The 1,153,433-nt window shown below is 43.2% G+C and overlaps 3 protein-coding genes across 6 annotated transcripts; 1 reads left to right on the top strand and 2 right to left on the bottom strand.

The window, feature by feature from the left end:
* Positions 1-253,919: 253,919 nt before the first annotated feature.
* Positions 253,920-320,982, bottom strand: HAO1 (hydroxyacid oxidase 1). The gene is made up of 9 exons (XM_024110439.3): positions 320,878-320,982; positions 308,538-308,924; positions 297,066-297,217; positions 277,618-277,873; positions 272,240-272,415; positions 268,366-268,457; positions 263,069-263,227; positions 262,781-262,850; positions 253,920-258,892 (listed from the first exon to the last, which is right to left on the bottom strand). The coding sequence occupies exons 2-9, from the start codon at positions 308,672-308,674 to the stop codon at positions 258,822-258,824; spliced, it is 1,113 nt and encodes a 370-aa protein (XP_023966207.1). The 5' UTR covers positions 308,675-308,924; positions 320,878-320,982; the 3' UTR covers positions 253,920-258,821.
* Positions 320,983-321,222: 240 nt separating this feature from the next.
* Positions 321,223-378,297, bottom strand: TMX4 (thioredoxin related transmembrane protein 4). Of its 2 annotated transcripts, none has more exons than XM_005287496.5 (8): positions 378,059-378,297; positions 361,194-361,309; positions 349,249-349,294; positions 347,464-347,592; positions 346,276-346,321; positions 341,265-341,366; positions 328,673-328,736; positions 321,223-325,921 (listed from the first exon to the last, which is right to left on the bottom strand). In XM_005287496.5, the coding sequence occupies exons 1-8, from the start codon at positions 378,238-378,240 to the stop codon at positions 325,614-325,616; spliced, it is 993 nt and encodes a 330-aa protein (XP_005287553.3). In that variant the 5' UTR covers positions 378,241-378,297; the 3' UTR covers positions 321,223-325,613. The 2 variants fall into 2 exon arrangements, with proteins under 2 accessions (XP_005287553.3, XP_042702737.1); XM_042846803.2 differs by having other exon boundaries at positions 321,223-325,918.
* An 80,735-nt stretch (positions 378,298-459,032) lies between these two features.
* Positions 459,033-1,082,254, top strand: PLCB1 (phospholipase C beta 1). 3 transcript variants are annotated; one of them, XM_065589798.1, is made up of 33 exons: positions 459,033-459,346; positions 476,243-476,320; positions 627,618-627,686; positions 848,906-849,046; positions 863,335-863,414; positions 869,434-869,487; positions 870,765-870,840; positions 880,351-880,451; positions 882,273-882,439; positions 897,740-897,886; positions 907,343-907,500; positions 912,494-912,576; positions 923,159-923,243; positions 923,966-924,143; positions 931,210-931,280; positions 932,246-932,342; positions 943,424-943,508; positions 944,643-944,767; positions 946,878-947,032; positions 949,331-949,495; positions 953,031-953,130; positions 954,779-954,883; positions 955,748-955,857; positions 963,044-963,176; positions 967,604-967,657; positions 968,859-969,078; positions 972,804-972,981; positions 983,762-983,838; positions 983,944-984,033; positions 988,380-988,437; positions 992,729-992,815; positions 1,042,844-1,042,908; positions 1,078,898-1,082,254. In XM_065589798.1, the coding sequence occupies exons 1-32, from the start codon at positions 459,248-459,250 to the stop codon at positions 1,042,880-1,042,882; spliced, it is 3,465 nt and encodes a 1,154-aa protein (XP_065445870.1). In that variant the 5' UTR covers positions 459,033-459,247; the 3' UTR covers positions 1,042,883-1,042,908; positions 1,078,898-1,082,254. The 3 variants fall into 3 exon arrangements, with proteins under 3 accessions (XP_065445870.1, XP_065445868.1, XP_065445869.1); XM_065589796.1 differs by lacking the exon at positions 1,042,844-1,042,908; XM_065589797.1 differs by lacking the exons at positions 459,033-459,346; positions 476,243-476,320; positions 627,618-627,686; positions 1,042,844-1,042,908 and adding an exon at positions 806,580-806,745.
* The last annotated feature ends 71,179 nt before the right edge of the window (positions 1,082,255-1,153,433 follow it).

Raw genomic sequence — 1,153,433 nt, 5'->3', positions numbered from 1 at the left:
ATCCCTGACAGATTTTTTCCCTAAATGGCCCCCTCAAGGATTGAGCTCACAACGCTGTGTTTAGCAGACCAACACTCAAACCTCTGAGCTATTCCTGCCCCCATCTGCTACTTTCTCACAGCTAAACATGGCTGGATTAGGCAATTTAGGGCCCTAGGCACACCAGGACACAAGGCCCCCTGTGATCCTGCTACCACACTCTGGCCTCCTCTGCCTCTCCACTCCCCCCCCCACATACTCTGGCCTCAACCCTCACACACACATACACCCCCCCCCCATACCCTGGCCTCACTCCCACCCCACAATCAGTTCCCCACCAATAAGCATGGTGTCAGTATATGTATATTTATAGTCAACCATGGCTCATTACACAGGTTTAAATTACTTTTATCCCTGAAGTTAGAAGATGTGACTCTGAATACACGCAAGGTGGCCTGTGTCTCCTATCATAGCAGGGAATTAATGAGTTCAGGGGAAGGAAAATTAGAATAAGTAACAGAGCTCCACCTAATGGTACCAAGTGGCAAGATATTTACTAGTACAGTACTTATGATTATTATTAATTGTTCTTCTGATTTGTTATTAACAGAGTCTATTGCTGTAAGCATAACACTGCTACGCAAAGGACACTGAAATAACTGGAATGTCAGCCTTCAGATCAAGGAGAGAACTAGGTGCTCAGGTTTGGAAAAACAGCACTGTAAGGGTCTGATTCACCATTGCCCTGCACCTTGGGCAAAGAATTTACACCAGTGCAAAATGAGTGTGACATGCGACCATTCTGATGGGTGGCTGACACCCTGAAGAAGCGATGACTGACCAGTCAGCGTTGCAGTCTGGACAGCTGACTTAAAAAATCCTGGGACTTCAGATGAGGAGAGGTCAGTTAAGGGGCGTTATACAAATCTCATGAGTGCTTTAGTATTGTTTGGGCTGCAGTAATCATGAAGATTCCATTTTCCATGAAGGAGGCTGCTTTCACTTTCTTCACTATCCCATTACAACAGCACTGATTTTGCAACAGTGATTGTGTGTATAAACTAAGGCACTGACCCTGCATCGGGATCCACCAGCGCAAACCCCTCAACTTACACAGAGCTAGTGCATCCCAATGAAGGATCAGCGCCTGTATGTTCTTTGTTCACACCATCCTGGGAACAAGTATTGCAGCTGTTTAGTATGTTAGCAAAATGGGCTGAATCCAAGACAAAGGGGCCAGATCCTCAGCTGGTGCAAATTGACTTCAGTGGAGCTATCGCAATTTATACTCTAATCTTTCCCCCTGTGACTAACTTAACTCAGGAATTTCCTTTTTATCTTGTCTGACTTTCTGTTACTAGTTACTTGAGCCTAGAATGTTTTACTGTTGGAGGTGATTTTAACTGGTGGGTGTGTTCCAGACTCAATTTGCCAAGGAGTTCTCCAATTTGCATTTCAGTATCTCCTAATTCATAGAAATCGTACCTCTGTTTCGGGCCCTGTGCCATAGTCAGAATGGGAAAAACCCTAAAATCCAAACAAAATCAGACAAACAGAGCCCAGGAGATTTCAATATATGTTGTATATATGGTGTCATCATATTGCGCAACTGAGGCCTAGTCTATACTACATGGCTAGGTCAACGCAAGGCAGCTTACGTTGACTTAGCTGTGGATGTGCCGACACTGAAATATGGCTCTCACCCACATAAGTGCCCTGCTACGCCAACTTAATAACACCACCAACCCAAGCCGTGTAGTCAGGGTCAGTGTAGTTAGGTCGATGCAATGATAGTCTAGACACTGTGTTATTTACAATGATTGTTACCAGCCTCTAGAAGCTGTCCCACAATGCCCCACACTGACCGCTCTGCTCACCATTGTGAACTCCACTGCCCAGGGGTAAGGAAGACAGGAAGCTGCCCCTCTCCTTTGAAGCAAATTTGTGATATTGCTTTTCCTGGTTGCCCGGCTTGGTGAGCACACCTAGCAGCTCTCCATTGTTGAGTGTAGCTACCCAGCTCACCATGCCAGCTATACGCTTAAGACCTGCTCCAGCCTGGAGTACACAGGAGGTGCAGGAGCTCCTGGGCTTGTACCGAGAAGAGGCTGTGCAGACACAGGTTCGATCCAGCCACAGAAGGATGCAGGAGGGATGCAAGAAAAGGGCTACAACATGGACCATCAGCAGTGCCACGTGATAGCCAAGGAGCTGCAGCAGGCATATCATAAGGCCAGGGAGGCCAACAATTGATCTGGTGAGGAGCCGCAGACCTGCTGTTCTTACAAAGAGCTGCATGCCACTCTTGACGGTGAACCCCCGCCCCCAAGAGCATCTTCTGAGGAGAATCACAGGCCCCTGCTGTGAAGAGCGAGGAGGAGGCGTATGGGGGACAGGGGACCCAGTTGCACAGTGAGCCAGGACATGTTTTTGACTCTACCACCGTCCCGCCAGTCGAGCATGGGTGAGCCTGATGCAGGGGAAGGACCCTCTGGTAAGTATGCTGTTTGCTTTGAAATTACCAGCATGGCCCCTCCAAAGTAGCAGGCTACATCTGTAGATTTGCTCTTTTTCACTTGTGCTAGAAGAGGTGGTGGAACAACCGAGAGAGGCTAGAGTTAGGCAGAGGGGGCCACACGGAGCAGTTTGTTTATGTGCATTGGGAGGTCTTGTGAATCCTCCATAGAGATCTCGATGAAACTGTACTTGCAATCCTCTGGTGAAGTTTTCGGGGGAGGGGAGGGCTGCCTTATTTCTTCTGCCGCCGTAGGACACTTTCCCATGCCATTCAGTGATTACTTCAGCAGGCACCTCTGCAGCACACAGGCCCAGGGGGCCTCATGACACCAGCAGCAGCTGTGCTCTCTCTGCCTCTGTTAGTCTCAGGAGTGGGATATCAGCTAAAATCGCCACCGCCAGCGGAAAACGGGGCCAGTATTCATCTCATTGCCCTATACAACTAGAATCATGTCAGTGCACTGTTCCCCCCTCATTTCCCCAAACCCCCCCCCGCTCCGGGCCAAACTCCCCATGGCTGGTGCTGTGACTGGAGCAATGCTCTCTCAGTCCCAACGTTTACAACTTTTGGGGAGAGGGTTCAGTATCCTAACTTTCAATTTCCATCAGGAACACACTGACAGTGGTACCTGTGTGTGTTGTGTCTGCAGCTGCTGCCATTGCAGCCTTCAGGGTCTCCTCCTCCACACCCACAGCGCGCCTGAGCCAGATAAGGAGGAGAAAGTAGAGGACTTGGGATGTCATGTCTAGGAGATCCGGCAAGCCTGTGCTGCATCAGAGAAAGAGACCGGGGCCTGGAGGATCCCCCTTGCTGACAGCCTGAAGAAGGAAAGAGTGGAAAGCCCAGGAGTCCCAGCAGGAAAAGGAGAAGGAGATGCACCAGGACATAATGACACTTCTCAGGCAGCAAACACAGATGCTTTAGGTTCAAGTGGACCTGCGGGTTTAACAATCCCAGGATCGCCTCCCTCAGCAGCCCATTGATAACTCAATATTTGGACCTCCCTGTACACCCCCCTCAACATTCCATGTGGCATCAGGGGTCGGTGCACTAACGCTACCACTCCATCTGGGGGGTGGGGATGGGGGCCTGAAGACAATCACAGCTGCACGTATACTGATCTGTGAAAGCCACGGTAGATGTATGTGTACCTGAAATGAAGTGTTTCCTCTTCATAAAATTCTGTTCCCTTAATAAGGTTTTAAATGATTTTTTTTTTAATTGTCTGGTTCATGTTACAGAATAAAATTCTTTTGTTTGGAACAATAGTCATCTTTATGAGTTCACACCATCTGCTGGCTGGTGCGGAGCTGGTCTGAGACCCATCAATTTCCTGTTACTTCACTTGGTCACAGAACCCACAGCATCATTCACAGACAATATTAATAGGTGCATTGACAATGTTAAATTCCTACATACACAGCAATCACAAGATTCATACCAGGCCACAAACGAGCAAGGCCAGGTAGAACACACTACACCCAGACACACTACTCTGACTTAATATTAAAATGGTCTTTCAAAGTCTCCCTAAGCTGTACAGCTCTGCATTGAGGTCTAATAGCCCTTATATCTAGCTGTTCAAATTCAGCAGACAGCCACACCACTTGGCCCACCACCTCGGCAGAAACTTTTCTTCCTTTGCTTCACAGATATTGTGTAGGCCACAGCAGGCAGCTCTAACCATTGGGATATCTTTCTCACTGAGGACCAAGCTGGTAAGTAAACAATGCCAGCGACCCTTCAGATGACCAAAGGCACGTTCAACTGTCATTCTGCACCTACTGAACCTGCAGTTGAATCACTTCTTGGTGCTGTTGAGGTGGCCAGTGTATGGCCTTATGAATACAGCCCTGAAAATCTACAGGTAACCGCTTTATATTTGTGGAAATCTGCATCCACGGAGCATGTTTGCAGATGGCGGATGGATGCAGATCCAAATTTTATATCTAGTGCCCTGCAAATCTGTGGATATCTGCTTTATATCCGGGGACCATATTTGTGGATTGCAGATTGGATGTGGATACAAATTTTTGTATCCGTGCAGGGCTCTTCTTATATGGGCCTGCCTGGCCCTGATTGGCTGCTCCTCGTAGCCCTCTCCAATTGGCTGTCTCCTCCTGCCCAGCCTCCCTAGTGTCTTCTCCCATTGTCTGCCTGTTGCGCAGCCTCCCGAGGGTTCTATTAATCCTTTATGGGCTAGTGTGGGGCAGACACTCCTTCATCGGGGGGGAGGGATAGCTCAGTGGTTTGAGCATTTGGCCTGCTAAACCCAGGGTTGTGAGTTTAATCCTTGAGGGGGCCACTTGGGGATCTGGGGCAAAATCAGTACTTGGTCCTGCTAGTGAAGGCAGGGGGCTGGACTCGATGACCTTTCAAGGTCTCTTCCAGTTCTAGGAGATGGGATATCTCCATTAATTATTATTATTATTATACCATGAAAGAACAACAGCACAGCATGGAGCCAGCCTATAGCATGCAAGCGAAGTTATATTATGAATTGGGATAACATTTGAGTAGAATAGCTGCTGACTGCCTTATGTTAATTACCCGACTCTGCCCTGTACCATCTCTTAAGTGTCCGGCGTTACTCTTCTGCTGCTCTGTCCACGTGTTTAAAATGTCATTGCAAATTTCAGTAGGTTATGGTTTTATTCCCTCAAAACACTTTCTGCAGATGAAAAACTGGCTGGAAGGAAACTCCTTGTAAAAAAATATTTACCCTGTGAGATGAATTACTTGGCCTTGAGGTTTGGATTACTTTAGGAGCATAAATCCAAGAACTGTATATTACATGGCTAGCATTGCTCTAATATTCTCCAGACATATGCCTTTGTAGAACATGATATGGCCAAAGGCAAAAAGTGGTGGCCTGGTTGGATAGGACCACAAACATTCAAATGCAAATCAAGAATTGTTGACAGCAGATGCACTATAGAACTGTCATGGCACCACTCCTAGCTGCTAATGCTATGCAAAGCACTACCCATGGTCTAGTTATCACTTCCATAGAGCTCTAAGGCCCAGATCGTCAAAGGTATTTAGGCACCATATGACCTTCATGGGGGGCAGATTATCCCACCTCCATGGGAAATCAATGGGAATTAGTCACCTCAATAACGGACACCCTGGGCCTGTCTTCCAGCTGTAAGTTCACACTGTCGGGTGGTGAAAGGCCAGGAATGAGAGAGAGATGTGTCCCTAATGTATTCATCCAAATGGTCATTTGTGCTTCTCTTATCATCAGCTGTCTTATTATCAAAAAAAAAACCACAGGCATCTCTGTTGGCTTGGTCATCTGTACTGGGTGGACGATGGACGCAATCCAAAGGAACTCCTGCGTGGAGAACTTGTGGCTGCCTCAAGGGTACTGCACCGACCTAGGCTCAGGTTCAAGATGTCTGCAAGAGGGACTTGAAAACTTTCAACGGTGACGCGGAAAGCTGGGAAGATGCAGCTAGCAATAGGCTCTGTGGGAGGGCTGTGCTGTGCCAGCTAGTCAAAGAAGCCGAAAAGAGGGGAGAGGGAGAGAGAGACAGCGTGCGTGCGAATAGGGAAGTCCAGCAGACCTCCAGCGCCAGCAACCTCTGGCCTGCATCTTACATTTGTGGCAAGGACTGTCACTCGAGAGCTGAACTTTTTAGCCACTCAGTATGCTGCAGCATGACACATAGTAACTGAGTTGCTTTTGGTGCTGACATCATCTTTTGAGATGGATGTCTGCCACTCCATTTTTATAGATGCACAGAAGTCTTTACTAAAGCAAAACTCTCATTGAGTCAACGGGATGGAGTTTTGCCTAAAGAAGACATGAGTAACTGCCTGGGGAAGGACTTCAGCAGCCAGCTGTCTACAACTGGCCTTAAGAGCTGGATGAAAATGCAAAGGAAAATAATTGCAAATATTTAGAATGTTTTTCCATCCATTTTTTTCCTGAAATCTCAGTTAAAAATTTCACTGAAAAATCAAATGTAGGGAAATTGACCAGCTCTGGTCAAACAACTGCTTGTCTCTGCCATATTTAAAGGGCCTGTTCCTAGAATGGCATGCTGGCAAAAGATGTGATAATAGGAGAACTCTCCATTAGGGAGGGATTGCAAGGGCCAGAGATTAATGAAGGCAGGCTCTCCAGGGGCATGACTGTTTTGCATCCCATTGCTTTCTCTCTCTCAATAGAGGTTTTGCACACAAAAATTCTTTGAAGTCAAGGATTTCAAATACAATAGACCACATATTTTTGTCAGGTTTCAGAGTAGCAGCCGTGTTAGTCTGTATCAGCAAAAAGAACAGGAGTACTTGTGGCACCTTAGAGACTAACAAATGTATTAGAGCATAAGCTTTCGTGGACTACAGCCCACTTCTTCGGATGCATATAGAATGGAACATATATTGAGGAGATATATATACACACATACAGAGAGCATAAACAGGTGGGAGTTGTCTTACCAACTCTGAGAGGCCAATTAATTAAGAGAAAAATATTTTTGTCAACCAGTTATGGAAGACAACAGCCAGATCTTTGCATCTGATAGGGTGTAACATGTTGCAAGGGATGCATCTATGTTTAAAATTTCCCTAGGTTTTTATATTCCCATATCCCATATTCTGTCAGTATATGGGCATGTGGTAAACAAAAGGTCCCGTCCTCATATTGTAATGAATTCCATAGAGCTGGTTTCCTCCTTCTGAAGTGTCTACCATTAATTAGAAGAACTGCCAGACTGGATTAGACCTATGGTCCATCTACTCCAATAGCTTGTCCCTGACGGTGGTCAGACTCAGATGTTTCAGAGGAAGGTGTAAGGGACTCCACAATAGGCAGATGTCAGATAATCTTCCCCTGCTCCCCATGAAGCTGTCATCCTGTCCCATTAGCAACTTTGCAGCAGATGAATGAAGCGTCTGTGCTCAACAGTTCTTATTGACTCTCCTCTCTCATGCTTCCTATTTCTCCCTTTAGAGTTAATCAGCACATTTCCTTGTGATTGTCTCAGCCTGCTGTATCATGCTCAACTCTCTACAGCACGTTGTGGCGGGGACTCACCTACACACACTGCACTGGGTCACTGGCAATTTCAACTCTTGTTCTTCCTCCAGGGTAGCCAGCATGTACCGACTGCTCCTCATTATAATTCAGCAGAGTCGGAGTGCAGGAATTGTGCAACTCCATTGTTTCTATTGGGTACTAACAGGCATTCATGTCAGCGTATTATGCCTGTTGGGCGGATTGCATCTGTACTTGCCCTTTAATTTTCTGCGCTGTGGGTTCAAAGAAGTGCACGTTAAACACAATTATGTGGCTGTAGGTGCTGTGTGAGGAGTAAAAATACTCCTCCAAAATATATCGGAAAGACATAGGACATGACATATGTAAAACACCACAACATAGAATTACCACTTTAAAAACCACACGTCAGGAAAAGGCTTCTGAAACTGTTTTAGGAAAAGCAACTTTTGTTTGCTCCTTCTAAAGAAGTTCTATCTTGGAAGAGTTTCGAGTCAAGTTCATGTTCACATACGATTTGTGATACCATCATGCCTAGGACCCCTGTGACTGACCAGGCCTCCACTGTGCACTGCCGGGACTATACAAAGCACTTACTACACTTCAGCAGAGGGGCAACAAGACTGTATGTTTCAGGGCCTTTTCCATGAAGGAGAAATCAGTGACAAGGAGTCTGGGTAGCTTTTCAGTGTAACTTGTTATTTACGCTATGCTGCATCCGTCCCTGAGCAGAGGTGGTCACAAAACAGGACACAGGCAACCCCCAGTTCCAGAAATCTCAGCCCAAACACCAATGCCTGGTTCCCAACTCTGCACCAAGAATTCAATCTGGTTAGAGAGATTATGGTGAGCAAACTTTCCCGTTTGTTTTCTTAGTTCCCTGCCCCTCCAAATAAGACACTTGCATTCCCAAACTAACATCCATACCATATTTTTTCAGACTGAACACAGTAAAATAAAGAACATTTAAGACTATGTTTAACAGTTCCCTTTGGTGAGTCCCACCCTAACCATTTTATTGTGGAAATGTACCCATGAGAGAAAGAAAAAGAGGGTTAGAAGAAGGTGCTGCTTGGGAGAAGAAGAGCCCTGTGCTAATCAAACCATTGCAAGGCCTAAAAACTGTGCTGAATGAATGGATAATATATTTGCCATTCCAGTACTAAGCAGGGACTTGATGTCTCTAGGGATTGGTGACATGGAAGGCCCAGTTTTCCACTGTTGAAATCACTATGTTGAGGGGTAGTGACTTGGGCAGATGACATTAGGGGTCAGAGCTCTCTCCAGCCCAATTATTAATAAAAAGTTGTGTAAAGATTCAATGGCAGAGACAGGAGAAGAACCTACCTGTTCTCACGTCTCAGTCCCATTTCTAACCACAAGACTCCCTGTTCTTCCTGGGTTGCTTTAGCCAATTCAGTCGTTGCCTTGTCTCCTCAGATTGGACAAGGTTGCCTGTTAAGGGTCTTTAATTAAAGACTTTAAAACACCATAATTAAAGGTGTATTTTGGTGATATGGATATGAGACATCCGGTAGGAACGGAACGGATACCAAACCCAGAGAGCTTTTCAATAGCAGTTTGCACAATTATCTTCCGCCCAAAGCCTCTTTTCCAATGTGCCACCAAACCCCTGCTTGTTGGGTCTGCATTTGAAATGGAAAAGGAAAGGGTAACCTGAGCCCCCGCCTGCCCTTGTGCATAGGGGAGAGCCCCCTTCTGGTGCAAATTGTCTTTGTTCCACTGCAGCCTATGGAGTTATGAAAATGTACACCAGGGCTTTTAAAGGGATGTCCAACAAGAGTAAGGCGAGTGCTGTAAGAAGGCTCTCTGGTGGCACTCAGCAGGGCGAAGGTGTATTTTAAAAAAAATGCACCCTATGGGTTTTCAGACCCTACTAAGTATCAGTGGGGAAAAGCCATCAGTATACAGGCAGAAATATCTCCATTTGACTGACTGCCGGCCTTCCCTATTCCCTTCCTGTGGAAGGCAACTGATCAGATCTGGCAATCCAGAGGAGCATTTGGATAGGGGACGGGAGAGAAGCAAATAACGAAAAAACAACAACACATAAACACAAGTGAGGAGGGGGAAGCAGAAAGTGCCCTGTTGTCTCCTCCTGTGCAAACTGTGGCAAAGGGCTCATTTTTAAGACCTACCTGCCCCACCCCCTTGTAACACTGAAACAAATACACACAAATGAAGAACCCATCTACTCCCTAATGCAATTCATGGGCAGCCCCAGGTCCTGTCTGCTCCTACCTCCCTGGGAAAAGCAGAGAGGGGTGCAAAGCCCCATAAGTTGCCTTGTATATGTGTGTCTGTGTGAAGAACCCCTGGATTTGCCTCTCCCCACCCCAGGCCTCAAGATTTGTATGTGAAAAAACATTCACCACTGCAGAAGAAGCAGAGGTGTGCTGCTGGGGGGGGGGGGGGGAAGATGTGCAGCTGGCGGGGGCAAAGCTGACGTAGGGCTGCAGGTTGGGCCAGATGTGAGCTGTGCGGGGGTGGGGGGGAGGGAGGAGTACAAACTTAATTCGTTCTGGGCTGGGGAGGCACAACATTGATTCATTGGGAGGAAGTGGAGCCCTTGCTACCATCAAGTGGTATTTTATGCAAATGTATGTTATTTAATGCAAAATAAAAATCTAGTGTGTTTTGATGCAAGATGTTGGCAGGTCTGATCGAAATGAAGCTGTTGCAGTGGAAGTGGAAGAGACAGTCTAGAAAGGTTAGCTGGCAGAGATGACTTAACCAAACAGAAAACCTTGTGTTTAATGGTCCATGATCAAGCAAACCTTATCAGCATACCCTCTTTGCGCTCTCTCTCTCTCTCCTATTTCAAAGAGCATAGCCCTTAACAGTAATCATCAAAACATTACCAATGGGAAATCCATAAACACTGGAATTAACAGGATGGAATGGCTTGGTTTATTTAGCCTCTCTTCTTCCCCATTCCAATCAAAGAGCAAATAATATCACAGTTTTCCCTCAGATTAACTTTTTGTAAACTCCACCCCCATCAGATTTTATTGGATGAATAACACACTTGCAGTCATGAAAAATAAATTCTTAAATTACAGGAAAAAAATAGTTTAACACTACCTGCAAGGCCCAAGGAAAATAATCTGTAACCCAATAAAATCTTTATTAAGAATAATTAATTAGGGAACAGCTAGTTTCTGAAAATTCAAAAGCCGGAAGAAACAGGAAAATGTCTGGCTTTTTACAGCTGTATTTTACAAACATATGCTTTCTAGTCAACTGACCAGTTCCTTTCCTGGCATATGAATTAAACATCATCTCAGTCATTTCTTCCTGCAGATGATTGGCTAAAACCTTTTGGTTTTTAATGGAATGCTTCAGAAAAAAAGATTGGGGGGAAATGTTTACAGAAAAAGAATACTTCTGATAATTTCTCTAACTTGTTATTGAGTGACAGTATGAAAATCCCCCAACAAAACAACAAGAGGTGGGAATTTCACCTTGATGTTCAGGTATAACTTATACGTGGATCCTCTCCAAAAGACATTTTCCTTAGTATGCAGTGTTGCTGTAGCCCTGTTGGCCCCAGGATATTAGAGAGACAAGGTGGGTGAGGCAATATCTTTTATTGGACCAACTTCTGTTGGTGAGAGAGAGAAGCTTTTGAGCTTACACAGGGCTCCGTCAAATAAAAGATATTACCTCACCCACCTTGTCTGTCTAATTTTCCTTAGTGCTTAGATAGTAGAAGGAAACAAGCATCTGAGATGTTTAAAGGAAAAGGTATTTGCATGAGAAAAAGTATTTGGATGGCGTATTTGCTGTAAGTGTGCATACAAATGCTCATGTGTTTTGCACAAGGACTTTATGACTTTAAAATTCTAGCCCACAAAGTCTAGACGGGAAATAGGCAACTTGAGTGTGGTTAGAAATGATCAAAATATGCAAACCAATTTGTTTTTGTATCAAAGTATTTGAAACTGACCTATTTTCTCAAAACATTTCACAATTCTTTTCAGTATCCCCTCCCCCCCCAAAAAATGTATTGAAAACATGACACTTTTTGGTAAATGAAAAATTTTGATAAGCGTTTTGATACATTTGCGCAAAAATGTTTTTTAAAAGACTTTTTCACAAAAGTGAAAAATTTTGACATCAACAATATTCTACATACATTTTTGTTTTCATAAGAAGGAAATTTTATAAGGAAAAGTCTTTTCAAGTGAAAAAAAAATGGCCAACTTGAACTGGGGTCTATAAAGACCTTTACGAGAAAATTTATCTGATATTAAAGGCTCTTTAATCAAATGAAGACATAAGATCCAGTGGTTGGAAGCTAAAGTTAGAATAAATTTGAATTGGAAACAAGACACTTAAAAAAAAACCAGCAAATGTAATTAATGATTGGAACAGTTTCCCCAGGGAAGAGGTAAATCTATCATCACTTGGAATTAAGACTGGATGTCTTTCTAAAAGATATCCTCTAGTTCAACCACACATTATTGGACTTGATAATGTTCAACTTAGATAGTAGGAAATAATAATTCCCTACGGAAATTACAGGATCAATTTCTATGCTGGAGGTCAAATTAGATTATCACAATTGTCCCTTCTGAGATTAAAATATATAAATTCACTCCAGCAACAATAACAATTCAAACTCTAATTTGTACAGCAGTCTGAATCCTGATTGTTGGTGAAGAGCAAATAAAAAGGATGCCCACATGTGGTCAGAGTTAATGAATTCAAATGAATGTTCAAAGAGACTTTTTTTCAGAATCTTCTGGCTCGAATTGTCTACAATGGCAGTAGATTCATTTGGTTGCAAATCCAAAGGAGACCACGGACGAGGGCTTTTCTTCATGAAGATGTCAAGGATCTATTATTATCTACTTTACACACAGCAAGGAAGACACCTTCCACCTGAATCTGTCAGAGTAAGGGCAGATGTTCAGGGGCAGAGCAGCAGCAAAAGCACCGCAACTATCCATCTGAAAGGTCAGGGAGGGACGGAGGGAACAAGGGCAATGACCAAGCTACCTCTTGGAGCGATCCGAGAATACAGAATTCTGTCTCATTTTAGCCATTCCAGGGTCTTGTTTAATGCCAAAATGAGTAAAGTGATAGCTAAAGGGATACTGCCCTTCTTACCTGTAGAAAGGGAGGGCTTTTAGAAGGCTATGCAGAGTTCCCAGGTGGTAAATTCCAAACCATTGACTGTCATACCAGGGCTGTTTAGAGCACAGTAGGTAACAGTGTATGGTTTCTTGTCTCACCCTTGGCACTGTACAATTCCCTTGATCACTAGATAAGCAGGCCAGGATGAAAAGTTGAAATCTCAAAAATATTTGCAAACTGAAAAAACAACAAAAAACAAAAACCTGGTTCAGATTAGTTGAAATATTTCATTTGAATATGTTTTTATTTTGGCCTTTTTTCTTAAAAAAAAGAAACAACATTTTTTTTTGGGGGGGGTCTAATTAGTTTACATTCCAAAACAAAGGGTCATTTCAAATTGGAAAACCCAGAATTTTTCATTTCAGAAGTGTCCAAAGAAAACTTTTCAACAATTTCAAATCTTGATTTTTCAACACTGTTTGGAGTTTAGTCAAATCTGAATCTGTTTTACAAATGGTTTCAGGTTTGGTGCGTTGGCATTTTTCCAATAAATGATTGATCAAAAAAATTCCCAACCAGCTCTAGTTGTGACTTCTGGGCAAAGACTCAGGTTTTCAGAACAAGCTCACTTCTCCATGCGGTGGTGAACAGTCACCCCTCATCCCTTTTACCCCTCTCTAGAGCCACCTCCTTTCTTGCACTTTTCCCCTCCTCAGTGCAGCCCCTCCATTCCTGACCCCATTGGCTAAACCTCTCCAAATCCCTCTTTCAAATACACATTCCCCAAGAAATGGTGCTGCGCACACACACACACACACACACACACACACACACACACCATAAATAAAATAAACGGAATCACTAAAAATCCTCAGAAATGCTATGACGCGTGCATCACCAACCAAAGTGCGTGCAAAACCTTCTCTCCTTCCCGCACACTAGTATTTATCATCACTCAGAGCCATATCTGAACTTCGGGCCTAATCCCACAGAGGTCCACACAGATTGACCTCTTCACAGGTGGAGGGGTCTTTGCAGGACCTGGGTCTTAAGATTTTTGGGGCACAGACCGTGCCTTGTATTTGTGGGTGTCACACACATTCATGGTACTAACAAAATAGTGGCCAGTAATGAGTGCAACTTTTGATTCTGACTTTACAGTGCAATTATTATTGTTTATAGTAGAGTAACACCCAGAGACCCCAATGTGCTAGGCGCTCTACATACACATAGTAGGAGACAGTCCCTGCCCCCAAAGAGCTTCCAATGTAAATAGACACAGCAAACAAAGGGCCAATAGGAAACAAGTGAAGTGACTTGCTACAAGGTCATACATGAGGTTAGCAGCCCAGGAAGGACTAGATCTAGGGCATATTCTTTCACCGTAGCCATTTCCCTCCCATAGGAATCTATTGACATGGTGCCTGAACCCTGATGAGAATATTCTTTACCATTCACAGGCTGCGGTAGCTCAGCTCTCATCATCGGATTGTCCACTCTCACCTCTACTTACATTTGGCAAAGGGAAGCATAGCTGAGATGGAATTGTTTGCATTCTTCCCAGCTCGGCACAGGATGTATACACATTTTTATATTTTGCTATTACGGGCCTCCTCATGCTACCATAAAATCAGAGTCTATAATCCCTTATTAACTGTATTTAGCAAACCTCAAGCATTTCCTCCATTTGCTATCTGGCTGGACTTCAGCCCTGAAGCAAATATCAGGTGGCTGTGGTCTAAACATTAACTGTGGAGCGATTTGAATTACAAACCAAACAGACTGTAAATGAAATCTTAAAGTGCAGGCAGAATACAGTCTGGGAAGGTGGCTTTGTTCTCTTGAGCCTGCAAACATACCCCGGGAAATGTTCCTCAGGCGTTCAAAAAATGGATCATTATTCACCGAGAGGAAGTGCAGGTGTTACATTAAAGGGCTGCAATGGGACCCATTTGGTACCAACAATATAGATTTATTACTCACATTTTTAAAAAAAATTGTGATTAAAAACACATCGCACTTTGATTTCCTAACCACCTCCTGTGTTTTGCTTCCAGATTTTTGACAGCTATTTAATTATGACATTTTGAACTTATTTGCCAGAGCCTATTACATATGCATTTCTATGCTTCAGTTACGAAAAATATTCAGCCCCTCTTTCCAAAACCATAGAGTTAGACATGATCTGCACCCTTTAATTAATCATGCCCTGCAATAATACGGAAGCCTGTTACAGAGGAACTAACACATTAGTGCTTAGAAAACCCAGGGCAAAATTTAAACTTGTGTTTGCACTTCACAGTCACTGAAAATTTTAGAGGAAACCTACAGGAAGGGGGGAAAAGGCATGTAATTTTAGGCACACAGCTAACATTATCTGGATTGCTTTAAACTGGAAGTGAGAGATGGTCATATGTGCCTTTAAATTGTTATGAGCTAAGAAAAGTTTTCAATGGCAAGTGATTTCTAGGTAACAAACCAGCTGATTTCTCTAAATTATTTTTTTAAAGGAAACCGCACTGATGCTATAAAATTCAGTCAAGCAGGTTAGCTCATCAGTCACTGAAGGTTTAGGGTGACCAGATGTCCCGATAAAATCGGGACCGTCCCGATTTTGAGCTGTTTGTCCCGCGTCCTCCGCCCCCGGTGTCCCGATATTTTCTTCATCTCATCTGGTCACCCTACTGAAGGTTTAGCATTCAGTATTGTATTCATCATCCTTATTAGGACAGTGTAGATTTAAGTCAATGGGACTACACACGTGCTGTAAGTCAGGCAAGAGCTCCAGTATCTTCCTGAATCAGGGTCATTGGTATCAGTTATGCTCATACTTACTGTACTGAATTGGGACCTTAAACATTTCCTTGCTTGTGCAATTATAGCATGCTCACAGCGGCCTTGCTGACGAGAGACAAACAGAGCTCGCATTTCACCATATCCCATGTTGTCTCTGGTGCTTGGGGGCAGGGCCGGCTCTAGGCACCAGCAAACCAAGCACGTGCTTGGGGCAGCACAATTTCAGGGGCAGCATTCCGGCCATCTTTTTTTTTTGCTTTGGGTGGCAAAAGCCCAGAGCCGGCCCTGGCAGCAGCAGCGCGTCGCCCTGGGGCCACTGCGGTTCACGCCGCGGGGGGAGCAGCACCCGCACCTTGTGGCTGGGCTGGGCAGGCTCCAAGCAGGGGACACTCGGGCTGGGGGCCACCCCGCGGGGCACATGGAGCCACCTGCAGGTGCCGCAGGGCGGCCGCCCCCCCCCAGCGCCGCAGCCGGGGCTGGGCAAAGCGGCCCGAGCTGCCCAGGGACTGTGGCAGGGCGGCCAGAAGCAGCAGCGGGGCGATAGAGGGCGGGGCGCTGTCATGTGGGGCCCATGTCCCACTGTCCGGAGCTCCGCTCCCTTTGGGGCTACCCTGCCCCGGCTCCTCAGCCCCCTGCCGGGGCGGTCCCCCGGCTCTGCCCTCCCGGGTCCTGGACGGTCCTGGAGGTGGGAGCCCTGCCTGAAGGGACCCTGGGCTGAGGCATGGCCCGGGAGTCCCGCTGCTTACCCCGACCCTGCCAGCACCAGACCGGCTGGAGGCGAGGGGGGAGCGGGCAGAGTCAGCACAGGTTGGGGGGGAGCCCAGGGCTGGGATGGCAGGGGGTGCAGGTGGGGTGGGATGGAAAGCCCAGTGCTGGGGAGATGGGGGGGGAAAGAGAGCCCAGGGCTGGGGTGGCAGGGGGTGCGGGTGGGAGAGGGCACTGGTGAGGAGGGGGAGAGCCCAGTGCTGGGGTGGGGGGGCAGCCAAAAATTTTTTTGCTTGGGGTGGCAAAAAACGTAGAGCTGGCCCTTCTTGGGGTGGAAGGGGAAGAGGAGGGGAGAGTAATAGGAACCTGTTCCTTACACCTCACACAAGAGAGCCAGTTAGCTTAGCTAATAATGGGTGTGAGCCTCTGCTTTAACAGGAGGTCAGACAAGGTGACCACAATGGTCCCTTCTAGCTTCATAATCTGTGACTCACAGTCCCGGCACTCAGAGGAATGCAAGGACTGCTCCCTCCATGCACATCAGGGGAACGGAGGAATGGAACTGAGAGCCATGCTCCCGTCCAGCAGTGCCCATCCACAGAGGAGTGAGGTGCTCAGGAAGGGGTTGCATCTGGCCCCTACTTGAGATAGTGGCTATCAGGCACAACCTGCCTTCAGAGAATCTGGTCTAATCCAGACTGGTGTGCAGTGATCATGCTGTCTTCATGGCTGCCTTCTATAGCACAGAGCTATTTCCTACAGAAGACGAGAAAGGATATAATGATCCCTCTTTGAAGGAGTCTGATTCTCTTCCTCCCACCCCCCCCACCCCTCACCCAGTGCCTAATACTATACCCATATGCTGCCGGTTCTGAGACAACCATTTCATTTTCAAAGACATGCTACAGCATTTAAGGAAATCTGTCTCTGAAAGCAGCTAACCATGAGGGATTTTCTACAGCTGCCTGAGAGATGACTTAGAGCGATTGCTCCACAGATACTTTTCGTGGCCAAAGTCAACATAAAAGTAGTTTGATTTCTTTCAAGACTGCCATTGATGGAAGCCTGTTTACTCAAAAAAAAAAAAAAATTCATAGTGTAGGCAGATAAACAATCAAGTTACTGGACTGCTTTGCTCCTGGGGCCTGACGAAAGGCCCACTGAAGAGAAAGGCTGCCATTGATTTCAATAGGTTTCAGATCAGTCCCTTCGTGCAGCCTTTTGCTGCATTGTGCCATAAGAAAACCATGACTGTAGCCTTCCATGATATATGAAGATTCTTCCAATAATTGATTTTCTTTTTGGATTTGATCGGAGGATGGGAGTCTGGCCAGAGTAGAGGCAGGCAAGTCCTAAACAATTCTGAGCAGTGATTTCTTTTATTCCTCTTCATGCCCTTTTTAATTGGTTATCTGTAAGCATTGCCACAAATGAGGTTCTGTTCACAGAAATACTTGCAGAACGGCTGTTCTTCAGCCAAATAGCTTTAGTGGCGTCTGAACAGTATCAATGCACTGGAGAATTCGCTCCTGGGGGAGTGCGCTGGTAACGGCAATCAAGGCGTGTGACTGTAGCTTGTGGGGAGATACCCCAGCTAGATTTAATCTAGCGAAGCGGCGGCAGTGCACACCTCCGCGTGGGCTCGCCCGGCAAACACTGACCCAGGGCTCTGGGTGAGTTTTATAGCCTACACTGCAGCTTGCCCTGGTGAAGCTCCAGAATCGCGTTAGCTCGGGTATGCCTACCTGAGCTGCAGTCATTTGCTATTCACTACTTGTTATTCTGCTGTTTAAACTGGCTTCATCAGGCAGCCAGAACACCACCATGTTTGTAATAGCACTTATCTGTAGATCTCAAAGCCCTATCCAAAGGAAGGCGGGGGGGGGGGGGTGTATCACGCTCATTTTTACAGATATGAAAATGAAGGCTCAGAGAAGTCAGGTGACTTGTCGGGTCAACACAGCAGGTCATTGGCAGAGAACCCAGATGTCTGACTCCCAGTCTAATGTGCTACCCAAGAGACGTGCGCCCTCTCCAACCATGTTGTCATTAACACACCACAGCAATGGTGGGCGTCCTGAAAGCATTCAGCATCGACCTAATCCAGCTCCCTGTGAAGTCACTGGCAAAACTCAGAGCAGAGAAAAGGTGAAGCGGAGTGCTGTCGAAAATCCCACCCCTGCTGGCGTCTCCCATCATAGACGACGTATGAGCATCAGTTTGTTTCAGTGCGTCGTCTTGTGCGAATGTAAACCGATGAGGGATGCACAGATGCGTCTGCACCTCAGACAGACATGGCCACAGGTTTTTGCCACAGCCTGCTGTCTTCACTCATGCTTCTCTTTGGCTTTTTCTGTACTGCTATTCTTGATGGCTGTAACCACTGCCAAAAGTTAAGCCACCAACCCGAGCTATCGACGGCAGCAGCTGCCCAGGTGTTCGGGTCGACTTTTTGTTGAGTTCCAAGAATATCCCTATATTGCTGTCATTGGCACCGGAATATGGTGCTCCCATTTTCAAGTGTCCATAAAATATGGCTTTGGGGAGTCGCGTATCATCCATACATACAAGGACCCGCCCAATGAAATTGTGCCTGCATGATTAGGGATTCATGGTTAGTCATGCAACACCAGTCCAGGACTTTGATATTTGGTATCCTGTCCAACCACTTGATGTTACAGATGAGATGCATACAGTGCATGTGAAAATGCTCATGTTGCCTCAATTGCCCATGTTTCACAGCCACAGAGAAGAGTGCAGGATAGTCATGATTGCATGATAGTCATTGATCTTGGCGTGAAGTCAAATGCTTCTCACGTTACAGAGGTGGCGACAAAGTCGGCCATAGGCAGAACTGGATCAAGGAACGCTCTGCACAATTTTATCATCAGTCATGGCATTGTTACCCAACACAGCAAAAATGTTCTACCACATTAAGCAGTGTGTCATCAATTGGGATTTCAGGGGCAGAATACATTTTTCCTGGTAAAGCGCTTCAGTTTTCTTGAGACTGACAAAGAGTCCAAATCAGTTTGCCAATCTAGAAAAGCAGTTGATTAGATGCTGCCTGTCTTCAAGGTATGTGCTACAAATCCATCATTGTCAGCAAAGAGGAATGTCCCAATGAGCAAGGAGGTCACTTCAGTGTGAGCACAAAGACACTGCGATGTGTGTAAATACACTGGTTGCGGTCTTTGAAAGTCTCTAGCAACATAGCACCAAAGAGAATGGGAAACAGTTTAGGTGCAATCACAAAGCCCTGCTTAATGCCATTCATGACAAAGAATAGCTCTACTGACAGGTTTCAGAGTAGCAGCCGTGTTAGTCTGTATCCGCAAAAAGAAGAACAGGAGTACTTGTGGCACCTTAGAGACTAACAAATTTATTAGAGCATAAGCTTTCGTGGACTACAGCCCACTTCTTCGGATGCATATATATGTTCCATTCTATATGCATCCGAAGAAGTGGGCTATAGTCCACAAAAGCTTATGCTCTAATAAATTTGTTAGTCTCTAAGGTGCCACAAGTACTCCTGTTCTTCTAATAGCTCTACTGAAGCACCATTTTCCAGCACTCTAGCTAGTGTGTCCCGATTTTATAGGGACAGTCCCCAATATTTGGGGCTTTGTTTTATATAGGCGCCTATTATCCCCCACCCCGTCCCAATTTTTCACACTTGCTATCTGGTCACCCTAACTCTAGCCAGCATGGATTAAGCACATTGATGGTGACGAAATTATGTGAGTACGCAACCTTTTTTGCAAGATCTGCCAGATATCCTTGCCACTAACAGCCTTGAAGATCTTCTTCAGGTCTACAAATACCATATAGAGATCACGATTTTGTTCCCAGCACATTTCCTGTATTTGACAAGCAGCAGAAATCATGTCCGCTGTTCCACATCTCATGCAAAAGCTATACAGACTTTCTGAAATGCTATTATCGATCACGGTGGAGAGTCTATTGAGGAAGACATGCACCAAAATCTTCCCAGCGATGTGGTACCTCACTTCTTTCCAATGGTTGTTGCAGACTGCTGGATCACCTTTGCATTTGTATATATGGACAACTGAGGGATCCTTGAAGTCTTGAGGCATGGTATACTGATCCCAGATGAGGTTGAAAAGCCATGTGAACATTCAAAAGATGTGATAACTACAACACTTATAGACTTCTGGAAGTATTCCATCTAAGCCAGGTGCCTTCCCTTGTGACAACTGTTTGATGGAGGCTTCTATCTCGATAATACTTGGCAGCTTAGTGAGTTCTTTGTGCATCAGGAATTGTGTTATACTGCCAATATCAGCCTCCAAAATTGCAGATGGACAATTGAGTAGACTGTTAAAGTGTTCAGCCCAGTGATTGATGATGCTTTCTTGCCTGTGTATAGTATACTGCCATCTGCACTATGGATGGGAACGCTACCATGAGTTACGGGACCAAAAATAGTTTTAAATTGATCCCAAAAGCGTTTAAGGTCTTTCTGGTCTGCAGCCTCTCGGCTATTTTCTGCTGTGTACTTCTACCAACCTTCTTCCATTTTACACAACTTCGACTGGGCATAGCAAATACCCAAGGTAAAAAGTTGATGAATCACCCATGTACTGAAATTGGTTCCCATACAATATAAATAGCAAGTCATCACTTCGTAATGAAATAAATGTGTTCAGTAAATCAATTGAAAATTGGTTACAAACAGTTTGATCAGCTTGAACAACTCCCCCCACATCTCCAAGTTTAGCGTTAGAGGCAAGTTCTCACAGACCAGGACACACCAACTCAAAGTGGTACCAGACCCTGCAAGCTCAACAAACATCTCTCCATGACTACAATGATCAGCACCCCTGACAAAACACCTTTCAAGATCCATGGGTCCTACATGCCTATCACGACATGTGGTGTACCTCATCCAGCACACTAAATGCCCCAACTACAACTAGTGGGTGAAACCAGACAATCACAATGCTCCTGAATGAACTCACACTGGAAAATGATAAAAACAAAAAACTAAACCACCCCATCACCTGTGGGTGAACACTTTTCACAAAGCAATCACTCTGTATCGGACCTCTCAGTCCTCATCCTCAAAGGAAACGTGAAAAACACTTTCAACAGTCAAGCCTGGGAGCTTAAATTCATAACTTAGCTCGACACTAAAAATCATGGCTTTAATAAAGACACTGGATTTGTGGCTTATTACAACAATCTGTAACCCACTAATCCCCCCCCCCCTTTTGCCCTATGACTGCAGAAGTGTTAAGTCACTTCACCTTGAATGGTCCCTTAGAATATGTGCTAACTACTTATACTAAACAATCTGTTCAACCTTGTATTTAGCTGTGACACTCTGAGTGAGGAAGAGCTCTATGTAGCTCAAAAGTTTGTCTCACTCACAGATAGAAGTTGGTCCAGTGAGAGATATGATCTCACTTATCTTCTCTCTAATATCCTGGGACCAACATGGCTACAACAACACTGCATACATTCATTGGAAGTGGTGTACTTACAAGCTGCACATGCCAGATATTAGACTATGGAACTGGCTGAGAAAAGTTGACCCTGGTGAGTGAAAATAAAGATGCAATATGTACTACAGGTGAACTATAAACAAATGGATAGAAGACTAGACTAATCTCAACTTCTGTCAGTGCCATCCTCTGTGGGGCGTGAGTTGAGAACATTTAGAGCCACTATTCAGGGTGGCCACTAGGGGGCATAGAACAAGGAGGTAAGAGTCTATATCAGGGGTCTGCAACCTTTCAGAAGTGGTGTACAAGTCTTCATTTATTCACTCTAATTTAAGGTTTCGCGTGCCAGCAATACATTTTAACGTTTTTAGAAGGTCTCTTTCTATAAGTCTATAATATACAACTAAAACTATTGATGTATGTAAAGTAAATAAGGTTTTTAAAATGTTTAAGAAGCTTCATTTAAAATTAAATTAAAATGCAGAGCCCCCCAGACCGGTGGTCAGGGCCCGGGCAGTGTTAGTGCCACTGAAAATCAGCTCGCATGCCGCCTTTGGCACACGTGCCATAGGTTGCCTACCCCTGGTCTATGTAAAGAGGAAATAAAGACAGAATTTGATTTACCCTCACCCCAGTGTGCTGGGCCTGTGTTATCTCTACACTCATCCTATTGCATTTACCATATTACTTATTCTGTATGCAACTATAGTCCTGTAAACCAGGGCACAGATTAATCCCAAAGTCAGGCTAACTCCCGGGAAAGCAGGATGTATTAGAAACACTTTTTGTGTATGTTTGTCTGGCGTTTTCATTTCAGGCTAACTTTCTTGTTATACTATCAAGGTATGTAGTGTTATGCAGAAGTATAACATACTCAGCCTCCCCTTTCCCCCGTCATTTCTGTGTTGCAATTAACCTAATTTCTAGTGCCCTGGCATAGAAGGCTTTCCATTCAATTTGTCTCTGGCACTTTGATGAGTGTGTTAGCTTTTTGATGCCAGGGATTGGATTTTCTCTGCTTGAATCCAGGTGCTAGCAACAGGATGCAGTTCGACCACCAACTCCAAAGTTTAACAGTGAGAAAACATTTTAAACCGTGGCAATAACAAATTTAGATACGATTTTCATTCTAGATTACTTCGGTTTTGTTAGGTCTTGGCGTTGCAGCTAATCTCTCGACCCCCACTGATTTCTTTGTAACACAGAACAGTTTCTAATTATTTCATTGATCATTATCCAGGTACAATTATTTTCAGCTTTGCCTCAGCCGGTATGATTATTCTTATTGCATCTAAAGGCCCCAGTTGAGATGGGGACACATAGTAAGAGACAGTCCTTTTCCCAAACACAAGATGCAGGGTATTAGAGAAACTGCTCCTCAATCCATTTGCAACCTCTGTACAGTATTTTTACACACTGTAGGCTTATTATGTGAGTGTAATTAACAAAATCTTTGCCCATTGTTTTTATTTACCTTTGCTTGTTTGATGAATTAAGTTGGGCTGTCGATTAATCGCAGTTAACTCACACGATTAACTCAAAAAATTAATCGTGATTAATCAGCTTTAATTGCACCGTTAAACAATAGAATACCAATTGAAATGTATTAAATGTTAGATGTTTTCTACATTTTCAAATACACTGATTTCAATTACAACACAATAAAAAGTGTACAGTGCTCACTTTATATTATTTTTATTACAAATATTTGCACTGTAAAAATGATAAAAGAAATAGTATTTTTCAATTTACCTCATACAAGTACCATAGTGCAATCTCTTTATCATGAAAGCACAACTTACAAATATAGATTTTTTTTGTTACATAAATGCACGCAAAAACAAAACAATGTAAAACGTTAGAGCCTACAAGTCCATTCAGTCTTACTTAGGGTGACCAGACAGCAAGTGTGAAAAATTGGGATGGGGGGGTGGGGTGTAAATCGGAGCCTATATAAGAAAAAGACCCAAAAATCCAGGATTGTCCCTATAAAATCAGGACATCTGGTCACCCTAGTCTTACTTCTTGTGTAGCCAATCACTAAGAGAAACACGTTTGTTGACATTTACGGGAGATAATGCTGCCCACTTCTTATTTACAATGTCACCTGAAAGTGAGAACAGATGTTTGCATGGTACTTTTGTAGACGGCATTGCAAGGATTTTACTTGCCAGATATGCTAAACATTTGTATGCCCCTTATGCTTTGGCCACCATTCCAGAGGATATGCTTCCATGCTGATGACACTTGTTAAAAAAATAATAATGTGTTAATTAAATTTGTGACTTAACTTCTTGGGGGAGAATTGTATATCTCCTGCTCTGTTTTACCCGCATTCTGCCATATATTATTTGTTATAGCAGTCTTGGATGATGACCCAGCACACGTTCGTTTTAAGAACACTTTCGCTGCAGATTTGACAAAACGCAAAGGAGGTACCAATGTGAGATTTCTAAAGATAGCTACAGCACATGCCCCAAGATTTAAGAATCTGAAGTGCCTTCCAAAATATGAGGGGGACGAGGTGTGGAGCATGCTTTCAGAAGTCTTAAAAGAGCAACACATCAATGTGGAAACTACAGAACCCCAACCACCAAAAAAGAAAAGCAACCTTCTGCTGGTGGCATCTGACTCAGATGAAGAAAATGAACATGTGTTGGTCTGCTCTGGAACGTTATCGAGCAGAACCCATCATTCACATGAACACACATCCTTTGGAATGGTGGTTGAAGCATGAAGAGAGATAAGAATCTTTAGCGCAGCAGTCATGTAAATATCTTGTAACGCTGGCTACAACAGTGCCATACGAATGCCTGTTCTCACTTTCAAGTGACATTGTAAACAAGAAGCGGGCAGCATTGTCTCCTGCAAATATAAACAAACTTGTTTGTCTGAGTGATTGGCTTAACAAGAAGTGGGACTGAGTGGACTTGTAGGCACTAAAGTTTTATATTGTTTAACTTTTGAATGCAGTTTTTTTGTACAATAGTTTACATTTGTAAGTTCAACTTTCATGATAAAAAGATTGCACTACAGTACTTGTATTAAGTGAATTGAAAAAACACTATTTCTTTTATTTTTATAGTGCAAATATTTATAATAAAAAATAAATATAAAGTGAGCACTACACACTTTGTATTCTGTGTTGTAATTGAAATCAATATATTTGAAAATGTGGAAAACATCCAAAATATTTATATAAATGGTATTCTATTATTAATCGTGATTAATTGTTTTAATTGTCTGACAGCCCTAGAATTAAGCTATTGTAAATAACACTAGTTAGGAACATTTTCATTAAGTGGCTAATTTTCTCTTTGTGACAGTGGATTTTGCCTGATTTCAAAGTAGTACCTCACAGGCCAGCTCCACATTCACTAGAAAGACTCGTGAATTTAACAAAGCTGGGCTTGCACTTGGTCAGAGTTTAAAGTTTATAACCAAAGCTGACACCAAGTGAGTTCCAAATGCTTGGGGTTATATTGTGATTATTTCACAAAGCTTTTTTGTTCTCTAAAGTCTAGCCTCATTTTTATTTGGACCCAGCAGGGGGGAAAAAGCTATACACGGAAGCCAGTGAGAATGAGGATGCGCAGCACCTTGAAAGATAAAGCCTGAAGTCCTTCTCTACTTTCCAGTTTAACACAAGGAGGAACAAGTAAGTGCCTATTTTGGATTGGCCCAAGAAGATGGTATTGTGGGAAAATTCATATTTTTTCCTATTCTCTTCCAAATTTAAAGAAAAAAAATCTGAGTATTAACATTAGCTGCAGTGTACGACCTGCACACCATGGGCTAGATAGATTGCAAAGCCATCCCTACTGGGAGTTTTGATTCAGGTGCATAGCAATAAACAGGTCTATTCCCCTCCTGGGGAAGGTGTATGGTGGGGGGGCAAGAGGAAGTGGAATAGGCAAGAAATGGGTGGAACCTTTGTTCCCCATTCCTCCCCCTCTCCTCCCACTTGCTGATCAGAATTGCTGAATGGATCTAAGAGGTGGTGTGATTCACTGCTGGTACAGGCCATCAGTAAATTACGACATCCCCCTTAAGGGGGAAGCAGGGATGTATTCTGACCCCAAGGCACATTGGAGTCCCAACAGCTGAAGTCACACACTACTCCTGTTGCAGCATTAACCAAGACTCATGCCACCGAGCTCAGCATGGTTCTTGTACACCACAGGATTTGGTAAGAATCCCACTGTCATCCACATAGTCCAGTTTATTTAGTTCAATGTGGTTATTTCCCCTCAGCACATCAATAGCTAAAGGGTGCTTAGGTCAGAGAGAAAATGCAGGGCAGGACAGTGCGTGTTTTCTTCCTCCCCTAATATATATCTAGATATAGATAATCTCAAGTGGTTACCCCCCTCATCCCCCCCTACTTCTTTCCAGTCATATAGCATGGCCAAAACGTTATAGAAATACAGGTGTTAGTTGGAAATTCTGACTGGATCCAACCAGACGGGTTGGATTTTCCAGCTGGAAAATCCTTCTAGTTTCAGTCATTTTTCAAGAAAGGGGGGGGGAAAAAAAAAACCCTGTTGAGAAATTAAAATGAAACCCTGTTGGTTAGGCCCAGCCGCTCAGCGGAAAAATGGAAGAGTATGAACAGAGCAGGCGGTAGAGCATTGGGAAGAGATAACACTAGAGCTATTCAGATATTAACAGCCTTGGGGAACTACCACAGCCTGGGTTCTTTCTGTGTCACTAGTTTAAGTTGTTTCAGGTTTATGGCGGTCTGCGCTTGAGATTTTGCTGTCGATGTTGTGGGCCTGATCCAGCAATTCATGAGCTCGGTCCAGTCCTGACTGAAGCCAAGGGAAAGACTGCCGTTCAATTGGCACTGGGTCAGCAGCCAAACCCCATGAGGATGTCTATCCTTGCATGATAGACACACTAGGACTTCCAGGATGAGCCCCCAGAGTGAGGTAGCAAGGTATGGCTTATGACCTACTGCTCCAGTGAAACCCCATGGTGATGTGCAAGAGGCCTATGGGTGGATCAGCTACCTAGCAGCCTAGATGGCTGGCTGAAGGGGGAGGCTGAAGATGCATGACTATGTTGGAACAGGAGCTAAAAGATAGCTATGCAGTATGTTTGGAGTGGCAGAGGCCACTATACCAGTATGGGCGGCAGTAGCAGCCACAGAAAGGATGTATTACAGCCCTGAATTTCATCCCCACGTCCCCCACCTGGCAATTAACCTTCTGCTCTAAACCATTGCTTGGGCTGGGTGTAGCAGCCACCCAAAAGCCTGATCCAACCCCCATTCAAGTCATCAGGAGTCTTTCCATTTACTCCAATGGGCTTTGGAGGGGCCCCTGAGGGTTTGTATAAGGACACCGTGAATACAAGAGGCGTTTCTCCTAAAGAGATGATGCTTCAGTTTTATGTATTTATTGTCATTAGCAGGTCAAGAAGCCAAGGCCTTAACCACTGAATGCAAAGTGAAGCATAATCCTGTTTTTTCTTAGGATTACAAATGCATTTCCTCCTCTGCTCTCTTTTATTTCACTTTCCTGCCACCTGCTGTACACAGGTTTCGTACAAGGATAGCTGCTTTGTTAGGGAGGATGAATTTTTAACCTATGCAGTTAGAGCAGTGAATCCTAGTGTGGGTGCAGTTATATCAGTATAAAGAGGCTTCATAATGTTACAGCTTATTCCCCTTATTTATGTTGCACCAAGCAGTCCCTTTACAAAAGAAGTCTACTCCCAGGGCTGCAGGCTGAGAACTTACTGCATCACAGACTGGGTGACCTCTCACTAACAAAACAGGACAAAAAGGGAAGGGTGGAGCCTGGCTCCAACCCATAATCCTCTCAGTAACCCAGTTAACCATTTGATGGCCACTCTACTACATTGCTCCCCTGTAAGTTTATAGGGTGGATGTAGTCTTTTCAATAACCAGGAGGAGGCTTCTCTCTCTCCAGGGCGAGCAATTTTTCTCCACAACCAGGGCTACCTCTGGGGCAGGGCAACACTTCCCCCAGTCTCTTGGTCCAGCAATTCTGTAGATGACACCCCCTCACCAGTCTCAGGCATTCCCAGCAAACCTGAGTCCTCCTCTGGTCTCAACTCCTCTAGGTAGTCATCACCCAGTTTGCCTTGTGGGAGTAAGCAATACTGGTGTAGGTGTTCACACTAGGGGGAAAGCACTGCTAGTACAGGGCTAGTTAAGGTAGTACAGTTTGATATGTAGATTAAAAAAACGTAAATGTTATTTTCTTTATAGTAAAGAAAAGGGCAGGTCATTTCATGGTTACTGCCTTATTTACAGTCATTCACTTAAAGACTATAAATTGTTTTACAGAAGTGAATTTGGCAGCTTACACAGGATGTTGCCATCTGGGCAGCAGACTTACTGCTTGTTTTGGGGACCATTGTATATTTACCATCTTATGAAGAATTAAACCCTGCTGGGGTGTTGCAGCCACCTGCTACAGATGCACAAAACGTGAAAACAGCCCTCCCCCCTCCCCAAAAGTGAGTGACTTTGGATTTAAAATGTTCTGGCAGTCCTTTTAAGGTCCATGACAAATTTATAAAAATTTGTTTTATTAACCAGATTACTGGTGCTGCTGAACGAACTATTGATTTATTTGGCTTCGCTGTAGCAAGCTTTCAAAGGTAGGTTTGGCTACAAAATACAATATAACCTCGATAAATAAATAACTTGTGTCAGGAAGTGGGGGAAGCTGTCACTGACCAGGTGTTGATATTGAACAAATAAGATTAATTGCTCCAACACAGAAAAGGAACCTTAATTCAGCTGGAATCTGGGCACGTAAAACCATATGGAATGAACGCTGTGGTCTAACACTTACAAAAAGAATGTTGTGATTCCAGGTGAACGTTTATAGAAGAGGATGCAAAAACTGATGCACCGGAGCTCTTCATGTGCTTTAAGAGACCACCCTGATGCCAGTCAGATAGCCCAACAAGGGGTCAAATATTTGTAATACCCAATTCACGAAAGGGATTTTGGCTCAGATCCTCAAAAATATTTAGGCACCTAACTCGGACCAGCCCTTTCCTCTGTATGTCACTCCCTGGCTAATGTAGGCAGCTCCCCACTTATCTTACTAGCTCTCAGAATCCCTTTCCTAGGTGGCAGGTTTCAGAATGGTAGCTGTGTTAGTCTGTATCAGCAAAAACAATGAGGAGTCCTTGTAGCACTTTAGGGTATGTCTACACTACCCGCCGGATCGGTGGGCAGTGATCGATCCAGCGGCGGTCGATTTATCGCGTCTAGTCTAGACACGATAAATCGACTCCTGAGCGCTCTCCCGTCAACTCCTGTACTCCGGCTCGGCGAGAAGCACAGGCAGAGTCAACAGGGGAGCGGCAGCAGTCAACCTACTGCAGTGAAGACACCACGGTAAGTCGATCTAAGTACGTCGACTTTGCATAACTTAGATCAATCCTCCCCCAGTGTAGACCAGGCCTTAGAGACTAACAAATTTATCTGGCCAGAAGCGCCAATGATTCCAACAAGAAACTGCAGAACTGGATTAATCTACAAACTGGACATTATCAAATTAGGCCTGAATAAAGACTGGGAGTGGATGGGTCACTACAAAAACTAATTCCCCCCTGCTGATACTCATCCCTTCTTGTCAACTGTTTGAAATGGGCCACCTTGATTACATTGGCCTCATTAGCATCACAAAAGTGATTTTTCCTCCCTCGGTATTCACCCCTTCTTGTCAACTGTTGAGAATAGCCCACTTCCACCTTAATTGAATTGGCTCATTAGCACTGACCCCACACTTGGTAAGGCAACTCCCATCTTTTCATGTGAGGTGTATTTATACCTGCCTCTGGTATTTTCCACTCCATGCATCTGATGAAGTAGGTTTTAGCCCACGAAAGCTTATGCCAAATACATTTGTTAGTTTCTAAGGTGCCACAAGGACTTCTCATTTTTCCTAGGTGGCTAACTCTGCCCTGCATTGAATGGGGTGCCTGGGCATCTTCTGGGGGGCTGATAATCCCCTTGGGCGTCAAGAACACTTGCGGATTAGGCATTGCAATGCCTAAGTGCTTTTATGAATCTGGCCTTAAATCACATTAGCCAAAAGAAGGCGATTTTCCTTGGATAGATTCTCCTTTAAAAGGTGCACACTTATGGAATCAGGGTGGGATTTTTAAAAACACCTGAGTGATTCAGGAGCACAAGTCTCTGCCTTTCAAAGGGGACTGGTGCCCCAGGATCATAGTTGCAATGCTGCTCCTCCAAAAGCACCTAACTGCACCTCCCCGATATGTTCTTATAGATAGAAGTGAGGCCGATGAAAGTTACAGCCGGAAAGCTGGGGGCCCTGCGAAGCAATCGACTTTCTCCAGCATGCTAGAAGAGTCTTCTCTTGCTGCACCATTTACTCCATGTGCTCCAGCCACGGAGCAGCCATGGAGTCGGCGCCTATGAACACAAGCCCGTATTAGGGCCTTCAGATTCCATGTAGTGAATAAGGGCCAGTCTACACTTAAATTGGGTCAACCTAGCTACATCACTCAGGGCTGAGACAAGTTTCACACCCTGAGCACCATGGTTAGGTCAATCTAACCTCTGGTCAAGATGTGAGTAGATCAGCAGAAGGATTCTTGTATCAAGCTGCAGAGTTGAGAGAATGGGACGGAATTTAGTCCATTGTCTTGCTTTGCTCTGTAGCATAGGTGCCGACTTCCTCTCTACCCAGAGGGTGCTTGAAGAAGCCCCAGGCCCGCCCCAACTCCACTCCTTCCTCCAAGCCCTCACCCTTGCCCTGCCTCTTTCCACCCCCACTCCACCCCAGGCCCCGCCCCACCCCTTCCCCCAAGGCACCACCCCTGCCATACCTCTTCCTGCCCCCACCCTGCCTCTTCCCACCCCCTCCCCTGAGTGCACCCCATCCACACTCCTCCCCCTCCCTCCCAGTGACTTCTGCACACCACTGAACAGCTGTTCTGCAGCATGCAGGAGGCACTGGGAGGGAGGAGGAGGTGTTGATTGGTGGGGCCACTGGCGGGCAGAAGCCGTTGGAGGGGAGCTTGGCTGCCAACGGGTGGTAAGCACCCACTAATTTTTTTTCCATGGGTTCTAAAGCCCTGGAGCACCCACAGTGTCGGCACCTATGCTCTGCAGTCTCGAGCAATGGCTGTTAAAAGTTTTTTTTGATACCAGCGGAAGATCACGTGACAGAGTTCGGCATTGCTTCACCCTTTTGAGCTGAGCTGACTGGTCACAAAAGTAACAGGAAGTGAGATTTTCAAAAGCAACTAAGTGACTTAGGAAGCTTTCCGATAGGAGCTGTGCTCCTAAGTCACCTAGGCACTTCTGACAAAATCCACCTATGCTGTCTTTTATTTACCACCATCCAGTGCCCTGACTCCTGTACCACTATCTCATGCATATGTCTGTTGTTTTTCCCTTTAAGAGTAGGCTATAAAATGTTTCCTGATCCAATATACTGACTAGCCAAGAATGAGCATCTTAGTCCCCAACCATTTTATTTTCCCTATAATGCTACAAAAACAGAGGAACAAGTATTTCCCACAAACATTGCTGAGAAAATTACATAGCAATGGAGAAAAAAAATTAAATACGTTTCAGGCAGATTTCATACACTTCTGCAAACAGTGAAGCCTGTACCAGAGACCTCCTAAGGAGTTTTCCAATAATAAATTTATCAATATTCCAGATCCACCTCTAAAATCTGATCATAGTTATATGATGTGCTGGTGTAATTCCACCAAAGCTAATGGAGTTACCCTGGATTTATGTGATGCGACTGATATTACACTCTGGTTTGACCTTTCTAACTCAACCAAAGATCACATGGAAGTGGTTCTTGTTCATAAGAGATCGCTTGTCAGTTACTGGCTAGATGCCAGCAAAACTATCTACTTAGATTAATGAAATTATGGATTAGACTAGAACCGCTGCAGATTTTGTAGATCTTTGTTATGTTAACTGCATACACACAGAAGAGAGTATTTTGTTTTTATCTTTCTGGAATGTTGCAATATAACACTATTTTATTTCTTCCAATCCTGAATGCTAATGCACCACAAGCAGAAAGAGACAAAGCAGGCTGCTCCCTAAAAACAAAAAGACACAACTCACTCCACTTTGCTCTTTGAAGAAGACCCAGATTGCATGATTTCCTACAGAGCCCCTAGCCTGCAAGCAGGACCAGTACCAATTTTCAATACACCACAATATTGAAAAACAATAGGGATGGAACAAAATGAATGAAATGACTAGAAGTGCATTTTAAACACTCTCTGCGGGGAAGAGAATAAATATTCAAATCTGACAATGTTTGCTCTGCAAAACAACACCTAGCACTATTGGATCAATAAAAGAAATTAAAGATACTTTCGCTGCAACGTTCAGACTTGACTTTTGGAATATTCCACAAATAGGAGTGATTTTTTAATTTTTGTTGACATACCTGCATATGAAAAAATTGTGAGACTCCAGGTATGCTATTTTATAGCGGTTTTATAAATAAACCATGCTGGTGTCAAGTCCAATTTGATCTTTTTATGACACCTTTTTTAGCTTGAGTGTAATTTTGGTCCACCTTTATGGGAAGACCACCTTGTTGGTCTCTTGAGTGGTCTCTTAAGATAGTTTCACTGTAGTTCAGTGTGGGCACTAAACCCAAACATTTTGACAGATCCAATGATAGCTGTAGGTGGAGGATGGGAAAAGTCATTTACTGCATGGTTCATTAGACCCAGAACGACTACTTCAACATTAGAGCTCGCAAAGCAAACCGTTTATTTTAGAAGTTCATACATTGGTTAGTGAAAAAAAAAAACCTAAAGCCATTAAACAGCAAAACATTTAAAACACAGCATCCTTTCAAGCTCCAGGAAACCTGTGTCCAAACCCCACACAGTGGAAAAAGAATTCTCCTTCAAACAGTTCCCACTCTGGAGACCTGAGCTGTAGGCATTCTGTACCACCTTGGACAAGCCACTGAGGAGCCAAAATACCTTTGAGAATCTGGGGTTCACTTTCCAGTGTGTAGGTAACAGGACTTCCTCTCTTTGGCTTATCTATTCCCATGGTAAGTCGATTAGTCAGGGGTTGTCTATTACTCTGTGCACATATGGTCCCTACACAATGGGACCTTCATCTCAGTAGGAACCTCTGAGTCTAACTGTAGCACAAATTATAGGATAAGTAAGATACTTGTTATTTATTAACAATTAGGGCTACCCAAAATTTCCATGCAGATTGCAACTTAACTCCTTCCAGAATCCAGAGCAACAGAATTCTCTCCTTGTTTGAGGGAAGCAAAGGGAGTGTATAATTCAGTTTCAGGGCTGCCCAGAGGATTCAGGGGGCCCCTTCCATAAAAAAAAAGTTGCAATACTATTGAATACTATATTCTCGTGGGGGCCCCTATGGGGCCCGGAGCCTGGGGCAAATTGCCCCACTTGTCCCCCCCCCCCTCCCCAGGCAACCCTGTTCAGTTTATATCACTGCACAATGCTCCTTGTAATCAGAACTTCACCCCCATGCCTCCTGCACTAGAGACTCCCAGAGGGAGGGGCTGTGCTCACTGTCTGCTGGGCCGCAGGTATCCGCCCCTCCCCCCCCCCCCGACAGTAGTATGGCTGACATGCAACCATGACTGACCATTGCCACCTCAATACTCACGCAGTGCAGACATGATCAGAAATGCTCACATAAGAACATAAAAATGGCCCTACTGGGTCAGACCAAGGGTCCATCTAGCCCAGTATCCTGTCTTCTGACAGTGACCAGTGCCACGTGCCCCAAAGGGAATGAATAGACCAGGTAATCGTCAAGTGATCCACCCTGTCGCTCATTCCCAGCTTCTGGCAAACAGAGGCTAGGGACACCCTCCCTGCCCATCCTGGCTAATAGCCATTGATGGACCTATCCGCCATGAATTTATCTAGTTCTTTTTAGAACCCTGTTATAGTCTTGGCCTTCACAACATCCTCTGGCAAGGAGTTCCACAGGTTGACTGTGTGTTGTGTGAAGAAATATTTCCTTTTATTTATTTTAAACCTGCTGACTATTAATTTCATTTGGTGACCCCTAGTTCTTGTGTTATGAGAAGGAGTAAATAGCACTTCCTTATCTACTTTCTCTACACCAGTCATGATTCTATAGACCTCAGTCATATCTCCCCTAAGGGAGTCCCCTTACCTGTCTCTTTTCCAAGCTGAAAAGTCGAAGTCTTATTAATCTCTCCTCATACAGAAGCCGTTCCATACCCCAATCATTTTTGTTGCCCTTTTCTGAACCTTTTCCAATTCCAATAAAATTGGAAATTTATTTATTTATAATTCTGTATGGCATCTCGCTGCTTTAAGGAGCAGCTGGTGACACAGGGAATGTCATTTTGTGGATCTTTATCCTCCCCCTCTTACTCTCCTGTTGCTGCTTCCACAGTGTTTACAACAGCCCATGGCCACAGTTGGCCATTTGACCTCTGCACTGGAGAAGTAGAGAGGCAGGATGCATGAAGGACCACACACTCCCCCTCTCATGATACAGCTACTCAACTCCCAAACCATGCTCTGCACCAAGCCTAGCCTATTTGGGATTGGTTGGGCTAATGCAGAGTCTGGTTATGTGAGTACGGACTGATGCTCCCCTTAGCACAGCATAATAATGGCCCAGGCCCTGATTAGGGTTGGGTCAGAGAGCACCCATCCCAAATTGTCATCCATCCACGAACCAAATCCAAATCTTCTCTATGGTTCTGGAAAAGGCAGTTAGGGAAACCCCATTCCACCCCCTTCTAGTTGTCGTCTGCTGCTGTTTGGCAAAGAAGCTGAGAGAACTTCTTCCTAAAGATCTCTTCTGCAGGTCAGAGGGAGAAGTCCAGGAAGACCCACAAAGACATCCTGTTCCTGGCTTATGCCACAAAGGAAGTCACCCTGCTGCTTCAGTGTAGTCTGCAGATCTTCCCTCTAATGACTCCTGTCATAGGTCAAATTGCTGGGGGAAAGTAAGGGGCTCCACCTAGGAGCTTCTGAGATGGTTTCAGGTTATGCTATGCTTCAGATACACATTCTGACTTTCAGATGCTTATAATTATTGACTTGAACCTCCCAAACCTTTTGAGGTTCACCCATCAGTACACATAACCCTATATGAACAGTGATCTACAATACAGAAACCTGCCACCATTAGCAGCAAGCACACAGGACGTAACGTGCTGCAAATATTGGTTAACGCTTCTTCTCTTAGCCACTGACAAAACCAACAGTGGCCCGTAATCAGTAAAAAGGATACTCCTCTTTGGAAGAGTTCATTCATGCAGCTTTGTAATATTGTTGTCCAGGTTCCAATCTCACCTTTTTATCAACAGAGTTCAAATATAAACATTGGCTACCTGTAGCTGCAAATAGCAGAGGAGCACAAAAAGTCAATATTTTAAATGTCTTTGCTGACCAGGACATTAGCATGTGCTACTGTTGCCAATTTTAGCAAAAAACCCAAGTGACAGTTTTAAAAATACATTGCGTTTAATTTCAAAATATGTTGTTTGTTAGACACATGCAATTTTGTTTCGGCCAACCAGTCTATTATAAGGATAAGCCACACATGCCATTTGGTTACCCTGGAGAAAAAAAAAAAAAAACCCAACCACTATGAAACACTTAAGAATTTGTGGGTGGTTTCTCAAATATGACTGAGAAACCTAAGTGTTCAGAGTTAGTGTTAGAAGCTTGCTAGGTTCTACATAGGAAAGACTGTGCCAGCCTTGGGCACGTAGGTCCTAGAGTTACTGAGGATTTTCCACCATCTGAATTCTTTCATTTTTGGTGCTCTGAAGCACTCAGGATGTAAGATAGTGAAGAGATTGTTGACCGCGCTATCAAACTGGTGACTGGATGTCTCAAACTATTCATAATCCATCCTGACTTTTCATTTGAAGTGTGGTACTGATAAAAGTCAGCGTTATTAGGTGGCTGTTTGGTTACAGATTTTAAAACTAGAAGGGGCTATTATGATCATCTAGTCTGACAAGTATATGCCAGAGAAGTCCATTGCATCGTTCCAACATTGAGCCCATATCTAGTGGTTGAGCTAGAGCATACTTTTTAGAAAGATTCCCAGTGATGGCAGACGTACCACGTTTGAAATCAATTGGTGGACTAAGGCCAGTTCTTTGCAATTGGGTGGCCATATTACAAACCCACTCTCCTAAGTTGCCTTTTTATTGGTACTCGCAGCAGAAAGGCAGAAGACCAAATGGGCATGGGAGATTTAACTACAGTAATCTTCCATCCTCAGGGGCAATTTCTCAAGGTTAGGGTTCAAGTGGATTGGTGGGGCTGTGAGAAGAAGCTCTTTTACACTGCCAATCAGAAATAGTCAAAAATTATTTCATGAAAAAATTCTAAAGTTCTGATTTTGTTTCCATCTCTTAGGTTCAAATCAGAACGATTTCCCAGTTTTTAAAGTCTCCCGCCCCCACAAAAGCTTTAAGTTTCAAAATTTTAAATTGCTCCTTTCTCCCCCTTCTCCCATGCCCCCACCCCACAAACTTTTCCAGTTTCCTTTTCACCAATTTTTAAATTTCTCCAACTTTGGAAGAGTTGCAGAGTTACATTTTTCCTTTGGCCATTCGGTCATTTTTCCAAAGCTCAGGCAGTTTTGAAAAGTGACAGAGTGGCAAAGGAAAAAGTGAAAGAGGGAGGAAAAAAAGAAGCTAAAAACCCATTTAGACATCATCCTATTGCATTCAATGACAAATAAAATAAAATAATAAGGAGAAATAGGGCTTCTCCAGAACAAGAAGGTCATAAAGTCACACTCTAGTCATGAACTTAGGTTAAACAGGGTTAGCGTCAATGTTGGTTTAGTGTGTTGCTTTATTAAATTATTATATTTGGATCCTAGTTTAACTCAGTGGTAAGGTGACTCAAAGGAAGCAGAAGTGACACACTCCATCCTTTTAAAGAGTAAAATTAAATATGTAAATTGCTAGATAGTTAAATGGGAGCTTCACATAACACTAGTAAAGTACCTACTATGTTTTAATTTACAATTTAAGCAGAGAAAAACAAGACTAATATATTGGCATGGAAGGGGATCCATAAAGGTTTCACTCCTTTGGCTTGCTGAATTCAGATCGGATTTTGAAAGGTCGATATTTTTGCTGCTCAGAAGTAAAGAGGAAACAGTTTTAGTTGTTCAGTGGGAGGTTAGATGTCTTTTCTGAGTATTACAAACTGACATATCAGTCTGGTTAACTATTTTATCTAGGGTGACCATACGTCCTGTTTTTGGCCAGGACAGTCCCTTTTTTAAGCCCTGTCCGGCCCGGCCCGACTTTTTTGGGCAAAACTGGGCATTTGTCCCGTTTGCTCTTGCCAACGGATCATCCGTTGGCAAGAGCTACCAGGACAAACGCTAAATTTTGCCCCAAAAGTAGAGTGCGACCCCTAGTGGGGCAAGGAGAAACATGCAGGGGGAAGGGGGGAGTGGCAACACCAGCTCTGTGTGGGAGAGAGGGCTCGGGAGAGCGGCTCGGGCTGGGCCAGTCTCGCCTGGGCAGGCAGCAGGGAGTCATGTGCTGGCCCCGGGCACAGAGGATAGAGGGGGGCCTCAGGCTGGCCCCGTGCAGGCTGGCAGCGGTGGGGGGTGGGGGGAGACAGGAAAGGGGAGAGGGCTGCAGGCAGAGAGGGCTGGGGGGGGCAGGGGCCTCAGGCCAGCCCCGTGCGGTGTCCCATTTTCCCTTTGCGGAAATATGGTCACCCTAATTTTATTACAGACAATAGGCGATGTGATGTAGATGACATGGACATTATTCACACCTTCAAGTGAGATACTGATCCTATAGCCCATGGGTTATCAAGCTGTGGACCACTGGCAGGCTCTGGAGCTGCTACTGTCCCTTGGATGTTCACATATAGGGCCAGATTTTCAAAGATGTACAACCGCTTGTGAACATACACAGTCTGCCCGATATTGAAAGCCCTCTGAAGACTTCCTTCTCCTCATTGGCTTCAAAGGGCTCTGGCTGAGATTCATAGTATGTGCCCACCTTCAACACCTGTCCCAATTATTCATATTCTCGATAAAATAATCTACCAAGCCTTTTTTTTTTTTTTTTTAAATGGACATATCCTATCTCCTAGAACTGGAAGGGACCTTGAAAGGACATTGAGTCCAGGCCCCTGCCTTCACTACCAGGACCAAGTACTGATTTTGCCCCAGATCCCTAAGTGGCCCCCTCAAGGATTGAACTCACAACCCTGGGTTTAGCAGGCCAATGCTCAAACCACTGAGCTATCCCTCCCCCCTTCATGCCTTTTATTGATACAAAGGATGATCTTCTCTAGAATTGCCAGTTCATTTAATCCCGCGGACTATTCTCTAAATACTTAACTTCATTGCCAATTTCAGGTTTGGCTCTAGGGTCCTTTTAATGATTTCATTTGAAAAAAGCTGGACTCTCCTGTATCAAAGGCCCCGATTCAGCAAAGCGCTTAAACCAAGTTTTCAGCACAGGAGTAATCTTGCTGAAGTAACCCATTCAATGAAAGTATGTACATCCTGACATTTAAACACATGCTGAGCACTCTGGAATTCAAACTGAAGGGCTGTATTCTCCAGTCTTCATCCAGAAAACAGTAAGTCTCCCAATTAAATCATAGGCTATTTTGCCCCATTAGGAACTGAAAGATCCTGGGTGTTAATTTGTTATATTCTGCTGTGCAAGAAGTGTTTTAATTTGATCATATTTAGTTTTCCAGACAAATGAATTTACTCTTCCTGGAAGCAAATCATTTCGTGATATTGTATTGCCATAAATAGAAAGGAAGAAAAGTCTCCCTTTCTGTCTGAAACAGCCGCTTTCTAATCACACAAATTCAGCAAAGCACTTAAGCACCTGTTTGTCTTGGAGCATGTGAGTACTCCCACTGACTTCAAAGCTTAAAGTTAATCATGTGTTTCTGTGCCTTTCTGAATCAACTTCAGGATAAAAGTTCATTCTGGGCCGAAGTTTGGCCCACACAATTGAAGCCCGGAAGCAAATTTTGGTAACAGATTTTGAAAATGTTTTAGGTTCAGCTGGATTTGACTTTTATAGAACACACACAAAGTCAATTAAGAGCATCCAGACTTTTTTGGTTCTCATATAACTCAAAGAGCTTTCCTTTTTCAAATCCCAAATTTGCCAAGTGGTTAATGGAAGACCAAGCATTTTCCCCATTTAAAATAAAGGCTCCAAAAATTTCCATTTAAAGTAAGTTATTGTTATTTTAAAGTGATGTTGTGGGCATAGGAAGCACAGGTTTGAATCTTGTGGCCACATTGTATCACAGCTGCAAAGCAAATTCCACACAGAAAGTCAAGCTAGGGAGATGTGACTTCTTTTCAGCTCTGAAGTGGCCTCAGAGTTTGTGTCCTGAGGTCCCGCCCTGGAGTGTGAAGGCAGGTGCCTCGCTTACCTCACACAGCATTCCCTGGGCAACAGCAGTCCTGTGATCCACTCCTAGGTATGGTTTATAGCTTTCTGGCTGTACCTCTTAGCCAGTCCACCCTCTTAGAGGAGCTATGAAAGCAGCCCAAACAAAATGGACCGTTGTTCCAGAGCCCACAAGGGACCCAGCCCTCTCCCCTGCACAAGAGGAGAGGAAGCAGTCTGTCCGGCTCCGTAAGAAGTCTCAGCTCCAAGCCTCCTGCATGGCTAAAGGCCAACCATTAGATCTGTGGACTGCGACAAAACAAACTAGTCCACCCTCTCTCCTCAGAAGGTACAGGCTGGTTGTACATCCAAGCTGTTCCTCTGCTAGTCTCCCTTTTAAGCCCCCTCCAACAAGCCTGACAAGCCACACTGCTGCAGATGGTTGGGGCTGATTATGTCCACAGGAGGGTTTTTTTAAAACTCCTTCTTGATAGCTGGTGTGGGGGGGAGGGTGTTATCTGTCCCACCACAGGTGGAACGCATCTAGTCCCTGCAAAGGCTGTCTGTCCCGCAGCCCCCTGGGAGCAGGGACTGAGTGGAGAGCACATCCTGGCTGCGTGTCGCAGAAAAGGGCTCCTCTCTAGCCCCACCCACCATACCATGGGGAGCAGCGTAAGAGGTGAGAGGGAAGGGAGTCATAGGACCACATGGACTCAGGTGGGGTTTACCAGTCCCGTCCCCACACACACTGCGGGGTTCTGAGGTGATTGTTACCCAGAGGTGAAAGTAACTTAAGGGACTTACTGGTACACAGGGCCAAGGTCCTGAGCTGCGGGGGAGGGGGGGCGCTCAGGTGGAAGGGGAGGGGGCCTTTAAATCCCCCAGCTGTATAGCTTCTTCTATAGGCTGTGGCTGATTAGCACATTATATTATCGGGAGGAAACATGTCTGGGTAATAGCCAGGCAAATATCTGGGTAACAGCCAAGCAAATGTACTCTACCCACAATGGCTTAGTCTACCCTACAATTGCTAATTGTGTGGTAACATGTGTTAAACATGATTGGAAATTATAGTGCAGACCAGGAACAAGCATTTGATCCTAGTCATGTTTATCCCTAGGGTCCGTCAAACAATGTATCATATTTTAGCATTCCACAGGCAAAGAAATCCCTAAAAAAACCCAATAATTCACCCTAGGTTGAAACATGACTAATCAAAAAACATTTGCTTCTTGTCTACACTACAGTTTAAAGTTGTGTTAGTTAATATGTGCTAAAGTGCAATTAACAAGCCTATCATTGATAAGCCCAGTATGCAACCGTGTGCTAGTCAGAGGAACCTGTGACACTGCAAGTGATGAAAGAAGTGGTGGTAGAGGGAGATCTGATCTGAAGCTACAGTGTGTGTGTGTGTGTATTCATTTTACTAGCAATGCAAGTCTCTGGTCCTGAGTGGGTCTTGCACATTCTGCACTGAAACTCATGCCATTGCATTGTCACTGCTATTTGTAGCAGTGCTAGCTACTCTCAAGCTGACCCAGGTCTGTCTACTCAAGCAGAATTCACACCTTTTGATTGCAGCGTAGACGTATCCTGTCTCTGTCTGTCCTTTACAGTTTCATAATTGCTATAGCATTTCAGCATCATTCTGAATCCTGGAACATTTGAAAGACACAACAATATTTTTGATTTCTCTGCTGCAAGCCAACAGACAGTGGCAGTGCGGGACGGAAGATTCGGCACTATCTTTAGCTGACTGAAGCAATGCAAAGAGTTGGGGATTTAGGATAGGATGGAATCAATTTCCACTGTTGCGTGAACCCCTCAGATCCACACGAAGGGAAGTGAGTTTTCAGGGTCGTGATGGGGCTTGAGTGCACAACTGCCATTAAAGTCAACGAGATCCATGCTGAGAAAACACTGCGCAGTGCTGAAAATGTACCCAGAAGTTTGCTCGAGGTGTTTCTAAACATACCATTGCCTGCCTGTTGACTCAGGGTGAACAGATGGAAAATATTATTAGTACAGCACATTTTCATAGGCTTTCTGGTTCCCTTTAGCAGAGACCCTTACTAGAGTCTTCAGACAAATTACTGCCTGAAGATAGAGGAAGTCTTTAGCAGGCTTGGAGAATTGCTGACTTAGTTCGTTCTCCAAGATGTCTACAGGGACCTACTTTTCTACCTTGGCATTTCCACCACGTATGGCGATTCCTTCATAACCAATTACATTATTCTCAAATGTCTTCTTAAGTTTAATGACTCTAGTTAAATCTTAAGAGTTACTCATAAGCCTTGGTTGAACGAACTGCAGGCCCAACCAGTGAAAGTCAATATAGGAACCAAGGAAAGATCACATCAAATAAAGCACTAAGCATGATCTCAGCTGGGATCTGTACATGGTTGCTAACAATGAAGACAAAATTGCAAGGAACAGTTCTCCAAATAAGCCAGGAATACGGCTATGTTGGCCCATCTGTTGGAAGGTGTTTTGTACATTTGGGTAAATTTTAAGTTAAGTTCTCTGTCTCTTTCTCCAGTTATTGCACTATAGTCTCTGGAATAGATAGCAATAGTTAAGTGACATCTGCTCACAATAAATAAAAAAAAAAAAGGCTAGATCTCCAGCTGCTTTAAACTTATTTTACTCCACTGAAGTCAATGAGTTTACACCAATTGACAATCTAGCCCAGTGAGTTCAAATAGTTTTGTGGCTTAACAATCACGTTTTCCTCTTTTTTTTAAAATCCCCTTTGGTCCTCTAGTTCTGTGTGAAAGAGGAAACTGACTAAGGGCGTGTCTACATGGTAAGTTCTTGCGTAGCAAGCCAGAGTGTGAATCTACAGCTGTGTGAAGTTACAGAGTGTGAATCTACACACTGAATGTCCAGGAATGCCGGTGCACTGCAGATTCACTCCCTGGCTTGCCACACAGTACCTTGCCACGTAGACGAGCCCTGAGGGTTGGAGCCAAATACCTATTAATTGCTAATGGCTTAATCACTCTCTTTTTGATATTTTTTCGTTAAAAGTGTTACACCTGAGTCATTCCTAATGAAAACTCTCTCTAAAAAAATGGAGGTGCTACAGTGGTGCAGCAGCAGCTATGCTGCGGTAGTGCTGTAGATGCTTCTTAGAGCCACGGAAAAGGTTTTTCCATCAACGCAGGTGACCCACCTCCCTGAGCGGCGGTAGCTCAGTCGGCAGAAGAATTCTTCCATTGACCTTGCTGTGTCTACACCAGGGGTTAGGTCAGCTTAACTACAGCGCTCAGGGGGGTGAATTTTTCACAGGGCTGAGTTAAGAGAAATTACAAAGTGGCGTACACAGGGCTGGATCCTCCGAGGTGGTGATCTCTCTAGCCCCCATCCAGCAAAGCTTCACTTTTAGCTCAGGCCTAGTCCCCCTGGAACGACTCACATGCTCCAGAGAAAGTTCCTGCTTAAGTGCTTAAGGGTCAGAGTGCTCAGTCCTTGGCAAAGTTGAACCCGTAGCAGGGCCGGCTCCAGACACCAGCCGACCAAGCACGTGCTTGGCGTGGCACCTTGTAAGGGGCGGCCAATCTTGGAGTGGCGGGGGGCGCTCCGGGGGGGGGGGGGGATTGGTGGGGCGGCGCGCGAGGGTTTTTGTTGTTGTTGTTGGTTTTGTTTCGGCGGCGTGGCGGGGTGTTTCGGGGGCGGGGCGGCGCTCGGGGGGTGTGTGTTTCAGGGGGGGTGGCGCGGCGCTCGAGGAGGAGTGTTATGGCGGGGCGATGCTCTTTTTTTTTGCTTGGGGGCGGCAAAAAAGTTAGAGCCGGCCCTGACCCGTAGTCCCTGATTTAAGAAAGCGTCCGTATTCAGGACAGCACTTAAACACATGCATAGCATTCAGCACAAGTTTAAGTTTTTGAAGTCAACGAAACTTAAGCACATACTCAAAATCATGCACATGCTTAGGGGCTTTCCCGAATCAGTGGCTCAAAGCTAGGAAGATTGTAGCTGTCGCCGTAACTCTTCTGCCCTTGTGCAATACAATACAATTTTAAATGACATCACATATTAATATATACTATTTATTTTCCTGGGGCGCCTGCCTCATTCATTAAGGCTCCTATATCCCCGAAAGGACAGATCCCTGCCCTGCCTACAGGCCTGTCTACGCAGGCAGTGCAGGGACCAGTGATTTCAGACATTAGGGAATGCACAAGCATCCCTGTGCTGCCATTTCACCTGCAGTTCCCCACAGCCCCTATGCAGGGCTTGTTCTGGTGCTCCATGCTGTGGGTGGATCTCTCCCTCAGGGAAGCAGGGACCCTGTGGAAAGAACAGTACCAATGTCTGGGGCTGCAGGAAGTGGCGTGGGCTGAGGGACATGCTGGCTGCCCTTCCTGCAGCCCCCATTGGCCTGAAGCGGCAAACCGCAGCCAGTGGGAGCCGCGATCGGCCAAACCGGAGTACGCAGCAGGTAAACAAACCGGCCCGGCCCGCCAGGGGCTTTCCCTGAACAAGCAGTGGCCCTAGTTTGAGAACCACTGCACTAGATGAGTAGACCCACTGAAGTTAAGGGGACTTTGATGGAGAGAGGTGCTACGCAGTGTGAGTAAAATGATCAGAAATCTGGCCCTTAGAAGCAACAGTCAATGACCACATTCCATTGTCTAAGAAGTCTACTTTTTTCATACCACGCTTCTCCCAAACTTTAAAAAAATGGACATTTAAATCTGGAAATCCTCGGTTATTATTTAATAGCCACAGAGGAGAACTCAGCTGAACGGCACTTCTATTTCATAGCTCTGTTCCCAGTCCCAAACCTTGTTATCACAACTGGGTTACTGCCTTAGTAATGCTCTTAACCTCTCCTAATGACAAACAAAACAGAACAGCACTCGGGTCATATGGCTTGAATCACCGCTTCGCTATTAAAAACTACACTGACTTACATTTCCTTGCACCCTGGAGATAAGGAATTGAAGTGGGGCTGCCCTGTAATAGGGCCAGAATGTGACTGCTCCCTGCATCAGTGCAGAAGTGGAGAGCGTCTTGGTACAAACAATGTTCCCTGTATTGCACACACGCACTGAGACCAGTTATAATGGCAGTCCTTGTGCTCGCCTAACTCAAGGACTGGGTCAGTCTAGCACTACCGATGGCTCTCGGGTTCACCAGATAGGGGTTCCTGAAGTTTTTCATAGTGAGGACTGCATCTTAATACACTGACACTTCCCCTCTTATCGGTAAGCACACAAACCATCTTCCCTTGCACTGATGATTGAATGACATCCCCGTGGCAGTTACAGTAATTACATGCATAAGTAATGCTAGCTCAAGAAAGAGATCTTGGAGTCATCATGGATAGTTCTCTGAAAACATCTGTTCAATGTGCAGCACCAATCAAAAAAGAATGTTAGGAACTATTAGGAAAGGGATAGATAATAAACCAGAAAGTATCTTAATGCCACTATATAAATCCATGGTATGCCAACACCTTGAATACTGTGTCCAATTCTGGTCACCCCATCTCAAAAAGGGTATTTTAGAACTGGAAAAAGTATAGAAAAAGCCAACAACAATGATTAGGGTTATGGAAAAGCTTCCATATGAGGAGGGATTTAAAAGCCTGTTCATCTTAGAAAAGAGACAACTCAGGGGGAATATATGATAGAGATCTATAAAATCATGAATGGTGTGGAGAAAGTGAATAGGGAGATGTTATATAACTATTCACATAACACACGAACCAGCGCTACCCAATGAAATTAATAGGCAGCAGGTTGAAATAAACATAAGCAAGTACTTCTTCACACAATGCACAGTCAACTTGTGGAACTCATTGCCAGGGGATGTTGTGAAGGCCAAAAGTATAACTTGGTTCATAAAAGAATTAGATAAGTTCATAGAAGATAGGTCCATCAAGAGCTATTAGTCAAGATGGTCAAGGTTGCAACCACATCCTCTAGGTGTCTCTAAACCTCTGACTGCCAGAAGTTGGGACTGGATGACAGGGAATGTATCACTTGGATAATTGCCCTGTTCTGTTCATTCCCTCTGAAGCATCTGGCACTGGCCATTGTCAGAAGATAGGATACGGGCTAGATGGACCATTGGTCTGACCTACTATGGCCGTTCTTATGTTCTTAAAAGTATTTATTAGCATTTTAAAGCGGTTTAGCAGCTGACATCAAGAATGAGAGTCCTCACCAACCAGCTCTCTGTGAACCACCAGAGTGCTTTGCAAAGCTACAAATGGTCACAGACTGTGATTTGAGCATCTATATCTTAAAGGGGGAAGGGAAGGTCAGAGAAGAGACTGAAGCTCAGACTTATATGGGGCAGGGGGTACAGATAGGTCCCATCCATATTAATTTATCATGTTGTAATTAGGCCAGGGCACATCTCTGTTCTAAATAATCTCCTTATTCAATTATAGTTGAAGTGTAAAGTGTAAAGCATCAAGGGTCTGACTCACAGCCCACTGAAGTCAGTAGAAGACTCCTAGTGATTTCAATAGGAGATGGATTGGGCTCTGGTCTATTCACATTCCAAAATATGTATTTATTTTTAAAGTACTAGTCATCTGTAAATACATGATATGTGATTTAAAACATCAGTCCTTTCCATTAGCTTAATGCTAGTTATAATAAATGAAAACACTTTTAAGGTACAGGGAAAACAAGTACAAACAAAACTACATTGCAAAGCTCCCAACTGCTTCTGGGGCCAAAGCAATAGGACGTCAGTGAAAAGACTTTGGTTGGTGTTTGGCTCACGCCTCTAAGAACAAGTGAAACTAACTCTAATAGGAGAGTGACAAACATCTATCTGTTAGGAGCTGCCTCACTATTATGGTATTAGCAGTGCTGCCAACACCAAATGTTCAAAAATCATGAGTCAAGCTCACCAAAAGTCATGAGATTGTCTTTAAAAGCATGAGATTATGTACAAATAATAGCTGCGCTGTTCTTTTTATTTGCCTTCTGCGTTTTGAGCCTTTAGGGTGCACCGGGGTCACATTTAGAAGCTTTCTTCACAGCCACGCGGGCTAGAAACTTACTTTTTCTTTAAGAACGGAGGCTGAAATCATCCATACCCATGTGACTCCAGGAGCTGGGGCTTTAAGGAAAACAATCATTATCATGGGACTCAGGACAAAATCATGAGAGTTGGCAACACTGTAAAAACATCCAGTGAGCTGAGCCCAAGGGCAGCAAACAGTGACAGAGGGGCTATCACCACACATTTCCAGACATTAGCTTTATAAGGCTGCCCAGCAATGTGGCCTTTCAGCACTTTCTGGTTCTGATTGTTAATAAATCAGGAGCAGTTACTGCATCTTCAGTACGGTTTGTATTTTTAACCCCCTAGATGTAAAGAGCAGTTTTTCCCTCACATTCTTCCTTTCATTCACTATTGCTTTCCAACTTAAATTACTTTAGCTTTAAATGAGATGGGATTTGTTCTTTCTAATCTGCCAAATTAAACTGTAATTTCTAGGAAGGGGGGGGGAAAGAAGTATTTCCATCAATTCTCCCAATAAAAGTTAGCTTGTAACAATATAGAGCTCTGGGTATCAGTCCGCATTTCTACACACCAAAAAACCCTCTTTGGGATCTTATCATAGCTAAATATTTACTGTGTCTTGGTCTTCCAAAAAGGCAAATGACCTCTCTGTCGCCAAATCAATATACATTTTATCTAGACATTTGCTGGCTACAACTTCTACACTTGAGTAAGCAATTAAAAACAATGTCTTGACATGACTGTGGCTCTGCTAAGAAAAAAGCAAACACGCATTGACACTTGAACAGAGTGTAACTACAAGCTATGTTTAACTGCTGACTGCAGATAGAATTATATAGGTATCAAATATCTAGGGCCTGACTCAAAGCCCATTGAAACCAGTGAAAGTCTCTACCCTGATTGCAATAGGCTTTGGATTGGGCTCTTAAAGGAATCCCAGCTATTACCCGTGCTTGTACGCCCTTGTTAAAATGAATCTAGGAAGCCATTTACGCTGGGCCAATAATAGAGTTAAAGGGACCTGTTTAAACATGGTTTGATTATACCATATTTTAAAAACGTGTTGTAGTTTAGATCGACCCAGCCCACACTGGCACATTGGGTTAGAAACCAAGATAAACTATAAGATTATGGTTTTTTATATATACAATTTTTTTTTCTCCATCCACACTACCCAGCCAAAGCATGTTAGAAACTGGCTTAGAGTCTGCCATGTTTCAGCTGAAGGCCAGATCCTCAGATTGTGTAATTCAGCGTAGCTCTTTTTATATCAATGCACCTATGTCGATTTACACCAGATGAGGCTCTGGCCCCTGAGTTTCAAAATGTTTACTTAACTCAGGTTGATGGGCAACATAGACAGGATCTACATGACTGTGAAGATGGCTTGGTAGGGCATGAGACCCATTATTTTGTGTGTGTATAAGTGTCTAATTGTGATATTGCATCTTAAGAAATCTTTAACTTAATAAAGATTAAAGTATCACGGAAGTCCAGATAGTTGACTCACCATAATTCGGAGTTTCCAAACTTGAAGGGTGGTGGTGGTGGTGGTGGGGGAGGGAATCTGTAATGATTTTAGAGATAATAGCACCAAGATCAATAAGAGTTCAGGCTCAGAATAGAGAAATTGAGCCAGACAAACAGGACCTTTTTTTTTATTTTGGTGGAACTGCAAAATTAGGATGAGAGGAACACAGTTGATTATTATTATTTCCGTACCTGCAAGGAAGGCCAGTCCTGATTGTGCTAGACGCTAGACCAACACAGAACAAAAAATCTTAGTTTTAGTGCAGCATTTCAAAGAGGGCTCATGAAGTCTTAGAAAATGGCTTGGATAAGAGCATTGTGACTCGACGGAGCACAGCCAAAGGGGACCATTAAACAGCCAGGGTGGATTGTGGCATAAAGCCGCAGGTCTATGGTGTCCCCACCTGGAGCTCCAGAATGCACAGTGCTTTCGGGCAAGCAAAATTCTCAGGAGCATAACCACAGCACTACAACTGGAGTGGGTTCAGCATCCACTCCCCTCTGTGCCTGGTCAGTTCCCTTCCCATCTTTCCCACACCCTCTTAGAGGCCAGCACTGGCAATAATGCTAGCCCTGCAGAGTCCTTGTGCTTCCTGAGGGCCTTTGCTTAGCCAAATGAAACTCTGAACCACAGAGGGGTTCCTTCAGCCATTAGACTTACGTGTAGTCTTGTAAGTTGGAGGCTGGATCATTGTATGGTTTATCTGTATTTTTGCAATGGGGGAGGTTGGTTTTCTTAGATATATTTTGCATTGTTTACATGAGGTTTGGTCTACATGATGCTTTACTGTGTGGTTTCAGCTGGAGTTTGGCACTCTGAGGCCCCAATTCAGTAAAGCCCTTCAGAACAGGCTTCACTTGTGCTTAACAAGTCATCCTGTTGAGTTCAATGGAACGTCATGGGGCGCCTCCTCCTGGCAGCTGTGGGGATTAGCTCTGGCCCGGCGCTGCCCCCTTCTGGCTGCATCTCTACCCGTCCTCTTTCACCTGGCAGCCCCTCTCACTCCCAAAGCTGCAGCTTCCTGTTTGTGGCTTGGCCCTCTGGCTGGGTCACTAAGGTCTTCCCTTTCCGGGGAAATCAAAGTGCTTCTGGACCAGCTGGCTGGCTGGCATCTCCAATGCCCTGCACCACTTCCCAGCGGCTGGTAGGGAAACCCAGGCCTGCCCTCTACCCTAGGCTCTCCAGCCCAGGGACCCTAGAACAAGCAGCCAAGCTCTGTACAGTCCTACCCATTGCTGCTGTTTTCCTGGGTTTCTCCCCTTTTCTGGGTTTGCCAGCCCAAACTCCCTCCTCCCAGGGAGTGACTGTAGACTACTTACTTGCAGCTCACCTTGCTACTCACAGCTCCTGGGCTTTATACAGGCCTCTCCTGTTCCTGAGCCCATTTTGAATTAGTGGCCTGCTCCCTGTCTCCTTCCTCAGGTGCAGCCTAGGCAGTTCATTGGCCCGCGTAGCCACTTTAACCCCTCTAGCCCGTGTGTGGGGTGGGCGCCCTATCCCATATTATCATCTATGTACTTAGAGCTCAGCAGGCATGCTTTGCTGGACAGGACTAGTGTTGGACTCTGCCTGGTTTTTATTCTATTCCCCTCATGGGACATCAATCATGCACCTTTGTATTGCTGAATAAGAAAAAAAAAATCAATATAAGTAAGAGAAGGATGAGAAGTTGGCAAAGTCTCTAAAAACAAAACAACACGAATAATGCCACCTCACTCCAGTGCAGCGTTTTTCTCCAGTTGATCCCAAAGCGCTTTACAAAGGAGATCACGGTCATTATCACCATTATCTTGGTTTGGGATTCACAGGGAAAAAAACATAGCGGGCACAGACCACAGCCGTGGTGTAGGCATAGATTATGTGCAGAAAACTAGATTACGTACCATACATATACTTGTAACATGTGGGCACTGCACCATCCATCTGTAAGCATGTAGATCAGAGTCAGTGGAGCTTCATATGTATATATTTGCAAAGAGAGAAGGATCCTGGTTAGAGACCAGGCTCAGGGTACTGGAGCAATTTGTATCATGCGGGTACTGAGAGCCATTAAACCCTGGATATAATGGAAACCACTTCAAGCCAGCACCCCTAGTTCCAGCACTTATGACCAGGCCAGAAGGTTTGCCTGCCTCTGCTGCTCCAGCCTGAGTTTATTATTGTCTTCTGCTTTCTATGTATAATCCTCACTTCTCTGACTCTCTGTGCAGTGTATGACTCATAACCACCAGTGGGGCTTTGAGTACGCGCCAAGATTCTACTAGAGAAGAGCCTGGCTTCTCAAAATCAGGGCATCACCCACCTCCCATTTACACCAGTTAAGGATCTGACCCTATGTTTTTTATTTTATTTCCACCTTTACGGTTTTTCTTTGTCTTTGTGTGGTCAGCCAGCCTGTTTAAAATTGGGAAGTAAAGCTGGCACCGTATGTAACCGAAAGAAATTAAATACAAATGTTTTTGTTTCCGTTCTTTCGTTCTCGGACATTCGCTCTTCTGTCTGCTTGTCTGTTCTGTCAATTTTTGCCTTCACCCCTTTCTTTCCCTTTTGTGCTTCTTTCTTGATTGAGGCGTGGGGCATGTACGGTCAGCAAAGTCGTGCTCGGCTTCAGCATTCGGCTGTCCCGTTAGCTCATCGCTTTCCCCTGGTATTGTGCTGTGCAGAGCTGCTTTGCTCTCCCAGAGCTGCGCAGTGGCATTGTCTCCCTGCCAATGCTTTCTCCATCAGGCCAGTCCTCATTATCAAGCCCAGCTGGGCTCAGCTGACCTTGTACTAGGTACCGTGGGGCTGCCAGTGGCTCCTGACTCAGGCATCCTGTTTAGACATCAGCCTGGTTCACCCTCCTGGAGGGCGAAAGCGGTGGCCAAAGTCTGTAAAGCTCTGCACGTACAGGCTGCAGCGTGACAATATAACTGCACCTCCGGGTAAGAAAACTGGATGGCATAATACCCAGGATGTCACTCTGATATCACGTGGTGTCCCAAAGCGTTGGAATGGGATCCAGATAAAATTAAAGGCACCTGCACCTGATGATTCAGCCTCAGTACAGGAAGCGAGTGAGGCTCCGAAGAACTAAAAGGAAACTACACACTGGCTGTAGAAAAACAATTAAGCAAGCTGGGCATCAGTCAAAAAGAAAAATGACTTGGCACGTCTGGTCATCTTGCAGGTCATTTCCAGGAAGCAACTCAAAAGATTTTTCACCTATTGCCTAAAATGTAAACTTTGGAACATGCCAAAGCACGGACAAAACAGCAGCTGCAATGCCACAAAGAGATGGGGGGAGGGGGCAGGGCTTATACCTTATTCTCATTATACTAGCATTGAGCTTTGGCCTGCTTGTTATTAAGAAGTGTGTCTACAAGGCCAGATCTTCAGCCGGTGCAAATCAGTGTCGTTTTGTTGAAGTCAATGGGGCTACGCCAATTTACACAGGCTGACGAGCTGGGGCCGTACAGTCTTTGATTGTGTTGCATGAGTCTATGGAGCAGGTGGCTACCTTGTATAGACTGGAACACCCTCCCGCTGGCTTGCAGGGGAAACCCCCCACAGTGAAATCTGTCTTCAAGTGTTAATACTTTCGTTAATAATGCTCTGGAGGTTCATGCAGGGGAAAGGAACATAAATGACGGAAAGTTCAGAAAGTTGAACAGCAGACCAATACCACGAGCGTGTCTGAAGCTGCGTTGCTGGTTTAAAATTAGATGACTTAAAAAAAAAAAAAAAAAGAAGGAAAAAAATGAGACACGGTAATGATCATGGATCTGGAATACAAATTACAACATGCAACCGCCATTTATAGTGCTGACCTTGTATTACTTTTTAAAAAAAACACTGCAAAGGACAGACCTACCACCTACAGCCTCATCCACCAGATGAACGATTGTAGCTATTTTTGGCATTCGTTATGGTCCAGGTGGCCCATCTGGCCTGATTCACTTCGCCAGTTTTCCTTCGCATCTGGGAATTTTGACCCTCCTGCTTTCCGACTAATTGTATCACATTATCTCCTTTTTGTTGGTGATTTCCCTCTCGGCAAAAGGTTGCAAAAATCTCATGCGCTGTGTTAGAAAGTCTCAATTAACCTCTAACCTTGCTTCAGTGCATGTGGCTTGGGTTACTTCTCACACCCAACCGTGGGCCCATTAACACGTTGTCGTAAAACAAAAACTGTTTTGACGGGCTGTAATTGCTGCTAAGTGACGCTGAACAATGGGGCTCTTGTACCACTGCTAAAGGGGCAGTATGACCAGCAGAGCCTGTTCTCAGCGCCCCAGTAGATGAGACTTTATTTGAGATAAAGCGGAGCCCCCGGTTGTATCTCTTTAAGCACTTAAGCAACCCAGCTTCCTGGAGCTATGAGCTGATGAAGGGGGCGTCGTATTTTGAATTACATGCTGCAAATCCGACAACGCTGCACAAAGCCCGAGTGACAACTCCCAGGGAGAACCACAGAAAGTTTTTTTTTCTCCTCCGCCGCAAATATAATTAGTTTATGTTCGCTGGAAAAGGCCAAAGGCTACCAAAGGGCAGGGCCCTTTTTGTTTTTAGGCAAGACAGTGGAATAATTGCTTGACGCTCCGATCTGCAGGTGCTTTATGAAGCTCATTTGGCCTTGGCAGCCTGCAGTGAAAGCCGATTTCCTCTGAAAACGCTGGATTCCATGTGACAGAATTGATTTGCTGCACCAGGAATGATTGTCCATTCATGCCATTCATAATTACAGTACCTGTTACAGTCAACACTTACCGTAGGCACTTGTTCTTTTAACACGATTCGCTCACTTTCAGAAGGTGAATTTTGGGGGGGAGTGAATGTAGCAACTTGCTGCAGGTACTTCTAAAAGACCAGGGGAGCAATGGCCCTTTATATCTCCAGCATATCTCAGACATGGCAGACCCACCCTCACAATCTTGTTTTACTTTCTTCCCGGAGCTTCCACCTAACGAAGCGAGGCTGTTTGGGAATGACATCACATTGATGGCAATTTCTTAACAGGAAACAACATTTCCACCAAGCACCACCATCTGGAGTCTCTGCTTCTGGGACCACTATAAAACAGTCACTAGCCAATCTGAACAGGGCTCCGGCACCATGTGCTGAGGATTTATGGGAAATCCATAGGTATTTCATTCACAGCTCAGCTCCTCAGTAATCTGTGGGTATTTCAAAATCAGCTATAACGTGCTATTATTCACACACAGTCCTAAGTATACACATAGCAGGGAAGGTCCCTGCACCAAAGGAGATGACTGGTTCCATAGACTATTAGCTTAAGAGCTTTCTTTTTCCACCCTAAATGAAAGCTTTCTTGGGGATTTGAATCTTGGGTGCATCTGCATTTCTGGTTTCAAAGATATTGGCAAGAAAAATATCTAGACACTTTTTTTATAACTCGCGATTAGCCAAAGCTGATCCTTTTACGTGGGATGCAGACCCCACCACAGTCATCCAGTCCTTCATCACCTCCAAGTTTGAGCAAATCAATGCTCCATGCAGGGGGGTTAAACTTTCAAACTATTCAGGAACTGCAGCTAGTGCAGAACAGTACAAGTAGTGCTCCCCTAGGGTGACCATATGTCCCAATTTTTGAGTCTTTTTCTTATATAGGCTCCTATTACCCCCCACCCGTTGTCCCGATTTTTCACACTTGCTGTCTGGTCCCTCTATGGTCCCCAGGGGCAGCACATTATGTCTGTGCTCTGAACTAGCCTCCAGTCCATTCTGGGTGTGATACAAGGTGTTAATTTTCACCTATAAACCAGTAAATGTTTTGGGCCTTGGCTAAGTGAGACACCACCTCTTTCCTCATGGGATGCCAGGGCAAATAGGATCATCTGGTAGTTAAGCAGAGAGCCAATCCCCGGGGTTATGCAGAAGGGGGCTTGCTGCAAGGGATTCTTAGTCCAGGACTATGGAATTCACTCCCTGCATTGGCTCGCCAGAACCTGGGTCTACATACATTTAGTTGCCAGCAGTGTGTTAATCAATAATGAAGTCCAAAAAATATATTGCCCTCAAGAAATGTAAGATTGCACTTCGTGGTGTATCTAGTTACACGTCTTTCATGAGATGTAATCTCTACCTTGGATATTACTGGGCACCGTATCTAGAAAGGTTTGGATGTTTTCAAACACTGTGGGTGTTCAGAGACCCTCAGTTGGTATTTCACCCCATGCTCTATTTTAACTACATGCTTTCCTTCCTAATCAACCTTATAAAAGTAGTATAATAATCTAAGGTAAAGGCCCCACTACAATGATTTATAATAGTTTTACTCGGAGATGCAGGGTGTCCTAGTGCAGGGATTCTCAACCTTTTTCTTTCTGAGGCCGCCCCAACATGCTATAAAAACTCCACGGCCCAGCTGTGCCACCATAAGTGGTTTTCTGCATATAAAAGCCAGGGCCGGCGTTAGGGGGCAACAAACAGGGCAATTGCCTGGGGCCTCATGCCACAGGGTCCCTCGCAAAGCTACATTGCTCAGTCTTCAGCTTCAGCCCCGGGTGGTGGGGCTTCGGCTTTCTGCCCTGGGCCCCAGCGAGTCCAATGCTGACCCTACTTGGCAGCTCCCCTGAAACCTGCTTGTGGCCTCCAGGGGGCCCCAGAGCCCTGGTTGAAAACCACTGTCCTAGTGGATAAAGCATTGGCCTGGGACCCAGGACACCTAGGTTTTGTTCCTATCTCTGCCACTGACCTGCTGGGTGGTCTTGGGCAAGTCACTACACCTCTCAGTGCTTCCAATTCCCCTCCCAGGCTTGGTCTGTCCATTCTATTTTGATTATAACAAGGGCTGACTCTTTCTGTGTGCATGTACAGTCCTTAGCACAATGGGGCCCTGATCTCAGTTGGGGCTGCCAGGTGCTACTGCAATATAAATAATAAATGATAATGCAGTGTTAGGGGTCAGAAGGGCCACTCTTGTAATAAGATTCCAAAAAGAAATACCTTGTACTTCTAGGATTGGATCAGAACATTGGACAATGCTTTGCTAGCAGTTCTGTGAGTAGCACTGGACCAACAATCAATTAGCACCGTGTTCCCAATAACATGCCATAATGTTGATTTAGCAGCTTGAGGGGAAAAAAAAAATCAGCATCTTGTGTCTGTTCCTGAACTGGGACATTCTACTTTTCCTCACGTTCAAAATTAATCCAATAGATTGAGAATATGTAGAACACTTACTGCTTAAGACTGCAGACACTGAGAGGTAGCTGTCATGGATTGTCCTTGTGTGTAGAAACTAAAACCTGTAGAAACTGCATGGGGAGGTGATAAGAATTTGAAAATATTAAATGCATTTTCCAATCTTTGTGGAAGATCATGCTACACCCATGGGATCGTGCGCCATGGGAACTGAGGGCACCGAAACCAATACAGTTCTACTGTCTTGGAGCAGGTGCAAGCTATAGGGAACATGCATCCAAGGTGCAGCATAGAGCTATCCTTCATGAAGACTGATGCACTGTATTGACACCAAACCACAGGTCGCCTGCAGGATTTGAATCCCTCTACCCTCAGTACCATAGCACAGGCTTTGAACATTTGACCTAAAGGAGTAACTTCACTATCTATTAGCAGTATTAGGTTGTTACCTTCTATGCAGATTAGCTACTGGAAGGGGTGGTGACATACACATTTTACAAGCATGTTATGCTGTCACGCCAGGGTTTTGAGGGCATGGCAGGTAGGTGTATGAATTATGCAGATCTACCAGTGATTCTCCCCACAAGGGGAGGATGGGACTCCACAGCCATGAACATGGAACATAGGACCAGAAGTGACTTCCTGGGCCATTGAATTCAGTCCCCTGCTATTTTAGGCAATCCCATCATATAATCCCTTTCATACATTTATTAAGTGCCATCTTAAAACTAGTTAGCTTGGTTGCCCCCATTTTTCCTATTGGAAGGCTGTTTCAGAACCTCAGTAGCCTTCTGAAACTCCAGTTGCCGTCAATGCTACTAAGACTTCAAACAGCCCACCAAACAGCCCCCAACTGCCACTCCATGGCCTAGGAGGAAGGATTCCAACCGACCTGCAGTCCCTAGCAGATATCCCCGTGCTCAGCTTGAGTTTGGGGCTTTAAGAACAAAGATCAGGGCCTTAGAAATAACCTGGCAACTGCATTGCTCCTGGTGATGAGCAAATATTCAATGAAAGACATTTTTATTGTTAGCCAAATCTGTCTGTAAGTAGCACCTGCCAGAGGCACAGCTTAAAAAATAACACAAAGCAGGATGTTCCATGTGATTGATCTGTATGTCATAGTATATCAGTGACCAGCGTGGTACCTATCAGCAAATAAGCAAATGTGTTTTAACCCAGCACATCTTTAGATGCAGGGATATAGCGGAGGGCCCGAAAGCAATGCCACCTACTGTCCTTATGTTTCTCTCTGACTGGTGTGAATTGAAGATCTCAAATGATGACTAGGACTTGACTTTTCTTGTTGGTTTCTGCTAGCTGTTTGGTAAGAAATATCAGGTCTGATCTTCAGCTGATGTAAACAGGCATCGTTCAGTTGACTTCACCAGCTGAGGATCCAGCCAGCATTTCCTGTGCAGTCAGCATGGCTGTTTCATGATGTGAAATGGCCTCATTAAAACCCAAAACATACTACAAATCAATTGCCTCTATATTATTGGGTCTCGTATAAAGTTCATACATTCATCAGTTACAAGCAAGAAGGGGCCCACTGCATAACATGGGCCATAGGACTTCCCTGACTATTTCAATGATGGTGGGATTCCAAGTAACAGAACTGGGATTCAGGCATTGCCCATGTTATATGATACTACAGTGATAAGAGTTATTAGAGGATGCTCCTCTAGGCATGCCCATGTGGCAGTTGTCTTCTGAGCCACCATTTTGAGGCATCCGGATGAGCCACAAAATGGATGGTGTTCTTTTGGAGGAAGCCTGAAGAACTTCGGCTCCTGACAGTGGGCTTTCATAGTTCGGGTTCAGCTTGTGTTTCCCAATGTTTGTCTTTGACTGTCGGGCCCCAGTGCTGGCCTTTTTCTAACCTACACGTAGTAGTAGCCCACCTGTGGAACTATGTGCTGCTCTTTCCCCACCAATTCCCCAATATGTTCTACTTAACTGCTGATGTCAAACCCATGATTAGGGTATCTTCAGTGAAGAAACCTAACTGCTGAACAACCCATGCAACCACATGACAGAGCTCCTAGTTCTTCTGAACAACCCGTGATAACTGTTTTCTCCCCCTTTTTGTATGCGAAGAACTCAGATGTCAGTCACAGATTGGCCTAGATCACAGACACGGACATAAAAAGACATCTGGAAGCAGATAGTATCACACTGTGAAAAGGAACAATAAATTAACCCTGAGAGCCATATGATTTCCCTGGAGCAAAAAAACAAAACAAAAAAAAATCCCCGCACACAAATGGACTTCCAGTCCAGAGGCACCACATATGGGAATCGGCACTGGAGGTGGGAGGACTTCTGTGATGCAAAGGATGGGGGGAATTCAAGTTCACGAATCACTGTGGGAAGATGAAATAAAGATGCTTTAATTGAAACGCAACTAATTTTCTCTTTCCCCCACAGCCATGGATTCTAAAGCGTGCTCGTGATAGGTCAGATAAATCTCTGCATGGCCTGTTGACCGGGTCAGCTCCACATCATTAGATAGGAATACCCACTCATTCACAACATGGTCAAGCCTTTGTAGCTCACCCCACCCTCCAAGAATATTTACTAGTAACATACAGGAAAAGATGCTGGAGGATTCATCAGCATGCTTCAACCTTCTAGGTGTTCCCCAGACATTTGCCATACCTAATCAAATCATATAGAGGTAGGGGCCTGACTTTAGGCATCCATTTTTGAAGCTTTTGATCCATTTGTTCATCAAGTTTGTCCTGATGCTTAAAATAAGGTGAAAATGCCCTAAAGTACCTAGTCAATTTGGCAGTGCTCCTTCTGCGGTAGGAAAAATATATCTTCCTGACCACTGGAGGCAATTAATTCAGTGCCTGAATCATGAAATTCTCTAAAATGTAGATTCAGAATTACAACTGTATCATTAGTGAAATCATCCATCCCCTTTCTAAATCCAGTTGCAGCTTTTTGACTCCATGACCTCCTGCAGCAGTGAAACCAACAGGATAACTAATTCACTGTGTGAAGTAGTACAGTGGAGCCTCGTTAATATTCCCCTTGCTAATCCACCACACCTCGTAATTCACACACCAAAACCAGTGGTCTTGTCCCACTTCTCAGCTAAGATTTAACAGATTGTTGCAGGGAGCTCTCATGTTACTCAGGCTTCATGGCGATTTCAAAACATGCTGCAGGACACTTACGAGCATAACACAAAGTCTGGACATCAAACACTAAAACTAAAGTCCAGGAGCAAAAAAGTGTATTGTTAATGCATTAGCTTCTTGCTTGTTTTGCTGGTTGCTTGCTTATGTGCTCATTCACTGAATTCACAGTGGTTCTCCTTCATGAATATGAATTAGCAAAATGTAACTTTGGGGGGGGGGGATATTTGGTCTAAATGAATTGGCTAATAATTTAATCGAGTGACCCCTTGTTCTCATACTATGGGACAGGGTGGAAAAAAGAGAAGTGATCAGTTTCTAATGTATCCTTCGGGATTTGGAAAACCTTAGTATATTTCCTGATAAGGGCTTGTCTTCACTGTAAAGTTAACTTGAGTGTTGCCTCTAGCGTGAGTCCCATCCACACACACCAATCCCTGAACTTGAGTGTAATGGTGCTTTTAACTCACGTGGGCTGGCCCAGAAGGGGCTGAAACTCAACTGAATGCAACTCCAGAGCCGGTAGCCCTCCAATGCCCGGAAGGGACAAGTCAGTTCTCCCCCAGTTCACCCACATAAGACGTCAGAGCAGGCAGCTTAGTTCACCACAGCACTAAGAACCAGGAGCTGCTCGGTGAATTCTTTCACAGCTAATTGTGAGGAAACTTGCCTGTCCTTGGCTAGGTCTACACTGGGGGTCGGGGGGAGATTCGACCTATTCGCGTAGCTGAAGTCGGTGTATCTTAGGTTGATTTACCTGGCCGTGAAGACGGCGGCGAGTCGACCGCTGCTGCTTCCCCGTCGACTCTGCTTCTGCCGCTCGCTGCAGTGGAGTTCCGAAGTCGACGGCAGAGCGATCGGGGATTGATTTTATCACGTCGACACTAGACGCGATAAATCGATCCCCGATAGATCGATCACTACCCGCCAATCTGGCGGGTAGTGCAGGCGTACCCCTTGAGTGGCTGAGCCTGTGCCCTGAGGGCCAAGTGAAAGCGGCAGCCACGCACCAGCCTGTACCTCCAGCTGGGCCTGCTAGCCTGGCTTGAAAGCACCACCACACTCAGGGGAGAGGGTTTTGTGTGGATGGGAGCATAGGTGCTGGAACGAGGGATGCTGCTGCACCCCCTGGCTTGAAGTGGATTACATCATATACGGGCTTTACAGTTTTGTTCAATGACTCTCAGCACCTCCACTATACAAATTGTTCCAGCACCCCCAGATGGGGGGGGGGGAGGTCTAGACAACACCTGAGTAACAGCCCAGGCTAGCTCTGCAAGAAAGACACACACACACACACACACTAAGGCAGGCTGTGTGCCGCTGAAATCACGTGAAGGAAAGTGGAGGTAGAGAGTCCCCTGCCGCATATGCTTATGGGCTGTGGCATGCTCCACTGGCCACTGCAAAAGACGGGTTGACCGTCCCTTTGCCACCACCTCTCCCTTTTCTGCCCTCTCTGCAGAGGCAGCAATAGCCTTTCACTGTCCTTTCAGTCAGCACCCACTGAAGCCAAGAGGAGCCTTTCCATTGCCTTCAGTAGGGCCTCGTGCTCAGCGATTGTGATGAGCTGACCCATAGTCAGAGACACAGGGGAGTAAAAATCTCACACCTTCTCTCCCTGTGTGGCCAAGCAGGGCTGCACACAAATCTCTAGTGGCGTCTTGGGGCTCAGTCCAGAGCCCATTGAAGTCAAGGGGAAGACTCCTGTTGAGTCCAAAGGGCTTTGACTCAGGGTCTTTGCGCTGTATTTGTTGCCCCACACCACACAGACGTCCTCAAAGGATCCCACATTCTGGCTAGTTTTGCCAGCATCCTTATGCTGTGTTACCAACATCTGGTGAAACGAAAGTCTGGGCATTCCCAAGGGGTTTGCAACACGGGCATCTGTAGTGTTCACTGCCCTAACTCGGCTTCAGGTTACAATTTCCTGGCCGCTTCATGTTTTTTTAAAGCAACACTTTTTAATGACATCACTGTATTGTACTCACTTCAGCAGTGAAATGTAGCCCTCATGCTGCCTGGTTCCCCCCCATGGATTCAAATCCATCTGGAGTATTTCACCACCGGTTTCTTCCATAACTTTCACTAACTGAAACAACTTAGTGCCAACAGAAAACTTCACCGACTTGTTCTCCACATCCTCTTTCAAATCATTAATAAAATATATTAAACTGCCACACCTGGGTTTGACCCCGGAGCACATTCCTCTATTAGCCTTTCTCCACTGGGAGGAGCTGCCATGAACTGGGACTCTGTTTCCCAGCGCTCAAGCAGTTTTCAATCCATGACAAGGCTTTCGACATGAACCAATTTTGTTTTCCTTAATGATCTTGTATGAGGGACCCTGTCGGAAGCAATTTGAGAACTGACGTGAGCTGTGTGCATCTACTCATTCGCTAACTTTTCAGAGGACTCAAATCGGTCAATGAGTTACCTTTAGAGCAGCTGTGTTGGTTTGACCCTGCAGGTTACACTACAGATGGCTGGAAAATGATTGATTCTTTCCCTCCTGAATTCTTTTTTTGGGTGGTTCCTGGCAGTTGAAGTTTTTGGGGTTGCTTTTTGTTTTGTTTTTTTGACAAAAACCCACATATTTTGGACAGAAACAGAAATTCGTTCATGAACATTTCTGTGCCATTCCAAAGCCGTTTCCCTTTGAAAAAAAAAAATGTCTAGATGGAAACTTGAGACCAGCTCTGCTGATACAGATCCTGTGGTTGTGCTATTCCAGCTTCAGCTGGGCCCAAAGTCAGTTGCAAATGGAGTCGAGATGAAGGCCACCTGCCTGAGTTGCAGTCACCAAGATCTCCCACAGACAGGTACCATCTTAGTCACTTTCCAGTCTTCTGGTAATTCACTGCTGATCCCTTCCAGACTGGTTCATCAGCTGGCCCAGAGGAGCCAGGAATTCCCCTGGTGCTGATGTAAAACCAGCACACCCAGCTCCTACACCAGCTGCTTCCCCAACCAGAGCTGAGGGCTTCACCCTGGCAACTCTCAGCCAATGTCTGCTCCCTTAGGGACTGTAACCAGCTGCTGTAAGTTAAAACAAAACTGGGCTGGCACAGATCAACCCAAAGAACCAGACTCACTGACACCTTCCCAACCCTCCTCTCTAATGAGCACATCTCAGCACAGTAGAAACTCTGGACCGTGCTTTTTTATTTTAATAATATAGGCCAAAATCCAGACAGCATCATCTGGCCTGAGTAGCTGGCTCTGCTCTGGGCAGATGCATGGTGGGAAATTCTCTCCCCAGGCCACATTAGCAGCTCAGCCCAGTGGGTACATGCCCCTTCCACTGTTTTGCCAGTGTTCTTATGCTTCATGGAGGGTGACAGAGGAACCTATGCAATGGTGGATCCCCTGGTCCTAGACTGCCCACGCTGCCATGCAGAAAGCTCACACAAAGCAAGTATCTCTGCAATGCTCCCAGATGTCCAGTGCTGCAGGACCAAAACTGCCCTGGTTTCATTAATCCAGAGCCTTCTGCAACCATGCAACCAATACTGCATATTGTCAGCAGCACTGTACCTCTGCCATTGCATACTGAATTTTCTGCAGAGCGCTCCAGTGAATCATCTCCATTGCTGGTGATTTACTGCGCTCCAGTTTCTCAAGTTGCTCCATCATTTGATTTCCTCCTGAGAGCCTCCAGCTTCTGCCAAAGCCAAACTCCAATTTCCCATAGATAGCTGCTTGCAGAGTCGGCATTTCCTTATGGTCTTCTCCAGTAAGGACAGAATGATTCAGACCTAACTGAAAGGCAGTATGGTCCAATGGACAAAGCATGGGACTGGGAGTCAGACCTGGGCTCTGCCCCTGACCTCCTCGGTGACTTTGAGCAAGTCTCTTCACCTCTTTGGGCCTTGGTTTCCTTTCTCTGTCTCATCTATTTAGACTGTAAACTCTTTGGGCCAGGGATTCTCTGTGACTATGTGTTTGTACAGCGCCTAGCACGAAGCCCTAATCCCAATTAAGGTCTTTAGGTGCTACGGTCTTACATATTAAAATAATAGCCTGGGAGCTAACAGAGATCTTTGTTGTGTGGATTGCAAGGCAAGGACAAGGTTGGAGAGAATTAAGGCTACAGTGTGACACTCTGACACTCTTATTTAAATTGAGTAGCTCCTTCAATAGAACCAGTCATGGAGTAAGGTATTCATTGTGGGCAAAGGCATCGGAAATCTGGGTCTTAGTTTACTGGGTTAATCCTTCTATCTTGAAAATTGCAAATTATTTTATCGGTTAGTTTAAATACTGCTTTTTTGGAAAATAATGGATATGCTGGAAAAGTTCAGAGACTCACAATAGATTTATTATCAAACTAATACCAGCTTAATCATGACTATCACAAGCCTCCAGTGTTTTCTGGATCTCTCCATCTGGTTTTCAATCCAACTGAAAGCAAGAATTTTAATAGTTATACTGTGATTCCCTATTATAAAGGCTGAAGTTTAAAAAAAATATTGTTATTGGTGCAAAAAAACAAACAAACAAAAAATACACAACCCCCTTTTAACTAGGAATTTGGAAGTTCAAGAGCTTTTTTATTTTTAGCATTTATAAGGAAATGATCTCTCTTTTTTCTAAGGAAATTAAGTTCGCACACCTACCTGGAACATAATTAGCTTGCATTTTTTAATACAAGTACATTTGGATTTGACACTTATTATATTTCTAAATTTGTCCTCCGGTAAATGTGTGTTTAATTATTTTTAAACAAACACAGTGGTTCAAGAGTACTGGGATTGCCAGGGCAGAATGTTGAACTTTATGTTCCCAAGAAATGTGCAGCATTGACCTTGCCAAAAAAATCTTTTTTATGTTTAAATGGTCACAGCTTTAACAATGGGCGTCAAGAAAGACTCTCCTTTAACTACATCCTTTACTTTTCACGTAGTTAGCCAAACACGCATGCCTTTGGTGGATGCTGTCGGACCTGTGTTGGTTATCTAGGTAATCTGTACGCATTAGCAAATGATGTCCCACTAGGTCAACGCAGAAATTAATTGTGGAATTCTGGTCAGATTCACATTGTTTCCTGGCACAGCTGAAATCCACTCAAACACCTTTCAAGGTCTTTCGCTGGTCTCACTGTCGTTAATTGCTCCAGTTGTGATGATTCATTCCCAGATGTCTCAGACCTTTCAGCAGCTATGCTCTGCTAAAATCAATACACACAGCCAGCGAACAGGACATTCTTGCAAACAGGATATTTTACTCATGGCCTCTCTTTTATGTGATTAATCCAAAGTAAGGAAGGGCTCCTGAATCACACTCTTGACACAGCAAACCCCCTGCACATGAGCCTGCTTCCCACACACACGAGATTGGTCATGAATGCAGCCTTTCTGTCGCCCCTCTCCAGGTGCAGTGCTAGTCACACTTTGAGCTTGACAGCATAACATAACAGTTTGCATTTGCCAGCCTCCTTGGCGAAGTATTCTTTTCTCTTCTCATTTGCCTGTATCTCAGTGGCAGGGCCAGCCAAATTGAAAATGAGCGAAGCACAAAGAGAGACTGTAGTTTCCACAGTGACAGTCTCTGGGAAAATAGTGCACTCTGTTGGGTTTTTTTAAATGGAGCCCTCAAAGGTCACTGGTACCACTTGTGACTGTGAATCTCCACCCCCAGATGAAAGGCCTAGCGCATCTGGTCCGTTGGTTCCCAGGTTTCAGGAGAAATCACCACGAGCGGGGTGGCGTTTGTTTGCTTTACCTCGAAACCTCTTCGTCAACCTGCGCTCTGCATCTGCATGCGATTGCATCCATGGTACGTGAGCAACCCAAGTAACCAGTTTTAGAAGGCAGGTTTCATATCCATTGTTGTGAGGGCAGCAATGATTTACTTTCGAGGTTTGCGATTCCCACCTTGCTGGGCGGCTGGGATTGTGAAACTGTAACTACATTTAGAGAATAGAACTTGGGCTCTATATACCACATCAGCTGGGCTCCCAGTTAGGGGAACGTTCACTCACTCACCTGCCATTAACCTAAGCAGCCACTGGATGTCTGCATTGCACCATTCCAATGCTCCTGAAAAAGCATTTCCCTGAGGGGGGGGAAGGTCTCTTAAAGATGGCAATACAGAAAAGGGACCTGGGAGGAAATACTCCTGTGTTACATCTATGCTTAAGGAAGAAGCTACATTCAATGGTTGAGATGCTAGGCTTAGGGCCAGGAGCTCTTGGCCTTCTTCTCAGCTGCACCACTGACTTGCCGTGTGACCTTGGGAAAAATCATTTAATGGCTCCCTGCCTCAGTTTCCCCGACTGCAAATTAGAACTGATAACACTGCTTATCCTGTAAGGAGAATTCATCAGTGTCCGTGGAGCATTTTGAGAAGTTGAGATTGAAGGAGTTATGCAATGCAAACGCAAAGTATTATCCATTACTGCACGCCTTGTTTGAATGAGCCTTTCACTCCATATCCTCCGACGACAGGGACTGCAACACTACTCTAGTAGCCAATACAAATGAGCAACATTAGCAAGACTTGAGCTTCAGTTCTGTCCTCACTATGTGGGTTAAACTGGAAAGAATAGGGGGAAAAAAGGAGGAGGCAAGCCAACGTGAGCATAATTGCAGTTATTTGTTAATTATTGTAGGATCATGGTAGCATCTAGAAGCCGGGACTCCATTGTGCTAGGCGCTGTACAAACACATAAGGAAAAGACTGTCTGTGCCCCCAAAGAGCTCAGGTATGTCTACACTGCAATTAAAAACCCATGGCTCTACCATGCCAGCTGAGCTCAGGGGCTGTTTAATGGGGAGATAGACATCTGGGTTCAGGCTGGAGTCTGGGCTTCGGGACTCTGAAAAGTGGGAGGGTCCCAGAACTCGGGCTGCAGTCTGAGCCTGAAAGACTACCTCAATTAAAAAGCCCGAGACAGCTGGCACGGGCCAGCCGCGGGTTTTTAATTGCAGCATAGAGAGTCTGAGCGTAAGGCTGTAGACAACCGACAGACACAACAACCGACTGGGAGGAGCACACAGAGCAATGAAACGATAGTGGTCAGCATGAAAAACAGCGGTCACGGCCCTCCAGCTGCCTCACCGCAGCGTTGAGATTTTTGCAGCATCACAGCAGGAAAGAGTCCTGCCAGCAAGCGTGTGAACTCCAAAAAAGGGAGAGAGCTAGCAGCAATCTGAACTGTAGTTATCCTTTGGTTGGGGACCTGGGGAAAAGTGACCTCAGTGGCTGGTTGTGGGAATACTTCCATCACTGAGGCTGAAGCAGGGACCAAGGGCATTCTGTCCTAGGAGGAACAGCCCTCCCCCTCCCACTGCAGACTAGATTAATCGGGAAACAGCCAGGGCATAGATACATGCCTCCTCCCGCACCTGCACTGGGGGTTACTGTGACCATGCATAAGCTGGCTCGAAGCTTGTTGGTGAGGACCTCTGTGCCATTGTCCCAGGGGGAGCTTACAGCTGCTTTGAGGACCTATTATTAATTCTCCATGCCGTGCGGTTGCTCTCATCGTGTGTCTATAGGTGGTGTGCAAGGACCTTACCCAGTAAAATCCAGCTATATGCCCATCTCTATTCTGAAAGTCTCCTAGGCAAAACTACAATAAGCCAATGGACACGGTCGAGGTTTCCTTCCTACTTGCCCTGAAGAACCAGAGGTTTGGGCTTTAATTTCCCTGGATTTTCTTCTACTCTCTCTCCTCTCCTAGCATTTCTTTCCTTCACTCTGTCTCACTTCAGCTACTTTTCCTGCTCTTCCTCCTGTGTTCTAACAACCTGTATGTCTGCCTTTAGCAGGACATGCATCCCTTTTGATGCTCTCCCTCCCCTGTACATGTAGGCTGTAGAAGCAGCAAGTTCTTTCCTTTTGTGTGATATCTTCCTCAATCTTGGGTGAAGTGTTTGGCAACAAAGAGGATAGGAAGAGAAGGAAAAGAGGCAAAGTAGAAGAGAAGATTATCAGCATTCAGCTGGCGCAAGTAGGGAGTGAGCAAGGGACACTTTGTGGGATAATGTGTATTGCACTAACATCGATTTTGGGGAACTCCACCAGGGTTTTGGCCGGGAAGTGAGAGTTTTTCTAGCTGGGCATTTTTCCTTTGCAGCATTTGCCTTATTTGTGGTTGTCTTCACCGACAGCCATGGGAGAGCTCATTTCCTCTCATGACACTGTCCAACTTCTCCCAGAAGCAGCTTCTGGATTTAAAAGGCCTTTGTGACCCAGAGCGCCAGAGACAAAGGGGTGAACAGAGGAAAAGGCTATAAAGGCCCACACCTTTGGCTCCGGCCCATGAGCTCTTGTCTGCATATGTGTCTTTCTGGTGTAAAAAAATATAGGTTAATCAGGTTGATGGAAACTAGGACCTAATCTACATCCCATTGAATCATAGGGTTGGTCTACACTACCCGCCGGATTGGCGGGTAGCGATCGATCTATCGGGGATCGATTAATCGCGTCTAGTGTAGATGCGATAAATTGATCCCCGATCACTCTGCCATCGACTCCGGAACTCCACCATGGCGAGAGGTGGAAGCGGAGTCGACGGGGGAGCTGCGGCCGTCGATCCCGTGCTGCAAGGACGCGAAGTAAGTGATTCTAAGTCAATCTCAGATACGTCGACTTCAGCTACACTATTCTCGTAGCTGAAGTTGCGTATCTTAGATCGATCCCCCCCCATAGTGTAGAACAGGCCATAGAATCATAAGACTGGAAGGGACCTCAGGAAGCCAGTGGTAATCTTTCCAATGACCTCTATGGGCTTTAGTTCAGGCCCTTTGTCTGAATTCACCATGGAACAGCTGCTGTAGCCCTTTCTCCTCCTTTCTACACATGTAACCCAGAATCACACCCAGGTGGGCCAAGACGTAGTCCTACTAAATAGAACAGACCTGGTCCTGCGACTGGCAAGATGTTTAAAGATGTAAGGCAGATAGGCTAAAGATTTCAGAAACTGCTTAAGGGCCTGAGTTAGGTGCTTAAATACCTTTACAAATCTGACCCTAAGTGACTGAGGAGGGGGGCTGGTTGAAAAAATTTCCTTAGAAAATTCAGCCAAAATATGGTTTTCATCTAGAATTTTTCAGCATTCAAATTCCACCCCTCCTCCCAAAATCAAAATGTTCACAGACACCCCGCCTCCCCCGACACCATTTTTGACTAGTTCCACTTCAAAGCACCTAGGTGACTTAAGAACCTAGATACCATTGAGGAATTATGTACCCAAATGACAGGTGCTTTTAAAAATGGAACATAGACTCCTAAGTCACTTAGGCACATTAGAAAATTTTACCCAAAGGCTTTAGGACAAATCTTTTTTCCTGAATCAATTTTCCAAAACAGAACTTGTCCTGCTACTGAGGAAAAAGTTTTCAGCTTTGTACAGTCATAATCCAGGATGATCTATTCCCCCTCCCCTCTGGCAATTTCAGATTGATGAAGCATTGTTCATTTCCAGTTAGGGAGGTAGTTTTCTGGGAAGGGGGGAGGAAATCAAATTTGGAAAACGAATGTTCAAACTTCTTCCTTCTTTTCTTGCAATTTGGACGTACGTGAAAATTATAACATAACTGGCGAGCTGTGATTGCTGCTTATTACACAGCTCATAATTATTTATGTTACCTTGTGCTCCCCACGCCTGTTTGTTGTGTCTCATCATCTCTGTAAATACTTTGCAGTCTTTTCTTTGTATCTGTGTACAGCTGCTAGCACAATGGGCCCCCGATCTCTGGGTCCTCTTGGCACGGCCACAATACAAATACATCATTGTTATGCTTACAGAATGCAAGGAAGCAAATTAAACGACTGTGGAAATGTGCAATGCCAAAAAATGTAGCCAAGTCTGGTACCTTGCTCCCTGGGACAGAAGCACTGAGGGAGGGAGTGTATTCAGCCCCTCAGGGGCAGGGAATGCCGCACGTCACCCTAGTGACCAATACAGGATCAGTGTTGATTAAACGGGCTCCAGTTTTCTTTGGTGTCAGCGGTTTCAGGAGGAAGCGTGCATGATCACAATCACTATCAAATGAATCCATAATCCCAGGGCATATTTTTCTGACCTTAGAAGACCCCAATTCAACTCCTTAAGTAGGTGAGCTGTCCCACTGATGTCAGTGGAAATACTCCTATGCTCAAAGCAGGGCCAGCTCTAGGTTTTTTGCCGCCCCAAGCAAAAAAAAAAAAAAAAAAAAAAAAAACCACCCTCCGAGAGCGCAAGTGCCGCCCCTGGAATTGTGCCGCCCCAAGCAAGTGCTTGGTTTGCTGGTGCCTAGAGCCGGTCCTGGCTCAAAGTTACATACATGATTAAATACACCATAGTTCTTCTGATCTAAAGCCTACCAAAGTCAATGGAAAGACTCCTTTTGATTTCGATGGGCTTTGGATCAAGCCCTATTCAAAAGTTAACATCTATCTATTTTATCGAAAGGTTTTATATTGTCAGCCATCACCATAATATCTGAGAGCTTTCCCCATTAAATCAATAGCAAATATCCTGGTGGCTTCTCACATTTTCCACGCAGTGATATCTGAGATTCCCTAGTTATTTCCTTTTCCAAGTATAAGGAATTAATTCAGTGTCTGAGCCATCCCAGTGGCAAATGTTGACTTTTCCACAGTGAACACTCACATCTATTTTTTTAACCTGCTGTGAAATAACAGCAACTTTTGCTAGGAAAAATACCATCGTGATGTCCTGCTCTTTGTATATGGAAAATCTGGTATCTCCGGATACTACTATATGGGAACTGTTGGTTATTGAATGGTGAGTACTGTAATAGTATCATGGGATCATCTTATGATATAGCATATTAGAAATTATTAGGGTGTATCAAATAACTACAGCCAGCCAGAGTGGAAACGGTGTCTCTCTCTATAACACTACCTACCATGATGTTTCACAGGAAATCTCATTATGGGTAAAGGGGGCAGTGCTGCACTGCATATAAAGCACTGGACTGGGACCCAGGCCACTTGGTTCTATTCCCAACTCTGCCACTAGCCCACTAGGTAACCTTGGGCAAGTCACTCACCTCGTCGTGTCTCAGTTTTCCCATCTATAAAAGGGGGATAATAATTCTGACCACCTTTCTAAAGCCATATGTGGGTGTGCAAGATGAGGGTTAGGGTACGAGGCGCCTTCCCCACATTCTGCAGTTGTGTATGGGCTGAGCACAGTGTCAGCTGCTGTGTTCCCATGAGTGCTAGGGATGCTTCAGGCCAGTACCATTGCTAATGCCAAGTTCCTCAGTGGGGCCATAATACTCACCAGCCAACGGTGCTGGTGCTATGAGGGGGAATGTATTGGTGGCACCCTGTGAAAGGCTAGCAGAGCACCTAGAGCAGGGTGGGAAATCTTTTTGGCCCGAGGGCCACATCTGGGTATGGAAATTATATAGCGGGCCATGAATGCTCACAAAATTGGGGGTTAGGGTGCGGGAGGGGGTAAGGGCTCTGGGGCGGGGCCAGAAATGAGGAGTTTAGGGTACAGGAGGAGGCTCCGGCCTAGGGCAGGGGATGGGGTGCGGGGGGCAGGGTGAGGGCTCTAGCTGGGGGTGCGGGCTCTGGGGTGGGGCTGGGACTGAGGGGTTCGGAGGGGGGAGAGGGATCAGGGCTGGGGCAGGGGATTGGGGCGCAGGAAGGGGTCAGGGCTACAGGCTTCGGGCGGCGCTTACCTCAAGCAGCTCCCAGAAGCAGCGGCATGTCCCCACTCCGGCTCCTACGCAGAGGCGCAGCCAGGCAGATCTGCACGCTGCCTTGTCCGCAGGTGCCTCCCTGCAGCTCCCATTGGCCGCAGTTCCTCGCCAATGGGAGCTGTGAGGGCAGCACTTGGGGCAGGGGCAGTGTGTGGAGCCTCCTGGCTGCCCCTATGCATAGGAGCCAGAGGGGGGACATGCCGCTGCTTCCAGGATCTGTATGCTTCCAGATTAAAATGTCTGGAGGGCCAGATGTGGCCCCCGGGCCATAGTTTGCCCCCTCCCCCCCCCCAACCTAGAGACACTGGGCCTGATTCATCATTGGGTTCATCCAGGGTTAATCCAGAGTAACTCATCAGTGGCATAAAACTGGAGTAAAGCAATAATGGATCAGGCCCATTTTGTCCACCTGAAGCACACCACTTCAGAATTTCCATTCCAATGCACTTGTGCGCTAGAGGCTGAGGACTTAAGCCACAATTAAACCTCTGGGTCATGGGTGGGTTTAGTCAATGGGAAGAGGGGCAGGGGGGAAAAGAATTCCGCTCGCACTTGCATCCTGGAGCAGTGGCTGGAGGAATCCTAGCTTTTGTGCTACAGTGAGTCTAGCACTGCTGCCATCTCTCTACTCTCCAGAAGAGTGGAGATAAGACCATAGCTTTGATCCTCTTTGGCTGTAGCCAGTAGGTAAAGTACACTCTGCCCCTTGATCAAGGGTGGCCCAGCAGTATCAGGAACTCCCATTGGGGAGGAGCAGCTGTACACTGCCCCCAGCCATGGGCTTTGGCTTATGGCCAATCACAAGCCCTTTAACGACAAGCACGGCGCAGTGTAACACTGCGCCGATAAAATTAGGCCCCAATCAGCAAATCATACGAGCCCACGTGTAACTTTAAGCACGAGTAGTCCCATTCACTACATTGGCACTATTCGCATCCCTAAAGTTATACACATTCTTAAGGACTCTGCCAGGTCAGGCCTTCCACAAGGATTCTCTCTTTTAATGCCACAGGCTGAATTTTTAAAGTTTTTTCGCCTGGCTTCTATTGGAATTTCCATGCTTTTTTCCATTTGTAGCTCAGCTCCATTGCTGGGACTACATTTGTGATGACTTGGTTTATAGCATGAACTTAGTCGTATTATTATTATTCATCATAGCACCGGTTAGGCCTGGATTACTTGCCTTGTGCTGGGAAACGATGACCTTTTCCTTGAGTATTTTCCGTTTTGGAACACAGAATTTGGCAGACTGAGCTACAGTTCTCAGTCCTGGCTCTGTGCCATTGACCTAAATTATTTCATGGTAAAATTGATGCCTGGTTGTTGAGGGACAATCATCAGGTCAAGAGCACAAATCTGAACCTGGTTCCAGATCCAAGTATTGCAAATGGAACCCATCTTTATAATGGGCCAAACCAACCCGCCAAGTCTGAACACCAGCAGACTTTCTGGGTATTTGAAACCCAGAACTGGTTTTTGTGATGTGGGTTCATCTCTAATTTTAGATTTAACATACTGAATACATACCCAAGCATCGATCCTCTTTTCGCTCTTCATCTGCGCCATACAAAGTGTTCTTCCCCATATCCTATTGTTATAGTACCAAGAGCCAGAAATAAAAATAATCCTAAAGGGAAGCATATTTGAGTGATTATCAATGCAGCACTAAGTAGTGAAAAAATACCACCACCACCTAAAATATTACTTACTAAATAAAGGCTAGACTGTACCGTTGATCTTTGTACAAACCTCCCATTGACACCAATGGAGGTTCTGCTCATGTATGGGGCAGATGGGGAATATGGAGTCCTACATGTAGACCCTGGGCCATGGACTATCAGTAAACATGGAATTTGGCCCACTCCACCAATTGTGTTTGACACCTCTGCATTAAACCATACAGGGAATCGCTCTTCCCGACACCTGGTCTGCATAAAAGCTAGGCAGAACTGCAGCCTTCCTCATGGGATCATTTGGTACCCCAAAGGGGCGGGGCTGTTGCTCCACGTTCTCCCTGCACACAAGCCAGCAAAGCAGGCTGGCCATGCAAGGGGAGAGTGAGCTATACAAGAGCACTTGCAGCTTCAATGTGCCAGGAACTTCAGCAGGTGTTCTGGAGCCTGCTGGTATTCCCCATAAAGTAATGCAGTTCTGCACCTCGCCCCACTAAGAGGCTGTGCTTAAGTAGCACAATCAAGCCCCTTTTGATTAAGTCTATTACAGACTGATGCTAGGGGAACCGTTTCAGACCTAACTTCAGGCCCTGTCTCAGTCTGAACATTCTGTAAGGTTCAAAACCTTGGTTTTTAATATATATATGCGCGCATTAGCTTGCTAAACCCAGGGTTGAGTGTTCAAACCTTGAGGGGGCCATTTAGCGATCTGGGGCAAAAATCTGTCTGGGGATTGGTCCTGCTTTGAGCAGGGGGTTGGACTAGATGACCTGCTGAAGTCCCTTCCAACCCTGATATTCTAGGATTGTCTTTCATGGATTGTCCATTTCAAGTTTCCATGAGTCCGCTGAAGACCAAGCTTATTCTCAAGAGCCACATACTCTGCCACATTGCAGACACATATTTCCGAGCAGGGTGGGTGAACCTGTGATGTTGGTTTGAGCCATGGTGCGCTCTGTCGCTCCCATTTTTCCATTACATGTAATCACATCTGGTTCTCAAAGTGCTCAGTTCCCCACCTCAAGCAGTTCTTCCATTGTTGTCGGTCCTGGACTACACAGTCCCACGAGTTGATGTCAATGTTGCATTTCCTCAGATTAGCCTTAGGGACATCTCTGTAGCATTTTTTTCAGTTCTCCTCTAGCACGTTTGCCTTGGCAGAGTTGAGAGTAGAAAACTTGTTTGGATGCCTGATTCCAGACTGCCAAAACAATAAGACCTGCACAGCAAAGTTGCTGATAGATAATCATCGCATCAATGCTCGTGATATCAACTTGCGAGAGGATGCAGATGTTAGTGTATCTATCAGCCCATTTAATTTGAAGAATCGTATGCATACAGTGTTGATGATACTTCTCCACAGCCTTAGGATGTCTTCTATATGTTGTCCACCTTTCAGCCCCCAACAATAGGGTGGGAATCACAACAGTTTTGTAAACCATAAGTTTGGTTTTAATTCTGATGTCGCAATCTTCAAATAGTCTTTTATCAGACAACCAAGAGCTCAGCTAGCACATTTGAGCTGGCACTGAATTTTTTCGTCATTGTCAGCTGTCTGTGAGAGGTGGCTTCCAAGATATGGGAAAGTCAGCTCACCCACAAGCAAAGGCAGAGTTTCAAAGAAGAACTCACAACATGAAGAACAGGTGGTGGCTGGACAAGTCAAATGAGTTTCAACTCCTTGCATGACTTTTTTAATGCTGTTAGAGCCATTTATGGCCCGTGCATGTGGGGGCCAACCTCCCTGAGATCAATGGATGGAGAGGAGTTGATCAAAGAAATGGAAGCTGTCATTGCATGCTGGAAGGACCATTTTGAAGATCTCCTCAATCGGGACTCTGCTGTTGACAACAGGGTATTCAGCTTCATCCCACAACACTCGATCAGAGATGAACTTCAAATACCTCCAACCCTGGAAGAAGTGTGCTATTAAACAGATGAAGAGCAACAATGCATCTGGAGTTGATGGAATCCCTGCCGAAATCTCTAAGCAGGGGGGAGAAGAAATCACCTTACAGCTATACACTCTTATTTTGAAAGTCTGAAACCATGATAAAATTCCAGATTAATTTAGAGATGCTATGATTGTGATGATCTTTAAGAAAAGAGATAAATCCTACTGTGGAAATTATAGAGGAATCTCTCTGCTAGCCACTTCAGGAAAGGTCCTTCCAGATTTCTCCTGAACCGTCGTCTTCTTCCTCTTTTCCGAAGACATTCCTCCTGAATCTCAATGTGGATTTAGACTGTCTAGAGGCACTACTGACATGAGCTTAACTGCTCGCCAGGAAAAATGTAGCAAACAGACCATTATATATGTCATTCATTGACCTGACAAAGCCTTTAACTCCATCAACAGGGAAGCACTGTGCAAAATCCTTCTGAAGTATGGATGTCCATTGAAATTTGATATATACACATATAATCATAGGTTTCTACACTACTTGGTTTGAGATAGGACAGGAAGCAAAAGGGCAAGATTATGTAAGTGTGATTCTGATGGTGTTTCCAACCTGTTGACATTAGACAGAGCAGAAGTGACGTGAGAATTCTAGCCCAAAGACCAGGCCAAAAAATGTTCATGTAGTTTAGTAAGATTTCAATAAGGGGAAGGAGGAGGAGATTTAAATGGGGACTCCTGTGAACTCATTTTGGGACTATATAACTCAAGGAATTGATAATGGCCTGCAAAGCTTTTTAGCTCTAGGTCACTGGTTTGAATCCAACCCAACTGTTAGTGACAGAAAATCTTTGCTATCTGGCAGGTGTTCAGCAGCTCATGTGAAATGCTGTGTCAGTCCAGCTCTTAGTGGACAAGTGCAAGCATCACAAAAGCAATCATCTGCTCTCATTTGCACCCTGATGGGCAGTCTGTAGAGAATATGAATGGTGGTAGGCTGAGAGTGAGGTGCTTTTTCCAGATCAAGGTTGACACACATTAACAAAGTGGTACGTGGAGGGAGTTTGCACTACTTGTGCTAACCGTTCTTGGTGCACAAAGGGTTTCTAATTTGTTACCACTTACATGCACGGAATTCACCCCCATACAAATAAAGAAAAATCTCAATCTCTGTTAAAAACAAGGTTCATAACAACACAGTTTTCATAAACTGCTAAGATTCTTACATATTGAATAGTGCAACAGAAACTAATGTGTGATTAATAATTACTTGGTTACTCAGCCTCAGCTTACTCCAGCTGGTCTTATTTGATGGTTTCCTTAATTTTTTTTTAATTGTGGTTTGTTTTGTATTTTTGCTGGCCTTACTACTATAAAATTCATGTTTATTAATTTAATTACATTTCCACAAATGTCATGTCTGCAGAGGGCGCACGCCAGAAAACTATTAGCATATTATTTGTCCTGTTGTTGCCACATGCAGCATACATTCGTTTTCTGAAGATCATTCAACCCAATCCCCTCCTTCCCGCCCCCACAGCTTAAATGAAGACACACGCATGCACACGCACTGGCAGTGCCAGCTTACTAAGAGATCATTTAGGGAAGAACACCTGAGATAGGGAGATTTCTTTAAAAGCCAGATGCAATTCATCGACTTTAGTGACACACTCCAAAATAAATAGTATCAAGAGTATTAGAATGACTGTTTCCAGAGCAGATTACTCCTACATACTGTAGTAATCTGAAAGTCAGGGCTGCACAAATAAAATAGTACGTAGTAAATGTATTCCCATTCCTGGATTCCTGCGGAACAAATCTGGAATTTTGCCTTGCTTTTTCAGTGCAATGTTTTTGCTATCTTCTATCACCTGTCACAGTAGCAAGCTACCAGAAACAAAAACCTAAGTCAGTCATGTAGGGTAAATGTCATTCTTCATTAATTCGCTACAAATCAGTCTTGTTGTAAATCAGGGAATGTTCATTAATCAATCCATTTTTAAAAATATTTTATTTGGCCAAGAGCGTCAGTTCACGCAAGTAACAAAGAAAAAATTAAAACCATGTGCTACAAAGGGGTTCATGGCTACGCGCTTACATCAACAAAGACTCATAACTGCACAAACAATTATCATAGATCATGTTAACTCTCATTAAATAAAACATGCTGAAAGCCAGTAGTAGTGTTCTTATAAAACACACATGTTGTCTAATCTATTTATGTATTCGGGACAAAAAATTGCCCTCAGTCAGGGCAAACTTAGGTTGCAAAAATGTACATCAGGGCAGAGTTTCTCTCACCAGTTCCCCATACTCAACTACATTAGAGGGCATATTGCGTGAAGACACCTATTAGGAAGCATGAGATGCAGGGCCGGCACAACCCATTAACATTTGAGGGGCGGCGACTGCGGTGGCCGGATCTTCGGCTGCCCTGGTCGGCGGCGGCATTTCGGGGGCGGGACCTGCCGCCGCCTAGGGCGGCAAAACAGCTGGTGGCGCTCCTGATGAGATGGTTAGAGTCCTGCAAATCTGCAGATATCCGCTTTATATCCACAGACCACATTTATGGATCGTGGATGGATGAGGATCCAAATTTGATATCTAGAGCCCTGCAAATCTGCGGATATCCACTTTATATCAGATCCGCTTTATATCTGCGGATATCCACGGACCATGTTTGCGGATCGGATACAGATATAACTTTTATATCTGTGCAGGGCTCTAGAGATGGTGCTCTCATTTCAGAGTTCTGGTAGCTCACTTGGAAACATGGGTGAGACACCAAGGGACCACAATGTGGCCTCTATTGAGAGACTTACGTAGTGATTAAAGTAGGGGACTGGGAACAAGGATGCTTAGGTTCAATTCTTAATTTTGCCACTAACTAGTGGTTTAACCTTTGGTGAATCACGTATGCTGACCTACTCAAACTTGGTAGGGGCCAGTTAATCAGCTAGTGTAAACTGGAGTAACTCCATTGACTGCAAACGAGCTACACCAATTGTCACCAGCTGGGGATTGGCCCTTCTTTGTCTAAAGTAAGATACCTTCATCCACATTTAGACCTAGTCTATATCGAAAAGGTTTGCCAAGATACCTCTGCTAGTACAGCTATACCGGCAAACCCTGCTAGTGTAGACACAACTGACATGGGCAAAAGAGTGTTTTTACTGGTATAGCTTATAGCAGTTCCCCAAATGCAATAAGCTATACCAGCAAAAGGATTTTTGCCAATATAACTGCATCTGTACTAGGGTTTTTAGCAATATAAAACAGTCATTAAAAATAGAGAGACAAGCTGCGTGAGATAATATCTTACCCTGGACCAACCTCTGTTGATGAGAGAGACACAAGCTTTCGAACTGACACAGAGCTCTTCTTCAGGTCTGGGAAATGCAGTGTCACAGCTAAATACAAGGTGGAAGAGATAGTTTAGCTTAAGTAGATAACATGTATTTCAAGGGCCCATTTAAGGGGAAGTGGCCCATTAACACCCCTCCAGCTATAGGTGGGAAAGGAAGGGGAGGGAAAGGCAGCTGGGGGAGGGGCACGAGGTTTTTATGGGTTATAGATTGTTGTAATAAGCGATAAATCCAGTGTCAGTCCATGATTTTTAAGTGTCTAGCAGAGCTATGAATTTAAGCTGCCATTGAAAGTGTTGCTCAAGTTTCCTGTGAGGAGGAGGACTGACAGGTCAGAGAGAGAGTGATCACTTTGTGAAAAGTGTTCACCCCCAGGTGATAGGGTGTTTTGTTTTTTTTTGTTTTTTTTTTTTTAATCATTTTCCTGTGTAAGTTCATTCAAGAGAGTAGTGCTTGTGTGGTTGCACACAGTAAGTGTGATTGGGGCATTTAGGGCACTGGATGAGGCACACCACATGTTGTGACAGGCATTTATAGGACCCAGGGATTTTGAAAAGTGTATGGCGGGGGAGGGGAGTGTTGATCATTGTAGCAGTGAAGGTACATCTGCAGGTTTTGCATCTGTTTTGGCAGGGTCTGGTGCCGCTTTGAGTTGGTGTCCTGATGTGTGGGGAGCTTGCTTCTGATGATGAGCTTTGAGAGGTTGGGGGTTTGTTTGAAGGCCAGAAGAGGGCGGGTTCAGGAAAAAAAAATTTTGTTCTTTCCCACCTATGAGTAGAGGGGTGTTAATGAGCCGCTTCACCTTGAATAATCCCTAGAAATACATGTTAACTACTTATGCTAAACAATCTGGTCCACCTTGTATTTAGCTGTGACCCTCTGAGTACCTTTTCCAGACCTGACGAGCTCTGTGTAAGCTCGTCTCTCTCACAAAACAGAAATTGGTCCAATAAAAGATATTACCTCACCCACTTTGTCTCTCTAATATCCTGGGACCGGCACGGCTACAACAACACTGCATATATTAAAAAGTAATCACACCAACAGCCTAACCAACATTACTATACCCATAAAAGATTCTAATGTAGATCTGGTCTTCGTTATCTAAAGGTGTGACCTGTTTTCCAGAATTGCCTGGACACCCAAGTAGAAACATTTTTGCCAAGTTTGAAAGAGGAAGGAATATTTGCACAGGAATGTTTTGAAAATAAATGATCGTTAAAGGTCCAATCCAACTCCAATTAAAGCTAATGGAAAACTCCCATTGAAATCACTCCCACTGCTCTTTGAGCTCCTTAGATCAGACGTACTACTGGTCTTGATTTAGCAAAGCACTTGCTTAATGTTAATGTGCTGAAGTGCTTTACTGAATCAGTGCCTATATATGCTGAGCCCAATTCTCTGATCTTGTGCAAAGCCTAAGTATGTGTGGGGGGTGAGGTGTAAAGGTGTCTGACACCTTTGTGTACCCCTAATTCCTTGGGCTACCAGAGGCCAGTTTGGCCTCAGGCATAGGTTAGAGCAACTGTGAGGCTATCCTAACTTATACCAGATAATAATAGCCTCCTAGGTGCTATTACACCAGGCAAGACTCCCTGGAGCACAACATTCATTAGTTGGTACATCGCTATGAGCTCCCCACTTAACCATCTTCCCTCCAACCCAAATAGCCAAAAATCTTTTTAATCTCTCTCCAAATGTCTTGGTCTTCTTGTACCGCTCAACTGGCCAAAGCCCATGTGGTACAGAATGTAGGGAAGATTCAAGCCTGTGCACCGAGCCAGGACAAGGTCTGTTATGTCCAACTTCAACCCTCTTTCTACCGTATCTTGTTGAAAGGAGATAACGAGCAGAGGACCTCCCAGCTGAGGGAGTGCCATCAATTAATATGATGTCATTGTAATATTTTCAGGAATCTTCTCTATCCCTTTCTTACTATACCCTAATATCTTTGTAATCTTCTTTGATTGCTGCTTTCCATGGAGCAACTAGTTCTACTGAGCTGTCCACAGTAGCACCAAGGTGCCTGTCCTGAGGCACTACGGTTAATGTTTTGACTGTTAATGAGATTGATGAGTTCAAACTCTTCTCTCTAATATACACTAACTCACACTTGTCTACAATCAATCAATTTCATTTGCTGCCACATGGCCTGCTGCTTAGTTTTATTAGGTCCACCTGAAGTTGCTCAGAATTCTGTTGGCTAATTGTGATGGATGATATAATGATATCCCATGTACTAAAATACATCTTCTTAAACCAGTATTTACCATACACTCCCAACCAATTACCTAGTCATAAAATAATCCTGTTAAAGGACTGAAGTGTGGAGCAAACCAGGGTGACCAAGTGCCTTGTTTAAAACATGGTTCCCCCTCCCCCGCCCCGTGCTTATGCTACTATAACCCAATGGAAATGGATGACTCAACTTCCAGAGCTTGAGATCTCTGAGCTAAAGGAAATTCATGATCATCATGTTCCCATTACCCCTCTGGCGTTTAGGGCAGCAACGAAGCTCCTCCACTCCTGTCTGTTTCAGGCAAGTCTTTCAATGGTTCCCCAGCTGTGCCCCAGGTTTTTCAGATCGACTTCCACAGCTCTTCGCCATGTTGTTTTCAGGCGGCCTCGTTTTCACTTGCCTTCAGGTGTCCATCTTATTGCTACTCTGGTGATGGAATCAGTTTCCATCCGAAGCACTTGACCGATCCATCTCCAACGCCTCCTGGCAATGACGGTGCTCAGAAGCTAATTTCATTGGGCAAAGGAAATGAGTTCTAGCACAAAAGATCCCTCACTGAGAAAGAGCCTTCTGACGTTTTGAAGGGCGACCCTGCTAGAGTGAACATAGCTGAAGACCCAGATTCTGTCACTGCATTGGGCTGCTACAGCGGAGTGCGAGAATTCAGAACAAAAATCCCTAGGCTAAAATGTCAGCCAAAGCTAAAGGGTCCATGTTAAAGAAGTGGAGAGGCTGTAGCAAGTACTTCCCTAGATCCCAGCAAGCCATGTGAGAGCTGCCCAAAGGAGAATCCGGAACAGTCTTTTGTAGACTGCTACATATTGATAGTTATTACTTATATTACAGTAGTACCCACAGGTCCCAAATCACAGCAGGCTCCTTTTGCACAAACACATAGTAAAAAAAAGATAGTCCTCAGCCTGAAGAGAGGGAAATTGAAATAGGTAAGATGGACAAATGGGGGAAGAAAATTTCTTGCATGGAAAATGGAGACAAAGATTTAGTCCCTGACCCAGAGAAGCTGTTAAGCCTATGCTTGACTTTGAGCATGTGAGTTCTTCCACTGAAGCAAATGGAGCTATGCACATGTTCGAAATAAGGCACATGCTTAAATGCTTTGCTGGATCCAGGCCTAAGTGACTTGTTCAAGATCACCTGGGAAGCCTGTGGCAGAGCTGAGACATGAAGCTACAATTCCTGAGAAGAGCTGAGTGAATCACTGATTTTTTCAGTTCGGTGGCGAAAAACAAACAAAAGTAAAGATTTATATTGGATCAAACAAAATGTTTCATTCAATCTGAAGTTGTTTCCTCCCCCCACTCTCTTTCATTTCTCCTTGCAAGAAAAAAAGTCAAAATAGTTTGATATTTTGCTAATTATTTTTCGTTTCTTTTAGCCAAAAATATTCAGCCCAAATTTGTGAATTGTTACCGTCAACCCCAAACTGACTTTTCTCGCAAATTCTTCATCCAGCTCTACTCCTGAGTCATAGTCCAAAGCCTTTAACACATAGCTATGCTCTCAATTCCCATAATTACTGTGAAATGTGTTTCACAATTTTTTTACTTGAAAATTAATGTATAAAACAATGCCTCCAGATCTCCACCCCTAAACTCATATTCCACCCCAAAGATATCTAGATGTAGAGTTTTCAAAATCACTTAAATGATTTAGGAGTACAAGTCCCATTGATTTTTCCAATTGTCAGCTCTTGTGATGTTTATTGTTTTTCCTTAAAACCCCAGCTCCTGGAGTCCCGTGATGATGCGAGAATCTCCGCTTTAATTTAAAAAAAATAATAAAATCTAGCTCTTATGGTTGTGGAAAAAAAGCTTGCGAATGGCTCACAAACCAGAAGGCAAATCAATGAGATTTTTTTTTTTAAAAATGGTGAGGGTTTTTTTAAGTCAATCTTATAATTTTGGAGGGGAGGAGGGCTGACTCATGCTCTGACCGCGTGAGGTTGGCAATACTGTGAGATATCAGATCTCTCCTAATACTGAAATGCAGACAAAAATTCTTACTATTGTACAAAAGATGTGTGTGTGTGGACTTGCAAACCTGTTTTGTGTGAGTCTCTTGTCCTGAATGTTCCATACGCTAATGGTTATCAAATGGGTGGCTGTTTATTTTAACAGGGAAAGCCTACCCTGTGGAGCTGGTAGTTTTAAGTACTTTAAATAAACATTATCTGTAAACCCTAAAACGGTGCATTTATTAGCGCTTTTATATAAGGGCTCGTTTATAGTCAGATTTGCAGAAAAAAAATAAACAGAACGGATAATTTAAAACCTTGTCCTCAGCGGAGTCAATCTCTGAGCTCAAGCATCTAATGCTTCTTTTCCCAAGTGCAACTGTTGGGGGCTGCTGCTTGTAAATTGATTCTAGTCTGTCATGTGGTCAAATAAGCCAATAAATATTCCTGCAAGAGTTTCATCATTTATAAGAATCTATTCTTTAAAAAATAATATATTTAATTTGTGACATGATCTGCAGTTTGTACAAAAATCCTCCCGCTGTGCAGAAAGATGATCAGTTTAATGGTTGTTCAGGATTAAAAGCCCCTGATGTGTAGTGAAAACAAATGCTTGTCCTCTTACAGGCCTGTTGCACTTAGCACACGTTTGCTGATGAGTTGCATTGATTCTGTTAACTGTTCCATGAAATATGCCTTTGGAGCAGTGAAAAACACCCTGAAAGAGGACAACCACTGTGACCGCTACAGAACCTTGTGTGTGTGAAAACAGCAAAGTTCCTCATCATTCTCCCTTGTTAGGCCTGGTCTAAACTGCGGGTGGTGGGGGAAAATCAATCTAAGTTACGCAACTTCGGCTACGTGAATAACGTAGCTAAAGTCGACGCACTTAGATGTACTTACCACGGCGTCTTCACTATGGTAAGTCGACGGCTGACGCTCTCCCCTCGACTACGTTTGCGCCTCTCACCCTGGTGGAGTATCAGAGTCGACGGGAGAGCGCTGGGCGGTCGATTTATCGCGTCTAGATTAGACGCGATAAATCGACCCCCGCTGGATCAATCGCTGCCCATCGATCCAGCGGGTAATGTAGACAAGCTCTTAATGGAGGTTTCAGCTATGAACAAAGCAAGGTGGAAGGAGGTCATGGTTTTCAGTGTAAGTGCTGGATCTTGCAATGACTTCCCTTACTGATTTCTTTCTATTGCTCTGTTTTTCAATCCGCTTCTCTTCTCCTCTCCTTTTCCAAACTTTCAGACAGCTTCACTGCTTGCCCTGGGACCCCCACACTTTATCACACACGAAGCACAGCAATATGGCAGTGAGCTGCTAGGTTTGAATATTTAGAGATGGTCAATATTTTTCAAACATTTTCCTCTTTTTCCAAAAGTTTGCCAAAAAATCTTTCAATTTTTCCCTTTTTTTAAGAAACCCCCCAAATGATATCTATTTTTTTCCCCTCTTTTTAGAGAGGGAAATGGGGCAAATTGACAGAGAAAACTAAAAATCAAAAAGTCAACAAATTTTCAAAATGTCCTGAGCATATGCAGTGCCACAATACCCTCTTTAGCGGCCTATGCTTTCTTGGCCAGCGTTGCCTCGTATGTGACGTAATGCAGGTTTAATGTATGCATATACTATCGCTGCGGCTTGTTTAAAACGGTCAACACTTATTTTGGATGGAAAAATGGATTTTCAACTCAACCCATATTTGCAGAAAATATCTGCTTTTCTTGAAAATGTTAAATTTTTCTGTCAGAAAACCATTTTTTTTGTTTTGTTTTTTTTGCTAGTTTTCAGTTGAAAATATTCAGTTGCTGAAAAAACAAAGAAGTTTTGAGGATCCTGGGGATGTTTGTTTCTGTGTGTGTGTGTGTGTGTAGTTTTGCAATGAAAATTTGAAATTTTCTACTGAATTTTTGATGAAAACTTCTGATTTTTGCTGAATTTTTTTTTTGTGTGGGGGGGTGGGGGGAGGGATTTTCCAACCATCTCTATCTGTCACCTTTACAATGTATCAGATGCGCTATCTAAATTACAACAAATGACTATAATACAAAGGTGTATTGCACATTATGGCTGCTAAAATTTAAAGTAAAGGAGTGGGGGAGGAAACATTTTTTTCCATACATCTGTTGATAATTTGGGTAGCAGCAATATCCCAGTAGCTTCCCTTAATCCCACAGACTGGAGACTAACTATCTAGGAAACATTTTAAGGCATTCACACTTGCCTTCTACCTTAGGAGGGAGGGATAGCTCAGTGGTTTTAGTATTGGCCTGCTAAACCCATGGTTGTGAGTTTAATCCTTGAGGGGGCCACTTAAGGATCTGGGGCAAAAATCTGTCTGGGGAGTGGTCCTGCTTTGAGCAGGGGGTTGGACTAGATGACCTCCTGAGGTCCCTTCCAACCCTGATATTCTATGATTAATGTTGAACATCTACAGGGGTATAGTCAAAAATTAAAGAGTTTCTATATGCCTTTTTTATTAAAAACGTGGAATGTAAAGATGTCTAATATACAAAATATTCAGCTCCGGTGGTGATTACTCAAAGCCTCTCTGGTAATTACAGATGCTTTTTATTTGTGAAGAAAGTATGTTTCTCATTTCTCGCTTACTAAAATCCAATATTGGGAACTTCCATTTGAGCCCAGTGGGCCCACTCCTACACCCACCAAATACCTGGCAAAACTCCAGTCAACCTAAAGGGGACCTTGATCTGGCCCTCTATTTGTACAATATAGGAGTAGGAAGAAACTCAATGACATTTTTATTATTGCAATGCCTAGGAGATCTAGTCATAGACCAGGATCCCATTGTGCTGGGTGCTGTACAAACATACACCAGAAAGACTGTCCCTGCCACCAAAGAGTTTACAGTCTAAGATCTGATTAAAGGCTCAGCCCAATTCTCCTTTAAGTGAATGGCAAGGCTCCCATTGACTTCAATAAATGAGAATTTGACCAGACCCTCACAGATATATTTATATTATACACAAATATCTGACTGGTATAGTTGTTTGACAAATATTGTTCAGCCCTACAGAGCTAGCCTGAAATCTAGGTGGTACTTATGGTTACAATAGATGACTTAATAATGAACTTTGGCTTTCTTTAAAATGTGAAAGTGATCAGGCATTTTATAAATATCTAGGCTAGAGGTGAAAAAAAGTTTTTATTAATTAAGATTTTAGTATATTTTGATGGCCAAAATTGTTCTGAGTTAAATCAATGTATATCTAGGTTAAATTATTTCAATGGCATTTATCAAGATATATATCTGTCTAACTGAGAACAGTATTTGGCTCAAATCACCTATAGACTACCATAATTATGGTTATTACAAATAATAATGCAATTAATTCATTTTATTATTTTACTTATACCACTCCCAAAAGCATAATAAGTACTTAACGGAACAAAGAGCGGACCTGGTCACTGCCTTGGGGAGAAAGAAAGCAGGTTGGGGCTGGGGGAAGGGAGGAGAAGGGGAACAAACAAGATTACACAGTTGAAGCCTGATCCAAAGACTCTCGTTGACTCCAGTTGGCCTTAGGACAGGCCCTTATTAGGGTTAGAGACTTACATCTTGATAATCAGAAAAGGGAAGTGGGTTTCTTGCTCCCTGATACGGGGCTAGGAGAGGGGGATAGGGAATGCAGAAAGCAAGTAGGTGCATGAGAGCACTGATGGAAGGAGGGTATGAGAGATGAGATGATATTAATGACGGGGAGTGAATGGTTGGCAGAGGAGGAGGAGGAAAAGTCAGAAGCTAAGGGAGCAGCGCAGATTGTCTGGTCAGATTGTCTCAGCAGTAGGGATCTAGTGAGATGAAGCAAATGGCATTAGAATGGTAGCTAAGGTCTGTGCTGACACTGGAATGGGACTCCTTCAAGGGAGAAGGGGACTTTGAAGATGCACTCTGCTGCTGCTGCTGCTACTCCAAGAAGAACGATGGGAAGACACCAGGCCTAGTAACCTGTAGAAACTCCCTGTTGGCCTTGAGGGAAGAAGGAGCACTGGCAAATCCCTGTCTTTCTCCCCTGCCCTTGACCAGTTGTGCAGCCCCTGGAATTGGAGCAGGGACTCTTCAAAAGGTCCTCCCTTAGCCAGACACCGAGACTACAATTCATCAGGTCATGTAAACCAATCAATTGCGCTGCCGTTGGAGGTTCCAGAGTTAACATCTGAATTGAATGCACTCCGTCCAAATTTAAAGTAATCAGCCCTCAATCTGGGCAGCTGGCCTTTCTTCTGCCCTTAAAGTCACCTTCGGATAGACCTTCCCAGTATCCATCCTATAGAACTTTTATTTAAATGTATCATCAAGCTTCGTTCACAAAAAGGAAAAAAAAATCTATTTAGAGCAAGTTTGGAAACAGGCTTATAAAGATCAGGGATGGAGTTGGTTGGAAAAGATTTTTTTCCCCTCCAATATAAAACATTGATAAGTTTTTCGTCTTTGTCAATTTTTCACTTTGCGGGTTTATGGTATAAGAACGAGAACCCACCATTTTAACAGTTTTTCCCCCCACAAAAATCCCCAGGTTTTCACAAAAATGTATAATTTTGTCCAAAGAGCCATTTTCTATTGAAAAAAAGCTTTTATCAGTCCAAAGAAACACCACTGCAATGAACGGAGTTATTCCAGATTCACCCCCACTGTGACTGAGGTCAGAATCTTACCCCGTCTCTCTTCAAACTCACGTTGGGATAGTTCACTTCCCTCCCCGACCGTTCAGATATAGAATGAACACAGGAGAAATGAGACACATCTATTGTTTTCTAAATCACACCAGCTTCTTCTGAATTAATTGTCAAGATCTATTCTTTGGCAGGGATAACAAGAAAGGTCAGACTAGAACACAGCTGCAGGTGTGCAGGCAGAATCCTCTACGGTGCTTTGTTTGAAGATGAATGAAAAAGTAGGCCCTTTTAACTCTGTCTAATGATCCAGGGGCTGCCTTCTCTCTCCTTGATGGACTTTGGAAGGAGGGTGTTCAGCTGCTGCCATATAGGAAGCATTTGGTCCTGCTGATTTCATGGCTGAGAAACTTACATTACAGGGGATTAGACAATCTGTTCTTTCCTCATTTAGCTTTCAGGTATCTTTGCATATCGCAGTGTGTTACAAAGGAAAGTAAAGAAGACTGAAACAATCAAAGTAAAAGTCCATCAGAGTTAGTATTAGTCCAAAATAGGGGTTAGATCTAATAAAATTGTAAAAAATATATGCAAGTTCTAACATATGCGAAGAGACTAATTAAAACAAAGCAAGTATCTTGTATGTACTTGCTTTGTTTTAATTAAATACCATTTAAAAAAAAAAAGAATTGCACTTATATGTTTAATTTGATGTTTTACAGAAGTGTGCTTCTGACCAGAGCTGAATTCACACTGAATATTCAGATAGTTGGTTGATTTTTAGGCGAGACCGGAACCACTAGGGGAACACTGGAAAGAATACTGCCAGGCTTGGTACAACAGAGAGTCCAATTCTCATCTCAGTAACAGCCATGCAAATATGGACTTACTCCATATTGCTGTAATGCCATAAACATTTGCTTTCCCCGGCTGCCCCTCAGCCTACCCACTAAGGGCCAGATTTTTAAAATCACTCCGATCCCAACAGCTGGCCAGATTTTTAACACACACTCACCTCTCAGTTAGGCAGGCAGAAGTAGCAGCCAGATTTTCAAAAGCACTTAACACCCTGCGGCAAGCAGAATTCCCCACCCTTGCTTCCCCACAATGAGCAGGTATGAGCACTTTTCAAAGCCAGGCTACCTCAATGGGCACTGAGCCCTTTGAAAATTGGGACCCAGCTGTGGGTATGGAGTACTTGAAAATCTGCCCCAGGTGTAAAATGTTCAAAAGGGACTTAGGTGCCCAAGTCTCATTAGGTGCCCATAAGTCACCTGGGCATCTTAAAAGTTTTACCCTAGGAGCCTAACTTCAGGCTGCAACCTTTGAAAAGCTTGACCTTAAGCCAAATCTGATACATGTAGTTCTCCAAACAGCACCATCGCAAACTTTGCAGTAAGCATGAATGGGCCAGATTCACCTGTGCTCTTATTCTGCTGGCTTCAGTGAGTTACTAGATAAATGACTATGGACAGATATACTTAGAAGTGATTTTATAGAGAATATGCACAATATCCCAATGCTGGAATGCATCGTGGTTCTGGTAAAGGGCCTGAGAAAGGAGCAGCCCAGGAACCAGATTGTGATTTTGAGACTCAGGATCTAGCTCTCAGTTCCCCAAGGGGGCAGTAACCTGCATCAGTGCTATGCCGGACACATATTCTGTGTATTTTAGGTCTTTATATGGACCCTGCTACCATTGTATCTGAGCACCATATCACCTTTCATGTACTTTCCTTTCCTAACACCCTGTGAAGTAGGGATTATCGTTCCCTTTTACAGAAGGGGAACTAAGACACAGAGAGACTGAGTGACATGCCCAAGGTCACACAGGAAATCTATGGCAGAGCAGAAAATTGAAACCAGGTCTCAAGGCTCAGGCTAGTGCCCCACCCACTGGATTGTCCTGCCTCTTGTTTCCACCAGGCCCACAAGCTAAGTGTACTGGGTAACTCACTGGCCAGGGGACGCCAAGGACAATACCCACTCCCATGTGCGGGCAGAGTAGCAGCAGTCTCAGGAAACCTGCTCTCCACCCTGCAATGGGAGCAGCCTACTCAAGGGGGCACTTTACTGCCTTGCACTGGTGCATTAGGTGGCTCAGAGCTGAGCCCCTATCAGTGTCTCTACACTGCATTGTAAACAAAGGGCTGTAGAAACCAAGCTTGTGGACTTGGTGTTTCCAAGCCTGTGCTTGAGCATCCACACTACATTGTAAATCTGGCTTTACCATTGCTGCACCGATGTCCCACAGCTACCATGTCTGTACTGTACTCTTCAGACGTTCTCACTCAGGTACGGAACTTGAGCTGCGTCCACCCTGCAAAATGACAGGGCTTGAATCGGAGTTACAGTGGGACTTGGGCGCTGACCCAGCCTGCCAGCTGGGTCCTAGCACCTGGAGCTTGAGTGCTTATGGACCTGAGTCAGACTGAGGTGTGGACAGAAGGGGAGCTTGAGCCCCAACCTGAGTCAGAGCCTGGGCTTAATTTACAGTGTAGACACACTAACAATGCATTTTGCTGATTTTTTGGAAAGATGCAGGTTCAGGTACTACTTGCGAAGACCTGATTTGAACCTTTGCCCTCCCCCAAATCCGGCGCAAATTGCTGAGAAGTAATGGGAGTTTCACAGTATTTTTTAAATAAAGGATTGTTTACAAAGTTCCTGGATAACGTTTCCAATATTTTATTAGAGGCACTTTGAGCCATGATTCTAAACGGCTGCATTAAACACAGAAGAGATTAATACTGGCAGTGGATGAAGTTCCAGGCTTCGTTTTGATGAGCATTCAGAAGTTAGGTTTAGCCACGCTTATACAAACTTCTTTGGTCAGAAGAAAATGTATATTTCGGCATTTCCTCCCCAATTTCTATGGGAAGTTAGAATAGGTTTCATCCTTAATGGAGCCTGGCACGCCCAATAGTTGCCACCAGGTGTCCTAACTGAGCTATTCAGCTCCCCTTACCGCCCTCAGTGCCAGTGAGAGGTGTATACACTCCATTACACTCCCCTTGAAGAATCTTCAGCTCCGCCACTACGCTACCTTCCCTAGGAAGCTACAGGGGAGATTCAGTAGTTTTCACAATAGCAAGTCTGTGTAAGGAGGCTCCAAGGTACTTCTCCTGAAGACACAAATGGTCACAGGAAGGCCCAGCTGCCCTTGATAGCTTCAAAAGGTGTAAAGGATCGAGGTTCCTTAGCCTTGCCACTAGCAGCAAGAGCTGGCCTTGCAGACCCTTGATCTGGCAGATCCTTGGCAGCTTTATCCTGGACAGCGCTGTGACCCAAGGGAACTCCAGATTAGAGATTCCCCAGAATACTACACACTGTGCAATGCCACCATTGGGGACACCCTCGTGGACCATCAGGGGACCCCTGGTGGCAACAGCAATGAGCTAACATCTTGCCACCAGCTGGCGAAGGAGGAGAGGAGAAATTCCTAACCAGCTTGACCGTGAGACTCAGGGAAGGTTGAAGGTTTGCTTCTTTTTGAGGAATGGACCCGAGGGTCTGGGTCAGTTATTATTTAACAGAAGTAGTTTGCCTAGCTTTCAATTCACATCTGGCAATGACATCTCGTAGGGGCTGTAATGATGCTGGGTGATCTGGGTTTTCCCAAGACCCCGGAAGTGAGCTGCCATTCCATGGCTCGAGAGGGTTATATAATGATATGGCAAAAACACAGAGTCCTAAATTTAAACTAAAACTGAGCCTAAGTAAAGAGAAGTGGTTGGTGGCTGGCTGCGAGACCTGGTTTGCTGGCTCAGCTTAGCATAAGGGATATTAAAATGAGACGCCAAATGTCTCCTTTCCTCCTGTGTTGGGGAGGGTGGCGGCCTTCTCACATGCTGTCTTAGTCAGCTACTGGGCTCATTCAACAATGACAGTTATTAAGACTAAACATACACAGCTACACGCATCAGCCTGCACAATAAATACCAGGGAGGTCAGATGAGGGGTTCAGATAACGGTTTGTCCTTCTTTACGTCAGTGTTATTTTCCCAGCAAGATACATTAAAGATGAGTTGAAAAGATATTCAGCTACCAAAAACCGATTTCGGGGATACCTAGGTCTGTGTTCTCTTTGGAATAGTTGATATGCCTCAAATCTAAAATAGTACCAGAACAATTCACTGCTAAAGCTAATTGTAGCTTTAAGGCACTGTATGAAGAGGATCTTTTTTGCAGACGTGCTTTAAATTAAAACTCCATGATAAAGAAGCAAAACAAGTAATGAACCACGCTCCAGCAACACATGACTTCCACCAGCCTCTTCACAATCCTGCTCTGAACCAGGGTATGACAAAGCGAGGCCTGCATATCACTAGAGGGGGATCGCCTCATGACTGGATGAACATAACTTCTAGAACTTGGTTTTCTGCATGAATGTTGGCAGAAAACCATTATACAATTCTCCGGAATTTGCTGAAGTGTGGGTAAAATATAAACCTAAACCCCTGTATTTTCTGGAGAAGAATCGACCTACTTGTGTCTGCACATCTGCAAGTAGATGCGTGTTCGCCTTGGAATCACAGCTCCTTCTTCATAATCCTGGTACCAATATTGTTAATGAAACAGCTTTCTATCATTTTAGGACTATAGCTAGCATTTAAACGTGCCAGGCTTGGAAAATGCTTGTGTCACATTAAGGCTGGATTACTGCAATTCTGTGTCTTCGGCTTTATTAACTTTACAGAAGTGGCAGTTCACCCAGAATAATGCCGAAGCACTTGCAAAGCAGACTGTCTGGCTCGTGTAAGAACAAGACAGACTTACCTATCCTGAAACCTACACATGGATTCCAGACATCAGCCAAAGCCAGTTTTGAAACTGTCCTATCAAATGGAGACTAAAACCACATTATTTTTTCCTCTGATGTGTATCCATCTGGAGCTTTAAATGAGATGGGCCGCAGAGCTATATTTCACACCCAAACTACAAGTCATTGGGGTTTTCCTATACATGGACTATCCTTTCTCTCCCCATTGATATTTTTTCCCCACCTGACAACCAGTCCTTCTGCCACCACCATACATACAGCTGCCAATCCTGCTCGCTCCACTCAACTTCCTCTCTGCTTCCTCAGGGTTTGGCCTGACCTCTGCATCCTGCTGCTTTTCAATGGGTCCAATTTCACTGGGGCCTTTGAAGCTGAGCCTGCCTCGTCTTTGCTTGATATCTCCCCGATGGGACCTCTCACCCATTTCCCCCTACCACCACCAGCTGCAGCTACAGAACCACCATAGGAGATTCCGTTAATTTAGTGGCAAGGCATCCTATCACAATGCTTGTCCCAACTCCCAAACTTCCTTACATAGTATGAGAGCCTCCTCTCTTATAGGCCCTGTGCTTGTAGCTTGGATAAGTTCTATCTTTCCAGTGGCCTATTCATGGGTCATCTTTCTGTTTTCCCTCCAGGCTTGGGCAGTACGATGGCTACCACTCCAGAGGCTCCTGATCGTGTCCCCATCACTGCTGCAGAAGAAGAGATAATGAAAACCTCTTGGGTACCAAAAATATAAGGTATCAGAACCAACCTGTCTGTACAGTGTCGGGAATTAACACGTGGGTTAGACTTCAGCACAAAGGATGGACTTTGGCCTGGTATTTCTAAAAAGATATCAACTCCGATTGGCAAGGAAATCAAAGACAGTTTTGCCATTGACGGAGATGGCACCAGAGTTTTGCCGTATCATGTTTCACAATCCCACCTCTGAGCATAACGAACAAAGCTCAGAGGGGTTGTGGGGACACCTCACCTAGACTGTCCCAGCACCTTCAGTTTGTGAAGCTCCTAACCAACAAAACAAGAAGGAAATTGGAGCAGCACGTGGGGCCGTATTCAGTTACATTGGTATAAATCTAGAGCAGCTCTGTTGAAGTCCATGGGACAATTCATGTGAGAAAGCTCCTACCTAGTAAGGGCTGTGCTACTTGCCCTTGGGGAACAGGACAGAGTTCTATGGACAGTCCATTGGAAACTGCTGATAATATTGAGCCCCGCCATAACGTGTCCATCACCGGGCAGCCCTGCTGGTTACTGCCAGTGCTAAGAGGGTCGAGTACTTCAGCTGGCAGCAATAGACAAACATTGTCAAAGCCTTCAGAGCTCCCAAATACAGAGAGCTCAGACCTCTTCAGTCAGACTCATGTCAAGGAAGTCAATAAAGGAAGGAGACTATTTAAATCCATTGCAAGGATGGTTAACCCCCACCCAAGCATAAAGGATATCAAGAGGTCTGAGTCCATAGCTTTTAAAAGACTTTTCACAGTGACAAGCTTTGGTTCGGCTTATGAGAAGGCCTGCTCCAGGGGCCTGGCCGAAATAAGTATCTTTCCACTTCTGTATGTCTCCTTAGAAAGATTTGAATCCACTTAGCCATTTCTAGGCATCCCTCTGCAGCTACTAAAAGAGATTTTCAACCTGCCTCTGTCAAGCCACTCCTGGGCAGACTCAGACACAGTATCCAGGTCTAAGAAAAAACAGCCCCTGCTCTCTGTCACAGATCCTATCCCACTAACTCTTCCCCCCCCCCCCCCCCATTTTTGTCCTGTGATTACAGAGATGTGAAGTGGCCACTTCACCTTGAATGGTTTCTTACAATATGTGTTAACTACTTATGCTAAATGATCTGGTCCACTTCTTATTTAGCTGTGACACTCAGAGTCCCTTTCCCAGACCTGAAGAAGAGCTCTGTAGAAGCTCAAAAGCTTGTCTCCTTCCCCAACAGAAGTTGGTCCAATAAAAGATATTACCTCATCTACCTTGTTTCTCCCATGTTCTAAAGTGGCTTCTGAATCTATATTTCAATTCAGACCTGGGATAGCTCAGTGATTTCAGCATTGGCCTGCTAAATCCAGGGTTGTGAGTTCAATCCTTGAGGGGGCCATTTAGGGAACTGAAGTAAAAATCTGTCTGGGGATTGGTCCTGCTTTGAGCAGGGCGTTAGTCTAGATGACCTCCTGAGGTCCCTTCCAACCCTGACATTCTATGATTCTATTCTATGAATAGGATTCCTGTGACTTCAGTGGAGTTGCTACTCATTTATATCAATGTTATTGAGAGCAGAATCAAGCCCTTTATCCATAGTGCAATGTTATTTTTCATTGGTAGAAATGACGACATATCATCCCAGACCAAATGCACATGCAAAAACATTAAAAAAAGGGGGGGGAGGAAATAGCGGGTGCTCAACACCTGCCAGCCACTCACCAAATAGCTGCAGCGGGCGGGAGAAGTTGGGGGGGAGAGGGCGCAGTGGGGGCAGGAAGAGGCGGAGCAAGGGTAGGGTCTTGGGGGAAGGGGCGGAGCACCCATCCAGAAAGAAGAAAGTCAGCACCTGTGCTATATTCCCCTCTTCTAGCCTCATCCTCCCACTGAGGCTTGTTCCTGCCAGACTTGAAGCTAAGTCCTTTGGCAATTTCAAGGCGTTAGGGGGGGAAAAAATCATTTTAGGTTGGGCCAAAAATGAAAACTTCCTAATCTTCAGCAAATTGAAAAATTTTTAAATTTAGAGTCAAGGAGGGTAGGGATAGGGTCCAGAGGGACCTAGACAAATGGGAGGATTGGACCAAAAGAAATCCGATGAGGTTCAACAAGGACAAGTGCAGAGTCCTGCACTTCGGATGGAAGAATCCCATGAACTGTTACAGGCTGGGGACCTCTGGCAGTTCTGCAGAAAAGGACCTGGGGATTACAGTGGATGAGAATCTGGATATGAGTCAGCAATGTGCCCCTGTTGCCAAGAAAGCTAATGGCATATTGGGCTGCACTAGTAGGAGCATAGCCAGCAGATGGAGGGAAGTGATTATTACCCTCTATTTGGCACTGGTGAGGCCACATCTGGAGTATTGCATCCAGTTTTGGGCCCGCCCATACAGAAAGGATGTGGACACATTGGAGAGAGTGCAGCGGAAGACAAAGAAAATGATTAGGGGGCCAGGGCACATGACTTACGAGGAGAGGCTGAGGGAACTGGGCTTATTTAGTCTGGAGAAGAGAAGAGAAGAGAAGAGAAGAGAAGAGAAGAGAAGAGAAGAGTGAGGGGGGATTTGATAGCCTTCAACTACCTGAAGTGGGGTTCCAAAGAGGATGGAGCTAGGCTGTTCTCAGTGGTGGCAGATGACAGAACAAAGAGCAATGGTCTCAAGTTGCAGTGGGGGATGTCTCTGTTGGATATTAGGAAAAACTATTTCACTAGGAGGGTGGTGAAGCACTGGAATGGGTTCCCTAGGGAGGTGGTGGAATCTCCTTCCTTAGAGGTTTTTAAGGCCTGGCTTGACAAAGCCCTGGCTAGGATGATTTAACTGGTGTTGGTCCTGCTTTGAGCAGGGGGTTGGACTAGATGACCTCCTGAAGTCTCTTCCAACCCTAACCTTCTATGAAACCAAATGTTTTGTTTTGACAAAAAAATCAAAAGGTTTCATTTGATTTTGGCCATTTTCTAATGTTTTTGCATTTTAAAAAAAGGGAAATTTTGAAAAGTTGTTTCAAACCAAAAAAATCAAAGTGTTTCATTTTTAAAATATCAACATGAAATGGTTTGATTTTTTTTCTTTTTTTGGAGCAGATGGTGTGGATGGGAAGTTCAAAACAGTTCAGCAAAATTTCCATGTTTGCGGTCACCAAATCTACATTTTTCACCCCAAAACATGTCCAAAAATATTTAGACCAGCTCTTCCACACACACACAAAAAAAGATCAAACTTTACAGGTCAACATCTTTATAGTTAGTTCCTTGTACTACAGATGAAAGAAGATGGAGTCATTATCATGTAGTGGGCACACCTGTTATTTGATTATCTGGCATGCCCTGTTATGGAGTGTCTGAAATGGGAGTGATCAGAATTACTTCTGTCCTTACACTTCTGTCTCTATTCTAGAAATAGAAGGGACATCTGTGAAGGGAAGTCTTTAACCCAGGTCAATAGTAGACATCAGTAAGGTATAGTTCTATGTGGAAGTTTGCATAAATCCCACGTCAACAGAATTTGTTCATGAACCTGCCACACACAGCCTCAAATTTTTAACCTTGCCATCTGAAGGTTGGCAGAAACAGGTACAGAAGCAAAACATATAATGTTTAGCAGGTCATAAATTTAAAAGATTTAGATTGAGGTTTTCATAGCCAGCCAGGACATTTAGCCACACAACTCCCAGTGAAACAAATGGGCTCCCTTTGTGGAGCTGGACCAATTTCAGCCAGTTCAGGATCTGGCCCTTTGTAATTAAAGCAGACATTCAAATAAAGCTTGGTCAGTTCATGCCCTAGCCTGCACTAACACCCTATAAACTCGAACATTTCAAAGGAACTGGGCAAAAAGGCCCTAACAGGTTGCTTACTGTCTCTGATCACTGTGCGCTAATCCACAGCTGTTCCTTATTAACAAAAACTACTAATCGGAACCTGAAAGTCTGACAAGCATTTATACCCGTCTTTCTACATGTTTTAGTGTTGATTTGCTTCTCTTCTAACTAATGCTAATAGTTTCTGAGCTATTAACCTTTCTGTGAACTTCATTAAAATAGGAACCTGTTACTTCTAGCTGCTCAGTTGTATAAACAAGGGGAGTAGAGTAGAAAAGGGAGAAAAGGTCTGTAACCAGCATTGGTGAGACGCTGCTGGCATCCAGCATCCAGTTCCCGTGTCCACACTTCTAAAGGAATGTTGAAAAATTGTAGATCGTTCAGAGACAAGCTACAAGGAGGATGCGTGTCTGGAAAAATATCCCTACAATGAGAGCCTTAAGGACCTCAGTGGATGGGTCATTATACAAAGTAAAAACTGTTTCCCCATGCTAATTTCCCCCCCTACTGTTACTCACACCTTCTTGTCAACTGTTGGAAATGGGCCATCCTGATTATCACTAAAAAATGTTTTTTTTTCCTCCTGCTGATAATAGCTCACCTAATAGCTCACTTTAGTTAATTAATCTCGTTCCAGTTGGTATGGCAACACCCATTGCTTCATGTTCTCTGTGTGTATCTATCTTCCTATTGTATTTTCCACTGCATGCATCTGATGAAATGGGCTGTAGCCCATGAAAGCTTATGCTCAAATAAGTTTGTTAGTCTCTAAGGTGACACAAGTACTCCTGTTCTTTTTGCTGATACAGACTAACACAGCTACCACTCTGAAATCAGTCTATTTAGTTTCATAGAATCATAGAATATCAGGGTTGGAAGGGACCTCAGGAGGTCATATAGTCCAACCCCCTGCTCAAAGCAGGACCAATTCCCAACTAAATCAGTTTATCAAAGAGAAGGTTAAGAGGTGAGGAAATTGATCAAGTCTATAAGCACTAAAATCTTGCTTGCACATTATGAACGAAATTTTTCAGTTCGACTGTGTCTAGTAGCACCATCCCTGCCATAACAGCACTTACACTGGGAGAAGATATGAATCTAGGGGGCTATTTAATCTAGCAGACAAAGGTATAGCAAAAGATTGGAGCGGGGGAAAAAAATGAAAATTGGAATTAAAATATATCTTTAACAGTGTAATCATACCAAGGGAAGCAATCAATTTAACAGCTCTTATGTCCTTAAATCAACACTGAGTATCTTTCGAAGAGTGAAACTCTAATTCAACCGCAAGTTATTTGGCTCCATCGTGTTACCGATGTAGTAGGAAATAGTCACTTTAACTGCAGGAAGTAGGGGAGGTTCTATGGCTTGTTATGCAGAAGGTCAGACCAAACATGAAAATGGTCCCTACTGGCCTTAAAAATCCATTAATCTATCAGTCATTGTCCTCTGCTCCTAACTGTCATCAAACAACTGCTCAGCCAGTTTTCGGTTGTTTTGGGAGTATACAAATAAATAAGCTCAACAGCGAACAGAGCAGAAATTAATGAACATCTCAAAAAAAACAACAACAACAACCAACCAGAACCCTATCTAGAGCAGAGTTTTGACCCTGAAGACGAAGAAGAGCCAGAGACTCCATGAAGCCTACTAGAGACTTGGCTATTGCAATTGATTTTAAGTGGAAGGTGCCTAGATACTGTGGAGATGGGTAGCAGCATAAAACCCTAAGATTTGGTCTACACTTTAAGTTTCACTGTTGTAACTACATTGGTCAAGGATGTGACTTCTTCTTGTTGTCCCCCTTGTCTCCCTCTTTATGCCAGTAAAAGCCCTAGCATGGGCAATGCATGAACTGCTGGCTGGGGGAGGCTAGCCCCCAGCTCCACCCAAGGCCATGCTCTTTCTGCTCCCCTCCACCAGAGCCCAGAGACCGCACCCACTGCAGCCACTGGCCTCCGTCCCAACCTCCCCCAGGCCACCCCTGCCCCAGAGTGCTGGGAGGGCGGGTGGTGTGGCCCCTTTGCCCCCCACCCTGGAGCACCGGGAGGGTGGGCAGCACAGCCACACACACACACACACACACCCTGGAGCGTCAGGATAGGTGGCGGTGCATCCCAAGCTGAGGCCACCACACAGGGAGACTGGACTCCAGCCATGCAGAGTGGGAAGCAGGAGAGAGGGGGATCTGTGGGCGGAGTGTGAGCAGGGCCACGCCTGGCTGTTTAGAAAGGCACAGCCTATGAGCTTGTTTAGTCTGCAGAAGAGAAGAGTCAGGGGGATTTGATAGCAGCCTTCAACTACCTGAAGGGTTGTTTCAAGAGGATGGAGCTCGGCTGTTCTCAGTGGTGGCAGAGGACAGAACAAGAAGTAATGGTCTCAAGTTGCAGTGGGGGAGGTCTATGTTGGATATTAGGAAAAACTTTTTCACTAGAAGGGTGGTGAAGCACTGGAATGGGTTACCTAGGGAGATGATGGAATCTCCATCAGAGATTTTTAAGGCCCGGCTTGACAAAGCCCTGGCTGGGATGATTTAGTTCGTGTTGGTCCTGCTTTGAGCAGAGAGTTGGACTAGATACCTCCTGAGGTCTCTTCCAACCCTAATCCTCTATGATTCTAGGATACCCACCGCCCATGAGCCCTAGCCTACACACAGCTATACGAGTATAAGGCACTTTATACTGTTATAGCTTATTTGATTTCAGCAAACTGGAATAAACTATACCAGCATAAGCACTTTGATAGCAGTATAACTGTGTCCAAACTATGGGTGGTGAGTTGCTGTTTTAAGTATATCAGTATAATTAAAGTGGCAAAACTTTTACGTGTAGATTAAATTAGGTGGATATTGGCCAGTGGTCTGGATTCTAGATCCTATGTGCACTTTGGGATTAACTATGTCAAAATTTCCAGAGAACGTAAGTAGAATGAGCACAGAAATGAATGGAATAATACATTTACGAGGAAACATCTAACATTTTAACAGCTTGACTGAGAGGGAGAACAGCGACAGTTTGCCTCAGTAAGACCAGACTACGGATTTGGCCCTATGAATGCACACTTAACTAGACATGGTCAGAGGTCTACCAAGGACAGGGCAAAAGCATTTGGACCCAGCTGCTTAAAATTTGGTGGACTAGACATTATATGCATCCACTAAATTCTTGTAGTAATTTTTTTAGTAAAACAAAAATACTACTCTTAAAAAACATGCCACCACAAATGGAATGGGATTTACAACGAATGTGTTAGTATTACTGAGTGCAGCTACTGAGTATAACTGGGAAAGGTACTAGATGACATCACTGTCAACCAATCAGAAAGCTCCAGTGGTGTCCCAAATTCCAACACCATTTCATAATCAGACTACGCTACACAGCATCTCCCGCCTCCTGCTTTCCAAAAAACCCCATTAATCTTAGGTAGAATTGCTTCAGAGCATGTTAGGTAAACTTTTAGATTCAGAATGATTGTCCACCAGGAAGTGAACCCAGAATTTCAGCCAAAAATTTTGTTCTCAAAAGCTTGACTTAGATAAACATAGCGATATCCTCAGATATATAAATGACCCCAATTCAGTTTCAGCCATTCATTTCAGCTGTTATAATAATGCATGCTCCTCTGTTTTCATTGCAAAGGGAAAAAATCGCCATAAAATAATGAAGCACTGTTGGTTCTTGTTAGAGGGAATGAAAATGCAACATTTCCTGTTTACTTTTGTAAATGAATGAACAGCAAAGTTTCACTGGCAAACCTGTGACCTTTTGCAAACCTTTGTAAGGAACACTGACAATTTGTATTTCAAACTTTTTTTTGTAGAGTTAATGATTTCTCCAAATCTCTTGCAAAATGGTTCCTTTGTGTGTTTTTTCCTTCATTCTAAAATGTTTTTCATTTCCCCCCCCTTTGCTTCTACAGGTTTGTGCCAACAAAAAAAAAAAAAATCAAGATTTATCAAGAGCTGCTGATTGGTTGATGAACTTGGCAGATTAGCAGGGCAATTCTGCAGTGAATTCAAATATTAAGCGCGCACACACACACACACACACGCGCGCGCGCACACACACACACGCGCGCACACACACAAGTTCAAAAGTTAGTATCTACCTAGGAGAGGGGGAAATAATCTACAATTTTAGCCTGATAATGCAATTGTTGTTCCTATAAAACACTAGAAAATATACATAAACAGGACTGCATTAATCAGAAGAGGGATGGAAGCCACAAGAGGTTGTAGATACAGGGCCTGATTCAAAGCCAACTGAAGTCAAAGAAAAGACTCATCCAACTTGTATTCAAATGACTTATCATATGCTGAGTCTTGCAAGGTGAGTCTTGCAAGTTTGTTTATGCAGTTGACATAGGCTTTGGGACTGGGTCACACTCCTTTGACACACCTGAAGGTGTTTTGAATGCAGATATGGTGGCTATGGCCGATTATTGTCACTGGTGGCACCAGATACGAAGTGAAAGTAAGACTGCTGAGTGTCTTCCACTTACATCAAGCATAAGCAGGCAGAGAGTTGAATATAGTTCTCAATGGTCAGTGAATAAAGCATGATTCACAATAGTTTATCTAGGTCACGTTAGATAGAACTCTCACATATCGTGACCATCTTATAAAGACAGAGACGAAGGTCAAAACGCACATCCCCCTGCTCTGAAAACTGGCTGGAACATGGGGCGCCAATGTCCAAACGTTACGCACGTCAGCCTTGGCACTCAGCGGTGGAGTACTGGGCTCCAATATGGGCTCGCTCGTCTCACACAATGATGATTGACATACTACTTAATTCCACCATGCATATTATTTCAGGCACACTTAAATCTACTCCTCTACAATATTGCTCGCTCAGTGTTCGCAGAGAGGAAAGCGTAGCAAAGCTCATAACACAATTGTATGATATTCCACATCTACATTTAATTAAAGACTTGTTGAATCCACCACATGATCATCTGCCCTCTCGTCGCCCATTGTGGATAAGTTCACCAAGTGAGAGATTTACGGTAAAGGAGGCATGGCGAGCTTCCTGGTCTGCAGGGAAAGTCATCCCACTCAGTATCAACCTGATTTTGATTTACCACGAAGGCAACGGAGCCTTCTGAACAGGTTTTGCACTGGAAATGGATTTTTTGCTGCAGCAGAATTTCGGGGGTGTTTCAGAGACAGTCCACTACGTCAATGTGGGCAGCCACAAACCATGACACACATTGTTGAGAAATGCAAAATGACTCAATTTCCTAGAGGTCTTGAACATTGTTGATAAGAACGCTGTGGCTTGACTTGACCGGATTCATAAGCCAAATAAAAATGGGCATTGGATCAGGTCCAGGGTTTTCATCCTAAACCAACTCTATCCATTGTCAAATTTGCCAGTCTGCTGAAGGTTCTTACATAGCTCTGTATAAGGCTAGAACCCAGAGTGGGGGTCGATTTACACGCTAAATCGATTGCTGATCGCTCTAGCATCAATTCCAGTACTCCAGCTCAATGAGAAACGCGAGGGGAATTGACAGGAGAGCATCTGAAGACACTGCGGTAAGTAGATCTAAGTACATCGACTTCAGCTACGTAATTCATGTAGCTGAAGTTGCGTAACTTGGCTCGATCTCCCCCTGTAGTGTAGACTAGCCCTTAGAGACAGACACAACCTCTTCATGGCTACATGTTGCACCCTTGATTGTGAGCATGCTCCACTTGGTACACTGGACTAGAGGAGAAAACCAATTTGTAAGAATTTGGAATGCATAGCTAATTGAGATATTGCAGCGGCCTCACAGGTGTCACCTGCTATCGATGGCAATAATGCACTTAAGTGGTATAGAAAATTGTTTTATTCCTCTCGCAGCTGAACTGCAGGGTCACCTATTTTGCAGAAGAGCCATAACTCTGGCTTTTTTGTCCACAGTTACCCTTGAATTTCTAATTCAATTCAATTAGTCGGCACTATTATTCAGATCTCAGTTGTTCACACTCTTCTGGACTGGAAGCTGGGAAGGGATTTCACTTTGTAAACATTTCCTACACAAAGAGTAGAAAAGGCCAGATCTTCAGCTGGTGTCAGTCTGTGTAGCTCCACTGAAGTCAACATGGCCAATGTATACCAGCCAAGGATCAGGTTCATTGTTGTAAGAGAACTCTTTAGTGTAACAGCGCATGGGCCCCTGCTCTGGTGGCACGAAGCAGCCATAAAGCCAGTAGATCCCACCCCCTCAGGATTTACCCTTCCCATAAACGATAAGGAGAGAAGCCAATAGATAAAGTGGTTCAGGAACCAACACCATGTCTCAGTCAAGCATCTTGGATAGATAAGTCTTCTCCCAGTGAACTGTGCAACCACCGGGCGAGGCGAACACAAGAGATAAAGCTGAAAGACCCAAGAGGAGATAGGAGTTGTTGGCGATGTTGGTCACAGCTTGATTTTCAGCTTGGCATTACTTGGCCTAGTTTTTACACCCGGAGTTTTGCAGGTGCAAATAAATTGTGAGCACCCTTTAGCTCAATTAGACGTCTGATTACTTAACTGTACCCACACACCAGGTGTTTGGATGTCTAAACAGCCTAAATTGAACACACACTTATATACACACACACACACACACACACACACACCCCTGCAAAAAACACAGGAGGGCAATATTAAAAACGGAGGGCTTGATTTCCAGAGATGACGAGGACTCGTGGCCCTAACTGAAATCACTAGGGGCTTGGAGGGGCTCAGCATATCTGAAAATCAGATGCAGGAGCTTGAAATATACAGGCCCTGATCCTCAGCTCGTGTAAATCAGCATAGGTGGGTTCACACCAGGCCCCTGATCCAGAAAAGAAGTTAAGCACTTGCTTTAGTATGTCTCTATTCAAGACAGTATTAAAGCACATCCTTAACTGCTTTCCTGAATTGGGGCCTTGTTGAGGATCTGGCCCGCTGAGTATTGGTCTGGTTGTGTTGGGAGTACAAGCTGAAAATGCAGTTGGACAGAATCAAGCTAATTTTTTTCCACTTCGTTCTAAATACCAAAGCAGAGTATATAATTTAAGCAGTGGCTTCTCATTCTTAGTGGATTTATACCAAGAATCTGCCGTGTCCATGGAAACACCAGGAAAAGGATCTCAAGTGATATTTCCACTGTCTACCATTCATTTTACCGAGCCTCCCTCGTACATTAGTGCCCATTGTGTTCTCCCGCAAACAAGGCCTTGACCTTAATCCCACCTGTCAGCCATGCTCTGTGAACAATCTCTCTTCATTACCATGCTTCAACCACATTTGGACTCACATACACAGGTAATAAATATTGTCAGATTAACATCTAGAGGGGGAATGGAAGTGTGAACACCTCGACCAGGGATCGAAACGACATATTCTGTGCCTGAGGTGGCTTTGTTATAATAGTCTAATGGGGACATCTGAGGAAGAATGATTGAAAAAACAGCTTCTTTAAGTAGTCCGCAGGCATCATGTGGTGTAACTCCCCTCCCCCTGCCTCACCCCCAAGAATGTTTCATATCATACTGGTTTGGTGTTAAGTGTACATATCTATAGACCTTTTTCTCCAAAATTTGGATCCAAAAACACATCAAAAACAACAGTTCATCCGTCACGGTTGGGAAGCATGTCTGACAAGAAAATATTTGCTTTGCTCTGGTTTTGTGTTTGGTTTGCTGACCGCTTCTATCAAAAAGCTAAAACTGCTTTTTTCATCTTGGTGTAGTTTAGAAACATTTATAGGACAGATGGTCTAAATTTGTGGGTTTTATAAACTTAATGAGAACGAAGGGGGGAAAAAAAAGGCGCATATGGGTGCAATATTTCCTGGGGCTTCTTTGAGCTGACCAAAAGGTAGCCCTTTGCAAAATGAAGTAACGGTTCACATTGGGAACTAATTCAAAGGCTGACAAATGACTGTGGAAGGGTAGTGGGCTTGAAACCAAAAAGGGACTGTCACGGGCTGTCTTTTTTCACCTCAGTGGCAGTTTTGCTTGCAGTACGTGGCGCGGAGAAAACATACGTTATTCTTTCCAGCAAGCAACTGTTTCTTTAAACTTTGCCATTATGGCCTAGGTGTCAAAGCTCCACAAAACTGATTAATGTCACGTATTGTAGAATCATACCTAGGAACTTACTCTAGGCCCAAACAGCTCTCCTGATAATGGCGGTGCAATGGCCCTTATTCTACAACGTAACTAGAATTTTATTCTGACATGCAGCTACGGGTTTGTTTGTTTCCTTTCTAGCTGAAAAACATCACACAGAGACTTGACAATACAGGTGATTAAGGCACCGTGCTGGGCCTCAGGAGATCCAGAATCAGTTCCTGGTTCTGTCACAGACTGCCTGCTTGAACTTGGGAAAGTCACACGCTCTGCACCTCAGCTCCCCATCTGACAGATGATAATCCTTCCTTTCCCTCCACTAATTGTCTCTCTTGTCTACATTTAGACTTCTAGCTCTTCAGCGCAGAGCCTATGCCTAACGATGTGACTGCACAGCAGCTATCACAATGTGGTCCTCATCTCAGTGAGTGTCACAAAAATATTAAACATTCCATGTAAGAGCTATGTAAGGAATACGGCATGAAATGTATACCCCAGTATGAGATCCACAAGGGTTAACAATATCAAATCACCTGGGATGGCTTCTTCCCAGCTGCCCTATGTCACCACCATTTAAACAACAATGGGCAGAAATTCTCAAAGTCCTTTTCACTTTGGCCAATAACACTAGGTAGCAAATTCAATTCAGTCAAAACCTTTGAGAGCTTGAATAACCTAGTCCAAGGGCATTCTGGCAAGTAGAGATTGCAGAATCTCTGCATCTTCTCATATCAAGACTTAGCTAGACCAAAATCCTTACTTTTACAGTATTAAAAAAAAAATCCACATTCAAAGTACAAAGGACACTCTGTTGGGCTGTCTAAGGTGCCGATTCAGCAAGATACTTAAGCACATACTTGAAATCAGGCATGAAAGTCATCCCACTGGGTAATATTTTGACAAGCATGCAAGTCACTTAGGAGCATTGTTATCAAAGATGCATAGTCTAGTGAGGACCATTGCACCAGTCAGAGTGACCATGGTTGATGGTATCGCACCAGGCATCATGGAATTCTGAGATCTGGCTCAGTCCCCCAAAATATCCCTGAATCTCCAGAGCATCCCCATGGGTGATACCAGGTAGGGTTAGGGCAAGCACCCCTTCCTGCGTTGGAGAGTTTGAGAGCAGAGTGTGCGGAGATGTTTTTGCCCATCCTGGCAGACATGACTGAAGAGCATTCAATGCTGCTTTTTAATGCAGTGCGCAACCATCAGAAGGTCAGATCTCCGTACGATTATGACATTTTGCACAAATTTGAACCACTTTATTCTTAGGATTTGGCTCTGACCAAACATATATGGCATGCCTGTAGCTACTTCAAGTCTGCTTGTAAGAAGTTTCCAGGTTTCTAACCTGAATATCAATAAAAGTAGTATACAAGCTTGATCGATCCTAAACTGTGTCTCAGCACAGAGACATTTTTGCATCCGTAAGTGAGGCATGGACTTCACGCAGGAGGTGGAGACACTTATATGTTGAAGGACATCCGGTTTGCTGTGACTTTTTGAACTCTGCTTGCAACCTAGGTAGATGAACTTGTCAACCCACTCCACAGTGTTCGTGGAGCAGCAGGTAGTAGTGGCAGAAGCTGTTCTACTTCAGGATGTGGTTGTCCCCACTCACACAAGCCTCAGGTCCAACTGGCCCTGGTCAGTAGCACCCAATAAAAGCCCCTGCTCAGGATAACGAGCAAAGGCCAATGGCAAACCCAGTGGACAAGGGCCAAGTACCCCAACGGTGAACACAGTGGACTGTATAGGGATGTGGTTACAAGGACCGCACAGGGTGGAAGAAGAGCTAGGTCTTCTGAACAGTCACCCATGCACAAAGGAACCAATGGCATCTGGAGGAAGAGGTCCTGGGAAGGGGGATGGTGTCTCTCTTCACACTGCCCCTCCCCCAAACCCTCTACATCTCCCCTCTCTTAAGGTGGCAGAATTAAATGGAGACCACCAGCCCTGGCAGACTGCAATTACAGAATTAGGATTAAAGCCCTATTACCAATTCCAGGAGAAGGAGCATGTTCCACATGCATATGGACAGGCATGAGAAACTCTGCTCAGGAAAGGGGCAGACCCAATGACCCCAATTTCCTGGAAGTCCAAACCAGACCTCCGAGACGCATTCCATGTTAACACCAAACAGCAGCAAGTACAAGACAGCACTTGTCAAAGACCTCACTCATTACAAGATGGTAATTGCTGGCATCAAAGAGGTTCTCCTGCCACTTCAGAGCCTAAGCACCATTTTCTAAAGTGCCTAAGAGGCATTGGCTTCAGGGGAGCTACTTATGTGTTTGAAGTTAGGCACAGTAAGGCTATGATATTCAAAGTACATCAATCCGCCAACAGTAAAGCAGATTAATGTTTGAAAGAAGCACCAAATGAACTAGGTCCTATGTCCTCAACACAAGTTGGACCTAAATTCTATGGTGAAGTCCCTGGATTCCACTGCAGCCTGGTGAAAAACCTGGAAATACTGTGGCAGCAACAGATACATTTTAAAAGCAAAGGCCTTAATTCAGTAAATGAGAACATACAATCAGGGCGGCAGCCCCCATGTTGTTTAGAAGGTAAATTCAATGAATTTCATGCTGTTCCCACATGTTCCATTTTCCATATGCCACAGAGTTGTGTATTGATGGAACCGTATTTTGTCTGAACAGAAATAAAATGCTTCATGAAACTGTCGATTTGAGCAGAATTTTATTTTGGAAGAAAACCAGGAAAAAGGTTCCAACAATATCAATATGCCTCTTTTTGATATTTTTGGAACAAATATGCAAAAAATGCTGAAATGTTATTATAACACAAAACTTTTTGTTCAAGTCAAAATTTTAAGAATTGTTTTGGGATGAAACCAAAATCTCAAAAGCCATTGTGACTGGAACTTGCATCCTCCACACGGCTCCGTTGACAATGGCTAACTACATCACAGAAGTTGTCAGGCTGGAAACTGGTAGAGAGGGATGGGGGATAATTGGAGCTTTTTACCAGATGTGGAAGCAATTTGCAATAAAGTGCATTAGAAGGATTTTTTTTTTAAACACCATTAAGATCAGCAGTGGAAGTTAGCCATGTTGACCTTTAAATAGTCATCTTTAGGTTTCAGCATAAACACCCCAATACGATGAATGGGCAGTTCATATTTTGAAATTGTTGTGTTAATGTCTCTGAAAACTCAGGCAAACAACGGAGCTTCGTTTTACAATAGGTTGTGTTCCCAACGTTTACTTTGGGTTCATGTGGATTAGAAGTATAATTTTCTAAAGAAAATGACAGCTCAGATCTTGGAGCACAATTCAGTGGCCAGGCGTGACTTCCTTGACAGTGGCACTGTGGAACACACAGGGCCCAGATTACAAATCCAGCTCTCCACTGATTTCAGCGTGGGGGTTGACTGAACAGGGACTGCATTGGAAAGTGTGTCGATCACGCAGGTCTTGCTTTTACTCAGCCACTCTGACCTGCTTTTCTTACCAAGACACACACAAGTGGAATGTGTTGAAATCTCCCCCAATACAAACAAGTGCAAAAGCAGCAGAGGGCCAAACTCTGCCCAGATTCAAACCTCACTGCAATCCCTGTGGGTTCTATGGATGTGAATAGAGACAGAATTTCACCCTATATGAAGACAGATACTCCCACCGAAATAGTCCTTTCTACCTACCAAAACCATGAAGGACTATAGTTATTCAGTGTTCCTGGCCAGGGTTTTTGTTTCTTTTTTTCCTCCTCCCTTCACAAACCACCTTTTTCTGTAGGGTAGAGGGGAGGTTAAAAAAAAAAGCATTCAATGTCTAATAAGTACTTATACAAATAGCTGAAGACCTCTTAGTCAGAATGTCAAATGGTAATTGAATCTTAACGTGTGCCTTCCAAAAAATATTTTTTGGGTTGTTGTTTATTTGAAAGGAAGGTAGTAAAATCCACAGATGTGGACAGTCATAAACCTTTAGATGAGCCTAGATTTCCTTGATGTCAGCTGATAAAATCCACTAATAAATGTGTACAGATGCAAAGGCCTATTTGTTGTCCTGTCAAGTCAGGCCATGTGGAACAAAAAACCTAAAAGCAACCAGGAAAGGAACTAATGATGGGGGGTTGCCTCTGCCAAGATGCACTTACTGAAGTTCATCTGACATTTAAGGAACATAATGATGCGACATTCCTTTTTAACTTTATTGTTTTGTCAAAAGCGGGCTTTTACAGCCGAAGATCACGTTCCCAAGATAGTCAATTAGGTTATGCAGATTTACAGACATGCTGTGATCTCTTTTGTGCAGCATGACTAGTTTCTTTGCTAACAATCATTCATATTTGATGACAAAGAGGAGGCTGGAGTCAATATCTCCCATATGGGGCCAGATTCCCTGCCCCCCACCTCCCCTTCTACAAACAGCTCTTTAGATCTCATAGTGCATCAAGAAGCCATATTTTTATATATGTATACATACATACATACACACACACACACACACACACACACACACACACACACAAATATATATCCCCTGATAATTAGTTCTGAATGTGCAAATATAGTTTAGGGGGGAAAAAATCCCTTTCTGAAGTAACTGAACACCAGATTTCCGCGGAATGCAAGCCATCTCAAGGCATTGTGGTGTGCTCCGTGGTTAGCTCTGCTCCTACTTAATTAGGGACCTAAGTTATAAGTCCACAGCTGCAAGAGAGTAATAAATAGCTATGGCTGACTTCCTTATTGCCAGTACATCGGTCATAATTGTAGGGTGAAAAGCAGAGATCTTTTCATAAACTAAGCTTGATGCAGCAATAGGACTTTGATGTCATAAAAAGGCTGTTACATATTTTGAAGTCCTAATTGTGGGCTGTTGTGGTGCTGTCAGTTTCCTGGTGAAACATTAAGCCTTTCCATGGATTTCTTTGGTATACAGTGCTTGCCTTATGTTTGCAGACATCTGTCAGATCCTCAGCTGGTGTGAATCAGTATAGCTCCACTGACTTCAGTGAAACTATACCAAGTTACCCCAACTCTGTCTCTGGTTACAGATCTCCCACACACACAGTTTTTTTTTAAAAAGATCCAATATTAAGGATGCTTCCTGGATCCACTGTTCTAATTAATAGCACCTGTTTGCTTATTGCTCCGAACACTCCCACCCTAGCAGCACTGGTCTCCTCCAGAAAATCCCTTTTCAGCTCCTCAGCCATCCCCCCAGCCCATTTTTCCTAGCTAATCTAAGGCCTCTGAGTGATGCGGTCTTGCATCAATATTTAAATAAGCTCTTCCCACCCCTGTAATTTTAATAACTTCACAGCCTCTCACTGCCGGTGATTCCAGGTTCTGTGGCCTTCAGCAATTTGAACATCTAAGTAAGTCTCCCCTGTAATTCCTTAATCTTGGATTTTGTTGGCATCTCACTGACTTTAAAATGCATGCTGTAGTTCAACCAGAAGTTAGAAAGAGGCTTGACAATGAGGTCATGTCATGTTGAACAGTAATTCCTTCCGCTAAAGGAATTGCAAGGTAAAATCCGGCCTGTGTCATGCCAGAGGGGAGACTAGATGATCATCGTGGTCTCTTCTGACCTTCAAATCTATGGCCATCTGAGTAATAGAACGGTACTCCAGTAGCCAATACATAATTTCAAGAGAAATATGAAATGTGGATTAAGGTACTAGCCTAAGAATCAGAGACCTGAGAATCTATTCCCGGCTTTGCCACTGACCTGCTGTGAGTGGCATCTTGCACAAGACATTTCCCCCTCCTTTACATGCGTCTGACGAAGTGGGTATTCACCCACGAAAGCTTATGCTCCAATACATCTGTTAGTCTATAAGGCGCCTTTGTTGCTTTTCCCCCTCCTTGTCGCCCTCTAGTAGTGGCTGGGAATTATAAGGGTTGATTAACCAGACTTGACTAACCGAACTGGGTTTCTTAGCTCAGAAAGTTGACACTGATACTTTTAGATCCAGAGTTCCCAGGTTCAATCCCGGAGCACAATCCACTCTGGACCCAGTGGTGCATTTGCACAATGCCTAACACAATGGGCTCCTGTCCTCAGTTGGGATATCTAGGCAACACTGTCATATAAATAAGTAACAATGACAGGAACAGGGGAATAATCGCGTTTATTTGCATTGGCCACTAGTGTTCAATCCATGCCACTTGCCAGTTACAGCACTTTGGAATCTGCCTGAGAAAGGAATGGTCTGAAAACACAATGGGATTTTGGACGAAGTGGGGACAAGTGGATTTCCTCCCCTGCTGCGGGAGGCTCCTATTGTTTGCCATCTGCACCGAATACCACCTCTTGCAACAAGAGCACTGAGTTTTGGACAAAAAAAAAAAAAAAAAAAAAAAAAAAAAAGGCCAGGTGACAGTTTCCATGCAAGGAACAATTGGGTTAAAGGTAGAGAAGACTCTCCTAGAGGTTACAAGACAACAGCGGTTACCAGAAAGAGGGACTAACTCAAGGACAATTGATGTGGGAAGGAAAACATGGGTACTGGGTTGTCTGAGAAATAGAGCTGGGGGAGAATAAGAAAATGTTCACTACATCTCTGTATATTGGTAGATGGGTTGGGAGGGGCTGGCTGGGCAAAGGGGAGAAGAGGAAGGTCACAGGATATACCCGAGTTCAGGATGTGCTGTTAGGGTTGGGAAAGGCAGGTCAGTGGCAGAAAGGGAACTGGGATATGGCTGAAAGGGAGGCTGTTTTAAGGAGCAGGAGGGCAAAGTCAAATTAATCCAGTGAAAAAGGAGAGGGGCTGCCATTGGACTAGGTGCGGGGGGGAGGGGGAGGACATGCTCTGCACAAAGGCAACTCAGTTTTGTTTTAATTTTAAACCTGAAGCTTAGGCTAGACTTGAAGTTCATGGATCTTTTGAGTGAGCCTGGGTCCGCCCCCCCACCCACCACTTCCAGGTTTGGATGAACCAGGACAGGCTCGTGGTTCTATGCCAGAACTGTGTCCAGTCTCATAGTTTAGAATGATGTTATGTGAGATCCGATAAGGTCCTCTTGTCCACCATTAGGGGAAACAAACTCTGCTCATGAAATCCCTGCAGCATGTCAAGGTAAATGCACTAACTGGTCTGGGCCTAGGATAACTCGCCTTGAGACCTTAACTACCCTTAACCGTTCCCTACCTCAGGCTCAGTGGAACAGTCTACTGCAAGATTGCCACTTGTATGTAGAGATACACAGCTATCTGGAATTGGTTGCAGACGATAGAACTGACTCTGGCAGGAATGAAGAACTACCATTTTCCCATCCAAAGACAAAGCACATTTTGAACTTGCTTCCCCATGCCACAACAGATAGCACATCAGATAACAAAAATCACCCACATGCAATCTTGGCTCCTGCGAATGGGGAGAAATCCCCATGGGAAATGTTAGTCACTATGAGGAGAATTGGTAACAGCAGACACAGGAGTTAGGCACACAATTCCCACTGAAAGTCAACAGGAGATGAGTGGCTAACTGCCTTTGGTGCCAAATCTAAACAAACAGTGCTCAGATACCATAGTGATGAGAGCAATACAAGAACCTGAACAGAACAAGGGTGCCAAGTAGCATTAAGTGTTTTGTAAACTGCATTAAAATAACTTCATTTTACATAAGCCACCAAACAGCTAACAAGATAGAAATAACCACACCACACTACCAGCCTAAAGTTGGATTTGAACTTGTGTGGGTTGGGCACACAAAGAAAAACCCACCCTCCCCACCACCACAAGAAAAATGCTTTTCACTGTTGACTTGAATTGAATGAGAGACTGCATGTGTATGTACAAATTATTTATCTGAGTAAGAGAGCACTATAAATAGAGTACTACCAGAAAACACATATGGAGTAAAAATGAACCAATACACATGGGGACCAGATCTTCAGCTGAAGGCAATAGAACTGTACCCATTTATACCAGATGAGGAGCTGTCCTAGGATGAATATAAATTGCAACATTTAGAAAAAGGCAAAATATGCCTGAGAATTAGATTTCATTTTGTAGGTTGTTTTTTTTTTTTTTTTAAATCGGTTTCAATATTTGGAAGACCAGAAATAAAACATTGCTAAAGAATCGATGGACAATAAATGTCATGGCACAACACTGTTATCAGCGTCACCACATTGGATTCTGTGTCAGTACTGCAGTCACACAAACAGGAAGTGAGATGGCACACAATCATTTGGCTAACATAGGACTTTGCCCAGAGTTGGTCTTCATTGCATTCTTCATCACCTCATGCGGTGGCCCCAATTTGGCAAAGCAGCGAGTCTGCCATTTTCAAAGGGCTGAAGGGACTGAAATGCCGGACTCTCACTGAAAGTCAATGTGAGTTGGGCACCCTACACTTTGGGCCCCCTGGAAATTCCCAGTCTAATGTATATGCTCAACTTTAAGCACTGGTGTAGTCCCACTGAAGTCAATCAGACAGAGTTAAGCATATGCAAAAGCAGCTTGCTGAATCAGGTCCTATGCGAATATAACTGCTGACAAATTTCACACATGTAGCTGGAATTTGTTGAGGAGTAAAACATTTAAGAAGCTGGACTTCCCTTGCTGTTGGTTAATCTGCAGTGACAGGCAGACCTTCCCCCTCCCCCAGCCTTTGTGTGGTGAGTAGCTAGATCACGCTGCACGGGTAGTGAAGATTTATTATATCGTATTAAAAAAACATTATCTGAAGAGTCTAGCCTGGGCCAAAGGAGATCCATGCATTCAGAACACCCACACAGATTCAGAAGATTTAGGGTTTTAGTAAACATTGTCTTTGGATTTTATTGCATGCAGAATTTAAAACAATCATTTTAAATGAATCAAGTTCCTAGCCCTCTGGGTTCTCCCGCTATACATGAGAACATAAACCCAATCAACTGCCGGCAAGACCCAAACAATAGCACTGAGGGCCTGGGTTCTGATCCAAATGAGCAGCGGAGTCCGTGCAAAGACTCCCGCGGACTTCAGTAAGCTTTTGGACCAGGCCTCAAGTACTGAGGTCCTCACTGAGCACCAGAATACGAACTTAACACAGTGGCCGCTGCTAGGGGGTGGTGTGGAACTGAACTACACCCCCAGGAGGGATTGTGCCAGACTCTGTATTCCCAGCATGCAACAGAGAACGATCCCTTCACAAGATACGGGCTGCTCCTCCCGTGAGGCTGGCCGGCGCTGCAGTTGGTGTGGAGGCAGGTGGGGAAAGAGGAGAGGGCGGGGACCATCTCTGCTCTGCACCTCTCCTTGCTTTCCTCGGGGTGCTCTGCACCCCAGCAGCACTAGGCAGGAGCAGGGACTACACTCCCAGTGTAGAGATGACCTTTTAACTTGGCTGCTGCGCAAAAGGAGCAGTGAGGAAGGTTCCTGGGTGCCCTCCCCTGCCCTGTTCATCCATGCCAGGGACAGGCTCAATTTTCCCCTCCCTCAGGTAAACCCACATTGAATTCAGTAGGAGCTTGCCTAAGAAGAGACCTCAGGAGTTGGCCCAAATCTTGAACCTAGCTCACGCGGCATAGGATTTCATTACTCCCAAATATGGGGTCAGCAATGCCTTGAACCAACCTGACTGTCTTGGAGATGAGTTAAGGCGGATTTTGCTGCAGCTGTCCTTTGCGTCCAGCTGAAGAGGACAGAAGACTTTTGCAGAGGCATAACATCCAAGCACATGGGAGAGGGATGTACTTGTCATGTGACACACTGACATTCTATTCATTAGAGACACTATCACACAGGGATAGGGCTATGAATATAGAATATGTGAGTGGTCGAATACTCGATCATGCATTCTTGGATATTCAGATAACGGAGATGCTTGCTACTCATGCGTCTGATGAAGTGGGTATTCACCCACGAAAGCTTATGCTCCAATACATCTGTTAGTCTATAAGGTGCCACAGGTCACTTTTTACAGATCCAGACTAACACGGCTACCCCTCTGATGTCACTACCCGGCTATCACTACTGTCCTTCAAAATTAAGGTTATTTACAGTATCACTGTCATTTGCCCAAATGCCCCAGGGATTACACAGTGCGGGCACAAAACCCAATTAACAGGAGACTTCAGTCACATTTGATTAGACTGACTAAAAATTTCATTTAAACTATTTTTAAAGGGAAAATTGGGTTTTCAGTAACAGAGGAAAATTTTGATGGAAATTAAATTGTCTGCGCTCCTCAAAAAACAAAAAATTGTTTTCTCACTGGAAAACTAGCACTCAAAAAGTCTGTTTTCAGCTTTTTGCATTTTTAAATTAAAAAAAAAAAGAGAGAGAGCAAGAACAAGATGTGTTTCATTTTCATCAAAGATTTCAATGGGGGGGGGGAGAAAGGGGAGAGAACATTTTCCATTTAGCTGCACATTTGATCCTACGCATTATCTACTCGCAGAACACCACAGCATCTGCCCATTATGAAGACTCATTCCTTCCTTCCCTTCCGCGACATATCTAAACATATTGTACACATCTTCAGCATCGAGGGCTGTTGAAATTTTCCAAATTTCAATAGAAAAAAAACAGGTGGGGGGGAAGGAAATCTGGCTTTTAGTAAGGAACATTTTCACATAATCATTTTCATGTTTCTTGAGCCAGCTGTAATGAACATCCTTTGGGGGAAATACATCGATATCATTTTAGCAGCAAAACAAAAGGCTGGTGTTGGCACAGAGACTCAGGAGATCTGGATTCAATTCTTGACTCTGCCCCTCTGTGAGATTCTGGGCACTTTCTCTCTCTGTACCACAGTTCTCCATCTGTCAAAGGGAGATAATAGTATTATTTCTTCCTTCACTTGTTGGGCCATCTTGTCTAGTTGGTTTATAACCAGGGCCGGCTCCAGGCACCAGCTTAACAAGCAGGTGCTTGGGGCGGCCAAGGGAGAGGGGCGGGACGTGTGGCAATTCGGGGGCGGCAGGTCCCTCACTCCCTCTAGGAGCGAAGGACCTGCCGCCGCGATGGCAGATTTTTTTTTTTTTCCTTCCACAATGGCTGCCGCTGGTTGCGATTGCTTGGGGCGGCAGAAATGCTGGAGCCGGCCCTGTTTATAACAGTAGTTCTCAAACTTCTGTACTGGTGACCCCTTTCACATAGGAAGCCTCCGAGTGCGACCCCCCTTATAAAATTAAAACAACATTTAATATATTTAACACTATTATAAATGCTGGAGGCAACGCAGGGTTTGGAATGGAGACTGAAAGCTCACGACCCCCTGAGGAGTCCCAACCCCCAGTTTGAGAACCCCTGGTTTATAAGCTCTTCAGGACTGGAACTGCCTCTTGCTTTGTGTGTGTACCGTGCCTAAAAGGATGCAGCCACAATCTCCGCTGGACACGCTAGGCTCCATTCTGCATACTATATGTTTAATGTTTTAAAACGTGCAAATGAGACTAAAGTCTAGTAGCCGTAGGGAGTCAAATGCCTGTCATATCTTCTTCACTCATCAAGCTACTGCAAAAGTTACACCCTTCCCATCTCATTTCTCTTAAGAACAAGCCTCAAAAATCTCTTCTACAGTGAGGTCTATTGAGGTTATTCCAGAACCAAACCAAAAGGCTATAAAAGACAGGAGGATTACAGGGGGGGGGGGTTTACACTGCTCATGTATTTTTGATCATGTCCATGAAATGATTCAGTTGAAATAATTACCAAACCATTATGATGATTCACATTAAATAACAGTAACTTCACCAAGCTGTCTCTGTATGTGGAAGAGGGCAGTTGAGGGACAGTTTTTAATGTAATTGAAGCAACACTAGCTCCCCAGCTTCTAAAGGATTACTGTACAGTAGTTCAAACAAAGGTTATCCCTGCCAGTGGTATTTACACTAGATATGAGTGGGTACTTATATACCCACCTACAGGCATTGACTTGTGGATGCCCCCAAATTACTAACTGACTCCGGAGGTAGCATTTCTGGAAAGAATGATTCAGTTTGGGGAGGTGACAAGATAAGTCTTTTCCCTCCCACCAAACCCAACACACAGACACCCATAACCTCATGTCTGTGGCACTGCTGTGTTTGGAAGCATGCAACAATATGGGGCCTGTACCAATATCGGTCAACTGTGTCCCAGATATTATCTTGGGTGTTGTTTACAGCTCTCAACTCTGGCAGTCTTCCTGCAAATACCATTTGCTTGATTTAATACCTACATCAACAGAGAAATAAATAATGATCAAATATGTAAACCAGCTCTCTAGATTGGTCTTCATTATTGCAGATTTCACAGTGTTCTGGCGAATAATTCTTAATGCACGAATTTCACTTCAAAGACAACATGATTCCCTTGAACATATTTTTTGTTCAAAACGATTCATCTAAATGGATTTCTTCAAACAACACTTGCCTTTATTATTTGTATTGCAAAAGACTCTAGAGGTCTAGGCTGAGACTGTCGCCTTGATGTGCTGGGCAATAGAGCTGAGTAAAATGTTTCGACCAATATTTTTTTCCAGTGGAAAAAAAAGGCAGATTTGGTAACACCAAAACTTCCTGCAAAATTAGTGTTGAATTCAAATTATTTCAGTAAAAATGAAATAAAAGAAATTGTTCAGAAAACGTCAAAAAAGGTTGTTTTTTTTAAACATTGCAATTTCAGTTTAGAATGACATTTCATTTTAACATTTTCCTTGATTTTATTTAAAAACCCCAAAGCATTTCAAAAACGTAGAGTTAGATTCTGATGAAAGTAAATGTTGTGTTTGGCCCAAAACAAAACAAAATCTTGTTTTTATTTTTTGATTCGCCAACATTGTTAACAATTGTTTTTAGTTTGACCTGAAACTATGTTTTCCTTCAATTTTTCAAAATTGCCAGCAAACCAAAAAAATCATTCAGTGGTACTAGGCACTGAACATGTAAATAATAAGGAACTGTACCAAAGAGCTGAAAATTTAAGACTTCAATGCTGCAAAAGAAAACCTCCTGCATATGCTTAACTTTAAGCAACACGAATTGTCCTATGGAAGCCTTTTTGTGCATAGATCTTTGCAAGATAAAGAGATCTTGCACTTGTTTGTTTCAAGTAATTAATATGCATTATTTGACATTAAGGGCGTTTCGAGTCAATGCATAGGTCACATGATATTTTGCAGGTTCCCAACTGGACCAGACTTCTACCATGAACATGAATTCAAAATTTGCTTTCCAATTACAAATTTGAAATATTCGGTGGGATTTGCTTAACACTCACTGTTTTGGCAAACTGCTGCCAAAGCTCATTTGCTAGAATGTTAATGGAAAGCGAATGCAAAACAAAGTAAATTCACTTCAAAACTCAGTCAAATATTGGCAGAATGTTGGGGAGGGGGGGTAATATTTGCCCAACTCTAACAGTTATCTCTAAAAACAAAGCTATATAGCTAAAAGGTCCAAATTAACACATGGATTTACACCTGGAATTGATTTGGCTCAGACCTTTATAATGGAGTAGCTCCATTCTGCTGTATATATACTGTAAGTGACGTCATTCCCCTTAAAGAGCAGGCTATCAAGCAGAAATCAGCAACACCAGTGATGATGGTAAAAAACAAACAACAACAAGGCGGCAAGATGTTGCTCATTGACAGTAACCGGGATCCAACTTTGCCAAGATTTGTTTTGGCCTCTGGTAAATCTGTGTCTAATAAGAAAGTAATGCATTTCATGGAAAATAAACTGCACCTGGATTTGAATCATACCTAGTCCCCTTGAAAACCTATCACATCCTTCCCCTAAACGTCTCTGATACAATAAACACATGAGCATAAACAAGACTGTGACTCTCATCTGCCCTGCCTCTTTCCTCATTCCAGACAGAAAACTTAAAAACAGCTAACAGATCAAGAGGCAGGAAACCATTTCTAAAGCTGCTTTGGGTTGGCGTTTAACATAATCCAGGATCTCTTTTGTTCAGTGGACAATTTTCCTACCATGTGTTCAGTTACTGTGTTACCTGCTGATGGATTTCCCTGCAGAAATATCCACCGAATACAACTGTAGACAGCGTACTTCTTTGCTAGGGGCCCCATTTCTGCACCACTGAAGTCAATGGAAGCTTTCAAAGCCCAGTAAAACTAGATAGGCAGAGATGTTGCAGGTGGATTCATTAACGATTGTGAGGAGTTTAGATATTATAGCATAGGAGCCATATAAAGAAAACCACATGAAGTAAATCTCACACAGAGCGGAGCGTACGCCTGTAACATACTGGAACCCTGTAGGAAGGGTGGTGGTTTGGAACACTCCAATTTACCTGGTTGGAACACCTGCTGCAGGATAGTGCCTTGTGTCCTGTCAAAGATGCTCCTCTTTGTTTCTTAACTCAGAGACTTTCAGATTCAATGTCAATTAATTCTTCTTTAGTATTAATTGCAGGAACTCCTGGCCTGGCATCTTCTTGGAAGCCCTTTGCACAGTTAAATAGGTATCCAAAGGGTCATATTATTTCAGCAGCAGATAGAGGCTCTAAATGAGATTGTACAGCATCCAAACATTTAGTGAGAGACAATCCCTCCCCCAAAGAGCTTACGGCGAATGTCTTGCTTAAGTATCATGTGGAATCAAGGCCTCAGTATGTGAGATATAGACAAATGGTAGGAAGGGGGAAGTGGTGAAGTGACTTGTCTAAAAGCCACAGTGCGGTCAAACAGAGAACTGGAGAGAATGAATGGGCTTGTTTAGTCTCCAGAAGAGAAGAATGAGGGGAGATTTGATAGCAGCCTTCAACTACCTGAAGGGGGGTTCCAAAGAGGATGGAGCTCGGCTGTTCTCAGTGGTGGCAGATGACAGAACAAGGAGCAATGGTCTCAAGTTGCAGTGGGGGAGGTCCAGGTTGGATATTAGGAAACACTATTTCACTAGGAGGGTGGTGAAGCACTGGAATGCGTTACCTAGGGAGGTGGTGGAGTCTCCTTCCTTGGAGGTTTTTAAGGCCCAGCTTGACAAAGCCCTGGCTGGGATGATTTAGTTGGGGATTGGTCCTGCTTTGAGCAGGGGGTTGGACTAGATGACCTCCTAAGGTCCCTTCCAACCCTGATATTCTATGATTCTATGAATGGTCCAGTGGGGTTAAGGTGCTAGCTAGGGGATTTCAGAGACATGCATTCAATTCCTTACTGCACCACAAGCCTCCGGCATGACCTTGGGCATAATACCTCAGCTTCTCCATCTGTAAAATGGGGATAATTGCATTGCCCCACCTCATGGGGGTATTGTGGGGGTAAATATATTCCAGACTGTAAAGAGCTTAGATACTAGAATCCCAGATCTCAGTCCAGACACCTACCCACTAGACCAAGCTACCTCTTGTGGTCAGCTAAAAGTTGAGTAACTGTCATTTGTCATTGCTGAAATATACGTTTGGTTTGCTTGATTGTGCCCCTGCTGCGCTGACCCATGATTTGGTGGAGTATTTTTTCCCTCTTTTCCCCTCCCCACCACACGGTCAGGTGGGCGCAAAGCAGAATGCTCAAGGAGTTGCCAACGTTCAGGATTAATGTATTTTTCTGTTCATTAGTAAGTCAGTTGTTCCATACACGAGTCCTGTATGTCACCGCACCTGAAAACAAGCAACAAATCAGATTCTTTTCCACATGTAATCATTTCCTTTATTACGTGCCTCCCCATTGGCCCACACAGGTAGACATCAAGTGAAAATTAAAATGGCAGTCACTCCAACAAACCCAGGACCATCCATGCCCTAATCAGCTAGTAAGTGTCTGAAGTATTTGTAGTAGTAGTAGTAGTAGTATTTGAAGGAGTTCTATGCTAGTTGCAGTAATTTAGATGCCAGACACAGACTAAAAAGCCTTCTAGACCAGACATGCTTGACAGTGGTAATGGTACACTCCAACAACTCACACTAAATACAGCATCTATGCTACCAAATCACATATGAAGGATGACATTGAACGTCACTTGCAGGTTTTTTCCTTGATGATGTCTATCACCTTTTGGCTACTTGTTCAGTTCCAGTCCCCTTCCCAAACTCCCTCCCCTCCCAAATAGTATGAACATAAAGATTCAATATACCAGACAAACAGTGCATTAAGTAGTTCAAAAATAGAAAAAAAGATTTTCTGGGTAGTGAGGTCATGTGCACAATTGCCCAAATCTGTGGAAGAAATGTCACCACAAGCATGGAGAACAAATATTCTCTGTTAAAGGCACAACATCGGTAACCTTTAAAGTACCATGCTTGGCACCGGATGAAAAAGAAGAGAAAAGAACGCGATAATCTTAGGCCAGGTTTTCAAACCCGAGGAATGGAAACGGCAGGCTTACAATGGAGCGTGTTACTTTCACAACCACATTGGGTATTTCCCAATGTACGCAGCCTTAGCAGAAATGAGAACGATGCCCAAAGTTGCTACTCTCGGGGTGAGAAAGACAGGTGGGTTGTGTTGAGAAGAAGCCGTGGCAGGTAGCTCTAGAGAAACACAGGAGCAGCCCTGGGTGGTTTATACTTTTTGGTTTTGTATTTTTGAGTTTACTACTTAATAATCTTCATGGAAGGAATAAAAGCCCAACTGGGTTAGCCCAACTTGACATCTGAACCCATGAAATACATTTACAGGCGGAGAGGATGTTTTTATTCACGCCTGAGCTGACAATTAATGCTGTCATTGTGGATCGGGCACTGGACCGGGAATCAGGAGACCTGGGTCCTCTTCCCAGCTCGGGCATTGACCTGCTATGTGACCTTGGTGAAATCACTTGAATTATGTTTCTGCTTTTCTTTGTCTCATCTAATTTAGATTGTTAGATTATCCAGGGCAGGGATGTTCTTTTACTATGCATTTGTGCAGCACCTAGCACAATGGGGCCCAAAGCATACTACCTAGACACTACCATAATAAAAAAATAACCTTCTTTTCCCAGGCTGCGACCTGCTGCGTTGCATTAACAATTATTTGGCAAATACCTTAGGTGAATACATTCCAGCCCATCGTTTGTACTCAAAACAATTTGCTTCAACCGTCCAGCACTCGTTATGTGTGAGGAGTGAGCCGGAACACAAATAGCTTGCTTGAATGCCCGGGTAAATCTTTTCACTAATCCATTTGTGCCGGGATAGGAAGGAGCTGATGTGACATGCTGGATACTATTTCTTTTAACAAACAATTGAAACTCTTCAGACGTGAGCCGAGTTCCATTGTAACAATCTGTTCCTGAAAACAAGAGTCTTAACATTTCCACCATCTGTGCTGAACTAGTTGAATTCATACAAAAAATACTTCAGGCCATTTAGAATGGGCACGTACGGCAATCAAAAACATATGCCCCATAAACGGTCCAGCATAGTTTGGGTAGATTCACTGCCACGGGGCAGTTGGCCACTCTCAAGAAGACATAGTAGCATGGTTAGAGATGTGTTGAATTTGCTGACTACTTTGACATTGTCCATTTCCTATATTTATGTATCAATTCCTGGCTACCACACAACTCCTGGCAAGGACTTTCCATTTTTAAACTTCCCGAATGGCCTTCATACTTCATATAATTCTTGGAACATGAGTGTTCAAAACTTCCCCCATTACCCCAGTTATATGGTGGGGGTGTGATGTGCGTACAGGGGGGGGGGGGGGGAGGGAGGGGAGATTTAATTTACTCCATTCCAGCCAGAGTGGAGATTTACATTGTTGTAGTAGTCATATCTGCTCTCAAATCACGACTGAATTATTAATTTGCTGCTTACCAGAAAGTCAAAATGTTCCACAATTTGTAAAATGTAACACATTGTGGATGGACAAGGTGCTGTTGTAACCATCTCGGAGCACCTAAAGGACATAAGCACCAAGAAGGGAGAGGAGAGGAACTGCTAAGAATAATCATCCATGGATAGAATTTGGAGTAATGGGACAACATTAAAGCACAGGAAAATATTAAGCTACATATCAAGCCAAATTTCCTATCTGTGAGATCTATTAGACTGTGGAATAGTCTCTGAAGGGTAGTAGAAGAAACATTGCTCGAGTCATTTAAAACTAGTCTGGACAAAGACTCAGAAGTTGGCCAGATCCCTGATTTCTCACTGAGTCGATGCATGCTGCTGCAGTACCCTATACCGTCATAGCGTAACTTCAGAAAAGAGACGCACTACGTTATCTGCACAAAGCCTTCCTTTTGCTCACTTTCAGTCTGCTTTTGGGAGTCCAATCAGTGTGTCATCCTTCCAAGATACCTGATAAAACCTGGCTACCCAAAATACTGTACAGAAGGTAGATAAAAATTCTGGAGGCCTCTTTCATTTGTCTTTTGTAAACTGTATTCCGTTCTTTAATGGTGCAATCAGAGTAGATGGTCGTGTCAGCTGTGATTCAAGGAAGTCCTTAAATACGTGTGTCCCTTTAAGCAGGCGAGTGGTCCCATCGAAGTAGTCACATTCTTAAAATTACACGTGTGCTGAAGTATCTTGCTGAATCAGGGCCATAACGAAAGCATTCTTTTTACAGACCCCACTTCTCAATGGGCTTGATCCAAAGCCCACTAAGGTCAGTGGGAGTCTCTAACTTCAGTGGGCCTTATAGGCAGCTTTGGAATTTGTGCGTCTTTTTAATTCTAATTCACTATAATCCCTAGACTCCAGAAAGATGAGCTCTGAAGCTAGATTTGAATTTCAACCTATCCTCCACTTCTATAATGGTCCGACTCAAAAAATAAAGTTGACAAAGGAGCATCAGACTTTGAGAGAGTTCAGATCTGGATCAGGATCCAAACTTAAAAACAGATGGAGTCTATCCCTACGGCAGATAGCTTTAATGAAACTTTGTTATACCACAGGTTAAGAAGTATAAAGAGCCACTGAAAGGACATCTGCTGAGGTATACATTTCCAGGGTCTTTATACAAAGATCAGAGCTCCGCTTCTTAACCATATAACTCTATAAAGAATTATCTATGATTTCACTGATAGATCACCAATGGAAAAAGAAGAGCATAAAAGCATTCCACCTGTATTGCTGGCAGATGGCTTATAAATGTCGCACAGACTTAAACCTACTACTGGCTCATACAAGAGGTATTAAATAAACTGCTGAACATCTGCTGGTAAATACACAGCAAACAAGAATGCAACTTTGAGCCAAACATCTGGTGAGTGTGGGCCACATCTCTGCTCATAAACTAAGCAATGTTTTCTGCTAATCATTAGCAGAGTTATTGATTTTAGATGTGTATCGCACAACTATAATTTTGTCAGAGAGTAGACCACATAAGTTGTTCTTTTTCTGGTTGTTTCATTTTGTCTTATTCCAAAAGTCCGTAAATTGACGAGCGGGACAAAAATTATAATTGACATCATCTGTGGGAAATATTTCATAAAACAACAGGCCCAGATGTAGGATTAAAGCCATGTGGTAGTAAAATACCACACTGAAAAAAGTCCAGGTTCCATGATTTCTTACCAAAACAGATGTGCTATTACTCCACTTTACTTGTTTTTCCAATGCTTTTTACTCCAAATAATTCCTCCCCACCCTCCCCCCAGCAACTGCACTAGGGAGAGAGCAGAAATTGATCGCAGATGGTGACTTGTACTTCAGAATCCTAACTGTCACACTCTTTGAAATAAAAATAAATGAAACATTTTGCGAAATTATATTGAACTGTGTTAAAGGTTATGAAGATTATACAAACACATGTCTGCTTGTCATTTATATAGCACCTTGAGGCATGACAACCAAATCTATTAAACAGCGCTCTCCTCCCTGGGAAGTAGTAGTTCTCTGTGCATCCAGGATGTATTGAAACGTAGTACATAACCCCGTTCTGAGAGCCCCTCAGTTCAGACCACAAGATGGTTTAAACCTTTGAATAGTCTAACGCAGTGTTTCTCAACCTTTTTGATACCAGGGACCTGATTGCTGCCTTCCAAAACCGAACCAGGGAGATCTCAGGGACCGGCCCCGGTCCATGCACCGGTCATTGAGAAACACTGCTCTAATGCACTTAATGAGAGATGCTGCTACCTGTGTTTTCTAAGACTGTCCTCAACACAGGCATCAACATAAAAATAAGACATCAGATCTGTGTGTCTTGCTTTTCATGTAATCTCATGGTACTGTTATGTTCTTCACATGTGTAGCCAGCCAGATGAGAGACAGAGGCTTAATTGTTTTGAATACTAATTTATCCTACTGTAGTGCAGAACAATTGTATTCTTACTAAATAGCTTACTGTCATGTGGAATCCATTATGACGGCACTAATTACAAGTCATTAATTTAGCATTTATGGGATTGCACAATAGGTTTGCACGGATTCTCCATTGGAATTTATCAGAGCTTTAGTCAATCCTAATCAAATGCAATGTAAACTTTGCTCCCATTATGGGCTACTTTAAAGGTTCTTGACCTGATCCTAGTCCAACAGAGCCAATCGGAGTTTTGTCAGTTACTCTCATGGGAGCTGGATCAAGCCCTCTGTTGCGATACTAAAAGCCCAGAAAAAAATATGATCACAGAAGTTCCCTTGCAAGAAGTAGTTCAACTCCTGGTATGTGTCTTGGGATATTTTAGTTCTATTATATGTTTCCATTTTGGGTGCACTAGTGCAAAGGGCAAAGAAGGGGCAGCTAATGAGAACCAAGGGGGGGGCAGGTATTAGTACCAAAGAAATAACCAGAGAACTAGAGCAGAGGCTAGACCAGAGGTTCTCAAACTGGGGAGCAGGCATGGGATGTATTCTGTGGGGAGCATGAGGAGCTTTAGGAGGGGAAAAAGAAACATATGGCGCACATTTGACCCACAGCAACAAATAACTAGCAAAGCTGCTTCCTCCAGACATATCGGGCCCTCAGAGGGTGCTGTGCATTTGACTCTAAAATGGCACTATGCATTTTGACTGATTTCTGTTAAGCTTGCATAGCACCATACAAAGCCATTGCCATCTGTACGTTCATCTGTTTGCTACGACGCAGTGTGCACATGTAATTGTGAGCAGGGACCACAATCGCGATTTTGCTTTTGCTCTCATTACGCTGGCTCATTGGCTCATTCATGCAACAGGGGAAAAAAAATCCAGTGAAAAACAAAGAAGCCGAAACGGATTGAAGTGAAGCCCCAGTGCGGCATAGATCGGTATATGTACTTGTGTGGTGGAAGGCAGGAGCGTGAACTGCTACAGACACAAAGAAGCAGGGCCGCCCAGACGGGAGGGCAAGTGGGGCAATTTGCCCCAGATCCCGTGAGCCCTGGCCGAGAATCCCTTCCCTGGCTACTCTCCCAGCTGCGGTCCGGGTCTTCGGCGGCATTTTGGCGGCGGGCCCTTCAGTCGCTCCAGGTCTTCGGCGGCATTTCGGCGGTGGGCCCTTCAGTGCTGCCGAAGACGCGGAGCGAGTGAAGGACCCGCCGCCGCAGATTTGGAGCGCCGCCCGGTGAGTACAAGCGCCGCAGCAGGTGGCGCCTTTTTCTATGTCCACTCCCCCGCTTTGCCCCAGGCCCCCTGAATCCTCTGGGCGGCCCTGCAAAGGCGGCAGGGTGGCGCAATCAAATAAGTTGGAGAGCCACTGGGCTAGACTCCCAGCAGTAGAGGTGGGAGCAGATGGAGAAATAGCACACCAGTGACAAGGCTTCTCATATGAAAACTATGCCAGCTAATAGGGATCCCATCATCGTTACCTCTTGCAGTCAAACCTGCACTGATTAGCAATTCTTGCCACCTGGCTTTGACAACTTTACATCCTTGCTGCAAAAATCTTTACTAAATGATGCAGCTCCCAGAATGTCCATTAAGCCAAGAGCTGCTGCAGCTGATCGATGTGCACAAACTGGCAAAGAACCCCTCCAGCAGGGGAGCCCCAGGGGGGTGGGACTCCATGAAGACAGACTAGACCGGTATGAATGCAGTAGCTGAAGAGTTAGTATATGGAGGGAAGATTACTGGTAAGGGCCTGGACTATTGGTCACTCAGCTGGAGTAAGGGCTTTGGGGGCAGCTAGAGAGAAAACTTGGAGAGAGCTTAGGTCACGGTCAATTGTTTTTTGTTATATGAATCTGAAATCCTATGGCAAGGACTGGGAACCCCAGGGTGAAGGAATTCAAAGCTATAGTAAAGTTAGTGGCGGGGAGAGTAGTTAAAGGCCCTATCCACTTCTTCCTCCCCCACCCCTAATAATAATAATAATAATAATAATAATAATAAAGACAGGTTCAAATCATCTGCTGGTATACATTGTTGCAGTACCATAGAAAACCAGATTTACACCAGGTATGAGCTGGTCCATAGACCGAAACCCTGCATTGCTAACAGGTCACGAGGATGGTGGTCCACATAATGAAGCCAACATACAATGTGGCAGAATTAACAGCTCCTGGAAGAGCAATCCTGGACTAGTATAGATGGGGCATTGCCAGTCAGGAGTTAAGGAGCAACAAGAGCTATGTAGGGGAGTTTAGATATACACAAGCTCGCCACTTCTTTTTTGAGTCAGGGATGTTTTTTCCTGAGCAATGAATGAAGAAATCAAGATGCAGAAAATCTACAATAGATTCCATAGCGGGAGTAGCAGGAGAGGCCATTTTGGACAGCAAGGGTGGGATTTTCAGAAGTATTAAGCATAGAGCTAACTCTGCCTCCACTGAAGTCAATGGCAAAACTCCCATGGAACTCAAATGAGAGGAGAGGTAGGCCAAGGCTGAATGCTTTTGAATGCCTCTTCCTAAAAGACGATCTTAGCCCTTCACTGTTTTGGTGGCCCTAGGCGTCCTTTCATCTATTTCAAATATCGGATATTGTCTTCTAGCACCACCCACCTCTTCTGTTAGCATGGAGGAAGAGGAAAGGACATGTTTCATAAAGATGGAATAGGCATCAGGTCAGAGAGAAGAGAAGATAGTAGAAACGGGTGAAAATGGCAAAGTTTAGCTCCAAATCCACATCTGATATTAACTAAAAAGACAGCACTTGCCACTCATTTCCAAGGTTCACACTGGAACAATAAAAGCTAAAAACTTAGGATCAGGTGCACATATGGTGTGGCGTGGGGGTCGCTCCATTGAAGTCAATGGAACTATTTCCACCTACACCAGCTGAAGATCAAGACCTTAGATTCTGGAACACAATTCTGCTGCTACAGATGAAGGAAAGACAAAGATTCCATGGCAAATCTGCTAGCATGGAACTGGGGAATACAGAAACCCCTGTCTATGGATACAACCCACTAAATTATTTAGGATTGTATTTTGTTCTTATTGGATGAAAAGAAGTCTACGGTCACTAGTCCTGCTGGAGATCATGATTAGTATCCTCAGGGATATGGGCATCTCTGTCTTCAATACAGGTACTATGGAAATGGAGAGCATCAGCAGCAACTGTACAATGGCTGGAATTGGGAGGGAAAACAGCACAGAAGCAGAAGTCACAGGATTCTGCCTGGATAGGTAGGAGGATGACTGAGTAGGATATTGTTCAGTTAGCAGCCACATTTGCACGTAGGCAGTTGAAGACACACACATCAAAGGCAAGAGCAACTCTGCTCTTCAAGTTCTATTTCTGCCCTACATTATACCCATCTGGAATTCACAGTTGCTGTCATAACTATAAAGGGAAGGGTAACAGCTGTCCTGTGTACAGTACTATAAAATCCCTCCTGGCCAGAGACTCCAAAATCCTTTTCCCTGTAAAGGGTTAAGAAGCTCAGGTAACCTGGCTGGCATCTGACCTAAAGGACCAATAAGGGGACAAGATACTTTCAAATCTTGGGGCGGGGGGAAGGCTTTTGTTTGTGTTCTTTGTTTGGGAGTGTGTTCGCTCTCGGGACTGAGGGACCAGACATCAATCCAGGTTCTCCACATCTTTCTAAACAAGTCTCTCCTATTTCCAACTTGTAAGTAATTAGCCAGGCAAGGCGTGTTAGTTTTCCTTTGTTTTCTCAACTTGTAAATGTACCTTTTACTAGAGTGTTTATCTTTGTTTGCTGTACTTTGAACCTAAGACTAGAGGGGAGTCCTCTGAGCTCTTTAAGTTTGATTACCCTGTAAGGTTAATTTCCATACTGATTTTACAGAGATGATTTTTACCTTTTTCTTTAATTAAAAACCTTCTTTTTAAGAACCTGATTGATTTTTCCTTGTTTAAGATCCAAGGGGTTTGGATCTTGATTCACCAGGAGTTGGTGGGAGGAAGGAGGGGAATGGTTAATTTCTCCTTGTTTTAAGATCCAAGGGGTTTGGATCTGTATTCACCAGGGAATTGGTGAAGGTCTCTCAAGGCTATCCAGGGAAGGAAATTAGCCTTGGGATGGTGGCAGCGGATCAGAGCTAAGCTGGTAGTTAAGCTTAGAAGTTTTCATGCAGGCCCCTACATTTGTACCCTAAAGTTCAAAGTGGGGATACAGCCTTGACAGTTGCCAACAACAGTTATCAGGAGAAAATGAAAGTAGCAAAGTCAGCAGCAAGACAAGGAACCAGACCTGCAAAAATTTGGAATGTTGCAGCCAGAACAGCTCCCGCCATTAACCAATGGAGCAAAGCATGGATGCATTTCACTCTGAAGTCAGACGAGGCACAAAGGAGTATGCAAATATTGTGATTCAACTTTCAAACCTGGGGAAAGACCTTTCAGGATCTGGCAACCACTTCACTGTTCATTCACTTAAAAAGTATCCATCTGCCCCACATAGAAGAACTGGCATTGGTGATGAAAAATGCAAACATTAAATACATTGCTTCCTAAAAGGCTCATTATGGTTGGTTCCCCCTTTTCCAAGCTGATGCTGGCCCCAGTGACAGCCACAAAAAAGATGGCATTGCCCAGCCCAAAATATTGAACTTTCCACAAGTCAAATTTTGAGCCAAAACAAAATATTAGCCCTTACTACCTGTGGAAAAGAATATGACCTGACTGCCAGGTCAATGAATAGTATTGTAACTGTGTGTTGATCCTTTATAGAGGGGGCCTGTTACCAGGTTTCACCCAGAACACTGAAAGTCTGGGGCACTATAGCTCCTAGGACCAATGGGAATTACAGGCTGTCACAGCAAGGGATGCTGGGAAGGAGCATCAGCAGCCCCTTTTGCTCAGAAGGGGCAGAGACTGAGGCAGGAACAAGACCAGCTTGGGACGTCCGTGAAGACAGAGAAACAGACATTAATTGGGAAAGGGTCATATGGTGAGAACTATCAGGCAGCACCTGCTTTGCATACAAGCTCAACCTCATGACAACTGATGGTCGAATATCCAATGGTGGCCCAACAAAGAGACTACGAGGTGTTGGTGGCAATTTTCAGTCAAGGAACTGTACAAGTGCCAGGCACACTTGGGCCTTCCTGAACATAGCTTACCTAGGACATGCTCACTTGCTGCCGTTCAATATTTTACTTGTTCAGGAGGCTACTGGAACAGACCGTGTCTTTGTACCAGCTCCCTCTGCAGACGATGAATGACAATCATGGTGCCAGAGTCAGGACATGGGCACTTTCTGAGTGCAAGTCATAAGAGTTGAATACTAACCTGCCTTCCACTGAGCCAAGTCATCCCAGCAGAGAAGGTAGCGATGGAGTCTTCAAAGAATGAGGCCACACTGGATCCTAATCACTTCCCTCTATAGGCTTGGAATTGTAGAAAGACATCATTCCCATATGGCTAGAGTGTTATTTCTTATGTGTAGCCCTGCATGACCTCTTCACAGTGTAGCTCAGCGCCAGGTGTGAAGATACAAAGAATAGCATTGATAACCTACAAGCCAGGGAAGAACACAGCGGAGGAGGATGACAGCATCAGCTTATGAAACAGTCTTAGTTCTTGCTAGAGGATCAGTACCACCTGGCTAGAGGATCAGTACCACCAGATGGCTGCTGATGGGAAGAGTTATTTCTTCATGGTTGTTGAGGAAAGCAAGGAGAATTCTATGTGACCGCCAATGGTGGCAAATTACACGGCCAAAGGTAACTTGCACACTTTCGTGGGCCATTTGGCTCCAATCATCTATTCTACTAGACTAAAAATCACTATCCTGGCTACAGCTGCGCCCACACTGAAGCAGAAAAATCCACGTAACGGACTCAGCCCAGACTCACTGCTTCATTTGCTCCACCCACGAAGCTTTGTATTGCATGGCCTACCACAAGGCCCCTTCTGGCCTTAAACAAAGGCTACCATTGAGTCTAGCACCACCAGCGGCATTTCAGATCCCACAGGTTAAGACCAACCAAGGCCAGTCTGAATTTTCCCCATGCAGAAAGCTAAGCCAGAGAGCCCTGAAAACTGCGCGAAAATCATTTGTCACACTATCTGGTCTGATGCATAGCCAGACTTTGGGCAGGGTCCAATAATTCAGCTGGCTAAATGTTTAGCAAGGTTTTTAAAGTTCACTCATTTCCATTACCCACCAGTAAGCAGCACTGGGTGTATTGGCAGAGGTTACATTTAAGCTGCTGACCTACTATATTTTCATTTTAAGCAACAGCTCGTATTTCACCACTAATGGTACGGAAGGCAATAGGAAATGCTTGATTGTTATTGGCACTCTAAATCCCATCCAAGTTTTATCAGTTCCATTCGTTTTCCTTCCAGACCCGTGGTACAATTTAACAGAATTTGTGCGGTTAAAGTTAACCAAGCCTAAAAAAAGTTCAGCAAGACGGAGTTAAATGAGCCTCAGCCAATTCTTCAATAAATAAATAAAAATTTAAAAAAATAAAAATAAAAAATCACACTTTCTTCTTAATGGATAGTGAAGCATTTTCAACAATTGCATGATTCTGCACACATTTAGGGTTAAAGATGTTTCAGCAGGACAAATGTTGTTCAGTATTATTCTCCCACACCTCCCATGCTACAAGGAAATGCCCTTCCAGTCCTCACGACAGAATCCTATTCAATAACCAAATAGCGGGTGCCAAACAACAAGCCGTTGCGTTACATAGCAAGAGGGAAAAGTTGTAGGACTGGAACCAAAGAGTATGAACAACTCATGATCCTACATTATCTTATTCTCAAGTCAGAAAGCCCAGGCTATACTCAAATAACTGACTCTTAAATAAATCCTCTCTCTCTTGGGGAGACAAACATGGAGAAGAAAGGAAGTCCCATGGACAAGAGGTGTCACAGTTTGGTTGTAAGCTCTTTATGGTGGGGATGCTGGGCCAAATTCTGCTCTCCCAGCTCTACTATCTTCATTGGGGTTATATTTAGCCAAGGCTTGATCCTGGAAGGTGCTGAGTGCACTCTACTCCCACTGAAGTCAACATATCACAAGATTTGGCCATACATGAGAGCAGAATTTGCTTCCTTGGTGCCCCCCCAAACACACACGTGTTTCTGCAGTATGATAGCCATTGACTGCAAACTGTACATAATAATAAATGTGGGGTGAACTAATTATCTTCAAATGTAACCAATTCAAACCATTTACCATCCATATTCCTGACAGCAGTGACTGGGTCACCTGTCATCCTCGTGCCTAGAAGCACTCTGTACAAGTCTGATTTCAAGCACAGTTTGTAGTAAGGCTCTTCCAAGTTCTGTCAGCTGATAACAGCCATGTTTTTCTTTGCCAGCACCCACTACACCAGAGTCCAGGAGACAGGGTATCCTAACTGTTGCTATAGCAGCTCTACACCACCTAGAAAAATTGAGAGCAGCACAAAGTGGCTAAAGAGTAGGTCAAAACCTGGCCCTAGGAGTTCATAAGAAGAAAAGTGTAAAAGTTCTGCTCTCCTGCAAGTAACTAGTTAGAACTAATCAACGCTTGGAATTTCTATTCCACAGGAAATTTCAACATTTCCGAATGTGATTTTGACGTTTCCCGAAAATCTGGAAAAGTTCCTTCGGAAAATTTCATTTAAAAAAATGTAATGAGATGTATTCATTTTAATACTTTTCTTATTTTATATTACTTCGTGACCTGTTGGTTGTAGTGCATAACATGATAGGTCAGCAGGTCACCATGACGACATGTCATGATGTAACTGTCACGATATTGTATTATATTTTTTAATACACATTACAGGCAGCCGCTATTTAGTACAGATTGAAACATCCTATTTTCTAGATCAAAGTGGCTTCTGTTTTGGGGCTGCAGTGAAACTGATATCCAAAAAAAGTGTTTCTAGGGGAAAAAAATCTAAATCTCTACTATTGGTTTTCACAAAAACTTTTGGTTTCATTGAAATGGCATTTTCCGACAGAAAACGGTTTTCAAGAAAAACTTTCTGATCAGCTCTAGTTAGAAATCTCTAACTTTTGGAAGACCCCACGTATCAAAGGTAAATGCTAAACATCCTTTGCAGCTCTGTACGTGTGTACAGATGGATGCTGAAAGCAGAACAAACAACTGGACAAAAATCACTAGAGAGGTTTTTACACCACCGCGTTATGAATTCTTTATGCTCTTTCACCACATATATTGTGTATTTTATATCGGCGATCTAGTAGGTGGAAAATATTAATCAATACACTATGGCTATGTTTACAGCCATTTGATGTCTGTAGCACAAAAGCTATCATTTTGATCATAAAAACAGTATTGTCCCCCATTTCAAAAAGTCAGAAACAGTAGAAGCAGACATGCACCAATCATATGAAAGAGCTAGTGACACCATGTGATTAGTCATCTACAGGTGGGAGCAAATATTATATTACGTTAAAAACGACAGCACGCTAATCAGCATTGTATATATGTCAGTGAGCTTACTATAGACAGCAACATACATTTGTCAGTTACACAAACAAACTGACAACTGAGTGATCTTGTTTTGTGTAAGGCCCAAACTTCCCGCACCTCTCCACCCTCGAAACGTGCAGCTAATTTTCAGTCTCCCTTTGCCACGCCTAAGTGTGGATGGCTACAAAAGCTTGCAAGCATTCCAGCAAGTTGTTCAGATCCTGCAAGCCCGCGAGGTAATAATACTTCCTATTTCTTCGCTGTTTAAGCCCTAATCATGCAATTTGTTGCATATGCACCCATGCATCAACTGCAGAATCGGTGGCTTTACATTGTAAGGCTTTTAAATATGCGTCTATATAGTGCCTACAATCTCAATTGGTGCCTTTAGACTCTGCCATAATATGAAGAGTAATAAACCAATAGGTTAGTTGCCTAGTATAGACCCTAATTACAGTGAAGGCCTCCTCAAACCTCATCCTAATGGGTGCACTGTGCTGGATTGACTAGTTCTCTCAGGCCACTTTATGCTGCACAAGAGGCACAAAGTGGCCTAAAGCAGCCGGAAATAGCCAGGGAAGAATCTCTCTTGGCAGGGGACTTCTGAACCAGTAAATACTTACACCAGGGCTGGTCACCCAAGGATCATGGAGAGGCAACCTTCAAGGAGATAACCCCTTGTTTGAGTCCAAATCTTCCTGATAGCTTAGAAGTCATGACTGTATGTAGTAGAGTTACCTGTGAAATCTTATCTCCTTCCTGCAACTCTCGTCTCTCCCGCAGTGCCTGAGCAGATCTGTGCTAGTGGAGACAGTGGAAACCTGCCCTCAAATACCATCCACCTTGTAAAGAGCCCACATGTGAGCCACAGCCCACCAAGAAATCATGCCTTTGGTGAGAGGGGCTCTAGGATGGAGCACTCTTTTTCTTAAGGAAACGTCTGAGATTTCATTTTGGACAGGTATGGAGCAGAGGTAGATCTGTCAATCAAGATAGAGATGGTAGTTGGAATTGGTGTTTGTGGAGGAGATGTCCTAGAGACAAGGTGTAGCAGAAGAAGTGAAGTGGATTAAGGACTGAACCCTGTGAAACGCTCACAGAAAGCTGGGTGGGGGATAAAGAGGTTCTTCCAAAGGACAAGCTGAAGGAGTGACTGAAGAGGTGGGAGGAGAACCAGGCGAGGACAATCACAGAAGCCATGGGGTAGCACTTGCTATCCCTCACAGGCCACAGCTCCCTACTTTTGAAATAAGAAGAGTTTCATGGTGGTTTTTAAAAGAGGTTTTCTTGTAGGATTATCTTCTTCCTCATATGCCCCATTCCCCTTTGTGGGCCCCCTGTGACATAAAATCCAGATTAATGAGTAGCTATGTCACCCCGCCCTGTAACCTGGGGTGCCCATTACAATGTCTTCCTACTCTAGCCTCCAACCTGAACAGCTCACAAACAGCCTCCAGCATGCAAGTCACTCTCAGCTATGTCTGTGCTGCCGCCAGCCAGCCACACCTTGGCTCTTACAACAAGATCAGGAGCTCCTGAGTGCTACAAAAAGCAGCAAGAAATACCACTGACAAACGTAGTTGAGTACTGGTTATTATTATTCATTATTACTAAATAATAATATCATTAATATTGGAAGAAGAGGTTGTGACGGGTTGGATCACAGAAACCCCCTTGGGAGCTGCCACCAGATGTGCAAAGACTACCCCTGCTTCTGTATTCCCTGCCAGCTCAGGACTCCAGCACCCTGTCTTGCTGAGCCAGACACTCCCGTCTGGCTCTAGACACAGATCCAGGGTCTGAATCACCTGTCCCAAAGCTGCAAGTTTACCTGAAAACAGCTCACAGTAGTGTGCTTGTCTTTAGCACTCAGATGCCCAACTCCCAATGGGGTCTAAACCCAGATAAATCCGTTTTACCCTGCATAAAGCTTATGCAGGGCAAACTCATAAATTGTTCGCCCTCTATAACACTGATAGAGAGATATGCACAGCTGTTTGCTCCCCCAGGTATTAATACATACTCTGAGTAAATTACTAAATAGAAAGTGATTTTATTAAATACAGACAGTAGGATTTAAGTGGTTCAAAGTAGTAACAGACAGAACAAAGTAAGTCACCAAGCAAAATAAAATAAAATGCGCAAATCTATGCCTAATCAAACTAAATACAGATAATCTCACCCTCAGAGATGCTTCAGTAAGTTTTTCTCAGACTGGACATCTTCCAGGCCTGGGCACAATTCTTTCCCCTGGTACAGCTTTTGTTGCAGCTCAGGTGGTAGCTAGGGGATTCTTCATGATGGCTCCTCTCTCTCTCTGTTCTCTTCCCCCCTTTATATATCTTTTGCATAAGGCGGGAACTCTGTCTCTCTGGTTTTCCACCCCCCCTCACTGGAAAAGCACCAGGTTAAAGATGGATTCCAGTTCAGGTGACATGATCACATGTCACTGCAAGACTTCATTACTCACTTGCCAGCACACACATATACAGGAAGACTCACAAGTAAATACAGCCATCTGCAGACAATGGGAGTCATCAAGATTCCAAACCATCATTAATGGTCCACACTTTACACAATTACAATAGGCCCTCAGAGTTACATTTTATATTTCTAGTTTTAGATACAAGAGTGGTACATTTATACAAATCAGATGATCATACTCAGTAGATTATAAACTTTGTAATGATACCTTACAAGAGACCTTTTGCATGAGGCATATCCCAGTTACGTTACATTCACTTATTACCGTATCATCTCAGTTACATTATATTGACTTATTATCAAGTTTTTATAAAACCATATAGACTGCACAACGTCACAGAGGTGAGGTGGGGTGTTAAGAAAACCTTCCCTTATTTTTGAAATACAATGTTAGAAAACCCTACCTGTATGGCCCAGCCCTCTCCTGGACAGTACAAATATATTTGAGTCCTTTAAGGGAATAATAGGTACACAATTTATTACTCCAAATGGAATTACCCAGACACCTCAACTTGAACACACTGGATTAGATAAAACAAGTGTATTAACTATAAAGAGAGATTTTAAGTGAGTACAAGTCAAGACGCTTAAGGGTCAGAAATGGTTACAAGAAAAAGAAAGATACAATGGTACTAAGATCTACTTAGGAAACTCTCTTTGCTTTAAAGCAAAGTTCTCTCCCCACATGCTTCCGACAGTCTTATTGACCAAACTCTTTAGGTCAGGACCCCTCCCGCAGAGTCCAGTGCCTCCTTCCTTTGTATCTTCAGGTGCACTGAATGCAACTGGCAAAGGGAGGGGTTCCTTGGGGTGTTTATCCCTCCTTTTCATGTTTTCAGCCCCCACTTGAAAAACATTTACAGCTGAGACCCAGGAGGCAAAGAACCTATGGGGAAGACTATTCCCTGCTGGGTTTTTCACCTGTTTGAACCTCCTTTGTCTTCCCTTCCTGCTTGATGATTCTGTTTATTGCCTAAATGCAAATTAAGGCAAGCACACCTTCCTTTGTTTAAAGGTTTAAAAAGAAAAAAAATTAAAAGAGGCAGAATATGATACAGTGCTTTTCACTTACCATAGTAGTGTATTACCGTTTGAGAAGCATTCAAGCGTGCTTTTAGGCCCAGGTGTGGTGGTGTGTAAAGTGCACCACCGCTGGACAAGTTGAGAGAGACGTAGCCCTGAGAGTCACAGCTCTCCCTATGCTGAAGAGGGGATGGCAGTAGTCATGTGATCTGGCCTCCCCCATCGATAAACTGTAACGCAAACTGCACAGGCTCATCTGCAGAAGCAAGCAAGTAGATGGATCCAAAGTTCTGCTTATTCCTTAACTCTTCTGCCCACCTGCTCCTGGGGAAGGGAGGTAGGCAGTTGTGCAGTGCCTGCTCACTCCCGCATACCCAAAAGTAACCGTCGCAGAAATGCAAGGGGCAGGGATTCTTATTCCCAGGCGTATCCAGTGGTAGGATTTTCAAAAATGCTTAAGTGGCTTTAGAAGACATTGATAGTCATTGACCAAGCCCCACTGATAGTCATTGACACGCTAAATCTAGCCCTATCTAGTTGTCAGTATCTACAACTTTACAATGCATTGTAACCTTCATATTCTTGGAGCCTGCATTTATTTTGCAAATTATGGGTGGGATTTTTCAAAACCATGTTGGGGATTAGGACACCCCGTTCCCATGAGTTTTAATGAGAACTGGGCACCCCAATTCCTTATGCTTTACATGTGAAAGTAGAAGACTTGTCTTCCCTGAGGAAAGCCTATCACAAAGAAAGGGATGTTCATGATCATGGCTTTAAAAACCAGCCTACAAGAGATGGGCATAAAATAGTTTTCTTGTCCTGCAAAATTTGAGATCTCACAAAGTTTTCCCATCCCAAAGCAGGATCCAAAGTTGGAATCTCGAAGTTCCACGGATCAGAAAACCAGAAAAAAAAAAAAAAAATCTATTCAGACCAGTTGAAACATTTTTAACAATTAGCTTAAATTTCAAAAATAAAAGTAATTTTGAAGTCAAAACTGTACTTTTTCATTGTGAAAATGTCAAAATGAAGTTGACACTTACCTTTTTTTTCTATTCAATTTTTTTAAAAAAAAATCTGAATCAAAATCAACCATTTCCTGCAAATGGTTTTGGCAAATCTGCATTCTCCAATGAAAAGTCATTTTGTTGGAAAATGACCAAGGGGTTCTAATAACGACACATAGCAAAGAGCAGAAATCTAAGAGTAAATGAGCTGAGATCAAAAAGAAAAGCGAAGGCACCACTAGTACAATGATCGTGAACATCCCTTTCTTTGTGATAGGCTTTCCTCGGGGAAGACAAGTCTTCTACTTTCACATGTAAAGCCAGTCTTCAAACTGTAAACATTTCCTGTAATTTGTTACTGCCGAGATTGAAAGCCAGCCTTCTTTCAGAGAATCATAAAACTGGGAGAGACCTCGAGAGGTTTTCTAGTCAGGTCCCCCTGCACTCAAGGCAGGACTAAGTATTGACGCGTGTTTGTTTAACATGCTCTTAAAAATTTCCAATGATGGAGATTCCACAACCTCCCTAGGCAATTTATTCCAGTGCTTAACTATCCTGACAGAAAGTTTTTCCTAATGTCCAACCTAAACCTCCCTTGCTGCAATTTAAACCTATTGCTTCTTGTCCTGTTCTCAGAGGTTAAGAACAACAATTTTTCTCCCTCCTCCTTGCAACAACCTTTTATGTACTTGAAAACTACAGTGCCCCCCCCCCCTTCGGTGTTTTCTTCTCCAGAATAAACAAATCCAATTTTTTTCATTTTCCCTCATAGGTCATGTTTTCTAGACCTTTAATTCTTTTTGTTGCCTCTCTCTGGACTTTCTCCAAATTTGTCTAAATGTTTCTGGAAATGTGGCACCCAGAACTGGACACAATACTCCAGTTTCAGAAGGTAGCCATGTTAGTCTGGATCTGTAGAAAAGAGTCCTGTGACACCTTATAGACTAACAGACTGCATCCGACGAAGTGGGTATTCACCCACGAAAGCTCATGCTCCAATACGTCTATTAATACTCCAGTTGAGTCCTAATCAGCATGGCATAGAGCAAAAGAATTACTTCTTGTGTCTTGCTTATAACTCTCCTGCTAATACATCCCAGAAGGATGTTTGCTTTTTTTGCAACAGTGTTACACTGTTGACTCATATTTAGCTTGCGATCCACCATGACCCCCATATCTCTTTCCGCAGTACTCCTTCTTAGGCAGTCATTTCTCATTTTGTATGTGTGCAACTGATTGTTCCTTCTTAAGTGGAGTACTTCACATTTGTCCTTATTGAATTTCATCCTATTTACCTCATACCATTTCTCCAGTTTGTTCAGATCATTTTGAATTTTAATCCTATCCTCCAAAGCACTTGCAGGTTGGTATCATCTGCAAACTTTACAAGTGTACTCTCTATGCTATTATTTGAATCATGGATGAAGATATTGAACAGAATTGGACCCATGATACTATCATGGGAGACAATATCAAAAGCCTTTCTAAAGTCAAGATATACCACATCTACTGCTTCCCTCCTATTCATAAGGCTTGTTACTCTGTCAAAGAAAGCCATCAGGTTGGTTTGACATGATTTGTTCTTCACAGATACATGTTGACTTGTCACGTTATCTTCTAGGTGTTTGCAAATTGATTGCTTAATTATTTGCTGCGTTATCTTTCTGGGTACTGAATGACTGGTCTGTAATTCCCCCATTTGTCCTTATTCCCCTTTTTATATTTGGGCACTATATTTGCCCTTTTCCAGTCCCCTGGAATCTCTCCCGTGACTTTTCGAAGATAAGCACTAATGGCTCAGATATCTCCACAGTCAGCTTCTTGAATATTTTAGGATGTATTTCATCCTTTGTTTTATGTACATAGCTAACTGTCAGTTTGACTTCTGGCTCTGTGTGAAATTTTGCTGCTTTATTGACCTACATCAATGCAAAATAAAAGGGCAACAGAGAAATTCCTGTTCATGGCAAAACAGGAGTTGCCACCTAAGACTTTCTGTCAAACTAAACAGCCAGCCCATTATTTTCCTCTTCATAGCTATTCCTTGCACATTTCAGTTGGTTTTCAAGAGGACTCTTCTGGGATTAAGTAGTAACATTTCATTTTTCACCGATCCTTAACAAAATATAGCAAAGGTTTCTATAATATAACAGAAGGGGTGCTGTCATTGTTCCAAGTATATTACATTTTGGACTAACTGAATAATCTTTTCAGAACCAGAATGCTGAATCACACATAAAAAGTTAATATGCTTTCTTGTCCATTAAACCACATTTCGACAGAAAAGCATTCCTTGTTTTGGACTGTGGGATTTGCTCATCTGTGGAGCAAAGGACTTCACGCTAGACATAGGGATAAGATCAGCTACAGTCTCAATATTTTTCTTCACTTTAGTCCCCTTGCAACTGAGGTGCTCAATTGCTTGGTCAGAATTGTGCTTAGCCTGTGGCTATATTTAATCCCATTGTTTAATCTCACCGGTCACATATGAGAATTTAAAATGTTGTTAAATTCCTGACCTCTATTTCTTGGGGTTAAATTGTCTGACCTGGCTTCTGCAGCGAGACTGGCTAATCAAATGTCATCTTGGCTGAGGGTGAAAAAAATCTGGTCTGAACTATAACTGGTGCTGATGCTTATTAAAATTAAATTTAAAAGATCAGGTTTCCTCTGCAGCTGAGAGCCGCTTGGGTGCATGGGGGTGGAAGGTTATAACTCCTTGATTCTCCACCCCATTGCAGGTTCAACGTACAATGGAGCAGCCTAGGGACTGCTCTAATTCATGCCAGCCGTCAACAGCACCTAAAGAGTATGCACCAGCTCTAACTGCAGAACCAATATTCCCTACTCCCCCATACATTCCTGTCCACTCTGACATTTCCCAGATGTTGTGGCCAGGTAAAGATTGACACAGGAACCACTTGTACCCACTGAGAGCTCCCACGCTGAGGAGGGGAGGAATTAATCTGTCTCTTTGCACTATGTAAACAGCACAAAAGGGGTGAGGTCAGAGGAGAGAATGAGATTCTGCCACATGATTTTACAATTATCTCAACACTTCAGTTGTCCTGCCTCATAGCTCTTTCTTAGCCATTCAACTCTTGCAGTCTCCTGGGGGTTAGAGAGAAATCATAAAATCATAGGACTGGAAGGGACCTCAAGAGGTCATCTAGTCCAGTCCCTTGCACTCATGGCAGGACTAAGGTCTGGTCTACACTGGGGCGGGGGGGGGGGGGGGAAGATCAATCTAAGTTACGCAGCTTCAGCTACGTGAATAACATAGCTGAAGTCGACATACTTAGATCGACTTACCGTGGTGTCTTCACCGCGGTGAGTCGACTGCTGCCGCTCCCCCGTCAACTCTGCCTGTGCCTCTCGCGGCGGTGGAGGAAGAGGAGTCGACGGGAGAGCGCTCGGGGGTCAATTTATCGTGTCTAGACTAGACGCAATAAATCGATCCCCACAGGATCGATCGCTGCCCGCCAATCTGGTGCGTAGTGTAGACATACCCTAAGTATTATCTAGACCATCCCTGATAGCAGGTTAGACAAACACCTCTTAAAAATCTCCAACGATGGAGATTCCACAACCTCCCTAGGCAATTTAGTCCAGTGCTTACCTACCCTGGCAGTTAGGAAGTTTTTCCTAATGTCCAACCTACACCTCCCTTGCTGCAATGACAGCTCAGTTGTTAAGGTGCTTCAACGTAGGCTTTCAGAGTCACAGACAAGGCTCTGTGCTGCCAGTGTGACTTACAGCAGGTTTTTCCAAGGCATTTAGACACCTGAAGATGTCAAATCAGCACCTAGTTAAGGACCTTTTGACAATCCCACCAGGCACCTATCTGTATCTTCAGGTGCCTAAATATCTTAAAGTTTGGCCCTTAATCTCTGTGGTTAGATCCAATCTCTTTCCAACCTCACAGGGTTTTATGAGGATAAATATAGTAATAATTGTCAAGGGTATAGATACTATGACCGGGGAGACATGCAAGTACTTAAGACAGCTCGCTGTCCAGTTGCTCATAAATATCCAGTTTCAAAAAAAAAAAAAACCAACCACACCCACTGAAGTACATGAGTAAATCGCCTTGGAATGAATGTATATGTTAAAATAGTTTTGCTGCCCTCAAGCATTTTATTAGCTGCTATAGGGTCTGATCCTGCCTCACTGAAGCCAAGATAGGAGCTTGGCCCGTGACTTCACTGGGTCCTGACTTCAAGGGAACTACTGAGGTCTTGAAGTTATGAATGTACTTAAGTGCTTTGTTGGATCAGCGCCACCAGGCCCAATTCTGCCGCCCCCAATTACACTGAGTATTTCCATTGAACGGGTCTAATTTGCGCCTGAGCAGAAGGGCCAGTCAGATGCCTGTACATCACTTACATCTCAATTAAGTCCTTTTAAGTGGTACATAGGCAGGGTTGCCCACCCTCTGCATAAGAGTGAATTTTACCCTCTCATTGGTGCCAGGGCAAGCTTGCAACAAGGCCTCTGCTCGCTCCAAGACCTTTATGTGGTGGAGAGAACCACTACATAAATTATCTTGTCTGTGGCAGGCTTGGCTGTCTCCCCATCAGATCCCCATATGTGGGATCTTTTCCACCCTTTCAATTTTAACATGAGCGATAAAACAAACAGAGCAGCCCACATGTAGGAACGGTCTCCTAAAACCCTAGGAATGTGGGTTTCATGCTGGATCAACGGCTCTGAAATTCCACGGTTATTGTTGTATCACCTCAAAAATGTTCCCAAGTGAAACATCAGTTTGACCCAACTCCGGATCTTCAGGCCCTTTTTACTCCAAGGTCAACTTCGCCACAGGCACATGGAGATTATTAAAGATGAGGCACAAAATTCATCTTACTTTCACTGAAATAGGCACTTGTCCTGCATGTTCCCCAGAGAAGTTCTCCGTGTAACTTAGGGAGGTCCCACTTACAAGATGTCAGAACTAGAGCTCTGAATATAACGGATATTTTTGGTTTGCTGACAATTCTGAGGGGAGGAGGAAGTCACCCAAATCTTTTGTTAGATCTCAAACAAAACATTTTGTATTAATTTCAAGCGTATAAAGGGGATTTTTTAAATTTAATAAGACAGAAGGAAATTTTGAAACAGTCATTTCAAATCAATTTTTTTTAAAAAAAGTCAAAACATTTAAACTTTTTCATTTTGTTTTAGGGGTCCCCCGCTTGCCCCCCCTCCCCCCAACATGAACAGTTTTGTGAAACCAACACAAATTTGTAACATGCTTTGGTGTCACTGCATCTGCATTTTGCACTGAAAAGTTTTGTACAAAAAAAAATTTCAACCAATTCTACTCAGAGCACTCCCAGGGCCTGACCCAAAACCTACTGATGTTAATGAGACTTTTTTCATTGGCTTCACAATGGGCTTTGGATAAGGCCTAGAGGAGCCCAGTACGGGACACATCTGACTTCTTTTAGGAATGGGAAAATATGTAGGTCCTCCTTCCTACAAGACTATGGGTAGTTGGTCAAAAGTAAACTTGAGTACATCCCTCTGCAAAACAGAGAAAGGGGAAAATGGGTAACAGGCAAAAACTGGTTCTTCCTGCTTTCTGGGTCTGAGACCCAGAGCCAAAGCCAAGCTGCCCTCAGATTCAGGGAGGGGGTTTGGATCCATTACAAAGATGAGGACTCACAGCGAAGTCCAAAACCAGATTCAGATGTGAATCTCCTCAAAAATCTCTGTGCCTCAGTGCTATCCCTCCTCTGTAAGAGGGGGATAACACTTCCTTTCTTTCACCCTTTGTCATGTCTATTTGGATGGTAAACGCTGTGGGGGCAGGGACTCTTAAGCACAGATCCTCAAAGGTATTTAGGCTCCTCATTTCCACTGAAATCAATGAAAGGTAGGTGCCTAAATATCTCTGGGGATCGGAGCCTTATTACCTACTACTGTGGGGTTTTGATCTCAGCTGTGGGGTTTTGATCTCAGCTGTGGCCTGTGATAAGGGGAGCATGTTGGAGGCAGGCCCTATGTCCCAATGGGGCACTACTCCCTCTGCGACAGGCTTGCCAATGCTAAGGCACACTTGAGCGCCACCCCTTCCTCCGTATTGAAGTCCAAATATAAAGGAAGAATATGAACTCGAGAACAGGGTCATCTGAGCAGTCTTTGGAAGGATCCCTGCCCTTCTACTTCTACCTGTCTTCATGCAACTATGCCTTTGATCAGTCTCCCCGGGCCCAATCGTCCCATCCACTGAGAAGCTTAGTGAGGCAACAAGTTGTCTCTTAGGGGAGACCAGGCTTCCCTTAGCAAGCGAGTGAAGCAGAGCCCTGCTCTCGGTCCTAGTCAGCCGGAATTGAACTGGGCCTTCTTTTAAACGCCTCTCTCCGCACCGGACATCTGCTCCAGGTGTAATGGAGCAGGGCAAGTTAGGTACACAGGCCCTCTTTAATCCCCTCACAGGGCCTGTAACAACCACCACCGAGTTCTGCTGCAGGATTTTGCTTTTAATCCATCTTTAACAAAAAACTGTTCCGATTTAAACAAAATGAGTTAGAACTGCACAGCGCGAAATAATTAAGGACAAGGATAGAATTCTGCCATCCTTGAGGAGGGATGAGAAACTGAGTTTTGTTCGTTGTTTGTTTGTAACGATTGTTAAAAAGAAACCTCTCTTGAAAAAACTGCTGCCCAGGTCTAGGCCGCTGGTCTAGCCCCAGTGCAAAAGCCCTTTGTCTTGCTTTTACAGAATGTAACATGTGTCCAATCAACTCCAATTTCTGGGTAGCTCTAGATGGAAAACAATCAGGTGTTATCAATAGTATCATTTGGAGCAACATCAAAGCTCTGCTTTAGGGCATGAGGCTTGATACGTCCCAGCTGCAGTGTACAGTGCAGTGAGAAACTCCAGGATCTGACAGAGGCTACAAGACACCTTGTAAAGATGGAGGAAATTAACCAAGCAGGTGTCTGATGTGGAGCGTTTCTAGAAACCCCCTCTCTACATTAGACTTTGTAAAAGGGAGAGCAAGACAATGAGTGTAATCTGTATAACAAATGCTTTTCATAGTACCAAAGCTAGAGTTTTGGAAAGGATAGAATGGCTTATGCTTCAGGGAAGGGTTTATGCCAGCTTCCAAGTAACAGTCATTAGAAGAAAACCTGCTTGTAGGACAAGTTATCCCATGCTGTCTACCACAGAGTTCCTTGCACCTTCTTCTGAAGCTGCTGGTACTAATCACTGCCAGAGGCAGGGATTTTGGACCAGGTAGATCGTGCATCTGATCCAGTATGGAATTCTTATAGTTCCTACATGTTTCCCTATAGGATTTTTATTTTAGCCAGGGCTGTATTTCATGTCTAATGTTAGGGTGAAGTGGAAAGGAGAAGGAACAATTCAGAAAGGCAGGAAAGAGTGGATTAATAAAGCACAATTTTACAGCGTCCTGACTGATATTATGAAAGGTACCAACAGATGGGGGGGGGGTCACATTTTTGATTCAAGAGTACAGGGGGCAGCATAAGACGGGGGAGGGGCTCCCTGGGACACCACATTTCAATAAGGCCGATCAAAGCAAAGCAATTTTGGATTTAATATACCTAACGTCTCAAAAAAATAAAATAAAATGAAGTCAGTTTCAAATGTCAGCGACCAGACCGTTACCACCAGGACTCACTCTCACTTAGTTTAGTAAATAAGCCAAGTGTAAAAGTAGGACGTGTCATACAATCAATGGCAAACAAAGACAGCCAAGCAGATGCTATGCAAAACAGATGTTCTCCGAGTCTCACTAAACTCGGGCTCTGATGGAATGAAATCCAAGGTGCTGAGATAACACAGTTATGAGCACAGTATGGCTTGTTATGGACAACACGTGATTGATCTTTGTGACTGACTAAAAGATGGTTGAATGTTGCAACCATTACAGTCTCATACCGGGGTCATGTATTCCAGGGAACCTAGTTGTGCCGATAGTTAATTAGCATCCCTTGCAGCAGCAATTAATTCACAGGACTGAACTTGGCTCTCCTGATTAAGCCTCAACCTCCCAGTGCCCTCCGTGTGCTCTGGCCTATTCACGTCACAAACCTCAAGATGGAGAAAAGCAGCCGGCGATAGACGCCTGAGATGGCTTTTGGACTTGCATCTCATTTAAGAGTGTTGACTAGGGGGGTGAAAGAGAGAGACCCATTTAATTGTAAGAATTCCCTCCTCCGATTGGCAAAATATTCAATGTGCTTTGACAGATGGCACACAGACCAGCAGATCAACTCTAACTCCTGGGTGGGGCAAGGAGAAGAGTTCTAACCAGCCAAAAGCTCATTTGTAGGGTGACCGTATTTCTCAAAGTGAAAATGATGCTGGCCCAAGCCACTCACCTGAGAAGCCCCCCCACTGGGGCTGGTCCAAGCCTTCTGAGGCCCACCGCACAGGGGCTGGCATCCCTACTCCACACACCCCTCCCCCCGAACGTTCCTCAGTTGCCTGTTAGGGGAGCATGCCCCACTTTTTTGGCAAAACTTCCTCTCCCCTCCCCACCCCACCCCCGGCATGTTCAGCCCTTGTCCCCAGCAGCTGAGTCTGGGCAAGGAGCGGGCTGCTGCCTCCTCCCAGCCACACACACTCAGTCAGAAACGGCTCCATCCTGTTTCCCACAGAGAGCTGCTGGGGTCAGGGAGAGGTTCAGGGAGAGAAGGACAGAGTCCCTCTCCATCCCCAGCAAGCCAATCTGGGGGGGGGCACTTGACCTCCCCATGTCACTGCCCCACCCGTCGCCTCTGCAGATAAGGCATGCAGGATGTGTCAAAATGTCCTTCCTACAGTCAATGCAGAACCTGTGAACCCACATGGCTTCAGGACCAGTATGAACAGGCTGTGCCACTCACACTGAGATTCCTCTCCGCCCACTAGTTCCTACGCATTCTCACTCCCTGCTCTTAGCTAGGGTTGCCAGGTGTCCGGTTTTCAACCAGAAGGCTCGGTCGAAAAGGGACCCTGGCGGTTCCAGTAAGCACAGCTGACCAGGCCACTAAAAGTCCAGTTGGCCACAGCGCTAGCGGGGCAGGCAGGCTCTGTGCAGCTCCCAGGAAGTGGTTGGCATGTCCCTTCGGCTCCTAATTGGAGGGACGGCTGGGGGCTCCGCACACTGCTGCTGCCGGTGGGAGTTACCCTGAGCACCAACTCCACAGCTCCCATTGGCTGGGAACTGCAGCCAATGGGAGCTGCGGGGTCGGGAGCTGCGGGGTCAGCACCTGCAGGCGGAGCCCCCAGCTGCCCCTCTGCCTAAGACCCAGAGGGACACGTCACCGCTTCCTGAGAGCTTCCTGAGATCAGTGCTGCTTAGAGTCTGCGCCCCACACCACCTCCCATAACCCAACCTTCTGCCCCAGCCCTGAGCCCCCTCCCACACTCTGAAACCCTTAGCCCTCTCCTGCACCCCAAACTCTTCAACCCTGGTCCCACCCCAGAGCCCCCACCCCCAGCCAGAGCCCTCACCCCTTCCCATATCCAACCCCCTTCCCCAGTCCAGAACCCCCTCCTGCACTTCAAACCTCTCATCCCTGGCCCCACCCCACAGCCAGAGCCCTCACCCCAACCCCCGCCCCAGCCCAGAGATCCCTCCCACACTCTGAACCTCTCGGCCCCAGACTGGAGCCCCCTCCTGCACCCGAAACCCCACATCCCTGGCCCCATGCCATAGCCTACACCCTCAGCCAGAGCTCTCACCCCCTTCTGCATCCCAACCCCCTGCCCCAATCCCGTGAAAATGAGCGAGTGAGCGAGGGTGGGCGAGAGCAAGCAATGGAGGGATGGAGTGAGCAGGGGTGGGGTCTCAGGGAAGGGGAGCCAGCCACTCCCAGTCCCTGTTCAAGCCCAAATTAATGGTGTTAAGTTTGCAAATGAATTGTAGCTCTGCAGTTTCTCTTTGAAGTCTGTTTTTGAAGTTTTTTTGTTGCAGGATGGCTACTTTTAAATCTGTTATAGAATGTCCAGGGAGATTGAAGTGTTCTCCTACTGGCTTTTGTATGTTGCCATTCCTGATGTCTGATTTGTGTCCATTTATTCTTTTATGTAGAGACTGTGCGGTTTGGCCAATGTACATGGCAGAGGGGCATTGCTGGCCCATGATGGCATATATCACATTAGTAGATGTGCAGGTGAATGAGTCCCTGATGCTGTGGCTGATGTGGTTGGGTCCTATGATGGTGTCATATGGGGACAGAGAAGGCAACAGGGTTTGTTACAGGGATTGGTTCCTGGGTTAGTGTTTCTGTGGTGTGGTGTGTAGTTGCTGGTGAGTATTTGCTTCAGGTTGGAGGGCTGTCTGTAAGCAAGGACTGGCCTGCCTCCCAAGGTCTCAGAGTGAGGGATCATTGTCCAGGATAAGTTTTAGATCGTTGATGATGTGCTGGAGAGGTTTTAGCTGGGGGCTGTACGTGATGGCCAGTGGCGTTCTGTTAGTTTCCTTGTTGGGGCTGTCCTGTAGTAGGTGATTTCTGGGTACCCGTCTCGTTTGTGAATCTGTTTCCTCACTTCCCCAGGAGGGTATTGTAGTTTTAAGTCTACAGTTTTAAGTCTGTAGTGTTTTTGTCTACAGTGAGAGAGATCTGTGAGTCGGTCATCCTTGAGTAGAATCACCCCAATGTCTTTCCAATGAACAATATCCGCGAACAGAGAATCTTTAAGTGGTCAGAAGTCACCCCAACCAGTTTGCAACCAGGTATATCCATCTGATAATTCCCAACTGGTTGTCAATCACCCCCAGCCTGTTTGCAGCGAGAGATATCAGCTAACCGATCATCTCTGTGTTGTTAGTAGTCACCACTCCAATTTGTTTGCAGTGAGAGATAGCTGCAAACCAGTTACCCCTGAGTGGCCAAGACGTCTTTGCAATGAACAATATCCAGTGAGAAGTCATCTGTAAGAGGTCAGCAGTCAACACTGTACTGTTTGCAATGAGAAATATCTGGCAATTGATTGTCCCTAATTGATCAGGAGTCATTGCAAACCAGTTTCCAATTAACATACAGGAAGTGATTAGCCCTGAGTGGTCACCATTCACCCCTGAACGGTTCGCAATGAGAGATAGCCATGCAGCAATCATCTTTGCGCGGTCAGCAGTCATGCCCAACCTCTTTGTAATGAGCAACTTGTGCAAACTTGCTATCTCTGAGTGGAGAGCAACCACAACTAACTATGCAATGAACCATATCCACATACTGGCCATCACTGAGTAGTCAGCTGTCACCCCAACCTTTTGCAATGAGAGAACTCAGGGATGATCCGTTCGCAATATCTTCGGCGCAACGAATAAATTCCTCATATTGATCATCCCTGAGTGGTCAGGTGTCGCCTCTAACCTATTTTCAATATCCATGAACTGATCATCTGAGGCATCGCCTAATATAATAGTAACATTGCAAATACAGAACGCCTTCCATCCACTGGTCTCAAAGCATTTTACGAGCGTGAATGAATTTAGCTTCACGAGCACCCCTGTGAGATTGGTAAAGGGGGGACAACAATATTTACCTATGGAAAAACTGAGATGCACAGAAATTAAGTGCCTGATTTTCAGATGTGTTGAGCACTTGCAACTTCCATCAACTTCAGATGGAGGTGTGGGTGTTCAGCATCGCTGAGAATCAGGCCGTAGGAGTTACAAGGCAAGACTGGGGCAAACCTGGGAAAAAGTCAGGTCTCCTGCCTCCACTCCTGAGCTTTAGCCACAAGACCATCCTTTTCATAAACAAATATAAAGAACTAGCCCAGCAAAAGGGCACAGCCGGGGTCCAGTTCAGGAGTATGCATTGGAAGGAGCGTTTACATGACCAGGGAGAGATTGCAGGGCAGCCCCTGGAACAATCTAACCTTGGTACTGTGTGCAAGGGCCTAAGTAGAGAGGCAGTGTAGTCTAGTGCATAGAGCACCAGATGGGGACCTGGGTTCTATTCCTGGCTCTGCTGTTGGCTTACTAGCTGACCTCAGACAAGTCACTTCATCTCTCTGGGCCTCAGTTTCCCCCTCTGTAAAATGGGGAGAATGGTGTCTACATAAACACTGCACAGCAGGCTGGGCTGTAACTCCGTGGTGCGGTAGCCTACGTCATGCGGTCAGCATGGACTCTGCTGCTGCATGCTAAAAGTTCCCTAGTGCACTTTGATGTTCATCTGGAGCATGGTAGATTTACACCCCAACTTGCCATACAGGGAGGTGAGGCTTCCCACTTTTCATCAGCGCTTTACAAACTGCTATCTAAGAGCTAGGTATCGGTATTACTCCCCAAACACAAGATAGAGGCAGCACCCAGGGGACCCCAATGTGTGAATTCGGTTCCTGGGGGCTCTCCTGAAGTGCAAATGAGAAACCAACCAACTTTAAAAACAAAAAGAAAACACAGATTTCTGCTCTGTGACTGCATATCTCCCTGGTACTACTCTGCACTAGAGAGTGGGGAAGGTTTTAATCCAGCAATAGTCTGTGGAAAGTGTGTCCAGTGAGGCAATGAGACATAGAAATGAGTTATTTTGCCCGGGGCTAGGCTGATAGATAAACTCAGTAGATCGTTAGCCCTGAGATGGAGGATGTACCTCCCATTCAGGACAGCTCTTCAGGGGACCATTAATCTCCTTCCATTCAGGGAACGTGCATCAGAACCACATACTACTCACAGAACAGCCAGCCAGTTCGGCCTCCCTAACAAATTGTGAGGAATTCTACTGTGTAGGACTCGGTCACCCAACAGTGTGTCAAGAACAGCCTGAGGTGACGGGATCTTTTCTGCTGTCAAGACAGAGAGAGAGAGAGAGAGAGAGAGAGACAGACAGACAGACAGACAGACAGACACCCCCTCACATCCGGAGAATCCCCATAAATGAAGGGCTTTGGGCACACACAACACATTTTCTCAGGGCAGAAGTTGTTGTTCAGCAATGGAAGCCAGTGAGGAAATGCATGTGGCTGGCTAGTCAACCCCAACGGCTGGACCCTGAGCCGGATTCTTCAGGCTGCTGAGGTCACTTGAGGCTACTTAAACAGTCTGGCGATTCACAGCAGAAAATTCCCCAGGCATAGAATTTCCACTAGCACAGAACTGACAGAGCCTCACCTTTCCCTGGAGTAGAGGGGGAGCAGGAGGTAACATAGGGACAGGAGGGGGCATGGTCACGAGGTGCAAAGGACCATACGCCAGCAGCATAAATCAAGACAAAGCACTTAAATCTCACACTCCTCTAATATAGAGTTGCACTGATACAAAATATGCACTCAGGCTCAAATTTTAAAAGATATTTAGGCAAAAGAAGTGCAAGGCCTAAGGCCCATATCCCAAAGATATTTAAGTGCTTCTTTCCATTCAAATCAAAAGCGGCTGAGGCTCTTTGAGTCTAACAATCTCACAGGACTCCTACATCCCTTTAGAAAATGGGACTTAGACAGCTGAAGAGAGAAACTTCTAAATACCTTTAAAAATCTGGGCCTTAGAGCAGTTCGGCAGAGTTAGTGTTAGTCTAACTAACTGGGGCGGTCCTGAATCAGGGAGCCATAACCAGTTCCCTGCCTCCACCACTCAGCTCAGACATAATTGAGAAGCAGGCCCCACATACCCAGCTACTGAATTTTTTTTTAAACCACCATTGTTCCCTTCCTGGCCCAAGCTAGGAGCTGCCCTAAGAGGGGGAGGGTCTCCAATATCCCCACAGTCCAAGGCACAATTACAAATAGTCTTTCCCCTTCTTTACATGGGTCCATAATTCCCTTCTCCATCCTACTCTGGCCATGGTGCTGATTGCTATGGGGCAGGCAGGGGACATCTGGAGTAGCCCCAGTCATTTACAGTTAATTGGCTCAGATGCCAGTCTCTCCCCAAAAGTCATAGCAGGTCACCTGCTTCTGTGTTGCTTTTGGAAAGGTTACTTGCCTCTCCGTGGCTATTTAAAAGGTTTACTTTCCTCCCTGTGGCTATATCCCTGTGGCTATTTTAGGGACTGCTTTGCCTCCTTGTGGCTGGTTTTCGAGCACCCTGCTGCCGTGTGGCTATTTCAAGTTGACAACTCACCGATCAGGGATGAGTAATATGATCACAGTCCCTGCTGGATTGTAAGAATGAGAGTTTCTCACTGAGATAGGAATTGCCAGACTGCCTTAGACCCCTGGTTCATTTCTGGATCCATCTCTGACAGTGGGCCAGTACCAAACATTTACAGGAAGGGGCAAGCTTCTTCCTACCCCCACCCCATCAGTTAGAGATTGGCATCTGTCACAGAGCATCAGGGTTTCTATCCCTTCCAGAACTCTTTGGAAGGTTTTATTTTCACTCCTGATAACGCTGAAAGTTCTTGTTATCTATTTAAAGGTCTGGTCTGGTCCTTTTTCTAATCCTGCTAAGCATTTTGCCTCAAAGTCCTCTTCTGGCAGCAAGTACCACAGGCTAATTGTGCCTTGTGTGCAGCAGTATTTACTTATTTATCAATCAAATACAAAACAAGGCGACAAACAGATTGTGCTTTTGTGACTCACCAGGCATTCTGCTGTTTGGATTTCAGGTTAAGGTAGCCCTGTCATACTAAAGAAAATTGCTATGTTTAGTCACGTGGCCATTAGCAAAAAACACAGTTAAACAACAGATCTGTCAGTGCCCCATTCAGAGATGCAAGGGGCTGGCGTCACTTCTAGTCCTTGCAAAGGGTGTTCCTAAAGAGCACAGATTGTAAGATCTTGGCGGCAGGGACCATCTTTTTGTTCTGTGTTTAGTACAGCACCTAGCACAATCGGCTCCTGGGCCGTGACTAGAGCTGCTAGGTGTTACAGTAATACAAATAGTAAATATGACCACAATTGTATGCACCTCTCTAACTTCTCAGAAGGAACAAGGTAGTGAGAATCCTATATCTTTCCCCAGCATTTCTTTTAAGGCACGAAGCAATCATTTTCTGCCGATGTAATGAGGACCCGTGCCGGTAGATTCACCTTTTCTGAGTTCTTACAGACAAACTTGGATGCCATCAAACATCTGGAATGAGGCGATATATTGGTATGGCCCATGGAGTATGGTATTACCCAATACGATTGAAGGGGGGAAAGAATCCGGACTTAAGTGTTTTGTATAAATTGAGTAACAGTTGTTATTCACATGGATCTTGACTCCATATCCTACAAACCTTCTAGCTAAGCTGTAGTATTGAGTGATTCCAAATGTGGATTTGTCCCATTGCCAGTCCAAACACCACTATGATCAATTACTGGAATGGTGAATTTTGGTGTTACAGAAACTCTTTGGCTACATCAACTTGAAGACGTCAACTTTTCTGGCTCTTCCTGTGGGCCACGAGAGGTTATTCAGACTTCAGCACTTCAAACTTTTTTTAACTGCAATATTTAATTTGCTATTCAGTTCTCTTGACCTTCAGGGCCTGAGCCAATGCCCATTGAGGTCAATGGAAAGATTCCCATTGATTTCAACGCTAGCTGGACAGGGTCAGGAAGTGTTGATCAGAACTGTTTATGTACAATTTACGTTGTTAAGATCTCTTCATTTTGCCTTGGGGATGTTTTTTAAAAGTTTAATGATCTGAAAGTCTTTGTGTGCTAATGAATTTTTCCATGGACTTCTGTTGTTTTGTTTTTCCCTTTTAAAATATTAGAGTTAGCATTGCAAGTACTAGTTTGGCCAAATGTCATCACTTAACTACACATTGTTGTGGCCTCAACTGGCAATGGAATGAAACCTTTTAAGATATATGCTCCATGAAAGCAGATGAAATTCAGTTGCCTCTGCAGATGTTCATAAAAACTATACTGAATACGTAAGTCACTGGTACCCATGTTAACTTACTGTCTTCATATCCTGCTGACTATAGTTACATTATTTTTAAATTTGTGGTGAAAGAAAGGATACTGTCTTGGTTGGTAGTTAATCTGGATATTGTGTTTATAAAATTGGTGTCGTCTTGCTTGTCATTTACTATTACCCTGGATACTCTTGTAACATTTAGGGTACGTCTCATGGTTTTTAGGAGCATATGGTAGATATTTCCATACCAGATCATCTTTTCCAGTGTCCTGTGGCCAGGACCATAGGCCTCAAAGGAATGTGCAGGAAATCCCATGGCAGACCACTATGGAATAAGGTTACCACGTGCAAGGGCGGAGGGGGGGGAATAGCTCAGTGGTTTGAGCATTGGCCTACTAAACCCAGGCTTGTGAGATCAGTCCTTGACAGGGCCATTTAGGGATCTGGGGCAAAAATTGTCTGGGGATTGGCCCTGCTTTGAGCAGAGGGTTGGACTAGACAATCTCCTGAGGTCCCTTCCAACCCTGATATTCTATGATCTATGAAGAATGACAAAATTAGGAAGAAATTACGTCCTGCGCCTGAAGGTGTATTTTTCCCCCTTCTATCTAATGTTCTCATTATCCATACAAATGTCTTACTAAGCTCTTGACCTCGCCTGATAGCTTGTGGCAATGAGTTCCCTGTGTTAATAATGCAACACCTGTAGACCGGAACTTTCTATTCTACCACCATTTTTAAAATGCCCCATCTTTCACAGTCATAAAATATCTGCTTGATTTTTGAGAAAGCTACCTGGTGGGGGAGAGCGATCCTCTCTGCACCATTCATTATTTTATAGCTCGATCCCATACCCTTTTGAGTTGTCTCCTATCTAAAGTGTCCCAATCTCTTCGCCGAGGACTTGAAATGTTTTGTAGAACATCCTACTTCTCCACATTCTCTTACCTCCCAGCCCCGTTAAGGTAAGCCCAGGTTTTAATGCCCTGCACATCCAAATGCAAAGAGCCATTAAGCGCCCCTTTACTGCCCTCATATGGGCTGCCTGCAACTGCAAATGCTGTGCAGCAGAGGCAAGAGTCTTCTATATTGTGGCTATTCCCTCTCCCGCAGAGGGGGCAGACAGTGGATAGGCGAGGGTGGGACATAGGCAGAGCCTTAGCTTACCGCCACCCCCCCGACCCTCACACACACTCACCAGCAGAGCTGAGAGGAGAAAGGCCTTGTCTATGTACGGTTCTTATACAGGTTTAATTATTTCAGGTAGGGAAGCAATTTTTATACCAAAATAGTTAAAGCTATTGTTTTGTTGGGGTACCATTAAAAACAAGGTCCGAAAACTGAGACGCCCCTCAAAATGCATTCACAGGAAAATGTCTAATGAAGTTTCTTTGTGGGATTCACAGAGTTGGACTTTATAGCAATATTTCTCTCTATATATTTTTTAATTCAAAGAATCATCCTGTTTTCCATAACTCTCCCTCCCCTTTCTTTCTAATAGATTAAGGGTAGCACTGAATAATATACTCCTAACAGTGAAATATAAAATGAGGAATTGTTAATGGTCAGATTAAGAGCTTTGATTCCATAATTATAAATCATTAAAACCATGGCAAAGTGAATTAGTGAAGTTGAGGTACTCCTTGCCGGCATAAGTGCGGTTTTGCCAATTTTTTTTTTTTTTTAAACACAGAATTGCTAATCTGCTGAAAATGTTATTGCTGAAAGAACAAAGGTAACATGCTGTGTTGGAAGATACAAGTAAAAGATATACTAACATGTAACAATAAATAAAAATACCCCTTTATCTGGAAGATCCCGGGCAGGGTGACACAAAAACCTTGACCCTGGAACTGCAAACCCACCAGGAAAAATACAGAAGTTGGGTAACCAAAGCTTATGTGTGTGTAACCTATGGGTTTGCACATCAACCTTTTGGATTTTAAGTAACAGCCAATTGGGTAAAGATTAAGTCATCTGTAATGTAGAAATGTATAAAGGATTTAAGTGAACATGGGCCCAAACTAGAGAAACACTGGACCAGAAACTGAAGAATGGGCCTGACAGACCAGACCAAAAGGATTAGAGAAGGTGACGATTAGCATGAAGGTGGAAGAACTTCTGGGTGCCCCTGAATGTGGTAACTTGGGCCCATTTACCAATTGTCTTGTCTTATTATTTGTCTGGCATAAAAATGTATGTCCAGACAATGTAAGTGACAATAGTTATGTCTGAAGTTGTATAAATAAAGGCAACAATTGATTAAACCTAAATTGGGTGAATTTGTGACTCAGTTTCCCAACTTTTACCCCCAACACTATAAATAGTTATATTGGTATAAAGCTGCCATCTATCTGTACAGCTCATTCCCCTTCCCTTGCTGTAGCAGTATAAGGCACCTTTCTACCAATAAAACTGCGTCCACACTTGGCATGTTGAAGCACTTTAACTATACCAGTACAATTTGTTTGTAGACAAGGTTTAATCTGATTATAGACCAATAGTAGGTTATACAACCAACCTGTAGAAAGGAGATTGCCAAGGAATGAATTGTGACTCAAAATTACTTCACTTGACCCCTGGTTTGCTCCTGGGGCAGTGTAGCTATGTACTACCCCTTACTTAGGGCAAATTGTTAGCTCACAGTCTAGCTCTTAAGCAGTTTCCCCAGATTGCAGCTCTCAGTACTATGGGCCACACCCAGGTTACCCAGGGCAAGTCAACATTTCAAGTAGAGAGAGGCTTTAACTGCAACGTTCAGATGTGAAGCTGGACTCGTCTCAAAAGTTCAGGGGGTGCCTGACTCCAGAGTTCCAGTTTGACTCATTCCAAAGACGTTTGGTTCCAGATCCAACTTCGCCAGGTTTTCAAGAACATTTAGTATCTGGACCCATCTCTGATGCTGGGAGAGAAGAGGAGGCTAGTAGCTATTCCTGGCTCCGTCTTGCAAAACGATATGTATTCTTAGAGAGAAAGGAAAAGGCCAGGGCAGAGGCCAAGACTGCTTCACTGCCGCTCTAAAATGACCTTTGGCCATTTATATGGTTTTTATGCAAATATTTACTGTGCTTTCAATCAAAAGCAAATATTTACTATTCTAATTGCAGCAGTACTTGGCACACACACACCCCTCTTCAAATACGGAGCATCTTCCTAAGGAAATATACACTGATAGATCGATTGGTAATGAGCTTGCAAGGGAAAAACTGTTCTTTCCACTATTAAAGACATTTCTTTTAGCTTTCCTAAATCTGTGCCAGCTGAGTAAAAATAAAGTTTCGGCTGCTGGTTTATCCCATCCTACCCACAAGCGATTTACTGCGTTGCTATATCCACTCGGCTAGCTATATTGCCTTGCATTTCTAATGACTGGGATGACCTCGGATCCATATCTGTTCTACCGCTCGCTCACTCCAGTTAGTCTTTTTAATAAAGTGTAAAATAAATCAGCTTTTGCTTCCAATAAATTAACTCTTATTTTTAGTATTTGAGTTTGCTGGAGGTCACAGTGATCTCCAAGGATACCTCCGAGTAGAGACTAGCATGCTTGAAAGGCAATCACAGACTCTGTTCCTCCATTAGTGCATGCCAGTGTTACTTTAAATAAAGCACTCTCCACTAGGGTGACTAGATGTCCCATTTTTATAGGGACAGTTCTGTTTTTTGAGACTTTTTCTTATGTAGGCACCTATTACCCCCAATCCACTGTCCCGTTTTTTCACAGTTGCTATCTGGTCACCCTACTCTCCACAGAGTAGGGGGAAACAGATCACAGTCCTGCACGAGCAATGGGTTGTCTACAAATTTACAAGTCCAGGAAAGGAAAACTCAATAAGGCTTGAAACGAACTACAAGAAGAGAAACTACTACAAGAACCAAAACACCTAAATACTGTATCGACATACTATCAAACTAAAAATTACACTAAATGGTGAGCAATAAGTTTGGCCCTACTAAAGTCATAAACTAGGTTTCTCTTTCCCCCCCATGAATTGCTGTCTTGAGAACAGGGCCGGCTCTGGCTTTTTTGCCACCCCAAGCAAGCAAAAAAAAAAGAAAAAAAAAATGCGCAGGCGGCCGGAGCCAGGGTGCAGGGGGACTCCCAGGGCTGCTGACGTGCCCTGGGCGGCAGAGTGCGTGCCCCGGCTAGCGGGGGGAAGAGAGAGAAGGGGGGCGGCCAGGGCTTCCTTCAGCCACAGCGCTCGCCACATGGCCCCTCCCGCCGTGCCGCCTGCTGGGAGGGCTCCGCGCTGCTCCGGTCGGCGGGCAGGGAAGGACACGGGCTGCCGGGCTTGCTGCAGACCTGGCACTGGCTGGGGCAGACGGAGTGTGCAGCCCACTCCCAGCAGGGCGCTCCCCTCCTCCGCACCGCCGCCCCCTACAGGGCGGCCGGAGTGGCGAACCAAAGAGACAAAAAACCTGCAGGGCAGCCGAAGCGGCAAAGCGCAAAAAAAGAGGATTGGAGGGAAGCCGCCTCTTAGAATCTGCTGCCCCAAGCACGAGCTTGCTCGGCTGGTGCCTGGAGCCAGCCCTGCTTGAGAACTGGAGATATAAAGGGCAGATCTTTAATGGAGCTCTGCGGATTTACTCCAGCTGATTACAATGGAGCTATGCGGATTTACACCAATGAAGGGTCTGGCCCACTCTTTGGAACCTCAACAGCTAAGCCTAGAACCTGACCTGCTATTCACTCTCTGAGGGACATGGTTTCAACCAGCAGTTCACTCAAGAGAGGAGCCATGGACTTCACTTTCACTCCTAACAAAGCCTTTACCCAGACTGCTCAGCTAACCCTTCCTTTTCCCTTTGAGAAACTTCTAGACTACATTGGGAGTCTCCTTGACAATCAGGAGACTGACATAACATCCTATGACACCTGCCCATTCAGGTTCTCAACGACTATCCTGCAATGCAACGTTTTATAGCACTTCCGGTAACTTGTGCCAACCTGGTATTGCACACAAGCCATGTGTTACATATCACCACATGGATACCTTGGCTAAAACTACTCTGAGCACAGCCCTAGCGACCACAAATGTACTGGTCTTGTTTCATTTTGTGTATTATCCATAGGAGCTGCTTTTTATTGCTTGTGAAGTAGCTTGCAAGTCATCTTCTTGAGCACAATTAATTGCAATAGCTGATGCTGCCCTATATTGCTTGTTGTCATCATTCTGGCTCATGCAGCCCAGGCTGGGACATCCCTCCGTACTTCCGAGGAAGCATTGGCTTATGCAGTAATGGAGGGGGAGGCGCTAACAAATTTCATTAATGGTGTGGGGGAGAGAAAGCGACTGGAAGAGTCTGCACACCACTGTCCTAGAGTGAAACTCACCCCTGGGCAGACAGCTACCACAAGGCCTAGGCATGTTTAAGTCTCACTTAAAATTGTCAAAAACAGGCTTCGAGTGATGGTGCATCTTTCACACAGGCCCTCCACATAGGGGTGAATTTCACTTCTAGTGCACAGGGGCATTGTGAGCTACGCTGCCCCTCCATAGTGGTGTCTCCCTGCGAGGCATCCAATTTCCTTTTAACTCTGAAATTGCAATACCCCCATCCCATCCCACAAGAGAAAACAGGCTGGAATGACAGAATCCACCACCGCAACCTGGTGACCTTCAAGGAAATATGCTTCCTGCTTTTAGACTCGAGGGTGAGCGAAATATCTTTTCCCCCTTGAGTATATGGGTGAAATGCTAACCCCATTAAAGTCAATGAGAGTTTTGCCATTGACTTCAGTGGAGCCAGGATTTCATCCTGTAACAAAGTGAACTTTAACAACAAAAATGCCATTGAGCGCCACAGCTGGACCACCAGAACACCGCAGTTTTGATGAGGAGTTTTTCACGCTTGACATATTGGGATGGATCCTCAACAGATCTAAATTGGCCTCGCTCCAGTGATTTCAATGGTGCTTTACATCAGCTGAGGATTTGGACAATTATGACACTGTCAGGTGTAGGAACATCACAACATTCACAAGAAGGCAAGGTCATTGCTCAGTCAGGGTTTAATTTTGGCCTTATTTTTTCCTTTATTTTCTCAAAGCTGAAGAGCAGCGTCTTAATATTTGCCCAGCATCACTCACTTTGAACCCCGCTACTCACCACAATTGCCTATGCCCCACTTGCCCGCCATGTGGGCATCATCACGTGTCTGCCTCTGCCTGTGCTTGTGCGTATCGCTGTTAATACTAGACTTCATAAAGGCAGACTTTACGGAGAGCCAAGCCAGAGCCCAGCCATGGGTTTGGCTTGATGCTACGAGGCCAAATGCTAGCCAAGTCTTGGGAGCTGCCAGTGCTGGTAACTGCTGAGACATTAAATTATTGGTTTTGCTTTAAAAAGATGTTAAATTATTCTCTAATTTCAATTTCCATGACCTTCTTGGATTGGTTGTCTTTGCGGTAACTTTTAGTGTACAGTGTAAGTTCACAGTGGCTAAAGGACTGGATCTGTAAAAGCAGCGGCCACACTGCGCACTGCCAGCGAAGACGTAGGAATATTTTCTTTTACAGACAGTGGCTTGAGCCAGAGCCAGACTTGGGCACTAGGTCTACACCTGGCTTGAGTGTAGACCATTGGCCAGCCTACCTCAGACAAGCGCACACACATGCGCACGCTCACGGAAAAAGGTTTCTGACTGCCGTCCTGTAACTGTTACTACCCTGCTCTCCCAGGCTGTCCACTGCTGCTAAAATTCAAGTGTTTTGTAATTGGTAAATGTCTTTGAAATAGTGAGACTCCAGGAACGGGGATAGTCTGAAATAGTGTTTGGGAAAGGAGAGGTATGTGTCTGCCCAGTGTCGAATGCACTCACCCACTGCAAGAAGTTCTTCAGAGGCCTACAAAGAAACATGGCACAGTGGTTTGGGTGCTCACTTAGACCTTGGTAGCCCTACAGTCAAATTCCTGCTCTCCCTGTATCTTCTGCATAACCCTGGGTCCCTGGGTCTCTCCATGCCTTATTTTTCCATCCACAAAATGGGGATAACAGCACTTCCCTTCTGCACACGGGTGTTGTGAGGGTAAACGTAGTAAAGATTGTGATGTGCTCAGATGCGATGGCAATGGTGGTCATATAAACATCTAAGACAGAGCAGCTGTCCTCCACCATTCAGACTGCTGCCAGGTCTCTAAACCAGGCAAAAGTTTGCTGTATCAACAGTGGGAGGCTGAAAGACTGATGAGATACAGAGCAAGAGCATCATGTAATTGTTGCTCATTTTAGATGATTTTTTAATTACCGTATATAGTTGTTCATGAGCCCGTTTGTTTATAAGCCAACCCCCCAAAATGGATAAGTAAAAACAGCAAAAACCTGTATGACCCTTTCATGAGCCGACCCTATATTTTTGGAGATTTTTAGAGGCACAAAGGACAGTTGGGTGCCCAAGTGGCATTTGGTTTTAATGGGCGATAGGCATCTAACTCTTTGTGACTTTGAAAACAGAGCAGTTGTTGCACTCAAACCCTAACGCTAGATGCTCTGTGCAAATCTTCTCAAATAGCACAGGTCCTGGATACGTGTTTTGTTTTTATTTAAAAAACGAAACAAAACAACAACAAAAACCACACACACCACCCGCTTCCCTGTTTTGAAATAGATGCAACCTGAAAGCACGTCACCCTTATTCCAGCATGAAGAGCTTGTTCCTTTGCCTATTGAAAGCCCATATCATTGGCTTGCATAAAAGCAGGAGCAGGCCCCAAATTATGCAGAAATAGAGAGCATCAGGGCTTGGTGAGAAGGTTAATAATTGCTACGCTGTGAATAATACAAATGTTCTAACAAATAACTCAATGTTGCTGTTTAGTAGCCTGATGCAGAGAACAGTCAGCGAGAAGACTCCCACTGGCTTCAAGGGACTTTGGATCAAGTCCGTAATCCTCATCATAGGCTCGAAAGGGAAAAGAGAAGATGAGCTAAGCAGATACTAAGAGCTCAAGGGAAGAGGATTGAAAGTCTTCAAGGCAGAATGAAATCACTGTTTGCTGGAAAGATTCCCCTCCCCGCCCTTTTGAAAAACAAGCACGTTGTGAAACTAAAATTTCCACTGAATAAAAGATATCAATAACCGGAGTCTCCTAAAATACCAAACTCTGAAATAGCCTCTTGCCCAGCCGTTGAGTTTCCTGCATGTTTCCAATAAGACATTATATTAAGAAATAAGATAGATTTGCTTTTACACAATAAAAAGAGTTTAGCCATATTCTAGTGAGATTTAAAACGAGGGGTATATGCATAACCTCACCTTGCTTAGTAGTATACAGTTTAGATAGTTACGCCTGGCATGGGTAGTGGTCTTTATAAGGTCTCTGTAGTCAGTTACATACTCAATTATGCATCCGAAGAAGTGGGCTGTAGTCTACGAAAGCTTATGCTCTAATAAATTTGTTAGTCTCTAAGGTGCCACAAGTACTCCTGTTCTTTATACTCAATTATCAATTCATGGTAAGTTGAAGTGTAACTGCCCCCTCTTATTTAGAAAGCATTTTATCCTTTTCTTTTGCTGACACCCAAGGATCTCTTCACTGTGTACTGATATATTCTGGTGTCTCCGATGTGTGGGATACACCCTTGAAAAACTTAAGCTGGTTAACATGATAAACGTCTCCACATTTCTTTTATTTCCAGTAATCCAAACTCATCTACAGCTGAGCTCAATGTGTTCACAACCGGATGGAGACCAAGCCATCTAGGACAGCAGTTGTGCTTGGATACGGCATATGACAGATGTACAAAGAGGTTTTCTACTCTTTATTTTAAAACAAAGGAATAAGAGAAGATACTTTTTTTGCTTTATGTTTTGACTTCGCCAATTCTTTAGAATATACCTGTTTTAGATGCTTTTGCAGGTTTTTGCATAAAGACATTCATTTTTACTTCCTTAACATATGCATTACTAGTTTCTCATAATAGATATACTGCTTGACTGCTAAATCTGGTGCTCACAACCTTCTGTGAGAAAATGTATTGCTCTCCCCTGTGCCCAAGCACTGTGTTTTATCAACAGAATTGTTATCCATGCTTTTAGAGTTAATTGGTTATAGCAATTTAATGTTAAATATTTTAAAGCACAAAAACCTGAATAACCAATATATTTTTTCTAAAACATAGCACAATAGAAAATAGTATAAAATTAAAGTAAAATGAAGTTAAATGCAGGTCTATATAAACACGGAGGATAAACTTACGTCATTGGTTTATGCTTGTGAGACAAAAAAAATGTGTTGAAATGTGTTTATTTAGGTTACAAAGTGTTAAAGCTAACCAGATATAATATATCATGATAATGTTATAACCAAAATGTTTAAAATATAACTATATTTTAGTTTTTAATGAAAGTGCAAACAGGTTTAACAACCAATAAAGTTACCTTATTAATGTAATTTTTGCTTTAATATTGAGGTCTTCTCTCTACAGTTTTAAAAACTTGTTTGTTTGCAGCTGAATTATTCATTCAGGCAGAAATATATGTACATATATTTATAACTGAGGCCCTTTTGAGCTTTGCAGAAAAAGTGAGTTGGTATTATGAAGTGCAACCATGGTATCAAAATAGTGTTGTACTATGAATGTTTTTTTCTCATATATCTATATATAAATCAATTATGCACACAAAATTTATTGTTTGTTACAAAAAAATCTAAAATAGTTATGTGACCCACGAAACGTAGCACATGGACGACATACATATAGACCTACTTACGATTAAAAGACTAAGATACCAAAACATGTTATATTTAAATATACAAGATGAAGAATAGCTTAAAGTTACTATGGAAGTGTGTGCTATAAAATAAAAAGTTAAACAAAAGAATTAAACAATTAGTTAAAGTATAAAGAAAAGCCAATGTTTTATACATAATGTTAATGGCTAGTTTTTAAAAATGCAAGAGTTTTAGGATCAAAAGCAGAGTTAGCATTCTGTTCTCAGCAACCACATCTTCATTATCTGTTGAATTCCTGAAAGGTTAAAATAATTTATTGGACTTATTTATACCTTCGGCATTTGATAATTTCTTTATTTCTTTCAGTTTGTCTTTTTATGAGGGGTGTCTCTGTAATAACTAACTTTTAAAACAAAAGGAAGGAAAGAAGACAGGAGGAAGAAAGGTACGGAGGGATATTATTTAACTTGGCAAGGACATTTCAAGAAGTATAAGCAACAGAGTCAAATGAGCAATACAAGCAAAAAGGAAAGGAGAGGGTTTGAACATGAGAAAGTTCCAGATTTTCCTTCATGTTCTATAATGGAAGAGTCAGATGAGAAGCCATTAGCCAGTGTTAGCCAAACCATTTGGTACAGGTTAGCAATCTGGTCACTTGGATTTTGGATAATAGTCACACAGAGTTTAGGACTTTGGTGATTATGAACCCTAAATATAATCTCACAGCATGGCCAGCAGACAAAGGATGGGGGAGACATTTATAATAGTGCTACTTCAGCAAACTGTCTTAAATAACTGATATCAGGCACTTATTGCCAAATGCTTTACTTGGCAAAATGCCATTTATAAATATAAACTATGGGGGGAAAAGTGAGCTCTTGAATTTTTTCCTATAAGGAAATATGTAACATCACCGAAATGCCTCATTCGTGTGGTACATGATGGATAAGAGTGACTCCTGGCATTAGGGTTGTTCTCTATACACATCGGAAAGAGGGGGAAAAGGAAAAGATAAAAGACAAAGGAGAAGACTGTCAGTCACGATGCAGCCAGAAAGAAACAGAGAAGCTAAGCTGGCAGGAACAGACTGAAAATCAAGTTGCCCAGGAACAGTTAACTGCAGCAAAGACAGGCACCTTGACAGAGCCTGGAGACAGTAGAGAGGGGAGTTAAAGGAACAGATTCAGGATTTGCAGAGACAGGTAGTGGGGCCCACTTCTCCCAGAGCCAGGATAAACCCCAAAAGTCCTGGCTGCCAACCCCACTGTCTAACCCACTGACCCTACACTCCTTCTCGAGGAGGATGAGAAATTCAGAAGAATTTGACAAGATTTCATACAGATCCCCAGTTACTTCAGTTATAGCCCTGCTTATAATGCATCACCTATTTATTTACTGTCCGTCTGTTCAGTGCCGAGCTCAGTGGGGTCCTGACCCATAACGGGCTCAGGAGTGCTACCACAACACACACAATAAAGCAGAGTCATAATACTGAGCTGTAGTTTAACATTTTGCTGGAGGATTTCCTTTTTTCTGGTGCTGTTTCAAGGCCGATTTTCATTTCAATGGAGAAATTCACCAAAAAAAAGAAAAAAAAAAAAAAAAAAAAAAAAAAACAACAACAAACTGACAACATTTGAGAAACAGCAGCCACTTTATGAAACTGGGCAAAACTTGTGCATGCTTGGCAAAGACAGGAAGCTGATTATTTTGGCAGAGGTTGCTTCTCGCAGTGTGATGGGGCGGCTGCAGAAAAGGGGTTAAAAGCAGCATTAGGGATGCAGCCAATTAGAAAGGGACTGAGAGGAGCAGCCAGTCATGGCCCGGCAGGTTCATATAAGAAGGGCTGCAGGGCAGAGGAAAGTTCAGTAGCTGACTGGAGGTTGAGGGCAGAAGACCAGACTCCTAGCAGGAGGAAGGAGCGTTGCAAGCAGGGACCAGAGGAGCTAGAGAGAGCTCCTGGCTGGCTGCTAGGGCCTGCAGGCTGAGGCCCTGAGGTAAGGGCAGAAGAGGGTGCTGGAGCTGCATGGGAAGTGGCCTCGGGACAATGGACCGCAGTTGCCACTGAGGGAGTTACTGAACAGAGATTGCAGGTCCCCTGGAAGGGGCGGGGAGAGGACACAGAGTGTGGCACAGTCAGAGGACAGTGTCACTGAAGAGGATGCCACCATCCTGGGAGTGGTGCAGGTCCTGGAACAAAACTGAGGTGGGCACTCTGGTGAGCAGAGCTAATCCCCAGGACAGCCAGCAGGAGGTGCTGCAGTGGTGAGTTGCACCCCGTCACACGCAGATACAAGAGAAGTTGTGCCTATTTGTAAAACATAGGTAATTTTTTTGCATAAGTGTCTTGCTTACATGTAACTCAGTTTTCATAAAATAAGTCTATGGGGAGAACAGTGGCAAATAGAAGGATTTTGGCTGGAGTGATGTTAAAAATATACTGTATCAAACCCAGAGGTTAATGTTCCTTCTGAAGCTATACATATACATGAGAGAAAGAGAGCATTTATATGTATATGAAAATGACAACTTGGATCCCCTCCAAAGAGAAGGAAGATCATTCATGATTATGTTTCTATACCCGAACATCAACCAACATAGACAAATCAGTCTATTTGGTGCATGCTGACATGTGACTTTGACCATACATAATAAACAGATAGAAAATGTTGCTTTACCAGTCAGTTATGTATGACCAAAGGTGGAGAGAGAATACAGTAGCAATGCCATGTCACCAATATGAGAGGGGAAAAAACCTACACCTTCTAATAGACCACCCTCTCCAGAATTCCACACAAACAGAGTGAGTGGGGAGAGGCTTAATTGATTGTGGCTGATCCAAAAAGCAGTAGGAGTCACAACAAGCAGCAGCAGACTGAATTCAAAACTAGATTAGACACAAAGATACTCGCTTTTGGTTCCTCTGGCTAACTACTCGTTTTAAATTTAGTTTGTTGATAGTTGTTTTCGAAAACAACTAAGATCATCAAGTGCTGCTTATTGCTATGCAATATTCTTTTGCCAGCATACCAACTGAAACATACATCCACACGCACATAGTCTACTAAGGACCGTTACAACAGCATCGTAGAGTTCTGAGATCTGGCTCAATCCTACAAATCCATGAATCTCTGGGGTGGCCCCAGCGGTGGCACCAAGTAGGGTCAAGGTGGGCAGATGGCAAGTTTGAGAGCAAACTATGCTGGCATGTTTTTGCCCATCCTAGCGATATGGCCAAAGAGCACACAATGCTGCTTTTGCAGACGAGGAGTGACTGACGGGAAGCCAGCTCTTTTGCAAGATTGTGACATTTCCCACAAAGTCAAGCCATGTCACGCTCCGGCTTTGGCACATATGGAATGCCTCTAGCCACTTCAAGTCTGCGTGTAGGAGGGTCCAGGTTTCTGACGCATTCAGGGATATGGGCAGCACCCAGTTTTCATAAATTGTCACATTTTATATTAAGGGTACATTTACAGATAGGTTATGTAGGAATAATGAATTAATAGATGTTTTAATAAATAATTCATCAGCAGAGTCCAACAGGTTAATGGGTTGCTTATGATGACTTATTGATAACATCTACTGAATGTGTACTTATAACAGTCTATGCCACTTGTTACTCATGTCTGAAACAATGCTTGTAACAGCTATCTATCATTTAGGATACAATTTTCAAAAGTGCCTAAGTGACTAAGAAGCCTGTCACTTTTGACTATGGGACTGAGACTCTTAAGCACTTTTGAAAATTGTATCCTTAATAACCTGTTATAAACCATTTATGAATTTCCCCCATATAAAATGTTACCTGAAATATGATGACATTGATATAGCTTTCTAAATATTGTTGAATGCTGATGCTATTAAAACAGAGTAAGAATACTTTACATCACAAGGTGACACATTGATTTAGATGAGACCACTTGTGGAGTAAGGTATTATTCAGTTATCTACCCAGGGCGTTATTCCAGAATGACTAGTCCGTTTTGGATTAAAGTAAAAAGGAACAAGGTACACTTATTCCAGACTAAGAGCATCTACACGTGGATTTATTCAGGAATAGCTATTGTACTTTACATTCACACCCTACCTTAATCTGAATCAACTTTCCAGTGTAGACAAGTCCTCTGAGAGTAAGGAATCAGAATCTGGCACTAAAAATATTTAGTGGATTTGCAACAGTGGATACTGTCAAACATGCACTAACAAGCACTCTCAGATTAGCAATCTGTTGTTCGAGATCATTTGATGGCATCCCAAATTTCCAGTACAATTTTGTTTAATTCAGGGTCAAAGTCCCTCTGCTAGACAACTAACTTTTGCTGACTTTAGTTAAGAAAAAGTGGCCAGGTTTTATTGTATTTGTTGGAACATCTGCTTTTAAGACTTAAACACTACAGAAATATGGTATTTTTCTATGATGTTCTAAGCAATTTTGGTTAGTTGGTGTGATGTTTTGCTACTGTAAAATGATGAACTGGGCCAATATTTTCAAACTCGGATGCCTAAAATTAGGTACCGAAACCCATGCTTAGGATGTGGTTCCCAGAATTTGTCAGCGGACTGGAGGTTTGCCACAGAGTTCAGTGGCAGCAGTAACAGCTCTCCAATGTTACTGATATTTGCCATTAAAGTTTATTTGACGCTTCTAAAGATTGTTTTTTGCTCCATCAGGCACTAGGAAAAGTGATTTTCAGAAGTAATTAATGCCTTTTGAAATAGTTTATTTTTTGAAAACCTTAGGCCAAATTCTGTCCTGGATTTACACATGTGTAAATCCATAATTTCCTTGTTAAATCCAGAGTTTATATACCTGGATATACCCTGGCATATGAGAGCAGGATCAGGGCTATCATAGCTTGTCTCTGACTGAGGCTGATACCAGATGTTTCTGATGAATGTGCTGCCCCAAAGTATGATATTATAGGGTAACTTGCCCTCAGGGAAAGTTTCTTCCTGACCTCCATTAGTTGGATTATGCCCTGAAGCACAGAGATTTCTCTCTTCTTTTTTAAAAGTCTTATTACAAGTCTGGATATTCTAGTTATCAGTCTTAGGGTTTTATACTGCCACCCAACACCATAGTTATCCAAGCACCTACCATGTAACAAAATCAATAGCAACGGACCCAAGTCCTCCAAATGTATTTAGGGGACTAATTCATTGAAATTAATGGCAGTTGGGTGCCTAAATACCTTTGAGAATCTGGGACAAAGCCTGTACATGCATGCGCAGATATTGCTTTTTATACAATGTAATAAAACCCAAAGCCACCAAATACAAATTCCTTGTGCTCTACGGCTATCTACTCCAAGTGTCTGGCATGTGCCAACTTCAGAGCATGTACTATTTAGGCTAAGTGGTAGGGAGGCCCCCAGTAGAAAGTTGGGGGGCATGGATCAGCATTCATGTCACACTCCCTATCAATACCCAGCGTGGGCAAGCTAATGATCCTACCAGTGGACCAAATTTGGTGATGAATCCTGGTCACATGCCACCTGAGGCACATAACGCACATGCTAAGTAGAAAGGTTACGTCACCACACAATATAGGACTTATGAATTATGACTGCGCCAGCATGGGGAGAGACCCAACGGCCTATCCCCAAGTCACTTAATTCTTCTGAGCAACAGAAAGCTATAATATAGTTGCCTGCATTCATTTGGCCTGGTTCTCCATTGCCGTACGCCTTCTATAGTTGCACTCATTACCCTTCTGATTTTTTAATAGTTTATACCCACTTTGCAACGACGTAGCTGACTGCACAGGACGTAGGGCAATGGAGAAAACAGACCGCTTGAGTGTGAGAGAGGTTCTGGCTTTCCCCTAGTATTAACCAGCATTTGCAAAGCTGAACGGTGGGGAATGCACTTGTACTAATTGCAGCTACAGTAATAAGAATACCCCCTCCCCCACACCCCTCAAAAGTCATTGTACCCACTCCTACTTCAGTAGGAATCATTCCTGTAGCCACCTCCCTAATATGCTGCTCCCTTCCCACCCCCATCCCCAGCATGGCTCTGTTTCACAGCGCTGAGCGTCTCGTACTGTATATTATGTACCATATTTCAGTATAGCGTCAACCTTGGTTCCATAGGCTAGGCACAGTTTATTTACAAAACTTAAAAACTTTGTAAAAGACGTCAGTTTGAAAGGGAGTTTCAATGGAGTCCCGTGCCTCCCCTTTATACATTTGCTCTAACAAACCTCTAGCTAGCCTCACTCAACCTCGGTATGAAATATAAACACCCCATCACACGCTCTTCGTATTGTCTCCCTTTGTGGTTTCCCCCTGCCCCACCCAAAAACACTAAGTCTGGGCATTTCAAAGGGAAGTAGGCATGCAGCTTCCTTTAAGAGTCAATGACTTTCAATGGGAGCTGGGCTCTCAACTCTCTTGGACCCCTCTTAAAATCCCAGGCAAAAAGATGTTTTACCCCATCAAGACCAAACTCATTAGCATTTATAGCCATCCTAGAGCTAGGACAAGCCAAAGTAGTGTTAGGAAGATTTTCAAAAAGCCCCAGCCAGGAATATGGTTTGAAGAGCACTGGCCTGATAGCCCCCTGCTTTATAACCACCTCAGAACAGTGAGTGGAGAATCAAGCCCTGTAGCTTTAAAACCCTCTTCTGTTTCCCCGCCCCTTCTCCCTCCCCCCAAGAAACATTCTACCCAGAATGAGATCTGCCATGTGACATTTCAGGAGAGGTTAGTTTTTTATGCAGTGGAGTGATTGCAAACAGCACGTAGATTGGAAACCATGTGTGGTGAGGGCACCCTGCTCTGTTGAGTGGAGCTCAAATCCTAAGTCACATGCCTGAGAGAACCATGTAGACCTCCCACCATTCCCCTCTGCAATCCCTCAGAGTCAGGCATTAAACCCACAAACAAGTCCTATACTGACCTACAGATTACACCTATGTCTGGGCAGAGACAAACCCTCAGGTAATACCAGGGACCATTCAGGGATTCTTACGGGGAGTCACACAGACCTTCACCCTAGCAACAGCACCCTGTATCAAGTCCCCAACACCTAAATATACAGGGGGATGCTCTCTAAGCCAAGGCAGAGCCCCCAACAGTCCCAAGTCTCATAATGCCAAACGGGGTACCTTCTGTCCCTTGTGCTGGTCACCAGTGCTTGGGTGTGCTGCAAACTCAAAGGTGAATCCCCATTTTTGCTGTGCTGCCTGGCTTCCATCACCAAGCCTGTCAGAAACTCCCACTCTGGAGCCAGGCTGCTCCCTGGGCCAATCTCCTAGCCCCACATTCCAGCTGTGTTTAGGCTTTCCAGCAGCAGCAAACACATGGGCAGGCTTCAGCAGGTGTCCCTCTTCAGTTCTATCCACACCAGCCCATTGGCTCAGAGCCAATCAGCTGACAGGCAACCCAGCACCACCCGACTTGGGCAGGGCTGGGTGACATTCCTCTCCTCAGGAGAGGGATTTCCTTCCAGTTCACTAGCCAAAAGCACCTGGGGCCACAGCCCTCTCTGTCCAGCCCTTCATCAATGAGGGCGTGGGATGCTGCTGCTGATTTGTGGAGTAGGGGTGCCACACAAGCCCCTACCAATGCTCCATAATACTGCACATGCTAATACGCTCTTTGTGGCTGATATTTAAAGAGTTATGAGAGATGGATTGTAGCTAGAGCTTGTCCTATGATGTATGTTTCATTACAATTTTATTACAAAGGGTTTTAAAGTCCATTTTCTCCTCTCGCCTATATAAAAGCCCGTACCAGTGTCTGCCTTAATTCTTTAAAGGGCAAATACTTCAGGTCAGACATCAGTCCCTTGGTAAGCACATCTGGACCAATAAATGTCTGTGGATTACATACAAACTGCTTAAAGAGCATGTCTGTAAATGACGTCACTTATTCCTGAACCCATAATACCCAGATTTTTATCAGCTTCCTGGTTCTTAAATCAAAACATTGCCGCCTATTCTGATAAGCGTTTTATTTTTGCAGCTGTTGGCCAAACAATATGCCATCAGTTTAACAAAAGGATCAAGTTTCAAACAGAATTATAAACCAGCCTCGTTTATTTGTTTTGTTTTAATGGAGACAGCTTCTACCAGTGGATTCTAGAGTCTATTCGCCAGTAGAAATCAAGTGGACTGGCTTATCCTAGCAAGTTTGGACTAGGGAGGGGCTTTCAGGGAAAGTAGAAAAGAGGGGTGGGGTCCTGAGGCAGAGGAAACTGCCCCAGACAGATGGGCAGGAGCCCAGGATTCACCTTTTCTGGGGGTGTGTAGTGAGTTGGTGTGGCTCCTCTCCTGCCCAGAAGGGTCGAGCCCCGGCTAGGACCTATTACAGGGTGTCAGAGGACATGGTTGGTTCAAAGTGAAGATTTGCTTGGCGGAGTTCTCCACTGGACGGGGGTACCCAAGAGCCATCAGGGCTCCAGCCGAAGAGCCCAGGTGTGCATTCTGGAGCCGCTAAGAGGATTTCCTGGGGGGAGAGGGAAAATAACCTGGCACTCACCGTGAGGTATATGAAATGCTGCAGCAGGCCTCTGGCCAGTATGAAAAAAATCAGCCCTTGATAAAGCTGCTTCCACTCCCCCTGGCTCCCTCTAGCCCTAAGGGTTTCTCCTCAGATGATGCCTTCCTCCTCTTCCACAGGGCTGACCTGATTTCATGGGAAGGGCCTAACCACTCCAGGCAGTTTGGTGTCCCAGGCTGCCCAGCTCCCTGCTAGCTCTCTCAACAGCATCAGCAGCGGGCCCCTGCTTCTCTTCTGGGCAACCACCGCACAGTTGCTGGCCTCCGGGAGCTAGGGCGAGACTCACTGAGCTGCCCAGGGTGGAGGGAAGAGCAGGTCATTTTAAAAAACACTGTCTCCTGCTGGCTGCAGCCTGGGGCGTCAACCAAGGCCCTGGCTTCCTGGGATGTGTGTGTCCAACTCTGGATTGTCCGGGCGGTTCCTTTCCAGCTCTTGGACAGGGTGGGATGGGTCCGGTGCTTGTGTTGCTGGCCTGCATCCACAGCGCTGGTCAGGAACGCAAACCCCAGACTGGCTCAGGCAAATGTTGCAAGAGGGCAGCCGCCACTGCGAGGAGAACTGCTACTCCACAGGCTGAGAGGAATATAGGGAAGCCACTGTTCCTAGGGGCCCCAGAGGGGAGAGTTACCTGCTGGAGCAGCCTGTCTTGGGCTACTCCTGCCCTGCTGGGACATGGCCATGTGGAGCTGGTAAGGAGCACGTTGCTGGTGATGGGTAGACACCAAAGGCCTTCCCCCGAGCAGACAGGCTCTTTCCAAGGCAGTTGGGGACCACCTAAAACACCCCTGGCACCTCCCTGGGCCATTCTCCCTGAAGCCTACTCTTCAATTGCCTATGCAGGTGTGCACAAGGCCACACAATCCAGCTTGTTTGTGGTCTTCGCCACAGGGAACGATACAACCGGAGCATTGCAGATCCCATTGCATTGGCAGCGCTGTATGGAGAAGATGGGGGAGATATAGATATATATGGAGATATACCTATCTCATAGAGCTGGAAGGGACCCTGAAAGGTCATCGACTCCAGCCCCCTGCCTTCACTAGCAGGACCAAAATCCCTAAGTGGCCCCCCTCAAGGATTGAACTCACAACCCTGGGTTTAGCAGGCCAATGCTCAAACCACTGAGCTATCCCTCCCCCCATACTATTAGATAGGGATAGTGTCCCTCCATACTATTAGACCTAATTCTGTTCTCATCAGCTCCCTTGATTTCACTGGAGTCATTCTTGATTTATATCAGTATCGCTGAGCTCAGAGTCAAGCCCAGTATCAGGATCTGGTAGATGCTAGAGGGCCCTCTCATTCATGCCTATGAAAATGACTCACAGGTGGCATATTTTTTTTTCAGATTGAAGGATTTCAGTTATTTAACATCTGTAAAGGATTAAGTACGAATGTGCTGAACAGTTCAGGGGGAAATTAGATAGCAACGAACACTGTGTATTTGCCCGCGCATGGGATTGAACTCTACTTGTCTAGTTTTAGCACCGACAGGCGTATTTTCCTTTAATTACAGCGTGAATCGTTAATGCGGTGCATATACAGTATATGTCATTTTTGTCAGCTCATGCTTCAGTACTAAGCTCCTGTAGTTTGCAATAAGTGAACACTTAGCAGGCTGATGCAGTCAGATGCCATCACACATTTTCCATCCCATCAGTGAGTATAGAATAACATTGGGGAATAAAGAGAACATTTATAGAGCTGCAGTTGTCTGAGTGCATTTCCAGCTGAAAGGGAAAACATGGAGGGAGAGTCAACTGTAATGTACAATAAACCTCATTTAATTGTGCCACTGAAACAAGCGACAGCCCCAATCCAATGAGAGTCTATCAGTTGACTTTATGGGCATTAGATCAGGCTTGGTCTGTAATAACTAATCCTTTAAGAAACAGCCATTTTCCCCCCAGAATTTAAATGAAAGTCTGTGTTGGGAAGTCTGTGGTGATACTATCCTAACACCATTCTGCCATATTTCCTATCGAAAATGAAAGATGACAGAAGACATTAGCTTTCCCGTGTCTTCAATATCTCAATCCCTTTCTCTAGCATTAAAAACGATAACTGAGGTGGCTGGCCTTCTCGTTCATTCTTTGTGAGAACAGGTTTTCTCTTATTCTGTTTGCTGCTGCCCTTGCCACCTGCCAGCATTTCTCCAGGGGACAGCTGAATCCAGGTGACCACAAGAAGAATCTGTGCTTAGCACAGGATGACACTGTTACTTGTCTGCAGGACTTTTGATGCTCCAACAGCGGATTACAAACCTAAGAACCCCCATGCTTTGTAAAACAGAATATTAGAGTCTTTACATTCTTCTGTTTTCCCAGCAGCTGGCTGTCATTTGGGACAATCCTCACACTTTTGCAAGTACGGAATCAGGCAGGACAGAATATATCAAACCACCAAGAGTTCAAGAACTAATTTTGAAAGTCTTTGGCTCAAAATGGAAGGGAGTTTCAGCTCCACTATTTTTCTTTTTTACCTCCCCCCACAGGCTAGGACTTTTTCTCCACTTGTCTGCATGTAACTAAGGCAGGAAAACATTCCTGCAGGTGTGAGGGAAAGAATCTAGTGCAGTGGGTCAACATACAGGAGATTGTTTTACCATATGGATAGCTATGTGTCCAGACAGAAGTCTATATGCATTATCATTGTAGTACTCAGTGGATATGTCAAAAATCCCAGGTGTGACAGTAAAATTGGTTGCAAAGCCTTCACCTTCGGAAGAGTAATAAAATACGGGTTCAAAACTAATATTAAGGCCAACGTTTTCAGCAGGCTTTGACCTGCCTGCACCCCTCTTCCCCCCCACACACACACACTCATTCCTGCACCTATATAGAAGGGCACATAGGCCCCAAGGTATCCCATAGATTTCAATGGGAGTTAGGCACCTAAATTCCTATGGGAACCGGGGCCATAGTCTCCTGGTTTGCAACTGCAAACGGAGTGGCTGTTTGTGACAACAGCAGCCTCCATACATTTTCTGATCCCATAAAAAGAGACAAATTAAAGTGTGGGCCTAAAAGATTCTACATAAGTAAAATCAGTTCCGTTTGTTACATTTTAATGATATTCTGATTATCCTTGAAACTGGACACTACTGAAATTGAGACTAGTCTGATACTTTATTATAGCTAATAGGTTTACATTCCCAGCTTTGCCATAGAGTTCCTGGGTGGGCTTGGGCAAGTCACTGCATCTGCTGTACTTCTGTATTCCATCTGTAAATGGTGGAAACTAATCCTTCCTTTCTCCCAGCCTGTCTGCCTTTTCTGTTTTGATTGTAAGAGCTTCAGAGGTGAGACTGTCTCTTCTGATCCAACCTGGGCCTTCTACGTGCTACTGTACTTGAAACAAATAACACTAAATAACTCTTAGAACTATACCCAAATACAAACCTCCCAAAGATATGACAGCATTTCATGTTATCTTTTTATTTGCTACTTGCCTTTTTTTTTTTTTTTAATGACTTTTGACATCTTTTGGAAGTGGCCACATTAAAGAAAAATGAGAACACCCAAACCTTCCCAGAGCAAAGTTAACCCACGATTCAAACAAATGCACTTTAAAGTCCTCTGCTATTTACATTGGCTTTGTTTCTGCAGCACTATCTCACAAACGGTCTGCCTAAGGCCTTTGTCTCATTTCCAGACCAAAAGGTACTCTGCTGGGGCTGGGTACACCATGATTTAGTTTCTGCTCTGGGCTCTTTGCCGAAGCTTCCACCTGTATATTTCAAGCCAGAGCAGCTCATTTGTTCTGTGAGAGCTGATATCTGAAAGTGAAAGACATATGCAGCGACGATACAGTGGTAGCATTGCACTCTGTCTCAGTTATGGAGCTGAGAACAATCCGAGAGCCAGTCAGAGTAGAGAAAGAAAAAGAAAAGGCAATATTTTAAACACTAACCTTTCCAAACATTTAGCAGAGAATGGATTGCAGATGTAGAAGTTTAAATGCCATTTTCGGTCCTATTGTTTCCTTTAACCTACTGCCTTTCTTTCTGAAAGGGTCTTCAGATGAAAAAAACAATACTCCTGAAAGCAATGGTCTTCTCGATGAGAAATAACATATTTCTCCTGAATGCTAAAACAAAAGGCCAGAATTTCTGTTTTTCTCCTTCACACACATGAGGCCAGAGTGCAGGCTCTTGTGCAGACCTCAGAAATGTCAATAGAGCAGGTGTAACTGGCCACAGGAGAATCACCTCAGCACAGAGGGACCCTGATTTGCACAATATCATAAGAGCGGCCATACTGGGTCAGACCAATGGTCCATCTAGCCCAGTATCCGGTCTTCCAACCATGGCCAGTGCCAGATGCTTCAGGGGGAACAAACAGAACAGGGCAATTATTGAGTGATCCATTTCCTTGTCATCCAGTCAGACAGAGGCTTAGGGACACCCAGAGCATGGGCTTGAGTCCCTGACTATCTTAGCTAATAGCCATTGATGGACCTATCCTCCAGGAACTTATCTAATTCTTTTTTGAACCCAGTTATACTTTTGTCCTTCACAACATCCCCTGGCAATGAGTTCCACAGGTTGACTGTGCATTGTTTGACGTACTTCCTCATGTTTGTTTGAAACCTGCTACCTATTAGTTTCACTGAGTGACTCCAGTACTTGTGTTATGTTAAGGGATAAATAGCACTTCCTTATTCACTTTCTTCATGATTTTCTACATCTCCTCTTCCAGTTCTAATATATCTTTTTTGAGGGGGAGTTACCAGATCTGCACGCAGTATTCAAGATGTGGGTGTACAATGGATTTATATAGTGGCATGATCTTTTCTGTCTTATCTATCCATTTCCTAATGGTTCCTAACATGGTTAGCTTTTTTGACTGTTCAATGTGCAGGAGCAGACGTTTTCAGAGAACTATCCATGATAATCCCAGTTCACAACCTGCCAATCGCCTAATGCCATTTTGGCTCCTTAGGGCCAATAGTAACCAGTGTGACATAGAAAAGCGACTGGATAGATACTGAAACTCCCTTGAGGGCAGTGCAAAGGTGAGCTGTCTGCCACATTTACACCTGCTTCCTAATCTCCACTGGTTCTCAGGCACACCTAAGGACCTAGCCCACAGCCAGCATGACTTTAAGCCACCCAATAAAATCAGTTTCAATAAAGGCCTGACCCAAAGCCCATTGAAGCCAAAGGGAGTCTTTCCATCAAAGTCAGCGATGTTTGGATCAGGCCCTACATGCAAAACTATAACCGTTACCTGCGCTTTTCTGTTTGCACACCTCAAAAACACCTAAAGACTGAAACAGGCTACAATAATAAAATACTGGAAATTAAGATGTTCTGGAGATTTTTTTGGGGGGGTGGGGGGAAGAAGGGTGAGGGGGTGTCCTCCTAACCAAGGGTCACTGAAGTCAGTGGCGAGGTTCCCACTGGCTATGGTGCAGAAGCAGACACTAAGCTTCTTATTAGCAGAAATAATTCACATTGCAGGATAGGAAATCTTTGTACATTTTAATAAGAGTTCAATATTTCACTTTATTAGGCTTACGTTAATGGCACATTGCCTGGTGCTTTCAGTTAATTTAATCCCCAAATTAGCAACCCTTGAGTGCATATTTAAGCAGTTTGATGATAGATGGAATTATTCAAATGCTTGAAGTTAAGCATGTGCTTAAATACTTCGCTGAATCAGGGGTTTAACTACAGAAGTAACTTAATGCTGACTGAGAAACAGAAAAAGAGTCTTTGTCAAATACAATATTCAACAAATTTCACTAAAATTCATCAAGCAATTGATTTAATCAGGGCTTAAGCACATGCTTAAACTTAATCACACTTCCTGAATAAGGATGTGTTCCTGAATTGAAGCTACAGTCACCCAGGAGAATTCAAATAGAATAATAGAATTGTTATAAAGCTGGTTCAACACCAGAAAGAAAAAACAAAGTGAGTAATTATTCAAGCAAATAAAAAAAAGGAAGTTTACTAGTCATATTTAAGTAGTCAAATACTACTTGAGCAGCCCTTATTATTCTATAAACCAAAAATAGCCCCAGATAAACAAACCAACAAAACCCCAAGCATAAAGTAAGGGGGCCAAGTTCTCATTTCATGTGTTTTTGTGCAATGGTGCAGAGATTCAAGTGTGGCTGAAAGAAGAATTCAATCCCAGAAGTTTAGGGCCGGATCCTGCTCCATTTGACTTCAATAGCACAGTCCTCTCCTTCTTGTTATAAGCCAATATGATAATTATTTTCTCATTTACCTGAGTGTTTTGATTTCCTGGATGACACTGCCTCTCTGGCCTTTACTTGTAAACAGTCAGATAAGCGCTAATGGTCTAAAAAGGAGCTGCAAACCACTCCAGCTTTTTAGATGCAATGATATGGTGTTGCATCTAAATTTGCTGTAGGTATGGAATTTTTCCCATAGTTACATCAACAGTTCCATTTAGCCAAGGATTGCGTGGTTTCCATTAGATTGCCTCATCTGAATCCTTAAAGATTGAGGCCTCCTGGAAGTTTAAGATTCAACATTATTTTGAGGGGGGGAAAAAGTCTATTTAGCATCTGAATAATGTTATCCGAATATTCGCTGATGTATAAAAGACCAGTGCTTAGAACTAGTGATGGCAGAGAGTGGTTGGGATGGACAGCCACAGCACGATTCTCATTTTCATTAAGGTATCGCTACACCACTCTGGCAGAGGTATGGGGCCATAAAGTGGACAAAGTCAGGGACACTCTAGTACCTTGAGAATAGTCTTCCTCAGTAATAAGAGTGGGCTGCCACCAGGGCCACCCAGAGGGGAGGGGCAATTTGCCCCAGGCCCTGGGCCCCGCAGGGGCCCCCTCGAGAATATAGTATTCTATGGTATTGCAACTTTTTTTTATGGAAGGGGAGCCCGAAATTGCTTTGCCCCAGGCCCCCTGAATCCTCTGGGCGGCCCTGGCTGCCACAGCTGAAGCATGAGGCATAGCTATATAGATAGGGCCTGACTCATAACAACATTTTCCAGATGGAAGAGAAAAATGGATCACAGAACTTCAGTCGGAATCCTTGAATAACACGGTCATTTTGAGTAACTCTATTTACCCACCGCACTGAGCCAGCCAGATGCATCACCTTGTCTTGATGATGGGTCAGTCCCCAGAAATCTGCCACAGAGGTAGCTGGATACCAGAATTATCTTTTATTTCTTTCCCCACATGGGAAGGCAGAGATGTGGAACAGAAATATCTTAAATTTGACATTTGCTAGTACTGTCGTTCTCTACAGACAAGCAAATAGCGCATTTTTGTGGCTATCGTGAACAGAAGTTAAGAAACAGTGGGAAGTAGTAAGAATTTTTCTAGAAATAATTATGATATCAAATACCAACCCCAAGGCCTGACCTAAAGGCCATTGAAGTCAGTGGAAAGAGACTCCCAATGACTTCAATGGGCTTTGGAACGGGCTCTTACTTTGTTACATCTCCACAGCAGTTTCTAATTTGATTTGCCCAACAGCTTCTTCCCAGATGGTGTGGATACTTTGGCATCCCATATGACAGCGTCGCTATTTTTGATTTTCTGTCTTGGAAATCTCTTTTGTGGTTCAAACCACGTTTTAAAAAAAAAAAAAAAAAAAAAAAAAAAAGCTTCCTATGATTGACACATGATCTTCGCTTGCCAGGGTAAAGGGACCTGCTGCCTAACATGTCATCAGGAGGAAACCTGCATGACCAAGAAGTTTGAATAGAAGTGGTTTGACTGAAAAAGAGGAAAGCTTTTGGATAGGATCTTTCTGTGCAGAAAAACAATCCAGCTAGACAGAGGCAAAAGTCAGCCATCTAAAGAGATGGGCCCAGATCCTCAGCTGATCGAAGCTATAGCTCCATTGGAGATACCAGCTCCCCAGCGGCATAAATTAATGTCACCTGATGTATGAAACTAGCCATGCTTGAAAAGAGGTTGCCGTTCAACTGGTGACAGTCCCCTCTCTTGACTACAAGAAGTGACAGGTTTTATTACATGGCATTGCTGAGGTGCTAGACTCCAACAAGAAACTGCTGAACTTGAATTAATATGCAAACTAGATACCATTGATTTAGGCTTGAATAGAGACTGGGAATGGCTGAGCCATTACACATATTGAATCTCTTTCCCCATGTTCAGTATCCTCACACTTTCTTGTCAAACTGTCTGAAATGGGTCATCTTGATTATCACTACAAAAGTTTTTTTTCCTCCTGCTGATAATTGCTCATCTTAATGAATTAGCCTCTTAGAGTTGGTAGGGCAACGCCCACCTTTTCATGTTCTCTGTATGTGTATATAGATCTCCTTACTATATGTTCCATTCTATGCATCCGATGAAGTGGGCTGTAGCTCACGAAAGCATGACACATTGTTGCTGCGGATGTTACAGTTTACACCAAAATAACCGTGCCTCGTGAATTAGGAACATTTCCCCAAAATCGAGGGGGCAGGACCTGATTTGGAGCTTTTCTTATGCCAGGGTAAAATCAGGATACCAGGAACAGGCACCAAGCTGAAGGCAGGAGGCAAGTCGCTGGGGTCGGGTTGAGCCAGGTCAGGATACCAGGGTCAGGCACCAGGTTACAGTCAGGAAGCCAGTAGTGGGGACAAACTAGGATCAGAAGCAGGAATCTAAGGTTCAGAGTAAGCCAAGGTCTGGAGCAGAAGCAAGCAGACAGTCTGCATCATTGCCCAGACAGCTCCCTGTAATGACTTCCTGGTTTATGTACCGGCATGGTCCAATCAAGGAACTGTGGAGGTCCACCACTCTGGCCCTGCTGGGCAGTACGTCCCGCAATGTCTAGCTTCACAGGATGTCCCAGACGAAACCCAGCCTGAGCTTCCAAGGCAACACAGAAGCATCAGCACCCCCGAACCTCCATGGTCCCAGGTTCCAGCCAGTGCTTACAAGGAGGGCGCACTTGCAGTGTGTCCTTGTGAACTGGAACTTGGGAGACGTGGGTATTATTCCCAGCTTTGCCACTGGCCTGCTGGGTGACCTTGGGCAAGTCTCTTTACATCTCAGTTTCCCCCTTTTACAGATGGGGATAAGATACTGATCTTCTTTGGAAAGCACTTTGAGAGCGACTGAGGAAAAGTGCTCTACAAGACCCAGCGCTATAAGAGTTAGGTAGTAATATATAATCATGGAGCTATCAAGTGCTTAGAGCGAAAGAACGTATTCCCGGAACAGTTGCAAATGGCACAAGTTACAACACAGGACATAACAGGACAAGGAAAAAACCTGAGCAGCTCATTTCACAATTGCTAAACACAGCTCAAGTGCTTCCCTGAGATCTCCACTAAACTGTCCCTCATTGTGGGATGGATCCAAGCCCACTGGAGTGGCTGGAAAGATTCCTGTTGACTCCAATAGGCTTTGGAGTGGGCGCAGTCTGAGTAATCTATAGTAAGTGTCTCAGTGCCCTTCTATTACATCTATTTGCTTAGGATAAATAAAAGCAGTAACTTCTGCCAGATGGGGAAAAAATGGAGCCCAATTCCATTCACAGCCTTGTAGGATTCAATAGCAATGCATGACTAACTCTCATCTCTTGGAGATGAGCTTTCGCAACCCCAGAATTTTATCTTCCTCTTTTGTAGAGATGTAGTGGAGCCAGCAAATAGTTAAAGTGCCTCTCTCACCTGGGGTCTGATCCAAAGCCCATTAAAGACAGTGTCCCAGCTGCTTTTCAATCAAGTTCACCTCATTTAAGGTCTCAAAAAATAGCCAATACCACCCCTGTGTAGATACAGAGATAATTCTGTTCCAGACACAGGCCGGTGTAATTCTGGAACAGCTCCCCTGATTTCAGTACAGCCACTGTGATATTTCAGTGGTGTAACAGATTAGGCTCTTGGGCAATGGCTTGGTTACTCCAGGCAACAAAAAAGCAACGTAATCTCATTTTTAGTGCTTCATGATGCAGTAGATTAGCTAATTATTTTTTTAGGAAATAAATAGTTTAACTATCCCCCAGTTCAGTTTTTGTGGGTACATCACCAAGTTCTCCAAAAGGCTAGCTCCTGAGATGGTAAGAAAAGCCTGACTGCAGAAGTGTATTTATGCACTCCAGCACATGCATTAGTGAATGCCAGGTGACCCAGATAGACAGCTGGTAGCTGTTGCTGGCATAAAAGGAGTAATGGATGCAACCCACTGCTCCTTACGTGTGAGAGAAGGGTTATGTGGAGTCTAACTGTCCACCAGCTAACTGGCCCCACACCCCATATATACCTACTGTCCCTCCTTCCAAAACCGCAGAGTCAATCTCTCCTAAACTTGGAAATCTCAATTGAGATCCAAATTTTGCATCTCATGCCCATCTCCACTGCCACTTGCAAAAACCTGATTTTTTTTTCATTCCAATGTGAAAAAAAACCCAAATTTCAAAACCTCAAAAGTTGTCAAAAACAGACTTATCCTCCAGCCAGCTCTAGAAATGACCATTTACTGGTTAAAAAAAAAAAAAAAACGTGTCTTCTGAGGGCTAGATTATGCCAGTCAGGCACGGCCCTATATTTTTATTATTTGTATTATCATAGTGCTAGGATCATCAGCCATGGATCAGAACCCCATTGTGTTAGGTGCTGTACAAATAGAGCAAAGAACTTACAATCTAAGTAATGGAGAAGTTGCAAAGTCTCAGGCACACAGGATGCCTCCTAGACCACCTGTTGCCACAGTGCACAAAAGTTGCTGTTTCTTGCCATCTTATCCAACTGCATAAAATGTCTAAGCAGAATTCCAACCTCCTCAAAATCTTACATGAAAAGAAATATAGCTCAGTGGTTTGAGCATTGGCCTGCTAAACCCAGGGTTGTGAGTTCAATCCTTCAGGGGGCCACTTAGGGATCTAGGGCAACATCAGTACTTGGTCCTGCTAGTGAAGGCAGGGGGCTGGACTTGATGACCTTTCATGGTCCGTTCTAGGAGCTAGAATATCTCCAAAATATTTAATATTAAAATCCCTCTTGGGCTAAAACCTTGACTGGAATGTCTGCAATGTCTGCCAAACATGCTTGTGAGAGACGAACGCCTCAGTACAGCTGTTGGGAAATATTTTTTCCTGTTGTGAGAAGCTTTGATGAAAATAAAAATAATGTTCAAAAATGTCCACTGAAAGTTTCAATTTTTCCAGCAACAATTCAAAACCTGAAAGTTTTTCAATTTGGAAATGTTGCTGCGTTGCCTCATGGTAGCTCATGCTTTCATTCTCCTCTACCGGCTGGGCTCACTGTTTGGATTACATCTCTCATGATTTTGATGGCAAACTATTGACCAGTCCTTAGTGAGGACTCCGGCTGGGGGTGTGGGCTCTGATGTGGGGCCAGGGATGAGGGATTTGAGGTGCAAGAGGGGACATCAAGAGTGATTTTACAGTATCCTGTAGGTCCTTTGGAGTCTCCTGACAAAGGAAAGGTATTCAGTCATCACACTAAAAAGGAGGACATTTTCTGCAGTGTTCCCAGTTCTCAGAATTTCATCGAGTCCCAGGGTCAACCTCCCCACATTCAAGTCCCAAAAAGAACAAAAAGGAATGAACTTAACTAAGTACCAATTTTATAAAATCTTATGATAAAGAAACAATCATAATTTTTTACAACAGAACATGGCTACTTCACACACATTATTTTCACAGTTATGCATCAACATAAATGAAGAAAACAAATTACATCTAAACAGGTCAGTCCCCACAGAAACACAGTGAGAGGAAACTCGGAGTTCCCAAAAGCTGCGGTTGAGTTTACCTGAGTCTCAGAGGCTTTCATCACCAAGAGGGGGAAAGGGATAGCTCAGTGGTTTGAGCATTGGCCCACTAAACCCAGCATTGGGAATTCAATCCTTGAGGGGGCCACTGGGGCAAAAACAGTACTTGGTCCTGCTAGTGAAGGCAGGGGGCTGGACTCAATGTCCTTTCAAGGTCCCTTCCAGCTCTAGGAGATAGTGGGAGTTAGTGCATAGCAGACCAGATACTCAGCCTGATCCCATTAAAGTCAATGCAAATTTTTCCATTGACCGTAAAAGGAACGGGATTGGCTCCTTGGGAAAGACATGACTGTAACAAGTATACTCTCTTGCAATGATTACACTCGGCTTGCCAGACAGATTCATTCCAGACTCAATGGATGAGAGATGAAGTTTGAATTTCCACCACACCCACTCAAAATGAACTAGAAGAGCCCCACTGTCTTTCCCTCAACATTCCCACCTCCGCCACCTAGAAGAGGGCAAAACTCTAACTCGTACGGACCAAATTATATAAACTGACATTCAAGTTAACAGTCGCTTTGGAAATTCCCAAGCCGTGAGCTGTACTGCAATCTAGAAACTGTGGTTACCAAACATGAGATAAATCAGAAACTGCTGCACAAAGAGTCGTTGCAAACATTCCTGGGGTCATTGTTTCCAAATAAAGCTTGTAATATTTGAATCCCATGACCACAAGAGCTTATCCATTGGAGCGAGTAAGGAATATCCAGTGAGTTAGGAAAGCATCCCCTTTTCCCCCACCCCCTTCTCACTCTGACAAAATTGTATTGGATCAGGACTGGTAGCAAGGGGTGAGGGGGCTACTGGAAAAGGATACTGAATTACCTGCAGCGCTAATGATAACTTCAGGATAACTCTCGGTACATCTTAAATCAAGGTAATTTCCGTATTCCTTTTACTGGTCACTGTACATCCTGGAAGGCATTTTGAAAGACTTTCCTTAGCATTCATGACAGAGGACAACATTGGAAAGGGACGTCTTATCCACAGAACCAATACCATGTGGGTTGCAACACTGCAATATTTTCCCTATAGAATACCACTTTTCCCCATTGTTAGCAGCAGTATTATTATAGCATGTAGAGATTCAGATCACTGTACAAAAACCATAGTGAGAGACAGTCTCTGGTCCCTCCGGCACTTGCCGTCTAAACAGACAAGTATTACCATCCTGATTTTAAACAAACACGGGGAAGCAAATCACAGTGAGATGAAGTGACTTGCCCAGGATCACATAGGAAGTCTGTGGCAGAGCTGGGAACAGAACCCAGATCTCCTGACTCTTAGGCCAGTGTCTGACAAGACCATCCTTGCTCTCGGATGCCCAGCTACCCCTCTGGGAGATAGGAAGTGAGTTCACTTTCAATGCTCATTAAGGGCTGAATTTAATGCCTACTTAAATCAACAAAGACTTCTGTGCTGATTTCACTGGTTGTTAGATGAGGCTCTAAATTCTCCAGGACAGGGACCTGCTCTTATTCTGTGTTTGTACAGCACCTTGCACACTGGGGGGCCTCAGTCTCAGATGGGGCCTCTAGGCACTTCTGTAATACAAACAATGAACAATACTAATACATTCTCCGCTTTTCTACTGAGATGGCCAGTCTGTGCCAGTTGTAGTGGTGGACTTCATGATGTAGACACCTGTACAACTATACTGCATCTTCTGAAAATGATGGTATTTGACTTTGGTCACTTCTATCCTGCTCCATGTTTGCACTGGTGAACCGGCACCAAAAGATTTCAGATTTCATGGGCCTGATTCTCATTTACACTAATGCCCTTATGCATGGCTCTGGCTCACTCCGAGAGTCTTCTTAGATATCCGTACAATGTTTGCTGCCCTCCAATCCTCTGATACAGTAGCTGTCTTTAATAAAAGATTTCATATTTTTGCTAGCAGCTCAGCCACTTCACACTTAAGCGCCTTCAGAACTCTTGGATGTAGTGTTTGGGCCTGGTGACTTTCTGCTTTTTTTAAATTATCTATTTGCTCCAGAACCTGTTCTGACACCTCATTCTGACACCTCATTCTCTGAGACTACCTGATCCCTAGTACCAGAAAAGAGCAGGTCTCGGGTAGGTCCCTCCCCAACATCCTCTGTGGTGAAGACTAATGCAAAGAAATCATTCAGCTTCTCCACAATGCCCTTATCTGCCTTAATTGCTACCTTTTGCCCCTCATAATGCAATGGACCCACCAATTCTTTCACAGGCTTCCTGCTTCTGATATACACCTCTATCCCAATATAACGCTGTCCTTGGGAGCCAAAAAATCTTACCGCGTTATAGATGAAACCGCGTTATATCGAACTTGCTTTGATCCACTGGAGTGCACAGCCCCGCCCCCACGGAGCGCTGCTTTACCGCGTTATATCCAAATTCGTGGTATAGCGGGTCGCGTTATATCGGGGTAGAGGTGTACTTAAAGAATTTCCTGAATAGTGATGCTTTCCTAAGTCAGGGCCTCTCTGAAGCAAGGTGGTATTAATATACCCGCTGGCCACTCTTGGCTGCAGGAAAACTTTGGAACTTCTGGTTTTATTATAAAGGCTACGTAGGGCTATAATTGTAATTGTTGGTGAAATTAACACAAATATTTAGTAAATTGAAGTTCATTACCAGTAGATGGTTTGGCTCACTGAAAATCAAAACTTATCTATAGGCTGGCAGTTTGTTTTCAGTAACTTTGGAGGTGGTGGGTAAAGGACAAGGAATTTATCAGAGAACCATTATCTTCCGTCTGTTCCAGCCAGAGAGGTTAAAGGAGAATCAGTCAGAAGCAGTGAAGTGCAAATAGGATTTGTTTAGTTCCATAGCAGATTGCAGAGCTCTGCAAAAGTAAAAATACCACAAAGATTCCAGGAAAGCAACAAGGATTCGGATAAGTCAGGCTAACACAGACTGTTAACTCTCTGGAGTTTGTGGACGTAGAGAGAATTCCAAATGTTGCTTGATCAGCTGAAACAATTTAGGGGATAATTTTATCCAATTTTGTTGCCAGAATTTTAGCAAAGAATTTAGTGTCAACAGGAGGGAAGATATATGCCTATAATTGCAAACATTAGGAGAATCCCTGCCTAGCTTTTCTAGTAAGGTGATATGAGCTTTGGAGGATGAAACATCTTTCAATGTCAACGAAATTGGGAAGTTAGAAGAATGCTAAAGGTTTACATTAATACAGACCAAAAGCCAGCTGAAGCACGGGCTTTGCTCATTTTCAGTTTAAGGCTGATCTGGTAGCTTTCCTGTTCTTCCAGTCGAGCTTGCCTGGCTAAGATTGTTGGTTTTGTTGTTGTTTTGTCTGTAAGTGTAGCCTTCAAACTTGTACCTCACAACGCAACAGAGAGGTGTGTTAATGATCTAATATGCACCCTGTCATGGCATATTGCTATATTAGTGTTTAGTTATAGAGCTTGACTAGCCAAAGCCACATTCTGAATGGCTAGATAGGCATTTCTGATGATGTCAAAACCATGGCCAACTCCCAGCAATGCATAGCTGGTACCCTCATCACTGTCACACACACTGGCCTTACACCTTGTGCAGCAATTTACACCGATGTAAAGTAAGTGTAAAATGGTAGCATTCGGATGCAGCAGCATGTATACTCACTGCCCAGCATAAGTGACTGCACAAGGACCGTCAGGCATCAGGCCTATAGACTCTAGGCCCATTCTTTTAAATGTGGAGTGGGGAGAGAAGAGAACATCGATCTGGGAAGTGTATAGTTGTAAGGCACCCTCTGGGAATGGGGGCTGAAGAGGGGTAATTTGGTGTGGGTGGGGAGAGAGGGACTGAATGCAAAAAGTGATGAGAGGATGGAGCATGTTCAAATTCCCCGCTGATAGGTGGAGCGGGTAAGTGGAGAACCCACCTAATGAAACATTAGAGATGAAATTACAGGGGTTGGAGGAGAACCAGGATAGGACAGAGTCATAAAAGCTGAGAGGGATAGACATCAAGAAGACAAGCACAGTCATGGTGTGGTTCAGGGTGGTGAGGCTTTGCCCAGAGACCAGTAACTGGAGACCATGGGGAGTATAGCTTCAGAGGAGCATGCAGGGTGGAAATCAGATTTGGAGAGGGTCCAGGATGCAATCAAAGGGCAGAATTCCAGGTACCATTCTTCCAGGCAGCATGTTTGAAGATTGGGGAGAAGAAGGGGAGAAGAAAGACTGGTTGATAGTTTGAGGGTGAGGTGAGGTCAATAGTATTATCTTAAGTCAGGGGAGACCAAAGCATGCTTGTATGGAGAAGAAGGAAGCTGATGAAAATGAGAGCACCATCAGAAGAGGAGTGGGGGGCAGGGGAGAGAGACAGAGAGACTATTGTACCATATGCTTTTGACAGCATCTCTATCCTGTTGAGCCAGTCACCTGGACATACTACTGAGTAGATGGCAAGCCGTGAACATCATCCCAGTCCTCCAGTACATCATGTGTAGAATTTGCCCATGTGCATTGAGAAGAGCAGTCATAGAGCCCTATCTAAACGGGGCGGCTATAAAAATTCATTCTGCAGTGAAGAAAGCAGATTTTGGCAGGTGGCTCCTTCCTCCAAGAGATTTTGCTGAATAGGCAGGCCATCTGTTTGGGGTGGATGTGGTTCGACAGCAAACCCAGCCAGTTCCCTGCAAATCATCATCAACTGGTAATTGTCATTGCAGGGATCTGCAGCTGTTTAATTTTTTTCCCTAAAAAAATGATAACAATGCTTTAAAGTTAGACACTGGAATAATAAAACCATGTAGGTTTGTACAAAGAAAGCGTGTTTTGGGGGGATTCTTGGGTATGCAGTGTTTATTGTTTTAACTAGCTGTGAACCACAATCTATTTTCATTGTCTCTCTGATCTGAATTGTACATCTGGCTGCTGGTGCTAATGTCAACTTGGTGGGAAAATTCTCTAGTGGCTTGTGTATGTCAAATCTCTGTTTAGCAGCCTTGTAGATGGGTTTTGGAGGTTTCCTTTGTTCTAACCTCCCACAGAAGGCTCACGAGTGAAATGCAACTTCCATTAACTAAAGAATCCAAACAGCAAAGCCCACAGCAGACTACTCTGTATTTGACTGGGAAAAATCAAGAAGCAGCCTGGCATTTGGCCTTTGTTAACCACTTTGCCCAAACCCATCAAAAGCTTGTTTGTTCATGTCCAATAAAATAGCTCATTTTCATGGTCAACCCTACAGTTCTGTCCCCCACAAGCCCTTGGGAAGTGTCTGATGCACAGAGCCACTGGGATTGTCTCAAGTTTATCATCTCTATTATGCCATTTGGCTAACACCTTCTCTTGGTGAATGTGGACATACAAAAGGGGGGAAAATATCAGGCGGTGACCTGCTTTCTTGTGTCAGTTGAACACTTAGCATCTCAACTTGGCTGTTGGAAATAAAGTAGGGGAAGTTTCATATTTTGTCTGTTCTGGCCACAAGCCTCATCCTAGGAGCTGTGCACCTCCTGGGAAATGCTGAACATTTTCAACTCTCACATTTACTTCACTGAGTGTTGAAGGCACTCCGCAGTTATAATGTATTGTTGGTATTACAGCAACACCCAGAGGCCCCTACTGAGATGGGGGCACCATTGCGCTGGGTACCGTATATATACGTATTAGGAGATCCTGCCCTGAAGAACTTACAATCTAAACCAGAGGTCTTCAATTTGTGGGGAGCTCCCCCCCTAGGGGGTATGGAGTAATATTTGGGGGAGCTCCACTCCTGACCCCAGCCCCGGCTGCCGTCCTGCGCCTGAGGTCCCAGCTTCCAGCCCCAGACCCAGGGATCTGCACCCGGAGTCCCAACTGCCTACCCCGCGCTCAGCCACGGCTGCAGGCCTCAGCCCGTGGCTGAGGGTCCTCTCCTGCTCCCACCCCCAGTTGTGGCCCCAGCCTCTGCTCCCTTACCCCCATCCGCATCCCCCCTCCCGGAGTCACAGCCTCGCTCCATGGGGACAGGGGCGTGCAGACCGGCAAGGGGCACGCGAAGTAAAAAGTTTGGGGACCACTGATCTAAACAGACAAGACAGAGAAAGGGATACAATACACAAGCAAGAATTGATGCACACAGAGGTTGAAAGCTTTAGCAAGGAAGTCAGTGGCACAGCTGGGAATTGAATTCAGTATTACAGAATCCCAATCTAGTGCCTTAATCACCCAGCCTGCCCTTCCAGGACCAGGTACTTTTTATTAAGGTAATTTCTTTGTCATCTATATAGTCGAGCGAGAGAGAAAAAACACAGCCCAAATTCTGCCCTCAGTTACATCTGTGCAATTTCTCTAAGTCAATAACATTGCACCGGTAGAAACAAAGACAAACTCAGTCCATAATTGCTAAGACAATAAAACAGTCATCTGTGGACACAACCTCTGATCTTGACGTCACACTCCATTCTATGGGCCCCTTCAGGCTCCCCTTGAAGGTCAGTGTGCTAATACCCACACCCAAGTCTGGGTCATAAATATGGGCCTAACGCATGGAAATTCATAATGCTGTAAAAACAAAGATGATGAGTACCATAATTTAAAGAGAACATTGTTGGTTTTGAAAACTAGACTATTATATTTATGCTTTCTGTGTGGATTTGGAAAATGGAAAACTCTAGACATAAGTATATTTTTTTTAAATGCGCTTCATTTAGTTTTTCTACTCACTGCAAACCACACAATCCATATTTTTATTTTTTTGAGGCTTTGTTAAAGAATTTGGCCAGACAATCAGTGATCTGGAATGCATAAATGAGCTGTAAATTGGACCTCATTTTCTCTCTCTTGTGACGAGCCACTCCTCGAGTGCTAGACACAGCATGGTAATTACTACTACACACATTTTTTTACTTCTGGTTTGGAGTTCATAATAGTGTGAATAACTGGTTTCGGGGTTCCCTGATGGTCCTGGAAGAAGAAAAAATAAAAAAGCCACACATTTTGGGTTGAACAAAACATTTAAATAAATTTTAGTGAACCCAAAGTTAAAAAAAAAATGTTTCAGGTCAAACCAAATGTTTTGTTTAACCCTGTGATGGTCTGTAATTATTGGAAGCGTCACCTCGTGGTTAGATAGTTGGGCCCTTTTAATGCAGAGGGGGATGGGTAGGGGAGCCAGGGCCCTCCCATTCAACTAGGCTCTGACCCAGGGCCCTGTGAGGGTTACCAAAGTTCCAGCACCCAGGAGTGCCTTAAGGCGGCCCTCCATGAGCCACTTCCTACCACCCAGTCTCTCATCAGAGTTTTGCAGTCTGTTCTGAAAAGGTAATAGAAAAAGGTGCTAACTGCAACTTCAGTCTGTCTGAGCCCACCAGGTAGGTGCCTCTTCTCCAAGAAAAGGCTTCTGCAGCACGCCTCCTCAGGATCTTGCAGAGCAGGACTTCTTCCCTGCCTCGTCAGCTCCATTCTGAGCTTCCTGGCTTCCTTTTAAGCTCCATCTGGAGCATGCTCTGTAGGTGAGGCTGGGTGGAGTCATCTAGTCCCAGAGTTGCTCTTTAACCCCTTCAGTTCTAGCGTGGGATTTATATACCCCGTCGCAAACCCAAAAAGAAATGTTTTGCTTTAGTTTTAAGCTTTTTTTTTGTCACTGAATATATATATATATTAATAAAATTGAAGTCAATTTCAAAATCAAAAGTTTTGAATACAAACATTATTTTAAAATGTCAAAACTAAGCATTTCTTTTTCTGTTCAGGCTTTTCTCTCTCTCTCTTTTTTTTTAAACCGAAATAATTTGGCAAACTCAGCACAAATTTACAAAAGGTGTTGGCTGACCCAAATCTTCATTATTCAGCCCAAAAGTTTAATCCAGCTCTATTTATAACATCTGTAAATCTGGAGCAATCTTCTGAAAATGGCCACCGAATGCTCATGCAAAATATTATTTCCTCCTCGATTGCAAATAACTCACTTTCATGCAAAAACTCTACTGAAAATTTTTGAAAACTCAAAGAAAAGTAGAAGGTGGCATCAGCGCTTGGTCCAGTGGATTAAATGCTAAAACATTCTATACCGTTAGTGGCAGAGGCAGGGACAGAATCTAGAAGTTCCTTGTGCCAATGACCCTTAGCTGCATTCACTAGGTTAGGGAGATTTTAGGATACTGTTGATCTTAGAATAATTTGCAAATATTATTTGCTAGGTAAACAATATTAACAATCATCCTTCCTGACAAATGGTGAAATTTGAGCCTCTGAGAACTTAAGTTACAAGTTTCAGAGTAGCAGCCGTGTTAGTCTGTATCGGCAAAAAGAAGAACAGGAGTACTTGTGGCACCTTAGAGACTAAAAAATTTATTAGAGCATAAGCTTTTGTGGACTACAGCCCACTTCTTCGGATGCACCGAAGAAGTGGGCTGTAGTCCACGAAAGCTTATGCTCTAATAAATTTGTTAGTCTCTAAGGTGCCACAAGTACTCCTGTTCTTCTTTTTAAGTTACAAGGCAAGTCGGACCCAGGATTAGATCTACCAGTCATATGCCTGATTCATCAGAGAACAATGGCCATGACTAGGAATGTCTCTTGACCTTTCCAAATCCACACAACAAGCATATTAATATTTAGCTACCTTCAATAGCTGCGTGGCCAATTAAGATCCTGTATATTTCTGGATTTCACTTTAGATTTAGAGATAGACAGCCCTGGTCTTTGTGCAACGGGGACAATCACAGGCCTGCCGCATCCATATAAACCCATAGACGAGATTAAACACCCCCAATAGGAAAAGGGGATTAAAGGCTCTCCACTCCTATATGCCAGCCCACGAAGCTCGCTGGTCATCCTGGGGAAACAGACTACAGTCGTGCCAAGGGACAGTGCATCTTGCTCACTCTATGTACTGGAGTAGCGAGAGTGCATCCGGTAGCATAATCCTGCTCCGGACTCCCGTTCCTGTGGTACGGCTCCACCTTGCTGCCCGAGCAAGGCTTTGCCTCACTGCCTCAATCTAGTCCCTAGAAATTCACAGTCAGGAAGGGCAAGTGACTTTCATGGCAACCAATGTAGCCCTCTATGTTGTCATGGAAACCGAGTCTGAACCCTGCTTTTGACACTACATTGCTGTATTACCATGGGTAAGTCACTTCAATGGGTTAAGTCAATCACATTCAGACACTGAATAAGACACACCATGGTCCAGTTCCCAGAAGCGTATTGACAATTACTGCTGCAACTGGTATCCTTGTTAGCATCCTCTCACTGCCTCCAGGAACGTATTGACAGGACAGGGTGGAGAATTCTGATCTACAATTGCCTGTGATACATGTGCTCTTTGAGGGTAGATAGATAAATAATTTCACCAGCTGGGTGAGATAAGATCCAGACATAGACCAGGGTGACATCAGTATATTAAAAGTATTATGGCCCATAATGCCTCACCAAGCCTCCTATCAGCTTCATATACATGTTGATAGGACATTAGAAGAGAGAAACCCTGCCTAGCTGCCATCAGACTAGCAACTTCCCCTCAGAACCTCTCAGAAAGAAAAGAACAGAGTCATATTCTATCTACCCTTACAAGGAGCCACAGACATTTCACCTCCACCTCCTGGTCAACAGCTGGCAGACCTGAAAGAATCAACATGGTCATCTGATCATCATCCATTGCCAGTAGGAAATGATTCATCAATGAAATTAGCACGGTTGTTACTTTACCATATTCAAGAGTGAAACTAGTTCAACTAGGGTCAACTCCACATATTGGTTGTTTTGTCACAAACCTTCCAGCAATTTCTCGCACCACCCCAAATATGGGAGGAGGGACTTGCTGTCATTCTCCAGCAACTCAGTGCCTACAGCTCCCATGGTATTTTTTGCAAGCAAGGACAAGCAAGGATCTGTGCCAATATCAACTTCCACTAGCCATGCACAAGTAATGAATACTTGGTATTTGTCCCCTTATAATGTTGTTCTGCCACCACAGGTAGATAGCTTAGTCCAGATGTGGGAAGATTACCTTCAGCAAGGTAAATGAGACTCTATAACAAAGTGCAAACAACTCTGATTAAACAGGATGTCCTCTTCTGGCCCAGTTCCACTGTTTCAGGAGAAATCAGAAAACAAGCCTTTTTTTTTTGTAAACTGTTTATGGTTAAGGTTTTCTCCTTTTCAAAAGCTAAAACCTGAACATTTTGATTAAAAAAAAGAAAAAACATTATCGAAAAATGTTTTGTTTCCAAGTTTTCATTTTTTCCAGAACATTTTGATCAAAATGAAAATGTTCTGTGAAATTTGCTTTTGATCGGAAAGCCATATTCCACAGAAACACATTTAGATGAAAAAAAAAAAAAGCTTGCAACCAGCTCTATTAATGCTATAATGAAGGCAAAGAAACATTTCTCCACCTCCTGCACAGCCATGGCCTAGAACTCCAAAAGCTGTACAACACAACTGGTAGACTTAGTACACAACTTCTACCCGTGGAGCACTCACTTTACATTGAAAAGATTCTCAGCCAGGGCTATAATAGTCTTAATTATGAAAGGCCCAAATTATCAGGATTCTGATTTGCACATGCACATAATTTGTATCTCCATCTGTCCTCACATATGAAACCTGCACTGTCAGATGAGCATTTATGCATACAAACTGGGCTGGGGGGCGGGGGGGGGGGGGGGGCTTGCAGATGCAAAACAGTGTTTTTGAACATGAAAATCAGTACACACACTTAGACTATTGGCTTGTCCTCTCAAAGGAAAATCTAATCCAAAATTGTAGACTAAGTGAGCTCAACAGAAGGAACCTGATTTCCTGTATAGGGATCATAGAGCAGTGATTAGAGAGTGCGACCAGGAATCAGGACTAGGAGAAAAGGTGGGTTTTTTACCACATGTAAAATCTTCCTAGGAGGGAAGATTGAAAAAATTGGGTTTGTTTAGTCTGGAGAAGAGAAGACTGAGAGGGGACATGCTAACAATTTTCAAGTACATAAAAGGTTGTTACAAGGAGGAGGGAGAAAAATTGTTCTTAACCTCTGAGAATCGGACAAGAAGCAATGGGCTTAATTGTAGCAAGGGCGGCTTAGGTTGGACATTAGGAAAACCTTCCTAACTGTCAGAGTGGTTAAGCACTGGAATAAATTGCCTAGGGAGGTGATGGAATCTCCATCACTGGGGATTTTTAAGAGCAGGTTGGACAAACATCTGTCAGGGATGGTCTAGATAATACTTAGTCCTGCCTTGAGCGCAGGGGAGTGGACTAGATGACCTTCCAAGGTCCCTTCCAGCTCTATGATGCTCTGATCCATTTCTGGAGCGGTAACTGGCCTGCTGTGACACCTTGGGCAAGACACTTCACTTCTCTGTGCACGAGTTTCCTCCTCTATAAAACAGGAGCAAAGATAATACCTACCTGCCTCCCAATGGCGTATGGAAGCTTAATCCATTGTGTGGAAAACAATTTGAGATCCACAATGGAAAAAGTGTTATAAGAGTGCAGAGTGCCATTATTTAATAGCAATGTAACAGTTATCATACTGGTGACAGCCCCCCAATCCCATCACCTGTCCTCTGAGCTGTCTAGTCATCTTGCCCAGAAGCTACCAGCATAATTTGTGATATAGCTAGTGCTAAGCAGAAAACAGCAGTACGACTCAGGCATCATATCCTGCAAACAGACCATGATGTGTTAATTTTATTCGCCAGGAATTATATTGCACACACAGATTGGGTAAGAACCAAACGGGAAGAAGATTGACGGGGGAAATAGTGCCGATCAAAGCAAGTAACGTTTCATGGAATACTGGAAATTTAATTTTGCGCGCAACATCACAGCCATTTCAGCAAAACCTTCGCTAAGAGAACAGTTGCACTAAGAATGTCCCATAAATGAAGATGGTATCTCATTAGATCCATCAACTTCTTTTAAATCTGTTTTTTTCTCTCTTCAGTTTTTCATTACTTCCATAAGACATTCATTTTGCAATGTAAGGATGAAACATATCCTAGCCCCAGTAAAAGAGAAACAGAGTAGTTGCCGAGACTAGCAAAGCTCAATGAATCCTGAAGCTTTTTCTGATCCAATTCCAGCCAATAAATGGTCAAGGCTTTGCAGACTTTATGGGACATCTGCAGGCCGTAGACAATTTATGTTTGAAATGTTATGTCAGATCTTTAAATCCTATTTTCACTGAAATGAAATAATGGGTAAAATTTATGCTTTGCAGAAATTTCTCTTACAACCCAGTTTTACCACAGTGAAATTGTGACAAACATACCGGAGGCCCTTGGTTTTCCTCTGAGCTCTTTCCCGTTCTCCCCACTGCCCTCTCAGCACAGATTTGGTGGCTAAGGTCCTTTCTGGACACAAAAAGTGACCAAAATCTTAATCTAAATCTCAAACCAAACAAGAAGCAAGCTTTGAGCAGGGGGTTGGACTAGATGACCTCCTGAGATCCCTTCTAACCCTGATATTCTATGATTCTTCAAACCACAAATACTTTGGTTACAATATTTTTCTTCATTGTTTTTAATCTTTCCAGGTGCTGGGTGATAATGGAAACAAAAGAGACAAAATACCAGGAAAAAGCCTGTTCCCATGAGATTCCATCTCACTTTTTGTAGACCCGAAGGATTCAGATAGCTTGGATGCATCCTAATGTTTGGGTACCAATGTGAAATGAAAGTAAGGGGCAAATCCTGTTTGTCTTGCTTACTCAAGTAAAACCAATGAAGTCAAAATAACACATGGACATCAGCTATGACAGACACTTACATAGAGATCTCTCAACACATGCACACGCTAAGCACTGTCAGATATTTCTAACAGAGTGATACACAAATGTGTAATTTATGGGTTGAGTTCAGGTCTCCATTTACTTGATGAATGGTTCAGCTTCTACATTTTTTTAGTTCCAAGAGATTTGGTAAATTTAACATGATAGAAAGAAACAATGTAGCAAAGTATGTTGAACAACATTCATATTTATTGGCATAAAGGTGCCACCTATTGTCATGATGACCAATGTGAAAGTAGCTTTAACAGACTCAATTGAAAAGTACACCCCTTTTTACTCTATCTCTGGATCTTTTTAATTTTTTTAATGCCCCATCCCCAACAGGTAAATATTTCTATACATATTTATGTGGGTTTTTTTGTTAATGGCACTGATTATAATTTAACCAAATGTGGTCAGTGTTATGAATGTTTTAAATATATTTTATATTATCCTAGACAGTAAAACGTCAAATATATAAACAGGCTTGGAAATGTCAGTAAATCTACAATTTCACCATACACGCACAAGCCGATGGAAAAATATTTCCATCCCCACTGATCGAAACTTACAGATATACAAAGTAAGAAAACGGCTGCTTGAGACTTATTAGAGTTGCTGAAAGGATATTTACCGTGCATGCTTTTACACGTGATGTTGGCAATGTGTGTTTTAATGGTTATACATTTGTTGTACCTCAAGATCAAATGATCATCTGGTTTGCTAAATCTGCTCAGGCTTACAAAGGCTGGTGTATATCCACTTGACGAAGTGGTGAGCCAATTAATAAGCTTGCACTGCTTGTCTTCAGCAGTGCAAAACGGTATATTTCTGAGGTACAAGGCTGGGAGCTGGGGGGATTTGGCTGGTGCTTTTCTCTGTGTGATTCATGAGTGGCTCTGGGAGCAGTCATGCAATCCAGCTGGCTGTGGGGCTCCACATGTGGTTGTGCTGAGTGATAACAGCGCCTGGAGGGGTTTGCTGCTTGTCACTGGCAAAGCACTGTGAGAGACAGACCGGGCTGGAGAGTTAAGGACACACAGCGGTCCCATGGTCCCAGGCTGCACCCCGGGGATGCCGTCACAGTGTCATTGGAATAATACATTACTAGCACTGTTCAAAAGTGTTGCTCTGCGCCCTAGTAGCAATGGTACAAGAAAACTAAAATCCTCATTGCAAAGCATTGGCTCTGTTGTATCCCCTAATTTTTGGTTTGCATTTCAGGTTTTAGTGAACCTCTGATAACCCAAACTGCTGATTTTTGACAGCTTTCAGACGGAAACCTCCAAGATTTGCGTAGTTTCCAATTTAGCCCAGGTTTGCTTGAAACTTTGCCTAGGTTACCGATTGAAGTATTTTATTACTAAAGAGAGAGAGAAAAAAATACAACAAAGTCCTTGCTCCTTTGTTTTCAGGACTCAACCTCAGATATCCTCTTCCTGGAAGAATTTAAAAAAATGTAAGAGTAAGACTTGATACAGACGCAGTTAATAGGTAGAGAACAGATTTGTTTTTTTATAAATGGTGATCATTAGATATAAGAAACACCATTAACGATATGGGACTATCAAGCTACTCTGTCTGTCACAGGGTGAATCTCCATTTTTACTAATGGGATATAACACAGCTTTTTGTACCTGATCTTTGTTACTACCAGCAAGTGTTCATCCTTATCTTCAATAATAGTTAAATGTTTTGGAGCAGGTCCACCCAGCTGCTGCTAAGACTAAAGAAACATCCATTTCCAGTGGTGTGGGGTGTTTTTTGTTTGTTTGTTTGTTTGTTTGTGTGTTAACAGATCGACATCTGCTTCTTTTGAACCAACAGGGTGTTAACATTCAGATTAACAGTCTCTGTGAACTGGACAGGCACTGAGACACCATAGCAATGGTCGACCTTCTAAAAACCTAGAGGGATGCAAAGGATTAGCTGGGTTTCATTTCATTTCATTTGATCGTTCTGTGTTGCATAGACTGTGAGACCAAGAACTACTGAACTAAGGTGTTCAATCCATCTTGTACACTACTTAAAAACAGTCAGGATACAGACTGCGCTGGTACATTCTCAGCAGCAGTTTTTCTTTAGTGATTCATATATTCCTGCAATCTTTGAGCTTTCAGGCGTGGTCTTTTTTTCTTTTTTTTTGGAAGGGGCGGTGGGATTAAGACACATTTATAGTCCAAAGAAACCTACCAAATATGTAGTGATGCAATGCTGACTTACTGAGTCTGCAGACAGAAAGAAACAGAAACTCTAAGGCAGTAGAGAGCTATCCCCATTCTCCTCAAATGGAACTGAACATTGAAATCTAAACGTCAGCATTGTTAGCTGATTAGAATTCAAAACAACCTTGACAAATTAGAGGTTTAGTCTGAAATCAACCCGATGAAATGTAATAAAGACAAGTGCAAAGTACTACACTTAGGCAGGACAACATCAAATGCACAACTACAAAATGGGGAACAACTGGCAAGGCAATAAGACTTCTGAAGAGGATTTGGGGGTTGTAGTGGATCAGAAATTGAACATGAGTCAACAATGTGATGCCATTGCAAAAAGGCTAATATTCTGGGTGTCTTAACAGGAATGTTGTATATAAGACACGGGGCATGACTGTCTTGCTCTACTCAGCACTGCTGAGACCTCAGCTGGAGAACTGGGTTCAGTTCTAGGAAAGATGTGAACAAATTGGAGAGACACCAGAGGAGAGCAACAAAAATTATAAGATTTAGAAAACCTGACTGGTGAGGAAAAATTAAACAAACTGGGCATGTTTATCCTTGAGAAATGAAGACTGAGGGGGAACCTGATAACAGTCTTCATATATGTTAAGGGGTATATGAAAGGACAGTGATCAGTTGTTCTCCATGTCCACTGAACAGAAGTAATGGAGGTAATCTGCAGCAAGGGAGATTTAGATTAGATATCAGGAAAAACTTTCTAATTATAAGGGTGTTTACTGGCATTTGCTTCCCAGGGAGGTTGTGGAATCCCCATCACTGGGGTTTTTAAGAACAGGTTAGACGAATACCTGTCAATAATGGTCTAGGTTACTTGATCTTGCTCAGTGCAGGGGGCTGGACTTGATGACCTCTCAAGGTCCCTTCCAGCCCGACATTTCTATGATTCTACAATTCTGTGGTGATCTTTTTAGCAGAAACAACCAAATATTCCAGGACTGTGGGTTTAAATGTGTGGAGCTGCCAGTGGGGTCACCACTCTGATCCCAAAAGACAGGACAACCGAACCAGTAGCTATTTGACCGTTAACTCTTCCAATCAGAATAATTCTATACCCCGTAGTTATTCTTCTAAGCATTGGTTCTGGAATTCTAAAAATAAAAGCAACCCTGATATTTTAGCTGACAATGTTAGCAGGAGGCAAAAAAAATGCCTGTTTTAATTTGGCTGCCCTTTACAAAACAATATTAGTATTATTTAATTTGCCGGTAATTGTTTAGATTTAAACAGCAATGAAAAAGCCCCTGTACAAAAAGTACTAGGTGCTCTAATGATTCATTAGATTTATAGTTGCAGATGTCAACCAATTGGCAGCATTAAATAATCATATAATAAAAACAGTTCTAATTTTTTTTTTAAATCAACATTTTCCCATGGAAAATCGATATTCCAGAAACCACATTTTCTGTCAAGAAAAGATTTCAGTGGAAAATTCCCAACCACGTTGAGGATGAACAAGTTCCACAGTCCCAGAGATAATGGATGGTTGTGGGAACTGATAGTGAGGTAAAGACCCAGGACACCAGTTGAAATCTGCCTTAGGACATTCATAAGCAAAAGCCGCGACTGTCTGAAGCCTACGCAGCTTTACTTGTGTGTACGGTATATTAAACCTCGAAAGAGGTTGGGATAGGAGGCATCTCAGGGCTTGGGGCATATTTCAGAGGTAATGATTGAAATAACCTCGTTTTGGCTCTGCTAACTAACCAATCTGCAGCAACAGCACATTTCAGCTCAGCTGGTAATTCCCTCAATGAACTTGTTGACTTCTCACTATCAGTGGATAAGATAAAAAGCCCATTTGTTTACCTTTCGGAAAGACGGCTTTAACGAGAACAGCTGTTCTTAATAACATCCTCTAACCCCGAATTTGACCAACTAATGGAAATCCGGATGACAATGCCAAAGCACACTTCTTAATTGTTGAAGCCACTTTTACTTTTTGCAGTAAAAATATAAATCAATAAACCAGTAATTAAAATTATAATCTCCTAAGTGAGATCTTTATGCCTTGGCTCTTGCCAACAGATAAGAGTGGAGTTTAAGAACCATAAATGGACTCTTTTCAACTGTGATGGAGCCATAAGTTGTTTTTGGAATTCATGTGTCCAGCCCTGCAGCTCTTCTATGGGAACTCTGTATGCATACAAGCAGCCCTGTTGGCTTCCACTACTCTTTACATGGTTAGGTGCTCTATTGACTTCAGTGGAACTGCTTGCGTGAATAGTAAGGATTGCTCATGTCACCAAGGGTCCTAGGCCTGGATCCCTAAAGGTATTTAGGCTCCTAACTTCCACAGATTTGAAGTTAGGCACCTAAATACCTTTGAGGATCTGGGGCTTGTCACCTCCCCAGAGGCTCTGGACTAGATCTGCCGCTGTGCCCAAGGTCTGCAGATGGGGGCAGTGCAAAGGAGCCGACTGTGGCTCCTTCATCCTGTTCAATGCCAACCTTGGCATTTGCATAATTATGAGCAGTCCGAAGGTGACTCTAAAGTACACGTGTTGGCTAGGGCGCCATTGGCACAAATGCCAGCCGAGAAAAGCCAGAGCTTAGTAGTGCTCCACCCATGCATCTTCCCTACCTTACCCCTTTTGACAAATCCTTTATATTTGGGGATGCAGGAGAAAGTAGTGTAGGAGCTAGTTACCTTGGTTCTGCATCAGCTAGGGACTCCCCAGCCTGGGGGCTTACTCAGCTGGTGAGATCTGGAAGCCTTCTAGCACTTCTCTGCTGCTGGAGAGGAGCAACAGGGCAAGAACTCCCAAGGGAATCTGGCCCAATGATTTTTTCTGGAACCAAAAGTAACGGTCGACATGTCTGTTAATTAAGCTTCCTAAACCGACGGTAAACCCCAGAAGAGGTAGATTGAAGGAGCAGACGGACAGTCTTGCTAAGGAGGAAGAATAATCAGAAAAAAAAAAAAGGGAAATAACTGGAAAGTGTTCAAAACAATTTCTATTGTACGCTCTCTGTCTCCACCAGCTATGTGCCCTGCATCTTCTTTCACAGCTGCTTCTTGCATTTGGAAGAGCAACCTACTTCCTTCCTTGTAGTCTTCAAATTCTTCTTCCAACCCCTACCCCACCGCATGTTGGGCAAAACCTTCACAGGCTGATCGTGGACTTGGTATCCAATGGGCCGTTGGCCGTTGTACTGTTGTAGCACGCCTGTGTATCCCTTTCATGTTGGTTTGTGCTCCCGAATTACCTCCATATGAATTCAGCTGGGCTCAGCTCTTATCTTTCTGTGTGTTTTGTGAAGCACATCTGCACCCCTCTATCCTGCACAGATGGGTCCAAACCAAAGGATTAGACCCAAACCCCTTTGAAGCGTGGAGAAGATTGGATCAGGATCCGGAGCCAAGCTTTCCAGCTCAGGCTTCTCTCTCTAAGATAGATCCTCAGCAGGACAGATGCCAAGACGTCTTATATTTCTGCACCAGTTCAACCCCCCCAGCAGCCCAAACATTCCCTGGTATGGAGCCGCACTGTCAGGGAAGTGCTCTATCTCCCTAAGAGCTGTGTTACCTTTGCAGGCAGTGGCAGTTGCCACAGGACTAGAGAAGGGGAGTATTGACCAAAGCCCCCACCAAATTATATTAACCTCTCTTTCTCTAACCCCTTTCACACCAGGGACCCTGAAGTGTATGGATAAGTCTCCCAGAAGGAGAGGTGCCTCCGAGGTACCCAAGCCCCTTTCTGCAAGGAAGGGGGTGGTTTCCACACAGATGCTCTGCAGCCATATCAATGGGGGAATTAATCTGGCCCATTATTCATTAAAGCTGGGGGAACAGGTAATTCTACCCCAGTTTAACAGCAGAACATCTGCCTCCGCCTGTTCTCAGTGGAGCAGCCCAATGAGACATTTCTACAGTTCAGCGTGATTCGACCTCCGTGCAGCGTGGGGAACATAACAGGATGTTCAGTGCAGCGATTGTCACGCCCGTGGGGGCCGCGGGCCGGACATTGAAAACACACAGCATTGTCAGCGTGGCAAAGATGCAGATTTCTGTGCCTCGCCCAGGCACGGAAAACAGATGTCTGCTCATTGTTTGCTTTCCAGAGAATCCACCCTTTCGGTCAGTGGGGCAGCGCTCTGAGTGCCTGAACCCACAACAACATCCTCTCCGGTGGACCCTCTCTCTCACGCTGAGTCACACTGGCAAGGCAGGTGCCCTCCTGGCTTCAGTGGGGTTCCATAAAGGGGTCAGAGTCCTTATGTGCAGATGCTCCCTGGTGCCACTAGTTTATAACTACGCTGAGTAGTGGGGAGGACGGTATTTTGGTTAGGGCACTATCCCAGGACCAAAGAATTCCAGCTTCAATTCCTGGCTCGGCCACAGACACCTTGGGTAAGTCATTGAAATCTCTGTGCCCCAGTTTCCAATCGCTTGCTTTCATGTACTATCCCTCTCTCCCTCCCTTTGAGTGTCTTGTTTATGTAGCATGTAAGCTCTTTGGGGCAGGGTGCATGATTGGACAGCACCTACCACAGTAAGTTTCCCATGTCAGCCTCTAGTCACTACTGTAATATAAATAACAAGAACATTCCATCGAATCCGCGGCCTGGTCCACACACAGCTTTGTACCGGCACAGCTAGGTCAGTAGGGGTGAGATTATTTTACTAATATTACTACTCTTTATTATTTGTATTACCAGCGCATGGACCACAACCACACTGTGCTAGATACTGTACAAGCAGAACTAAAAGGCACTGCAGTTACACAGTCTCTAGCGTGGACACAGTTCTAGCAGAATAAATGAGCCGTACATGGGCATAGTTTATTCTCCTTCCCATACAGGAATAAGCTATACTGGTATAAGCACTTTATACCAGTATAACTGCTTCTGCCCTGGGTGGGAGGGTTATTATATTGTTTTAACTATACCAGTATAGTTAAAACAGTACAATTGTTACGTGCAGACAAAGTCCTAAGTGTGCTCCGGAGGTCTATGTAAAACTCCACAGAGATTCAAGCATCACAGGGCCCATAGTTAGATGGAGAGGGGATAAAGTGACTGGTTACTTCACCACCATGACCCAGAAAAACACAGATCCAATGAAACACATGAAATATTCTTGCTGCTGCAGCTTTAAAATTAACCAAAACACTGAGGGGGAAAAAACAAATAAATTTAGCAAGTGGCTGTCGGTTAAAGTTACATGTTTATTTAGTGTCTCTTTTGTTGCATTGAAATGGATGGCATTGTCAAGCAGTGTCAACACGTTTCTTGCTTTCCTTTTATCGATTCCCCCTTTCTTCCCCTAGCCCTTTTCTCCACAAAAGCCAGTTTCCATCTCAAATGGAACTTAAAAAAAAAAAAAAAAAAAAAAAAAAGATTACAAGTCTGCCACTCGCATGGAATTTTTGTCACTTGACATTCAATGTGAAGTTGTGTGTAATTGGATTTCTGTTTGGCACTGTACATTAAAGTTATATTCTTGGCAAAGGAGACCTAGAACCTAGTGAAAATAAAAAAAAAACCTTCTTTTGCTTTGTTTTGCCCCCTACTTTCCTTCCACAGCCAAAAATCACAACTTGCTCTACAAAGAGAACACTCAATAAGTCTCCGTGAGCCTGCCTCCTCCATTTATTTGCATTGTATAAACTACCATAAATCTAACCCTGCATTTGAATTCCACTCCTAACCTAGACTTTCTGCTCGACTGACGTAATAGCACAATGGACACTGTCTATTATATACAGCAAAACGTGCCGCCTGTCGAGCTTCCGCTAATACAAAATTAAGCAGGAAAAATACTTTTGTCCAATATTTCCAACTAGAGAAATAACACACCCAACAACGTTCTCATTCTTGCACTATTTCCTATTAAAAACATGACCACGAATTATGCCTTTTATACAAACATCAGTTGAGAGTGGTATGCTACCAGATCAAAAACCTTTTATAACAAAGTTCACCTATTTCAAAAGAGTTGTAAAATTTAGAACTCCAAAACCCATGCCTCCTCTACAAAGACATTCAACAGCATGATGTGTAAGTACTTAAATGTGGCAACAAAAAAACTTCAAAAACAGACTCCAACGAGAAATTGCAGAACTGGAATTAATTTGCAAACTGGACACCATCAAATTAGACCTGAATAAAGACTGGGAGTGGATGGGTCACTACAAAAAGTAATTTTCCCTCTGCTGAAACTCACACCTTCTTGTCAACTGTTGGAAATAGGCAACGTCCACCTTGATTGTATTGGCCTCATTAGCACTACAAAAGTAATTTTCCTTCCCTTGATATTCACCCCTTCTTGTCAACTGTTGAGAATAGGCCACTTCCACCTTAATTGAATTGGCCTGGTTAGCACTGACGCCCACACACACACTTGGTAAGGCAACTCCCATCTTTTCATGTGCTGTAATATTTATATTGCTTACTGTATTTTTCACTCCATGCATCTGATGAAGCTTATGCCCAAATAAATTTGTTAGTCTCTAAGGTGCCACAAGGACTCCTCGTTGTTTAGGCAGAGAGTGTGGATCTAAAAAATCAAATGCTATACGTCGTTATTTGTAGCCAGATTCTTTCCTCTCTAACAATAGACATGCATGATCCTCCTACTGTAGTTTTGTATCAAAATCTGACAGAAGAATTATGGATGAAATGCAACCCCATTCAGAAGGCCAACATAAGATCAATGCACAAACTAAGTCCGCAAAACAGCACTGCTTAAGCTTCAAGCTGGTTCTAGGCCCAGGGTGAAATTCACTCAGCAAGAATTAAAAATGGATGAACTAAAGACCTGTGGACACGTCTACACTACAAAGTTGTATCAGCGTAGCTATGTTGGTTGGGGGCTGGGCTGTAAAAAAACACTATCCCGGGCCGACATAGATATGTCAGCAAAATCCCCAGTGTAGACGTAAGTGGGAAGAATTCTTCAGTCGGCTACGCTAATGTCGTTCAAGAAGGTGGTGTTACTCTTCTGGCAGAAAACTCCTTCTGTCAGCAGACCCTGCATCTATACTATGGGGCTCTGCCGGTATTGCTATATTCGCAAAGCAACTAGAATGTAGCCAAGACGTAAGTATTGGGAGAAGGAGTGCTGGGAAACGCTCTATGCCAGCAAACGGGCATTTATAAGATTACAGCTATAATGGTTCAATTCACTACAAGGTGCTCCACCAAACACAGGGCTATGATCCAAAGTTACCAAAGTCAATGGGAGTCTTTTCAACTAGGGTTGGATTAGACCCTAACATTGCATGATGTAAAATCATCTACAAACTGGGTACAAATCCTGCCGCTCCCACAGTGTATCATAAGATCATACCTTACACTGATAGGATGCTGTGGCAATGTGCCCGTATGAATTCACTGTGGCAATGTGCCCGTATGAATTCACTCTGGTAATCTCTAACTATATTATTAACCTTAAAGACATTACACTTTGCTATTTAAATACAGTTAATAGCCCTGTGAGTAGGACCAAGGAGAAATACAAATACTTCCCTAGCCAAATGCAGGATACTACTACATTAGTAAGCCATTCTCCAAGCAAGGTGGGGAAAACAACATAAAGGTGTTGTTGGATAAGGCCTGCAGCAGAACAGAAGACCAAGAAGCAATATCTGAATTCATAAAGGGAAACGTTTATTGCAATGATCAGTTCAAACCTTAAACCCTATGGGATGGAGGATCTGGAAATGCTGTACAAGTCTGTCTTAGCTGCCTCGTGGAACTGGAGAACAAACAGGTGACGTATTGTATATTCTGGACTTCTCTCTGGAAATCTGGGAGCTAAACCACAAACATTTGTACCCAGTAGACGTCTCACCCTTTCACCACTAGCATTGTTTGTAAAAGAACACGTAGTCAGTTGGATATGATATAAGCTTTGCAGTGTTGCAAACTCTCATGATTTTTTTTTGTCTTGAAACATTTACAAACATATCTTAATACAGAATTAACACTATTAAGCAACATATTGTATATTGAGCGTGCATTGTTATATCATTTACATTTACTTTTTATTTCAAAATTATTTAAATATAACCTTAACGTGGTATCTATATTGTAACCATACATATGAACTTGTTTTGGGAAAACTGAATAGTTTCCAGGGTGGAGGGGGAAGATTCTCAGGAAATCAGTGGAAAAAGCTGGGTCAGAATGTAATTTAGTTATCATCTTCTGTGTATGTCCTTTGTGACTAACCAAAAAGTATAGGATTACTGTGTCTATGTCACATCATCTCTATCATTTCAGTAACTGTCTGGAAAAAATATTAATAGAATATTTTATAATGGAAGATTAACATTTTGTGAGAACAGTGCCAGACAAATTCACAAAAAAGGATAAAATGAATAGCATACATTGCACAAGAAAACTCTCACGGTTTCATCGTGAATTCCATGATATTTGGTGGGGGAGGGAAAGTTAAAAGCCGCAGCTCCTGGAGTGATTTACATGAGAATGTCAACTTTCTTTTTTTATTTTTTAAAGTAAGTTTCTAGCCATCATGGTCTCAGAGAAAAAGTTTGAAAACATCATCCCTAAAAGATCAAAAATGAGAAGGCAAATTAAAACAAGTCAAAAATGTATTATTTTTGAAAACGTCTTGATTTTTAAGCCAATGTCATCATTTAGTGGGCCTGGATTCATGATTTTAGAATGTTTAGGGTTTACAATAATGTAGCTAGCAATCCAGTACGCTACAAGTCTATTACCCAGATCACTAGAATTTCCCAGGTTCACACATTATTTAATAAGGAGTTCTTCTCTTGCATAGTTTGAAATGTCCTTTTTTTTAGTTATTAAACCTTTTGTTACAAACTCAATAAATAATGATATTTTTAAAGACAAAAATATTTCCCTTGGAGAATTCTCAGTTTGCTAGCGCACTTAATATATTGCACATCAATAGTTGCATTAGCAAGTATTATGGATCTGATACAGTTTTAGAAGCACTGCTGATTGACTGACAATTCAGTTTTCAACCAATTTTGTTTTTGTAGTGAATATATGGAATGTCGATCCAGCTAGGAACTATGTCCAGAAATGGAAGAACATTTGTTTAAAGTAGAGACATTAACAACAGATGTTTACATCCCCTGTGAATTAGCAAACAAAAGAAATCTTTTGCAATATTACCTTGGTGTCTACCTAGATTTTGTAGCTTATACTGCATATTTCTCCAGAATGACCCAAACTGATGGCCTTGTGTATTCATTTTTGCAAAGTAGTAATCACCAAGACAGCAATGCATTTCGCTGATGACATCTTTAAGAGTAAAATTTCATTTTGTTAATTTAAATGAGCATAGAAGTAGTCATGACCAGATCTGCAGTGGGTGTATATCAGCCTAACACTGCTGTACTCCAGCTGAGAATCTGGCCGTACTGGTCCAGTCTATATTAGATATAGCGTGGGCTGGATTTGGAAAAATCTCATCGTCTTTTAAGTGTCGTGAACTTTGCAAACAGTGCACAGGCTTGGGAAACTAGAGTTTGTGAACTATTTCCCACTGTAATTTAGATCCTATGTTTTTTCAGTGAGATTCAATAAAAAATAACCAATGAATGGGAAGCTGTAATGTGTATGAGGTGAACTTGCTCAATGTCATAGTAGTGCCAACTCTATTACTTCATCATAAGTCTCATCATTTGGTGCTTAACTTAAATCCCCAACTCCTGGAGTCATTTGATTATTTGAGAATCTCTGCTTTCATTTTTGAAATCTCATTCCTGAAATGAAGGTATGTTTTCAACTTTACTTTCAATCTCTGCTTCTAAAAGGAATTAAAATGCCAATTTAGGCCCTGATCCTGCAACCACTTGCGCATGTGTTTAACTGGATTACTGCGAGTAGTCCCACTGACTAGAATGAGTTGATTTCAGCTGATCGATTTCAATGAGACTTCTCATGGTAGCAATCACAATCATGTGCATAAGTACAGGACTGAGGCCTTTTACTGTTGGTATGCCTTGCTTAAGGAGGGCAGTTTTCCAATAGGGCATCTGAATCATGCATTTTCGACACACCAACTGGCACTCACAGTAAGCTCTTTAATGCTTGTTTCTGTAACTGAAGGTCAACCTGACCCTCCAAAATGTGGAATTTTTGACATCCAATTAAATAGCCCACTTTTTAGCCTGGGACCCACAATGGCTGCCAATATTTAATTATGTTTCGAGAATACAAGGGTTTAACTGAGACAATTCACACCTGCCTCATACGTTTTCGATGGTGGCACTGAAGAAGTAGCCCTTTGCTCCACAGATTGCACTGGATCAAGGTTTAGCTTGTCACACATAAAAAAGTAAACCAGCTCACGTTTCCTTTACTTCATTTTTCCAGCTCTCTCATTCCGTCTAGGAGCACATATCACGGTCAAGTCAGGCATGGCCGTGCATATTAACAAGCCTTTGGAAACCCATGGATACTTCTGCCCAATCATTTTTTATTATAGTCAGAGCACACCTGGTGAAAGATGCTTGTATTTGTTATTAAAGCTCCCAAAAGCAACTGAAGGGGTGGGGGGGGGGGAGTACTCCATAAGCGGAACAACAACTGGGATGCTGCTTTTCAAATCAAAAGGATAGTACAGTCTTCACGGGAGATGGCTCTTAGCCAGGTGTTTAATGCTCACAGGGCAATATAAAACAACCTGAGCTTCTGCTACCTAATTGACAAACCAAATATCAGCTGCAATTAGGTTAACCATTTAGCATTTTTTCACTTAAGATCTGGCTTTGAGTCCCCAGCTCCCACCTCTTTTTATTTTATCATACACAACTATCCACTCTGATCCCAGAAAGACAGTATAACGCGACCCCTGGTAAACGGTGGGTATTTGGACACTTGCGAGCCCGACCAGCTGTTCACCACCCTCCTGGCTTTCAGTCTGCCAAAGCCGTTTCGACCCGTCATCACTGGCATAAATTTTATTTGCAGACTTGCAAACCAGGAAGATATTCCTCCCAAACATTTTTGATGGGTCACATCATGACACCAAACATCAGCACATCATCAGGCAGCATGATACAATCCAGTAAAGGATTCCAGCTTGTTGGTAAATCATTTGTGTTGCAGGCTAAATATTTATTTATTTTGGCAAAAATCAAGCGCTCCAAACACTTACAAAGACTTTAAAAAAAAAAAAAGCCACACAGTTATCCTTTCTTGTCCTTTCTCTATTTTCAATGAGCAAACACACACACACAATGGAGGCATGCTAGAAGGATACACCGAGCAAAGAATAGGCAAACAGTAGAAGTCAGAGACCTACATGCAATTGCCCAGACAAGTAAGCACGAGCCAACTTGAAGTACTATATGCCAGGGCTGATTAAAGCCCCCATTCTGACCCCTCTATTGCCACTGAGGGTAACTATAAGGGCAACAGAGGTGATGGAAGGGCCCAGATCCTCAATGATACTTAGGTGCCCAACTCCCATTGATCTGGGCCAAGGAGAAATCCCAGAACTCAACCCCATGCTGCTGCTCCCCGCAAGTCTGAACATGCCCTGCCCCCAGCTCCGAGGTAAGGTGGGCTATTGGTGGGAGAGAAAGTACATACAGCACTGAGCACCACATGGATTCTGGGCTGTGGTACAGCCTACGGGCAGCCCCAGAAAGGGTACCGTAAGTTACAGCAGTCCTTACACAAAGGGCCATTTGGGCCCTATCAGCTGCCCAGAGACCACAGGCTGCAAACCTGGTGCCAAAACCCTCTCCCTGAGCTGTGCCTTCCGCGCTGCATCTATCAGGAGGTGCAGCACAGAACCTAGCCGGAAGCATGTGAGTAGAGTATGTCTGCACGATGCTGGTATCATGCCCAGGCAGATATTCAGTCACCAGAGGCCTGTGCAGGAGGGGCAGAGAACACAGGCACCCTCTCTCTCCCTTGGCACAGCCAAGCAGGACCCAGGTGCAATGCTACCACCAGTGCTCCCTGGACATAAAGGGAGCAGAGAGCACCCAGCACACCAGGCCGCTGCGGGAGAGCGCCCTGTTCATTTCAGAAGCAGCGGTAAAGGTTGGGCCTCTCCGTCAATTTTCCCTACTTCTGCCTTGTGCAGACAGACTGGCTCAGGGAAGCACCCCACTGCTGTGACATCTCCACGGCCTCCCAGGGGAAAAGCCAGAAACTGGCCCTTTGCATATGCTCCACAGAAAAATAGCCCTAGTACAATTCTGCATGTTACTCTTTGCACATCCTTCTAGGGAGAAAGCTGGAACGTACCCAATGTCTAAGGAGTCTGTGTTCACTGGTCTTCTCCTGGCGGTATCCTGTCAATGTGCTTCGCTGGCAATTAAAAAAAAAATACACGTTTTATGGAGTTGCTGAGCCTCAATTGTGGGCCGGGGGGGCTAGAGCTGCAATATGCAACAGGCAAAGCAGAGAGAAAGCTGCTTGTGTCACGAAGCCAGTGGAGTCCCTCCAGCTTTGCACCGGGGTGAGACCAGACACTCCACACACTTCCCCCTCTGGGGGGGAGAAGGGAAAGAACAAAGAACATGTGACAGATGTGTAGTCCCGTTGCCTAATGCACTGCTGAAAGGTGCTCCGATGAGACACTGATGAGCGCAGTATTAAACCAATGTAGAATAAAATACACTAGAACTGGGAGCCAATAGAGAGACGGGAGCACGGGTCTGGCATGTTCATAGTGGCCTGAGTCACGGAGGAAGTGGGCAGCCGCATTCTGTACCCGCCGGAGCCTGGGCATCACTTTCACTTTCAGTTTCATAAGAACGGCCATACTGGGTCAGACCAAAGGTCCATCTAGCCCAGTATCCTGTCTTCCAACAGTGACCAATGCCAGGTGCCCCAGAGGGAATGAACAGAGCAGGTAATCATCAAGTGATCCATCCCCTATCGCCCATTGCCAGCTTCCAGCAAACAGAGGCCAGGGCCACGTCAGAGCATAGGTTTTGCATCGTGTACACCAAGATTTAAGTTTCCAGACACTACACAATTTAAGGACGCATGAGACAAAGGTCCCCTAATTTGAAATATTATTCTTGGGCAGACATTCGGTTCATCTGCGTTAACTTATAAAACAACAAAGCCAAAGTATCAGACTGGGTAGTCATCACACAGAGAGAAATGTTGAAACAGGAGTGTCACGTGCGGAGACCAATGAGAAATATAGGCGAGGGGTAAGACTCAGACAAAAATTGCACTGCCAGGCAAACTAATGACAAAAGGCGGTATTGTCAATTTCACAATTTCACAAAAGGCCAGGCGTGCACTCGCATTATAAAAGAGAAGTCTATTGCAACATTTGGATTCCATTCGCCTATTATCTATCACTGGAGGCAGCATACTTCAGTGGAGAGGGCACAGGCCTGAGACCTAAGCTCTATTCCTTGTCCTAGCATAGACCTAGCATAGACTTGATCTGTGACCATGGGCCAATCACTTCACCTCTCTCTGCCTCAGTTTCCCTTCTCATCCTTTGTCTGTGTTGTCTACCACTCTTTCAATTTTCTTCCTTTTTATCAACTTTCAGCTTCATGCAGTGCTGTCATCCTTAAAATGAATGTCATTTATTGATTATCCTGTGGGCCTGATATTGCTGCGGTATTCACTCAAGCAAAGAAGAGTACCTATTATTCTCTGTAACTTGAAGCTTTTAAATCAAAATTTGAGGCCTTCAGTAACTCAGCCGGAGATTATGCACCCGTTACAGGAATGGGTGGATGAGGTCCTGTGGCCTGCGCTGTGCACCAGGCCAGATGAGATGATCAGGATGGTACCTTCTGGTCTTAAAGTCTACGGGCATGTCTACAGGCCAATAAAAAAACCCACAGCACCAAGTGTCAGAGGCCAGGTCAGCTGACGGAGGTTCACCAGGCTACAAATTTCAGCATAGATAGTCAGGCTGGGACCAGAGCCCAGGCTCGGAGACCCTCCCTCCTTTGAGGGGCCTCAGAGCCCAGGGTCCAGCCTAATACAGCCCCACAGCCGGAGCCCAGGTCAGGTCAGATGACCTAGGCCAGCTGCGGCCGTGCCATAGGTCTTTTATTACAATGTAGACATATCCTATGAGTCTATGAAGTCGACGGCCTACCACTATGCTGCACTGCCTTGCCTGCTTCCATTGTCTCATAAACACACTCATGCAGCTTCCCTTTTACCACCTGTACCTATTATTCCACCATTCTTTTCCAGACAGAACAAGACACGGGCATATTGACACAGAAGGTTGCCACACACCGTCTCTCAGCTCACCCTGTTCCTCCCAATGATATATCCTCCCAGTCCGGAGCCCAGCTGTTACCACCCAGGTGTCAATCCCCCCAGCAGAAACTGGGTAATTGCTTCCAATTAAGCCTGCAGCCTTCTCCGTGCTGCAGGAACCTCAGTGAACAAGGTGCTCCAGCTACTCTGTCAGATACTGCCCTTATTGTTGATAAAAAAAAAAAAAACACTACTAAACTGTCATCTAACAAAACCAGAAAAGCACCGCGGAGTATGTTCTCTTCCAGCTTTTCACAGTGTCCTGCATTCCCATACATAAATGTTGTGTTTCTTTGGAGTATGCTTTTTAGTTTATGGGAATAATGTGAAGTTTAAGAGGAATGGCTTCAAAACATTTCTAAAAGTGACCTAACCTATCTTTAGTGCCTTGCATGGTGTCTAGTATCAGGGGGTAGCCGTGTTAGTCTGTAACTACAAAAACAACAAGGAGTCTGGTGGCACCTTAAAGACTAACAGATTTATTTGGGCATAAGCTTTCGTGAGTAAAAACCTCACTTCTTCGGATGCAAAGAAGTGAGGTTTTTACTCACGAAAGCTTATGCCCAAATAAATCTGTTAGTCTTTAAGGTGCCACCAGACTCCTTGTTGTTTTTCTAAACTATCTTTACTGTACATAAAAAGAGTCACAATAGACTGATATTCTCTGCCCCTCCTCCCAAGCCTAGATGCAAGTTTTGTGTGGGTCACATTGTAAAACTGGAAAATCTCCCCCTCATAGTATAACACAGCTCACCCTCAGCCTGAAGGGTTGCAATATATTGGACCTGAAACCGGACGATGATGCAGGAATGAACAGTGCCCATCCTGCTGCTCAAGCCAGTGTCATTTCGGTGGAAAATCTGCACATCTGGAGGAAAGAAGAAAACAATGAATTAGTTTTTTTTAAAACACGATACAAAAAAATTGGTTCATTAATAGCAGCTGTTTGAAGCTACTCAGAGATTTGGAACATTATTAAGTAATCCTGGAGGAGAGGGATTAATGTGCACAGTGTAGGTGAAGTAATCAAAGGTGCTTAATAAATGTCGTTTACCAAATTGAAGAACCGTGTATCACACGAATATCAACACCAGATATATGGCGAGGGGGGTGGTGTATGTGTACGCATGTGATTTTTTTAATATGATGGATAACAACAATTTAGCTGGAAATCTATACATCTATAACAGGGGTTCTCAAACTGGGGGTCGGGACCCCTCAGGGAGTCATGAGGTTATTACATGGGGGGGTCGCAAGCTGTCAGCTTCCACTCCAAACCCTGCTTTGCCTCCAGCATTAATAATGGTGGTAAATATATTTTAAAGTGTTTTGAATTTATAAGGGAGGGTCGCACTCAGAGGCTTGCTATGTGAAAAGGGGTCACCAGTACAAAAGTTTGAGAATCACTGAATTCTATAAGTACATGTTTTGTCTAGTTATGTTTGAAAACAAGAAATACATTAAACATTTTCCCACCACCCTCTGGAGGAAGAAGTTGTTTTTTCCTAAAAGGCTATATCCAGAAACCCAAACCCTTGAGTTGGTTGAAATCCACATTTGAATTATGAGGGTTTGGGCCCCTCTCTAGTGCAAGGCCTTGGGCATACCCCCACAGAAATGAACAAGGACAAACGTCTGGAAAAAAAAAACAGTTTAATTGCAATGATATTATCCTTTATATTGGATCAGCTATTAGGTCAATTGTATAACAGGAAAGTCCAGCTAGACTTATCAAAACTGCCACGGATTATGAATTCATTACTTTGCTTTGGAACCAAATGCTTAGCAGGGACAGCGTAAGGAAGGTATAACAAAGGTTTTGTTTGTAGGGGATAGAACCACTGCTCGCTGGTCAGCGATGAGGTTGGCTGATGTGTTTTCCATAATAACCAGTTGAACAATCTGAGCACTCAATCCCAGCCAAATATTAATCTGCTGAATTTATTACCTTTGGGGTCTTAAATTAAAATTGCCAGCTGTAGCCTGCGTGTGTGGTATACTGAACAGTGCAGCTCTGTGACGAGAGAGAAAAAGAAGCTTGTGAAGAGGTAGACAAACTCATCTATACCTTGAAGCCCCATGAATTGTGATACTGCAGATGGAGCGTTTGCTTGCTGGCGCGGTGGGGGGATTAATGAGATATTTGTTAATAATCCCCCAACGTTGTTAATAATCCCTCAATGTCTGGAAACGGAGCTGGCTTGACGAAACCAGCATTGAACAAAACCAATTTTTATAGGCAAAGTGCCGTGGGGGCCAGAAATGATGCACCTACACAACAAATCCCAACTATTTTCCCCTTGCAGGCATAAAATGGGGCAAGACAACACAAACGGCTTCAATATTACAGCTGGAGAAAGCTCACCAGGTAAAATGGTGGCCCCATTGAACTGAATGGGAATTTTGCCATTGACTTCACTGGGGATGGGATTTCACCCAGCAGCTTTGGTTAGGAAAGGTTTCTGTGGAGCTGCAATTTTAATTCACATGGTTTCAAATAACCACAATGGGGTTAAATTAGGCCCTTCCCATCCTGGAAGTTATGCTCAGGTGCCAGCATCTTGCTGAATAAGCCCATAAAGCTTGAAAACAGATGACTGATTCGTTCCACACTTTGTGCTTTCCCGTCAGAGTTATGCCCAACCACCAGTGCAACATGGTTTAGATGAGATAGTGGAAATGAGTCTGGGTTCACTGAAACCTGGACTCAAGTTCACTCAGGGCATGTCTACATTGCAAAGAAAAACCCCTGGCACAGAGTCTCAGGCTCTGAGGCTAAAGATAGTAGTGTAGATATTGCCTCTCGGGCTCCAAGACCCTCCCCCTTCACTGGTTTACAAAGGCCAGGCTCCTGCTCAAGCAGGAACATCTACACTGCTATCTTTAGCCCCACAGGCCATGCCCACCCTGCAAGCCTGAGTTAATTGAGCCAGGCTCCGATACTCGGCACCAGGGGTTTTCCTTTGCAATGTAGACACCCTCAAAATGCTTGGAGCTGTACAAAATAGTTTTAGAACTAAACTTTGGCAAAATTTGCCTTTTGTTTTTGAATGTGCTTGGATGGCAAATGCTTTCAAAGGGAGGATGCTTTTTTGATGCTGGCTGATCGTGAATACTGTTGGCAGATATGTGAATTCAATGTTTGAGTCCGAAGCTGGGTTGGTTGGGTGCAGTTGCTCACGTGGAATCAATCCTTTTCCGCTGATCCCGGTGTGGCCTGAAAGTTTCCTGAAGCGAGCGTGCTCTGTGTTTCCCCAAAGTTTACGTTTATTCACTGCTTACTATTTGTATTTGAGTTACACGAGAGTGAGATGTTATCAATCTTATCTATATATGTTATCTTTTTAAATTCTATAAGTGGCTGTTAAAAGGGGGGTTTGCTGCATTGCCTTGTGGTTGTGGGGGTCGGTGCATGGGTGCTGGGGGGGGGTTGCATTTCAAAGGTGGTAACCGTAGCTCCCAGAATCCCCCAGCAGAACTAAAGACACAGAAACACAATTTAAGCTTCTTCTTCCCATCCCAGGTGTGAGTTAGTAGTCCCCCTAGGTTCTCCCCAGTTCTCTGTTCCTCTTCCAGAATCCCAATGCACAGGGCTACCTCGCTGGAGCCTTACCCCTATTTCAGGGCCTCTCTCAGGGTTACTCCTGAGATTTTTGAACCCCAGGCAGAGGGAATGTAGACCCCCTTTCTCCTCAGTCTCTCTCTTCCCTTCTGGGACTCCACTCCTTCCTTTATGAAGCAGTCCCAGCTCCTCCCCTGCTGGTTTTGATAAGGAATGAAGTCCGACAGCCTCCAGCTGTGACAAGGTGGACTAACTGAGCTCTCATTGGGCCCTTGCCTACCATCACACCCCACTATGATCAAAGGGTCTTCTACTAGAAGACTTCTACTCCCTGCATCTGCTGCCCAAGGTGGGGCATGAAGACATGTAGAAGGGATGATATTATCTATTAGCCCAGCAAATGAACTCTTTCCCCGTCTCTAGATGTGGTCCCGCAAGATCAGCATTGAAGCATATTGACTGGGCAGTGGGGGGAACCTTCCACAGCTGCTGTACATGCTGTACATAGTCTGCAGCTAGAAAATTGATTTAGATCTCCATAGTGATTTCAGTGCCTTTCCTGGGCATAAACTCACTTTCAAAGATGCTGTTTGCAATGCAGTTGTACCTGTGTTGGTGCCAGGATATTAGAGACACCAGGTAGGTGAGGTAATATATTTTATTGGACCAACTTCTGTTGGGAAAAGAGACAAGCTTTCAAGCTTAAGAGCTCTGTGTAAGCTTGAAATTGGTCTTTCACTAACCAAAATTGGTCCAATAAAAGATATCACCTCACCCCACCTTGTCTCTTTAAAATATGTAACTAATTGCAAAGTGCCAAAGAGAGGTGAGGGCTTTGTTGGTTGGTTTTAGTTACTATATTTCCATGTAGCAAGAGACCAGATATGCAAAGAATCCAGTTCTGGTTTTTATGTTGACATTTACGTCATAGAAACAGTGTGTAAACCTCTTTTCCCAACCTTTAGAAGGTTTGTCAATCTTAGTCACTGTCATAATACCATCTCACTCACCCTCTTGTAAATAGAGGAGTTATGTTTCTGACTGTCCTTACAGAACCTCTTGTAAAGAACAAGCTCAAAAGAGTTCTCCACCGCTCCCCACCCTTCTGATTTGTCATCCCTCCAGAGCTTTATGATTTAGTTACTTGAAACATCCTGGAAAACCTAACAGGATTAGTAGCCCCTATAGAAATATTTGTTCTCCATCCAAGCTAATCAGATGTTTCTCACATTCTAAGTCTTGGGGTTTATCTAAGCACACCCAACATATTAGGCAAAAGTGGCCTTCCCAGTATAAGAACATTATCCTGCTTTTTGATATTGTTTTGGCTGAGACAAGACTGAGCTGAAGCCATTGTGAATGAACCAAGGACAATAGAGTACGTGTGTCTCTGATGTCATTAGGACATTATTTCCCAGGATGAAGAAAAGATTCACTTTTTAGACGGAACTGGACGTCTAAAAGATGTTGTGTGTGTGTGTGTTAACACAGCATGTTGTGTTTAGGATTTTTGATCTCTATTTCATCCTATCCCATAATCTCCAGAAGAATAAATAATCAGATTATAACCCAACACAGGGTATAACCCAACCCAACTCTAATATCAAGTCATGCCAGATGACCTGATGATGAAGGAATGAAGGTGGGTAAGAGAAAAGGTCAGAATCAGGTTTTGATGGAAGAGTTCTGGATTAGATGAATATGGTAGTGGATTACTATTTTTGAGCAAACATTTCTTGCATAGCCTTCTATCAGTTTTACAGTGGAAACATGATGGATTTTGTAATGAAAAAGCCCACCAAGATGTCGGATTAGATAAGGTGGCTTATTTCTCGTCATGGGCAACAAGGTATTTGTTTACGCAGTTATAAAGATTGACTTCCCTTTCTTGGCCATCACTCACTTCTCCTCATTGGAAGCTTTCTCCCACTCTGCCCCTCACGCTTGGGAGAAACTCCCCATAAAGATTCTCAAAACTAATTCATTACCCTGCTTCAAAATCCTCCTGTGCGGTGAGGCCTACCAAAAAAATAAAACTTAACAGGCAGCTGATGCACTGAAACCATTGCTGAGGACATTGATCAATATTGTCTCATTGTTTCCCTTTCCTTTCTGTTGGTCGGTCTGTAACCATATAGTGTCTTTTGTCTTACACATAGCTGTGCCGCTGTAAGGTGCAAAGTGTAGACATAGCCTGTGCTGCTACAGCCGTGCTGCTCTAAGGTACGCAGCGTAGCCACTCGTTGCGGCAGGAGATCTCACTCCTGCTGACAAAATAAAACCACCTCCAATGAGAGGCGGTAGCTCTCCCGCCAACAAAGCGCTGTCCACACTGGTGCTTTTTGTCAGTAAAATTTGTCAGAGGAGTGTTTTCTTCACACACGACCGACAAAAGTTTGACAAACAAAAGTGCCAGAGTAGATCTAGCCTGCGGTTGTGAGTTCTTCGAGGGCAGGGATAGTCTTTTTGCTCTGTGATTTTGTAGCACCTAGCACAATAGGGTCCCAGTCCATGACTGGCGCTCCTACGAGAATACAAATAACACATCATAATAATTGGAAGCATCACTGCAGAATTAATTTCATTTCTTGATGGTGGCTGTCATTCTGTACCCTTTCAAATACCCATATGTAGTGAGGCTGAGTGGCCTCCCTTCGAGCGGGAGAGCGAGGGACCCCTACATGACCCTTGGAGGGCGGGGCCTAGATCACCCCGCCCCCCCTCACCGGAAGGACCGGGGCAAGTATAAAAGGCCGGCCCTGCAGCACAGCTGGGGGAGAGCTTGCAATGGAGGAGGATGCTCAGCCTGTTCTCCAGAGGCCCCGAGAGGAACCTGCGCTTGGCATTCCCGATCCCCAGGCCTGGACGAGGACTGGCCGGAGTACCCACTGTGGTTTACCCCAAGGAACCAGATGAGTCCTGGAGGCCGCAGGTACCAAACCCCGGGGAGGCAGGAAGTAGCCCAGGGGCAGCCCCGGAGCAATCAGCTGCAGAGCCTGGCGTGGCTCAGTCGGTGTGTTGCGGCTGGATCCCCGCCGACACAGGGGCAGCCAATCCTGCCCCTGCCAGGGCCCTGGGCTGGGACGCGGTGGAGTAGGATGGGCCCATGTCCCCCTACCACTCCATCCCAGGTGGCTGACCCCCTACATGGTGCAAGGAGGCTCTCGCCCAGGACAGGAGCTCCCTTATCACCCACCTGGAGAGAATGTTTGTTTGCTGGCTACTGGGGCCCTGCCCAGGCTACAGCCAGCCCCTAAAGACTGTTGCTCGCTGGCTGCCTGGGTTCCACCCAGGCCAGGGCCCGCCCCTGAAGACTGGTTGTTTGTGGGCTGCTTGGACCCCGCCCAGGCCAGAGCCACCCGATAGACTGCGTTGAAGGGCTGACTAATTGAGCTACCCCAGCACAGGCCGAAGCCTGGTAGCGACAGTTGATCACCCAGCCCTATTGTGGGCTCCCGGGTACCCTGCAGACTCTGGTCCGTACCAGACTGGGCCAGAGGGAGTGGCCTCCCTCCAAGTGGGAGAGCGAGGGACCCCTACACCATACTTTCTATTTTGGCCTGTCTCCGAGGCCCTGTGCATACAATATTTAGACTTAAATTCACAGTAAGCCGATAATGAAAATACTTACCCAGGGCAGGATCATGGAGGTTGCTGCTTTTCCACCTTTACAAATAGTGACTTTTGGGACAACATCCAGATGGGGATGGTCAAAAAGCAATAAAAATTGGCCATTTAAAAAAAAATCATGCCATTTTCAATCCAGGTGTGAATAATTCATAACATTTCTACCAGCTCTGTTTGCAGATTGTTCTAACTTTCCCTTGTTTAGTCATCACTTATTAAAATCAGTAGCTTGGCTCTTTTTCTCAAAACACAGTCCCTTCTATTTTTCTTGCTCTTCTGAGCTGACCTCCAATTTTCCAGTAACTTTTCAGGTAAAGAAAAGTGCCTGCAGAGGACTCAGTATTCCAGTATATACTAGAGCCATAAAGAGGGACAGTCACCTCCCTCCTCTGCAATGCGACGGCTTTACGAATGCAGCCAAAAGCTGCATTACCATATTACATTGCAAACTCGCTTCTAATTTGCTCTCCACTAATATTAGTCTTAAGGCTCTCAGGATATTACTGCTTTCGATCTGTATTTCGGTGAAATGTTGCACGAATGTAGTAGCCCACATTCTAAGTTATTCTCATGTTCTGTTTATGTAACTCCCCAGGTACCTTTTTTTCACCCTGTGCTCTTGAGAAGAAGGGAGTGAGCAGGCAAAGATGCTGAGCCTTCTCAGCACAGAGCACCATGCCTACTCGCAATTTTCCCTCACACCCACTCATATCATAGTGCAAAAACCTTGCAAGGATTTGAGGCTCAAGACCTTGCTATCATTTGAGAATTTCATGAATGTGCTGTCCACTCCTGCTTCCAGATCATCAATGAACATATCAAACAAACACAGATCTCTCCAGCAGAGCAAAAGACACGTTCTCACAATACCTAGCTCTTCAGCAGGTAACAGGGCATCTATCACTTGCTTTGGAAAACTGAATTGGCGTTCTTTTTACAGTTGTCATTCCCAATTGCAGTACACTAGACTACAGAATATCGGATGTGAAAAAGTTCCCCCGACAATCACACATAAATCCTATATATAGAGACTGTTCTGAAGAGACATACTTGGGTGTCATGAGCTCTGAGCTACAAGTGTACAGTACCAGGTTTACTGTGGCACTGGGCCCACACTCAGAAGGGGCCCTGGCACCCGGACTGTGGTCCCATCCCCATTCTCCGCCCTGAGGCCCCACCCCTGCTCAGCCCCCTCCCCTCCCCAAGGCCCTGCCCACTGCTCACATGGTAGGAAAAGGCTGAGTGGGGGTCGGGCCTCAGGGCGGAGCACAGGCAGAACAGGAGACAGGGCCACAGTCTGGGCACCGGGGCCCACAAAAGATTAATCCAGGTCTGCAAGAATACTGTTCAAAACGCAGGACCATATCTGTTATGCCAGATAATAAGAGCACCAGTTACGATATAACCCATAAAGAAAGAGCAAGTAATGGAATATTTTTCAGGAAGAAGCAGACCCAAAGGCTACTTCAGAAGGAGACAGTATTTGCATACTTCAATCCATTTAACCACAAGGGAATACAATGGAAGCTTCACTATGCCAGGGCCATGATTCAACAGCAGTCAGACTGGGTTAGGTGGGAGACTAGATATTTCAATCACCACTTCCTTTTAAATACTCCTTTTCCACTCTCAGAACGTGTTCCTCCTCCTGTTTTGACCAGTAGTACAGCCTAGTTTATCTGGCAAGAATAGTAGCTTGTTAGAGACCCGGAGTTTAAGGTCAGAAAGGACCATCATGATCACCTAGTCTGACCTCCTGCACGTCTCAGGCCACAGAACCTCACCCACCCACTCCTGTAATAGGTCCAGAACCTCTGGTTGAGTTACGGAAGTTCTCAAATCTTGATTTAAAGACTTCAGGTCACGTAACCCAGGCCCCATGCTGCAGAGGAAGGTGAAAAGTCCCCAGAGTCTCTGCCAATCTGACCTGAGGAAAAAATCCTTCCCAACTCCACATATGGCAATCAGTGATATCCTGAGCATGTGGGTGAGACCCACAGCCAGACACTTGGGAAAGAATTCTCTGTAGCTACTCAGAGCCCTCCCCATCTAGCATCCCACCTCTCGACATTGGAGATATTTGTTAAAAGCAGTCACAGATGGGCCATATGCCATTATAGGCAACCTCATCATACCATCCCCTCCACAAACTTATTAAGCTCCGTCCTGAACCAAGTTAGGTTTTTGCCCCTACTGCTCCCATTGGAAGGTTGTTCCAGAACTTCACTCCTGATGGCTAGAAACTTTGGTCTAATTTCAAGCCTAAGCTTATTGGTGGCCAGTTTATATCCTTTTGTTCTTGTGTCAACATTGGCCCTTAACTTAAATAACTCCTCTCCCTTTCTGGTGTTCATCCCGCTGATGTATTTATAGAGAGCAATCGTATCTCCCCTCAGCCTTCATTTTATTTGGCTAAACAAGCCAAGCTCCTTAAGTCTCCTCTTGTAAGGTAGGTTCTCTATTCCTCTGGTCATCCCATTGGCCCTTCTTTTCACCTGTTCCAGTTTGAATTCATCTTTCTTAAACATGGGAGACCAGAACTGCACAGTATTCCAGATGAGGTCTAACCAGTGCCTTGTACAATGGCAATAACACTTCCCTATCTCTTCCGGAAATACCTCACCTGATGCATCCTAGGATTGCACTAGTGACAGATAAGCAAAAAGACTTGCGTGTATCACAAGATGACTATGAACCACCAATACGATGCAACTGCCTTTTTCACAGCTGCATTGTATTGATGTTTTATAGTCATCCTGCGATTGACGAATATTCTCAAATCTTTCTGCTCCTTTGTCACTTCCAACTGGTCCCCAGTTTATAGCAAAAATTCTTCTTGTTAGTCCCTATGTGCAAAGTAATGCACAATTAAGTTTCATCCTATTTCTATTGCCAGTTTACAAGATCATCCAGATTTTTTTATATGATATTCTGGTCCTCTTCCATATTGGCAATACCTCCCAACTTTGTGTCATCCACAAATGTTATTAGCACACTCCCACTTTTTGTGCTAAGGTCATAAATGAAAATGTTAAATAAGATTGGTTCCAAGACCAATTCTTGAGGAACTCCATTAGTATCATCCCTCTAGCCCGACAGTTCACCTTTCAGTATGACCCGTTGTCATCTCCCCTTTAACCAATTCCTTACTCATCTTTCAATTCTCATTAGTCCCCATCTTCTCCAATTTAACTAATAATTTCCCATGTGGAATTGTGTCAAATGGTTTATTGAAATCCAGGCAGATTATATCAACTGCATTTCCTTTGTGTAGAAAATCTATTATCTTCTCAAAGCAAGAGATCAGATTGGTCTGGCCTGATCTATCTTTTGTAAAACCACGTTATATTTTATCCCAGTTACCATTTACCTCTATGTGTTTATCCGCCCTCCCTTTCAAAATTTGTTCTAAGACCTTGCATACAATTGAGTTCAAAGTAACAACCCTGTAGTATCCCCAGATCACTTCCCCCCCTTTCATAAATAGAGGTACTATCTCTGCAATTCTCCAGTCAATAGGGTACAAGCCCTGAGTATATAGATTCATTAAAAATCATTGCTATTTGACTTGCAAAGTCATGTGCCAGTTCCTTTAATATTTTGCATGGAGATTATCCAGCCCCCCCCCCCCCCCAATTTGATCCCATTAAGTTGTTTGAGTTTGGCTTCCATCTTGGATGTGGCAATTTCTACTTCCATATCCTTATTCCCATTAGCCAGTCTGCCGCTGCCTCCAAGGCTCCTCATTACCCTTATTAAAACTGAGGCAAAGTATTTGTTTAGGTGTTGGGCCATACCGAAGTTATCTTTAATCTCCACCCTGTCCTCAAAGCTTAGCAGTCCCACTTCTTTTTTATTTATATGGCTAAAGAACTTCTTACTATTGGTTTTAATTTCCTCTGAAAGGTCCAGCTGTCTGTCTGTCTTTTGGTACTGCACTTTTCCCCTACACTTCTGATCTCCAAGAGGTAACTATCCTGGCAGGTCTGTCCCTTCAACTGGTTCAGAGCAAGAACCACATTTACGGCTTTGCATTCTAGACTTGTCATTAAGAGTCTCGAATGATTCACAAAACTCCCATGCTGGTTGCCTCATATTCTGCCTCTAGACAGAAAAATTGTGGGCAGAGTAATAAAGGAAAGAGGGAGGGTTTTTTTAAAAACACAAAAGAAACCCACCAAATATATCTGAGAAAGAACAGGCAGACAAGTACCTATTTTCTCCATTCTGGATTCTTACACCACCAAAGATAGGGTACCGGGCCAGATGTAGAGCCGTGCATTTTTTTCAGTTCACTGGCAATTAAAAAAACAAACAAAAAAACCATGCACACACACACCTTTAGTGTTGAACTGAAAAATGAAATTTTTACTTAACTGCAAAGTTAAAAAGTATTTAATTTCAGGTTGAACAAAACCTTTCATTTGACCTGAAATTAAATGTTTTGGTTCAGTTTTGAGCATTTAACAATTTTGATTGTTTTTTTTAAAATGAAACCAAAAAATCATTTCAAATTGAAACATTTCGATTTCAGAATTTTTTTAGGGCCCCTAAGCAAAACAAATCAGTGAAGCCAACATACATTTGTGAAATGTTTTGGTGTCAAATCTGAGTTTACACTGGCAACAAGTTACAGCTGAAACAGGTCTTCCAACTCTAGCCACCATTGTCCACAGTCCGTAGAATCATTTAAACTTGGACACTGGAGGTGCGAAATGCTCTTGGAGCACAACAGTAGTGTTTTACATTCACTTTGAACTAGTGAGAATCTGTCCCTTTGAGCCTCATTCCCACCTTCCTTCCACCAGTGTCAATCAGGAGTAACTCCATAGAGATCAGTGGAATTACAGCAGTGTAAAACCAGTGTAAGACCAGAAGAGTGGAAAAGTTAAGAATGGAAGCAATTGACTTAAAAGCAGAGTACATACAGAAAAAAGCCCAAGGGATGAACAATGGCGTATGTGCAATTGATTTTACTAAAAAAAATAAAAGCTGACTTTGCTTAAGAGACACACATATTGGGGCACTTTTTGAATAGAAGTCCTGCTTATAATTAATAAAAGGAACAGCTGTGTGTAGCCTTGAGGCAGACTATGAGATCTTTGAACTTAATAGAGGTAATCCAAAAATATGACCATGAATCTACAGAGAGAAAATTTATTAATTTTAATTTTGCCCAAGCTTTACAATTAGAATGCAAAACATCTTGTTAATACTAAAGCCAGAGAGAAAAGAATTAGGTTAGTAGGTGAGTTGAATTCCTTGAGTGAATTTGGCTCAATTTAATTTCTGAAACCATCATGTAACATTAGTAATGAATTTAAATTTTTACACAGGTTAGCTGCTTAAATTCCATTAGGGTAAAAGCAAACAGTCAAATGGTCTTGTATGGAGAGGTACAGCCTCGGTACTAGATGAGAAGGCATGATGAAGCAGCAGAGAGAAGAATATACCAAAGACTGTTGGTGCCAAAACACATCCCTGTTTGACACCTCAGTGGATTTCAGAGCTGTCAGACTGATCACTGTCATGCTGGACGGTAGCCTTCATGCCATCATTGGAACATTGCATCTAAATGAGGATTGGAGGGTGCCCAATTCTCTCAAGCAATTGGAAGAGGCCCTTTCTGCTGGCAAGGTTAAAAGTCTTACATCAGGGATGAATTTGGGCTCCTGTTTTCAAAAGTAACAAAACGAAATTTTTAATTGTACAGAGTTGCTTTAAACCAAAATCTTTGGCCTACAACAGCAGTTTCATCGATAATGTGTGGTGTATGTAACAAAGTCATCACAATTTCATAGTATTTTGTGTACCGGAAATGTACATTTCCAAGAATCAACAGAGGGTCCTGTGGCACCTTTGAGACTAACAGAAGTATTGGAAGCATAAGCTTTCGTGGGTAAGAACCTCACTTCTTCAGATGCCAGATTCAGACTAACACGGCTACCCCTCTGATACTTGACATTTCCAAGAATGTTGCCCATGCACATTTGTATTGTATAAGAGACACAAGGTAGGTACGGTAATATCTTTTATTGGACCAGAATTGGTATATTGGAAGGTAAAAACTTTTGAGCTTCACAGAGCTCTTCAGGTCTGAGGAAGGCAACCAGAGTGTCTGAACTAAATACAAGTTGGGACAGATGGTTAAGCATAAGGTGTTTCCTTTTTCTAGTAAGCAACAACCAGAGCAAAAGTTAGTTGAAATCTCAATTCTTAATTATTTCAGTGAGTATAGCATTTTCACATGTAGTCATGAGCTCCGTATTACTCAGTTATAACATTTATGTAAAAAATATTACTTGGTTTTGTCCCAAGAAGAATTTCTCTCTGTTAAAAAACCTCCAACCTATTTCCCTGGTCAGAAATTAGTGGTTACATGACATTTACTCTTGGAAACCAACTGTTCAGAACTATCAGTTTTCTTGAAAAAGGTCACACTAAGACAAATTAACTTTATTTCCTGCCTGGGTCACAGTTGCCTTACCTGGGCAGAGTTACAAAAAATAATACCCTCCCCCCCCCCCCGCCCCCAAAGGCCAGGAGTCAATATCTATTAATTCTAGGGGGTATTGTTAGTCAGCACTTCAGCTATACATTACAATCTACTAGAATATTTAAGCCATGTTCAGTCATACTTAGCACTAGTACAATTAGGGGCCACTCCACTGAAGTTAATTTAGTCCAAGGCTAAATACATTAGACTTCTTTTTCTTAAAAAAAAATCCCTCCATTGTTTCAACGGTGATTAAACTAGTCCGGAGGGCAGGGTGATAAAAATGCCAGCAGCCACCACCAATTCGTCTGTTGGAGTGTCCCTGCCACTCCTGGTGGCCATGAACAAGTGGGAAGCAAACATGGGAAATTTAAAGGAAAAAAGTCTAGAATAGGCAAAGCCCCAAATTGGGAAAGGGGGGAGGCGCATCCAGGAGGAACTGACTGACTGAGGTTTCTAGGTCTGAGATTTACATTGTTGATAGCAATTATTTTACCGCTGTCTTTTTACTGAGAGATTCCAGGATCATGAGAACCATCACTACACATAGCTGTTTTCTGCTGTCAGAGAGGATTCAGACAGGGCCCTGTGACAGTTCTGGGGGTGCCTGGGACTGTGAGTCACCTTGTTATCCCTGCCTCCAGTGAGGGGGAGTCTCTCTTGTGGTAGGTGGGTGTCAGTTCCCTGACACTGCCAACCCGTCAGCCACTCATGCACTCCCCTCTGGGTTTTCGCCTCCCCTTTCTTCACTTTGAAGGTAAACAATAGCTGCACCCCAACCCCCAAATCCCTTTAAATCATTCTCCTGTGATATCCAGCCCTTGACACTAGCTACTCACAGAAATCGCAGATCCCTTGCACCTAAAGGTACAGCGTACCCCAGTTCGCCAGTTTTACCTTAAACCACTGCTCCTGTAAACCACACAATACTTGTGAGCTGTTATGACAAAACAAAAGTAGGTTTACTTAAGAAAGAATAAAGATTTAACTAGAAACAAGAGAGTGGTGGAAACAAGTGGTTACAATGCTCAACAAAATCATAAAACGTGAACCTGGATCTACACTTATCCATATCTATTTAATCAAGTAGCTTCTTCTCCCCAGGCTTTCCAAGTTCAGTCTATTGCAGAGCAGGCTGGTTTCTTAATAACCAGGATCCAAAACATTCATGAAAGGCGTCTCACTCCCCAAGGGATTTCCTCAGTGAATGGATGCAGAGTATCTTTCCCTATACTCTGGTATACTGAAAAGAAGTCTTTTGTTTCTATTCACTGCCAGAACAAAGCTTGGTCTGTCCTAATGTTCCTTTTCCACCTCTAAGAAGTTCCATTTGTTTGGTGGTGCTTCTGGGGGTTTTCCATGGATAGTTTTTGGAGGGAGCAAGGCTGGTCAGTTGAGCCTTGCATTACCTCGCTATCTGATTAGGGCCCCTTGCTTGAATGGGCCATCACCAAGATCTAATATTTCCTGGTGACTTAACTTTTACTCCAAGTCCATAAAGCATACTTTTAAGATAAATACATTGTTCCTTAAATATTACCAGTACATACACCTTGCAATGATTATGAGTCTTGGAGAGTTTCTGTAGATGACTCTCATGATATCCCTTATGGATCAATGCCCTGCAAGATAGGTATTTGATGTAATGAGTGTGTCAGGTCTGAGGTGAGAGCTGTTTATACAGAGCAAGGGACCTCTGTGACACAAGTTCCCAAACATACAGCTGTAAGGGTGCCTCTGAGTCAGGTGACCAGATAGCAAGTGTGAAAAAATCGGGACACTTTTTTCAGGGGGGAGGGAGTATAATTGCATACATAAGACAAAGCCCCTAATATGGGGCCATCTGGTCACCCTATCTCTGAGTAACTGGGGACCATCCCACCAGGAAGCTGTTGGAATGACAGCAGGTTATTTAACACTCAAGTATCTAGTGTGGAGTACAAGCCAACCTGGAGGTAACTAGAGCCCTCCTGTGGGAGTTTAGTTGGAAAAACGTCATTGTAATGGGGGTTTTCTACTCACTGCTGGGGCACATCCTTATGGCCGTGGCTGGGGAATTGCTCCACCCAATCTGACTCCCCCCTTCTGTGTCAGGCGCCAGGAGTTGTAGTGCTTCCTCTTCATGACCCAAGAAGTTCCCTCTTTGTGGCTTGGCCCCCCAGCCAGGTCACTAAGTGGTTTCCCCCAGCAGGGGATTAAAGTCTCACTGGACTAGCCATCCGGGTAATGCTCCAGGCAGTCCTCCAATTCAAGGCAATGCCATTTCCCCAGTGGCTAGTAGGGGAACCCAGGCCTGCCCTCCACGCCGGGTTTCAGCTCAGGGATCCTTAAATCAGTGGCCAAGGTCTGCATCATCCCAAACCTTGCTGCCTTTTCCCTGAGTCTTTTCCAACTCCACTTCTATCAGGCTTCCTGCTCCACCACCCTTCCCCTTCCAGGCTCCCTACAAGCCTGCACCTACTCCTGCCCAGAGGGTCTCCACCTTCAGTCAGGGATTGTTTACCAAGCCTAACTCTCCCCCAGGTATGGACGATCATGTTACTTAACCCTTTGTGAGCCTCATAAATCCTTTAGAGCAGGGCCAGCTCCAGCTTTTTTGCCGCCCCAAGCGGCGAAGAAAAAAGAAAAACCTAATTGAGCTACTGCCAAAGTGGAAGAGAGGGAGTGAAGGACATGCTACCGAAGTTTCGCCAAAGACTGAAGTGGAGTGATTGAGCTGCTGCCAAAGAGGAAGCGAGGCACTTATGGGCTCGCCGCCGAATTGCCGCCGCAGAGTCGGATGTGCCACCCCTTTATATTGGCCGCTCCAGGCACCTGCTTCCTTCGCTGGTGCCTGGAGCCGGTCCTGCTTTCCAGGCTAGTCGCGGGGGTGAACACCCCATCACAATCAGACATTGAATTTTGTACCGTGTACTTGAGGGTCCAACTGAACAGCTTTGCAAGGACCCCAGCTTTGGTTCAACTGACACTGTTTACTTGGTATTGCAAGGTAAAGCCTATCTCCAGCTAAGCTGACACTGTTACCAAATTCAAAAAATAAGTCTGATGCAGGTTCACAATACACCAGGGACCATTCTTGCTCCGGCTCCACTGGATTCCATGATGGGGTTACTTCAAGCATAAACTCAACCCTTTCTCTTTTCATAGACTTTTGTAAAAATTGGTTGCACTGAGGTCCCTGCTCACCCTGAGCAGCCCAGAGTGGTTGGACTATGCCCTGTGGAGATAACACATCCTGTGTGGAAGCAGTGTCTTGACTTGCTTCTGCAGGGCACTGAAAGGATTAGGTGCTAGTCTCCACTCCAATGTGTACGGGTGTAGTTAGGGTTAAGTTCATGGGATAGATGTATATTTAATATACTGTAAAGTTGACTTCTAATGAGTGTTCTTTTTTGAGGTGCATCTGAAAGTGCAGATGTGCTACAAAAGTGCAACTGTTTAATTATAACTCCTTTCTGTTAGGGGTAGAGATCCATTCTAGCCCATAGGTGTCCGTGGAAAAAGAAATAGGAGATCAAAGGCATCTGTTTGAGGTGGTGTCAGAAGGAACCTAAAGGAAGAAGGGAACAGACCTTGCAAGTGGCCAACATGTTGAAGGACAATCATTGAACTATCATTCAAGCTGCCGATTGCCTGTAAACCTTAAAGAAACCATGTCCTTATCCGAACAAAATTTTAAAACGGGTTGCGCAGGAAGTTTGGTGGAGCTGACTGAATTTCAGTGGACTTGAAATCCCACATGCTATGTTCAAACCTACCCCATAGTAAAGTGCACAAAAACTCTGTTAGTGGTGCATGCAACTTTGTTATGAATTGGTCTCTTTCTTTGCACAGACACTAGCTCTTTGTTTATTGTGGATGCAAGCAGTTTCAGCTGCTACACCGCATAGCTCAATATAATGCATCATATTACTGTAGTTATTATAAATAATAGTAACATTACTGCAAATAAGGTGTTGTTGCTGTTCTTCTGCAATGTGAAGACTCATGGAATATATCTTGTGCATCTGAAGAAGTGAGGTTTTTTAACCACGAAAGCTTATGCCCAAATAAATCTGTTAGGATTTAAAGTACCACTGGACTCGTTTTTTTGGGAATATATCTTGTTTGTTTTACAGGGAAATTCAGGGCAGTATTATGGCTTTTATAATCAGACCACATGTAAGGAAGGTGCAAGAAGACACAGCACCAGTGGTCATTCCAGGAGGCACTGCCTGCCTAGGACCTAGGCAGAATATGTTCCATGTCTCTGAGGGAAGAATATTCAGAAGTGGCTCTGACCCCACTCCTCCCTTTTGAAAGTGTTGCTGGAAGGACTGGTAGAAAAATTTCTGTCAGAACTGGTTTGCTACAGAAAATTGGGTTTTGGACAAAGTGAACATTTCTCTGGATAATACCTGCTGTCCACAGAAAATTTCACCTTTTCAGCAGATAAACAAAAATCCCAAATATATTCTGTTTTTTCACACACACACACACACACACACACACACACACACACACACACACACACACACACACACAAAATTTTTCCCCACACACACAAAAAAAATCCCATTTTCCAGCCACGTCTAGTCATGTGTTTCCCCCCACCCTTTCCCAGTGCCAGTTTCAGTCTGCCAGCCAATGCAAAATGAGGGGCCGGTCTATAGATCCGCCCACCATACCTACTCTGGAGTATCTGTGGGGCTTGCTGTGCTATCAGCCAGCTGTCCTTGAGTTCAGAAATCACAAGGACCTGGACTCTGGCTTCCCCTGTGAGCAAGTGCCAAAGCGGGGGGTGAGGGGACGACCACTCTCCATCCTTTACTCCCAGGTACCAGTACCTGCCCCATGTATTTTTCATGTTTCCAGTCAGGAGATGTATTCAGACAGTCCAATACAAGTTGCCTTGGAGATATGACCATGACACTCCGGAATGAAAAGACTATGGGTACACTCCTTTCCTTAATGCTAGGCTTTAGCAGTTGGTCACTAAGTGGTGGCATTGGTTAGGTGTGGTTTATCGAACAATTGTGTACAGTTAGAAGCCAATAACCGAAGGGATCATCATAATTCATAGCTAGTGTGTAGTGTGAGGACCATTCCACACAGACCCCCCCTTATGTTTGCATTGCAGTTAGAAAGTACCAGTTGTAAATAATACAGCAGCAATGTATCAAGTACAACTTCATGGGTGGCGGTTGACAATTCCCCTTGGGGAGGCTAGCCTCCTGCCCCGCCTCTTCCAGCCAAGGCCATGTTGCCCGCTCACTGCTCTCGTCTCCCCCCTGCCCCTTCCCCCCATGGCCCTGGCCACGGTGGGGGGGCTGAGAGCTCAGCCCTGGTCAGGGTCAAGCTCTCAGGCTCTGCTGGGAGCATGGCGGAGCGCTCTTAACCCTGGCTGGAGCTCTGAGCCTGGAGCCCTATTCCACCCCATCTGCCCATGGCCCCACCCCATTCTGCCCCTTCTCCAGTTCTGCCTCTACTCCACTTCTTCCCCAGCCCTGCCCTGCCACCCCACTCAAGCCTTCTTCCCCAGCCCCAAGACCAGAAAAGCTCTAGGGCCGTGGCGGGGAGCGACAGCTCCTCCAGCCCCGGGGCCATGGTGGGGGAAGATTTTTCCTGGGGCCCTCAATCTGCCACTGCACCGCCTCCCCCCACACCACCACCACCACTGCCTGGCGGCATGAGGTTTGGGGAGGCTTAGTCTCCCCCAGCCTCCATTACACGCTGCCTATGTACTACTTCCATGTTTTGAAACTGGTAGTGCTTGTGTGGCCTATTTTTCTGGTTTGTCATCTATGATTTTTTTTAAGACAACTCACATTCCCTTACATACCAAGAACCGATCAACAACTTTTCAAGTCTCTGTAAGTGAGGCTATTGTCACTGAACTCCCATCACCAGGGACCCCTGCTAATTTAGCTGCACTGGGGATGACAAATGACAGTTGGAGATTAAGGTGGGTGAGGTAATATCTTTTACTGGACCAACTTCTGTTGCTGACAGGTTTCAGAGTAGCACCCGTGTTAGTCTCTATCTGCAAAAAGGTGCCACAAGTGTTCTTTTTTCTGCTGGCAGAGAGAGAAGCTTTTGAGTTTACACAGCGCTCTGCTTCAGGTCTGGGAAACTAACTCAGAGCCTCACAGCTAAGTACAAAGTGGAACAGATTGTTCAGCAGAAGTAGTTAACACATATTTCAAGTGACCATTCAAGGTGAAGTAGCCTATTAACACCTCTCCAGTCATAGGGAGGAAAAAGAGGAAAGTTGAAGATTATAGTAATGTATCACCCTTCCTTATTATAAGAGGGCCCACTGATAACTGTGAATATTGTATTATTGGTGCTATTGTTCTTTTCTTAAAGTACCTGAAAGTTTCAGGAGACCTCTCCTGGACATTTATAAGTAAAGTTACATTGTATTTATATGATGCCTCATAGCCCCTTACTCCTTGAATAGCTTCACTGATGTCAACAGGTGCTAATCACTCTAGGGGAGGAAGGATAGCAGCAACTGACCCAATATAGTACTTTGTGTGTGTAGCAAGGTCGAGACACACTGGTGCAGCACCTCCTGCTGGTCATCCTGGGAATTAGCTCTTTTCCAGCCTTGGAGCGCCCTCTGCTGGACGGTGGCTCACCTGCCTCAGGCCCCTGTATCCCTCCCAGACCCCGGTGCCCCTTTCCTCGGGGCTCTGCCCCCAGCAGTACCCCCTTACTCTGGGTTTCCTCCCCCCCAGGGTAACCCCCAATCTCTAAACCCACCTTGCCTCAGTGGCTACTGCCAGTCACCATCTAGCCCCCACTCACTGGGGCAGACGGCAGTCTGTAATGGCCACTCATCATTGGCAAGGGGTCAGGACCTGCTGCCTTTCCTATTCCCAGGCTGTATCTCTGCAGCCCCAGTACCTCTGTAGGCCTTCAACAAGGCCCGCAGCCTGGGGTTTTACCATGCTAGAACTCCCCAGCTCCCTTGCCCTATTCCCCTGCACTGCTCCAGTTCGGGTACCTGACTCTCAGGCAGCTTGCCCTTCCCACTCCAGAGCTAAAGTAAGACTCCCTCAGCTTCTGGCCCACAGCCCTCTTATCAGGGCCAGCTGGGCCCTGCCTGAGCTAGCCACACCGGTGGTCAGCTACTCACTCAGCTGCTCTCAATCCCTATTCTCCTAGGGTTACCATACATCCTCTTTTTCCCGGACATGTCCGGCTTTTCGGCAGTCAAACCCCCGTCCAGGGGGAATTGCCAAAAAGCCGAACATGTCCGGGAAAATGGCGGCTCTGCTCCTCCCCGACTCTTCGGCTCTGTTTAAGAGCCGGGCTGCCCGAGCGCTACCGGCTTCGGGCAGCCCCCGTGCCTCTGGACCCTGCGCCGCCGGAGCCCGGGAGGGGAAGTGCCCGGCTGGGGATGCAGGGTCCGGAGGCATAGGGGCTGCCCAAAGCCCGAGCGCTACCGGCTTCACGGTTTGCCGGGCAGCCTCCAGACCCTGCGCCCCCGGCTGGGCACTTCCCCTCCCAGGCTCCAGCTGCGCTGGGGAAGCGCCGGCTGGGGGCGCAGGGTCTGGGGGCTGCCCGGCAAACCCTGAAGCCGGTAGCACTGGGGCAGCCCTTTCCCCCTGGCTGGGAGTGGGAGGGAGGAGGGGGCGGAGTTAGGGTGGAGAAGGGGCGGAGTTGGGCGGGGCTAGGGTGGGGAAATGGGCGGGGCCAGGGCCCGTGGAGGGTCCTCTTTTTTTATTTATGAGATATGGTAACCCTATATTCTCCAGGAGTGGGGCAGCTGCCCCACTGCAGTGCGACTATAGTGGCTTCTATCTGAAGACCTCAAAGCACTTTGCAAACATTAAATTTAGCCTCATAATTATTGCAAACAAAGAAACTGAGGTGCAGAGAGACTAAGGGCCAGATAGTCAATAGCACTGAGGGGTCTAGAGATTCAGATAAGTGTTATTTGTATTGGGGAAGGTGGTTAAGGCTGCTAAGTTGTTAATGCTGCTAGTGCTGCTGTTTCTGGAGCTCTGGTGTTAGCTGCACGAGCAGAGTTCAGCTTGCCCATTCAGCAGACCTCAATGTTGTCCATAAAGAAAGACCCCGGGCTCGGTTTGGTGGCGACGGCGCTCGGCTGGGTTTATTGTTGACAAAGCATGGTACTAGTGCCCCATAGGAGGTACAGGTACATTAACACATGTATGCCCACGACAATGGTACCAGCTCCATTAGCACACCAGGATGCAGTCCCCTAGGCCAGCAGAAAGATGCCAGGTGTACTACACAATCATTGTTTTATGGTCCTTTAGGACATTTCCCTAGTCCCAGACCTAGGGCTTTAGAATGAAGTGTCAATGATACTGACAAAGACAGAAAGATCAACATACACCTGCTAGTTTGAACAAAACATCCTCATCCGTGATCCTGACATTCTCTCTTTATTTTATGTTTCCTTATCTGTGTGTCCCTGTACCACCTCCTAGGAATGTGTTCACGCAGTTACTTCATAGAAACATAGAATGTCAGGGTTGGAAGGGACCTCAGGAGGTCATCTAGTCCTGTGACTGCTGGGTGTTCCTGTACCATCCTCTCCGTTCAGGAATGTGCTAACTTGGTGTTTGCAAGTACCTGATGTGTTGCTATTTTGCCAAAGCCAGGACTCCTCTGGTTCACAGCCTTTGGTTCATGCTATTAGTTATGCCAAGGGCTCGAGCAGGGCCTACCTTAGCCACCTAGAGGGATTTTCAACGTGCCTAAGCAGGTTAGTCGCCTTACTCCTACTGACTTCATCCCAGAAACTCCCAGGTTTGTGCTTCAACAGCAACAAGACCATGCAGTTCTACAGGAATTCCCTTGCCCACGACTGAAATACAGCCATTCTTAAGGTGCAGTGTAGCAATCCTGTGTAACAGTTTAGTACAGCAAAGCACTAGAGTTGAAAACACAGGTGGCATTTATGTACGGTCGGAGAATATATGTAGATAAGCTGCAGTTTTTGGCAAAGACACCAAAGCTAGATTCCCCACTCTTGAAAAAAGTACCATGCATTCTTTAAAGACCCCACAGTTAAGATGAGCCCCCCCCCATACGTTACAATTCTGCAGATACGTAATCTACCACTTGTTGCAAAACTGCTCCAGAATCTGTTTTCATGTCAAACAATTATGTTTCTAAGCCTTTATGATTATAAAGAAAATCATCTTACTGTTGACTGGGTGTGCCAAAGGTACTTCATTCTGCAGGCCATTCTAGCTGATTTAGACTCCCTGTTCCAAATCAGGTTATGCTCCAGGTGTGAGGGAGACAAGTGAGCCTTCTTATCCATATGTCCTTTAATCAAGGTGAAGGTGCACTGAATTCTGAGCCAGGGAACACTGAGGTCTGTCTTCACCGCTACCAACTTCTGCTTTTTTGTTGTGAACCTCACAGCCCTTGTTAATGCACAAAGCCTCATAACCCTACCCTAGCGAACCGTCAAATAGTATTTGCCACATTTATAATGAAGGTGATTGAAAAGTTGCATATGGTCACTTGCAGCAAAGCTGAGACTAGAACCTGAGTCTCTAATACAAAAGGCTTAAAGCTCATTTATCCAGCTATACTGCCTTTTGATGTGAATGGGCTAGCTTGTCTCTATGCAAGCGACCACAAACTTCTCAGAGCCCTGAGTAGAACCTAGGATTCCCGATCACCTACACTCTGTTGCTCAACAGCCGTGTGGATTCCAGCAGCAAAAGTGGGTGTTACATCCCCCTCTAGTGGCTAGTCGACTTGAAAAACAACAAGTATCAGAGGAAAAAGAACAGGAGTACTTGTGGCACCTTAGAGACTAACAAATTTATTAGAGCATAAGCTTTCGTGGACTACAGAGGGGTAGCCGTGTTAGTCTGTATCCAGAAAAACAACGAGGGGTCCGGTGGCACCTTAATAACAGTTTCTCCTCTAGATCAGTGGCAGAGCTCTGTGCTCGAGATTTGAAGGGTCAATGCAAACCCTTCTACCAATCCATGGAGGGATCCTCAGGATTGCATGGGATGAAACTCCTGTTTTGGAAAACCTGGTTTATTTAATTCACACAATGAGAAAACAGCCTTTAAAACAGGTTTTAGAGTGGATGACCATTATATAACCCAGGGGTCGGCAACCTTTCAGAAGTGATGTGCCGAGTCTTCATTTATTCACTCTAATGTAAGGTTTCGCGTGCCAGTCATACACGTTAATGTTTTTAGAAGGTCTCTTTCTATAAGTCTATAATATATAACTAAACTATTGTTGTATGTAAAGTAAATAAGGTTTTTAAAATGTTTAAGAAGCTTCATTTAACATTAAATTAAAATGCAGAGCCCCCCAGACCGGTGGCCAGGACCTGGGCAGTGTGAGTGCCACTGAAAATCAGCTCGCGTGCCGCCTTCGGCATGTGTGCCATAGGTTGCCTACCCCGATATAACCTATTATGGCACAATGTGCAAAAAAACATGGCTTTCCTCATTTGTCAGACACCTCTGTTGCTTGAAGAGGGTTGAAGGGTGGGATATACGGTTGTCTTCCTGCACCTGCAGACAGCCTGAAGTAGTAGCTCTTGGAGACATGTGAACTGCTCCCGTTCACTTCCAAGGAGTGTTAACAATGAAGCCAAGCCATCAGTTTAAATGTCAACATGGTTGACCGCTTTCCTGCTGACCCTGTCAGCACAAACACTCAGCTAATGTTCCTGCCCCACAATCCAAAACTGCTTCCTGCCTCTTCTCAGATGCCCAAAAGTGCCATCTGTGCCCAACCTAGCTGCCAGAACATCGATAATCCCCCTTCACACAACTGTCTTGCAGAAAGTGTGATCAATACAAAAATCTGTAGCAAACTGGACATTGGAGGACAGCATAAAAGAAACTGAAGATGTCAACGTCAAAATATAAAACACACGTGCTACTGTGCTGACTGCATCATTTATAGGCATGTTTGTGGAGAGGAAAGATATTGTTGTGGTTAAAGTACTGGACTAGGACACTGGAGATCTGGTTTCAGGCTCTCCGTTGCACTTTGTATATGACCTTGGGCAAGCCACTCAATCTCTAAGAGTCTCGGATCCCCATCTGTATAGTAGGAAAACAATACTTCATTTGTCTATTTAGACTGTAAAGTCTTTGAAGCAAGGACCATCTCTCATTAGATGCTTGTACGGTGCCTGGTACAATGGGACCTTGGTTTCACCTGAGACCCGTAGGTGTTATTGTAACACAAATAGCACCCAGCCATTAAAAAATATCCATTCCTCTATTTAAAATGATCCTGACACTGAATTCCCAATCTGCTACAGAAATCAGGTCATCTTACTGCAGAGTCCACAAGAACTTGGTTATGACCATGGTATTCATGTGTCATCCAAGAAGGAGTACATAGACGAGACAGCACCTCCTAACACCACACAAGAGCACTTGTTCAGTATTGACTCATAAGGAAGCGTACCACCTACTGAGTCACCAACACCACTTCCTACTGCTCCTCAGTTTTCCCTTGAAGGTCTCCCATTTACGTACAGATTAGTCCTGACTAGAGCTGTGCACAGTGTTTGCAACGAAACCCCAAACCACACAAAATTGGCCTGGTTTGCGGTTTCATTGCAAACTCAAATCAGGTTTGTCCTGAAAAAAATCTGCTAAGGTTCATGCACTTTGGGAGCAAACCTGAGATCATTTTATTTCAAGCAAATTTGAACTACTTTACGGCTCTTGATTCTGAATCTTTGGGATAATGATGGTTTTACAGAACCAGTTGGAGCACAGGAAGCGGAGGACTGAATGGCATTTTGAAATTCAGATATTTAACTCAAAACTCAAATCAAAACTGAAAGAAAATGTGAAGAGCAACTGCTTAGTTATACACAGGTTTACTCTTAATCTGATCCCAAGACCATAGTGATAAGAGGTATAGCTGTCTACAAGAGATAATGATTTTTACAAATGAAAATTCTTCCTGTTAAGTAATGAATCATTTACTATCTACAATACATTCTATGTGCATCCCACAGTCAACAGTCACAGCAACTTTTGGCATTGTGTTGCAAAACACAGCACAATGTATTTAAGGAAATGACCCTTAAACAAAAAATAATATTGCCTACAGCACTGTCATATGCCTGTGTTGCATCATGTGTCTGGCTTTGGGGTGAGTGTACAAATACAGTCACAAATGAGACGTGCCAGAAAGAAACATGCCCTTTTCTACGGAATATCAGCTCACAGGTGGACTTGCCTTTGATTCACATTAATATACATTTCCCCCTTCTCCTTTAACCCACATCCTGAAAAGCTTTGCATTAAGGGAGCCATCCCCCTCGCCAAGAAGATATAGCTGTGGCTCTCTCTGGAGTCCCAGTGCTGCTCGGCAACGCACGGCCACTAAACCAGGATGACGGCATCCCACAGAAGAAATGGCCTAGGTCCCAGCTACCTGAAACACCACTTCCTTCCCCACATCCTGCCCTGAAAATTAAAGCCAGCTGTTGTGCTCCAGTTTACAGCCCCTAGATTTGAATATGTGGCTGTTGGATATTTTCAGTGGAAGGCCTCCATGCTGGAGTTTGTTCCGCCCCCACCTCCTCCTAGTCCAAGTCAATTGAACTTCAATCCCGGGTGCAAGACTCACCTGTCCTCCCAGTCCTTTGCCCTGAGGAGGGATCAGGGGGAAGAGGAGAGAAGGTATGGGGTGGAGTTTCTGTGTTGACTTATTTTTCTATGTATGTTCTCTATGTACGTACGTTTATGTATTTATTTTTGTCTGGGTGTAGGGGGAGGCATTTATTTATCTTTGTTAAAACTGCCATTTGGAGTTTGTAGATTTTAAGAAACTGTTCATGTTGCAGGAGACATTTGCCTCAGCTACAGTTTTAAAAGTAAAATTTTAGCAGCCAGAATAATAGGTTATTATTAGAGAGAGACCAAATGCATTCAGACAGTTCAAAACAAGGAGGACCTCCAGGGCCGCCCAAAGGATTCAGGGGGTCTGAGGCAAAGCGGCGCTTGTACTCACCGGGCGGCACTCCGAGGTGGCGGCGGCGGGTCCTTCACTCGCTCCACGTCTTCGGCAGTACTGAAGGACCCGCCGCCGAAGTGCCGCCAAAGACCCGGACCACCGCCGGGTGAGTAAAGGGAAAGGGATTCTTGGCCAGGGCTCGCAGGGCCCCTGCGGGACCCAGGGCCTGGAGCAACTTGCCCCACTTGCCCCCCTCTCTGGGCGGCCCTGAGGACCTCTGGTTATCACGAGCTAGGCCTAGCAAGTTCATTAGAAAGGTACGTCTACACTGAAAAACAATCAAACACAGCAGCAAGTCTCAGGCCACATTACTATTTTTAGCCCTGTACCATGGGCCTCCCAGGCTCGAATCAGTTGAGCCAGGCTCTGAGAGACGCTGCTGCTGGCATTTTTGCCGTGTAGGCATACCCGAAGAAGGTTATCAAGGGTTCCCCCTATATACAGAGATGGTTCTAGTTGATGACCTCTCTTCTCGGCTATGGAAAGGGCCAGACATCCCTACTCATGGTGCTGGGTCTTTTCACAATGTTTAACACAGTGAACCATGGAATGACAGGTTCCTGCCTCAAGATGTGGCAGTGGTTAGTGGGGCAGCACTACGTCCATAGTTACAATGGGCACCTGTTCCTCAGTAGAGCTGGTCAGAGAAATTTCGACGGAACCATATCCCGTCAGAATATGAAGCAGGGCTGATTTCACCAGCGTTTCGTTTAGGAAGAAAACCGGGGAAGAGGGGATTCGGGGGGGGGACGGGATGGGGGGGGGACGACAATAATTCTGACAATGTTAAAACATCCTGTTATAACATTTTTCTTACTTGAACACATCAATTGTTTGTTTTGAATTTATATTGTATATCATAATAGAATATGACATTTTAAAAGTCAAAATCAAAACAAAACATTTCAATCCACCTGAAACAAAAAAAATCAGAATTCCGCCAAGAACTTTGAAAACTTCTGTTGATTTGAAATGTCACCAGATTTCAAAATCTCCAAGAAACAGAACTTGTACCCTCTGCTCAACTCTATCCTTCAGCCTCCAAATTATTTCAGTCTCACCAGATCCCTCACCCGGGGAGTGCTACAAGAATCTAGCCTCTTCCTCTCTGATTCAAAGCCCTAGAGCACAGTATGAAACTGCAAGGGTTGACACATCAGAAACATAAAACCTAGCTCTACATCACCTTCATCTCAGCCCCGAACAAAACCATCTCCCAAGGGCCGGACTGAAATCGGCAAATTAATGAAGAATAATAGGCTGACGTTGAATCCAGGAAAGAGCGAAATGATATTGGTGTGGAGAAAAAGAGAAGCTCACTTAGAAGAACTTGCTGCATCCATCACATCACCCTCCATAGTGGTTGTCCACCCTGATATCATGAAAATGGTCTGCTTCCTGAGTGTTCACCTGAATTCCTCACTGCTTTCGGATTGCTAAATCGCCACAACTGTTATTCACAGCGGCCTTGATTCAGCGAGGTACTCAAGTGTCAGAGTAGCAGCCGTGTTAGTCTGTATCCGCAAAAAGAACAGGAGTACTTGTGGCACCTTAGAGACTAACAAATTTATTAGAGCATAAGCTTTTGCGGACTACAGCCTACTTCTTCGGATGCATACAGAGTGGAATAAATATTGAGGAGATATATATACACACATACAGAGAGCATAAACAGGTGGGAGTTGTCTTACCAATTCTCAAGTATGTGCTTCTAGAGTTTGGGAAGTGCTTTGAGATCCTTTGAAATACACAATGCAAATTATTTGTATTGCAGTAATATCCAAAGGACTATGTGATCTCTGTTTTTGCAGCAGCTAGCACAATGGAGTTTTGACCCAGGACTTGGGCTCTTAGGCACAACGATAATAGACATGGTAAATAATTGGGACTCGTTATTATTAGAAGTAGTCACTGGTAGGTGCTGCATGAAGACCCAAGTATAAAATGTTATATTTTTCTTTAACGTATGGCTCATTATGCTATATTTACAATTTCTCTTTGAAATGATCAGTGACAAGTATCAATACACATACAGCATGGTGCCAACAAACTCACCTTACCCAATGAAACCCAGCTACAAAACATACAAACACTTGTTCTGTACGACCCAGGCAGAAGGAAAAGCTGATCACGCATTGGAGTAGATCTGTTAAAATAATAACATACATTTTCTGTGCACTGAATCAAAACACACAGAGAATAATACAAAAGAGTCCTTTAAAATGTATGTCTGTCGAAGAAATAAATCTGTTAAACGAATCCAGTTTCTGTGCAACAAGGTTATGGCCCAAATTTCAGTCTCAGTTTTTTGGATATAAATCTGGGGTAACATGGCTTCAGTGGAACTCCTTCAGATTATACTCGTGTAGCTGAGGGTGCAATTTGGATCTATGGAGCACAGAGTCTCCTACTGCATTAGTGGGTCCCCGCCCCCCACAGTTCAACAGAGAGTAACACGTCAGCATTACTAACACTTTGAATCACACACTGGAGTTAGTTGCAAGTCCTGGCATTTGCCCTTCCATCGTTTTTTCTCATTAAAATGCATAACTCACCTCAATAGACACATTGCCCTATTTGCTTTCAAATGAAAACCAATGGGTGTCTCTAGATGGACTCTCCTGCAGAACACCTGAACCCACCAGTATCCTTGCTCATTATTCAGCGATTCCTCAAGGGAAAGAAAGATCAGACACAAACGATGTATCTGATGTATCTGCAAAGGGGGAGTTGAAGTTCTAAGCCCAGGTGATCTGACACTCATTTGCTCTTTCACCCCAATGCAGAGGCAGGGGTCCCCAACGCGGTGCCCGCGGGCGTCATGGCGCCCGCCGGGGTGTCTAAGTGCGCCTGCATACTGGCCGGCAGACGAGCATCTGCTGAAATGCCGCCGAGAAACAACGTCATCCAGAGGCATCACCGCCGAAATGCTGCTGATTTTCGGCGGCAATGCCTCTGGATGACGCTGCTTGTTGGCGGCATTTCGGCGGCGACGCCTATTGACATTGCCGCTTGTTGGTGGCATTTCAGCGGATGCTCATCCGCCGCCACGGTCCTCCGTGGCTCGTCTTCTGGCGCCCGCCAGACGAAAAAGGTTGGGGACCACTGCCCTAGGGGACCAGTCATGTGCCTGGTGCACCACAACTTGGAGGTAAGTGCTTAAACACTAGCCCTGGTGGGTCCCAGTAACCACCCAGACACATGGTTGAGGGAAAGAGTATTTTCCTAGGGCTGGCAGGAAAGGTTGTAGATACCCTAGAGGCTTCAACAGTTACAGTGCAAAGGGAGCCATTTTTTGGGCCCCTGGGGCACTCCAGTCCAGTCTCCATTCAAGCAAATAGGAGCTTGCAGTCCCACCCAGTAGCCACGGATTGTTCCACTCACGGTCCTGGGGATTCTACTCTGAATTCAGTTTCTCTCCAGCTCCCTGCTTGCCATGCACTTCAGCTTCTCTGCAGCTCCTGGCTCGCCATGCCCACGTTGCTTCCAAACAGAGCCCAGACAGTTTCCAGCTCAGGGACCTACCTGGCCAAGCGGAAAAGGCGTGTAGTGGGGAGAGGGCTAATGGGAGTTGTAGTCCCCTGCTTAGCAGATCTAACACATTTGGAAAATAAAATAAAAGGGCAGTGTCACACAAAAGTCTACTTGAAGGGTCAACTAAAAGACAGGAACCTGATAGGCTTTAACTCTGTCCTTAACTCACCTCATTGTGCCTAGGTACCACGGGATCAAGAGAGAAACCTGGAGTTCCAAGTGTGGTGTCTCTGTTTCCTTCCACTGCTGAGCTATTAAACTTCAAACAAAAAAAAAATTAAATTGACTCAAAGTCCCAAGTGCCAGTAAGCAGGACAGGATGGTACTGAGTCCACTTCTCTTGCTTTTCAACTCCTTTTTCAGCTTTACAGCTTTGCAGGGTAACAAAACCAGCTGCTCGAGGTTATTTACGTTCCTTGCCATGCGTATTTCACCCAGCCTCTTCCCTTGACAGCACATTGTCAGCTCGCAAGAGGCCAGTGCCACTGGCAAACGGGGGGTTACTTTGCAAGAGAGTGACAAGTTTCCACAAGGGGGCAATAGGGCATTGGGTCTAATCCTACACTGATTAGAAATGTGGAGGTGTCGGTGAGCCCTTCCCTGTAGCTAGAAAACCAAGTGTTAGGTGGAATCATAACCAGCAGTACATGACTGTATTATTCATTGAACATTTCATTCCACAGAGAGACCCTGGGTTTGCATATTCATACGCGCACCTATAGGACATGGCCTAATTTCCACTGTGAGGTGGGAGTCTGATATTGGTGAGCCACAGGGATAATTTAGGGCTGTTGCTCCTGGAGGCTGAGAGGGCCTGGCAAAGCTGGGCAGGAATAGAATGGAAGGGTGATGCTAATGGGGGGGCAGGTGGAAAGCAGCTGTCAGGAAGCAGCAGGTGGACTGAGAAGAGATGTGTGATGCATGTGAAGGGATGAAACGAAGGAATGAGATTGAAGGGGAGGGACGTCTAGAGGAGAGGGCCACAAAGATGAGTGGGAGAACATAAGAATGGCCGTACTGGGTCAGATCAAAGGTCCATCCAGCCCAGTATCCTATCTACTGACAGTGGCCAATGCCAGGTGCCCCAGAGGGAATGAACCTAACAGGTAATGATCAAGTGATCTCTCTCCTGCCATCCATCTCCACCCTCTGACAAACAGAGGCTAGGGATACCATTCCTTACCCAGCCTGGCTAATAGCCATGAATGGACTTTACCTCCATGAATGTATCCAGTTTTCTTTTAAACCCTGTTATAGTCCTAGCCTTCACAACCTCCTCAGGCAAGGAGTTCCACAAGTTGACTGTGCGCTGTGTGAAGAAGAGCTTCCTTTTATTTGTTTTAAACCTGCTGCCCATTAATTTCACATAAGGGTACCAGTGAGCTGCTGCCATTGGAGGAGGAATAGGGAAACAGGCATTAAGAGCTGAGGAACGGGTAGGGGGGCAGCACTAGATGGGATGGAGAGGGGGAAGGAGGACTGAGAACTCAAGTGGTGAAGGGGAGCAGGTAGGAACTAAGCGCTGGGGTTAACACCCTTACCTTGAAGGTAGGGCAGAAGGTTGTCAGCCTGCAGTGCCCCGGTCGGAAACATGCCACCCACTCTAGGCTCATGCTTAGTACCTAGCTGGAGACTGAAAACAGAACCCCTCCTTGTGGGGGGAGGCAAAAGCAAGCAGGAGATGGCTGTCTGAGGATCGTGCTCCAGTTGGCTGTGAAGGAAGCAGAGCAGATAGCGGCTGGATTTCCAGACCAATAGGAGCATCCCATGACTGCGGGGAGGAGGAGGAGGTGGATTGCCGCAGCAGCTGGCTCAGAGCGGGTGCTCCATCATGGCAGAATCCTTGGGGCTGCTCAAGTGGGGGCCCTTCTACTGTTCAATCATTCGTGATTCCAGAGGCCTTGACCCTGCCATGAACTGTGTGGGGGTGGACTCCCATTGACTTTGCTGCCTCCCACACAGAGCTCATGGCAGCACTAGGCCTTAGAAGGTTTTATGGGGGATCTCTGTCTCCTTGATCCTCCTTTCCCCATGAATAGTTGTCTACACTAGCATGGGCCAGAGTAGCTATGCCAGCTGGCCTCAACTCTCACAAACAAAACAACTTTGTTATGGTGCTTGGACAAGAGAAACACACCTTCCCGCCCTCTCATCTTGGTCTCCCTAGCAACCTTGTTTTGTTGTTCCACAATGAAAGGCCAAATCAAATAGCATCCGAGGCAGAGGCACATTAAAAACCTCTTCCCTTCATTGAAAGGCTCCATAACTTGGCAACGTCCCTGGTTTGGGAAAAGTAAACAGTTTAGACAGCATGCTGTACACTCCGATTTCTATTCCTTGAGGACATGGAGATCTGAACTTCACTACTGTTCTGTTAGTAATTACACAGCCCTTCCTGAGAATACGGTCATGCCGCTTGTCAGGTTAGAATTAGTAGCCTATTACATAAGGGTGCATTTCCCCCAACTTACTTGATGTATCACAGCACCATCTGCTGGCTCCTATAAATTAAACAGATTGACATCTCTGCTAAAAAAAACCGACTGGTAGAATATTTTTAACACTTCACAGCTAACCTGAAGGTTCTAGTTCTTGGTCTTTTCAACTAATTGTTGTTGCTTTTTTTTTTTAAACATTCTACAAATAAGTTCCACATGTAAAAAGAAACCTAAAGAGTTCTGCGTAACCCATCTCTAGGAAAAGGAACGGTCAGCAAAGATAGTGAATAAAATAATTATCTATAAAGGGCTTACGCCAGGAGTTCCTTCTCAGAAATGGTATAATGATCAAAATCCACCCAGTCTGCTAGTCCCCCAAATTGAACTTTGTGCCTTTTGCAAGACTCTTTGGCTATGATTTTGCAATGCAATTAGTTACTCTGGGTGCCTTGGGTTTTGGGTGTCCAACTTGACACTCCTGAAAGGGACCCGATTTTCACCCGCCCTCTGAAAATCAGGCCTTTGAAGGTGTCTGAAATTGGTCCCACTCAAAAGCTTTAGAAAATCCGCACTGGCCTCTGGCAATTATTTACTCCAGGCAGTTGCCTCGCTGGGCTTGCTTCACCAGAATGGCTCAGTCATGTTCATGAATTTTACTGACAGTTGCTTCTTGCAGTTAAGTTATAACCGCTTGGGGGTTGAGAGGAGTGTTCTGATCCCAGCCCCTTGCGTGGCGACACTCTGTGAGTGTCTTGGAAAGGTGAGTGACTTTGAAGAGGGGAAGACTTGAGCAAATTGGGGAAATGACTAAGAAAGGAACATAATGTCGCTGTCACAGTAGACAGACACACACAGTCAAATATATTTACAGCATCTACCAGGTGGATCTGCCGGGGCTAGTAAATGTACGTTTATTTTTTAAACAAGCCATCAGAGGAATACAAAGAAAATGTGAATTTTTGCAAACGGTCCCTTGGTCGTTTTTATTTTCTCTGAGTGGGTTTCCTTTGCCTACTTAAAACAATCCAGATTCAAAGGAGACTGGGTTCCCACCCGCAAGCAAAAAGTAATATTGTTTTTAGATTATGAAATCTTTGATACACAGAAGGTGAAAATAATTTACTTTACTGCCTTAAACACCTGGTCCAACAAACCCTTACTCATTCCTGTAGCACAGTGTAAATCAATGGGACTACTCACGTGAGTAAGGGCGAGCACAGAAGTAATGGCAAGCAAGATCAGGCTCTTATTTAGAAGTATAGCATAATCACTATGTAAACTGGACAATTAACACCCACGGCAGTCAAATGTACTGTGATATTTGAGGTAGCTCCTAATTTGGGAGACAGTATGATCAAGTGGATAGTGCAGATCAGGAATCAGAAGAACTGCTTCTGTTCCCAGCTCTGCTTCGTAACCTAAGGCAAGCCATTTCATCTCTGTTTCCCCTCCTGCCCTTTGTCAGTCTTGTCTGTTTAGATTGCAAGCTCTTCAGAGCAGAGACTTTCTCTGACTAGATCTTTGTACAGCACCTCGCACAGTGGGGGTCCATCTCGGTTGGGACCTCTAGGTGCTACTGTAACACAAACAACAGAAATAATCATTTTAATCAGACAGAACACTGCAAAGTGGTAGAACTGAATACAGTGTGGCGATAAATGGCCATTCTCTCCTATTGCCAGTTGTCTGCGCACCTCCATTTCTACAGTCAGTGCTAGCATTAATATACCATCTCCTAAAATGCACGTTAAAAAAGGGATTTCATCCACACACCTAGTAGCATTTTATATTCCTTTCCTGACCCTCTCTTTCATTGAGCCCTTTGAGCTGTTGTGTGATGAAGAGCAATTTGCAATTAATAATACCAATTTTAAAATGTGACTCCAGATACACAGCCTTTGATTTAAGGAAGAGGGTTTCCCCTTTCAGGGCCCAGCACACGTACAAGGTTCAAACAAAGTCCGAGGTGCTAATGAACAGAGACTTGACAAACTGTTTTCCTGTGCGGGGTCTCAGCACATAATGATTTCATTCAGCAGCTACTGCTGAAGCATGGAAAGCATTGCTAAAGAAATCCCACAGCGTTCAGACTATCTTTTTCCGAACTTTAGCTCCCCACATACATACGCCCCGTTTGCCTTTCAGGTTTTTTTGCCAGGGATAACATAAATATTCATCAGCTGATATTTGCCATAGTTGTGAAGTCATGAATGAGGCCAAACGCTTTTCCCGCCTGCCCTGTCTGCAAAATGGCAGCTTCTGGTCTTAGCTCATCGCCAAACGACACTTTCCGAAATCCCCAAAGTGCACTTGCAGGCTTTTCAAATTCGGTCGGGTTTTTAATGTGCAAAGCAGAAATGCTGTCTGCCTAATATTTACCCTGGGATTTACAGGGGAAAAAATATTACTTTGCTATGCGTTGGGATGCCTTGACGTAACGGACAGAAATGCTGACAGCTCAAATCTTGGTTGGTTTATTTCAATGGACATGACTGCTGCAGGTCTCCTTTCTGAGTCAAACACCAGACACTTGAATGATTTCTTGTGCGGAAAAGAAAAACAGCTTTAATCTGTAATGCTGTTTTCTTAACCACTTAGGTGCTGTCACAGGAAGCCACATGCATTGGAAAACACTTTTAATAAGACTTCTTTAAGCATGCCTTGAAATTTGGATCCTGAAATGTAGCATCTCCCATCCCTTGTTTGCCCTCTGTGGTCTAGGTAGGGATTACCTCCTTAGAATTGTTCTAACCAAATCCCGAATCATTCATTCAAGTTTATACAGAGTTAATAGGTAGAGGAGTGTCTTACTTATTAATACCTCCAGGGATCCCCTGACCACTTCTGATACTGCTCCAGGCTGTGGGCCATTATCATTGTCACCAGTGCAGAAGAGGGGGTGGAGGGACAAGGACTGCTTGATGCCGCTTTTCCAGCCACCAGTGTCTCACCCTTCCTCCCTCTTTCTCTCTCTCTCTTTTATGCACACACAGTGAAAGAGAGGGCATGTGAGGAAGGGAGAGAGAGAGAATGACAGAGTGAGAGCGAGTGGTGATGAAGAAGCCTGGTCCCTGGGTGCATTAAGAGTCATATTTGCTAACGTAACCAATGGAGCTGCACCAGATTACACCAGCTGAGAATACAGCCCAGTCACCCATATCATTACAGCCCTTTGAGACAGAGCAAACATTTTTCTCAGAAAGCTTTCATTAAATGGCCAAAATTTGAAACATTTCAGTAATCACTCTGCTTTGCTGGCCAGTCAAAGCAATGAATGTAGCTGTGCATTTTCCCAGTGCATGGCTCTTCCTATATTGATTACTAGTACGTCACTATTAATGACAATAAAAATACTCTGGGGTAAAATACTCAATGCAACATGTGAGGATTCAGCCAGAATGCAGCTTTTGTTATTAGTGGGAGGCAGTAGTTAAGTCCCTTTACTTCCCTTTCTCTACGACCGGGCTGAAACTGTAGCTCTGAAGATCACAACTATGATATGCAGTGACGGATTTGGATGCCTGGAACTATATCCAAAATGTTTGCTCGCTCTAGGTGAATCAGGGATTTTGATCACATCAGTGGACAATAACTTGGAGTAACAGAAGTTCAATAAGAATAAGTTCTATAAGTACATTAGGAGCAAGAGAAAAACCAAAGAGAGTGTAGGTCCTCTACTTAGAGGGGAAGGAAAGCTAAAAATAGAAGACATCAAGATGGCCGAGATGTGCAATACCTATTTTAATTCGGTCTTCATTAAAAAGGTTAATAGTGACCAGATACTTAACACAATTAATATTAACATGGAGGGAAAGAAAGGGAAAGAACAAGTTAAACTGTTTAGATAAGTTGTGTGTATTCAAGTTGGCAGGGCTTGATGAAATTCACCCTAAGATACTTAGGAACTACCTGAAACCATCTCTGAATCATTAGCAATTATCTTTGAGAACTCCTGGAGAATGGGTGAAGACAGGAGATGGGCAAACATAGTACACATCTTTAACAAGGAGAACGAACAGGACCCAGAGAATTACAGTACAATCCACTTAACTTCGATACTTGAAAAGATACCGGAACAAACTATTAAACGATGAATGTGTCAGCACACAAAGGATAATAAAGAGTTATCAGAAATAGTCAACATGGATTTACCAAGAACAAATCATATGAAGCCAAGGTAATTTCATTTTTGACAAGGTTACTTGCCTAATGGATAGGGGGAAGCTGTAGACATGATATATATTGATTTTAGTAAGGAGCCTGCCACAATCTCACATGATATTATCATAAGCAAACTAGGGAAATGTGGTCTAGATGGAATTATTGTAAGGTGGGTACAAAACTGGTTGAAAGACCATACTCAAAGAGTAGTTATCAATAATTTGCTGTCAAACTGGGGTGGTGTATCTAGTTGGGTCCTGCAGGGGTTAGTCATGGATCAAGTACTATTTAATATTTTCATTAATGACATGTTAATGGAGTGGAGAGAATGCTACTAAAATTTGCCGATGACAGCAAGCTGGGAGGGGTTGCAAGCACTTTGGAGGACAGGATTAGAATTCAGAAGGACCTTAACAAAATTGGCAAACTGGTCTGAAATCAACAAGATGAAATTCAATAGAGATGAGTGGAAAGTGCTGCACTTAGGAAGAAAAAAAATCAAAGGCACAACGACAAAATGGGGAATAACTGGCTAGGTGGTAGTATTGCTGAAAAGTATCTGCGGGTGATAGTGAATCACAAATGGAATATGAGTAAACAATGATGCAGTTGTGAAAAAGGGCGAATATTGTTTTGCGGTATATTAACTGGAGTGTTGTATATAAGACAAAGGAGGTAATTGTCGCTCTCTACCAGGCATTGGTGAGGCCTCAGCTGGAGTACTTTGTCCAATTACAGGCGCCACACTTTAGGAAAGCTGTGGACAAATTGGAGAGAGTCCAGAGGAGCGCAACAAAAATGATCATAGGTTTAGAAAACCTGGCTTGTGAGGAAAGGCTAAACAAACTGGGCATGTTTAGTTGTGAGAAAAGAAAACTGAAGGGGGACACGATAACAGTCTTCAGATATGTTCAGGGCTATCCAGAGGATGGCAAACAATTGTTCTCTACGGCTACTGAAGGTAGGACAAAAAGTAATGTGCTTAATCTGCAGCATGGGAGATTTAGGTTAGACATCAGGAAAAACGTTGTGACTGTAGGGATAGTTAAGCACTGGAACAGGCTTCCAAGGGAGGTTGTGGAATCCCCATCATTGGAGGTTTTAAGAACAGGTTAGGCTAATACCTGTCAGAGATGGGCTATGTTTACCTGGTCCCACCTCAGCACAGGGGCGGGACTAGATTCCCTGGACTGTGATTGTATGGTACAGTGGGACCGAATGACTCAGGGGACTGCTAACTGCCTTTCCCCGCTGGGTCGTTAATTCCAGTGTAGCCCAGGCAATTGGAAACAGAAAATTTTAACCATCTGGTGGCTTTTCAGTGTTCCACTTAGTAAATACATTTTGCATCCATCACCAAACCTTGCAAACCTGTTGGTTGTCACATCTTGGGCTGTGTCCACATGAGGGATATTTTCCTAAGGTTCTCCACCATTGCAGCTCCACCAGAGGTAGCCTGGGGCAGAAGATGCTTCAAGCCGCCACTGCAGTTTTAAGCAGGCCTGCACAAGACTCTGGCTAAAGCACCAGCAGCATCTTGCAGGTACGCGCACTGTCACCATTGCTACCAGCGGAGGAGCGGATTCAGGGTTTGCAATGGTAGAGTGCTGTAGTGGGAAATTCCTAGGATAGACAAGGCCAGAGAGGACAAAACAGGCATGAAGAGCAGTGGAGTAACTGTCAGCAAAGTCTGGGCAAGGCAATGGGCACAGACCTTCAGTGCTGAGTGCCCCCTAGCAGGATAAATCCCCTGCTACACTCCCACCACAAATGAAGCTTTAAATGCCTCCCTCTCCCCAAATATTAACACCCTCCTTCCAAATGTCCAGCTTCTCCTCCCTATCAAACACCCCTCCCACCAAACCCTCACCTCCTCCAACCATCCTCCCCCTTCTCCCCAAACACCCCTCTCTCCCACCCCATGCTCAGCCCATAGTTAGCATGATAACACTGCTGGAACTGTTATTGCTATTTTATTTTAAACAAGGAAAGTTAAAAATTGAAATTTTCTGCACGGATTTGTGTCTTTATAGCCTGCTTCTGCACTCCCTTGTCAAGTGAATGAGGGTTTCCAAGACGGGCCCTCAGTTTGAAAACTGTTGTTAAAGAATGTTCTACGCCCCTGTGGGGACGGTTCTATTGCACGAATGCTCTTCTGAAAGCTCAAATGCCAGCTGTTTACTTTAGATGGGGAACATCAAGATGGGGTGTGGGCTTTATAAAACCCAAATCAGGCACATTACAAATTCAGTTCCATAGTTTTCAACCTGTCAACCTTTTGCAAGAGACATGTCTCCAAGTAAGGCAAGGAGTTGGGCTGTCACTGCGGGAGGGTCTGCAATTTGTGCTCACGGTTATGGTCCATATGAATGAAAATGTAGGCACGTAACTACACGCATATGTGCAGGTCTTCTTTATAAAATAGTTGGCCGTAGAGTCAATGCAAATGAGGCCTCACTTAAGATCCCATTGAAAAGTCCCGCCACTGCATACACAGAGTTCATATCACTTGAAAGCATGAATCCATGCAGCTTGGATAGGAACCTAAAGTTCCAGGCATCTCTGTTTAAATTTAAAGCTGATCTCAGACCACTAAATCAGATCAGTCCAATAAGTTAATTCTCTTCACCCCAAATCCAACAAACAAATCAATTAATTTCCCCCTCCCTCACAATCAATAAGGCAATTTTACATCCCCCAGCAATTCTCTTCCAAATCTATTCTGCTCTTCCCCAAATCAAACAATTCTTCTGATCCCCTCCCCACCCCAAAACCGCTTTGCAGGGCTGCCAGCTCCACAGATGGAAATATGGACTAGGCCTCCAGTTCCCCAGGAGAGGTGTTGAAAACCCAGATCAGAACTGGCCAAGCAAGGACTCCTGGGAGCTGTGCAGTTGCCACATTAGCCAAACCTTCAAAGACGTTTGAGAAGGATAAGGAGTTTGGATCAATTATTCCTGCTTCAGTCCATTTAAAATAGAAACGGCCCCACAGGGTTGCAAAACCACAGCAATCATATTTTTGTTTGGCAAAGCACAAACCAGTAGCATTTCAGATCTGTCTGCACCAGAACTGCTGGCATCCATGAGGAAGAGTAGAGGGATAAATGGCTCTGGCACCAGCCCAGCTCTGATTTGTAGCTGTTGGTTTGCTTGCGTGCCCTCAGAATGGTTGATGGAGCTTTGTGGCATCTTGCGGTCACCCCAAATGCACATCCACAAAGTTGTGCATTAGAGAGCAAGGACTCGTCAGTAATGCATCAGATTGGGAATGTGGGGGATTTGGGTTCTGCAATTGGGAATGTGGGGGATCTGGGTTCTGAGAGATCTCGGGCAAGTCATTTAGGGACAGATTTTTAAGGGTATTTAGGTGCCTGACTCCCATTGAAATCAATGGAAGTTAGGTGGCCAAAAACTTTAAAAAGCTGGCGCTTAATCTCCCTTTGCCTCCATCCCCAATCTGTAAAATGGGGATAATAATAGATCCTTTCCCCAACTATTTGTCTTGTCTATTTAGATAATAAACTCTTGAGGATAGAGACAGCATCTTATTAGGTTTCTGTAAGTGCCTAGCACAGTAGGGCATGTAGATGCTACTAATATAGTAATTAATATAATGTTATGAATGCACTCACCTTGCCCAAGCAAGCTGGAATCTATGCTTGCAAAGTGAATTCGTGACCACCTAAATGGCAGATTGTGAAGTACTAGTCTTGTCTGTCCACAGGTACCGGTATCTACGTGCAAATGCTGTGTTTCTGCAAGCACAATTGACCACTTGCTGTTTATATTAACCGTTTAAGCATTGTCTCTTGAAATCTATAAAACGCAATGCCTGTGAAAATGAAGATGCTAAACTGTGACACCAAGCCAGTTTGCATCTGGAGGAAAAGTTTTGCTACACTGAGAAATTCTTTGTGTAACACATGTGGTATTCTCCCTCTGTTTGGCAGGAGATAAGATAAACAGAAGCATAACAAAATGAAAACAAAATGGAGCATGTATGCATCATGAAATAATTACAGTGCCATTTCATTAGAATCTAAATCGGGATTGGCAAACTTGCTTTCAAAACAATTTTGCTCAATCCACTGTGATAGAATTTGAAAGCAGTGACATCTTGCAATATAGCAGCCAGAGCCCAGCTGCTGTAAATTGGTGTAGATTGACAAAGTCTATTTGGAGTGATACCAGTTTATACCAGCTGAGGGTCTGGCCCAATAACTTTAAACCTACTTTCTAGGAGTGTTCAAGGACACCAACTTCTCTGTGTCCTGTAAGGCAGTGGTTACTTATAATGGTCTTCAGTGTGGGTTGGAGCCGAATGTCCACATCAAAAGTAGTTTTATAAGACAGAGCCTTACAGTGAGGTTCACGACTTCAGAAGGCAGCTTTCCCCATGCTCTTAGGATTTGATTTTGGGCTGAAAACCATTCGGGAAGCCAAAAAACACAGCGCCTACTTCCCGAGGGTGGTTTCACCTCTGTCCCTGTAACACCCTTTCAGCTCCTGATTGTCAGATTACTATTATGATTTACCTTCAAGGAGTTCAGTCTAGGGACATACCGGTAGACGGTGGTGAAGTTATACCACGTAGAGATCAGTTGGAAGGCGGCAGATGATGACATAAGAAGCCAAAAAATGAGCAGTCAAATCAGGAGTGCTGGTGGATGGGGGGCAATGTGAAGGAGGAACAGGCAGAGTTTGAAGGCACTGACAAGAAGCTCTAATGTGATGCAATAACAGAGGTGGAGCCAATAAAAGAAGGGAGTGACATGATCAGATGGTCATGCCGGGAAGATGCATTTAGGGGCTGCATTTGGAATGGACTGAAGGGGACAAATCAAATACTCTCCAGGGTTGGGTTGAGGCACATTGGTGGTATGAAGAAGCTCATGTGCCTTCCGTCTATGCTGTTCCTGATCTGGCCTGATCCCAAGTCCGTTGAAGTAAATTGAAAATCTGTTGATTTGACTGGGCTTTGGATCAGGTTCTAGATGAAATAAGGATTTCAGTCCCTGAGGCCATCAAGCCAAGACCTTCCACAAGTAATAAATCCACATGAAAACTCCAAGTACACAAAACCTGAAAAATCCCGCTCAATGATACATGATTGTGAGGGCAGTAGACTTGTCAAGGCACATTTTGGAAAAAGTTATCGTTGGAACAAAGGCAAATGTATTTTGTTTGCAGAACCACCCCTGTAAGTCACACTGTTTGGTTCAGATAGTACCAACAATCGCTAGGGTCTCCTAACATCGACTGGCCCAATCCATCATCTCAAAGGCTCAGACTAGTTATTTGAATTCTTCAGAAAAGTTGTCAAGATTTTGGAACCCCCTAATTCCTCACTTTTCCTTTACCTCCTTGTCCACATAATACAATTTGGAGGGTGAAATACCCAGTATGCTTCTTGCTTTGCTACAACTCCTGTGCCTTCGATTGATGGTTATCACCTTTTGTGATGGACTTAATCCCCGTTACCTGTAAAGCAAGGGAAATAACCTAATTAATTATGCTTCACACATGGGAGGTGATTATCTAATTGCCTCCTGGCCAAGGCTAGGCTGTATAAGATGTTGAGGGAGGGACTGAAGAAGAGACGGGTCCTGGGGGGAGAAGGTTCTAGACTAGGGCTTAACCGATAGGATACAACAAGGGAACTGTACTGAAGCCCAAGAGGAGTAGAAGGGCTATTAACTTAAAGACTCATTTGAATCTTTATTTGGACTTGTTCATGCTATCCCAGGAAGAGCTTAGACTTTTATGTGACTTGACGAGAAGGCCCATGGAACACCCGGGGGGGAGAAGATGCAGACGGAGAAAAGCTATTGTTGGCCAAAGAACTGGCCACTGGTGGTGTGCGCAAGAGGCGAAGTCCCATGCAGTGCTGCATGCCCAGGTGTGAAGGGGCACCCTAGAGGCAAGGGTGCACATTGACATCCTCCTCTGTGCTTTTTGGTTAAGGGGCAACATTGCCAATGACCTCTGTTTTCCCTACTTGAACAATTGAACTTATCAGCCTAAGACACCGTCTATTCTATACAGCGTCCTATCCCATCTTCATCATCATGCAATAAGTTACATGAATAATTGTGACATACCAGAGGACAAACCTGACCAATAAGTAGCTGTGTCACCCCAGCCCTCTGACCTGGGGTGCCCTGGACAATGCTTTGCTGCAGTCACTTCCAGCCCGGACTGCTCACAATCAGCCTCCAGCATGCAAGTTACTCCTAGCTATGCCTCTGTATGTTCTGCAGCCAGCCAGCCACACCTTGACTCTTACTAGCTTGGTAATACTGAAGGGGACCCAAGACACTCCCAGTCTTAAATTTTCCCCAAGAAATGTATGTCCTATACTGCTCAGTCCTCTCTAGGGCAATACAAGTTTCTATTAAGTCCATTATTTCTTTAATAGAAATAATATGCACAACACTTGCCACCCAAATGAAGTTTCCCAAACACTTCAATTCAAACACACTGGATTAGATAAGGCAAGTTTATTAACTACAAAGAAAAAGATTTTTAAGGGAGTACAAGAAACGAGGCATGAAAATCAGAAATGGTTAGAAGGAAATAAAGTTAAAATGCTATTAGTGCCTAACTTAAACTGTATCAGATTTAAGCAAAATTTCTCACCATATGTGTTCAGCAGTCTTACTGACCAAACCCTATAGATCAGGACCTCTTCTCCCAGAATCCAATGAAGTCTTCCTTTATTGCTTCAGATGTAGAGAATAATATGGGGCAGAGGGAGAGAGATGGGTGCCTTGGGGTGTTTGTCCCTCCTTTTTATAGTTTCCATACCCCTCTTGGGTACCAGGAGACAAAAAGTCTATGGGGAAGGATGTTCCCTGCTGCTTTTTCCTCACCGGGTTTCCTTTCCTGCTTGATGACTCTGTTTACTGCTTAAATGTAAATCAAGCAGAGCACACATATCTTTGTTTGAGACAGACCTGTCTGCCAACTCCTGCTTGGTTAGGGCTGTGGTTTGGAGCATATGTTATCATCATCATACAGGGAAATCTAATCTTAACATACGATACCACACATTTTATCAGGATGATACTGATCAGTAAACGACAAATTTTCAAATGATACATACATACATACATGGCATACTTTGTACAAAGATTATTACAATAGTGTGTAAGTTGTGAATACAGGGGTACATTCTCTCACACTAACATCTGTCACATGTGGCTCGTTCTCACTCATCCTAGCCCCAGGGGGGAAATTGGGTATGCAATGTAAGTTGTTTTTATTTTGGTTGGACAAGTCTTGGGGGGATTTGTGTGGGTTTTTATAAATCTGCGTGCTCCTCTGTGATCTATTGAGCCAACCCCTGCTTTCCCACCCCATAATCAAAAATCAGATACAAAACACCTGTCTTTTCACATTAATTTTCACAAACAACGTTGTTAGTCTGTCACAAGATCCAGGGAAATTCCACTTCACCATGAAAGTTTTTAAAAAACTGAAAGATTTAAGGCAAATGCATTAACTTCATCCTGCAGCCTTTTAACATTTGGCTCTGAAATCACTCTTTATGAAGAGGGCTTATCAGCTTTGAACTTGGAGAGTCAGTCAGTTAGGAGATAAGCAGAGCAAGTTCATTATCCCATCGGAGCAGTAACCTAGAAATGGTTAATTAAACCCAACGAATAAAGTCTATTTCCTCACCATCAAAATTTACTCTGGGCCACAACACTACGGGACCTTCCTCAAATTAAGTTGGGTTAAGGACAGGAAACTGCATCTTCTAAACTTTAGAAATAGATCTTAAACATGTAAACATAAGATACTATGCCCCTATCTTTTGAGTAACATTTATATTATCTAAAATAAACAGTCTTTCTGAAATTGCTCTGTAATTGACATCTGACACAGTCCACATTGCAACACATATGATAAGTGCAGTAAACAGTCGAAATTATGCTTCCTTATGCTCTGAGAAACACTCATATTTCCTTCAACAGATAAACTTTATTTTGTTGCTGTGCAACCGTCATGCAACATAATACACTCGGCAGTAAATACGAGTAAGAATTTTACAACTGAAGGGTAGCGTGTGGCCTTTTGTTTCCTCCCTTCCCCCACCCTTTGAGTTCAAGTCCCAACTTACGTTCATGCTGTAATATTCCATCATTTTATTCTAAAACTTTTTGCAAACTCAAGCTTTCGGCAAAAAAATGACCCAATGAGTGAAGCTCAATCCGGGGTATTTCAAATAGTGCATAAGGGAAGTTGGGGAAGGAGGATCGGGGGGATGAAGATGCATCATTCCTATGTGATTGATGGGAGATAAATGGCTATGGGTCTGAGCCTACACCCATTTATATCAATGGCAAAATGCCCCAGGACTTCAATGAATGCAGAACAATGGGATAGAGCCCTACCTCCTGTTTAAAAAAAAAAAAAAACGTATCACTAGATTTCTAGGGCAGGCTTTTCCAAAGCATTCTGCACTGATTTACCTTCGCTCCAACTGACAGTACCATTGACTTCAAAGGGAGTGGAGTTAGGCCAACAGCGATCACTTTAGAAAACTCTAGTCCTGGTATTTCGTGTTCACTTGAGAGGTGAGATATCAAGAGCAGTCTTGGTTTTAGGCCGAAAGAGACTACTAGATTCTTAACTTGACTGCCTATATGGATTGGGGGAGATCACTTAACACTGCTGTGCCCATTCCCATATTTTGTACCCAGGCAAGATTTCCATTCCCGTCTCCTGAGAAGTCTAGTTTGCTCAAGGCATACAGGACCAAGTTCCTTGTCTTAGTTTCCTCATACCAAATAGTGTCAATAATACTTATGGCCCTGCCTCAGACGGTGTTAGATCTAAGGGCTATCAATCCTTCAAGTACACAAGTAGTTCTTATTTGATTGAAATACACACGTAAGTAAAGCTTTGGAAGATCAAGCCATAGAATCATAGAATATCAGGGTTGGAAGGGACCTCAGGAGGTCATCTAGTCCAACTCCCTACTCAAAGCAGGACCAATCCCCAACTAAATCATCCCAGCGAGGGCTTTGTCAAGCCTGACCTTAAAAACCTCTAAGGATGGAGATTCCACCACCTTCCTAGGAAACCCATTCCACTGCTTCACCACCCTCCTAGTGAAAAAGTTTTTCCTAATATCCAGCCTAAACCTCCCCAACTGCAACTAGAGACCATTACTCCTTGTTCTGTTATCTGCTACCACTGAGAACAGTCTAGATCCATCCTCTTTGGAACCCCCTTTCAGGTAGTTGAAAGCAGCTATCAAATCCCCCCTCATTCTTCTCTTCTGCAGACTAAATAATCCCAGTGCCCTCAGCCTCTCCTCATAAGTCATTTGCTCCAGCCCCCTAATAATTTTTGTTGCCCCCCGCTGGACTCTTTCCAATTTTTCCACATCCTTCTTGTAGTGTGGGGCCCAAAACTGAACACACTACTCCAGATCAGGCCTCACCAATGCCGAATAGAGGGGAATGATCACATCCCTCGATCTGCTGGCAATGCTCCTATTTATACAGCCCAAAATGCTGTTAGCCTTCTTGGCAACAAGGGCACACTGTTGACTTATATCCAGCTTCTCGTCCACTGTAACCCCTAGGTCCTTTTCTGCAGAACTGCTGCCTACCCACTTGGTCCCTAGTCTGTGGCGGTGCATGGGAATCTTCCGTCCTAAGTACAGGACTCTGCACTTGTCCATAAATAGCTATGGCCCTCACGTGAACAATGGGACTAGTCATTTGAAAAAGGACTACTTATGTAAGCAAGGGTTGGAAGAATTAGCCTCTTGGGGACCCAATCCAAAGGCCATTAAAGTCAACAGGAGTATTTTCATTTACTTCAATGAAGTCCTTGATAAGTCAAATCCTGCTCTCCTTACTCGCGCAAGGAGCCACATTGAGCTTAACGGGACTAGGGTCAATGGAACGTGATTTGTCCCAACGGTTGCAGAGTGCCATTTATACGCCTATATGAAATATCAGCCAATTTATGACTGCTAGGCTGGAGCACTGGCATATTATCTAAGCACTCTCCTCCTGCTTTCTCTGAGGTGTAAAAATTCCCAGTACACAACCTTGAGGACCTCCAGCAAAATGAATACTTGTCAGCGCTAATATTCCTAAATTAAATATCAAGCCAAAAAACCAAAAACGCATGTCCAGGCCTTCTTCATACAATGGAAATAAGAGAGACACATTCAATTTTACTTACTTTCTTAGCAGTTTACATATTACCTTTCTGCATGTCAGTTTCCCCATCTGTAGAATAATGGATAGACACCCTCCTCGTGTGAAAGGAGGGATAGATCAGTGGTTTGAGCATTGGCCTGCTAAACCCAGGGTTGTGAGTTCAATCCTTGAGGGGGCCACTTAGGGATCTGAGGCAAAATCAGTACTTGGTCCTGCTAGTGAAGGCAGGGGGCTGGACTCGATGACCTTTCAAGGTCCCTTCCAGTTCTAGGAGATGGGATATCTCCATTAATTAATTAAAGATGTGTGGCTGACATCATACTCAGCACTTACTGCATCATTACTATTATTTCGTATTTATACTTCAGGGAAGTGAAATTTGTCCAAGAAATCATCTAAACCAATGTTAATTTTTTTAAGGTAAAAATATAGCAGAACTCCAGCTGGTGTTCAAGTCACTCGGACTACATGGATTTCTACCAGCTGAGGATCTGGCTTATGGTCGGTATTCTTATATTATTATAATTTAAGTGCAAAGAGATTTGTGTCAGTTAAGACTGTGAACCTTCAAACTCCGGATTGGCTGTACAATCCCTTGCATCTCAAAAGCCGCCAAGATACTTACACAGCTCCCAGCCTACGCTGTTTACACAGTCATGTAGTTGCTAGGGGAAACAATGCCATGTTGATACGAAAGGAATATTTAATCTGGACAATCTGAAGTGTAGCTTCTATAAACAGTGAACAAGAGGTATCCTTTAAACTTTGATATTTTGGTAGTTGTTTGCTATCAAAACATTTCTGTTTATAGTTTCATTTTAACAGCTAAGCTACTTCCAGACATGCATGTTAACATCTGAGAAAAGTTCTTCGCATCTGTACACATATTGAAAAGTTAGCAGTTTCTGGTTAGCTGGACAACAACTACAATTGTGTGCACCAGGAGAGAATTAGGGCCCACTCTTGCCATCCTTATTCGCACCAGGGGCCAGATTTTCACAAGTGCTCTGCTCCTTTTAAGGGGCTAGTGTGGGCTACTGAGCACTCAGGAAAACCTGGCCCATGTACTTCTTTCAGAAGTAGCCCCCTATAAACCAATCGGGCTACTCTCCTAAGTAAGGGTTTCATGACGGGGCCCAAACAGAACAATCTGGCCACAGTGAAGAGGGTGGTTTTGTCCAGAGCAACACCTTTTTTGTGCTAAATCTTGGACACAGCAGAGGAAGTTCTTCGTACCAATGTCGTGTCAATCTCTTTCACGCTCCGGCATCCTGGGAGAGAAATTACATACGTATAATGTGAATATACTTAGAAGAATAATCAGCATTATTCAGGAACTGGTCTTCCAGTGAAAGATGACCCTTGACCCCCACCTCCCCCGGGCGGCCCTGGCAAGTAGTGAGCTTGCTTTCACAGTCCACTTGAAGGAGGAATTTGGGAGAACAAAGCTGTCGGCCACCCCTGAAGATGTAGAGTAGGAAAAGGGTCCAACCTTCTCCCCGCTGATCATGCTCGAGTTGGAGGAGCCTCCAGGCCAGAAGGAGCCCCCAAAGAAAGCATCTACAAAGGAACAGAGCAGGGGCCTACTGGGAGGAGAGCGTGTCCTGAAGAAGGGGGGCCCTGCATATGGTTTCAAGCAGAAAATTTGGGAGATGTAGCATTTTCTGCCAAGTTCCCCTTTGAACCTGAAACTTGGGGTGAAAATGCATCAGCCCAAACCAAAGCCCTGGAACTAACCACCACAGAACTGGGAGCCAGCTCTGAGTTTCATCAGGGTCCCCTATCTCGATACTGGGCCAAACTGGTCCCCCACACTAACCCCCTCTGCACTAGGAGGAGGGAGGGATTTCAAAATGTAGATCAGGATCCAAATGTTGCAGCTCAAGCCCATCACTGCGGGTGGGGGGGGGGGAGAGACCCACATTTGCTGATGGCTCCTGCAAACTGAACCTGGCGACTGTCAGATGGCTCTACTCCTCACTAGCACTAGAAGCATTAGAGATCACTTGGTGCTTTTTGCAAGTACAGAGGCATGAACCCCAATATTCTGGCCAAATTCCCACTTCCAATATTCATTCTACTTCAGTCTCCCCTTGCTGTTCCAATAGGATATGGGATGCTGCTTCCCATCCTATCCCCAACTGTTGTGTAGTGTTAAATTGTATCTTCCATCCTAGAAGGAGCTGGGTGGAGGGGGGGGCAGGTAAGTAATACCATAGGACGTAATCGTCCCCATTCCTCTTATAAAAATGTCTTAGAGAAATTAAACATTCTCTATGGTTTTTAACCATTTTATATCAATTAATAGAAAATGTATCTGTGTTATAGAATCATAGAAGTGTAGGACTGGAAGGGACCTCAATAGGTCAGCTTGTCCAGTCCCCTGCACTCAAGGCAGGACTACATAATAACTAGACCATTCTTGACAGGTGTTTGTCTAACCTCCTCTTAAAAACCTCCAATGATGGAGATTCCACAACCGCCGTAGGCAATTTATTCCAGTGCTTAACCACCCTGACAGTTAGGAAGTTTTTCCGAATGTCCAACCTAAACCGTCCTTCCTTCAATTTAAGCCCATTGCTTCTCGTGCTAGCCTCAAAGGTTAACAAGAACAATTTTTCTCCCTCCTCCATGTACCAACCTTTCAACCTACTTGAAAATTGTTATCGTGTCCCCACTCAGTCTTCACTTTCCAGACTAAACAAACCCATTTTTTTCAATTTTCCCTCAGAGGTCATGTTTTCTAGACCTTTAGTCATTTTTGATGCTCATCTCTGGACTTTTTCCAATTTGTCCTCATCTTTCCTGAAATGTGGTGCCCAGAACTGGACATAATACTCCAGCTGAAGCCTAATCAACATGGAGTAGAGCGGAAGAATTACTTCTCGTGTCTTGCTTGCAACACTCCTGCTAGTACATCCCAGAATGATGTTTGCTTTTTTTGCAACAGTGTTACACTGTTCACTCATATGTAGTTTGTGATCCACCATGACCCCCAGATCCCTTTCCACAGTGCTCCTTCCTAGGCAGTCATTTCCCATTTTGTATGTGGTCCCAATTGATTGTTCCTTCCAAAGTGGCATACTTCGCATTTGTCCTCATTGAATTTCCCCCTGTTTACTTCAGACCATTTCTCTAGTTTGTCCAGATCATTTTGAATGTTAAGCCTATCCTCAAAAGCACTTGCAACCCCTCCCAGCTTGGTATCATCCGCAATCTTTATAAGTGTGTACTCTATGCCATTATCTAAATCAATTATGAAGATATTGAACAGAACTGGTCCTAGGATTGATACCTGTGGGACCCCACTCGATATGCCCTTCTAGCTTGACTGTGAACCAGTGATGACTACTCTCTGGGAACAGTTTTCCAACCAGTTATGCACCCACCTTATGGTACTTCCACCTAGGCTGTATTTCCCTAGTTTGTTTATGAGAAGGTCATGCGAGACAATATCAAAAAAGCCTTACTAAAGTCAAGATATATCACAATTACTGCTTACCCCCTATCCACAAGGTTTGTTACCCTTTCAAAGGGTACGTCTTCACTACCTGCCGGATCAGGTAGAAAGCTATTAAGTTGGTTTAATGGGATTTGTTCTTGACAAATCCATGCTGATGGTTACTTATCACCTTATTATCTTCTAGGTGTTTGCAAATTCATTGCTTGATTATTTGCTCCATTATCTTACCGGATGCTGAAGTTAAGCTGACTGGTCTGTAATTCCCTGGGTTGTACTTATTCCCCTTTTTATAGATGGACACTATATTAGCCCTCTTCCAGTCCTCTGGAATCTCTCCCGTCTTCCACAAGTTTTCGAAAATAATTGCTAATGGCTCAGATATCTCCTGAGTCAGCTCCTTGAGTATTCTAGGATGTATTTCATCAGGCCCTGCCGAGTTGAAGACATCTAACTAAGTTGTTCTTTCCCTATTTCAGCTTCAGATCCTACCTCATTTTCACTGATATTCCCTGTGTTAGATGCCCAATCACTACTAACCTTTTCGGTGAAAACTGAAACAAAGAAGTCACTTACCACTTCTGCCATTTCCAAATTTTCTGTTATTGCCTTCCCCTGTTGTCTAGATTCTAATGTATTTGTAGAATGTTTTCTTGTTACCCCTTATGTCTCTAGCTAATTTCATCTTGGTTTGTGCGTTGGCCTTTATAATTTTGTCCCTACACGCTTGTGTTGTTTGTTAATATTCATCCTCTGTAATTCGACCTAGTTTCCACTTTTTCTAGGACTCTTTTTTTGAGTTTTGGATCATTGAAGATCTCCAGGTTAAGCCAGAGTGATCTCTTGCCAAACTTCCTACCTTTCCTTTCTTATGGAGGATGGCTTGAGGAACCTTTAGAAAGATCATTCTCAATCGAAGAGCCATTTCTGTAGAACCCTGTTCAGTTTCTATAACCTTGGGGTTTTTTTCAATCCTATAAGACTTTTCCATAAGGGCAATCTCAGCACAGCCATGCATATGGGTGGCGAAGGAGGCAGAAAGAGTACTGACTGTCCCAGAGCAATTCTGCTTGCTGAGACCAGAATGACTTAGGGCAGCCAGAGGGGCTTTAAAAAGAGGCACTGTGAATCTTTAACTGCTGCACATGCAGAGAATAGCCATGGGTCTGACCATGCCCCCAAACCAGCAGGTGCTGTCCACTTCCTGGGGCCCATGATGCCCGAACTGGGCCAGGTACAGAATACCTGCCATGTTACAGCACTGAGAACAACAGAGTCTGCGTATCGTTTCCCTCCACTGTCTCTCACGTGGAAACAAAGGGACGGATTTCGTCCACAGCTGGGGATCCTTTGAGATGAAAGGTGTTATACCAATGTGAGACAGCGGCTGGGTCTATGCTGCAGTCAGGAGGGTGAGCGCAGCATATCCATGCTAGCTTTAATCTAGCTAGTGCCGCTAAAAACAGCCGTGAAGACAGGGTGCCACGGATTCCCAGCACAGGTTACCTCCCTGACTGGGTACCCAAGCGGGCTTGTACAGCCTGCACTGAAGACTGCGCTGCTACATCTTCAGAGCTATTTTAGCCTCACTCGCTAGATTAAATCTAGCACAGGTTGGTCTAGCTGGGCTGCAAATAATACTTTCAATTGCAGCATACAGGGAAGGACTGTGACTATGGAAAGGAAGCTGGTGTCTCACCAGAAAGTGCCATTGCTAGCTGGAATTCTTCCTTCAGCATCTGGAGAACTTCTTTTGCCCCTTCTTCACCCTAATAGATTGGAAGACAATATATTGTACTACAACGTATATATGCACCAGGGGGCTGAATTAAGGTTTTATGGACAATCTTAATTCTGGCATTTCATAAATTTCACAGGCTTGAGTTTGCACCCATAACAGTCCCTGGTCATATTTTCTGAATGTTAGTGCATGTCTAAAAGGCTAGTCTAATAGTCAAAATTTGGACTGCAGCCTTTGATGAATTACCTGATAAACCAACCCCCAGATGATAGGTCTTCCAATGAACACTGCTGTGGCACCAAGAGCTAATGCCTTGAGAACATCCGTGCCTTTTCTCACTCCGCCATCCAGGAACACCTCTACCTTCCCTTCCACAGCCTCAACAATTTCCGGCAAGACATCAATCTAGGAAAGCAAGAACAGGACAGTAGCAATTCAGTCACTTGTGACACTACTGAATTTTTAAGCCAACTGCCACATGTAGGAACCAGTCTTTAATGAAGATAAGCATGAATTGTGTGCCTAATGAATGTGCACAAATAATGCAGTTGTGTGTACAAATATGGATGTGACTAATCATACTAGTAAGAAGAGGTTAGTACTGATCCAGTGCAGTGCTAGGGGACACTTTGTTGGAGATGCTGTCTTTCTCGTGACATATAAAAGCAAGGTCCTTGTTAGGGTTGCATATGCACCTTTCATGAAACCTAGAACCAAATTAAACTCATTTTTCTCTTAGCACAGTGCAGTATGGGATGTACCAAGTCCAGTGACCAGTCACAATGAACCTGATACACCAGACCTGAAGAAGAGCTCTGTGCAAGTTTGAAAGCTTGTCTTTCTCACCAACAGAAGATGGTCCAATAAAAGATATTATCTTCCCCACCTTGTCTCTCTAATTGTGCTAGTAGACATGCATAAAGATCCTGTTTTACATGCACAATCACAATGGCTACATACGCAAGTTTCCTGTGCATGATATCATTTGTGTGTGTTATGGCCCATCAGAGATTGGGAGCCCATTGTGCCAGGCTCTGTACATACACATAGCAAGAGACAGCCCTTGCCCTGAAGAATTTACTATTAAAGTTGGTAGAAAATTTTCCATCAAAGCATTTTTTCCAGTGAAAATGGCTTTTTCAGTGAGCATATTTTTGTGATTGATTTTCAATTTTGGAAGGAAAATGTCGGCATTCACTGACAACCAAAACATTTTCAGTATTTCAACTAAAACCTGAAATAATACAATTTTTTAAAATGGTTTTGTCTAATTTTTTTTTGTGTGGGGGTGGAGGAGAGAGAGAGAATCATTCACTTTCCAGCCAACTCAACCTACTATCGAACTAGCCACGGGAAAGGATGGAAAAAAGAAAGGGGGATTATTCCTATTTTACAAACAGGGAACCGAGGCAGAGCCAGATTAAGTATTTTGCCCATGATCACACAAGATGCCTCGAGTCCCAGACTACTACCGTAACTACAGGATCACTCTTCCTGTCATGCCTAACTTTTTACTATGTCAGCAAAGCAGGAGAGACATTAGATTAGAAGCAAAATGCTAAGGAGGCTGACAACATCATGCTCTAGGAAGGCAAGCTGGGCTCCAAATTCATCCCTTTTCAAACAGGGATGTAATTAATTTCCCTTTTAAAGAATCAAAATAACACCCTCTTTCTACATCCAAGCAAACTGCACCACCATACAAGGGCTGTAATTACTAAAGTAAAATGTTTTAATTATGGTTTGCATCAATTTCCCCAATGTGTAATTAGGCATTAGGAAATATTAACCAGTTTGGGTTCAACTCAGATTTCAAAAACCCATCAAATTAAAACATGTGATTATGATGCAGAAATAGAAACATTTTATGATCTGGTATAAATATATATTATGAAAAATGTATTATAAAATATACCCCACTGTTGCAATATGAAATCCAGTGAACAGACCAGAATATTCAAAATACATAACTTAACGGTTTCTTCTCCTTCAAGCTAACATTACAAGCAAATAATTTCTAACAAGTACATTTTTCAGTTCAATTTTTCCTCTATTTCAGTTGGCAAAATGTGATTAGACGTCAACATTCTTGAATTTCCTTATTATTCAAAATCATTTGTTAATTTATTCATGAATGGTTCATTTCAGAATAGCTCTCACATACAGTGTAAAATTTTCAGAACTGCCCAAATGACTTAGGAGTCCCATTTTCAGAAGTGAGCAAGCAGATTTTCAGATGTGCCTCATTTTGTGGGTGCTCAGCTTCAGCCACCTAAAAAGAGACCTCATTTTCAGAAACGGCTGAGCACTTGCCCTCTGAAAATCAGGCCTTTTTTTGGTGTCTTAAATTGGGTACCTGAAAATTGAGGCTACAAAAAATCACTGGACATGTTTAAAATCTTGATCTAGGTCACTTTTGAAAATCAGACTTTGACTTAAAAGTCTATGAGGCACTCTTGAAGATTTTAGTGATAGTTCACTGCAAATCCCCTTTTACATTTAAACTTCAGAATCCGTGCAGCATTGGTTAGTAATCACAAGTCACATGGTATTGGTTAGTTCCCCAGTTGAGGGTCTTAAATGCTGCCTGACGCCATGTAGATTTGGAATTTTACAAATCACGTATAGCATCTGACATTTGCTTTCTGCAAACATTCAAGGTGGTAACGCCAGACCGAGTGAATGTTTGCAGAAAGCAAATATTAAAAAGTCATGATCACAGTTAAATTTCATTTTGAATGCAAACAAACGTTCGTACAAACACTTTCCTGTTGTTGACTCTGATCTAATTACAGAAGTTAGCTGGAAGGAACAAGTACTAAATTCTGTTCATGTGACTTATTGCAATGCATGTTCTTGTCTCCCTATAGGAGTAAGTCTCCTAGTGACGTAATGGGAGAACCATACTAGTATTCAGAGAACATCTGAGAACTGAAAGACCCAAGAGTAGAATTTTGACCCCTACCTTACATGTAAAAACTGAGCCAAGTTGCTAGCTGACATATCCACATTCTCCCAGGATGAGTATCACTGCACAGCTGCCTTCCCCCATCCTCCTCCTCCCACCCCGCAATCATCTGTAGTCCTTAGTCTGCCTGAGACACATGGCAAGCTAGGGCCAATCAGAGGCTGGCTCCTTGCTTTGTGTAACATTTAGGAAATACGTGTGATCATAGCTAGAATAGAAAGCTAAGATAAGGTTTCTTCTGAAAAACTAGAAAAAGGTCATTTGTGTAACACCAGCAGGATCTGGGGAGCAGGGTTAATGGTGGGAATTGGCAGGCCCCCCAGAGAGGAAGGAAGGAAGAGATCAAAGGGTTCTAAGGGAAGGAAGGGATGTTCTAACACAAATCCTGGAAATTTTTCATTCATAATGTTTTTCAGTGAAAAACAGCGTGTGCTTCAGAACTGAGAGCTACTGTGAAAACATTTTTATCAAGCTTTCCAGTTTTTCAGCAAAAGCAACAATTTCCCCAATTACTCTTCTCTGCCACTGAATGCAAAAGCATGGCTGATTACTGGTTGTATGGTTATTCACCCCAGGTAAACGTCTTTTCTTTTCTACTCTACTCACTATCTTTTCAAAGTTACAAAGTTACAGAGCAGCAAAAGGAAAAATGAAACACGAAGGGCTAGTCTACACTAGAAGCGCTACATCAGCGCAGCTGCTCCAATGCAGCTGCACCGTTGTAGCGTGTCTGGTGAAGACGCTCTATGCCGACAGGAGAGAGCTCTCCCATTGGTATAATAAATACACCTCTGCGAGAGGCGGGAGCTATGTCAGGAGAAGAAGCTCTCTCACTGACATAGCACTGTCCATACCAGGGCTTAGGTAGGCATAACTACGTCACTCAAAGGGGTGGCTTATTCACACCCCTGAGCAACGTAAATTGCACCGAAGTAAGTGATAGGGTAGACCCGGCCTCAACAACTCTGCAAGGTTTCCAAAGCTGGAGAAGTAGTGAAAAGTCAAAGTGTCAGACTTTGGCATTTTCATTTCTCCTTTTGCTGCCTCGTAGCTTTTCGGTAGGTTTTGAAAAGTTTTAGCACATCAAAAGGAAAAGCGGGGGGACAAGTCTAAACATGATTCAGTTTATTGCACTAGGTGGTAAAAAAGAGGGGTAGGGAGGAAAATGGAAACAAATACTAAGAATTTCTAAATTTTTAAAATTCAGAAAACTTTGAAATAATATTCCGCACATTTGGCAGCGGGGGGGGGGAGGAGAGCAGGAGCAAGTTTTGTTGTATTGATCCAATCCTGTACAACAACTTTGAATTTTTTTTGCAAATTCTTTTTCACGTTTTCATCCAGTTCTATTAAGACTCCTGGTTTCCTGTAAGACTCTTGATTTTGGGCAACCTCTCCCACCCACCTGAGCTTCCATCCGAATCTCCTGCTTGTCACGCAGTCTCTCAGGAGTTCAGGAATCTCAAGCAGCAAGGAGCCAGAGACAGGGTGAATGGGGGAAACTAGAAAGGAAGGGGGAAATGGTAGAGAAACTCCAGGGAGAGGAAAGCTAGGTGTGGTGAGCAGGAGACCTTTGATAGATTTGATAGTAGGAAGGTTTATTCAAATGAGGAAATGCATATTCAAATATGCACGTTATAATATTGCCTAATTAGCATAAAATCCCCAGAATTCCAGGTATGCTTAACTGGTATGGTTAGGAGAAGGTAACAGTACAGAAGTTGCTGGGCCCTATCATTCTTAGTGGAAGTGGAAGATCACCAAAGCCTGGGGGCTCATGGACATCAGAGGGAACAGAGACAGATGGGCGTGGGAAGGAGTTCACTAAGGCTCAACCCCCAAACAAATGCAGACTTTCTGCTTACAGTAAAATGGAGATATCGGAGTTAATTCAGCTATAGTTGGCTTCTCACCCTGGCTAATCCAGTCAACAAATTCTTTAGATGTGACCTCTGGCCTCCTGCTACATTATTTATTCCACATTGCATTGGGTTGTATTGCCACCAGGTAGCATGAGGTAAGACATTGTTTCAACGTGTCAGAAGACACGTACCCACTTGCGCCTCCTAGTGCAGTTAAAGTTTTGAATTATCCATGGCATGCCAAGCATCAAGGACTACTTTTCTCCTTTTATTGGGCTCTTAAATGAGCTAACCTGAAACCACTCCTTTGGCTTGCTTTCCTGAGCCCTGCAGCCAGGGCAGGCTGCCCAGGTTCCCAGCGGCAACAGCCCACATGTTAATCCTTCTGTGGCTTTTGGTTTGATTTCTTAGAAGAAAGAAATCCACAGGCTGCCCTCAGACACACCAGTAAGAGGCTACGAGTGCCTACATGCACGTTGTGAAATTCTAAGGGGCCTTGAAAGAAACAGCCCATTGGAGAGCTTAAAAAATATAGCACACGTTTACATGTTGCCTCTCCAGTAACCACATGTGCAACTTAAAAGGGGCAGGGCAGGAGTGGGGTGGGGGGACAGAGGGAGAAAGAGAACAAGTTAGCAAGCAGCTGTAGATGCAATTAAAGTTACTAAATAGATTCTCAAGTGCCATTCCTAAGTGGTTTCACCAATACTCACAGTTGCTGGCACACCATCCAGTTGGCGCGCACCATGGTTGGACACCAGGATTCCATTTAGACCGTGCTTCACAGCTTCTCTAGCATCATCAGCTGCAAGAAACAAAAGTCGGCCCTTCAGACATTGCAGTTAATTAGGACTGTCCATGTAGCAATGACAGCGTCGTTCTGTTAATGAGAATCTACCCAGGGCTCTGGCTTCTAATAGCTGGGCCTGGCACCAGCCTGCGGACAGTTGTGTCCATAAATTGTGGCCTGACCAGAATTCAAGTTAGCATTTGTATCACCCGGAACATTGGAGGAGATAAGTAGCTCTGAGTAGGCAGTTATACATCTCTTCTGGTGGCTGGCATGTACTTTCATCACACTGATCTGCAGTTCATCATCCTTAAGACAATCCTGCTGCTGTGTGTTTTACTGTAGTCTGAAATTATTAATGTCATTACAGTGTGTAATCACTTCACTATGTTCAGTTGGCTTTTGATTGATTACAGAAGCTTCGGAAAGAAACGAAAAAAGTCCCATTCTCACTTCTACACATGCAGCGTGTAACTCAGAGCTGTACGTGCCATGGGTAGAATACATCCATTTGTTCCCGTTTCCTGTCATAGCAGATTTCAGATTCACCCTAAATTAATGCCAACATATGAATGCTTATACGATTAGGGAAAATGGATTTTATTGATTTGGGAATATCAGTTAAAATGGAAAATGAGGGTCTTCTAGAACTTAGACAGAGGGAGGATGGTGTAATGGTTAGGGCCCTAGTCTAAGACTTAGAATTCCAGTCTTTGTTTTGGCTCAGACTGAGTGACCTTGGTCAAGTCACTCTGGCGTTTTTGAAAATATGACCCTAAATGACTAAGCCTTCGAAGTGCCTAAGTCATTTTTGAAAATGGGATTTAGGAGCCTAAGTCTCATCAGAAGTCAATAGGACTTAGTACCTAAGTGACACAGGCACTTAGGTGTCTAAGTCACATAAATACTTCTGACCATTTTACCTAACGCTTCTTTGTGCCTCGCTCCCCCTATCTGTACAATGGGGATAATAGCACTTCCCTACCCCACAGGGCTATTGTGAGCATAAATATAGTAAAGACTCAGCTCCTATGGCACTGAGGGCCATTATAAGTACTATAGATAGACTCATACTGAGTTTGACATATTAAAGTAGGTAAACATGTAAAACTATTTATAGTACTTACATGGTGCCCACTAACATAGTATCTAAGCATTCATGCACATACACAAACTAAAAAACCTTTTAATGGGATCTCAAAGTCCTTTCCACATGCTAATTACGTCCCGCAGCATCCTCGTGACGTATGAAACATTACTGTTCACATTTTATAGATGGGTTCACCGCATGAGCGATCAAACAACTTATCCATACACCAAGACAGGGGCTGAGTCAGGAACTGAAGCCAACTATCCTGACTCCAAGTGCACGGGACAATGACCCTTCCCTTATGCATGTAAATGAGCTGTGAGAATCTCTGACATTAGGCAGAACTGTGTTGCAATAATACATGGTGTACTGTACAGGATATGCACAAAGCAATACAAACTTGATTTCCACAGAAAACAACCCTCAGGGTGGGTGTGCAGCACCTACCACAACGGGATTCTGCCCCATGAATGGCGTTCCTAAGTGCCACTGCAATAGTTAATAACTCAAAGCTGTGACAGACCCAGACCAGTGGGGTACAGGAGTCTGGTAGAGGGCAAATATACTGGTCACTGGATGAGTAGTTTTCTGTTCCCTGAGTGACCAGAGCAGGGGATGCACTAGAGTAATCAGGAACCTACTAGAACCAGTTAAGGCAGGCAGGCTAATTAGGACATCTGGAGCCAATTAAGAAGAAGCTGCTAGAATCAATTAAGGCAGGCTAATCAGGGCACCTGGGTTTTAAAAAGGAGCTCACTTCAGTTTGTGGTGCGAGTGTGAGGAGCTGGGAGCAAGAGGCGCAAGGAGCTGAGAGTGAGAGGGTGAGGGTGAGGGTGTGCTGCTGGAGGACTGAGGAGCACAAGCATTATTAGACACCAGGAGGAAGGTCCTGTGGTGAGAATAAGGAAGGTGTTTGGAGGAGGCCATGGGGAAGTAGCCCAGGGAGTTGTAGCTGTCATGCAGCTGTTACAGGAGGCACTATAGACAGCTGCAGTCCACAGGGCCCTGGGCTGGAACCCGGAGTAGAGGGCGGGCCCGGGTTCCCCCCAAACCTCCCAATTGACCTGGACTGTGGGTTCTTCCAGAGGGGAAGGTCTCTGGGCTGTTCCCCAACCCACATGGTGAATCTCTGAGGCAAGAAAATCCACCAATAAGCGCAGGATCCACCAAGATAGAGGAGGAACTTTGTCACAAAGCCCACTTTTGGCTGTCCAGTCTGCAGAGCAGTATGTGAAGAGAGCTGAGATGAAGGGTCCCATATACATCACTGATTTGTTTGCAGGTGGTGGAGATCTCTCGGGAAGGCAGTGTGATTTAGAGCACCCGGGACAGCACTCGGAATAGGGAAGTACTGAATGCTAATTCCTGGTTCTGTGACTGGCTTGCCATGAGACCTTGGGCTAGCCACATCATCTCCATGCTTGATTCAATTACTTACTTAATCAGGAGTTACTACAATGAGGTCAGCAGAGTTACGGTGATCGGAAACCTGCACGAGCAAAAACACAACCCAGCCCTCTTCATCTCATTGCAAGAGTAATGTGAGGAGTAGCTACCTAAGGTCCTGGTTCTGACGTCACGGACATTGGTCTAATTCCATTGGTTTCCAGGGAGCTACACCCACTTTACACCAGCATAGGTGAGATCAGAATTAGGTCCACAACATTCTATACCATGTAAATGCTTAATAATAGTGGTGAGATGGTCTGTAACTATGCAAGACAGCCAGGCCTGCTGCTAATTCTCTGCCATTACCCAGGTTACCCCTCTGTAACTGCACTGACATCAGAAGCCCATAAAAACCATGCATCGCTGCTTTGTATGATGGAGAAGCAGGATATAATTTTTGTTAGCTCACACTCTCCTAGGGCCCAATCATTGAAGGCGATGAGCATTTCCTGGCCAGGATGACCACAGACCTCCAACAATGCCTACTACAAAACCCACATCTTTGCCCTAGCCTTCCCACAACCGGAAAAATAATGATGTCCAGCCCCTGCTGACCAGGAGGAAGAGATACATCTACGCATATGCTTCATAACATTGGAAGAGACTCCCATAGCACAATGAGGCACGCCGTAGAAGCGTTTACATGAGAAAGAAAGGCAGAGAGAATGCCCTTCAACTCCCATTGAACTCGGTTGGCACGGAAAGACAGTTAGCACTTCCCAAGCCAGTCCCCAGTTAGGAAGAAGAAACCGTTTGTTTCAGCTGGCTTAGGCTCCAGTTGGGCAACTTCTCCCTATTCAGCACATCATTGAAGCATTGAGGGAGGGATAGCTCAGTGGTTTGAGCACTGGCCTGCTAAACCCAGGGTTGTGAGTTCAATCCTTGAGGGGGCCACTTGGGAATCTGGGGCAAAATCAGTACTTGGTTCTGCTAGTGAAGGCAGGGGGCTGGACTCGATGACCTTTCAAGGTCCCTTCCAGTTCTAGGAGATGGGATATCTCCATTAATCCCCATTAAAATCCATGAGAGTTCAGCATTTGCTTAAAGTTATGGTGGCCTATGTTAGAAGAAGATGTTTTAAAAGATAAAGGAAAATCATGCGCTCCCTATGTCTATTCTATGAACACATTTTTGCCTTGAATCCTACAGAAAAATCTGTGCCAATAAAGCAACATAAAAGTGTTTATTACTATCAGTAGCTGATTTAAATAAAGGAAGCCTCACGAAAGCCTGTTGCTGAACCTTCACTGCTACAAACCTCGGAGAATTCCTTTAGCGACGATCGGCAGAGATGTTAGTCCTCTGAGCCATTTAATATCCTCCCACTTGATGGACGGATCAATCGCTTGGGCTACATAAACAGCCAGTCCACTATTTTCACCGTAGCCTTTCTCGGAGGAAAATGCCAAAGTGTCGGTGTTGAAATTTTTCATTCTAACGTTACACAGAGACAAAAGAAAATTACACTGAAAAAAGAAACATTTAAAACCCCGCATTCGCCCTGCAATGAGTTCCATGCCAGCGGATCCCTTCGCTGGTACACATCTTATGGCAAGATCGGGGGCTCATATTGCACAGTGCAATGGGGCCGGTCACCTCCCGTGAGCGCCTCCTATCGGGCGGGAGTGTGTCTGCACTCTCTCTAGCTGCGTCACTTGTGGTGACCCCTTTAGGCTGTTAACTTCTCAAGCAGGTTTTCAGCGACTCAGCCCTCCGGCCGAGTCACACACCGTCTGTGGGTGTATAACACAAGCCAACACCTTCTGGGGTACACAGTCCATCAGGGCATCTCACAGTGCCATTAGCTATGTCTCTACCGCTAGCCCTGTCCCTGGGCTCAGTCCTTAATCAGTCCAACAGGGCCTATCCCAGTACCCTCAACTGGTCTCTTTAGCCCTACCTCCGGGCTCGGTTCTCAACTGTCTCTCAGCCGCTTCTGGGCTAGCTTTCAATACTCCCTGCTCTGTTATAGAGCAGTGCCCCCAGGACTCCCTCCCTGGAGACTCTTCGCTCGATAGCAAGGCTCACTGGCCCCAGCTCTTCAGCTAAAGCACTAGTTCAGTCCCCTTCTGGGGGGTTATCAAAGTCCACAAATGCTGACCCTCTTTGGGGTCTTCAGCCTGCTCCCTGGGGCCTGTGTAAATTCCCCTTTTTGGGGGCTTTGGCCCCTCTGCCTGTGGCTGGTGGAGGGGTACCTGCTGGGCTCACGCACTACTCTGAGTCGCAACCCAGGGACCCTATAAATAGTAGCCACCTGCTGCATCCCTTTTAACTCTGTGGCTAATGTTCCCTGGGCCACTTCCCCATGGTCCCTTCACCTGTACCTTCACCCTTAGCTCAGGAATGAAGTCTTGCTGAGTCACTGCAGTCAGCAGGAGCACCTTCCTTGCTCCCCAGGTCCCTGCTGGCAGTGCTCTGTCCAGTCCTGGAACTGCTGCAACCAGCCAGGAGCACTTTCTTTGCTCCTCAGGATCCAGCCAGTAATTGGTCTGATCTGTCCAGCAGCTCCTTTTTATAGTAGCCTGATGGGCTGTGATTGGCTACCCCTGCAGCCTCTAATTGGCTGCTTCCATGCTGCTGCTCTAGGAAGCCTAAAGGAGTCACCTCTGCTGCTCCTTTTCTGGGATGGGGCATGGTAGGACTGAGAGGCCTCCAGCAGGGGGCCTCAGGGACTGATACACCCCATCACACACAGTTAGCAAAGGCACATATCCTCGCATTTAGGGTAGTATTCAATATCAACCAAAAAAAATCAGCCAGTCATGTGTCTCATAGCTTGCATACAAAGGGCCTATGCTACTGTCATTGCAGTCAATAGCAACACTCCCCTTGCTTTTAAGGGAAGTAAGATCAGGCCCTAGTCCAACAGCAAGTCGGTGTTAGGGTCAGGAATAGAACCTATGAAGAGGAAGGATGACCCAGTGGTTAGGACAGTGGATTCAAGTCCCTTCTCTGCCACAGGCTTCTTGTGTGACCTTGGACAAGTCACCAAGTCTCTCTGTGCCTCAGTTCCCCATCTGTATAATGGGGATGACACCACAGCCCTGCCTCCCACAGGGATGTTGTGAGGATAAATACAGTAAAGATTGTGATGAGTTCAGATACTATGGTAACGGGGCCCATATAAGTACCTAAAATACATAGATGCTCATTCTGCTGGACAAGAGCTGCTCCTTTAGGGCCTAATCCAAAACCCATTAATCACAATGAGTAATATCCTGATCTCATTGAAGTCAATGGCATAACACCTGTTGACTTCAATGCAGCAAGGATTTCACCCAGTGGATCTGGCCCACAGGTATCTCTAAGAGTATGTCCATGCTACAAGCACTACAGCAGCACAGCTGTAGCTACATCACTGTAGTGTAGACAATGAGGCCATGTCTACACTGCAGCTGTGCCGCTGTAGCACTGTAGCGTAGACGCTTCCTACCTCAACGGAAAGGTTTTTTTCCATCAATGTAGGCAATCCACTTCTCAGAGGCAATAGCTAAGTCGATGGAAGAATTCTCCCCTCAACCTAGCTCCTTATACAGTGGGGGTTCGGTCATCCTAAATATGTTGCCCAGGGCATTAAATGTCTCACAGCTCTGAGGGACACAGCTAGGCCGGCCTAAGGCTTTGTCTACATTAGCACTTATGTCGGTCAGGGGCGTGAAAAAAACACCCCCTGACCAACATAAGTTTCGCCAACAAAACCCGCTGTGTGGACAGTGCTATGTCAGCAGGAGGCGCTCTCCTGCCAACATAGCTATCACCACTCATTGGGGGTGGTTTAATTATGCTGGGGGACAGCTCTCTCCCATAGGCATAGAGGGAGACCTTACAGCGGTACAGCTGTGCCACTGTAAGGTCTGAAGTGTAGACATAGCCTAAGTTTTAGGTGTAGACCAGGCTTTAGTTAACCCACTTACATTTCAAGAGTTAGTTTGAAGCAAGAGAGATATCAAGGGGATTTTCCCCAGTGCAATCTTCATAGTCTGGCTCGTCAGATGAGCTCACAAAGGCCTCATTAGCATTATACTGGGAGTGGGAGTGGCAGCAATTGCTAACAATCAAGGTTGCTTAACAGTTTCCATTCAAACACGCCTTCTTACAGTTGTACATAACTTTTTGAAATGTTTACCTTTGGGACTGAGGTAATTCTTTTTTATTGGACTAACTCCTCCCCTCTCCAGAAGTAGGTCCAATAAAAGAGAACACCTCACCCAACTTGTCTCTGTAGTATCCTGGGACCAGCATGGCTACAACAACACTGCAGATCTTTTGGACTGAAATTTTCCTTGCATGGTCTCTGCCTGAAGATGAATATTTTTGGAAAGTTTGAACAAATGAAGGTTCCACTGCTTTTGGAGTAAGATGAAAAGAGGTGTGTCATGTACTTCATGTACACAATAGGTTGCTGGGCTACGAAGAGCAGGTAAGACTCTTATACCAGATATGGGCCTGCTACAGAGCTTCTTTCACTGAGAGATACACCAGAGGTGTGTCTTTCATAACCATCCTTTAAAGCACTCCTGCCTGTAGCTACACTAACTCAAGTAAGGGCTGTTGCACAGGGTGCCACCTAGTGACTGAACACTATTGTACAGTTTAGCATTCCAAAACAGGCTGGGAGGATCACACTGGGCTTTGTTAAGCTCTATGCCTTGCATATGGGTATAGGAGGGTTCGCAGTCCTTAAGCCTTGCAAAGCGTTGTGAAGATTCATCATTTCATTTGTCCAACAAGCATGACATCAAATCAGTTGATTCTAGTTTCCTTCTGAAACACAAAAAAGAAATCCATGACACTCCATACCAGAAAGTATATTGTTGTTATTTGTATTGTGGTAACACCCAGAGATGCAAAGTGGTGCTAGGTGCTGTACATACACCTAGTAAGAGACAGGCGCTGCTCCAAAGACCTGCAAAGTGGTGCTAGGTGCTGTACATACACCTAGTAAGAGACAGGCGCTGCTCATTGTCTTAATAGACAAGAGACTTACCCAAGTCACCCAGTGGCAAAGCCAGGAATAGTACCAAGCTCTTCTGTGGCCCACTCCAATGCCCTCTCTACCAAACAACTCTGCCTTTTCAGAAACTGGGCCCATTCTCTGATGGCAGGAAGTTTCATTTTGAATTTCAATGAACAGCTCTAGGAACCAAGCAATTTTCACATGAAACCGGCTGGTTTCACTTCTCTGTTCGTACCTCAAACTAGCTGAATTTCACCTGGTTTTAGGCTTTCATTGTGCCGCTCTAATCGTAGCATTAGAAGAAAACGAGAAGGGAACAGTCTGCGTCCTCCCTCCCCTCTCCAAGTAAGGTCCAGCTTTTTAGCACTTGGTTTGTGGGGCGGATAGGAAAAAACAGAACCATGGAGCTGATTATAGCAATAAGTGTTGTTTTTCTTGGACTCTGAAATGCAGATCAACGCTTGAATGAATGTTGTCTTACATACATTTCTGTGCACAATGGCACCTTGTTGTTACTCAGAAACTTTGTTGAAAGTCTGAAGCCAAGAAAAAGTTATCAGATCACTTGACAAAAGCATCATACTGGAGAATTTCACCTATGGCTCTGAAACAAAAAGCTACACGGATGTCTTTTTGTGTTTTTCATTTGAATTACACTATTTCAGTGTTTAAAATAATTCCCTGGTGTTAGAAGGTTTTACAGGGTTAATTCAGTGAAAAAGCAAATGGTCATCAAGGTAATTCCACAACTTGGGCAAAACGGTTTCAGAAATGTTCTACCCAGTCTGCCCGCGCAGAGGCTCACAGGTCAGACTTGTTTCATTAGCAGTAAGTGACACAGCAGACAGGAAGAGTTGTAGGAAACAGATCTTGGGTATGAGCGCTGAGTGACTAGTTATGTGCTGAGAGCCAGCAATCCTGACTCAGCGTGGATTCCTCAAATCCCCTGGTGGCACGCTGAACAAGGTGCCTCCTGGACTGGATCCTTTCTCCAGTCCAACTCATTACACTAAAGATCCAGATTTCATAGAATCATAGGACCGGAAGGGACCTCGAGAGGTCATCTAGTCCAGGCCCCGGCACTCATGGCAGGACTAAGTATTATCTAGACAATCCCCGACAGGTGTTTGTCCAACCTGCTCTTAAAAATCCGCAATGATGGAGACTCCACAACCTCCCTAGGCAATTTATTCCAGTGCTTAACTACCCTGACAGTTAGGAAGTGTTTCCTAATGTTCAACCTAAACCGCCCTTGCTGCAATTTAAGCCCATTGCTTCTTGTCCGATCCTCAGAGGTTAAGATGAACAATTTTTCTCCCTCCTCCTCATAACAACCTTTTATGTACTTGTATTTGTTTGTTTTTAATCAGGAGGTGTTCCCCTTCCTCCCTCCCCACTGCTTTTAATGCTCCCACTGACACTCAAGACTGTTTATCTCAGTGTTGGTCTCAAGTACACTCCTAGAGGTGGCAGGGGTGAGAGCATGACAAAGGAAGTTTGCTCAGCTCCTGAGTCATAAAGGAAAATGTGAGGCACTTAACCTGGAAGAACCTCCTCCTCCCCTCCCCGCCCCGGAAGGGAACAACCCAAAACCACACATAACATTGCAGGAGCAGCAGCAACAGGTGTGTATGTCCTAGCGGAAAATGGACTTTCCGGAGCAGCAGGCTGGTAAGTACCTGAGGTGCGGGGGGAGCTGGAATTTGTTGCGTACGTCATCAAAGCGCTTGCCAAGGAGCGGCGTGTCCACCGTCACAAAGATTCCTTTGTAGCCTGCTCTCTCAGCACGCTGCACGAGTGACCTGGTGACCTCCCGGTCCTTGTAGATATAAAGCTGCAGCCAGTGAAGGCCATCAGGAGCCGCCTGGGCAACTTCTTCGATGGTGGAGGTGGCCCAGGAGCTGAGCATCATCCCTGTCCCCAGCGACCTGCAAGCTGAGAAGCAGAAGTTAGATTCGTGCCCGTTCTTCATAAGTGGGACCCCTTTAGAGCTGGCTACGTGGCAGGAGTCACCGGGTTAAAACAGCAGTGAAGACACGGCGGCTTTGCTTCCAATTCAGGTTAGCAGCTCAAGTTAAAGCCGGTAGGGAAGTCTGGCGTTGGACTCAAAGCGGCTAACCCAAGTTAAAAGCAGAGTTGCCGTGTCTTCACTGCGGTTGTCCCCCAAATTAGCTCACTTGGACTAAGAACACGTCTTTTTTTCCTGCAGTGAAAATATACCCTGAATAGTGGGCACACAAAGGGTGGGAGGTAAAAGAGAGGTGACTTGCCCAAGGTCAAACGGCAGGTCAGTGGCAGAGCTGGGAATACAACCTAGGTCTCCTGCCTCCCAATCTAGTTCCCAGTCTATTGGACTGCAGTGCCTCTTGAGCTTTTTCCTCCTAGAACTTAAATATCTTGTGGGTGAAAAATCCCTCCCGTGCAGAAAGTTAGCGATAGGGTTATGCATCATTTAAAAGCTCCACATAGGGGTCAGTGGTGCCCAGGCTGTGTGCTAGCTCTCTGCACAGAGGGGAATTCCACCCCAGGGTGCCTGACAAACTAACTAACCTCGCACAATCATATTTTGAGACTCTAACAGGGCAATCTATCACAATGTAAAACAGAGGGAAACACACAGTAAAAGCTCTAAAATATCAGAGAAAGCCTGCTTTTTTCTGGGTGCACCACAGCATGCATATTTTTCATGTAAATGGGCCTCTGTCTACAAACCTCATCTCCATACTTTCCAGGTCCTAAAAAGTGGTCTTTATGACGACGTTTGATTAAATAAGGATTACAAATCTCTCAAAGTGGAATCTTATGAACAGTTTATTCAGACAAATTGGTTACACCCTCCCACAACCACTGGGCAGCCTTCAATCAGTGAAACAAGCACGCTTTGGGCTTCTATCTTGCAAGTTTTGCTACTCCATGAAGCACAGACAGAGGGACGCGTAAATTACAGAATCCATGAAGCAGGATAAATATAGCTATCAGACAGGCGTTTATGATGCATCAGACTCTTCTAAGCGTTTGTTTTTATTTATATTCTCCTTTTGCTTAACTCAGCAGCAGGACAACTGTATAAAGTGAACAACAACAGATGGATCTCTTGCATTTACACCAGGGGTTCTCAAACTGGGGGTTAGGACCCCTCAGGGGGTCACGAGGTTATTCCATGGGGGGTCGGGAGCTGTGCACCTCCACCCCAAACCCCACCTTTGCCTCCAGCATTTATAATGGTGTTAAAAACAACTTCTTTGCATATTTAATTTAAAAGGGAGGTCACACACAGAGGCTTGCTATGTGAAAGGGGTCTCCATACAAATGTTTGAGAACCATTGGTTTACACTGTACTAGTGAGAGAAACGATAGAGAACATTTTCACTCCCTGGCCTACCCAGAAAATTGTAAATTGCAAATCATTTATTTGAAAAACTTTGCCTCTTATTTTTTTCACAAATTAGCAGCAACCGTATAATGACTTCTGCTAATGGATCCATTGCCCAAAATTACGTGCTGAATAATTCCCGGTCTAAATGACAGGTGGTTCACAAAGCAGTTCCTTGAAAATATTTAGAAATCAAGTTGATTTGGTTGAACATGTAAGTAACCTGGTACCTTTCTACAAAAACAAGGAGTCTGGTGGCACCTTAAAGACTAACAGATTTATTTGGGCATAAGCTTTCGTGGGTAAAAACCTCATCTGAAGAAGTGAGGTTTTTACCCACGAAAGCTTATGCCCAAATAAATCTGTTAGTCTTTAAAGTGCCACCAGACTCCTTGTTTTTGTAGATACAGACTAACACGGCTACCCCCCGATACCTGGTACATTTCTGTCACATGATTAGATGAGAATCATTTTAACAGTTAGGTATCTGGCTTGATTCCTCTCATATTTGAAATTCACTTTCAGCAAATATGCTGCAATATGACCTTGAAACTCACCATGTCAACAAATATTCCTACCAAAAACCTTAATGACAATATTTGTGGAAAGAAACATCTGTGCAACACTTTCATAATGTCTAAATTGAGCCAAGGTGTAAGAAAGAATCCAGATTGATTTAAGATCCTAGCTTGATTTCACGTGACTGGCAAGTCAAAGAAAAATCTTTTTACTCATGCGCTAACCAAATCATGAGGGAATCTCTCAGAAATCATCCGCTTTTACCAGATCCAGCAAAGAACTAAAGCACATGCTTTAATTTGCCATGAATGGGACTGCGCTCAGGCTTATATTTAATTGCTTAATAGTGGCATAATCAACAGTGCCTAAGCATGCTAACCTCATAAATACACAGACTTTAAAGTATGACAATCTAATCTGACCCTCTGCAAATTGCAGGCCAAAGTGCCACACCCACCCGCTCCTGTAATAGGCCCATAACCTTGGGCTGAGTTAATGAAGTCCTCAAATTTTGATATAAAGACTTCAAGTTGCAAAGAATCGCCTGAGATCAATGGGAGTTAGGCACCTAAATCACTTATAGTGGGATACAGAAAGGCACCCAAGTGTTTTGCAAAATCATGGCCTGTAAATGATGGTAACTCAACTACAGCAGACCTGAAATCTAATAATGGCAGAGAAGGTAAATATTTTGCATTCAGATGTGTTTAGATAGTTATTCACTTACTGTTAAGGCTTGTCCACACGGTGGAGTAATGTGCTCTATGGAGGTATTGATTTCTCAAGCTCATTAACATGTTGCATATTCATTGGACCGTGTAGACTCTGCTAGCATGCTTTAATTAATGCTGCTTGAAACAATACTACATTAAAGTGCACTTGGGAACCTGTAGTGCACAGCAGAGTCTAGATGGGCCAATTAATGTGCAGCACATTGGTGCACTTTAAATCACCCCCCACCTCTCATAAAGCGCATTATCCTACCATGTAGACACGCCCGTAGCTGAACCTCTGTAACCCTGGTAACATAAGTGTAACTGCAAACGAGTAAATGAGACATAATCTACCCTATTACATTCATGTATATTCTGTTAATAGTAGGAGCTCTTGGATATTTTTTTAATAAACATTTCAGTTCAACTATATATATGGAAATGAATTGGAAAGACCGTGTTTACATCTGGATCCAGATGAGATTTAGGTTGGGGTTTGAGTTCAGGGTTGAATCCGGGCTCAATAGTGCCAAATTGGATTAAAAAGAGCCAAATTCTCACAAAATTTCAGCCTCATCTGAACTATATATGGAAAATTAACCCCTTTTGGGTATTGACCAAATCATCATCATTCTTCCCATGCCATCAGGTGCATAACGCAGAAGCCAGATGGTGCAAACCATCCCTATTCCTGGGCTTGTTTCTCCAGCTCTTTTATATTCAGATGTAGTAAGGCTGCGCCACCCATCACTGTGCTACCGAATGTGCCTCTAGATCCGCCTCTCCATCCCTTGCACTGGGGGTCACCAAAGACATGCTTGTTTAGGTTGCCTGTTATTATGGGCCAAATCCAAAATCAAAACTATAGGCATCCATTTTGGATCTGTAGTGTCAAACCACACACACACACAAATTCAAAGTTGTTCGGATTCTAAGTTCCCATTTTAGCTGATCTACACTTTAAATATCTTGGCCCTTTTAAAACATTTGAAAACAATATTTTTTAGCCTTCCAAAAAAACTATGATGCTTGTGGCTGTTCTAAAATAACTTCAGATACTTAAACCATTTTTGTTAACAATAGTGAAATGATCCAGTAATGGAAGAATCAGCTCCTTAAAAGTTATGTGGCCTCATAAGCACTATTAACTTTCCTGGGAGTTACTGTCTGGATAATGGAGAACAGACTGTTAGATGAATCCCAGGCTAATGCGATCTGAATGGCCATGAGAATAACTCCACTGATCTTAATCTTAATGATGATGTAGCATGCTGTTGAGGGAGGGGCTTGGTGTCCGCACCAGGCAGTACCTCCATGATTGAAAGGCCTGGATCTCAGCCTCCACTGTGACCAGGCCGAGAAGGGGTGCTTAGGCAGGGCTTTCTGGGCCCAGAGCTGCTCCTTAACCCTTTCCACCCTGGTGTGGAGCTTATATCACACAGCCTCCCCTTCAAGCTAGGACCCAGTGGTGGATCTTTCTCCTGCTCTTCTCCCCCATCCAGAGAGAAAAAAAATCAACGTTTGCTTGTGCCTTTCCGAGGCAGTGGAGCACCTTGGAGTTTGTCCCTTGGAGGAATAGTTTCATACTCAAATATAATGCCAGGTGTTCTTCGCTGTCTGCTTCTTGGGACAACATGTCCCCGAGGCCCACCACTGATGCATCTGTCTGTAGGATAAATGACTTGGAAAAATCAAGGTAAAAGAGAACTGGCCCCTGGATTAGCTGGTCCTTCAAAGTCTAGAAGTCTCTGTCACATGGCTCCGTCCAATGCACCTTCCTGGGTGGGGTCCTCTTTATGAGGTTCATAAGAGGGGCAGATATTGTGGCAAAGCTAGGCACAAAACGTCTATAATAGCCAATCAGGCTGATGAAACACTGAATCTGCTTTTTGTTTGCAAGGGCTGGGCAATCAGTCAGTGCCTGGACTTTATCCAAAGGAGGTGTAGTCAGCCCCGCCTCACTGCGTACCCAAGGTATGTCACTTCTCTCTGCCCCAGGCAGCACTTGTCCAGGTTTGTGGTAAGCCCTGCATTCTCGAGAACTTGGACGACCGCGGTGATGTGATGCAGGTGGTCCTCCCATCTGCTACTATAAATGACTATGTCATTAAAACAGGCAGCCACGTACTGGTTGTGGGGTCACAGCACCTAGTCCATTAGTCGCTGAAAGATTGTAGCCTCTCCGTGCAGGCCGAAGGGCATCGTCATGAATTGATAGAGGCCAAAAGGTGTTAGGAAGGTTATCTTCTCCCAGGATGCCCTCATCAGCAGCGTTTGCCAATAACCTTTTGTTAAGTCCAGCATGGAGATGTACTTGGTGCTCCCTTGTCTCTTTAATAGCTCATCCACCCGGGGCATTGGGTAGGCATCAAAGCATGATATCGTATTGGCCTTTCTGAAGTCTATACAGAACCAGGTTGTGCCACTGTTTCTCGTCATCATCAAAGGCCTGGGGCACCGTGGCAGTGAGGCCTGGGTCCAGCCACGTGGGGCCTTTGTGGCTTCTCGGTAGAATCCTGCACCACCCAATGGTTCCCCTGCTCCATCTGCCCTGACTGAGCTGAGCTGCCTCCACTGTGAGCATGGCCAGCAGGGGTGGCTGGGAGGGGCTTTCTGGGCCCAGAGCTGCTCTTTAACCTTCACCTCCCCAGTGTGAGGCTTGTACACCCCATCGCACATGCATATTGGCCTGTGTCAACTGGTCAGACCAGATGGTTACAATGGTCCCGTCAGGTCTGATAATCTAGCTGTTGCTGGAAATATGCACCCCATTCTAGTATTTTATTTTAGCAACAGTGTTATGAGAGAAGAAATTAGCTACTATAGCAACCATATTTTATCCTTAAATTTCAGAATGTGCTTTTATTTGCTTAGTTATGCAAACTACTCCTGGATCCACACCCACTTTGGACATTCTTGTATTAGCAAGAGACATTTGGACAGAGCTTACACATCAGATTAATTTTGCTAGCCTGCCCACCCACTCTTGTTTTTCATTTACCTTTTACCACTTGTCTTTTAGGCCTCAATCCTACTGTGGTTGACACATGTTCTTAACTAGATACATGTTGATTTCTCCCATTAAAGGCAAAATGGCTACTCAAATTGCCTAAAGTTAGGCATGCATCAAGGTCATTTCAAGTTCAGACTGTAAATTTCAGACTGTAAATTCTGTAGGGCAGAGCCCTGTATGTTTGTGCCTAGCACAAAGGGGCTCTGATCCAGTTGAAGGCCGTGAGAGGCCTCGGGACACTACCATAACATAAATGATAAATAATAATCAACTGTGATTCTGCTGGGGAATTCAATTTTAAAAATGGGATAAAGGGACAGATTAAAGCTTAATGAGTCCAGATCAACCAAGAAGCGGGGCCAAAACCCCACCAAGGAGTGTGGCGAGAGGTAACACAGTGTTTCTTAACTCTTTCCATACTAGCAGCCCACCTCCACAGTTTCCTCCTCTCACCTAGACAGGATCTAGCTGGGATCCCAATCCCATTTAGCCGTAGGGGCAAGAAAGGTAGGTCAGGACTTCTACGTTCAGACCCCTTGGGGAAGCATGTTTAAGGTTCCCTGGGGTTTGGCTTACATATTGTGACTCAGGTTGTTCATTGCCTTGTATGTTTCTTGGGAGGTTGACTAAATTTTCTTTGTTTCTCACAGGGAGATTCTCCCATCATTTCTGGTCTTGGGGGACCCTTTGGAAATGACAACCTGAATTGCCAGTCTGACCCAAATCCATCACTAAATATATCCTCTCTAGCTCACGGGATAATGCATTATGTTGGTTCAACATGATGCCCTTAAAACTTGGCAGTAATTTTTGGAGAGAAACAACCATGTTTTCCAAGTTGTATTTTCTAAGAAATAAAATTGTTTGAAGTGCCTAAAGTTATTTGCTTGATGAAACACAGTTGGCCAAGAAGGTCCCTGCAATGACTTGCTCAACAAAACACTCTGTGCCAGCTGTGCCTAAAATAATTTTGTTGACTAAATGAATTTTGTCATCTGTGCAGGAAGTCATTATGGAGTGGGGAAAATATGCAATGACGAAGTACAAAATGATTTCTGTTGATCTAAAAAATTCAGAGTTGTCATTCCGGAGCATTTCCACAAATGTGCACCGTGAAGGCCATGGACTGCGTCAGCCTCTCCCATGGTTCTGTTTGCTGCCGGAGCTCTGATTAGCTCAGACCAGCCATTTTTGCCAGTGTTGACATTGTTTGTTAAACAAATGAAATGACTCCATTGAGATTTTCCAGAAGTACAGCTGAGAAGCCAGTGACCTAAAGGGGAATGCGGCACCCAGATCTGCCAGTTGCAGTAGACTGGAAGTACGTAGGAGAAGTCAGACACAAAAACAGTGTAAGATCTGTTCTCTCTACAGATGCTGAAGGAATACACCGCCCTCCTTCCCTACGAAATAGGAGAGTGCAGGGGGAAAACTTTGACCTTGATTTCTAGCTGGTTTGTTTTTTAAGTGCCAGATTATAGCCCGGCCATAAGTGACCCTCCAAGGAGCCTAAGTAAGTATAAGCAACTCGCCACCTGTGCACAGCATTCCCATATTCCTGCTGCAGATGCAGGGGGAGAAAAAGAAATGCTGCATGACTGGCTCAACGACACCTCATGCAGGTGGGCAGAAAGAGATAACATGGATGGAACCTTGGCTCGCCCCCACCTCACATGCCTGTCCAGCTGAGCCAATGGGGTGAGGAGCGGTTCATTAGCTAGCAGTAGTCAGAATCACTGGGAGATGACTTATTCCCCATCTCAGGCTGATGCTCTGCATAGTGGAACTCACTGAGCAACTCAGACACAGTAAACATGCTTTTGAAAAACAAAGAGGTGGGGAAAGACTGCTCATTCTACAAACCATACAACCTGTTGTGTTGGAAAAGTCAGCATCGTGCTGTCTCTTGGGGTCCAATCCTTGATGACGGTGTGCCTGCTGAATGGTGGCCAGCTATCCAAAGCAGATGTATTAATTAGCAGAGTTGCTACATCTTGAAGCTGGACTTACTGTGCCTGCAACCTGACCACCACCCCTCCCCCATTCCTCACTGAGATCAAATCAGGGCATCCTTAGTCCCTAGGCAACAGCTTCGCCAAGGAACTAAAGGGCATCCTTCTTCCAGCCGAGAGCCCCATGCAGGTGGGTGGTTCCTGAGACCCCTCACGACAGCCATTCTCCTGCTGGAAAAGTACGTTCTCACAATAGGAGAGGAATATGAAATCTATTTTTTCTGTATATCTTACAGGGAATGCAAGGTTACAGAGTGTTGTATTTTCCAAGAGACCGGCCCAGGTCCTCACCTGGTGTAAAAATCACTGTAGCTCCATCGAAGCCATGTTGATTTACACCAACTGGCGATCTCTTTTGGAGGGGATACCGCTCAGGCTTCCACGGGGATAGAGGCTTTTTTGAGCATACAATCCGCTAATAACTAGCTTTTATATGGCACTTTTCATCACTGGATCTCAAAGCACTTAATGCAGCAAGTATCATGCTTTTTCCTTTTCTGATTTAAAACTCAAGACAGTTAAATGTCAGATCATCTGTTAAGCTCGAAATTTTAGGTGCACCAAAGCCAGGACATTCGAAAATGAAGGTATATCAGACTGCCACAACCACAACTCAACCCTTGCAGATAGTAGTTTGTATCGCTGTACTGTATATGCCAGTTAATGTATGCCTTAAAAGCGCGTAGGTCCTGGTTTCTGTGGTAATCAGTTATGGAATGTCCTGAATTTTGTGCATTTTAAATCTCAGCCATAACACGGAGTTACCGTGGTTGCATTTAAAAGCATTATGGGTCTCAGTTTCCTCAGCAATGTCCTATCATTGTAACAAAGGCCAAAAAGATCAGCTGACCAGCCATTTCTAAGAGCACGACTATCTATTAAAGGTATTAGAGCTCCATCATGTGGAACATATCTGTATAACTATAGAGAGATCTCAAAAACCATTAACTAGCTAATAAATCTCCCAGGATGGAAGCAATGCATCTTTAAACATGGTATAAATCTTCATCAAAGCAACTTGCTCTCACAGAGTTTCTGATTCAGGCTGAAGGCTAGTCTTAATCGAAGGGCTACGATCGATCGAGTCCTTGGACACTGTGGTGAGCTGTGTTGCAATTCACCCCAGCAGACCCTGTGTGCAGTGCCTCGAACCACTTTTTTCATGTAGAACTCAATCCTCCAATAGGAATAGAGCCAGACTCAAAGTTGCCCCTTAATAAGGAACAGACACTGGCATTGGTCTGCTTCTAGCATGGGAGCTGTAGCTAAACGTATAGTTTACGCATGCACCTTTCCTACACAGTGCTGGTCTTTTACCTTGTTATCCCAGATTTTATAGCCCCATTCATTATTGTCACATGACGACAATTTAAAGCTACTGGCTGGTCCTCTTTCATGTACAATTATTGCCTGGCCTCTGAGATACACGCCGGGTGCTCTCTGTAATTCCATAGGGTTAGGCTGAGCTAGAGACACACAGGCCAGAGTAAGAAGAAAGAAGTAGCTCCAAGCTGGACACCGAATAATGGTTAATGCCCCTGGACTTTAGCTCTATATTACAGCCTTGTAGATTGTAAGCTCTTTGGGGCAGAGATCATCATTTACTATATGTTTGTACAATGGGGCCCCAGCTTGGCCGACTCCTTGGCAGGACCGCAATATAAATGTGAAACGTTAATATGTACTCAAAGGGTTCAATTCCTTGAGCAGGTGGCACTGTTATGCTGAAGCAAAGGCTCCTGACTCCTACAGACGAACGCATGGATTCTCGTAGCTGTACGTAAACAGACCCACGACTGCCAATAGAGGTGGCGTAATACCGGGGAGACAATCCATTAATTTGTGTTGGCATTTTTATGGCCTTATGTGTACTGAATTGTTGTACTGACTGCTTTCACACACCCTTCTGCGTGCAAGTATTCTAGCAAAGGACTTTACCAGGAGGAATGGTCCCAGAAGCAGCTAATTGCCAGTGGCTATTGCAGAACATGTGAGCCAAGTAAACATTGAATTCACAATCAAACACTAGAAACCTGATTCTGAGGATTATGCTCCTCCAGTCAGGGAACAGAAACAATACCACATGACTGGCATGTAAATGAAAACAACTGAAATGCTGAATATCAAATACTCCCCTCATAAGCTGCTTGCAAGCAAGCTATCAGCCAAAAAAATATTCATAGAATGTGTTGGGAGGATAATTTTGAATAACAAATCTGAGGAAATTGCCTGGGGACGTTGTGAAGACCAAAACTATAACAGGGTTCAAAAAAAGAACTAGATAAATTGATGGAGAACAGGTCCATCAATGGCTATTAGCCAAGATGGTCAGGGATGCAACCTCATGCTCTGAGTGTCCTTAGCCTCCGTTTGCCAGAAGCTGGGAGTGAATGATCGGGGATGGATCACACTCAATGGTTGCCGGTCCTGTTCATTCCCTCTGAAGCATCTGCTATTGGCCACTATCGGAAGACAGACTACCGGGCTAGATGGACCATTGGTCTGATGCACTATGCCCTTCTTATGAAATTGTGACCGGTTTACAGCCAGTTGCCAACAAACAAAAAAGAGGCAAAATGCCTTGAATTAATTATTTGTTATGAATCATTAACCCAGCTCAAGGTATCATGAGTGATAACTAGAATGACTAGAGTCCTGGAAAACATGCCTTATATTGAGAGACTAAATTAGCTCAATCCATATAATTTAGTGAAGAGCAGGTTAAGAGGTGATTTGCTCCAGCTCTGTAAGTGACTTCTGGCAGTGGAGGGTTTTTTAGTCTAGCAAACGAAGGCATAGCAAGATTCAATGGTTGGATCCTGAAGCGAGAGACATTCAGACTAGAAATCGGGCACACAAGGGACGTGCTGGATTCCCCATCACTCAGAGTCCAAGTCAAGACCGGGTGTCTTTCTAAAAGACATGCTATGGCCCAAGCAGAAGTTACAGGTTTGGGGGCAGATCTTAATGGGTGAGGTTCTTTGGCTTGTTTTATACAGGGGGTCAGACTAGATGATCAGAATGTTCCCATCTGGCCTTAAAATCGCTGAATCTATGAAGTATTATTTATATTACAAGTTGATTCCAAAAAGCATGTGATGATGTGCAGACACCTCAAAAGTCATAGTCTTTGTCCCAGTAAGTTTACAAAAGAAAAACAGACAAAGGGTTAGAGAAAAGGGTGCAACATAGAAGCAAAATTGATACACAGATGACTGACACCCAGTGAGATTCTGCCAGAATCTCAAGGAGTTCTGCGGGGATTCTATACAACCATCTGCACTTCATAGTACTGACAATGCAAACACCTGTCATTTGCTCCTGTTTCCTTGCCATGTATTTAAGCTGATGGCACTTTTCCATGTTTATCTCTCCTGCAAACCATTGTTACACTGAAGCGCCATCAGGCTGCAAGTGCCCCCACAGATGTTCTTTTAAAGAAGAATGTTTCTAAATTAAAGCCAAATTTTTCACACCTCCGTGCCTAAAGAGAAGCAACTCAATCAAAGTGACCTGCTTTTCAAAGGTGCTGGGTGTACACAGTTCTCATCTGAGGCCAGATGGAGATGCACATGCTCAGTAGCTTTGAAGGCCACTTTGATTTAAGTCCCTAAACATTAAATTAGTGCCTGACATTAGATCCCCAAAGTTTGCAGACGTTGGCCCATGTTGCTGTTGAAATGGGACTCATTTGGTACAAAAGAATATAATCACTTCATGATTTGTCCCTTCTCTCTTTTACAGAGAAATAAAGACAGCAGTTAACATGCCACAGTTTATGCTGTGTCTCAGCGCTTGCCTATTTGCGGAAGGAAGAGAAGAAGTAAAAATGGTAGGCCACTAAATTGGTTCAGCGCCATGGACTTCAGCAGAGCTATGCTGATTTATACCCCCTGAAGAACTGACTCATATGGCAATTCCCTTCCCACCAATGCTCTTCTTACCTGGCTGACGTTTTCAGGAACTGGAGTCAGAAAAGGAATTGTTGCTAATACTTAGTGCTAAGAACAATGGGATAGATCTTCGACTGCTCCTCCAGTGGAGCTACAGTGATATGCACCAGCTGAAGATCTGGCCCCTAATTCTAAAATAATTCTGTTGTAGCTGAGCAAGTTGTTCTGAGCAGAAGGGATTGTGTTCGTGTATGGAATGCAGGGAAGAAACAACAGGTACATCTCCAGAGTTATGCATGTTTTCATTCCCTTTGACTGTAATGGGAAGTGCATGGCTAAATGCTAAAGTGCTCCGAAGGGCAATACAAGTAAAAAAAAATTAAAATGAGATCTTGGCCACACTGAACTGATAAGTTCATCCCCCTCATCCTTGAAATGTACTAGAGAATATTTTAGCCTTGTTCCCATAAATGTAACAGTCTAGCCACAAACTATTGCTGAAGCTTCTAGTTGAGCCTGAAAACCAGGCCCAAATTCTGCTCCCAATTACATCAGTGTAAACCCACCAGGAATTGAGTTTTCTGTGCTGGTGTGGAGTTCTCCTCTCCACATATCAACAGCGGGAAGGGCCAGCCTTCTGTGCTCAAAGCCCCCAGTTGGCTAGGCAGGTGACTGAAAATCCCATGTGAGGTGTCTGTATGAAGGGAAGCTCACCATTGTGACCAAAGAATTGGAAAGACGTAAGACAGAAATATATGGAATCTCAGAGCTGCATTGGAAGGATAGGGGTCATTTCATGACAATGGATGGATACAAGTGTACTATTCAGGATCTGAGAAAATGGGGTTGCATTTTATGTCATCGGAAGAAACATCCAAGTGTATGCTTGGATAAAATCCAATCAGCAACAGAATCATTATCATTCATCTTTGAGAGTAGCCTGCCAATAAGTTGAGTATACAGATTTATGCCTGTTTACTCAACAGCAGCAGATGACAATATGATTGATGAGTTCTATGAACAACTTGAAGAGCTACTCACTAAAACACAACCTAAAGATATCATTGCTGTAATTAGGGACTTGAATACTAAAGTTGGAGCTGTAAGCTTTCATAAAATAGTCATGGGGGAAAATGGTCTGGGTTCACAAAATGAAAGATGAAAGTGTTTAGCTGAATTTTGTTCCTCTGCTCACTTGGTCATTACAAACACCATCTTCACCCAACAACCTAGATATTTACACATGGGAGTGTATGCCAAAGAACCAAATCAACTATGTAATGATGTAGCAATACCGGAGATCGAGTGTCCATTGGACAAAGACTGTCCTGAGTGCAGACTGTGGGTCAGACCATCAGCTGTTAGCTTCAAAAATAAAATTAAAACTTAAAAAGATATGACATTCAACGGGTCCACTGCACTTGGACTTGTCCAGAATCAACAAAAATTATATAGCTTCTGTCCAAGATGGGTTTGCGGCATTGTCACCAGGGGAAAGAGGAGAACAACCCAAATGACCTTTGAAACAAAATGAAAATTATTACGCTTGAAACCGTCAGAGCACACATTCTGAAAAGTTAGTGTCAGACCACACCATAGTTAACTAAGAAGGTGTTTGAGTTAGTGCAAAAATGACACAAGGGTGAAAAAGAATGGCTTGGAGATGGAAGAACACGGGAGAGAATATAAGCAACCGAGCAGACAGATTCAAAGGCTGACTAGACAAGACAAGAGGGAATATGTAAAGGCAGAATTATGGAACTTGAGAAATATAAAGAGAGTAATGCGTTCGCAGTGGTCAGACTTCTTATGCAAAGGTTTTCCCTGTGATCAAATATAATAAAAGATCATGATGGCAGGTAATATTAAATGCAATTGGAGAGATGACTGCGCCACTCTGTATCCCTCACCAGAACCACTCATAATAAAGGATGACAGAAGAGAGAGTATGGAGCCAGAACCATCAACGATTCAAGATGAAGCGGTGCGTGCTATTATGAAGTCTAAATACTAGGATAGGTGAACTACAGTCCCTGGCATGAGGATATTAATATTATAGGCATCCCAGAAGCTTGGTGGAATGAGAATAATCAATGGGACATGATAATACCAGGGTACAAGATCTAGAGGAATGATAGAGCAGGTGGAGTGGCACTATGTGTGAAAGAAAGCATAGAATCAAATCAAATAACATTCTTAAAGGAATCAAACTGTACTGTAGATAGAAATGGATAGAAATTCCTTGATTGAATAATAAGAGTCTAGCAGTAGGAATATACTACAGACCACCTGACCAGGGTGATGATGGTTATTGTGAAATACCCAGGGAGATTAGTGAGGCTACAAATAAAGAAAACGCAATAATAATGGAGGATTTCAACTGTCCTCCTAGTGACTGGGTACAAGTCACCTCAAGAAGGGATGAAAAAGATAAAATCTCTAGACACATTCAATGACTTCTTCTTGGAGCAGCTTGTCCTGGGACCCAAATGGGGAAAGGCGATTCCCGATTTAGTCCTAAGTGGAGCACAGGATTTGGTCCAAGAGATAAATATAGCTGAACTTCTTGGTAACAGAAACCATCATGTAATTAAATGTAACACGCTTATGGGGGGGGGGGGTGGAAATACCAAAGAAGCCCACCACAATAGCATTTAAGTTCAAAAAGGAGAACAGCACACACATGAGAAAGCTAATGAAATGGAAATTAAAAGGAATAGTCACAAGGGTGAAGTGCCTACAAATTGCAAATGTATACTCCAAATACTTAAAGCCAAAAAATGCCAACATGGCTAAATAGCAGAGTAAAAGAGGTGATTAGAGACAAAAAAGCATCCTCTAAAAATTGGAAGTCAAATCCTACAGAGGAAAATAGAAAGGAGCATAAACGCTTGCAAGTCAAGTGTTGAGGTATAATAAGGCAGGCTAAGAAAGAATTTCAAGAGCAACTAGTTAAAGACTCAAAAACTAACGTACAAAAAAAGCAGAAAGCCTGCGATACAATCAGTGGGACCACTGGATGACCAAGGTGCTATAGGAGCACTCAGGGACAATAAGGCCGTTGCAGAGAAGCTAAATGAATTCTTCACTGCAGAGGGTGGAGGGAGATCCCCACATCCAAGCCAATCTTTTTAGGCGACAAATCTGAGGCACGCTCCTAGATTGAGGTGTCAGGAGAGGTGATTTTGGAACAGTCATAAGTCACCAGGACCAGATGGGTTCCACCCAAGAGTTCTGAAGGAACTCAAATGTGAAATTGCAAAACTACTAACCGTGGTATGTAACTTAAATCAGCTTCTGTACCAGATGACTGGAGAACAGCTAATGCAACCCTGACTTTTTTTAAATAAGGCTCCAGAGGCAATCCTGGCGATTGCAGGCCAGGCAAACTGATTGAAAGTATAATAAAGAACAGCATTATCAGACACACAGACGAAGATGATTTGTTGGGGAAGAGTCAATACAGCTTTTGTAAGGGAAATCAGGTCTCATCAGTCTATTAGAATTCTCTGAGGGTATTCTCTGGGGACAGGGGTGATCCAGTGGATATAGTGTACTTGGACTTTCAGAAAGCCTTTGATAAGGTCCTTCACCAAAGCTCATAAGCAGTCATATGCAATAAGAGGGAAGGTCCTCTCCTGGATCAGTAACTGGGTAAAAGACAGGAAACAAAGGGTAGGGATAAACGGTTAGTTTTCACAATGGGCAGAGGTAAACAGCAGGGTCCCTGGAAGATCTGTACTGGGATCTGTGCCATTCAACATATTCATAAATGATCTGGACAAGAGGATGAACAAAATTTGCAGATGATACAAAATTACGTAAGATAGTTAAGTCCAAAGCTGATGGCGAAAAATTACAAAGGTATCTCATTAAACTTGGAGACTGGGCATAACATGGTAGATGAAATTTAATGTTGATAAGTGCAAAGTAATGCACATTGGAAAAAATAATCCCAACTATACATATAAAATGATGGGGTCTAAATTAGCTGTTACCGCTCAAGCCAGAGATCTTGGAATCATTATGGAAAGTTCTCTGAAAACATCCACTCAATGTTCAGCAGCAGTGAAAAAAGCTAACAATGTTAGGAACCATTAGGAAAAGGATAGACGATAAAACAGAAAATACCTTAATGCCACTATATAAATCCAAGGTATATAAATCCATGGTACACATACACCTTCGATATCGCATGCAGTTCTAGTTGCCCCATCTCAAAAGAGAGATATTAGAATTGGAAAGGCTACAGAGAAGTGCAACTTAAATGATTAGGGGTATGGAGACTGTTCATCTTAGAAAAGATACGGCTAAGGAGGGATATATTAGAGGTCTGTAAAATCATTAATGGTGTGGAGAAAGTGAATAAGGAATTGTTATTTACCCTTTCATATAACACAGGAACTAGAGGTTACCAGATGAAATTAATAGGTAGCAAGTTTAAAACAAACACCTTTTCACACAACGCACAGGCAACCTGGGGAACTTGTTGTAATGGGAAGTTGTGAAGGTCAATAGTATAACTGGCTTCAAAAAAGAATCAGAAGTTCATAGCAAATTGGTCCATCAATGGCTACTACCCACGATGGTCAAGGGTGCAACCCCATGCTCTGGGTTTCCCTAAACCTCCAACTGCCAGAGGCTGGGACTGGATGACAGGGGACGGATCACTCAAAATTGCCCTGTTCTATTTATTCCCTCTGAAGCATCTGGCACTGGCCACTGTCAAAAGACAGGATGCTGAGCTAGATGGACTATTGCTATGATCCAGTACGGACGTTCTTATGTTCTTCTGAAAATGAAGGCTGGGAACGCACCAGGGTAGATAATGTGCCTGCAGAATTGTTGAAAGAGATTAGCAAACAGGGTACTGAACTGATCTAATGTTGAAAATTTAGAATGATGTACGGATGACAAAAATTGGCAAGAGGACCAGACAAAAGGAGTTTTTCTGCTCTTACTAAACCAGGAGACATAGGGAGTGTAGTAACTATCATACCATCTCCCTGATATCACGCGTGAGCAAAGCTCTGGTTTATATTCTCCAGGATCACATGAAACGGATAAAAGCAGAAGTTCCACCACAGCAAACTGGTTTCAGAGAGAGTCAAGGCACATGCAACTGAATGGCGAATATCCGTCACATCATTGAAAAATGCAATGGGTACAATCATCCCTTGATCATGTGCTTCATGTGCTGACCGCAGTGATGGAGTGATTATGGGTGAATTCCTACCTCCCCAAAGACTGATGTAGGGGTCTCCATCCCAAGGCAAGAGGTGGGAGTTTCTAACTCCCCAGAAAGGGAACCCCCCACCACCACACGGGCACAACTGTGGTGACTCCCTTAGGAATAGACCAACACGTGTTGGTGACTCCATCCAACACGACCGCCTTTGGAGAGTACTGGCAGACCTATGGATTTCAAAGCATACCAATGAACTCACTGCAAGTCTCTGCTATGAACAACATTCCACAGTGCAAACAGCAATCGGTGACAATGAGTGGATTTCCACTGGGAGGGATGTGAGACAAGGGTGTATATTGTAACCAAGCCTCTAACGTATAAACAGAATTTATTATGAGACAAGCCTTGGAAGGTTTTGACAAAGTAGAAGGAGCTGGGATCTTCCTCTTAACCAACTTCAGATATGCTGATGGATTCTCTTTGGGTACGTCTACATTTACCTCCGGGTCCGGCGGCAGTCAATCGATGTTCTGGGATCGATTTATCGCGTCTGGTTTAGACGCGATAAAATCGATCCCGGAAGTGCTCGCCGTCGACGCCGGTACTCCAGCTCGGCGAGAGGAGTACGCGGCATCGATGGGGGAGCCTCCCTGCCGCGTCTGGACCCGCGGTAAGTTCAGACTAAGGTACTTCGAATTCAGCTACGTTAATAACGTAGCTGAATTTGCGTACCTTAGTCCGAAGTGGGGGGTTAGTGGGGACCAGGCCTTTGATACAACACGGCTGCAATGCAACAAGTCTGCAAAAACAGTTTGTGAGGAATACAGACTGTTCCTGAATGCAATGAAAACAAAATGCATGTACATTGACATGACTAACAAAACAGGATGCAAATGGACACCACAATTAACTGACAAGCTGGAGAAGCAGTAGATGAATTCAATTATCTGGGATCATGCACACCAACCAAGGAGGCGGTTCCGAAGAAATCAGAAGGCTAGGGATAGTTTGCTCAGCCATAGTCTCCTTTAAGAAAGTGTGGGGAAACCGTGGTGTATCGGAATGTAACAAGGTGCAACTGATGAAAAGCCTAATTTTTTCTCTAGCGATTTATGGATGTGACTCATGGGAAGTTAATGCTGCTGACAAGAAGAAAATTAAAGTTTTTGAAATGTTGTGCTGGCAAAGACTCTTGCGTATCTCCTGGATGGAAAAAAAGACAAATGCTTGCGTTAGAGATACTGTTGGAGAGAAACAGGCCCTGATGTCGGAAATCAACAGATGCAAATGGATGTCGTTTGGTCACATTAGAAGATGGAAATAACCTTGAGAAAGTTACTATGGAAGGAACGGTGGAGGGTCATTGCAGATGGACACCTGCTGTTGTTGCAGGGACACAGCAACAGAGTGTCTGAGCTTGGGACGGGGACAGGCCCAGGGAGCAGCTAGTCTGTCTGTCCACGGTGAGGTTGTACTGCACTGCACAGAGAATCAGCCTTAGCCCAAAGGAAAGGGGTGCCCCGATTGGTGACTGGGGGAGTGATGCTGGAGCAGCACTTGGACTGTTTGCTGATGATAGGTTGTTACTGACCGCAGTGATGGAGTGATTATGGGTGAATTCCTGCCTCCCCAAAGACTGATGTAGGGGTCTCCATCTCAAGAGAAGAGGTGGGAGTTTCTAACTCCCCAGAAAGGGGACCCCCCACCACCACACGGGCACAACTGTGGTGACTCCCTTAGGAATAGCAGACCAAGCCCAGAACTTACTTGGCTGAAAGAGAATATGGTGGAAGATATGCTGATCACCCAAAGTGTCCCAGTTCGACCCATCCACGATAGAATTAATATGTAGGCATCTGTATTCTTTGAAAAATGTCATTCTCTGGGGACAGAGAAACGTTTGCTGTCCTTACCCCCTCTCTGACCCAAAACAAGTTCCTGTGCACCAAAATGTATTCCAATTGGTGTTGGGTCAGTTTTATACTCCACAGAAGCCAGATCTTCAGCTGGTGTGAACTGGTGTAGTTCCATTGTGGAGTTACCCCACTCAGACTAGCAGAGGATTAGGCTTGCATATGACTCAAACGAGCGGAGGCTATTATCTGCTTGTTCATGGGCTTAACGATCAGGGGTTTCAAAACGCTCTTACAGCTTTTCTGTGTCAATTATGTGTAGCTGTTTTGAAACCGGGATTATGAAATGGTTATTAACTTGGGCCCTCTGCCTCAGCTGCTGAAACCTTCCCCATTGTAGGGTGGATTTCTCATCACTGTTGCACACTGAGGGAGAACAAAAAACAAAAAAACTTGACAGCAACAACTAAAAGCTATCTGTAGAAAAGAATCACTAGCAAGCAACAAAGCAAAGATTCATCTCTTTGATTTGCTAGAGGGGTTTCTCTGCTGTGGTGGTTTACCTCTGGCGGTAGCTGTTTCTCCATCCACGTGAGCCATGCACTGCATGGCAGTTGCTCCAACACATATTGGCATGCTGATTTTCTGCCCGAAGACAGAGGTGGACAGGTCCATAACAGACACATCCCTGAGCATCCGTGGGTACAGCCTCAATCTGACAGAAAGGAAACGGGGGAGAAAAAATGAACTCTATTATTCACAGCTCACAAGGAATGAGATCAGGTTTCCTTTCATCGGGCCAATCGTCAGGACAGGTTGAGAAGAGAAGGAAGCCCTGAGAGCTATTTGAAAGGTAGGCAGGGGTTAGTTAAAAGCTAGGGAGGGACACAGTGTATATATATACACACCTTTCTACTGTATCTTTCACTCCATGCATCTGATGAAGTGGGTTTTAGCCTACGAAAGCTTATGCTCAAATAAATTTGTTAGTCTCTAAGGTGCCACAAGGACTCCTTGTTCTTTTAGCTTTAATTTACTATCCCAAGCTTCTGTGACGCTGATGAAATGCACAAAGCAAGGGGGGAAGGAATCAAAGGAGGAAAGAGGTGAAGAGCATTAGAACAGTGGCTCTCAACCTTTCCAGACGACTGTCCCCCTTTCAGGAGTCGGATTTGTCTTGCGTACCCCCAAATTTTGCCTCACTTAAAAACTACTTGCTTACAAAATCGGACATAAAAATACAAAAGTGTCCCAGCCACCCTATTACTGAAAAATTGCTGTTTCTCATTTTTACCATAATAATTATAAAATAAATCAATTGGAATATAAATATTGTACTTACATTTCAGTGTATAGTGTATCAGAGCAGCATGAACATGTCATTGTCTGTATGAAATTTTAGTTTGTGCTGACTTCACTAGTGCTTTTTATGTAGCCTATTGTAAAACTAGGCAAATATCTAGATGAGCTGATGTACCCCCTGGATGACCTCTGTGGACCCCCAGGGGTACATGTACCCCTGGTTGAGAACCCACTGCCTAAGAACATTATCAGTTGATACAGTATTAAAAAAAAAACAGCCAGAAGATGCAAAACAGTTACACGAGTCTCCATCCCAGAGCAGAAATGGGTGTCTGTCAATGTCAGATAGCAAGAAAAGTTATTATTGGTCACCTCAACGTCCCTCGATTATTTCCCCCTGTGGAACTGCGAGCCTCTGGAAACAAGCATTTCATGGAAAATGGTACAGCATGGTCAGTGATCTCATGCACTTTTGTCCCTATGTGGCTGACACCCTATGCATTGGCTGTCTATAATATGTTATTTCCTTATGGCTATGCTATCTTACTCCCTTCGCACCCAGTCGGGGGAGTTAGGGAGTCCCAGGTAAGTCTTTCATTCCCTGGCATGGGCTAACTGCATCATCGTTGGTGACCTTGTGGGGAAAAAACTCTCCACCGGGCTTACTCTAGATGCAAATCACAAGATTACTCTGTTGGATTAGCTGAATTAGTTTGACAGTTTAATTTTTGTCAACTCAATGGCTGCATTAAGTGACAAATGAGTAGACAGGTGATCAGTGAATATCCTAGCAGGTGAGCGATTATGTGACAATTAACTGGGTACGCCCCGTGCACATTTTGAGAGGAGTGGCATGTAAATGCATTGGATTGTAAAATGCTTCTTTGATTTTTCAGGCAATGGGGAGAAGTTTGAGTAGCAGGGGGGTGGGAAGGAAATGGGCAGAGCCTTGGTTTCCTTCACCCTCTCCCACTTAAAAGCAATGGCCCAGTGCAGAGGGGAAAGTCACCTGCTACTGATCTGTACCAGCAACAAGATTACTTCCTTCCTGGAGCAAGTGGGGCGGGATGGAATGAATTGAAATGCTCCGTTTGTTGCATGGACTGCTTACGCACAGCCACGCACTCCCTCTTAGGCAGGGCTGATGGGTAAATTACACTCTACTCCTTGAATGAGTCTGGCAGAATCCGTCTGACCATCCCAGCCCCTGTATTGGGCCCCATCCATTCCAACGCCTGGAAATAACATCGTTGCAGAGCACACCATTCTGGTTCTTTATAAGGGCCAGATTCCCAAAATGGATGCCATGAAACGGTATTCCAGAACAGGTACCAGAAGAGTCATGTATTGCCTCGCAATAAAGCCGAATATCATGTGCTTAGACAGTAAGCAACTCAGGACAGGGAGTCTTTGTACAGCACCTAGCACCGTGGGGTCCTGGTCCCTCCCTGCCTCACCCCCTCCTCCCCGTGATATCACAATATAAGTAACAAATAGGCATGTGGTGACGTTAACGCTGGGCTGTCTGTCAAGTCACACTTACTGCGAGCAACAGGCTGAGTTCCGAAAGACAACAGTAAAGATCGAGCCATTGTTACGACCAGCCACAAGAGGGCGTGCGTTAGTAGGTATTGGTGCATTGTGAGACACAAGGAGGGAGGGCTGGGTGCTTTTGGCATGCAGTGACAAGACACACATCAGTATTTTGCTAATGCACACACAGGGATGGCTGCTTGCTATTAGATTGTGGCGCCTGAATTTTAACTAAAGAACACTAAGTAAAAGCTGCCCGGCTCCCACTGCTGAGTCCAGCCACCCAGGCTGCACTAGAGTCATGGATTCCCTTTGAAGCACCACGTCTATTATTATTCATATGAGCGTACCTTCTAAATGCTCCAGTGTGCTAGGCCAATGGTTCTCAAACTTTTGTACTGGTGACCCCTTTCAAATAGCAAGCCTCTGAGTGCGACCACCCCCCCCTTATACATTAAAAACACCCTTATAATGCTGGAGGCAAATCGGGGTTGGGGTGGAGGCTGACTCCTTGCGACCCCCACATGTAATAACCTCACGACCCCCTGAGGGGTCCCAACCCCCGGTTTGAGAAGCCCTGTGCTAGGCATTATAAAACCATAATAAGGGAGGGTCCCTATCCTGAAAACTTACAATCACAACAAGTTTTATAGAGGGGAAATTGAGACACAGAAAGATGAAGTGACTTTTCCAAGTCACACAGGCAGAGTCTGCAGTGGAGCCAGGAATTAAACCCAGATTCCCTGCATGTCCATGCAGTGTCTTACCCATGAGACCATCCTCCTTCTCCAGGAAAGCGCTCCCCTGGGAAGAGAAATATGTTACCTTTTCTTTTCTTCAAGAGATTGTGCTCAGGAATAGGTAAATAAGTAGCAGTGTGATTTAACTATGCGAGCATTATTTGTGTTCTTGAACCGCGTGGGAGCCTTAGTCATGGACCATGACCCCAGGGTGCGAGGGGCTGTACAAACACAGAACAAAAAGATGACTCCTGCCCCATAGAGTTTACAATCTATCCTTTTTCTCATCCATTACATTCACATAAGACATGGCCCTCAGCCTTGTGCCTAGCAACCCACTAAATAAGGAATTACCACTCCCATCAAGAACTCCCCCTGTCCTATCTGATTGTTGTGTTTTGGTGAAGGATAGGTTGAGGGTTGCAAGGAAGGGAACATTGCTTCCCCCCTCCCTCCCTCCCTCCCGCATCATCCTCTCCATTCCGGCACTTACAACCTAGAATTCACGGAGACTTCCTATATGAAGCCATAGGTCCAGTTTCTGTTCTGGCCTGAGCAGACACTAGAAGATTGGTGTGAACTGTGTGTTCTACTGCCACCAAATAACACTTACTCCTTGCCTTACTGCAACTGGTCTCCTCTGACGCTCCGAGTGCTTTTTCCCAGTGCTTATAAAACAGGGCAGAAAATGTAAATCCCTCTAAAACCTTTGCTCACTTTTCCAGGCAAACTTAAAATAAAACCTTATGGTTCTGGCAGTTTTAATGGTGAAATCTCTGTAACTTGAAGTCTTTAACCCATGATTTGAGGTAACTCAGCCAGAGGTTAGGGGTCTATTACAGGAGTGGGTGGGTGAGGTTCTGTGGCCGGCAATGTGCAGGAGGTCAGACTAGATGACACAATGGTCCCTTCTGACCTTAAAGTCTATGAAAGGTTTTCCACCTCCCAACCTTCTACTTTCAGGTTTTGGCCGTGCTTTATTCTGTCAGGCTCAGATCTATAGGTGCTGGAAGTTGGGGTGCTGGGGGGGGCTGCAGAATCCCCTGGCCTGAAGTGGTTTCCATTATATACAGGGCTTACAGTTTGAGTCAATGGCTCTCAACCCCATTTCTATTCACATTGTTCCAGCACCCCTACTCAGATTCCCCAGCTGGTGTAAACCAATGTAGCTCTGTTGAAGGACACCACTGAGGATCAAGCTGTAGGTGCCAAAATACCACAACTCTCACCAGGAACAGACGCAGACGTACCAAAATCCCTTTTTAAAAAAAAAGACAGTTTTCATGAGATTTCCAGCCTAAATTTGCAGAATCAGGAGGCTTGGTTGTTGTTTATAAACATCCACAGATTAGGAGAATAACCAATAAAACAACCTCAGTTCCCAGCCCTTTGAACCTCTACTATCACTAATATATGGCTCCTAAAATATTCTTTTTTGTTTCCTTTTTTTGATACTTCTCCCCTTCAAACGTTTTCACGGAGCAAGTTCTAGACAGATGTTGGACCAATGCTCATGTTTCAGCAGCGGTTTTACAAGGTCACCCATTCTGATGAAATAAAGAAAAGACACATTTGGTTCCTCCAGCCCTGGACCAATAGCATTTCCTGGACATATATTCAAGATCGTGTACATTTTTTTTAATAATCATCTATTGAGCATTCACTTTTTTTTTCAAGCTAACGTAGCCTGCGTAACCATGTGCTGTGATCAGCTGTTATAAACGGTCAGTCGTTGGGATGGAAAACCACCAGGGTGCATGTAAGTGATGCAGGAAGTAACTTTTGTGATTTCAGTGGCTGTGATGGTCACTTGTAATCACTTAACATCTATCGTTCTGTAGTTAATAAACGTATCTTATTGTTTTATCTTCACCAGTGTGTTTGGATTAGAATGTGGGGAAAACTCCCTTGGGAATAGCAAGGCTGGCGCATACATGATTTCCTTTGATGAAATGATGGACTGTCTATGAGTGTGCATTGTTCTGTAGTGTGCTGGACAGTACAAGACGCACGTTGCTGGGGGAAGATCCGGGGCTGGGAATTAGCGGGTGTGGGCCTGTATGTAATTCATGAGTGACTGGTCAGAGTGCTCACGTATTTAGCTGGGAGTGAATTTGCATGCTGAAGTCAGTGTGAGCAGGCCAAGAGGCATTCCAGGGTAGAGATTTTAGGGGACACAGCTGTTCAAATAGTCCAGATTGTACCCTGGGGACTGTCACAGTGGCTTTCTTCCTTTAAGAAAAGATGGAGAGGGGGGAGAGAAAAGAAATTCCTTAAATTCCTCCTCCCTCCTTTTTTTTAATTTTTACATTTGAATTCCATTGAAATTTCAAAACTTGAAAAATTTCAATCAGTTCTAAATTTGATTTATAACAAGGGGGGGGCGGAAATCACTGGCATTTCCCCCTATTTGATTTCAAATTTCAAGTATTTGAAATCTCATTGAAATATTTAAATATAATACATTTTAACCAGCTCTCCTTTGTTCCCTCTGAGTCAGTGCTAGTTAGTGTCCCAGCTCTGTGCTGCTAGATAAACATACTGTGAAATCAAGCTTCTTATCCCAGGCACATTCTAACTCATTCTGCTACCTTACTTCCCTCTACAGCTCTGCACTTCCTGTCCTAAACTGTCGCGGCTGGTGCTGTGCACGGTTCAGCAGTTACCCAGAGGAAACGTATTAGATCTCACAGGCTGTTTTGAATTGAATCTATTAATTTTTTTGTAAAGCACTTGGAGATCCTTAGATGACAGACATCACAGAAATGCAGCCAGTATATCCTCATTAAAAACCTATAAACCTCTTGGGGAAAGACCGGTGGAAATTTCCATAGATTTATTCAAACAAGCCATGTAATAGTGGGTACATCCACCCGCTTCTCTGGAGATCCCTCTGGAGTAGAAACAAGAAAATATTTCATTCACCCTTTGCTATCGATGGGGTGATAGCATGATGCACGTGTTCATAGTAGATTCTTTAGTCTCCCAGTGCAGTGTGGTGGAATTCCTACATGTGCTCTACACAGTATGGGATTATCCTCCATCAGCAGGCACTCGGTGCTGAGAATTTACACCTGACAGGCTTAAGGAAGATGCTGACCAGAGTAAGTGAGCGCAAGCCATAAATCACCCCCAGTTCAAACACACCTCTTGGAGAGGAAGATGCCAAATGAGGTGACTTGTTGCTACTCAGTGAAGTACTTTGGCTTTCCAGAGGCAATGTTCCTCTTTGTTCCTTTGAACTTCTGTATAAAATACTAAACATTCCTAGCTTTTTTTTTAACTGAATATAAATACCTGCTTGAACCTGAATGCATTCTCAATCTTCCCCAATATATATGTCCAGTCATTTGAATGACCTTAATACCTAGCCACAAGGCAATGATCATTTGCTGTGTCTTTGGTAAACAAGCAGTCATTGTTCCATGTACGTGTCCCTGTTAATGTCTCTTGTTCCAAATGCCTTTGGAAAGTCCACGGCAGAGTGTGTCACAACAGGTTATCAGAGATTTGATTCCCCCCCCCCTCCGCTCTTCATTTAAAATGCTGAAAGAAGAGATTTCAGATTGATTTCTTGAGTGCCATCAAGCCAAAGACACCCTGACCTTGTCCTAAAATCCATTCTCTGTTCACCCCGATTGGTAATTAGAAAACTTTAGGAGTGAATTTAATCACCAGGCAGCACAGCCTTGGAAGGACATGAGATAAAAACAAATGCAAGGTGAGCAAGGTCATATTCTGTAGGGATGATGTGCTTGGACATCCCAAAATCTTCTCGGACCTTAAAAATCTCATCTTTACAACAATCACCACCATGTTATCCCACGGCTCTACTGTTAGCAATAAAGTCCTGACATTAGAATGTGAACCTTGGCTCTTATTGCAATACGGACTCGTGTTCTTGATCGGTGTTAACAATCACTGAAAAATCAACGAATACAAGAAAGTTACTATGACTAGCATAAAAACTGGTCTCTTGTGGACATTTATACGCTAGGTGAACTGATTATATGTCAAGAGCATTTGAAGTTACTCAAACTTCTCATTGCCTAAAAGCTAAAACAAGCATTTTATAATCCATTATACATGCTTGCCACTCCTCCGAAGCATACATGGTACATACCAAATTAGCTGTGTCACATCCCAAAGTAATTGCTCTCTTGCTAGGACATTCACTGATAACCATTCTAATAATTTGTCACTTAATGCAGCCATGGAGTTGACCAAAAAAAACCCTAATCCAACAAAGTAATTCACATTTAAAGGCACCGAAACTATTTCCTGCATGTACCTAAATAATTGCATCATGTACCAAAACAGCAATCTGTGCATTTCCCATGCACTTTCCAAGTGCTGATTCAGTCTCAATTTTGTGCTGTTACTTTGCAGTTTAAAAAACCTGAATTTTAAAGCCAGTCAGTCCAGACTCCTTTGTCTTCAAGGTATAAGTGACATCTGGACTTTTAGGGTAGGGTTTTCAGAAGTATTGGCCTAATTCTGCCTCTGTTGAAGGCGATGGGAGGTTTAGGGGTTTCATAAGTAAAGTTCAACATTAATGAATCTTTGCAACACTGACTTTGTGAGCTAAAGAAGTAGGATTCCCTTTTTTCCCCCCGACCGTAATGGGTGGTTTACTGAAGCACAACCCATAATTTGCTCCCATGAAAGCTGTGGCAGAATCAGGAGCAGATCCCAATACTACCATCCGTCCTTATTCAGCCTTGTGGCAGAAACATGAAGGATATTGACTGGAGATAGTACTCACCCAACCACACATGACAACCCAAAGTACAGTGAAAGCTTTAAATATGTACAATACAATTGTGCTATTTGCACATCCCTTCTCAACATGTCACCATGGGCCTCTGGCCTGATAAATACTGAGTCACAACGTGAGAGCATTTGCTTGGAAAATTAAAATCTATTATCATATTTGGCTAGGGTGACCAAACAGCAAGTGTGAAAAATTGGGACAGGGGTTGGGGGATAATAGGTGCCTATATAAGAAAAAGACCCCAAAATCGGGACTGTCCCTATAAAATCAGGACATCTGGTCACCCTATATTTGGCAGCCTTCTCCAGAGGCTTCAAAACACAATGGGGCAGAACCTTAGCTGAGGTAGGTTTCAGAGTAACAGCCGTGTTAGTCTGTATCCGCAAAAAGAACAGGAGTACTTGTGGCACCTTAGAGACTAACAAATTTATTAGAGCATAAGCTTTTGTGGACTACAGCCCACTTCTTCGGATGGTAAGACAACTCCCACCTGTTCATGCTCTCTGTATGTGTGTATATATATCTCCTCAATATATATTCCACTCTATATGCATCCGAAGAAGTGGGCTGTAGTCCACGAAAGCTTATGCTCTAATAAATTTGTTAGTCTCTAAGATGCCACAAGTACTCCTGTTCTTTTAGCTGAGGTAAATTGTCAACGCTGTGTAACACGCGCTCTTCAGAATCATTCCAGAATCCCGCAGAAAAACATCATTGCGGTGAAGCTCAGGTTACAGACACTCATCCATGTTTCGAGTGCACGTTACCTTTCAGAAACATTAGCGTTTTAAAATACTTACACACACTAGAAATCCAGGAATGCAGTTAAGGTTGCACTTCTCAAACAAAGCACCCAAACTACATTAACTTTGTACCCGTAGAAATGCCAACCTACTACCTTTCCTGATACTATGCATAGATAAGGGCAGTGGTTCTCAAACTTTTGTACTGGTGACCCCTTTCACACAGCAAGCCTCTGAGTGCGACCCCCCCCCTTATAAATTAAAAACACTTTTAATATATTTAACACCATTATAAATGCTGGAGGCAAAGTGGGGTTTGGGGTGGAGGCTGACAGGTCACAACCCCCTCATGTAAGAACCTTCTGACCCCCTCAGGGGTCCCGACTCCCAGTTTGAGAACCCCTGGATAAGGGAATGGGAGTATCGCATATTCTCAAGGTGCCTCTATAAGTTCTAACAATTACATATATATTAGCACCCAACCAGTGAAAAACCCTTTGATTTTACAGTGTCACAGGAGCAGGTAAGCACCTGACAGTCACCTAAATGGAGAATGAGCATTCAAATAGAAACGACTTTGTTAGCTGCACATATTAAATATAATATGGTAGGATGGCCTAGTGGCTAGAGCATTGGCCTATGACTCAGAAGATGTGAGTGCTATTCCCAGCTCTGCCACTGATCTGCTAGGTGACCTTGGGCAAGTCATTTCACCTTGCTGTGTGTCTCAGTTTCCCCAGGTGGACAAGGATTACTACCTTTCTTTGTAAAGTGCTTTGAGGTCTAGTGTTGAATAGCACCATAACAAAGCCAGTTTTTCTTAGTATTAAACCACAACTGCTGTTTTGGATTTTTCCAATAATAATTCCCAACAGTAAAGACTCCTCCTTATAAAAAGTAACACTGAAAAAATATACTGGGCCTGCTTCCACTCCCAGAGAAGTCAATGGCAGAAGTCCCATTGACCTCAGTGGGAATGCGCATTGTTAATGGGTGTTTGCATTTCATCCTTTCTAAAAGTTGATATAATGGTATTTACTCATCCAAGGTAATTAATCCCATATAATGCAGAATATTTGTCACATATGAATAGGCCAATAAACACTTGCTAAGGAAAAAACTGAGCAGTTAATTGAGTGAGCCTTTTGGCTGAACATCCAAAGGGGACTTACGATTAAAAATAATTAGTTTTCAAGTAATAGAGATAAACTATCTGCATTGTCCTATGATGTAACAGGCAGGGTCACACCCGTTATGTCTTCCATAGGCATCAGTTATACTCTATATGTTGTAGTGATAACCCATCAAGGGACAAGATGTTAATGAAATCCTTGTTTCTTGTTATATTAAATGGCTAAGTGTGGTCCAAAAATTTCACATCAAGTTATGGCTGGCTTTCTCCGGTTATAACCACCACCATTAACATCTTTTTAACCTTTCATTAAAGATACAGAAAAAGAAGGAAAAAACTGTTTCAGCATTAGAAATACAAAATATTAAGAGTAAGGTTTTCATTTTAGCCATATCCCTTATTCTCTTCCCTTTAGCTGCACAGAGTTATTTATTGGGAATGTCCCTCTGTCTTTTAGACAGTATAAAAGATGGTAGTAACTGGCCTTTTTTGGAGAAATGTTAGTTTAGATGGTCTGGTGCCGTCGTTGAAGTCTGATCCTGTTTTCTTTAAGACAAAATATGACACACACACGCTCAAGAAGAGAAAAGAAAAGAAAACAGCAAAGATAGAAAAGCAGTTCAGTGGTATAGCTCAGTAGTAGGAAGGGATAGCTCAGTGGTTTGAGCATTGGCCTGCTAAACCCAGGGTTGTGAGTTTAATCCTTGAGGGGGGCATTTAGAGATCTGGGGCAAAAATCAGTACTTGGTCCTGCTAGTGAAGGCAGGGGGCTGGACTCGATGGGTCCCTTCCAGTTCTAGGAGATAGGATATCTCCATTAATTTATTTATTTTTTTTAGCTTTTGTCTCTGGTGCTGGTGCATTTTCCAGACCGCTGAATTTTCTAGCATAGACCAGGCCTGAGAAAGGCCTCCATCCAACAGAACTAGTCTGGTCCTCTGACTGCCCACCAGTAATGGCTGGCCTTAGTAGAGATGTCTAGCATGCAACCTAGCCACTCAGACTGTGCACTAGGTATTATGGTTTGTCCCTGGGTGGACCAATAGGACACAGCTTTGATTCAGCAGCCCTGCAAGAATGCACGGCATTGGCAGTCTGAATAACTGAGTGGAGGAGCAGTGATTCACTATTTTGAGATATGATATAAATCCCCTTGAATTTCATCCTCGCAAAGAGAATCTGACAAAGGTTGAAACTGGTCTAAAGATTGTTACCTGCTGCTGCTAGTACATTTGTCTGAGTCAATAAACATGAGTGTCAGTTACCTTGGGTTGCAAATTTGCTGGAGTGCAATCTGGTTTTGAAGTTTTCCCACATCTCTAATTTGCCCCCCGGAAAAAATGGGGAGGCTGAAACATACCCTGATCGCAGATGTGTGAAGACGAGTGTAAAAATTAAAATCTCAATTGGCAGATTAAATATTGCTTATAACAGGTCTGCTCCAAAGCACACTGAAGTCAATAGGAGTCTTTCTACAGACTTCAGTGGAAAATCGATCTGGCTCCCAGTAAGAGCTGGTCAAAAAAAAAAAAAAAAACAACAATTTTGCCAAAAATACTTTCCATCTTTGGATGGAAAATATTTTTGTTTTTTGTTATTAAATGAAATTTTCAAGAAATTCCATGTTCACAAAAAAATGTTACTGAAAAACTAATTTATTTTCTCTTTTCAAAGAAAAATGTCGATGAAAGTGAACCATTTTTCATTTCCGTTTTTTTTTTTTTTTTTGCAGGGAAAAAAATTATTCCCCAACCGGTTCTACTCCTACTAAAGACTTTCAACATATTAAAGAGTGACTGTCTTTTTCCTACCTTGAAAATGCTGCTACATTATCTGCTAATGTTTGTTGATTGTCTGCTCCTGATCGGTAATAGTCGTACACTGCTTTTGGAAGAACTCTCTTGGCGTATTGTTCAAAATCACCAACACAGACTGGTTTTCCAGACATTTTGCAGACCCCGCAGAATAAGTCTCTTCTCACATCCCACTCTTTTTAAGCTCTATTTTTCAGCCTGTAAATAATTAATGTGGGACTTTTCCAAAGTTCAAGTATCTGAATCAATTGAATTGACTTTTAAAGATGTGCAAACAATCCTGGCATGAATCTGGACGTTCTCTTTGGACTTTGCCATTCTATTCTGATTCACAGTTTGAGGTATGTGCTCAGCGGGTTCAGGGCAGATCCTGGATGTAAAGCTCTACAATGTGGGGAAAAGGAGAAACAAGAAATACAAATGAATAAATAAGCAAACATATTGGCACTATAGGGATGTATGAATTAAAGCTTAACCTAGGCTAGTACCTCAGGTCAGGGACTGTGTCTGTGTGTGTCTTGTTCAGACCTCTAGATCTTGTCAGTGCTAAAGACTAAAAAATTCTGATCTAACACCCACAAAGGTAGAGGATATCTCGGATGTCTACAGTTAAGGCCCCTACTCAGGAGATCTGGCTTCAATTCCCAGTTCTACCCCAGATTCCTTGTCCTTGGGTAAGTGACTTTCTCCCCGTGGCTCAGTTCCCCCTCTGTAAAATGGGATAATAATCCTTCCTCTCTCCCACCCTGTCTTGTCCACTCAGCCAGTAAGAGACAATACCTGCCCCAAAGCACTTACTGGGTGTTTGTACGGCACCAAGCACAGCAGAGTCCACTTCTATAATGTAAATAAATCCCACCTCTACTGACCACCCGTAACATGAAAAACTGGCCTCTCACTGCTTCATTGATCAACACCTAGATCAATGGTGCTGTGCTTCCTCTTTTCCCCTGCAGGAGGCGCTGTGGGCAGCAGAAGCCTCTGCCCATTCCTCCACTGCAGACACAAGCTTAGCGGGTGGGGGCCAGCCCTGTAAGAACCCCAGTGGGAAGAAGGCTAAATGCCCCAGCAAAAGGAGAGGTTGTTGAGGGAATCAGAACAGTGAGTGGAAGGTTGTTGGGTTTTTTGGGGGGGGGGAGGAGGGGGAGATAGAGGGTGATCTTGGTTCTCTCACTAGCTCCCCTCCCCCACCCCATCAATTCCTGGTTGTGTCTTCCCTCCCCCCATACCCAAACTCCTGTTCACCCATATTATTAAGACCTCACCAACCCCAGTTCATTTGCCTGTCCGGCCCTTAGCCTTAAATCTCTCTCCATACTGGGAGGAGCAGTGCATGATGGGATTAGTGGTTTCTATATGGTTGCAGTCCCAAAATAAAGATGCATAGGTTAGGCAGGATTCTACTTTTTGCTTTTATGCATTTTAACAGATAACATTTGAATTTATTTTTGAACTAAACCTAAAGACATTGTCTACAAGTAATGATTTGCAAAGTCTTTTTGAAACTGTGTAATCAACTGAGATTTATGCCTTAGCTGGAAATAAAATGAACTCACCTAATAGCTATTATTTATCTAAAATGTAATAACTGTAAAACAAGTCAAGATTTAGAAATTAAATCATAGTACTTTGACTATATAACATTAATTTCTTCTTACCAGCTTGCCAGAGAGAATTGTAACTTACAAGCACAATGTATCTTACGTTTTCAAATTTCTTGCTCTGTAGGTGTCAATTATTAATGATGCAGATGTTTTCCATTGCTGTTTGGGGTAGAGCAGGGGTTCTCAAACTGGGGGTCGGGACCCCTCCGGGGGTCGTGAAGTTATTACATGGGGCGGGTCACGAGCTGTCAGCCTCTACCCCAAACCCTGCTTTGCCTCCAGCATTTATAATAGTATTAAATATATTTAAAAGTGTTTTTAATGTATAAGGGGGGGTTGCACTCAGAGGCTTGCTATGTGAAAGGGCTCACCAGTACAAAAGTTTGAGAACCACTAGGGTAGAGGGAGAAATCTAGAATTTAATTAAAATCTAATCCTTCCAAGCCATAGGATGAGGTTCAGTAGAACTTTGAAGGTTACCTACAAGCTCTGTAGGTCACATTTAGGTCACCACAGGTCAACACAGAGCCTGATTTCTCACCCCATGACTCCACTATTGAAGTTATACCCGCTTCAAACTGGAGTAACGCGCTGATGAATCAGGCTCCACTAGCTACTTGTGATGTGCTATCCAATCAGGAATTGCATGTAATCAAAAAACAAAGCCATCCACCAGTCCCCCGACCATTTGCATTTTAGAGTGGCTTATATTTCTTTAATGAGGCTGCAGAGTAAATAAACAAACAAAAACTGAATCACAATACATCCTAGTGCCCTGTAACACGATACAGATTCTATTTTTTAAAACAGTGCCTGTGTCTTGTTTTAAAGGTACATCGCTGTTTTATGAATACACTGTCCAGAGTATAAGATCCAATGATGAGTGAGAAAAACACTTACAATTCAGTGGGGATTTTCTAACATCTTTTGAGAAACACCTTAGGGATTCGAACAGGACGGGTAGTGCTGGCCATACGGTCAGCCTTGGGAAACATTTAAAGAAAACTACAGCACTTAGAGAGAAAGCTGTATGTCTCTAATTGCTTTTCCCATATGAAGGGAAGATTAGTCTAAGAGGCTTGCAAGAGAGAGGTTTATGCTTCTTATGGGTATTCATCTGCTGAGAACTTTCATGAGAGGAATTACTGGAGATGAATATTAACGTAGGTGTAATTATACCAGGAGATATTTTATCTAAGGAATGCAGGTCACACATCCATGTCAATTTCAAGTAAAATCCAGAATGGTTTAATTGACCTCTCTCACCCCTCGTGATACAAAATTGGGGCTGTATCCTACTTTTATTATTTCAGAAGCATACAGTCTATGCTAAACAGGCTACCTATTCCAATGCACACCAGAAAACAAATACTGTGTGATAGCCGGACATTTTAATACAGGCAGCTGCATTCAAAGCTACTTCGTACGTCCTTTTATAATCTTGATCATTTGCACAAAAACTGCTGAAGGTAGCTTAGCTCAGGGGTGGCCAACCTGAGCCTGAGAAGGAGCCAGAATTTATCAGTGTACATTGCCAAAGAACCACAGTAATACATCAGCCACCCCCCATCAGCTCCCCTCCTCCCGCTCCCAGCACGTCCCACCCACCGGCAGCCTCGCCGATCAGCCTCCCCCTCCCTCCCCCGGCAGCCTCCCCCTCCCTCCCCACATCTCCCGATCAGCTGCTTCGTGGTGTGCAGGAGGCTCTGGGGGTGAGGGGGGAGGAGAGAGGGCACAGCAGGCTCAGGGGAGGGGGCGGGAAGTGGTGGAGTGGGGGCAGGGCATATGGCAGAGCCAGGGGTTGAGCAGTGAGCACCTCCCGGCACATTGGAAAGTTGGCGCCTGTAGCTCCAGCCCCGGAGTCGGTGCCTCTATAAGGAGCCGCATATTAACTTCTGAAGAGACGTGTGTGGCTCCGGAGCCACAGGTTGGCCACCCCTGGCTTAGCTGCTTCGCTCTTCCCAAGCGGTTCATGCCACCTCCCTCATCCACTACTTCAGTTCATTAGTCACACTCACATAAATGAGATGGGCTTTATGTCACTAAGTAGTTATTTGGTGCACAAGCCAATGCTTTCTCTCCCATACTACGGCGCGCGCGCGCACACACACACACACACACTCTCTCTCCCCCCTCAGTCCAGACTGGCTAAGAAGGTAAACCCAGGACCAAATTCTGGCTGCTCTCTGCACAGCGCCATATGCCACAAAATCCTCAAGGAACGGGAGAGACCTTCCACCTCAGTTTCAACCCCCTCCCAAAGCGAGTGGGAAAGCTGTTCCACAGCTGTGCCATGACAGGCGACCAGGGAAGGACACTCCTGGTTGGAGTCTCAGTCTAAGAAAACGTGGTCCACCCATTCGTATGCATAGGCCACCCTAACCCAGCAATGGTGACTAACTCAAACAGACCATTCATGTTCCTAGCAGAGATAAGGTGGGTAAGGAAGGCCAGTGGGTAGGGCTGGGTCACTACTGGTCACAATCCAGTAGCACGTTGCTATTTCAAAGGTTGCATCTGCAATATCCACGCATTTCCATTATGGAGCTACTTCCCTGATAGGCCGGAATTTGTCCCATGTTTTTGATGTAGATGTAATTTATACATCTTTGGCTTGGTCTACACTGGGGGGGGGGGAGGAAATCGATCTAAGATACGCAACTTCAGCTACGAGAATAGCATAGCTGAAGTCGACATATCTTAGATCAACTTACCTGGGGTCCACACGGCGCGGGATCGATGGCAACGGCTCCCCCGTCGACTCTGCTTCCACCTCTCGCCCTGATGGAGTTCCAGAGTCGACGGGGAGCGCATTCGGGGATCGATTTATCGCATCTAGACGAGACGCGATAAATCAATCCCCGATAGATCGATCGCTACCTGCCGATCCAGCGGGTAGTGTGGACATACCCTTTATGTACATCTTTTGATTATAGATGAACATTCAGCAAGCAGAAAAGAATGGCTACATTTTTTCCACATTCATTTTCATAGCAAATAATTCGCTCTGCTATACTGCGAAAAGATATGCCATAATCCAAGCAAATTGCCTTGAAGGTGGAATGAAATGCTTTTTTAAAATGTACTAACTGTATAATTGCCCTTGGTGCTCCTTCTCTCTCCCCAGCAGCACTGCTTTCACTGATTTAGATGTTAGAGATGTCACTCACACCACCTACAGAGCACGCCGCAAGGCACCACTGTTTAAACACGCCCTTCCCCAAACAGCAATGCTGTAATGATGTCAGGCCCAGAAGGTATCAAGTACCTGTGCCCTATGGCTGTAAGGAACTGGCTTAGAAGAAGAGGTCCAACTAATTTCAGAAGGAGTTTGATATATTGTGAATGTTGGACAGCACACTCAGACTACCACACGTGAATGCCATAGACATGCTTCTGAATAGCATTGTTGGGCACTACCAGGCCGGGATGGAGCTAGGATGAGATGAGCAGCTTTTTCAGTGACATCACCTCCTAGCTTAGGGTGGCAATTGCCCTCTACACATAGGGGCTCATTTTATGTCTTGCGTTGGGAAAGCAGCAGGCGAGATCATACATCGGTGTCCCAGGTGCCATGGGCAGCTCAGTACTGATCCGTATCGGATTGTCATGTACCCCATCAAGACGGGTCTGCTTCACCTACTGGGACCAACCCAAGACCATCAAGTAGAGAGTGGGGCAGCTCAAGCCAGCGAGGCAGGATACATTTATGTTGCCCAGCAAAGGTGCTTTGCAGTGAGCTTTCTGCATTGGCTGTGAAAACATTATCCCATCCCGCTTTTCAGAGCATGAGAACAGGGGGGTTATGAGTCTGCCCATCCACACTCCTTATTCTTAAGCAGCACAGCTGTCCTCTTAGGCTACCGATGAGATGCATAAAGTGTGTGGTTACTGTTGCCTGATCATTTCTGACCCGGGGGAACCTCCAAATTTATTACAAAGCACGTCAAAAACGGGTCTGATCATTTGGCCTCTTGCAGGTACAGCTCAGTACACTGAACACCCTCCTCGCTGCATCTGACAAAGATATATATGCTAGTTCTGACACGGCTTCCTTACAAGTAATTGGCTCCTTTATTTTAATGAACCTATGCAATTGCTGTCCTGCAGGATGAACGTCTCCTTCTGTCTGCTTAATGAGACCCTCCGCGGTCTGAGCTGTCACCTTGGGGAAAGACAATGGCATTTTGAAGCACGGCAAAGAGCTCGCTGGAATGACTAGGGCAAAGATAGCTGATCAAAGTCAAAGCGCAATCCAATTGAAACATTCAAATGTAATTGGAAAGGGGTGAAGGGATAGAAATCAAGGCAATGTTAACATCCTATTCTGTAGCTACCACTGCTTCTCATTTGCTCCCCTGGCAGACACTGGAGAGTTACCATGGTAGTGACACCGCAGTGAAAGATTAGCCAGGCTGTCCACAGAACCCTGCCCTTTCCCAGGATTAGAGAGACAATGAAGACAGAAATCATACGCTCTTTTAAAAAAATCTTTATCTGTGTTACAAGCACCTTCTGTGATTAAAATGGAGAGGGTGTTCTAGTCAGGTTCCTACAGAGGGCTCTTGATCACTGAATCAGAGTGATATTAACCCTAGTTTTCCGCATTTATGCTCTTTGTTTACTTTTCACTCACCTTGGCTATGAAGTCAGACAGGCCTGGTTCCTTTAGAGCATATAATGCTTTTACAACAGTATAGTAGCTGAGTTATACCCTACGTTCTAGCACTTTTCGGCAGAAGCTGAACTTTTCTTTTTCAAGGCTGATGAAGTATCGCGCCAGGTCCCCTGCGAAGCTGGCTTCCCAAAGCAAGGTCTGATCCACACAGCCAAGCAGCTGAGTCTGGCAGTAGCTCTCAACCTTGGAAGTGGCCAAATTAGGTTAGAGCATGGTTTAGTTCAGCCCGCGTGGATGGGGTGAAGCACCAAATTGGGCACACTAGTGATAGCACCTGCTGGAAGCAGGGGGAGGGAGACAGGGTCAAGAAATTTTGCGAGGTTCGCATCAGAGTCCTCGTCTAAGCAGCCACTTGGGGATGCAGGCTCTGCAGGGGGTGCAGCTGTCACTCCACAGGTCTTGGGGCTCAGGGAACCCACAGTCCTGCAGAGAGTTAACACCTCTGTGCTGCTCCCCATTCTTCCTGAATAGCAGGGCTCCCTGAGGAGCCCTTGTCAGAAGGCAGCTATCCTGTGATTAAACAATCCCCACCCACCAACTCTCACACCCTTCCTCTGATCAGCCTTTAGTGTAGGGGCAGATGTATGCTAGGAGGGGGCCAACCATAGAAAGGTTCCTACTGCTCCCACCCTTGTCAGAGTGCCAGGCAAGTCCATTTTTAAATAGGAAGTCTAGCAAAGGGAGAAGCAGTGTTCTGTATATCACTTCTGGAAAGATAGGACCAATTAGCTCTTTATTTAATGAAGCAAATCAAAGAGGACAAGTTCTATGGACAATCCTGCGATTAAGAGTTAGAATCAGATGGGGTGTTCTTTGATGGTTCACTTGCTTGTTCTCAGATGAACTACCATCTACGGATAAAGTGTAATTGTACTCCGATATTTTGGTAAAATGCCTCAGTGCTTCCTTAAAAGCATTGCAGCAAGTTATTTAGCCAAATTACTTATTTATGTGAAAGCTTTTCTAGGGCCCCATCAGAATGCCTTGCAAACATTAATGAATCTATGCTCAGAAGCATGGAGAGGCAGACAGGTGTGATTATCCCCATATCACAACTGGGCAACTGATACATGGCAGTTAAGTGACTTGCCCAGGTCACACAGTCAGACCACACAGCCAGAGCTGAAAATTGAACCCAACACTCCCACGTCTTATCCACAAAACATCCTTCTTCCGCTGTAAGATAGTCACTATGCCATGTGAAGACATTAAAAAAAAAAAAAGTAATGTTCAATTTCATGATAAGATGGCCACTCCCTACCCCAGCCAAGCAATGCATTCCATATTATTCACCTCTACCCCGATGTAACGTGACCCGATATAACACAAATTTGGATATAACGCGGTAAAGCAGTGCTCTGGGGGGGCGGGGCTGCGCACTCTGGCAGATCAAAGCAAGTTCAATAGAACGCAGTTTCACCTATAACGCGGTAAGATTTTTTTGGCTCCCGAGGACAGAGTTATATCAGGGGTAGAGGTGTAGTTGTCTTTGGAAATTGTCCCTTCCTGGTGAGGGCAAAGGATTATTAAATCTAGTGTTTTACATGCTACAGTATCCAGATATTGATCCATTGTTGCATTTGGATATACATTATTTGCACCAGCACATCAGGCAGGAAGGGGGACTTCTCTACATTTCAATCAGAAAGACATATCTCCTTTTATTTACATAGCTACATGCCTCTCAAGTCTGGCCTGACCTGGCCAGGCCCTTAATAACATTGGCTACCATGTATATCCTCCCTTCCATGCCTATCTAAACAAATCACTTTCCTATATGGATCTTTTTTCTGCCAGACTGTAACAGTGATAAGGCCTGGGTCTGAAAATTCTTCCCCAGCAGCGGCCAGAGTCGCAAACTGAAATTTAAGATAATGACTGAGAGGTGAGGGACTGATGCACAAATTTTACCTTCCCCAGTGGCAACCTATGAGTTGAAGGCAGGTGCGCAGTGCTGGGTTGACAGTGATAGGGGAAAGGGTGGCTTCCTGGCCAGGCACAGTGAACGGTGGATGATAGCAGGGTGGAGTTGATGGGCTCTGAAGAGAGAACATTCAGCCACACACGGTGAGCTCTACCTGGAGACCAGAGGGTGGAAGTGACAAGTGCAGGAAAGGGACTTCTGGCAGAATCTGCAGGACTCTGTCATGAAGACAGGGGGTATTAAAAAAAATGAATGTAGCATTTTCTCCTACTTCTTAACTAGGGTGATTTAGAAAGAAGCTGCATCCATCCCAGGTGTAAGTTTTGCACTCCCGTTACAACGGAGAGATTTGGTCCTGGGAAGCTCTTGTGAAGTGGCAGGGCACAAAATTTGTCAAACTGAAACGCGTAGTCAGAGCACAGGTTCCCCGGGCCACTCCATTTCACACGCTGGTTTGCAAGAGGAACAGCCTTTTGGGATTCTCAGCCAGTGCCTGCCTCAGTCTGTGCATTCTCCACCTCCCTCCTTCCTCCCCAACCCCAAGACTCTGTGGTCCTCTGGAGATCAAGTCTGTGCACCATCATTTGAGAACCTCTGGCCTAGAGCTTTAGCATTCTTCTAGACACCAACAAAAGAATGCGAGAACAGGCTTCATTCTCCATGAAAACAGCCCAGTTTCTTTGCTCACCTTGAACGGCTTACGCCACTCCCCTGCTCCAGCTATATTCACTGCAGAAACTCTGAGGAGATACTCCACATTGGGGGTTAGGTTCCGCAGTTCAACAGAGTTCCTCGCTATTTGGCAGAGCTGATAGCCAAGTGGTTAGGGCATTCGCCTGGGATGTGGGAGACCCGGGTCCCTGTTCCATCCGATTCAGAGCAGGGACTTGAAGCTGGTTCTTCCACATCCCAGGCATGTGCCCCTGCAGCCCAACTACTTATGCTGGGAACCAGGAGCCCCTTGCTTACTTCTCGGGACAGTGCCTATAGTGAGTGTGAAGAACTGGAAAGCCAAGTTAAACACTCAAGATGGGGAAGGAAAGGGAATGAGGCCCTCTTGGAGTTGAAACTTTTGCTGGAGCGAGTCGCAATTTTAATTTCCTCTCCTACTGCCCAGTTCACTAGCTGGGCAGGTGGTTTTGCTGTAGCTCTGTGTTGGAGATCTAGAAAATCCAGGCAGAGAGAAACTGCAATAGTCCACTCACTCCCCATGCCAATGGATTCTGGGTGTGTCATGGAGGAATATACTGGCCCAAGACAAGGAGGTGGGGAGGGAGTGGGATGGCTACTTGCTCTACGAGTGCCACCTGGCAAGTCGTCCTACAAAGTAGCCACTTTCAGGGACCAACACAGCTAAGGAAAACCATGTTCAACTTCCAGGGAAGTACACTCCTCAGACATTGATAAATTGATTACTGACTGATCCATTATAACTCGTTGATTATAACTCAGAAATCAGGATGTTTGCTTTTAATGCGAGATGCATCCTTGTACCATGGCAAAGGTCACCCTGTTATTAAAGTAAACCAGTCTGAGCTGCTTCCAGTAACACTCTACCGAAATGAGCCAGACATTTGTCCATTGACCTTCAGATGATCTCACCTCCTGCCATATTTAAAAGAGCTGGTTAAATAGAGACCCAACTTCAATGATAGCCAATGTCTGATGCTTACCTGGAAGGCAAAAATACACCTAATTGTGCTATATAGTAGGCAAGAGAAAAACCTCCTTACTGACCCTCTGCAGCAGTCAGCCTAGGCCCTGAAGTTTGATCTCCCCTATTATCAGTAGCATAGATTCTAAGCTGGCCAGGAATTTTCTGGCCTAATATTTTTCACAAGAAGGTCTGGTTTCCACAGACACTAAGTCTTCCTTGGGAAAATGTCGGTTTGAATGAAATTTGTTTAGATTTTCCAGCCAAAAATATCCCCTCACCTCTACCTGAGCCACCATGAAGAGACTCACACCTCATTCTAAACTATGCACTAGGCTGCCTGGCATGACTGTACCTCCCATGATGGACTGGCCTCTCTGAGTTGCTAGGATGCATCGTGGGAGGTGTAACATGGCAGAACAGTCCAGCCCTTAGAGGAGAATGGGGGCACGAGGCACCATGGTTCAGGTGGATCCAGACTGAAGTTGAATGGATCCAAAATTAAATGTTTCAAGTTGGGTCGAAAAAACAAAAATGTGATGTTTCAATTTGGGAATCTCATCATGTCTCATTTTGATTGAAATGTTTTGGTGTTTCTGAATCCCGAGTTTCTGAATTTTCTAGAACTTTTTGTTCCACACAAAGTTTTGATATTTTAAGTTTTTGGCCCTATTCAGAACAAATAAATATTGGAATATGAGAATTTCTTCTGGGATGGAAGTTCCATCTTTTGACGTGTTCCAGTAGCTAATAGTCAGAAAATTACCCAGACCATCATAAAAATCCAGCCAGCGTTTGCATGATCTCTCGAGACAGCAAATTCTACAGACTGTGCCTCAGGTAATTGAGAGAAGGGAGAACAACAAAGCTGACATCATTTACAGTGTGCTCGCAAATGACTACTGGGAACTAAGCTTTTATGGCAGGTTTATTTCCAACAGACACTCTCCAAACAGAATAATTCTTGGTTTAAATCCTTATCCACTAAAACCCCCACATAATTCCCAAAGAGGAAAATTTAGGATTTGATAGGAATTTGTAATCTGCTATTCCAATTGTCCAAGAGATCCTGTGATTTTTATATATATTTATTTTAAAGCCACATAATCATATACCAGTCAAGGAACCAGCTACTAAAAATGTTATTTAAAAAAAAATGCCTTCTCCATTCCACAAAGCAGGCCTGTCTAATGAAACACTGAGGGAATACTGAATTAATATTTCATAAGTGTTGATAAAGAGTTGAGAGTGCTTCGGTTACTCAATAAGTATTCTCTCTCGGGCCCCGGATAGTTTAATGAGTGCCTGAGAAGCTGTGGTGAGCAACGATGAAGCGTGAGGAAATCCCCACTTTCCTGCACTACTGAGCCACTTACCAAACTGAAAAGATCTTTGTCCTCAATATTTCACTTAGGCTCAGAGTTTAGACTCTGAATAAATGGTAATGGCTCCCTATTAATGTCTAGGATGGTAGTGCTTTCAGGCTGACTCCACACTGGCCTTTGGCATTGCAGCTACCTACATTTTTATTATAGTGGAGAACAAGATTCTAACATTTGATGTTGAGATTCAAACCGGGGAGCTGTACAAAATATTCACACTGAACCGCGAATGCAGACACCTTTAGCCTGGATACCTGGATTTGAAAGTCTCTCTGGAAGTCAATTAAGTCAAAGAGGGAGGGAGCATGGATTGGTGGGGGAAAATGAAGGAGAGGCGTTTGATGTCAGATTTATAACCAAACACACACACTGGTCATTTGACTTTGAGACCCTTCAAATTAGGGTGACCAGACAGCAAATGTGAAAAATCAGGACAGGGGGATGGAGGGTAATAGGAGCCTATATAAGAAAAAGACCCAAAAATCGGGATTGTCCCTATAACATCGGGACATCTGGTCACCCTACTTCAAACCAAACTTAGTTAAGATAGCAAACCCCTTCACAAAGGCCACATGGGTCTAATTTGAGAAACATGCAGACAAGATATAAAGAGAAAGATCACTCATCTACGGCAAGTGACAAGGTGACAGCTAAGCAAAACTCAGCTGCTTCACCCAAAGGGCATATGAAAATATTTTGATATGCATGAGTGTGCATCTCATGTTTCACTGTGTTTTGGATTAGAAAAATGCAAAACCTTAAAGAGAAATTTAGTTGCTACCTGGTTTCGTATTAAGATTAGAACACAAACCCATCAGCTGTCTTACTTTCACTTGAAATTTCAGCCCATATTAGCAACACTTTGTTCATCCAAAGAGTGAGCTTTAACTCTGTACCAAAACACGAAACTACAAATTTCAACCACAGTGAATAAATACAGTCAGCATTTCAGAGAATTGCAAGAATTCTGTTTCCTTATTGAATATAAAAACAAATTTTACGTCTCCATATACTGAGCCATTTGGGATTACAAAGTCTGTTGCTTTAAAAATAATTACCAAAACAACTAGTTCTTAGGCTCTCTTATTTCCATACCTGAATTTGGTTAAGGAAAATTCTTCTATTAACTTCATAATTGGGTTTGCAGAGACAATTGTAAGTAGAATGTAGTATTAAATTGGTCCGATTTCATATCTATGGTACACCTAAAGGGTTAAGAATGATGTATAAATGTTACAAGCATGTTATAACCACCACTATGTGTTATAGATGGCTTTAAACATCAGCAGGTGTTGTAAAACTAACAACTGATTAAACATTTATTAAAACATCTTAATTTATTAATCCTTTATAAACTACTTACAAATCAACCTTGAGACACAGTGTGATTCTTCAATCAAATGTAATTGTGCTGAAAAATAAAAACTAGCCACAACCAGATCATAAATAAAAAAATTTATATGGAATTCCAGTACAAATACCCATGGCTTAAATTCGCAGAATTTTTAGTATAAAAAGTAATTTTGCATAACATTTCCATGAAAAAGCCATGTAACAAAAAATGTTGTCCAACAGAGTAATTATAGTCGAAGATTTACACAGGTTAGTATTTCACTTGAAACTTTATCGGAAGCATAAGTAGAAAAGGCAAAGCTTCATTTGTTCCCTCTTTAGAAATGTAGCCTTAACATTTCAAGACTGACTTGTTGGTTTGTGGATGCCTCACTTTTTGGATGCTCATGTTGTGACACTTTCAGAGGGTCTGATTTCCAGAACATGCTGGGCACCAGTCTCTGAAAAGTAAGTCTCATAACTGGGAATCCAAAATCACTAGTCGCCCTTTGAAAGTCTGCCTTCCCCATCAGCAGATCTTACCAGCGTTAATGGTGCTACATTTACTCAAACCATTTCAGCCAACTGTGTGAACAACAGCTTCTTTTCAAAAGACATTTTGTTTATATTCCAAATGCAAGGACAAATTCTACTTCTGTGACATGATTCAGAACAGAGGACGGAGGTGATGAGATGACAAACGGTCGTCTCAGTTGGCACAAATGAGAGGTATTAATCCTTTAAATAACCCAAAAACACAGACGATGCTAAAATTGCAAGTCTAATACTGACGTAAACATTTCAGTACTATACTAACATGACTTAAGGTTAAGAAGACATTTTTCAGTGAAAAGGTACAAGCCCTCCATATATTATTCAGGACTGACACTGCTATTATTGCACGGTTACCACATTAATCATTAAGGAGAAATCTGCCCTTTATAATGCCCTTTAATACCACCTGTTACTTAAGCCAAACAGTAGATTTCCTCCATGAGCCAAGAGTCACTACTGTTTTGTTGCAAGTCTATTTGACAAAGAAAAATGACATTCTTAAAGCTGAGGAGGTGTTATTAATGTCTGTACAGCACTTTGAGAACTGAAGTGTTCTATAAATACAATATTCAGACCCACTGTACTTCAACTCCATTTGCAATACAAGAGATCAACTGTCAAACCAAAGTTAGCACTAATCTTCCTTATTAGTGGGAGTGTGGAAATAAAGGGGCCAACATATATGGGGCCTGATGTTTGAAACACCTTAAAATGAATGTATCATCACTCAAACAGAATGTCAGATTCACACAAAACGTAACTAGGGGGGAGATGAACAGCTGCCATTTGCTACGTGCCTAAAGATCTGCTGTTCAGGCACAAGTCTCACTTGCTTTATGTCCCTTCATCTACAACAGAATTGAGATTTCATGTCTTCTTTAGACTTCGGTTTTCACTGAACGCTTTCTACAGCCCAAAGCTGAAACAACATGTGACACGCTCCTTGACTTCAACGGGAGTTACTTGAACAGAAGGGACTCCAGAAATTAGCTTATGTAATTAACGTTTTGCTGTTTCTCAGGACATCTTGTAATCCCTGCGTCTTGTATGGCAATAAGCTTGTTATATAATTTGTTAAGATCTCTTAGTTAACGCAAACAGAGGTGTAACTCTTCGCAAGATTAACAGATTTTTCAACACCGGGATGTCAAGCTTTTCAAAAACAGGTGCCTATAAAGTTACTCCTCACTTAATTCTTAGGCAGCTAAGCTAGAGGAAGATTTTTTAAAGGCTTTACACCTAGCATCCTGCACTGCAGTCACTAGGAGGTGCTAGATGCTCTGTACTTTTGAAAATTAGGCCTCTAATTTAGATGCCTCAAGAAGACTTTATGAGGCCAACTTTAAGCTCTTATTTTTTTTTTAAATCTTTGCCATCACTTTTTGACATTTTTAATATGGACATTTCTCTCCCTCCAAATCTTTTTTGGGAACAACTCAGGACTCTACTCTGTAGAAAATGCCCTTTTCTTTTTATACAACACAAGTCAATGTTTTCAATGAATTCCTGATGGACACAATCCCCTATATTTTCAGGGTCAAGCAGAGTTTTAAATCCTTGACTCACTGAAGATGTCATCAACTTGAATCCTAGTCAGGTCACTGAAGATATGACACTTGGTCTGCTTGTCCTAGCCAGTTTTGGTGATTTTAATATTTTCCTATTCTTAAAATATTTTCCCATCTGGCTGTCTGAATTACCGACACACACAAGGAAAACTGACTACACAGAGGAAATCGTGAAATAGAGTATACAGTTCTGTTAAATGCACGACCATGGTTTTTCTTCCCCCAATCTTTTCCATTTACAGTAATCTTGCAACCGATGTAGGCAAAAAGTAATTTTTTAAATTGACTGTATCGCTTTAAAGACAATGGACCTCGGCTGCACAGCTTAGCACCACTTCTGAAAGTTTAGGGGATTGTGTCCAGGCAAGCCAAGCCATCTGTTCTCATTTTAGTGCATTGCAACAATTTAATTTCCACCATATCTATTTAAGAACTTTTGCTGCATCTATCTATAATCCTGAGTGCTGGAGAAAAAAAGAGTCTAATCTTCATGGCCGTATGAGCAGTCTAAATATCTGAGTATATGCAGAAGGAAGTACTGCCCCAATTCTGATCTCCTTTATGCTCAAGAGTTCAGTGAAGTTACACCTGTTTTACACTTGTACAACAGACCAGAATCAGGCCCTATGACTGTAGGATTTATACTAGATTAACAAATGTTGTACATTTGGAAACATTTAAAAAACAGCGAGACACAGTACGTTAGATTGCTTTCTGCTAAATAAAATCTTCGCATTAACAGTAAAACAACTCCCAAGACAGATATAAACTGGCCCTGTCAAGACTGATTGTCTCCAAGAAATCACCTTTGTGCACTGGTAATATCCCTTTTCTAACACCAGGGGGCAACCATATTAATCTCACAGAATACTCCTTTTTCTCACAAAAGGAAATGAAGAGACTAATGCTAGATGGCCGGGTTTATGCAATATGGTAAATAAATATGCAGTACGAAAGATGGAAACAACCTTTCTGCTTCTTATCGTGCAATCTGGATCAGCATGCTGCCAAAGTGGGAATGTACAGGATTATCCTTCAGATATTCATTCACTTAATGGATGTGGTTATTTAAAAAAATTCTTAATATAAGTCATGCCAATTAAAATGAATAAAATGCGGATTTCTTGAATAAACTCGACAGCAGGAGGTGTTGTCAGCAGATTAGCTAATGAGCCATTTCCACTTTGTGCAATTTGACAGATGCATGTCTATGTAGACAAAAGATAGCCGTGTAACCAAAAACTATTTCTTTCATTTCCTGATGTGTTTTTCCCACTACTTCCGTCATTAAAGCCAGCACACTAGAGGTGAAACTGTAAGTGATTTTTCAGTTAATATTACTAAAGCAGTTCTGACTGCCAACTACTCTGGGCTGGAAACAGCAAAAAAATAATACTGAAGTTCTTTGTATATGACTAGCTTGTACTGGTGAGAAATGTGGCATTTACTGTCTTAGACAATTACTTCTCACTGCAACATCTTAAAGGAAAAAGGCTACACTTTGGCAAAAATTCCTTGCTCTCACTAAATCATTTCCCTTTCAACCACCAAGGTTCAAAAATGTCATTTTAAGCATCTAGTTGTTTATGTTCCATAGCCGAAGGTTTTTGATGATCTAAACCCCTTAAATGATTAAAATCACCAGCTGATATAAGCCTGACTTGTGCACTATACCTTTGAATAATCAACAGTTGAGAAGCTTTGGGTGCTCTTCAAGCATAGAATAAAACTAGTCACTGTTATAATATTATGGTATAGTTTCAAAATAACTATTCAGCAGAAAAAAAACGAGAAAAAAAGCAACATAATGAAGGTGCTTCAGTTGAGTTGATGAACGCAAAATCACCAAACACAAAGTTGTTTTAATGGAAGACAATTAAGATGCCTCTGTCTGCTGTTTTATGATGTGCCTGATGGTCTTATGGCATTTAAGGAACATATTCAGACAAAAAGAAAAGGAAATCAAGACTCCTGCTAAGTTACTTCTTGAGGTTTGTGAATTCAAATTCTCTTGCCTCATCTTGCTTAGAGCAGTGTCCATAAAGGAGCACAAGCATGAACAACAAGCATCTCATTACCAAGTCTTTCATCCCCGTGGTCATGTTCCCCACTCCTTAAATCTCTAAGCAGATCAAATCATACTTATGATTTTGATTGTCATGGCTAACATAATATATAAAGGCGTGCTTATAAAAATGAAAGTCTATGAGCAAACATTGGCTTAGAAAAAAGAAAGAAGAAAGAAGCCAACTGATGCAGAGCAGAGGTTTTGTTTTACGTAAACACAAATTACAAATCAAGTGTTTGGCTTCAGCTGCAGACCAGAAGGGCCCCAGATATTTCTTTGGTCCGAGTTTATGGAAAACACCAAGGAAACTATAGTCCATTGTCAGCCACCTGGCTTTTACGTTGCCGTACTGAGCTTTGGGTCTCCGAATCAGTTGGCTGTTGTTCACAGATGTCTTCTGTCTCTTCTGTCCCTGATCCTTCATCAACGGCAGAGTCCTCTTCTGAGCCATCCTCACTTGAATTGGCCTCTTCACTTGATTTGGCTCCATCTTCCCCATCTGAAATGTCTTCCTTTTCCTCTGCAGCCTCTTCTAACTCATTTGCTGAAAACTCTTCAGCTTCTTCCACCTCTTCTACTGCTGTAAGCTCTGCATTCTCCCTTTCAATCAACTCTACTGAAACAAAATACAAATTGAAAATGTTTAAATCATAGGACAACTCATCTGCTAAAGCCTCTTTTCTAGTTACTACACTATCCCAAGAGTGCAAAATGATGTAGCATCATCATCTTCTCATTTTATTATTTTACTCTGTTTCTCTGTACTCTCAAACCTAAGTATAATTTCCACCTTCCTATAATTGGTCTGTCTTATTATTAGGAAAATATTTGTTTTCATTTTGTGTCTAATGGATTACAAGTGAACAGTAGCTCAATTGTATTTAGTTCTTTGAATGTCCACCATCATCCTAAAAGTGTTAGCAGGAACAGAAGCAGCTTTTTCTTAGGTAATTGCAGCTACAGAGCCAATCTAGCAAACACAAAAAGCACATATTTGTGTAAATCCGTCATAAATATACTATTCCCATTGTTTCTCAGAGTGACAAATGTCTTAATATTACATGAAGTATATTCTCCACAAGTTTTAAATTTGGCCAAAGTGGGACCTAATTACTTGGCAGTATCACTTTAAATGATGCAGTTGAGACACCCAGTTCATTATTTTCAATACTACTGAACCAAACACAAAAACCTACCAACAAACATTGCAGAGATATTTATGATCCATAAATCATATACATATATACAAATCAATGTTTTTACCTCCAGGTATCAGTACAACTACGTCAAGATAAGATTCATGGAATATGGTGCTCCAGAATCAAACCTAGACCTAGACACCATTAATGATTAAATATTCATTGGGGACTGAGATTTTTGCTTTGCGTCCACTGCTACCACCATTACTTTTGTGGAGTGGAACCTTCCTGTAAGAATCTTCACACTGACAAGGTAGCAGGACTGACTTCTTTATAAACCATATACAGTAGATTCCACTTATTAGCAACCCCTCAGTTGCCAGCAAAAAGTTGCTATTATCTGGCATTTGTCAATAAGTGGAAGGCAGGTTTGCAAGGCTGCGACCAGGGAAGGAAGTGCTGGGCAGGGAAGCAGAGGGGAGAGGGGCTGCATCCCAGATGCTGGGGCCTTCTACAGGGAGTAGGGTGTGCAGCAGGCCCACAGTGCTGCACGGTACCTCCCCCTGCACTCTCTGGGGGCCGACACATCCCAGCACTTCCTTCCCTGGGTGCAGCCCTCCGGCAAGGGACAGCCCAGAGAGCCCAGGGAGAGGTACCATGCAGCAGCCCCCCTGCGTGCTACTGTCCTGCCCACAGCCTCCCTCCCTCTCAGCTCATAGCCCCTTATCTCCTCTGGGGTCCCTGTGCACAGGCAAGGTTGCGGGGCTGCAGCCCCAAAGGAAGTGCTGAGCACTGGCCAGACGCAAGTTTGCAGGGTTGCAGCCAGGAAAGACATGTCCCAGCACTTCCTTCCCTGGCTACAGCCCTGCAAACCTGCCTGCAACTGCGTCCTTTCTTCAACAAAAAATGTTCTTAATAAGCAGCCTGCCCGTTGCCAATATCCAAATCCCATTAACATTAAAGTCACTGGGACAGGATTGGCTCCCAGCAAAATATTGCTATTAACCAGATATCTGGACTGCTATTAAGTGGAATCTACTGTATAGACGTTTCTGAACCTTTTGAAAGGGCAGTTTCAACCCTCAGATGCACATATTGCTTTCCATTAAAGTAATGAAGCTATCTAAATATACTGGAAGGGATAATTCGGCCTTAAATGTGCTGAGACTACAGACAAAGATAATGAAATAATATTAGATTATTAAAGGTGCACTTTGTGCTGTAAGAGGCAGCTTGGTCTACTGGATTGTCCCAGGGACTTGGAGCCAGAAACTTCTTAGTTCTAGTTGTCCTTCCACCATGGACTCACTGTATGCCTTTCAGGACATCTTACACAGCAAATCTGTGCCAAGTATGTTCTGAGGTACATCTGCCTCCTTTGCAGAGCCGCCCCCCTGCCCCCCCGCAAAAAAAAAAAGAATATAATCCTTCTATTTTAGCAGCGATGATTGAGATAAACTCTCCTAAGCATCAATAAAAAAGTGTCAGCTAAGATACGACAGCAAAATATTGAGCTCTGGTAATGAGATAAGAGGCAGAAAACTTCCCAACTTGTAAATTGGGCATACTGGATACGGAAGTAATCAACTACTATAAAACTACTTTACGCCAACTTTTTTACACCTTTTGTGACTTTAATCATCACAATACCCAATCCTGTAGTCCATATGTGAACATAACTTCCACTTAAGTGTTGCAGAGGGAGGTTCACGTGGATCCAAAGTGTAGTGTGTAATGTCTGCCTGTATAATGAATGTGCATTAGGAACTGGAAAAATCCTGTTAGAGAGCAAGACTGCTTGTACCTTTAAATTAGACAATTTTGTGGATAAGCATAAAACTGGGAATCAGCAGAACTCTTTCTATTTCTGGCTCTAACACAGATTTCCTGATTGATTTGGGATGTTTTTTAGCCTCAGCTTGTATGTCTGTAAAATGGGATTACTACTACTGTTCCTAATAAGGCTGTTACAAGGCTAAACTCTTTGATGTTTATGAAGTGCTTTGAGTTCCTCAGATGGAAGGACATGAAAATCACAGTATTGTTTACAACAGCAAATACATGTCAGACATCCATGAAGGAATTGCCTGTTGTCAGGATTAGTCAGCTGCCATCAATGAATCTTAGAGGAAAGCTTTATCATGAAAAAAAAAAAACCCAAAACAATGTACATTAGTGGGCATAAATCATTCCAAAAATAGAATATCCATGGCATATTGAGTGCTTACCGGATGTTTCTTCTCTGTACCTACGCTTGGAAGGGCAAAGGCAGTCTGCAATCAAAACCAATATCTGAGTAGAAGAAGAAAAAATGTAATTCAGTGACTTAACCAGGATGCATTTCTTATCTTGCAGCCCCTGCAATATATCAGTCCATTTGCACCACTGAACTGGGTTTATGAGCTTACAGTAAATGTAACTGGTGAACGTGTAATGAGAAGACTTTTTGAAGAAGACAACACCAACCTAAGTCATGGCTGTGCTGGTCCTCCACAGTGCGGGGGCATAGTTCTAATGTTTTTTCTATATAATTGATTAATTTTACATTAGGAAAGGGGTCACACTTAGTATTAAGAATGTTTATAAAAGGTTAATAAATGATTAGTCCGTTTTAATAAACTGTTACCTTCTTACAATCTAACAATTAGCCATCAGTAGGGTTGCTTATAGCCACCTATAACACATTCTACTCATATCTAACATGCTTAGAACATGTATTAATCATTTATTAACCATTTATAAATATAAATATACCCTTAATATCAAGTCAAGGATTATTTCAATATTTGGAATTTATATTACTCCGCATCTGGTTACTGACAAATATCTACACAAAGGTAAAATGGCAAATGCCACAGATGAATTTCTTCAAAAGCAGAGGGGGAAAAAATGGCAGTGGCCAGGCTCAGATTGGTTCCGCTTATGGTAGCTGTTGTTAAACTTCTTTCAGAAAGGAATGACTACTTACAAATAATTCTATGGGTCATTTTCGTCTTCTCCTATACTACAATAAGAATTCCGATAGCCTCACTTACCAAGAAGCAGAGCACAAAAAACAACCAGTGACTGGTGGTATAAATATCCACGCTTAAGCCCCTTGCCTTAATTTATAAAGAGGACAAAGACTAGGAAACTTTAATACTAAATACACAGGAAGGGAGGAAGCAGAATAGGAGATGGTGCTGACAAAGATACTAGCTTTCCATTGCTGTATGCGCAACTTCTCTCATGCTACAATAATTCCAGTACAAGCAAGTAGATAGTAGACCAATGCAAAAAAATGAGAGTTAATCTGACCCTAAATAGCAACCTAGAAAAACTGCAACCTCAAAGGACAACAGCAGGTCCGGCTGTTCACAGTAAATGACTGAACAGAGAACTACACAGCAGACACGTCTGTATCAAGCCCTGAAGCGGATCCTCCCTTCCTAAAAACCATCATTCTTTTTGAGTGTCTATTAACAGGTCTTATTGTCTTCTATCCACTGAACAACAGTGGCTTTTAAAAAGCGAATTAAAAACAACATTTTTTCCATGTAACAAAGTCTGAGAGACTTACAGAGAAGCTTAATCAAATTGGATTTAGCATGGATAGTCTCCTTAACATCTAAGTTATAGAATTTCTTCTGTGCACTGAAGTAAATAGTTCAGAGAGAAATAGAAAACTCGTGTGCTGCGAACATTGAGATGAAAAGTGTGCAAGAAACCTGAAGTTTATGCAAAACACTTGTAGGTGAGATGGTCCAATATCTCCCCTCATCCAATAGAGATCACAACTTAAATAGAGCTGGACAGGAAATGATTTTCCTGTACCAAGAAAACTTGAGATTTCAAAACATTTTCTTGTCCCATATCAGGACAGTCAAAATCTCAAATGTTTGTGAACTGATCATCTCGAAAAAAATCTATTTTGGTCAATCTAAACATCTTGTTTCCACAATTTGGAAATGTTTTGTTTAGATTTTGACTTGTTAAAAATGTTTTACTGTATATTAACTTTGCATTAATGGGCAGTAGGTTTAAAACAAATAAAAGGAAGTTATTCTTCACACAGCACACAGTCAACTTGTGGAACTCCTTGCCTGAGGAGGTTGTGAAGGCTAGGACTATAACAGCATTTAAAAGAGAACTGGATAAATTCATGGAGGTTAAGTCCATTAATGGCTATTAGCCAGGATGGGTAAGGAAAAGTGTCCCTAGCCTCTGTTTGTCAGAGGGTGGTGATGGACAGCAGGAGAGAGATCATTTGATCATTACCTGTTAGGTTCACTCCCTCTGGGGCACTTGGCATTGGCCACTGTCGGTAGTCAGGATACTGGGCTGGATGGACATTTGGTCTGATCCAGTATGGCCGTTCTTATGTAATAAGTCATTTCAAACCAAAAAAGCAGCCTTTTCATTTAGAAAATGCCAAACAGGATGTTTTGACAATTCTGAAACTTTACAAAAAAAATTTGACATGGGAAATCCATCAAAATTGACTTTCCATTGAAGAGTTTGGGTTTTGACAAATCTGCCTAACAGAAAAACGTTTTGTGGAAAAATTCACGACCAGCTCTACTTAAGAAGGCTATTTGGGCAGAAAGAAAATGAAAGGCTGCCTTTACCAGAGTCTTAAAAAGACAACCCATAAAGTACCACATTTAAACATAAAGTTGGTCCCATTGAGGGAAAATAAGTGTGCTTATTGAACTGCGCGAATCATTAAGTTCTGGAGGGAAAAAAAACCAGGAAAGTGATCTGAACAAAAAGGCCCATTCCTCTATGAAATACCAAACAGCAAAAATAGTAGCTGTAAACAATTAGTGATAAGCCCAGGATGCTGGGGGTGCATCTACACCACAGGACAATATCAAAAGACACCTACATCACATCTACCCGAGTGCTAACATTATTAACACCAGTGCAGAAAAATGGATAAGAAATTACCTAGAGTAGACTGGCCTTTAAACCCTGTTAAAATAAAAATCAAGAACTTGTTGAAAAAGCAAACCTTAAACCTTTAAAAAAGAGTAAAATTTTCAAGAGCACCTAAATGACTTAGGAGGCTAAATCCTATTGACTTCCAGCGAGACTAAGGGTCCTCAATTACCTAGGGTAACATTTTTAAAGGCAACAAAGTGGATCATCATCTGCTATTAGCAGACATTTGGACACTTCGGGCAAGAAATCTTCATTCAAGAATGAAATGTGTGCATGTGTAGATAGAGCCACAATGCCTTGGCAAATCTACAGGCCTTACTCCTGAGGGAATTCTGCACCAAAAATTTAAAATTCTCCAAATGTTATTTGTCAATAAATGAATGTGGCTCCAGCATGGCAGCGGGGAGCACAAGCCACCGGCTGCATTGAGGTGGGAGATCCCCCTGAAGCCCCCACCTCCCCCGGTATAGGGACTCGGCAGTGAGGCTGCACCTGACCCTGACTCAGTGCAAGGGCTGGGCCTGCCCCAGAAACACCCCGGGGCCTTGTCCCTATGCGCCACTGTTGCACAGAATAGAAAAGAGGAAGGCTCCCAGCACACACACGGGGAGCACGACTGGCACTAGACCCAGGCGGCAGCGTTCAGCTGCAGAGCCCAGACACAAACTCCTTCGGCTGGGTAGCTCTGTGCTTGCGGAATGAGTGGGGGCAGTGGCATGTAACCCTATGAGCCCCCCACGCCTCACCTCTGTTTGGAGGGGGCAGTCCCCTCCCCCCCAAAAAAACTGCGCCCATTGTCGCTCCCCATCCCCGCGCGGCTTCCCTGCAGGAAATCTATGGGGGAAGAGGGGACATTTTCTCCGGGCGTGCAGTCCCGCAGAATCCCCCCAGGAGTAACTGGCACACTGGTATAAGCGACAGCAGCATGACTGTTCCATTTGCCGGTTACATGGTGCACCACTATTATCCTGCAAAGGAATCTAATAGACATATGAGCTTCAGAGCTGGAAGAGGGACTAAAGACATAGAAACTGGTGATCTCAGGAGATGAAGGCTCTTGGTGAATCAAGCCACATTTCCACTGACAAGGTAACAGTTGTATCAGCCTGTAATCTGTCAACTCCCTCACAAACTTCTTTCAGTTGCTTTTTGCAGTGTCGTTGTCACCGTGTCGGTCCCAGGATATTACAAAGACTAGGCAGATGAGGTAATATCTTTTATTGGACCAACTTCTGTCAGTGAAAGAGACAAGCTTTCAAGGTACACAGAGCTCTTCTTCAGGTCTTCAGTTGCTTTTGTAAGTTCATTGCTTCTCTGTGGAAAGGCTGGGTGTAAAATGCAGGTTATGTTTTCATCAAAGACCTCCTCCTGCTCAGTGCATATTTATGGGAATGGGATGCAAACAGACAACTTCCTGAGATTCCTATCCCTGGGATGCTGCGGTATTTATCCTCCTCTTTCAATAAGCCAATAATGGGTGGTGGCCAAAGACTCTTCTAATTTCCACAATGTGCTGTAGAGGGCAGTGTTTAACGTTACTTTTTCCTCAAAGAGGTTTGAGTAGCATGTTGAACACACTAAAAGTTTAGGTTGCTTGCATCGAAGAAGTTACCAACTTTCTCATTTTCTTTTTGTTGTGTGAGCAAAGACCTCTTTATACTTCTCTGCATTCCTGGGCTACAATCAGCAATTTTGATACAATATTCTGCAAGTTACTTTTCAGACTCAGAATAAATAGCAGTAAGTGGGAACATATTTCTCCGTTCAACAACCATCTTACAATAATGCCGTGTTGATAAATTTAATCCTTTCATTTTCCCTTTATTTCTTCACTAGCAGTATCTAGAAGTGGATTTACAAGCTTAAATCTGTCTGGAGAAGTATATCCAGTAAGAAACACTTCAGTTATGTCTTTAAATTACTTGTTTTGTGCTACACTGAAGGCCAAGTTAGCAGAAATGACAGTTGCAACGTTTTTATCAAATTCACTGCTTTGCCACTCAGTTTTTATGACAATCGCTAATTGTTCTTCGCTATTTTTGGATGGCAAACATGCACTGAGAAGGCTCCTGAATGATGCTGATGCACCACTGAAAGGCCTCGAGAACTTACTTAATTATTGTGGCTACATTGCAAGGGCAATGGCATGTTCGCCTCAGACAAAATGTCAAGTGCAACATCAATGGAGGTTCCCACAATCGAATCATTGCAGTGCTTTCTCAGTCATTATTTCAGTAAGTTTTCTGGAGGTAGAAGAGTTGTAAAGTTAGTATACAAGGCAAGCCGCGTGTCCAAGCCTACAGTGAATCTCAGCATGAGACTTTAATCCATGTTCCATGAAAGGAACACAAACAGTAGGGTCATGACTCAGACAGTTGTCCTCTTTTTGCTGGGAAGCTGCAGCGTCAGTGGTGATTCCCAAGCTAAATGTTTTTCTTTTTAACCTCTTTTCCCCCCTCATCCTCTTCCTTTATCTAAATGATCTCTTCCCCCCCTCCCCCTTAAGATTCACAGTAAAAAGTATGAAACAATATTTGTTCAAAGTTGAGGAATGAGTGAGAATTCCATGTTTTCATTCTAAAGAAGCTAAAAAATGCTGAAGGGAAGTGGCTGGAGACAGGGTATTTATACTGACAGTTCCTCTCCTCTTGCTTCCTTTATGAATGGCATGTTGAAATGCCTTAGGATAGGAGAAAAAGGAATGTCCAACAATTGCCATTTAATAAGTGAGGCTCTTTACATTAAAGAGCTGACTTGGGGGGGTTATTTATTTGCAATGCCTATGAAGTTTTTCTATCCACTGGATAATTATCTAAGTTATTTTTGCAGAGAGTATTTTCACCTCCTGCTATGGGTTTTTGTTTTTTGTTTTTTTAAACAAGGCTTTGCTGTCAAAGTAAGTTGTGACTTTAAATACAAACATCATCTTATCACTTCTTGCAAAGTGCACCATGTAAGTGCTAAAACCAAAATTTTATATATAAAGGGTAGAAAAAGAAAAACAAGAAAATGGTACCATATATTTCAAGAAACAGATCTTCCAGTCAGTCACAAAATACAGTTTTTCTAGAAGTAATTGCAAACAAGCGATCCACCAGCTGAAACTTTTCATCGTCATCCATTTTGGGGTAATAAATGTATTCTGTTTCTTGCTAGCTGTGAATCTCATAAAAACACCCAATTGATTCCCATCCATTTAGCAAGGGTGCATTTACTACTTAGAAGAACATGCAGACATCTAAATGTTATAAAAATTATAATACGGGACATTCATCTTTGCACAGTTATACACTGGTGCCCCCAATGTGCTGTAAATATTGAAGGATAGAGAAACACACAATACAGTACAGACCCATTTACGCGCGGATGTTAGGAGTCAAGCCGTCACGACCGCGTGTTAATGGACCGCGGGTTAAGAGGGCCATGCTGAAATATCTTAAGATATCTATATATACACACATGTGTATCTAGGATTACATACGTACTCACAGCATTCCAAATACTGCAGGCCTATCTGTTAACGGCGCTTTGCAAGAATATAAATTCAAATGTGTAATCTAATAAAAATATTATTACTACTACACAGGGGTGAAAGTAACTCAGGACACTTACGGGGTGGGGCCTCGAGCGGAAGGGGCGGGGCTAGGGGTCAGCATCCCCCCGCCAGCCCTTCCAGGCTGCCTCCGCGCCGCCCGGGGTTCCCATGGCAATTTAAGGGGCTCGGGGCTCCGGACGCCACTGCTGCGGTAGCGGTGTCCGAAGCCCCGGGCCCTTTTAAATCGCCGACCCCGGGGCAGCTGCTCCCTTTGCCCCCCCCCCCCCGCCCGTCAGCGGCCAAGAGGGGGCAAAAGGGACAAGAATCTTAAAGCGCTGCAGGGTCCTTTGCCGCCGCGGCCGAGTGCTGTGCTTTAATGTCCCTGCCCTTTTTGCCTCCACCGTCGGCAGCCCTGCTAGTACAGTCCCTATCGGCAGGGCCGCCGACGGGGGAGGGGGGGGAGGGAGAAGAGAGAGGGAAAGGGGCAGCAACGTTAAAGCGCTTTAACAACGGTCCTTTGCCGCAGCAGCGTTTTGAGGATCCTTAAAGCACTGCCGCAGCTGAGGACTGTCCTTAAAGCTCCGCCCCTTCCGCCCCCCCGCCCCCCCCGTTGGCGGTAAAGACGTACAACACATTTCCACTCCGCGCAATTTCTATGTCAGTGAGTTAGTGAGCAAATCTGTAGCGCTACATAGCATGTTCCTGTACCACGTGTTAACGAGTCTCACGTGTTAAATAGGTAGCACTGGGAGGCCTGGCGCTACCGCACGTTAAGCAGATTGGCGCGTAAACGGGTCTGTACTGTACATACACCGCTTCGATACAATTACTGCTCTGTTTATAATCAAATTCTCAGGGCCCTTTATTCAATCCCAATCCCAGCAATCTGTGCTCAGGACCTAAGGGGAAGGCCCAAGAGGTGACTTTAAACTATCTCTTAGGCCAGACAGGGATCTAGTTCAGCCCCTGCTACAAGTTAGAACAGCTCCGATGCGGCTTGGCACGAAGCTTATTATGCCAGTGGGTCACTGGAGTACAACAACAACATTACAGCCATGCCTCCTACTCCAGCCACACTCCCCATGCCAGGGGCTGTGAGGTGAGTATGTATGATGCTGGCTACACCATCTTGGGAAGGACAGGTGAATCCTCAGCTGTCCAGTTAAGGCAGTTTTATATGGTCTCTTTCCATTGCTGAAGAATTGCAAAGGCTTGTATTAATTTAGATGGAATATATGAGCCAAAGGTGTAACATAACCCGGTCACTGTCTAACACTGAGCAGAGTTAAAAAAGGTTCAGGGTTTGGTATACAGAGACCTTGGCCTACTTAATACCATGGCAAACACACTATTAAAAATCTTTTAAACTTTTTATTAAAGATAAAGAAAAGAAGGAAAGGCAGTTATGTATGTAATGTAAAGTACTAAGTAAGACTTTCATTTTAACAACATCCCTCGCTCCCTTTCCCTTTATCTGGAGAGAGTTTTTAGAAGAAAAACACCCTTGTTTGACAGTCCCTTAGATGATACCAAAGTTGGTAAAATAACTGTCTTTTTGGAGAAAAGCGAAGAAATTAGTTAAGATGAGCTGGAGCTGTTACTGTTAAAATCCAATCCCATTTCATCCTAGATGTTGTTTGGGATTCAGCTGGGGACAGTAGAGGTGGCAATGTCATCTGGGTTCCTCTCTCTGGCTTGGTCTGGGCAGGACATCTCTCAGGATCAGGATGACAAAGGCCTGGGGTCCCAGGAGATACCCCAAAAGGGAATGGTGGGTGGAACAGCCCATCCCCTCATTCTTTTGTCCACCAATTAGGCCTTATAATCCAACACACCGATTTTGATTAATTTCTGGTCTTACATTTTCTCATTTCCAGGCATGATCTTAACACAGTCCTTGAGTTATATCACTAGGCCTTTTTGTTTGGACTAATTCAGTCTGTCTCCCTTTTGTCCCTTTTCCCACCAATAGTTGTCATTATAGGTTATTGTGACATCTTATGAACTTTCACATACTTTTTATGTTGAGCTCACAATTAAGATAAACGTGAATACCCAGTTATCACAAGAGGCTCTAGAATCTGCTCCTCAGCATACAGGTATGTTACCAATGTTGTACAAGTCTCTACTGTAAGTACTTTTTTCAGCAACTGTAGTTCTGAGACCATCTGGGGATTTCAGAATACTCTTGGGTGTCAGTTTTGCTTAGTGACAACAGATTGCAATGTCACAGATGCTTGATTTTGATTCACCAAGGGGGACTCAAACCAGGATGGAACACATGGAGGAAACAGTGGGAAATTAAGCTTTAATATAGACTAAAATATCAAAACAGAAATTATGAACCACTCTTAAAAGCAAACATCTTCATACACAATGAAATTACAGAAAGCCTCTTTCAATCTAGGTTACCTCCCCCCACAAAAAAGACCGAAAGTCAAACCTTGAAATTTAATGAATTATAACATCACAGAGTGCATCAAAGTGGCCTTATGCTTTCACTATAACTGATCATTAGTATAAGATTATTTTTCACTGTTTCTGGTTTTTGAGCAACAGTATGGGTAGATACTGGCATTGCAAGCACGCCAATGCTACATATACCTCCATTCCACCTACTATACACAATCTTTTCCACAGAAAAACTGAATCAGATGGATATGGAAAAGAACAAAATATTTACCTGTAAACATGGAAACTTTCAATATAATGGTACATCCTGTGAAGGTATTTACTACTACACCTCTACCCCGATATAACACAACAAATTTGGATATAACGCAGTAAAGCGGTGCTCCAGGGGGGCACGGTTGCGCACTCCAGCGGATCAAAGCAAGTTCGATACAATGCGGTTTCACCTATAACGCGGTAAGATTTTTTGGCTCCCGAGGACAGCGTTATATCGGGGTACAGGTGAACTTAATTTTAGTCAATTTAAAAGAATATTTTTACTCCATCCACGAAGACAAAAAGGTCAAAGAAAAAACTAACCTGATTTAACCAATGAGCCCTGATCCTTGCCTAAGATAATTACTGAAGCCAAAAGAAGGCTCTGCTCTAGAATGGATAATATTTAAACCTGCAACAGGAATGGAAGGGAGGAAAGTGTTTGTAGGTTCTACAAGTGTTGCAAGATGGTCACACACAAGATCAGTGATTCCTTTTTAAAGTAGGGAAGAGGTGTGTGATTACACGACGAGCTCTCAAGAAGAGCTTGATTATTTAATAAACTGCTATTTATGAGATCATTACATTTTGAAACAGTATTAAAAGAGCTAAAAACAATTAAAAATGTCTATCACTTCTTTGCAAATCTTTTTTTGGTTTGTCAAATAACCAAGACAACTAAGATTACCCCCATAACATCCTCTCTCAGAGTAGAGAGCTGGGAAATAAACTAAACCTCTAAACAGGAAAACGGTAGAGGGGAAAAAAACAGCTCTCAAATAGTGAACAATCTATCCTGTTCTAATTCAGTATTGTTGCATCTTCTGTCACTTAGCTTTTGAGAAAGCCGAACAATACAGCAACATTTAAACCAGTAAGAGAACATACATGCAGACTAGTTTAAAAATGTAATACATTTTAAAATTATATAATTGGGATTGGCCAGGCAAGCGGAGTATAAAGAGACGTCTTGAGAGAAAATCAGTGGTACACAAAAAAGCAGAGCTTTGGGGCGGAGCCCGGAGCTGCAGGTTTTTGCCTGGAGCCGGAGTGGCCCCGGAGCACAGCTCCAAAGTCCTGCATAAAAGCACCATCATGAAGAGCCTTGGATCTGAGGAAGAGACGTTCGAATGAGATGGGAGCACTGTGAAGGAACTCAAACATAGGACCAAGATCAGAGCTACTGGCAAGGAAGTGTGTTGCATGAACTGGAACTATGGAGAATGGAATGGAAAAAGTTGCAACAGTTTAGGCAAGAGATGACGTAGGCACGGACAAGAGTTTTAGCAAGATGGATGCAGAGGAAGGAGCGGATTTTGAAGATTATGTATAAGTGACTGATTTGGCAAAATCCTAGGGGCGAGAAGGACAAAGAAAAGTCAAAGATTGCAAGTTTGAGAGGCTAAGGAAAAGAAGCTGACAAAATATGGTGGGGAAGACTAGAGTTCAAAAAAAAAAAAAAATCTTGTTTTAAAATGTAAACTAGTTATCTGAAGACTGGCCTCCTTGTTTAACTAGTATAACCCACTTTCTGATCCTCACGTTACTGCTGCTGACTGTGGTCACACAAGGCCTCCACTCAACTCCCCTTATTCAAGCAAATCTTCCACTGAGCATTGTCTGAGTAATGAGTGCTCGACGCAGGGCTCGAAGGGTATGTCTACACTGCACACACACACACAAACGCTGAAGTGGCAAGTATCAGAGCCCAGGTCTACAGACTCCGGCTCACGAGTCTCACACTATGGTGCTAACAACAGCTGTATAGACATTTCGGCTCAAGCTGAAGTTTGGGCTCTGTTACCCAGAGTGGGAATGTGCCTTAAGAAAGCTTTGCTTACAGTAGAGTTTTCTGAGGTTAGTGATGCCATCAGCAGGGTAAATGAATTCAGAACATTGCAGCTAGAGGAACTAATTTTAAAGGATTTTTGTTTAAAAGGTAAGTATATTTGTAAGCGGTAAACTTTAAACTCACATCCATTCTGTAACTTAACTAGGATCCTTAAAAACGTGAGAAATACTTGGCTGTTCACTTACAAGAGAAGGAAATAAGCTAGCTCAGAGCACCACCTATGGGAATGCAGTGTGTACGTGTGTAGTGAATGCAGCAATGGGAGGGGGGAGTGCTAAGCAAGGACTGATTAAATAGGTGTAAATACAGGTGCTTATACTTTTGTTCTCCAGATATACATCAACAGTAATAGGAAGCAATTATAACCATGGTAGGAGGGCAATGTTAGCTTCGCTGTCATACCAGGCATTCTCCATAGCCTGCTATGAGATACTGGCTCCTGGGAAGTACTTAACCAATGGTCTCTGTTTCAAGGGTTAGTTGCTGAACTACATATGAGGTCGACTTAATTTAGGTTGACCTACAGCCACCACAGTAATTCAATCAGCTGGTGGTGTCCACACTACCCTTCTCCTGCCAGTGGAGCACATTCTCACCAGGAACACTTGCACCGACTGCAATGGGGCAGTGTGAGGCGCTGACAGGCATGCGGGGCTCACAGCTGGAGCCCCCCATCCACCCTGGGGTGACAGCCCCGCTATGAGCCCCATGCAGGCTCAATTTCACAGCACAACGCCTACCAGCACTCCCTGCGGAGCTGGGAGCCTGGGCTTTCAGCACCCAGCAGCTGGGCTGGGAGCAGGATGCCCGGGCAGCAGCCCGACTGGGATCAGAGAGCCGGGGAAAGCAGGGCTCCCCACGGGCCAGCAGCCCACTGGGAGCCTGGAGGGCAGCAGGGCTCCCAGCGGGGAGAGGAGAGCCAGGGCAGCAGCCCCCTGGGAGCAGGTAGCTGGGAGCCCGGGGGGCAGCCAGGCTCTAGTTGGAGCCACACAGACACCACAGGGTGACAGCCCGAGCTGTGGGCCAGGCCCAGGGTTCTCAGCAGGGAACCTACCAGCCTTTCTCGTCAATTTCATGGCTCCAGCAGTAAGTAACCCAGAGTCTACACCAACATTGCCCTAACTATACCGACATAAGCCCTACGCCTCTCGTGGAGGTGGAGTTATTATGTCAGTGTAGTAGGGCACTTACATTGGCAGGAGCAGGCTGTAGTGTAGACACTGACATAGTTAGTTCAATGTAAACTGCCTTACTTCAACCTAACTCTATGGGGTAGACCAAGCCTGAGTAGGCAAAGGTCTGATCCCCACCTACTGTAAAACTTTAAAGCTAGTACCTCATCATACCAGGTAACAGGACAGTAGCATCTTGTTCATGAATGCAACCAATTTAGGGAGCTAGTTCAGGGGCTGGTGGCAGGGTGTCTCTTATTCCACCCATACAGAAAGTTTGGATGCGGGGGGTGAGGTCAGTTTGCAGAGTATCCCACAAAACAGCTGCTACCAACACCAGAGAGGTGAGGAATAGTCACAGAAGTACCTTGATGCTATTTAGTATCAAGATCTTACTGTGACAGTAGATACAGCCATTAATGGGACATGTTTTCTTCTCTGCAGCCCTATGAAGACAGTTTAGCCATTATATATACTATGTACACATTAAAACAAACATTTAATTTTAAGTATTACAAAAGAGCCACCTTGTGGCCCTTCATTAAAAATAAAATACCCTTCTTGTTTCTTTTTCAGCAATTACTGTAAAGCAAAATCTCTAGATAATTTTTAAAGCAATGAGTTCACATTTGGCTGTAAAGAGGAAAATTAAATGTACTATGCTTTCTTACCAAACCCAGGATCAGGCCAATCAACAGGGTGGATAAAATGAAGATTGCATAAGAACCCCAGACATGAATTCCAAGAGTGCCTGTGAAGTAGCTGTGAATTTGCTGCAAGAGGGAAAAAAACAGATTTAATATGCTTGTATTACATATACTTAGTACTCTGCGCTGTAAGAAAAGAAGGCTAATTATTTATTCTGAAGCCACCACCCATTCTGTAAACTGTTCTTCTCAATTCCCAATTGAGACCTTTCATGCAACAGTCACTATTTACATTAAAAGAATCTTCCTCCTTTGCCCGCATGCTCTTCCACACTATACTTAAGCCTACTGATACTGTAATTCTTAGAAGACATATGATAAAATCATAGTGATAAAATCAAACCATTTGTTTTTCTTATTTAATAATTCTACATGTAAAAGCTGTTTCAGGAAGGAAACGACAATTTTTCCTTCCTGTAATACTTGCAGTGACTAGTGCTACAACATCAAATCTGCCTGAATTGAAATTTCATATTGGCTCCATGACTAATTTACAGTGCAATTTCCACACGCCACTCATCATACTGGAAGGGACAGAGACAGGGCCTACATTTGTAAGAGGGAATATGAGCAAAAATATGTACTCAAGTTGTGCATGCACTTTTAAGGGTAAACCTAATGCTTTATATTAAAGAAAAGAAAGCCATGTCATAAGGAAATAATTACATATAGTGATCTTCACATTACTGACTTGAATCTCTTTCACTCTCTTCCCTAGCTCTTGTAGCACACAGTCCTGTGACATCTACTTTTGCTCAGAAACCAGGTAGCAAGAGGACAATATTAACAACTTTAACGCTTCAGATGATCCTAATGATCGGATCCCTGTGCTCAGTACTATCATGCAGATCCATCAGTGTTAGCAATGTTAGGGGCCCTAGGAAAACAAATAAACTTCATTATGTGATCTGCGCATAGTCATGCGGCAATTAGCATCACAAGGATGTTTACAATTCAGGGGACTTCTACCCCAATTTCTAATCAACATAAGAACTGCCATAGTGCTTCAGACCCATAGTCATTACCCTGTCTCAAACACTGGCTGGCAGCAGATACTTCAGAGGAAGGTACAAGAAACCTTATAATACACAGATGTAGGATAATCTACTGTCCTCAAGAGAAAGTCTCCTCCTAATCCCTTATAGTTTAGACTGGCTTTAATGCAGGAAATAAAAGGTTTTATATTCCTTCTGAAACCTCTCTTTTTTAAAAAAAATATTCCATAAACTCTGGATATTCTTGTTATCCATCCAAGTGTCCAATTCAACTTCTACAATGCACTGATGCACAACAGTGTGCAAGTCATTTAACCACTCAATCTTAAAAGTGCCCTCCTGTAAAATGGCATAGAAAAGATTTGCACCAACTAAGAAAGGAATGAGAAGGAGCAATAAGCTATGCCATTCACTATTCCATCCCAGGGCACAACTAAAGAGTAGCTCAACCTACCTTCGTGGAATTCAGCTGTTCAGCCTCCCATCCCTTCAGTTCACTCTTCTAATTTGCTGCGAAGCCCACTTTTCTGCCTCCCTTCTTTAGGGGTCGCAAGTTAATCTGGTATATGTGGCCTCTCCTTCAAAGGAAGCTGAAGCCCACTGCTTGTGCTCTAGTGACACACTTATGAGCAGCTCTGTACTTCATTACATCTGCATGCTTGATAGAGCACTCTGATCAACCTAGTTTTGCTTGATTAATAGAAAGCAAGTACCATGGGACTTAGGGAAATCAAGGATTCTGTTATCTTCAGCCTTTTAGAAAAAACCTGGTTTGTTCACAATACCATGTGCATTAGACTCACAGGGAGGAAAGACTCGTGTTTCTGAGTGCTCGATGTATGTGTATTTGTGCACTGGATTCTGCCATTCCATCTTCTAAAGGGTGCTCTTTAAGCAATATTCCCATCTGCCATCACCTGCCTTCCCACCCATGCACAGGGCTTAAGAGTTTGCCACCTCCTTACTCACCTACCAAATTGGTGGGGAGGTAGAGATGGCAGGGGCTCAGAATTTCTCCTAGTAGCTCTATTGGGGAAGAGCCTCTGGGGAGCATGTGGTTGTGTGAAGATTCCACCCCACTGCCCTTTGTGGTTAAAGTTATTTAAGTAGATGCCAGTGGACAGAAGCAAGAATTAAAAATGGGTACTGTGGCATCCAAGGGCTGATCAGAAAGAAGAGTTAGGAACATAGCTGAGGTATGGGGATGGCTGTGGGAAGGACTGTGAATGAGCTGTGCAGTTTTCTATCATTTAATTTATATTTTCCAAGACTACATTCAAACAAGCCTAAAAATTTATTTTTAAAAAACACTGTCTAGGACATAAAAGGGTGTCCATCCAAGACTCTGGACCCTTTGTCATTATTCAGCATTACAAAAGTTATCACCCATATCCCAAACAACTTCACCAATTTGCAAATAACCCAGTCTTCAAAACTTCAAATCCAGCACAAAATTCCCACAATGCCTTAAATCCTACCCCTACACATCTAATCCATATATAATTCTCCTCCTCAAAGGCCCAACAGATGGACATGCCTTGAACATCAACGAATTTGGGCCATTTCAGAATGACCCAGGACGTAGGTGAGGGGATGAAATCTGAAGGTCTGGGGCTCTCATCATGGAGGACACCTTGGTACAGCTCAATCCATTACATCAAGGAGACTATAGTTTGAACATCTCCAATAATGGCAGTTGTGACAGTATTGGCAGTTGTGAAGCAGATAGGTCACAGACCATTTAGAGCTTCCTAGGTCAAAACACACTTTAATCTCCACCCAGAAGCCAAACAGCAACCATTGCAGATTACAAATTAGAGATGTCATGTGACCTCATAAAACCTTTCACTCCAGCAGGCAGCTGCCTTCTTCAGGGTTGCTGCTTCCGAACAGCCTTAAAACGTAGCCCCATACTACACTATCCTAGATTAAAAAGATGTCTGAACGTTTAAAATTTCATAAGACCAGATTCTACAACTTTTATATTGAAACTTCATTCAGGGAATTTGGCCTATAGTGAATAATTAAAATGAACCACACAGTTCCTTAAAGGTACTCCTCTGAATGGAGGACAACTGAGGACACATTCAAAGTTTCTAAACTAAATCAGTTCAGAGGAGATATTCCAAAAATAAATGTTAAGACTTCTCCAGAAGTGAAGAATCTCATTATTCAAATCTGCACCTATAAGAAGTCAGATTTAAGTAACGTAATCTTAAGAAAAACATTTCTCTGGCTAGACACCACGCATGAGAAATTCTAGGTGGAAAACATTTGTTTTTAATGACCCTAGAAAGATGGAAGTCTAAGATAGGCATATACTAGAAAACTATTTCCAACATTAACAACAGTGTCACTACTGTAATTCCAAATTCATTTCTATTTTCTTTTTCAAGGTTTTTTACCTGTATAAATAAGAATGCAAGACAGGCATATGAAGTAGATTTATAGAATGTACTGCTGAAATATTAATAAGGGTTGGAATCCAATAAAGAAAACACAACCCTCCTGAGAATGACTGACAGACTAGGAGCACTTGACAGATAAACTGTGTATTCAATATAAACAAATCTAAGGCAATGAACTGAGGGACAAAGCAGCAAAAGGCCACTATATCCACAACAGGTCAAATACTAGAAGTACACAGCAGCTGATGGATTAAGGGGACAGAATGTGTGATACCCTTGTGAAAGACAGTACAATTCGGGAATGTTTAAAATGCTTATTCTGACAAATAAAAGGGAATTATTCTAGCAACATAAAAATTACTGAGGCTACATTTAGAATGTTGCGCTTACTTCTGACCACCTTATTTTAATAAGGGCATTACAGAAATGGAGAATACACAGTTTGTGACAGCCAGAGAGTTTGAAATAGGTTAGTAATAATGGGATAAGTTTAAATGGTTATAAAAAAGGCTACAAGTTACAACAGAAAAAAGGACAAGAAATTCTAAATTTGAACTTGGGTTCAACTTGGGTTATATGAAAGTGATACTCCCAGCTTTGTATGATTAGAGAAAAATATGACACTAAAATAAGCTCACGTATAAAGTAATTCTTTCTGGCCATGGTGCAGAGGGCCAACACAAGACCTTCCAAAGACAAAGCAGTCTCAGACTCAAACTTTAAGGTTAGAAGAGACTATCATGATCATCTAGTCTGATCTCCTGAACACTGCAGGCCACAGAATCTCACCTATCCATGCCTAAAATATAAATAAAGAGAATCATCTAGAGCAGTGGTTCCCAAACTTGTTCCGCCGCTTGTTGAGGGAAAGCCCCTGGCGGGCCGGGCCGGTTTGTTTACCTGCTGCATCCCCAGGTTGGCCAATCGCGGCTCCCAGTGGCCGTGGTTCGCTGCTCCAGGCCAATGGGAGCTGCTGGAAGCGGTGGCCAGTACATCCCTCGGCCTGCGCCGCTTCCTGCAGCTCCCATTGGCCTGGAGCAGCGAACCACGGCCACTGGGAGCCGCGATTGGCCAACTTGGGGATGCAGCAGGTAAACAAACCGGCCCGGCCCGCCAGGGGCTTTCCCTCAACAAGCGGCGGAACAAGTTTGGGAACCACTGATCCAGAGAATGTGATGGCATCCTAGCTCCACTGTGAATGCAAAATATATTCTGCAATATGGTAGTAATCCGACTATAACGACTCCCTGTACCAGTACAGAATTAATTTTAGGCTGGCTCATTTTATTAGAGCTGCTAACCAATATTAAGATAGCACTGAACAGAGAGTACCTTTGGCATTGATCATAATCTTATCTATAACCTTAAAATGTCATTTTTGGCAAACAATTCATTAGCCGGGCACGATTTCTGCCTTCAGTTAGAAGGACACAGAAATACATCAAGGGCATAGCCAGACACAATAAGAAAAATGTAAGTTATATATAAGGCTGATAAATATTTGTTTAAACATTGTTTGACATACTTTTTCCTCAGATCTTTAACGCTGTAATAGTGGTTAGTGTTACTTACTCTGATCCATCCAGAGAAATGAAAAAGTCCTGCCATTCCATGCATCCTAAGAAAGAAAGGGACACACTCTAGATAAGATTAAGAGTTTGATGCATGACAAATTGAATGAAAACTGATGGAAGAGATGGATGTACAATTTCCAAAATCCATCACATCCAGCCGTTCACACCTTCAAACAGAAATTTATATCGCCCATTAGTGAACATAGGGTGAAAGTCACCCCTCCTGCACTTAGCCTGAGTTAAGCCAAGCTTTGTAGAGGGCACTAAGTAGAGGCTTGGGAGAAGAAATTCAAACAGACACAGTTGTCCACATTCATTCAATAGGCCAGAACAGCCACTACTGCCTTTTTATAAACCCCATGCAGGGCACAGTCATGGATCCGGTGGTTCTTCACCAGCCCAGCCTCAAAGATACACTAGCCTATTTGGAGTAGGAGAGGCTCCTTATACTTGTAGAATTCCTATAGCCTTCCCAGCTCTTAAGCAGCGCAATAGGGCTTATGCTGGGGCTCTCTACACCTCACGTGAATTTCACTCATGATGACTAAAGGACTCTCTTATGCTAAGGTAAAAAAGGGGTCCAATACAAATCTCTGATTCATTGTTTTATCACCATCTCGAACGGTAAAAGTGTGGTTTTCCCTTAATGCAAACTCTATGTAAAGGCAGCAGGTTACAGGAAAATACCTTATTCTAGCACTACGTTTTATCTCCTACCATTCAGCAACAAAGAAAGGAAAACTGCACAAAATGTATTTGCTAGTCACTTAACTATAGGGATTTTTAGTGAGTCCAAATGGCACATGTGACCAGAAGTCATTACATGGCAGACCTGCATAACAAAACTGTTTCATCCCAGTACTCAATGGACATAAAAACTGCCATTCCTGTTGTTAATAATGCTGACCAGTTATGCTTTTCACCTTCAAAGAACTCTCTGTATTTAAAATGTACAAATCTTAAAGCTGTCAAGGACTGAATAGGCATGGAAAATAAACTGCTCGCACACCAAGGGGTCAGGGCTGAGGCACCATAGCAGGGTAGCTTGCAGAAGCTTAGATTGCCAACACCTATGCTATGCTTGTCCAGTGGACAAGGACTTCAGTCTTTAATGGTATCAGTCTAGCACTTTTTATTAGTGACATCAAAAACATTTATTTTTAAGTTAAAAGTATACTCTAGTTACATGATAGAAGATGGGGATTTCCATCCAGCTACGGGCTCGACAGCTTCCCATTTTCTCTCTAGGATATAGCCTCGAAGGTCTTCGGACGTCCTTGAGCCACGATATCTGCGAAATACTCCATCCTTCGCACTGAGGAGCACAGACACATGGTAATTACAATAATGCCCCTTATTATAAGAAACTGCCTCTGCAGCCAAAATGAATTACCCATTATAAGAGGTATTGGTGCACTTATGAAGCTTGACCTGCACTCCAACAAAGAGAACCTCGACGGTAAATTAGGGTTCCAAAAAAATTATGAATACTTCACTTCATGAAGACTTACAAACTAAACAATCCTGAGGGATTAAACATATAAACAAAGAACTATACCCACATATAGACACCATTATGGCAGCGATTTTCTGAGAAACCTAAAAAAGTTGGGATTCCAAATCTCATTCAAATTCAATAGAATTCAGGCACCTGACTTCCTCAGGCTCCTCTAAAATAGCCTTTAGCTTTTTTATTTTTTAAAATTAGTTTATTGTAATAGACCTAACTGTGTGACATATTATTTATGTGCATTTATCTGAAGGATTCTTACAACATAATGGAGCGGAAGGATGGGGGGGTGTACTCCTTACAATCTCTTCCCTGAATGTTTTTAATTATGTTATGCATAAACAAGGCATTTACAGACACTATTTTTCTTGGAAACAACCTCAGGTGAGGAATTTACCTGTGTTATCACAAACAAAAGTTTTAGCCCAAAGCTTGAATTACATATCAGAGAATTAGAGTGTTCTCTTTGTCTATTCATACCCCCATTCTGCTTTCAATTATACCAGTTTAAGACCAAAGTTGCAAGCAGAATTTGGAATGCGCGCGCGCGCACACACACACAGTATGTGCACACATTAGATAGAGTTATTTTTAAGTTCCATACATTTAAAAAAAATCTAGTAATAAAAAATCCAGTACTACATATATGCAGTGCAAGTTATTGTTGAGATGAAAACTCAGACTTCAGTCTCCTGATATGTTTATATTTGCAACCTTAATGTTATATTAACATTCGTATTTTTCCTGCTCAAATAATTCCCTTCAGACTTCACGATTACATAAATTTCCAAGAAAATTCTCACTTTGGGATGATATGGTCACAGTAAATCTCAACTCAAAATGAAAATTTCTAGGAAAACCACGAGCAAGTGAGAACAGAGGAAAATCTTTGTGCAAATTTAAACTACACTATAGCATTAATTGGTAAAAATGCAATTAAAATTGTCTTTAGATTAGGAAATAGCTTATTTAAATTATATTAATCTGAATTACATATGCAGAGCAAAGCTATTTTGTCTTGGAACAAAAAAAAAACTTTTAAAAAGATACTTTAAGCTCTAAAATGTATTTCTTTAATTAAAAAAACAAACAAACAAAAAACCAACTATAGCAGCTATCCAGGGTTCTGGATGCTTATCCCATAGATTAAAACACAAAACAGACAGACACAGGACTACTTATAGCAATATCCATTCATCCCACACCCTCCAACAACCTTAGCAGAGAAGGAAAATAAACTGCAAGTCTTGTTCTTAGCCACTGCAACAGCTAATGCTCTGGGGAAGGTGAGGCGAATTATGTTACATAACATACGCTATGCCAGAATTATGTTCCACAGGTGGTGGCTATCAACAACAGTATGTGAGGAATCATTTTAATTTGCATCTGTTCACAGGCTCTGCATGATGCTTCATCGGTATGGAAACCGACAGCTTTGATTCCTGTATGATACAGACTTACTGGTAAATAGTAGGCAGTGTGGTGACAAAAAAACGGCCACTCAAACCTGGTAGAGAGAAAAAAAAATACAAATCACATTTGTTCAGCTCAACTTCTGAAAAATAAATTTCTATTTTGATTTTCTAAAGATACCTATAAACATTTGTCTTCTCAGAACAAAATATGAACATGAATGGGGTTATCACATCTCTAATAAAATGTTTAGTTGTTTTGTTCTAGAGAATACCGCAGTAAATCCATGACAACGCTATTCAGTATAAAATATTGTCTAGCATAATAGCAAAAAAATTATGAAAAACTGTTACTTACCTTATGGTAACTGATTCTTTGAGAAGTTTTGTCTGTGTGGAAACCACTCTAGATGTGGGCATGTAAGATCAGAATCTTTGAATAGCAGCATCTGTTGAGCTGTGCCGGCGACATTCATGTGCTTGCCCCCTCCCCATCCCTATCTGAGGGCATAAAGTGCAGAGTGGTTGCAACTATCCCTCAGTTTACTTGCTAGTTCAGAATCACAGTTAACGAACACTCCAAAAAAAGCAGAGAGAGGGTGGGTGGGGGATCCGGCAGATGACAACATCTAAAGGTTACTAGTTACTAGAACTTAAGTAAATGGAGGTTACTTACTTGTAACAAGATTCTTAGAGATGTGTAGTCCCTATCTGTACCCAACATGTACCCACCCACTCGGGAGGAGGAACACAAGCTAGTTGGTAACAAAGAGCAATACAATCCAAAATCCATTTCGAAAGTCTCTGAGCCGATACAGCTTGATTACTCAGCTATGGAAATAAATACTTTAGGCATCTTTCTAATATCCTTTGTTCTTTGCAGATAAAAGGCCAAAGCCAGTTTATCAAGAGAATGCAGCCATCTCTCCTCATATGAGGCATGTGGTGTAGGAAAAAAATAATGATAAGTAGATGAAAGGTGACTCATATGAAACTCGGAAACTATTTTAGGTATGAATCTGGGGTGGGGACAAAATAAGACTTTTTTTGTTACCTTCTCAAAGATGAGTCTCAGTTCCCAACCCTCATGAGTTCTGGGGAAGGGGTGGAGGGAGGGCAGATGCTGCAGCTGGCAAAAACATTAGCCTCACCCAAGCAATAGAGGCAGCATTGATGTTCATCGCTTCCCAAAAAGGAGTGAGAGCATAAGACACAGCTTTTGAACTCCGGGACCCTGGGCATAATCCCAGATGTCTTGGGGAGAAAAAGCCCCGGGGCGGGGAAGAAATGGGGGAAAGCTATCTCACTATACTATGCTGGACTATACTATAAAGACTACTAAAGCTACTAAAATTATTAAAAAACTAACTATATGCAATACGTTACAGCTATGATGCACTAAAAAAGGTGCTGAGGACACCAAAGATTCTAACTCAGACCTTGCGGCAGTAAGAAGGAACTGGACAGGTGTCAGCCCGCCCCACCGTTTATGCCCTCGGTTCAGAGCACAAGGAGAGCTACAGCATACATGCGTGCCAATGGACACGGCTTGCAAAAAAAATTCTGGACTCAGGCACATGGCACACATGTGTATCCCATGTGTGGAATATGCATGCGAACCATCACTCCAAGAAGAACAGTTTGTTCTTAATATGCATCTACGGAGATCCCGCTCTCCTGGTGACTGATGAGCAATGCCGTTATGGAAGGTGGAATTGTGCAATCCTAACTGCCAGTAAATAAAGTGATTTTAACACTGTCCTACCAAATCTGGCACCTGATCTTGCAGTGAAGTCAAGGACATAGTGTTTAAACAAAGTGGCTATCTTGCAGATCTCTGATATGGGGATGTTTCTAAAGCATGCAGAGGAGAAACTGTGGTTTAGTGGAATGAGCTTTGACGCTTAGGCCTTGGCTACACTCGCGGATTCACAGCACTGCCGGGGCAGCACTGTGAAGCGTGAGTGTAGTCGCGCTGCCAACGCTGCGAGAGCTCTCTCGCAGCACTGCAAGTACTTCACCTCGCCGAGGGGAATAGCTTTCAACACTGTGAGAGAGCGTGCAGCGCTGCAGGCGCTGATTACACTAGCGCTTTACAGCGCTGCACTCGCTGCACTCAGGGGGGAGGAGTGTTTTTTCACACCCCTGAGCGCAGCAAGTGCAGCGCTGTGAATTGCCAGTGTAGCCAAGGTCAGAGGAAGAAGCATTCACGCCATGTGATAGATACACTGGGTAATCCAGTTTGATACTCTCTAGAAAGAAGTGGCCTGCCCCTTAGAAGCACTACTTTTGGCAACAAATACAGGGAGCTTACCTAAAGGACTTTGTTCTATCAAAATATTATAACCAGGCTCTGAAAAAGATCCAAAGTGTGAGGTTTTGTTTCCCCTGGAGAGGAATGGTGTTTTTGAATGAAATCAGGGAGATCAACAGACTGTTTTAAATGGAAATCTGACCATTTGGGGAATAATATTTTAGAGGGGATCTCAACATCTCCTTATCTCTGTGGAATGTTGTGTGAGGATCATCAGCCAAGAGTGCTTGAAGTTTACCTTCTGGCTGATGTAACAACAATAAAAAAGACCATCTAAAGAGTAAGTTGGGTGTAAACAGCATTCACGAGAAATTCAAAAAGAGATTCCATGATGCTTGTAAGGACAATATTAAGATCCTACATTTGAGGGGGCTCTTTGGTGGGTAAGTATGAAAGCTTTAGAAACCCTTAGAAATCTGGGGTGAGAGAAGACAGAATATGACTGGATAGGATGGCATGAATAAATAGCTGCAAGGTGGACCTGAATGGAGCTAAATAAAAGTCCAGAGTGTTTCAAATGTAGAATACAAATCAAGGATTTTAGGTCTGGGAGCCTCCAATGTATCACGGTTGTGCTGGGCTACCCAAATTGAAAATCTTTTCCACTCAGAGTACATTATCATTGTAAATAGCTTTCTGCTTGGCAGAAGGATTTCTCGGACTTACAGTGAATCTCTCAGTAGCAGTCAACTGGAGAATATCCAGGCTATCAGGTGTAGCAATTTTGCTTCTAGGTGAAGTACTTTATATTAGTTCTGTGATCTGTCTGGACAGTTTGGAAGTGCGATTGGAAGCTGAGTAGGAGGAGACTAAGATCTAGCAACCAGAATTTTCTTTGCCAATATGGCACTATCAAGATAAGTACAGATTCATCCTGTCTGATTCTCCATATCATGCAGGTTATCAGAAAGATCAGTGGAGAAACACACAATACTGTGATTCCACAGCATGATACAGGCATCTTTCAAGGATCCCAGGCTCATGAATCCCCTGAAGCAAAAAAGACCAGACACTATTTTCTTTGGTGGCAAACAAGACTATAATAAGATTCCCCATGGATGTTTTTATAAAATATATGATCTAGGAATTATTTTGGGGAAATTGTATGACTTATGTTACACCACAGGTCAGACTAGATTATCACAACGGTCTCTTTTGGCCTTAAAAATCTATAAATCTGTGAAATACAGGCAAGATGATGGAGCTCTTCAGAGATCATTTGTTATTGCTGATGGATTTCCTGCTTCGGAAGTCCGTTACATTCTTACCGGCTCCTGGGAAATGAAGAGCTATTAGAACTATCCTGGATTGTTGGCAGCATGTCCATAATTTCATTGCCTCCAGGCATTAGAGTGATGAACAAGCACCTCCATAGTTATTTACTGTTGTGTCTGAGAGAACCCGCATAGTGGAATTCTATAAAACAGGCACAGCGTAGCAACCTCCTCTATCATGAAGTCAGCTGGCACTATTAATGCTGCTATTATCGGTGCCTATGCCAATACCAACAATTGCCAACATGTCAGGTGCAGGCCCCATGAAGGTCTGAGCCAGAAGGTAAGCCCATGTCACTTGTCCCATCACATGAGTGGTCTTAATGCTCCATCCCAAGAGGAGAGCAAAGGTTTACGCTTCTTTGGGAATGAGAAGATTGGCACGAGGAATGATGTTCTGACCTCCTTTGTTTTAGTCAGGAGGCACCACTGGTCTTTGGTGCTAGCCCATACGGCCAGGAGGGCTCGGCAGTCTCAGATCCTTATCAGACAGCATTGGGGCAGATCTTTTGTGGGTATCAACCACAGGGGTTGCATACTGGCTAACAGGGGCACCAGCAGATTGGGATTTAGAAGTGACTAGTCCCATATTGGAAATTGATGTCCATTCTTCATTTCTGAGGTGCCTCTCTTCAACTACTGAAAAACGTACTGAGTGTTCCAGGCTTTTCTTGTTTTGGCTGAAAAGATCAGCAAACCGAGCAGCAGCCTGGTACATGGCTCTCACCAAGACAAAGAAAGGTATTGGTTTCGACAGTCTGTGAGGGCAATGGTTTTGTTGCAAGAGGAACACAGGTTTGAAGCCCGAAGGCTTCAAATTTGCTATTTTAGGATTATGATAGTGGCAAAAAGTACCATGGAGAAATTATTATTTTTTTTTTAAAGGAGGAATTTTGTTCAGAAATTAACTAACTAGGTGAAGACATTGCAAGAGAAAGGAAAAATTCAGCTATGGGCAGTAAGAGGGAACCAAGGGACTTGTGGCCACTCTGCCCTTTATGCCCTCAAGTGGAGGAGAGTAAGCACAGACAAAGCCCAACAGAGATGTCTAGTCATTCAAAGATTCAGATCTTGTGCACGTCAGGCACATGTGCTTCTAGAGTGGTATTCACGTGGATGAATACTTCAAGAAGAAATTACTGATTCTGCTATCTCTAAACTTCACTATCACTCATTAATTCAGGCATGCAACTTGACACAGGTCTATAAAATTTTGCTACAAGGCAGCCTGGCAGGAAGCCAGAGACAGTAGCAAGGGGCCCTAAATGCCAATCAGAAGGTACAGGGCCTTATGTGTAAACGCCAACTCACTTGTATATCCCCCAGGCTTAAGGATCAAACCTCTGCATCCCCACAACTCCCTGATCTTGGCAAAGGAAGTATTTGGAGAAGCATTTTGCTTTGTTTATTCTTAGCCAGCACTTTATAATAATAATATATAATATGTGGAGATATACCTCTCTCATTGAACTGGAAGGGACCCCGAAAGGTCATCGAGTCCAGCCCCCTGCCTTCACTAGCAGGACCAAGTACTGAATTTGTCCCAGATCCCTAAGTGGCCCCCTGGGTTTAGCAGGCCAATGCTCAAACCACTGAGCTATCCCTCCCCTTTGGATTTTAAAAACTTTGGATTTGAAAAATATGTTTTGGGGGGTTTTTAGGTCTTGTTAAATGATGCTTAAAATAAGGATTCTGTGGCTCTTGCATTACCCTAGACCAAAATCTGTGTTAAAAATGAGATGCTAAATGGGTCAACTAGAAGTGAAAATTCAAATACTGCAACAATTTTGAAGGGCTTTTTGGGTAAGAGGGAATCAGAATAATCTCATATTAATCAGCAAGACACGGCACTGAATTAAGAACCTGCTGCTTATTTCACCTCTAATGCAAGACCAAAAAAAGAAAAAAGAAGAAGTGGGAGAGGAACAAAGGAGGGAAAAGCAATTAGATTAAATAAGGAGGAAACAATGTGAGATGTAAAACTATGTATTACTTGTTATCGAGGGATCTAATTCAACCTGTAGCACATCAGAACCTTTAAAAATATAATCACTGAAATGGAAAATGAAATGGAAATTCACTTTCTGGAGTCACTGAACTTTTTTTGATTTACCAAGTTGCATTAGATTACTTGGAAATTTCTACCTAGCAGTACTTAACTCCTGGTGTTTCTATTATCATCATCATCATCAAAGGAACTTATAACTCTCCTTCATGCTTAGCAATTCCATTTTTTTCTTAAATATAACTGATGTTTAAACAGATATTAACTTTTTCACATCAGTTGCCAGATATTCTGTTTTATCATTTTAGATTATAATCTAATTTTATAATCTAGTGCTACGGGATTTTATTTGATCTAGAGAAAAGATTTTTCAAAGTCCTAACAATAAAGTAAAGCACGGATATGTCAAATTATTCTACACCACCATTTTCATTATATCTGCATACTAACAGTTCCCATTATAGTAGTATAAATTTCTAGAACAAAAGAACAGCCACACTGGGTCAGACAGATGGTCCATCTATCCCAGTATCCTGTCTTTTGACAGTGGCCAATGCCAGATAATTCAAAGGGAATGAAAAGAAAAGGGAAATCTTAAGTAATCCATCCCTGTTGTCCAATCCCAGCTTCTGATAGTCAGGGGCTTAGCGTCACCCAGAGCATGGGGTTGCATCCCTGACCATGCTGGCTAATAACCCTTGATGGACCTATCCTCCATGAATTTAGCTAATTTTTTTTTAACACAGATACACATTTGGCCTGCATAACATCTCCTAGCAATGAGTTCCATAGATTGACCATGCATTGTATGAAGAAGTACTTCCTTTTGTTTGTTTTAAACCTGATGCTTATCAAATTTCATTGGGTGTCCCTGGGTTCTTGCGTTATATGACGGGGTAAACAACACTTACTTAGTCACTTTCTCCCCACCATTCATGATTTTATAGACCTCTACCATATCCCTTCTTAGTCATCGCTCTTCTGATGAACAGTCCCAGTCTTTGTCTCTCCTCATATGGAAGCTGTTCCATACCCTTAATCATTTTTGTTGCCCTTTTGTGTACCTTTTTCATTTCTAATGGACGTTTTTAGAGATGGGGCAATCAGGCCTACACACGATATTCAAGCTGTGGACATATCATGGATTAATATACTGTCATTATTGTAATTACTCTCTTATTATCTATCCCTTTCCTAATGGTTCCTAACATTGTTAGCTTTTTTGACTGCAGCTGCACACTGAGTGGACATTTTCAGAAAACTATCCATAATGACTCCACTTTCTTGAGTAGTAACAGCGAATGTTGACCCCATCATTTCGTATGTTTTCCAATGTGCATTACTTTACATTTATCAACATTGAACTTCAGTTGCCATTTTGTTGCCCAGTCACCCAGTTTTGAAAGATCCCTTTGTAACTCTTCAGAGTCTGCTTTGGACTTAGCTATCTTACGTAACTTTTGTATCATCTGCAAACTTTGCCCCTCACTGTTTACCACTTTTTCCAAATCATTTATGAATATGTTGGATAGCACTGGTCCCAGTACAGATCCACGGGGGACAATGCTATTTACCTCTGTTCAGTCTGCAAACTGACCATTTATCCCTACCCTTTGTTTCCTATCATTTACCCAGTTACTGATGCACGAGAGGACCTTCCCTCTTATCCCATGGCTCCTTACTTTGCTTAAGAGCCGTTAGTGAGGGACCTTTGTCAACAGCTTTCTGAAAGTTCAAGTACACTATACCCACTGGATCACCCTTGTCCATGTTTGTTGACCCCCTCCAAGAATTCTAATAGATTGGTGGGCATGATTTCCTTTTACAAAAGCTATGTTGACTCTTCCTCAACATATCGTGTTCATCTATGTATCCGATAATTCTGTTCTTTACTATAGTTGCAACCAATCTGCCTGGTACTGAAGTTGGGATTACCGGCCTATAATTGCAAAGTTTGCCTCTGGAGCATTTTTTAAAAATTGGCATCACATTAGCTATCCTCCAGCCATCTACACAGAAGACGTAAGTGATAGGTTACGTATCACAATTAGTAATTTCATATTTTAGTTCCCTCTGAGCTGTTGGGTGAATACCATTTGGTCCTGGTGATTTATTACTGTTTAAGTTATCAATCTGTTCCAAAATTACCTCTACTGACACTTCAATCTGGGACAATTCCTCAGATTTGTCATCTCTGACAAATGCAGAGAATTCTTTGACTGATGCAAATAATTAATTTAGCTTCTCCGCAACGTCCTTTTTTTCCCGGAGAGCTTCTCTAGCATCTCAATCATCCAGTGGCCCCACTGATTGATTGGCAGTCTTCCTACTGCTGATGTACTTTAAAAAAATTGCTGTTCGTTTGTGTGTTTTGCTAGTTGCTCTTCAAATTTTATTTTTTGGCTTGCCTAACTATACTTTTACACATGACTTGCCAGAATTTATGCTCCTTTCCATTTTCCTCAGTATGACTTCCAATTTTTAAAAGGATTCCTTTTTGCCTCTAACCATTTCTTTTATTCTCTTGGTTAGCCATGGTGGCAATCATCCCAGGAGACATGCATAAGGCATTCATGCAGTAAATTTATTAAGTTTGTAATGAATGATATGACCATTAACATGTCTACTTTTCAAAGGCACAGATGGGAGGTAGGTGCTTAACTCCCATTGACCAGTGGGAGTTAAGCACCTGAAAACCATTTAGGCCTTTGAAAGTCTCCCTCACTATCCCTAAGTATTCCCGTCCCTATCCAATTATCCAATCCATCTGAACGGAGACTTTTTTGGGGAGAGCAGGGCAAGGGCATTGACAATTTCTTCCCCACCTGTTGATTACAACCAAGTTCCCACTTCCAACAATGATCTTTCCCAGCATACACCTTCCAGCCAAGAAGTGGGTCCACTGACATGGGCAAAGCCCCCAGTACGATTGCCCCTATGATTGAAAAATACTTCAACTTAGGTTACAACCAAAAACTGACTAAACTAAAGTAACCTTAACAGGTCCCTTGCAAAAAACTTTCTAGAGCACAAAAAACATGGAAGCCTATGGTCAACTGAATTCCCACATGGGGCACACGGTAATCGTAAACTTATCTACTAAAAGAAAAATCAGATGATAAACCATAGAGAGCCAAAACCACTTAGGCTACAGTAACTCCTCGCTTAACATTGTAGTTCTGTTCCTGAAAAATGCGACTTTAAGCGAAATGATGTTAAGCGAATCCAAATTTCCCCATAAGAATTACTGTAAATGGGGGGGGGGGGGGTGTTAGGTGCCAGGGAAATTTTTTTCACTAGACAAAAAACTATATTATATAGATATACACACAGTATACATTTTAAACAAACAATGTAATACTGTTCACTGCTATGATGATTGTGAAGCTTGGCTGAGGTGGTGCAGTTAGAGGGTGGAAGAGGGAGGGATATTTCCCAGGAAATGCCTTGCTGCTAAATGACGAACCAGCACTCAGCTGAGCCCTCAAGGATTAACACATGGTTGTTAATGTAGCCTCTCACACAAGGCAGCAGGAACAGGAGGGAGGGGAGACAGCATAGCAGACAGAGACAGGAGGGAGGGGAAACAGCATAGCAGACAGAGACAGACACACACCTTGTGTGTGGGGGAGAGACAGAGATGCACACTGCCCCTTTAAGTAAGCTGACCCACTCTTAAGTGCACTGTCTTTTTAAGTGGATCAGGAAGTTGAGACAGCAGCTGCTGCCCCAAGCTCTCTCTGTCTCTCTCTCTCCGTGTCCTCTCCTTGCTCTATATGGAGAAGGGGTAAGCGGGGTGCAGGAGCATGGGGGAGGGGGACACCCTGACATTAGGCCCCCTTTCCCCCCCTGCACAGCAAGCAGGAGCTCCCGGGAGCAGCTCCAAGGCAGAGGGCAGGAGCAGCACATGGCAGTGGGGGGAGGGACAGCTGAACTGCTGATTGATAGCCTGCTGGACGGCTGCAGCACAGGGAATTTTGGGGAGCGGGGAGCTGATAGGGGGAGCTGATGGAGGGCTGCCGGTCCACCCTGGTTCCAAGCCCCCACCAGCTAGCTGCAATGGGCTGCTCTTCCTGCAAGCAGTGGACAAAGCAGGCGGCTGCCAAACAATGTCAGAAGGGAGCATTGCACAACTTTAAATAAACATGTTCCCTAATTGATCAGCAACATAACAGCGAACAGACGTTAACCAGGACAACTTTAAGTGAGGAGTTACTGTATTTGAAAATCCTACCAGTAATTTTTAAGTTATTTATCAGAAAGACTACTTCTTTGAAATTTCCCCAAACAATTCTGCTTGTCAAAGCCTTATTTTTGAAAGAATCATTTTCTTAAAAAAAACATATGCATCACATAAATGCCTATAGGCCCTAATAAAGATCAAAGTCCCATTGTTTTAGCACAGTACAAACACAAAAGAGCTTAAAATCTAATGGGGATAGAAAGGTCAGGCTCACAATGGAACACTGGTTGCAATCTTAACTAGGGTGTTGATATTGCAATAGTTAGGAGCTCACTGTTTCTTTAATATGGGGAAGCAGAGGTTCCTTTTAATTAAGGTTTAGCCCATGAGAAAAGAAGAATTGTTTTCAAACTCATCCAAAATAAACGTTATTTCCTTCCATGGTAACAATTTGTGCATTCGCTAACTGAAGAACCCATACTGGTAGCCTTTCAATTTCAGAGAATTTTGGTGTTCCTCCAACTTTCTAATAATACAACTCACAAGCACACAGTGAGCCCTTAGGAACAGCTAGTATTCTTTGTCCTTGAGATTAGAATTCAGCTTCACAGGTACAGAAAATTAAGTCTGAACTTGTTAAAATTAACAGTATGGAGTTAACTTAATTGCAGTATCACCTGCACTTGAGAAATAAACCCTTAAAGTGTGTATGCACTTCCACAGTTTGATAAAGCAAAACCATCAGCCATGGTTTTCTGATTTGGGTGTAACTAGAACTTCCTCCCACTTTTATCGCAAATCATTACTATAATTAAGCTTAGCAGAATTCATTTTTTTTTTAAATTTCAATGGATGATACTGATGTTTATTTTAAAGCATTTTTTTATTGTCGTCGATGTAAATTTTCATAGTTGTGGGAAATTTGGGGGGGGGGGAGGAGACAGACAGTAATTATTTAAAAGTAGATTTTGAGATTCAAAAAGTTGAAGCTGTATAACCATTAAACCACAAAGTATCCTTAAATCAAATGCTAATAAAAGATGTCAAGCAGCTTTTTTCTTACTTTGCCCATCTGTAAAGTTTCAATCATCATCAATGGAAATATTTTTTCATAGGTTTATATGACTACAGAGAAATTGACATTTACCAACATTTACTGATAAAAATCTAATCCTTCCAAGCCTAACTATAATAAACTTCATCCCTTTGCAGCTAGGATAGAATTGTAAACATATTGCATTTATCTGCACACACTTATAAATCTAACAAAGCTTTTTTGGTTTCAAAATGTTACTTATCTGCATCAGACTTATTCAAAAAACAAACCAAAGGCAGGAAATAGCCTATTTGAAAGTATAATTTATAGAACAAGTTTTGTAAAAGCTTTTTTCTATACATCATTTACAAGAAACAAATTAAACTGGTCCTTTCAAAGTACTTAAAAGCATTACTATAGCTAGATAATGCAATAAAGCAGCCAGCTAATAGAGAGAGTTTATAAAAATTTTCATTTAGCTTGAGCAGACTTCAAGATTGTTTCCCCAAGTAGAATAATCCTTGGTTTTCAACCTCCTTGTTCCCCCAACCATTACTACCTGGTAGGGTGACCAGACAGCAAGTATAAAAAATCAGGACAGAGGGTGGGGGATAATAGGTACCTATATAAGAAAAAGCCCCCAAATTCGGGACATCCTGGTCACCCTACTACCAGGCAGTGGAAATATCTCAGTCAAGTAATAGCCTTCCATGGCAGAGATAGATCAACACACCGGACTCCTTGCTGCTACTGTAGGTAAACACTTCTATGGGATGTCCACTACAGAGGGCACTAGAGCAGAAGGCCCACACTGATCCTTCATTTGGAAGATAGAAATACTATGCTGTTAAATTCACAATGCGAACAGCACAAAGAAATGGAAGGAAATAACATTTATTTTGATTAAATAATCTAATTTTTCTGAGTTGGCCAATTTTTCAGTTGCCCCAGTAAAATGAACTGCATCTGAAGAAGTGGGCTGTAGCCACGAAAGCTTATGCTCAAATAAATTGGTTAATCTCTAAGGTGCCACAAGTACTCCTGTTCTTTTTGCAGATACAGACTAACACAGCTGCTACTCTGAAACCCAGTAAAATGGAGCATTTTCCCAGTAGTTAAGAGCTACACAGGTTCGAGTGTTCCTTTTAAATACTTATATATAGTGCCCATTTCATAGCGTACCTGGTTCTTGAGTGACGTCCACTTTTCCTACAGTGATATCTAGATGTTCACTTCCTTTTGCAAAATTCTCCCATGCTGCTTCAATCTGTTGGCAGGCTGGACACCAAGGGGCATAACTAAGAACAGAGAAAAGTGTATTAGATTAATATACACACACTGAAATATTTTTTTAATCAAGCTTTCAAGAAAACGCACATCTGATACAATGGAAATATAAAAGTACTGATCACAGATAAGTAGACACTTTCTAATTTTTTCTTATTAAGACTACTGGATTAGGAAAAAAATCGTTAAATCCCAACCAGTTTTAAAAAAATCCCTATGGATTTATAGAAATTGTTTAAATAATTCACAAGTTTGAAAGGATCATCTTTTCCAAATCCTTCACAATGCAGCACAAATAACTCCCATTTACACACAAAATGGATTAATTTTCATGGAAGCTGTCAAGAGTTACTGAAGCAAGGTGTATCTTCAAAAATTATGTCCTAAAGACGACATTCTACATCACCTTCATACATCTCAGGCCCTCCTCTAAATTACATTGACTCTAATTTATTACTTGATATTATCAAGGCAGGGCACCTATGCTATCAAGGCATATTTGTCTTGACAACATTCTTTAGAGATGCAACCTGACAAAATAAAGTTCATCAAACAGGAAAAAGGCAAACAAGAACCTATAGAGACTACATGTAGGCGTCTGATATGAAAAAGTGGGAAACTTAAACAGAAGAGGAAACAATGAGTTTCCACAGCCAACTGGTAGAGGAAGGAGGTTGGGAAAGTGGAGAGGCACCGCAACCTGCAACAGAAGCTAGGAATAACAACCTGGACATTAGAACATGGCAACCGATAGTGGCAACTGGCAACACTTTTTGTTTTTTAAGGTCTGGCAGGAAATTCCCAGCCCTCTATTATATTCTCCCAAGGAACATGAGGGAGATATACAGCGATAGCTTGTCTAGGGCAGCTCTTGAACTAAGGATAGTTTTACAGTACTCTGTGTCTGAAAGTTTTATTTGTTTTTAAATAAATATTTATTATTTGATCCTATAATGCTGCTTTGGACAGCTGGCCTTCCTCCTCTAAAGGAGGAAGATTCCCTGTGTGGGACCATGTACACACATCCAAACCGAATCACCATGTCTGTGGCCTGATCTTTTTGCATTGATCCCCCTGTGCTCCACTCTGTGAAGGAGAGTGGTGAGGAAAACACACCATGCTGTGCTCTCTAGGTCAGAAAGGGAAAGTGTTATTTTATTTATTTCCTCTTTCACAGTTTGTCACTATGATCCTGTTTTGGACTGCGGGGGGGGATTGGGAGGGGAGCACAAAATTGGACTCAGGTTGTTTTCAAAATAATTTCCAGTGACTAGTACTCCCACTGCCTTCTACAAGCATGGGGTTATTGTTTCCCCTCCTCCACTTGGGCTCCTTTTGGGTGTCAACGAAGGGCTCCCCAGAAGCTCTACCCCTTTCTGCTCCATGGAAGTCACATGGACCAGATGGGTCTGTGTTTCCCTGGAGGTCTCAGCGTGGGATAGGAGTAGGCATCCCCTGGGGAGTGAGGGGGTGGGATGTTCTAGAGGAGGCAGCAGGAGGAAGGAGCTGTGCTAAATTGCCCTGGCAGTGCACCCTCTGGCATTAAAAAAGTGCATGTTGCGTCTGGTGCCCTCCATCCATGACTCAGACAGAACTGGAGGAAGGGAAAGATGCTGAGCTCTACAATCGTAGCTGTTGATGTGGGCTGTAGGGACTTAGGCACTATCTTTCATTTGGTACACTGCCCTTCTGGCGCCACTCCCCTCATGGAGATGGGGGAACAGCTTGTCCCTGGACCTGATTTTTCCAATCCTGCCTGGCTCCTTTCCTGCCCCAGGGGAGGGGTCCAAGGTCCCCCCCTCCCCAAACTAGGTTCTGAGGAGCAAACTTCATCCTGCCCACTAAGTCAGCCAAGATCCCCAATGACGCACTTAATAACGTCTGTCCCCTGCTTGACCCCTTTCCTTTTGCCACAGGTTTTCCTTAGTTTAGCTCTCTTCATGAAGACTGAAGGGGCACCATCTACTGCAAGCATCTCCGAAGAGGATGCAGAACTGATGGGACTAATGAGGAGTCAAAATGCTAATTAGAAATTTGAAATAAAAGGTTGACATTTTCCTCAGCTCGGCGGTCTGGTTCGGCTTCCAGCAAAACTGTGGAGGTAGATAAAACAGGTAAAATCCAGGGGGCAGGGCATTCCCCTTGCTGCTAGTGACTGACAGATCTGGTTCTGCCCCCAAGGGATAAGCAGGATTTTAACAAATCTGTGGACCCTAGCACAAATGAAGAAGAATTACTTTTTATCTCTGTTAGTGGTCTTAGCCCTTAGGTTAGCAGGTGTTAGATATATTTCTCAAGCCTTTTCTCTTTTGACTACCAAGAAACTAGACTCCTTTAATGAGCGAAGATGGCACACACAACAATATTTCTAGTTGAAAGATGCTGTCTTTTCTATTCTTAAATCTGACTTCTTCTGATTAGATATAACTATGTATCTGGAACAAAGTGAATGGGTGACTGGGGCAATTTCATAGGGGGGAAAAATAAATCTATGAATTTTGCTTAGTTTGATTGCTTAAAAATTTGTCTTATAGCTGCTTCAATGCCACTAATAACATAATATGAGAGAATTTGATGTCATTTTAGAAATTAAAAGGGAAATTGTGATTGGAAAAAAACTTTGTATTGCTTGTGATAATTAGAAATGGAAGCCTTAGCTTGAAAGCGAATATAGTGGAATTATGAAGCAATGGCATATGTATGAGATCATTTAAAAACACAAAAATAACATATCCTGAGAGCGAACAAACATTTACAGATAATATTGTAGAAATGCATTTCCTAACAGAGAAGCAACACATCTTTGTACTGTACTTTTTAAGTCAGATTCCCTAAGAGAAAGAGCTTCTGACAAATAAAGCAGATAATATTAACAGAAAAAAGTCTGCAAAATAACCCTGTGCTCTATGAAGAAAAGAATAAATCACTTGAGGTACATTCAGAAATAAAAGAGTAGTCAGAAAATACAAAAGACAAGAAGAAAAACTATTTAATGAGAAAGCAGAAGGTGAGAGATAAAGCCACTGCAGACACCTGATGTGAGACCTATGATAAATATAGTAAGAGTATCGAAAAAAAATCCATAGGCATACATCCAAGCAAGCAAAATTGGGATTTAAGAATACTCCTAAAGCATTCCACATTCAGAATAGTAAGAGAATTAAGTATGTGCTATCCTTTTAGAATTCAAAGCTCCCTGTTTGCTGCGAGCTGAAAATGTAAAGTTTAAGAACTACGGGAAAGAAAAAAATAAATGAGAAATGTTAAACTAAAGCAGACGTATTTTATATTGATGTGAGGGTAAAATGTAAGCAAAACCCTCTCTTACACTACAACCAGATTTATAGGAAAGGCTAAATGGGACTGTGTCATTGTAGGCTAAATTAAATTGACAATATTAAAAAGCTAGGCACAACTTAAAGTAATATATTGAATAAAGGAGAGCTGTTTTATTGAGAGGAGGGTTTTGGGCAAGAACGTGAAGTCTCCACTCCAACCACAAAAAAGAAAATATAAAATAAAATAAGCAACATATAAATATTTAGATTTAAAAAAAAAGGGAGATGAAGATGAACTTAACACTGATTCCTGGAGCAGGCTTATACAAGACTGTTTATATTACATAACAATATACCCTGCCCAAGATATGCAAGTGGCATTGAGAGCAATGGGAATTTCATTTACAACCAGAGGACCCTTGTTCACACATCAACCTACATCTATTATACACATACCACCCAATACAATGCAACCTGTAATAGAAGGCTGTGGGGTTGCTTATTTCTCATAAATGTCCAACATCCTATGTCACCTCATCTCTCATGCAGACCCTCATCCAATAAGGGACTTACATGGACGAACCCTCATCGTAGTCAATGGGGTTCCAGGCAGCATAAGTTCCCATTGACTCCAAAGAGGGGCCACCCACATAACTTGGGTTGATAGTAAACAAATAAACAACATGCCATGACTGAAGTGGCGGCATGCCTTAACTGTTTCTTGTTTACAAATTTTATTAATGTGGAGATGGTGCACAGTGTGCTCTTATACAGTAGTAAGTAATATGTGTAGAACTGTAAAAAAAGAAAGTGCCTATTATAGGCTACAGGTGCCTTTAACACTCAAAACAATTTACACAATATGACTGACCCAGCAGCCAAGCTTTCCTATGTAGCAAAAATCATCAGGTATAACTTACAAAGAAGAGATTGAACAAAACATCTTTCCCAGACACCATCCCTTAGCTATTCCTCCCTCCTAACTCCCCAAACCTGAGAAAAGAGATGGCTTTTGCAGCATGCCAGGAAGTCAAACATTGAATTTTTCAGACAGGGACTTGATGCAGAAGGCTCAGCCAACAGTCTTCCCATTCTTTTAAAAGAAGGGGAATATAGCTGGAACATTGCCATTGACCTCAGTTATGCTATTTTTTTTTCTAATAGATATAGATGTGCTGGTCTATCAAATGCTTTTAGGTGTAGCTTGGCTGTGTTCACAGTAAGTATTTACATTTAGTTTTATTCCCCATTGCAGATCAGGACAGAATTATTAAAGAGGAGACTATTACTACATTCTGCAGTCTATGTGCACCTGTCACAAGCATTATGAATGTGACACTACTGAACATGTTAAGAATAATGGCAAGGGATCCTGAGTGAGGACCAAGCTTCAGAGAACCCTCTGTCCTCCTCGGTGCTGCTGCTTTTGTGCCACAATTACATAGACCTGCTAACACAGTACATACGATGGCAGTCTTTCCCCTTCAGTGGGCTACAGGATGCATATCCATATGTAGGCACTTCTGCCAGGAGTTCCGAGAACAGTGAGCAAGAGCTCTAATAGCTGAAATCATCTTTTGGCACTATTCAAAATTTTGAGAAGCTGCAACCTGCCTTTAACTTTCACTTAGGGTGACCTGATGTCACATTTTCAAAGGGACAGTCCCGTTCTTTGGGACTTTCTTATATAGGCGCCTATTCCCCTTCCCCCCGCCCTCCCATCCTGTTTTTTCACAGTTGCTATCTGGTCACCTTTTCACTTCATTTTTTATGCACCTTAAGTCAACTGGTTTTGAGTCATTTCTTCGCAAGTCACTCCCAGACACAGCGTTACAGACCTTAAAACTACTACAGTCCAGAAGTGATCAGACGTCACAAGAATGCAGTGAAATTAAAGAATGTACAGAAAAAACGATGTAGTATGTAAGTCCCAACATAATCAAGAATTAAACTGGATGGTAAATGGAGGAAAGGAGTACTAAGAATGTGTATGCAGAATGGAGGTGAAGGAGGGAACGGAGAAGGACAAAAAAATATTTTTATTTTTTCTCCTATTTCCCGCTGTCTACACCTCTTCCTCTTTAAAAATGACAATGGTTTTAAATAAAAGTTACAGAAAAGATGAGGCTCAGGGGAAAGCAAAGACTGAGCTCTTGAAAGAATTTAGGTTTTATCAAGTTACATAACAGTGGGATGGGTAACAGATTAATAAAGACGCTAAAGCCAGCCTATGCCCCTACAAGCTAATAACTGGACATATTGATAGGAATTTTATAAACCCAGCTGCACTACAAATGTGTTACCAGAGAAGATAATCACAAGATTTCCAATATTTACAAGATCAAAGTTGGGGGGGGGGGAGGGGTTTAAACCAAAATGTCACAATCTGGTCTTAAAATAAGTTTCCTAGATAATGACATTTTTCATGCCTACCAGTTATAAAAGTAAAGGTATAAAAACCATTTGAAGAAATATGACAGATAACTTAATAGACTCACAGGAAACCAGTTATATGTAACCTCAAAATAACAGATTCTTTTTTTTATATTGATGCTAAAATAGAAAATATTCAAAATATTTTACCAATGCAGTAGACAAAATTTTTCAGATCAGTGCAACAAATGAGAGCACCAACCAGGAGAGGAGAAAAAAACACCACAACAAAATGCTTCGCACTAGAACTGTAGGTCACCACTCCTTAGATAGAATCTGCTCCTTTAGAACAGGTCAACGTCACAATGACATCCATAGGTTGTTAACAGGGCCAAAAACATGTACCCTAATGCAATCACAAACTGATATGGTTGAAGTGTATTTGTTTATATTTTTTAAAACTGCCTATGAGGGTCACTGATGCAAGAGTATAGAATTGTGTATTTATTCAGTAACTAAAACATTTACAATCTTGTTATAAAGGCAATGTTTCCAAATCTTAGCTACAATACGCTGTTTGAAACAGAAAGGTGAAATCACTGAGGTCAAAGTTTCAAGTTTGGCGTTTCAAGTCACCTGAGGCTATAAGGACAGCTCTTCTCTACCATGCCTTTGAGAAGAGTGCCAGAGTCAGAACAGTAGCAGGGAGAGAAAGCCAACTGATAAAGGGACATATCAGACAACCATGATTATTGATTGCATTGCATCATCAAATTATTGTATTTTGCTGTTGAGCACATGGGGAACAAGGTGGATTTTCACAGAGCACAGGAATCGGCAATTCTGGGCACCCCGGAATGTAAAAGTAATTTCCTAGAGGCCAGCAAAACCACACAAATCCTCCTGTGGTTTTGCCCTTACTAAAAATAAAATTATAAATTGTTTTGATTTATACTGCAGTAGCACCCAAAAGCCAAAGCAAGATTTGAGACACAGTTGGGTTAAGCACTGTTCAGACACAATAAGACCCTCCACACGAATCTTAATTGCTTCAACCCTGTTATCTCTGCAGTCACTCTCGGTACAGCCAGCAACCAGCTGATACTGAGGTTATTTGTAAGGGTGGAAAAGGCCACTAGTGAAAACAAATCCTTAGATTGCTCTTCTCTGCCTCACATCCAACCACATACCCACAGAGAAACACACTGTAGATGGGACCAAATATGGCAACAAAACTAGCCTCAAAACAGTGAGTTAAACTTTATTAAAGCCATACTATTTGTTGTGCTACATTTTACAAGTGGCCAAATGGCCCAGGAAGCGGGGGAGGCAGAAGAATCTAATCTAATCTCCTCAATATACATGGGCTGTAGTCCACGAAAGCTTATGCTCTAATAAATTTGTTAGTCTCTAAGGTGCCACAAGTACTCCTGTTCTTTTTGCTAATCTGAACAGTGATCATATCAACAGTGGTAGTTGGGATCAGGACAGATATTTAACACACCTAAGTTTTATCTTAGAGTTCATCTTCCATTGCACCTATTGAGGCTCCAGGGATAGGCAGGCTTAAACCGGCCTACATCTAAAGCTCACACACACACACACACACACCCCCTAAGGGGAGGAGCCACCAGACCCAGGCATCAAAAGATCACAGGGGACAAAAAAAATGGACAAACAGGGGCACAGGTTCAAAAGCAGGGATCCAGAGGGGGACACTGATCAGAGAATCCCGGACAGCGCCCACTGCTCCTTGAAGGTGTCCAGGGAGCCAGTGGACGTGGCCCAGAGGAACTTTGCCTGGAGGTGTGACTTGAGGGAAGATCAGAAATAGACCCTGCAGCTGCAGCGCCCCCAGCCCCCATCCAACTTCCTCATACCGGTATGATGGACAACCACTGTGGCCAGTGCCAGAAGGAGATTGACGAGGCGGTCTCGCAACTTTGTGGAGCCACGGATAGGGTGTGCATAAACCAGGAGGTATGGGAAAAATGCAGCCAAAACTTAAGTAGGAGGTTTTGGAGGAGCTGGAAGAGGAGCTACAACCTGGCACACTCGATGTAAATGTGTGCCTGCGTCTCCCTCTCACCACAGCAAGGACAAGTGTCAGGGGAGGTCATGAACCATGCCAAGTACACACCCATGCTTACAGCTCCATGAACGAGAAGCCAACTAACATCCCCGTGGGCCATAGGACCAGGCTGGAATACAGACTGGCCCACTAGGGTTCCTCGCACTACTTGGGTGGTGAAAGGTCCCACCATTTGGTCTCGAGGAGGGACATGATTGCGAGGAAATTAAGGGTGAGGAGCACGAGCATGTACAGCGGTTTCTTGGGCGAGATTTGGTGACACCCTGGCTGCAAGTCTCGCAGCCGGCTCAGGTGGTGCTTGAGGAAGGAGGGGCCGAGGGGGCTCACAGGGCAGGGGCCCTATGGTGAGGTCCCCTGCATCTTCCACTGCAGTGACTCCCCACTATTCGCTCACTCTCCAGCTCAGTGACACGGCTGAGGAGGCAGAATGTCCTTCCCTTCTGTCCTATCAAACTTGATGTGCCTTTTTACAGCACCAGGGGATTAGCTTTTTTTTTTTTTAGTTCAAATCCAAATCTGACAGGCCAGCCTCAGATCATATGCAAAAGATTTTCTCAAAGGAGGGGAATGAATACTCATCATCTGTGGCCTATCACCACCAGTAGAGTATCCTCATTTTGCCTGTAATTTGTCAGTCTTTCAAGGCCCAGACTGACAGAGAGCCATAAATATTTAGAAATGTATATTTATTATAATGATCTATTCTGGTTCTCCCCCTTTCAAGTGCTCTAAGCAAGAATATTTCACCTTGTTTTTAAAACTTATTAATGGTTTCAAGGGAAAAAAATCTCTATATTTACTTTCTCAGAGACTCCACTTAACAGTGGGCTTTCTGAAGTTTTATCCACTGAACAGCTGTGGATTGAAACCTGCAAGACTCATACACTTCAAAGCCCAGAAGCAACTGTGTGAGTATATTTCTTCTACATTAGGTCCTAGCAACAGTGTGAATCACAAAAGGAAGTTGCTGCCTTTATGAGATATAATTAAGCATAACGTGATGTAACACAAACAAAAAAAGATTCAGGAGTACAAAGAATGCGAGCGGAAGTCCAGCAGCAGAAGGATGGCTATCCAGTTTATTGCACTGAATGCAGCATGTATGATTACCTGCCTTGTGGGCAGCGGGTGTGTGTGTGTGTGCATTCGGTGAAAGGAGCTCATGGCCCTCAGAGACCAAGTACAGATTCTTGACACTAGAGTGGCTGACCTGGATGAGCTAAGGGAGAAAGAAAGCAGGTCTACACTAGAAGCGTTACATCCGATGTAGATGTGCCGCTGTAGTGTGTACCGTTAAGACGCTCTATGCTGCTCTCCTATCAGCATAATTACTCCACCTCCGTGAGAGGAGGAAGTTATGTTGGCAGGAGAGTGTCTCTCACCAACACAGTACCGGTATGGACAACACTTGTCACTGTAACTTGCGCTGCTCGGGGGGGGGGGGGGGGTCTCTTTCACACCCTTGAGCAACATAAGTTAGATCAATTTAAGCGGTCGCATAGACCTGCCTAGAGACACATAAAAGAGACTTTCTGAGACAAGGAACACATGAAACCCAAAATCCATACTAGAGGAAGGTGAAGATAGAAAGCCAGACTCTGTTGATCAGGAAGATAAATAAGGGCTTTTATGCTATTATGAGAGGGAAATCATGGCCCAACAGATATCATTGGAAAATTTTTCATTAACTTCAATGGAATGAGGATTTCACTTCAGAGATCTTTTTGTGTGCAGGAACCTACCACTGTTTTCCACCAGCCCCAAATAGTTTACAGGCCAGCATCTCCCCCTTCATATCCTATCTACTGCTCTTCCTTCCATCATCTTCTGCACCCTCTCCATTCCCCTACTACATTTTCCTCAGATTAGCCTCATGCTACAGTTCCTCTTTACATGAGCCTATAGTCTATTCTTTCAGTGAACTCCACGCAGGGTATGTATGTAAGACTTATTGTCTATTAACATGCCTGTTACAAAGTGTGGCATCATTTAGAGAGAGGAAATCACACCTTAAATCTTTGAATATATGTGTCCAAAACAGAGAGAGATAAAAAGAATTGATAATCATGCTCTTAAAAGCATTTCCTCCCCTTTATAGCCGAATATGGTAAAATAATCCGGCATTTCACTTAAGCAGGAAGCTGGTGACTAACGGTGTTAATATACCCACAGCAGCTACTATTGGCACTGTTTTCTTCCTCTTCTGCTGTTGCAGTGGCAAAGCATTGCAAAGAGTATCACTTGAGTTAGGTTTCTTAACATGCACAGCAGCACTAGCCTGGCATTCAAGGAGTTTCAGGCTGATGACGAAGGGTTTTTTTTAACCTCCTTAATCCATGCATTGTGAAGCAAGGGAGATGTATATTGCAAATACACAGTACACAACTCAAAACATCAGGAATGCAGGGAGTGTTATCACTGCTCTTCGGGAGTAGACCATTCAAATCTTGTTTTTACAACAGCTGCCTCAACACTCTGTGTTGGTTAATCCAGGGCAGGCTGCATTCTCCAAGGGAATAAAAGATAAGTAGACTCACCAAGATCCTGCAGGAATAGAGACCTGATTTCTATGAGGAGGTGAGAAGAGTGTCACCTTTCACAAAACTCAGTAAGTCTCGAGTGCATTTCATCTGGCCAGTCAACATAAAGATCCAGGAATTAACCTCTGTAATCCACTAACACCCATATCACAATGGAGTTGACTTTAAGATTGATATATTGATGCTTTTTGCTATGAGCAGAAAAGAAATACGCGAGTTCCGTCAATTTGTCCACTATCGCTGCAGAAGGCCCAGAGGGTATGCCTACACTGCAACTGAACAACCAGGCTGGCCCATGCCAGCTGACTCCGACTTGCAGGCTAAGAGCCTGTTTCATTGTGGTGTAGATATGGCTCAGGCTCCAAACCAATCTCTGGGACCCTCTCACCTTGCAGGGTCCTAGAGCCTGAGCTCCAGCCCAAGACTCTACACCACAATTAAACAGCCCCTTAGTCCAACCCCGCAAGCCTGGGCCAGACATGGGTTTTTAATTGCAGTGTAGACATACCCTAACTATGCTCAAACCCTCAACAGTAAACACTATCTCTGGATTCTATTGCTATATAGACCGTTAGCACAATGGCTTACACTGTAGACTTGCCTACACTATACATGGAGGACAAATAAGTGGTGCTGGATATCTACAAACAGCATTCCCAAAGTAATAGGTATTCTTTTGTTCACAGGGAGTGAAGCACTTGTCTGGGTAACACTTATGCCAAGCCAAAGCCCTTCCGCATCTTCTGCTAGTTCTTCAACCATTACTCTCATTAACGTACACCATTAATTCAACTGGGGCCTAGTCCAAAACAAATGCTCCACTGGGCCAGAGTTCATGGCCAACAAACAGGCAAACCAGGCACTATCAGGCTGTTCAATCCACCGCTAGACCTGGAACAGTGTTGTGCAGTTGTCAACAGTCACACTTGCATATAAATGTGTGAGAACTCAGGGACAACCTTCTGGCTCTCAAGTCATTCCTCCCACAAGTACACGATACAGTGGTTCAAGCTGCCACAGACATGTCAGCAATGTATTCATATAACACAAAACCAACAACACAAAACAACATAAAACCAAAATCAAAATATTTTCTCAGATATTGTGGAATGTATGTTTTCTACTCTGTAAGCTGAGAAAAAATAGAAGTCGATTAAAAAGCCTTTACAATTTTGTTCATACTAGCCTCCTATCATCACCATTTCTTGTAAATGTTGGATCTCACACACTTCAGCACACTCCTTGTCACGTTGATGCAAACAGAAGACCAAAAACAAGCTATAATTTCTTTCAAAAAGACAGTTATCCTACATGTCATTGAGAAAATGTTCTGCAGTATTTCCAGACCCTGCAACTTTGCCAGCTGTGAATGGGTGAATAGTTAAAAATTAGTTCTAGGATGGATTTTTGTTTTATTGGTGAGTTCTGCAGTGATACACTGTACTATTCTGGAAAAAGAACTTGACTCTTCACATCTGGTATTGTGTAGAAAAAGTTAAAATTGAAATGCTGACATTCAAGATTTTTCTGTTTTCTATTTGCCACTTATAAATGGTGTCAGTACTATGCCAATTAATTTACACTATTCCCTAAGTATTTGCCATTGTATCATTTTGAACAAATGACAGCATTTTTCAGATATGCAGGTTGACATGGTCTAGACAGCAGCCCTTATTATATGACAGAGAACTTACAGCCTTTAAATAGGGATTTCCAGTGTAGTTATGGCTGCCACAGAAGTGCTAAGAGAACTCATTTATTAGTGTAGAAAAAACTCTGGAGACACCAAAGGAGTTGGAAAAAATGCCAGGCCTCCCAACCAGCTAGGATTTTTATGTCAAATACTGCAACAATTTCAGAGGAGTATATTGGACTAAATTCTGGATCAAGAGACTGGTAACTGGGTGGGAATCTCACCTCCAGGTCAGCAGTTCAAATCCAGCCAAAGTAAGCAATGACAAACAGTTGTCATCATTTAATGGCTGTTCTATGAATACCAGTGGATCTCAGACTACTTTCTAGTACAGGGATGGGCAAACTACGGCCCGGGGGCCGCATCAGGCCCTCCAGACATTTTAATCCAGCCCTCAAGTTCCCGCCGCAGAGCGGGGTCCAGAGCTTGCCCCGCTCAGGTGCTCCAACCAGGGAGTGGGATCGGGGGCTTGCCCCACTCTGCATGGCTCCCAGAAGCAGTGGCATGTCCCCCCTCCAGCTCCTACGTGTAGGGGCAGCCAAGGGGCTCTGCACGCTGCCCCCGCAGCTCCCAATGGCCGGGAACAGTGGCCGATGGGAGCACAAGGGCAACGCCTGCGGACAGGGCAGAGCACAGAGCCGCCTGGCCACGCCTCCACATAGAAGCCGGAGGGGGGACATGCCGCTGCTTCTGGGAGCAACTTCAGGTAAGCGCCGCCTGGAGCCTGCATCCCTGATCCCCTCCTGCACCTGAACCCCCTGCCCCAGCCCTGGTCCCCCTCCCTCCCTCCAAACCCCTCGGTCCCAGCCCAGAGCACCCTCCTACACCCCCAGCTGGAGCACTCACCTCACCCCCCGCCCCCGCACCCCAATCCCCAATTTTGTGAGCATTCATGGCCCACCATACAATTTCCATACCCAGATGTGGCCCTCGGGCCAAAAAGTTTGCCCACCCCTGTTGTAGTAGAAAGACATCAAGACTGTCCTGGGGAGGGGATGGGGGGGAGACACGGCGCTATAGAGGACGGACATCACAAATCCAGCACCAGTGGATTAACTCCTTCAGCAGAGGCCAAGCACAAAATGGATACAGAGACTGAAGTTCACTCTCTCTTAGAGAGATGACCCCTTGAGGTCACGTCAGAGGCACTTTAGGATGTGCAAGGACAGAGAGCATGGGGAAACTTAAGCAGCTATTTCATATTATATACAGTGTCTATGTATAAACAGAGTGCAACTACCATAAGGGAAAAGAATTTAGGCAAGTCAAGTCCTGTCATGTCCCCCATACTTAGCTAGTGGTAAAACCTGGGCTGGTAGGTTTCCCATGCTACCATCGCCACGCGTCACTAGGTCTTTTATCTTCATCAATTCTAAGCAGAGTTAACACTACAGTTGTAGTGTGAAAAATATGATTTTCAGATTCATGAAGTTAGCGGAATGGCAAAAAAAAAAAAAAAAAACATTGTAGACATCAGTCCAACAGAGGAGTCTGTTGCTAGTTATAAAAAAAATCAGGAGCCTTCATTTTTAAATTTAAAATACCGTAAGTAGTATATTAATTTGTCTTTAAAAGTCCCAGTGTCACATAATTCAGGTGATTTAGTTAAATTAAGCATCAGTTTTGAGAAGAAGAGCGCATCTGACTGAAACAAGATCGGAGGTCTAACCAGCACAGAGTTCTGACAAAATGAGCTATTAGGGAATGAAAACTAACCCAATAATGTCTTTGCTCCACCACTTTTTGGTTTTAGACATTCACCACCATTTTTGCATGCTCCCTTTCCCCCTGCCCCTTTTTTTAGCAGGTTATGTGGGGGGGGGGGGGGTTGGTTGCTTAAAACATTTTTCAACTTACTTTTTATGGCCAAGAGAAAGTGAGGAGCCACCACCATGAACCACCCACTTGATTTTAGTATAAAGTTATTATTCATACACAGGCTAGTGAATCATCTTCTTTCTTCATATAAAAATCTTAATTTATAAACCTTCACAGAAAGAGTCTAAAATTTGTGTTAAACCATTTAAGGTCTAAGTGAATGAAAAGCTTTGTTACACTGTGCAAAACCTCTTCTATTTAAATCCTACATTTAAGCCTAAACTAACAGATTGTCTCCACCTAACGAAATACTAAATGACTTATGGTTACTGAAAAAGGTACTAGGAAATCATTAATATATCATTTGATGGCTCATAATATTTTTCATACTGCAGTAACAAGGCAAGACATTATCCACCTGATGACCTCAACTCTATTTTCTTGTTTTCCTTCTATTTATATCAGAAACTTTCCTTTCATTTTCATATCACATTTTTGCATTTAAGATACACAAGAATATACAGTAAATCAATGAAAAATCAAGCCTTATAAAACCTTATTCACAATAGTAAGTCAATAGTGTCTCTAAAACAGGGCCTTCAAGATGGTCAGGCATAATGTCTATTTTGACTACGTACTAATATCGCTAAGACTCCAATAGGCATGTGAAATCTAAAATTCCTAGTGGAGCTAGACAGTCCCTCCCTTTAATCACCTCCTAATGCAGGGTGACTCAATCCCAGTAGAAGAAAAATAACAAGGCAGAAGCAAGCCTAGGGAAATATTCTAACAACAAACTTGAATGCAGCTTTCATAGACTCAATGCTAGTTTACATCCTAAATTTACCGAAGGATTTACTGAAGTTTAACACCCACAACCATCAACTTTGAGTCATGTTATTTAAACATGCACAGACTTTTTAGGAATAAAGCATACAGAATTAGATCATCCAAACGAACTCACTGCTTCAGCCTCGGACTAAGCTCTTTACTCTCTAATATGAAGAGCATTTTTTAGAAAACAAAATTTAAGAAACAAGTACACGTGAACGTTCCTCATAACATCGTTGCAAAGGACATCACTAGTAGTTCATAGTTTGTTTTTAACTGCTTGGCTATTCAAGCTGTGAGAGCACTTTTACAGAAAGGCAGCAAACATGCCAAGATACAAATTGCACTTTACAGCATCCCTGCACGCAAAACCAGGGAAATTTTAAAAACAAGCCTTAAAAAGGGTTTATAATATGTTTTGCAGAAATACAAAATTGTTGCTGCTAAACAAATACAGCTGGGCTAGCCTGTAAGTTCAAAATATCTGCATTTCAGACCCTTGAATGGTCTGATATCCTGGGTGAAATCCTAGCATCATTACAGTCAATGGGAGTTTTCCATTGACCTAAGTGAACTTCGCTCTATGTGAGATCCACTCAACTTCCACAGAAGTCAATGGCAGAACTCCTATGGATGTCAATGGGAGAAAGAACACGCTCATGAGGCATTTTTTGTGTGCTTCATATCTTCCAAAGACAAGAAGAATTGGACACACCCTGCTGGGAAGTAAGAAGGGAGGGGGACGGACTTTGTAGTTTTGAACTTGTAGTTATCAGCTTAAAAAAAAATTTACTTATAGTCATGTATAGTGCCACTGTATCCCAATTTTGTATCCCTTACTTTAACACAATTCAATGGAAGCTTTGAATGCAAAGAAGATGCAGGACACATGCTTAGCTTTTCAAACACAAGTAGTCTCACTGAAGTCCATGGGACTACTAACGTACAACAAATTAAGCATGTTCTTAAGTGTTTTTGGCCCTGATTATGCAAACATTATTTAGTGGATTTCCCACTCCCTGTTGAAGAAAGAGATAACAGTAGATAATATTTGTCACAGGAATTTTTTTTTCATGTTTATAACCTAGGGTTGATGGGAAGCAGTAGAAAAGAGTATAGGCCATGTAAAGCAGGGGTAGTTACTTATTTTTCGTTAAGGTCCAAATTTCTTAGTCAAGGTCCAGACTCCAAAGAAAATAAACAACAACAACAAGTAGTAAATAACAAGATTTTAGGGTCTGTTCAAAAGTATCTGGCAGTCCAGATTTGGCCTGCGGTCTGCCTATTGACTACCCCCGATGTAAAAGATTTGCTGGATCAGGCCCGTATTTCAGAACGTGCTTATCTAATCTGAAGAAACACACTGTTTTCGAGGGGCATTAGTTACTACACCCGTAAACAAAAATAACGATGTCCCAAGTAATGCAGTCACGCTCTCGTTCTAAGGCGGTAGACACGGGGTTAAAATATCACTCTAGGGATGGGAGTGATAGTTATCTGGAGCAGGGCATTATTTCTTCTCCTGGCCCCCTACCCTGTCCCTCCTCTGGATAGGTGTTTGGGCTGGGAAGGATGCACAGTGTGGTCACCCCATCAGCCTACAGGAGTTTGGGGGGCAGGGGAGGGTACAGCCATCCCATCACCCTGAGCTGGGGTACCATGGGGTGGGGTACTATGGGATGACTATCACAGGGGAGGGGAGGCTGTTCATGGGGAGCACAGGCTGCCTCGGGTCAGGCGGGGGGGGCACTCTCCTGGGGCGGCAGAAGCTATGGAGAACAGCCCGCCCCGGGTGGGGGAGCGGGGGCTAAGGAGGGCGGAGTGTCCCAGGAGGGGGGGGAAGCGGACTGTCGCGGGGGGGGGGGGGGAGAGAGGGCGCTACAGAGAACGGACTGTCCGGGGGGGGCGGGCGGGCTATAGTAAAGGACGGACTGTCCTGGGGGGCGGGCTAAGAGGACGGACTATCCCGGGGGGGAGGGGCGGGCTATAGTAGAGGACGGACTGTCCGGGGGGGCGGGCTAAGAGGACGGACTGTCCTGGGGGGGGGCTATAGAGGACGGACTGTCGGGGGGGGGGGCGCTATAAAGAACGGACCCTCCCGGGGGCGAGGAACCGGCGGCGGGGCCGTTACTCACAATTGCACCATCCACTGGCCCTGCAGCACCAGGCTCCAGTTGGCGGCGCTCAGGACCCGCACGTGGCCCCGCTGCTCGCCGGGGCTGCCCACCTCGGAGGGGCTCAGCGCCAGCACCAGCCCGGCGGCCAGCAGCGCTGTCCCCGCGGCGCCCAGCCCGGCTCGCCGCGCGCCCGCCGCCATGTTCCCCGGCCCGGCCCAGCCCAGCCGCTACAGAGACGGGCGGGGCCTGGGAGGACTGGGCGGGGCCTGGGAAGACAGTGGGACAGGGCCTGGGGGCGGGGCCTGGGAGGACTGGGCGGGGCGTCCCTCCGCGGGACTAGAGGGGGCGGGGTCTATGGGGGACGTGCAGAGGCAGACCCGGAAGGCGGGAGTTGCTGTGTGGCCTGCTGCAGACCACGTGTCTGGGGGCTTAGGTTCCCGGGGCGCCTGTGTGGCAGGGCTGTGAGCATGTGTGCACTAGTGAGGGTGACCAGATGTCCTGATTTGATAGGGACAGTCCTATTTTTTGGGTCTTTTTCTTATATAGGCTCCTATTACCCCCCCCCCACCCCCGTCCGGATTTTTCACATTTGTTGTCTGGTCACCCCAGTGCTAGTGCACATGCCCATGCCACCACATCCATTGCCTGGTGCGTGTGCACACCCTTCTGTACCCATGTTCTAGCATATGTGTGTTCCTTCGGCCTTCTTAGTCCCCCATTCGCCATTGTAAATGGACTGCCTGACTTTCCAGTAGAACTGGGCTGAGACTGCCTTTGAATCTGTGACTCCCAAGCAATCCCTACACTATGACTAAAATAACACCCCCAAAAGCATTTCCTACGGTATAGTAAATACCAGTTGCAAGTATAGGTACTACTACAAATATGACTGTAAAATCTAGTAACAGAAGGTATATAATTTTATTACATTCCATAAAAAAAAAGTTCCGTAATGTTAGAGTCCTCTTTCCAAATGGGATATGATGCAGCTAATACCAGGCAGGGTGGATTCAAGTCAATTATAATTATCTAGTGCAACACACTGCATAGTGGAAATGCCCTCCACTGGAAGAGGACTGCTGAATTCCTATACTTCTACAACAGTGATTTTTAACCTGTGCCCCGTGGACGCTGAGGTTCCACTGACTATGTCTAAGGAGCCTGAGAAAGGTTGTCGTTACCATAGAACAGTGGCTTTTTAACCTGTGGTCCCTGGCCCCAGGGGTCCGCAGACAGCGTCTAAGATTTCCAAAGGGGTCAGCACCACCGTTCGAGATTTTTTAGGGATCTGCAAATGAAAAAAAGGTTGAAAACCACCTTCCTACAAAATAATTCCTTTATGTCAAGCAGTAGGGCCTGAGCTTTTGAGCACGAAGGGTACAGTTCTATCTCTGCTATCCTCATGAAGTTGTGAGTGGCTGCAAAAAGAACAGGAGTACTTGTATCAGAGGGGTAGCCGTGTTAGTCTGAATCTGTAAAAAGCAACAGAGGGTCCTGTGGCACCTTTGAGACTAACAGAAGTATTGGGAGCATAAGCTTTCGTGGGTAAGAACCTCACTTCTTCAGATGCAAGGAGTACTTGTGGCACCTTAGAGACTAACACATTTATTTGAGCATAAGCTTTCGTGGGCTACAGCCCACTTCATCGGATGCATAGACTGGAACATACAGCAAGAAGATATTTATACATACAGAGAACATGAAAAAGTGGAAGTAGCCATACCAATTGTAAGAGGCCAATCAATTGAGATGAGCTATCATCAGCAGGAGAAAAACTTTTGAAGTGATAATCAAGATGACCCATAGAAGGTGTGAGGATACTAAACATGGGGAAATAGATTCAATTAGTGTAATGGCCCAAACATTCACAGTCTCTGTTCAAACCTAAGTTAATTGTATCTAATTTGCATATTAATTCAAGTTCAGCAGTGGCTGCAGTTTCTCTGTAGGTACTTATATGGCTCAGATCACCACAGTACCTGAGGCCTGGTCTAAATTTCAATATTTTGCTGACATAGCTATGTTGGTTGTGGGTGTGATTTCCCCCTGTCCCTCCTAATTGATATAGCTATGCTGGCAAAAGGCCTCCTGTCACCGCAGTTCTACCAGCAAAAAAAGTGTCTTTTGGCTGGGATAGCTTATTACGCTCAATGAACTGGTATAAGCCATGCTGGCAATGCTGGTATAAGCTGCATCTACACTTGGAGGATTTGTGGGTATAGTTGCACTGATATAGCTAGAGCCCTGGGCAGATACAAAATTTGTATCTGCATCCGATTTGCAAAACTCGTCTGCAGACGTGGATATAAAGCGGATATCCGCAGATTTGCAGGGCTGTAGATAGAGCTGTATCAGCAAACCTTTCTAATGTAGGCAAGGCCTGAGTGAAGTTGTGTGAGTAGAACTAGATAAGTTCACAGAGGATCGGTCCATCAATGGCTATTAGCCAGGATGGGCAGCGATGGTGTCCCTAGCCTCTGTTTGCCAGAAGCTGGGAATGGGTGACGGGGATGGATCACTTGATGATTACCTATTCTGTTCATTCCCTTTGGGGCACCTGGCATTGGCCACTGTCAGAAGACAGGATACTGGGCTAGATGGACCTTTGGTCTGACCCAATATGGCCATTCTTATGTTCTTATGACAGCCAGGAAGTTCTAGGCTGTGAATCTTCTGTTACAATATTGGGATTTGTCTACACAGAAGTCCTACTAGTTATGTGGATATAATTATACTGGTATAACCCCCACCCCTCACCAAACTCTGGACTTCTTTTTCTGGTTTAAGAATGTCTTTTTTCTCTTTAGCTTATGTCACTTGGGAAGCTAGGCTTGCACCAGAATAACTGTCCACACAGGGGGTTATACTGGAATAACTATAATGCTTTAAATTCACATCTTAGGAAATACCCACCCGCAAACAAAAAAAACACTTTCCCATGCAGACAAAACCTCAGGCCCTGATAACTCACACGCTTAAGCCTGTGCATACGTTTGTTCATGTGAGTAAAGGTCACACACAAGCTAACAGTCTTGTCTACACTTACATTTTTGCTGCTTTAAATATACTGGCATACTTAAAGTGACAGACTTCCCAGCAAAAACAACAAGGAGTCCTTGTGGCACCTTAGAGACTAACAAATTTATTTGTGCATAAGCTTGTATCTGATTAAGTGGGTTATAGCCACATGTGAAGTCACTGGGACAGATCCTCAACTGCTCTAAGAGGGTGCAGCTCCATTGACTTCAGCAAAGCTACACCAATTTACAGCAGCTGAGGATCTGGTCCATAGTAAGTCACATGCATGCATGGGCAGACTGAGTGTTGGTGGACAATATGGAGCAAATGCTGCATCTCTATCAACAGGCATGCACAAGTTCCTAAGCACAGCAGAAGTTCCTTACTTCTACTGTAGGATGTTGGAGAGCCTGCAGTGTAAGAATCTGCAACCTCTACACACAGTACAGAGCTCCGCAGTGTCTCTCTGCGCTGGAATGGAGGGGATAATTTGTGTTTTGGGTGCGGGACCCGTGTACCCATATGCCACATAGCCACTAACCGGCAAAGAGAACAACAGCAGACAGCCTGCCATTTTTCATAAACTGCCACAGTAGTAATGACCTATTTCCATGAGTTCTCAGGTCCCATTTGGTGTTTGTGAGGAAGATTGCCCTCTGTGCCTGTTACGGTCATGGCATACACACGGAGAAGTTAGACACAAACAAAATACTCTTGCTGGGAGGCTGCAGCGTAACACTATTTTATCTCTTAGAATTCAGAACAATAACACACAAGAACCCAAAACCAGAGAGAGAGAAAGCAGGCTGCTCTCTAAAACAGAGTGGCAAAATTCATCCCCATCTTATTCTAGGCTGTCTGCTGACTAACTCTGTTGCCTCAGACAGATCACACACTTGCCTACAGATTTACAGAGATCCGTAGGCTGCAAGCAGGACCAGGAGAATCCCTGACAATTTAAAGGAATAGATCACTCTGGTCCACTGTACTGAAAGCTGTGTTAACACAGAATACCACGTCTTTCCCATGAGTAAAGGCTTTTTACTTATGCTTTGTTCATTGGACCAGAATTTGGACTTCTGTTTGCCTGGTTGTTGTCAAATAAAGGGCTAACAGAACACTCAGTTCTAGATACAACGGTGTATGGTACAGCATGTGTTTGGAAACTCTCTTCTGTAACTTTCCTTCTATCAAGTTTATTTTCTACATTGTTAAACACTGTCCTATTATTAGGCTGGGTGGATGTCCTATGGTAAGGAATGTATAATCTGAGTGGCTTCTTTCACTATGTGCCATGACAGATTCATGACATTGCCTTGGAGCAGAATAGATCATTGTAACACTCATTTTCCTAAAATACACCTAATTGCATCAGCTATGTAATTTTATCAGGTCAATACTGAATTTCCAGAGCTATCATTCTAAAGTTTCATGGTTTGTTTGGGTTTTGTTGTTGCTGTCTTTCAAGAGCATATCGTAAAAACATGTCTGGGAGCTAAAGTACAATAGCAAAATTTTTCCCTTTTTATGGTTTAATGTTCAAGTTAATAGAAAAGTAACTGTTGCACTCAGTTGCCTCATTGTCACATGGACAACAGCACTGTTGATTGTTTGCTGGAGGAAAGCTACACCTGGTTTGATCAACCCAACTGTATGGGGAAATACATGTTAAGAAGTATATTTCACCCTGTATAAATTACAAATTACAATTTGCATTTCCAGTCTTAGTGATGGAGGCAAACTTTTTGGTAGAAAGTAATAACATTTGTGATATCACCTACATAACAGCATACAAGCTGCTGTGTTTAAAACCTGATTTGAAAACCATAACGTGTAATATTTAAGCAGAATGTTTAGTTTTTAAACATTAACGTTTTTCTTCTGTTAAATTAATTTCACCATATTCTATAATACTAGCAGGTGCTTGGTTAACAATTTGCCATTGCACTAAATCTTGGTATCTTTTTAAACTGCACCAAATTTTTTTCACAAAAAGCAGAGTTCCAGTTATGGCGCCAGATGACAAACAGACAGCGTTTGCTTCTGGCCTGCATGAGTCAGACTACCATACTCCTGGGATCATTACTTCTGTACAGCAGTAAACGTGGAAAGCATTTCATTGTTCGTATGCATTAAAAGGGATCTTCACCAGAGCATCTGCTAAACCATTATTATGGACTGTAGATTAGAGATAAAATGGTAAGAGAACATTGAATGAGAACATTTTGCCCTGGTAATACATACAGGGCTAGAGGGAACTTGCTACATTAATAATATACATTTAATTTAATATGATGTTAAGAATTTATATTCCAGTACACACCATCCTGCATATATGTACACAAAGGAATTAGGGCTAGATTTTTCAAGTGGCATCCTGAGCTCTTTGGAAAATCCGACTACTTATTTGGTACCTAAGTGGGAGCTAAGGATGTGCAGCACCTATCTTTTCTCATCGACAAGGCATAACATAATGCACCCTCGCATCTTCCTTGAATGTCTAACTACAGAAGGCATGTGGCTTCCATGGTGAGGGGTGTAGTAGAAAAACCTAATAGTGTACTGAACCTGCTGGCTCATTTGAGCACAGTGTTAACCCCCAGTGCAACATCCCGCCAGTAGAGGACTCCACAGGCTACAAAGCACAGGAAAGGAAAGTATCACCAGAGGACAGAGGGGACCGGGCGCAGGAGCAGCAGGCTGGGTCTGGGAGCTGACTGCAGAGGCAGTTGGGGAGCTGGGACTGAAAGGCTGAGGAGACCCAAGCTGAAAAGTGGGGGAGGGGGGCACAGTGGTAGCAATGGCAGGCGGATGTTTGAAAAGCAGCTTGCAAACAAGGGGGCCATGCAGATGGGTGCAGACAAAAGGACTGAATTCTGGCTGGGGGAAATCTACAGAGCACCATGTTATTGCCTAGAAGAAAGTGGCGGTCTGGAGTGCATATCCTGTCACTAGGCCTGAAGAGACCCACTTTCATACTCTTTAATCGGGCCCTCCCTAAAGCCTGGGGCAGGAACTGCAGGTTCATTGTCTGTGACTTAAAGCCATCATGCATAGGGTAATGGCACTGATTGTACCTGGCAGTCCTTGGTTATTCATCAGCCTCTGGGTGTTTATGGGAACTCACCATGGCCCGAGCCTAAAAGGCCTAGTGTTTAGAGAGCCTACAACACTTACCTCCAATTGCATTATACACCCAGCGCACTACCAACTGTGTAAGGACCACAGCGCTCCCAGCCACTCCCTCATGTGGGCTTGGAGACAGTTGATTTGCTGGGAATTGGTCCTGCTTTGAGCAGGGGGTTGGACTAGATGACCTCTTGAGGTCCCTTCCAACTCTGATATTCTATGATTCTATGATTCTATGATTAGAATTTAGGTCTAGGTGACTTACTTCATATTTAAGGGAAACCAGCAACATAAAATCCTCACAGGAGAGAAAGCAGTGTCTCTCATGTTGCCAGATCCTCCATTTAGAATTGCCTCACTACCCGCCCCTAGCAGACAGGCAGGCACACATGCTGGGACAGGTCCTCAACTGGCAGCAGTCAGCATATCTTCACTGGAGTCACTGGAGCTAGGCCAATTGACCTCACGGTACATAAAAGTGCATGGCCCAGAAAATAGAATCATAGCTCCGTGCACCTTACTGAGGATCCAGTCCTGAGAACCAGTGCCATGCAGGGGAATTCCAGTGCCGAGTGAAGTCTGTATGCAGACAGACCCCTGCAGCTGTCTCTTTGCAGGATTCAGGCCCCACCCCTCCAACTGCTGCTGTTCACTTTCACAGTCTGCTCAGCATGCCTGTCTAGCCTCTACAACAGCATGAAATGAAGGATGACGGTGCGCAGGAGATAGAAGAGCAAGTGTTCCACCTTGAGTGGATCCGATCGGAACAGCACTGACAAGAAGTGTGAATTTTTATTGCTTCAGTTTTTCAAGAAGGAGGCGTTCTCCTTCCACGGGAGGAAGTGTTCCTAGCAATCTATTTCTTTTCTGCAGTAAAAAAAAAACCTCTCTAAGGCAGAGATACCATTCTCTCTTTGTGGACCTGACACCTCTGAAGCCTGCTATATGTTGCTGTGTAAACTAGATAAAATGGTTTTATTAGATTATGAGGCAAGCCCCAGATGGCTGTGCTTATCAAATTGTAAATCTCCTGCAAACGCGTAGGACCAAATTTTGCCCGCATACACCTGTCCCCATCCAGTGACAACGCTGTTCCTCTTTACCCCCACAGTAGAAGCCTTCCTTGAAATCAGTGGTGGCGGCACAGGGGTAAATGAGAGCATGTTTTATTCCATACACAAACCTTTAGGTGCAAGATTGCTTCTGATCTCACACTCATGTCAAGTCAGGAATGATTCCATTAATGCTGATGAAGTTATGCCAGTGTAAAACTGGTGCAAAAGAGGCCCAGATTCTGGCCCTTTGTATCAACACAAGCTGAATCTAGCTTCTCCTATAGTGTGAGTGTTTCCTCATCAGTCCCTTAAACACTTTGCCATTTCTGAGACGTTTTGCTGCTAGAGAATCTGCGGGGGAGAGACTGTGTTTAGGGTAAGCAAAACCAGCTGTGGGCCCAGATTTGCATGGACAGCTCTCATTGATTTTAGTAGTAATTGCCTAGGGATCAGATATGTGAAGGCAAAATCAGATGCTGCCAGTTCAGCAGCTATGCCCTCTGCTTCAGCTGGTGAGACTGGCCCATCACATTGTTTCTAGCAACAGCCAGCTTTGTATACAGTCACTATACACATTTACATCCTCAGGGATTCATATTTATATAAAGAGAGGCTATTAGTAAATTACACTGGACCAAATGCTACTGGTGTAAATCTGTAGTAAATTCACTGATTTCATGGGTGTCACTGCAGAGCAGAATGATATCTGCGGTGCTCTCAGCAATATACAGCAGGCATATTGCACTTGTATAAATTAGATTTTTTTAAAAGGTCACCTAATGCTTCGAGACTTCATATTAATAGAAAAGCTAAACGCTCACATGAAAAACAGCATGTCTGTGATAATGGAAACGGATACATCGTAAGCCGTGTTCTTGCTCACAATCTGTATCTGGACACACAAGAATTAAGAATGGGCCTGAACCAAAACCCCAGAAGCAAACATTCTTGAACTTTGGAAATAAATCCCAATCCAGGCTTCCACAAATTTTGCTGTTGGCCACTGTCTGTATTACGGGCCAAATTAAATCCCCAAATCCAGATACTGCTGAAGAAAGAAAGGAACAAGATAAACAGATAAAAAGAAACCAGTTCCTACCCCACCACTGTGCGTATGCAAATTCCAGTCTGCCACCGTCACAGCAAGAAAGTATGCCTTCATCCACATGCAGTGAGAGCTAATGCACCTCGAACCCACACCTGTGCAATTGATGTCCTGCCAGTATTACCAAGCTGTTGATGGCTGTTTGAGAAGTCCACTTTCATCCTTCCCAACCTGGAATAAAGTAATATTTGCTCATCCTCATCATCACTACTGTCAACAAACGTGCAATCCTTGTTCTGGAGTAATTAGTCAACTGGTGGTTAATTAAAAGGGTGTGAGTCTGATTTTCCATTGCTCTGCGCTTCGTGTAGGCTTTTACATCAAGCCAAAGTGAGTGTAACACCATCATTCTGATCTGGTTGCCTTTTATGTCCACTTAAGAATGGGGTAACAACTGCATGATGTGCAAGGCAGTGGAGAATCAGACCCAAGGGCTTTTTCACGTGGAGAAATTGACTGGCAGAATGAAAGTTGTATAAATAAGCTACGCTGGCATAACTCCCCATATGTATCACCCTATACTGGAATAAAGTCCCTTTTATTCCAGAATAGAGTATCGTGTTATACTGGAATAGCAATAGTAGCATAATGATACTGCTATAGTTCTGCTGGTCAATTTCCCCCTGTAGTCAAGTCCTGAGATTTGATACGATTGCTTCTTATCCTTAGAACCTTTCTAGTCATTTCTTTCAAATGAAAGACCTGTTTTGCTTTGCAGTAGGCGAATTGCCTTGTCCAATGTGAAGTCTATTGGCGATGTGTCCACAAAGTACTGAAATGGTTCAGTGCTTTTAGATCAGCGCTGGCAGCAGCAATATGCTCTGATTGAATCCAATTCCTCTTTCAGAAGTATGCTCTTGGTTACCCACAGCAAGAGTTCATTATCATATCACTTACCCCACACCACCACAATGGCAAATTGAGATTCCAGCCCATTTATCTTTCATGTGATAACCAGCGTTTCCAGCCACCCCCACTCCACCAAAGCACCAAGAAGAAAAACAGTGTTGTAATGAAACAGTCACTTCCCAGTGAATAATTGCTTTGCTTACCAAGTGTCTTCTCCCTTAGCAAGTCTGCTCACTTCAGTGTAAGAACAAGAAGATAGGAGGGGAATACTAGAGGGCAAAATCCTGCTCTCCTTACTCACACAGTTAGCCCCCTTGATTTTAAGGGGGGTTACTCGTGGAAGTAAAATGAAGGATTTGGCCCCAGATGCACTCTCGGCTCAGTTAACATTGAAATGTAAAGCATGTTGAGTGCATGATTCTTAGTCAGCAACAAAAAGCCCAGAAGTGCACAGCATGCCAAGACAAGGGGATTTTATTGCTGTTGAGCAAGACACTGGATTTTCTCTCCAAGAGGAATACAAAATGGAATGAGGAGAGTGTTTTGGTTACATAGTAATTTATGCAGCCATGGAAATGTTCCTTTTTGCACCACAAAGGGGAGGGTGCACAAATCTTTCAAGAGTTTCATGCAAGAAAATATTTCGGGTGGGCAGAAAGGTTTCAGAGTTGTCAGAACCAAGAGTCACAAAGCCTTCGGTGTACAGAAAGAATGAGCCACCTAGATAACCCCATTCATAGCTTGGTCATACATCTGATGCATAAGCATCAGGCTGTTTCCTTGTGATGTTTGCCAGGGGCCCAGACAGGGCTACTGCTGTTGGAAGAAGCTTTTTACCAACTTGGCATCCCAGGTTTGCAATGCCATTCAGATGGTAAATAGAACAGAGATCAAGGGCCCAATCCTGCCGTCCTTACTCAGACAACATTCCTTTGCCTTCAATGGGAATCTTGGCTGAATAGTTACTGCTGGATCAGATCGCAGAATGTTTTATTGTGAAACCATTTCCTACTGGAATGTTATACTGACGCACAGATCTTCTTAGACAGGAGGTGCTTAAAAAACAAAAACTACAGCAGCCTGTAACAGGCTGGCTCACCCCTGATGGGCTGGAATCAGTCAACTCTGGTTACAGAATAAGCCACACCTGGGATAAAGATCACTGTGATTGTCCTATAGCAACAGGAGCCCTAACAGACAGTCCTGGGATTTAGGACTAAGAGTCCAGCCAGGTAGGGCCTGCCAAAGCAGAAAGCATAGGTGTGGAAACTAGAGGTGTGGGGGGTCCTGGCTGCCTGCCCTGTGCATTCGGGGTCCCAGCCTCATCTCGGAGGAAAGGGGACTGGCTTTCAGCACCCCCACTATTAAAAATGTTCCAGTGCCACTGGCAGTAAGATGCCCAGGCAGGAAGGTCTGGGAGGAGGAACAGAAACCTTTGTTTTGGGTGCACTTTTAGAGGGACTTGAAAGCTTTATTTTGAATGTTTGTTAATTTATGAAAGATAGAACTGAGAAGGGATTGGAAGGGACAAAAAGTATTGAGTTTATTGAACAGTCTGAGAGGGGAAGCTGAGGCAGGCTGCCTGTCACATGACCTTAGCCATGAGAAGGAGCATGGGAGACAGCTGGTCCAGTTACACAGACAAACAGGCAAGCTCCCATCTAGCTTAGAGCTTGGTTTGGGGTTTGATTTTGTTTTTTAAAATGCTAGAGGCCACAATCTGCATGGAACTATAGTGCACAGAGACATCTAGTGACTCAATATCACCCTGCAAGTAAACCTACTATAACCACGACACACTATTTTGGAAATATTTGATAAATCGAGTTGTGCACTGTCAAACTAAGGACCCGCTCCTGGAAGCTCTCCACAGAGATAAAACTGATTGACTTCTCGAGGAGTGCAAGGCTTGCAGAACCCAGCCTTGTGAGATAAGGGGAACACCTGTGGTAGAAACAAGCAGATACTTTAACCCAAATGTTTCTTTAAAGATAAAGATGTTGGGCTAGTTTCATCCTGGTATAACTGCACAGTCTTTAGTAGAGTTACAGCAGGGATTAAGTTAGCCTATCATGGGCCCAATCCAACTCCCACTGAAATTAAAGAAGAGAGAGCAAAGAGGAAATACAGATCTTAGGTCTTAAAGAAAAAACAATCGGTACCACTGAGATGAAGCTCCTTTTGCCAAAGGCTGCGTTAGCAGGCACCATGGGGAATGAGTTTATAATATTCTGAAAAGAGTATGAATGTTGGACCTTGCATCTCATCTGGCAGGCTTTTCCTACCCATTAAGTCATGACTGATCTGGGCAAGAAACCACGTGTTTTTTTAAGCAAATACCCAATGAGATTCACAGTATGTCTACACAGCAAAGAAAAACCCTTGGCTGGCCCATGCTAGCCTACCCGGGCTGCAGGCCTGTTTCATTGGTGGAGCTTGGGCTCTAGGACCCTGTGAGGTCAGAGGGACCCAGAGCTCAAATTTCAACCCAAGCCTGGAAGTTTAGGTAGCATCGAAACAGCCCCGCAGCCCGAACCCCGTTAGCATGAGTCATCTGGCATTGGCCATGCTGTATTGAGATATCCATTGAGGGTTATAACTGTCACATTGTCTGCAGTGGTTCAAACCATTAGTGCCAACCTCAGGGCAGACTAACAAAAATCAGGGAAGACACTCCAAACTAGTGGTATTTCACCAATCCAATAACAAACGTGAACTCCTGGAACACAGTAACAGTCTTACCAGGGAATCACAGGCAGTCGCCTTGGCACGCCAGTCTATCTTGCCACCCAGGTCAACTGGACTCAGTGATAAATGAATGGATTGTAGCTGTACCGGTGTTGTCTCAGGATATTAGAGAGACAGGGTGGGTGAGGTAGTCTTTTGTTGGACCAACTCTCACAGGCGTAGGACAAAAGGAGGGGGTGCACTGTAACCCACTAGCCCCCTCTTTTTATTCTATGCCTGCAGAGATGTTACCAGACAGCTCTACCTTGCATGGTCCCTTAGAATATGGGCTAACTACTTATGCTAAACAATCTGTTCCACCTTGTGACTCGCGGAGTACCTTTCAGAGACCTGAAGAGCTCTCTGTGGCTTGAAAGCTTGTGTGTTTCACCAACAGAAGTTGGTCCACTAAAAAAGTATTACCTCCCCCACCTTGTCTCTCAGTAATAAAAGGTCACTTACTCCAAAGGTCACAAAATATTCAGGTTACTCTCAGGTTGACCCTGGGGATCTCTGCTTTTGTTTTCCTAGCTCCAGCCCTGTGAGAGTCCAAGCAGCCAAAAGATGAAAAGGGATACCTCAGTGGTTTGAGCATTAGTCTGCTAAACCCAGGGTTGTAAGTTCAATCCTTGAGGGGGCCACTTAGGGATCTGGGGCAAAAGCTATCTTTATTTTCTACTTCTAGAATTCAAGCTGATGGGATGAGCTTCCTTGCCAGGGACTCCTTTGCAGGTCTGAGAGGGCCATTAGCTCAGTCTTTGTATCATGCTGCTTCAACAGTGGCCCATTTAGTTTTTTATAGTTCTTCTTGATGGGTGGGGGAACCCTCCACCTGAGTTCACAACCAGAGCAAGTATTTTTATCCCACCTTATAGCATGGGATACAGACATTACAAGTAAGATTAACGTGTGACCCTGGCAAACCAGGTGCCAGCTCTTGCCCAGGCTGCAGGCATTAGCTAAGCACTAACAAACTCATAGCTGGAGAACAGACCAGTTTGCCTGCATGTTAGTTTTGCTCAAAATAGGTATTAGTCTTATAAGAATGTATTTAGTGTTTAGACTCTGAGATGCTTGTAAATTGCTGCATGCATTAATCTCACTCGTAATGTCGGTATTCCATGCGATAAGAAAATCTGTACGTTTTGCTTTATAACTTTGAAAATGTGTGCTCTGAGCTTGTGAGCCCAGGCGTGGGAATCGTCTCCCCCGTACTCCAGAAGGGCTATCAAAATCAGATGGGCCACCAAGGAACATCATCATCATCATCATCACACAAAGGATTAGTTAATGGCCACATCACACCTACATGCAAGGAAGCTCGTCTTGTGGACTTGGAAGCAGAATGAAGAAAATAGGAACAGGAAAATTTTCCATCTCGCTCTTCACTGTTGGAACACTGCCAGGGCCAAAGCCTCTAAACTGAGGCAGAGATACCCAGGGGTTGCCCCTGGGTCCACCCTGAAAGACACTTTGAATTGACAGATCGCTACAGCTCCATCACTCTTAGGATTTAGATATTAATTCATTTGTGTGTATATGTTTACCAGCTTTAACCTGTAAATAACATTTCTTTTTTCTAGCTAATAAACCTTTAGATTTATTATAGGACTTTGGTGCTGCGTTTGGTGTAAGATCTAGGTTACCAATTGATCAGGGGTACGAGACTGGTCTCTTGGCACTGGGAGCAACCTGAATGTCTTGTGATTTTTGGTGTACGTGACCATCTATCACTAAGTTAGGTTTGTCTGAGTGGCAAGATAGACTGGAGAGTCTAAGGGGACTGTCTGTGACTCCATGGTAAGACTGCTATAGTGATCCAGGAATTCACATCTGGTAATGGCTTGGTGAAATCTAATTGTAGAACACACCACCGGTTTGGAGTGTCTGCCCTGCTTTTGACAGTCTTCTCTGAGATAGGCAATCATGGTCATGAGCAACTCCAGACAGCGAGATGTAATGCATGCAGCAACTTACAAGCATTTTGTAGAGTCTAAACGCACCTTTACATGTCTAACACCTATCATGAACAATACCAACGTACAGGTGAGCTGCCCTGGTTTCCAGCTATGAATTTGTGAGTGCTCAGCTGACGCCTACAGTCTGGGCAAGAGGTGGCACCTGGTCCATCAGGGTCACAATAACCTCAGATAGATATAATCAATAAATGCATTATGCATGGTGAAGGGTCCGTTTGGGTAGCACCTTAACAGATGCAGGTACACAAACTTCAATGGCACATCCTAAAAGAGCTCAGTATTTAAAGCTCAGTTTTATTGATCCCAGTGGTTATTTCCTAGCTGGTAGTTGAAGGACATTCTGTGTGGATAGCTTCATGGTAGTTGCTGATGGCCTTCCAACTGTGTCTATTAGCTCTCAAGCTTAGCTTCCCTTTCTTTTTCTCTGCCACTGTAGCGAATTAGGGCGGTGGTTTGTTTTTTCTCTCTCTGTGAAACATTGGCCTCTTCCCTGTCTCCTAAAGGGAAACCTGAATAGGATTATGTGTGCATAGAAAATCCTGTGAGTCCCAAATCACTGATGGCCAAATCCCAGGATCCAGTGCACAATCCCATAATGGGCTATGCACTGGGTATCTTCACAGGCTGGGGAAGAGAAAGCTTTCAGCCACACTGCCAGCTGGCTACAGAGCTGCTAAGCAGAAGCCAGCTAGCTGAAGTGGTCCTCTGTGGCTCCCATCCATCCCCATGGCAGGCAAGAAGACCATAGATTCATGCCATACTGGATCCTCTAGCCCTACCACCCTCTAGCTTCCCCCTACAGCGTTGTCCATGCTGCAAATACATGCCTCAGCATGGCCCAGTGTGAAGAGGATCACTCACCACTGGCCCCAGTGGTCAGGCAGGTCCTCTTCTTTCCTGGCATCCCTGTTGCTAGCTGCTCTGACGCAGCAATAGCTGTCCCTTCTGTGCCTCAGTCCTACAGACACGTCACATGCTTCATGTCCACCCCTTTTGGGGGTATGTATATAAGGAGTCCAGCAATGGGATAGCCCTCTGGATTAGGCAAGGGTCTCCCTCTGGGTTGAGATCTCAGGGACTTAAACTTTCAATCTGCAGGGCCCTCTCTCCCTTAGACTCCCCATATCAGGGGTCATCTTCTGCCTTTGGCACCCAGGGGCTAGTAGGGAAACCCAGGCCCACCCTCTTCACTGGGTTCCACTCCAGGGCCCAGTGTAAGCCACAAAGTCCTAAACCACAAAAGTACAATATCACTGCCTTCCTGGGCCACTTCCTACCAGACTCCTCTTTCCCAACGGGATTCAGTATTAAATAAGTGGAATCAAAGATATTAAATAAGTGGAATCAAAATCAAAGTCTCAGACCTTCTGAGAATCCCAAGAGCCTTCCTATAGGGTTTGGCCACATTGCCACAATCGAGCCTCAGGAGCTCAGAATGTAGGTCACCTCACCTCCACTGTCTGCTGCCCAGCTGAGCTAGTCTGCTCATTCGCCCATTGAGCTTCTCCTCCAAGCCATGCATGCTTTGCATGTGCAGGTGGGGTGGGGTGGGTCTGCCTGGGCCCAGAGCAGCTATTTAACCCCTTCCTTGCTGGTGCAGGGTTTGTATGCTCCCTCAAATCCAGCCAAACTATAGTCTCCCTCAATGCACTCTTATCTAGTGGCCACGGGTGTACTGCCCTTCCAGGGAGACTCCCTCAGCAAAGTGGGGCTGAATTTGCCATGATAGAATGTGTGTGGAGGCAAATGTATGTGCATTGTGAGATGGAAGGTGTGAAAGTCAGAGTTACCATCGCCTAACTGAGAGCAGTGTTTGGCTCAGAGTGATAACTGGGTGTAATTGTCCATTGTTCATAATCAGTTCATTTATTATGCATCTGTGCAGTGCCTGGCACAACGGAGCCCTGATCAGCTTGACGCCTGCAATATACATAATAGATAATTCATGTGGTGTTAATATTTCAAATCTGCTTTCCTAATATTTTAGGCCATTTGCTCACGGCGAAAAGAAAATTAAAACATGAGGCTCATATAATGATGATTTCCTGCTTGTTGTTTGCAGTGTTGTTGTTGTTGGTCCCAGGATATGTGAGAGACAAGATGGGTGAGGGAACATCTTTCAGTGGACTAACTTCTGTTGGTGGTAGAGACAAGCTTTCAAACTAGACAGGTCAGGCCTGAAGAAGATCTCAGTATAGCTCAAAAGCTTGTCTCAGCCACCAACAGAAGATTTCTAATATGAAACGTCTGTTACGCATATTTACTGCTGCCTGGATCAAAGACAGATCTACTAATTTCACTTATTTAAGAACAGGTCACAGGGCTGACAGGCTGGATGCTACTTGCAGTCTCAGATGATCTGAAACAGCAAAGTTATCAACTGCCGAAAAACACGGTTTATAATGGAAATGCCGTCAGGGCCTTGACCATAATAATAAAATCACTTTTTGTAATGAGACTGTGTACCTATAACTAACTACAATATGTCAATAAATTACCCTCTTCTGTTTGGCCTGAATATAGATTCACACGCACCAAATATATCCATCTAAATCACAGTTTCTAGCTTGAGGAAAAAAAAGCTGTAGCACTCTATTCTCGTAGTGCTTTTACAAACTTCAGTGAAGAAACAAAGTTACGGCTCTGGCTGAAAAAGAAAAAAATTAGTTTAGTAGAGTTTAGAAAGGAATAAAGTTCAATCCAATGATCAAATCTTTTGAGCAGCCTCTCAATCATGGAAAACAGAATTAAATGGAACTACCAAGGTACTGGTCATAAGGCAGCAAAGAAGCAGAATGTTTATGTAGAGATTTCATAGTCCTACCACCACACCCTGGAACTGTGCACTGCAGTAAATCTTCTAATATTATTGAGAGTCAGTAGATAGTACTATTACTGTTTAATGCACTGTATAGACTGTTAGATCCTCCAGTAATGCTTATTAGACAGCCATGGTGCAATTCTTTTTAGAAGGTGAACGCATCACCAGTAATGTGTGAGCTCTCTGCCTGAGCCACTTTTCAACTAAAATAATACCTTGGGTGCAAGTATCAGGGGGTAGCCGTGTTAGTCTGTATCTACAAAAACAACAAAGAGTCTGGTGGCACCTTAAAGACCTTGGGTGCAGAGTAGCTGCTTACAGATCAGATCTGCAGGAGAGAAAAAAAAAATCCTAGAACATTTTGTGGTTTTCAAAGCACTGTATTTGTAAAAAAAATGGCCTAACAAAAAACAACTCTGGCCAGTATTTTAGTGTTCTGAAGTCCAGATGCCCAGGATGAACAGGGAGGGAATGCTTCTGAGAAGTATAAAGAACTTCAGTAGCATGTAGAACTCATTTTCAATGACCCTATGAAATCTAAAAATGAGAGAAATATCATCTGCTAATCTGAGTTATAGAGAAAGGTAGGGAGCTTTCTAATACCTGGATAAATATGTCAGCGAAGAGAAAAAAGGACTGAGGGCATATTAGAGTAGTTTTGATGAACTGTGTAATTTCAATGGGTAACCCATCATTTGCACGTAATAAATTTTATCGCAGAGTACAAGATCCAAGTGAACCCATGGAAAAGTAGAAGAATTGCAGCTCAAGAACTGTGCATTAACTGACATAGATGAATTGTTTCAGATTTAGTATGCACTTGGGTCACCGTTTCTAAGCTTTCCTAGGCAGTTATGAAGGGTAGAAACTTAACTTTTTAAAAATGAAAGCAGAGTCTCACATTTTCACTTGACTCCAGCAGCTAGGGCTTTAAGAAACACACCATATATAATGAGGCTCACAATAAAATCATAAGAGTGAGCAACACTGCTGAGTTAACATTGAGGGTTGGGGGAGATTGCCAGGCTAAATTTAAATTGAACAGTGGTGTACAAGTTAGTGTAATATCCACTGAAGTATACAAACTGCTATCGCTCTTAAATCCCTCGCTTCCTTCACCCAGAAGTTGTCTGGTTATGGAGGTGCACCATGGACACACAGGTACTGCAACATATAAATGTAATAATGATGCACAATGTCTACAATTTTACATCATAAATACATGGTCTCAAAGCATGCTTGGATCTTAAATTGGTATCGACAGCAGTAAACATCTCAGGTACGGTGCCAAGCTATGACAGATGACCTAGTAAGAGAAATATCCAGATGCACTTCATTGATTGGGTGCTGGGAACACACTATAAAATATGAACACCAATAGAGATACTCGTAAATAGCCCTCAAAAATTTTCAGCTGCACTGGGAGACTGGTTGACTGAAGAGATTTTGAGATTGGAAAATGCTTGCAGAGGACAGTGGCAGTGATACAGGGGCGCTGGAACAATTTGTGTAGTGGGGGTGCTGAGAGCTATTGAACCAAACTGTAAACCCTGTATATGATGGAAACAACTTCAAGCCAGGCAGCACCCCCAGAACCCCTAATTCTAGCACCTATGCAGTGATACCTAGGCTCATGAGAGCTGAATAAGGAAATCAGGTGAGAACATTACCAGATGCACCTATCTGATGATGCAGTGAGTGAACTAGCTGATGGCTGGGTTGTTAGGGGTTTTTTGGTTTTGGTTTCTTTTTGTACAAGTCTGGATACTAGCAGATAAATCTAAATAAAAGATCAGTGTTACTGCAAGAAGGGAAGACACTGGTTCATGTGCCCAAGCCTCTCACAGCCACAGAAACTGCACGGCTCAGGAAAGCTCTGTGCCATTTTATTAGGCTTTGAGTGCTTCCGTCCATGCACGTGCAGGAGAAAAGGTGCTGCAGATTCTTAGCACCCCAAGGCTAGAAAAACGATTGCGTTTCTTTTTAAAAAATGGGAAACAACAAATGGAGCACGAAGGAAACGGGGACATGGTTGATAGAAAACACTTCAATAAGCAGATAAAGTCCACGATATTCATAGAGTATAAGCCCAGAAGGGACTATTCGATCAACTAGTCTGACTTCCTGTGCCGCACAGACCATAGAATTCCATCCAGTTACTCCTGAATTGAGCCCCATAACTTGCATCTCTTCCAGAAAGGCACCCAGGCTTGATTTGGAGATTTCAAGAGATGGAAAAACCACCACTTCCCAGAGTCGATTGTTCCAATCACCCGTGGGGTTGGAGGGAGTAAAATTCCTTAACTGGAAGATGTTGCACAGTATTTCGGTAAGATAAAAGGCATGCTTGTCACTTCCTTAAATCACAGGAATTAATGTGATTATGGAGAGCAGCATCTGTTCATAGTTTTGTTAAAACTGGCTGACCAGAGTAACAAATAAATAATCTTCTGAAGACACCTGGTTACTGGCTAGAGAGTACTTCCAGTTACTTTTCTTGGCAGTCCTACCCCAAGTATGATTTTATTAATGATAGCTGGAGTGGCCAGTCATTTCTGTACAAATCAGATACATTACAAAAAAGTGATTGACAACCTATTGCTCTGAGGAGGTAATTATCCCTGTGTAACTGAGGAAGGGTGGCTTGGGGTTAAGATGCAGAACTGGTCGTCAGAAGAAATGGGTTCATTTCCCCCGCCCGCCACAGATTTACTGTGTGACCTTGGGCAAATCACTTAGGGTGGGATTTTTCAAATGTGCTCTCAGCATTGGCCTAACTCTGCTCCCATTGGGAATTTTATCATTGACTTCGGTAGGAGCAGAATTAGGTCAAAACTTAGTGCTTTTGAAAATCCCACCCTATATTTCCATGCCTCATTCCCCAACCTGTAAAACAGGGATAATAATAAACCTTTCCCCCACCTTTTGTCTGTCCTATCTATGTCCACTGTAAGCTCGTTGGGCAAAGACTGTCTCCTACTATTTTTATAAACCCACACAACAGAACCCTGATCTCAGTTGAGCCCTCCAGGACCTACCATAATACAACTGATAAATAACAAGTACTTTTCAGATTCAGTAGCAAGGAGTTAATGTTAATCAGCAACTTTTTCAGAATGTCTTTAACCACCACTATAAAACCAGGGTATATTTTGTGCATCAAATTCTCCTGCCACCTATACCAGTGCAATCCCATTGATGTCCATGGGGCTGTGCTATGAAAAATGCCCACTAAGATTATTTTTTACAGCCATGAACTGAAAATAAATGTCAAGAGGGGGAAAGAGGAGACCAGGACTAATTCAAAGTCAAGAAAATGAAAACTTTCCTGTTTACATTGGTCGGTATTTTGGCCTGCTTCATTTCGAAAGTCTTGAGTTTATTCACTTATCTCTTAAATTCACAGCAACATTCTCACTTATCTTTTTCAGGAAAGCCTTCACTTTGCAGTGCTGCTCTCTATCTTCCAAAGGCTGATGTGTGTTCTCTTTCTCTAGTATGGCAAACTTCCTGTACTTAATAACGCTGACTTGCTGCTTTCACAACTAGAAGTGTCAACCTACTTTGTGGTGAAGAAAGGAGAAGAGAGTTTGTTAAAATAGAAGCTGGGAGCAGAAAAGAAGATTAGAGGGGGATTGTTTGGGCTCTTTCCTGAGGGTTTAGAAAAGGATGAAACATACAGTCCTTCATTCCCACAACAGGAGGACAGCCACCAGAGTTAAAATGTCTGTCAGAGTGGGGGTTCTTCCTTTTTGAGTGTTGCAAATACCTTTTTTTTGATTTGCAGAACATTACACCACCAAATTGTTTGCATCCTATTAAGTTTTCATTCAACAGCCAGGTTTTTAAATGTTACTTTCAGCATGGAGGAGACAGCAACATTTGAATAGGGTTTTGTTACATTCACTAATGGGGAGGGAAAGCGGGAGGAGGACAGAAGGAGTTTAGCATTATTATATCCATTCTGCAAATAGAAAATTGAGACAGCTATCTTAAGTGACAGAAGTCATCCCATGAGTCCAATGAGCTGAGGGTAAAATCCAGGGCCGCTCCAATGGGAGTTAGGCATCTAACTATCTTTGAGGATCTGGCCCTAAGCCCGTATTTAACTTTCTGGATAGGAGCCTCACTCATTTCTGCAAACCTAAGCAGAGGCCCCCCCATGTTCTACTCCACTAACCCCATGGGGCCAGAGTCACATTGGCGTAGCTCCATTGACTTCTTTTCTGTATAGTAGAACAGCTAATTGGGGTTCTCCTACGCTAAAGACAGTTTGGGGAAGATGTGGTGTCCAGAGGCGGTACATGGAGTCAGTCATGTGCTTGTCTTTTGAAAATGCCACAGCTGATTGGGTACTTATGGTGGAGTTTGACTCTGCCAGCCCCGCTGTGGGAACCATCACTTAGCATCCACTTGCATTGGTGGATGCCATCCCCAGCCCATTTACTGGGTGTCAGCAGCTGGTTGCAGCATAGCAAACCAAGGGAGAACATTCCCGTAAGTGGATTTGGACTGTGGACATTGTCACCAGGCTAAGCGTGCTGCCCCTGTAGGCACTACCATCCTCTCTTGCTGTGCCATTCTGAGGCCAAGCCTCTTTCTAGCATCACGCAGTGTGAAAAGCAGCTTTGCACCGCACGCTGAGGCGCTGAAGCGTTTCTCTGTGATATTTCAGCTTGACCGACTACAGGTAGTTGGCACTACCCTGAGGAGTCTTAGCAAACAGTCAAGCCTTGACTCACCATAAGATAGGGCAGAAAACGACTGTTTCACAAAAGGAAAAGGGGGCTTGTGATGGGTTGTATTCCCCACACTGGCCCTGAGAGGGTAAATTAGGCCCAATTAACTTATAGGCAGCAGCTGGAGGAGGAGCCAGGGAGCAGGGGTTGATTAGTCAGATGTGAGGCTCAGCTAGACAAGAACAAGAAGGGCCTGTATAAAGCCAGGTATCTGACAGCAGAAGAGGGTGGCGGGGAGTAGGCTACAGTCATTCCCTGGGAGGAGGGCGTTGGGAGGCTGGCAAACCCAGAATGGGGTGGGAGGTAGGAAAAGGCTCGGGGGGGAGCAGCAAGGGAGGGCAGTGCAGGCCTGGGCTGCTCACTTGAGGGCCCTGGAGCTGGAACTTGGAGGGTGGGCCTAGGTGCCCTTGTCAGCCACTGAGGATGTGGCATAGACTAGGCAGAGGGCAGTGGACTGCCTGGGATGATTTGTTCTGGAAAGACTTTGTTATCCCCCCAGAAGGGGGAGCCACGGAGTGACCTGGCCAGAGGGCCGAGTCACGAGGAGGAGTCTGTGGATACTGGAACGAGAGGGGTCTGCAGGGCAAGAGGACGATGGGAGAGGCACCGCCAGAGGAGGGTGCAATATCTGGAAGCATTAATGCCCTGAGTGAGCAGGGAGAGGCCCCTCAAGTGGTGAGTGGACCCCATGACAGGGCTATATTCATCTTCACTGAACTTCCTCCGCTTGCAATGTGGATTTGTGTGTGGTGCAGACAGGACACATACGGACCTGGGAGAGACAAGGTGGGTGAGGTAATATCGCTTATTGGATGAACTTCTGTTGGTAAGAAAGACAACAAACCCTTGTCTATGTAATGTCCTGGGTCCGGAGCTGTCCCATCCATAGGGCAGACCGGGGCAACCAGCCAGGGCCCCGCACTTCAGGACGCAGGGTCCAGAGGGGTCTGGGGGGTTAGCAGGGAGCCTGGAGCTGGCAGCAGTGAACGATCCAGCCCCAGCCCGCTCCACCGGCTCCCAGCGTTGCTCAGGGAAGGGGGCGGAAGCCGGAAAGAGGCGGGGCAGGGCTGGTGGGGAGGGGTGGAATGGGGGCGGAGCAGGGGTGGGAAGAGGTGGGGAGGGGGCGGAGCAGAGGTGGAAAGAAGCGGGGCAGGGAGGGGACTTGGGGGAGGGGTGGAGTTGGGGCGGGGCCTGGGCCGGAGTTTGGGGGTGGGGTTGTCCCAGGCCCTGAACCCCACCAGGGACGGCTCTGCCTGGGTCCAACATGGCAACAAAAACACTGCTTATAAAGTATGGATGTGTAGGCAGGTTGGCTTTTGACAGCAGAACTGGAATGATGGGCCCTCTTATCAAGTGTGGTGTACTCCCACTTCCCCTTGATGTCGTCTCAACATAGATCCAGTCCCAAATGTTCCCCACCTGGTTAGGGAGTAAAAACCCTGAAAAGCAGAGGGCAGCCAGGTCCTTTGGCCTGTCTTCACTGCAGCCACAGGTGTGATTTGCTGCTCATGAAGACATATCCGCACAAGTTGTATCCTAGCTAGCTCACTGAAAATAGAAGTGTAGACGCTTCGGTGTGGGCTTCAGCAGGGACTGCACAAGCCTGCCTGACACACACACCCTACCCGCTCCTGGGGTACATAGTCACTTGGGCAGCTGGCGCTGAAGCTCACACCACAGCATCCTCGCTTCTATTTTTAGTGAGATCACTAGAGTGCAGCTAGCATAGCTATGTCTACACAAGCTGCAAATCACACCTGTGGCCATAGATGTTGGTGCTGGGGGTGCTGCTGCATCCCCTGGCTTGAAGTAGTTTCCATTATATACAGGGTTTACAGTTTGGTTCCATGGCTCTCAGCCCCCCCCCACTATAAAAACTGTTCCAGCGCCCTTGCCTGTGGCTTCAGTATAGATGTATCCTAAGAATTCACCTGAAATATAGCTGTACGTCAGTCACTTACTAGCTTCTTTCCTCCATCATAAATCCTCTTTCCAAAGCCCCATGTTCAGAAATGTGCCAGTGACTGGAGTAAAGTTTAAAATGTGTTACATTTTTGTTTTACCTTCCCTTTAGTTGTCCAGCCTTTTTTTCAATCAGTTTGGAGTCCACTCTGATCAAATTATCTGCTAGCACCTTGTTGTTTGCAATATTTCAGGTGCACTCTAACTCATTCCATTCTTTGCAGGGTAGACATGGATAAGGTTACTGGCTCTACATTCCCTCAGCACAGAACAAGAGACAAATGGATGCATAAAGCGTCTTAAAGAATAGATAGACGAGTCTTTTGGAGTTTCCATCTCCCACTTAGCCTTGGCCTGCACAACTCTCAATCAGTCTAAGTTCTCCAGTGCCTGGCACTTCGGCAGTCATTCACACCAGTGTGAAGTGGGAATAAATGCTTCCAAATGAGAATGGCAGCATTTTACACCCGCTTTGCACAAGTGTGATTAACTGTATCAGGTGCAGAGCAGGGGAGAATGAGGCTATTGAAGCACAATTATCTGATCATGTTTTCAGAAAGAGATGCCTGCCTAAAATCCCCTTTGAAAAATCACATCTGCTAGGAGGGTGTGTGGTCACCTGCTTGAGTGCACAGACACAGGGAGAGAGCCTCCCCTTCTGCTCTGGCCCCTTAATACTGGGTAAAAGGGCTGGAATGGCATAAAGGGCCCATAAAAGCTCAGTATTTGGCCAGTGAGGATTTGCCTTAGGGCACATATGGTGGTAGACAGCCATAAGGCTGTTCTCTGAGACCCCTGATGAAAGTCATGATATGGAGTGCACACTTGGGCAGCATTAAGGGAGGAGAGATAGCTCAGTGGTTTGAGTATTGGCCTGCTAAACCCATGATTGTGAGTTCAACCCTTGAGGGGGCCATTTAGGGAGCTGGGGCAAAAATCTGTCTGGGGATTGGACCTGCTTTGGGCGGGGGGTTGGACTAGATGACTTCCTGAGGTCCCTACCAGCCCTGATATTCTATGATTGCAGCACTGCAGAGATTCTAGGTGGTACTTAGCCTATAAAACTGTGAACCTTATGCCAAGGGTCTCTCCAGTCTGCAGAACTAGAAGGGCACAAAGGTGGCTTAAAACCCTAGAGGTGCAGCACAAAAAACCTCACCGCCAGCATGTTGCAAATTCTGATCTTAGAGGATTAAATGCAGAAAGAAATTTAAAATCTAAATGCTTTTGTCACCATTTATGCCCTTTGCTTATCTTTTGTATTTCACTCACCTTGTTGGACTTAAATTTCACTTTGGTGGGCACTGGACAACAGTGCCGGAAAGAGAAGCTGTGTGAGGTTTAAAAAAAAAAAGGTGATTCTAACAGGGGACATTGGCCTTTGAATGGAAACTACAGGCCCAGCACTGCCCTATTTGGCCCAGAACCAAAGCTTTCTAAGACCCGTAGTTCTGAGGAAAGCAGTAGACTTCACAGCAAGAAATGCCGAATAAAAGAACTGGGTGGGAAGCAGTGCAGGGGAAAGTTGCAGTGTGAGTGAAAGATATCAAAATCTTATTGACATTGAACTTAAAAGAAAGCATGAAAAGAAGCCTGATAATAATCTGATGATGCTCTTTAAGCATCTACCTCTGGCGTTATTATTGGACTCTCAATGGGTTGCTCCAAACCAATGATTCTTAATGTTCCTACTACACCTCTACCCCGATAGAACGCTGTCCTCGGGAGCCAAAAAATCTTACCGTGTTATAGGTGAAACCGCGTTATATCGAACTTGCTTTGATCCGCCAGAGCGTGCAGCCCCGCCCCCCGGAGTGCTGCTTTACCGCGTTATACCCGAATTCGTGTTATATGGGGTCGCGTTATATCGGGGTAGAGGTGTATTATCTTGTGTAGGAACTTGTGTCACCCTTACACCTTTCTGCAGACATAGGAGATAGATGAGGATCCCAATAAAAGTAAAGGAAGCCAAATAGGACCCCAGTCAGATCACCTGCTAAACCATTTGCCACGTTTTCTCATTTTAGAAACAAGGGAAATAAAACTGAAAATGACAAAATGTACTGTCTGGATTTCGCAGCTGCTGTCCTTTGACAGTCGGCTTATTTCTGCGCCCTGGGGAGAATTCAGTTACACATAAAGATAGGAAATAAGATTACACCTCCAAGACTTCAGTGTTAAACATTTCAAGACCAAGCTGGCTACAGTTTAGCAGAAAACGCAGTCGCTTTCTCTTGACTGCTTTATGAAAAACAAGTTCTATCGTCCCCTGACCTCAGACATAAATCCAAATGGCCACATTAGCCTAAATTAGTGGTCAGGATAGGGCCCCATTTGCTCCCCTTGGAGTGAATTGGAATTTTGCCCATTACTTCAGTAGGAGCCCACCCACAGCTGTCTCTTTGGTTTTATTGTGGAAAGATTTTTTAAAATGCAAAATCTATGTTTGATCTTTCATAAAAATAAACACAAAGATGAGAGAAACTTAGAAAAAGCAGCATTTAACCCCCCAAATCCGAGAGGCGAGACAGGGATTTGGATTGCTACACGCTCCCACACGGTAGTTAGAAAGCCTCCCCCTATGCTCTTACTTGGCTACACAGACTTGCATCTTGGGAGCCTAGTAGTAAGCAGGGAAATAGGCTTGCTTATTCCCACTCCTGGAGCAGCTGGGCAGTAGGTCATGGTGGGTAGGATTTTGCAATGGGAAGAACTTTCACTCAGCACCTCACCCCTTGGTGCCACAGTAGGTGAATCCGTAGTAAATTACTATGGGTAAAATTTCAAAAGTGACTTGGGAGCCTGTCCCACTTTCAGAAGTGACTTGGACACTTATACACCTAGATTGCATTGGAAGTTGGTGAGATTTAAGAGCCTATCTGCCTAAGTCACTTTTGAGAATGGGACTTAAGGACTTCTTGAGAATTTTATCCTGTAACTCCAGGGAGATACTAAGACTCGGGGAGGGATCTGAGCCAGACAGCTTCCAGGAACTACTCCTGAGATAGTGCATCTTATGCACCACACCTTGCTCAGGGCTGGTCTTAAAACCTCAATCTGGCTCATAGAATTAAATAGAAAGCAAGAGCCTTTCTATATATATATTTTTAAACTATCCTTTAGAATTTGAGAGAGAACTCTGTCCCTGTAATAGAATCCTTCAGGATCTGTCCCCAAAACCTGCACACAAAGGTTTAGCATTTGCTCCCAAAGAAATGTAAGAGCATATTCTCAGTTTTTTTATTGGCTTCATTCTCGTTAAATTGTATAGGACTCTCTCCCAAGAGAAAACCTTTGTAAATACGTACAGAGAAGTTACAGATGATGTGCTTGCTTTTTCCATGTCGTCACTCCAGTTTTATGCCATACAATGTGCTGAAATCAGTGGAGTTTCACTGGTGTGGAATTGATATAAAGGAGTGAAATATGAGGTTCATTGTGCCAGATTATGCCAGCATTACTCACATTGAGTAGCACCTTACTCCTCAAGGAGTCCCATTGAATACAGTGGGACAACTGGTAGAGTAAGCTGTTACTCAGTGAAGGTAAGAATAGCAGAATCTGACCCTTCCTGGTTATTCATTTAAGGCTGGTTATTTACAACAAGGAAACAAACGTGAACACAACATATCACTATGCAGTTAATCATTGCTGACCGAACTAATCCTACAAATAATCAACAAAGAAAATGGTAAAGTCTTCAAAAGAATGTCCGTTTAAATAAGAACAACAAGGAGTCTGGTGGCACCTTAAAGACTAACAGATTTATTTGGGCATAAGCTTTCGTGAGTTAAAACCTCACTTCTTGTTTTAACTCACGAAAGCTTATGCCCAAATAAATCTGTTAGTCTTTAAGGTGCCACCAGACTCCTTGTTGTTTTTGTAGATACAGACTAACACGGCTACCCCCTGATACTTGACGTTTAAATAAGGAAAGAGATTTGACTGAGTTTGGCCCACTGCTGGTAGAAATTAATATATGTGGGTTGCTCCCTGGGGAGGCAGTGTTGCCTAGGGGCTAGCACTGGGACTCAGAACACCTGGGTTCTATTCCTAGCTCTGCCACTGGCCTGCTGGATGGCCTTGGTAGGTCACTTCATTGCTCTGTGCCTCACTTTCCCCATATGTAAAATGAGGATAATGATACTGGCTTCCTTTGTAAAGTGCTTTGAGATTTGCTGATAAGAGCTAGGTTTTATATTATGGATATATTTCACTGCTACTATACACGGACTCTTACTCAAATTCAGGGTCGGGGGCCGGGTTCAGTGAGTGGAGGGTTAGCAGATGGTAAAGATGACTTCCAGTTTCTCATTGCAACACACTGTTGTTCAGCATTTTCAGACAAGATACGCAATTTATTTTTCAAAAAAGTAGCTTGACTGTTGTGTGGACAGGTTCCCAGTGTTCCTTCTTGTGGCCATTTTTGACACACCATATTCAGGAATTCCTTCTTTCTTAATAAATAGTTGAACCACAGTAATGCTGCTATGGGATCACATGTAATGCATGAAGGAGTCTGTATAAATATAAATATATATATGGAGATATACCTATCTCCTAGAACTGGAAGGGACCCCGAAAGGTCATCAAGTCCAGCCCCCTGCCTTCACTAGCAGGATCAAAAGTGTATCAATTTAGCACTTTTTAAAAGACTGAAAACTCTCTACAGAAAGCACACAACTTTCCGCCTAAGAAGCATGCAAGTACACTTAATGAATATCTTGTAGAAATCTAAGAAGTCTATGTTTAAAAAAATGAGCTCTGCTATTCCTTTCATGGAAAAACAGACATCACAATTCATCTCCTACTGTCTCAGAGTATCCAGTTTTCACTGCCATCAAATACATAAAAATATGGTTACCTCCTGCTTTGATAGTTCTACCACGAGCAATTTCGACTTGTTAGCTATGGCATCACTGTGCAGAATGTCTGGGTCTGCAGTAGGGAAATTAAGAGGAGTCTGTAATTTAATAAAATGTCATGCAGAAGTTGAAAATGAAAAGGACCGTGAAAACTCCAATCTCTTCAGCCTAGACCCTCAAAGACCGCCCTGGGAGCTGGACATCTAAATGCATTTGAGGATCTGGGCTTTCCTGATCTAAGCAGTGTTGCAGGAAAATACTGCTTGGAATGGGGGAGTAAGGGAAGAACCCAGCTGGAGCAAATACAGAGGGGATGATCATAGATTAATCATAGATTATAGGACTGGAAGGGACCTCGAGAGGTCATCGAGTCCAGTCCCCTGCCCGCATGGCAGGAGGGGAACCCTGATGTAAAGGGAGGGGAACAATTTTCACTCTCAGGTATACGCACTTAAAATGCTACAGCGGCACTGCGCCACTGCTGTAGCGCTTCAGTATACACACTGCCTATGTCGACGGGAGGGATTCTGCTTTCAATGTAGGTAATTCACCTGCCTGAGAGGCAGTAGTTATGTCGATGGGCAGAATTCTTCCATCAACCTAGTGCTGTCTACACAGGGACTTTGATCGGCTTAACTTCGCTGCTCAGGGGATGTGGATTTTTCACACCCCTGACCAATGTAGTTAAACCGACCTGATCTTCTAGTGTACACCAGGCCTTAGTTCCCATTAGGGTGACCAGATGAGAGGAAGAAAATATCGAGACACTTGGGGGGTGGGGGGGAAAGCCGAGTGCTGCCGTCCGGCCGAGCAAAAGATAATCGGGACAAATTGCATCCTGACCAGAGATCAGGACAAACAGCTCAAAATCGGGACAGTCCCGATTTTATCGGGACGTCTGGTCACCCTAGTTCCCATTGACTCAGTGGAAATTGTGTCAATGTATTTGAAGGCAGAATTTAGCTCAAGCTCCTCCCTGATTCTCTGTTCACACTAAAGCTAATCCATTTTAGAGCCTGACTTTCAGGTAGGGCTCAGTCTAATCTCCTCTTTTGTGCATGCAGCTTTGCTCCTGCAAATGCTTGAGTCTGCACTTTTGTCTGCAACTTTCGCTGCAGATGCAAATATTAGCAGTTATACCTGACCTGCTGATATAAACAGATTCTTATACGCTTATCTACCAATATGTATCTTGCGTCTGACGAAGTGGGCATTCACCCACGAAAGCTTATGCTGCAATACTTCTGTTAGTCTTAAAGGTGCCACAGGACCCTCTGTTGCTTTTTACACATATAATGAATATCAGAGGAAAACCATTCATGAATATGCAGAGAGAAATAGAAGCCAATGGTGAAAATCTGTCTTCCCTGTCCTAGGTTGTCCAGTAGAAATCAACAATCCCAGGTAAGCAGATCTGATTCTGCTTAGTAGATGGCAGTGGAACATAAATACACTAGCGCAGATATTGCACCATATAAAGGCCAATTTTCAGAAGTAGCTTCTTATTCTAATCTTGCATATATTCATTCGCACGCACAAAATCAGCATTGGCCCACGCACATGGACATTTGCAAGTATAAATCACTGCCCGATTTAAATGACCCAATACTTGTTTCGGTAAAAAGGGCCTGATCTTGACCCCACTGTAGACATTGGCAAAGGTCCCATCGATTTCAGTCGTGGCTCAGAATTTGCATGGGCAAAATTGGAGGCTGTTTCAAAGCTGGCCCCTACTGGTCAGCCATCCTGGAGTTGACTGCTGGATGCGAGAGGTGGTTGAAGATTTACCTGGTTTACATAAGTGGAAAGAAAAATGAGATGGCAACTTAAAACATGGATTCTTTTCAAAATGTAACCCTAGGAGTTAGTACAATTTAAAATGAATTAGCACAGGCAAGATGAAATTGTTCAGCACTTAAAGAGTTTTACCTTTTCAGTTGTTGGGCTTATCTGATTTTCTGCAATAGGAATCTTCAGTTTCTTATTTACCCTTGGGAGGCATTAGCTAGTACCCTCCTAGCTGGCAGAATCACTTTAACATTGACAGGGAGGGAAGAGAAAAGTGTTGGTAAATAGCATGGGAGATCAAAAATCACTATCATCGGATGCACTTCTCAGTGTTAAAGCACTTTAAAGTATTCTAAGTCTGACTTTTCTAAATGGGTCACTCCTTTCTAAATCACATCTATTCTACCATTAGGCTTGTTTTGCCAGGAATGCAGAACAAGAGTCATTCTGAATGGAATCGGATTAATCTACCCAGCACAGCACTTCCTTTTTCACTACCCACTAATTATTAATATTCCTCACTGTAGATAACGTTCACTTGGGACCTGATTCGAAGCCCGTTGAAGTAAATGCAAATAATCCTATTACTATTCCTGGGTTTTGGATTGGGCCCTCCCAGCACTAAACTGCACTATCCAAATAGGCTGGGTCGGAATATCATTTTTCTAACTGGAGTCGAACCAAGCAGCTATTCGTACAAAAGAGAGATTGCAGAATTAATACACCTCAGCTGAAATTAGTGACCATCTTCCTGTGTGGGTGTCACAGCTCCAGTCAGATACCCGCCTCTTGGCCACTCATCAGACTGTTTGAGGGGATCCAACAGCTGGACCCTGTGTGTTTTAAGCCTCCGGGGTCTGAATGAAGCGCAGGCACTGCTGTTGTTGTAAGGCTTGCGTTTGGCTTTTGCCATTTGGTTTTATATAAGTGGTTGTTTGCCCTCTGTGTTTGACCCCCTTCGTGTTCACCAGTTGCTGCCCTTTTTCAGTAAGAGCGGGAAAATTGTGTCATGTGACTTGGGAATAGACTGCCTACTAACAGGAGAGCATAAAAGCCCAGCACGCCCTATGAAGCGTGCTGTCCGTCCCAGAGGCCGCCCAGTGTCTGCAGAATACCATCAAGAAAGAAGATCAACTTACCTGTTTGTGAGTCCCTGATCTGGTGTCGTTGTTCCTAGTCCTCGTCGTCCCGTCTGTGGTGTTCTTCGTCGTGGTCCTCTTCCGTCCCTGTTCCAGCCGAGGCCCCGATCCTGTTATGGCGTCCCTGCTCCCCTTCTGGTATCCCTGTGAGATGGTGATGTACAGTTTTACCTGTTTATCTTGTTAGCCCACTTACAATTTGGGGTCCTGGCTTCATGCCAACTTGTGTGTTAACTACCAAGTTATTTCAATAAATCTTCTTGTTGTTTGCACCCCATTAGTGCTCTGCCTTTGGCGGGAAGGTCTGGGGGTGAGGGAAGGGGTTTGCTACCAGTGATCAGATAGAGATCAAGGGGTGCTTGTAGTAAGAAGGAAGGGGGAATTTATTTCCTGGCCTCTCCTCCAACCCAACATTGTCTGGGGGCCTTGTGATGGGGTGAAAAAAAACCCTCTAGAGAGGAAGGAACGGGGCCCAGACTGGAAGGGGAGCATTAAAGGAGAAGAGCCAGTGGAGGAGGGCTGAACCTAAGCTCTGCAAAAGGAGCACAGCTGGGAGGGCCCCTGATTATTGATGGTCTGCCTGACCTGCTGGGGAAAAAGGACTCTGGACACGTGCAAGGTTGGAGACATTTTTCTTTGATTTATTTTGTTTATGTGTCCTCGCTTTTCCTTCGTGTGTGGGGAGGCTGGTAGGAAGGGATCCAGGGAGGCTGTTGCATAGCAATCCAGCATGCAGGACTCAGCTGCCTACCTTTGGGCCTCAGATCAGAGCCTGGTGGAGAGATTAGGCCTGGGATCCCCTACCCACCTCTGCTGGGGCTGGAGGGAAGAAACCTAGCTCTGAGACTAGGGATTGGGACTAAGAGCCCATATCCCAGAGAGTCCTGGCTATGGCTGGGTGAAGCCTGAAGCCTCTTGCTGGGCAGTGGAACTAGCATTTGTTGAACTCTTTCCATACCCTGGAAGGGATGGATACAACTTGCAGCCCAGTCGGAGAGCTGAGTCTCAGAAGGGGCTGGGCCAGAGCATCTATCGATAGGGAGTGCTAAGAGACAAGAGCACCTGTCACACCTTTGCCCGACCACTAGGTGGCACCTGTGGGGAGCAGATCCCTTCATAGGCCTGAGGCTCACTTTTGGGTCTAGTACCCCTCCTGTAGAACTGGGACCATGTGCAATTCGGGGGCAATTTCGGGGGCACCTTCCATAAAAAAGTTGCAATACTATAGAATACTATATTCTTGTGGGGGCCCCTGCGCGGTCTGGGGCAAATTGCCCCACTTGCCCCCCCGCTCTGAGCGGCCCTGCCCGGCCCACCCAGCCTCTGTGCTTTTCAAAGACTAGCATCAACACCTTGGTGTCTTTGTCCTGCATTGGGGTATGTACAGTTCTCCACTTGTTGATGGCATGTGGAAAACTGCTTCTCCCAGCTTCACCCAACTTCTCTAAAGCGTTGTGTGGTGCTCACTCCCATCTGAATAGGCGATTGTTGAATTCTAACAACTCACCATTGTATCTGGTCTGAGAGACATGTGCCCAGCCTTGCCAGCAATGGTAGAATTCACATACACAGAATGGCATTCCATGATTCAGCAATTTCATAGTAACATCTCAATATCAACCAGAATTGATAAGATGCCCAAATCATGGGCACAAAATATCATTCAAGGACTTCAGTAGTTTGAGTATTGTTGGCAAAACTGGAATAGACATGATCATACTTAAGAGTACCATAACTAAAATTGCTGTGGCCAAAAGCATCATCTTCTGCACAGTTAGACTTATCCTAGGAAAGACTTTCTGGGATAGTTTGTTTTAAAACAACTGGGGAAATGAATAGTGGAAAAGTAGCTGTAGGAGAGATGGGTTTCAGTCCTTTAAAGTACAGTTCCACTGTGACAAATGGCGTGGGTCAGAAAATGAAATTTTCAGTGGAAGTAAACACCAAGTTTTGGGTGGAAAAAAATCAATGTTTTAAGAGGGAGATTACTCATTTTGATTCTGAAATGCCGCCCTGGTGCCTTATGGGAGTGTTTGTAGTTTGGATCCCTCATGCTCCTATTCTTTTCTCTAGCCTTGGCTCACTGCTCAGATTAAGTCTTCAAGTTTCATTTCAGAGTGACTTTTTCAGTTTTCAGGTGATCAGTTTTTTGATTGAAAAGTTGCACTTTCTCCACAAAGCAGACGCTTTTCATGAAAGTCTGTGTGTTGTTGAAAATCTGGTTTTCCATTGGGAAAACACTCTTGATGTAAAACTTTCAACCAGCTATTGAGAAGAGTCACTTTGTGAAAAAAGGCACCTTGATGTATCTGCTTCCTTTGTACAGTCAGAGTCATAGCTGCGTGCTTGTATGACGAGTGGGGTTTATTTTGAACCATTGTAAGCCCTGCAGAACTAAACCAGGAGTGGGAGAGTGAAGTGGATTCTCTTCTGGCTTCTGTGTTGTTAGAAACGTTGCCTAAATTCTAGTAGTAGGCCAGGTGTGCATTGTGTATCTTGCATTCACTTTGCACAGGTGTAAAGGACTCCACAAAGGCAGGGCACCTGAGAGTCAAGTTCAGTAAGTCTGGAACCCCATGCTTCAGCAGACGCTCTCATTAAAGGGTTTTTAAGGGTATGTTGTGCTATGGGAATGCCTTAAGCCCAGCTTAAAGGGCCACTTCATAATTCCCCCGGTAGAGGAATCCCCAGGAGCAAAAGCTGTTCCCTTCAGTGTCTGTATTCAGCAACACAGAGGCCACTGTGTGGTTATTCAGGCCAAGAAAACTGAGGAGGAGATGAAATTAGAAGCAAGCCTGCATAGTGACAGGTCAGCTAATGGATTAGTCAGTGCATGGAGAATTTATTTGGAGTTCCTTCAGTATTTAGTGCTGAAGACGTGCCATAACGTTCCTTTGGGAGATTATTTTAAAATCCCAAGGAATGTATGCACTGTTCTTGTGGTATAAGTCTTCACATGCTTGTGCAGTCCGCTTTTCAAAATGCTGAAGGAGTGGGTGATATAAAGAACCTCCTTTCTATTGAAAAAAGGCAGTGCTGTTGCTTTTCTTCAACTAGAAATAAGTTTATTCTGTTTCCACCTCTTGCTCCCCCCGTAGCCATTTTGCACAACAGCTTTCGTGAGGCTCTCTCATTTCACGTCGTTATCATGATTTCTCTGCCAATGCAATGCCACACTTCCCATATCATCACATCCAGGAGATGAGTTTTGTTTGTTTAAGCAGGAATAATTTCTTCAAAATCAGGTTCAAAACAGTTTTCCGGACCAACTTTGGTAATCAATTTTATGCCGAGTTTAAGACAGACAAAGGCTTAAAGTGGACTTAAAGCCTTTGAGTAACTTCAACCAAAAACATCACAACCACTTTGAAGTGGCAATGTGCATAAAATTGAAACTTGGATCCTGAATATTCACAGTAATTATTTCAGTCAGATGTGAAAACTAACTTCATTTTACAATTTTCTTGCTCCAGCAATAGAATATCAAATTGCAATTGTAAAATTGTCATTAATGGTCTATGGACATCAAAACTCCAGTAATGCGATTGCATATCTCAGGAGATGGTGCAGCAAAGTCAAAATGCTTTGAAACGACGTCAGCGGAAGCCCATGGAGAGAATAGCAAAACTAAACAGAGTAATGTCAATTTACAAGTCAAAATCCTGAGATGTAGTTACAACCAAAAGCACCCCTGTATTCACAGCCTACACATTGTTGTAGTAATCTTTGTGCATAATACCAAATAACATTGATCATCAATATTCTTGTGTAATGTATCTACAAAATGTGTATTCAAATTTATGAAAACAAGCTGAAATGATCATACAATGTGTTTACCAGACAAGTCTGGGAAAAGGGTAAACCAGTTTCTCAAAGACAAAGGACAAGCTGATGCCTCTTGCCAGGTTTCATCAAAGTTGATTGGCAATCACTGGTCAAGTGGCAACAAAGAGGGGCAGGAACAGATCGGTCTGCATCTTAGCAAACAACAACATGGAACCTCTTTCACCACGAGACTCCATGTCTCCATCCTCACAGCTGGAATGAACTTTATCCAAGGATAACCCTTAGGAAAATGCATTTCAAAGGGTGACTGGACTATAAAGTGAGGGAAAAAACACCCCAGGATCTCACTCTCTTTTATTTATTTTTTCCCACCTAAGATGACAAAGGAACTAGCCTTTTGACTTTGGGGAGAGATACTGACCTGATGTTACTGGGAACCTATGGTAAGGATTTTATCTTGAACCAAGTCTAGCTTGCTAAGTTTTAGCCACTAGGAAGCATTTTATCTTTCTTTCTCTTGTAATCATTTCTGACTTTAATACCTTGTACTTGTACTCATTTCAAATGTATCTCTTTGTAGTTAAATAAACTTGTTTTATTTTTTAATTAAAACCAATCCAGTGCTGTATTCAAACTGAACTTCAGTTAAAGTAGCAAACTGTCAAATATTCACTCTTTATGGGGCAATGGACCATACCATCTGAACTGCCCAAGAGAGGGTTGGACAGTGCAGGACACATGTTTTGGGGAAAATTCAGGACTGGGAGTGTGTTAGGGTCCCTCTGCAAGAGGTAACTAAGGTCGGCGGAAGCCAGCGTGTGATTGGAGAGTTACTGACAGGCTGCTGGGGTCAGAGTTGCTGGACCAAGGCTGCAGCTATACACAGACACTCAGGGTGTGACCTGCACACGGCTAGGCTGTTTGTTGGGAGCTACAACAGCAAAGCCTTGTGAGGCAACCAAAGTTATGGGGCAGGCAGTGACACAACCCCTTGCTGGCCTGAGTTGCACCCTAGAATGTATACTCTGGGGTAGGCAGTTATTGACCTGTGCCATGTAACTTTAGCTAAAGTAGAAGGGGGGTTCTTCTGCGGGATGGGAGGAGAGGCGGACAAGTGACACTAAATAATAGTCTATTGCAAAGTATAACAAGATCTTCTAAGGCATATCCACAAGTATGTCAGGCTAAGCAAAGACTCTCAGCTCATGAATGCTAAGTTAAGCATGCTGTCAGTATACCTTGCTTTCATATCTTTATCTCACTCCGTTTCAGATACTTCTTACTGTTTAATATGTACGTGAGTGTAAAATCAAAGAAGGGGAAAATCCATTAAGAAAATTCACTAAAATGTTGGCTTTAAAATTAGACTGGGGGATTACAAATTACTCTGATTTTTTTTAGTAAACTAAGCAGCAGGGCCAGCTTTAGGCCGATTTCCCCGATTCCCCGAATCGGGCCCCGCGCCTAAGAGGGCCCCGCGCCCTAAAGAAGAGTGCCTAACTTTTTAATTTTTACTCACCCGGTGGCGGTCTGGGTCTTCGGCAGCACTTCGGCAGCGGGTCCTTCACTAGCTCCGGGTCTTCGGCGGCATTTCCACGGCGGGTCCTTCAGTGCCGCAGAAGACCCAGAGCGAGTGAAGGACCCGCCGCCGAAGACCCGGACCGCCGCCGGGTATTCGAATCGGGCCCTGCACTTCCTAAAGCCGGTCCTGCTAAACAGTGTTAGTCCACTTCATAACCACTATCAAGGGAGAAGGACGTCAAATACTCTTCAACAGTTCTGCCAGAGAAGGGAAATGATCCTTATTAAAGTTTTTTTTTTTAATTTATTCTGGTTTTACTGGACTCCATCCAGGATGAACTGCTTTAATGAGCCTTGTCAGAGAAGCAAGCTCTATCGCAAGACAAACTGTGGAAGAGTTTACTCTCAAGAACACGCCTGGAGCAATTCCACTAAACTCAGAGGAGCTTGCACCATTGTGACAGATCAGAATCTGGCCCACACTCTCTCTCATTATAATGCAACAAGCGTAACTTTGGCAGCAAATAAATAACTTGCACTCTGGTGTTCTGGGCCAGAATACTGAATGGAGATCAGAGGGCAAGCCTGCTGACTGTAATTTTAGAGAAATGGTGAGATTCTTGTAACCCCAACTGCCAGAGCACAGCAACGGTGCTCCTGTGGGCTAACGCAGGGGGGTTGCTAAGACTCCAGTGGTAAGAGAATGGTATTTGCAAATGGCAGAGGCAGCAGTTTATGGGTATATTTAGCAATTCACCTTGGGCTTGATCTTGCAAGGGATTGAGTGACCTAATTCCTACAGCCTGTGCGTAGGCATGTTGAAAGATTGGGCCTAGATCGAATGCTCTTAGAAATGGATTTTGGGAGTCACACCACGGACGTGAGCCTCCAAATCTCTTGAGCACACAGATCTTCAAGGAATTCATCCTCTGAGTATCCACAGAATGGGCCACTCTCTTCCTCCCTTCCCCTGTGCTTTCCAGCCCACTGTCCTGGTAGCACAGCCCCTCTCTGTATCAGAAATATTACTTAGATACTTGCAGCAATGTGGGAGGGGTTACTTGGCTCCAACGGGAGGAACTAGTCTTTCACCTCTCCACAAATTCTCAGCTATCGTATGGCCTCTTGGAACACCAGGGAAGCTACTGCTTGAGGGACCCACTTCCCCTATTCCCCCCTCCCCCAAATCTCCTCTGCCAGTGTGATCTCCTCAAAGAGAATCTTCCCCCATGTTTTCACGACTGGAGGCTGCACAAGAAAAGGCTCAGGTTAGATACCAGGAAAGGCCCCTGTCAGAAATAGAGCTGAATATACTATTGTTAAGGCTAAGTTTTTGTCACCGATATTTTTAGTAAGTCAGGGACAGGTCACGGGAAATAAACAAAAATTCACGGCAGCCCATGACCTGTCCGTGACTTTCACTAAAAGTATCCCCGACAAAAGGGGTTGGTGCGGCTGCTGGGGTTCCCAGGTCCCCCAGCAATGCGGTGCGTGGGAGCTCCAGGGTCCCCTCACCCCAGGCAGCTGGTAGCTGCAGGGTCCCCCACCAGATTGGGGGCTAGGAATTGCAAGGGCGGGGCTGGCTGGGAGCTCCAGCCCCAGGGCAGAAAATGTCCCGGAGGTCAATGGAAGTCACGGATTCTGTGATCTCCCGTGACATAATTGAAGCTTAACTATTGTTGGAGATGTTCACAGACACGAGTTCTAGCCCCGAAATATAGTTGCAATCCAGAAGTACAGCTGAGTGCATGATGCTGAATGGCCAGTTGTGACCGCAGTGAGATGGCCCATTTCGCTCCCCCTTCAAGTCAATGGTGAAACCTAGCACTGACTTGCGTAGGAACAAGCTCCAGGTGATTCTCTTCCTCTCTAAATGCTACAGGTCTAGCGCTGCCCTCCCATACACCTGTACAATCCCAAGGGAAGTTGGTCAATAACGTGGGCATGCACAAGTTAGTCCTGTTGTTTTTTGTATTTCAATCAAATTAGGCAAAGCATCCGTGTTTTTCCTTGGGTTTTTATTCTGCACTTGCAATAACGGCTTAGACTCTTACCTCTTTTTTTTAAAAGTGTGTTTTAAAGTCTTCCAGTTATTCTCAGTTTCCTATTTCAGTTTCCCCACTGACATGAATGATTGGAGCAGACAAACTGTATTGCTCTAGGTAACCAGCTTGCTCATCAAATGCCATGTGTGATTGAGCTAAGTGACTATTATGATTTCAGGACAACGCTAAGTGCTAGAAGCTGAATAAACTTCACACTCTAAATTTCAGTAGGTGAAGGCTGTTTATGCAGGACAAATACCCAATGGAGACTGACTGTTCTAATTTTTAAAATCATGGAAGGCTTTTGACACTTGCAGTATTAATTTTCCAGTAAGGACAGTGAGTCCTTAAAATAACTGTTTAGCTAACCTCTGTATGAACTGGCTCTGCTTGTTACTACTAACATTGAAAGTACTCATTGTACTAATGGATTTTGGCTCTTCTCTGCCGCTTTACCTTTATCTTTTAAGCATTGACTGTATTATTTGAGAACTGCTATTTTTTCTGTGTGAAAAGATAAAGCGTGCATTTGAAATGAATCATACTTATAATATTAGCTACCATAGCGCTTTAGCATTTCTTCCTAGAACAGGGGTGGGCAAACTATGGCCCACGGGCCATGTCCGGCCCCTCAGAACTTTTAATCTGGCCCTCGAGCTCCCGCTGGAAAGCTCCCGACCCCGCTCGCCGAAGCAGCGGCATGTCCCGCCCGCCCTGTCCAGCTCCTACGCATAGGGGCAGCCAGGGGGTTCCACACGCTGCCCCCGCAGCTCCCATTGGCCAGGAACCACGGCCAATGGGAGCTGTAGGGGTGTCTCCTGCGGATGGAGCAGTGTGCAGAGCTGACTGGACAGCGCCACGCCTCCCTGTAGGAGACAGAGGGGGGAATGCTGCTGCTTCCGGGAGCTGCGGAGGTGGCGTCTGTGGACAGGGCAGCGTGCAGAGCCACCTGGCCACACCTCCGCGTAGGAGCCGGAGGGGGGACATGCCGCTACTTCTGGGAGCTGCTCGAGGTAAGCGCCGCCCGTAACCTACACCCCTGAGCCCTCCCCCCACCGCGCCCCAACCCCCTGGCCCAGCCGTGATCCTCCTCCCACCCTCCAAACCCCTTGGTCCCATCCCGGAGCACCGTCCTACACCCCAAACGCCTCATGCCCAGCCCCACCCCAGAGCCTGCACCCCTAGCCAGAATCCTCTCCCTCTCCTCCGCATCCCAACCCCCAATTTCTTGAGCATTCATGGCCCGCCATACAATTTCTATACCCAGATGTGGCCCTCAGGCCAAAAAGTTTGCCCACCCCTGTCCTAGAAGCTCATAACTGCTGAACAATAATGCAAATACTAATTGCTAAATCTCCGGTGCCAATGTCTTTAGCCTGACCTTTGTTAATCTTGATACTCAAGGATCTGAAGGCCAATGTATCTTGCAAACCTATATCCCAAAATATTGTATGCGAGCAGCTGTGTTTGATTAAAAGTCTTATGCTGGCAATATATTAATAAATTATTTGTGTGAAGATATAAGTGCACTAAATATTTCATCTACATATTTTAGATCTCAGCTCTTCCAAGTTTTAAAGTTCAGTTTCAACACTGAGAGCTGCTTTTGATGGACACATTTTAATCACTTCAAGTCAAGTCCCCTGCTTGGTCTATCAAGACTCGCTAGCTGCCTTGAAATCCTAAAATCCCAACTGAACCATAAGCAGCAGGTTTCAAACTAATTTCCTGACTTCCTAGCAGTTGAAGTGGAGGACGGGGGGAGCCGTCTGCAGCTGAACTAAGCCTGGGATTTATATTATGTATTTATGCAATTAGGTTTCATTGGATTTTAAATTCTTTAGAAATTCTTTAAATATGTTTTTTTCCAGAGGACCTGTCGGAGCATAAACAACTGGACAGGAACTCTGAAAAATAAACGCATGTGCCAGAATAACTTGCTTTTGAAATAACTTCTGTAACATTGTGTGCCTTTGTGTTGTCTTCTTAGTAGAATTAGGTGTGGGGTTTTTTACGATATAGAGGAAAAATCAGAATATCGTTCAATAATGGGTGAATAAGTAGGTGGCTAAGATTCATTTTAGAACCACCTCTTACAGAATGAAAAGAATTTGAGGCCTAGCATGTCTAGAGGCTAATCCCAAACGCCCCAGTGGCTCCAGAGTAACCACAACTCTATTTGTCAAGCAGAAACTATATCAGTACTAGCACATTGGGAAAAAATGATGTTTTCCCGATATATCTGAGAGATTGGCTTGTCTGTTTGTTTGCTTTCAGTGGGCATGAATGTCATCCTGATAAACGAGTCTTCTACGAAGTTCTTCTAGATGTAAAACTGAATACTTGGTGCTCTTTCAAATGTTCTTTGTTAGCCAGCAAATGTGGTACTGAGGTCTTTTTAATCATATGCTTGCATTCTGTGTGTGTATATGTAATATGCACTTTACCTATGCCCCTTTCTGAGTTTAGAGTGCTTGACTTTATAACCACATTCTTATAACATACCATTTTTTAAACAAAATATAGCTCCCTATATCTTATTTAAAAAACTGGAAAAAATCCTAATGCCACCATGTGGAACAATATCAGCCTGCTGTGTAGGTCATCAGGAAGACTTCAACCCAGGACCTTTAGACCTACAGCACAAACTTCTACCACTGAAGTTCAAGGAGTAATGGTAGTGGTAGTGGTCTTCTGTGGGAAACTTCCACTAGAAGAGAAGATGGAACACCGTGCCCTGCCAGTAGCTTACCATAGCTATTTGCTAGACCTAGGGGAATATATGGAATCAGAAATCCTGGCTCTGGAGAGGAGTGTTGTCAGGTGGTTCACCAGCCGAGCCCCATGTTTAGATTTGGTCGTTTGGTAGAAAAGACAGCGTGGCTCAATGGGTACTTGAGTGTGCCATGGTAGAGAACTGTCTTCTATTCCTTGCTTTACTAAAAGCAACCTTAGGCAACCTCTGAGGGGGGAGTGATACTTGTCTACTTTCTAAAGTAAGGGTATGAGGCTTTACTCAATAAGAGCTCTGAAGTGGACAAAGCTACTAACATTGGTCAGTGCACGAGCTGAGGTGAGAACTCATGGTAGTTTCCTGGCTCATAATAAAACAGAGCTTCCCTAAGGCCACACACAGGAACTGTTGGCTTGCCTGTGTATAAACCAGAGAGTTTCCTCAGTCGGGCCTGGAAATATGTATGCTCGGTGCAGCTGAACTGTTCAGAGATCTTAAGAACAAGACTTGTAAAGGCTTTATTGAACAGGTACAAATAGTGATTTTTTCCCAAAGACTGATTACTTGGTGAAATCTGGGTGAATTTTATTGGCGACAGTAAAAAGGCACCTCTGTGAACCCAGCACGAACTCTCTGCCAGATGTCCAGTTTCTTCTCCAAAGCATCAAGGTGCTAGAGCTCTGCCAAGAAACAGTATGAAAAAATATAACTGTGGCAAAACTGCCTACTTTCCCCTAGCTTTAGTCTGAGAAACAGCTCGACCACTTTTGCTGAACGTTTTCCAGAACATTTAGACCAAATGGTTAAAGTTTGGCAAAGTCACAAGCAACTGAAAACTGGATTTTATAATTGAATGTGTTAAGCAGCGGTGTTGCTAAAAGTTCCATCTATAGTAAGATAGAAGTGTTCCTGTTTGGCAGAGAGAGGCACCTAGAGTACTTGGTGTATGATTTTGGTATGTGCTCTTTAAAGAACTCCACATTTATTGAACCACTTCAGCTATGATTAAGCACTTCAATTTCCAAAGTGAGTTAAACAGCGTTGTAGCAGTGCTAGGCAAAGGTCTTTGGTTTGCGAAGTCTGCAGCTGCAGATTTCAACCCTGAGCCGTGCTTTCTAGGAGACTTGCCTATCTTGTTCTAGATACAGGACATGTTCAATGCCCGTGCTCATTTCAAGGGTACAAATAATTCAGGTAAGTGACAGGCTCACAGATGCTGATGCTGTCAGCTGGGAAAACTTTGTTACTGACATTGGGCCAAATCTTCCATGACTTTCTCATAAGGCATGTGCATTGAGTGAAAGTTTTCAGTGTTAGTAAGGCAAGCAGAAATTGGCCTATTATTGTCACCTCCATTTTAAAAGACCCTGCTACGACCCCATGGAATCAAAACAAGCACAATCCTTTCAAGTGTGCCTCAGCTCCCTTCGACCAGAGTCTAAAATAAAGATGACTATCCCCAGAACCGAATTGCTTCTGCCTGAGGTTATGATGGTAATTCCAGAATAGCTGTTTTATCTGCAGCTATAGAGCTGGGCCAGATCCCATAAATCCAAACCACAATATTTCTGTTTAAAGCAACAAAGTCCTGTGGCACGTTATAGACTAACAGAGGCTACCCCTCTGATACAAACAGAAATATTAAGTATCACTCACCTACGAAAGAGGGGAAATAGCTTTGAAATCTTCAAATGAAGCAAAGCATTGAGATCCTAGGGTTGGAAGTGGGTCAGTAATAGTGTCTTGCAGTTTAAAACAGCTCCTTTTTAAAAAAAAAAAAGAAACCCCTTGCTCCTTAGGAAACTACACAACCCTGCCTGCAGCTCTTTTTTATTAGTTTTCTTGCTTTCATCTCATTTTTTCTGGAGATAGTTTAAAATGCACCTTTCCCTGTTACTTAGCAGAAGTTGTGACGTATGATAATACTAACCCCCCCCCCTTTTTTTTTTAACTGGAAAAAGGCAGAAAATTCATAGAATGCCACTGTGCTCCATGCCTAGTTATTACAGAGCAGTAATTGATCCAGCAAATATGCAGTCAGTCCACAGAATATAGCTCCAGTGTTTGAACATCGTTGTTTTACTTGGTCTAATAACCATTAGCAGTATGTAAGAGAGCTTTTGAATTTAATTTTCTGTGTTTTAACAGTGTGGAATGCTTTTTCGGAGGAAAAATGTGATATCGTCCGTTGTTGCATGCAGAGTTGTTGCCATATTGGTCCCAAGATATTAGAGAGACAAGCTGGGTGAGGTAATATCTTTTATTGGACCAACTTCTGTTGGTGAGAGATGAGGAAGAAGAGCTTGCTTCTCTCACCAATGGAAGTGAATTCAATAAAAGATATTACATCACTCTCCTTGTTTCTCTAATATCCTGGGACTGACAGGACTGCAACAACACTGTATATTTTCATTTTAAAGGAATGCTGTGGCCCCTTTAAAACCATATACATGAAGTTGATGTCTCAAGGATGTTTAATTTGTGATGTTTGCTGGTATTGTGGACTAAAATGTTACTATCCACGTGGGAGGCTGATCACTGAGCTGGTTGGGTATGTATATGGATGCCAGACCGTGATGTCAGCTTTTGGGGCCTACTGATATCGGCACAGCAATCTGTTTCCTTTATGGATGTGTTAGCGTCCTCACAGAGCTTACCATGGCAATGACCCACGGCTGATATCAGTAGCTATGACTTGGGAGGGAAAGGAGGGCTTATGTTCTCATGGGGGCTGGGGTAGTTAGCAAATGTAAGGATGCGATTGTTGACCCCCTTACTCTCAAAGTAGCACCATTGACTTCAAAGGAGCGATCATGGAGTAAGGTACTACTCAGCAGCACCGGGAGTATCCCAATCTGGCCTTATACAAAAAGAACAGGAGTACTTGTGGCACCTTAGAGACTAACAAATTTATTAGAGCACAAGCTTTCGTGGACTACAGCCCACTTCTTCGGATGCATATAGAATGGAACATATATTGAGGAGATATATATACACCTGTTCATGCTCTCTGTATGTGTGTATATATATCTCCTCAATATATGTTCCATTCTATATGCATCCGAAGAAGTGGGCTGTAGTCCACGAAAGCTTATGCTCTAATAAATTTGTTAGTCTCTAAGGTGCCACAAGTACTCCTGTTCTTTTTGCGGACACAGACTAACACGGCTGCTACTCTGAAACCTGGCCTTATACAGACATCCAACACGTCACACCCTGTCAGGAAGTTTATACTATGTTTTTAGGCCACACCATTGTTTATGACAAATGTATTTTCAGGAAGATCCAGCAGAACCCTGTCTTGTAACAAACCTAAAATGGCTGGGTAGATGTCTGTGTTGACCCTCTGGGTATGTCTACAGTGCAATATGAGGGGTGACCGCAGAATGGGTCCACAGACCCGCACTAGCCTGACTAAATAGCAGTGTAGTTGCTGTAGCATGCTGGGGACCCTGGGTATGTACTCGTGGTTCTAGTCTGTGCCTTTGCAGCTACACCACTACTTTTAGCAGCGCTTGTGCAGGTACGTCTGCCCAGGCTGCAATCACGCCTTGAACTGCAGTGTAGTTACACTTAGGCCTGGTCTACCCTGGGGGTGGAGCGATCTAAGTTACATGAATAATGTAGCTGAAGTCGACGTACTTAGATCGACTTACCGTGGTGTCTTCACCGCGGTGAGTCGACTGCTGCCGCTCCCCTGTCGACTCTGCCTGTGCCTCTCGCGGCGCTGGAGTACAGGAGTCAACGGGAGAGTGCTCGGGGGTCGATTTATCGTGTCTAGTTGCTGCCTGCCGATCCAGTGGCTAGTGTAGACATACCCTTAGTCAGAAGTGTATCATATGGCCCCTTCTGTGTGAGAGAGAGAGAGAGAGAGAGAGAGAGAGAGAGAGAGAGAGAGAGAACAGGCCATTTGTGACGTGAAGAGCAGTTACCACTTCTTGCAGTGAACTCTAAAATATACTGAAACTCACTGTATGAAAAAGAATCCTTTCCTTTATGACACTGAGACCAACACTACATTTTAGGGATAGGAAAAATATCGGGGTAGAGTCTGATCTGCTACACTGGAGCTCCATTGAGCTCCGTCTTCTCACACCACAGCCAACATCACAATAAGGTGAATTCTGCATTTCTAATGTAAGGTAAGGCATGGCATAACCTCCTCTGCACTGTGGGCAAAGAGCCTGTGAAATTTCATTTAAAAATGAAGCTTTCATTATTGTTAACATCTAAAACAACCGACCTCCTATTTATTAAATGCTGTTTAATTAAAAACTGGATTAAGTGATTTAGGGCCTGAACCAATTCCCCCAATGTTATTGAGAATATTTCCACTGACTTTAATAATTGGATCTTGCCCCTAAGTTTAACCCATTGGAAACAGCAAACAAATGCATATTCAGCTTGTCCTGCTAATCACTCATTTGGCCTGCAGTCTGGAAACTGCAAATGTGCTAAAGATTAAATACAGCTTTGTCACTGGACAAAGAAATTGCAAGCCAGGTTCTCACCAGTTGCACATTAATAAAGTGGGAATGTATAACTACATCTGAAGTAGGGTTTATAGCAGTCTGACACTCAGGGCTGAGCGTGAGTTAGGGAGACTTTTTTTCCCCTCTAGGTTACTGGTTTTAATCTGAAACCAAGTGAATGAATCTTTATCTGATTTTTCTGAAATTAGTTGGTGTTGAGGTCACTGTCCTAGGCTAGGTCTACACTGGGGGAGGAAATTGATTTAAGATACGCAAATTCAGCTACGCAAATAGCGTAGCTGAATTCGACGTATCTGATCCGACTTATCCTGCTGTGAGGACGGCGGCAAATCGACCGCCGCGGCTCCCCCGTCAACAGTTACTCCTACCTGGGCTGGTGGAGTACGCGCATAGATTCAGGGATCGATTGTCGTGTCCCAACGAGACGCGATAATTCAATCCCCGAGAGATCGATTTCTACCCGCCAATCCAGGCGGGTAGTGAAGACAAGTCCCTAGTTGACAAGTGACCGTGACACAAAAGAACCTCATCACCCTTGCCACCAACTGCTGCCCTGTGGGCACTCCTAGCAGAGAGGCCAAAGACCAAATGACCATGGAGGCTACACTACCATTCAGGCTAAGTGGCGGTCTCTCCAAGTCAGGGTTGAGGCATGTTGCCAAAAAGGGTGGGAAAGCTTGTGCGGCTGCTCTGCTCCCTGCTTATTTGTTCCATGTATTTGGCAACTTTAAACTGTACTGCCCCAGGAGCAGCGGTGGGGGGTGCTGTGACTCAGACACGCCTGTATCAAAATTACACCAGCTCCCAGCGGGTAGAGATTTACTCCTGGCCAATAGCAGCAGTGATTGAGTACCGTCCCGCCCCAGTGCTGGCTTAGCTACTGGGACCAATGAGTCCTACGGCCTGCAGCTCCTTTATGGAGCTGTGAGCACAGGCGTGGTTCACCACCCTCCTTGACACCTGTCCTTCTGCGGCATCAGGGAGACCCTGGGGCACATCTATCTGGAGTGGACCAGGTTGTAGCTCAGTGGTTTGAGCATTGGCCTCCTAAATCCAGGCTTGGGAGTTCAATCCTTGAGGGAGCTACTTAAGGATCTGGGGCAAAATCAGTACTTGATCCTGCTAGTGAAGGCAGGGGGCTGGACTCGATGACCTTTCAGGGTCCCTTCCAGTTCTATGAGATACGTATATCCCTATATAACTAGGGCAGATAGCAAAGTTGCAATCTGTCTCTTGGAGAAGAATGGAAGGGATAGTACACACATTCTTAGTCCTATTTCCTTACTTGGGGAGTGGGGGGGGGCTGTGATCAGTGTCATTTAAAGCATCTCACCCTGTTTACTAACTCAAATATATCAGACAATGCTGCGTCAAAGTAGCAAAGCTGACACATGATCCTCTGTCGCCCTGTGCTCCTTGTCTCAACAGAAGAGTCCCAAAGAAATCTCCAGGCTTGCTTCACTGGTGAGAAAAGCCTGAGCCGGGAAAATCTCCACAAACAAACCCTGCCCAAGGGACTTGCATTCCAAAAGAGAAGTTATCATTTAGTATGGCTGAGGAAACAAGGGCCCTGAGGCAGGCCCCACTGGCAGGAGGATCGGGCCCCAGGTTGGGAGCCATGAAGACCAAACGAAAGTGGCTGAAATCTCAGAACGGAGAGGTTGCAGTACAATCGTGGGGAACTAGAACTGACGCACCAGGTTGTACAGAAATAGACTCTTGGCGCTAAAGGATTTAGGTGCCCACCACCTCATGTTGTTGAGCATCGCCCTCTAGTCTATCAGTGTCTATGACTGGTCTGCCACTCTGATCCCTCTGCCCTGCTCGCTCCTCTGTTAATTCACTCCACTGTCCAGCTTCCTGGACTCCTTCACCCCTCTCTCCTACATGCCATAACCTTCCTCAGCCACGCCCAACAGCTACTTCCTCTACACCGAGCCTCTCAGACCTGAGGGGCTACGGAGAAAATATCATCTCCCTTCAGAGGAGGAAAACTGATAAATAGCAAGAGAGAGCAGTAGAAATACCAGAAGGGAAATGGGTCAGTGGTGCTAGTAGCAGGCCTCTTGTTTCCTCAGCCACGTTAAAAGGATAATTTCTCTTTTAGGATGAGTCCCTCTGGGAGGGTTTGTGGAGGCTCATCTCCAGTCTTGATGATTGTGTGGCTGGATGGTCCAGTGGACCAGGCACTGGCTCGTGACTCAGGAGACCTTGTTTTTAGTCTCAGCCACTGATTTTCCTATTGGACCTTGGTCAAGGAATTTACTCCACCCTGTGCCTCAACTCCCCATCTGTAACACTGGGATAATACATCACAGGGGTGTTGTATAGATCAGATCCGCTAAAGATTGTGAGGCTCTGTGATGGGTTATCCATGCCACACAAGGCAAAGCAGGTTGTTGGGGCAACTAACTTGGTAGGCTCCATCTCGGGGAGAGCCAGGGCCTGAAAGGTTAATTGATGATGGAGCCCAGCTGGGCATGGGCAGGCTGAGGTTGTATGAAGCCAGCAAGCTGATGACAGAAGAGGGCTGCAGGGGAAGTAGTCTTCAGTTGTTCCCTGGGATGAGGGAGTTTGGGATGGTAAACCCAAAGGAGGGGGCCAGAAGATATGAAGGAGTCCTGGGAAATCACAATAGGGCCTGGGAGCCAGTAGACAGTAGTTGCTGGACAAGGTCCCTGGGCTGGAACTCAGAGTAAACAGCAGGCCCAATTTCCCCTACCAGCCCTTGGGAAAGTGGTACAGACCTAGTCTTGGACTGGAAGACAGTGTAGAGCAGAGGACAGAGTGGGATTTTGATACCCTGGAAGGGGAGAACAATACAGTGAATGGGCTGGAGTGCTGAGTCATGAAGAGGGAGCACCATGAGTCTTGGAGAGCAAGGGGGGCATGTGGTATGAGCAACCATCGAGAGGGGGCGTCTGACCAGAAAGGAGCTAATCCCCAGATGCAGCCATACGGCAGGACCTCAAGGGTGAGCAATAAGCCCCGTGACAGGTGCTCAAAAACTGTAGGGGTAGAACTTGTTTTTAAATAAACTCAGAGAAGCATTGTAACTCTTTCTTTTAGCTATAATTCTTGTCCCAATAGAGCCAAAGCCAAGTCTGCTTAATGCTGTTATTTTCTATCTTCCCATAAGTCATATTGTATTAAAAGGAACAGCTTTTACTGCAGAATACAAACTGCAAACAAACCTAGTAGGGAAAAGGAAACGTATTTCACAATGTACTAATTGTGGGCCATTCTGGAGATAGCACAAATATTTAGTACTGACTAATATCCTTTCCCTAGACTGTACAAAGTCATTATAATGAATGATATACCCTTCTGAGTGTCTGTGCATTATGCATGTTCTCTGGACAAGTTGTGATCAGGACCATGAATTATGCCAATTTATTATGATTAAAGTGATAGTATTTAGCATTTATATAGCACTTTATATTTGCAAGGGGAATTTTAACTAACTAACCCTTGCAACACTCACATGTATTCAAGTGTTATCACCATTTTACAAGTGAGAAACAGGGCTGCTCAGAGGATTCAGGGGGCCCAGGTCAAAGCAATTTCGGGGGCCCCTTCCATAAAAAAAAATTTGCAATACTATAGAATACTATATTCTCGTGGGGGCCCCTGCGGGGTCCGGGGCAAATTGCCCCACTTGCCCCCCACTCTGGGTGGCCCTGGTGAGAAACAGATTCAGAGGTTAAGGCCCAGATCCTGAAAGGTATTTAGGCTCCTAACTCCCACTGGCTGAAATCAAGGAGCCTAAATACCTTTGAGGATCTGGACTTGTCTCTGACTTCAGAAGGCTGTGTCAGAGCCAGGATTAGAACTCAGTGTCCTGATTCCTTGATCTATCTGCTAGATCATGGCACTTCATATATCTCCAATTAAGAGTTTATAAAAATGACTGGGCTAGGGGAATGCTGGAATCTTCTGGTGTATTCCAGAACTCTCCATATTAACCGCCCTGCTTCCCCGGGGAAGTTAGTGTGAGAGGACATTGAGCAAAGAAAAGGAAGCATCACATCATCAGAACCAATTATGAGGCTAGCTGATGCTGTTGGCTAGCAGTTTCCCAGAAGTGGTTTTTATGAATTAACCCTTTGATGGGTGTCATATACCACAGTTAGTTCTTGGGCACTTACACCTCCCCCCGAAGAACTTCGGATCCTCAAACTCCATATCCACATGACATGCAACCTTAAGCCCCACAATCGCAGCTGGCCAAACTTTTAGCCACTCTGGACTAAAAAAAAAAAAAAAAAAAAAAAAAAGGGCAGATGGATTGATATGGGGAAGTCCCCTGAAATAAAGCTACTTTCTATGAGTCATGGTAGTCCTGATTCGCCAAACCTTCAAAGAATTTTAAACACACACACACAGACTACCTTTATCTCAAGGGCTCTCCTTCCCATTAGCTTAGTCCACCTTTTCCTTTTTTTAAAAGCTACTCTGGTTTTGTGACACATAGCAATGGCTTTCCGTGTACCTATCCTGCAGAATCGAAATTTTAAAAAGCAGCTGTAGCCTTAGGTAAAGATTTTGGATGCCTCATTTTTCAGTCCTTTATCCCGTCTTCAGGATACAGACACTCCAGAAGAAGGTGGGGGGAACCTCTTGTGGCCCATTATGAATAATGGGCCAGATTCTATGCTGCAGCAGGAGACCAGGCTAAGGGGCTAGAAAGACGGCATGAAATCACTTATTCATCTCCTTAATTTGCACAACTACCCATTGGCTGTTCTGAGCTTTTGAGCCCTGGCCACACCCCAGCATGCCACTACAGTGGGGGGCTTACAAGTTAGTTTAGAGATGCCTGCTTTGGCCCTAACCATCTTGCGTGCCACATGCATTGGAGAATTCTCCAAGAGGCCATCCCTCTTTACTGTTCCCTTTCAGCCCATTAATCCTATATTGGTAATGAATAGGGCAAATGTGACAGCAAATGTGAAAAATCAGGACGGGGGTGGGGAGTAATAGGAGCCTATCTAAGAAAAAGACCCCAAAATCAGGACTGTCCCTATAAAATTGGGACATCTGGTCACCCTAGTAGTGTATCAGGGAAGAGAATCTATCTCAACATTCCAACCTTCTTCCCAATCCTGGGAAGTCCGTGATTAGTTTATGTCCTGAAGGAAGAGGATGTGTCCCCCTTAGGCCTGGTCTACCCTATGAGTTTAGGTCGAATTTGGCAGCGTTAAATCGAATTAAGCCTGGACACGTTCACACGGCTAAGTCCCTTTTTTTCGGGCCCTTTAAACCGGTTTCTTTACTCCACCTCTGACGAGGGGATTAGCGATAAAATCGGCCTTAGCGGGTCAGAATTGGGGTAGTGTGAATGGAATTCGACATTATTGGCCTCCGGGAGCTATCCCACGGTGCTTCATTGTGACTGCTCTGGACAGCACTCTCAACTCAGATGCACTGACCAGGTAGACAGGAAAAGCCCCGTGAACGTTTGAATTTCATTTTCTGTTTGCCCAGCGTGGAAAGCACAGGTGACCATGCAGAGCTCATCAGCACAGGTAACTCTTTGGCATGTCCTGGCTCTGCATATACTCCAGGACAATGCGCACGGTGTTCATAGTGCTCATAATTGCTGCGGTGATCTGAGTGGGCTCCATGATCCCAGTGCTATGGCGTCTGGTCTGAAAAAAGGCACAAAACTGGTATCTGACGGACGGAGGGAGGGGCGAGTGATGACATGACGTACAGGTACAGGGAATTAAAATCAACAAAGGTGGCTGTGCATCAGGGAGAAACACAAACAACTGTCACACAGAATGGCCCCCCCAAAGATTGAACTCAAAACCCTGGGGTTAGCAGGCTGTTGATTTCATGGAGGTGGTGGGGGAGCAAATGAATACAGAACAAATCTATTTTTTACATCTTAAGCTGGCAGACGACGGTGCAGCATGACTGATAGCCCTCAGCATCTTCTGGGTGCTTGGCAGAAAATACTGGGCACTTGGCAGAAAATAGCATACTACAACTGATCGCCATCATCGTCATTGGGAAGGCAGTACGACGACGACAGATACCAGTCGTAATATACCATCTTCTACCAAAAGGCAAGGGGCTGCTGCTGTGTAGCAATGCAGCCCCACGTCTGCCAGCACCCAGATCGCCGATGAAGGCTACCAGTCATACTGCACCGTCTACTGCCAAAAGGCAATTAGCTGCTGCTGTGTAGCAATGCAGTACCACGTCTGCCGGCACCCAGAGGGCATATGGTGACGCTGAGCTCAGCGGGCTTCATGCTTGGCATGGTATGTTGTCTGCACAGGTAACCCAGGTAAAAAGGTGCGAATCAATTGTCTGCCGTTGCTCTGACGGAGGGGAAGGGGCCTGATGACATGTACCCAGAACCCCCCGCGACACTGTTTTGCATCATTCAGGCATTGGGATCTCAACCCAGAATTCCAATGGGCGGCGGAGACTGCGGGAACTGTGGGATAGCTACCCATAGTGCAATGCTCCAGAAGTCGACGCTAGCCTCGGTACTGTGGACGCGGGCCGCTGACTTAATGCACTTAGAGCATTTTCTGTGGGGACACACACAATTGGCTGTATACAACTGATTTCTATAAAACCGGCTTCTATAAATTCGACCTAATTTCGTCGTGTAGACATACCCTTAGAAATGTCTTACCTTAGCTGGTTTCTTACCCTAATCTTCGTTTCATTACAGAGTCAATTTTAAAATCTGTTTGCAGAATAAACAAAGTTAAAATCAAAGCTAATGGAATCATGAAATGACTTAGTTGATTTGCACTTGAGTGCACGCTACCGCTAAGTACACTTTTAAAGTTATAAAGAGATGAAGAATTATGATATAATGTTAAAGCATAATTCATCTAGATATCATTTGGAATGTTCACCCTGTTAGGCATATAATGCATCTGAAACACTGTAAAGATGCATTTAAAAAACCATTGAGAGATCAAAGTCAGTTAGCACGAATGAGCGGTCATTGTAGGCAGGGTTGACACATTTCATATCTGTTCCTATATAAGGCTCTGAACTTCTGAAGAGATGTCTGATTTAATCTTAGTCAAAGATTATCTCAGATGCCACTTAGCGTTAAGAATTTTCATGTGTTTTTGTGTGATGAAGCAAGTACTCTCTCTGGGGATGATGCACACGGTAGCTTTAGGTGTTAGAATAAATTGTGGTAGGAGGGGGAATGAGCTGATTGATTGAGAAAACAATTTCCTGGATTCTTAGCTTTTGCGTACTATGACAGTATACCTCTTTCATCATGGCAGGATTCAGCGTTGCCTCTCTGGTGTTGAAGGGACCTGACGTAAATCAGTCCCACTCGAGAGGTTTAATAGTTCACATTGGCTTATTTACAATATTTTACAGTGTAGGCCCAAAAGGCTTCTTTAAACATAAACAAAAATAAAATTAGATTTCCTAACTCTTATACCAGCTACTGGTCACCAGACACCCTGTCTAACCACTCTTGGCCCAGCAATGTTGGGAACAAAGGCCCCTTCCCCAAATACAAGGCTTCCCCTTGTAGGGTAAAACAGCTCTTTACCTAGGAGGAGTCTTTCCCCTTACCACACACAACTGTTCTGCACCTTGCTTCTCACCTCTCCTCCCCTTTCTCAGTGGAAGAGGTTTTTAAAGGTCACAGGCTGCCCTTAATTAGACTCAGGTGCCCATAATTAACCTGAGGCAACCTCTTTCAGTTCATAGGGGATAGGGCTTTAGTCATTCTAAGACAGATACCTCCCTTCAGCCACCCTCCCATAACTCAGGTCTGACTTTTTCGCAATACCTATTGAAGGAAAGGCATGTTTTCTGCTAGAGTCTTAAAATGGTTAGTAAACATTCCCTGGCAAATGAGTAACTAAAGGCCTGACTCTGCAACCAGTTCCAGTAATTCCAATCCTTGCATATTGGCACTCTACAGGAATGGGTGCAGGATCTATGGATGTCACTTTGGTTTCTGCGCGAGGGAGAGTGAAGCCTTTCATCTGATGTGATACAGCAGCATGGCACTACTCAGTGCTCCTTGACCAGTATAAGGAAGTCATTTGGGCTAGATGCAGGAATCACAGGAAGAACCCTCTGACCCGTGTTTCATGCAGGAAGTCACACTGTGTGCTCAGAAGGGCATTACAGACTGGAATAGGTCAAGGGGGGCGGGAATCAGTCATTTTGAAGAGCTTTGGTTTTGTTTGTTTTTCCTCTTCCTGCCTCCCCCACCCACTGCAACATTCAGGGGTTGAAACGTTCCCACATAAATAGGAAATGTAAGACTGCCGTACGTAAACCCTCTTTGTCACAGGACGAGATTAAAGAAATGGGCACAGTCAAGTACAAGTTTGGGTTCTAGAACAATTTCCCCCCCTACTCTGGGAGCAGCCATGTTTAAACATAATTAGCTACAATTTCAGGATTTATAGAACCTAGGCTGAAAAAACAGACATGGAATACACAGTTTATGGGCCATGTTTTGAAAAGAACTCCGCATCCAGAATCAAGGCCAGGTTTCCAGGAGAGCGCAACTCCCCTTTAGGCACCTAAGTAAGCGGCCATCTTTTCAGATGAGTACGGCCTATATTGGGTGTGAAGTACTCTTGAAAGTTTGTGTTTAAGGTACCTAGATAGGTACTAGAGCAGTTTTGAAGATGTGCCCAAGCGCTCTCTTGAAAATCTGTCCTCACATGTGTGAATAACGGTTACTTGCCCTTAAATGTGTGTTTGATTAACCTATACTGCATAGGTTAATTTTTGTAAAATATTTCCAGCATCCTACTAAATACTGGTCAGGTGGCCGGATGGAATCAAAGTTTTGGTTCAAATCTACAAAGAAGCTTATACATGTGATAATGTGGATAAGTTGCATTCTCATTTAAAGACACAAAGTCAATAATCTTAAACTAAAGTTCCGTGTTGTGCGTCGGAAGGAGTGTCTCCTTTATGTGGATTAGCGCAGGATTATAAAGCAGAGAGTGAAAATGAGTATTCTTGTTAGCTAATGGCAACGTAAGAGGAATGTGTATACCGAGGCCTTTGTTCCTAGGCCAGTTGTGTGGACTGTTGAAACAATACCGAACAGGAATAACATTCCATAAGATTGGTCAGTGACTACGTTGAGGTATTGCAGTCTTGAAAGAAGGATGTACTGTCGCTATCATTTCTGACATCTTTTATACAACATCCCTTTGAGAAAACAAGATGGTGTACCAGAAGAAAATCTTGCATCTAATCAGATTATTTTTTAATATAGATATTCTGCTTTCTCTCGGTTTACATTTAAATTTGTCATTGTTGCACTAGGAAAATCAGAATACATCCGGGGAGTATCTTTTGTAGTAGCAATTTATGAAAGACTTCTGACAATATTTTGGATCTTTTGTCACAACTGAAGTGCAGTCTTACTCTCTGCTCGGTCTGATGACAAACAGTGTGTCTGTCAGTCTATTCAGCCATCATATATTAGTCATGCAAATTATTTTACTGTAATTTTAATGGTATGGGTCTGTCACAGGGTGTTCTACTCACCTCTCTGGCAATTCTGGGGATTAGCTGTGCCCAATTCAGCACCCCCTTTCTTCTCTTCTACATTGGCCTGCTAAACCCAGAGTTGTGAGTTCAATCCTTGAGGGGGCCACTTAGGGATCTGGGGCAAAATCAATACTTGGTCCTGCTAGTGAAGGCAGGGGTCCACCAGTGGAGCAGGGGAAAAAAAAAGTCGAAATATCAGGACAAATTGCATCCCGACCCAAGATCGGTCGGGACGCAGGACAAATACCTAAATATCGGGACGGACCCGATTTTATCGGGACGTCTGGTCACCCTACCTCTCTCTTAGGTCTACTAGGTAAATCCTGCCTTCTAGGTTCCTATCCCTTTCCTCAGGAGTTGCTATCTCCCCTTGCCTCGGGGAGAGAGACTGCAGGCTTCCTCCCGGCTGCCTCCTGGCTTCATGGTATCTAGAAATTTTGTCTCTATCACATCCAGAGGTGACCTGTATCCAGTCAATATGGGGATAGTTGAAATCATCCATTATTATTGAGTTTTCTATTTTTATAGCCTCGGCAATCTCCCTGAGCATTTCACAGTCACCATGGCCATCTTGGTCAGGTGGTCTGTTGTATAGTCTGTCTGCTATACTCTTATTATTCAAGCATGTAATGTCTATCCGTAGAGTGCATGTCACTTCAGGATGGGATGCACAGACTACACACATTAAATGACTGCTTCTTGGAGGAGCTAGTCCTGGAACACACCAGGGGAGAGGCAATTCTTGATTTAGTCTTAAGTGGCACACAGGAATTAGTCCAAGAGGTGAATACAGCTGAACCACTCAGTAATAGCAACCACAACTTAATTAAATGTAACATCCGTGGTGGTGGGGATGGGGTGGGAGAATGCTAGAGAAACCCACCACCGTAGCATTGAACTTCAAAAAAGAGGAACCACACAAAAATGAGGAAGCTAGTTAAATTGGTAACTAAGAGAAACAGTCACAAGAGAAATGCTTGCAAGCTGCATGGAAACTATTTAAAAAACAACTTGAGAGGTTCAAACTAAATGCATACCGCTAAATAAAAAAAAAACCACAGAAAGAAACAAAAAAAAATTGCCACCATGGCTAAACAGAATAAAAGAGATGGTTAGAGACAAAAAGGCACTAGAAGTCAAATCCTATTAAGGAAAATAGAAAGGAGCATAAACTCTGACAAGTCACTTGTAAAAGTATAATTAGGCAGGCCAAAAATTTGTAGAGCAACTAGCAAATAGACAACAGCAAAAAAAAAAGAATTTTTTAATTACATCAGAAGCAGGACGCCTGCCAAACAGTCAGTGGGTCACTGGAGGATTGAGGCACAAAAGGAGCAGTCAAGGAAGACATGATCTTTGCGGAGAAGCTAAATGAATTTTTTGCATCAGTCTTCACTACAAAGGATGTGAGCATTTCTTCTTAGGTGACAAATCTGAGGAACTGTCCCAGACTGAGGTGTCATTAGAGGTGGGTTGGAACAAATTGATAAATTAAACAGTAATAAGTCACCAGGAACAGATGGTATTCACCCAAGAGTTCTGAAGGAACTCAAATGTGAAATTGCCGAACTACTAACTGTGGTATGTAACCTATCATTTAAATCAGCTTCTGTACCAGATGACAGTAGGATAGCTAACGTAACAACGATTAAAAAAAAAAGGCTCCAGAGGTGATCCTGGCAATTACAGGCTGGTAAGCCTAACTTCAGTTCCAAGCAAAAAACAGAACTAGTAAAGAACAAAATTATCAGATGTATAGATGAACAGGATTTGTTAGGGAAGAGTCAACATGGCTTTAGTAAAGGGAAATCATGCCTCATCAATCTAGTACAATTCTTTGAGGGGGTCAAACATGTGGACAAGGGTAAGCCAGTGGATATAGTGTAGTTGGACTTTCAGAAAGCCTTTGTTAAAGTCCATCACCAAAAGCTCTTAAGTAGACTAAAGCAGTCACAGAATAAGAGGGAAGATCCTCTCATGGATCAGGAACTGGTTAAAAGACAGGAAACAAAGTGTAGGAATAAATGGTCCATTTTCAGAATGGAGAGAAGTAAATACCACTGTCCCCCAAAGATCTGTATTGGGACCAGTGCTGTTCATAAATGATCTGGAACATAAATATTGTGACAGACCCAGACCAGTGGGGTACAGGAGTCTGGTAGAGGGCAAATATACTCGTCACTGGATGAGTAGTTTTCTGTTCCCTGAGTGACCAGAGAAGGGACTGCACTAGAGTAATCAGGAACCTGCTAGAACCTGTTAAGGCAGGCAGGCTAATTAGGATACCTGGAGCCAATTAAGAAGAAACTGCTAGAATCAATTAAGGCAGGCTAATCAGGGCACCAGGGTTTTAAAAAGGAGCTCACTTCAGTTTGTGGTGCGCGTGTGAGGAGCTGGGAGCAAGAGGCACAAGGAGCTGAGAGTGAGGGAGTGTGCTACTGGAGGACTGAGGAGCATAAGCGTTATCAGACACCAGGAAGAAGGTCCTGTGGTGAGAATAAGGAAGGTGTTTGGAGGAGGCCATGGGGAAGTAGGCCAGGGAATTGTAGCTGTCATGCAGCTGTTACAGGAGGCACTATAGACAGCTGCAGTCCACAGGGCCCTGGGCTGGAACCCGGAGTAGAGGGCGGGCCCAGGTTCCCCCCAAACCTCCCAGTTGACCTGGACTGTGGGTTCTTCCAGAGGGGAAGGTCTTTGGGCTGTTCCCCAACCCACATGGTGAATCTCTGAGGCAAGAAAATCTGCCAATAAGCACAGGACCCACCAAGATAGAGGAGGAACTTTGTCACAATATTCATAAATGATATGGGAAAAGGGGTTAACAGTGAGGTGGCAAAGTTTGCAGGTGATACACAATTATTCAAGATAGCTAAATCCAACGCAGACTGAAAAGTTACAAAGGAATGCACATTGGAAAATATAATCTCAGCTACACATACAAAATGATGGGGCCTAAATTAACTGTTACCACTCAAGAAAGAGACCTTGGAGTCATTGTGGATAGTTCTTCTCTGAAAAGCATTAGCTTTTGTCTGCTACTGCACATTGAGCAAACAGACTCTTAGGATCCACTAGGAAAGGGATAAATGAGAGAAATTATCATAATGCCACTATATAAATCCATGGTACACCCAAACATTGAATACTGTGTGCGGTTCTGGTTGCCCCATCTCAAGCAAGATACACCTCTACCCAGATATAACGCTGTCCTCAGGAGCCAAAAAATTCTTACCCCGTTTTAGGTGAAACCGCGTTATATTGAATTTGCTTTGATTCGCTGGAGTGCGCGGCCCCGCCCCCCTAGACCGCTGCTTTACCACGTTATATCCAAATTCATGTTATATCGGGCCGCGTTATATCAGGGTAGAGGTGTATATTAGAATTGGAAAAGGTACAGAGAAGGGTAACAAAAATAATTAGGGGTATGGAACAGCTTTCATATGAGGAGAGACTAGAAAACCTGGGACTGTTCAGCTTGGGAAAGACATCTAAATGCACAGGGAGAGAAGAGAGAGAAATCTGTGGATGTTCTAGAGGTCTATACAATTGAGTGGTATGGAGGAAGTGAATAGGGAAATGTTGTTTACCCCTTCACATAATTCAAGAACCAGGGGTCACCAGATTAAATTAATAGGCAGTGTGACGGGGTTGGGACTCACCACCTGGCACCCTGGTTGTCTCGGGAATTAGCTCTGAACATTGGAGCACCCCCTCCTGGTGGTGTTCCGCTCATCGTCTCACCCTCGGTTGGCATGTCCAGACCCACGTTGCTCCCAAGCTCGCGGCATCCTCTTCGAGCCACTGCCCTCCAGCAGTGCCCCTTAGTCCATCCTCGCCCCCTTCGGGGGGAGGGGGGGGAGACACCAATCAGCTGCCTCTCTGCATCCTGGCCGATGTGGCCAGCTGCACCCTCAAAGTCACTCCCCTCTTGGCAGGGGTTGGTGCAGCTCTAGATGGCCGCTCCGTCGACCGGGTGCAAGGCAAGGGGGGGACCCAGGCCCGCCCACTACTCTGGGTCCCAACCCCGGGGACCCTCTAGTGGCAGCCATCCTGCCCTCCTTCTCTCCATGTCCCTGGGCCACTTCCCCTTCAGCCCCTTGCACCGGCTAGGCCCTTCCCTTCAGGGCCTGCAGCCTGACGGACTCCAGGCTGGAGTTACCCTCTGCTCCCCCAGGCCTGCCCAGCACTGCGCTGTCCTGGCTGCTAGTCTCCTAGCCTGGAGACCGACCTTCCCCTGTCAAAGGCCTGGGACAGACTCCCTGCTCCTGTCCTGAGCAGCCTTCTTATAAGGCTGAGCCTGGCCCTGATTGGCTCCCTCTAATCTGGGTCCTGATTGGCTCCCTATAAGGCCTTCCCTGATTGGCTTCCTGTCTGTGCAGGCCCACTGGCCTGCTGCAGTCCAAGTTCAGGGAGTCGGGCAGCCACCCATCTCCCAGTTGTTTCCAATAAGGACAGGCAGCCAGTTTAAAATAAAGAAAAGGAAGTGCTTCTTCACAGTCAACCTGTGGAACTTATTGCTAGGGGATGTTGTGAAGACCAAAAGTATAACTCGGTTCAAAACAGAATTAAGTTTTTTAAACCATTATTCCTAGGGTTTTCCTGTTTTTTGGCATCTTCCTGAGCATTTCCCAGTCACTGTTAGAAACCTGGTCAAGTGGTCGGTAGTAGAATCCTACTGCTATACTTTTTTTAACATATAGTGCCACTCCCCCACCATTGTAACCTACTCTGTCATTCCTATGTATTGTGTACCAGGGTATTACCATGTCCCACTGATTATAATTCTTCCATCACGCCAAAACGCCCAAATAAAATAAACACATTCTATATGTTGTACCATAATGCTGCTATATTTTAGTTTTATAAGGCAGTCAAAGGCTTTGACCACTGGATGGATTAGATTTAAATCCAGGCACCAGAGGTCGGTGCCTTACTTCACACATTACCTATTCCCAAAGTTGATTTCCCTAGCTGTGAAACAAACGTTTACAGGTGAAGCACGTCACAGGCAATGCTGCCCGACTAACAGGAGGCAGAGTTAATTGAGCACAGATACTAATGTCAGGGAGGGATGGTCCTGAATACAGGGCAGCAATTCCTTTGTGCCTACAGGGAAACTCATTTGTATGCAATGGCACAGACAGAGTACCTCTCTCTGCCCCTCTGTCAAACCTAGTTAGCCCAGAGAATCTCCGGAGATTTAATAATGCAGTATAACAAAGTCACCAAAGAGGTAAACAAGAAGAGAGTGTCTTCCTGCATATTCGACGGGCATGTCAGGAAGCTTGGCTGTTACGGGGGGCAGATGAATGTGGAATTTCAGTCCAAATGGTGTTTAGTTCAGAAAATTACAAGTGCCCTAAATCAAGGCCTTAGAATGAAAACACCTCTTAAACCTCAACGACAGCACCCCTGCCACAGTGGCATAATGCTTTCAATGTATTTAGCCCATTTTGGTACCTAATGCTATCATTTTTCGTGCACAGCTGATCTCGTATTACTTGCTACGATGGCAAACAAATAAACCCCTTCAGATATAAAATAACATGTTCATATACTGAAGTCTGTCAATATAAAGAATCCATTACTTTTTATCTCTAAAGAAATGGTGTATGTATTTACCTTCTCTAAAATGTACAGTGGGGTCTACACGTTTCCTTCTGAGTTGTTGTGCTTAGAAAGTACTTAACACTGAAACAGGTTTTAACTCATTTTTATAACACTGGTAGGCAGTGTCTTCTTAACATTTTCTCAGACTAGAAAAATGATACCATTAGAGGTGGACAGTTGCTAGAAAGAGGCAAGTCTCTGAGATCGACTAGACACTTCATTAAAGAATAAATTAAAGCCAGGATCTAACTTCTTGTTGGTATTTTGGTTTTTTGTTTAATAGAAGTCTAAAGAAATAGAGGCATTTCTGTGTAACCCTTTTGCCACGTGTTGTCAGCAGCAACAAGGGGGCTGGATTAAATAGCTCTTGCAACCAATAAACACCAGTCACTTGAACCCCCTCCCAGAAGTTCTGGGCTCACTAAATACCTTCCCTAGGTGCCTCTCACAGGCAATACATCCCCACTCACAAGCACTGAGTCTGTGTATGAGACAAGGAAAATTTATTAGGGGAAAATGGAACACAGCATCAATTTGGGAAAACACAGCACCCATATAGCTATGTGAATGATCAGTAAAACCCTCTCTCACGGTGTCTTTGGCAGTAGGCTGTTAACTCAGTTCCTTCCGCCACCAGTGTGAACGTCAAATCGGAAAACGTGCCTTTTGCATATCAATTCCATGCCCCTCTGCCCAATAACTTAGTGTGAGTGAGCAGGGTAGTCCTAGAATCCTGAGGTCCATTCCAGGAGACTTGCTTCTAGTCCCGTGTGCAGTGCTGTCTGGTCCTGTCTTGAGGCTCCACTACCTATACCAGTGGTAGTTACTTCAGCTTTATTTAATGGCTGGATAGGAGGGACCTCACCAGCATTCATTCAGCTCTGTGGCTTCAGCAAAGAGCCCTCTTTATGTTGCATCCTGTCAAGGATCCACCGTTCAGAGATGACCCATGCCTGCCAATAATGGAGGAGTAGACTGAGGGAGGGGGCACATGATCCCTCACCTCTACCACCTTGGCATCATCTCCCATAGCAAAGTCCTTAGCCTGAATTATCTCTCGCCATGAGGTCCTCTCAGGAGCACAGGATCTGCAGGAGAGAAGAACCAGTAGCATATAGGAGCTATGAGCACACCCCTTGCCCTCAGATAGAACCTTTTCCCCCTTCCTTAGTGCCATACCTCTATCCAACCAGTCTGGAGTTTGTGTATAGTTATGGCGGCTCTCACAATATCAGTGGAGGATTCTGGGTAGAAAGCTTATGCAAATGAAGCCAGTTGAAGCCCTATATGTTCCTGTGCACTAACAGCTGGGAGCAGAGAGTCTTTTCTGCTGTAAAGCTTCAGTACATAGGGCTTATGCTTATATATATTAAATAATAAACAAGACATTTGTAAATACCAATCACCATAGTCCCTAGGCACCAAGTGTTGTATCTGTAATACAGGAATTTTGCTCCACCAAATTGATTTTGACTTGTACAAGATGTTCCCATCTAACATCTTTGACCTATGTGTTCCACTTGCTCTTGCTAAAACATTATATTGATTTGAAGACTTCCATAGTGTTGCACAATGCTAGGCCTGCTTTTGTGTACTTCGGATGGGATATCAAACTGGACTGATCTTGACCTCTTAATTTTGAAAGATCCTATGGCTCTTTTGCAAGACAAATGCTAGCCCTGTCATCCTGGCAAATTGGTGCAATTTTATCTTGTTTATCTAAAATTTCCTAGCTGCTTCCACTGGACTAATTCCTCTTCGTCTTCTGTCCTATAGGGTTGTGTAAAGTTCCTGTCATCTGTTAAATTACTCTCCCCCCCCCCCCGCCTTACATCTCTTTACATATTGGTTGGCTAAGTGATCTCAGTCTATCTGATGAAAGAACTATATTGAGACAGTGATGACTGCCATCTTGGCTGGCCAACACACTAAGAATTGAACTAGAGACTTCCAGACCTAAAAGGGACACACTGCTACAGCTTGAGGTAAAGAGCACAGTGTGAGATTACACTTCATATTCTTTATGAAATTATGCTTATGATATGGTATAGTGGGGCGACTGCCCCACTCCAGCAGAATAGGGGTTAAAAGCAGCCCTGGAGAGGACTGCAGCTAGGAAAAGGAGTGAAAACCGCTGAGGGAGTGGCTGACCACACCTGTGGTCAGCCCAGTCACGGCCCAGCTGGCTGTGATAAGAGGGCTGGTGGGCCAGGAGCAGAGGAGTCTCACTCTAGCCCTGGAGTGGGAAGGGCTAGATGCCTGGGAGCAAGGTATCTGGAGTGGAGCAGTGCAGGGGAAGGGCAATAGGGAGCTGGGGAGCTCTAGCCTGGTAAACCCACAGGCTTCAGGCCTTGTTGAAGGCCTACGAAAGGTACTGGGGCTGCAGAGGGGCAGCCCGGGGATAAGCAAAGGCAGCAGGTCCAACCCTCTTACCAGTGATGAGTGTCCATTACAGACTGAAGTCTGCCCCAGTGAGCAGGGGCTAGATGATGACTGGCAGTAGCCACTGAGGCAAGGTGGACATAGAGGGTTGGGGGTTCCCCTGGGAGGGGAGACCCAGACTGTGGGGGGTACTGATTATAATGGATAAGAGGCTGTGCATATCTTCCTCCACATCGAGGGAGGAGGTGGATTTCATAATATACCTTTGGGTCTGCACTCCAAGGGAGGTGGACACCTGAGTGCTGGGGCAAGTCCCTTAAACTGAGTCTTCCCAGAGCTGATCTCAGTGTCTGTGTCGTTTTGCAGTGAGGTGTGGCCCTGCCTGCGTGTGTGTGCTGGAGAAGGTTTAATAGCCTGGCTCAGCAAGACAGGTAAAAAGGGTGCCCAGGTTGGCAGGTTCAGTGGTATCTCAGCACATCAGGTGGCCTCCTAATGGAGGCAACCTGTCACACCCAGACTCTATAGGCATGGGCTGTAAAACTCCAATCCTCTGTGGGTTGGCACAGAGGGGGACCTATAATACACATGCACTTGCCTGTGGGTTACAGTTGCACAGCTGAAATCACAGAAAGTGGGGAAATGGAAAAATTCAGTTTCCACTCCAGCAACAGAGTTGACTCAGCCGTGTTGCACAACCGCTGGGTACCCAATGGAGATTAAAAAAAGATGCTTGTGCTTAACTTCAGTTTGGCATGAGGGAGAGGTAAGTTGCCCCATTAGTACCACTGTTTGGTTGGTTGGAGATGGTTTTCTGTAAAACGGCGCAGTTGCACAGATGTTTAGGAAAAGAGATGCTCATTTTGGATGAATAGACAGGAAGTTGCAGAATATTAGAGAGAGAACAAAAACTGCAGTTTTCTCCTTCAGTGCCATTAAGGCAAGTTTTTTAAACGACTTTGCGTAAAGGTTTCCTCATACAAACAGGCCCAGCAGCAACCCCCTTCCTTGGGAAATCATACAGTGATTAAGCAAAGGGGTGGGGGTTTGGTCACTTTAAAACAAAATCTTAGCAAATGTACATTGATTGTGTTTAAAAAGTCAAGGTGGTCAAACATGTTTTCAATTTTTCTTTTACAAAATGGAATTTTCACAAAAAATTTTATTGAAAAATGTTTGATATTTGCCAACCCTCCTCCCTCAAGTAGTCAGATTTCAGCAGCTGAAAACCAAATATTGTTTTTTCTGTCAACTCCAAAATATTTTTTTAAAATCTTTTTTGAGGAAAATGAAAAGGGAAAAATTAATTGAAAATATTCATCAGGAGAGAAAATAATTTCCCAACCAGGTCCATGGAAGTGATTTTTCTACCGATTGTTTTTCATTCTCCATCCAATTAAGCAAAGGGACCAGTCCTCAATTAGCAGCATATATGTCACATTCCAAGTTTCAGACTTTACCTGGTTTTGCTATAATTCGGTCTAAATCTGTGGTCAATATTTTTTCTTTTTAAAGTGGCAAAAGCAGATTCCCTTTCCTGTAGCTCAAAAATGCTTAGATTTTATTCAAACTTCATATTAACAAAGAAAAATGAAAACCATTTTCAGGCAGAGAACAAGCGTATAAAATTTTAATTCAAAAATGCCAATGTTACTGAAAGTCACAAATATAGGAGAGCAGAAGTTTATAATAGAAATTTTTCTGCAACCTTAGCTATGCTGGACTCAAGCATTGTCTGGTATAATAAAGAGCCCCATTCTCCTCTATGCAGGAACAAAACGTATAGCTCAAAAGATCCTCTTTCCATTACAGTGGCATAGTTCAATCCATCCCTGAAGAATCCAGCAGTTCCTGAGAATAAAGTGGACCTCAGGGAATCTGCAGGAACCAAGGGACATTCACACAGATGTCCCCTTCCTCTCCTTGGCTGCCAGGACCTTATGACTCACACCTACTTATGGACTACGAGGATCCTACAGATACTATACTGTTCCAGGATCTCCCCAAATGTATCTGCAAAATTCCACCTCACAGGGGATGGGGACAGAACAAGTGAATGCTACTCCAGGCTGTATCAACCTGAGCTGGGTTCCCCCACAGGACTGGGACAAGGGAATCCATACGGTGCCAGACACCTCTTTCCTCACCCACTCCAATGCCCTCCACCCCAAAGGATTCTGCAAGAAAAGGAAGCGGTGAGACCATGATGTCATCCTTGCATGGAAGGGAGCTCACAGAGAAACACATGTTCTCCACAATTTGAATGATGTTACTTTTGAACCCTTTGGTATCTCTGGATAAGAGGTACTTCATAAATGTCAACCATTATAAATGGTTATAAACTTCATAAATGTCAGCCTATGTCTGTCCTTTTGCTCTCTTAACTGGCCAGACTTTTAGTAATTGCTTACATACCACGGTAATCTTTGGGCTGTTTAGAGATCTTCCTCCTTGTTCCTGATATTCATACCCCAGCCAGGAGTGTTGTGATGTTTTTGTTTTGCTGCCTCTCATCAATAAAATCTGGTCCCTTTCTGCATGTGATTTGCTGCTACATATTCTAACTTCAACCATATTTTATGTGCCCTTGCTTATGGCTGTTAACCTAAGTGTAATATTTCTATACTGAAATCTGTGATATAGGATTCGTAAGGAGGGAGACTCAGTGTAATTAGCATTTCAGAGGTGGAGACCAAGTCCTCTGGAATTGATGTGGCAGTCAGAGGAATACAGTCCTGAACTCTCGACCCACTCCCCCACCCCTCCATCCACACAGTCCATCCGTCCACAAAATGATCTGGGGGAAGATTTTGTGGAGTGTTTTTACCCTCCCCCCCCAAAAAACCTCTACACACACAAGTTTTCTGAGAGGAGGCCACCATCTGGCCCAGAATTAGTGCCACGCTCACCAGCATCTCTATTGCCAACATTTTATTATACTGGTTTATCATTACTGATGTTTGTGATGGATTGGATCACAGAAACCCCCTTGGGAACTGCCAACTGATGTGCCAAGACTACTTCTGCCCCTGATTTCCCTGCCAGCTTGGGACTCCAGCACCCTGTCTTGCTGAGCCAGACACTCCCGTCTGCTCCAACACACTCAGGGTCTGAACCACGTGCCCCAAAGCTGCAGACTTAGCTGAAAGCAACTTGAGAAGTGTTCCTGTCTTGAACACTCAGCTGCCCAACTCCCAGTGGGGTCCAAACCCCAAATAAATCCGTTTTACCCTGTATAAAGCTTATACAGAGAGAGAACTGGGAATTAAGCCCTTGTATAAAGCTTATACAGGGTAAACTCATAAATTGTTCACCCTCTATAACACTCATAGAGAGATATGCACAGCTGTTTCCCCCACCACCACCACCTCCAGGTATTAATACATACTCTGGGTTAATTAATAAGTAAGAAGTGATTTTATTATATACAGAAAGTAGGATTTAAGTAGTTCCAAGTAGTAACAGACAGAACAAAGTGAATTACCAAGCAAAATAAAAGAAAACATGCAAGTCTGAGTCTAATACAGTAAGAAACAGATTACAGAGTACAGATTAAAAACCTCACCCTTAGAGGAATTCCAGTAAGCTTCCATTTACAGACTAGTCTCCTTCTAGTCTGGGTCCAGCAATCACTCTCACCCCCTGTAGTTACTGTCCTTTGTTCCAGTTTCTTTCATGTCCTTTCTCCCACTCCTTTCCTTACTGGTTTGTTAACCCCTAATGCTGCATCCTGGTTAGAACATCTGTGTTTCCTTATATAATAAATGGAGATATACCTATCTCATAGAACTGGAAGGGACCCTGAAAGGTCATTGAGTCCAGCCCCCTGCCTTTACTAGCAGGACCAAGTACTGATTTTGCCCCAGATCCCTAGTGGCCCCCTCCAAGATTGAACTCACAATGCTGGATTTAGCAGGCCAATGCTCAAACCACAGAGCTATCCCTCCCCCCAAATATATGTATTATGAGGCACCTGGGAAGAGAGAAAATGAGAGGTGGTTTGGTTTTTGGTGAGTAAAACCTTCCACTGGGATTCTGGCCCTCTGGGCTTAATTCCCAGTTCTCTCTTAATCTCTTTGTGCCTCATTTCTCCATCAACTCCCTAAAAGGGGGGTGATAGCGCTTGCTTACTTTCTCCCTGTGTCCAGCTCGCCTATTTAGACTGTTTGGACAGGGACTGTTTCTTACTATGTGTAGGTACAGCACCTAGCTGTTGGGTCCTCTTGGCACTACTGTATTATGAATAAACAATAACCTAACACAGGGGTCGGCAACCTATGGCACACATGCCAAAGGTGGCACACGAGCTGATTTACTGTGGCACGCTGCTGCCAGCCTGGGGTCCCCGCCGCTGGCCCTGCTCAGCCCACTGCCGGCCTGGATGGACGGAACCCCGGGCTGGCAGTGGGCTGAGCGGGGCCGGTGGCCGGAACCCCAGACCGGCAGTGGGCTGAGCCGCTCAGCCCACTGCCGGCATGGGGTCCCAGCCGCCGGTCTGCTCAGCCCACTGCCAGCCTGGGGTTCCATTTGCTGTTCCCCATAAATGTAAAATGTATGACTGGCCTGAGAAACCTTAAATTACTGCGAATAAATGAAGACTTGGCACACCATTTCTGAAAGGTTGCCGACCCCTCACCTAGCACATTCTGGGCACTGTCAAACAAATGAAAGATGTTGATTGTTCTTGGTTTTTCTGATGAATCATAGAATATCAAGGTTGGAAGGAACCTCAGGAGGTCATCTAGTCCAACCCCCTGCTCAAAGCAGGACCAATCCCCAACTAAATGAAGAAACAGCAAAATATACTGTCTTTAATTTGCATACCCATTCAGATTAATGCTGGAAGCACTCCGTCAGATCAGTAACGATCTATGAAATAATGCTGGGCATGTTGCTGGCAGGCATAGTAATGCTCATGTATTATGGGTCCATTCTGGATGACCATCGGTTACATTCAGATAAAATCAATGCATATGCCAGCTATTCCAAATGACTACTGCAAATCTCACCCTGGTTAGAGAAAGCAAGATATATCCCTTATTATATTCTGTGTAGTTCATTGGAGTTCTGTTTAGCTCTAAGTTTTATTTCTGCTTGCTGATGAGAAGCCGAGGTTCCTTTATGGTAACGGCTCTTTATTTCAAATTACATGTCACGATCTTTAAATATTTACAAGACTCCTGGGAAAACGAACATTGACTCCTAAATTAATCTTTGGATGTTTCATCGAAACTGTTGCATAATCTCATAAAACGATCATTGCAAGATCACTTATATTGTTTGCTTTCCTAGGGCCCATTCCAGCTCCCACTGAAGCTGATGGAATGCCTGCAACAGAAGCTGGATCGGGCCCTTGGTAATCACTTTCAGTGTGACATAATGCTTTGTTTTGGCTCTCACTCTCTGGACACGAAGGGGGATTGGATTGCTAATGGGGAGCGTGAGGGGGAAATGGGAATAAGGGGAGTGTTCTGCATTGTTCGAGTGATCCCGCAGTGCTGTCTAACTCTTATACAACAGACACACAGTGGCTGCTCATTCCTTCCCCCACCCCTACTGCCAGTCGTGGTTAGATCGTAAATACCTAGTTGCAGGCTGCTGGCTCCTTCATAAAGGTTTTTTTCCCCCTTTCTCATTTAACCTCCTCCCTTCCCCTACACATGACTTGTGTCACTAATACTGTCTCCCAGGTAGGAATTCAGGGAAAGTTGCTTCTGATTGCCCAGCAAGTGTCCCCACAGAGCAGATTACATCCCTGAGAATTCAGTGCTTCACCTCAGCAGGGCTCCGAATCTTCCGGGTCCAGGGCACATTCTTCAGACCCAGATCTCTGGCTTCAGAGTTCTTAGCTCACTTCTAGGTCACAGAGTCCATTACGGCTAGTCCCTGATTAATAGATGCCTCTATGTGTCCAACAGAATGATTTCTAACTCCCCAAACCTTGTCACAGCTCTTAGTGGTTCATCAGCTTAAGAATTTGGATAAAACAGAATAGCCCTTAGGTTACTTAGCTAAGCTTCAGTCTTTGGAACAAGGGGGAAAATACTAGTTGGTCTCAGTTTAGCAATTGTGCATATGTTGTATTTAGCAAGGGGGGAAAGAGATTAATTGGTTGTCTATTCCATATACTTAGGTATAAGTGGTCAGACACAACATTGCTACTCTATAGATGCTAAAGAATGTTAAGAACTGATTTTAAAATGTAAAGAAAGCTCTTTGAAACATGTCACTGGCTTGTAGGAGAATGAGTTAAAAAACGAGAAGGATCACTGTAAGATATTGTGGTTCAGGGTTTACGTCATTAGAAACACAATTAATCAAATCTTGGAATATCTCTTCTGTTTCAACTACATAAATGGTGTTCTGTTGTTTTGTGACTAATTTTTTTGGTCATGGAATTCCAGTCTTTACAACTGTGTTTTGTAAGATAGCCAGAATGGACATGGGAAGCCTGCGCTGATTTCAAAATGCTTTGGGTAAGTGGAAGTAAATACTTCTGAAAAGGGAGAAGAGAAGCAACATTAGGGGATTATAAACAAGACTTTAAATTTTAAAATCAGATGTTTAGCTCCATGATAAGGCATAATCATAATCTATTTGTATTCGCTTGAGAGAGATATCAAAACACACAAACATCTGGGAACTGTCAAAAAGTTTGGAAAACAACAACTCAAATTTGCCTGTAGTATGGAATGATCTAAAAGAAACCCCAAACTATTTTTGTGAAATTAAATTGAGATGATGTACATCTTTCAATATCTTAAATGTTCTCTTCTGTTTCTGGCTATTTAAGCCAACAATTCCTTATTACTTATTTGTATTATGGTAGCATTACCCAAAGCAAGATTGGGACCCCATTGTGCCAGGCACTGTATAAACAAAGACAGTCCCTGCTCTGAAGATCTTATAATCTAAATAGACAAGCCAGTCCAAAGGACGTGGGACTGGGGGAAGAGAGGCACAGAGAGATGAAGCCATTTGAACACATTCACATGACAGGTCAGTGGCAAAACTGGGAATAGAACCTCCAGAGTCCCAATCTAATACCCTAACCACTAGGCCACCCTGCCTTGTGTGCTGTGATGTGTGGGTGCTTGTAAAACTGCACAAAACTTGGTGCTCGAGACTGAACTCATGCGCTTCCACAGGACAAAGCTTGCAGGAGCTGTTTGGTCCACTTGGCCTCTGCAGCCATGGAATTACCACACATACTGAGAAGGAAGGAACCGCCTCTGAAGTGGCTACGTGCGGATTATGCTGCTCCCCATTCTCCTTCCCACTGGTAGAGTCCCGGACCTGGCGGACACATACATAGCAGTCAGGCTTGTAGGAATAATACCAAGGCACCCACTGAGCATGCATACTGCCTTCCTGATGGCCTCTCCCACCAGTGGGGTAAGGTCTCAGAAAACAGTCATCTAGCTGACCGCTCCACCAAAGAAGCATCAGCCAGGGTGCTGAGATGCCCCTAACCAATCCCCTCTCCACACCAGATGCACAGCCTTCTCAATTGTTCTGACCTTATACATCTCCTGAGGCTATGCAGGCCAGCCTCCCTGTTCAGCTCTTAATCAGCACCCCATGGAACAAAAGAGGAAAAGCTGCTCTTTGTTATTAAAATACAATGCCAACGGACTGATAACCTTGTCATGGTCTGACCATTACCTCCTTTCATTCAAAGTTAACATAATAATAATTAATGGAGATATCCCATCTCCTAGAACTGGAAGGGACCTTGAAAGGTCATTGAGTCCAGCCCCCTGCCTTCACTAGCAGGACCAAGTACTGATTTTACCCCAGATTCCCAAGTGGCCCCCTCAAGGATTGAACTCACAACCCTGGGTTTAGCAGGCCAATGCTCAAACCACTGAGCTATCCCTCCCCCCATCTCATTGCTCTCATCAGGACCTACTGTATTGATCCTCAGTCCCAGATAAGTGGAACTGGTTTTGTTCCGGAAACTGCTCTGAGGAGAATACAATGCAACTGATTAAACCTAATAGTCAGATTAGAAATTATCACTTTCTTTAGCTAAATACAGTTGATACAGTGTCTTTCAAATGCCCCCAACCTCCGTTTTGTATTGTTCTTGCAGGTCATTGGCACACAGACAACCTGCAACAGATGAATCATAAAGCAAGGAAGTTGGAATTACTTGCTGTGATGTTTCCTATCTATGTGACAAATATGATCGCCTAGATTCAGACTGGGCCAGTCCCTTCAGTGGAGGCAGAACCATGTGACGAAGGGGTAGGGGTGAAGTCATCTCTGGCTGAGTTTTGGCCATTAGTCCTTGATGAATTATGGTGCTCAGGGATCTCTGGGCTGTGGGCCACTCCTCTGCAAGCTGGTGAAAGCATGCTGGGACACACTAGGTCCATTATTGGTGGAGATTATCAGTAGATCTTGGAGTGGGGGGCAGGGTTACAGACACCTCTAAATAAATTATTATTAGGTCTGTTCTTAAGAGACCAACTCTCTTGACACCGACAGTCTTACCAGTTATTGCCCTTTTATTTATTATTTTTATTATCTGTATTACCATAGTGCCTAAAAGCCCCTGTCATAGACCAGGATCCCATTGTGCTAGGTGCTGTACAAACACAGAACAAAAAGATGGTCTCTGCCCCCAAATGGCTTACAACATAAGTACAAGGCAAGAGACAACAGATGGATACAGACAGATGGGAAACTACAAGGAAACAAGACAATATTGGCCTGAATGATAGGCAGTGGTCTTGGCACACCAGCAGATGAGCCATTGTCAAGTTTTTGTAGGGTGTAACCCACACACCTCCTGGGTGTGGTGTTCTGTCCCATCTAGTGACACTGAGACCACTTAGAGAGAGCGATAAAATGAGTCTACTCTACAGCCTTAGCTAACAGCCAGTTGATGTTTAGCTCGTGCACTAAGCTCTAGAGGTCCCTGGTTTGATTCCGCCTGCCGACAACCGGGGCCTGTTGACGTTACATAGGCATCATGGCAAAACAGTTTTGAGGAGGGATTTGAAGGTGGCTAATGATGTAGCTTTACAGGTATTTATGGGAAGTTTGTTCCTCCCAAGCATGATGGAGAAAGTACAAAGGATTTTCTTCAAAAACTTAACAAGTGGGAGTGGCATGAGTGGCGGGTATAAGCAGCCAGGGGAGTCTACACCTCCCCAAACAGCCAGCTTGCGGCCTTTGGAGTGCGTTGCCGCCAAAAGGGTGCCCAGGCCGTGGCCTCTTCGCCCTGAGACCCCACTCGTGCTCATCCTCTTCCCTCCAAGGCCTCACCCTCGCTCCACCTCTTCCCATCCCTGCTCCGCCCTGTGAAAGTAGAATGAATTATATTGTAAAAATAGAATGGATTAAAGAAATGCTGTATGTACCTTTAAGCAGAAATAAGGAATGCTGAAATACAGGTGTCAGGAAAAGGAACATTAAGGCTTAAGCAATGAGTCCTCTTAAGCTAATGGTGGAACATCAGCCGGAGATCTGTAAAAGTTAGTAAGAAAATTGAATATGTATGTCTAGCCTCGGGTAAACTTGTCAGTTCTGCTTTCTTTGTCCTCTTGTTAAGTTCGCGCCCTTTTTATCTGTATAAAATAAGGTAGTGTGGGTCTTGGAGGGTGCTCACATTATCTGGGTGTTATTAGCAGAGCACTGTGCTAATAAAACAGAGTGGTCTGACAAACTGTGAGTCCCGAATCTAACTTTGACAGCCCACATAGGGACCTGGGGGAGGGGGTGAAGAGGCATGTGCAAGCAAGGGGTGAGCGGCTGACAGGCTGGGGGGGGCCTCAGAGGAGGGGCAAAGAGGTGTGTGCGGCAAGCAGGGGGGACCTTGGGGGAGGGGGTGAGGATGTGTGAGCTCTGGCGGGTCCTTGAGGGAGGGAGTGAAGAGGCGTGTTTGGTGGACAGGTAGGGGGTCTCAGGGGAGGGGGCCGAGTGGGGCTGGGGGTGGAGTGTGGGTGGGGCTTTGGAGGGAGGAGCTCGAGTAGGGCCAGGCCTTGAGGCGGGGCCATGGTCTGGGCGCGCCCAACCTCCTCAAATGGAGGAGTCACGCGCTGCCCATGGGGAGTGGAAATTGGTATCATGGGCCGATCAGAGGCAAGCATTGATAGCAAATGAGGGATGTTAGGTGGAGTGGGAATTGACTGTGAAGGGCTATGAAAGTAAGGACCAAAAGCTTGTATTTGATGGGATAGAGAAGGGGGAGCCAGTGGAGGATTCAAAGAGAAGGGTATTATGGTCAAAGTGATGAGCTGGGAAAATGATCTTTGCAGCAGCAAGATTACATGTGTCAAGGCCAGAGAGATGGATGTTGCAGAAGATGAAATTTGAGATGATGAGGGCTTGGACGAGAGTTTAAATTATCTTAGAGATGTTATGCAGAAAGAATCAGCAATACTTAGACGTAGTCTGGACATGAAGGCCTAGAGAGAGGTCAAGGTGAAGATGACACCTTATGGGCCTGAGTGACATGCAGAAATGTAGTGTTGTCCACAATGATCAAGAAAGGAGTAGCAGGGTCGACTTGGGGAGGGAACACTAACAGCTCTGTTGAGCTTGAGCTAACAGCTAGACATCCACAAGGAGATATCCGAGACAGGCTGAGATTTTAGTTTGGACAGAAGGAGACCAGTCTGGAGCATAGAGGTAGACCTCCAAGGCCTCAGCATACAGAGATGGTAGTTGGATTTGTGTCTGCCGATGAGATTGCCCAGAGATAAAGTGTAGAGGGAGAAGAAAACAGGACCAAGCACGGAGCCCTGTGGAACCCCCACAGAAAGTTGGAGAGTGGATGAGAAGACCTGTCTCTAATTTCTAAGAGAAAGAGGTTCGAAGCAGCTGGGGCATTAGCTGGATTCCTCAGAGTTCCTCAGTAACCAGTGGCTAGATAAGGAGATTGGAATGAATAAAAAGACAGTGGCAGAGGCAGTTTCAAAAGAGCAACAAATCTCAACCTGGGATTTCCCTTGGCAAGTGCTGGTGATGAAAATTCTGCTCTAATGTCAGAAAATTAAAGTGCTTCTGCAGAATTCCTTGTTTCTCGCTGGAGCTGCGCTCTCATTAATGACTTTGCCAGCACCTGCACAAAGCATTGCCACACAGGAATAGAGTGAGAGTTAATGATTTGGAAAAAAAGCTAGGAAAGCAAATGCTAAAGGTCTAGAAACTCATCTGGTGTAAATTGGCACAGCAATATTAAAGTCAAGGGAGTTGTGTACCTGTTTTCACCAGCTGAGGATCTGGTCTGTACCAGGATCTTTAGCCATTATTGTACATTCTGTACAGTTCTTATGGTGCGTAGTTAACGATAAACAAAAAATATATTAAAACATGTTTATCAGAGAAGCAAGAATAGAATGTATTACATACAGCAACAAGGGGGAAAGTGACATCGCTGGGAACCCTTAATATGGAGATATACCTATCTCATAGAACTGGAAGGGACCTTGAAAGGTCAAGAAGTCCAATCCCCTGCCTTCACAGCAGGACCAAGTACTGTCCCTGACAGATTTTTTGCCCCAAATGGCCCCCTCAAGGATTGAATTTACAACCCTGGGTTTAGTAGGCCAATGCTCAAACCACTGAGCTATTCCTCCCCCACCCAACCTTTTGACTCTTTCGACTCTTTCGACTTGTTCTGTTTTTACCTGGGCAGTCGTAACATTGCATTAATGGAGCTTTTTGTGCTTAATAGTGTCTTAAGGTGCTTTATTTTGTCTGAGTAAATGCAATTATCTAGCTGTTCCAGTTCAGCTGCTGATCCCATATAGGCGACACAGAAAAGGATAGCGCTATACGATTTCCCAGTGGAATGAATTAATCTCCAGGATATATAGAACCACGGAGCTCCAAAGACATTGGCTGTAGAGCTCCGATAGGCAATGTTTGCTCTAAAGATCACTGGGGGAATAGATCTACCTAATCCTGCATCCTGCTCAGAAGAAATTAGCAGCTTTCTGCGGTGTGGAAATACACATGTGCCAGCTGTGTATCAGGCTAGCCAATCCAGAATAAATGGTGGGCTCAGTGCAGAAGTGAGTGATTGGGTCACTTCATATACATGAAGGTGCTGATGAAGTCACAGATAATCTCAGCCAGTATGCATTAAGCTTTCTAATAGTCTATATTCTCCCAGGATTTTTAAAGATGTTTTATGACAGGTTATGAAGAAAACATGTTTTTCTTTTTTTAAATTCTATTGGCAGGGAATAGATGTTTGTGGCAGATTGCTCTTTTATTTTTCCCTTTCCTCCCCTCCTTCTAATTTTTCCTTTGTGCAGCTGCAGCTGTTGTCAGGCTGTCTTTGTTGCTATGGTGTTGTTTTGTGTGCCAGAATTTTATATTCACTCTTGAGTCACCTGATAACTTAAATGGCACAGCCACTCTGTCTGCTCACTCCTACAAAGATAAAGCCTATATCAGACCTCAGCCATCAGATCTTATTTACATATGACATCTAGTGAGTTGATCAAATTAAACATAAATATATTCCACCATGCACTGTTCTTGGGCGCATAAGATTATTCATTTAACAGGTGTGAATTATTTTAGTCAGAGGGATTGACTGAAAAAAGATCTCTTGGGGATTTTTACCTTTACTAGGATTATTTTTCACAAGACAGTCATCTGTGAGAGGGTTTCACTACACGTTGCAATAAACATTGGTAAGATGTGGATCCTACTCATGAAATTACTAGACTATTTTCTTGGCATTACTTTGTTTTTATTAGGAGACTTAGGGCCAAATCTTGCAAGTTGTCCTACTGAAGCCAGTGAGTCTTAGTAAGGAATTAGTATTAGTAAGGAAAACATACTTTGCCCCGATTCACAATGTAATTAAGATGATGCATTTTTTTTATTTTTATTTCTTTAACTGAATTTGTCTTTCACCTTTGATCTGCAAACACTTATGTGCATGCTTAGAGTCAAGCATGTGAATAGACCCATTGGTGTGTGTGTGTGTGTGTGTGTGTGTGTGTGTGTGTAAGACTAAGGCCATAACTTGGTTCTTTACAGAGAGTTTAACCAGAATAAATCATTTAAAATTCTGATACACTCAGGATAACATTTCTGGGTGATATTTTGCATTTATTTTTTCTGAAATCAGGATAAAGGAACTCTATTTTTCACATACTTTCCTTATCACTTTATGGCAGAGTCATTCAATATATTTCTTATAGCTTTATTTAATCTTACTTAGAACAATGCCATCTGTTATTTAAATCATTTGACTCCCCTATCTGTATTTGTCTACATACATAAGCATATGTGAATCTAACACACACTGTACATTGAATTCTCTCTGTAAATTAAATATATGTACACATGCGCACACAGTATAAAACTACAGTATGCATTTAATATGTCTGTACACTATCTATGTTAATACACCAGTAAGGGTGAGATTTTGAATGCACAAACATTGAGACGTTCAAAAGCGAGCTCCTGAAGCAATCAATTCAGTCATGGTGCAAATGCAACTTGGGACATAGCATTTTAGATGACGGTTTCTGTTACTAGATCATGGCAGTGTACACACTGCAGCCTTGCTCCAGCTGATGAAAGCTCCATACTACACTGACATAATAACTCCACCTCCACAAGAGGCATAGGGTTATGTCAGTATAGTTAGGGTGAGGCCGTGTCCCTGTAGATAATGTGTTACTTACATCTGTTGGCTGTCATTCTTGTCAATTTCATGGCGCCAGTGAATTGACAAGAAAGCCGGCTCCCCAGCCAGAATGCTGCCTGGTCTCTGCTCCAAGCCAGGCTGGCACCTAGGTTCCTGGCTCAGGCTGCTCCTTGCAGGGAGCCCTGCTGCACCCTGGGCTTCTCAGCTCCCTGCCTGCTGCCGGGAATGAGGCAGCCGCACCGGGCTTCTCAGCTCCCTGCTCCCTGCTGGGAACGGGACAGGAGACTACACACCCAGTGCAGATCTCCCCGCCAAGAGCCCAACTGCCCTCCCAACTCTCGGTTCCCCGCTCCCCACTGGGGGCATGGCTGCATCCGGTGGGAAGCTCCATGCCTGGAGTCTGGTTGGCTGCCGTGCTCCCAGTGGGGAGCAGGGAGCAGAGAGCCCCGGGGTAGGGGGCGCAGGGGAGCCGGGCTACTGGTGGGGAGCTGCGCATGGAGCTGAGAGCCCTGGCTCACAGCCCCAAACACTGCCCCTCTTAAGTTGGTGGAAGCGTTCCTGGTGAGGACACGCACTACCAACCGAAGAAGAGTGGTGTGGACATAAATACTGCAGTGGCTCTACATCCAAGTAACATAGGTCAGCTTAAGTTTATCGTGTAGACATGCCCTGAGACTCTGGGTTCTTATTTTCCCTGAACTGCTCCAACCAGCTAGAGATAAGACCACCTCACCCCTCCTTCCTGCTGACTCCAGCCTTCTCCAAGAACCTTAACTTTGTGGCTATAAAAGCTTGACTTTAATTGTGCATTTTTATTTTATTTGCAACGTGCATTGTCTATTTAGGGCCAGTTCCTCAGTTGGTGTAAATGTCAATGGAGCGACACAACCTGATGATTGGGGGTGAAATCCTGGTCCCACTGAAGTCAATGGCAAAACTCCCATTGACTTCAATGGATCCAGGATCTCATCCTGGGTCCACAGTATCAAAGAAGCAAGACACATGCTAACGTTACTAATGTTCATATACTTATTTGATGCCATCTCCTCACTCATCTCTTTTAAGAATTAGTTATTGAAATAACATGCTATATTTTCCTTTGTTCCTCTTATTTGGGTGCAAAATTCATTACCTTTATTATATGTGCTATAAAAGGCCTATTTCTCTGAGGCCAAATTCTATTATCAGGTACATCTCATATATAAGTGACTTAACTGAAGAAGTTTGTGGTTGAAATACGTGCGGGTGAGTAGCCAGGTATATGCTGTATGTGCGCCTCTTAGACTTTAAGATTAAAGCATTCCCAAAATGGAGCGTGAGGATGGAATAGTGGAGAAACAGGTGCTTTTTAGCACAGTGAATCAGAAGTGTCTGTCCTGATGCTGGATTTAGTAAAGACTAGCTCAGGTGACTAGGTTATTTCTCTCTTGTTGAGAAAAAGGGACACAGAAGTCTCACATGTATAGCCAATAAGCAGATGGAATAACCAAGATGGGTATTCATTACCCTGAACGGAGATCCACACACAATGAAACTCCTTCATGGGTGTCTTCCCTACAGGTGAATTCAGTAGTTTGCTGGGAATGTGAGAGATTAAGTCATCAAGGATGATCATTCTACTGCCCCTACTCTCACCTACCTGTTTTTTCCAACCCAAACTCTTCATAAATCATGCACTATATGCTTGGGTGAAAAGGCAATCCTGACAACTGTCACCCAGATTCTGTTCTCAGCTACCCCAGCATAAAATGGAGCTGTTCTGGCTTTACGCTGGTGCATTTGAAAACCGAATTTGGCATCGTCTCTCCTAAATCATGGCAAATCAACAGAAATTAAAGCACTGCAGTGAGTGAGCAGACTTTCATCCTGACTAATGTGACATTCGTTCTTGCATGCAAGCTTGATAAGAATAAAAAATAGATCAAACGGGTTCATTGGTAGTGGAACACTGATTATTGTCAGCATAGACTATCACAAAGGGCCAGATTCAACTCCCATTGAAGTCAATGGAAAGTATCCCATTGAAGTCAATAAAGTTGGAGAAAGCCCAATACGTTTTAATAACCCAGGAACTAACAAAAACAGACAAATGAGTAAATTGTTTTTATTTTTAAAACGTCTCTAAAACATATACCTACACTCAATGAATTATTTGTAATAACAATCCTCAACCCCCAAACTTATTTTCCTCAAAGGCTGTTCCCTCTGCATAATTTGCATTGGCCAAGTTAGAACAAGTTTGACCAGCTGCCTTTAAATCTTAAGGGTCAGCCAGAAACCTCTACAGGGAAATCCGAACTCTTATGTGCTGCATCATCTGACACTTTATCTCTGCAGTGACTCTTCAAGAGGCAGAAAGTCAGTACTAGAGCATGTTTGATTTTGTTCTTCAAAACCTTTTTCTTAAAAACCTTTGTTTTAGAATGTCACTCGAATGTTAGTGCACATTCTGTGTTTAAATGAATCGAGAAAAGGATACCTAAAATGGTCTTTATTCCAAGAAAACCTCTCAGTAGGAAGAGAGCATAAAACTTCGAAACCCCCTTTCTTATACACTTTTGTGGCTCACCAGAGACCGGTGCTATGAGATTATAACTAGAGACCAAAGGGAGTTGATGATTTTAGGGGTTGTCTTTACCCTTTCATCACTTCATTTGTCAATTTCCAGACTAATGAATTTTTCCCCTTTGTCTGAACAGCACTCCAATAACATTTTCCAGACTTACCCTCAACTTTCTCTGCCCTTTATTCTCTCTGAAGAGGTATCTGTAACCACTAACAACCCTCTCTATCACACTGTAACTGAATAGCAAGTGTGATACAACTTTTGCCCCTGGGTCTTGCAAACCCAGAGTTCTCACACCATCTGTTACAGTAAGTTAGGGAATAAGAGAAATGCTTAATGATTACTTTAATAATAATCCCTAGCTCTGATACAGCACTTCTCAGCCATAGGGCTCAAAGTGCTCGACACAGCAAGTCAGTATCATTATCCCCATTGCACAATGGGGAAACTGAGGCAGAAGACTGTGCAATGACTTGCCCAAAGTCACGCAGCCGGCCAATGGCAGAGCGGGACATAGAACCCGTGTCTAAGCATGGTGTTCTATATAGGTAGGGTGAGCTACGTTTCAAGGAAATAAAGGACAGATGTAAGAAAGTTAGGGAGATAATTTCCCCCCGTATGTTTTACTGATGATATAAAGCAGCAGTTCTCAAACTGTGGGTTGGGACCCCAAGTGGGTCACGACCCAGTTTTAAGGGGTTCGCCGGGGCTGGCGTTAGACTTGCTGGGGCCCGGGGCTGAAGCCCAAGCCTAAGCCCCAACACCCGGGGCTGAAGACCTTGGGCTTTGGCTCTGGCCCCCCCACCCGGGGCAGTGAAGTTTGGGCTTTAAAAAACAAATAACCAACCCCGACATTTGAATCTTTCCCATCATTGCGGCCAGGGTGACCAGACAGCAAGTGTGAAAAATCGGGACAGAGGGTGGGGGGCAATAGGCACCTATATAAGACAAAGCCCCGAATATCAGGACTGTCCCTATAATCGGGACATCTGGTCACCCTAATTGTGGCTGCCATGTGGGCTGTCTCCTGTATGCCCTGCACTCCAGGGGATGCTCATCACCGGTCCCTGGGCAGGAGGGACGGGTGTCACCCTAGCTATAAGACTCCTGGGTGGAATATGGCCTCTGCTTGAAGGCCAAGGGGCGTTTTGCCACGTGGGGCCAGGATTTCCTCCTTCATGCTTAGCAGACTCTCACCTGTTCTGCAGGTGGGCCCTGCCCCCAGCTGCCTGCTGGGAAAGGGCCATGAAATACTGTGGACGACTGGAAGCGCGGGGGTTGCGGGGAAGGAGGGGAACAGCACAGCTGTGCTACCCCCCGACCCCCAGAGCTGGCCTGCCCCTAACCTCGCCTGGGGGTTGCAAAGCTAGCCCCGCCCCCATTCTCCTCCCGCTGCAGCGGCCTGCTCGCGCCGGTAGGTGGCGCTGCCGCCCCGCGGGCAGGCCGGTGACCTAGCCGAGCGCGGAGGAAAGTTGGGGGCCGAGTCAGCTGGGGAAGGAGGCGGCGGCGGCGGCGGCGGGCGGGCAGCGCGCTCGCGGCGGGCGCGCGTGTATATAGGATGTGCCGCCGCTGCATGGCTCTGTCCGCCGGCGGCCGCGCCAGCTGCCTGCTCGCCGCCCCTGCGCGCCGGTGACTCCCTCGCCCGGCTTCTCCGCGCCGCTGCTGCAGCCCAGGCTCCTTGCCCGTCCTTCCTTCCTTCCCCCCGGGGCTGCCCTCCTGCGGGCAGCCTCCATGCGCTGCCCATGGCCGGGGCACAGCCAGGCGTCCACGCGCTGCAGCTCAAACCCGTCTGCGTCTCCGACCTCCTGAAGAAAGGCACCAAATTTGTCAAGTGGGACGATGTAAGTCGGAGCTTCCCCCACCCCTGTCCCCGCTTCCCACGCGCGTCCCTCCCCCCCCCCGTGCTCCCACGCGCGTCCCCCCCCGGGCTGCCCTCGGGCGGCGGGGGAAAGGCAACGTGCAGAACGGATCGCTCCATGGCTCCGACCCGCACATGGAGCGAGCTGCCATGTACCGCCCTGGGATGGGGATGGGGGAGACAGGAGCAGCTTCACCTTGTTTTAAACCTGTTGTGTGCTAACCCTCTGGGGCAGAGCTGAGAGCGGGGCCCGCGTCCTTGCAGCGTGTTGAATTTCATATATATATATATATATATATATATATATATATATATATATATATATATATATATATATATAATTTTTTTTTTTTGGAGGAGAGAGGGGGAAGAGGATTATTCCTCCAAAAAAGGGGAATCCACACTTGGATGCATTGGGTTTAGTGCTAACCCCCGTGTGTGGTGTTGCCTCGGAGTGACTGGATTTGTTTCCAGAGGGCAGAGCGAATGTGTGGTCCAGGAATCGACACAGGTGCAAGCACATATTAAAAAGTTGGAGGATGATTCTGGGAGGAAATGAGGACAGTTTAAAATGGAGAGGGAGCAGGTTGACGGTTCGGCTTTATTTCCATGCTGGCAGTGAATTGTTGTTCCTATTAATATTAGCATAACATATATGCTAGTGTGTGCACCTTCATATATATTATTTATTGTAACCCTTTGACATCTAAACTGTCTCGTCTACTAAAACTTTTCTGAACTTTGTCTCCCTTGCATCTATCTGTTCTTTCCATTTCACTTCATTCACTGTTATCTTTCCCCTCTCCTGTGTCTCTTGGTTATGTTGTATTCCATCTAATTCACCCTGTATTACCCTATGTTGTTATATATGGTAATATAAAGTGTATTCTCTTTGCTTCTATTCCCTTCCTCTTTCTTTTCCTGTGTTCTCTTTCCATAATGACCACTTTCTCAGCCCCTCGCTGCTTTCTCCTGTCTTCTTCATTCCCACTCTCTTTATGGACTCTTCCCCTTCCACCTTGTGACCTGAAGTAGGCTAAAAGCTTGTCTCTTTCACTAATTGAAGTTGGCCCAATAAAAGCTACTATCTCTCCTGACTTGCCTCTGCACCCTCTATCACACGACCTGTGCATACACATTCTTGCATCCCCTACATGAAGAACATCACAGGTACCCACTCCCCTGCCTTCCTCGGCAAACGTCTCTCCACAATCCTCGACTCCTCCCAAAATCTAGATGCATTCAAGTCTCCCCACAAGCCCCCCTTCTCGCGCATTCTTGTTTCTGCAACACAAAATGCATGCACATCCCTTCAATACAAAATCACACACCCTGGCAGGGTCCCTTCCTCCCCTGAAACATCCGATACTTCTTCTGTCTCCATCTTAGCATTGCTACATTGTGTGGGAGAGGGGTAGCTCTGTGCTGCCCCCTGCACGGTAGCCATTTAGCAGTTGGGACTTCTTTCTCTCCCTATTGGCTATGCCAAGGACTTCTTCAGAGACCGGGTAGATAGCATTCTCCTCTCCCCACCCCCATTGGGCCACCAGTTATGGGTGGGGAGGCTGTATCACCAGGTGGAAGGAAACAGAGGGGACAGGTTCACTGCCTATCCCTCAGTGCTTGCTCCTGTGGTTAAAACCTCAACAGTCCCTGCCCTCCACACACACAGCTAGAGAAATGGATACCCCACCAGGGTCGGTGCTGAAGTATGCACAGAGGCAGCATTGTGATGAAAGTATATGGATTGGACATAAAGGAGAAGACCGACGTGCTGCACAGCTTGAAAGGCAAGAGTCATTGAGAAGAACTAATTTTTGAGATCTCCCTTTATACTAGCTCAGCGCTCGCGCTCTCTCTCTCTCTCTCTCTCTCTCAAAAAAAAAAAAATTCTTGCTGTAAAGTTTACTTCTCTAGAGACATGCACAGTAACAGCTAGTGGGACTGCCGAGAGAGAGTGCAGTTCACCGTTCCAGTTCTGTTACGCAGTATCACGTTACCATTGCTCTCAACCTGTCAAGAGACCAAAGGTGTGATCCTGACCTTCAGAAATGTGTGACAAATGCTTGCAGTGAGGGATGCAACACCAAAAAATTAGGAGGGAAGTCTTGAAGCAATGGGGATTTACTTATTAAGGGATTCCTAGACGCTGAGTTTCATGGCTGTGCCAATAATTTACAGTAATAAACAGTGAGCTAACACCAGGGTCACATAGTGCCTGAGGTAGATTTGCCATATTGTAGATCACAGCACAGTCTCAGCCTTACTGTTGTGGTTTTTTGTTTTTGGGTTTTTTTGGTACGTAATCTTGCCAGCAAATTCACAAACCACATATCCACTGAGGGCAAGTTAACAGTGATTTACACTCTCCAGGTGAAGAATCTGAGGAGTTCTCCAACATGGATTATGTGTTTTGCCTCTTTTTCCTGACCCTCGGATGTGTAACTGTGGCAAGAACAGAATTCTTTGCAATATCTTGCTGATATTGTTACCTTGAAAGATAGGGCTAGATTATCTGCAGATAAAACGAGCGGATGGAGTTAAGTCTGCAGAGAATTTGGTCCTTCGTTTTTATTTGTGAAGGCTGTTACTGAACCGTGAATCAGAAATGTCTGTAGGTGAAGAGATGCACTCTGTGGAAAATGGAGTCTTCCTCTATAAATAACTTACTGGGTGTTTTTATCTAATTATAACTATGTATTAATATTATATAGACTAAATGAAACCGCCCACAATATTAAGCATGAAATTTGTTAGCAAAAACTGACAAAGGATATAAATCCTAAATCAAGATTATCGTCATAGATTCCCTGTTATATCTGGCACATATGCCCCCCCCCCCCCCCAATCCTGCAACCTCATATGCAAGAATGGATCCCCATGCCCAGCCCCATTCTTTCAGTGGGGTTCTCTGGGTGATGAGGGTTCTCTCGAACGTATATGAATGTAGGAATCGGGCTGAGATTATCTGACACTGAGACACCTGCCATGGGCATAACATTGTGAAATAGTTTTGAGCTGTAACTCTCTTTTGATTTATTTAATTGCAATTTACTTAGTATGTGTGCATGAGAGGGTTTTTTTTCCCCTTTAATATTTTTTTATCCACAATGCCTCGTTCCAGCAATGGAATTATCCCAGGAAAAAAAACATTTTAGTGGAAGTGAGCCTAATTTGACACTCTGTAGTATGGGACATTTCATGCAAACGTATGTTTAGTGGCAACTTAAAGTATCTGCTACTGAGCCAATCCACAGAGACTTTGGAGTCTTTTCCATCTAGCCTGTTTGCCTGTATTCAGATTTTTTATTATTATTATTTTTTGTTTTTAAATGAGCATCATTGACCTGAGGCTTTATGGTCTAAAGTGTGAAAATGTGTATGTCTATAGGAGCTCCTCTGTGAAACAATAGGCCATAATAATGATGATACATAATATGTTAAACTTACCATGACAAGAAAACATAATAGACCATTATAGCTACTTTGGATCCATTGTCTAACATAGTGGATGTGCAGAGAAGTTAAGCTCATGCACCAAGGTTCCTTATGAAATATTTGTTGGGTGGAGGCAGGGGAGAATACTTCTCATAATCCGCTTTTGTAGGAGGAGATCTTCAAAGGTGCTTAAAGGGTTTAGGCGCACAAGCTCCTTTGACTATCAATAGGATGTGTGCTCCTAAACCCCTTAAGTGATTTTGAAAATCTCTCACTAAACAAATAATTAGCTATTCCTCTCTCTTACCCCCTTCTTCCTCCCATAGATGAATACTGGTCCTATTTGTAAGCAGAGACAAATTCTCACTGAATTCACAAGTCAACAGAACTTGGTCCTGGAATTTTAGTTTGTTATTGTGGCCTCCCCAAAGCACCTGAAAACAACTTTTTTTGTGTGTTTTGGTACAACCCTAGGAATCTGATTTGGAAAAGATTTGATCCACTCCTCTGTCAAGACAGAATTATCCCCTACCTATGTTTTTCCCATACAGCACATTTTCCTTCTGTTTTATTTCTCTAATAGAAAAATGACCCTATTGACTTCTTTTCACATCTCATAAAACAAAGACTCTTCCTCAGCAAAACCTTGTGACTTGTACCAAGTTTCAGCCCAGAGCAAAATTTTCCACATGAGTTATAAGCCACTGAAAATAGCTTTCTGCAAATGGGAGTGCTGAAAGGGTTTTACCCAGAGTAGCACTTACTGGCTATAACACAGTCACACAACGCGTTGGATGAAGACTAAAGCAATAGCTTTTAAAGAATTAATTTAGTACTTCTTTGAATGATGCTGGGGTGAGATTGAATGGTGCTGGATTGCTGGCAGAAGCAGTAGTAATGCAGGCTTTTAAACTCACCCACCAGGGTGCTTGGAACCTGGCCTGGAGCAGCTATTCCTAGGTGTACAGAGGGCAGTTTGCTTCTATGTCCATTTAGTAACTTCGCTGAGACTGCTAAGAAGTGCAACACATGTAGTGCTAAATGTGTGCTGTGGACCCTCATCTACTCGTAAGTGCAAATCGGTCACCTACACGCCCCAGATAGGGTCTGATCCGATGTCTTTGTGAAGCGTGTAAGTGATCTCAATTGACTTCATTGGACTGTGCTCTGAGCAGTGATAATCTTCTGTCAATTTAGACCAAGTTTAAATCCATGCAGTCTACACAATTGTAAAGTCTGGAAATTCCATGTGTTCTGCAGGGGATTTCCTGTCCTGTATGTTGAAATCCAATTAAAATCTTATTTAAATAAAAGAGACTATGCCTCTATCCTATGAGACAAGTGGAGTTCTCATACACCAGGATTGCAGGTGACTATAATATCCCCATAGCCATCCACTTTCCCATTGAAGGATTTTTTGCCTTGAGACTCATTATAGGGGGGCCTAATTGTTAGAAAGGGCTGAGCACCTTGCCCTCCGAAATTGGGATCCTTTAAGCTGTCTCAAGCTAGGTTTCCAAAAATGAAGGGGAGCAGAATCACAGGTCACTGAAAATCTTAGCCTTTCATAGCGGGGAAAGAAGTCTGGATTATTCAAGCATTGGTTTGACTGCCAGTGCTGTAGACATGCTGGTGTCCTTCGTTCCCAGTGTTGGACAGTTACCGTTTCAGGAGGAGGAGGTTTACAAACTGAATTTACTTGGGCCACTCAACCGTAAATCAAACCCAAGGTTTTTAAGAATTCTTCCTTGGAGAGTTTTAAAGCAGTCTTCAAAAGAACTACGTTCACTGAAAAACGACAGTGTAATGCTTTCCAAAGTCCACTCTGTTTAGGGATAGTGCAAGGGGAGGGGCATGATAAAGGCAGATATATTACTAGCTGGGTGAGTTAAAGAAACCGGAGTACAAAGGAGTGTTTTTGTTTGTTTGTTTGTTTTTTCTCATGGGGTTGGTGGAGGCAGAGCTCTGCCCTGGCTTTGTGTGTATAGCTGCTGGAACTAGGGGAGCTGGGGTCGCTCCCTGGCTTGAAGTGGTTTCCATTATATACAGGGTTTACAGTTTGATTCAATGGCTCTCAGCACCCCCACTATATACAAATTGTTCTAGCACCCCTGATTGTGTGTAATGGTTTCTGCTGTGTGGCCCCAGCAGGAACAGCACCGACATAGCTGAGGTAGCACCAGCCCCAGAGCTAGGACACAGTTTAACTGGTATTGTCTAGTGGCGGTAATTGGCATGCCAAGGCAGGTTAATGGAGTGTTCTATGTTACAAAGTGTATTTGTTTTCAATTCTCACTTAAAGAGTTTCTTATCTTCCCGAGTGATAATATGTACTTTATATAAAGGCTTTGACCGGGTCTTTGCTGCTTACGCTATTTACTTCCGCTTTCAAGTGTAGTCTACCAATAAGTAATGGAGAGGTTATATTTACCGGGAACGCTGCCTAAATTAGACGACTTTCTGGCCATAAAACTGGAACCCAGTTTGAACTAAAAATGTAGTTATCAGAATTGAACTGTTCCATGCGCAGCAGCATCCAGGGGCTAGGACACCAGGTGGGAAGTCGGGGGCAAGTGAATTTTGAGTGCCCAAATTGAGATACCTTAAAGGGGTCTTATCTTTAGGAAGGGCTGAGCACTCACCTCTGAAAATGAGGTTCTTCAGTTTGTCTCAGGTTGACTCACTCTCTTAAATCTTGGCCCTGGGCTCTGCCATGTCATTGTTTTATGACCATGGGCAAGTCACTTAATCACTCTCTACCTCCATACCCTCCTCTGTAAAATGGGGTAAATATCTATATCCTATCTGCTCATCACAGTAGCACCTGAGCCCCTCAAAACTAATGGATTTTATCTTCACAATACCCTTGGGAGGTAGGGAAACGTTATTCCCATTTTACAGGTGGGGAACAGAGGTGCAGACAAACTAAGTGCCCATGCTCACCCAGGAAGTTCTTAGCTAAGTCCGAAATTGAACCCAGAGTACTGCAGTAGACTTCAGAAGGACCCATCTGCTAGACCAATGATTCTCAACCAGAGGTATGCGTATCCCTGGTCTCCCAGGGGGTACATCAACTCATCTAGATATGTGCCTAGTTTTACAATAGGCTACATAAAAAGCACTAGTGAAATCAGTACAAACTAAAATTTTATACAGACAATGACTTGTTTATGCTGCTCTGCATACTATACACTGAAATGTAAGTTCAATATTTATATCGCAATTGATTTATTTTATAATTATATGGTAAAAATGAGAAAGTAAGCAATTTTTCAGTAATGATGTGCTGTGACACTTCTACAAAAACAACAAGGAGTCCGGTGGCACCTTAAAGACTAACGGATTTATTTGGGCATAAGCTTTCGTGGGTAAAAAAACCTCACTCGCTGATGCATCTGAAGAAGTGAGCTTTTTTTGCCCACGAAAGCTTATGCCCAAATAAATCGGTTAGTCTTTAAGGTGCCACCGGACTCCTTGTTGTTTTTGTGGATACAGACTTACACGGCTACCCCCTGATATGTGACACTTCTGTATTTTTATATCTGATTTTGTAAGCAAGTCATTTTTAAGTGAGGTCTAACTTGCGTATACGCAAGACAGATCAGGTTCCTGGAAGGGGTACAGTAGTCTGGAAGAGTTGAGAGCCACTGTGCTAGATTACCTTTACCCAATTTTATAAAATGCTTTTGAACTTGGTTGGTGATTAGTGCTGTGTGATTTGATCTGGGAGAATTCATGGGCCTGTTTGTTTATTTTAGAGTCTTTTTCAGAAGATTATCAAGAACATTAGATGTGTTTATTATACTTTATAAACATCCAAATAAATAAATATGTACATGTATCAAGTATTATCAGTATGGCTAAGTAGAAATAAATAAAACAAACAAACTAGTTGTGAATACTTGCCTGAGAATGTATTTCTCCCTTGAAGAAACTTTCATATGTGGTTTAAATTGTTGGCTCTCATATAGCTTGTTTTATTTTGGCATTTTTATTTTTTATTCTGTCCAAATCTGTCACTACTGTATATTTCTGAGGTCTCAGAAAAGAATCAACATTCATCTGCTCTTAGATATATTCAGAGATTAGACTCTTCTTTCTTTCAAAAAAGAAGAATATACTCAACTGAACATCTTTGTTTTTTTCCAGCCGGTTTGGATTTGGGGCTTTTTTGAGTCCAACATGATCAGGTTTTTTTTAATTTTTTTTTAAATTATATTTAATCTGCAATGATCGGACCAAATATAATGAACAAAAATCAACTAGGGAAGGATACACTGTTATCTAAACTAGTGGGGAAAATGTAGTAGAACAGTTGTCTTGTAACGCAAGAAGATAATCGGATACTGAATTTAAAAAAAATCATATTTCAGATGTTCAATCAGCTAATATTTCATCACAGGATAAATTCAGATCTTATTCAACTCCATTGGAAAGCGTTCATTGACTTTTGTGGGACAGAGATTTGGCCCCCAGGTTATCTTGTATAACATGAGCAGCCTCTTATCCCAAAAGGATATGAAAATGATTTTCAATTCCAGATACAGCCTCTACTACTTTAATATCTGACCACCTCACAATCGCTTTTTATATTTATTCTCACAACATCCATGTGAGAAAGGCAAGTTCTATTTTACCCTCTTTACAGAGGCGGTACTGGGACACAGACAGGCTAAGTGAATTGCCTAAGGTCATAGAGGAAGTCTGTGGCAGAGAAAGGACTTGACGTGAGGTCTCTGAAGTCACAAGCTAGTGCACTAAGCACTGGACTATCCTTCAAACAGCTATGCCAAATAAGGATGAAAGGACTGAAATCCTTATCTGTTTTAATCTGGTAAAATAAAAGTTCTGTCAGTAGAATTTGATGTATCATTATGTTCTTTGTGCAAAAATGCTTTCTTTTAGAGTTGGGGGGGGGAAAAAACGGAGAAAAACTGACTATCAAAATGTGTCAGCCTCATCTTTTTGTTAGCTAAAACACTTCAAAATGGTCACTGAATTTTTTTTTTATTTACTGAAACAAGATGGTTATTTTTAAATGAAAAACTTGTATAAAAGTTTTGATAACATTGACATTTTTATGCAATAAATTGCAGTTTAGAGAAAGAGTTTGTTTGTTTGAAAAAAGTTCTAGTTAAGGAAGTTTTGACCTGCTCTACTTCTATACAAAACTTGGCTTTAAAAGAAAAAAATTTTTTTAAATGAATTTTTTGTTACTACAGTCAAACCACATTAAAAGACCATTAGTAAGGTTGCAAAATCAAGCAATCAAAAGCTAGGAAATGCCAGAATTAAGATTGCCAGTGCAATTTGGTCCCTTGTGTGTATGCATTATGATATAGACTTTAATTGCATAATCACATACTATTTTTCCACAGGATTCCTGGCTCATTCATTGCACAGGATGGATGGTAATAAGATTGAATAAATCAGCAACAGTCCTCATTGTTCAGTGGATGGCTCCATGGCTTATCTACTGCATATTGTTCAAACCCTGCGCTGAAGACACAATTATTAGTTTCTTCAAGGGCTTTTCTGTGGCACTCCTCACTGTTGTTGAAGCACTCAGATACTACATCAATGAATTAATATTCACAGTGCCCCTATGTGGTGAGGGTGTGTTGTTCCCATTTCAATCCCCATCCCCAACACTTGTTTAGCAAAATGACATGTCTACACTTTGAGCTGGGTGGGTGATGCCAGGCTCAAGGAGACATCCTTGTTCTAGCTCTCAGCTGGCTCGGACAAAGCTAGTGCACTAAAAACAGTGCGAGCTGCCCTGAGTACGTACCCGCTGGAGATACTAGGCATGGACTCAGGTCAGGAGCGACGGAAGCATCCTGGAGGGGGCACTGGTGCCTGAACCGTGGCCCCGTGCTGCCCCTTCTTTCCGCCCTTGCACCGCCCCTTCCCCAAGGTCCTGCCTCTACACTGCCACTTCCCCCACCCCAAGACTCCGCCCCTTCCACTTGCTCCTTTAACCCTTATGGCCGGCCGGTTTAAAGGTGATGGGGCCATGCCCCTATTCCGTTCCAGCACCTCTGCCTCAGGGCAGCTAGCCCCTTCTGCCATTTACGTTGCCATGGCTACACTCTCTGTTGCGTGCGCTAGCTCTGAGGGAGCTAGCGCACAAGTATAGCTCCTTGAGCTGGGAATGACACCCCCTCCTTGACATGCAGACATTGCAGAAAGCTAGGGTGAGCATTGCCCTAACTCTGCTCCCACTGAAGTCCTCCATAAAGTTCCCACTGACTCCAACGGCGCAGAGAAAGGCCAATACAGAGCATCTTTAAAAATCCTACTCTTAATATTGCACTTCTTAAAACAATTAAATAAAAAACACATTTCTTCAGTAGTGCAGGTTTGTTCCATTTTGTTTACCGCCACTCAGTTACTCCATATTTGTATGTTTTAAAAAAAAAAAAAAACTCTGCTGAAGATAGCTCATCTTTCCCCTCCCCGTGGTTTGAAAGCCTGTATTGTAGGGTCCATTCCTTCTCCAGCTGAAGTTGTGACGATTTTGCCATTGTCCTCAACAGAAGGAGGAACATACCCTTAACACACACACGAAGCGGAGTTAAAAGGGCGGCCACAACCTTAACGCTGAGTCGCTTGGCTTTTGTGGTTTTAAAATCTTAACGTTATGTTAAGGTGGAGATTGCTGAGGTGTTTAAATAACTTGATTAAAAAAATCATTTATTTAAATCAGGGATTTATTTTAAATTTATTTAGAAGTCATTTAAAAGTTGCAGCAGGACACTTGTTAGAGGAAAATCTATAATGCACTAAAAAATGTTTTTAAACATATAGTTTTAAATGCCCTTCCTGGTGCAGTATCCTAGGGCTTGTCCGCGTAGAAAACTTGGCCTGCTTTTAGCTAGACTGTACTGGTGTAGTTAAAGCAGAACAATCCTAGTCGTTGTACTAGTATAAAAGTGCTTATACCACTATAACTTATTCCTGTACGGGAAGGGGCGTTAATTATACTGGTATAAGGTGCCTTTATACCGCTCTAACTGCATCCACATTCGAGGTTATAATGGGATAACTATTTTTGTTTTAAAAAAAATCTACACCGATGACTGTAGTAATTTATACCCGTACAAATGCTGTATGTGGGCCTGGCTTTAGCGGAATCTGAGGGGCTTGTCTACATGAATGTTTAGGTTGTGGCAAGTTGGAGTGTGAATTTACCCCGCACTAGCCTGCTGCACACTTCTGTCCTTGGGAATCCTGGAGACCTGCATTAACCGTTCGTTAAAGTGCATTGATCTAGTGCTTTTTGACCCTGGGAGGGCATCAGCGGGGTCCATACAGACAGTGCAGCAGGTGAGTGCAGAGTAGGTTCACACCTGAGCTTGCAATGAACTAAACATTCATGTAGACAAGCCCTTACAAAACTTCTATAGGCGAAAACCAAAATATTGGGCGATTAAAGCCCTCATCCTGCCGATTCTTAAACAGGTGCATAATTTTACTCCTGATCTTCTGTCTGCTGCTCTTGTGCTTAAAGCCATCCATCCACTTTTGTAGCATTTCTCATAGGACATGTCTCAACACAGAAGTTGCACCAGTAAAAGTTTTGGCAGAATGCATTCACGTTGGGTCGTTTGTGCCATTCAGCGTATCCACCCAGCATCGGGCAGTGTGTGGGGCAGTGTGGGTAGGCATCCCACTGTCTTTGATTGTGCCTCTGAGGCACAAAATCTCTTTACAACAATGAAAAGTCACTTAGGTTTTTCAGTACACTAAAAATTACAGTGAACTTTTTTTATATCCACAGACCCAAATTTTCCAAATGGGAGCCTAAAGTTATGCCTCTAAGGGGGGAATTTTCAAGTCTCCTGAATGACTTATGAGCACAAGTCCCATTAACTTCAAACTTTGATGGAGGCATGTAGCCTGGCTGGTGCATTTCAGCTTTCTTGACTTCTGTAAATGCAGTATGTCAGGAGGTGGTGGTGGCTGCAAATACAGCACAGGAATAGAAGAGTGTTTTAAGTGTGAAACTTCTTAGTGGAAAATATCTCGATGCAAAATGTGAAATTTATACTAACAGTTCAGAAACTACTTAAAGAAAATAGTCCAAAATGTCTGTTTGAGCAATTCAAGGCTATAACATTGGAAGAGAGTAAAGAACTAGCGACATGTAAATAAAATAAACATCTGTTTTTAATTAAAAATCAGGATATTTTTTTTTTTTAAATCCCTCCAATGTTGTATGTACTGATCTGTCAGATTGGGTCCATGCTGCTGTTGAGTTTTTTATTTCAGGAATTTGCAGAGGAAGTCCATCAGAAGCCAGAGGTCTGCTTGGCAATAGTAGGCAGAGGGTGGTATTTGAAGCTGCTAACAATTTGTGGTCATTTTGTGGCCTGGACTTGTTGGCTAGACGTTGCAGAGCTGCTGTGCCTTTCTCTCTTCTCCACCCTCGTCTCTCTTCCCCAGCCCACATCTTGATTGTATTCTTGGAACGTCTCCATGAATGTGTCAGCATGCAATGTATTGGTTCTTCTGTTTATTTCGGGCCAGATGTTCAAAAGAACCCAGCTCCCATATTAGGTACCTAAAGACGTGTTTGGCTTTCCAAAAGGGACACCTATTGTTCTCAATGGGAGCTGCTGGGCTTTGAGTACCTTTTTGACAATCAGGTGCCTAAATGGGAGTTGAGCTCTTCAGAAATCTGGTCCTGAGAGACTGTGCTGAGAACAGCCTCTTTGTTCACTTGTGTGAGGATAGTCAAGAGAGCCTCGTCTTTCCTTCTGTTGCTTTATTCTCCGTCCTTCCTTTTGTGTGTTGCATTCAATTGGGGGAAGACATGAGTTTGTCCCCTCCCTCTTTATTTGTCCTTGGGTGTTTTTCCTTTGTAGGGTGTCTTGTTTATCTGGATGGAAGGCAATTGTATTTCGTACACTCCTAAAGTGCTTTTGTGTCTCCTTTGTTTTGTTGTTGTCTTTGTGGGTGCAGATGGAAAACCGTTCCATGTGGGGAGGTTGGGAAGTGGGCCAGTAAACTGAATGAATGAGTTTGAAGATACTCCTCAGGATGACTTGTAGCAGTGTGGGGTGCAAGAATATTTTATTTGTAAATATAATACAACAACTATATATGAAATATTTATCTTCTAAGTCACTTTTTTTCAGGATTGGAAGGGACCTCAGGAAGTCATCTAGTCCAACCCCCTGCTCAGAGCAGGACCAATCCCCAGACAGACTTTTGCCCCAGGTCACTAAATGTCCTCCTCAAGGATTGAACTCACAACCCTGGGTTTAGTAGGCCAATACTCAAACCACTGAGCTATCCCTCCCATGGGGTTGACCAAGCTCCTGATGTGCTGATTTAGGTTCCTCGTTTTCTTATATGTAAATATATAGGGAGTTTCCATGGGTTTTTCGATTGAGGTTTTTCTTTTTTCCCCTCCCGCCCCCAAATAAAAAGCTACTTGTGAGTCAATACTTGACCAGAAATAGGAGTATGGCTCTGGACGAGCGCTTTTATTTTAGAAACAAGAACGTTGAGACAGTCTGAACCCAGCCATTGCTGCTGTCACTCACAGCTGACATAAGTGTGACAGAGATCTGTAGACAAATTTTTTTAAAAGTCCGATACAGTAAATAAAAGTTCTACAGGGCAGGTACTGTCTGTCTTGCTCTAGCGGAGTGGGGCACCAATTTTGGTTGGAACTTTTATGTTCTGTTGTAATACACATAATAAAATAGTCTGTCCTATCAGAGCAGTGCATTTAACATGGAAAAACAAGAGTAGAAATTGTTATAAATTAGTAACAGAGCAGAAATAATGTTCTTGTAGCAACTCTTGCTTTTGCATTTCCTAACTTAAAAAAAAAAAAATCTGCCGCTTTAGCACAGCTTTTGATTTTGTATTCTAGTAAAATTTTTACTTTACTCCGAAGCTTTAATTAAAGAGACTATGTATAATTCCTTTTTATGCATCGCATGGTGCAGATTCCGTTTTGTCACCTTTATGGGGATTGGAGGCTTTGGTGCAATTCTTTTTGTGGCACTACGAAGTCTGCTGAATATAGCTGGCATCCCACTGCCCGAGACTTGAAAAATCGTACTTTGACAGCCGTATGTCGTCCGCACAGATGCATCCAAACAGCTTTTGGATTTAAGCAGTTGATTTGAAATGATTAACCAGCAAAACTGATTAATCCTAGACATAATCTCTTTATGCCTGTCGTTCCCAACACCTCCGCCCCCTCCAAATGTCCTCTGTGCCTCATCCTTCAGAGGAGCAACTTGCGTCTCTTTTCCTGTGCTGTCAGTTTACGTACAGACGGCACAAAAAATGTCTAGAGGTGGGCTGAGGAAAGGCAGTTATGTGATATGAATCATTTCTTTTGGAAAGGAACAGATTTCAGAACATTTTACAGATACTGACATCCACTCAATCTCTTCTTCATTAGGTTTGTTTTACACTTATTTTCCATTGTGTCTAGTACATGTGTAACACAGACAGACCCTGGTTATTGGCGGGCGGGACTGAACTTGGGACCTCTGGAACTTAGTGCATGAGTCTCTACTGCATGAGTTAAAAGCCAACTGGCTCTTAGCTAAGGCTGTAGAGCAGTCTCATTTTATCTTTCTTTTGGTCTCGGTGCCACTACATGGGACAGAACACCACAGCCAGAAAGTGTGTGATTTACACAAGCAACCACACTGGACCCTTTGGAACTGGGAAAGACCCTGATTCAGGAAAACAATCCAGTGTGTGCTTAAGCCGATCTTTATTCCGCAAAACATTTAAGCATAGGCACAATTTCTACTGAAATTTAAGGTTAAGCAGGTACCGAAGTGCGTTGCTGAATCATAGCAAAATATCTTGTCTCCGTCCATACTTTTTAAATTTGTTATGACCTCTTTTGCGCTCTCTCTCTCTCTCTCACACACACACACACACACACACACACACACACACACACACACACACACACACACACACTACCACTAGTGGTTTTGTTAATGGATCAGACTTTCCCTTCAGTTGACTGTCAAAACACTTGTCTCAGGACACTTAATGTCCTAGTATAGTTTACCAGAGAAATTCCACTGCTTGTGGTCTATGACTTTAAGGTTCAGAGAGAGAATTTCTGGTTTTCATTTAACAAAATGCTAGCCAGCACATTTTGTTTTGTTTTCTTTCCTTATTACTGTCCACCTTTCCGTAGCTTCTTACCCTCAATGTTTCCCCTTGATCTTACATCTGAACTGTGGGTGACCTGTGTTGTGCTTCTCTGAGTTGAACTGTAATACTTTCAGGGCAAGGACATAGGCTTCTCTCATACCTTTACCTGTTATCTGTTGAATTAAAGTGTTTTGTGCAGTAAGGTGCTACTGAACATGAGTAAGGGTATTTGAATCTGGCATTATGTGCTTTGTAAAGCTGACATAAAGTACTCCATAAATAATCATGTCCCCAAAGCAGATAATGTCACATGTGAGTTAGTTTTGTCAGGTAATCCTCATGAAGGATTGATGCTGCATTCCTTGTACATCCACAAGAAACGTAGAGTTTGGTCCTATAAAGTATATGTCCTCATGCCGGGATGAAAACTTCTTCACACTTCTCTGATTTTTTTTTTTTTTTCCCCCCTCCCCCCCCATGCACCTACTGTTGATACAAATGACAGCTAAAGTTAAGATAACTGAAAGAGATTAGAGAAAATATGTTTCCAGTGTTTTGTTTATGCATTTGACAAGCAGTTTCACTGGCCGCGGTTTGCCGTTCCAAGCGAATGGGGGCCGCAGGAAGCAGTGCGGGCCGAGGGATGTGCTGGCCGCCTTCCCGCAGCCCGCTTGTCAGAAAGCAAGCTAAATGCCACTGAGCCAGTGCCCATCCTGCATTCTCCCCATGCGGTGGCCCTGGTGAGGACTGAATCAGAAAGATGGGTCTTCAAGTCCTGACCCACCGAGGCCAGTGAGAACAAATTATAAACTGGTACAGCATTGGCCTTGTGTGACCAATAAGTGCTTGTCAGGATGGATACCAAGGGAAATAAAGTGACATGGTTGCTACAGGCAGGCAGCTGTCTCAGAGAAACCACTGTTCCACCCCTTGTTCTTGGAAAAATGGTGATGACAGTCCAAACCTTGGACCCTGAAGTGCAGTCCACCCCTGAGGAAAGCACCCGCATGAGGCCTACCCTGACTCCCATGACCAGATTGCCACTGCTGCACTTGGTGCTCTCGTGTAAACACTGCAGGAAGCAGACCATGTGTATGTACCCTATGGGAAGACCCAACAAATCAGTTTGCTATCTGGCTCCCATTCTGTGGTCCATGGTGGCCAGGCCACTAGTTATCTTCTTAAGACCAATGGCTCTTGTTGAGATGGTCAGTGTTGGATCACTTTTCTTAAGATAGTATTTGCTGCAGCAAATGTAATACCTTTCCAGTCCAGACAGGATCATCAGTCTTTAAAAGCTTGTCTATGGAGTGGAAGGATGCTCCAGTGGTGAGGGCCCTCTCCTAGGAATTGGGACACTGGGGTTCAAGTCCCTACTCTGCCACAGACTTTGTGTGACCTTGGACAAATCAGTTAACCTCTCTGTGCTGTTTCCCCATCTGTAAAACAGGGTTAATAGCACTGCCCTACATCGTGGGGGATGTTGTGCGGATAAACAGGTTTAAAGATTGTGAGGTGCTCAGATACTACAGTAAAAGGGGCCATATAAGTATTTAAGACAGATCAACATTCTCCTGCTTTTTAACATTTTTATGTGTAGTGCATCTGTTTTTGGAATAAAAGAACTTTGAGTAATATCATAGACTGCAACTTGCATGATTAAATTGTGTTTTATGGGGTGTTTTTTTTTTTTTTTAATTTTCAGCACATTTGATTTTAATTTGGATCAATCAGAGCCATATTTTCTAAAGATACATAGAATTTGGCCTTATTTATTGTTGTGTGGGAAATGGGTGAGCTTCAAAGCTTTACATGAGCAGTAACTGGCTAGTAGAAATATACATCCGCTTTCAGGATAATTTTTATAAATAAAATTTTCAATGATTCCACATATGGACTTTACCAGTGGATTTTTAACTGCTTTCAGAAAAATTTATATAGTTATAAATACCGCATATGTGAATAACAGACAAAAATAGGAAGTATTTAAATGGAAAACAGAATTAATAAGATTCCTACTGTAATTTAATATGTATAACTGAGCATTATTGGGCACATACGCTCTCTCTTGCACATATACAGAATGTAGAAGACTAAAACATTTAAATTACTTAGAAATCTATTATGACATCAAAATGGAGATTTGGGAAGTGGGATTAAACTGTGTAAGTGACATTCTGTGATTGGTGGCTGTTAGGACTGTTGTTGGTTAACAGTGAAGATAAGGTGGATGGCCTTTTAGTATCTGCCTTGCAAGTTTAATGTTCATATTTTTTTTACCCTTTCTTTGTAGGATTCAACTGTTGTGACTCCAATTCTTCTTAGAACAGATCCACATGGATTTTTCTTTTACTGGACAGATCAGAATAAGGTAAGAGAAGAAATGCCTTTTTTTCGTATTGATTTCCAGCGTACCCGCCGGTGTGATAGGACTGTGGGCAGGAAGCTTTGCACTCTAATGCTGGCATAGAGGATGCCCAAGGAACACCGCAGTGCAGAAAGCTCCTCTGTGATGTAGAGGAAAGCATACATGCTCCTCCCCAGCCCCTGCTGCACAGGGCATGTGACTGGGAAGAAGAAGGCTTGATTGGCAATCCTCAGCTGCCTTAGTGGCCCCTTGTGGACATTGGCCACTACTGGCATAATACAGAGTTGTTCCAATTTACACCTGGAGACCAATCTGGAGTGAAATCTTGGCTCCACTCAAGTCAACAGGATTTTTTCCTTGCTGTGTGGTTGGTCCAATATTGGAGTTTAAAGCTGCCTATTTAAACCTCCCTGCTGAGTTACTCTGCACTCCTCAGTTTTTATTACTCCGTATTGGAGACATACGTTCCTGTACACTTGTTGGGAAGGCTTAGAGCCTGCTGCATTGCTCCTGTTTGACACCAGTGTCATTCCACTGACCTCAGTGCCGTCATGTTTCCAGCTGACAGACTCCATGGCCTTACACCAGGGTGAAAATGGGGCAATGCAGTGGCAAATCAGGCCTTTGATCTCTTGTTAATGTGCTGTCCCAGCGATGCAATGGAAAAACGTCATCCAAGTATTATCAAGGAGTTAGTTCCTCTTGTCCCCAAAGATGGATTGTGGTAGTACTTTGTTATAAAGTAACCCTCTCTTGTATCTATTCCCTGTTACAAAAGAATATATTAGAATCCTCTAATTGCTTGTGTACTGTAGTGTTTCAGGTTTCATTTTCTGTTGGTGTTTTTGCTGGGTTCAGAATATACAAGGCTGTAGCATCAAGGCCGCTGAAATGTAGTTTTCAAAACACCCCCCCGCACCCTCAAGTCTTTAGAAATAATTCTTTGGAGTTGCAAAAAAGGCCTTTATTTTGGTTGTTCTTTATACCACATGGTCCTGTTTAAATATAATGTCCCTTTCAGGCTTTGATTCAGCGAAACACTTAAGCATGCACTTAAGTTTGGAGGGGAAAAAATGACCCAAAGTTGACTGGAGAGTTTTTTTTATTCCATTTTTAAGAGGTTTGCCATAATGACATTCCACTCAGTTTCCTACTGTTGTCTGTTTTACAATGACTTGAAGCAATTCTCTAAAATGGCTATGTATAGAATTGCTGTTTCCATATTCATGAAAAAATGTATTTATAATGCCCAGAGCATTTTTTAAAAGGTTGGGTATTTGTACAAGAGACATAAGTGTCAGTTTGATTTTTGAAACTGGGGAATCAAATGTGTATATAAAGGGCAACAAGAGATTTTGCCTGATTAATAATTCATGACAACTAAGTAAAGCTTGTTTTCAAAACCCATCCTAAAGGTCTCTTTATTTAAAATGTTTGTCTTCGGGGATGAGCACTTTCTGCTTATGCAGTGAATATTCTGATTTATATTTATTGTGAAATTAATTATTGAAGTTTTTGTTTTAAATTTAAATTCTGGGTAAGTATTAGGTGAGATATTTCAAGGTGATTCTTTACAACTTATGGTTGGAAATCCAAAGAAGGAACAGTAAACTTGCTTACACACCTACAACCATTGAGAGATCTTCTAAGAGACACATTTTTCACAGCACTGCTGTCATGTTTCTGACAGGTGGTCGACCATCACGGGTTAACTTGCTCCCTTCAAAAAAGGAGAGAGTTATGAATTCAATCACATTTTGGACTTGCGTGAAACCATTCTCTTCCTCTTGTGTACTGGAAGAAGCAAATGCAGAGTCTGGCTTCATTCTGTGTAATCAGTGCTAATTAAAATGTGTATGTGCAGCTGGCCTTACAGTTTGGACCGGTTTGTCAAAACCTCTGTCTAAATCCAGAGTTATACACATCTGATAACATTAAAGCTTCAGTGAGACACGCATCTCTTCACTGTTCATCCTTTTTTTATGATCCATAACTAAAACACTAGAATTTGATCTAGAGGGGTGTGTGTGCACATACCCACTCATCAAAAGAATTGAAGGAAAGGGTAGATCTAACAATGAGAAAATTCTGCATGCATGACCTCTGTGGTGTTTTTTTGAGATAATGCACAGTTGGTGCAAATATAAATTGCACTTATGCCAGTGGTAGTTCAGTTTACCCTGGCATCTGTGGTATTTCCTGTTCTGTGTGCACAAGATAGAGCAAATACCTCATTCCAATCGAATTCTGAGGTACAGATTGATTTTTATCTTTAATGGTGCTTGTTTGATATCTTGTTGATTTAAAGACACAGGAAGTATTAAGGTAGCCAACTTTGCTCAGAATAGCAAAACCACAATAAAGAACTTTTTTTGCTGGATTAATTAATGTAGGATAGCTGGTTTTGGGGCAAGGGAAAGAAGAGACCTCGTCGTAAAGGGAGATGAGGAAAATGTACAAAGTTGGTGCTTACAGACGCTGTGTTTATTGCCTTGGAGCTTGGATGCTCGTACTCCAGGGACGGTGTGAAGCTGACAAAAGAACAAGATTCCATTAGTGTCACATCTGTCCCTTCTTCACAGCCAAACCAGAGTCCAGAGATGCCAGCAGATTTCTCCCTTCCTCTCTCAGAGCACTCACACAAAAATAAGGTCCTCTGTAGCTGAGAAGATCGAACATCTCAGTGCAAGGATTCAGTAATATTCCATAGGATCTAAAACGACGCCTTTCGCCCTGAAGATGATGATATGAGTAAGATGCATGAGAGACTAGATAGCCATTGATAACCTGACTCTCAATTTACAGCTCCTGGGGGTTATTCTATTAAGAATTACTATGCAGAATGAGCAACAGGGAGAGTATGGCTTGCCACGTCTGCATGCCAGGTGATGTGAACGTTGTGGAGTCCCAGCAGTTTATGAATTGGAAGAATCAAGGGATTGGTATAAGGTCAGAGCTGATGGATGGTTTTGGCAGTGGAGGAAAGGAAGTGGGAGTTTCACAATGAGCTGGAAAGTGGCATTAGCTCTTAGGTTCTTTTTTCTGTACTTTTTTTTTTTTTTTTTTTCCAGGGCAGAGGCGGGGCCTTTATCGGTGTGTGTAAAGTTCTGTCACACTGTGGCCCAGTTTGTGATTAGGGTCTCGGGGTGCTACCCCAATATAAAAAAATAATAACATTAGAACAAAGTGAGTCATGGCAGTCACCCTCTGAACTTTTCCTGGAAGGCTGCTGACAGCAGATACTGCTCCGTTCCAAGGTAACCCGGATGTTTGAGACCCTGATCATGCATGTAGGCCCTTGGGATGTGGCTTGTCCACTGGCATGGGTGAGCCCCACAAAGGTGAGAGCTGTGCCTGCGACTTTCAAGGGTTGGACTTGGTCATGTGCAGACCTTGTGGCTCTAGGGCTCTGCCTTGCTCCATTCTTGAGGCAGAGTGCACTACATGGCAAAACAAAGAACCCTGCAGCAGTATGTCTGAGAGCCTGGGTCCACTATTTGCAGCTCTCTCAGCTCATGTTCTGGGGCTCAAAATTGTAGCGTAGACATTCCCACTTGGGCTCTGAGACCCAGGGAGGAAGGGGGGTTTCCGAGCCCTAGAAGGAATGTCTACACTGCTATTTTTTTGTTCTTGCAGTGTGGACGTACCCTTGGAATCCCCACCTTGGTCTCAAGAGCTTTGCTCTGTTGTGTTTCCCTGCAGCTTGGATTGGGATGCTCTATTAAACACTGGCAACCCATGGACCCTCTCCTAGAGAAGATGATACATGAAGGATGCGGCTACTATTTCAAGGACTGTCCTCCTGGCACAGTATTATTCCACTTTGCCCTGCCTAACAAGATTCATAACTAATACAAAATAGATGGTGAACAATACATTTCTGGACGTTCAGGGTTTTGTCGTAGTGGTGACGCATTTTTCTCTAAGAACGGCCTTTGTGTGCAATGGGAGAACAGCATAACTCGAGATACAGGTTACCTATTGATTAATAGTTTTGGATCAGTTGAATTCTGCTGCTTTGATAAGGTGTTTGAAGATAGAGAAGCTGGCGAAGTACTATTCTAATATGGCCCTGCGCCCATTCCTGTGCTAGCCTGAGGCAGAAGCGAGCTTAAATACAGAAGCTTCAGATCGCTTGAGATTTTTGGACTATTTCTCTTGCCCAGCCAGCATGAGAGGTAAATGAATAGCTTGATCTGGAGGAGAAAGCAGTCCCAGGCAAAAATGCATGCAATTTCTGACCTGGATCCTAGAGACCAGCTCACCTGCATTCTGATCCTGCAACCGGATAGAGACAAAATGGGGATCGATCCATTGCAGGATTGGGCCTTCATTTGAACATTTACAAAATAACACTTTTATAGACCCATAAGATGTCTTGTATGTTAATTGTCTCTAATTCTTGTAGTAATTGTTTATAAGGCGCCCATGCACAAAGTACACTGCTGCCTTTGATTTACAGCTGGGTTATCATTTGTAATCATTCAATCCTAACTTAATTATTGTGGTTTTTTTTTTTTTTGTTTGTTTTTTTCCTAAGTTGCCTTGGGGATTTAGATGCGCACAATTCCCTTTGACATTAATGGGTGGGATTTTCATATGTGCTTAAGTGACTCAGAAGCACTAGTTCCATGTGTCTCCTTGAGTCATTTAGCTCAGTGGTTCTCAAACTTGGGCTGCCGCTTGTGCAGGGAAAGCCCCTGGCAGGCCGGGCTGGTTTGTTTACCTGCCGGGTCCGCAGGTTCGGCCGATCGCAGCTCCCACTGGCCGTGGTTCGCCGCTCAAGGCCAATGGGGGCTGCGGGAAGGGCGGCCAGCACGTCCCTCGGCCTGTGCTGCTTCCTGTAGCCCTCACTGGCCTGGCGCAGTGAACCGTGGCCAGTGGGAGCCACGATCGGCCGAACCTGCAAACGCGGCAGGTAAACAAACCGGCCCGGCACGCCAGAGGCTTTCCCTGACAAGTGGCGGCCCAAGTTTGAGTACCACTGATTAGCTGCTTCTGAAAAAGTACCACCCAGTGTCTCGCAATGCCCTAGGCAATTTTTGAAAAATTTCAGCCGTGCTCTTCAGTTGTTTTGAAGTTGCACAAAAATTGCGCTTTTGTACCATTCTAAAAGAAAAGCAAACGTCTGCCTGTAACAAAATTAGGATACGTTTGCCCCCTCCCCCCCCCCCTTTTTTTTTTTTTTTTTTTTTTTAAGAAATTTTGGACAATGAAAATAGACATTGATACTTTAGGAATCGTGCAGACCTATTAATATTACTGCCCCTCCATGCGGAAATGAATAGCAAGATTTTTGCCTGGACAATACAGCCCTGTGTTTGGGGGTGTGGTGCAGACGTGTTGCATTTCATTGGCAGCTCTAATTGGAACTATGGTGGACTCAGACAGAATTTCCCTTGGGGATCCGGAGCAGCATATGCCGAAGTGGCAGCTTGACCACCTTTTGAACACGTTCAGCTCTGTTGACCAGTGTGCAGTGCGGGAGGGGCCATGGCCCAGCCCTCACCCTACCCCTTTTGAGAAGGGTAGGTCCTCTGGCCTTGCTAGTATCGAGCTGTGGTTGTGCTCTCCTACCATGGTGAAGGTGGCCCCCTACATAGAGGTGTTTAGTAGAGGGGAAAAGTTCTTTTTTGGAGGTCCATGCAAAGTCAGCCAGAATACTGGCTCTGTTCACAGTAAAGACCTCAAAAATTCTCCCCCTGCTGTATGTGTGTCCCTTGCCTAAATCTAGGGCCATGTCTACACCACAAAATTATGTAGACCTAAATTACCATGGCATACAGCTGCTGCAGTTATTAAATCGCTTGTGTCTGCACACACTGGACTCCTTGTGTTGGCAGTACACATCTTCACCATGAGTGATTGTATGGATGCAGAGTGCAGTGCAACTCTGTGTAACTCACCACTATCCAGTGCAGGCTATTTTGGGAATTTTTTGCAGTGCCTAATGGGGCTAAAACGAGTTGCGCAGGAGTGACTGGAAGCATGTGGTCAAATTCCCATAACATGCTCTCCATCCCATAATTTCATCTGCAGCCCATAATATTTTGCACCTTCTTTTCAAAGACCCACAAACCCATGCGGCCTTCCTTGCTGCCTGGCATCTCTGATGGAAGCATGGAGCCTTCACAGCTCTGCACTATTGTCATGAGCATTGCAAGCACAGGGCACCCGATCGTGCAGTATTTGCAGAGGCACAAGAGGAGCCGTGGGGAACGTGATGTTTTCTTGGAAGCTAGATTGCTGTGGGACATAGAAACAATTAAACGGTTCTTGGTATCATTCATGGAGTAGCTGTAGGGAGATGGTGGAGCGCCAGTTCCAGGCCCGAGAAACAAGCACTGACAGGTGGGATCTCATTGTTATGTAGGTTTGGGATGGTGAGCAGTGGCTGGAGAACTTTTGGATACGTAAGACCACATTCCTGGATTCTGTGTGACAAATTCACCCCAGTCCTCCAGCTCAGGGACACCAAACTGAGAGCTGCACTGACAGTTGAGATGTGAGTGGCAATTGCACTGTGGGAACTTGCAATGCCAGATTGCTTCCGGTCAGTTGAGCATCAATTTGGAGTCAAGAAATCCACTGCATGGGCCACTGTCATGCACGTGCGCTTGGCCATTAATCGCCTCCTGCTATGCAGGACTGTGACTCTGAGCAATGTGCAGGACCTGCTGGATGGTTTTGCAGCAGTGGGGTTCCTGAACTGCAATGTGGTGATAGATGGCATGCAGGTCCCTATTTTAGCTCCAGACCACCTTGCCTCAGTACATCAACAGAAAGGGCTCCTTTTCCATGGCATTGCAGATGCTGGTAGATCACCGGGAACAGTTTACCGACATCAGTGTGAGCTGGTCAGGGAAGGTACCTGCATCTTCAAGAACACAGGACTGTTCAGAAAGCTAGAGGCAGGGACTTTCTTTCCTGATTAGTGGATTACCATTGGAAATATTGAGATGCCAAGAGTGATCCTGAGTGACCAGCCTACCCCTTGCGCTCGTGGTTCATGAAGCCGTACGCTGGCACCTCAACAGCACTGAGAAGCACTTCAACTGCAGGCTCAGTGGGTGCAGAATGCCAGTTGAATGTGCCTTTGGCCATCTGAAGGGTCGCTGGCATTGTTTACTTACCAGATTGGACCTCCAGTGAGAAAAATATCCTAATGGTTATAGTCACCTGCTGTGACCTGCATAATATCTGTGAACCAAAGGAGAAAAGTTTCTGTGGGGGTGGAGGGCGGAGGGGAAGTGGCTGTCTGCTGACTTTGAACATCCAGCTACAAGGGCTATTAGAAGACCTCAGTGCAGAGCTATACAGTTCAGGGAGTCTTTGAAAGATGATTTTAATAGTGTAGTGTGCTCTACCTGGCCTTGTTGTTTTGTGGCCTGGTATGAATCTTGTGATTGCTGTGTATGTAGGAATATAACAATGTCCATGCACCTATTAATATTGTTTGTGAATTATGTTATGGGTTCTGTAACACAGTGCAGCAACAGGAAATTGGTCGCTGTCAGACCTGCTTAGTACCAGCCAGCATATGTTGTGAACTAATAAAGATGAATTATGTTCCAAACAATAGAATTTTATTCTGTAACATGAACCAGGCAATTAAAAACATTTAGTACTTGATAAAATTTTTAATAAATGTAGGGAACCGAACTAATGAAAGAGAGAACAGTTGTTTCCATTTCAGGTACCTATACAGTGACCTATGAAAGTCACGGTTGGTGTATGAGAAGCTGTGATTATCTTTAATGTCCCCCCCCCCCTCCCCCCCAGTGGCGTGGTAAGGGCAGTGCACTGACCCCTGATGGCACGTGGAATGTTGAGGATAGGGAGGTTCCGATATAGAGTTCTCTGTGGGCTGCAGAGAGAGGCAAGCACAAGATGAGATCCTGGCCCCCTTGAAGTCCATGGTAAAGCTCCAATTGATGTCAACAGGGTTAAGAGCATGTCTTTTGAAATCTAGCTCAACCACAAGATATGGGCTTGGTGCAGGAATCAGCAGGTAGTGCAGGAATCAATGCAGGAGGCTCTGTGGCCTATGTCATACAGCAGGTCAGATTAGATGATCATAATAGTGCCTTCTAGCCCTAAAATCTGTGATTTGAGAATTGATATGCTATATGTCATGGGGCCAAAGTGCTACATCTAGAGGAAGAGAGGAGTAGATTATGTAGGATCCTGCAGGCTCAGGATCAGAGTCAATTTCAGCATTCCTGTAATAGCAGGTCACTTTTCAGCTAGTTAAATTGCCATAGAGCCATTCAATTTGAAGGAGCTGTGTCCATTTGCACCTGCTGGGGGTTTGGGCCAGTATCTTTTTATCGTACTCTGTGTCCATTTTCAAATCTGGCTTTAAAGCAGAGCATTCCTTAGTGACAATCAGGCAAAATAACTTTTAAGTCCTTATGTTTTACAGTGCATTTGATTAGAAAGTGTAGTAATGGGTAAGGTGTGTGTGTGTTGTTTTTTTTATTATATATTTTAATACATAACTAATATAATTTCATCACACTAATTTCACACAGAATTTTAAAAGGGTCATATGGCTTTTTAAAAAAAACCTGCTCCAATATTGAAATAGTTTTGTTTAGTTTACTAAAGAAAGAGTATACTGTGCAGTCTATTTCACTGCTAAGAAGGTTTTGGCAGGAGTTCTATAAACATTCCGATTGCCTATTCCCTCTCTCCATAAAGAAGGCCAAACAAACCCTTTGTACTGAGGCTTTTAGAAGATCAAGATTATAAATACTGTTGAATCAATGGGAAGAAGTGTTGCTTATGCCTCTCTTGTTAAGTGATCATCTTAACATGCTAAATCAAATAAAAGTGGTCTTTTTTTCCCCATTTGTAAATATTTGGTAGTAGCCTTACCATTTCAGCAAACAAACACTTACAGTGAGTCTGCATTAATCTGTTGTGAGCCTTAGTCACAAAGATATTCTATCAACTCGTAGGTACCATTCAAACAGCTTTTTTGCTGCAACTGCAAGATATAATCCATACAGAAGCTGAGAGCCAAGACACATGGACTGAAGAGTATTTCAGTGCATTACGTGCTTTGAACACGACTTGAACATTTTTGTATCAGTGGAGTTCTCTTGTTTTGTTAGTAGTGAACACTTTTAGAAAGCATGTTTTATGACAGTCCCAGCATTCTTGTACCTGTGGGACTCTTGTGGATGCAGATATAGATATGACATCTAACCCATATCTCCACATCCCCTCTGGTAAACTGAGCCTTATCGGAGTCCTTGGATGAATGGTGAAAGTCCAAAATCCCTTTCTTCTGAACTCTGTGGCCCTGTTAATTATTGAAGGAGCCTCTTGTATCATCTGAACGTTGTTGTCTTCAGCTATAATTTGACTTAAACTCCTAGAAGTCAATCTGAGTGAGTAGTGAGTTAGTGCATAGATGTGGGAAACAAGAATCCTGTTAATTGATATCAAGCAGACTGATTTCAGTGGCTTCATGACACTGACACTTGTGGCACCCAATGTTCCAAGTCACCTTGTTCCCACCGATGTAAGTTGCCCACTACGCTAACCTAATAACTCCACCTCCACGAGAGACCTAGCACTTAGGTCAATGTAGTTAGGTCAACTTAGTGTCCCTGTAGACGCTGCGTTGCTCACATTGCCTGTTGCTACCTTTGGCAGCAGGAGCCCTGCCACCCTGGGGCTGACAGCCCAAGTGGGACTTCCCCTTGAATGGTCTCTTGAAATATGCGTTAACTACTTATGCTAAACAATCTGTTCCATTTCGTATGTGGACACATTTCAGAGCAGGGACACACTGAGTTAGTTTCCCAGACCTGAAGAAGAGCTCTATGTAAGCTTGAAAGTCTCTCTCACCAACAGAAGTTGGTCCAATAAAAGATATTACCTCACCCACCTTGTCTCTCTAATATCCTGGGACCAACACAGCTACAACCACACTGCATATTTAAGACTTTACTCCTTAGCAGAGCCCTCAAAAATAAGACCGGCAATAACACCAATACTGACACTTTCACGCTGTACTGGAAACTGACTGGGCTACCTTTCTCTTCCCTGCTGGCTTTTGAGTTAGGAAGTGAGCCCCCCTGCTTACCTACGATGTGCTATATAGATCTCTTGAAAGGAAAGAATCTGTTGTATATTTAAAGTGTAGCAGCTTTCTAGCTTAGCAGTTAACACAACAGGGGAGTCAATCTGTAGTCACCTGTAAGTCCCAGATTGTGTGTGTGTGTGTGTGTGTGTGTGTGTGTGTGTGTGTTTTTTCTTCTTACACTACTTAAAAATCAGCATGTGGAGTGGGAGGGAAGTGAGCAAGCTGTGATGGGGATTGCAGCTGAAAGTGAAAATAAAGAGAAATCTTTCATGGAGGCCAGCTTCCCGTCATTTGCTATTGTATTTTATTTTTAAGAGGAAATCCCTCAACTTTCAAAACATGGAAATTGTTCAGGACCTGTAAAGGAAATGGGTCTACATCAAAGACCGAGGAGCACTAATAAGCATTTGCCACTGGTAAATATAACTTCTTATTGTGTAGGATGTAGGCTTTGTAAAACAGGTGTGGGAAAGTATTAATACACAGTTATGGGCCTGTCTTTCAGTACTTAAAATGAGAGAAGACCACAACTTTTAAAGGGTATTACTGCTTTGGTGGGGTGACTAAATTTTTGGAACCCACCATGTGACCTCTTAAATTGGCCTAATTATTCAGAAAATGCTGAGCACCGCTTACTCTCTCTCTCTCTAAAATCCGTGTTCTCCTAATGTAGCTGTTGGAGCACAAGAGTATTTCCGGCAAATTGCTTTGTAGAGAATAGGCTGTGCTCTGTCTAACCAAGGGGACAACTTACCAAGGGTCATGGTGGACTCTCCATCATTAGCAATTTTAAAATCAAGATTGGCTGTTTTTCTCAAAGATCTGCTCCAGGAATTATTTTGGGGAAGTTTTATGGCCTGTGAGATACGGGAGGTCAGACTAGATGATCACAGGGGACTCTTCTGGCTTTGGTACCTGCAAATATGACACCTTTGAACTATTGATCTTGTGTGTACCCGTGACACTCTTAGTACCTTTCCCAGACCTGAAGAAGAGCTCGGTGTAGCTAAAAATTGTCTCTCTCTCTCTCTCTCTCTCTCTCACCAACAGAAGTTGGTCCAATAAAAGATATTAACTCACCCACCTTATTTCTATGATTAGCCCATGTTAATTCATACATTGGTGAGCTGTTCTGAGTGTTGCTTTATCTCTGTCACTACAATAAGTTCAAGTAGCATTGATAATAAGATTCCACTAACGGTTGTGTACAAATTTATGGGTAGCATGGTGTAGGGATAAGGGCACTGGAGTGGGGGCCACAGGATCTGGGTTATAGTCCTAGCTCTGCTGTGGAACCTTCGGCAAATCATTTCCTCTGTTTGTGCCCATTTTCCCTCCTACTTTTTGTCTGTCTTGTCTATTTAGACTTTAAGTACTTCAAGGCAGGGACTGTCTTACTATGTGTTTTTTGCATTGCATAACACAATGGGGCTCCAGTCTACTGTAATACAAATAATTTGGCAGCAGAATTGCTAACGTACATAAAATCCCTCAGCTGCGTAAAGACATGTGCAATAATTGAACACAGCAGTGGGTTGATCAGCTGGAAGTCAGACTTACATTTCTTTCTTTTTCACTTCTCTTCTTCGTTCATAGCCTTCACTATGGCGCACAGGTGCTTTAGCACAGGTGCCATTGATTTTGCCAGCTGACCTATTGTTAGTATGGTTGGAAAGAACGCTGCTCTTACATCAGCCTTCGTACTTATGAGAAAAAGCAATTGATGTCTGTTAAATTGGATTCTCTGCATGCAGTTGTGCTAGTTCAAATTCTACTATCTCTTTTTTCAGGTTTGCTCTTCTTACTCACTATTTTTCCTATTGTGCTTTTAAATCTCCATTCTTTTGGGGGGGAGGGGAGGGAGTATGCATTCAAACACATTTTCTCCAAGTAGGATATGTTCCATCTCTGTGCTTGTCATCTCCCTGCGTAGGTGTATTCTTCAACTGCAGCTACTAATATGAAATAAGACAAATTAAAAACAAAAAAAGTTTTTTAGCGGAAATATGGGGCTGCACATAACTAACTGGGGGATAGTCTGGGTATTTCATAATTTTTGAACAAATACTTGCAGTTCTTTAAAACCGATCAATCCCTGAGACGATTCACTTGCCCCCATTGCCTTGCATCTTTGGGTATATCCACACTTAGTAAAAGACCCATGACTGGCCCATATCAGCTGACTTGGGCTTGTGGGACTTGGGCTACAGGACTATAAAATTGCAGTTCAGGTTCAGGCTGGAGCCTGAGCTCTGGGACCCTGCAAGGATATGTAGACATACCCTTTGTGTCATCGTGCTGATCTGGTAGCATTTTGCTTGAACTCTGTATAGCTATAGCTGACTACCCAAGTCTCCATGGTGCTAGGAAGAACGTGATCTATTCTTCAACATTCTGTTTTGTCTATACCACAAACTGTTCAAAGCAAGTGGACAGTAGTGTACCAGGCAGTCCTAGAGAGAGGACAGCAACAGCAGCATTCAGCTACATCTGTCCGGCCTCTAACCGTGCCCCTGCTCCTTAGTACTTGATGTTCCCCCCTGCTCCAACTCCGAGTGCTATGCATGCCCCGTGATCAGATGCCAGGCAGGCACACCCTCCCACAGCAGCCTTCAGCGCTAAGTTCTTCACACCTTCGTCCCACAATATTATTTTTTAAGTGTTTTATAACTATGGAGGGGCAGCACGCATCACCATCCTCCTCCAGACATTCTGCTGGGGTAGAAGACTGTGACTTTGTGGAAGAAGCGTCACCAACAGAGGCGGCCTGGGGGCTGTGCTGAAATAGGGATTTCAAAATTTGTATAGAGTTTAAGGCCAGAAGGGACCGTGAGATCGTCGTCTGACCAGCACATCACAGGCCAGTAAATGTCTCCCAGTTACCCCTATGTTGAGCCTAATAATTTGGGTTAAACTCAAGTATTTCAGTCCTCAGGAGGCTGAATTGCTGCAGAGAACAGGCAAGAGCAAGGTGCCACCAATGCTCAAGACTCCTGCAAGGACAGGGCCTTGATTAGCGCAGAGAGACTTCCTTACTGATTCTGCAGAAGTAGGGCTTTTTTTACATGGTGGGGGGTAGGTGGGATGACCGGACTGGCTCTGCAGTAGCTATTCCAGTCAACTTCTTGATGTCAACAAGCCCCTTAGCTATAGTGCTTTGTTGGAAAGAAGTCCTCTTCCGTTTCTGGGCAGGTCACTGATGGCAGCGCCCTTTTAATAGGAAAACCAAAACCAATAGGTACCAGCTCTGAATATCACTTGCGGAGTGTAACTCCATTGATGTCAACAGTTCCTCCTGAGTTATACCAGTGTGAGGGAGCGGCACTTGGGACACAAAAGGGTTTACCGGCTTCCATCCACTTGACATTCAGACACAAGTAACTCTTTACATTATTTCTCCAAATATAGGCTTCAAAAACGGGTGCTAGTGCCTAGCTCGCACGTTAAGGCTCTGAAATCCAAAATTTAGATCCTCAAAATCCCTGTTTAGCTGCTGCCCCATCCTGTAGATGCCTAACTTCTTAGCCACGTAACGTTCTGCTGGCGTGCGTGTGCACAGCCTCCTCCATCCTGCTGCTGCTGGCAAGCTTGACACCTAACTCCTGCTTAAGCTCTGTCCGGATTCATAAAACAGGGTCTGCCCCACTTGTTTTGCCTGTGGGGGCCCAATCCACTAGACGAGCTCAGGTAGACGTGCTCTAAAGTGGTCTCTGATAGGCCCCCCATAAAACACAGCTGGAGGAGACGGCGTCCCCTTTATATGCTAGAGGCCTGTAGTTTGAGCACTCAACCCAAGTGTGGGAGACGTGGGCTCAGTTTCCCCCTCTGCTTGCTGTAGAGCATGGACTTAAACCCAGGCCTCCCGCCTTCCAAGTCTCACCCCTGGCCTATGGGGTATTTTGAGGTGGGTCTCCTCTGTTTGAAGCTGTTCATTTGCATAAAATATTTAAATAGTGATTGGCGCAGAGACTTGAACTTGGATCTCACATCCCAGGTGAGGACCCTAACCATGGGGCTATAGGGTCAGTCGCTCTTTCTCTGGGCCAATGACTCATTATACAAAGTGAAACCGCTTCAGCAGGAGAGACTAAGAGAGACTTGCTCCAGGATACCCCTGAATCTACTGGTTGGAGCACTCATCTAGGAGCTCAAACACCTGAGTTCAAGTCCCTGCCCCGTCACCTTAGGCAGAGTGGGGCTTTGAACCTAGGTCGCCCACGTCCTTGGGGTGTGCCCTAGCCAGTGGGATATTTGAGTAAAAGTGGGCACGATGACTGACAGCATTTTTTTCTGAAATAGGGCTGAGCTGGTGTTGGTGCCTGACTCCACGAGACGGTTGAGGCTGTGAATCCCGAGCAGAGGGAGATGCATCCTTCCACCTGGAGTTAGGTGCCCAGCTCCGTGAGAGGGCTTAGGCCTCACCCGTTTGCTCAGCAGTTTCTGTTGGCTAGCTCAGGTGGCTCCCCACGCAGTGTGCTGGCTTCTGTGAATCCTTTTTTAAAAGTTAGATGCAGCAACATTCAGCCTGAGGACCCCCCCTCCCCCAATGCGTACTTTTAAGCTGGTGCACAACTGTATTCAGAATGGGCGCTGCACTGTAAGATGAGCAGGATGTGCTGCTGTGCAAGATTTCAGTGAACGGTTGCTAAAGAACATCGTCTAAATTATGACTCTCCAGGGCATCTTTAAAACCTCTAACATGTCCAGTTAGCACGGTAATGAAACTTACGGGTAGGAGGTGCACACAGCACTGTGGTTTAAATGTGCTGCAGTGTCCCTCTCCCCTCACCCTTTAGAGTTAACAGACTCCACAGGGTTTTGGGGTGGGGGGGGGTCAGATCTCACCTTCCCCCACAACTTATGCGCGGGTTGTAGTTCTGCAGCATAGCCCATCTATGCCCACTGTCCCAGTCTGCTGTGTTGCTGATGGTAATAAGCTGACCAAAATATGTCAATCCATAGGGTTACCAGATAGCAACTGTGAAAAAACAGGATGGGGGTTGGGGGTAATAGGCACCTATATAAGAAAAAGTCCGCCAAAATGGGACTGTCCCTTTAAAAACAGGACAGATGGTCACCCTATCAATACACGTATCTCTAAAGTATATTCTTCTTCAGTGGGACATGGGCAATCGGGACAGCTGCTTTAGGGGAACATTTTCCCAGGGAGCTGATTAAGCCTGGTGTTCACAAGTGACAATGACTGCTGCTTAACTAGTGCAATATTAACGAAAGTATTGATTAATGGGCATGTGCGTGCTTGGTGCCAAGAAATAAGTGATGCTGGCTTACCCAGCTGTTCAATAGCAGTGAAACTCTAAGCTCTGCTTTTCATACGGAAGTTGTTTAATGTTTTAGAGCTCAGTCGTGCAGCTCTTGCTCAAGTCAATGGGGCTACCTAAGTAAGTGCTTCCTAACCTCAAAGTTGCTCAAATGACACCAATAATGATTGAAAGGAGGAGGAATAAAGGTGAAATGTAGTGCATATCCCTCTTGTTCAGTACAGAATTCTATGCTGGTTAGCCCTTTGAGGCTTTATTGCTAATAAAAGGAACCTCGTGTTTGAATAAATGGACACAAATCTGACATCAGGAATCATAACATTCAAAAACCAGTAGGAAAACACTTCAACCTCCCTGGTCACTCAGCAACAGACTTAAAGGTGGCAATTTTGCAAAGAAAATGTCAAAAACAGTCTCCAACGAGAAACTGCTGAACGGGAATTAATTTGCAAACTAGATACCATTAACTTGGGCTTGAATAGAGACTGGGAATGGCTGAGCCATTACACACACTGAATCTATTTCCCCATGTTAAGTGTCCTCACACCTTCTTCTCAACCGTCTAAACTGGGCCATCTTGATTATCACTACAAAAGGTTTTTTTTCTCCTCCTGATAATAGTTCATCTTAATGAATTAGCCTCTTAGAGTTGGTAGGGCAACTTCCACCTCTTCATGTTCTCTGACAGGTTTCAGAGTAGCAGCCGTGTTAGTCTGTATCCGCAAAAAGAAGAACAGGAGTACTTGTGGCACCTTAGAGACTAACAAATTTATTAGAGCATAAGCTTTCGTGGACTACAGCCCACCTGGGCTGTAGTCCACGAAAGCTTATGCTCTAATAAATTTGTTAGTCTCTAAGGTGCCACAAGTACTCCTGTTCTTCTTTTCATGTTCTCTGTATGTGTGTGTATATATATCTCCTTACTATATGTTCCATTCTATGCATCTGATAAAATGGGCTGTAGCTCATGAAAGCTTATGCTCAAATAAATTTGTTAGTCTCTAAGGTGCCACAAGTACTCCTGTTCTTTTTGCGTGTTTGTAGGAACATTCAGAGTGTGTCTGTCTTAAAAAGCAGCTATGCTCTATAACTCATCTAACAAATTACAAAGACTGTTTGTTTATGCTGGCAACCTGAACCTGCCTGCTAAATATTGACAGTTGTTGTTTCCCAGGGTAGATGTAAAAGCATGTAACTCTGTACACCACTGTTCTCAGGGCCAATTAGGACTGTCTGTCTGAAACATCAAAAATTGTCCTTATCTCAACTTTGGCCTGTGTATCAATCATGTTTCCCTTTGAATCCGATCCCCAACTCGCTTCTACTGGCTAGTCTTCCAGTATAAATTCTCTGCTCCACCACCACCTACCCCTCTGCGGCCTGGACGACTCTTAATTTAAACAAAAGAACCCCCCTCCGCCCCCAAATCGATGTGAGGTGAAACTGACTTGATCTGCGTTCTTTGTAAACAACGCTCTTCCAGGGCCAGTCTCCCTCCTTGTTATCACGGTGATCTCACTGCCCCATGTCGGTCATTACTCACTGCGACGTCTGGACATTGGAGCGTGAGAGGTACTGAGTGGATGCTTTCTGCATCTTGCAGGCTTGGACCCAAGTCTGCTCTCATTGCCATCAGCTGGACTTTTGCTCCTAACTTCCTCAGTTCAGGCTCATGCTGTAGCGCTGGATTGGCCTGGCCCAAGTAAGGGGTGTGGTGGAAACCGCATCACCCCAGGAGGTACTGTGACTGGGTCAGAATTCCCCCCAGTGGGAGAGGAGGAGCTAGTGTTTTCCTCATGGTCTGTGCTGCCAGCAAATTGTGACATCTCTCTGCACCGATTTTTTTTTTTTTTTTTTTTTTTTTTTTTTTTTTTTTCTGTGCTGACCAGTGTTTAGGGGTGCAGAACCATGGTTACCCTGACTACCCATCCAGCTGCGCTGGTCAGTAACCCCACTTTATTCCTATGCACCTGGCTCCTGTAACCCACATAGCAGCGTAAGGGGGCGACTGCGTATACCGTTGTGGGGGGTCATGTCGTCAAAGTCCCAAGTTAGTCCATACGTTTTAGCCTCCTATTTGCCGCCTTTCCTTTGTGTTTGTCTGTAGTGCCATGCACACTTGTTATACCACATATAAATAATGCTTTAATATTAAAGTTTTGCACAGTGTGTCTTAAATGGCTTATGTGCTGTAATGCAATCTGCATAAATACAGTGGCTATTGTTTGCATTTTCTGTACACACAGTTACAGATTGGATAATTTCTGCCTTCTCTGTACTGTATGATTTATACAGTTTCATAAGCTCCATCCTGTGCTACTTGTGTTTTTGATATACGTGAAAACGACTGTCTATAAGTCTTGCACCCTGTCATCTATAGCTCTGCATTTCAGCACATTAACCCATCTTCCTGAGTAAAGCTCCCGATGGGAACTTAATGAAGCTCGATGGGGTCTTTTGAACAAAGCATGGGGAGATATTGTACTCCATCACTTCTTGCCCCATGCACTCCATTCTTGGGAATATTTCACTAAGATGGAAATGTGTAAACATCGTTCATGGTGAAGGTTGCCTGAGAAAACTTCCTTGTTAAACCCATCATGCTAGTGATATTTTAGTATGTCTTTAAACAGTTGTGTTGAACTCGTGGAAAGGAGAGAAGCTTTTTCAAAAGTCTCTTTCATCAGCTCACTTCATAGAATCCTTTTCATAACATTATCAAGCTCCATCTTAAAACAAGTTAGGAGTAGTGTGGGCAAGAAATCTATCAAGAAGCTGTCCCAGAACTTCATTCCTCTGACAGATAGTAATCTTCTAATTTCCAGCCTAAATTTATTCATGGCCACTTTATCCCCATTTGTTCTTGTGCCAACATTGTCCTTTAGCTTAAATCGTTCTTCTCTCTCCCTGGTGTTTGCTGTCTATAAATACATCCGGGGGTAATCAGACCCCTCTCAGCCTTCTTTTTGCTAGGCTAAACAAGCCAAGCTCTTTTAGCCTCCTCTTGTAAGAGAGGTTCTCCATTCCACTTGGAGTTCATTTTTCTTTAACACAGGTGACCAGAATGAGATTCCTCCCCTTCCACTACCTGATCATGGCTATCTGCTATTAGTCACATGCACTTTCCAAAGCATCCATCCCACTGCTATGTGTCTGCAACGTATACACGAGAGTGATGTTTCTAATGACATGTATTTTTTTTTAATGCACGTGCTTCAGTATTCTTGTGAAAAATGAATTTAGAAAAAACCTGTGCCCGTAGGAAAGATGTAGCATGTGACATTTCAAGTCCGTTGAACTGGGTGTGCTGAAGTGGTGAGAGTGCGGTCTTATAATGGGAAACTAGCTTCAACTTGAATTATGGGCAAACTAATTCAAAGGAGAATTAAGCCAGGGAAGCCCTATGATTTGTGCTATGCAGGTCACACTAAGTTATCACAGTGGTCCCATCTAGTGGTGCTACATAATGGAGAGGAAGGATGGTTGTATGGATGGTCAGGGCACTGGTCTAGGAATTAAGAGATCTAGTATCTAATTCTAGCTCCAAACAGGCTTCCTGTATGACATCAGGCAAGTCACGCCACGTCTCTGCACCACAGGTGTAGTAGCTGTAAAAGAGGATCAGCACTTCCCTACCTCAGATGGATGCTATGATGCTAAATCCGTTAGTGCTTGTGAGGTGTACAGATACTACAGAGAGGAGCACCATAGAAAAACCGACAAATCAATTCTTTCTAGAATCACTTCACGTGAAGTATGTCACGGCTATGGATTTTTATCACACATTTCATAGAATCAGAGAATATCAGGATTGGAAGGGACCTCAGGAGGTCATCTAGTCCAATCCCCTGCTCAAAGCAGGACCAATCCCCAACTAAATCATCCCAGCCCAATCCCAGATGTATTCAGGAGAAAATATACCATATCTAACCTATCCATAGAGTAGAGCATGGGCTTGACCTCCAACAAATTTCCAAAACATCTTCAACCTATTTAAGCCCCACTCATGTACACACTTATATACATGTTTAACTTTAAGCATATGGATAGTTCCATTAAAGTCAATCATAGGCATAAGTGTTTACAGGAGTGGGACTTGTGGGACCTTGGACAAGTGACTTGGTCTCTCTGTGCCTCAGTTTCCCCCACGTGTAAAATGAGGGATAACAGCACCTCAAGGGGTGCTGTGAGGGTGAATCCATGGAAAGATTGTGGGGTGCTTAGATATTGTGGTACTGGGGGCTATAAGTACTGTAGAGGTAGAAGTTCACAGGACCCAAATTCTGAATTGTTAATTTAGAAGTGTGATTTCCCTGTTTTTGTTTGCAGTGCGGCTGTGTCAACACTGGGGATTTGAGCTACCAAAGTTGCTGCAAAGGTATAAATCCTACCTAAAGCAGGGGTGTTGCACTGGTGTAGTTGCATGGGTGACTGGAATCTTAACTGCCTAAGCACTAAAGGGGGTTGCAGGGATGAAGGCAAACTTCACTCCAATGTGATAGTTGGATTGTAAGCAGGGTCCATCTTTTTGTTCTGTGATTGTACATTGCCTAGCACAGAGGGGCTTCGATGACTGGGCCTGTGGACAGACCTGCGGGTGGCTATATTACAACAGAAAAACTTCAAAAACAGACTCCAATGAGAAACTGCTGAGCTAGAATTGATATGCAAACTAGACACAATCAACTCCGGTTTGAATAAGGACTGGGAATGGTTGAGCCATTACAAACATTGAATCTCTCACACTTGTTATCTAACTGTCTGTCTGTACTCGGCTAGCTTGATTATCACTTCAAAAGTTTTTTTTCTCTTAATTAATTGGCCTCTCAGAGGTGGTAAGACAACTCCCACCTGTTTATGCTCTCTGTATGTGTGTATATATATCTCCTCAATATATGTTCCATTCTATATGCATCCGAAGAAGTGGGCTGTAGTCCACGAAAGCTTATGCTCTAATAAATTTGTTAGTCTCTAAGGTGCCACAAGTCCTCCTGTTCTTCTTTTTTTGGTGCTACTGAGGTACAAACAAACAAAGTGAGTTCTTCCAGAGGAATCCAGAACGTGAATTTCACAAATGCAAATCCTTTAGCGGATTATTTTAGAAATGGTAAAATCTACTGCATTAGCATGATATCCTAAGATTGTTAAACACGTTGTTTCGGTTGCTCGCCCTGTGTCTGGAATGCAGATTGTTATGCTGTTTGAATGCCCTCTAACACCAAAACCACCTATCAGTAAGTGAGTTGCCAAATTAGTCTACTCTGACAAGAGCATAACAAACTTTAGTCTAACTAGGTAATATGCCATAAACTTTGTGTGTGATGTTTGGCAAATCACTTAATCTTTCCATGCCTCAGTTTCTCCATCTGCAAAATGGGGAAAATAGCACTTCCTCCTCCCACCCCCTTATCTGTCTTGTCTGTTTAGACCAGGGGTTCTCAAACTGGGGGTCGGGACTGCTCAGGGGGTCACGAGGTTATTACATGGGGGGGGGGAGGTTGTGAGCTGTCAGCCTCTACCCCAAACCCCACTTTGTTTCTAGCGTTTATAATGGTGTTAAATATATAAAAAAGTGTTTTAAATTTATTGGGGGGGTCGCACTCAGAGGCTTGCTATGTGAAAGGGGTCACCAGTACAAAAGTTTGAGAACCACTGATTTAGACGGTATATAAGCGCTTTGGGGGAAAGGACTAGTTTTTGCTGTACGTATGGACAATGCCTAGCAGGCTGGATTGTGGTTGAGCTCTCTGGGCACTACAATTCTACTAATAATGAAAGGTGTGTGTGTGTGTGTGTGTGTGTGTGTGACAGACAAACTGGGACACAGACCCGTGGGGGGCTGTGTCGTCCGTACCGTGCAACCTTGGGGGGCCTTGTTGTCATAGCTACCACCTGGGCTGCTCACAAACAGCCTTCCAGCATGCAAGCCACACTCTGAATGTCTGTGTAAGATTTTCAGAAACCTTGCTCAACATTAACACAGTTGTATCCTAATCCTAGAAAGAAAGTATCGAGTGGAGAATGGGGATGGATTACAGTTATTGGGATCATTTGACATTTTTCCTACTATCATTTGCTCTTGTAGCTTATCTTAAAATTAGAATCTCAGGACTGCATTGCAACTAGATAACCCATAAATTTAGAGACATTAGTCGGTATGCAAAAGGCATTTCACCTACAAGATGGGGAAACTCTTTTTGGAGAAAATCTGCATGCCCTTGTCTACCATTTTAGCTGTGCATGTGGATATAAGAATGAGTAGACTAGCATATAGCAAGCCAAATATAGGGGTGAGTGAGCAATTCAGGTCTAAATCCAAGTTCACTTGAGTTTTGGATTATTTGAACACAAACACTATGGCTTCAATAATGCTTCATCTGTGCTCTCTCCCATGCTATGGGTTTGCACACGAAGAAACAAAGACTGGGAGTCATAGACAGTTGGGCTCAGGGTAAGCTGCCATCACTGTGATGGGAAAGGCCTGACCGTTTCCAGGGCATTATCAACTCGTAGGGCAGCAGGAGTCAAGTTGTTCAATGGTTCAGTTCCAAGATGCTAAACCAAAGTGTTTTCTGTCTGAGATTTTCACAGAAGTCCATTTTCAAAAGGTAAGAAACAACTATGTTCAAGGAGTAATTTTAGCGTAGCTGGTAATAAAACTGTACGGAAATGGTGGAAGGGGAAGAATATCTTCATATAACCCACCTCTTGGTTGAGACGACTTCAGCACGTGATCATAATATGGTAAACACTGCTAGAAGACACTTTATAAACAAACATAAAGGCAGTGTTAACAGGAAATACACATGTTCCTGACTGGATTCATAACACAGCCTCTGTTCTGTTTGTTTAACTTGAGGATAAGACTTCTGTTTGTTCCTGACCCCTTCTCAGAAACCTCGTTACTACCAAGCTTTATAGCTTTAATCTGCCGCTACTAGACTGGTGACCTGGTGCACATACTGCGGCATAATGTACTATTATTGGTATTTACCTGGAGGGGAAAAAGTTAATGTTTGGTGACTGTCCTCCCCAGGAGAGCTTTGACAATGTTTCTTTCTTTCTTTCTTTCTTTCTTTCTTTTGTCTAAGCTCAGGTGAGTGTCTTGCTTATCCAGGTATTCTATTCCTCTCAAACAGTTATTAGAATCACATTTAACTTTTGACCTGGAACGACAGGATCAAGAAGTTCACTATTAGGCTAGTAAGCTCCGGCTCCAATATGCTTTTGGGCTTTTTCATTAAATCTTAGCTTGGTAAAATGTAGAGTTGTGTTCATGACAGGGTGGATTTGATTTAAATCACTAGTCAGGAAGACTCGATTTTAATCATAGTTTTCTACATAAAAGTGCATTTTTGTTGGTTGTATAACCTTAATACATCTTCTTCACAACTATAGATGTAGGTTTCATTTTTAGAAGGTACACCCTATACATTTTTAAACAGTGATTTATTTTGAAAACTTTTCAGATTAGTTTTACAGCTATATCAGAAAATGAATGATTGTTTGGTTATTTCATTTACCAAAGGTAATTGAAGCAGATATTTATGAACTCATTGGGAGGTGAACTATCTCCAATTCAACAGGTTAATCATTAATATTTGGAGGATTTTCTTGCCATGCTGTATTAGGAAGAGAACATCACCAGACAGACATTTAAATTGTTTTATTGAACTAAAACAACAATTTCTAAATATTAGTTAAATATTCTGGATTTTTTTGTTCAACAGCAAACACATAATATTTTAACAAAACAAGCATATGTCCCTCACTTCTCACATTTATCTCCAGACTTCTCCTTGTCCAGATCTATTCCGGCCCCAACAATCTTCTATTCATTGAACTTTTTGAAACTTTGCACTTTTAGAGAGAGGTAAGGGATTGACTCTGTGTACACAAATTTGCAGAGGGACAGTAGAGTTGAGGTCTGTTATTTCTCACCTCTATTTATTTATTTATTTATTTATTTATTTAAAACATTTTTGCTATTACCTCTGAAGACACAAATCTACACAGTTTGAGAACTGCAAAACTAAGCATCTCTGATGGTATCTTCTATACTGATCACTGAGTCCCACTCGGTAGATAGAAAGATTAACCTACATAATCTATACAGAAGCCTGTGGAACCCCATAAAATTGGGTCCCTAATCCATGAACTATTGGAACTCATTTACAAAACTTTTCTTAAACATTACATGAATATATTGTCTCATACTATAGAATTAGAATTTATAATCCCTATTCCATGATGAGATATCTTTGAGCTATAATGTATCTTAATTAAAACTATCTTTAGATAGGTTTTTTCCCTCAAAAAGCATTTTATCAAAAAAATCGGATTTAAATAAAAAAAATCCAATTTTTGATATATATATATAGATATATTTTAAAAATCATTGATTTGTATCCACCCTGGTTCATGAACTGACGAAAATGAGTGAGATTAGTATGCTTCTAAATGAGCAGTTGCGTGGGGTGATTTTGGTCTGGATTTTAGCTGTCCTAAAATCCTTTCCCAAGTTAAAGGGACACATTCAATTGAAAAATCACACTTCTTCTCTCTGACTTTTTAACTTACTGGTGTGGGTTAAATCTGCTTATTGGATGTAGCTGCCCTCTGTTAACTTTTCACATATTCGACTCACACACAGGGGTCGGCAAGGAAGATGATTTGTTCATGTACTCGACTTCATGAGTTTTATTTTAATAAGGAACCTAAATCTTAAAAAATTGCAAGGTTCATCATTAGGATTATCTGGGATCTTGGCAGGAAAGATTTATGTGATGTTTAAATTATAAGAGCAGAGGGGACCATTAGGACATCCAGTCTGACCTCTTGTACAGGCCATTTCATTCAGTTATTCCTGCATGGAGCCCAATAACCTTTTTGGCAAAAGTATATTTTCCAGTAAAGGCATCCTATCTGGATTTGAAGCCAGCAGGAGATGGAGAATCTACCACTTCCTTTGGTAGTTTGTTCCAATTATTAATCACACTCACTGTTAAGTGGTGCCTAATTCCTAATTGGAATGTGTCCGGCTTCAGCTTCCAGGCAAGGGTTTATGTTAACTGAAGCAGCTGCAAAGCCACTTGGGTTATGTTTACACAACAACCACAAAACCCTACTCCCCAGCAGGGAGTCTCCGAGCCTGAGATCAACTGACTTGGGATCATGCCATGGGGTTAAAAAGAGCAGTGGAGATGTCCCTGCTCGGGCTGGAGCCTGGGCTCTGAAACACGGCAAGCGGGGAGGGCCTCGGAGCAGAGATTCCAGTCCTACCTTGAATATCTACACTGCTCTTTTTAGCCCTGTAGTGTGTCTCGAGACAGCTGAGATGGGCTTTGAGACTCGGTGCATGGGGTGTTTTATTTTCCTCTGTGTAGATGTACCCTTAGGCTAACAGCCAAGGCTTGTCTATGCTAGCGGCGGCATGTAGGATCCAGGCACCAACCTATGTAGCTAGGCGTTGGAGTGAAAAGCAGGTTGTGTCCATCTGTAGCTACGCAACACAGCAAAAGGCTCTGGCGGTAGGGAGAATTGGGGAAAGGCCCCAGCGGCTCCTTATTGCCACAGTCTTTCCCTGCTGCCTCCCACCACGGCAGAGTCTTTTCCTGATGCTGGAGCCTTTCTCTGCTGCGGGGAAGCAGTAGGACACCGTGCTGCTAAAAATAGCAACGTAGATGGGGAGGCACAGCTTGGGCGTGTGGAGAGCCGTGTCGGGTACGTACCTGAAGGATCTGGTGCATGTCTGTACTCGCTGTCTACACGGCTATTTCTACCTGTGCTAGAGGGGCATGTAGTGTCTGTTCTCTACACGCTGCCATACGGCGTTTGTAGCATTGACATACCCACAGAGTTAGATATCTTTCTGGGTTATTTTAGAACAACTCGCCCTGATGTCTCAAAAAAGGTTCCCGGCCGAATATAAACGCATCTGTCATAGCTCATACCCAAGGCTTCATATAGAGACTGATCCTGCAATCTGTTGGGCTGGAATCTGCTCAACGTCTTTGAAAGATCGGGCCCCCTTTGCTGTTCAATGGAGAAAGAGACATACGCCTAATCCAGCATGATGGAAAAGGCTCATCACTAGCAAAGCATGAGACCTGGCTCATTGATTTGCCCCTCCCATTGACCACAGGGACCTGGGTTTAAAATTGAATGGCTGGTGTCTGATTAAAGCCTTCCCTGCTGATCTTTTTTCTCTATTGAAAATGGCACATAAAAGAATATTTATCACATACTTACAAGGGGAAACTTAGCAAACCCCGAGCACAGATATGCTGCATTATTTAAGAGTACCTGGTGCTGCTTTCATTTTCCTGCTTGGATGAACAGTTAAATTAAACTCTACACCAGGATTTCACTGGAGTAGCTGGGGTCTCTGTAGCAGAGGCTTAGGAAGAGTCATGCTATATATTATTTCCTTTCTTGGAATTAGGAGTGTACATTTTCCTCCCTGTTAGATAAGACCCTGCCAAGAAAAGGAGCCATAGAGCTAATGTTTTGTCTCGTTTTATTCTTCCTGTACATTTCTAAAGCACCTCTTACTGGGCACTCATACGTACATTTATCCACTACCAGGCTCGTCCCTTAGATTGCAGAGTTATCTTCCTACTTTCCTTCTGCACAGCTTTGTATAAGAAAAATTAGACTTCCTGCTCTATTTTAGTCTAGACATTGTTATATTTTAAATGTATGTGCTCCTGGACACACACATTTGCACCTGATTGGGGGGCAGAGAGGGGGTTGGTTAGAAACGAAGTAGGTTTTAGCTACAATATGTGCAATTTTTTTACAGCACCCAAGAGCAATGAGTGAATGCAAAGGGGGATTCTAGTGGGTCGGACAGTGGCAAAGGTTTCCCGTAGATCTACAGAGCTTTTATGTGGGTCGACACAGCTGTGCCTAGGCTTCCCTATAAGTATAGGAGCTAGATTGGAAAATACTCCCCTCACTTGCCTTTTGACAGAAGATTCTAGCATGATGGTAACATGCTATCCTTTCTTATGACATAGAGACAGTGACCTAAGTTTCTGGAAGCCAGGCCCAAGTGTAAAGTTTTCTTCCAGGGTTGGGGAGGAAAAGAGACGTTTGGTCCCTGAGCTGGTACAGAGTACACCAAACGCTACTATAGTCCTCTCATCTTTCATCAGGTGATATCACTTGGGGGTCTCGGAACCTTTAGACCATGGGAGTGTAGCCGGAGTATGAGGAATGCAGATGTGTTGGGTTTCCTCCTCACCAGCTACCAATAATTCATCACTTAATGTTGTGTTTTACGGCTGGTGTGTAAGCTTTTTGCCTTTCATGGAGGACATTCTGCTGGTACAGTTATTTATAATCTTGTGCACTCGCTGTCAAAGTAAAGCTGGAGGCTGGGGGTTTCTCAGAAGTGCGCAGCTTTGGCCCACCTCCGCTCCTTTTGAAGTCAATGGCAGTTTTACTGTTGCCTCCAGTGGGAGCCAGTTCTTTAGACATATCCTACCCATAGTATATCATCTGCCACAGTAGGGCTCTTTTCTGGGTGCGGACTCGGCGCAGTCATTTTCAATAGTAAGGGGAATGCTATTCTGACCCATGGAATCCCTTTTTTTTATGAGGACTTCTCTATCTTTATCCCATATTCCTCCTGTCTGTTGTATTCAGTGACTTGGTAGTGATGTCTGGGGATGTATTGGAATCTTATGTCAAGGTTTTGCTGTAACACAAGGTAAAATATTGGATTGATGTAAATTAAGGCTCTGGGAGATCATAGGGGGAGGTATGGAAGTATTGCTTGCTACATAGCAATTACATTGATAAGAGACCTTTTTTTTTTGCATCCACTTTGAAGTGTTGTGCTGATGGTAAACAGCTTTTGGCAACTGAAATCTTTGATCAGGTGGTAAATGAGTAATGAGTATAACGTTAAGAAGGAAAAAACCCTTCCTCTGCCGAGCACGGGGAAGATTGTCATAAGGAGATAGCTTGAAGCCATTGAACTCCAGGAGCTTCTTTAATTAAAGTGCTAGGGCAAAAGAACAAGAACTTTTTCAAAGGAATCTGGCTACACAGTGTGGTGTAACCTTGGGGGTTTGTCAGAGGTTTCAGAATAAAATGAACAGCTCCAAGAGCGAGGCGTTTGTACAGCCCAACACAGCCAAGCTCTTCTGTTATAACAGAGAAATGAGAGCGACAATTTTTTTTCTTTTTAGACAAGTACAGAATTGTATTCTATTTAACTTGCGCAGTACTTCCCTACCCCCCCCCCTTTAGCTGTGACTTCAAATTAAATGGGCTATTGAAATGAGCAGCCGTGTGTGAGTTGTTTGTTCAGCATTCTTCATTGAGGATTTACTGGAGTAAGGAATTGGTGAACACAGAGTAAAATAACTGGCTCTTCCAAGGTTGGTGGATTGACTCAAGGTCGTCTTGTTTGGGAGGCCCCTTCCCAATATAGGACTTGCTTCGTAGTGAAAGTTCAGGGATACCTGCCTGCCCTGTACATAGGGGCCTTTACCCTAACTAGCCTATCTTCCATCCCATCCCTGCCCTTGGAGTCTGGCCCACTATACAAAGTAAGGATCTGCTCTGATGGGTTTCAATAGGAGGAGGACTGAGCCTGAAAGTTGGCATTTCTTATTTTTCCATTTCTTGACTTTTTGCCCTTAACGTAATGAGATTTTATTTTTCATGGCTATAGCTGTGGGACCTCTTTCTTAAATTAGCACTGATTGAGGGCCTGAATGATTCAAGGCGTTGCTAGTGAGCTACAGAGCCTTCACCCGTGGTTCACCGGTTTGAATCTAGCCTTGCTGAGTAGGGTTTAAAAGTTGTTCCCGTCTAGTGGCTATTCAGTGGCCTCTGAGATGAGTTTGGGTCTTGGTTCCAGCTTCCACACCACACTCTCATTAGCACATTTGGGATAACTGGCAGATTAAACAGAGGGGTGAAGGACTGCATAGGCAATGGAGACTGAGCTACCATTAGAGGAAGTCCTTGCTTTTTTTTTTACCTTCCAATCAATGAGGCCTGCTGGCAGGACAGTTTATGTGGGAGGATTACTTTGCTGCTGCCCCATTAAACAAAGGTTTTTAAATGATTGGTTCTTTGGGCAGGAACAGTTGATTTTCTTTCTTTTATTTTTTCTTTTTTTTTTCTTTTGGTCCTGTCTTTGTGTACAACACCTAGCACAATTGTTCAGGACTGGAGCTTCTAGGTGCTGCAATACAAGTAATAATCTGGGATGTCTAGCCCGATGCCTCTCTCAAACGCTAAATCCAGTTTTTTATAGTTCTAGACGCAAACAAGCTCATTAAATAACCTGCATAAAATATTGCACATAGAGCTGTACAAAATGTGGCAGCTATGCCTTATTTCTACTAGGAAGGAGTAACTCTGTACCTGCACAGCAGTGTTCATTAAAGCATGATTGGATTTGTGCTGCCCTTTATCAATTTTTTACCTTCTGCTATACATGGAACACATTGCACCAGTTCCACGGAGGATCATGCCTTTGATCCTGCTTTGCATTCAAAATACAACAGTGAAGAATATCTTTTGCAATTGGAGATTTTTTTGGGGGGTGGGATGTGGTTTTTGGATTTGTCTCCTATAGGAAAATGGATTCTTTGCCCCTCTTTCTGCTGCTTGTCTTATACTTGAACAACAACCATCTTTTTTTGTGCTACAAATGTATTCTTGTCTTGTGTCTAACCAGTGGATGTAACGCAAAAACCCTTGAAAAATGCACCATAAACTTTGCAGCACCCCCGCCCCCCACCACCAAACTTATCCTCTTTGATATTTAACCCTACTCTTCCTGGCATTACCTCTGTGTCTTACCTGCTCTGCACATGGGCAAGACCTCATGCTAATTGATATTGCAACAATTGGTTCAGCTCCCATGGGATCCAGCTGGCTGTCATAAGACTCCGAGGTTCTTCTCTGGAAGCTATTCCCCTGGCAGCGACATCTCTCTCCTTGGCAGCTTCCGTAGCCAGTTAAGCTGATAATGCTGGAGTTGCATCTGAATCTGTTAGTGAGGAGGAAACCTCAAGCCTTTTGAATGCTTACCTGAATGTTTTGAGGCTTCCCATGCCACTTTCTAAGGAATGGATTAAATCTGTCTGTGTTTTGTTTTGTTTTTTTGTGTCCTCTCGCCACCCGACTTTCCAGTTGCTCTTGGCAACAACTCATTCCTGTCGCACCCAATCACCCCCCTGCCCTTCACTCAACAACCTACAGGTTTTGAAGCTTCCATTGACATTGGTTCTATTTCTGCTGGCCCCCATTGTGTGCCCCACAGGTATGTGAGATTTGAACTCGGTGTAGCATCCGTAGTTCTGCAAAGAAAGTGGCAGGGCTGCTGGATGCTGGAATGGGATCTCCAAAGGTAGGTAGATTTGCAGAAGGAAGGAGCTCAGCGTCTTCGGTTCACTGTAGTGTCAACTTGCATAGTCCACTGTGAGCAGGGATGAGTCAACCTTTAAAGTGTGACTGCAGATAGTTTTTATAAAGTGAAAAAAATTGCATAACATTTGGGTAATCAATGAAATCGAATAATTGAAAGCCTTGTAATCTTCATAAGGGTTGGGCTTTGTGCTGTTGTTTAGTATATTAACTCTCACCAAGTGGGCAAACGTGGATAATCATTAGCTCTGTTGCTACTAAATCTCTCCTTAAGGCATCTAACTTCCAGTGGTCTGCAGGTGAATAATAATGAAGCATAATTTAGCAGAAGAAAGGGTGACTGCATGCTGTATAAAATCCACACCTGTTGCTACTAGTTTAAATATTAACTTGGTCTTTTAAACTCTGACAAAGTAACCGGAAACTATTATCAATATGGAGGGTATTACACAAACAAAACTCCCAAACTCTGCTCCTCATGTTAAAACGGAGAAAACACTTTTAGCTTTTGCTGGAGGCAATATATATTCCTAAGTTTGCAGGGGGGGGGGGGTGGGTTGTGTTTTGTTCTGGTGGATTTTTTTTTTTTTTTTTTTTTTCCCTCCAAAAACCATGTTGTGCTTACCCAGAAGATTTTGGTACAAAGTGATCAACAGTTTGGCTCTGAACAGAGAACTTAAATATCCCTGTTCTTTTAACTGTGACTGTTACCTCCTTTTTAGATCTACATTTTTTTCCTCTACTGCTTTCTTATTTCAAATGAAAACTTCCATAGTGTAATGTTTTTTTTCAGCAGTGTGAACAGATCGATCTATCACCATATTCCGTTCTCATCAATGAGATCTAGGAATACATTCATAAAAAGCTGCATGCATGGATACTGTAAGTTCTCTGGCATAGAAGCAGAATAACTCATGGGTTCTAACCACTTATGTTTAGCCTGTACTGGTTCACATGCTGAAATTCTGGCTTCTGTGGCATCAGGGTATCCCAGATGCAAATGCTTTCGCCAATGGGCAATCTTGTTAGCAGAACTTTGGAGACATACATTGTTTTCTTAATGAATGATAATGAGAATGCAATAATGAAAAGTTGTTGTTGTTATTTAGTTTGATTGTTTATTATTAAAGATTAATATTCTGACAACATCAGTTTTCACTAATGGCTTAGAAGAGCAGTAGAGAGACAATAAATAGGAACCCAAATCTATTTTCTGCATTTTCACTGTCTGGTGAATATTTATTTGTAAAGTTCTGGAAACCACTTAGGTACTTGGAGGGGGAAAAAACCCTCTTAAGAGCCTGTTAAAATTGGCTCGTGTTCTAGTCTATTAGCGTGATTGTAAAACTGGGTTGAGTAGTTCTAAATTGGAATAGGAATGGTTAAAGATCACAAGATTCATGATACACGCGAGTAGTGGTTAAAACTTTCAGCAGAATTTACATGTGTTCTGTTATTCAGATATTTATATTTTAAAGTGAATGGCATTATTTTATGTCCATGTCGTTTCTAGTTATAGAGTTACTGGGAATTGAACCTTGTATGTAACAGAATGAGGTGATCACTAGAATTAATGACATAAAAAGCAACAAGTTTTTTTCCAGGGCATGTTTTGACTGAGGTAAGCTAGAAATTGAAAATTACTTTTGTTATGTCAACGTAATAAAAAATGTCATTACAGTTCTAAAAGAAGTCTGTTATTCACAGCAACGTTTACTGGGTCAAAACCCCAAGCAGCTATAAAATGGCTTAGCTCTATTGAAGTCACTTGGGCTATTTTGTTTTAAACCAGATGAGGATTTGGCCCATCTTATAGAATGTCTGTTCTCTCTCTCGCTCGCACAAAGTTAATCATTACAAAATGAAATAGACAAGTAGGTGAGTAACCTGCCCATCTATATGGAGGGAGGTACATGAGGACACTGCAACTGAAGCTGGTGTGGGAGAAAGCCAAAGGATTGAATTATGGAGGAAGGGGGCTGGAGAAGAGTTGAATACGTTTCATTTAAACAACGAGTAAGGCGTGTGCCTCTTGAACATTTTGCTTTTACATTATAGACTTCAAGGTCAGAAGGGACCATTATGATCACCAATCTTATGTCCTGTATAACACAGGCCAGAGAATTTTCATGCATCCAGTACCCTTTCCTCAAACCGACCCCTTTTGTTATTTAGACTGCTTATACTCTTCAGGGCAGGGACTGTGCCTTCCTTTGTCTTTGGAAAGTTTCTAGCAAATTTGGGGTATTACTGCAATCCAAATAACTAACAGAGAACACTAAAGATATTAGCAACAGAGGATCCTGTGGCACCTTTAAGACTAACAGAAGTATTGGGAGCATAAGCTTTCGTGGGTAAGAACCTCACTTCTTCAGATGCCAGTAATGGAAATTTCCAGAGGCAGGTATAAATCAGTATGGAGATAACGAGGTTAGTTCAATCAGGGAGGGTGAGGTGCTCTGCTAGCAGTTGAGGTGTGAACACCAAGGGAGGAGAAACTGCTTCTGTAGTTGGATAGCCATTCACAGTCTTTGTTTAATCCTGATCTGATGGTGTCAAATTCGCAAATGAACTGGAGCTCAGCAGTTTCTCTTTGGAGTCTGGTCCTGAAGTTTTTTTGCTGTAAGATGGCTACCTTTACATCTGCTATTGTGTGGCCAGAGAGGTTGAAGTGTTCTCCTACAGGTTTTTATATATTGCCATTCCTGATATCTGACTTGTGTCCATTTATCCTCTTGCATAGTGACTGTCCAGTTTGGCCAATGTACATAGCAGAGGTGAATTGCTGGCACATGATGGCATATATAACATTTGTGGACGTGCAGGTGAATGAGCTGGTGATGTTGTAGCTGATCTGGTTAGGTCCTGTGATGGTGTTGCTGGTGTAGATATGTGGGCAGAGTTGGCATCGAGGTTTGTTGCATGGGTGGGTTCCTGAGTTAGAGTTGTTATGGTGCGGTGCGTGGTTGCTGGTGAGAATATGCTTAAGGTTGGCGGGTTGTCTGTGGGCGAGGACTGGCCTGCCTCCCAAGGTCTGTGAAAGTGAGGGATCAATGTCCAGGATAGGTTGTAGATCACTGATGATGCGCTGGAGAGGTTTAAGCTGAGGACTGTAGGTGATGGCCAGTGGAGTTCTGTTGGTTTCTTTTTTGGGCCTGTCTTGTAGCAGGAGGCTTCTGGGTACACATCTGGCTCTGTTGATTTGTTTCTTTATTTCCTTGTGTGGGTATCGTAGTTTTGAGAATGCTTGGTGAAGATCTTGTAGGTGCTGGTCTCTGTCTGAGGGGTTGGAGCAGATGCGGTTGTATCTCAGCGCTTGGCTGTAGACGATGGATCGTGTGGTGTGTCCGGGGTGGAAGCTGGAGGCATGAAGGTAGGCGTAGCAGTCAGTGGGTTTTCGGTATAGGGTGGTGTTAATGTGGCCATCGCTTATTTGTACTGTGGTGACTAGGAAGTAGTAAAAGCAAGTGTAAAGGCAATCTGTTGCTAGAGAATACACTGCGATCTAAATCTAAATCATTAAGTCTGAAGGTAATAGCTATAATCTGACTTCTTGCCAAATCCATTGGTGGCTTTGTTAGAGATTGTGATTGAAATACAGAAATAAACACTAATCATATTCATACAAAACCTATATCATTAATCTTGGGCTCATCAATCCATGATTACTAAATGCTTCTCCAGCTGCTTTTTATTAGCCTCTTTTAAAAAATCTTCAGGATTTAGACAAAAAGTCCATTAAAGTAATCTTGTAACTCAAACTCCTAAAATCAAGGAAATTCGAGGTTAAAGTTGAAGCTTACTTCTTTTAGTCTGGTTGTGTACAGCTATTACAGCACACATTACTTGAGGTCTTTTTTTTTTTTTTTTTTCCCCCCAGCAACTTGTATGCTCCATCTGTCTCAACTGTGAAGACCAGCCTGACATTTTGAATCTCTTTACATTTTGTGTTTGAGTTGGAAACATTACCTCTAGGCTATTACAGAGATTTAGTGAGCGGGGATTTTAAGCGTTCCCTGATATAAATTCAACTGAGGTATTCCAGTATTGTTCTTAGGGGGGTTACTTGCACCATGATCTGTTACTGGCCAGTATCAGACACAGGGTGTTTGACTTACCACACTTGATTGCATTCAGAGTGTGGTAAGTCAAACACCCTGTGTCTGGCCAATCAAGTGTGGTAAGTCAAACACCCTGTGTCTGATACTGGCCAGTAACGGATCATGGTGCAAGTAACCCCCCTAAGAACAATTCTGGAATACCTCAGTTGAATTTATATCAGGGAACGCTTAAAATCCCCGCTCACTAGATCTCTGTATCTCCTATGTTCATATTAGGGTGACCAGATGTCCCAATTTTATAGGGACAGTCCTGATATTTGGGACTTTTTCTTATATAGGCACCTGTTACCTCCCACCCCGTCCCGAATTTTCACATTTGCTATCTGGTCACCCTAGTTCAAATGCACCACTGGGATGAAATGATGGAAACTGTTTAATAGTGAAACACCATCCAATAGTTTAGTATAGGAAATTAAGAATATATGTAATTGAAAGTGCAGGGAAATTTTCAATTATTTTTTCAGCAGTGTAGAGTTCCACATAGGAAACAGATAATAATGCACAAAGGGGTGCTCTGCAGCTAGGTAGGAGTGTGTGTGTGTGTGTGTGCGCGCGCGCATCTTAGATACATTTAAATGTGATCAATTGGAACAACTTTTCCCCCCCACTTTTTTGATTAGCTTAGAAGAGTTTGTGAGTCAAGCAAATGTTATGGGAAAACGTAGTTGCTCTGCGTGCACCACTGTTAAGACGTTAGGGCCTGATCCTTCACTTTGTAATAATTTATACCAGTGGAGAGTGGGGGGCTAAAGTGTTGTCCTTCAGACTTGGCAATGTCTTGCACTCCCTCTGCACAGGTATAAACGGGACCTGACCCAAAGCTTGTGGAAATCAATGGTAAGACTCCCATTGTCTTCAGTGCCCTTTTGTCTCTGGACCGTATCAGATGGAAACTCCTTATTCTCATGTTACTCTTGTTTCAAAATAACAATGCCTCCATGGCTCAGTTGATGGTTTTTCCTGCCTCTAGGGCTTCTGGTCTTAGTTTCATGTATGATTTCAGAACTTGTGCTCACGCCCAGTGTTAATACCCCCGTGCGATACAAAGTACTGTAAATATCCAGTGCTTGATCCTGTGATCACTGAAATGGATGGTACAACCTTCACTGACTTCAATGGGAGCAGGATTAGGCCTTTGCCCTCATACAGACTCTGTCCTTCAGCTGAAATACTGAATCAAGGTCCCTTTTACCGATTAAGAAATGTCCTTTTTAGAAATTGCAGGGCAGAACTTTGGTGTTCTAGCCAACATTCCCCCTCTCAGTCAGGAGCTGATGTTCCAGGCTGTGCACAAGATATTGTGGAGGTGTTCAGCTATTGAAGTCCTAGTAGTAAATTAATTATATGCAAGCATTATGGGGTCCTGGTCCCTATTTAGGGCTCTTAGGCACTACAGTAGTACAAGTAATACACTATAAATTGCTTTGTTGCACTATACCTCAAGTAAGAAAGGTGCTACATTAAACCAGATCCCCTTCTATAATTGTCAACTAAATGTCGGGGTTTTTTTGCTAGAAAAGCACCATGAAGATCTGAAACTAGTAGAAGTCCTTTTTACCCATTAAAACAATTAAAACAAACAAACAAAAAACAGACAGCCCAATGGATCTTTTACACTTTGCAAAAACGTGTGCTGATAGCCTGTGTGCCAATTTACAGCACAAAACTATTAATAAACTTTGGATGGAAATATTAACACAGCCCTAATATGTATCCTTGGCTATATTATTTGGGAAGAGGTGGAAGGAAATTATGCACAGTAATTTGAGAAAAGAGTTCTTTTATTGATCTAACACATATCCAGATTATAATTACCCATATCATGCCATTTCACCAGCAAAAATACTTTTTTCCAAAGGTCACATAACTTATTGTTAGAAATGTGACACCCCCCCCCCCACTCCAATAATGTCAGGTGTTACAAGATTCTATATATCCTTTGTTATAACACATGTTACATTATAAATATCTTAAAAACAAACCAACAAAAACCTCTTTGCTGTGGATTCAAGGACGTATTGTCTCTTGAAATTTGGCATTTGAGCCCTAAGCTTGTTTTACTCTGTACAGTTGCTTGTGTTGAATTCATGCCAGCTCTTTTCACTTCCCAGGGCATGCAAAACTGGTTAAATTTCATGGGAAAGGATTGTGTCTTCGGTACATAAACATCCAGCCAAGTGTTTTTAGAACTCAGGAAGAGCAGGCACTTTCTTTAAAAGTTGCTGGAGTTGAACACATCGATGGAGCTTGTACATGTCCCTTTCTCTAGGGAGAATATTGTATTAAAAGATCAGGAAATGTCTTTTTCTAAGCTGGAGTTTCAAAATACTTTCCCCCCACCAGAATAAAATGCACATCAGACTGTCTCATGACAGCTGGCTTTGTCACTTGCTGGATGAGGTGTATTTACATTCTAGAAAAATCAGGCAATAAATAAAGCAAGACTTGGCATGGCCAAGGCTGATTTGAAATTTCAAAGGAAATGTCCGCTTAAGGTTAGCCTTTGTTTTCATTTTCCGTTGCACTTGCTAAAAAGAGAAATAGTCACCTAAACAAACCAGAGAGGCTTAATTCAGACTAAACAGGGAGCTTTATTTTTCAAATTAGGTCCAGGTTTATTAAGAAACGTTAAATTTGCGAGCACTTCTAACAGGATAAACAAAAGCTGTAGTCACGAGTAGCCATTTATCTCCAGAGTCATTAAAACATGGCATGTGTTATGTTTAAATTTTGTCTTGATTTATTAATTGACCCAATGAGTGTTGGAAATTAAGGGATACATTGAGTCTTTCATGCACTTAAGAACACCAGGGGGATGTAAGAACTGCTGTTCTGAGTTAGCCAGAATTCCTCCTGCGCCCCCACCCCCGCCTCCAGGCAATGCACATTGGGGCTGCAGCTACATCACTCTCTGTGAGGGTACTGGATGATCTGATGCCTACATTGAGCCCCCAGAGGCTGCTTTAGCAGCTCCTGCAAGGTGCCCCCCCAAAATTGGAGAGCCTGTGTCTGAGGTTCCTGGGCTACAAAAGCTGGCCCTGGGCGGCTGTGATGGAGACTGTGAATAACCTGTGAGATTCAGGGGAAACTGTCAGGACCCATTTTCAGTCCTGGACCCATTTTACATTTTGAAGCATACACTTTGCAACCACATGGCTTAAAAATAAATGCCTCGGAAGCTGAGGTCAGCATTCAGGCTTACAGGGGCTCAAAATGTGGGGGTGGCAGAGGCTGAGTGGTGGGTAGGCCCCAAACGCCAGCTCTGCGACCTTGGCCCATTCCTCTAGTTTTAAGCCCAACAGTCATGCTTTTCTAAGGCTTGTCCCCAGTCTGGTACTGAGACAAGACTGGACATGGTTTTGTGTGGTGTCGAGTATGTTGCCTCGGTTCCAGAAATCCCAGAATGTTTGGTGTTCTAAGGATGCATTGACAGCCACCCTACTGCAATCAGAGTTTGCCCTTGAAAGGAAAAAAGGCATTTACGTCAACTTGTCGATGGCTCTCAGCATGGTATATAGGTAGAAAAACTCCTGCAGGAGTGGCGTGCAAAGTGCCCCCTTATTTTCATAGATCTGTTTTTCGTGACTCCTGGCTTTATTCTCACTGATGCCCGTCCAAGTATTTTTCAGAAAGAATGGACCTCTGAGTAGTTTTGGTTCTTGGAAAAATTCAGTGATCCTCTTCCAGACTGTGCTCAGACATACCTGTGCTCAGAGATTAGTGTCCCAAGAAACTGTATGAAAAAGATGAATCTAAAATGAATTATCCTGGGGGGCACATCTCAACTGTGGGCTAATAGTATGCAAGAGAGTGTCAAATTGTGGCAGCATGGTACTGTGGGTACTGTTTCTCAGCAGTGCCTTAGTCTCCTCTTCAAACATGAGCTAGACATGTAGGTCCAGATTTTTAAAGCTTTTGGGGAATTACTGTGCTCTGCGTCATAATGCCAAACTGACGTAGGACCCTAAAACTCATTTTCAAAAGGGATTTAGGCATTCGGGAGTCATTCAGTGGTAAAAGGTAATTGATGGCGTATCTATTTTCATGCTCAAAGTCCCGCACTTTGGAGTGTGTTGGCTACTTGGGCATCTAGCTGTCTATTTTCATTGATTAACTGATGTAATTTTAGATGGTAGCTGAAAGTGTGGCCCTGAACATTTGCACTTGACATTTCAAATTAGCAATATTGAGCCTTGCAATATTCCCCTTTATCTTTTTAAAGGATATGCTGTGGCCATCACAATATATGGCGATATACGTATCTCCTAGAACTGGAAGGGACCCAGAAAGGTCATCAAGTCCAGCCCCCTGCCTTCACTAGCAGGACCAAGTACTGATTTTGCCCTAGATCCCTAAGTGGCCCCCTCAAGGATTGAACACACAACGCTAGGTTTAGCAGGCTAAGGCGCAAACCACTGAGCTATCTGTCCCCCAAATACTTCTGTGATTCTGAACAGTACAAGTTTAAGGTCTACAATCCATACCCATAAGTGCCTTTAAACAATAGCTGGGGTTTTATTTGCTTGAAGATCAGTCCATCACAAGTGCCTGCTAACTAAATCTGTCACTCTGCCTTCATTTTAAACGTGGCCCTGTACGTTCATTAATCACCGCGTCGAACCATTCAGCCTTGCTCTTCGTCCCATGCAGTAAATGTTAGTAATGAAATTGTTTCCCACATGACTTTAAATGCCATTGCTAAAGCAGAGTGAATTTTAAAATGTCAACTCTGCTTAACCTTATGTTTAGACTAGGAGTCGTGTTAAAGAAATAAACTGTACAGGAACTGAAGTTTTAACATTTATTGAAATAAATCCCAGTAGCCTTTGCCAGCAACAAGAAACTTGGCCCTGTAATGTGTGCTTTCAAAGGAATACCCAGGCTTAGGGTGTCCTTTCTGGGATATGTGTTTTGCATAAGAGAGAGCTCGCGGATTCAGCCTGAACATGTCAGGTCCTTAGGTACTGTATATGTTTCTTTTATTAAAGTGCTGTATAGTGTCAATGTCATTTTTGTGGTTAAATATTCATTTACTTTGTCTTCTGGTCATCTGTGTTCTGCTCTTTTAAGGATTTCTTATAATTTACAGATGTTCTTCCTTGTTTAAATCCAAAGAACTTCTGCTCCTGAGGTGAGCCAGGACCTTAGGCAGATTTAACTAATGCAGCAAGCCCCTGATTCCATTCAATCATCATGTTTGTTTCATCCCTTACGACATTAATTATATCACTTAGCTCTTTTCGTCATCAAGGTGCCTTTGTGCCTCTTATTAAGTCCAAGTTGTTGTTATTTCTTTAACAACGAGCATGCTGAAGGTATGTTCAAATTCTTCCTGTTTTACAGACGGGGTGCAGAAGCTGAGAGTTTAGGTGACTTGCCGAAGGCTTTGGGGAGGACCATTGTCAGACCTGGGATTAGAACTTGAGGTCCTAGCTCCTGGTCTGCGCTCAGATTGCCTGCATTACCTTCTGTTCCTGTTGCATATGAACTTTAAACGCAAAATGGAACACTATGTTTCCAGTAAGAACAGTAACACAGAAACAAACCAAAGTCGCGACACCAGTGCCGCACGTCTTTAACAACCAAAAATCAGCTCAAAATCATCTTTTGCTCTCATCAGGCTGTCTGCCATCTCCCAGCACTCCCTTGGGGCTTCTCAGCCATTGCAACATGCTGAAGAGCAACACCAATAGTTGACTAGTTCTGCAGGTGTTTCTTCTCGTGCCTGGAAACAGGCTGAATGCTTTCATGGGCACAGCTAATACAGAATCACAGTACTGACTGAAAATCTCCAGGGAAATCTCATGTCTCCTCTTCCTGGATGCACCCACGAACAACTCAAATAAAAACTCCGTAGCTGGGTTTGGCTCTGCAGCAGCAGAACTCCTAGTTTTCTTACCACTGAACACCAGATAAAAAGGCAGACAAGGAAAAATTGTTCCACAGCACTAGAGGACCTTATTTTCAGGCAGCCATCTCTTCAGTTGTGGGTGCTTGGTACTTTTGAGAATCATTTCTTAAATGTCTCAAACTTCCTTCTTTTAGGCAATCTTCACTCACTATGGTTCAGTCCTTCAAGATGCTTACCACTCTGACCCTGATCCAACCTAACTTTAAGCAGGTGTGTTGTTCCATAAAAGTTAGTGATGAGCTCTGTGGGATAGATGCTTGAATAGTCGGCATTTAGCGTACGGTTTACCACCGACTACCAGAATATTCCGAATAGCCCTGTAGTTAACAAAACATTATTATTATGTAGGCACAATAATGCTCCACTCAAATAATTCAGGACTTTCTCTTGGTATCATCCGGGAGTTCTGAGGGAATGTCGTGCAGAAAGGGTTTTCCTAAAGTGTGAATCTCCGTGTTGGAACGCTGTTGCAGAAATGTGCAGTTGAGAAATATACCATTAAGCTCTTGAGACGTGAAAAGGAGCCCACAGATCAGTTACTGGGAAAATAGAACTTCGGTGCTGAATTCCCATTTCGTTTCCCTCTACTGTTGCCCAATAATACTGAAAAATAATTGACCATTCCTCACCACTGACACTTGAACCAATGGAAGTTAAAACTTCTGGGCACGTCACCCCCAATCTTATTTCTTTGACTGGTAAGTGCACTATACATCTCTTAACCAAATTACATGCATTGCCTGAAAGCTTTTGAAATACCAGTTCCAGAGGAGAGGATGCAAATAAGCCACATAAATACAGACCGCTAATAGGTTTGTCTTTATTAATAAGCATCTATCCGCTAGTGTCAGTTCTAGCCATTCCACCTCATCCCCTTAGCCTGAGAAGTGGCAGTCTTCTTATCCTGAATCAGCTCTGCTTCTGAATCATTATCAAATGTTATTCCCAAAATATCTGCTGTAGGACTTGACATCACCTGCAAAGCTCCTGGAAAAGGAAGTCCCCATCCTCAAGCCTGTATAATCTATATGTTAGTGTCAGCTTCAGCTGCAGGTAAATGGTGTGTGTGTGTGTGTGTGTGCGCACGCACACACTCAAAATGTACTAACATTATCACATGTGCATGAGGGAACATTTGATTGCTCTATCTAAATCTCGATCTCTACTGTCCATGCATTTTAGGTGTGCAATCACCTGTTACTGTATGCTGCCCACAATAGATCCTAAGAGAAACAATCCAACAGTGGACTCGAGGACAAGATTATCTTTTTAACCCAGACTGTGCTTCTATAACTTCGCTTTCTACATATCCACCAAAGGAATATACACTGCTGGAATTTACATGACCTGTAGCCAATTAATATAAAGTATGGTGGAATATTATGCAACAAGGCCAGCCATAAATAAATAAAGTTCACGGTATCAAATACAATGCCGGAAAGAATCCTCCCATTTACCCATGTTCAAATACCTCCCACAGACTACTTAGCATTTCGGTAATAAGCAGTGGCTGAATACTGGAGATGAGTTTCAGGTACACCCTTCAAATATGGTGTACAAGTAATACACTGCCCGAGGCACTTCTGTTATCTATGGCATTTCTAAGCTCTCTGCTTAATTGGGAAATATTAAATGGTCATGTATGTTTACCAACAACTGTTCAATACAAATTCTTTCTTTCTTTCTCTCTCTTTCAGCTACTCCATTTTAGCATTATTATTATTAAACTAAATTCAGGGAGTGTTTTTTAGGAGGAATATAGAGTAGTTCAGATTTTTTTTGTCCCCCAAATATTGGGGGAATTCCTCACAGCAGGATGCAGTGCAGATTTATACTGTATTTCAAAGCCCATCCTGATAATTAACAGCAAACAGTTGAGGATAATGTGCATCCGGGTGTGTGTGTGTGTGTGTGTGTGTGTGTGTGTCTCCAGTTTATATTTGCTGAGCTTGTCCTAATGTTTTCATGCTCCTCTATTTAGAATGTTTAGTGCTTTCTTTAAAGCACAGTCTGAAAGCCCATGAAATCAAATGTCAAGATATCCTACCTGAAGTGAAGAAAACAAAAGATAAAAGTGAGATATAAGTGAAGCAAAAGAAAAATAAAGCACTGCATTACAAAAGCAAACGGATGTTTCAGCTAAATACATAATTTGTGAGAGAATGAGACAATGCCTGTAACCTTGATTTCTCTGCTGGGTTTTCTATCCTTACACTATAGAGTTGTTTAGTACCAAAGGCCTGATTCTGATCTCCTTTATGTTAGTGCCGTGGCAGTAGGAAACTGTGCTAGTCTGGTCGTTTTAGGGAGAACTACTAAGGCACAATGAACCCATTTCTGAACTTTCACATTCCACTGGGTGCAATGGACTTGTTTTCTATGCTTTCTAAAGGATTTACCCTACAGCTGTGAATGTCCCATAACACATGACTGATGGCTTTGATTAACCCAGCAGCCAGTCAGTCTGATCCCGTCTTTGCCATGGTTATCCACCAGAAAGGAAGTGCTGTGGGTTGAGTACCATTACCAGATCTTTGGTTCAGTGGCATGGCAAACTAGTGAGAAGGGAAAGAACAATGCTTCATGCCACAGATACAAAGTAAAACCCGATTCTTCCCGCCTTTGCCTGTGTGCCCAATTACTCCTTGGTGACTTGCCCAGTGGCCAGTCCTGGACCTGGACTTCCTCTTAACCCATCCAGTTACAGCTCCCAGAACCAAGTAATTGGTTGCACTGGCCACCTCTGCTGAGCCAATTGCGCTCCTGCTGTAAACCATCAAAAGGATTCTCAATTGCTTGCTGCTAACTCAAGAGGAACTGCCATTTAATGGATATCATTACAGGGATTATAAATAGAACCTTTAAAGAATCCAGATGCGCTCCTCACAGCTGTTACTATTTTTAACTTTAAATTCTGACGTATGAGTTATTTAACTCTCGGACACAAATTACTTTTGTTCATAAAACGTTTAATGCATTAAGTAATGCAGTATAATGAGCTTATATGGTATCATAAAACGAGAACCTTTGCCCCATATACTGTAGCAAGAATCTAATATTGCTAGCTTCATTGTTTTATTCTCACTTAACTACTCCATTTTGAACGTGAAGAGGCCAACATTTTATATTTTCTTAATGGTAGCAATGTAATTTCATAGGTACAGTCAGTTTTGTGGCTACATTTGCAAATAGCTTGAAATCTAAAAGGATGCCATTTTCATCCAGTTTTTAGTTTTGTCTTCTGTTTTCCTTTTCTTCTGCCAAATGGTGGTGATATTCCAGGGATCCAAACACCCCATTTTGTGTGTAGTGCACATTAGACAAAAAGGTGTTGGTTATGTCTAATGCACTCAGAAGTGTGCCACACGCACATGGTCGTTTTATGAACCCAAGAGAGACCAGTGAGAGCATAACCTTGGTGCGCAAACATGGCTTGTTCACTCAGAGTGGGCATGGTCTTTTAAAACGCTGTGGCCAACTACCCTGTACTCAGGGTGACCCCTGCTAAGAGCTTCATGTAAAAAGTCACAAGTTAAAGCTGCTAAGTGGCGTTTTAACTTGCAGCTCAGCCTCTTCACATGTGGAACTGCAGCAGGTGTTGGTGCCACTGAAAGCAGTGGGAGTATGTGAGGGCAGAGCAATGGGTATAACTGAGGGTAGCATTTGGCCTAGTCTTCCAATTCCTTAAGGGCCTATTCTTGAACCCATTTAAATTCATGGGAGCTTTGTCTTGACTTCACTAGAAGCTGGACTGGGATCTAGGTCCACAAAGTCCCCTCAGTGCAAATGAGTGATGAAGCTGGATGAGTGCTTTGAAAGCAGAGCACGTTTTCTGTACATCACGGGCTTGTCTTCACTACAGAGCTAAATCAGCGCTGCTGCAATCAATGTAGCGGCATCGATTTAGCGGGTCTAGTGAAGACAAGCTCAGTCGATGGGAGAGCACTTTCCCATCAATTTCTTTACTCCACCTCAACGAGAGGCGGAAGCAATGTCGGTGGGAAAGCGTCTCCCGTCGACATAATATAGCGTGGACCCCATGGTAAGAAAATATAAGCTACGTCGACTTGAGTTATGTTACTAACGTAACTCAAATTGAGTAGCTTAGATTGACCATCAGCTGTAGTGTAGAATGAGTAACACTTCAACTAGAATCCTCCCAGTTAAGAAAGGCTGGTAGGAACATCCCTTTTGGCTGGAAAAGATGCTATAGCAGCAAAATGTCCAGTAGCAATGACCAACCTGATTCAACAGTAGCCAGATCTAGAAGCAGAAAGAGCTATGTAATACTGCTACTTGAGGAGTGGGGGTGGAGGGCAAGAATCGTTCTAAAACATGGCAACCTGTTTTGAAGCTGCTAAATATATTTTGCCTGTGGCTATGGGTATTGGCTTCAGAGCTGAAAGGGTTAAAGGAAGAAGGTATGAAAGGATCCCATCCAACGTCACCCATGGTAGGAGACAATGAACTATAAATGAGTAACTTACACACAGCCTGGGTCCAAATGTTGTTTGTAATGGAATTACTAACAAAAAAAGACAAATGGTGCTTCTCTAGAAATAAATCTGTTCTTTTGCATTTGGGGATTTGTGACCAGCTACGTTAAGAGAGCAATGAAGGTTTTGAAAGCAAAAGGATAACAATAAAAAAAATTCATGAAGTACTAGTGCTAACGCAACATTAAAGTTGTAAAAAACAAGCCCTGAAAAGTCAGGAGATTCCAGGAGGAAGATGTCTCTTGTAATGCTGACCTTGACTGTGTTGCCCATCCCATGTATTTTAGGGCCCAGTAATGAACACATGAAAGTATACATTTGAGATGGGAACATAGTAATAAGAAAGACTACATGCGTATAACATCAACAAGTTAACATTTAAGGGTAAAGTTTTATTTCTGGGGAAACAAAGGAAAACTCCTTTATTATATTAAGCTTATTAGTGACTTAGGATGTTAGCTCATGGAACTTTATAATCGCTGACTGTAGCTCATGTAGCATAACCACAACTTTCCGTCAAGCTGCTCAGGCTTTACCATGAGATCTTGGACGTTCCTTCAAGTACAGATGCAGTAAACCTAGATGGACTGAACTCTGATCTTTTTTATTGCTCTTGCTCAATTGAAGATAATACATTTATCCCCAGATTTGACTGACATTTGGGTACGTAAAAGCCTTCCTGGCTTACTTCAGGTCTCTCATTTGCTTCGGTAACTGCCTCTACCAACTTCTCCAGCAGATATAGTTAGTTCCAGAGTTTTAGAGATACAATAGCTCCATTCACTGCAAATATCATACGTTTGTGGCGGCTGTGGCTCTCTTCTGCTAAAGACCTACCAGGTTCATCCACAAAGCTTGTCGCCACCTTTCTCTGGAGCTAATGCGCTTGAGGATTATCAGTATGTATCAATAAACAGCTGGCTGTGTATAGAAGCTCCACCACCCATTGCTAACATAACATAGGAACATAACCGTTATACTGGGTCAAACGAAAGGTCCATCTAGTCCAGTATCCTGTCTTCTGACAGTGGCCAATGCCAGGTGCTTCCGAGGGAATGAACAGAACAGGGAATCATCAAGTGATCCATCCCCTGTCGCCCATTCCCAGCTTCCGGCAAACAGAGGCTAGGGACACTAATAGGTCCATCAATGGCTATTAGCCCTATCTTCCATGAATTTATCTAGTTCTTTTTTTGAACCCTGTTTGTGTCTTTACCTTCACAACATCCTCTGGCAAAGAGTTCCACAGGTTGATTGTGCATCGACCTGATTGATTGCTCCAAAACCACTACCCTTTTGAGCTTGCAAACTTCTCCTGCTCCAGTAGCTGAACTTGTAAATACCTGTAAGCAAAGACCCATGTGTGAATAATTCATAGCAAATAATTTATTCAGCACACTTAGGCTCTTTTCTTGTTTGTGAATTGAACATGAGGCGTTAGAGAGAATCAAATGTATGTATCTTAAATTGGATGGATAATTTCTGAAAATTACTTGTAGATTGTTAATTAACAGTTTGTATTTAATATACAATATACTTCAAGCTGTCTTATCTTTGAACACACATAGAGCCAATGGTATTCTTTTTGTTCCCCAATTGGATGAGTGTAGCTCCTAGAATCTAGTCCCAGTGCGAATACTTGCACTTACAAGTTCAGAACTCACTTACCGAGAATCTTCTATAACATCCACTTTAAATTCACCATTTCTATTATCTTTCCTGCCGGTAAAATCTTTTCTTGGAACATTAATGAAAAGAGGAACAGATGCAGGCCAAGCCAGTTCACGTTTTTATTCAAGCAAAGAGTGAGGTACTGCATTTCCATTAACTGTAGATATGAGCATGTGAAAATGTGTTTGAGTGGAAACTGCTTTTCATCATTAACGACGGAAGCTTTTACCGGCACAACCACTAAAATACTTGGGGTGAGATTCTGTGCTGTGCCTCTAAGGCCTGGTCTACACTTGGGGGGGATCGATCTAAGATACACAACTTCAGCTACGGGAATAGTGTAGCTGAAGTCGACGTATCTTAGATCAACTTAGATTGACTTACTTGGCATCCTCGCGGCGTGGGATCGACGGTCGCCGCTCCCCTGTCGACTCTGCTTCCGCCTCTCGCTCTGGTGGAGTTCCAGAGTCGACGGGGAGCATGTTCGGGGATCGATGTATCGCGTCTCGTCTAGACACGATACATCGATCCCCGATAGATCGATTGCTACCCGCCGATCCGGCGGGTAGTGTAGACATACCCTTAGAAACATAGCACTGAACTTGCGATGCAGTGGCAGGGAAGGCCAATGGTGGCTTTAAGCCATCTTTGCACCTTCTTGATACTAGGCTGTTCTGGAGACTGAAGAGACCCCCAGCATAGGAAAAACAGCTCTGGGGCACTCGGTTATAGCCTCTTTGGGCCACCCTATGGGCGGTAGTGCTGACTGGACTCCCCATATCACCATGTGCTGTGGCTCTCCGCCATTTCCCGAACAAGCCCCCCTATGCCAGAGCTTGTGAAGGGAGCCCTTAAGAGGCAGCCTTACAGCTGTTCCTGCAGAGCCTGCACTGGGGTACCCTCCCCAGGGGCCCCTTTTTGCTACTCTGACTCTTTTATGTGGCATAAAGGAGTCGGAGTTGGGGTGATGAGCTTGCCATTTGCCTTTCCATAACGCCTTTCAGTGGAGGATGGAAAGTGCTTTACCAACAATATCAAAGTCTCGCAGCATCTTTGTGAGGGTGGCATCTTGGGGTTCTAGCGTCCTGAGCTAATTTGATATGGAAATTAAGTTCACAGGTATAGTGTGGTTAGTTTGGTTTTTTTCCCCCTTCCTGCAGACTAAACCTGGTCTCTGAAAGTCAAGCTGTTGTCTTTCTGGATGATGAATGAGCGCCAGGAATAAAAGATTTTGCAGGTTTAAATTCTGTTTCTGAAGTTACATGGCATAGGCCTGATCTGAAGCCAATGAGAGTTTTTCCATTGACTTCAGTGGGATTTGGATCAGGCCCCGTGAAATCACAGTACAGGTACATGTAAATCTAAAATCCTTTCATTTAAGACAAAATCCACTTGTGACATTTGCATTCCTCTTAGCTTCACTGCTGTAAGAATATTTTTACATTTACATTTGTTATCTTTTGGATATCCTTGGTACCGGCCCGTGTTCTGAGGTGTTTTTTTTTTTTTAACATAGTATATGCAAGAAGTTGCTATAATAAACGGAGGTATGTATCTACACTGTGATGGCAATTGCATGCATAGCTTTCTTTTCATCTGAAACTCCCAGGAAGTCCTTTACTACAAACATGTTTTTTGTTGGAGATTAGCATTATAGGAAGCCTTATAACCTTGGTTTTAAAATGATTGTACTAAGATCTATCTATCTATTTGAAGAGTCTTCATTCTTTTTGCAGTCCAAGCTCTTATTGGCTTGGGTTGGAGTCATGCACTTACAAGGCTTGCAGAAGTGGCTGAAAATAAACAGATTGATCGCATGAACCTTACAAATTTAGGAACCCATTTTACTCTGTGATCAACCGTCATGCCAGACACATTGAAATCTTAGTTTTTACATATGAAAGTAATTTCCTTAAGTATGTAAAGCTGAACATTTTTCTTTACAGTGGACATATGGCAAATCCAGTTTACAGGCACATTGTTAGACAGTCCTGTCTCTGGAAAGCACTTAGCTGCAAGTTGCAGCTTCCAGTGGATGACCTTTTCATAGGCCTCTTCCCCTTGTGCTTTATTGCTTAAATAAAAAATATTAATTAAGATGATCAAGGATATGCTTAATAGAAGTCTGAGAATCAGTGACCTAAGAAGAAATGTCTCAGCTGACACTGGCCAGGTGGTGTTGCCTACATGCAATAAATAGGGTGAAATTTAATGTAACCGTAACAAGTGAAAAGTGTTGATGTAGCTATCAGAATCTGGCAGGCTAGACTGATTCCTTTAGTGTCTGAATGTAGTTGGAATAAGGAAGAGAATAATATGAACTTCAAAATGGACAATACAGTTAGAGGTGGAGAAGTTAGATGTCTGGCTTGAGGTTTCCTCTTTATAGGTTGTATACAAAACCATGTCTGTGAGTGCAAGCATTATTAGATGACTCTCCAAGCCACTCAGTGATGCATAATGTGTGTAAAGGCAGAATTGCTTAGTATTCTAGTTTCACTTGATAGGTTTATCTTTAAATGTATTACTGTGTGGCAATTTGTATCACCTTAAAAATATCAGTTAATAAACTATGTTTATCTGAACTCATGCAAATATCATTTCTAAATCATATCGTTACTGCGCAGGCCTGTAATTTTACGTTGGGAAATGCTTTTGGCAAAAGGGATAATTTTTGGACACTATTCGTTGTTGCAAGTTTTTTTACCATATATGGATGCCCATTTGGCCTGTGTTTGTTCCTCTTTTGTTTTCACTTACCAAGAATATTGTAGAGAAAGTTAACGGAAATGGTCAACTTTAACTGACTACTACAGAATATTCTCAGAAAGTGAGGTCTGAACAGGTAAGTGCCAATATGCGCTCTGGAAATTTGATTTTTAAGAGTTATGCTTACCTAGTCAGGGAATGGAAACAATGTTATGGGACCGGTATCCAGTCAACCAACACTACTTGAATTCTGGGTAGTTTTGTACAACATGCACAACATCAGACAGCCAGCTAAATTAGAATGATTTATTAAGGTCCATACCCTGTTGGACGTTGGAGACCTGACACACTTTTTAAGTGTGTGTCACTTTTTAACAAATACAGGTATCTCTGTGCTATTGTACCACTGTCTGACGTAATGAAGCAAATGCTCTTCTGGACCCAGGCTGGACAGCATGGGAGAGAAGAGGACATTAAAAGACAGATTACAGCTCTGCCCAGTCCCAGCCTGTCAGGTGCTTCAAAATGCACCAGCTGGCAGTTGTCCCCAAGGGACCTTGCACCTGTTTAAAATTTCCAGAATGCATCATGCTTCAGTAATGTGTGCTTGCGCACGCGCGCACTCTCTCTTTTCCCCCTCCCCCACCCCCGCATCATGCCCTCTGTGCTCTGGGCTATGAGGAGTGATGAGGGTCCTATGGCCAGATCTACTGCTCTACACCAAATGGGGGAAGTTCTACCAGAGGACTCTTTGGGGGTCGTAAATCTGCTGCTGGGGAGATTTCAAATACCATTACAATGGTGATTACTGTCACTTGTTACCTTTTAGTCCATTGCAAGTCTTATTTGAATAAGTGAAGAACTCATTAGGCATACCTGGAAGATGTGGCAAATTTAATTCGGCCCTGATTTCAGCTCCTGGTGCACAAAAGATGTTGTCGGCCTTGTTTTAGTAGCTTTCCAGGTATCGGGAGTGTAAGACTGCATTTAAAGTAATTTGTTACAGCATTGTGTCCAAAATGAGAATTGTCACTGCCAGCAGCCAATATTGCATGAATTACCCAATTATAATCTTATTTCTGCCAGTGGTTATGAACACTGATCTTGCTGAATCTCTCTGTTCAATAGGTCATTTCCTAGGACATACGTAAAGTCAAGGCAGTAGTAGTGAGCTGTACAAAAACGTGTTATGACTGGTCCTAGCTCTTTCTGCTAAATTACATTTATTAAAAATCCCGTTTCCTGGTTTAGAAACATTTCTGGTCTCTCCATCAAATGGCTTCTGTCTTCTACAGGATTTTCTCTGGTGTTGACGTTTTACTGTAGCCTCCAATCAATGGTCAGATTCAACATCCCTTCCTTTGATCATTGAGCCCCCGATGTGGGTGGTGGTTGAATGTTTTTAAAGAGAATACATCATAAGTGACATACTGTGACGTAATTTTAGATTACTTTAGAGGGTGAGGAGAGGCTTCCATGGAATTCTTGGTGATGGAAATTAAGGGCACGGTGGGGTCTTGGCGATGATGCATTATTATTATTTTATTAACTTGGAGGTCCAACAGAGACCAGAACCCCATTGTGCTCAGTGGTCTACAAACATATGTATGACACAGTTCCTGCCCCTTCCCCTAAATAGACAAGATGGGGGAATGGCAGCACTCCATTTCACGGGTGAGAAGCTGAGGCAGAGAGACTTCCCACACCGTAAATTTGTGATGCAGTCAAGAATTTAACCCCAATCTGTTGGTCTAACTAAGAATTAAACAAGTTCTTTGGTGGTAATTCTTGTGCATTATACCTGAAACTCTTCAATTTTAGGGCCCAGTCCGACTCCCACTAAGGTCGATGGCAAAGACCCATCTGTATTAGCCAATCAGAATTTTAAAAAAATGATTAAAACACGAGGAAATACATTCACCAGGAAAGATATGCATCAATGGCAAGGATGAAACATGATCTCGGGGGGTGCATCCAAACGAGGAGAAAAGTGTGTGTTTGTTTGTTTGTTTTTTTTACCACATATAAAATCTTCCGATGAGGGAAGATTGAAAAAATTGGGTTTGTTTAGTCTGGAGAAGAGAAGACTGAGAGGGGACATAAGTTTTCAAGTACATAAAAGGTTGTTACAAGGAGAAGGGAGAAAAATTGTTGTTCTTAACCTCTGAGGATAGGACAAGAAGCAATGGGCTTAAATTGCAGCAAAGGCAGTTTAGGTTGGACATTAGGAAAAACTTCCTAAGGCCTTGGCTACACTTGCAGATGTACAGCGCTGTGAGTTAAACCTGATTTTGTGCAGCTGAGTAGGGAAAGCGCTGCAGTCTGTCCACATCGACAGCTGCCAGCGCAGTGTCCTGGCCACATTTGCGGCAATTGCAGCGCTATTGGGAGAGGTGCATTATGGGCAGCTATCCCACAGAGCACCTCTTCCCATTCTGGCGCCGTGGGTTGTGGGAAGGGGGCATGCGTGCGGGGGATTCTGGGTCCTGTCCCAATGCCCCGTGATGCATCGCTTCGCATCCCAGAAATCCCTTTGTTTCCATCCACCTCTGGCACCATCTTTCAACGATTTCTGTGCAGCGTGATCTGTCTGCGGGAAATGGAGTCCGAACTGCTGAGGCGTATGCTGACGAGTCTCGCCACCACGTCCCGTTTGGCTGTCGAACTATTCCTTAAGATCCAAAGTGACAGTGAGAGTGAGGAGTCCGACGATGCTATCGAGCCGCGTAACGCGTATGACACGAAATTGCTTGTGGCATTCACGGATATGCTCAGCACCGTGGAACGCCGCTTTTGGGCTCGGGAAACAAGCACCGAGTGGTGGGATCACATCGTCATGGAAGTCTGGGATGACGAGCAGTGGCTGCAGAACTTCCGGATGAGAAAAGCCACTTTCATGGGATTGTGTGAGGAGCTTGCCCCCACCCTGCGGCGCAAGGACGCGAGATTGAGAGCTGCCCTGCCAGTGGAGAAGCGGGTGGCTATTGCAATCTGGAAGCTGGCAACTCCAGACAGCTACCGGTCGGTCGCAAACCAGTTTGGAGTGGGAAAGTCGACCGTTAGAATCGTGTTGATGCAAGTTTGCAAGGTCATTAATCGCATCCTACTCAGAAGAACTGTGACTCTGGGTAACGTGCAGGAAATAGTGGATGGCTTTGAACAAATGTGGTTCCCTAACTGTGGAGGGGCGATAGATGGGACGCACATTCCTATTCTGGCACCACCCCACCTAGGATCCGAGTACATTAATCGGAAGGGGTATTTCTCTATGGTTCTCCAGGTGCTTGTGGATCACCGTGGGCGTTTCATTGACATTAACACAGACTGGCCCAGAAATGTGCATGACGCACGCATCTTTGGGAACACTTGGCTGTTCAGGAAGATGCAGGCCAGGACTTTTTTTTCTCAGAGTGGAAGATCACTGTAGGGGAAGTTGAAATGCCCATTGTGATCCTTGGAGATCCCACTTACCCTGTTAATGCCGTGGCTCATGAAACCCTACACAGGGAGCCTTGACAGCAGCAAGGAATGGTTCAACTACAGGCTGAGCGGGTGCCGAATGACTGTGGAGTGTGCCTTTGGCCGTTTAAAAGCCCACTGGCGATCTCTGTATGGGAAGCTGGACTTGGCCGAAAACAGCATCCCCGCGGTTATATCCGCGTGTGTGCCCTCTATAATATTTGTGAAGATGAATGAGCCAGTGATGTTGTAGCTGATCTGGTTAGGTCCTGTGATGGTGTGGCTGGTGTAGATATGTGGGCAGAGTTGGCATTGAGGTTTGTTGCATGGGTTGGTTCCTGAGTTAGAGTTGTTATGGTGCAGTGCGTGGTTGCTGGTGAGAATATGCTTAAGGTTGGCGGGTTGTCTGTGGGCGAGGACTGGCCTGCCTCCCAAGGTCTGGGAAAGTGAGGGATCATTGTCCAGGATGGGTTGTAGATCATTGATGATGCGTTGGAGAGGTTTAAGCTGAGGACTGTAGGTGATGGCCAGTGGAGTTCTGTTGGTTTCTTTTTTGGGCCTGTCTTGTAGCAGGAGGCTTCTGGGTACACATCTGGCTCTGTTGATTTGTTTCTTTATTTCCTTGTGTGGGTATCGTAGTTTTGAGAATGTTTGGTGAAGATCTTGTAGGTGTTGGTCTCTGTCTGAGGGGTTGGAGCAGATGCGGTTGTATATCACCGGCTCATTCACCTGCACGTCCACAAATGTTATATATGCCATCATGTGCCAGCAGTGCCCCTCTGCTATGTACATTGGCCAAACTGGACAGTCACTACGCAAGAGGATAAATGGACACAAGTCAGATATCAGGAATGGCAATATACAAAAACCTGTAGGAGAACACTTCAACATCCCTGGCCACACAATAGCAGATGTAAAGGTAGCCATCTTACAGCAAAAAAACTTCAGGACCAGACTCCAAAGAGAAACTGCTGAGCTCCAGTTCATTTGCGAATTTGACACCATCAGATCAGGATTAAACAAAGACTGTGAATGGCTATCCAACTACAGAAGCAGTTTCTCCTCCCTCGGTGTTCACACCTGAACTGCTAGCAGAGCACCTCACCCTCCCTGATTGAACTAACCTCGTTATCTCCATACTGATTTATACCTGCCTCTGGAAATTTCCATTACTTGCATCTGATGAAGTGGGCATTCACCCACGAAAGCTTATGCTCCAATACTTCTTTTAGTCTTAAAGGTGCCACAGGACCCTCTGTTGCTTTTTACAGATTCAGACTAACACGGCTACCCCTCTGTTACTTGACAACATGTGTTAGTGGGTCAAGGTAAAAACTACAACTGCATTGTCTACCCTGGGATTTTACTGCACGTTGTTACCATTTGTTAGCTAATACAGGGTGGTAAAATACTTCCACTGCCCTTCTTTCCCCCTTATTAAGATAAGGCCTACCTGAGGTAGGATCCCACAGTCTCTCCTTTCCACACCTTGCGCCAAGAGCACAGATTGAGAAAGGAAGGCGGGGTGTTTTAGTCACATAATGTGATGCCAATAATATGTGAAGTTAAATAACAAAAACCTCATTTCCCCCTTGCGGGGCAATCATTTTTTAAAGGGACTAACATTTTACTTCAAAGTGAATGAGACTTTAGACCAACCAAGAGGACCAAATATTTCTGAACGTGCACTATAGATGCTTTTAACTTCTATATTGGGGAATAACATCCCATTTCAGCTGAATGTGTCAGTCATTTGTCCCTAGACTTGATTGGAGTGCATATGCAGAGTGTTAAAAGCAAGGATTATGGAGCCCCCATCTAACAGAGAGGACTCTATCCTACCCATATATCATCTATTCTATGCCATTAGCCGACTACCCCTGCTCCACCAATAATGCCGGCCTTCATTGTCGATTGGTCATATTTTCCCACCAACACCATTGCACTTTCTCCCTTGTCGCCGCTTCTATATGGGATAAGTGCCACATAAATATCTGCAAAGCCACTACATTGTCCTCCTCCAAATCTCTCCTTAAAACTACTAAAAATTGCTACAATGCCTACCAGTTATCAGTACCTAGACAGCTGGTATGCTAGGACTGCTACTTATCACACTTATCAATGTCTGACTATTAGTGCTTCCTGCATCTTGTTTGCATCCACCTGATGTCTCTTGTCTTTTGCTTAGGTTGTAAACTCATTGTACAGTGCCTGCTTAGAGCCTTTAGACCCAAATCGAATGGCACATGTTTTAATTTCTGCAGGGGTTATTGGTTGGCAACTCTATGCATGGGATTCCAAAGTCAAGTTACATTGCTTCCTTATTGGTCTGTAATAGTTCTTGGCTGTGCGATCTAAAATGATAGAAATCTATCTTTGCCCACTTTACAAACATGTACTGAAAAGAATGAGAACTAATTGATTCTAACATGGAGCAAGGAAAGCATACCCCCTGGGCATGGATTTTTATGGGGAATTTTTTTTCCCCATGACTAATTCCTAGCATATTTTTTTATCTGCTAGCAGACAAAAAACAGCGTCTATAGCTGCGTTTGCCATAAAGGACCTCTTGACGTGTCTTGTGACTTGACCATGTAAATTGGCTTGTCAAATGAAATAAATGGATCCACAAGAGCAGGTCAGACTAATTAGTGACAGCGGCTCTCCCTAATTCTGTAACTAATAAAGTAGCCAAGATTTCCTTGAGACAGTTCACAGGTAGAGTTGGCTAGAAAATGGAAATTCCTTCCTGTGGGAAAAACTTTGTTTCTCAGATTTTTTTCATCCCAAATCAGGATGAGAAGTCAAAAATGTAACATTTTTATGAGGAGGGATTTCCAGAAAAATTCTCTTTTTGGGAGAACCAAGACAGATTATTTTGGCACGCCGACTGCTCATCTGGAAAGGTCTTGTCACTTTAATTTTTTCTCCCAGCTCTCAACCTCCATTTCTAGGATTTTGCCCAAAGTTTTAAAATAAAAGTTCTCCCTGTCTGGGGTTCAAGCTGCATTCTCTCCTTCCGTAAGCCTAACCTCACCCTTCCCAAACATCGTTCTTCTTTCTTTTTCTAGAATCTAGTCACTGGGCCTGGTAGATTACAGAACCCAGCTTCATGTGCTCCACCCTGCCGAATCCGCTTGTACGCCCTTGCCAGGAAAAGGGAGTGTTGGCTAGATCGGACAAGGTGGAACCAATAGGCCCCAACATTTCCAGGAGTTTCATGATGGGCAGTATACAGCATTACAAATCCCCAATTCCTACATGCTACTCCTTTTGTAGGATATTTTTTTCAGACATAAAACCATTTATCGCTAATCTTAGTTCTGTACATAATTATTACATTTTCAACCACCAAGGCAAACTCCTTCTACTTTCCCAGGAGTTCATGTTCTTAATTGCAGCCTCAGAGCGACTTTTAAATTTAACATTGCTTTCCTTTGATCTTGATACCTACTTGAAACATGTAGTAATTGGGAATGCATCCTGTGCATCCTAAACATTCATGCTTTAAAAATTGCTATTAAGCTTAATTGCCCCTCTCTCTCTTCCTCTGCTCCACAGTGCTGAACCATGGAAGAAAGCTTGAAACCTACCGGTCTTATTGTTCTATAACATTTCTTTTTCTGCTCTTTGCAGTCTGCTGATTTTTCCTACTTGGTACAAGCTGTGCCAACTTCTGACAGCCTCTGGAGGGCACTCATCAGGCCATAAAGAACTGCCCAATGATACCTTTTTTTTTTTTACAGTGATTAATATGGGATTAATTCAAGGAAAGAATAAACCTCTGTAATGCACCTAATTGCACGCTATTATACACCACTTCTTCCAGATGCTAGTGTAGAATTATGATGATTTAATGCTGTGGCAGTACCTAAAGTCCACAACCAGATTTGGCCCTATAATCACTGTATGCAAGAGAATAGATAGTCATGGTTGTGTAAATATCTAATTTGTTTTTGACAAAGCTACTTTTCTGTCACAGGACATTGAGGCTACTTCTTCAGTGCTGCCTTTTAATGTCAACACACATTCCCCTTTCTTCTAAGAGTAGAAGGAGAGGAAAGATGATGTCGTGGTTGGGGTGCTAGCGTGGGGCTCAGGTGTCCTGGGTTGAATGGAAGTTAGGCAGCAGAGCACTTTTGAAAATCCCACTAGGCGCCTTTCTGCATCTTTAGATGCCCAAATACCTTTACATTTCTGGCATCTCATCTCTTTGGCCCAGATCCTCAAAGGTATTTAGGCTCCAGACTTCCATTGATTTTATCTGGGCCCTTGTGCCTCAGTTCTCCAGCTGTAAAATGCACTTACCTACCTCATAAGGGTGTGTGAGGTTTGTTAAATATTAAGGATTCGGAGGCACACTGATACTACACTAATACACCTTAGATAGCTAGACGTGATTGTCAGCAGCCTCTTCTGTAACTTATCAGGCCTTGTTGGGTATGTGCCTTCTAATGTTAGTGTACATTCCTTTCAGCTAAAACATTGATATGTGTTCAGCAGCCACGTGTTCTCTAAACAGAGTTAATTTTGAGGGGGATTAATAAACTGAAATCTGCTGCTAAAGGAACTTCCGTTGCTTTCATCGCCAAAGAGATTTGCCATGTGGAACCCACTACCCAAGTACCCACTACCGCCATACCGTCAGCTGGTCGTTGCTGACAAATTGGCCTGAGGACAGCAAGGCCTGCTTTCTCCACCATGCTTTAAATTCCCTGCAAATGCCTGTTGATGGCTGATGGTATGAAATGAGCGGTGCGAAGTACTACAAAACCATCTATCTTTTTTTATAGTCTTTGCTAGACAGGCAGCCAGACTTTTGAAGACTGAATTTATTCCACTTTGAAAAAGCCCTCTATTTTCAGTCTAGCTGAAAAATTCTTATGCCTTTCAAGCAGGCTTCCTTATAGGGTCGCCAGTTTTGGTTGGATGTATTTTGGTTGGATGTATTTCAGGAGGTTTCATCGCATGACATAATCTTTAACTAAAGATTAATCTTTAATTCCTGGAGACTCCAGGACAATCCTGGCGGGTTGGCAACCCTACTTCCTTAGCATCTATCATCCGTGGATCTTAAAGCACTTTACAGATGTTAACTAGATGAGCCTTGCACCATCCACGTGAAGAGGTTGATAGTGATTATACAAGGATCACTTCAGTAATTACTGAAATGCAGCCATTTCTGTGGTTGAACACAGCCCCAGTTTAACAGTCTAGCAACTCACTTAGGCCTCAGTTCAGCGAAGTACTTAAACACCTGCCTAACTTTAAACAAGCTAGCGGTCCCGTTGGCTTTAAGGTGGTATATGCTGAAGTACCTTGAATGCAGCCCTTCGGCACTTTTGAAAATCCCTACTAAAAAACATGCTTTTTTCAAACACTCTTGTATAATAAGCACACGCTTGGTATACAGTACTTTCAATACATGGTTTTTACAGTCCCATCTCCCTTTCCTACAACCACTTCTCTAAATCAGAGGGAGGGTGGCGCCATGGCTGGGAAGTTCAAAGGAGTCTAAATTCATCAATTCAGTGAAATCCTACAGGAGATGGTTGCCCGACTTCCTTAGGGTCTTTTGAAAGTCGCAGCTTGTCTCATGATCTCAAATGGATACCAAGTGATACAGAAGGGGTAAGGTAAATATAGGTAGCAGTCTTCCTAAAATCCCTACTGAATTCTGTAGCATTCAGAGTGTGCCATACCTGTGTGTCATACATAACATATTCACTAAAATAATGTGTCAGGCTATCTTTGTATGGACAACGTCCTTTTTAAACAACACTTTTCCTGAAAGGCATATCAGGCTTAAAGATAACAAACGTATTCTGTCTATTTCATTCCCAGACTTCTGCATCTCTCAATAAAACACCTTCCCTTTATTATATTCATTCACATCAAAACCGTGGGAGCCTTAGAGAATAGTGATGTATCTGCAATTCCCTTTTTGTCCTGATCAATGGTGATTATACAATACAGTATCCGTTTGCCCAATACTCCAGTGACAGTGTGTGCCAAACTGTCCTTCCAGCATTTCTCTAAGTGCCTTCTCTTGCTCTGTCTCTCTCTTTTTTAAAGTGATTAGCTGACAAAATAACTATTATTTCTTGGCTTTTCTGAACTACAGTTAGTATGGAAGGCTCTGTTAATTGCTGAAAGTCTTATACTGGCTTCAGCCTGTCTATTGAAAATCTGCCTGATGTACTAGTTGAGGAATAGACTTTCTACTAAAGCAGAAATTACCTTTCCTTAACAAAACAAGTTGGCAACAGTCATTCAGTTCTGTAAAGAATTTTTGGCATTTTAGTGCTTGTTGATTCACCAAAAGATGCCATTTCCTTGATTCTGGATAATTTGCACATAAAGGAGTCCATGTTGATACTCGCTAGACCAGTGGTTCCCAAACTTTAACAACCTGTGAACCCCTTTCACAAAAATGTCAAGTCTCGCGAACCCCCTCCTAAAAATGAGTATATCCAGGGATTTTCTCCTTTACCTGAGTATAAATTATAAAAGCAGTGGAAATATAAAATTTGTTTTTATCACATGCTTATTACACATTATTATTAATTATTATTTATCATTACAGTATTTTTATTACATTACGAAAACGGCAACAGTCTTCCAAGATCTCACTTTCATAGCTTGTATCACTTTGAATAAGCCTGTTATAAGACAAGCCTCATAGGTTTCATCAAGGAGTATCAGATGTGAAACAGCATGAAGATATTTAAGAAGCCAACTCAAAGAGTTCCTCCTACATAAGCATTCAGGTCTTGAGCAGTCCAGGCAAACAACGCACGTTACAACAAAGCTTAAACTTGTTCTTCGTAATAATTTTAAAAACAATACTAGCTGCCTATTTAATTTTAAAAACAGCAAAAAAAATCCCCCCCCCCCTTTCCATTTTTTATAAGGAGTCTTGAAGTTTAAATCTCCTCAGTGTGATAGAGATGCTTGCTTTGATCTGCTTAGCTCTTGGAAGTCCAGGGGCTCTGGGCTGCTGGCCCCGTGCTGTCAGGGGTTTCTATGGACAGCTCTGTCCGCCATTAGGGAATTTTTTCCTGAGAACCCCCTGTAACATTTTGCGAACCCCAGTTTGGGAACCACTGCGCTAGACTTAGTTCTGCCTGGTACTCAGAAGGATTATCTCATCTGATAAAGCAGAAATTTACTTAGCCAAAGTATTAGTATTCTTTTTTTAGCGCTATATACACTTCTCTGTCTGTGGACACAGTTCCCACTGATATCAACAGAAATTTAGCCACAGATCAAGGGCAGTTTATGGCCCTAAGTATATAATGTTGCTCTGTGATTAAAATGCTAATATAAATCATTAATTTAAACCCTGTAGATACATCTAATAGGTCCTAATTTTGCTCAAAACTGTTGAGTTAATGAAGCTCTGAAAAAATGAGCTACCCAAGTAGCATTTTATGGAACAGTTTGTTTCATCTTTGCGCATATTAAATACTGCAACTTTCTGAAATAAAAAGAGCACACAAGTGCGTAAAGTGCACTGACATTTTAATGATTATAATCAGGACAAAAAACCTTGTTAGCAAATATATTATGGGTACAGACCCAGATTCGATCGACTCAATTAGAATAAGCATAATTGACTTCATCAATCCATATAATAGGTTTGCAAATAAGAATGAGATGAGTCTTTATCCGAATGCTTTCCCTGTCACTAGGCTCTACTTTAACAGAGACAAAGGAGAACAAATGTACAGATTTCTTGTCAAGTCACTGAAATAATTTCCCAGGTCTTTTTCTCTTGCCCAACACCGGCTGCAGTTATTGGGAACCAGTGAATCTGTGTAGAGACTCAATGAGATTGTATTTGAGCCAAACCGTCTGCTCAGTGCCAAGTAACCATGTGGGGCACTGGGCCACTGTAGGGGGATAGGACATGGAATCATTCTCCACAGGCCTCCAGGCAGTGTAGTAGGTGCAGAGTTGATCTGCAGAAGCTATTTCCAGCAGCCAACCCAATAACTGGAATAGTCTCCATAGAGCCAGGGCCGGCCCTAGACCGAATGGCACCCCAGGCGAGGAGCATAGGCACCAACTTTTCCAGGCGCCAGTGGGTGCTCACCCCTGGCCTTGCCCCGCCTCCACCTTGTCCCACCCCCTCTTGCCCCCATGCCAACCCCCTTCCCCAAAGTCGCTGCCCCAACCCCGCCCCTTCCCTGCCCCCTATTGGACCCCTTCCCCAAATCCCCGCCTCTTCCCTGAGCGCGCCACGTTCCCACTCCTCCCCCTTCCCTCCCAGCGCTTGCTGCTGCGAATCACCTGTTTCATGGCGGGAAGTGCTGGGAGGGAGGGGGGGAGAAGCGGAGCCGTGGTGTGCTCAGGGGAGGAGGCGGAGCGGAGGTGAACTGGGGCGGGGAGCCCGTGGGTGCTCCAGCCCCGAAGCACCCAAGGAGTCGGTGCCTATGGCGAGGAGTGTCTTCAGTGCCCGCTCCATTTGTTAAACTTTTGAATACCTTATTTTTTATTGCATTTGTAGCCCATTTCATCATGTTAATGCACGATTTGCATGCATGATTTATCCCTGTCATATAAGATGATAAATTGGCACACTAGGATCTGTAAATCTGTATTTATTCATTATATTCATGAATACACATGCGGAAAAGCTGAAACGCTTTACTTCCAACTTTATATTTTCCCTTTTGTTGCTAACCTCAAAAACAGCACCCTGAGCCTGGTGCTCTCCAAGCCCGGCACCCCAAGCGGTTGCCTCAGTTACCTGCCCCTAAATCCAGCCCCGCATAGAGCTTTATACAGACCTTCCCCATGCTTGGCAAGGATGGAAGGATCTGTTCAGTGCTGGATCTCCTGCCCGTACTTCTTCCCAAACATGATGCAAACCAACAATAATATCCAGACACTAGATGCTTCTGCGTGAAGAGGTGGTGTGTAGTAGTAACCACAGGCTACTGCATCAGAGTTAAAATTCATCCCTAATTCTGTGAGTTGTTAAGATGGTTGCATATGCCTAAAGGCCATATTAATCCTACCCGAAACTAAACTTGAATGAACTATGCATTGCAGTTGTTGGTAAAATCCGTATTGTACAGGAACATACATAATGTATGTCACAGTAGATTTTGTTAACCAGGTAGCGGAAATAATTTTGTAATTATATTTGGATTTATACTTTAAAATTTAAACACACAAGAATACCTATTCCAAATTCTAGGCACCATTGCCATCAATTGAAAAAAAAACAAACCTTGCTCCTAAATGAAACGCAGCCGCACACTCTCCGATATGCACAATCCCCATATAACGTTCCAAAACTTTCTGACCCTTCTAATTTCCTGAAGCAATGTCACCCTACTGCCACCTCACCCCTCCCCAGATATCTGCTGCAGAAGACGGGCCTTTCAGCATTCCCCAAAGGTCAGTTCAGGGAATTTGGGGCCAGGATGGAGAATTGATTCCAATAGCGAAAGGCTCTCATGGAGATCACCCTGCCAGCAGCTCCTTGTTCTTCATACCAAGGGACCTCCAGCGCATCTACTAATCTCAAAACCAGCATCTTGAACTCCACCTGGAAGGCACTTGGCAGCCAGTGGCATTCCTGGAGCTCAGGTGTCATATGCACAGACAGGATACTGCTGCTTTCACCGCCAACTTCAAATGGATTGAGGGTCAGATTTGCAAAAGTGTTCAGCATCCAGCACCTCCTGAGAGACACTGCTTGCCAAGCACTTCTGAACAGCCAGTCCCTTCACTTAAGTGCCTAAGAGGGGGAGCTATTGGAGGGGGAAATGAAGAATGCACACTTCTAAAAATCTAGCCCTTAAGGTGTAGCCCCATCTAGAGCACATGGTAGCAGCCCAGTCTAAAGGTGACAAAGGCATGGATCGCAGTTGTCAGACTCTCTGTCTGAAAGAAAAGCCCGTAACCTCCTGGAAAGATGCAGAAGCTTTGAGGCCTAGTCCATCTCTGAGGATAAACCATCAAAACAAGTCCCTCTTTCCAACAGGAGCAAAGTTCAGTAGTCAGTGATAGGTCAGGGCCATGGGAATAATATCTAACCCTCCAATCTTAATCCAAATGCCAAATCCTGAACATGGACTAGCAGGACTATCCCCTAGTCGTCACATTGGCCAGGAAGTACTGAGCTGGATCAGAGGGTTCATCACTCATGTGTGTTGACATGGCTGCTTGCCGTGGTGGATCCCCTCCTCTACTGTGGTCATGGATTTCATAACGAGGTGGCAGAGGTGTACACCAGAACTTGTCCCAACTGGACTATAGCCGTAGGCAGACATTATGGGATCTCATTTGGGGTGATAGAAGGGAGGGCCTCTTATCAGGACACCATCCTCATAGAGTCCTAGCTAGTAAGGATTAGGCCAGGTTGGAGCCATGATGGAACAGCGGCTCCCAATTCCAGCTGCTATCACCTCTCATGGTGTGCATCCCCCTTTTAAGAGGACAATCCATTCCAAGTGAGGGCTGGGCGGGCTGGAACTGTGATGTACTTAGCCCTGGTTGCTGATGTCCCTGGCAGTGCTGGGAATGTGGCAGTTTTTAAAGAGGCAACATCCCTGTCTCCCTTGGACGGATGGAGGCAGTCCAAGACATTTTTGTTTTTATTACAAAATCCTTTAAAAAAAAAAAAAAAGTTGCTGGAGGAGGATTCAAATATCTTCGTGAATTTCTCTTTGGTTGGATCAGTTTGAACTCAGCGTACAAACTTTTTGGATGGCTTGCCCAAGGCAATCTGACAATAGGGACTGAAGCTAATAGATCCCCTAATGTTGGTTGGTTTGTTGTTTATGTGGGGTACAATGTTTTGTGTTTTGCTGTTATTCGCAAGATGAGGAGCCTGTGACGAACCCACTGCCATTACTACTATAAATGCTCTTGTACTATTATTTCTAGGAAAGCTAAATTTCCCCCATAAAACTCTAAAGGGGAAGGGTGTTTTGCCAATGATTCACTGTTTTCTAAGAAGATGATTATCTCCCTCTTCATTCTTAGTGTTTACTTACTGTCACATAACTTCATACGTTTATCTATTTATTCTAATTTCTAAAACAAAAGGCACGTATCTAAAGCATTAGGCCCCCTGCCGTCACTTCAAATCACTATCCAATATTATACAGCACAGTCCAGAGAGGAAGGATGATCTTGGGGCAGACTCAGGGAGATGGGGGTTTACTTTTCAGTTCTGCCACAAAGCTCCTGTGTGACCTTGGGCAAGTCACTCAATCTCTCTGCGCGTCTGCACTCCACCTGCAGAATAAGGGTAACAATATTCCTTTCTCTCACCCTGTGTTTGTCTTGTTTATTTAAATTGTGAGCTTTTGTGGGCAGAGGCTCTCTCTCATTGTGTCCTGGTCTACATCTAATGTCTATGTCACTGAGGGGTGTGATTGTTTTTCCTCACCATAGATATGCTGGCAAAAGCCCTAGAGTAGATTCAGCTATACCAGCATAAAAGTGTTTGTGCCTGTATAGCTCGTTTTGCTCACCAAACTGCACTAAACTACGCCAGCAGGAGCGCTGTTACGCCAGCATGGTTACACTGGAAGAGTTTGCTGGTATAGCTACGCAGGCAAAATTTCTAAGTGTACACCTGGCCTAAGTATTTGTACAGCACCTCGCTTGATGGGGCTCTGATCTTGATTAAGGCCTCGAGGCCTTATTGTAATAACAGCACCCTAATTGGCCTTATCCCTTAACATTATCCAGGGATTCTTAACCCACAAAAATTAAGCTCGTTCCACATCAGACCCAACCCATCTTCTCCTATATTTCCACCCTCTTGAAAAGCCTGTGAAAACAGACGGGCTTTGCAATGTGTCCAAAGGGTCGGTAGATTTGGCTATTTCAGACCAGGCAGGGGAATGAAATCCAAAGTGAAGGGGTCCTCATGGAAAGCACCCTGCTGGCCGCTCTCTCCAGCTTCATCACTGATGGTATTGCAGGGGCAAGGAGGCAGATTATGCAGGCTGGCAGATCCCAGCTCTTCAGGGCTTTAAATTGTCCCCAGCCGGCAAGCAGGGCAGATCCTGGAGTACAGTGTTAGTATGTTCCACTTAAGATGGCAATCGCATTCTGTGGAAGTTTCAGCTTCTGGAGGATGTTAATATAACCTCACAAGTGAATCCTTCTGCGGCTCAGCAACCCCTGCTAGTACAAAAGGTGCAGTTTGCACACACCCTTGTGCTAGTAACTGTGAGTTAAGTCCGTAGTTCAGGGTGCTGTGACACAGGACTCTGGTTAGAGGCAAACAATATGGTACTGCATTCACAGCATTCACACGTCATTCATGAAAACTTTCATGGGAAGACACCATGCCACACTGCTCTCATTTGTACCAGTGTAAATCAGGAGTGACTCCACTGACTTCTTCAGAGCTGCTCAAGATTTGTACGGGTGTAACAGAGAGAAGACGTTGGACTGGAGTCTTTAAAAATGCTTAGCATTCTCGACAGCTATATCTTCACTACATCATCACTAGAGTGGCACTGATGCACCAATTCAGCTGCGCCACTGTAGCGCTTCTGGTGAAGACAGTCTAAGCCGGTGGGAGAAGACTCTTCCGTCAGCTTAATAACTCCTGCTTCCACGAGAGGCGGTAGCTATGTCGGCAGCAGAAGCTCTTCCACTAACATAGCACTGTCCACATCAGTGCTTATGTCGGCGTAACTACGTTGTGCAAGGGTGTGGATCATTCACACCCCTGAGTGACGTAAATTATACCAAAGTAATTTGTAGGTAGGCATAGCCTGCCTTTGCCTGGATGAGAGAGAAGACATGCTAGATAACGCCATTGGGGACTTTGTTAGTTCTGCTGGAAACTCTCCAGAAGTCTGAAGAGAAAATGGTTTCCATGCTATTTCAACTCCAGCAGCCGCTTCTACAGAGATGCTGAGATAGGATCACTAGTATTTGTAACGTTATCGCCTCTTGCCTTACCAAAGCCTCTAGGTTGTAGAAATGACTTTTGTACTTACCTGCTGTATTTAGCTCACCAGAGCGGTCTTGTGCTCTCATTTCTAAAACTGGATTTCACAGCTCCACCTTAAAGCTTCTGGGCTTACTACACCGTGAGTATGAACAATGATCCCGTCGTTTGGGAATATTCACTTACCAAGAAAAGTGAAAGAATGAACAAGGTCCTGCCCGGGAACTCTTTAATTCAGTCACCGACCATTATATACGTGTTAGCTATTGTAAAGAGGGAGCATAAAATCCAGACTCTAGTGATGTTAAAGGCAAAACACCCCCTAGGGCCAGTGTTTCACCAAGAATGTCTGTTTGCCAAAGGAACTGATCCTGCGAGATACTGAACATCTCTTTTATCGGTGTCCTGAAATCCATGGGGTTAGAAGTGGGGCAGTACCCCACCTGTGATGTGGAGGGCAACCCACAACGTGACAGTTTGGAGGAAACGCTGCCAGTCAAAATGCAGATTTTCCCATCTGTTACGATTTTTTTCTCATATAGACGACGAGTTAGCTGTAGATGTGTGATTCAGTAATTCAGACATCATCTGTTTTAACCCAGTTCTTCTAATAGATGTATAGATATGTTTTCTCCTTTCTTTAACTGAAGCGCCCAAGCCTTTGCAGCTTTAATTCGCTAAAACATTTTCAAGGCTTAGACACAGGCTATTTGTCATCATAAGTTCCTTGATTGGAAATACTGGCAGGTTGACAATTAGATTAACAGCCATTGAGTCATTATGTAATACAGCCCCCAAGTTTTGCTGCCATGGCATTACCCTAAGCGATACTGAAGGTGGGTGTTTGTTTTTCACTTACTGGTGTTTGAGCTGATTTGCATAGGTTCTAGTGCACTGATTGTACCTCCCTTATGTAGACCAAATACTCCAGCGAGAGTTTTACCGGTATAGGAACTTCAAGATCAGGTCTATAATATTTAACAATGTTTAAATATATTTATTGGGAATTAACATCAAAATTAAAATAATGACTGGGCAAATAATACATTTCACCTGGTCATTCCACTTCCTGGTAAGTTTGATTAATGTCAATTTTGTAAATTGCAAGCAGCAGAAATAAGATTAATGTCCTAATTTAATATTTATATAGGTGTCCTAGGAATATGGACCCCTGTGGCCTCACTATATAACATAGACAAGGGTCAGTGCTGACCTGAGGATCATATCAGGGGGAGGGATAGCTCAGTGGTTTGAGCATTGGCCTGCTAAACTCAGGGTTGTGAGTTCAGTCCTTGAGGGGGGCCATTTAGGGATCTGGGGCAAAAAAAAAATAGTTGGGGATTGGTCCTTCCTGGAGCAGCGGGTTGGACTAGATGACCTCCTGAGGTCCCTTCCAACTCTGATATTCTATGTACGTGTAGGACAAGAAGCATGGCTGAATAATTAGACTCCATTTCTAGCAAGTAGCACATATTCCATCCTGACAGTGTAGCAATGCAGGGAAAAATAGGAAGATTTTTAAGGCATAATGAGGAACAGCTGTTTGATGTTGACATTTAGCTTCACCATTGTTTGATAAAATTTGGCTTGCGTCATGTTTAGCATCAGTCAGATAGCTAACATGTTATGTAGTTCCTTCTTCTTTGAAGACAGTAATGAGGCAAGAAAAGTATTGAAGTAACTGGTTTTTCTTCAAGCCATTTTATCTGCACTGGAAATATATTTCTCATCCCCTGTAAGAATGAATATTTACTAGGTTTATGCAATAACATCTTCATTTCCCAGTTAAGCGATGCCGTAGGAATTCTGTTTAAGATGTATTATTCTCTTTACTCAGTTTGTTCTAAACTTCTTAAAAATCACATGATCTGTCATTTTGAAATTTGTCATGTTTAGAATTAGTCCAGAAAACAGAGTGGTTTATGAGGTTTTTAAAGTGCATGGTTTGTTTGCTTTGATGTGATATTTTTAGCTCAATTAGGTCCCATTTCTGCAAATACTCACGCTTCACTTGACTACCAAAGGGTAGTCCTTTTGACATCAGGGCATGCACATAATTGCAGGCCTAAGTGTTTGCAGGATCAGGGCCCTGTTTATTGCTAAGCCCAATTTTGTAATTGCTCATGTCATGGAACTCTTCCATACTTCAGTGACTGAGATCATCTGTTGTCAGTTCTTTAACACCGATTTGTGCCCTCGCAAATCTCTTCCTTAGACACCCAACATCTATTGACTTCAAGTAGGAGTAGGCTGCCTAGCTGCCCTTTGTGCCTTTGAAAATTTCCCCCTAAAATCTTTATGAAACCTAAAGCAGAGAGACTCCACAATTAGTGCAGCCTTTTATCGTTTAGAAACACATAGGAGACACAGTTTCTTTAATAAAGTTGTTAGATGAAATGCTTTTAGTGTGCTGTAATAAAATGAAAAATTATTATTATTCTTCAACATTAGAAAGACAAATCTGGGAATACAAGGACTAATGATGCAGGAAGAGACAAGTTTCTCAGCCGTTTTGTCATAATTAGCACAATTTGAGGGGCGAGGGGGGGGGCAGAGGCGAGTGCAACAGTGAAAAAAGACACAGAATTTAATTTTGCAAAGCCATTAACTGACATAGGTGCTTAAAGCTAGGCAAAGCTAGGCCACAGCTTTGTTGGCATAGCTGTGTCTGTTGGTGTGTGGAAAAACAACAACACCCTCTAGTCAATATAACTGTGCCAGCGATACCCCCAGTATAGCTGCAACTATGCCAAGAGAAGACTGCTTCTGTCAGCATAGCTAGGCCTGGTCTGCACTGAAAAATTAGGTTGACATAGCTACAGCACTCAGGGTGTGAAACATCCACACCCTGGAACACCAGAGCTATGCCGACCTAAACCCCCAGTGTAGACGTGGCTAGGTCCATGGAAGCATTATTCTGTCAATCTAGCTACTGTCCCTCAGGGAGGTGGAGGTACTAACATGGTGGAAGAAGCCCTTCAATCACTGTAGTGTGTATCCACACTACTGGTTTACAGTAGCATAGCTGCAGGGCTGTAGCTATGCCGCTATAGTCCCCGTAGTGTAGACAAGCCCCTAATGTCGTTTGGGGAAGTGGCGTCCCTATCCTGAGAGAAACTCCTTCTCTAAGAGCGTAACTGTATTGGCACAGTCTGTATAGTGTGGAGTAAGTTCTATGTCAAAGCCCTGTTGACTTTAATCGGACTTAGGCTACTGTGTCACTTAGGGGCTTTGGGAAATTTAACTCTGTTTCCTGTATTAAAGTTGTTCGTGTCTTGCAGCTGGTTCCCTGCCTAGGTGTCTAATGTGCAGGCTTTACTTTACTCATGGCTGGTCGATCCAGCTATGTGGCTGAGGCATGTGAAAAATGGACGATGTAGTTAAACTGACCTAACCCCTGGTGTAGATCGTGCTAGGTTTTGGAAGAATTCTTCCATCAACCTAGCTGCTACCTCTCACGGAGGTGGATTAACTACAGTGATGGGAGAACTCCTTCCATTGGCGTAGATAGCGTCTACACAAGGATCGGTAACCTTTGGCATGCGGCTCGCCAGGGTAAGGACCCTGGCGGGCCGGGCCGGATTGTTTACCTGCCGCGTCCGCAGGTTCAACTGATCGTGGCTCCCACTGGCCGCGGTTCACCGTCCCAGGCCAATGGAGGCTGCAGGAAGTTGCGGCCAGCACATCCCTCGGCCCGCGCTGCTTCCCGCAGCCCCCATTGGCCTGGGACGGTGAACTGCGGCCAGTGGGAGCCGCGATCGGTTGAACCTGTGGACGTGGCAGGTAAAGTTTTATATAGAGTTAGTATACTTTAGTATACAACCTGTCTGTGCCTGGAGTGTTTTTCATTCTGAAAATCTTCTCAGCAGTAGAACTGCCTCATTTAAAGAAAAGCACAGTGAAAGGGACCAGAAATACAGCGGCAGCAATATTCGCTTTCAAGGTTGTAGTTTTTTCCTAGTAAAAGAGGCAATGGTTGCACAGCCATCCACACGTGGAGAGAGAGAAAAAAAAAGAGGGACCCACATTTCCAACTGATGCAGACTGATGCAGACTGACAAATCCACATTGTAGACCAGTTCTGTTGTTCTAATGTTTTCTTAAATCAGTGGTCCCCAAACTGTGGGGCACGCCCCCCTAGAAAGTGTGGAGGAATATTTGGGGGTACATGGAAGGGCCTAGGCCAGCCCCCACTGCGGGGAGGGGGCACGGGGATGGAGCGCTATCAAGCCCCTGCCCTCCCCCTGGCCAGCCCCAGCCGCAGCTCCACTCCACCTCCTGCTCCCGGCCCCAGCCCAGCTCTGCCCTCATTCCCTCTCTGCCCCCAGGCCAGCTCCGCCTCTAGTCCCAGCTACTCCCCCATCCCCAATTCTGCCCCCAGATCTGCCTTCAGCCCGAGCTCCTCTGCTGAGGAAGCCTGTGCTGTGCTGTAATGGATGGGGACACGCGGACAGATTCCATTATTGGTAAGGGGGGGGCATGACAGGAAAAGTTTGGGCACCACCGTCTTAAATTCTTTTGTGATTTAGCTATACATCATCATAATAGTACATTGCATGGATATAATGCTTTTCCGCTCAGGATCTCAAAACGCTTCACAACAATCCTTATCCCAAATGTGTCATGTAATACTGCTGCATTCTGCTCTTCAGGAAAAATTACTGCCGTGAGACAGCCGTTACTCTGTATGTTTCACGTATCCGCTTGATATTCATGGGAGACATTTTAATCCAGATGATCTCATTGGCTGCTACTGAGGAGAGGCTATCTCTCATCAGTCAAGTGGTGTTATGTAGTTGCTGTCATGCCTTCCAACAAAGAGTGGACCTAACCTACAGCTCCATTGTAGTAAGTTTTTTCCTCTTCAAAACACCTGCAATCCTAACCTCAACACAGTGCCATGTAATGAAACGTCTCCTACTGCGCTGGATAATGCATATACCTTGTCAGTGTAGGAGCACCGAATGTTTTAGTTGCAAATTCTTCAAACAACAAATTTCTTATCAAACACTGTATGTTCACGGACTATTCTTTTTCTTGCACAAACTCTCTGAGGCTGGTCCTTTATTCCGCCCCTTCTTAAATAAGCCCTGTATAAAAATTTCTGTCAGTGTTTTTTTTGACGGGGAGGGAAGGGGACTGATAGAAAATGGCTGCTCCACAGAAATGGAAATTTCTCTGCAAAAAAGATTTCCCTTTTCATTGAAAATGTTCAGTCTTACATTGAAAACCTGAAAACTGTTCTACTTTCGGCAACTGAAAATGAAACTTTTTTTTTTTTTTTAATTTAAAAAACAAGGCAACCCATCCCCAAACACTTTCATTCGGGTTTTATTTTTTTCCTTTAGAGCTTGCCAGTATCAAAGGCCCTTTTTCTCTTCCTCCCTGTTACAACTGATGGAGAAAGACAAGAGAAGGGAAAATAATTCACCACACTTACATCTCTGCTTCTGTCCAGAGAATCTGTCGGTGGTGTGGTTTCCCACATCCTGATTGATGAAAAAAGTAAATATAGAAGATTATGAAAAAAAAATGCAAAATGTGATGGTATGTGTTGTAAAGAGGCACTAGCTACATTTTATTTTTGTAACCGACAACTAGCATTTAAATAAATAAAAATAAATTATTTCAAAACCCAGATTTATCCAGAAAGTTGTCGGTTGGTTTTTGTTCAATTTGAAAGCCACTTAATTCTGAAGGACTTCCATCCGTCTGTTGTTCTGTGGCCAAGTGGGAGGTGGAGATTAGTCCATATTTGTTACGTTCATGTTGCTGCCACCATAGTATTATTTATGGATAAATACCTGAGTCTCTTTTTGTTTGGTTGCATTTATAGATGTAAGAGTTTATCAAGGTCTCCCAAAGCTCCACAGAGGCATTCTTTTATGTAGTGTAGGATAAATCTAAATAATAAACCACATGCTAGCGATCCAGTCAGTCCCTTGATGTAAATCATCGATGACTGGCTAGGTTAATTGCCTCTTTCTGAGAGTGTACGTCAGGATTGCACTATAGCCCACCGGGGGTGCTGTGTAAGGCCCCAGAATAGCTAGGGACGGCCCTGAGTGTAGACAAGCCCTTACTGATGTCACATCAAAACAAATAAGATTCCCTTTGTCACAGAGAGATTTTTATCTCAACACCTCCCAGCTCTTCCGCGCCGTGTAGCATCAAATTGCATGTAAGTACTCCAGTCTCAGTGCTTCGGAGTCTGATTTGTTCTGAGAGAAATGTACAGAGCCTTTCACACACTTGGTATTGGCCCGTTCAGAAGTGAACTCTATCTTTACTAATGCAAGTTTTATAGATTGATTGATTTACTATTTTTATTGTGCCTAGAGATCCCAACCTATCTGTACTCGGCACTGCAGATAGTGCTCTTGGTCAGTGCTGTTTGAAATTAACCCTTGCATTGAGATCCAATGTTAGGGTCTAATTGCTTTACAGGTGTTTGGGCACTGTCAGCTCAGCGGCAGAGTGCTTGGAGTTAGCAGGTGAGGCAGCACGCTGATCACTCTGGTACTAATTAGGTCCCACAGAGTGGCCTGTTTGGGGATAGGGATGTAATTATCTAATCAAGCTGGCAGGCTAAGGGGTGCTAGATGATTAATTAGCCCATCTTCTGAGGACTGATCAAAAGGCACAGGAAAGAAGTGTGGGTGGAAGATAGTGGGTAGGTCTAGCTGAGCTCAAATTCAGAGGGCCCTGGAGGAAGGGAGACCTCTTCTACTCCTGGGCCCTGGGGAGAGGTCTGACGAGACAAGGGGCACTTTAAATTGTACTTCCACACAGAACTGTAAAAATGTTGGTGGAGGAACCTAAATAAATGACAAAATTGCTACCTAACTGGCCGGCGGAGCAGGTTTCTGTGGTACCAGGGTGCAGGAGCGGAGTGCGCTCTGTTACAAGCTCCCAGGGACATCGGCTGGAATTCTGGGTGCTGCATGTTGGCAAATCGAGCTAAGAATGTATTTGTTTGCAATCGGGTCAAATGCAAACCCTCCTACCTGCCCCAGTGCCCAAACTAGAACTCCGAGAAATGGAGCATGATCCATGCTTTTCTGTTCCCAGACTCAGCATCTCAGTAGCTGCCATGTATCTCTTCTCAAATGTATTTTCTGATTTAGAATACTGATACCAGCTTTTGTTTAAAACTCACTTTGGAATCTGGCAGAGATTTCATTCTGCTCAAGTTGTTGCCTTTAAAAAAAGAAAAAAAAATTGATAGTACATGATTGTAGAAAATTGTTAGTTTATTTTGAATATATTTACATTTTTCCTCTTTAGTGTTTGACTCATCTGTTTATCTTGCTCGTAGTTTTTCCTTTGTTTCCTTTGTTGAAATAGGTATGTAGTTAGAATATTATTTTAAACTGTTACAGAATACCCATTTTTATGGAGAAGAGATCTTCCAATGCAGTATTTAATATACTGTGCTGGTGGGTTAAATTTGCTTAAAATGTAGAAAAACTCCCACATTTTACCTATTCTTAGACCAATAGAAACATTTCCAAATAAACCTTCTGTTGTGACTTCCAACCCAAGCATTGCTAGTGGTAGAAATGTGCCAGTGCTTGAGAACCTGAAAGTGACATTTACTAAAAATGGACTAAAAACAACACTGAAACTGACTAATGTGTATTCATTGTCTAATTTGAGAGAATTTTCTAAGGTGTTCTTGTAAACTAAGTAAATGTTCTTTGAGAATCTGAGACCCTGAGAATTTTTGACCTGATACTGTTCCTAGCATATATAAATAAACCCAGCAGTCCTTCATGTGTTACTCTAGGATAAAGTTTTCAACATGTTACAGAGGAGATTAGTTGTACCATGTCACCAATAATTGGGACTTGTCTAATGTATCCCTCTAAGTTTCAGCTTTGTCATAAAATCACCACTTATCACAGTCTGCATACAGATCAGTCTGTGACTGATCCTACAGTCCTTATCCAGATTACACGCTCACTGATGCCTCTGGGTGTTTTGCCAGAAACCATGGTATCAATCCCATCATGAGTTAAAATAGTGCTAACGTCCCGGAATATGCTTTATGCAATCCTTGTTTTTCTTCTTCTGTCGGCCAAGCATGTGCTGTAATCCTACAACACTGATGAATCATCTGGGTACAAGTGAAAATCTGAACACACTAAAACTCACATGGGTTTATTTATTTCTGTCCTAGTCTGAGTGAAATTGCTTAATTTGACAACTAATAAGAATTACTCTTTTTTTTTTTTTTACAAATAGCTCTCACTGATTAAATGACTGGAGATGGATATACCTACATCCCGCCCCCCCTCACACACAGACTCATTCACGGAGTGTTGTTTAAATCACATATTTGAGGGAAAATTTTAAGCCAGTGCAAACCTGTCATCCCATATTGTGGCTAAGAAATGCATTGGAAGTTACTCTGTTGGGGATTATAATGCATCCTAGTACCGCACAGTAAGTTTTTATAGTCCTTTAGGGTGCCCTTTCTTGACCTGTATTCTCTCGTAACATGTCTCTGTTGCACCACAGCCATAGGGAAATAGTATCCACTTCTAAAAATAGTTGCTGCTTTTTGTTAAGATGCCAGAAGGGTTTAATATTTGCATGAATAAACAAAGTCAAATTCTTTCTTTTAAAATTACATATACTGCTCTCAAGGGAAGTTCTTGCTGGCAATCTCCAGAATTACCCAGGATGGTTTTTTCAGCCACTTTAACCTCTTCTTGTAACCTCTTAAACTAATTCTCACAACGTCAGTCGCTTGCATTTTATTTCACTTTCTTCTAACGGCCGTTTTTAGACTGCAGTTTACCTTTGTGCAGATGGTGCAGTCAAATTCAGTAACGATGTAAATAGTTGTGTAATTGGAGTAAATTGCATGTGCATTACATTGGTGAATAGATAATTTATTTTATACAAAGAGGTGGTGAAGGGGAAGGAGGGAAAGCAGTTAACTGGAAGGGTGGAGGCTAGTTTTCTTATCTATTCCTGCTAGTTGCTTTTTTGTGCTGCTACCTTACCTTTCCGTCCCCTTGACAGGTAAGACATGTTTGTTTACATTCACACCCATATGCAGACTTCAAGACTTGTACACTCACACCCATATAGCAAACCTATATTTGTTAATTGGGAGGAAGGATGGTTTTGTGGTTAAACTGCTGGACTGGTTCTTGGGAGACCTGCATTTGGTTTCCAGCTCTGCTAAAGATTTCCTGTGGGAAAGTCACTTAATGCCTGGGCCTCAATTCTCCCATCTGTAAAATGTGGGGTAATAATACTTCCTTTCTCCCACCCTTTATCTCTCTTGTCTGTTTTGACTGTAAGCCCTTTAAGGCAGACACTGTTTTGGCAGTGCCTACCACAATTAGGGCCACTAGGTGCTACTGTAATAATAATAAAAACAATGAGGCGTCCTTCTGGCACCTTAGAGACTAACAAATTTATTTGGGCATAAGCTTTCATGGGCTAGAGCCCACTTCATCAGATGCATGAAGTGAAAAATACAGGAGCAGGTATAAATACATGAAAGGATGGGGGTTGCTTTACCAAGTGTGAGGTCAGTCTAATGAGATAAATGTGACCAGTCAACACAAGAGGTCCACTTCCTAGACACTACAGTGCTAATAAGCGATGGTCACATAAACACCTCCCTTTACTGGAAACCTACTGACCGCTATACTTACCTACACGCCTCCAGCTTTCATCCAGACCACATCACATGATCCATTGTCTACAGCCAAGCTCTACGATACAACCGCATTTGCTCCAATCCCTCAGACAGAGACAAACACCTACAGAATCTCTATCAAGCGTTCTTAAAACTGCAATACCCACCTGGTGAAGTGAAGAAACAGACTGACAGAGCCAGAAGGGTACTGAGAAGTCACCTACTACAAGACAGGCCCAACAAAGAAAGTAACTGAACGGCTCTAGCCGTCACCTACAGCCCCAACCTAAAACCTCTCCAGCGCATCGTCAAGGATCTACAACCTATCCTGAAGGACGATCCCTCACTCTCGCAGATCTTGGGAGACAGGCCAGTCCTCGCTTACAGACAGCCCCCCAACCTGAAACAAATACTCACCAGCAACTACACACAACACAACGAAAACACCAACCCAGGAACCAAACCCTGCTACAAACCCCGGTGCCTACTCTGTCCACATATCTATTTAAGGGACACCATCATAGGACCTAACCACATCAGCCACACCATCAGGGGCTCGTTCACCTGCACATTTACCAATGTGATATATGCCATCATGTGCCAGCAATGCCTCTCTGCCATGTACATTGGCCAAACTGGAGAGTCTCTACGCAAAATAATAAATGGACACAAATCTGACATCAGGAATCATAACATTCAAAAACCAGTAGGAGAACAGTTCAATCTCTCTGGTCACTCAATAACAGACCTCAAAGTGACAATTCTTCAACAAAAAAACTTCAAAAACAAGCTCCAATGTGAAACTGCAGAACTGGAATTAATATGCAAACTGGATACCATCAGATTAGGCCTGAATAAAGACTGGGAGTGGTTGGGTCATTACAAAACCTAAACTTAATTTCCCCATTACTAATTTCTTCCTACTGTTACTCACACCTTCTTGTCAACTGTCTGTAATGGGCCACTCTCTTACCACTTCAAAAATTATTTTTCCTCCCTTGATATCCTGCTGTTAATTGATTTATCTTGTTAGACTGACCTCAGACTTGGTAAAGCAACCCCCATCCTTTCATGTATTTATACTTGCTCCTGTATTTTTCACTTCATGCATCTGATGAAGTGGGCTCTAGCCCACGAAAGCTTATACCCAATTAAATTTGTTAGTCTCTAAGGTGCCACAAGGACTCCTCGTTGTTTTTGCTGATTCAGACTAACATGGCTACCACTCTGAAACCTGTAATAACAATATGTACCAAGTCAGTTTTGAATTGTAATTGGAAGGGTTTGCACAGCTCTATCTATAGCCTTTGTTAGAAACCAAAATTTAGAGCTAGGCCATTAATTTGCCTGGACAGCAAACCTTATAATAAAATTCATTCTCCTCTGATTGTCTGTCAGAATACTGCTTCCCCTCCTCAGTTGATCTGGAAGTGTTAGAGGACAAATGAAATCTCATCTGAATGTCAAAAAGTGACTTCCATGTTTCCATTTGATCAACTGGTGACTAAGTGCTCTGAGTGACAGGCAATCAGTTTTCTTACCTGGCAGCCAGTTTGTTTACTCTGTGGCACTTGCATGAGTTTGGTTTCTGAAGCACAGTTAGAGATGGTGGCAATCAGTGTTGCGTGAGTGAAGGTTTCTGTCAGCTCCTTCAATTCGTTTTCTCCTTTGGGTGGAAACAGATTGAATTTGATTTTTTTTTCTGGTAATTGCTGAGAGCCGAGAATAACTACTCTTAAGTGGTTGCTAAGGTAGTGGAAAGCTACAGCAACACAAAACCACAAACACTGAAGTACAGAACTGTGGCCTGGAAGGCAAAATAACTACAACTGGTGCATCCTTTATTGATAACATTGTCGTATGATGGACCCTTACCTAATGTTAGTGCAGTGATAATGCATTGAGTCCAATTCTCCCAGAGCAATCCAGGTTAACCAGGGATTTGACAAGCAAATGGTTAAAAGTGACCTCTGAATAATGCACCTCATTAAGATTTTATTGATAAAACACTGAAAAGCTGTAGAGGATGGACAAACAAAGGCAAACGAATATGCAGTAATAAAGAGGCTCGCTGAATGATGACTGGAAGAAGACACTATTGATCTGCAGAATGGCTGAGACAGCTTTCAGAGGATGTTTCGTTACTTGTCCAAAATTGCTTTTCAGGCATTAAAGGGCCATTGATAGTTCCCTGAAAATGTCTCCTCCTCTTCAGAAGTTCATATCAAGCTGTCCAGAAAACTTCTGTTCCTGCTAGTGAAAGTTGCCTGGCAGATATCCACATTACATGGGGTTATGTACCGAAGCCACGTACCTGGGACCACGCATACCTTATGCAGAGGGAATTATGTATTATGTATTGGGAGGTGAATCGGTGCTGAGCCCTCAGAGGGACTTCATGATGAAAATCTCACCTATGATAGAAGGGATGCAGCAGGCCGTATCTGCTTCTCCCTTTGCTAAACTAACTGTTGTCTCACAGTGATGGCTGGGCCTTGTGACACGCATTAAAGCTGAGGTTTCACTCCCTTGGGCTATGTCTACACTACCGTGGGATTGACGCTCCGGCGATCGATGCACAGGGGGTCGATTTAGCAGGCCTAGTGAAGACCCGCTAAATCGATGGCAGAGCGCTCTCCGGTCAACCCTGGTACTCCACTGGGAATGAGAGGAGTAAGGTAGACCCCGCAGTAAGTTGACCTAAGTCACGTCAACTCCTGCTATATTATTCGTGTAGCTGGAATTACGTAATTTAGGTCGACGTACTGTGGTAGTGTAGACATAGCCTCAGCCTTGCTGGCTTTGCAGCACACTGTTATGTAAATGAAGCTCACTTGCTCAGGATAAGTTCTGTAGTGCTAAAGTGAATTTAGTGCTTAGGTAAGAGGTCATGCGGACAGTCCCGGAAATGGAAGTCCTTTGTCCATCTGCAGAACAGATAAAATATGCAAAGCAACAGTACAAACTTCCCTCCAGTCTCCAACCAATGTGTTTCATCCCTGCTCTTCTTGTTGAAAGGGAAGTCAGTCTCTTTGATCATCTTACCGTGGCCTCTTGTAAAACTTCCTGCAAGGTTGATGGGTAACCATTGTAAGCCACCAAACAGCTAGCAGATAGCAACGTTTGGTAACAGCCACTCTGATCTGGATCAGTAGTGATGACCTAGAAGTAAAAAGCTCTGTGGCCCATTATTAATCCCCTGAGCCTTCTGTTCCCCCTGAAAATGTACCTCTAAGTCAGATTTCAATTAATTATTCTTTTTTATCTCTGCGTCATTCTTATTTTACCTAAAGTTTCCCTAAAGCTGCAGATATTCAGCCACTCCGGGGAATTTCCTAAATCCTCAAAAGTGCTCTGATGGTACCACAGAGAAAAACAGCCAGGTGAATTTGGGCATTTTACTTTAGGTGAATTATTGCAGCGAGTCCGTATTTCTGCTAAAAAATTATCTGCGGTTTCACACCATGCATTCCCTATGAAGTGCTTGTATATAAACATAGTGTGAACCTGCATATTGGCGCTGCCTGCTTTATGGTGCTGTTCAAGCAAAAGCAATATGAGCCAGTAGGAAAACTTGCAAATCTTAAATTATTTTGAAAATCTCCCATTTTACATGTATGACTCATTGTAACACATCTCTGTAAATTCTAGCTTGCTGATTTTTTTAAATAAATGTTTCTTGGCATCAATAAATCCATTACATTTCTCCCAACAATTTTCCTCCTTAGTGCTAGACCTGGGGCAGAACTTAACTTAAGATAAAGATATTGCTGTTGAAGATATACAATGATTTGCCTATATCAGCCTGCACTATTTTAACTTTTTTTTCACATGGGAGGTCAACACATCATGGTCATTGTCATTAAAGGCAGTGGATTGGTATAAAAGAATCTACGTAGACACCTAATCTTCATCCATCGTCATAATGGGACGTATGCAACGAATAAACTCTATGTGCCCTCCCCAAGCTTGAAACCAAGTTGACAAATTCAAGGAGACCTGAGATGGAACCACTCCCAAAATGCTTGGATTTGTCAAAGTATGTAAACAGCCCTAATTAACCAGGTTGTTCATCACCCAGAAAAGTTCAGCTGGTCCTGACTTTGCAGATGCTATCACTTTCCTTGAGTCCTGCAAAACGATGGCATAATATTTCAGAAAGCGTTTACACTGCAATCAGCAAGATTCAGCAAAAGATGTTTGCCCTTGACTTTCTTCCCCTCTTCCTTCCTTATTCACCTGTCACAAGCAATCAGTATGTCATATTGACAAAGGGCAGCAGATGCTCAAGGGCCCACTTTTTCAATTGTCAAGGACTAGAGAGATTATGATGCGTGTCATACCACGCTACCAGCAGAGTTCTTTGTTGGCTCAACAGTATTCTTCCCCAGCGTCCTCTTACCTCAATGATTTAGGAGCTCAAATAATTTTGTTTATTGTTACCTTTAAATAAAAGCATTTAATTCCACCTTTAAATTGGAGGAGTGAGCATGTCGCCGCTGAATTTCTGCCAAAGCATTTGCTGTTAATTTTGCAGACGTGTAAACAAACCTGAGGGATGGAACCTCAAGAGTTATTTAGAACATGTGATTTTTTTCGCAGCTTAATTTAACTGCCTGGCCGTAATAGGAACTCGGGTTAGGACTATCATTTCACTTAATTTTATTTTCAAGGATTGCAGTATTGATTGTATCTATAAAAGCAATGCATTGCTCTTCTGATGGCAAAACTTACAAGAAGCCTACGTGTGTATCACTGACTGTGCAGGAAGTAGCAGAGGGGGAAATGGCACAGACAAATCACTTGAGAACAAATTAACACTTCATTTCTATATTCAGAGTGTCTAGGCCTCCATAGAAATTATTTAACTGCAGGCCTCAATCCGCCAAAGCGCTCAACTGCATACTTAACAGTAATCAAATGAATTCTCTTGAAGTCAGTGGGCCAGATTCCTTGACCTGCACATTCCATGGTCACTTTCTTCAGTGCTAAGTGAATGCTACATGCTAGTCAATTTACACCCATTTTCACAGGGGTAAACGGCTGCACAGGGCGCAGAACAATGGTGAATCTGGCCCAGCAGGTCTGCTCTCATGGTCGAAGTTAGGCATGAGTTTAGACACCACTGCTTTAGAACCTCATCCTGCAAGGCAGTTAAAGACTGACGGAACCCTGAACCTTTTTTCTGGGCCTTGTGCAACCTGGCTACCTGCCCTGCCACTCATTCATCATCACATGCCTTAAATCGCAATGGAATTTGGTCTGTTCCCAACCCCAGTCTTACTGTTGTGTCCAAGCTCCATTGCAGGTTACAAGGTGTGCTTTTGAATAGGTGGTGGATGCTGGCTGGTACAATGAGTACCAACTCTGCAAGGGCAGAGTTCCATTGACGTCAATGAGGCTCTGCACAGAGATGTCGTTCATTGCAGAATGGGCGGGGCGGGGGGAAGGGGTCTTCGTTAGATGTAGAGTATACAGAAGGAAGTCAGTAATGGGCATTTTGTGCTGGAGTCCTGTGCACCCGTGCACTGTTTGTTTTTATGGGTAAGTTTTCTAAGTATGCTGAAAAGCTAGGGAAAGCCACATGACGGTGTCTAAAATAATAAAAGTGCCTCCAGGAGTTCTTTGCTGGGCATTCATTATACATTTTATTTCTGTTTATGTACTCCATAGACTTCTCCCATAATGGATAGACTAGGAATAGGAGGAAATCACTGGACCCCTCCTGTCTCCTTCCCTTGATCTACTCTGCATGCTTGAGGCACATTGTTGCAACCACCTTCCCTCTGGCTTAAGAGAATTGGAGGGAGCTCTCCAGAGCCTGCCAACATTTTGCTTCTGTTTACGCAGCTGCATGGGGAGCCGTTGAGCAGTCCACCATTGTATGGCTCCCCGGTCATCAAATGTGCTGTCTTGACAGCACACCCAGCAGCTGATGGGAGGAGGGAGCGGCTGGCAGGGAATTTGCCAGCGATTTCCCAAGTGCCAATTTGGAACAATATAATCATGTGACTGGGCAGTTCTGCTGCTTTTTAATGTATGCGCAACATGCCTCAGTTGGCATGTGAGCAGGATTCATCGCTGAATTTGGTCCGCTGGCTGGATCGTTCGCTTCCCCACCCAGGCCGGGTACTAATGGGGAGTGTGACATGAACTCTGATCCACGCTACAAACTCCTGTACCACTTTACATAACTCATTTACATCACTCATTTTTAATGATTTATGAGTAAATAAAGACTATAATAGGAATTGGCACCCCATCAGTGCACTCACAGCTGTTTTCAACTCTTCTCTATCCCTATGATTGTGTTAGATCATACAAGTGGCTTTCCACTCGCAGAGATGACATGAAAGGATCTGTGCTGCCGTGAGTGGTGAGTTGGGCACACAAGCCCTGTGGTTTGTTAAGGGAAGTTGACAGCCTGGCATCCCACACCATCTGTTCCCAACTTACACCTTGAGATTTAATGTCTGTTTGGAAAAAATAAAATAAGCCTTATGAAGGGAAGTTATTGACTGTGAAGGCAGCAAGGGAAATCCAAGATATATATATCGGCATGTGCTGTTTAAACTGGAAAGCGGATGAGTCATATTTGAAATAATGGCTAGAGTTTTTCATGCAGTTCTGTTTGGGTTTGACCATGTCCTCTTCCTCGGGGAATGTGGGATGACTGCCATCTTGGCCAACCCGAGGCACTTCCAGGAGTAAAAGCACCAGTCTCTACAGCTTGTACTAAAGTACCAGCCTAACTGGGAGATGTTCCAGACTTGCACCCTCTGTGGATTGGGCACAGAGGAGGTCACATGGTACACTCTGTATCGTAGGTGACAGAGGCGCAGGGGAAGACAACAAAAAACTCCTGCCCCTTTTATGCCTTCTGGACACTGACCTTGATCCTGCAAGGTGCAGAGTGGTTCCTCCAAGGGTGAGCGTCCTCAGAGCCTATTGAAGTTCATGGGAGTTGAAGCTGCGTTGCGGGATTGAGCCCTGAGACAGAAGAGAGTCACAGTGCATGCTGTGATTTTGGATGGTCAGCAGGTGAGTTCATGTAGCCAGAGTGTCATTCAGACATGATTAGGCAGAGCAGTGATGCCCAGCCATTACAGCCTGGGGGCTAAACATTGTCTTATAAAAGTCAAAGGACTGCAATCACACTTAGGCGGATTCTCCAGCAGGGGACCTGCTGCGCAGCGGCAGCAAGGAAGGGACAGCAGCTGCTTAACGCGCCAGGCTCACTCCAGAACTGTTCCTGGGGCTGTAGGGGAGGTGGTAATCTGGCATAAAGTCTTTATGGGCTCTGGGGGGATCATGCAGCGGTCGATATCTTAATGCCCTGCTGCTTTGCCTAAAGACTTAAATCCACAGTTTGTGGCTGTGACAGGTTCTCCTAGATTAGGGTTGAATTAGCTGCAGTGAGTAACTATTATTTTTTGTACTAATGTAGTGCTTTGGAGCCCCAGTCATGGACCAGGACCCCACTGTGCTAGGTGCTGTACAAAGACTGAACAAAAAGATGGTCTGTGCCCCAATGAGTTTACAATCTAAGCATAAAACAAGAGATTACAAAGGGGGATTACAAGGAAACAATGAGAAAATATTAGTCCGCGTGATTGGCAGCGGCCTCAGCACCCTGGCACCTGAACCAGTGTCAGTTTTTTTCTGGGCATCACGGCAGAGGAGAGTTTGAAGGAGGATAACGAGGTAGTTTATGGGGATGCTCTTCTCAAACATGAGGCGCATCATGGGTTTGTTTGCCAAGTTAACACGTTGACGATGGAGGCTGGCATCGTGAGCCAATTGGAGGTAGGAGCTGACATCTCGATAGCAAATGAGAGAGGATCTGTCTGGTGGGGATAGACCGTGACCAGCGTCGAAAGGGAAGACGTGTACTGTATGTTTGATGCTATAGAAAAGGGGGAGACAGTGAAGGGATGCAAAGAGAGGAGCAATATGGGCAAAGCAACAGACTGAGTGGATATGAGAGGGGCCAGGCTGCATTTGTCCAGGGCAGAGAGAAGGATGTTGCCGTCAGGTCCGACTCCAAGCACCAGCATAGGAAGCAGGTGCTTGGGGCGGCCAATTCAAAGGGGCGGCACTCGGTCTGGTATCGGGGCGGCACGTCCGGGTCTTCGGCGGCAATTCGGTGGCGGGTCCCTCATTCCCTCTCTTCCCCCGAATTGCCGCTGAAGAGGAAGAGCGGGAGGACCCGCCACCAAACTGCGGCCGAAGAAGTGGCGCGATTTAGCTGCCGCCGAAGTGCCACCGCTTGTCTTCTTTTTTTTGTTTTTTGCCGCTTGGGGTGGCAGAAAAGCTGGAGCCGGCCTTGGTTGCCGTAATCGAGATGTGAGATGATGAGCGCTCCTGCTGTGTGGCTGGAGAAGAAGGGTGTACCTTAGAGATGTTACGCAGAATGAATCTGCAAGATTCAGACATAGCCGGTAGGTGAGGACCTAAGGAGAGGTCTAAGATGTAGATGACGCCCAGGTTACAGGCCTGAGTGATGGGCAGCAAAGTGGTGTTGTCCACAGTGATCAAGAAAGGCGGGAAAGCTTAGTTGATGACTAGGCATCCCTGGGGAGATGTCAGAGAAACAGACTTAGATTGTAGTTTGGACGGAAGGAGACCGGTCTGGAACAGAGAGGTAGATCTGTGAATCATCCGCATAGAGGCGTTAGCAGAGGAGCAGGAGGGAGGAAGTAGATGTTGGGAAGAGCCAGGGCTGAGGATCAGCAGGGCAGTCCTTGCACTAGGAAAGAGGGGCAAAAGAACGGAGGGTGGAGCCATTGTGGATTGGATTCTAGAATATCCCTGGCTGTTCCTGAATGTGCAGAAATGTTTTAAATGATCAGAACCCCCCCCCCCCCCCCAAAAAAAAAATTCATGGTCTTCTGCACAATTGATTTGCAGCAGGAAGTTGGCAAATAGCGCTTACATTGAAACTTCTTCAGATGGGCTGGGTGGGACTCCAACCTCAGAGGTTCAATGTCCATTGGTCTTTTCTTGAAAGAGCTTAGAATTTTGGAAGAATGCAGGATTGTAAATGGCAGATTTTGAGGTTAGAATCTAGGCTACAATTTCCAGTGATATAAAATTCCCATACTTTGGATACAATGAAAAAACATAGATAGGCACATTAAAATATTTATGGGAAAAACACCCTAAACATTCTTAAAATAGAATTGGAGCATTAATTCTATTACTTTTGCATCAGTACACGAGGCTTTAAAGAAAGGTTACAGGGAGAATACCATAACATTCTGCTATGACTTTAATTAATTTTTTTTCTCTCTATTGCTGGAAATATTTTTCCAGCATTAAATAAGGAAGATGAATCCCCATTGCAACTCTCATATCACACAACACATTTGGAAGAAAATAGAATGAACGGGGATTTTTTAAAAAAGGGATTTATATTTTTCGGATACATCTTGTGCGTTCAGCTAATGTGCATATCAGTAGTAGTATTTCTGGTTTTTTATTTGTTTACTGTTTGAAGCAGAGGGCCTGATCCCAATGGCTATTGAAATTAGTGGGGTATCTACCTGATCCAATGCCTATTGAAATTAGTGGGGAATCTACCCTTTGTCTTCAGTGTTCATTGGGCCTGTAGTGAATCAGTTACTTCCTGTTTTGCACTCAAAATCTGTTGAGCAATTGTTGAAAGTGGGTCATTGGCCACTGAAGTGGCATTCGGAGTAGTCTATGAGTAGAAATGTTTAAAGGCATCCATATTACAGTAGTTAAATAGAGCATTTCATTGGAAAATACGATGAATAGGCATGGGAAATTAATTTTGTTGGCAGGATGGAGGGGAATTTTTTTAATCCTTTTTAATTCAAGTTGTTTCTTGGTGAAGGGAGTGCTTTCCTCCTTTATCCTGCTATCTTGGGTGTGCATGTATTGGATTTTGTTCTGCAATCTGTCTTCTGCTCCTTATAAGCGCTCCGTGCTAGATAAGCGGAACCACATGCATTGTAACTGGTTGTTCTCTTGTGTGCTTCTTGTACGGAAGAGTACTCGCAGCTCTTGGTGGCCGAACTTAAAGCAACAAACAACTTAATAATTATTTCCTTTTATCAAACAGGATGATGGGACAGACCAGATAGCATGCATCTCTGCACAAACATAGGCACTGATTTTTATTTTTCCCTGCGGGTGCTCCACCTCCGCTCTGCCCCCAGGCTCTGACTCCACTCTGCCCCTTCCCCTGAGGCCCTGCCCTCGCTCTGCCTCTTCCTGCCCCAGCTCCGCTCCCTCCCTGAGACCCCCACCCGCCTCTCGCTGCTCTCCACCCTCCCCCAAACCACTCCCCCCAACCACCAAACATTTGATCATCAGCCCAGCCGATCGGCTGGTGGGTGCTGAGCATCCAATATTTTTTTTTTCATGGGCACTCCTCCCCTGGAGCACCCACGGAATTGGCGCCTATCTGCACAAGGCGCCCTCTTTGGTTCAGAAAGCCTCTCACCCGTTAGACATTCTGACAAATTTTGAAAAGCAAATGGTGAGTTTGGGTTGCTAAGTTTTTGGGTCCACACCTTGAAATGAGCTGATATTCACAAGGCAGTTACTGAAAATCAGACACTTCTGATGTGTCTCAAGTTGGGTAGCCCCCAAACATATCACAAGTCACTTTTGAAAGTTGAGGCCATTAAAAGCAGAACAAGGCTAAGAAAAAGGGCTTCAAAAATGTACCCAGCACCTGCTGGCTTGAAGACTAAGGTTAGGTCTACACTACGAGCATGAGTTCCCTGCTCACGTACATACTCTACGTCTAATATTAGCTTCCAGGAAGAAAAATACCTATAATGCCCCCCCTTCTGCAGCTTTATTGTGTATTGTTTATTGTGTTGATTTCAACGTGACATCAGTGTGTTCAGGATTCTATTTAGTACATTTGACGTTCTACTAAGGTTGGTAGAACATATTATTTGGTTGATTTCTCTGACGTTTCTGGAGTAATGTACTACTGACTAGCAGTTGGCCAGTTACAGAGCTGGACAGATAGCTCAAATTATTTGCCCAGCCCTAGTTACTGTGGGTCTGATCTAAAGCCCATTGAAATCAGTGGGAGTTTATACCATCTTTCCCCTTTGTATTTTATAGAACAGATCACTTGGTGTCATTGCCTACGTCAGTATCTGTTTCCTTCTTTCTGTATGCTCTCTGTATGTGTGTATATATATATATCTCCTCAATATTTATTCCACTCTATATGCATCCGAAGAAGTGGGCTGTAGTCCACGAAAGCTTATGCTCTAATAAATTTGTTAGTCTCTAAGGTGCCACAAGTACTCCTGTTCTTTTTCCTTCTTTCTGTTCCCCTACACCCCTGTTATTTCATCCTCTCTCTTTCCCTGCCCTTTTGAGCTGGTAGCGTTTCATGCCCTGTGTGCACTGCTGTAACTGCACAAAGTGCAAGGCAGTGGACAGTCAGACCCCTGAAATCTTTGGACAGGCGGCCGAGTGGGTTTGTCTGGATCTGTCTGTAGGTGGAGGGTGACTGGCTAGTTGGCTCACTGCTTGACTTCTTAAGGAAACAGAGTAGCCTCCTGGTTTGCTTTAGATAGTGCTAATGCTTACACCAGTTCTTATTTTGCAACAGCTGATTTGTTCATCGCTAATTTTATTAAAAAACTTTTTTTTTAAATCCCCAAAGGAAAGAAATGACATAGGGAAAACATACATGAGCCTCTCTGTTTCCTTTCCACGCAAAAGCAAAGGGGAGGAGAAACTCTTTCATGGCTAGAGTTGCTCGGGAAACCGTTTATAAAGAATATGCAAAATTCAGAACCTTTGGAAATGAAAAGCAATTGTCATTAAAATAAACAAGAAAAAAACCAAAATTGAATCCCTCATTTCCATAGGTTACAGGTCAAATTATTAGCTCTTTGTTATCTGGCAATGCAAGCGATAACGGGCTAGCTGGTGATGAAGTTACCAATTGACGTGTTGAATATAAATACCATAGTTCAGTATTAATGCAAACGACACAGTGAAACGCTATCTCTCTTAAGTAATCCTGTTGACAGCCTTTTTCTTTAGCCCTTGATTCACTGCTCCTCTGGTGACGGCTGATTGCCCTTAACTCAGCGCTGGCATTTCTTTGTTTCCATGGTACTGATTTGCATACAGAACTAGTCCTTGCATTTTCATGTGGTTGGGTGGCTCACACATTTACGGTGTTAACTGTTCTCCTCGAGGAAGGGATAAGCCTGTTACTGTTAAAGGGAGTTTGCCAAAAGGAAAGCGTGGGCGAATAATTCTTCAGGACGTGTTTGCATTGGTAGAGTGCTGGCTGGGTGACTGGCTTCTGCAGTGCCATAGAAAATGGAAAAGGAGTTTTTTATGGGGTCCATCCTTAAAACTGCTGAGAGCCTTCCTCCTTCCTCCAGATTAACAGGCCTCTGCAGGGGCGCTGGAACCTGTGTAGAAGTGGGGGGGGGGGCCTCCGGTGCCAGAACTGTGGCCCCGCACCCCTACTCCTCCTTGTTCCCTGGGGGCCCCACCCCCTGCTCCTCCTCTTCCCCCTGAGGCCCTGCCCCCTGGCCAGGCCAGAAGCTGGAGCTGGGTGGGAGGTTGGGGTGTCCAAGGGCAGCCCCGGCCTGTGTCTCTGCCTGCTGGGGCGCACCACCTAGGGCAGGTGGAGAGTTTGGGGCTCCCTGGATGGCTCTTACCATGGCCTGGCTCTGGCTTCCAGCCCGGTCATGGGGTGGGGCCTCGAACGAGGAGGAGCAGGGGCCGGGGCCCCTTGGCGAGGGAGGTGTGGGGGGCCCAAATGTTCTTAGCACCCCAGGTCACTGCATGTTCCTGCCGTCCTCCCACTCTTTACCTGAAGCCAACACCATTCAGGGGTGGGCCTTAAACTGCAAGCTCTTCAGGGCAAGAATTTAGGGTGAAATTTTCAAAAGCACCTGAGTGGCTTGAAGCCCAGATCCCATTTTCAACAGTGATATGCATGTGGGAGTGACATTCAGTGAGACTTAGTGTTGAGCATTTGCAGTTGCGACTGAAGTCAATGAACATATGAAGCACTACATAATACTAAGTTCTCTGGAAAATCAGGTCTTGGGCCTCTCAAACTGGGGATCCAAAATTAGTGGATGCTTTTGGACCTTACTTGCTCTGGGCCTCAGTTCCCCATCTGTATAATGGGCATAATATGCCCTGACCTCGCCAGGGTGTTGTGAAGCCAATTAATATTTGTGAAGCACACGGTTAGCATAGTGATGAGAAAAGCCTGTGAGGAAATTTTTAATAATCCTGTCTTCAGAGCAGGGTGTGGATATTGGGCAGCGAATAAGGCCTGGGGCCACATACGGAGCAGTGAGGATAAAACAGAATATTGGATAGTTGCTCATCACTTGAGCCCTGTCCACTCTATGGAAGTGGAATCCTTGCCCTTCTCTTCTTCTTTGGTGTGAGAGTGTGCAACTACCCAAAGGAGGGATCCTTAGAAAAGTCCACATTTCCTGCTTTCCTAGGGAGGAGAACAGGCCTCTAATTTTAAAGCTCTGTATTAAACATTGCTCCAATTAAAAAATGAGCATTTGAAACACCGGCCTTTTTTATCTCTATGTTCGCACCATTTAGCCCCCCAAATTGGGATATGGTTAATTGAGGCAATTACTTTGACTGGGATATCTCCCAGGGAGCCGTCTTAGCCTAATGATAATCAATGGCAATCACGGTTGCTTAATCAAGACAGCACCATAAATCCCACTTATCAGGAATGCATGTGGCCAGTGTCAAGAGTGGTTAAACAGGTGTTAAATCAGCGCAGGGGGGGCCCTTCCTTCAGTCGTTACAATGCAGAGGATGCCAAGTGACAGCTGGAAGCAATGGATGTAAATCTGAAAGGCAGCTCATGCTATATTTGTGCTTGTCTTTTTTATTCCATATGGGATTTTATGTAATGTTAACAGGCTGCTTTAAAAATAGCCTCCTTTCTTAAGTGAGATAGGATGAGTAGGGAGGAAAGACGGTCTAGTGGATTGGGCACTATTCTAGGGTTAGAGAACTTGGGTTAAAATGTCCACCTCTGCCACAGGCTGATGTGACTGTATTTGCTCTGGTTGAGTGCCCCCTCTTGGTCACTGACCAGACTGCATCCCTGTATGTTTTAAACCTCTGGAGTCCAGCATCCAGGCACTGACCTGTCTTGGGGTGCACAGGCACGCTGTCCAGGTGCAGACCCAATGTCTAGCACCCGTCATGAGAGCTGCAACCCCATGGCCCACTGCTCAGCCTCTGGAACCAGCGCTGAACCTCAGACTCCATTGCTCTTTACTTAATCACGCAAATAATACACCACTCTAAACAAAAATAATAAACCCTCCAGGCATGTTCCTGCCTTAGTTTCCTCACCTCTCTGGGGCATTCTTTGGGCTGGGGTCAAAGTCATCTGGGGCATCCAGGTACCTTCTGCTGCAGTGCAAGGCTTGCGTTATGAAATATGGAGCTTTCTCCCACCAGCTCGCCTTCTCTGTGCTTGTCCGCTCTGTCCCCTTCCTCTGTCCTGCCTCAAACTTCCTGTGTGCCTCCTGCAGTCTTCCTCCTGAGAGTCCTTTTTAAAGGCTAGCGTCACCCCCATAGTGACTTTGTTCTGCGTCCACTCTCCAAACCCCTCAGACTGGTGGTGAGAGAAGTTGGAGAGAACTGGTTTCTCTGCTCAGGCAACCTCTTCTGTGTACCTATTGTCTGGTCATTAAATTCTAATGACCCACTGTTGTCCCTGGGCTGGCAGAGATGAGACACAGCCCTGCCAGCCCATGGTGGATTTCACCTTTACCTAGAGGCATTCACTGATACACCAGTTTTCATAGTAACAACTTCATTGTAGCAACTAGAATTTACAAGTTGAACAGACAGATCCCCCAAATTGTCTCCATGACCTTGAACAAGTCCCTTAGGGTAAAAATATCAAAAGCCTCTAAGGCCTGGTCTACACTAGGGGGGGAGATCGATCTAAGATACGCAACTTCAGCTATGAGAATAGCGTAGCTGAAGTCGACGTATCTTAGATCGACTTAGAATTACTTACTTTGCGTCCTCGTGGCGCGGGATCGACGGCCATGGCTCCCCCGTAGACTTTGCTTCCGCCTCTCGCCGAGCTGAAGTTCAGCAGTTGACGGGAGAGCGATTGGGGATCGATTTATCGCGTCTAGTGTAGATGCGATAAATCGATCCCTGATAGATCTATCGCTACCCGCCGATCTGGGGGGTAGTGTAGACGTATCCTAAGAGACTTAGGCTCCTGAGTCTTATTGAAAGGCACCACATGGTTGCTTTTGAAAATTTTACCTCTAGCCTGCTCTGTTTCCGAGTCCCCCTTCTGTAAAAGGAGAATAATACTTTCCAAAGGCGGTGTTAGGATAAAATCCACGAATGACCGAGAGTCTCGTTGTGACTGTGGTGATGCGAACATGTAGTGACCTAAAGAGAGAAGTAGCGGCATGTGGCTAGTCCTTGTGTGGGAACTGCCCACTCTTGTCTCACTTACGCAGGTGGCTCAGTCACAATTGCAATCCATACATTCCCCTGCTACCCCTTCTCCCCCTATGGAGTGCCAGCCAGGATCATGGGCGACTCCCACTCCGAGCCCATAGCCTGGCTAGCCGGTGCTTCCTCTTGGACAGTGCAGTTTCACCTATCCCCTTTCTCAGAGTTGTCCCTTATGGCACAAACTGCCCCCCATCAGGGATGGTATAAGTTGTCCCCTGGTGTTAAGCGGGGAGTGCTTTGCAGATTCAGTTTTCCATCCTAGTCACAATGGAATTTTACTGATTTTTATACAACCCCTTTTAGAAACATGTAATTTTGAACATCAATTTTGGAGGGGAGGTTAATAGGTTTTTAGTATTTTTAATGAAGAGTAAGAAGAAGACGTGCATGTTTCTCAACGGAAAACAAAATATCACTACAAATCCACTGTAAGAGAGAAATCCTACAGACCCATATTGAACCCTGTGTACTGCTGCAGGGCACTGATGCCAGGGACAAATCAGTCTCACTGAATTGATATGAAATGTATGCAACCATACATACCTGAAACAGATGGTTGGCCACAATCGCCATGCTCAATCACAGACTTACAAGACATGGGCCCATATGACAGGATACTTGTCATACCCATAATTGCTACGTCAGCCCCCGTTAATTTTGTTTGCTGACTTCTAGATTTTTAACAATTATTTTCCTAGCAAGTGTGCCTGCTCTGAGGATAAAACACTTCACACACTTTACTGATATCTGGAAGATTCTGAATATCGCCCAAGTAAGAATTTCTGGGTTTTCTGCTGGGAAATCTCAGCATTGAAGTAGATGCATGGTTTTTCCTTCCCAAATAGAAAAACTGTGGTGCGATCCCAAAGCCTGTGTACTAAATCACCCCGGTTCCTACTCCGTCTATGCATCCAGCACTAACACACCTCCCCTCCTGAAAAGGGACAGTCCCCATTTAACAGCAGCGGGCACTGTTAAAATTCTTTCCAAAAATCCCTCCTCGCCCACTGCATTTCAGGAGCGTTTCCAGCTGTGTCCCTGCATCTTGCTTCTGTAAGTAAGCAGGTATAATGTAGCAACACGTAGCGTCCTACCAGAGAATCCAGGGTGGGTTCTATCCAGCATTATGAGCTGATTCAGCCTCGTCCGAAAATCTGCTGTAGAGATTTGTATAAAAAGGAAACTCTTCTTATCGGGTTAGTCTGTGGTATGTGTTCACTGCATTGTGTACTGTCCTGGGGGAGAAGTGGAGGCATTCAGATTTCCCAGTCCTTAGAGGGGTATGTGCCTCCAGAGGAGCAGGTTATGCCCTACCTCAAGTAGGCACTGCGATTCCGCCTAGCCTAGGTGTGGGTTAACTTGACTTTACCCCATATGTCTTGTTTCGTTTGCTGCTTGGTCCTCAGTAACCTAAGGAGGTAATTACATACAGAGCAGAGAAAGAACTAGTCACATGCTGCAGATGAATGAATGTATTATGAGTAGAAAGCCCCACTGCACTTTGGTACATTTTTTAGTGTTACAGATCTGTCATCTCCCTAACTGGATGCAAGATTTGGAAAACTCATCTCGTTCAAACTGACATCAGCTTGGTGTTTATAAATAGCCAGTCCATTTCCAGCCCCTTCGCTCCCTGCTCCACGCACACGTTTCCTGGGTCATTACAAGTTTTAAATAGAAATAGCTCTATATTCTGTTACACTGTGAGCTCGAGGAGGAGGAGATATTTAGGAACTCGCAGGAAGCCAGGGTGGCATTGCAGCAGCTACTTGATTTTTGCTTTTCTTCTCCAGCGCTGCAATGCAGAGCCACCAGATCCAGAGGGACAGGTGGTGTTAAATCTTTAATAGAAGCCTTAGTTAATATTGCAGGACCAAAAGCTTGCATAGGAATGGGACATCTTCAGAGCATCATGGCACGTTTCCGTAGTGCGCACGTTCATAATCAGCACTAGAATGAAGTGTCTGCCATTTTAAGGCCCACTCCTGTAAGGTATAGAGCAGGGGGTCTCAAACTTTTTTTCCTGAGACCTCCTTTGAAAATATTTCAGGCTGTGACAACTCCCCTTCCTCCCCATACCATGTCACGCTGGCTTCTGCGCTGATGGTGGTGGCAGCACTGCCTTCAGAGCTGGGCACCTAGCCAGCAGCCACCACTCTCCAGCCACCCAGCAGAAATAAGAATGGCAATACCGCGACCCCTCCCCCTGCAATAGGCTTGCAACCTCCTTTTGAATCGGGACCCCCCCGTTTGAGAAACGCTGGTACAGAACTACCCCCAACTACCATTGACTTCAATCACGATCATTATTTGTATTCCGTTAGTGCCTTGAGGTCCCAACCAGGACTAGTCCCGATTAGGTCCCAACTAGGCTCTGTATACCCAGCGTAAAATATAGTCCCCGCCTTAAAGAGGTTATAATTTAAAAGTGTTCTCCTCATTTGATACATGAGGCACTGAAACACAAAGAGATGAAATAACTTACTTAAGGTCAGACAAGATGGGGGGAGGGATAGCTCAGTGGTTTGAGCATTAGCCTGCTAAACCCAGGGTTGTGAGTTCAATCCTTGAGGGGGCCACTTGGGGATCTAGGGCAAAATCAGTATTTGGTCCTGCTAGTGGAGGCAGGGGGCTGGACTCAATGACCTTTCAAGGTCCCTTCCAGTTCTAGGAGATGGGATATCAAAGCCAGGAGATGAATGCAGATCTTCTGAGTCTAAAACCAGTGCCTTCACCACAAGCAAACCCTTCTTTTTCAATAGACATTAAAGATACTGACCTCACAGGATCATCTCACTGGCTTAGGGCCTAGGAGGCTAGCACTGCAGCCAGCCAATTACTGCTCACAATCTCCCTGAAAAATGCATGGAAAGGCCAGGAGTCAGGAAACTCTGTGGTTTGAATCTCAGAGAAGTTCCATGGAATCACCATAATGGGATCTAGTTGCCCACCTGTGCATGTATATTGAGAGAAATCCTTCCCCATCGGGCCGTGAAGTGGAAGCAGAGCTGTTCAGTGGCTGTAGTAGCCTTTGCTGTTCTTACTTCCCACCTGTGTGGGGTTATGGGGGTTGGGAATGGTTGGAGAGCCCATGAAAATCATAGATCTACCAGCTATTGCCCTGGCTTCTCCCATGTCACGACTGGGACATGGGCAGTCTGACTTAGGGGTCAAAGCATCAGGCCGGGTCAGATACCCAGAGGTCAGAGTCTGAGAGAGGCCATAGGCACAACTGAGATTCAAGTGTGAGGAGGCAGGCAGGGTCAGGTTACCAGGAGATCCGATTCAGGAGACAAATGTGAGAGCAGAACTATGGATCGATCAAACCAGTGGATACCATTTGCATGGACAACTTTCTGTTTCAGGGCTGGGTTTATATAGGGGCTGTGAACCAATCAGGGCCCCCAGCGTTCTGCCAATCAGCTCCCAGGACTGGAGTCCTCTGTCTGAGTTCAGCTCCTTTTCTGACAACAGTTAGCAGGTCCCTGGGTGGCAGGGTGGAACCTGCTAGCTTCAAAAAGCCTTGTGGACCAGCATTCAAGACCCATAGTACCTGACGTCCCCTGATCTGCCCCAGTGTCTCTCTCTGCAGAAGCACCTTCTTAATGGTGTATTAAGAAGGAAATCAATCTGGAGGTATGCTTGTGCAGCTAGCATAGGCCCACTTTCCAATTCAGTATGCATGCAAACTGACAACAGAGGAAGAAATACTAGTAAGACAGAGAATATGACTAAGGATGTGAGGTTAGAAGTGAAAGAGCTATCATAGGAATGTAGGGTAGACCAAAAATAAACATGTAAATGCAAACTTTGACAGAACATGAGATCTAATCAGTGAAATAAAAGAAAAAGGTGTGTGCATATAGGGAGAAAAAATACACCAGACATTTCAAAAGACTTCAAAGGGGATTTTCAAATGGCCAATATCCACAATTTGAGGCCAGATTTCCATCTACAGGTTGAACGTCTCTAATCCAGCACCCTCAGGACCTGACTGGTGCTGAGACAGAGAATTTGCTGAACCACGGGAGGTCAATATTGTAGCGAACGGGTCTCTTTTTATTTTTATCTCATCGAGCGAATAAACAGAACAACGCTTGCAACGCCACCTAGCCAAGGCTTACCGGCTCTCTTCATAAAGCGTTAGTGCTGTTACACAATTTTACTGTATTGGCACAAGGAAATAAGTAGATAAAGCATAAGAAAACATAAAATAAAATCATGCCAGACTACGGAGGTTGCCGGACCAGAGTGGTTCAACCTGTACAATTAACTCCCATTGTGATGTGGATGGTCAGGTTTTGTGGTGAGGTCTTTTGAAAATGAGGAGTCAAATGCAGGTGCTGAGTACTTTGGAAAATCTGGCCCTAGTGCAATAAAAAGGTGAGTAAAGCAAAATAATAATTGCATGTTTAAAAAAAAAAAGGCTGTTTGCTTTAGGGAGTAATAAATATAGTGGGGAATAAAAAAAGAACTGTGTGGGTGAGTGAGAGGAAGTTCACCATGTAATTAAGGGAAAGAAAACAACTGATGAGACACCTAAAATATTGGGGAAGGAAGAGAATGAAAAGGTAAATGGCAGAAAGAGGTAATGGATGCAACAAACATGTCCAGATGCTAAAGTAACTAATACAGTCCTAGTGGCAATAATGTAAAGAAAGAGACTCTGGATGTTAAATAGCCTGGAAGCTAACATAGGCTCAGAGGCAGAACCTGCAAGAAACCTGATGTGCGGGACAGCACTGAGAATGGGAGGACGTGAAAAGGGTATATTTCCACAGCTTCATCTGCCCTGGCCAGGATTTTCAGAAGGGCTGAGCACTCACAAAGGGAGGGGAGGGAACCAGGGACAGGAGCAGCAGAAACTCCCTAAAAGTGGAGGAGCCAGGGGCTCCCAAACTGTGGCCCTGACCCCCCATGCCACCCCTTCTCAGTGAGCCCCTGCTCTTGTGCCCCCATTTCCCCCGAGGCCCTGACCCCGATCTGCTGTGGATCCGGTGCAGCGGGAGACCTGTTACACACATACACATCGGGTTACAGAAGCACCAAAATAAGCGGCCGTGTTTTCAGAAGAGCTCGGCCTGGTGGGTGCGGAGATATTTGGAAAAAAATCTGGCATAAGTGTTACAATGGGAGCTGCTGGATGAGCGCTATTGAAAACCTGGTCCTTGTATAGGTGTCTAAAGGGAAGCTGAGCTCTTCTGAAAATCAACCCGCCTGTGACCAGTGGGACTGCCAGGATTCTGCCCTGGAGAGACACTCCTCTAGGCTGGAAGATTGAAGTGCTCCTGAACAACTTGTCATAAAGAACTCATGATGTAGCCCCTTTTGAAGCATGTATTCTTTGTACGCGACACATGCTGGACATCATTTATTTACACACTAGCTTTTGCCTGCAGCAAATGGGCAATGGTTTAAAGTGCAGATCTCCTCTGAAAAGTGACCCTGTTCCTATGGAATTGTGGGGATTCCTGGTTGTTGTGTCTCACTGATTCTGGCAGATCAAAGGGGCTCCATGAGGAAGTGAAAAGATGCTTTTCCTAACTGCTATGCAAACTCGGGTTGACACCCATCTGGGCTGTACCTGGACAATCCAGTTTTTGGCTTTTGTGTCCGGGTGCCATTTGGTTGCCAGGTGCCCGATTTTTGACTGGAAAGTCAGGTTGAAAAGGGCACTTGGCAGTTACCGGGGGATAGGGGAGGCACTGGGTCATTAACCCACGTCAGCCACTGCTCAGCCGGGGCCACCTCCTACCTGCAGGCAGGCTCCTTGTCAGGCTGTAGCAGCAACAGTCCCAGCCCTGGAGCAGAGGGAGCCCAGCTGGGGGCTGGGGAGGGGCGGAGAGGGAGGTGGAGATGATCCAGAGAGTGATGGGGGAAGGGGAGTGAGGAGCGAGCGATGAGGGCGGGACCTTGGGGGAAGATGCAGAGAAGGGGGGAGGAGTCTGAGGGAAGAGGTGGGCAGGGGTGGGGCCTGGGAGCCTAGTTACCAGCAATTAGAAAAGTGGCAATCCTAATACAAACTCAGCACGTATTTAAGATTCCCCAGGCCAAATTCTGCCTTTAGTTTCACTGGTTCAATACAATTTTCTTCAATTCAAGCAGAGTATGCATTTGGAACTTTGTTATCTTTGACGTGATTGCATTTTTAATCCTTGCCACAGGTACTTTGAGCTCTGACGAGGTGCTTTTTTGTATATATGATATACTAAAAAATAAAGACATTACTTGGGGGTCTGACAGAATGTGGAATCCACCTTGCTAACCCTTAATGCAGAGCTAAGAGGAGTGATGGACGCTGGGGATAAAATGAACACAAATGCCCTCTGCTTTGCAAGGTGTTTAATGTACTTTACTGACCGCTAGCAGATACACCAGGTTGTTATCCTTTTTTTCACTTTGGCAGCACCGTACAGTTTGGTATATGCATAAGGCAGCGGTCCCCAAACTTTTGAGAGTAGCCCCCCCTTGCCCCGTCTGCACCCCTTTCCTGCGGAGCCGGGGCTGGGAGCGGGGCTGCAACGCGGGAGGGGATGGAGGGAGGGAGGTATAGACAGGGTAAGGGGGCCAAGGCTGGGGGTGGGAGTGGGAGCAGAGCTGCAGCCAGGCTGTGGTGGGAGCTGGCAGCTGGGCCTGTGGCCAGGTGAGGCTCCTCTCCCAGCCCCACCCCCAGCCTTGGCCCAGGGGCCCTGGCCAGGTTCGGGGACGGGAGCCAGGGAGGGGCTGGAGCTGGGACCGGAGCAGAGCTGGGCATGGGGAGGAGCTGGGTGATGCTCTCTCCCCATCCTTGCAGGAGCTGGTGCAGGCCCTGCTCTACCCCCCTGGATGTCCCCCACAGTTTGGGGACCTCTGGCATAAGGTGTTTTGAAAATAACTGCAGTTAAGAAGGTTACAGTCTCTAACCATTGCAGCCTGCAGATTGGACTCTGGAGCCTCCATCCCTCCCACTCTTCCTCCTTCATCCCCATCCCTCCTTTCCTTCCCTCAAGTCTGATCTGATCCTCTTCCTTCTTTTAATCCCTTTTACCGAAAAGAATCCTCCAAGCACCTTTGTCCTCCTGAACAGCAAAGGCAGGCACAGAGGATTTAAGATATTGAGAAGGGGGAAGTCAGCTGGAGAGTGAAAAATATTAGGGATCAGATGTGGTTTGATGGGCTTGTTCTCCTATATCCCCCTGGCATGATGCCTCCACTCTTGGAGACAGGCAAGGGATGGCAGGGCCGTTATTGAGAATCAGTGAAAAGTTAATACACGGATGAGAATGTCATGTAGTTTGCTTGCTTCCATATACACAAAGTGGAAAGAAATGTTCCCCAGCATGAGAGAGATGTTCCTGGGAGGGAAAATGGAATGCTAAAAGTCTTTATTGGTGCACTGAAGCGGATAACGAGGTAATTAGAACTGTTTAAAGTTGACAAAGCGCTAGGCCAGGAGGAATCACATCCCAGAATGCTAAAGGAAATAGAAAAGCCTCCCTAAAAGAAGTGTTCTCCCCTTGATGTACACCCCCTATCTCCCATTCAACTTAGATTCATCAGGAGGAGACTGTATCCTATGAATGGCAGCATTACCAAAGGACTGGCGAGGTGGCTAACGTGGCCAGTACAGTCCAGAAAAGACCCAGACAGATTTCAAAGACTGCTGGAGAAGCTCAGGCTGTGGCCCCCTGAAAAAATCAAGTCAAAGCCAAACAAATACACCTTCTTCCTAATTCTATGAATCACTAGCAACTGTTAAATTAGCACCAGAGCAATCCCATCCATGTTCCTCATGGCAGGGAGGGATTGTCTCACTATGTGTATGTAGAGCAGTTAGCATTTCCTGATGCTCTATGGGCCCCGATGTGTTCCCCTCACCATCACTCTGCCACGGAGTCACCCATGGGGAAGGGCAAAAGTTCATCTTGTGGCATTGGTGCTGCCGGCTGCCCTCCAAGGGAGAGGTTTGTGGCTCTGGAACTGAGCAGGAGGCACATGACTATGTAGTTAAGGTCATTGGATAGGATCCACTGTCCGCTCCATTTGTGCCTCTGCTGAAAATAGTTTATTGCCCTGTTTAAATTTAGTGGTGGCGTAACTGTGTCGGTCCAGGATATTAGAGAGACGAGGTGGGTGAGGTAATATCTTTTATTGCAACAACTTCTGCTGGTGAGAGAGACAAGCTTTCAAGCTTACAGAGAGCTCTTCTTCGGGCCTGGGATATGTACTCAGAGTGCCATAGCTAAATAAAAGGTGGAACAGATTGTTTATCATAAGTAGTTAACAGATATTTCAAGGGACACTGCAGAGCAGATGATCACTACATTGATTGCCTCAGGAAAAAAATGTGTAAAATCTTTAACAAACATCACATGCACCACAATCTCGCCACCGCTGAGAGGACAGCTATACAGTCCCTGAACTCTAACTACTAGATAGTGTTCAAACGAGCAGAAAAAGGGGGTGCCATTACAGTCCCTAGCCCTGAAGAATATGTTATTGAGGCCAACAGCCAACTGTCCGACACTACCTGTTATAAAGAATTCAAACAAAATGGCACACCACAATTTACCCAGGAATTTAAGGATATCATCAGATCCTTCCCCAAACAACTCTAAGAGAAACTTCACAAACTCATCACCCATGAACCCACCCTAGGTTCCTTCTACACGCTTCCCAGGATAAGGGAACCCAGGCAGGCCCATCATATCTAGTCATGGCACTCTTACTGAAGGAATATTGGGACTCATAGAAACCATCCTCAAACCACTCACCGCACAAAGGGCCAGTTTCCTCCAGGACACAACTGACTTCCTCCACAAACTCCGCAATATTAACAACCTCCTTCAGAACACCATCCTCGCCACCAAGGATATCACTTCCCTAAACACCAACATCCCTCACAATGAGGGCATAGCTGCCTGACTCAAATATTTACATGACAATGGACAACCCTCAGATATCCACTCCAAACACGTTGCCAAACTCATCCATTTCATCCTCACCCATAACAATTTTACATTTAACAACAAATGGTTTGTCCAAACCATGGGAACATCATCGGTACTAGGATGGCTCCCAAATATGCCACTCCACTTCATGGTCTACCTTGAAGAATATTTGGACAAATGCACCACACAACCAATGATATACCTGAGGTACATTAAAGATATTTTGATCCTCTGGACAGATGAGTTAAACTCCCTCATAGATTTCCACCACTTCAGGAACCACCACCCATCCATCAAACTCTCTCTGGAACACTTGCACACCAGCATCAATTTCATGGACACCACAATCAGCTTCAACAATGGGACCTGACAGACAACTATATACAAGAAACCCACAGATCACCACACCTATCTTCATCGATACAGTAACCTCCCCAAACACACCTAGAAATCTTATCTACAGCCAGGCACTCAGATACCACAGAATAGGCTCTGAGGAGAAAGTCTGGGATATACACCTTAACACAGTCAAACCGCCTTCACCAAATGACATTCCACCATAGAAGTAGATTGCATCATGGAATGGACCACCCAAATACCCCAATAAAATCTGCTTATACAGAAATAAAACCCCCTCCTACCGCACACCCCTAGTTGTCACCTACCACCTCACACTGGAACCCATATCAAACAACTATAACCCATGCTCAATGGGGTCCCCATCTGAAAGAAATCTTTCCTGAACCTACCTTGCTTCCTTTCCTCCCTATGACTGGCAGGGTGTTATTGGGCTACCTTACCTTGAATGGTCCTATTGGGATCCAGGAAGTGGGCGGGGAGAAGCCCACTGCTAAAGGACCTCCCCCCAGCCTAAGGGGAAGATCCACAGGACCTGGAAGCCAAATGATTCCGGGGGACAACTAATGAGATAACAGGGACAGGAGTGAGGTCAAAGGGTCAAACGAAGGGAACCTGACGGGGACACCAAGCAGAGAACCTCGGACAGTGCCCACTGCTCCTCGAAGGCGTCAAGGAAGCCAGCGGACTGTGTCCGGATGCGTGGGCGGATTGAGGATCAGAAATAGGCCCTACAGTCACAGGAGACCCCATCGGCCAACCTCCTCTCCCTGGTTTTATGAATGGTCCCTTGAAATATGTGTTAACTACTTACTCTAAACAATCTGGTCCACCTTTTATTTAACTGTGACCCTCAGTAAGTTTCCCAGACCTGAAGAAGAACTCTGTATAAGCTTGAAAGCTTGTCTCTCTCACCCACAGAAGCTGGTCCAATAAAATATAGTACCTCACCCACCTTGTCTATTTTTAAATTTATTATTTGCATTTCCTGCCCAGGCAGAATTGTATTATTTTAAGGAACGCCCAAGGCTAATCAGATGAGCTGTTCCTGAGTTACAAGCCTTTGAAAAAGTAGTGGATTTTTCCATTCTTTTTAAAATGATCTTTTCTGTTCATGAGCTCACAATGCAAAAATTGCTTGCTGTAAAAACGTCAGACGCGACCCAGCCCTGGAACAGGTGTAATAGATGGGATGTATTCCCTGACCAGGCCATGCTGCCTCTCTGCTAACACCTCAGGGTCAGATTTAAGATCACATTAACTTAGCTTGTATAAAGATAACCTTGAATACCACAAAGACAATGTAATGATAATACAGAAGATGTAGCCTACCTATGTACGAACGAACTTTGCTATATGCAGTTTTCTTGACCCTGTATTTTGCTGTTGTTGGTATAGTGAAGTACTGCTTTAGCTTTAGCTGTTGTATTTAGACTGAATGGAGGTTTTTCACATTCTAGAGACTGATCCAACACCCATTGAAACAAGTGGAAAGGCGCCCATTGATTTCAAAGGAGCTGAATCAGGCTCCTAGTCTCCACTCAGTGAAAACATTATCCACCTAACTCTCATTAACCTTACTGCCAAGCCAGACAGTGAGCTGCGACTCCAGATTGCTTCTGGGACATTGCGTGATGATGATTCTCCTGGCAGGCACACCTATTTTTTTAATTTGCTTGATTTGACGTAGTGCTGTTTACCCGTCTGAATTTTACGAGTTCTTTCTGCCAGAAGGAAAGAGGTATTGTTTTTCTTTTCATCCATTGTAGACAATCATTTACTCCATTTCTGTGGAAGAAGAATATGAACGTTGTGGTAAAATCTTACCTCTCCCTTTCCTAAATTAAAACAACTAGGAACAGCTCCTCAGCTGGTGTAAATCAAACAACTCAGTGGGGCTACCTTTATTAACACCAGCTGCAAGTCTGGCCCAACTATCTAGAGTGGCAGCTGCGTGTCATTTATCTTAGCCGCTAGTTCATTATTCTGTGCACTTTGGAAAGTACTCTGCCTCCTCTTGTTGTGTCAGACTGGTCAAAGGAGACCTCTCTGCTCCTGCTCTACAACAGTGGCTCTCAACCTTTCCAGGCTACTGTACCCCTTTCAGGAGTCTGATTTGTCTTGCGTACCGCCACGTTTCACCTCACTTAAAAACGACTTGCTTAGAAAATCAGACATAAAAATGTAAGAGCGTCACCGCCCACTATTACTTGAAAAATTGCTGACTTCCAAATTTTCCCCATATCATTATAAAATAAATCAAGTGGAATATAAATATGGTCCTAACATGTCATTGTCTGTATGAAATGTTAGTTTGTACTGACTTCACTAGTGCTTTTTATGTAGCCTGTAGTAAAAGTAGGCAAATGTCTAGATGAGTTGATATATCCCCTGGAAGACCTCTGTGTGCCCCTGGTTGAGAACCACTGCTCTGCATACCAGAATGTATAGTGTAGGATGCTGATGTACCTGTCCTTTGTCCAGGAGAACTAGCTGTTAAATAGCTATACTGTCATGCTGTGAATTGGGAGGAAGGTAAACAAGTTATCCTCTGACTTTATTTTCTCACTGGGGCAATGCCCTAAGGCTTGGCACTCTTGGCAGAATTGTCACTGAACCCATTTGCTTCTTGCAATGTGTCCTTACTGTTCTTAACCTTGTAAGGTCACTCTGGAGATCTTTCAGAGTAGCAGCCGTGTTAGTCTGTATCCGCAAAAAGAACAGGAGTACTTGTGGCACCTTAGAGACTAACAAATTTATTAGAGCATAAGCTTCGGATGCATCTGAAGAAGTGGGCTGTAGTCCACGAAAGCTTATGCTCTAATAAATTTGTTAGTCTCTAAGGTGAAACAAGTACTCCTGTTCTTTTTTCTGGAGATCTGACCCCCAAAAGGAGGGAAAGATCTTAAAATCATCTTCTGAATGCAGGGGGGCTGGAAAGTCTGAATTTGGACTGACAGGGTGAAATCCTGGTCTTATTGAAGTCTATGGGAAAACTCCCAGTGACTTTAATGGGGCCAAGATTTCACCCACAAAGTTTTCACAGGTTTTTCCTGCTGTCAGTGTTGCCAACGTGGGTAATTTGATCCCGAATCTCACAACATGTGGTGTTTTGCTGAAAGTTCCAGCTCTGGGAGCACTGTGATTGTGTGAGGATCTCCACTTTCCTTTAAAACAAACATTCTACCCCTTATGGGTGCCAAAAAATCTTGAGCGTGTGACCTCAGCACACCCTAAATACTCAAAAAAACCCAAAGCATATAAAAAAGAACCCCAGATTTATTATCCATTTAAACTCTTGTGATTTGTAAGCCAGTCTCATGATTTTCGAATGTTTGGGGTTGGCAGGAGCACGAAGTGCACAGATCTCCACAGGGCTGCTGGAGATGCTGGCCATCCATCCATGACTGATTACCCAAGACTGGCAGTTAGAAAAGAAACCAAAACATCTTGATGCTTGCAAACAGAAGAACGCTGAAATGGTATCTGGGAGAGTTAGCAAACACGAACCTCTGCCATGATACTCGTGCAGAGCTGAGCCATCTTTAAAACTGATTGAACGTCTTTTAAGATGGTAGAATAAACATACGTTGACCTCGATCTCTGCAAAGAAAACCACTTTGCTTATTGTTGATGGATGTCTTTCTACTGGCACAGCATCCCCACATTTTATTTGTCTAAAGGGAGAGAGCGGGGTATCGGTTTAATGTTCTTGTTTATCATTTCAGATAGATTGCAAGACGTTCTCTTCAATGGCAATATATTTTAAGGAACTTTATGGTTTTCATGTTGTTGTTTTTTTAATTTAATTTTCTTTGTTTTTTTGCCAGCATGGGAAACTTCCTGCTATTCTCCCATCTGCCTAAACAACAAGCCACAAAAATGTCTAGAATAAGTTGAAACTGGCAAAATCTGTAACTTGGTTAATTAACTCCCCATTAGTTCAAATAGATGAAAAGTCCATTTTTCATTAAATACTTTTGTATAGATGTGTGTACCGCCCACATGTACGTAGTTAAAACAAACCATAAGGTATTCAGTCTTGGCTGGTCCATGGAGCAAAGATCTTGATCTTGTTTCTGAATTCAGCTTCTAAGAGGTATATAGCAGCATGTTGTCATTTGAAGTACATGTTAAAGACATGGTGATATCTTTATGACATAACTGACCTGTGAGGATATGTGTTCTAGCTCTTGGCAGTAGCTTGGTAATGAGGCTGAGAGAGAGAGAGAGAATAGGGCTACTATTGTTCCCTTTATTCTAATAAAGTTCCTGGTTTAGTGTTCAAATAAAGTCTCTTCATTTGATTCTTTACCATTGTCATATGACAGGAGCCTATCTATCTTCTCGCCTCACCCCACCGCTTTCCCGTGTGAATGTTCTGAAGTGTAGCTGTTGGGCGTCTTTGTCTTGCCTGGCCCAAGACTGAGCAGGATCTGGAGAGGGCAGTGGGTTGAGCCAGGAACTTAATTCAAAATTTGAAGGTCTGAAACATTAGTGGCAAAGGGGCTGTTTGGGAACTAAAGTCAAAAAACAACTATCTTGTCCTCATGCAGTCTCTCTCTCATTCAGTGGCAGAAAGGTAAAAAAGGGGAGAGGGAACTGGCAAGGGGTGGAGAGGAAACAAACCTGGACATTCAAAATTGTAAAGCTTTTTATTTGAGTGTAAAAGAAAATTTTGGGAAAAGTGGATTTTGGCTTTGAAAAGCACCTTTTTTTTTAAATTGGGGGTGGGAGTTTCAGTTGAAAAAATGTCAGCAGTTCTAACAGTGACTAATGATTTGGGGACAAAAAGAACAGGAGTACTTGTGGCACCTTAGAGACTAACAAATTTGGGGACAGTTTTTCATTTCTATTCGAGCTGTGTCAATATCTGTCCCCAGATTTCTAGTCGTTCTCTCTTTTCTTTTCATAGGTACAAAAGGGATATTTATTTTTAAATCTAAAAGCTAACACTTGAAATAGCTGATTCATTTGCCCCTCCGCCCTTTGTTTTTTATTGGCCTTTTCTTAATCCAGTGTTTGCTAAATCTGTCAATTCCTTGCTCTATAAATCTGTGCTCAGGTTGCGGAATCATTTCTGTGCAGACACCCGTGGGGAGGTATTCCTCTTGCCCTCTTTCCCAGCAGCCTCTGCACATATCTGCCTGGGTGTGTAGGGAGGGCAAAGGCTGCATGCCTGGTACTTCCTCTGGTGGAGAGTAGGTAGCGGGCACCAGGGGAAGGAATCTACACATGGTAAAGGGGTGGCATAGATCACTTCCCCTTAGGAGCAAGGGTAGAACAGAGAAGGGATTGTGCTGTTTTGAAGACTTCTTCTGGGGCCTGCTGCTGTCTCTTATACAGGACGTTTAGCGATGGCTTGGTCTTCTAGCCCTTAGATCTTAGCCTCCTGTTTCCGTCTCTCATACTCACATGTTGTAGCCAACCAAATGATGTGTCTGTTATATGCTAGTGCATATTGGCTTGCTAAGCAAACCCCACGTACTTGGTTATGGTTGGAGATGTTTGTCCTGAGGTGGAAGGAATTGTGGAGGAAAAATCCCATGCCCAAACCTACTAGCATGCCTGGTCACCGATCAAAGGTCACAGCTAAATTTTTGAACCTGGAACATCATCATACTTGGATGATAAAGACGGGGTGATCAGAACCACGTATATACCCTGTAGCCGAATATGTGTGGTTGACCTCTGCTGGCAGAGGAGGTACATAAGATATAATGAAGGGGCAGGAACTGCTCCCAGTTAATCTGTTTGGCTGGTTTGGGCCATTCTAATGTTGCCTTTAAAAAAACAGCATGCTCAGGGCTGAGTTATGACTCGAAGGGTCTCATCCAAAGTCCATGAGAGTGCATGAGTCTAGCACTAAGAGCTGTGCTGTGCGGATGAAGGAGATATGTTGCCGGAGTGCTGGTGTCTGGAGGCCTTATGCCTGAAGTAGCCAGGAACAAGCTCTTCACCTGCAGGTGCACTGGGCTGGGTAGGGGGGAAGGGAAAACTATCATGTTCACCAGGGACAGTTACTACATCACCAGCTCAGGTGTAGCGTGAGCTGCTCCTCATTTAGCTTTGCTGCCACCGGTCAATGTGCAGGAGGCGGGGCTATCCCCACCCACCCATCTTGTCAAGACACAGCCCCTTTGGAGCAGCAGCAGTCGCTCCTGTCAGTGCTAGAAGTCCCCACGTCTCCCTCTTGCATTCAGGATGTGCATTATTGCAGCATCCTGAGCAGGAACGTTAAAGGGGGAAGCTGATGGTGGTGCCTTCTGCTGTGCCACTGCGGAAGCCACACTGTCACCCTGAACGTTTGATAGAAGGGAACTCACTGCAGTGAAATGGAATCTAAAAACTACTGAGATCGCCATAGCGATCACTTGCAGGAGGGTGCAACCCACCGCATCCAACAGAGGGCAATAAAATGACCCTTTCTGAATCGCAGATTTGACATGTGCCGTGTGGGTCAGATCCTTCTGTGCCTAGTGTTGTGTTAGAAACAGCTCCTGTACTCCATAAAGGGGTGTGTGGAATGCCTCTAAAAAGGCCGTTCTAATACCATGCAACTTTTAGCAAATAAGTAAAAGCGTCAGGAATAGAAACCATGCGCCCTGACTCCCACTCTCTTTGTGTAGTTACTAAACAACATTCCCTCTCAGCTGGTGTTCCGTATTAGGAGTGCTATAGCTTGCAACATGCATCGGTGCACTGGGCTGGCTCTGTCCGACGCAAGGGAAAGATTATCGATTCGTTCTGCTGCTTTCCTCTGAAGGTGCATATGACTAAGAGCTGAAGTGATGTGTGACTAGAAGCACCACTGACGTCTCTGAATGTTCAAAAACAAAGACAACTACATGCAGCGGGCCTGATTCTCCCCTCACTGGCTTGAGTCAATATCGTCACTGAAGCCAGTGGAATTACCCTGGAGTAAAACGCGTGTGAGTGAGTGGAGAATCGAGCCGCTGGGCATACTAGTCTGTGATTTAAAATGGTTTGCCCAGACTAATGCAGCTAGATACGCAGCTCTGAAGCTAATTTAAGAAGAGCAATTTTGGAAGAGCATTTTCTCCCCTCCTCTAATGAATACAAGACTCAGTGCAAGAGAGATTTTGTATGTCAGATCCAGCTATCCAGAGCACCGACCACTCCCACTGAAACTAATACTTAAGCACATTGAGATGAAAGGCACTATATAAGTGCAATGTATTGCGTAAGGCACAGGGGTTGCCTTGAAAAATAAATAATTATCCACGTTTACCGCACAGCTGTACAGGAGATGCTAGTTCTTTACTCTAAGTGCAGGGAGAAACTGTGCAGCGTGTGGACTGTCACTATAAGGTAAATGTGGTCAGCCAGTCTAAGGATATGTCTGCATGGCCATTGGGAAGTGTGATTGCAACACATGCACACATATCCTAGCTAGTTTGGGTATAGACTAGCCCTGCCTGCCCAGGACCTAGGATATTACTCGAATGGCTGCCACCCGTATTGCTGTGACTTCAGCGCTGTTATTACTAGCTAGCTAGATCCGATAGTTTAGGTATGTTTACATGTGTCGAAATCATACCTCCTGGCAGCAGGGCTGCCCGGGGGGGGGGGGGGGGGGGAAAGCAAGTGGGGCAATTTGCCCCAGGCCCCGCAGGGGCCCCCATGAGAATATAGCATTCTATAGTATTGCAACTTTTTTTATGTAAGGGGCCCCCAAAATTGCTTTGCCCCGGGCCCCCTGAATCCTCTGGGCAGCCCTGTCTCCTGGCTGCTGGGTAGATGGACCCCAAATATGGCTGAGGACCCCCAGATATACTTAGTATGTTAATAGACAAGCTTCTGTCTTGTATACTTTCACTTGCAATATCCCATCCTAGCAGCCTAAGTCAGCACTTTGGAACCACTGACCATTCCAGGGATAATCTTGGAAGGACAGGAGGCTGTCTTTTTGTTTGAAGGCTTGTAACTCTTCCATTCATTATACACCAAAGACCATCGGTGGCAACTTTCAGAGCAAGACTCTAGATCAGTGGTGCTTTACCAGGGGACACATACCCCTGGAGGTACACAAAGGTCTTCCGGGGGGGGGGGGGGGCATCAACTCATCTAGACATTTGCCTAGTTTTACAACAGGCTGCATAAAAAGCACTAGCAAAGTCAGAACAAACTAAAATTTCATACAGAGAATGACTTGTTTATAGTGCTCTATATACTACTATCCACTGAAATATAAGTACAATATTTCTATTCCAATTGATTTATTTTATAATTACATGGTAAAAATGAGAGAGTCAGCAATTTTTTCAGTAATAGTGTGCTGTGACATATTTGTATTTTTTGTCTGATTCTGTAAGCATGTAGTTTTTAAGCGAGGTGTAACTTAGGGGTACTCAAGACAAATCAGACTCCTGAAAGGGGTACAGTAGACTGGAAAGGTTGAGAGCCACTGATCTAGATCTCTTTGTTTTCCATGTTGCTGTATGGATGTCATCGGGTTATGCAGTTGTATCATGTACTGGTATGGGGGAAGAGATGTTGGGAATGTTTCTTTTCCGCTCCTCTTTGCAGTCTATTTGACACATATTGTTCCTTGGCAAATTGCTATATGGAGTATGAACTCCCTCATGCCACAGAGGAAGGGGTTTTGGGTCGGGGGGCAGGAAGGGATAGTAACTGCTGAGACCCACAGTCCATTCCTCCCTGGAGTTATAAGTAAGTAAGTAAGGACAGCTACTTCAGTGAGGGCGCTGTTTGTTCCTGAGACTGTATAGAGAAATTTAGCTTTGTGAAGCTTGCAGACCTCCTCCTTGTATGTTCTGAGCTATATGGAGGGGCATAAAGATTTTGCCTCTTAGTTGTTTTTGTCTTAAGGTGCCCCGAGGTCTTTCAAACACAAGACACAAATGAATGCTCCTTTATTTATTTACTTATTTCATGTTTATAGAGAACACAATGTAGAGCAGAAATAGATCTAACACTTTGCCAGCACCTGGCATCTTAAATCATATCAGACGTGGTTTGAATTGTCCGATTTAGTCAGTTGTCTCTGTGGATTCACTCCATAGCTTCTGGAGTTGATTGACCGTTCTCCTCCGATAAGAAATGCATACAGTGCGTTCAGCAGCTGATGTCTATTAAAATGAGAAGCAGAGCAGATACCGTGGTTGGCATCCCTTGGAGGAGTATCTGTGTGTGTGTGTTTGTGCTCAATAAGCCCTTTGCTTGACAGGTCACAAATGACTTTGCCCATTTTTTGAAGAAGAAAAAAATGGACAGCCCTTGAGACCGAAACTCTCGCCATGCAGAGAACAGATACTGCGTGGTAGCACAGGCTGCATTGTCAGCCTGCTTTACCCTAGCCACTCCATTCCCTATGGCACATTTTTCAGCCGTCCCCTGCCATCTGAGTGCATAGTTTTCAAGCCTGTTCCATTTTCAGTGTCATTTGGGTTCTGCAGCATTTAGCGGATTGTAGCTGCCAGGCATAAAAACATCAAGTAGACCTATAGACATGAAATGGCAGAATATTTTATTGAATCGCCAAATCTAGTTGCCCAACTGCTCCTGGTGGCTTGGGTGAGCATAAGCAGGACTTGTCCAATGCTCCTGTCAGAAAATGTTCTTAAGATGATAATAGCTAATCCGTTCCAGTGCTTGCAGAGAAACAAACCTAAATTATGAGAGCTTATTATTTTAATTATAGCACTCAGTGTCTGCTACGTGCTCTAATAAGAAGACTGGTGGAGTCAATCGCATAAGAGCTCTGATTTCCACAATACCAAAGCCCCAAGTTCCTATAATAACTCTGCAAACAGTCCACCCTTTTTTATTAGGTACTGAATTGAAAGAGTCCTTGATACTGCTCTCTCTGCGTTGTGCTGCTACTGTAGATCCTTGTTCAGTTGCTTGCATAGTGACTTGTATCCCTAAACATTTTGTTCCAGGATTGCAACAGGTAGACATCACATGATCCTTAATATTTAAAACAGGCTCATAAAGAAAGAAGCTTTTGGATGGTGGTTTAGCAATCACTTCTTGGATTTGACTTGAAAGCAAAGTGCCTGGGTGTAGTGTCGGCACATGTGGTATGCTGGCAGCATAGCAAAAGTTAAACTGAAAAGGCTTTTTATATGCCAAGTCCTGCCTTCAGGATTCTATGTATACCTTGCCGCAGGTGGGGCATGACACTTTAGACTACACTCAGACGGTCACATCTTCTATTGCTTTAGCTGGTGTAGTCAGGGGAGATCCGCTGCAGTTGTAGTGCGGTGTTGCAGTCCTCCAAGGGCCATAGCAGGATGCATACATGATACAGCTGGGATTTTCAAAAGCACTCAGCGTAGGTGTAACTCTGCTCCCATTGACGCCATTGGGAGTTTTACCATGGACTTCAGTGGGAGCAGATTTACACCAACACGGAGTGAAATGTTGCGATACACATCAGCTGGAAGATCCTAAGGGGGAAAAGAGCCTTGTATGACTAAAAGCAAGCGGTGTAAATCCTAGACATCGCTCATTTGCGGGCTGTTGTCTGCAACAAAGGATAAATGTTGTGCTCGTGAAACGTGCTGTCTGATCGTGGGGCTGATCTCGCATTTCTTGTGCACCAAAAACTCTCGCTGAGGAGAACAGAAGGTTTAGGTGTATAAGGAGTTCAGGATGGGGCCAGAGCTGTGCAGGTACGTAATAAGGTGCTAACACTGCATATGCCTGTTGAATAATCTAGAGGCCCAGTAGCAAAATCCAGCTCTTGTGGACAGTGAGCGGATTTATGTCACTGCATGTTGGCTGGGAAAAGTTTGAATTGCACAGACACGAGAGCTAGTGCCTGGGATGGCATGAGCAGGAATCAAAAGAACCAATAAACATCCAGAATATGCAATTCTGGACAAAACCCTAGTGGAAGTGAGAAATCCTTTGGGATTCCATGCATGTGGATATAACTGCATTGGAAAAATAATGGCATTGGAATTGCTTAGCCAGTTGAGAAGGGACTGCTGTGGTTTCTGGCATGTGCCATGCCTTGCGGTTAGCGAAAGCTATGCCATGCTCTACTTTCTTTCAGCTGAGGCGTGCCACCAAGGCAAGCTGAAAAAACAGCCTTTAACTCTGCTGGGAAGCGTGACACATGTCACCAAGTCCATCAGCTCTAATTTCACAATGTTCAGGTCTATACTAGTCAGTTACATTCTCCCCATGTTGCTGAACTAGCTGTAATTTATGAATGCAACAGGTCCACACATGGGAGTCTCAGCTGGTGTCAGTTCCCATGTAATACCTCAATTTTCACAGGCTGAGTATCCAGCCCATTGTATAAGAAACAAGGAGAGACCCAACACCTCCTCTAAGGTTACCCAACGAGCCTCCGACCGCCAAAAACCCCATGCCCCACCGAGGACCCCCCAGCCGGATGCCGCCCACAGAAGAACCAGAACCATCCCCAGCACCTCCAAACACGACTGCGCCCCCACAAAGCCCAGCACTGGTGCTTCCAGAACCCCACTCCCTCCCGGAAGATCCAGCGCTGCCTCGGAGACACAGAGAGCTGCCCTCCCCACCCACCAGGACCCCTGCCTCGAGACCCACCTGAACACCGCTCCCCAGTCCGAGGGACAACGAGGCCGCAGATCGTCCCTGCAGCACCTGAACCTGCGGAGACAACGCAGCAGGAGGAGCGACGGCCGCGAGCGAGGGTCGCCACGCCGTGGCAATCCGCCTGAATGGAGGAGCTGGCAAAGGCTGAGGACTTCGAGAAGTTCGACACCCTGATGGACAGACTGACTGCAGAACTGTCTGCGGAAATTACAGCCAGAAGGAGGGAACCCCAGGAGGCCGCACGGGCCACTCGCAGATTCCCTGCGCCGAGCCGTAACAACACCGCCAGAGAAGGCAAGAGAGGGGACGTCGGCCACCACTACGATTCGGCGGCTGCATCCCATATTCAGAAACTATACAGGATGAACTGGACGAAAGCCATGAGGGAGATCCTCGACGGGACCTCCTCCTACTGTGCCATCCAGCCCGAGAGGCTCTACTCCTACTTCAAGGACGTGTTTGATCACGAGGCCCAGACCAACTTGCGACGCCCAGAGTGCCATCCCCTGCTACCCCGGATTGACCTCACAGAGGACCTGGAGCGAGATTTTTCCCCGCAGGAGGTGCAGGCGAGGCTGACGAGGACCAAAAACACCGCCCCTGGAAAAGATGGCATCCGCTACCCCCTGCTGAAGAAGGAAGATCCCGGCTGCTTGGTGCTCGCTGCCATCTTCAACAAATGCAAGCAATTCCATCGTGTTCCCCGCTCCTGGAAAAAGTCCATGACCGTGCTCATCCACAAAAAAGGCGAACGAGACAACCCCGGCAACTGGAGGCCCATCTCCCTCTGCTCCACCATCTACAAGCTGTATGCCAGCTGCCTCGCGGCAAGGATCACGAACTGGTCAGTGTGCGGGGGCGCCGTCAGCTCAGTACAGAAGGGTTTCATGTCCTGCGAGGGATGCTACGAGCACAACTTCATCCTTCAGATGGCCATCCAGGAGGCCAGGAGGTCCAAGAGGCAGTGCGCAGTAGCATGGCTTGATCTGACCAACGCCTTTGGGACCATACCCCACCATCACATCTTTTCCACCCTGGGAGAGTTCGGGATGCCAGAAACCTTCATCCAGATCCTCTGGGACCTCTACAAGGACTGCACCACCACCATCCGCGCCACGGACGGAGAGACTGACTCCATCTCCATCCGCCGCGGCGTGAAACAAGGATGCCCCCTTAGCCCCATCATCTTCAACCTGGCCATGGAACCGCTCATCCAAGCCATCTCCAGCGGCCCGATCGGCTTCGACCTGCACGGCAAGAAAATCAGCATTCTGGCCTACGCGGACGATCTGGTCCTGACCGCGGATGACCCAGAGAGCCTCCAAGGTATGCTAGATGCCACCAGCCGAGCTACTGACTGGATGGGGCTCCGCTTCAATGCGAAGGAGTGCGCAACTCTGCACATTGACGGCAGCAAAAGGGACTCGGTGCAGACAATGGGGTTCCAGATCCAGGGTGAGCCTGTCATCCCCCTGGCAGAGGGGCAGGCATACCAGCACCTGGGCACGCCAACAGGGTTCTGTGTCCGGCAGACACCCGAGGACACCATCCAGGAGATCTTGCAGGACTCCGCCAAGATTGATGCCTCCCTGCTGGCACCGTGGCAGAAGATAAATGCCCTGAACACCTTCCTGATCCCACGCATCTTGTTCACCCTAAGGGGATCCGCCGTGGCGAAGGTGCCTCTCAACAAGGCAGACAAGATCATCCGGAACCTGGTGAAAAAGTGGCTGTTCGTTCCCCAGAGAGCCAGCAAGGAGCTGGTCTACATCGCCCACAGGCACGGCGGCGCCAACGTCCCCCGCATGGGTGACCTGTGCGACGTGGCGGTGATCACCCACGCCTTCTGCCTGCTGACATGTCCCAACGCCACGGTAAGGGACATTGCGGAGAACACCCTGCGTGATGCGACAGAGAAGCGGATCAGCAGAGCCCCCTCCAACCAAGAAATCGCCACCTTCCTGAGCGGCTCCCTGGATGGGGAATTCGGACGGGATGGGCGCGACATTGCTTCACTGTGGTCCCGCATTCGCAACGCCACGTGTCGCCTAGGGAAGCGCATCGGCTGCCGATGGGAGTGGTGCGAGGAGCGCCAGGAGTTGGGAGTCTGGGTGCCGCAGATCAGGTCCGACGACAACACCATCGTCACCCCGAGCACCAGGGGCTTGCTGGAGAGGACTCTGAAGGCCGCCATCCACTCGCTGTACGTGGAAACCCTGAAGTGTAAACCAGACCAGGGTAAAGCCTTTGAGTTGACCAGCAAGTGGGATGCCAGCAACCACTTCCTCGTTGGGGGCGGCTTCATCCATTTCGCCGACTGGCGGTTCATCCACCGTGCCCGGCTCAACTGCGTCCCGCTCAATGGAGCCGTCCGCCACGGGAACTGAGGCAAGCGTTGCAGGAAGTGCAGCTACTCCAACGAGACCCTGCCCCACGTCCTGTGCAGCTGCAAACCCCACTCCAGAGCCTGGCAGCTGCGCCACAACGCCATCCAGAACCGCCTGGTGAAAGCCATCGCGCCACGCCTGGGGGAGATCTCGGTGAACTGCACTGTCCCCGGTACCGACAGCCAGCTGCGACCTGACGTGGTCGTCACCGACGAGGCCCAGGAAAAGATCATCCTCGTCGACGTCATGGTCTCCTTTGAGAACAGGACCCCGGCATTTCGCAAAGCCCGAGCTCGTAAGCTGGAAAAGTACGCCCTCCTGGCTGACACCCTGAGAGCGAAAGGGCTATGCGGTGCAGATGGACGCCCTGATTGTTGGAGCCCTGGGTGCCTGGGACCCCTGCAACGAGCGTGTGCTGCGGAACTGCGGGATTGGTCGACGCTATGCACGGCTAATGCGGCGCCTCATGGTCTCAGACGCCATCCAATGGTCCAGGGACATCTACATCGAACACATCACCGGCCACCGACAGTACCAGGAGGCGTGAGCCGGAGTGACATCGTTCTCCCACTACGAGAAAGGGACCAAGTGACCTTCTCCGTTGGATCATATGAACTGGAACCATAAACTCCCTGAACATTAAATCTCACCAAATGAGGGTCAATCCATCCTCATCATCATATCCACTCATTATACTTCCCACCTGAACATAGCCACTCTATGAACTTCATACCCTTATATCTCAATGCCTGTACTTTGACCCATCAACCTTTTACTCCCAATTGGGGATATTGCAGATTATTTATTCCTTATGCCACCTGATCTTAAACTGAACTTTGCACCCTTGATAATCTGTACGTTATTCCCTGATAACCAGAAACTTCTATGCTTAAACTCTGTGCCATTCCCTTTTTATTAACATCATCTTAATACAAATTTTAAATCTGTTCTATATTATAATTCTGCTCTGGGATGTAAAGAGCACCTCCTAGTGGTGTAAGTGGGCTCAAGGAGTGTGCATCGAATGGCAGATTTTATAGAATATCAGGGTTGGAAGGGACCTCAGGAGGTCATCTAGTCCAACCCCCTGCTCAAAGCAGGACCAATCCCCCAATAAATCTCCAATTCCCCTCTCCCCGGATTGAACTCAAAACTCTGGGTTTAGCAGGTTAATGCTCAAACCACTGAGCTATCCCTTCCCCCCCTTCTTTGGCTTTAGTTCCGTTTTTAAAAACATGTTTCTTTTATTTAAAGAGACACTGTCAACTTGAATTTTTTGCAATTTAGCCATTTTAAAAATAAAAGGAAAAATTTCTTTTCGGGTGCAGGACCCCTGATAATTATTCCTTTTAAAATACCATTGAAAGGTTTTTCTGCGGATGCTTATTAGGGTCTCTTAGGAAAGGAGAGTGGGCAAGTTCCAGAGCAATACACCAAACCTGTTCTGCTCACTCCTCACACCCTTATCCCTGCCCCAGGCTATTCCTCCTCTCAGTTCCTGTTGCTCCCTGCCTCCAACGGGGAAAGACTCCTGGAGCCAAATGCAGCAGCAACTGTGGTGGTGTTCCTGCTATATACCTTCTTGCAAAGCCTGGGAGAAAGTATGCACAACAGTTCTTCTCCCCCCCTGCTCCTCACCCCCAGCAGTGCATAAGAGTGGTGTCATGATGCTGGTTCAGGAGACAAGAAGCGTAACTGACCATTGAAGAAGAGCTCTGTGTGGCTGGAAAGCATGTCTCTCTCACCCACAGAAACTGGTCCAATAAAAGAGATTACCACACCCACCTTGGCAAAACAGCGAAACTGACTCCTCATAAGGTGCTGCCTAATCCGCAAAGTAAATAAACTGAAAAGATTGGGGATTGGGTGAACAGTTTCCTCTCTCCTTCAGCCTTAGGAATTGTACGTGTTACTGGTAAATATAGGAGTTAAAACAAAATCAGATAGAGTTTCAAGCTGGTGTCCTCTTTTAAGTTTAATTTTAATTCCATGCTGTGTTTAAAGTAAAAATAATACAGATTCGATATCTGCAGATACATTAGTACAAGCAAATTAGCTTTATGTTAGACATAACAAAGGGAGGTAAGTGGGGGGGGAAAAGAGGAAAAAAATCTTGAACACACATGGCTTTTAAAGTTCACCTCTAGTATTAACCTTCCATATATTTCCTGCTTGTATATACAGATTGTTCATTTCACTTCCATAATATTGCATATATGTACTTAACTATGTTTTGTTTTAAACAAGGCCCTTTTCTGGGTTGACAGCTAGAATGAGACACTACAGGAAAAACCCATATGATGCTTGGTTATAAGTAATGGTTAGACAATGACCTGCCCTGTGTCAGTTGCTCCAGGCACATGGATTAACCAAAACAAATAGAGCAGTATGTGGTGTAAATTGAACTGCATTTATAGCTGTACATCTACTTTTCCCACCTATTCATTCCCCCCCACCCCCCGAATTTATACCTAAGAAAATTAGAAGCTTTGAATAGTATACTCAAGCCAGCACATTGGATTTGGGAAGATAAAACAGAAATACTGTAGTTATTTATATAGCAGAGGAGGTAATTGGCTACATAGTTTTACCATACGGAAGTCCTTTAATACAGATACACATGCTGTACTATCCCAGTCATGTGACAGTTAACACTAACATTTTGGCCACTTGGTATGCATGCTTTTAAACCTGAATATTGGAATCTTTACTTTGTAGTATGAGTGCTAATGTATAGACACCTTTGTGTTGCCCTATGCACTGTGGTTAATTTTACCTCTGGGCCTAATTCCATCTTCACATATGTGGGGTCAGGAAAGAATTTTCACCCAGATCAGATTGGCAGGGACCTTGAGGGGGTTTCGCCTTCCTCTACAGCGTGTGGGCGTGGGGCACTCGCCAGGATCATCTAGGTGTGTCTAGTGTAATTATTTCCCTACCCTTGTGAGAGCCTCAAGCATCTTGGTCCCTCCTGTAGTTTTATGTCCTGTGGGCTGTACTACTTTGGTCTCATTTAGGTTGTTGGGTTTAGTGGTGTTGGTAGCCTGTATACAGGGCCGGCTCTGGCTTTTTGGCCGCCCAAAGCAAAAAATGCCCGGCTGGCCGGAGCAGCGGGGTGGGGTGGAGGGGTGGCGGAAGGGGAGGAGGAAAATAAACCTGCCCCCAGCCGGGGGTGAGCGGGGGGAGACAACAAACCGGCCGGAGCGGAAAAAGGGGGGGGGCCGGGAAACAAACCTGCCCCCGGCCGGAGCGGCGAAGGGGGAGGCGGGAGAACAAACTGGCCGGCCTGGAGCCGGCCCTGCCTGTATATATAGGAAATCAGACTAGGTGATCTACTGGTCTGTGGTTTAAGCAGATATGCCTCCCAATTTGCATCTGCATAAAGTGAGTTCAGAATTGGGCCTTTTGTTCCTTTACCTGTTTGCAAACTGACAAACGTCTAACACTAGCTATCTGGCTGTGGTTTTTCGCTACATGCTCTGTGCTACGGTTAAAGGGGACAACAGAATGCGTTAGACCTGAAGATTCTCAGCTGTCATGGAGAATTTGGTTTTGTGAAGTAGGGTCAGGCTGTAGTGAGACACTGGAGTCGATGCAACAATGCTTATTGGCTCTCGCAGAATAAATACGGGATTATAGAATGAGTATCATTTTCTGGTTATTCCACAAAGGTATTTGGATACATGATGCATAAGGACCTGAAAGTAATATATGTATTTATTCGATTATCTGGAATGGCTCCACCAGAGCTAATTATGGACGACTGTAAATATATAATTATGAACCCTTTTAAAATGGGTAACATTTCTTCTGTAGCTCTGAGAAAGCCATTACTGAGCCTAGCTAGACTATTTAGTGGATTATTGACTTGACAGATTATAACCATGGCCTCCAGTGTAAGTGTTATTGACATAAGAGACTGTAATGTCTCCTTTAGAAGCCATTATGGCCTTTCACTGAAGGCATGCTGCACTTTGAGATTTGCTTTAGGTGGACACATCATAACAGCTCTGGTATACTGGGTATATGTTAACCCACATTCACAATAGACATTTGTTAAAACATTTCAGAACAGCCAAAGAAAACACTTCAGCAATAACAATCCACTCTTTCTGGGTGGAGAGGATGTCCTTATGCACAGCCGAGAGCCATGCAATTTCCAGTGGCAGTTATTGCTATGAAGTTCTTTTAAAAATAAAAACAATCCCCGCTGGTTTTCATTCATTTGCCTTTTGTCGTAGCTCGATTTGGTGCAGAGTTCTTACACAATTTTTGACCACAGTGCCCTAGCTGTGTAGTTTCCATTATGCAGTCACTACTAGATATCCCCACTGCTCATGTCAGCACGTTGCATCACATTGCCCGGCAACCGTTAAAAAACAGTTAAGCATAAGCCAGCATTGCATTTCTCAGTGCATACGGAGAGAGGCAAATGGGTGCCAAGAGGAAGGACGACCTAGTTGGGAGGTGAGAGGCTCCACGGGGGCCTAGGTGAGCCAAATGGGGCTCGCCATGATGGAATTAGGTTCAGGAAAGGCTCATTAACCATCTCTAGCTTGAAATAGAAGGGAGAAGGCAACACTGCCAATGGGGTATAGGGCAGAGGAAGTTCCACACCAAACCACCTTAAATAATCGTAGCTTTTTTAATCTGGAAAGAAAAGAGTACTGTTGGAGGAGATAGGATAGAACCATATAAAGTAATGAATGATGGGCCATCTGGTTGCTCCATTTTACATTGTATGAAAATGATAGGAACAAATTCAGAATTGTTTATGCAATACAGAGTCTGAGTAAAATCACTGCTGTGGGCTATCATTGAGAAAAACAACGAGGATAACCATATTGGAATGGAACTAGACAGCTAATGTGAATGAGAATCTGCATGTTTCAGGGTGTAAGATGATCACTGGCTGGTACCCCTGCTCCCATGCTGTACACCTGGAGAATTTTCAGATATAGTTTAATGGATTTTATGGTATATTGAAAACTATCACTTTATCGGGGGGGTTCCTGGTCCTGCTTGCAGTCTAGGGGGCTCTGTAGGGAAGTGTGCTATCTAGGTCTAGTAACAGTCAGTCTGTAGAACACCACCCTAGAAAAAAGTGAGGTGTGCCTCTCTATTTTAGGAAACAGCTTGCTTTGTCTCTCTCTGTTTCTGGGGTCTTGTGTGTTATCATTCTGAATTCTGAGTAATAAAGTAATTACACTGCAACTTTGCAGAAACAGTACTTTGCTTTTATCTAACTTCTCTGTGTATATTCCACGAATAGAACAGATATACATTTTCCTATCGAATATCAGAAGTCAGGTTCCTGACTAGTTGGATCACTGGTCTATTCCAGTGTGGCAATTAATCATAATAATAACTTCTTACATTTTTATATAGTGTCTTTCATTTCAAAGCACTCTAGAAACAATCCATACTTATATTGTGTGGGGCGTGTAATCAGATATATTATATACATATGCAGAGAGAGACTATGCGTTTGCAAACTATATCATGGTTTTATTAGCAAGTGTGTGGTTGGCTACCTTCTTCGCATGTAGTGAAGCTATGAGTGAGCTGTGTTTGTTTTAATGGCATCTGAAGCTGTTCAGAGGTTTAATGTTGTAAGTCCCGTTGGAGATGGATTGGTGGAGGGTAATTCAGGCCACTCAGACTTTATGGTAGATGTTATTTATCACATGCTTGGCAACTTCCCAAATGCAGCTGTCTCAAGAGTGCGTGTGTGTGTGTGTGTGTGGGGGGCATATGAATAGTGTGAGCACGTTTTTATATTGTGTGTATGAAGGGAAATTGCTGTTTTACACTGAAATGCAGCCATTTCAATAGCAACTGTTGAATGCACAGCAGTGCTACACAGATTACAGGACAAGGAATGAAGGAGATTTCTGTATTCCATGACATTGTAGGGAGAGTTACATAGGGAGAATGTACAGAAGTTACCCAGTTACTCTCCCAAAACTCTCCTTTCTAATTAGTTGGAGGGAGGCGGGGGGGCAGCTGCGTCTTCCAGATCTCTCTTTGTGCCAAATAGCATTTAATCTACATCAAACCCTGATGGGACAGAAGGATAAACTATCTGATTTTTTTCATCTCTGTCTGCATCCAATCTCTGCACCGCAGTCTTACTGAGAAAAATTGCAAATTCCAATCCCTGCATCACGAACATGGAAACATATTAAAAACTGGTCTCCAATATTACTGAAACCCATTGATTTGCACAAGTTGAAGTTTGGTACAATTTCAGTTTATGAAATGGGGGGTGGGGGGGACTGTAAGTGTATGCCAGAAATAGATTGATAAGAATATTTTAGAACTTTGGGATTTGTTTGACATTTGCAATGTCTACATTGCAGTGGTTGTTTCAAGATTCTTCTGAACTCCAGAGATACTTTATAATTTATCTGAGATAGAAAACTAGTTAAACAATCCAAACTGGGATTCTTTGGTTTCTTTGCCAACGGCTAGACAATCTATCTACTCAAGCATTTATAAGATTTTAGTTAAACAAGTTAACACAAATGAGTAGTTAAAAAATGATGTGAGTTTGATGTGCAAACCCTTAATATCACAGATTGGAATCCCATTCCTAGCAATGTTTAAAACAGCTACATGGCTCTAAAGATATGGACATTTGAAATCACAGGAGGTACTGCAACCTGAAAAGGCTTGGAAGAATGAACCATATAATTCCATATACTTTTGGAAATGTCACAATGAGAAGGAAATGCTAAATCTCACACAGTATTATGAGACTGCCCAAGAGATCAGCCATTTTGGCCCTGTGACTTCTCCAGAATTAGTTTGCTATTGAGTCTGTTTCTGATGAAGTCTGAATCCACCATACTTTATAATTCATCTCAAATGATTTGGTATAATGAGCTAATGCTTTGACCAGGGATGAAAGTAACTTAAAGGACTTACTGGTATGCAGGGCCGGGGTCCTGAGCAGAGGGTTGGGGCCTCAACCAGAAGGGGGCAGGGCCTCAACTGGAAGAGGTGGGGCCTTTAAATCCCCAGGCCCTTTAAATAGCTATTTAAAGGGCCCGGGGCTCCGGCTGCGGTAGCGGCAACTGGGAGCCCCGGGCCCTTTAAATCATTGCCGGAGCCCCATGGTAGCGGTAGCTGCGTTGTCATCCAGGAGCCCTGGGGCTCTGGCGGCGATTTAAAGGGTTTGGGGCTCTGGCCACTGCTGGGAGCCCCAGGCCCTTTTAATCACTGCCGGAGCCCCGGGGCTCCCGACCGCCGCTACCCTGCGGCAGGGCTTTGGCAGCGATTTAAAGGGCTTGGGGCTTTGGCTGCTGCCTGGAGCCCCAGGCCCTTTTAATTGCCGGCCTGGGAAAGCTACCCGGTGCCGGTACAGTCAGCTGTGTACTGGCTCTTGGCGGTACGCCGGACCGGACCGGACTGGCTTACTTGCACTTCTGGCTTTGACTCATAACCAAAGTTACTCATGTGGCTTTAAGTTTAACAGTAAGGAAAATCCCAGCTCTTCCTGTTACTAACCATTAGGAGCCAGATTATACCATTCTCACTGAGGCTGAAGTAATATCTTCTTACCCACTAGTAGTTTCTTTGAAATGATTGGATCTACTCCAAAAAAGGGACCTACTCAAAGATAAGGTTAATTCAGAGTAAAAGTGATAGACTTTGGCCCTAGAGTATTGTTTTATAAGAAATATATGATCTCTGTACTAATTAATATACAACCTACAGTATTATAATAGATGAACTCTGATTTTATGCTGATGCACACGGCCACATTTTCAGAGAAACCATCTAAATTGCACCTGTCAAATTTGAGTGGAGAAGAACTTGTGAATGCAAGCAAAAACATATTCATCCAATTACACCTTTCTACATGCACAAATACAGGTTTGTGCATGCACATAATTTATGCTCTGGTACAATTTAGGAGGTTCCTTGGAAAATGTGACCCATAGTCTTAAAAATAAGTTTTTTGATCAAGTGCTAAAACATCATACAGCTACACTTTTTTAGAGCCAAACTTCCTAACAGGAAAACTAAGCTTCCTGCAGTGCTTTCTGTATTTCATGATTCATTCCATGACCGTTCTATTGGAAAGACTGGGATTGGGCTTGGAGAATTGAAATCTGTGTTTTGTTTTCGCTCGTCAGTATTTTTGATGGATACTGTTTATTTTGCGCTGGTATAAAAATGATTTCAGTCCTTGGCGTGTGCCTTCCATGCATATTCTGACCATGCTTGCGTGCGGAGTTATCCCAAATCGGTAGCTAACCTGCAAAAGTAACTTTTTCAATCCATATCTTCCAGAATGGCAGCTAAGCCTCAGATGCTTTGGGTTTTTTTAGGCTTTGTTTGTTTTTTACTGTAGCTGGTGCATGAACATTCTTGGCTTGTCTGTAAAGCAGTGAAACTGATGTAATTGTACGGACCAAAGTGAGAGTAAAGCACCGGAGGCAAGATCGTAGTGATGAAAAACAAGGTTAAAAATTCACAGTGAAATGTCTTTATAAACTGATTGACGGCCAAATTTATAGCAGGGCTTTCACTTAAACCTTTTCAGGCAGCATGTCCGTTATCAGGAGATGGGAAAAGCCATGTGTCTTTGCTTTGAGGCACCTTTTGTGTATTTGGGGGATATAATACCAGTGAGGTGAAAGAGCAGGACGAGGCCAAGTTGGCTTGTGTTTTAAGTTTGGATTGGCACAGGCAAGCTGATCTGCAAAAACTCACTAATCAAGTCGAATATGTTGCACAATAACTTTTGGTATATTAGTCACTTGGTTGACGAAATTAGCCAGGTAATTTAACACTTGATAAAATGACTAAACCCCTGATCCTCATCCCCTCGCTCAGGTCAAGTAGCCGCTTACTCCATGAGAGGGTCTGTTGACTGTAATGGGACCACTTGTGGCACAAGAGAGGTCCCAGGGTGGACTGGGCCTTTTAAGAGAAAGCTGGTGCAGCTCCCCGGTGCCTCATCATGGGGCTTGATAGAGGGCAGCTGGTCTCTATAAAGAGTCAGAGGATATGTCTACATTGCAGTTAGACACCAGTGGCTGGCCCATTGCCAGCTGACTCGGGCTTATGGGGCTCGTGCTGTGGGGCTGTTTAATTGCAGTGTAGACATTCTAACCCAGGCTGCAGCCTAAGCTCTGGGATCTTCCCACCTCACAGGGTCCTAGAGCCCGAGCTCCAGCCTGAGTCTGCCCTGCAGTTAAACAGCCCAAGTCCTGTGAGCCTGAGTCAATTGGCCCGGGCCAGCTGCGGCTTTTTAATGGCCGTGTGGATGGACGTGGCTGTGGCAGGGGGAGCTGCAGAGAGTTAGATGACTCCTGCAGGTAGCAGCAGAAGAGTTTGAGATGGCAGGGGCACAAGCCCCCAGCCAGGGAGTGGCTGCCTAAAAGCAGGAAATTGAATGGGACTTTGTGAACTTTATTTTGGGACTTTGAGTTTTGTTTGTAGCTTTGATAGTAATTGATCCGGACCCTGAGGGGTGTTGCAACAGAGAGAAACCTGTGTGTGAAGTTGATTGAAGTTTATTTCTCCCCAGCTGCCTTCCTCGAGAAATCAGAAAGTTGTTTTCCTTTCACAGACACTCTGCAGCCACTTTACCTCAGAAACAACCTGAGACTTGTCTAATTGAAAATGAGCTTTATGAAGAAAAGAGAGTTGATCAGATTGAAACAAAAAACTGGATAATGCTTAATGCAGCTAGTCTGAAACAGTTCAGCAAGATAGGTACACAGCGCTGTTAACCCCAGCATTCAAAAATCATGAGTCAGGCTTGGAAAAAATCATGAGATTTTTAAGGGGGCGGGTAAGTCTGTGCATACATTAATGGGTGAGTGTATATCTATAAATAAATATAATCTTGGGGTCTTTTTATTTTCCTTTTGGTTTCTGAGCCTTTAGCATACGCTTTGGTCGTTTTTTCCATCTTTCCTTTGTAACCTTGAGGACTATAGAATTTTTTTATTTAAGTGGAAGCTGAGATTCTCCTATAATCACAGGACTCCAGGAGCTGGGGCTTTCAAAAATACCAAATATCACAGGACTTGTGATTAAAATCACGAGAGTTGGCAACACTGCATGGTATCATTACACTGAAGAAATGTCTTGCCTTCCTAGAGTGACTGCTTCTCTCCCATCTGAGCCTTTCAACAATCCTGTATGTCAGAAACACAGTTTCTAGTTTCAGGTATCTGGTGTCATCTTCCCTGCTCTGACTGACTCATACCCTAGCTAGACTTTGGGTGGGATGTTCAAAAGTGCTCAGTGCTGGCCTATCTCTGCTCTTATTGAAGTCAGTGGTAAAACTCCTGGTGTCACTGGTGTAGGAATTCATATCCTCCCATGTAACTTCTCCCAGCCCACCCTCACGCAAAATGGTGTCCTCGAGTTTCTCCTCATGGATATTTTCTGGCTCTCCCTTTGTTTTTACTAGTCATTGTAATCGCTGTCTTGGAGACACCATTTAGCTTCCTGATGAATTCTTCCTGTTTACCTTCCATAACTTAAAGTTCCTTTTGAAGGTTTAGCCACACAATAGCTGTATCTCAGTCAACTTGGATATCTTATTACCAAAATAAGCATCCCTCCTCTAAAGGCTGCCTGCCCTTTGTTCTCTCCTCACTAGCACGCTTTTGCATGTTAATGGTTTTGGCAGGAGGTGTCTGTTTTTAAAGATGCAGCAGTTCTTAGTGTTAAGAATTAGCTGTAACTTGACTGTAGATCAACTTACATCCAAAAAAACCCCAATGTTAAATAATGCTAAAGTTGCCAAGCCAAGAACTCAAAAATTAGGAATGGCCAGATCTAAGGCTGCATGTGCAACCTTAATTCGGTCTCCATGTGAATACGCATTATGATACCGTCTTTAACTGGATCATCCCATTCTGTCTTTTCCACAGGACTTTTACTTAACATATGCAAAATTGAGGTTTTTCACAGGCATATCATTTGTCCAAATTTGGATGTATTTTCATATGCAAAAGGCACATCTCTGAAAACTGGGTGATCCCTGCCCAAGCCAGATTTAAAATCTTGTGGGGATGACAGTACTGTGTTGTAGAATTTAGAATCTAGCCCTTTTTGGCTGAACCATTTTAGCTGAAACTTTAAAAAACTATTCAGCCTGATGATAGACACCTGAGACTGGCATGGAGAACTTGGTAATCCCCTAAAAGATGAGCCGCTCAGTGAACAGCTGGGAAGTAGTAATATGCTACTATTGGAGGAAGGGAGCTGACTGGTGGTCATAGAACAGACAGTGGGGATTTAAAAAGTTTGTGGGTTGGAATTTAGGACTTCAAAAGAAGTCAAGAGCTAAATATGGAAACTGTAGTAATAGCATTAGTTAACAGAGGTAGCCTTGGGTTTGTTGCTTTGTGTTTCACTCCAAACAGTGTTCACATGTAAACAATAGAAACATGAAAGGTAGCAGAATGCATTAATTGGGAAAAGTTTCACCTCAGTCTTCTGTAGTAAGGAGTGCAAATAAAATGGTAACAACCACAAAAAAAACAACAACAACAAAAAACCAACCCCAACCCTTTGAGATCAAGACAATAAACAATCTAAATATAGCAAATATGTGTTACAAAATGACCAAATGGGGCACTGGAAAAAAAACCACAATTATACTCCAGAATCTATAAAACAGACTTTTGTAACAGACAGCACAGTTTATTCTCATGTTTTCAACTAGTGGGAATTTTGAAATGTGATGTAAATTATTGAAAAAATACCAGATTTGAAATTTGATCATTCTGTCTGAAGTCAGTAGGTGTGGGATTCACAAAGGTAAGCTAATTCAGTGCAAGTTAGGTCTCTAAGTACCTTTGTGAATCCACCTTAAAAGCTCAGTCATTTTTCTTGAATTTCAACCATATGAGTGTCCTTCCATGTATACTAAAGGTAACAATTTACAAAACAAATTCTTCTGTGACTTAGTCATGTCTGGTACAAGCCATCCAGCTAGGAGTAAGGAAGGTCATCTGATGTTACTAGTTAAACTGATCATATTTTTAGCCAGGAAAATGTCCATAAATTGCATTTATTGGGTAGGATTATAAATTTTGTTTGTTTGTTTGGTAGATAGACAATGTGACACTGAGCTGTAGCTGAGGTTCTCTCTTATTCTGTCACTCATTCAAATCCTTCCTAATATATGGTATGAAAAATTCTGCCCAATGGCACAGCCTTTTGTACGATGCCAGTTCATCTTGTTTGCAGAGAATGGCTACTTGAATAGAAAGATAAAAATAGATCAAAAACATTATAAGAAAATGAATGATTGAAACCCCCAGGATGGTCTAACGCTTCAGATTTCATTGAAGTACAGTCCTGTACTTTTAAAAGGTCCACATATCCGGTGGACCGGAGTAACGCTTACGGGGAATTGGTGTTGTCCATTGACATTCCACCTGCAAGAGGCATTTAAAGGCTTCAAGGCCCAAATTCAGTGTGTGCTTAAGTCAATCCCTATTCATGAAAGCTCCTGCTCACTTCCCAGGGAAGTTAATGGGATCTGAGTGCACACAGGATTTAAGTCAGTGTTTCTCAAACTGGGGTCTCCGCTTGTGCAGGGAAAGCCCCTGGTGGGCCAGGCCGGTTTGTTTACTTGCCCCGTCCGCAGGTCCGGCCAATCGTGGCTCACACTGGCCGTGGTTCGCCGCTGCAAGCCAATGGGAGCTGCTGGAAGTGGCGGCCAGTACGTCCCTCGGCCCGCGCTGCTTCCAGCAGCTCCCATTGGCCCGGAGTGGCGAACCGCGGCCAGTGGGAGCCGCGATCAGCCGGACCTGTGGACGGGGCAGGTAAAAAAACCGACCTGGCCCGCCAGGGGCTTTCCCTACACAACCGGCAACTCCAGTTTGAGAAACACTGCTTTAAGTTAAGCCGCCACTTAAGTGCTTGGTTGAATCATGGGCTAATAGTGTAAAGCAATCCAAGATTTTCAAGTTTTGGGGTAGCCAGTTAATGAGCCTGTCAGTGAGATTCCAGAATGACCCATTTCTTTATGCAGTAGAATTCTAATTTCAAGTGTAACTTCCTCCCACCAGTACGAGAGCATGAGCCATACCACTACAAATACACTAATAAAAATAATTATTTCCCATATGTATTCAGAAGATTCATAAAATAATAATAAAGGAAATTATGCACTCAGATTTCTAGTGGATGAATGTAAATTCAATCTTTAGAGATTCACCCACTAGTAATTTAGATCCTTATAGGGTGTCAAGCATCAGGGGGTAGCTGTGTTAGTCTGTATCCACAAAAGCAAGGAGTCCGGTGGCACCTTAAAGATGCCACCGGACTCCTTGTTGTTTAGATCCTTATGTGTTGCTTATCTTTATGTTTTTGACTTTGATTTTTAAAATGTACTTATCCACATACTCAGGGACCACATACAGTAAAAATAAGTACAGCTCGTACAAAACAAACCAGTAAGAAATTCTAAGCTCCACCCAATTAATTCACCAATATGAATAACCATCCTCTTCAATGAAGTGAGTGAGTTTAGGAGCTAGAAAATGAGAAACAGGGCAGGTTAAAAGATGTCAACTACGGATGTTAAGAGAAAAAGAAATGGAAATAAATTTACTTCTGACAAGTGGCATCATCTGTCATCTGTTGCTGGAGAATATGTCAGTGATAGTGTCTGCTGAGGTATTACACTAGAAACTATATATATTCCAAGAGGGGAAAATGAGATGTGCCCAGTGATAACATGATGTTTTCCTGTGCTCACATTTGATTGCTGTATACAATTATGCACTCACCTAAACCCTTCTCATCTGTTATATTGAGACATAAAGAGCCAGTCCTCAGGTGGAGCAAATTGGTGCATTTCCATTGACTTCAATAGAGCAGTGCAAATTTACAGCAGCTGAAGATCTGGCTCAATAAGTTTTCATTTTTCTAAGTCTGTGTAACGTATATTGGCTCTTTCTTACACCTGCAAAAAGGGTTTTTGCCCTTACACAGGGAAAACATCCATTGAAACCACTGCAGGATCAGACCCACAGTATAAACTATTGTTGAATTAATCCTCCCTTAACTATCCTTTGGTAACTTTAGATTTGATAAGTACCCGGTAATTGCTGTTGGGGGGGGGGGGGGGGGGAGAAGAGTTTCTGTTTATATAGTCTCTTTTTATGGTATCATATCAATAATCCATACTTATATGAAATGTGTAAAATAAGACAGTTTTATTCCAAATGGGATAATGAGATTCTTGTTTGTTACATTATGAATTTCTTAAATGACTCATTAAAGACCCAAACACCAAAGCACTTTTATTACCAAGGTCTAGCATCCCTGCGAGGCAAGGCTGATAAAATGTGCAGGGAAGCTAAGATCCAGTGTGGTATTTGTTATCTCCTCATAAATAATTCTTTGGCATATTAGTCCAGAATGTGTATGTCCATAATCAAGGAAAGATGTAGAAAGGGATATATATATATATATATGTTGGATGCTGCTTCTGTCTTTGACTGGCTTGATCTCCTTGATATAAAGTTGATCAACAGTGGTGCTGAAAAAATTGCTGAATACACATCTTGAATGTTATGTGCAGATGTGGTCGCCCCATCTCAAAAAAAGATCTATTGGAATTGGAAAAGGTTCAGAAAAGGGCAACAAAAATGATTAGGGGTATGGAACGGCTGCCATATGAGGAGAGATTAATAAGACTGGGACTTTTCAGCTTGGTGTTAAGAGCTGGGTTTACTGGGGAATAAGGTTGGGGGGATGGTGAGCAGTGGCGGGTGAGGGTGTGGGGCTTTGGGGAATGGATTTGGGGGAGTTTTGGCATGGTGATATTTTAGCAGGGTTTGTGTGATGGGGTGAGTTTATTTGGGGTGATAGGAGTTGGTGGGATGGGTGCAGGGCTCTGGCAGGAGGAGTTTTGTGGGGTTTGGGTTTATTTTGGGGAGGTGGGAGGGGAACTGCAGTGTGTTTATTTGGGGATTAGGTGGCAGGGGGTTGGATGGGACTGGGTGGGGGGTTGGGTGGGAGTCTGGTGGGGGCGTTATTTGAGGAGCTGTGAGGGAGGGGAACTGCGAGCACAGGGAGCTGTGTGGTGGTGCAGGTGACCTCAGCTGCCTGTATCTGGCTCCGGTCTCTGTAGCACCTTTTTCCTCTCCTCCCTGCTCGCTCCTTCCCTCGCTGGCACCTTCCCCAGCTCTGCACACAGGCACTAAGGAGGCACGGGCTTGCTGCTGCCACACCAGGGATGGGACTGGCTTGCTGGGCGAGTGAAAGCACACCCAAGTTCTAACCCATCCTCTGAGCTGTGTCAGCTAGCCCAGGGTGACAGGGTTTTGTGTGTGGATGGGAGGGGAGTTAGGGTTATTACCTGAGTAGGAGCCTGAGTTAGGCTTTCTCTTCACTGCAGACTTATCTCTCAAGTTTACAGATTCCCTATAACACCACGGAATGTCTTAACAGTTGTGTTTAGAAGTAACAGGATTATATGGTAAAGATTTGCCTTTGGTTTTGTGTTTAACTTTTTTGATAGGAAGAATATTTGCTAAAGTAATAATAGAGAGTCAGTTCCCAAAGCACCTACTGTTAAGTGTTATTGGAATTATCGCCGGTTGTTCTCTGATGCACCACTTGCTTATTCCGTAGTCTATAGGCTGGAGATGAGCCAAAATGTGAATGTTTAATGGAAATAGTTTGAAATAGTTGGAGGACAGAGTTTCAGATCCCTAGATCTGAACCTGCCTCAGTCTTTGCTGTGAGTTGTATCCAAAACCTAAGTGACTTACTTGCAAGGTCTGATGCAGCACAAATCTTCATCCCGAGATGGCAGAAATCTTTCCAGAATAACTGATCTTGTGAATTTTTTCTGTATTCGGGGCTGGAATTCTGAGAGAGCAATTTTTTTGGCATGGTTTGAACCCAAACCACAGCCCTGAAGTCAAGCCTGGATCCTATCATCTTCTCTCTAGCTCATGTTTATTACACAGGGTCAATTTATAGCTCTTAAACTATTGTCTGTGAAGGAGGCAGTGCTTAGAGACCATGCTGCAGTGGGAGATTCCACTAGGAATTTTGGCAGGCATATGGCTCCACCCGTACCCCTACCCTTTTCTGGGTAGCTAGTGGGGGGTGGGGCGGCTAGCTGTAAGAAACACATGCACTCCCCAATGAACTTTTCCCAGCCTTTGTATAGTGTGCAGTGAAGAATTCTTATGCCTTCCCCCTGCTTGAGTAGCCCTACAGAGCTGGTCCTGTAAGTAGGATCTGGGTTTCTGTGTTAAGCTTTAGTTTTGTCACAACTCCATAAACTATGTATTTAGACAGAGAACAGATCTAAGGGTCTAATCCCCTACTCTTGCTAGCTTTAAAGGCATCAAAGAAATATTATAAATATAGAATCATAGATAACACATTGAACACAAAGGTGCCTATTGAAGATTCTAGGCACCTGCCATCAATTAAACTTACAGACATATCCCCATCCACATAAAACAACAAGTCAGCAAGAAAACCATTGCAGAGCAAAGTCCCCTGTGAAAACCCCACACTCCCATCCCCTGGAGTCCTTTCCAAAACGTCTCCTCCAAACAAAGACGGGCTTTTCAGCCTGCCCTGAATGCCAACACATTCAGGCTGCATAAAACAGAATCATGTAGAATAGGTCAAAAAGCCTCAACTTGTTGTCCGTACTTGGCCAGATCTCCCATTGCCATCAAGGGTAGTTTTGCCTGATTAAGGACAGCAGTCTTGGCTCCTACATGGGCATATCATGCTTTGCGACAAGCAGCAAGCTCTGCATTGTCTCTTTCAAGTCTGTGGCTGGATTAGGTGACAGCCTGTGTTCCAACTATCCACTATCTAGGGCACTCTGGAAATAATACACTCTTCCACTTACTTCACGGACAGGTTGCGGGCAATACACAAAAATTCATGGGAGCCCTGACCTATCCATAACTTTTACTAAAAATAACCGAGGGGGGGGGGGGGGTGCCAGAGGGAGGAATGACACCTGGATCCCCATGGGGGGCACTGACAGCCCCAGCCGCACGGCGGGATTACAGCCCTGGCTCCAGACCCTGCCAAAGCTGTGGGGTGGGGGCACACAGCAGAAGCCCTGGCCTGGGCGGAGGCCCTGGGGGATGAAGGGGGGGTGCACAGACCTAACCAAAGCTGTGGGGGATAGAGGGCGGCATGCAGCCCCAGTCCTGCCACTGACATCTGAAGCCAAAGTCACGGTGGTCTGGTAAATTCACGGGATCCTTGACTTCCCTGAGCTCTGTGACTAAATCATATTCTTAATGATCCCCTTAGAGCATGAGCCAATGGCAGGAAATATCCCACAAAAAGATGATAGGTGTCTCGTGTGGGACGGCATTTAATCATTATGGACTCACATGATTATAACTGTTTGGAGAGACAGGCTTCTTAACAGACATAGTGCTTTTTGTCTGCTGCATGAAAGGCAGACGTGACTCCTATTCTGGGCCCACCTCCGTCAGTTCTACCATTGCTACTCATTGGTCATGACCGTAGAGAACAGCTCCAATGGAACTGAACTAATCGAATTGGTATATCAGTAGTGTCTGTCTCCGTGCAAACTCTCACTGCTCATAGTAGAAAAAAAAAGCCGTTTGGATGCAACTTCTAGCTGCAATAATCAAGTCAACTTGCCTTGCACTGTGGTTGAGCAAATAGCTCCTACTATGTGCAGACTCCCAGCTGTGCAGGAAGCAAAACTTTCTCTCCTAGTGAGACCACGGCCATGTGAGCCAGCAGAGCAGTGCAGAATTGGGGATTCCAAACAGGGCCGGCTCCAGCTTTTTTGCCGCCCCAAGCGGCGGAAAAAAAAGAAAAACCTGATTGAGCTGCCGCCGAAGTGCCGCCGAACAGGAAGTGAAGGACCCGCCACCGAATTGCCACCGAAGACTGAAGCAGACCGATTGAGCTGCCGCCGAACTGCCGCCACCGCCCTGGATGTGTCGCCCCAGCTACAGACGGTCTGCCGCCCCTTTCTATTGGCTGCCCCAGGCACCTGCTTCCTTCGCTGCTGCCTGGAGCCGGCCCTGATTTCAAAGAAACCTCGGAAATGCTCATTGGAACATTTAAAGCCGGAAGACAACCATGTAGCTTATCAAGGCTTCTCAATCCTGATCTAGCCACTTACACCCTGGTGGGATCCTCCCGTGAGGCATTCCCCCACCATCTTGCCTGTGGGGCTCAATCCAGTAGGCATGTTCTGAGGTCAGTTTCCCTGTCTATGAAATGAAGGTAATGATAATTCATCAGCTTGGTATGATGCTATAGTCAATTCCCCAGATAATTCAAGTTACTACCACCACAGAGCTCCCAGCCGCTATGTAGCAGCTGTTTACTCCATGTCACATAGCACTAGTGCATGAGCATTCAAACATCGCCCTGGCTTTCCGGCCCATTCCTGGGGAAGTGGATCCCCTGGATTTGGCGGATACTTGCAGTTGCAAGTTCATCCACTTTGGAGGGGAGGCAGCCTGGTCTAATGGACTGGAAGCCTTTGAGTGCTATTCCCAGCTCTGCCACTTCCTTGCTGCGTGACCTTGGGCAGATCACTTCACAACTGTTTCCTCTCTCGGCCTCTGCCTGCCCCATAATCACAGCATGGAGAGGAAACCAGGACCAGCCAGTGCATGTTGTGGCAGCTCTGGACGAGCCTGAGAATAGCTTCTTGAGCCTGGTCCAGGATCTGTGATCAAGTGGACCCAGAGGCAGGTACAGTGATGGGCTCCTGAGTTTACTTAGTGTGTTAGACTTTATCCCACTGATGTTTCCACTCTATAAGAACGTAGTTTTCAGCTCCCTGGTGTTGCTGCTCATCCGTGCATGGAAAAGGGACAGAAGGCTCTTGTGCAAGAGTGCAGGAGTTGTTGTAGCAACGGGGTATCAAGCTCTGATGTCACGCCCTGGTTCGCAGCAGTGGGATTCCTTGCCTGATTATGAGCAGACTTTTGGGTTGGCACAGTGTGTTGCCTCCTGTCTGATAATGGGGCAACTGGAGTTGTAAGAGGTCTGTTTCATCTGTCACAGCTCTCCAGGCAAACGTAACAACGATGGCATCTCGTCAACTGTCTGGCAGAGCTACGTGCACTAGCACATACAGACTAGAGGTTGATGTATAATTCAAGCAGCCTCTCATAATACAAGTGGACAAGTTCAGCAGCGAGTCACCAAGCTGAATGTGGTGACTGCACCCCCATTCACACGGTGCAGTATTCAGCTGGAGCAAACACCGGGGCCAGTACAGCTGTATGCAGGTCCACAGGGTCTGCTCCCCAGGAGGCTCCAGAGAGTTTTTGTATCAAGGCAGTACTGGAAGAGATCTTCATTTCAGGGGCTCCAGGTGAGGCTAAATGTCAGGCGATGGTTGAGTTTTATGTGACAAGTGGTTGGAATAGCGGTAGCCATCCTAGTACATGGATTGAGCTGGGTCAATTGGCAAGATGATGGTTGTGATGGCAAGTAGTTGGCACTGTCTCGGTTTCATTAAGAATTCGTCTCCATTGCTGGAAGTAAGCGGTCACGTCTTGGAGGAGATTCCCTTCAATCCTATGGAAATTGTTTTCATACAGATGTCATCAGCATACACGTACTTTTCAACCCGTGCTTTAGGAATCTTGTATGTGTATATTGAACAAAGGGAACCAAAACGGACCCTTGTGGAAGGCTGTTGCAGAGATATTTAAGGCAAGTGCTTTTTTTTTTTTCCTCCCCAATTTGCAGGATGAAACTGCAATTACTAAACATTTCTTGGATGAACCGTATCATTGACCTAGAAGGAATAATTTACAGCAGCTTGGCTTTCAGCCCAACGTGTCAGACAGTGACGTAGGCTGCCGTCAGATCAATACGCTTGCTAACAATTATCTTGCTCTACCCCGCTAAGGTCTAATCTCATCATGCTATAGCAATATTGAAATATAGCCATAGCTTCTGATATGTACAAGAAAACACAGGTTAAACAAAATCTTAGTCCAAATTTCATGTTTTTCAGATACACTGAGAGTTTGAACCTGGGCTGACGACTTAGCACAATAGCCTTGACTGTGTGGCACGTGATTCTCTCATCAATACGGTTCAGTTCACCGTGCCACTGGTGGAAATGAGAATTGTTACTACGGTCAGAGCATGTTCCTGGGTTTCCATTCCTGGGAGCGGGAGCCAATCACAGATTGTGACAATGGCAGAGATTCCTGACCCTACCTTTTGGCATTGGGAATTGAGTTGCAGTCAGCTCCCACGGACCAATTTCCAGTCTGCTCAGCCACTGTAAATCCAAGCAAACGTATTTATTTTTTAATGTAGAGGTGAGGAACTGAAGATCTAGATCCACAAGGGCTGGCTTTGCTTTGTTTTGTTATCAGAAGGGTACTCTCGTATGGAAATCTCTTTGCATTCGTTCTCCTAATGGCATTGTGCATCCTGTAAATTGCAACCTATTTCCTCTCTATTTGAAAATGTTGTCGTTTCTATGTCTCCAGGGACATATTTTTAGAGATTACACATCATTACGATGGCAAACACTTTTTTTTGAGTCAACGGTGGTTCTTTTTCTTCTCTGGCCTTCCAGTAAAGGAAACCACTACAGCAGTCACTGGGCACTACTTTAAGAATAACTGCTTAGAAGATAAGTGTAACACTGCACCCCATATTCTTCATATGATCTAATTATATCATAATTCCAATGTATTTTATGCAAGATGAGGCATGTCAGGTGTCATTGGAAAGGTTATAGTTTGCTGAATACGATTATCCTATTTGTATGCACGTATCATTTTTGTATCAGTCAATATTCATAACTTCAGTGTATCTATTTCACATGTAGCTATTCCTGGGCAATGCCCACTAGGCAAAAGTTAAGTTATATTGCAAATATTGCAGTGCCTGAAATTGCCAGGTGCCGAGAACCAGCAACTCTTTGCTCAGCCCTTGAAGGTTCAGCTCCACAGTTAAGTCTTGAGATGATAATACCTGGCTTCACTGCTTGCAAAGAACACTCTGATGCTTCCAATGAATTACTGCCCCAGGCTAACTGCGTGTGTGCACGATGGAGGAACCAGACGATGGACTATTTCTCTTCCAATGTACTGACCAAAGATGTATGCCTAAGGGGCTCGCCTCTGCCCCGGACAGCGACACTGAACATAAAGCTGGTCAGGCTGAATTTGCAAGCTTCCACCCCTTCAAGCTTCACCTCCTCTCTATGATGGACGTTCCTCTTCTACTACCTCAGCAGCAGGGCCAGCGTGTCCACTAGATGACCCTAGGCGGTCGCCTAGGGCGGCAGGATATAGGGGGCGGCAATTCGGCGGCGGGTGTCCTTCCGCTCTACGTCTTCGGGGCGCTTCGGCGGCGGGTCCTTCACTCACTCCGGGACCCGCCGCCGAAGCGCCCCGAAGACGTGGAGCGGAAGGACCCCCGCCGCCGAATGCTCTGAGGAGGAGCGCTGCCACCAAGGGCGGCAAAAACCCTGGCGCCGCTCCTGCTCAGCAGCTTGCAGGGTCTCAAAACCCTAAGCACACAGCCAAGGAAGCAAGCAGCCTGTTGGCTGGCCGAAATACTCAGTGTTTTATAACAAGAAATGGGATTGGACATTCCTACAAATGGGGGAGAAAGGACAGTCTGTATGCAGGGATAATAAGGCATCAGAATGCTGTAATAATTTAGTAACGCTTTACCGTTGTATAGTGCTTTCAGCTCAAAGCACTTTACAAGCACTAAGGACCAAATCTTAAACGTGGTGCAGAGCCTGAGTGTTCCAGGAGAACAAGTGGGGGAATGGCTCCTACCCTACGTGGGTTGCGCAGAGGAGCAGTGTAGCCGCTCCATGGCTGCTAATGCAGCCTGTGGTTCCTTGCACCAACTCTATTCATGGAGGAATGGAGCAATACGCAGTGGGTCAATCCTTGTGGATCCACTGCATCTGCTCCTTCCTAGCTTGTCTCCCTCCCCAAAAAACCACCTGTGCATGAGGGTGAAAGAACCGTCTTTCTGTGGCAAGCAGGGGTTTGGACCCCCTGTGAGGGGTCACGGCATTCTGCCCTCTCTCCCCCTGCAGTGGGATCCTTGCATCCTGGGGGTAGGGTTTGCCCCTAATTACGCCTCACCCCATGGAGTCTGAACGATATCTTCTGCTTTTACTGGTGGGCAAGTGGTGCACAGAAGAGCTAATTGGCTTGCTCAGCTTTGCACAGGAAGTCAGTCTAGAGCTAAGATTAGAGCCTTGAACTCCTGTCCTCCAGCCCCCTTGCTGTAACCGAGAAGGGATACCCATACATTGCAAATGTAATGCAACTCGACTGATATTTTTAAAAGCTATAGTTAGGCGCTGCTCTTTGAATTCCAGTCTTTTAATGAGCAACTTCAGAGGAAGTCCGAGTAGACTTTTTAATGCATGGTGGGCGCTGAGATCAGTGGAACAACTCCCCTGGAATCAGGCCCTAAATGAAACAATATATTTGACACTGTCGTGCCACTCTATGACCTGTCACTACAGGGTGTTGGAGCGTGATATAGACTTCTGCCATCCCTCACTAAATAGTGCCATGGGCTGAAAGCAAGTGGTGCAGAATTCTCCAGGGTGTAGGCACAAAAGAAATCCTGACATATTTCATAAAATGTATATAGGGCTTCTGGTTTTGGGGGGATTTATTAATTTCATTGGGAGGGGGGTTATTTTGGCATTTTCTATATAAATGTCCCATAACCAGGTTTTTCAGGGCTTTCTCTTTATATATACTGTAATGAGTAATCTCTTTCTAATGTTCCCCACTGCACTTTAATGCAGTGTTTCAAACAGCTCTCTATTAAAGCACACTAGGGAACCTTTAGAGCGTGTCAGCAGGATCTACATGGACCAATTAATGTGCAGCACATTGGTGTGCTTTAGAAATCACACCCCCATAGAGAGCATTACTGGTCCATATACGTAAGCCATTAGGTACAAGAAGGCTGGATAGAAGTCAATATTTGGTGGTTTTTTTTTAATAATTTTGACAGATAATATTGATTATTTTTAAGCATTTTTTTCTATTTCGATCAATATCCATTTTCACAGTTGTGGGAAATTATGGGAGGAGGGTCAGACAATCATAATTTAATATCCGTCGATGTTGAGATTCCAAGAGTTAAAGCTCTGTAATCATTACCACACACGTTGTCAACATTGCATATGAAAATATACAAAGTAAATATCCTTAAATCAAACTCCAAGTTCTCAAGCGCAGTTTTCTTACTTTGCCTATTTGTACATTTTTATTCTTATTGAAGGAAATAACTGTTTTGTTGATTTGTGAGTGTGCAGCAAAATCGACGTTTACTGACATTTACTGAAAAAAAAAACCCTAATTCTTCCAATCCTAGATTCAAGTTACAATCTCTGGTGCTTTTTCTGGCATTTATTGAATAAACACCAACATCATATTTTTTTTGTATTGAGAGTGTTTTATTGATGTTTATGAGTTAAAACTGAAAACCAGAAGCCGAAACACGTGTTTTTATATGGTCACATCTGCCAGTTATTGGGCCTCTGTGAGATGATTCAATGTTTGTTTGATTTCAGAATCTCTACAATAGTTAAAGGTTGCTATTTAAATTCTCCTAACTACAGCTAGTTTACATTGTTCGGTCCAAAAATAATTTTTGATATGCAGGGCCTTTTTACTAAATGTTTTGAAAATGTCCAGTTTGTCAACAAAAAAAATGAAAACTCAAGATAAGTGTTTTAGTAAAAAAAAAAAAAAATGGAAAATGTCCATGAAAACTTTTGAAGACAGCACGGTAAGTTGATCTAAGTATGTCGACATCAGCTACGTTATTCACATGGCTGAAGTTGCGTAACTTAGATCGACCCCCACCCCAATGTAGATCAGGGGTCAGAAGGATTGTGGTAGTTTTCATGAGTCGTAAAAAGGGGCATTATCTGATTGCAAAATACTTTCCGCTTTCTATGGGAAGTCATTGTCTGTATACAGCTTGTTTAATGTGCTTCATCTTTTGGGCCAGATTGATTTGTACAAGGAGCCCCCTCGCCGCTTACATCTTGTGCAGCGACCAGGCTCAGTTAGCAGGAGTGAAAACAAAGCAACTAAACAACGTTGCTTGCAGCATATCCTGCCCCCATTTAAATGGTCATCACTCGATTGAAGTCATCAGAGCTATGACAGTTTACACCAACTGAGGATCACTGACTGTCGTCGGTAGGGTGACCAGACAGCAAATGTGAAAAATCGGGATGGGAGTGGGGGGTAATAGGAACCTATATAAGAAAAAGACCCAAAAATCGGGACTGTCCCTATAAATCGGGACATCTGGTCACCCTAGTCGTCGGACGCCTACGTCTGGTCCCTTTCAGTTGCGGTTGTCACAAGGTGACATTGGCCCTTTAAGATGGAAGAGGGGCTCCCAGTTGGGCTCAGGAGCGGGCACCTGAGTCTGAGAGCGAAGGAGACTGTATGAATCAGAGACTTGGAGAGTCAGAGGAGTCAGACGCAGGCAGGGTGGGTGAGAGCTCCCTGAGACTCAGAGAGAGAGACAGGAAGCAGCACGAAAATACTGGCAGGAGTTGCTTGGGTGAGAGCATTAGAAAGAGCTGAGTCCAAGGGCAGAATAGGAGCTGAAGAAAGACGTTGGAGAGGACTGGCCATATCTGGGAAACCCTGCTGAATTGCAGGAAGGTTTGTGCACAGGTGCCTGGGCAAAGGGGAGAAACCAGCTTGGTCCAGGGAGACTGAGCCCAGAAACAAGAGGGTTGTTGTGGGAGGCTGGCTGGCTCCTTCTGGGCAGTTGTAGGACGCCCTGGCAGGGAGGCCTGGAGGAGTGGAATGCTGCAGGAGGGCGAGTCCACTGGCCCAAGACCAGGGCTGCAGGAAGGCTGGTCGCTGTCATGGAGGGAGGTCTGAAGAGAGGGGCCTTGGATCCGGGCAAAAGGGTCTGGGAACAAAGTGCTGCTGTTCACTCTTGGATGGGTGATTTGGAGGCGAATGGGGAAAATCGTATGTTTATATGGGAATTGGAGAATGGTTTTACTACAAGGATTTTGGGGAATTACAGCCCTAGTGTATGTGAATAAATTTGTATTGGACACTGAGAAACTGTTCTTTTCATGGGTGGACAGAAAGGGAAACCGAGGCTTGGCACACCTGTCATGCCATGACCTGACACTGGAGGGGGTTTGAGGCAGGACCGCCCTGCCGCAGTGGTTGATGTGGATTTATGCTCCACAGGTGGGGGATTGTTTCCCTAGATCCACACATGGAGGGGACTTTCTGTGCATGGAGAGGGATCCAGTGATTTCCATGCGCTTGTTCTACTGTATTCATGCACATGGTTTTGGGGGGCAGCCCTAGGGTTGCACTGGGGGTGAATGTGCATCTTTCCGCTAGCACTGGACCCCAGGCTGTATTACCTGTTCTGCATCCCCCTGATATCACTCTGTGGAGCAGAACCCGTCTCCGTGGGATGTGCAGGTGGAAGAAACACTGGGAGCTCCATTGCCAGGGAACAGTTGAGAGCCACGGGGGGCTGAGGGACCAACAGGGAGGCACATTGCCTCTGCAAGGATGGCCCTTGGCCTGCTGAGGATCCCTGGGGGGCTCTGTCTGGGGCTGGCCTTGCTGGTGTTTTGGGGGGCGCTCAGGAATTTGGGGGAAACTCGGTGAGAATTCAGAACCTCGCAGCGTCGTTTTCTCCTTGGCCTCCCTCCTGCATGTGGTTCTTAGGTTTTAAATGGCACTGAAGTGGAGGAGGGCTGTAGAGGGCTCGTGTCAGCATTGTCAGCGATGGAAGCAGAGCTTGCAAATAAATATGCCATTGTCAGTCGACTGAAGCTGTGGAGGCAGCCGAGGATTTTCTGTCTTTCGCAGCACTTCAGAAACGCTGAAGCCCTGGGTGCCAGAATGGTGGGCGTTGATTTTTCAAGAGGTGTTTGGAGGCAGAAAATTCAGAATTTCTTCCTTGCCAGCTTAGAGGAGTTAGAATACAGGAATAGCAATGTTCACTAATGTGCCTTCATAGAAGCTGGTCCGTGCGTTTTTATAGAAATGGTACCCACAGCAGTGCTGCTTCAAGATCCACCTCCTCTTCCTCACCTCAATCTAAGCGATCCTTCCACTGGACCTGAGAATTGCATGCCTGCCTGCAGAGTTCAAGTAAAATCCTGCCTTTTTCTGAGCTGTGGTGGGAAGCAGAAGTCTGAACTCCCAGTGCAGGGCAGGAAGGCTTGGAGAGGGAATGTGCCCTCAGGAGTACCTTATGCAGTTCCATTACGGCCTCCCCCCCTCATGGCAGTTGCATATGCAGAGAAGTCTCGCCATGTCCTTACGAAAGTAGATAACCCTTGTCTTGCCACGCACCAGCTGGGATGTTAGCCTGTGTCCCAGCGTGTCACTTGCGTGCTAGGTTAGAATCTTGCCCTGCTGCATTACCGGAAATAGAGGAGGGTCTCTCCCCCTAGCTTCCCTGCGTAGTGCACCCATACAGCAGATGGCGGGGTTTGGCTTTTTTATGCACAACAGATTTTCAGGATGTTTTAGCAGCTCACTAGCTTTAACTCACTGTTTGAAGCGGTTGCTATATTTTCCTACGGTGCGGACTACAATAAACAGGAAGGGCAGTTTTACCAGAGGGTCCTTCTGGCATTGTCAAGCAGAGACTTCAATCGTGTCCAAAGTAAATTGCTAACTGGATTCTGCAGAAAATGAGGACAAACCCAGAACCGCACAGCTTTTTCATTGCCATAAATATATTTATTCTTGTGACATCTTTTGATTACCCTTCTGGAAACCAATTACACGTTCAGTGCCAATACACAAACAAGTTTTAGGTATTTATGACCTGACAAGGAGCATTTGTTTCCTTTCATTTGAATACCTAGCTATTGCCACATCAAATGTCTGCTAGCAGACGGAGATCCCATAATTGACTTGAATCCTATACAAGGAGCTAGAAGGGAACTGTGCAGTCAGAAAAGGTAGGCCAGCCTTAGCATGAGAGCAATAATATGTGTGTGTTAACAGCTCATTGTTTAAGGAGCTAAGAGGAAAAAATGTGGAGGATGAAAAGATCATAAAGAATTTGTCACAGAAAATTGCCAGTTAGGATTCATAAAGAAAAACATAACTTATAAAGATCCTTTACTATTATCGGTAATACCTGTACTTTTTAAAAGCGGATTTAGTGATAAAATGGAGAATACAGACTAGATTCTGACCACAAAACCCATCTATGCGTACGCTATGGGTGAAATCCCTGCCCCCTGGAATCCCAGGTGAAGTTCTGACCTGAATGGGAGTTTTGCCCTTGACTGCAGTGGGGTCAGGATTTCACCCTGAAATTCCATTATTGACCCAGGAGTTGATTGTATGATGCTTGACAACACACCATTTGGTATCCATCTTTTCATGCTTCCACAACCTGAAGAAGCTTGTCACTTCCACAGAGTTGGTCCAGAAAAATATATTATCTCACCTACCTTGTCTCTTTTTATATCCTGGGACCAGCACAGCTAGAACAACACTGCAGTGGAGTTAGGCAAATGCTGAGAGCTTTTAACCCCCCCCCCCAACCCTGTTCTCCCATAAAGCTTTCCTTTTGGGATGATGACATTAATTTTGTGTGCTGTATTGCAAAGTGACTAAAGGAAAGAGAAAAGGAAGGGAAGAGTACACGATGTAGCCCTGACTGAAAAAGAACCTTTTCTATTTCAGCCTTTCATGTTCATTGGTCATTTCAGGGAATTTAATACCTGGGACAGTTCGGATGTAACTGAAGTTGGAGCTTTCTACTGAAATCTGTAATCCTAAATGTGGCTGCCATATTCACTCTAGAGATGAGTGCGAGTCATAAAATCTGCATATATATTTAGTCCTGAATATATAGGGTCAGATTCTTAGCTGGTGTAAAGCAGCATAGCTCTGTTTACTTCAATACAGCTACACCAATTTATACAAGCTAAACATCTGGTCCAAAAACAATTATCTTGATAAGAATTTGCCTTATTAAGGCTCGCCAAACTCATTTTCCCTTAATCTTTTACACTCAATGGACAACGTTTTCCCACAATGGGTTATTTAACCTAAAAAGAAATCACATATTCATTTGCTTGTCAAGTTGTGTGGAAATAGAGAGCAGTTACGCCAGATTCATATCGTTGTTACTGACAAAAGAATCTAGTTCAGTATGTTCAGGCTGGGCCAGGGTATATTGATAAAACATTTGACACAGTAACTGTGCTATGCAGAATTTCCATTTAGCAGAAAATTCTCTGATTTCAAAATTTGGTTTTATTCTGAATCAGAACAAAATATCCAATTTAGAAATTTCCCGTAAAACAAAATTTTCCAAAAAAAATAAAAAATTGCTTCAGGTCAGTCAAAACATTTTGTTTTGATAAAATCAAAATATTTCATTTTAATTTTGACTCTTTCTATTTCATACTTTTAACGATTTAAAAGAAATGGAAACAGGTCGTTTTGATGCACAAAATCAAAACATCACAAAAAAGTCAAAATAGAACACTCTGATATCACAACCCTTTGTTTTGATTGTTTTTTTCTGAACAAAATTTTGTCAGCCAACATATTGCTGTGGAAAGTTTCAATGTCAAGGAATTGACATTTCTGATTCAGAAATTTTCATCTGGCTGTAATTATCAGGAAACAACATGATTTCATTATCATGTAATTTAATGCAGATTACGGTGGGGTTTACTCAACCAAATCCCCTGCTAACGCAAGTTGGCATAGCTCCACTTAAGACAAATCTGCCCAGAATTGTGCTAGGCACTTCACAGCAGTAGTCTGACGTGTTGCAAGGAGGAAGGATGAAATGTAGTTTATAGCAGTAAGATTACATGGTTTCTCAACAGGCTAGCACTCCACATGGTGGAGTAGAATTGTGGCTTTTTGGGGGAGTGGGGTGGGGTTATTTATAAAATAAGTACATACCTATGCTGATTCATTCCATGCAGACATCAAAACAGACATCTACATTTACTGTGTAATCTTGAGATAGGGGGGTTAAGTGTCATGCAGAATTTCACAAACTAAACTATGAGCCATTGATCTTATTGGGGAACTCTAGTTCACAAACGAATGGCACACTCCTTATTTCTATTTATGTATACTGTTTACATGTAAATCCCCACTATGAGAAACATAGTACTGGGTCTTAATATAAAATTTATTAACATGCATCAGTATGTAACCAAACGTGTAACTGCCCATCAACATGAGTAAAGGTTTCACAATCTGACCCATAATCATTAAATGCTGTTACATGATCATAATGTGTATATACATACATGTGAAGTTCCTCATATTGGTAAATAGGGTGTATATATAAAGAAATATCTGTACGGTGCCATCCACTTTTAAGCCAAACTCCCCAAAGAGATTGTCAAGGCTGATTCCCCACTCTTGCACTTCAAGTGCAGAAGGTGGGGGCCCACAAGGATTCTAAAAATTAATACTGGCCACTCCAGGCTGGTTTTAAACTCCCAAGGTTACAGCTTTTCTCTGACCTTGGATGGGTAGATGCTGCCACCACCCAAGTGCAAAAACCCCTTTGAGAACCCAGGAAGGCGCACTTGGGAATTCCTTCTTGTGGGGTACCCTCAAGCTCTCTCCCCCCCCCCCCCGCCCCAGGGAAGAGCTGAGAAAGAAAACAGAGGAAATCAGCTAATTACTACCAGCTAATTAAACAACATGTGCACAAACCTCTTAGGACACAAAAATCCAATCCTGTTCTTAAAAAAGTTAAATTTTATTAAAAACAAAAAGAAAGAAAATATATTTGGAACTTAGGCTTTTTGCTAAATTAAAAAAAAAATTACAAGGATTAAGCATCAAGATAGCTTCTTCAGGTCCAGTTTAAAGGTTACACGCAAAACAAAAGCACCTGGGGTTAGCACAGAGGAGTCCACGAGCCATAAAGAAATAAAAGAGATAAACCTAATTGCGTCTTCCTAGACATTTCCTGATCTACTTACCTATCTGGGGTTTCAAATGAGTAGTTTCTAGTTATCATTTGATGATTTTCATACCTGGCCCAAAGCTTTTTACAGCATAGTTCCAGCTCTGTCTCTGCTCTCCGGGAAAACAACACAGACAGACCAAGGGGAAGTTTTTCCCCCAATTCTAAAAAGTTCTAGCCTTCCCATTGGCCCTTTTGGTCATGTGCCCACTCCCTTCATTTTACCTATGCAGGGAGACTTTTTAACCCTTTACAGGTAAAGCAAGTAGAGAACAGCCACCAAGAGGGATTTATTGCTAACTGGCTGGCTGGGTGTCCCTAAAAGGGAACTACCCCCAACCTTTCATTTATCACAGAGATCAATGAGGAGTTTTGCCTTGTTAACTAGAGTTATGTTAATATGAAGTACCTAGCACAATGGGTGATGTGCTTCGCTCAATTTTGGGAGGTGGAAATTAACTAATAAAAGTAAGAGTGAACCAGATCCTGGGCAGATATAAATTGGTGTTGCTCTACTGCAGGGATCGGCAACCTTTGGCCCGTGGCCTGCCAGTGAAAGCCGCTGGCAGGCCTGGATGGTTTGTTTACTTTCAGCATCCGCAGGTTTGGCCAATCGCAGCTCCCACTAGCCGCAGTTCGCCGTTCCAGGCCAATGGGGGCTGCGGGAAGCGGCGTGGGCCAAGGGATGTGCTGGCCGCCGCTTCCTGCAGCCCCCATTGGCCTGGAACGGCGAACCATAGCCACTAGGAGCTGCGATCGGCCAAACCTGCGGATGCTGCAGGTAAACAAACCGTCCCAGCCCGCTAGCGGATTTCCCTGACGGGCTGCGTGCCAAAGGTTGCCAATCCCTGCTCTACTGAATTCAGATGAGACGGCTTGTGTGAGTAAATGCTCCCCAACACAGGAAGGGTTGCACAATGTGCTGTTTCTGTGAGAACGTGCTTACCCAGAAAAGTGAGGATGCACAATCTAGCCCTATATAGATGGGTCTCTGTCTCATTGGATAGTTGAAAACAAACGTAGCAGGATTAATATTCATTTCTTAGCGTTTTTGTGGTAGCTGAATTAAGAGACATTATTCTCTTGCAAGATTAATAGCTCACAGTAACAGTGGTTACAGGTGTCTACTCAGTGCAAGGCTGGACTTATAGTGTTTTTGCTCCTCAGTTGCCATGGGCTTCCATGGCTCATCTAGCACACGGTATGGTTCCAATCCTGTGCCCATTGATTTCTGTAGCAGCAGGCTTTAGACTGTCAATTTTGCAGCACTTGAACTGCACATTTTTCTGCCAAGTAGTGAAGAATGGAAGCATATTTTGGCTTCACAAAAAACCTGTCTAAAATATATACTAAAATATTAGGAAATTGCCCTCTCCCTCTTTAATGAGTCATTTGGAAGATGAAAGCAATTACTAAAGGTCACGAAGTTCTCAAGGGTTTGATATTCTTGAACCTAGGAACTTCTAAGAAATGTTATATTATGAATTCTGACTTATCCAGACCCTACTGAATGCAGGCTATGGTGACATTTATGTGGGTGTTCTTACCTCATTCTCTTGCCTTTAGATGGCAAATTACAATGGCATAAGGGCTTTTTTTCACAATTCAGGAGGCACACGTAAAATTGAATTGCATAAATGTACCCTAGCTGTATGCAGTGTTGCTGTAGCCATGTTGGGCCCAAGACATTAGAGAGACAAGGTGGGGGAGGTAATATCTTTACTGGACCAACTTCTGTTTCTTGTCTCTCTCACCAACAGAAGTTGGTCCAATAAAAGATATTGCCTCACCCACCTTGTCTTTATAAATGTACCGTTCAGTTCTAATATCTGTTAATAAACAAGGACTATGGGGCATATGTTCCCATGGCTCGTGTAGCTGCTTCCTACAAAACCTGCCTCAAAAGTCTGTGCGCTAGCCAAAAAAACCTCCTATGTGCTAGGTTGCCAGACCCAAAATATGGTAACGTGCATAAGGTTTCAGCAAGGATTCACAGATCCCACTCTTTAAAAGTAGGGATCTAATTACATCCCCTCTTCAGATGGCCTAGGTTTTGTAAACCTCTCAAAGTGTGCCTAGAACTTCACTGCCCTGTTCTTACAATCCCCTTCTTAGAGGGAGCCCCGACTCTAGGATACAAATGCTGGTAATGTTGACTTCATTGTTTTGTGAGGTGTTGGTTTGGTTGGCTCTTTGTTGTTCGTGCTTATTCTTGATGTGTATTATTTGAGTTGAAAGGCTCTTGTTATATATTTGTGTTAGGGGTGGTCTAGCCATTGATTCTCTTTTTAAAATAAAATACTTGGCCAATCCTACAATAACAAGCTTCTGACAATTGCCTGGTGTGTAGTTTTCCATCTTCTCTTGTAATCCCTTTTTCTTCTACTTCTTTCATTCTCTCTCAAGTTCTCGCTGTTACAACCATTTATTTCTAGCAGTTGTCAATCCTTTCAGTTTTCTAAATCCTTCTTCTTTGATTGCGTAAGCGGAATGTCTTTCCTCACGTCTGTAGGTTGCTTAGAGCTACATTGGCACAATGTTGCCCTCCCTCAGGATTTTATCTTGTGATATTTGGTGTTTTTTGGAAAGTCCCAGTGTTGGGAGACCTGTGATTACACAAGCACCTTGGTTTTCATTAAAAAAAAAATGTTTCTAGCCCTCATAACTGCAGGGAAAAATAGAAAACCACGAACCCTAAAGGCTCAAAAACCAGAATACAAATAGAACACCCGAAATGTTTCCATCTTCTGAAAGTCTTTTGATTTTTAAGCCCTTCTCATTACTTTTGAGCTCTTGGGGTTGGTAGTAATGCGATGTGGATACCCGAACTCATGTTGAATATTGCCTGATCCCACAAGCAGTCTCACTGAAGTTAGTGGGACTTCTTGTGGGGTGAAGGTATTACTCAGTGAGACAAAGGGGATCACCATGTGATCCTTAACATTTAGGTCTAGATACTAGGCTAGTGTCCATGGATCTATGCTGATTGACACTAGTTGAGGATAAAACCCTTAATTTCAAATAATCTGCATGCTTCATTGTGTATAGTATTTTTTTTACCCTGTTCAGTTCTGTTGATAGAGCAGAACTTCAAAGAAAGAGAAAGACTATCTTAGTTTCCATTTCACTCTCTAATCCCTGGTTCTCTTTTCAGTTTCTCGCTTACCGTATCTCCCTTTTGTTAAATGTCCTCTCTTCTCCATCTTTCTTTAATTACATCTACAGTCTAGCGCTCCTCTTCCCATTCTAAATCTTATTCCCATTATCAGTCTGATAAACATTAATGTGACTCTTCCATATTTCATTAGTTTTGTTCTTGCCCATATTTGAGTGTCTCTCAGACATTAAGTCAACAGAGAGACTCCACATTGTGTCCTTATTTTGCTGTATTCAAAGTCAAGCTTGCTACCAGCCCTGAACATGCAGCTATTTAATAGAGCGCTGCAATTAGCTTCGTTTGTTTCAGATGTTTTTCTTCCTGTCTCCTCCGTTGAGTCTGCCTTTAGTTTTGATACATCCCAAATGGGACTTCTATAGAACAGGCGTTAGAGTGGTTCCTAAGAACAGCTTGAAAAAATAAATAACTTGTATTTTTATCTTTCTTACATCAGAACTAGGGGGAAAAAGAACTTCTTTAATTAACAAAGACTAGTCTGGCTGTCTGCACTAAAAACATTATGCTGCATTTTGAGATGCATTTACAGTGGTATGCAAATATGGCATGAAATAAATTACAGAAGAAATAAAAACGTATATGAGGCGTTCTTGCACTGATCTGACATCTCTGGGGTCTGGAAGAAAATTCTGCTCAAGGATGGACAAAATGTGAAGAGAATGTAGAAATGTTACAGTAAGACCTAGGATCAGATCCTCAACTGATGTAAATCGGCATTGCTTTGTTGAAGTCAGTGAAGCTGTGCTGACTTACACCAGTTGAAGATCTGGCCCCATCCCAGCCTGGGGACCAGTCATGCTGGGTTCTGGAGAACGAAACACAATGCACACTGCAGTCTTTGTGCACTGTGGATGACGCTCATGCTTTGGTATCGGGCCCATTGCTAGATCCTACATGACAAGAAGGTGTCATGCAAGTGAGCTTCTGCAGCACCTTTGCACCAGGAGCGGGTGAGTACCACAGCCAATTCAAAACCCACCTGGATGATTTAGAAGAGGAGCTGCTCCACCTAGACCTAAGTAGATCCAGTAACTAGGAACCTTCACGTGAGGGGCACCAAGGAGCAGCATCCACTCTTCAGGCTTGTCAGCTGGGGTATTAGCCATGACAGCATCGTGCGCTGACGCAGAGGGGCTGTGCTTCACTGCTGTGGCCTGCCCTGGTGTTTGGGGGATGGTTCTGTTATCTTCAATACCCATTTCATTTCCATGTCCTAAGTCTCTTCATGCTTGGTGGGGGTTGGAATTGAACACATAAGCCCCTGTGATGCCCAAAGGCCTTTCTGCTCCCAGCAGAGGTGTATGCGTGAATCTGATCCAATCAATATTCACCTCAATTGTGATGGTGTGTCTGATGGAGCAAGGGACGGGAGGGTGCGGGAGCAGTGTGGGTCTGTCTGGGAGTGGATCTTCAGTCTGGAACTGAAGTGGTGCACAGTGGCTGTTTTGTTAAGAATCAGATACTCCTGAACACTGATTCGGAGGATGGTACAGGCAGCCAGCTGTGAAAAGGATAGGAACTGGTGCTGTCGGGTGAATATTTTTTCCACTGTACACAAGTGTATTTCTCTCACTCTCTTTTGACTGGCCCAAGATCTGGCCTACAAAAAATGAAAAAGAAACCAATTGACAGCTACTATAGTATAGGTCACAGAGAAAAACTGTATTTTCTCTTAGGAATTTGGTTTTGCTTTTCACGGTATAGTGGCTTTATACTGTACATAGATTTCAAATTCTCTGAGCATCAACTCAGTAATTATTTAAGATAAAAATTCTATTAAACTAGTGTTGCTCTGTGGATAGTGTGGTCTAATTCTTGCTTTAGCGTTGTTTATACCTGTAAATGAACAGATTTATGCTAATATGGACTGTTAGTCCTCATCAAGGTGTAAATGAGGCAGACAATAGTAAGAGGGACTTTAATATCTTTAAGCAACGTCCAGTCAAATCAGAGTTATTTGCCTGAATCTCACAGGATAGTTTGTGTTGCTACTTGGGAAATATGTGCTGCGTGCTTGCAAAGAGCATACAAGTGGAGATAAATGTCTCGTCAAGCACTGTTGTTCTTTCCACAGCAGCTATGTCCATATGTGATGGCCTTCGCTTGTGGAGAGCATTGCCTAGTGGTCAGGCTTAGGGCCTTCAAATTGCGGAGGGAAGGTTGGTAGGGGAGCGCGGGCTCTCCCATTCCACCAGACTCCAGCCCAGAGCCCTGTGAGGACTATCAAAGTTCTGGTAGCCAGGGTTGCCCTCCCTGGGCCACTTTCTACCATCCCACAGTTGCCCAAAGCTTGCTGTCTATGATTAGATGTGCAGGTGGTCAGCTCACCGCTTGGCACCTCCTTGTGGCCACGCATGGCGTGGTAGCTCCCTCTGTCTCGGGGCAGCAGCCGTCTCGTCTGGTGGCTTGGCCCTCAGCCAGGTCAGTTCCAACTAGGGTGACCAGACAGCAAGTGTGAAAAATCGGGACAGGGGGTGGAGGGTAATAGGAGCCTATATAAGAAAAATACCCCAAAATCGGGATGGTCCCTATAATATTGGGACATCTGGTCACCCTAGTTCCAACTCTCTCCCCTGCTGGGGTAGTCCGTAAAGAAAGCAAGAGGAATAAATAAACTGAGTCCATGTGTGGGAGGGAATGCCTCCCTCTGAGGGCGTCCCTGAAGCAGGTCCTCCCTTCCCTCAGGGAGGGACCTTTGGTAGGGAGAGATTCTGCCTTCCCTCAGCTCTTCTCTCAGGAGCTGAGAGGGGCACATCTGCTCTCTTTCCCGCTCTGTCCCCAACGGAGCTGTTCTGCATCATTTAACTTCTCCTCCAGTCTGTGCATGCCTTGCAGGTGTGGCGGGGCAGGGCTGGCTCAGCCCAGAGCAGCCCCTTAACCTCTTGTTGCCCAGTGTGGGGTTTGTATACATTAAGGTATTACATTCCTCCAAACCCCACAATGTGCAGTTACACCTATCCAGGAGCAGGTAGGGAAGAGGATATTGATTCTGAGTCACAATCTGCTGCCTGGTTTCCCCCTGCTCCAAGAGGGTGGGAGTTCTTTGTGCCAACCCTAGACCATCATCACTCCGCTCCCTGTTTTTCATTAGTTGTCCCCCATATTCATTTGGTTCCAGTAGTCCCTCCCGCTAGGCTTGGGGAGGGGCCTTTAGAAGTGGGCGGGCTTGCACCGACCCACCTCCCGGGTTTTCCAATAAGGCCAACCCTAGATTTGGTGATGGGTACACTTCCCAGCACAATGGTGTAGCAGCAATGCCCTGCTCATTGGGGGGGTGAGGGAGATAGCCAAGGTTCCATTCATTCTCCACACCTTGATCATATGGAGATATACTGATCTCACAGAGGTGGAAGGGACCCCAAAGGTCATCGAGTCCAGCCCCCTGCCTTCACTAGCAGGCCCAAGTACTGATTTTCCCCCAGATCCCTAAGTCCCCCCCCCCCAAGGATTAAACTCACAACCCTGGGTTTAGCAGGCCAATGTTCAAACCACTGAGCTATCCTTCTCTACCCACCCATACAGGATGGAGGAGTACTGGCCCTGCGGAGGGTGCATTTCATGCTGCACTGCTACCCATGGTATGGGTAGTCAGTGCAGGGTAATGGGGGAGATACCTTACACCTCTGCATGGGTGTGCAGGACTGGACACAATGAGGCCCTAGGAGAGTTAAAGTTTGGCTAGTATTAAGGTGGATAGAGCACCGGACTGGGACTCAGGAGACCTACGTTCTATTTCTGGCTCAACCACTGGCCTGCTTGATGAGCTGGGACAAATCATGTCACTCCTGTGTGCCTCAGTTTTTCCATCTGTAAAATGGGGATAATGATACTGAACTCCTCTTTGTAAAGTGCCTTGAGAGCTGATAAAAAGCTAGGTGGTATTATTAAATCTATGTTTAAAAAGTAAGATTAAACCTTTGAAAAATACAACACAATATTCTCTGTAATTGTTTCCCTATGTAGGAGAGGTCACGTAGCACGTCGTTTTTGTTCTCTTAAGTGCAATATGTAGAAGTCATCTGAAGTGTGAGATGGTGGTCGAAAGTACATGATTTTTACTGAGTAGTAAGGAAAATAGTCGCCATAAAATTGATGGTGCAAGTTATCACTGAGTGCACAGCATCCTTCTTATTCACACACACTTTCCCATCCACAATCATGTAGATTTTTCCACTGTGAAGTTAGGATGTTCTGTTTGGTGAAGTTCTCTTTTGCAGACGGTAGCCAGGAGCTAATTATTGCGAGACAGGGGATACATAAAAAACAATACATAGAGGTTTTGTTGAAAAATGTGAACCACAGTAGAGTGCTTGGCAACACAAGAAATAGGCTAAATAATTTTGGGTTGAAATGAGTCCCTGGAAAATCAATATATCAAACTGGTGGTGGAGATGGGGTGGCGGGGGGGAAAGGCCAAAGCAGATATGCAAGGAAACAATGGGACTATATGACAATGGTTCCAATACTGCAACGAGGAATTGTTACTCCTGACCGGTATGCGATGTGCAGGACAGAACCCGCACAGAGCTCACTAAAGGCTGAGGTCTAAAGTAGCATTACTAGGGAGCAAAAGTGCAGTTAGCAAAGTGTGCATTTTCAATGAATGGGTAACAATGTGTATTTCAACTTTTCCTTACAGGAGACAGAGCTGCTAGATCTCAGTTTCGTCAGAGATGCCAGATGTGGGAAACATGCCAGAGCTCCCAAGGTAGGAACTGCTGTTGTGTACATACCAGGTGTTGCATTGATAACTTAGATAAGACGGCTTTGGAAATGATATGCAGCAATTAGAAAAGTTGCCCAACACAATAAATATCATTTTGCTTTTTTCTTCATTTACACAGTCTGTGAGAAGATGCGTTGAGATGGTTGGGGCATTGAGTGTTGAGCCTGTGTGTACAATTCCAATGAATGTTTTATTTGCAGTGAATAAACAAAAAATTGGAAACTCATGCATTATTTCTAAAGAGCCAGTCAAAACGATGGAAGCTCTTAAGTTCCCTATTGGTTGAGTGTTTAGTTTAAGTTCTCCCTTGCATTTGGTACTGGATGTTTGCCTGCCTGTTGAAGCCAATTAGTCTTTTTCATGTGACTTCAGTGGTCATTGAATCAGTCCCTATGGATCCAGTTTGGTGGTTTTTTTGTACCTTCCTGTTGAATGTTGCTGGCAGAAATATGTTTTCTGTAGTGTTGGTTTTGGACAGATAATTCACATCTGAGTGGAAAATCCCTAGTGCACAGTTCGGGTAACTGGACTGTACCCTAGGGAAATCCACAGAGGTTGTAGAAGGAAAGAAAATCTCTCCAGGGCTCTGGAAATGAATCGCTGCTGCTTCACAGCTGCTGCTGAAGCTTCAGGGTTTCAGCAGCCTCTGGAGTTGTAATTCCTACCCTGGCCTCAGGGGAGGAAGTGGATGATTGATTTGCAGTTGATCCTCTCCTTCCACAGTCCTTCTGTGCTCCACCCAGCTGAGTTGCAGGATGCTTTCCCATCAACTGCTCAGGTTTTGTCAGAATACGTTTTAGCAGCATGAGTGGCAGGTTCTGGGTATTTGAACCTATCTGATGGTTATCTTCAAATGTATTTAAATCTGGTTTTCAGTGCTTTCCATATGGTGCCAGCAGCATTTGAAATGCTGAATTGTAATTGAAATGCTACAGAAGTACTTTATGACATCCACATTAATATCAAATTAGTTCACCATGATTAATGGTTTTATGATGAATAGTAATAAAAAATTAACGAGGGCTGGAACATTATTTTTAAACTGTTACCCACCTTTCTATAAGGCATTGAAGTTCTTCTAGCAAAAATGTTTTTAGCTAAGATTTATGTGCAGCCATTGATTTGGGGGCTTTTGTTTATTAGGTTACATAAGGGCTGTTTTTGTTATCGTATAGTGCCAGCTCGAGTGCAGTGGCATTAATTGAAGGGTACCAGAAAACCAGGACTTCCCTCCTGGTGTAATGTCTCGCACCTGTGTGAATCAGCCTGCCTTTCATCGCTGGTTGCGTGGGATCGCTGATTGCATGGCACAATAGATGCAGCACCTGCGTTGGGAGTTTGACAGGCCCCATGTTTACCTGCTGGAGCGAAATGCTCATTTTGGGATCAGTTGTGCCCATTATGCACTGGTCCATGTTTTGGGCACTAGGGGCAAAGAGATGTAAATCATGGGCGAGTGTATGTTTCAGGAGACACTGTGTGACAGATCCAAAGTAGCAGCTCATTCTTTGAGATCTTGACATCACTGGTTCAACCCCAGGAGCGTTGGCCCAGATGGCTGCCGTCCGAGAGATGTACTGACTCCCAAATCTACCAGATGTGCAGAAGCACTTCTCCACCGCTACCCTCCTTACCAGGTCACGGTGTGCTCTGCCCATGGACCCTCTACTTCCCTACCATTAAGTACTAGTGGGAATAATCCTTGCATTCAGATGAGGTCAAGGACTGTAATTGTGACCAGCCCCTGCATGGAACCTATTCAGAGGAGAAAGTTCCTTGCACTTAGCACCCATGTAAAGGCATAGCACCCATAATCTGCCCATCCTACATCATTCCTGAATGTATGATATGTAAGTATTATGGTCCAGATTCTCAGCTTCTGTAAATTGGCATAGATTCATTGAAGTTGACTTAGACCAGCTGAGGATCTGGCTGTATATGTAGTGCTTTAGGCACTCTCCATACCAGGGACATGTGGTAAGCCTATATGATCTGTGTCCTGGCTGTCTTAGAGACCATGTGATATTTAAGTCATGGCACAAGGTCCGACGGTTGGTATTGGAAAGAGGATGTGGATGGAAGAGTCATTAAATGGGTAGAAATAACGTTTCTTTCTTTAATTCCTCTAATTTCTGATGATTTTGGGTATTGCATTTGGTGACTGTGTCCTGCCAGTTTGAGTAAGCTCATTTAATTTTGTGTGTTCATAATTACAAATGCTTGTAGATTGGGCCTCTGTCTTACCAGGGCCTGATCCAAAACCCATTTAAGTCCGTAGGAGTCTTTACACCACCTTCAGTGATCTTTAGATCAGGCTCAAAGGCGGACAGAAATAAAGTGATCATCTGTATCCAGCACCAGCTTTTCAAAGGTCCTATTGATTTATTTATTTTTGTGTTTAAATAATAATACCAAAGATGCCTATACAAGGCACTAGGTACCCTAACACATCATTAGTATTGCAACAAAGTCCCCGCAGCATTCAAATCATTATTTGAAAAGAGGCACAGCCACCCACATATAAAAAAACCAACTTCCTTTGCACCCGTTCATTATTCCGGGATGCTCTTCCTCCACCCTCATCTGAACCCCTATCAAACAAAACGGGAGTGTTTCTTGGGTCACCTTTAATTACTGTGTCCTTGTACTGTATAAAGTTCATCTTTGGTAGTAAGTGCTGGCATCTTTAAGTACAGGAAGCAAAACTGCTCATTTCTAGGCCTATTTCAAACTCGTCTGTGTGTATGGTTTTCAACAATTGTCTTCCACCGGTCAAAAGAGCCATATTTTGTGAATTGTTTTGTATGTGTTTTGTAATCTCCAATGTGCCTTCTTAATTGATATAAAAAGGAATATTCTTTTCCTTTGGTCATTTTTAGCCGTAGGGGGAAAATATTCAACTCCTTTTCTCTTCTTTTATAGTGGGTAAGTAACATTGCTAGTCTTTCTGCCAACCTGTCTCACTCTGTCTCAAACGATCATCCTATGTTTTGCTCTGATAACAATCATTAAAGCTAAGCCATGGATTTATGTGCTGTGGAAGGCTGGTAGGGTGGGAGCAGCCTCTGCTCTGGAGAAAGGAAATATTACGAAGGTGGACGTTTTAATACCTGCCAGGACCATAATGTATGGTGCCTGTTACGCCTCTTGGGAAGGTGTAATCTGTAAAACCTTTTATACTCCCCGGTAGTTGTGATAAAAAGGACACTTTCCTGGACATGGTCCCCCAAGACATGTTCTTTCCATTCAGGTACCAATATGAACCTCATCATCATGGCATTTAAGCCTCCTCACAGCCTTTAATGTATTTTTCCTCCCATCATCCTTTGAGGCAGGGAAGTTCTACTCCCCTTTTACAGGTGTAGGCACAGGGCAGGTTAAATGCCTTTCTCAGCATCACCCAGGAAGTCAGTTGCAGAGCCAGGGATTGATCCTAGGTTCCCTGTGACCCAGTCTAATGCCCTGTCCATGACTAGACCCTCCTTCCTTTCGCTGCAGACAGCAGGATGGGCTCCCCATGTCTGCACTCCCGAGCACTGCAGCCCAGTTTTGTGGCTCTCCTCTGCTGGGGTGCCTGAGGAAAGAAGGGACCCTTTCACACCCACTGCTTCTCCCGAGCACCCACTCAAGCATTATTTGAACCTTCCTGTTTTCCTAGGCTCAGCATCAGCTGCTGAGTGTGAATATACCAACTTCTTGATCCATCTCATTCATTCTCCAGAAATCGACTGAGCATTTTGTTGTCTCGCACACGTGCAATGTGCTCTGCAAACGTAGTGGGTGAAATCCTGGCCCCACTCACGTCAATGGCAGATCTTTGGTTGGCATCAGTGGGGCCAGCATTTTATCCAGTATCCGGAACTACTGCTCACTGAGACTCCAACAGCGGTATTTGACCACTTGCTCAAGTAGGAGTGGTGCAGACGAGTCTCATCCCTGGAAAGCTCAGGGGAAGGACTGTGCTTCAGGAATAATCTCTCCTAGTGTGCAAGGGGACACTGTAGGTTGCACCATACTCCAGATGCACCTGGCCAACTATGACTTATGACTCTCTTGGTGCCAACTGGCAGAGGACACACAGGGTGCATAGAGTTTTACGGAGCTCCCCCTGGATCAGATCCCCTGGATCACTAAAAGGTGGCATGGAGGGTCTCTGCTGTCGTCATAATCATTGTGGAGTATATGCATAGATAATATTTACCAAGGTATGTATGTATACTGAAAATTATGTTCTTAAGGTAAGGCAGGTCACTGGATAGGTTCCTTCTAAGCTGGAGATGACCAACACTTCTCTCTCTGTCTGGTTATGCGTGTCCTGGGCATTGCATACTGAGCCTGATACCAGTTGAAAGATTGCCAACCCTACAAGAGAGGACATTGCCAGGAAGAAATAAACAGCTGGAGGGAATCCTGTTTACGAGTAAAAGCAATGGATTATGGGGGGTCTATCTGGGAGAGCAGATATAGGTCCACTCTGGGTCTTTCACCTGGACAAGCTGACAACACGTCTTGTCTCATGAGAAAGGGATCACACCCTGCCGGGCTGGAAAGCGCTGGTGAGCAATACTTTATTAGACATGAGAAAATCTTGTTAATTAAGCCTAGGCTGTAGAATGCGTGTTGCCATTTTAGGTTATATGTAACCATTAGTTTCCAATCTTCTACTTGCTATCACTCGCGTCTCTCTACATCGTTAAATACATTTTTGCTTGTGTTCACTATGAACTGAACTCAGTGCTGTGTGTGCAGCGGAGTGGGGATTGGAGGCCCGTGTGGTAAGTTGAGCTGTCCCGTTCATTTGGGAGCAGCGAATCTGTGAATGTCCCATGGAACAGGGATGGGACACTTGGAGGGCTCGGTGGGTGGGCTGTGCCTATCACTGACCCATAGAGAGAGCGAGGCCTGTGCAGGCCTAGAGGGGAGGGGTTGTGTTGCTCGTGGCTGGTGAAGTTGGGGAGAGCACCCCCTGCAGGCACAGACAAGGCTTCCTCAAACAAAGAGGCAGGTGGTAGCGAGGTGCTCTCACAGCTGTGGGTACCCCCAGGAAGTGTCACACCCACCCCTCCCCATTCTTTTTTGCCCCCTTTTTCGGATGATGTGTGTCCACAGGACCCTGTCATGTTTTAGCCCTAAACATGGGCCTGATCCTGTGCCTCCAGCTCAGGCCAGATTTCCACTGATCTCAGCTGGCAAGGAAACAGAAAGATTTGTTTTCATTGAATTTCCCTGTTCATTGTCTTCACTAGCGGCGTATGCTGAATGTTCCACATAGGTGAAAGAGGGCTCAGCCAGTCTCTACATGTAAAGAAACTGGGTGAAACTTAGGGGAGGTAAACATGGAAGTGAGGCCCATTGTTTGTACTGTTATTTACAATTCAACAACACCTAGAAGCCCCAGCCGAGATCTTTGGCCATTGTGATGGTCACTGTACATTCACATAGTCAGAGCTCCTGCCTCCTATAATAAATAGAGAAGACAGACAAAGAGTCAGAGGAAGGGAGTGATATCCCCATTTTACAGATGGGGGAACTGAGGCAAAGTTAGATCAAGGACCAGATTTTTAAAGGTATTTAGGTACCTAGAGATGCAGGTGGACCTTTAGTGGGATTTTGAATGGGAGTTAGGCACCTAGGCACTTTTGAAAATCCCATTAGTGGAGCCTCAATATCTTTAAAAATCTGGCCCCAACCGACTTGTGGTAGAGGGTTTTAACCACAAGCCAATCATTCCTATCCCCCAATTTTTAAAGGATTTATTCTTTTCTCTTCAACCTCAAAACACCAGACTCAGAAATTATGGCAATATTTCCCACCTAATTGTGGTGTTTGTGCAAAGTCTTATGCTTTAGTTAGAGGGTGCTGGTAACCAAGGACAAATATTAAGCGCCACCAGCATTGCAGTGAATTTGCAAATGAGAAGATAAATGGAACTAATGTTCTACAAAAACCCAAAAGAGACCTTTATAATTGTGAATTAGGAGAAGTGTCTTGATTCCAAATATAATGGGAGAGATACACGGCCGAGGGAATAATAATATGATGATGATAACCTCTGATTTTTAATAAGTTATTAGAATCATTTAAGAAGGAAGCAAAAGTAATTTGGGGAGCAGGAGATTAATAAGCGATTCATCTTTAAACCAGAAGGAATAATTGTTGATGTAGATTCATTTCTGAAACATGAAATGCTCGGGGCCTCATCCCATAGTCCTTACTCAGTCAAAACTCCCGTTGACGTCAGCCAGATTAGAACTCCAGCAAGGGCAGGCTCCAAGCTATTTATGTTTCAGAAATGCTGAAGCGGATTTGTAAATCAATAGTTATGCCTTTGAATTCCTTATTCATTTCCTCTTGCCATCCCATCTACCTGGTAGCAACCTCTGCAGTTTTATTTCAGTGTGAGGGCTGGGAAAGGCCTGTTTTTGTTCTTTTACTTGGAATGTTCCATGTACGTGACTATAGAAGAAAATTAAATATCTACATGCAGTGAAGAGAAAAATTGGTTCTTGTGCAATAAAACAGACATTGCTGTGAACATTCATATGCTCTGATGTGAGGTGTAGATGTGTCAATAATCTATAAATTCTTAAATGTAGGAACATTAATAATATCATAAGATACTAAATATCAGTTGAACGATTAACTGTTGAAGAATTTGCATCTGCAGTATGCTGATCGGACTGTAAAATACAAACTATTTTTTACCATTTTGAAATTCTTGAGACAATAACAGTTTCTATGGAAACTGAAATCTTCATGTAACTATATAAGGGTTTCAGTAGCAAACAGAAATATTAGGACGAGTTGGCGGGGCTCAGGAAGAATCCCTTTGGCAAATGTTCACCTTTTAAAACTTTTGATGCATTTGATTATTGCTTTTTCCCTCACACCAGCGTTGATCGTTCAACAGGAAATAAAATATTTTACAATGACAGATGGTAGAGAAACTTGAGAAAATTAAATAATAAATAAATAAAGGGACTGTTCTGAAATCCTAAAATAAATAAACAGGGCAACCCCCAGTACTTCAAATTTTCAGCCCTGCAAACGTATTTACAGTTAACATGGTAAAAATCCGCTAAATGCAGTCGTTAATATTTTGAAATGTCAGGTGGGGTTGTGTTCGCAACTCTTGTGGTCTTGCAATATTTGGCATTTTTCTCAAAGCCCCAGCTTCTGGAGTCAGGTGACCTGGGGAAAATCTCTAGCTCTCAATTTAAAAAAACAGGAAGTTTCTAGCACTCGTGCCTGTGGAGAAAACCTTGAACATGTGAACCCTAAAAGCTCAAAAACCAGAGAGGCAAATAAAAAGGATCCGAAGTTTATTGTTTTTTAAAGTCTCATGACTTTTGGGCAGGGTCGCTCATGAATTTGAAATGCTTGGGGGTTTTACTGCACTCCATTTTCTACTCTGTTGCACCGTTTTTTGTCATTGACAAGTGTAATGGAGTGGAGAATCAGGCCAGATGTGTATTGAGATTTCTTTAGCAGTCTCTCTCTCTCTCTCTCTTTGTTTTTAACCCTGTCTTCTGAATTTACGAACTGGGATTTTAGAGCACTGTTTCAGACTCATTCAGAGCATGCATAAATAAATAACACATGGTTGTTCTAACTTATGGATAAGGTCCTAACTTCTGATACAGATGATCAAATAGGAATTACAAGAAACCATCGGGATAGTAAATATAGTTGAGGCATTTGACTTCTGTGTGAACCCTGTCCTGAAGCAGGATTTGACCACTATTTTATGTTTGCAAACATGGTCTGGTGCTTTGTGGAGTGTATACTTTGGGGGAAGTTTCTATAGTCTCACGTTGAATGGGGTCTGATTTAAGGGAGTGAGTGTGATACCAATGAAATATGAAAGTTCGTCTTGTTTTGGGATGTTTCTTTCTCTCTCTTTCTAACTCTCTGATGTTCATTTGATTCTAGGGTTACCATATTTCAGCAAGCAAAAAAGAGGACGGGAGGAGCCCCGCCCTAGCCCCGCCCCTCCCCCTCCCACTTCCCGCCCCCCCAGAACCCCCAACCCTCCCCCCGTTCCTTGTCCCCTGACTGCCCCCTCCTGGGACCCCTGCCCCTAACTGCCCCCCAGGACTCCACTCCCTATCTAAGCCTCCCTGCCTCTTGTCCCCTGACTGCCCCAACCCTTATCCACACCCCCACCCCCAGACAGACCCCTGGGACTCCCACGCCCCATCCAACCACTCCCCACCCCCTGACAGCCCCCCCCCAGAACTCCCAACCCATCTAAACCCCTCTGCTCCCTGTCCCCTGACTGCTCCGATCCCTCTCCCCACTCCTGCCCCCTGACAGCCCCCCCCAGAACTCCCAACCCATCTAAACCCCTCTGCTCCCTGTCCCCTGACTGCTTCGATCTCTCTCCGCACTCCTGCCCCCTGACAGCCCCCCCCAGAACTCCCAACCCATCTAAACCCCTCTGCTCCCTGTCCCCTGACTGCTCCGATCCCTCTCCCCACTCCTGCCCCCTGACAGCTCCCCCCCAGAACTCTCAGCCCCCCACCCCCCCGCTCCTTGTCCCCTGACTGCCCCCTCCTGGGACCCCTGCTCCTAACTGCCCTCCAGAACCCCACCCCCTACCTAAGATTCCCTGTTCCTTGTCCCCTAACTGCCCCCTCCTAAGACCCCCCCCCCAACTGCCCCCAGAACCCTACCCCCTACCTGTACCCTGACTGCCCAAAACTTTCTCCACTCCCCCCAAAAAGCCCCCCCCCCCCGTTTCTTGACTGCCACCTCCAGAACCTTCCTGCCCCCTGGCCCCCTTACCCTGCTGCTCAGAACAGGGTGTTGGGCTCTGTGCGAGCCGGACACGTGGCTGAGCTCCCCAGCACAACAAAACCGGGTCCCTGGCCCTGCACAACAAAACCCGGTCCCTGGTCCGGACCGGACTGCAGGGGAGAGCTGCCCTTGTATCAGCACAAAGTGCTCTCGCTCCCGTTTTGCTACACTGCATGGCAGAAACCGCTCCCAGTTGCAAAAGGGGAGGGCTGCACTTTGTGCTGAGACACTTGCTCAGAATGCAGGGCGGATCCGGCTCCTCTACAGCTGCTCCGGAGTCCAGCCCGGGACTTCCCTGCAGCCCTCCCAGCCGCTCGGTCAGCTCTGCCTGTGGGGGAAATCCCGGACATTGTGAGTGCTTTACAAATTCCCCCCGGACGCTATTTTTAGTACAAAAAGGAGGACATGTCCGGGTAAATCCGGACGAATGGTAACCCTATTTGATTCCCAAAAGAGCCAGGAAGGAAATGTCTGCACTGGAACTGGAAGGTATAATTTCCAGCTCCACGAGACATCCCTGCGCTAAGTCTGATCAAGCTAACGGGCTAAAAATAATATCGCTGTGGTGGTGAGAGTGGCAGGACGGGGCCAGTCACTTAAGTATGGCAAGCTGCCAAGCATGTTACTCTGGTGGCCTGCCTGTTCCACCGCTGCATCTACAGTGCTCTTTCTAATGTGCTAGCTTGATCAGAGATAGCATGGGTATGTCTACCTGGGCTGGAAGTTACACCTGTCCAGCTCCACAGTAGACATACCCAGATTCCTGATGCCTAGGAATCAGTCATGTTGCTTGAACCACCAATTGACCCAAAAAGATAGGGGATAATTGTCCTTGTTAAATTCTCAACGAGCCCTACCTGGCCTCTGAAGAAAGTAGATTCCCGGGCCAATCAGGACCAGAGAGGGCTGGATAAAATCAGCTCCGCTGGCTTCAGGAGAGCTACCATTCAAATGTTGGAAGCTACTGGCCTCCTGCGTCCAGGTGCTGGCAGTTAAGCTGCGGGGGCTGGAGCTGAAACCTTGGAGGACAGTAGGCTGGAAAACCACCAGAAGGGGCAACTGTGATGATCTAATCTGACCTCCTGCCATAGAACTTCCCCAGAATAACTCCTAGAGCACATCATGGGTAGTCTGCGTTGTGCTTGGATTGGGATGTTTTTGAAATGTTTTGGCATGTGTCCTCTCCCAGCTCAGAGAAGGACAAATAAAACTTGTATTCTACCCTCTAGGGAGAGAGGGAAAGCACCTGTGACTTATTTTGTGTGGAGGCCACACCCACCACTCAAGGTGGCCCTGTGACAATAGTCAAGTTATATTTTTATCATTTGAACAAAAGAGGCTTTTGTGGTCTTTATCACATTTGAAAGCCGGAGTGGTTCTTTTCTTTGTGATCAAGGCTGAAGTAGGGCAATTATGCTGTGTTTAATAGCCTCCCTGATAAGACAGCATGAGGGAAATGGCACATAGCCTTTTTTTTCTATGCTATAAATCCCCTAGAAAAGTTAGCTCCCTACTAGAATTTTATTGGAAGGTAGATCAGGCCCTAGTTTTGCAGCCCAGCAAGATTTCTGCTGCCTGTTTCAAATGTTGGCATCGCTGCTATTTATATCCCTTGATAAATTCATGCCATTTTTCCCTTCAATAACCTTGGCGTTAAGTTAGAAACTCTTATGTAAATTACACCTTAGTAGGGCTCTATTTCTGCCAACAATAAATAAAAGGAGATTGTGCACATTTCCCACCTTCTCTTCACCCAAGTTCATTTGAATTCACTCTACTTAAATACAACAGTTGCATCGTTAAAAAAAAACAAACCTGTTTGTTCTTTTCTTGCATAGCATTTCAGTTTCACGTTACATTTAACTTTCATTATTGTTATTTTCCCCCCTCTGGTAGTTGGCATAGCTGTAAAAGGAGAGTTGTCTTCAAAAAGCAAAATAAAGATGTCAAGAAGTCTTTCCTCTGCTGCAGAAAGTCGGATACACACCATGCTGTGTGTGTTTTTCGGAGGGAGATGTTGATTTAAACAAAAGCAAGTGTGATTTTTGCTATGGGTTGGAATTGTCTGGTACACTTTACACCTGAATGGAATTTTTACCTTGTGAGTTCCCAGTCACATGACACTGGAGTTTAAATAATTGGAGTGCAGCAAAGAAAGTGATAGAGGAAGTTTGCCTTTAGAGCATGTTCCCTGGAGAAGAACACATTCCTTGCTTGTGAATTCTTTGCAAGGTGTGGAGGAGAGGTCTTTGTGGACAGAGTACTTGAGATAGGTTTAGGAAGGTGCAATCAACTGATAGTGAACTAGAGGGAGGGCTGAAAAGGAAATACTGGATTTAGGCCATGTCTACATGAGCACATATGTCAGTAAAAATTTTGTCGCTCAGGGGTGTGGAAAAAACGCCCCCCTGAGTGACATAAGCTTTGCCAGCATAAGCATTGTGTGTACAGCGCTGTTGGCGGAAGACGCTCTCCTGCTTACCTAGCTACCGCCACTTGTTGAGCTGGTTTTAATATGTTGACTAACGTGGCTACGCGAACGTTCTGCTGTAAGCTTGTAAGTGTAGACATGGCCTAAGTCTGCCCAGGGATGAGTCTGTGTTGGGGAGTTCACCTTGCTTACCTCAGCTCTCCGCACAATGGGTTGGAATCCTTTGACTTTCAGTGGGACTTGTGCTCCTCAATCCCTTAGACACTTGTGAAAATCTCCCTCAGAACTGTACCAAGGTGGTGAGAAGCGTGATGAATCCAGACGATCTACAGCAGTGATACTCAGACCTCAGTGGTTCAGGAGCCAAATTAGTGATCAACATTACCCAAAAGAGCCACAGCGGTGTGACTTCATTGTTTCATTTACTATATTACTACATATTCATATTTAAACAGTGTGATGGGGAAATATTTAATGTGTGTATGTGTGTATTATTCTCACAGCAAAATGACTGATCAAGTACTATTATTTTATCAACTACAATTGGTTAATAACCTAGTAAAGGCATCCTGATTGGTTAATAACTTAGGTTGGTTAATAGTTAAATCAGTGTTTTAATATGTGCCGCAAAGAGCTGCAGGACACGCATTAAAAAGCCACTTGTGGCTTGCAAGCCTCAGTCTGAGTATCACTGATCTACAGACACAAGCATTTCTGTGTGAAAAGTTTTCTAGACAGTCTATTCTAGCTGGATCCACAACAGTTTGACTGTTTCCATGGCTCGTCTTTGTGTCCTTCTCACACTCCTTTTCTGTGTACCTCCGTATTGCCCCTCACACCTAGGTCACCCGTTCTCTTTGTGAGAGAGCAAACATCTCATGTTAGGTCTGGTCTACACTAGAGGGGGGGGGGATCGATCTAAGTTACGCACTTAGATGTACTTAGATCTACTCACCATGATGTCTTCACTACAGTGAGTCGACAGCTGACTCTCCCCCGTCAACTCTGCCTGCGCCTCTCGCTCTGGTGGAGAACCGGAATTGACGGGAGAGCACTTGGTCGATTTATCACGTCTAGACTAGACGATCCCCGCTGGATCGATCGCTGCCCGTCGATCCTGCGGGTAATGTAGACAAGCCCTTAGCAAACACCTACCCTTTCCTCTTTCAAATCTCTCCTCAAAACACGTACCTTCTAGGAAGTGTATCTCAATGTTACAGGCCACCTGGTGAAGTGCTGTTATTTATTTAAAATCCCAACTGCTTCACTGCTAGGTGATGGATCCTTATCTTGCTGACATGGTGTTCTTTCTGTCGCCATTGTTGTCTGCTTGTATAGGGGGTCCGCTTCTTGGAGAAGGCCCCATTATCTCCACTCTGTTCTGTATAATGCATATTACGTTGTCTGGGCTCCACAAATAATTAAAACACTGCTGTATGAAGCAGAGAGACAATGGTATCCTCTTTGGTAGAGCGTTACATGGCATTTTAGACAGAGGTTTGGTGTGGGTGGGAGGAGGCAGAGAACTCACCAATGCCAAGAGCAAATTTCTTGAGCAAAAGCGCAACAATTCCTTCTTTAAGAGAAGCCAGCCCCTTGTCCTTCCTAAAGGGAGGCAGTGACAGTCCATTCCAGCAATGGACCCACTGTTTTCCATGGTAAATGTTACCAACCAAGTAAGACATGGGCGCACTGCATATCGGGGCCTGAAGCTCATTATTTTCTTGAACTCCCCCATCTTTCTGTCCATATCCATCTGTTGTCTCTTGTCTTCTGCTTAGATTGTAAGCTTTTAGGGGCAGGGACTGTCTTTTAGTTCTATGTTTGTACAGCACCTAGCGCAATAGTCCACAATGGTCCAGGACTGGGCTTGCTAGGCGCTATGATAATCCAAAATAATACTAATAAAATAACAACAACAATTGTGTTGCTTGCCTAGAAAAGATAAGACGTGCTGCATTCTGAATAAACTGCATTTTAAGCAGCAAAGAGTCCTGTGGCACTTTATAGACTAACAGACGTATAGGAGCATGAGCTTTTGTGGGTGAATACCCACTTCTTCGGATGCATGTAGTGGAAATTTCCAGGGGCAGGTATAAATATGCAAGCAAGAGTGAGTAAGGCTAGAGATTAGTTCAGTCAGGGAGGATGAGGCCCTCTTCTAGCAGTTGAGGTGTGAACACCAAGGGAGGAGAAACTGCTTTTGTAGTTGGCTAGCCATTCACAGTCTTTGTTTAATCCTGAGCTGAAGGTGTCAAAGCTGCTTTTACAGATCCAGACTAAGGCCTTGGCTACACTTGGGGATTCACAGCGCTGCCGTGGCGAGTGTAGTCGCGCCGCCAGCGCTGCGAGAGCTCTCTTGCAGCGCTGCAAGTACTCCACCTCTCCGAGGGGAATAGCTTGCAGCACTGCGAGCGAGCGTGCAGCGCTGCAGGCGCTGATTACACTGGCGCTTTACAGCGCTGCACTCGCTGCGCTCGGGGGGGGGGCGTTTTCACACCCCTGAGCGCAGCAAGTTGCAGCGCTGTCAGGGCCAGCTCTTACTTTTTTGCTGCCCCAAGCAGCAAAAAAAAGCGCCGCCCCGCCGAGCCCCCCCCCCCCGCCAAGCGCCGCGCCCCGCGCTGCCCCCCTGCCAAGCGCCGCACTGCCGGAGCCTGCCCCCCCCCCGAGCACCACGGCCCCCGCCGCCGGAACCCCCCCGAGCGCTGCGCCCCGCGCCGCCCCCCCGCCGAGCGCCGCGCCGCCGGAGCGCCCCCCCCCCCCCCGCGGAATGCCGCGCCACTCTGCCCCCCGCCACCCCAAGATTGGCCGCTCCTTACCAGGTGCCGCCCCAAGCATGTGCTTGGTTGCCTGGTGCCTGGAGCCGGCCCTGAGCGCTGTACAGTGCCAGTGTAGCCAAGGCCTAACACGGCTACCCCTTGGATACTGCATTTTAAGTAATTCTATCATGAACTTCAGAAAACAATTACAATTATCAGTTGTAAACAAAGGCATAAACTAACCTATGTAATCCCTTCTTGCTTGAACAATGGTCTCAGCCTTGTAATATTATAATAAATAAAATATTTTAGCAGTAGACTGAACCTTAAATACACTGTCATCAGATCTATCAATGGGCAATAGACCTAGACTTTGGATGCTTGAAGACGGAATCAGTAGTGCATTATAAAATGAAAATGCCAAAGTGGGAGCCGTTTTCAGCAGTCAGTTAGAACAAATAATTAAACCTTCCCAGTTTTATTATAATCCAGTTTAGGAAATGTACATGACACCCATCGCTTGATGTCTTGTAAACAATTGGTCAGAGTGGAAGTTGCAGCATGGACAATTAGTTGGAAAGGTTAGATATATTTGTTGTCATCAGCATATTAATGAGAAGCAGATTATTCTGTACCTCGGTGAGCTGGAAGCAAGTAGAAGCATATAAACACTTCGAAGTTCGAAAACTGCTCCCTGTGGAGCACCGCAGTAAAGAGCAGCAGAATCTGAACCTTGCAGACACAAAGAAACCATCACCAAACAATGAGCTCTGTTCATTTTAGCCATGCGAAAGCTGTATTACTCAGGACAGCAATGGACACTAAATGTGTTAGAAAAATGACGTGATGGGTAGCATGAACTGCTGCTGGGAAGTCCAGTGACGCAAAAAATTGACAAATGATGTAAGAGTTCGGAGAATCAGTACGTCATTATCTACCTTGTGCAATGCAGCCTCCGAGCTGTGATGTACTCTAAAACTTGATTTGAAAATTTTGGGATAAATCAAATGGAAGTAAACAATTTGCAGTTGACTATAAGCACGTTTTAAACAGTATCTTTGATCAACTTCATAACTTAGAAGCTGAGTAAAAATTAGAGAGATAAGGTTGGTGAGGTGATATGTTTTATTGGACCAACTTCTGTTGGCAAGAGACACAAGCTTTCGAGCTACATGGAGCAGCTCTTCAGGTCTGGGGAAGGTACTGAGAGGGTCACAGCTAAATACAAGATTGAACTCATTGTTCAACGTAACTAGTTAGCACATATTCTAAAGAACCATTCAAGGTGAACTGTGCCATTAACACTCCTCCAGTCATAGGATAAAAAGGGGGGCTAGTGGGTTACAGATTATTGTAATAAGCCATAAATCCAGTGTCTTACTAAAGACCATGATTTTTAGTGTCTAGCAAAGATATGAGTTTAAGCTCCCAGGTTCGTCTTTTGAAAGTGTTGTGCTGGTTTCCTTTGAGGAGAAGGACTCAGATATAGTTATTGCTTTGTGAAAAGTGATTTATGGCTTATTACAACAATCAATAACCCCCGCATCCCGCTTCCTTTCCTCCCTGTGATTGGAGGGGTGTTAACAGGTCAGTTCACCTTGAATGGTCCCTTGTTAACTACTTATGCTAAAGGTTTTCAAACTTTTTTTGTTGGTGACCCCTTTCACACAGCCAGCCCCTTGAATGTAACCTGCCTTATAAATTAAAAATGGGGGGGATTTAATTTAATGGGGGCTCGGAGCTGTCAGTCCCACAGAGCTGACAGCTCACAACCCCCATGTAACCACCTAGCGACCCCCTGAGGGGTCACGAGCCCCAGTTTGAGAACCCCTGTGCTAAACAATCTGTTCCACTTTCTGTTTAGCTGTGAGGTACTCAGGCCAGGTGTACACTACAGACCTGGTATAACTACGTTGCTGAGGGGGGTGAAAAACCCACTCCCAAGCTATGTAGTTATACCGACCTACGGCCCATATAGACAGTGCTATGTCAGCGGGAGAGTTTCTCTCATCGACATAGCTACCGCCTCTCGGGGAGGTGGACTAACTACACCAACAGGAGAAGCTCTCCCCTCGGCATAGTCGTGTCTTCACTAAAGCGACACAGGCAGGGCCGGCTTTAGGCCAATTCCACCAATTCCCCCGAATCGGGCCCTGCGCCTAAGAGGGCCCCGTGCCCAGTGGCAGGGCTGCCCAGGGTGGGGGGCAAGTGGCAGAGAATCCCTTCCCTGGCTAGAGGCACGTCTTTAATTTTTACTCACCCGGCGGCGCTCCGGGTCTTTGGCAGCACTTTGGCGGCGGGTCCTTCAGTGCCACCGAAGACCCGGAGCGAGTGAAGGACCCGCAACCAAAGACTAGCAGCGCGGCCCGGTGAGTACAAGCGGCACGTGTTGTTTTTTACGTGTTTTTTTTTTTTTAGTCATCCCTGTCGGGGCCCCGTCAAAACTGTTCAAATCGGGCCCCGCACTTCCTAAAGCCGGCCCTAGATACAGCGGCACCGCCATAGTGTTGTACGTGAAGATGAGCCTTGAGTAAAATTTCCCAGTCCTGAAGGAGACCTCTGTGCAAGTTTGAAAGCTTGCCTCTTTCGCCAACAGAAGTTGGTCCAATATTACCTCACCCACCTTGTGTCTCTAATATCCTGGGCTACAACACTGCATACAATGCTGGAAGATAGCGAGTTTAGTTACTTGACGGGATGCACCTTACTAGGATTCAGTTATTATTGGATTCCAACAATATTTGGGAGTCTAAATATTAGATGGCTCACTGGGTGATTCTGGATTTCTTACATCCTCATGTGCAAGATGAGAAGAGATTTATTGTAAGAGTAGACTATACTCGTTGTATGTGCCCTGAAATTGCAGTATAATGTTCTTCCCTCGTTGTGGGAATATGTTTTCAAGCCCCTGTACTCCGCCTAGGATGTATGTCTTACATCGGTGTTATGTTACTGTATTCTGCTTGTGTGCGAGAGAATGGAGGTGAATGCATCCACACCGCTGTTCTTGTTATACCAATGGACATTTCGGTAAGAAATATTTTTTTTAAACATAGACAGGAGTGCACTAATATTAAGGCATGTCCAAACCTCACTTTTTAGAAATGATAACAAAATACCTTAGAGCTTTATTCGGTATGAATTCTATGTCTCTGGGCTTCCACAGCTCAGCTGCCTCACCGCCTAATCCTAATTAAGTAAACAAAATTATCAATTGTTGCTGCTGGCAAATTTAGCTACTTGCCTTCTGATGACAGTCCTCCACCCTGCTCACTCAGAAGGCCTTCATGAGCCATCTGTGAGTATGGCTGTTTTAAAACCGATGGCTCAATATTTCTATTTCTTCTACTTCTTATACACCTTAGGATCTGAGTGCCTTCCAGTAATGCATTGAGCGGCATGACTAACATCTGTCACATGTTGGTTGTTCTCTCATCCTCTCCCCAGAGGGACATTGTGTCTGCAATGAAGTATTTTCTTTTGGTAGGTTTGGGGTTTTGTTTTTGTTTTTAATATACATGTTGCTATATGTCTGTTAGAGGAGGCCAGGTCAAAGAAATTTACCTGGCACTTGGAGTGTAACTTTGCGCTGATTCTTAGTTCCTTCCACATATGGCTCATTGACATCCACAAGGCTGAGCAATATTATTGTACTATCTCAATATTGATCCTAGAAGAAACACCCAGGTTAGCTTAGTCCACGTTTTACTCAGACTCCCACTGGATTCCTTGGCAGTTTTGCCTGAGATGCATTGCCCAGTGTTGGGAGTGGTACAAGGCTGTGGCCTCCCAGTAACACCCAATGCATGCAGGAATTGTCCACCACCCAGGGGAACGTGCATACTGTTACAGTGCCTAACTGGAGTGCCGCATGTACTCACCTTGACGGCCAGCTGGGTCTGCCCCTTTTGAGGGTGGCTAGCCTTCCCCAGTTCCTGTGCTTGGCGGGCCTGTACCTGTCATTCCCATACAGGGGCTGACCTTGAGTGAGAAAAAACAGGAGTTGGTCCCTCCTGACAAGGCCCAAAGGCTGAGGAATCTTGCTCATCAGCCGGTGTCACTTCTACTGCGTGGAGCCCTTTTGTATTATCTTCTGGATACAGCAGGGAAGTAGCTAAATTACATGAGTGTAAATGGTTTCAGAGGGGTAGCCATGTTAGTCTGTATCAGCAAAACAACGAGGAGTACTTGTGGCACCTTAGAGACTAACAAATTTATTTGGGCATAAGCTTTCGTGGGCTAAAACCCACTTCATCAGATGCATGGAGTGGAAAATACAGTAGGCAGGATGTATCTACCATTCAAGTGCCTGGACTAGGACAGGGGTTCTCAAACTGGGCGTCGGGACCCCTCAGGGGGTCATGAGGTTATTACATGGGGGGGTCGCAAGCTGTCAGCCTCCACCCCAAACCCCGCTTTGCATCCAGCATTTATAATGGTGTTAAATATATAAAAATGTGTTTTTAATTTATAAGGGGGGTCACTCTCAGAGCCTTGCTATTTGAACGGGGTCACCAGTATAAAAGTTTGAGAACCACTGGACTAGGGCCACATTTCATGCTGACTTAAAGCGTCTAAGTTGGACACAAGTTTTTTGTTGGAAACAGTTGTTCTCCATTCCAGGGAGCTTGATATGTGCCAGGCATAGAATAGGGTTACCATACGTCCGGATTTCACCGGACATGTCCAGCTTTTTGGTACTCAAATCCTCTTTTTTAAATGTTTGAATATGGTAACCCTAGCATAGAAATCCAAGGGGTTCTCTTCAAAATGTACAGGAATGATGCCAGGTGCTTGGTAGAAGTTCTGGCAAGCTGTACTGCCTATGTGACAGCAGGATCGGTCTGTTGGCTTTTGCATTAATTAGGACTGTTGGCTTCCCAATCTAAATAAAGTAGTTCAGTCTGAATTTCACACCTGCTCCTAGATATCATGGACTTACTGCCATTTAGGGCCATATACTACTCTTAATAGTGGATTAAGGGCAGTGATCTGATCATTAGACAGCACAGGTGAATTGTCAAATGTCCACACCAAGGTTAGGAAGTGCTGTAAAAATACTCCTAAGGCATTTAGGCCAAATTCAGTCCAGGGCTGAGTTTTCCTTTGTTGGTAATCAGAAAACGACTTCTACATCTAAAACTAAAAATCAAAGTGTGTAACTGTAACATACATTAATTTATTAGTGGGATGGTTTGATCTTTAGGTCTGGTTCCATATGGTTTAGGTTTGTTTGTTATTTGTGGGGAATTTTGGAAAAAAAAAACACCTCTAATTCTGGGACAATAGAAATACTGTTTCTGGGAGTTGTCATGTAACTGGTGCATGTTTAAGTTACTCTATTTCTAGTGTGTGTGCGTGTATGCGTGTTTGTCAAAATAACTATGCATCTAGTCAATACAATTTTAGAAATAGAATCAGCTATAACGGAGAGTGGGTGGAAGATATTCTTTGTCATGCTAACATTATTAATTCCTCTCATATACTGGGATTGCATTGCCTCTGATTAATATGCAGAGATGGTTAGTTGTTTGTCAAGATACAAATTCCTTGGGACTGTTGCTACCCAGAACACTTTTATCCTGTATTTAAAAAAAAAAAAAAAGTATGTGCCTTTTCTTCAGTATTTCCATGAATAATCTTAAAACACATACTTAATTATAATGTGAGAATGCTAACATACTCTGTGTTGCATGAATTGCAACATTTCTAAAACAGAATGAGCATTTCTACTGAAATATGATTACATTCGTCAATACAAGGTGGATTCTTTGCTGTTGGTGGGTGGCTAGCTGCAGTCCAGGGTGAGTCTGGTTGCACCTGGCCAACATAGTAAGGTGATAGGGTGTGTGTGTGTGTGTATGTGTGTATATATATATATATGTATATATATACACACATACACACACACACACACACACACACTCTCCCCCAGCAACAGAAACAGTGTCTCGTTAACCTGGCCAGTTATGACCAGCAGGCTGTAAAATGTGTTGTGGTTCATTGGCTGTTTAAAAAAAAACAACACAAAAAACCCAGCTCTAGGGAGGCGAGGCCTAGTTGCAGGTTTTAGAATGCAGTGTTGCCAATTCTTATGATTTTATCACAAATCTAGTGATATTTGGTGACTTTCCATAAGGGCTTAGCTGCTGGAATCAGGTTATTACTTGAAAATCTCAGCTTTCATTTAAACAAAAGAAAAGTGTCAAGCCTCATGAATGCACAGAAAAGCTTGAAAACATGGTTCTTAAACACTCCCGTACCAAAAAGATTTTTTTTATATCTAATGACTTTTAAACTACTTGCATGATTTCTGGGGTCCAATTCATGATGATTGAACACTTGGAGTTGGCAATACTGAGAATGTGTTCCTTAGTTATTCTTGAATCTGAATCTACATAGAATATCATCTTAGGAGGGGGCACATGATCTGAAACTAATTTTACATTTGTATTAGAAGGTTATGGTCACAGCAGGTTAATCTAAAGGACAGAGCACTTTTGACCAGCTCTAAATATAAGGGAACAGTGACATCTATTGATTTGCATTGCATTAGCGTGGGAGTGGCAACAACAGTGACTTAAGACAACAGTCTTAACTATGCATCTGAAGAAGTGGGCTGTAGTCCACGAAAGCTTATGCTCTAATAAATTTGTTAGTCTCTAAGGTGCCACAAGTACTCCTGTTCTTTTTGCAGATAGAGACTAACACGGCTGCTACTCTGAAACCAGTCTTAACTAAGACTTCATGCTCAGACACGTTCCTCTTTAGGGGTGAGTGCTTCCAGGCTCTGGCTGTGCCTGAAAGTGTTTTGTTTTTTTTTAAGTTCGGCCCATATCTGTACCAGAACCTTTGGCTTTTGGTTGAACCACCTACCTCCTGCAGTTTAGAGAGGTGCAGAAATCAGGAGAGGGGAGCAGATTTTGTCTCATCTGGGGCTTGGTCCCACCTCCATTTGAAGTCACTGGTGAGACTGTGGACTTCCATGGGAGTTGAGTTACACTAAAACCACTGCAGCGGCAGAGCTGCGGCGCTGCACCTCTGCTGCTGTAGTGTAGACACTTATTACAGAGACAGAGGGGATCTTCCTGTCACTGTAGTAAATCCACCTCTCTGAGAGGCAATACCTAGGTCGATGGAAGCCAAGCTGGCAAGACAAAAGTGCTCCGCGTATACTACAAAAAATTACCTGGCACTGGAGAGCAGAGAGACTTCTATAAAAGGAGTTGAGCATAGGGACCAACTCCACAGGTGCGCCAAGGCTAGAGCACCCACAGAAAAAAAATAGTGGGTGCTCAGCACCCACCGGCAGCCCCCCCAAACAGCTCCTCCCTCTCCTCATCAGTGCCTCTTGCCCGCTGGTGATCAGCTATTCAGCGGTGTGCAGGAGGCATTGAAGGGGGAAGGGGAGGAGCGAGGGCGGGGCATGTCCGGGGGAGGGGGCAGAACAGGGTGGGAAGAGGTGGGGCGGAGCGGGAGTGGGAAGAAGCAGGGCAGGGGTGGGGGCTTAGGGAAAGGGGTGGAGTGGGGGCAGGGCCTGGAGCAGAGCAGAGGTCGAGCACCCCCAGCAACTGAGAAAGACAGCTCCTGTGCCCTGATCTACTAGCAATAGTTTTATCCTTTGAGGTACTTTGACGGCTTTGCTGTTGTCTATTAGAACGGGACAGCAGTAGGGGCAATCTTTGGGGATTAAAAATGCAGAGTTAAATCCTGGCCCTACTGAAGTCAGTTAAATATCCCCTGATACATTAGGATTTAGATGCAATCAATTCAGAGAGAAGAATATTTAGTAACCAAAACCTGGCTATCAGGGTGGTGGAACTGGGTATCAGACAGGATTTCACATTCAGACCGTTCAACTTGAGCTTGACTAACAGCTTAATTTGACTCACTGAAGTCACTGTTAGTCTTTCTGCTGAAATGATGGGAATTGTATCAGATTCCAAGTAGTCAGTACCAGCTGATGGCTTTTTTGTAGCTTAAGTAAAATGAATTAGTTGTTTCAATTCCCAGTGGACATCTTCACATCACCAAACCCAGCTTTCCCATTAGCACTAACTAGCACTTGTATTGGCACGCTTAGAAGGTAGAGGAAAGTGTGAATGCACATGGAGACAAGCTATCCTGGTTCACCTTCAGAGTAGATGTAGGTAGGTTTACAATTTGTTCTCTGTGTGTGTAATATGGTTTCTGGAGCAATCAGTTGTTTGGCATTTATCACCAGGAAAAACTGTTAATCAAAGATTCAGAGTTAGCCCCGTGGTGATCAGCCAGATACCTGGTGAAATCTTGGTCCCTTTTGAAGACAATCGGAATTTTGCCATTGACTTCACTGGGGCAAGAAATTTACTCTACAGCTAAGCAATGTTAGTGAGGCATTTTATATTTTAAATATTTTCCCTGCTATTTTAGCTCACAGTAATCCTTTTGTAGGTAAAAAAAAAAAAAAGGAAAATCATGTTTTTTTGATTTACTCCCTTTATTTGTTTACTTGTTGAATATCCCATCAGTGATTCTCAAACAGAAAAATGAACAACACAAAACATCGGTCAATTGTTTTTTGTGTCCCACTGACTTTATTCAATACTCTCCCTTTAACTTTTCTTGGTGGTGTCCCATTTGTGTTTTGTTTTGTGGGCTGTGTGCTGTTTGATCACCCGAGAAACCCAATAGCCCAGGGGTTCTCAAACTTCATAGCACCGCGACCCCCTTCTAATGGGGTGACCAGTCACCAAGTGTGAAAAATCGGGACGGGGGTGGGGGGTAATAGGACCCTTTATAAGAAAAAGCCCCCAAAATCAGGACTGTCCCTATAAAATCGGGATATCTGATCACCCTACCTTCTGACAACAGAAATTACTTCACGATTCCAGGAGGGGGGACCGAACCCTGAGCCCGCCCAAGCCCCACTGCCCCAGGTGCGGGGGAAGGCGGCGAAGCCCGAGCCCCACCGCTCTGGGCAGAGGGGCCAAAGCTGAAGCTCAAGGGTTTCAACCTGAGCCCTGCCGCCCAGGGCAGAAGCCCTCAGGCTTTGGCTTCGGCTCTGGGCAATGGGGCTTAGGCTTCAGCCCTGGGCCCCAGCAAGTCTAAGCCAGCCCTGGCGACCCCATTCAAAAGGGGTCACAACCCACAGATTGAGAATCGCTGCAATAGAGCATGTGTTTGGAACTGCAACCTCTTTCTCCAACTCCAGTGGCTCTGGGGATGGGTTCGGCACCACCCTTTACTCTACCCAACAACTCATTCTGATGCTTTCTTTGTAATCAGTGGTTTCTGTTATAATACAGCCCGGAGCAAAGGGCAGTACATTGTCGTCCTGACCCAATAGCAGCCCAGCTCACAGTCTTTTTCACTGCACTAAGCGTGGCCCAAACTGCGAGAGGTCTGTATCTGTTGCAGCGTAGATTTCTTGATGTGCTGGCGGAGCTGCACTGTCAGGCATGTTCTGCCCACTCATAGACTTTAAGGCCAGACGGGACGATCATAATGATCTAGTCTGACCGCCTGCACATTGCAAGCCACAGAACCTCATCCACCCACTCCTGTAATAGACCCCTAACCTCTGGCTGAGTTACTGAAGTCCTCCAATCATGATTTTAAAGCCTTCAAGTTACAGAGAATCCACCATTTACGCTAGTTTAAACCTGCAATGTATGTATCTGTTCAACTTCTTGATGTTTTGTTTACAGTAGGGTTTATATGCTACTTCTTTGTATTATTTACAAATCCCCTGGTACTGTACAGGCTACGGTCGTGGAGTCCGTTACTGACTTTTGTCACAGTGCTAAACGACTGATTGTCAGACAGCACACTTTGTTTTCCATGAGCATATCCTGGAAATAGTTCTTATCAAATGTCCACATTTTACTATCTCAGCACTGTAACATAATGATTCAGTGGCTTGCGACTGTGTCTCTGAGAGTATGTATCTGTTCACTGATTTTAATCTCACAGAAGTAACTGTCAGATGACAATGCTATCATTCGTATTGTCTGTTCAGTTAACTGTGCTCCCCCCCACAAAAACGAACAGACAGTTTTTTTAAAGCACCATAACAGTAAGGCTTGGCTCCAGAAATCTTCTCTGATGTCGCCTCAACCGTTCTGCCACAGAGTTTCAGCAGCCAGGAAAAATAAGGCAGGTTGTGCACAGAAAATCATGCGTTTTAGTCAAAAGAGCGCACAAATGTGTTACTTGTCAAATGAGATACAGTTCATATCAAGCCCAGTCAAGCAGAAGAGTTATTCTCTTCACTAAACAAATAAAAAAACACTCTCTAAGTAAGAAAAATCTTGCAGCCAGTGATGTGCTTGCTGCATGCATAGTTACTGATCTGTAATCCAGCAGTTTTAAAACTGTTGTTCATGAAGTGGATTCTGTCACATTGGTGCAGCATCTACCAGTCTTCGAATATCAATGATTGGTGCTCGCTTTAGCCTGGTGCAGGAGTCAAATTAACAGCACTGTAAACTGATTCAACTGCATTGACTTGAGTAGATCTTTCTACATGTTTCCACTCAGGCTTACAGCGAATTTGTCACCGGGGCTCATTAAAGATTTACGGAGGCTTTTCTGAGAAACAAATAAGAACAACACCAATACTTTTCCTACACCCCCATGTCTTTCTCTGTTGTAAAATCAACCTTGGTCACCTCTGTAGAGGACATGGCAGTTTGAGAAGTAGCAAACACAGGAGGGCAGAACTCAACTGCAAAGTAACCTGGAAAGATTAGAGCAGTAGGGGCTGCTGTAGGGTGACCAGATGTCCTGGTCCTACAGGGACAGTCCCGATTTTTGGGTCTTTTTCTTATATAGGCTCCTATTACCCCCAACCCCGTCCCGATTTTTCACATTTGCTGTCTGGTCAGCTAGGCTGCCGTCTATTATGGAGTGAATCAGTAACAAGAAGATTCATCCCTGGTGTAATATCCAGCATGCATTTGGTTCAGCAGAGGTAATGACAAGCATAGACACACAATTGTTTGAGATGCGATTAGATGGACAAACAAGCAGCCACATACATCACGTTAACGGAAATGCATTGTCGTCATGTCAACTTTTAGGACCCAAATCAGCAAAGCACCTACCATGTGCGAATGTACTTTGCCGAATCAAAGCCTATATGACCTAATATTTCTTTTGCACATAGCCAAATAGTATAATAGCTGCAGGGAAGGTCTGAGATCAAGACTGAGCAACTAGGAGGGGTGGTGGAGTAAGAACGGATCTTGGTCTTGAGATACAGTCCAAAATATGGTGACGGTTAAGAATCAGTGTATTAGTCAAAGGTTTCTGCCTCAGTGGAATCCACAGCTCCTTCTCCATTGACAAACCACCTTGTCTGTATTAACATGTGTTAGCCTAAAGATAAATTCACAGCCATTTTGATGGATTATTGACAACAATCTATAAGGGAAAAAAAAGATAATCTGCACTCACTTCTGGAATTAATGCCAAGCAGTTCATTGATTATAAAACCGTTTTATTTAAATATAGGGGATAGCTGTATGACTTTAACCTTTATTTATTTGTGGGCTGTAACAGGTGTCGGGAGAGGGGATATTTTCCTCTGTCTGTAGCATTGCCTGGCAGTCTAGGTACAAGAGTAATATATTGGTCACTTCTAGAAACAGGATACTGAATTTCATGAACCCAGTGGTCTGATTTGCCTTGGTAAATCTTATGCTCTTGTTCAAACTGCTAAATATCTAATGGCACATGTGCTTTGGTTAAAGATTCTGTTCTGTAGGAAAATCGAGAAGGGGGTGTTTCAATTTAAATTTACCAGCTATTGGCAATTCCTCTGAAGTTTTACAATTGCAGTTTGTATTTTCATTTCCTATGTTACAAAGATGTGAAACACAAGAGTAGTATTGAGGGTCTAATATTTATTTCAAAGACCAGGCATATGCCACGGGTTGTGTTTTAAAAGGTTATACCCTGTCACATAGCAGGGATCTGTACCCGATGACTTAGTTACATTCTTGGCAACCTTTCCATTTGAAAATGTTGTCTGATGCCAAAAAACCTTTAAGAATATCCTGGCCTGTAGAACTTTTGATCACTTGTGAGACTGTTTACTCCTGAGAATAAGAGAACAGCTAACATAAATGATGGTATATCTCATGGGGCTTTCAGAAATCCTACCAAATAAAAGACTTGGAAACTTGTGCTCTCTGAGAAGCTCACAGAAGCCATGGGCATCAAAAAACTGATAGTTTGCGTGTCTGTGGAATGGAAGGAAGACCATTTGTGCTGCTAGTATAGCACTTTATTTTTCTATAACAATAACTTCAAGTAGGGTTCGAAGTACAGAGAGTGGGAACAAGTTTTAGGATCATTGGACCCATGTGAATATTTGGGTTTGAAATGTTTTGACTTCAATGAATTGATCGATATGTACTTTAAAGACCAGGCATTTTTATCTCAATCCTTTGATGTCTGTGGTTCATAGTTCATACACAGTGGGCATTCATGTTACATTGGGGAAAATCCATTTCCCACTTCTGTGTCGGTGGCTTCTTCGCTACAAGAACTCAGGCATGCACCACTAATTAGGTACATCATTTTGACTTGATGAAAAGTACCTCTAGGAGGATCTCAAGTAATCTAGCAAGCATTGAAATTCACCCATGACACAGAGGGCTTTTTACATAACCTGAGCTGTATAAGTGGAGTGCACGACTGTGATGTTTTGGGGATCACCCAGACCAGTAGGGGTTCTGTCAGTGCCTGCCCTGTAACCTGCAGTGCCTTTATGCTGTGCAACTTTGGTTCAGAACCCTGACACCAGGAATCTGCCCACCAACACAAAGTCTCACCCTGGCTTCCACCAGCCTAATTACTCCATGCCGGGTGATACCATTTGCCCTTCCAGTCCCAAGTCTACCCAAATCTGTCCTCCCCGAGTTCTTAACTACCAGACCCTCTGACATTTCTCCTCTGGTTGTCACCCCCAAAGGCGTGAAACCAGCCCCCCCCCAGATGTCAGTGTACTTTGGTACACCCATTCAACGTAGTTTGCACAACAGTCTGTGGTCTGTGTCAGATAAAAATAAACAAAGGGGTTATTTTAATAGAAAAATCAAAGATTGGAAGATAAAATAGTAAGGAAAAGCAGACATATACAGGTTACCTGGAAGATGAACATAAAGACGCAACCTCAGACTTTACACTTTTATACTAAATAAACTCCCTTTTGTAATACAAGTTACCTGTTGCCTCTGAACTGTTTCCCAGTATACCCCCGTCACAAAGGGACCCAGCCCTTCACGTACACTACCCTCCGTTTCTGGATGCTACACCTCAGATACAAGTCTGCTTTTAAAAGGCTTTTTTCCCCCTCTTAGTCCATAGTGACTCTTATTTATTCAGAGTATGGAAACCCCTTCTCAATTTGAGAGCTGGGGTGTCTCAATGTCTTTTCATTAACTTTAATGGTCCACCATTGTCTCTTCCTGGCTCGACAATTGGGCATTACTTGGAGCTGGTTCCATGGAGGTGCCCCTCCCTGCTGTGAGGTATAGTTGAAATTGTGGTACAGGCTATGAGCACAGTTTTCTATATACATAAATACATAGATTCATAACCACAGTCTGTATATATATTTTATAATGACTGTCAAGTTCAGAACATTGTTAAGCTTTCATAAAAGACCTTACTTGACATTTTTATACACAGTAACTTTGTATATTATCAGTTGATTCAATTGCTTATTCTTTGGGGTTCAGACCACCTGTTCTCCCATTGGGGTGTCTGGATTTTGATTGTCATACCCACACAGGGGTGCACTTGCATACACAATGGAAAGACTCTTCACACCACGGTATAAGGAGTTGGCGTGGCAAACAGCAGCGGGGTGGGGCAAGGATCATCACATGTATGGTATTATAGTAACCATGTTTTCAATGTTCTGAGCATGTGCGGCAAAGGGGAGGTGGCAGAAACTCTAACCCAAAGACCCGAGCCCAGGTTGGGGGATGGATTTCATGTCCACTTGTCCTATGTTGAGCCTTGTTTAGGCAGCGAGATAGGTTTCACACTCTCAAGTGCCAGAGTGCTAAAGGTGGAGTACTGTTCATTTCAATTGTCATAAATCAGGTTTCCTGTTACAATCAGTAAACCACAAAGTATTTATAGGTCTCTTTGTTATCTGTGTTTGCCATGTGTTTTTTCAGTTTCCTTAATGGCTGTGTGAGTCTACTGCTGAAATAAATAAATAAATCCCTTCTTGCTACAAATATGTGTTGGTGCCCACTCAAACATTTTAATGCCCCTGTTGTTCAGAATTACGTTTTCTTTTCCTCTTTCTCAGTTGCAAGGTATTATTGCAGTTTTGGGGAAAGTGTGTGGGGCAACGTGGGGGGGGGGGCGAGGTTTAGGTAAGGACAAGATTTATGTATAGAGGAAACTATTTAGCAGAGGTGTTTGTGTTGCTAATTCTTATGATTTTTATTGAGAGTCTCAATATGTTTGCTGTTTTTTTTTCTTAACACATCAGCACCTAGAAATTCATTTCTAGCTATTGTGATTATGGAGAAAAGCTTGAAAGCATGACCTGAGGGTACTAAAGACGTTCTTACTCTCGAAGATAAATAAAAAGAACACAGCGTTCATTTTTTTTTACTCTCATGGTTTTTAAGCCAATCGCATGATTTTAGGGGACTGCCTCATTTTTGACAACTTAAGTAGGTGATACCACTTTCTACAGCTCGAAATATTTTGGTCACATCCGTGTTTGATCAGACAGGAGAACCAGTCCACATGTTCTCCGTCTCCACCCCTTTCCTTTTTCTCTCCTGCCCATCATCATCTTCCAGTGTGCCAGAACACGAAACTCCTTGGCTTCGAAACCCCAGTTGATCCCATCACTGCTGTTTTCCTGGTATGCAATTTTTCAAGCTCATTCTTGATTACTGATGATAAATTACCTCTGAGATGTGAGAAAAATGATCCCTGGTAAACTGCAAGCAAATGAGCCTGACTCTTCATTAATATGTGTGTGAAATAAAATAAATAAATAACTTACTTATGTAACGTGACTGAGGAGGAAATGGAAATATGTCTAGTTTTGTTTGAAAAGATTCCCAGTCTTGACATAAAAAGACAAGTGACGTGGACATCAATGCCTGCTGTGACTAGGTTTTAAATAATGTTGCAGTCGCTGGTGTTGTAATGGGGTCTACATATTGAAATTAGAGTGGGGAGGAGAACCTCTCTGGTTTACAAGCAAGCTGCTTCACCACACCCCAGGCCTGGAGACAGGAGCTGCAATCAATAGAGGAAACCGGGCCTGCTCTAAAGGAGGGAGTACAGAGAAAGAAAGGGAGGCAAAAAGGCCTGGGATAGCAAAGGGGAGACAGTCCTACACCAGGCTACAACAAGAAACTGAAGCAGACTGCAAGCCCTAAAACCAAAGGGCTACTAGCCTTTATTAGAGGTGAAAGTCCAGGTATTGATCTGACTGAAGGCAAGCTAAGGGGAGTGGTCAATCCTTGAAAGACCACACCAAGAGACCGTGACAGGTGTATTAGGACAAAGATGCCCGCTACATTGAGCGCTCAAAAATCTTATTAATACTTCAGTGTTTTTTTAAAATAATTTCTATGGAAGATCTGTTTTCCATGGCTTTATAAATTGTTTAATTAAAGGCCACTGAGATGTGGGTTTAACAGATGAACAACAAAATTATAACTTTTTTCCTTAAGCATGAGGTTGCAAAAAGAATTAACTCTAACTCTCTTACTATATTCAGTGTTAAAAACATTTCAGTCAGCGTTAGAAGAGGCATGTAGAGGAAAGACTCTTTCGTTTCTGCAATTATAATTATTCACTGCAGGTGTGGATCAAGGTATTTACCTGTTTGTTTGAAATGGCATGACAATGCCTCATGAAGACTCTCTAATTGTGGATATATATAGAAACATTGACAGAAACTATCTACCTACACAACCTTTTGTGAATGTTAATGGGAAATAATTGTGTTATCTCACATACCACTTTGTATAAATGTTGGTTTGTTAACGGAGACAACTATATTTCTACTGTAATTGTTTTAATATATCGCTCTTACCATTTGAAAAGTGGAAGCATGTTTTCATCATATGCAATAGTTTGTGAAATCGGCTACAGCACAGTAGCTGATTTCAGAAGCTATGCAGTCTGCATGCCCACATCTCTTTGGTTAGGATCATGCATTAATCTATAATCAGTTTAAGTAAGATGTACAATTCCAGTCCTGTTCTCTGTAACATGTTTCTTGGAAGAATAAATTGTGGCTGACAATGTACTTGTTATTGGAGAGATAAAATTAAATCCGTCTAATCCTTGAAATCTATCTCATGTTTTTATGAGTGAAAAAAGCCTCCGTCCAGAGTGCTGTCTGGAATGTCCCGCAGAAATAATAACTAACAATCTATTAACCTCTACCAGTGCACAGTACACAGTTCAAGCACGAGCTAAGTAGGACAGACCAAAGCTGTCTCCATGGCATCCTTCTATCCTGATATACTACTACCAAATATTAACACCACTGTAAATTCAAACATCTTCATCATTTACTTTTCAGAGAAACCCAATATATATCTAAAAGCTAAGCCATTTGTTTCAGTGTTTCTTTGGCCATTCATCGAAATGGTTTAACTGGTGAAAGAGATGGCTTACAGATCAAGATATTGTTATCTGCATCTCTATGAATACAGCCCTTTTTACCCTGCTGGCTTGCAGACATGGTGTACAGTGCGTTTGCAAATGTGTATCCGTTGTGTAAACGCCAAGGCACAGAATGGTTATTATTTTGGGATCTGTGCCTAATGCAATTTCACAGTAGTAACTGAATTAGACAATGCCCTCAATATTTATTTGCTTTCTTTTTCTGTTCACAGTGAGTTTGGAATAACCTGTTTTTGTGAATCTGAGGAAAAAACAATGAACATTTGAAACAGAACTTATGAAAATGTTCATATTTGAGTTGTTTTTGAGGTGTTTTTCTTTCTCCTTCCTTTTTGCTGGAGAATATATTTAGAAGGAAAAGCTGTTTTACTTACCCTTTTTTCACACGAGTGATTAATGCTTCTAGGACACGAGAGTGAATATTTGCAGACGTGAAGTGAAAATGTAATATTGGAACAATCAAATATTTAAACTGGCCATCTACAGCACAGTTTAACAGATGAAAAATGAGCAGCAGGGAATTTATATAACATGTCATCTGTTTGCATAAATCTAGGATTAATCCTTTACAGAACTATCACATTCGATGCACGTGCTAATTTTGCTTTAAATCCTCCGATGTGGTTATATGTAATCTAATTGTGCACCTCAGCACTGTCAATCATTTTTAGTGGAACAATAGGGCTTGTTGATAAAGATAAAAAAATCAAAGCAGCATCAAACACAAGAGCCAAAAGTTTCTAAAACTACTCAGGAAAGACCACAAAATATATCTAGAACTGATTTTAAATAATCTCTTATGCAATGTACAGGTTTGGTTTACGAAAATGAACCGCATGACAACTGGTAGACTTCCCAGCAGGCAAATTACTTAAAGAATGATACATCGCTGATGTAACTGAATTATTGTTGATTCGCCTGACTCCTTGCCTAATTAATGGCTAATATAAAGGCATTTTTGAAAGCATACATTTAGAAGTTAATGACTGTCACAGAAAAACGGGAGCTAATATTGTCCCTGAGCCTGAAGAGCTATGATTTACAACAGCAGAGGTTCTGGCTTCTTTTCCTGGGAGAAATTAAAAGATAGCAGGCCAGATTTCACTCTTAATCCTTCCCTTTCCCAGACCATGTCCTCGAGATTCTTCTTTCAGTTCAACCTGTTGGTTCATTATTGACTTCAAAAAGTGGGCTTTGAACCAGTGCCTAGAGTTTCAAGGATTTTATACAGGGAAAATGGTATTTGTGAACCTATTAATGAAAACCTTGGCTTTAGGTTATCTATTATTAAGGGTAATTAATTAAAAGAGGAGATGTTTGATGTCACTACTGATGTTTTCTGGTGTTAATATTTTTATTTATTTCTAAAATTGCCTTATTTAGCAGCATGCCATGTGCCCAAGTGATGCCCAGGGACCAGCCCTGCTGTACTTCTGAGAACTAAAACAGTGATCAGGCACATCAGAGATGTAAATAAATAATGGACAGGCAAATATGTGGGGTCTGATTTGCCACTGGCCCAGCATTTTGTGTAGGTCATTCTCACCAATACACGATGAGGCCAAAATGTACCCGAATCATAATTATTTTGCACGCTAGTGGATCAAGCCCATTGTAGGAGGCCAACCTTAAAAGTTGAAAAATCATGGTAGCCAACGTACGTGAGATAATACCTTTTATTGGACTCACTTCTGTTGGTGACAGGAATAAGCTTTTGAGCCTGTGAAACTCAGAAGCTTGTCTCTTCCACCATCAGAAGTCGGTCTAGTAAGTAGTATTACCTCACCTGCCTTGGCTCTCTCAGATCCTGGGACCAACATGGCTACAGCAAAACTGCAAATAGTAATAATAAAAAAACCCATAAGTCAGGCTCTCAATATTCATGACACTGTTTATTAAAAAAAAATCTCATGATTATTAAGAAATAATAAATGTTACGTTCTTTTTATTTGCTTTTGGAGCTTTGAGGCGTCAAACTTCTCTCTGCAACCATGAGGGCTAGAAACTATCTTTTAATAATAAAAACTGAGATTCTCATGTGACTTCCCCTGATTCCAGGAGCAGGGGCTTTAAGAAAAAGACCAAATGTCATGAGTTGGCAATGCTGCCATTGTGACTTCATTACCAAGTTGTGATGTTTCGGTGCTCTCTATACCAGTGAGTTACTATTAAATAATTGGGAGTTGTTTAGAGGAACTGTGAGAGGAGGTAAGATATTTAAAAACATACAGAACTCTCACCTTAGTGACCCCTCAACTGACGTACAAATAGAAGATAACATTGCTAACATATTGGCCTTTTATGTCTTTAATATCATTCAAACAGACATCCCTCTTTTTAAAACATTACCCCATATCAACAACCCTGCTCCATTAGGCTGTGATTCCGTCAGATCAAATAAACAAACCTGGGTCAGGCCAGGGCAGTAGATGGATCAGCAAAGTCTAGGTGCTGCAAGGTATGGAGCTGGTTATTCAACAGGTGATGGTAGTCCTGTTTCCAAAATACTTAAAAAATGACCTAGTGCTAGGTGTACTGCAATGCTGGAGGTAGGTTAAATGGAGGTCTTGATCTCTTGTGGTAACCGAAGACCCTGTAGTGTGTTTTGCAAGTATAGTGATGTTTGACCCTAGTGTCCTGGCCAAATCCCAAAGTGGCTTATCTTTCATTTCCTGACATGAACTCTTGTGGCGTTTTGCTACAGTCTGTTACATAGCTACTGCGTTACAAGAGGTTACGTTTTCAGTGGTGGATGAAGTGAACTTTGTGCATAGTTTATATGTCAGTTTATTAAAGATGTCAAACACCCTGGAATTGTTTTATAGGAAAGGATACCAAATATATTCAGGACGATTTTTATTATTTTTAAATGTATGTATTTTGTTCATATTTGCTCTATGTTCATAACAGTACCTTATTTGTTCATTGTTTGTCTGCCCCTTTTCTATTTGTGGGATAAGGAAAGAGTCCTATCTGAAGACCATAAGCAAAATGATCTTCAAATATCAATATTGGTCCCTCTATTTTTACAAGGCTAAAAGAGTACAGAACTCAACTGAAAGCAATGGTAAGCTGGGGAAACAAGGATGAGGTCTTTCTAATCACAAGACAAATTACTGTCTGAGGTCACGGAAGAGAGAACTCCATTTTGGGGCACATTAAGCCACAAAAATTGTACCATTTAATGGGTGCTGCATCAATAAATAATAATACTAATACTTAATAGCATTGTGGTGATGCCTAGAAGCACAGTCCCAGACCAGGACCTCATTGGGTTAGGCCCCGTACAAGCACAGAACAAAAAGCCAGCCCCTGCTCCAAAGAGCTCACAATCTAAGATGGCACTTAGTTCATTCACGTGCTTTGAAGAGTTTTCTAAATATGGCCCCGAGCCGAGAAGTCCCTCCCTTCCCATTATATGCTGCTTAAGCTTATTTAATAGTTAGCTTGGCTAGGCCAAAACAATCCAAAGCAGGTCGTTGAGAAGGTCGTAAAAGATAGTTAGCGAGAGGGCACCAGAAAATAAAAAGGTTGGTTGGAGGTGCACCCAGAACTATATGAGGTGGAATAGATTGCAGATTTATGCACATGTCCCACCAGCTCCTCCCCTATGCAGAAAGATCAGGCAACAGCAATCTTTTTGTAATTGATCATCTATGTACGTGTCTCCACAGAGCAATCTGCAGATCTCTGAGTGGCCTCTGGATGAGGAGTATCAGAGAGGTAGCCATGTTATTCTGTAGCCACAAAAACAACGAGGAGTCCAGTGGCACCTTAAACACTAACAGATTTATTTGGGCATATCTGGATGAGGGTTCACTTAATCAAACAGGGATCCTCAATGGCTGGTAGGATGTTCCACCAGGTGATAACTGGGCAGGACATAATGGCAATTCAGTGGACTATGTAGAACGTCTGTTCTAAAATTATAGTCCTTGGCATGCATGGGAGTGGGCTATGGTAAAAATCTGACTGCTTGGTTCTGTTGTCAGTAAGGAAGGGGATTGAGAGACCGCACATGAAGATTTCATTTACAGTGCTAGAGAGTTAGAGGAGGATGGTGAAACAACTTTCACTGGAGCTGATGCCAGCTCTGTGCTGTTGATGTGCGAGAAGAAAGTTCTGTAATAGAAATACAAGCCCTGATTCCCCCTGTCACGTACACTGGGTTAAATCAAGGGCAACATCATTGAAATCAATGGAGTTGCATTAGTTTAAACCAAGTGTAAGTCAAATGAAAATCAACTTCAAAACTACCATTAGCTTGAGTAGAGTCAGGATTTCATCCTTGATCTTCATTCTGCAATGGTTTATTTCCTTCAGAATGTGCCTGTTGGTGCCGGTTTGGGTTTTCCCAGAGTCTAGATTTCTATATACAGTACTACTAACGTAAGCCACTGCAAAATCAGTGACTGGCTGCTGGAACAGATAACACTCCATATTGCTTTTTTATTTTCTATACAGCTTTTTTCTCTGAATCCTCCCTACCCCCCACCGGTTTGATTTTTAATTTGATGTTGTTTGGTGAAACATTTAATAAAAATTATTTCCCTGATCTTTTCAGGCAAATTATCCATGTATTTAGCTTATAATGGATAAGGCTATGCTAGCAACTAAAGGTAGCATTAGTATCTACAAACCAGTCTCATGTTTTATTGAACTACTAAGTCAGCTGAACTTAGCTCACCAGAAGTATTTCACAGAAAGGAGAGCACAACTAATACTTTGTGGGAAAGATTTGCACACACAGAAGGGCCAAAGAAATCCAGATTTACAATACAGTATTTAAAAAAAGAGAGAGAACCCTTTCATGCATCTTATCGCCATAACATTATTAATATTTTAAAGGAAAGGCTTAATTGCAGAAAGAGGAACCCATCATATATGAAAAATATTGGTGACTAAAAACTGCATATTGGAGACATCTACATGGAATGCGTTTCTGAAATTGAATTATCTTACTCATGCAAGCTGCTTTGCTCCAGATAAACAAAAACAGACAGGCTATAAGCAGATTAAGATATTGTACAATTAAGGAAAAATCTTGGAAGTGCAAACAGCTATTTCAGTTTTAAAAGTTTGCAGTTGAACCTTTAGACTGCTAGCACGACTCTGTGTGCTAGGCATTTTAGACACCTGAGGGATTCAAGATTTGAATAACTACAAATAAGCAATTCAAAATTTAACTTGTGCATCAGAATAAAGCTTTTTGTCTGTGCTAAACAATTATAAGTCACTGGAGGTTGAAGTTGTTCCACACCATCCTGCCTGGCTCAGCAGCTTGCAAGATCAGGCTTTTAAAGCAACAACCAACTCATATGCTGCAACTTAGTTTTTTATTTCCATGAAGACAATGGGTATGTATCATGTACTGCAAGGAAGCCCTTCTGAGCAATGTAAGTTATGTAGCTTACAGCTATTTATATTGCACATTATCATCTTCTAAAGTATAGACAACAGGCGATACATTTAGAAATAATTTGGTATTGCCAGCTTGAAGGTAATTGCTTGATAGTTTTAGAGCTGACAGTACAATTTTAATGCTGCATTTTTGGTTTCTTAAACATAATATATACTAGAAGCAACATCAGTAATAAAGGCCATTAGTTAAGCTATAAAAAGCAAGAAGATAGCATAATAGGATAAATTCAAGGTCACCTGCATTATGAGCCATGACAGGCAAAGTAGCATTCTTTAAATAATTTCAGATGGCATTGGCTCTGCTCAGTTAATGCCTTGAGGTAGCTTCCTTTGGTTAGAAAATAATATATTAAAAATAGCAAACAAACAAGTACCTTTTTAATTTTTATTTATTCGACTTTTCCTTGCTCTATTTTCTTCTCCTAGGGACTATTTTCCTTAGTGGAAGGATACATTGCATAAACACTTCAATTTTTAAAATGTGTTGTTTTCCAAATTTAATTTCAGTCTAGCTGCTATACTGGAATAACACTGAGTGATTGCGCTTAATTCATCAGTAGGATACTGAGGTCAGGGTTACACATCAGGCCATGCAAACAGCCATCTTATACATACTGTCCTTTGGCATATTGCGGTGTCAAACCATTTAGACTGTATGATGAATATTTCTGTAAATTAATACCCCATTTTCAAGATCCTGTGAAAAAGTATTATATGATGATGTAACTAAAGTAGCAAAATGCATACCCGTAAATGCTAGAATTGTAGCATTTCCTGACATTTGAGTGCTGCACTTTGCAATCTTAAAAATATTATTGGAACTCTTTTTTGTTTAATATTGTGCGGGGTGTGTGTGTAGGTGTATAAATATTTTATATACATGCATGTATAAATCTGATGTCTAGCATCTGGGCATATTCAGAATGGTATCTTTGTGTGTGTGTATTATATACAAATATAAAATCTAGGCTTCAGTGTTGACTGAGCATATTAACAATACTTAAGATAGAAGATATCGGTACCATCATGCAATGAAATTTGCACTATGAGATTATATGCTTGTGCTGGCCTAGGAAGTAATATCCATATCATTTATTCCACATCAGTAATTATTGAATCAATCCTACTACATCAAGTCTCATAAGCTAAGCAGGGGCAGCCCTGATCAGCATTTAAATGACAGAGATAAAGGAAAACCCTGGTGGTTCAGGAAGTTGGCAAATCAGTAGGCAGTGGTCCTCCTTTTGAGTCAATAGTGCCCACCGCAACATCAACTGGAGAGTTATACTCTGGTAGGCCAGAAGGGACCATTGTGATCATCTAGTCTGATGACCTGTATGCCACAGGCCACAGAACTTCCCTAAAATAATTCCTAGAGCAGATCTTTTAGAAGAACATCCAATCTTGATTTAAAAATTGTCAGTGATGGAGACTCCACCATGAATCTTGGTAGATTGTTCCAATGATAATTACTCTCACTGTTAAAAATGTGCACCTTATTTCCAGTCTAGCTTTAACTTCCATCCACTGGATCATGTTATACCTTTCTCTGCTAGACTGAAGAGCCCATTATCAAATATTTGTTCCCTATGCAGGTACTTATAGTCTGTAATCAAGTCACTCCTTAACCGTCTCTTTGTTAAGCTAAATAGATTGAGCTCCTTGAGTCAATCACTGTAAGGTAGGTTTTCCAATCCTTTAATTGTTGTTGTGACTCTTCTCTGAACCCTTTCCAATTTATCAACATCCTTCCTGAATTGTGGGCACCACAGCTGGACATAGTGTTCTAGAAGTGGTCTCACGAGTGTCAAACAGAGATAAACTAACCTCTCTGTTCTTACTTGAGATTCCCTTGTCTATGAATCTCAGATCATATGAGCTCTTTCGGTCACAGCGTTGAGCTCATGTTCAGCTGGTTATCCACCATGACCCCCAAATCTTGTTCAGAGTCACTGCTTCCCAGGAGAGTCTTCCCCATCCTGTAAGTGGGGTCTACATTCTTTAGTTCCAGCTGTAGACATTTACATTTAGCTGTATTAAAATGCATACTGTTTGCTTGTGCCCAGTTCATCAAACGTTCCAGATCACTTTGAATCAGAGATCCATGCTCTTTTGTTATATACCACTTCCCCAAGTTTTGGGTCATCTGCCCACTTTATCAGTGATTGTTTTTTTCCCCAGATCATTCATGAAACGCACGTAAATGTGTGTCTGCACGTCCCCACTTAAAAATAATTGTTCATTACTCGTGGTGCAGAGTGGCTGCTGTTTTGCTTGTGAGTAATCCCTGTATATACCATCTGTAATGGACTTTGGGCCTGATCCAAAGCCCACTGAAGTCATTTGGAGTCATTCCATTAAATTCAATGGGCTTTAGATCAGCCCCTTCGGGTATGGACAAAAAGTGCTATAAAAATAATGGAAATGGAAGTTGTAGAACTTTCTTTAATGAATTGCCAGCTCAGAATTAATGAGTCAAACAGTATTACTTGCACAAGATAGTTTAAACTAAATCATTATTTTTTCCTCTAGTTTTAAATACGGGTTTTTGATAGTTAATATGGCAGAAATGTAAATTAAACTCCTTGTGATTAAGAATAAGGAGTTCAAAGTAATTAAAGTGTGTGTACATAAAATACTGGGGCTATCTAAACCATTTCCCACCACTAAATGAAGCCATGTACTTGCCTTGCGTTACATGAAATTTTCTGAGTGGCACACTATTTTTGTATAAGCAGGATTAATTATTACTACTTGTATTAGCATAGCACATAAGAACCCCTAGGTACTGCTAGTTGCAGTTCATATTGTCCCTGTCCTAAAGAGATTACAATCTAAGCCCTTGTCGACATAACGGGGGAAGATCGATATATGTTATGCAACTTCAGCTACATGAATAATGTAGCTGAAGTTGACGTAGCTTAGATGTACTTACGACGGGGTCCATACTACTCTATGTTGATGGGAGACTTAATATATAGTGTTGCTGTTCTACAGTGGATTGAACTAAGGCCCTGATTCTGCATAGACATAGGCCACCTGGTCTACACTGGGGGGGGGCAGCGAGCTAAGTTGGTCTAAGTTATGCAACTTCAGCTATGAAAATAGCGTGGCTGAAGTGGACATACTTAGAGCTACTTACCGTGGTGTCTTCACTGCGGTAAGTCGACTGTTGATGTTTCCCCGTCGACTCTGTGTACTCTTCTCGCTCCGGTGGAGTACTGGAGTCCATGGGACAGTGATCTGCGGTCAATTTAGCAGGTCTTCACTAGACGCGCTAACTCGACTTCCGATGCATCGATCACCACTTGTCTACATGTACCGGGGGATCGACAAACCCTAAGTATAAGACAAGAGACAACAGATAGCTACAGATAGACAGTACAAGGAAACAATGAGAGAATATCGAGCAGCGTATTATGCAATGATTTCAGCACACCAGCGGCCTAACTACTGTCAAGTTTTTTTGTAGGCATCATGGTAAAGGAGAGTTTTAAAGAGGGCTCCAAACCTGCAAAGCTTTATACAGACTTGCTTAAATTTATGCACTGCATTGATTTCATTTAGGCTACTCACAGTGCATACATTTAAGCACATGACTAAGGGCTGGTCTACACTGTGGGGGCGAGGGGGAAAATCGATCCAAGATACACAACTTCAGCTATGCGAATAGCGTAGCTGAAGTCGAAGTATCTTGGATCGAATTACATGGGGTCCACACGGCGCAGGATCGACGGCTGCAGTCGCGGCTCCCCCGTTGACTGCGCTACCGCTGCTCGCTTTGGTGGAGTTCCGGAGTCGACGATGAGCGTGTTCGGGGATCGATATATTGCGTCTTAACGAGAGCGATATATCGATCCCAAATAAATCGATTGCTACCCGTCAATACGGCGGGTAGTGAAGATGTACCCTAAGTCTATGCAGGATTAGGGCCTTACTGTGATCCACTGAAGAATGGCAACACTAAATATTAAGTCATGTGCCTTTTAAAAATATTTTAATCACTAGGTCGAATACCGGTTCTTCTGCTGATTAATATTGAAGGCCTGACCCTGCAGTGTTCTGCCTCTGGGCAGGGCATGCCACTGCACTTGCACAGATCCCCAGTAACTACAGAGGGGCTCTGCATAGACGCTACATTTGGTCTCTGCAACAGTTTCCAGGATCAGGGCCTAAGAGGTGTAACTTTAAGTTTATTAGCTTTAAGGAAAAATACCGAGATTTATTATTTGCTTTTGAGAATTAATAGCGAATCCTTTGGGAATTATTTTTCTATTAGACTCAGTTTTGCACCAGTTCTGTACTCTTCCTCGGTTGCTTTGATTTTTTTTTTAATTAATGGATTTCACAGCTGTTCATTCACTCCTAGCTTTCCCTTTCTATTTCCTATTGTTATCTGTTATAAAACTATGTGCTGTTCATCCTCTTAGCCTCCCACAAATGAAATGTTGTATGTCTTCTGGTTATTTTTTTATTGATCTCATTATTTTGCCATCTGATAAATAAGCATTTTTATGATAGTATTGATCTACATTTGAACTATCAGGTAATTGCTTCTCTCCGGACAGCCAGATGGATTACTAGCTTAAGGGATTGAAACACTTGGCAACCCTCCCGCAAAAATAATTAAAAACAAAAACAAAACTCCTGTTTACATCCCAAGACATCAAGAAACAAATTCTGCCCATCTCACTTGGGCAAAACTCCCACTGAAACCAAATGGGAGCTTTGTCTGAGTGAGCCTGGCAAGATTTGATCCTAAGAGGACACACATAAGCACATACACATTCAAATAAATGCCTTTCACAGGGGACCTGATAGACTTTTGCCTGTTATGTCCTGAGTGATGGCTCTGAAAGTTTACGGTGGGTCTTGCAGCAGCTGATGACACTTGCATCTAATCAGTACAACAAGCCACTATGTTATTCACACAGCTTTAGGGATTAGAGATGTCACCAGCTCTGGTAGAGAAAAGACCAAACTTGAGTCTTGGCAGGAAAGTAAAGAGGGAACTAGTGGGAAACAGTGTCTGGTTGTGCTTGTTTGTAATTCCTACCTCTCTACCCATAGCCTGTTAACATTGTTTGTTTATTATTTTAAAGGCATTTTGGTCACCTTCAGTACAGGATTTGAGGTGTTCTCCTTTTTTGTTTCACATAAATTGGGACAAAAAGAAAATATTGGAAGCGATCGCTACTTTATATCTTACATCATTTGCAGGAATTGGCAACCCTGTGGGCACGTCTTCACTACCCGCCGGATCGGCGGGTAGCAATCAATCTATTGGGGATCGACTTATTGTGTCTAGTGAAGATGCGATAAAAATCGATCCCCGATGGCTCTGCCATCGACTCCGGAAATCCACCGCAGCAAGAGGCGGAAATGGAGTCGACAGCGGCATGGCCGCCGTCGACACGCCGCCGCCGTCCTCACAGCCAGGTAAGTCGACCTAAAATATGCAACTTCAGCTGTGCTATTCACGTAGCTGAAGTTGCGTATCTTAGGTCGACCCCCTCCCCCCGCACCCCCCCGGAGTGTAGACCTAGCCTTAGTTAAGAGGCTATCATTAAACACCATGGTCTAGATTCCCATTTACCCTAAGCCCTCTCTCTTTCCCCCCCATTGCTCTGGCAGTTTTAATGGGCCATAAAGTGTGAATACATTATTTACGCTCACTCCATGGGCCCTTTAGACTGCCGTGGTGATGTGAATGAGGAGCCAACTTTAGCCCTGTAGTAAGCAGGCACTATTCTGTGGATTGTGCCAAGGCATGATTTGGCCCAGTGGACTTGCATCTATAAAAATAAAGGCAGAATTTACCTTAACATGGTTCCAAAGATGCAACCGATGGCAGAATTTCCCCTTGCTTATTACAATATATATAATTGCTCTTATAGACAATGAAATTCACCCCGGTACAGAGAGTCTGTCCAAGGCCTTCTGTGATGCTTATCCTCCATGCACGAGAGGAGGCAGGCAGAGCGATAGCTTCCATGCATGGGTAGTAGAGATGGGTTCACAATGAGCTGGTACAGAGAGGAGCATTGAGCAGGAGGAGTCCACTGCATCTGTAGTCATATAGATCCAGGACCTAGTAACCCTGACAGCAACGACTATTCCAGCCCATAACCGTGGAGGAGGCTGGAATACAGCCATGTGGCCTGTCCATGGATTGAGGTTGCCTTACACTCCTCCCATGCAGAGGTGATGCATGTGGGGGCCATGGAAGGTCACATCTCTCCTCCTCCTTTCCCCCCCTCCCGGATTTGCTGCTTGGCTTGTACTGAGCATGGTCATACGGACTGAGCATGTTCAGTAACATTGCTGAAGCCAGCTGCCCTCACTTTGCCCCCTCATTACCAGCAGGTACGGCTCATCTCTGTATGAAGCCTGTTTCTGGAAGCTTATTTATGGGTAAAGGTAAAACTCATTCATGGTGCACTGAGAAATCAATCCAGGGCTGTTCAGTCGGATCCCATACTGTAAATCAGTGCAGTAATTCCTCCCTGCATTGTGAATTCTTTCCTTGTTAATTTTTGGACACCTTAGAAAACCTAAGCAACTGAGGGTTTAATTGTTTTGGTCCTGAATGTATTGTTTTTGCTATCACTTCCATTGGCGAACTGGGGACCCTTTCATGTGTTCAGGACTTTGCATTAGTTGTATTAGCTGCAGGGTAGTGGTGAGTGCCATAGCATATTCTTCCGTGGGGTGGGTCTGAAGCAAAATCTGCCCTTCATGTGAACCTGGAAATGTGCTCACCACATTTTTACCCAACTGTTATCTAAGCTATGAATAGGTCACTATGTGGAAACTAAAGAGGCTATGGGGTGATATTTATAAAGAGTTCAGTGCTTGCAGAAGACTCCTCATTGGGCTTTCATCGCTATCAGCTAACCTTTGCTATTCTACCTTTAAGGAAAGTCGGGCTAAGGTCCTGCTGCTTCTTTGCAACTGAGGCCTGGTCTACTGTTAAAAGTTTTGCTGGCATACCTCTGTCATTTAGGAGTGTGTGTATGGGGGGGGGGGGGAAATCAGACCCCAGCCAACATCGCTCCCCCCTAAGAGTTTAAGGGCAAAAGGGACCATCAGCTCATCTAGTCCGACTGGTAAATAAACGTCCATTTAAATTTCACCCCTATATTGAGCCCAGTAACTTGAGACTAAAACATTTCAGTCTTCAGGAGACTGAACTGTTGTGTGCCACAGGCTTGAGGCCCCTGCAATGACAGGGAATTGATTAGGTAAAATAGGCCCAGATGTTCCCAGCAGGCGATCAACAGTCCAGGCTGCAGAGGAAGGCAAAACCCCCCTCAGGTCCTGCCAATTTGGCCTGGGGGGAAATTCCTTCTTGGCCCCAATTCTGGTGACCAGCTTGAGCTTGATCATGTGAGCAAGAGACACCAGCCAGGCATCTAAGAAAGATGATTGTCTGTACTACCTCAGAGCACTGGTCCCTCTGGTCTGGTGTTCCCACGCCAGCTGGGGCCAATCTCTGACGCTTCAGAGGAAGGTGGTTTTTTTGTTTTTTAAAAAAGCCCTCCAAAATGCATCTGGCCAGGTGTGCATTGGGGAAAATAATTCCTGGAGGTAATCAACTTAAGCCTGAGATTTATGGCGGTTGTTGTTATAATACCGAGCTGCAGGTGTTAGCAGCATCACGTTGAGGTCAGTGCAGAACTTCCTGTTCTCTCCATGACCTGTGAAAGAAATGAACATTCACAGATTCAGATTTCAAGGCCAGAAAGGCTAGATGGTCATAGTGGTCCTGATTGACTGCACACACAAGCTATACAATTTCTCCCAGGGACTGTATTACAAAATATTCTTTAGAAATCTGTCCTACACATGCCTATCACACCATGTGGCACTAAAGAGTTACAAATAGGAATATTTATGTAAGTGTTGTGAAAGTAGAGAGAAGTTTTAAGTTGTTTGCATTAAATAACAGATTATATATTGCACATTTTATTTTAGGTGGTTGATAGCCAGGCTTACCAACTCATATCCCATGACCTGAAAGGTCACAAAATATTTGCAGATGTAGTACTGTTTTCAGAAGACCAGTACACATCTTTAAAAGAAATTTTGTTCCTGTAGTCAGTCAAATTCTGTAAGACCCACTCAAGTTCTCGTACTTATTTGGCCAAATAGTTACTACCACCCACTTAGGCATTTTACTTTCATAAGTAAAAGCACTTTCAATCTATAATGACCTCCTGCTTAATCAATCTGAATTAATTAAAAAGATCCCCTCAGTTCACTTTTACAATCAGTCTGGTAATCAAGAACTTCTGCAGGAAACCATATCTTTTAGTTTTAAGTACCTCTGAAATGAAGTTCTCATGGATTAGTTAAATCTCTGGACAGAAAGAGGCTGGAAGAGAAAGATAAAATTTTCAGAATTCCAAATAAGAAATTAGAATGATACTGGTAAATCACCAGCAGGATAAAATATTTAAACATGGAACACAGTGAAGACAGCAGTCAGTCTATCAAAGGCAATACTCCTTGCTGGAATTCGACCATTGAGAATTATAAGTGAAGAGCTTATGTAGCTGACCCTGTGACAATTTCTGCTTCAATATAACTATTGCTCTTAGTAGATCAAGGAAATTTGGTTCTGTTTTTTTAAGGAAAAAGGAGCCCTGTCTAAGGAAGCTGGAAGTCTGATTTACCTATGAATGGTGTCTTTATGGATGGATTATTAAGTTTTCTGGCAAAGGATAAGTGTCAAAGTCAAATGAAAGCCTGATGCTACATTAGATAGGTAGGTAAAGTTGTAAGTCTTGGAGCTGTTAAATTTGAGTCCTGTGGTGGTGATGGTTATGAAAGGCCATTTGGGAACAATTCATTTCTAAGTATATTCGTCACCTGTAATCATTTCAAGGCTCAATTTTCAAATTTGAGTGACTCAGATTGGACACAAATGCACATGTTAGAGCTCGAGACTAGGTGGGTGAGGTAATATTTTTTTACTGGGCCAACTTCTGTTGGTGAAAGAGACAAGCTGTTGAGCTTCACAGAGCTCTTCTTCAGGTCTGGAAAAGGTAACCAGGGTGTCACAGCTAAATACAAGATGGGACAGATAGTTAAGAATAAGGGGTTAACACATGTTGCAAGAAACTACTTAAAATGAAGTGGGCAATTAACACCTCTGCAGCCACAGGACAAAGGAGGATTAGTAGGTTACAAATTGTTGCAATGAGCCATAAAACCAGTGTCCCTGTTGAGACCATGACTTTTACTGTCTAGCACAGTAATGAATTTAACCTCCCAGGCTCATCTTTTGAAAGTGTTCTGCAGGAACCTTCTGCAGGTTTCCTTTGAGGATGAGACTGATTGGTCAGATATGGAGCGACCACTTTGTGAAAAGTGTTTGCCCACAGGTGATGTGGTGTTTGTCTCATCATTTTTCTGTGTGAGTTTCATTCAAGACTGTAGTGATTGTCTGGTTCCACCACATAAGTGTTGTTGGGGCATTTGATGCACTGGATGAGGTATGTCATATGTTGTGATAGGAATGCATATTACTCATGGATTTTGAAAGATGTTTAGTGTTAAAAGTTTACATTTATCATTTGTAGCAATGGAGAGATGTCTGCAGGTTGATCTGTAGTTAACAACTAGTATGCTACCAGTAGTAATAGCTGAACCTTGAAGACATTAGGCATTCTGTTCAGATAAATACTTCAGAAAATGGGTTGAGCCAAACCTCCTTCAGCCATCAAAAACAGGCAAAAATCCTGCACGAAGAAGGTTCTCTCAGAAGACATTTTGGTACCACTTACTGCTTCAGCCTGGTCAGGGAACGCAGTTTTTTGACCTTGGGATAGAACATGGAAATAAAAATCTAAGGCACAGCTGCAAAATGGGGAATAACTGGCTGGACGGTAATACTGCTGAAAAGGATCAAGAGGTTATAGTGGACCACAAATTGACTAAGAATTAAGCGTGTGGTGCACTTCAGAAAAAGGCTAATATCAGTCTGGGTTGTATTAACTGGAATGTCATGTATAAGACAGTAGAGGTAATTGTGTTTCTCTACTTGGCACTGGTGAGGCCTCAGCTGGAGTACTGAGCCCAGTTCTGATCACCACACTTTAATAAAGACATGGACAAATTGGAGAGAGTCCAGAAGAGAGCAAACCTGACCTCTGAGGGAGGATTTTAAAAAACCCGCAAAACCTGGGTATATGTTTAGTCTTGAGAAAAGAAGACTGAGGTGGGAGCAGATAAGTCTTCAAATACGTTAAGGGCTATTACAAAAAGGATGATAATCAGTTGTTCTCCATGTCCACTGAAGGTAGGACAAGAAGAAATTGGCTCAAACTTGCAGGAAAGTTAGATTTTAAGGGGGGGGGGGGGGAGTTTCTAACTATAAGGATAAATTAACACTGGAATAGGCTTCCAAGGGAAGTTGTGGGATCCCCATCATTTGAAGTTTCTAGACAGGTTGGACAGTCACCTGTCAGGTATGGTCTGATTAGACTTGGCTCTGTCTCAGTGCAGGGGACTGGACTAGATGACCTCTCAATTCTAAAAATGCAGAGATATGTAAAAACAACAAGTAATGTGTCTAGATTTTACAGAACCTCAAAAGAAAAAAAAAATCACTTTGGATGAATGTTCAAGTCAGTTCTTACCGTATGCAAACCAGCATGCACATTTAATTTTCAAGCATTTGTTTTCTTAATCTGGCCTTTGTGACAGCAAGAATTTTCATGAGAATATTGAATAGAAGCACTGGCTTATATTAGCATGATGTCTCCCACACAAGCTCAACTATGAAATCAGGACTGGTGATTTAATACATGTTTCCATCCCTGAAAGTGTCTGTGCATCTATCCCCAAATGACTCTTGCTACCAGGAGGTACCTCTTCATCCACCAACTGTGCAAAGCCATAATTGGAAGGACCTCCTACCAAAATGAAAATAGTTAAAAATAACTAAGAAAAAGTAAGAAAAAAATAATAAGCGCCACGATAACCAACAAGGACATAGTGAATTTGCAGAGCTCTTCTTCCATTGCCACAGTGATCTAAGTGCTTGCACAACAGTACTTGATGGTCCTAGCTATAGAATCTTACAACCTGGGGAAGGAAGCCATGTTTGGACACTCATGTGTATAGGTGCTGTGTACCGGGCACACATATACACGTGCTAGCCTAGTAGCGTCAGCGTTTGTGTCATGGCTGGATACCATGGGTGAGAGCAGGAAGTAACCTGCTGCTGGCACAGTACTCCTGTGATTTTAATTGCCTTAGAAATTAGAATGTAATTTTCATAGAATGAAATAACTTGGGGTATGATCGTGTTCCAAAGGGAAAGTCAGAGAGAGAAAGATCCCAGTTTTCTTTCCAACAGGCTGCAGCCAACAAGTTCCACAGATTCTGGCCTTGTTTCAGAGGGAATGCCCTAGACTTTTCACAGTCCAGGCTGTTCAGCTCTTGTCTATCATGCTTATTGCTGGCTGAGCACCTACATGTCAAGGGGAATATCACATCTTTGCGCAGTGAGGTAGATGCGCAGCTCTTAAAGCCAAGTCTGAGAATATATTTTATGCAGTTTTATTCTTGGATGAACCAGAAATCACTGGTGTGAAAAGATTAAAACATTCAGTTTGTGGGGACCACGCTGTACATTGTGACATTTTTGGCTTATTTTATAAATCATTAAATCTGGAAGTGCTTTGTTATCATACTGCTAGTCTCCCTAGAGAGAAAAGCCACTGCATTCATCAAGGCAAAAATAATGATGTAAAATTCATGAAGTGACTACTGAACAGAAGAATTTCCACTAGCTTATTTTCAAACATAGCGAGGATGAGCATTTGCAAGCACTATTACACAAAACTTTCCTATGCTCGTATAGCACAAATTATACATAGCTTGAGTCTTTTAAAGTGAAGAAAAGATGGCTGTTTCTCACTTTGGTTTATGTAAACATCCACATGAGACATAAACCCCTAATGGTACCAGGATTAATAAAATCAGAGTTCTGTTTGGGATTTAATTGCATGTCGTCTTTTTTATTAATAGTAGTGAGACTTTTTAATGTTAAAAATGCATTATCTAAAACCTATAAATATTCAATAGCAAGGGAGCAACTTAGAAAGCAGGGATGCGGATAAAGACTTCCATGTTATATTGTACAACAAATTAGAGGAACTTCAAGGAAGACCAACACAAGTTAAGGGGCTAGCGTGGTTGACTTATGAGGAAAGATTAAAAAAGAGGGTAAATATCGATACTTGGCTAAACAATTACTACACGGTACATAACAAATCTGAAGAGTGAAAATGCCAAGAGCTAAATTCATCTACAGAGTTTTGGGGTGGAGAAATAGGGGCTATTGGTGCCAGTCATCAAAGACCCAAAAGAGAGCATAGGGGTATGTATGCATTGATTCAGTATGTTCCTTAGGCACTCAAGCCAGTGGTTTTCAACCTTTTTTCATTTTCAGGCCCCCTAAAAAATTTCAAATGGAGGTTCAGACCCCTTTGGAAATCTTAGATATAGTTGGCGGACACCCATGGTCTGTGGATCATAGGATGAAAACCACCGCTCTAAGCCGATTGGTCTTCTCCTGATTTCAGAGCCAAGAAACTCTGAATCTGGTCTCCAAAGTGCAAATCGAGGTTAGGTTAGTGCAGGGGTTCCCAAACTTAGTTCGTGGCTTGTTCGGAGTAAGGCCCTGGCGGGATGTGAGACGCTTTGTTTACCTGAGCGTCCACAGGTATGGCTGCTTGCAGCTCCCAGTGGCCACGGGTTGCCATTCCCGGCCAATGGGAGCTGCGAGCAGCCACACCTGCGGACGCTCAGGTAAACAAAGCGTCTCACGACCCACCAGGGGCTTACCCTGAAAAAGCCACGAACCAAGTTTGGAAACCCCTGGGTTAGTGCAAGGATTTGCTTGCAAAATGCTCAGTGTTAAAATTCACTAGACTATACAATTACTGGAGCCTGGTGCTCTGCAGACCTGGAGTTTATTTTCCCAATTCTCTTTTAGAAAACTTGCTTTAGTTCTTGGCAAATACACACAGACCATAGAACAATTGGTGGGCTTCACTACTGTAGCCAGAGACCAGGTATGAACTGAACAGCCTTTGATCTAATTAGTCAGTTACCTTTGAGGCGTCTCAAACAATCTTCTTGTTAAGCTTCTCGCTGATCCTCGGGTCACCTCTGTGCATAGTGGTGTAGTCATGGGAGAGAGATGCTGGTTATTTTTCAGGGGTGTGGGGAAAATTTGTTTTGCTGGCTTGTGCAAAAAATGCTGAGGAGACTCTCGCAATGCAGAGAGACAATAAATAATAACTGGCCATCACGTACAGCCCCGAGCTAAAACGTCTCCAGCACATAATCAACGATCTGCAACCTATCCTGGAAAACGATCCCTCACTCTGAGACCTAGGGAGACAGGACGGTCCTCGCTTACAGACAGCCCCCCAACCTGAAGCAAATACTCACCAGCAACGACACACCACACCACAGAAACACGAACCCAGGAACCAATCCCTGTAACAAACCCTGTTGCCTACTCTGTCCCCATATCTACTCTAGCAACACCATCATAGGACCCAACCACATCAGCCACACCATCAGGGGCTCATTCACCTGCACATCTACTAATGTGATATATGCCATCATGGGCCAGCAATGCCCCTCGGCCATGTACATTGGCCAAACTGGACAGTCTCTACGTAAAAGGATAAATGGACACAAATCAGAAATAGTAACATACAAAAGCCAGTAGGAGAACACTTCAATCTCCCTGGACATTCAATAACAGTAAATAAAAGTAGCCATCCTTCAACAAAAAAAACTTCAAAAACAGACTTCAAAGAGAAACTGCAGAGATACAATTCAGTTGCAAACTTATCACCATTAATTTGGGTTTGAATAGGGACTGGCTGGCTCACTATGAAAGCAATTTTCCCTCTCTTGGTATTGACACCTCCTCATCAATTATTGGGAGTGGACCACATCCACCTTGACTGAATTGGCCTGGTCATCACTGATTCTCCACTTGTAAGGTAACTCCCTTCTCTTCATGTGCCAATATATTTATGCCTGTATCTGTAATTTTCACTCCATGCATCTGAAGAAGTGGAGTTTTTTACCTATGAAAGTTTATGCCCAAATAAATCTGTTAGTCTTTAAGGTGCCACCGGACTCCTTGTTGTTCTGTGGATACAGACTAACACGGCTACCCGTCTGATAATAAATAATACATTTTTTTTAAATCTGTCATGACTTTGTATAATTAACTGGGACTACTTGCCTTAATTTTGCATCATTTTTCATCATCTCAGTCCACTGTGGCACTGTTGTGTATGTTGGTACAAAGTTCTGTCCTTGACTCTGTGGGTCCTGAGTTTCCTACAGATTTTGCTAGCCTCAGAGGCTCACTGTGACCCTCCACATAGCCCTTCTCTCTCTAGAGGCAAAGGTCACAGTCTACAGAGCCATTTTCATCATAAGTCAGCAAGGGAAGTAAGGAGAAACAACCCTCCCTCACACAGTCTCTGTTGTCTCCCAGTATCAGTGATTAATCAGGGAGGGGAGGGGGGAGCCCAGGCCCACCCTCTACTCCAGGCTCCAACCCAGGGACCCTAAAATTAGTAGCTATGGAAGCTGACTTTTTGGAAATAGGACATGTACAATTCCCTGGGCTACTTCCCCACAGCAGCCCCCACTCAATATCGTCTTCACAATTACCTCAGGGCCTCCTTCCTTGCACCTGATATGGATTCATACTACTTCATTCCTCCAACAGCTCCTTCCTATAGTTCCTGACACCCACCCTGCACTGACTAACTGGGAGGCTTTTAACTAGTGCTAGCCAGTCCTTGATTGGCTTCAGGTGTCCCAATCAATCTAGCTATCTCCACTACCTTCTAGAAGGATCTTAATTGACCCCAGGTGTCTTGATTAACTGGAGCAACTGCCATTTGGTTACCATGGTACCAGAAATTTGTTTAGCCTGGGGCTAACATACCTGTTCCTCACTACTTTACTGTAGCCATCTGGCCTTGCCCCATCACAATGTCTAACTTTTAGAACTGTGATTCAAACCTCTCACCTGTTTTGTGACACAGGGCGACTTCTTCTTGTTATTGCTAAGGGCCAAGTAATGCCCTAGTGCTGTGAGAGAGATCTTCCCTGAAACTTTTGGCTGGAATCTATATAAAGATCTGTTGTGAATTGCTTTGGCCCTGATCCAGCAAAGCAGCAGGTGTTTAACTTTAAGAACTTGTCTTCAATGGGAAATTGATGTCAATAGGAATACTGACAAACTTCTAGTTATGCATATGATTAAGTGCTTTGCTAGAATGAGGTCTTAGCTTCGAAGGTAAATTTTAACATAAATTGTCACTCTGTTTCTCTTCTTTTCTTTATTATCAATTATTTTAGAGTGCAGTAAATTAAGAACCTCATTTACTTACCAATCTATCATAGACTTCTGTGAATAAAAGCCTCAGGGAAAAAATGTAAATATCTCAATAATATATCTTGATGTAAATATTTAGCTCCTTATATCCTTAAGAAGCATGAGTAACTATAGGATGGGTTGATTTAGATCAGAGTGATTTAAATCAACAGGGAGAAAACCTTGATTTAAATAATAGATTTTAATTATTCTTTGTATTTGTGTTTTTTAGTTATTTTCTTAAAGAAAAGTGGATTCTTATTGGTTGGTATCCATTAGACATTTGCAAGTATAACTTTTACACTAAATTTGATGCTTCTTTTTGCTAACCAGGAGTATACGGTATATTTATATACATTTAAACAGTTATGCAGCTTAATTTGAATTTGTTCAGATTCTTAATTTTTACATTTTTTGAATATTTTAGAAAATGGTGAATGATACCTCTTATTTACTAGCTTATGCTTCATTTTTTACTTGTGATTTGCATCAAGCTCTCTTTGAATTGAAGTTCAAATTCAATTACTAATACACAAAAACTGCATTTTCCCCCTTAAATTAAATAAATCTACCTTTAAATGTGCTGGAAACACAAGACAAAAAGTTTATCAAAACATGTTTTGGATTTAAAACTAACTGATCAATTAAACAAAGAAAGTTAGTAAATTGAACTGATAATTTTTTGTCACCATGTCCTTCAAGATTTTAGAACTAGTAGATCTCATCCTCTCAAACATAGCTGTTATTCATAGATTGGAAGAGGAAAACAAGCTGTCCTGCTTTTTCAACTCCCAATTGGTTTCTTAACTTTGAATGACTAGTAATTTAACTGATCCAGTTGAATAATCTGAAGTGAAGAAAATATTCTTTCGGTATCTGCAGTAGAGGCTACTGCTGTCAAACGCCATTTTAAAATTCAATAACTTCTGGTTTTAGGTGCTTAGTCGGTGACTTCCACCAGTTCAGTGGTCTGACTTTCTTTAAAACTTGGTAGCAAACGTGCTATTTAATATTATTTTTTTGAATTTCATTTAAATAATTTCAATAGATTATAATTAATTGATGCCTCACATATATTGTCAATTTCCAATTTAATATTAAATAGATTGAGTTTTAAAAAACAAACTTGTATTTAAGTAAAAAAACCATCCAATTTAAATAAAAAAAATGTTTTTAATCCTTGACTTTTATCCACCCTGACTATGCCTGACTTTCATTAGCTTCAGGTAGTGCTTGAGAATAGATGGCCAGGCATAAAATAGCCTTTTATTCCTGAAGGCTAATATTCAGAAGCCAGAAGTTAGGTCACTTTGTGGTTGAACAAATGTAAAATTTACCATATGGTTTCATTCATTGTATCTAAGCAGTTGAAAATGATATATGTTTTCCAGCACTGGCTTTGCCCTAACTAATGTTTCCTCAGACATTTTAGTGTAGGAGATTATTTCCATCATTCCTTATCAAAGTCTGCTCTGGGCCACAGATGGCTCTTCAGTCTGACACAGTTTATGTCTTATCGGTTTCCATAGCCAATGGTACAAAAGGGGGCAATATAGCCAGCATCATGTCCGACTCCCTTTATTTTCCCTAATCCTATGGGTCAGGTACCATTTGGCTGCTAATGGAACACAGCCTTCAGTGTGAGATTGAGCAAGCCTTGAACCCACAACTTCCAGGATTGTAGTCAAGCGGTCTAATCACTCAGCCACTGCACCTCTATTCTTCTTTGTAATAAGGAATTATTCTGACCTCTTACATTCAAATTTGTATGATTAGTTGTGTAAAAATATCGTAAGAATGGGATATATCCAGTAATTGCCATGTAATTGAGGGAAAAGTCCCCATTGCTCTGACATGATTTTAATGACACCTGGGAGCAAAATGTGTAATGTTTTGGGCTTCGGTTAATCATTCCCACAATGTTAATATATGTAAACTCAATATCAGTCTTGTCTTTATATCTCTTTGTATGCAATCCAATATTTCCAATATGAGAAAGTAAATGAATAATACAGTTGAATATGGATAAAAATATCACTTGCTTGAAGTGACCAACTAAGTCTGAAAATGAGTGATTAATCATCTCTACATATTCTGGCAGATATCTTTATGGCTTCATGCAATGTACAAATAATCCTGTCTGATTTAATGACCACATATAGGGCAAGATCCTCAGCTAATATAAAGCGTGTAATACTAATATATTGCAGTGGAGTTCAGTGGATTTAAACCAGCTGAGATCTTTGCTTATGAAACTAAGAAAATTATTTTAATCTCTGTGGGCAGATTTTGATACCCATATCTTGTGTTGAATAGCATCTTACTCCACAAGTATCTCCAGTGACTTTGTTGGGGCAATTTCTGAAGGAAGACGCTACTCAGTTTGAATAAAGGTCTTTGGAATCTAGCACTTTACATCTGGGCATGTGTGCGTGGAATTCCACATGCATTAAAATGAGCACAAACCAGTGTGACAGACTCCGTTTTTAAGAGAGAGAGACATTAATTGTGTACTAACCAAGACGGCTGGCACAGATGATATCAGTAAATGACTATTACTAGAAAACCTGCCTAAGTGAATTTAGCTGGCTTTCTTTTCACCTAAAAGGAATAGTGCTTTCTGCTGGAGCTGAAGGCTCTTACTAAATGAATATTTTTCAGCCTGCTTTTTCCCACCAATGTTTCCCTAATTGCCAGAGAAATAGATGCCAGGTTTATCCTAATTCTAATTTTTTTTTATGACAGTGGAAGTAACATGTTGTTTTCTTGCTGGAGGCTGGGGTTTAATAATCTCAAGACTTCCATTCATTTTCCAGAGAAGCAGTTTTTACAAATTCCTTTCTTTGCAGCAGCATTTTTGCCTGTTTTTTTTTAATCTTTGCACAGTACTTTAACACTGTCTCTGCTCAATAACAATAGGTCATCTCATTTCATAAAGTTGTTGGAGCTGGTGACATGCTATTGATATAAGCAACAGCATGCTCATAATTTAGCCATTAAGCCATTATTCTTTTTTCTCTGCCTTGTCTGGTTTTTTGGTAACTGTCTCCAAACTATTAGAAGTAAAACTGTATAATGTGCTTAGTTCAGATGAGTGACCTGACCTGCCACTGCTAATGGCAAAAATTCACAATTGGGATTTATTTTATTCTTTATATTTACATTGCTGGAAGATATGTGTCAGAAATACTGGAGCTTTGTAATTCAGTGCTATTCAGCGAAGCTGGAATAATTTGTATAGAGGGGGTGCTGACAGCCATTAAACTAAACTGCAAACCCTGTATATAATGGAAACCACTTCAAGCCAGGGGGTGCAGCAGCACCCCCGGCACCCCTACTTCCAGCACCTATGGTGCTAGTTTCAAATTCTGTTGTTCATGGTTCTCTTCATAGTTTCTTAGTTTCACTTCTTGGTACATAGTAAACTTTGTGAGACAAGAACACAAAATATCTATTTTTTTAAACAATGATGGTGGCTACCCTTGAAAAATTTGTGGCACCTTAAAGACTAACAAATTTATTTGAGCATAAGCTTTCGTGGGCTACAGCCCACTTAAGCTTATGCTCAAATAAATGTGATCGTCTCTAAGGTGCCACAAGTACTCCTGTTCTTTTTGTGGATACAGACTAACACAGCTGCTACTCTGAAACCTTGAAATATTGTTATTGAACTTTATACACCAAGAGCATCATGCCTTTTTATTATTATAATTGTTTTCTTCCTGATTATTTGTCAAGGATTAGGACAGTGAAAAGTTTAGTGCGCTTGAAAGCATGTGTATTGGTTCACCAAAATGTTTCTAAACAAGGTGCGACACCAAAGTGTCACCTGGAAAGATATTGCACCCTGAAATGGCATAATACATTTTAAGATTGGAAGAGGAACCCTTTTGGTCAGCTGGTTTGACCTCCTACATAACACAGGCTTTAGGATTTCACTCAGTGATGTCTGCAATGAGTCAGATAACTTGTGGTGGAGCTACAGTGCCTTTTTTAGAAAGACAGCCAATCTTGATTTAGAAACGTCAAATGATGGAGAATGCATCACATCCCTGGGTAAATTGGTCCAATGATTAGTTGAAAATGTGTGCCTTATTTCCAGTTTGAATTTGTCTTGCTTCAATTTCCAGTCATCTGATCTTGTTTTGCCTTTGTGTGAAAACCTCTTGCATCGTGTTCCACTTCAGTTCTGATAAGGACTGCTGGGGCTAGTAAGCAAAAGCATTGACTCACCTGATACTGAAGCAGGAATGAAGCAAGTTGGTTTTCGGAATGATGTGATCTTAAGCATCAGTATTTGCTACATATATCTCACTGCCTGACAAAGACAGAAATGAGTGCTGAAAACCCAGTTCTCCAGTGTCACCATATAAGACGTATATTTCTGAACCTGATGGGTTGGAAGGCTTGGGGCAGTAAAACTGTCACCTCTCCGTCAGCCTCGCAGGGCTTTTTGGTTTAAATATAACCAGTCCCAGACCCACATCAATGTAATTATCATTCAATGCAAACATCCCCTTGACATCCTGAGGATGGTTGATTTTGGAAGATATTTTGTCTTGCATGTATTACACAATTGCAATCACTTATATGTTTACGACTTTTGTTACTAAACACCAGGGCAAAGAGCAACATTCAGTCTGTGAAGGCATTTTGTTCCCTGCTGTTGTCAAAATCCACTCAATTTTACCATCCTGCCACCCCCCCCTTTACTGTCCTGTACCACCCTGTTTGGGTGATGTGTAGTTTGGGGCCTGAACCATCGAATTGTCTAGCTCTCTGTAAGATTAAAATCCATTCATGTATTTTACAAAGCATACTGTCTTTGCAAAAGAGTTTAAATGAATTATTCCAAGTCAAAACAATTGCATATAGGGCTCTGTCCTGCTCCTACTGAAGTCAGCTTAAAACTTCCAGGGTCTGATTTTCAAAAGAGTTGAACATCCACAGCCTCTACTGACTTTGAGTTGGAATTGTGGGTGGACAGTGCTTCTGATTTCAGTCTAACTTTGTAAATTAGAATTTCCCAAGGTAGCCCACGAGAGAGACTTCTTCTCATGCTGTTGGAAGTCAACATTACATGACTCTCAGCCACTTTAAAAAAATAATATCAAATATCTATATAGAGGTGCTTTAAAGTCGACTGTGTACCTTCTTATGGACAAGTATTATAAAAGAGTTATGAGAGCAGTTGTAAATTAGAAGTATATTCTCTTTTAAAAGCTTTCGTGCTGCATCTAAGTTTGGAGAGTCTGAGTTCTTGTAAGATAATTTAAATGAACTTGTTTGTGCAAAGATACACTTTATGAGAGCATGGAAATGGCTACAATTATTAGGAATATAGTAAATGCTAGCATATAGTAGTCATTTGATTATATTGATCCAGTATACCGTGTTTTCTATATTATGGCACATTATAGTTTACATAGGGAATGTCATCGTCCATAGTATTGGGCAATAAAATGAATGATTTCAATATAAATTCGTATAAAAAAGAAAATTAGTCTTTAACATCATAGGAGTAAAAACCACAATACTAAGGCCCTTATCAAAGGCCCATTGAAGTCAATGGGAGTCTTTCTTAAGGGCTTTGAATCAGGCTCCATGTAATATGTTAGTGTCTCTTAATTTAGGCTCTGATTAAACAAGGTACTTATGCCCAAGCCCAACTTTGTACACATGTGTCGTGGGACTAGTCATATACTTAAATTAAGGCACGTGCTTGAGAGGATAGTTGAGTCTGGGCCTCAGTGATCCAACTTTTCACTATTATTTCATAGTTGTTACTGTCTTTTTAAATAATTGAAATATGCCCTATCTCTCCTGGTTAAATAACATACTAAAAATAAAACAGAATTTAAAGTTATGCACTGCAGACCTTACCCAAGACAGGAAATGGAGGGATATGAGGGTAGAATTCTACCTGCTGTATCTGAACAGTTCTGACGTGCAGAATTTTTAATATATTCTCTAAAAGCACTCAGGGCAGGTCTACACTACCCGCCTGAATTGGTGGGTAGAAATCGATCTCTCGGGGATCGAATTATCGCATCTCGTTGGGACGCGACAGTCGATCCCCGAATCTACGCTTGTACTCCACCAGTGGAGGTAGGAGGAAGCGCCGTTGACGGGGGAGCCGTGGAGGTCGATTTGCCGCCGTCCTCACAGCGGGGTAAGTTGGCTCCAATATGTCAAATTCAGCTACGCTATGTGCGTAGCTGAATTTGCATATCTTAAATCGACCGCCCCCCCCCGCCCCGTAGTGAGGACGTAGCCTCAGTGTACCATAATCTTTTTCTTGTTTGTGTTCCTACTATCATAAATGTTTCTAACTAAACCTAAGATCCTTTCTGTGCTGCAGTTTCCCCTTGTTAGGAAACTGTTTGTAGAAGGTTTTGAAAAGTCAGGCTAGATTCTCAGCTGGTCTGATGCTTTAGCTCAACTAGGGGTTATGGGCTTGATGCAGGGATGACTGGCTGAAATTCTCTGGCTTGTCTTGTGCAGGCGGTCAGACTAGATAACCACAATGGTCTCTTTTTTGGCCTTAGAATCTACCAGTAAATTGGCACAGCTTCATTGGAATGAGTGCCTGTCGTTTCCCAATGTTTCCAGAAGGATTGCAATGTGCTTAGCAGATGTGTGTCATATACAAAACCCACTATGTATTCCACCAGCTCAGTCCCTGCAAATCAAGCAGAATTTCCTAGTATTTTACTGCCCATCTAAAATACATTTTCTCATGATAGGAAACATCTTCTAAAAATGGGTGCAAAAATGGTTATTGCAAACATAGTTGCACCAGCCTTGGTGGATGGAACACGACATTGCTAAAACCATTTGTAAAACCACTTTTCCAGAATTTGAGCCCAATCCTGCTCACTTTACTCATGAAAGCCATTCCACTGATGCAAACGAGCAGATTTGTATGAATAAATTGAGCAGAATTTGCCTTATCTCTTTGCAAACAGCGGTTTTACAAAGTGATGCTCCAAAGCAACCTGGCCTAAATAGAGCCACGAATTGAATTCTGAATGCTGGCCAGGCCTTCAGCTGGTGTACATTTCCATTGAAGCTTTACTGGAGAAGCTAGTGGAGTTGAAGGAAAAGCCATGGAAAAAGTAAGGGGAGAAGGAGGTTTCTGTGAGGGGCTTTGTGCAGCAGCAGCAAGGGGCTCTGGAGATAGCAAAATGAGGCTTTCAGCCCATTTAGGAGCACCGTGGGCCCATGCGAAGCACAGATTCTCATGCATGCAATGTTTATAAAATTTCTAGTAGTAATTTGGCTCCGTTTCTGCATTAGCTTCACCATTGTGAATGTTGTCACCAGAACCTCTTGATGATGGAATTGTTGATGATGGAAATCCAAGTGAACTGTTGTTGGCTTTTTCCCCCCCCCAGGGGAGATTTTCAAAGGCAGCTAAGGGATTTAGGAGCACAATCTTATTGACTTGTGCATTTGGTTTCCGCTGCATTAATATTATGTTTTTCTCTTTTATCACATCGTCCCAACGGTCAGAAGTATTCAGTAAGTACAGGTGATCAGATAAAAGTGGCTTCCACTTAATTATGTTCCATCTGTCCTTTTCTATCACACCATGAACTCTTTTTACCACGCTTCTCTTCTTTTGCCCTTTTTTCGAGTTTGTAAGAGAGCGTCCTGATCGCTAAGTGACTTTTAGTATGTGGGAAACTCTTTTAAACCCCTCTGTCAGCTCATCAGATAAGTATACTTGAGTGAGTTCGACATCACGGTAGCAGATAGAAGGCCAAAGAAGCATGGGCTTGAGGAACTATCAGTTAATGATCATGAAATAATTCCGTCTCTGAGTGTGTGCCAATGAGATATGAATGATATTCATTTTTATTCTAGCTCCAGGATCATAAAAAAAGAGGCTTGTCAAAACCGCTACATTCTCACAAGTTCACTTTTTACAAGTTCAAGTATGTCAATAAACAGAGAGGGACAGAAATAGATATTCTATCGAAGTACCGAAATGTTTTTGGTTTACAGCTTGTCTTTGCTGCTTATCACTATCAAGAGACTCTTCTTCCTCCCATGATGTTTTTAGTTCCTGAAAGAAGAAAATGGAGTGGTGTGCTTGTCAGTGCTTTTATGGGAGGGTGTTCTCTTTCATTCCCTCCAATCAACACATTGGCAACAGTTGTGAATCATGTTTCCCCAAACTCTTACTGGCAACACTAGGAGGGCAAAGAAGGGTTTGTGTTCCCTCCTTCCCACTAGTTACACCGCCAATGAGGCATTCAGTGAAGTACAATGGGATAGTGTGCTGCAAAGATTGAGTGCTCCTCTTGGATGGGGTAGGGAAAGCGGTTGTTGTTTTTGTATAGTAGGAGCCAACATTCTGGAACAAACTACTTTAGAAAGTGCAGATTCTCTCTCTCCTCCTCCCCCATGATCAGAATAAGAAATGTATTACACAAAGAAACGTCATGCTGTTTGTGTTTTTCTTTTCACCCCTGCCAGATATTTTTACCAAGAGAAAAGGGTTCTGAAAACCCTGTAATGAACATCAGTCTTGAACATTTTTTTTGTATGCGTGCTACTAATGGTTGGTAATTATACCTCTTTTCAAATATTCAGCAGATCTGACTTCTCTTTCTTTGGGAAAGGGAAAAAAAATCCCTTTTGTGTAGCTCAGTGGTTGATGTGCTTGGGAGCAAACCTGTAGAAGCACTGTTTAGAAAGTGGGAAGAAAGTGAAAGGTGGCAGGTTAATTACTGAGCCGGGATGCCACTAGAGACAAATAAGGTGCTCACATCTGTAAAATACAAGGACTTAATTCTGCAACGGGAACTCTTATCTCGATAGAAATATAGAGATGTCTAGAAGTTAGAAATTTGAGCAAGCTGAAGAGGAAAAAATCAGTATTGTGTTACAAGGGCATTATTATTATTATTATTATCAGTGAATAGAAAGTCTCTGCTTAGTGCTGCTCTTTGAAGAGACTTGTGTTAGAATTTTGGACATACTTTTTTGTCTAAAGTGCCCCATTCATATCTTCCTTCTGGTGGGTAAGAAGTTGAGGCTGATGTTAATCTGGTCCTGCAACAGCTGCCATGCCAACTCCCTCTTCCTGCATCCTTATTACCACTGGGGTCTGCGTCCAAAGCCATTCTGCTTAGCTCTTGGGAGCAAGCAGCAGTGCGGTTCCGATGAGCCTTGTCCCTTTTCGGATCATAAGACAGTGAATTTATTTCCTTGGATATTTGTCAGAGTACTCGGTCGAGAATTTTAGAAGTCCTCTGTATACTGCAGAGGACTCACTGATGCCCGCTTTCAAACAAATTAATCTGTTTTCTTTGTTTTTTCTTCTTCAAACGTTTAACGTTCTTGTGAGTGTAGAAGAGTTTGGATATTGTCTCCATTGTCCTCTGTGTTTCAATGATCATATTTAATAACAGGCTGTTTGTCACTGAGGCTATTAAACGATCTGTCATTTTGAAGTGTGTAGCATGGTGGGTATATTTTTAAACTAAAGAAGAAGCACTTCAGATACTTGCCTTGCATTCTGTTCTTGTGGGAATGATTCAATCGCATTAGACAATCGTCAACATATTTTAAGGTTAATAAAAACAGAAGCCTGCTAAAAAGTCCAGAATCTTGACATGTTAATGGTTGGTTTGCTAGTTAGAGTTGGAGACGGAAGAGTTGTAATCCTTTCTGACTTGTAAGAGAAAGGGCTGGTCTACACTGGGGCGGGGAGGTCGATCTAAGATACACAACTTCAGCTAGGAGAATAGCGTAGCTGAAGTCGACATATCTTAGATCAACTTACCTCCTGTCCTCATGGCGCGGGATCGATGGGCGTGGCTCCCCCGTCGACTCCGCTTCCGCCTCTCGCCCTGGTGGAGTTCCGGAGTCAACGGGGAGTGCGTTCGGGGATCGATTTATCGTGTCTATACGAGACGCGATAAATCGATCCCTGATAGATCGATTGCTACCCACTGGATCGGCGGGTAGTGAAGACGTACCTTTAGGTGAAGGCTTTGGACGCAGACCTCAGTAAGTTGCAGTGTCCCAGATATCCCTCTGAAGCACCGTGTGCCTCCCCGGCTTTCCTCTGGCTTTGGGAATGTAGTGATTTGCTGCTGCTATACTAACAGCAAATCACAAAATTGATGTTCTAGTCTGCACTGCCTGGTGCAGGAGGGAATGGGCAAAGCCAAGCTCTGTTCTCTCTTCTCAGCTCACCTGCAGGCAACTTGCAATTACTCTTGTGTGCTCAGACCCAAGGCTTGGGTAACTGTGTGGGCATGCAAGAGGGGTTCTTTCACCACCTCAGTCCAAGTCACAACCTAACCCTATATTAATTTAAAATGCAGGGAAGCAACTCTAGAGATTATAACAAGCATTTTAAAAATATATAGTTTTTTCCTAATAATTTTTGCAGTATATCATTTAAAATAAGAACATAAGATGCCTCCTGAAGTTCCCAGTTAGGATCTATATTTGTCCTGTTCTCTCTATATGTAACTTTTTAATAAAAGGATCTCAGCTCACTGCATATATGGTTACTGCTATAACTTGATGGTGATTTTTTTTCTAAACATGTCTCTCTCTGGGCAATATATAACCATACCATGCTGAGAGAGAGAGAGAGTGTGTGTGTGTGTGTGTGTGTGTGTGTGTATCTATTTACACACATATATATCACCACAGTCTCCACTGAAAATTAATATTTGCCAAGAGATAATGTTTTACTGTTGCTACAACTATTGTTAATTCCAAGTAAAGGGGAATTTGTGGTAATTTGCATGTCAATGTTTCATTAACTGTTGCAGAAATATGATTTTTCAGGGGTGAGCACTGCGAGGGGTCTATTTTTGTTCACAACTCATTTCCACAGTCCTCCAGAAGGGGCTGATTTTTGTATGTAATTACATTATTTCTCAAGCCACTGGCCTGTACAGTACAGCTTTGTGGGACAAGCCCATTCTACAGGAACTTGCACACCTTAAGCTTCCCGTCCTTCCCCTACTTTGAGTTCAGACTCGCCCTGCTGAACTCGCTGCAGCACCACATTTGACCCCGCTTCACCTTTCATCAGAGAAAGTAAGGCTAATCTCATTGCTCTCCACAATGGAGAGGTTTTGGGAGGATGAGAATTTCCTCTCTCAAAGGGCTGGGAATTTGGCAGCTTAAGGATCTTTTGTGCGGGGCCTGCACTTCATTTGACTCTCAAGTTTGTATGTGAGTCAGAGTGGTATAGTTTGACCAGCCATTTTGCCTCCCTTGGTTTTCTTGGCACTGACATATGGGGTCATGTAAGACAGACACTTTCTCCTTCCTGTGCACGTATCTACCAATATATGACTTTCTTCCCATTGTCTGAGTGGCTCAGAACACGACTATTTGCAGCATAAACCATAGCTACCCAGGTTCATAAAGATGCAAGTTTGATAATGGCGAATACTTCCAGTTTTCATCAAGGCCACCTCAACCACTCTTGAATTTGACAGCGATCCTCCAACAAGGATGCTCCCCTGAGCTAGTCTCAGAAACCGTGCACAGCCTGAGCATATCAAAAGATTTCGAGCATTTTTTCAACAAGTACATAGGCCCTGGCCTAAATCTGCCCCAAAAGGCTGTCACAGACGTCTTCTAACTTAAGAATCTCTTTATGCCAACTGGCGAAGGGCACATCTGTTATTAAAATATTTAGCCAAACTGTCTCATGGTATCATGTAAAAACTGGTAACATGCTGGTCATGAATATCATTGTGTGATGCATGTGCTGGTCATGTATAAAGAGTTATCGATATGTGCTGGAAATATGCTCATTTTGGAGGCAGCTGATAAACAAGCCGGTCCTCCACTTTCTGCTCTACCCTCACATCAGTTTCTTTTAAGCTCTCACTCGAGAGACACTTTGTAAAGGAATCAGTAAATCAGTAGCACTTTAGCCTGTTTGTACAGGCCCTCACAGAATGTCCTTTGAAATGTTGGCCTCAATTTATTTGTCTCCAAGATTATAACAGTTGCTTCAGCTAAGAGAGTAAAATATTTAGATGAAGCTCCTTTCTCCAATTCTTCCTTGTCAAGGTGTTCCAGTCCTGCCTGTGTAGCCACTTTACATACATTAAAAAGAACACAATTCCCTTTAAAAAAGTTGTTCTCTACCATACTTTCGTCCTACATCTGTTGGGGAGGCAGTACGCATGAAGGAACAAGGCATCGGATGGGGGGCCTGGATTGTGTGCTGATCAATTTTCCTGGCTGTTCTACACACACACACACACACACACACACACACACACACACACACACACACACACATATATATATATATATATATATATATATATATATATATATATATATATATATATAGACTGGACCAGATGACCTCTCGAGGTCCCTTCCAGTCCTAATGTTCTGTAAGTCTATGTTTTTTGAGTGCACGAACATGCAACCATTGCATGTGGGTAAATCTCTGACACCTTGTGTAATATACAGTCATTACAGAACTATAATATAGGCTGCTGCTAATGATAAATAGAAATGCTGCTTGGGAGGGAAAGCAAAATGTAAAGCCATTGTTACCTTTTTGGTTTCATTAATCTTTTATGGGAGATATGCCATATTTGACTATTGTTTTCAAGTACTTTCTCCCATCTCTTCTCATCCTCTGTAAGCAAATAATATCGCCACTATTTCCTTTTGACTCATATAGAATAAGTGCTTCAAAGAGTAGCCTTGGATTAATAATAATTGGCTGGCAGGTGGCCCTACAAGAATAAAAAGTAGCCAGCATCCCCTAATAATTAACATGCACACAATCTCCTTACACATCCAACAACCCCTGGGAAAATAAGGATGTCAGTTATGGTACCACTAGTTCAACTTCATTAATTCTTACGTATTTTGATATATGATTCCATTATATTCTTTCTTATGTCAATAGTGATATCAGTATAATTTTGCTCTTGCTGTTCTCAGAATAAAGAAAAAATAATGACTTTTAAGCAATCTCAGCGCCTGCCTATCAGTTTTGACACCGTGTTATTAACGTGATCATGGACTCTGTTCCCTTCCTAAGACGCCTCCTGATCCAGAGCCCATTGACGTCTGTGGGAGACGTTCGATTGACTTTAGTGAACTTTGAATGAGATGAGACCTTTTCAGCCAAATCTTGTAATCAGAAAAACTCTCATTTCCTTTAATACGTTTGCCTGTGAAAGGACTGCAGGATTTCACCCTAAATAATTCACTGTTGGCTCACTAGCTCTTTTCTTCCAGTTGTCTCCTTGTACATTTCCACTGTTTCCATGGTTTAAAATTGCCCCTTTCCCCCCTTAGCCGGTAAGAAATAATGAGGTGGTTCCAACAAGAAAGGAAATGCGTTTTAAATCCATTGTGTCCCAGTGCCACTTTGGAGGTGATTTGTTTAACTTGTGTTAAGTTCCTGTTGCCAGTTCTTTTAGATGATTATCATTTCGTAAACATTACATAGTAGGTTGCAGAGTGCCAGCTGCTTTCTGTTTTCTGTTCAGTAAAACCTACAGTGCAGCCCATTCCCATGGTGAACTTGTCTTTGGTTCCCATGTTGTTAGGCATCATTGGTGCCGGTGCCCAGACGAGGGCCAATGTTCAGTAATTCATAAACGAAGGGGCAGTAGTGTGTTCAGCATTAGAAGCAGTGAGGGTGAGATGTGGTAACTAGCATGGGAGGGCAAATTAAAATGCTGAATGTAATTCATTTCAATAAAGGAGAGAGATTCTCTCTCCTTCAGTTTGGGATCTCTGGCAATGAAAGCTGCAGACACCGCTATACCATGTAAACTTAATTTCCTCTTAGCTGTTTTGTCCATTGGGGTCCTGACCAGGTACCCATTGATACCCAGGGTACATCTACACTGCACCCCACTGGTGGCAGTATGTAGGATACATGTAGCTGTAAGGGGGGAGGCATGGGGAAAGACCGCAGCAGCGGGGAAAGGCTCTAACAGCTCCCTGCAGTGGGGAAAGGCTCCAGCAATGGGGAATTGCCGGAGCCTTTCCCTTCTGCCTCCCTGCTCACAGAGCCTTTTCCTGCTGTTGGAATCTTTCACTACAGCTGGGAAATGCTCCCACAGTGGGAAGGCAGCAGGACGCCACACTGCTAAAACTAGCAGTGTAGATGGGAGAGGAACGGTGTGTTTGTGTGGAGTAGGGAACATACCCAGAGCATTCAGATGTGTCTTTTCTGTACTCCCCTGATCAGTGCCTCACCATTTACACTGCTGTTTATACTCATGCCACGGGGGGCGCGCAGTGTATGTACTCTACACACCGCCATAAGCCATGTGCCGTGCAGGGACTCTTTCCGCTGAGTTCAGTGGGCACTGGACCAGTTACCCCAGGCTCATGTTTGTGTAACAAATGCTGCTTTGCTCTCTTTGTGCCTTTTATCCCTTGTACGTTCCAGTGGGACAGTCCTATTCACAGCAACACAACAATTCTCCCACAGCTCCTGGACCAACAGTAGGAGCTTTGTGGCTCTTGTGCCCCTCTCAGTGGATGGGGGAGAGGGAATTGCTAGTGGAGCCATATAACTGTGAAACCATTGGCCTGGCCTGCCTCTAGGGGAGCCCCCCGCAGAGCTGTGCTCTGTAGTTCACTGCGAGGATAAATCCTCTGTCCTGCCACATCAGTTCTTGACCCTATGTTTCTGCTGGGTGTACAGGGGAGTGAAGGGTAGGGTTTGATCCCAGTTCAGTAAGAAATCAATTCCTGTTACAATTACGATCGGTTCAAATCCATTTTCACAAGACCAGAGCTGATAATTGAAGCACAGTTAAAATATTGAACATCAAAGACATTCATGAATTATCTAATTTTCAAGAGGACAATGCACCTGTCTATTCTAAAAGATGGCATAAAACGTGGGAACATTATTTCAGTTCAGTCTTCCTAATGGCTCTCACTATCTATATTGTGTTAACACGCATCACTTATCTATTTAGTCCTTTCGCACCTGGGCGCGCACAGACACAAAGAGGGTAGTTGACTTATAGTTAGTGCAGTCAAACAGGAGAAATGGATAATTATGCATATTGTGGAGGGTGAATATTTAAAAGTAATTTTGGATGCATTAATTACCCTCTCAAAATGGTATAGTCTTAATAATCTGTTATGGCTAGTTACCATTGTTTTCATAAAGTTCTTCGGAAAATCTGGAAACCTCCTTTCCCTGAATGGTAGCAATTTTTTTGCATAGGATAAAACTACCAGTTCATAGATTTTTAAGGCAAGAAGAGACCATTATGATCATCTAGACAGACGATCTAAAATTTGTGGGGGGAGGGATAGCTCAGTGGCAGGGCCGGCTCTAGGTTTTTTGCCGCCCCAAGCAAAACAAATTTTGGCTGCTCCCTCCCCCCCCCCCCCCCCTTTTTTTTTTTTTTTGGCTTTTACACTTTTCCCTTTGCAATGTTGTTGTTTTGTTTTGTTTGACTGGGTGCGGTACTGATGCAGCATTGGGCCACGACTGCATCTGAATCTGCTTGAGCCGGGTGTATCTGCCTGAATTTCTTATTGAGACAGAGGAGCTGAAAAGCCCATGGGCCACTAGAGCGCCTGGGTAACTCGTGCCGCCTGTGATATGTGCGGAGGGGAAATACAGACTAGAGAGGGACATTTCAAGAGGCTTAAATCCCTGCGTGCTTTGCTGCCTCGGTGTCATGCCTGGGTCTCTTGAAGGAAGGCTATGGAGTTGTGCAGCCGCGATCGGAGGCTGAGCGAGAGCCCTCAAAAGGGGACAGGTATCTCCTGAGACAGCCCTGGGCTTTCCTGGGCACGCTCCGTAGTTCAGTCTTGCTGGGAGCTGGGCTGCTGCTTCTGAGCGCTTTCGAAGAAGTGGGCTGTAGTCCACGAAAGCTTATGCTCTAATCAATTTGTTAGTCTCTAAGGTGCCACAAGTACTCCTGTTCTTCTTTCTTTGAGCGCTTTCTGCTACTTTTGCTCATTTCAAACGAGCCTGACGTCCCCCAAATCATTAACTGACATGGGTGAGGAGTGTCCCCTGCTCGGAGCCTGCGCAGCCCAGCCACAAGGTGCGGGCGCTGCTCCCCCACGGCATGAACCGCAGCAGCCCCAAGGCGCCCCCCGCGCACGATGTACTGCTGCTGCCAGGGCCGGCTCTAGGTTTTTGCCACCCCAAGCAAAAAAAAAAAAAAAGGCTGGCTGGAATGCCGCCCCTGAAAATGTGCTGCCCCAAACACCTGCTTGGTTTGCTGGTGCCTGGAGCTGGCCCTGCTCAGTGGTTTGAGCCTTGGCCTGCTAAACCCAGGGTTGTGAGTTCAATCCTTGAGGGGGCCACTTAGGGATCTGCGGCAAAATCAGTACTTGGTCCTGCTAGTGGAGGCAGGGGGCTGGACTCAGTGACCCTTCAGGGTCCCTTACAGTTCTATGAGATAGGTATATCATTATATTATATTATATTATTACCTCCAGCACAACATAGGCCAAAGAACCTTCAAGTCCATAACCTCTGTTTGAGTGATAGCATAACTTTAAGAAAGCCAGTCTTGGTCTAGACTTCAAGTGATGTGAGAATCCACTGTTTTCTTAAAACCTGATTAATTTTTCACATATGATTCCTGAGGTCTTCATAAATCATGGTCATCTATCTTCTCCATACATTTCTTTATGTAGAGCTCCTCATTTGGAGATGTCTAAATATTATTGCTTTTTTAAATTTAATTGTGCTCTTTTCCAATAGGCTGATTGTAGATTTTGGGGAGCTCCATCGGAGGCAGTGCAAATTACATAATGAGATTTACCAGATTTATAGAGCAATATTGGCCAAGCAGGCTGAGATGGCACCTGTCTACAGGGTTGGTGACAGTTCTAAGGACTCGCTTTCCCGCAGGCAAAAGCAACCAAGCTGCTGTACCGACAGCATGTCTGCTGGTAATGAAAGAAAAATTAGGTTTTCAGGGGCAGGAAGATTCTTGTTATATTTGTGACAATAATTAAAGGATCAGAGAAAGTTGCTTTCTTTTAACACTGACCAAGGAATTTCTTAGAATAAGGTGAAAGGCTATATCGCTGAAGCTAGCCATCCTGCCTGCTTTTCTCTCTCTCTCTCTCTCCCCCCGCCCCCAGAGTTAACTCAGACATTAACGGTAACTTTTGGAAACGTTATTATTTAAAAATCTTAGCTACTAGACTATCTCTTTTATGCCTTTTTTTTTTTTGCTTATGTGACAGACATGGAGTCCTTGTGTTATAATTTATTAATGCTGGGTGGTGACCCTGCTGTTGAGATGTTTACTGTATGGATGGATTGGGTTAAATCAACAGCGCTGTTGGAAAACCAAGCAGGAAGTAAAACAATGGCTCCAGATAAGTCACCCCTGTTAACAATGTGACAGTTCCATCTCTGAATTCCAGCTAAATTCCCAAATGTGTTTTGTCACATGGGGTCAAGGCTGGGAGCTACCAAATCAAAAAGGACTAGAAAGACTTAAAAAGAGTCAGTGTCCACAGATCAGGCAGTTGTTCTGAGGGGGAGCAGTTCAGGCTCACAACCAGAACCGTTGGGGATGTCTGAAGGAGGTAGACCTGCCTACAGGATGTTAGGGCTTTAGGTAAGATAGACATGCATGTAGACTGTTACCACTGGTTAGTGACTCCCGAAAGGAAGAACTGCAAGTGCCTAACTCACTAAGACCTGCAGGGTAAGCATACATGTGGGTCTATTCTCCAGGACACTGTCCAAGATTGGGAGAATAGCATGATTTCACCCCCGGAGAGGAAAAGGCACACGAAGCCTGACATCTGAGGGGATGCAGTTAGAGAGACCGTGGATTTCCCTGACGGGCCGCGTGCCAAAGGTTGCCGATCCCTGCTATACAGGGTCACAGTTTCAAAAGTGGCTTCTACTTTTGCGTGGCTCACTTTCACAGGCTCTGCATGCGCACTACTCCCATTGACATCAGCTGGAGTATGTCAAACTCAACACTTCTGAAAATCAGGCTCAAGGTGACTTGAGTAGAACAACCAAAAACAGAAGCATGCAAGATTAGAGGCCACTTTTTGAACATTTGAACCCAAAGGGTGGGATTTTCACAGACATTTACTGGCAGTCCAATTCAGTTTCCATTTAAGTCAATAAGAACTTTATCATTGATTTCAGTGGGAGCAGAGTTAAGGCCAAAGCTGAGTGCTTTTAAGAAACCCATCCTAACTGCTGGGCCTAAGTCAGGAGTAAGGTGTGCCTCAGGCTTTGCACAGGCCTTTGGAATTCTGAATTCCACGCAGCGAGAAAACTGAGATCAAGCTTGTGGTGTGTTAGAAAGAGGAAAATCTAGCAAAAACGACAAGGGAGCAATTTAACATCTAAGCACCCACAAATGACTATAAGACCACACAAGTTTGTCATTATATTATATTTAAATAGCACCTAGAGAGTCTAATTACGGTACTAGGTACTGTAGAAACATATAGCTGAAATGCAGTTCTTGTCCTGCAGAGAGAGAGAGAGAAAGAGAGAACACCCCCCCCCAAAACCAAACAAACACCACCACCTCCATCTGAAGGCCTCTTCCCTACTTCCCTTCCCCCTCCGCCCCCCATGTGTAATCCTAGCCCAGTGAAGTTAATGGGTATTTTATCACTGACTTCAGTGAGGCCAGTATTTCACCCCAGCTCTCCTGAATTTTCTCATGGTGAAAGAATACCCATTCACTGTGTGTCACCATATCTAGAGAGCTGATCTTTATTTTTATTCAGCTTTCCTGCTTGATGCCTTTCGTATATTTGATTTCCTAAGTACCTTGTTAACTGAGAAATCTTCTTCTTCTTCAGAATCGCCTGCCATACAAATTCCATCGCCCACTTCACTGGCAGACACTTGGGGCATAACTTCAGCTGGAACTAGCTCAATGGAGCGCTGGCAATTTACACCCACCGAAGATATGCCACTTGTTCTCCCTCGTAAAATATCATCTTCACTACACTTGACCAGAGTCAAAGAGCCGAGAAGCGATATAAAGAATAAGATGCACTTCGGCGTCTGTTTCTTGACTCAAAGCAGCGTCAGTAGCTGTGTTGAGGGGCTCTGTTTGGAACTGAAGTGGTTTGTGTAATCAGTTCATTATGATATATTAAAAAACCTCACCCCAGCACTGTCTGAATATAGTTTATTACTGAGGACTTTAGGTATTCAGGCCCTTTCGCAACGGATTGCATATTCTGCTGTGTAGGTGAAATATAAAGCAGATGATTCATTTTTTAACGAAGTGGGGAGGTGGTTTGCGCCTTCTTGACCGTACAATTTGTCCCTCAGCACTAGTTAGAGTAGCCTTGAGTGCTGCCCTACTAACAGACTGACAAAATGAAGCCTTGATTCTGCAATCTGATCCACAAGAGTAAACTCTGACACCTGTTCTGGAGCCGTATTAAGGTCAATGGGCTCCCACAGAGTGAAGGTTGTCTAACAATCTGTTCCACCTTGTATTTAGCTGTGATGCTGGGAGTCCTTTTCCCAGACCTGAAGAAGAGCTCCGTGTAGCTTGAAAGTTTGCCTCTCTCACCAACAGAAGTTGGTTTAACAAAAGTATCAGGGGGTAGCCGTGTTAGTCTGTATCCACAAAAACAACAAGGAATCCGGTGGCACCTTAAAGACTAACAGATTTATTTGGGCATAAGCTTTCATGGGTAAAAAACCCACTTCTTCAGATGCATGCAGTGAAAATTACAGATGCATTGTTATACTGACACATGAAGAGAAGGAAGTTACCTCACAAGCAGAGAACCAGTGTTGACCGGCCCAATTCGATCAGGGTGGATGTAGTTTCACTCCCAAAAATTGATGAGATGTCAATTCCAGGAGAGGCAAAGTTGCTTTTGTAGTGAGCCAGCCACTCCCAGTCCCTATTCAAGCCAAAATTAATGGTGTTAAATTTGCAAATGAATTTTAGTTCTGCAGTTTCTCTTTGAAGTCTGTTTCTGAAGGTTTTTTTGTTGAAGTATGGCTACTTTTAAATCTGTTATAGAATGTCCAGGGAGACTGAAGTGTTCTCCTACTGGATTTTGTATGTTACCATTCCTGATGTCTGATTTGTGTCCATTTATTGTTTTGCGTAGAGACTGTCCGGTTTGACCAATGTACATGGCCAAGGGGCATTGCTGGCCCATAATGGCATATATCACATCAGTAGATGTGCAGGTGAATGAGTCCCTGATGGTGTGGCTGATGTGGTTGGGTCCTCTGATGGGTGTCGCTAGAGTAGATATGGGGACGGAGAAGGCAACGAGGTTTGTTACTGGGATTGGTTCCTGGGTTCGTGTTTCTGTGGTGTGGTGTGTAGTTGCTGGTGGGTATTTGTTTCAGGTTGCGGGGCTGTCTGTAAGCGAGGACTGGCCTGCCTCCCAAGGTCTGTGAGAGTGAGGGATCGTTTTCCAGGATAGGTTGTAGATCGTTGATGATGTGCTGGAGAGGTTTTAGCTGGGGGCTGTACGTGATGGCCAGTGGTATTCTGTTATTTTCCTTGTTGGGCCTGGCCTGTAGTAGGTGACTTCTGGGTACCCATCTCACTCTGTTAATCTGTTTCCTCACTTCCCCAGGTGGGTATTGTAGTTTTAAGAATGCTTGATACAGATCTTGTAGGTGTTTATCCGTGTCTGAGGGATTGGAGCAAATTCAGTTGTATCTTAGGGCTTGGCTGTACACAATGGATCGTATAATATGTCCTGGATGGAAGCTGGAGGCATGTAGGTAAGTATAGCGGTCAGTAGGTTTCCGGTATAGGGTGGTATTTATGTGACCATCACTTATTTGCACTGTAGTTTCCAGGAAGTGGTTCTCTTGTGTGGACTGGTCCAGGCTGAGGTTGATGGTGGGGTCGAAATTGTTGAAATCCAGGTGGAATTCCTCAAGGGTCTCCTTCCCGTGGGTCCATATGATGAAGATGTCATCTGTGTAGTGCAAGTAGAAGAGGGGCACTAGGGTACGAGAGCTGAGGAAGCGTTGTTCTAAGTCTAATAAAAGATATTTTCAACCACAGTATCTCCCTACTGAGGAGGGACACGTTCTTGATTTTAACAGATTATAAATAATGTTTCCCAACCGTTTTCCAAAAGGTGCCTCTGCACCAGTGCACATCAAGGGAGTTAGAATGTGGGTCCTATTTTAAAATGTTCGGCAGTTGTGACTATTTTTCAGTTTAACTATAATCTGTTACCACCGCAATTGAAAAACTCCAATTGCCATTTTATTCATATATTCATGAACATTTCCAGGGGTTGTCAATACCCCGACCTGTTTTGTAGCCTGAACCTCCTTCTCTCATATATTATGTTGCCATTCGGGTAACGGATGAAATCTACTCATGCTCAGCTGGAAGTGACTTGTCTGTGCAGTATCTCAGTATGATTCATTTCACTGCTAACAGAGGGCTTGAGACTTCATGGTGAAGTGCTGAGTGCCCATTTGATATCAGACTTGAGGCTGTTCAGTTAGTACAGCCAGGCAAGCCTCCATTAACCATGTTTTTAATTCTTTAGGACTGTGTCCCTGAAGTCATACATATAAATCAGAAGTCATATGGGTGATTTAGCTGGTATTCTGGTATCTAAGGTGATCTCAGTTTTTCCCAGGATTTCATCCCCTGAATTTATGTGCAATTAACTTCCTGCTATGCCAAAGCACATGGAGTTAGATCTCGTTCTTGTTTTGCGACTCTCCAGCAGAGAGAGAAATTCTCAAGCCTAGCTGGTGCCTAATAAATAATACCACAGTATTTCAAAGACCCAGTTCGCTAACATGCACATTTTCTCTATAGTAAAGTATTGTTCTCTAGGATACAGCTTCCTACTTAATAAGATGTTCCTGGCCATCCGTTTCTGAACACAGAAGCACCCAGACCTCTATGATTCTTTGTACTTTCAGGGTCTTGTGTTAGTTTTTATATTGCACTTTAAACAGCCACGGTTTTTCATTTGTGGTGTATTTTAACTGCTCTTCTGCTGTGCTTCTGTTTACTGAATCCTTGCTTTTTTATAGAGGTGGAAAGGACTTGAGTTTTAAAGCCCAAAGTCAGAGATCCAAGAAGCTGAGGGTTGATGTACTTTTTAAATCTTAATATGTTGAAAGTTTTAGACAGGTTGTAATCAAGACTATCTAAGGAGTCTCCCAAAACCCCAAAAATCCTATTACTCGGCTATCTGCAGAAATATCAGCTAAGTATGGAATTCCTTTTTACGCCCCAGCTGTTAAAGTGATCTCAAACATTTTTTGTTAAATGCTACTTTAAAAGGAAACAGAGACAGCTGACGAGCAGGGCTGCAGAGTGAGGGAGATGAGAAAGTTTGGTACTGCTCAGAGTGCTCGTATTATATTAGCTGAAGTCTGGCACCTTGCATAATGAATTAGAGTTGACAGGTTCATTCTCCTCATTAATGGCTCTAAATTACACTTCCCGTTGCCCCGTGAGGATGGAAGAGCATGTGTAAGGGGGACAGGGTAGGGCTGCATCATTACGGCTTCGTCTCTGGCAATCTCCTCTGTTTCTTTTATACCAGTGGGGCCCGATGGCATCTTCCTAAGGGAAAGGAGGAAAGTCCCAATGCCTGGATCCTGTTAAATTGGGAGAAAAAAGGTTAAATCTCCCCAGGAATCTGGCACTTTCTCAGCTTTCAGTGCCTGTTGGAGACAGGGGCGTCGGAAAAGGGGGGGGCGAGGGGACCATGGCCCCACCACTTTTAAAAGTAGGAGGGCTATGCCCTCCCACTTTTTACTGCTGTAAGGATAAGGGTGGGGCCATGGTTCAGACGCTAGTGTTCCCCCTTCCCCCCCACTGTTAGGAAGCTTTCACTGTCCTTGGTTGGAGATACTTCTATAGACAGTGCAGGTGGGAGAAGACAGGAAGGGACATCCTTGGTGAGTTCATCTTATATCACCTCTGCAGACCACTGCTGGCAGTTCAGAATGGGTCATTTGTGTTTGTGACTGTCCCAATTCATCTGGAGTTAAGGAAACAATCGTTGTACTCCAACCTACCCGAATGCCTTTTTGGGCCTCTTGGGATGTGGTAGCTAGTGGATTCACATTGTAAACTTTTATGTTCAAGCCTGCTTTAGTTGCTTCATTTTAGTTGGCAGGGTTGAGGTGAGGTGGGGAATCTGTTGCTTTGATTTAAAGTGTTTTCTTGACTTTACACGTTACTCCAGCTTTAGTTAATGCAGGTTACATCCATCGTGAGCGACAGAGACTATAATTTCCCATATTTCTACATTCATTTGTGTTATAAATAGAAGAGCTCTATCTAGGAGAAATACAGCCTGACCACAGTGCTTTACTGTCTGTGAACTCTGTCCACCAGGATGGGCAGAGTTTTAAAGGGACATGTACCCCTCAAAGGCCTTGTACATTGTGGGAAGGAGAGGAAGAAGCATCTACCAATCTGCGCCTCCTACCGCCTTGGTGAAAAGGAGCAGGAAATGCGAGACACTTTCTCTGAGTCCATGGCACTTAAGCTGGCCAGAATCTGTTTCTTTGTCCCCTGGGATCTCCCATAAGGGATTCCTCAATCAATAACTCTTTTTTTCTTTTCTGGGTGTATAAATGCTTAGACGTTTTGCTGTGTCAAGACTTGGAGCTCCTTCGCTTTGCTTATTTGACCTTGTTTGCACTGAGAAAAAGTCTTAAGTATATAGAAAACTCTATTCACAAATTCTTGAACCCTCCCCTGGACTCAAAGTATTACATTATCAAATGCATCAACAAAACAAATATTAGGTTTGCAGTTAGGCAGCATAGTAAAGATCAAGTCTTATGGAACCAGTGCTGATAAAAATTGTATCTGACAATCCACCCTTGTTTACTAGTATTATTTTGATAGGTATCCTTAACATGTGGATTCAGAACATTGAAGCAGATGGAGAACACTAATGGATACCACGTGCCAATCAAGGCCATGCAGCAGCATCTTCAGAATGGAAAATAACTTCATATAATTTGTTTAGTCTGAATTTCTCAGTGTATAAAAATGCATGGTTGGGACCAGTCAAGACATTGTCATTTTCCATCGAGAAGATTCTTGTAGAGTGAACTCTCTGTTGCATTCTGTATCCATTCCACTCCTCTGTTAGACAATTTTTTATCACAGTGTCCTGTTAAAGCTGGTTACTCATTTGGCAACCTAATTCTGAAAGGAGGATACAATCCAAGAACCTAAATAGTAAATGGTTAATCTCATTTGCACAAAATACATGTCATTTACTCAGATTGATATTAAACAGGTTAACCCCCCGGCAATAGTCCGCAGTAAAACTATTGATGCTTTTAAAGTATGTGCATTCATAGATTTGTACACCAAGGCATAGATTCAGTAAGTACTCTTCACACGTGCTTAAAACCTATTGGCATCAATGAAACCAAATAATTTTGTATAGCCTGTTGGAAATGCAGATATGTCTGTATATAAATGTCTGTATGCCAGAAGCTATCCAATTGGCCGAGAGGGTCAAGTGTTCTAGAAGATTTGTATTATTGCTTTACTAGCTGATTAATTATTTTCAGTGACTCAGTTAGCAGTAAAATAGTTAGAAACAAATTGACATAACCTGTGACCCAAAATAGTGCCTCTAAGGCCATTTGCAAGCGAGCTGTTAGGACATACGTCTGAAACACAAAGCCTTTTCCACACTTACTTCAGTGGTTGGGGCCCAGTTTTGTGGCTTTTTTTTTTTTCTTTTCTTTAATTAGGCTTCTTAACTCACAGCAAGCTTGATTTTTACAAAATACATTCGCTGGGCACCGACAGATACAACAAAGTCCCGAGTAAGTTTAAAATCTTACGGTCAGCGTGATTGTGTGAGGGACAGGAAACATAAAGTTCAAATTTAAATGTACAGACATCCAAGATGGCTGCCACAGTTCCTGCTGGGGCTCTGGAGCGAGGAGCGCATTGTCCTGTGATGTAAGCAGAGAAGCCTTGGCAGAGAGTAAATAAAGGTTTTGCATCTTGTAAAGGGTATTGTAAAACGTTCACTGGCCCGACCCTGAATTTGACAGACACCTTTGGGAGCCTAATGAGGACTTTAATGGGGTTGCATAGAGACACAGAGGGCTACTCATGCACTTTCAATGGCAAGACTGTCCATATATTGCCAGTCACAGTAGGGCCGGAAAACATCTCTATTCTGTACAGCACTTCAACACATTCTTAACCTTAAACCTGTGCTGAAGTCCTAATGAACTCAATGGGACTTAAGCACATGCTCAAAGTTAAGGAGCTAATTGAGTGCTGCCATGACCTGAGGCCGCAGTCTGCAGCTTTCTGTTGTTGGTCTGTATTCCAACCCCACATATTGGTTGAAGAGGGCCAATAAACCTGACAAGGAAAGGAATGGCCTCCCAGTAATTGACAGTAGTTCATGCCTACATATTGCAGAATACAGCTACATTGCCCTTATATGGGAAGTGTCAAACTGATGCAGTCCAGCTCACTGAGAAAGCATGACCTAAGGAAATATAATTGTGGGTCTGACCGCTTTCATGTAACCTCACTCTGTTCCCTTGTGCACAGAAAAGTTGGAGTTTTTATTACCATGACATTCCTCCAGAATAATTTATTTTTCTCTCTAGGTAGAAATTTTCTTCCAGTTGCCCTAGAAGCTACAGGCTGTCACAGAAGTTTTGGCAACCTTATATTAATTAGTTGACATGTGGCTTTACGTGCGGGGATGATTTCTTTCATATATTGCAATTTATCATGATTACATACTGTTATAGCTTTTGTAATCCTACTGCTCAATGTACACACATCCTGTGTGCACTGAGATCAGCCCCCTCCATCCCTCCTACCCCCCCCCCCAAGTGTCATCCATCCCCTAGCTCAGATTTTTCAGTGTCTTTAACTTGTTGCAAAGACGTGTTGGTGAAGAATCAGAGAGTTCCTTCATAGTGATACCCTTTCTGTTCTTGATTCAGTGACATACGCGCTTTAAATACATTGGATTCTTCTTTGTTCCTCTATCTCTTCATCAGTAATGCTCAGCATGGTACATTTCCCTTCAAAAAGGCAAAGCACTCCTTGTATTTGCATCCTGAATATCAGTGAGCATTAATTACTAATGGCAAAAAGAACAGTGTAATATGTAGGGAGAAATACTATAATTTGGTCCAATGACTTCTTCTTTTTTCATTTATTATTGCTATTAAATGGTAAGCATTAGAAATTACACTACAACCAGTTTTTCTTCTCCAACCCTCTCAAAATATTAGATAAAGAGAAGGGAATGTCACTGATTCTGTAAAACTGCACATCAATATTTATCAAAAACATTATAGCGTGATTTCTTGTTCAGGAGCCATTTGGAGTTCTGTTTATTTTTTTTAGTGATTTAAGACTGTTGCCACTCCATGCACTTTTAAATGACTGCTAAAGTGCAGGATTGCAAAGTCTGATTAAATATTAATTGTGAAGTTGAGAATTTCTATCTTCTATTAATTGCTTGCTACATTGATCCCTAACCTCCACTTGAGCATCCTATTGCAACTGATTAAATATGATGAAAATGAGATGAGAGCCTCCATGAGGCTAAGTTTTACCTGGACTGCTTATTTACTTGTATGGAAACAGATTTTGTTTTTGTTTTTTAAATAAAACATTTTGGTGACATGTTCAGCACTAATTCTGTACCCAGAACTCCCACTGATGTCCAAGGGAGTTTTCCACATTGAAGACTAAATCCTGCAACCTAGCAGTCCCTACTTTGGCAAAGCTCCCATTAAGTTTAACAGGAGGTTTTTTGATGGCTAAGGACTGCAGGATTTGTCCTTCATATGCAGAACACATGCCCCCTTATAGTTGGTTTCTTATAGATACTCTAAATAGTCTGTGCTAAAATTAGATCCATCTCATTGGAAGACGTACAGATTCTTCTAGATACAGAATACTGGCATTTCTGCTATACACACAACAATGCGGTATACCTTATGTGATGGCCGCCCTTTTGGCTAAAAGTATGAACTGCTACAGCTTGAGTTAACACGCTCTGGCTGCGGATGTTACAGACTTTTATACTCTGCAGACTTGGCACAGACAGGGACCTGTAACTGGAGTTGGACCAATCCCATGACAAATTCAGAGATTTTAAACAGTTTGCCCCTCCCCTCGTAAATCCCAGGGGTTGGCCATAACCACTGCACTGTAGAATCCATCTGTTTCTTTCTCTCTGGCTGAATGAATATTTATTTGCTTTAAAAATGTGGAACAACTCCAACAGGAGAAGTTGAGAATGACCCACCCCAGAATAGCTGATAGCCTGGGGATTGCAGACAGTTGGGATCTTGGTGACTCAGGCTCAAGTCCCTCTTTCACATGATCTGCCTCCCACATCCCGTGATCTGCCTCTGGGATGTGGGAGGCAGATCACGGACTTGCACATGGGCCTCCCACATCCCAGGGGGGTGTTCTAACCACCTGACTATTGTTTGTTCTGACCAGAAATTCCATCCTAGACCTGAGAAATCTTTCTTGATGAAAGTTCCATCAGCATTCACTCAAAGAGTTTCGGTTTCAATGAATTCATTTTCTGATGGAAACACTGCAGTTGAAATATTCCCGATCAGCTGTACCTGTGACAGCCACTCACCACTGGATTGCACTTAGACAGAAATTGAATTTCCATTGACTCCATTATCAGGCTCTGAAAAGTACATTCCCATTCACGCCTGTCACAAGTTCTTCTGGTTCTGCACATACTTGCAGAATTGGGCCCTTTATTAGGATTCCTTTCACTCACTGGGCCACGTGTTGGTCACGGCTACAAATCTGATTTATGTCGATGGAACTGAGAACAGAAATTGGCCCGCTGTTTGTGTCAGAACATTTAATATGCTGTTTTCAAGTCAAAAAGATAAAAATTCTGTATGTAGAGTTTGGCTCATAGAACACAAACATTTGTTAGCATACAACCTATTTATATTTGAAATACATTTGTGTGCAGTATACTCCTGTTTATCCAAAATCCTGTTATCCAGACCTCCGCGTTGTCCAAGTTTCTTCCTTGTCCCCCAGCATGAGACACACACTGCCTGCAGCATGTATCTTGTACTAGGGGACAAGAGAGGGGTTTGGATAATGCAGCGGTTCACATAACAAAGCAGAGACCCCTGGGCAGGACTGTGGAACTGCAGAGGGTGCCCTGCGCTGCCCCCAACTGGTGACACTCCATCCCTGCAGGCGCAGGGTGCAGGGAAGGCAGTGGTCCTGGCGGGACAAAGAAGAGTCCAAACTCCCGATAATCCAAATAAAATCTGTGTCCCTCATTCTATTTGGATTGCAGCGAGGACACTTCATTTTACATTTGTACCCTAGAAGGTAAAATTCAAAATAATGTATATATATATTTAAAATTATGCAAACGTTCTTATTTACTATCATTTCAGAACAATTACTCCTTCTAGATGCAGTGTAGACAGTGTTGCGTTCAGTGCTCTGTGGAACTGCCTAATGCCTAATAAACTTACAAATGCACATACATTCTTTAAGAATAACTACGAATGCTAATTACTCAGTTATTTTATGCTTATCTGTTTTGCGATTATGCTAATTTAGGAACAAATAATATAATGACAGTATCCAGGATCTATAATTAGTTTTTTTTTTCTCTTTTCTTCTATGAACAAATAGTTTCTTTTTCTTGCCTGGGCAGCATGTAGAACACAGACTGGTTTATGTGTTAGCTAGAATAATAACAGTGGATTAATTTTTACCTGCATTTATAAACATTTGCAAATGTGGAAAATTTCAAGAAAACAAGACTAGTTTGAAGGTACGCTCTTCAGAATGGCTTAGCTTTGGTCTTACTCTGTCTACTTCTATTGAAGTCAGTGGGACTTTTACCATTAACTTCAGTGGGAGCTGAGTTAAACCACTGTTGAATGCTTTTGAAAATCTCACCCTTAATATCCATAAACTACATGCCAGCCTGCTGCAGGGTGCCCGGTCTTTCCTCCTCTCCCCCATTCGAAACCCTTAATGCAGAGTTTGTGGGTTAAGAAAACTCATTAGAAACTAGCCTTGCAGAATAGGGAGAGGCCTATGGTTATTGGACCAGCACCTGTGCAGTTATCTACTGGAGACAGCTCAAGAACTCAATGGACCCAATTTCCTGCTGGTGTAAATGAGAAAAGGTCCATTGAAGTCAGTGGAGCTGAGCTGGTTTTGCCAACTCCTGTGTTTTTATCATGAGTCTTGCAATGTTTAATGTTTTTCATAAAGCCCCAGCTCCTGGAGACAGGTGATTATGTGAGAATCTCAACTTTCAGGTGAAAAATAAAATAAAAAAAAGTTTCTGGCCCTCATGTTACAGAGGAGAGCTTAGAAACGTGACTGAGTGTATTGTAAAAGCTCAAAAATCAGGAGGCAAAAAATTATTTTTGGGGGTAAAATCTCATGATTTTGACCCAATCTCTCGGTTTTGGGGGGCCTACTCATGATTTTTAAGACTCTAGAGTAGTCAGTACTGTTGCACCCATTTACACGAGAGCAGATTTTTGTCCCAAAACATTTAAATATCAAGGTAGCAGAACTCTATTGCTATAAATTGATTGTAATTTTGATAGAACTGATTTCCTTTCAAATATTGTTTTAATTAGATTATTTTTACTTTCACAAATAATATTTGAACTCAGGTTTGAATCCCGACTCTGGAGCAGGGATTGAACTGTAGTCTCCCCTGTCACAGGCCAGGCTGTTGTCAGGTGGGTTACTCTCAATCTCTATTGTTGATGCTGTTCCACTTCGTATAAATATTTAAATTTTAATTGGGCCAAAGAGAGAAAGAGAGTGGGAGTGAGAATGATTCTGTAGCCTGGTGATTAAGGCTCTCAGTTGGGAGGTAGAAGTTGCAGAGTCAAATCTTTTCTCTTCTAGCCCTAAAATCTTTTCCCTAGTCAAAATGAATTGGATCAAATATGCAGATGAACTGAAACTGCATTTTTCAGTGAATTAACTATTTGTCCGAAAAGTTTTGCCCACCTCTACCTGGGAGTTCGCATTGTGGACTAGGACTCCAGTGTGCTAGGTGCTGTACAAACAAGGAACAAAAAGATAGTCCCTCCCCAAAGATCACAGCCTTGTCCCCTCTGAGACGGCAGTTGAGGAAGACAAAACTTGGATGTGTACTGCAGGTGCTGGAGAATTGAACAGGACTGTGCAATCTGCTTGTTCTTCTTTAGTACAAATGTAACTCCATAAGCCAGTCAGAGACAGTTCGCAGAGACTGAAAAGCCTGCAGTCACAGGATTCCCCCAAGGTGCTCCAGCAGAACGGGAGGGAGGGAATATATGTGGCCAGGAGACCCTAGTTTTTTTTCAGGAGGGCAGTGATGGGAGCCAAGCAGTTGCTGAGCAGAGGGAATTGTTACTACAACTCGATAATCAGCTCAAAGGCGCATTTTTAATATCTTTCTATTAACTTGTGCGTATGAAGTCAGTGCAGATTGTCAGGTCTGAGACAAAAAGTCCTTCATGAAGCCACAAACAGGCACTGCACAGGCAATGGCTTCTGCACTCTGCACCAACTATGGGCCTGGAACTTGGCCTGTAGAGACCTCCCTCTAGAGATGTGGGGAGAATTCATTCTCTATGGCACACCCACAGGGTATTCAGACTCTGGGGTACGTCTACACTACCCACCGGATCGGCGGGTAGCGATCGATCTGTCGGGGATCAATTTATCGCATGAGGTGTAGACGTGATAAATTGATCCTCAGTCGCTCTCCCGTCGACTGCTGAACTCCAGCTCGGCAAGAGGCAGAAGCAAAGTCGATGGGGGAGCCGTGGCCGTCGATCCCGCGCCACGAGGACGCGAAGCAAGTAAGTTTAATTCAATCTAAGATACGTCGACTTCAGCTACACCATTCTCGTAGCTGAAGTTGCGTATCTTAGATCGACCCCGTCTCCCCCAGTGTAGACCAGGCCCAAGACTGCCATCAAGGCAGCTAATTAGGGACAATTATGATCGGAGCGTCAGTCTACTGTGAACTGTAGCGAAACAATAGACAGTGGTACTCAGGCGTCACTGTGAAGGGCATAATATAGATGCCATGATTTTATGTATACCGCTTCACAGCCTCAATTATTTTCAGCCACCCATGAGCTAGAGACAAACCAGTGACTTACTGCAGAGCTGAAAGGCTCCATACTTCATTGCCAGTCCACTGAGTCATGCAGTGCTCTCTGAGGGCAATTTTGATTACTTTTCCTCATGTGCTTTTCATATCTCAAAGTGTGTAGTAATACTATAGCAATCATTGATCATCAGTTTGCTGTAGGTTTTTGTGCTAATAAATGTCTGTTAACAAAGTTTTTGCATAAAGTGTAATAAAAACTAAAAAATCCTGCCTAAAGTTTTTTTTAAAATCAGTTCCCATTCAAAGAGCATAACATTGAATTTTTCTACCACTGCCGGATAACTAAGGGGATCTGGCCCCAAAATATTAATGGCTTCAACAGTAAGCAGTTTTATTTGGCGTATTTCCCCCCACTGGAAATGAGTTATGAAGGCTTTAGAATATTATGTAAGTTTCCCCCCATTATTAAGGTTATTGTTATGAGCTCAGTTTTCAAATTTTGGTGCTGGACGTCTGGCACCGAAATCTGTAAAATGGATAGTTAGCCACCTAAATGCGGATTTCCACTGGTACTGAGCACCTGTGACTCCCATTTCCTTCATCTGGAAGTGTGGATGCTCAGCAGTTTTGAAAATCAATGCCTTGGGGAGGAATTTTTGAAGAGGCATAAAGGAGTTGGGTGTCCAACTCTCACTGATGTTCTTACTTAGCTTAGATGATGCAAAATGGCCTTTGGGCAACTGGAGTGGGCCAGTGGAGAATTCCTCCTAGGGAGAGGAATTCTGCGGTGTAAATCTGATGTAGATGGTTCTGCTGCTCCTAAACTACCATCCCCTAAGGAGAAGGTTGAGCGCATGAGAGACGTTCTAGGGAGGAACATGGCAGAGCAGAATTCCAAAAACCTCATTCTCTGGTGAGGGACATTACACCAGTAGCCTAACGGCTGCCCTAAGGGCTGGGCAGCTCTAAATCAGGGAACTGCAACCAGTTCTCCCAGCCCTGACCACTACATATAACTGTGGTCAGGCATGGGCGATACAGCAGGGATGGTCCAATGGTTAAGGTGCTGGCTTACAAGGTAGGGACCCAATTTCAACACTCTGCTCTGCTACAGCCTTACTGTGTGACCTTGGGCAAATCACTTACTGGTAGGGAAGAAAAGGGGACTTAGACTCAGGATTGCAACATCTCATTGTTAGGGGCTCTGCTGCCCAGTGGAATCCACAGCTCCTTCTACAATGCATGCAGGTGTTGAAAAATGGGGTCCACAACAGCCATGCAGCTGAGCAAGGAGCTGGGATTCATGACTGTGAACCCTCTCCTGAAGTTAGGCACCTAAGCCCCATCAGCCCTTTCTCACAGAAAGCAAAGTGGAGGAGCTTCCCTTTTATCCTATAGCCTAGTGGTTAGAGCACTCACTCAGGGTATGGGAGACCCAGGTTCAAATACCCCCTTTGCCTGAGTGAGATCAGGGTCTTGAACTTGGGTCTTCTAGGAGAGGCCCTGAATCCATGGGCTACAGAGCCATTCTCTTGCTGGTCAGGCTGTATGAGTACCTAAGGTAGATAAGCACCCAGAACATGGTTCTTTTTACTTAAAATAGGGGCCACTTATACTTTGTCTTCCTAAATGTATCCTTTTACTCTGTGCATCCTTTCTAAAATCATATTTCCCAACAGGTGGGTGCTTTTTATCCCTCTTCATGACAGATTTTATCTTTCGCGGTATTTATTTAAATAATTTCCCTTCTTAATCTGCAACACATCACTTGAATGTTGGCTCATATTCCTCTCTCTTCACGTGTCCATGCTCTCCTAATCCAGCAGTCATATCCATTAACTCTGAGTTAAGCAATGTCACATCTACAGCAGATTGCAAGCGATTCGATTCCATTGTTTAAATAGCACTTTCCAAACTTGTTTTGTTTGAACACAATATCGAGTAGCGTCAGGCAAATTCAGTCCATGCATTCCTACTTCTTCTTCGCTAAAAACTGCTCAGTCACAAGAGGAAATCATCAAAATGATTGATCTCATCGCTGTTAACTGTTGACACCTTGCTATTGGTACACATGGCACTTTGCAGACATGGTTCCTGAGCTAAGGAACTGACCATCTAAATCTGACATGGCACGGGGAGAAATGGCAATGGAAGGACAAAGCTCAGCCTGTCTAGGCACTTTATATGGCTGTCATCACCATGGTGTGTGAGTGTCTTTCAGTCATTCATGGGTTGGGTTTTATCTTCCCCGTGCTGTGGTAGGGCAATATTTCCCCCACCTCTTTTCCTTCCACCTCTCTTGTCTCCTTTTTAATAGAACCAGTCACGGGATGAACTTTAGTTTATATTTTCCTTGGTTCATAGTGTTTGGTAAAAACTCACAGGGTTTTCACTACCAGCCTGATCCAAAACCCATGGAACTGAGTGGAGAGACTCCCGATGGACTCCGGTGGGCTTTGGATCAGCTAATACACGTCGCGCTATTGGCGCTTATTCTCTTCTCCAGACATAAGACAAACATACCCGCTTCAGCCACGTTGGGGCAACACAAAGGGTCCAAGTACCCGACTCTGGGAGCTGAGGCAGTGAGAAGGGGTCATATTGCTGCTTTTCTCTGCTCCTACGGCAAAGTGGCATCTCCCCCAGGCTGTGCAGGCATTTCTACTCAGAAGTGCTGACCAACCACCCTGAGAAGGGCAAGGCACACTGAGATGAGTGGAGAGCCTGCTTTTCATTTGGGAGAGCAGATTCTGCAGATTCTGACCCATCTGATAGGAAGTGTGGGGGTGGGCCACTCCCTATATGGAAGCAGAGGATTCTTCTTTAGTAGCGAATGAGGGATGGGGGTAATATTAAAGTAAGGGCAGCTGGGAAAAGGAGGGGTAAAGGGAAGAAAGAACTGAAAAAGAAAAAAAGAGAAGGATGCTTATCCAAACTGTGATGCTCCAAGGACATGGTCATCTTTCCCTGGCCTCCTGGGGGACGCTTCCTCCCTCTGACAAGAAGAAATGAGGCATTCTGGGAAGCCCCAGACCTTACACTCTATGGGCAGAAGACTGCAAAGAAGGGCCTCTTCCCACATGCCCGGCAGTGATATCCATCTGGATTTCAGGACCCAGCTGCTGACTTTCAGAGAGAAGTTGCCACTAGATCCCAGGCCTCTGCTTTGCATCATTGTCTGCTTGGGCACTCCCAGGGATCTGGTACGTTCCATGTTCAGTATTGAGCCGGGGTATGCAAGAACTCAAAAGGAGAGGTGCAGGTGGGAAGTGGGCAAGGGGGGCGGGAGGAGGGAGGAAAAAGGAAGTGCACTAGGGAAAGAGGCAGATCATAGGTCTTCAACTCGCCCGAAATGAATCATTTGATTTGGTGCCTGGAAAACAGGTGAGAGGATCAGACCAATAAATATTTGCTCACCTATCCCTGTGCTTCAATCAATCTAAAGTGACCATTTCTAATTTCCTTTCTTCGTCCAGTTTTTTTTATTTATTTCAGCTAAACAGGGAAAGGCCCTATTACTAGACTGTGAACGAAACGCGACTGGGGAGTGCGGAAGAAATTGTTTTGCTGTAACTCCTCATTAAATATACATGCTTCAGAAATTATGTTCTATATGAGGAGATTGAATCAGATGCTATTTTTATCTCGCTACTGCATATGATCTCACTGGCCATCCTCTGGCTGCCTGCTTTTTATGTTTCATAAAGCATGTAGGGTTATATAAAGCATGCTTAAGTGAATAAGAATAACATCTGCCATTATACTAGCTAGGTTAGAAATTGCAAGGACTATCCACTAATCCTCCAGTTTCAGGAAGACGGTGCTAATCACTTGGGCAGGGAAAAAAATTCTCCGCATAGTATTCTGCAATTAGCCTGGTGTATTATGGATTATTCCTCCTTTCTCTGGAATAGCTTTTTAAAGCCACTGTTGGTTACAAGATACTAGATTAAACGTAGCCTGGGTTTCTATCAGTATTGTATTCTGCAATTAGCCAGATTCTGCTCCGACAAAGCCTGCAGAAACTAAACTAAATTCAAATAAAACATCCATCTTGCCAAAGCAGGATGAAGCTCTTATTGAATGTGGCCTGGAGAGATTAAGTTAGTGTTCCTAGTCGCTGAGAGCATGAGACTGTCTGTCAGCAAATAAAATTATGGCTCAGGATCTGAATTGGAGAGTAGACGTTACCCCCATGCGGTGTGGTCTCAAATGAGCTTAATATCGCACCTGATTTGCCACACTATAGAGAAATGGTGCCCAAACTTTTCCTCTCCCCCCTCCAGTAATGGAATCTGTCTGAGCCTACCCTCCATTACTGCACAGACAAGGCTTTCTCAGCAGAGGAGCTGGGGCTAAAGGTGGAGCTGGGGCTAGAGGCAGGGCTGGGCTGGGGGTCGAGAGGGAATGAGAGCAAAGCTGGGGGCAGAGCAGGGGATGGAGTGGAGCTGCAGTTGGGTCTGGAGCTGGACTGGGTCCGGAGCAGAGTTGTGACTGGGGTTGGAGCTGGGTTAGGGGCAGAGTGGAACCATGGCTGGGGTCGGAGCTGGGCTGGGGACAGAGCCCGGCTGGGTGGCGCTCCCTCCTTGCCTCCTATAGGGGCTGGCCTTGGCCCCATTGCGCTCCTCCCCCCAAAACATTCCTCTGTGCCTCCTTAGAGGGCCACGCCCCACAGTTTGGGGACCGATGCTACAGAACGTACAGAGTATGTCCTAGTCAATTCAAGAATCAACATGTCTCTTGGGAAGGTTAAAAAGGAGAATCTACTGATCAGTAGGAGTATAATAAATAGCTGGTTTCTTAGGCACTAATGAAAAGCCTTTGAAATCAGTGGAAGATCTTGTATTAACCTGAGTAAGCTTTGGGTCAGGCCCATGTTCTGTTGGACAATGTTCCCTGAGAACATAAACCCATCCCTTTATCTTTTTCAGTTTGGAATAATTGTCACACTGTGGTTACTGGCTATGCTGTGTATAAAATCACATCCATTTTACAGATTATTTTTTTCCGCTGTGCTGTGCTATATTGTACTCATCAAATTCCCCCTTTGGGTTGAGTCTCATCTACTTTCTCTCCATACTTGTTTCTCTCTGTGAATACCAATTTTTGTCAACTTCTGAGCAATATATATATATGCTCTGTAGCATTCCACACTTCTTCAGACATCCCACTTTCATCCCCCTTCTGATTTCGGTAGCACTGTGAAAAATGTTAATGCCTGGGGAGAGTTTGCATCTCTTTGTATTGCATGCTGCAGAATGAAAAAAGATTTTTTGAGGCTCCCCTCCCCCACCATTATAAAAAAAACCCTCACAAATGAAATTTCATACACTATTCATAGCTTCTGGAAAACTTTTCAGCAGTTCTGCTTTCATATTTTTGGCATCTGAGATGAATGAATGAGTCTTGGTAGGATTTTGTTTACTATGTTCTATCAGATGAAACTGGAAGCAGACTGTAAGGGTAACCTGAAATTAGAACACCCAGAGGAATTTAGTTTCCAGGTGGCAATGGGGAAATAAAACAATTTTAAGTAGTGCATTGATGACATTGTTTTAAAACCACTGTAGCAAGATTTTCTCTGGAGACTTCTTTATTTCCCCCCCAAGTGAGTTTATTTTACACCTGAATAGACATGTTTTATATGGCACTCAACACCATAGTGCCTCACATTCATTGATGGATTTTATCTTCACAACACCATTGTGAGATAAAGAAATACTATCCCCATTTTACAGATAGGGAACTGAGGCACAAGGTAGATCAAGCGACTTGCCCAACATCACACAAAAAAGTCGATGGCTGAGCTAGGTGTTGAACCCAGATCACCTTCGTCCCTATCCAGTGCCATAACCACTGGTTAATCCTTCCCACCACTTTATGGTGAAGAAGCAAAAATGAATTCAGATTTCAAAGGTCATGGTGAAAAGTTTATGCCAGGAAAAAAACTGGGAGGAGTCTACATGAAAAAAAAAATCACAGTCAGTATTTGTATAATAAACTGAGAAGGATTTTGTGTTGAAAATAAAATGCCTCTGGATTCCCTGGCTCTCTGCGATGTTTTTGTGGTTGGCATGTGTTCAGTGTGTGGAATAGTTTTGAAATTTCAGCACAAGTCTTTTCAAAGGTTATTTATAGACATTTCAAAAGTTAAATGCTGAACGGTCATGTTAGAACTGAAAGATAAGTGTTGCTGTGCGTAAAGGCTGAACTCTCTCTTACTTGCTAGATTCATTTTTGTGCCTTGTGCTTTAAAGGTCTCTGAGCAGTGTGGGCGCTGAGCACTCTGGCCTGATGCAGCAAAGTGCCTTGCCTTCAGTGTGTGACAGTCCCATTGACTTTGGTGGAACTATCCAGATGCTCGAACTTCAGTAGGTGATCAAATGCTGGATCGGAGCCAGAGTGCTTGGCACACCTTGCAGGATCGAGCCCTAAATGCGTTGTGCTGTAGTCCATCTCACTATTTCTCTCCTCCTCTAAACTGAGCTTCTTATTAAAGGCCTCTGTGTCTTGTAAACAGGTCCCTTTTGCCATGAAGATGAATGGGAGAAAGATGGACCTCCTGGCTGGATGATTATTAGCTCAATTATTAGCTGAAATTCCTTCCTCAGTTATGCATGCAATAACGCGGGATAAGTTGTGTAAATCTCCCTGCCCACAGAGGAGCGCCTAAGCACACGTTGCAGTCTCCATTTTAAATGGTGCAGCATGCTCTCTGCTTTGCTGGGGTGCCTAGGGGCAAAGAGAGAGAAGTTTCTGCACTTCCTGGATCTCAAGGGCTCTCCTTGTACCCAGCACTTGCGTGGGGTTGCAAGATGGTTGAAGGCTCTTGGTGTTCTCTTCCAAAGACCAGGTGAAATCTGACCCGCAATGAGCCAGATTCTGATCTCAGCTACAGTCAGTTACTCCAGATTTACACTGACAGGCAGCCAGATCAGAATCTGACCCCATGACCTGGAGTACACTGTAAGGAATCCATTATTTCTTTCTAGCAGTACTTTATATACACTTAGTAATGCTGGCTGTTCAGGTACCGGTTGATGTGTTGGATTCTTTGTTATAAAATCAATTAGACAAACTTCTTCAAACCTGTGGGCTAAATTCTGGCCTGGCCACTTGTCTGGAAGCCTGCTGCCAGCAGGAGCAGTGTGGAGCAGGAACTCCGCCTACCCCATTCTGGCTTTATAGATCTAATATAGAATCCTCCCATCCCATGTTGGATTCAACAGTTTTAGTCATATCTATACTATTAAGAAATTCCAAGGATATTTCAGTAATAGCATCATTTGACCTGCAGTAGATGTCACTCAAATTGAAGTCCCCCATGGTAAAGCAGCCTTTTTGACTACACATTATAGATAGCTGCATAAAGAGACATCCTGTCCCCTAATGTGATTCGGTGATTTGTAGCAGACACCAACTAATACCCTGTCTTGTGCTCTATCTGTTAGGACATTGGTCCATTTTCTTCCAAGTTATCAGAGACTGGGAAGCAGGTAATGCCATTTTTTGACATCTAGTGTCAACCTCAACCCCTTTTGCCTTGGAATCCTTCTGAAATAAGTTATAACCATTGATTTTAACATTCCCATCATGCAACTCATCCCACAAGGTTTCAGTAATACCAACGAAATCAAATGTATGCTCATAAATGAGTAAGGCTACGATTCTGTCATGGTTATTTTTAGTAAAAGTCAGGGACAGATCGAGAGCAATAAACAAAAATTCTCAGAAGCCCCCAACCAGTTTCTGACTTCTACAAAAAAATACCCTGGTGGTGGACAAACAGAGGGCTGCTGAGACTTGCAGCTACTCCAGCCCCAAGGCTGCTCCTGCGGCAGGGGCTGATCCACTCCCAGCCGCTGTTCCAGTCATGGACCACGGTTCTGGCAGCTCTGGGGCTCCAGCTGCTCCAGCCCTGCCCCAGAAGAAGTCCCAGAGGTCTCGGAAAGTCACAGAATCTGGGACTTTCATGACAGAATGAGAGTCTTATAAATGAGAGTTCCTTTTGTTTGTTACCCAGATTCTCTTAGCGCTGGTGTATAGGCAATTAAAGAATTTCTTCTCTTCATGTCCTTTGGTTCCTTGATTAATTTTGTTCTCAGCATCTTGATTTTGTGTTAAATGAGTGCTCATATCTCCCTCTTTTTATCCTCACCTTTTGTTATTAGTTTAACACTCTCCTGACTACTCCAACCCTGGAGAATATGGCTCGTTGCTTCACCAGCATGACCTGAAAGTGCCAATCCAGGATAAAAAAGGGTTTCCTGCTCAAACTTCCCATATGGGAATGTAGCGAGTTATTACTAGGTCACTGGGGCAGCTAAACACAGCATTACTATATGTGCTGAAAACAGAAGACCTAAATGGTAGAATTTATAAGTGCTATGGCTGTATTAAACTCCATTTTCCATTTTAAGTTTGAGGCCTTGTCTACACTACCGCGGTAAGTAGACCTAAGTTTCGCTACTCCAGCTACGTGAATATCGTAACTGGAGTCGACGTAGCTTAGGTTGACTTACCACGGTGTCTACACTGTGCTGCGTCAATGGGAGACGCTCTCCCGTCAACTTACCTTACTCTTCTCGTTCTGATGGAGTCCTGGAGTCGACCGGAGAGTGCTCTGCCATCGATTTAGTGGGTCTTCACCAGACCCGCTAAGTCGACCCCTGCTGCATTGATCACAGCAGCGTCGATCTCCGGTAAGCGTCGATGGCCGAAGTGGCTGCCTTTTAGCTTCCTTTTGTCATTGCATTAAAGAGATGTCACATATCTACAGTGTGCAATGTTCTTGTAGCCATGCTTTTCCCAGAAGTTGGTCCAATAAAAGATATGATCTCACCTACCTTGTCTCCCAAATAGCTACAATGAAAGGAGAGGCAGGCAGGAATGGGGACTTGTTCCTGAAAGTTCCCCTTTTAGAGTCATCTTATATTCTATCCACAGTGTCTGATGTTTGAGATGGATGAGTCACAAAGGGGAATAAAAACTTCTGTTTATGTCATTATCCAAAGGACAGTTAGGTAATTGTATAGTTTTTTGAGCAGAAATAAAATATCCAAGCCATTATTTTGCTCATACAGTAGACTGAGAAGTCATAATATAAACTCCACTTTAACTATGGTATCATTGGTTGAGTTGCACTGAAATCCAAAGGAAGGAATTAAAGGCTTTGTTTTATTGCCTCGGAAATTGTCTTCCAGGGATCTGTTCAAACCTGTGTGATTCTAGATTCAAAGCTCAACTATAAAAAGAGCAATCCACTCACCCCATGTGGATGAATTTAATCTATCATGTCAAATTCACAAGGTAACTCTTACTAAAGCATTATGCAGTGGGGGACAGAGGCTGAGGAACTGAGCAGGGGAGCAGGTGAACGAACACCTTCTCACCACAGAAAAGAGCTCAACACCAAAGCTGCATTTTTACGGGCTGGGAGAGGAACCCTAAAGAGCTGTACTCTGGATTGTGTGTGTGCATGTTGCAAGTCATCCCACCGCCACTGTAGTCTGCACTGCAGTGGAGTGTAGACAAGCCTGTCTTACTTATTTGTTTGTTTGTTTAAATCTGCCTGCTTATTTTAATGTGTAAAAGGGAGCTCTTTTGAAAATAGAGCCCCTAATGTGAGAGCTTTCTTGAAAATCTGGCCCATTGTCAGTTTATAGGCATTTTCAAGAGGAAAAAAAAAACCTGTTGTTTCATTCAAACACTGAATGTAAATATTGTTAAATGCTTTTCTGGGTATCAGTTGTATCTGATTTGATTTTGTTACATGGTTACTGCTTGAGGTGTTACAGGTTGATTAAATGCTAACTACTCAGGCAAAAAGAAGTGACAGAGCGGGGCATTTGGGGGCTATCATTGCTGCTTTAGCTGGTACTATTGGTCATGAGGCTGAAGCGTGATTGAATTTAACTACCTGGGAAATGCAGTCTCCCATAAATACAGTGCCTGGAACATGGTCCTGTTGCTATGAAATGGAATTGATAAACGTACATAAGGAAAACAATCAGACGTGTGTATTTGCCAGGTGTTACTATACATAAAAACAGCGTAACTAATGAACAGACATGGTATCTGTCTGACTCTCTAAACCTAGTCCCTGATCTTCTAAACACTTCATTTGTTTCCATGAGCAGTCCCGTAGTAAAGTCAAAAACATGCCTATGTGTTGGCATGATAATTTCAGATACGTTAATCCACATATCTAGGTTTTAGACACTTATCTGGGCACATATGTATATAGAATAAGGGAAGTTAAAATTCTCAGAATCAAGTCCAGCCTTAAGTACTTGTGCAGAAAATGACAGTGGGGTCTTACGGATTTGCATTTTCCAGGTGTGTACTTGTTACAATAGGAATAAAGCCAAACAGCAAAAGAGAAATATGAAAATGTTCAAAGAATATTTTAACTAGAAAACATATTATTTTATTTTATTTATTTTAACATAATACATTTTATTTATTTTTACATAATATTTTAACTAGAAAACCACTGTTTCAAAATGCTTGTATTTTTTTTTTAAGTCATAGTTGCTAATGGAGTCTTCTGTTCATGATCCAGAGAACCTGAGCTGCTGGTGGAGAACCCTGTTCTACTAATTGCCCATATGAATGGGCAACTGCTGTTAATGCTAACTTTTACGAATGACCTTTGTCTCATATAAGCAGAGAACAATGATGTCCAGAATTTGCATTTCATTCATGGCCAGATTCATTGAATCAGTATTAAACTTAATTACACTATGAATTGAAAAATACAAAGCTGTCTGTGTGGTCATTTCATATTGCAGTCTCCTTATAATAATATGGAAATAGCATCGTCTATTGAATTGATTCTCGTAATTATATTTATGCAACACCACACATCCAGGGGCAGCATTAAAGCAATGCAAGGGAGAGCTAATAATGAATAAACTGAAATTCTGTAATATTAATTAGACTGTTATCATAGAGTTCTACTATACTGATCAAAATGTGCATCATATTTTTACTTTTATTTTTGCAAAATTGCAGAAAATATTGCAGATCTTCAATCCTTTTACCGGATTCACGACAATCAAAATTTGTGTATATCTATTAAATGGTATACTGCTGATGCTGGTGAATGTATTACATCTACTTTTATGTCACACATTTTATATATCTTTTCCTTTATTATGAAAATCTTTTTTTTAACTTAAAACACAATCATGATCAAGTTGTAACAAAATGAAACCAGCTTTATAAGAAGAAACTTTCACAAACAAAAACCGTCATAAAAAATGGGCATAATGGAGAGTAATACGTTGCTCTGTAGTAGGAGATCCAGCTTCCACGCAGTTTAGGTGCCTAAAACTCCTCTGGAAAATGCTGCTAGATGCCTTTCTGCATCTTTAGGCCCCTGAATAGCTTTGAAAATCTAGTCCACTGTACATCTGGTTGACATGGCCATTCTGTTCTACGGCCCCGATTCAACAAAGCACCTAAGCATGTGCTTAACTTTTAAGCCAGTGGTTCTTAAGCAAATACTTAAAATTAAGCATGTGCATAAATGCTTTTCTAAATAGGAATGAACTTAAGCATGTGCATAAGTGCTTTGTTGAATTGGAGCCCCTATGTTCTGGCCTTTCCTACTTTCTGAAAACATTTTAAAGTGTTCTTTGCTATTTTTCCAGAACAGGAATCCGCCAGGACTTTTCAACTAGTCACCATCTCAATGATTTATAAAACTAGAAAGCTAACGGTGTAACAAGTTGTGAAACTGACTTTCAAATAGCTGATTGTACAAGAAACTCAAATTACACAAGTGCATCCTAGGATGACCAGATTACGAGGACATAGTCAGTCACAATTGAATGGAGAGCAAGCTGCAGGTTTGAGAACAAATATTCTGACTGGTTTTGAGTTTGTCTGATTTTTACAAATTAAGCAGACGGTGTCCTGTTTAGTATTTAGATGGGTGATCTACAGAGAATACTTCTATGTTCTGCAGACATGTTGCTTCTCTCTCATAGCAATGGCTGATCTTAATTATTGTGGCTGAGATTTCAAAGCAGCCTAAGGTATTTAGGTGCTCAAGTCCCCATGGGAATTAGGAAATGAATGCCTTAGTTTCCCAGTGGATTTATATTTATACACATGTAATATTATTTTTTTTAAATGCTCTCTATAGTCTATTACACACAGCTGCATGAACACGCTCACACAACAAAAAACAATACTATGTTAAAAGAACATTATCTAGGTTGTAAATTTAAATACTCAAAAGTTAGGAAATGCCAAATTTATATTTGTCCATGCAGCCTTAATTTGGCCCTCTTGTACATCCACTCTGTGCACTGAATGAAGTAGGGGGTCCTGTGGAAAAAATAATACATTATCATGTACTTAAGGATAATAATACATGCTCACACCATGGCCAAATTAAGGTTGCTCTTGAGAGCATATTTAGTGATTTGGGGAGGCTGCGTAAGTCTTCCCAAGGAAAGCAATAGGAAATGGTGATTTTTAACACATTGTAACTCAGTTACATGAGAGTGCAATTTCATAGGACAATATATGTATATATATATATATATAGACACACACACTTCTGTAGCCTGAGGAGCATCTCCCTGCAGAATATCAAAGGCCTGCTTTTGTCAAAGAAAAGGTCAGAAGAATCTTTAATGTGAAAAAGTATTAGGTGACCTAAATATAGGGTTGCTACCAGCTCTCTTGACTGTATATTGATGTTTTTTCTTGTGGCTCTCTGATAGTGTTCTGAAATAGTTCTTATGTGGAACCCTTGGTTTGATTCCTGCACTTGTTATCACACACTATGAATCTTCTATCTGAACAACTGCAGAACAATATCAATAAAACACTGAATGAAACAAGGACGGCGAGGTAATCTCTTTTATTGGACCACCTTCCATTGGTGGAAGAGACAAGCTTTTGAGCTACACAGAGCTCTTCTTCAGGTCTGAAAAAGTGTTCTTCAGCTTTTTCAGACCCGAAGAAGAGCTCTGTATAAGCTTGTCTTGCTCACCAACAGAAGTTGATCTAATAAAAGAGATTACCTCATGGCCCTTATTCTCACTCATATCCTGGGACAAACACGACTTCAACACTGCAAACATAAATTTAACATTGTTATTTCTATTAATAAAAAAAGTCCCTAACCTGTAGACAGACTGTATGAGCACTGTGATCTTGCACGGTCTCATAAGCTCAGCAAGGCTGGTCCTCGTCAGTACTTGGATGGGAGACATCTAAAGAATAAAAAAGGTATATATGATATGCAGTAGACTGTGACTACTATTTCTTCTTCTAAGGAACTTCTCCCTGCACCTCTTATTTATTAGAGATGGTCTGGACCAAAATCTCCAAAATCACCGTGGGTGTGGATGAGAGTTCATAGCTTGAATTTATCTTTATAATTGGCTAAACGTGACATTTGAGTAAGTTTAGCCTGGTCCCAACTAATTTGTCAGTACTTCTAGTTCTGCTAGGGCCTGCTTTTGCAGCAGTGAAGTCAAAGAACCATTGCCATTGTCTGTAATGGTGAAGGATTGGGCTCTAGGTATACTGAAACCTACAGCTTAAAAAATAAAATCTGTTCAGCAGCAGGGACAGAAGGCAGGATCTTCAGCTAATGAAAATAGTCAAAGCTCCATGGATTTCAGGGGTGCTGTACTGATTTAAACCAGCTGAGGTTCGGGCCCAAAGTTTCTATTTATGAATTATATTGAAATTTACCAGTGAGTAAAATATTCAGGTAAAATATTCTTGATCAGTCCGTGAGTGTGTCTCTGTGTGAAAGACAGAACAGCCTAGTTAAATGCAGAGTTGCATTTAACTATAACAGTATTTTTGCCCTTGAGGAACTAGACACTTTCCTATCTCAAACTGATTAATCAGTTGTCTGATTGTGACATACTGGGGCACAATTCAGGCCAGTGGGGGGCTGTGTCACCCCTGCCCTGCAACCTTGGGTGCCTTACAATGCCTCGCTGTAGTAGCTTGCACCTGGGTCGCTCACAAACAGCCTTCCAGCATGCAAGTCACACCCTGAGTGTCTTTGTGTAACTGCCTGCTACACCCTGGTTCTGACCTGGGTTATATTGCAGGGTGACCCCAATACATCCCCAGTCTCCAATCTTCCCCCAGAAATGTATGTCCTGTACTGCCCAGCCCTCTCCTTGACAGTTCTAATATATTAACTCTATTTAAGATAATAGGCTGGTATATTATTCCTTTAAGGGACGAATATGCCAGGCTATTATCTTAAATAGAGTGACCCTAACACTTAAACTTAAACACAGAAGATTAGATAGAACAATAAAACAAGTTTATTAGCTACAAAGAGAGATTTTAAGTGAGTATAAGTAATGAGGCATAAAAGTCAGAAATGGTTATGAGAGAAATAAAGATAAAAGGCTTACTTGTATCTACTTAAGAAAGTATCTGAGTTGCAAAGCAAACTTTCTCACCACATGCTCCAGCAGACTACTGATCAGACTTTCAGGTCAGGTCCCCTCCCCCTGAGTCCAGCGGCTGTTTCCCTTTGTCTTCCCAGGTGTGGAGAATGAAGTGAGCAGGGAGATAAAGAAGGATGTCTTGGGATATTTGCCTCTGCTTTTTATAGTTTAAGTCCCCCCACTTGAAAAAAAATTTCCAGCTGAGAATCAAGAGACAGAGTCTGTGTGGAAGGATATTCCCTGCTGTTTTTTCCTCAATTGTTTGAGCTTCCTTTTTTTTCCCTTCCTGCTTGATGACTCTGTTTACTGCTTACATGCAAATTCAGGCAAGCACTCATTCCTTTGTTTAGGACAGACCTGTTTGCCAACTTTGGTTTGGGCAGGGCTGTGGGGTTAATACACCATACAGGGAAATCTTGTAACTCCACCTACAATGTTGCCTCACTTATTTTATCAGGACAATTCTGATCAGCAAATTATGAGTTTTCAAACGATACCTTACAAGGCATACTCTGTACAAAGATTATTACAATAGTGTGTAGGGTGGAGTACGAGGTGTATTCCATCACACCGATGAATCCTGAAAAAATTAGTTTTTGTTTGTTGAACATTTCTCCACTTGCTTTTCAAAATGGACATGTTCCATGAACCTTAGTGTCAGCCTTGCTATTTGACAGATATTTAAACTGCCTTTTCTGTTTAGATTTTGAGTGTAGTAGCTATGATATCTTTTTAGGTCCTTAATTCCCTCCCTGGAAATATGTTTCCCATTGTATTTTGCAATGTATGTATTTATGTGTTAGAAATGAAATTTCTGAACATAAAAAGAATCTTTGCTTAGAAAGAAATCAAAATATATTGTAAGAAGTAAAAATGCAATAACTAATTTCTCTCTCTCTCTAAAGATCTTATATATTTTTAGCTATAAATCTATAAAATCATCTATTCATTCCCACAAGTGAATCAAAAATAGTCACTATTTTTTATATCTTCTATATTTTTTCTTTGTAATTATTTAAAACAGATTAAAAAATAACAAACCCGTCAAGATGTGTATGCATCTAAACTTTTGTCATGGCTAACATTTTGACCCCAATCTTGCATGTATATGCATACACCCACTGAGCCTAATAAAATGGGTCATGTATAAAATCACTTTATTTGTGTGTGGCAGGGTTTGCATGATCATGGCCTATGATTGGGATGTTTAGGGGGCTGGGACCACGTCTTTTTTCATTTCCTATAGAGCGCTTAGCACGCATGTCGGTGCTGTAAAACAAATGATAACAGCACAAAGTGCTGTACAGACTAAATATGTGCAGGGGTTGTCCCACCCACCCCTGAATTACTTCCACCCCTGGGATGAGAGGGATCCAGGTAGAGAGACAAAGGATGTTTCACAGCCGTGCCAGAGAGGGGATATTTTTCAGGGTGAAGATGTAGCAAACCACTGTTAGGAAGAATGGCTTGGGATCTGTGATGGGATCCCCAGCCTGGGACCGCTGGGCCCCCTTAACTCTCCAGCCTGGGCTGTCTCTCACAGTGATTTGCTAGTGACAAGCAGCAAACCCCTGCAGGCGCTGTCATCTCTCAGCACCACAGCATGTGGAGCCCCACACCAAGCTAGATTGCATGAATGCTCCCAGAGTCACTCACGAATCACACAGAGAAAGGCACCAGCCAGATCCCCCCCAGCTCCCAGCCTTGTACCTCAGAAATATACTGTCTTGTACTGCTCAAGATGAACAGTGCAAATGTATTAATTGGTTCACCACTTCATCAATGGAAAGTGGATATACACCAGCCTTTGCAAACCTGAGCAGATTTACCAAACATGTCAGGCAAACTCAATGGTAAAGATGAAGAGTTAAACAAATTTATTGGCTACAAAAGATAGATTTTAAGTGATTATAAGCGACAGTCAAAAAGTCAGCGTTAGTTACCAAAATAAAATAAAATATAAGCACGCAGTCTAAACTCTCAACCCTATTAGACTGGGCAACATCTAGATTAAACAGTTTTTCTCACTCCACTGGATATTGCAGTTCATAGTACACAGGTTTCACCCTTGAAACCTGGGCCAGTCCCCTCTGTTGGAATCTTCAGTCTTCCGAGTGTCCTTGTTGCTTGCAGCGTGATGAATATAGGAGTTACAGGGCACTCCCCCAAAGTATAGAATGTCACAGAATCTTTGGCCCAGATTCAGCAGAGCACTTAAGCACATGCTTAACGTTAAAAACACGCTTAAGTCTGAGTGGTTAGAGATGGCCAAGGGAGAATTCCCACTGTGCAGGGGAATTCTCTGCTAGCGTTCTCCATGTCCGCGGCAGAAGAGTGCATTTCGGGACAGGGAACTGGGCTACTCTCCCAGCTATTGTAGGGCAGGCAGGAGGCAGGCAACCAAATCAGACTCCAATCCCCCAGCTGGGTGTTCAGTGCCTCGCAGATTTCTACCCTCTCTTTGTATCTATGTGGAGCTGGGGGTGCAGAGACCCATCTGCCACTGCACGACTAGTTGGGCAGGGCAGAGGAGCAGCGGTAGCATTCTCCATGGGAAGCAGTGCGGCAGAGAGGGAGGACAAGGAGGTGTGAAGGGGGAGCCACTCAGGGGAGGTGAACAGGCAGCGATAGCTCTCCATGTAGTAACTAAATGCAGTGCTGCTAGTTGAATGCAGCAGAAAATTTGGCCCAGAAGATCTTCAGTAGAGATTGGGACTATTTTATAGAAGATTTGACTGCTACTACTGCTACCGCTAAGGCATTGTAAAGGGGAAATAGTGTTAAAACAGTGAAAGATATGCTCTGTATCATCTTAAGATTAAAAAGAAAAGTTTTCAAGCTAGTGAAATAGGAGGCATTTACTCTTTTCCCAAGGCATTCTTTGGCAGCCATGCAGGTTATATTAGATCAAATCAGTGCTTATTTAACGGATTGCAGGTAATTTGTTTTCAATATATTTGTCCCACACTAGCCACAAAAAGCTACAATAGTACATATTCTTAGCAAGACAAGTCTCTTACAACCAGTTCTTACAGTTCCCCGATGGAAAAACCTCCTCTATCAATCATAACATTTAAAAACTTTTGATGTATTTCAAACACTCCAAGATTTTCTTTCATTAGTGAAGCTAACATGCTTTTTTGTCAAAAAGATCTGAGCATCCGTGAACAAAAGCACTTTGGGAATAGAATGGATAGACAACCAGCAATAGGCTAGATTAATGTTAACTTCTTAGTATTGCTGAAATGTCGTCAGAAACTTTCTTACCAATCTTGGGGCCCTGTATCATTTGCATTATAAAACAACGTTGAATCATTCAGAGCTTTTATGTGTGCTCAGTTTGTTTTGTTCACATTTTTGTGTGCCTTTGGAATTTAGATATAATCTAAAAAGATACCCATAAAAGGATCATCAAAATAGCCGTTCCCTGATAAGTGTGAAAGGAAAAATCATACAAACACATGCTGTGCTCAGTATTATTCCCTGCAAGTCAGCATATTTGCATGCTCTGGGGGCGGGGGGCATAAACATATCAAAAAACATGCGGGAAAGGCAGTTTGCCAAAATATTTTCCTCCTGTGCCCCTCAAGCACTAAAAAAACAGCATGGCTGAGGGAGGAGTTAGGGAACAGCTGATCTAAGCAGGATTGCTCTGTCTTGCAATACAATCCCAGGGTGAAATCTTCACCTTTGTTCCAGCTCCTTCTTGCAGCCTAAGAGGGCCTGAACCAGCTAAAGGGGATCTAAAAGCCCAGGTTCTGACCAGGGGAGGTTTCTCCTAATGCAAATATTGCAGTGGGCAGCTGTAAGGTTGCCAAGGATATGTCGTGGCATGGGAGCTGTGCCAGGCACAGGCCTGTGGATGCAGCAGTATGAAGATTCCAGGTAGCGCAGTTCTAGGCCTCCGGGGCTCTCTAGATTATGCCAAGGACTTTGGAGAAGCCCAGTATTGTGAAGGTGCAGAGGTGGCTTAACCACCTCTGCTCCATTCCCAGGCGATACGTTTTGTGCTGTGTCTCTTGGAGCAGTGGTTCTCAACCAGGGGTCTGGGGCCCACTGTGGCGCCGTGAGCAGGTTTCAGGGGGTCCACCAAGCAGGGCCAGCATTAGATTTGCTGGGGCCCAGGGCAGAAAGCTAAAGCCCCATTCAATTCTTTATTTTTCAATATGATCCTTTGGGACATGTAGTGCCCTCCTAAGTATTTACATCAACAATCTTCAATAGGCACTTTTCAAAAAACAGTAGTGAATTTTGCCTGCTGAACCTGTAGATGTCTACTGCTTGCAATGCCCAGAATAGGAGCCTCTCATGACTACTTGATTCCCGAACACTTCCACTTTCGTGCTCAGCAGTGTGTTATCTTCTATGTACCCACCTACATTTCTATGTACTTACCTGCATTTGTATGAGAAATCATCTTATCCACTTCTCAATCTACTGTGGCCACAGGTCATTGTAGGTTATTCAGTTTAAAGTGTGTTTCTTCTTCTGACTCCTTCGAAGTCTTATCACAGCTGCTGTGGTGTACCGTATCTAAAATGGACAAAAGAATCAAGTTGGTCTTGGTGGGTTACATCTGGAGCCAAGATGGCATTTTTCTACCAAATTTGAAATGAACCAGAAAAGTGGTTCTTGAATTATGACACCCTAAAAATGCAGCTGCTCACTACAATCCAAAAGGTCTTTAACATGTTTTTGGTTTGTTGGTTTGTTTTGCAGCTGTATGAAAGGAAGAGAGAAGTGAAAGTTAGTTTACTGGACTTCCTTTATTGAGATCTAATGCCCAGGACCGAAATTTAGTTGATTAAAGTTTTATTTCAAAGGTTATATTAACTCATAAAATAGTATAGCAAAGCAAGAGGCTGATGGAGACCTAGGCTTTTATTTGGGAGAGTGGGTGGGAATAAGACCCTAGACCTTTTGAGCCCTTTGTCTTGCAAAGATCGATCTCAAAATGTGAACCAGTCAGTCCCCAGAGAGGGTTGTCATGGGAAAAAATTCCTCTCCTGCCCCACTCCCCCCCCAAAAGCCTTGTGAGGTAGGACACCAAGCCTACTGAGCCTCACTGAGTGTTTTCCCAATGTGTCGACTTCAGGAGAGCTGCAGATTGCCCCAGTCTCTTCTCCAACAACTCTGTTTTCAGTCTCCTCTTCCCATGAACCTCCTGAGCTTCCCTGACAGTCCTCTCTGGGTCACAGCAGCAGTCCTCTCTGGGTCATCAGAAAAACCACAGGGGGTCATGATCAGGGAATCACTAGTGTTTCCACCCTGCTTTCTTCTCCAGTACCGAGGTGCTTTTCATCTCCAGGCGTTGAGGCCCCCTCCTGCCACAGCCCACTCCTTCGTGGCAATGTACCCCTGAGAGACATTAGCACTTCCTGAGGTTGAGCCCTGCACTGAGCGCTCTCCTGTTCTCAGCATCAAGGCTTCCAGGCTCATTGCTGATGCCTTCTTCACATGTAGGTGCTTAATAAACCACATCACTTCTTCCTCTGTAATGTCTCTACGTTCATTCTTCCTTCCCTGCCATGCCACTGATAAAGCACTGGTCCATGCCTCTGCCAGCTTGTGCCTCACCGACTGTGACCTCCTCCTTTGCTCTCCCCTTTCCAGTTAATCCAAACTGCAGCTGCTAAAATCATTTCCCTCTCTTCTGACTTGGCCCAGTCTACGTCTCTGCTCTCCTCCCTTCCGGCTCCCCCCCACCTCTCCTTTTATTTCCCACCAACCCTTTCTCTCTTAGATGCACCCTTTGCCTCAGCCTCTCGCTTGCTCTTCCCCATTTGTTTGTCTCCCCTCAGTTCTCCCTTGTCCTGCTGCCCAGCAAATTCTGCTCCCCAGTGCTGTACTGGCTCCACGCGTCCTCCTCCTGTTCCCCCACCAGCTGGGCTCTGGCTGGCTGGGGGCTGACTCTCCTGCTGTGCTGGTGCCCCTTGCCCTCCCCCTGCCTTCCCTGCCCTCCCCCTGCCTTATTTGTCTGTTGTTGCCCAAGTGCGAAGGGGTGGCAGAGGCAGGAAGTCAAGGGGAACAGGGGCAGACCGTAATTTCCTTTTCCTCTCCACAGCAGCTTCTGGTTGGAGGCCAATTTCTTTGTCTGTTTGTTTTTCAAGCACTGAGCCTACTGCTTGGGAATTTGGCTGGACTTGCAGACACATAAGAATAGGTAAAAACATTGAGGGTAGTCCTGGCCAAAATGGGAAAGTTGGTAGCTGCCGTTTACAGTGTTAGAGTATATAAACACTGTGCTAGAGTGCGTATACACACGCACGCTCGTGCACATATGCACGCACGCGTGCACACACACACACAAAATGGCAGTGGTCCAAACACTCTTGAACTTGTAAGAGTTTGAATCTTGAGCTGGCCCTGATCTGTACCACTCAGATCCATCACACAAGATAAGCGTTATGAGTTTTGATCCCTTGGATGCATTTGGGAGGTCATTACTGTGCATTGAGTGTTGTGCAATTAAGCCTCAGGCCAGTGAGGTGGGAGCGTGGTGTGGAGGTGCACTGCCCCGATGGGAGCTCCTGATAGCATTGTGCCTTCCACCCCCACATAAGGCAAGGTACCGTTGAGCCCTAGGTGTTGCAGAGGTTTAGGCATTCACTGAACAACTGCTCTTTTGTGCACTCTGTATTTTTTATGAACAAATCTGAATTCTAAATAATGGAAACCCATTTCACCTCTTACTTTGTTACTATAGTTTCCATTCAAAGCCCCGTTTAAGATTTCCCTTCCCACTCAAAACTTTAGTTTTAGCTCTTTGGTACATAGGATGTGAGTGGTAATGGGAATGTAATGGAGGCTTTCTTCTTGGGAGCCTATTGCGCGGCACATTTAGATCAGAATGGAGATGTCTAACAAAGACAATTTCCTGTATCCGAGATCTCAGGATTTACACTGTACTAGGCGATGAAACACTTAGCAAGAGTTCCCGTTTAAAAGCCTTCTTATTAGACATGCTATATACACTTGCCAGCTAATGTTTGTTGTTGAAAACACCACAGTGCACACAGGTAAAACAATGTGTCATTTGTTCTGTTATTCTGGTCTGTGAACTTCAAGCAATGAACAGTTTCTGGGATTATGTAGCCGGGACTGACACAGATATACGGTATGATTAAATGGATTTTTTTTTGTAATCTCTCTCTGCTTAGATGCTTACAAATTAGAAGCAGATGAACAATAAATGACCCATTATTCAAAAGGCAGAAATAAGGAAAGACTGCAGAATGCCCCTTCTGTATTCCCCTGCCAGCTAGATATACTGAAGGGAGAATTCTTACCCACTGGGGTAAATTGACATGGTTCCATTGCAGTCAGTGCAGTTAGGCCTACTTACAGCAAGGAAAGATCTGGCCCTTAACGGTTCATAATATGAATTGTTTTATATTTCCTGATACCCATCTGATATTTGTTACAGAACTCAGAATGATGTATAGGGCTTTAAATAAATATCATCTGTCTAAAAATAATGTTGGAGAGTCACTCAGAAGATAATGCTGTAAACATACACGTGCCAGCAATAATGAAATACGCTTTGTGGAGAAACCGAACTCCAGATTACCCATCTAAGCCCAGCTTTATCAGAAGCTAGAACAAATATTTTTATTTATTAAAGCGCTGCTAATGAACAATTCGAAGCTAATTGATTGAAACAGTCCTAAGGTTCAGTGTTCCACCAAAAGGATCAGTTCTGGTTGGCTGATTGCCTTGGAGACAGCTTGGAATAATCTTATGCGAATAGAAACAATACTTTTTGACAGATATATCATTAATTGAGAGAGAGAGTCCCTGTGCCTTTAATACAGAAGGAAATTGAAGTCATTTTTCTTTTTGTGAATTTGGGAGATATTTTGAGTCAAGAAATCACTTTTGTGAAATAGCAAGTAGCATTTATACATTATTTAAAATCAGTAATTGTGGACTCTTTTATATTTTAAAACTAGGTGACTGAAGAAATTCAGCTTGACAGATTTCATCTCCTTTTTTGTTATTCTGAAGAAAAGGCGGCTGTGTAGAGCAGTTGATCAGTTCTAACTCAGAACAGTCATTAAAATTCACGATTCAGGGAAAAAGAGAGGAGGCACCTTTTTTTTTTTTTCTACCCTGTTCCTAATCAGATGAGAAGGGACTTTCTTCATCAATAGATTGCCCTTCTGCTAGGTCAACAATTGCAGTTAGGAGTGGTCACCTGGGATTGCTGCTTAAAATTTCTATCAAATGGGCTGTTTGCAGTGTTATTGTAGCCATGTTGGTCCCAGGATAAGTGGACCAACTTCTGTTGGTGAAGGCAACAAGCTTTTCTGCCACACAGAGCTCTGCTGCTGAAGAAGAAGCAACTGGCCCTCATTTCCAGGGCTTTGTTTTCAGGGAAGTGTTGTGTGGGTGCAATGCAAGAGCTGGGGGCCTGCAGGGTTCTCCCCAGCTGGGTGACAGTCCATCAGGTATATGAGGTGGGGGAGGTAATATCTTTTTATTGGACCAACTTGTGTTGTAGCTCGAAAGCTTGTCTCTTTCACCAACAGAAGTCGGTCCAATAAACAATATTACCTCCACCCGCTTGGCTATCTGATGGACTGTCAGATAGTGGGGGAGAAAACTGCAGTACCCTCCCCCGCCTCTTGCCTTGCGCCGGCCCAGCATCCCCCTGAAAACGAAGCCCTGGTGATACAATGCCAGAGTTTGTCAGCTATGCTGAGGGGGTTCCTATCTCCACAGATCCGATTGTCTTAGTGCTGAGGAGAAGGCTAAACCCTGTACAAGCACCAAGATTCAGTCACCACTTATGTCATCTTAAAATATCTTTTGCAGTTGTTTAAAGGGACATTGAAAATCACATTTTTTTGTCCAAGAAATTCTGTACCATACTAAATAGCCAGTAACTCCTAAGCGGATTAGAATTGAAAACAGTTAGTGGAAAACAATATTTTTTTCTCCTTTTAATTTTTAAAAATTTGTTTATTCTGTGCATTTTGCAACTCCCTGTGCATAGTCACTTCTCTTGTTATCCCTACAGTCAGCCAGTTTCTGTCTTATTGCAAAGACCCAACTGGAGAGCGGGAAAAATAAAACAAGTATAAAATTTTGTAAAGGAATTAAAAATAAATAAATGACATGGAGTGTGAAGGGGGCTCTATCAGTTGGGATTTTCAAAATGTCCATGTTGACACCTTTCACTGCAGAAAACAGTCCTGTACAAAAGTTTAATGTAAGAAATAAAAATGGACTGATGACCAGAAAAAACCTGGATGGGGGATTTTAGTCAAAACAACCTCCCTAGGTACATTGATCCAGTGCTTAACTACCCTTACAGTTAAAAACAATTTCTGACCTAAATCTCCCTGGCTACAATTTAAACCCAATACTTCTCATCCTGTCCTTAGTGGATAAGGACAATTTATCACCCTCCTCTTTACAACAACCTTTTTAGGTTCTTGAAGACTGTTATCATGTCCCCCCTCAGTCTTCTGTTTTCCAGACTAAACAAACCCATTTTTTTCTATCTTTCCTCGTAGGTCATGTTTTCTAGACCTCTAATAATTTTTGTTGCTCTCCTCTGGACTTTCTCCAGTTTGTCCACATCTTTCCTGAAGTGTGGTGCCCAAAACTGGACACAATACTCCAGTTGAGGCCTTCTCAGTGATGACTAGAGAAAGAATTACTTCTCCTGTCCAGCTTACAACACTCCTGCTAATACATCCCAGAATGATGTTGGGTTTTTTTTGAAACAGTGTTTCATTGTTGACTCATTCAGTTTGTGATCCACCATAACCCCCAGATCCTTTTCTACAGTGCTGCCTCCTAAGTTGTCATTTCCCATTTTGTATTTGTTGCAGTTGATTATTCCTTTCTGAGCGCAGTACTTTGCATTTGTCCGTATTGAATTTCATCCTGTTTGTTTCAGCCCATTTCTCTAGTTTGTCAAGATAATTTTGAATTCTGATCCCATACTCCAAAGTGCTTCAACCTCTCCCAGCTTGGTATTGTCCGCAGACTTTATAAGTGTACTCTCTGTGCCATTGTACAAACCATTTATGAAGTTGTTGAATGGAATCGGATGCAGGACAGATCCCTATGGGACTCCACTCAATATGCCCTTCCAGCTTGACAGTGAACCATTAATAACTACTCTCTGAGTACAGTTTTCCAACCAGTTGTGCACCCACCATATAGTAGGTTCTTCTAGGCTATATTTCTCTAGTTTGCATATGAGAAGGTCCTGTCAGACAGTATCAAAAGCCTTACTAAAATCAAGATATAACATATCTACAGCTTCTCCCCTTTCCACAAGGCTTGCTACTCCGTCAAAGAAGGATATTAGGTTGGTTTGACATAATTTGTTCGTGACAAATCCATGTTGACTGTTACTTATCGCCTTGTTATCTTCTAGCTGCTTACAAAGTGATAGTTTTATTATTTGCTCCATTATCTTATTGTCCTTATTCCCCCTTTTCTAGATGTGTACTATATTTGCCTTCTGGGATCTCTCCTGTCCTCCATGAATTCTCAAAGATAATCGTTAATGGCTCAGAGATCTCTTCAGGCAGTTTCTTAAGTATTCTAGGGTGTATTTCGTCAGGCCCTGATGACTTGAAGAGATCTATCTTTTCTAAGTAAATCTTAAATTGCTCTTTCCCTATTTGAGCCCCAGATCCTATCCCATTTACACTGATGTTCACTATGTTAGTCGTCTAATCACTGCTAACCTTTTTGGTGAAAATTGAAACAAAAATGTCATTTAACACTTAGCCCATTGCTGCATTTTCTGTTGTTGTCTTTCCCACCTCAGAGTAATGGATCTAGTCTGTCCTTGGTCTTCCTCTTGTTTCTAATGTGTTTGTAAAATATTTTCTTGTTACCCTTTATGTCCCTAGCTAGTTTAATCTCAATTTCTGCCTTGGCCTGTCAAATTTTGTCCATACGTGCTTGTGTCATTTGGATAAAAATGTAAAAATGAGTTCCCAGATTAAAGATTAGTGACAATTAAAGATCTCAAGGAACTTTTTGACAGAGAAGTGTTAATGCAAACGAAGTGGGCAAATTGCAGTGTGGAATATTGCATTCAGCCTACTTGAAATTCTACCGGCAGTTTCAATTTGTGTGATATTTTTAGACCAAACCATTGTGTATTGTGTCTGTGTATACAGCACGATCAGTATTCTTCTTCTGAAATATTAAACTATTAGTGCACTTTCATCAGAAGTTCCACCTCTGACATAAAGTAGGTGATCATTTTTCAAATCATCTCTTGGTACCATACATAGAATTGAAAATATGGGAGGCTTTTCAAAGGGCAAAAAAGCAAACTGGATATTATTGACTAAACAATTTAAAGAACATCTTTTCAATAATTTGAGGGACTTGTGGATTTCCTAAAACAAGGTGAACTTAATTGCTTGACTACCTCTGTTTCTATGACATGGGGTTGCTAACAGCTGACGAGTGTTATAAGCAGGTACATGGTACAAATTCAGTTTTTCAAAACTCAGTTTTAAGCATTTCCTTTTACGTGATACAAAGTCATCTTTCTTAACATTTTTTTCATTACTCTGAAGGTTACCTTGATTACCCAAAACCTCAATTCATCAGGACTTAATCAGTGTCTCCCTAGGATATTTAGAGAATCCAGGTTTGACTTCAGTTATCCACATTTCTGAAACAAGTAAATGTCTTTTGGTGATTTTAAGTTTCAAATAGAACTTTTTGTTTGCCTAAATAAAATATTTTTTTTCCCCAGGAGGCATAAATGGTTATTACCTAGCTTCATCAAACATTGCCAAAAATGATACAAATGTTTTAATATGTACATTACTTTGACAAAGGATGATCCCAGCTCCAGGCTGTGAGAAACTCTTTGGGAATATTAAATTAAGTCAAAGGAGTTTTAGCATATTCTTAAAGTGCTGAAGTACTTTCCTGAATCGGAGCCCTGTGCTTTTTCTTCCTCGTGTACGTTCCCAATTCCTGAATTATGGAACTAATTACTGCTACTGAATGGTAATTAGAGTAGAAAATATAAAATGAATTCAGCCCTCTTTTGAGCATGTGCATTTTCCTTAAACCAGCTTCAGAGAAACTGAGGTCAGTGGGATTTGTGCCTGGTTATTCTAGGTCTGATTATGGTCCCAGGGGTTTCGTGAATATAGAGCCCTGATCCAAATTCCATTGAAGTTGATGGCGACTTTCCATTGATTTCAGTGAGGTTTGGAGCTGGCCCCTAAAATCATAAGCTTGAATCTCGTGATTGCTCTCACTCTCCTTACGTACCTAGAGCCTTGTATTTAGGGACCTCTCTTACAAAATGAGTCATTTTTACTGATTTGCATTTAAAGCTAGGGCCCTGGAAAGTGCTGCTTGGAGAGGAGTGTTTTGATGCTCAAGAATTAAGAGCACAAAGTAATTAGCACATGTATAAATAATAAAACAGTTTGCATTTGTGTTTAATAGCCTAATTAATATAGCAAGATGTTCATTTTGTTCCATCATCCTTTTCTGTATTTCAGTTTAGTATTTGACCAGACTTTAAAAAAAATTAATAATAAAGACTTTACAGAAATGCGAAGAATGTTTTTCATCTTTGATTATAGCCTTTTATATTTCCCCAGAGACCAAAAGGAAAAAGAGAGATTGCATTGCTTGGTATTTCCATAATAAGCTTGCAGTAGGTATGAAACGATAGCATTCATGTAATGTGGTGTCACAACACCATATCTATTTCTGCGTGCGGCTGGGAGCCAGGAGGTCTGGGCACTCCTGTGAGTTTAGCCACTGCATCTTGGGAAAGTCACATCGCTTCTCTGTGGGTGAGAACTCGCAGCCCAGGGCAGGTGGGGCCAAGGTGACTTTAAGCCACTTTTGTGCCCTCCTTATCTTGTGCTGTTCCTGGGGCTAGAGAGGCCTTCAGAAGAACTTAGACAGCCCTTGGGGTCTCTTTAAGTTACTACAGCCTCGCTAGGATACTCTAGTGCTGCTCAGAATCTCCACTGTGCTGTGGTCCTGCCCCCAACCTACTCCTCTTGCCTCCAGCCCTACCCCTGGTGTGTCTTCTACACCAGTGGGTCCTTGGGAGGCAGCTTTACAGCTGTCATCACAGTGTCTGCACTAGGGAATCTACCCCCAGCTAAATACGGGGCTTTTAGGACTCTTTATGCTGCTCTGTCCCTTAAACCTAGTTTAAAGGGGCTGGAGTGGGGTGGTGAGGATTTCACCAGTGCCTGTTTCCTTATCTGTCTTGCCAATTTAGATCATAACCTCTTTGGAGCAGAGGCAGTATCTTATTGCCCTGATATTGGTTGTGGTCTCCAAAGTGATCTGTATGCATTGCACAAAAAGAACCAACACTTCTAGTTGTTCCTTGGGGGCCGACAGGAAGTGGTGTTGCCTTTTTTGTTGTTAGCAGTACTCAGAGGTTAAGCAGTGGTGGCATCAACTGTACATGGTGTATATTCACATCGCCTGACAAGGTACAATATATTGGAATAGTCCTGTATTGTTTTGACTCATTTAAAGTCAGACTCTTAAAATGTGATTTCATCCCCTTCTTCTTGGGCTGATCAGATGTAGAATTCAGTATTTTGTTATTCCTGATGGATTTATTGTGTGTATATATATCTCCATCCTTGAAATAGGTCAAGTTAAATACTGTTATTGTAGAAAGAAGATGCTTGGGAGAAGGATTAGGCTCTGGTAGGCTTCCACAAATTTCTTGACTCTACGACTATTCTCAAGTCCTCCTGGCCCAGTGGTTCACAACTTTTTGGAGCTTATAAGCTTCACAAGCCCCAGGCTGTGGTGACTCATTCTCAGCTTTCTTTGATACAGATCTGATATTTTACCAATATAGGTATGTCAGTACAACCCCTAGTGAGGATCCAGTTATACCAGTATGACTTATTCCCTTTCTTATATGAGAATAAGCTATACCTGTATAAGCACATTGATTCCATTGTTGGGAGGGTGGGGAGAAAATGGGTGTCTTGTACTGCTTTAACTATAAAAGCATCCTTGTACACAACTTATACAAATACAGGTAAGCCATCCGACTTGCGTGTGTAAATAAGGCCTTCGTGAGCACTCCTTAAGAATGAGGCGGGGTGGTGGTGCAATTTTTGCCAGATAAAAAGGGATTTACAACTAGCATTTATTTCTGAGGTTCTAAGGAGCTGTTACAAATAATGGTGTGTGAAAAAACACAATGTAATCTGTGGTGGAGTACTTGACAGTAGGTTTTTTTTTTTTTTTTTTTTTCCTTTCTTTTTAAGTACTTGCAGTTGGGAAGAAGTCTCTCTTGAAGAGAATGATATCTGCTTAATTAAAATGTCCAATTCTGACACAGCAGTACTTTGATACTCTTTATCCTGTCAACCTTGTCTAATTAGGTAATAAAGGTAAGCCATTAATGGCTGCCCACTCTTCATGTTGCTGTACAATGGTGGAACAATGATAAGGCAGATATGTAGGCTGTGAATCTCATCAGACCCTTTTCTGGTGAGTCTTTTTGACTGCATTGCTACTTGTAACAAAGACAGGTCTTTCCCCTAATTTTTGAGAATAAAATGGCAAGTTTTTATTGTATTTGAACACATTTAAATAAAATAAAACCCTAGTTTATATCTGTGAGAAGAACCAATCTTTTTACTTTAATACTTTTTATTGTAATTGGGCCAACAATACAAATGTCTTACCAGACGCAGTATTGGCAAATAAAAATTAATTGATGTTTTTACAGGGTGTAAGGCCAACTACAGGACAAAGTTACTAAGGTGACCCCTTGCCGACTGAATGTAACTAACTAAAGAATTTTAAAGGGACCACAAACCCAACTATTGGGCTGACCCTGGCTGACGATTGTCTTTTGGAGGCACGTGTGACACATTGTACCTCAAAATAACACCCCATACCCACATATGTTTTGTATTAAGTATGCCTTACGAGGTGTAATTTGAAAAGTCATGATCTGTTGAACATTACCAATCTGTTGAATTATATGTATTGCCATTGTATGTGACGTTAGAAAGTTTTTCTGTAGGGATGTTACTGAAATATGTTGTGAGTCTGGGAGATGCCCACAGCTAGCCGTTCAATGGCAACAAAGGGCTCCAGGCTGGCCTGGCCTGACCAGGGTCTCGGGGGGGAAGAGGATGGGAAGGGGCAGGAAGGGACCCCGGCAATATGGGAAGGAGGAGTCACAGCAGAGCATGGCAGGAAGCAGGAGAGGGCCTGGGGGGTGGAGTTTGGACAGGGCCACGCAGGCAATTTGAGTAGGCTTAGCTTTCGCCTGCCTTTGATACCCACCACCAATGGTTGCCATCCTCTCAGGAGAGATGTTTCTTAGAACTATCCAATAGGTATCAATAGACACCGCCAATAACACAACCGTGATTGCAGTGACATGTCCCTCCTCAGTAATGATTATTTTAATATTGCTGGAGCAACTCATGCAGGCTGTAAGATTGCAATAGTGAGGAACCACAGAGATTAGGGGCGATGGATCAAGAACTGGGAGTCCTCCTCATTTGTCAGCGCTGATAGTGTAGGAAGCACTGGCTGAATGACAAGACCTGGTCCCTTCCTCAATTGCTTAAATGTAAATAGACAATCAGCCATGCAGACACAGAACCCCAAAATCATCATCCAGCAGTGTTTGGGTGGTTGTTTCATAAGAACAGTAGCCATACTGGCTCAGACCAATGGTCCATCTAGCCCAGTATCCTGTCTTCCAACAGTGGCCAATGCTGGGTGCTTCTGAGGGAATGAAAAAACAGGCAATCATTGAGTGAACCATTCCCTGTCGTCCACTTCCAGCTTCTGGCAATCAGAAGGTAGGGACACCCAGAGAATGGGGTTGCCTCTGTGACCATCTTGGCTAATAGCCATTGATGGACCTATCCTCCATGAACTTATCTAGTTCTTTTTGGAACCCCATTATAGTTTTGGCCTTCACAACATCGCCTCTGCATTGTGTAAAGAAGTACTTTCTTTTGTTTTAAACCTGCTGCCTATTAATTTCATTGGGTGACCCCTGGTTCTTGTGATATGTGAAGGAGTTAATAACACTTATTTTCTCCATGCCAGGCATGATTTTATAGACCTCTATCATATCCCCTCTTAGCTGTCTCTTTTCCAGCATAAAAAATCCCAGTCTTTTTAATATCTCCTCATACGGAAGCTGTTCCATACCCTTAATCACTTTTGTTGCCTTTCTCTGTACCTTTTCCAATTCTAATATATCTTTTTTGAGATGGCGCAACCAGAACTTCATGTGGTATTCAAGGTGTGGGCATGCCATGGAATTATATAGTGGCATTATATTTTTGTCTTATATCTATCCTCTTCCCAATGGTTCCCTAAATGCCACCTAAAAAGAAAGGCTCAAGTGTGGGAATCTCCCTCACGTAATCTGCAGTGAAGAATTCATTTAGCTTCTATGCAATGTCCCTATCTTCCTTGAGTGCTCCTTTAGCACCTCGGTCATCCAGTGGCCCCACTGATTGTTTGGCAGGCTGACTGCTTTTGATGTACTTAGTTTTTGTGTGTTTTGCTAGTTGCTCTTCAATTTCTTTGGCTTGCTTAAATATTTTTACACATGACTTGCCAGAGTTTATGCTCTCTATTTTCCTCAGGATTTGCCTTCCAATTTTTAAATGAAGCCTTTTTGCTTCTAATCACTTCTTTTACTGTGTTTTTTAGCCATGGTGTCACTTTTATGGCCCTCTTACTATTCTTTTTAATGTGGGGTATACATTTAATTTGACCCTCTATTTGGTGTTTTTAAAAAGTTCTCATGCAACTTGCAGAAGTTTCACTCTTGTGACGCTACCTTTTAAGTTCTGTTTAATTAGATTCCTCATTTTTGTGCAGTTTCACTTTCTGAAGTCAAATGCTTCTGTGGTGGGTTTCCTCTCGTATTTTCCCTCACACAAAGATGTTATATTCAGTTACATTATGGTCGCAATTACCAAGCAGTTCAGCTGTATTCACTTCTTGGACCAGATCCTGTTCTCCACTTAAGGCTAAATCAAGAATTCATAGAATATCATGTGTGGGTTCCAGGACTAGCTGCTCCAAAAAGCAATCCTTTTTAGTCCGTATAATAGAACTGGTCAAAAACTAGTCATTGAAAAATATTTTCAACCAAAAATTGCCTTTTTAAAGAATGAAAATGTTCACAAATAAATTGAATTTCTATTGATATTTTTTCATTTGTGGTTTGTTTCCTCTTTTCTCTCGCTCCCTCCCTCCATTTCCTTTTCTCCTTTTCCCTCCTTTTCCAGAGGCAAACTGGAAGAAAGGAGAGGGGAATAAAAGAAAAAGGGGGAAAAAAACAAACCCTCCAAATTGAAAAATGTCAGTTTTCTATGAAATACTTAAAAAAATTTTTTTTTTTAAATGTTATTTTTTCCAGTTTTTTTTTTAATTCAGGCAAACTGCTTAATATTTTGCAACCATTTCCAGTAAACAGATAACTTCTTTTCTGGAGATAGATTAAGACCTCTGGGCATAATGGGAGAAAACGGTTTTGAGGACGGGCTGAAGGAGGAGGAGGTCCAGTATAAGGGAACCTTGGCAGAAGGCACAGATATGAAATAGAGAGAAAGATTTAAAGGGGCATAGTTAAGAGAAAACGGGGGCATAGGAAGAAATGGGAGTTCAGCTGTAGACTGGAGCAGTTGTACAGGCACTTGCCCAGGAGGAAAAGGAGGGTAAATTTAATTCAGCAACTGAGAGGCAGGAGAGGGATTCAAACACATGGCCGGAAGGCGGAGGATTTGCAGTAATCAAGGCAAGACAATTGCTTTAGCTAAAGGAAAGGAGTGGTATTGGAGATGATGTAAAGGAAAGAAAACCACTGGGACTGGATGTTGGGGTGGGCGGGCGGGGTGGGGTAGGGAGGGAAGAGGAAAGTCAAAACTGGCAAAAGCCATAGTTTTGGACTAGTCAGTGAGTGAGTGATGAAGGAAAGCCCAAGTCAGCTATTGCAGTGGCTCTCAACCTTTCCAGACTAGTGTACCCCTTTCACGAGGCTGATTTGGGTTGCGTACCCCAAGTTTCACCTCACTTAAAAACTATTTGCTTCCAAAATCAGACATAAAAATACAAAAGTGCCACAGCACACTATTACTGAAAAAGCACTGACTTTCTCCTTTTTGCCATACAATTATAAAATAAATTGGTTGGAATATGAATATTGTGCTTATATTTCAGTGTGATCCTTGAGCCTCTTTTTCCCCCGTGAGCCTTGTCTGAAGCCCAAAGCCAGGCAGTGGGGCTGACGCATGTAACTTAGCTTCACTGGGCCCCCTGTGGTAGGCAACCCTGGGCAATTGCTTGACACGCCCTAATACTGGCCCTGCACTTGTGATTCCCCCCCCCCCCCCGCCAACCTGTCCTTCGACCCCTCTAGGGGCTGCAACCCACAGGTTGAGAAACACAAGCTAGAGGACTTGATGTCCCTTCTGGAAGACCTCTGAGTACCCCCATGGCTCCTTGTACCCCTGGGTGAGAACCACTGAGCTATTGCACATTTCAGGTTGAGTTGGCAGTGGGATATCCATAATGAGACATCATAGACACAGATATTTCTACACAAACTCCTCCCTTTGTCTTGTTGTTCTCCACGGTGGCTGACCTTTCCACTGAAGTAGTCTATGTGCTGCAGAGCCAGCACTTTCAGCCATCTGTATGATGCACCAATATCATCTCATCAGACCTGCTATGAACATTATGCGTGTAGAAAGCCTAACTTTTCATTTTTGTGCACTTATCCATATTGTGTATGGTTCTCTTATAATTTAAAATTGTCAGACATGTTCCCCACTGTTGCTTTATTTACCCAGCAGTTTAAAAGCGTCTGTAATATGACAAATCTCAAAAACAGTGCTTGCCATTCAGTATCATTGCATAGGAATAGGCGCCCTATAAATGTCCAAGAGAGGGAATGTAATGGCTTAATTCAGCAGTTGGTAAGAATTGTTTGTCATAAAACAGTTTGACTGCACTTAAACTGTGTGGCGCTCACTTAGGCAGAAGATCTCAATGCATTAAAGCCCTGCCACTTTTCATTCTTTTTCTACACACTGGAGCACAAAACTTTAGAAATAAGTTTTTGGAGATTTTTAATGTTGCTCTTTTAGAAAAAATAATATTCTTATTAAAAAATGGGGGAAGAACTCACAGAAGGGAAAGGACTGATCCTGTGCACCTTTTGCAAGGTGTTTAGTGCCCTTGGTTCACACGGATTTAAGAAGGAGTTGATTGCATTCAGCATCTAGGTATTATTATTAATAATACTATTGTTGAGATTTGCAGCTCTTTGGAGGTTCAGATCCTTTTAGACCAATGGTTTCAGGCTTCTCTGTCTACACGGTCACTAATCTGCTGCAATTAGCAGTGCACAAGGGACTAAGCCACAAAATGTTGATCCACATGTAAACACCTAGATTGTTCACCTCCAAGGTGTTTCTTTGGGCCCATCCATAGACTGGAGGGCCAGGTTTTCAGAAGAGTTCAGTGCTCAGCAGCTCCCATTGGGATGCTTGTGGCTAACATGCTGAACTCTTTTGAAAATCTGGCCCTAGGTTTCCACTAGACTAACCTCCCCGCCCACAGTCCTCCCCACTGAACTAATAGTGGTCAGTATGGTCCCCTTACTCGGTGTCCCGTAAGACTCCGTCCTTTCCCCGGTCCTATGCAACATCTAGATGAAATGGAGACAGACCATTCTCACAAGAGATCAAATTGATCACTGGCCTCATAGCATTCAGAACCAAGTAACTCCCCCCTGCATTTTTCCTACTTAGCACAGCCTCTTAAACTCACTTATTAAAATAAAAACCCAACAACATCCTCCTACAGGTATGGAAAGGAGAGAGACAGCTTTAAAAAATACAAATAATTACAAAACTAATTACTTGGGAGGCATGCAGATACTACAGTGATGGGCACCACATAAGCTGGTAGCACTTTCAGCCACAGGAAGGCCTAGAGATGTAGGGTTGAGAGGTATACAGAACAAACTCCAGGAGATGGCCCGCATGACTCAGTAAATTAAAGCATGAGCTTGTCTATCCCTTTGTCCTATGTGACCCTGTCTGATTCTCTGCACTACTTACGTGCTATGAGTTTTGTTCTGTGCAATTTAGTAGCAAGTATAGAAAAGCCTCTGTTATGCTGACAGAAGTTCACAGTTGCTGATTGCTGGCAGGCTAGTTGCTTCTGGAGTAAACAAAGGGCTTACTGCACTCATAGCAACCTTCCACTATATGGTCATAGGCTGGAATAGAAAGTACTGATGACTGAATTCTGTAGCATGTGGATCCATTCAGTGGCACACATAGTAGTTTTAAGAAAAACTAAGGTGTTCTAGCGAGAGGGGCAAAAACCTTTACAAATACCTTTGTATTTAGCTATATTACCATATAGCTTTATATGGTATTTTAATGCAACTTTGTGCATGACAGACCTATTTTATTCTCTTTGAATCTTTTGGTCCTTAGTAAGTTGACAACGGTTATTGACGGGAGGGAAAGGACATTCTCTTCACTCATCTATTTGAGCCAGAACATGCTGCTCACTTAATTCTTGGCTGCAAGCAAAGAAACTCATTTATTTTCTAGCTCGGAAAGCGACAGTCTAAGCATTATGAAGCGAAAAGAAGGTACAGGTAGCAATTTTCTGTAGAATAAAAAGTTGTAAAAGTTAAAAAAAAATTCTTTGAGCATTTTCTAAAACTATATTAACAGTTTTTGGTTTCAATAACATTGCAGGTACTAGCTGAGATACTACTGGTTTGAGACACTTTGCAAAAGTTTGCTTCCTATCCATCTACTGGCAACCAAAATGCGTTCAATTTATAAGGACTGAACAAAGCAATGTTCAAAAAAAAAAATAAGCAGATGTTGAGGTTACAGCTGATCCTACGTGGCCAGTCCTCTGGTAATAAGCACCTTGTTCCAGAGATGCACTCAATCATTGTGCACAAAATTTCAGCATTGAGGCTGCTGTCATGAGTCACAAAAGCTGTTTTTACATCTAAGACATTGGAACTTAAAATGGTATTATTTCCAGTGCAGGATGGCACAGTAGAGTTGAGGGGTGTGGTGGTCCTCTCCTAACAAGTGTCATTTGCCATTCCCACATTCCCTGTGTTCGCCATTTGCCATGCCCTCTCTTTAATCTCTCCTTCCCTTTTACTGTCCACTACAGGAAAGGGAGGAGGGTCCCTCTCACCCACCTCCTAGCTTCTCCCGGCTTCTGTCTCTGTACATCATTCCTCACTCTCTCTGCTCCAGTTCCACTCTCTAACTTCCACCAACTTGGTCTCTCGTTAGACTCAGCCAGATTCTGTTCTCAGTTATAATGGTCTAAATCCAGAGTAACACCATTGGCTGAATTGGGTTTGCTCTGGATTTAAACTGCCATGATAGAAACCAGACCTCTGGCCATTTCAACTCTTTTTATCAGAGTGTAAATTAGGGTACGTCTATACTACCCACCTGATCGGCGGGTACTGTTCGATATATTGGGGATCCATTTATCGCGTCTCGTCTAGACACAATAAATGGATCCCCGAATCGACGCCCGTACTCCACCTCGGCAGGAGGAGTAAGCGGAGTCGATGGGGGAGCTGCGGCGGTCGACTCGCTGCCATGAGGACAGCCAGGTAAGTTGAACTAAGATACTTCGACTTCAGCTACGCGAGTAGCGTAGCTGAAGTTGAATATCTTAGTTCAAACCCTCCTGCTAGTGTAGCCCAGGCCTTAGAACGCTGTCCCAATGTCTCTAAAAAGGTTGAATCCCCTTGTAGTGGGCGAACATCCATTCCTGTTACATTGACAATGAATGAAATAATTCATTGGAATCACATTGACTTTGCGTTGTTGGAGGCAAGGGAGGAATGTTTTTAATTATCAACAAGACTAACATTCCTCTAAGGGAAGTGAAACTGGAAATCTGATGATTTAAGAACAAACTCAGATTGTTCAATTCAGAAGAGAACCCTGAGGATTTTTAATGGAACCAGTTTAAGGAAAAAACTAAGGAAACTAATAGGGCAACAGTTTAATTAAGGACACGGTGAGATTTTTATGAGTTACTTTCTGAAATTCTTTATAGCTGTCCCAGTTGTAGCAGATGAGCGATGACGAAACTAAATGACTATTATTATTTACTAGGGCTGGTTGAAAATCAGAATTCCCATTCTGTTGGAAATTCTGATATTTTGACACCTGTTTTCATCTCAAATTTGGAAGAAATGTAGACATATTAAAACTTTTTGCTGAATGGAAAGTTCTGACTTTTTTTTATTTGGAAATGTCAAAACCTTTGTTTTGATATTTTTCGATCAAAATGAAATGTTTAATCATTCCTGGATCTAAATGCTTTGTTTCAGTTTGTTGAACTGAATTGAAAAGTTTCAGTTCAGTTTGACATTACACTGCACCCATCCAAGCTGTCACAGTGCCTTATGGACAGTGTTGTTCTGGTGCTTCAATACCTTATTCTTCACCGTGGGTTGGGTTCCCGGCACATGAAATATTTTATTTTGATTTTCCCAAGTGAAAATCAAAAATTTTCAACATAATTTTTTTCAGCAAAACAACATTTTTCACGTACATAAGAACATAAGGTAAATGGATTTATGCATGTAGGGCAGGATGCAAAGCCCATTAAAGTCAGTGGAAAGACTCCCATTGATTTCAATGGGCTTCAAGTCAGGTCTTTAATTGAAAACATTGTGATAGCTAATGAACTGCACATTACAAAGTGGATGTCTAATTTGTATTTTGGAGGGAAAAAACTGGCAACAGAGATCTATAAAAGTTCTGTGATCCTAAATTCCAAACATAGATGAGAGAGAATGTAAGTAACTACCTTTGAATACATCCTTGTAACTGATATAAATAGCTGCTTGTTTTTTAGTCCGCCATACCATCTATTAAAAATATCGTCAACAACATAGCTGTTAAGAGGCTATTTAAAAGTAACAACTTTGGCTGTGTTTAGATTGGGGAAGTTAGTTCTGCAGAAAACCTCCAGTATGCAAAACCAGAGTAATTGCCCATTTTCTAGCGGAATGCTCAATATACCGTTGCTACATTAGTCATTTTAAAGACTTGCCTGCATCTGAGAAGGTACCACCATCTGCTTTATTTCCTGTGAACTTGCACACAGTTTGCTTTTGTTTCATGAGATACTTTACAGAATGGCTATCAACTAGAGTATGTACCGATTATTGTACCTGATGAACAAGAGTGGGCATGAATTCAACTGATAGATGCCTAATGAGGTGTAAGGCACTGGGAAAGATGGTAAACCTGCTGCCCATTTTCTGTGACCTGAGAGTGAGGAACATTTTTCTCATTTGGCGATACGTGACCCAGAAGGCCAGTTTACCAATAATTGCAAAGTGATTTGAGTGTTTCAGGGGATCCAACAAGTAGGTTGATCGTTTTGCTGATTTCACAGTATCAGAACTCTCTGTGGCATCCTATTTCATTATTAATTGTTTCATTCCTATGGTCAATTTTTGTTTACTTCTTTAATAATATTACAGATTATTCAGGAGTCCCACATGACATACTGATAAGTAAGCTGGAGAAATGTGGGCTCAGCGGAACTAACATTAAATGGATACATAATTGTTTAAGCAACCGCAAACGAAGAGTAGCTATTAATGGAATGATGTCAGATTTGAAGTTGGTCTCAAGTGGGGTTCCACAGGGATCTGTTCTACGTCCCTTGTTATTGAACATCTTTATGAATGGCCTGGATGTAGGACTAGAGAGCATACTGATCAAATTTGCAGATGACACAAAGCTGGGATTGGGTTGCAAACACTTCGGAGGACAGAACTAAAATTCAGAGGGATCTTGATAAATTGAAGAACTGGGCTACAGACAGCAAAACGAAATTAACAAAAGTAAATGTAAGGTGCTACACTTAGGGAAGAAAAACCAAATGCGCAAATATAGAATGACGGATAATTGGCGTGGCAGCAGCACTGCTGAGAAGGATCTGGGATTTGTGGTGGATCACAACCTCAACATGAGTCAGCAATGCAAAGCTGTTGCACAAAGAGAAAATGCAATTTTAGGTTGCATTAACAGAGGCATAGCGTGCAGGTCATGGCAGGTGATAGTACCTCTCGACTGGTGCTGGTTAAGCCTCAGCTGGAGTACTGTGTCCAATTTTGGTCACTAATGTATAGAAAGGATGTAGAGAAACTGGAAAGGATACAGAGGTGAGCGACAAAGATGATCAAAGGGATGGAATGCAAGCCACGAGAACAAAGGCTGAAGGAACTGGGTATGTTTAGTTTGGAAAAGAGGAGATTAAGGGGGGACATGATACCAGTCTTCAGATACTCGAAAGACTGCCGTAAACAAGATAGAGAAAAATTGTTCTCTCTTGTCACAGAGGGCAGGACAAGAGGCAATGGGTTCAAACTACAGCAGAGCAGATTTAGATTAAATCTCAGGGAAAACTTCCTAACGGTAAGAACAGTAGGGCAATGAAACAGACGCCTTGGGAGGTTGTGGAAGCTCCTTCACTGGAGGTTTTCAACAGGAGGCTGGATAGTCAGTTGCTGAGACAAAACAAATCCTGAATCTTGGCAGATGTTAGAATAGATGACCCTTGTGGTCTCTTCTAACCCTATGGTTCTATGATTCTAAGAGAGCTTGCCAAATTGTACAATATTCTAGTGTCTGGGCTGCAGTTTTAAACTATCCAGCTTCCTTAGCGGCCAATTGATTTGTTTAATTACTTTCCTCCCAGATAGAAATTGTAGCCTGATAATTCAGTGGTATTATAAAATTATCCTGCTCTAGCCTCACATCGTGCATGCTATAATTTTTGGATTGGTCAACCACCCTTTTGAGGGAAGCTGCATTTAACTCTTCACTGGAGGTTCTAATCTTTAATTGGAAAACCCGTCAAACTTGCAGCCATTCAACTGCTAGATTTAGGATAAAAAATAAAATATTATCACCATTTGTGTTATCCAAGCATTATTTTTGGTTGAAAGCAGATGCGTGTCAGTTTTCCAGAGCCAGCATTTTCCCTATGACACCGTGTAGACAAGGACTTCTACGTGAAAAGTGAAATTGTCAACTGCCTTACCCAGAGCTTGAGTTACTTGACTCTCCTGTTCCTGCTTAGTCTAGACTATCCTCAAGCAAAATTCACGCTTGAAATTTAATCTCACTGATCATATCTTAATGACCTACTGATAGCTATAAAGTACTGGATAGCCTTACAAAATCTCAGAAACAAATAAGATATTGAACGACAATAATATTTAGCAGTTATATAGCATGATTATATATTTAAAATGCTGTACAACGTATCTATTCAGACTTGTGACTTAAACTTCACAATACTCCTGTGAGGCAGGAAAGTTATATTACTTCCCACTTAAGATGGAGAAACTGAGATTCACAGAATAGTTAAGGGCCAGATTTTCAAGAGGATTTGAGGGATTTATAAGAGCTACAATATGGAGGCCAAAAGTCAAGTTTCCATGACAGATTCACATTTAAAGGAGACAATTTGGCCTTCTTTCTTCATCCTCCCAACTTTTGACTTGCAGCCTTGAATGCCACCTGACATTTTAGTAGGTGGTAAGATTTAAAACAAGAAATGTCACCAGTCACACAGCGGGAGTATCAAAAGCATTAAGAGAAATATAATTAGGAAGAAAAGGTTAATGTCCATCAAAGAGCAACAGGCCTCAGCCTGAAATCTTCATTTAGCTTCCTCTGACCCCCCTCAGCTGCCCCACAAGGATGGAAAGTTCACCTGGAGGGAATGAACAGTAATGGATGCTACCTGCTATCATGCGACCTCTGAACCGCTTCTTCCTCTCCCCTCCCCCCACCTCACTCCATAGAAGCTACTGTGGCCCAATGACTGAAGTAACCCCCCCAGCTCCTGCTTGCAAAAGGTTTGAGAGGGGAGAAAGAGTATCTGAATAGCTTGCGCCCTGCCTCACCTGTTTCTCTTAGTTCCCTGCGATGGCACATCTACCTTGCTCAGCGGAAACATGTCTTTTCCCTGAGGAGCATGAGTGGGATGGGTCTGGTGCTTTGTGAACACACAGCTGTATCGTAGCTGGTGCTAACTGGAACATGGTCAACCTCAACTGACCGACCTGGAGACCGAATTACCCACTCAGCTCTGTAGCTGGTTCCTCCATTATAGGATCAAGGCAGGCTAGGAGGGAATGTTGCACTGCTGATGGAGGTGTATAGACAACTTTAGGCTCCAGAACTTTCAACTTGGCATTTTTCATAAATGTTCACTGTGCTTTATGAACATGATTCAGATCATCTCTCTAAATCAAGTTAGTTTTATAGCCTTTGGTATCTGCTCTCACTTTAATGTTGTCAATTTTTGCACTCCTTTAAGGCTGAGACCCTCTACGCTACCTCAGTGATTTACACATACAATTCCCATTGGAAATTATTGACAATTGGGTGTCCAAATTCCTCAGACAGCTTTGAAATGCGTAATTCAGAGAAGGTCTTTCTTACTGTCATCATTTTGGGACTGTTTGCCCGATTGCCAGGCACACCTGGGATAGAGCTCATTTTTCTAAGAGAAGAGGCAGCCTAAGTAACTTTCAGTAATTTTTAATAAGTTCTCTTGGGTTTTCTTCACACGTTTATGATAAAGGTGATTCTATAATATTGTTATTTAAATGCAATAGTGTTTCTGTGATAGTATCAACTCACTTAAAGAAGTGCTCTTATTATGGAATAGCCATTTTCACAAGCACACTATATTATTAAAAAGTGCTTTTATAATTCAGGCCCCAAATAAACCTGCCAGTATTGAAGAAAATTATTACAAATTTACCCCGATCATAAACCCAAGAGAGTAGCGAGATTTAGATTTTTATGGCTAAATCATGTTCTGTTTGTTCAGTTGAATAGTCCTAGTAAAATCAATGGGACTACCCTGCTGAGTTAGGAGAGCAAGATTTTTTTCAAATTCTTTAAAAATCCCTACTGAGGGCCTTTTCCTCAGATGTGTATTTAGGCTTAGTTTAGGCTTCAGTTTAATTTATGTAATATTGCATTTTCCTTCCCAGAATTTGATGAGATGCATATACGTGGGAATCTTAAGTAGGAGTAGAGAGGTTCTTTTACCTCTGTATTTGACACTGGTGCTAGTGTTGCTAGCATATGGCATCCAGTTCTGTTTTCCACAATGGAAGAAGGATGTTGATAAATTGGTGAGGGATGAGAGAAAAGCCGCAAGAACATAGCTGCTGGAACGAGGCTGGTGCACGCCCTGGCAGGAAGTAGTAATAACAACCCAAATACATGCTTCCCACCTTTAGCACCCCCGCTATAAAAATTGTTGCAGCACCAGTGTACAAGAACGATTAAAGGATTAGAAAACATGCCTTATAGAGAATGACTTAAGGAGCTCAATCTATTAGCTTAACGAAGAGAAGGTTGGGATGACTTGATTACAGTCTACAAGTACCTATATGGGGAACAAATAATTTGATAATGGGCTGTTCAGAGTAGCAGAAAAAGGTATAACACGATCCAATGGCTGGAAATTGAAGCTAGACAAAATCAGACTGGAAATAAGGAGTCCATTTTTAACAGTGCAAGTAATTAACCACTGGAATAGTTTACCAACGGTCATGGTAGATTCTCCACCACTGGCAATTTTTAAATCAAAGTTGGATGTTTGTTTAATTAACATTTTAGCTAGTATAGAAAAAGAAATCCCAGACATTTTCCAAGTCTGGGATTTCTTTTTCTATATACCTCTACCTCGATATAACTCTGTCCTTGGGAGCCAAAAAAATCTTACCGCGTTATAGGTGATCCACCGGAGTGCGCAGCCCCCCCCGCCCCGCCCAGAGCGCAGCTTTACCTCGTTATATCCAGATTCGTGTTATATCGGGTTGCATTATATTGGGGTAGAGGTGTACTAGCTAAAATGTTAATTATACAAACATCCAATTTTGATCTTAGACACTAACTCCACTGTGAAACACCTGAGTGTGAGGTGTCCTCTTATATTCAAATATACACATCCAGTAGCCCACTTTCTTCAAAATGCCACTGCCACAAATGCTTCTTGAGCTAAACAATCACTCTTTATTCCAGGCAGCAAAGCCAACATGCAAAATGTTCATTAAGGCTGGTCCACCTGCTATAGTAGCCTGCTGTAATGGAAACAAACCCAAATTGTATGGCTGTTAAAACTGAGTAAAATTTAATTAATTTAATTCATTCCCACATTTGAACTATCAAGGCAGTGTTGGGATAGTTTAAATGCTTATTTACATGTTAACTTCCAAAATTCTCTTCCATGTCCCAGCTTTTTAATACACCTCTACCCCGATATAACGCTGTCCTCGGGAGCCAAAAAAATCGTACCGTGTTATAGGTGAAACCGCGTCATATCGAACTTGCTTTGATCCGCGGGAGTGCACAGCCCTGCCCCTCCCCGGAGCACTGCTTTACCGCGTTATATTGGGTCGCGTTATAACGGGGTAGAGGTGTACTTGATGCTTGTAGATTTAGACACTAACAGGCCTTTTTGTGTTCTCTTTTCTTTCTGTCTTTTTTTTTTTTTCAAACACAGCAGACATACAATTCCTGACCCTGTCCTCTTGAAAAGAATGGGAAAACACCCATTGACTTCAACTGGAATATTTACCTTATTTAAGAAAATCTCAACATTCAGTTTTGTGGTTGTCATTTAAGGGTTGAATTTTCAAAAGCTTTCCTTTACTCCCATTGACATCAGTGCTTAAACTCCCATTGATGTCAGCAGAGGCAGAGTGAGGCCAGTGCTAAGCACTCTTGCAAATCCCATCATATATTCCACTCAATCCATCTTGCAATATCTCATGTCACTGATGGAGCATGGGAAATCTTTTCACCCTTCTGTCTGCTTTACAAGGAAGGAATCCCTCTGAGGAAGTCAGTCTCCAGACTGCAGGGCTATAGACCCAGTGATTATGTTTGTCATGGTAGTTCCATTTTTTTTTTTTTTTGGTAGCGGAGTCTCTTGCTCTTGTATCATGAAGATTCATATTGTGCTCAGGTACTTTCCAAGCATCGGCGCCACCAGCAGCAAGGAATCTGGAGGAAGATGCTTTTCATGCATCAGGAATTGCAGCTTCAGGAATACACACATGAATAAATTGAGTTTTGCCTGCTTTTGTGATTTGATCATAAGTCTCATGGTATGTGGTGCTTTTCTTAAAGCCACAGCTCTTGGATTCATGTGGCTAGAAGTGAATCTCAGTTTTCATTTAAAAAGAAAAAAGCTTCTAGTCCTTACAAGTACAAAGAAAAGCTAGAAAATATGATCTGAGAGTAACCTAAAGGCTCAGAAATCAGAATACACATTTAAAAAAAAATGAATTTAAGCCAATGTTATGATTGTTTTGAATGCTTGATGTTGACAATACTGAAATTGTGTTGAGTTACCTTAACCAATCAGTCATGGGAAGGTAGGGGAGATATTTTTAGGTAAGTTAAAGTCTCTCAGTTAAGTTTATTGTAATATAATTAATTTGTATAGTACTTTTCTTTCAAAAGAATTTCAAAGCAATACTAATAATCAAAAGTATAGTTATGCATTATTTGAGCTTATTAAAAATGATAGTCACAACATTTAAATATAAAAAAAACTGTAAGTGGCACAGCACAGAATCTCACCCCAAAATATTCCTTTATTAAATACTGTCTCAATTATATTTTCTTCAGTGTACATGGTTATTCGTGTTTTATTATAGATTCTTATTCAGTAGTAAAAGCGATTCCAGCTGATTATGTCTGACTTGTCACTGAACATGCTAAATATTCATTTAAACCAAAGGGAGCACATCTGAAGGGTATTGCTATCATCTGCTATTAGTTTTGTAATCTTTTGTTTGGGTTTATCTTGGAAGTGGTAAGGAAGAAATATTGTCCCTCTCCAAACTTCAGTATGACAAGTGTTAATCTGTTTTGAAGATCAGGAATAAATATATGTATCTGGATGGTGTTATAAGTATTATACAAGGCTTAGAGCACTGATCCCATCTTGTAGGACATTGTCAGCTGTCAGCAATGGGTTTTTAGTCAGTAAAGCTTACATGTGCCATTAAGAAGTCAACATTTGCCAACGGTTATCAGAAATTGGTGGGTGAGACAGAATAGGAAATAATCATGCTAAGTAAAGTGAAATTGTGGCATTTCAGAGGGCACTATCATAACTGTTGGCAAAGGGAATGAGGGCTACCGGCTACTCAGTTGATCCCTTGAGACTACTGGTTAGGATCATCCTTCACAGCTGGTCCATGATCAGGAGAACACAAGGTGGCTTAAATCCCCCTTTGCATGCGCACACAATACAAACATACCCACGCCCTCCTTGATTTGCATAGTGCAAACTTCAGTGTGAGCAGATGATGAGATTCCATACCAGAATGTTGACCTTGTGTTCTCCTGATCGTGGACCAGCTGTGAAGGATGATCCTAACCAGTAGTCTCAAGGGATCAGCTGAGTAGCCAGTAGCCCTCATTCCCTTTGCCATGCCTACTGCACTGCCAATAGGGAGAGAGGTGATTTAGGACCCACTATAGCAGCTCTGCATCACTCAACGTCACCCAGGGATAGTCCTCCGGTGTTCAATTAACATGGCTTCAGGGCACATCTTTATGCTGGCAGAACAGCGTGAAAGGGCCCTAATACAGGGAGAATCTGGCCCATTATATTTTGTCACCAAATGTCCTTGTTTAAAGGTTGAAACAAAAAACTGTCTAGCAGGATTCTTGAGGCTCAGACATTCAAATTAGCACAAAAAATCGTTGTCGTTGGGCTGGGAATAAACATGAGAAATTTCATCCCGATAGATAATTGGAAATAAGAGTTGAGAATGAAAGTGCCTGCTCAGCCATGAGCCTTACAAAAAGAGCACTCCAGCAAAAATAAATAAAAACTCCACAGCCTGTCATGGACATTGTGGAATGCAGAAAGGTAAATATTATATGAAGGATTATCCTTACTTGAGAGGAATCATTCCAGCAAGGAGTTCTCCACCCAAAGCCAATACAATTCATGAAATCAATGGGGAATCTTCTTTATGTGTCAGTAGGAGCCATATATGAGGCCTGGAAAGCAAAAAGTTAGTGTGTCCCGCACACAGCCCGTGGATGGCTCCCATATTGGTTAGATCCAGACATGATTGTGCTTACATTTTACAAACCAGATCAGATAAGGAACATTCCAATCACTCTAGCCCTCTTTGAAGCACCAAGCCAGTGGTTCTTAAATTTCAGTGTAATGTGACTACTTTAATTTATTAATCTCAGAATGAAGAGAAGGGCTGGGGCTCAGAGAGTTGAAGGACGCAGTTGAAGTTAGATGAAAGGCTCTACGTCCCATCACCTGTCCTGTGAGCAATCTAATGTGTCAAAACCAAATTCATTTTATCATACCAGTTAGATTCACGTTTTTCACACTCTGATAACTTTAATGACTGAACTTCAAAGAGAGTCATCACTACGGTGCTAAGAATAAGGATAAAATGATCTTCGAGTGCTTGCTCACGTCGATTCCATCCTCGGTGTGCGCGTGCCCACGTGCGCGGTCGTCAGAGACTTTTGCCTTAACAGTATCCATAGGGCCGGCTGTGGTGCCCTCTGGAGTGTTGCACTCATACGGTGGTATATCAGGCGCCACCAGCCCTATGCCTTCTCAGTTCCTTCTTGCCGACAACACTGCAGGAAGGCAGGTAATGGAATTGACATGAGCAACATATCTCCAAGAACAACAGTTATGAAAGGTAGGTAACCTTTTTTTTTTTTTTTCAGTTCAAGGGAGATTTTTTGAGAAAGTCTACAAGTGAGCGACATTGGGGTTTCGGAACTGATGTGCAAACTGATTCTTAACTTCACATGCTCTACTGTAGGGTAGCTGTGATGGATCATCTTCTTTGGTCAGGGAATTATTACAGGTTCTGCCTTAAAATAGATGTTAACGTGATTTTTTACGGGCCTCACTGAGAAATAATATTTTCTAGTCTATGAACTTACCATTATGCAGGAAGTGGAAGAAATACTTACAATTACTAAAATAACTGAGGTAATAATGCGTGGTTAGATAGACAAGTCAAGATGCCTGGGGAAAAAATGGACTTTGTCGTATTTATATAACTGAGGAAAACAAGGTACAATTTTAATCAATAATGCAATGTATCGCTCATTTGTTGCTATTTTTCAGAACCCTTTTTGCCTCACAAGATGTATTTCAAGTCTGCTTGGTTCAGTGACAAAGTGCTTCTTGTAATAGTTTCTCTCAAGGTCATTGCAACCTTTTGTGTCAGACCTAATTCTTTATTCTCAGCCAGGCAGTCACATTCAATAAAATACATATAAAGCCAATTGGATGAATGTTAAATTGAGCAGACGATCATATTAACAAGTAAAACGCTGAGTGTCTGACTATGGGGTGTTTCCTCTCCTACTGCGTGTTTGGATTTCAGTTCTCTTGTTCGTATGATCATTCAAATCGAGGGTTAATGATTGCTATGCTGGTGTTCTCAGATCTAGGTAATATGCTATAATAGTGTTTGAAAGACTAATACGTGGAGCTCATGCCATTGAAGGATAGGGGTTAGGAGGAAGGACTGGACCCCTGAAGGCCCCCCACACATCACAGCCTCTTGCTGCAGTTTTTTTCCCTTTCAGAAGTAATTCACTTTGCTGCCAGAAGAGGCTCTTCCCCTACCATGCTACTTGTGTATTTCACTGTGTAGAATGGAGAGAGAAGAAGAAAGCAAGCGCAGTGGGGGCTGTTTACTGTGAGGGGTTTAGGAGAAGGAGAGAGAAACTGGGAGGGCGTTGTGGGCCAGTAGATGAAATGCAAAGGAATCCTGTAGAGGGAGAAATGAGGAAGTGGTGGGGAGGAGCAAGGAGGAAAGATAAATATTGGGGGGGTGAGAGAGAAATGAATGTATTGTGAGGGAGGCATGAGGTGAGCTTAGGCCAGGGTGAAGCAGGGAGAAAGGAGAGGTCTCTAGGTTGGAACACTGGCTTCACACAGTCATGATAAAGGAGATGCATTCTGTTGATACTGTATCTGTAATTAAGCTGGGTACACTAGAGGTGTTTTCATATTCCTCCAGGAAAATCCTACTGTGACAGGGACACTGGCCTCTCGTGAGTGCCTCCCGTCTGCCAGGTGTGATGCTGCAATCTTTTTTCTCCTGGCACCTTCTGTAGGTTGTCGGCCTCACTAGGTGGCTCTCCAATAGCCCAGCCTTCCTGCTAAATCATAGCATCAAAATTGATGAATGAATCCCTTCCAGACTAACGAGTTCAACACATGGTCTCCCCTTATTAGGGTCTTCAGCACTGTCTCTGTGCCCTTTAAATCTAGCCCCTTTCTCAGCCCTTCAGTAAAGAGTCCAGCTGGAACTGTTGGTCTACCCTGACCAGGGTCTTTAGCCCTGCCTCTGGGCCCTTTCAAGTCCTGCCCTTCACTTGGGCTTCCCAACAGAGCCTTCTCAGGGCTTAGGCCACTTCACTAGTGGCTTGTGGAGGGACGTGGGCCCACCCACTACTCCAAGTCCGAACCCAGGACCCTGTAAACAACAGCCACATACTGCTTCCCTTAATAGTTGCTGCTGCATTCTCTGGGCTGTTTCCCACTTGGTCCCATCACCTTATGGTTACAGTCCTTGGGTTCTCTCCGTCTGTTCCCTGTTTGAGCAGGGTCTCTCCCAAGGCTCTTTACCTGGAGAGTTGCTCTGTCTTCCAGCCCGTTCTCATTCCTCTAGTCCCAGCCAGTAACTGACCTGCTCAGCCCTTGGAGCTCCTTTTATCTGAGCCTGCTGCGCTCTGATTGGCTGCTTCCCTGCAGCCTTTCTAGGAAGGCCTGGAGGACCCACCTTCTCTGCACCTCTCCTGGGGCTGGGTGTGGTAGGACCCAAGGCCTCAAGAAGGGGACCACCAAAGACCTGATATACCCTGTCACACCTGCTTATCAGTATTAGGGTGCAGTTTAGGGTTGCCAATTTTGGTTGGCCGTATTCCTGGAGATTTCGTCCCATGACATAATCTTTAATTGAAGATTAATCTTTTAATTCCTGGAGACTCCAGGACAATCCTAGAGGCCTGGCAACCTTAGTGCAGTTTCTTTCTGTAGGCAGTAAAAAGCTGGTGTGTGGGTGGGTGTAACATAAATTTGGTTTCATGGAAGATACAGTATCTCCTGCCTTACCCTCTCCAATCTCAGGACACAGTGTTTTTGACTCCCAGAATGAATGCAATTATAAAATTATAGATTTCTGGCTATCTGTGGCTTTTGACAGATTTTTCCAGGGCACTTGATGTGCTCTTTCAGCTCCGATAGGATAATCCTCAGTAAACAGGTTAAGTACTTCTCCTACGTAGTATCTTTTATGATGGATTCTCTCTGTAAATTTGGGTATAGTGGGAAGCAGAAGGATGTTCTAACTTTGTAGCTACTAAGACCTACTAAAATAGTTCCTTAGATTTTTCAGGCAGTAAACATCAGAGATTGTAAAATTGTCTATTTACACACTCTACTTTCTTTCATATGTTTATTCTTAGCCTGACATGATTTACAAAGAAATGATTATTTTCCTTTGAATATGTTTAGGCAACTACTATACTGGATGGTTGTCAGCCTGCTAATATTTTCAAACTCTTTCAAGGGCAGTTGAGTAGAAAATGACATAGAAAATATCACAATAGAAAAAGTAGGATATTAACGTTAAAACAATTATCCTAATATTCTGGTGAACAGATTGTCAGATGGTGCAGAAGCAGCATAGCATTGTGCAAATCAGTGGCACTACATTGATTTACTGCAGCAGAGAAACTGTGTGTGTGCGCGTGCGTGCGCACGCTCTTTTTTCCATACACAGACTTTATATCTGGTGTGTTTTAGGTATGTTTAGTATTACTGGTGTATATATCTACATATAAATATAAAATTAGCTTAGATTATTTATTTTAAATGTGCTGTTTTTAGTTATAATTGCTGTAATATATTTTGGGAGATGGAGTTGATAAAATTCAAATATTTCCTGTTTTTTCTAGGGAAAAGTTCCGTTTTAAATAGTTGTTAATAATATAAGTATGGATGCGGCGGTGCACTTAAAATATGAAAGGCATGACCTGTTAGGGACAGATTTTTAAAAGAGTTCAGGGCCAGATTTTTAGATACACAGCACTCAAAACTGGAGCTACATTTTCAAAAGTGCTTAGCACCCAGCCACTCCCATTCTAATGTTTATAGCCACTCCCATTCTAATGTTTATAGGCAGGTTTTCAAATGAGTTCAGTATAATACAACATGCTGAGCGCTTTTGAAATTCTGGCAAGTTATTTTATTGCCGAAATGGGAGCTGAGCTCATCTGAAAATACAGCCTTAATGTACTGTATTCTTAGGCTACTATATCTACTTAATGAACAGGGCTAACTTGGGCAATCTCCTTCTGTGATTTAGGCTATGTCTACACGACAGACCTTACCTGTACCCCTGCAGCTGTAAGGTCTCCTGTGTAGCCGCTCTATGCCAGAGGGAGAGAGCTCTCCTGCCAGCATAATTAAACCACCCCCAACGCTGGTACTTTTGTCAGTCGGGGAGGTGTTTTTTTCACACCCCTGACTAACAAAAGTGCTAGTGTAGACATAGCCTAAGTACTCACCAACATCAGTAAAGGTGGCACAATGTAGCCCACAGAATGTAGCTTATTGCTGTAGTCCAAATATAGGTTCGCATTCAAACTCTAAGCAAATTGGCCTTCTATAGAAGACCTACACTGGTTGCTGTTAAAACATCATCATATCCTAATTCGCTACAGCTTCTAAAGCCTTGGCTACACTCGGGACTTCCCAGCGCTGCCGCGGCAGCGCTGTGAAGCGCGAGTGTAGTCGCGCCGCCGGCGCTGCGAGAGCTCTCTCACAGCACTGTATGTACTCCACCTCTCCGAGGGGAATAGCTTGCAGGGCTGCGAGCGAGCGTGCAGCACTGCAGGCTCTGATTACACTGGCGCTTTACAGCGCTGTACTCGCTGCGCTCGGGGGGGGGGGGGGGGGCGTTTTCACACCCCTGAGCGCAGCAAGTTGCAGTGCTGTACAGCGCCAGTGTAGCCAAGGCCTAAGTGGAAGTCTCTGAGCAACATCCCTATTAATAGATCACTGGATAACCTGTCAATTGAAAAATGTAACGGTATTAGGAATTATACCTTGAAAACGCTTATTAAATATGGATAAAAAAATACCATTTTATTTTTTATATCATGGAAGTGCAAAAAAAACAATCTTTTAAGTTCTTATATTGCAATTTATGGACAGACTGCTGCACCCAAATACTGTAAACTGTTGGGTTGGAGCTGAAATCTCATTTTTTCACTTTGCTAATGCAGTTATAACCTGTACTTTTTTTCTTTTTCCATTCATTCAGTATTACTACTCCTTTTCTTTAACATACAGATCGCATATTTTTTGATTTTGTGGGTGTTAATTTCTGACCATTTATGTGTTCTGTTGCATTTTCCCTAAATTTCTAATTCCACCTGCTCTAATAAAATAGTGTATAGAAGTCAGCATTTGCTGTAATTGTGAGGACATTTTTATTCATGTTTGGCAAATATTCACTTTTTAATAGCAACTCCTTTACATGAATTGTATTCTGTTAACTAACAAGTGTGGAATAGAATTTTCCATAAAAATTCCTGTTATTCCCTAATCATTTGAATTTCCTCTGATGGCGTTGTAACATCTGTTTCAATAAGGATTATGCACACCCAAGTCTGGAGGAACATGTAGCCACAAAGAAGATCCCAGTTCTAACTGTTACATATGTATATTCCTCTAAGAAAAGGAAGGAAATGTGGATAAATAATGAACTTTTATATCTAGAAAGGAGCAATACATTTTTGTCAAAGTATGAAGTGGTTTTATGTCTACTTAATATACTAGTCCATATAATGTGCATATTTGCAATGATTGATTAAATCATGCCTCTCCGTCTTCAGGAGAATCATCCTGAGATAAAGAAATAGGCCAAATTCACACCTTTTGTAACTTACTCAAGTTCAGTGAACTTCAGTGGAGTTACCCCAAGGATGAATTTTAACCATTATATTCTTTTTTACCATATGCCTCATGCTTTTCTTTCTGCTTCTAGCTGCATAGTACTGGTAGTTCGATGGAACTGTTGATATGTAATCCCCTATAGTTTGATTGGCATCTTCATCTGTTAATGGTGCATGTTAGATTTTGAAATGCTGTAATCCGCTGAGTGCCACCTGCATATGACATCAGATTGCTTTCATGTTTTACGTACAAATCCTAAATAAAAAGGGGGAAAGATACACTATTTATAGACATATAGATGTCTCCATTAAAGAAATGGAAAGGAACTGTAATTATAACAACGCAGTTTGACGTTATAAAAGTAACATTTAGCCATTGCTATAAAATCAGTTGGATCAGTAGCAAGCTGATGTATCGCGTTGGAATTCTTGTTAGACTTATTAAATACAACCACTATAGATTCTTTTCTATTTAAAAACTGATCATGTATAACATTTTGTTGCTAGGCAGCTGCTTGGCCAAGCGGTGGTTTCTAGGCATGCAGTTACTTTGACTGTAACCCCTGCAATGCCTATAAGTGATTCTGTTCATGCAAGCTCTACTTTACCCTTTTCAAACACATTGTGGCCATTGTAAAGGACGATCCCACTACTTATAATGCTTGAGTTCTCCTGTGCCCTTTGTAGGGCTAGTGGTGGAATAAAGGGTCTTGTCAGATTTTTTTTTAACTCTTTAAATGCTATAAAAAGTGTATACTCATGATGTGTCAAGGCACCTGACATGTTTTGTGAAACTTCAATGGACTATTCAGGTATTTAGTGGCTGCCTTTTGAGCTGTATAAATACCACGATTCTGGTCAAATGGCAAATGTTTACAAGGCACCAAAGTGGTCAAAGGCACCCTATCCACATTCGATCCTGCCATGAAGCAATGCTATTGTTACTCCTCTTGACCCAAGCAATTAGCCAAATTCAGGGCATTACAGGTTGTTCCAGCTAGGAGGGAAAACTGATGGTACAGCCAGGTATAAAAATTGTGAATGCAGGTGGACCAAGGATGAAAATCCTGGCTCCACTGAAATCAATTGCTAATCTCCCATGGACTTCAGTTGGGCCACGATTTCACCCCAAAAGTCTACTTAACTGTTCCTTTCATTTACTTAGATGAAGTCAGGTTCGCAAATAGACATAGTGCAGTCTTTCTTACCTGCATGCTTGACAAGCTTAGCCAAAATCAACTTTGCATGGCATACAATATGTACTTTCATACAGGGGCACAACAGAACGAGTTTAGAAGAGATAAGAGCCTTTGTCTGGAATTGTCTAACTTTTGTAGTTTAAATAAAATCTATTTAATAGTATAGTAGTTTTAAGGGACCCTTGCTGTTCTGTATGTCAAAGTTAGATTGAGGCTTTGAGCCTATATATTCAAAAGATGATATTCTGATTTAAAATAAAAAATATGTTTGAGTGCTGAACATTCTGTTTCTGTCTAAAAATTCTAGAGAGGTTCTGAACAAGAAAGTTTGTTTTTTTAGTAGGTAGTCTCCTAGGCCCTGCTCCAAAGACATGTTCTGAGTGCATATCTCAGCAGTGATCAAAGGAAGTCTTGTCAGTTTCTGCTAACAGCTGTGCTCCACACAGGTTAGGGAATTTTTCTCTTCTTATTTGAAAGAACATAAAGGGCTACATTTACAAAAGACATTAGAACTGTTGCCTGGAATTTCTTTTTTAATTGGGGATAGATCAAGAAATGTCAAAGCATCCAACCCTGCAGCCTTTACGCATGTGAGGTATCCATTCCTTTTAGAGTCAAATTGATATTCTCTGGAGGGATAAAGCTTTTCTCAGACATATATGCCAAGTACGGTTTTGGAACCTGATCCTCAACTGGTGTAAATCTGTTGAAATAAAAAAATTTACACCATTTACAGGGAATATGTTAGCGATTTGTCTTTCTATGGGCTTCTTGTCACTGCAGTTAACACAAGTTATATCTTGAGTGTTGCCCCTAACTCAAGTCCAGTCCACACACATAAACCCTTCACTCACAAGTGATTGTGCTTTTAACTCAAGTTGGCTGGCTCATTGGGGGGTACAGGATCAGCTCGAGTTAGCGCAACTTGTTAGCTGCTAACACAATCATTCTGTGCAGCTCGAATGTTGTTTTGCAGTACATCGCTCTTGAGCTCGGCTAATTCGAGAAGAGTTCTCATGCTATCTAACTTGCGTTAACTCGGTAGTGAAGACATAACCTCAGAAGCCGAAAATTCATAATGCTTTTCGTTGTTCAGCTGCGGAAGAACAAAAATGATACAACATAAAATTAAATAAATTAAAATTAGACCCAGCAGGAAACTGTGAGCTACTCTATTAAAGTCTACTGTATACTAGTTAGCTGTGCTAGCTGCTCTGAGCATTAGGAAAAATCTTTGATACTCTCCCTGGAATATGATATTGCATTTAGAAAAGTATGAGTAGGTATGTAAAAAGGAAGAGAAACAGCTTTTTTTGTTTTTTTCCGAAGAACCATGCACTGTTTCAGTTAGTCTTCTGAGCTATTTCCACCTTTAAAGCATGATTGTACCTAGCAATAATTTAAGACTAATATTGTAATGACTCCACATGCTGCAGACAATGGACACAATTACTAGAAAAATCGTTTGTGTGTGAGCTAGGACTACAACCATAGACTTTCGGCATGAAAAGCCAACAGTTATGTCACATGAGGTAGAGGAGAACTTTTAGCGGGTAGTATTTGCATGTTCTCCTAGCCACTTAGCAAGCCAGCTACTAGAAACAGATACAATTAGGGTGACCAGACAGCAAGTGTGAAAAATCAGGACAGGGGATGGGGGGTAATAGGAGCCTATATAAGAAAAAGACCCCAAAATCGGGACTGTCCCTATAAAATCGGGACATCTGGTCACCCTAGATACAATTCAATACACATTACATACTCTGATGAACTACCAAATGTGGTATGGAATATTTCTAAAGGCATTGTTATATATTTGAAGGAAGGCTGAAAGAATTGGGTTTGTTTAGTTTGGAAAGGAGAAGACTGAGAAGGGACATGATAGCAGTTTTCAGGTATCTAAAAGGGTGTCATAAGGAGGAGGGAGAAAACTTGTTCACCTTAGCCTCTAAGGATAGAACAAGAAGCAATGGACTTAAACTGCAGCAAGGGAGGTCTAGGTTGGACATTAGGAAAAAGTTCCTAACTGTCAGGGTGGTTAAACACTGGAATAAATTGCCTAGGGAGGTTGTGGAATCTCCATCTCTGGAGATATTTAAGAGTAGGTTAGATAAATGTCTATCAGGGATGGTCTAGACAGTATTTGGTCCTGCCATGCGGGCAGGGGACTGGACTCGATGACCTCTCGAGGTCCCTTCCAGTCCTAGAATCTATGAATCTATTTACAGTTATAGAAAGATAAGGCATAACGTTTAGAATAGTATAAAGGCATAGGTGATAGCTGGTGCTGTTTTGCTGTTAATGAAAAATAGTACTGCATGGGTCCATCGCTTTCACTGATCCACTTGATCCCATAGATCCAGGCTAACTGACTCTATCACATATCAAAGATAACATTCATCGTGGATATATATGCATGGTTCTAGCTCTTCCTTTTTTGTCTGGGTTATTTCAGATCCATTGCTCACAGATTATTTCTACAATCCATTCAGTGGTAAGTGCCAGTCATAGATTAGGTGATTATCTTGTTCATAGTGGCATGTAACACATTATTATACTTTATTCTCACGGTTTCTAAATGAAGCAGGTTAAGTACGTTGTGAGACGCACCCAAACTGATGCTAAGATAGAATTCTTCTAGCAGTACATATGTTATGACAGTGGTTACAGGGCATGAAGAATAACCTGCTTTTAGACTTGTTTCTGCTACTTTTTCATAAGACTGTAGAGACAGTAATGTCATCTACAATGGAACAGAGGGAAGTCTATCTATAGAAGACAGATTCTGATGAATATGCTTCACAGCTGCTTGTAATTTTCACTCCAAGAAGAGTCAGCATTCTGAATAAAATGAGCATGTCTAATGGCGGGAGTACTGTCATTAGAAGTATGGTTCAGCTACTTGGTAAGGAGCTCAGATAGCTAACCGGCATGAATGATCAGGCTTAAATGTTTTGCTTTCCATTTTAGACTCCAGTGCGAATAGATGGACTAAGATTAATAAACCACTAATCTATCTCTATCCCCAAATATTGCCATGCGCCCACTGTGATTCTTTCTTCTGCATCCATTGACCAGCCTGGGAATTGCTCCTTCCCCCACATCTCTATAGCTACACCCATACGTTGGTCAATGCACACCCTTGCATCCCTGAGACCAGACTGACTGAGCGCGTTTGAATAAGAACATCTTAAGAGCTTGTCAGTGATGTGACTTAACTGGCCAGAGGGATCTCTGTCAAACAACACAAACCATGCCCTGTTCAAGGAGGATTTTAGCATGCTGATTACAGCAGCGCTCCTGAGTCCATGGCAGTTCAAAGAGCAAGGGTAGAGACTGAATGTAGATGGGTCTCCCATAAAGCAGTGCAGATGCAAAGCATGACCACACAGTCATAAAGCTGGGTTGCCTTTTTAGTTGGGGTTTATCATGAGTCTTACGTTAAAGTCAAGCTTGTGTGCCGCTCTTAGCAGCACCGGGAGAAAGGAAGTCGTTCCAGAGCTTGTATGTGTGTGTGTGTGTGTGTGTGTGTGTGTGTGTGTGTGTAGGGGAAGCCAAGTGAAAATGGAACTTGCATTTATTCACTGTGGGGTAGTTAGTCATAGCCCTTACATGGCTGTCTGTAGAAGTAAGTCCAACCACCTTTTGCTGCCCTCTCTTCTCAGATTGTGACTCTGGCTGTGGGAGGGACAGTGGGTGCAGCTTACCTGATCCTCCCTGCTACGAGAGAGTGGGTGGGGAGTGAATAGAGCTCCGCCTCTGTTTGTGACAGGGAGGAGCGAGCAGCTCCATGAAAACAGGTGAAGTAACTTATTTCCCTCTCTCTCCCAAGGACAGCGGGGAGGAACGGTGAATCTACATGCATCCGCTGGTCTACTCCTGGGGTGGCATAGCTGCGCATTGCCCTTTACTCAGGGCAAGTTGTAACTAGAGCTGGTTGAAAAATGGAAATCCCTTCCCGTGGAATTTTTGCAACGATGACATTTATCACTGGAAGGGAGAACTGAAATGGAACTTCTCAGCTTCCCAGCAGCCCACGTGGAAGGCTCTTGTCAATGCCACTTTCTAAGTGAAATTGTCCAGTGCCTTTAGCCCAGCTTCTGGAGAGGCGGAGAGTGGGGGTGCTCTGACTCTCTTCCCCCCACCCGCAACATCTTTATGACCAGAGATTCAGATGCTCATTTTGCTTCCCTACAGCTTCAGGAGCCAGTGAGGCAGAGAACTGGGGTGCTCATACCCTCTGGCTCCCAGAATGGCGTGGCGGGGGGAGGCAGAAAGGCAGAGTCAGGATACTCAGCCTTGGCAGCCCCCTTGAAATGCTTTTGTCAATTTTATTTTCGGCCCACAAGAGTCTTCCTGGCAGGTAGACAGGGAGCCATCGCTTGGATTTTCCCAACACAACGTTTTTGTTTGTTTTTTTGCAATACTGATGTTTTCATGCAGAACCTTTTGGTTTTGCAAAAAAGGACATTTTTCATTGGAAAATCATTCTGACGAAAATTTTCCAACCAGCTCTAGTTGCAACCTTACCATCTAGGTTGGAACAGTTCGAGGTATAGCTAATCAGGTGTTCTGATATAGCTACACAAAATGATGCAGATGACAATAGTCAGGCTACTTTCCTGGATTATCTTTCTTTGAGTCTATAGATGTAACCACTCTATTGTCCTGGTTATCCGTATTCTGTGTATAGGCTGGGCACATTCACTACTAAAAATAAAACAGTCATCACAACTGGCAGTAAGTGGCACCCGTGTCTGGACTGTTCATTGAGAGGCACCTGTGTAACTCAGTTTAGCCCGGGGTTCACTTTAAGCAGGCTCTTAGGGGCAAAGACACACAGATGGATTTATTTGTAGACGTAAATTGCAGTAAATGAAAATACTCCTATTTCTTCGTGAATGCAGTTCTTTGACTCATTAATCTTGATACTTGTTGAAAGGGTTTTTCCTTTACAACATAAAATGTGCGTGTGGGAGCACCAGTCAAAGTGCTGAATTTTCTGGTCTTCTTCTAAAGTACAGCATATGGCTTATACTTTCAAAACCTGCTTGCGATTGTGGGAACAAATAATTGGGCTTTTTAAGTGCACCCACTGGATGTATCTAGACAGGGTTATTTTTACCTCACATTAGCTGATTGTCAGTTAACTAAAGGTAATTAACCACTGGGTAAAGACAAGTATGGACACTCAGTAAGGCCTTGTCTTCACTAGGAAAAAAGGTGTGTTCTTCACTTGAGGTAAAATCTTAGTGAAGACAAGGCAAACTGTTGATTTAACATGAGTTAGTAGGTCGAGGTAAACCCTAGGCTCCTCCCTCATCTTTAAATTGACCTGCTAACACTGTGTGGAAACTCCAAGCTTCCTTGTCTTCACTGGGATTTTGCTTCATGCTGGTTACTTTGTTAGTTAACTGGAGATAAAAACCTTCTTTCTTAGGGCATGGCTACACTTGCAGATGTAGAGTGCTTTGAGTTAAACCAGCCTTCATAGAGCTGCCATCTGTCCACACTGACAGCTGCCAGTGCACTGGCGTGGCCACATTAGCAGCTCTTGCAATGGCCACAGAGAGCAGTGAATTGTGGTAGCCAGCATGCAAGTGGCTGCAACGTGCTTTTCAAATGGTGGGGGCGTGGAGTGTGACAGGGAGTGTGTTGTGTGTATGTGGGGGGAGAGAGAGTGGGTTTGGGGGGCTGAAAGCATGTCAGCATGCTGTCTTGTAAATTCAGACAGCAGCAGACCCCCTCTCCCCCCCCCACCCCGCCTCTCTCTCACACACACACTGTATTCCACAGTAATGGTTGCTTTGTCTCGGAGCAGATAAGCAGCCGGCTGTCAAACGGAGCTTTCAAAGGGCATATCCGCATTCCTGCAGTGATTCCAAAACAATGACAAGAGTGGCTACTTGACTTAAAGAACAGGAGTACTTGTGGCACCTTAGAGACTAACAAATTTATTAGAGCATAAGCTTTCGTGGACTACAGCCCACTTCTTCGGATGCATATAGAGTGAAACATATATTGAGGAGATATATATACTTGACTTAAGGGGATTATGGGACATTTCCGGAGGCTGATCAGAGCGCAGTAATGCAACATCTCGTTCACACTGACGCTTGGGCACTCCAAGTGCATCAAACATTATTCTACTCGCCTAGGAGGAGTACCAGAAGCGCTCTAGCCGTGGAGTCAGAGCGCTCTACGTGCCTTGCCAGTGTGGATGGGTAGTGAGCTAGTGAGCTCGGGGCTCTTTTAATGCGCTGTAACTCGCAAGTGTAGCCAAACCCTTAGTGAAAATGCAGTCCAAATATTTGTGCCAGGCTACAAAGGTTTGCGTGATTTATCTTACGGTAAATCATAATCTCTCTCTCACTCGCTCTCCAAACCCTACATTAAAAGAACACTATTAAGGTTGCAACGTCAAGCACTTGAGAGTTAGGAAATACCAGAATTAAGGTTCCCAGTGTGGAAGGATAATGTTCAGTTCCTCTGTGGAGATGGCGCATGCTCAGGGGAGTCACACATAGGAGCTGTAAGGGGATGGTAGGGATGGCACGCAGGCATTAGGAGCTGAGAGTCATTTGAATGAGCTCAGTGTGGACAGAATCTTCAGGGAATTTATCTTCCAAAACAGAGGAAACGTCTAGTGAGCATGTGCCCACTGAATTTTTTCAAAGGCTTATCACTTGGCCACAGTATTTGGTTGGATTTTCATAGGAATAGCAAAAGGCACATACTTGACACAAAGGCCACCCCCTGCCAAATTTCAAGTCCTGGTTCCAAATCATGGGGGCGCCAGAGCTTCCAAAAGGAAAAGATAATCCGAATATTTTAACCTGGGCAAAACAATATATTTTTCCTTTGCCTCATTCTTGGAAACAGATGAACCATTTTGGCTGAAATAGAAATAAAAAAAGGGAAAAAAAATAGCTTGAGGAAGACACGTGCCATGTAAAAGTTCAGCCCAAATAGTTAAAGTTTGGCAAAGTTATAAGCAATTGAAAACAGCATCTTATAATGGGAAATGTCAGGCAACTTTAATTATTGGTGGCACTACCAAACCCCATGTATAATTGCAAATTAGGGTTGTCAATTAATTGCAGTTAAGGCAAGCGATAAACGCAAAACAAATGAACTAGATTTTAAAAAATAGCAATTAATAACAGTTAAATAATAATAGAATACCAATTTAAATTAATTTTAAATATTTTTGCTTGTTTTTCTACATTTTCAAAAACATTGATTTCAGTTACCACACAGAATACAAATTGTACAGTGCTCATTTCATATTATTTTTATTACAAATATTTGCACTGTACAAAAGCTAACCAAACGAAATAATATTTTTTCAGTTCACCTCATACAAGTACTGTAGTGCAATCTCTTTATTGTGAAAGTGCAACTTACAAATGTAGAATTATTTTGTTAGGGCTGTCAATCACAGTTAACGCAAGCGATTAATGCATTTTTTACCAAACATTAATCGCACATCTCTGTTTTGACCCTTTTCACTTACTGTACTTCGTCACTTGGCGGACATTGGCACAGTTCTGCTGTGTTCTCATGATCTGGAGTGATTAAATATCAGAAAAAGTTAATGGAGCAAAGCAGCAAAAGTTTAGGTCTTTTGAATCGGAAGTTTATTTTTAAAAAACTTCCAGATGGTTCTCTGGATAAAGAGATGGTTATCTTTAGCTATTGAAAGGCTGAGTTCCAATACCATCGAAGTACTTCAAATCTGCAATACCACCTAGGCGCTAAACATGCTTTCGCCTCCAGTTCTTGTGCTCCAGATAACCCTGCGACAGCAAATGAATCCCACCAGTCGCGACAGAGTACGCTTACAGAGTTTCAGGATTGCTACAACCCCATGGATCAAAGTACAACAGTTTAACCAGTGCTATTGGAAGTGGATAACTATGACTGCAGACCGCTCAATATTGTAAGCAACAGAGGGCTGAGAAATGTTGTTTAAATTGCATCTTCCAATCAGTCATACACTTTGCCCTCCTGAGGAACCATTTAATCAGGAATACATGACCTATATAACAATGAGCAGACTACAAAGCTGGAGCTTCTGAAAAATGCACTCGCTGTTGCTTTGACTGGTGATTACTGGACATCCTTGAGCAATCACAGCGATCTTCAAGGCACGACACACCTGATTGAAGCTGCATGGACAGTGCAATCGTTTCTTTTAATGATAACACGTACTGAAGAGAGATATTATGCTGAAGCATGCGCAGAGCGTTTCTTGGATGTTGCGAAAGAATGGAATATTCTAGAAAAGGTAACAACCGTGAGTACTGACAGTGCATGTGAAATGATAGCAGCAGACAGTCATTTGCCTTTTGAACACGACAGGCATCACTCACAGTCTGCAGCAATCCATTACAGTAGCGCTCAGTGATGGTGGTTTTGAAAATGTGTTGGCAAAATGTAGAAAACTTGTGGGCCATTTCAAACACAGTCCAGCTAACAGTACAGAGCTGGGAATAGCACAAGCTGCAAATGGACCGAAGAAGGTGTGCAAGATATTTCAACCAGATGGAACTCCACAGCGGGTATGGTTCAGCGCCTGCTTTTCAGTAAAGCCACTGTCGCAGCCACATTAGCTCTTCAAAAGCACAATCTATCAGTGCCGACAGGTAGGATTTGAAAAACTGCAAAAGCTAGAAACAGTACTGGAGCCCTGCAGGTTTGTGACTGTACTCCTTGGGGGAGAATTGCATGTCTCCTGCTCCATGGTTTTACTCACATTCTGCCATATATGTCATCTTCTGTAAGTCTCAGATGACGACTCAGCATATGTTGTTCAATTTAAGAACACTTTTCACTGCAGATTTGTCAAAACGCAAAGGAGGTACCAATGTGAAATTTCTGAAGATAGCTACAGCACTCGACCCAAGATTTAAGAATCTGAAGTGCCTTCCAAAATCTGAGAGGGACGAGGTGTGGAATATGCTGTCAGAAGTCTTTAAAGAGCAGCACTCCGATTCGGAAACTACAGAACCCGAACCACCAAAAAAGAAAATCAACCTTCTGCTGGTGGCATCTGACTCAGATGATGAAAATGAACGAAGTGATCATCATCGAACAGAACCTGTCATCAGCATGGAAGAATGCGAGTAACACAGAGCAAGAGACATACAATTCTCCCCCAAGGAGTTCATTCACAAATTTCATTAACGCATGATTTTTTTTAATGAGTGTCATCAGCATGGAAGCATGTCCTATGGAATGGTGGTCAAAACATGTTGGGGCATATGAATGTTTAGCATATCTGGCATGTAAATACTTTGCAATGCCAGCTACAACAGTGCCATACGAACGTCAGCATGGTGACGTCAGGTGACATAAATAAGAAGCAGGCAGCATTATCTCCCGTAAATGTAAACAAACTTGTTTGTCTTAGCAATTGGCTGCACAAAATGTAAGACTGAGTGGACTGGTAGGCTCTAAAGTTTTACATTGTTTTATTTTTGAGTGCAGTTATGTAAAAAAAAAATCTACATTTGTAAGTTGCACTTTCATGATAAAGAGTTTGCTCTACAGTACTTGCATGAGGGGAATTGAAAAATACTATTTCTTTTGTTTATCTTTTTTACAGTGCAAATATTTATAATAAAAAATAATATAAAGTGAGCACTGTACACTTTGTATTCTGTTTTGCAACTGAAATCAATATATTTGAAAATGTAGAAAACATTCAAATAAATGGTATTCTATTATTGTTTAACAAATAAAACTGCGATTAATCATGACTACTGTATATACTAATTCATAAGCCGAATATTTTGGTAAAAACGTGACGCATCAAAGCGCAGGGGTCAGCTTATAAACGGGTCTACACCAAAATGTGATGATTTTTAAAATCATTGAATTGAATCTCTAATACATTGTTGTTTTGTTTACCTGGAGCGTTCAGAGGCACGGAGCCCCTCATCTTCCACGCGCCACTTCCAGCAGCTCCCATTGGCTGGGAACGGCAAACCGCAGCCACTGGGAGCTGAGGGGCTCCGTGCCTGTGAACGCTCCAGGTAAACAAAACATCCAGGCCTGCTAGAGGCTTACCCTAACGGGCCAGGAGCCAAAGTTTGCCAACCCCTGAAATAGAGGGTCGGCTTATGAAAGGGTCATACAGTTTTTGCTATTTTTACCTAAACATCTTGGGGGGGTCGGCTTATAAACGAACGGGCTAATGAATGAGTATATATGGTATTTTTTTAATCTGCGATTAATCATGATTAATTTTTTTAATTGTTTGACAGCCCTATTACACATGTTTTTAGTCTGGAGCAAACATTTGGGGAACATCCAGACTAGCCTTTATAAAAGTGTTAGCTACTTCGAGTTAATTTTCAATGAGTTAATTAGAGGTAAAATACCTCTAGTGAAGAGAAGCCCGTTGAAGAGATTACTACTCCATCACAGGCTCAGATTTTATAGACCAAAATCTATGGGTATAACTGTGGGCACAATTAATTCCATTCGTATTAAACTGTGGGTACAAAATTGCAACAATATTGGAAGGTGGACTGAGGTCCTGATATTTAGGTGGGCCACAACCCCGCCTTCAATATTAAGGTAGAAAATTTCATCTCAAAATTAAATGTAGTATCCAGGTGCCGTTAGATACTTAGTTTTCAAAATGGGTGCCGTTCTGGGGCCAACTGCCTACAATATTCTGCCTACAATATTCAAGAATGTTTCAAAAATTCAGGCCTAAATATCTCTTGCCTTCCAAAAATTAAACAGCTGGAGTTTCTCCTACTTCTCTATTCAGTGTTTTAAAACTTATCATTTAACATTTTTATTGGTTTAAAAATATGGCCGAGATAATAGTACTGTGAAGAGACCATTGGGTCTCTGTTCATCTGTCCCCCAGGGTTCAGACCCTTGAACTATCAGTTCTGCAATTTGCTGAGAGATCTATTTATACCCAGCCTTTTGAATTCAGGTTCTTTGGGGAGAAGATTTTTGTGCAGAGCAGAGGTAAGGGCACTTTTTTATCTGCTACCTAATGTCTTCCTCCTACCTTCATTTCTGTTACACCTCTTCTCTCTGACAGACAAAACCTTGTTGAAGCTCAAGCTCACGCAGCGTTGGTTAAGACTCCCACTCCTTCTAAACTTAGAATAACGTTTGCTACTTAAAAAAAAGAGACATCTATTGTTAAAGCACTCAGCAGCCCTTCCTGCCAAGTTTAAGGTGCTTGGTTCCAACAGAAAATGTTTCCCTCAAATTTTTTTTAAAGCATGTTTTGGTTCATATTGATCCCAGAGCTGTACATCGGAATTATTTAGAATTATTGTCTCAAGAAATGTTTCTCTTTGGCTGGCCATTGAAGATTTGATCAGTCTTTGTAGAAATATGGCTAACCTGCTAAAATAGATGATGCCTTCTTCTGTTCACACTACTGCTTTAGGGTTTATCATTTACAGAAGAGGGATAAACTTAGTCATGCCATTTCTATGTGTCCAGCAGTGAAAAACTTAGTGGGTAATACCTGGGTCACTCCTGATCCAAAATCTAACCTTTCTTCTTTATAGTTCTAAAGATAAATATAGTTCACAGATAAAGTGAAGCTGTGGGCTCCAGCACTCCAGGTTGTCCAGCAAATCTTCCCTTCCTAAAGAGCAACAAATTCCTATTGAGGACCCTAGACAGAAAAAGAATTGTAGAGTTTTAAAGAGAGAACAATACATTCTCATATGAATTCTGTACCATTGAGCTTGCCACTTCCATATGCTCCTGCAAGATTTCTTAACGAAAGGCTAGGGATAATGCTGTCTCTGCAGAGAGATTGTAACAGAGTCCTACTCACCACTGGGGCACCTTCTTGGGGCTGCGTCTGGGGATTAGCTCTGCCCAGTCTGATATCCCCTTCCATCTTTCATTCATGCTGCAACCCCTCTCATGCTCCAGGAGCTGCAGTGCTTCCTCTTTGTGAGTTAGGATGCTCCCTCTGAGTGCCCTGGCCCTCCAGCCAGGTCACTATCGTTTTCCCATTCAGGAACATCAAAGTCTCACTGGATTGGTTGACCGGGTATTGTTCCCAGCAGTCATCCAATTCAAAGCTATCAATTCATTTCAATCCTTCTCAGTGGCTGGTAGGGGAACCCAGACTTGCCCACTATTCCAGGTTTCATCCTAGGGACCCTCAAATCAATGGTCAAGGTCTGCACCCTCCCAAACGGTGCTGTCATTTCCCTGGGCCTTTTGCTATTCCAACCTCTATCAGTGCTACTCCACCACCCTTCTGGGTTAACCCTTCCTTTGGGACCAAGATCCCAGGGCTCCTATTCTCCTCGTGGGTTTTCTCATCTCCTTCTCTAAGACCAGAAAGTGACTGCAAACTTCCACAGTGTAGCCTCACTTCCTGGCCTCACTACCAGCCCCGCCTGGCCCCACCCAGCTGGACTCTATCCTCAGTCAGTGCTTGCCCATCAAGCCTAACTCTCCCTCAGGTGTGGCCTATCAGGTCACTTAACTCCTTTAACCTTTTCCGAGCTAGTGTGGGGTGAATACCTCATCACAGAGACCGATCACCAAAACGTTCTCCAGGAGCTCTGCCCTACTGGGTGCGGTATCACAACATACAGTCTCAGCTCTTAATATTGCTGTCCTTGCTGTAGTCTCCAAGCCTAATGGCTCAGATCATGGACGAGGTGGCACCTTGAAGCTAAATGCACACGTCTGGCCTTCATGTACTCCAGTTATCTCCTGTTTGAGAGGCTGTTTGCTCAAGCTCCTGAGGACCTAGCAGAGAATGCAAGCACAGTGCCAGCTTATTAGGGAAAACATTGGCTTCTGCTGTGCTCCCAGATTTAAGGTTAATTTTCATTACTCACCCTATTTTTACAGACCAGGTGAGATTGCTGGTCATTTTGAGGCCAGTCCTTCTGAGGAAACGGGCATGGAAACCAGCTCTTGGAAAGAAGGCAGACTCCTAGTCTGTAGAGCAGAGGAAGGGTATTGCTTTGGCCAGTGGTTCTCAACCTGGGGTACGTGTATGCAGAGGTCTTCCAGGGGGTTCATCAACTCATCTGGATATTTGCCTAGTTTTACAACAGGCTACGTAAAAAGCACTAGCGAAGTCGGTACAAACTGCAATTTCATACAGACAATGAGTTGTTTTTATGGCTCTATATACTATAGCAGTGTTTCTCAAACTGGGGTCGCCGCTTGTGTAGGGAAAGCCCCTGGCGGGTGGGGCGGGCCGGGCCGGGCTGGGCCAGTTTGTTTACCTGCCTGTCCGCAGGTCCGACTGATCGCGGCTCCCACTGGCCGCGGTTCGCCTCTGCAGGCCAATGGGAGCTGCTGGAAGCGGCAGCCATTATGTCCCTCAGCCCATGCCGCTTCCAGCAGCTCCCATTGGCCTGCAGCGGCGAACCAAGGCCAGTGGGAGCCACGATAGGTCGGACCTGCAGACGAGCAGGTAAACAAACCGTCCCAGCCTGCCAGGGGCTTTCCCTACACAATCGGCGACTCCATTTGAAAAACACTGTGCTATATTCCAATTGATTTATTTTATAATGATATGGTAAAAATGAGAAAGTGAGCAGTTTTTTTCAGTAATAGTGGCTGTGACACTTCTGTATTTTTATGTCTGCTTTTGTAAGCAAGTAGTTTTTAAGTGAGGTGAAACTTGGGGGTACACAAGACAAATCGACTCCTGAAAGGGGGAGAGTCGTCTGGAAAGGTTGAGAGCCACTGCCTTAGACTAATAGGTTCAGTCTGTAGTCTTTCAGGTGTACTCCCAAGAGGTCCCATCCCTCTATCCAGTGTCATTCTCTCTCCTTTGTCTCAATGACCTGTTGGGGGAAAATACGTCATTGTTCTAGAGACTATAAAACATTTAAGAATCATATATTTATGGGTCCCAGGCAGCTCTGAAATTACGGATAAAAATAATATTTACTACAAGCACCAGATGGACACACTTGGCAATTTCTTGCCCAAGTTCTAAATCAAAATCCGTATGTAAGTAACAGAGTCTGTGACAAATGTGGATGTGCTTTTTAATACTTATTAACACTGTATCTGGATCTGTTACTAGCATGTGGATCTACTCTATGAGACTGTCTGGATAGCAGAGCCTGCCCACCTAGAGAAGGAGGAAGTGGCCCTTTCTAACAGTTGACTAGCTGCTTTCATTCCAGGGCGGTTAAAAGACAATGCTAGAGTGAGTAGCCTTAATGGCTAATTACCCCCTAACCACTTTGAATAGGGATGGGACTTAAAGAACCAGACTGAGGCCTGGTCTACACGAAAAAGCTACATTGCTCAGTGGTGTGAAAAATCCAAACTCCTGAGGAATGGAGTTAAGCGGACCTAATCCACAGTGTAGACAGAGCTAGTTTGATGGACAAATTCTTCCGTCGACCTATCTATCATCTCTTGGGGAGGTGGGTTACCTCTGCTGATCGTATAGGTAATGTCTACACTGAAGTGCCATAGACAAGCCCTGAGAGACCCACAGACAAACAGGAGGATCTTTGTTTATAAGGCCTTGTCTTTGCTGGGGAAAACTCGAGTTAACGACCTCAACCTGCTAACTCACGTTAAATCTACAAACTGCCTTGGGTTCACTTGGATTTTACCTCAAGTTTCTTAACTCAAGTTAGGTGACATGACTTCGGAACACAGCTTTTTCCCAGTGAAGACAAGGCCTTATAAAGCGAAGATCATTCTGTGGGTTCTACGCAGAGGTTTACAAACTGTGGGGCGCGCTCCCTATGGGGGCGCGGAGGAACGTTTGGAGAAGCGGCAGCAGCAGGTGGGTTGGCCAGCCCTGCACAGTGTCGGGGCTGAGGGAGGTGTGGGTCAGTGTCAACTTTCGCCACGGCCATCCCAATTTCCACTCCCAGCAGTCTCCTTGCCCAGTGCTGGCTCCACTCCCCAGAGACTGTTGCATGCGCCTTCCCCCACCATGAAAACCTGAGGGCGGAGGGGCAGATATTGTCTATTTTTGTCTCTGCTTCGGGGAGGGGGGTGCAAACCGAAAATTGTGACTTAAAGCAGGAGGCTCAGCTCAAAAAGTTGGAAAACCACTGGTCTAAGAGAAAAAATCTTTCCCTATTTGTGAGTGCCGAGCCATTGAAAAATTGACCCGAGCTTTTGGGAAATCTGGCCACACAATCACCTTTTCCAGTAATTGTTTCTGTACTTCTTCCTCATGCTACGTCCTAGGCATCAAAGGCCTCCTACGCCGACCTACCACCCTTCCCTCATTCAAATCCCACCGTCCGACCTACCTCTGCTGTTACACCCACCCAAAACACGTCAGCCAAAACAGTTGTCTTTCCTGTTCTCCGCTATTTATTTTGTTTAACTATACTTATTTAAAAAATTCCACCACACAAGACTTTGCCGAGCAATTACATAAACTGGTTACTGTGTCTGCTGTCTCTCCCCCTGGAACCACAACGCTCTCTTTCATTGCCCATTCATTGCATTGTGTAAAATTTAGTCCCGTTCGTGCAGTGAGCGCTGTATGGGCACAGGTGCCCCTCCAAGTGTTGTTCATTGCAGGAATTGAGGGTTTAGATTGCAATCTTTTTGGGTCAGGGACAGCATGCTGTTTATTTGTTCTGCAAGATGCCTAGCATGCTTGTGAGTTCTGTAAAATAATCATAAAAAATTAGACTTGAGTCCATATTGTGGTTTCGGTTATGGATACAGAATTCTCATCAAAATCCTTATGTGTATGGAATTCTCACTAAGGCAATTGTAGCTGGCTACACATGTAGTTCTGAATCCAGAATATAATTCAGATAATTTTAGCACCAACTGTTTCCCCATCAACAGATAATGAATTTGAGCTTTCAATGTTGGCAGACTCATTGCAAGAATCATGAAATATATGTATGTATTTACTTGGAACGGGGCACTGAAATTCCTTATAGTGGTTCAGTGAAGTTGTGTCATATATATTTCATACATTTCTTTAAAAGTATTGCACTGGTCAACAAGTCAAAGAAAGTTTAGTCAGATAAAGGAAAAACAACTGGATGCATACAAGCTATCTGCCTTACTAGATGTGTTTATGTAGCAGCAGTGGAAAGAATGAATATGTGTAGTACAAGTTGTCGGAGTTGCCAAGGTATTTATTCTGTATCCTTCCGGTGTGTTTTTTATATTTGGCTCAGTCATTCCAGTAAACAGTGGATGAAAAAGTTTGTAGATCAAAATGTACTTTATTCAGGGAAGAATCTAAAGGTCTCAGACATAGCACATGAATAAATGCAGGGTCAGTGTTCTTACACTGATCTACTTGCTTCCAAAAAATCCTATAAATTATTCTACCTCTTCCCTAGTTCTGCTGGCTTCCGAATCTTTTTGAACACATCAATTCATCAGTATGGCATCAAACGCTTGGCATCTTATTCTTGATAAACAATTATTGCCAAACTAATACACAACACAACAGCTTATAATTAATACACATCTGTTGTACAGCCACTTTATTTCTTCTTAAAAGACAGTGCCCTCAAATTAGCACCTTCAGAATAAAGATGCAGGTTTAGTTTTGTTTCTTTTCTTTTTTTTCCTGTCTAGAGCCACAGGAAAGCCAGTAAAGGATATGATGATTACAGAAGCTGCTATCTTTTTGTTCATGCAGTTCTTATTGCATGTGTACATTTTTAGGGAATAAGAAATATTTCATTTTTAATAGGGTCCCACTGAAAAAACAGCACAAAATCTCAATTAGGATTCTCTCCCCCCCAAAATAGGACTATCATGGTAGCAAATGAACTCTTCTTTTGAATTCTTCCAGCCTTTGTTTTTATTATTTATTAGCAATGGTTTTAATCTTACTGTATGTCTCACTCAGTTGCTTAACTTCTGCTAATTTGATAAGCTTTTGAAGACACTGTGTGCTTAAAAGACAAGGCTTAGATGTTAATTAAAACTTAAAATGAAATAACCCTCTTATTAGAATATTGTCCATACTCTTCCTTGGGCAGTACCTGCTCGGTCCTCCCTCTGCATGCCGGCCGCCCACCCCCTCACTCAGCACAGACCCCTGTACCCACAAAAAGTCTTCCTCGGGTTTCCAGGGAAGTGAAAGAGACTGCTACAGAGGAAGTCAAGTCGTGTTTCTGCCTGGGGAAGGGGACCCTCTCTGCTTGCAGATCAAAAGAGTGAACAGGTCCATTACTGACATGTTTCTCCTAGACGATCCCAGGCAAAAAACTCCATTAAGTTAAGGCTGAAAGGATGTATCAGTGATTTAAGAATAATAATAATAATAATAAAAAAAAAGATTACAAGGATGTTGCATTTTCCCAGAGCCATGCATCATAAACCCAGGGAAATTCAGAGTTAAGACTTCATTTAAAATAAATCCAAGTTTGTGAAAGGGAAGAAATATGCTATTAAGGCAGCCACGCAACCCTTACTCAGTCCTGTAATGATGTCATGCAATAGCCACATGATTATGATTAAGACATTTCAGAGTTTGTCGACCTGGATTAGATTAAACAGATTTTGAAAGAGACGTGCGATTTTGTTCCATATTTATTTTTTTCACGGTGGCATCACTGCTTACACACGTTTCTGCATGACTGGGCTGTAAACATGCTTTCTAGTTAGTAGCAAAGTTGCCCTGCTCTTGAGGGCATGACAAATTCAACGGTAATGCTGACCATCAGACCTATCCACCTCGCAGAGCCCTAATGCCCGGGCCTAGAAGTCTACACTGCATTAAACAGCCCTACCACCTGAGCTCCGTGAGCCTGAGTCCAGCTGCGGGTATCTAATTGCAGTATAGACAGACCCGTAGAGGCAAATTCTTGACATAATAAATAATTGGACAGGAGGGGTGTTGTTCACATTATATGCAAATTCGGTTGATATAATGAATTATTTGGGGGCGATGCTGACATTATATGCAAATGTATGGAGCTGTATACGTGGCAAGTAACAAACTTAAAATATCAATTAATCTAACTGATCAAAATGTACAGTATTGCATGAATTTAGTGAAATGAAGAGTGTTTTTAACACACAAGAACTTGGGCAGCTGTTGCCACGCTGTGCACGAAGCACAATCTGCTTTGAATTTGGCAGATTTTTTCCCCAGCAACTTTGCCAGATTAGTCTTTATACATAAATGAAATTGCTTCATTTGCGGAATATATTCCTAGATGGAATGATACTCAGCTGACACATATAGAAGCTTGATATGACTTCAAACAACTATGAACTATAATGAGGAAAGATATTATGCATAAACTTGTCAAGCAATACTGTTCACAAAGATTACAGTAAGACATTATCCTTCCATTTATCTTTTTATTCTTATTATCTTCCAAGTCCTCTCTTCACTGTTTTCTCACTGAACTGATTCATTTATTTGCATTTTGCAAGAAGGCCCCACTCCTGCAAACACTTTTTGGCACATGGTTAATTTTGTAAATGAGTTGTCCTGTGGAAACCAGTGGGACATGCAATAAACGTGCATGTCTGTTTAGGCCTAATTGTCAAGCATATTCTATTCATCAGCTTCCTGTGTTACTGAAAGCAACAGGACACCTCTATTTTGTAATTTTCAGTATAGCATCTCCTCCAAAATCTTACATTGTTAATTATTAAATTGTTTTCTTATTTTTGTTTTGGAAAATATTATTTATATAATCTTCTTTTTATGTAAGTGATGACTTCTAATATCTGTTGTATTTATATCTCTTGGGGTAATTGTTTAGTTATGAAAAAATGTTCAGTCCGCATTACATATTTTTTTAAAAAAATAATCCAGGTTTAGGTATTTTGGGACCTTACAGTGACAGCACAAACTAGTTGAAAAAGATGTTGTCTATGGCCCTGATCCTGCAAACACATTATTAACTCAGTGGAACTACTCCTGTGGAATTTACTCACCTGTGTAAGTATTTTTAGATTCTGATTTATCATTTAAGAGCCCTACAATAATTTTCCCATGTTCTAGTGATTGGGTATTTTCAGGGATGCTGAATGAATGTTAAAGTGATTTGTTTTTAAACTTCTAATATTTTTTTAAAATTAGATTATATTGTATGTGTTTTACAGTGCATTTATAGGTGCCTTAAATGGAGTGACTAGTGATAAATCCATTTTACCAGTCTAAGGGATTGCTTACCATTAGATAAAACACACAAGATAGGTGAGGTAATCTCTTTTATTGGACGAGTTTCTGTTGGTGATAGAGACAAGCTTTTGAGTTTACACAGCTCTCGTCTTCATGTCACGGAATACCTAAACCTAGAGTAATTTTTTAAAAAACATGTAACGTGTATTGAACAGTTTTTGTGACTAAATAATTACCCAAAAGATATAAATACAATAGATATTAGAACTTATCAGTTACATTAAGTGACCTGAAGCAGAGCTGTGTGTAAGCTCCAAAACTTCTCTCTCTCACCAACAGAAGATTACCTCACCTATCTCGTCTCTCCAATATCCTGTGACCTACACGGCTATAACAACACTGCAGAAAACACACCACATGGGAGATTGCAGTCCAGACTCTTGTGGGGGGAGGGGTAGCTCAGTGGTTTGAACATTGACCTACTAAACCCAGGGTTGTGAGTTCAGTCCTTGAGGGGGCCATTTAGGGATCTGGGGCAAAATCAGTACTTGGTCCTGCTAGTGAAGGCAGGGGGCTGGACTCAATGACCTTTCAAGGTCCCTTCCACCTCTATGAGATAGGTATATCTCCATATACTACTAAAGTCCCATCATTCCAGAACAGTTTTGTGATCGGTAGGGCTAGATGTTTCTCTGTGAGATCTAGCCCAGGTGTCTGCTGTCGCTGTTGAGTGTGCCAGAAAACATAGTCATGAGAAGAATGTGGGTGGATCAGTTGCAGAGGACTACTCTGTCTGGGAACTGTGCAACGTGAGCTCTTGAGACTCCTTCATCCTGAGCTTGGAGTGGCTTGGGAACCAGAACTACCATGGGTCAAGGAGAAATAGGCTAAAACATGCTGTTTTTCTTTCAACATTTAGGATGAAATTCACCCAGGAGCCTCTGGCACCATTTAAACCCTGTGTGGCTGCAGGGAAACATTTATGCCCTCTCCCGTTGCTGAGCGGATCTCCCAGCCAACGCTAACTAGGCCAAACGGGAGAGGAGAAATTAGCTAGCATTAAAGTCTTGCTCAAGCATATTAGAGGGTATTTGAACCCTACGTTGTTTGTAAAACATTGTTAAGAGCTCAAAAATGTTTCTTTCCTCTGGCCGTTTGTTTCATTCCGCACCCATTTTGGACAGCATTGCTTTTTCCTGTGTTTTTGAATGGTGTTAGTAACACAGCTGCTTTTATTGGATAATAACTTTAACTTTTTATATCTCTTTATCCTGCCAAAACAGCTGTCTACCAACACCATTCACTGATCGCTCCAGAGACTGGGAAACAGGATTTGGTACTTAACAGCTGCTGCTGCTGCAAAACTAGTAGTTAAAGCACAAACCGTGGTTTGGAAACTGACAAAATGTATCTGTCTTGGAAAGACAGGGGTTGGGGGTTTGTTTTACAGCAGCCATACATTTAAGATCTGTAGAATTCCTCTTAGCCACCTCTCTTCTGACAGATCAAAATAGTCAGGGTGCCATTTTCCAAAGCGCTCAGCACTGGCCTAACTGCTTTCACCTAAATCAACAGTGAAATTCTCACTGTTGGACACTTGTAAAAATCTCCCTCCTGGAGATCTAAAAATCTTTAGTGTGTGTCTCTGAGGTCAGGTAACCTGAGGGAAGCTGAGTTTAATCGGTATAGGTCAGCTGAAAGAAGGCTTGTCACAGTGTTAATTTACATGGAGGAAAGTCACCCGTCGCCTTACAAAGCATGAATCAAGAATGAAGTGAGGATGCAAGTTGGGCATTGTGTTTCTACATAGCCTCTTCCTGGCTACTGTCCCAGCCAGAGGATTTAATAACTGCTCCTACCCATCCATACACCCCTCTTTGATGTGTGAAGAATTGCTGTACTAGATCTCCTATGCAGCTCAGATCCCATAGCTTCTCCTCCAACATGCACCCAAACTGCCCTCTCTACTCCGGCCTAGTCAGGGGAGTTGGCTAAATGTTTAGTCAAAAACACATAAAAAAACCCAAACAGCTTTTCGATCAAAACAACATTTTCATTTTGGTTGAAGTTTTTCTGGGGGGTTTCGACGAATATAAAAAACAGAAACTAAAATCGAAAAAAAGGATTTGTAATAAAAAAAAAAAATTCAAGTTTTGGCCTTTGAAGTTTTTTACTAAAACCCAAACATTTTTACCAAAACTTGTTTTTGAAAACCGAGAGGTTTATATGTTTTGTTTTGTTTTCATCAAAAAGCTGTAAACTTGTCATGGAAAATTAAAAACGCAAAACAAACATTTTTAAATGTCCTGCAAAACAATTAACATTTTAACATTCAATGAACATTAACACTGTTCAGCCAGTTCTGCTATTCCTAACTGGCTCAGAGATCTCCTCAGCACCATGCATGGAGTTCAGAGGCCCTCCTGGATGCAGCTTTGTGGGGCTTAATTACCTCAGAGTACCTTGCCCCAGGCTCCTCCACCACACCTGGGTAAGCTTCATCCTAAATGAAATGTGAAAAAGAATTTCTCTTAGTCAGGCTTCCTTTGTCCCAGGATGGCTCCAGTTACCAGCTCAACTTAAGCTCATTCTGAGGGCATGTCTGAGAGAGATGACGTTTTGTAGAGTCCCCCAGGAGAACAAATTGCTCCAGTTGAACCCAGCCACATTCCCCCTGGCTGGGTTTTCTGACCATCCCAGCTATGGGATGGATATGGGTGGGATTTTTAATCCACTTAGCAGAACCTTTATAGCCCTTGACAGTGTCCCTTTGACTTTCCCTAAAGAATCCTCAATCCCATGTCTTTGACAGAGAAATGAATCGCCCTGAATTTCACAGATCCTGAACCTTTGAAGCACTCATTAACTCTGGGCCTGAAAAATGGTCCACGCAGGCCCTGTATATTGACCTCAAAGGGCCGATGCATGATCTGACTGCCTTATTACCTTGCAGGATTGGGGCTATAGACTTTAGTGGAATTTTGTTGGGCACTCAGAACTTCTGAAAATCTGGACCTGCGTGTATAACTGTGTTTTCTTTAATTTGTAACTGGTGGGCTAAGAGAGGCCACTCCAAGCATTCAGCTGATTGTTCAGCCATTACCGCTTAACATTTCAAAGTGTCCCAGTCTTCCCAGTGAGGATACTTGCCCTTTGATGTACCATCTTACAGTATCGATCTGCGCGCACACACACACACACACGTAGCTTTAATGACATGAGTATTCCAATGGGCATCAGTGAAACCACTTGCTGGCACAGCATTCCACAAGAGGCCCCAGGGTTACAATCAAGCATGACTTGTCCCTTTCTTCCCAAGGCATGTTTAGCATCATGTTAGTTATCATGTATTCTAACATGAGGAATTTTCCTAGTGTGGACCTGGCCTAAGTGTTAGCAGGACAAGGGCCCCATAGTGCAAAATATTCTACGTAGCATTTTATGATCAGGAACTACTGTGATAGCCATTGCTCTGTAGGAAACTCTTGCATTAGACAGGCTCGTTTTATTTTGTTTCTTCTGCTGTCGGCTGGTTAATATTAGCTGGCAGGTAGAGCTCTCGGGGCTTTGAGGTAACAACAATGAATATTCCCCAGGAGAAGAGAGACAGATGTGTGATCACCGTGTCAGGTTAAGGATGGCTGAGAGGAAAGAGGCACCACTTATCAAACCTATTAACTTTAAAAGCATATTCAGTGTGGCAGATGAAACTGGTAGTTTTCATTACAGATTAGACAATGGATTGGATAGGCAGCATAACAACAAATATTGAAGGATTAATATTGTTAAATGCTATATGACAAAAGTCTTTCTAAATAATCAGAGCTCTTCAAGATTTAGAGAGTATTTCTATTAGCCACTCTTCATCAAAATGGATAGTATCCTCCTTTGATGAGAGCCAGAGCCAGATGGAGCTAGGCTGTTCTCAGTGGTGGCAGATGACAGAACAAGAAGCAATGGTCTCAAGTTGCAGTGGCGGAGGTCTAGGTTGGATATTAGGAAAAACTATTTCACTAGGAGGGTGGTGAAGCACTGGAATGGGTTACCTAGGGAGGTGGTGGATTCTCCATCCTTAGAGGTTTTTAAGGCCCGGCTTGACAAAGCCCTGGCTGGGATGATTTAGTTGGTGTTGGTCCTGCTTTGAGCAGGGGATTGAACTAGATGACCTCCTGAGGTCTCTTCCAACCCTAATATTCTATGATTCTATGATTCTAATAGCTATTTATTTTTATCTTTATGAGTGGGGAGGGTCTACTTTCTTCTACGTATGACTGATTGGTAAGGTGATCGCCCCTTCCCTCTCCAGCAAAGCTGTGGCGCTTGTACTTGAATCAGAGGGAAAGAAGTTAGCAAGCTCTTCCTGCTAACGGCAGGAATGATACGATGATCATTCCATTTACTATGCGATATTTCACAGGTCACCAGGAGGAAAGAATAGCTACAAAAACTCAAGTAGTATGGGGGGGGAGGGTTGTAACTGAAGGTGTGAAAAGAGCACTGCTATCCACATCTTGGACTCCATTCATTAAAAAAAACCATAATTTGCATTTATACTTTATAGCGATTATCTTTTATGTCTGATGAGAAAATTCAGAAATATGATCACCCCAGACTGTAATTATTGTTATGCACCAGGATGTAGGCAGCATGGCCTAGTAGTCAGAGCAGAAGTCATGTCTAGTGGGTGGAGCAGGCATCCAGGTTGGGGACCAAAGCCAAGAATCAGCACCTGAGTCAACTGCCAATTACCAGAGCCAGGGGTCAAACCAGAGTCAGAACCAGGAATCGAAGCTGAGGGTCAGAGCCGAGGTCAGATACCAAATGCCAGAGCCAAGGGTCAGGCAAGAGTCAGGGTCAGAAGTCAGAGTCCGGGGTTGGAGCCAGGACTGGTAACTTGGAGGTGAGGTGTAAGGGCAGGAACTGGAGGAGAGGCAAGGATCGGATACAAAGCAGGAGCATGGTGGGAACAGGAGAGAAGGCAGGGGTGAGCACATTCCAGTGCAGCCACAACAGGAAATCACCTTGTTGCTTCCTGTGCCTCCTTCTGGCTTAAATAGCGTGGTTGGACCAATCGGTGGAGCAGGCGATCTTCCAATCAGGGCTCCCGTGCGTGGTGCCTTGGCAGAAGTTGTAGTCCTACTAGCTTCTCAACCTACCAGCTTTCAGCAGCCATTGGGTAGCAGCCAGAAGGTGGTGGTTGTCCATAGATTTCCAGGCTTGGGTTCAAAACCTGGAACATCACAATTACAAAAAGGAGGAAGAACAAGAAGAGTGGATTTCAGCCATTAACTGGCTTCTTCCTTATCTCCCAAATAAATTTGCAACTTTTATCTTGTTCCTTTAAACTGATGTCAGGCTGTACCAGTTAAACTCAGCGCCTATGCCAAGAAAACTCCCATTCGCTTCTCTCAGTTTTGCCTTTATATGGGTTTCAGGATCAGGGTTTGGTGTTTGTCTAGTGATATGGACAGAGTCATAACTGCATTCAGACCATTGCTAGAAATGCTATGAATAATAGCTGATCTATGAAGACAAGTTTGCTATACAGTGTTTACTGATACACATACCACAGCAACTAGCTCTAGTCAAATGCCTTTGTTTTGTCCCAAAAGTATAGTATGCTAGAAACGTGAAAATACGAGAGTACAATTTTCTTTAATTTTGCAAGCGTCATATATTTTTTCTGTTTGATCACGGAGACTAAAATGCGCGTGTTATATATTACCAAATAAGAGAAAAGACTTCACCACAATTCAAAATCCCAAATGGCCCCAGATATTGTGTATGTGTGAAATCTGGGCTTGAACCTATATCTGAATAGGGTGATTAGAGCCTCTCGGTTCAAAAGTGCCTAAGTCCCATCGTGCTCACAAGTGATTTAGGGCCACATTTTCAAAGGTATTTAGGTACCTAAGGATTCAGATAGGCACCTAGTGGGGTCTTCTGAAGTGCCAAAGCAACTTAGGTGTCGAAGGGCTTGTCTATGCAAACAGTTCATGGCAAACTGAGGTGTAAATCTACCCGGCAGTAGCCTGCCACGCACTAAGCATCCATGTGGACCCTGTTGCCACACACTAAAAGTTCCCTAGTGCACATTGATGTACCCTGCTTTGATACGGGAGTAGATTAAAGCAGAATGGGGAATTTTTAGTACATGGGAGCAGAGTCCAGATGGGAGACTGGTGTGTGATAGACTTACACCCCAACTTGCCTCAAACTAAGTGTTCGACTAGACAAGCCTTTAGACACCTAACCTGCTTTGGTGCTTTTGAAAACCCCTCTAGGTGACTATCTTCATCCTTAAGTGCCTAAATACCTTTGGAAATCTGGCCCTAAATCACTTGTGAACACGGAGCTTTGGCTCCCAAATCAGGTGCTTTTGGAAATGTGACACTGTCTCTCTAATGAGCCAAATTGGAAACACAGTTCAGAACACTTTCATTTGAAATCTAAACCTGAACTCTGATCTCCATTTTGCAAACTCATCTGAATTCAAAATAAATACTGGGAAGTAAATGAAATGAAAAATAAATCTTTCCCCCAAAACATGGGGAAATACAGCTTTTTGGTTTTATTTTTATTCTTCTGGCTCTCATATATTAACATTGCAACTCATTTAGTGGCATGAAACCAGTTTTCTGGTTTAGCACGTGGCAATTAGAATGTGTAGTTTATGGAAGAAAGATATTTTATCAACAAGCTAATTGATCAACAAGACAGCCAATTAATATAATTGACTAACACTCTTTAAGAAATTCAAGTGAGCAGCTCAATGAATGGCTGCTGTGCAGTATTAAACTGAAATGATACATCACAAAGTGACAGACACAAATGCTCTCCTAAGACTGTGGTGTTATGGATATGTATAGTACTATTTAGATTAACTACATAACAATAAGTGCATTAAAACTGATAAGTAACTTTCACTTACACATGTTTTGCATGCACTTATGTTTGTTATATTAACTAGCGCATATAAGAGTGAGAAGGTGAAGAGGTAAAGAAAAATGAGTGGAATATTTTTCTCCGTGTATGTAGCTGTTTGACATGACTACTAATTTTCTGCAGCAATGAGTGGGTAGCCCCAAATTTACTGAAAATTTTATGCTCACCTGTGTGACTCATTTTCATTGCATAACTGGTACTGTCATTTTAGAACCAATACAGAGATTCTGCTTATAAGTGATGGTAAAGTGCCATAGTGAAATGATTTGTCTTGGTAGATGGAATAAGAACTAGATTTGGTCAAAAATTTTCCGACTGAACAGTTTTCCACAGGGTGGATTTGATTTAAATCAAATTGATTTAAATCATGATTTAAATAACTAGTCAGGAAGACTTGATTTAATCATGGCTTTCTATATAAAAGTGCATTCTTGTTGGTTGTAATAACCTTAATACATATTCTTCACAACTCAGAGATAGATGTAGGTTTCATTTTTAGAAGGTACACACTATACATTTTTAAACAGTGATTTATTTTGAAAACTTTTCAGATTAGTTTTACAGCTATATCAGAAAATAAATGATTGTTTGATTATTTCATTTACCAAAGGTAATTGAAGCAGACATTTATGAAGTCATTGGGTGGTGAACTATCTCCAATTCAACAGGTTAATCATTAACATTTGGAGGATTTTCTTGCCATGCTGTATTAGGAAGAGAACATCACCAGACAGACATTTAAATTGTTTTATTTAACTAAAACAACAACATTATGTATTCTGGATTTTTTTTTTGCAACAGCAAACATATAATATTTTAAGAAAACAAGCATATGTCCCTCACTTCTCACATTTATCTCCAGACGTCTTCTCTTTGTCCAGATCTATTCTGCCCCCAACAATCTGCTATTCATTGAACTTTTTGAAACTTTGCACTTTTAGGGAGAGGTAAGGGATTGACTCTGTGTACACAAATTTGCAGAGTGACAATAGAGTTGAGGTCTGTTATTTCTTACCTCTATATATTATTTATTTATTTAAAACATTTTTGCTGTTAACAAGCATGTTACCTCAAATTCACACAAATTCAAATCTAGCCTTCATGGCTATGGGGGAAAGCTTGAAAATGTGGCCTGAGTGCACCCTAAAGACTCAAACATTAGAAGGCAAATAAAAAAATCCCAGTTTTAGTATTATTTTTAAATCTCATGATTGTTAGCCCCTGACTCGCGATTTTTAATGTTGGGGTTGGCAATACTGTGTCTTTTCTTGTGGACCTAGAGGACTAGCTGCCTCTACTTCACATGGACCTGATTCTGAAGTTCCTAGTGAGGCAAAACTTTCAGGTCCCTTGTCTCAGCTCTGTTTAGAATGGGATTGGGGACCCGACAGGGGAAGCATTAGAATTCCATGATACTGTGTTGGCCTGGTCCGAGTGGTCAAGCAGCCTAAGGCCCTTATGTCATACAGACCAAGGTTCATCTACCAGAGACGAGGGGCCTGTTTCTGATCTCACGCTTATTTTAGAGCAGTGTAATTTGGCTGATGTCAGTGGAGTAACTTGCAGTGTCAGACCAGAATCAGGCTCAGAGACTCCTGCAGTATGGATCCTGCTTGCACTGAAATTAATGGCAGTTTTGCCCCTGGTCGTGCTTTCTCATTTCATGTGTGTCAGATCCTATTGACATCAGTGGGAGTTTGGCTGCAGGATTTGTTCCTTGATAGTACACATCTCTAAGATGCCTAAATATTGAACTGATGTTTGCACATAACTGTGATTTAACATTCTTGGCCATCGGTACCATTGAATATAAAAACTGTTATGCATCATATACCATAGCAAACGCAGATAGAATTCACAGCTTAAAATCCCTCAAGTGTGTGGAAGTTTAATTACTAATAGGAGATGATTTCAGATGCTCCATCGAAGAATGGAAGTGGCTGAGCCCGGCTTATTGCATTTTATTTTTACCAGTTAGCGTCTGCTATTATTTTAGGTCAATATAAATATCGGATTGAATTTGACAAAATTGGTTTAGGAAATTTATCTGACTTAAAATGATGACGTCAGTCTTTAATGTGTGTTTGGAGAAAATTGCTGAAATCAACGTGTATTTCCCCACCTGTTTCTTAAGGCTGTTATGGCGGGTGTGGATGAAGGTGGATACAGTTATGGGCAGCCCTAGAACTGCATTTTAATTGTGTGATTTTTTAATTTATGGGATAGGCACTGCCTTGCCTCCTCCTGGGTTCTGCTTGGTTCCTGCCGCAGATTTTCCACTTCCATTTTCCCAGGCTCATGGAGATGGGAAAGAGGAAAAGGCTATATAGGCCTGGTAATCTCTTGGTAAAGTGAAAACCAAGGGCAGGTAGTCAGTCTGGACCTCTGTATGGCTACTGGGCTTCCCCTCCTGTATGGCCACTTAGATTGTGTACAGTGGTGTCACCGCAGCATGATACAACTTAGTGCATGGGGAGTGGTGAGCCTCAATGGCACAGTGGGTAGGTAATGCTGGATGGACCAGAACTCCATCGGTGACGAATTGCCCCGGACTCTAAGGCCTCTTCCAGGGGTTGGCAAGTCAAGTACTGTCACTACAAACAAGTGGTGGTTAAACTGCAACCTGAATATTGTCTTTAATTCACAGACCATCATTAAAACTGACCTCACTGCAGCCCTGCACATCTCTCCAGGTTAAGTGATTTATCAATTTCCCTGTGGATCTCTGCTGCTCAAGACAAATGGGGATTTCAGCCCTTCCTTTTTTTAAAGCAATAACTAATCTTTCTCAGGTGACACCGCCAATTATTTGGCATTTCAGGGATTGGAGTTCAGTTGCTATCTCTTGGATTTCAGTCGGCAAAAATATGACATGCAAAACATGACACATTAGAATGTCCTGGTTATGTGGTCTGCTTTCCTCCATCTTTATGAATAAGAACAATCTGATCTGGCAATTGTAGGCTAGCACAAAATATATTAAGCTGTGGTATTGGGACTCACAGTCAGAAGATATCACTGAGACCCTGAGCTTAACAGGATTCAAGAAAGGATTGGACATTTATAGACATGACAATGATATCTAGAGCTATAGCAGTAAGGGTTTAAAATGTAACTAATGGTTTTGAAAGGGATAGAAACCTTCATGATCCAGGGCTAATGGGGGGAGGAGGACATTTTCCCCATGGGCAAGTTATTCCATAACTGTCTTCTGCAGGGTTTCTTGCACTTTCTTTTGAAGCATCTGGTGCTGGAGGCAAATACTGGTCTAAGTAGATCACTGTTCTGATGCAGGATGGTAATACATAATTGCCTTTGTAGTTTGCTTCTTCCTCTCACCTTGTTCTTTTTCATGTTTACAAGCGAGTCTAATATAGTCCTCTTTTTTTGGCACTATTGTTTCATCCACTTTGAAATCAAGTTAAAAGAAAAAATTCCTTTTCAGTTCAGACAGAAAAAAAGAGGCTGGGGCGATTGGTTTTGCTACTCAGGACAGCCTAAACCAACAGTCAAGTGTGTACAGATGTGACGCTGATGTGGTTCTGTTAGAAGATATGAAAGGAAGCACATGTATTTCTTTTAAGGAGGGAGAATATGAATGAGATTGGGATCATAATTTAAATAATACTGAATAAACATCATTTTGTTCTGACAGCTACAGTCTCTACAGCATATCTTACAGTTTTGTCATGCTTCGGAGCTAGGTAATCAGGATATTGAATTTAATAAATAGGAGTTATTGAATTTCCTTTGAATGCTGTTGGTGATGTAATGTCACTACTTTACTTAGCACATGCAGCTGTCTGCTGTACATGACTTTTACTTTCTAAAACTCTAGTGAATAAATGTGATGCATTCTGAACAGCTTTGTTACTGACTAGGGACGCTCAAACTAGTTTTGAAATCCAGCCTCCTGGCCTAGACCCTGTCCCTCCAGTTTATCCAGGCTGCATCTGAATTTGAAAATTTGACTCAGTTTAGATAGGTAAACATAGCCCACGTTCAGTGTCATTTTCCCCACCATCACGACCTGCACACCTCATCTCATTCTAAGCATGCCTTATTGATGTCCTGTAGATGAGATGACTTTCACTAAGAGACGTCTGCTCTCCAACCCAATAGTTGTTCCTTTTTACCACTCAAATTCTCTTTCCTTTTTAGATTCTCCTATAACCTCAGCTTGTCACCATAGTCCTGTGGCTAATTGATTAAATAATAATAATTAATAAACTACTCAGTCCACAATCACAGTCTCAACCTTGTTCTGCTGCTCTCTTGTGTTCTGACGTGCATGCTGGGGTTTTCTGATCAGGGGACACACCACAAGCGTCTTTAGGAGTTCTTATATCAGGAAAGGAAGGACAGCTTGGCGCAGTGTTTAAAGGAGAAGACTGGAGTGGAAGGCAAAGGCAGTCATTCACCCATGCAGAGAGGGCGGAGACTGATCGAGGTTGTGGCGGCTGAGTATGTAATCCACCAGTCAGCATGTGTTATTGCAGCTCGATCGGTGCCCGATCCACAGAGGAAGTTGGCCTGTTTCTGCTACAGCTCTCAGCATGAGAGCCTGGCTTTCTAGTTCAAACTGCAGAGACTCCTGCTTTCAGCTCTAGACGTGCCTCGCTCCTTCCCTGCTGTTGGCCAGCATGGAGCCCGTCACAAAGGCACGTCTTTCTTTCTGGCTTCTCCTTTTGTGGTCTCTCAATCGGCTGCACTGAGCAGGAAGCCAGGAGTGACCGTGAGGGAGGAGAACCTGTGCAGTGAGAATGTTCAGCAGCAGTCAGCAGGAAAAATGAAATCTCCTCTAGCCCAGAGGCTACAAAAATAGCAGTGACAACAGTCTCTGTCCTGTCCCTACCACCTCCAGGCAGGCTGGAGGTCTCAATGGGGAAAACAGCACAGAGTAAGGGAGCAGGGAGAAGAGATAGTGGAGTGTAAGTGTGCAGGACACGAGGACATAACCAAATGAAGGCTTCGGGGAGATAGGATTGCTCTCTATAAACACATCAGAGGGATAAATACCAGAGAGGGAGAGGAGTTATTTAAGTTAAGCACCAATGTGGACACAGGAGCAAATGGATATACACTGGCCATCAGCAAGTTTAGGCTTGGAATTAGGCAAAGGTTTCGAACCATCAGAGGAGTGAAGTTCTTGAGCTGCCTTCCAAGGGGAGCCGTGAGGGGCAAAAAACCTCACTGGCTTCAAGACTGAGCTTGATACGTTTATGGAGGGGACGATCTGATGTAACTACCTACAGTGGCAGGTGGCCCATCGGCGACTGCCAGTAGCAAAAATCCCGCAATGGCCAGAGACGGGAACTAAATGGGGAGGGCTCTGAGTTACTACAGAGAATTCTTTCGCAGGTATCTGCCTGGTGGGTCTTGGCCACATGTTCAGGGTCTAACTGATCACCATATTTGGGGTCGGGAAGGAATTTTCCCCCAGGTCAGATTGGCAGAGACCCTGTTTTTTTTTTTTTTTTTACCTTCCTCTGCATCATGGGACACTGGTAACTCACAGGTTAAAACTAGTGTAAAGGGTGGATTCTCTGTAACTTGAAGTCTTCAGATCATGATTTGAGGACTTTAGTAACACAGTCAGAGGTTAGGGGTCTATTACAGGAGTGGGCAGGTGAGGTTCTGTGGCCTGCAATCTGCAGGAGGTCAGACTAGATGATCACGATGGTCCCTTCTGACCTTAAAGTCTATGAATCTATAGCCTGGTGGTCAGGGAACTCAAGTAGGCTGTGGGAGATCCAAGTTCAGATCGTTGCTTTAGTGACTCTTTAATTATTTATACAAAGTGAAACAACTTCCATGGGAGATCCTGAGAAAGCCACATACCGGAATATCCCATAACCCACTGGCTGGGTTGCTTTCCTGTAATGTGGGATACACAAGTTCAAATCCCTTCTCCACATCAGATAGCGGGGGGGCTTTACCTTGCATCTCTCACACACCAGGTGAATGCTCTAATCACACAGCTTACACTTAAAAGGGCAGCACTACCACTTCCTCCAGCTGGTTGGTGAATCTAGTCCTCTGTTCCTTTGCTTTTGTCGAACCGCCTGAAACTCGAAATGCAATGTTTTGGGTTGTAAGTAAACATTTTGTTCCCCACATTGCTGAAACGTTTCAACTTTTTCAGGTGGGTCAAAACTGTTGGCAAACTCGACCCAAATTTGCAAATAGTTTTGGTGGATTCGAATGAGCATTTTTTCGGCGAGTAAACGGTTTGCCCAAAAAATATTGCCCAGCTCTGTCCGTTCTTGCAAATCTGTCTGCTGCCATGGCTCCCATCTGCCTTTCTATATTGACCAATATGTAAGCCCAATAACCCTTTGGTATATTGATAGCTCAGGATAGCTCAGTGGTTTGAGCATTGGCCTACTAAACCCAGGGTTATGAGTTCAATCCTTGAGGGGGCCATTTAGGGAACTGGGGTAAAAAAAAATCTGTCTGGGGATTGGTTCTGCTTTGAGCAGGGGGTTGGACTACATGATCTCCTGATGTCCCTTCCAACCCTGATATTCTAAGAGGTGGCAGGGAAAACTGCAACAAGTGATGGATCCTGATTGGTTTTGTCAATTCACTGACATTTTTCTAGGGTGAAATCCCCTTTTTTTGGAACTACTGTTCCTAGTCTCAGCTCTTGGTAGGAGATTATTGCTTAATGCTTAGTTATTGTAAGGCTGAATCCTCTGCCGTTGTAAGCCCTAAATTGAGCTCTTTTTTTTTTTCCAATGAGAAATTCAATACTGAAAACTTCTCAGAAAACTGCAGGTTTCTTCTCGTGCCGTTGTTCCTATCCAAATAATCATTACATCTGATCAAAAGAAGAAAATTGCTCAGGGCTAAAGAAGCAAATTTTAGAATAGTGCCTGGAATTTGTGGCCCTGCACCCATCCCAGTTTAGAGTGAGTTTGCTGCATAATCATCTTCAGAGAGTTGAAGAAAAATCATGTAGAGGAAACAGGAAATAAAGGGAAATCTCCAGAGTATGACCTTTGAAAGCTCCACATAGCAAAGACTCGGGGCTTTTTTGATTTTATTGCCAACCCAAAAGCCCTGGGTTGCATTATAGCAAGCTATTTTTTCCTTTGGTTGGATGATATGTGGGGCTTAGCGGAGAGAATCAACAGAGCTTTGGAAAGCTGTGACTATGTTGTTGTTAATTTTCCTTCATCACTGAAGTGCTCGTTGATAATCTGCTTTTATTATGGTTTAAGAGAATTTATGTGCTGTACATCTCTATATAGCCAAAAAGGTTCACAGGTTATTCATCTTTGTCAGCTACTAACTGCATGATGGAAATTTAGGTATATTTAGGAATATCTTATGCTTCAAATGTAAGAATTATATTTCTGCTGAGTATTGATGTGTTTTCTAACTATAAAGACAGTATCAACTTTGAATGGACTAATTTCACATAATTCAGTTGGCTGACAAAGTATACCCAGGGCCGGCGCTTCCATTTAGGCGACCTAGGTGGTCGCCTAGGGCACCAGGATTTGGGGGGGGGCGGCATTTTGCCACCCTCGGCGGCAATTCGGCGGTGGGGGTGTCCTTCCGCGCTCCAGGTCTTCGGCGGCAATTCTGCGGCGGGTCCTTCACTCGCTCCGGGACCCGCCGCCGAAGTGCCCCAAAGACCGGGAGCGCGGAAGGAACCTGTCTAGGGCGCCAAAAACCCTGGCGCCGCTCCTGAGTATACCTTAGATAGATTTTGATTTTTTTAAATAAATCTGTTAAAAATATTTTATAGGGTGTTGTGGATGGTTTTGGTATTTCCCCTCTACTCTTTACTGTGTGTACAAGGGTCTGTATTTAGACGGCCCAGCAGCAACACAATTAGACATGTTTGTTTGGTCCTATTTATATTTTGTTGTTCATAGCTTTGAGATTTCTCTTAATTTAGACAAAAATACAGTAGTCGATTTCTCAGTGTTGGCAACTCTCCTGATTTTATTGAGAGTCTCACAACATTTGGTGTTCTTCTTAAAGCTCCAGCTGCTGGAGTCAGGTGATTATGTTGGATCTAAGTTTGTAGCCATCATGATTGCAGCTAAAAGGTTTAAAATATGGATCCTAATTCAAAATCCAGAAGGTAAACAAAAAGAACCCCAAATATAACATTTTAAAACATTGGCTTAAAAATTATCAATCTCATGAATTTTTGCATGCTTAAGATTGGCAACACTGGTTTCTAGTCAGTTTCACTTTCAGGGACTCATTCACTGGCACAGTATTGCAGTGTCTGGGTGGAAAACTCTGCAAGGTAATAGTTATTGGGTTCTGTTTTTAAACTGCTTCCCTTGGAATTGACCTTTTTGGACAATGTCCCTTTACTATAGCTCTGTTTGATTATTTATTCTTCCATCTAGAGTAAGCCCTGGTCAACACTGGGGTGGGAATCGATCTAAGTTATACAACTTCAGCTACGTGAATAACGTAGCTGAAGTCGACATACTTAGATCGACTTACCTTGGTGTCTTCACCGGCGGTGAGTCAACTCCTGCCGCTCCCCCCGTCGACTCTGCCTGCGCCTCTCACGGCGCTGGAGTAAAGGAGTCGACGGGAGAGGGCTCGGGGGTTGATTTATCGCGTCTAGACTAGACGTGATAAATTGATCCCCGCTGGATCGATCGCTGCCCACCGATCCCGTGGGTAGAGTAGACATACCCTAAGTGTTTACTGGTGTATCTGCCCTCTCAGGTTATGTCTACATTACATACCAGTGTGGGCAGCATATTGTATCCTTATAGCTACATTCTATAGTGAAAAGCAAGCCGCATCCACGCTGAGGTATGTAGCTATACGTCTCAGACTCTGGCAGTGGGGAGCAGCAGACTCTGCAGAGAAAGGCTTCAGAAGCTCTCCACTGCCAGAGCCTTTCACTGCAACGAGGAGAGGCTCTGTTGCAGGGAGGCAGTGGGAATATTCCCCTTCCAGAGCCTTTCCACGCTGCTGGAGCCTTTGCATGCGGTGAGAAAAGGCAGCTGGATACACTGCTAAAATTGGTGTGTGGATAGGGAGGCACAGCTTGGGTGTATAGAGAGCCATGTCAGTCATACCTTATACATAACAAACTTGGCGATATGCATGCTGCTTTTTCTCTGTTTGAATATATAATCTGTTTAGACCAGGGGTCGGCAACCTTTCAGAAGTGGTGTGCCGGGTCTTCATTTATCACTCTGATTTAAGGTTTTGCGTGCCAGTCATACATTTTAACGTTTTTAGAAGGTCTCTTTCTATAAGTCTATAATATAGAACTAAACTATTGTTGTACGTAAAGTAAATAAGGTTTTTAAAATGTTTAAGAAGCTTCATTTAAAATTAAATTAAAATGCAGAGCCCCCTAGACCCCCCCCCCCCCCCAGAGGCCAGGACCCGGGCAGTGTGAGTGTCACTGAAAATCAGCTCGTGTGCTGCCTTTGGCACGCGTGCCATAGGTTGCCTACCCCTGGTTTAGACTTAAGGTCTGGTAGGGAGCAGAAAGGCTTTTAGAAAAGCATGTTCCTTAGATAAATCGGATCACTAACATTATTTTAAATCTTGCTGTATACCAAGAAAGTATCCCTATTTTGTTTTAATTACACCTATTCATTGTATTGTTTTGTGTACTTCTGCTTCAAGGGCTCTTACAGAGTGTAGTGTTTTGAAACATATATTTGAACACACTTAAAAGTTGGTGTTGGTTTAATTTAAATGCAGCTTTCTAGAAGCAATAAGCCAAAGTTACAGCATTGAAGTAAATTTATACTTTAAAGGGAATCGGTGATAAGTTAAGGTTTCAGATCTTCTGTCCCAAATGAAAGGATCATCTCCGTTTTAAGAGGAATTTGAAGGTTTGTAGAGCTGTCCATTTTTCACAGCAAATACATTTTTAAACATGCAGCAATAATAGTGTCTCTCAGCGGAAAGCTTGCGAAGTTTTCTTTTAAAAGATCCTAAGTGCTGGCTCCTCATCTTACAAATGATTTGCATGAAGAACTCCCATGGAAGGGAGCGGTTCTGCATGTGGAGGAACACTTGCAGAATCAGGCTCTGCTATATTGGATCTCTGTGAATTAATATCAGCCATTCAAGCCACAAAATACCAGAAGATGCTATTATAGTTCATCGCCCATAGGCAAAGTGTTCTGAGAGAGGCCTCTTTTTGCTTGCAGAAAGCAAGCACATTAAAGTTTTCCTCATCTGTTTCCATTTCGACCATGCAAACCTGTCCTCTTTGCGCTTACTAGTCTTGAATCATCCCCTTGAGTGCTGGTAGGAGCAGTTTGTACCTATGGGGGTAGCAGCACCTGCATTGGGATTCGTTCATTGGGAGGGAAGGAGACAGCCCACTGTTCCCCTCCGCCTGGGGAGATGAGCTTTACACTTAGTGAGAACCCTGCCAGCCGAATCGCTCTGGGAAAAGTGCTGATGTAGTGCACCTTCCAGATGGCCAGGCTATGCTGTTGCTTCAGGATCCTGGTAGATTGCGGGGAAAAAGGGGGGGGAGGGAGATTGCATGACAGCCCCCCTACTCTTTTGGACTGCAGAACCCAGGCAGTGGATCTGGCCCATTGCATGTACAACTCAGGTGCCGAATAAAATGTGCATTGAAAAACAAAGCGTATGTATTTATGGGAACAAATGCTGCCTTGCTTTGAAGCGATTTCCTTTAGCCACCCCATGATTAAAGCCTGGTGAGAATCCGGCTGCTTACTTTCAACTAAAAGATGCAAGGCTCTAATCTCCACAGTCAAGCAACTCAGAAAGGATTCTATGTTGGGAAGCCTTTGGGTTTTTTGTAAAAAGGTTCTTAGTATACCATAGCCTCACATTAAAAAGAAAAAAAAAAAAGCTGACAATCCCAATTCCTTTAAATGGCTAAACTCTCCCCCCCCCCCCCCCAGTGCTATGCAGGGGGAAGACATAATTGGAGCTTGGCAGCTCCTGGAGTGTTGCTAGCACTGCCAACAGAGCTAGGAGCGCAAGAGGGCATGCCCCTTCCCATGCTTCGGCAGGACTGTTGTGGAAAAAGCACTAGCTGCAAGTTGGCAGGCATGTAGCAAGTCCTGCCATACTCTCACTGGTTCCCGTACAAAGAGTCTGATTTGTGGCCAATGGATGGTTTTATTGCCTTTTGTAGGCTTTGTGTCAGAGCAGCATGCTTTTAATATATTTTTCTGTTATCTTATTATTTAATGGACACTGTTGATTTGTGGGCATGGCTCTCTCTTGGATGCTGTCCTGTTGAGGGAAAACAAACCTTTAGAAATCACTAGATGCTTATTTCTTGACCTTGAAGATTTTGTGTCTGTGTTTTAATAACTTTGAGGCTGAACCTCTGAGGCGGAGAGCAATCTTGACTTCCATTGAAGTCAGGGAGAGATGAAGGCACAGTCAACTTGCCACAATTGCTGAGGTGATGCATCATGAGACATTTAATCTGTGAATCCAGAGTTCGTGTCCCTGTTCTGGCAGTAACATTTCCAGTGCAGGACATGTTTAAATTAAGGTGGTATGTTTTTTCTAGAAGATGTGCTCTAGTTCAATCACATCTGTTGGACTTGAAGCAAGAATTAATCTATGGAATCTTGTTGCCTGTGTTCTCCAGGAGGTCAGGCTAGATGGTGATCACAATGGTCTCTTCTGGCCTTGGAATCTGTACATATGGGAATTTCATTGGGAATTGAAGAACTGGTTTCATAATTAGCATCTTGCCTATGTCTTTTTCCTGTTAGAAACAACTGTACCTTTTATAATAGTGCTAAAATTTGCAGGCCCCTCAATGAGATCACAGTCTACCTTGATACCAGTGCATTGGTCTTTTTCACCCTTTAGCTCCCATAGCAGTTTATCAGTCTTCTGCAGCCTGTGGGCTAATTCTTTAGATCAAGTAGTGGTGATTCCTCTTTTTAGTTTCCGTGGTCCTGGGTCCAAGCCTTGCTACCAACCCACAAGTTATCATTACAAGATGAAATTAGGAGCTAATTGTGTCGAGTTAGACCACCCGTTCCACCAGCGTGGGCTTCCTCACCCTGTTTATGCTGTGCCAGACCTTCAAGCCTTCGCTAGCACACACACACAGGTATGACCACACTCGGCTGCAGACACAGACTGAAGTCAGCTCTGTGTGAGAGGGTTCAGCTGGGCGATTCACCCAGCACTTCCGTGCACACCTCCTTTGGGGAATAAACCCAAAGTAATATTGTCTTGCACTGTATAGAACGATCTGCACAGCGCAAGCTCATAAAAATTCGCCCTCTCCCTCAATGTGGAAAGAGATATGCACAACTTCTTGCCCCCCCAGTTATAAATTGCACAAACTGGGTTTTATGATAAACAAAAACAAGTTTATTAACTACAAAAGGCAGATTTTAAGTGATTATAAGGGATAACAAAGAGAACAAAGCAGATTACTAAGCAAATAAAACAAAACACACATACTAAGCTTAAGATCTTAAAAAGACTGGTTTCAAGAAGTAATTTCTCACCCTAAATGTTGCTTTTGTGCATGATGCAGAAGTTCTTGAAGGTTAGCTACCCTGCTTGCACCTTAAATCTTAAGACATCATATTCACAGACCAGATCTCTTTTCCAGTCTGGGCTCATCAACTCTCCCCCCTGTGTCTTTGTTTCTCAGCTCTTTCCAGCTGTCATCCTGGGTAGGGATTCAGGGAAGAGTGAACCAAGATCAACTTACTCCCCAGCCTTAAATAGAATTTACATAAGGCGGGAACCTTTTGTTTCCCAATCTTGACCTCCCTCTTCTTTTAGTTGAAAATCACTAGAAGTCCAAGATGGCGTTTAGTACCAGGTGATAGGACCACCTGACCTTTTGGTGTCAAAGCAACATCCCAGGACCTTCTCAGGAAGGAGAGCGATTAATATCTTCGCAGACTTATTGTTTCTTCCTAATGGCCCATCAAGGCTGATGGCCTGTTGTCTGGTGGGTGTTTCCCAAGTACACACACACTTGTAATTGTTACATAGCCAATATTCCTAACTTTAGATACAGAAATGATACATGCATACAAATTGGATAAACACATTCAGTAAATCATAGCCTTTCCAGTGATATCTCACATGACCCATCTTGCATGAAACATATCGTAGTTATGCCATATTCATATCATAACAATATTTCCATGAAGAATATGGAGTGTAACATCACACTAATCATTTAATATCAACCTCTTTATATTTAATAAATGGTCTGCTAAGTGGTTTTAAAGCAGTTTAAGATGGCCAATGGAGAATTTCTCCTGTGCAGGGCAACTTGCCACTTCTGCAAGATTTCCACCAGTATCTTCACCACCTTCTGTGCCAGCTGTTCACCCCTCCCCCAGGTAAGGGGAAGTCATGGCATGGGAGGGAGGGAGAAGAAGGAGTCATGGTGGAGTGGAGCTTTGCTATGCCTGATTCTCCACAAATGTCAGATGTGTTGAATCAGGGAACTGTGATCAACTCTTTTTGGTCCCTCCTCTTACTCTTTCTGGGCGAGACTCGGAGAGAAAGGAAAATTGAGCCACTAGTGTAGTAACATGAAACAAAATGGTCACACCTAGCAGCAAAACAATTTCTTGGAGGTTTGTCCAGAAAACAAGTAACTTTAAGGTGGGAATTGGTAAAGAAAATGGTTGGATTTGAGTAGGGTTTGGATAAGGTCCTAATTATCCAACTTTCTGATTCGACTATAATAAAACATGCAAAATCTTTCAGAATCAGACATGTAAAATTCACTCTTGAAGACCTACAAAATTTTAGCAGGTCTATTAACTTATTGGCAAAAACCTACAGCACTTTGCTTATAGAAACTGTGAAATCAGCATGATTGAACAGGCAGAATTAATGTATTTAATATCAGGGGGAAATACCAATATCAGTACCAGATTAAACAGATTTACAATAAATTCCATTGGGTAGATTTAGGGAAAAGGGCATCAGAGCAATTTATGACATATGAGATTTCCCTCTTCCTTTTACCTTAATTTTTGCCTTGTGCTTGGTTAGATGATGTTCCAACAAGGGTCCAATATTTTACCTATGGTTAAATACACCTCTACCTTGATATAACGCTGTCCTCGGGAGCCAACAAATCTTACCGCATTATAGGTGAAACTGCGTTATATTGAACTTGCTTTGATCCACCGGAGTGCACAGCCCCCCTCCCCCCCCGGAGCACTGCTTTACCGCGTCATATCAGAATTCGTGTTATATCGGGTCACATTATATCGGGGTAGAGGTGTACATAGACTGAAATAAGAATCCAGTAAGGCTATAGTCATTTAGATACAAGTGGCTTCATTTATATGTATGCTGTTTAACAAGCACTGGATTATAAGATAGCCTGTTAGAGTCTAGAAAGATTGGACCATAAGAGCATCTGGGAAGATAGATGCAATGTTTTGCCCAAACACAATCACCTGACCAAGTTGGTACACCCAGGTCCTATTTAAGAGTGAGATATCAGTATTTATTATGCTATTGATTGTACAATATGTTGGGGAGAAAATAGTGACTCTTGAATAGTGTTAAATTGTGTCTCTTTGAGCCTGTTATACATGAGGTCAGACTAGATGATTTAATGGTCCCTTTTGGCCTTAAAAGCTATGAACGCTGTTGGAGAAAAGATAGAAAAAATATTGATCTAGTCAGACGTTTTTGGAGAATCTTCAATGAAATTCCAGGAATTTGTTGAGCGAGGTTGCTCTTGCCGTTTGAATGAAAAAATCCTGTGTGAAGGATGTCCCTTGGAGAGATCCGCCCAATATTCCAAAAAGTAAATATAGTAGCATACAAGCTTTCTTGAAAGAATTAAATAAAATGGAAAAAAATAGTGAACTAAGCTGTTTTGGCAATATTATTTTAATGCTTTATTTAGAGCCCTTATCCACCACTGTTTTATATTGTTAATCTTTTCCGGATTCATTTGTCTGTGTTATAAAGTGCACTCTGGCACTCAAACTAAATGGATTGTGTTGCGTAAATTTGGAGGAGTGACAAACCAACCTTTTCTTAAACCCCATAATGGATGATACTGTTCTTTCTCCCACTTCCTTAGAACTAGCCATGGTTTTTCTCTGTTTACTTCCTGTATTTTCTTTTTCTGCATTAAGCCCCCTTGGAGACCGGTGTATTGTAGCTGCTTGTGGTGTAGAAATTTGCGTTGAGTTTCCAGGATGCTTCTGGAATGAGAACAGCATTGGCACAGCCAAAATGGCCTGGCCAAACACTCCTTGACAGTGATAAAGCTTTGCCAGCCGGCTAAAAGGGCATAGTGGTGGCAAGGCTCTTGAGCCCTACCAGTTTGGTCAGATTGTCTCTCAGCTTCGTTATTTTTCCCTCTCCAGTTCTGTTCAACAGAGGGGCGACACATGGGGAGGCATACAGGGTAACGTGTTGTGTCCCCCCCCCAAATTTGCTGCTTGGCTTTTACTGAGCATGCTCACGCAGGCTGAGCATGCTCAGTAACACTGCTGAAGCCGGCTGCCCTCACTCTGCCCCCTCCCCCTCATAGGCAGGCACAGGTCATCTCTGCTGTTGAGCATGGGTTGTGGAAGTGTTGTGGAAGTGTTATTTATTATTCCCCACTCTGAGTGTCGTGGCTGTAATTTTTGTGACGCCAAGAACCATACAGATGTATCTTTACAAGCACGAAACAATGCGGAGTCCTGCTGCTGATATCAAAGAATGTTACAGATGGCTACCGCTTGTAGGAAATTTGGGCGTGATCCAAAGACTCTTGAAGTCAGTGAGACCTTTTGCATTGAGTTAAATGGGCTTTGGCTCAGGCCCTAGTTTAAACCCCACCCCCAAAAAAGGAACAACAAAACCCAACAACAACAAAGAATCCTCTAGAGTTCTAGAAGCCATGTTTTGTTTGGAGAACTTTCACTAGACTCCCTGCACAGAACTATAGCTGCAGCCAAAGAAAATTGCACTTGCAGACTAAGGAATACAGGATAGGGTCAAATCCACTGGTGGTGTAGCTCTGACTTCAATGGAACTATGTCTGTTTGCACCAGATTAGGATCATGTCTGCTATAGTGTGTGTCTTTTTTCCTCTGCCTAAAGAGTGTGACAATAGAATATAAAATGTTACTTAAATCTTATTTTAGCATCAGACCAGATTTTCAACTGTCTGTGTGGTATGGAAATAGCAAAGAAATATCCTTATAAAGTCCAAGTTGACTCCATGTGGGTCAAAGGGAAATCACGCGGAGGAAGCCGATACCAACGCTGCAGGAGCATTCTGCCAGTCTCCGTTACTTAACATGCTGGCTCACTCTTCTATGTCTGGGAAAATCAGAAAAGGGGACCATCAGCATACTGAGTAACTGCTTGAGGAGTTGTAACCATCCTCGCATCTGCATTTGAATTAACATGGTCTGCTCCAGCAAGAAGAATCCTTAAGACACTACTTTGTAACCCTTTAGCTGATGAGGGTAAGACGGCAGCCTTCTGAGTAGGCAGTTGGAGAGGACAAGAATACATTTTGTTTGATTAAATGGACATAAGAGTCATCGTAATTTTGGCACAAAGTTGATCATTTAGAATACTGAGGGGGGGGGGGAACAAAAAGGAAGTACTAGTTGTATTCAAGACCAGAAATTGCAATCAGATCTGTACGAGTTTGTGGGTGGCTGGCACATTTCCAATCATGTAAAGAAATGAGATGTTAAAAGCTTGCATTCAATCTCAGAGATTTTGCTATTGACCTTGTTGGCTACACTGACAACATAGCATGTTCAGAAAGAACGTTAAAGCCTTTCCTAAATTATTTATAATAGTCTTTGCCAGATGTGCATGTATACCTTCCATTTGCATAAGTATGGGTTACGTGTGTCTATCAAGAAGATGATAAATCCTTCTGTATATAAATAAATAAATAAATACAGTTGTGCTGCCAAGAGGAATGGAGACAATATGCAGCCTCTGAGGAAAACCTTTTTACTGTGCAGTAGTTTAGATACATTTTTACAGTATGATCTCAAGAAATAGGAAGATGTTGACATGAACTGTATTTCATTGGAGATATGCATTCTCACATTGCTCACTGGAGCCTTCTGTATTACAGATGCTAGATAAATGAAGTGCAAGACTTAATTAGAGCAAATAAGTGTTGAGAGAAAAAAAATTCAAAGTCAACTTTTACCTGTGCAACAAAGTATCATATCTGTACAGTAGTAGCATGGTCTCTGGCAGATGCTGATTAGAAGTAAATCCATTTTCTACACGGAGACATTCATTGCTAAAGACATGAATTTACAGCGCGGTAAAGATTTGGTAGAACTAGTTGGCAAGGGGGCAAAAGAGATGCAGCTTTTCTCATGTGATGGAAGACCAGATATTTTTAGGAACACATGTTTACTAAACTAGGGTTACCATCCTTCTGTATTTCCCCAGACATGTCCGGCTTTTTCATCTTTAAATAGCCGTCCGCGAGGAATTGGTAATAAGGCTAAAAAGTCCGGGATTTTTCTCCCTCCCTCCCTTCCATGCAGAGTGCAGTGTGGCTGATTGGGTGGCTGGGCCTGATTGAGCCGCTCCCATTGGCCTCCAGCACCCAGAGCCCCTCCCCTGCTTCCCCCTCCCCCTGCCTCAGCACTCTGCAGAGGGCAGCCCGGCAGCGTTTTGCCTCCACGTGGAGCCAGCATCTGACCGGCATGGGCATGGTAAGGGGAGTCCTGGGGGGGCTGTCAGGGAGCAGGGGGAGGGTTGGATGGGTCAGGAGTTCTGGGGGTCCTGTCGGGGGGCAGGGGTGTAGAGAGGGTTTGGGACAGTCAGGGACAGGGAGCAGGGGGGGTTAGATGGGTCGGGGGTTCTGGGGGGACTGTCAAGGGGGCAGAGGTGTGGAGAGGGGTCAAGGCAGGCAGGGAGCAGAGGGTGTTGGATGGGTCGGGAGTTCTGGGGGTCCTGCCGGGGGCGGGGAGCAGTTGAATTGGGCGTGGGAGTCCCGGGGGTCTGTCTGGGGGTGGGGGTGTGGATAAGGGTTGGGGCAGTCAGGGGACAGGTAGGGTCCTAGGGGGGCAGTTAGGGTGGGGGGTTCTCAGGAGGGGGCAGTCGGGACAAGAAACGGGGGGGTTGAGGGTTCTGAGGGGGGCAGTCAGGGGGTGGGAAGTGGGAGGGAGTGGATGGGGTGGGGGCGGGGCTAGAGCGGGTCTCCCCCTTCCCCCCCAGTGTCCTCTTTTTTGATTGTGGAAATATGGTCACCGTAACTAAACCAATAGGTTTTGTGCCTGTGCTGGAAAAAAGTCTTGTCTGTTCAAGAATCAAGCTGTTTAATTTTAATGGTATTGATTGTACTGGAGAGATCTGTTGTATGTTTGCATCCCTTTAGATAAATACATTATAACTCAAGTTAAGATTTTGTCACAGTTATGTTTAGTAAAAGTCATGGACAAGTTGTGGGCAATAAACAAAAATTCACAGAAGCCTGTGACCCTGCCTGTGACTTATACTAAAAATAATGGGGAGAGGAGGTGATGGGGGACAACTGAAGCCAGGGTGGGGGGGGGGGGGGAGAGAGGATGAGAACCCGAGTCCTGCTGCACCAGGGACCCACTGCAGTCCTGGCAGCTCGGCACTCCGGGCCCCCCCACGGCTGCTGGCTGCTCCGGGACTGAAGCGGGAAATGTCACAAGGTCCCTGAAAGTCATGGAATCCATGACATAAACTTATCCTTAATTGTAACCATGGCCATCTTTCAGTAGCCTTTGTCAGAGAATAATATCAGTGCCATATTAGCAAAGTTCCCACAACAAAAAAAGGCATAAAATAAATAAAAACCCCAAACATCCCTCTTTATCTATATTTTTAAAATGGCTGCTAATTAGTGAGTTGCAAAATGTTTGTATGCTCTGTTTGCATTTGTATTTATATGATCTGCTCTTGTCAAAAAGATATCAAAGGAGCGTAGAAGGCAAATGAGAGAAAAAAGGAAATCAGAGAGTAAATATGACCAATAATTTGTGACTAATTTATGATGAGGCGTCGCTCAAACAAATCTTGGGTTTGTGGATGTGCACATGAAACACAGAGGTGATCTAAATAGACATGCAGGTTTCTCATTTGTCCTCAGGCTCATGGTATCGACAACGTGGAGGTGCAGTTGTGCATGTGCAAAGCATAGGCTTATTTGTGGTCTGCAAATTAGGTCCTCTGATGTGTGTTGCCAACTACTGTAATTTTATCGTTAGTCATGAGATATTGGATTCTTTTCTGAAAGTCCCAGCTCCTGGATCCATAGGAATACATGAGAATCTCAGCTTTCATTTTAAAAATAGTAAGTTTCTTAAACCTGTGGTTGTGGAGAAAAGCTTGAAAACATGAACCCTTACAAGCTCAGAAACCAGAAGGCCAAATAAGTGAACCTGACACTATTATTATTATTACTATTACTACTATTATTTTTTAAAATCTTATGATTTTCAAACCAATCTCATGATTTTGGGGGCCTGTCTCACCATTTTTGAATGCATGGGATTGGCAATACTGTGAATACAGAACTAAAATAACTAGCATTAATAGGAGGCTATGGGCAGGTGAAGAAATAAATGAAAATGCATTCCAAGAAGTTTATAATTTAATTACATCCTTTTAAAATTCACACTCTCCTTCTTTACCTCTAGAAATCCAACAGATAGTGACTGGGAAGCCCAGAGCTACTGAACATCCCCTGGTTCAAAGTTAGCCAGCGTTCACTTATCTAGTTTAGCTCGTCTCTTCATCTGATTCCATCTTTGGAATCAAAACAATATTCAATTATTTTAAACAAGAATAAGTATACGGTTGTTCACTGCAGATAGAAGACAAACATTATAGTCTGACAGCATAAGGGATCAATCTAATGGAGTGTGTTACGATATTTTATGTTTAATGTTTCCTTCGTCCAAACAAAGCCAAGGTTGTCAGCTGTTCGAGTTCACAGAAGAGGGAAATAAGTGTGAGCTACACCATGCTGAAACAATGCTGTAAGAAAAATATGGGAAACTGTGGCTCAAATGAACTCAAATATTGTTTAAAAAAATGTACAACACTGAGCTTACTGACAAGCTGGAATCTTTCGAAGTATGGAAGTTCACTGAGGGAAAAAAAACAGCTGTCACATTAAAAAGTCATTGTTTGCGAACATTTACCACAATGGTATCTGAAATACCACCATTTCCCCCATATGTAGCATAGAAAATAACTATATGGCAAATATTGACTTTTAAATGGCAGCTACTCTGTAGAATGTATAATCACGCGCTGTTCACTTTGCAGATAAATGCGGACGTGCCTGAAAATTAATCGAGTGTTACAGCCACTGGCCAAAATTTCAGTCCAATTGCGTGACACTCTACTTGAGGCATGCATGCTGGTCAAAGATGATAAAAGAAAAGCTTAAGCTGTGTGAGAAAAGTACCCTGAGTATGCAGAGAATGACTATTGCGCTTCAAGTAAGCTATAACCTCATAACCTCTGTGATCTGTTTTCATGAGCATTTGAAAATGGCACATGCAGCATTTAAAGTAAAATCATGGCATTAGGACATTTGAGTCTTTTATTCAGCAGAGGTTTGATGAACCAAGTGTTTTAAAAAGACAGGGCGCACAAGGTTACTGATTTATGTACTGAGTACTTAGTACTCAGTACATATATCAATAACCATGTGCTACTTGTCATTTTATTAAGTGTGACAATTCTGGCTGAATGTGGGGGCTCATGAATGTGAGAAACTTATCTGCTGGGTAGGACTTGTGTGGAGTCTGACAGAATAGAGGTAGGAGTTCTGCAAGTTTTTTAGGCTTTCCCATTAAGTTCTGCCATGAATCTCCTTCTTGACCTATGCCATTCACCTGCTATTCCCATATTAGATTTTTCAGATCAAATTGCTTGTTGGCTTTGTGAGGTGGTTGGGTGTCCACTAGTTTCTATGCTCAGATCATTTTTAAAAACATTGAACTGCTTTGAATTTGGCACTGTATTTATTTCATTGTATTTCTTTCCATTTAAATTTATTTAATCTCTCCATGAAGCCTAGTCCTGTCTTCTAGTCTTAAGTAGTGATGTAGAGCCTGATCCAAACCCAAGGAAGTTAATGACTTCCGTGGTCTTCGGATGATACCCATAGTCTGTAAGGTTGGCAACTACAACTGTTAGAATGTTTCTTCTTCTTTAACCTACACTATTGAGAATACTTAGTATTCTTTAATACTTAGCACATCAAGAGTATGCTAACATTGAGCATCATACATACTGGAAGTTGGCCTGCCAGACAGCTGCGTCAAGAGCCATTTCTCCAGACCAACTCAGCTTTTTGCTTCTGGTGTCATTTTGCTTTCGCTGTATAGAAAGTCAGTTTGTATTTTCTGCACTGGTATCAGCTTTCATTTCCCAAACGGCTTGACAACCATCCAGTCCTTGCCCTGCTCCCCTTATGATTTCTCTGGGCATGTATATGTCAATTAAAACACAACAGAGGGTCCTGTGGCACCTTTAAGACTAACAGAAGTATTGGGAGCATAAGCTTTCGTGGGTAAGAACCTCAAAGGTGCCACAGGACCCTCTGTTGCTTTTTACAGATTCAGACTAACACAGCTACCCCTCTGATAATTAAAACACAACAAATACAAATACATAAATAATACATATAGCCATAGATAACCCTAGCTATCATGGACTAGAGGGAGCAGGGAAGGGATTTGGTAGGTTGTGGAGCTGCTGGGGAAAGGACTCTTTCACACAGCTCACAAACTTTACTGTATTATTAAGACCTTTTGTTTTCAGTTTTTAACAAATGTCCCTGAAAAATCCCTTCTGAAAAAGCAAGCATTCGAGTTTTACCGATTTTTTTGTTTTTATCCAAATTTTGCAAATGCTGAAACTCCCCGGACCCAGCTGCTCCCCTGGCAGAATGCCTGCGGGACAGCCTAGAGCGAGTGTGCAGAGGAGTTGGCAGCGGGTGCTGCACTGTGGGGGAGTGAGACAAGCAGGGAGCCTGGTCCCGGAAGTCAAGAGGGGCTCCTTTCCTGTCTGACTCCCCTATCACCCGGTTCCCTGTGCAGTGGGGACGCAAGATGGGCAAGGAGCTGGCTATTAGTCCCCGTCTCCTTTCCCTGCCAGACAAAGTCCCCCTGAGCCTGGGCCATGCCCCATCTGCTTCTCCTGCATAGTAGGGGAATGAAACAGGCAGGGAGATGGGTCCTGAGACCACCTGCCTGCTTCAGCAGTAGGCCCACAAGGAGCTGAAGGTTGCCTTCACAACCCATCGCACACCCCTGCATGTGGCCTCCTGTGAATACCAGGCACCACTATACGCCCCTGGATACTGGCCCTTCGTTTTCAGGTTTTACCAATTTTCATCCTTTTTAATGTTTTTTAATAAACACTCATAAATTCCTGGGAAATTTGAAAGAAAATAAAAAATGAAAATGAAGGACCATTATGCACAGTGGGCCTGATCCAAAGCCCTTTGAATTCAGTGAAAGGATTGCTGTTGAATTCAGCATAATTCAGGTCAGGCGCTATGTTTGTGTACTTTAAATCCATGGAATATGCATCCTTAGGCAGACATTTCTCCAGAGAATTAAAGCTATTTTTTAAAATCTTGCTACACAGTGACACAAACAGGAATGAATTAGGGATGCAGGATCAGACTCACAGATTGCAAATGAAGGGTTGTTTTTTTTATTGTTTCTGAAAATGTCTTCTGCTGTGTGTTCCCTATAGACTCCTCCAAGATACTGTTGTCTGTAATTCCAGCACACCTTTACTGTGCACAAGGCTATGCTAGCTAGAATGTCAAATCTTAGAGAAGAACAATTCTTTTCTAATATCTAATCTTCTTTAAACAGTCTGGACATCGCTAATTTGATTTCAAGAGGTGGGCTATAATCTATATTAATTCCACATACGAAACTTCCATTCATGCACCAAAAGACGGCAGGTTTGGGTCTGATGTTTGTATGAGGCATACTGAAAATAAAAACCAAAAAATATACTTGGAAAAGAACTTCTTGGGGAAAATGTCTCAGGCATGAAACAAACTGTTTTTTGTTGTCATTGTTTAGTTCAAATCAAGTTTGTGGGTTAAGACAAAAACTTTTCTGTTTCTCACATTAAATTCTTTGTTGTGTGTATTTAATCATATGTGAAAGGCTTCAAACATTCATATATTAACTGAGCAAGAAACAAAGCTTGGAAAGTGAAAAGCTGATGTTTTCAAATCATTGCCTCGTCTTATAAATGTCAAAGCCACTATTAATTTCTGTTATATTGCAAAAAATAATCAAATTTCTCAGTCAATATTTCTTAACTAAACAGTGGAATGCTTAGAAAATTTCAAATCCTAAGTACAAAATTCCAGTTTCCTTTTATTTTTGTAACTCTAAAAAATTGATATGTTTGCCTGAATAACAGTTTGTATTTTACAAGTTTGTGTTAAAATGACATATATTACACCTATGTAAAATCAAAACAGAACAAGCCTGATTCTTATTTACAATAAGCCCCCTTCACACCACTCTGACAGAGTAAAATGAGTTTAAATATAATTTACCATACTTTCCCCCTTCACACTGCCAGATTGGTTTAAAGGGGCAGAAATTTAAAGAAGTATCAGACCCAAAATTAATGTTCGGAATGTCCGTCATTGTGAAGCTACAGTACATTGATTTCAATGGACCACTCGTGTGCTTTAAATTAAGCACATACTTAAATGTTTTGCTGAATCCAGGCCCAAATGCCCAAATCCAGTCCTCAATCATGCGTATGTATAGTGGGAGTTGGGGCATGTGTCAAAGGACAAACTCAAAGTCAAAATACTTAATACACCTGTACCTCAGTGGGATCCTTATTCTGCACTTGGTATTCAGGTAGGTCTACACTAGAAATGCTACAGCGGCAGCGCTGCAGTATAGACACTTACTGCAGCGACAGAACAATAGCTGAAAGGCTATTGCTAGGTTGATGGAAGAATTATTCCATAGCCCTAGTGGCGTCTACACCGGGTTACGTTGGCTTAATTATGTCGCACAGGGCATGAAATTTTTCACAGTCCCGATCCAAGTAATTAAACTGACCTAACTTTGTAGTGTAGACCAGACCTCACTCTTTTCTCATACCATGTCTACCCTACGGGAACTATACCAACACAGCTATGGTGCCGTATATATGCTAGCATAACCCTGTAGTGTAGACGCAGACTCCACCAATAGAAGGGGTTTTTCCATTAGGTGTAGGAACACCATCTCCCTAAGCGATGGTAACTAGGTTGATGGAAGCAGTCTTCTGTCAGCCTAGCTGCATCTCCCACTGGGGGTTAGGCTGGCATACCTACGTCAGTCAGGGGTGTGGATTTTTCAGCCCCTTGAGTGATGTCACTACATCGACCTAATTTTAAAGGTAGACCAGGTCTCAGGCATTAAAGACAATGAGAGAAATTTGTATGATTGAAGCAAGAACTAGGACATGTTAGAGTTTTGGATTCTTTTCCCGTTGGATACAGCATTAGCCGGTTACTCTTGTATTGGTGGAAGTAATCACCCCACCATTGTAAAGCTGACCAAGAGAATGTTACATTAAAGCAGCCCACCCAACATATACCCTGCCCCAGATCTCTCCGCTATGCACATTCTGTGGGCATCTGCTGTTCCTCATCACTATTATGGGACTTACTCATTCAGGCTTTCACCACTAAAATCCATGGGACTCTTCATGTGAGTAAGGCCAGCATGATTTGGCCAAGACAAATTCCTTGCTCAAACAGAACCCCTACAGTGTATCATGTATCTCTTTGCTCTTGTTATTATCAAAGTATTGTTAATTGCTCTGCTGAGGTCATAAACACAGCCCTTCATGTCCATTAGCTAGAATCTTAACATGTTTACATTTGCAACATCTAGATACTGCCATGTTTGTTGCTCTATATTTGAGCCACAAGGCACATCACTTTTTTAAACAAAGCTTTGAATTAACATCTCATTTCATAAGGTTTTCTTATGCTACTACATGAATGTTTCTTATAAAATTGCCCATTAATGTTTACAGAAGGGGGATGAAACAGAAAATACACTGATGTACTTTAATTTTGCTATTAGCTCATTCTATGGGCTGCATTTTTATGTTCCTACTTAGTTTTTACCCAGTCTTAACTCAGGTAGAATTCATAATGACTTCATATGGAAATGTATAGAATTTCACATCTGCAGACTTTTGTAGGTGAGTTTCATAGAATTCTACACAGAGAATTCCCTTATAAATTTGCTTTTTTAATGCTTTTATTTAAAGGAATAAAAGAATTGATCTGACAGCTGATCTAATAAAATATGCCACTGTCAAATATTTTCTCCACTGCTGCTGACACTTGATCCAAGGGGGGAAAAACATGTTCAGTAGCTCTGGGCTTTTTTTTAGATACAAACTTGTTTTTTGATAGACAATTGTGTTGCTCTGAAACACTGAACAGACTACATTATCTGGAAGGAATCTCAGAGCAGGTTTGAAGAGTCAACTTTTCTCTGCTTAGATGTGTGAGAGAAAAAGGAGATGGTTTTTGTGACAGGATCCCCAGGGTACAACCTAGACCTGGGGTACCGCTGGGCTCTCTTAACTCTGCAGCCTGGGCTGTCTCTCAGAATGCTTTGCTAGTGACAAGCCGCAAACCCCTCCAGCCGTTGTTATGCACAATTGCATGTGGAGCCTGGCACCCGGGTAGATTGCATGAATGCTGCCTGAGCCACTCTCAAATCACACAGAGAAAGGCACCGGCAAATCTCCCAAGCCTCCAGCCTGGCACCCCAGAACTGTCCCATCTTGCCCTGGTCAGAGGCCTGACCAGAGTAAGTTCATTACCCAGTCTGCCTCTCCCTTGATGCGGAGAGGACACACACTATTCTTTGTAATCTTAGCTGAGATTTCCAAAGCACTTGAACTAAAACACACTGTTTTAGATAAAATATAAAACAGATTTATTAACTACTGATAGATTTTAAATGATTATAAGTGGTAGGCACAAAAGGTCAGAGATAATTACCAAAGAAAATAAAAGGTAAGCATGCAGTCTAAAACCGTGTTAGTCTGAGCAATATTTGGATCAAGTAGTTTATCTCACACCACTGGATGTTGCAGGTAGGTTATAGTCCTTAATACACAGGCTGTCCCTTTAAGCCTGGGACCAGTCTCCTCAGTTCATGATTTTGTCTTCCCAGCATTTTTGTTGCTTCCAGCATAGGTGAGGGAGGAGAAAAGTAAAAGCATGATGCCGCTGTCCTTTATTTTATACTCAAAAAGCATAATCCATATCCCTGAAAAGAAACTAGCCCAGGCATGCCTGGTGGGCCTTGCTGAGTCACAGAGTTGAGCAATCCCCATTGTGTGGTGCTTCTCTTCCAGAATTTCAAATCCCCTGTCTACAACTACCCTGATGATTATTGGTCGTTTAACACCCTCCTGGGTGTGGTCATCTCCTTTGTTGTCACTGGAGAAATAGCCTGGGACGACTCCCAAATCTTACAACATATTTCAATAACAACCATATACATATATATATATATATATACACACACACACACAGAACAGTGGGTTTCAGCAGATCATGATCTTTCCTATGTTCTCTTACATGACATACTTTGTACAAAACATATCATAATTATGTGACAGTGGTGAATATGAGAGTTCCAAGAGGCTGCATTGAGGTAGATTGCCACGGTTTTAGATTTCAGTTTTCTCCTAAATCTCCAAGTTAGCTGAAATCTGTTCGGTTTATCATTTCATTCTCCTTGTTCATGAAGTCAGTGGGAGTCTTTCCAATACCTTCAATGGTCTTTGGAGCAGGTCTGAACTTTCTATTAGAATTATAGTCCACAATTCAACACCCTTTTGCATATGAAATAGGGATTCCATAAGAGAGGAATGAGTCTTCCAACTTCCCTCTGTGCTTTAACTGGATGCCTCCAAGTTTTTTCTGTTGTCGGATGATTTTCCTGGAACAAAAGCTTATTACACATCTGCAGGTTGCTGAACCACTTTTCAGTGACTTGACTGATGTCACGCCACAGGGACCTAGTCCTTCTTGTAGGGTGATGAGCATCTTCAGCTTTTGTGGGAGCTGAGGGCTCTCAGAACACTGCAATTCTCTGAATTGGACCATAGATGTTCATGGCATTTTACAAAACTGATTAAACCTGGATTCTTTGCCCCAAAGAGTTTAAAAGCCAAATACAATGAGAGAACCACGAAGAGGCTCCGAGAGGTCAGAGAGTGTAGCAGGTGGGGGGGAGGGATAGCTCAGTGGTTTGAGCATTGGTCTGCTAAACCAAGGGTTGTGAGTTCAATCCTTGAGGGGGCCACTTGGGGATCTGGGGCAAAATCAGTATTTGGTCCTGCTAGTGAAGGCAGGGGGGCTGGACTCAATGACCTTTCAAGGTCCCTTCCAGTTCTAGGAGATGGGATATCTCCATAAAAAAAAAAAGATGATTCTGCAGCATTTTTAAATGCTGAGAGAAAAGAGCTATCCCAGACTAGACTGATTCCCAAAAGATTCTGATGGATCAAAGACTTTTTCTTTTAAGTCGCAGAAGTAGGTAATTGTATGAAATGTCTGCTAAAGATCTCAGCAAAATGACACAATACAACAAACTGATTGAGTGGTTCTGCCATTGTCCAAAGATTAAATGTCCTTACAACAATTTCTAGCAGTGTGTAATGTGGAACAGGAAGTTACTGTTTGCAATGTATCCAGTTGCCGTGTAGTTCAAGTATTTTACAATTCTTACAGGCTGGTGGTTGACAGCAAACCTAAAATAATAATGGCTCTGAGGGGACTGTGACACTACCATCACTGCTAGATAATGATTCCTGCTATGACTGGGCTACGGGGCTGCTCCCCAAACTGACTTTGTACTAGGCAGGAATTACCTGTTCACTAGAGCTGGTCAGAAAATGGCCTTTTTCCCCTGGAAACTTTTGACTTTTCAGCATAAAATAAAAAACCTAAATATTTTGATTTGGAAATGCTGCAGTGGTGCCATATGCTCCCATTCTCCCCTATAAGCCAGGCTCTGTTGTAGGACTAGATCTCCCATACTGCACCATAGTACCCCCTAATGATGAGGGTAGTTGTGAGGGTGATAAATTGTTCTTGTTGTCCCTGAGGGCAGGACAAGTGGTAATGGTCTTAAATTGCAGCAAGGGAGATTTAAGTTAGACCTCGGGAAAAATTTCCTGTCAGGGTAGTTAAGCACTGAAACAAATTACTTAGGGAGGTTGTGGAATCTCACTGGAGGTTTTTAACAACAGGTTAGACAAACACCTGTCAGGGATGATCTAGATAATACTTAGTCCTGCTTTAGTGCAGGGGACTAGACTAGATGACCTATCGAGGTCCCTTCCAGTCCTACATTCCTGGGATGCTATTTTTGCATATAGTTGATAAGGCTCTTATCTAAATGAAATGGTCCTAAATTACTGGATATAGTTCAAAGAAATTCTTGAATAAGTAAAATCTTCTGTGATGCCTATTTAGTGATAGTAATAGAAACACTGGCCTATATTCCGCTGTAAGAAATTGAAAGTTCTTTGCAAGTTGGCATGATCTAACTGAAGAAGTCAATTAAAAAAAAAATTAACAGATGTCTGACTGTTAAACAATGGTCCCAATTCTGCCCATTTTACACTGATGTAAATCCAGAATAACTCCTTTCAAGTCAATAAAGTTATTCTGGATATATGCTGTCATAGCTGACAGCAAAATCTGCCCAAACATCTTAAATTTTGCTAGACACACAAAGTGGGTGAGGTAATATCTTTCATTGGACCAGCTTCTGTTGTCGAAAGAGACAAACGTTTGAGCTACACAGAGCTCTTCAGGTCTATCTGTTCCACTTGTATTTAGCTGTAACACTCTGAGTACCTTTCCCAGACCTGAAGCTCTGAGCTCCCTTAGGATCCTTTGAAAAATCCTGCTTAAATTAATTGCTATTTGCTAGTTTCCATTCATGGAAAGAATGGGAATCTTGCATACGGTAACATTTTTATCAGAAGAGACATTCACTGGATATTGTCTCCTATTTCAAGAACACAAACTATTACTCTTCTTGATTTTGCTCTCCTCATCCCTTGTTTTCTGGTTGTCGTTAGTATTCCATCTGGGTTTTCCTAGACGCATTCCTAATGATGTACACTCCATTTTCTGCTGGAACCATTTCCATCACCTCCTTCACACATTGATTTTTCCATCATCCCTATTTTTGTTTTCTTACTGACATGTTGTTGTGCTGCTCACACATCTATGCTTCTCATTATTTCCATCATGACTCTGTTTTCCAAGCTGATGTGTTATGTTCTCCATACAAACCTATCTCGAATGCATCCAGCCACACTTTTTATGTTGTCTTCATTGATTAACTCTCAGCACTATACAGTTCAAAGCAACCCGTTTTCAATGATTTTCATGACATCCCCTGAGAAATTTCTTCTCCTTCCAAGCGCTTGCCAAAAACATTGCCATTGGAATGTTCTTTTTCTAATAGTTACTGAGAGACAGCACTATGCACTTTCTCAGCTATTGAAATTCATTTATCATTTAACCACCTGAATCCAATTTCTTCACTGATTCTTCATTTCGCTCTCTCTCCTGATGCACAAGGTCTCAGAACATTTTCATAGTTCTTACTCATACTCCTGGTATATTTCATTCCTCTTTTTCAATATACAGGCTGCATCAGTACAAAGTCACATTGCCTTGTGAAGTTGAATTGTTCATTCCCAGTGATATGTCCATACATTACGTTTAAATATACTTCTAACACACCAATCTCCCAGCAGGGCCTGATTAAGGCAGGGGCTTTAAGGGCTGCAGCCCAGGGCCCCAGTTCAAGGGGGGGCCCACAAAAATAAATCACAGGCAGCGATCTCCAACTCCAGGCCACTAAAAGTTTTGCGGTGTAGTGGGGCACTCAGGCAGGCTGCCTGCATGCCGTGGCCCCACGTCACTCCCAGAAGCGGCTGGCTGCTACCAGGTCTCTGTGGCCCCTGGCAGGGGAGCGGGGGGAGGCGGCTCCGCATGATGCCCCCATCCCCAGCACCCTCCTCACAGCTCCCATTGGCAGGAAACCAGCCAATGGGAGCTACGGGGGTGGCGCTTGTGGGCGCAGGCAGTGCACGGAGAAATGCTGTCCCCCTCTCCCCAGGAGCCGCAGAGATGTGTAAGGAGCCAGCCGCATCCAGGAGCAGCATGGGGCTATGGCAGGCAGCCTGCCTGAGCCCTGCCGTGCCACCGGCCGGGAGCTGCCTGTGGTAAGCACCTCCCATCTGGAGCCTGCACCTCGCACCCCCTCATCCACCCAAACCCCCTGCCCCAGATCAGAATCCCCCTCCTGCACCCAAACTCCCTCCCAGACCCTGCACCCCAATCCCCTGCCCCAGCCCCCTCCTGCACCAAACTCCCTCCAGGAAAACGACTTCTGTACAGGGGCCCCATAAAAGCTAATAGCTCCGGGCCCAGAAGAGAGTTAACCCGTCCCTGCTTCCCAGGGGTTTTTCCATAATAAAATAACTTATCAGTTAATCAGTCTGTTTTAAGAACTTACCAGGTAATTTTAAAATTACTGCAGTTAATATAAAAGTCACAGAATAACTTCTGAATTAACTTCTGAAGTTACTGCACTCCATGACCTCTCATGAGAACTTGTGGTTATCGTGAAGTAGCCCAGGAGAAAATGTGTCGTAACTCACTGGTGAGTGTGTGTTATATGTCCCCCTCTGTGCCGTATCCACAGAGTATATGAGACGGTTACAGCCCAAGCTCCGGAGCTTTAGCTCAAGCTTATACTTCTTAGCTCTGGAGGTCTCCAGTTCAGTCCTGGTGTGTCGGCCATCACGTCATCGCTGTAATTCTCTTCTCCTTTCACATATGCTCTGTAGCAATGAACGCTTAAAGTCAGCGGGGATGGCAGGTATTTAGCAACACTCAAAATCATAAAGAAGAAATAATTACACCTCTACCCCGATATAACGTGACCCGATATAACACGAATTCGGATATAACGCGGTAAAGCAGCGCTCCGGGGGGAGTGGGGGAGGCTGCGCACTCCGGCGGATCAAAGCAAGTTCAATATAACGCGGTTTCACCTATTTTTCACGATTTTTTGGCTCCCGAGGACAGCGTTATATCAGGGTAGAGGTCTACTCGCAAGTTTTTGGTTTTCCCTTCCTTCATCTGCTTTCTTTTTTGTACTGCCACACCTATGTCTTTTCCATCTTCCATTCTCTTGGCAAATCTGAGATCGTACCAGGAAGAACCCTCTACCACTCTTTCATAATTGAAGTATTAGTAATTGTAATCTACATTTCTAACCATTTCTGACCATAGTGAGGCTGGTCCCTATAGGCAGTGGTTATGGTGGAAGGAGATAAGGTGGCCAAATAGGATACATCATGTTCATTGTCATTTTCCAGCAGTTCTAATCAAACTGTCAAAGTCATATGTATTAACTCAGAAGTTTATAATTCATACGTTTCAACAGTAACTATTAATGGTCTGTTCCAGGTGGCTATTTTGATACTGTGTAGGCAACAATTACATTCAGTACCTTAGATGTTCTGGGTTTAAATTTCCACCAGATAAAAGTTGCAGCATACTCAATACCGATTGTGGGAATTCACATTCCAAGCCCTGCAGAGCTCTCAAAGCATAAACGACGTCTATATTGTGCCTTTCATCCAAAGGATCTCAGAAAGTCTACAGACTTTGCAACCTGTATATAGAGAAGTCGCTTAAATGCATGGCCACATCTGAGATAAAGCCTTCAAACAGAGTAACTCTGCATTGAAGTTCAGGACTGAAAAAAGTATATTTTATTTGTAGGTAGGTGGAAATTGAGCTAGGACAGCAGGACAAATGTTCCTGCTCTTATGTAATGTGCCATGCAACCTGCTGTAGAAATCATTTCTTCTGTAGAAATCTTTTCAGTGGATGGCTATGATTACAATACTCCACACTGGACCAAAGTGAATGAATTAGCAAGGGTTTCGCTGGGAAAAAAAATTGAATGTCAAGTTTGTTTTCTCTGCTTTCTCTACCCTTGAAATTCCGTTGCAGAAAAATAAAATAAAATGTTTGAAAAAGAGAGGAGTCGAAAGATTTTTAGGTTCCCAAGTTTTGTTTTTTTTTAACAGTGAAATATCTGCAGCTGATGGAAATTGATACAATTTTGCTGCTTTCAAAAATCTTAAGAAAGGTTGCTCATTAAAATGGGATTGTTGCTTTCTTCTGTGAGTTAAGGCTTTTTTGTAAAATATCTTTTGGATTAAGATGTGCTTTAACACAGTTGAGTGTGACAATTGATAGAGATTATTCTTAGTATTGGGCTATTTTCCCTGTAGGCATACTCCCAAAATAGCATGGATTGAAAAAAATAATATTCACATTTTGTTCAGTTTTACTGAGGTAAACATCTTCTTGCTCTTACGTTTTAGAGTCTTTTTTGCTAGGGTGTTTTTACAGGTGTGAACTGGGTGGCGTTACTATGGTATAGTATCTAGCAAAAGAAATGCTTTCAAGAAATAAAAGCTGCCACACTAAAGGTGTGGAAGAATAAAAGAAAGTGTAATATAGCTGTCGGGTACAGTAAATGGAATGCCAAACAAAACATCTGGTATGATTATGATTATTATTTATGTCAATAACAACCAAAACATGCTAGGAGGTGTACAGATATGTAGGAAACTACCCTGCTTTTTTTAGAATTTCCTCAGTTTATCAATGAATCTAAAAAAAGTCAAAAGGAAATGCAGAAAGTCAAGTCACCAGAGTTCTTAGAAGACACCAGTTCAATTCCCTGTTTTTGCATAGACTTTTTTGGGCAAATCACTTAGGCCCTGATCCACAACGGTATTTAGGTTCCTAACGTCCATTGATTTCAACGATTTAAATACTGTTGGAGTTCTGGACCCTAGTCTCTCTGTACCTCAGTTCCCCATCTATAAAATGGGGCTAATAGTACTTCCTTACCTCGCAAGAATGTTGTGAGGATAAATGTGTTAATGGTTGTGATACTGCATTGATGGGCCTATCTAAGTAACTAAGTACTAAGTATCTAAGAAGGATAGATAGTACTAGTAATAGCATTGAAAGGTTAACAAATTTATTTGAGCATAAGCTTTCGTGGGCTACAGCCCACTTCATCCGAAGAAGTGGGCTGTAGCCCACGAAAGCTTATGCTCAAATAAATTTGTTAGTCTCTAAGGTGCCACAAGGACTCCTGTTCTTTTTGCGGATATAGACTGACACGGCTGCTACTCTGAAACCATTGAAAGGTTGCACATTGGAAGGTCAAAGATCCAAAAAGAAACCCGTCCCTAATTTGTTTCTGCAAACGTGCCTGCTGTCTGATCTCTGGGAATGACCTGAAAACTTCCAAGGTTGCTATCTGGGACCTTAGTTCCAGGCATGAAGGAGTCATCTGGGCTGTGCAACCATTTATTCCCTCCCTGGAGCAGCTGTTAGGAGAGTGGGGCAGAGAGCAGCTGGGAATGACAGGAGCCATGGGTCCACCCCCTGCTCTCTGGCCAGTATAGCTGAGCATGTGTGGGGGAAAGGCCAGCAGCAAATTACTCACTCCTTTTCTCCCTAGCAGCTTGGGAGGAACAGGGAGGGAATTGTGTCTTCCTGCGCCCCTGGGGTGCTCCTGGGCAGTGCAGTCATGCACCACACCTTATTATTGACACAGGATTTTGCCTATAATAAATTTCAAACACGAAGAGCATGGAATGAGAAATCTGGGCACTATAAGGAAAAACAAAGGAGTGAGAGAGAGATTTGCTTAGAATTATGCCATGGGCGAGCACAGGGAATCTGCTTTTCAATTACTTACATTATGAGAGACGTTAGAGAAACAGAAGATGATTTTGAAACATTTTCAGAGCCAGGGCTCTTTCTTACCACACAGAAAAATCATAGGAACCCCATCACGGCACAGAGCTTGGCTTATTACTAAACAGTAAATTGGCCATATTACCTAATAGGCCAAAAGTGCTTTATTCTCAGGAAAAAACGGTAGAGTAGTCAGGTCTTCTACTGAGATTCTATCTGTAGGGGACGCATACCATGTCCTTGGTACTGTTACACTTGCCTGTCATAACCACGCCATATATACGATATAGGAATCAAGTAATACAGATTGTAGGCAGTTTCGGGCAGGGACCATCTTTTTGTTGTGTTTGTACAGCACCTAGCACAATGGAATTCTGGTTCAAGCCTGGGGATCGTAGGTCCTACAGTAATAGCAATAATACTAATTATTAATACGTTATAATTCTCATAACCTGATTTTATCTTATGTTGTGATTTTCATAATGAACTGGAAATGGAATCACTGCATTTTCCTTTCAAAGCTGAATTTTGCTCAGACAGGCATATGAAATCTGTTTAGCATTTAAGCTCTATATTGGAAAAAACCCACTTCATTTTGTATTGGCATGCATATAATTCATAAAACATTTTTCTAATTATTCTCCCTTTCTCAAAACCCCGTCTCATAATGCCAAGGGAAATGTAGATGCTGTGTGCATCTGAGCCATTCAGCCTGCTTCATGTATCCAAAAAGAACAGTGTTAGAGGGCAATGCAAGGTGTAATCTGGTTCCACGGGGACTAAATCCTCCTCTAATGTGCTTCCAGCTCCTGTTTGTCTAGTCTGGTAGTGGGAGCCATACTTGTAGTCCAGTGATATTGGACTTTCCTAACTGTAGACTGTCAGCCTTTGATTTCTGGACATTTAGAGTCCATTTTGTGCATACTAAATTGGGTTGGACAACTGTCACATTTGCAAACAAGTACCTGGATGTTCAAATCAAGGAGCTGGGCCCCTAACTACTCTCTGTACGTACACCACTGCAGTAATTGAACACACACATTTAAAATATAGTTTGATGCCGTAGGAAAGATGAGTATTTTCAGTAGTATTTTCCGTTAGAAAGTATCTGCATAATGCTCAACAACTCATTGATTTGATATTTTTGTAAAAGGTGCATAAGAATATAAGGGCTGCCGTACAGGGTCAAACCAATGGTCCATCTAGCCCAGTATCCTATCTTCAATGGTGGCCAGTACCAGAGCTTTAGGGAGAGTGTACAGCGTAGGGAAACTTTGAAGAGACCCACCCATCTTCCACTTCCGGCTTCTGGAAGTCAGAGGTTCATCATTTTCCTGAGCATAGGATTGCATCCCTGTCCATCGTAGCTAATAGCCACAGCTGGACCTCTCCTCCATGAGCTGATCTAGTTCTTTTTTTTTAACCCAGTTATACTTTTGGCCATCACAACTTCCCATAGCAAATGAGTTCCACACATTAATTGTGCTATGTGTGAAAAAGTACTTCCTCTTGTTTGTGTTAAACCCGCTACCTATTCATTTCATTGAGTGACCTCTGATTTTTGCATTGTGTGAAGGGGTAAATATCATTTCTGTATTCCCACACCACTCATGATTTTAATAGACCTCTATTATATGCCCCTCTTTGTCATCTCTTTTCTAAGATAAACAGTCCTAATCTTTTAGTCTCTCCTCATATGGAAACCATTCCAAACCCTTGCTCATCTTTGTTACCCTCCTCTGAACCTTTTCCAGTTCCATTATATCCTTTTTGAGATGGGGGAGACCAGAACTGGACACAGTATGGATTTATATAGCCGCATTTGATATAGTGGTAAGATATTTTTTGGTTTATTTTCTATCCCTTCCCTAATCATTCCTAACAATCTGTTAGCCCCTTTGATGACTGCTGCACACGGAGCTGACGTTTTCAAAGAACTGTCCATGGTGACTCCAAGAGCTCTTTCTTTAGTGATAACAGCTAATTTAGAACTCATATGTATAGTTGGGATTTTTTTTCCAGTGTAAATTACTTTGCACTTATCAGTGTTGAATGTCATCTGCCATTTTGTTCAAATGTTTTTTATAAAAAAGGTGTTAAAATTGTTTTTGTAAAAACCCATTACACAGCTTTCTGGCTTTCTTGGACTAAATTAATTTGTGGGTTAGCATGATGGGGGGCTGTCAGCCCTTCTCTGCCTCCTGCTAGACACATCAGCAGCGACAACTCTCCAACCAGGAGAAATCCACTCAGACCTGGCGACCAACAAGAGAATTCTCCAGAGGCCTAGAAGGACCAGGAGGAAATACTGACCGATCAAGAACAAGCAGGCTAGTTAAGACAGCTTGCCTGTGTTTGCTTGGGGCAGAGCTGGTTGAGATGGGGACAGAGAAGGAGCTCCTCAGGGCTGGCCCAGGCCAGGGCCTTGCCTTAAATACTGCAACTAAGTGCTTGCATTTTGAAGGATTTTTTTCTTCTTCTTTGTTTCAAGGCTCAGGCAGCCGAATCCTGAGTTACTATTTTTGTTTAGAGACTGATGCCGAGCATATGGCCTGGGCTACCCTGTCCCAAGCAGGTGGCCAAACTTTGCAAACCATAGTGGGGAGCAGTTCCAGTACTATGCATGGCCCTCAAGCGGGTACCGCCGAGCAGTCCTGCCTGACAGTTAGCAGCAGCAAATTTAATAAGAGTGAATTAACAATGTAAATAGATACATTTTAAAAAAATCAAAATACATTTGCATTTTTATAGTCATGAAAAGGGGGAGTTTAAAAAGTGCTGATTTGAATATCCTTGGTGTTGCCAATAATGTCTGTCAGGAATGAAAAACACATGAAATCCTTTCAATTAGGTTTGTTGTTGTATTTGATTCCCATGCCTGGACGTTTTCTTTAATCAGTGCGATGGGATTAGTGACAGATAAAATATTGATAGTTTTGACTTTGGTCTCAGCAAAGAAAAGACTGAGAAAAGAAACATTGATTTCTGTGAAAGATGAGTCTGTCAGTCTATTTGATTGGAAGGCCTCCATCCTGTATTATTGCTTGATGGTGTGTGACAGAAAGGCTTTTTGAACCAGCTTTGAAATTTATATCTGAGTTAAAAGCAATAAATTCCACTTAGCTATCTGTGATATCTCATACCTTTGTGCTACTGTGTTCCACTAAAGCAGTCCGCAGCCTTTTATGGGGTATTATTGAATGATTGTCCCTTCAAGATCTTGGTGTGGAACCTTTACTCATACTCATGAAAACTTACACAAAAAGTCTTAATGAGCAGTGTTGCCATTAGCCCACTAGGGGCAGCAGAGAGACATTCACCCCCATCAGGAGCTTGGACAGGCATTGGGCTTCCTTGGATGGCCTTGTGCACTGGATGGTACATGCCAGGGTAGTATAGCCAGTTCTCTCTCTCTGCTGGAGATGGACCACTCCATAGTTCAGTGCAGGTAGGGACAGGAAAAGAAAGGCAACTAATTCCATATGTAGTCACCGAAATAAGTGCCCTGATTTCAGAGGTTTGTAGTCTTTGACATCATTTGACAGTTGGAACCCAAATTAGACTATTTATTTATGTGGTTCAATAGGTACCTAATTTTGGGATCCAAAGTTTCAAAAATGTTGACCTTTTTTTTTCTTTTTTAAAATGTACAAACTCTTGATAAGGTATTTGTGAAGTAAGGGCCTGATCCTGCATCATGGGAGTTTTGCCACTGACTTCTGAGTAAACAGAATCAAGCTTTAAGGCCCCAGTGCAACAAAATAATTAGCCTGTGCTTAACGTTGAACTCAGATAAAATCAAACAAGTGCGTAAGTGTTTTGCTGGATCGGAGCCTTTGAGAACTCTCTTTGCAACGTTAGCCAGCTTAACCAACTCTAGATAGTACTTGTGTAAGTGTTACCATACAATAACATGTCTGATTTGTCTAGAGTGGTTCTTTTCCAAATACCTGCAACTTCTTACTCTGCTCGGATGTCTTTTTACACTACCTCCAATAAGGCTGATAGCACCGTTTTATCAGTTGGAGTGATAACGGAATTCTGTGACTCACTCAGACTGAGACAGATGAGATACTTAACATGACAATGGAACTCCCAAAGATGTCCCCTAACTTTGCTGGTGCCGCTGTGTTCAGTTTTTGTGGTAGAGCTGGGGGAGGTCCTTTGGCAGTGCTCCTAAAATAGTTGTCAAGAGAATCATGGGATAGAACCCAGTAGGACTCATACAGAACTGGGAATGTATTACTGTCGTTGTTTAATCTTTATAAGGGTATGCTGTCAGCTTTGCATACCTTGCCGTTACACTTCTTAAACCTCATGCAAGATGCCTGTGAGCCCCAATTTAATCTCTTCAGTGATTGGTTTTTGTTTCTGATTTAGTGGCAGTTAAGCTTTAAAATATGCATGGGAAACAGACTCTCACAATGTCTTGTTCACACACAAGTACGGCCTCTGTTTATGATCAGAGTATCATCAGATATGTACATATGCAATTATTGTTAATGGCTATTTACATTCAGACATTTGTTCTGCATAGGTAAACAGTTAATAATTTACCCTTTTTATACCTATTCCTAAGTTTTATAACAACACTGCTGTAGTTTTCTATAAAGCTTTACTGAATTAGGACCTGATCTTTGGCCCCTCCAAGTCAATGGGGCCTGTGGTATGGGCTATAATAAGCACAGGTTAAGGCCCCTACTGAACTTATTTTAACACACTCCTGTGAGGTAGATACAGATTGTTATCCGAGATGTAAATGCAATGGATGGAGGAACTGAGAGACAGGGAAGTTAAGTGACTTGCCTGTGGTCACTCAGGATAATCTTTAGAACTGCTGAAAAGAGAATTCATGACTCGACTCTCAATACTATTCATTTAGCACAAGCCCACCATCCCATATAAAAATCAAATTGGATATCTGGAGAAGGCTTGTCCCAGAATGGTGCAAGTGTCCTAATGGTACTGGCAAACACTGCAGTTGGGCCACCTGGTCCCCTTCCAAACCTTTTTTAAAATTAAAGCACTATTAAAATATCAGTATCTGTTTTGAATAAATTCCCAGCAACACTCCACCAGCCCTTTTGTAAGCTGTGTGTTGCTATTTTAGCAGTACTGATCATGTAGCACTTTGGCAGTTTGCCACTGGCCTAATAGTACTCTTTCACCAACAGAAGTGGGTCCGATGGAAAATATTACCCCACCTACCTTACCTCTAATACTCAATACATAGTCATAAGAGTCCCTTGCGATTCTCAGAATTGCATGTTTAGCCCTTGATCAAATGAACTCTGCATTCTTACAGAGAGGTCTTGGCCAGTCCCTTTTTACTAAAAGAAGCCTTTGCACCATGGCCTTTGAGAGTTATAGAAACTGAAAGAGAAAGTATTAAGCAGGATGCTTTATTAAAAGTAGGGTTACGGGTTTTTTATGATTGCTAATCCCAAGCATTCAGAAATCATGAGTCAGGCATCCAAAATCATGAAATTGGCTTTAAAATTATATTATGAGATTCATTTTTAGGGCTGTCAAACGATTAAAAAAATAATCGTGATTAATTGCTCTGTTAAACAATAATAGAATACTATTTAATTAAATATTTTTGGATGTTTTCTACATTTTCTACAATGTCAAACTTTAGAGCCTACAAGTCTAATCAGTCCTACTTCTTGTTCAGCCAACCTCTCAGACAAACAGTTTGTTTACATTTGCAGAAGATAATGCAGAAGGTTGATTTTCTTTTTTGGTGGTTAGGCTTCTGTAGTTTCCTCATCGGAGTGTTGCTCTATTAAGACTTCTGAAAGCATGCTCCACACCTCATCCCTCTCAGATTTTGGAAGGCATTTCAGATTTTTAAATCTTGGGTCAAGTGTTGTAGCTATCTTTAGAAATTTCACATTGGTATCTTCTTTGCATTTTGTCAAATTTGCAGGGAAAGTGTTCTTAAAACGAACAACATATGTTGGGTCATCATCCGAGACTGCTATACCATGAGCTATATGGCAGAATGAGGGTAAAATAGAGCAGGAGTCATACAATTCTCCCCCAAGGAGTTGAGTCACAAATTTAATTAACGCATTCTTTTTTTAACAAGTGTCATCAACATGGAAGTATGTCCTCTGGAACGATGGCCGAAGCATGAAGAGTCATATGAATCTTTTAGCGTGTAAATATCTTGCAATACCAGCTACAACAGTATCATGTGAACGCCTTTTCTCACTTTCAGGTGACATTGTAAATAAGAAGTGGGCAGTATTACCTTCCGTAAATGTAAACAAACTTGTTTGTCTTAGCGATTGGCTGAACAAGAAGTAGGACTGAGTGGACTTGTACGCTCTAAAGATTTATATTGTTTTGGTTTTGAGTGCAGTTATGTAACAAAAAAATCTACATTTGTAAGTTGCACTTTCGTGATAAAGAGATTGCACTACAGTACTTGTATGAGGTGAATTGAAAAATACTATTTCTTTTGTTTATCATTTTTACAGTGCAAATATTTGTAATCAAAAATAATATAAAGTGAGCACTGTACACTTTGTATTCTGTGATGTAACTGATATCAATACATTTAAAAAGTAGAAAACCATCCAAAAATATTTAATACATTTCAATTGGTATTCTATTGTTTAACAGTGCGGTTAATTGTGATTAATTGTTTTGAGTTAATCACGTGAGTTAATTGTGATTAATTGACAGCCCTATTCATTTTTTTTTTAAAAACCCACCCATTTGTGGTTCTTTTTCTTGGCTTTCTGCTTTTTGTGCCTTTGGGGTTCACATTTTCTCGCTTTGATGACAGTGGGGTTTCAGCATGTGCTTAAATGCTGTCCTGAATAAGGATGTTTTCGTGAGTCAGGCTGCAGCTGATTTATGTGCATATACTGGCAATGTGAAGTTGGTATTTTCACAGCAGCAGCCTATAAAGATCCAGGCTTTTACTGTAATTGGATTTTCACTCCACATATATTACAACACTCTCATGTCGCATTCATAATTTTATAACAAAGAATCTGAAAGCTGATAATGCGTCAAAATGTCTTTAAATTAAATGTGGCCATTCAAACAGTCCAGCATTTTTAATAATATATGTTATATGGTAATGTAGAATCATGACTGTAACAAGTCCTGCTATAATATTTAAGCGGCTAAGAACTTTAGTACATTTTTCTGCCAAAATGACATTCAAAATCGACTTCCCTTTAGAGAGAAAATGGGTTTTATGTGAATCTGGTATTTCTCAAAGGCTTGAATAGTATCTAAAGGAAAAAGTAGTTCTTGTGAGAGACATGTTTCCTTTTTTGGAGCTGTTCTAAGAGACTGAAAAGTTAGAATTAGGGAATCAGTGCTGTAAATTTGCCATACAGGTACGAGACATGGGCAGAATTCATTAATCTTCTGTTTATATGCTAAGCCAGCTTTCAGTAAAGCTCTGACTTACATTTTTCGTAGTCCCATGGTGTTTTACTATAGAAGCCGATACACTGAGCAGCAGAATGTAGCAGTTAACGTATCATCCACACAATTTTTATATTCACCCCTCCATTAAATAAACACCATAACATGGAAATGACGGTTTACAGAAAAGGTAGACAATTTTAATTTAACAACGGATACTTCCTCTCTCCAGAAATGGCAACCTGCCCTTCCAGGACAATTAACTTAATGATCAAATAGGCCTTTTCTGCATCCATTGCTATGATGCTGTATAAAGAGATCACCACACCACTCCTCTGCCGCGTTTTAATTCTTACAAAACTAGCAACCCCTCAGGTGGCTGTTACAAGAAAAGTCGAGTATTCCCTACAGATTGTGGTGCCCTCTGTGTGATACTGTGACAGAGAGAATGGAAGATTTCTGACTAGTTGGGGGCATGATGGTGGTCGAGATTCTTGAAATGAGGCTTTCTGCCACTGCTGTGCAGGTGTTTTGGCTAGTAGAAGCCACAAGGATGTGATTATGTGAGCCTCTAACTTGAACGACGTAGACTGTAAACTGTTTGGGGTGGGGACTGTCTTTGTGTTCTGTGTGGGTGCAGCACCGAGCACAGTGGGGGGTTGCTCCAGGACTGCGGCTGCTATGTGCTACCACATACAAATGATGATGAAGTTAATAATAATAATTAATAATTAATACGGCCTCCATGGATGGGGAGTACAAGGATTGCAGACACTGTTGTTAGGGTAGCCAGGTGCCTGGTTTTCAACTGGAAAGTCCAGTCGAATAGGGGACCTGACAGTGTCCGGTCATATCTACTGACTGGACACGCAAAGTCTGGTTACTGCAAGCAGGGAGGTGCCGGGTCATCACCCTCACCCAACCGTACTCATCCGGGGCTGCCTCCTACCTGCGTCAGGCAGCTGCAGCTCCTATCCTCAGCTCTGCAGGTGACTCCCTCCCAACCCCGGCAGGGGAGAGAGGGGAATCGCAGCAAGCAATGTGCGAGGGGAAAGAGGCGCAAACGAGGGGCGGGGTCTTGGTGGGAAGAGGCGGGGCAGGGTTGTGGCTTTGGCGGGAAGAGTCAGGTTGAGGGAGGTTCCGGCACTCCTCCTAGAGTGTCCGGGTTTTAAATATGATGAAGTTGGCAACCCTGTTGCCATTTTTCAATGTTTAGATAGCGGGTAGCGCCTACAGGCCTCGGCCATGCCAGGGTCCCATTGAACTAGACGCTGTACAAACATATAAAAAAGCCCGGAGGAGCTTACACTCTAAAAGACCAGATGTGACAGGTCAGTGAGATAAACAAGCGGGGTGAGTGCAGAGGAGACAGGGTAACAAAAATAATAGGACCTGCGCAATTCTTAGTCACCTGATTTGCCTGTGGTGGCTCTCAAATAGCTCCACTGCTGCTCTGCTACTTCTGAGAGAAGTAGTTTGCCTGCCTTATGACCCCTGCACATGGCTTGTTCACCTGGGCTTTGCCCAGAGGTCACGATCTGGCATACATTGACCTATGCCTTTTTTCTTCTTCTCTCCTCTTCGAGTTGCTCTCATTCACCCTGATAGCTTTTGTTAAATAAAGAACTAAAGGTTGAAAGATTTAGATAGCAATTAAAGGCTAAATTCTCTCTGGTCTGATGAAGTTGGCAACCCTGTTGCCATTATTCAATGTTTAGATAGCGGGTAGCGCCTACAGGCCTCGGCCATGCCAGGGTCCCATTGAACTAGACGCTGTACAAACATATAAAAAAGCCCGGAGGAGCTTACACTCTAAAAGACCAGATGTGACAGGTCAGTGAGATAAACAAGCGGGGTGAGTGCAGAGGAGACAGAGCTGATCTCTTGATGCCCATTCTGCTCTGCGTGTGAAATTCACCCCTGTGCAAAGGGCCAGCAAAAGTCCTGTGCACTATGTAAAGTTCTTCTTAAATCCATCAGAATAACACAAAAGAGAGACAGAAGAACAGACTTGAAGACTTTCATCATGCAGATGACAGAGGAGATTTTGGCCCTAAGATGGTGGCATGACCCACAGTTTCAAACTCTGATCTATAGGGTTACTGGGGGTCATCGCTCTCAGCTAGAATCGGGACTCCCTGAAGCCCAGATCAAAGGCTCCCCTCTGGGGAAGAATGATGGAGTTTCTGATTGGCCCACTCCCCCTACTTAATCAAAAAGGAAAAACAACTGGGCTCTGCCCTGCTTTGGACTGCTCACCCAGCGCCAGTGCTGCCCGGGGGGGGGGGGGCAAGTGGGGCAATTTTCCCCGCCCCACGAGAGTTTTCAGGGGCCCCCACGAGAGTTTTCGGCGGGTCTTTGGCGGCAGGTCCTTCAGTGCTGCCGAACACACCTGGAGCAAAGACCTGGAGCTTCTTCCACTCTGGGTCTTAGGCGGCAGTTCAGCGGCGGGTCCTTCACTCGCTCCGGGACTTGGTGCCCCAAAGACCCCAGGCCCCCTGAATCCTCAGCTCTACTTGTTCTTGCCTTCTACTCCAGACCTCCTTGTTTCTTGACTCAGCCTGATGCCTGGAATCTGACTCATGATTTTTGATATCTGGTTTGTCTCCTTTTCCTGACCTCCTGGTTTCCTTATTCAACCCTGATTCCTGGTATCTGACTCATAATTCCTGGTCTCCAGTTTGACTCCTTTTCTGGCCTTCTGGTTTCCTGACTCAGCCTGATTCCTACTATTTGACTCTTGGTTCCAGACCTCAGCTCCAGACCTCCTGGTTCTGAACCTTGGCTGGCGTCGGGACCTGCCTCCCCCAACACTAACCACTAGGTCTGGCTCCCTACATCCCAGCCTTGATAGAGTAGTCCTGACAGTATAGACCCAATCCAGCCTCGAGTGAATTTGATGGAAAAACTGCAGTTGACTACAATGGGAGATGCATCATGCACTGTGTGAGAATTATTTAAATATATACCTTTATAAATGTCAGTTTCACCTCTAAATATTCACATTCCTACTATATTATAAATTACTGAGTTTATAGTGAGATCAAAATTATAGCTAGATGAAAGCGTTGCTCATTTTAAGGATATTATTCTTTAAGTCTTGGAACAATATGAACCTAATAGCTAGAGGTGGGAAGAGTATGGGAGCTCCATTTTGTGAAGGATTTCAAGTTTTTGAAATCTGGCTTAGTTCTGATTTGACCCAAAATTTTTAAATTTTGCAGGAAGGAAATTAAAAAAAAAAAGTGTTTCAGGTCAATCATTTCAGATGGATTTTGATTCTTTAAATTTTCTTTGCATAATATAATAAATATAATACAATATTTTAAAATTTTCAAAACAAAAAATCCTTTCAGACCAAATGGGACATTTCAACATTGTCGGAACTTCCCCTCCCTTTTTTCCTAAATGAAATTCCTTTGAAATCGACCCAATTTTGCAAAGCCTTTTGATTTCAATAGAACTATATACTCTGGTGAAATATTGCTTTGTCAGTTTCTCTGACCAGTTCTCGTAATATCTCAGATATAGAAATAAGATACATTTTGACAATATATGTTATTGTAGGTGAATGTGTAAATGTTACTTGATCAATGCAGGAACAGGAGTTACAGTTCTTACCAAAGAGGTCTTTAGGAAAACTCTATTGTGTTGATAGATTAAATTATTCATATAGTCAGAGATTTTTAAGGCCAGAAGGGACCATTAGTCCATGCCTGACCTCCTGTATAACACAAACCATAGAATTTCATCCAGGTACTCCTGTATTCGGCCCAATAAATTGTGTTTGAATAAAGCACATCTTTCCAGAAAAAACATCTAGTTTTGATTGGAAGACTTTAAGAGATGGAGAATCCATCATTTGCCTTGGTAGTTTGTTTCAAAGCTTAATCACCCAATTAAAAAAAGTATGCCTTATTTCCAGTTTGGCTTTAACTTCCAGCCATTGATTCTGTGTTATGCTTTTCTCCCCTAGATTAAAGAGCCTGTGAAGGTATTTATACCTTCCTGTTATAGCTAACATTTCTTTTTAAGCAACTTATACACACCCACATACACAAAACATGTAACAAAAAAGAAAGAAGCTTCCCACTGTCGTTTCTTTAATTTTACTAAAAGCTTGGTAAATGAATGACTTCAATGAATGAGACTTGCTGTAATATTTTAATTGTGCATCTGTTTTTAAGAAGCAGTGTATTCTTGTTGAGTCTTTTGAGACTCATTTTATTTGGCCCCTAGTTGTTCAGTCCTGAGAAAATCTTTAGCATCTGGCACATTCTCCAAGTGCTTGACACAGATCTCAGAGGAGAGTCAGTTGCTCTAGGGGGGAAAAAAAAAGTGCTGAAGCTTTGACAGGCTTTAGTAAGATAGGTGTCGCAGTATATTTAAGTTGAAGACTTGGCTGGTCTGTTGCCCGTTGATGTGTATAAGAGAAAAACAGTGCTTGAGCTTTAATAAACACAGAAATCTGTTCTGCAGAGATGGGATAATTTAATCATTAATCCTCGTGGTTCAGAGAAAGCGAGGCTTAGCTGGGCAATGTACAGTATGCAACACACAGCCCCTGAGAGTGAAGTATGATTAGTAGACGCAATAAATGCATGCTGCTTATTAGAGCCGGGTGTATTTTTTTCACACAAATATTTTATTCACCAAAAAAATGTGGCTGTGGTCGTATAGCTACACTGCATTTTAAAACCCATAGCAGTGAGTCTCAGAGTCTCGAGATGTGGAGCGCGTGATACAGCATTAAAAACAGCAGTCTAGACATTGTGGCTTAGGCTCTAAAACCCATCCCCTTCCTTGGGCTTCAGAGCTCAAGCTCAGATGTCTACACACCCTTTAGCGTCTTAGCACAAGCCCAAGGCTGTAGATCTGGGGTCTGACACTCACTGCTGGGTGGCAGGAGCAGTGGAGAACAAAAGCACCCTTATAAATTTTAGCCCAGTGGTTAGAGCCCTCACTTGGGATGTGGGAGACCCAGGTTCACTACCCCGCTCTGCTGATGCAGAGCAGCAAGTTGAGCTTGGGTCTCCTACACTGCAGGAGAGTGCCTGAGCCACTGGCCTATGGGGTATCCTGATGGGGGACTCTTTCAGTCTCTCCTGTTCAAGCTGAACCATTGTATATAAATAGTCCCTGGGTCTTTCATGTCCTAGGTTAGTGCCTCTTTCCCTGGCCCAATGACTATTCATTGTCATTCATTTTGTCATTACTGGCCTTGGCAACATCCCCGCTCAGTAAAATAGGTTCCTATATCCAAGGTGGTATGTGGTCTGTTATCTGATCCATAACATTTGCCATAGCAATATAGACACTGCAGTCTCTGTATCTAAAGAATAGCTTTGTAAAATACCTCTTCGGAGCTTAGAGGGTGAAAAGCACTGTCCAATAAGTGTGTGAAGAATCCATCTTTTTTCAGATTTGTTAGATACTGTATTCCAGCTCCCCAAATGTCACGGATAGCAAATAGGAATCCGGGAGGGGGAGGGGGAATATATCCTTTAATCTCTGAGGAGAAAAATTGTGAAACATATCCCAGCCAGGCTTTAAAAGTCAATAAAACTACATAGCAATGTTTTATACACACAGGCTGCAGTATGTAACAAAAATAGCATGGTAAATTTCCTCTTAAAGATGGTGCACATTTTAGGAGATAGGTTAAACAAATTGTGATATTATTACAAGGCTATATTGCATTGACTGTAACATGAAGAACGTTTATTAGTTGGAATTTAAATACCAGCAAGTTACATTTTAAGAACACTAGCCTTTCTGCATTGTCTGGGAGCAATCTAAGGGTATGTCTACTCGGCAGTAACTGTGCATAGGCGCGCTTATCCAAGCTAGCTTGAATCCAGCTAATGTAGGTCACACTAGCAGTGAAGATGGTCCTGTGCAAGTAGTGCAAGCCTAGCACAGACCCTGGGTAGGTGCTTGGGTGCCTTGCCAGCATTGAAGGCTGTTTTCATTGCTGTTGTTATCTGCAGTAGCTGGATGCAAGGTTCTAGCTCAGGCCTCGCTTTTGCCTTGTGGATATACCCTAAGATTGGAGAAGCTATCATCGACATTGCTGGACATGCTATTGGTCAGACTTCCAGGAAAGACATCACAACTGGAGAAGGAGTTGGAACTTATTTCCATCAGTCTATCGGTGGGCTAAGTGAGTTCTAACAAATGTTCAGTACAGTTGCATGAATGTCAGGACAATCCATCAATACACTTCTCCCATCCATCCCATCCACTTCACTATGCTGGCTTTCTGTTCATGTTGCTGGAGGATTTCTTCTCTGCCCTGCACTTCTATTTTGGCTTCTTCAGTTTGGGGCATATTTTCGTTTACCAGTTTCAGGGAGGAAGCAGAATGAAATAGTTCAGCTCTTACATAAGGGGATGGCAACACCGGCACCTGTCCTATCCTCGTTCAACATGGATGAACCAGTTTGATGGATTCTAAATTCTTTCCTCCTGCTGACACCATCCTTTGTCACCCTTTCTGTATTTGTCTGTTTAAAATGCACCTCACCCTGGGCATCTGTCAGTACTTTGTGCGAGTTCATCTTCTGAGATAAGTCTTCAGATACCCTGTTTCCCCGAAAATAAGACATCCTCCGAAAATAAGGCCTACTTACAGTTTTGCCTCTCGTTGTAATATAAGGCATCCCCCCGATAATAAGACCTCCCCGATAATAAGGCATCCACCGATAATAAGGCATTTTTCATTTCTGAAAAATAAGACATCCCCTGAAAATAAGACCTAGCGCATCTTTGGGAGCAAAAATTAATATAAGACACTGTCTTATTTTCGGGGAAACAGGGTAGCTGCAGTCTGAGAGCTGTAGTTCGTGAAAGACTCCAGTGGGGTGGAGTCAGCCGCCATCAGACCTTTTGTATAGAAGACTATCCCAGGCTGTTTATCTCTTGCAGCAAACATCTAAGCATATTGGAAGTAGAATCTTATCTGGTCACTACATCTTGAATCAGCTGTGAATACAGTCTTCATCATGTTAGCACCAATGTTTAAGACTTACGTGGATGCTAACATTGGCAATCTGCTGTTTATCAAGCATGCGCAGAGATATCTTCTAATCTAAATGGTCGTTCCTGAGTGTTTGGTGCCAAAAGATTCATCTAGAGCACAAATATTATCTTTATCAGCTTGTCTAGCTGGTTTTCTGTGAATCCCAGAAAGAGCTGGGTGATTTTTCTTTTTCCATGGGTCCTCACTAAAGTCCCAATCCAGCAAAACACTTAGGCCCAGATCCTCAAAGGCATTCAGGCTCCTGACTTCCATTGATTTCAATGAATCAAGACTGTAAGCTGGTGGGCCCACTTGCCAGCCAGTGCATCAAATTAAGCAGCAGAATTTCAGTCCCTTTCTTTAGGGAAAGGTTTATTTCACCAAACCAGAACATTCCAACATAACTCAAACAGATAAATCAGGTCCTGCTGCCTGATCCCTTTCCAGGTCCTTTCCTATGACCTAGGGTGTCTTGCAGGTCTTCCTCCCCACTGAACTGCTTGTTGGCCTAAGGACCAGATGACTTTAGACTATCATCTCCTTTGTGACCTCAGACCCATCACTGGGGAGACAGCTAATTGGTCACAGGTGGGGCTAAGAGCACATCCCTTGGAAGGCCAAACCTTCTTTGGGCATGAGCTAAAAGGGGAGTATTTTGCCATTTATCAGAATTATCACTTGCATCCCAATTTCTTCATATATGCCAGGGGTAATAATTTTAGCAAAAAAATGTGCAGGGAAGGTGGTAATGAGTTTTCTATAGTTCTCTGTGCCACCCCAAATATAAATGCACAGCTGGAATGGGGTGGGTATCTACACCTGTGATTCAGGGAGTCATTTCAGTTTTCAATAGGAGGGTCAGGTCCAGGAGCCTGTAAGATCTTGGACATTTTTGAAGGATAAAATGTAAAAGTCAGTCTATTTCAGGAGCATTTCTTGTGATTATTTCCTATATCTTTTATAACAATTCATATAGATTTACTACAACAAAATTAACCAACACAGGCCAGACAGGCAATTTTTAAAGTTAAGTAATCTGCACCTGTGGCATGCAGACCCAGTACCAAATAAAACCGATTTTTCAAGCTTATAAAACAACAAATTCAAAACACACAGGAGACAAATATAGTACAATATTATTGATCCCCTGGCCTTGATGTATCCATCTTTTAGTCTTTGCACCGCAAGCAGTGTAGTCACGCAGTATGATACATTGCTACTATTTTTAGTAGAGAAAGATCGAATAATTTACTTTCAAAATATAAAATCTACTTACCCTCATATATGTAATCCCCCATTATAAGGCCAGAATGACATTTACTGCAGTCTGTGGTGTAGTCCCTGGTGGTTTCAAATCCAAGCATAATTCTGGATGGTTTCATAGCTCTCCTTATTCTAATTTAAAACATTATCTATGCATAATGAACTTCTGAAGTTGGTCCATTAAACTGTTTATAAATGAGTGTTTTAGTAGTTAGTTAATCATATTTCATATTGTGGAGAGGAGAATGAATATAAGAATGGCCATATTGGGTCAGACCAATGGTCCATCTAGCCCAGTATCCTGTCTTCCAACAGTGGGCAACATCAGATGCTTCAAAGAGAATGAACAGAACAGGCAATCATCAAGTGATCCATGCCCTGTCATCCAGTCCCAGCATCTGGCAGTCAGAGGTTTAGGGACACCTAGAGCATGGGGTTACTGACCATCTTGGCTAATACCGTAGATGTTATCCTCCATGAATTTATCTTATTCTTTTTTGAACAAAGTTGTACTTTTGGCCTTCACAACATCCCCTGGCAATGAGTTCCACATGCTGTTTGTACATTGTGTGAAAAAGTACTTCCTTTTATTTGTTTTAAACCTGCTGCCTATTACTTTCATTGGGTGGCCTCTGGTTCTTGTGTTAAGTGCAGGGGTAAATAACACTTCATTAGTCACTTTCTCCTCACCATTCCTGATTTTATAGACCTCTATCACATGCCCCCTTAGTCGTCTCCTTTCCAAGCTCATTAATCCCAGTCTTTTTAATCTGTCCTCAGAAGGAAGCTGTTCCATATCCTTAATAATTTTTGTTGCCCTTCTCTGTATCTTTATCATTTCTAATATATCTTTTTTGAGATGGGGTGACCAGAACTGCACACAATATTCAAGGGGTGGGATTTGTACTATGGATTTGTATAGAAGCATTATGATATTTACTGTCTTATTCTCTATCCCTTTCCTAGTGGTTCCTAACATTCTGTTAGCTTTTTTGACTACTGCTGCACATAAATGCAGAACTATCCACAATGAATACAAGATCTGTTTCTTCGGTGATAACAGATCGTTTAGAACGCGCCATTTTATATAATGTGCACTACTTTGCATTCATCAACATTGAATTTCATCGGTCATTTTGTTGCCCAGTTACCCAGTTTTGTGAGATCCCTTTGTGACTCTTTGTACGTAACTATCTTGAGTAATTTTGTATCATCTCCAAACTTTGCACTGTTTATTCCTTTTTCCAGATCATTTATGAATATGTTGAATAGCAGTGGTCCCAATACAGACCCCTGGGGGATCCCTCCATTTAGCTCTCTCCATTCTGAAAACTGACCATTTATCCCTACTCTTTATTTCCTGTATATTAACCAGTTACTGGTCCATGAGGGGACCTTCCCTCTTATTCCATGACTGTTTACTTTGCTTTAGAGCTTTTTCTGAGGTACATTGTCAAAGGCTTTCTGAAAGTCCAAGTACACTAAGTCCACTGGATCACCCTTGCCCACCCTTGTTTGTTGATCCCTCAAAGAATTATAGTGGATTGCTGAAGCATGATTTCCTTTTACAAAACCACGTTAACTCTTCTTCAACATACCATCTTCATCTATGTGTCTGATAATTCTGTTCTTTACTATAGTTTCAATCAGTTTGCCTGGTACTCAAGTTACCCTTACCGACCGGTAATTGCCAGGATCACCTCTGGAGCCTTTTAAAAAATTAGTGTCACATTAGCTATCCTCCAGTCATCTGATACAGAGGATGATTTAAGTGATAGGTTACATACCACAGTTAGTAGTTCTGCAATTCCGCATTTGAGTTCTTTCAAAACTCTTTGTTGAATACTATCTGGTCTTGGTGATTTATTACTGTTTAAACAATTCATTCAGTACTGTTGAAATAATTTATTTATGACAGGCATGGTGGAGGTGTGAGAATCTGAGGTATATATTTTAGAGATTGAAGCTGGAGCATTTTTCACTAACAACAACACTGTTTGAAAGGAAAAAATTAAAAAAGGACATGGCCGCAAAAAAAATTCTGACATCTTCTATAATAGTGAATAACATCTTGGCCTTGGCATGGTCAGAATAGCGTATGGCATTGTTGACATCCAGCAGCAAACCCCTTAGTCTAAGTTGACAGACTTGGGTTCACATTGCTATGCTAAAAAAAAAAGCTGTGTAGCTTTAAGTTGCAGCTCTGGTTCGGAAGCCCTCCCCCCTCGGCCCTTCAGGGCCTGAGCTCCAGCCCAAGCCGCAATACCTACACAGATGCTTTTTAGCATCACAGTGAGAGCCTCTCACCCTGGGCTGGGAGGCTTGCTGCCACGGGCTATGTAAACATACCCTGAGAGTATGTCTACACTGCATTTAAAAACCTGTGGCTGGCCCATACCACCTGAGTTGGGCTTGGGGGGCTCAGGCTAAGGGGCTGTTTAATTGCAGTGTAGACGTTTGGGCTCGGGCTCCAACCCAAGCTCCGGGATCCTCCTTGCCGGGTCCGAGAGTCTACACGTCCGTTAAACCTGAGCGAGCCCGAGTCAGCTAGCATGGGCCAGCCACCTGTGTCTGTTTGCAGTGTAGACATACCCTCAGAGGCCCAAAGCACCAAATCGCTTTGGCACTCTTCTGCCTTTGTGGATCTTAAGCAATCTTTAACTCTCTTTAGCCCAGAGAAGTACCTCTCATTTGATGCTATAGAAACTGAGAGGCTCAACACATTGTCCACAGTTGAGCATGAAGACGAATAGTCTCTCAGTAACTCGTTCAGAACATTCCAAAATTCAGAAATTGATCTCGATTATTTTTGTGTCTACTCTGCATCCTGGCAGCTTCACCTTCTGCATCAAGACTGTGAAAATGGGTGCCTGTTGGTGCAAAGCGATCTACTGTTGTCTTTAGAGCAGTATAATCAAGAAAACTGTCACTATTTAGATTACAGCCATTTAGTGCAGAAAGCAAGCTAGAGTTAGAGGTTAGAGCTAATCAAGCATTCTGGCCAACGCAGGGTAATAGAAATCAATTTTGATATGTTCTTGACTGCTCTTGGGAATGTCATATGCAGATGACTGACCCACTGTGCCAGGAACAAAGAACTGTGCCAGCTTGGAGGATATGTTGCTCAAAATCTTGACTCCCCCCCCCCCCCCCCCCCCAAACTAAGCGCCTTAGCAAAAAAAAAAAAAATAGCTCCTCAATCTCTCCAACAGGCCATTTGCAGTGCTGGCTGCTGCTCAGTAGCCTCTAATATTTCCAGTACTTTGCCACATCTTGCTTGCCGTTTTTAGAGGGAATCATAATGGAAATACCAACTAGTTTCAAGCTTAAGTGCCTTCTGGCGTAGCTCTTGTAGTGCTTTAACGAAAAGTTCATGGCGCTTGTAACTACTCTTGAGGAAGATATGGACCTCCTTTAGAAAATGTAACGACTTCCTGATACTAGGTGATGCTAGAACATGTCTCTACAATAACAAGGTTAAACCCGTAAATAGCACATGTAACATTTTCTAGAATTCGAATGTGCACTCCTATTAAATGACCACTCAGCACAGAAACTCCATCAGAGCACTGGGCAGCAATGTAATTGATAACAAGCTTCAAATGCTGTAGTTCTTGTCGGATCAGGTTAGAAACCGATCCAGCATTTAGGTTTTCCATGTGGAAGCACGTTCAAGCTCTTTCCTGAATTATTCCTTTTCTGTGGTTATGCACTAGGAGACAAAGAAGTTGTTTTTTTTTTTATTCATTTTTAGTTTTGTCAGCAAGAACATAAAAATACTTGACTTGTCTGACCTCTTCAACAATGCTTTCTCTCAGGACTTCTGCAGTAGACTGTATTCTGGACTGGTGAGCTGTATAATGTCCCTAGTTGCTTGTCAGTTAGTTCAAAAGGCTGGGTTTAGTAGAACCAACCAGCTCCAGAATTTCAGTATAATTTCCTCTAAAGCTGGAGTTGTGTGTTTCATCGTGCGCCTGAAAAGCACTATCTTGTCTTGCACAGAGTATGAAATACCTTAAAAGTATTTCGACGTGCTGTCGATTTTCAGTGATGCCATCATGATGGCTGGAAATGAGCATATCCGTAACTCATCCTGAACCACTGGATGCTCTCTCACGCCTAGAACTGAGTGCATGTGGTTTGAACGAACTTTGAAAACCTTTCCATTTCTTAAAGCCTCTCTCAAGGAATGTTCCGTTGCCAGTCTTTTCTCCTGGTCTCATGTTGCTTTGAGTAGCAAAGTGACATCATGGAAAGCGAAGGACAGAATGCATTACAGCTGAGTATTCAGGTAATGGGTACAATGAAAACCAACTACACTTGAAATGCCAACGGTTTGTAAGAGAATATGAATTCAGTTTAGGCTGCACTGGTTGGCCAATTTTGCCCAATGAAATATCTACAGGTGTGAAGGGTGCTATTATTATTACACCATGAATAAGTAACAAACCCTGCCTAACACAACCTTCCACTGCTGCTACTGGCACAGGCGGCTTCCTGATGTGTGCAGGTGGTGGCCACTGGTGATGTATGGCCACCACTAGGATTATCATCCAGTATGTTTTGACAGCAGGTCACTATTACCACAATTCTTTTTCAAAGATAGCTCTTCATTTCCATAATTTTCAAGGGCCTTTTTCAATGGTGGCACAGGCTCCATTGTACACTTCAAAAATAAAAATAACGTTGAGAAGAATATGTACACAAAAACATACTACTCATACAGTGTCCATTATTATTATTGAGGGTGTTTGTTGCCCGGTTTAGAAATGTCTCCAATGACAGGACCGGTTATAGTCTTCATTTTTGTTTTAAATGAAATGTTCAAGTTTGTTAGACTGCAGATACCATTCAAATTAGATTTACAAAGAATTTTCTCAAGTGGAAGTTTTACACCACTTATATTTCTTAAACAAAAAGCAAAAAATACCATGATCAACCAACCAACATGACCCTTCATCCAACATCCCACCTTCAATGAATCTATCCTTTTAACAGATTCTGTACGCAATCTGCAGCTTGCCTAAGACTAACCAAGCTATCTTTCCCATGGCAGTTCACCCTTCTGGTAACCCTGGACTTGAACTCTCTGAATGTTTTCTTCTGCAGAAGTATTAACTGGTGATTTAAACTTTAGAAGCAATTAGCTAATGCCTTATTGCACTCTCATAGCACATTATGAATAAACATAATGAAAAATATAGGTAGTTAAAGTGTTTTGCTAATTAAGGAAAGTCCATGACAAGAAAATTATAGATGAATAAAGAGAACCTAACTTGCTTCACCTGCGGAGGTGCTACTAATATAATCAGTAAAAAAAAGTTTGCCAGAGAGCTAAATCAACTTTATTTCTGCCTGAGACTGACAGAAAATCAAAAATAAACTTTTTAAATAAATGTACTACATTAGGAATAATAACCAGATACAAACATTAGACCCCCTCGTTTTGTCTGTATAGTTGGGATTATGTTTTTCAGTGTGCTTACTGGCCTGTAACTGTCAGGATCGCCTCTGGAGCCTTTTTTAAAAATTGGTGTTACATTAGCTATCTTCCAGTCATCTGGTACAGAGGCTGATTTAAATGATAGGTTACATACCACAGCTAATAGTGCTGCAATTTCACATTTGAGTTCCTTCAGAACTCTTGGGTGAATACCAGCTGGTCCTGGTGACTCATTACTGTTTAATTTATCAGTTTGTTCCAAAACCTCCTCTACTGATCCCTCAATCTGGGACAGTTCTTCAGATTTGTCCCCTAAAAAGAATGGTTTAAGTGTGGGAATCTCCCTGACATTCTCTGCAGTGAAGACCGATGCAAAGAATTCATTTAGCTTCTCAGCAAAGGCCTTGTCTTCCTTAAGTGCTCCTTTAGCATCTTGATCATCCAGTGGCCCCAGTGGTTGTTTGGCAGATTTCTTGCTTCTGTTGTGCTTAAAGAAATTTTTTTGTTAGTTTTTGTGTCTTTAGCTATTTGCTCTTCAAACTCTTATTTGGCCTTCCTAATTACGCTTTTACACATGACTTGCCATAGTTTATGCTCCTTTATATTTTTCTCAGTAGGATTTGCCTTCTGATGTTTAAAAGATGCCTTTTTGTCTCTTAACTACCTCTTTACTCTTTTTTATAGCCATGCTGGTATTTTATTTTATTTTTGGTCCTCTTACTGTTGTTGTTTTTTATTTGGGGTATACATTTAGTTTCAGCCTCTGTTATGGTGTTTTTAAAAAGTTTTCATGCAGCTTCCAGACATTTCACTCTTGTGAATGTTCCTTTTAATTAACTAGCTTCCTCATTTTTGTGTAGGTCTCCTTTTTTGAAGGTAAATACTATCGTGGTGGGTTTCTTTGGTATTTTCCTGCTTACAAGGATGTTGAATTTAATTACATTATGGTGGCTATTCCTGAATGGTTCAGCTGTATTCGCCATTTCAACCAGATCCTGTGCTTCATTTAGGACTATATCAAGAATTGCTTCTCTTCTTGTGGGTTCCGGGACTAGCTGCTCCAAGAAGTAGTCATTAATGGTGTCTAGAAATTTTATTTCTGCATCCTGTCCTGAGGTGACCTGTACCCAGTCAATATAGGGATAGTTGAAATCCCCCATTATTGTTGGGTTTTCTGTTTTTGTAGCCTCTCTAATCTCCCGGAGCATTTCACAGTCACCATCACCATCCTGGTCAGGTGATCTGTAGTACATTTTTACTGTTCTACTCTTATTATTGAAGCATGGCATTTCTATCCAGAGAGATTCTATGGTAGAGTTTCAGTCATTTAAGATTTTTACTATATTTGACTTTATGCTTTCTTTCACGTATGGTGCCACTCCTCTGCCAGCATGACCTACGCTGTCACTCCTAGATATTTTGTACCCTGGTATTACTGGGTCCCATTGATTATCATTGCTTCACCAAGTTTCTGTGATGCCTATTATATCAATATCCTCATTTAATACCAGGCACTCAAGTTCACCCATTTTAGTTCTTAGACTTTTGTATACAAGCATTATAAAATATGTCAATATTTAATTGTCTGCCTTCGTGTAATGTAATTGAATGGGACTCTTTTTCATTTGATTGTCTCTTCAGTTTCTACCTGTACTTTATCAACTACTGTCCTCTCATCTTTACGAGGATATACAATATGCCCTTTAATAAATCTTCCCCTAGGGATATCTCTGTGTGAACTGTGTGCTCCTCTGCACCTGTCAGCTTTCCTCCAGCCCTTAGTTTAAAAACTCCTCTATAGCCTTTTTAATTTTACATGCCAGCAGACTGGTTCTGTTTTAGTTTAGGTGGAGCCCATCCTTCCTGTGTAGGCTCCTCTTTTCCCAAAAAGGTTCCTCCTTCCTAATACAGATGCTCTCCGGGTTACGCAAACCCAACTTACGGAAATCTGCACTTACGGAAAAAGTTCCATAAGTTCCATAAGCTTAATTGCGTAATTGTCAGAGATACATTCCCAACTTACACATAATTCGACTTACGCAAGGCATTCTGGAACGGAACTCTTGCATAAGCCGGGGAGCATCTGTAAAGCAAAATCCCTGCTCTGAATACCATCGCCTCATCCATGCCTTGAGACCCTCCAGTTCTGCCTGTCTAACTGGCTCTTCATGTGAAACTGGAAGCATTTCAGAGAATGTTACCATGGAGATCCTGGACTTTACTCTCTTACCTGGCAACCTAAATTTGGACTCCAAAACCTCTTTCCCACCTTTCCTTTTGTCGTTGGTACCTACATGTACCACGACCTCCAGTTTCTGATCAACACTGCACATAAGTCTATCTAGATGTCTCAAAAACCATGTAGATGTCTCACAACCTTCACACCCGTCAGGCAATTCACCATGCGGTTCTCTCAGTCATCACAACCCAACTATTTATATTTTTAATAATTGAATCCCACATTACTGTTCCCTGTCTCTTCCTAATAACTGAGGCCCTCTTCCTTGTAGGGGTATCCTCAGTGTGAGAGGATACCATGACATCAGTTGTAAGGAGAGTCCCAACGATAGGATTCTTTCCCTCTGTTCTAGCTTGATGTTTTCCTTCACTGAGACTTTTATCCTCCTCAGCAGCACAGAGGCTGTCAAACTGGGGGAGGTACTGCTCTATTATGTCCTGAAAAGTCTCTTTTTTGTACCTTTCTGTCTTCCTTAGGTCCTTAGTTCAGACCCACTGGTCTCGAGAGCCTGTATTTGCACTCTGAGGGCTCTGAGTAGCTTTCACCGAATGCACACACATACCTCCTGCTCACAAGGGCATGTTAATACATGCTGAATTCAATGCAATAAACTGGATAGGCCCCACTCTGTTGCTGGACTTCAGCCTGCATTATTTTTACTCTTCGGTAAAGATTGAGTAAACCTTGTACACCCTGTGTTCTGACTGAAAAGTCTACATTTCTTCTCAGTCTGTTTTTCTCCGCTTCCAGCAGCGAGTTGACATCATCTCTGTGTTTTTCTTCTTGCCGTCACGCTCCATTGGCCACACCTCCTGCTTTTATATTCCTTTGCCGTTTGTGTCTGAGGTGTGAAAACCTGTCATTAACTTGTTTATCCATGAGGTCTGCTTTGGTTCAGAGCACAAACCATAATATTCCTCATCTACAACATATTTGAATAGGCTTATTATTCTGTCTCCTTTCCTACGCAATTTACCGTTGTACCCAATATTTAAAGAAGCTCAGCATCCCGTGAAAGACAGTTTTTCTATTTCCTTCCAATTAACATGTGGTGCTTCAAAATATTCCTTCGAACCAGGGTAAGCATTCAGTAGATACATATAAGCCATGCATGCAAATGCATGTAATACCTGTCAGAAGATGTCCTTGTTAGATTAATGTCTACTAGCATGTTGATATTCCTCCTGTGCTGAGATCTCCCTATTTTCCAAGATAAATGGTCATTTTCACACTCTGACATTCATCATCCTGCTATAATAAACCCCATTTATATAGGACAGTCAGCACTTAGTTGGTCACTCAGAGGGTATTTGTGTTTTGAAGAACGGTAGCATGAATAATAATTGCATTTACTTAATGGGGGAAAAGTTTACATGAGAGCTAAAGGGAGCTGCTATTATATCTGTCTTTCACAGATCACAAGTGATTCAATTCACTAGAGAGATTTCATTGTGTCTTAACTTTGCTGAAGGAATGCGACTGTTGGTTTTCATTTAACCCAATAGGGATCTGATTCGCTTGGCTGATTTTTATATCTATAGCATTCTGAAAAATTTTACCTTTGAAAGAAGCGTACGCTTTCAGATTGTGCTAGCCCTCTACAAAGGGGTGAATGTCACCCTGTTTGACTTCAAAAAAATTCTTCCATCCAGCTGTCATTGTCTAAAGACTGTAAACTCTTCAGGGCATTGTTCTGAGTTTGGAAAGCACCTAGCACAGAGGCTCTCAAACTTTAGCAGCCCGAGGACCCCCATTTTGATTTAAAAATTTTCAGGGATCCCCAAACCCCCCCCTGCGCCGCAGACCCCAGTTTGAGAAATGCTGACCTAGCACATTGGTTGGCACTGCTGGAGTCTAAATCATCGGAAGCCAAGAGATAAACAAATATCCTGAAACAGGTTCTTGCTAGAGATTGTGTTACCAGTACCAAAATTCAGTTACTATATTTAACTGCAAGATTAATTAAATATCTCTTCACTATTCAGAAATGGTGTGCATTTGTTTGTACAACGCTGCTCCTAGAGATTAATATTGCTATAAGAGCATGAGACTGGAAATCCTGCAAACTAAATATATCTGAATGATAACTTTCAATTAAAATAATATGTTTTATTATTTTCTTAAAAGGTCTCTTGGGACATGGGGGGAGGAAAGGGAGTGGAGTAAAAGTACATTGTTCTGTTATACGTGATGGTGTCGTTTCCAATTATTCTGCTTGAATTCTTTGTGGGGGAAGAAATCAGTTGAAATCCTTTTCTTCCCACTTTGGGCCTGATCCAAAATCCATTAAAATCACTGACTTCAGTGGACTTTGGATCAGGCCCTATGGTTGTGATTAAAAAAAGCACTTATAAGCACATGATTAACTTTAAGGGGGCCAGATGTGTGGGAAACTTTAAGAGGCCCTGTCCTCTTCGCTGAACCTATCCAGAGATCAGGCTTATTGGAAAATCAAGGTCAAGTCTTTCACTGTTCCCAGAGGTGATAACTTGGGATATTTGCAGTGAGGAATGAACCAGGCCAGAAATTTAGATGATGCTTAAAATGTTCACGTCTCTCAAAATGCAAGTTATTTTGCAAATCAGATGTTTACTGTCTCAAAATATATTTACTTGCAGGATCCAAAATTGCGTGAACTTTTGGATGCTGGGAACCTAGGAGGTCGGCTGGAGAATCGAATGATAACTGTTGTCTATGGTCCAGACCTGGTCAATATATCATACTTGAACTTAGTGGCATTTCAAGACGAAATAGCAAAGGTACTGTACATTCAATGTTATCATTATTTACATTTATGAGTATTATTATTGTTTTATTTATTATTCAAATAGAGAAAAGGAGGGGATTGTTAAGATGCACTCATGGATGAAATCAGCTTGCTGTTAGAGAAATATTCTGTACTGCATCACAGCAGCAAAGTGTATTCATGAGAGTATTCATGGGAAATTGTAAGCCATTGGTGTCTTTATCCTCAGAACATTGCTGGTTATTCTCTTTGCGCTGCCAGAATGATTGCCTCCGCATCAAAGAATGCATTGTGCATTTCCAATAATAATTCAATATTTATCAACACCCATCACATGTTATTTCCTGTTCTGTGGAAATTCTGGGATATCCATGATACCACAGTGTGAAATGTTGTCCTAGGTCAAAGTAATGAATTGAGGTTTGAGAATCTATTTATCTGCACCTGCCTATTTATAAACTGTTATGCCAGCAATGGTACATGGCTTATACACCTAACCTTTCTTGTGTGTGCAAAGGTTAGCACTGCACAAATTTTTAGCATAGCTTTTCTCCACTCTTAGTCAATACCACATGTAAACACTATTTTTGTACAGTTTTACAGTACAGGCAAGTTGTATAAAATTAACGTGTGTATTCAGCAAAATACAACAGATTTTTTTAAGACACGCTTTAGTTCCCTGTCTTCAAATACCTCTTAAAAGCCTACAATCATTTCATTATAATTGTAGTATTTTTTTCTTCAAGGGGCTTTCCCCCAAACTGGAATTAAGGGCTATTCTTCACCCCCACCTCCACACAAACAGACAGTCTGTTCTGCTGATGGAGTTTCAGCTCCAAGACTTCCACGGACTCAACAGGCTTCCTTATTCTTTTCATCCAGCAGATTATGAAGTCCGCTAGACTGGCCAGGGATGGTAGTCTTTATAGACTCCTGCTCTTTGTCTAGGGAAGGGGATATTTTCATTACTTACCAGCACCCTTTGGCCACTCAGCCAACCATCTTCTGAGGGAGGGCAGCCTTGGCACCAGAGACCCACCACCTGAGCAGAGCATCAACCCATGTGGGAAAGGACCTGAGCAGCAACCCATTTGTTCCTGTGAGGGTGTGGCTTACCTTTTCCCATGCAGCTGCGACTGCAAACTCCCTCTGGCTGGTTGGTTGGTTAAGCCTTCAGCCAAACCACAGGTTCCTCCCTTTCTGGGTTATAACAGTAGTCTATGCAGCGCTCTTTGGGAACACCGGTCTGGAGTATATAAAAAATGCAGAACGGTTACTTCGCGGTACATTGTACAGCTAGGCTGCTAAGAAATCCAACACAGTTTTATTCTTCATGGGAGGAAGCACTTGAAATAAACATGAATAAATGGAAAAACAATTTGAAGGAAGATGTAAAGGCATAACAAAGCTGAACTGCGCAAATCTGCTCACTCTTTGGAAGAAAGTGGAAATGAACTAACACAGGATGAGTTGTATGCCCTTCTTTTCTGTTTTCCAATCTAGCCATCCTGGGTCAAAGTCATGATCTGTTTGCTGTCTGAAGGAAAAATTCAGAAATACTGTTATGTGCCCATCTCCTAGTTATTGGAAAGTGAAAATACAGTAAATAAAATTAGGTTCTATGGAGGTTGAGCTCCAGTAAATCCAGAGTTGATCCCTTTGATTTTAGTAACTAAGATCTGAATCAGGCCCTTAATTTATCTTTATTGATAATCTGACATATACGTAAACCAGTTGAGTTCATTTGTTACTGATCTGTGTCAGGCAGTATGTTCTGAGGGGAGGATTTTCAAAAGCATTCAGCACTGACATAGCTCTGCTCTCATTAAAGTCATGCTAAAACTCCCACTTATTTCAATGTGAAAATCCCACCCTGCTTGTATATACAACACTGTACTAAATAAGCCCTCTAATTTTTCACAGGTCCAGTTCCTGCAATGAACTCCACAAGTGTAGATAGATCTGTGCACGCACATAAAGCCTCACAGTGGCATGGGGTCTGCTCATGTGGACCTCATTGCAGGATCAGGGCCTTATCAATGTAGGAGGAGATTTTCAAAATCCCAGATGGCAATTAGGCACCTAACTCCCATTGACTTTCCAAGGGAAGTAGGTGCCCAATTGCCATATGTGTCTTTGGAAACCTCCCCGAGTCACTGGCATGCACAATTTGCTATTTTACCTTTCACCTGTCCTATGTTTGGGCTTGGCAGAATTCGATTTTTACTTTTTGCTGTTTTCTGCAGATAACGTCTACGTTTATTTTTAAGCACTTATTTTAGATTTGTACTGATGTAAAGTTTTAAGATTGTGAAAAATTATGGGTTTTAAGCCTTTTTATTTTTATTGATTTAAATTTTTAGTTGTGGAATATCATGGGCGGAATCAGGCAGTGGGGTGGGTCAGACAGCAATAATTTAATGACAGTAGATGTTGAGATTCAAAAAGTTAAAGCTTTATAACTGTAAAACACATATTGACAACATCACATGTCAAATATACAAAGTAAATATCCTTCAGTCAAACTCTGAAAAGATCTCAAGATGCATTTATCTCATTTCACCTAGCTGTAAATTTCAATTATTATTGACGGAAACATTTTTGTGGGTTTGTGCATACAGTGAAATTGACGTTGATTGACATTTGCCAATAAAATCTAATCTTTTAAAGCCTGTGTATGTTATTTTTCAAGATAAAAACCCTCACTCTGAAAAACGTAAACTAAAATTATTTGAAAAAGATCTTAACAAAGCAGTTTAAATAATCAAATTGTAATTTTTTTCTTACAGGAGTAGGTTTATAGTTCTGTAGGATCTGAGTTTATTATTAAGGAGCAGAATTTGCAGGGGATTCCAGACACATTGGGTCAACATCTGGGCTTGATTCTGACATATATTGATGTAACTCAGAAGTAGCTTTGCTGTAACCAGTGAAATTGAGATGAGAATGAGCCCTTCTATGTTTGTTTATTTTTCTCCTTTCCCTATATGATCAAGGGCTACGTTTCCCCAGCCCAGTTTTGTCTGATCCTTTCCATTTGAACTACTCTTGAAAACCCTTGGAGCTTCTGGCTTCCTCTCCATTAACTGTCTTCAAAACATTTTTTTCTTTCTCCAGTAACCTAATCTCTGCCCCTTCAGACACCTGCTGTTTCCCATCATTATTTTTCTGATGGTTTCAGTCTTCATTTCTTGCATTCACTTCATCTTTATGCTCCTCTTCCGGAATCTGTTTTCAAAGCTATCAAAAATTCCTTCTCTTCACGTAGGAACTTATGCAGGTCTCATCCACTAGTGTGATTGATATGATACATGAGTTTTAAGTATCATCAGTCTGGTCTGAAAGAGACTCCCTTACCTTTTTTTAAAGACAACTCTGACCATTGCATTCCTCTTTCATCTATCCTACATCCATTAGACTGTTATACAGTATCAGACTTCCCAGACAGACAAAGCTACCAACTCTCTTATTTCCCAGTGACAGATCCTAATTTATTTTGTCTAGTGCTACATCTTTTAGGAACTTCATTTCCTTCTTTTCCATTTACTTAGAAAATGTTGAAGGGAAAGATTTAGATGTTTTATACAGATAAGGAGCTCAAAAAGGAAGGTCCTCAATATAAAAATTGGGGAAATGAACAGTACCAATAGAAAGAGAACTGAGACAGGGCTAGATCATGTGCTCGGTGTGTGGCAGTTCAAGGAACAACTGGATCTAGAGGGAAAGAGGATTAAGGGTTATGGAGACAGAGCAGGAAGGAGCAATGAACATAAATGGTGAAAGAGCCGGCATGTTGGGGTTGGTGTCCTGTTAATATCTGAAATGACATATGTTCCCCTAGCTCTACGATGCTGACTTGGTTGCTGGCTTGCCCACGTTTTAACAACTCCATTATGCCCTTCTTGTTTCTCACAAGGATTGTATATTCTATGTCTGTGTGCAGTTTTGTTTCCCTTGCTAGTTTTGTTACTCCCCAGGCGATTTGAGCTACCATCTCTTGTAGTAGATTTACTGATATGCTAACAACTCCAAAATCTTCCTCTCCAACCTAAGCCTCTTCCCCTCTGTCTCCTCCCAGATATGCCACTGTAGTGTCAAATTCATTATGTCCAAAATTGATCATCTCATTTATAACACTAAATTCCCTTTTCTTTCCCTCTCTTCTCTGTCTCTCAGCTGTCTCCAATGTTACAAGCTTGGAGGTATCCCAGTTCCTCTGTCCTCGTTTACCTCCCTACCATCCCCAAATACAAATTCCCTTGCTAATCCTGCCAATTCTACCGCTACAATATCTTATAAATCCCTCCTTTTCTTCCCTCTCCTACTGCTAGAGCCTTGCTCATCTTTTCCCTTGATTAATGCAACCTCCTCTGTGACCCTCATCCACCTGCAACTCACCTTCCACCACTCCTCCAGCTACAACCTGTCCAAAATGCTGCTACATTTAGCTTCCTTATCTGTCACCTTGATCATATCACTCATCTTCTCAAATCCCTTGCTGACTTCAATTCTTCATCGAGCTCACAAGTTCCTCATCTTCAGAGCTATTTCCAACTATGCCTCACACATAATCTCTTCTCTCGTCTCAAATACCACAGTGGTGGGCACCACATAAGAACCTATAGAGATAGATGGATCTCACGTCTCCCTCTATTTTCTCACTCCTAACTATGAACCTTCATATCCTCCTCCTACTTTTAGCTTTGTAACTTCTTCCACGCTGTCTTTTCTGATTGGAACAGTCTCCTACTTCATATGCCTTCCATCTGCTCCATCAAATTCCTACTTAAAATCCATTTCCCTCCTGGAATCCCCAGAGATGATTTCTCCACTGATGGTGGTCCACATTTTCTTGTGCTTGAGCTGTTATCCTTTATATCATATCTGCCTGTTTGGTGGGTACTTTGGTTGAAATTCTGGCTGCACTGCGGTTAATGATAAAACTCCCATTGACTGACTGGGGCAAGGACTTCACTCTACCCTCTTCTGTCCTAGGCCCTTTTTCATTGCGAGGGAGGTTTAAAAGGGATCTGAATGTAAAGAAAACCAGGGCCATAATATAATACTGCTCTAGTATGTGAGTAAGTGCCATACCAAAATGAAGAAGGGCAGATGTATCAGCTGCCTCCTTCTTATTTTTGTTTCAGACCAAGGCCTAGTCTTCACTTACCGGCTGGTCCGGCGGCACGCCATCGATGTTCTGGGATCGGTTTATCGCGTCTGGTTAAGACGCGATAAATCGATCCCGGATCGATCCCGGAAGTGCTCACAGTCGGCGCCGGTACTCCAGCTCGCCGAGAGGAGTACGCGGCATCGACGGGGGAGCCTCCCTGCCGCGTCTGGACCGCGGTAAGTCCGGACTAAGGTACTTCGAATTCAGCTACGTTATTAACGTAGCTGAATTTGCGTACCTTAGTCCGAAGTACGGACTAAGTGGGGACCAGCCCCAAGATGCGTTTATAACAAACCATTATTCAGCCCTCATTCCATAGAGAGAGAGCTCCATCAATATATTATTCACTGTTATCTCTGTGATCTTGATCTCTCTTAGGGCAGATCTACACTACAAACACCGCACCATTGCAGCTGCCCTGCTGTAGTGCTTTATCGAAGGCCATGTCTACACTACACAGTTTTGTCAACAAAATTCAGCTTTTGTCGACAAACCCGTGGAGGTGTATACATTGCAATGCTCCTCCCGCTGATTTAATTCTCTGTCCTAGAAAAACCACCTGGACAAGAATGCATAGAGCTTTTTGCGACGAAGTTAGAGCGACACAGTGTCAGTGTAGATCCTGCATTGCTTATGTCACCTTAATTGGCTTCTAGGTGGTGTCTCACAATGTCCATCATGACTGTTCTGGTCATCAGTTCACAGGTACACAGGCATGGTACACATGCTCCCCTCCCCCTTTAAAGCCCGGGGAATTTTTGAAATTCCTCTTCCTGTTTGCTCAGCATGGACAGCTCACGTAGCATCTTTCCAGACGGCTATGGTGACTCTACACAGCAAACGCTCTCCTTCCTGGAGTACGCCGGAGTTGTTAGATCTGCTGGGTCTGTGGGGCGAGGAAGCTATGCAGTCGCATCTCCGCTCCAGCCACAGGACGTTTGATACCTACAGGCAGATTGCTCGTGGCATGGAGCTGAAGGGGTGTGAGCAGAACATGCAGCAGTGCCGTGCTAAGATCAAGGAGCTGAGGCAGGCATACCAGAAGGCAAGGGAAGCCAATCGTTGTGGTGTGTCGTCAAAGACATGCTACCTCTAAAAGGAGCTGCACGCCATCCTTGGCAGCAACCCCACTTCCACTGCCAAGAGCCCTGTGGATACTTCAGGGGGGCTGGCGGCAGTGGCCAGCGGAGTGAACCCCAAGGACGAAGTGGTGGACAAGGAAATGGAGTAGGAGGAGGATGGGGGTCAGGCGACAGGGTCGTCTGATGATGTGGCAAGCCAGGACCTGTTTTTAACTCCAGGGGTGTCTAGCCAGTCCCAGCAATCCAGCTCTGGTGTGCCTGATACAGGAGAGGGGAGCTGCGGTAAGTACTCGTTATGCTTTGATACTGCAGGGAGAAATGAGGTAGAGCTAAGGTTTTTTTCCCCAGAGTAGAAGACAGATAGAAATAACTAACAGTAGCACCGTATGCATCTGTCTCTCATTCCCCTATGTAGCTAGACAGAGGGGACCCTGCAGAAAAGTTTGTTTATGCACACCGGGATGTCATGGGAATCCTCCATACTAACCTCTAGGAAACTTTCGTGGAGGTACTCTGCAATCCTCTGCCAAAGGTTCCTTGGAGGGCTGCCTTGTCCCTTCCCCCCATGGTAGGAAACTTTGCTGCGCCTATCAGCAATTATGTTTGCAAGCACCAAAGCAGCGCACGGCGAGCAGCATACGGACCCAGTCTGCAGCCACGTGCATGCAGGAGTTGCACCCTTGCATCCTCGGTTACCCTGAGGAGCGAGATATCAGCTTGTAGAAAACAGTGCCTGTATTCAAAATAGTTTGTAATGATCCCCCTCTGAGACCTCCTCATGCTTTGTCCCATCTTACTCCCTCCACATCATGCCCAACTTACCATGGTTAGGGTTCTTGCCATGCTGTCTGATTGGCAAGGGAATGTGAGAAAGTGGTGTATGTTACTTGTATGAATCAGGGCTGTGATTGTACTCACAATAGTGCCTCTGTCTATTGTTTCTTTAGCTTCTGCAGACGTGGCCATGAGAGTCTCCTCCAGCTAAATGGCTCCATCTGATAAGGAGACGAACCAGGAGGAGTAAGGAAGACATGTTCAGGGAGGTGCTGAAATTGTCTGATGCTACTGATAGTGAGCAGAGAGCTTGGAGGGAGGATATCAGTGAATGGATAGCCAGCGGAGAAAACGGGCAGGAGCAGATGATACAGCTGCTCAAGGATCAAATGGACATGCTGAGGTCACTGATTGCCCTGCAGGCGGAACACATCCATGCTCACTTCCTCCTGCAGCCCATTCAGAATTGCCTTCCATGCCCTCCCCCAAACTCCCCACACACATTTCTCACATGTTCCTGAGCCACCACAGTACCCCATGCACTGCACCCCTAGGGACATGTTTCACAATGACAGCTGGACATTCACCCAGCTGTGAGAGCCTCACTGTAAAAAGTGCTCTTCGTTGTCATGTCCCTTGTATGTAATAGAAATGTTTGTATAATTGTTGAATAAAAATGTACTTATGGAAAGAAAGTGAATCGTTATTAGTCTCCTACTCATGATAGTTGCTGCTGAAATTCATACACAGTGGCAATCAGAGCATTTGCAGAGTAAACTTCATGCACACATAGCAATCATTACAGTGGTCCTACTACAGTGCAAGAATGCTATGCCTGGCTCAATGCATTATAGAAAGACATATTGTTATTGTCAAAATGCTCCTTCAAACCTGCCCTGATTCGAATAGCCTCCTTTGCCTCCCCACCCCCGTCCGTTCTAACAGTCCTGCTATCTGGCTGCTCAAAAGCAACTGCCAGCCAATCCACCTCAAGGCTCTTCCCCTGAGGAAACTTTTCTCCCTTACTTTCACAAATGTTATGCAGCGAACAGCAGGCTGCTATGACCATGGGAATATTTTCTGGATTGAAGTCTAGCCTGCCAAAAAGGCAGCGCCAGCAACCCTTTAATCTGCCAAAGGCACATTCAACAGTCATTCTACACCTGCTGAGCCTGTTGTTGAAGCACTCCTCGCTGCTGCCAAGGTTTCCAGTGTAAGGCTTCATAAGCCAAGGGCGCAAGGTGTAGACTGGGTCTCCCGAGATCACAATTGGCATTTCCATATCCCCAATCACAATCTTTTGGTCTGGAAAGAAAGTTCCTGCTTGCAGTTTTCTATATAGACCAATGTTCCTGAAGATGCTTGTGTCATGCACCTTCCCTGACCACCCTGCGTTGATGTCAATGAAATGACCCCAGTGATCAACCAGCTCTTGCAATACCATAGAAAAGTAGCCTGTTCTCTTGATGCATTCCATAGCAAGGTGGTCTGGGGCCAAAATGGGGCATGTGTGCCATCTATCGCCCCACTGCAGATAGGGAATCCCATTACTGCAAAGCTATCCACTGTTTCTCGCACATTGCCCAGAGTCTCACTCCTTCGTAACAGGAGTCAATTAATGGTCCTGCACACTTGTATCACTGCAACCCACATGGTGAACTTCCCAACTCCAAACTGATGCATAACTGATCGGTAGCAGTCTGGAGTTCCCAACTTCCACACAGCAATCGCCACTCACTTCTCCACCGTGAGGGCAGCTTTCATTTTGGTGTCCTTGTGCCAGAGGGCAGAGGCAAGCACAGTTCCTGGAAGGTGGCTTTGTGCATCCAAAAGTTCTGCAGCCCCTGCTCATCATCCCATACCTGCATCACAATGCGATCCCACTACTCAGTGCTTATTTCCCAAGCCCAGTATCAATGGTCTGCTATGTGCAGCTGCTCCATGAATGCCAGTAGAAATCTTGAATTGTTTTTTTTCCATGCCACACAGGAGAGCAGACATCATGGTGTCATCAGATTCGCAGCCCATGAAATACTGCAAGATCAGCCAAGTTGTGTTCATAATGCTCATCACAAGACTGGAGAGCAGCTCAGGATCCATGCTTTCAGGCAGAGATCGTGGGCGCACAGTTTGCACGGGCTGTTGAAAAGCAGTGCAAAACATAGCAAGAAGCCCATGGAATGATGGGATGAAGGAAACTGCATCATGGGACTTTGAGCCCACCCCCATGATGCACTGCAATCCCTTCCCAGAGAACCCAGCAGCAAATGGTGGCGAGATGCATAGTGGGATAGCTACCCAGGGTGCACTGCTCTATCAATGTAAGAGCACCAACTCCGGGCATGCTTTGCTGTCACAAGGAGCGTTGTGTGGACATGCACAAGCAGTTTAATTACAGCAGTGGAGGATCGTCAACATAACTTAAATCGACTTAACTTTGTAGTGTAGACATAACCAAAGACACTCTAAGCTGAAGGAAGAGCTCTCCTGTTGGTTTAGGTACTCCACCTCAGTGAGAGGCGGTAGCTGTGTCGGTGGAAAAAGGTCTCCCACCAACATAGCACTGTCTATAGGGGGGGTTACAGTCAGTATAACATATGTCGTTCAGGGGTGTGGATTTTTCATACCCCTGAGAGACGTAGTTATACCGAAGTAAGTGTGTGGTGTAAACCTGGCTTAGGCTGTTCCTCAGAGAATCCCGCCCTTGATAGGGAACCGTGGTTCGTCTTGGAGTTGCAGATTCAATAACATTTCAGAAAATACTCTACACATAGCTTTGGTCTACACAGCTCCTTGTGTTTCATAGTCTGCACTGGTATTCGTCCACTGATTGTTCAGTCCCATTTAAGGTGACTTAGGGAAAGGTCATAGAGAGTTGATCCAAAGTCCAGTGAAGTCAGTGTTAAAACTCCACTACATTTGATTGGCCTTTGGATCAGGCCTTTAGCTAACAGTTTGTCATTTCCTCCATAAATGAGGGACAGTCCCTCATTTGTCTACATGGGGACACTCAGGAAGGTTAATCTGAATTAACTAAAGGTGTGTAAGAGCATTAAATGAAATCAAATCAAGGCCACTTTAATTCAGAATAAAAGTGTCTACATGGGTTTTTAATGCTGTTTATCTAATCCATGTTAAACATTAATTTGGATTAACCTTCCTTAATGTCCCCTAGTAGATAAGCCTTAAGTGATTTATCTACAGCATGTGCCCAGATACCATATGGTCCGTGATATGTTTTTCAGTATACTTCTTTATTCTTCCAAATTTCCTTTTCTGTTAAAATAAGCAGTAAAATAAATAATAAAATAAGCAGTCCAGAGACATGCTTTAAAAAAAAAAATGAAACGCGTAAGATATTTCATACCAGAGGATGCTGAAACATGCGACTTCAACAACATCTGATAGTAATCTTGAGCCAAAAACAAACATGCGAAAAACGTTGTCTTCACTCATATTCAGTTCTGATTTGAATTAAATGTTTTAAAAAATGTGTAGCACTTAGGTACTGTCTTTTGCCATGAAAAATAGCTCTCATCTCTCAGATTGAGATAAATGCCTGTAGGTATAAATTCTGATTCATGTAATATAGGAAAGAAAAGTGTTAGTTGAGCAAGAGCTCTCAAAATATACTGCACATTGTATGCAACTTACTGACTAGAGCACATAACAGCTACCTGATTTGTTAGTAAAGTTAATAGGACATAAATATGAATGATGGTAACAGAACAAAGCCAAAAGGAGAGCAGGAACATATGGTTCTTTTATTATGATGGAACCAGTTTGCTTGAAATTAAAATTTGTTGCAAGATTCCATTTTTCTGCTTTTAAAAAATACCATAGCTCAGAGGATTCCAACTTGGGAGAGCAGTTTGTTGGCACGAGCAAAATCTTACTTCAAAATCTCCAGATTTATCATTTCTTTTTGCATTATGTCTATGGGTAAGTGTTCTTAGTTACAACCCCACATTAAGCAACCGTGATTCTAAGTCTGTTGTAATCTTCCCACACTAAAATACCAGCTGTTTTCTTTCTATATATAATAGCTATTCATCCCATAGAGTATTCTTGGCATGGCTTGCCTTGTGGAAAACCTATGCTGCTAGTAATGTGGGCTACCACTGTGTATTATATGTAAGACCTTGGTTTACAGTTTTTACCCTTTTTTTTTTTTTACTGAAAATTTTCCAAAAGGCATTATTTGGGTGTTGTTTTAACCAATTTCTACCTGAATTTTGGAAGTGCCAGAACTCCCTGGAACTGGCTCCCTGCTCCAGAGAGATGACGGCTCGATAACCTGTGCCAGGGTACTGAGCTGTCGTCTCTCCTTCTGGAGTAAGGAGCCAGGTTAGAAGTACTGGAATGATTTGAGCGCTGGTGTACAATTGGCCAATCCTATGCGCACCGCATACACATTAGCAGCTTGACAGACAGCTTGGATAGTTAGCAGCATTCAAAGTAAATACAAGTTAGTGAACTACTTTTCATGCTAAAATTATTCAAAAATAAAAAACCTGTGTCTAACTACATTTCAGAACATACGGGTTTGTTTTTTTAAGTTAAAAAAAAACACATGAGAAGAGAGTAATATTTACCCAGAAAAATGCAAAGTGGATTTTTTTGCACTGATTTTTAATTTTTGGTATTAAACACTGGTACATTTCCAGGAATTTTTAAACTAAAATAACCTGAGAATGAAGGGCCTTAATTATATGATGCATCATAATTCCAGATCTCAGTATTGACTGTATACAGTACCGCTTAACCAAAGAGAGCGGGTGTCCATTCGGTAGCTTAAACAACAGGACTCTGCTTTGTTTCATAGTCGGATCCGAACAGAAGTCAATAGAAAGACCTCATTGATTTCAGTGCAAAGACAGTGCAGGATGATGTGACCTTTGACAGCTTTCCTGATCTTGGCTTTACTGGCTGGAGCTTTTGGGGATTTAAATGAATTTCCTTGAAAACGAGGGGAAGTGATCAAGTATTATTTCTCACTCATTGCTTCACACAGATATTTGACAAGGTCAGTTATTGCTCAATCTGAGGGTTGGCGTTAGGTTGCGTGGCTCGAGTCCCGCTTCTCTTGCAAATGTCATAGAGAAGTTAGGAAGGGAAAATATCTTGACAAGAATAACTGCATATAAAAAATGCTTGCAATAAAAATACAGTAACAGCATGTCCACTCTCAGTTCTTGGGATGCATTTGAAGTGGTATAGTTCTGCCTGACCAAAACAGAGCCCACCAGGTTTTCTTAAAAGAATATGTATCTTAAGCTGCTCAAATAACATTTTATGCTGCTGTTAAACTTTGCAGCAGTTAGTGTCACAAAGAACTTTTTAAACTGTTGTTGTTATTCGTGCTTAAACAAAGCAATGTTTACAGAATGTGGCTATTCTGAGACTGGAAAATTGAGACGCCAGGATGAAATAAAATGCTATCTTTAATATGCTTCTGCTAAAAACATAGTCACAGGAAAGTAATGATGTTAGAGGCTCTATTCTTTTGTTGTTCTCACATCCCTTGTGTCTTAAGGTTAGACCTTACAAGGTTACTGTCAAGAAAAACAATACAACACGATCTATCCTAGGAGACAGAGGTCCAAAATCTCTCAGCAAAGAGTATGTAAATCCAGAACAACGTTGTGACCAGCAGGGCTAGAAGTCTCTCTCTGAGATCTAGCCCAGGTGTCTGCTGTCGCTGTTGCGTGTGCCAGAAAACTCAGTTATGGGGAGAAAGTTGTTGGCTCAGCTGCAGACTTGGGACTGTACAAGATCTGAGCTTTTGGGGCTCCCTCATGCTGAACTTGGAGTAACCTGAGAACCAGAATCAACTTTGGGGCTGTTTGACTAGAGACCTATGTATAAAGGTATGGTATCGGAATACTTTGCCATTCTTAATCTTGACACATTCAGAATGGCAGGAGAGGAATATTAGTTCACTGTTGGATAGACTCAAGAAGGCAGGTTGGAGAAGAGGAGGTTACAGTAGTCTTGGTGAAAGGGAAAATTATGGTATGAATGAATGTTTTAGAAGCAGAGACAAAAGGGGTCGATTCTGGAAATGTTATAAAAACAACAAGATTGGGCAAGATCCTGGTTGCGAGAAGAAAAGGAAAGGGAGTATCAAATATAACCCTCCAACTGCCAACTTGAATGACAGGGAGTTAGCAGAGCTGTCAGTAGTGATGGAGAAAGGAAGAACATATTGCATGTGCGGTGATGGATTCAGTGCATCCAGCATCACACATCACCAGAGCATGCAAAATTTCAATTAACCATATGATTGTGACTTCGATGGAACTATTAATGTGACTGAATCCATAGTATCCAAATGCCTGTGTCTATCCAAAACAAAATCCTGTCTCTCAACCTCAGCTAATCGCAGTAGAAGTATTCTTACTGGAAACTGATTAACTGAATATTAATTCCCCTCTCCTCTCCCCGAGGATAGTCAAATAATCAAGCCACTTCTGTATTTCTCTGCTGCTGTGGTTTCTTTTGCATATTTCTCAGGTCAATGCATAGTGGCCCATGCGAAATCTATACTTACAGACAGGGCCGGCTCCAGGGTTTGGGCCACCCAAAGCAGCCAAAAAAAAAAAAAAAAGCCGCGATTGCGATCTGCGGCGGCAATTCGGCGGGAGGTCCTTCGCTCCGAGTGAGGGACCGTCCGCCGAATTGCCGCCGAATAGCTGGACGTGCCACCCCTCTCCGGAGTGGCCGCCCCAAGCACCTGCTTGACAAGCGGGTGCCTGGAGCCGACCCTGCTTACAGATACGTTTTGACTGCATATCTTAAGGAGAAAGTGCACTGTTGTTGCCTAAATATATTACTTCCCTGTGGATCATTGGTTTGTAGTGATGTTTCCACTACGATGTTGGCCATCACACAGTCATAGGTATTTTTCTGTGGGCCCGATTCACAGTCCATTGAAGTCAGTGAAAAGACTGCCGTTGACTGCAGTGGGATTTGCATCAGGCCCTATATGATCATATTTGAAATCTCTTTTGAAACACACGGGTGTCAAATAATACCCTTTTTAAAGATAATGTCTGTAGCAAAGTTTGTGATTTATGCATAATGAAAAAGACAGGCCCTTAGTCTAGAACTTAAGCTGTGCTGGGAAATGCATGTTCAGGCTTTTATTAAACACTTTCTGTTAATAATACTCATGTTGAAACTATTTGCCTTCATGAAAATAAAGGTCTAAACAAGCACCTTTGAGAAACTGCATCTGGGCTACATCAACTGTAATTTATATCTCCCTAGGAATGGACGGACGAAGTTTTCAGTTTGGCAACAAACCTGCTGGCACACAACATGTCAAGGGATGCATTTCTGGAAAAAGCGTAAGTAGCCGTAATATTTATTGCCAAGGGGTGTTACTCCTTGTTCTGAGTCATTTTCCTTTTTCTTTTGTCAGTCTTCTTACCATCTATTGTTTATACTTTGTTGGCTTGTCAGTTCTGTAAACATGGACTTTCCTCTCTTGCTGAGTTCAAAAAACTGATATCTAAAAAAACCCAGGGAAATCTGATTCCTTTCACAAACTATTACCTAGGAGACATGGCTGGAATACACTTTTGAATGCCGTTGCATTCTTCCTGCTACACACACAGGGAGTGACGTCAGGTCTTGGCACTGCTGCTCAGGGTTAAAAACAATGAATTTCAGACTGACCCACTTCTCTGGTTTTTTTCTGTGCTATCTATTATTAGTCAAAGAATGAGAAGTACAAGATTTCCATTTTCCTCTGTCTGATCCCTCGGGTCTCGGTACTCAGTAGAGAGAAACTGTGAATCTGTTCATCTAGATTCATTGGCAGAAAATATATTGATTCTGAGTGTTGTAAGACAAAGTACAAAGGGTGTTTATGAGAAGTTCATAAAAATAGCAGGCACTTCGCAAATTAAAGAAAAATAGTTGAATAAATCCAAGATTACCAGGTGTCATGTGGATGATGAATGCACAGACAGAGATAGTTTTGTTTAAGTGACAGTGCTGAAAACTTCATGATAGAGCCTGCCAGATTAAGATGATGATTCCTGGCCAGTGTTACCTTACTTGCTTTATCCTGTTATAAAGAGAACTGCATTCAAAGTTCAGGCATACCAGTCCCTAGCGAAATGCAGCTCCTGTTTTCCAGAGCTTGCCACAGAGGGTCACTTGGTTCATTTACTGAAATGGTTGTTATTGTAGGGCTCAGAACATGACCATTTTGATTCTTCTTTGAGTGACGGTCCCTATTGTGGGTTATGCATGCGCATCGTGCACCCGGAGTCGGAGAATTTGAAAGTAGTGTCCGTTGGTCTGTGCATGTGTCCTGACTCACCTCCTGCTTCCGTCTGAGGTGATAAAGGGCGGGATGGACTGACTGCGTCTTCAGTTCCTTCTCATTGCCTCATGGTCTGGGTTGGAACCTCCAGGGTCCTCATCTCTGACGCAGCTCTAATACTTTTAATTGTACATATGTTTATCAGTTTTAGTCATAGATTTAATAGTTCTACTTATTTTCCTAATTTTAGTAGTTTACCAGTTTTAACAGTTTAGAACAGAGTAGAATTTGGGTACCGAACTATGCCCAGAACGCCGGTCTTCAATCCTTCCGAGTCAGCGACAACCACCAACACAGCCTCTACTGCCTGGGAGAATCTCACATCACCGCTGGTTGCAATATGTATCAAACTTTCCCCGGCCATACCTGAGAAGTTTGAGCAGTAAGGCCTTGTCTACACTACAGAGTTAAGTCGACTTAAGTTACATTGACGATCATATGTTGCTTTAATTACATTGGTTGTCCATGTCCACACAACGCTCCTTGTGTTGGCAGAGCACGTCCACGATTGGTGCTCTTGCATTGACAGAGCATTGCATCATGGGTAGCTATCCCACCGTGCAACTCGCCGCCCTCTGCCACTGGGAGATCTGGGAATGGATCACAGTTCATCATGGGGGCTCACTGTCCCATTATGGAGTTCTTTCCGTCCCATCATTCCATGGGCTTCTGACTTCATTTTGTACCACTTTTGAACAGCCCTGTAAACTGTGTGCCTGCCATCTCTGCCTGAAAGCGTGGATCCTGCACTGCTCTCCAGTCTTGTGATGAGCATTATGAACACATTGCAGCTGATCTTGCAGTATTTCATGAACTGCGAATCTGATAACGACACCCTGGTGTCTGCCCTGCTGTGTGCCCTGGAAAGAAACAATTCAAGATTTCTGTTGACATTCACGAAGGTCACCTTCCTTGTTAATATCGCTTTGGCGAGAAGGGTCAGTGAGCTCGGAGCTATGATGGCAGACCCGCCATTTACAATATTCCGCAGGGATAAGGTCTCTTTATGCCTATACCCGACATTTTTACCAAAGGCGGTCTCCCCATTTCATATTAACCAACCTACCTGTTTTCTTCCCGAAACCACACACATCCACAGAAGAACGTAGACTCGATTCCCTCGACGTATGACAGGCTTCGGCCACTTACCTGCAGAGAACAAAAACAATCAGGAAGTCCCCTAGACCATTTACTGAGGTAGCAGAGAGGAGAATCAGGGGACACACCATCTCCACCCGGAGAATCTCCAAATGGATTTCTGTCTACATCAAACTCTGCTCCCCACGGGGGGTATGGGCTCATTCCACTAGAGTGCAAGCAATGACCACGGCATCCCTTCAAGATGTGCCTCTCATAGACATATGTAGAGCAGCCATGTGGAGTTCTGTCCACACATTCACAACACACTACGCCTTGGTGCAGGACTCGGCAGTTGATGACTCCTTTGGCACGGCGGTTCTCTGCACAACCCTTCCATCCTCATCTTTGCACCCTCCTCCTACTTAGATACTGCTTGTCAGTCACTCACACTGGAATACAATAGGGACTATCACTCGAAGAAGAAGACGAGGTGACTTACCTGTAACTGGAAGTTCTTCAAGATGTGTGGTCCCTCTCTGCATTCCACTTCCCACCCTCCTTCCCCTCTGCTTCCGATCTGTCAGATTCATGGTGGAGAAGGAACTGGAGACACGGTTGGTCTGCCCCGCCCTTTATCCCCTTGGACGGAAGCACAAGGCAAATCAGGGAGCATGCACAAACCAGCAGACACTACTTCTAAATTCTTCAACTCCAGGCTAATGGTGTGCATGCGTAACCCACAGTGGAATACAGTTAGGGACCACACATCTCAAAGAACCTCCAGTGACAGGTAAGTCACCTCTTCTTTCAGCTCTTAACTCATAAACTACTAACACTAGACTGGATTGCACATGGTAGACACAACCCTGTGTTGGGGACAGAGCAGAGATGCACTGGCTCTCGGGAAAGCACAGCGTGTGTGTATGTACAAGGGCACACAAATTGCTACAACTCTAAGATGTGTAGAATTGCAGGCAAGCATGGTATCTCCATGCCTTTTATTGTTCCACTATTTAATAGCTCACTTAGGTGCTGTAGGATTTCCAGGACCCTGAAGCACAGATGCCAAATCAGAGTTACTCAAGGTATCTTTGACTTTGAAGATTAAACATTCCCCCCACCATTATAATTACAGTCCTGCATAAAGTGGTGATCATAGTCCTATTAGAATCATGTCATCCAATTTTAAAATGATTGCATTAGATCTGAATTAGAAAGGCATTTTCCTCTTTTTGGCATCCAAACCTTCATAATGTCCAGGGTGTATTAATAAAATGACTGAACAGTTTTCCTGTGATCAGGTCACATGAGGTAAAATAGGATTAGACTGTGGTGTACAAAACAGGCACCTTGGATTTAAATCTCTGTTGTCTTTGTTATCATTGTGCAGTAGAATTTTGCCTTTATTATTGGAGTGCATAGCAAAGGCTTAACAAGGGCCGACATGGAGACCTGGGATTGGTTTCGAGTCCTGGGTCTATCATTCTCAGAGCCAGCAGTGAGCTATTGAAGTAGCATGTTTAGCTTTTGAGGGTGGTAATATCTCTCAGCAGCAGCCCTTCTAGCTAGTAATGGAGCAGGATTAACATCCAGACCTTCAAGGAAGGAAGAATTGTGGCTCTAGAGCAAGGTAAAATGGTGTGTCCTCAGGTGTTCCATAAAATGTACCGAGAAGTCCTGGGAGAAGGAATCCCAATCAGGATTGGTCAGGCTTGTTATAACACCAGTGTTGCTCATTCTTGTGATACCATCACAACAGTTGAAGCTTTACATAAAGAACACAGCTGAGAATCTCAGTTTTCATTTAATTACAATGTAAATTTCTAGCCTTCTTGGTTTCACAGAAAAGCTTGTAAATGTGAACTCAGGACTCCATAAAGCTGCAAAAGCAGAAGGCAATGGAAAAGAACCCCAAATGTATACATATTTTTAAAATTCTTGTGATTTTTAAGCCAATCACATGATCTTGTAAGTTTGGGTTTGGCAGTACTGTGTAGCACAGGAGGTCTGGCTTCCTTGGTATATCTCTAAAGGTGAGGATTTGTGAAGACTCCTAACAATTATTACACAGGCTACAGTATTAGAACTTGCTCTGTTTTTGACAGTGCTGCTAATGTTCTGTGCTGCAAATGCCAACCCCAGAAAAGCGGGGGCAGGAATGTTAATTATATTCTTTATGTTACAAAACAAGCAAACAAAAAAACCCTAAACCCAAAAGTGTACCCCAAAAGCTCTGCTATTGTCAGACAAAGGGCTGATGCGTTAGATAGATCCTTACGCAAGTAGCCCTCACTCACATGGGCCGGATCCAAGGAAGGTCTGATCTAAATGTCAATGGAATGACTCCCGTTGATTTCTGCAGGCTTTGGATCAGACCCTGTTTGTGTGAGTGAGGATGTGCATGGCTTAGGAAAAAAAGAAATGTATTCTCATCCCTATGTTCCAATGGGCATGGCATGGGAAAAACTGTGAGGATTGGGATATAAATATACTCTAAAAGGTCAGTCCACGTAGTGCACTTAGTTGCCTGTATGTAGGCAACTTTGGTAGATAATTAATAGATCTGTGCACCGGAAAAGCATCAGTGCTACTTTATCCCATTTGATCATCACGCAAGGCTTTCAGGCTGACACAAATTAAGTGGCCAGACTGGTAGTCAGACTCCTTTAGCACATTGATTCTAAGTCTTTGAGAAAAAAGAACGAGGAGTACTTGTGGCACCTTAGAGACTTGCAAATTTATTTGGGCATAAGCTTTTGTGGGCTAAAATCCACTTCATCAGTCTCACGCTCTCACTGGTCCCAAGATGTTTAATTGGCTCTGGTTTGACTTGTTTTCATCTGACTAGTGATATGAAGACCAAAGGCCACGTTATCCCTGGTTCTTCCATGGGTGTGCAGTGGGGTGGGCCAGGGACAAAAACACACACAGACTAGGGACAGTTACAATCCCTGCACTCGGCGGAGAGCATGCCCCCTACTAGCCCATGGAGAGGGTCTGGCACAGAGTAGGGAGCAGGCTACACCATCTCCAGGAATGGGGCTGCTTGCTCAGTATCCCTGTGCATCAGTGAGCTGGAAGTTGTACCTCCTGAGGCATATTCTCTCCTTCCCCTCTCCCTGGGATGGGCTAGCTCTGCACCACTCCCAATGCAACCAAGCCCACAATTTGCCTCAAGAAAGGAATTATTTCTAGGGTGCTTAAAGGGGGTTATAATTAGGAGTAACGAGATGCAATTAAGCACAAGAAAATTTAGACTGGATATCAGGCAAATTTTCCTAGCAGAGAAAGCCATCGGGCTGTAGAATAGTTTTCCAAAGGTGATGGAAGGGTCCATTACTTAAACATGGACTCAGCAAATCAGTAGGGAGCAACCCTCGCTTAGCAGGACTCTTAGCTGATCTGCTGGGTCATTCCATTCCTAATCTAACAGTATGTCATCTCTGGATCTAGATGTTGTATTGAGGAGACCATAGCCATGTTAGCTTGGTCAGAGCTAGCTTGATAAATGTAGCCACAGTGGCTAGCTACCCTGAATATTATCCCATCTGAAACCCTAAATACCTACTTAGGATGACTAGCCCTGCCCACTACCATGGCTACACCACACCAGCTTGATCAGAGCTGGCATGGGTACATCTCCTCGAGCTGGGAATGACATCTTCCAGCTCCAACATAGAGAGAACCTCTGATTCTGAGCTTTTCGATGCCAGTGTTGTGGATTTTGTTTTGTATTCATGTGTACTGCTGGTTTTTGGATCGCTCCATATGAAGGCAGGCGATGTTTCTCACTCACCGTCGACGTTTGTTAATGATGTCCTGCCAGATTTTTCAGATAGTGCAAAATGAGCGAGTAAAACTAGCAGACTAATAGAAACAATTGCGTTGAGCTGTAAGAGTGTTTGAAAAGCTTTTAAAAGGAAAAAGACATTCCCTTAGTTTTTTCTTTACAGTTACACAAAACTGAAGCTGCAAGTCACTCAAGAAGGACGTATTCCTCTGAAGAGGTAAGTTCTTCTCTCCTTTGTTATTACATTGGAGCTTTCAGACTTTTGAGTGTGATTTTAATCTTTAGAATGGTGCTGGACTGTCACCCCTTTGACTGAGATCTGTTTTTCCACGCAGGATGTATATAGCACAGCTGGCAGTGCAAGCTACTTCCTCACTCCTGTGTCAGTGTGCTCCACCCTAAGCTAACCAGACCCCTTTTGGGGGGCAGGAACCAGTTCTGTCTTCATGGGCTATGGGTGAAGTCTATGGAGGTTGCACTTCTGTATCTGATGCTAAGACTACCCGGTTAAAATACCAAAAGGGAAAGATGGTCCAGCAGTTAGGGACTAAGTTCAAGTCCCTTCTTTGTCCTAGATTGCCTGTGTGATTTTGAGCAAGTCGCCTAGACTGTCTGCACCTCAGTTCCCCATCTGTAAAATGGGGATAATAGCACTTCCCTACCTCAGGGTACGTCTATACCCAGCCGCTAGTTCGGCGGCTGGCAATCGAACTTCTGGGTTCGACTTATCGCGTCTTGTCTGGAAGCGATAAGTCGAACCCGGAAGTGCTCGCTGTCGACTGCGGTACTCCAGCTAGACGAGAGGAGTACCGCGGAGTCGACGGGGGAGCCTGCCTGCCGCGTGTGGACCGAGGTAAGTTCGAACTAAGGTACTTCGAACTTCAGCTACGTTATTCACGTAGCTGAAGTTGCGTACCTTAGTTCGATTTGGGGGTTTAGTGTAGACCAAGCCTCAGTGTTGTTGTGATGATAAATATATTAAAGATTATGATGTGCTCAAATGCTGCAGGGATGGGGAGCCATATAACTGTGTTAGATACCTGTTGTGAAGATGGCTTTTTTGGTGGGAATACTGGGAAGTGGGCTGACATGACCCAACTAATTTAATATATGCCACTGAGCACCCAACAAATGGTAATGTTGATAACTACCATTCTGGACTGGATTTGAACCAGTGACCTAGAGGTGAACTCTCCTTTCAGGCCTCTTTCTGTCCTTATCCTTTCTGTCCCTTCTATGACTACTTTCCCGTCAACTCCCGGCCTCCAGTGTTAAGTGTTTATCTGATTGGAATATTTTGATTTCTTTTTCTTTTTTGTTAAAGTGTTTCTGTTTTCAAGACCTCGCTATGAAACAAAGGATGAATGCACAAGTTTTCCAAAAACGTCACTTTGCTCTGCACTCCATTAGCCACGCACAGCTTGTACCCAAATAATACAGAACGGTGCAATGTGCCTGTCAACAAACCCCTGCTTGTTTATTTCCATTTTGCAGCATATACCGCTTGTTTTCCGCTGACAGAAAGCGAGTAGAGACTGCATTAGAAGCTTGTAGCCTTCCATCTGCCAGGGTAAGCATTCAAATATCTTCTTGGCCTGCTCTGAAATGTTGCCAATTCATAGGTGATTCCATCAGTGTTTTCTCAGGGGCTGATCACGCTCCTTGAGATCTGCCCAACGAACAGCCCTCAGCCAGTGGCTCTTCCTCTCTTGCACAGAAGATACCCCTGGATTCCACAGATGGCTCTCTGCAAGTCTGAGTATCTTTGCCGAGGAGTTGGGAAGGGAATTGAAGGGAGTGTAAGTGAGCTGGAGGGAAGAGTATAGGATTGTGTGCCATCCACCGTGGAGATGCTATGAGAATATAATACAGTCACTGACACTATTACAGACCTTCAGGGCTAGTTTTCACTCGATTACTACCCACCGGATTGGTGGATAGTAATCGATCTATCAGGGATCGATTTATCGCGCCTCATCTAGACGAGATAAATCGATCCCCGAATCAACACCCATACTCCACCTCAGCAGGAGGAGTAAGTGGAGTCGACGGGGGAGCCGTGGCGGTCGACTTGCCACCATGAGGACGGCCAAGTAAGTCGAACTAAGATACTTCAACTTCAGCTACGCGAATAGTGTAGCTGAAGTTGCGTATCTTAGATCGATCCCACGCCCAGTGTAGACCAGCCCTTAGAGACTAACACGGCTGCTACTCTGAAACTTTTCACTGCAGTGTTAGCTCAAGGTATAATTGGAACATTGCACAGAACATGACTCCCATCCACACACAAAAGGCTCTAGGTCAAGTTAAGTGGTGCTTTAAACTCAAGCTAGCGAGCCTGGGGACCTGGGTAAAATCTTGAGTACAGCTGACACTGGAGCTGGTAGGGACACAGCTACTCTGTGCTGCTAATACAATCATTCTACAATCACTGCTAATATAACTAGAGCTGGTTGGGAGTTTTCTGATGAAGCACTGTTCTGTCAGAAAGCAATGTGTTAAAACCGAAGCTGTTCACGAGGAAGGGTTGATATGGACAAATCTCCCAAATTGAAAACATTTTGAAAAAGAAATTCAAAACATCCCTTTCTGATGTTTTCAAAGTGAAAAGTTTGTGTTTTTAATTTATTCCAAATGTTAGTTAATGTATACTAAAAATTTTATTTTGTTAAAAAAGTCAAAATCTCAATGAAACATTCTGAAATTATCAAAGCCTTTCGATTGCCCCAAACCAAAGTGTTTTTAGATGCTTAGTTGATAGAAATTGTTGAGATTTTGATTTTTCATCCCATTTCGGGATAGGGAAAAAAATCCCAAATCTCAGTATCTCTCAAAGAACGGGAAAACTGTTTCCCACCCAGCTGTAAATGCACTCACTCTGTGCTGCGAATCCAAACACTTTGTGCATCTCCAGTGGTGTTTGCTGTGTGATTTGTTCTCACTTGAGCTAGGATAACTCAAGAGGAGTTAACTCAAGTGTGGCTAACTCCAGCTCACTCTGCAGTGATGGTAAGCCTATAGTCTCTTCAATGTAGAAGAGACCCCACTTTAACAGAGGGATGCCAGGAATAGCTGCCACCAAGGTAGTCCCTAGCAGTCCAGCTCCATGGAGACAGATCTGCTGCAGAAGCACAGAGCTGGCCTGCAGAAGGCCCAGACTTGTGAACACCCAGACTGTGTTTGGGGCCTGGTTCCACAGCTGATTCCTGTGGGAAGGGCAAATCTGGAGAACAGCAACAGGGCAAAACTCCACAAGCCAAGCCTCAGAGATCTCATCTCCCACTGGTTCAATCAGACCCTCAGATATTTCAGAAATCTAGGGAAAAATGGATTGAAAAAGATGGAAAGAGGCTTTGGAAGCTTTTTGCAAGCAATTTATGTAAATATTTGCAAAACATATGTAAAGATTATGGAAATCCAAACTGATGGTGAAAATAATGCACCGTATACTTTACCACGAACAACAGATATGTGATTGGTTTTCTACCTTCTTATTTGTTTCTTAGAAAAGAAATATGTTTGAGGTTTGTTTCCAGGATTGCTTTACATTTAATTGGCAGTGCACTTAGCATTTAAGATGAGAGATTCAAGAGTCACCGAAGCATGCTTTTTTATCTCATTTGATTTAATGTATCTGTTTACTGAGTGGTAATAAGAATAAAAATGATTTCTTAACTCTCACTGAAAGAAACATAAACATTGTTAGAGTACTTGAAGGAAACCACAAGCTCTTTCTGTTATTTATTTAAGTCAGCGGTCAATTTTATCTAGAGATTGCTGTATATTTTTTGCCGAGACATCTTTTGGAAAATTATTCATAGTATAAGGTAGATCTTTTTGTTCAGGACAAAAAATGATGTGTTACATGCAATAAGGAAAACTCAGTTGATTATCCTGGAAATAAAATCTTTTAAAAGAAACAATGTTCCATGACCAAATCCTCCATGAAAGAGTACATCCCACAGAGTTGATGGGAAATTTTACTGTTTTGACTTCTGCTCTTTCACCTGTGTTGCCATTTATTTGAACAAGCAGAATTCTGGGCTCTCAACTTCCAATTTCTGTGATATTTTAACCCATTTTGTGTCCTGTAGATGTAAAGTTCAGGCTAGTACAGGGTAAAGTTGAAACTAGTACAGGATACTGTCTCTCGTTCAGATATGTAAATAGCATGGAATCCTCCTTGGAAAAGTGGAATTTGCTTATTTAGTGTATTTTTTACAAAGGTTGATGGGGCACCCAGAACATTGGATGGGTGGGGTTTTTATATATTTTCTAAAACTCTAAAGAAAGATGTCTCTCCAAGCTGCATAGAAAGAGTATTTAAGATATACACTAGGGAAGCGTAGGGACTCATGGGCTGAGATTTTTCCAAAGTGAGAGTGTGATTTTGTGCTGCACTTCTAAGAGACTGTAAAAGCCCCTAAGGCACACAAAAAAAAAGAAAAACCCTGCAGCCTTGGGGGAAAAGGAGATTAGGTGGGTTTAAGCCACTTTTGCACCATCCTGATTCTAGGTTGCTTCAGGGGCTGATATGGCCCCTGGCATGTAACTTAGGCTATGACTACACTGGAAAGCTTACCGTAGCACAGCTGCAAGCCCTCTGGCATTGCCAATAGGAGAGAGCTCTTCCATCGGCTTTACTACTCCAGCCCCCATGAGCGGCAGCAGCTATGTCGGTGGGAAAAGCTCTCCCACCAGCATAGCGCTGTCCACACTGGTGCTTATGTCGATGTAACTTATGTCACTCAGGGAGGTGCTTTGTTCACACCCCCTGAGCTTTATTCACACCCCTGCCAACATAAGCTGTAGTGTAATCATAGCCTCCGCCTTAGGAGACTGCCCAAGTTATATGCTTGTGGCCTGATTTTCCAAATGTTTGAGTATCCAGCAGCAAATATTGAAGTCAGGGGAGTGAAATTTTCAAAAATGCCTGAAGGGATTAGGTGTCCAACTAGAAGTTGGGCATCCAACTCCCCTAGGCATTTTTTAAAATCTCAACCAGGCTTGTTGAAGTCAGTGGGAGCTGAAAAGTGCTCGGCACTTTGGCAAACCAAGCATGCTTCAAATATGAAGTTTATAGCTTTATTTTAGGCACTTGTTTTTGAAAATCTTGGCCACGGAGATTGTTTTCTATGCTCCATTTAGCATGAAAAACGGCCATGAATGTAAATATTCACCCAAAAATAAAACAACTGGCTATTGAATCCGATCATCTGAATAGCTGTTGTGCTGTTAAATTAATAGGGGAATGATACAGATGCTGCAAAAGCAAGTGGGATTCCAGACAAATCATAAATTATCAGTGCCTGAAATGAATAGAGGGCCTATAACAAAATAATATGGAATGCCAAATATACAGCAAATTTAGAAACAAGGAATGTTTTTGTGCAGTGCAAAAAGTAGGGCAGTTTGTTCACAGAAAGAGCTTCGGACCAAAGGTCTGTGGGTGGCTCCACTGATATCTGGCTGGCTCTCAGGCCAGCATGTTCAAAGGGACAAAATATTTTAAATGTTTTTGGCAATGAGGATTTTGCTGTCCAAATTTAGCGAGTGTCTAAAATTGTCCCTTGGGTTGTAGAAGCTATTTGGGCCAAGCTTTTATCTCCTGTCTTGATCGTTGTGTCATGTGGAATACTGAGCATATTGGCAGGGGTGGCGAGTTGTCTGGGCCCGTGGTACCCGCGCCCCAGGAATATTCAGAGCACAGGGGCCCAGTTCTACCAATGTTCGGGGTCGGGTCCCTCCCCCGGCCCTGCCTGCCGCCCTCTCGCACCTCCCCCGGAGTGTCTCTCGTCCCCGCCTGCCGTCCCCGGGTGATTTAAAAGAACCCAGGGGCCACCGCCGCCACCACCGGCAGCACAGCGGGGCTAAAGCGGTTTCCTGCCCGCCCTTGCTCTGCGCGGTGCGCCACTCCCAGAAGCAGCCGGCATGTCCCTGCGGCCGCTGGGGTGGGTGTCTCCACGCACTGCCCCCGCCCCATGTGCCATTGGGACTGCAGCCAATGGGAGCTGGGCAGTGCCTGCGGGCAGCAGCGCGCAGAGACCCCTCCCACACGTCTAGGAGCTGCTGCCTTTTGGGAGCTGCACAAGGTATGTGCCGCACCCCTCACCCCCTCCGGCACCTCACCCCCCTGCCCCAGCCCACACCCCGCACCCAAACTCCCTCCAAGAGCCTGCACCCCTCACCCCCTCCTGCACCCGAAACCCCCTCCCAGAGCCTGCACCCGAAACCTCCTCCGGCACCCAAGCTCCCTCCCAGAGCCTGCACCCTCTCCTTCACCCCAATCCCCTGCCCCAGCCCAGAGCCCGCACCCTACACCCAAACTCCCTCCCAGAGCCTTAGGCAGGTGTGGGGGTGGGGTGGGGCAGGACTTGGACCCATTCTGGGCACCACCAAAAATTATACAAACCTGCCGCCCCTGCACATTGGTGGTGGTAAATAAATAATACATACATTTCCTACTTTATTTCGGCCCAGCAGCTTGCATAGGTAGGTTTTTGTATGGTTGTGGCCGCAAATGGATGAAAATTCAAATGCATCTCTGAATTTGAACCAAATTACATGCAAAAGGGGACAGAAACATAGATCTCTGGTCATCAGGAAAGGTCCCCATCCTGCAAAGTGCTGAGTGCTCTCAAACTCCCATTAAAGCCAGTAGGAATGGAAATCTATGGGAATGTAAAGACCCTCAGTAATCACAACACTGGTGTCAAAATTGCCCCTCTGAGAAATACTGACTCATTTAGTGAAGCAATGGCATATTGAAATTATCCATTGTCTAGCGAGTTTTCAGATGCAATGCAAATTGAGGTACGTGCTTTACTGCACATAGACTTGCTTTGTTCTGTATTTTTACGAATGTATAGCAGTCAGTTTTGGGAGAAATGCCTATTGTCAGCTGTGGTACAATTCTTTTTAGACGCTGCGCATACCGCTGGTAAGGTATTTTTCTGCCTGGTTCTCTCTAAGAACCATAATTAGGTGTAGCAACTGCCTACAGATTATGCCCACACAAGCATTCAGAAATATTATAGTGTGCCAAAACAAAGAGTGTAAAGAGCTTTTAGCTATTCAGCTTTGTAGAACCGTATTTTTCAAGAATTGTCACTGTTTGTGATGTGTTGCGCCCCACAATATTTAGAGTTAAATAGGGGTGTCACTACATCTGAAGACTGAATCAGTTCGTTTGAAGCATTTTCTCCACTTGCTATGGAAACGCAAATGTTCGTTAACAAAGAAAATAATTGAGTCTCCATTTGTCACCCACAATGTAAGCAAACTTATGAGAAAGTCCAACTTTGGCTATTCATAAAACATTTTGTACCTAGCAGTGAAAAACAACTGATTTTTTTAATCCAGAAAAAAAGAAACCCAAAAGCTTCGTCGAGAAAGCTTTGCACTCTGTAAGCATGCATCACATACAGCCAATTCATTTAGTCTCACCAGCTAGACAGGTTCAGTTTGGGTCAGTTCTTTGATTGGAGGCAGAACTCTGGGTGGCTGTGTTGGGTGATCACTAGATTCTCTTCCCTGTGACTCAGTAGTGCACCAATGCCCCACCATCGTGCTGGGGAGGCGATTACTTATTAACATGCCGTTGAAATGATCACTGAATTTGGGAGCGAAAAAGATTGTCCTTGTGCACGTGTCCCCACAATGCATTGGGGATTTGTGCATGTCGACAGAGCCGTTGGGTCAGATCTTTGTCCCAATTCAAGTCACTCTTTTACCACTCCATCTTCTAAAGGGGCAGCTGGGGATTCCTGTGGCTGGAGTGTTCCATGCTCTAGCTATCTCAGGTTCCTAGGGGAGTGTTGGACTGTTCCAGACAGCATAATTTTGAGCAGCTGGGTGACTGCTTTAGCTTATGTTGGGGGGAGCTGGTTTGGCCACTGGTCACCTCTGGGATTAGGGGAGATGGACAGTTCCCTTGTAGCTACATTTCACCCCCACACCTCCATCCCAGCTGCACTGAGTATGAATTTGGTGAGGATTTGCCTCCATTTCAGCAATGGGTTGGATCGTTTTGTATAGATTTTTGTATATTCCTATTCTACTTCCCTTTCCATCTGCCCTGAATCCAACTAGCGTATGACTCTGGGCACTGATTGTCCAAAGCCACATTCTGATTGGTCATGTGTGCTGATCAAAATGCTACATGCCTGTGCACCAATACCTGGTAGTATGTAGGAGGGAACCTCATCACTGAGAAGAATGAAGTGGATAAGGGGGGAAAGATACCTAGTGGCAGATATAACAGAAGGAGATTTAACCCACTGGTCACTGTGTCCCCCTCTGCCCAGTCCACAGAGAATGTGGGCCTGTTGCTATGTAATGACCTCCATCTTGGCTGACAGCAGGGATTCAAATAGAGATCTCCAGAGCTAAAAGTAGGAGTCTCTACAGCTTGTGGTAAAGATCCAGGCTAACTGGTATTTATAACAGACTTATATCCTCTGTGTATTGGAGACAGACCAGGACACATCACACACTGTGAGTGGTGGCTTACTCACTTCCTCTGCTCTTTCGAGCACCTGAGGCCTATAACTGTTCAAATTCCAAGAATGGGGCCCGTCACACAGACATTGTAGGAGTAGAGTGTTGAAAAGAGGAGGCCTTTGTGAAGGAGATGAAGAAAACATCCCAGTCCCTCAAAGATCCACACTTTCCCTTGGTCCTGCAGCCCCATTTAGCTCCTTTGCAATTATAAAAACGACACTGAGGACCGTTTAATACACCCAACTTAGGGGTTTATAATAGAAAATGCATTGAAGGTGGTTGTGGGGCCACAAACTGGTGATGAAAAGGTGTCCGTCGAGCAGGAAGGAACAGTTCAGGAAACCTAAGGAGACAAAAATGAAAAAAAGTTGGGAAAAAATGAATAGCCAGTTAAGCATAATGAAAATAGCTCTGTGTGTGTGTGTGTGAGAGAGAGAGAGAGAGAGAGAGAGAGAGAGAAATACATTTCCAGTTTCCTCAGCAACTATATGTGCATATAAAAGCATGTTATTTTTTTTGTGGTTGTCTATATAATTGGCTTATTTTGAGGTGCTTTTGCTGCTCATACCGTGTGGAACTGACTGGAGGATTACAGGGTCTGAGGCAGACACGGGGTGGGGCACGGCAAGTGTGTGTTGGGGAGAGAGGCGTCTCGTTCTGAGCCTCACTGCGCCACAGAGCCTAGGAGCTTTGAGCTTGGGGCTCTTATTACTATAACTGAGGGCACAGGCACCTGGGTGGTGGAAAGCCCACCCAAAGGAGGGTTGCAGAGGTACAAGGTGCAGGCAGTTCCTTTTTTGTCACAGAACCCTGAGCCAGCCAACCCTAAAAGTGGGTATCTTGGGTAGAGAGAAGCTGTGGCCAAGACAGTGTGGAATATATTGGTCAGCCCATCCCCTAAGCAGCCTGCGGTGCTGAGCTTTGAATGTTTCCTCTCCCAGCAGAAACATCAAGGGATGGTGCTGATACAAACACCCATAGGTGACTTGCCCTTGGGACTCAATGGATGCCACTAGTGCAGGGGAGGGGAGGACAATCATGCCTGTGGCACATTTTTACCAGAAACATATTGAAAAGTTCCCTTCCTTCTAACAAAAGCTTGAATAGACGCTTCCGGTTCCCTTGGAAACGGTGCTAAACAGCAGAATAAATAATAGCAATGATTTCCTCTGTCGGCTGCTTGCTTCTGACACAACTGGGCTCCGCAGCATTTCCAGGGAAATGGCTTTGCATCCGATCCTTAGTTTGGAGGTATGGAAAAGTGTCACCTGATACTGTAGTCCTTCCACAGGCAAAACACCCAGTGCCTTCCATGTGGGTGGCTCGCATGAAGGGAATTCAGGATCAGGTCCTCAATATGTCTATTCCACATTTTTGCATTTTCAGTTTTGTTCTGGCTCCTTAGGAGGGTCCTCTACACAATGATTATTTTGCATGTCCTCCTCCTTTCTCAGAAGAGTTCAGTGGACTGATGCAAAGGCAAAAGTCAAAAGGTGTGAAGCTACTGGCCTACATTGGGGCTTGCATCATCATTTAGACCTCCTTTTCCCTGCCCCAATGGGTGCATGGAGGGAGCAGCCCCTGCTTTTCGCTGAGCTCAAGGACTGTGATTGGATGGGCTCTTAGACAAGTGTCAAATAGGAAGAAAGCTCTTGCATCTACCTGAGTCAGTCCCATGCAAGGGCCAATCGTAATAAGGCTCAAATCTTCTGTACTGTAATAAAATACCCCATGCATAAGAGCAAACACAATAATCCTATTCTTCTGGAAAAGCTCTATTGAATAGAATAGAGATTATAAAAATACCACGTAGAAATAGAAATATATAATTTACTCTAGAGACTTATAAAATTTAAGAAATCTTTCTTTCCATAGGTTTTGGAACCATTCTGCAGAATTCTGTAGTATTTTCTATTAAATTATATTGGATGTTAAAACAAACAAATGAACAAAAACTTTTAGAAAAGCTAAATTCCATAGGACTTTTCCAGAAGAATAATATTTATCCGTGTGTCCTGAGTAAATAGCGGGAAGTATTTGTGCCATCCTTGGACAAGACCAGGGTATTAATTTTTGCTCAGGGTTCCAGTTCATTCCCCGGTTCTTCACATGCTCCAAGGAGTCAAGTAACCTGTTGCAGCTCTATAAAAGTATCAGTTTGCTTCCCCTTGGGAAGGCTGGGAGGTGCAGCCTGGGTTCCACCCCTTTCCTGCCCCTAACCACTCCCCACTCACCTGTGTTGGAATTAGTAGCTACATGGAGGCTGCTCCCTCACCCATTCTGTGGGTAGCTCACATAGGGGGAGAAGGGAAAGTTTTGTGTCTTCTTACACTTCTGCATGGGTGCATAGGGTAAAAGATAATCCTGTCTAAGGGAAGACATAGTCATACAACAAATCACCCAGTTATTGAAATTGAGATGATTTTATTTTTTGTCAAAAGATATATATTCTTAAAACTGCTCTGTTATTAAAGAGAGTTGATTATTCTGCAAAGGGAAATAATCTTGTAATGACCTGCTTATAAACAAAATGTGCTATTTCTTTACTTCAGTGTTTTTTTCCCCCCCTATTTCACAGAATGATTCAATCCCTCAAGAGGACTTCACCCCAGAAGCATACAGAGTATTCTTAAACAATCTCTGCCCTCGGCCTGAAATTGACCACATCTTTTCTGAGTTGTAAGAAAAGACACTTTTTTTCTCCCTCCTCCGCTGATTTTCTCTGGTAGCGACGGCAAAGTAGGTTATTTAGGATACAGCATCACAACGACTGCCAAGAACAGATTTCCATGTCAAGCAGGATTGTTATTTAACCTAGGAGGTGAATGTAGATCAAAAGTTCCTTCCTCCAAGCTTTAGCTTTAATGGCCAGAGTTTTACAGTAATTTATTCCTAGAGGAATAGAACTGCCAGGACTTGTTTCTCAATATGGATTATGATAGTTTAAGCTTCAGTGAGAAAAAAGGAGGGGAAATGATAAACATGAGAACAGGCATTAGATATCAGTGTATAGAAGCCACTTGAAGATTAATTAGGAGTTGGAGTAAGAATACAATGGCGTTTAGGATTCATGCATGATGCAGTTAGAGATCATATGCCTCATTACAGTGTAAATTAAATTTGCAAACAGCTGTGCTTTTGTCATTTCATATTTTCAGTTTCTTAAACACCTGAAAGCCATACAACTTTAGCCGAACTATTTCACATCCTCTTTTTCTGGGATTGGGTCAGTACAGTTTTGTTTGTTTCTTTGGTGAACTTCACCAACCTTTCAGATTTAAAAAACTTGCTTTGGTTTCATTGGCATTCCTGTGTACAGCTCTGTCCTCCACAAGATATTGACTACTTCTGCAGCAACCTGCTGTCTCCCTACTATTGGAGATAAATACAACCCCACACTAAGTAGATGCAACACTCCTTGATTTCACCAAATGTTACACCTGCTTACCACAGAGCTAAATTTGGCCCCTGGCAAGCAAGCGGACAATGGCATGTGGTAGTATGGGTACTCCTCCGCGATTTACTGTACTTCTCTGCTCCAACTCAGCCTCTTCTCCTATTACTAGTGGAGCAGAAAAATGGGGTAAGATGGTAGCCAAGTTAGTTAGTTCCCAAAACACCTAAAACACATCCCAAGAGCCCATCAAAGCAAATTCATGAGCTTATATTTGAAACCCATGTGTTCTTGCTCTGTTCGTCTTTTTCTGCCCCAACCTATAGGGTGAGATTTTCAGAAGTGTTCAGCTTTGGCCGAACCATCCTCCCATTGAACTTAATGGAAAAACTGCCACTGATTGCAATAGGAACAGAGTCAGGCCACCAATAAATGCTTTTGAAAATGCCACATATAGTAATCTCCTTACGCACCAATCCTGCCTTCGTGCAGGCACATCATAGAGCCTGGTATCCATATGGTGCTCATCGGGGCCGTAGGTGTGTTCAGAGGTCCATCTACACAAAGCCTGTTGCAGGGTCATAGCCTGAGATTTTTCAGCTTCTTGGGTTGGGATCTGCCTTTTTTTTTTTGCCTGTTTTGTAAAGTACCCTTTGAGGGCACTGTAAAACAAGCAAATAATGGTATAATAAAATCAGGGCTTCTGTCCTCCAGCAGCAAAACCTAATAGTTAGGCCAGGAATGCCAATGGAACTTAGGTAACAGGCTCAGTAATACAGCATTTAATTTCCTCTCCTTTAAAAAAATACTTCCAGTTCAGGAATCTGGGAGTCGAATTTTCAAAAGCTCTCAGCATTGGCCTAATTTTCTTTCACTGACATCAACAATGCTGAGCCCTCTCACTGATAAGTGTTTAATGAAGAAAGTTTGCCATACATAGTCGTAAAGTAAATGAGTTTGGAGACTTAACCGAACATAATTTTTTGTTGCCTGGTAGTTTGAATCTTGTTTCTGTTTCCATGGGAAGTTGCAAACCATTGAACAAGAATGCAAGGGAAAATATTCTAATTTCTTTTCTTTTTTTTTAAACCATCATTTTTCTCTAGCGGTGCCAAGAGCAGACCATACCTTACTGTTGATCAGATGATGGAGTTTATAAATTATAAGCAACGTGATCCACGGTTAAATGAAATCCTTTATCCGCCGATGAAACAGGAGCAAGTTCAACAACTGATTGAGAAATATGAACCCAATAATACTCTAGCAAAGAAAGGTCAGTAGTTTGATAGTCTTGCTGTATTCTGTTTCTGGTTTGAAACAATGAACAAATTATGCTAGAGCAACACACTGGAGCAGACATTGGTTCAGAGTCTAATCACATTTCCAAATGGCTGATTTTAGACTTTGCCGGCTTGTGAGACTTGCTGTAGTTAATATTCCAATGAATTTTGTTGGAACTGAAGTGAGGAAGGATGGGCTAGTTTCCGTTTGCTTTTCAGTATGTATAATTGATAGTTCAGAACAGTTCCTCTGATATGTAAATTTCAGCACAAGCAGCACTATGACCAATAACTATTTTCTTGCATATGAGATGTTTGGGAAATGCAAAACGTTCTAAAACAATCGGTGGTATTGAATCTGAGAAAAATAATTCTATCGCCTGATAATGGTAATAACCATAATAGCACAGCCATCTATTTGCTGATAAGGTGGTTATACAAAGCAGGCATTGGTTATAGCAGAATGTGCTTTTTTGTCATAATCACAGAAAATTCTCTTTTGAAAATCTTGAACGTTGTCTGGGCTCAGCTGGGCATTTTGCCAAAAGCTCAGTGAAATCCCTATTCCACTCTCAGCAGATAGACTTTTACTACCACCCTGAGTCTTAAAATAACATTGATTTTACACATGCATCTTGTTTTATTCTGATTCATATGTTCTATTGTCTACCTCCTTTTCAATTGTGTTTATATCACAGAATTTTTATGGGTGTGGGAATATCCTGAAAAGCAGATCTGATGTGAAAAAACATAGTTTAATTCACAGATATGGGACCCAGTCCTACAAGTTGCTAACATCTCCTCAGAGGTGCTGAGTACCCTGAATTCCACACCCTCATCACTTCGAAGGATCAGATTCAAAATAGCCATCAAAGAGACAAAGCCTTGGAGCCTCAGTTTAACGAAACTCTCATGGCCTGATCCCCATTTATACTAAGTCCAGTACATTGGTGCCAATTTTAATGCCCCATTACACTGCCAAAGGGATTTTAAGGCCAAAGCAGACTGCAAAGAGTTACAAAGGGATCTCACAAAACTGGGTGACTGGGCAATAAAATGTCAGGTGAAATTCAGTGTTGATAAATGCAAAGTAATGCACATTGGAAAACATAATCCCAGCTAAACATACAAAATGATGGGGTCTAAATTAGCTGTTACCCATTCAAGAAAGAGATCTTGGAGTCATTGTGGATAGTTCTCTGAAAACGTCTGCTCAATGTGCAATGGCAGCAAAAGAGCTAGCAAGGAAAGGAATATATAACAAGACAGAAAATATCATAATGCCTCTATATAAATCCATGGTATGCCCACATCTTGAATACTGTGTGCAGATCTGGACACCGCATCTCAAAAAAGATATATTGGAATTCGAAAAGATACAGAGAAGGGCACCTAAAATGACTAGGGGCATGGAACAGCTTCCGTATGAGGAGAGATTAAAAAGACTGGGACTTTTCAGCTTAGAAAAGAGATGACTGGGGGGTCTATAAAATCTTGACTGGTGTGGACAAAGTGATTAAGGAAATGTTATTTACTCCTTCACATAACACAAGAACTTGGGGACACCCAATGAAATTAATAGGCAGCAGATTTAAAACAAACGAAAGGAAGTACTTCTTCACACAATGCACATGTGCCTGTGGAGCTCTTTGCTGGGGAGGTTGTGAAGCCCAAAAAAGATACAAATAGACCTGAAATGAACACCGATCAATGGCGTGAGTCCAGAGTCTTGGTTTAACCTTTAAACTGAATTTTTGCTTCACATTCTCTGTACTATTGCAAGGGATTGTGCAGAGGTTGAATTGGAAAAGGAAATAAAAAGGTACTGGTAACTTTTCCAAGTTCTGCCCGCAAAATGAACTTTCAGTAGATTGTGCAGGAATTCAAACCATGACATGTCTGCTGTCTGGGCTCCAGTCCCCTAATTCACCATTGGACTCTTCCAGCTTGGCTTCCTTCTGGATGTGGCTCAGATAGCGTGTTGGGTTTCTCGGGCTTCACTCCTTTTCAATTTGGGGAAAAACATAAGAGGTGGTATCTCTCAAGCCCGCCCACTCAGGGTGCCAGAATGAGTGCCCGATTAGAGTAGATTAGGTAGCTCTTCAGAGTATGATCCTTCCTCTCCTTCCATGCAGTTAAATAACTTTAACCCCCTGGCCCAATCACTTGCCAGCTGGAGCTCTACGAACATGGAGAAGCTTCAAAGTTCCCAGAACATACCTGAGACTGGCCAAAGAGACAAGCAAGAACAGAGCTGAAGGCCTCATTTGGTATATTTGGCCTCTTACTCCTCCTCCACAGGGACCATGGCAGCAGCCGTTCTAAGGGGCGGGGGCTTTGAATGTTCCCCAGCAGCCATGTAGAAAAACTGCTCTAGCACCTTACTGTGAGGCAGAAAGAGGGCCTGACCTGAGAGACCATCGCCAGGATTAATAAGGTACAACAAGAAACAGAGCGATGGTATGAGGAAGGCAGGAAGCAGCATGCCAAGAGAGACAGGTGGAGAAGGGACATTGGGAGATGGTGTAATGAGCATGGATCAGAGGGGCACACATGGCCTAGGTAAGCAGGTTCTTATACTGAGCTCATCACTGTAGAGTCTGGACATCTTACTGAAATAAGTGCATATTTGAGACAGGAGAGAGGAAAGGGGGAGTGACAGGAGTTTCAGGGTTGGAGCCCCCAGGAGCAAGTCAGGGTACGTCTATACTTACCCGCTGGTTCGGCGGCAAGCAGTCGATCTTCTGGGATCGATTTATCGCGTCTTGTCTAGACGCGATAAATCGATCCCGGAAGTGCTCGCCGTCGACGCCGGTAATCCTGCTCCGCGAGAGGAGTAGGCGGAGTCGACGGGGGAGCCTGCCTGCCGCGTCTGGACCCGCCGTAAGTACCTTTAAGTTTGAACTAAGATACTTCGACTTCAGCTACGTTATTCACGTAGCTGAAGTTGCGTATCTTAGTTCGAACTGGGGGCTTAGTGTGGACCAGCCCTTAGTGTCAATGTGCCGATCGCGTTATATGGTTTTGAAAGAAAAAAATATCACTGTGCTTGAAATGAACCAACACCACTGAAACTGAATCAAATCCAAACCCAGAACAAAAGAAAACCCCTAAGAAATCAAAAGCTTTTTTCAATCAAGTGATTTCAACCACTTTAAATCACACCAGTATACACATATAGTACTTTGTGGTGGCATTAGAGAGTCTTTAAAGACTGCGTACTAGCAATAGGTTGACTTAAATGGCTAGCCTTAGAGCAAATTACATTGCACCTTCCTCAAATTTCTCAAAAGAGTTTAAACACGTGCAGCTGTTTTGGGATTTGTTTTTGTTTTCAGTCACTGCCGTTTGATTTTGTAAAACCTATCAATTGTGCTCATTGTCTTGTTTCAGATTAACTGATGGGTTGAAAAAGTGCCTAAAATGAAACGGAGACTAAATGAAAAAATAGATATTAATGGTGAAGGGTGTCCCCTTCCTTTCTTTGAATATCATTATATATTTATGTGAATTATTGGTGTCATTTTCAGAAGTTCTGAGTACCCGCAAATTCCACTGAGGTCAGTAGGACCTTCTCCGCTGCCCCCTTGAAAGCCAAGCCAAGTATTTCTCTTGCATTTCTAACTTTTAAAGACATTCTTTCCCTGATTTAAATTGCCATGTAAAATAGCTGTTACAAAGCTGGAATCAAATTCAAAAGCTTTTGATGGGTCAAGTATCCCATAAAGGTCTAGACTTCTAGTGGATTCCTACAAAGATAACCAAAAGAGTACCGCATTTATTCATTTTTCCTGTGCGTAATAACACACATCAAGACATTGATTTAGGCTGGGTACCTGTAATTTTGAGATGGTTGAAAACATTTGGCTTCCAGCTTGCCTGTGCAGCTATGGGGTGGATATGAGGGCTCAGTTTTGTAAGGTATTGAGCACTCTGACCCCAATCCAATGTACCTAAGTTTAAGTATAATGGTTGAGGGTAATATTATGGACAACTCTATTCCATTCCATTTTCCTATTCCTCATTTTAGCTCTTTAGGTATGTCTACACTGCAGTCAGGAGGTGTGATTGCCGCACAAGAAGACATATCTGAGCTAGCTTTGGTCAAAGCTACAATTACCCCCTCCTGATTGCAGTGTAGACATACACTGTGTTGAAGCTCAGTTCTCTATTTTCAGCACTTCAGAAGGCATTATAGAGTTAAACCTTGGGACTGTTGTATGCAAAACCCTGAATTTAGGGAGTAGCTGCTTCCAGTCCTATTCAAATAGAGAGTTCTATACAATTCTTAATAAACTGACATTTGATACATACAGAAATGTTGTAAACAGTATTCAGGCTATTTCGTAAATAACATTTAAAACAAAAGCTTTTAGGTGCTCTTTCTACAGACTTCCAACACTTCGTTGCTGTTACGTGTATTGCAATGAAAGGTTTCAACATAACATTTACACTTGTATACATTAATACTACATTAATACTACTATAAACACATTCGCCTCTGATCTTCCTTCACAGATGATCTCTGATGGCTTAAATATGTAGTGTGTGTGTATGTATGTGTGTGTGTGTTTGTCACTTGAATTCTTCAGAGCTTGAGAAGAATGGTACCATCTCAGTTCTTTTCCAAACACTTCAGCCTTGTCAGCAAATGGTTGTCTGGGGTTTCTTGCAGCTATCAGCATTCCAGTCCTTGGGCTAGTTTATTCACATGAGTAGCCAGAGCCCCATTAAAGTCAATGGTGACTACTTACATGAGTAAAATACATGCAGGATCAGTTAGATTGTAAATTTTAGGGTGCAGGGGGCTGTCTTCCTACATATCTGTAAATCACCTAGCACACTTTGTGACAACATAATCTGTTGCTAGGTTAGAATTAAGGTTTTGCAATATCAGCAGACACCTATGGTTGAGAATGCACATAGGTCAAGTATATCGTGTGTTATTTGTTTCTGGAGGAAGTTTGAGGTTGTGACTAATGTTTTGCATGATAACTATGAAGAAGATTAATGTGTGTAGTATTTCCTTATCTGTTGGAAGCAGAAGGAAGTTCCTTGTGATGATGTGCAGTCTATCACAGTCAGCAGAAACATGCTATGCGGGCACTTGAGATGGTATTTCCGTGCTGTTTAGGGCTTGCATAAAATAGATGTCACACGTGACCAACCTTAATCCCTTTTAAAGGAAATTTGTGTATATGAAATAATAACCATAACCTTATTGCTAAACATTTTATGTGGGAATTGCCTGAGTTGTTTGGGTTTTAAAAAAACCTTTGGTCAAAGGGCTTGTTCCAATTTTGATCAGAGAGCGGTGAGACTTGTATCCTGAGTCCCAGGTGTATGGGTCCTGTCTCTCTCTCGCTCTCTGTCTCTGCCTCTGGAATTTAGAAACTCCACAAGAACCCCACCCTGTGTGTCTGTGTTTCTGTGAAAATTAAGTTCCGCAAGAGTTCCTGCAAGTTTAAGTAAACTCTGCAGGAAAATCTGCAGTGCTCATAAGCACAGTTGCCAACTTTCACGCGGTAAATAAGCACCCCGTCTTTCTCAATAAGCCAAATCCCATTTTAAAACAAGGCCAAAACAAGCCAATCCCTAAGAACCCCAACACTCTATGTGACTAGATCCCCCCGGCGTGCAGTCTGGGACTGTGGTGGGCCCATTGTGCACCCCTGAGTCTCTCCCCCCTTGTCCCTGCTTGCCCCCCCTTGCCGGGAGCCGATCCAAAAAAAGGAGCCAACAAGCTGCAGCAAGCTCCAAGCCAAACAAGCAACAAGCTACAAGCAAAAAACTAGCCAACAAGCAATTCACAAGCCAGTTAAGCCAAATACAAGCCCAATTTTTGAGTTTTTTTCATGGGTTTGGCATGTCTGCTCATAAGCTGTGCAGGAATCCCAGCCCAGCTCTGCCAACTATCATATGAAGCTTATAAAATGTGCAGGTAGAGATGTGCAAATATCCGATTTCTCAGGTCACTGGCTGTTCCAAATAATAATAATAATAATAGTAGTAGTAGTAAAAACATCTGGAGTTGAATGAAATTTTTTGTTTGACCCAAAACATTTCAGTTAGTTTTAAGCTTTTACATTTTTTTAAAAAATGTATTTGAATAAAATGGATGTAAATTTTGAAACAAAGTCATTTGGAGTAGAAAAATTGAAACGTTTCATTTTCATTTTTTTCCAGATTTTGTTTAGGTTGTGTTTTTTTAACCATAACAATTTGGCGAAATGGACACAAAATTGTTCCGGTTGATTGGAACCTGCATTTTCCTCTGGAAAAACTGAAAAACTTCACCCAGCTTTATGTCTAGAACTCTTTATTAAAGTTATAATCTTTGCACAATAACACCAAGATGTTTATTGCTGCTGAAGCGAATCATTTTTCCATCAGCCACCCAGCATAACTCAAGGCCCTACACTTAGTGAATTCAATAAATTCAGCGTTCCTAAGCAAAGGGGGAGAATAGTTTAAGCCCTGGGGATGGAGTCTTGCAGTGCCTTGCAGTTTCTCCTTCCCTGGTTGGTGAATCAGAACACCAGCTCCCCCGAGCACATTTTTGAGATATGAGATGGAATAAAGATTTTAGACTTTTCTATGTCTTAAATATGGGCATGCTGAAATATTAATTCTGCCTATTGTAAACCCTTTTCTAGGGAAACTACCACATTCTCCATAAGCCAAAAATCTGAGCAATTATAAAACTCACAAGGGTAACCCCCTTTAATCTTCAAAGAAAAAAGAACCTTCCCCCAACAGCAACGAGTGTTCCTCCCCTCAGCTCCTTGATCAACCGCCTCATAAATATTGTGTGTGTGTTACTGGTAGGGAGAGAGGGAGATAGATAGTTAGGCTGGGGGGTTCAAAGGACTCTACAAAAGGTGTCCAACTCCTATTTAATTTCAACATCCATTCTAATTTTCTTGCGCACGTTTCCTGGTTGTTACGCTTGCTTTTTAAACAATACGGTAAATTAATGAACTCCCTGTCATAGATTTATATATGTCTGATTTTATACAGTGCCTGGCACATGGATTTTTTTTCCAGAGCACTGTTAACACATTGTGCAGTATTCATTGAATATGAATGTACTTTCCCCCACTGTTAAACATCAATATGTTTTTAAACAATTTGGTCCCACTGCTTTAAATCACCTTTCAGTAACTGCTTAAGAATGGTTAGAGACATCAGGTTGGTGAGGTAATATCTTTTATTGGACCAAGAAGAAGAGCTCTGTGTAACCTCGAAAGCTTGTCTCTCTCACCAACAGAAGTCGGTCCAATAAAAGGTATTACCTCACCACCAACCTTCTGTCTCTAATATCCTGGGACCAGCACAGCGACAGTAATACTGCATGTAAGAATAGTCGCATTCGAGTCCTTTGATGACTTGATGGGGTCATTTCCTAGGCAACAGTGTTTACTGGCGCAAACAAGTACAAAGCAGGTAAGGGCCCTGCTGTTGCAGTTTGAAGAAGCTTTAATAATGCAATTCTATTTAAAGCCTAACTTTTGACATATAAGCGGTGGGGCTTCCTGTCTCCAGAGGTCATGGAGGCAGATCTTCCAAGGTGCTACACACGTCCTACAAGCTGCTCTTAATTCTGACATTAGAAATTAGAGATGTTTATTTTAACTCCTGGGTTCTGGACATTTTCCATGCCATAACCCCACGTTACAGCAGAATACCTTTCAGCAGTTTCCGTTATTTAATGAGTACGGTACCACAGAACCCACCGAAACTGCAGTTCACTAATCTTCCCAATTTGTAATTAACAGAAAAAAATCTGGCTTCTGCCCCCTTTCTCTGCAAAATCTTCATAGAGTGCTCGAGTTAGGTTCTCTTATTACTGAGACTTCATTAGTTTTACAAACAGAGCTGCGGCAAATTTTAGAGTGCGTTCTGTATTATCAAAAATAATCACGTAAACTGCTCTTGTCAAAATAAATGAGCCACGTACTTTTTTGTAATGCGCTCTCCTTTCTTTTTAGATGGGTGTGTTTGACTTGCTTGCTGATTGGTAAAATTCATTACTTTGCACTAGGTTGCACATTTGCTAACAAGAGTCTATTTTAAGTGAAGCCCCTGCCCCTAAAATTCCTACTGAAATGTGAGATCTCCGCACCCTGGATCCAGTAACCTCCACTTTGCAAATATGTTACAGTGGAAGCACTTCAAATTTCTGAATTATTAACTGGAGCAACATAATAAATAAACAATGGAAAACAAAGCAATGATGTAGGCTAGCACCAATAGATGGGGGAGGGATAGCTCAGTGGTTTGAGCATTGGCCTGCTATACCCAGGGTTGTGAGTTCAATCCTTGAGGGGGGCCACTTGGGGATCTGGGGCAAAATCAGTACTTGGTCCTGCTAGTGAAGGCAGCGGGCTGGACTCAATGACCTTTCAAGGTCCCTTCCAGTTCTAGGAGATGGGATATCTCCATTAATAATTATTATTATTGTAGGTGCTAACTTAAAAACACAGCAGTGGGAAAATACAGCTTTATATAACTTGATAATGCGAGGTTTTTTGCTTTTTAATCACTGGCTGTATTTTGAAAGTGCAAGGTTTAGGGTGGGTTCTGCAACCCTTTGTTGAACAATACTTGTGGTGTTAGGTTTTGTCCATTGTCCCTACATTTATAATATTAAAGTTTAGGTTGTAGGGGAAATTCCCTATTCTGTTACGTTTGTTGCATATACTTGTATCGAAATATGAGCTGTCTTGCACACAGGTGTTCTCAGCCTGATTCTGCTCTCAGTTGTTAATCAGGAGTAACCGCACTGAAGCCAGAGGAGTTACACCAGTATAAAACTGGTGCAACTGAGAATGGAAGCATATCTCCAGTCTTCTTGGTCCATATGTGACGATCAAATTTTTCTCATCCCAGTCTAGCCTCCACCAAAATCATACTGCTGAATTTGTGTCATCAGCGTGTGATAGTATGATGGAGATGTATCCCAAAAAGCTTTGATGAAAGTTTTGTCTCACAACACATAACCTGTTCAGGCTCCTTTCTAGGAGCGGGAGGGTCTCCAAACAAACTTAAAAAGGGAAATTCGCCGATCACTCACAGATGTCCCAAAAGTGCGTCCCAGGGTGTGGCTCTTACCTCAGAGCTTGGGTGAGCAAAAAGGGTTCCTTCACAGAGGCTGTCTTATCAGCTTCCAGCTGGCCTGCCTAAGCAGACTCCCTTTTGGCTTCTCAGTCCCCTCCACCTTTTCTTTCTCTTTCTCTTCCCCTGGAACTGCTTCAGCTCTTTGATAAGGAATCAGCTGCTTAAGGTTCCTTCTCTGTGCAGGTATCTCTGGTTGGCTCATTTAACAAGCCTGCTCCAGGCGTCAAGCCTCCTACAGGCCTCCTCCTTCACTCTCTCTCACTCAGAAGTCAAGGGAGTCTCTACCATAGTCAGCCGAGGCAGTAGCAAAAAGGCCTGGCTCACCCAGGCAATTACCCCTGGGGCCACAATCTTTTGTTGACTCTGGCAGCGTGGAAAGAACCTGCTAAGTGAACGCTGATGCATGTCAGCACAAACAGCGTACTCTGCGCTCCTCCTCTCCTCTTCCGTGGAGGAACTCATGGTGCCTAAAGAAAACGAGAACGGTGGCCCAAAAATCCTAAAACAGCCAGCAAAAAAGACAGTAAAACTGCCCAAAATGGGAGTAGCTGGGATTTGTTTCCTCTTTCCAGGGAAGCAAGAGGAACACTGGGAAGAGGAAAGGGGGAGGAGTTTGGGTAGCTGAGTGACACTAAAATAATTATTTCCCATTGGCTGCTGTCCTATCTAATCTGCATAGGAGGAGGAGGCCCAGCCCACCAACCCCAGTCCTGTGCTATTGGAACCAGGATACACATTAGTTTTTCAGAGTAGCAGCCGTGTTAGTCTGTATCCGCAAAAAGAACAGGAGTACTTGTGGCACCTTAGAGACTAATAAATTTGTTAGTATTAGTTTTTCTTTTATTTTTAAAGTTTTCCATTTCTACTTTGGTAAGTTATTTAAGAATTTTCCAACCAATATCGGCTTCTCTCCAGCGCAGACTGTTTTTATCTCTTTACAGTCGATCCCACAACAAAAACTTAATGCAGAATTTCCGACAACACTATTACTTTCATTAATTTTAACCTTTAAAACAGCACTACCTTAAAGTACTGGGGAACTTTTAGTTCTCACCAACAAGGTCTACATGGACCAATTAATGTGCATAATAAATAAGAAATAATCATTAGTAATAAATTATAATAATTATAGTACTAAATAAATTGTAATGTTACTTGCATACTTCCTTGACCTGTATTTATTGACATGAACCAGGCACATCTTGGAGAAATTTTGGACCCTTTACTTCTTCTGTTCTCCTGTCTTCCTTTTACATTTGAGGTGGCCATGTTCTTCTTGGAGATTTTCCGAGGTTTGTGATATTAGAGGCACATGTATGTTATCGAGTAGACATTCACTTTGCTAGTTCATTTCTGCTTGGTTCATATACAGCTTAAGAATGGTAGTAAGTTGAGGAAAGGTTTCTTACATAAATGCAGCGTAAATTGCTTAAGGTTCTAAATTCCTGTACCACAAGCAGTAGAGTGGAGGATATATTGTTTTCCTATTGCAGAAACTATCCTGAGACATCAAATGTTAGTTTTCCCTGTTCCATAGAGAGCATCTGAAATGATAAAAAGTTGGTGATGCCTTCATTTTAAATGTGCAAATAGCTGATTTTTTTCATCTTTGTTTGTTTGTTTTGTTTTGCTGGCTAAACTAAAAACTAAAAAATAGTTTGGGGCCTAACCAAGTAGTTTGTTCAAACTGAAACAAAATGTTTTGTTGTGGTTTTGAGTTTTTCAACTTTTCGTAAATAAAATTGTAAAATTTGAACCAAAATTTTGTTTTGAATTGAAAAATCAAACTGTTTCATTTAAAAAATGGCAAAAGGGAATGTTTTGACTTTTTGGGAATTTTTTTTCTGATCGGCAAATTTGACACACATTCACATAATTTTTCAGTTGACCTGAATCTGCATTGTTTTGGCAAAATAAATTTCATCCAAAAAATGTTGCCCAGCTCGAATTATAATGACAAAGATTTCTAACTCAAACAAGGCAAATACTCCTTTCTTTGTTTGACTAGCCCTTACTCAGCAAAACATCCTAGATCTGACCGTCCTTGATGGGGTCGTATTTCCACAGGGATTAACTGATATTGAACAATTTCTTTATGTACTCAATTAAAGCACAGACACCTTTTTTCTTCCAGCCTTATGTTTTCTCTCCCTACCTACTTGTCATTCACCAACTATTTATTCTGGAAATCGCTTAGAAAATACCATTCTCCATTCCCGTGTCTTTATTACAATATCTCAAGGCAGCAATACAGCAAGGAATCTTGCTCTTCCCCTGGCTAAGATTCCTCTATAAGATTCTAATTTTATAGTGAACCTGCTTTTTTCCCAGCAGTGTTACAGTCTGTGTAAGTGTGAGCATTGCTGAGTAGGTGTAATTCAGAGTAGAATTTAGTGTGTTATTTTTATCTTTAACAAAAGGAAAGATCCAAAGTGTGGTCACTTTACTCTCAGTATGACAGTATATTCTCCATTATAATATCAAGTCTCATTTTAAATGATTCAAGTAATGGGGCATCAACATCCGTTGCACTACTGTTTCACAGTTTAATAGATTTCACTGTTATGAAACTTTTTCACATATTCCATCCTAAATTTTCCATTGCTTATTCTGGTCTCATTAGTCTTAGCTGTTTTTGCTTTTGGCCACCTTAAACAATTCCTCCCCATCCTTGTGGTTTATGCTTCAGATCCTTGCTGACAGTTATTACGTTCCTCCTTAGTCACTGTTTACACAGGATATATGTATTGAGCTCTCTCATTTTTCTTATTTCTCTAGGTACGTTAGGGAGGTAATGTCATCTAGTGGTTAGAGCACAAGACACAGAATCAGGAGACCTAAGATCTTTTTCCAGGTTATATAATCTTGTTATAGCTCCATTGCTGTCATGAAATGGAAATAATAATGCTTATGTTTCTGTTTAAAGTGTTTTACGATGCTTGCATAGAAACTGTTATCCTGGGCGCCACAGTTCAGGAAAGATGTGGACAAATTGGAGAAAGAAGAGCAACAAAAATGATTAAAGATCTAGAAAACATGAGTGAAGATTGAAAAACTTGGGTTTGTTTAGTCTGGGTTAGAGAAGATTGAGAGGCGACATGATAACAGTTTTCAAGTACATAAAAGGTTGTTGAGAAAAATTGTTCTTCTTAACCTCTGAGGATAGGACAAGAAGTAATGGGCAGTTGGACATTAAGAAAAACTTCCTAACTGTCGGAGTGGTTAAGCACTGGAATAAATTGCCTAGGGAGGTTGTGGAATCTCCATCATTGGGGATTTTTAGAGCAGGTTGGACAATCACCTGTCAGGGATGGTCTAGATAATACCTAATCCTGCCTTGAGTGCAGAGGACTGGACTAGATGACCTCTCGAGGTCCCTTCCAGTTCTATGATTCTATGAAAGTATTATTAATAATTTCTGTCGCTGTTCTCTAAATTATCTCCAGTTTACAGACACCTTTGTGATAGTGAGGAGTCCAGACTCGGCACTGACATATAGACCCTGATCCTTCCAACACTTCTAGCACATGCTTACCTCTAAGCTCATGTGTCTAATGGAACTACTCTCATGATTAAGGTTATGCATGTGCATTAGTGTTGGTATGATCGAGGACATGTATTGTCACTTCTTTGGTCTGTGATTTGGTATCGGTATCCTGTGCAGCCCTAAATCCACATTGGCACCACCTGTTTAAGGCTCCACAGGTATTTGAGGTGTGATGAGGTAGGGAGCTGTGGTGGTGGTTTGATGGGGCATGCCTCCATCCCAGTCAAGACGGCTAACAAGCTCCTCTGCAGCAAGCCTGCTCCACTTGGAGGAAGCAACGAGTCTCAGAAAGGGCAGCAGTCAGGAGAAAAGCTGCTTTGCTTTACAACAGGGTTGCTGGGAGGAAGACAGCATGTAAACTTCCGCCACCCACAAGGACTCACCAGACCAGATACAAGCCGATCGCTTCAGGGAGGAGTTGAAGATAAACCCTGGCCCGAGGTTTAGCCATACCTAACTGCTATAAACAAGCCAGACTTCCATGGATTCTCTTAAAGGAAAACTTAGACTGAATGTCCTTAATAGGAAGGTCCCTGTACCTGGAAATCCGGAAAGACTGAAGTAAGATTCCCAAAGGAGAAAAAACTGTGGAAGAGAAGAAACATTGCAAACACCCAAGCAGGGCCAAGGAGGGGTGTTAACGCTGCAGGAAACTGTAACAGAATAGCATTAACTCTGCATTTATGTCACGAAGGGCCTGATCCAAGTCACTGGGCATCTTTCCATTGACTTTGATGTGTTTGGGATCAGGTCTGTACTCACTGGGTAGTAACGTGCAGCCATAGAAATGCAGCCAATAACAGCACAGCTCCATGAGACCTGAACTAGGCAGGTCCTTGTGCTGACCAGACCGTCCAGCCCTCTGATTGTCTGATGATTCGCTGGGCTTGAAACCTGAGGAAGGTTTCCTTACTCGTTTTGATCCAGCTGTGTAGTCAGATTACCATGGTCAAGCTGTGGATGGGCTTCCTGTTTTCCCTTTTACCCTTCTTACGGTCGTTGTCATGAGGAAAGAATGATGATGGTGCTATTTTGTATTCTCACTATGCTCCTTGTCGCGGAAATAGATTCATTTGGTGTGATGATCGTTGGTGGTTATGAGACCAAGACATCGGAATTTAAATCTGTTACACACTTAACACGCTTTTGTTCACTGGCCACATCCTCCTCTCTGATCAAAGCCAAATCCTGAAGTCCAGGCTCAGACTTAAAATAACTACTTTATGCAGGGAGAGCAAGCGAGCACATTTTCACCTGATAATCTTAAAGGCCTTTATAAAGACCAGGTGCTATTTCCTTTTCATGGGTCAGGTTGCTCGAGGCATAGAACTTGTGACTTTTGCTATGATCACAGAGTTAGACAGTCTCACAGAGTTAGGAATAGAGCCCAGATCTTCCACGTCCTAGCCACGTACCGAGTCCGCTAGCTCCTATAGTTAGAGATATTGTACAGGAAACTTTGGAGAGGTCAATTAAAACACATCTTCTTCCATCATGGAACCTGGCCTTGTTAGGAGACATCATTCTTATCTCGCTGTATCCTGGGTTCTTCAAAGGCAGAGAAGTCAGTATTTATTTATGTTTATCTACAAGGAACAACTATGTAGTGCACTGAGGGAACAGCCTGAAGCTGTTGGATTACTACAATTCATCAAACAGACCTGTAGAGGAAAACTAGACAAATAAAATCAGAAAAAAAAGGGGGGGGACGTTGAGAGGAAATGTTATGGCTTGGCCCAGTGGATCAGCGTGTGTCAGATACAGAGTAAGCCAAAGCCTAGTGGTTTATAGCTCAAATTCTGCCGCTCTGTAAGTAGGCACAGCTTCACTGAAGTCAATGGTATAGATCCCAGTTGTGCCCAGGCTGAGGTTGGCCCCATGGTTTCAAAGGAGTGTTCACATTGCATTAGTCCTGACACCCTGGGAAATACAAATTAATGAAATAATTACAAAACAAAACTCTAACTCACACTTGCTAAGGGGGTTGGTTAGTCTGAGTTCATATATACATACTGGAATCATACTGACAAAAGAGAATTTACCAGTTCCTTTTGATTGGTTTGTGTCCATAGCCTGCTGCTCCTCAGATTCTTGGTATATTTATTCCCCCAACAGTGGGGTTTTTTTTCTCTGTCCTTATTCAGGCAAATTCCCAGTCAGTGCAAAGAATTGAATGCAAACTGAATTAGGACCTCAGGATTTGGCTCTAGGGGAACCGGAGGGAATGGGAACAATTAGAAAGTCAATGAACAAACCAAATGAAATGGCAAAGTAGTACTATTTAGGACATTTTTTGCGTGGGCCACATATGGGGAATTTTGATGCTTGGCTCTCATTGCAGTGAATGGAATGAGATCAGAAGTGTGGCAGATCAGTCTCTCTGTACGAGACTGTACAGTTGATGTCATGTGTTTAGATCCCTACACACAATTCTGAGAGGTTAAGGGTAATAATAATAAAACATTACAGTAAATGGTATAAATCTAGGCCATATTCATAACTAGTCTAATGTGATTATAACGTGGCCTTTCTCATATGCCCTATTCTAGATATGCATTGAATGTATGTCCCGAGGGGACTGTGCTTAGAATTAATGTGTGATTCCCCCGAATCTGTGCTTTCCCAGGACAGATATCAGTGGATGGATTTATGCGATACCTGAGTGGAGAGGAGAATGGTGTTGTTCCACCTGAGAAACTGGATTTGAATGAAGATATGTCTCAGCCATTGTCTCACTATTTGATCAATTCTTCACACAACACCTACCTCACAGGTATAGTACGGGAAAGATCTGATTTCTTATTTTGCAACATTAATAGTGTATTTGCAGTCATACTGGATGGATGCACTAACCACCCATGTGTAAATGATCCCACATGCTTACTGTTTCTGAAAACTAGGGACAACACAGCCAGTGATTTTTATCCTGCTTCACAGAGATGTTACCTCCTTACTCTTATTAATATTGAACATACATTGGAAGTTATATAGTTCAGTCAGTGCCTGATCCAAAAAGCCTAGTGAAGTCATTGAAAGATCCCCATGAACTTAAACAGGCTCTGGGGCAGACGTTTAATTTGGAAAAGAAATGGTTCATTGTCTAGCATACAAGACAATATTTCATTACAATTAGTGATAGGTGAACCAATATGGTAAAATCCTCATACTAAGAACCTCCCTGCACCTACTTCATTTCCCCCCCTCTAATTGAAACTAATTGAACCTGAAGCTTTTGTGAGATCAACCTTCAAAATAGATTTGCTTTGGTTTGAGAGATTAGAGAGGTCCAGAATGGCCCATGAGTCTCCTGCCCTTCTGACCCTTTCTTCTTAAGGAGGGAAGATCTGGGCTGCTAACTGCCTTCAGCATCTAGGCTTTTTGATGGTGCAACCCAATTCTCAGAAATGCTGAGCTCCTAGAAGCTCCCATGACATAATTAAATTAAGGGCCTAATCTGTATTATTTATGCACTAAAGTCAATGGGGCTTTAAAACACTCAAGACTGCAAGAGCAGATCATTACCCTGATAATGCTACATTTAGGAACCTAACTTTTGTCTCTCCTTTTTTATAATCTTGGCCGTAGGGTTTATCTCCAGGGAAAGAATTGTGAATTCACAATTGTAAAATGTTTTTATTCTATATTATATACAGATTGAGCATTTTTAAGCACACTTGCCTAAGGGAATTTTGTTTGTTACATCTGATTTTATGTTAGCATCGTCTTGTGTTATATTAGACAAGGAAGTAGTAAAAATCTGGCTCGTATAATTGATTTATGGTCTTTTTAATGTTACTGATTGAGCAGACATGCCTTAGTTCTGCAAAATGCCAAGGAGCACTGATTCAAACACAACAATTCCATGTAGAAGCCCAATCTAAACAGGGCAAGTGGTTGTTAACTTGGATCTGTTATAGTACTTCCTGCAGCACCTACTCCCGCTATTGTATAATTAATGAACTGTCAGTATTTCCATTAGACCCCCATATTGCAGAGTTTTATACCTTGGCTGTAAATTGTGTTTTAGCCTAAAACTTGTCATGCTCTGCTCAGCTTTGTTTCTGCAAATTGGATAAAAAAACCCATCAGCCTGGCTCCTTCAAAGTTATGATTCTAATATACAGAAATGTATGATCTTGAGAAGAATTCAAGCATGCTCAATACAAAAGCAGCTTTGTTTTTATGGTGATATTTTGCAGGCCCATTGTCTGTAATGTGGTCTGGGCCCTACTGATATACAGAAGAATCTATTTAGTTAGAATGTTGCAGTGTTACAAAGAATTCCTGATCCATGGAAACTGTCACTTCAATAGTAAGGCTGTTGTCCAAGGAGCTGTAGAGATGTGGCAAGTCTCTTACATTAGTGGATAGGCTCATAAGTGGGAGAGGCAGTACAGAGCCAAATTCTGCTCTCATTTATGGCAGGATAAATATGCAGTCCTGCCCTTGATTTCAGTGGAGTTACTCTAGATTTACATAGGTGCAGCTCAGAACATGATGAAGCCCTAAAGGTCTAACTTAAAAGCAACCAACAGAATGGACAACTAACTAACAACTAACAAAAAGAACAGGAGTACTTGTGGCACCTTAGAGACTAACAAATTTATTAGAGCATAAGCTTTTGTGGACTACAGCCCACTTCTTCGGATGCATCGAAAGCTTATGCTCTAATAAATTTGTTAGTCTCTAAGGTGCCACAAGTACTCCTGTTCTTTTTGCGGATACAGACTAACACGGCTGCTACAGTGAAACCTAACAACTAACAGAAGCCAGGAAATACAGAATCAAGGATGAAACTTTGGCAGAAATCCAAATTTCTGCTTAGATATCGTAAATGTCTCAGGACAGTAAATAATCTTACAGTACACACCTTCATATCACAGCACGAAGGAGTGAGTTACCAATTGTGTTTCAAACTTGCCTTGCCTTTTATGAATTTGTCAGACCAAATTCGAAAAGAATTCCTACCAAATTGCACCAGCAGGTTACTTGACATGCATTTTGGGATAGTTTCAGAAGCTACTCTTGGAAATTATAGAATTGTAGGACTGGAAGGGACCTCAAGAGGTCTTCTAGTCCAGACTCCAGCGCTCAAAGCAGAACTAAGTACTATAGACCATCCCTGACAAGTGTTTGTCTAACTTGCTCTCACAAATCTCCAATGATGGAGATTCCACAACCTCTCTAGGCAATTTATTCCAGTGCTTAACCACCCCGACAGTTAGGAAGTTTTCCCTAATATCCAACCTAAACTGCCCTTGCTGCAATTTAAGCCCATTGCTTCTTGTTCTATCCTCAGAGGTTAAAGAGAACAATTTTTCTCCCTCCTCCTTGTAACAACCTTTTATGTACTTGAAAACTGTTATCGTGTCCCCTCTCAGTCTTCTCTTCTCCAGACTAAACAAACCCAATTTTTTCAATCTTCCCTCAGAGCTTTTCTAGACCTTTTCTAGACCTTTAATCATTTTTGTTGCTCTTCTCTGGACTCTCTCCAATTCATCCATATCCGGTGGCAACCAGAACTAGACACAATACTCCAGTTGAGGCCTAATCAGTGTGGAATAAAGCAGAAGTATTCCTTCTTGTGTCTTGCTTAAAACACTCCTGCTGCTAAAATATAATGTTTGCTTTTTTGCAACAATGTTACACTATTGACTCAAATGTAGTCCTCAGTGCTATTTAACATATCATTTGTGGATCAGTATAATTAAAATACTGTTACAGAACAAGTGAAAAAAAGTTGTCATAATTTAAACCAGAAAAAATACAATATCATGCTGAGTGCTTTAACTTTTGTGATACAAAATGTGTGCCCCATTTCTTTGTGGGTTCGTTGTGCTCAGTAAATCTGAGACAACTGGCCTGGAATGGGACTTAATAATTAGATTTTATAGCTTCATTACAAAAGCTGACAGCCATAAATTTTATTTTCAAGCTAGACCCGATACAGTCGTGTTGCTGTTTGCATTCGTTCAGCAAACACTTCGTTCAGTTTAACATGTAAACAAATGCTACTGGATTGTTATCTTATTTGTTGAATGTTGAAGGGGTTAAAGGCTTGGGAAGTTGGGAACAAAAGCTTCAGGAACATCTGTGTACTCATTTGAGCAGTGCAAATGGCAATAGCAACCAATCATGTAATCATTATTAAGGAAGTAGGGAAACCATTCAGCCTAGCAATCCATCTTTATTATGGTTACAGTTATTGCCCTACTAATTATCAATCCTTTTGTTAGTTTTTAAGCTAAGAAAAAGGCATCCCCAAAGAAACACTGTTCCAACACGAAGAGAAACATGTGCACAGTCTGACTTTATTTTTAATTGTAATGACCATTTTTCTAGCCTTTAGTAGAAACACTTGGCAGTACATCGAGTCCTGATTATTTATTTAGAAGCGCTATTGCTTTCTCCCCCACCCCCTTAAGGAAATGCAACAGTTAAGAACAAAGGTAAAATCTATCAGGAAAGAAGTAATTTCTATTAATTCGAACCTGGTTTAAAGAAATCTCCTCTTTGGGGGAAAAATATTTCTCTCATCACTGATTTTAAAAAAAAATATCCTTCAGACATTAATTGCCAGTCCTGTTTTGTGACTGATTTCTTTCCAGAGTTGCCTGAGGTTATTGCTGTTGTCACAATGGGGAGTGACACTGCTGCAGCTTTCCTTGCAGCACTGGACGCCAAGCAATAATGATTGTTATCTATCACAATCGTTTTCACACACTTATTTAACCTTTAAAATGTATTTTGCCATCTGCCTTTTTGCCTTTTAAGAGGAAAGACAAATGCAGGATGCAGAGCTCATCAGTTTTGGGTTGAGTGTGTGTGTATAGACTGCAAAGTCTACCCAACTAACTCCCAACCCTGCTTCACCTCCTTCAGCTGTGCTCCTAGGCCACTGAGCATCTGGGTTACCTAGGGAGATGGTGGAATCTCCGTCCTTAGAGGTTTTTAAGGCCCGGCTTGACAAAGTCCTGGCTGGGATGATTTAGTCGGGGCTGGTCCTGCTTTGAGCAGTGGGTTGGACTAGATGACCTCCTGAGGTACAAGTTCATTCTCTTCTTCTTTATTGCAACAATATTCCTTGCCTGCACCACCCATCTGCTTTTCTGCTTCAAATCCTGAGTCCACAACCTGCATTGCTTATTTTCAACCTTCAACACTTCCCTAAATCCTTCCCACCCCACCCCTGAGCCCACCTCCCTCCTTGCACAGGATCTTGCCAACTTTTCCAAGCAGAATAGATCTTCCCAGCTTGTGGGTTACCAGGGGGTTCAGGGGTGGGAAGGAAATTACAGGTGGGCAAAAAAAACAAACAAAAAAACAATAACAAAAACCTAACACCATGATGCTCTAGTTTCACAATTTCAAGAGACAACAATGTGCTGTTGAGGAAGAGGAGGATGAGACGGGACAGTGGCTATTCTGAGATTGCTGTGTTATGTAGCAGCACTAAGCTAATTTTCCTCTCCAGTCACCATCTTACCTACTGCCGCTGAACACTTGTTGAGCTTCTGGGACCAGGCAATAGGGTAGCAGGGGCCACTCTACAGCAGGCTTGGCCCCCGCCCATCGCTGTGTGACATTCCCCTGGTGTTATCTGGCCCGGTGATCTGCTAGGTTACTCCAATCCTCAACTCTGCGAGCCAACCTTACCCTGCTCTGCTGTGAGAATCCCCACTCCTGGGCTGTTCACGCACAGCCTCTGGCATGTAAGTTGCTCCTTGGATTGTGCAACCAAATGACACTAGCCAATATCTCTGGTCCCAGACACAACCCTAGGAACCACCATATTACAGTGTCCAGTTATGCCCACTGGATGCTACAAGCTTATATGAGTTCATCAATGTAACAAAGAAATTGATATTTACCAGGCTTGTTATCCCAAGGGGAGTCTCTGACATGCTTTGTGGAGGTGCTTCTTTGCCTTCCCCATTTCCAAAGCCCCCATGGGAAGACCACAAAAGCCCATCCAAGTTACCCAGGAGAGGGAAAAAGGACTGGCTCTAAGCGGTTAAGGTTAGCTGGAACATTGAGCTTGGTAACTTCACCTCTTACCAAGAAAGGTACAGGAACCACTCCATCTCCTCCACACAGCATTTATATCGCAACATCCAGAACTGAAATGTCCTAGGTTTGGGCATATCCTTTAGTGCAATGCTCAGAAGCCTGTGGGGCAGAGTGCATCAAAATTAAAGAGTTGTCCTCCAGCTTCTGTTTTAAGGAGGGCAAAGTCCCACTTACATACACTGGTACTGTCCCTTGTTCTGAATGGAGTACCGGGGCAAATACATCCAGGCTGCCAACTTTGAGCCCCATGGCCACATTGTGCTAGTCTCCTGGACTCTTTATCCATGTACTGTGGCATGTTTCCACACCTCGTCCCTTAAAAATGTACTGGGGAAAACTAACCAGCACACCAACTCATGCACCATAACCAGGAGCAGTGCTAGGGTTTTTGCCGTCCTAGGAGGCAGCGCTCCTCCACAGTAATCCGCGGCAGCTCCTCCTCTGAAGCTGCGTTCTCGGCGGCGGGGGTCCTTCTGCTCCAGGTCTTTGGGGCACTTCGGCGGCGGGTCCCGGAGCGAGTGAAGGACCCACCGTCGAATTTCCGACGACGACCCGGAGCAGAAGGACCCCTGCCGCCGAATTTCCGCAGAGGGCGGCGAAATGCTGCCGCCCTAGTCGACCGCCTAGGGTCGCCAAGTGGAAGCGCCGGCCCTGACCATGACACCCAGCGAGTATAGTCAGACACCTAGAGTGAAATCCTGCCCCAATGAAGTCAATGGGATTTTTGCCAGTGACTTTAATGAAGTCAGGATTTCTCCCCTGGATTGCACTGTGCAGTACTTAATTGAACTTCAGGATACCTTCTTCCCCTGCCCCCGAGCCAGTCTGCCTTGCACAGGAAGGATGAATCAGGGCCTCACACCTGACTTGCTCTGATCCCACCTCTAGAGAGGCTAAACCCAAGTGCAGGCTTTTGTCCTACGCTGGGTGACACTTCAGTTGTTCGTTGGTTTAAATCATTGAAATTCAGATTTGAAGTTACGGTTTTGGCAATCCGACAACTCGGGCATATCAGATCTGATGCTGGATGTTTTACGCGTCAGATATGAAGCTTACTGCTGTGCAAATATGTGCACACACGCGTACTAGTGTCACTGAGTGAAAGTTTCTGCCAATTGTGTTGTTTGCAGGCAGAATGGGTAATTGTAAGTGCAGTGGAGACAGTAGGCTAGGTCCCCTGACAGCCAAAACAGCCGTGATGGATGAGTAGTTAACACATTGGATTCAAAATCAGTGGGGTTTCCCCATGCAGTTTTGAATCTTGCTCACAGTGAGGGGCTGCTTTTGACTGGGTGTCTTTTTCTAAAATACCTGCTCTAGGAATTATTTTGGGGGGGGCTCTGTGGCCCGTGCTATACGGGACGTCAGACTAGCTGAGCATAACGGTCCCATCTGGCTTTGGAATCTATGAATCCTCAGCTGGTATAAATCGCATAGTTCAATTGACTTTAATAGTGCAATGCCAGTTTAGACCAGCTGAGGATCTGGTCCTGTGTTTACTGGGAAATTCAGGTTTTGTCAATACTATGTTCCTCCTTTTTCAATGCAAGTCAGTAGCAACTAGAATACTGTGGTGCTAAAGCAGATATTGCATGTATTGAAAAAGGGAACTTCCAATTTTCAGTATTATATTGTGCTGTAGTAGCATGATACTCAGACTACCCTATTGAAAGTATTACCATAATTGCTTCTATTAGTACATTTTAGAATTCATCTGCGAGAGGGATTATTTGGAATAGGTGCAGAATCAAGTGCCATCCCTTGAATAAATAATATACGTTAATTATTTGGAATATTGCTTTTATTTCATGTATTAGAAAAATTAGTCATCCAAAGCACTAAACCAATTGATACTGTCTTTGCACATTGGTTGGCAGTCTTGCTGAGGACTGAATGGTCATGGACACTGAACATCCTCTCACCCATAGCGGTGATCCTTCCAAAGAGAGTTTGAATCATGTTAGGAGGGCAACGTGGATAAGTGTCATATGGCAAGCAGTGCATGTGATGCTTTAGTTAGAGACTTCCGCAGTCAAGGATTTCACAAGTCCAAAATGTTTTGTGCAAACCAGTAGATGATGGACAATATTCTCCTAAGAAATCCAGTAGCATTCATCAAAATTCAGACTGCTTTGAGGGAAAACAAAGACAACATAAAGGAAAACAGCTGTAAAGACATACAGCTTTTCAGTCAACATAGATCAGAGGACCCAAACATTTAGAGCTGAGTTTTCAAAAACAGACACTTAAGATGCAGGCACAAAATGTGCATGCTGCCGCAAACAAATATGTGCTTGTGCAAATTAGGCATTCTGCAGGGGGAATGGATAATTGTGCATCACAGACGGTGTGACTGCATGCACAGTGTATGTTTGCAAGCAAGATTACCTGCGTGTGCATCCATCTGCTTCTGAAAACTTATGGTGCAGAATCAAAGGGGAAAACATTTAAAGAAAACAGAAAGGAGATGTGAAATGCGGGGTGGAGGTGGGGATGGGGGTTATAACAGTGAGGCAGGGAGAAAGAATTGTGAGGAATTGAATTGAAGGGAGCCAGGTTCATATAAACACCAAGTGCATTAAACACATGTAAATGAGAGAAACACTCTCAGACTTCAGTAGCAGTTAGGCCAGCATTGAGCACCTTTGAAAATCCCATCCTCGGTTCTCTATCCCAGGCACCAGCCCTAAATAAGCATTTTCAAAGAGGAGGGCTTTTTATTATTTTTAAAGTGGATTTAAAATAAGATGCACGTGTAGAGAAAATAGAAAGTAGACATTTAAATTGAGTGGAGCTGCCCGAGGAGCTGAGCTCCCACCAGAGAGCTTATCCACAGGCGGACCACAGAAATGGTGAATGAGGAGTGCATTCATCGACAGGTACATTATGTATCTCTTTGACATACTTATATGACCCCTGTTATCACAGTATCTGAGCACCTCATTGTGTTTAATGTATTTATCTTCACAACAACCCCACGAGGTCAGGAAGTGCTGTCCCCATTTTACAAACCTGGACAATGATGTGTAAAGAGATTAAATGACTTTCCCAAGGTCACACAGGCAGTCGGTAGCACAGCAGGGCATTAAACCCAGGTCTTCCCAGTCTGAGGCTGACATCCTGCTCACTGGACCATTCTTCCATTATCTTTAGTCTTCCATCACAGGATATTTGCACTGCCATTACTGGAGCTAAACCTGTTGTAAAGATTGAGGTTTCCAGTGCTGGAAGCCCAGAACTTTTCATAAACACAAAAATTTGATTTAAATGAGAGGACATTTTTTTCCTCTAAAGTCTCCATGTTTGAGAAAAAGCTGTTGGTTGTTTTTTTTTTAATTTTACAATACGTCAGGATTGCAAACAGGTAATATAATTAAATTTTTAATACAGAGTGCAGCATCACCTCAGGAAATTTAACTAACCAAATAACCGTGGTGATTAGTATGATAAGTATTGATTTGGGAGCTACTGTTGATCCATGAGTGACTGTACAGCTGTTGATTTTTTCTTGCACTACACTGTATTGTGTGTTACGACAAAAAGAGGTCTACTGTCCCAGTGTTGTGGAGCAGCCTTTGTATCTTGTGTTGCTTGTTTAAAGTGTAACACGTGCTTTAGAATTGAGACTTTAAAAAGAGCTTTTTATTCATGTGGAATTCAGGCTAAATTGGGGATCTTAGCAATTCCTTTTGAAAACAACGGTAGCAAGGAACTTTGTAAAACCTTGTTTATGAAGTCTTGCCATTATTACAGAAAATCTCACTGATGTCAAAGATGCATGTTTATCAGCTATTTGAAATATGAAAACATTTAAAAGATAGGAGAATAATAATGAGGCACTCTGACTTGTGTGTCTGTCTGTCTGTGCAGGCCTTGATTCGAGTCTCCTGGTGGCTTTGCATTAGGGTAACTCTATTGCCTTCAATGGAGTTAGTCCTGATTTACACCATTGTAAATAAAGACAGATCCTGGGCTATGGCATTGTCTTGTGTTAAGTCATTTTCATTTAGATCTGATGCTCTTAAGACGTCTTTGACAGCTTGCCTGTCACCAGAGGGGGAATGATGTTATTAGCACTCATTATTAGTAGATTCATTATCATTACCCCAGCAGCCCAGAATGAACCCTCCTGTTTCATGTCTTTGTTATGTTGTTGCAGCTGGACAGCTGGCTGGTAACTCCTCAGTAGAGATGTATCGCCAAGTGCTCTTGTCAGGCTGCCGCTGTGTGGAGCTGGACTGCTGGAAAGGACGAACAGCAGAAGAAGAGCCCGTCATTACACATGGATTCACCATGACAACGGAAATATCCTTCAAGGTATAATGAGGCGACACAGTGTCACTTTATCTGGGGTCGTTCCTTGCATGTAAAATGTGTCCCAACACATGGCAGAGTTAAACACCTTCATACGGCGAAGGTAGAAGGAAAGAGAAATTGAGGGACAAAGAGTTGTTTTCAGATGAGTGTTGAAAACAGGTGGAGAGTCGCTGAAACGGAGAGATAGAGGGAGGATGTCCCATAGTCCAGAGCTGGAAGAAGAAGATCATGAGTGGAGAGATGCCACATTCGGACAGAAAAGAGACCAGTGCTAGATGATAGAGCAGACAGACACGTATGGAGTCCGTGGCAGGTTTTATAAACAAGGAGGGCAAGTGTGAACTGAATCTCGAGGTGAATGGGGAGCCAGTGGAGTTGTCTGAGGGTAGAGGGGATGTGGTCACATTTCTTAGGACAGGTGACAAGACGAGCAGGGGGATCCTGCATAGGCTGGAGTCTGAAGAGCTGGAACTGAAGCCATGACAAAATGAGTCCAAGCAAGAGAAGAAGGCCTGAATGAGGATTTTGACAGAAAAGGAGGCAAAACTCCAATTCTCCCTCTCTTCTCTGTCTGGCAGAGACTCTTAACTCCCTGCTAAGTTTACTGTCATGTGTTTTATCTCCTTTTCTTCGCCTGCAGCTTTACTCGTTCCTTTCCCCCTGCAGGTCTGACTATTAGCACCAAGGTTGCAGAAAGGCCTGCAGGGAGAACTTCTGTATAGCATCCCCTGAGGGAGAAAGGAGACAGGAGTGCATACAGCGTGGCAGAGGACCTCTTCCCCTCCAGGCATTCAAAAGCTGCCAACACCCTGGCACTTTCAGTGACACTTGAGATGTTATTCCCATGATTCCCCTGAACAGTCTGGTACCCACAGCTTGGGAATCAGTGGGTTAGTGGGGAAAGCAGGAAACAAAAATGCTGAAGCTTAGAACTTCAGAGCAAGATAGTAACTGTAGATAAAGGAATAACGAAACTGTAAACTCCAAGAACTAGTGTGACAACGGACTGCCCATCCAGGTAGTGAGACATTAACAGTGTCAGTGGGACCTGAGCATTTGTCATAATCGATTAAAAAGTTAGCAGTAATGTGTTTGATCGTCTCATGAAGATAAAGCTGGTATTTGGGGATGGGAGCTGAAATATAGCAAGTATTACCAAAAACATCTTTGTGTGTGTGTGTGAGAGAGAGAGAGAATTTCTAGGCTTCTGAATTTCATGCATTTTGTCATCAATCGTAAATGTTAGTCCACAGCAGTAATGTATATTGGCTAAAATGCTCTCTCACTTTCAGTCTACAGTATGTATTTGATCTGCAGTTTTTGTGCCTCCAGCACAAATGCTAGATAGCGGTAATAGTACATTATCTAAAATGCTATGTAAGGGCAGCATTTTAGAGTTCTGAAAGAAATACCTACTGTTAACTTTAGGTACTTCTTTTCCATGGAAATACATTTCTAGGTTTACTAATAGGCGGACGACATTTGGGAAAATATCATCCTTCTATGAGGTAAACTTGTATTACTGGTGATAGGCTTGGCCACTTTAACAGCTACAGATTTTGTGTGTGTCTCTTTCACTGTGAGGGACAAGGGTTTTCTTGTCTTGATAGTCATTCACTTAAAAAACAAGACACACAACAACAAAGTACCTATATTTCACTTGCACTGCACTGCTTCTCTGCTTTTTTCACTCTTTTTCTCTAACCCTATGCTGATAGATTTAACTCACAGGAAATTGTAAAATACAACCCCTGACACTATTATCACTAACCTTCCCGTTTCACAGTTGAGAAAACAGTTGATGCTGTTGGGGGTAGAGTTTGGTTTCTGAACGTTGCTTAATTAAATAAGGTGGTTCTCAACCTCTCCTCAGCCATGTACAAGAGTATAAAGCAAAATCTGTCAGATTCTTTTTAAGCATACACAAGAATTGGGCCCAGGAGATTTCAGGATCCAGTTCACGTCTTGCTGGCATCTGAAGTGGGTGGGAGGGAAGTTTGAGTATAATCAGAACCTTTCAGTCACCCCTACTGCAAATGTCCCTTTTACATGTATGTATTTATTTCTTGCCACTTGTCTTTTCGCCTCTAAAGTGTATGCTGGCTGAGGTAGAAGGAGCAAAGCCGTAGATAGAACGCGTCAGAGGTGTTTGACTCAGTTCTGAACGATCATTGGCTCTGGCTGTTGAGTGCTAAGGCATTGAACAGTTCGTGCGTTTGGCGTGACTGTCACAGACAATGCTGTTTGCTCAGACCGTCGTTTTTGACTGACATAAATAGATTTTCTGAAGTGTAAAGACAAAAAGTAATATGAATTCACTTCGAGACAACTTCATTCATTCGTTTTTTGTCTCCTCTCATGACTCAGAGCAATTTGTGAGGCTTCTGTCTGCTGCAGATTGGGAGCCACTGCAGGTATATGACCTTATAGCAAAACCAACCATATTCCTCTTGTCAAACTCAGGAGTTGCTTTCTAAATATACGCACTTTTTGTGTCTATTCTTTGGAGAATCATTTCAAGTGAGTCATGCTCCTGCTGCAATGAAACATGGATCTTAGCATCATTTCTGCACTGACTGAAGTGGATCTGTGTATAAATTTGAAGATGCAGAAAGCCCAGTGTCTCAAAAAGGGCCCATCACTTCATTGACCCAATGTTTGAATCTCACATCTACAGATTCAGCCCATCCCGTAGGGTGTCCAAGCTCTTGTCCTTTCAAGCTGACTTTCCCCCCACTTCATTTTCTCCCCCGGGTTCAGTATTTTCATCCCATCTTAGGAGTTGCAATGACAGCTGAGGATGTAGTTTCATATGACTATACAGAACTAGTCCATAACTGGAGCAAAGTTCTCCTTCCAAGTGCACAATGGGGTGCTTATCTTTCATACTGTGCTCTTCCCTACACATGCAGAGCTCCCACTGCTATCCATACTATTGTGCGGAGCTGAGAAGAGAATTTTGCTCACTATCCCTAGCAGGTGTCTAAAATGTAACACATGCTGTACCTTTTCACCCAGACATGAGTCTCAGATCTCTTAGAAAGAACATTTCATAGAATGCTACTCGGCCCGAGTCTACTACAAAATAAGAAAGAGATCTATGCAGTAGGGTTGAGGGCTTGCAGCTTGATTATTTTTATTATGCTTTCAGGGGCTCTTGCGGTCCGTGTGTGAGAGTGGTGAAGTCTAAAGGGAAAGAAAAAGTAGAGCTACTACATCTTAAAGATCTAAACTAACCTTTCTGTAGATCATAATGGGTGGGATTTTCAAAAGATCCTTGTGACTTAGGTGCACATGTCACATTGGCTGTCAATGGGACTTATGTGCCTAAGTCGCATAGGCACTAATAAAAAAATCCCACCCAATGTCACAAATGTAAGGTGACATTAGTATTTTTTGTGATCTACCTAGGCTAGAAGCAAGTTTCATCTAGAAGGAGTTATTTTGTACTGTCCAATGGTATGCAGTGTCTGTTGCTAGCTCTCATGGTTCACGAGATATCTGACTTTGCTTACTTGTGTATCATTTATTTATCAGTTTTACTTCTGCCAATAAACATGCAACCAGAAACCCATTGCGAGATAGAACTGACCCAGGCTAGGCCCTGAGGAGGAAGATTCCATATTTGGGAAAAGGGAAAAACAAATGGCTTTTGAAGCTCCTCAGAGGCTAGAGCATGAGAAGTAATCTTGGTAGAGATGGTCAGAGTGCCGGTGAGGTAGTTAAGTGTGTAAAGTTTGCTATTTATTATATGGAGAGTGTGTGTGTATGCCTATGTATACAGTCATATACCTGTAGAGTCAGTTCTTCAGCTGGTGTAAATAGTTGTAGCTCCATTGACTTCAGGTGAGGATCTGCTCCATACAGTATAGATATAATTTGATGTCTCTGTAGAGACATGAAAAATATAAATCTCAGGATATACACTCAATGTTGCCAACTCTCGCTATGTCTGCTGTTTTTTCTTAAAGCCCTAGGCCCTAGAGTTGTGTGAATGCACCGGAATCTCAGCTTTCATTAAAATAAAATTAATTTCTAACCCTCGTGGTTGTATAGATTAGCTTGGGAAGGTGACTTCTAAAAGTTCAAAAGCCAGAAGGCAAATAAAAAGAACTCTCACTAGATTAAAAAAGCCTCATTATTTTGAACTCAATTGTGTGATTTTTGGTGCTTGACTCATGATTTTTTTATCACTGTATGGTTATAACAGCCTTCAATGCTAATGCACGTTCATCTGGAAGCAGGTTTGTATTTCAAGAGAGAAATGTGAATTATTTCTAACAATAAGTGCATTGATATAGGATAAAATGGGCACACAGCTAAAATTAGTGTCATAAAATGATTCCTCCAGTAGATAAACTATTGCCATCTTCAGTCAAAGCTGAAAGGCAGCCTTTACAAATAAATGGTTCCATTTGTGAATCATATCTTTTATAGATTATTACACACTAGGATGCTAAAACTCAATGAAACAATCTTTTTTATATTGTGCCTTGAAGGGTTTTCCCACATCAAACAGGAGAGGTCTGAAAATTTGTGCATCAGAGTACTACGGATTTTACAAAAAAAAAGAAGCAAACGAGAAAAGAAAAAGGTGCTAGTTAGAAGATACAACAGGCTTGTCAAATAAAACATGATTATTTTAATTATTCAAAATAATCCATGAAAGGTATAACTTTAGGCATGGAATGAATCATGACCTGCAAAAAGTTCTACAACAAGCTCCTGGTTCAGTCACAGAGAGGCACAAAAACACGTCTGGAGTGAGATAACACTTTAAGTTTATAACTGTTTGGAGATCAGATTGTAGATCAGACTGAAAAGTACATCCAGAGCTTTCAGGTTGTTCAGAATAAAAGGTCTGGGCATGGTTTTGGAAGGCACTGAGTTCTTTTGTGTTTGCTTTACAGATAGATAAGTTAGATCAGGAACCAAAATATACCTCATTTAGACATAAAGGGTTTGTAACCTATCTGTGTCCTAATTTCTTTAGGAAGTAATAGAAGCTATTGCTGAGTGTGCATTTAAGACATCGCCTTTTCCGATCCTCCTTTCCTTTGAAAACCATGTGGATTCGTAAGTAATTACAGTGTTGCAATGTTTATTATAGTGTTACAATGTCAAGACACAAGATTATTTAGCATTTTTGTTATCTGGCATTATCATCAATCATCGTAATTACTGAATTTGTCATCCTACGTGTAAGCCCTTAAGGTACTTAAACATGTGCATAACTTCAATTACGTGAGTAGTCTGATTGATTTCAATGAGATTTCTCACCTTCTTGAAGTTAGGCACATGCTTAGGTACCTCGCTGAATTGGAGCCTTGCATGTGAGGGGGGAATGTTTTAATAATTATTGGCCAAATTCTGCCACCTGCACTCAGGTACAATAGTATCTTTATGCCCAAATAGCCTCAGTGATTTTAATGGGCTTACTCCTGGAGTAAGGTTCTACTCCAGCGGAGTATGTGAAATTCCCATTGACAGTAAACATGACAAAAATGAAAGAGAGAACAAGCTAGAGAATATGCTCTATCATCTGTTTTAATGTACACAGTTATTTCCTTGGAGGTTGCACATGTCTAAAAAGTTGTCCATAGTGTGTGTCTTAGGGCTTGTCTACACTACCACGCGCGGTCAATCTAAGATAAGCAACTTCAGCTGCGTGAATAGCATAGCTGAAGTCGATGTACTTAGATCTACTTATGGCGGTATCTTCACTGCGGTAAGTCGACAGCTGATGCTCTCCTGTCAACTCCACTTGTGCTTCTCGTTCTGGTGGAGTACCGGAGAGCACTCAGCAGTTGATTTATCGCATCTATACTAGACACGATAAATCGACCGCCTCTGGATCAATCGCTGCCCACCGATCCGGCAGGTAGTGTAGACAAGCCCTTAGTGGAGAGCCCAAAAGTGACATTAACGTGTGTGTGTGTATTGGAGCTGGTCAGTAATTTTTCAACAAAACCTTTTTCTGGCAAAAAATGCAGATTTGTTTAAACCAACACTTTTTTGTTTTTGCAGGAAAGGGTCAGTTCTGACAAATTTCCCGATTTGAAAAACTTTGGGGGAAAAAGTGTTGAAATTGTTGAAACGTCTCACTTTGACATTTTCGACACAAGAAGTTCTGCTTGTTTGGTTTGGAATGACTTTTCATTTAGAAATTTAGGTTAATAGTGATTTTTTTAATTAAAAAAGTTGAACGCAAAACAAAATGTTTCAATTGACCGGAACCAATTTTTTCCCTCACATTTTTGGTTTGGGCAAATTTTCAAGCTTTTGACATTCTGTGCCAATTTGGCTGGGAAAAATTTTGAAATCTTGAAAAATTTCCTGTGAAAGAAAAACTCTCTCTCCCCTCACCCCTACTTCCCCTCCCCTGAACTCTAACATATATATGATTAGTCATGGAGTCAGGAAAGATTTTGGGATTCCCACTGTTTGTGCTATTAGACAAAGATAAAATGAAAAAGGGATGGATTTGCTTACCAGTGGATACTAATGCACTGTTCTTCATTGCCCGCACTGATTGAGTCACAGAACAAAATTAATATAGAGAAATGGCTACTCATCCCTCCCTTTTAGCAAAATCTAAGATTCCATTGTCTTATAGTGAACTGGGGTGTCTCTACATCATAGCAAAACAGTCACCAAAAAAATTAGGGAAACATCACCTGGATCCCATTTCATCTGCAGTTGACCCATACAACACTGAAACTATACTGATTGTTGGTCTTGCTGCCATTCCCTCTCCAATCACCCCTTTGGATCAACCCCTCCTTCCACTGGAGAAAGAAATCAGGAACCCTAGATGATCAGAAATTTGAAATGTACCTATAGGACCAAATTCAAAGGTGTGGTTAAAGGTAACAAAGGGTGTGGAAGGGAATCTCAGTTTCTCACTTTCACTCTGAGAGACTGGAGAAACGTACTGTGCAAGTTGAAGTTGAGGGGTTGACCTATTTTATCCTACACCTGTTAGTTTCTTTCACTGGTTTCTTTCTTTCTGGCTCCTATGTAAACTACACCAGCTGACACTCAATTAGACTCCTTTACACGTGCCCATTAATGTACAATTTGCATCACCTTACACATCACATCTGAATCTGACCCAGAGTCTTTAAGGAATATGCTTGTCTTGATCCTTATTCTTCAAATCTGTATTTTAAAATTATCAACAAACTTTGTTTAGAAAAGGCAGATAGGAGAATCAGCATAATGACCTATTTATTATCTCAATTGTTCAGGTCTAAAGATTAAACAAAAAGCATTTAGCATAAGATCTTTTCCAGAGCACCAGCTTCCACTTTATTTTAAAGACACAAAGAAATTAATTTTTTTTTAGAGAAACAAAGAAATCAATAATTGCAAGAAAGAAAACAATTATTTTCAGAAGTAAAATAAGTGCCAAAATATCTTTTAAAAATGGGATTAAATTTTAATCACAACTAGATACGTGTAAAATTCCAGGAAGATAAAAAATCAGGAGTAGTTACCACTGTGTTACTCCAGTTTTATGCCAATGTTACCGTATAGAAATCAATGGTGTTTCACCATCATAAAACTTCAGTAACAGAGAGATGAATCAGGCCCTAGATGTATTATTTTATCTGCAGTGCTCTTTCACGACAATAACAAGTTATTAACAAAGGATATTTGGGAAAGCAATATCAAATGTGTTCTGTTTTATTTGGCTTTAAGGGTGATTAACTATTGGTATTGGTTGTTGTTAACTTTCTGCTGCAATAAATTATTGTGTGCATTTAATGTGTGCAGCTTCTAATTTTGCCTTGGCCAAATACCACTTACAGTTCTTTGACTGCATGTTATAATTAGACTTTCATTTCTTCACAAGTTGCTGGAGAATACGGCAATTAGTCATGCCAGTCAGAGAATCCCTCATCTAATTTCATGGAATGCTTCTTCTGCCTTTCCATTTAGATAGAACATTATTTTTCTTCTAGATGTTCATGATCATTCAGGCCTAAATACCAGTTCATAATGCTAAGTACTTTTATAGCTTCCACTTCCGGAGAATTTATGTAAATCCTGGTCTCATGGAAGTCAACTCCCAGTTATTTCTGTGGGACCAGAATTTTCCCTATAATTCTCAGCTATTAGATTTGTCTTCACTGAAAATTTTGGGTGAAATCCCGGTTGCATCAAAGTCAATGGGAATTTTGCCATTGACTTCAGCTGGTACATGATTTTACCCTGTATGCTTTGGTCATGTCATTTTTCTTAGTGACTTTTAGATCACCTGAGGTAAATATTTGTTACTACCTTTCAACATTTTCTCCAGAAGGACTTAAACCTCATGGAATTTGATACCATCTGAATTAGCTCCTCCATTTTCCTTACCACTGTTCCAACATGTGGAACCATAACCTGCGTGTCATTTTCAACTCTGACCTCTCTCTTGCTCCACAGATCTAGATTATGTCTAAATCTTGATGATTCTTTGTGCACAACATCTCTAAGAGACAGTTTTTTTTCCCCATCCAGACAGCTAACACACTTATCCAGGCTCTCATCATCTCGTGTCTTGATATGGCAACAACCTTTTATCTGGCCTTGACAAAGGCAATTTTGCCCTGTTCCTATCCATTCAGAATGCTGCTATTAAGATAATTTTCCTAGTCTGATGCTTTGGCCACGTTTTGCATTTCTCCACTGGCTCCTCCTTCTCTATCACATCAAACATTGGCTGCTTGTATTCACTTTCAAGGCCCTTCATCGTCAATCCCCACCCTACTTATCATCTCTCTTTCACTGTCAAACTGTCAAAGCTCGCCTCTGATTGACCCATGATGCCAAACTCCAGTGCCCATTTGTTAAACTTTCAAACACATACCTTCATACCTCCCCCGTCTGTCTGTATTAACCTGTTTTTTTCTTGTCTTATATCGTAAGCTCCTTGGGTCAGGGATTGTCTTTTTATGTTTGTACAGCACCTAGCACAATGGATAGGCCTGGATAAGTGCTTTTTTTAAACAAGGCTGCAGAGGCGATCCTGGCAATTCCAGGCTGACAAGCCTCACTTCAGTACCGGGTTGAAACTATAGTAAAGAACAGAATTATCAGACACACAGATGGTGTTGGGGAAGAGTCAACACAGCTTTTGTAAAGGGAAATCATGCCTTACCAATCTATTAGAATTCTTTGAGGGAGTTAACAAACATGCGGACAAGGGTGATACAGAGTACTTAGACTTTCAGAAAGCCTTTGATAAGGTCCCTCACCAAAGACTCTTAAGCAAAGCAAGCAGTCATGGGATAAGAGGGAAGGTCCTCGCAAGGATCTCTAACTGGTTACAAGAGAAGAAACAAAGGGTTAGGAATAAATGGTCAGTTTTCAGAATGGAGAGGGGTAAATAGCAAGGTTCCCAAGGGATTTGTTCTGAGACCAGTGCTGTTCGACATATTCATAAATGATCTGGAAAACAGGGTAAACAGTGAGGTGGCAAAGTTTGCAGATGATACAAGGTAGTTAAGTCCAAAGCAGACTATGAAGAGCTTCAAAGGAATCTCACAAAACTGGGTGACAAGGTAACAAAATGGCAGAAGAAATTCAATGTTGACAAATGAAAAATAATGTACATTGAAAAACATACTATACATCAAAAATGATGCGGTCTAAATTCGCTGTTACCACACACGAAAGAGATCTTTGGGTCATTGTGGAGAGTTCTCTGAAAATATCTGCTCAATATGCAACAGCAGTTAAAAAAAGCTAACCGGATGTTAGAAACCATTAGGAAAGGGATAGATAATAAGACAGTAAATATCATAATGCCACTATATAAATCCATGATATGCCCACATCTTGAATACTGCATGCAGGTCTGGTTGCCCCACCTCTAAAAGATTTATTAGAATTGGAAAAGGTACCGAGAAGGGCAACAAAAATAAATGATATAGAACAGATTCTGTATGAGGAGAGATTAAAAAGATTTGGACTATTCAGCTTTGAAAAGAGATGACTAACGGGGGATGTGATAGTATTATAAGATCATGAATGGTGTGGAGTAAGTGAATGGGAAAGTGTTATTTACCCATTCACATAACATAAAAACCAGGGGTCACCCAATGAAAGTAAGAGGCAGCAGGTTTAAAACAAACAAAAGGAAGTATTCCTTCATACAGTACCCAGTCAACCTGTGGAACTCATTGCCAGGGGATGCATAAAAGTATAACTGGGTTCAAAAAAGTACTAGATAAGTTCATGGAGGATAGGTCCATCAATGACTATTAGCCAAGATGGTCAGGGACACAACCTCATGTGTTGGGTATCCCTAAGCTTCTGACTGCCAGATGCTGGGACTGGACTACAGGAGATGTATCACTCGATAATTACCTGTTCTGTTCATTCCCTCTGAAACACCTGGCATATTGACCGTTGGTCTGACCCAGTATTGCCATTCTTATGTTCTTATGTAATGGGGTTCTGGTCCATGACTAGGTCCTTGGCACTGATTATAATAATCATAAACACGGAATATCTTTAATGATTCACTGAGGCATCCAGTATTGTGTGTAGATTTTACAGTGTAGAAAATAATTATAATGTTAAGATACATCATCATTCAGTCATGAATACTGAGGTCAAAGGCAGTATACTGAAAAAAAAACAGCACTAAGAAATGGACCCACAAAATGGGAGCGGGGGTGTGTGTGAAACATTTAGACCCTTGAAAGCATTGGAAAGGCCTCAGAAAGACCTTGAGTTTTGAAGTGAGATTAATATAAGGTATCTAAAAATCTGAAGGCAGACACCTTTATAATTAGAAACATACTCATGACCTAGCAGCTAAAAGGTTAAGTAATCCTTGGACAGTATCCCTCTAAAACCCATTTTAAGATTAAATTTAATTAAAGGCAAGCTCACCTTGCCATTTTCTGCTAGAATTAGTTTTACAAATATTAATAGATGTCATGCTCTCTGGAGTGGCTCACAGCCTTGAGTGCTTACCTCAGGGCAGACACCCCAAACTGATGGTGTGTTCTAAAATTAGAGTTCACCAAGCCAGTAACAAATGTGAACTCCTGGATCACTATTGCAGTCCCCTTAGCCTTTCCAGTCTATCTTGCCACTCAGACAAACTGGACGTAGTGATAAATGGTCACTTACACTAAAAATCACACCGCATTCAGATTGCTTCCAGTCCCAAGAGACCAGCCACTTACCCCAGATCAACTGGTACCCTAGATCTTACAGCATCTCTAGCAGTCCTGTAATAAACTAGCTAAAGGTTTATTAACTAGAAAAAAGAAATAAGAGTTATTTACAGGTTAAAGCTAGTAAACATATACACACAAATCGCTTACCATCTAAATCCTAAGAGTGATGGAGCTGTAGTGATCTGTCAATTCAAAGTGTCTTTCAGGGAGAACCCTGGAGATTTCTGCCTCTGTTGAGAGTCTCTGGCCCTGTAAGGGTTCAAACAGGGAAGGGTGAGATGGAAACTTTTTGTTTTATTTCCTTCATTCAGCTTTCAAGTCCACAGGAGGAACTTCCTTGCATGTAGCATTTCCCAGCTGTGATGTGGCCATTAACCAATCCTTTCTATGGTGATGTTCCTGGATGGCCCATCTGATTTTGATAGTTCTTCTGGATGGGCGGGTGGAGTGGGGGACGATTCCCACGCCTGGGCTCACTACTTCAGAGCAAACATTTTCAAAGTTATAAAGCAAAATCTACAGATTTTCTTATCACATGGAATATTGACATTACAAGTGAGATTAATGCATGCAATTTACAAGCATCTCATCGAGTAAAAAAACACTAAATACATTCTTATAAGACTAATACCTATTTTGAGCAAAACTAACATACAGGTGAACTTTTCTGGTCTTCAGCTATGAGTCTCTTCATACTTAGCTAATACCTGCAGTCTTGGCAAGAGTTGGCACCTGGTTTGCCAGAGTTACAAGAGTGTTTTTAGCAAGATTTCTTTTTCTGGATCCTCTTTACAATCTTTTAGACTGTAGGCTCTTCTGGGGAAGGACTGTGACTTTATGCATGTCTGGTACAGCATTAGGCACGCTGGTAACAGTTCACAAATAATAGGCTATTATTATATGTAGTGCCTAGGAGACCCAGTTATAGAGTAGGACTGCATTGTGCTAGGTGTCGTACATACACAAAACAAAAAGAATGGTCCTTCTCCCAGAATTTCACAATCTAAGTAAAGGGACAAATATCGGTTTGTGTATTTCCTGCTTAACACATAGGGAATGTCTACATTATCTGCCAGATTGGCGGGCAGCAATCGATCCAGCGGGGATCGATTTATCGCGTCTAGTCTAGACGCGATAAATCAACCCCCAAGCACTCTCCCATCGATTCCTGTACTCCAGCGCCGTGAGTGTGAAGACATCGCGGTGAGTAGATCTAAGTACGTCGACTTCAGCTACGTTATTCACATAGCTGAAGTTGCGTAACTTGGATCGATCCTCTTCCCCCCAGTGTAGACCAGGGCATATTGAATGTTCAAAGGTATTATGCTCCTCCTTTATCTTGTAAATAAAGTCCTTTGCCTTTGCACCTTTTGGGGGTTTCTCCATTTCCCATACTGCTGGTACAGTTCCATACAGTACGGATCATTACTGCATGGCTCAGTATGTTATAAACTGTCAGTTCTTCACACATTGAGAACTGAGATATATGTAGAGTTAGATGTGGGGTTAGGACAGGATGGTACAATTTCCTGCTACTACTACTTCTAGTGAGGATAGTTCTAAACCTAAATTCTCTCTGAAGTGCTGTAAGATTTCGCTGTTGTGTAGGAGTGAAATTCTCACTACCTCCAGACATCTGGGTGATTTTTTTTCCGTTGATGTGCCCTTTTAAAATCTAATCTTATGCCTGTTCCTAAATTTTAGATAAATGTGGGGTTTGGTTTAAAGGGTACAGGCTTTGAACATCATACTGTCTAGGAGTGTGGATCCATTAAAAATACATACGAGTTGAGAAAATGAAGATGAATTTGCCTATAATAATTTCCCCAAGGAGGCCAGAGTTATAACAAATCCCCACTCACCCACCCACTTTCCACAGAGAGCTAGGGGTGTTTTGTGCACCCTGTCTGTTTTGCCAGTTAAATAAGGACTACAACATTCTACCTTCACCCCCAAGTCACTGCATTCTCCACCAACCATTCCCTTGAGGGTTCTTAGCTCTCTTGGCTTCCTACGCACCTTTCTAATATTATGCCTGAGGCTGAAACTGCGTATTAACTTTCTTGCAGAACTGGCTAACTTCAAACGACAGCATTAACAAAACACTGCAGTGATTAAAAACGCAGCAGTTTAAAACCCAGCATAGCTTTGTGGAATCATTTAAAATCTACAACCATATGTATTGTGGACAACTGAAGTTTGTGACTGTTTTAACCTCTGGCTGCTAATGCTGGAATCCCCCAAATGGGAGCAATGCTGAACTTTGGGAGATTCAGATGCTGAGTTAAATGCCATCCAGGCTTGGTCCCATCTCTAATTTACTCACTGTGTCATCCGCTATCTTGAGTACACTGCTGGCACACAATGAATAATTAGTAATCATAGCAAGAGGGCAAGCGGGGCAACAGAATGGGGTATTAGTAATGTGAACAGTGTATGTTGCTGAACTGCGAGTTTATCCAAATACTTTTGGCTAGATTCTCATTTACATTAAGGCTCTTTCACGCTGCCCTAAAGTACAATAGGGCTTTTAAGTAGATGCACCAGTTTATTTGTGTTTGTAAAAGGTTAGTCAAGAAGTAGATTAAAAATTCTTTCTGTCACCTGGGCAGTTGTCCTTTCAACTAGAGCTGGTTGGGAATTTTTGGACAAATTGTTTTTCATTGAAAAATGCAGATTCATCAAAATCCAAACTGTTCATGAAACAGGGTGGGGTTTGATGAGTTTTCCAACTAAAAAAAATGGGGAAGAAAAAATGTTATTTCAGTATTTTCAAAGTAAAAAATCCTGTTTTCCTGTTCAAAATGACCTTTAAAGAGATTTTAGAAAAGAAAAAAATGTCAAAATTGAAAATATAATGTTTCAAAATGACCAAACCCAAATATTTCAATGACCAAAACTGAATTTTGGGGGGGGGTTGGCTTTTTTTGGTTTATGCATATTTTCAAATTTTTCAACTTTTTCTCCAAATTGAGATGCCAAAAAAAAAAATAACCCACAATGCTCAAAAATATTCACGAGACGAGAAAACTATTTTCCACCCAGCTTGAGTTTCAACCTCCTGTGAAGAGATATAATTGTAACAAAGGGGTTCCCAAATGTTCTGATACACAGGATTGTAACTTGCCAGAAAAAACCTAGGACCTCACCTCTTTTATATTCATTTATATAGATAATTCTGTTATGAACAATAGATACAACTATAACTGCTTGGCGTGCCTATATGTCATCCATGAGCTGTGAATAGAAATTGATTTTTGTTTGATTTCACTAGCGAAACAAACCTGTAGTTGAACAGTTTTAACCTGTTCCTGTAGTTATAAAAAAACTGCAGCCATAGGCTGCATTCTAAGGCTATGCAAGTGGCATTTATTATAACCTATCTGTAGTCCTAAAACTCCCATCACCATGATATCTAGACATTATTTCACTCTTGGTTTGCACTTTGGGTAAACTGGCTGTAAGCACAGTCTGCTCAGTTTGGCTTATCCCTAGTGGATGTCATGAAAACCACCCAAGTAATTTACTGTAGTACAATATAATATAGGTAGACAAGCATCTGATAAGGGGAAATCTCAACAGTGGTCCACCCTACAGGCTAAAATAATCATCCAGCTACTTGCTCCAGAAGCTTGTTGCTAAGACCAGGTCTACATTCGGAAGATGTTGCTGATCAGTATAGCTATACCAGCAAAGCTCTCCTATACCAAAAACGTGTGCTTATGCCTGTTTTCCAAACACCATATAAGCTATATCAGCCTAAGCAGAATTATGCCATTATGACTGCGCTGAAAATAGGTCTTTTGCTGACAAAGCTTTGGCAGTACAAAAAAAAAATCGCTAGCTAGTTTCTAGTGTAGAACCGGCCGTAGGGTGACCATGTTTGAGAAGGTTTCTATGTGACTCTTTGCAAAATGTTGGAAGTGCCATTAAAAAGGAAAATCCCGTTTCTCTTTTTTGTTTCCTCCACTTTACAGTCTCAAGTTAAAAAAAAAGAAAAAGCAAAGCACAATGGGGGTGGGGGGGAGAGTAAAGGCATAGATATACCTTGAAAATCCTTGATGTGACCTAAAAGTATGATGAAGGAAAACATATTTCAATAGGTTGTCTACAAGAGCCAAACATGTGGAACCATTTATTTCTATCACTCCCACAACTGATATATTCAATTTTTATATTCTGTAAATTGCATGTGAATATTTGTCTCTATGTGACAAGTTCAGTTTCACTATTTATGACTTCACATGGCCAGTGCCTTTATTATACTATTTCATGTATAATCCCTGTGATAAGAGCTGTCAGAGAAGTCAGAATAATTGCATGATGAATCTAGATCATTGTGAACAATTTACAATGATAGGATCAGGAAATTATCCTTTCATCTAGTTAAGGGATATTAGATTTTTCCATTACAGCTGCTTTCAGCCTGCAGTAGGAATAAGTCTCACTTAATTCTATCCTTTCCCCCCTTCTAGCCCTAAGCAGCAAGCCAAAATGGCAGAATATTGCCGATTAATTTTTGGAGATGCACTGCTCATGGATACACTGGAAAAATACCCAGTAAGACGGTTTGGTATTTCCCTGATCATAAACATATGTATGAATATTTATTTGCATATTTCAGTTGTCTGTTGTTCTTCATATACCACTTTAAAAGATAGAAGCTGCTACCTTTGGGGGTTTGGGGGTTTTTAAAGTAATTTATGCTATTATTGGTTTAAGCATATGGTTTCTGATCTGGAGATTATTGTGATCTAATCCTCTAAATCAAAATTGGCTCTAACATCTACTCTTTTATAATCTGGGCTTTCACATTTGAAATAGTATCAGAGGGGTAGCCGTGTTAGTCTGAATCTGTAAAAAGCAACAGAGGGACCTGTGGCACCTTTGAGACTAACAGAAGTATTGGGAGCATAAGCTTTCGTGGGTAAGAACCTCACTTCTTGCATCTGAAGAAGTGAGGTTCTTACCCACGAAAGCTTATGCTCCCAATACTTCTGTTAGTCTTTAAGGTGCCACAGGACCCTCTGTTACATTTGAAATAATACTTCTTGTGGTTTTTATTGTAACTATTTCATAGTGCATTTTTTTCTTTTTCTTCTAAAGCACCTCCATTGGTGCTGTGTTGTTTAGCACAGAGCCTACCTGTTGTGCAAACCACGCTTCATCTTAAAATGGGGTTACATTTTGGACTGCACAACTGTACATTGTATCCTGGGGAGAATGAGAAGCTGGCATGGGACCTTTTTATTTATTACACATCTCTCCTTCTTTCCTCTAAGCTTGAAAGTGGCGTTCCCCTTCCAAGCCCTATGGACTTGATGTACAAAATTCTGGTGAAGAATAAAAAGAAATCACAAAAGTCTGCCGACGGAAGTTCAAAAAAGAAGCTCTCTGAGCAGGCGTCCAACACGTGCAGTGATACGTCCAGTGGGTTTGAACCCTCATCTCCTGGAGCAGGTAAAAGTTTATCTCCCAAACACATTACTGCCTGAAACCTAAGGAGTCCCAATTGTGATTGACACTAAGTCCTGTTTACAGGATGTAAATGTAAAGGTGCCTCAGTGTAGGCCTAGCCCAATGGCTGGTATGTTACTTACTTAGGGCAAAGTGCTGTCCCCTGACAAAAGCCAAGTCAACGGGCTTTGCTCAAGTGGTCTAAGCTGGGTTGAGGCTCAGGAGTTTTTCCTGCTAATCTAATGACCTGGTGCATTGTGTTGTGTGCAATAGTATCTAGCCACCCTCCCCACACATACTTAGAGAGTTTAGTATACGGTTAGCTCCTCCAGCTTGTCAATGCCATGGGCCCAAACTTCAACGCAAAGGGAAGCACCATAGAGCAGAGCAAGGAAATGACATCCCTTGAAGGGCCTTTCTGCATCTAAGCTTTGTGCACAGTGAAACTGCAGTGGTTCTGCTGTATTTAAGACAGAATGTAGCGGGGGATTTGGCTCTCAAAGTCCCAGAGCCCCATTCACTGCTGCCTCACGTCTAGTAGGGTCACATGCACCAGTGCAAAGTGGGTGTAAAATGCTAGCACATCAGAATGGTATCATTTTGCATCCACTTACTTTGCATTGGGGAAAATGACTACACAAGGTGCAGGGCAAGGGTAAATCGGGACCTGCATCTTGTGTTACTTCATGGTATATTCTCAGCTCAATGCACCAATATTTAACCATGTGACTCCCATTAATTCCCACTCCTCTATATGAAAATACACTGCTCTGTTTCCATTTTACTCACCTAAATAAAACAAATACATTGATTAGCCTGGGCTGTACGTTCCTCTGAGCAGAGAACGGATTCGTTTTCCTGAGACACTGCAGTTACCAATACACGGATGTAGATTATTTGCATTTATTTAGCTTTGATTTCCCTAATTATCAACACACTCTGCTCTTCCTTTTATACCCGTAGCTGCTCCCACCCCCACGCAATGCACAGTACTTACTGTTCATGCAGCTAGAGTTTACACTCTTTCTAGTGTAAACCTTCTGTACTGAAGAAGGTAAAAAACTTGCTCCAGGCTAAAACTGGGCAAACTAAGTTGAAGAGCAATTTCCAATAAATAAAATATATTGCAGTATCTCTATCTGCTTTTGATTTGAGAGCAATACATCTATCTACCCGAGTTCACTAAGATTTGTTCTGCACTCCGATAACAAACAACATTAAATTGTTGTTTTTTTAAGTTCCTATGTTCTAGTGAGAAACAGGTAAAATAATATTGAAACTAATTATCCAGTACAATTGGTGATTATAGGGATCTTAGCCAATGGGAAGCAGTAGGTAAGAACAGATTTAAAATTTTTATTAAAGTTAATGTTTAAAATCAAATTTACACAAGTTAAGAAGGAAGGTACTGTACCTCTGGGGTCAGGCTTCGGTTATGAGGGATTACAAGTGTCGGTTACAAGGTTCATAAGGTATATACATAGTACATAACCAGCATAGACCTAGATTGGATAAGTGATCTCGGGTACACCACTCATCGAATGTATTTAGAGTCCAAGTCAGTATTGGTGTAGTGAATAAGTACATGGGTGGGGTGCGTCCCTTGGTTTGTCAGGGAAGGAAGGAAGTCGGTTATTTCCCTGACTGGCGTTCTTGATTACTCGACATGGTACTGACAATGTCCCGTCATGTGCTCCGTGTATACACCTCTACCCCGATATAACGCTGTCCTCGGGAGCCAAAAAAACGTACTGCATTATAGGTGAAACCGCGTTATATCGAACTTGCTTTGATCCACCGGAGTGCACAGCCCCACCCGCCCTGGAGCACTGCTTTACCATGTTATATCCGAATTCATGTTATATCGTGTCACGTTATATGGGGGTAGAGGTGTATGTCGGACACCATGAGCTGTCTCATGAGCCGGGTGTAGCGTCAACCGACTCTGCACGCTCTCAGCACTGGCTCGTTGTGAGGGTCCCACGCGCCCAGGGCTCCCACGACCAGGGCGTGGATCTGGACCTCATAGCCCTGGGCAATTGGTGATTATAGGGATCTTAGCCAATGGGAAGCAGTAGGTAATACTACATTTCTTGTTGGTCACTAGCTGATTTCTTGAATGCAGATTTAAAACAGGAAGGTTATCATCATGTATTAGTTGTACCATGATAGCGCATAGAAATCCCATGTGGGATCAGCGCCACATTGTGCAGGGCACTGTTCACACACATCATAAGAGACAGTCTCTGCCCTGAAGAGCTTGCAACCTAAACAGTTATTATAGACAGATAGCACGGCCCAAAATTAAGGTTGCCTAACAGTTTGCATTATAAGACCCCGTTTACAGTTGCTTATAACTTTGCCAAACTTTAAGCATTAGGGGTGACATTTTCTATGCCAGGTGTCAGCCTGTCATGTAATTAAAGACTATCATAATGCATACACACAGGACAGCTGAATTAAGGTAGCACAGGCAACTTAAATTCCTAACTTTTGATTGTGTGATTTTTGCAAGCTTAAAGTTCTTGTAATGTAGGTTTTTAAAAATCTATTATTTCATTGTGTTTATAGTGGTATACAGGACTTGTGAGAATAAGGACTTGCCTTGACAAGCAGTGTTGCATAGTCAATAAAGCACTGAACTGGGACTTGGGAGACCTAGCGTCTATTCTTTGCTTGCCCACTGGCCTGCTGGGTGACCTTGGGCAAGTCACTTCACTGCCTTGTGCCTCAGTTTCCCCTTCTGAAAAATGGAGATAATGATTCTGACCTCCTTTGTTAAGCACTTGTGAGATCTGTGGATGAAAAGTGCTGAATAAGTGCTGGGTATTATTATTACACGAGAAAGTTGTGCCCGTTTAATTACAGGTGCAATTTAAAACCATTTTACTCAAACTGATGCAAAAGGTGCAGAGACTTGTATTTCATTTTAAGCTAAGCTTTAGTTGAAAGTGATTTGGGACAGTCTTAAAGATGACTCTTGGATGTACTTATAAGCAAAATATAGCAGCAAAATATTATTATTAATAACCCAAAATAAGTGTGTTCACACAAGGGTTTGCACCTGATTCACTAAGTTGGTTTATAAACTTTTTAAAGTCGCTTTTCTTTGAGTTGAAAATGCGTGTATCCCACCAGCTTCACTGCAGCATTGTATGCTGGCCAAATCATCAGACTTTGAGAAATTGGTTTGGAGTAGAGCTTCATTTTGGCAAAAGAAAATCTCATTCCTAGCATCGTGGTATTTTGTTCCCTTTCCATATTACCTCTGTTCGTGCATTGGCGGTAGGTTGTTTTTCATGGGCTTGATGTGGACGGATTATTTAGTATAAAGGCCCAAAGCAACTGACAGCTCAAAGCAGCCAAAGTTTGGATAACTGCTAAGTGCCTGGCTAACATTTAAAAATCGTGGGGCAAATTCTTAACCCTTCCCTCTTAGGGTGAAATTCACTATGGTCTGCAGAGGAACTACTCATGGAAAGTTGCAGGAGTGTTAAGGGAAGATGAAGGAGGCATATGGGCTCCCTGGGTGACTGAGTAAAGATGGATTAAAGCTTTTAGAACTAACTCCTCAGCTGGTGTGAATCAGCATTGTGCTGTTGTAGTCTGCGGAGCTTTGCCGATTTACACCAACCGAGGAGCTGGCCCATTGCCAGCTGTCAGCAAGTGACCGCTTTAAATGTACAAGCTAAATAAAACGAGCTCCTAAATCTAAAAAGTACGTGAGCGCTGAAAGGTATCCAAAGAGTAAATAAAAGGTGCTCTCCCACACAAGGTGTTGCTGCAGGTCCTCGGTTGATTGAATCATAGAATGTCAGGTTTGGAAGGGACCTCAGGAGGTCATCTAGTCCAACCCCCCACTCAAAGCAGGACCCCAACTAAATCATCCCAGCCAGGGCTTTGTCAAGCCTGACCTTAAAAACCTCTAAGGAAGGAGATTCCACCACCTCCCTAGGTAACCCATTCCAGTGCTTCACCACTCTCCTAGTGAAAAAGTTTTTCCTAATATCCAACCTAAACCTCCCCCACTACAACTTGAGACCATTACTCCTTGTTCTGTCATCTGCTACCACAGAGAACACTCTAGATCCATCCTCTTTGGAGCCCCCTTTCAGGTAGTTGAAGGCTGCTATCAAATCCTGCCTCATTCTTCTCTTCTGCAGACTAAACAATCCCAGTTCCCTCAGCCTCTCCTCGTAAGTGATGTGCTCCAGCCCCCTAATCATTTTTGTTGCCCTCCGCTGGACTTTTTCCAATTTTTTGAGCTATATTGGTGCAGTTTAGACTGCTAACAGAGCTGCACAAGCAAATTTTACATTTTTATTCACTGAGACAGGGATTTGCAAAGGGGCCTAAAGCGGTTCTGAATTTCATTCAATATTGGACCCCTAATTCTCTTAGGCTTCTTTGGAAACCCCAGTATCTAGCGCCATCTCTTATCTGACTGCATACATAGTGCTCAAATATCTGTAGTCAGACTCTGTTCAACTATCCTCCCCCCCCCCCCCCCCGCCATGGTTTTCATTGTAGCTTCGTCTAACGTCATAAATCCAGATCCTCGGCTGCTGTAAATTCCAGTAGAACTACAACAGTCAGTGGAGCTCTGGCAAGCTGAGGATTTGACCCATAGTTTCTAAAGCTGTATTAATTTGCAGTATTTGTTTGTAGACCCGTACATGTACATAAGAGGGGATGCCCCAGAGGGAATGAACAGAACAGGGAATCATCAAGTGATCCATCCCCTGTCGCCCATTCCCAGCTTCCGGCAAACAGAGTGTTCCACAGCTGCAGTTTATGCTGTCCCAGGAGAACCCTTGGAAGTGAGAATTGATCTAACCGGGGATTTTTCAGTTAAACCTTTTAAAATAAATCGGTAATATGTTGCCGATTTCCCTCCATGGACACGTCTGGTAGTAATAAGCTGCAAACCAACGGGTGCCACCAATATATACTAATCTCCGCAGGGCAAGTTTGCCATAATCTGCCTCGTCTTCCCTTTTAATGGACTCTAGGAAGTGCTTTTTGCTAATCTAAATGAATAAATTAAGAGATTCATCGCCAGTGGCTGTTACTGGAAATCCAGCGAGAACACTTCAGGCTCTTAGCAATACATTAAAGTTCCCCAAGCTATCCCCTGAGTCTGTTGAGCAATCATGTTATTTTCTTCAATGAAATGTTCAAGACAAAGATTTTTTTGTGAATAAAGACATGACATATCAACACCAGTGTCTGGGAGGAAACCCAGCCTGGGGAATCATAGCTCAGTTGAGAAAGTAGCCCATGTTGCTTTCATTATATGTGTTCTACATAGTCAATAGGGTCATTAAGTTGACTTCAGTTGGCTTTGAATCAGGCCATGAATTGAGACGAAGAATCGGGACTGAATTACCTCTCCCCCCCCCAAGGAGGAAGATTGTGGCATTGTGGATACATTCTCACATTGCAGTTTGGTTTTGCAGCAGGCAAGGATGTTAGCCGTTCCTGGTGCCAAAAGAAAATGGCTTTGCCGTGGCTAACCGAGAAAAGTGAAAACCGTGGGCAAAAGGTTGTGAAATAAACAGATTTATGCAGCCTGTCATAAAACATATTGTCCTAGCAGGTCCATGTAGGCATCTGCTGCGTAAGTTAAAGCTCAGTTTTGATGGCTTCTTTCTGAAAGTAAAACCTACAGTAGAAATTTCTAAGGAAGAAAGATAAGGCTGTGGTTTTTGTTGAACGTGATTGTTTCCTGAAAGCACTATAATAAGACTATTTTATTTGGAGGGAAAATGTTTCTTTGATTTAGTAACAAATTAATCTGTCTTGCCCATAGGGTTTTGATTGGTATAAAATAACTGAGAACAAGGCTTAAAAATCTGTGTGATTCAGTCTCATGTCATTCAGTACTTTTTGAGTAAAAGAATGCTGTTTGAGCAGCTTCTTCACATTGTTTAGTTTGCACCGTCCTCTGCTGGTATGTACGTGATATGCCACCTCAGAGCTGACAAACATGCAGGGACAGAAACAGTGAAATAGCTCCATTGAAATCAAAGGAACTATTGCCAGTTTATAGCCACTGAGTATCTGCCTCACAATTTTCAATATATTATGATAATAAAAATATTAAATATTTTAATTTAACCCAAAACATTATTTACTGAATAAGTACATTGTTGTTAGCAGTAATAACTAAGTTTATTACAGTAGTGCATAAGGGCTAATGGAGAATGCAGCCCCATTGTGTTAGGCACTGTACAAAAAAAGAGGTTACAGTCTAAGTAATGGTACTTATATAGTCTCCGTTGCCATGGTTTCTGAGCACCTCAGGATCTTTAATGTATTTATCCTTACAACACCCTTGTGAGGTAGGGAGGTGCTATTATCCCCATTTTACAGAAGGAGAACTGAGGCATAAAGAAAAAGGTAAGTGACTTGCCCAACATCACACAGGACATCTGTGGCAGAGGAGAGACTTGAACTCAAGTCAGCCCAAGTCCTAATCATTGGACTATCCTTGGTTAATAATATGGGATATTGTATATGCACGGACTATCACAATGCAGCATTTTTTTTTTAGTTCATTATTCTAACATCTAAACTGCTGTTCTGAATCACTGTTTTGTTGACCACAAAAGTCCTTTACAAAGATACAAAGGAATTGTTTGTTTGATAGGCAGATTCCCCAAAGTAAGTCAGTGATGTTGAGGATGGCTAAACCACTCAAGACAGTAAATTTGGTGTTTTATATAAGAGGCTGTCCCCTTAAAATAGTGGTTCTCAAACTTTTGTACTGGTGACTCCTTTCACATAGCAAGCCTCTGAGTACGACCCCCCTTATAAATTAAAAACATGTTTTTATATATTTAATACCATTATAAATTTTGGCTGCAAAGCGGGGTTTGGGATGGAGGCTGACAGCTCGCTACCCCCCTATGTAATAACCTCGCGACCCCCTGAGGGGTCCCAACCCGAAGTTTGAGAATCCCTGCCCTAAAATGTTGAACCCTCTAAAGCAACAGTACTTGAAGGTAGTCTTGGTATTATAATTATTGTTTCAGCCAACAATTGTATTGTAATTAAAATGTTGCAGGAGAAGCAGAGATCGAGAGTGACGACGACGATGACTATGATGATGACTGCAAAAAATCGTCAACGGATGAAGTAAGGATTTAAATATTTTGAAATATTGCTGGAATGATTCTGATCCTTTAATATGGCTTGCATTACTAAGTGTTGGACTGCCATCTAGTGGAAAAAGGAAAACATGCACTTAAAACATAATACGAACTTTAGAAATATTTGCCAATAATCTTAAAAGGATTCTTAAACAACACGTGCACATTGTTGCTCACTTTATTCATATTTTAACTTAATAAAATAAGATATAATTAATCAGTTTTAAACAGCTACTTCTTTATTATATGTGTGTGTGTGTATATATATATGTGTATATATGTGTATACCTATATCGCTATATATACAAGCTTATATATAACTATGCTGTGACAGCTCTGTGTTGAAATCTGTAGGAGACACATTTATTATTATTCAATTATATGGGTTCTCACAATGTGTTCAGCACTTTTCAGAAGATAAGATAATGCAGTCTGTTCCCAAGGGATCTTACAGGCATGTATAAAGTCTTAAAATATCAGCTATGTGATTTAACTATTAAATAGAGTGGTAAGGTCTCCTCTTCATAAATCTGTGAAACTCCCACAAGGCTAATTAAGACTATTTCACATGTATTTCCTTTTGTCCCCTTGAAATTCCTCCTTCCCTCCAAGAGTTTCACGTCTTTCAGAGTGAATTTCATTGGCTAACATCCTGTTGACAAAAACAAACAAAAATGACTCCCTTCCTCTAGATGAGGAGCCTAAAGGGGATAAGCCAAGCCACATATCAAAGGGAAATAGGCCAGATAATCTGCATATACAAATGAATAATGATCTATTGGACATTGATCCCACACCCACTAAAGTAAATGGTAAAGCTCCCATTGACTTTGCTGTGGCAGGTAACGGGCACTTGGAGTCTTAGATATAAAAAGTCTACTTTATAGAAATCCCACCAGTGACGTTTGATATGAACTAAACAAAAAGCCTTCCCTTGTATCCTTGTTCTAGGGCACTGCTGGCAGAGAAGCCATGGCCACTGAAGAAATGTCTAACCTGGTGAACTACATACAGCCAGTGAAGTTTGAGTCATTTGAGATATCAAAAAGTAAGTAATCTAAATATCCATAGCATCATTTTATACTGGGAATTACTTAGGAGGTCGCTTTCTTATCTCAATTGGAATTATTTGAACATATGGGGTAGATCCTCAACCTGTGTAAATTCAGTTGTCATATCTCCATGGAAGTCAAGTAGACCCCATTGAAGGATCTGTCCTGATAGGTATAGGAGAAGAGTGCTTAGAGAACTGATGACTCTCTGCATTTCTCTCTTTAGTGCATTGCATAAATCCTGTTAAGAGTATTAGGAACTACGCACATGTATCAAGGGACAGTAGATCCACATTCATTTTGAGATAGGCTTTGGTCTAAACATTCAGTTTTGTCTATGGTAAACATTGGTACGCAGTGTGTGCGGCAGGTTCGACAAAGTTTCTGGAACTGAAAAAGTCTTTGCTCATCAAATTAAATGTCCATGAATAAACAGTGTCAGAAAAGCAAGGCGTATTGTCGACTTTTGAACAATGAGATCGTGAGCATTGAGTGTGAAACAGCAAGTGCTTTTACGCTGTGCCCACATTGCACGTATGACAGATAAAGTATAAACACAGAGCCCACCCCTCATGTCAATCTATCTTTTCTGCCACAGCCTAGGCTATAACTTCATCCCCTGCTGATTTTTCACTGATAAGTCTTGCTGGGAATGCACTTTGCAGCATCGTTAATAAACAGAGCAGCAGCATTTCCTGTCTAAGAGCAGAACCCCCTACCATCTCCCTGCCCTTTTTCACGGTGTTTTGACAGGAGACAACATGTTCTTGACATTTCTTTTTTGTTAAAGCAGTGTATCGCATTTTAATTTTTAAATCCTAGATTTATGGAGGCCCTTGACGACCAGGGTTATGGGTGCCTAAATCCATTATCTCTATACAAGATTTTACATCTACTGATCCTTGTATTGCAGTTGCTATGAGTGTGATGACAAGTGCTTCATCAGAATCAAATTAAGTAACTCCCCCAAACAAATGTATTGAAATATTTAAAACTTCATTGTTCAGTCAATGTATGTATATATTTATATATCTTTGATTCCCATCCATCAGCTCAACAGCGATAATAGGACTGCAAGAAGTCTTTACATCACTTTCTATCTTGAACCAGCTTCACGGCTTCATTATAAAACATTGAAAACATGTTTTAACATTGTGTGTGTGTGTGTACTGGTCCAACTTATAATAAGATGTTTGTCTTCAAGTTGTCTGTTTCTAATACTAAATTCTCTGTTGGATGCACGTTTATACTCCCTGTAGAGGTTTTGAGCGGTTCCTCTCTGTCAGCGTCAGAGGGAATAGCCGGCTAGCTTCAAGAACTGATGCCTTTGTTGCTTCATGGTGGGTGGTAACCAGGCCTGCAAGGCCTGGACCTTTCCAATGAGAGGCCATGACTGTCCTCGGCTCAGTGTGTATCCAAAGTATGTCATTTCCTGCCATGTGATCGACACTTCCTTGGGTTGGCAGGCATTTAGGCCCACAGGGCCCATACGACAGCTGCCACCTGGTTGAGATGGTTCTCCTGGCGTTGGCTGTATATCACCATGTCATTGAGATATGCTGCAGCGTAGGAATCTTGGGGCTGCAGGAGGAGGCGATCCATCAGCCTCTGGAAGGTTGTGGGGGCCCCATAGAGACCGAAGGGCATCCGGATAAACTGGTAGATCCCAGTTGGCATGGCAAACGCTGTCTTCTCTCTCAAGCTTGGGTTAAGGGGGATTTGCCAGCAGCCCTTTGTGAGGGGCGGTGATGAAGCGAGCTTCCCCGAGGCAGTCAAGCAATTCATTGATACAGGGTATTGGGTATGCATCGAATTTAGAGATCCTGTTTACCCTTTGGAAGTCAATTCAAAAATGCAGGGTCACACCATGGGAGGTGCCATGTCACCTCACAACCATCACCCCCCCCCCAGTTGGTCAGAATGGCTTGGTAGACAAGAGTGGTCTGGCCAGGTAGGGCAGTGAAGGTCTTACGGAAGTCCTTCAACAGGCTTCAAGCCTGCCTCTGTTGTTCCTTGGTGAGGGTATCCCTGAGTCGTGGTTCTTCGGGGCTGATTGCCACAGAGAGCTGCAGGCCCAGGTCTGGCTCAGGAGAGGAAGGGGCAATCAATAGACCCTCCTGGTCTTGCCAAGTCTTCAGGAGGTTGTCATGGTGGAACTGTTATTTCTTCCGCCTGTCCAGTTGCTGAATTCATACATTACTGGCCCCTACCCGACAGGTTACTTCGTACAGCCCCGGCTAGTGGGCCAGGAGTTTGTACTCCTCAGCAGGTAGTAGGAGCAGGACCTGTTCATCGGCTTCAAAGATCCGAGACTGTGCCCCCTGGTTATAGCATCACTCCTGGATCCCTGGGGCAGCTTGCAGGTTTTCCTTCGCCAGAGTCCTGGCATGGTTCAGGCGCTCCTGGAACTGGAATACATATTGTACGAGTCCCTGGGCCAGCGACGGTGAGTGCTCCCAGGTCTTACACACCAGGTTGAGCAACCCCTGGGGCCGGCACTTGAAGAGTAGCTTGAATGGGGGAACGCCACGGAGGACTGAGGCACCTCCCCGAGGGCCGACAGCAGGGGTGGAGTTAGCTGGTCCCACCAGCACAGCTCTCCCAGGGGGAATTTGCGCAGCATTTCCTTTAATGTCTGATTGAAAAGTTTGACCAGTTCGTTGGTCTGGGGGTGGTAGACGGAAGTGCCTAATTGTTGGCCCCCACGAGCCCACACACTTGCCGGAATAGCCAGGAGATGAAGTCGGTGAGAATCTCTCGGGGTAAGCCTACCTGGGCGAAAAACTTCAGGAGGTCTCCCGCAATGGTCCAGGCCGTGATGCTCTGCATCGCAATAGCTTCTGGTGGCATAGTCCACGATGACATGGTATAGTTGTTTTTTCTTCCGTCAGTTCAGTTGCCGAATTTCATACGTTACCGGCTCCATCTGAGAGAATACTTCGTATGGCCCCTGCCAGCAGGCCAGGAGCTTGTACTCCTCAGTGGTAGTAGGACCAGAATGTAGTGGAACCCAACAGTGCTCTTCAGGAGTGGTCCAACGAGGTCCATGGCAACCCACTCGAAGGGGACCTCCATCACCAGCAAGGAGACCAGGAGCGACTTTGGTACCCCCCTCTGGACTGCCAGATGGCATTCAGGCATGGGTTACCAGTTTTTGACCTCCTGATGCACCCAGGGCCAAAAAAAATAAACGCATCAGGACTCAGGCCAGGGTCTTCTTGTGCCCCAGGTGGCCCTTGGCGGGGACGTCATAGGCCAGTTTCAAGATGGCACACCGGTAACACCAGGGCAGCTGGGTCTGGGTTTCTTGAATTCCGGGGTCCCGATGCGATAGAGGAGGATAAAGGTCTTAATTTTCAATATTCTGTTTTTTGCCGGTAGCAGATTTTTAAAGTTCAAATAAGATACCGCACCAGGAGTCACATTTATGAAAAATCCAGCATGTATCTGTGACGGGGTCTCCAGGGTGCAACCTGGACTGTGACTAGCTGAGTCCTCTGAACCCACCAACTTGGGTTGCCTCTCACATTGTGATGCTGCTGTCAAACTACAAACCTCTAATAGGCACTGCACTTACACAGCCATCCACAGGCAGGGACACACCCAACTGAGTTACATGAATGATTTCCTAGTCACTCATGAACCTTCAATAAGGAAGCTCCAGGCAATTCCCCTCAGCTCCCCCGTCTTGTATCCCAGAACTATACCGTGTTGCACTAGTCAGAAGCTTGGCCAATGTAAGCTCATTACCTCATTGACCACTCCAACAAAAGGATAGTGGACTTACAGCTGCCCTTGTTAACCTGAGCTGAGTTTTCCCAAGCACTTCAACCAAAACACACTGCTTTAGGTAAAATATAAAACAGATTAACTACAGAAAGACAGATTATAAGTGATAGGCATAAAGGTCAGAGATAGTTAAGAAAATCAAAAGTAAATATGCATTCTAAATCCTAAACGTTTAGTCTAAGCAAGAGTTGAATCAAATAATGTCTCACCCTGACAGATGGTACAAGCAGGTACAGTTTGTCAATACACAGGCTACGACTACATTCCAGCCTGGGACCACCCTTCTCCCGTTCATAGTCTTTGTCTTCCAGACATTCTTCCCGGGGGGAAGATGCCAAGTGATGATGTCACTTCCCCTCTCTTATACTTCCTTTCAGGTTGCTGGAAAGATCTTTGCTATGACGGAAGGATCAGGCAGTCCCCATTGGTCAAGCAGTCTCCATTGCCTACATGCTATAGGAGTCTCTGGGATAGTGGATCCTTTTCTTGATGGATATTGATGAGCTATTAATGCTGTCTGGCTATTGATGGCTACCCCTTTATTGTAACTGAAAGACTGGTTATGGATGTTCCCAACCTCACAATATATGTCAGTAATACATAGAGCAATACTTCATAAAATCACATATAATGTCAGCACATACAATCCAACAGGATATTAATGTTCAACAGACTAAAACTTTAAAAGTACAGTAATTTAAACTGATGGTTTACATTGCTGCACCCTGCTGAGAAGCAGAGAACAGCACAGATCCATTCCCACCCACTCCTTTTCAGACTGCAGCTCTCTTTACCCTCTGCATATCTGTTTCCTCATTTATAAAAGTGGAGACAATAATACTTATCTCCCAAAGGTGAGTAAAGCAGAATTAAACTTTGTCAAGTGATTTGAGACCCTTGCCCTAAAGTGCAAAGCATCCCTACGGAAATAAATGTCTCTGCACAGAACTTATCCTGTTTATATGGCCAATTTCTATCCTTCCTAACTTGACCAAAAATACCCGTTATTATTATTATCATCATCATTTTTGTTATTAATTGTACAGCTGATTAAATGCCGAGCCATTTCAGAACTGCGAACATCATTTGCAGTTGCTAGCTCCTCCATTACTATGGGCGTTTCCCTTTGGTAAAGCATGGCTAAAAGATGCCAAATGCCACAAACCCTAACACAACACGTTTTAAATAGAAGACAAAGAAATGCTGCTTTTCTTTCCTGGGAGCATTAGAACCTGAAGGCTCTGTCTTTCTCAGACTTTCCATTGAGGTCATATGGAAGTTGAATAGCCACATGGGGGTAGCTTTAAAATAAATAAAATAAAAAGGAATGATGTTTTATCATGAAGGCTCTGGAAACCTTCCCGGTGTGGAATGTATAGGGCAGTGGTTCCCAAACTTGTTCCGCCACTTGTGCAGGGAAAGCCTGCTGCGTCCACAAGTTCGGCCGATCGCGGCTCCCAGTGGCCCCGGTTCACTGCTCCAGGCCAATCGGAGCTGCTGGAAGCAGCACAGGCTGAGGGACGTACTGGCCACCGCTTCCAGCAGCTCCCATTGGCCTGGAGCAGCGAACTGCGGTCACTGGGAGCCGCGATCGGCCGAACCTGCGGACGCGGCAGGTAAACAAACCAGCTCGGCCCGCCAGGAGCTTTCCCTGCACAAGTGGCGGAACAAGTTTGGGAACCACTGGTATAGAGATTCACAGGCTTCAGTTCACTCATCTTGTTTGATTCATACAGAACCCATATTCTAACTAGTAAAAGAATGAACTTCGAAGGGCTTGGATATTTGGATGCTTATTCAGATTCCCAAACTGTTCTGTTGCCTCGATGACAATACCGGTGGCTAGTCCTACACTAGCCACCCCACACACACTCCACAGTGTTCCCATCGATAGGGCTGGAGCAAGGGTGGGAAATGTGAAACGCAATGCTAATACAGACAAGGCCTCCATCTCTATATAAGATAGGGACTACGATGGGACTCGGCTTGCTGAAGATGAGTGCAGAGAAGGTATTTCTTGTTGGAGGGGAACATCTACAGAGCGTGACAGGGACTCTGTCCCCGTTAGAAGCTAAAGGCTGTGACCGATAGTATTGAGAGGCCTTCGGGGTTTCTGGCTAATAGTTCCTAAAGAAAGAGGGTGCTGGAAGAAGACCTCAGTGAGTTCCAGTAGCTTGCTGCTGAACAGTGCACAAAGCACCCATCCCAGCAGCAAGGAGCATGGAGCTGAAACAATCCAGCTTGTAGGATGGTCTCTACCCCGAGCACAGCCAGGCTTCGTTTTGGTTTTTATGGCAGGTGCGTGGGAGCATTTCTCAGCCAGCTGCATTAGCGTTGTTGGCCTTCACCAAAGCAGTGGGTGCTAGGGAGGGATTTGAATAAAGAGAAGGTGGTGGCTTGGGGCAGCGTGGGCAAAAACCACAACGATTTAAGTGTGGAAAGAAACCAAGGGGTGTGGTGAAGCAGCAGGCAGTGGTACTGCAAAAGGAGTGAGGACTCAGTGAAGATTTAACACCCGATGGAACCTTCAGTGATCCTGGTGCACTGTAGCCTTTGAGCCTATAAGGCTGTCCCGAGAATAGTTCCCACCATCTGATTTTGCTGCTTCTCTTACCAGAAGCTCTCTTTCCCCTGTGCTGTGCTCGCAAATACAGCTCCTTCACCTGTGGGGGGGTGGTGTTCACCTTCTGGCTCCCTCTAAGGATGGGGAGAGTTCTCTCCTACTCTGTTATCTCTCTGCAGGAGCAGGGAAAACTCTTGTTCAGTTTTTGCCTGTTTCCACTTGGCTTCTCGTTCTGACTGCACAGAGCAGGCCAGGCTCTTCAATCCACGAGTGACTGCAACAAAATTACTTCTAAGACCAACCTAGGTCAATTGGCCTCCACTGTGCCTCTGGCTTGTATTTTGCCTCAAAGAGCTTTGTGAGGCAACAGAGCTCACTCAGATGTCACAGACACTCACTAACTAATTGCTTCATTTCAAGAGAGGTGCCAAGGCATTTGGTGAATGGGAATCAGCTCTCAATACTGTAGCCACTTCTGTGCAAGCGACATGGCTTGGAATTTGCTGGAATGAAAGGCTTTTTTTTCTGAGGGGTCCGTGCCTCATGTGCAAAATGAATTTGGGGAAAATTTAAAGGAGAACTTACTTAAGCCACAGGGGTTTTGACCCGGCTTTTCCATTTCAGGATGCTATTCTGGTGCGTAGAAACGCTGTGCACACGTCTCACTAGAGGGAATAACAGACACAAAAGGGAGCTATTCCTTTTAAGTTAAATATGCAAATTGCAGCCAGCTCTATGCATTTAGCCCAATCAAGCCATGAGCTTAGGCTGTCTCTCCCCTCCCGCTGTGACTGTTTTATGGCAAGTAAGAGGTCTGGAGCAGTGTAAAGGATCCCTAAAAACTCTGGGTCAGCCCATGGGATGGGAATGGGGACCGGGCCACAGCACATAGCATTGCAGAGATTCTAGGCAGCATTGCCAGGTCGCTGTAACTTGGAGAGATTCTGAGGATGACCTAAGTTACACTGAGGGCTTCTCCAGTCTCTGCAACTGTCTAAAATTAACTGTATGCAAAGGTGGCTTAAAGCCACCAGAGGCCTCCTACTTGTGTGCTGTGAGTTCTGTGCTCTGCTTCTCACGGTATATTTACAGTGCCAAAAAAAACCCCATGGCAGTGAGTCTCAGAGCTCAGATCAACAGACGCAGGACTCGCACTACAGGGCTAAAAATTGCAATGTAGAGACATTCCCATGTGGGCTGGAGCCCAGGCTCCGAGATGCCTCCCTCCTCACCAGGTTTCAGCCGAACCCGAACATCTCCACTGCTGTTTTTAGCCCTTTCACCTAGATCAACTGACTCGGGCTCTCATACTTGCTGCCCCAGGTCTTTTTTTTTTGTGGTGTAGACTTACCCTTAGAACAGTGGTTCTCAACCTATCTACCATTGTGGGCCACATATGCAGCTCTCTGTGTGTTATGTGGGCCACATTCACACAATATATATATTATCTGTATGGCCCTGAGGATGTCACCTGGGCCTCAGCTGTGTGCTGATTGGGCCATGGGTTGAGCACCACTGCCTGAGAGGGATAGCGTAGAATCTCACCCTTACTGGGTTATTGGGGCAAGCTTTTTAGTCAGGCTCATGCATTTCTCCTGTGCATGAGCTGATGGTTGAAATGTTTTTTCTACCATGCCCAGCATTTCCTGGTGGATGGGTACTTGATGGTCTCTATGGAACTCGTTACCACAACTACCAGTAACACCAGGAACTTTTTTTTTAAAAAGCACTAGATACTTATATGGAAAGTGAGACCATCCACAACTATATTAGGCAAACCGTTTAGAAGGGATATAAGCTCTCTTGCTTCAGAGCATGAGCCAGCCTCTAACTGCCTGGAGTTGGGAAGAAGTTTCTTATATGGACAGATTATTACATTACAGGATTATTTACTCCTACCTCTGAAGCATCTGGCACACCTACCGTAGGAGACAGCCTACTGGGTTAGAGAGTGTACTGGGATGATTCTGGATGGCAGTTCCCATGTTCCTATTTGAGACATAAGCAAACTTTCTTTATCAGCCATTTCTTTACTGTGGCTGTAGGGAACGTAGCAACATAAGATTTGTCATATCCCATTATACAATGGGTCGCAACTTGGGCTACAGATTTGTCATGGCAGTCACGCAAATGGTGGATTTGATTAAACTCCAAGGAATCTTGGCAGTGGCTGTAAGAACACATCTGATTGGGCCTGAAATCTAGTGGCATTGTGCTAGGCTACGTCACTTGGATTTGTCCCATCCACCCCTCAGAAGAAGGAGGAGCAGATGGGCCAAACCAGAGTGGCACTGTGACCCCATGTGCCAGTTCAGAACGCCGGTAGTGGGGAGCTGGACCCAGCCTTGTGGAATAGAATGAATCCAGGGTGGAGTTACTCTCCAAACCCCATGCTCTGGGCTTCAGTTTTCAGCACTCCCACTATATCGTTGTGTACTGCATTCTTTGGTGACCTTTCCATGACTTACCATTTTTTCCCCACACCTCTGCTGTGAAATTTACTAACAATGGCCATGCCAAAAATCATACCCTTCATCATGACATTTCCCTCACTTTTAACACCCACCTGACAGCAATTGTACCTGTGGGCTGTTGCGGTAGCAAACTCCATAGGATGAGCAAGTGCTGTGCAAAGAAGTCTAGTCCTTTTTATTCCTGACAGCTCTTTATTCTAGTGCTCGCTTTATACTGCCGTGGCTAAGGTGTGGAAACAGTTTCCTTATTTAAACCTTGTTTTCATACGCTCTTGTCCTTACAAAACATGCATTTTTTCAAAGTGAAACTGTCCCTGGTTTGTGTGTCTAGGTGATTCTTTTTTAAAGTTCACACTTTGAGTCTTATTTGAGTTGAGAGAATGAAAAAGAATTGCATGTTCCCATGTCAAAACAATTGTTCTCACGCTTTTATCCAAGGAAAATACCTCTGAACCTTATAACCTGAACTTGTTTTTTTTTTTTGCTATAAATGCATAGAGCTAGATCTACAAAGATATTTAGGTACCAAAAGTTGCAGATAGGCATCAAGTGGGATTTTCAAAAAGGGCGTAAACAGGTTAGGCACAGAACTCCCATTGACTTTCAAGGGAGTTAGGCACCTAACTCACTTAGGCACTTCTGAAAATCCCTCTTGATGTCTATCTGCAACTTTTGGTACATAAATACATTTGTAAGTCTGGGCCATGGTCTATCATGAGTGTACCAAATATATTGACAAATGCATTGGTTTAACGGTTAGGGATGTTTAAAAATGCATCCTTGCACAAACCGAGTAGAGAAATGTGTTAACTTTTAAGCAGCTCATGTGTCCATCCCAACTAATTGTCTCATGAGATGCCTGGACAACTAAAATGATCTCGATCTCTGAGGACTTTTAAAAGTTTTCAGAGGAAAAGAAGGCATCCTTCTCAAATTCATAGATCCCCAGGCCAGAAGGGACCACTGTGATCATCTAGTCTGACAGGCTACAGAACTCCCCCAAAATGATTCCTAGAGCAGATCTTTAAAAAATAAAAAATTTCCAACGTTGATTTTAAAACGACCAGTGATGGAGAACTCACCATGACCTTTGGTATATTGTTCCAGATGTTAATCCAAAGGTTTGGCCCTAATTTACTACCCAAATTCTAGCAGCATTTCTTCAGCCACGATGTATTTTGATTTATTCCCAGAGATTTTTGCTGCCTGTGTTTCTGCAACATTATCGTTTTGCACCATTTTCCCAGTCCTTGATAAGATTTACTAATGGTGCCCTCTGCCTAGAATGAAACACCTTTACTGTCCCTCAGTAAACAAGGCCGGCACTCTGCTTTTCATGTCGTGGAAATCATAGCTGTGGGAATAGCGTGACTGCCACTGCCACTCAGCGTGTGCTGATTTTTTATTCATCCTGAACAGCAAGAAAATGGGCGATTAAAATAGTTGACAGAACACTGTACTTCTGACTGTTCTCTTTGACATTTTCCATCCTCGTCTTGGATGCCACCGGAAGAAATACTGGAAAAGCTAGTAAAGCCCTGCAGTAAGAAGGAGAGAACTGGACAATGTTTGCACCCCGGTGTGCGCTTGCATTTTACCTCAGCGCTTCCCCTCCCGGTTCATGAGATCATTCATCCCCCTAGCACTCCATGTAGTAAAAGCTGGGGTTGGCAGCTGTTAAAGTGTGGGGTTAGAGCTATGTCTAACCTAATGAATGTTTTCAAACTCTGGAGGCTCGCTGGCTCAGAAACATTGTTTTGTTTTCCTTTTATTTGTGGTTTTAATTTCCCCGAGCATGTGGCTTTGTCAAGCGTTTTAATTTTAAATATATTTTAAAAAGAATAAAGAAGAACAGGAGTACTTGTGGCACCTTAGAGGCTAGTCTCTAAGGTGCCACAAGTACTCCTGTTCTTCTTTTTGCGGATACAGACTAACACGGCTGCTACTCTGAAACCTTTAAAAAGAATGGAAAAAGGAAATCTTGGAAATCATTTGATGATATGAACGGTGATGTGAAATAGGTAAGTCATTGAATAGCAGATGGAATATAGGCACTGCGATGAACCCATTAATTTGCAGCTCTACTATATGTCAGCTTGAAAGTTTGTCTCTTGCACCATGAGAAGTTGGTCCAATAAAAGATATTACCTCAGCCACCTTGTCTTACAATATCCTGGGACCAGTATGGCTACGACAACCTAGCAAACAACAATGTTCTAATCTATCACTGTTTTCCCCCTTTGAACTACAGAACGCAACAGGAGTTTTGAAATGTCTTCCTTTGTGGAAACCAAAGGGCTTGAGCAACTCACGAAGTCTCCAGTGGAATTCGTGGAGTATCCTTGGCATTCAGAAAGATGCATTCTGTGCTTTTGTAAATCTGAATAAAAGCCATTATGGTTCTTCATTGGGCTTTAGAGACATGAGTTTGGGAAGTTTGGAACCTAGCCTAACTTTAACTTGATTACCTCTTCCATTAGCAAAGGGAGCTGGCATCTGATGAGACCTTATTGAGCTTTGAGAGTGAATTCTTGCGATGTGGATTAGGGGCAAAAGGGATCATCTTAAAATACAGATTCAAGATCTGGGGAGGAAGAGTGAGTCAAATCATTAGTGAGCATGTGAGAAAACAAAGCAATGGTACTTTGTTATATAAAATGATAGAAGATAAATTGAAACAAAGGACAATTTGTCAGAGAGAGATCATCTGGGTAACTCAGTACTTTGCATAGTCATATGGGAGTTTGATTCCTGGTCACAGTTGATTCTTCCCTGATTACCAGGAGCTAGCTGCACTGATTTATTTTTTGGAGACAAATAACTAAAGGGGAGTCCATTTCAGTTTAACAACTCTCGGTGTATGTCCTTGTCTCTTTTGAAGCCTGCAATTCACAAAGAGGAATGGCCTTACGGAACATTAACTGAGAGCAACTTCTACATCTAGACTGCAATGTATTCCCATATCCAAAATTTGTGGAGTGGCCATTTGAAGCTCAGGCTCGCTACATCAGTTTACTCACCATTGCTTTCTCTATGTGGAGGCTAGATCTGAAACTCATGTGAGGAGAGCAGTTACTTCTTAACTCGGCTTTCCTCAGTCCAGCTTTGGTTCGTTTCTGTAGAGAAATTTAGGACCATATTTGATTCTTTACTGTGTAACTGAAGTTACAAATATATTGTCTTCTAAGATCCACACATGCCCATGTTTTTCCCTTGCTTCTTTAGAGTCTGTTAGCCCTCACAGGAACAAAATAAAAGTATGTCATGTATCATTTTATAACCTCAATTTAGACACCTGAGTATGTGTATAGGCTAGCCGCCCTCCCAAGAACGTGAATCTGTGGATGTAGTATGTTTGGAGAACTCCACTAAGCAACCTACTGTTCTGTAAAGAGCATCTACATTTAATGACTGAAAGTATATATAGTTATTTTGCCAAATGTTCTGTATCTTAACCATTCACCACCTAGATATAACAAAAGGCAGCTTAGCAGGATTTATCCAAAGGGAACACGTGTAGATTCCTCAAACTACATGCCACAAGTCTTCTGGAATGCTGGCTGTCAACTGGTTGCTCTTAACTTCCAAACTGTAGGTAAGTCTCAGTTTTTCCTTGGTTTAGTGGCTGTACTTTTTCAATAGGTTTTGTGATTGGAAGCCAAGAGAGTTGTTTTGTTCAACAAAAGATGTTGGGCTATTGACCAGTTCTAGAAAGCTGTTTGTTCATTCCTATCACTGAACCCAAGTTATTCTCAAATTCATTAGCATATTATACTGTAGTTCAACATGCACACAATGGTCATCTTAAAGAGCCGTCATTTACCAACCGTTACCATATTGCAGTTTCTGAAATGTAGAAATGGTTTTCTGTGTATTGGAAAAAATAAAAGTATCTCATATGTAGGCCTGCAAATATTTGCATGTTAAAAGCAGCACCTCTTTGTTGTGTAATGAACTGAAAATATAACTAACTTTCCCTCAGTCTCCAGAGATAATTGTTATTAATCATTTTTCTTGCAATAACACCTGGATTCAACTGTTCTTGGCAAAGTACATAATGACAAGGCCAGATTTTCGTAGGTGGGCCCAATGGGTGCATCCCGTGAAATGCATGCTCGCTGTTCCCACAAACACCTGCATGTGCGTGCACAAAAGGGAAATTGTACATCTGGGTGCCTACGTCATTGAAAGTCAACTAGGGTTGCCAACTTTCTACTCCCACAAAACTGAATACCCTTGCCCCGCCCCTTTTCCGAGGCCCCACCCCACACTCATTTGATCCCCCCTCCCTCTGTCGCTCACTCTCCCCACCCTCACTCACTGGCTCATTTTCACCTGGCTGGTTCAGGGAACTGGGGTATGGGAAGGGGTGAAGGTTCTGACTGGGGGTGCAGGCTCCGGAGTGGGGCCAGAAATGAGGGGTTCAGGGTGCTGGAGGGGGTTCCAGGCTGGGGGAAGGAGTTGGGGTCCGGGGCAGGGTGAGGGCTCCGGCTGGGGATGCAGGCTCTGATGTGGGGCTGGGGATGAGGAATTTGGGGTGCATGAGGGGGCTCTGGGCGGGGGTTGGGGTTCACGGGGGTGTGAGGGCTCTGGTTGGGGGTGCAGACTCTGAGGTGGGGCTGGAGATGCGGGGTTTGGGGGTAGGAGGGTGCTCCAGGCTGGGACCAAGGGGTTCAGAGGGCGGGAAGGGGATCAGGGCTGGGGCATGTGGGTTGGAGTGTGGAGGGGGGAGTAAGGGCTCCGGCTGGGGGTGCGGGCTCTGGGGTGGGGCTGCAGATGAGGGGTTTGGAGTGCAAGAGGGTGCTCCGGGCTGGGATCGAGGGATTTGGAGGGCGGAATGGGGATCGTGGCTGGGGCAGGGACTTGGGGCCTAGGAGGGAGTCAGGGGTACAGGCACCGGGTGGTGCTTTTCTCAAGCAGTTGCCTGAAGCAACGGCATGTCCACTCTCCGGCTCTTACGTGGAGGTGGGTCAGGTGGCTTAGTGTGGAGTCCAAGCCACAGGCGCCGCCCCCGCAGCTCCCATTGGCTGCGGTTCCCGGCCAATGGGAGCTGCGGGGGCAGCACTTGGGGTGGGGGCAGCATGCGGAGCCTCCTGGCTGCCCCTATGCGTAGAAGCCAGAGTGGAGACATGCTGGCTGCTTCCCAGAAGCTGCGAGGTGTGGAGGCTAGCAGGAAGCCTGCCAGACCCGTTGTGCGGTGGCACCAACCAGATAGTCAACCACCCAGTCAGCGGTGCTGACCGGAGCTGCAAGGATTCCTTTTTGACCGGGTGATGCGGTCGAAAACCAGACATCTGGTCACCCTAAAGTCAATAGGACTTAGGAGCTTAACTCACTTTTGAAAATGAGACATAGCCATCTAAGTCACTTAGGCTCTTTAACGCTGAGCAGAGCAACACCTAAATACCTTTAAAATCTAGGCCTTAGGCTCTTTTGAAAATGTTACTCCACATCTTCTGGAACATCTCTAGAGAATTCCCTCCTCTTACAGAGAGAATCCAAGATGGTGGCCACTGAGGATTGTGTGAGTGAAACTTCAGTCTTCCAGTGAAAGATTTCCTGAAACCTAGGTTTAAGTGACAGCAGTGCTCAAGAAATAGCTGTTTATTCACACTGTGCTTAGTCATATTACTGCAGCTGTACTTGTTTTTGTATATTTGATACTTATCCAGAAGTTAATTCCTCATGATATTTTTATTGCTTAGATTTGTCTATGCAAATAAACATGGGGATGTATGAATACAATGGCAAAAGTGGTTACAGGCTAAAGCCAGAGTTTATGAGAAGACCAGACAAACATTTTGACCCATTTACTGAAAGTATTGTGGATGGAATAGTAGCCAACACCTTGTCTGTGAAGGTATGTACACAGTTGTTGAAAATTCTGTTTATGTTAGAACTTGGACATATTTCTGGTTTATCTGGAGCCCTGACAGATCTCCTTTAGGTGTGTCCACACTGTAGGGACGCTCATCACCAGCGCAGCCTAGTGGTCAGGCTGGGGTGTGGCAGGTTGTCTTCTGGGCATCCCCCTTTCTTACTGCTGCTTTACCCTGCAGTCGTCTGGCTTTCTGGTGACTCCGCCCTCCAGCCAGGTCATGTATTCAAGTCTGTCCCTTTCAGGATATGTATAGAGTCCAACAGTGGGGAAGCCTTCAGGATTAAGCAGGATGCTCAGGACTCTACCCCTGGGGTCAAGATCGCACAGGCAGACCCTTTTATCTTCAGGGGCTTCTCCCTCCCACCCCCCAAGTAAATTCCCCACCTCAGGAATAGGCTTCTGTAGTTGCCCCTCTGCAGAGGTTTGTAGGGAAGCCCAGGCCCACCCTGTCAACTGGGCTCCGATCCAGGACCCAGTGGTAGGCAGCTAAATCCTGCACCCTAAAATGCTATGCGGCTGTCTCCCTGGGTCACTTCCCACCAGGCCCCTCTGTTCCCACCAGCTAAAGTAAAGAACTAAAACACAAAAATAAAGTCTTTGGCCTTCAAAGAGTCACCGGTCCCTTCTCTGTAGGCTCGGTCAGGTCACCATAGCCAGGTCTCAGGCAGCAAGAGCTCCATGGTGCACCTTCTCACAAGCTCAGAGTATAGGTCAGCTCACCTCCACAGCCTGCCTGCCAATGCCACTAAGGGACAGTGTTCCCCTTTGTAAGCTCTTCCTCCAGCCTGTGCGGGTGTTGCAAGTGTGGTGCAGCAGAGCCGCCTGGGCCCAAGGCATCTCTTTAACCTGTACCTTTCCAGTATGGGGTTTGTACACCCCATCGCAGGTACCAACCACAAGAAGGTGTGGCATCACAGGCTTCAGCATAGCCTGTACAAGCCTACCCAGAACCCTGGACACTTACATGGACAGCTAGCCCCCGCTGAAGTCCATGCTGCCATGGCTACCCTATTGGTACTCACTCTAGCTAGATTAGAGCTAACTCATGTCTACATGTGCTGCAGTCACATCTCCAATTGCAGTGTAGACATACTGTAAATTGAGACAATGAGATACGTTTAATTTGTAGTGGGGCAGAGTTAATTTTTAAACTCCACGGTATCTAAATTCCTAAAAAAACAGACGCTCATATTTTGAAGGAATATTGCCTATTAAGTAAATTTTCTTGTGTTTTGTTTTTAATTTCCTTTCCAATCTCTTTTCTTTTCCATCGCATAAGACTTACCAGGAAACTGATGTAGTTAAGAAGAGGTTGAAGATTTTTAAGCTTTTGTTTATGAGGTGCTGTCTTTCAAATCGTATAACCTTGAAAACATCCCTAGTCCATGCTAAATGCTAACTTGCACTGAGATGAGCAACAGAGCATGCTGTTTAGTGTCAATTAATACAATAATAGGGTTGTTTTTGCAATGAGCTCAGGAAGTTATAAAAGTCATGGTTTCGTACCCAGAGTTACAAAACCAATTTATTTCATTAATAGGTCTATTCAGCCAAACCATCTCTCCTGTCCAGAAGCCACCCACAAAATATCCAGTTTTGTTCACTAGGAGGGAACTGATATCCACCTTGAGGCTGCAGGCACAAGTCAGCTGTGGCAAAGCAGACGTGTGAGGGCATGTGTTAAAGAGGTGGTTGGCAGCTTTGAGACCACATCTAAATGGAGGTCATTTAGGAGCTCTCGGGGGTTGCTCAGCACTTTGCAGGAATGAGTCCCTAAGAGCAATGTGGCAATTGCCAGAAGTTGGCTCCTTCTGACTGTCCAGTAGCGATTGTGCTAGTTGTGATGTCAGGGCATGGTACATGCTGAGGCCTCACAAATGAATGGGAGCTGGCATACTTCGGGCAAATCCGAGGTTCTTTAAGAACCCCTGACATTGGCTGAATATCCCTCTGCTCCTGGTTACTCCGGGAATTCATCAACAACCTTTAAAAAAAAAAGGCTGGCAGGAGACAAAAGCGAAACAAGTGCATCTGCTCTTTTATCATTGCCTTTGTTGCAACATCACTAGACATAGCTCTGGTGTAACCTTATCTTTTTATTTACCATAACGTGATGTTACAGTCCTGTATTTGCAATATTAGAGAATGCTTGCTTTGAGTTTGGGGTTTATTTAGGAGAGAACTATACCATCACTAGAAAGACTGCAGCCTGAAATTTCAGAATCCACTAAGCTGTGTTTATTAATCACTGACAAACGCACCTATCTTGTTTTCTAGATAATTTCAGGCCAGTTTCTTTCGGATAAAAAAGTTGGTATTTATGTAGAAGTAGACATGTTTGGCCTGCCTGTGGATACAAGACGAAAAGCTTTAAAGACAAAGACCTCTCAAGGCAATGCTGTTAATCCTGTATGGGAAGAAGAACCCATAGTATTTAAGAAGGTTGGTGTGATGTTTATTTCCCTGCAGCGCACAGTGATTATTTTATTGCTTTCCACTAGGTTAATTTTGTGTTTTACAGAAAATCAGAGTGATTGCATTTGCTGAAGAGAGAGTTTAAGAGACTCTGAAACCGCTATCCTGTAGAGCCCACCCCTGCTCCAGTGAAATCAAGCCAGCTCCTACTGAAATCAGTATAATAATAATAATAATTAATGGAGATATCCCATCTCCTGGAACTGGAAGGGACCTTGAAAGGTCATTGAGTCCAGCCCCCTGCCTTCACTAGCAGGACCAAGTACTGATTTTGCCCCAGATCCCCAAGTGGCCCTCTCAAGGATTGAACTTACAACCCTGGGTTTAGCAGGCCAATGCTCAAACCACTGAGCTATCCCTCCCCCCAGTCAACTGATGTAACTTTGTTGGCTTCATTGACACAAGATTGGGCCTCTGTACATACCAGGCAAAAATTTCCAAAGTGCATGAAACCCAGATTTGTAAAGGTATTTAGGTGTTGCTGCATTGAGCATTGCATTTAGGAGCCAAAGTCTCATTTATAAAGTGATTTAGGCACTTAGGAGCCTATCCTATTGACTGTCAATGGGATTTTGATGCCTAAGTGCCTTAATCCCTTTTGATTAGAAAATTTAGGTTCCTAAATCAATTAAGCATTGCAATGCTGAGCACAGCAACACCTTTAAATACCTTTAATAATTTGGGACCAGATGATTTAAGAGCTTAAATCCGATTCACTTACAACGGGAGGTAGGCTCTTGAGTTACTTAGGTGCTTTGGAAAATTTTACCCAGAGGACCCAATCCTGCAAAGTCAATGGGAGCTGAGGGTGCTAAGCATCTTTCAGAATCATGCCCCTGCAGCATTGGTATCTCACAGTGCAGCCAATTTCCTAAAGAGAGCTGTAGTATTGTCTATTTTTAGTTTACTGGATAATGCAGTTAATTAGTCTTGGATCAAGTAGAGAAACTGCCTTTTCCTGACGTCCCATGACAGCAATTACAGCTCATGGAGGCACTTGCACAGTCAGAAACTCAGCTTTCTAGGAGTTGCAGTTGGGCTCCCTCACCTGAAGGCTCTGTCTGCACATCTCCTTCCCTTTGGCGTTCTGCCGGGGCTGGATTTTGGAAACAGCGCTAGCATTTTGTTGTTGTTGTTGTTCTCATAGGCCTTTAATTAATATATTTTATTTCTGTTACCGGTTTTACCCTAATGTTTGGGAGCCTCCAGGCTCATAATGGGCCTGGATTATTATTCGGAGTGATTTGAAGATTAACTCATATAATCTGTTGTTAGTGGGCTGTTAAACTAAGTGCCTACATATTTTTAGGTGAAATATAAACAAAATAAATAAAACACTGATTTCTACATAGTGTGTTCTGAGAAAATGATGCATGTTTAACCAGCCTTACAACACGTATGTTTATTTATACATGGCTTCTCTACGACACAGTAATGAGATATGATGCATATATTTTACAGTACCATTCGGTTGGGTAGGAATTAAGGTAGAGTCTGTTACTTGTGGGATTTGGGCCTTTACTAAAATTTAAGACAATGTAAGAATGTTCATTCAAAGCCAAGCATGCATTTGGTTTCTAATAGGCCTTGTTTTGGGACATGAACAGTCCAGACTCCTGGGTCCCTGTTCTTGTCAGCAGAAAAGGTCCAGTGGCACAGAGCTTTTGAGGATGAAATCAGAGACTGCCTTTCTAGGACTCTACTCAAGCAAGCAAGCCCTTCTGTCTGATGGCTTGCAGAAAAAACAGCCGTGGGTCATGGCCAATCTGACAAAAGACTACATCCCACTGGAGAGCCCTGTAGGGTTAATATTTGATGATGTCGTGCTCAACAGCTCTGTGACACACCCCCTGTACTATCCCCATGTGCCAGGGATAAGGACTGGGGGATGTGTCTGTTGCCAGAAATAAGCTGGATGATAGGAAATGTCTCATTACTCCTTGTTGGACTGGGAGCTGCAAGCTCCTCTTTGACTGCGTTCTGCTTTGTAAATCTAGGCCCTAGCTCACCTGGGCCTTCCCGCTCTCTTGAATATTGATCCCCATGAACAAGTGCTTTCGAAAGGGACAGGCCTTCCAAGCTCAGTTCTTTCACATATCTTACCTCATAAAGGAAAAGATTAATCCTTCTCGCACAGGCAGACTGATTTCCTACCAAATCACCCGTCCTTCTGGAGAAAGACACGCTATTTAATATATCACCAGAGCAATCTCTCTTTCGAAAGAAATCACATCATGTATTTGTTTATGAAGTTAGTGCAGGTTCCTTTCTGGCCTACTACTATTATAGTCTTGTAATGTATTTCTTCCTCCACCACCAAGGCCCATCCATTGTAGCAACCCTGGGAACTTAGTACAACCCTGAAGGACTTTTCCATCCTTTCACTGAGGCTAGGTCTACACTACGGGGGGAGGGGGGATCGACCTAAGATACGCAACTTCAGCTACGTGAATAGCGTAGCTGAAGTTGCGTATTTTAGGTCGATTTACCTGGCTGCGAGGACGGCGGCGAGTCGACCGCTGCCGCGCCGCCGTCGACTCCGCTTCCGCCTCTTGCTGCGGTGGATTTCCAGAGTTGACGGCAGAGCCATCGGGGATCGATTTTATCGTGTCTTCACTAGACGCGATAAGTCGATCCCCAATAGATCGATTGCTACCCGCCGATCCGGCGGGTAGTGAAGACGTGCCCTGAGGCTAAGGTTAGCATCCCAGGCATACCCAACTCTGCCCTGGCTTCACCTGTCCAGTAAACATCGTTTGCCTGATCCGTGAAAGGCAGCATAGGTGTTCTGAAGCACTAGCTATAGCACTGGAGAGCTCTGTTAGGTGTAGCCATGCAAGGGAAAGCACTCATGAAGGGTACTGTTATTGGCGTTATGCAAGCATGCTAAACTGCCTCAATCTATTCAGCCTGTCAGGATGCTTTATGTAATTAAATAACTACGGTCTAGCAACCTGTTCAGACTTTTCCCTCTTAAAACACACCGATTGATGGATTTGTTATTTGATGGTTTTAGCAGCACTAATGTGCTTATCACTGCCCTGCTTAATTAATTAAGGCGTCCTTAGGACACATCGGTTTGGAGTGACACTCATGATTTCACCTCTTACATTGTCACTAAACTCTACATTTTCAAAGCCTCATTCAGGCCTAATGAGAGGCATGATGCGAAAGAGTCACACGCTGCTTTGAAAATGTAGAGGTAAGTTCTCAGCTTCAGATTTGGCTGTTCTAGACATTCCCTATCAATGAGTTATTCGCCTGTAAAGAAGAGGTGGTGCCACCTGTTACTTGACTGAAGCACAATCATTTCAGAATTCTTTTCATACCCGGGTCGTATGCCCTCCGACCTGTTTTATGGCAAACTCCTAGTATGGCTATAGAACTCTTTCTTAGCTCACTAGAGCCTTATCTTTCTGCTCGGCTATATGTCTTGTATGCAGAAGGAGCTTTTCTTATTTATAGCAGACAACCGATAATTGTACCAAATGTGTTCCTGTAGGTGGTTCTGCCTTCTCTGGCATGTTTGAGGATAGCCGTATACGAAGAAGGAGGAAAGTTTATTGGACATCGGATATTGCCTGTCTCAGCAATTCGACCAGGTAAGATTATGGCTGTGCTGTAGTGAAGAGAACCAACAGGGCAGACCCTCAGTATGACTCTGTTGACTTCAATGCAGCTATGTTGATTTATGGCATCTGAGGCTCTGTCCAGCGTATGCAGCCGATAGAGAAAGTCACCGAATTTGGTACTGTATTATTTCAGCTTTAGTTATAACTTCGCTTTTAAAAAAAAGTAAATAATTTTGAATATGTTTCTACCATCCATGAGAAGAGAAACACCCAAATCGCTCCAAAATTAAATCTAGAATGAAACAAGAAAACCTACAGAACTAAAACATACAACGCAGTTGATGGCGTTTACTGGTCAATTATAGCCATTTCGAAAGAAGGGGAGTGACAGTCCTCATTGACATTTCTCCTTTTCAGTCATTGTTTCTGAGGTCGATTGCTCAGAGAGCTTTAGCAGTGGTGGGTGGAAACACTGAGGGTGTGAAACATGCTCTCATGGGACAATCAGCTTGGCTCATCCTTTCACACTTTCAAAATTGCCTGCAAATGCTCATATTGTAGGTGTATTTTAATGTTTAGCCAATGTGAAGGATTCATCCCCCCTCCCCAGTCTTTTTAAATATGTTGCCATGTCATTTGTTCTGGTGTTCTCTGGGTTTTTTATTGTCAGGTATTCATGTTGTGTGCATATTACGGCATCCTGATTCCTTTTAATTAACTTTGCAGCTCTCTGAGTATCTTGACCGGAAGTACATATAAAGATTTTAAATGAAAATAAAGTAGGGTTACAAAGCCAAATCAATCCAAACTAACTGGAAAACAATACGAAAAGTTCAAAGAATTATATAAATTAGAGCTAGGGAAATAACTGATTTCTTTTGTTCGCTGGCACTTCTGAAAAATCATTTTGGTCCAGGTCGAACTGAAATGAAAAAATGCGGAAAAAGTTGGGCACATTGAAAAAAATCATTTAAGGTCAAAGAAACCAAGTTTCATTCGACCCAAAATGTCGAGCATTTTTTTTTTTTCAAGCATGTGTGAAGGGCTGAATTCACCAAACAGCCGGAGGAGGAGGAGCAGATGGTGGTTAGACAGAGGCTAGCACTAACACCGACATTTGTGTGCCATATGAGAGACCCACATTCAAATCCCTGCTCCACGTCAGGCAGAGGGAAAAATTAAACCTGGCTCTCCCACATCTCCAATGAGTGCCCTAAGCATTTAGCTAAAAGTTATAAGGAGAGCACCACCACCATCTCCTCCTCCTCCAGCCATTTTGTGAATGGCATCTTGGTATCCCCAAATTACTTTTGGCTGAAACTATTGGGCGAATTCATGTCAAATTCCCAAATTTATTTCATTTGGCTGATATTCGCCAAAAAAAATGCACCCAGCTCCAATCAAATTGCAGATTGACATGAGCCAAAGAACAAGAAAATAGTCAATAGTTTAAAAATAAAGGGGAAAAGATTTTTTTTAATAGTGCTGTCTTGCACCTTTCACCTGCTCCCTTGTCAGTATGTTGTCTACGTAGCTTGTAAACTTTTCTGAGTAAGGATTTGCCTTCCCACAGTCTCTAAAGCGCCTAGGTCACTTGGGCACTATATAAATAATGAATAATAATATAATTACCTTGGGCAGAGTTTACATTCTGGACTGGACTGCTCTTATGTTCCAGGGTATCACTACATCTGTCTGAGGAATGAGCGGAACCAGCCTTTGATGCTGCCAGCAGTCTTTGTGTACATAGACGTTAAAGACTACGTACCCGATACTTATGCAGGTAACTATTAAACTATGAACTACGAAGGTAAAATTAAATACACAAGTCTTTGGAACCTTCTCAATCTGTTTGTGACAGAGAGCCTGAAACACCACTGTATAAAACTGGTGTAACAGTCTGCAGGCTGCCTGCTCGGATCACAGTCAAGGATCGGGGCCTAAGTACTTATTTCCTAGCAGACTTTGGGTAGCCCTAAAGAAGCCAGGAGTCTTGGGATTTTGTAATCTAAACAATATGCAGTGACTGTGAGATTCAAAGTAAAATGATGTACTTAATTTTTGGAGTCATTTATAAACCTGGGTGTTTTTTTCAAGATCATATTGCAAATGTGCAATTAAAAAAATATTAGTGTGAATGTAAGGGTTCAAAAACGCTCAGCATTGTCCTAACTAAACATTGGGAGTTTTACCATTGTCTTCAGTGGGAGCAGAGTTGGGCCAATGCTGAACAGGCTAGAAAATCCCATCCTAAAACTGCCCCCAAAGAGTGCTCATCCCAGGCTGCAAGTGTTTTGGACATAAATTTAAAAACACAGTACCTAGGAGAGACAAAAGAAACTCATTCAAAGCAGCAGCATTTCTCCTACCTTTTTTTCCCCCAATACCTCTCACAGTAATAAAATAGGGATTAAAATTCTCACCTACATATTGGCCTAAACATGTGCGGAATGTATATTTCCATAAATGGGGTTTCACGGTTAATGCCTTTGGTATGACGGCATAGTCACACATTCACTGAAGATTCTGATGTCCAAGTGATAACTTTGAATAATAGATTTCAAGAAAAACTATGCACCTTCTTAACACTTAATGATCTCTAAAACCATAGATTAACTTTGACCTGAAATGTTTACTTCATTTCCAGATGTGATTGAAGCATTATCCAATCCAATTAGATACGTAAACTTGATGGAACAAAGAGCTAAACAGCTGGCAGCACTCACACTGGAGGATGAAGAAGAGGTAAAGAAAGAGGTAAGGGAGACTTCAGTCATTGAAAATTCATCATATTCGGTGGGATTTTCAAAAGCATCTACATGATTTAGAACTTCATTGAAAGTCAGTGGGACTTATGCTCATCAGTCACTTAAGGACTTTTCAAAATCCCACCCATTATCTAAGGGCCAGGTTTTGATACACTTACTTTGTGTTCATTGTACTCCATGTGGGATCCTCTTCAAGTCCATAGGATTATGCATGGTCAAATGAAGTAAGGGTATCAGAATCTGATCTTTAGTGAAAAAGTGTTGGATGTCACACAACATGGGGGGGAAAAACAACCAACCACAGACCCTCATGGTTGTTTATCATTTTGATCGTGTGGTTTTCCAATTCCCAGTGAGAGGACTATATCATTCGCTTTCTTTGAAAATATTACAAATTTTGCAGGAATTTTGAGGGCTTTCTATTTTGGTCTTTGAAAATTGTATTCTCTTCACAGGAGGAGAGTTTCTCTTCACCTGCTGCACAAATTCTGATGTCTCCACATTATGAGCCCAATTTTCATTTACACAAAGGCCCCTTTACATCCACTATAAGGTTCCATTAAACTACCAGAGTGGTGTAGAGTCCTTTGTGTGAATGAGAATTCAGACCTATTGCTCTAGTTTAACTGTAATTTTGTAGAAGCCAGATTTTCAATGGTTCATCTTTGTGCCTTTGTTTGCATAAGCACTTATCACTAAGAACATATAAGAATGGCCAGACTGGGTCAGATCAAAGGTCCATCTAGCTCAGTATCCTGTCTTCCGACAGTGGCGAATGCCAGGTGCTTCAGAGGGAATGAACAGAAAAGGTAATCATCAAGTCATCCATCCCCTGTCGCCCATTCCCAGCTTCTGGCAAATAGAGGCTAAGGACACCATTCCTGCCCATCCTGGCTAATAACCATTGATGGACCTATCCTCCATGAATTTATCTAGTTCTTTTTTGAGCCCTGTTATAGTCTTGGCCTTCACAACATCCTCTGGCATACAGTTCCACAGGTTGACTGCGTTGTGTGAAGAAATACTTCCTTTTGTTTGTTTTAAACCTGCTGCCTATTAATCTCATTTGGTGACCCCTAGTTCTTGTGTTATGAGCAGGAGTAAATTACACTTCCTTATTTACTTTCTCCACACCAGTCATGATTTTATAGACCTCTATCATATCCTCCCTTAGTCATCTCTTTTCCAAGCTGAAAAATCTTATTAATCTCTCCTTATACGGAAGCTGTTCCATACCCCTAATCATTTTTGTTGCCCTTTTCCAATTCCAATATGGTTTATTTTTGAGATGGGGTGACCACATCTGCATGCAGTATTGAAGATGTGGGTGTACCATGGATTTATAAGACTAAACTCACATTTGCCTGTGCAGGTGCAGTCATTGTACAAACATATGTAGACATATGTGTATTATTGTGCATGCCTGGGGGCCTCTGACAATTATGCACTGATTTTCAGTGGTAAATGCATATTATAGTTTTATTTATGTTGAGGTTTAAAAACCACCTGTGGAATTTGGCTTCCCAGTTCTCATTAATGTTACTAGAAATTGGGCACCCGAATGGCCTTGAAAAACCCAACATTAGATTTTAAACAAGTCCTGTGTCATACTCTAGGTCCGTCACATGAGTTAAAGGGTATTCAGCACAAGCAGTTAAGTCCTGATTCCTGGAAGGCAGGGAAACAGGGTCTCCACAGTCCTTTATTTGCCCCCTTCCCTATTTCCTGGATCCTTCATTCTCAAAGGTATAAAAGCTCAACTGAACTCGCTTTTGTAACCAAGAATACACTCCCCAAATAAGATTAAATGAGTTAGTCATTACAGTTCCTTGGCCAACAGTTTGCCTCTTTGTCTCTTTATTATGTACAGTCTCACAAGTTTGCTTGAATGAGAACATTGAAATACTCAATAGTATTTCAGAAGTTTATCTAGGACGATACTATACTAGATTCTATTTTAGTAGCAAAATCTTTTTTTAACATAATCTCTTAAGCACGTCTAGAGGTAATTTTTTGCATAAAAAGTGAATATGCATTTGATTTGGACAAGATTATCACTTATTTGTTAGTCTAAGAAAAATATTGTCAGAAGTACTTATTAAAGGCAAACAGGAAGATGGGAAGTTAAATTGCTGCAAACAGTTTTGGTGAATGCTCTCATACTTCAAACAGCTTGAAATCTCTTAGGGCAAAGGCACTTACTTTACAGTGGGAGAGAAGTATGTTTTAGGAGGAAAATGGCATAATTGTGGTATTGCGTTTATCAGTAAAACTAGCAAAACTGATGCAGTGGCAGGAGATACATGCAAATTTGCAACATTAAGTTTCATTTTAAGTGTCCCATTCCTACCATGTCTTGGTACACATACATCTTGGGTAATCAATCTGAAATGGATTGAGCACTAAAAATGTATTTTTCTTATTCCTGAACTTTTGTGTATTTTTCATACTATGTTCTTGTTGTTTTCAACTTCTTGGGCAAGGGTTTCAGAGTGAAGGATGTTACTTTTCTACGTGCATGTTTGCTCATAAAAATCACACTTGCAAGGGTAACTCTATGTCGAACTTCCAGATTTGCACGCACACACGTGTATACACTCAATTTTGTTAAATGGAGTTTCAAATATATAGGCTATATTTGTAAGATTATCTATTATGTCCAAAGATGAGTGGTTTCCTAGAATTTTTTTCCCTTTGATGTATTTAAACAGGCTTCTTGCCAGCAGTCGATGAAGGAAAATAGACAAATTTTTCAATGAGATATTAGAGCTTAACCTTCAGGTGTGAAAATCAGAAAAATCATAAGCTAGCAACCACAGAAATTACTTAATAATTAATTGTACTCAGTTTGAATCAGATACAGGTTTGGAATGATACTATCCAGGAATAAACCAGCAAAGTAGGGGAATTAGCTACAGAATTGATCATTTCTTTTGCAGTATGTAGCACTTTATTTTCAGAAAAGAAGCACATTTGAACATGATATGAATTCTCAATTTTGGATCACAGGCAGCTACATGAGTCCAGATCTTCCTTCACTGCAAACCTTAGAGTTACTATATTTAAAATGCCGTGTCCCAGAAAAATACTTTGTAAAATTAGAAACATTTTAATACTTTAATTGTGCATTGTAGCTATACAGCTATAAAAGTCCAATACACTTTTTAATGTGCCTGTGTAAAATAGTTTGTAAGGAAGCAATTTTATGGGTACTCTGCCCCATTCCATTCCTTTTTCTCATATGGCACAAAGGGAGCAGAAGTCACTCGCAGGTCCCCAGCTGGAGATTCCTGGGCACGAGGAAGTCCTCATCAGGTGTAGAGCCATGTAACTAGTCCCTGTGCCTTTCTCCCTGCAGCCATGCCACAGGTAGGGTTGCCAACCCTCCCGGATTGGCCGGGAGTTTCCCGGTATCGGAATCGATCTCTCTGCGGCTACTGAAACCAGTCCAGGAGATTTTAATAGGCCGCTAAAAGGCTGGTCGGTGGCGCAGCGGGGCTAAGGCAGGCTCTCTATCTGCCCTGGTTCCACACGGATCCCGGAAGTGACTGGCACGTCCCTCTGGCTCCTAGGCGCAGGGGTGGCCGGGGGTCTCTGAGTGCTGCTCCCCCTCCCACGAGCGCCGACTCCATATCTCCCATTGGCCGGGGCAGCGCTGAGCCTAGGAGCCAGATATGCCAGTTGCTTCCGGGAGCCACTCGAGGTAAGCGCCACCCAGCCGGAGCCCGCACCCCAACCGCCTTCTGCCCTGAGCCCCCTCCCACATCCAAACTTCCTCCCAGCGCCCGCACCCTGAACCCACTCCCTCATCCCAACCCACTGCCCCCAGCCCTGAGCCCCCTCCTGCACCCAAACTCCCTCCCAGAGACCGCACCCTGCACCCCAACCCCCTGCCCCAGGCTCAGCCCAGAGCCCCCTCCCACACTCCCACAAGTGGCATTCTGCCAATTATAACAACCTCAGTGTCCTGTTTGCCCACTCTCACGGTTATCTCTGTGTCTTTGCCCATTGCCACCGCCTCGTGGAATACCCATTCTGAGCTGGCACCCCGGCCGCTACTCTCTCCTCATTCAGATCCTTCCTAAAGACCCCTCTGCTATTGACATGCACAGACATGAGTGAACAGAGACTGTAATCCCGAAATCTCCACTACATCCAGACAGGATGGAGAGTGGTGGCTACAAGGAGCCGATTGTGGCTAACTGATTCGAAGTCACCCAGCCTTGTCATAAGTCAAAGCACAAGACGTCCTGCCTTTACATATGCTGCTGGCATAAAGTCCCTTTTACAAGAAAGAATCAGGTCAGGCATAGGGGATCTTCTGAGATGATCCCCCCTCCTCCTTACATCAGTGTGGTTAGAGTGGAAGGTAGCTACAGTGCCACTTTTTGGTGTATAGTAGAACAAAATCCAATCCTATGCATCTATATAAGACTGCTCTTCCCTGCTGAACACTAACCTTAGATGAGTAAGCACAGTCTTTTACTAAAGACATGACAAAGCATAGGATGTAAACCAGGGGTAGGCAACCTATGGCACGCGTGCCGAAGGCAGCACGCGAGCTAATTTTCAGTGGCACTCACACTGCCCGGCTCTTGGCCACCGGTCTGGGGCGCTCTGCATTTTAATTTAATTTTAAACTAAGATTCGTAAACATTTTAAAAACCTTATTTACTTTACATACAACAATAGTTTAGTTCTATATTAGAGACTTATAGAAAGAGACCTTCTAAAAACATTAAAATGTATTACTAGCACGCGAAACCCTAAATTAGAGTGAATAAATGAAGACTCGGCACATCACTTCTGAAAGGTTGCCGACTCCCTGTAAACTAATGTTCCTTTTATACCTCGCTACTAAAATGTAAAATATGAGGGTGGAATGCATAATGTATTAAGAAAGAGAGCCTGTGATATTCTCCATTAAGGGAAAATCACATTGTGGGTAGTCATGAATGCCTTGTTACACAAAAAATGGCTCTTTGTTCACTTCCTGAACTTGTCTCATGTTTAGTTTCTGGAAACAAATATCTCTGGTGCCCGAAACTGAACAGCCATGTTAATCGTTTGAAAACAAGGTGCAGGGCTACTTGAATTTTATTAGCATGTATCAACCTGGTGGCAAAAAAGAAAATGTGCACTTACACACACAAAATTGGCTCCTTACTTTCCATGCATGAATTTGCAAGCTGGGATGCAAGCTTGTAAGTCTAGCTTTATTTTTATTAATCATTCATGCAGTGCAAGTTCTCACTAGCAGAGCACTTTTTATTAAACTATTGAACGTGACTTCCTTTAACAGTGTTTAAAGAAGAAAAAAATAAAACCAGCCAAGACTTCTACCAAAAACAGGATCATTCTAGAATGAAAGTGGACATGCACATCATTGTTCAGATCATGTTTTGCTTATGCATGTGATAAATGAAGTGGTTGGAATAGATTGGATCTCCTGATAGACACAATGGCGGTGGTATCCTTGTATCCCATTGTATAGCTGTGTTAGAATTAAGGCCTGGTCCACACTAACCCACTTCGAACTAAGGTACGCAAATTCGGCTACGTTAATAACGTAGCTGAATTTGAATATCTTAGTTCGAACTTACCGCGGGTCCAGACGCGGCAGGCAGGCTCCCCCGTCAATGCCGCGTACTCCTCTTGCTGAGCTGGAGTACCGGCGTCGATGGCGAGCACTTCCGGGATCGATCCCAGAAGATCGGCTGCTTACTGCCGGACCCGGAGGTAAGTGTAGACCTACCCTAAGGGTACATCTACACTACAGGGGGGAGTCGATTTAAGATACGCAAATTCAGCTACGTGAATAGCGTAGCTGAATTCGACGTATCGCAGCCGACTTACCCCGTTGTGAGGACGGCGGCAAAATCGACTTCTGCGGCTTTTTGTCGGCGGCGCTTACTACCACCTCCGCTGGTGGAGTTAGAGCGCCGATTCGGGGATCGATTGTCGCGTCCCAACGGGACGCGATAAATCGATCCCCGAGAGGTCGATTTCTACCCGCCGATTCAGGCGGGTAGTATAGACCTAGCCTAAGATGTTGAGACAGAGATCCCTTCACAGTACACAAAGTGTTACGTTATATGACTGTTGAGCCAGGTTGCAGTAAACTGGCCGTGTAATTAGCGTAAAACAATTATACCAGAACCTGTGTTGCCTCTTGAGAGAGTGGCAGACGGATATTCTGACAGCTGTCTCCTGCTTCTGCTTGTAATTTGATTATCCTTTAAGAGTGAAACAGAAGCAGCCTGTGGAACAAGCCAGGACTGTATTCAGCTGGTGCCATGGCAACCAGTTCTTCATACTCTTTTTGGCCGTCTGAAAATCCAAATAGCTTACCAGTGCTGTGAGTCCCTCCTCCTCCTCCCTGAGCATGGAGTGGTTGTATGTCTTTGTAAACCTAACGTCCACAAGAGTAACTGTAAGGGGTTCATAAGGGAACTGGCAAGGAGGAAAAGGCTTTGGAAAATGCTTAGATGAGTTGGATACCAGAGACACATTTATGTAGAGTTCAGCAGGATGGAGGTATTGTTTATATGCTCTCTGTTGAGTGTAATTATGAGAATATTATATCCTGGGGATAAGAAGTATGTGTGCATGTCTTGAGAGTTGATGAATAATTACACTGTCTAGTAAAATTAGCTATGAAATTTAGCAGCCGTTCCATACACATATTTTGTTCATAATAGGGATCTGAATGGTATTTTCCTGCTACCTTCTATTTACTTCTAGAAGGATTTTATGATGCAGCACAATGCTGATTCTATGTAGTTTTACCTCTGATATTGCTAACTAATACATATTATAAATGGGTAAATTACCTGTCTGTTTTGTGGCTGAAAACTACTCAGCTGAACTATATCCTGTTAACAATTTTTTTTCTGAGGTTATACAAGACAAAAATACACTCAGAATAATTGTTCAGAAAGATATGTGCTGTATTTCTGAAAGTTAACTTGCAAAAATGAACTGCAATACAGTGGAAAACTGAAGCTACTAAGTCCAGATTTTTCTTTTAGAGCAGTGTATTTAAAACCTGTACGAAATTTCAGGATCAAACTGAATTGGATTGGAAATAAATAACTCCCTTCCCCTCCCCCTGCATGTATTTATTATGTATATACCTATTTGGAAAAGTAATGTAAAATATTCTGTATCTTTAGGTTGATCAGGGGGATGCACCATCAGAAGCTAATAATGAGCCCAGACCAACACCAGCAGAAAATGGACTAAGTCACTCCACTTCTCTGACAACGAAGCCAGCAACTCAGGTTGTCCATAGTCAACCAGCCCCGGGTAAAAGACTTAAACGCTTTTTTCCTACATTAATTATTTAAAAAACAAAACCAAGAAATGGCTGAATAACACTTTCTGAGTGTGCTTTGCATTTAAAAAAAAGCTATATACAATGAGTAGAGGAAAATTGTCCTATGTTTTAACACATATTATTATTTATTTCACAGCATTAGTAATAGCCTCTTTCTTCCAGAAGGATACCTGTAGGCTTCACATACTGTATCCACTTATGCCTGAAAAGCAGTCACCATTGGAGTGAAACAGGTCATGATTATACAAGAGTTGAAGACAGAAATAATAAATAATAATAAAATATAGGGCGCTCAAGCGATTAAAAATTAATCACGATTAATCGTGTAATTAAAAAAGTAATCGTGATTAATTGTGTGATTAATTGCGCTGTTAAACAATAATAAAATACCATTTCTTTAAATATTTTTGGATGTTTTCTACATTTTCAAATATGTTGATTTCAATTACAACACAGAATACGAAGTGTACAGTGCTCACTTTATATTTATTTTTGATTACAAAAAAAAAACAAAAGAAATAGTATTTTTCAATTCACCTCATACAATTACTGTAGTGCAATCTCTTTATCATGAAAGTTGAACTTACAAATGTAGAATTGTGTACAAAAAATAACTGCATTCATAAATAAAACAATGTGAAACTTTAGAGCCTACAAGTCTACTCAGTCCTATTTCTTGTTCAGCCAATCACTTAGACAACCAAATTTGTTTACATTTGCAGGATGTATGCTGCCCGCTTCTTGTCACACTGTCACCTGGAAGAGAGAACAGGTGTTCTCATGGCACTGTTGTTGCCGGTGTTGCAAGATATTTACATGCCAGATGCACTAAAGATTCATAGGTCCCTTCATGCTTCAACCACCATTCCAGAGGACATGCGTCCATGCTAATGATGGGTTCTGCTCGATAACTATCCAAAGCAGTGTGGACCGATGCATGTTCATTTTCATCATCTGAGTCAGATGCCATCAGCAGAAGGTTGATTTTCTTTTTTGGTGGTTTGGGTTCTCTAGTTTCTGCATCAGAGTGTTGCTCCTTTAAGACTTCTGAAAGCATGCTCCACACCTCATCCCTCTCCGATTTTGGAAATCACTTCAGTTTCTTAAAATCTTGGGTCGAGTGCTGTAGCTATCTTTAGAAATTTCACATTGGTATCTTCTTTGAATTTTGTCAAATTTGCAGTGAAAGTGTTCTTAAAACGAACATGTGTTGGGTCATCATCCAAGATTGCTATAACATGAAATATATGGCAGAATGTGAGTAAAATAGAACAGGAGATATACAATTCTCTCCCCAAGGAGTTCAGTCACAAATTTAATTAACACATTATTTTTTTAACGAGCATCAGCAGCATGGAAGCATGTCCTCTGGAATGTTGGCCGAAGTATGAAGGGGTATACAAATGTTTAGCATATCTGGCACATAAACACCTTGCACCACCGGCTACAAAAGTGCCATACGAACACCTATTCTCACTTTCAGGTGACATTGTAAATAGGAAGCGGGCAGCATTATTGCCCATAAATATAAACAAATTTGTTTGTCTTAGCGATTGGCTGAACAAGAAGTAAGACTGAGTGGACTTGTACGCTCTAAAGTTGTACATTGTTTTGTTTTTGAGTGCATTTATGTATCAAAAAAACCCAACATTTGTAAATTACACTTTTACGATTAAAGAGATTGCACTACAGTACTTGTATAGAGTGAATTGAAAAATACTATTTCTTTTGTTTATCATTTTTACAGTGCAAATATTTGTAATCTAAAATAATATAAAGTGAGCACTGTACACTTTGTATTCTGTGTTGTAATAGAAATCAATATATTTGAAAATGTAGAAAAAATCCACAAATATTTAATAAATTTCAACTGGTATTCTATTGTTTAACAGTGCGATTAATCGCAATTAATTTTTTGAGTTAATCGCATGAGTTAACTGTGATTAATCGACAGCTCTAATAAAATAATAATAATAATAAAACACACTCATAGACAAGGACTCCTTGAACTTTGGAGAGGCAATGAGCAGAATCCAGTATGAACATTACTCTGGTATTTGCTTGTGAATCGTAAGTACCAGTGCAGCACTTAAACGCGATGGGCCCGGTTTTCCGCAGTGCCCAACACTTCCCATTGTGCCAGTGGAGTGAGATCTTGAGAACAATGGATGCCATGGAATACCAAACACGTCTGAAGAATCTGGCCACTTCATGAAGGTGCCTAAATGGAGTTGAGCTGTGTAGAAAATCAGACCCCGATATTGTGTGCTGAGCATTTTTTTGATACCTGGCTCTATGTTGATAAGCATAATAGCAATATGTTTTGAACGTCTCCTAGTCTTACAGTAAAGTACACATGTCCCTTGCTTCATATGCTTTCTAAAATCTCACTTCTTCCAGAAGTGAGTTTGTTATCCCAACCTCTGGATGTCCCAGGGTGACCAGTCTTCTGTTATTGAATATTTACATGCCTCTGTCTCTTAAATTGCTGTGTCTTAAGGGCTGTCTTCATTTTCATATATTAATACAGCACAAGCATTGTTAATGCTAAATAAATAATAATACCCCCCATGCACATTATCCTGGTAAATGTACATTTTTACTCCTGTCTCAGGTCTTCCAAAACAATTGCCCCATCATCTCAACACCCACGCCTACACTTTTATTGGTTTGGCTATGGGCCTATGATACTTGAGAAGCAATTTGCTCACACAAAGGAAGATGTAAATAGTAGAGGACATGTATTTTAATGAAGAAGGAGGCACAGATGCAAGCATAGACATTTTTCCTGAGTTTTGAAAATAATAAAGTATTCTGTAATTGTGCAGCTGAGTGTTCCATTATGGGCAAGGTCGTTTGCACAACAGTTCCTTATGCCCAAGTGCGGTAGACTCTTAAATTGCTTTTACAAAAATATTTCCCGTTTTTTGTGCATGTATTTTCCCTTTTCCTGTACACTTAAAATTCATTCTTTGAAAATGGAGGCCTGTATACATTTGTATTGGTATATCTATTTTTAAAAGAATTCTAAAACTACATTATTTCCAATTTAATTATTGATTGTTCATCATAGGCCCCATCCAACTTCCACAAACTTCAGAGGAGTTGTATCAGACCCTTTTAAAGCAATTTTGAACTGTCACTTAAAGTACCAGTGTTGTACTAACCATGAGCCAAATCGTGTTTACCTTACTCACACGATTGGTTCCACTGAGTTCAGCGGCATCCCTCTCATAAGAAAAGTGAGGTAGCTAGCGTGTTTTATGTTGTGTTGTGTTGTTTGATGATGATACAAGTGTTGCCTCTATAGACCATACGGCTAGTTTGCCTTTATTATATTCACTGTCTTGCTTTCATTACATTCCACATTTATTATATTCAGCAGTAATGCAAGGAACCTAAAGGCCTGTACTCTGTACGACATTAGCTTCAGCACTTAGTATAACGCTTGAGGCCTATGAATGTTGGCACAGATAAATGGCCCAATGGTAACCCCCAAGTTTTGGGGAACTGAGAATAAAGTGTTTAAGGGGAAATTTTCTCAGAATTTACCATAACTACATGAACATGAGATAACATTCGCAGATGTCTGACCACAAGAATGCCCTATCAACGAATCGACATATATGATAATAGATTGAGATCATTAGTATACTAACCAATAGGAGAAGGGCACCTCAACATTAGTATGGTGAGGAAATACAAATAAGGAAGAGGGGAGAAGCCCCTACTGAATGTGCATTAGGCATAGTGTCATCAGTGTAACATATTATACAAGTTGCATCCCAGCCTGCGGGCAATAGGAGAGAGAGGTGTAGTCCTTGGGAGATGCCAAGATGATGGCCACTGGTGAGGATGAGGAAGGTGATGGTGATGAGGAAGATAGTGGCTAACATTTCAGGTTGTTCTACAAGGAATGGTGTGAGTATATGGATGTGCAGATGGACATTCTGTACTATATCCATGTACCTTACTGAGCTGGAGTGTTTGTGACTTTGCTAAATGTATTAATAAACTATTGTAAATACAGAAGTTTTCCTATAGTGTGAGTGTTGCAACTGTGTACATCAGGGTTCCCAACTCTACAGTAATTTTAATACTGAGCCTGATCTTGGGACAAGAACCTGTCAACTCTCAAAGTGATAACTGGAATTCTTAAGTAATCGATATAATTAATACATAATCTATGAACTGGGATACACATCCATGTTGCTACTCTTGGGAAGTGTGAAAAGTACCTAAAAATATATTTCCTCACATTATTCAGAATGTTTACACAACTGTATATGCTATGTCAACTGCGATAATGATATAGAATATATATAAATTTTCTACAGGCAACACATGTGACTTCTGTTTAAAAAGAATGGAAATCAATACTATCTTTTACTTCCAGGTTCTGTGAAAGCACCTGCAAAAACAGAAGATCTTATTCAGAGTGTCCTAACAGGTAATAAAAATACAGGTGTTATGCAATAGCATATTCTGAATGAATATTACGGTTTTGTCCAGGGATACGTACATTTCGTAAAATAGGCTACCTGGTTTAGACTTTTCATTGTCTGATTATTGCTGAAAGAACTTTGTGGCAAATGTACATACCAGGACTTGTTCCCTTAGGACACAATCCTGCATCTTGAATGGCAAACCCCCCATTGACTACAATGAGAGTAGGATTGGGTCCCTACAGGGAGCTTTTTCTTAATATCTCCCACTGTTGCACTACCGCCCGTGCCAGTAATGGTGGGAGTATAGACACTTCCCAACGGAAGCCTCACGTAAGTCGAATTTTGCGTAAGTCGGGAACGTATAACCCGACAATTACGCAAAAAAAAAAAAAAAAAAAGCTTACGGAACTTACAGAACTTTTTCCGTAAGTCCGGATTTGCGTAAGTCGGGTTTGCGTAACCCGGGGAGCATCTGTATTCGGAGTCTGAATGCAGAGAAGGTACCAGTATTCTGACCACCGTGTCATCTAGACTGGCTCTGAGCAGACTTAGATGGCTTAATGCCAGTGCCTTGCATACACTAGAGCTCTTACTATTGGAGATTTTGGAGATGCACCCATGATAGTGTAGCTATCAGTGCAATGTAGAGCCCAGTCCTGAAGTCAATGGCATAACTCCTAACAATAAGATACACCGCTTGTATTTCATCGTACCTAGTTGAATGTCATTGCTGGCTTAGTTTCTTGAGGACATCAAGTCCATTCTCCACTTCCAAAGCTGAGAAGCCCTTTAGTTCAACTTCTTTGAAGGGTACATTGATTCTGCTATAGTAAGAGGTATATTTTCAATTTGGTCCATGAAGCTTTAGTTTTGCAATTCTCCTGGACAATCAACTGAAAATAGAAGTAACTTGTCAAAGTGTAGCACAGCTAAAGCCTTGTGTACTGGTATGAAAATGTGTCCTTATGCAAACTGTTGCCTAGAGAAGGGAGTGGGAAAGGAACAAGTAACAGTATTTACCCATGGACTGCATCGTACCTTAGGACAGAACTGCATTTGAGGTTATCTTTGGATTTCAGTTAAATACAGTGGCTTGCACTGTTTAAAATTTCATAATTGGACGCCCATCCAGAGCTTTGGCTTCTTTTCCATAAGGATTTCAATCAGAGAAAAATGATGCAGTTTCCGTGATTATTGTTGCAGAAGTGGAAGCACAGACAATTGAGGAGCTAAAACAACAGAAGTCATTTGTTAAACTTCAGAAGAAGCACTACAAAGAAATGAAGGACCTTGTAAAGAAACACCACAAGAAAACCACTGATCTGATCAAAGAGCACACTGCAAAATACAACGAAATCCAGAACGACTACCTGCGTCGTAGGGCAGTCTTAGAAAAAAACACAAAAAGGGAAAGTAGGAAAAGGTATGTTAACTGGTATGAGAAGGTATGTTAGTGTCAAAAGATCTTTATCCATTTACTCATAATTGATAACATAACAAGTATGTGGAGATAGCACAAGAGTACAGATGAAAAACAAAGGCCATGACATTCATAGATTGAATGAGGGCAGAGATCTTGAAATGAAGGTGGGACCTGCAACAATGGATAGAAGCCCCCCTTGTGATGCATTTGTTCTCTACTCGCAACCAGAGAAGACTGTCCCAATTTACATGGTAGATTGCTTGTATATATCACCTTCCCTATACAATAGGGGACACACTACTTGTGTATTGAGAAACCCACTGTCATCTGTATGGTGCTCTCCTGGGATTCAGTTGTTCTGATAATCCATTCTTTTTAGGGTGACCATACAGCCTGTTTTGCCTGGGACAGCCCCTTTCTTAAGCCCTGCCCCAGCCGTTCCTTTTTGTGTGTGGCAAAAGTGGGCATTTGACCCCTTCGCTCTGGCCAACATTTGTCAAAGAAGTGCGGTGTGGAGGAAGAGGCAAGGCTGGAGCGACCAAGGATAGCCGGCGGGGGGGGGGGGGGGGGGGAGGAAGAGGGAGGGAAGGCAAGCAGGGCACTAATGACCAGTGATAGCCTTGTGCAGGAGGAGGGGAGAGGGAGGAGGAGGCAGGAGTCAGGCACGTGGTTCGGTCCCGCCCACGCGGGGGGAGGTGGAGGAGAGGCCCTTGGGCCAGCCATGTGCAGTGTCCCGTTCTCTCTTTCAGAAATCTGGTCACCCTAATTCTTTTACAAATAGCACACACTTGATTGTGGAGTTCCCACATGCCCTGAGTAAGAGGCTGCACCTAGGTGCAGGAGCAGACCAGGGACCAACTCATAACTACAGAGTCACAATTCAGTCCCTGATTCCCTCCTTGCTGCAGGCAGGAGGTAATCTGCATCAGCTCTTTACTGGCACAGATGACTTGCCTCTCCTAGCAGGCACAGTTGTACTAGCTGATGTGCTTTTGCAAGGTGCCGCACGCTTCCCATGCCTCCCTGCTTTTCTGCAGGGAAGGAGGAGGAGGAGTATCCCCGGGGAAACTGCTGCTACCCCCTCTCCTTTACACTGTAACTCATGCATGTAGTCCACCGGGGGGAGATAAGAGACCACCTTATGCCCCTTTACTCCCCTGCAGAGACAAATAGGACAACCCATGATCTGGCCCAACCCGAGCAAACAAATGGCTCTAAGTCCCACAGTGTGAATTCTAAAGGTGCAACCCTAGAGATGAAAATCAAAATTGGTCCTGTTTTATTATTTGTGGCAAGGAGGGCCATTGTTAACTTGTGTCTGCCTCCAAACTGGAACCCTGGAAAGAATTAATAGAATACTAAGAATTAGACCTATTCCTTGAATCGAACACCTGATAGCTTTACTGACTAACAGCGGAAAGTAATCGAATAAATTTCAAAATATGAATTCTCTAGACCACGTGGTGACGATTGATGTATTGTAAGTAGATCTGGGCAAGATGTTATGGCCCCTTCCCTTTATGCAGTCCCTTTCTGTGCCCCATCTACTTTTCAGTCCTCCATTGCCCTGTATTTTTTTGTTTCCGTGAAAGTGATTTTTTTTTTAGTTTGTTAGAAAATAAAGGGATATGGGCAGTGTAGTTATTTCTGTCAATTTGATGTGGGAAATGTACTGTGACTCACTAAATCTTTCGAATACTCTCAGCTTGTGCATGTAGCAGTGAACTATATATCAATAAAACCCCTAAAAACGACTACAAACACTTACGCAAAATATAATTACTCATGTGCCTAAGTTTATGTAGGATTAGATGCTAATAATACCACAGTTGAATCTGCTTAATCAGGGATGCCTTTTGGTAGATTTCAGTTCATCCCAATTATTCAGCATTATTCATTTAATTATAATTTATTTAAATGATGTAAACATTACGGCATCATTCTGCAACCCATTTAATTCAAATAATCACCATTACATTCTAAGTCCTTTTTATTATTTCATACAATTTACTACTTGCAATTCATCATAGCTTTTAAAATATGAAAACCATGAACATTAAACAAAAAAATCTCTGGGAGACAAGCAGAGAGAAAAAGCCAGGAGTGATTTCTGGCCTCTGACGTCCATAACAACACCTCTGATTGTAACTGGCAGTGAATTAGCCCACAAATCGTTCCCAGAAGGCAACTTGGCCATTTATGATTGTCCAATGACAGAACCCTCATTCAATTTAATAGGAATTTTGTACTTCTAAAGCAGCCTCCCCATATTTAAGTGACTTAGAATTTGAACATTCTGAAAACAGCCAAAGTTTGAGTCGATAAAATTCTTTAGCGCTGTTTGTCAGCTGTGTTATGCAGAAATTTGTAATCTGCTGTATGGTCCAATGCCAACATGCAGGACAGAAATCTGTAGGAATATGGATCAGGGCATATGTTTTCATGTTTAATTTTTTTTTGTTTAGATTGTTATTATTTTACCTTAATCCTTTAACTTTATGCACTGTTTATCTCACTTTCACATGCACCATTCACTGCTCCCTCATCAATCCCTTTCCCTGCCCTTGTTTGTTTATCTTTCTTTCCCAAGACCAAAATCTCATTCTGCTTCTTAGGGAGTTTGGTTTTTAGATTCTTTTTTTATTTTTTCCTTTGCTTCTGTGTGCTGCCTTACTCAGATTCATACTCCTCTGCTAGTTTCCTTTTTCACAGAAGTCCACAGTTCTGCAGTTCATTAAATACTTCCACACAAATGCGCACACATTCACTGTACATAACTTCCAAAGGAGAGTAAGTTAGCAGATATAGGGATGTTCCTAGCTCCTGAACAAACACCGGTGAGGCTTTTTATAAATGCAGGCCTAAGGTTAGGTTCCTAAATCCCCATTTAGGCACCTAAATAGGTGACTTCATTTTCAAAAAGGCTCACCACCCAAGAGCTCCCATTATTCTCATTGAGGGCTGGGCTAGTTTGAAAATCAAGCCACTTATTTAGGTGCATAAATGTGAACTTACACCCAGTTTGGGAAAATGTTGGCAATTATGTTTATAGATTCATAGATTCTAGGACTGGAAGGGACCTCGAGAGGTCATCGAGTCCAGTCCCCTGCCCACACGGCAGGACCAAATACTGTCTAGACTATCCCTGATAGACATTTATCTAACCTACTCTTAAATATCTCCAGAGATGGAGATTCCACAACCTCCCTAGGCAATTTATTCCAGTGTTTAACCACCCTGACAGTTAGGAACTTTTTCCTAATGTCCAACCTAGACCTCCCTTGCTGCAGTTTAAACCCATTGCTTCTTGTTCTGGGTTTAAACTGCAGCAAGGGAGGTCTAGGTTGGACATTAGGAAAAAGTTCCTAACTTTATTACTTATTGATATTGATCCTGATTCTCCACTGCACTGCAAGGTGCCTTGTACAAATTGAGTTTAAACCACTATAGCCACCACCACCACAATATTACATGTTTTACACACATTTTGCATAGAAAATGCAAATCAGTGGAGAAACCAGCCAATCATTTTAAGTGTGTGGTAGATCGTATAATTGCACTAGTAAGCATATACAGCGCAGAGAGACTTATGCATTCTTGATGGCTACAGCTACTATTTTAGACAATTGCTAAAAAAGAAAAGAAAAGAAAAAGAAAGAAAAAAATAGGAATTGTACTAACTGTCCCTATTGAATGAGTTATCGGTATTCCGTATGTCTTTGCAGATGTGAAACTGGCAGCCCGGATCACAGTTCAACTATTGAACAAGAACTGGCTGCCCTTGACTCAGAAATGACCCAGAAGTTAATAGAACTGAAGGAAAAGCAACAACAGCAGCTGCTCAATCTCCGACAAGAACAGTATTATAGTGAAAAGTATCAGAAGCGAGAACATATTAAGCTGGTAAGTGTAAAGACTCACGGCTTACACTTCTTTTTTGAGGCTCTCTCAGTCATTAGTGGAAGTTAGGTATTGTTATTAATTCAGTTGCATTTTGTCCTGCACTTCCCTTCCCGGACTCCAGTTCTGAGCCTTAATTTATCCAGATCCACAGTGTGCATTCTGTGTTCAGTGAAAACAAAACGGTGGCCAATGATAGATGGTGCCTTGGGCATGAAACCACACAAATAAACTAGTCAAACGCCACACGTAAGACTGACTCTTACTCACTTGCTTGGGCTACCAGCATCACAGGGTGGTGGGAAAGAGACCACTGCTTCTCCTCCGACCACCCAGAAATGGGTGAAGCCGAACTCTGTCCCTCCTCACCAACCTGAACACTCCAGCCAGCAGAGCTGAGTGAGCACTGAAGGGAATGTAAACCTGCTGCTTCCACTGTGGAGCAAGGGAGCGATCGGGGAGGGAATTGTGACTGATAGTCTGGTCTACTCCTGCAGCTGTACAGCCATGCGCTGATTCTTGCTCGGGGCGGATTGTAAACTGACAGTCTAGCCTTACACGCAGAGTTGGTCAGGGATTTTTTACAGCAAATGCCAGTTTGTCAAAACTAAAACTTTTCAGGGAAGTGTATCGATTTCTATGAAACGTTTAGAGCAAGCAGAAGATAGAGAATGGAATGCCAAAGCAGTTCCATGGCTTCCAAGAATATTTATATAAGCTATTTAAATATACCAAGGGAGATTTTCAAATGCACTCAGCATTGCTCTACTCTGCTCCCTTTGAAGTCAATGGTAAAATTTCCACTGATTTCAACAAGAGCAGAATTATACCAACCACAAGCACTCGGCTTCCCCAATGGTAAAAGTGGAACAATGATACACACCTCCTTTGTAAACTGCTTTGAGACATATGGATGAAAAGTGCTATATAAGAGCTAGGTACTTACTATTATTGAAAATCCTGCTCACAAGGTGTGACATAGGAAAAGGAAAAAAAAATTCTTAGAGGTTTTAGTTATTTGTTGATTGACAGTTGCCACTGCAGGTTATATTATCAGTGAAAGGACTGGGCCAGAGATGGAGAAGCCTCAAGAAAACTGTAACCACACGGGGTATTTTGATAAGGCACACAATGATCTTATTAGTCAGCAGTAAGCAAAACAAGAATAGAAGTAAGCTCTGGCAGGTCTATGGAGTGGGTGGAACATCCTGACTGATAGACTTATACAAGTTAAACAGAGGCAAAAGAAGGAGAGAATGTCCAGTGGTTAGGGCCCTAGTCTGGGACTCTAGAAACGCAGGTTGGGTTCCCTACTATACCACAGACTAACTGTATGAGCATGGGCAGTCACTTAGCCTCTCTGTGCCTTAGTTCCCCATCTGTAAAATGGAGATAATAGAACTTGCAAGGATAAATACATTAAAGATGAGAGCTGATCAGATACTACAGTGATGGGAACTATCTAGGTATCTTACACAGAGGACCTATTTAGTTGTCTGTTCCATCCCTTTGTTTCTTTGTTTCCATCTCTTTGTTTCTTTGAGAAACTATGTGTTTCTAGCTTCCTTCTATGCTCCAGCTAGCAGCTAATCAGCAAGTTGTAGTCTTTGCAGTTACACTTTGTAATTTCCTATCTCGAGTGCTGACCCTCAAGGTGACATAGCCCATCATAAGAATGGCTACAGATGTATTCCACCTATGCCCTAGTCTGCCATCATTTCTCAAGTCGCTACAGTGCTCAGGCTTAGAAAAAATTGCAGTTAGAAAATTTCCTTTTGATATAACATGTTAGCGATAAAGACTTTTAAAATCCTTTGTCTTGGCTCTCTGCCAGCATTCAAAGCAATACGTTGTCTTTAAAGTAATTGAGAAATTCTCTTTCTGTTCATTCCTCACAAAGAGATACGTTTTCTCTTGTACCTGAAAAGCTTTACATGCTCCAACATACATCAAATGTCATGAAAAGCAAAAAATGTATGATGTTGCATGATGTGAAAAAATCCACACAATTTAATATACTGAGTTATTTTTGATTATATACGTAAGTCTAATAGAGTGACTGAATACTTATATGTTTTTGAAAAACACAGAGCTAATAAAAATTAACTGGCAAAGCAAGAAAGGGTAGGAGTGCACTTGTCATCTTTGCCTCTTTTGTAGTTTATCATCAAAGTTAGGGCAGATATCTTGTCCCCATATAAGTCCATGGGAATTTGGCCATTATGTTTAACCAGGCCAGGATTTCACCCTCAGTCCCTAACTTGCAATTGGGTCCACACAGAGATCCACTTTTGGGGATTGCTGGATCAAGGACTTGGCTTGTATTTTGCACTGTAGACCTTGGGCAGTTTGTAATGCAGACTCTTGTTTAAAAAACAGTTTTTGAAAAAACTTGTGCTTAAAAACACTGAGTGGCTGCCCCGGAACCCTAGTGAATGCACAGTAAGGTTCTTTGAAGTGCAAGTCCAACAGAATTTGGCTGCTTCTATACAGTACACAATAGCTGTTGTAATTTTTAATATTCATCTGTTAAAAAACAACGTAAACAACCCTTCTGTAATATCAGTAGTTTTCATTTTTAAAATGTCTTCAGTTTATTTTCTATAAAAGTTTAGGTGGGAACTTTTCATGTTGATGTATCCTTTTGCTATAGTTTGTTGATATGTTCATACCTTTCAGGAAGATAGATATAGATATTTTTTCCTCTGGAAAAAATTGAATGTAATTGTGTAATTAAAGACTGTATCATAATGCATATGTAAAAGGGGGTCAAATTAAGGTTGGATAAGCAACCTTAGTTCTGGCATTTCCTAACTTTTGGGTGCTTGACTTTTCAACTTTAATAATGTTCTTTTAATGTAGCTTTTTTTAGTGTAATTTCCCAAATTTTCTAAAAAAAGCAAACCGAAAAAGCAGACATTCCATCATATTGACACCACATGGATCAGCCGCAGGTTTGGAACTTTTAGATCCATGCTACAGACCTGTGCCACTTCAGCTAACAGAGTGGGTCGTGCTGTGTACGGCCCAGCACTAGAGGTAATGGGACCCTTCATGAATGGGTTTCACAGATATTTGCTGACAGGCGAGAAACGGTGAGACTCAGGAATCTTGGGTTCCATTCAGAGCTCTGGAAGAGAGTGTCTCATGGGGGAGAGGTATAAACTCTTCTGCTTTTTTTCTCCCCAAACATGACCCTATCTGACTCATCTGCTCCAACCCGTCCCAGTCTCCACTCCTCAGGTGTCTCATCCCAGTCTCCTGGCCCATCAAGTCCTACTCTGATCCATCCAGTCTCCTCAAGTCCCAATCTCCTTATTTATTCTCCTTATTTACCCATTTCCAGTTACCCACATTCCACCTCCCCCCGAGCACTTTGTCCCCAGACTCCCTGCCTAGCGATGCCTCCTCTCTGCTGTCAGCTCCTCATCCAATCTGTCTGTCTCTCTCTCACCGTGGCCTTCTGTGTGACTCTTTCTCCATCCCAAATGGTTTCCAGTCCCAATCTCCTTCCTCGGGCTCCTCGTCCAATCTCTGCGACCCTTATCCCAGTTTTCCCCTCCCACCTGAGTTCCTTGTCTGATCTGCCTCCTTTTCCCTTTTACTTTGTTCCCTCTGTTGCAGTTTCAGGACAGATGCACCTGTTTTCCCCCTCATGGTCCATCAGTGGCACCCATTCTAGGCTTCTGGCTCCCAGCCGTCACCGAACTTGAGCAGAGACCTGCATCTGACTGTCTTCTGACCAGGGGTTTTTAAAGCTGCACAGTTGTCTGCCTTACACTATGATATCCCCAGCAAGCCAGACTGCCTAAACAGGCCAGGGTCTGCACTTTGCATTCTCTCTGATTACTATGAACAGTGTGATTGCCAGCAGTTATGAGTTACCACACCGCGCCTTCTAACCAAGCACATTTATTCTTAAGGTGGAAGCATTACAGAGAAAACATATTAAAAACCATAAAAGAACCTACCTGCTAAAAAGCTTACCAGAGGTCACCCCCAACTCCAACACTGGGCTCTGGTAGATGTCAGTCCTTCAAAACCCAAAGCTGGGTTTTCCCCAGTGTTGCAAGGTCATTGCTGTCTCAGATTCAGAACCAGAAGCCAGGCTGGGCAGTTCAGCCATTTCTTTATATCCCTTGGGCCTTTGATCTTCAGTCTCTGGGAACAGGCAATCAGCAGACAAAGACTTAGCCACAGGACATAGCTTCAAAAGGCAGGAGTTTTGCATAACCAGAGGTGGGAAACTTTCATTAATTTCCCCCTAGGCGTACCCCAGGAAATCCACTTAACACTTATTGTCCATTCTTGTCTGGCACATTTTAGGATAGTCCTTTGAACTCCCATGCCTCACATCACATCTCCCCCCTACAGAGGTAACATAGAATCCTGGCCCACAATAATAAATAAACTTTGCATTTAATACGATGGAACCCAAAGATACTTAGGACTTGTCTACACTTACCAGGGGATCGACATGTGATGATCGACGCATCGGCGGTTGCTTTAGTGCATCTAGTAAAGACCCGCTAAATCGACTGCAGATCACTCTCCCGTCGACATAGCATAGTGTGGACCCTGCGGTAAATAGATCTAAGCGACGTCGACTTGAGTTACGCTATTAATGTAACTCAAATTGCATAGCTTAGCTCGACTTTCCCCTGTAGTGTAGACAAGGCCAATCCCAGTTTTCTCCCTGGATCCCAGTCCCAGTCTCTTTGCAAACCAATCCCAGGCTCCACTTCCTACTGCCAGTCCCAGTCTCCTTGTTCAGCCAGCCCCAGTTTCTCTCTCCCCTCCACAGCCAGCCTCCAGTCCCAGTTTCCTTTCTGCATCTCCTTGGCTTAATCTACTTCTCCCCCCATCCTCCCACGGCTTCAGTTCTTCTCCCCTCTGCATTTGGATCAGTGCAGCTACACCGATACAGCATTTGTAGTGTGGACATGCCCTCTGCCTCTTACAACTGTGTCAGGTTTAATTCTGAAGCTAACTCCCTGCTTGCTCTAATACCAGGGATTTTGATTGGGTCACACTGTGCAAATTAAGGTCCCATTCCTATTAGGAGCTCTGAGTGAGTGCTGGGATCTGCCTGCAAAACTCTCTGCAGGATCAAGGCCTAAAGGCTCTCAGGGACACTGCCATTTTCTAAAACTATCAAGTTCAAACGTGTTGTCTCTTCATTGTTCTTTCATTGTGTGAAATACATATGGAATGCTCTCACATATCTGATTGTTCGTAACTTGTCTTGGTGAATGGGAGATGTGTGATTACATGGAGAAAGTGTTTATGCTGCATTCATGGACAGCTGTTGTTCATTTCACATTACGGAGATGCTGTTCAGAACTCCATAGTTAAGGTTGGAGTTTGATTTTGCACTTAAAGAAGCCTTGTTTTGTATGAAAAATGCAGTATATCCTCAACAAACTTTCAGTGCGTACTCTCTGAGTATAGATTGGATTTTCTGAGAATTTACAAGTAGGGCTGTCAAGCGATTAAAAAAATTAATCGTAATTAATTGCGTGATTAAAAAGATTAATCGCCATTAATTGTGCTGATAAACAGTAATACAATGCCATTTTTAAATATTTTTGGATGTTTTCTATATTTTCAAAAATATTGATTTCAAGTACAACACAGAATACAAAGTGGTCAGTGCTCACTTTGTATTTATTTTTTATTACAAATATTTGCCCTGTAAAAAACAAAAGAAACAGTCTTTTTCAATTCACCTCATACAAGTACTGTAGTGCAATCTCTTTATCATGAAAGTTGAACTTACAAATGTAGAATTACGTACAAAAAAAATTCAAAAATAAAACAATGTAAAACTTTAGAGCCTACAAGTCCAATCAGTCCTAATTCTTGTTCAGCCAATCACTCAGACAACCAAGTTTGTTTACATTTGCAGGAGATAATGCTGCCTGCTTCTTGTTTACAATGTCACCTGAAAGTGAGAACAGGCGTTCGCATGGCACTGTTATAGCCGGCGTCACAAGATATTTACATGACAGATGCACTAAAGATTCAGATGTCCCTTCATGCTTCAACCACCATTCCAGAGGACATGAGTCCATGCTGATGACAGATTCTGCTCGATAACAATCCAAAGCAGTGTGGACCGACGCATGTTCATTTTCATCGTCCGAGTCAGATGCCATCAGCAGAAGGTTGATTTTCTTTTTTGGTGGTTTGGGTTCTGTAGTTTCCGCATCAGACTTCTGAAAGCATGCTCCACACCTCATCCCTCTCAGATTTTGGAAGTCACTTCGGTTTCTTAAAATCTTGGATCGAGTGCTGTAGCTATCTTTAGAAATTTCACATTGGTATCTTCTTTGAATTTTGTCAAATTTGCAGTAAAAGTGTTCTTAAAACGAACAATATGTGCGGGTCATCATCTGAGACTGCTATACCATGAAATATGTGGCAGAATGTGGGTAAAACAAAGCAGGAGACATATAATTCTCCCCCCAGGAGTTCACTCACAAATTTAATTAACACCTTATTTTTTTAACGAGCGTCATAAGCGTGGAAGCATGTCCTCTGGAATGATGGCTGAAGCATGAAGAGACATATGAATCTTTATTGCATCTGGCACGTAAATATCTTGCGACGCCAGCTACAACAGTGCCATGCGAACACCCATTCTTGCTTTCAGGTGACATTGTTTTTTTTAGAGATTGGCTGAACAAGAAGTAGGACTGAGTGGACTTGTAGAGTCTAAAGTTTTACATTATTTTGTTTTTGAGTTCAGTTATGTAACAAAAAAAACTACATTTGTAAGTTGGACTTTCATGATAAAGAGATTGCACTACAGTACTTGTATGAGGAGAATTGAAAAATACTATTTCTTTTGTTTATCATTTTTACAGTGCAAATATTGGTCATCAAAAATAATATCAAGTGAGCACTGTACACTTTGTATTCTGTCTTGTAACTGAAATCGATATATTTGAAAATGTAGAAAAACATCCAAAAATATTTAATACATTTCAATTGGTATTCTATTGTTTAACAGTGCGATTAATCTCGATTACTTTTTTTTAATCGCGATTAATTTTTTTGAGTTAATCGCACGAGTTAACTGCGATTAATCAACAGCCCTATTTACAAGTAAATCTCTTAATTAATTTGAGTTAAGGTTAACTGAGTTAAGGTTAACTGAGTTAAGGTTAATTAAAAATTTAGCATGTCCCTGTCTTTTCTTCATCCTCAATTAGCTTAATAAAAGAGGCTCTTCAAACTTTCCGTTAGGTACCATGGTTACAATTTTGTGCATAGGCTATATATGTAAAACAATATATAAAACAAAACAAAAAAACTATGTTAAACAAATGTTAAGGATACAAGTCAAGTATTCAAATGTTAGGAAACAGGGCCGGCTCCAGGATTTTTGCCGCCCCAAGTGGCGAAGGGGGAAAAAAAAAAAAGCCGCAATCGCGATCGGCGGCAGCTCCACCGCGCCGCTTTCTTCTTCGGTGGCAATTCGGCAGCAGGTCCTTCCCTCGGAGAGGGACAGGAACCCTCCACCGAATTGCTGCCGAAGAGCCCGACATGCCGCCCCTTCCCCTTGGTCGCCCCAAGCACCTGCTTGCTCAGCTGGTGTCTGGAGCCGGCCCTGTTAGGAAATACCAGCATGTTTAACTGACCCATAAATAAATATTTCCTGGCCGGGGGCCAATTGTTGCCCTTAAGCCCAGTGGGCTGGCCTGGGTCTGAGCAGGAACCAAATTTCGCCCACTGATTTTATTTCTCTTGTCGTCATTAATTTTCTCTTATCTCTTATTTTGTCATGTTACATATACTGCATAGGAAAAACTATTGAGGAAAGTCATTCCCCCTAGGTCAAGAGGAATGTAACTGCTTTTGGTGAAGATTACTAGCCATTGTGGGTATTCGCTATTTCTGAAATGCTCTCCAATTGATTTTTCTCCTGGCCGGTTTGAGGTCATCTTAAAAGTTGGAATCACCTCTGCCCAAGCAATATTTCTTTATCTCTCAAGATAAATAGTGAATTGATTCTTACTGGCACTTTCTGCTAATGGCAGGTTTGAATAGGTCCTGAAGCTGAGTCAGCATTCTAATTCCTTTCCAGGCCAGACACAAGACTGACTCTCGCTTTCTCTCTCAAGATTTCTCTATCTCATTTGCCTTCGCCTTTCTTTCTTCCTCACACCCACACTCTTAAGAGATAAATCATCATTGAATGACAGGAGGATTTGGTAAGAACTTGGAATTCCCAATATTGTGTGATGCATTCCACTGACAAGAAGATGTGAGGAGAACATTGCACAGTTACGCACTCAAAGAGAGTAAATGCCAAAGTTAAGGAGGCGTTCAGATCCTTATCACTACCCCCTTGGGCTTTATAGTCTGGTCTATGTTTATGTGATCACTAGCTATTTTTCAGATAACACAAAGTCATATCATACCATTTTTCCTGTAGTATTAGTTGCATATCCGTATCATTTTGAAGTATTGTGTCCCTGCCATACAAATAGTGCAAAAAAAGCATGTATGTGAAAAATACGCCATGAACCCTTGCTACACAACATACCGCATGTTAACTATAGCAGAGTAATATGCAATGCGCCTTTATGTTTGCAGTTGGAGGACCAGAAAGCAAACCCCTTGTTCACACTGATGAGCAGTTACATAATTATTCCAAAGTCCTCAGGAAGCCGCCCTTGGTTTCGGTAATGAGCTATGTCTAAAATGGGCTGTGTCTAATCTTTTTATTTGGAATGTAAAATTTGTATTACTTTTATACAAACAACCATTTTGGACTAGTATGTAATTATTTTGTGGGGCTTCATATTGTCTGTAAACTCATTTTCCTGCTTACATTTACATTTCAAGACACATAATGACGGTTCCCCAAGCTTGGTTACATTTTCTGAATTGTTCAGTTATGAAGTGTCATGATAATTACTTTCTCAATAAGAAGCATTCTGACAGTTTCCTCTGTGCTTTATTTTCTCTGATGAAAATTTGCTTCATAGACAAATGAGAATTCTGTCTTAGTTGTATACTTTGTTATTCTGTAGTTCTAGAAGAGGGTTCATACCTAATACCCTCCTTTTGTTCTCTGCAAATAGGAAATAAAAATTGGATTTTACTATGTTTTGTTCTGGTCTCCCATGTTTAAGAAGGATGAATTCAAACTGGAACAGGTACAGAGAAGGGCTACTAGGATGATCCGAGGAATGGAAAACCTGTCTTATGAAAGGAGACTCAAAGAGCTTGGCTTGTTTAGCCTAACCAAAAGAAGGCTGAGGGGAGATATGATTGCTCTTTATAAATACATCAGAGGGATAAATATCAGGGAGGGAGAAGAATTATTTAAGCTTAATACCAATGTGGACACAAGAACAAATGGATATAAAATGGACATTAGGAAGTTTAGACTTGAAATTAGATGACGGTTTCTAACCATCAGAGGAGTGAAGTTCTGGAACAGCCTTCCAAGGGGAGCAGTGGGGGCAAAAGACATATCTGGCTTCAAGACTAAGCTTGATAAGTTTATGGAGGGGATGGTATGATGGGATAGCCTAATTTTGCCAATTAATTGATCTTTGATTATTAGCAGGTAAATATGCCCAATGGTCTGTGATGGGATGTTAGAGGGGATGGGATCTGAGTTACTACAGATAATTCTTTCCTGGGTGCTGGCTGGTGAGTCTTGCCCACATGCTCAGGGTTTAATTGATCGTCATATTTGGGGTCGGGAAGGAATTTTCCTCCAGGGCAGATTGGCAAAGGCCCTGGAGGTTTTTCGCCTTCCTCTGCAGCGTGGGGCACGGGTCACTTGCTGGAGGATTCTCTGCACCTTGAGGTCTTTAAACCACAATTTGAGGACTTCAATAACTCAGACATAAGTTAGGGATTTGTTACAGGATTGTGTGGGTGAGATTTTGTGGGCTGTGTTGTGCAGGAGGTCAGACTAGATGATCATAATGGTCCCTTCTGACCTTAAAGTCTATGAGTCTATGAACTACCCTTTACTATACATTCTCTGTATAGTAGTATCTGATTATTTTACTGAATTATTCCTAAACTATAGTGGTCTTCAAGTGAAATATATCAGTGATCCTTTTATGACTCATAATATTGTGAAGTTAGTCTCATATGATGTAGGAAAGTATTATTCCCCCTTTTACAGATGGGGAAACTGAGGCATTTTTGTTAATAGGGACCACTCTTGTTCTCACTGAAGTCAATAGAGATTTTGTTTCTGCCTTCAGTGGGAACAGAATTTGGCCTTAAATTTGCCCACAGTCATAGAACAGGTCTCTGGCAGAGCCAGATCTCAGATCTTCTAACTCCCAGTCCTGTGTTTTAACCTGTAGTCCTTGCTTCCTAGATATGAGCAAAGAGAGCCTTCTAACCCAATGTGCATGAATCTATTACTTCTACCTGGCCACACCAAAATCAAAATTGTTACAAATAACAGCGTTCTGTTCATGGCAACAGTATACCACACTTGCAGAGAAACTGAACTAGACAAAGGCACTGAGAGTCAGTTGTAATTTATCAATGACCACAATTATTCTTGTTCATAAGTAGGAAAACACTTGAAAGCTAATGAAATTTTTATATGTAAGTCCACAGTCCTCAAGAAGACAATCCATGCTTAACTGATAGAACTGCTACTAACTTTTAATCACATATACATACTGGTGATGATATAACATTTGCACGTGTTCACCACACTACATCTTTGAAGAAATCTTGGATTATTTATGATGAAAAAAATGTAAGATGCTCATTGTTTGGCTTTTTTCAGCTCATTCAGAAGCTGACAGATGTGGCAGAGGAATGTCAGAGCAGCCAGTTAAAGAAACTGAAAGAGACTTGTGAAAAGTAAGATGCTACTCTCATATAACTAACTAAATCTTCTTCAGCATCTAACTTCTGGTTGAAATACGTATGTGTGTGTAGGCTTATCTTTATTTCTCTTTCCTGTAGAGAAAAGAAGGAGTTAAAGAAGAAAATGGACAAGAAGAGACAGGAGAAGATCACAGAAGCTAAATCCAAGGATAAAAATCAAGTGGACGAGTAAGTGTATTCTAAAATTGTGTTCGATTTTATGAAGAGGTTCAAGGACATTTGGTCCATGTGACATCAAAAGAAAAGCCTCAACTAAATGATCAGTATGCAGGCAGTAGGGGATCACCAAAGGAACCAGGCCACCTCCTATTGAATGAATCCAAACCTCTCCTCCACATGTAGTGGAGCTGAAGGGGTGCGCTTTTGCACTGCACTCCGTGTCAAATGAGAATCCTCAGGAAAAGAGCCAAGGTCAGTGTGATGACAGAATGGCACACCTAGGCCCCAATCCCACAAACACTTCTACATGTGGGTGAATAAGCCCATTGGCTTCAAATCAACATTGTAAAGTGACTCGTGTGTGGGAGTGTTTGTGGGACTAGGCCTGGATTTGAAAGACACCCTTAAAACACACTATAAAATGAATGTTCTGTGGGCCATTTTCGATATGCAGCATACAAGGAAAGGAATGTGGCAGCCTGGCCCCTCCATGGGTGCAGGGTTCAAGTAGTTTGGGTGCCTTGTTTGAGAAATGCAACCTTACCTGCATATTATCTTTTCCCATGTTTAAAAAATTCTAATGTTATTGAATGATAGCATGCACTCAAACTACTGACAGTTCCTGAGGCTTTCATTTCACCTTAACAGAGTTTGTTGGGTAGGAATTTTCTTTCTTTTTAACTTTACCTATTATTAACTCATTTCTGAATGAAACAAACAGCATCGTTATAATGGAGGGTTTGTGGTAGTTTTGTAATGTCACCTCAGATCCTGTGCTATCAATCCTTCTTTCATGCTAGCTTTAGCCAACGTGGAGTTACTCCTGATTTTTCAACAGTGGAAGTGAGAAGAATTGGGTTCTGTGGGTGCAGTATCTGTAAAAAGGTGCAAAAATATTGATTTGATTTGTGGTTCACAAATAAGCACAGAATATATCTGGGTAAGTGGGCTATATTCTCCTCTAGTGTGCAGTACATAGGATTTGTTTGTTTCCCTCAATTCCTTTTTGGCAAATAATTCAAAGAGAGAATAGAACATTTTAGGTTGCACTACTGTATTTATTATTAGTTATCAATCTTTGTGTAGGGCCTAGTGGGTCTCAAACCCAGGCTTGTAGAGTTGCTAGACAGCAAACACCTCTGCATTGCTACCCAGGAACAGCTGTAACTAGTTTGTGTATCCCTACCCATGACCCGCTCTGGACACCAACCACAGGAAGTCCCGCCTCAAGGGGCTTGTGAGGTGGCACCTTTATGGCACTTGATTGGCTCACTGCTCTATATAAACCCAAGCGGTGTTTCAGGAATTGTCCAGTGTGGGTTACTAGCTAGCTACTGTGACCACTTTGTATTTCCTGTTCCTGAGTCCTGGTATTGACTTTTGCTCTGATTTGGACCTTGACTCCCACATGGACCCTGCTACCCAGTATTGACCCTCAGCCTGATCTCCGACTTGTCCCTAGCTCTGTCCACAGCTGGACCCTTGGCCTGACTATTGACTCTGATACTGACTCTGAACTCCGGTGTTTGTTCTGCCTACTGAGCTCCTGCCACTAGTCCTGCCTAACTCTGCCCAAGATCCTGATGCTTTGTAATATTTAAAACCAAATTTAAAAAAAAAACTGCAAAAGAATTTAAAAAACCCAAGCAAACAAAAAACCAAAACAAACCCCCAAGCTTTTCCACAAAGCCACGATTATACAGTGTTTAATATAGTGTTACCACTGTGTATAGTTTGGAGCTTCTCCTTGTAGGGAAAAGAAATACATATTTTTATTGATAGAAATGAAAGATGGGCTACAGAGATAAAAGGACTACCGCGCATGACCTGAGAACAGTCATTAGAGGAATGTAATAAGCAGCCTAAAGAGAAGATGACAAAATGGGAATAATAAGTGATAGTGTAAAAGGGGAAGAATTATTTAAGGTGGTTAAAGTTGGCATAATGGCACGGAAACAAAATTGGGAAAAATCAGTTAGACATTATGAAAAATGTTCTAACAGTAAAATCAATTGCAACGTGAAATGATTTGCCTGTAGAGAGATTATTGAAATATCAACGTAGGTGTTCAAAAGGAAGCAGACAAAAGTCCCTGAGCAGGCTCCCTCAAACTCCTTGCCCAGGTAAATCCAATGGAGGCAGCAAAAGGAGCAGGAAACTCGTTATATTTCTCCCCAGCTGTTCCAACAAGTGGACACAGTTTGCCCCTCCCCACTGAAAGAGGTAGCAGGACCTGTGTGCAAACCCAGTGGATCCCATCAAGACCTCCTGTGCAAGTAGGTATTTGAGGCTGCTCTCTCGCAAATGTGGGAAATCAAAACACGCCCAGATTAATATATTGTGCCAAGCTTTGCAGGCTTTCATTTTTCTATTATCCTTAATTTTTCCCTGTCTCTAGGGTTTGCATAGCTGCCTGGAAGCAACATATTTTAGTCCCTTATGTATAGATAGGTTTACCAAGCCATTCAAAATTCTGTTTAACCTCTTAAGTGCTCCTTGATTTTATTGAAATATTGCAACTACTCCATCATTTGGGGACAGTTTTCTCCCCCCTCTGCGAACTTCACAAACAATAAAGAAACATCTTACACTATATACTCAAATTACTACATACCATCATCTCTAATAAGCTGCATGTTCATTGTGGGCTTGATACTGCGATCGTTGAAGTCAATGGCAAAGTTCCCATTCATTGTAATGGTACAGAATCAGGGCCTATATTGCAACAGGTAAAATTTTCAAAGGCCCATAAGTGGCTTTGGAGCCTAAGTCCCACTGACTTCTAATGTATGTGCACTGCCCCTGCTATGGTGCACGTATCTATGGCAGTGTGTGCTGACTCTGGCCAGGCCGTCCTGAAAAAAATCTGTCTAAAAGGTCACTGCAGATGAAGCTGCTAAGATGTTCCTGCCCAAGTTCTCCTGCCTTCCCTTAAAGGGGTTGTAAAGAAAACCGATGAAATGGGCCAGTAGAAACCTCTTTTTGTTGTTCCCAGTCAGTGTGGCAGCTGAGAGGTTAACCAACAGGGCACAGCAGCATTGTTGTGGAGCAGAACAAGACAATGCAGTTCAAAAGCAGAAGACAAGCAGCCGTGCCCTACCCCTAAAATATTGCAGCACATCACCAGCTAAACTATCACGTTAGCAGAGAAGCTCTGTGAGCCGTCATTTGGCCTGCCAGGCTGTCTGCCATTGTAGAGTTAGACCCTATCCAATGCCTACATACAGTGAAACCCTGCTATACCGCGATGTTTGGGGTCCAAAAAATTGCATCGTGCTAAATGCGGGGTCGCGGTATAGCGGGGTTTCAAGCCCTCAGTGGTCCCCAAGGCGGTGCATTGATGTGCGCCGCCTAGTGCCCCTAGTGCCTAGTGCCCTGCAGGGGAGAGAAGCTGTGGCCCTGCACCTGCCGGGGACAGTGAGCACCGGCGCTCGCAGCCCTGTTGTTCTCTGTCCCCGGCAGGCGTGGGGCCACGGCTCCGCTCCGGCTTGGAGAGAAACTGCGGCCCCATGCCTGCCGGGGACAGAGAGCTCCAGGTCTGCAGGCGCCGGTGCTCTGTCCCCAGCAAGCACGGGGCCACAGCTTCTCTCCCGTGCCTGGCACTAGGCGGGGGCACATCAATGTCCCGGCAGGCGTCATGGCATTGGGGACCACTGGTACATACTGTATTACTGTATGTCTTAAACTGGGGCCAAATTGTGATCGCATTATATGCGATTTCGCATTATGGCGGGGTGCCTTATTGCGGGGTTTGACTGTAGTATATTCATAGGCACCTCTAAAATTCAAATGTTTCAACTCAATCCAGAACTCCAGGGCTTACGTAATAAAGTTTTGTGGTGAAATCCTGACCCTACTGGAGTCACTGAGAGTTTTGTCATTGACTTCAGTGAGGCTGGATTTCATTCATAGTACCTGCTCGCTGACATGGAATGCTGCGTAATATAACATGTTGGGTAGCATGTACCAGGCGATGCCCTGTGTGTTCTCTTTGGTATTCCATTTTCACACTTAAACGAATACTGCTACCACATAGAAGCCACAGCAGGAACGATATCCTACAGCAGAAGGACTAACTGAGAGCAGGACTTGCCTGACATTATCAGGGCTTAAAGGCAAGCAAGAGAAAATAATTTCATTGCAGGAAGTCACAGATCTGGACATTTCGGGATGTTTCTGAAGATACAACTCCAACACCCTGATTCTAACATATTAGACACTTTAGAAATGGACGGACAGACAGAACTGTCTCTTCAAGGCAGAGTCTATCACATTGGGTATTGATTTATCTGAACTGACAAACGTATTGATGTAATTTTGTCGACTGCAATAACTTGTTAATCCCTTGTCCCCAGGGAGAAGACGGAAATGATTCGATCGTATATCCAGGAAGTGGTGCAGTACATAAAGAGGGTACGTTAGTCTGTTGTATTTACATTGTTTGTAAAACTTCAGCTTTTACAGATTACCGTTTGACTGGAAGTTATCCGTGGAGTGATTATGAGCATATACAGTCCACTGTAGGTATACGTGCACCCAACGCACTCAAGTCAGAGACTTTTGCGAGCAGTACCACTAGGGGGCGCATTCCCTCCCCATGCACAGAGCCAAGGGCATAAAAGGGGCATAGACGCCACCTTGCTCTCTCAGTTCCCTCTCATCACCCATGGCAATATTTAGAGTTCCCCAGCATTCATGAGCCTTGGTTAGCCAACTTAAGGATTTCCTCACTTTGTACAAAGTTATAGTTCACTTAGTATAGTTATAGTTTAGTTACTTAGGCTTTGTGGAGGGGGTTTTTGCTGGGCAGAAATGTGCCGCATGCAGGGCCCTTATCCCCATCACTGACAGGCACAATAGTTGTCTAATTTGTTTAGGCGAGGGACATGTGAGGGACAAATGCCGTATCTGTACCTCATTCCCCATGAGGGCAAAGAAACAGAGGGATTTCTGATTTAAGGTGTATCTTCTTGAAAAGGCAATGCATCCCTGTTCAGTGCCTGATCCCTATGACGAGAGAGCAGAAATTTCCTCCACAAGGAGGGCCCCTCCAGCTGCCATGGCTCCAAAGCTAGTTTCGGGTGAGAATCATAGATCTCCTTCCTCTCCTGCGGCCTCCTCAACAGGTTCAGAACTTTGAGGCAGATAGGCTGCACTCCTCACCTCAAACAATGGTGCTAAAAGTCCGCTGGTGCCCACTCAACACTCCCTGTACACTATCCGAGGCTGCACCGCTGATGCTAGCTCCAGTGGGGCTGTCAAGACCAGTGCTTTCTCCCTTACTGGAGAGATCTTTAACCCCAGCACTGGTGGATCCAATACCATCTCCAGCCACAGAAAATTTACCTTCATTGTTGGTGCTTGTCTGCTTCCACCAGCACTGTCAGATACTTCATCCTACCTTTGGTGCAGCACTGTGTATCTCCTGTGCCCAGGACTCCACCAGTAACCACTGGACTTTCCTGTCCATTCAATGAAAAGAAAGTTATCTTTCCTCTTCGTCAGACTCGGACAATGATAGACCTTTATTTCTGAGGTCTTTCGGATCTCCATATGGATCTCACGCTAAGCATGCATGACCCATGGAGCAAGATGAGTTATTCATACAGATGCCCTGGTATGGTGCCCTCCACCACAGACATTGCAAACACTGCTATAGTCCCTTTGGCCTCTTAGACTGCTCTCAGGCCCTCTGGACTCCATCAGCTACACAATCCAGGAGGAAGTCACCTCTTCCAACTCCTGTAGCCACTAGTGAAGCTCCTGTGGAACCACAAAATCCTGTCACCCGGCTTTGGAGTACCCAGACCAAGAGGACCCAATAGAAGAACTCCAAGATATTCCTCCTCTTCTGCAGATGAGTCCATCGCACTTGAGTCAACTTCAGCTTTGCCTGAGCACTTTAAGGTCTTTCAAGACTTTAGAAGGAGGGTGGCTGCTTCCCTAGGAGCACAGGTGGAACTTTTGCAAGATAATCTGCACGAGCTATTAGATATCCTGCAGACTGGGAAAGGTCAGCCTTCCCATTAACGAAACCCTGCTGGAACCTGCTAAGACCCTTTGGCAGACACTCATTTCACTTCCACCCACTGCCAAATGTGTGGATAGACGATATCAGGTTTCCCAGCAAGAACACGATTATTTTTTCACTCACCCTACCCCAGATTCTTTAGTTGTCACAGCAATGAATGAACAATTGAGGCAGTTGCTCCCCAAGGCTACCCCCAAAGACAAGGAATTTATGAGACTGGATTTATACAGTAGAGAGGCCTATACCTCCATAAGCCTTCAAATTAGTGTGTCAAACTGTCAGGCTTTATTGGCCAAAAATTCCTTTATTAATTGGTGGGCAATTTCTAAATTCACAGATAAGTTGCCAGAGGAATATGAAGAACAGTTCTTGGCTATAGCCTCTGAAGGTCACCTCACTGCCCAGACATCTCTAAATGGCTATCGACACAGCTGAAATGGCTTCATTTTCAATGGTGACAGCCATCTCAATGAGGTATTCTTGTTAGTTACAAGCCTTCTGCATCCCAAGGGAACTTCAAAATACAATCGAAAACTTGCCATTTGGGGGCACTAAGCTCTTTTCTCGAAAGACTGATGTTCATGCTGTGCGTGTGAAGATTCCTGTGCGACTCTTTGCTCTCTCAATATCTGTACCCCAGTGATGAAGAGGAAATATTTTAGACCACAGGGACAATATGAACTTTAAGATCATTCTAGACAGAGATCTAAGCCTTCTAGATGTTGCCCATCAGCTTTGTCCACAGAAGGCCTTTCTCACCAGACCTCTGCTTCAAAACAGTCATTTTGGCATCACAGTCGAAGACAGCATACTGACAGTAAATCATCTCCAAAGTTTCGGCTGCCTATTTGGAAACTGCCTACCTTCCTGTTACAGTGCATGGACAGAAATCTCTTCTCGGCCAATTCACTTCCTACCCTACCTTCCCCATCCCTTTCCAGGGACCCATCTCACGAGGCTGTATTAATGCAAGACGTACAGTCTCTTGGATCTGGGCGCAATAGAGGAAGCTCTTTATCAGCACAGAGGGAAAGGCTTTTATTCCCACTATATCCTGATTCCAATAGAGGTACCACTAGGCATGTACTGCCTAGTGGCACTGCTGGCAAAAGTCTCTGACTTAAGTGCATTGGGTGTAGATACACCTACGGTGGAATGTATAAGTACGTAAAACATCCTGAAGAACAACTGTTATTGTACAGGTGAGTAACCATTTTTTCTAAAGTTTTAAATGAAGGTTTAAAAATTTCAAGTTTTTGTGCAACTGCCATACAGATTATTTGTATATTACTGTATATGAAATTAGAATTTTATGTCTTTTTTTGAACAATCAGTGACTGGGGGAATTAAATTATTTTTCTTATCTGAATCTAGATTTATTTTGATCTTTGTGCAGTTTTTATTCATGGAAACCATGTACGACCTCTTGCCTTCAGGTATTGGAGAAACATTTTTGTAAATTGGTTTGCAGTCTCAAGAATGCAATGATGGCTTAAAGAACTCTGAGAACCAAAAAACAATTAATTACAGCATATGCCTTATTCTTTATTAGGTTTGTAGAACTGCTGAAATGCATAAGCATTCAAAGGAGAGCTCTGCAGAATAAAATACTTTTGTTTCATGGAAATTCAAGAGAAAATGTTAGCTATTTTATGGCTTTAACTGTTTTTATGTGGTATTGAGCCCCAAATTTTGCTTTCTGAAATGTGGATTAAAATGTTTTCAGATCAAAAATATGCAAAATAAACTCCCATTAATTTCTTTAGGTCTTCAGTGCAGAACTATTTTAATTCAACAGCTGGGTCATTTTTGCTCACAAAGGCCCCAGTACAGAAAACCACTTAAGAATATGCTTAACTTTAAGCCAGTGTTTTATTTCCATGGAAGGCAAGTGCATGTTTAAGTACTTTGCTGAACCATGGCCCAAGTTCTGGACTGTAGCCAAAAATTTGTGAACATGTTTCCTTATTCAAGGCCCCAGTCCTGCAAAGAGTTCCTTTTGGGTGCAGGAATTAGCCATACAAGGCTTCTTGTAGGATGAGGATCAAAGTTTGCAATAAAATATTATTTTTAGGAGCATTGCATTGTCACGGATATTTTGCAGTCTGACTCTGAATGCCTCCTGTGAAGTTTATATGCAGTGTTGTTGTAGCCATGTCGGGCCCAGGATATTAGAGAGACAAGCTTGTCTCTCTCACCAACAGAAGTTGATCCAATTATCTCACCCACCTTGTCTCTCCTGTGAAGTGTGTGGTGTAGGCACCCGTAGAAGCAGGGCCGGCGCTTCCATTTAGGCGACCTAGGTGGTTGCCTAGGGCGCCAGGATTTGGGGGGGCGGCATTTCGGCGGCGGGGGGGGTCCTTCCGCGCTCCGGGTCTTCGGCGGCAATTCTGCGGTGGGTCCTTCACTCACTCCGGGACCCGCCGCCGCAGAATTGCCGACGACGACCGGGAGCGCGGAAGGACCCCTGCCTAGGGCGCCAAAAACCCTGGTGCCGCTCCTGCGTAGAAGAACTATTGCCAGCAACAGCAGTCATTGGTGCATATCAAAAAGAGGATTACACAGCTGTATTAAAAAGGTTTACAGTTGTCATTAGAGAATTGTAATATTTTTAATTGGAAAAAAGCAGATTTGTGTACTCGGTGAAACAGAACTTTTTGCTCTTTTTTATAGCTAGAAGATGCTCAAAGTAAAAGACAGGAGAAACTTGTAGAAAAACACAAGGAGATTCGTCAGCAAATACTGGATGAAAAGCCCAAGGTAAAGAGTTTTGAACAATGACATAATGCTTTTAAAAACTTTTTTCAGCAAATGTTCCTACTGTATGCACCGATCAATCTGATACTTGAGAAGTGTGATGTAGTTTGCACATAGTGAGAGTGTCATAGACAAGTTCCCCAATATTTGAGATTATGAAAAAAGTCAGATAGCAACCTGCTAGTGATTAACCACTTCAGATCCCAATCCCCTGTAGTTAGATCGGTTTTTGAGTCATTGTAAAAGACACCTGGTATAAAGGGTGCTTCTGACCAGCAGAGTGTGCCCTTTGCTGTAATGTTCTTTAGCAATACAAAAACAAAACACAGTTTGCATAAAAAAAGGAGATATCTTTTTAGCCTGCTTAGCTCAAAGCGTTCTCGATAGTAATGACAGCCTGTAAAAATAGATGACGATCATAGATGTTTTTCCATTTGTGGAAAAACAATGAGATATGTCAAAACGCTGTTGTTGAACATGGCATATTTGCTGAATTTTCTACACTGGATTTTGTGCGTGGAATCTTTTGTATTCTCTTTCATGTCAGCTAAGATCATGTAGTATTCTGAAATCTCGTTCTCTGTGTCTCTCGTTCATTTTGTTTTAGAGATTGTGGGCTGGATCCTGTTACTGCTGAAGCCAATGGGAATCCATTGACTCCAGTGGACCATATTCAGGTCACCAAAATGTTGTAAGATTTGTTTCAGGAAGTCATAATTATATCAACAGGCTATTGTCCATGAATACAGTGTCATTCAACAGAGTGTTCTTCCTGGTCTAATTCTTCATGGACCATTCTGGTCATCTCTGCTTTCATGTTTCCTATATTAGATCCAGTATGTTACAGATTTCAATTTTAATTTCTGGTCTGTCTACAGACTAATGTTTCAATGCTTGTATTACAGTTAAACTGGCAGTAATAAGGAATTTTAATTTTGATGGTAGTTAATCAGTGTTGGCCTCCCATTTGTGTGAAAGATCAAAAGACTAGATCAAGGAACTATTTTAACAGCTAATGGGTGATAAATGATAAACTTAGTACGTTTCTAAAAATTACATATTTTTGTTCATGTAATTTTCTACTTTGATTTTAAAAATAAACTTTATAAAAACAATAATAATAACAGATAACAGTTAGTTATGCCATGGTATCTGTGATCAGAATATATATCTTCCTTAAACGTTCAAAATGTTTCCTTTTTGTGTTTGATCACCAGCTTCTCTTTAGGAATAGCGCTAACTTTTTTTTTACATTAATAGAATTTAGTATTTTTTACATTAATAGCACAAATATAATGCGAAAATACAAATTCTTAATTAACTTCTTTCCTTCCTTTTTTAATCTCAAGGCTGCTACTGTACTTTTTAGTAAAGCGGTAGCAGATCTGAAATCTGGACTCACTCCCTACCACAAGTGTATGACTTGCATGCAGAGAGAAGGATCATGTGGAGGCCTGGCAGGGTTGGAATCCTCCCACACACATTCATATCCACAACCTCAGGGTAGGGCACGAGGCAACTCTGTCTTTATATGGGCTTCGGCTAGATCCTCTCTGTAGTCAGTGACCCATTGACAATGACTGTAACCTCCCCTTTCAAGGTTCTGCCTTGAGAGCCTGCATAGTGTTGTGCTCCGTAGTGCACCATGGAATCTGCATCCTACCCCTTACCACATAATGGAAATGATTTCAGGACCGTGCATAGCTTTTACTTGGGCCAAAAGATTTAGTGCAAAACAACAATTCATTTTATAAACAGTTTATTTTTTGCTTTGTATTCAAAGCCAAGCTCCCTTATTAGCAGGGCATTAATATGTAGTAGATCAAAAGTTTCCCCAGTTGTAGATGTTTGAAAGGTGCAGACACAAATATGTACTCTGTAACCTTTCCAGATGTATTTCTCTGAGTACCCCGACATACATTATTTGAGTATCCAAAGCTCCCATCAAAATTAATGGTAATGTAAGTCCATGGGAGTTTATGGGTACATAAGCAATGCAGGATCAGTCCCTAAACAGTCTAATATGTTTAGGGGATAGCATTAGCTTTGAGTGCTCCTGCCAATAATATCACTGGGGATACCCTTTCAGACATTCATCATTTTACTTGGCTACTTAGCAGTGACTCACAAAACTTGTTGTATTATGACTTTACATGCAGTGCCCAGTCATAGACAAAAAGATTATCGCAGTCTTAGCCATTATGTTTGCAGCAGGGCTTGGTAGTTTGCTAAGTTTGTAATTTCCTGTATTGTAAATTCTCTAGTAAACTGGAGAGAACTTTGCCCTAAATAGCTGAGGTTTTATATCTTTTTTAAAAAATGCAGAAATCCTGTAGAAAGGAATGCCACAGATAATGGATTTTTGGGTTTTAATTTTTCTAGACTAAGGGACCTCATTCACCACTGATTTACACCTTTAAATACCCCACTGAAGTTGGTAGAATAATAAATCAGTGCAGATTTTTTCCCCTAAACAAGTCCTAGACACAGGGCTACTTTTTACTTTTTCAGCTGCTTGGCTTATAGTTGAAAATAACTTGAACTTCCCATCTACTCTTGTTTGATTCCTGAACTGATGCTGTCAGCAGAAAGGGATGGGAGCGGTCCCTCTGAATACTATATTCCCCTTGAAGTCAGTGGGAGTTCTGCTTCAATGGAACCAGAATTTCACATTGTATCTGTATAATACCATACTCCCTCTGATCACAAATTCGTCTTTGGTCTTGCAGAGACTAGAAATTTAATAATCTCATGGATGTTTTTCTAATATATGTGTGTGTGAGGACATACCAAACACTTCCAACAAGCTAATGTGGGAGAGCCTCCAGGCAAAGGACAATGTCGCCTTGTTAATTCAAAGACTATGTGCTCATGTGTGGAACAGTAAATATCCTAGCCTTATCCTTCCTTGATTGCCCTCTACTTGAGTGTTATGTGATAGAAGGCACGTCAGAGAGAGCTTGTTCAAAGGATTCTCTTACAAATGCATACACTGAAAGCCACGTAGCAATTGGAATCCATTAGGGTTTCTAATTGATGCCTTCCTCTTGAACATCAGATGTTGACCACTGAAAACAGGTAGATAACTTGACCAGGTGGATTAGTTATAACAATTGAGGGTGGTTCACCTTTGTCCTATGTGATAGTTGCCTCCACTGTCTTCTCCCTGACAGCACCATTTCCCATCAGTCCAATTATTTCTTTTTGCTCCTTTTTTCCCCTCTCTCCTTCACCTGCTCTCCTTTTTGCTTTCTACTGTTCACTTCCTATTCATCAACCCCTCTTCTTTTCTCCCCATTCTCATTCCTTGTCTTCTCTCCTTATTTCATTCATTTACATTAAGCCTTCGTCTGCCCCCTCTTCTTCCCCTTCAGCTGCCTCTCTTGTAAATTCTTGAGGGCTACTGTAGGAACACAGCTCATTACACTTCAGTATGGAATTCAGTATATTCGGGGCAAAGAGTGATCTGGGACGCTTACTGCAGTGCATATGTGGTACTGTGATATTGTAGTATAACTGAGGGACTTGAGGATGGCATGGTCATTTTATCTCGGTGTCTTTGCTTTGGATAATCTGTTCATCCATTTAAACCTAAATTAAGTGCATTTCCAGCCCCTCCTCCCGCATTGCATTGTAATGGCAAAACTCCATCCGTGTGAGAGATGGCAAGGAATTAATTCTTTTGCATGAAAATTGATTGTTACAGTAAATGGACCCTGTCACTGGAGGCAGTGAGGGTTTGTCATGGATGTTGACAGGGTCAGAATCAGGCCCATTCCAGTTTGCAACGTTTAGCTCAATCCAGTAGAGCACATTATTATTAACACATTACACTTCTATAGTGCTTTCCATTCAAAGACCTCAAAGCACTTGACAAACGTTAACTCATTCGGCCCCACGTATATACGGTAGGTAAGTGTTGTTATTATTTACAAATGGAAAAACCCGAAGCACGGTGACAGTAAGTGACTTGCCCAAGGTCATATGGAAGGCAAGGCCTTGCCACAGACCTTCTGTATGATCTTGGGCAAGTCACTTACTGTAGTTAGAACTCCAGACTCCCAGTCTCAGACTGGAGCATTCTTTTTTCCTATTGCTTTTTCTTTTCAATTCAATTCACCCCAAAAGCTAGTTGAATGATGCAAACAGTGGGCTCTATATCCCTTTTACTTAGGAGGTATGTGAATAACCATAGATTATGTAGAAAAGGCCTGGGGAAGCCATATAGCAGAGAAATGCAGCTAAGCAGTATTTTCTCATGACATGCCATAGTTTATACATGAATGGGGGGTGGAGTCTGAGAGCAGTCACTCTGCATGGCATGATTCCCTCTGTAAGAGCCGGACATTTTCTATGCAAGATAAAGCTGCCGCAAACCACTTCAATATGGCCGATAAGCTCTACGACCAGCTGCCACTCTCACCACCATTGTAAGAGTCACATATGCCATGCTGCCATGCCAGAGGAAATCCAATGGCAGCACAGCAGGAGAGACTCCTGTCCTGTTAAAGCCTGACCCAGCTCCCGCTGAAGTTGACTGGAATCTTTCCATTGACTTCAGTGGTAACCTCAGTGCCTGGAGGAAGGAAGTCCCAGCACTGTAAGGAGGATGTAATCATCTGTGTTCATGGTCCCACAGCTTATGCTCAGTTTGCATGAATCAGAGGAGAGAGAGATGACCTAGTGTGTCTTGCTAAATTGCTTTGCATGACTTTCACCTACGACATTTATGATTTTTTCCTCAAAAAACATCTTAAAAGCAAATGTACTTTTCATTTAAAATGGTGTATAAATGGAGGCTAGATAAGAATCTGATGTATGCTAAATAATTTAAAAACACAAGCTTATTATCTCACAGTTTGTTATGCATTATTAATTGCGCCCAGTGTGTGTATACATTGCTATACCTAATCAATAATTTATACCAGGGCCGTGCCTGAAAAATTTATGGGGACTTAAAATGACACGTTTTCAAGGAGCAAAGTAATGAGCCACTCCAACTCTGAAATAATAATCCTCTTGTAACTCCAGCGTCATCATCCTGATGAAACAATGCCTTGCAAAAACAATGGATGACTCCTTCCCCCCGCCAGGTGCAGTAGTTAAATTCAATTATTTGAAAGCACAATGAAGGGGGAATGATCCTGCAGTCACAGACATTCTTAAAATATCTTTTTTGTAGACGACAGTTTGGTTGTCTAATACCCATTTTGTGGTTTTTGTTTCAAATCATTCATTTTACTCCTGCAAATACTGTAAGTGAATTAAATGGGGCTGTTCATAAAAGTTAGGTCAGCAGGATTCTCTCTCTAATTTTTGAGAATAGTCACTGTACAGTGAATATGATTCACAGAACTTTTGAAATTACTTTAGGTACGTCTTTATCCATTCTCAGAGCCCAGGATTGCTACTTTAAATCAATTCAGGGGAAAGAAAGCAATTCCCAGGGAGTTTTATGGCTCTTCCAATATGTTTTCAGGTCATTGCACTTTGCACAAGAAGCCCGTACCCCATTTTCTCCACTCAGTGCCCTGGTAAGAAGCCAATCCTCCTTTCAGGACCAGCTGGGCTAGACACACTTCTATCCAACTCCTGTCAGACCCGTTCAAGTTTCTACTGCACGGGATCACTCAAAAATGTTAGGGATAGAGCTCTGCAAAGTGATGATTTCAGTTTGCAGGGCTTCACAAAGACCTTGGATATTATAGACTCATATTGACATGGAGGAAGCGGCCTTCTTAAAGTGTTCCCCATCTTAATCCCCCCTTCCTGCACTCCCAGAGGTAAATAGTCTTTTCTGTGCAGTGGATAGTTTTAATCCCTCCAGATTTGAAAAAGACATTTTGCAACTTTTAAGAACCTGCAGTTTTTAAAGTACATGAATTATACCAATGCTTAGCAGTAAAACACAGAAGGAATAAAGAGGATTTAAAATAATGTACTGTTTTTTTCATTGTTCAACTTTTTTTCTAGGCTTGTAAATCTAAATCCGTCAGAGTCATACAAGTTAACGGTCTCTATGCCTTCTTAAGTAGGCAATAGCACAGAGGCATGCATGACATTTACTCAGTCTCAATGAACTGCAAACCTTTTAAAAGAATATTTTTACAAAAAGAAATTTCCCTGGGCTGAGATTTTCAAAGCCACCTCAGGGCTTGGTCCCGCAAGGTGCTAAGCACTCTGGTCTCAATCTGGCAATGTGCTTAAGCACATGCTTAACTGTAAGCACATGAATAGTCCCATTGATTTCATTAACTTAAAGCAAAGTATGGGCTTAGTTGCTCTCAGGTGCTCACAGGATCAAGCCCTAAGAAATGGGCATCCAAATCATCTAGGCAGCTTTGAATATCTCAGCTCTGATGTTTGTGTGTAGTTTTGTGTTACAGTTGGGTGAAATTCGTAGGCTTTCCCTAGAATGTGTTGTGGTCATTGAATAGGCTGGTCTGGATCTCACACTGGTTTTGTTCAAGTAAAACTCAGTGGAATGACTCCAAATCGTCACCAGTGTGGGATCAGAATCCTGCCCATAGTCTTCAGCCTCAGTCACAAATAAGCAGAGAGGCCTTCACAAGTGAAAAGAGTGAAAACTGGAGCTTTCTTATATGCTTTTTATTCATATAGATCCCCTCTTTTAATAACTTTATGTTTCCAGCACAATATACATTACAGTTCTAAAGATGGATAACAGGTCACAAATGATACATGTAACAATCTGAAGTGATATTCAGTATGTTAATTAAATCTCTTTTTGTGATGATACTGTGCACACATGTGTCACTTGGGAATTCTAGCTTTCAAATCAAATAGCCCAAATGCCTACAACAAATTTCCAATGGAAATTTGCAAAAAGCTTCTACTTTTATTTTAATGACTTGCAACTTCATTTATTTTTAATAAGGATGTCACAGACCCCTTGTAGCAAGAAAATATAAGTAATTATTTTAATGCAAACTAGAGAAGGGATATGTTAAGAAAACTGTTTTTTCTTCCACAGAGGACATTTTTCCAGACATGTATTTAGTGTTAGTGTTCCTTGTAGTAGGTGCCAGAGGAAATCTAATTTTTTGAGAGCTGTAAGGAATTGAGATTGAGAGGACTGAAAGGCCAAAGTTTGTTTTCATTTTTCACCAGTGTAAATCTTATTTCAGCTGACTCACTCTTGAATGCACTGGTGAGATTGAGAGCAGCATGTGGTCCAGAGTATATTTCAAGTAGTTGAAAAGTTTGATTTGTGAAGGTCATTGTTTTGTAAGGGTCTAGGCAGGTTAGACAGTGTCCACCTCAACTGGCTACCTAACATATTTCCGAGCCCCTTCCGGCGTTTTGAAGTCTTTCTTAAGCATTCTCACTTCTCCTATTCCAAATTTTAAAAAATAACATTCTGAGTCAAAACCCAAAGATCGTCTCTGTTATAATGTGTAAATTGCGGTTTCTGAGTGAGAGGTGAACGTTCATCAGTTGCGTTAGGCAGCAGTCCGCTGCTGGAAACATTGGAACAGATATGATGTTGTGTCCAACAGGAGGCCAAACACAGATGCTGCAGCTTGGGAGGAGTTGAGGGCAAAGGTAACTAAACCATCTTTGTACCATCTGAATTACAACTCGGGGTGACACAGCCCGTGGTTTCAACTAGAGCAATGCTGAATTACAACACCATGGAGACTCCCTCTTCTGGTCCTCCTGCATAATCCAGCCCCGCCCCCTACACTGGGGGTTTCCACTGAGACAGCATAGAGCTTCATATTCAGCCCTCCTAGCTCCTGCAGTAGGGTAGTTCTCGCCAGACAATGCAGTGCCTTACTGCCCCTGTATGCCACTAGAGTAGCATATAGGGGTTGGGTTGGAGGCCAGAATCCGCTCCATTGGTTGTAAGGGATAAAGCAGCGAGCATTCTGCTATTTAGCATTATGCAGTTACTTACAAAGAGATCTCCTCTGATGATAGCTGATTCTTCCTAATGGCCAGTCCTTTGAAATGACCAACATTCATCTTTACGTAAGTTCTCAGGTATCTTTTCTCACAGTGGTGGGCCTAGCAAATGCCAGCAATAACAACGTGATGATAAAAGATTTGTTAAAAGGTATATAAAGTAATTATTGATTTTGATGCTAGTGCGTGTTTAACTGTTCCCAAGGCTATTGTCTCCCTGACATAGAAAGGAAAAGATGATGAAACTCACCTTGCCCTTCACTCAAGCGAAAACCAGACTGGGAAGGAGACATGAAGGTGGACATATAGCTTCTTCCTGCCAAAGCCCATCCCAAGAATAGATAACATCCTAGAGAGAGAGGCTGGTGATGGTGCCCAAACACAAAACTCTTTCTGTGGGCAATACAATTAGGGGCTGTAGATTGCTAAGGTGATCCCAGGTCAAGAAACATTGCCTATTTAATACCCAACTGATGTAAGCAGGATATTGCTATAAAGATATCTCACACGTACACTGAGGAATCTCAAAGCTTTTTAGAAGCTATGTACATATAGTAATCATTTCATCATTGAAATTCAGGAGCATACACTTGGCTGTACAAAAAAGTTCTGTGGAATTTTCCGTGTTTATCCAAAGCAGCCAGGATCTCTATTCTGTGTAATACACTGCATGGAAGTTAATGCATCTACCTCTGGAGAAAGACGAACTGAAAATGATAAAAATGAGTTGATGTGTGTAGCAGGGTGGCTTGTCCAACAAGGGCTGGAGGCCTAGGGGCCAGCCAATCCTGATCACGGCTATGGATCAGGCGATCCCCCTATAAAGAGCAGCAGGAAGCCGTCATGAAGTAGGGGTGCTCAGACTCGGCAGAGAGTCCTGGATGTTGAGGCTGAGACTCTAGGCAGGTAGGGCCTGGGAGTGGCCTGTCAAACCAGGAAAGGGCCCAGGCAGAAAGGCCTTGGAGTAGGAAGAGAAATTTTTCTTTGTGTGGACTTTAGTTGGACTTTAATTTGGGACTTGGCATTTTATTTGGAGTTTATTTTTATATGAATAAACGCAGGCCCCAAGAAGGGTGTATTATTGTCCATAGAAAGTCTGTGTGAAGTTTATTTGGGGAAACTGAGGTGAAGGGCTGCCCTGAGGATATGGAAACTCGATGACAACATGATTATGAGTTTGCAGAGATTCATGACAGAATGTTTACAAAAGCTTCCAATTACTGAATTAGACCTCATTGATGTTTAAACCCCAGAAGGAAAGCCTCATGAGAGAAGAACAAGTGCAGTTCTCCAAAGGGGATTACTTTTGCATACCAAAGCTAAATAATTGAAAGGGCCCTAACAGGAAATGTTTGAATAGTTTTTAATATTCACTGTTAACTTTCCATTCTTTATGACATCCCTCTTTGAAACTTGAAATAATTTTCCTCACTAATCTTGCCTTTTGTTTCAAAACCCTTGACTTTTCCCATCCTCCCTGTGGAGCTCAGGAACCGAGTGTTTATTAACATAGTGTTTATTACCCCTAAAATAAGTACCATATATTGTAAGCGCTTTGTAATCTCAAGCCATGGTGCAGCTCCAGGAATGAGCTCCACAAAGACGGACCCCTGCAACCATACAGAACTCTTTGCTATATCCATCCCTGTGCATCAGAATTACCATAGCTGTATTATTTAACTGCTGCTGTGAGGTAAACTCAAGGACTGAAGCACTATACTTCATGGCTGGTTAGGAATTACAAAACTAATGGCCATAGTTTTTAATAAATATTAGTATTTATTACGGTAACCTTGTCTAAAAGATCAAAACAGAGGTGAAATAGGAAAAATACATAGACTAATACTGCATAATCCACCAGTATCAACTAATAGAGAAATCAAAGACTTAAGCACACGTATAATTTATGCATGTAAGTAGTTCCTTTAGGCATATGCTTATGTCTGCAGGATCAGGCCCCAAAAGAGGAGGAAGGAATTGGAATGATTGGATTTTGTAAATCTGGCAGTTCTCTAAAATCAAGATCTAAGGTAGTCTATATAAGTACTACCATGGCAATATATATTGTAGCTTTAAGTTGATATATATATAAGGAAACACTCCAATAAGCTAAAAATCATAGTAAATGAAGACTCCCCAAACTAAGGCTAACTAAAGATATCAAGAATATTGTGACATTTCCATAGCTATAAGTCCATTAAAACTTATACATAGAATGGAGACAAAAATCTGAAACCTCAGAATTTCTCATGGAGCTGGAAGTCGGCAATATTTTGTTATGGAAACACCTGCAGCAAGAACAAATTAGTGTTTCCAAAATGAAATAAGGTCCCCATGTTCCAAGCTCCCCACAGCTGGGAGCCCTGGCTCACCAAGGAGCTGGGGCACTTGGGAAGCAAGGCTCAGTCAGGGCTTCCAGGTTCCTGGCTTCCCAGGAAGCCCTGGTAGCTTGGTACCTGACCTGCTAGGGAGCTGAGGTTCCCAGGGTTTTCTGACTGCTTAGCAGCCTGCCGGAGTCTGGAAGCCCTGAATTCCTCAGCTCCACAGGCGCCTCCAGGTAAGTTGCCATGGTGCCTGACATCTGGGAGTCCCAGAAATCATGGTGCCTGCTAGGAGCTGGGAAGGTAAGCAGATGAGCCAGCAGGAAACTTCCTGGCTCCTGCAAAAGACATATCAGAATCAACACATTCCTGCGGAACGTTTCGCTTTTGATAAACTGGCATTTTCCAACAGAAATATTTTTCGTCAGAAAATTTCCAACTGGCTCTACTGAGCACCCACACCTGTCACCAATGTCTTGGCAGCTGGGCTTTGACCATATAAAGTACTTTATAATGCCGAGTAGTCTGAAAAATCAGGTCCTAGTTGTCTGAAATTGGGCACCTAAGATTAGTGGAAACATTTGACCCTAATCTCTCGCCCTCATCCCCTCGGCCTCATCCCCTCAGCTCATAGAGGTATTGTGGAAGTAAATTAGTATACGCAGAAGCACTCCGATACTATAGTGATGAGCTCCATAGAAAACCCCAGGAAGAAATAAATAATTCTGTCATCAGAGCAGGGTTTGAATAGTGTGCAGTAAAAAAAGGCCTGGTTCATACACTGAACAATGAGGAGAAAAAAATGTTGAAGATGCTCATTAAGTAAGTACAGTGCGTTCTGTGCATTGAATGAGGCAGGGGTCTGTGGAAATAGTAAAATGTGATAATGTAGTTAAAGACAGTATCATAATGCATACGTGTCCACATTAGGGTGGCACAGGCAACATTCCCAATGCCATTTCCAATGATTGAGCACTTGACTTTGCAACTTTAATAATGTTATTTTAATGAAATTGTGTGTGTGTAATATATATATGTGTAAAATATATATAAAATACACACACAATTACATCTATAGCTATCTATATTTGTATAGAGGATATAGATATAGATAAATGCACACACTGGGTATCTAACCTTTAGATTCTTATGCAGCTCCCACCAATGTCATATATAAACATTTTACAAAATTAGGAAATGTACACCTAATTATGTATTTTTCTCTTTCCACGCCAGTCTGCAGAGACTAGGCTTTTGCTGTTGTTGTTGTTGTTTGTTAGAGATAGTCAAAATCATTTGGCAAGGTAGGGTTTAATGGCTGCTAGGGTTGAATAGAATTGAGTTTTCTCTCTTTCATTCACAGCCAGGGTATAGGCTCGTGATTTTCATCACTTATAGTCAAGTTTTCTTCCCGTCTGCTTCTTCCATCAGAGGCTGGCAGAGAATGATGGGGATCTGTGGGAATGATGGGGAGGAAAGTTGACATTTCAGTGATGACTGATGTGGTCTTAGTGATTCCCTACACTTTCAATTCCACAGCCTTTTGGTGGGCGGGGGGAGGAAAGTTAACTTCAGAGAAGTTTTGGAATGTGACTGGGCACATAAGACTCTGGGATGGACCACTGGATGATTTCTTGCCTATAGACATGGAGGTTTCTGATCTTCACCTGGAGAAGATGGTGTCAGTTAGGAGAGGCAGGCCTAATTCAGACATGGGTAGATATGGACTCTGCACCAAGGATGGGAAAGATGAAGAGCCAAATTGCTGCAGAGTTAAAATTTCCAAGCTAGTGAGGGGTCCAAAGAACTTCTCTTGGAAGATTCCTGTGAAACAGATTCAACCTGAAAGTGTTCCAGTGCTTAAATAAAAGGGTGGGTGGATAGCCTCTGGGTTTTGATCTTCACCTCAAACTCCTTGGATAGTTGGCATAAGTACCTCTCCTTTTTACCACCTGATTTAATCCACCCATTCTGGAGGCCTCAAGCAGTGACTACTAGCTTTCTGACCAGGTAAAAATGGAAGGGAGGATTCCTGTTTGTAACAGGTATATGCTGGTGCTGACAGGCAGACCATCTTCATCTTTCCTTGACTCTCCTCTGTTTCAACCTTTTGCCTCTCCATCAGTTATACTGCTTCTCCTCTTTGTTCTTCTCTTTCTTTCACCCTTTCTCCTTTGTTTTCTCCTGTTGTCTATCCTTACATTATGTTTTTCTTCTCTGCTCTGATTCCTCAGTTTTATCCCTTTTTTTCCCAGTCCTTGTTTCCCTAGTTAAAATATTAATAGATTGTAAGGCCAGAAGGGACCATTGTGATCATCTAGTCTGATCTCCTGTATAGCACAGGCCATAGAACTTGCCAAAAAATAATTTCTAGAGTAGAACTTTCAGAAGAATATTTAATCTTGCTTTAAAAGTTTTCAGTGATGGAGACTCCACCATGACCTTTGGTAAACTGTTCCAATGGTTAATTCCTCTCACCGTTAAAAATTTACACCTTATTTCCCATCTGAATTTGTCTAGCTTCAGCTTCTAGCCACTGGATCATGTTATACCTTTCTCTGCTAGAATGAAGAGCCAACTATTTGTACCTTATGTAGGTACTTATAGACTGTAATCAAGTCACACATAACCTTCTCTTTGTTAAGCTAAATAGATAGACTCAAGGAGCTCAGTTACTGTACGGCATGTTTTCTAACCATTAAATCATTCTCATTTAATCTCTTCTCTGAACCCTTTCCAATTTATCAACATCCTCCTTGAATTGTGGGTACTGGACATGGTATTCCAGTAGTGGGTCACATCAGTGCTAAATATAGGGATAAAATAATCTTTCTACTCCTACTTGTGACTCCCCTGTTTATGCATCCCAGGAGCACATTCATTTTTTTAGGGAGCTCAGGTTCAGCTGATTATCCACCACGACCCCCAAATCTTTTTCAGAGTCATTGCTTCCCAGGATAGAGTCTCCCATCCACTAAGTATGGCCTACATTCTTTGTTCTTTGTATATTTACATTTAGCCATATTAAAATGCATATTGTTTGATTGCCAGTCTACCAAGAGATGTAGATCACCCTGAATCAGTGACCTGTCCTCTTCATAATTTACCACTCCCCCAATTTTTGTGTCATCCACAAACTTTATCAATGATGATTTTGTGTTTCCTTCAAGGTCATTGATGTTATATAGCATAAGGCCAATCCCTATTAGAAATAGACCCACTCGATGACAATTTCCCTTTTAGTTGTATTTTAAAACCTATGAATTAGGCAATTTTTAATCCACGTAATGTGTAATTTTATATCTCGTTTTTTAATCAAAATGTCATGCCTTACAGAAGTCTAAGTATATTATGTTAACACGATTGCCTTCATCAACCAAACTTGTAATCTCATAAAAAAAATTAAAGTTAGTTTGACAGGATCTTTTTTCTATAAACCCATGTTGATTTGTGTTAACTACATTACCCTCCTTTAAGTTCTTTATTAATTGAGTTCCATATCGGACACTCCATTACCTTGCCTGGGATTGATGTCATTCTGACAGGCCGATAATTAACTCTGTCATCCTGTTTACCCTTTTTAAAAATTGGAACGACATTAGCTTTCTTCCAGTCTTCTGTAACTTCCACAGTGCTCCAAGACTTATTGAAACTAATGGTCCAACGAACTCCTCGGCCAGCTCTTTTAAAACTGTATGAAGCAAGTTATCTGGAGCTGCTGATTTTAAAACGTCTGTCTTTAGTTGCTGCTGTTTAACATCCTCCGGAGATACTAGTGGAATGGTAACACTCTTACCATGAGACTGCAGCATCTGTTTTTTGTCCAAATACAGAACCAAAATGTTAATTGAAAATGTCTGCCTTTACAGCATTATAATTCTACTATTTTCATTTAGTAATAGACTAATACCATTGTGAGGATTCTTTTTGTTCCTAATATATTTTAAAACTCCTCACTGTCCTTAATTCTGGTGGCCATAGATTTCTCCTTGGTGTCCCTTAGCTTCCCTTATTAATTTTCTACAATTCTTAACTTCTGAGTTATATTCATTACTATCAACTTTCCCTTTTCCCATTTGTTATATATTATTTTCACTTTTATTTTTTTCAGCTGCCTTCACTTCTCCTCTAAACCAGGTTGTTTTTTTAATCAGCACAGCCATCTTCCTTGATTGTGGAATTGTGGCTTTTGAGGCATCTAGTAAGCTGTTCTTAAATGATTCCCAATTATCAATCACAATTTCTTATTAAATTCTTCCTCCCATCTGATTTGGCTCATCTTTGTAAAAATGGCCCTCTTAAAGCACCAACTATATATATGACTGATCTACTTTATTCTGTTTGCAAATTATAAATGTGATCGAGTCATGACCATTTGTACCTAAGCTACCATTAACTTTTAGTTCTGTGATCAGTTCCTCTTTATCTGTTAGGACAAGGTCAAATGTAGAATTCCTTCATGTTGGCTGCAACCCTTTCTGAGTTAGGAAATTGTCATCTATTATAATTAGAAACTCCAAAGATGTTTTAGTACTGACAGCATGAGGCCTCCCGCATGTCACTCAAATTGAAGTCCCCTATGATCACACATTTCCCCCCTCCAATCCCCTATACATTATAGATAGGTGTGTAAGGAGACAGTCATCTTGTTCCCTAGACAGTCATCTTGTTCCCAGTCCCTGCCCCCACCCCTCCCCCCAATGCCCAACCCCACCTTTTCCCACCCCCACTCCACCCCTGCCCCTTCTCTTCCTCGCCTCTTTCCACCCCTTGTCCCGAGCGCACCCTGTCCCTGCTCCTCCCCCTCCCTCCAGGTGCCCCCTGCACGCCGCTGAGCAGCTGTTCCCCGGCATGCAGAGGCACTGGGAGGGAGGGAGGAGGAGCTGATCAGCAGGGCCGCCAGCCCCTCTCGAGTACCCTCACGGACCCCCAGGGGTCTGCAGACCCGAGGTTGAGAAAAACTGCGTTAGGCCATTGATCCGTAAGCATTTGAGATCATTTTCTTCCTAGTTATCTGTGACTTGGAAACAGGTATGTAAACAATTTATACAAACCCAGCAGGATAGCACTTTCCGGCAGGCTGAATGCCCAGTCCTTCCAGCCTCATTTCGGTGGTACTACACACAGAGTAAGTGACTAGTCGTGATTGAGAGCAGCAGAATCTGGAGCTTAAAGATGCAGAGGAGACCTGATCACAGTCAAACGAATTGAGAAGGCCACCAGATGATGGATACGTACATGAAACTGGCAGTTCTTGCCTAAATCGTTAACGTGTAGCCCTTCAGTGAAATTTAACCAAATAGATCCTTTCAAAGAGATTGCAACCAAAATCCAAAGGGAGGAGATGCATAAAGAACTGCCAAGTGAAAAGATGACAATGGGAGTACAACATGTTCCTGAATCTCTTATCAAATAAAGGAAACGATCAGTCAATTCTGACTAGAGCCCTACCATGAAAAACTTGTCAGTCAAAAAGAAGAAACCAAATCCCCAGAATTACCAGCTCTAACGAGGCGAGAAATATTTAACATTATGGCAACAGTTAATTGTTGGAAGGGAAAGCAGGACTGAAATGGGGGTTAAACCAAAGAGGGGAAACCACAGAGTTGAACCTTGAACATAGGACGCAGGTTAGAACTGCAAATCAGCAGAGACTTTAGACAGCAAAGGAGAAATGGATTGAGTGTTATAAAAATTACACAAGATTGACCCTATGGGGGAAGCATACTTGCTATTGCTTTGTTCATCCCTGCTCTTTTACTACCCTAGATTTCAATTTATGTCAGCTATCCAACACAGAAAAAACACACTGGAATTGCTCCTATCGTACAGCCAGTCTCGCCACAGGCACTGACTTTCATTTTTCTGGGCGGGTGTTCCACCCCTGCTCTGCCCCGAGACCCCACCCCCACTCCATCCCTTCCCCCGAGGCCCCACCCTCGCTCCACCTCTTCCCATCCCCGCTCTGCCCCCTCCCCCAAACACCTCCTGCCAGCTGCCGAACAGCTGAGCGGCAGGGCTACTGAAGAGCTGTGGCTGGTGGGTGTTTATTTTTCTGTGGGTGCTCAAGGCCTGGAGCACCCACGGAGTCAGCACCTCTGAGTCTTGCTTGCTCTGTTCTGCAGACTGTGAGCCTTGAGCAACTTGGGCTTTACCCTGGCTGCAGTTTTAATTTGAGTTTATGCAATTTGGTGAACATACTCTGCTAATGCATTATTATTATTATTGCTTAGATTTTGATTGGTGATGTTTTGCTGTTATAGTCAAAGTTACAAGATGAGGAAACGGACAATTAGAGTCTGGCTTTGAGATTTGATGGTGGCTTAGCCGTGAACTGCCGAGTCCTTGTGATAATTGCTGTCTTTTGTTCAGGGTATGCAAGATAGGGCTTATATAAGGAAAAGCACTCATGGAATGTGTATCAAATACATGTGAGAGGTGGGCATGTGCAACAGAGTGTTTGTGACAACAGGGGGCTTGGAAGCTCTGCTCAGTAGCTTTGGATGTCATGCTGATAAAAGAAATTGCCAATTACAGCTTAAATGTAATTTCATATTGTATTTCACGGCAGTCTAGGGCCCTACTGCCAGTCATTAGGGCACTCAGTCCTCAGCGTCCAAAAATCCCAGCTGCTGCCAGAAAGCAGTCTTGTTGTTTTCTTTTTCCGAATTAAAATATTTGCTTTTGTTTATCCATTTTGGACAGTCTACTTTGGAGGATTTCTGCTGCTTTCTATTGTTGATCGTATGCTGGACAGACTGGGAATGGGACCTGGTAGCTAATGGCAAGAATATTAACTGAAAATGAGCTAGAGCAAGGCTGATTAGATTCAAAGGCATGGCCCTATAATGTCACAACTTCGAGACAATGACTACGTCTAATAATACATTTTGTTTTGTTTCCCTCGTTCCTTTCTTAAAGCAAAGGTGAGGGCAGACAGGCAGTAGCACCATGACGTCAGTGGAACAAATACACTTGACTTATAAATAAGGGAAACCTAGTAAACTCTGCTTAGCAACAGAAAACAATCTCAGTTAAGGTGAGGTAAAAACAGCAAAGCAAATATCTATGATGCAGTATTAGGACCCTTTCTCTTTTTCCTCCCATTTTATTTACATGCCATGGATACAAGTACCAAATGAAAATGAATGAACAAAATTACAAAGGTGTCCTACAATAAAAGACACTAACGAAATATTAGCATGCATTTGGGGTTCATTCACAACACAACCGGTTTGGAGGCAGGGAGACATTACCAGGACTGTGTATAGCCTAAACGCAAGAGAAATCCTTGTGAATTCCCCAGTGAATGATTCTTTAGTTTCAGTAGAGTGAGCTCCAGAGCAGCTGTTACATGAATGATTTGAATGAACTATCCATTTGTGATTTGTGGGTGGGAGTTTTAATCCACTACAATAAAACTCAGATTGCTTGCATCTTGTACCTGCTAAAGATTAATAGCTGAAGCACTGTCGATGAGTCATTCTGCTATCTGTAACCTTGGTAACCCCTCTTTTTAGTGTCTCAAAGCCTTGCTAGAAGGAAGAGTATAAAAAATATGTACTGTATATACTCTGTGTAGATTCATATACGTGTGTGTGTAGATACATGTACACACACACATATATAAACACATATATATGCCATGTGTGTGGAGATGCTATCGATGCTATTTATTTAGATTAATTTTGAAAGAAATAATAGAAGTGCTCATCTCCGGCCGTGGGCACCCCTTAGAAGGCTTAAAAATTCCCACCTTAGAAGGCTTAAAAATTCCCAATCAGAAAATGACATTAGTCAATTAAATCTATCACTATCACTGTCCCCACAATTTAATTATCTCTTTCCAGTAAACAACCCTGTCTACTTCTGAACCTCCCCAAATACCTGAGGGGAAAAAGATGAGCTTTGCAGCATGTCCAGGAAATAACAAATCCAGACTGTGGCGTATTCAGTGGGAAAGCACATTTTAGGGTCAGTGGGCCCTCATGGATCTCTTTTATATTGAAGGAGCAACGTGTTCACTAACCACAACTGCAGCAGAATAACATGAGGAGAGGGGTGGTCTCTTAGGCTTTGCCTAGAGGAGGATTTAAAGGTGTGATGTCAGATGAAGTTATCCAGCTCCATCTACCTAACACCTTCTAGAACTTTTGACAAGTCCCAGCAATTGTCCTTTAGTTGCAGCACATGCTAAATCGGTTGAGTTAAAGCTTAAAGGGAAACCTAGATTTAATTTGTCCCGTTTGTCACACACTAAAGATCAATCGCTTTGTCTTGACTAGAGTTTCAAAAGGCATTAATTAGATCAAGCTGAATAATATGATAGCCTCAGGTAACCCAAACTGAGACCCATACTACATATGGCTTTACTGATAAATAGCCTCACCTTGAATTCCACTCTGAAGACCAGAGACAACTAGTACAGCTCATTGGGCACTGGTGTCGTGTGCTCCCAATGTAAAGTAGCGCTTAATAAATGGGTGCCACATTCTAGACTATCTTCAGCTTCTGAATGGTCTCAGTGTGTAACCCCAAAGAAGAGCACACTCCAGTAGCCTAATCTTAAAGAGACAAAGGCATGAATAAACTTAGGGCATGGCTACACTTGCAGGTGTAGAGCGCTTTGAGTTAAACCAGCCTTCGGAGAGCGCAGTAGGGAAAGCGCTGTAGTCTGTCCACACTGCCAGCTGCCAGCGCACTGGCGTGGCCACCTTAGCAGCTCTTGCAACGGCCACAGAGAGCAGTGCATTGTGGTAGCTATCCCAGCATGCAAGTGGCTGCAACGTGCTTTTCAAATGCGGGGGGTGGGCTGGAGTGTGACAGGGAGTGTGTTGTGTGTATGTGCAGGGAGAGAGAGTGGGTTTTGGGGGGGCTGAGAGCATGTCAGCATGCTGTCTTGTAAGTTCAGACTGCAGCAGACCGCCCCTTCTCTCCCCCACCCCCCGCCTCTCTCTCTCACACACAGCATTCCACAGTAATGGTTGCTTTGTCTCGGAGCAGATAAGCAACCAGCTGTCAGAAACGGAGCTTTCAAAGGGCATATCCAAAACAATGACAAGAATGGCCACTTGACTTAAGGGGATTATGGGACGTTTCCGGAGGCTGATCAGAGCGCAGTAATGCAACACCTCGTTCACACTGGCACCGCAACGCTCCAGCGGGGGTGCAGCAAACGTTATTCTACTCGCCGAGGTGGAGTATCAGGAGCGCTCTAGCCGTGGAGTCAGAGCGCTCTACGTGCCTTGCCAGTGTGGATGGGGAGTGAGCTAGTGTGCATGGGGTTCCTTTAATGTGCTGTAACTCGCAAGTGTAGCCAAGCCCTTAGTAAGGGACACATCTGAAATGGAAGGCCTCACTTCCTTACAAAGCGCAGATGGAAAACCATATTCAACACAGCTGCTGTCAGAGTAGCAGCCTTGGGTATAATATCCCTAAATTGTAAACTTCCTTCACAATTAATAGTCACACACCATCAATTAGTGGTGCGTGTACAATTTAACTAATATGGCTAGCCTAGTCCTCTTGAAATATGACTCATCGATAGTGCCAGAGGTTCTGGATTAAAATTATAGGGAAGACCTGGTGGCAGAAGTGAAAATTATTTTTTGGAAGGAAGGACAGGCCACCCATTAGGCCACTAGGATTCAGCAGACCCGCATTCAATTCTCTGCTCTTCCACAGACTTCCTGGGTGACCTTGGGCAAGTTACTCAGTTGCTCTGTGCCTCAGTTCCCCATCTGTAAAATGAACCCTATTTTTTCTAAAGGGGACCTCAGTCCACAGCCAACTAGCTATCAGCCGAATTCTGTTCTCTGTTATCCCAGCATAAAGCTAAAGTAATTATTGACCCCACATGAGAGATCTTTGGAATGTATGAATAATTACCCAGCCATTTCCATCTACTTCTAAGGACCAGAGCCGTATCAACAATGTAAGACTTAGTCACAAGAATACGATTTTGTGGGAGAGATGACAGGTGAGGCATCAAAAGTACACGATAAATCCATTTCTCGCATGCCTCCATAGTTTATCATATAGATATCTCACCCCACTATGCAATGTCTGTGTATCTCTCAGACGTATAAACTGTATTGCTTAACAATAGCTTTTAATTTAAAAAAACCCTCCTGTACTTTGTAAAGGCCATTTTAGCGGCTTGAACACAAATCTGCTTTCCCTTCCAGTCCTGTCCTTTTCTATTTAGCTAATTGAAACTAATAAGGCTCTTTTGTGAGCGTCTGTGTTTATTAGATTAACCTGATATCCTAGTTCCTGGGGATTTTTTTGAACGCTCTGGCTGAATTATATTGAAACATGGGTTTGTCCCTGCTTCATTACCATCAGCCATTGACACATTTAGCGCCTTCTCTCCTGGCTCCCCCTTTCCACCACAGTTTCCTTGTTTGCTTTCTCCCTTTCTCCCCTTCCCCTTGTGGCTCCCTGCCTCTTTTTCCTTCATTCGGAATTCTGGTCCAGATGTTTCTGGCCTGGATTTGCTGTACTGCCTGCCACCTCTCTGACTGCAGACACCCCCTCCTCAGTTAATGTTTTTCTAAAGGTTATGCTCTAGCTGAAGCAGGATTTACTTCAGGGAAGTTCTATGGCCTGTATTATGCAGAAGATCAGATTAATGATCCTTTCTGGCCTTGGGAATATATTAATCCAAATTCTGGACATGTTATTGCAAGGAGATAGGGGGCATCGCAGATTGTGCCTGGCTCTCCCTTGCCCACAGAATTAAAGGAGAAGAAGAGTAGGAGATGCATTCAGGCTTTGCATGGAGACAGCTGGCCCAAGTTCAGTGTCAAGGTAGGCAGGGGAGGAGGAAGAGGCTAGAATGTTCAAAAATAGGGGAGTTTGGGGGGGGTGTGGTGTTCTGTTTTTGTTGTGCAGCTGGGCGGGGTGTTGTTTGTTTTTTGTTTTCCTTGACAGGAGTTTAGGCAGGGAGGCTATGGCAGATACAGAGGCAGCAGTGGTAGTGACCTAAGGAATAGAGGAGATAATGAAGATGACTGGATGTGGAAGCTGTGGGATTTACATTATCCTGTAGTGGGTGCCCAAAAAGAGCTTAATTTGTCTGAAGTACTGCCTGATAGAGCTGATGGAAGAGGAGATTCGAGGTTTGGAGATGCAGGTGGAGACGGAGATGCAGGTGGAGACTATGTTGAGTTTTGAAGGGGATTTGAGCAGATGATGGAGGGAAGGCGTGAGGAGGCTTGAGGAAAAAGTCAAGACTCTCAGATGCAAGCTGGACTGGAGAAATAGGGTAGACCAATGGGTGAGGAAAGTGGCCAGTGGAAGCATGTGACTATGAGAACCAGACAGAGGAAATGACCACTTAGTGAAGGAGAAATAGAGCTCAGGAACAGATTTACTGAGTTGGAAAATGAAGAAGGAGCCCAGGAGGCAGTAATAGAAGGCGAGGGCAAGGAAGCAGAGAAGAGCGGCTAGTCCTACACAGGGCCGCCCAGAGGATTCAGGGAGCCTGGGGTCTTTGGCTGTGGGGGGGGCAGGGGAGGGGTTCTCCTTCCTCTGAAGAATGGGGCACGAGTCACTTACAGGTTTAAACCAGTGTAAATGGTGGATTCTCTGTAACTTGAAGTCTTTAAATCATGATTTGAGGACTTCAGTGACTCAGCCAGAGGTTAAGGGTCTATTACAGGAGTGGGTGAGTGAGGTTCTGTGGCCTACAGTGTGCAGGAGATAAGTCTAGATGATCATGATAGTCCCTTCTGGTCTTAGTCTATTACTCTATGTTTGGGGTCCCCTCAGTCAGTGTCATGTCCTACCAAACCCTCTTCTTCTTCCAAGCCAGCACCAGTCACATGGTTCCCAAACCATCCATCCCCTTTATCCTACTTCCAGGTCCCTAGAAGCAATCTTCTTACAATCCAAAGGCCTTTTTCCACGCTTCTAGAGTAACTTTAAATGGGTCAGATTTGGGTCCCAGCAGGCTGTCACTATCGCTTTGAAGAGGAATTTGTAGGGTAGTGTGTTGGCAACGGGTGAATGCAATAAAGTATTCCACAGTTTGCAGGTATTAGATCTTTACTGGAGGGTAAATGTGTCTCTAAAAGAATATGAGCACTCAGTAAATGTCTGACAATACCCTGCAAGCGGCTTAGCACAGACTAATCAGGCAAAGTCTGATTTATCCATCTCACTCGCTCGACGTTCCAGCTAAACTGATCAACAGCAGGGAGCTTTGACGAAGGATTGCAGCAGAGAAATGGGGAGCAGCTGGAGTAAGCAGAGGAGTAATTGGAGAAGCTGCCAGGAATTGCTTCCCCATACCTGCCACTAGTCTGCTTTGGCTGGGCCACCCCTGTATTATGAACAGGCATTCTGTGGTGCTGCTGTCCTGGCCTGTGTATTGGGACAGTAGCATGTAGGATCTCCATCCTCAGCTGAAACTAGAAACTTGGGCCCCGCAAGAGAGCCAGTAGCCCTTCTCCTGGAGAAGAGGGGCTGTTGTTTTTAGGGCAGGAAAGCAGAAATCCAATCCAAGTGGCTGTGCTTCTGCTGCTGGACTGAACCACATGGCATCCTGCCCAGCACCAGAAGGAGCCTCAGTTCCCTCAAAGCCCACCATCCGCTTTTCAGCCCCTACACCTTGCCTGCTACGGAGCTGCTTCTCCTCCATCCTCCACACCCCACCCCCAGAACCCCCACCTAACCCCCATACTTCAAACTCTCCCCTACCGCCTTCTCCCGGCCTCCCCAACCCCTGCCACCCAGCAACCCATGGTTACCATATACCATTCCTGGGTGTGGGACCATTCGTAAAGTTTTGATTAACTCAGAACTTCTAATAAGAAGGGTTCAGATTAACAGTTGGTTACTTTAACAATCTCTCTTTTAAAAAGTAACAGAGGGTCCTGTGGTACCTTTAAGACTAACAGAAGTATAGGGAGCATAAACTTTCGTGGGTAAGAACCTCACTTCTTCAGATGCAAGAAGTGAAGAAGTGAGGTTCTTACCCACAAAAGCTTATGCTCCCAATACTTCTGTTAGTCTCAAAGGTGCCACAGGACCCTCTGTTACTTTTTACAGATTCAGATTCAGACTAACACGGCTACCCCTCTGATACTTGACACCAATCTCTCTTTTGACTGTAATGGTAGTTAAACATATTTTCTATTTTTAGATTACTTTTCTATTAAATCGGAGAGTCATTTTTTCCTACAACAGCATCTCGATTTGGGCACACGGTATCATATGCACAATAACTTGTGCATACAGATTTGCTCACACAGACAAGGTGTATGTCTGTGCATCAGTAGTTAGACTCCTGACTGCCCAAACTATTTGATTTGTATCTACACATCATACTTGCACTTGCAAGTAATCATGCATGTAGACTTACAGGCCGATTGAGGCCCTTTTTGAGGATTTGACCTTTAATTTTAGCTTTTGCTGAAAGGTTGGCGCCTTTAAATATGTTGTAGAGCAGGATACACGTTTTTCCTAATTTTCACCTTGACAAGTAGTGCTGCTGGCAATGAGTGTTCACCCCAGTGGTTTTGACCCCTTCCCATGTCTTTTTCCCGTATTTGCATTCCTAAATTATCAAATGCTACCCCTAACCTTGTGCAGATAATCATCTAATTCTGATACGCTCTATGGTTGGCTCAAAGATTTGCAAGACTCTTGCATTTCTGCAGTCACTCTTCTCCTCTGCTCTGAGTGTTGATGGCACATTGAATTAATATTCCCCAGCCCCGTTTACTCTTCTATTAATTCTACTGTCCGCCCTGCTGGCAGACTTGTCCATTATGCAGAGAACACCTATGAGGGTTCTTTCTCTGTGGACTTACTGATTGCTCTCCCAGTAGTATTCAGCTTTGCACATCTTGCATTGAAAACAATGTTCTCCATTAAGCTTTGTGACGGCTTTACAGGTGCAGGTCCTGTTTTTCCATTGCAAGTCTGTGCCAAGGAAACCCAGTTCCTGTTTGTGGCATAAGCCTGTGAAAATATAAAACCCTTAAAACGCACTGTACATTAGTACAAATTTATTGTCCATATTGCACAAATGTTGACAACACATGCTTACGTCCCATATCAAAATCTGCCCTCAGGGCAAAATAGATTAACAGTTCATCTAGCTGCTGACTATACCCCTCTTGATGAGAGATATCTTGATGAGAGTGAAATGTTCTGTGCCAATAGTTGTGCAATATTTGCCATAAATACCCATTTTTAATCATCCAGTTCTCTCCTGGGGTTTCCTCCTTGTCCCAGCCAGAGACATGAGATTCTCCTCCTTTCATCTTCCCACCCCCCAACATTTCACATTTGACTCTTTAAAGCCAATTTGCAGCTATTATACTCTTTCCTTGTCAGAGATTCACTGCCACTCTTTGGGGTTTGACTTCAGTAAGAGTGCTTGGAAGGGCTGCTGTGTTGGACAGTTCATTAGAAAAAGAAGAACAGGAGTACTTGTGGCACCTTAGAGACTAACAAATTTATTAGAGCATAAGCTTTCGTGGGCTACAACCCACTTCTTAAGCTTATGCTCTAACAAATTTGTTAGTCTCTAAGGTGCCACAAGTACTCCTGTTCTTTTTGAGGATACAGACTAACACGGCTGCTACCCTGAAACCTAGAAAAAGAAGGATTGCTCTTGAGTGTTCTGCTGTTGTAAAATCCTTCTCAGGAGGTTAAGCCTGTTGCCTATGTCATGCTCCCTTTCCCAAGAGGAAAGAGAGTGTACTTGGAAGCAATTAGGCAGTATTATTTTAAAAAATTGTATACACTGTGAAAATATGGTTTATTTTATTTTTTACCTAATTTTATAAAGTTATGTAAAAATAAGCCATATTTTTCACAGGTTCGTTTCTATCATTTGGTCATAGTAGCATGCTATTGGCCCCTTGTTTTATTTTATAGCCCATGAGAATCCCATGTGTCTTGTAAACAAAAGCGATGCTTTCAATCAATCTTTTGATGACCAAAAAACCCCCTATTTTCTTTGATTTTTTTTCTGCCTATGGATTTCTTTTGCACCTTCCTTTGTTACATCTAGATGTCAAAAACAAAATTAAGACACCCATTACAATGTTGTCCGTAACTCTCCATCACTCCTTAATTAATTAGGTGTTGGGCTTTTTAATCTTATCCAACTATGAGAAATTAGAATGCAAGTTCCTGTTTATTTGTCCAGTGTTACGCACAGCTATGATACTGCATACAAACCTTGTGTAAAAATAAGCAATGCCACGTCATTCTTCAGCTCTTGTACGTCCCCCATCTGTCTGTATCCATCTGTTGTCTTATGCTTAGCCTGAAAGACCACTGGGGCAGGAACTGTCTTTTAGTTCTGTGTTTGTGCAGCACCTAGCGCTATGGGGTCCTGGGTAATACAAATAAATAATAGGGAGCAGGAATGAACTAGCTGACTTTCTGGCATGGAGCTGGGCACAGACGCATCTCTCTCACTCTTGTCTAGACAGGGAGGAGAGCAGGAGTTCATTCTCCCATCCGTGTTATTCTAGAATTTTCTGTACCTGGCTAGGCATTTCTCAGTTGGTTCAGTTTTTAGGACCGACTGACGGGAGAAGATGAAGATATCCTGTAAATGCTCTGCCTGTGGTCAGGCAGTGCAGCCCAATGACACAGGCTTTCTACATAACTCTTGCTCTAAGGGCTCCAAACCATAATTGGCTGAAGACTAGGACTTCCCTTATTCTCAGCCCATCATCTGGAAGGTCAGGAAATGGAAAAGAGCTGCTTCTCTCAGCTGCCTACAAGCCTCCAGTCCAAACCTTATCTGTGTGGTATCAGGGACTGCGCCTTTAAGGGCTAAGTGTCTGGACGGGGTGCTCTGATGATCTTGTTTTTATGCTTGTTGGAACCAGATGCTGAATAAAGTGGAGCTCTTGCAAACAGCTTAAACATTGTGTGTTCACTGTACCCCATAGTCTGTGTCCACCCTTCCCTTCTTCTTCCTTGACGTTTACTCTTTCATTACCAAAGCTTTTGTGGAGGCCCAAGTTGACAAGTCTTCCTTCCACCCTCCACTCTCCCGCCGTGCCCACCAGTGGCAAAGTCTTATTGTTAAGCCACTGCCAATCCCTCCTACCATAGTTTGGCTAGTTTTAGCCCCATCTATCCCCATCGCCCATGGTTCTTTATATACTTTTGTCAAAACACAGTTCAGACTGGTTCCAGAGTCTTGGCCTGAACCTCCTTGGCTATTAGAGATGATACTTCTACCCTCCAGAGGACATAAATACAGGTGACCCTGATTTCTGAGATGACGACGCTAAAGGATAACTCCTGATTCAAAGCTGGATAAAGACTTGCCCATTGAATGTTGGACCGTGGCAAAACTACTAAGAATATCTCACCTCTATTGATTCTGTCCATGACTGTTGCCCCTTACTGTTGAGGAGAAGCTGGATAATAACCATGCCGGTCCGTTTTTTTCAAAGCTACTGATTTATAATACTGATATGGCTCCCGACAGCAGACTTGTACACCTAGACTGCCATGGTGAAAATCCAGGGCTTACTCCAAAGATAAGGTTATTGTAAACCAAGCCAACATGTTTATGATGCCTAGGCTGATTGTTGTCCTTATCAGGATATAATTTCAGAATGACAAAAGGGAAGGTCTTTCGCACATACACAATAACTCCAAAGCTCAAGGGATTCTGCTATCAGCAGTACTGTACCTTCTCAAAGACTTCACCTTCAAGTATTCTGCATCAGTTTTTTCCTTGCTTCTGATTCCAAGTTCTACAGCTGCATGTGATGATATGTGTCACTGCAGGACCACCTATTTGAATTTATATTTTGCTCATTCATCTTCTCATTTGACTCTAATCTGGTGGCTATAGAAATCCCAGCTCTCTAGAGGAGCTTCCATGTCCAAATTACTCTAAACTCATGACTACAGATGCCAGTCTGTTTGAGCTCCCAAGTAAGCTGAATATGCCACAAAGCAACTGGCCTAAATAGAGTTATAGGTATATCTCAATGTGCTTGAGCTCAGGGCTGTAATGTGAGCTTTTCACTTTCAAGAGAAGCGTAGTGTACTGCCTTTGAGGTGTCAAACTACCAAGCTTCCAGGAATGCTGGGAACAGTCATCTCTCTTGGGAGGAAGGCAAAACATGTGAATGAAGAAAAGCTGCTAGGAGACTATCTGGCAGTAACAAGTAATAGCAATTCAGAGAGACTGTAGCACTAATATCCCTTGAGGCTTTGTACTTGTTGTTGATTTTAAAGTTAAACAGGCTCAGAATTCATGACATTTGCACAATCCCTAACTGAGGAATTATGTATGTTAAAATTACTGGAGACATCACAGCACTTCTTCTGGTTTTTACTTCTTTGACAGAAAGATAGGGGTGGGGTTTTTGTTTGTTTTGTTGTTGTTTGTTTTTATTAAATATAGAGCATATTACAAGACTAACTATCAAGCCAGTGTCTTATCTTATTTTGTAAAAGTGTTTTTAACACATCTGATATTATTATTGTGTGAAACATATGTCTGCTATATTTGGTATTTTACTCTGTAATTCTTAGAAAAAATGTAATGGTCAGACTTTTAGAAAGGACTTGGGATAATCTGGCTCATTTAGTTTGAGAGTTTGACATTAATTTTTAACATATCACTCTAAATTTGTGGTGCACAGATTATAAATTCTTCATGTGTTTTTATAGTTAAGTATATACCAAATGATAAATGGCTATTTTCTTGTAATGTTTTGGCTAGGTTTGCAATAACTGAACAGATAAGAGGATAACATTTTAAGCTTAAATCTTGTTTTGCAAAGCACCTATATATTTTATATACTTTTGAAAAAAAAATCACTTCTAGATACTTATATGCAGTATTATTGGTGCTCAATATTGAATATTAGCAATTTTGATTTTTTGCAATACTTCTAATGTAACCAACAGAGAATTTTGGACTGCAGTCATTTTAGTTCTGTGTTCATAAGAACTTTTTTAAGTGGTTGAAATCATGCCTCCCTAGCCTTTCTTCCTTTGGAATTTTTTGTCACTAGGACACTGCTATACATCACAAGTATCTGTAAAGAAACTTTTGTTTTTTTTACCTGGCTTTTGTACTAGTGAGTCTTTCAGCATTGTTTCTCAAGGGTAATTTCTATTACATAATTAGATCCTGATTAAATATCAACAAGCAGGTAATATTTCACTCCTTTGTAATTTCCAGACCTCAGTAGAGACAGTAACATGGGAGTGCAGCACGTTCTGCAATGTGCTTGTTATAGTTTGGTGCCAGTTGCTAACTAGCAGTACAAAGGGGCATTGTTGTCCTGGTATATTTTAGTCTGTTTATACTTTTTGTGCTGTCCTTACTCCACATCTGCTGTTGTTTTTCTGATGGATTTTTGTAAATCAGATGAATTCTAATTCAATCAAAGTTGGAGTCAGATGATTTAGAGATAAGGCAAATTAATTTGGGTTGAGTAACACATTTCGTTAGTCTTTCAAGCATGTTTTTCAGCTGTTTGGGAAGGAAATTTATATCAAACTACAAGTCTAAAACGTTAAAAGCCCTTACGAATTAAAAGGGGCAATATTTGCTATACAGTAACCAGAGAATATGTTAAGGAAAAAGTAAATAAGGAACTGTTATTTATGCCTTCTCTTAACACAAGAACTAGGGGTCACCAAATGAAAGTAATAGGCAGCAGGTTTAAAATAAACAAAAGGAAGTATTTTTTCACACAACGCACAGTCAACCTGTGGAACTCCTTGCCAGAGGATGTTGTGAAGGCCAAGACTATAACAGAGTTCAAAAAAAAGAACTCGATAAGTGCATGGAGGATAGGTCCATCAATAGCTATTAGCCAGGATGAACAGGGATGGTGTCGCTAGCCTCTGTTTGCCAGAAGCTGGGAATGGGCGACAGGACAGATCACTTGGTGATTACCTGTTCTGTTCATTCCTTCTGGGGCACCTGGCATTGGCCACTGTTGGAAGACAGGATACTGGACTAGATGGACCTTTGGTCTGACCCAGTATGGCCGTTCTTATGTTCTAAAGATCAGAATATTGAAAAAACTGAGTGTCTTACTGCCTAAAGCCCAGATTTTTAAAGATATTCAGGCATGTTGTTTCTTTCACCAGCAGAAGTTGGTCCAATAAAAGACACCTCACTACCTTTGTTCTCTAATATCCTGGGACCAACACAGCTACACACTACAATTAACCAAATATGTTAGTTTCAAATCATGTGATGCTGTATAAAAAAAATGACAGCAAACCTCACTAACTACGGAGGCACTTGCCATTCCATAGTTGAGGGCGAGTTTAGTTTTGTATTTAAAACAGGGATTCATACTCAGTTATATATGAAACAACAAAATATATCTTCCCCAAAATTACAGCATTTACTTCGAGTACAGAATAACTTTTCTGAGAATTTGTTAATAAGCTTACTAGTTAAAATTAATTTTAAAATGTGTCCTTTAAGAAAGTTAGCACGTGGTGTCAGATGTTCTTTTTGTCCAAAATGACCTTAGTAACAAAATAATGCAGAGCCTTTAAACTTTCCATATAGTTAAAACTCCCTGAAATCTTGTACATAGACTACATTGTACAGGCTGATCTACTCGAAATGGCCACCATCTCCCATTGTTCTCCATGAGACTGGGGGTCTCAAGCTGCCCTTAGTTAAACTGCAGCATAGCGCTTGAGTTGCTGTGTCTACAATGACACTGCATTCACTTATGTGTGGCGCTAAGGCTTCTAAGGGCCCAGCTCCTCGTTCTTTGTGCTGTAGTGAGCTTACATGGTCTATGAATTCTCTCTCACTGTGGGAGAAATAGTCTGCCCTTTCTGGGAACATCAGTGGAATTACGGAATGACATTGGAGGACTAGTGCTGCTAGTCTGCATTCATACTACAGAGCGGACGTGTTAGCAGCTGACAAGTTGCGCTCCTTCGAGTTTTAACCTGTACCTGGTCTTGGGCCAGTCACTGTGAGTTACAACTCAAGTTAACTTTGCAGTGAAGACCATCCCGTAGCTGGTTGCTAGTGGGAGGGTGAGGAGAGGAGTCCTCCCATTACCACAGCCTCACCATCTCCCTCCTCACTGAATGGGGGAAGGTCGAGAGGATCTGAGTAGGGGTCATAAAATCCAGCATGACTTGCCGTCAACCCCGCGCTGTCATGTACTGATCTCCCCACAAAGCTGAGCACGTCACCCAGGGGTGCACACCCCGTCCTGCTCACCCCCACGTACCAAGCAGAACCGCACGGGTTCTGCTGCTGGGCAGCCCAATGCACTTGTTGCAGTGGGACAGGATTTAACCATCTCTTGAATCACACAGTACGTTCTGGCTCAGTTTTCTGCCTTTACCACATAGGGAGGAGAGATGAATTTTACCTTAGCAACTGAATCCATTTCCCTAAGTAGGATTTAATCTGGGAAGAGTCATTCCATTTTGTGTAAAGCGCCTCAGGCTAACCGATCTTTGTAGATTACTGAAACCGGACTCACAATATAGATTTGGAATGTCATTGCTTTACGCCAGGCTTACTGATAGCCTGTTGTTCATTTCCCTTGCATATCATCTATATGGAGCATATAAATGTTCTGATCATATGGGATATCTCATCGCCTTTCAAAGATCTAAAAGGCTCTGCATCTAGGAAGCTGGAAGAGTGAAAATTTAAATACTGGATAGGGGATGTTTTTAAACCTCAGAATTATCACTCCCATTGTATCGGTCTGTCCACCCGCCTGTCTCTGTACAGAGCATGCATGAGATGTACATTCCATTTTTCCTCCCCATTCTCCCTATGGTTTTAACCCTGTCCTAGAGGAGTACCTTACGTATGCATGAAAGATAACTCAATATCTAAAGCAATACAGAAGCTGCTTTAATGCAGTAATGCAAGTTGACTTTTCATGACTTAGTTACCATCTGATGAGTAACAGAGGGGTAGCCGTGTTAGTCTGAATCTGTAAAAAGCAACAGAGGGTCCTGTGGCACCTTTAAGACTAAGCATGCTCCAATACTTCTGTTAGTCTTAAAGGTGCCACAGGACCCTCTGTTGCTTTCATCTGATGAGTGTCCAGGAGTTGCATAAATACAATCAGCTATATCTCACTCCCGCGCACTTTAGGAAAAGGATTATTTTATTGCTGTTCTTGTAACTCGCTTCAACAGCATTAGCCCCCATGAAGTCCACTCTGTCACTGATACTGGGCAACCACAGGTCACTCAGCCAATGGCAGCATGCCTTCTATGGAAGCGCTGCAAATAGTGGAAAAGGGTAGACCAGAGTTGCAAGGCACAGAATAACAACCGTGTCGGACTTGAACCTGCCCCATTGAAGTCAATGGGAGCAGGATCAGACCCTTTATGAATGCCTTTGTGAATCTATGATTTTTCTAAGGTTTGAAAGGCAATACTGCATACCCTCTCGGCCCTAACCAGACAACTTCCTGGAAATTCCACAAGGCTGTTTTTGCAAAGAATCCTAAACCTCCTCCCATGAGCTTTTCCAGGGAAGGATTGAACAAGACCCTTGATTTTAGACCATCTGTCTAATTTCAGGTAGATTCCCTTTCATTGTGCTGAACTCTTCATTATCAATAAATAAATATACAATAAATAGACAGTACGTTGGACAGCTCAGAACTAGTGAGAAGTATCCAAAGTAGATGGATTGTCATGTTCCATACCTACCTTAGGTAAAAAAATAATTTAAGATCACCTTACCTTCCCCACAAAATGACATGTTTTATAGCTTCCTTGAATGGCGTCATTGAAATAATACATCAGAGGTTGCAGCTGACAGTAAATGACAAGGTACAAGAAAGAAAAGCTTTTTTAGAGCTGGGTGGCTTAGATGAAACCTGTCTGGCAACTGCACTTGCTTCTTGGGAAGATGGTTTCAGTGCTTGCAAGGCTATGGAGACAGCTTCATTAAAGTCAGTGGAGAGAAAAATTAGGCCTTTTCAAGTAGTGTTTGTGACTCACAAAACTTTAATAAGTAAAAATATTCACTAGTCAGCCAGTGCTTTGTATTTCTGGAATTTGCTTTGCAAACACTATGCAGGGGGAAAGGGAGAAAGAATACAAGCGCACTTTCCTCTGCTTTGCTGCTCAGTGCCAGGTTCTTCTGCTTCTCCTTCTCCTCCTCCCCTTCCATGATTTGCCTCATGCACATGCTCACTGCTCACAGAGACTGCTTTCATTTCCGTCTCATTGTCCTCTCAGCTGCTTCCGGAACTCGTATCCTCCTGCTTTAGAAATACGTTGGAGACCCCATATCTTTGCCCTGTTGGGACAGATGCATCCGGCATGCAAACGGTACATGCCACATGTGAGCTAACTAAGAAACAAAATTAAAATTTTAATCAAAGCCTTCACGCTTTTACTAAGTATTAAGCAGCAGATTGTTAGGCATGTAAGTAGGTCACACATTGTGTTGAACGATTGTGCTTTGTCCTTAGCCATCTGGCAGCATGAATCAACGTCAGCTGGATGCAAATGTAACTCTGCAAAGGTGACCTTGGTAACAGTATTGGTCCATTGAGCAGAGACCACAGGAGGGTTACCTGCATTCACAAGTACATTTTAAGGGTAAAACCGAAAGTGGCATTGCACGATTTCTAATGCTGGGAAACCTTCAGGATATATGGCCACAACTGTCAATACCAGTTAAACAGTCTGCAGTTTTTCATTGATAACTATCTGTAGTTTCAAATCTGCAATTGCTTTAACCAATAGTCATAAATCTGGATTTCAGTGCATGCCTCAAGGGCTCACTGAAATTCAAGTGAGTTACAAAAAAGCACAAGGAAACCAAATAAGATGAAAATTATCCTTTGTGTTTGATTGCTGTTTAAATAAAAAAGGGGGTGGGGAGAGAGACATTTCCAGGTATTATCCAAGACATGTTCTAGAGTGAAAGCCATCATTCTTTTGAACACTGAAAAGTAATGGACTAAAAAAAGAGCTCACTGTTGGAGGCGGGGAAGTAACTCATCTCTTGAAACGTAAACCACGAAACTCACTGAAATCTGAGAAAACCTATAACTAAAACCGTTAACTTGACCGTAACACTCTCAGATCAAATCCTGCCCCACGTTTTTTGTTTTTTAAAGCCTTTGCAAACCCTAAGACCAATAGAAATGTTTCAGGTTTTTAATGCCAAAAGAAATCAGTTTTAAAAAATAGAATTCCCTTATGTCGATTCCAACCCAAACGTCACCGCTTTGAACGTGTGCTTAAGAGTTGTGCTGGAATGGAGTCTTATATCTGTATTTGAATATCTAACTTTAGGTGCCCAAATTTGAACTTTTTGCCATAAGTGACAGAGGACATAGTTTCCGTGGCAAGATTAGAACCCAGTTCTGATGACTCCCAGGCCTGTCCACTAAACACTAGATCCCATAATCTCTTATGGAGATTGTTGAGCCTTTCACAATGTGAATGCACTGGTAGAGTAAATGCTTCTTTAAAAAGAAATAAAAAACTTTTAGGGAGAAAATATAAAGGAGAGAGGGCAGATTTATAAGTTTCCAAGGTTCCATGCCATCCATATCATGGGTTTACCATTTGGCAAACCTACACCCGTAACTGAAGAGACCATGCGGATTCCTGAATTCTGCCTTCCCAACATTCTAATCCACTTCATTAAGGAAGCCCTTACAAAAACAGAATACAAAATATCAGATGGTTGTGTGTGACTATTTGGCTGAAAAATGTGTGTTCAACTATAATAAGCTAATTGTCTTCAAATTTGGATCGTGTTTCCTTTGCCAGTGATGACTATGAAATATAGGCATTTTAGGGTTTCTAGCTTCAACTCTGTTAGGGTGATGAAAGCACAACATTTCAACGGGAACATAAAGGGAAAACATTTTTCTCCCATTTAAAAAATGTTTGACCCAATTGTACTCAATTAAAAATAAATAAATAAAATCTCCTTTATGCTGATCCCAAGCATTGAAAAAGAATTTGTCTGAGAAGGTTACAAGAAAGTTGAAGTGGAAATTGGAACTCAGCCTTACCCCTGTATTCACTGCCAACAAACACTGTCGTATATTAAATATCAGATCAGGGGTAGGCAACCTATGGCATGCATGCCAAAGGCGGCACGTGAGCTGATTTTCAATGGCACTCACACTGCCCGGGTCCTGGCCACCGGTCCGGGGGGCTCTGTATTTTAATTTAATTTTAAATGAAGCTTCTTAAACATTTTAAAAACCTTATTTACCTTATATACAACAATAGTTTAGTTATAGATTATAGACTTATAGAAAGAGACCTTCTAAAAACGTTAAAATGTATTACTGGCACGTGAAACCTTAAATTAGAGTGAATAAATGAAGACTTGGCACACCACTTCTGAAAGGTTGCTGGAGCCCTGTATCAGGCCAACAGCTCCTACCATATTCACACACTAATTTCAATGGCACTACTCACATGAGGGCAGTGAATAGAATTTGGTTCTTTGAAAGCAGTCTGGAATTAAACAGGGAAAGAGCAGCAAAGACTGTACTATAATATTCAGGGGCATTATTGTCCACTGGAGGTCACTTTTTCAAATATAAGGGATAATTGTTTCTTCTAAGAAGAGTAAACATCTGTTCATTATTAAAACCACTGAGAAATGTATTCATATCAATTACTGATGGATGTGGCTCAGAGGAAGTCTAGAATGCCTCGTGGAATATTTTTGATACAGAAATATAAAATGTGTAATGACAGTGATACTCTCATTTTATTTGTGTTGCTTTAGACTTAAATTTTATGGGGGGTTTTGTTTTGTTTTATTTAAGGCTTCCAGATTTACTTTTTCCCCTAGAACAAGCAGCCCATTTATTCATATGGAATAAAATGTCCAGTGAACTTTACCATTTTTCTGCTTGGAATTAATTTGGAAAGAGACCTTTTTAGTAATTTATTCATTATTTTTAATTGTTCAGCTAACCATTTTTGAACAAATTTCAGCTTCTTATTTATTTGTGAATGGCTCACTTAGATTATTTACTGTTATTTGTGAGGTGTGACCATTTGCCCCCAATCATATGGCCTTATGGGCCTCCTTGAGCGCCCACTGAAGTCAATTAAAAGACTTTCCACTGACTTCAGTAAGAAGTGGATTGTACTCCGGGGGGTCGGGGAGGGGGATTCATGGGCCTATTGAAGTCAATAGGAATTATGCCATTGACTTCAGCAAAGCCAGGATTTCACCCTGAATGACTGCAACTTTTTAAACAGTAGAATAGCAAGTACTGACCAACAAAATCTCATGCTCAAGTACAAATTGACATACAATGATGGGTATTCATATAGACTTCAGTTCAAGAAAGCATTCATATTCAAGATAGCACTTTAAATGTAAGCACATGCTGTCCTTAAGAGGCCATGAAGAGCAGCCATTCTCAAACATTTGGGAAAGTATTTTTGCTCACAAAGCAAAGTTCACAAATAGACAATAAAATGGACCACAGATTGCCAAACTGAATAATCATTCAGAATTCAAGCAAACATGCCTAAACACTTTTATTTTAGTGTTGGGTGTGGGGGCTATTAGAACTTCTGCAGCTCTATTCTAGACCCTTTCCATGAAGCGAGAACATTGGTGGGTTTTCAGTCATCCAATTTACAATTCCATCAGGATTAACTTTCACTTGTAAAATAAGAAATATCTGAGTGCCTGAAAGGGGATCCACTCAGTCTGACATTTTTAAAAACCCTTTTATATTTATTTAATTTATTTGATTTTTCTTCTGCTTAATTTAATTGCATTTATTAATGGATTAAGTCAAATGAAATAAACATGATTCCTAAAATGTATCTGCATTAGTACCACATATAACTCATCACTTTATCACCCTTGTGCATCTCCAAACCCTGATGCTACTGCTGGATGATTTGGCTCCAGCCCAGGGCAGAGCAGCCTAAAACTGCACTAACTTGTGCCATCTGGCTCCAGTCCCAGTGGAGCAGTTATACGGATCTCCGGACTAGAGATCACCTGCCACCTTTCCCAGCCCTGCTCCAATGTGGTCCCTGTGCTGCTGTAGCTGGCTCTATTCCATTTGAAAGTTTCCTGACACCAGAGCAACCTCTTTCCCTAGCCAGCACAAAGGGCCCTGAACAGAGCTGAGGATCTGGCCCAAAATCTTACTGTCTTTTCAGCGTTCACAACCTACAAGGAATCCAGTGTTTGTTCTAGTTCTCCTAAGTCTTGGACAATTGTGCAAAGTCATCCCTGAAAAAATCAGAAAGCTCCTAAATAATGAGAATATTTACCTTCCTTATATATATATTGAGAGAGAGAGAGACAGTAAATAAACTATATAAAGATATATATACACCTCTACCCCGATATAACGCTGTCCTCGGGAGCCAAAAAATCTTACCGCGTTATATCGAACTTGCTTTGATCCGCCGGAGTGTGCAGCACCGCTCCCCCCACCCCCCCGCCCCCGGAGCGCTGCTTTACCGCGTTATATCCGAATTCGTGTTATATCGGGTCGCGTTATATCAGGGTAGAGATGTATATAAAATAAGAATCAATTTGTAACGTTTATTTAAAAAATTGTTAATGAATATGCATTATTATTGTTTATTTGTATGGCAGTAGCTCCTAGGAGCCACAGTCATGAACCAGCCTAAGCGCTGGACAAACACAGCACAAAAACCCTGCCCATGTTGCTTCCTGACCACAGATACTCACTACACCTTTAATTTTATGTGCATTGTATAATTACTAGTGGAATTTAATACTTGTATTATGCAAGAAAACTTGAACTACTTCTTGCTTACAGGAGTATAGAACTGATAAATAGCCATTGCAGTCATACATTTGGCATGATCATTAGCATTATTTATTTATGGTTGCACATGCCTTGTCATTTCATTAAAACCTCTAAGACCAGTTGGTAACAAACCACCATTGTGAAGCCCTAAGAAATGAATGAGAGAGACTGCGGCAGCTTTTAGAGTAAATTTTTATTCCAAGAAAAGCAGACTAGATGACCCTTGAGGTCCCTCCTAACCCTATGGTTCTATAATTCTATGAATGAATAAGCCATCAATTCTGATTCTGGGAAGAACAATGTGGAGAGCTTAATACAGCTCTAAGCGGGGGTGGAGAATGAGCTCTGTCCTTGAATTTAAAACTCAGACAAATAAAGAGACATATTAGTGACATCATGAACATTACATCCAAGAAAGGTGCAAAACTTTGCCTGAGGACAACGTAACAGAGCATAGCTACCACTGCTCTTGCTGACACAGAGCAATATTATTGCCATGGTGTAGTCTGGCCTCATGCACAGAGACATAATGGCATTACAAGAGCATTACAAGAAAAATGTGTGCCATCATTCAAAGCAACAAGAAAGAATGCAGTGATCAGTCAAACAGTTAAGACAGCAAATGGAGGTGACAGTCCGAACAATTTGTTGTGTCACCACTCCTGGCCCTTTCTACGCAGGCAGCATGATAAAAATATTTTGCAATATATCCAGGTAAAGAACTAGTAGCAACTTGTCAGACACTTTCTAAAATCTGATTACTTGACCCGTTGTGAATTTCAGGCCTGATTTTGTAGAACACTGAGACTTTCCGTTTGTCATATCGGCTGGTAAAAGTCAAGGCCAGCATTTTAAACCAAGGTACCTATAAGTTAAGCACCAAAATCCACTTAGGCTCCCAACTAAAAGTGGCCAGATTTTCAGAAGCAAGCAACACCTATTGACTTCATTCAGGAGTTTAGAAACCTATCTAGGCACCCAGTTTGCAAAATTTTGGTGCAGATTCTCTGAGAATTGTCTCTGCAGATTGCCACTTATGGGTTGAGTATCCTGGAGCAGTTGAGCATCAGGAACCTTCTAGAGAATATTGCTTATTAGAGCTGCCCAAGCACCCTTTCCCTTTCGTGATATTAATCATCTGGTGCCTAAGCTATAAAAGGGCTGTGTGGTTCCAACTACCTCAGATTTTTTCCTTTATGTAAGTGGCTGTAGGTGGTAGAGCTACCTTCTTTCCATACCTGGAGGTGTCCGTGAATCCATATGTACCTGTACTAGAAATTGGCTGGCTTGGCTGAAAAGAAAAGCTCGTGAGGAGCTCCTGAAAGAGACATCCACTGTTTCTATGCCCAGGACTGCAGATAACTGGGGGAGATCTACCTTGATATCTAACCAGAGGTTCTCTTTTATATGGGCTAATGGGGCTCTGTACAAATCAAGGCTTTTATCCCAAAGGTGTGATTTGTGGACACTTATAAAGCTGAGGAAATTTTGAAGAAATTCCTTTGTATTTTAAAAATGTGTAGGGCTTCTATCTGGAGCTCTATTAATACATTTATACACCACTACTTTCTCACCTTGGCATCTAGAACTCATATTTGCTTCGGGAGAGCCATTCTGCTCTCTGATTGATAAGAACTTCTCAGAACACCTTCCTGAGCAATTACTGTTCCTAGACAAGAACATAAGAATGGCCATACTGGGACAGACCAATGGTCCATGTAGCCCAGCGTCCTGTCTTCTGACAGTGACCAATGCGAGATGCTTCAAAGGGAATTAACAGAACAGGGCAATCATCAAGTGATCCATCCCCTGTCATCCAGTCCCAGCATCTGGCAGTCGGAGGCCTAGGGACACCCATAGCGTGGGGTTGCATCCCTGATCATCTTGGCTAATAGCCATTGATGGATCTGTCTCCTGTGAATTTATCTAATTCTTTTTTAATCCGGTTATAGTTTTGGCCTTCACAACATCCCTTGGCAACAAGTTCCACAGGTTGGCTGTGCATTGTGTGAAGTAGTACTTCCTTTTGTTTGTTTTAAACCTTCTGCCTATTAATTTCATTGGGTGGCCCCTGGTTCGTGTGTTATGTGAAGGAGTAAATAACACTTCCTTATTTATTTTCTCCATACCATCCATTACCATTCGTGCTTTATAGACCTCTGTCATGTCCCCCTTAGCAGTCTCTTTTCTAAGTTGACCAGCCCTAATCTTTTTAACATCTCCTCGTATGGAAGCTTTTCCATATCCTTAATCATTTTTGTTGCCCTTCTCTGTACCTTTGTCATTTCTAATATATTTTTGAGTTGGGGTGACCAGAACCACACACAATATTTAAGGTGTTGGCATACCATGATTTATATAGTGGCATTATGATATTTTCTGACATATTATCTGTCCCTTTCCTACTGGTTCCTAACATTCTGTTTGATTTGTTGACTGCTTCTGCACATTGAGCAGATGTTTTCAGAGAGCGATCCACAACAACCCCAAGATCTCTGTCTTGAGTGGTAACTGCTAATTTACATATTGTGACAGACCCAGACCAGGGGGGTACAGGAGTCTGGTAGAGGGCAAATATACTCGTCACTGGATGAGTAGTTTTCTGTTCCCTGAGTGACCAGAGAAGGGGCTGCACTAGAGTAATCAGGAACCTGCTAGAACCTGTTAAGGCAGGCAGGCTAATTAGGACACCTGGAGCCAATTAAGAAGAAGCTGCTAGAATCAATTAAGGCAGGCTAATCAAGGCACCTGGGTTTTAAAAGGAGCTCACTTCAGTTTGTGGTGCGAGTGTGAGGAGCTGGGAGTAAGAGGCGCAAGGAGCTGAGAGTGAGAGGGTGTGCTGCTGGAGGACTGAGGAGCACAAGCGTTATCAGACACCAGGAGGAAGGTCCTGTGGTGAGAATAAAGAAGGTGTTTGGAGGAGGCCATGGGGAAGTAGCCCAGGGAGTTGTAGCTGTCATGCAGCTGTTACAGGAGGCACTATAGACAGCTGCAGTCCACAGGGCCCTGGGCTGGAACCCAGAGTAGAGGGCAGGCCAGGGTTGCCCCCAAACCTCCCAATTGACCTGGACTGTGGGTTCTTCCAGAGGGTAAGGTCTCTGGGCTGTTCCCCAACCTGCATGGTGAATCTCTGCGGCAAGAAAATCCGCCAATAAGCGCAGGACCCACCAAGATAGAGGAGGAACTTTGTCACAATATGTATTGTTGGAATTATGTTTTCCAATGTGCATTACTTTGCATTTACCAACATTGAATTTCATTTGCCTTTTTGTTGCCCAGTCACCCAGTTTTGTGAGATCCTTTTGTAATTCTTTGCAGGCTGCCTTGGACTTAACTATCTTGATTAATTTTATATTATCTGTAAATTTTGCCACTTCACTGTTTAACCCTTTTTGCAGATCATTTATGAATATGTTGAACAGTATTGGTTCCAGTACAGATCCCTCAGGTAACCAATATTTACCTCTCTCCATTTGGAAAACAGACCATTTCTCCCTACCCTTTGTTTCTTGTCTTTTACCCCGTTACTGATCCATGAGAGGACCTTCCCTCTTACCCATGGCAGCTTACTTTGTTTAAGAACCTTTGGTGAGGGACCTTGTCAAAGGCTTTCTGAAAGTCCATGTACACTGTAGCCACTGGATCACCCTTGTCCACATGTTTGTTGTCCCCGTCCAAGAATTCTGTTAGATTGGTGAGGCATGATTTCCCTTTACAAAAGCTGTATTGACTCTTCCTCAACAAATCATGTTCATCTATGTGTCTGATAATTCTGTTCTTTATTATAGTTTCAACCAATTTGCCTAGTACAGAAGTTAAGCTTACCAGCCTGTAATTGCCAGGATCGCATCTAGAACCCTTTTTAAAAATTGGCATAACATTACCCGTTCTCCAGTCATCTGGTACAGAAGCTGATTTAAGCGATAGGTTACATACCACACTTAGCACTGCAATTTCATATTTGAGTTTCTTCAGAACTCATGGGTGAATAAATACTAATAAGTCACCCAGGACCAAATGGTAATTTATCAATTTGTTCCAGAATCTTCTCTATTGACACCTCAACATAGGACAGTTCCTCAGATTTGTCACCTAAAAAGAATGGCTCAAGTGTGGGAATCTCCCTCACATCCTCTGCAGTGGGAAATGTGCAGAGGCAATAATTAGAGAAGGAAGAAAGCTTATTACCTGAAATAACTAGTTAGTGGTTATTACTCCTACATGTCCACACTACCTGCCTATGTTCCCTTCTTCCTCAGAGCTCTTCGCTAGAACTCTAAGGTTTAGAGGAAGGAGCTAATATGATTAGGATGGCATGGCCCTTCTATACATTCTGCTCTGGAAGTTTGGTGAGAACCTTTCTGTGGTTCTCTGTCCTGGAGGTTCCCAAAGTCCTGACACTAAGCGGCAGCTGCATATCTTATATGGGTGAATGTGCAGAGACAATACACTCAAAGCACTGGGCAGGGATCTCAAAGTTCAGACTTTTTTTCTAGTTGCTATTCCACTGTCTTTTGAGTCTGTTTGCTTAACACAACACTGAAAAGAAAAGGATGGGTGTTCTCTTAAAACACTCAGTCAGTTGAAAGTATTTTTGTTGAAACCTGAGACCAAAAGCTTGGGCCAGTGAGGGACAAACTGAGATGCCACCTCTGAACCTGCAGACCTCCCATTGGCAGCAGAACTGTTTATTATTCTGCTGCAAGGCTGGGAGAAGCTGGAATTGGGGCATCCAGGAAGGGGGAGGTACATACACACCTGTGTCCCACGGGGTTCCGGCCCAATAAGAAATCAGATCTCCCTTGGACTGTATATAAAAGTGTAAGTGTGTCATTCTTTGATTCTCTATTACTCAAAAGTGAAATTGGCTGTGTGGAGGTATTCAGTCCGCCCATTCCCTTGTTGTATAGATTTGTTGTTCATACAAACTGTGGAACTAGACTGTAAACATAGAATTATATACCACTGGCTGGGTTAATTGAAAACCATTTGTGTGGAGTGCTGTAATTCTTTAGAATTAAATGCTGCTTGGATTGGGAAATCTGTGATTTTAAATTGACAGGAAATTGTTTATTGTAAATTGATCTGAAATAGGCACAGTTGTACTGAATTCGTTCAATATTAGCAGGATTTTCTACTCCGCAAATTGATATTAAGTCAGCATGAGTTTACCAGAATCCGTTCAATATATTATCTGAATGAGGCTAACTTTGGCTTCAGTGAGAATGCGGCTGAAAATGTGTGGTTAAAAACAAAGAAAATCGCTTCTTATTCAATATATAGAATGGAGAAGGGACTTGCCCATGTGGCACCTTGAAAACCGTAATTTGGCTTATATACTAAATCTGGCAAAATAAAAGTAAATAATGATGATTTGCTGAAAAATCTTTTGCATATAAGTTTTTTCTTCTGTTCATTTGGTTTGTGATTTTGAAACCGTCAAATTTTGATTTGAGGAGACAGCATTTTTCTTGATAAGGCATTTGAGAACTGCAAAAGGCTCTTTCTGGTACAACCTCATTGAGGAGGTGCATTGGACTAAATCCTTTCACAGAAGAAGCTCCCACTACCCCTCTCCCCCCAAAAAGCAACACCATATGGTCTGGTGCATTTTGAGCACAAGATAATGATCTAGAAAGGCTGCGTTTTAGCCCCACCTCTGCAGCATAGTGGCCTTATCAATGCTTTTAACTTTCAGCTTTTTACAAACCATATTAAGTTTGAGGTCGGTAAATATAGTTCAGATCATTTTACAGATGGGGAAATTGTGGCTGATAGAGGTTAGGAGATCTGCTGAAAGTCACACAGTAGCACAGGCAGGATTGTTAGAATGTCAGACTGCTAAATTTATGCCAAATCCACTAGACCATGGAGACTCTTAGACAAGTTGCGTCCTCAGTCCAGTCTGATTCTGATCTCAGTTGCACCGGTGTAAACCTGGAGTCACGTCAGTGATATCAGTGGAGTCACTCCAGATTTACACAGGTATGACTTAGAACAGGATCTTGGGTAGGGCGAGCAACACTTCTGAACCCCAATGTTCCAAATCAAAATGTGTTGTTTCATCATAGAGATAGCAGGGGAAATTGGAGATTTGATTTGGAGATCAAAGCGTACAGGCCTCAGCTGTGAGTTGCATGCCCAAGCAGGGAAGTAATGGGGCATATGGATCTCCTTACATCCCCATGTAGATTACCCACATCACACTGAGAAGCGAGGAGAGACAACAGCTGCTACTGGGCTGTTACTCCACTTTCCACGTACATAGGTGGGGAGAGTCACATTCCTCCCTGTACGTAGCCAGCCCAGAGGGGCAAGTAAGTTGTACCAGCTAAAGGGCCTTAACAAATGACTTCCCCCATGGAGCAAAGGGGGAATTTGGGAGCTGATTGTGATCCCTGGAGTCACATTCAGGTTCCTGTCTTGCTCTTGGGGCAGCGTAGCTATGCACTGCATTTGACTTACACTCTAGCCCAGCGGTTCTCAAACTGCGGGTCAGGCCCCCAACATGGGTTGCGACCCCATTTTAATGGGGTCCTCAGGGCTGGTTGAGACTTGCTGGGACCAGAGCCGAAGCCTGAGCCCCACCACCTGAGGCCGAAGCTGAAGCCTGAGGGCTTCAGCCCTGGGCAGCACAGCTCAGATTACAGGCCCCCTGCCTGGGGTGAAGCCTATGGGCTTCAGCTTTGCCCTCCTCCCTGAGGTGGTGGGACTCCGGCTTTGGCTTTGGCCGACCCGGGGCGGTGGGGTTCAGGCGGGCTCAGGTTTCAGTCCTCCCTCCTGGGGTCGTGTAGTAATTTTTGTAGTCAGAAGGGGGTCGCGATGCAATGAAGTTTGAGAACTCCTGAGTTTATTACCCAGAAAAATAATATTTAACAATAATTGATTCCCAATAAGAACAAATTAACCAAAGCCCTAACTCATTTCCCAGGGTCAGTTCCCCACATTAGTTACTACTTGTGTGAATTCTTTGACCTTAAAATTGCCCAAACAGTAAGTTTGGGAGCCATTGTGGCCTAGTGGCTAGGACACCTGGTGTGGGACTTACGAACCTTTGGTGCAATTCTCAGCTCTGCCACTAGAATGCTGGGTGATGTTGGGCAAGTCACTTCCCCACCGGATGCTTCAGTTTCCTCATCTGTAAAATGGGGATAGTGATACTGACCTGCTTTGTAAAGACTTTGAGAGTTACTGATAATAATGCTACATATTATCCGACCAGAAGAACTTTAATAATTATACACAACCAATTATGTGTTTTACTGTGTCATATTTCATCTTAAGGTTTCAATATTCAACACTGAAATGATTCAATATTCAGTTTACTTAATACTTCAGTGTTCTGTCCTATCAGCTTTTTCAGCATGTCTTGGAACACTGCATTCACAGGTGGACACCCTATTTATTTATTTTTTTACCCATGGATCTTTTACACTTCTTGTCAAGGAACACCTCTTCCCTCTTTTGTGGATAGGCCCTAATAAAACACAGGCTGATAGACAGCTAACAAAGAAAATTACTTATGTATCAATAATGACTTAACGCCAGATTGTGGCTTGTCGTGTGTACTGGCACAAGGGAGCAAAGAGGGCATAAGATACAGGAGGGGAAGTAGGCACTGCAGAACAGCTATGTTCGCCCTTGTACAGGTGGCTGAGAAACGGGAGGAGCCTTGACTCCACCCCACCCCTCCCCCAGCGCATCTGACAGCATACTTATACCCATGTGTCAGGGAGCATATGCAGATCGGGAGCAGCAAGGTGAGTGGGAGAGAGATTGTGCCGCCCCCAAATCACAACAAACTCCCTCCTGTGCTGCTCCAGTGGTAGCGTAACATCATCCTGGTCTAGATCACACACGGACCATCTAGCCCTTTATGTGTCTCTTTCTAGGCCCACCAAACTCTCTTGAGAAATTGGTTCATGGCCTGTAGAGAGGCGGTGTAGTTCCCCGACCCCCCAGAAAAGGACGAGCCTCTCCAAACACCAAAGTGGGCGGAGCCAGTGAATCCTGCGCCCGCCCCACAGAGGTCAAGGCGCAAGACAGGAAGTATAAAAGCCCAACCCCAGAGCTCACTAAAGGAAAAGCCGCCTATGTCAGTGTTTGACTGTCTGAGGACCTGAGCCCGTGACACACTACTGCCCGCCGACCGGGCGTGAATAACTGTTGTGTTTTGCCTCTACTGCTGCCACGGCGAGAGACTCCCGCGGCCAAGCTCATTCCCCATCACAACTGAAAGGAAGTAGCGAGGCGGTGTGGTTCCCCGCCCCCCTTGAGAGCCAAACCCCTCTACATGGCCACAGGCATATTAATTCACCTCTGAGCCTCATTTGTCTGCATCTGTTAGAAATGAGGTGATTTATCTACTTCAAATTAACATTTGTAGAGCGCTTCTTTACTGGAGAGTATTATTAGAGGCAGATGATGGCAGAGATGGTAAAAGAACTCAGGACCACTTGGCTTCTAGGCTCGCACTTGATCCACCATGCCGTTTACAGGACACTTAGCACCGCCCAAGAAACACTGACTATTCCCAGATTTGAGGTTTTTTTGCAAAAATCCAAACACTGAGAAAACAGGCCATGCAAAATTATATTTAAAAAAAATTCAAACAATTGGATAAATTTAACTATGTAGGAAAATGATTCAATTTCATTGAAAACAAAACTTTTGCTCAGCAAAACGATTAAACAATTTAAAGTATGAACCGAAGGGAGGTTGAGCTGTCCTGGAATGCTGTTTTAGGCCCCAGTTCTACAAAGACAGCATGCACGAGGTTGACTTGAAGCACGAGTGGTTCCATGCTGCTCAGTGTAGACATGGTCTTAAAGTTAAGCATGTGTTGTAAATATTCGCAAGATTAGAGCTTAGAGTATAATGAACATGATTCAGCTCTACTTAATATCAAAGAAAAAATTACAAAGCCTAATCAAGTTTCTAATCAATATGGTGAAAAAAATATGCTTAACAATGAAGGTACTCATACAAAGGTACTCATACTTTGACAGATTTGTACTCCCCATCTGCTGTATAACATGAGTTATAAAAAGCAGTTACGAACATAAACTCAATGTATTCAGTCTCAGATCTCAGACAAGAATTCAACTGTCTGAGAGGAGAAGGAGGGTGGACCACTAGAAGGACTTTGAGACCAGAAATGTAAAACACTCTTTTTGGTGGACTTTGGGACAGTACAGGACATCCATACATTGACTATTGTCAGATAAATTGAAACATGTTTATAACCTTCGCATTTTAAATGCTTATCTTGCATTGAATGATTTTTGTACTTTATAGTAGTGGGGGCTTCTCCACATAAATGCTGGGAAAATACAGCATTGCAAATTAATTATGGATAACAGAAAAAATATACTCATTTGACTCTGATCTCCTAAGAGCTAGTCTGTCATTCAGAAGCATAGTGTCTTCTCTCTGTGATGTTCCCTGAACATTACTGCGACTAATAGCTATTCAGATGCATTTTTATGATTTGGGAAGCAGTACGTTCTGTCTGTGTTGCATTAATTATCTGCAGATTTAAAATGTTTCACCAAAAGCCATTTAACATGACTACTGTGCATGCACAAAGGCATCTAAAATCTATTCCTTGCTAGAATAAAGGAGTTGCTGGTTTTTAAAGACAAGATCCATGTAACTTACAATACAATAAATGTAGTCGTAACAAATGAAATCAAGAGCTTCAAATTCGGAGTTCATTTTAATCCTTGTGTTTCTTCCTGACTCACTCTTTCTTATGCTGCAAGACAATTCTGTTCGCTGACTGGAACTCCATAGCAAGCGAGCCCTCTGTGGTAAATATGTGTGTGCAACACATGATTTATAATGTCTGATATGCTCGTGCTAATTGGATTAAAAAAATAGCAATAGTGGCAGAACACATACATAATATAAGCTCTGAAAATATTGTAGAATTTGAATTATGTGCACCTTAATTCGAACTAGGGTGTCATATGTTGTAACTTTATATCACAGAGGGCATTCAGGCTGTCAGTTAGCTACAGCTGCTATACAGATATCTCTGTTACATTTGATTGACTGTGTTTTGGGTACTTGCTAATAAGGAAGGTGAAAATCCCAAGTATGGCAGAGGAGAATTGTTTTATTGTCACTTTTGGATGTTATTTTTTCGAAGTGATTAGCCATTTTGAACCTGATTTTCAGCTTCCAGCTAGGTGTTATTTGCATGTTCGCAAATGTGCACATACTTTGCACACGCCCCTCACCGTGTGCACACCCAGATCCCCAACTGTGAACAAAAAAGTCTACAGGAATACCTAGCCCTGTGAGTATGTAAAATTGGGATCGCTTGCATGCAAAGCAAACATGCCTTTTCACAAACGCAAATGTGCACTTACAAGGAGGTAGGCTAAAAATAAGATCCTTGAAGTAAGGAACAGGAAGAGTATTAAACAAAGTAAATAAGTTAGCCCTGGGATGGAAGTTAGTGTGCTGCAAGGTCTGTTTTAAGGAAAATTCCAGGGGCCAAATTCAGACCTTATGTAATGGATGCAACTCTCCTGGAAGTAACTAGGCCAAATTCTGCAGTGACAAAATGGTAATGTAACTTAAACCTCACATATAATTGTAGCATAAAACTGGTGCAAGTGGTAAAATAATGCAACTTCAACTGATTTATCCGTCAGCAGGTATGCAAAACAAGTGTAACTTGCAGGCCAAAAGGGCCAGAAATTAAAGTGCCCCAGGAAAAGTAACACTTGTACAATAAAGCAGCTGTCTCATCCCACTGTACATTTCACCTTCTTGCTGCTACATTTTTTCTGCTGTAATCCCCACATTCTGCTCCCTCCGCATATATTATGGATTTACTTTGCAAACTCCACTATCACGAGTGCCCATTTTCTGACCAACTTATACCCAACATGTAACTTACAACACCATCTATGTCACTGCTAATGTAATAGCTTTACAGCCCAAGGTGAAAGAGTTCAAGGGGAAAACAGATAAAGTGTTTTTATTCTTTCATTATGATGCAATATAGGAGGGCTTTGTAAGTTCTGTTACATATTAATTTCATTCAAATCCAGCCATATTAAGTTAGTTGATGATGATTTTTTTTCTCCACTGTGTTTCAATTACAAGACATTTATAAATCCAAATGAATGTAAGATGAGCACACAATGCATAAAATGCATTGTTCTCCTTCTTCACCATTGCCAAGGAAGTGACTTGGTCATTATGATCAGTTTACAAAAATGCTTTAAGGGGAAACATTTTGTGAAAAATTTAAGTATTACTTCAGCTGCTAAGTTACAGAAACTTTATTATTATTTTCATTAGAATAGAACATGAAAACTCTTACCTTTGTGCTACTCATTTCTTTCTATTTCAGTTGAAAAGTTTGTTTTCGATGCTTTCTTAACAAACTTAACAGACAACCATCTAGGGCCAAGCATCATTGACTTTCATTAATTTGTGCCCAGCTATCATACCAGGGCTGACTTTGGCCCAGTGTCACCATGTATTTAAAATATACAGTGGTGTCGGTAATATTTCCCATTCTGAATATATGGAGCACCATGTGTGGTAGACACCAAGGTTTTAATAGCACCCACTGTACTGCAAAAATAGCCATGAAGTTTTAACTCCTACAAACAGAACTAGAACTGCAGTCCTTATTCATGCAGCTCCCATCAACATGCAGCAATCACATCACTCACCACTGCAATCTCTGCTGGGGTGAAATATCAGCTGTTACCACACAGCAATGCTACACAACAGTTTAGGACAATAGATGAAGAATATACTGCCAATCGCAAGTGGAAAAGTAATTTTAGTAGGGAACATATATTTGTTTGTAAACTGATGGTGTTCTAATCCAGCGCCAAATAAAAGCTACACTTTAGTCAGCACCAAAACGTTACCTTTCTGAAGTATAGTTTTACTAACAAAAAGATAACCTTCAAGGTAATTGTCCTACGTGGACCCCTTGGAGTTTTTTGGATGCTTCTAGGCTAAAGTTCTTTCCTTCGGGGCCTCTCTGACCCAGGCCTGTACTCTCTTACTGAAGGCTACCTTTACCCCCCTTACATTCGGGGTGGTGTATAATGAGCTACACCTGTCCCAGAGAGTCAGCAATAAATAGCCTGCAGCTCTCTGGAGGGTACCAATGCCTGCTAAGAGGGTGGGGTAATATGAAAATCCTGCCACTCTTTTAAATGACCCAAATATGAATTTTGACACTGGAAATCAAATGCAAATTTAGGTGGTTTTGTTTCAGTTTGTTTTGCTTGTTTTTGGTGGATCAGAATATTGGTTTTATACCTTACCCCGAAAACGTCACCTCAAACAGCATCATGCCCAGTAGCTTCCTCTGCTCAGGCATTGGTTCAATACTGACTCAAAAGGAAGTGTTCCATCTGTTGATTCTCTAGCACCACTTTCTGAAGCATTCTGGGGTTTTGCTTGAAGATCTCCTATCTAAGAACTGATTAAGGCCAATCCCGCTTAGTTTAAGAAATCTGGCATGATCAGAGACTGATGTGATATCTCTGTAGTGACCTTAGATACTCCGTCCAATAGGAACCAGAGGTGGCATGGCTGGTTGCCATTGTCCTTATGGAAATACACTTTTCCCCCCTATCGAAAGAATGTCTCTTTTTTGAGGAAATTATTTTTTCTTCAATGTGTCTGAGCTCCAGCTGCACCCAAGCTCAGATCTCCCACACAGAAGCATGTTGAAACATTGTCCTCTTTTAATAAAGAGTGACAGATTATGTTTCCTAGATTGGTTTGACTGCCTAATGTGTTCCTACCAACTGGTCAAATTCACTGCCTAATGTGTTCCTACCAACTGGTCAAATATTAATGAGCCAGCACTTAGAAGGGCAGAGTGATCTTTCTGTTGTTCATTAAGTGCCTAGATAAAAGAGAGGTTACTTTTTTGTACTGCACAAAATTATGTAATTTTAGTTTAGAGTAATTGCTAATCACCTAAAATTGAAATGATCCTTGGTTTTGTTTTAAAGAGCATAGAAGAACAAGAAGTAGAGGAAAAACAGAAGTAGAAATGGAATATGAGACTATAGTGAAAGTGAGTGAAACGTTCCCCTTCTTATCTAGTAATGCTAATGTTGTTTTCATTTTTCATGTCAAAACGTGAGTTGGTAGGGTCCACAGTTTACTTCCCATTGGTTCACCTGATAACTGAAATCTCTGACGGTTTTGAGCCCTTTTATTATCTGCTGGCTGCGTAATGTATGTTGCCACTGGTGGTTATATTCTTTTTAGACTGGGAAAGCAGTTTGTGGCTTCTTCGCATCACGCCCCACCCCACTGTTTTGTTTGTAATGCTTTTGCCTCACCTCTAATGCAGTGATCAGGAGATGCATGTAGCAGCATGAATATAAAAGTTTTTCAGGCAGCCATCTCCACCGCCCTTTTGATCATCTGAGCATCTTCTGTTCCATCTCTCAGCCTACCCCACTGTAGCAAGTCAGAGCCAAAATCCTATTCCCCCGAGACTACCCACAGAAGGCTAAAGCCCTGTTTCCCATAGACTACTGGAAGGTCCCCTGAAAAAGCAAAGAGAGATTATGGGGAAGGAGAAGAGGGGACTTAAAGTCTCCAGAGGAGGGCATCAAGGACTGGCAGCATCAGAGAAGGGAAGGGAAGTGGGACAGAGTGGGGCACGAAAAGCATTAGAGGCGTGAGGGAAGGGGAGATTCAAGCCTTGTTGATAGGAAAAAGGGAGGAGCACAAGCTAATAGGGTTCAGAAGAGAGTGCCAAGGCAACAGGTCATAGGGACGGGGGAGGTGAAGAGAGGTAACCAGGGGATGGGAGAGGTAGGGAAAATTGTGGCAAGCAGAATGAATTTACGTCAGTGAAAGGGAAGGAACGGGAAATTAGTGGAGCACAAGGAGAGATTAAGAGACAAAAGGGGGAAATTATTCTGGTGGAAATGAAGAAGACTGAGGAAAAGACAGGCACACCCACCAGGAAAGATGAAAGTAGAGTATAAGAAAATAATTTCTTTCTTTAAATTTGCTTTATAGAAGGGTTGATGCCAAAAATGCCCTAGCAGAAGGGATAAGAGTTTGATGGTGTGTCACAGAGCAGTGAGGATATGATTGTGTAGGAGGAAGGAAGCATGGGACAGCTGCTTGTAGATGCGGATGTATATGGGATCTCAGGTTTTCTTCTGTCTAGGGGATGAAAATAAACTGCTTTGATTATTAATCGGTCATTTTAGTTTGCTTTGTGCTGATCTTTTGCCATACTGATTCTACCTTTCTGAATGTTTTAATATGCTTTGTGTCTTGCTGATGGAATAAGAACAAGTTCTTTTGAAGTGCTGTCGCTTTGGGGGGGACTAGCAAGGGGGTGGACTAAGTATTGTAACAGAACATAATTTCCCATTGGAGAGTTCCCGTAGTAAAGGATTTCAGATAATCGCTAGGAAGGCACTTACCTTTTTTTGCATACAATAGATATTTTTCAGTGTCTTAGGGCCAGATGGTGGCGGAGGATTAAGGGGCAACAGCCTTCACAGAACCGCTACTTCTCCTCCTTCCGTACAGGTAAACAGAGAGGAAGAGGAGGGCTGAGAAGTGAGTGGAACACACACAAGTGAAGCAATTTGTGCCAGCTGTCAGTCTTCTGCAGGTTCTCACCCCAGCCCTCCAAGATGCCGATTTTGACTCTAAGTCACAATCTAGTTACTGGTGTGCTTCTGGGAAAGCACAACCACATGTTGTTGCCCCTTGCTCAGAGCTTTGGCAAAGCCACAAATTATCCCATAATCTTTAAAAATGCAATTGATGGTTACAGATATTTGGAGGAGGCCCTCAGACATCTAATCTTAAAGAAGGAGGTGATTGGGCCACACAAGGTGGTACTGCTGAGACAGAGATCTGTGGTGGGGAAGTGGTCTGGCAGTAGTGGAGGGAGAGAAGATGTAATTTACTGCAATCTCTGTAGCTCTCCTCAAACATTTTTAACACAAGATTCTTATGTGCCTTGAAAATAAATACCTCTCACTTTCTGTAATTCATAATCCTTGCTATCAGTAGCTCAGGATCACATCTTGTTTGGATCTAGAGTTACACTCCTTTCTACTGTGGTGGCTACAACAAAGTCAATAGTGGTTAGGCATCTTGGTTGCTTTGATCTGTTTTCCATGCTGGCCACTATCATTTCATTGCTTCCTTGTGCTCCCCCATGTGTTGTTTTATCCACCTGTTTTCTGTTGACTTACAATTAGATTGTAAAAGCTTTGAGGGAGGGACTGTCTCTTCACAGCTTCATAGATTATAAAGCTAGAAGGGACCAGTTGAGTCATCTGTGTATAACACAGGCCATAGGACTTCAATGAATTAACTCCTGTTTGAAGTAGAGGATATTATATGTTCATATAGAGCCTACCATATTGGGACCATCTTCAGGAACTAGTTAGAAATCGATCCAGGTAACACTCAGTCTGCAAGGTGGCTACATCCCTTTGGGATTTGCCATGGATGACAGCAGTTTGGGGCCCTAGCCTCTAGTCTCTACTGTAATAGAAATAATAAATAATGTATATGTTTATTGATGCTTAAAATGTCACTTTAATTTGAGTCACATTGGTTTTCTGATGTGCATGATCTGTCTTCTGACCACATGGATGCTACCATAGTCTTCACGTATCTATTAGGGTTGCCAGGCATCCGGTTTTCAACCAGAATGCCCAGTCAATAGGACTCTGGCAGCTCCAGCCTGCACCACCAACTGGGCCGTTAAAAGTCTGGTTGGCAGCACAGCAAGGTCCCAGGGCTAAGGCAGGCTCCCTACCTGCCCTGGCTCCGTGCTGCTCTCGGAAGCAGCCATCATGTCCCTGCGGCCCCTAAAAGCTGAGGTGGCCAAGGACTGGGAGGCTCTGCATGATGCCCCTGCCCCGAGTACCGGCTCTGCAGCTCCCATTGGCCAGGAACCACGACCATTGGGACTTGTGTGGGATGGTGCCTGCGGGTGTAAAGGCAGCGCGCACCACACAGAGCCGTCTGGCCGCCCATGCACAGGGATCTGGCAGCTGCTTCCTTGGAGCCACAGTAAACGCCCCCGGGACCCCGCATCCCCCCCTGCACCCCAACCCCCTGGCCCAGCTCAGAGCTCCCTCCTGCACCCCAAGCCCCTTATCCCCAGCCGCACCCCCAGCTGGAGCCATTACCCTCCCCGCACCCAACCCTCTGGCCCAGCCCAGAGCCCCCTCCTGCACACCAAACACCTCATCCCTGGCCCCACCCCCAGCCAGAGCCGTGAACCCCCTGCCCCCCAACCCCCTGCCCCAGCCTGGTGAAAGTGAGTGAGGGTGGGGAAGAGTGAGTGAGGGGGGTGGGGGATGGAGCAAGCAGGGGTGGGGCCTTGGAGTAGGGGCGGGGCAGGAGTGTTCAGTTTTGTGTGATTAGAAAATTGGCAACCCTAGTATCTATACATACTGTTGCATGCTTATCATCTCTTCTTTGAATGTTTGTAGTTGTTGTAAGATCTCTTGCAAAGAGAATAATTAACTTGTGAAACACAATGTGTTTAAAGCAGACATTTCACTCTAAATGGTGCTTAGTTTTCTTCTCTCGGCTTGGCAGAATTAGGCCACAAAACTCCTAGGGCTGGTCCTTGCTTGTCATGAGCTCTAGGTTCAACTATTGATATACAGGAAAGCACTGAACAAGCATTTTCATGAGCAAACTTGTTGCAACAAAAGCAAGTGGTACTGTGAGAGCATAATAAATACCTCGGTATCCTGATGATGTGCAGAAGGAACAGCCTGGGTGATTTACAGGAGATGGCAGCAATAAATTGGCAACAGTTTGCCAGGGAGCTGAAAGTTCTTTGTTTATATGCAAATGTCATGAGGATATTGATTTCTGCTTCTAGGAGATGTACTATCTTCTTTCCTGAAAAGCTGAAGGGCTAGACTAGAGCTCAGGGTTTTTTTTTAAATAACTCAACTAACATTTAGAAAGTCAGAAATATTAGTGTTAATGATTGTTGCCCCTTTTGACCTGAGCAGCTAGGCAAAGTTCAGGCCCTGTGCGATGTTCCAGTTGGAAGGAGAAATTGATGGAGTCTGGTATTTTCTTTGATGCAGTCTTTTTTATTGATAAGAAATGTACAAAACCAGTTGTTTTCTGAGTGCAGAAGGAACCAGATAGCATGAAACAGCTACTTTTGCTCACAGCACAAAAGGCATTTTTTTCAGCCCGCACACCGACCCAAAAACCTCTCCCCAGGTTTTTTCAGGGTCAGCCACCATTCTTTCGAGTAGCAGCTCCTTATGCCGGTCTCTCTCTCTCTCTCCCTCTCTCTCTCAGTCCTTTTTGTCTGTAGGCAGTTACTTTTCGTTCTGACTTCCCACACACAAACATACACTCCTACCCAAAACAATGTTCAGCAAAAGCTCCTGGGCAGGTCCACAGACTTCTTTTGTCTTAGGTGGGCCTTATGCTTACAGTCATGTTAATTGAAGGGTGGGCTCATACCCGTCAATCTCAATCCATAGAAATGTTTCACCCAGCTCATAACAACACCCTTCACACACACACCCCTCAGCTTCACCTGTTGTCCCAGTGAGGCTTAAAACTGTGACACTCACCAGCTCCATCCCAAAGAGAAAAAAAAATTAAAACATTCAGAATAATACAGATTAACTATTACATATGTATAGTGTCTTTCTGTCAAGATGTTTTCACATCACCAACCCAAAAGAATTTTATTTCCTCCCAAATCTCTTTTCTCATCCTGGGTTTCATGGCAAGCAGACCCTAAAGACTTGTTTATGTGGAATTTGCTGGCTGAGGCAGACCCCACCCTTGAGGAGAATTCAGTCTGTAACAACTTTTCCAGTCTCAACTTCGACAGCTACTTTCTCAGATTCAGAGGGCAGCAAAACTGAAATTCTGTCCCCCGATATCTTCTCAGAAAGTTCTTATGGATAATGTTGGGTTTAGTCCTGTGACCCAACTATATCGTGTATACCATTTCATTGATTTGAGTCCGTACTGTATAGGGTTCCCTCCCAAGTTTTATCCAGTTTAGGCCTCCTACCTTTCTTTCTTCTAGGATTGTGGAACCAGACCAGGTCCCTCCTTTTAAAGGTTTCCCCATATGATCTTACATCAGGGGTTCTCCCTAATGTCCAACAGTTTTAAGACCATGAAATCAACTCAGACCTTCCTATTTCATTGCATCTGGTACAAACAGCTGCTACCTGTGTCCATCACTCGCTGTTTTTCCCCATCTCCTATAGAGTATTTCATCTTTAAAGCTTTAACTTTCCCACTGTGACCAGACAGCTTTTACTGTGGCATTGTGACGGGACATTACATTCCAGGGTGGATGCATTTGTTGATTTTTCCAATCACACGCTATCCTAGGGTTACCATATCGGAGCCTCTGAAAAAGGGAACACTCCAAAGGACCTAGGCCCCGCCCCAACTCCACCCCTTCCCTGAACGCTCCGCCCCCTGCTCCTCCCCCTCCCCTGCTTCCCACGTATCAAATGTTCATGGGAAGCCTGAAACAGGCAGGCAGGAGGTAAGCTGGGGCTGGGGGGGGGGGGGGGGGCACGATGAGACGCAGCCCAGTCCAGCCCCCCCCGGCCGAGCAGCTTCCTCCGGCAGCCGGCCAAGAGGCTCTGGCCCCGGCGGCTCTGGCCCGGCTCGTGCCCTGGGGCGCCAGCCGAGCACCCCCAGTCCCGGTCGCTCTGGCTCGGCTCGGGCCCCGGTTCCGGCCGCCGGCCAGCGGCCGAGCACCCCCAGCCCTGGTCGCTTGGGCCCAGCGCGGCTCGGGCCCTGGTTCCAGCCAGCGGCCAAGCACCCCCGGCCCCACCGGCCCCGGCCGAGCTGCTCCGGCCCGGCCCCGGCCCTGGCCGAGCGGCACTGGCTGAGTGGTGCCGGCCGAGCACCCCCAGCCCTGGTCGCTCCAGCCCAGTTCGGCTCGGGCCCCGGTTCCGGCCAGCGGCTGAGCACCACCGGCCCGGCCCAGCAGCTCCGGCCGAGCGCCCCCAGCCCCAGCCCCAGTCCCAGCGGTTCCGGCTCGGCTCGGGCCCCGGTTCCATTGCCTTTTTTTTTTTTAGTTTTATTTGTTTAAAAGGAAGACAGTGATATTGCATTGGCAAATTCCCCATAGAAAGAAAGAGTGGAACAAAAGAATAATAAAGGCACTTCAACTTTTCCTCATTTATGTAGGACAGTCTTATAATATTCATCCAGATATCCTCCAGTCACACAAGGTGAAAATTGTTCCACTTTACTGCAGTTCTGTAACCATGCGGGAACCAATCCTGTCTGTGTTCCGTGCACATCCAAAATTCCTGCTGAATGACCCGCTCTGGGAGCGAGTTACCAGTGACCCAGGGCTGGGACAGCAGGAGGGTGCAGGTTGGGGGGAGAGCCCAGGGGTGGGGCAGCAGGAGGGTGGGGGGAGGGCACTGGTGGGAGGGAAAGGGGGGAGCCCAGCACTGGGGCGGCAGGGGGTGTGGGTGGGGGAGAGGGAGAGGGGAGAACCCAGGGCTGGGGCAGCAGGGGAGTGCGGGGTGGAATCCAGGGCTGTGGTGGGGGGCAGCCAAAAATTTTTTTGCTTGGGGCAGCAAAAAACCTAGAGCCGGTCCTGCTGATATCAGGGTCCTCTCTGGGAAGTTTTCAGTTGCTCTGGGATGCATACTTTAGCCCCATCCCAGTTGTTCTAGTGGATGAAACAGGAACATGAGTACTTCTGCGAATTAGAGGAAGAGTGGCACACCCATCTTCTTGAGCGACTAGTTCCTTGCTCACCTGCTTGGGCCAGCGTTTGTAATGAGCCTCCCAACAAGGCTGTCTGGATAAGGCTGCAGCATTATCACGCTCATGGCCAGGCCTGTGTGTGGCTGTGAAATCATAGTACTGCAGTTTCTCCAGCCACCTGGCAAGCTATCCCTCAGGACTTGTGACTTTAAAGAGCCACTATAAACTTCCTCCCATGCAAATAGTGCGGGAAATGGTCTATAAATTTAACCACTTTCAGGCGGTGCGATAATTTCTCAGGAGAATTTAGATTTTGTTGTAACAAGCTACCACCCTCTTAAGTCCCTTGTGTTCTTGCATCCGTACTGCCCCCAGACCATAAGCACCAACATCCGTGTCCAATACGAAATGGGTTTTGAAACATGGCTAGGCCAAGACAGGAGCAGGAACAATGGCACTTTTCAGCTCTCAGAATGCTACATCACTCCCTGTTGACCACTGAAATGGCTCCCTTTCTCACTCAACCTCTGCAGTGGTTTTGCGATACAGGCAAACCCACCACTGAGCCTTCTATAATAGGAGCAGTGCCCTATAGAATGGCACATCTGTGAGTGTCTGGCACATTGGCCAGCTCTATACAGCCTCAGTTTCCCTGTTTGTCAGTGGAAATTCCCTCGCTGATTTTGTACCTAAGGCAGAGGACCTCTTTTTTGGAACAACTCTGATTTCTTTGGGCTCAGTTTCAAATTGGCCAACTTCAGGTTATCACGGACCATTTGTCAATGTTTTAGTTCCTGCTCCAATGTTTTCGCAAGCACCAGGATATCCTACAGGTAAAACAGATGGGCTGAGAGGGACAGTCTTGTAATACCCTCTCCATTAGCCTCTCAAGTGTGGCGGGTGCATTGCACAAGCCAAAAGCCATCACTTTAAATTGTCACAAGCTCTGTTCTGCTGTGAAAGCAGTTTTTTCCTCTGGACCCACTTCCAGTACCCACTTTTAAGTGTCAGTGTGAGAAAACCAGCTTGAACCTACTATCGCATCCAGGGTATCGTCCATTCATGATAATAGACAAGAATCCGTTAAAGTGACTTCAGATATTTTTTTGTAGTCCACACAGAAACTGGGGCTGCCATCCTTTTTGGTAACCAGAACTATGAATGAGGCCGATGGGTGAGGCCGAAGCACTAGTTGAAGACTTGATTATGCCTTCCTGAGACATTTCCTTGATGCCCTGTAGTGCCCCTTCCCTGTAGCTACAGGTAGGTGAGGTTGCTGTTTAATGGGTTAGTTCCCCCCAGTATCACTCTTGGGGCTGACCAGTGCAATACAACATATATCTTTGTTAGCTCGGGAGAACAACTCCTGGTTCTTTACCAGAAAGTACTGTAGACTGTTCTGCTCATCCCCATTTAAGTGTGTTGTACTGAGCTGGAACGAATCCAATAGAAACTCTTGGAGTTCACCTTTATTCCCTTTCCTCTTGTAATTATCTTCTCTACCAATGTTTACCCGATCTCTCACATATGGCAACTGCATCCCTTTGTTTACAATTGGCTGTTTGTCAGAAACCCGCCACAAACAAGCGGGGCTCAGTTCTTGTTTCAGAGCCACAAGAGCTTTAGCAGCTAAGATTCCCCCAAGACCCTGGGTCTCAAAACAGATTTCAAAACTCCGCATCTTGCCCTTGCTGGAAAGCTCCCACGGCATGTGGCTGTTACAATGGTTCCTGCCCCTTCGGAGCAGGACAATTAGTTCACTGCAAACCAGTTGCTTATAAACCATTTGTCTCACATGGGCTATATCTTTATAGGGAATTTCCACAGACTGAATTTGTAAGATACCCATTTGTAAGATACCAATGCCTGGCATTGGTTGCGCAGTTATTAGCCACAATGAAATCCAAGCCAATTATTAGCTCACCCACTGTTTCTGCCATCCAGATTTCTTGCTCCAATTTCAGAGGTCCAATCTTCAAACCCAGTTTTCGAACTGGTTCCCTGACCCCAGTCTCTGTCTCCACTGGAGACCAATTAGGGGGTTCAGTTTGGGATTCCTAGACTTTTTAGCATCTGGGCTAATAACTGTTATGTTTGAGCCTGTATCAATTACCCCTATACCATTACAGATCCTATTATAGACTCAATAGTCCAACTCCCTTTACTGTTGTTTAATGGCCCACATTTAAACAAAAATTCTGGGACTGATCTTTGTATTCCAAGCTTTGCCCCTTCAGATTGGTGTTCCCCCCTTTCCCAAACTGGGAGAGAGGCTTTCACTAGACTCTTGTGACAGCCATAAATTTATAAGGATCCTTCTTTTTGTGGCCAATTTTGTCACAGTACCAGCATTTAACTGAACTGTTTCTGAACACAAAAGTAATCAAATTTCAGGAAACAGCTTCTTTTGCTCTCAACACCAAGAGCATTCTTTTCAGCCTGCACCCTGACCCGGAAATCTCTCCCCAGGTTTCTTCCACGGATAGCCCCAGTGCTTTCAGCTGCTCCTTTAGACTCTCTCTCTCTCTGTCTTCAGTACTGTCCCAAACACGAGCCAAACCCTGATCTGTATCTCCGAATTTGGGCCACCCAGGCCTCCACAACCAAAGGGTAAGGGTCATTTTGAGCCCCCAAGCTCACCCTCTCCCCAATAGCTTCTCTGCAAGATGGAAAGAGGACAAGCTATACAGAAGGAAGGAGAGGAATGGGAATCCTTTCAGGGGATCACATGGCCCTTAGGCTTGGTCTACACTACCCCCCCTAATTCGAACTAAGGTACGCAACTTCAGCTACGTGAATAACGTAGCTGAAGTTCGAAGTACCTTATTTCGAATTAGTTCAAACTTACCTTGGTCCACACTCGGCAGGCAGGCTCCCCCGTCGACTCCGCGGTACTCCTCTCGGCGAGCTGGAGTACCGCAGTCGACGGCGAGCACTTCCGGGTTCGACTTATCGCGTCCAGACTAGACGCGATAAGTCGAACCCAGAAGTTCGATTTCCAGCCGTCGAACTTGCCGGTAAGTGTAGCCAAGGCCTTACTCCCACATGAGATAGCATCAGGTTTTGCTTCAACAGAATTCATGGCCAAAGTGTATGCCCACTCGTATATATAATGTATAATGTATAACTCTCGTTAGCATTGATGGTAGTTAAGCATGTCTGGCTGAATTCATCAGATCTAGTTGCACAACTTCATGCAGCGATTCACTGAGTTAACTACTCACTGTATTCTGCTACACATAGGTGTAGGGGGAATTTTCTTTCCGCCGGTTAACGACATTGTGGTTGACAGATGCCTGCAGTAAGAGGGCTAGTTTGATGATTTTAAGAAAGAACAGGAGGAGATACAGTCACAAGTCTGCACTGTACATGCGGCCTCATAAGAATCGAGCCCGTATCGTGAGCCTGGCTACTAGCAGCTAGTGAGTCCTGCCATAATTTACTCATACCAGAAGCCTTGTTTCAGGAAAGCTTTTACATACATGCATAAATCAGTCCTGTTCAGGACAGCATTGAAGCCCGTATTTAACATTAAGCACATTCTAAAGTCCTTCAGTGGGTTTTGACCCCAAGCTTGAACGCTGTTCTGCATCAGGATGCTTTCCTGAATCAGCGCTGCAGGCTAAAATTTGCAGTCGCTGTTGTTTGGAGCTGGAAGTCTGCCTGGTGTAGTGTCAGCTTCTATATCTAGTTACAGCATGGCTTATGGGAATAATATTGCACTTGGCAGATCACATTCTGACATCTTTATTTTCATGAAGTAGGTGTTAAAAACACATCAATAAATTTCATGCCATGAAATATGTAGGAGGGATTATTTCCGCAAATAGTTGATACTGAACTTCAGTGTTTCAGAAGTTATTAGTAAAGATTAAATCTTACAGTAGTTATTATTCAATAGGTACATTACGGTAGAATCCAGAGGTACCAATCAGAATGAGCATTCCATTCCACAATTTGTACAAACCCGTACAAAGATATGGTCGGTGCCCTAGAGAATTCACAATCCAAGGTACCTTCTTCTAAAACAGTCCTTTCTGTGGAAATGCTACAAAGGCTAAATTTTCAGTGCAGCGTTTAGGACTTTAGAGTCAGTACTCCTGTTAGAACTAATGACATTTACGGGAATTAAACTCCTCCACTGTCCTTTTAGTAATGTGCCTTTTATTGCATATAGTGGATACTGCTGCAGAAAAGGCTGTTAAAACACATTGGAGGTATCAGTATAGAATGTTGAATGGAGCTGAGGCGAGGGAACATTCTGAGAATGATAACCCACCGTCAATCACTTTCTCAATACACAAGGTCCTCAGTAGCACAATGGGACCAAATTCTCTGGCAACAATCCCTAAATTCTGCTTCATTGTTAACTTACCCTATCACCATTTATTCCCACCCCCACCGAACCAACCATGGCACATGCTTGAAAATACTCATTGGTGAAAAAATCATCCACGGTTATTTTTGACCGTGATTTTATTTTAAAGATGGGTTTTGTTTGCTGTGTTTTCCGACCCAGCTCCACTCCCTAGGCTTTGGCTCCTGTGGTGTTGTCCAGATGGCCTGGCTGACTACCTCTTTGCTTTCATGTATGCCAGAGAAGTGGGATGCTGGTAGCCAACTTCATCAACTTATCTCCCTGGCTTCCCAGGCCCAGCTCACTAGTCTACCCTTCTGGCTCCCACACTCCCTGCCTGCAAGCTGGACTCCCATCCTGGTTCCCCAAAGCCTGGCTCCATCAAACAGTGCAAGAAGCATGCACTGTAATTTAATTAATTTGCTTTGAGGGCAAAGCTAGAGAAGACAAGGCAGATCTTGGCAGGGCTGGGCAAGGAGACAGTCACAAAACTGCAAATTCCGCAGTATCTTGGGAGAATGCCAATTGTAGTAGCAGAGTCCATGAGAATTGGGACAATTCACATCTCTTAGAGCAATTGTTTCAGGCTCTCTGCAGACTCAGACAGGTATCATTGCATAGGTTTTAACTTAAAACATCACCTGAGTGTATATCTGCAATAGCAAGTGCTAGAAACAGTTTTTAAAAATGAAAGCTGAGATCCTCAAGCACAGTTCTGTGGCACAGGATGAATTCTGCATGGCCAGCTTACAAGTGGCCCTGATTATAACATATTCTATTACACTGCTTTTAAAATAATTGAGAGGAGAGCAGTTTTCTCATGTGTCCTCTTCCAGCCTTCCTAATCGTTCATCTTGAGCTAGTTTCTCTTCTTTTTATAATATTTTAATGTTTCCAATTCCCCTTCTGTGTAAGCAGTCAGATCCAGATGACTGATGCTGCAATTCATGGGGTGTGACATTACAAGTTGCTAGACTGAAACCGGTTGTGATGTCACAGATGCCAGAATGTGGCTTCAGTACATGAACAAAGCAGAAGGCTGGCTAGGAAGGAGAACTTAAGCTGTCTTAAGGCTTCTTTTTCAAAGAGATCAAGGCAGTTTAAAAGCTTCTCAGTGAGTCACAACAGCAGGCAGATAAAAATTAAGAACTGTGAATTCCCCATGTGTGTAGACAATGTGTCTCTCCAATAAACCCATCTCTGTTAGCTAACAGAAAAGCAAGTACACTTACTGAACCATTTAAAGATCCCCTATCCACATTTACCTTACATATCTATTATTCCTGAGGGCATTCTGTGCCAAAAAATTAAAAATTCTGTACCAAAAAATAAAAAATTCTGCACACAATATTTTAAAATTCTGCAAAATTCTGTGAGTTTCATTTGTCAATAAATAAATGAGGAGGCTCCAGCATGGGAGTGGGGAGCATAGGCCACTGGCTGCACAAAGGTGGGAGAACACCCGGCAGCCCCACCCCACCCTGGGACACAGACTCAGCAGTGAGGCTGCACCCGACCCTGACACAGCACAAGACCCAGAAGCAACGTGGGGCCCTGCCCCTCTGTGCCAGGTACACCAGATGTAAGGCAGGCAGGCTCAACCAGGCAGGATCCAAGTGTGGAGGGACTCAGTGTGGGGGGATCCAGGGGTGGAGTGAGAGGATTCTGTGTGGGACAATATGGGTGCAGGCAGCTCAGTGAAGGGTCTAGGTGTGGGGGGATCTGGATGCACAGAGGCTCGTTGGAAGTGGGGGGTCCAGGTGCAGGGGCAATGGGACTCTGCAGGGGCTTCCAGGTGAAGGTGGTTGGGGCTCAGCAGAGGGGTCTGGGTGTGGGGGTCTCAGCGGGGGTGTCTGGATGCTAGGAAAGTGGGCCTTGCTGGGGTGGGGGTCTGGGTGCAGCTAATTGGGGGTCAGTGGTGTAGGGGTCTGGATGTGGGGGCTCGGGGTGGTGCAGGGGTGTGGGGCTTGTCAGAGTGGGGGTTTGAGTGCAGGGAGCTCAGTAGGGGGTGGTCTGAGTACAAGAGTGGGGTCTGGAGGCAGGTGTTGAGGTGCAGTGGGGTAGGGTTTGAGTATGGAGGGCTCGGGGGGGGGTTCTGGATGTACTGGGTGAGGCTTGGCAGGGGTGTCTGGGTATGGGAGGTTGGGATTCATGGGGGTTGGGGTGGATGGGGGGAGCAGCTCCCCATACAGTGACCCATCTCCCCACAGCTGAGGAGTGATGGGGGCAAGAAGCAGGGAAGGATGCCTAGCTTCCTGCAGCTGGGGGATGTTTCTGGGGATGGGTCTTACACCGCCCCAGCCACTCCTTGCAGGGGAAAAGGAAGTCCCGTCTTCTCCTGCCTCCAGCCCAGCCAGGACTAGCAGCTGAGGCTGACTGAGGGTAGAAGCCACTGGCTGGGGTGTTCCCAGCCCCACAGTGATTTTCCTCTCCACAGGCTGCTCCGGGTGCCTGAAATAATGTATCTGTGCTGCTAGGGAGTGATGTGTGACTGCTCTTGAAGCTTCCCTTTGCTTCCCTGTCAAAGTCATTTTTCTGCAGGGAAGCAAAGAAATCTGCAGGGGACATGAATTCTGCACACACGCAGTGGCACAGAATTCTCCCAGGAGTAATCTATTGCAGGATCTTCTAAGTGATGTTTCTCAAACAAATAAGTCCTTGGACTTATTTATGAAGCTGGCCTCCCTTTACATTAATAATATATTTCTTTCAGCATTGGACTTTTGGCTGAAAGTAGTTTTACTGTATAATCTGGAAAGAATACATGGAAAATAAACAATATCTGTTAAACATCTATAGATAAAAGTTTATAGCTGCAGCAATCTGTCTTAGCATGTAACAGCAGAAATGGTAAAATGACAAAGAGTCTCTTGTGTATTCATTGCTCCCATTAACTTTTCTTTGTTATTTGATGGCTGAAGAAACCTTTTCTGTTAGCCAAGATTCTTTGTTACTTCAGCTTAATTTTCATTGCAAAACGTTAAATACAGGTCATGTCTACAGTGCTGCAATTAATGGATAGCCTAAAGTCTTATTATTTCAAACTAATTGATGTGTAAGAAATTTTAAATAACATAAGAGTTAGGAAATTTTAGGAACAATTTATGTAACTAATTCAGAATAATCCTATCACTATTGTAAAAGTAGTAAAATAATTTAATTATTCAGTCATAATTATTACTTCTAATACTGCATGCCTTTTTTCTACATGTCTAAGTTCATGTTCATGGATGGGTCAGCCAAGATAACGTTTTACATGTCATAGTTTAAAAAAAGGGGCTTTTTTAAATTTACAACTACACTCATCTTATAGCTGATACTTCCCTATCATCACTTGAGCTCTTCCCGAAGAAAAAGATAACTCTCTGGTATCCTAAATAAAACTGTGCAATCTGGGTGTATTTTAAATAGAGCTGTTAACCAACCAACCAACCAACATTTTAAAATTCCCAAAATAACGTGATCGTGGCAGGTTGTGGTTTTTTTTTTCAGTATTCATTCAACTTGTCTCCAGATAAATTGTGGTCAGAATTGTCATCACAGAATACGTTCTAAAGTTGCATGAACTTAAAAGAGCCTTTTAATGCACTTGGGAGATGTCAAGTGTGATAACAGTAACCGAGGTCTAGCAAAATAAATCCCTCTTCAAACAGACATTCTTGGCATCTGAAAAAAAGGGGGGCACAGAAGCAGGGGAGGAGTTGATCAGAACAAAACTTAACGTGCTTAACGTTACAAATAGTCAAGAATAGAAATTAGATTCAGACAGAAAGCAAAGGAAATTCCTAGGGACCACATTGTACCCTCCTGTGGTATATCTCGGACAAAGGGGACAGAAGAGTTGGAGACACTCCATACGGTTCACCTCACATCAGGCCACCTAATCAGCTGGAGTAAACCTGGCCTACTTCAATGAGAATATGCCAGATTTACGCCAGGAACCGAATCCAAAATCCATTGAAACCATTGGAAAGATTTTCATTGACTTCAATAGGCTTTGGATCAGGCCTCAGCTGAGGATCTGTATTACATGTTCCTCCTAGTACCTGGATGACCATGGAAGAAGCAGGAGTGGTGGCTTCTGAACCTCATGGATCTGTAGAGAAAGAAAGTCCCAATGACATGGAGGATTTCCTGTGTACTAATGTCTAGCAGCCATTCTTTCTCCCTTGGCATCCATGCTGCCCTTGGCCAGCCTGCTGTGCCTAAACTCTTCTCCCCTTCCATGGGTGAGTGGACACAGCATGGAGCAAAAGGCAGTAAAACATTTTGGAACAGCAGTAGCTTCACCTCTGTATTGTAACCGAAATTCTGCCAGTCAGAGAGGGGAGTACGCCATACAAAGCAGCTGCTTCTCCTCTCTACCCCTTCCCCTGACACACCCTCTTATTCCTCCACCCTCATGAGCCGCTGAGCACTGACCATACACAGATTTAGCATAGAGGGCCTCCACAGGTCCCAGGGATGAGTGGGGGAGTCATGCCTTACCGCTGTTTCTCCCCTTTCTGCTCCTTTTGGGGCTTCCACATCATTTTATGCTTCTTTGCCCATCCGCATGGATAATGGCACAGGGGAATTAGAGATCCCTTAAATCTAAATCTCCAAACTACTGGATGTGTGGGGTGTGATTGTCCTCTCTACTGCTATCTCGATCTGAATTTGCAACTTTAATCTGTACTAGAAGCTATAAGATCTGCTCGGGAAAAAAACATGTTTTTCAGCTTTTGAACTTTCCTGGATAATATGGGCATCAAGCCCTGACAAAAATTTTAAGCAAAATATGCGCAGCACTTCAACTCCAGACATACATCTGCTTCAGTTAATATCCTGAAGGGATAATATTTAGCCTGCTCATGTTGGGGTTATCCTGATATATTTAGGTCTACCTTGTCTGTTCTAATTTTTGTCTGTTCAGAAAATAAAATACAAGCTGTCACTTGCCCTTAAACAGTTACAATTCAACACCTTCTGCGAGAATAACTTGCAAACGAATGTGAATTATTTAGGGATCTGACTTGCATGCAGAGAGAAAAGCTAGATAGACTCCCTCGCCCTCTGTCTGAATCACTGAACAATTAGCAAGCTGCTGTCAATCAAAGTACAGCTGAATTAAAGATTCTCCCTTTCCTTCTCTGCACATGCAGGGACTCTCTTTGATCCTGTTCATATTCCTCCCTGTCAGTTCTGCCTCTGTCATTCCAGCATTCTCTACCTTTAAACTAGGAATTGTTATTAACGATTAGTATCAATATGTGTTAATTAGTCATTAATAGTTTTGTATGGTGATAGCACCCAATCAGAATCAGGACCCCATCATATTGGACACGGTATAAACATACAGTAAAAGAGTCCTTACTTCAAAGAACTTACAAACCAAGACCAGGCAAAACAGGTGGGTGAGATGACGTTTGGAAGAACTGAAGGGACAGGAAGACAAGGGAACACATTATGTAAATATGCCCTGTGCATAACTTGCATGTTTTACATGTTATTATATATCCCTGTTGATTTTTAATCCACTCACCGTTGTGGCATCACTAAGTTGTACTAAACTGGTGCTTGCCAGGGCACCTCTTCCTGTAAGTGACTGGTGGGCCCATAGGTGCCGACTCTGTCTGTGCTGCGGGGCTCAAACACCCATGGGAAAAAAATAGTGGGTGCTCAGCACTTACCAGCTGTGTTCGGCGGCGCCGCAATCAGCTGATCAGAGTCACCATAGAACAGCTGTTTGGAGGCGTGGCTGATCAGCTGTTTGGTACCTGAGGGAAGCACATGGGGGAGAATGGAGAGAAGCGGGCAGCCAGCGGGCCTTGGAGGAGGGGTCAGGAAGAGGTGGGGTGAGGATGGAGCCTCAGGAGAATGGGCAGGGCCTCAGGCCACAGTGGGGGTGGAGCACCCCCAGGGGAAAATAAAAGTCAGAGCCTATGGGTGGGCCACTACTGCAGAGTGTAGCATCACACAAATACTGGTTCTGCAGCAGCAGTGGCCAGATGAGTGGATTCAGTCACCTTCAGAGTCAGGGGTGCCAAATCCAGATCTAATGTAAGCACTTGGCCACTCACCTCAAGTCTGTGGAGTGTCCATGCTTATTCCTGGCTTGATTATATAATGACTGTGCTGAGGGTTTATGCCAAGGGTTTGTCTTCACAATGCGTTGAGAGTTTGAGTCCCTGCTACATGCTCATGGATCTAGCATAGAAAATGTAGCTGGGGTAGCACAGGCGGTGGCGAGCAGCAGCATGGGCTAGCCACCCCAATACATACCAAGGGGGTTCACACTCGGCATGGCTAGCTTGTACCATTGCTTACTGCTGCCTGTTCTACTGCGACAACGCTGTTCTTTTTAGCACTCTGGCTTAATGAGAGCTAGCACAACCACATCCGCCTGAGCTGGGAATCACACCTCAAGGTCCAAGTGTAGACATAGCCTAAGTGGTCCAAATTTCAACCTAGTGCAGTCTGGAGGAAGCAGATCCAACTTCAATGAAGTCTCTGGGCCCAAAAACTGCATCATTGCCAGTATTTGAACATTTTTGCCAGGGACCATTTTCCAGAGGAGCAACCCTTCCCCCTCAGCAGGGACCTGTAAGCACTACGGTGACATAAATAATACAACTGATACTAATATGTGGTACAATTCATAGGGGATATCCATGTATGGTAAGGTACTCCTCCTCCTTCCAGGGCATTGAGAATACTGTAGCTCACTCTTCTTATCTTCCAAATCCATCAGGGTTGAAGAATTCTGGTGGGATTTGTTTCAAAAAGAATAATTCCCTTTCAAAAGCTAACAACACTGAACCTGAAGAATTTAGGTTAATGTAATGAAATTACCATAGTCTTTTCATGCTAAATAATGCATTTTTTTTTTTTAGTCCTGAATCGGCTTTATGAAATCTTTTAGAAGGGAATGGATTGTCATGCTATTTTTTAAAACCATTTTAAAGGCTCAGTATAATTTACATTTGTTCTTTACATCAATCTAGAATTGCATAGCTTACCTGACAAAAGCAGAAGGTAAAATGCCATTATGCATTATCCCTTTTATCCATGTACTGCACCCAACTAAAATATTCAGAGACTTATATTTTTCCAGAAAGAATGCAGTCTAGAGGCCTGATTTTTATCTCCTTTATGGTGATGTAAATCAGGAGAGATTCCATTCAGCTTGGTAGCATGACACCAGCGTAAAGCACATGTAATTGACATCAGAGTTGGATTCTAAGTAGAGAAGAAAAGTCTTACAGCTCTCTCAGGCAAGATTATTTTAGCAGACATTTTTTACATGTATGCAGCCCATCACTTGCATAGAATATGCTGTGTAATGTCAACTGTGGATGTATATGATGAAGGGACATAAATATATTGGATCTAGACTAAAATCCTCTCAAAATGGAACTAGGAGTCTGAATGGGGAAACATCATACCAAGTGCATACTTAAGGTCAATGACAAGATTTCTATCCACGTTAGTGGGTGCTGGATCAGGCCCTTATGGGGTTGCTCATCTGCTCTTCAGCGGTACCCAAGTACAGGTAACTAGATGAGGATAAAGTCCCTCTGTACTGCTGAGCTTCAGAAATTCCACAGGCAGCTGTGATGGCTGTTCCTAATTCGAAGTAGGGGAATTTCCCATCTGCAGAATGCCTAAAGGGTTATTCCAGATCTTCCTTTCCCCAAGGCCATGGTCTGACTGCCCAGCCAGACTCCGCAATTGGGAATGACACTGAATAATTTAAAGGGACTGTGGCCCCAAGGTGGTGTCCCCAGCTCGAGATTTAAAAAAAAGAAGGAAGAAAACAAAGACACACAATGAGGGGACAGCATTCCTGCAGTGCTCTAATGGCGGTGGAAGTAATAGGGGTACAATCACTGTGACTGGGATGGGAGCATTTTCCATCCACTGTGGGAAGGCCTCTTTCCCCATCGGAGTTTGTTTGTAAACAAACCTGATTGAGGGAGGACAGGCTTGTATTTTAAACACCCAGCTGATACTGTACCTCAGTCTCTAGCTATACTAACTCCTGCTTGGTTTCAAGCCTCTCTCAGGTGTAGAGATGGGAGGATGGAAGCATTGAGGTTCCAAGAACCTGAATGGTGCAGTAGGGGGAAGGGAGGTTCCATTACATGAGGTTGTGAATGGAGTCTGAGCCTTATCTGTTTGCTAAACTCAAACACAGAACATCACAAACGCTGCACCACTGAGAGGTGCAGAGGGCAAAATAGGGAAGTTTTACTTTTGGTGGGGGAAGAGGGGGAATCCAGGGACAATTACGCTGCCTCCCACTCTCTTCAGAGGGAGCAGAGTTAGGCCAACGCTGAGTGCTTTTGAAAACCCAACCCTCAGTTCGTTTCAAGGAACGTAAGTAAATGTGGTACCCTATATTTGTTTTACTACATGATTTATATCTAGTGTGTATCTCTGGAGATATTTAAGAGTAGGTTAGATAAATGTCTATCAGGGATGGTCTAGACGGTATTTGGTCCTGCCATGCGGGCAGGGGACTGGACTCGATGACCTCTTGAGGTCCCTTCCAGTCCTAGAATCTATGAATCTATAAACACCACAATCTAAAGCCTGAATCCCACAACGAGGCCCATACTGGCAGGCCCATATGTCTAAGCAAAGTCCTAGTGACATTAATGGGTCTCTGTAAAGGTCTAAAATTCAACCCACTCCTTGCATTGATCAGGATCTATCATATCATAGCAAAAAATTACCTTAGCTAAGGCCCCCAATCCCACTGCAGAGAAAGGAGACCAAAACCCAATCTGTTTAGAAACAGCCTGAGTAAATAGGCCTTGCAGTGCTCCCAGAAAGCCAGCAAGCTTTGGCTGTAACAGATACTCCTGGGGGAGTTCTGCGCCAAAACATTAAAAATTCTGCAATAAAAAATTAAAAAATCTGCACACAATATTTTCAAATTCTGCATATTTTATTTGTCAAAATAACACAATATAATCACACCAGCTTCAATTATTTTTGGTCATTTATTTAAAAATACCTGTCAGCAAGTATGTCTGTAACAATACAGACAACAAAAAAAGATTCAGGAAATGTTTTTTTGACAAATAGATTCCTTACTAGGCATATTAATACAAAACTCTGAGTAATAATTCATTTAAACTACAATACAGAACCATATTTCCCGCACCCCTCTGAAGCAATGCAAAGGCTTGGGGGAGTTGGATAACAGAGGACCTAAGGGAGAGGGAAGGAGCCTGGGTGTGAACTTGGAGGGTTGTTGGGTATGGGTGGAAAAAGTATGGAACAGGGGGGTTTTTTGGAGGGGGGCTGGGAGGGATTGTTAAGGAGCTTCCCCCATGCAGACCCTGGCTGACCCTTAGCCTCTCCCATTCAGTCAGGCACATCTGCCCCTGTCCCCATGTGTTCCTGCACCCCCATATGTCCTTGCACCCCCTGTCCATGTGTCCCTCCACCCCCACCCAGACACCCACTCCCCCCATCCCCATGTGGCCTGCACCCCCTCCCCGTCCCTATGTGATTCTGTACCCCTGTCCCTATGTGTCTCTGTGCCCCCACTCAGCCACCCTCAGTCCCTCTGTAGCTCTGCATCCCCTCCCCCATCACCATGTGGCCCTGTACCTCCACTCCCATTCAGCCCCTGCCCCAGTCTGTCCTCCCCAACTAGCCCTTATGAGCCCCTATCGGACCTCCCCCAGCACCCCACGCTGTCTGTCTCCCCATAGCCTCTGTCTCCTGACCTGGCCAGCTACGAAGAAGGCAGGCTCTTTCTCTTTCCTAGCTGGCTGAACATGGGTGCTGTGGTCTATCACAACAGCGCCCTCTGGTGGGCAAAAGACAGAACTGCAGAAGTTATTTTCTGCTGAGAGCAGCTGCTGTTCTTGCATCACAGCGCCCTCTGGTGGGCAAAAGGTGCAGCAACATTTCGGCAGAAGCTTTTTTCTGCGCAAAAAATAAAAATATGTGTAGCTCATTAATTATGCACACACGCAGTGGCACAGAATTCCCCCAGGAGTAAACAGGCTAAAAGCAGTAGTGAATTCCATTGTCACAGGCCCCTCAGCAAAACCCAGCCCTCCAGCCCCTACAGCAACCAACATGGGGATAACCATATTGAGTACACGAGTGGATTTCATCTATGGGGAAAGCCATGGCAGTCTTTAAAATACCTAAGACCTAAACTAAGAAAGGCTTTATAGGTCAAAATTAACGCTTTGCATTGCAACATGAATTAATTACGGCAGTGCAGTCTGTAGAGCACTTGGGGAAAACACTCCATATGTGAAACACCAGTAATTAGCAAAGAGCCGCCTGCTGTACTAGCTGATGAAACCGAATGGTCTTCAAGTCCCTAGCAGGTTGCATTACAGTAATTCAGCCTGAAGGTAACAAAAACATATACAACAATCTACAGAGTAGAAAAAAAATCACTTTCGCCATTACTGCTTCAGAAACAATGATCCAAGCACATCCTCCAAGAAGATTCTTGGGTTGCAAACCACAGAAACAAAAGGCAGACATGCCCCTCACCTGAAAAGCCAGATGTTAGTTTTCCTATTTTCTTGGATTGCTTCTTGGGTAGTTTGCATCCAAACTCAGCCAGACTCTGGGAAAGCCAGGCAAACAACTAAACACATGAGATAATTGTGTCTTGGCCAAATTCCAGTTTGGGTAATTACATCCTGACCAATTCAAAAAATTAAAATCTCCCTGTACTTTCAACTGGTGAAGATTCTGTACTACTACATGGCATAGTGGCTATTTAATTTAATTTATTTATATCGGGTTATCAGCACCTGTCTGGCGCTCTAGATGCTATAGTTTTTCAAACTGTTTCATACAAAATTGTAAAATTCCATACTACAAAAAGGTGAAATTTTCAAAAGTTCCTATGTGACTTAGGAACCTAAATGCTATTTTCAAAAGTGATGTAGGCACTTAGGCCCAGAGTCTTGGAAGTATTTAGGCTCCTACCTTCTCTTTAAGCTCCGAACTTCCACTGATTTCCATGAAAGTTAGGAGTCCAAAGAGAAGTTAGGAGTCTAAATACCTGTGAGGATCTGGCTTAGGGCCCTGATTTTTAAAGCTATGTCGACATTGCTGCTCTCCGAGTTGCAACGCCTAACTGATTTAGGGGCTTATATCTCATTTTCAAAAGTGATTGAGACACTTAGGAGCCAAACTCTTATTGACAGTCAATGGGATTTAGATACTGAAGTTCCTAAATCTCTTTGAAAATGAGATTGAAGCTTTTAAATCAATTCAGTGTTGCAATGCCTAGTGCAGCAATGCCTAAATACCTTTAAAAATCTTGGCTTCTGAACCTAAGTCTTATTGAAAGTCAATGGGACTTAGGTTCCTCAGTGCCTACATCTCTTTTGAAAATGGTGTTTAGGCTCCTAAGTCACTTAGGCATGTTTGAAAATTGTACCCAAAATCTATAATGTTTCCGCTCTAATTTTTTGTGTAGTGTTGCCATGCGGTGCTGAACAGTTGTTGAGTCTTGTCCCAGAGGTAGTTTTGTTTTCATAGTGGGCAAAATTATTCTTAGTTATTCTTGTTTTTATGCCATTTGATAGAGAAAAGTTAATAAAAAGCTTATTTGAAAAAAAAATTAAAAGTATTCCAGACTAGTGAACACCGTCCTAGAGAGAGCTGGTCTGACATTTAATTATATCTCCAATTAACATCTGCAACTGTTCAATAAAAAATAATATTTACTTTACTAGAAACCTTCCTTAGTAAACAGCTATGTGACAAAGAATCTTTTTAAACAAAGTACACCAAGACTTGTCTGCTAAGTGCAATGCTCATAGGTAGGTGGAGGGATGGGGAAAAGATAGGTTACTTTATCAAAAAGTTTCCCTTGTTTATGATGTTTAAAATAATCTTTTGGCGCTACAGAATTTACAATAGAAGATAACACCGAGAGGCAGAAGAGAGCAGTGGTTCGAAAGGACACAGGGAGTTGTTAATCAATGTGGCAATTCTACCGTGTGCCACTAAGCTGAGAGATATATCAAGGAGCACTGCTAGAATCACAGTACTGAATAATGCTCTGTAGCAATTCCATCTGTAAACATGATTGGTATTGCCATGTAAAAGAAGTGCATTACCCTGTTCTTTCTAGCTGATTTGAGCATTTGGCTATACCTGTAATCCTCACATGCACATTTGGATGGTTAATATCAGGGTCTCACAGATCACGTTGATCAGTACAAGGTCAGACTCTGAATAGAATGTCTCATTTGGCTGCTGTGAGAGAAAACTGTGGCTTGCCCATTAAAGTGCCACAGATCAATAGAAACCTCCTGGGGTCAGATTCAGTAAAGAAACTCCGGTCACGTGGAGTGAAAATCCAGGCTAGCTAGTTAAGAAACCTTTCAGAACACCCTCCTTCGTTGCAAAGGATTACAGATCTGTAACTACTTGAAAAGGGTTTCAATGACACTTTGATCTTTAGTCATAGAGAGGCTGGTTTCTAGTCTAAAAACACTCATTTTTAACAAGATATTAACAGAAAGGCTGCTCGGTAATTTGCAGACCAGACTTTTCAAAGAAACTCTGTGCTGCAGAGTCTCCTTCGTGATGCGTGTAAGTGTAGTGACACATCAGGGCCCATCTTGCCGCTAAGCAGGGAAAATGTCAAAGAGCTGTATAGGGTTTGATCAGCGTGATTACCATTCAAGTCAACAATAGCCAAGCACTAAAATCCCATGCAATTCTCCAACAATAATAGGTATAAAAATTATGTATTGTGCTTGCTGTGTGCCCCCCCACCAATGGGACAGCACTCTGAGGTGCAAAATCTTCAGCTATGTCTACACTGCAAAACAAACAAACAGACAACCTGTGGCAGTCTCAGAGCCCAAGTCTACACACTTGTGCTTGTGCTATGCTGCTAAAAATAGCAGTGTACACGTTCCCATTTGGGCTGGAATTCGGACTCTGAAACCTGGCAAGGAGGGTGGATTTCAGAGCCCAGGCTCCAGCCTGAGCAGAACATTTACACTGCTGTTTTTAGCACCATTATGAGCCCAAGTCTCTAGACCTTGCTGCCGCGGTTTGGGTTTTTTTATGCCGTGAGAGCTCTTGTTGCTGTAGAGGGTGCTTGAGGGTTTTGGTTGCTGGGGAGCGTATAGCGTAGATCAGAATGACACGGTGGAAGGAAGTGGCCAGACACCACTAGAAGTCAGCCATTTGCTACGCTCAGCGGGGATATTCAGTGGTACTGATGGGGGCTTGTGTACATGCCACAGGGAGATTCGGACAGGCCATGCTAGAATGATGCATTATGAAGTTAAAGTTCAAAAACTGAAAAGCACTGTTTAATTGTGCTCAGATACCTGTTTAGAATTGCAAGGGAGCCCCAAGAGAGGCTGGCTGCCATCAGAGCATTTTAGAGTTTTATAGGATAATGACGGTGATTTCTTTGTAAAGTGCTTTGAGATTTAAAGTTGAAAAGGCATTATACAAGAGCGAGGTATTATTATTACTACTGCTGCTTTGTATCGCGTATTATGTCTTGTAATTTCCGGCCTCCAGAGAAGAGTATTCCAAGCTTTACTGTCTTGCTACATATCTCTTCCCCTCCAGAAATAACCAAACCACTCCCCCTGCAGAACAGCAGTGCTTTTAGGCAACAGAGACTGTATAACTGACCCTATAGATCCCACTGCACTCAAGAGACATTCACCTTAGCTGCAGTAAGGCCGTTCAGCTTTCAGATTGCAGAGAGCTGTAGCAGGCAAGGGACTTGAAACATTTCTGGAATACATTGGCTCCGTCATAATCTCAAGATTTAATTCTGAGAAAGGGTTTCCAAGGGACCTTTAAGCACTTTTGAGCAGCTAGTTAAAGTAATGATACCCTTTAGAAGGGTTCTGCTGTCTGATAGTCAGCTGTCTATTCGGAGGCATACTGGAAGTTCCATGGAAGGGAATAAATAGCCATCATTAGAAGGCAATGGAGAAATCAGTTTGTTATTCTTTAATGCAGTGCCATAAAGTGCATGGCACTTTATGAAAGAACTAAATCAGAGCTTATATTGCAGCTTCTGTTGAGCGATGTCAGAGGAGCTACTTACCCAGGATCCTCACCAGGGAAACAGAGCACAGAATGTGGCAATAGAGAGGCAGATGTCAGTGGAGTTTATCTGGATTTCTTCCAGTGAAATAGAGAAGACTGTGGCCATAGGTGAGCTTCAGTGAACTTACTTCAGTTTCACGATGGTGTAAAAAGCAAAATCTGGCCCAACGTCATCATGCATATTCAGGGAGGTGGGGTTTTTTTTCCCTTGCAAACCACTTCAAATTCTCTCTGTTTATTTGTATCATGAGATACATAGGTCACATATTTATAGTCATAAAAAAAAATCACCGACAGCTTAAGAAAGCATTCTAGCTACAAAAGCAAACAGTTAAACTGCAAGTACACAAAATAGTAATCAGAAAACAAGAGTACTGTAGTTCCAGATATACAGCTTAAAAGGCCCAGAGAGGGATCTTGCATGAGAATTAACCGAGGAAAGGTTAGAGAAATAGAAAACAAAGTGACTATGAAAAAATCCCCAGACATTTCAATGTAATCCATCCAATTGAAGGACATACAAGAGATTTGAAAAGTGCAAATACAGCCAGTTGTAAGCTAAGGTTCCTGAATCTCCACACAATACTCCGGTTGCTGTCATAACATGCTTTTACTATGGATCCCATAAAAAAATATGAATTGCGGATGTATCTATCATCTTGGATCTAGGTGTCTGTGGATAGGCTAATGCATTTCACCAGTCACATTTATTTATTAATTAGCCCTGGAAGTAGGTGGCAGTTTGCTGAACAAATAACAGGCAAAGTCCCTTAACCAAAGAACTGCAATCTAAGAGCCTTATTTAAGGGCCCGATTAACTTCACAAATCTATTCATTTAATTGGGGTTACACTAGCATAAAGCAATCTGGTCAGGCAAGAAGCAGCGCGTTGGTCTGTTATTAACCTGGATAAAACGAAGTCTCTGGCCATTTCCATCAAGCAGCCTCCAGCTTCAGATTACGAGTTCAGTATTAATCTGTCTGGATGGGATATGGAGCAGGTGGCAACTGACATATACTTGAGAGGCATCATGACAGTGCTGGCGGATGCTCCAAAGATGTGGATACTCATATAGCAGCCCCTACTGCTGTGTTTTGGCCCCGTCAGGGTATGTCTACACAGCAGCTGGGAGCAAGTCTCCATCCCAGCTCATAGTCATAGCATTTAAGGCCAGAAGGGACCACTAGATCATATATAGTCTGACCTCCCGTATAACACAGGCTACCAAAACTACCCAAAAGGAAGAGAGACTTGTGCTAGCTTTGCTCAAGCTAGCACGCTAACAATAGCAGAGCAGAGGTTGTGGCTTGCGCGGCAGCACATGCGCTCAACTGATGCTGTCAGCGATGGGAAAGGTACGCTACCAGGAGCCATGTTCCCAGGCAGCTGGAGGTTGGCCTGGTGGGAGCACTGGGGTTGACAAGCCCTGCTCTCTCCCCTGCCACCCTTGCTGCAGCTGCTGTTGAATCGGAGTGCCTTGGGGCTGCTCATTTCCTAGGACGCTGAGTGTGATTTGGAAGGGTGGTGGTGAGCATCCGCTGAGCTTTGGATGGCAGCAGTCATCAGCGGGAGAATTGTGCTGTTCCCTAGTCAATTAAAAGAAGTGCCCGCATCATCAGTCACGTACATAGTCTAATGCATAGCCAAGTTGTCTCTGTACCATCATTGTTAGAGCCTTTACGTCTTCCCTAATTACTGCATGTACCAGGTTCTTCGGAGATGATTCTCTAGTGGCCTGAATGGTTTCTTTTCATCCTTATCTATATTGCCCGTGTGTAGCTTGTGAAGTCCAAACGTTAACACGTGGGGCCCATTTGCTCTTGTGCTAGTTTGCACTTACTACAAAAAGAAACTCTTTATTTCACCAGCACTGTGTTTCACCTGGGTCTAATTATCTCTGCACATATACAGCTAGTAACTGCTCTTGATCATGGACCATGTACAGTACTTATGAACATGAGTGTAAGGGCTAAAGTAATTCCCTAGTTCAGTGCCACGTCCCAAGGAGGAGAGTTTTGCCCTCATGAATTCTTTGCATCCTTTCCATGGGACTCTGTGTTTTCCCCTCCCCCCAGTGAGCTCTTTGAGCTCTGCAGAGGCACAAGGGTCATCTGAGCAGGACCTCTGCCTCCCCACTGCTGCCAGTCCCAGTTTTCCCACCCCAGTGCCTTGATAGCCTGGCTGCTGCTGGAGCTGTGTTGTCCAGCTAGTGCCCCAGGACTCTTCTCAGGTTCCACATCACAGAGAGAGGAAATGCATAAATGAATGCCTACTGAATAGGCCTTGAGTGAGCACATAAATCCTGCAGGGTTGTGGGATACGATGCTCGGGTACATCTGTCCCTCCAACTTCTCCCCTTCCCACCCTCTGCTGTCACCTGCCATAGCATTGAGCTCCAAGTCGGTTGAGCTCCACAGACGGTTCTCAGCAGGGTCAAGAAGGAGACCCGGGAGGAGAACAATGCCATGGAGATGACACTTCCTTGCCAAGCCAACAGGCTTCTGCTTGGTGGCAGGAATAGCAGGGCCCTTAGTCAGAAACTCTTGCTGCTTCAAAATAGAAAAGAAAAAAAAATTGTTGCCTATAGATCACTTGATCCCTAAGCTCTGGTCCTCAATTTCACTCTCACTGCTAGTGAGCCTCCATCTGCTTCTTACAATTCTTGCTACTTTAATTCCGTATCCCTCTCGAACGGCTCTCTAATTAAGCTCTGAAAATGAAAAGCCGCAGAGCAGCAGCACGTTTGCTCTCTGTCCCCTTAATCTGGGAGTCCTGCATACACTATTTTGGAAGCTAAATTGAGGTTGCGGACATAGTGCGTCTGTGTTGTTTGATGCAGGCATAAAAGCCCCAAATCTGCTACTCAAAATTGTCTTTGGGCACGTAGGTGAAACATTTGCAGGCATGAAAACAAGTATGTGGAGCGTTAGCAGGCTCAGAGAAGCGTGGGGGTAAATATAAAGTGGTTTCAGGCACAATAGTTCTGTTACAGACGTATGGTTTTCCTGATCCACAGCTTTAACAGCTCCCTGGTGTTGAGGAGACAAACTGTCATTCCTAGTGGCTTGTGAAAATGGAAACGTGAACTTAAAACACTCAGAAGTCACCACTTGTTTACTATACCCAACTGCTGGTGCAATCACACTTCTATTAATAATCAATATAGTCACTGCTATATCACCTGCATTCAAAATGAATGCGGTTTATCCCACACAATGCGTGGAAGAAATTTATTTAATGGCTTCATTCATCAGTCAACCAAAAGGCAGATGGGAACATTCGGATAGAATTAAATATTATGCGGGATGCTTGCTAGAGCCTACAATTGTTATGGATACAAAACAGTTTTAGACACAAGTTTTCAAAACATTTGCCTTTAAGGCTTGCATTCTCCATGCTTGGCTTCTGCCGGGAAGTAAATTTTTTTCTATGCTCTTCAAAATGAGTTCAAAGAAGCTGGAGGAAAAATCCCATTTAAAATTATAAATAAGGATGGCATGGTATGGTATTGCCACGCTTACTTCTGCGCTGCTGCTGGTGGGGCACTGCCTTCAGAGTTGGGCGCCTGGCCAACAGCCCTCGCTCTCCAGCCCCCCAGCTCTGAAGGCAGCACCAAAGTAAAGTGGCAATACCATGACCCCCTAAAATAACTTTTGTGACCCCTCCGCAACTCCCTTTTGTATCAGGACCACCAATTTGAGAAACCCTGGTCACCCCTGTGAAATCTGTATAGTGTACGGTAAAAGCACACAAAAGGACAGATTTCACAGTCTGTGACGTGTTTTTTATGGCCGTGAATTTGGTGTCTATGTATGCAGCTGCCGATTTATTACCATGTGTTTAGACTAATGCCGAGATTTTCTTAACTATGTTGTGCTTCTGAGAACTAAAGTATTTTATTATGCGATGATCTGATTCCTATAACAAATTACCCCAGCCATTTCCTTCACGCTACCTGAAATGAAAAACAGTTTCACCAGCAAGAGCGTGGGGGATAAATTGGATTTCAAGTACTGAGAACTGACAGGAAATCAGTATTCTAAACTCAGTAACAAGATAACTCTGAGTGCTATGTATCTGGTCTTATTCAGCATGGTGGGGATTCATCTTTTTTTCTTTACCCAATACGCTCCATGTGAACTACAATCCTCCTGGTAACTTGTGCTGGGGTTTTTCATGTGATCATGTTATTTTTGTTCTTGGTGGAAGCAGAAGTTCATTAGATCATGCTGGAAGTATGCAGAGGTCTAGAGAGGTTGGTCAGAATAAGTTTGAAACCACAGTTTCTGCTTCAATGCTTGGTAATTCTGTCTGACCCTAGTCGGCTTTTTTTAGGTCTCCTAGCATGTGTTACATTTTAGTAAGTTTAAAACTAATTTTGGGCATACGTAACATAAAAATTATAAACTATATAAATCACAGCATTTATTTTCTTTCCTTGATGCTTTTTCCTTGCTTTAAGCTGAATGACTCATGTTAGTTTCACTCCTGTGTTCCCAGGCAGTGCTGCTCAGACCTCTCCCTGCTCCATGACCCTTTTCAAACAGTGGTTTTAACCAAGAACCCTGAAGACGTTTATTTTCCAGCTGAGAGGCAGTTGGGTCCAAGGGATTGAGCTCTAGGCTAGAAATCATGCACTCATAATTCCTGTGCTGGCATGAACCTGGTGTGTGGCCATGGGAGATCGACGCTGTTGCAATTGATGCAGCGGGTGTTGATTTAGCGAGTCTAGTGAAGACCCGCTAAATCGACAGCAGAGCGCTCTCCGGTCAACTCCGATACTCCAGCTCCCCAGAAGAGTAAGGGAAGTCGACCGGAGAGCGTCTCCCGTCGACGCAGCACAGTGAAGACACCGGGGTAAGTCAACCTAAGCTACGTCGACTCCAGCTACGTTATTCACATGGCACAAGAATAAACAGCTGAAGAATCTGAAGGGCTATGTATTCTAAGTGTTGCAAGAAATTTCACAACAGAATCCAGATCACCACATGTCCTGTGTCATGTAGTTAGTTTGGGAACCCTCCGTGGCTTGAGAGCAGATGAAGCTGTGGATCTAGACAAGCAATTGAAGTTTTCTGGGTAAATCCCAATGAAGTTTAGAAATCCTTGATAAATAAAAGCCATTAATAAGCAACCTTTTATTACCAAAAATGAATAAAGTACAGGTCAATCTATTTTATTTACACATATTAGATACTAGAGTTCCTAGAGGAAGGATGAATTAACAGAAGTCTTTTTTTAAAGGCTTATGAAGCAAGAACCCTTGGAGCAGATCTGAGAATACTATTGATAATCTACGTTACATCTTGAATCATTCAGAGATGTATGTCAAAATGAGAATTCAGGATCTCCATAATTGACCTAGATGGATAAAAGTCATAGAAACCACACACAGAAACTTTAAACCTGCCCTGCAAAAATTATAGTTTGCATGATTTTTCAGATATCAGGCTCACTGAACAAAATATGATATTAGAGAGACAGTTTCAAGGAGAACAAGTAATTATGCTAGGTATCCTTTTGATTTATATCTGCAAGAGTAAGACTTCCACGAATATCATAAGATATAATTAGAGATAGGCCAAAATTGGAAATTCTTTTTGGAACCCCTGTGTATTTCACAGGAGTGTATATCCAAATTCCTCAGATCCAACTCTGCCTCCATTCCAGGTCAGATCCTAAATTGAAAAAGGCCTATTTCCCAGGTTGGTTATAGCCAATATCCTACAAGTCATTTTCACCAGGTTTTGAGCTAAAATGGCAGAAATCTCACAAGATTTTAGTACCCTTAAGTCCAAAACTCAACCCTGGTCATAATTTGGGTTTGAACCTACACCAAATGTAATAGAGATCTGAACACCATCACCCTCACTCATAAGTCATATTGATGCTGTTTAGTTCTAGGAATTATTTTGGTGAAGTTCTATGGCCTGTGTTATACAAGAGGTCAGACTAGATGATCACATCGGTCCCTTCTGACCTTGGCATCTGGAAATCTGGGAGCAATACAAATAGCAGCTCAAAATGATAAACCAGTCAGGGATGTGACCGTGATTTCCATTTCATTGGTCATGCTTTGGGTGTCTCCCCAATACACTAATCCCATTATCCGCAGTAAGCGGTATCATTGTAGGTATTGTAGGTCCTACAACATGAAATATTTTATTATTTATAGCCAGATTAAGTTGAAAACCTTGCGTTCTGTACATCACATTGCTGTTTATAGAAATGTGTTGATTCCTGGTTCTTAACGAAGGTTACTAATATTGTGATGTGTCCCAGTTCAATAAGCATTGTGTTAGGAAAGTACTTTAATGCATGCTAATAATCTCCATAGGTGGAGTTCATCCCTAAGAGTTAAGAGTATCTGTAACAAATATTAACACCTACACCTCTTTGGAGATTCCTATAAAACAAGGATCTTAAGAAATGATTGCTTCATACAGCTTGACACTGATAGTCTTGCCAGCTATTGACTTAATTCTGGGGAGTTTCTACTTGTTATTGGAAAAAATCCTTGAGAAGTTCGTGGCAGGAAAACTCCAGTGGTTTCTGAATTGCCTTGACACCAATCAGTCAGATTTTAGACTTAGATATGGACCAGGCACTGGTTGAATTAGTCAGTGATCTCCTCCTCATAATCATAGAATCATAGAACTGGAAGGGACCTCTAGAGTTCATCTAGTCCAGTCCCCTACACTCGTGGCAGGACTAAGTATTATCTAGTAGTATCTATTATGGATGGATATAAAGTTTATGGATTTAAAAAAAGTGTCCATGCTGCTGCTTTTATATCTGCTGGGTTGCCTTTCATAATATTGACCACATGGTTTAGTTGACATACCTGAGACCCCGGAAGGACTGGGTGGAGGGTTTTTTTGAGCGTGAGAGGGCCCACTGGGTAGTATTGGCCAGCTGCTCTTCTGCTGAAGGGGTCCCTTATGTGGGCAACCACCGGGATTTATTTCATCATGTCCACTGTGTAGAAGTATGAGGCTTAATGAGGAGACGTGGACTGTGATAACATGCCCAGCTCTACAGCTTTGTTGCTTTGATCTTGGTAGGTAAAGTTGAACAAATGATCCAGAGGTTGTCTGAGACTGTGAACTGAATGAAGGCTAGATATAGAGAAGAGAAAGGGAATGTTGGTAGGCTGGAGGAAGCAACCAATAGAATTGATAAACCAGGTAAAGTGATGGCATCTGCCATATGCAGCACAGGTTTTGTAATTTAGCAGTTTCATGAGATGTTGGTCTGCTTTTGGATAACTAGCTGTGGCTAAGAGCACTTTTGACACATGGTGAAACGTGACTGTCCTTTTTCTCTAGGATGTGGCCCTTGCTGCAAATATCCCTGTCTTTGGTCTCCTCCAGAGTAGAATATTGTAATGCATTCTGCACCATGCTCTGCATTGAGACCATTCTGAAATGAAAACTAGCACACAATGCAGCATCCCAGTTGTTAAGTAGTGTGTCAGGCAGAGAGCATACCATAATAGTGCTTTGTGATCCTCACTGGCTGCCAGGGGGGTTTCAAAGTGTTAGTCTGTAACTTACTGCTATTATATGTTTCATTAATTTATCTCAGGTAGCGCCCACACTCTTCTAGGTGATCTCAGAGGAAAGTCCCTTAAAGACAGAGAGAGGGTAGGGAGAAGGGGCACAAGAAAAAGAAGAGGAGGTATTGCATAAGAGAAGAGTGATCAAAGTGGTAACTGGCCATGGCAAAATAAGACTGATGCAAATATATATTTGAAATCTGGGATACATAATTTACTCCTCAGACTTGTCAGCAGCAGTTAGGGTGACCAGATGTCCTGATTTTATTGGGGCTGTCGCTATATTAGGGGCTTTGTCTTCTATATGACCCTATTACACCCACCTCCATCCCGATTTTTCACATTTGCTGTCTGGTCACCCTAGTGGCGGACAGTAATATGGATTGGGGGTGGGCAAGATGGCTGTCGTGAGGTCAGAGATGAAGGTTACCGTAATCAAAATGGGAGATGAGGACCAGAGCAAGCATTTTAGCAGAGATAGAAAGAAGAGGACTGATCTTAGATACTAAGGAGGAAGAAGCTACAAGATTTGGACACTGCATGTATGTAGGGAGAGGAAAGAGTTAGAGAAATGGATTCAAGCTGGGAAGTGGCAGGTTTGAGTAACAGGGAGGATTATGGTGTTGTCAATAGCAACGAAGAAGTGGGGGAGTGGCCGGGGTTTAGGAGTGAAGATAAGGAGGTCAGTTTGGGTCATGGGAAGCTTACATTGATGGTGAGACATCCAAGAGGAAGTGTCAGAGAGACAGACTGAGATGTGGGACATGATGGAGGCAAGTTGAGGGCAGAGAGGTAGATTTGCGAGAGGTTGCCATAGCGCAGGTAACTGAAGCCAAGTAAGCAGATGAGGTCACCCGAAGAAGAGGGGACCTCAGGACATCACTTTGAATAGAAGGAGAGAGGAAGAGTGGACCCACCAAAAGACACACTGAGGGGACAGTCAGAGGGACGGGGGGAGAACCAGGAGAGGACAGATCAAGGAAAAGAGAGCAGGTGGGTGCCGGCTGGGTGCTGTCTGAGAGGGGTTCTTTGCTTTGGATCTCACCCCAACCCTACCCTTTTGTGCCAGTCTTATTTGGCCATGCTGCAAAGCCCGGCTTTTTCTCCAGTTCTTTATATGCACTGTTGTTTTTCATTAGTGTGGAACATGCAGATCCTAGAATGGGTCCTGAAAAACAGAAAATCCAGATAAATAAGGCAAGAGGTCCCACAACTCCCGGAAGGCAGAAAGCCAGATTTGCATCACTCTCCCTGCCGCATGCCTTTTGCGTCCTGTGATAGCACATGTCCAAGACACACACCGCATTAGTCTGATAATATAACTTGTCTGTGATCACTTGAATATCTAGCCATAAAAGATGTAATTTAAGAATTTATTTTTCTCTCTCTACTCCAGTGGACAAGTTTGCCGAGTTTTGTCTAATGTTTCTCCAACCAAGATAAATTGGCAAAAGTTCCAATATTGTTTCTTAGGACAAAATGTTTGTGATTTGAAGCTATGGAACATTCACAGGACCTGACTTTTTAGCTAAACACGAATTAAGGCCCTGCTCCTTCAAAGAGGTTAGCATGTGCTTAACTGTAATTAAGGCTACGATTATGTCACAGAGGTCACAGAATCTGTGATTTCCAGAAACCTCCATGACATTTCTGCCCCAGGGCTGGACCTGGCAGCTGGCAGCCCCGCAGCTCTCAGCCGCAGCTGGCGGTGGGTCCCAAGCAGCTCCTCGCCTCCAGACAGCAGGGGGACCCCAGAACTCCCACTCGCCATGGGCGACTGGGCTCCCTGCAGCTGCCCAGTCGTGGTGGAGCCCCCCCACAGCAGCCCAGCCGCAGTGGGGAACCCTGCAGCATTTCACTCACGGCGGGGGGACCTTGCAGTGTTTCAGCTGCAGTAGGCGGCGGGGCAACCCCAGAGCTCCCAGCTGCTGTGGATGCTGGACCCTCCTGCCTCCCCAGTTTGTCGGGATATTTTTAGTAAAAATCACAGACCGGTCAGGTGAATTTTTGTTTATTGCCCATGACCTGTCCGTGATTTTTACTAAAAATATCCCTGACAAAAACAGCCTGACTGTAGTGAAGTGAGTGGTCTTCTTGAAGCCAGTGGGACTAAGGGAGGCAGTGTGGCCTAGCGGACAGAGCATTGTACTGGGACTCAGGCTTCTATTGCCGACTCTACTGCTGGTGACCTTGAGCATGCCAGTCTAAAGAGACTTAGGCACCTAAAGACCGGTTTTCCGCCTGCCTTATAACCTTTAGCCTAGCAGTTAGCTCACTCACCTAGGATGTGAAAGACCCGGGTTCACTTCCCCCTCTGCCTGATGAGAGGGAGGGATTTGTATAGGGAAGGGCTGAACCCCTGCGCGGTGGGACATTCTGACGTGGCTCAGTCTCTCCTGTTGAAGCCGTTCCATTTTGGATAAATAATGAAATATGCCTTGGGCCTGAGAGAGATTGAGAATGCCTCTGTAGTCCATTGGTTGGGGCATCTCTTGTTCACCCCACAGAGGGAGCAGTGGAACAGGGGTCTCCCATACCCCAGGTGAGAGCCCTAATCACTGGGCTAAAGGTTATACGGGAGGCCTTCTCCTCCCCTCATCTGTTTTGTACGGAGTTAGGCAGGCACTGCCATTCTTGCAAGGAAGAATTCCAGGGAAGGTTTCCCAGCCATGGATCACAAGGGGAGCTAGGCACCGACCTATGTGAGAGGGGCAGGAATTAGGACACACCCCTCTCGCCGGCATCTCACATTGGTTAGCTTAGGCGCCTACTGTGCTAGCATTTTCAGGCACCTATCTCTTTCCCCATGCATTGTATAGGGAGCCTTGGCACCTAAACCAGTGATTTTTCAAGGTGCCTTTTCTGGATCTGAGCTTTAATTTCTTTGTGCTTCAGTTTCCTCATCTGTAAAATGCGGGTAGTGAGCCTGACCTCCTGTGTAAAGCGCTTTGAGATCTATTGATGAGCAGTGCTATATAAGAGCTAGGTATTATTATTATTTATTACTCACAGAAGTAAAATTAAGCACATGTATGTTTGCAGGATTTGGGTGCCTATGAGTGTCGTAACAAAATTTAAAAAATGTAAAAATGGTTGCATTTGCCTTCAGCTTTGCAGTGGATGCGTGATAATTAATAGGTGTCTGATAATTATTAAGTGTATTGTAGGTATAGCCCTAAAGCTACAAACTGAAAATTAGCCCCAAATCATGTAAAAATAACAAATGGAGGTGAGTTTGTAAGTTTTCCTCCTCCTGCTTGTAGTGTCCCCATGCTGTAGGTTATTGTTCCCATCAGAAATGATTTAAGACAGTTTTTGTTTTGTTTTTGTTCCAGTTACAAGGTGAACTTGATCAGGAATATCAAGACAAATTCAAAAGGCTCCCTCTGGAAATTCTGGAGTTTGTACAGGATGCCATGAAAGGGAAAATCAGTGAAGATGGAGACCACAGTTCTGCCACTTCCTCCCTGACATCTGAAAGTGGAAAACTGAACCATAAACCTCTGCAAAATGAAGAGGAAACAGAAGAAAATAATCCAGATAAAGTGTTTGATACTCCTTTTTAACTACCCATGCCAGCCCACAAGCAACAGCTATTGTGCCAGGGCATGCCACTCCCATGGTGCCCATTCTCTGTTTTCCTGTTGTGAGCTGCCGTAGAACAGCTTCTGAATGCAGGAGGCATCTGTATTGAAGTGCACATTTTAAAAAGAAACATTTTATAAAGATATTGTGCAAAGGTCTTCATTCTCATTCTTCGTTTTTTTTATTATATTAAAGCTTAGTGCAGTGAACATAGGGAATTAATGTGCTAATACTCCCCCACCCCAATATACAACGTGTAATTTTCAGGCCATATGCACTTTTAAGATAGTTTAATGAAGACCAGAGTATTGTACACAGACAAATGTGCACCGATTTCCTTTTAAAGTGCCAGTGCAAAGCATCCCAAACCAATACTGATCTTATGGAATTGTATGACAATACTTAATCATTTTTGTTTCCTACTTTCTAACTGCACCTTGACAGCTGTGTCATCATGTTACATTTGCACTGAAACATTTGATCCTTTTTAGCTTTGCAAGCACTGGTGGCTTGCTGTCTTGATATTATGTTTATCATGTGGAGAGAAATATATTTGCTGCTGAAAAAGAATCTTCGTTGGAACTGTGGTGATTAGAGTAAGTTTAAAACCAAGAGTTGGACGTAGCGTGTGTGTGTATGTTGTACATTTGTGTGAGTGCATATATGTTTGAGCATATACATATATATGCACACACACACATACATCCATATACACACACAGCATGTATGTATTTGCAGTCGGTCTGCTCTCATGGCAAAATGAAAAGTTTCAGGGATACGTGAATAGAAAACCTTTATAGGGTGTGACCTCTGGGTTATAGTGATATTAAACAAACATTAAATCATAAGATTCTTTTTGTGTTGTTGGTGTTGTAAATTGAAGTACATTTAGCAAATAAATTTGATATATATTTTGCAGACTTGAAAGTATTGATTTTAAGTATCATATTTTAAGCTTACTGAATTTGATAAGGTTATAAAAAAATGTTTAAAACTACAGGATTTGAACATTTAGGAACATCTTCCATCATTTTTAATTCTGCAGTTCAGTTTTACTAATGTCTGAAGTTTAAAAGCAGATTTAAAAACCCCATCCCTGTTATTTCAAATATCTATTAATCCATATATGCATACTTTAACAGAAGAACAATCCAAGTTTATGTACTGTATGATATGCATGAGAGAAATAAACTGCATATTTTCAGAAATCTATATAAAAATAATTAGTAAGACTTTCTGAAAATCAGGATATTTGAAAAGGGAAAGAAAAATATTATTCTTTGGCATCCCTATGAAAGAGGATATGGGTATGATCATATATATGGCCTGATTCTCATTTACCCTAAGGCCACTTTATACTGCTCCCGTCATGTAAAGCAGTTTTAAAGTGAGAATAAATATAATTTACTTGTACTTTAAGGCCCCTTTATAGTACCAGAGCCGTGGGGCCCTTAGTGTAACTAAGAAACAAGCTCATATTTAGGCCACAGTCCTGCAAGCACTCACATGAGTAACTTTATACACATGAATAATCCTATTGGATTCAATGAAACTACTCTGTGGATAATAATGCTCGCATACATGTTTGCAGGATTTGGGCCTTAATTTGTATTTTTAAATAAATAAATTTAAATGGTCTAATAGTAGCATAGCAAAGCATTTTAATAAAGAATAGCAATTAAGTTACTTTACTTGCTTTCCCTCAGGATTTTAGTATTTTAAGTAACTTATTTTATTTAAATTTAAGCAATAAATACCGATCAAGCTTAAGTTTTGAGTTAAATACTATATGTGTATATATATTATAAGTTCAAATCTTAGAAAACAAACAGTATTTTGATGTTTCTTTTTTAAACTTAGAGCAGGCAAAAAGAAAAATTGCACATTCTTTGGAGATCATATTTTGGATTAAACTATTCTGGTTGATGATTACACTAATTTAATGACCATAGAACTCAACAGTCTGACTTTCAGCTTGATTTTAGAAAAATCAGTCTACTTTTGCACTTTGAAGATTGGCATTAATCATTCGATAAAAACCTAGAATGGTAAATTTAATGCTGCATTTTATAAACTAAAAATTACATAGGTTGTTGAAATTATAGAAAGGATATACGAATAGCAGTGTTCACAACAATACTGAAGACTATTGCATTATAGTAATCATTGCCTTAGGGTAAAAATCATGACTCCGCTGAAGTTTATGGTAAAACTTCCAGGGACTTCAGGGTAGCCAGGGATTCACCATTAGTCTTCAAATAGACTTGGGCAAATACAAATTAGCCTTTTATTTATATTTTAAAAAGTTTATGGTTGGACTAAGTATACTATCAGTTGTAGTCATTTTACAGTATGTTTGTATTTGACCATTTACTGTACTCACATTTTTTATATCTGTACAGTGCTACTTTTTGCAGTTGTAGGGTAGTGTGTAATACTGTACACCTTGCATTGTTCAGATTATTACAGTGATACAGATATCATTTAATATTCATATTACTTGAACTAAATAAGATAACGAAAAAAGGGTTTTTATGATGTGCAAGTCTTGTGCCTTTTATGTATTTGCCTTGTTATGTGTTGAATGTGTGGAAATGCTGTACTGTGGACCTTTCTGTTGTATAGAATAGAACTCTCTATATTAAACTAGATTGTGCACTTCAGATATCTTTACACTACTGAGAATAGATTGGTTTGGGCAGTATAAGCAGAATTTTAAAAGTTCTAATGAAATGCCGGACATTTTGGATTTAACATGTTCATAATTATGTTAATTAATGCTCATGTATTAATTATTATTATGTATTCATTAAAAGATAACTAAAGGGACATTGCTTGCCTTTCTTTCAAATCAATGTTGCTCTTGTACATTGTATTAATAGTGTCTGTGATTGATTGGACTTTGGTGATTTGCTTTAAAAAAATAAGAGAAATATTTCGGTTAACATGTACATATTTTCATTTCTCAATCTGATTGTTTCAGATGCATAATTCACATTTTTGTAAGAATTCTATGCAATTTTGTGGCATGATGTTTCTTCCATTTGTAATTTTATGTGCTTTCATCACGGATCCAAAGGACAAATAAAAATTTTCTTAACACAAAACTGTTGCTATGTTTGTTTATTACTGGCTCAAAGAATTCACTTCCAACTACCAAGCCCTTTGGTGACTAGACGGGTAATGGAATGAGAAGTAGATAATGAATCTTTCCTGCATGTTCTCAGTGCTCTCTTTACAGAGAGGAGAAAAGAAAATTGCACACACCAGAAAAATTATTTGCCAAAGTTCAAAGCACATGAAAGAAACTGGGCTTTGTCATTGCCTCTCTAGAAAGAAAGTTATTATGTTACATGGCAAGCTTTTATGGAACAGTTATTACATGATTCAGTGATTTATTCTTCAGCTCAAGGTGTGTGTGTTTGTGTGTGTGTTCACTTAAGCTAATTACAAAAACTGCATGTGCAAGTTAAATGAGACTAGACTCCCTTTCTTCTACCCATAACTGTTTTTCAAATTATGTTAAAATGTATACTTATAAATATATAAGTAGGGGCATTGCCAGCAGATCGAGGGACGTGATCGTTCCCCTCTATTCGACATTGGTGAGGCCTCATCTGGAGTAGTGTGTCCAGTTTTGGGCCCCACACTACAAGAAGGATGTGGAAAAATTGGAAAGAGTCCAGCGGAGGGAACAAAAATGATTAGGGGGCTGGAGCACATGACTTATGAGGAGAGGCTGAGGGAACTGGGATTGCTTAGTCTGCAGAAGAGAAGACTACCTGAAAGGGGGTTCCAAAGAGGATGGATCTAGACTGTTCTCAGTGATACCTGATGACAGAACAAGGAGTAATGGTCTCAAGTTGCAGTGGGGGAGGTTTAGGTTTAGGAAAAAAATTTTCACTAGGAGGGTAGTGAAGCACTGGAATGGGTTCCCTAGGGAGGTGATGGAATCTCCTTCCTTAAAGGTTTTTAAGGTCAGGCTTGACAAAGCCCTGGCTGGGATGATTTAGTTAGGAATCGGTCCTGCTTTGAGCAGGGGGTTGGACTAGATGACCTCCTGAGGTCCCTTCCAACCCTGATATTCTATGATTCTATGAAATGTTCATTTGCTAAGCCTTGCACTGAGATTTGAGAAGGGAATCCAATAATATGGCATTCATCCTTCCTCTTTGTATTTATCTACCTTTGAATTTACTGTACAAAATAAATCTCTGGGAAATACAATAAAATTGATTTAATTAATTAATTTATTAAAATAGTCTCCCAAGGCAAAAAGGTACAATGCAAAGTAGCAAATGTGTGAGGAAAAGAAGGTTGGGATAGGGGGGCAGATGTAGAATTATGTGAGAAGAGCAAAGAGATGGGGAAAGTAGAGACTATGGAATTGACTGAAGGGAATCAGAACAAGGCCGGGAGAAGCAGAGGCAGAGAGCCGCAAAGAAGGGAGAGAAATAAATAGAAGATCATGAAAGGAGTAAGTGATGGGCTGGGTGGGGGGGCGAGTGAGTGATGTGGCAGGAGAGCAAATGGTGTCCAGAATGAAGAAATTCAAGGAGGAAGAGATCGTAAAGTAAGCTGTGTTTGACAAAGGCAGTGTCTAGAGGGTGAGGAGAGATCACTAACAGAAGTGAGATGCTGAGTGGGAAGCACAGAATCAGGTTCGGTAAAGACAAGGAGGTGCTAAAGCATTGCCTGAAGATGGAGCAAATAGTCTAGAGGAAGGGAGGCAGGAAGGGGGAGAGTGGCAGGTGGGAATAAAGGTTAGTGAGAAGCCAGATGGGTAGGCATGAAACTATGAGAGAGAATTTCAGGCGGACAGGATGGATGATAGATGGGACATGGGTTTAGAGAAATAGTAAAGGATTAGCTGGGAGGTGTCATCTCAGCCTGGGAATAAAGGTCAAAGAAGTATAGCTCTGGAAAAGGGTGATGGTGTTGAAGAAGAAGGAGGGGAAGAAGTAAATAAAGAGGAAGGCACAAGTAATGGCCAGAAGAAAAGCACACTGATCACTGTGGGAAAAGTCAAAGAAGCCATGGGAGAGCAGAAAAACTAACATTCTGTTCCCCTGGGGTCCAGTGATGTAGAATTCTCATGGGTAGAGCCCTCCCAAATTTACAGCCATGAAAAACGTGTCACGGACTATGAAATCTGGTCTTTTGTGTGCTTTTACCCTATAGTATATAGATTTCATGGGGGACACTAGGGTTTCTCAAATTGGGGGTCCTGACTCAAAAGGGAGTTGCGGGGGGGGGGAGGTGTCACAAGGTTACTGTAAGGGGGTTGTGGTATTACCACCCTTACTTCTTTGCTGATTCACAGGATTCTGAGCGAGGGGCAGTTGATTAGACTGTACCCTAAGGCTTTCTTCTTTTCCCCCCTTTGGAAGCAATTTACTCTGCTTACGTTAGGGAGCGTTAGGGAGATGAATACTTACCTGCTGGAAGAGAAGGAGATGCAGCCAGCAGCAGCCACTTGTAAAAATGGCCACTTTAGGGCTGCAGCTACTTGTCTCTGCAAAATTTAAAGGGCCAGCCCTCAGAAAGTCATTTTTGGGGGGAAAAAGTTCCTATAACAAAACCAGCCTACAGTAGGAAGCGTTAGTAAGAGACAGGTAATCATCAAAGAAGTGCACCTGGGCAATGTCTGTTTCTGTGCTGTTGTCACTATATAGGGTGACCAGACAGCAAATGTGAAAAATCAGGATGGGGGTGGGGGGTAATAGGAGCCTATATAAGAAAAAGCCCCAAAAATCGGGACTGTCCCTATAAAATCAGAACATCTGGTCACCCTATCACTATACCATATCCCTCATGTTTGGTAGTTATTTTAGGACGTAGCTGGGCATCTCTTTCGTCTTCTGGAACCAATTCATAGATCATAAAAGATTTCAGGGATCTTGGAAGAGAGCTGAAGAAAAATAAAGTCCATGTGATCTTCTTGGAGATCCTACCAGTCCCACAAGAGAAAAGAAAAATCATAAAATACTAGAGTTGAAAAATTGGCTGCGTGATTGTGACACTGAAGGTTTTGTTGAATATTGGGCCATGTTTCAATGGAAGAAGACATTGAACAAACAGGATTGTCTGCATCTCACGGTGGGTGCTCTTCTCTGTTGGAGGCTAGCTGGAGCAGCTGGGAGGGTGTTAAGAAGGCAAATGTGGCACAAACTATGCATGTTGTGAACAAATTGAACTGATGTGGCACAGAATATGAAAAGAAGACATTGTAATTGCTTGTATACCAATGTTAGGAGGCCGGGTAACACCTACAAGAAGAACTGGAAGCTGATTGTTGAGAAAAATTTTGATACACGTATTACTGAAACCTGGTGGGTGATTCACAAGATTGGAATGTTCAGGTATAACCTATTAAGGAAGGACAACGTGGGTAAAAGAGGTAGTGGGCAGTATTCTATAGTGAAGACATCATTGCCTTTTTTAGAATTATTGAGAACTTGAGACTCACAGGAACCTGAATGCATATGGCTCCAAAGCTCAGGAGATAGTACAGGTATGGATCTGTTGGAGATAATTAAACCAGAGAAGAGGATTAATTACTCCTTAAGTACTTATCTTTAAAATGTGCATAGAAAAATTGTACTGTTGGGGGCTTCAATTTGGGAACTAGACATTGGAAGTCGCATGCTGCCGGTGTCAAAACATCACTAGCATTATAGATGATTTTCTAACAAAAAAGGCTTGCACTCAACATGAGGTAACTATTTTGGGTTTTTATTATAGACCGATAAAGCTATATTAATCAGTGGACTAAGAGTTGGTGGCTGTGTATGCACCTCTGATCATGACCTGATTATTCTGATTATGGGCAAACAAAGGACAGTCCCAACCAGTTTTTTTTATATATATATATATATATATATATATATAATGATGATGATTCAAAAGAGGTGATTTCCTAAAAGTGAGAAAAATTATGAGAAAAATTGAGAGGAAAAATTTAGACAGCAATATATGACTAAATAGTGAGAGCTCTTTACAACATGTTTGTTAGATGGCCAAAATAAATCACTAGTCCCCAATCAAAAAGAAATTAATCTGAGCTAAAGTACCTACTAGTTCAGTGTTGAAGTGAAGGCAGCAAGTAAAATAAAGGGGGGAAAGGGAAATAGCAATCAATATAAAACTCGAAGTTACAAAGTGTAGAAAATTGATAAGGACTCTAAAGACATCAGAGTAAAAAAAGCCATAGCTGGGCGGGCCAGTGACAATAAGGAGTCTAAGTATATTAGTGTGATGGGGTGGACTAGGTCCGGAGGTCCCCTGCTGGAGGCCTCCCGGCTGTGTCTCACCCCGCCCCAGAGAAGCAGATGAGAAATCCTCCAAGCAGCCTAGAGTGGCTGCAGGGGAAGCAGCCAATCAGAGGGGCTGATGGTGTGGCCAATCAGGGGCCAGAAATGCCATATAAAAATAAGCAGCAATGGCAGAGCAGTCAGTTGTTGCCTGGGGCTGGAAAAGAGAGGAGTGGGTTCCTGGCTGGCTGGCAGAGCAGCAGGACCATGGACAGCTCAGTGTGGGCAGGACTGAGCCCAGGGAGGGCTGCTGAAGACCAGGGGAGCTAAGAAGGAACTCCTGCTTGGCTGTGGGGATCAAGCAAGGACTGACCTTGTAACCTAGCCAGACCAAGTAAGGGTACTGCGATGGACCCTCTTGGGTTGTTCTAGAGGGCAGTGTTTCCTGGGAGGAAGCCCTGGTGGACGGTAAAGACTATATACCCTGGAAGGAGTTTCTGTTCTGTTCCAGCTACAGTATACGTGACTTGGCCGGAAGGCTGAGTCATTGAAGAAACCAGTGGCCAAGAGGGCTGCTCGTGAGAGGTGGGTGCCAACCCTGTTATTCTTAGGAACAAAAGAAATCCTAGCAATAGTATAGACCCATTACTAGCTGGAGATGATAAAATTATACTGATGATGCAGAAAAGGGAGAAATGTTCAATCAATATTTCCATTCTGTATTTGGAAATAAGCAGGGTGAGGTAAACATTTTGAAATTGGCAGGCCCAGATAACTTGCTCCCAAGAGTCCTGAAAGAGCTGCATGAGAAGATTTCTAGCCCACTGATTTTTTTTTTTTAAATAAATCTTGGAATGCCATGGAAATTACAGAAGGCAGGAAGAGTGCTAATCTTGTGCCAATCTTCAAGAAAGGAACGTGTGATGACCAGGGTAACTACAGACCAGTTAGTCTGACATGAATCCTGAGCAAAATAACTGAAACGCTGATATGGGACTCAATGAATTAATAAAAACAAAGGATAGGAATATTGAAAATATGGATGATCAAATGTGATTTTCCTTTTGAGATTTACAAGATTGGGCAACAAATGTGTGGTGAATGTGGGAAGTCTTAGTTCATAAAAATATTACGATCTGTATAACTCTGTACCTATTGACTTCGTATTGGTATCCTTTCATGGGGCTGTGGAGGTGTCTCAATTTTCTCCCTCGGATAAGGTAGGTGTTTGAGACATAGAGCCACTAGGCCTGACTGGACTTAGTTATCATGACCACTTGAGGGGAGCAGAGAAGAATCCTATTTCCTCTCCTATCCCTACCGCAGGGAATCAAGATCACCATACAACCCGTGGTGAGAAGTATCTCTGTCATCAAGCCATAGCTTGTCAGGTCCATTGCCATAGATCAGAACTACAGACAGAGCACCCAGGCTAAGAAGGCTCTCATCTTCCAGGTTGCCTAAGAGGCCTGGCTATAAACTACTGAATGGTCTTGGAGGCTGTCAATGATTTGCATAAGAGCATGTGACCTCAATGGGATGCTTCTTTTGGGCCTGGTGCTGTTGACTACTCAAGCCTGCTTCCCTGTCCTGTGGGGAAGGGCCAGACCTGCTCTTTCTAGGAAGAGACATTTACAGATAAGAAAAGCTGCATTTACTGTTTGACAAATACAAGTCCTGCTTTTCTTCTAATACTCTACACCGTTACCCAAAATACCCCCTTGTCCTTAAGTAGTGTAGGTTTGTTTGTTTGTTTTTTTGTCCTTGAAATTCTTCCTCCATGGTTGTTAGATAGCACTGCCATTGGTAAAAGAATGTATTAGAGCCCCCTACAGTCATTCTTCTGAGTGGCATAGAGGGGAACAAACATACAGAAATCTGTAGAAACTGGCAGTGGGGGACATGTGGAGTAGAACAACAGATACTATTAGGACTGGGTGACCAGACCTAGTGGTCAGAGTCAGGAGTTGAGCCGGGGGTCGGAGTCAGAGGCAAGGGGCAGGGATCAAGAACCGGGCAGGAAAGCAGGAACCAGGTGCTATTCATGGAAGCAGGGATGAGGAGTTAGTTGAGAAGGCAGTGTCTGATGGAAAAGCCAGACAGGAATTCACCCAATTACACAGACCCCTTCCTGTGCCTCCCTAAATATCCCAGCCAGCCCAGTCGGTGGGGCTGGATGCTTCTGCCAAGCAGGAGAACTATGGGCAGTGCCTCCGGTGGGCCTAGGGTTCCATTAACCACTTCACCCAGTAGTTACTAGTAAGCTACTAGATAGTGGCTGGGAGGCAAAGGTTGCCTGGAGACTGACAAACCTCAGTTCAAGACCCCTGGATCCTCAGATACAATGAATGTTTGTTTTTTTTTCCCCTACAAACCCACCCTCCCTTCCTTGCATAGCCAGCTCTTCTACCTTCCCAAAACCTCTCTGTGGGAATGGGGAAGGGAGAGAAGAGGGGATGGACATCTCAAAGAAACAGAGTGGTGGAGCCACAGAAGAATCACTTTGATTGGCATAGCCATTTTCCCTACACCAGCCAAATGGGTGTGAAAGAAGGGAATATTAATCAATGCTGCTTAAAGCGGCGTGACCTCCTCTTCCATACTCTGCAACAACCAATATGGCTTGCAAAGCCCGGATGTGCCATGACACATCTGCCCTATGTTGCCAATGCCATAGAGAGGTTGAAAGAAGTGCAGATGGCTGAGATCCATGAGGGACCCCCCTGCCATGCAGGTTCAGAGGTAGTTTCATTCCCCTGGGTTTTTACAAAGGGGGCTGTTGGGGTCCCATGCTTTGCTTTCTCAGAAAGAAAGCTGCAGAGGCCAAATGTGGCAGCCAAATCATTCTCTGAATTATTTTGAGGCTTAAATTGTTGTATAGAGAAAAACAGATTGGGCTGCAGGGAGACTCAAGGAAATAATTGCATGAAAGGTGTCTTGTGACCCATTTATAAACCAAGAGAAATACTGTAATGACAGAAGGCCAACATGGAATTCTGTGTGGGACAAGAGGCCCAAGTCTTAGGTTAATCATGGCTAAGATAACACTACATACCCCAAATTGGTTAAGAGGTAAAGGCTTCTCATATCAGTATAGTGAACTTGGTTCTCTGTTGCTGAGCATGATGTGTGCAAATAGTTAAAGAACTGGTGTTGCACAGATATTTCTCTCTGCCACAAGGTGAAATATATTTATTGCGTTTGTAACCTTGCTGTGTTCAAGGTTACCTTTCTTACTCCGTGGCTGGTGATAAACTGGGGGAACTTAACTCTCAGTTATATGAACTAGATGGCAAAAGAATTTCTTTTCATACCTTCATGCGTCAATTTTCTACAGTAGCATCCACGTATCTGTGGGAGGGAGTAGAGACTGATTCCTACCCTGTCCCTGGACACTTTTTTGTGCCTTGGCTTCTCTGTAGTGAGTCAGTCAAGCTTTAGCCTCTCAAATCCCTGAGATCTGCTAGTATTTTATAATAGCCTCACCTCTCCAAGATAATTTCCGAAACTGAGACAATGAGGAAGAATCAGGTACCACCGCCAGACCTGTGCGCTATGAGAACGTTAGCCATCTAGCAGATCTGACACTTAGAACTCCAGAGAAAGGTGGGACTGTCAATAGGAAAGACATTTCCCTCCAGCTCCTAACTCCAAATAGGGTGATCACTTTAACTTTGTGTATGTGTCAAGTATCTCCAGGGGTTAGCATTGACTTTCAGATTACATTTACACCTGGGCAAGTAATTTTCCTCCTTTACTTTCTTCATTAGTTTGCTTTGACAGTATTCAATTAAAATGAGCGCCATGACTGTTTCTAGACCTGAGTGGCTATTTATTCCAGGTATTCACTTGGGCTAAATTCACCACTGGTGTAAGCGGGTACAATGCCACTGATGTCAATGGCATTGTACCCTTTTGCGCCAGCATGGACAATAACCCAGTGGCTTGGACCATCACACACTAATTGGTTTTATACTTAACTCTAGTTCACTCTGATTCATACCTCTTGCTGATATTCCTTTTTTATATTAGAGTCCTGTAACTTGGAAGAAACATCCAGGTATCTCCTTGATAACAATAAAATTGTTTCTCCAACCCTCCCCCTCCCTGCCCCCCTAGGAAATCCAATTTAGAGCTGTGTCGCACTCTCTGTACTGGAGTCATTTTATGAACAGCAATGTTCTGTCTATTTTCTTAGTTCAAAAAATCAAAACTGAAGTCTCTCAAATTCCCAATCCATCATTCTGATGGCAAGTCAGGGAGTTTAATAACTTTGAGGTATCAAAATAACGGAATTTCTTTTTTAGCTGACTTACTATGAAAACATTGCTTAGGCCCCAATCCTGTGTTTAAATGCAGCATGTTGTCATCCAGCCATGCACACCTATGGAGCACCGCTGATGTCAACAGGGCTCTGCATAGGATCACACTGATCCCAATGCAGGACCAGGGTTCAGAGCCTTTATTCTGATACCCTCATTGGGTTGAATCTTACTCTCCAATTGGTCCAGGGATTAGTGAGACTGAAGTGCTATTGAACAAGTAATTGTATCAGACTCTAGCCCTCCGATATTAGTACACTTACACATTTTCTGCTTGTTCTGTCCATTATTTACTGACACTAGGTATTACAGCAAATGTGTACTGGTTTGAGTGTGACAAACTCGCTGTTAATATATACTTGTATTTGCATCCAATATACATGTAAATAATTAGGACATATTTTTAGATGCCATTAGGAGACTCTGCTAAATTTTGCTTACCAAGGGCAGGTTTCAAACGTCTCCTGGGACACTTTCATTTTTAAAAGCTCTTCATTTCATTGGCACTAGCTGCCCCTGTTGCTGGCAGGTTCATCAGAAGCCAATGCAATGGGCATGGAGATTAAATTACTCTTACCACCAAAGGCCATGCCCTCAAAAAAAAAAGTCTACTGGCAGGACTAGGTGCAGAGACCATGGCTGTAGTATACTCATTCTTTGGATAATGAAACTACTTTATTCTCTATTTAAACTGATTTGTAAGTGTACATCCTAAAGCATGTGGGGAAAACTCCACTAGGAGTTAGTTCAGTTTATACATGAAATTAACTTTAGAAGTAGCTTGTTCTCTACCTACAGTGACTTGAGATTTACCAGGTTTCTCTGACTACAGTTGAAATACCCAGCTGGTTTTTGCAAAATATGTATGGCTGTTGTCTCAGAAGGTGAACATTTCTCAGAGCTACTAGTCTGGAGGCTTGGGTTTTCTGAAAAGCAGAGCTCTAAAACATAACATAGGCTGGTCTAGGCAACTGAGCTGAATCCCTCTTTCTCCTGTTGCTCCTTTACAATATTGATAACATTTCTACAACGTATATTACTTTTGTACAGAGCTCACTTGTGTCAAATTCAGCATGGTCACTGACACTAGACTAGCCCCTAGAGGCCCCACCAAAGATCAAAGCCCCATTGTGCTAGGCACTGTACCAAGACATAGTAAGAAACACTTCCTTCCCCAAAGATTACAGTCTAAAGAGGTTTTATCCCCATTTCTCAGCTGAGGTACAGAGAAATTAAATGGCTTACCCAAAGTCACACAGGCAATGGATGGCAGAGCTGGGCCCTGAACCCAAACTCTTCAGTCCAGTGCTTTAACCACAGGACCCTCTCTTCTGGTCAGCATGAAGCCAGGTCTAGACTGCAGTCACTGAACCTTGAGTAGACATTCCTGAGCTAGCTTTATTCTAGCTAGCGTGGGTCCCAGCACAGTGACCCTGGAGCAGCGGAGGCTGGCCCTGTGAGTAATTACCCAGGGTTCCAGGTGGGTTTGTACCACCTGCTCTGATTCACACTGCTGCGGTTTCACCGCTCCAGGATCTGAGCGCTAGCTAGAATAAAGCTAGCTCAGAATATCTGCTCCAACTTCAGTCACACCCAGTGACTGCAGTCTAGACTATTGCACATAAGTTGTCTTTTATTCTGTTCTTAGCCAAATAATCTTTCCTCCCCTCTGTTCTAGGCAGCCATACTTCCATAGAGTCCATTTACTCCATCCAGCTTGCCCATAGCAGGATTTCAGAACCCAGAAAGCTTGCATGAATTGCCTGCCACCCCATGCTTGTTTGGTCTGTAAATCAACTGAAGCCTTACTTAAACCAAGGTGCTGCTAAAGCACCCTGGCAATCTGTATTCTTCTTCCTCACACTGGCTCTGATACAGCTTGTGATGGGATGTTCACCCCCACACCACTCTGGAAGGGGTAAAGGTGGCTCAGAAGGGGCTAATTAACCTGGTTGATTGCATGGGGGGGGGATGGTCCCTGACATTCACTAATTGAATATTGAACCCATCTGGGCAGGAGGAGGCAGGGCTTGTATAAAGCCAGGAAGTGAGAGTAGAAGGGGGTTATCATGTGGCGGTCTGCAGTCACTCTTTGAAAATATGCTTATCATATGGATGACATAATTGAGATGTACTTTATGCAAGATAGCTCATGTAAGAGATCATTGGAAAGGTTATGATTTACTGAATGTGATTATCCAATTTGTATGCCTGTATCAGTTCTGTATCTAAAGTTAGAAATATTGACCATTTTAAATGTGCTACTTTGGGTGTCACCCTCAACTAGTCCTTCAGGTATAACAACAAAAAGCCAGGCAGGCCTGATGGTCCATTAGCAAAGTCAATGGACTTTGAAAAAGGTTGCAATGCCTGGAGCGGAGAGCCAAGCCCAGACAAGCCCACAGCATAGGAGCCATCACTGTTGGGTGAGTTCCGGGCAGGACCCAACCCTCCCAGGGTGCAGGAGCCGACTGAAACCACCCCAGGCTATTTCCTGGAACGCAACAGGCCATAAACATTTACAAATGGGTCCTGAGCCCAAAAAAGGTTGAGCACCACTGCTCTCTAGCATTTCTCCCATGCTGCAGAAGTCTGAGCTATTGCCATACTCAGTTCCACATGGCAATTAAGAAACAATCTGTGAAGTGAAGAATATTATTGTATCTGTCATTAATGACAAAACTACGATGATAGATCAGTACAATCCCTTCATTTCTAGACCTCCAAATCCTCTTGTGTGCATTACTAATCTATGTGACGTTCCCGAGAATTAGATTTTTGCCTTTTAGATGTCTAATTTTTAGCTGAAAGATCTGACAGAGGCTCAAGGGCATAAATTATTCCTGCCAATTGTAATTTATACTTATTAAATTGCCATCTGATCTGCCTATTTTCAGAGGGTTGGACAAGAATATATATGTGCTTGGCCAAATTAGGCCAAACCACACCATCTTTGAGAAATCCAGCATCATGAGTGTATATAATATGAATGCCTGGAGCTCTCCAAATCTGATAGGAGGTCAGAATATTGGTGGATCAAATGAATCACTTCGCATAGCCTTTAGAGAATTAGGGCCAGTTTTAGGGGGCTAGATAAATGATTGTCGGCATGACCACAAACACAAGTTCCTGGGCTCAATAGAGGGGTCGCTGGGTTCCTTCTGGTCTTAAACTGTATGAATCTATAGTACAAATGGGTATAACTTGCACGTTGAAAGGGATTAAGGGTTACGATGCTCAGATCCTGCAGGAGACACTTTAGTAGTTAGAGTTGCCCCTCCCTCTCCACCCCCCCCCAGACCCTCCGCCAAAGCATTCCCAAATCAAACATCAAAATCCCATGTTCTTGGCTTTAAAATCAGGAGGGGGGCGTTGGGTGTGATTTGTGGGGGAGTGTTTTAAGATCTTGGCATTCTTTTTCTTCTCTGTTGTAGCTCTTAGAGGTCACATTCTCAAGCTTTTTCTGCAAACATGAGTCCTAGAAACTTATCTTCAAAAAAAAAAAAAAAAAGGCGGATTCCCACATAATTACATGCCTTCAAAATCTGGGGCTCTGCAAGAATTACCAAGAATCATAACTCATGACAACTTAGGTACCTAGATTGGTTTTCTTGCTACAGTCTCTATCAACTAAAGGGTGTAAAATGAAGGAAACCTCCCTGCTTTATCCTACACTCTCCTGCTGGATACTTTTCCAACTATTACCCTCTCCTCTCCACCTCCCCACCCTGCCACCCCCAAATCCCTCTTGCACTTCCAGGGACCAAACTTGCTCCTACTAAAGTCCACTGCAGAATTCCCATGGACTTGATTTCAGTTGGAGCAGGACCAGGCCCACTCACATTAAATTATGTCAGTTTACCAGTGTGTCTCCTCTCCATTTAGCCCCCAATGTGGATATGCTGAAGCCCTTTGCATTGTTTGTTTGGTTATTTGGTAATTCTGCTGCCATGAGGTCTACACTATGGCAGGGATCGATGCTCTGAGATCGATCCACCTGCAGTCGATTTAGGAGGTCTAGTAAAGTCTGCCAAATTGACTGCAGATTGCTCTCCAGTTGATTCCCTGTACTCTACCCTCAATGAGAAGAGTAAGGTAAGTCGACAGGAGAAACTCTCCCATCGACTGACACACAGCCCCCCTCCCCCCACAGTGTAGACCCCCCGGTAACTCAACCTAAGGTACGTCGACTCCAGCTACGTTATTCATGTAGATGGTGTTGTGTAGCGTAGGTCGACTTACAGCAATAGTGTAGATGTAGATTTAAGCTATGCACCTTCTTCTGACACAACTTTAAACACATTTCTGCCAAGAGACCTGCTATCAATTCACTGCATATTCATTTGCACCAAAATATAGTAGAAATGGTTAAAGAGCATTTTCATCATTTAACAGGAGACCTAATGAATGTGCTATCTGCTATAGCAAGTAAAAACTATTTAAATTGCTGCTCAGATTGCATAGTGTCCATTACCATTTTGGACATATGGTTGCATTTCTGCACAGATAGCAGGTAAATATATGCAACCTAGAGAGGATTGGTGGTTATCCCATACTTCTACCTCTTACTGCTGGCAGTTGAAGAAAAGGCGGGGGGGGGGGTGTCAGTTTTTCCATCTGAAAACCACCATTTTGACACACATCTGTTTCAGAAAAACATTCCAAAGGTTTTGCTTTCATTCCATAGTTGAATGAAAACAAACTGTGAAACCTCAAGTTGCCACAAAATGGAACTGTCCTCCTCCAGACCACTCTAATAAATAGTAGTAATGAGAAAACACTGGTGTATCCCCACACTTTATTTTAATGGTGTGGTGGTGTAAGTAGTGGGTAGGTGATTGGCAGTCCAGCTCCTCCATATTCTAGTTCAGGGGCAGGCAAACTTTTTGGCCTGAGGGCCGCATCGGGTTTCATAAATTGTATGGAGAGCTGGTTAGGAGAGGGGGGTCATGGCCCAGCCCCCAATCTGCCCCCCCGAGACTCCTGCCCCATTCAACCCCCCCTGTTCCCTGACAGCCCCTCTGGGACCCCTGCCCCATCAACATCCCCCCCGTTCCCTGTCCCCTGACTGCTCCCAGCGCCCTATCCAATCCCTCCTCTCATTCCTGACGGCCCTCCTGGGACCCCCGCCCCATCCAACCACCCCTTCTCCCTGTCCCCTGCCTGCCCCCTGCTCCCACTCAACCCCCTGTTCCCCCCAACCACCATCCACACTCCCATCCTCTAACCACCACCCCGAACTCCCCTGTCCTCTATCCTACACTGCCTGCCCCCTTACCGCGCTGCCTGGAGCACCAGTGGCTGGAGCTGGGCCATGCCGCCGCCACCACACAGCACAAAGCACCGGGTCAGGCCAGGCTCTGCAGCTGCGCTGCCCCAGGAGCTCACAGCCCCGCTGCCCAGAGCATTGCGCCGGTGGCAGAGTGAGTGAGCTGAGGCTGTGGGGGAGGAGGGACAGCAGGGGTGGGGCCGGGGGCTAGCGTCTCAGGCCAGGAGCTTAGGGGCCGGGCAGGCCGGTACCATGGGCTGCATGTGGGCTGTAGTTTGCCCACCCATGTTCTAGTTCAATCAACACTGCAAAAAAGTTCTAGATGCAGGCTTGTGTGGTTGGCCTCTAGGCTTCAGAGCCAGCTCTCCAGGCCCAACCACAACTTCAAAGCGCTGTCTACACAACTATTGTTACAGCTCTAGTATGACCGTTGCTAGTCTGAGTCTTTGACCCAGGTTAGGAGCCTCACTCCCTAACTGTGTAAATGTGTTCTTTGACTCCAGTGTGGCTACTCACTCATGTGAGTAAGTGTTTGGAGGATCAAACCCTTATGCTGGTTGTGAACAGAAGAGTAACTGATTATAGCTATTTCAGGCCAAAAAAATCCATTTTCTCTTTCCCTCCTGAAGTTCCAACAGGGGAGGGATAGTTGAGTGGTTTGAGTATTAGCCTGCTAAACCCAGGGTTGTGAGCTCAATCCTTGAGGGGGCCACTTAAGATCTGGGGCAAAATCAGTACTTGGTCCTGCTAGTGAAGGCAGGGGGCTGGTCTTGATGACCTTTCAGGGTTCCTTCCAGTTCTATGCAATAGGTATATCTCTCCATATATATATATATATATATATATTTGGTTGATATTTACTCTGCAAATATCAAAGCAGTTTATCAGTGGCAATGAAATAACTTCCGTCCATTGAAAGTGTTATAGCTAAGTAAACAACCGGCCTTCACAATCATCTTAAGTGACATGATTGAGATGGCTTTTGGGTCAGTTGTCAGTGGGCTGATGGATGTAGAGATATGTTTATGAAAGACTTTGATTTGGAGATACTTCCTCATAGGGGACAGTGTTGTGAGTGTGGGAATTTGGAGATGTGCCCTGCTGGAGGCAGAGTTGGGAACACCGCATGGCTGTGTGCAGCAGCTCACTACAGAAGCTCTCTGATTTGTTTTGTTAACGTTTATTCCTTTCTCATTCACCGGTTTGTTATTGTGATGGGGCCAGGCCAGATGGCTATAGGAAAATAGTGAGAAACAGGTATATTATCCCCAGGCTAAATAAATCCCTGTTACCATGGTAACCAAATGGCAGTTGCTCCAGGTCAATTAAAAAGCAAGAGTCCTGTGGCACCTTATAGACTAACAGATGTATTGGAGCATAAGCTTTTGTGGGTGAATACTCACTTCGTCAGATGCATATCCACCCACGAAAGCTTATGCTCCAATACGTCTGTTAGTCTATAAGGTGCCACAGGACTCTTTGTTGCTTTTTACAGATCCAGACTAACATGGCTACCCCTCTGATACAGGTCAATTAAGACACCTGGGGTCAATTAAGATCCTTCTAGAAAGCAGTGGAGACAGCTAGGTTGATTGGGACACCTGAAGCCAATCAAGGGCTGGCTGGAACTAGTTAAAAGCCTCCCAGTTAGTCAGTTGGGGGTATATGTCAGGAGCTACAGGAGGAAGCCACACTGCTGGAGAAACTGGGCAATACAAACCCTATCAGGCACAAGTAAGGTGGCCCTGAGGTAAGGGTGAAGTAGATTTTGTGGAAGTGTAGGGCTGCTGTGGGGAAGTGGCCCAGGGAATTGTACTCATCCTGTTTCCAAAAGTCAGCTACCAATAGCTGTTACTATTAGGGTGCCGGAGCCCAGAATAGAGGGTGGGCCCTGACTCTTCCCTCCTCCCCCCCCCCCCCCCCCGATTAATCACTGAGACAACAGAGACTGTGCAAGGGAGGTTTGCTTCTTCCCATCTCCCTTGCTGACTTGATGAAAATGGCTTCTAGAGAGAGGAGGGTCACAGTGAGCCTCTGAGACTAGTGTAATCCCACAGGAAGTGTGGGGCCCACTGAGACAAGGTCAGAGCTTTGTCACATTATTTAATGAATCCCAAGATCATTACAGTGGACATGTGGCTATATATCCTGGCAAAATGATTGAACCGAGGAGGTGATTAGTATGTTTGCATTGAGTGTATTCTGCATTAGTTCTCAGTGCAGAGAAATCCCATCTCCAGCAGTTAATGGTAATATAGTTCCATTTTCCATTTTTTAAAAAGTGACAGATTTCACAACTCTTTTGAAAGAGCATTTAATATTAAATCCTCTGGAAAATTTGAAATTGCACATCTGTGATGACAGTCCTGTGACAGAACATTTCCCATGAGGAGAAAAAATTAAGGGGATATCACAGCTTAGCAAACTTTCATTTTCCTCCAGGGACATGTAAACCAATGGACTGGCTTTCAGTAAATGACCAAAGGCATTTCTGTAGAACAGTTGACAGGTTTTGACAAGTGATTTCAATGTGCATGTAACTGGGGAGTGTCAGAGAAGAAGTAGTTGAAAACTGTCCCTTCTAAAATTTGCCTGACTGTCTTATGAGCATTCAGTACATCATGATGCCTTCTATTATAATTCTTAGGCTGTCAACTCAGTGACTTTAATGTGTGTGGTGGTGTTTTGTTTTGTTTTGTTTTTTTTGTTAGTTAACTGCTGTGGAACACATGCTGTGAGGAAGCAAAGAGTACATGGATTTATCTGCACAGACTTGGAACATTTCAGTACTGTTCTGAATTAAGAATAAAAACATTCCATGCTTTGTCAACTCTTAAAATAAGCATTTTGCATAGCTAAGGGCCAGATTGAAGTCAGGCTCTTTCATCTAAAATGTTCTAAAATGACTTAAGATCAAGATAAATGCTCTCCCTGGTATGCTGCAGTTAAAATCTGTCATATTTTGATTTTCTTTAATGGTTTCCAGATACAAGTACTGTTCTATAAACACTTAAAACAATAATATAAATCCTTTGGGGAGAATTCTTGTAGTTAAGCCTGCTCTTTTGAACTCTAATGTTGATATTTTTATTCTAATTAGGGCTGTCGTTTAATTGCAGTTAATCGCATGAGTTATCACAGTTTTAATCACATTGTTAAGCAACAGAATACCAATTGAAACTTATTAAATATTTTGACTGTTTTTTCTACACTTTCCAATATATTGATTTCAATTACAACACAATACAAAGTGTACAGTGTTCACTTTATATTATCATTTTTGCTTACAAATATTTGCACTGTAAAAATGATAGATAAAAGAAACAGTATTTTTCAATTCACCTCATACAAGTACTGTCATGCAATCTCTTTATCGTGAAAATGCAACTTACAAACGTAGGTTGTTGTTGTTGTTGTTCTATAACTGCACTCAAAAACAAAACAATGCAAAAGTTTAGAGCCTACAAGTCCACTAAGTCCTACTTCTTGTTCAGCCAATCACTCAGACAGCCAAGTTTGTTCACATTTACAGGAGATAATGCTGCCCGCTTCTTGTTCACACTGTCACCTGAAAGTGAGAACAGGCATTCGCATGGGACTTTTGTAGCTGGCATTGCAAGGTATCTACGTGTCAGATATGCTGAACATTTGTATACCCCTTCATGCTTCGGCCACCCTTCCAGATATGCATCAATGCTGCTGATGCACGTTTTAAAAAATAAAAATAAAAAAAAAGCATTAATTAAATTTGTTACTGAACTCCCTGGGGAAGAATTGTATGTCTCCGACTCTATTTTACCTGCATTCTGCCATATATTGCATGTTATAGCAATCTCTGACTCAGCACATATTCATTTTAAGAACACTTTCGCTGCAGATTTGACAGAGTGCAAAGAAGGTACCAATGTGAGATTTCTAAAGATAGCTACAGCACTCTACCCAAGGTTTAAGAATCTGAAGTGCCTTCCAAAATCTGAGAGGATGAGGTGTGGAGCATGCTTTCAGCAGTCTTAAAAGAGCAACACTCCAATGCGGAAACTACAGAACCCAAACCACCAAAAAAGAAAATCAACCTTTTGTTGGTAGCATCCAACTCAGATGATGAAAACGAACATGCGTCGGTCCACACTGCTTTGGATTGTTATTGAGCAGAACCCATCATCAGCATGGCCGTGTGTCCTCTGGAATGGTGGTTGAAGCATGAAGGGGCCTACAAATGTTCAGCATCTGGCACGTAAATATCTTGCAACGCCAGCTACAACAGTGCCATGAGATCACTGTCACCTGAAAGTGAGAACAGGTGTGAACAAGAAGCAGGCAGCATTATCTCCTGCAAATGTAAACAAACTTGGTTGTCGGAGTGATTGGCTGAATGAGAAGTAGGACTGAGTGGACTTGTAGGCTCTAAAGCTTTGCATTTGTTTTGCGTGCAGTTTATTTTTTTGTACATAATTCTACATTTGTAAGTTCAACTTTCAAGATAGAGATTCACTACAGTACTTGTATTAGATACATAGAAAAATACTATCTTTTTTTTTTACAATGCAAATATTTGTAATAAAAGTGAACACTTCACACTTTGTATTCTGTGTTTATAATTGAAATCAATATATTTGGAAATGTAGATAAAAATCCAAAAATATTTAAATAAATGGTATTCTATTATTGACAGTGTGATTAATTGATTCATTTTTAAAATAGCAATTTTTATAATTGTTTGACAGTGCTAATTATAATATCCCCATCGAGACCTCAGCCACAATTTTGCTAGGTGCTATACATATATCTGGCCCTAAAGACCTTGTAATCGAAATAAATAAGAAAGACAAAAGGTGGGAGAGGAAACAGAGGTTAAGTGACTTGCTCAGCTCACACAGCAGGTCAGTGGCAAAGTTAGGAATAGAATCCAGGTCCCCTCATTCTACACTACCAGCTAGACCAGTAGTCCCCAAACTGTGGGGAGAACCAGCCCTTCAGGGCAGTGGAGAGGGAGCACCATGCCTCCAGACCAGCTCTGCCCCGGCCTTACCCCCCCTTCAACCCCTAGACCTGCTCCGCCTCCAGGCCCAGCTCTGTCCTCATTCCTTCTCCACCCCCGACCCTCTGGCTCTAACCCCAGCTCCTCCCACACCCCCAGTTCTGTCCCCTGCTCTGCCTTCAGCACAAGTTCTGCTGAGGAGGAAGCGTTGACTGTATAGTGATGGGGGGGGGGCAGATTCTATTAATGGTAAGGGGGGGCACAACTGAAAAAGTTTGAGCACCACTGAGTTAGGCCCTGCTGTCTCCCAATCAAAGTAGGTGTGATACATAAAAAAACATGGGCCAGATCCTCAGCTGGTCTGAATCACCCTAAGTCCACTGACTTTGATAGTCACACCGATGGATGCGTCTTTCTCTTTTCACTGAAAATCAACTGTCAGTAGAATATAAGACACCCCACCACCAAAAAAAAAACCAACCACAAATGAATAGTCAGTTATTAACATACAAATAGACACATCTCACCAGGAGTCAGATGGGGGGAACGGGGACCCACAGAGTAACCTCCAACACATTGCCAAGAAACACTGCTCCCAGGAGATTGCCTAGTGGGAGGGGGTGAAACCCATCAGAACCTAGAAAGGGATTAATCGTTAATCAATTGTGGCATAGTTGTACCTCATTAACCAAGGGAGTAAGGAAGGAGCAGGTTAACTTAATGGATGCTTGTGCCTCATCTAGGGCTACATCTACACTACAGGGGGGAGTCGATTTAAGATACGCAAATTCAGCTACGTGAATATCGTAGCTGAATTCGACGTATCGCAGCCGACTTACCCCGCTGTGAGGACGGCGGCAAAATAGACCTCTGCAGCTTCCTGTCGACGGCGCTTACTCCCACCTCCGCTGGTGGAGTAAGAGCGTCAATTCGGGGATCGATTGTCGCGTCCCAACGGGACGCGATAAATCGATCCCCGAGAGGTCGATTTCTACCCGCCGATTCAGGCGGGTAGTGTAGACCTAGCCTAAAAGGGGAGAGTCCAGTCTGAAGGGAGAAGCTATAGGGCACAGACAAGCAACGTTGGCTCCTGTAAAGGACTAAAGAACCAGAAACTTCAGGAAGTTTGTGGTTGGGCAGGATTGTGAGCTGAGGAAAGGGTTGAAGACAGGGCCCAGCAGATAGTGTGATTCCTTTGAACTGTACCTGGATGCTTGTTACCTCAGAAGGGGGTTTAAACTAGTCACTTCTCGGCCAGAGGGCTGAGTGCAAAGGTAAGATCCCTGTAGGATAGAGGTGGCCAACCTGTGGCTCCGGAGCCACATGCGGCTCTTCAGAAGTTAATATGCGGCTCCTTGTATAGGCACCGACTCCAGGGCTGGAGCTACAGGCGCCAACTTTCCAATGTGCTGGGGGGGGGAGGGGGCTCACTGCTCAACCCCTGGCTCTGCCACAGGCCCTACCCCCACTCCACCCCTTCCCGCCCCCTCCCCTGAGCCTGCCATGCCCTCGCTCCTCCCCTTCTTCCCCAGAGCCTCCTGCACACCATGAAACAGCTAATTGGGAGGTTTGGGAAGGGAGGGGGAGGCACTGATTGGCAGGGCTGCCGGTGGGCAGGAGGTGCTGCGAGATGGGGAGCTGGTGTGGGGCTGCTGACGTATTACTGTCGCTCTTTGGTACATTCTGGATCCTTCTCAGGCTCAGGTTGGCCACCTCTGCTGTAGGAGGTGAAAACCCCTGCAACATCACGAGAGGGTGCAACAGTGGTGAGTACGCTACATAACCTGTCGATATTACAAGTATGAGCATGTGATGCTGGGCTCCACTGGGGTCCCAAGTATGGCTCCTTCTCAATGTGACTAGAATATACCCATGGGCTCTGCCTTGGCTCTCCCATGAGAATGGAGGGAGGAGGGGAGTGGTGGTATCATCCACACGCCACCCACCAACATGTGGCACTGACATGTTGCAGCAAACTGCACAGACTTGTGACCTTCCCTCTCCTTTATGCATGGAAAAACCGAATCCTTAACCATGTTAACATTTCAATTACTATGACAGGACTCTGAGTGAGCACCTCAGATGAATAAACCAGTTTCTGACTCTCAGCTATTGTTCCTGCCTTGCTGAAGGCTAATCTCTGCTGTGGCTCTTTTCAAATCGCAATTTCAAGGTTCTTCTCCACAATCATAACAGTCAGAGACTTGTGTTGTTTTTTTTTTCTCTTTTTAATGAAAGATAGTACACACACATTCTGAAAAATTTTTGAAGGTACTAACTGTTTCTGAACTCTCCATCTAGGATGGAGCTCAGGGTAGACAACGTGGGTTCCCCTTGACAGATAAATTTGCCACTTACTCAATATCCATTAACTAATGCAATCTCTGAAGCTCACTGACCTTCTGGTCATGTGGCCATTCGGGTTGTCCAAATCTTTCCAGTGATCTGTTTGGTCATTGAGATGGATCTGTAGTCTGAATTTGCTGCTCCTCGTGCTTTGCATTTTTGGTGGATGGGGGTGTCGAGGGGGGGGGACGTTTGTCAGCTATGAGCACTCACGGTAGCATTCCAGATACCGCTTGTTAAATGTTAGACCCAAGGTGGTTGTCCTCTCTCTCCACTCAGTCTCTGAACTGACAATGCGAGTAAAGCATGGTGAGGTGTGGCAATTCTTGAACATGGCTAAGGCATGGTCTGCATGTGAAAGTTGTACTGGTGTTACTGTGTTGATCAAGAAAGTTTTATGCTGGTAAAATCCCTAACATGCACGTGGTTATACCTGCATACAAATTATTTACATCAGTCTAATTTATTCCTCTTCCCATATGGGAATAGCTGGCATAAAGCATTTTCATTCCAATATAACTGCATCCACATTAGGAGAGGGTATACTGCTTCATTATAGAGTTAAAGCAATGCAACTTGCTAGTATAAATGAGGCCCAAGTCTGAATCCCTCAAATCTGCCAGGCTTTTAAAATTAAGTTCTTTGCTATTTGTACTGAGTTTGCTGCTAGCCCATTATTATGAGGGCTTGATGTGATATATCAAACAGCTTCTGATGACAGCTCAGATTCTTACATCCGCACATGACTCCAGGAGCAGGGGGCTTTTAAAAAATGAAGCTCACAATAAAATCACTAGAGAAGTAAACTCAGTCTTGGCAGCTGACGCTATGCATTAAACATGTAATACAGGAATGTGGCAGCTCTGCTCTGTATTTATCTTCCCTAGCAACCCGACATGGATCCAGGATACAAAAGGTTAATAATATCTCAGTCACATGGCAGATTTCAGTGGCTGTTGTTACAAAAGCAGGTGTTTATAAAAGCTGGGCTGAAGATATAGGTAAACAAGGCTCAGCAGAAATTAAAAAATTACCCAACTACTGCGTAAGGAGGTTGGTGGCAAATCAAGAGAAACGTCTGTGCTTAATAATAAAAATGATATAACCATCTTAAATAACAGATTGCCTCACTCAGCACTTTCCCCCTTAAATTCAGCGGTCAGTCTGTGGAACGTTCTCACCAGAAGATGAGTGGGCCAAATCAATAGGAGCAGAGGAGCATTGCCTTGCCTAACTCATCCCTCGGCTGTGTTAATGCTTTCATGCCTTCAGCTTTTCATATGACTTGTTTAAGAATACTTATCATCTTATATGCTCTGCATTAAATACGCAGGCAGCGATAGAGCGGCCTATCCGCAAGTAAGGAGGGGACTATTTTTTTAAGCTCTGTTGACAGAAATATATTCAATTAAAAGTTAAAGGCTATGCTAAAAATGTATTTCTTGGTTCACGTTACCATCCCTTCCTTCTGGATTGGAACGGATTGGCATCTCAACAGAGCCACCAATGGCTGGATGAGCGTGGACCTAGCACTGAAACAGGATGGATTTAGACATGAATCAAGAACTTTCAGATAATGGATTTCTCACCCCTAAAGAACATTTCACAGTCATGGTTTGGATGGTCTTGTGGTCAAAGCACTGCCCTGGGATGCCAAAGACTGGTGGGTTTAATTTGTGGGTCTGCTATAGACTCTCTCTCTGTGAGCTTGGTGCAGTCATTCAATCTCTCTTACCTTGCCTTACGGGACACAGTGCAAAGCCTATCCACTAACCCAGGTTTTTGCCTGAAGGGTAAATGTGGGATGTATTTTAATGATTGTGCTAATGGTCAGTTAATTTTGATATCGTTTCACTTATGCACCTGTGCCCTCAGAAACAGGGAAAGGCACACTTCTAGAAACAAACAAAGGGTATTCTAATGGTCTCCTTTTTAAAGTCCTTTTTCAGAGCAGAGCCACCCTCCATGTGGGTTCACTGCACCAGCTGTACCCAACAGCTGTTTTTCAAACTCCAAGTATCACCAGCATTGCAGAGCTCTTAACTTTAAAATGCCAAAAGACCCTCAACTGTGAGCCTAGTGTTGAGGTCCTCACCCAAATGGGGCTTCCATTGAGTTCAGATGGGAGTTCTATTTGCGTCAGGGCTTATATCTCATTTGCAAGAGGGAAGATTGCCCCCTCTCTCCCCGCCCCAGTTATTTTTTTTTAAGCTGGAATTTAGCCACCTTAGAAAAGAATAAAAATCTGATGTTTTGCAGCATAAAAAGGATTTAAACAAGGCTGATGACTTTTCTCCAGTTTAACATGATGCAGTTTGTTTCCAAGGTTCAATACCACTACCATTTCAAAGTATTGTTACTGAAACAATACTGCCACAGCAAATGCAACGTGCACGCACAAAAAGCGCTTACAGGGTGGTTTCCCCAGCATGGAAGTGTAGGATTGAGTGGAGAAAATGGACACAGAGCCCCATTTCCTGCCATGCCTGCCCTCCAAAGTGGGAAGCACTGTTTCAGTTACTGGAATAAGTAACAGAGCTCCCCCAAATAGCATTTGGATAGACTTAGCAAGTGACAGGATGGTTTTCTATATGGGTTCTTCCTGATTGTTACACAGGCTAGTTCAAGGCTTTGTGTATCTGCTACGCTCTGTGGCTCCTCCTGAAGAAAGTCTAAAGATGACGCAGTTGCTGTCTGAGCACTCCAGAGCACAAATTGGGAGAGGGGGGCATGGTAGTGGTGGAGCGTGCTTTTTCCCCCCAGCACACCCAGTAAGGGTGCCAGAAAAGCCTGTGCCAACAGTACTGAGGACAGTCCCCCAGTGCTTCCGAAGATACATGCAAAATGTCTCCTTCCACACTGGTCAAGGAGTGCCGCTTCTATCCCAGAGTGGATATAGCGCCTGCAGTCTCCTGGTGGTGGCAACCTGCTGTTTGCATCCATGAGCAATAAAGGGTTTTTCTCTCTCCTAATACTGATGGGCACATCCAGGCTCTATGTCTAATGGCTTTTGCTTGGTCTACCGTTGGAATCTTGGGTATGGATGTAACTCATGCCTGTTTGGTGTGGCACTCTGTCCTACTCTAGTGGTGGCTAGAGAGTGGTGAGCCTGCTACAGCCCTGGCTAATAGATGTGTCATTTAGCTCAGGCAGTAGAAACTCATGCATTAAGCTCCAGAGATCTCAGGTTTGACTTTAGCTGCCGCCAACCAAGGTCTGTTGGCGTTACATGTGCGAACCATAAACTCCATTTAGCTGCTATGATTTGAACCCAGCAAAATGAAACCTGCTGATCTGGGTTGGCAAATACCTCTCAAACCTAAAGCAGCGTATTTGGCATAGTTCGAGAACGTATAATTCCTGACTCAGGCAAGAAGCGCCTAACACAACTAATGGGTAGCAGCATTGAAAAAAACTTAGCCTTAAATAAACTATTCCATATCCTCAGTGCTGTAGCAGATGGGAATAAAATAGCAACATAAACATCAGGTCCTTGCCTAAGCACAGAGCATACACTTGGTTGTCAGCAATATGGGCTGCGAGATCTTCTTCATGTACATTATTGCAGCTCAATCTTTGTGGCCTAATCACCTGTGGACCCATTTGACAAAATTGTCTTGTAAGTGGAAGACCGAGATTAAATATGCCAATTTTTATGGTTCTTAAAATTGCTATAAAGATGCCTCCTAGATAAAATCTGTCCTCTTTTGCTTTGAGTGCTACCATAAGGACACAGCAAAGTGTCAGGAGCACAAGGAAGTCCTCAAGAAGCACTCTCCCTTGACATAATGAAGACATGTATTCATTGTGTTCTCCCCTGTCTGTCACAGCAGAGTGCAGACAGATTTCTCCAACACCCAATTTGCAATCTGTAGTCTAGAAGAAAAGGCACTTCAGCTGTAAGAATAATTTGCACTAATAAGGTACAAAAATGAAACTTTTCAGGATGGCTGATGTTAGGCAAGCAAATATTGAATGTCACCCTGGGTTTCTGAATCACTAATGTGTTTGACAGGCATCTCAGCGACATTGCTCCATAACAGGCATTGCTTTTCAAAACGTTTATTTTACAAGTTATCATGGCTGAGCAAATGTCACCAAAAGCTTTAATCACGTAGGAATGAAATTGTGTCATCGGGGCTCATGCCTCCTTTGTGTTCTTTCTGCACTTTATAGGAGTGCTATGTAAAAGAGAGGACAGTACATACGTGTCTGTATGGATACCTAATATAAAGAGTGCCATCTCCTGGCACACACAAATATGTGGCATTGTCCGTATGTTGTTAGGTTCAATACAGTTGTTCCTGTTGTGATACACAACATAGGGTCGCCAACCCTCAGGATTGTCCTGGAGTCTCCAGGAATTAAAAATTAATCTTTAATTTAAAGATTATGTCGTGATGAAACCTCCAGGAATACGTCCAACCAAAGCTATGGAGTTTTACGCCCTCAGTTGCTCTCAAAGTGAATTTTAAGCTATTGTTAGCAGAGCCCTGGCCCAGAGGTAATTACACAAACCAGACAAGAATGTCACCAGCTCTTCTCATCACTGTTAGGATTGTGCACATACACACAAGTATCTTGTGTTGGTGACCATTACAATAGAAAATTTCAGAATAGAGGCAATGACCTTGGTATGTTTTAATTACTATGAATGTGATCAGCTATAACATTTAATTTTAAAATCCATGCCCAGCCAACAAAGCCTACAACAGGCAGACCTTGTCCAGGCATCACTCCAGTAAAAGTTACTCACCTCATCTCTCACCTGTCCTGTTCAGCACTTCTAGTTCAAAAGAAAACCATCTTTCTCCCTCACCCCCACAAGAGAGAAGGAATGTTAAAGTGTGAGGCTTGTAAACTGGAAAGAAGCTGCCCTCAGATTCATAGGGTCTGCATGCCCCATGGAACAAGGAGCAGCAGCTCTCTCACAGAGAACTACAAGCTAACGAGGGGAGGACTAATTTTCACTTGCAGTAACTATCCACAGTCAGAAGTGCTGACTTATCCTTCAGCTGGTCTATGTCTGCTCAGGTTATGGATTGGGTTTTATTTGTCTTTGTCTTGTTTTGCGTTTTTCTTATTGAAAGCTGCTCTGTTACAGAATGGATGATTGTACTGTGGTTATGTAGACGGACTTCTACTTCCTGGAGAATCCTTTCTGTATGGTCATTAATTCAATTATTGAAGTAACACTTTACATGAACATATACTGGATTATACAATTCATTCATTATCCTAATATACACCAGACTATAAGATATAACGGGATCTTATCTGTGTATTCTTCTAAGTGCCTTTTAATTTCCCTCCCCTCTTTGCTCTAGTCCTCCCTTCTCCTTTTGCTAATGCCCCGTGGAAAGCTCTTTGCACTTATATAGCATTGTTTACCAAAGGGTCTAAAGGACCCTTATAAAAGTGAGGCAAACCCACTCTTCCCCCTCTGCTGCAGCTAGGGTGACCAGATGAGAGGAAGAAAATATCGGGATGGGAGGGTGGGGGGCGGGTGTCCGCCGATGGAGCGCAAAAAAAAAAAAGGCCGAAGAGTGCTGCCGGTGGGGGGGGGGGGAAGGCGGAGCCAAATATCGGGACGGTCCTGATTTTATCGGGACGTCTGGTCACCCTAGCTGCAGCAACTGGACTATAGCCTATTCAGTGTGGAACTGCGGTTATCCCAGTGGGAATGCAGTATCAAGGCCTCACTTCTGTATTCCTTACAGGTCCAAAATTCCCACCAAAGACAACAGAATTTGTGTGTGCACAAGGAATGAAGGAGCAGGGTCAGATCTTCAGAAATGCTCAGCATCTAGCGACTCCCAATTAGGCACCTGCATAACCAGCTCGTCAGATAAGGACCTAAATGACATGGGTGCTGAATGTCTCTGAAAAATCAGGCCACTTCATTGACGTTTTTCAGTGGGAGCTGAGCTCTTATGAAACATCCATGCCCAATTTGTGGGTGCTGCGCACTTTGAAAGTGCAGGCCCTCGGTGGGCAATTCAGTTAATCAGTAGGTAGCTCATCTAATTGCCCTCTCCTGTGTCTCGTCCCCAGTAGGATTGTTAACATCCGAAGGTGCAAGGGGCCTCAGTGCCACAGCGAGGTGTCACTTTTCTATGGCTTCCTTTGTCAGCATGAGTGAATCTGGAACTAACTCTGTCAGCTTGAACTACAGGAGACATCACTTAATAACGGTGTCCTACTGCACACACGGGAACCGTCATAGTCACCTAAAATACCTTAGTGCCCTGCAGGGAGTGTCATTTTTGCAGAAATGGAAGGCGATGTCCACCACTGGTTACAAACCCAGCAATCCCCATGCAGGTTAGTATTGCATTAAGATGACTGTAGCTGTATACTACATTGGTCCAATATATACTGAACCAATCAACTGGAAAATATTTATTCAGGAATGCTGAGTGTTCCCCCAGCAAATGGCTAAGGTAACTTTTCAACCAAATCATTAATAGAATAGAAGAAAAAGTAAAAGGACTGGGATTATCTTTATTTGAATTCAAAGACAGAGGCAATCAAACGTCATGATTTTTTTTTTTTTTTTAAATTGCTCAGTGGTGAACTTGGGGAAGGTGAGTGCGATTTCCCCCTTCTGTCAGAACAGCAGCTGAAATTACAAGTCTGAGAGCCTGTGTTCATCTCGCATAATGGCAGATCAAGCGACTCTCCTCAGCAAAAATAGTTATCTGGATGTGAGAGCTTATATAATGAGGCTTTCTAATTTTGTTCTGTTTTGTGGAGTTTCTCTTGCAGATACAATGGAGATTTTAAAAAGTGGCTATGTTCTCTCCTCCTGTTGAAGGGAAGAGCAGCATCATAGGCGTACCTGTCTGTAGTGCATTATGGGAGATGTAGTCTAGTCAGAGAGTGTGGCCTATACAGGCAAATAAGACTACAGTGACCTGAACTAGAACTCCCATAAGGTACTGTCACAAGATTTGACTTAGAATAATTCAGGTTTTGGCCAAAACCCCAAAACTTTTTAGGTTGGAGGCATTTCATGTTTTTTGGCAATACATGGAAATTTTCCACCGAAAGCAGACATTTTTCACACAAATTCATGTAGTTGTAAACTAAGTTTTCTGTCAAAACAGTTTTGACAGAAAAATTTCAAGCAGTCCTAGCTTTTACTAAGCTAGCTAGAATTTTTGGAGCCATGTCCTGTCCAGGGCGGATAAGTGAATCCGTGAAAGAGCTGGGACACATACTAACTACATTCACTCTGCACTCCAGCATGTACTCCTGGGGGAATTCTGCTTGGAAAAAGTTAAAAATTCTGCAACTAAAAATTCTGCACACAATAATTTCAAATCCTGCATATTTTATTTGTCAAAATAACACAATATAATTACACCAGTTTCGATTATTTTTGGTCATTTATTTCACAATACCTATCAGCAAGTAGGTCTATAACAATACAGACAACAAAAAAGATCCAGGAAATGTTTTTTGACAAATAGAATCCTTACTAGGTATATTAATACAGAACTCTGAGTAATAATTCATTTAAATTACAATAGAGAACTGTATTTCCTACACCCCTCAGAAGCAGTGCAAAGGCTTGGGGGAGTCAGGGGTAATGGAGGAGCTGAGGAAGAGAGAAGTAATTGCTGGAAAGGAGCCTAGGTGTGAACTTGGAGGGTTGTTGGGCGTGGATGGGAAAAGTATGGAACAGTTGGGGTTTTTTTTAGGGGGGTGGGAGATTGTTAGGGAGCTTCCCCCATGCAGACCCTGGCTAACCCCTAGCTTCTCCCATTCAATCAGGCACATCTGCCTCTGTCCCCATGTGTCCTTGCACCACCTGTCCCCATGTGTCCCTCCACTCCCTCCTTGTCCCCATGTAGCCCTGAAACTCCCTCCCCCCGTGACCCTGTGCCTCTTCTCCCATTCAGCCCCTCCCCCCTTATGAGCCCCCGTCTGACCCCCCCCCCAACAGCCCTACGCTGTCTCCCCATGCGCCTGTCTCCTGACCTGGCCCAACAGGTGCTGTGAAGAAGGCAGGCTCTTTCTCTTCCCTAGCTGGCCAGGAGCTGATGCTCTGGTCTATTGCCACAGCAACCTCTGGTGGGCAATAGGCAGAACTGCAGCAACTTTCCGGCAGAAGCTTTTTCTGTGCAAAAAATTAAAATATGCACAGCTCATTAATTATGTGCATGAACAGTGGCACAGCATTCCCCCAGGAGTAAGCATGCATACCCTGGTTCAAATTTATTTCTAAACCACACCATTTTGCATTCCCACTTTCCTGGCACTCTTTTTAGACCCTTCCCACTTCAGTGACCTAAGTACGGGTGTGCAGAAATCTAATTTCGGAGTCAGATTTCCAAAAATGCTCAGTATTGAGGTGACTCTACTCCTAATAAAATCCATGGACTTTTACCATGGACTTCAATGGCAGCAGAATCAGGCCAACATTAAATGCTTTGGGGAATCCCATCTTAAGCCAGTTCTCTCCCTTCCCCCTAATGGGTTCTGAAACATTCCCTGCCTATATTCAACATTTTGCTGCTGAATTTAAACCAGATGGAATTGTCTTGTCATGAACCAGAGTGCATTGTCTCTTGGGCAATGGAAAGGAGAAGGTGGATGGAAGCAGTGATTATATTCTGGAGGGTATCTGTCACTGGGATGCTGCCTCCAATACCTGCACTCCGTTTTCAATTACCCTACAAATGTTCTTAATGAAGTTATGCATCAATGTGGTATCTGGAAGCAACTCCTGCTTGTTGCTGTTTAAAAAGGGGACTGTGGTACTGAGGTGCTTATACATTTTGTAAATGAAGTTCCTAGTAAAAAGTGGATACATGCGTCTCAATAAAGCCCATTCCCAATAAGAAACCAAGCCCCGTTATTCTGTGCTTTGTTTCCATGGTGGACATGTTTATAGGCTGAGCACATTCTTTTTAGTAGTACTGTAAATCATCAGCTTAAACTACCCCAGGCTACACAATGAGTGCATGCCCACCTCCTTCCAAGATCACATGGGCTGAAACCCACTGCTTTAAGGGCCCCATCTGCATAGCATTTAAACACAGGCCTAACTGCACACAATGCATAGTCTCATTGAAGTCAATAGGGCTACACCTGTACCTAATGTTAAGAAGGTGCTTCAGTACTTTGATGGCATGGGGCCTAAATGCATATGGATATTTCAAAGTAGGGACACGGTCTTAATCATCAGCAACACCTCCTCAGCCCAGCAGTGTGCTCTACTGCAGCTCTAGTTTGTAGTAAAAGGGACCCCTCACACAGACAGATGATATAATACAGGAACATGCTCCAAGGGGCAAAGCCTAGAAATGTGCCCGTGACTCATTAGGAACTATAAACATGAAAATAACACACACACACACACACACACCCCCTTCCAAATTTCATTGCTGCTGGAGCATTATAGTGGTTCATCTCACTGCACCACCTACTGTTTTTTAGTTGTAAGTGTAGCACCACCCCAGATTACTGCAGACTTCATTGTAGCTGGACCTGCTAATGTATTGTGGGTGGGGTTTTTTGTTTTTGTATTGTTTCAAGTTTTGATCCTGGCAGCAGAGATGTTCTCTTATGAATGGACTGAAGAGAAGCTAATTCTGTATTGTATATCAAGGTGTTGCGGGGGGGGGGGGGAACCTTGAAAAACAAGCTCAGCGATATACACATGATCTCTTAATATAACTGCATGAAAAAAGTATTAATCATGTAAATGTCAAACTGCATATGAAACATTAGTCATACACTATTTGAATTCACTGCCTTTGCAGTTTAAGACAGACACTTGATGCCAAGACCTACGGGAATTTACAGGTGTTCAAATTAGCTATGTGAGCGCTCCCTGCTATTCTCTGAATACAACAGAACTACATGAAGAATTAATCAAAGACAATTGTACAGTTTGAACATAAGCACTAAACCATTCAAACAGAATTTGATTCAGTCACATGAAATTCTACATGTACATAAAATTTCATACAACGCTAACTTAATATTTTGTTTTTTTCAAAAGCAAGCCGAAGAGCACTAAGTGACATATAGGTTAGCTACGCATTCCTTCAAAATAGGGTATTGGTTAAAATGAAATGTTGGGGGGTTCCAGAAACACTCTGCTTCCATTGATATTGTTGGGAGATTTACCACTGGCTTCAATGGAAGCAGTGTCAGCTCCAATTTCTTCTGAAAATCCCACCTTTTGTGTTTTATAGTCTGTGGAAAAACAGAGCCTGATCTAAAACCCATCAAAGCCAATGTAAAGCTCCCTTGACTTCTGTGGGTGTTGAATCAGGTTCAGAAAGATTAAAGCTCCGGTATATGATATTGTCAAGCCAGTACCTCAGATCCCGCATCACGCTTGGTTCATCTGTATTATAATGAGCAGGGAGAATAGCACCCTTGGAAACTGTGCTGGGAAGCTGGTGGGGAGCAAATAGGATAAAAAATAAAGTCCCGAAAGGACTTGCAATTAGCTCTCCCTTCATATGTATCTGTGTAGAAAACTCAACAGCAAATTCACATGCTCAGGATTCTGGAAGGGTTGGGGAGGTGTGTTCATGGTCCAGGAGCAACCATGTTATATCCAGCTCTTTCTGACATTGGAGAAGATACCACTGTGGGGGGAGAGGGTTGGAGTGAAAGCTGCTGCGAGCAACGTTATCTCCTGTTCTGTGCTGCTCCCTCACCTCCCCATGTTGGGGACGTGGCTGTGCTGGGATTGGCCAGTGGTAGCGCCACGCCAAAGGAAGGATATCCCAGACAGCAGCTTCCCCAATGAGGACAGGAATTCCACAAGCTGAAACACACAGATTTTTCTGGGCTCTCTATCCTGCTCCAGCATGTGGGTTTAACCCAGGAGGGTATAATATGGACCTAAATTTCTAACTTGACTTACTACTGTATTTCCCAATAGATTTGTGTCTATAATAGAGAGGTATAATTTATAAGAAACATATTAAAGTAACTTTCTGGTTGAAACAGAACAAAAGGCATTTACTCTTATGCATGTGAGAAGGAAAATATCTTGGGATTACTACCTTTGGCACATTAACGATTGATTGGTGTGCTACAATAGACATATGGTATCAGGCACAAATTAGGAACATCATTTTAGTGCCCTCAAGGGAGGTAGTGAGGCCAAACAGCCTTGGATAAATCAAAGGTACAGGTCTGGTTCTCTTATATAATAAGATTATTATAGAAATCAAGGTGTACTGGAGAGTAACCAGAGTGGGACAAGAATGCAGAGATAGTGGTTATTAAAGGAAAAAAGCTCACAGAAATTAGGTCGTGTATTTTTAGGGAAAAAAACAGAAATTAATAAGAGACCGCCATGAGGTTTAGAGAATTCTAAGGAAAGGACATGGTGCAGCACCAGTTAGGCAGTATTAGATGCATGACACGGGGAATGAAATCTTGAACTAAGGAAGTGCTAGTCTCTAAGCATTTCTTTGCAGAGAACAGATAATATAGGGTACCATCAGCCAAATATAGCAAGAGGAATAATGTGGTATAAAGGGCTTCTGAAAGGAGTTAAGCCTGAATGCACAAAAGGAGGCTGGCACTTGGGAAAATTGTTGAGGTATACAAAGCCTGAGTTACATGCCTAAGATGGAGACACAGGTACACTAGCCTCTGATTTGTAAAAGCCAGCTTGCCTAAGCTAGCCAATGGGCGATGCCAACCAGAGGGATGTGTGCTAAGCCCCATCCCTCTCACTGAGAGAGGTGGCTGAGCCGGAGCTGCAAAGAGGTGCCTCTTTCTGCCTGCAAGTCACAGCTGGGACTCTTCGTCATTACTGATCTAGAGGATGGTGTGGACTGCACCCTAGGCAAGTTTGCAGGCGACACTAAACTGGGAGGAGTGGTAGGGATAGGATACAGAGGGACCTAGACAAATTAGAGGATTGGGCCAAAAGAAATCGGATGAGGTTCAACAAGGACAAGTGCAGAGTCCTGCACTTAGGACAGAAGAATCCCATGCACTGCTACAGACTAGGGACCGAATGACTAGGCAGCAGTTCTGCAGAAAAGGACCTAGGGGTTACAGTGGATGAGAAGCTGTATATGAGGCAACAGTGTGCCCTCATTGCCAAGAAGGCTAACGGCATTTTGGGCTGTATGAATAGGGGCATTGCCAGCAGATGGAGGGACGTGATCATTCCCCTCTATTCAACATTGGTGAGGCCTCATCTGGAGTACTGTGTCCAGTTTTGGGCCCACACTACAAGAAGGATGTGGAAAAATTGGAAAGAGTCCAGCGGAGGGCAACAAAAATGATTAGGGGGCTGGAGCACATGACTTATGAGGAGAGGTTAAAGGAACTGGGATTGTTTAGTCTGCAGAAGAGAAGAATAAGGGGGGATTTGATAGCTGCTTTCAACTACCTGAAAGGGGGTTCCAAAGAGGATGGATCTAGACTGTTCTCAGTGGTACCAGATGACAGAACAAGGACTAATGGTCTCAAGTTGCAGTGGGAGAGGTTTAGGTTGGATATTAAGAAAAACTTTTTCACTAGGAGGGTGGTGAAGCACTGGAACGGGTTACCTAGGGAGGTGGTGGAATCTCCTTCCTTAGAGGTTTTTAAGGCCAGGCTTGACAAAGCCCTGGCTGGGATGATTTAGTTGGGGATTGGTCCTGCTTTGAGCAGGGGGTTGGACTAGCTGTCCTCCTGAGGTCCCTTCCAACCGTGCTATTCTATGATTCTTTGGACTTAGGAGCCTTATGCTGTTTCAGCCAGAAGCATGGGGTGGGAGGAGGAGAAGGATGATGACTTCCCTCATAACTGTTAGCTTGGTGTTTAGGGTACTACACATGTTGGAGGTGGAAAACCCCTGGTTCGAGTCTATCCTCTCCCTGAGATGGGAAGGAACAGAATCTTCCCCCTCTCATGTGAGTGCTCTAATCACCTGGCTATTGTCATTCTCATGCTTTCTCTGTTAGAGTCATTTGGAGAGAGGAAGGGCAGGAGCCTGAGAGTGACTCTATAGCCTGGTGGTTGGAGCATGCCCCCAGGAAGTGGGAGATTGAGTCCCCTAGCTTCCGTGGCTCTTTAATTACTTATCTAGAGTGCAACAGCTTCAATGGGAGAAACTGAGGGAACCCCACATCAGAATACCACATTGCCCAATGGTTACAGCATTTCTTCTTCCTTGGGTGGAAGGAGAACTTGAACCAGGAGTCTTCCACATCCCAGGTGAGTACCCTAGCCACCGTGCTGAAAGATATGAGAGAAGTCCTCCCCGGCTGTCTTTTGTGTACCCACCTGATAGGCCCAATCCAGTAGGCAGTCTCAGAACATGCCTCTCAGATCAGGCCTCTGAGTTAGGCAGCTGAATGTCTATTTTCCCCCAGTTAATGAATCGCTCTGGGGCTTAGGAGGGAGTTAGGCATCTGGGTGTCTAGAGAAAGACTGCAGTGTGCCTGCTCAGAGACAGAAACATAGGCCCCTAGGGAACTTTTACTGCAAAAACTTAGGTGCCAAGTGATTTTAGGTGCCTATGGGGTTTCAGCAGGAGTTTTGTGCTTTATTGGAGCCAAAAATGGGTGGCTAACTCCTTTTGTGCATTCAGGCATTAGCAAAGTATTTGTCTTACAATGGTCTATTACTCATACTCCTGAGTGGCCATGACACTTTGATATTGTTCAGTGCCAAAGGTGTTTTAAAATAAAGGCTACATCACAACCACCCAGTGGAAAGCAAAGAAGCAATTTTCTAACCATCGTGGTATTAGCATTGATTTGCAAATGTAGTACAGAACACTAAGATACCTTCCACAGTAGTTCCTTTTCCTTCCAGACTGAGCCATGTGCTTCTGGTCCTCTGCAGTATGGAATACAGAGTTAACATTGTGCCCAGTAATTTTTAATCTCAATCAGAAATGTCCTATAGAATTAAGAATTGGATTTAAATGTCTCCAAGCAGGATATCCTCAACAGGTTAGTGTTAAGCAAGCATCAAGCCAGGCGGCTATTTTATTTCGTGTGCCATCACTTACAGAAGGTTAGTTTTTGTGGGGTAACTCAGCAATATGTTTTCAATGCAAAGTATTAAATATGCCACATTTGCCATCTCCTGCGCTATGAAACACGCAGTATTGTCTGCTGTATTATCCAACTGTACAACTCAATTTGTTTTGTTAGCTAGGTTATAAAAGTTCCCTGTGAATTGAGTGGGGAGAGTTGTTCTTAGCTGTTCTGGTCCGTAATATGGATATTGTAATCCCATATTCCCTCTGAACAATTGTAGTCATGATGCATGATTTACTGAATCATTTGTGGGCATCTTGGTGGCGTTTATCACTGCAGTATCTCATAGGAATCATGGGCTAAGGAGCAGACATGTCATTGCAGTAAAATTCTTGGAGACGCAGGAAGTTCTGTTTGCTTCTCCACCTTTTGTGGTTCTGTTCCGGATTTATTTCAGAATTAGAATATCAAGCCCTTTCCCAAGTTGCTGTTTGATGCTGGGACAAGGCTCCTTCAGGAAACCGTAGTGAAAATTATGTATATTGCAGTGAAGGAGAATTGTTGGCTGGGCAGAAGAGGAGTAATGCCAGGTAATCAGCAATTGGACAAGAGAACAATACCATCTAATATATACACACTCAGGAGGACATCCTGGATTTTATTACTGTTTATTATTTCCATATTCCCATAGATATTCAGAGTACTTTACAGGCAAATGCAAGAAGACACAACTTCTGCCCAGAGATTTTCTCTTTTCTTTTTCCTTTTCTGTACAATCCTTTCTTTTTGGTGCCAATCCTGCTCCCATTGACGCCATAATGCAGCAGTGGATCTCTCCAAGAAAGTCATATGGCCAAATCTGCAGCCCTTCCCTGCGCCAATAAGCCCTGTGCATGTGGGTGGTCCCATTGACACCAATGGAACTCTGGGCCCTATGGTGTGGGTAGTGTGTAAGGATTACTCGTGGTTCTGTAGGACAAGATTCTACCAATGGGCACTGTGGAAATAGAAATTACTCAGTGTAAATAGGGTGGTAGAATTTGCCCTTAATAATTACCTTGTGGGCTAAGGACTGTGGCTTATTGCAGGTGTGGAAGCCATTTTCTTTTCTGTGGAGTAGCTCAAGCAGGGTCAGTGGGAGTGGAAGCCATTTTCTTTTCTGTGCGTCATAATGGCATCACTCCTACGGCTGAATGGGCTGGAGTTCTCTTGTTCTCCTCTTCTGCCTTCCCTGATGGTGGGGCAGGATTATAAAGGGAGGAGCTGGTTCAGAAAACCATGCTATTGCTCCAATTTCCCAACTGTATTTGATCACAGGACTTAATGAGAATGTGCTGGATGTGAATCGAGACTGCACGCATGTTTCCTGGCTTGCCAGCCACCTCTTTTTAATCCTCCTTGTTGTTTCTTCTTGCTAGTCTATAATACGGTAAAGGATGGCTCTTGAGATCATGGTGGGATTGCCCTATAATACATGAGGGCAACGCAAGAGGGGTTTTCTTCAGGGATCCCTGAAAACAGGGACCTTTGAGATATAAGAGGACACTGGTGAACTAACTGAAAAAGTAGGGGATAGATGAATGAAGTACCTTGTCTGTAGCCTTCTGTAGTAAAAAGGCAAGGTGATGCCCTTCAAACTTTAGCCTGGACTAAGTCTATGGTTAATTGGGCAAGTTAAAGAGTTAGACAAGTTAGAAAGGCCTTTCTGTTCCTACAGAAGGCCTCTGGAGAGGATTTATGTTCAGTGTGCTGCTGTGATCATGGTACTGTTTCTTTAAGGAAGCCAGAGTTAAAGAGCTACCCAAGTCTAGTATAAAAATGTTTCTCAAGCAAAGAACTTCGCATAGGTGAAGGTTGCAGATATTGAGAGGTACCCACAGCCTGTGCTTTCAGCATAGAAACACTGAGAGAAGGTGAAAGTGTATCCTCATTGTCTTCCGAGGTGCATTGCTACATTTCTTTTGTTCATCTTTCGCTTTTGATTTAATGTTTTATTGTCCTGCTAAGTCACAGGCTTTATTTACCCAGTTGCCTAGTCCGTCTCGCAGTTATCTCTAGCAAAACGATTATAGTTCAGCAAAACCAGCCTGCTGCGTTTGTCAGCATTGCACAACACCACCTGTTTAGTTATAAAAATTGTAACGCTTTGTTTCTGGCTTGATTTTTTTTTTTTCCACAGGTGATCAGGGCAACCAGGGGAAGGCCTTGACTTCTTCAGCAGCGATGGGTTTTCAGCAAATCATGAACCTCAATCAATATGGCATTTTTCCTGATATTTGTTTAATCAAACGCCACACTAAATGCAGGCTCCCTTGAGAAACTAACGAGGAGTAACATTTTCAAAAGCTCATAATTCCCATTTTCTCAAGTGACTTAGGAGCTTAAATCTCAGTGAAAATCAATAGGACATAGGAGCCTAAGTACCAGAGCTACTTGTGAAAATGGGACTTAGGCTCCTAAGTTACTTAGAATCATAGAAATGGAAGGCTGGATGGGACCTTGAGAAGTCATCAGGTCGCGCTTCCTGTGCTGAGGCAGAACCAGTAAACCTAGGCTATCCCTGACAGGTGTTAAGCCAGCCTGGTCTTAAAAACCTCCAATGGTGGGCATTCCACAACCTCCCTTGGAAGCCAATTCCAGAGCTTAACTGCCCTTAGAGTAGGAAAGATTTTCCTAATATCTAACCTAAATCTCCCTTGCTGCAGATTAAGTTAATTACTTCTTGTCTTACATTCAGTGGACATGGGGAACAATTGATCACCATCCTCTTTATATCAACCTTTAACATATTTCAAGACAAGACTGTTATCAGGGTCCCCCTCAGTCTTCTTTTCTCAAAACTAAAAATGCCCATTTTTTTCACCTTTCCTCATCAGTCAGGTTTTCTAAATCTTTTATCATTTTTGTTGCTCTCCTCTGGACTCTCTCCAATCTGTCCACATCTTTCCTATAGTGCAATGCCCAGAACTGGACACAGTACTCCAGCTGAGACATCGCCAGTGCTGAGTAGAGTGAGACAATTATCTCCTCTGTCTTACATACAAAACTGCTCTTAATCCACCGCAGAATATTAGCCTTTATCCATCTGCATCACATTGTTGACTCGTACTCAATTTGTGATCCATTATAACCCCCAGATCCTTTTCAGCAGTACACCTTTGGTTTTTCACAGATATCTAACCAGTTATTCTCCATTTTGTAATTGTGCTTTTGATTTTTCCTTCCTAAGTGAAGTACTTTGCACTTGTCTGTACTGAATTTCATTTTGTTGAATTCCGACCAATTCTCCAACTTGTCAAGGTCATTTTGAATTCTAATCCTGTCCTCCAAAGTGCTTGCAATCCCTCCCTGTTTGGTGTCATCTGAAAATTTCCTAAGAATACTCTCCATTATTCAAGTCATGAATGAAAATATTGAATAGTACCAATCCCAGGACTGACCCCCAAGGAACCCCATTAGCTGCACCCTCCTAATTTGACAGTGAACTATTGATAATTACTCCTTAAGTATGTTTTTTCAGCCAGTTGTGCAGCCACCTTATAGTAAGTTAATCTAGACTATAGTTCTCTAATTTGCTTACGAGAATGTTGTATGGGATTGTCAAACCCTTTCTAAAATCAAGATATGTCACATCTACTGCTTCCATCCTATCCATTAGGTCAGTAACCCTATCAAAGAAAGAAAATGGGTTGGTTTGGCATGATTTGTTCTTGACAAATCCATGCTCCTATTCCTTACAACCCTATTATCTAGAAGTGCTTACAAATTGTTTAATTTGTTCCCATATATTTTTAGGTATCAAAGTTAGTCTGACTGGTCTATAATTCCCAGGGACCTCTTTGTTTCCCTTTTAAAAGATAAGTTCTATGTTTGCCCTTCTCCAATCCTCTGGGACCTCACCTGTCCTCCATGAGTTCTCAATGATAATTGCTCCCGGTCCCGAGATTGCTTCAGCTAGTTCCTTGAGTACTTAAGGATAAATTTCCTCAGGCCCTGCCAACTTGAATACATCAAACTTTATTTAAATATTCTTTAACCTGTTCTTTCCCTATTTTGGCTTCCATTCCTTCTCCCTTGTTGTTAATGTTAATAGTGGTGAGGATTTGGTCACCACTAACCTTTTTTGTGATGACATCAAGAAGGCTCAGGTGTTTAATGCTGATTTTGCTTCAGTCATCTGTTATTCTCTCTCCTTTCCCACTAAGTAGAGGACACACACTTTTCTTCGTCTTTCTCTTGCTCCTAATATATTTAAAGAATCTCTTCTTATTACATTTTATGTCTCTTGCTAGGTCTAGCTCTTTTTAACTCAAATTATCCCGTGGCTTATTTTATTCTCCTAAGCATGTGCCATAAACTGAGCCATTCAGGGAACCAGAATATAACATGTCTCCATCCATTTGACTTGAACACAAATGAACAACTCATCTGAAAATGCGTCTGGAAAAAACTTTGGTTTTTCATAGAAAGCTAAAAAATGAATAAACAAATAAAACTAAAATCTTTCCAGATCAGTTGAAAACTTTAGCCACAATATCTAACAGAACAATATGATTTGAGTTTCAAGTGAGATGTTGTAGAGCTCTCACAATGGCTTAATTCGATAAGCTTGTGCTTTTTTAACCAACTCTCTGAAATAAACAGGAGTGTGGGCCATCAGTCATGCCCTTTACAAGGATTGTTTGCAATGTCTCTTAAGATCAAAATTTGGTTTTAAAGGAGAGATGATCTACCCCATTCATGTATCAGAGGGGTAGCTGTGTTAGTCTGTATCCACAAAAACAACGAGGAGTCCGTGACACCTTAAAGACTAACAAATTTAGGATATGGACTCTGAAACCTAATGACATTCCACATGTAATGATTTCACTGCTGATAATTTTAGCAGACATATACAGGTACTGGGTTTGCAGTAGTCATTTGGGGCTAGGGACAGCACTTTTTTCTGCTGACTTGGGCCCTGAATGTCAGCTTTTCAAATTGCAGACACAAGCATTCTACTATGTGTTTTTAGTGTAGGCTTTGTCGCCAACAGATTACTTTAAACTCCAATAATTCTGAGCTGGTAATCTAATCAATTGGAAAAACAGCTTTTCAGGTAAAACCAGCCTCTTTAATATCATTGCAGAGAAGGCTTTATTTAGGCATGAGTCCAATTCCTTATGTCCCCAGAAATGCAAAGGCACATTTAACATAATGGGATCTATTCTTCTTTACACGCAGAGGATGTGTACATAATGACTAATTTTTGTGTAACCTATTTCTAGTTATGTTTAATACCAAACTTTTGATAGGGTGCAGACTTCCTTTGTTATTCACTGAAAGCAAAGATCCAAACTTCAATGGGAGCCGAGCATTTAATTGTGCTAGCTGCCTTAAAATCTTGGCCAGTGTAGAATGGAGGAAAGGGAGAGCTCTTAATTCCTTCTGAAGCCAAATCAAAACACTGCACACATTCTGTCATTCCAGCTCTCTGTTCCTTAATGGCTTCCTCACCTACCTGAACAGGCTGAGACTATAATGGGATGTCTTCATTGCAGAATTAGCCTAGGTGATCCCCAACTGGGTTAGCCTAGCCCAGGTGTGAGCAGCCACACTGCAAAACCTTACTTAAGTTTGTGTGTCCTCGCTGGTGCTGAGTTCCCCCGCTGGTCTTTGCTGGGACTAATATGGAGTTCTTTGTGATGCAGTGAGCTGAGCCACTCTGATTCTTTCCCAGTGAATTGTAAGGCCTGGTGTACACTGGGGTGGGGGGGGTTCGAACTAAGCTACGCAACTTCAGCTATGCTATTCATGTAGCTGAAGTCGAAGTATCTTAGTTTGACCTACCTGGCCGTCCTCACAGTGGCGAGTCGACTGCCGCGGCTCCCCCGTCGACTCCGCTTACTCCTCCTGCCAAGGTGGAGTACGGGCATCGATTAGTGGACTGCTTTATTGTGTCCAGATGAGACGCAATAAATCGATCCTTGATACATTGAACACTACCCACCGATCTGGCGGGTAGTATAGACGTATCCTAAGAGAATTTGTCTTTTCCTTCTGGGCCCAGAGGGAAGTTATGGGAAGGCACCGGAGGACTATCAGCACTTGAGTAGCTTAGCTACAGAGTGGACTGGTTAGCAGTGAAAGCTGAACAAGGGTCTGACCCGCATCCCCAGCTCTGCCAGCTAGCTCAGGTTTAAAGCTCTTATGTGAGGCTTTTGTGTGTGGACGGGAGGGGGCTAAGGGGCATCACCGGGGTAAGAGCTTGGGCCAATTCTGCAGTGAGGACATACCCTATGTGATTAGAATCCTTGCTGAATCCCAATTTATGGAAGCTTTCTAACCCCTGAGCACAAATGAGAGGATCATCCTTGGGCTAAATTTTCACTGTTTCTCTCCTATCCTCAAACAGCATAGAAAATGTTCAAATTCACTTACATGTAAATTATGCAAACTTTTTAGCAAAGAAGAAGCTAAAGCTCTCAAAGCCAAGTGATTTTAGATTAGCATAGTCACATAAATAGAATAACCTTAAATTCTCGCCAGCGATTAATTTCTCTGAAACAAACCATAACTGTTCAGCTCCATTATTGTTGTTCACTCGTATTACAGTTGCATCCCACTGAGGCAAACCTCCCATTGTGCTGGGAGCAGTATACATGCATAATGGGAAACAGTCCATGCCCCCAAAAGTTTACCATCTAAATTGACAGACAAGGAGTGGAGAAAGGAAGTATTAGCCCCATATTATAGATGGGGAACTGAGGCACCCTGAGATTAAATGACTTGCCCAAGATCACACATGAAATCTGTGGCAGAGTTGATCTCAGATCTTGTGAGGCCAAGTACAATGCCTTAACCACAAGACCAGCCTACCTCTCTGTTTAGGCTATGTCTACACTGTGGCGGGGAGCGTATGTCCCATCTTAGGTTGCCACATGTGTAGTAGCTCAGGTAGCGATTCAGGCTAGCAGCCCAAGTACAAACCCACGTGGACCGCTGCTATTTTCAGTGCACTAGCTCAAGCAAAGTTAGCGCATGTCTGGCAGCCAGAGATGCAAAGCACACTTCCAGCTGCAGTGTAGGTGTACCCTCAGTGACATCAAAAGATTCCAGATCCTTCATAGTAACTAGTACATTTGCATTGACAAGATCTATCGGCACAGGCCTTGTGCCCTTCAACAGACAAATAGTCTCTGTCGAAAACTACCTCATAGCTGCAGCTAGAAAATCTCTTTGATTTTGCTTCTTGTTTTGGTAAACCCAGGTATGAAACAACATTCTTAAATTCATCCTTGTTGGATTCCCCTGAAAAATAGCCACAATCTCTACCTTTTGCTACCATGTTCGTTTTAGCAAACAGATTAACGTGCATGTGAGAGCAGGGTGTTTGATATGACAGAAGACAGAATTGTCTCACTCCACATCAGGCAAAATTCAGAGCCCCATGGCAGACCCAAGTAGCCAGGCCCAGACATTGGGTACCAGAGAAGGAAATAGGCAAGGATTCCATTTTCCTGGCTAGAGAGCTGCTCAACTGAGGTGGTTACCCCATCTATGTGGACTGCCTCAGGGGGTGTAGGATAGCAGGATCTGAATGCTGAATCCTCTGAGCAACCTTCATGTGTAGAAGGGTTCTGAGACATCGGGCGCGGGCGGGGGAAGGGCTCCCTAGCAGAGCAACAGGCTGGATTTGTATGGTCCCATACTTACAAGTGAAGACCGATATAGTGGAAATGGGAGAGCAGGTCAGTGTTTTGGGTTAGTTTGATTTTTAAACCTGTTATATCTGTGGAAAGGTTTTAGGACATGTATTTGGGTAGGAGCTGAGTAGGAACTTGCTGGGATCCAGAACGTTTCTAAGAAATAGTGAAGGAAGAAAGCAAAACACAGGATTGGTATTTGTGGACAGTATTATAGTCACTGAAGAGTCTACATTTTTAATGTCACTGTGCTTTTCTCCTGGCTCTGAAACATCTGTTTTTCATAAAGCTCCATGTCATTTTATGGTGTTGTATATACACACACATGTTTATTAATAAAAATTAAGTGTGCTGGGACTGCTGTCTGTCCAGATCAGTTAACTAACACACACAAATCTCTGCCTAGTCTTTGGTCTCAGCCCTACCTTTACAATGGGAGGGTGATCAAGCATCGGTGGGCTAGTCAGCCACTGTGCACGCATGACTGACCTTGCCAAGTGTGCAGCCAGGGTGCTCAAATGTCAGAAGGGGAGGCTGGATCATAAGTGTCTGACTTTAGGCATTCAGCATACTAGCTTCCTCCTCTGAAGTGCTGTAACATGCTGACGCCTGCCTGTGAGCTGTTCCACAGGTCAGAATTCCAGAGTTCTACTTGCCTCCAGCATACCTGCTAGCTAGCCGTGCCTGCCGCACGCCCCTATGCTGGGAACTGCAGTGGGTTGGGCCATGTATGTTGGTCCTATGTCACTCATGCACTGGGGGTGTTCCCTGGTGGCCCCTGATTCAGACTGAAGACTGGCTTGCACCAAGCTGTGTGTCTCTAAACAACAAGGGTAGAGGGAAGAGCAGAGAGAAGGACAGAGGTGGGGCAATGAAAAGGAGAGAGAAGAGGAAAGAATGAAAAAAAGAACAGGGGATGGGGGGAAAGCTGAAGGGCAAGTAGATCATAGCAGGAAAGATACGAGAAGTGGTGGCTGGTGACCTTGGAAGGTGATAAGTAACTAACCGGATGATGTGATATTAGCATAATTTGCTACTGCCATCTTTGTTAAACCAGGAAATTACATCTAGACTGTCCCTCGTTAGGAAAGGTGTCCCCTATTTTAAACCCAAATTTACTTCTGCTCCACAAATGGCTCCAGTGCTTCTCTCTCCCCCACTGCATTATCCTACATTATGGATGGACAACATTTTGAATCATGAAGTTGGGGTTCTAGTAAATGTTTCTTTGTAGTTATGGGATTGAGCCCACATTGTTTTCACCCGAATCCAAAGCCCATTTTTGTTGTGGGTATTACAGTAGCTCATTGAGCCCCCAGTCAAGATGAGGGCCTCATTGTGCTAAGTGTTGTGCATATGCATAGTGAAAGAAACTTCCTGCCCAAAGATCTCACAAAGGATGCAATGGGAAACTGAGGCCCAGACGTGACGTGACTCTCAAAAGGTCACTCAGAAGGTCTGTGGAAGAGGCAGGAATAACTCAGAGTCCCATTTTTATGCCCTATCACTGGGTCATGCCTCTGAATTGAAGTATTACTTGAGACATGTCAAACAAACTCACAGCTTCTGCGGGACATTACAGAGAAGGGGGTGAGGGAGATCCATATTAACATTCCTCCCACTGTCTGCCCATCTCTGCTCAAATCTTAATCTCCTTGCAAGGTGAATCTCCCTGTATGACTTTGTGGAAGGGTTATCTCAAGAGCAACTCCTACTGTGATGCCTATAAGAAATTAACCGACTAATTATGGCTGGGACCAGGACAAAGGGAAGATTGTTGATACTTATAGAAAGAAAGGAGGGGGAAAGAGGAAGGGAGAGAGGAGTATATGCCATTGTTTTATATAGAACTCATTGACATTGTTAATGGGGTTTTTTTTTAAAACCAACAATGGCCTTTTTTACCAAATGAGAAAAATTCACAAAGACGTTTAAATGTTTTGTACAAAAACTTTCAGGATTTTTTTTTAAATCAAGCATTATAAAAACTGCTATAGAAACAGTTACTGAACCTTCATTTACAGAAAAAAGTTTTCTATAAGGGGTTCAATAAACATTTTGATTTTAAAAAGTTACACTGCAAAAATTATTTAAAACATAAAAACACTGGGACTGTTTCCATCCCTGCAAAATGCAAATACTTTTGAAATGTATTTATTTTTCTCAGCCAGCTTTAGTTTTACCCTTCTTTTCTCCACCCTTCATTTGCTGCTTATATCCTTAGTTCTAATCGAAACTCAGATTTTTGTAATACTATAACGATTTTGGGTGTGATTTGTTTTTTTTTCTTTTACCCAAATATTTATACCAATACAACACCCTAATGTGGACTTATACTGGTACAGCTTATTCAATTTCCCATACAGGACTAGGCTATACCGATAGTTGTAGAGGAGCCCTTAGAGTTTGTGACCTTTTCAGGGCAGAGATTGGGCCTTCCCTTGTCTCTGGGCAATCCCTTGCACATTTTTACAAATAATAATTTATGTAAAATGTGTTTGGGCGGGGGTGTGGGTGGACTTTAGTTCCCATCCTCGTAGGGTCTTGCTCCAGGAAAAAACTGACCCTGCTGCATCTGCTGGGGCCTGTGCACAGTTGTGTAAATGATGACAAGTGTTATAAAGGACAGTTGTCCAAGTTAGCTGGGCTGTTAGGTTCCACATCACTGGAGGGATTTGTGTATATTCTGATGAGTTTTAAGAAGTCTATATCATGTTCCAAACATTAACTACACCTCTACCTCGACAGAACGCTGTCCTCGGGAGCCAAAAAATCTTACCGCGTTATAGGTGAAACCGCGTTATATCGAACTTGCTTTGATCCGCCGGAGTGCGCAGCCCCGCCCTCCCGAAGCGCTGCTTAACTGCGTTCTATCCGAATTCGTGTTATATCGGGTCGCGTTATATCGGGGTAGAAGTGTACTTGTCCCAACCCCTCTGGGAAGTAATGTTTTAATATCATCTGCATGTTAGAGGGATAGGTCCTGAAGCACAGAGAGGTCAAGGTCAAAATCTTCAAAGTTGGGCCTATTAAGTAAGGGACTTTAATCCAAAATGAGATAGCGAAAGAAAGGTGGCCTGCAGCTTCCATTGCTTAGCCCCTCTGGATTTCAGTACCTAACGTTAGGCACCTATGTCTACCAGGGCCCCTGATGGAGTCAGTACCAGCTCAGATTAGTCCCTAACTTAGTTCGTTAGAACCTGCTGTCACTCATGTTATGGCGCTTCCCCTCCTTGGGACCAGAGGCCAAGATGGCTGCTCACTAGAAGGGCTAGCTCAGCCCTAAGCAGCTAGCTAGTAGGGGGCATACTATGTACATACGAAGTACCCTAATACCCAGCAGATCAACGTTCTCTAAGTTGTAGCCATATTAGGACTTAATTTTTTGTGTCTTTCTGAGATCCTATTCCTGGGAGATTCATCCCGTAGAGTTGCGTAACACTTTCCTTTCACATTGACCTCCGAGATCCTCTACCTCGTGCATGGAAAATTATCAAGAGAACCGGGCAGTAGCTTGGGAGTTAGTACAAGGTCACATGAATAATGGTACTATTTGCACTCAGAAAATTGGCTAAATTTAAATCTGTTACTGAATCGAAGAGAACTCTGTGAAGCGGGGCAGCGCATGCGATGTACTGTGCAGAAGTAAAATGTTGCTGAGAAACGGGGCGGGGGGAGGGGGGAACAGCAGCGGTTTCACAAGAATATTCCCCAAGAGAAAGGGGAACAGAATTTTTAAAATGTTTAGAATTTTTTTTTCATTCTGTAGACGATCTCTCCTCCTTTATTTCAAAGTCGTTTTAATGCAAATATAATTTCTCCAGACAAAATGCAAAATGAAATAAGCAACAATGTGAAAGTAATCACTTCATATATCTGATCCTCTGGGTGTGCAAATTGTCATAGCATTGACTTCAACTGAGCCATGACAACTTACACAAACTGAGGGTCTGGCCCTCCAAATAAAACAAGGGAAGCAGTGAGGGTAGAAAGGATGCCTGGTACACCATTTACCAGTCATATATTTCAATCAAAATTTGCACAAATACTTAATACACCAAAAAACAGATTCTGCCACCCTTACTCATGCTGACTAGCACCTTACTCCAAGAGTAGGCCCATGGAAACTACTGAGACGAGTTGCAGTGTCGGGTAATACATGCTGAGTTCAGTTCAGCAAAACATTTAAGTACATGTTTAAGTCCATCCCTCTTCAGGAAAGTTATTATATAATGCTTAACTTAAACCATGCACGGAGGTCCCACTGAAGGCATTCTGAAGTCAGTGGGATTTAAGCCCTTTGCTGAATGAAGATAACCCTGATTTAGAAGGCAACCTGAGTGAATGTGGCAGAATTGGGGCCATTATAAGTGAAACTGTTAGTGCTGCCTATAGTTAGTTTTTGGCACTGATGATATTGTCTTTGCGTATATATTATATACTGATATTACACACCAAAAGTCCTACGTTAAACCATCGTTAAAGTTGCAAAGTCAAGCACGCAAAATTTAGGAAGCAGTGCAACCTTAATTCAACCCTCTTGTGCATATGCATTATGAGAGAGTCTTATAATGTATTGGGCAAAACTAACTATTCTATTTCACTCCTGGCAGAAAATTAGGCTTTCCCATCTATCAGTAGGAAGATGATGCCTACAATTATTGACCCAGGGTACAAATGTGAATGATGTTTTCTGTTTCTTATTTATGTTGACAAAAAGAGGAAGCAGTCAGACATTAATAACTCTCTTTTCTCGGGAATGATTTTACATTTTAAATTATATTATCGACTGCATCACCGGTAAATACATATTAAACAGCAACACATTTTAAAATGAAACCAATGCCTAACAAAACACATTTGCAGTATAGGGTGTGGTTGTTTTTTTGTTTTTTTTGTGGGGAGGGCAAAATGCTTTAAATGACTGAAAAATTTTATGGTCCGTTCACTTATAGACATTAGAAATGGAAAACACCTATTAGATCATCTAGACCTTCCCCCAGCTATTGTTCATAGCTGGTGAAACCTGTTCCTTCAAATATAATTTTCCCAGCCTCTCTGCCCTATGCAAAGCAATATACCATACAGCAGAACAAAGAAATTAAAGTCCTTGTATAACTGCAATTATCTTACCTTTTAAAAACACAGGCAGGTATCTGCTGCTGTTGTGTAGAGTAAGCAAAAGACAATGCATGTAGAGTGAGCTCCTGCTGTATTATAAAAACAGGTTCAATTGGATTTTGATTACAATAGGTGCCAAAGCAGAGTGCTATAGATGTATGAATATATTCGCTTCACTTCCATTCTTTATAGGCGCTGACATTATTAAAAAAATGTACTATATTTTCACCACCATCACTGGGATTTTAGTTCTAAAGGGAAATCACTCCAAAGTAGGCTAGCCTAAGTAATTCATTGTGTATACTGTACGTAATAAGCCAGATCTGATACTTAGTTACATAATCCAAAAAAAGCTCCCAACCTATAGATTCTCCCCCCCCCGCCGTCTCCCTTTTCCCCCCTCTTTGCTAATTTCCTGTGCTCTAAAATTAAAACAGGCTTGAACCCAACCTTAGATACATGGTTGAACATCAGTGTGTCTTGTGACATAATCAATATAGTTAATGTAGATCCACCTGTATCGAGACCTGTGTTCTACCACCCTTTCAATCATGGTTAATACCTTACTTGATTTGTAGTCTCGTAGAAATCAAAGCTGCTTTAGGCTCTGATCCTGCAAGAGGATACATGTAGGGGCAGGGGTCTCTCTGTGCAGGACTGGGTCTTTTGGCTCAGGTGCACAAGAGAAAAATCACAAGCATGGCATTCTGCAGACTTCTAACTACATAGTTCCACGCTATGGAATCTATATATGCCATTGCCATATCTTTGCAAATGTGCAGAGCTTCAAAGTCCTGGCGAATGACCTTCTCTCTTTCATAAATCTTTTTTCTACCATTAGTTTTCTTCCAAGAACGTAGGCAATGCCAACAGAAAACTATGTTAAGGTCACACAGTGTAGCAGTCAAAAGTCAGGAAATTTAAAAGTTAAGGCTCTTCAAGCATGCTTAAGTATAATGCAGTTTCTTCCATAACCTTTTATATGTATGTGTATTATCTAATACTTATGTATTATACTGTGTATAGCAGAGGAACACTCATTTATAGGAAAAGCAAACAATAAAATGTACTTACACAATGTATAGTATAGATTTAATAGTAAAAATGAATTTTTTCTGTAAGATAATGAAAGATAATGAAAGTTGTATTGAAAATATATAACCCTGAGATAAGGGAACTTGTATAAAAAGTCTAGGACTCAGACACACTGAACTATTTTGAGAAGGAAAATAAGTATATAAAAGGAAAAAATAAGATGCAAGATGCTACTCATGCATCTAAGGTTTTAAAAAATATTGTATGGTATTAAAATGATTTACCTGAGAAATAGTAAGTGATCATGTAATTAAAGGCGGCTCATGCAACCTTAATTTGTCATTTCCTGACTTTTGAGTGCTTAACCATGTATACCATAAAATACATCAGATGTATAATGCTGAGAAATTAATGCATAGGGAGAACATTTTTGGAATTCCTCACGTGCTTGATTTTATTACCTTAGCATTGCATTAAGATAAACATTTTTTTGCTTTCATTACTGATGTAGATTTCTTCCCTGTTAAGTGAAAACTCTTGGTGCAACATTAAAGATAACAGGCAGGGTTAATGCTAAGACAAAGAGAGGAAATACCTGGAAAGGATTAGAAGTTGGTCTCCCACCTATATCTTTCCTATCTAGATTCCTACATGAATGATCCTCATAGGGAAAATGGGGGATGTTAAATGGGGAATCAATGGGGACAGGTCTGTGAGCAGAGACAGGTGTATTTAGGTTAGAAAGAAGAATGATATGGCATAGAATAATTTGTTCTCTGATTAGTCTGTTGGAAGAATATTGAGCTTCACTAAAAATATAACGTAAAGAAATTGTTGCTTTTCACTTATATTAAGATTTAAAAACTACTTTGGCAAAATAAAATGTGAAAACCCCACCGTAAAAGTACGGCCCAATTTTCAAAAGGCCAGGAATCTCCGTTACTGTGTTGGGTGTGCAATTGTGTGTCTAATTTATACATACAAGACTTCTGTGTGCAGCCATCATAACTGTATTTCAAATAGCACATTGATAGCCACAGAACAATACTGAGTTTGTGCACACAGTGACAATAATTGCGTGTATAAATTAGGTGTAGAATTGCATGCACATTTTGCACATGTCCCTTGGTGCCAGATGACTTAAAAGCACACCTTAAAGACTAAAAACATTTTGATCTGAAACACAGGAACATTAGAATTGCTATTCTGTATCAGACTCCTGGTCCATCTACTCCAGTTCGAGTATCCAACAGTTGCCAATACCAGTTATTTGTGAGGAAGTTACAGGAATCATAGAAACATAGAAGTGTAGGATTGGAAGGGACCTCGAGAAGTCCTCTAGTCTAGTCCCCTGCACTCATAGCAGGACTAAGTATTCTCTAGACCATCCCTGACAGGTGTTTGTCCAACCTGCTCTTAAAAATCTCCAGTGATGGAGATTCCACAACTTCCCTAGGCAATTTATTCCAGTGCTTAACCACCCTGACAGTTAAGAAGCTTTTCCTAATGTCCAACCTAAATCTCCCTTGCTGCAATCTAAGCCCATTGACTCATGTCCTATCTTCAGAGGTTAAAAAGAACAATTTTTCTCCTTTCTCCTTGTAACAACCTTTTATATACTTGAAAACTGTTATCATGTCCCCTCCCAGTCTTCTCTTTTCCAGACTAAACAAATCCATTTTTTCAATCTCAATGAACACTGCAATAGGTGGCTATGAGATAACCTGCCATCAGCGCAAGTTTCCTTCTGACCCCTATCAATCAGAAGCATGACGATTTATATCCCTTCCCCCAAACTCTAGATATTCTTATTAAGCATATAAATGGCTAACCCCATTCTTTAATCCTTCTAAATTCAAGGGCTTGGTGTTACCTGGTGGCAATGCGTCCCACAGGATAATTGTGCATTGTGAAAAACAGTATTTCTTTTAAGAAAATGTTCGTTAGGGCGAATACATGTTACAGCAACTGTCCCCCGAGAAACAGGGGTCACCAGTCCCTTGCCAGTACAATAAAGAACTGTTGTCAAATGGTTTTCATGCAATAGCATTTGTTCTCCAGCATTTTTCTTTTAATGTTATCATGGGATCCTGAAGGAAGCACAGAGGTGAATAAATACAAAGGAATGGTAATGGGGCGGGAGCTGGAGAATGGCAAGTCAACAGCAAGGATCTTTCTCAATGAGCATTCCAAATCCAAGCAAAAGTTCAGTACCAGACTGAAAAAGTCTTCCTGTGGCATTGCCTGCCAAAATTTCCAAGGGGATATATAACCAGTTGAAGCCGAGGTGAACGTTAATTATGCCATGAGTAATATTTCTTGAGAACGACTCTTCCAGTGCTTTGTTGCTCTCATTTAACAAATTAAACTAAATCAACATAAACTGAAGTAAGCTAAATTGATATACGCCAATTCAAAACCAACGTTGCGTCCAAGCAGTGATTTGCATCGGTTTAATTTAATCAATTTAAAGACTGATTTCAGTCAAACTTATCTATGTTCAAGGCCAAAGAGTTTGGAATGATTTTAAAACGTATCAGGATAACTCCATGCATCAAAGTTTAAAAAATAAAACAACCTGCAAGCAACACAGTTTATACTTTGTAAAATTTAGGGAAGGAGGTTTACAACCTTCCAGTTTTTGTGCATCACTGCACCTGAGGAAATGCATATAAATGCAATCAAAACATAGGCCATTGCTTTCAAAAGTGACTAATTACTTGAGGCGTCTCGCTTGCTGGTGCCCAATCTGAGCACTTTAAAGGGGACTTATTTTCAGAAATGTAGAATACTTGTTCTCTGAAAATCAGGTTCCTTTAAGAACTCTCAAGTTCAGTCAAAAATGGAGGTACCTAAAATCACTAGTAACTTTTGATAATGCTGGGCAAAGTTTATAATAACTGAGGAGTCAACATTACCTTCATGTGAATATCTGAAAATCAGATGCAACCTGATGGATACTTCAAAAAAAATTTGCTAGCCAGTACTAGGAATCCATAGATGGGAAATCAATTGACTATAGTAACATTTAATCCACTCCAAACTGAGAATTAGATTGTTTTTTAAGTTTTGTTGCCCTTTTCATTGAGAATTATTTCCTCTGTCTGCCAATATTTAACTACAGAATCCACACAAAAAAACGTATCTATTCTTTGGTTACTTCAAATATGGATGATTGGAGCTTCCTCTTTTATGACCTTCATGATAGGGATAATTGCATTAGGGTATTTGGAATGTGTCAACTCCTATCTCAACTAAATGTTGCTAGAAACAGAATTTCATTCCAGCATTGATAGCTTTCATTTGCTGTCAGTATGGTTCAGGATTTTTTTTTGAAAGGTTTTAGTTCTAGATTTCCTCTTTGACAGGGTTACTGGCCTACTGGTTTGGGGAAGGAATATATTTGATATATACTGATTTTTAGTAAGGTGTTTGACATAGTCCCGCATGACATTCTCATAAACAAAGTAGGGAAATGTGGACTAGATGAAATTATTATAAGGTGGGCACACAACTGATTGAAAAACCACACTCAAAGCATAGTTATCAATGGTTTGCTGTCAAAATGGGAGGGCGTATCTAGTGGGGTCAGTCCTGGGTCTGGTGGTGTTTCATATTTTCATTACTGACTTGGATAATGGAGTGGAGAGTATGCTTATATATTTGCAGATGACATCAAGTTGGGAGGGGTTATAAGCACATTAGACAGGATTAGAATTCAAAACCACTGGGACAAATTGGCAAATTGGTTTTAAATCAACAAGATGAAATTCAGTAAAGACCAGTGCAAAGTACTTCACTTAGGAAGGAAAAATCAAATGCTAGATGGTAGTACAGTCCTGCCAAAAAGGATCTGGGGGTTATAGTGGATCACAAATCGAACATGAGTCAACAATGTGATGCGGGTGAAAAAAAGGCTAATATCCTGGAGTGTATTAACAAGAGTGTCATATGTAAGACATGGGAAGTAGTTGTCCCACTCTACTCGGTGCTGGCCAGGTCTCCGATGGAGTACAGTGTCCAGTTCTGGGTACCACATTTCAGGAAAGATGTGGACAAATTGGTGCGAGTCCAAAGGAGAGCAAGAAAAATAATACTAAAAGGTTTAGAAAACCCGACCCATGAAGAAAGGTTAAAAAAACCTGGGCATGCTTAGTCTTGAGGGGGACCTGATAAGTCTTCAAATGTGTTAAGGACTATTATAATGAGGATGGTGATCAATTGTTCTCCATGTCCACTGAAAGAAGGACAAGATGTAATGGGCTTAACCCACAGCAAAGGAGATTTAGATTAGATATTAGGAAAAACTTCCTAAACATAAGGATAATTAAGCTCTGGAACAGGCTTCCAGAGGAGGTTGTGGAATGCCCATCACTGGAGGTTTTTAAAAACAGGTTGGCTAAACATCAGGCAGGGATGGTCTAGGTCAGGGGTAAGCACCCTGGCGGGCCGGGCCAGTTTTATTTACCTGCTGACGTGGCAGGTTCGGCCGATCACAGCCCCCACTGGCTGCGGTTCGCCGTCCCAGGCCAATGGGGGCAGCGAGAAGTGGCGCAGGTGAGCGATGTGCTGGCCGCGGCTTCTCGCCGCCCCCATTGGCCCGGGACGGCGAACCGCGGCCAGTGGGGGGCCGCGATCGGCCGAACCTGCCGCGTCAGCAGGTAAATAAAACTGGCCCGGCCCGCCAGGGTGCTTACCCTGGCGAGCCGCGTGCCGAACGTTGCCGACTCCTGGTCTAGGTTTACTTGGCCCTGCCTCAGCACAAGGAGCTGGACATGATGACCTCTTCCAGCCCTACATTTCTATGATGTTCTAGGCTCCCTCGTGTCCTATAGAAGAGGGGTGTCAAATTTACTCTGTGGCAAGAGCCAAATTACAATATAATAAAGCATGAGTCTCAAGAGTAGAATAAGGCCTTTGTTCAATTACTAAGATGCTGTTCCTGCAATATAATTTTTTGGCACATCCCTCCCTCCACTTGAATGGAGTCGTATTGACTTTGGTGCACAGGCAGAGAGTCTGTACTAGTGGACTGCACTGCAGAATTTTAATTAGAAGTTGTATTGCATTCTGTTTGAATCAGTGGGGAAAAATTATGCAGAGCAATTTAAGGACCAGGGTCATTTTGATGCACTTTGGCCATTTGCATGAGCGACTGCAATAACTGTTCCCACAAACTTGGCATGCCAGTAGGTGCACATTTTACACATGCAATTGCCTGGCTATATTTTTTAGAAAATCTGGTGTTAAAGGTGTGACAGGTACAGCAATTTCCTGCAATATCCCTGGGAGACTTTATTGAATTAACTGTAAGTATCCTTGGGGTCCACTGTATTAAATGAATAATTTGTGTATTATTGTAGGCCGGGATTGTATGTAACCTCTCCAGGGGGAAGTTGTGACAGATGAGAGACCTGGGCTTATCAAAGGACTATCTGAACAATGTGGCAGACAAGAGAGGACTTTTGGAAGAAAAAGTGTTAAGTGGTTTTCCTGGTGAATATCTAGGGGGAGATAAATGCAAATGCCCCACCTCTGGTTATGCAAAAACCCAGCCTTTTGAAGCTACGCCCTGAGCAGTGGGCCATTGCCTGCTCATCGCCTGTTACATGAGGCCAAGATCAAAGGCCCAAACTATATAAAGAAAGGCTGAACTATTCGTGGTTGTTTTGGTTCTGAGATGGACTGAACTTGTAAACACAGGGAAAACCCAGTTGTGGGTTTGGAAGGACTGACATTGGGGGTGGCCTCTGGTAAGCTTTTTAACATGCATGCAGGTTCTGTTATTGTTTTTATACTGTATATTTTCTCTGTAATGCTTTCACCTTAAGAATAAATGTGCTTACTTAGAAAGAGCTATGTGGTAATTTGTAACTACAGGCAGTACACTAGGCATAGCCTTTGGAGAGGAAGCAAAATGCTAACACTGGCCTTTTAGGCAGTTTGGCTTGAATATCCCAGTCTAGGAAGGGAACTGTGCAACCTGAAAAACTCCCAGGGAGGAGGGTCTCTGCCCAGAGAGGTGATGGCTGAGGAGCTGGGAACCTAGAGGGAGTGCCCTCCAGGGACCACGGAGGTGGGAATACAGGTGTAGTTGCCCTAAACTGCGATAGCAGGTATCTGCATTAGTCTTCAGAATTAACATGTAATTAACATGAATGAGGCTGTCTAATCCCCTGATTCAGGAAAACTTCCTTATTCAGCAAAGCACTTAAGCCTGTGCTTAAGTTCCATTGAAATCAATGCCCTTAAGCTTAAGAACTTGCTCTATTTCTGAAATAGAGACACATTAAGCACATTCTTATGAACTTTCCTAAATTTGAAGTGTAGGGGGTGTTAGTCATGTTTCAGGTAAACACAGCCTTATATTTGGCGGGTTTCCTTGACAAGGGCAAACCACTTTATAGTTAAAAGCATAAAAACGTGTAGAAATGAAATAAATGATCGCGTGCCCTGCTCTGCTCTGGGCCATTGAACTCCAACGCATATTTCGGGAACATAGTTACTGTAGATCAGAGCAATGGTCTGGCTAGTCAGTATCCTGTCTTTGGCAATGGCCTGTACAAGGCGAGGTGCTTCAGAGGAAGGTACGAGAAATCCAATAATGGATAATTATAGAATAACTTGTCCACAGGGGATGCTTCTCCAACTGTGGGCTAGAGAACTAGCTGTTCCAAGAAGCAATTATTTAAAGTGCTGAGAAATTGCTTTGACCATATTATGTGTGGGTAGTTGAAGTCACCCATTATTACTGTTTTATTATATTTTGTTGCTTCTCTAACCTCCCTCAATACTGTGCACTCAAAATCATTTTCCTGATCCGGAGGCCAGTAGTATAGCCATGCTAGTATATTTCTATTCTTATGACTTGGTAGCCAAAAATATTCTTATAGATGATCTTGAGTCCTGCTCCCTTGGAACTAAAGATGTACTGTACATACATACAAAGGCTTTACATTGTGATATCCCTGTTTGAAATGGTCTCTCATCACAAATATTATCTTCCTTGAGTAATTAAAAAACTGCACTGAAATATCATCATGTACATACTCAGACAGCCCTCAGGTTGCATGAGTACATTGGGATTTTCATGCCTAAGACAAATGGGTGCAAAGTTTCACACAGCTTTGACTATTTGGCCAATAATGTTCTGGGCCTACATAAATATAACTGGCCTTTGAGTTTCCCCTGTCCCTTTAAGCTTTCAACTGGTGTTTGTAGCAACACCTAGCATCGTGGGGCCCTGGTCTTGGTTCATGACGAGGCTCCTATGAACTACAATAATACAAATAATAATTAAAAAAATAATAGTGTAGTGATCTTTAGGAATGTTGTTGCTCGTACCTTGTTGCGTAGGATTGTGTCTGCATCAAGAAAAGATGGTGTCAAAGCAATTCTGTTCTCCAAGCCCATCATACCAGAAGGTTCAGTGTTGTGATAGTATTCAGTCTGGAGGCAATTTACACGCTGATAAATAAGAAAAGCATAAGTTCTGTATGTGGACAATTATGCTATGACCTTTCATAGTCCTAAGATGTTTCTCTATGGCCTGCAACCATACTGTGAATTTACTAACAGTTGAAGAGATAAATACTTGGTCGACAGCTTAGTTGACTGGATGGAGACTGCACAGAAATGTATATCTGCTCACCAATGTTCATCTCCACATTTCATAAAAATGTGGGCCTTATCACTCACAAAAATACATTCATATAACCTGATAATGTGGAAGGCATTTCTCGTGGATATCTTTTAATATAAGTAGGATTCAACTAATGGGAACAATTCTTATTCTTTTGTTCTTGTATGTACTTACATCAAGATTCTAATAGCTTTGGTGTAAATCTGGAATAGCTCCATAACTCCAGACTTACACAGGACAGGTGTAATTGAGATAGCAATCTGGCCCTTACCGTGTAACCTCATTGCCTGAAATTATCCCTTTCATCTGTACAAAGAGTTTTCTCTCTAAATCTAAAGTAAAATGAAAACAATCACTCACCTCCATGAAAACATGCACCACTTATTCCTCCAGTAACAAAGGCTCTTATTTCAATTCTTTAATTTAAACCAGTAAAATTGGAACAGAAAATTATTTTCTTGGGGCCCTTTTCTGTAAGCATCAATTATAATGTCTAATCTCCATGAAGTTTAGTAACACAACTCTGGTGTGCATAACCCAAATGCACTGAAATATATTCACATTAAGCTGTAAGATCATACAAATGTTAATTGCAGAATCCTCCAAATATTAATAGTTGATTTTCACTTAAGGCTATAAACAACTATTTGATTAGCTTGCACGTATGTCAGTATCAGAATACATTTTGTAAAGGGACATTTCTCAACACTGAATAATTATAGCTTGATTTTGGCTGTAAGATCATTTCAATCAGCTTTCTATTTAATACATTTTTAAAATGAAATTTACTGTATGTCCCTTACTTTGTTTTACTTCCTTCCCTTTCCTAGAGGCACTCCACTGCTTTTATTTTCCCCATAACAGATTATGGTACATCTTCTCCTGCTCTCTTTTCAGTGTCTGTAGTGTCCTCTTTTTTTTTCTTTGTCTCTCCCTCTACCTCCATATATCCTTTTTCTTTTTCCTTAGACACTGTTCTCTGCTTCGTCCCCTATATTTTCTGCCTGTACCACTTTCTCTTCCCCCAAAAAATCTTTTTCTTCTACATCAATCCCTCTCCTACTCCAATAGGCACTTAATCAGCCCCACTGCCCCCACCCCCAACTCTCACTCCCATTAGTTCCCTCATAAACAGGATTGGAAAAATGAACCAGACATAAGAGTCAAAGGCTTAAACTAGGATAAGGGGCTCTACTACCCAGGGACAGCACCCAGATGACAATCCAAGGCCTTCCCAGCGTCTGGAAAAGAGAAAAGTGATTGGATTTGAACCAGAGTGCTGTTCCTGGACCCCATGTAGGGATTTCATCTTTTCTCATCTCTAGCAAAGTAGGCGTCTGATAAGTTTGAATTTTCTTCTTGAAGAAAGAAGTGTGCTTTTTCTCTCGGTCCCCAACTTTTCCAAGAGCCTTGTGGCTGGCACAAGGTCATAAGAACGGTCGTACTGGGCCAGACCAAAGGTCCATCCAGCCCAGTATCCTGTCTTCCGACAGTGGCCAATGCCAGGTGCCCCAGAGGGAATGAACCTAACAGGTGATGATCAAGTGATCTCTCTCCTGCCATCCATCTCCACCCTCTGACAAACAGAGGCTAGGGACACCATTCCTTACCCATTGGTCCCTCCCCCTGATTTGTTTTTGGGTGTGACTAACTCCAGTGTCTGACACCCTCCTGCTCAAAGCTTTCTTGGGCTGCAGCAGTGTGAAAGTGACACGGTTCTTTACAGTGCCACAGCCGCTTTCTGCTGAATTCTGAACAGCAGCCGTGAAATTGAACAGAGTCCTGTTAAACTCACTGTGCTACTGCTTGGCAGAGCTACAGCAAGAGAAGCCAGAGGCTTTGGAGTTGTCTGCAGACTTAGGGAGACGACACTGCACTGGTTTATACACGGCTCACATTTAGAAAGATTTCTCAAACATACGGGCTGGGAGCTTTTATTAATGAAAGCGTATATTCTGAAGAAGCTGATGTCACTCAGCCAGGCAAGCTTTCCAGTCACCATGGACGACAGGGCAAGTGGATTCTTCAAACCCTGGTGCCAAGTATTTTAGAGAGAAGCTGATTTTGGGAAAGGTTTGGAGTTTTAAAAACATTTATTGGAACTATTTTTTCATATCAACCCAGCTGCAAAGCCTGGTTGCCTTGGCCTCATTAGATCAACTCTACAGAAAGAGGGAGTGAGAGAAATTAATAGTCAGTGGATTATAAAACCTCTGCAAACATATTATTCGTTCCTATTCCTCCCCCTTGTTCTGTGGAAATGACCCATCTGACGTAGCATAAGCTTTTGGGGCTTGCCAGCTGGGGTATCCGCTTTGAATGGCTTGACTGAAGGCCCCAAGTTTGAACTGGAGGTGTTGGGGAGAATAGTGAAGACGTAATGGATTTTTTTGGATGGGGAGGAAGGAAAAGAAGGGATGGATTTTTTTGAGTGAGAAAAGAAGAATGTATTTGGGCAGGTGTGCGTAGAACCCACATACATTCTGGTCTTGCATCCGAGCAATTCCCATTGATTTCTATGGGGGATGCATGAGTGTAAATGAAAGCAGGGGCTGGTTGGAAGGTATTTCTCACACTGTCTATTACTCCCCCTCATTCTGGCCCAAACTACTCACCTAACCATCCTCCGTGCCTTTTTTCATGCCATCCCCTCTACCTGGAAATCCCCTTCTGACCTGGGCCACCAAGACTCCACCCTCTTTGCCCCTTCAGTTCCCTCCTCAAAGCAGACGTATTCCATGAAGCTACTGAACCTTACACAGGCTGTTATAAACTGTTCTATAAAATCCAACTGATGGGCCTAACGAGACACATGCCAGACATAACCACTCAGCCACTTTGCCTCCCTTCCCCATCCTTCAAATGGACTGTGAGCTTCTGAAGCAGGGGCCTTATCTTCTCCATACTAAGCTATAAAGTGCCAGCCCTACTTGAGCCTCTTCATAAGTGACCTGAATAGAGGGGTCACTGCCAACATGGATAGAAAAATAGAATACAAAATTATCCTTGAAATACACCGCAAATTACGGTCTTGCTCCCATTGAAGTCAATAGCAAAACTCTGATTTAATGGAACTGTTACATCAGATACAAGTTTCTCCTTTTATCTTTGCTGGGGAAAAAGAAGGTGTTACCAAGCAGCTGCTTAGTTTATGGGAAGACTTATTGAATTAATGATTGGAAGGATCACATTTAAGGTACTAAACATAAAAACAGTATTATTTTGTGCTTCTGGTTAAGAGTATGAAGGCATACCATAAGGAACATCAAAGCCTTTAATACTTCTGCAAATGCTACTGCCATGTGCTTAACCATCTGTGCAATATCTCCAAAGATTTTATTTAACAAACGGCAGCATTAAGAAGCAATCCATCTTACAGCTTCCATCTCTGGCCTTTCATCAAAGATTATTTTCACTTACAACCTTATTCTGCATTCCTAATGCAGACATAACTCACTGAAGTTTTGCCTGCATAAAGGCTGAATGGTGGAGGCCTGAAAGGCTAATTTCCAGCAAACTTTTCACAGAGCCATCTGCAAAATGGGGTAGTTTCTTCAACTTCCAACAAAGTCTATCCATCTTATTTCTGTCTTAACGGTGCTACACAACAGCAACTCCTATGGTCATGTACCAGGAAAAAAAACAACAACGTGGTATGTAAACTCAAGTCGGCATAGATAAATATTTAAAAAGAAAAGGGAAAACTGCAAGTGAATAACCAATCATTACTTTAAAGTAGTTCTGATTCAGTGCAAAAGCTGGGTTGACACACCGTGTAATACGTAGTGTATTGTACAGCCACAATGGGCTTATGACATATTTCAAAGAATGGATTTTTAAAAACTACTTTGCATCTCTAATTTAATAGGTGTATCTCCATATATTTATATTATATCTCATAGAGCTGGAAGGGACCCTGAAAGGTCATCAAGTCCAGCCCCCTTCCTTCACTAGCAGGACCAAGTACTGATTTTGCTCCCGATCCCTAAGTGGCCCCCTCAAGGATCAGAGCCGGCTCTAACTTTGAAGATAGTTCTTCACCCTGCCGTATCCCCCCCGCGAGTGCCGCCGAAATCCCCGCCCCCCACAGCACCGCGCCGCCCGAAGCCCCGCCCCCCCTCCAAGCGCTGCGCCGCCCGAAGCCCCGCCCCCTCCAAGCGCCGCCGAAAGCCCCCACCCCCCCGAGCGCCGCACCGCGCCAGCCCCCGACCCCCGAGCACCACGCCGCTCAAAATCCCCGCTCCCCCTCCAAGCACCACGCCACCCGAAGCCCCCGCCCCCCCTCTGAGGACCACGCCGCCCGAAGCCCCCGCCCCCCCTCCAAGCACCACGCCACCCGAAGCCCCTGCCCCCCCTCCGAGCACTGCGCCGCCGAATAAAAAAAAAAAAATCGAGCGCCACCCTGCCCCAAGGTGCCGCCCCAAGCACGTGCTTAGTCAGCTGGTGCCTGGAGCTGGCCCCGTCAAGGATTGAGCTTGCAATGCTGGGTTTAGTAAGCCAAGACTCAAACCACTGAGCTATCCCTCCCCCCCTAATTTAAAAATGGTTTGCTCTGTTGAAGCCTGGATTGGCATGATCAGAAACGCTGAATTTTTTGGAATGGAAGAATTGGAAAGGGGATAGAAAAAATCATTTGAAAATGCAATTGTGGGAGATGTCATTGGCTGTGGACGGAATAACTCCAGCCACACTAGGGATGCTGCTGTGGCATGTTGCAGGGGAAATCTCACTGGCCTCTCTATGCTGCTGTTTCCCTCTGTGAGCTTGTCCATCCTTGGACAAGGAACCGTGATAGAAAGCACATGAACTAACCTCGGGATCCTAGGGTTCACCACCACCAACAAATATGTTTTTAAGCAGAACTGTCTTTATCTGCACTAGGGCAAAAGCTGGGTTTGCAATTGGCTTTGCTGAAATGTGTCCACTGGTGATTGTAATCTTTGCTACCTCGCGAAGTTTTGTGGCACCAAAAGCTGTCTTGAAAAATAGTCCTGGATATTGCACAAAGAGTATTAAGCACTGCTTAGATTGTAATCCCTTGGGGGGCAGGGTCTGTCTTTTTGTTCTGTTTGTACAGCGCTTAGTACAAATAATTAATAATAATAACTAGGATCAATGGGCCCTAACATCTGGTGGGGCTTGATATATACTCCCCAATTCCCTGCAACACCATTCCCCTTCCAGAGCCCTCCCCTCACCAAATGCCTCTCAAATGCCAGAGACTCTTCCCTGGTGGGCACCCCATCACCTTCCGCTCCCAGAGGAAAGGAGTAGCAGCAGAGTCACCTTCCGTAAAAATTTACCACACTTCCCTCTGCTGACCTATGTTAGTTAGAAAGCGTTTGTATGTATTGTACTGCAATGCATTTTCCCAGTGCAGACATACCCGATATTTATTAGACAGTGTTGCCGGCTCTCCTGATTTCATCTCAAGTCTCATGATATTTGGTGAGGTTTTTTCCTTAAAGTCGCAGGTGCTGGAATCAGGAAATTGCATGTGAATCTCAGCTTTCATTCAGCCCAGGGCCGGCTCCAGGCACCAGTCGAGCAAGCTCGTGCTTGGGGCGGCAGATTCTAAGGGGCGGCTTCCCTCCAATCCTTTTTTATTTATTTATTTATTTATTTATTTATTTATGCTTCACCTCTCTGGCTGCCCTGCAGGGTTTTTTTTTCTTTTTGGTTTGCCGCTCCAGCCGCCCTGTAGGGGGCAGCGACACGGGGGAGGGGAGCACCCTGCTAGGAGCAGGCTGCGTGCTCCGTCTGCCCCAGCCGGTGCCAGGTCTGCAGCAAGCCCGGCAGCCCGCGTCCTTCCCTGTCCACCCACTGGAGCGGTGCGGAGCCCTCCCGGCAGGCGGCACGGCGGGAGGGGCCGCGTGGCGAGCGTCGCAGCTGAAGGAAGCCCTGGCCGCCCCCCTTCTCTCTCTCTCCCCGCTCCCTCCCCCACCCCTCCCGCTAGCCAGGGCGCGCACTCCGCTGCCCGGGGCACATCTGCAGCGCAGGGAGTCCCCCTGCACCCTGGCTCCAGGTAAATGAAAAGCACCCCAAATTTATTATTTTTTTTAAACAAATTAGGATTTTTGTGTTTTGAATTGTGATTTTGGAACACTTGAGCTAGGCAATATTGCTCGTGTCTCCTCTCACCAAATACGGGTTGACCCAAATTAGGGCTCGTGAACAGAAGAAAACTGACATTGCAATCTTTCATGGTGTAAAGTACATTAACCAGAAGGAAAAAGTCACTGACAGGTGGCCAGTACCTTGGCATAGTCCCTGTGCCCATACATAACGATTAAACAGTTACAGCTTTCACAGCGGTGAAATATCTTTGGAAGGTTTGAGTTAAATCTATTCCGAAAAATCTTTTTTTTTTCCCCTTCTGCTTAGAAAATAGTAGGATTTTTCTCTTTTTGCACCCAAATTTCTCCAAGTGGCTGTTTAAAAGAAAAATCAAACTTTCCAGTTGGCTGGTCCTTACTGGAGTTTCAAGGCATGTTTAAATCGCGACGTTCTCTCTGATTAAAAGAACTTTGGGCAAGAACTTTCCCAGGGTTTTAATCTGTGTAACTGCCTGCAGTACTGTGGAGTTGCAGAAGAAATATGGAAGTTCAGAGCGCTCAGCTGGCCTTCAGGAGGGGCAACAGCATGAGCCTGGTTTTGTGGCTGTTGGGACTGGAAAGTTGGTTCTGACATGCTCACATTTTTCTGCCCCGTGGGCCAATTGCATCCTTTGTTGCAACTCTGTTGAGTTACGCCAATGAATTTGGCTCCCGTTCCTGGAAATGACTTAGTTCACACCCCTTCCCCTCTGTCTGCAGCTGCCACTTAGACTGAGCAGGTGCCTCCCCCACTCCCTGTAGTGCCACGTGAAGCCAGGCAGATGGTGTGCAACTCCATCTGAATCACCCTTGCAGACCTATCCCTGTACTACTCCCCACACAGTCAGGTGCTTCCCTTCTCCTGTCCAGCAGAGGTGAGAACAGACCATGGTCTAGAGGGGAGATTGTGGTGGTAGCTGGGGGGTAATGGAGCAGCAGGGGGAAGAAGGACAGAGAGGAACACAGGAACTATTTTTTTTTTATTAGTTAGGCTTTTAAACATGTACTTTATTGCTGATAATATTCTGGTCTGTTACAGCAACGCCTGCCTCATCCCCTCTCAAGCAGGGAGAGTTCTTGTATTTAAAAATGGAGTACTATACACAGTGTGGGAATTGCAACCTCTTCTTACTTTTACAGAGCGAAAGACTCCATGAGGGGGACTGGGTGGCTGCAGGGGCAGTAGAGAACCTTTGCCTTTCGTTTTCTGATTCTGGTATGTGTGTGTTTGCAACCATGGGGCTCCATCATGCCAGTTAATCTCAGTCCACCTCAATCCCACCCTGAGATCTCCAGCGTGCCAGAGATGCACCTCTTCTGCTGCTGCCCTCCAGAGGGGTGCAGCATTCTCCCCCACTGCCTGAGTGACCAGGACTGCTGTCATGGTCCATCTCCATCTCTCTGGGATGTCTCATGCTCCACGCGATGCAGGACAGTAGTAATTTCTTTCCCGGCCTGATCACAGGGACTGGAGCTGGGCCCCCCTCTTAAACAAGCGAGAACTCCCTTTTATGGCCCTCGCCCCCTTGTGCACCCAGGGCAGGGCTGGCTCCAGGCACCAGCTGACCAAGCAGGTGCTTGGGGCGGCACCTGGAGGGATGTGGCGCTTTGGCCGGTCAGGGAGAGCGGGGCCCCAGCTGGGCTCGCCGCCCTCCCCCCAGTGCTCCAGCTGGTCGGAGAGAGTGGGGCCCCGGCCGGGCTCGCGCCCTCCCCCCGGCGCTCCGGCCGGTCGGGGAGAGCGGGGCCCCGGCCTGGGTCGCCGCCCTCTCCCCGGCGCGCCGGCCAGCCAGGGAGAGCAGGGCCGCGGCCGGGCTCGGCGCCCTCCCCTACCGCGCTCCCTGCCGGGGGCGGCGGAAGGCTTTTTGGCCTGGGGCGGCAAAAAAGCCAGAGCCGGCCCTGACCCAGGGAGCAACAGGGCACAATCCTATCATTAAAGTGGCTTTCCTGGGTGCAATTTATACCGGCCTGGGTCTGAATAAGTGCTGTACCATACAGTACAATACCCGTAAGTATTCAAGCAAATACTAAACTGTCTAGTCCCTAACAAACTACAAAGGTGTAACACTAGCCAGTGCCTGGAAGCTGAGCCTTGACAAATTCAGACTGGAAATAAGGTGTAAATTTTCAACAGTGAAGGTAATTAACCACTTGAACAATTTACCAAGGATCGTGGTGGATCCTCCATCACCTCCAATTTTAAAATCAAGCTGGGATGATTTTCGATAAGATCTGCTCTCAAAATTATTTTGGGGAAGTTCTATGGCCTCTGTAACATGGTGCGGGGAGGGGAAGGGGTGAGCGGGGGAGTCAGATTAGATGATCACATTGGTCCCTTCTGGCTCTGGAATCTGTGAAAGTGTGGTTTGCTGTTTGACTCTCAGATTTATTGCCAAAAGTCGGCTGCTTGGGGTTCTACCAACTGCTAGCTTATGCATTCATGGACTATTGCCCTGTATCATTGCCAGTGCATGAATTAAAAACAAACACAGAAAAATGAGGTAATGTGATAAATAAGAGCACTTCCAGGGAGAAAAAGTGCTTAAGCCGATGCTGTGGACTTCTTGTGGCTCGTCTTGATAACAGTTCACTTTCCAGCCAGTAACTGTCACGTGTAATATCCTGCCGATGGATCAGTGGTGGATGGCATTAATATAGTTGCGCTTCTCAGGCGCACAGGCGTCTGGCTTTGTGCTTGCTGCAGTTGTTTGTCGGCCAGCGACAGACTAAGCTTTGTTGCAGATTGTTAGGTTAAGGCAAATGGAAATGAGCAAAAGGCATGTGGCTGCCATATGAAACGCAACAGGCAAGATTCCCTGCTGTCTTGCACGCGTCAGCATTTACACCTGTACGAGAGAGGTGTAAAAAGCAACCGTGTTCGAAGGGTAGCGTTGTGCACCCACTTTTGCAAAGAGGCTAGGTGCAAAACAGTGGAGAATCAGGCCAGTGTCTGAACAACTGAAATAGCAAGGCTCTTTAGATGGCTAATTGAGATACCATTTGTATTCTTATTTCACATTATAGCACCCAGAAGCCCTGAAGAGAACCAGGGTCCAATTTTGTTTGGCGTGATATGAATGCATGTAAAGACACAGCCCTTACCCAAAGAGCTCTGGCCCAGATCCTCAAAGATATTACAGGGCCCAATTCCCATTGATTTCCATGGGATTTAAGCACCTAAATACTTTTGAGGATCGGGGCTTTTGGTAAAGCCAGTGACATCAGCAGAACAATCCTTGGTGAATGTTTGATGGGGAAGAGTTTGAGCGCTGGAAAGGGAAGGAGGTGCAGGTAAGAAGGTAGGTGATGCTGGTTTCTTTTATTAGGTAAGAGTGTACTAGAAAAATTAAATAATAGACAATGAGGCAGAACATTGTTACTGTAAACCAATACAGTAGTAAAATGGATTGAGGCACAGGTGATGATGGATGCTGAATAAACCCCAGAGAGACAGAAAAAAATAGTATATCTAATAAGTAAATTAAAAACAAATTTAAAGAAACTTGGATTGCATCCTTTTCACTGCCTTTTTTGGCTGAGTTATCTTTTTAGACTAGAAAATCCTTGGAACACTATCGTCTCATGTCTGTAAAGTAGCTAGCACTCTTGGGGGCTGCAGTGTATCCTACTGATTAGAGCATTAGACTGGGACTCAGAAGTTGGAAGTTCTAGTCTCAGCTCTGCAGTTAGTCTGTTGGATGACCTTAGGAAAGTCTGTGCCTCAGTTTCCCCATCTGCAAATGGCTAGTAATGATACTGACCTTGTTTGTAAAATCCTTTGAGGTCTACTAATTGAGAGAGAGGTATGATTATAAATACTAATTAAAACAAAAAAGTTTCTAATCAGTGACCCAGCTTTATTGCAACAGATATATATGTATTCCACTATGATTTGGCTGCATGTGTAATATTCCTTTATATGGGTTTCTGGTTCTATTTTTAATTTCATTTATTTTCCTGTATTATTTGATTTCATACTGTTGTAAACTTTCTTGTTAAAAATTTGCAATTGAGTTAGGAATAGTTATTTTTAGGGTCCGTAGATGAGGAACTCCAAATGCATTCAGAGAGCCAAGATTCTGCTACACATTAAATCTGATTTGTGTATTCATCACATCCCTGTTCAGTACTAATGAATCCAGATATTCAGCAAATTGAGGGTGTACAAGTAAATTCAGGTGCTGTGAAAAGCAACGAACTGCTTTTGTCATCAGAACTACATAGGAAACTTCACTGGTAACTGACATGAAATCTTAAAAAGAGAGATGGACAAAATACTGGCCAGTTCAACATACAGCTGAATGAGTCATATACATGTATATTTTTCCTAAGAAAAATATAACGGAGAGGCTAAAATCATTAACTCTGACAGGGTCGGCAAGTCTTGGATGCACAAATAAATTCCTCTAGCCATATACGCAAAACATCAGTGTCTTGACCAGGCACATACTGGATCAATGCCATGCCTATTTGTATGAATAATGAAGATGAGCCTAATAAATTTGTTACAAATGGGAAAAAATTAAAAAAAGACAATAGTCCGTGCTAGTCTCCACTGCTTGTCATGTAACTGGCAAAGACTCACAATCACTTTCTTCTAACACTAAACAAGAAGCTTTAATCTAATAGAATTAACAGTATTACCCCAAAAGTACCTCGTCTTCCTGGCTTTGTTCCATTGTACTGAAGATTTTCAAAGGTGCAAATGGCAAGTAGGTGCCCAACCCCACTCACTCTGAATGAGAAATCGGCACCTAACTGGGATTGGTGCCTTTGAAAATCTCCCTCCTTGCCGCACCCCTCCTGCTTGGCTTCTTGCTATAGTGTTAAACAAAGAATATACACACACCCTCACTGTGGTCCCAATTCAGAAAAGCACATGCATTAAGTTAATGGGACTTAAGCACATGCCTAAAATTAAGCCTACGTTTCCTGAATAGGGATACTTTCCTGAATTAGGGCCTTTATTAGTAAAGAATTCAGTGCTAATCACTGTGCTATTTACTGCTAGTAAAGAATGCAAAAGTGATGGGCATGCTTTTAATAAGATATGTGTTTGTGGACAGGGGAAAGAACAGCATCTCCTTTTCTTCACTACATTCGAGTACCCTCCTGGCTCTGCTTAGGATGCTTACTTAGGTCATTTTTATTCAAGACAGTTTCTGAGAGGTAATTTTATTTTATAATTACTTAAAAAATCAGATATCAGCAGAACCTTTATTTACCAGGGAACTAACATTTAACAAGGCAACCTCAGCTTAAGTCTAAGTATTTTCTAGGACATTGTAAATTCCTGTAGCTTATACAAATTATAGTGTCTAAATTCATGAATGGTCTGGCACAAGCGTTTATTTGCAGTTGTGGAAAGTGAAAGGTCCAAGAAGGACTTTTTAAAAATAAAACTGTTCCTCATTCTCCCTAACCATAAAATCGGCTTAGAAAAGCATTATTATAAGGGAGCTGGTGGTGACACTTACAGTTAAAGCTGCCTACTACTTTTCATTATAAGTATTTCAGTCCTTTTAACTTTGCCAAACTTTAACCATCGGGATTAAAATAGTCTATGATTGCAGTCTGCTTCTGCTCGATTTTTTGTGTGAAAGTTCCAACAAAAATGGTTCAGCAATTTCCAAAAGCCAGTTAGTTAAAAAAAAAAAAGTTGTTTTGTTTTCCAACCATTTATTTGAAGAGCTCTAGTGTCTACAGGATTTAGAGCAGAGCTTGGAATTTGCCATTAGGATGGCCCTGGGGTTAGGAAGGTGCCTTTTGCAGTTCCCATTAAAATACATTCAGATCTGGCTGTACTGTAAGTCTCTGAAAATCAGACAGGGTGCAGTCCTGGCCCCACTGAAATCAAATGGTAGTCTCAATTGTGGGATCTATATTATTTGTTCCACAGGATCCTGCTTCCATCAGCACATAGGATGGACAGTGAATGAGGCAAAGGATGGACAGAAGAGAAAGGTCATGCTCTTAAGTTACAGCCATCACAGTGTGACCCAGTAGAGCTGGGTTCTATTCCTGACTGTGTCACAGACTTCCCGTGTGACGTTGAACAAGACTATTATAATGCATATGCACAAGAGGAGCACATGAAAGTTGTACAGACAGCATTACAGCTGGCATTAATTAACTTTTGAGTGCTTTGCTTTGCAACCTTAATGTACTTTTATATGTAACTGTAATAAATAGAGTTATATTGACTAGGGCTGCCCAGGGCTAGGACTCAAGAGATCTGTGGCCTGATTCTCTACTGGTGTGAATTGGTCAGCAGAACTACGCCTATTCACATCAGCTGAGAATATGGTAGTATAAACTGGCTGCATTGCTGATTCCTTGTGTGCCCTGGGCCAAGTCCTTTAAGCCTAAAGTTTCAACATTCTTCACTTATTTTTACATGCCCAACTTGAAACAACTAGAGCCTGAGTTTCAGTCACTGAGCACTCAGAGGTCCCAGGAAAACGTTGCCTTACCTCCATGTGCCTTAGGTTATCCATAGGTCAGGGGGTTCTAAACTTTTTGCTGGCACAACTCCATTTTTATTATTTCCTCATGGTACCTCAGACAGCATGGTGGATGCCACCTTGAAGGGCAAAATGCTTTCCTCTGCACAGTGTGACCTCACACGCACCGTACATGTGAGGTCACGCCATATGGACAATGCCATTTTGTAGAGCAAAACAGCATCCTCCATAGGGAACCAGATGTCCCATTTTTTAAAGGGACATTCCCGTTTTGGGGGACTTTTTCTTATATAGGAGCCTATTACCCCCCACCCCCTGTCCCATTTTTTCACAGTTGCTATCTGGTGACCCTAATCCTCCATGCATTGTGACCTTGCATGCCCGGTCATGCCGTGCGGAGCAAAACGGAACCCTCTGCACACTAGGGCTTGCCATGGTCCCATCTGCTGATGGCAAGACCCCATTTGGGATTTCAACCCACAGTTTGGGAACTGCTGCCATACGTAGAATGCTAAACATAAACTCCTTCATCGACATGCTGTGTGGTTAAATGTATTAATGATTGTGAAGTGCATGAGCTCTGCAGATGGCGTGTGCCACAGAAGTGTAAAGTGTTAGTTTTATATACTATAAACACTTCAGGTTATGTCCTTCGAAAAAGTACCTTTGCTCTAAATACGGTGCAGATTGAGTTAGCCTCTGCTGGGACTACTGTATTTTAGCTCACATGGTCATGTGATCTAGGGGTCTAACAGTAATAGCAGCAGCTATCTTGGAGACAGCAGGTGTAAGTGAACCAGATGGTAAACGTGGGAATGTTTTAAAGTATTTTTTATAGATTTATCTTCAGGTCACTTGCTTCCTCTTTTCCTGAGGTTCCCCTTGCCCCAAACTATATGTGGCTGGCAAGCCAAAGGAACAATAGAAAAACAACAAAATATGCCCCAAATGCTGTAGATTAGGAGTAATTTAAAAATCTAAAATGCAGGCTCTTTTAGCCCTAAATTTATATCAACGTTGCTTATACTTTCCTGAGTCTTCCCTCTTTTAAGTCATAGTGTTTAGCATTTATGTAATACTTTCCTTTAACTAATCCTCGCAATCACTTCTGAGTTAGAACAGTATTAATATATCCATTTTACAAATGGGGAAACTGATACAGAGAGGTGCTACAACTTGCCCATAGTGATACAGAGAGGTGCTGCAACTTGCCCATAGTGAGCTAGCATGTGAGTGGCGGAGGCAAGATTAGAACCCAGGTTTTTCAGGCTCTCTATCTCATGCCGAGTCTACTAAATTGTGTGTGTGTTTTGGTTTTTGTTCGTCCTCAATTTCTAGCTCCAAATGGCTGTGCCCTAAGGAGGACATTAGTTGAGAAATATAAATGAAACTGCCACTGTCTGTTGTATTGTGTTTGGAAATCCGAATGTGCAAATAGGAAGTTACTCAGGACACAGGAATTCATCTTAATGATGTAGGATTGCCCTGTCACTTGCAGGTTGAGGGTGGAGTTCCAGATCCTTAGTACAGCCTCCCTTTTATACAACTCTAAAACGGTCTTTTAATGTTGAGTCCACTTGCTGTTAAAGCTGCTGTTGCCAGTAACTCTAGTTCCACTCCACAGCCAACCTCCCCAGAACAGGTCTTTTGATGATGGCCCTTCCTGACAGTGAGTAAGAGAAGTCAGGTCACAAAGGAGACACGGGAAGGTGAAAGGCTGTAAAAGAACAGAGGAGTATGTCTAACAGAACTGTGCTTTCACTGAATTTAAGATTCCACTAGACATTCCTATAGCATGTGTACAATTACCCAAATATTGCCAGTCAATGTATTTTACTAAGTTATTTTTTAGGAGTTATAATACTGAAAATATTAGGCCAGATCTTCAAACTGCAATAAGAGTTCTTTGTCATGACAAAGGAACTTAAACCAACCTTACAAAGGCAACTGTGAATGCTCGAACGTAAAGGGCATGCTAGGGCAACAATGGGATAAATCAAGGGTGCGGTCAGAGAGCAGTGTGCTCTAGCAATCTGGGACCAGTGGAACAGTTCCTAAGGGGTATGTCTACACTGCAATAAGACACCCAGGGCTGGCCCATGTCAGCTGACT

Source organism: Chrysemys picta, chromosome 3, assembly GCF_011386835.1.
Source record: "Chrysemys picta bellii isolate R12L10 chromosome 3, ASM1138683v2, whole genome shotgun sequence".
Taxonomy (NCBI): domain Eukaryota; kingdom Metazoa; phylum Chordata; order Testudines; family Emydidae; genus Chrysemys; species Chrysemys picta.
The sequence above is the reverse complement of the archived record's forward strand: the minus strand, read 5'-3'. Positions and strand labels throughout refer to the sequence as shown.

Excerpts from the sequence above, each read along its gene's own strand:
- HAO1 (XM_024110439.3), bottom strand. The coding sequence starts at position 308,674 with ATGTCTGGAAAACCAGTCTGTGTTGGTGATTTTGAACAATACGCCAAG. Across the intron at positions 297,218-308,537 it reads AATGTAGCAGCATTTTCAAG|ATTGAGGCTGTACCCACGGA; the intron begins GTAGGAAAAAGA and ends CCTTTCTGTCAG. Across the intron at positions 263,228-268,365 it reads TGGATGGTGTGCCAGCAACT|ATTGATGTCTTGCCGGAAAT; the intron begins GTGAGTATTGGT and ends TTGCTTTCCTAG.
- TMX4 (XM_005287496.5), bottom strand. The coding sequence starts at position 378,240 with ATGGCGGCGGGCGCGCGGCGAGCCGGGCTGGGCGCCGCGGGGACAGCG. Across the intron at positions 349,295-361,193 it reads GGACGTCACTCAAGAACCAG|GTTTGAGTGGCCGTTTTTTT; the intron begins GTACGCTATGAA and ends TCTCTCTACCAG. Across the intron at positions 328,737-341,264 it reads TTGGCCTGATCCTGGGTTTG|ATATTGGTTTTGATTGCAGA; the intron begins GTAAGAAAGCAT and ends TCTTCTACTCAG.
- PLCB1 (XM_065589796.1), top strand. The coding sequence starts at position 459,248 with ATGGCCGGGGCACAGCCAGGCGTCCACGCGCTGCAGCTCAAACCCGTC. Across the intron at positions 882,440-897,739 it reads TAATACTCTAGCAAAGAAAG|GACAGATATCAGTGGATGGA; the intron begins GTCAGTAGTTTG and ends GTGCTTTCCCAG. Across the intron at positions 954,884-955,747 it reads CGTACCCGATACTTATGCAG|ATGTGATTGAAGCATTATCC; the intron begins GTAACTATTAAA and ends CTTCATTTCCAG.